The following is a 941,189-nucleotide window of genomic DNA, read 5'->3' on the forward strand; positions in this document are numbered from 1 at the left end:
GGGGGGGCCGGGCCCGACCCGACCCGACCCCCCCGCCCGGGTCAGCGCTGGCGCTGCCCCGTAGACGCGTCCTCTTCCGGACGGCGGCCTCTCGGACAGCGCCGGGACCCAGGGGCAGCTCCCCGGCGGCCCACCGGGACAGCCCCGATCCGGCCGGGCTCTGCCGCCTCCGGTACTTCGCGGGCAGAGGCTGAGCCCCTCCGGCCAGGGGAGGAGCTGCCGGCTCCGCCGTCCCCCAGGGCGCAGGGTTCCCCCGGGACGCCACGAACTGCAGCGCTCTCCTCACCGGCCTGGCGAGCATCAGCAAAACGTGCGCTTAGCCGCGCCCGGCTTTACCGAGGGTCTGTGCCAAAACTAGAGCTGCCCGCCCGGGGCATCCAACGGGGGAGGTGCTCAGCCCGAGCCCCATGCAGCGGACCCTGCTGTGCCCGGGGCAGGTGCGGTGATGTCCAGGCTGGGCAGAGCACCCCCGTGCCCAGGTGAAACTGGCTTTCCCACACACGCAGACTAGTTTTTGGATGGGAACTGATCGGAAATGGAGTGCCAGTTTGTCAGTGGTTCTCACTGACCCCTTCATACAGCACCGATAAAACCGCTTCCAGATGGCCGTGCGGGGCAGTGAGCTGCTGCAGAGGATGAGCTGCCCTTTACTTGTCTCCACCAGAAAGCAGCTATAAGCGTAGCTTGCTGAAATGCAACCTGAACTGCAAACATAAGGTTTGAGATTCATGCTGTCAACACCCTACGGACGATATCATCAAATCAAATGCTGCCGCTATCAATTTAAGCTTTCAGGTTCAGCCATGATTTTACTCCATGCTTGCAGCCAGTGATTTCTGAGCCCTTTTTTCTGTTCAGAGTTCTAGTTTCTAAAGTTACCATGTAGGAAGGCATCTTCTTACTCAGCAGATTTGCCCTCTGTTTGCATTCATTGTGAGAGCTGCTGACTTCAGTGACAGGCAAGTTTTTACTGCTTTTTGTTCCTGCCAGCACCGCAAAGCTCACAGAGCTGGGAGCTGGCAGCCAAACTTGGTCCCTTCTGCTGCATCATCACGGGGACTGGCTACAGCCTCAGTCAACGACTCCTCTGAAAGCCTTCGGGAGGAAATCAGAGCTATCTAAACACAGCGTAAGCCATAGTTTGACCTATAGCACCTTCCTTACTTGTCAAAAATACATGAGCAGAAGAATACAGCTTGCTCTGATCTTAGTGTGACTTTTCAGGAAAGGTAGTCAGGAAAGATTTGCTTTACATGCAAATCAGTTACCCAAAAGGCATCCAGTTTCACAATCCCTTTGCAGAGCAGAACTGCACATGCACCGCTTTGGTGTCCAAATAGGAGCAAATACGGCAACAGGATCCACTTGACCCGGTATTTTTTAGTCTTCCTCAGTGTTTTACTTTATCCAGTCACAAAAGTGTGAACTATGAAAAAAGAAAGTACCACTAGCCATTTTGTTTATATTATTTTTGAGTATTAATGATTAAAGGTTCATTCTTTCTTGTGGGAAACTCACAACTTCCATCTGCAGCTCATGCTGGTAGTGTACTCTCTCCTGCTAAACTCTGGTTGATCCGAATGACCCGAATTTGAGATTTTCTAAATGACCTCAGCACATCTAGAAGACAAACACACCAACAGGGAAGGCATTACCCGGTAACATTTCTACACCATGTGCTTTGGTCAATTGGTGGAGAGGCTGAAACTGTCCCTGGTTAGATGTAATGATGTTCTTTCCCTGAAGCCCTTTGCTCTGCACAGCAGGGTGCTCCTTCCTGTGCAGCACTGGACACTATCCCACCCATCCCAGGAGAGACACCTCCTTGCTCAATTCACCAGCCCTTTTTGAAGCAGGAGTTGGTCCTAGTGAATCAGGGGACAAAAAAAGCCAACGGAGAGAGAGCAAGTTGTAGTTCTACTTGCAGGCTGGTTTCCATTAGCTGTGTCATCTGTGCTCACTGCTGTATTCTGCTGTGGTGGGGAAACCGCTTTACCGACTCCCTGGACTACGCTGTGCCAGCAGGAGGTGTCGCCTCGTGAGATCAAATGCAATATTTGTCTTAAATGGCTTAACAAAGAAAAGTGCTTCCCACTAGAGCGCTCCTTGTGCCTGGGTCTGGGCAGCTGCAAACACCAATATTTCCATTTTCACATTCCTGTTGAGCAAAACAAATAAATTCCTTAATAGAATTAAGCAGCCCTTTAACTAGATGAGCATAAAACTCTCTCTCTCCTTAATTTGTCAGAAGTCATTATTTTAACACATTTTCCAGTAATTAATTGGATTAGATATAGTGCGGACTTGCAATAACATGTCTAAATTCATACTTCACTGCAAGCTGATAAACCCATTGAACCACAGTCTAAAGGCACTGCCAGCCATAACTTTGTCAAATACACCATGTTAGTAAATATGGAGCCAATAAACGCAATTATCTACTTGGCTGACCATCTCACAGAAGCATTAATTTGAGAAAGACAGAATGGCCATCCAGGATGAGTACAAGATACTGCCAGCCAACATAAACAAAGCTATGCCTACTTTGTTGCAGGGCAGCAATTTTTCTTCTGTCACCAACACAGACTTTTTTGCTTGACTCGATCTGCGTTTTTGGCATATGTGGGAAACTATGCAAACTTCCCCCGCTTTTGTGGTTCTTTTCAGACCCATATAAACCCTTTTCTATGCTTTCTCTTAGATTTTGGGGTCTGCAAACAAGCTGCACACTTCCTTCAAAGAAATAATAACTTGTAATACTTCAGCAGTCAGCTCCTCAATGCCTTAAAACCCAAGTCAGTAGCAAGAGCTCTCTTTGAAGTGCTACCAACAGCTGGAATAACAGCGTGCTGTCCAGGTTGCTGTCTGTAAATAACCTGATTTACCTTATGCTGCATTTCAGCTCAGCCCTGCCAAGCCCAATTTATACATTTCCTGAAAAGAAAGATTTTAAAAATCAGATTGACATGAAGAGATCTAGCTCAGGGCTTTGCTCCTCTGCTCTTCTGCGTGTGTGCGAGGGCAGCTGTCAATCTATCCAGGACTGCTAAACTTGGCTGGGGCCATAAAATCCAGAATTTTTGTCCCATTATGAACCAGCAAGGAGAGAGAGGAGCCTTCCAAAGGTGAACGAAGTCTCATGACCATGGTGTTCATACACTTTGTCTGAAATGTTACCAACACCTCTAGAAAGAGAACTAATAGGCAGGACTCTTCCCTAGATCTTCCCTGGGATCATAGAATCATAGAATGGTTTGGGTTGGAAGGGACCTTAAAGATCATCTAGTTCCAACCTCCTGCCATGGGCAGGGACACCTTCCACTAGACCAGGTTGCTCAAAGCCCCATCCAACCCGGCCTTGAATGCTTCCAGGGATGGGTAGAACGTAGCAGCCTCAGGAAAAGGAAAGAAGCTGAAAATTCATCTGTCTTCCCAAGGTGAACTCTGTATTTATGAGATCTCTGCAGCCACAAGCCCAAAGTGGAAGATGCAGTTTCTTTCCAGGTTAGAATAAGATTTTTCTGGTGTTGGACCACCTACGTTTCTTTCAGCTTAAACCAGAAATAGTTTAGTTTGGTCTGTGATTAGTTTTGCACTAAGCATTTCAGCTCTACCCGAGACAAAGAATAGCATCATGTTAGCGCTCTCATCCCTGTGGTCTGGGAAAAGCCATTAAAGCAGCACGGGTGGTGTTTGGCATGGCCACAAACTGCCTGAGCTGGGTGCCCACATGCTGCCACGTCCCACCTGACCTAACAAGCTCAGAGATGGGAAAGTGGCTTTGCCCGCATGATCCATTCCCCCGGTTTGGCTTTGCGCGTCTCTGCTCTAACACTGTAATGTTGTGGGACAGAAAAGGATAGGGATGAGTACCCATAGGTGCGAAACAGGAGAGGGGGGGAGAGAGCAGTTTAAGTGTCCCCATTGCCACATGTGCAAACACAACACTATCCTCAATTAGCTGCAGCCTGTAAGAGGCAGTAGTAGGGTCCTGGAGCCCAAGTCTATTTTCACCCAACATATAATCATCATCCCGGCTCCCAGCCCCACGGGCTCAACCCTTCCCTGCTACCAGTGCCAGGTCCCAGCTCATCCTCTGTCTCTGCCGGCAGGTCACCACAGGAGCTGCCAGGTGTCACTGCTGGTGTGAGGAAAGCTGTAGCTACAGGCACCCAGGGCAGAGGAGAGGGTACAATCACCATGGGCTGCTTAGCACGGCTGTGGCAGTATTGGAGCTGCCGTCATTTTTCAGGGCAGGCCAAGAGCAGTGGTAATTGCTGGAGCCCTATTAACTGCAGGGGAATTACGGCAATTTGCACCGGCTCAGCTCTGCCTTCAGTCGGTGGAGTCCTCAAAACCCAGCTAACAGGCTGCCACAACCCTGCACTCCTGGCAGGGTGTCATTAACCCTTCTTCTCAGGGAAGCCCCTTTTTTCTTTACAGTTCTTGCTCTGAGTGTTTTTGACCTGGTGTCACTGTAGGCACGTTTAAGACACTTTCTTGTTTCTCATGCCCAACTCCCGACCCAATTACAACTGTATTCGCAGATTTATAATACGTTAAGCTAACTCTATTAAGACCCACCATACAAATGTTTACTTTCGGCACATTTGGTCACTTAGTGGATTCTTGCTTCATTTTGAACCTATGTACAGTTACCATCTCTGTTGCCTTCTCAAAGGAGATTCACTCCTTCCACGAGCAGATGGGCAAACACACCTTGGGCTGAGCCCTTGGGATGCTAATGAACTTTCTCTCCAGGGAGTCTTCCTGTCCAGGAAAAGCACACCTCCCTGACAAAGGGATTTTAACACAGATCTCATCTGGTTATAAATCAACAAACACCGAAGTAAAAGGAGTACAATTATTTGCCACACTAGCTTCCCCTCTGCTGCCCGCCCCGCTCTTCCACAACAGTGCTCCACTGGCCCAAATTGGTGGGTACCCCTCAGCCAGGTTGTTTCACAGTGCTCCGGAGGCAGGCTCCAGACATTTACTCCCACCCCTGAAGGCTCATCACACCAGAACGAAGAGGGTCCCTGCCATGACTTTCAGCAGGAGAAAGGACACCCCAACATCCTCCCCTGCTGCTCAAGGTAACTGCAGGCAGTTCGGAGGAGTAACCTGGCAGGGATCTGGCAAAGTGCATTTCTTCACTCTCCCATACCTGTTCGCTGCTGTTGGAAGGCGTGAAAAATACCTAAGTATTTTTGGTCAGTCACTCTGCTCTTTCCTAGATGCAAACCATCAGGTCTTCTTGGTACTTTTAACAAACCACACAGCTACAGCTACAGAAATAAAGAGTACACACCTGAGGGCATACCTCATCCCAGACGCGCTCTTCCCCTAACACACAGCATAGAGCTCTTACGGGGTGGAGTTTGGGTTTACCGCAGCTCCATGCTCTCTCTTCCAGCCCTCATGTCACAGCTGATGCTCCACTGCCTGCAGTGAACTCCGGACACATAACCTGCCAGAAAACTCTTCTTTTTTTTTTTTTTTCCAGTACAGCTTGTTTTCTCCTGGTTTTATCTCCCTAACTTGGCTCTTTGTAGTGTAAAATGAATGCTGAAACACCAAGGGTTGCAACATGCAGCTGAAGATATGGCAATAGCATGGGACAGCAGCTGCCCTGACTCAGATCAGCCAAACCACCATGAATGTTTCCCAGGCCAGGGCAGCCTGCATACTTCTGCCATGCCACCTTGGGTTCTCTCACAAGGTGCTGAGCACTGTTTAATTCCTCTGACCTCAAGGATGCTCAGCACTCCTGGGACGTAAGCCCTCGGTGCTCGGCTGTCTCGGGGCCAAAGTGACAGCAGATGGGCAGGCGCAGCTGGAATCTGCGCACTGAAACACATGGAATAACTTCATTAAGGGTTTATGTATATGTGGAAATCGCAGCAAGGAGCAGGAACAGCCAGCAGGTGGAGAAGAGCTGCCCCATAACCTGCATTTGCAGTGTATATATTTTTTAATTGGTTCAGTACAGTCCCTTCTCTCAACCCTTTCCCCAATAAGAAAACAAAACAAAATCTGGAAATGCTGCAGTACTGTACTCTTGATATTATATTCCATAAATCAAAGTGTTAATACACTGGGTCGATACAATAAGTATCAGACCAAGAATAACTGAACAGAAAGAAAATATCTCCTAGGTTACCACTTTCTATGTTTGAGTCTACAAAGGAATCTCTTGAATCTTCCAGAGAGGCAGCTTTTTGTTAGTGTCTTTCTTGCTTATCATGACGACCCACTGTTTTGCAGCTATTTGTTTAGCAACAGGCATGAAATACGGTCTCCTTTCATCCCTGTATAAGTTACCTTCATTCTGCAGTTACAACAGGAAACAGGCAAATAATTTCTGCCTCTTTTCCTCTATATGTTTGCAATCAGGAAACAATTACTAGAAATAAAATAAATGAAAAGCAAGGCAAGCCAGAGGCTGACTTGCAGTTGGACATACTACTGAATATACCATGCTACAGATAACTATTTATTTGTGCTGTGAAAGACCGCAGCCCCTTCCTTTGTCTTTGCTTTCTCAGCTTGTTAACAATGCGCTCTCTCCTCTTATCTACAATTTATCCCAAGGAACTATGAGAAAGAAGGATTGGAGGAGGCTTCCTGCTGCTCTTGTCCCACTTCATCTCACAGAGACATAAGGAATTGCTGGTCAGGGAGAGGCCACTTCGGCCAAAGCAGCCTGTGCCCCATAGGTTTATCTCCTTGCTGCCAGCACAGCTCCCTCCAGTATGCTGCCCTGTCATGGGCGAGCGATTGCCTCTCAGGAGTGTGAAGATAAACAGATTTGAAGCCTTCAAGGCATGTTCCCAGCACCTCCTCCCCCTCACACACACAGAGGCTCGTCCTGCAAACGCCCCCACGCAACAACACGGCTTTGGGGATGGGTACTAGGATGTTTGAAGGGCCACGCAAAACTGTGACTTACACCAGAACGGCTTTACCACGAATTCGGGCTGAACCGCTAAAGGCAAAACCCTGGTGAAAGGAGCGAGCCAAGGAGGGGGTGAACCGAGGGGAGCCAAAAGCTGGGCAGCACGGGGGTGATTTCTTTTGATGCTGAAATTACTGCCTCCATCAGCTGCAGTTGCTGGGATTTTATCTCAGCTGGGCTGTGGGAGTCACTTGGGAGCCCATGGGGATCTCTCATATTTTAGAGGCTCTGGAAGAGCTGTCTGCCTGGTGCTAGACAGGACCTGAAGGCAGGAGGCATGGCTGATTTCAGCTGTGCTGCTATCCAGTATCTAATCATTATCCCTGGAGTACATTTGCTAAATGCTAAATAACATTTTGCTATTATTTATGTTCAGATACCTCTAGAAGGTCACAGTGGGCAAGTGCTGGCACATGACGGAACTTGTATTGGGCAAATAATACACGTATAGAATACACACCATGTGCACGCCAAAATGTTCATGCTAAGTAACTAGGAAAAAAGCGTGTGTGGCAGGGGAGGAAGTTTTATGACAAATTAGTGAGTTAAATTGGCCTAATGTGCTCAGCTGAGGAGCAGGCCAGTGCAAGTCACTGAGTAGAAATCCCATCTGGAGAAGCTGGGGCCACAGGGGCATCCCATTCAGCATCAGCAAGCTGTTGCAGCATTCAAAGCGTAATGCCTTAGCCTAACTAGAGAAAAGAAAACCTTCAACATGCAGAGAGCAGTCCAAATCCTTCCCCGAGTATTATAACTCCTGCTGGCTTCAGGAGGGGCAGAGATGGACAAATGCCCTTTCCAAGGCATCCTGAGCAAGCTGCAGCCCCCTCCCTGTTAACACCTCCAGCGCGAGATACCGAGTCACATCCCATCCCTGCTGCAGCCCAGCCTGCAGCCCCAGATAAACTGATTTAGCTGCTCAATCTTCAAGTTAGATACAGCATGATTAGGATTAATTTCTTTCTACAGTGAGAGATCAACTGATCCAGCCTGTTTGCACCTTAAGAATCAATCAGATAGCTAGACTTTCTCACAAAGTACAAAAAAGTTTTTACATAACTGAAATGTTGTTCGCTTTCCTAATTCAGGTTTCCATAAGTGTGCAAAAAATTACAACTTCACCTCTTTTTTATGTTTAAAAAATTGCAGACATTTATATAAGTGAAAATTTTATCTTAGAATGGTTTACAGTCGGACTTTGAATTCTCAGTGTGGAGAACAGTAAAAACGAATTCTTTTGAAAAAAGGCATAATTTTTAGCTACATGTTAATAGAGCTCAACTATATTATTTTTGCCTTGGATGAAGCAGCACCTCTTACGTTTTGATAGCTAACTTTTAATTACACTAGGAGAAGAGCAGTTGTAATGTTCTGATAAAGCACAGAGAATTATTTTTTACTAACCTGTGAAGTAATTATTCTGTGAGTCTTCAGCGCAGGATATACATGATTGCTTAATACTTTTTGCACAGGATGCCTATAATTATTGGACTGAGCGCCAACATATGAATGAACAGCTTCTCAATCCCCTGTTTTTTGGTCCATTTCTGTAAGCCTACATAGAAAGGAAGGCATTTATTTAAAACTCTGCATTACAGCAAGCAATAGTGCATGAACAACTGATTAGGAATAAATCTATTAAAGGATGGACAACTAATTGCTGGGCGGCAATTCACAGAACAGGGGAATTCATAACTCCATGAAACGCTTTCCGCAACTGATTTTATTGTATAATATATCATCATGAGAAAATAATGTATTATAGCTATTCAAGGTAAAGAAAATATATTCACAGAAACCACAGCTTCAGCTAGAGTAATTCCTAAGCTCTTCTATATAGCAGCCACCCAGAAACTCTATTACCTGGGCGAAGGAAGAAAGCAGGTTTTCGGGGCAAAGGGATGGCATGGCATGGCATGGCGAGGGTAACCTCTATTAAAGTGGCATAGTTTGTCATATCTGACAACCCACTGAAGAAAGTTATCAGTAGTTAAGGGCCTGACTCTGCATTCCTTAAGTAGACAAAAATCCCTTTGAAGTCAATGAAGCATCCTGCTCAGATAACTGTATCAGGATTTGGCAATTAATGAAAACTTTTAATTTCCTAAGTGATTATAAAAGGTTTTCCCTGAAAAACAACTATTACATGTTACTCACAGCAACTCTTTGGCAGTGTGGGTTTGTTTCCAGCAGCTCTTGCAGCACAGTAACTGTTTCTCACTAACGAGGAATTACCAAAAGTCAGAACCACATTGTTTTCTATTTGCATTGATCTGCCTTAAGTGTTCTTCTCTAGCTGATGTCTAGTTGAAGGTTTTGACAGCTTTGCCTTCAAAAGGTCAGTAAGCAGTCCTCAGGGCAATTTGATTTAAACCTTTACCATTTTGCATACTCCCAAGCAGCAATGCGTAGTAGGACATGTATGTTCACAGCCTCTGAAAGGTCATACTTCCCAGCCCTCAAAACAAAACCCAGGTCGGAAATATTTCAGCTTGTAGAAAATATCAGAAAAGCTATCAGACAATTATGAAAACATTTTCCATTAAATTAAACTCAAAAGGGCTTAAGAGAAACAAATTGTGATGTATGTTTTTAGACTGTGGTGTATTTCAACAGAAAGTTTTACATTCTGTCACATTTAGGAAGGCTGCCTTATCTGTCTTTCCTCAAGAGGCATGCTCACTTACTTAAATGGCTGTTCGGGTTTTCCAAGCCACTTTGCCTCCCTCCTCCCTGAAATCCCAAGCCTCTCTCTGGGATGAAAACCTGAAACCTACAATGCAGAATTTGTTTGAAGTCTCATTAAGCAAAAAACCTTAAATTAAGGACAGCTCAGCAAAACAAAACATTTTTCTTCAGAGTCACGTGGATGTAAACCAAGCATTACATGGAAGTTCTCCCTCATTATCCCCTTTGCGAGCTGTTTGTATTCCGATTAGCATGCTAATGATATATGTTCCACATAGAAAAAACAATTAAGTCTCCACTTCAAAGAAAAATTATTTAGTACAAGAGTACCAAAGCTTGTGCTTGCATCTTCTACTGATTTTGTGATGCCACAGAGCAATATGGCAGCTGTTAAGTGCTTAATTCTCATTTATAACAATGGAAGATGGTAGGTGTTGGTTGCCTTTTAAACATATAGATGTTTCAATAAGGTGCTTCTATGGCACCAGAGGTATGCATTCTTGGTAGTGGTGGTCTAACTGCAGATAAATAAGTGGGCTCCTTTCAGTTCACATCGTAAGAACTGCACATTGATTCCTTTAAAGAAGTCATTCATTAAAAAGCGGAGATATTAAAATAAACTGCCCTAAAAAAGCAGAATCTCATACAAAAAAAATAATTTTATAAGACCGTATGTGAAGAACCCAAGCACCATGACAAACTAATTAATGAAAAACAGAAAGGAAGACACAAATGAACAGGCAGCATGAAGAACGACAGACAGAAGAGCATGGTCTCCTAACGATTGACATTCTTTTTGACCACACAAGAAATAACTAAAATGAAAACAGTATTTAAAACTACATATATTCAGTTTTAATTACTTCATATGCATGTTATCATTGTAATTCTGTAATTCCCACTCTAAGGAATGGGTAAAAGTATCATGTATTTGCTAAGTAACATTGAAGTCGCACTGAAAAAAGTACGCAAGAAAAAAAGGAAAACTGTGCTGATCCAGGACATGTTTCACATTGATGGCATGCCAGAGGCATCTGTGGATTTCAGAGAGACACACACAGATTTTTGTAAAGACACCGTCAGTTAGTGAAATAGCACCGAACTGTGCTATGGATTTACAGAACAAATCAAATGCCAAGGCACTAGGTAGCTTGCAAAGTAAGTTTAGTATGAAACAATGAGGTTAGAGAGGGAAAAATAGGATAGAGAAGGAAAATGAGTAGCCTACGCTCATATATTTTGCCTGGGTTTGATGCATAAGTACCCAGCCCTGCCTCTAGTAAAAAATAATTTGTTTAATATGCTACAGATGTAACTTACTAATAGTAATTAAAAATAATTTAAGTCACACGTCCTTTGAGCAGCACAAGTGAAGCCTCAGTGGTACTTAAATTATTGTTTTACCTTCCTACTAACCCACAGCTGTGCCTCATGATGCAACAAGAAAGCTGAAGAATCGCCTGTACCACCTTGAGAAGTGAAAGATTTGATACAAATAACACCCAGCCTAAAAATCTGTCAGTTGAGAGAAAGGAATTTTGAAGAAAAAAAACACAGCCCCCACTGCCCCAAACCTCAAAGTTACTGTTGAATGCTTCTTGTTCATACCTACAGTCTCATTTCTGTAACACCAGACTGCAAAGCATTTCCACATGCATGATAACCTTTGGAGTAAATGAGAAATTTTAGAGAAAGACAATTTCAGACCAAAACTCTTTAAGTCAACACAAATCAAATTATTGACCTCAATTGAAAATCTAAGCAAACCTCACCCACAGCAGTCTAAGTAGACCTTTGAATTATAAACAGTTTATACTGCAAGCCTTCGCTGAGGTTGATCTATATACTTTACCTTTTTTAGGGTAAATAAATTCACTTCTTTGACAGCATCGTATTTATTTATTCAGAAACAGAGACACCATTCGCTATATAATGGTAATAACTAATACACAAATAAACGTCACCACCATCCTTATTAAACATGAAACAGAAACAGCTTAACTTCGCCAGCAAAGTTAAGCCCCTGAAAATTTTCCAAGAGGTTTTACGCTGCCCTTGGGTGATCAGACCCCAACCCTCTAAGAAGCTTGCTGCATAAATCGCACCCCGCTGCTTCCCGCCCCGCTCCAGGTAACGGTAAGCACCGGCTCCCGTCACGCTGCTGACGCAAGGGGGGGGTCAGATCCAGGACGATTTTTTGTCGGTGGGCCGTAAGCCATTAACCCCCCCCCGGGAGCGCGCGCGCGCCCGCGCCCCCCCGGCGCGGCAGCCGTCGCCGCGGCGGCGCCCCCTGGCGGCCTTCCCCGGCGCTGCCGCTGCAAGGCGGCCTCAAGGAGCTGAGGCGGCGGCGGCCGGGAAGGCACCAAGGGCGGACCGCGGAATCATGCTAAAAAAAAAAATTAAACACGGGACAGACTCTCAGTTCTATTTTTCAGGTTCCATAAAAGCCGGTTGGAATCAGTATTTACCTGCAGAAGCCATAATGAATGGCAGGGAACAGGTTTGCTTACAGCTCTCAGGCTTGGAGCAGCCCAGAAAACCACTACCAAAGACACCCGTGAATTTTCAATGCACTGTTTTTAAAGATGAGAAAAGTGAAACTATTCCTGTTGTAGCCATCTTCTCCCTCCTATTATGGTCCAGTCCCTGCTCCAGAATTAGCATCTTGCTCAAGTCTCCCCTTAAAAGATAGTTTCTTCACAGATCTATGCTTTTTAACCAAATCTGCACAAAATCTCTTACCAATGTCAACCCTCTATACTCCATTTTTCAGCAGACTGGTATATTTAGCTCTTACCTACCTGGGAAATTTTCCTGCCTTACCCCTCATCTGGCACTGCTGGGTGTTAAGAGAAATTATAGTGTAACAGAGATGGTTGTTAACACACGTGGAAGCAGCTGTTAAAATCTCATCTGTAATGCCATAGTAAGATGTCTGCAGCCGGCACTCAGAGCCATACTAGGAACAGTGCTTCTGTTGAAAAAAATAGGTAAGTGTTCATAGTAGCAACTTTGGAGTCGCCCCCCCAAAATCTAAGTGTATGTGTTCCAGGGAATACGGAGGTGCGATGTACAGAAAATAGAAGTACATTGGCACATGCAGCAGATCCAGGAGAACATCTCCCTGGTTGGCCAAGCTAGCACCCTTGTTTAGCTGTTTGTGACCCCCTCCGGAAGCCTCCCAGATTGCACCCCCTCACATTGCTCTTCCCGCAGATGTCAGGGAGTTTAGCCTCCTGTAAGAGCCAGGGTTTGCAATTTTGGAATTCCTTGAGATGCTTCAAAGACCACTCTGCCCACTTCCTCATGACAAACAGGCGGCCCTACGACAAGTCCTCACCAGGATGTTTCCCATACTGGTGTCTCCTGACCCGTGGTGTCTCCTCTGACCCAGACCCACAAAGCTCTGTACCAGCCTGTCACCCCTTCCACAGATCTCCCCGCATCTGAGTGGCCCCAGCCATACCTGCTGTGTCTCTTGCTCCTCCTCGTCTTCCCCTGGCTGCCTGTGAGTGTGTGTTCAGGCACATGAGGTGGGCCCCCTTCAACCTGTGGCATCCTCCACAAGGGCTGCCTCACTCCCATCACCCTGCTCCAGTACTTAGCACCACTGACCTCTCTTCTCTTACTTAACCACAAGCTGTTACCACCATTCCTCAACAAACCTAGTTTAAAGCCCACAGAAGGGACTCTGCACTCTTATCACCCACCACTTCTCGGCGTGAATGTTTGGTTCAGGCCCATCTGGCTCTGAATGCTTCCCTTAATGCAACTTGTTCCTTTCTTCATCTATTACAGCACCATAGCAATTTTGTAAATTCATATCCAAGGGTGGAGAAGAAGCCTTTCTCCTGATGCCAGAAGTCACAAGCTTCCAGCTTCACCCATCTTGGGAATCTCCATCCACCACCCGCCCACGTAGTCTCCAGCTGCCCCTTCTTAGTCCCACTGTGTGGTTTGGCCTTTTGCCTGTACAAGGTCTCTGCGAAGACCCTGATGACCTCTTGCTGTTCATCCTCCCCAATGTTACAAGTCTGCTCACTTCTCCTGTAGCTCTTTCATGGGGTGACTCAGTGCCTTGCCCACAGCAGAGCTCCTGCGGGCAAGGACAGCCCTGCCCCGGCTCTAGGAAGAGGCGCCAGGTACTCCTTGTGGCCCAAGACCTGGCAGCAGCATCCTTCTCCAGGACCTTCCACCCACACACCAGGGCTGCTTCCCCCAGCTGGCACCAGGGACCACTGTTGGGCAGTCCACGCTGCCTGGGGCAGAGTTTCAGGGCCCCTTTCGCAGACTAAAGTCTGTTGGCTGTGCGCCTGCTGACCATCTGAGAAGGGTGTTCCTACAGTAGGAGAGAGGAGCCTGACCCTCCCTCAGCAGCAGTCAGCTGGCATTCCTGGGGGGCCTCCACCTTCGCCTGTCTGCCGTGTAGTGTTTCTAGACTGGCCATACAAAAAAGGCTCACAGCAACCTACACCTTTTATAAAAACATGGTATTAATTTTTCAAAGACTGCATGTCTTGCGAGCAGAACACTAGGAAACAGCGCTGCTGTACCTCAACACCTATACAAAAGTAGCAGCATATTGTGGTGGAACTGCTGTCCCAGTCTACCTAGGAGGACTAAAATTACTGAATTCTTGCTATTTCAAGACTACCAATTTGCACTTCAAAGAACTGAGTCACAACTTACTAGAATAAACTTTTATTTACTGCTCTCAGGATCCTTATTTTATGCTTTATGCAACAAAACCCGCTACATTCAAATCTATACAGATTTACTGATATATCATTCATGTTTTACAAAACTGCATATAGATTTGGGAAAATTGTATAAGTTACCTTTATTTACATGTAATATTCTCAGCCCTAACATCCTAGTCAAAGAATAAAACAAAGTGGGATTTTAAATATCCCTTAAGACCCATTACATTTGTTACATAATTTACATATCTTTATAGAGAGATGTGCTACACTTCCTTCTTGCATATTTATAAAGACTGTGACTAAACAGAAATTTGCTGGCCAAAGCTAGGTACTGTCATTTCCTCAGATCATATTGGTAATAAAATGTTAAAATTAGAGCAAGCCAGGTATATAAACCAATTTTTATTTTTAGAACCAACTTTGCTAATCCTTTTAACCAGCACTTGCTCAAAAAAAAAGTGTTAACATTAATACAAAAAATATCCACATTTACAAAAGAAATCAAACTAATATTTATATGACAAATTGATCTACAATAAATTGCACATTGTTGGTTATGACTTTGGTTATACTGTATTAACAAATTTGGTTTCTAGACTAACAGTGGAGAAAAAAAAATACAAAAATGCAGCTATAGAAACTAGCATAACCTGTAAACATATTACAGAACCAAATTCTGCACCTGGTTACATGTGCATAACCTCCACACAGTTCAGAGAAGTCTGCACATATCAGACTGCTGAATTTGGCCCAGAAAACCCTGTAAACATGTTCTTTATTGTTACGTAGTGCAATACTGCAAGAATGGATAATAAAGGCCTCTAACTACCAGTAACTAATACTGAGTGATATCCATACAAATTTCACTTTCAGATTAATTTGTTGCAAAAGGCTGAATTGAAAATATTATCCATCGTTGAACTACAAATTTATCAAGAAAAAGTGATGAAAACTCAATAAACCAACGACAGTATACAAATTCAGACAAAAAATGGATATAATTTCTCATTACAATTCAGAATTATGCTGCTTGTCTGTTTTATATAAAAATCCTGGTTTTGTTACACTGTTTTAACAAAAGCAAGTTAGAAAAAGAAATCTAACAAATAAAATGTGTCAGCAAGTCAATGTTCTGCAAACCGATGGCGGATAATGCAAACAAATACTTTCCAATGCTTCACCTAATATGCTGAATTATAAGGTGCTTTGGGCAGATCTGTAGCAAACAGCCTGAAGCAGGACAGATTATGATATTGCATTACATGAAGTTTGTTGGTTTTGTTTTTGTTTGTTTTTTTGTTGTTTGGTTTTTTTAAAAACAGTTTAACAATTTCAGTTGTTCCTCTTAAAGCAGCAATTCAAATTTACACCCCCACAAAGATTTCTTCACAGTTTTACTTCAGTAGTTTACTGCAGGACAGTCTGACAAATACTGTAGAAGAGGCAACTGCTTAAAAACATTTCAGTTTTTTTTACTTACTTGGCACTGGCCCATCCAATGTGTATATTGTAGTTATTAGCAAAGTACACAAAACTGTGAAAATGGCAAAATACATTTTCAAAAGTTAGTGAATTTTTAATATTTACTTATATTACAAGTGATACTGTCAATAACCATGTGACTAAATACAATGGTAGTCCCTGGAAAATTCAAATTTGTTTGTAAACCCTTAAAATGAAATTGCAGCACTGGACTGATACAATTCATGTCTGTCTTAATCAACCCCATCAAAACCCTGAGTATTTTCAATCGCTAGAAGAAGTTTATCCCATAAATCTTCAAATGAGTCATATGGAGGCAAATCCAAGCGATTAAAGCTGAAAAACAGATGAAAACTCTTAAGTATTTTATCACTCTTACTAAAGGTCATAATTTACCTAAATTAAATACTCACCAGGTATGAGCTCTTGGCAGTTTTTCAGGGGAACCCCACTGTTCAACTGTAAACAACTGTGGTCCATTTGAACCTGCAGAAAAGAACACATCAATTTTCACCCCATTATGAGATTCTTTTATAATTAGAAATTCAAATTATGAAATATTTTGGAGTTTTGTAATCCAATTCTGATGTTAGTAGGAGCTATCTATATGAAGCAAATACAGTTTATACTCAGTAATGATCAATAATCCCAACTCACTTGTATTTTTAATTCTTTCTTGCTATATCTTAATTTCAAGAAACTTTCACACCTTAAGCTCAGAAGTCTAAGACCCAAATGTATATGCAAAGTAGTTGGCATGGAAAATTTTTTGCAGATGATAGTTTTATAGTGTATAAGTTTTGCATGTAAAAATTTAGACATGTTTATCACAATGTGCCAAGTTATATAACCTGGCAGAAAGTATTCAATGTCCACCTTTACCTATGCAACAACAGAGTAGAGTAACTGAGAACTTTTTGAAACACGGTGGCTCCAGGGATGTACACAGGCACCCGAGAGAAGTTTTTTGGCTAGCAAGTCCAGCTCCAGGTATGCCTGTGCCTTCAGCAACTCTCTTACAACATGTTTCTGAAAGTTTCTTGGACCTCTCAACTCTCGCCAAGAGGATGCAAAGGGCATTTTGTAACCATTTCCTTAAGCTGTTGAAAGCATTTGTGTATGTCTGGAGAAGACTGTGTAATTAAAAAAAAAAAATTAAAAAAAAAAATCACTATCTTGTCAGAGAACAGCAGATGATCTCTGACAATGGGTGTCCTCTGACTAGTCTACAAGATGACCATCAATAACAGTTAGAGAATTGTATTGCAAGGCAGATGGCTACCCAAGTATGAGTAGCCTTCTGCTTCTGAAATGGAAGATGTGAAACATGTTTCAGATTAAAAATGAGCAGCAGTAATGAGAACAGGTTGATCCATGAATACAGCTGAGGTATAAGTGCTGTGTGGAGTACCTTTAGACATATGAAATGAATTTGGTTTTATAATGCAGGCAGACACCTTCCCTTTTTTTCCATGACTCCTCCAAAATGTTGGTGGGTTTTTTGACTACGCAAGTTATAACTGACAATTCAAAAATATTTCATTTGTGGTTTTAGAGAGCCATGAAAAAAAGAAATGTATACATATTCATAATAAAATGAAATTATATTATAACAACATGTAATAATGCACATTGCAGAAGTGGATTTGGAAGATGTTAGCCAACTTATATAAGAGGCGGCGGGGGGAACAACCAAACCAACAAAAACCCCAAGACAATTAATCCCAAACATGAAAATAAAACAAGGGGGAAAAAAAAAACCTTTCACAACTACTAACATACACAAAAAGGCAGGAAATACCAATCAATACACAGAAACTATACTTCAGACAAGTCTAGTGAATGAACTAGACAGATGAGAGCAAACACTGAGCACTTCATCCTAAAATATTATCAGTGAGACAGGTTTGTCAGTAGTTGTGGGAACACTTTCAGCTCCTCTTCTTTACTTTCTTCTTTGGGATTACATGTTTCTTCAATGCAGAAGGCTGGTTAGGAAAAGTAACTAGTAAGAACGTCTGGAATAAGGATGAGGCAGAGAAGCAGCTCTATGACTGATGGTGCATTCTACCACATGACAAGAAAAAACTCCCTTTTAATAGCTAGGTAAGAATAAGTTTGCATTTTAGCTATCCAACTAATTAACTAGAGGCTGACAAAGCAGGGTGGGGGGAAGACAAGAAATATAAGAAAGCCACGTTTCTTCAGTGTCCTAGTTCTCAAACTTGGGTGGATTTGCTCGCAGACATCAAGTACTCCCTTTTTATGAGCAGAAATTCCTCTCTGGGCCACAAGAGGGAGATCTCCCGCTAGAAAGCCAGCTCTAGGACCGCAGCCCGAAAGTGGTAAGAACCACAGGGGCAGCCCGGCAGCAGCAAAAAGCCACATACCAACACAAAGCACTGAAGAACTACCTACAGTTCTTCAAATACAAGCAGGTACTGAAAATGTGATTGTGTTCATTACTGGGGTTTAGTAAGGATGGCATGCTGACCACAGTAAAGCAGAAATAACTAAGAGAAAGAAACAAAGCACTGTGCAAGACAACTGCTAATCGGGTTTTTCATTAATGAGTAAACAGAACTACAGCAACTGAGACTTGACCAGAAGACTGCCCAAGGATATCCTAATCCCTGGGAAGAAGGGAGCCAAGAGCTTCAACAGTTTCTTTCCCTATATCATTCCTTAGTTCTATCTCTGGTAGTGTTTTTAGACAAATAAAAAGCCAGAGGCCGCAGAATGCCAATTGGGTTCCAACGCGATGAACATGTGCTGTAACTCCAACAGTACCAAGGTTCAGGTGCAGCAGCACACACATGGCTTAAGTCTGCTGAGGGCACTGTCCCTCCCATTGGAACTCACAACTAATTCACTGATGGAACAGAAAAAATAAACTGAGTATTTACAATGAAAATGAAGAGATGGAGAAATGGGGACACATGGTGGGTGGTATTTGTTCACAAATCTAGTGTTTTATAAACAAATTTCTGTCTTGTTTACAAAGAAGGAAATGTTTATTCAAATATGCAAGTCAGGCTATTCACTCATTTGCACAGGATCTCAAGCACTTTTAGCCTTAATAAAGTAGTCTGGCAGAAAACATAATAGCTAATGGCAGCTGAAAACAGACTTCCCATAAGCAAAATACCCCCACACTTTGTGGGCTGTTCCATCTGCTTGCCCATGGTTTTTCCACAGTGGGTTTTCTGGCTTTGGTGTTGAGGTCTGCTCCCCAGTGCCATCTGCTTGTTTCAGTCTCTGCATTGTAGGTTCACTACTTTTCTTTTGGCATTATGTTTAACTGGTGTCATTTCAGTGGTCCTCTTCAGAGTATATCCTTACAAACAATTGTATCTGTACAACTGTGGCTTGTGAGCAGATAATGCAGTTGGGGAACTTAGGAGAATGTGAATAACTGCTGATGCGAGCATGTCTTTGCAATCAGATCTCGGATAAACTGAGAATTTTCTTCAAGCTCAATCAAGTGTAAACAGGGATTTTTGCAGCTCTTTAGAATTTTAAAAATCTACATTCATTTGAGGAAGTCCTATACATCTAAAAACTTCCAAAACCAGAATTAATATAAAGCATTTACAGAACATAGGAAACGTGATCTAAGTGACTCTTCTCTAGCTTTGTTTCTTATAACTGCCAGTGTATACTCATTTTTAAAGCAAAATTTGAAAAATAATATGCTTATGTTTGAATTCAAATATCACAATGTCAGCATGTTCTCTGTTACTTGTGAGCATAATCGTAAGTACTCACCATACAGCTCAGCAAACCCATTCATAGGTACGCGTGATGTGCCAGTAACAAATTGAAGTAATCTTATTCTCTTTTCAGAGTCCATCATTAAGACTGCCTACGTAAGATATTGATTACAATTAAAGATTTGTTTTTAAATTAAGGTTTTAAGCTAGCATATTTATGCAACATAGTTTCTATCTCTAAATCATTATCCTTTATATATATGCAGGTTTTTTTAGTGACACACATAGTCAACTTCTCTGCTATTGCTAAAAGCTATGAAGTCAACAATTTTTTAATGGCACTGTAACAAGAGTACGGTTACTGGCTTAGCAGGCTGTTAAAATACTTCCCTTGAAGATTTGGCCCCTACTTTCTTTGAACTTTCCTGACGTTATGAACTAGCAGCCAAATTCCTGTAATTTATTAAACAGAAAAGTTTAACACCTCTTTAATGGAACCATGCCAGAAAAAAACTACACAGAAATATTTTTAACCCCAGTCAGACATGGATTTTTTTTTAAAAAGCAAGTATCAGTACCGTATTTACATTCTTACCATGCATCTCATCTTTAGTTTTCTTACTATCTTTCCCAGGAATTTTAATGGTCAAATATTTACCTACCTATTCATGAATCACAGGATAAACTAGCATAGCTGAAAGGCAGCAGCTTTTGAACAGGTTTTAAGTAAAAAAATATTAGAAATTCATGATATACCTTCCAGAACCACTGTATTACTTGATGGTTTATGTTGTAGCCATTTTTGTATTTTGTATGTAGTTTCCAATCAGCCACATCCACATCTCCCAGTCCACACATTAATAACTACACAGATAAAAAAACAAAAAAAACAAAAAAAACACCACCAAGGTTTTAAGTCAGTAACATAAAGTTTCAACATAATTTGTTTTCTTTTCCATGATACACTTACCTCTAGCTCATTTTCATCAAAAATTTTAATCAGATCCTGTGGTATTAGTTCAAAAAAGCCCTGAAAAGGAGGGAAGTTTTTAAAAATCAAGTCAACATTATTTAAGCATTTTTGTTCACTGAGAATGGTATTTAGATGCTTTAGTAAACAGAGCCAAAGCAATACATCAAATACAGATGTTTGGACACCAGCAGTCCCCAGTTTGGTTATAGTACTTTTAATTCTGACTTATCTCACATCTTTATTGTGCAACACTGAATGGTGAATTTCTAAGTCTGAATATCGTATATGTAATATAATTTACACAAATAAGGATAAACCAGCTAGTTTAATTTAATTCTACTAGTTTGATTTAATTTTCATTTCTGCAGAGTTCATTAAATAGCTTGCACTAAAGCTAAAGCTGTCAGCCAGGATTGAGAAATAAGCAAATTTTTCAATATGAATTAAACACTGCAGTAAAAACATACCAAAAATATTTTTATGTCTGAAATAATTCAACGCTGGCACTACAAACAGTATCAGTGCCTTTTTTATACCTGTAACAACATTATCTGTGGGTCTTCAGAATGTCCAAAAAAGCTCATCTTAAGATTAGATGCAACAAATTCTTAGAATTTCTTTTGTAATTAAAACTATACCTCTTTAAAGGCTGCCATTTGTTTCTGCACTCTGCTCACAAATCTCCACTGAATTACAAGACTGTAAAAAACCAAACCAAAACATTTAAAATAAAAGCAATTCATATACAAAGCAACAACTTCCTTTTGTTACTACAACTAACACACAGCCCCTATTACTAGAGGGGATATCCAGTGAGATACATTGCACATAGTGACCACTACTTACTGAATGTAGTCTCTCTTGTTCTTGTTGGTGACAACTATTTCTGATCCACCACTTTTCAGTTCATGTTGATGGGTCTAAATGCAGTACATAGAATAGGTCTTAAATGAGATAAGTATGTAATAGAATTCATATGCTAATATTAGGTAATTTAGTTAACTTTTGAAGACTGCAGAATTTGAAAACTATGAGAAATAGAACCAGTTTCACAGGTCACCTGAATAAATAGAATTTGGTTGATTGATTTAAAAAAAAAAAAAAAAAGTATTATTCAGGCATGCCAGGCTGCAATGGAGCAACCTCATTTTTTTTCTGACCTGCTACAACAGACTACATAAGTTAGCACACAAGTTCTCAGTAATGTGGTCTTTACTAACCACATATTCAGTGACCCAGCCTTTTTTCCAGATCTCAAGGAAAAACACTTACAGAACAATTTCAGCAATGGTCCCAATAAATAAGTGAAACAATATACATATCTGTTACATAATGATTTATATTACTAGAACCTCAGTAGACAAATATCTGATTTTCAGTTCATTACAGATGTACATTTTCATGCTCTTACTTAGATCACTTTAGTTACACAAGACCACAAAGGCTATTATCCTACTTAGATCTAGTTGGCACCCGTAATTTGGAATTTTTATTCAAGACCTGTGGTATTTCTACATGACTTATCTTGGATAGCTTTCTACACAGCAATGAACTTGTTTATTCCATAGCTGTCTAGTACGTGTTAGAGAAAAACCTCTATTATTATCTCCCAGTGAAATCTGTGATTCCTGCCACTTCCAAAAGAGCTCATCCTTTCCAGCCAATCACATAAAACCAGCCTCTACTCCAGATTAAGTAATGGGACTATGGATATCTTAGTCTCAGTTGCATTCACAGCAACAGCTACATTTCAATACCAGTATTATTTAAGAAAAAAGCACGTGCTATTTTTTAAAGCTCTGCTTATTTCCAAGTCCTTTATCACATCACAGCCAGGCTAACAGAGCACTGCATGAGCATGTGCCAGCTAAAAGAAGCAGCTGAGTGAACAAACCAATATGACTGTGAATGAAGGGTTTTGCTTAATACCACAGAGATAAAAATCAGCTAATTTCACAGGTCAAATGTTTTCTTTCATGTTTTGTCTATTCTACTTTACATAAACATACTAACCTGACCAAAAAGTTCTTCATCAACTATAAATCTGAGGTCCAGTTCTGTTGGATCATTTTCAAGAATCCATCTCAGAGAATTGTAATATTCACTATCCTAAGAGAAAGAATTACAAAATAGTAAATACAAAACAGAGTAGGCACCTTTTAAGCTACAAGAGGCTCCATTACAGCCCAGTGAATGCTGCTACCTAGGATAATCCTGTATTGGATACAGAGACTCTGCAATTATACAAAGCTACAAAGACATTTAAAGATGTCTGAAACCTGAAGACTCAGCAATCTCAGGACTAAAAATCTCTCACGCAGCAAACTGGTGATAAGATGCCACAGCATTATCTGAATTAACATATTTTGGACTCTTATCTGCCTCTCGTCCTGTATTTATCTTCCCTGTATTGTTAGGCATTACTACAAAGAGCCTTAGAAAATGAAAATTAAGATAAAGCCAATCACATCCTGGGCTGCACCAAAAGAAGCATGACCAGCAGGTCAAGGGAGATGATTCTCCCCCCTACTCCGCTCTCGGGAGACCCCACCTGGAGTACTGCATTCAGCTCTGAGGCCCCCAGCATACAACAGGCATGGACATGCTCAAGCAGATCCAGAGGAGGGCCATGAAGATGATCAGGGGGCTGGAGCACCACTCCTATGAGGACAGGCTGAGAGAGTTGGGGTTGGTCAGCCTGGAGAAGAGAAGGCTCCAGGGAGACCTTGTACAGGCCTTCCAGTACTTAAAGGGGGCCTACAGGAAAGATGGGGAGGGACTCTTTAACTGGGAGTGTAGTGATAGGACGAGGGGTAATGGTTTTACACTGGAAGAGGGTAGAGTTAGATTAGATATTAGGAAGAAATTCTTTACTGTGAGGGCAGTGAGACACTGGGACAGGTTGCCCAGAGAAGTTGTGGATGCCCCATCCCTGGAAGTGTTCAAGGCCAGGTTGGATGGGGCTTTGAGCAACCTGGTCTGGTGCAAGGTATCCCTGCCTGTGGCAGGGGGGTTGGAACTAGATGATCTTTAAGGTCCCTTCCAACCCAAACCATTCTATGATTCTACGGTACTGAGAAAAAAAAAAATCAGGACACATCTATAAATCTACTACTCAGAAACAGATAGGAACTATATTCTGTATTCTTATAGGACAGCAAAAACAGTATTAGATTAAAGAGACCGAATAAAAATCACTCTGCCCAGAACTACTCTAGATAAGAATCATTATCAGGGGAACAAACAAACAAGAAAATTGTAAGGACCATGTTTTCCTCTAAAAATGTTACATAGCATCACTCAAATATTTTCAGTCTCTGGAAGTATAAGAACAGGTTTCTTTTTAACAATCAAAAGACACAAACTAATTTAAAAAACAGGTTGAGAGCGCAATCCCAAAGATGTTTATTTTTAATTTTAAGAACACTAGTGTCTAAAAATATTTTAAGAAAACATCATAGAAAGTTTAGAGTCAAGTTTTCAATACAGCTTAACTGACTTAAACCAGAGTCTAGGTCTCTCTGATTTTCACTGGAAGTTTTAATTCCTACACAAGTTACAGACTGTGCTGATTTTGGCAGGGCATTCATTTTCTTCATAGTAGCTAGTGTGGGGCTATGTTTTGGATTTGTGCTGAAAACAGTGTTAATAATGCTGAGATGTTTTCCTTACTGCTGAGCGGGGCTTACACAGAGTCAAGGCCTTTTCTGCTTCTCTCACCACCCCACCAACGAGTAGGCTGGGGGTGCACAAGAAGTTGGGAGGAGACACAGCCGGGACAGCTGACCCCAACTGACCAAAGGGGTATTCCAGACCATATGACATCATGCTCAGCATATAAAGCTGGGGGAAGAAGAAGGAAGGGAGGAGGTTCGGAGTGATGGCGTTCGTCTTCCCAAGTAACCGTTATGCATGATAGAGCCCTGCTTTCCTGGAGATGGCTGAACACCTGCCTGATGATGGGAAGTGGTGAATGAATTCCTTGCTTTGCTTTGCTTGCGTGCGCGGCTTTTACTTTACCTATTAAACTGTCTTTATCTCAACCCATGAGTTTTCTCACTTTTACCCTTCTGATTCTCTCCCCCATCCCACCGGGGCAGGGTGGTGAGCAAGGAGCTGTGTGGTGCTTAGTTGCTGGCTAGGGTTAAACCATGATACAGACTTATAAAAGACGCAGCCTAAAATTTCTTTGAATCATGCAGCTTCAAACTTTCACAATGTCATTAAAGATATATAAAAAAGTTACTATGAACATGAAATCCTAACATACACGATAAAGCAAATTACATACCACAGACTCCATATCATGAAGCGTTATTGGTTTTTGGAGCATCATCTTGTAAAAAGGACGAATAAAAAAGGCTTGAAAGAAGAAGAAATAAATTGAACAGTATGTAACTTACAATTCAAAATATGCACAGTATTAATCTAAATATCACATTACATAAAATAAATACTAACCATCCAAAAGTTTGCCATGGTAAACAGCCATTCCAGCTACACGACCTATAAACTTGAAATAAGAGAGATGATCTTCATTGCAAAGTCCAGAGTTTGGATTGATCTGCAGAGTATAGTTATCTCTGAAGTTGAGGGAGGGAGCAGGGAAGAGAAAGAAAAACAAAATATTGTACTATTGGAACAGTCTCACATTTGAAGATCTGAAAAACATCCCTGGTTAAATAAGGTATTACTTTTCATCAGGTTGAAAGAATAATCATAATTGGATTTATAAATCAGTAATCTAATATTAAAGAATACTCAGTAGAAGATTCTATTAGCACAGTAGAAATAAAAGTTTTGAAACACCATTAACTAACTACCTTTGTAAGTTAGAGATATACCAAAGAGAAGGGATTAACTCCTATTAAAGTAGTCAGAGTAACATTCTCTGTATTATTTGTTAAATACTGCCTTTTCTGTAAGTAGCAGATGGTTGCAAGCATATGCTTGTCTATGCAAAGACGACATGGCTTATGTTAGACTGCTGGAAAAAAAAAAAAACCAAAACCAAACCAAAACCAGGTACTGTCTCCACATTATTCTTCTGTCAAACAAAGAACTAGGTGCAGAATATTGCAGTTATTAACAACCCTCCTATACAATTTAGGAGGTGAAAAAAAGAGTAATTCCATTCTTAAAGTATGTATAAGAAATACAATTGATCTGCTTTCCCTAACTAGTCTGCATGTCTTCTAGACCTGTATTACTTACGTAGCTGAATATTCGAACAATCCGTAATAAGGATTAAACATTTCCTTAGAGAGAAGGAAGAACCATTCCCTGGCCACTCCTCCATAGTCTAAACCTTTTTCACCATCAAATTCAATCCACAGTCTTGCTTTAAGGAAATCTGCTCTCTTTACAGCTATAATTCTTCTATAAGAATCTTCAAGGATTGTTGTGCGATGAATTTTCATTTCAAATCTATTTGGAATATCACTCTAAAAAAAAAAAAAAAAGAAATTAAAATATAGACTAATAGAACAAAACCCAGCATCTTTTAGTCTTGCAAAGTACGCAAATTCTGTAAACAAAGAATGGCACACAAATCCTTTTCTTAAATAATTTGGAAACATAACACAATATGATTGACAAGAGGCTCTATTTACATACAATTCAACTAGCATGGAGAGTTTCAAAGTTCTATTTCACACCAAGAAAACAGGGTTAAAATAAGTTCTTACTGGTAACAGCATATGCTCAGTTGTTCTGCATGCAGCAAGGCATGGAATCTTTTTTAACACTAAAAATTCATCACATTATAGGCTTGACTGAAAAAAAAAAAAAGCTCAGAGTTTATAAATAAAATTATTTTAGAACAATTTTACCTGACTTATTTCACCTTCTAGTTCAATATTCTAACTATAAGGCTAGGTGTCCCTTTCTCTTACTTAAGACATAGATGACAAACAAGTATTCCTACAATATTAAAATAAATATCAGTCCACTTAAAATTTGAAGTCACAGGAACAAATCACAAGATTTATATTTACTGTCATACAGGAAAATATTTAAATAAAAATATCCAAGGAGCTCATATTTGCTGCTGAGCTTTCAGAGTAAGCTCCTAATAAACCAGGAATAAAACTTTGCTGAATCATTAAATCACTATATGAGAACAGAGTATTTTCTTGATTTCACTTGTTTCAGCCAGTTTATTTCAGCAATTACTTCAGGTAAAATGGAGAAATTTAGTGAAAGTGGGAACAGGAAATTTCAAGTCGTGTTGCTCTATGACTAGATTAGGATGATGCAGTGAAACTCAATATATTTCAAATTCCAAAGAACTAGTCACAGTCTCAGTAGAAGTAATGAATTTTTGAATGCAGAAATATTTAATAAATCACTCTGAACAGCACGTGTTCAGATATGCTTCCTTTTTATTTTCTTATACTCCTTAAATAATGTATCCTAAATTAAAAAAAAACAAAACCGGAATGCTGCTTTTAAATGTAATGCCTATTTATATTCAACAACAGCTTCAGCCAAACTACAAGCAAAAAATAATTACTTGGGGTGGGGGAGCACATAATTTGTCATTTTCCAAGTTGCAAAATACTGTGCAATATTATATCTCTAATTTACAGAATGGCTGAAATATGTAGGTCTTTTTCATCATTTCAGAAAGCAGTAAATATTCCTAAACTAAAATAAATAAATAAATCCTGGTTTTAGTTGCAAATGAAATTTTCAGAAAAAAGTTCAAGCAATAATAAAATCAATTACTAAAACCAAACTTAGCTGATTAAAATAGTATTCAATAATTAAATCTCAATAAAAATCAATCTGTTCCCCTAATTGTCATTTTGGTATTTGTGAATGCTTAAAATGCAATAGTAATGTATGCTTTAAAATCTACTTGTGTATTTAATTCTTGAATTACTACAATTATATTGTGTGGCTGAGCTGTCTATCACTTCTCAGATTAGGATAATGACATTTGAATGAATGCCAAGCTTGTTTGACTAGGAACACAAAAAAATGAGGTGCACATATAGTTGTGTACAATGCTCAAAATGCATTTGTGTACAGCTCAAAATGCATAGGTTTCAGAAAGGGTAGAGGCAGACTTGGTACATAAAAGGTGAAGTATGGGTCTAAACTCAAAGGCTATTATTATATATATAAAATATCTCCCAAGGATACCAAGTTTGATTGCAGTTGTGCAAAGACTCATTGTTATCTGGATATCCAGATGCTATTTACAGTCTTTTATGCTTTGTGTTATAAATATATCTGGCACTGCCACTTCAAAGTAGAACTTGCAAATGAGATGCATAAACTTAAGATTTTAAGGCTATAACAATTTATTAGTCATCTAGCCTGACCAAGATGACAGTACAGATTTCTATCTGGACAGTCTAAAATCTAGTTTGAGAACTTCTATTTCCATATTCTGAGTTCCAAAAACTATTATGTGCTAGATCAGTGATTTCCAAACTTTTCTGTTGCCAGCCTACTTCCAGGTTCACAATTTTTTTAACCTTTTAGAACTTCTTCTCTTTCAATCACATTGCTTGCAGTCTCATCACTGCATAAAGTCACAAACCCTACTGTTAGGTTAAATGCTAATTGTTACCAAGTCGCTGCTTCACAAATGTATTTGTGATCAGACAGTAAATCTACCTTCCCTAAGTAGGTTACAAAGTTCAATTTCCTTTCACTGTAACCCAAGCTTTCCTTTGTTTAGGGGCATAAGTTTTTTAACCTTCTGCTGGATTACTACTGATTACTAACCTGTTTCTTCAATTTCTTTCTGAAGAACTCATACTTCCGCTTATAGTCCCTGGAGTAAGGCACAGCCTTTGGAAAAAAAAAAAAAAAGGGGGGGGGGAGAAAAAGTGCTTGAGATACTCTAACAATTAATGTAACATAAACTAGTCTATATTTGTGAAACATAGACCATGCATTTAAGTTCTCAGAAAACAGGAATACATGTTTTACTAAGTATCAGGGGAGACTTTCAATTTATAAATACATGGAGAGTTCAAAACATCTGGAATGAAAAGTACTACTTTGTTCAGATCATTTGTTCTGATCAGTTCCATAGAATTTATCCGGTGCTTTACTATTAGCTGATGTGACTGACTAAGATCACTGACTGGCCCAGATCAAAGTGACCAAAATGCCTTTGGTGACTTACATAACGCATAGTCTTTCCTTGCTGTATCATGACAGACCTGGCTACAAACACCTCTATTTTCCATGGACAGAGAAGGTTGTTTACATATGTGGGCTATTAATAAACACAGATATCAGCTGAACACTAAAACCCATCTATAATTATAATGTGCACCGTCTTTGCAATTAGTACGGGTAATTTTGCACTTCGGATTAAGTATCAAGGCTAGATAATTATTTTTCAGTTGGAAATTTATTCCATCCCTTTTAAAGCCATTTTCTTTTTTCTTCTTTGGTTTTTTGGTTTGTTTTGGTTTGGTTTTTTTTAAGTTTACTTCATGAATTGAGCTAGTATTATTTCGGACACTGTGGATAAAAAAAATAAATAAAGTTTCTTACCCACTTCAAATCCCACCCCCAGCCTATAAGGAAACTTTCTTACTACTCTGCAAACCAATTTTTCTTTCTGGCATTTAAAGACCATTTCCACAGAAAGCTTTCTAAACAGTCTTTAAAAAGAAATAAAAATGCCTTGTTCAAACACCCTGGAAGTTTCATCTTCTAGACTGAGTACCTGATAAATGACAAGAGTTTGTTTGGATTCTATTAACAATATTCTTGAAAAATATGTAAAGCTACATAAGGAAAGCTTACTGGTCCAGTTATTGCCACATTTTGCAATCGAGGATCCTCCCATTGTGTTTTCTTTGTATCTGAAAGACATTTCTTAGTTAGCTCTGTTAATTTTAGATAATGTTCAGAAACGAAAATGATGAGTTGGGGGAGAATACTACATTGTACATACTGTGGTTTATGAAGAATATTCTTCCATCTGTGTGAGTTCTCTCTTCCCACCCTGGCTGTAAGAAGGAGACACTTTTATTATAAATTTCTGACTATACAGTTTGCATAGAATTCAACATGATCTGCAGCTGGGGGCATTCCCCCACACCATATACTCTCAGCACTGGAATTCAAAATAGAGTATTTTTTGTATTAAAAAAGCAGGCTGCATTTTCTCATGTGCAAGTTTCGATAGTGCTAATTTAAGTATTAAAATTGTTGTATCTGCAAAACAAGTATAAAATGGCTTGCTTACTGGTAATGGGCCCAGGTCTACTGGATCTAGGGATCTCCTTGGATGAGCAGAAATTTTCAGTCTTGGATCTTCCTTTGAAAACAAAACAAGCAGCACGTTAAAATCCTTTGGTATTGTTTTGCTTTTAATTTTTTCCTCTTTATTAGTGATTGTGTAAACAATATACCTAGTACCAACTAGATAACTGTTGCATATTCTGCAGCCAGGTAGTTCCCTGAGGATTCTCAGTCCTCCAGTAGTTTACAATCATCTTCTAATGACTTCTCACTTTATTTTGTGTGTGTGTATATATATATATATCTGCTAACCGTGCATATAAGCTATCACAGTTTTACAGTTATGACAGAAGTGTCATTTAGGAGATGCTTTACATCTGCGAAACAGATTCCTATAGACATCAGTATATTCCTCCTTCCAAGCTAAACTTTCAAGTACCAATACAGTTTGTAAAATTTGTAATGTTCTGCTCCTGATAGATATTTTAAATGACTTTGCATTTTTATTACATATGTTCCTTAACAGACATAACACAGCTATCTTGTCACTAAAGAAGTCTACAAAAGCTTGCTGAAAGCAGCAAAGCTTTGACTTGACAGGAACTAGAATTTCAGTCCATAAGAGCAGTTTTCCATTACCCATGTTGTAGTTTTGGTATTGTGGTCAATAAAGAATGGTCTCCCATTGGGTGCATGTCGGACCTCCCAGCCTTTAGGGAGAAATCCTTGCTCCATTTCAGGCTGCTGCTGAGAAGACTGTTGTGATGAATCACTTGATGTTGCCTGTGGTTGTCTTCCTATACAAATACTTTGCACAGCTGACAACTGACTTGTTTCCATAGCAGTCTATGGTAAATGACCAAAAAAAAAAAAAATCAAATCAAAGCCCTGTAGAGCAATACATTTTTTCTATTAGCCTATATTTTTGACTCATGAAAGCAGTTTCCTAAAGCAAGTGCCAGACAATACATAGATTTGTTTCGTCTAATATCAACAACATTGACTAACAATTACTGATTATGCTACCAGGGTTAAAAGAAGTCTTTCAGGTTTCTCAATCAGCTATCGCTCTCCAGAAGGGTTTCTTGGTACACTAATAGTAGAGTGACTTGCCATAAGTATTACTGTTCCTAACTCTCGTTGCATTCTCTCAGCTATTTTCTGTAGTGCTTTACCAGTTTATGCCTTTCGCATGTTCTATTTCAAAGAGGTCTCTAAACTTTACTGATATTATGTGAGATGTTTAAAAGGTTAAATTAATAAAAACATGAATAAATTAGAAGACAGACAGAACCTGTACAACTGGCTTTATCCAGGTAGTGGTTCTAGAATTGTGATCTATATAATACGACCTCCCTTTTTCATCTTGTCGTTCTTCCCAGCCTGGGGGTAATCCAGATGAAGTAGGCAGTAACTAAATATTAGTGATAACAGAAGAAAAACAATTAAGAAAACCATGAAACTGACTGTGAAAAGGCTTTCCTCTGTCAAATTAAAACAAAACAAAACTATAATCCAGAAGGTTCATGATTTTCACAAACTGGATAAAACAGAAAAGCAGTTTTTAAGTCCTTGCTGAAGAGTATGAAGTGACAGAATTTTTTTTTTTTTTTTTTTTTTTTTAATTCAAGCTCCTCATCTAAAAGGATTCATTTATATACCTGGTTTAGACATGGCTGATCCAGCCTAGTACTTCCAGCTATGAGCTCACAGCTTGCAGTGTCACCATGAAAACATAATGTACGGATGGTGGTACAGCTTTTAATTACAAAGCAAACAATTTGAAAAACAAAACTCCTATCTTCATGGGAAGACTACTTCTTTCTGCAAGCTCTATCCATGCATTAAGCTAACGGTAAACAAAAACCACAGAGCTGGAACATGAAAGCTTTACAACTGAACTCCAATATTGCTAGACTCGTAATCGCAATTTTGTCAGGACAGCTGCCAGAAGCAGAAGGCCAAATCTCATTTAGAATGTCAGCACGTAATACGTAATGTAAAAAAAAAAACAAAAACCAAAAAACTTTTACATGAAGAAAATCCTTCAGCTTCTCTGCTACATAAGCCTGTGTTTTTTGGAAAATGACGTACCACCGGATGTGCAGGCTGCTCTTCAACTCTGTATGTTTGCAGACTACCTCTTCTGCTGGAATGGTTCTTGAAGTAGTGAAGAGGAATGACACATTAATTATTATTGCAGCTTTAAGGATGGCAGCAAACAGTCAACAAAAGTTATCACACTATAAACTATTACAGTTTTTATCTTGAACAAAATGTCTTATTTGTTTTGAAACATCAATTTAATATAATATTTTTGAAACTCCTGTTTTAACACTGCTAGAAACATTAAGTTCACAGTGTCTATTATAGCCTTAAAACAGAAGAATACAGAGGCTTGTGAAAGTTCTGAAAACCCTAACAATAGATGCTTTGGCACATAAAATGTTAATTGCAACCAGTTACATTACAATTGAATTTACAGTATAGAACTTACTGCATTATCTTGTCAGTAGACTAAAGCCTGTGATATATCAGAGCTAACACAACTTTTCAGAGAGTAGATTAAGTTAATAACGACAAGATATGAGAGTCTGAGACAGCCAGTTTGAGAACAGTAATTCAATCCCTGGACTTTGCATAAGCATCCACCATTCTGCCTAGAGCCATATTCAGATCTCATTTGTATTTCATCTTGCTCCAGAATTTCCCCGATTATTTGAAGGATTTTTCCCCTATCTACATACCCTTTTAGAACACTTCAAAGAAAAGGCATGATTAAATTTTTTAATTTATTTTTTGGGGGAGTGATGGAGGTGAAGGGAGGCAAGACTGTCATTCTAGCTGGCTCTTGCAAATAATTTGAACATCTGCCTCTACCTTTGCTTAGGCCACCCAAGCAAGCTGAAATAACAGTTTTCTTGCTATCCATAGGATTCTCAATAGCAGAGATCAAAATAAAGTTTTGTTACTCTCACTTCACTGTTTCCAGCGACACTAGTGATGCTTTTGCACAAACTTAGAAAAACATTACCATTCCAAATGTAAATTTGGAATTGACTTTCTCAGCATCACAAAAGCTAATGATTTTATTTAAATACCAAAATCTTACAGACTAGATGATCTGGGTCACCTCTATAGGCTTTCTTCAATGGACAGTGGATTTCTCAAGCCACATATCAGGTTACAAGGCTGTTTGTGGAGCTTGGGTTTCACAAGACAGCTGAGCTTATTTGATTGCTTGCTACCACCAAAAAGACAAGTCTCACTCCTGGCTATGTACTCCTGCTGCTTCCCTTTGTCACTGTAGTATTTGCCAGACAACCTAGCATGCCATTTCAGCTTGCTGAAACTGCAAAAAAACAGAGTTGGGGGAACAAGAGAATAGTTTTCTGCTGGGTTAGAAAGCTGAACAGACTCACTGAGAGGTCACACAAGTTTCACAACTGGCTCAAGGGCTGTGGAACTGTATGAGTGAGGTCCCTTTTTGACTGCTATGGAGTCACCAGGTTTACTCAGCCCAATCATAAAACCTTATCCCAATATTCACAATGAAAAATGAGTTATCTTAAAGCTTGTCCTAGTGGAAAAAGTAACCAATATAGCACAACTCCCTTAGAAACAAGCTTTCAGGATATAGACAGCTTCCTTCATCTGTAGTTTTCCGCAGCACTCAGTACGACACTAGAATAAGAGGTATTTACAGACTGAAAAATAGTTCACGGAAGTCTGCTTTAATCTAAGGCAGAAATTAATATAAGCAAAGTGGGGAAGAATAAAATGTTTGCTTAGATGGGGTTCTATAGTAAAAAGATTACTCTTGAATTCACTGCATTCAAGATGAAATTAAAAATATAATTGTTAATATGAAGTATTTCTGGATCTAATTCTATCAGTAGTAACATTTTGTCCCAAATATTATAGGTATTTCTGTACATTAGAAAAATGAGAAAAATAATTTACAGTATAGGCTGCTGACTGGCCAGTAGCTGAACTTCCAGAGGTAGTAAGTCTGGCATTCAATTCTTCTGCAAGATGAGTCTGTATATCACAATTACTCTGTGAGAGAGGTATTTGAAGGTTCTGATTGCTATACATTGTTGCCTCATCTTCAGTTATAATTTCCCAGCTCTTTAAAAAGAAAATAAAGAAAAAGCACTTTAAAAAGTAATTCCAAGTTACAAACAGTTAAGACAAGTTTTTTTACTAGATTAAAAAGTTACTTGCATTTCAGAAACATTTAGAGATTGTTTTTACCTCAGGGGAATCTCTGTTGTCTAGATTTTCTGTATCCTCTGATATCTGTCGCCGATGAGTGAACACATGCTGGGCCTCCAACTGCACACTACCAATATCTGCAGCAGCTACATTGTCCCTATTGGGGTGGGGAAGTCAGCATACAGTAGCCATATTTTATCTTTCAACAGTAAGCTAGGCTAACAGCAAAAACATACATTATAGTCATTTTGGCAGAAGAAAAAGAAACAGTCATGAGCTATAAAAGTTAATGTAAACTGTTTAAAAAGAATAAGCATTCATGTCAGCGTGAAGTGTAAGTTAAACTGAAGAATCAGATAGCACTCCAGGTATTATTTTTGTAATTCACATGCTAAAGGGGGGGAAAAAAAAAAAAATCTGAAAAAAACAAGGTAAACAAATTAATGCAGTCCCTGCTGGGAAGGAGGAACCAGGCTTAGAGCTGGAAAATAATTTCCTTGCCATTACTACAGTTATTATCTCCTACAATTGCAACCAGTTTCTATTTGAATGCATACTTCCAGAGAACAGGAAGAGTACTGTGCAGTTAAAATGATCACTAGCCAGTGACCATTACCCGTGGGCTTGAAGGTTAAGCTATGGAAAGCTCTCTACTAATTCTCAAGCTGTTCACTTTCCAGCTCTCTTTGCTTTCAACATAACTAGAGTTAACTAGTTACACTAGTTAATATAAGACTTGAATTTTCAGGCCAAAAGACATACTGAGCAGTTGGTCTTTTCCACTGTGTTCTTCTGAACTCATGATTGACATAGTAGGTCCTGCCGAGGATGTCTTGCCTTTCTTCCCAGCCTGAAGGCAGCGGAGGAGATTCCTGCTGCTGCTGTTGTGGCTGGCTGGCATCATCTGGTTGGTCCAATATAATCCACCCAGGCTAAAAGGTATAATGTTAACCACCTTTAATATTACCAAAGCTGAAAAAGTATCTCAATTTATTAAACCACCCCCCTTTTAAGGTACAGTCCCACTACGTCCTAAGCCAGTAAGATTGGCTCCGGGTTTTATTGTGTATATTTCTCATGAAATGATAGGACAAATTATGCATGCAGAAATCTTACTTTTAATTCAAGTTCCTTAAACATATTAGCATCAAAAGGTGTTTATTCCAGGAAAGTAAACAGCATTCACAGAATAGATTAAAAGAAGTAAATAAATTTCATTTCATACATATGCTGCAAATGTACTAGTCAGATGAGCATACCATTTTGTAACAGAAAGTTTAATCACAGCAAAGGTAGTAATGCTGATTAGAGTTAAGTCTTGAAAAGAAATCCATTGATCTAAATTGGATGTGCTTACAAAGATGACAAATGTAAAGTAGTTAAGATCGAAATATCCCTATAAATTGGAGAGAGTTGAAATTCTAAAACCAGCAAGATGTCACTGGCTGGCTGGCTGGGGTCACACAATGTTAAACTGCAGTAAAAATACTGGGCAACAATACTTCCATTAATTCTAAAACAAGACAAGTTACACAGACATATGGCAAGTCAGTACCAGAACAAAACCAAAAGTCTAATATATGTTTTCTTTTTTAGATATACTGACAAAGCCACCCCTTTAGTTAGAAAAACTGCTCCAGAATTTTTATGCAGACTTACAACTTATACAAGATACAAGTAATTGCTTTTAACTGGTTTGTTTCTAAAACACTGTATAGCTTAGTGATTCCTAACATGCATTTTTACTGTAAATACCCTTAATAGCTGAAGACATTTGCTAGGTTTTTCAGCAATAAATACATCTTTTCGCACCTCTAATTCTTCAGCCTGTTCTGTAGTTTCTTCTTCAGACCCATTGCTTTTAGGTAAGTAAGTCATTTTTAATCTAAGGTGGCCTTTAACTCTTGATTTATGGCTGCAGAAGAGAAAATAAAATGTTCTTATTGTGCACTTGTGAAATTGTTACCTGGAAATAAAATAGCTGAAAAAGCACAGCTAGAGGATTATTCTTAAGTTTCTTAACACAAACTTGGCTTTTTATAGTTTAAATTAATGAAGTTCTATAATGGTATTGAGTTTTTAGACTACTGAATACACCTTGCTATTATGTACCATAACTGGAAACCTTTCTTTCCAACTCACTCTTCTGAAAACTTCCCTAGTATCCAATGCATAACAATAACGAACAAGAAAATAAGAATAATGACAATTTAATTCATATAATTATAATAATTTCACTGTGTGCAGACAATCTATCAAGCATTGTTTCAACCTACAGGACTACTTTTCCTAAAACTTTAAGTTACAGCAAGCTCATGTACTTCAGCATTCGCCCCTCTGTATTTAGCTTAATGCATCATTAGAAGCCTGAAAACAGGATGTTCCCATTTTGATTTTATTTAATATTTTCACTTGGTAAAGAAATCTGCCAAATTATCTCATCTGTTTGACTATTGGTATAAAACAAAAGAAAATAAAAGTCCTGAAAATATCACTAGTGAGTCAACTGGATACCTGCACATCATCTTATTAAAAGATAAAAAAACCCAACACATCACTAAAGTCTAATGCTTTGCCTTTTTTTTTGTCCATGCAGAAAAAATTATTTAGATTTTCTGATATCCAGAAAAACATTTCATGTTGGATTATAAACATGTTCATTCAGATCATATTTTGGCTTCAGAAAAGCCCACATCCCTTTGAAAGAGGAGGTAACCTACTATCTTACTTTCCAATACAATAGTTAAAGTAATTCATTTCAGATTATTAACATGTTAATAATTCTTACTTAGCTTGAGGTATTGGGAAGGTAGTAATCTTATTATTAATATTTCTGTCTAAGTAAATGCAAATATGAGCAAAATTGGAGAACATGCATAAACAATACTAAAGCATCTAAAAGTTACAAGATTTCAAGGCAGAAAAGTGCCTAAAACTGTGACAGTATCTCTTACTACAAAGTATTGCCAAATTCATGTGGTAGCCACTCCAAGAAGAGGTCAGATTAACAAGCAACAATTTAATTTAATTTATGTAGAGACAATAAATATTATTCTTCATTCATTTATAGGATAGGAAATGTTACATTCATAAAAATAGGAGATCAAAATGAAACTTGACAGTCACTAACCCTGTTAAAACTATTGATCTGCTAAAAATCAATAAATGTAAAATACTTAAAAAATACTTCTGCTACCAACATGGCTAAGAAAGATCTACAGATCCCACATGTTTTGATGTTATTTCTAAACTGGAAGCTATTATCTGAAAAACATTGACATGCATTTTATGTATTTTATTTCTAATAAAAGTTGCTAAAACCTGCTTAGATTTAGGTTAAGAATCTACATTTTAAAAACAAACATGAAATGCATAACACTAATATCAGTGTCAGAGTGTTACCTATCATTTAAAAATTCCTTTGGTTTTTTTTTTTTTGTTTTTTTTTTTTTAACACAGGCCTTCCTAAATGTTAAGCAGCTTTTCAGTTTAAGTTTTGTTTTGTTTGTAATTAAGGTCACATGAAACTGCTTACTTGAAACAGGCAAACAAAAGACACAGGAAGGCAGGAAACAATTTCAACTTGAAAAAGGATAAACGAGTTATGGCATAACATTGGTCACTGATTTCACTGTTCAGCAAAATAGTAAATTGTTCAGATGAAGTTATAATGTGAATTATATCATGGCCTGAAGAAAAATGGTTTATTCTTACCAAACAATCTGTAAGTTTCTAAACAAATGCTGACTTTTTAGCAGAAATACAAATATCTTACTCCATTGATGCTCAAATTTCTTTGATGAAAACATAAAAATTTAGACAATATTTAGATATGTACAAGTAATTACATAACAGCGTTGTTTAGATATGAAAGTTAGAATTTTTATGTGGCATTTACTAACCTTCTTGGATGAAGAACAAAATCCTTGAATGTATATGGTCTCTCCATACTTGGATTTTCTGTCTGGAATAAGACAAGTTTTTTCAAGAAAAAAACTGTCAAACACTTGAAGCTAAAGAAAATTATCAGAAATTTACAATGAGTTTCTTTAAAGGCCACATAACATTTTAAAATTTAAATTATAGGTTTAGGTACAATTAATAGCAATAGCAGATTTAATCTTACTAGTAAGACTAATTCCCTGGTTCCAAGAAAAAAAAAAAACAAACAACTTTCAGTGTATACCTATATTACAGTTTCTAAAGCACAGAAAAAAACCTGTTTAGCCTGAAATCAAGAAACAGATTCTCAATTTTCACATTTAAAAGATCTACCATACCTCTTTTTTTTTTCCTCAGCATTTTTCAAATATTTTTTACACAGAACATACATAAAAAGCCATTTCTAGCTTTAGGACTTGGGAGATAAGAAAAATAATCACAGAAGAATCCATTCAGAGAACACCTCTGTTCTGACTCACGAAAGTGAAGTTGCTCAACAGAAATAAGCACAGATGTAAAGAGACATAATTTTATAAATATACCTCCCAGGTACAGGTAAAGAAATATTTATGAGGGATCATTAAAGAAAACAAAGATATTTATTTTTCTGGTTAACGTAAATATTTATAATCCATCTGAAGTTCTGCAATTCTTAAAAAAAATTTGATTTTGACAATACCGTATGTTTAGAAACATTTGTAAATCTCTAAGTCTTCCCCACCCCACTCCCCTTTTTCAGCTGTTTGTAAATTCTGGGGAGTAACTCAAGGCTGTCGTTACTCAATGCATTTTAACTCTTTCAATAAGTACTGTATAATATGAGAAAAAACTTGCAATTGCTATATTTGTAGGCCTTTTAATTAAGAACAATGGTACATGATGCAATCCTCAAAGGCTGAACTAGTTCCATAATAGTATTTTCAAAAATATCTAATGTGTGTCAATGTTTGATTGGAAAGAAACAAAAATCCAGGATCTAAAGGTTAGACATTATTAAGTTAGAGATTTTAGAATTTTATTTGCAACTGTTGAACTTTGTTATGAGAAAGTCCTAAGATTCAGCTGACTAAATTTTACTGAATGTGGTAACTATTACACTGAATCTCAGAAATAAAAATGCTCTCTTGTATTTCAGTGTAAGCTCTTATTAATACAGTTTAGAAATACTACATTCAAGTTGAAGTGTTCCACCTTCACTGAATTAAAATGCAGATCTTCAATCCCATAACAATATATGTATTACACTGGTGTTATCTGCAAGATCAGGTTCTATACTTATAAAATTAATTGTCTTACAACTAAGGTAAATACTTCTTTGAAATTAAAATGGAATTAAGCTTGGCTTTTCGTTTTGTGGGGTTTGGGGGTTTCCCCCCCTCACCCTCCAGCATTACATTACTTCTACCAACACACACACTAAGACACTGTGGAAATACATCACAGGGGAGAGAAAAAGAAAAAAATTATCTTCTTAATCTAAGTTTTATAATTATTTTTCTGACTTTCCAAAAACAACAGTTGCCTTAGATTCAATGCTAGATTACACTTGGATTAATACATTTTGGTTTCGGAAAGAGCAAATTCATATCTGCCAACTATCTCACTAACTTACTTGCCAACTATCTTTATTAATTTACCTTGCAGATGATTTGCCCTTTTTACATGTCCCTGATAACCAGCTCTTTTTAGTTATGAACAGCCTGCATTTGCAGAGTATCAAGCAAAACTAAAATTGCATGTAATAAAGAATTTATAAACTGATTTTGTTTATCCAAGATATATTTACTTAAGTAAATGAAAGGCTTTCAAAAAAATCCACCTATATTTGGGCCAATAAAGTACAATGGATTTAGACAGCAAGACCAAATAATTAAGAACAAGGAAACAGGAAGACAGAAACAAAGAGGAGACAGGGAAAAGTCGACGTTTGAGGAAGGTAAGAAAATAGCCATGGAAATACTCAAGTGAGGCTCTATAAATTAGTTCATGGGGAAAAAAAAAAAGGGAGAGAGAGAGAGAGAAAGGAAATGCACCAACATCTCCCAAAAGACTCCAGATATTGCTGTCCAGCTTATTAGTGGGAAGTGAAAACACAGACAGTCTTCTCCAGAATGACATTACAGCCAGTGTTTCCCAGCCACCTAACCGAGGGAGAGGAGTTAATGTGATCTCACATCCCAGTTACAGTGGGAAACAGGACATATCTGTAACTACTCCCGACACAGTTCTTACTGGAATGAAAGAACAACTGCTCTTGGAAAGGTTTTGCCACAGTTGTTATCCTGTCTTTGCTGATAAATCTGTTAGTATTTGCTAATATTTTAAGACCTCAGAAGAAAATGAAAAGGCTTACTTATTTCAATGTTCTTGGTGATATTTCTTTAAAACTAACAACGTGCTTTGCAAAAGGAATACAGAAACAAACAAAAAATAATGTACACAGCAACACTAGCTCTATTCCCCACTTACCCTCTTCTGGGAATATGGAATATTAAAAGAAAATTTGTAGACTTTAAAGAAAATATTTTAAGAAATATGGCAATAATTACAATCTCTTCTCGTCTTTAAGACTGTTTCAAACCTTGCATTTTTATTCTTGAAAAAGCTAAAAGCACTCCTAACTCTCGTAGCAGCAGAAACCAATATCTAAACACAAGGTAACCTACATCTTTTGATAAAGATCAGCACTAAAAAACCCCTAACAAATCCACAAAAGAAAACCAAACAGAAAACGCACAGAGCAGGAGAATTTAATTACCTATATTATCAGTACAGTTAACTTCCTTAGATGACTAATACAGTTGCATACAGAATCATTTTTCCCTTTCGCAGTCTTAAAACAAAAACAAACAAACAAAAAATACAAACCGGTAACTGATAAAGAGGAATATCCACTTGCCCAAGAAAATCATCTCGAGTCTACAGAAAATAAAAACAAACAAAAAACACAGAAAGTTTAAAGTTGCAAAGTGTTTTAAAAACATTTTCCAAACCCTGATAGCATAGTAATCTTTCTAAGAATTTGAAGACACTCTTAAATTATAGACAACAAAACTTGTTCTGTACAGAACGAGTTCTGATTGACCCAACCCTCAGAGCCTTGGACAGTTCTGCCTTCCTCAAAATAAATGAAGTATGAGGGAGCTGGGGGTGGTGATTTAGATTGTTTTTTAAATCATATAGACTAATGGTAATACAACCAGGAGAGAGTTGTTCAGCATCAGGACTAAAATCGTCAGCATCTCCAATAGAAACATCGTCCTAAAGGGCAAAGAGTAAAGACATTCTTTCCCCTTAGCTGTTTCAGTAAAATAATTGTCTTGGTATATGGTTAGGCAACTAAACATTTATCACAGATTAACACAGAACTAAAGACTCTCCTCCTAGGAATGCCTGACAATTTCTAAAAGCCTAGGCAGCTGTTTAAAACAGACATACATATGAACTTTTTTTTCTTTTCAAAATAATACAGCTACTGTCAAAAATAAGACAAAATAAGCAAAAATAAGTTTCAACTGTGATAAGTGCTTTGGAAGTTCCAGTGATTCCAGCATTCCCAAGTCTGGCAGCAGGAGCTTCAAGTTTGGCATTTCCCCTACCCTCTGCCCAACATTCCTGTTGACACCTGAAAATGTGCTAAAATTTGTTATATCTAGGAAAAAATACCATTTGCACACTGGGGAGTTTAGCTTTAACAACTAAAATCTGAAAGATTCTGCCCTGACTTGGATGTCTGGACTGTCTGACTACGACCAGACTATGAATGCAGCAACTTTGCAGCCTGATTCCCTCCAGCCTACACTGTAGTACCAGGGTAGGGACTGACAATACATGGCATCATTGTACAGTTTACTTCTGATCATTGATTTTTGCCTGCCAAAGAAATTAAGATTTTAGTAATTTAGATAATTTCAGTATTTGCCAACAATCACTGCCAACAGTCAAAGTACTTAACTTGACTTCTTACTAGATTACTGGAGCATACGCGGAGTTGTTTCAAGTTCATTTGTGATTTTAAAGCCTTTGCGAACCCCCACGAAAGCAAGAAAATTTATTATATGGGTCATTTAACATGAAGACATATCACTGCCTGCATGCTAAAATCAAGAGGGCATGAATATTTTAAAAGGTGTTTATAAGCCGATAGCATTTTTCAAAAATCTACACTATAACAAGGCTACGGTTTTTCACAGAGACAGAGTAAGGAACTGTGAAAGTCTTCAACAGTGTACCCTGTGCAGCCTCTGGATTTCTAGTCTTCCTGATTTTTCCAGCTAACAAAAGATTTGATGCCTATTCTTTCCTAAATCTGTTGGTGTACCACAAGCTTTTATTCAAGCTCATCACCCAAGGATTTTGATGGCCTTCTTCCATAAAACTTTCCACTATGAGGCTCTGCATCTCACCGACATCTATTCCCTTCACCTCTGGGCAAAGCCGTGTGTTTCACTTTTCTTCTAGCAGTCCAGTTCTACTCATTTTTTTGTCCCATTGACGGCATTCTCCATTCAAACAGCTCTGACATTAAAGGCTATAGGTATTTCTTGAAGCAGTTCCTTCTCCCTTAATAATTCTGGTATTCTTTTTTTTTAGCTCTGTTGTCCTAAGTTTGTCCATTTAATTTTTAAATTGTACATGTATATGGAGAACCAGTGCCACACATTTGTATAAGCTCTAATTTTTACACCTCCAAAAAGCACAAGTAGACTGCAGAGCTTGTCATAGATGATAACATGCTAGAAACCTAGAGATACATAACTTTAATTTGTAGTGTGTACGTCTTATATTCAGATTTGAAGGGGGTGGGGGATGGAAATAAAAAATCCTACCCACCTTTTTAGTTCACAAACTCATTTGAGATAGAAAGCCTCAACAGGTTTTCATACCTGAAGAGTCTGAAGCTTCCCTGAACTACTGAAGGAAAACTTTCTGTACTACTATAGACCACAAGCTTCTGGAAAAATATAGCTATCATTTTTGCCTATAAGGTTCTTTTTAAAATGGCACAGCACATACCTTAGACATGTTAAAAGGCTCAGTATTTGTAAAGTTCTTGGCAATCCTCAAGTGGAACATGCCTTTCAAATAAATTACTGGAATGTGGGACAAAAGTCTGTTGTATTTTAGAAAACCTCAGAACATTGTGTTTGTTACCAGCATTATTTTAGTACAGGCTCCTGTTATTCACTTTATTATTCTGCTGTCTCTCCTGCTATTTTTAGCACAGCTAGCCTCGATAACCAACCTTTAACATTACTTTCTCCTCCAGCCAGAGAGTAAAATCCTCCAGTGGAGATTTTTTGTTGACCTCCAAACAACTAATACATAGATCAGATAGCAGGAATGCTCTTTAGCAATGTGCCTCACTATGACAAGCTGACTAACTGCCTTCAAAGAAGTGCCAAAGAAGCTTTGAAACAGACATCAAACACGTTAACAATTAAATGCCAATGGAGTTGAAACTGTTTGGGTCTCTGTTTCATGAGAGCAGGCATCCCAGTTTTTTCCAAGACAGACAAGTGGGTCAGTCGTTCTTGTCAACTTCTAATTTCTTAACAGCCAGAGAACTCAAACTTTCTGCTTGCCAAACCATAAGTGCATAAACCTCAATTAATGCTATAATAAACTAACAAAGAGGCCTTTTATTCTACTGATTCGTTGGTTTAGTCTATAGAAAGTTATTAAAAACATGTGAGGACAGACAGCTGCTGTATACAATACATTTAAAGAACTCTAATGCAATGCCAAAGTGAGTGCTCAAAGAGGAAAAGCACTGAAAGAAAGTAATCCAGTCCAAAACTCATTTGCATCTATTTTATGAATACATACTTAATAAGCCTTAACAGTTAAGATTTGAGATTTTTTTCTGCAATTCCCATCAGAAACTGGATAGAAGGAGATTTTAAACAGACATGCTTATCTGAGTCACACACTTAAAAGCAGTACTGAGAACATTACCCATAATTTACCACATTTGAAGACAGTTAACTGAATTTAATGCCTTTCTTAATTGCTTTCTTAATTCACAGTGCCTTTTGAAACAGCTCTTGTATAAGACCGGGGTGTTGAAATAACAGGTATTTTCTCTACCAACTTCTGTGACTAATTTTTCTTGGTGTTAGTGCATGAATTAGAACTTAGGTATATTCCCAGTCTTCTTCTAACTAAACAGACAGCTAGTTGTGCATAAGTTGGTCTTCACACAGAAATCTACAACTGTATGGCAAAATGAGAAAGCATACAGCTTCTACTGGAGGGAATATAAAGTATCAATTGAAACTGAAAAAACAAACAGTGATCCTGACTATCGCTGCTTAAGAAAACAAGAGCTCAATAGATCCCTTATAAAACCAACATTCTTCTTGCTTAAACATCAACATTAGTTACAAGCTTGATGAGTATGAAAAAAAAAACAAACCCAAAACCAAAAAACCCCCCCAACTTTCCTGAGCTACACTAGCAACCAAGTATTTTTTTTTTCATGCTGCGCTGAGTATATTATTTGGTTCTCTAGAACTCTAAATCGAGAAAAGTGAGCTTTTTTCTTCCATAAAATACTGCCAGCATATGCTATTCATGACAGGAAAATAACAGTTTAAAAAAAAAAAATTCAATTATGTTAAGATCTTACCAAATTCATAGATTCTAAAAGTAATGTTTTCTCTATCTTGCAAAACAATAAATACTTTGTTGCATGTATTTTTAAGGGGTAGAGGTAGATGGTGAGAAGATTTTTTTCTTTTTTTTAAATGACATGTAGGCACTTCTTTTTAGTTGGCATCTATGATCAACTACCTATGATACTGAGATATAAGAACCTATCAGCATTTTCAAAATAGAGAAGTTACATACTGTTAGATCAATGGTTATTATGCAACATATGTTTCTGCAGGACCTTCAGCCCTGCTGGCTGCTTCAACAGCAAAGTGTCAGCATAACATGCCTCAGCAGTTTTACCATCTGTTTAACAGACAGCATTTAAAAATGACACTGAAGTTATTTTCACTAATTCTCCCTCGCTTCCGAAGAACTGCTTCTCTAAAAAGACCAGAGCAAAAGTGTCATCTGTTTCTCCATTTACAGCTTACACTTTTTATATAGAACCAGAATCTTATAGATAGCTTCCCTAAAAGTTCATATTTAGACTACAGTAATTTTATAACAACATTCATATATTACTCACCTCAGTGCTTGCTAGTTTGAGAACTTGTGCTTAGAAGTTCATTAACAAAGCAATTTAAGATAGCTTTTTTATTTTGCATACAAAAACTCATTTTCACATAGGTCACAGGAAGACAAGAAGTCATCTAATATAACGAAAGCATACTTAAGCACAACATAAACAGAGAACAAGTCAAAAGTTAGTAACTTGCATATTTTATTCATCAGGAATTTGACTTCCTTTCGTTTTATGGATGGATGTGCCAAATAAGCTACCATATAAAAAGCAGGAATATTACATTTTATGAAAAGTCAAGAGCCAATCCAGATTTGGCCTCCTGTGTTAAACCAGCCAACACTCAAAAAAAAAAAAAAAAATTCAGAGAAGAGTACCAAATTTAATCAGGTACTATTTCGACAATCCATTCCTTACATAAAGTCAGTTAACTTCACAGTAGTATAAAAACATAAAACTTTTGCATCTATTTGTGGAAGCTTTTGTGCCAAATCTTAAGATTTCGAATAAATTTTGAAAAACAAACCCTTGTAGTAACAATTCCAGGTGCACTTTTACCTTCACCAATTAACACCACAAAGCTTAAAACACTCAAAAAAATGTAAAACCCTATCAAACGTTAAACTGCACATGTAATTTGGACTGTGAAATGAGCAACAGACAAACCAGATATGACAGATGTTAACCACACTGGCTAATCAATACAGTCAGCCAAAGGACTCAAAACACAGTCAACAACTTATTATTCAGAGCAAAAGGGAACAAACAGAATTAAAAAAAAAAAAACCAAACACCCTCCACCCCAAAAAGAAAGAAAGAAAGAAAGAAAGACAGACAGACAATTTGCCTCCAAGAGGAAGACAGAGAATTGGAGCATCTCTGCATCATGGTCTCCCTCCTGGGAAGTTCATTAGGTCCAGCATAGTGCCACACAGATGCACAAAATAAGGTTGACCCTGGAAGCTGCTTTTTCCAGCCCTAAATATAATCTTGAATAGTTGGCCCAGGCTGAACAAGTAGCTGACCCCTTCTAAGAAATTTCTGTGAACGTGGACCGGTAGCAAGGCTGGATGCAGGCTGAATGGCCTCAGCCTACTGCAAAGTTAGTCCAGCAGTTTTCAAAAGCATTCTTAAGTCTATTGTTTTCAGCTACTGTTGATCCAAATTCAACATCAACACTAACTCAGGAATTCCCCATGCCTTTGCACCAGCGCACAGCTAGCAGCCACTGCCAGCCACACTGCAGTTTTCCACGCTCTTCTGCACACCGCATTAGTCCTCAGCCACTGCTGATCTGAACGGGAGCTCCAAGCCCTACCTATTGACTTCTCCCAGCTCCAATCCTAAGCCTACTGCTGCCAGTCCTAAATGTAGACAGATGACCTGGCTACAGTAGAACTTACTGGTTTGTCTTAGCTGTGCTATGCTCAGGTTATAAGTCCTATATGTCCAAAACCAGTCTGCATGAACTGACCTTGGATGCCTCAACCTCTATGACACAAGGCAACTACAACACAAATAACCCCCCCAAAATTACAACAAAAGCGGTATTACAATTTATTTCAGATAAGCTCAACAACACTTCTTACTAAAGTTACACTACACTTCCCACGTTAGACATCGATTTTATTGGCCTATAATTTGCCAGATTTTAACCACTTTGGATTTATTCTTTATAGGCTAAATATTTGTCCCAAATCGAACTTACTAGAAACAATGATTACTGCAACAACTGGCTAAGGTAGAAACTCTAGTAAAAAATAAGTAATGTTCATAATAAATTGTGGAAACCTTTTTCTTTGAAAAGCCCTTGTGCTTTCACATTACTGAACAAGACCTTCTCCCTCACACTAGGAAAATCACAGATTGCCAGAAAAATCATCTAGGTCTAAAAGAACCCAGTTGTACGTTTCTTCCCACATTCCTCTTACTGAGTAGCTGGAGCGTCTCATTTGCATTTTAATACGCCCTAACTTCAATGACTCCAATTCAAATTTGTATGTAATTTCAGCCAGGAACTTGCTGATGTCCTTCTTAAATTCTGTTTGCTTACATTACAGTTGATACAGCTGAAAGTGGCCCAAGGTCCCAAATAATAATTGCATCTATCTGTAGACTTTTCAGTTTACCGTAAACTGCCATGATGGAAAATAGAGTGATGTACTCTCTTGAAACAGAGATGATTATAGATCCATAAACTAACACTGAAATGAGCTACAAACATTTTGCTGGCTGCATTCCCAAATCAGCATGTTCTGTTCGTCACAGGGAGTGAGAAGAAAGTTCACTTGAAACAGAGACACTTAACAGAAATGCAGGGCAGTCCCCTTCAGACAAGGGTGAAAGTCAGTCGTAAGCAAATGACTCATCTGAGAAGGCCAATCAGTTTTCTTGCTTGCTCAATCTGTGAAATTCATCCACTTCTGGAAGATGAGAAAACACATGTTGGAACACAGAAGAACACTTTCAGCCCAGGGTGAGGGGAGAACTTGAAAGAGCATTTCTACCATTTGATCTTAGGTGGCTGCAAGGGCTGAGTAGGCACCAAAGAGCCTAGTAGTCAGATCAACACTCTGCGTAGCCTTGCATCCTTTCCCTAGTAATGGCCAAGAGCAGATGCTTAAGGAAATAATAAAAGCAGCAGTTAAGAATAGTACTTCCTCTAGTATATCCCCCAGTTTCCAATGAATAAGTTGTCATGGACTTTTTGATCCTGACATAAAAATACATATTGAGAATGTAATACCCTTTGATGGATCTTTCTTCAACTTATCTAACCTCTTCTTAAAATCCATTTCTACTTTTGGTATGCACAACATCTTGCAACACTGAGCGCAGCAACACATAAGAGAACGTATTTGTTTTATAAGAGTGCATTCTCTGTTTAAATTCACCTCCCCTGAACTATAGTTTTATAAAACTCCCTTTATATGACTTTTTAATTTTTTTCCAAAGCTGAAAAGCCCTTGGTCTACTTAGTGTCTCCGCACATAAAACTTAGCCCAATCTTGTGACCCTTCTTGGTATTTTTCTAGTTCTGTTATACATGCTTCCCGAAAAAGGATGACCAGAAATATGCATGCATGCCATGCACACATGTGGATTTGTACAACTCCATAATGGTGTTTTTAATGTTGTTAGTTTATTCCTTTCCTAATAAATCCTAACCTTCTATTTGCCCTTCAGCTGTCAACAAGATTTGACCTGACATTTTCAGCGAATCACTCACCATGACATAAACTATCTCCTGACCTGTATGGGAGACCATTACCACACATGCATCATTAGCTGTTTTTCCTCTGTGTGCAGCACTTGGCATTTATCAACACTGATTTTCAAACTGTCCATTCTACTGTCTAGTCACTCACTACCATGAGATTTTCTGCAACTTCAGAGGTGACAATTTAATTCTTATTTTTGTTTCTTATCTTTTAATTAGTTGTCATCAATGACAAAGCTTTTTTCTGCACTTATGTCTTGAGAGTATTTTTCAGACCTTCTGCTAAGGGTTCCCGTCAAATATTTTGAAAAGCTCAGTGTCCTGCCTTAACCACCTCACCATCTTCACATGTCATTGCTTAGTTTGATTTGTAAGACAAAACTTCCTTTTATGAAAGCAGTGCTCAGTCTCCCTCCGTGTAAACACAGAACATATCATATGTCTACTAATTCTATTCCATGTACTCTTTCTTCCAGACCTGCCTGTTGCAGTAGCCTGTAGCTCCCCTTTTGGTCATTTTAAAATATCAGCATACTACTTACTATCTTCCTTCAGCAAGGGAATCTAATAGATTAAAAGATTATTCATTATAGTTAGTATTTCAACAATTTTATAGCTGAGCTTCTTGACAATTCTTGGGAAAATACCTGCAGGTACTATTAGTTTTGTTCAGGGCTTCTGTCTTATGCTATAATGCTTATGAAGACTATGATTTTTACATCAGCATAATGTTTTCCAAGAAATGTTTTTGTTTAACCCAAAGTGTTGATCTAATTTCTCACACAAAGCAAAAAGGATGTACCATTCAAAAAAAAAAAAAAGTTTATAGCAATGATCATGGTCTCGTATCTGAAAGCCTGCAAGTTATTTGGCTAGTTAGGTGTAAAGGGAAGAATGTCTATCTTGCCTTGGGAACAAGTTTTACTTCAACACATTCTTAAATGTATACTAAGCCTTAAGAGACAGAAGAGCTATAGCTTGCAGCTGTATTAAAGAAGCCATACCATCAGCGCTTCCCACTCTCTCATGGTAGATTAGAAGGGCATTAAATCAACCTGAAGGCTGGATAATTAAATATTTATATAAGTTGTTTCAAGAGCTCTGCTCTGCATGGTTTTGCAGTTTTAGCTTCCCCTTTTGTTGGCATGAGAAACCTACTCAAATGCAGTTCAGCTGCAGACTATAAACAGAATGAGGTTAATCAATTTCTGCAGAGCAAACACAAATAAAACTCCTCCTTAACATGTACATGTAGTGTTTGCTGGTGACTACAAAGTGCTAGAGCTTTGATATACAGGGTTATTCAAGTATTCTGCTACAGCCCAGACACTGTTCTTTATAGCACAATCATATTCTGAAAGTTACATATGGGTCACTGTTGCCAAATACAACTTGCCAAAACTGACAAAGAAAAATTTTAGGGATGGAGCTGATACTAAATAATATTAATTGATTGCTTTCTTTGCTAATGCTTCCACACAGCAACCATTCACAGCTAGTCTTGCCTGTAAGGTTTATCACATCCTTTGCGCGTAATCTTTTTTCCCCCTGAAGAAGATTGCTAATTAAAAGCTAAAAACATGAAGAAAGGTGGAGAAGCAGCTGTAAGAAAATGTTGCATTTAAGCAAGATGGAAACCAGAAAAAAATCGGTACAAATTATCAAAGTACTACAGGTCACTGTTATATAAAGGATAAAAGTAGGAGATCCCCTACAACTAATTATAAATTGTTAATTATTGTGATTAACAGTTTCCACCGTCTTCCCTTTAATGCTTTGATGTATACTTCAACTTCTAAAATTTGTCTGAGACAAAACATAAATAGTATTATTATGTGATTTAAGTCTAACATAGTTAGACATGATTCCTCAGAAACACACCACCTTCCTTTCAACCCCAATTTTCCTTGATTGAGCTGATATACCATGACACAGCAATGTGCCATAGACAGTCTTGTAACATGATCCTTCAAGATATGCAATACCGAACAATATGAAAATTATTAGGTGATGAGGTTATTGTAGCACAGTAGCATAAAGAGATGTCAATTTGTGCTTTGCCTTGTATTGCCTCTATAATCTTTTGCTTCACCTGCCCCTTTTTTGCACAGATTCGGGACACTGATACCTGTGCAACCCCTTTTCTCAATATGCAAAGACGGAGATGGCTGGAGATAAGCCACAGTTGTCTTCCCCTTCTCTTGGCACTTCTCCCTGGTTGGACCATGATCTTCTGTGAAGGAGTTTTGCTAAGACAGAAGCTCTACTTAAAGAGGGTGCAAGACAGAAGACAACCTTGGACTATTCAGTGCTAACTTGTGGTGCAGCATTTATCAAGGGAATCAAGATCTTCCAGGCACAGGTTCTGGTCCCCTCAGCATGTTCAGATCAGCTGGAAAATAAGTTTGTGAAGAGAGACATCCTCACACACAGGCCCCTCAAATTACTGTTTGCCCAGAATTTAAATTTAGTTCTGAAAGATTTAAATATCATCTCCTCTTACAAATACAAAAGGAAGAGTTCCAGAACCTGGTGAAAAAAGCTCGAGAGTTCCAACTAAAGGTTTTCTTCACACGAACCTGACAGTAGAAAAACGTTTTGGTTATTTTACACCACCTCTGAAGTTTTTTTGCTTCAAAACGCATGTTTCATTCACTAGAGACAAAACTTGTGTAAAATCACTTGTAAACAAACAGACACCACCACAATGATTCCCTTAATTGTATAAGAAATTATTTTCAAGGTATACAGTGCCTGAAACAGATTTGCAAGTACATTTATGATATTCACATTATCTAAACAGCAGTGATACTGATGGGGAAGGAACGGATAATGCCAACAGGGATGTCAGCATAATATTATACTTGTGGAAGAGATTAACATGGCCTTTTTTTTTTTTTTAAAGCTTGTTTATGGTCTACAAGAAGTGGAACTGTAGTCACTGCTTCTGCCTTCCTCTGTACCTCTTAAAGTTTACATACGTAAGATTACATGTTCCCTTACTTACTCCTACCCTCCCAGTCCACACCTGTGATGTCAAAGTGCTTTAGCTGCAGATTTATTTCTACCCTAAGCAAGAGATAGATGCACTGAAAACACATTAAAAACAGAAATACAAAGTCCAGTACAACCTTCAATGCTGCAACCACGGACTACCTCTTCCTCCTGCTTCGCATAAATGAAATTCCACTGTCTACTGCAGAACCTATTCAATATGTTTCCAGTAAAGATCAGCAATGGTATGTGGGTCATCATCATTTCACATTTTTCAATGTAATTAAAAATAATCTAACGCTAGTTGTCACAGATATGGTGTTTTGATTTTGATTTTGTTTTTGTTTTTTTTTTTAAAGTTAGCCTTTAACAAGCTGTTGATTATAGAAAGCAGGAAATCTGATATGAGGTTGCTGAAGGCTAGTAGCTAGGCACGTAAGAAAAGAATGCATAGACCTTTCACTGCTTCAGACTCTGGAGTCTCTGACCAAAGCACTGATTTGATTTCATGACTGCTCTGTACAGATAGCTGACATTACTAAATGCTACTCCAGTATCAACTTGTTAAATTTGAACCCAGACTCAGCATATCAATATACTAGGCCAGACTAACTGGAGTCAAGAGAAATATTTTGGGAGTTGTTTATTTTTAAATGAGTCACAATACACCATGATAATTAACTGGACTATATAATTCAATGATTGCCATAGAATCTATTATATTTCTCACAAAGACTGTAGTAGTAAATACAATACTATTTATCTATTTTATTCCAGTGAATTGCTGAGCTGCTATAAAATCAGCTATGGTTTTTGCTTGGTTTGGTAGGGGAAGCTTTTAAATTTTTTGATAACATGTTTTATAGGCTATTCAGGAATATATAGGAATTCAGTAAAAACTGAATTTACATAAAGACTGAAAAGGCCGTTTCAGGCCTGAAAGGCTCCTGTACCTGTTGTTACAGAAAGGAATCTAAAACAAGTATACTGCTATAAAACCTTTAGTGTCCAGTTTTCTGATGTCAGAGATCTTTTTAATTTGTAGTAGATATGGCACAAATGTAAATATTTGCAAATACATGAAAAGTACAAGATAACTACAACAATTTGGGATGCAGACTGGTTTTTTCAGTTTTTTATTTTTAAACTTGTCTCTCTCATCTTCTAGTCAGAAGATGAAATCTTAAGAATTCAGGAAGCTTAAAACATGCTGCTACATTAAAACAGTAAAAATGCTCAACTAGCACTGAAGCATGCTATCAAGTGCTTTAAAAAGTTAGGTCTCCTCGGATTTTATGCCAATCCACTGTAAACACCGCTCTTGAGAACTGAAACAAACTATTGTCAGTCCAGTGTCCTGTGAGGTTTTCTGGAAATGTTTGCTAACAATCTAATCCTGAACTTGGATTCTACCTAAATTGAATATATTAAAATTCACCCAGTATTAAAATATAAAATATCTTACATATCAACTGCCATTAAACACAGAGGCTAGCAGTGCAAGTTGACAAGAAATGTACTTGACGTGCATGACTCAACATGTTTTCCTTTTTACAATACACTTTTTAAAAATAACTAGATCCAGACTACTTAAAATATGTCATATTCTGTTTGTGCTTATTGTGGAATTTACCATCAACTTTAGAGTTTGATTTTGGGATGAGGAATCACCAAACAACATGCATAGTGATTACCTGTGATCCACTGTGAGTTTTATAATGAAGCTTAAACATTGATCACAGTTTTACAAGAAGGAAAGTGCATTTTTCTTCAAACTCTTTTTAACCAAAAAGCAATACAAAACTCCAAAGAAGTATCGAATTATCAGGCACTACTCTAAGGGCAACAACAGACTGAAACTTACAGGCTAATACCTCCAAGTTAATGATATTACTAATTTAGAAAGGGACATTCATAACTATAGATCTTTGACATAACGCCTTTTGCTTAAACAAGCATGTTAGTTAAATGGTAGCAGTGTCAATTCATAGAGAATGAAATCTTAAAACAATTTTGGTAAACTTTAATTGTTGCACTCTTATCTGCACTCACAATTAAAACTAATATGTAATATTTAGATCATTCAAGTCTTCACAATGTTATTTAAACAAGTCTTAAAAATCCACATTTCGTGTGGCTTATGCCTCACTAGCAATATAAACTGCCTTAAGAGTTAATAAGAGCAAACACACTTCTGCAGTTCAGTTGGACGTGAGTTTCATTACCAAAAAAATACATTTAATATAAGCCTTCTAGAACCAAGTACTATAATTTGAACAGCAATGTTGTTCACAGAGGTATTAAGTTACAGTGTACTGCTCAGGCTGAAGTAGTGGTTGGAAGAAAAAAAAAAAAAAAACAAAAAAACAGGAGAGGAAACTGAGAATTCCTGTGGTTCAGGGTGTATACAGAAACAAACGGTATTTACAGTTTCTCTGCTCAAATATTACTTATCTTTAATTCTACTCACAGCAAACTGTTCTGCAAAATAAAGCCTATATGAAACAAACCTAAAAGATTCTACAGTAATCCACTCATTTTTACCCATTTTATATGCAAATAATTTCAGTAATTACTATTAATTTACTGAGAAGTTATGTACTTAAAACTACGAATCTTCATCTGAAGTTTAAATAATTCCCATGTCTAGATAACTAGACAAGAAAATCCCTTTGAGTTCATGTAAACAGGAAGTTATTGTTTATAATATATTAAATACAGGTATTCACTGTAAGATCTATTCACCTGTGCTACTGTATGTACCATATTCTAAGAAACAAATCTAAAACCCAAATGTTACAGACAACATAAAAATTAACTTCCTAATGGTGACAGTTTGACACCATTAGGAACTTCCAAAATCGTTGCATTTAAGTCTTGATTGTGAATTTTATTACTTTCCAGTTAAATTTCAGCTGTAAAATACTGTCAAGTTTTTCTATAAACCAGAACACTCACCTTATGGGGCCTCCACAAAGAAGTGCTAGACGTTTCCCTTTTAGAGGTTCCATATCTTTTCTTAACACCAGCTGGTTTTCCTTCATTCCCAGGTTTGAACTGTATGTGCAACTGAGACGTCCTTGCACTATGACACTTGTATTTAAGGCTGGATAAACAGCAAGAAACTTTTTGATGTGATCCTTCCAACGAAACACTTCTTTGCAAAACATGGTGGGTTTTGCTTATCTGTGCATTTGGTCTTTCTAGTTCATTTATATTAATCTGACATTCTGAATCTATTTTTGAGGGTAGACATGCAGACGTGCTACGTGTCAGCTTTAAATGAGGGTATTTTGCACTGGAGTTCAGATTTAACTCTGGACTGCAACAGCCATTAACCATTTCACTGCTCGATGCAAATGCTCTTTGAGTGAGATGAACTGAAATACATGAGAAGCCATCAGACACTTCTTCACAAGTTGCCTGCTCAGAACTATTCAAAATTAGACTTTTGTCCTGTAATGATGTGTTCAAGCAAAGTGGTCGAATGTCTCTGACTTCGCCAGAAGAGCAAACTGTTTTAGACAGTCGAAGTCCATTGACTGCTGTTGAAAGGAAACCCTTGGAAATGGTTTGATCTTCTTTTTGTGCCAGCTCACTAGGAGAAATAATTAGTTTATGGGATGTTTGGTAGGCACCTCTATGTGGTAGTTGACCTGAGCTTACTGGAGAAGCTGGAGGAGTACTGGAAGGACTCCTAGGGAAAATAACCAGTGATGAACAACGTCGCAGTGGAATTTTAGTCTTCTTCCTCACCGACAAAGCATCTTGGTCAAAAGCAGTATTACTTCTACACAGAGTTTCCTGAGATGAGTTGTTCCTACAGGGATTACATTTGTTTGCAGTGCTTCTATATGAAGAATCACCATGCACAACACTACTACAGAAAGTACCATCACTTGTCGAAAGAGTGCCACTACCACTGTCACTGATGACACTGTTACTGTATGAACCTCCATCACTTGTAGTACTTGCACATGATCCATAGTCACTGCCAGCACTGCTGAACGATCCACTGTCACTGGCTGCAATACTGCTAAGACTACCATTGCACAGAGCAGTATTGCTCAGAAGGCTATCATTAGATCGATGATCAACCACAATTCTAGCGCCACAATTTCCTTCATTACCAATACCAATGAATGAAGTGTCTTCACCAGTAGCTACAGCATCATCAGATCGAAAACATCCACTATACTTTCTAGACTGTAGGGAAATGTGCAGTGAGGTGCTCTTTTTTATTTGCAATGAAGAAATAGCTGCATTTTCCTCTTGATTAACTACTTGTTGCATTACAGGTGCATAAGCAACTTGTCTAGGAGCCAGTTTCATTTGTGTAACATTAGGTGCAGCATTCTGCGATTTTTTGAAGTACATACAATTGTTACTATCCAAAACATTTTCAGAGGTTTCCGATAAGGGATCTGTATTGCTTCTTTGGGTAGCAAAATGCAATCTTAATCGTCGTGCCATTTGTTCTCATTTCCACGCATGTTAGCAAATGAAAACCACAAAGATCCTTCAGCAGAAAGGCTACAGGCAGCTGCACAGAACCTAGAGCTAGTACATCACAACAGTAAAAGTCCATAAAAGTTGCAGTCTTTGTCCTAATTTCTACAAGATACTAGTGTTAAAAAAAACAAAACAAAACAAACTGTACCTCTTGAAATAAGTCAGCCATTTGTTGAACTGCAGTTTCTGGATCGTCTTTGATTGCTTGCAGTCAGAAAGCATTCATTTACAAAGCACTTACGTTCCAACGACCTCAGTTGCAACACACTGACAAACACTACTGACCTTGTTTCAATTATACCTTCTGTAATTTGCATAAATGAATACAATAATAAACTTCCAGTAATTCCAAGTTTAAAACAGCAACTCCTGCTGCAGCTGCACTAGCTGAGTCAATGTGTCCGTACTTTCCTCAGCAGCGTATGACTACTAATATTTTTACCCATAGGTTTAGAATTACAGGAAGTTGGTAGGAATGAAGTCCCATATAATTGAGTATCAAGTCGAGGATTGAATTTCCAAATAGTAACCATGCTAGCAAACTGCTGAGGTCTGAATTATGCATAAACCAGTGGAATAAGCCTCCTCCCCTTAAAAAAAAAAAAAAAAAAAAAAAAAAAAGTAGTCTTTCTGCACTATTTAAATAAAACTTGAAAGAGATCTGGCATTGTCTTGGAATCTACACACTGTTAAGCAATCACACTTTCTAAAGATTTACACACAGTAGAAACCTCTCCTGCCAATTAATTAATAGTTTTCAGTGAGTTGCAACTGAATTAGAACCACAAAAAGTTACTCTGATTAATAATTTGGCATTTATTTTCAGCCTACCATGTTAACCTTTTATTTTATATTTTAACCTTTCCACATTACAGCTGTCAAAGGTAGAAAGAAACAAACTATTCTTACAAACTGAACTGCCTCATCTTGTTTGCTGGAAGCCCACAATAAGCGGACATTCATTAGAGTTCAATATGGCATGCAAATATATGACCAGTGACAAACTTTAGAACACTGAGCTAAGTATGCACAGACATAAATATGATTACCAAGCACAATCACAGAACAAAGCTATTCTGTGTAATTACATACAAACTGTCTCATACATTCATAGCTAATTACTAATTGTTTTTATTTTTTAAATAAAATGCTCAGCATGTCAAAAAGTTAATACAATGTCAACTCTTACAAGAGTAATGGGATTGAGAATTCCTACAAAACGTTTCACTGGCTCATACCGTCTGAAAGGGTCCTTTGCTGGCACCTAGTGGGACTTTTGAAAGAAGACAATCTTGAATCTTGCTGTTAAGTGGGGGGTTTGTTGTGTTTTGGTTTGGTTTTTGGTTTTTGTTTGGGTTTTTTTGTTTGTTTGTTTTTAAACAAACATTTGGCTATGAATGTACTTTGGAATACAGAAGCCATATATGATGCAGTACTAAATGCTACCACACTAACATGAAATTACTTAGTGCTGCTGAAAAAGCACAAACAGAAGAGAACACTAGGCCATTTATACTTTTATAGGCCATACTACTAGATTTTTTTTCTGCTCCATATTTATTTAACCTTTACTGTATTTTAAGCTAGAAGGCAGTAAAATTAACATTTATACCTCCTTCCCAAAAAAGAGCCAAGAATCAAATTCACAGTACCCTGTTTGCAAGCAACAAATTTGTTTTCTAATTATACTCTGGGGCTTACTTAACCTCTGTTACCTGAATTCCATGATTAGAATGCAGCAATAAATGAATACTAGCTTATTCATAAAAAGCCAACAAATACAATAGTTAATTTATTTCGTTACGCTTTACCAACTGGACTTCTAATGTTATATGTTGGAGGGGGACTGGGATGGGGAGAGAAGAGGAAAGAAAAATACCATAAAAGATTCTTTTGGTCACAGTTTCAAAAAGTTACATTTGAACTTCAAGCAACATATTAAAAACAAACAAACAAACAAAAACAACAAAAACCCCACCCCTAAGATAAGTGAGTGAAGAGTAAAAAAATGCATTTCTTAAAGCTCCTTTTCTCCCCAACAACAAATTTATTAGTAGTACAGTTTGTAACATGTTAGTGTGGTACACAACAAATTGCAACCACTGCTTTTAGTAAAAGAAAGCAACACTTTCCCCCCCAACGGATGATCTGAAATGTTTTTCAATTTTACTAAAGAATTCCCTATGAAAAATGATAAGCTGACATAATTTGGTAACTCAGGCTTAAGATTTAAGTGAAATTTCTCAGCATGTTGCTCTTCCTTAGCTATAATTGTATAGGTATAGTCAGCCAACTACTGCTTCCTTAGTCAACAAAAAATGGCTTTTAAAATGCAAAATTCTACCTTGCTGAATTAGAGTGGACGTAAATTAAATTTAATTAATTAAAATTAATATTTTTAATTAAAATTAATATTTTTAATTAAAATTAATAATTTTTAAAAAGTACCAATAGCTCCATTCAAATCTTAACACCATTGACTTCTTCAGTATCAATAACAGATTTTGGCACTTAGTTTGAAATATATATAATTTTGACAAGTTATTGTAAGACGGAAAGAGACAGCAAAAAGTCATCTAGTCCCTTCACTGGTCCATCTCATAAGTAGTCTCATTGTCCTTCCTGACAGATTTTTCTAATGTGTTTTTAAAGACAACCATAATCGAGGACTCCACAAACTGCTCAAGCCCTTTATTCTACTAACGGTTTGCAACAAGTCAGCAGAACAAACTAGATTTAATGTTCCCTTACCAAATCCAAGACAGGCAATCTTTGAAGTTTTAAAGCTATTACAGATTGATTTTAACCAATATAACCAATGCAGCAGGACTTTGAAGAAAAGTTTTGAGCCTGGTTTTCAAGAATGCAAAATTTCTTAAAAACGAAAAGGAGAGGTTTCAGGCTTCAATTTATCCCCAAAAGTTATAGGGAATAAAAGCAATTGGGATAAATTTTTATAAAGAGGAAATTATCCATCGTAAGGATGGTCTCACAAATGTAAAAGAATTTCAGTTTCATCAGCTTGCTCACATCTAGAGTTTAAACAGTCATCCAACAGATAGAAGAAAGAAAGGCTGATTAACACTGAAGCCCAGTAAAATAGTGGAAGATAAAACACCGTCCAATCATAGCTGCGTATCCTAGAAAAAGAGCGCAAGGCACCATGATTTCTGACATGTGAAGATGAATTAACAGAAGTGGGGGAGCTTGTCAACGCTAAACAGCAATCACAGCTAAGGCAACAATTTGACTTATTTAAAACAGCTCAAGACATCTGGGATAGAAACTTAGTGTGTCTGAGAGCAAGCTAAAGAGAAATAGGGAGACAGCCTTTTCCATTCACTGAATGAGGAGATGGAAAAGACGAAAAATAATGGTGTTATTGTAGAACTATACAGTGACTGATGAGGTCATGATGCTTTGATCTCTAAATATAATCATACATAGGAAAAAAAGCACCATTTCCAAGTTGATGCCAATAAAATGTTTTATTGGTTTCTCTCCCATAAGCAAACAGGTCAACTTATCTACTCTAGATTAGCGAAAGAATGCTAAGGAATTCTCTTGGTGGAAACCACAAAGAAAGCATTGGCCTTCCCCCCCAAAAATCAGGAATCTGACTTTCTAATCATGCCTCCTGCCTTCCAGGGGGTGGCAGTAATGTTCCAAAGGCTAATGGACAAAGTACTTTGACCTCATGAAGAATACACTGTAGCCCATAACATCATGTTGAGATGAACATCTGATCATCCTGAAAAATCATGTTTAACCTGCCATATAAGCCACAAATGCTGGTGATTCCCTTTAAAATTGCTTTTCAAAAAATAAAAGACACACCGTATTTGAAATACTTGGGACAGGTAATACCACCAGTCAAGAAGTAAATGGTTTTGGGACTGTGTAATGCCTCTAACCAAGAAACAAGCCTCTTCTTTCTTAAATCTCATTATTCCAGACAGTTTGTACTTATATTTATATACATTTTCACTCTTCCCAACTTTAGCTGAACAGCACCTCCATAAAAGACGCAATGGATTACTGAAAATATGCAGAAAGCATTAGGAAAAAATAGTAAGTTTTTCATAGCCAACACACTATTCAAGCACAAAGAGTTCCTTTATAACAGCAGTCAGAATGAAACTGTGTTTGCAGTACAAACTAAAGAGCACTCAATCCCTCCTATTAGTTTCAAACTATTGCAGAAGGAAAAGATATATATTCTGGTGATAAGGAATGTCTGTGAAGTGGCCCTAGGATGCAAGTGTCATGATTGTACTGCTACCATCCTTACTCATTTACAATAAAAAGTACAGACAGAAAGATAGGTAAGCAGACATCTTCACACATAAAATGAGCATGGTCAGAGGAGGAGTTTTGATTTCACTGAGAAAATAAATGCACAAGCTACCCGTATCTTACTTATGACTTGCCATTCAGAGAGTGACAACTATCTACGAGATCACAATCCACCATCCACTTGTTAAGATTTCCAGAGAAAATGCGCACATACTTTTCTTTCACGCTACTCCTCACACACTGAAGAAGCTTCTCACACTGTATACAGATATCTACACTGTCAATACTACTTTGTTTGTGGGAAAAATAAACATTCAGTGCAGAGCTTTCAATATCATCAAAGAATTTGGCCATATCATTTGAAAAGCATTATAAAAGAACGATGATTTTATGAGTTAAAGCACATTAGAAGTTAAGAATAATATAACTGCTTCAGAGCATCACAAAGTGTGGTAATGTCAGATAAGTAAACGAATCAGGTCTGCCTTTAGTTTTAGGTTTCATTACAGAAGTTAAGGTTGTTTGGTGTGGTTTTTTTATCCATGTTAAATCCAGACAAACTTACTTTCATTCAAGTCTTTGCACTTGAATGAATAACATTGCAATATTAACACAAAAGGACCTACCAAACGGTTTTCATCAAATACTTCAAAAAGGAGTCTGTGTTTCTGAGGATTAACCTATGAAAAAGAAATACATTAATAGTTAAAATATATGCTGAATTCCAGCATTTGTCTTCAGCAAAATCTCTATGTTTATGCAGGAGGAAAGAAATACATAAGACCTGAATTAAACAGCAAATCTACACCTTGCTACCATTTCACTATGCAACGCATTTCTATCAGAATCCATGAGCCAAGACTGGTGCTATCCCAAACTGTTTTTAAATCCACGTTCATGTTTTCAACATTCATGGAATAAAGAAAATAACATCAAGACTGAAAATTTAACTCTGGCACAAATAGAAATGTTAACAAATGTATTTCTAAGGAAAGCAGTTTGTGAGCCTTTTAAAACATTAATTATAGACATATTTCTGATTTTAAGCTGAAGTACTAAGAAAACATTTTTCCTAATGTGTTAATACAATATCCAACATAGGTAATAAGGCTGTAAAAACACTTACTCTAAATAAGAGTTCTTCGTTCCACTTTGGGTTTAAGGACTATATGTGGGGGGAGGAAAAGAGGTAAAAAAAAAAAAAAAAAAGACAGACAGCATTGGTTATAGTGACAATTCTATATTGGGTTCTTTTTTGATGTTTTAGGTCTGTTTTATCCCATGTAACAATCCACTTAAGACGACAGTACAAAAGCTTTAACCTTGCTATTGCAGGTAAACAGTATAAGACTCCTATGACTTTTAATACAGTGCAGAATGGAGACAATTTATGCAAGTATTCTCAGATTTTGGTTAATGCCATGGATGCAGAGAAGGGCTCGTTATACAGTCCAAATCAGTTAATATATGGCATGTCTTCAGTAATAATCACTGCCTTTTCCTCAGTCCACTACCTACATTGCTTAAATGCAAACATACATTAATCCTGAAATTATGAACTCTTAGCAAATGCCAAATCTCTCAACAACATAATCTAGACAGACCAAGCACAGGTGGGCCAAGCAATACCACCTGTTCACCTAAATACATCTTTCAGTTGTGGCTATTTTTAAAAATACTAGAGATACTTTGAACTCTCATCATAGCTAAACTAACAATTATCAACCTGAAGGGAAAATGCGTGAGTGATCTCACAACATAAATCACAGCCACTATCTGAAAACAATGATTTGGAAGAGTACTTTCCCTCTCATGTACACAATTTTTTATTTTTAGTTGATCTAACATAAGTTACCAGTACCAAGACCAACTTTTTCCTGCTGGTATTCTAGAGAAACGAGTAGTACCATGATTCAGGTGAACTGTCCAATTTGATGTTGAAACACAACAAATTGTGTTTGTGTTTCAAAAATAACAAAAATAAAAGCTGTACTCTTGCAAGAAGAGAGTAAAAAAGCTGTACTCTTACAAGAAGAGAGTAAAAAAGCTGTACTCTTGCAAGAAGAGAGTAAAAAAAGTTGCACAGCAAGAAAGATTCTTATATCATTAAAGATCTCAGAAAACCAGAACAATCCTATTTCCATGAATGATGCAGTTTTGAATCAGTTTTCACCTTGTATTCCTTAGTGTTTCTCTACCTTTCACTAAAATTATTGAAAAGAAAATACCAAAATAATGCCATGAACAGACAAACAGAGTAGGTCAGGGAACATTCCTTTCCCCATGTCCGTTCACTCAAGTGACATACTAATTCTCATATTTCTGTAGTATTAACCTTTTCTCTAGAGTCTGATCAAAAAAACCAAACAAAACCACCACACCCACAAAGGTAAGACGGCTAACCTTTTTAATAGTTTTTGTCTGAACACTGGTAAGGACTCCATTCACTGGATCATACACTGTCACTTTCACATATGGATCACTGGGAAGGGGAAATAAAAAGATAAGCATGCTGCTATAGATCCTTTATTGTCAGCATTACCAGCAGTTGAGTTTTAAATGGCTTAAATTAATAGAAGCTATGAAACTAGCAGTTAAAATTACTTTATGAACACCATACACACTTGTACTTACAATCATTTTCTAAATAGTTTTAGAGAGAAAACTAAACATTGTTACTGACGATGACCATACTAGCTATGCCATTTTATATTCTGTATATTACTAAAATTTGATTCTCTCTCCTCTTTCACAGTTCTTATTTAATGAGAACAGATTTCATAAATCCTCAAGAAGACATGCATGAAAAACATAAGCTGTGACTGAAAGAGCCTGAAGTATTGAATCTCTTGTTTTAACAATTTAAAACACCTGGAATGTGAGGTACTCCCTTGAACATGCAATATTTTTACTAAACATTCTATCAGTTTCACAGAGTTTGAGTTTAACCTGAATTTTTCAGTTAATGAAGGTGTCCTAATATGGTTGTTTAAAATGGCCTACCGCCTCAGATTTTTTTTCTTCTTCCTGTGGTACAATAAACAGCAGATTATATGAATATCTACTTTTCATAGAATCAAGGCATTCAACTGCTCAAACAGACTAGTAACAAAAGGTGACCAAGACTGCCTGCCATACAGCAAAAGAGCATATGGTTTTTACATATTTAAGTTATGATGAGAAAAGCTGCCCTATTTTTGTCTGAAATAAAAAAATTGCATGTGAAAAAAAAAATTTGAAGATACACTGTCTGGCTTTAGGGAAAATATGAGTATCACAAGAGAAATTTTTCTAATGCTAAACTGATGTCACACCTAACAATTTTGCTAGTGCTAAAATAACAGCATTCCCATACATATGCCAAAGCAGCTGACAGCAGAACTAGTACTAAACCCATCAGTACTTTTCTAGACCCTCTGTACATGGGCCAGAAGAAAAAGTAGCTTTAGTACAAGCTGCATGCTGCCACTTGCCAATTCTATAAGATCCTACAAAGCATTTCAAAAGTCTGATTTTTCCTGTGGTAAATGTTAAGCCACTTTGGTTGTTTCTTCCCTTATAGGGATTGTTAACTTTTATGTTCGTACATACCCAGAGCCTGCAGCCACCGGCATGGGTTTACCACATCTATAGAATTGGTGGATGCTGCTCCTCTGCATGTAATTTGAGTTGAAATAGTCTTGTTGCTACCAGCGTTTAGTGTTGTGTTCATTCCAAGTCTTTAAAGCACAGATGAGACAATTTTGATTATAACTGAACTCTTGTTATTTTAGCTGCAGTCTATCTGAAGAAAAATACATACATGTATCTATCCTCCATGGCAGAACTATTTTACCACGCAGAGAATTAAACCTTCCCACACATTGTTTTGCCAATGTGTAAGATCTCTCCAAGTGACTCTTGGGCAAGAAAACAGATATCTTCATGTTTATATAGTCTCCGATTATTTTATAACGTTACCAGTTAAAACAGTTCTGATTTTTTGGACAGAGGCACAGCAGGATTTACTAAGATCAAAACAGCTGTGGAAAGAAAATAAAGCAGCAGCTGCCCCTTAATACATTAACAACATATATTCTTACCTGGCTCCTAAGATATCCTTCTTGGCCAGGCCAATTCCAGCTATAACCTTCACCCTGACAATACGTGTGTTCTCCTAAAATGCAAAATAACATATTCAAGATGCATTCAGATTTTTCGGATCTATTTTTGATTTATAAAGCTACAAGCAATTTTTGGCATAATTTTGAATTTACACTGAAAACTATAGACTAAGTAATGCAGTTACTTTGTCCTATAGAAACAGCTCTAAGTTTCAATAGCAAATTTATTCTACCTTTACCCCTTTTAAAGTCTTATCACCATCATATCCACATATGACGGTAGACATAGAATCCAAAAAACTGGGTAAGTCAATACAGTAGATTTTTTTTTTAAAGTTCATTTTATTTTGTTTCTCAGCATTCTAAAGGAGTGGGATATTGTTTTGAGTTAGGGTGCTTAATGCCACAGGACAGGATTGTTAACCTAGCATACAACTGCTCCTGCCAGCCTTCTTTCCCAAATTCCAAATTGTTCCAGCAGTAGCAGTCACCACTTTCCCCCAGTGAGCCTTGCAATACACTTGTATCAGACTGGATGCACTGCATGTACACACATGAAGATCTTCTCCTAGGGCAATGGTAAGGGCAAGCTGCTATTGCCACAATTCAAAGAGCCCAGTGACTTCTACTGCTCCCAACTGCTCACAGGAAGGCAAACATCTGGGAGCAGTTTCCACGAGCAGTTCCCCTGTTTCTCAGCAGGCAATTCTTAGCCATCTTTTCTGCAGAGTAAGCGAGGACCTTTGTGAGAACATGCTCTGAACAGCATAACAATTTTTGGTGCACATGGGCATGATCTGTTAGGATGCAAGCAATGGGTTGCCATTTACATCTCACTAGCCATTCAAGCAAGTTCCATTAAACACTCTGACAAATGCATATGAACTGAGCAAGTTTTCACTTAATGGTATCTCCGCATTCAGAGGGTGGGAAATAGATTCTGACCATAAATTTATTTCCAGGGGGGAATGAAAAGGGTATCAAATTTATCAGAACAGGTTAATAAAGCAGTAAAGAACTCTGGAAAAGGGCAAGAGTAAAGAATTCTTGCATGTTTTTATTTTACAGCACAGAGAAGCCATGCTCAAAATATTGGGATTTCTGAAATGACCTGTCAGCAGGGTATGAGATTTTTGAAAACCAAAAAACTATTTCAGTTACACGTTATTCAAATTACAGCTTCACAGGAGTGACATAAGTGATTGCACTCCTCCTGTTACTTAATACAGCTGTGCAGAGTCTTACACGGCTCATCTGATAAGCTAGTGAATTCAAGAGGGGAAAAAAATCCCAACAGCTGTGACCATGTCAGAGGAAGAAGACAAATGAGCACTGTTTCTCTGGAAAGCAAAACGATTTGCAGATGAAGAACTGTTTGTAGGCAATGGCTAGTCAGAGACACTTGTGAGGAAAGCTGATCCAACCTAGGTGGTTAAGGAGTTAAACAGATACCAAGAGCAATGGGTGAAGCACCAGATGTTGTCCCTGGGGCCTTCCTGAATTCCACATATGATTGAAAGTGCCTTCAAAAGGGGACTTGTAGGAACACTCAGAAAGTTTGCTTTATCATTGGTCTCCTATATAACCACAGGGCTGGACTCCCTAACCAATACCAATTGGAGGCATTCGAAAAGCTAATGGAGAGAATTGAATGCTAATCCTGAAGCAGACACTACTGGCTAACAAGGTAAAACTAAAAACAAACCACTAAATAAATATAAAATTAAAAAAAAAAAAAGTAAGCAAGTTTCTCCCACCCTCTATTGTTAGAGATGATTGCCAGGGAACTTACATGAATATCTACATATCCACTTACTGACAAAAGTGTCAATCGGCCAAAACAATTCCAGTCAAATCACAAGTCTATCTTTCACCTTCACCTTAAAGAAAATTGTCTCCTACTAGGAAATCTAATAGTTCAGAAAAGAAAGACCTAACAACCAACCTCAACCAGCACTGACCACTAGTAGGTGTCCTAAGCCTTCAAAATTCTTAGTCATGATCAGGCTTTAAGACACAGGACATTACCAATATGTTTTATGACAGTGTGGTCACAACAGACAGCAATAGAACTGACCAGATTTATGAAAAAGTAAGTACAAAACTATGTTGGCATCAAATTAAGAAAAGCCATTTGTTAATATTTTTATATATCACAAATATCCTAAAATGTCCACCCTTGTCTTACATTCCAAAACAGTGTCCAATTTATCTTCTATCAATTACTCGGCTTCAGTGACATTCAACATCAGAGAGTTTTGGAGACTACTCAAGTTGGAGTACCACATGTGCATTTCCGCTCTCACTGAGCGCTTCTGCACTTCACTCAGTGCACCACTACCCTCTCCCAACAAGAGGAGGGTCCTCAGTCACAGCCCACGGGATCCAACTTACAGAATCCAGCTTGAGAAACAATCTCACCATCTCCTTCTCAGAAAAAGACCAAGAGCAGATGTTGGTGTAGGATACACTGCCCTGAAAAACAAATACTTTTTCTTGCATCTGCGTTTAATTGCTTAGTCCACAACCTTTTCTCAGTTACTCAAGCATGAGAAAAATAAAGATAATTAGATGCTTTTGGGCACAGGCATCTCAGTCAGGCTTAACAGGGCATCAACATAGTCCACATGGGGGAGATCCCAGAAATAGGATCCACACTCCTCAGATTTTAAAGTTGGCTTAATCACGCAGTTTGTTTACTGGTATCATAATAGAGATCTGAATTTATCTGAATGCTATTTTACAGAAAGACAAGTTGCTTTGTACATGACCTCAGGAAACTAGAAGCCGCAAACCTGAGGCTGGCACGCTGAAGGTTGATTTAAACATGCCTTGCTGAAAGAGAGAGTATTATTTGTTTGGGATCAGTGCCAAAATAGGACAGCTACAGGATTTTAGTTATCCCAGCAGAACAACTAAGCAAGCTGACATCTGCTTATGAACTGCCATATAGAAATATCCTTCTAGATTAACAAAAACAGTTTAAAAAAATAATCTGAATTGTTCACAACAACCTTCCCCACAGACCTCCTTTTTCACTTTCACTTTTTCCACTAACTGCTCTCATCCCCCAAAAACCCACCACACACATTTTTGTGTATTTTTTAAACTGATAGGTGATACTGAAGGGTCCACTTCTTTTTCCAAGCTATAAAGACTAGAACATTCAGCAAAAAACCCACACTAACACGCTAGGGCAATACTTGATCACGAGAGATTAGGTTCCCCATTCTCTGGTCAGACTAGTGTGCAAGGCAGATCAGATGAAATTCAGACAGCTTGATTCAAATGCAGTCACAAGTGCCTTACACTGGAAGGATCCATTATGCTACCACCCCACACATCCTGAAGAGGCAGAGAGGCCTGCTGACAGGATACCGGTCTGTGCTGTGACCATATGACCTTTTCTCCCCACTCACTGATGACAGGCAGAATTGCTAAGGAACGGCTGCTACAGCTCACAAAAGCCCCATATACACTGATCTCAGAAAGCAATGAACAGCCAAAGAGTTCCGGACTGTTTGAAGTTAATTTCATGCAGCGAAAAATTAGGCGATGCAAGCTCTGCACGGAGACAAAGCATCAGATACTTGATTCTGGCATCCAGAGGGAACAGGTTCAAAACCAAAATTTCACGGTTTCAAAGGCAATTTTGAACCTTTTCTTCTTTGTTCACCTTGCTGAGAGATCCTTATTTGCTGCCTTCGTAGCCACACATACAAGAAATGGTGGATCAGTAACTGCTTCTGTAGATCCATAGGCAGCTGCAACCTTAGATTGTTTTCATGGTCCAAGAAACACACAGGCTGCAACCTGTACCTATATTGTCTGTAAACTCTCCCAAGCTCGCCTTGCTACTCTTTTCCACCACTGTGGTGCTTCCAGTGGTTCTGGTGGCATAGGAAGGCATAGGCACCTAGTCAGTAACCAGGAACACACCATTTATGTCTAGTAGCACTGCAGCTTGTCTAGGAAACTGCTCTCAGACCAATTTATCTCCCCAAGAGTCTCTTCCTGGCCATAAATGCCTGCCCATGCTTTTGCAGTCCTGACGGGAACTTGAAGGGCTCAGTCTGAATTTATTCTGTCTGTACAGCTGAAGACAGGCACACTAGAAGTCTTATAGGTTTAATGCCCTAGTACCCAGCTGCTCTATAACACAGACATGCACTTCTGAGAGACATGCACACACAACAGCCCATTAAAGGCAGCAGCTCTGGACACAGAGTTGTACAGGGGTTGTTTGTATAGATGGAGCAAGGACTGCCAGCCACTTTGGAGGCTGGAGGGGAAAGGAAAAAAAAAAAGGGAACACAATAATGGCACAAAACACACCATCATACACAAAACACAAGCAGATCATTTCACCATTAAAACTGTGAACTGTTAAGCTGTTCCCTCCGAGAATACAAGTACCCCATACGAATCAGGTAAATACAGTGTGGGAAAAGAAGTATTTGTTAAACTACTGAATCTGCCAGGGAGTGGCTGCATACAAACGAAGTCCAAATGACACTGAGTGTTTGTATCAGTTAGTCTGGTCCTAACAAATTCAAGGATAAATTATTTTTAGGGGTTATATAATATTTTTAAAAGCTGAGGGGTGGGGTATGTGGGGGGGATAAGGCTACCACATATTACAGAGACTGAACTGTCCAAAAATTCTTGGTCCGATTAAGTCAGACAAAACATCCTTTACAGAGCTAAATCAGTAAGTTAGTGATCTTATTATGAACTTCCAGGTTTCATCATTATTCTATTGTTAGTTGTATTAGTATATTCCAAAGCACATGTTCAAGATTAACTGGTCAAAATACCTGGGTCTGCTAACACATGCCATTTTCACAATCTCAACAATGAATCTGTTTCCTAACAGATAGTATGTAACAAGATGATGAAATAGAAGGTCTCCAAGCTGATACGTAGACAGACAATCAATAACCTAAAGCTTTAAAGGCAATGCCTGCCAGCCTGTGATACTCTGAACTGACTGTAACACAGAAATCCTTTTTATGTATGCTCATTAAAATAGTTTTAAAATGCATTCTCTACTCAGCAAAGCAAGAGTCAAACTAATAAAGTGGCCACTTCCAGAAGTGGATAGTGTTTCATTTCCCAAAAGTTACTATGAATCTATCTAGATTCAATGAATATATATTAAGGCAAGAAGTTCTTGAACTGTTCATTTTGGGCAAGAAAACAGCATTTGGAAAGAAATTTCAAGCTTTTAAGGAGTTTAAGCTTGCTCACACCTTTATCAGAATAGAATGGTCTTGCCTGGGTTACAGCTGTTTATAGTCAAGGACTATAAAGGACAAGTATTAACACTGTCCATTCTCACCCCCATCCTTCCCAAATTCACACAGTAGGAAAATAATGCTAATGACAACTGGGAGAGAGACTCCTGCTTTAGTGGTGGAAGTCCAAGACAGAGCAGAAGACAGAAGGAAAGGCACATGCAGAAAAAAAGGGTAAGAAAGAAAGCACAAATTAAGAAATGGTGACATGGTGATGACTATAGTACAAAACACTGAACAAACCAGAGAAAAATGATCAAGTGTGAGCCTCGTCTGAGTCCCCAAAGGTAGACTTCAGTCTGTGAGTGTGCACACATGCGTGTGTACATATCCGTGTGTGTGCATGCAGAGTGTGTTGCCAGTTCCACAGACTGTAGATGATGAAATATTTCCTACACAAACTAAATGTGATAAGATTCTGTGTTACACTAGCAAGACACATTTACCTTTGCCAGTCATTCATGTCTGCAACATCCAATAATTCAACTATGAACATATTACACTACTAACTGTTCTCCTTCACTTGAACCATAAGACAAAACACATAACATGCTATTATCTAATTCAGTGGCTATAAAGGCGCTCTCTGATATTAGTGTAAACACTTCAAGTCCAAACAATTTTACAGGAGTTTTCAGCAAGTTGCAATCCATTTCTCAGGTTGAACAATGATTCCTGATACATCCCAAAGCTCCAGCACATGACTGATTGGAGCCATGCTCAGATAAACAACTACCATACAGAAAAAGCAGTTTGACATGCAAGATATAAAATTCAGATAAATTAAAATAATTGTATGGCAACAGAAGAGACAGGTTTTTAATTCGGAGAAGGGTTCTTTGGAGTACATATTTGATTAGTATTGAAAAATTAATTTTATTGGCTTTCCTACTTTAGGCTTTGGTTCAAGTTTTGATTTTGCTTTTTTAATATACTTCTACAGAAAAGATTCATACCGGATACAAGGAAACACCAAAAACAAGATGGTTAATCTAATGTAAAACACAAAATGGTAGTATCTGCTGGACTACTAGACAGCTTTTTTTGAGGAAGCCAATATAAAAATGTCTGAGTAGTCTAACAGTGAGCACACTTCATAGTAAACAATTGCTCTAGGCAATAACATCCTGTTATTCTTTTGTTCCAGCTAGATAGGTCAAGAATCAACTACCACTAAATCAAGCCAAGAAAAAGAGCATCGAAGGGTATTACAATGATAAAACAGTACAGCAGCATCACCTTTTAAGATTCTGGTAGTATCAGGAATTAATCTGTTAAGGCTTTCTTAAGCTTCATACCACATCTACATATAATGCAAAGATAAAAAGAGAACAGAAAATTCAGATTTGGGTATGTGCCAATAAGGCAAGCTGAAATAAAGGTACCCATAGTTTGGAAGTTCAACACTGAAACCAGTAAATAGCCTGGTCCAGTGAAAGAACATAAAAAGGAAGGAATGTTCAACGGGCTGAACGTGTTCTACATCCCATGTAGAGCAATCCCTCCCATCCCATGTACTGAGGTCCAGAAAGTCAGTAGAGGGGAAGAAAAAAAAAAAAAGATATTATCATCAACTATTATAGAGTGTTCTGCAGAGCAGATCTACACAGACTGCTGACGTCATTAAGGAACAGCTATAAACAACAAGATGAGTTAGGACACTTGCATACGTAGAAGTGCACTAAAGCCAAGATCCTGTTAAAGAATAAGTACTAGCATAAGAGATACACACCATGAATGTATCGTTTCTTTTATAGCATGCTTCTCAAATCTGTGAGACATCTTACTCAAGGTACCCAGCTTCACCCTACTAGTAGCTTGTATTTCAAGCACAAATTATCGATTAAAGACAGAGATCGTCACATAAAAGGCTCTGAAGCCTAGGAGCAGCTTGGAAACAATGCTGGAAGATTATTACAGCTAAAGTGACTACGTATTCCAGTTGAATAGATAGCTTCTTGCATCTGCCAATTTTAGTAGATGACACTGCTGTGTTTCTATAAGTTAAAAAACCCCATACCTTACCAAGTTTCCTAGTCTGTATCTCCCATCCAAGAGCACTTCACTTATTTCAAATTGCATTAAGTTTGGGTTTTGTTTTGTTTTTTTACCTTGAGATCGTTAGTGACCATAAAAGTTATGTTTGAGTGTTTCACAACAAACCCATTGTTCCTTAATGGAGCAATAAGCAGTCTTTTCACCTCAAAGAAACCTTTTAGAGTCTGCATGATTAAGGATTTGGCTCTTCCATTACCTACGCTGAGGTTAGCATAGAATGTTTTCCCTTAAGCGGTCCAGAAGATCTTGACATTCTTCACCTGTCTAACATTAAAAACAACATGTAAGAACAGACCTTCCTCATATATTATAGAGAAAGAGGTACTAAGAATTTTAAATAAAATTCTTTAGATCTTAAACAAAAAACTCCAACACGTAATTATAAGATCAGGATGGCTAAGAGCACTTATATATGCTATACTCAGCTTGAGCAATTCCAGCAGGAGACAGATAGAAAGTTGACAGCATGAGGAATAGGCCCAGTGAAGTTACTGTTAAAAACTTACCATCTCATTTGAAAGAAAGCATTTCCCACAGAATGGTGAGCCTTAGCTGAAGGAAAGTAGTTCCTGCAATATTCAGACCTTGCAAGTGAGACAGACATATATGTTAGGTGACCTCTAAAGGATAGTAAGTTTTGTTAGCATCACCAGTTCATTCTACCAGGAGATGGAAAGTGGGAAGGAGACTTTGCCATCTTGACCATTCCTTCACAACTCAGAGAGCACCCTCTTCCCCCTCTATGGCAACCAACAGAGCCAAACCATTTTTCTTTGAAGAAATTCCCGCAAAGCAAGCAAAGCAAGTTTTAGATTCAGGAAGATTCCTATTATAGAACTACATTAATCAAATCTTGTAAACATAATGAAAGTCATTAACTTCGACCTGCCAGTTACAGTCCAGTCTTACTAACTCACTAAAAGAACTTAAACATTAATTGTACCATATAAGCATTTTGTGTTCATAAATAAGGAATTCTCAACCTTCAAGATGGCTATTGCTACAAATTGTATTTAACGCCTCCGTTCGATTGCGAATTAAGGAAAAGATTCAAGAAGACAACAGTCCACTAATGGAATTACCAGTTTGTCAACAGAATTTTACTTTAAAAAAAAAAAAAAAATCCAAACCAAAAAACCAACAACAACCAAACCACTTTTCAACATGTGCAACCCAATATTCACAACAGTCAGTCAGTGTTTGTTAGTTCAGTGTGAAAGAAAGGCTTTAAAAAACAAAACAAAACAAACCCGGGTACATAAAGTAACTTCTTGAAACCATCAGATCTACACAAATTATACTGCTGTTAAAAAAAAAAAAAAACAAAAAAACAAAAACAAATAACCGATCAAACCCAAAACAAAAACAAAAAACCTCCCAAAACCCCAAACCAACAAGCATCACCATTTCTACAAGCATCTAAACTATTCCAGATATACTGGATTCCAGATCATGCCTTGCAATGGGAAAGTCCTTCACAGCCTAGAATAAATTCAGAGCATTTCTGAAGCACAGAGGCATGCGTGTCTGTTTTTTTCTATGAGTGCCCCATGTAAGAACAGAGTCAAATAGAGTAGACATCTAGTACAGAGGTGCTGGGGAGGCCATAGGGTTTGAAAAGGAACAGAAGCACTGGGCTGCCTCAAGCTCAAGCACAAACGAGCCAAACAAAATTGCTGTTTTCGTCAGAAGCAATCCAGAGGAAGACTAGCCCATGCCAGTCTCCAAAGTAACATCTGAAAGATTTCTGGTCATCAGCATCATCTCAAAAATACAGCAATGTGAGAAGCGTTGTGGGGTAAGGTATGTAGAAGCAGAGAAGATGAACCATGTATCCAAGATATTCAGTTCACCAGCAGCAAGCTAAATAACCATTAACAACCTACTCCAGTAGTATATCCTAAAGGAATATAAAAATATATCTAAAGCTTTCCAGAATAAAATACCATACGCTTATGAGAAATCTTGTGTGACCTGCAGAAAACAAGAACAGTTGTTCTACATAGGACAGCTCTCAAGTGACTGAGAAACCTGAAATGGCAAATGCATGCAAGTGGGAGTGTATTTTTTCCTGTGAGAAGTTCCCATTACTAGTTTGCTCCCTGAAACAGATCAAGCGTAACAGACACAACGGATCAAAAAAGCTAGCTAACTATCATGTTATTTAGGCAATATAAAAAGAGCTAAGCAAAATAAGAAAGTCCTTAATTCAGGTTGGGAGTGTAAGAACTCTAACATACAGAAATTTTTAAATTAAACAGGCTATGAAATACAAGCATATAGCCAAGCAGCGTCGCTTTATTAAACGCCATTCCAAAGCCCTACAGTGCAAGTGGATATTTTAACAGAAAACAGAAATAAATACATTGTCATCCTGGACAGTTCTTTAACAATTACATTTTTAACCCAGCAAACCACTGAAAAATGTAATTCCTTCTGTAACCAAAGAAATAACAGAGCATTAGCTGAGATATCAATGATTCTTCCTTCAGTCTTTGAAAGATCATTCCACAATTACTGTTAGAAAATGCTGTATTTAGTATTGCAGTCAATTGTCACAAAAACACAGTAAGTGGAAGTGAATAGCTCAGTGTCAGAAAATGCTTGGTCAAAGTGTTTAACCGGCAGAAATTCAAGTCTTAGCAACCTGAAAGTTTTGTATTAGAAAGTCCCTCAGCCAAATACCCTGTACCTATGGACACCCCACCTCAACAAGCACATTTAAGAGCACCAGCAAAGTTACCACTGTTATGACAAAGAAAAGCAGCAGCAGTCATGTCAGTCTGTTCCTGCAGATCTGAACCAACACTTGCAACCATATGCAAAGGTAGACGTATCCTGAGTATGCAAGAACAGGCACAGTTACCCACTTCACAGGTCAAGACAAAGTCTGCAGCAGTTAATGCTCCCAACCTGAGGCAGCCTGAGGCAAAGAGCACTGTGAGACAAAGTCTGACCTGGAGGTGGGAAGTATACATTAAGGTATTTCTTTCCTCTTTAAAAAAAGTTAGAGAGAGAATAAAAAGTAATTTTTAAAAATATTAGTAGAGCTCTTTATTTTTCTACATTGAGATCGGCTGTAGCAAGGTATATAATCTGTTCATTTACCTTTTTTCTATACACTATCCTGCAACGTAAAGTAATTCACAATAAAAAAAGAATTCAGAAATGTGATCAGATTTCCATTTTAGTCTAATATCATTCCTAGATTATAATAATTTTAGCATGTTATTGCATATTCATCCCATTAGAACTTTTTATGATAGGATCGTAAACTCTTTCTAAGAGACAGACACCTTACTAAGTAAACAAAATTGGTATTGCTCACAAACTACTATTTTGTATTTTCTCCTGTCTTCATTTTTCAGCGTGTGACCCTAGACCTTATTTTCCACACACTGCCAAAACCCTGCTCTGAATACAGAACTATTAGTTTTCCCCATTGACTTTTCTAGTGCTCTTTATTTCAACATGCAACTAAATCATAAGAAGTCCTGTGGGTGACAAAAGGATACTATATCCATTTTACAGAAGAAAAACTGAACCAGAGAAATTAAGGACAACTGCATCTGCTAGATTCAGGCACTGAAATTCAAATACCTAAATACAGCATATACAATAACCCACTGTATACACAATAACCTCAGCTACAGCTTCCTTTTCACCCCAGCTTCTTCATCATTTTGTTTGTGTCAGCAACATCATATTAGCCATCTATTAAGTCCAAGTGACTAATACACCATTAACCAAGAAATCTGGAATAAATGCATTAACTTGGGGGGTGAGGAAGAGGGGGAGGAAAAATCTACACTCTAATACTGCATTCAACTGCCGCAACAATTAGACCAACTTCTCCTCACCTTCCTTCATTATTTTACTTACCATTTATTTATAATTATTATATTTATCATATAATCGTGTGCAATAGCTGCAACAAGTAAAGAGGTTTTGCGGATAACACCACTTTCTTTTACCAGACAGTTTTGATTCATACCCCAAGCAAATCCATCTTGCAGAATGGATCACAGAGCAACCCTGGGGAAGCAGCAGTGTGCAGACATAAACAATGAAAAGCCTGCAAAACGAGGGCAGGGGAGGCTTTTACAGAAAACTCCTTGATGCTACTTTCAATACAATTTGGGTTTCTGACTTTGTGTTTTTGTAGTGATTCGGTGTATTCAATCCCCCAGATTTAAAATCTGGGAAGACAAAAAAGGACAACTTAGAGAGTCAGAATTCTAGTTTCCATTCTAGTACCCTAGGCACAAGCAGCTGGCAGCAGTTTTCCTATAACCATAAGATCATTTGTTCTGTCATTTGTGCATGCAGAATCACACATGAAAACTACGAAGACGACTGAGCAAATTCTTTACATATGAAACAATAAGCACCAACTGACTATCAAAGTCTCTGATCATAAACAAACTACATTTTTCACATTTGCAACTTGAAAAAGTTTGGCTAAGCTTTTGAATTACAGAACAATTTGGATCCAATAGATTTGTTACATCTTCATATTTTCTCCCCCTTCCCCCGGCTGCTCCAAAGAAACACATTCATAAGGATGGAGAGATGAGAATCGTTCAATTTTGACCAGATTTCAAAATACTTTCCCCACAGCAAGGGAAGCTAAAGAAACAACTAAAATGACCAAAGTTTAATAAAGTTAAAATAGAGAACCTGAGGCATGGAATGTTTTAGTCCAACTAGATAGCCTCAAAAAGTTACTAGCAACTGCAAATAGGATCTTGCAATGGGAAGCACTATGCAACCCTTGCAACATGCTGTGCTAATTTTCTATTAGAACTCCTATGCAATTCAAATATTAAGATGAAGAAAAAAAAAAAAAGAAATCATTTGAGAGCTTTATAGTTACTTCTCCAGCAGTAAAGGAGAACTTGAGAAAGACAACCATGCTAACAGACTAGGAATAATATTTCATAGTTTTGATAAAGTGAATTCCTGCTAATGATGCAACAAGTGTGCACTGACACGGACATCATCACTGCCAGGACACAAAAAGAGCCGATCAAAGACAGTCTTGGTTAAATATCCTGCTGGCTCAAAGACAACATTACTGACTTCACACAGGTCACCAAACAGCTTTCAGATGGATACAGCTTTTAGTCTTCCTATACCTGCAATAAAAAAAAAAGTGACCTTCTTTCTTCTTGATAAAGTTAACTGTTCCATCAATATTCTGCCCTATGCACAAACCACCGTTATGATGCAAAAGCCCACCCCACCCATCTACCACTTAAGCACAGTAACAGGTACATCAGTATCAGCCACCTTCCAAAGATCCACGTGCTCAGGAACTACGACCTGATGATAGAACTCGCTGTAGAAGTCACTTTCGGTTACCCACGAGTTTATTGCAAAAAACACCTGAACGCACACACGATTTCATGCTCTCGCTAACGGCAATGCAGAGAAAAGCACCGTCGCTCAAGCCCCAAACTACCTTTTGCATCATTTTAATCCACGCACCGCCTCAGCGGTTCAAATGCTGTCTGTGACAAAGCCTGAAACAAAGACTTTATTCTTCAGCACCGGGGGAGGGAGCGGGGGGAGAAGAAATCCCGCTTCACCCATCTACCTCCGTCACGAGGATTTTGCCCAACGGACGCGAATTTCTCCGTCTATAGGGGGAGGCTCGCACAGCTTTCAAAAAGCAGCCTAGAGACAGGAATGCCGGTGCTAGGAGACACGGCAGCCGCCAGCTTACCGCCCTCCCCGCCGCCGGCCGAGGCTGGCGGGGCGGATCGGCTGCCGGTACGGAGGGGAGCTGGCAGGGGGGCGCCGGCGCCGCGCTCCCCAGCTCCCGGGCGGGCCCGCCGAGGCCCCCACCTCACCTCAGCCCCGCTTCCCCACCCGGCCGCCACGCCAGACCGCTACGGGCCCGCAGGAAACCCCCGCCCTGAAGGGAAAACCGCCCGGCCTGGCCCGGCCCGGCCCCGCGGGGAAGCCGCCGCCCGCCCTCCCTCCGCGGAGAAAGGAAGCGGGGAGCGGAGGCGGGGAGGAAGAGAGCGGTCGCAGGCCTCACCTCCTCGCCCGGCAGCCCAAACACCTCAACAGGAGAAGCCGCCATGGCCGAACAGCGCGCGCTCCCCACAGCCCCGCCGCCGTGTTTACCCGCCGCCGCCGCCGCCGCCACCGCCCCGCCGCGCGGCCCGCCGCCGCCCCGCCCACGGCCCCGCCCACGGCCCGCCGCGCGCGCGAGCGAGCGAGCGAGCGGCGGCCGCCCCCCAGCACGGCGAGCGCGGGCGCGCGCCCCCCTCCTCTCTCCGGCCCCCCGCCTCGCTCGATTGGCGCAGAAGCCCGCGCCACCGCCCACCCGGGAGGTGACCGCGCCTCCCGATTGGCTCTCGCTCCGCGCCCCGCCCGGAGACACGCGCCGCGCGGGCAGCCCGAGGGGGCGCGCGGCCCCAGGCGGGGGGCCGGGCCCGCCTCCCTCAGCTCCACCGGCCCCCTCAGGGCCGGCTCCTCGCCCCGGGGGGGCACAGGGTCCCTGCCCTGCCCGAGCGGCACACCTTAGCTGGGTCGTGGGGTGAATAAAATCGTTTTTCTAAAAATTTTCCCTGTGGTTTACATTGTCGGGGTCTTTTCCACTTCTCTGAGGGCCAGGCGCAAGCCATGGGAGCTCTTGCCTAAACCCCTCGCATCCAGGGAACCTTCTGGAATTACAGAAATTTAGGGAAAACTGAGAGAAAAATAATTGTTGTCAATGCGCAGAAGGGACCTTGCCTGCCAGGACGAGGTAGCGCTTGCTGCCTTCCTGGGTACTGGGAGGAGGAAGTCCCCGCTGTGTAAGGAGCTGACCTGACATAACACCCAAGCAGGGAGAATGCCAGAGGAGAGAAAAAGATAAACTGTAAAAGCCTTGTCTGAAATCAAAGCAACAATGTTGTAAAGACTTTCCATTGTCCTAAAAAAAAAAATCTACACCCCACCCCCCGCCATTCAAACTTACTAGTGGTATAGCAACATGTTAGTAACAGAGCACTACAACGTTTCAGCTGAACGCTCGAGGTGCTTGAGGTCATTCCCAAATCGCCATTCAGTGGTGCTTCCCAGCCGTTACCCACACTCTCCTTGGAAGGACCTGGTTCCAGAATGGTTTTGTAAATGGCTTGAATTCATGCTGCCTTCAACAGCTGCCTGTGAATCATTCAGGAGTGCCCCCCTGCCCACCAGCCTTCCCAGCCCATGGAGGACAACGGGAAGAGCTGTGCTAAAACAACTATAAATAAAGTAGGGTGTTCTAGCCTGAGCTCTGTAGCCGTAAGCCCTTCTACAAGCCTGAGCCAAACTCCCCAGGCGCTGCGCAGCCCGCGAGTGCAGAGAACGTACCTTCATCTTAGGATGAACATGTAGAAAATCACGTGTGTCACGAACAATAAACAAATGTAGCAGCACCTGTACTGGCAGGGAACCAGTGTCTTTTGTCATCTTTCAGCTCATCCAGCCTGGCCCCTCACAACCTGGGCGACCTACTTCTCTCATCGTCCGATGAGAAACTCTACCCTCTCAAAGACAAACACAGACTGAGGCTCGGCTCTTCAGGCTGTGCCCCAAGCAGACCACAAAACACCCAACTAACACCTCCACAGCAGGGCTCAGGCAAGCCTGTGCCCGTTATCATACACACTTGCACTCTCTTCCCAGGGCTAGCAGGAGGCTCCAAGGATGGCGATGTCAACAGTAACATCAGTTTGTGCATGTCCCAAAATAAATGTAGGGTATTACCTATGAAAAATTAGGTGAGTGTCTGAGAAACAGACAAAGTGCCATTTGGGCAAGTGTCTTCATAGTCATGACCCTCTATGAATATGAACAGGTAGATTTACATGGGGAAACAATGTCTTTTATTAGACCAACTGATAAAGTTCAGAAAAAAAAGACCCAGATAGGCTGTTGGGTAGTTCAAAAGAAACAGCCCCCTTCGGTTTCTGGATCAAGCCTCTGGCCACCCAATGTCTCTCTGCAGTTCCCTTCACTCAGCCTTCCCTACAGCACTCCCCCAGCACGAGTTTAGAAGCTTGTCCAAAATTAAGTGGGAGGTTCCTGGGTGACAGCCAAGCAAGGAAAACCTGCCTAAGTTACAGCAGGCATGATTTCCAGGTCCAGTTACTTTGTGAAGCACTTGTTTCTGTGATTGAGCCTCATGTTGATTAGTATATTGTTTTTAACAGCTTGCTAGAAAAAGCATGTGGGTTTGTGGCTGTTGAGCATGAATACCTGGTTTTGCAGTGCTGCCTCTTACACTCTGTTAGAGTGTACAAACCATGTCAGACAGAAAGCATCAGACCCCCAAAAGCTTATGGGTTTTTTTCAAAATTGTATTGGTTACTCTAAAAAAAGATACGGGTTTATTTCTCCCTATAAATCTCCTACTACAACATTACTGTCACTTGCCTGAACTCTGCTCGTCTGTTTTTCCGCAGTCTCAGCCTCAGCTTTTCTGTACACTAGAAGGCTATGAGAAGAAGCACTCTCTCCTGAAGTCCTGTTTAACAAAGGTTTTGTTTGTGAATATTTTATCAGCACATTAGTTATTGGGCTTTTTTTGTAAGACTCAAACATTACATTCTGAGTAACATGTAATTTCAATAACCCTGAAATTTGAAATAGTTCCCTTTTGAAATTTACAACAGGGCATTAGCACACTCAATTTGTTATATTACATTTTTTAAGTAGCACAGTATAACGCAGCCCCAAATAAGATCTCACTGATTCATTTTTTGTGTGGAAAGACCGCTGATTGTCCAGAACAGGAGTTACAATGCAGTCAGATCCCAAATCCATAAGTAGATGACCTGCTATCAACAAGGCTTGTGTTTCTGGGTTTTTACCCAGAGGCATCCATATGATAAGATAAGGTCTATGTGCATTTTCAGTGGGATCAATAGTTATCTTCAATGTTCCAGCAAGATAACTAGCAGTTCATTCAAAATAAAAGAATTTTTAGTTATTCTTTTACTTGAAAACAGGGGGAAATAAACCACAGTCTGTTTGCTAACAAACATTCAGTTCTTATGTAAGATATATATCTCCAGCATTTAATATTTTATGGTCTTATACAATTACAGACTAATAATGGAAAAGAGCTCTTCCTCTTTCTGCAAATAATTGATTTTCAGTTGCAGAGAATAACCTGCATTTGGATCATCTGAGTGCAATGGAACATTTTAACTGTATACCAAGACCATTAAAAACATATTAATATTTTATCTCATTACTCCATCACAATAGTGAGTTCTTATCTGATAACAAAGAAGTTTGACTTCTCTTGCCATCTAAATTAACCTTCAGTCCATGAAAGATCAAAAAATTACAAACTTTAAAAATATTTTCCATCTCTCAGATGATGGCGTTCAGCCTGATAGACCCAATCTGTGGTCTGAATTTTATATATATTTACAATATTTGGTTTCCATCTTTCTTTATCATAAATTTTTTTATAAGTTGAAGAGATTCCATACACTCTAATACGCACTGCTTTGAAAAAAAACCCAGAGCACTGTTTGTTCTTAAAGGAGGAAATAATGTGGGGAAAGGAGATTGCTTTCAGAATTCCAAGGGGTTATCATAATAATATAATCTTTAGCTTAAGAATATATATTAACTATAGTCATGGCTAAGTTACAAAAGCTAGAACATCAAGTGACATCAAAGTATGTTTTATCTTATTAAATATAGGATACACTTTTGCTACAGAGGATTTTAAATCAAATTGGATAAATTATCTTCACTGCTCTGCTTTTTAACTAAAGGAATCAGAAGTCATTTAAATCACAATTAAATCCTGGTGCGAATGACACATACAGCTTTTTGTCCTATTGTCTTTTGTTTTACTGAGTCATACAATGGAAAAATATTATGATGAACCACTCACAACGTCACAGTGGCAGGTAAATGGCAAACAACTTACAAGAGGGAATTGATAGAAAAAAATTTATATTGCTAGTGAGTCACTGCTATGACTAAGAGAAGTAAATACCTATTGATAGCCTAGTAATCTCTGTTTCTCTACTACCATGGCAATGACTCATTAATGAGACTAATGCCAGAGATAGTTAAGAGCCCAAGACTCAAAACTCTTCCTGGCTCTACAGTTATGTGCAAATACCTGCTAGATCCTGGCATTTAATACTAGATTTCAAACACCACGATAACAAGATGCAAAACTGATACAAAGATGAAAGTTTAAATTTTGTAAGTAAGAACTTCAGTCTGGTAAAAGTCACCCCAGACTGACTGTTGTCTCTGCATTGCATTGCAACTAGACTGCTGTTAACTCACACTCAGGTTTTCACCAGCCCCTTACTGCTCCTTTTCTTCCTCAGTTCTCCAAAGTCACTGGTTCTGTTTTCCCCAACTTTTCTTCTTTCCCTTAAAAGCAACATATCTTCTGTTTGGACACGTGTTGCTTTCTGCATTGCCTGCTGCCAAGCCACTACCTCCAGCTGTCTCAAATCCTGTAGCCCTACTTGTCCCTGTGGGATGACAGCAAGGTGTGACCGTCACCCAGGGATAGATCACATGTAAACCAGAAATTCTCCATTCAAGTAGCTCCTTTTCAGGGCAGCCTGCAGATGAAATGTAACACTGCTCTCTAAGCGTGGGTCTGTGTTCCCAAGGCACTAACACCTGCCCTGGGCCAGCTTCCTCCGTCCCCGTCCCCCCACCCCAGAGATCCCTGTCCCCCAGGAAAGCTGCTGAGATCCCCAGCTCTCACAGGGAGAGGCTGTGAGAAGGGAAAGATGTAAGAAATGTTTTTCCTAATTTCTGTGACTAGTATAACAGTTTAGAAGCAATTTCTTTGGAAATCTCTCTGGCTTGATGAGCAAACCTGCATAGTAAGAAGAGCAACTATGAAGGAGGTGGAAAGTCACACTCGTTTTGTGTATATGCATTTGAATGAAGTGGTAAACACTTGTCTGAATCACCACCACTCAGATGTCATCTTTCTCTCCCTGTTTTCAGCTTGAGGGGGAGGAGAGCTGCCAGAACAGAAGCCCAGAGGTGCTGAGCTTCAGTCAACTGCTGTCACAGTGTTCCCAGCTTAATTCACCACCAGTGATCCCATGGTTAACACCATCATTATGGATATTTCTGCTAACAGCTCAACCCATCACAATGTCACAGAAGTAACATCTTTCTGGGGATGACGTTTTGGGGCTTTTCTTCTTTAAATACCTTGAGATTATCATTCTCCATATCTGTATGAAGTAGTATGTGCTATATGCTCTGCCAGTGCCTAAAGCGTCGCTAAGACCAGAGGAAGCTACTGTTCTGACTCGGCGCGTGACTGAGCAGCACTCATGCACTCCTGTCTTTACACCTCTCATTTTCACACAAGATGCTCCTTCTCATAGTGTTTCTCCCTTATTCCACTAGGAAAATGGGAATAGTAATTGTTGTTTTAAGCTGCTTTTAATTACTCCTGAGGTTTTTTTAGTGTTCAATTACTTTAGAGTACACAGATTTTCAATGTATTGTCCTTGGTCCACTGATTGGCTTCCAATGAACTTGAAAGTGTTCCCACTGGGAATTAATTACCGATAAGGCTGAACTAGATGTAATAGCACACCATCCAAGAAGTGTCCACACATCTTCAGGTCTGGCTGGCACAGAAAGTGATCCCACAAGAAAATACTCCTAAAAAACAGGGTGTCTGACAAAGATGTAGGGCTTTGTGCATGCTGTAAAAGTATACCTATTAGTGAGAAGACTATTACCTCTGCCAAACAAAGGGAAACGCAAATATCCTCCTGTATTACATAGCTACCTTTTGTAAATGTTATTTATAGAAAAATGCTACTTCAGGTGATTTCTGAAGCAGCAAAATAATTCTAAAGTTTTGTGCAGCATAACAGGTCTTCAGCAATTCCTTATTAGTAAGCACTGAGGTCTCCTATTTTGCTCTTGCAGAGACAGCCATTTTAGGCTCCAGCATTAGTTTTGCTTTCCACAAGTAATCCTTGTCAGAGTAGATTTTAGTTATGCCATTAGCATGAGAACCTCTGAGCAGGGCTTCTTGGACATGGGCACTTCATCTCCCCTCTCATCTATACATACTTAGCAGGAGGGATTGCTCCAATTTTCAAAACAGTTTGAAATAGAATCAAATAGCATTTTGTTCTAGTTGGAAGTAAACATTGTTTATACGCAGCTTTTTAAACAGCACATTTCAAAATGCCTCTTCTTGTCTCAGAGCAAGGAGGAATTTGGCTTGATCTCTCTGGGAACTGATTATCACAGTCCTTGAACAAATGTCCTGTTGAAGTACTGATACGAAGCAGGCAAATTGAACACTCAAGGGTATTTTTGACAGAGAAAGCAGATGAGTGAGTCCCAATCAGTTAGTTTACGATGTAATGCAGTTATACGGCCATGTTTTCCCATCCATACTAAAAAAAAAAATGAAGAATATTTGAGAAGAGGGAGCCCAATAGCTCTCTAAACTACGTGTGTTGAGAAGCACAGATGTGGAGCAATGGGTAGGTCAGCTACCTGAGGAAGGCTGCAGGGAACACGTCTCTTGATTTCTACTAGCCACTCTCCTCCACACAGTGCTCAGAAAACCTGAGGCTACAGATGGACTGAGCCCCAGCAGCAGCCAGGTAACGCCCTGTTCAATTTAGTCTTCACAAAAATCCACTAGCACCAAGTTAATAACTGGACATAAGGCTATCAACTCCTGAATAAATGGAGATGTATTTTCAACTTCCTATGCATCTCTTTTTTCCTACCTTTAAGATACATGAGGGCTTTAAAAAGAAGTTTAGATTATTTGGTATAATTTCTATACTACCTTGAAAATATTTCTACCAAAATTGGCTAATTTTATGCATACGTAGATTAAAATGGAACCTTCTGACAAGCTCCTGAGACTCATTTCCATCCTTGGGCCAATTTTTTAAGTACAATTTTAACATTTGTGTCAAACCCCCCCCCCCCCCCCATGCAATAGAGTATGCTCCAGATCAGTAGCATACTGCTGCCATTATTTGAAACAGCAGTTTGAGATCCACTGAAAAATTGATTCTCTTAGGCATCATCTAATTAGGTAGTGTAGATAGGCAAAGTTCCAATGATAAATAACTTACCATCAACATAAAGGGGAGCTGACAACAGAGGAAAGATGAGCCACAGGGACTAAAATGCACCTTTTTAATGACTGCAGAGCTGAGGCATTACCAGACGTAAAAAACTGGTCCACAGGCCCAGGAAGGACAGACTCAGGAGAAGCCATGACAAAGCCGTTGGAGAACAGATACGCAAATGTTCCAAGGCAACATATCTCAAGCATTTACATCACTAGTAGGGTATCTCCTACATATTCAAAGCATGTAGCAGAAATGTTATGATCTACCAGGAACCAAAGTCAGTTGGTTATATATTCTGCATTAGATCAAGGTGATCTTCTATTTTGGGTATTTAAACACAGCAGTATGCAGAATGAAAGTGCTGTCTTTTTAGCACTGTATGTTTTCTAAGCAAATTTCTCCATGGCCTCAGTTCACTTTTAACTTAATTGATCTGGCCTTACTTAGTTTATAATTTACCCTTTTTTCTTTTTTTAACAAGTTGAGCAGGAAAAGCAAAAGAGAGTGTAAGATTTGCAATTCTATTTGGTAATGCTAATTACGCACTCGGAGGTGCTGGTTTGTTATAGTAGCAGTAACAAAGGCATTCAGATTCTGTGAAGTATTGCTTAAAATGCCATTTGCTAGAGCTAGCACTATAAAGAGAGGACAGTATAGATAGTCTTACATACCTTCAAATCCCCAAGCTATGCAGCACTGAACCAGCCCCCGATCCACATGCAGATCCTGCCCATGGAAAGGTCACCCCATTTTGGTCATTTGAGCTATTACAGGATTTTCTTACAAGAAAACAACCCTGTTCATCATTTCTACTGTCAAGCAGAAAGGATGTTCACATGAGAACTTCTTGCTGCACTTTCAGAAAAAGGCAAGGACACACAGGCGGCATAATTGCCAGCACCGAGTGGGAGCTGCCCGCAGGCTCCTCTGTTACAGTTACCTGGCCAGGTTTACCCTGCAGGGCACAGCAGAGGCCTGGGCATATTCAGGTTGATTGTTAACTGTTACGTGGATCACTAACTCCTTGATGTGCAATGGTCTTCTGGTCTGGATCATTACAGGTAACTATTAGAAACGTTATGCAGCTTAAAAGTTTTACATGAATCACTAAGTTTGCAAGTTTTATTGCACTCCCTTATAAGCATTATTCAGAAACATCTTAAATGTACATCTTAAGCATCCAGTGGCTCATTTCTTAAGTTTGGAATTGCTTTTCAGAGTTATTCCACAATTTGTAAGCCTCACTATACATTTTTCTCGTACTACTTCTTATCCAAGCTTAATTTGTGCCCTTTGTAAGAGGGGGAGGAGGGCAGCAACATCCAAGTATTAACCATTAAGGCCAATTCTTTCCAGTCTACAGCTGAGAGGTTCCAATTAAAACCCATTATTACTTGAGATGAACTATCATTTTCTAAAATAGCCTTTTATATCTCCTACATTATATTCCATTTCATTCCTTGGGAATTTTTAATTTGCACTTTTTGACTGTGGAACATGGAGAAAGCATGTCTGTGAATTGTTCATTTAGAACTCTTCTTAAAGCATGTTAATTTAGAATCCAGTGAGATATATTAATAGCATACTCTCCAATGTCATGTTAAAATTAATGTGTCTTTCTGATGCTCTTTCATTCATGTTGTCTCATTTATGTCTCCCTGATGATTCTTTTCCTTTATTGATGAACCTAAGTGATTTTGTGCCACCATCAAATCTGCCACTGGCCAGCTCATCTCAGCACCTCTGTAGTCTGGGATGGAGTCTGTTAACCAGTGCTATCTTTTTGGCATGAAAACCTGAGTATCCTCACCCTCATCTTCTCGTAGCCAGTTTCTGCCTTGTGGCAATACTTTTCCGTTGTGTTCACATAGGCTGTGCTGGGAACACTGCTGGGTTTACATACAATTTTACAACCCAATAAAGGACTCCATAGATCAAAACAGTGTATTTTCCCCTTTATGGCAGCAAGCCAACCTGCACCATAACACTACCTTTTAAGAGTGCTTTACTAGCGTCGAAAAGCAAAGCCAGCCAGGCACCGCCACCGTGGATGGCTACACCAGCAACAGGATGCTGTATGCCACAACAGCAAGAGCCACCACCCAGACACGTAAGGAACACTTTGACCAGCACCCACACCGGGATGAATGCAGCACAGGAGCTGCACATGACGACAGCTCTAACCAGCACGCCTATCACCACCAAGTTCTGAAGTACAGCCTCAGCCAAAATATTATTTTAACGTTTGATGGCAAATTTGAACTGTCAGGTTCAACTGTAAGCTGCAGCTGTTTTTATCCCCCCAAACGTAATAGTATCACCACACAAGTACTTTCCACTTAAAAGGGATACCTACAGAAATGGAATATAAGTGAATGGTCAGAAGCCTATTACCACTAACTTCTCTCAAGAGATTACTCTGAGAGCACAGACTGATCAAGGCATTCCAGCTAGGAAGATTCACCTTCATGCTCAGCTTTAAGTATATAACTGGGATCAGCAACTACAGCAAGTTGGCACAGCTGGGCAGCTGTGATCTATCTTCACATAAACTAGAAAGCTCTGTATTTTAGGTCAATCTTAACACACATTTTCAACATTAAAAAAAAAAAACTCCAGAAGTAATTTTAATATAAAATGTTTTTATTGTTTCTGAAAACATTTAAAAAACAATTTTTGAGCACTTTCAATAAAAAAAATAACTGAAATGCTACTGCAATATTCAACTACTGTAGTTTCAGCAGTACAACAGACAACAAAACACTGGGGAAAAGGGAAGAAACTGGATTTCCTGCACTAAATGAAAACGTGGAACAGGGATTTTTCTTTCCTTACGGTGCAGTAAATAAAGCACAGTATAGTACAAGACTATTATATGAACCTCAGATGCACTGCACAAGAAACGCTTTCCTTCTTTTCAGTTCAGAAGTCAGTGCTTATTGCAATTATTTGCAAATTATTTACTTCATGAATTCTTATCATGATAAAATGATGCAAAAATGTTTTTCAACACCAGAACAATAAAAAATAATCCAAGAAAGGAACATATTCAACAATAACTAAGCTGAATTAGTTAACATAAAAAAGTAAATAACTTGTGAATAACTATGCTCACCTGGTTAACACTGAACCAGTTTCAATACAGCAAAAGAATAAAAAAAAATAAAAGTGGTTACAGGAATATATCTAGTACTGTACAAGATTAAGTCATTAACACTCATGCACGTTTTGTGATCATGTATTAACATGGTGAAGCAAACTAAACTTAATTTTTCCTGCTGTAATATTCTCATGTAAGAGAATAAGAAATAGAAATATCTCATTGAGATCAATGCACATTGCTACATAAGACAATTTCACCTGTCACTTTTAATGACATTTTGCCTTTTAATAATGAAACACATTAAAAAGGGGTTTTTTTTTGTTTTGCTTTTTTTTTTTTTTAATCTGTGGGCCGTATTTGTTGCATTTATCCTAAGGAATGTGCCTGCCACAGGTTCAACAGAATTTTAGTGCAATATATGAACCCAGAAAGTTTGCTGGACTAACCAACCAAATTTAAAGTGTTTGCTGCAATACTGTACACAGGGTACAAATTCACTAGTTTGTATAGTTTAGCAAAAGCTGCTATCAAAATAATTTCTCATGTTAGTAGGAAGCCAATAATGTAAACAAGGGGTCAGAACTGTCTCAAATTCTTAGTTTTGGAGTATCTGACACAGACAGGCTTCCATTTGTTAGAATCACAGAATTTTCCTTTGGGTATTTTGCATACTTTGGTGTGCAGTAGTGCTCTGTCTCAATGTATAGTAAAGAACTAATTAGCACTAAGTACAGGGACCTAACATTATTAATTATAACACCAACACACAAACACCTCTAAAATAATACATACCAATGTACAAAGCTGTGCCTGTGCCTTGGATTTTACTCGAAACAATCCTTATCGAATTTAACACTTCTTAAATTAAACATATATTTGCATTAAATCCACTGATTATAGAATATTTCCACTAATTAAGTTACGTGTTAGGCCCAATTTAATGCTTGTATTTAAAAATAATTTTAAACACACTTTTAAAAACCTTTGGTGACGGCTGCATAATTTAGAACACATCAGCTTTAAATCTACTCTTGCTTTTCTGAGAAACGTTCTTAAAAAACTAGTGGAGTTAGGCAAAAACTTACTTCCCCCAAGCCCACCTCAGTCTCAGTGTTAGCAACCTGGAGGTGAGACCAGCATGTCATGCAAGCACACAGGCTGCTGCAGCGCATGTGCAGCTTCTCCCAGCAGCACCAGTGCTCGCGTCCTCCCCCATCACTCTCCATCAGAAAGTAGGTTTCACCTATTCACAGTAGTGCTGGCACTTCACACAGGGTCGGGGCAGGGGGGGAAAAGAGGTGCTGAGCGTCACTCAGACCCAGTGAAGTCAACAAGGTAACAGGATGTTCAGCACATCTCTGGCAAAAGGCCATGGGCAGGTAGAGATCTCGAGCCCTGCCTTCAGCAACTTTCGTCTACAAGAAAAATGGTTCAAGCCTTACTGACAGACACCCAGCAAGGTAACAAGCAGAAGGCTGCCATGCAGTTTTTAGTCTCCTCTCCATTTCCTTAACAAAACTTAGGAGAGTCACTTGGTCTGAAACGAAGCAAACCACACTATCACACATATACGTGCTTCAAGGAGGGATCTGAACTCCAAGTTTATTCCTGATGAAGCCGCAAAACTTCTGACGCAAACACAGTGAAATCAGGCCCCCATTAAGGTGCTATACCTTGGCACAACTGTTTGTCCCTGCAGAAGAGGCCATAGACTGGTGATAAATTGGGGCAAGAGCAAGAGAAGCTGTGGTACACCAGCATCTCAAGTGCCAATGCAGCAGCACGAGTTGAATCAGCACCGCCAAAAAAATTGACCAGTACTGGCATCTCAAGTCATTAGCAAAAACTGAAGAAACAGAAGATCACCAAGACACTTAAATAAAAAAAAACACTAATCGCCAAAAAAATCTGAGCATCTTACCCTTAAGGATATCTGGGGGGGTTATCATGCCTCCCCCTTCATAAATTCATGACCACTCATTCGAAGTAGTAATGCAAGAGAGGCAAATGTTTTCTGCTCTGTTTCCTGTTTTGTAAGTGTCGGTTCACAGGAGTAATAATCAATTTCATACTAAGCTTAAGGGAAGGTATTGTAGCACCACCAGCGCACCACTTCTTTTGTAAAAGCTTGCCTCCTTCTAGCATCAGGGCCATGGCCGGTTAAGTACCCCTCTCTTTTGACCATTAGAGAGATGCATGCCATGCTGATAAAACAAAAGGTCTTTTTTTGGTTCAAGTGAACTAGTGAGACCGAAGTCTAAATCTCATTTTCCAGAGGGGCAGCTAAGGACTTCTAAAAAAATGATTCACCAGTCTTGTCAAATCACATATGAAAATGGAATTCAGGCTTCTAAAAGAAGTTTTACCTAAAGAAAGTTCACATCTTGCTGTGAATCTGTAAAGTGCCTGGCAGTATTATGGCTCTATATGAAATATTTTTAGATCAACCACATTTTCTAATATTTTAATCATCTTTTGTTTGAGAGAAAGAGAGCAAGCAAGACAGACAGAAAGGCTCAACCTGCTGAAATACAGAGAAAAGAGCATCTTCCTACACTCTCCATTAGGCTAGGAAAGAGCAAACTTAAAAAATGAATTTTTAAAAATAGTATTTTAATGAGCTCCAGCAGCTCTTTTATTTAAAAAAAAAAAAAAAGGAAAATATCACGTTCCTTCTCTAGCGTTGATAAATAATTAAACAGTACCTATCACTTTAAAATAGGGTGTTATGCCTAGATTAAATCTCAGTGCTCAAAATCTTTTTGCATGAATTTTACCTAATATAAAAACATTGAAGTGAGAACTAAAACATCAAGTATGTCATGAATATTAATGGATAAAATAACTACATAGATTTATTTCTCTTAAATAAAAAAATTTAGTGCATCTTTCTTTTTTCCTTGATCATTCCTGTTAGGTTTTCCTATCTCTGCATTTACTAGAAATGTCAATGGCACCAGCGCTACAGAGATTTCCCACAGTTCACCACTGAGCAGTGCTCAAGACAGCTACACAATGATCAGGCACCTGCATGTCACCTGGTTCACTTGTACCCACTCCCCACCACCTACCTATCTGCAGGCACTCTGCATTTCAGACTTGAACAACAAAGGTCAGTAAGGATCATCTGCTAAGAAGTAACAAGCAACACGAAGTATGGAAAGCCTACTAACGAGCTTGACTGAAAACCCTCCCAAAGCCTCAACCATAGCTGTCACTGCTGACTGGCTATCAACCACATCTTTATTTGCTACAATAAGAAAAGTTGAATGGGAAACACTCTAAAATTCAAATTTTAATACTGGCTCTTTGACAGCCCATCACCTTCAGAGATTTGTTTAAAATTGGTAAGACTACCTTTTCCCTGCTGAAGAATGAGCAACAGGTACAGCAAACTTTTTTGAAAATGCCACAATACATAGCAAGTGTTTCTGCTGCGGGAGGCACTTCCATTAAGACAAATACAATACGTCTGTCTCTTAGATACAGTGTGCTACATACATATTATAAAACAAGATTAACCCAACATTTCAACAGCAGGATGATCCTTACTCTCCATCCACTCAAAACCTGACGGAGTCATTGAGTTAATGGATTCATTGCAGATTTGTTGAAACAAGGGGTCATTTTTTAATTCCTCCAGTGTAGCATCATCGTCTTGTCCCTGCTGACGACCTGGATCAAACAGTAGATTTGTGTCTAAAGTGTTCAGATCGTTAATGCTGCCTGAGAGCTCGGAAGACAACCTGATGTCGCTGGAAAAGACAGATGCAACATTACTGAGATCTGATGCCACCTGATTCACCAGCTGCTGGTTTGTTGGCAGACTGTCCTCCCCTAAAAGGTCTTTTACAGTGCTGCTAAAATCTAACTGCTGCTCTCCAATGTCTGATTGTGCTTGGTTATCTCCAGAAGAAAAACTGATCTGATCCGTGCTGCTGTTTTTCGTGAGGTAATTTGGTGTTTGGAATTCATAAACTGAAGTGCTGGAATTGATCATATTTTGTGGGTTGGCACTAGGAAAAGCGGTGGATGTCTCTAAAATCTGAGTGAGATTCATCCTGGCTGTGTAATTTGAGGGCATGTTGTTCATTCCCAAACCTCTCACTGCATCATCGCTATCAGAATCAAGTTTGTTTAACAACACATTGGTTATTTTTTTAGTGTTTGTTTGTTTCTGAAGAGACGGGAAGGCCGTCTGCATCATCACAGTCAACGGGACTGACTGGCTTCTTTGCGCTATGTTATTGGCACTGGTGTCCGCATGGATATTAGCAAATGCATTGTGAACTTCAGGAGTCACTGGACTTCCAAAAGGTGTCAGGTTAGAGCGTGGTATATTTGAAACTGGGTAAACAGTGCTTCCACTGAGATTACGCTGGCGATGGACAGCAGGGCTCACGCTCCGGCATCTCAGGCTGTTGTTGAGAGAGGAACCGGTTCCTTTGTTGTCCAAAGGAGCAGGAACAGCAAAGCCCTCTTGCTTGGTGGTGCTACTGACAGGGGCTGCCTGGTGCTGCACAGGTGAAACGGGAGTCACGCGACCAAAGTGAGTATCGTGGTGGCGTGGCTGAGACTGGTATGACTGGCCAGGAACAGCAAAAGCGTGAGGTTTCCTGAAGCGGTCTTCCACCAGCTCCTGATAGCTCGTAAGGATGCCATGGTTTGCAACGGACGAATTGCTAACACCACTGTAGCCGTTATTCATCCACTCGAGCTTGGTTTTGTCGGGATGGGTAGCCATAGGCCGCTGCATCGGCTTCACGGGGCTACTTGATATAATGCTGGCATCATGGTAAGCCATACTGGAGCTGATGGGAGTAAATGCAAACGGGTTTCGGCACTCCACAGGACTTGGAGGGACACTGCTACTGCAGTTCGAATGCGGCGTGCCGATGGGCGTATGCCGACTGCTTCCTAGAGCACTGTCTACGGGAGTCGTCTGAGCCAGCCTCGAACAAGGGCTCTCTCGGGACATGTTCTGAGATCCAGCGATCATTTCAGAGGTGGGTGTTGGAGTCGGGGTGGGGGTGGGAGTCGGGGTGGGGGTGGGGGTGGGAGTGTGAATCGGAGTGCTGTTGTTATGGATCGAATGGTAAAAGTGCACGCTGCTTGGATGAGATGACACGGGAGCTCCTTGAGCTGCGGTCTGACTCTGAAGCGTCATTCCTAGACAACCACCATAAGGATGAGAATTATTCATGGACATTTGCTCCTCCATGAGCACCAGCTCCTCCACAATGCTGTCCTGGGTAAGGTCATCATCAAATGAAAAGAAGTTTTCGTTTGACTGAGGGACTGTATGTTCAAACTCTTTCAGCTCAGGCTGCAGAGGTAACTGATTTGAAGACTGTGCTTGTATTTGACCCAGGGAGGAGTCCTGGATCTGGCTCTGTAACTGCTGGTTGTATGCATCCTGCTGTATACCTTCACAGTGCACTGGCTCCCATGCCGGTTCCTGTAAGTCACTAGAGCCAGAGTGCCCTGCAATAGTCATAACACTGATATCTTGCTGCTGTTCACAATTCACAGATGCAAAGTCGGAGGTTTTGGTGATATGGTGCCATGTATTTGGGTTAAAGCTGCCATCTGATTTTGAATCATTTTCTACGATAAACATGTTTCCTTCCAATTTTACTTTTATATCTGGAGATGATGCGGATGCAAGCTGCTGTCCTAAAGTAGAATCACTGGTATTTAAATCAGTGCTCAAAGAAAGCTCTGTTGCTAAGTTTGCTGCAGCTGCAGAAGGTACAGGTACCACCTTCACAGGTACCTTGCTGGGAACTTGAGCAAGTGTTGCTGTATTGTCACTGTTAGGTAACGATCCAACCTTTGGAGACTTCTTAACGCTGTTTGCATTTTGACCCTCCACAGCATTACCAACTGAAAGCTGCTCCACCAGTGGTTTCTTTACAGGTGGTACCTGGGAATCCTGAAGTGTAGAAGGTTGTCGCTTTCTTGGACTTTTAGTGCATGTTTTGTCTTTAATCGTAGACTCACCAGTAGGAGGTGAACCAATGCTGGTGCTGGACAAGTTTTGACTGGCAACTGAGAGCTTTAGAGTGTTTTGATTATTGCCTGCTGAAGAAACTGGTGTGATTTCATTAGATTGTGTTTTATATTTGGTCCCTGTTTCTTCAGCTCCCTGATCACAGCCCTTAACTGGTTTTGCCTCCATGACATCATCAGCTGAAACCTTCAAGGTTGCAACCTCAAAATTAATTAGTTGAGCAGGAGGCAGGTCAGGGGTTGCCTTTATGGATTTAGACATGTCAGAGCTCTCTTGGCCCTGTACAGAGTTCTCATCCAGTAATGCCTCTGGTTCCATTTTGATCTTGACTGCAGGCGCAGCTACAACAGTGCTAGGCTTGGATCCTGGAGACTGAAGTGAAACGACAGATCCATTTTTGATCTGTGGACCAGTCCTCCCTTCTTCCACTGCTCCTGCACTACTGCTGACTGAAGGCGTCTGTTTGACGGGCACACTACTGCTGCTTGGGGCAAGAGATATTGCTGTCATTTTTACCACATTTAAAGAATTCACATGTGGAGCTGGCACAACAGTCTTGATTGGGCTACTGGTAAAGAGCACCGTCGTGGGAGAGCGGATGGTGAGAGCACTGGTATTTGCTGGCTTGGGTAAGATCTGCGGGTAGCGATGCCGGGCAGAGCGGTCACCAACTGGGCTGGCGGGAACATTCTGGGGAGTCTTTGGTGACTGCTTGACTGATTGCATGTGCTGAGTGACCACCTGAACATTGAGTGGCAGGACCTTGCTATCAGATGATCCCATAGGACTTGGAGACGTCACCAACTGCCTGGTCCTTGGCACCTGTAGAGAGAGAAAAAGCAAAGGTGTGGTGATGAAGCAAGGAAGTCCCCAAAGCCCAGATCACCTTATCCCCAAGCATTTCAAAGGTGAAGGACAGCACAGCTCAATACACCAAAGCTAGTGAATGTCAGTTTGAAACAAAACAAGCTCTTCAACTATATACAAGACAATTTCTATTTGTCTGCCTAAGGACTGGTAGACAGATATATGGCCTCAATTTTTAAGGCACGAGGCACTGGTCTACACACTAGCCTGCTCTTCTGCTAATGAAAGGGTCATTCTCATACAATCCTTCACCACATGGAACAAAAAGACAGACATATAAAGGTTAAAAAGGAAAGGATGTGTTCAAAACACTGCTCATTGTCAAGGTTTCAAAAGCAAGTTAAATACAAACTCACTATCAGGCAGAAAAATTGACTTACCTATTGAAATTGACAACAAATCTAACATCTTAAAAACAAACAACATTCCCTCCCAGCCCAGTTTTGTATGGCTGAAAGACAAGTATGTTCCAAACTACAGACATACATGCAAAAATAAAATTGCTGCTGTCACTAAACACACCAGGCCTAGGAAAGGCTATTTAGATTCCATATTAGGGGCTCAGCGACCCACACAACTGGTGTCAGCTCTGTCTTCTGGTTAAACTTCATCTCAAGGGCAATTATTTGACATACAACCTTAATTATTGCTAGCTAAAATCCCACTGCCAATGACTTCAAAGACAAACTTGGCCTATGCTACGTGATCAGAACTCTGCTGCTTCTGTATCAATCCTGTAATTCATGTGGTATAACACAGTCACTGGGACAGAAAAGCATCAAGGGACCCAAGCCTTTGAGCGGAAACTGTTTTTCTCTCCCACTGACACCACTGCTTAGTTACTGGCAATTTACAACCCTTTCATAAGGTGGTTTCTCTGGAGAATTGCTGGAGAACTTTACCGGTATCGGGCTGGGGACAGCTGCCACAACAATGCCAATAGGTGGAGGAGACAGAATTGCAGGACTTCCATTAGATATACTGGTCACACCGTTGGTTGCAGCGCCTTCCGTTTTCTTTGCTGGAGACTCTCCTGGCAAAGGAGATTGCAGTTTCTGTTCTTGCTGCTTCTTCTGGATCTTACGCTGTAGCTGCTGCTTGGCATCAACAGGAGATGGCAGAGTTTTCACTTGCGGTTGAAAGGAATTACTTTCAGCAGTAGGTATAAAAGCCGAGGGCTGGGGGATCCCTTTTATTCCTGAATACAAAAGAAGAATTAATTATAACCACACATACCCTGTCCACTGTAGTGCCACTTCTGTACCTAACCACACAGAATACATGGCAGGCATCTCCACAACCGTTCTGGGAACACCTCCTCCATGAGGTGCTCCCATCCACTTCATGCTCAGATCTATTCAGTGTTTCAGTTTATTTCCAGATTTGTGGCAAAACCTCCATCTGTTAGACAAGCTGGGCATTAGCTGCTAAAATACTATGTAGTGGCATCTTGTTTCTAGGAATCCCAAATTGCAACTTTTGTGTCAGCAAAATCTAAAAAACAATGCATTTCATTTAACTGACAGTAGAGGGCAGCAGATATGCTTTAGATGAACTTTCAAAATTCATCATCTACTCTGTTTGTTTTGTTATCAATGTCTAATTTAAATGAAATGTCTAATTTAATGTCAGATTTAAAAATGAAAAAATCTTTCCAGAAAGCTGTGGGTCCGTGTCACAGAAGAGCAGCTCTGAGCAGATGATATTACCTAATGGCCAAGGCATTAAACACAATGCATCTAATATATCAGAATGGATCACAACCTGTGTGTGATCAGGGCTAGTGGTGAAAGAAGAGCAAGAGAAGTGTCCAGGGAAAAGAAGAAAAAAGTGAAAAAACTATGGAAATTAGAATGGGAGAACGTTTTTTCTGGAGACAATGCCTTTGCTGTTCACAAGCAAGCAAGTGGTGCTTCCAGGGAGAACAACAGGGAGATAGTCTCATCTGTGCAGCTGGTACCAATCCTCCTCACAAAATCACATCACATTTATGATCTTTTGTTTATTAACAGTCAAGAGGATTAGGTCTCTCAGTGACCAACTAACCCTGTTGAACTGCCCCTCTAAAAACACTTTAACATCATTTAATTTACACTTTGCAGGTTTCACAGTTTTTAAAATAACTCTTAATTATAAATTAATCTATACCATTTTTAGGACAAGTATTTGGTTTTAGATACTCAGTACATGCTTAGGAACTGTGGTTTGGGAGCCCACCCTCTCAGCAGCAGTCTGCATGTACCATCAGAGCTTAAACACCACAACATGTCTTCACTTTCACAATTCCTTCTTCATAGAGCATTGAAATGCCCAAATATATTGCAATTGCTGGAAAACAATTCATATGTGTGGGCTGAATACTGAAGGCAAGTAACATTTACAAGAAAAAAAACTCAACAGATTTTTCTTTGAAGGTAAAAGTTTGCTTTTTCCTCAGTTATATGCACAGACACACTGTAATTCCTTGTGATAAAGAGGAATGGGAATATTTTATTTGCCATTCTAGAAAGAGCCTCTCCTGAAATGACTATCCAAGCCACAGAGGCATGCACTGGAAATAACTGCCCTTTTCCTTGAAGGAAACCATCTTCTCTTGAAGGAAGTAAGGGGGAGAAACTACATAAGCTGAAGAGCTGTACATATACCTAGCATTCCTTCTAGCAGCGCGGCAAGCAGAACCAATGAAGCCAAGCCAACAACAGGTAAAAAAGGAGCATACAGGCAGCAAAACCTGCCACTGCCAACCGTCAGTTGCAAGCTGCAATAAAGGAAAGAGAGCTGGAAGGAGAAGGAACATGATCCAGAAGGGGATCACCCCAGCCTACAGCCCTGACCACCAGTTTCCATTTGGAATTGCCTGTCTTAAGGCAAGAGATTTGCCTTGATCCAAACACATTTTGCTTGACAGGCCTGGGCAGAACTTCAGAGGGAAGTCTGGGGACATGTTGTGCACCTCCACTTTCCTCCTCATCCTTCATTTTTGTAATTAACTTCATCCACAGCCACAAAAAAACACTTTAAATCATTAAGTGACTGATTTTGAGCATGAAGAAGGAAACAAAGACGACAAAAGTAGATGTACAAACCACCAAATCGAATGTAAGCTTTCCCAGAGACTGAATAGAACAGGAATTCATCTGATGTAGCAAAATACAAGGTAACTCTTCTCTTCACCTCAATCCTTAACAAACATTTGAAATCAAGTGCTGAAATCTCAGTCACACAACTGCCCCTGGAGAAGGCTAGGCTGTCCTGTCCCTCTCAATACCCCTCAAGCCCTTATTTGTGTTGTGATCAATAAGAGCAGCAGCTGACATGCTTGTACTACCTGACACTGATCAAACATCTTAGGAAAATCTGCACCTGATGTATCAGAAATGCCTGTAAGAAAATCTGTTCTTGAAAGAAAATTAAGACAGACCATTGTTTCCAAATTAGGGCAAGTTATCAGACAGAAACACAGCTACACCCACAGTTTGTCTAAAGACCAGCACTGTACCGGCACCAAACTCCTGATCTAGCGAAGTATATAAATTCAGCACAATTATTCATATGCCCTGTAGTGTTTTAAAAGACCAGGGTCCTCATTAGAGTAATGGGAGAACCACAAACTAAACCTGAGACCACTGCTTGTTTTCAGATCTCTTTACCTAGCCTACCAGCAAGAAAAGCAATCTGCAGCAATGTGGGCTAGAATCACATAAATGCATGCTCAATGCTCAGAGTCAGTGTTTAGAGTTTGCCCTGAAAAGAACTGCTTCCTCAAGCCAAGATGTTACTACTCTTTAAAAGAAAGATCCCCTATTTCATCAATTCAGAATTAAGTTATCTCATTACCTGCTGGTGCCCCTGCCATTACTGTTAAAGCTGCCATTGACTTGGTACCAATATAGTGACTTTTTACAAGGAAACGAGCCAATTCCAAGACTGTATCAAAAGGCTGGCTCAGCACTTTCTGGGCCCATTCACAAACAAGCCGGCAGGCCGCAGAGACGACTTCCTCATCAGGACTTTGCAGCTGCCCAGACTGCTCCGCTCCATCCAACTAAAATAAAGAAACAAAGGAGGACAGGTTACTTTAATTTTTAAGGGTCATTAAGACATGAAAACAAAAATAGAGAGCAAATGATGATCAGAAACACAGAAAAAGTTGAGTAAGTATGTTCACAGTTTTTCATGAAATTGGGAGAATGAGATCACATCATCAATATCATCCAAAATTAAATGTCTTAACATTAATCTACTGGTTGTTTCCAAAGGCATTATATGGAGCTGACATTTCTGGAAGAAAATCACAGAGAGAATCCTAATATCTGGACCACAACAATTGATGCTCCCTGCGTCCAGAGTCTTTTCAACTCAGCAGCCACTGTTACCCAGGAAATGCTTCTTTCACTGGGGTTCCTCTTTCCTAGCATTGACTTAAAAAAAAAAAAAATACAGTAAAACCAAAACAGAATCAGAGTTAAAAAGATATAGCTTGTGAGTAGCAACACTATAAAAGTCTGCTTCACCTCCTAAATTAGTTCTTTTAATAGCACCGCAGTCCATTCTGAACTTTACAGAAAAACATCAAACAATGATTCAGAATGTAAGTATCGTAAAGAAAAATCTTAAAAACTACACAGCTCTTCACTTTGTTTTAAAAACTTCAGACAGAAAAACAACATAATAAATGTTAATTTGCAGAAATACATATAAATAGGCAAGTATATATACATCATACCCCATCTCCAGTTTTATGAAAGTCAAGGTTGGGCAGTGTTGGCATATGCACAAAAGCCTTCTTCCTCAGTCCACTGTAGCAATATGTGAACAAGAATTAAGGTCTAAATCGTCTCTGCTTATTAATTGGGGGATATGAGGGAAGGGCAGTAATTCCTCTAATACCCCTCATAAGCTTTATAAGCAAACTCAACAACAGATCTCAGAATTACTGTCATTAACATAGTCTCATTGCCAGCCAGAATGAAGAGCCTATAAATGGCTGCGTTCCTTGGCAGGTCGTTGGGCTTCTCCATCTCTGCAGAGGAGCAAGTAACGCTGGGCATTATGAATTTCGTTCGATGACTTAGAACCACCACTAAACCACACCAAGTAGTTTCAATTAGCTACTCAATATTTAAATCATTAACAGAAATTTGGACTGAACACCCTTCCTAAACCAGGCCTAAAACAAGATGGAGAACGCATTTCCAAAAGTTAATCACTGTTAAAAAACATGTTCCCAAATCTAGGTTTTACTTTATTATGAGTTCTTTTTTGCCTCTTTTTGCTAAATTTCCTGACATTTCCTTCTCCTAAGGGACTTCCACAAACTGAAGAAGTTCCCCATGACAAAATAATGTGACTGATGAGGACATTTCTTCCTCAGATTTCACACAATTTTTGTGCCTCTCTCCCCACCTGTAGTAATTCTGTAAAAATATGGACACAAATACCCAGATTTGTTCTTACACTGATCTCATCAAATCAGTACACAAAAATATACTCCCTCCATTACTCTTACTTGTTTATAGGTCTAAAAATCAAATCAGCCTTTTTTCCGCTCCACAGCATTACTCTGGGAGTTCACATACAGTGTCTCTTCTCTGTGACACACAAATCTTTTTCAGGATTACTAATTTTTCACATTCTGTAAATACGTCTGTATTTTGCTTTTCCAGACCATGGAGTCTGCGTTTGTTTGCATTAACCTGGATGAAGGATAATTAGAGTAAAATAAATGTAAGGAGGCTAGGTACTAAAATAAGTGTGAGATAACATCACATTTTAATCATTCTGAATTTGGAACTTAAGAAACAGAACTGAAAGAGAACCCCTGGGTTAAGCTACAATTACAGTATAGGGTTTCTTCCTTAAAACTTCTCTAGCTCTAGGCAGAACATCCCTACTAATTTTTGGACTCCACTGCTAGATAATCCAACACTGTATTTTATGAAACAATTTAACTGACACATAACTTCATTTACTACTACATAGAAGGTTTTTTTCCTCTATGGAAGAAAAAGAATTCTGGGCTGCTCACTAGCATTTAATTCTCTCTGTAAGTGCATGTTTCAAGTGAGATCTTGGCAAAGGCCAGTATTAGAGTGCGACCATATCATTACTGCTAGATCTTTTGAGTGGTTTTTAATTAGAGCCTACAAGCACCTTGATGCCTTTTGGCCTTCTAATGCTCTCTCTCCCTTGCTTACTGCAGTGGCTTAGCCTACCCAGCATGTCAGAACAGAGCAAGAGTCGACCCTGGGGGTTGCAGCAGGCAGCAGGTATTACATTACTTCACAACGGTTTCTAAGGATTCTCAAGGGGACGTGTAATTCTCAACTTGGAAAAGACAAAATTCTTGCTGATGAAAAAACTTACTTTGAAAATCATTAACAGTTTTTGGTTTTTAACGGAACACCACAAAGTGTGCTGAAGACTAGACAAACTGCAGCTCAGACTCAGAAAAGCCTGAGAAAAATTCACATCCTTGTAGCCTTTAGACTTGATTATTGCATTTCTTTCCTAGCAGAGCTTCTTGCCCCTACACTGAAGCAGCAAAACCACCAGTGCTATGAGCAGACTTTTGCACAGCATTTCCCCCAATTCTTCACAGTGGCTGCCTACTAATTGATAAACTAATCTGTCCCAAGATCTGTGTATAGTTCTGCCTGTAACAATTATGTCTAGTTACACAATGACAACATCAGGTTTTAAAGTACTTTAAGGTTTGTATTAAGTTACAATTAAATGGGGTAGGTTTTGCACACCCTATGGGATGGACTATTTCTCTAACACAGGGAAGGAGATGGATTCCAACTCTGGGCACAGGCAACAAGACTGCAGTCAAGAGAGAAAGACAGTGCTCCCCACCCTAGAAGCTCTTGCTCTGAATTGTCTTTCCTATCTCAGGAGGTCTGCACCGTGCAGTGAAGGAAGCCGTCTCCCCCCTCTGACGGCAGGACAAGGCTCGGATCGTGCCTTCCAAGTCTGAAGCCGGCTTTTGTGACAACTTCCCAGTTCCCTCCTCTTTCAAGCAATACTAACGGTTGAGGAAAGGCAGTTTTATGAAATATCTGTAGCACAGCTTAAAAAGGATATTTGGCTTTACAACTAACTTTTAAATTACCGGTGTGCACAAGTATAATATAAAAGCAAGAAATGTTCTGATAATTCTGAGCTGTACTACCAATAAAATACCAGTTTCTGCACATATATAAGGCGAATTCCTTTATTCCAGTATCTCCCTTTGCACTAAATGATAAAGCTTCTTTGATTCCTTGCTGCTGTGACAACTAAGTGTCAGAACCTAAATTTAAGTACTTGTTTCCAAAGTTATATTTTGCAACCTAACATTACCACAATTAATAATTTTTAAAGAAAGTTGGGAAAGCGTCTGCAGTTTTTATTTAACATTACTTCTGCATTTAGCTAGTAGTTAAGCCATAATGACAGATGTTCTCCAGACAAGTGCAGAAGAAGTTACTGAGAAGCGTTCTAGCAAAGGATATTTTGATTTGCCTCTTGTGCCTAGACGACGGGCCTTCATATTTGGAAAGACATTTTTCATGATCTTTCCAAAGTCAGCAGCACTTAACGGGTGGTAGCCAAGATTGTCACAATAGCTCCTGCAACAAAGAGAAAGAAAGCGTGAATGGAATCAAAGTTAATACAAGAGGCCAGCCTGCATGCTAGACTACATCAAAGGTTTTCAAATGAAAACACTTATACCCATCCATATTTAGAACCACACTTAACATTAATGAAGTTATCCACAATGAATTGTATGCATTAAAAATGTATAAACAGAGCTATTAATACCACAGGTTTTGCCTTGTTCTCTACTGAGTTCAAAGACAAGTCATGTGGAGACATAACAAGTAGTGGCATTATTGAGAGCACAGTTAAGATTTACTCCACAACTTAGTTTGAAGCATATGTTTCAATTCACTTATTTTAGGACATAATAAAAGCAGAGACATTGTTCTAGCCAGAAGTACAGCTTGTGTGTGGTAAGGCCTGAAGTCCTGCAGGAATATTTGAAAAGCAGTAGGTAAGAGATTTGTCAGTGTCCAGAGAAAGATTCTGCCTGCACAACCTCAATTTAATAGAGCTTAACAGAACTGAATTTAATAAAACATACCTTCCCAAGAAACCAGCTTCACCTTTATAGGTGTAACATAAACATGTACTGAGGACCTAGTCCTCTTACCACCATACCACTACTGAACTGTGAGAGCTGCTTAATTATAGACATCCTTATATTCATTAACAGTCCTAAATTAACAGAGATTTCAACTGCCTCCGCAAATGTAGATCTTCGTGTGACTGAGTATACAACCTGATGATACAGGGTAATAAAGCAACAAAATGTAATTATTTTGCTAAGTTTACTTATTCTAGTAAAATGGGCACTGTTATCTGTCTTCAGTTCTCAAAAACAGCAGAAGGAATTTTGTTTCAACATCTATTCAGATGTGTCAACATTTGAGATATTTAAAAAATATCTCGAAGCAGAGAATAAGAATCATTGATTTTGCTGCAAAATGTGAATGTTCTGGACAATCGCAAATGTGTGAAAGCAGAGGAGAAAACCAGAAAATGCTCTGGAAGGTTTACCTACATAGCAAGTGCTTAAGGCTGCACAAAGACATGAATGCCCTATTGCTTTTTGCTCAAGAGCCTTGTGGTATTTCACAGATGTTAACATACCATTAAAGCATTCTCATTCAGATTTCCTACAGTCACAAGGTCAGCACCAGACAGCAATGACCTCCTTTCCCATGAAGAAGAGGTGACTGTACACGATCATGTGTGGGCATCAGCAGGAGAGCACAAAAACAGTAACTTCATATACCACATTGCCTGCTACTCTAATTGGGTACGTACATGCAAACAAATCTCTGCTCATAAAGGAAGAAAGAAAGAAAGAAAAAGCAGGACTCCTGAAACAGGTGTTTCATTCCCAGTATCACCTAGTAAAAACAGTAACAATTAGCAATGGCATTTGCATCCAAGTCAGCCAGTCAAAATGTCTGCTCTGGAAACTGTAGCTCTATAGAAAGCAGCATGTATTTTTTCAGGTACTTCCACTGCATTTACTTTCTCTGTAAAAATATTAGTTATTACAGCGCAAGTTATCTGCTGCTTTTATGTAGGTATCCTCCACTTGGAAAGCACCACCACAAATGTAATGATTTTGATGGTGATAAACAGCAGGATTTATGCTATTTGGTTCTGACATTTCCCTACAGAGCTTGTGTACGTCCGCTTTCCTCAGCTACCAGGCCACTCCATCCAAACCAGGAGATGCTACCTACAACCTGGTATACAGTCAGCCATTAGTCTAGTTTCTGTATGGGACATCAAGAAGGTTTTTATCCAATTTATATACCAACATATTTCATTTCAATGCATGTCAGTCACAGAATCCGGACTCTGGATACATCCCTTTGAAGTTAATACAAAGGAATACTTCTGCCTCGCTGCACCCTCTTAGGAATCAGACATTGCTTTATGTGCAATAGATAGATCTCTGTGCGCTTTTTTCTTCCCCTTCCATCTTGCCGGGCTCCAATGGATTTTAACTTTATTCTGAGAATTCCTAAAAGGTGGGTCTTTGTCACTTACTGATGCTGATTACAGGACTTTAAGTCTCAACTAGCATGTACAGGAGGGTTCTCTGAATTTCTCTGCCACAGTCAGCAGTATCTTTGAAACTCAACAATGTCAGCAAAACAAAATAAAAAAAATAACCCAGCAAAACAACAGGATTAGGGACCTACCAATCAATCAACTTTTAAGTTAAAATTATTCCCTCCCTAGGAGAAAATAAATAAATAAATAAATCTGTTCCTCAAGTCTAGCACATCTGTTTCAAGACAGTTACTTGCTAGCAGCAAAGCGTACACTTACGTGGTCCCCTCGTATCCTTACTGGCAGCTCCTGCAAGCTTGTGATTTTTGAGCTATTATTATTATCATGTAATTTCAGTTTTCAGACAGATCATCCCATATGGCCCCTCCTCCTCCTGGCTTGGCCGAGAACCCTCCATGTCCATCTGTGGTCTCTCATTGACTTGACAACACACACCAGGAGTCTCTTCCCTGAAGCTCTTCTCTCTGCTACTTGCACTCTTGGCACATTGCTGAGCCCAGGAGCTGTTTTGCTTATTTGAAGGATGGGTGGGAAACAGATGGGGGGAGGGTAGGTCTATGCAGAGACAAGAATGACAATGGACACGTGGCTGCTTATGTTCCTTTGTACAGAGCTCCCCTAGGTGATAAGGAGAAAAGGATTTTTTTTTTTTTGTAAGATCTTAAAATTAAATGTACTCAGGACATAAAATACACTGGGAGTGCACCTGAATTAAACCACAAAAAAAGATTAACCAAAAAGCCAATGAAGAAGTCAAGCTATGCAGCTTAGCTTACATAGCTTCCTGGGCAGAAAAAACATTATGAATAGCAAACGATGAAGAACCTATTGCATGAAACTAAACAAAGATCTTGGCTTATCCAATCAAGCAAAACAACTGGTCTCTAAAAATGGGTTAGAGTGAAGAACCTGAGGAAGAGCTAGGCCCTCATTAAGCTGATGAACAATACTGGCATAGAAATGAGTCCAAAAAATCAGGTAGGATGGAAACCAGGTGTCTGAAAACCATTAGAGAAATGAAATTGCAGGTCAGACTTGCAAAAGCAGCAGCAGAGGTGGGAAACAACTGCTTTAGACTGAGTTTGACCAGCTTTTAAAAGGAATATATAGGTAGTTGTTTACAGCAGAGGACTGAACTTTACAACACAACAGGTCCTATCCTGTTCCTATCAGGGAGTTTTATATAAAAACACTGATTAAGTGCTATCAAACAAGATTAGCATGTATCTTGTGTCTTTTATTTAACAGACATGGTATTCCTATACCTACTGCCCTCTTCTGTGCTACCTTCTGAATATTCTTCTTTTAACTTGTTGGTTAACACTCTCAACACGTAGCGCACATAATAGATGCATCAGGTGGCATCAAGTGGCCCAGCAGCCAGTAAAGCAAGGATTAATGACTTACAGACTAAAGGAAAGAGATACAGGATGACTCAAAGACCTCCTAATCCGTATTAAGCATAACAAGTGAATCTTCAGGGCACCAAACTTAATATGAATGACTGACTTTCCTTGTGTCACTGCAGTATAAGCAAGATAAGAGGACCCAAGTGTTTACTGAAGGCTCAACAAATCATTTTGTGGGCAAACAGGGATTTTTGCCTAAATACTGCAGGACTGCACTTGGACTCAAAATCCTAATTCTCTAAACTCAGCTAAATCTACACCTGGCTGCTTCCAGAAGGGTGTTTACTAATAGGGAGAAGATACCCAAGTAAAACTGACTTACAAGAAAACATTGAAAGGATTTGATGGGAAGCAGCATCCATTCTCTGCAGACTAGGTGACTTGTTAGGCAGCTCCCCATGAGTTCCCGTAATATTTTCCAGACTGTATTCCCCCATAACTCCCAGAGGAAGCTGGCAGATGAACCGTGTGTGCCCAACAGAAACACAGCTTCTTACAGCCCAACATATTCTGTCAGTGCAGGCGGCATCACAGCACCAACAAGAGAAGTGAACTAGCTCTCACCTACCTCCTTTCTGAAATTCAGCTGCAAGCTCTCAACCTTCCCAAGTGCTACTGCCTTATATTATGATGCATTTTTCATTTATTTTATCCCTTTCAAAAGGGAGATGAATCTATTTACTTTTATCCAGTTAGAGACATGAATTCACAATTAAATAGAAGAGTAAGAAAACAGAAGAGTCACTGTGTTGAATAAGCTCAGCGAGAAGAGGCTACTGAAACATGGAGGAGCTGGAAACACTATCAACACTTGCCAATGGTGGACTTGTGTGGAGTGCAAGCTTCTGTCTTTCCCTCTTCATAGAAAAAAATATATGAAAGGTGACACAGAAGCCCAGTAGTTTTGCAAGATTTATTTTGACCAAAATTTACAGCAGGAATTGAGATGCTGGTATGACGCGGCACTCTTCTGAAGCCTTGTGACTCTGATTTATATGTGCAGAGTGCATAAGCTTGCTCACTGTGAGCACATGCAACATCTATCTTTGCACATAGAGGAGAGAAATGGTAACTTGTTAATATGACAGAAGTGAGTTTTGAGAGGTCTTAACACCCTTAGGTAAAAAAAAAAATAACTTATCAAAACTAACTCTCTTATCTATTTATATGCCTGTTTCCCCACCTCCCACTCCAAGACTTCTTTTCCTTTGGTGTGCAAGAATAATTCATGAAAACATTCAAAGAAACTGAATGTTTTAAAAACAGACGCTTCCAAAGGAGAACAGATTCCAAACATTTGATATTTTCCTGAATATTTGCTTACCACCCTTATTTTGTTAGGGGAAAAAAAAAAATACAATACACAAATACTTGATGCAGCTACATACAAAAGCCATCCAAATTTCACACTCCACAATCTGTGGATGATGATTTTTCCGGGCATCTGCAGCTTGGCACAGCATGGAAGCCAAGCAGATTTGTTGCTGAAGCAGGCCATAAATTATTTAATAAGAAATATATTTAAGAATAACGCTTCCATCTCTCTCCCGCACAGCAGCTGCCGCTGTTGCTGTGCCTGCGCAAGCGGCTGCTGCTTGGGGATTGGCCACCCCAGCACGTCTGTGCCATTGGCTGTATTTCCAGGCTGCGTCACCACTCCAGTCGATGGCAAGACTTCAGAAATAGGTGTGTGCATGTTTATCAACCCCAGGCAAGCAAATGCCATCATATTTCAGCTCAGTCAGAGTAAAAAACTTGACCAGAGAGAGTTAATTAAAAGGAGGTATTTGCAGAAGGCAACCCTGCCATAACAATTACTAAGGGCTGAATCTTGTAGGCACTTAGGAGAAGGGATTCAGCTCGCTGCAAATTACTGTAATCGTTCAGATTATGGAAATACTCATACTAGATCATAAATCTGTTATTCATCTTCAAGCAACTGGGCTGAGGATGATTATTTTTTTTCCTCCCTGTAGGGAATGTTCTGTAAATGAATTCAGATCCAACTTCCATCAGACAGCTCCCTCTCCCTTGCTACTAATCACTTTCTCTTTACACGGTAGCTTTGAGACTTGACAACACAGACTCACAGTGGCCTTGGTTACTCGTTTCATACATATTCAGATATATCGTGCCTCTGTAGAAATCAGGTTTGCTGCAGGAAGGTCCAATATTTATGCAGCATTATCCTGGAAAGAAAGGTGTGGTGGGCTAGATCATATGTGCAACATAGCTGCATTTCCAGGAGGAAAAATTCAACCCCTCATCCTTGTTAAGGCAGTCATATACGTATGTATATACAAGTAGAACAAAATGTACTGTAAGATAGTAACTGGTGCTTTTTACCTGTGCTGCTCTATCCACAAAACAGAAACAATATTCATACAGTTATTTACTTGTTAAGAAATACTTGTACCTTTCCTTCAGCATATATAATGCACAATTTAAACATCACAGTCTTATCTTCAGTGGCAGAAATAATGAATACAGTTTGCCTCACTGTAGCTAGTACATTCTCAGGTACATTAGTACATAAGGCCTTGTTCTCCTATATGCACTTGTACACGTGTATCAGTGGAGTACCTGTACAGCCAGTGTCACAGAACTATCTATGCTTGCTACAGCCATATGTATGGATCCAGTTTGGGAGCACTCACTTGTATTCATCGTAAACCTCCTGCTTGGGAAGGGAAGTCTCAGGGTGCTCTTCCAAGGTGTTCCGTATCCACGAGAAGGCGTGCATCTGCTGGGCACGGCTGGACGACATGGCGATCTGATCGCTAGTGAAAGAAGAAGCAGTGCCAATGAAGACTTCGCTCCATAGCTCCTACTCAGTTACAAGACTTAATAATTTTCTGCCTACACAGGTGGAGAGACACCAGAGACAACGAGGGCCAGTACCTCACACAGTTAGGCATTCCTTGAGGTGTGGGCAGCAGTTATCACCCTCTTTCATCCACAATTTAACAAAGAGACTCCACACGCCAGTTCTTGACTGATAAACAGCCGTGACTAGACAGTGATGCGTGAGAGTTCATCTACTTCCCCTCTTAAATCTATTGTTCCTTGCTGACTACCTCTAAGCTTTTGCCCACTCAGTTTACCAGCTGCCCTTTGGAAACTCCCAACTTTCCCAGCAGATGCTCAGAGTGCTTCCTGCAGGCACCTGCCTGCCTATAACCATCCTACTGGGAACATATACTAATTTTGTGATGTTGTGATCTGCAGGTTGGTTTTGTAGACCCTCCTTTAGTCAAACAAATGTCACCAGAAATACCATTAGTTTCTTCTTTCCCCCACCATCACATTTGTGTTGCTCTATTATCACTTCCTACATAAAAAGCAAAGGAACGATTACACTTAGGCTGCAAAACACTTCCTCTGTTGATTCTTGCATTTTAGGAGGTTTATATTTACAAGCTATTCATGCACTAAAGATTCCAAAGTTAAAAAACCCCCAAATCTTCAGAAGAGTCCTTCATGTTTAATAAAGGCTGCTTCTGCTACCAAACATGTCATGTGAATGGTTCCTCAGCAGGTAAGTGCCACAGGAAGTAAAGTATGTTTTCAGTATTAGCTGCTCACATTTACACACTCACACACATACCTTTTGTCTCCATTGTTGGGACCCGAAGGCAGCTGAAGGTAGAGGTAGAGTTTCTCTAGGTCTGTAAACTTCTCAACTTCTTGCTAGATAACAAAGGTGTTTTGGTTAAAACAAAAAAAAAAAAAAAGAAAAGGGGGTGAGGGGAGGCAGGGGGAGAAAAAGCAAACAATGAAGAGTTGAGCTTTACAGCTGAAAACTGTCATCTGACAGTGCATTCCTAAATAATATAATTTTAAACAAGAAAATATTTACTTATGTGAAAGAATGTGACTGTGAACACTCTGGGACTAGAATATGATTTTCTGGTTTGTTTTTGGGTTTTTTTTTTTTTTCCCCACAGAATCACACACCAGAAAGCACTTGTCACCATTACAAAATTCACAGGCAACAAAAGCAAAATCTGTAAAAATGTCAATAACAGATCACTTCTGTAACCAGACATGTAACATGAAAACCTGTCTTCTCAGAGCACACATGAAGCACCTCTGAGAACGCAGCATCAAAAAGCAGCTATGCTGTAACAACGTGGGATGTCAGACCTGATCCTGTGATCCACTATATATTAATAGTTACGCGTCACAGAGTTCAATGAAGACTATGAAAATCTATCTATATACATATGTATTTTTTTTTCCTTTGGAAGTCAGAGTTATGGAACAGGTACTGAAGACAAGCCATTCAGTTAGCATGAATCTCAGTGATGCCAGACTCTCCCTCCAGAGGATTCCAGATGGGGATCAGACACAAGGGGGAGTTTTATCTGGTGCATGCGAACAGCAATTGCTACATACAAACTAGCTTTTGGTCATCTGAAACCAGCTAGGTGCACTTCGAAATACTAGGAAAATCAGTTGTGGCAATGTGCTCAGGTCTGCTCAGCAGCAGTGTGAGTAAAGCCATACATCCAGGACCAAATGGGTTCTCCTTCGGGAAGACACTGCAGAAGCAATGCATGAGGTGGTGCACCATCAGTACAGAGTCAAAGACTCACGTGATCCCTTTTTAAGTCAGAATACAGCTTCTGGGTTACAGTTAATTCTCTTTTCCTTTACTCGTGTCTTACTGCCAATGTAAGCTTTTCCAAAAGCAAGGGAAAAGAAGAGAGCGGGATCAACAGCTAGTGATACCTGGCTGTTGACTTCAGCAATGAGCGGAATAGAGAGTGGGGAAACTAAAAACCTAAACTTCACTTCAAACCGGGACTCCCTACCTGCCCCAGTCCTGTCCAGATACACTTTGCTTCAGCTGGCCCAAAATTAACAGCAGTACTAGAGAGGGGTGAGCTCCCACTTCCCCTCCGCCGGCTTTGCACCCAACGCACAGGTCCCCTCCCTGACCCCGGACTCTGGGCAAGGACCGGCAGGACACGCCGTCCAGGGAAGGGTGCTGGCAGAGCACGGGGACTTGCTAATCCCTGCCGTCTAAACCCACCACAAAACTGCTCCACAGAACTGGGCCACCAGCAATGCAACATGTTCTCAGAGCCAAGAGAAACACTTCCAGCAGCAGCCAGGTAGCAGACACTGGATTTGTTGCTTTTATAAGCTGCAGCAAACCACAACATTTGGGTTTTTTTTTCCCCTCTGACAAACTCCTAAAATTTGCTGACACTGATTTCTGCACGGCTCTACAGCAGCTTACGCAGCAGTGGTGCTCAGACCACCAAATACCCAGAGAGGTATTTCTTAACGGGTGCACTTTGTCAAATTCTCTGTTATTCCTTTCCTGCATAAATCACAGCATTTAGACTGGTGGGTTTTCCTTTAACAAACCCATTACTGAAAAGATCAGCGTTCTGCAAAGAAAGAATTTACAGAAAATTAATAATTTATTTATGAAAATATAGACATTTAACAACTGCAAAAAAATTTGCACTTCTTTATTAGACCTCCTCTTCTTTGAGGAACTTAGCTGCTTTTTGTTTTAAACAGCAAATGTCAAAGCAGCACACCAAAGGATGCAGTTCGGGTGAGATTACCTTGCATGGTAAGTGCTAATCCATGCAGCAAAAGCATTCCAAGCAAAAGAAAAAACCTTTGATGACTCTGACACTGAGGTGGAAGACAACCTCTCACTTCCAAATCTAATGTGCCAGAGTGCAACATAAAGGGCAAGGTTTTAGAAGAAATATTAAACCTTTCATCAAAAAATACTGAAGTAGTCTCAGTGGCCACTGCAGTTGAAGCAACTTCTGTTGTGTCCTAGCAGAAGGAAGGGGCTGCATGGAAGGGCCCTGTCTGAGCCATGGAGGCTCTGCTACACAGGCCCCATCCGTCAAACACCCTAATTAAAAAGAAAAACAACAAAAAAACCCCAACAATGTATGTGTAGAGAAAGAAATTTGCCTGGGATTATGTTAGCAGAGCCTTTTCCAAAGGATGCAAGCAAGCCAGTGACTCTCTCATCAGCAAAACTGCATCCCTAGAGCTGAGGCAGCTGAGGATTATGGCTTTCTCACACCCTCAGCAGAAGCAGTTGGACAGTGATGTTATCTCGGTGTTTTCACTCAAAACCCACTGCTCTCCATGCCTGGCCACAGGCAGCACTTTTCTGCACAACCCCTCCAGCTTCCAGTGATGGCTGCAGGGAAGCCCCGGTGAGGCAGGACCCCCTCAAAACAGTAGAGTTAACACACAGCCAGGAGTCACAGGCAGTTCACAGAGGTAATCCAACCTGAGTGATAATTAGATAAACCTAAGCTTATTAAATGAAACTGAATCTATTTAGAGAAAAATAACCCTTCACTTAAAACTGAAGAAGTGGCAGCGAAGAAATGGAGTGTGACAGTCGGTGCAAGCAGATTCAGGAAACATGATGTTTTGCTTAATTTAAAAATTTGTTAAACGTTTCTAAAACTCTCAAAACCTGGTTTACAACCTCGGTAAGTACAACCTCCTCTTCAACCTCAGCTGACATCCACCAGTTCTCAGTGCTAAAGGTCTGATGAATTCAGTAATAACTCTGTTACTGCAACTGTTCAAAGTATCAAAACTTTCAAATTTCTTAATGCAATCAGAAAATAATTTGGGAAAGTGGAGGAACATTTCAGCAGGCCTACTGACTACTGACCAAGAGATTCCTTCATCCTGAGTTTTTTCTTTGTGCTAAGTTGGATGTGTATGGAAATTAATAAGAAGAAACAAAACCACAAAATATACTGTAAGTTTTCTCCACCACCATGCCCCAAATCGGTCAATAGAGTGGAAAAGAATCAGAGCATCAAAAGGAAGACTGCGACGCTGGCATCATCTTGGACAATTTCCCCTTTGCGCAGCCTGTTAAAGCTTATGCTACAGTAGTTTTAAAACCCATACAGAATGTAAAATGTCTGGGGAATCCTTTTCTGCTACTTAAAAGGATCTAAGTAACAATTTTGCTTGAAGTTTCCTGACCTTGATTGACTGGTTCTATCAAACCAGATGAAGACTGTCTAATTCTCCAAAGGCTATTTATAAACAGTATTTCTTGAAGCTGCACTAGAAAAATGCATAAGCGTGCTAAACTGCTTGCAGGACTGAGGTGTAAAGCTGTCACAAAGCACCACCTCTGTTACTCTTGCTCTTCACACGTTGTATTTATTTCCTGTAATTGGAACCACATTAAATAAAGGAAGATTCAGTGAAGATGGGGAGCAAGCAGCATTCATACTTCTTTTCACAACTTGGCTTCAATTTAGCCAAAAATATATAAAGTACTCAAAATATCTGAGTGATCTTATATTCCGAGACAGAAAAACTGAGGACAAAGAATTAGAAACCACAAGTCACAGCTAAGCAAAGACTTTCAGTAACATATAAAGGAGCAAAGATCTTTGATACTTTTGCTTTGACAGTTACCAAATATATAGTTCTCTAAAGAAATGTACAAAATATGTAGCAAACAAATTAAACCAGAGATCCATTTATATTTACGTTATCAGTGACCACATAGGTCTGCTCCAAATGAATCTGTCCTTTTGCTGCCTAAGAAAGACACAGAACGAGGATCTCTTAGGAACAGATGCAACTTTCTTTTTCATTCTAACAGGCATTTTGATTGAGCAAATAAACAGCTGTGAAATAAACCATGATGGCCAAAATGTTGTGGGCTGTTTTTTGGTTTTGTTTTTTTTTTTAAATAAAAATAGCAGGTTTTGACATCTGGTTCCATTCCGAGACACACTAACTAGACACTGAAACTTTTCGCAGCACAGAGACAAAGATCAGTTCAACACAGAATGTGGTTAAGGACTTAATCTGTGTTGTAGGAAACATGAGTTTATTCATGTTCTTGCTTGAATCAGAAAACCTAGAGATTTGAACGTGAGACTCCAGAATCACAGAATCTCATTTAAGGTTTCCTGACTTTGGTTCTTTCTATCTGGTTTTCTCTGGCTGCTGATCTACTGTCAGGTCACAAATGTTAGTGAAGTTTCAGCCTAAAGTTGTCAAAAGGGTTTACCATGGGAAAACTCCAGGGAATGTGCTTTTTCTGGATTGTTTTAAAGAAGAAAATATTTTGTCAGACCAAACTTTAAATATGATAGAAGAATAATATACTACAGAATGATTAGAGGACTTACAACTTCTGTAATGAACACAGTGAAAAATGGCATTCAAATTTGAACTATTTCATATTTCCACAATGAAGGCAGAATTACAGGTTATTTCTGTCCTCGAGTTCTGGTGAAGAGGAGCTGAAGGCCAGGGGCAGTGCTGCAAGCTTCTTGCAAGACTACTATTTTAGAGAGCATGGACTGATCTTAGTATTTCTTTCCACTTTTTGACTATTTATAGATAACTATACTCTAATCGAAGTAAAAAAGGCTATGCCAATGGCAACATAACTTGCAGCCACTGGCAGACTGGTTCTAAAACTTGTCATAGTTCAGTAGAACAAACATCTACTATTTAACAACCAGACTAAGAATAGCAAAGTAGTCAAGCAATTGTCTCCCACTTTGTGAACAGAGAAACAAGAAGCAAAGGTTAAATAATTTGCTCAAGGTCAGATAGTTTGTTGGAAATATGATCAAGACAGAAAATAGCCAATACTTGAAACAGAACCTACTATTCTAAAAAGCTGCTAATAAATACTTTTGATATGCTTTATCTGAACAGACGCAGAAGCATATTTCAGGTGCTAAATATTCCAAACAAGCCCTAAAAACACATGGCAGCTTTGTACTGACAGTGTCCAAGCACAGCTGCCAAAGCTTCACAGAGCTTCTGCCTGTCTCCTGTAGGGCAAAAAAGACAAGTGACAAGCTACCACCTTCTCCACAGCAGGACCAAGGCACACTGCTTCAACAGATCTTACACACTGCTGCTGCCCACACTGTAACTGCTCCAGCCATCAGCAGCTTTGGTTTTCATGGCCATTGATGCAGCACACTCTCACCAGCACTGACCTCCTTTTCAGAGGACTAAGGAAAGAAACCTTAACCTTCTTGCTGAGCAATTACATGGAGCATACCATTTTAAAAATCAGGTTCAAGAGTTCACTTAGTATGTGGCAACAAATATAACAAGTGAAGTCATAAGAGAATCTACTGCTAGACGTGTTTACTACAGTTAAAAAGATGTTATAATGAATTTTTAATGGCTGTTTACACCACAATTCCTGCTAATTATCTTTTTTGGATTGCACAGCATACAATGATTTTCTTATGATCTTCCAGAAACTGACAGTATGTCATAATGTAAGTGTGCAGTATAACAAGTAAAAGCCAGATAACTTTGGTCTCTTGTACGAGTAATTGCAGTCCCAGTGCCCTTATACTAGATGTTTTCTGTAGTCCTCTGCTGCTAGCTACCTGCCCAACAAAGGCTATTGCCACCACCTCTGTTTCTTCTTCCCATTTCTCTCTTCCTTGCCGTCCTGTGTTGAACTAGGCAGTGTATGTGCTAAAGAGCTTTGTGTGCAGTTCTGTGCCCTGGGGCTGTAACTGGTGTTACCAAACACAAATGGCAACAAGTGTAGCCTGATTTTTCTCTACTGGTGTTTTTTCTTTGAAGATTGCCATCAAACTGATCAAGTTTAAATGCTTTAAGGTATCATCAACACGTCCCAGTATAACTGAAAGCTAGTCCCAAATCTCCTCCTCAGAGTAAGCAGGGAGACAAGGGACAGACATTGTGCCTTTATGCTTCATGAGACTGATTCAAAGGCCCTGAAAAGAACGTGCACTTAAAGGAAATGTTCTGACCTGCCCATATGCTTGGAGTCAGACTTTCTGCAGGCAGCTGGCACCCCAATTACAGGACCGCTCTGACAAACCCATACATATTCCACCGAAGAGGCAACCTGCTCATCTACCTTCTGCAGGAAAAAACTGGACAGGGCTGCAAGGAAAGCTCCAAACAAGTTACATAGAGCTATACAGTCATGGCCTTTTAGTTTAACATACTTCGAGATTCTGTCTTGCAGCTCACAGCTTTCCAAAAGCAGGTAAAAATGCAGACGCCATTTTGCCAGAATTCAGCTTAATCTTTATTTCCTGAAACTATTCTGATCTCGGATTTTTCTTTTTTAAACTACCTGAACAGCATTAGATCTACCTTTGCTAACCTAGAGTGGCTTTTCCACTGTTGACAGGACTCCTCTGAACTCATCAGCAGGACAGAGGAGGCGGCATCTGGAACAGAAGATTAGACCATCAGGACACTGCTGCTCTGTTCCAAGTCAAGCTACGGAGACTGCTCTGCGTCCAAGAGCACTATTAAGAAAAATAACTTGTTCATCCAACGGATGAGACCTACTCAAATGAATGGGCTCATACGACCTGATAATCCCTACCTCAGTACCCTAGGTGCGCAAGTCTGCAGAATTTAATGCAAGAATAGTCCTAGTGTAATTCCATTTTCTTAAAATGGATTTTCAAGAAGCAGATGACCAGTTAACCTCCTACTTACTTACTCCCTCTCTGATGCTACTTTAGGAAAATCTACCCCACTTGCCCATTTTTCACCACAGAAAAAACTGGTGTTAAAAGAGTTTTACAAGTGCAATTTTGCAATTTGCCCTTTTACCACTGAAGACTCACAGGCAAAAAAAATTAAGATCTTAAGACACCTGCTTTGTGTCCACAAATGTCAATGAGGGATGAAGTGGACAAAAATGACATTTTTGCATAGATATTTTAGTTGGATGCATCCAAGAATTTTTAAGCATAGGCAAAATTGGGTCCAAAGTTTGTTTGCAATACAACAATACAGCTTACTTTAAACCTCTTACCACAATAAATTAAGACAACATTTTAAGGAAAGAGAATTCAGTGCCATATGAATTAGCCTTTGATAATGTGACTTTAAGGAGTATTCTTACTTAGCTCAGCCATACAACTGAACAGATTCTATTTGATAGTATCCAGATGGTTGTCTATGTCATCTTTTTATCTTACCCGCTGGTTCCTTCTGGATGAAATGCCGAAGGTAGCAAGTCAGAATAAGCAGTCCCTTCCGGTCTTAAGATTTATGAACTCAGACTCTGATTTAAAGAAAGTCACAACCTGCTCACTATTAAGAACAAACAAATAAAACCTCTTTCTGAGTTAGTGCTAGATATTTGCTTCCCAGAAATAATCTCTGATCACTGCCTAGAACCTGTTATTTTAATGCACAAAGGAAGATGATGTTTATGCGTTTCAAGAGCTTTCCTTCTTCAAAAAATGATATATCTCTCTGTCCTAAGTAGTACAGCAGTGCTAACAGGACCTGTACTGTTGCACATTTCTAGAAAGGTACCTGAGATGGTGTGTAACTTTTGAGGTTAGCAAGATTTAAAAAAACAAACCAAAAATCTGATAATTATGACACCTGCAAGATTTTCACAGGCCAGGACATTAGTCCTGGTTTTGTGCAAACATGCAGTTCAATCTAGTTCCTTCCTTAAAATGTAGTATCAGCCATGAATTGATTTTTTTTCAAGGAAAAAACAACAAAAGCAATAATCATTGTCATTAAAGGCCTAAAGAGCAATGGAACTTGAAGGCACAATTAACTTCTTGCATACTCTGATCTGTGTAACACATAATCTTGCATTTAATAAGATCATGCTTACAAAAGCAGTAAGTCACCTTTCTGTGCTGTATCTATACTGACAGTTCTACAAGTGGCAATTACAGTCACTTGCTGCTGGCAACGAGAGGTCAATAATTCCATGGAAAACAAACATCATGTGTTTTTTTGGCAACGGGAACTGATTTTGATCATGTTTAGTGGTAGTACCTTTAAACACTGCTAAGGAAAGGCTTCATAACAGCTGTCAGTCTGCAGAGCCATCTAATTTGGTCTTGCAGTTTATTAAATATTAAAAATCATTCTGGAGTTGTACTTACCAAAATGCAGTCCACTTTAGATTGTACAGTTTTGCTAGATGTAAGGGAAGAAAGAAAGAATAGAAATCTTGAATTAATCTAAACAGCAATGACAAAAACATTACATATTAGAATTTCTATCACTGTACTACAGGCTTAACCGCCTGCTGTGAAATATCCTGCTAGTCTATGGAAGAATTCTTATCCAGCTGTTTTTTTGTAGGAAGTCATCCCAAACTTAACTGTTTGTTAGACTTCTTGCTGTTTTGCTCTTATATATAAGAACTATATTTGTTTTTAATGAAGTATCATTGCAACTGGGAGCTATTATCCCGAGTTGCAAAGCAGCCAGGATGGATGTCACTAAAAGCTCTTCCACAATTCAGATGCCTTTTACTTGTTCATCTGTAAACACAATTAACACCCCCCTCTCCCCACACTTTGGTAAATCCCACCACTTCAAGGCATTTATTTCTAGCTTTCCAAAGAGCTGCTACAAAGCAGACAACTGGTATCCCACTGGCAACTTAGGAGTTTTCCACGTTAGTCTCACTACCTCCCAGTTGGCTTATTAAGACAACATTGGGTGGGGACTGAATTAAAGTATGCCATCAATGACCTCAGTACATGTGCCAAGGAGTGCAAACAGTATGGAACTTATTATACTGCGTATAAACACACCCACAAGCAGTTTTTGTGTTTCTTAAGGGTGCTGTATTTCACATGCTTGGTCTGACTGCATTAGTTGAAGGCACTTTATCATTACTCGAAGAGGAGCAGGAGCTTTAACACGCAAAAAACGAGTCTTTACTGCTGGCCACCTACTGAACAAGAACTAAACAAGCATTTTTGGAGTTCAGGGAATGATTCTTCTCCTAGTAGAATGAAACACAATGCAGTCGCCTGTTAACGCAACAGAACATCTCATTTCAAGTTATTTTACTTCTGTACAGGTGCTACCACATACAAAGAAAGGCCGAGTAAGGCATCTGATGGATATACTAAAATCATAAGTAAGAAACAAGCAAAACAAACAGCTCCAGTGTATGGGGTGATAGGAAACAAAGCTACTGAACCAGCATCAACTGTTGTATCAGATGCTCAAAGAGGCAGGAGCTTGGTTGTCCTGCTTGTTACAACACCTCACTTTGAAACCAGAAGGTCTAAAAATCTGTTCTGCAGGTCCTGCTAACACTGATGCCCCTTCCCATACAGGAACTGCATATTCTGTAGTGACATAATGTAATAAAAAATTTCAACAGGTAAGAACATACGACAAGTCCACTGAAGTAGATACATCAGCAGACATCTACTTCAGCTGACTGTGTAGGAGAAGACAATCAGATGGGTGGCCACCCAGGAACACCAAGGAGGGAGTAAAGCAGAGCTGTTGGGGATTTGTGAGAACAGGGAATGCTAAGGATGGTAAAAATCAGAGCTTTTCCTTGCCTTAGGGAAGACACTCACAACTACCGTAGCAACTGAAGAAGTTAACCCAAATGTCATCTCGCTCTTCAAAAACCGTCTTACTAGAAAAGTCAAAGGACACCAAGCATGGAAAACTGCTGCTGCTGCTAAGAGTTATCACTGTGTCTGACCCAAAGCTTACCAAGGCATGCTGACCAAAGTCATGCTGAAACAGACGGCTGCTCCAGCAGCACTTCTTTCACCCTGAACTCCACCTTGCCCCACTGCCTCCTGCCCCTAGCTCGGACTCACAATCCCTGTGCTGCTACAGATCCACAGCCTCTCCTACAGAGCGCACTCATGGCAGCAGGCAACAGAGCTCAGGCATGTATGACCATTTTTGTACCTAAACCTTTTCTATGGCTTCACATGCTAGCTTAATCACGTTAAGAAAAGCAGCATGGAGGATAAGGGGTTGCAGGGTACAGGCAGATCAAACTTAGTCCAAATACAGCCTCTACTCTACAGAACATGCTTCAGCCAGCACGGTTTCCAGGTTCTGCCAAGCTGCGCATAAGCACGCCCATTTGCATTAATATTTTCTTCTTGCAAAGAGAAAGAGGCAAGTTGCCAGGAGGCAGCTGGGCAGGAGATCCCTAGAGCTGTCCTTTTATCTCCAAATATCAGTCTGAGTCAGTAAATGTAAACTAAAATTTAGTTCAGGCTCTTCCAGTTGTGACCTCTACTCCTACAGCACCGATCAACAGTGTCGAAAAGCTGCAGCAGAAGAGCAATAATAAGGCCAGCAAATACAGTTTCTCTGTTTCCTTTTCGTCAACTGGTGGCACAAAAAGGATAGTCAAGTTCATGTCCTCCAATCTGCAAGCAGATGTTGTGACATTTTAAAAGGCAAAGGTCCTATGGCTTCAGCAGGGATTAAGCGTGATGTCTATTTTAACAGCAATTTTTTTCATCTCCTGCTCCATCTCCCTACTACACTGGGAGGACATCATTAAAATTTGTTAGTGGTAAACTGAGGCTTCTTTCATCCTAACCAGAGCACAAGTTAACCAGGTTAACGTGGCCTGATTCTATAAAGCCTGCGCCTAACGACATAAATGCTCCTTATTTACCCACCAGTGGAGCTGATCCATGTCAAAGTCAAGCAACAGCAACCCTGAGGACCCAGCCCTTCGACTGGGAAGGTGCTGGGACAGTGACCTTTTCATGGTCCTGAGCACTGCACAGAAAAGCTCCCTCTGGTGACACCACAGGATGCATCTCCATCAAATCAGGAGATAACAGGACAAGTGACAAAGGTTGCAAAGGAACAGCCATCCCAGTTACAATGTTATTTGCCACTTTTGTTTAGTTCACCCCACTTCTTCCTTCACTGACAGGACAGATGTGTTTTGAAAGCTGAAATTTCATTTACAAATAAATAAGTCTGCTTTCTGTCTCTTTCAAATGCATCCCTTACCTAATTACTACTGCAATTACAGTAACTGCAACCAGCAATCCCAGGAGCAAGGCTGAATCAGGCCCTACACAGAGCTGTTTCTAACATTTGAAGGCTGCTACCCACACGCTTTGCTACACATCTAGGAACAGCTGCAAGAGAGCGGCAGGGGTGATCGATGTTCTCACTAATGAAAATAACCATCTGAATCTATTAGGGACCTGAGCCCATTGGAAAACTGAACTTAGAAACCGTACCGTAAGCCAACAGCCAGCATTGCTCCTCCTGGAGAGCTGCTCCTGGGGGCTTGCTGTGACTCACCCCCACCCAGAAGCACAGCTGACGCTACTCTCTCTTTCGCAGCTCTTCATCCAACAGTCTCCCTGAAGTTAAACTAGTTCACTTACTTGATCTAGAACTTAATTCAGGCCACTTCAAGCAGTTTCATCCAGGACAAGAAGGTGCCTTTTTTGATTCTGGGGGTATCTGTCTCTTATGAGTGATAACAAAGGTGGCTGTCTTTATAGCTGCCTTGGATTTACCAGCTTGCACCAGATACTGACACATCACAAGAACGTGGGAACACAAAACTATGTATCAAAACTTTGCCAAAAAAACAAATTAAAAAAAAAAAATCCATGACACTATCACAACCAACGATGAAACTTTTGTTCAGTGGATACCACCGTGCAGACTGTTTGAAAGTTAAGGCACACTGAGCAACTCAAGAGGGACGTAGTCCTGCTCTACTGTCAACAGCAATGCTCCTCAAAAATGTCAACTCTGTCCCGACCACCACCAGTCTGGATCAACCTGCTCCCCTCTGAAGAAGTACCATCAGTCACTCAAAAACAAGAGCCCAGCTTCTACTAAGTAGTAAAACAGCAGAGAAAAGGGGGTTTCTTAGCCTGTGGTTTACAGAAGCATAGCATGGTGGCTCCCTACAAAAGCCGCTGTTTCACGGAGACCCCCAGTCCTACGTCCTTCCAAGGAACATGCATTGGCTGCTTTGAGTCTGCAGCAGAAAGCCTTACTGGAAAGCCTCCAGCCCATCTTAACAGCCTCAGCTTTTGACTTAACCTTTAGGCCCAAGACCTTTGAGAGAATCTTGAAGGCAACTTTCAAAGGCTGCAGTAATTTAAACTCCTAAATGCTGAAGCCACGTTGACAAACTCCTCAAAGTATCTTGGGGAGGACGAGGAGGGGGGAAATCAGACAAAAGCATTTCCTCAAACTGCTCTTCTATCTTATGCCAAAGTATGCATGTCTGCTTTCCCTGACCTATTTATGTATTTCTACTCAAAACAGCCCCATTTTAACAGCCCCAACTCAGCATGGGCAGAATGAGTGTGTTCTCTCCCCAGGTGTGCAGCTGGGTTTACTTTGCACTGAGGAAGAGATGGAGGGGAAAAAGCTGGGGGAGAAAGCAAGGAGATGTAATTTTTTTCAAAGCAGCATAAAACCAAATGCTGCCAACCTTCCTCTGATTAAGCAATACTTTACTTTCAGGAATAGGTAGCTGAAATACGCTGAGCAATATGGGACTATTGTATTACAAAAAGTGGCAAAATTCAGTTGCTCTGAGCACACCAAGTATTTCCTTAATGCTGCAAATAGTAGAAGCCATATAACCATAAGGGATACAAGAAGCTTTATGCCTGTGAGACCAGAAAAAGGAAGGTGGTTGAGAGGGGTAAAAGAAAGCCCTCAAACTTATTAGCTACTGCCTAGTTAACTCTAAGCCTTCCCAAAGCCTGCACAGCCACTGAAACTAACCCTTATCAGCTTTCCAACTGCCGATCATTCGCTCCCTATGAAAGCTAGCAGCATAACAAATACCGGGTGAGCACGCACACACGCACAGCGAACACGCTGTATGAACATGCACCCGCTGCAGCATAACTCCTGTCCTGGGACACACTGCGCAGAGGAGGACGCTGGCGAAGGGGCTCCTGGTTGTGTCCCCGGCAGGAGTGGGACAGCAGCACCTCCAGGACACTGCGGTTCTGCTCAGGCAGGGGACCTCCCAGTCCCAAAATTCACACAGGACACAGCTCTCATCATTCAGGCACTAGCAGTGGACTCAACCGCCAAAGATGGAGGAGGAAGATGTCAACAACAGCAACGAGTCCCGTTCAGCAAAATTCAGGGGACAAGTGGAGGCACAATTTATCATTCAAAACATCGTAATGGTTTGACTAGGTGGTCAAACCCAGGAAGCCCAGAGTGATTTCTGCATTTTAAGTTTCATACCACCAGCGAAGTTGCCACAGATACTCTGTATCCCCTTCAGCCCAAGACTGCAAATATCTGCATAAACTGCAACACCCTGCTGAAAACAGCCTCTGTAGCTGTGTTTTGCCTGCTTGGTACATTCTGGACAGCCTAGGGAAAACATTATTTCTGCCAAACCCTAATGCAATTTATGAAATTTCCATCACTGCTAATAGCTGTGCCATACATCACAAAGATAGGATACAACTCGTGACCCAACACCAAGAGTTCCCCACTGCAGGGCTCCCAGTTTCCAGTACTCACACATTACATTATCACCCAATATACAGAACACAGTAAGAAAAGTTGCAACTAGAAAGGAAAACCCCAGTGCATAGTTACTTATCATCACCACTGTTAACTAGTTATCATCTCAGATGGTAAACCACCTACCCTCTCAGACAATTAACAAAGAGAGAGGGGAGATTTATAAAGTTCTAAAATAAGCTTTCTTCAGAGAAGAGGAAAAAACAAACCACACCAAAAAACCCGTAATTTTTTTCTCGAGAGTTCAGCACAAGACCAGCAACAACTCAGCACAGCTCCGGCGGAGCAACGGGAGCAGGGGCTGTTCAGGGCCACAGGAAACCCTCCCAACTGCTCACTCATAGCCCATGCGTATGACCCTAACGCTGTATGGCAACACGCTGCTGCCCCAGTATTTTCACTCAGGTATCTGAAAACAAGCCTTCTGTATGAGAAGGATACCCAAGACAGCGGTTAGAGCTGTCTGCCAAGGAAGAATTATTTTGGCCACATTGCCTTTTAAAAATTACTCAGGTCTGAAAAGCCTCTATCTCCCACTGCATCAGTCCCCCCATACAATCTCCGGAGGTTGTTTGTCAAGCTATTTAACAACAGGGTTTACGGGTAGTCTTGAAAGGCTCCGTCTATGGGGAGCAATATCACATGAGCACTATTTGCCAGGCCTGCATCTCCCAGGCACAGGAGGTATCTGGGTATTGACAGCACCCAGCTTTTTCCTGTGCAGAGTCCTGCTGCCTCTTTGCCTCCTGCAAAAACCCAGTTAGCTCCCAAGGAAAGCAAGTTAGACTCCACTACTAAATACAAACAGTGACAGTTTGGGCAAAGTCATCTTTCTGAAAGCCAAGTTAAAATAGAAGAGGGTCATCATAAAACTGACCACACATCCTTTTGGAAAGATTTTGATTATCTCTTCCACAACTCTGATGACATCAGGTGACATTTAAAAAAAAACAAAAAAACCCAAAAAAACTATTTACTCTGCACGCTGTGAGGAACCACTCAATAAAAGGATTACCAACCCTATTACAATAAGTGGTACTATCAGAAAGGTACTATTATCACACCCTCACAACAAGCACTGTGTCCCAGCAGTGCCTGCAGAATTCAGCCCTTAATTCTTAAACTCACTGAATTAATGTTTCTCTTTCTTGGACTAACAGCTCTAAATTTATCTTTATATAACCTTCCATTCAAAAGCACAAAGAAATGTTAAGCTGGAGCCAAGGATCATCTAAGTAGAAAATTACAAAACAGCCGCCGATGTGTGCTGCTACTCAATTAACATCTTAACATATGCCATGTTACACTGTCTGGCTTGGCTCACGTTGATAAAGAAGTAAAATGGCTGTAAAAGCATTTCAATTAAATATTTAGAAAGCAGAGCTGCAAAAGGTTGAAACATGTTCTTATTAGTGAAATGACAACTACATATACTGCTCAGCTAATAGAATAAGAGCTTTTGCTAGCACAGGTTACTGAGAAAGGAAAGCACGCCCAAGCTGGGCATGTCCGCAAGTCAACCCTGGCATCCCCAGAGCTCCGGACTCCCCTCCCATCCGCACCTCTCACCCTCTGGCACGCAGGAGCCAAAAATCAAGTGGCTTCGGATGCCACCTAGGGGCTCTCTCCCTGCCTGCACTTCTCTCTCCCCTGGGGATAATTCCATGTCACGCCTAAGAGAAAAGGCATTTGAACCTAACACAAACACAAGCAAAGAGAAGCAAAACACTCAATACAAGACAAACTAAATCTTCCAGTATTCAAACGCAAATATATTCTTACCCCAGATAAAAGCTACAGGGGCCACAACTGCATCTTGGAAGCACATGAAGTATTGTTATTTCCCTAAAGCATAAAAATAGCCACAGAGTTGTGTCCACTGGAAATGTACAAAAGTGTCCAACTCTCAGGCCTCAAAAAGTAAACACAGCAATTATTCACCCATTTGTAAATACTGGCTTTTTCAGCTTGAAGGCAGACTCCTCCTGAATCCAAGTCAAACCACTCTTCTCAGCAAAATAAGGAAGCAACAAGCACAGCAAGCCGATGAAACAGCGCAACAAGGGCGAGCTGCAACCATTTCATCTTCCCTGTAACCTAATCTACCTCCTTCCACTTGCCAAAGAGAATAAGCCAGACCGGTTTTCCATCAGACACAAGAAGGAACAATGCTGCATCACAGTGCTGAAAAAAGTAGGAGTTCAGCATGCCACAACATTTTAAATTAGCGCAGGTTAAAATTGGTCAAATGCTTGACTTCAACACTTGTTACTAAAATAAATGCAATTAAAATATTTTGTATAGGATAAAAATTTAATCCCTTCACCATTTCTGACACTGATGATTCTATGAGTATTAAATAATGCCAACTATACAAACAGCTGAACAAAGGAAGAAGATAAGGCTGCTAATGAAACACCCAAGTCTCAAATGTAGCCCATTGTAATGAACTGCCAAGAAATAATTAGCCAGCAGACATCAGAATACCTACATCTGAATTTTAGGTCTATAAGTATCTCTTTTAGCTCTCTGAAGAAATCTAGCTGTATTCAACGCTAAAGGCTTGTGCCACAATTCTTAAAATAACTGGGAAGAACTTGCAACAACCACACACTGCCAGGTGCTCTATTCCAGCAACAAGACAGTCATTTAAGTTCCTGGGGGTTTTTTACATTTATTTAAATACAGTATTTTGCCACAAGTTACTTTAATGAACTTGTAGAAGAGACAAAGAAAATCCTTTTACACAGCTCTCACCCTGGTTCTTTCAGCACTGCTCTGAATTAAAATCAGTGCGTATTGTTATATTCAGGCAGGACTCTCTATTCCAAGGATGCAATGCCCTCCGTACATTATGTGGGAAGATAACACGACTTCAGAGGAGCTGCATCCTATATTTATTACTAACAATCTACATGGGGCACTGCAGGGCGTTGTTCTAAGATCAGTCTGCAAGGATCAACTGCCTAGAAAGGCTAAATACAAAAAGCACCAGGTGATCTCAAAGCGACATGAAGAAAGACTGCTCGAGTAGTAACCTAATCTAAAGTATGTCCCACTAAAAGCAGAAAAAATGGATACAGTTGCCAGATAGGCAGGTTTGTGGCTAAATGGCAAATCATCCATTGCAATGGCTCATGTATTTCACAATGAAAACTTCTGTTTTTAAAACTAATTATGAAAAAACAAATCAATCTTTGGTTGCTTCTGAATTCAGTCTACAGATAGCTAAAAGATCTGCTGTGGTCTTTTCAGCTATGGTCAGCAGAAGCCTAATCACAACATTATTACTTAAGGCTAGTATTTGTAAGGGGTCTGAACTGGAGATCCTATAAAGCATGATGAGATTTTTCTCAAGCCTTTGTCCCACACAGCTCTAAGAAAAGATGCCTAGTGAAACTAAAGGGGTGACACTCCTCAGCAGCACTTTAAGAAAAAAAAAAAAAAAAGGGGGGGGGGGGGAGCACACCTACAAAACACACATGCACAAAAACATTTCACTTCCATGCCTGCAGAGCCAACAAGATAGCAGGAGGAAGGCAGCACCTTGCTGTGTATCACAGCCTGCCACAGGGCACAGACCTGGTCCTCCGCTGCCTTTCCCTTGAGAAATGGTGGCTACAGGCGGCTGATGGCAAAGCAAAACAATACTCATACTCAAGAGAAAACAGCAATGGTTCTACACTCTGCTTATGTTTAATAGTCACCAATAAATGTACAAATCTGTATAGGGCTATGTTTATTGTACATAGTTACACAAAGCTCAGCTGAATCCAGTATAAAAGCTTCCAGTGTTAGCAGCTCTACAACAATGCTTCCTTACCATACCCATTTCCCAAGGCTGGCGTAGGTGCGCAGATGGCAGATTTAAGCCTGCTGATAAAAGGCACATTTCTTCTTTATTTTGCATTATTTCCTTTGATGTTTCCATAACCCACAGCTATCCTACTTACTTTTTGTTAACCCACAGGTTTGCTACTGGTTGTACCTCTTCACTACCCTATTCATTTAGTACCCAGGGAGGTATCATCTGGTCAGCAGTGCCATAACCCAGTCCTATCCAAGCTCTTTTGTGGCTTTACCCTGAGTGAGCGCCAGCCCGCAGAGCAGACCAGACCCTCCTGCACTGCCAAGCCCAGCGTTGAGCCCCACACACCACTCGAGTCCCACCAAGACAAGCCAGGACTCAGACACCCCACACAGCCATCTCCTCTCCAAAACCTGCAAGGTCAACAGCTGCAGGTGTCCCATTGTCAGCCCAGAAAGGAGCCCCAGCCTTCACGCTATGCTACCATCTCAATGCTACCTGGGGCCTGACACACGCTAGGAAGCAGAGAAGCATTTCAAGGGCTGCAGTGGGGCTGGTTAGCCCTTCACAGACTTCACTGCCCTTCACTGGGGAGGATCAGCTTAACCCACAGGGCCTCCCTGACACACGCTTTGTCCCTCCTCCATGCTGCAGACATCCACCTCTCCTTTGTCCCTCCTCCATGCTGCAGACATCCACCTCTCCCCTCCACATTGAACAGCTCACCCATATGCATCAGCCTGTCTTTCTGCAAACCAATCCAGCTTTTACCTAGCTCCCTCCTCCCGATGCTGTTTGCAATGTCCTATTACCTCCAGTTCTGCCCCGACCTCTGGATATCTGCATTCCTCCTCTTCCTCGCTCCCTTTCCTCTCATGGGTGTCCACCACACAGCTCCTCTGCACCCTTTTTTCCACTTGAGGAACCTGTACCCAAGTGCTGACCTTGGTAACTCCCAGGGAATGCAATCCTTGCAACCTCTTAGGTTTCCCTGTGCTGAGTAATGCCCCGAGTATCTACATGGACTCTCCAAGCATCTGCCTACTAAAAGGGTCGCTTCTTTCATGCTAGATGGGCATGGTTCCACTGCCACAGGAAAAGCAACTTCTCTCCCTGACCTGTGCCACACCGCTCACTGGCACATCCCATAACCCTACTCCCATCCTTAACTTTTTTGTAGAGGTGAAAATGTAAAAGCTGAACGTATGCAGGATGAACACGGCACTGCTGCCTGATGGTGACAGCCATACAACCTCCCATTTCAAAAAATTCCTCCTTCTTGTTCAGCTGCCACAGATTCTTTCAGGCCTCCATCCTTCAGCCTTGCACCTGCACCCTGGGGCATTCCTCACCTCTATTTACTGGCTTCGACCCACTCCAGACAAAGAAACTGTCTGGTCTCTGCAAATAAAAAGCTGCAAGTAGCCAGAAGTCTCTTGCCTACCTCAAAGGTCAGTTCACTGAATGCTAAAGCAGTATAATCCATCAGTTTTCCATCCTCTGTTTCTGGGGATAAAAAAAATTAATCCTAATTAATCTTTTTAAATGGTTTTAATCCCTAAACTAGGATCTTCAGAAAAGTTACAAACACATGCTACTCCAGTTCTCAAGGATTTAGTTTGGAAAGCTCAAGTTCCCCTAGCCTGCAACCCAGGTGAACTTTAGTTTACTTGCAGACTCAAGAGCTTGTCTAAACTCGTAAGCTACACTTGCTTAAAATTAAAGCTGCACAAAATTTAATTAAGTTAAAGCCGTCTATTTCAGTCTGCGCCTACAAAGCTGGGTTTGAACACAACTGCATTCACTCCTAGGTGGTAGCTTAACAGTGTCAAACGAGCATCTTGCATGAGCCTGCACTGCAGGACTGGTTGCTCTAACCCAAGATTATGTTTACGAGCTCTCAGGCTGAGGCATCCATCAGGCCTGTACAGCTTCACAGCAGCCAGAACAGACAACACCACTGCCAGCATTGCATGAACTACAACCGCAGGGCAGACAAGCAACATTCACTCACCTTCACTCTACCCACTGCCTCCTTCACTGCTAGGCCACCTCTGCAGCCGTGATGAATGAACAAGGAAGTCTATCAGATCATTTCTCTCCTCTAAAACCTAATTTATGAATGGAAATTATGAACAGCAGGCATCTGACCAGTACATAATACCCTACAACTTTAGGGTTCAGTACTCCGTCTCCTCTGAACAGAGGACGATGTATGCGGCCAGTTCATTGCAGGCAAACTGTGCTACACCTGGCTCTGCCACCCCATCCTTCTGCAGGCAGCTGGGGGGGGGTGGGACCCAAAAAACTGAGAACTTAGCCACTGTCTACTCAAGTAACATACCTGCTTTGCAGGCACAGCATTGTCCACAAGCACTTTCATATCTATTTTAAAAGTTTTCATATTGTCACGGTTTTCTTTTAAAAACATAGCAGAGGGCACGCGACCTGTCCTAGTACAAGGTACTGAAGCCACAGCCACGCAGTCACCGAGTTTAGCACGCTATTAAGACAATTTGCAGAACACCTGCATGGATTCATTATTCATAACATGTCCGTTTCAAACATCCTAGGAAACTGCAAAGTTACACCACAACTTACTTAGCAAAATGGTCAGAAACAGAAAAGGCTGCCCTTCATTAAATCTAGAACAGATTTCAGAAAAGCTGCGTTAAACTTCTGACTTGCCAAAAATCGTAGCACCAGAGAATTATATTTAAGAGAATTATATATTAAGAAAGCTGCTAAAGCAATATTCACTGAGATAACTGCACTGTTGAAATTCACCTGTAGGCTGCAGCACGTAACTGCCTAACATCTTTCAGCATCTAACAATTTACTGAACTATGCTTGTATAAAAGTCTCACACTAATGTTACCCCCAATTACTTGCCTGATGGGTCCTTCCAGAAGGAGATTGTGTCTAAGAGCACTACAGAATTGACCGGTCTAGATTTTCATTCCTGTGAACCACATCATGCATAAACATGCCAGTGGGAGAGCGGATGTCTGCATTAAGGGAATGAAAATGTCTTTTCCTGATTATTAACACAGTTTGATTTCAACTTTCAAGGTGAACTATATGCTGCTTTGCCACTCCCTTACTGAGCAGCTGAACTAATCAAGCCAACACTGCAGCTCACCTTTCTGAGTTTGACAAATTTAGTAAGAACCATGTCTTCCAGAAGAATACAATGTACTCAAGCTATCTCCTGATCCTACATTGGGCCTAATTTGCCACAAAGCTACTGGTATTTAAAGCATTCAGTGGTAACTAAGAACTTTACTGAAGAGACAAGAATCACTGTGAAGTGGCAAATAACAATTATTAGGTCCTGCACTGCAAACACCCATTATAAATCTTTTCACCCTGAACCTCTGGAGCTATTGGTTGACAACATCCCAGTACATACATATGTGTCTAAGTGTTCACAGAGAGAGGGCTTCCACACACTGAACCACTGTACACACAATCTAAATTTTGTTTTTCAATTAAGCTGCAATTTTCACTGACTTGAATGTACAAACCATGATGGTACACGAACCTCATGTTCTTAACACCTCCAAGAGAAGTAAGCTTCTAGCAAGAAAAAGATGCAGTCCACGGGGATATGTGCAATGAAAGCTAAATGGGGACTGCTTAAACTTACTGGTACTAAACAAAACAAAAATATTATCTTGTTTTTCATTTTTATTCTCAGCCTGAAAGATCAAGAGTATTACCACCTTTTTAGCCATTATTAACCAGGAAAACTGGCTATTCATAGTGTACATTCAGGCATATATATACAGGGTAATCAGACACCTAGCTTCTACTCAGAAGCAATCAATAAGAGATTGTTGTCTGAGTATCTTCACGGATCAGAGAATTATACAGGTAACCAAATCTTCAGGGACAGCATTTTAGCATTTTTTGCATGACAATTTACAACATGAATTTTCGACTGAAATTTCACTGTAAACTGCATTTAGATAAACTTTTGTCCAATGTAATTAAACACACACAAACCAGCATTTCGAAATTGCTGTAAAAAGAAAATGTCTTATGTGCTTATGTCTTCAGCACATTTGTTGATTACTTCAGATTTTTTTTATTTGACTCAGTAAGCTATCTCTAGTTGTTAAATACAACTGATGGTTTCTGTTCAAAATATCCCTTTCCGTATTTTTAAAACTAGATCTGTCAATCTCACTTCATTCACTTGTTGAATGGAAGAGGCAAATACACTTTTATCTCAGCTGCCAATTAATTTCTCAATTTTTTACGAGTTAATCATTGAACTATGCTACTGAAATCAAGCATAATAACGGTAATTCTGCAGAGCAGGCTCCTGGAGCCAAAAGCTGGCTTAGCTTTTCAGCAAACTGTGGTTCCAGGTGTGCAGCTTGAGATTACTGTCAGTGAGTAATTTGACCGTCTTTTAAATATCAACTAATTTATTTAGTTTACATGACCACTAATAGCAACTGTAGGCCCTAACACAGCTCATCATTTATAATCCTAACAAGCTTAATTAAAAAAAAAAAAAAAAATCAAACCGTAAAGAAAATAGGCAAACTTTTAACGTACCCTTAATGAAAGGAACACCATACTTTGGTGCTTGGATAAAAGGTTCCTGCGGCACAGTCTCTGACTCCTGTAAGATTATTTCGAAACGATTTTTGGCCTTCGCTTCAGACAGTCCCATCACAACAGAAAGAGCTGCAGCTTTCATGCAAGGGCTGAGCACCCGCCAGCCGGCCTCGCAAGCACCTCACCCACAGCTACCAACTTTCCTATAATCAGCACAAGGATCACGGAGCAATCATTTGTCTTTCGTTGAGAAACACCACGAGAAGCACAAAGCATCTGAATACAGTGTGGGAGATGGCAGTGGTAGGCGGACGACACTGCGTAGGTACCAACAAGCACAGCTCCCTTCGGCAGGGCACCTGTCCTGCAAGGGTGCTCCCTCCAGGGAGCAGCAGGGACATCGACAGGCATCATCTTCCAGAGGAATTACTGCCTGCACACCGCCAGCACAGACAACAAACCAGTCCTGCCAGAGGATGTCCAGCTCTGAAGCAGAAGCCTTGAGTCCCAATTTCAGATTGCCTCCGGACACAGCACTCACACAGCACCCAGAACCACCTTGCCCAGTTGTTCCCCCATCTTAATAAGCAGCCAAGCCTCTCGAGTACTTTTCTCCACTGAATTAGCAGTAAAACTAGCACGTGGTTCTGGAGGAAGGAGTAGTCACTATTTTTCAATGCAGATTAAAAAAGGACTTAAAATTCCATCCACAAAAAATATTAAATAAACATTAAAACTTTTCAATTTACAGGCCTTCAAACAGTTACTGCTTGTGATACTGAGCACCTTTTAAGTCTGTATTTTAGCATGGTAACGGTTCTGAAGAGGAAGGGAGAAATCACACAGGAGTATTTCACTGAAGTCACAAAGACTACTCCAAGTATTTTCAGGCGATTTCTAAACAAAGGCAAGAAGGCAGCAAGGAAAATGCAGCAGAACAAATTGCCCATCCTACTATCCAGCACACCTTGCTCACAAGCTAATTCTTGTTTGTCTGAGGGACGCTTGAGGCAGCCACTTCCAGGCAACCTTGTACCAAGAAAAAGTTCCAACGGTCTGTATTGCTGACAGCTTTAAAAATAATTTATTTCACTGCTTTATAGGCAACCAAAGTAATGAACTGTCCAGTGCAATCTAACTTCTTCACTGGCAGGAGTCCCAACAATCTTATAATGGCACTTAGGAATCTTTGACTAAGAAATACGGATTGCCTCCCTGCCTGTGAGACCATCCATCAAAAAGGACAGCCATGTATCATGGACCTTGACATTTAACCACAAATTTCCTCTCAGGGGGAGATATGAATGTGCCTCATTTAATAAATGAGCTCTTCCCAGGAACAAGATTTTCTTCCCAAACTTGAAGTACCTGACAATCAGTAAGCGATACCATCTCCAGGGAAAAGCCAAGCAGGACCCGCCGCTCTGGAGGAGCACAGGTATGCCCCAAGAAACCCACGTCCACAGACACATCCGCTACCTGCGCAACCGCCACACGCCGCACCATGCCGCGTGTTTATAGGTTACAGTTAGAGAAAGGTAACGGCTCACATAGCCCGAGCGATAGATAAAGACTAGACCACTCACTGGCTGCAGTACCGAGCAGGTCCAAAGAGAGCCTGGCGGGTCTGCCACCCACAGGAGGCCCCTCCGCCGGGACGCGCAGGGTGCAGGTCTCACCCACAGACACCATCCCCATCCCCAGTCCCGCCTGCAGCAACACCCAGCCTCCCCACCCTTTGACTGGTACGATGTCACTGCAGCAACCACAAGCAACTAAGAACAAGCAACAGGGAAAATATTTGGGAAGTTCCGAATGTTTTTTTCCACTGTCTTAATGATTAAACGTTCAACAACAGAAAACACTTGGCAGCTTACTGAAAGCCTGTTGATGGCACAGCAGCCGATAACAAGCACCCTACTTGATGACAGATAATCCTTTTTCCATTAAATCAAGAAAGCATTAATATTGAGATAGTGGCTAACTCCATCTAGAACCAAGCAAACCAAACCCTCAAAATTCCCAAAGATCTGAGGGAACACAACAAAACACTCCAGCACTTTCATAGTTTTTAGATATATTTAGGGATTCTTCTCACTGGCTTGAAAGTACCAATTTCTGCTGGCCTTCTGGTTGGGCTCTTTCTGGGTGACAGAGCACAGCATTTTCATCTATTCAATTTACCTTTTGAATAACCTGGTGATAACTTTTCAAACATACAGTCCAGCATTCTACCTGGACTGCTCCAGAGGCAAGCTAGAAAGCTACCTCCACTCCTCATCTTCACAGTTTAAAAATAAGGAGTTCCTTATTTATACATGAGGCTTTGTAATATTAGATATTAGAAAGGCTTGAACCAAAAATCCAAATTTGGATCCTGATCTGAATTTTGCAGCTCTGGCCATTCTCCAAATACTTCTGTTTGGCAAGCAGCAGAGTGGAGTAACAAGAGAAGGCAACACACACAAGTTAAGGGATCTGTATAAAAACATTAAGCTCAACCCCTGCTCTCAAAACTACACACACACACACACACACACAACGTAACAAAACCACACCAAGCCCCAATTAAATAAAAGATTAATCAGTGCTCCTGTATAAATCTGATCACCCAAACCTGAGCAGTACTGTCATCCTACCCAGTTACAGTATTTTTTCTGATTTATACGGCACCCAGAAAATTTTAGGGCACGTTTCTAAGTGTTCCTTTCAGATAGAGATTTGGATTCCTACTCGCCAATGGCATAGACACATGTAAGTCAAACAGAACTGCTTCAGACAGCAACCCGCCCAGCTACGGAGGTCTGCGATGACAATCCTGCAATTCTGTGCTTATTAAGAACTCATTAGAAATGCTGCTCTGAATCACAATGTCACACCATCTGACTTGCTTCAATGAAGGGAACTCCTGTGGTGGAAAGTAAAATGTTTATGAAACAAGGAATTGCATATGTTCAATGCTGTGAAGTCAACAATTTAATGCACTTCTATGCATTTTAAATGAACAGCAATAAAACTTAGCCAAATATTTTATTACTTGAATATTGTTTTTTCCCCCCATATACTTTATTAGATCCTATTGTTTCAAGGAACAAAGACAAACAAAACCCACAAGCAAGAGTGAAAACTCCACTCTTCCTAAAAGCAGATTTACAAAGATCTTTTTTCTGCAAAGCTATTCCATCCAACTCAGAGCCAGGATATTCAATAAAACCTCAACTCCATTCTCAAAAGGTTACATAAAGGTCAGCATTCATTTTATTCAGGTTTATTTTCTAACCTTGTAAAAATGCCTGCAGACCAAATTGGCTTCCACACCTGCTGACCTAGAAACTCCACCACTGTGGTGGGCGTGCCCCGTTTTGGAAAGTTGCTTCTCCTCCCACACCAATCTGGCACTGACTGCTACGTGACACTGACCTGCCCGCTCCTGGCCGTCAGCGACCTGGAGGAAGGCTTTACCAATAGCAAGGGGATGCATTTCAGCAGAGAATAGTAAATTTTTTTTAAGCCACTTTGGTGAGAAGGAATTCTTCCAGGGAGCTTCCCCCCCAAAAAGGAGGGTTTCCTGCATACATGAATGTGTCGTAATAGATAAAGGATGTACCTGGACCTCGTTCAAGGGAATGTAAGATCTCCAAAACAACCCACAGAGGGGATGGAGCAGCCATCCTCCAGGAAAAGAAGTCAGGTTGAAAAAGTGACAAATGGTGTAGGGATTTATTTCGCCCAATTCAAGAGATCTGCACCACAGATGGTTACACCCTGGCACACAGTTTAAAAATTTGTTTACAGTCAAAGAGAAATAAGCACATAAAGTGATCAGATGGATTGTTTTATGGAAACGTCTTCCCTAGGAGATGGCCCTCACCTCAGAAGTGCATTTTTCTCCACAATGGCTTCGAGGCAGTTACCTTGACCAACTCATACAGAAACAGACGGAGTCAAATGAAACAAATTCCACTTTCTGTTCCTATCCATTTGGGGAACCAGAGTGTGAAGGAGAATGACATGCTGCTAAGTGCTTTGCCCAAGGAAGACTGACCTTCCCTGAAATCATCAAGAACTACTCTAAAATATGGTTTGCAGCTCAATTTTTTCCTATGCATTTGACTGCTTATACACCATATTGGGAAATACAGTCAGGACAGGCCAGTCTCACCATCACCTGTGAACAACGCACCTGTGAACAACAGAACCATAGTAGAGTCAGTGAAAATTGGGTTAGTGACAAGAAATTTTTGCAGTTTTACACAGCCTCTCTTAGCTGAGGGGCTCAAAGTACTTTTTCAAAGGAGGTAAATACACTTCTGATGTTACACAGATTTAGTGAAATGAGTGCAGCCTGTACACCTGTCAATGATAATTATTAGCTCTTGCTCACAATAATTAGTAATCTTTTACTGAAGAATTTTTAAGTTTTGTTTCCCACCTCCAAGAATGAATTAACCAGGACAGAGGAGGGAGTGGTGGCTTGTGCATTTTGGGCTGGGGGCACAAAATTACATGTAGCTGGAAATTACAGAGTCTGTAATCAGTTACAGGAAATCTTAAGTTCTCCACTCAGTCTTGACAGACCATTGAACAAAATACAGAGGGTTGCGTTTTTTCCCTCTTATTCCCTGTCTCCCTCCCCCAAGCTACAGAAAATTGAAAAAGAGTAAATATAGATGGATTGGTCTACAGATTAATCCAACTTGACTCAAGAAATCCGTGTTTTAAAAGAATACATAAAGTGTGTTACAGGAATTTCAACTGCAGAAGAAAACTACCAAAAAGGTGTTTGCACCTGTATTTGCAAAGAGCCTGACAGACATACCTTGAGCTTCCCTCTTCATTGCCAGGTATTTTATTAAAAATATCAAGACCGTCAATCATTTTTTTTGCTGACCTAACCATACAAATAAGTAGCAATTCCTATTATGAAAAATCTCAACGACATTTCCCAAATTGCAGAACGTTTGCTCTGCCAACAGCTAAGTGACAATCCACACTTGCTGACAATGCCTAATGAGGAGTGATGGATGCAATTGCAGGAGGGAGCAGGAATGATGTAAGTTGTAAGAAAGAACAGAGCCTTCCAAAGATTAGAAAATATTGGTGTTACGATCAGCTAATCTGGTCTTCTAGCAAGATACCAAGAGCCCAAAACTAACAAGGGCACAATTCACATCCTACTGTCCCTTCAACATGAAGGAAACTGGGCCTTAGGACATATAATTTTGGCACTGCCTGGCCTAACTCATGTGGTTTTCCAATACAACTTCTAGCTATAAGAGCGATTTGAGGACAAAAATTACAGATGTGAAACCCACACCCACGTCCAACTGAAATGGCTACAAAAGCAATGCTTTGTGTTTGCCACTCCACACTGCCTGGTCCTCAGCTTGGTTTACACACAAGATATCAGGGAGGGGGGAGGAGAGAAATTAATCTCTCAAGCAGAATTATTATATTCAAATCCCAACAGATGCCGTTAGGACAAAAAGACCTGAGATGCAGACAAGGTGAAAGAAGCTGGGGCCAACCCATGCACAGATGCAAGCACCAAATTACTATTTACAACAGTAAACAAGTACTCATTGAAGAATCATCACCAGTTATTCGCAACAGTGAACAAGAAAACAAACCTGTCCGTTCCTTCAATGTTTGCTGCTACGGACTGGATTTTAGATTAATACAGTGAGCAGAGAGGGATTAAATTGCCTAAAATGGTTGGTCTTTTTCTTTCACGCCAGCAAGAGCAGACTCTCAGCCGACACCTTCCTGCCTTGGTCATCTCCACATCTCAATCCTTGTGCCACACTGCTTTCACATAAGTACATCGCGGGCTGTCTTCAGCTATAGGATATTCTTTGGCAACTTAATGTAATAGAGTAGACTCTGTCTTCACCATCATATGTTTGGGTACAGAAACATCATATACAAATAACACACATTTGGTAATACAGGACCCTCATCCGAAGAAAATAATTGAAACCCCATTAGTCTACATGCTCAGACAGCTGACTAAGGAGGTTTTCCCGCCTCAGGCTCTAACGTCTGGACAAAAAGCTATTAATAAATATGAAAGCTTTAATGAATCTAAAGGGAAATAAAAACAGGCAGATTAAGGCCCAGTGTCCAGCGAAGACCAGGGCAATTCACAAACCCGCCCAACCTGACACTAATCAGCCAGGCTGGGCTCCCAAAGACGTGTTCTCCCCGTCTAGACTTCTAATCCGTCAATGGGAAAAGACATCTAGTATTATTTCTGCCCATTTCATCGACACCGTAAGAACGCATCCAACTGCCTCAGCAACTCACATACGCAACACGAAACAAAAACGGACACCACTTTGCTGGATGTGTTCAAGTGGGGCAGACAGGAAAAAATGCAGTTAGACATCGATGAACTTTAATTATTGTAACCAAACAGCAGTTAAATACCTGTATGTGATGTTGTAATGCAAATAAATACTTCCTGATTTGTTTTTAACCACAGTTAAGTAACTCTCTTATCTTGCCCTCCTCGGTCCAAACTAATGGTCACTTTATATGCAAAAAACCAACAACAACACAAAAAACCACACTGGACTCCTAATAAGCACATTTTTAAGTCTTCAGTACATACACTGACTGTGCCTGCAATTTTAACCAGCAGGACTTAACCTATTGTTTCATTTTAAGGGACTCCACATGTTCACAATTACTTGAGCTACTTTTGTCAAACTACATTTTAATTTAATAAACAGAATAAATTAAGTATGAGTTGAGATAATGAATAACTCATTGTCCCGCTCGAGGCCTACATCACACACTATATTTATATTTGTCTGTACAGTGGAAGGACAAGCACAGACTTGTTTGTGATCCTCAAGTCCAGTATTTCAGTAGCTGCTATATTTTGCTATACTACTATTTTCATTGACAACACAATTTGAAGACTGAAACTTTTTTTTTTCTTAATCAACAAACACAAACAACTAGAAACGTCCATCCACTATGCATAAACGTGTAGGAGAAAAGAGGCGGGGGGGGGAACAATACAGAATAGTACTAATCTAGATGTGCTAAACCCTTTGGGAAGCAAAGGCGGAATTTAACACATCAACCTGCCAGCACACACAACCGGCACGGCAGAGGAAGAGGGGAGGAAGATGAGGGAAGGCAGAAAAGAGGAAGCTCTCTTCTGCACATTACACCTAGTTCTATTAACAACAGAGCACTGCCATTTTCACAAGCAGCCTTCCACAATCTCTCCCACTGTTTATCCATCACCAGCGCACACAGCACCCACTGAACAGAATAGCAGATCCGGGACTGCAACTACAGAAGACGACTTTCCACTGTTTACTCCGAGTGCAGCATGCACGACTTCCCTGGCCACGCTCCTCATCCTTGCTGCTCAAAAACCACCACCGCATCTACATGAAGATGCAAATTAACATTAAATTCCAGCCTCCAATGAAGACTGCTTGATCGCAATACAGAAACACAGAATTTCTATAGTCCCAGACAAAAGATTTGAAGATATCAAAGAAAAGGTTTTCTTATAAGAAACAACCTTATCTACAAATACTGCACTTCAACAGTATAACCCGCAGGAAATGGATACTGCCCGAAAGCAGCAGGGAAGTCCCAGCCCCGGGCAGGAAGCAGGTAGCCAGGAGGAACCTCTGTGAAAGTACCAGGAGACAGGGCTGCAAGGTGCTGGCAAAACCTCCACTGGTCACAGGCACTTGGCACCAGGCAAGCCACTTACACTGGGCAAAACACTGCATTACTTTATACCAAACCTGGGCTCAGGCTGTTCATCAAGTCTACCCGAATTAAATAAGCAGCCTTCATTTAAAAGGCTAACGTATGCACTCTTTTTCCTTGAAAACAAAACCCATAATAAAAGCAGAGGTTTTACTTAGTAGCCATTTTGTCTTCAACTTGGACATGATACCTAAACCTGAATGCAATGTAAACATGCTCTCTGAGGCTCATTTCCAAACAGCACGTTCATGGAAAGAGAAGAAAATACAGAAAGGCCATCGCTAAATACCACAATAAATTAGGAGGGTGTGAAGATTTTGTGATCTAAACAGACAGGAAATTCTGCATTTCGTATTCCTTCTCTAGGTCACATTGCAGAGAAAACCAAAACAAAAGGTAGCAAGTGTGGCTTAAGGACAATGAATTATTATTTACTGTTTAAATTAAAAAAACAACCAACAAGAAATGCAATTTCAGTATGCCATACAATAAAAGAATCTGAAGGTAAAATTATATTTAGATTCTTTCTTTTCCAGCTACATGAATTCAAGCCATAAAACCTAACTACAGTATGAAGTAATAGGCAAGCTAGATCAGTACGTTTTTATTAGGATGAGCACATGTATATAAATGTATATACGGTGTGTATGTATAAAGGAAAACATTATGTATGAGTAACCTATATTTACAACTCCCAACTTTCACAATACTTTATCAACTTCCTCAGCCAAAAGCAGCTTTTAAAAACATACACAAAATACAAACGCTGCAGGTGACAGCCTCTTGCAGATTTGGGGGGGAAAAAAAAAAATTAATTGCAGGGCAAGCTAAACTCAATTTATCTCTTTCCCCCAAATGAACACAAAATAAATATTCTTAAGTAAAATGTTCGTTTACTAAGAATTTTGTTTTAATTTTCAGAAAAAAAAACCAAACCAAACCAACTGGATTCCTGTGCAGGAACTTGCAAACCATCACCACAACTTTCAGCCAAAATTGCATTTCAACTGCCAGACTGGAAACTCAGAAAAACAGGGGTTTACGGGGAGGCTAGAAAAATGCACCCTTACTGCAACACTCTGCATTCCCTGCTGCATCAACATTCTGTGCTGGGCGTCTCGTGTGAACGTTAAAAAAAAACAGACGTAAAAAGAGAGGGCCGCGTAAGATGCCGACTGATACAAACGCCTTCAGCAGGTGAGATGGTACCCATCCGTCTGAACGGAGCCGCTCCGTAATTGCCATTACCGCTGAACACAAGCGGGCAGCACCATTAACCCACCCCCGGCGCACGGCAGGCTGCCTCGTTCCTGGAAAATAACAAGCACCAGGCACGGCAACAGCCACGAGCCTCCCGACCGCCTAACCGGCGCACCTGCCCACGACCACGCGTGTTTTCCGCACGTCTGGGGACGCAGCCCCACGGCGCGGGGAGCGCGCGCAGCTCCGCGCTTCCCCGCACAAAGGGGCCGCGCCCCCCCCCCCCCGCACCGCCTCCGCGCCCGCGCAGCGCCCCCACCCCACCCCACTCCCCCCGCGTACCCGAGCGCCGGCCTGGGGCGCAGCCGACCCGGGCGGCGCGGCGGAGCCCGGCCCTTACCAGATGGAGCTGCGGATCTTGTGCTGCAGCGCGCTGGCCTCGCCGCCCTGCAGCCCCGGCACCAGGGTCGGCAGGGCCCCGCCGGGCGCGGGGGTGCCGGCGAGCCGCCGCAGCGGCTGCCCCTCCGGCTGCTGCTCCTCGGCCATGGGGGCGCGGCGGGCGGGGACGCGGAGCGGCGCTGGCCGCACTAGGCCTCTGCCGCAGCCCTCGAGTGAGTTGCCTTCCCCTGTTGCCCGGGGGACATCACGGGCGGAAAGCCGAGCCGCGTCCCGCCGCTACGCCGCAGGATGGCGAGCCCGGCTCGCGGCACGGCGCATGGCGGCCCGGCCTCCGCCGCCGCCGCCCCCGCGCAGGGTCGCTCCGCGCTCCCCCGCCTCGCAGCACCTGGCCCGGCTCGCCGCCGCCGCTCCTCGCCCCGCGGCCGCCGTGCCCGCCCGTGCGCCGAGTGCGCAGGCTCGGCGCTGCCCGAGCAGACGGGCCGCCCCGCACCGCCGCCGCCGCCGCTCGGGGAGGGGGCCGGGGGCGCGGCCGGCGGCGGCGAGCCGGAGCCGGGGCGGGGGGGCAGCCCCTCCGATCGCCCCGGGCCGGAGCCCGCGGGCTCCCGCCGCGGGGCGGTGGGCTCGTCCCCGAGCGGTCCGGCTCTGCGGGGGCTGCCCCCCCCCGCCGCCTGCCCCCCCGCGCGCCGGCGGCGAAAATAACACGTGTGTGTGTACGGTTTTTGTAGATAGATATATAATACACGTAGATGTGCATGATTTATATAGGGTGCACCGAGCGCATGCTGCGCACTGGAGACACGTGAACCCCGCTCCTGCGGCGGCGGCGGCAGCATTACATCAGCTCGCTGCACCACAGCCGTCCGGCGCCTGTCGGGGTGCTCCCTGCATCTTCCCCTGCCTCCCCACGCGGGCAGCGCTCCCGAAATGCTCGCTTGTTAAAAAAAAAAAAAAAAAATTTAAATTCCTCACAAGTCCCCGAGGAAGCCAGCCATCGACAGGGGGCCGGTGGCAGGCCAGGCCCTCCCTCACCCTCAGCCTTCTCGTGTGTCCCCTGGACATAAATGGGGCCATGGTGCCATTAGTCCCACGGGCCTTTACCCGGAGCTTTCTGTCAACAGCAAAGATGGCTCAAGCTGCCCCTCTGTTGCCTCTCTCTTCCCAATCCCTCCAATTCTGGTTGTGTTCTGACAGGAATTCACCATTTTCTGCGCTCAGCATGCAGCAGGGGGGTGGACGCACAGGTACCCTTTCTGAAGGTGGTACGCAAGGATAAAGGAAGGACTTCCTAGCCTGCGCTGGTCACAGAAAACATGGGCCTAAAGACAACAAATAATGTAAATACACACATCAAGACATGGCATTGCTAAATTTAGGAGATGAATATTTGTAAATTACTATGCCACCAACCAAAGCGAGACTTTTCAAAAATAAATCTTTGCTTACATTTCCACTGCTCCAAAATCAGAACATTAATGGCTATGGCAATGATGGTGACTTTCTTCTCCTTATAAAAACCCTCATCAGAACCACAAAAACTAAGCTCTCTTGTTCCTGCCTCTTATTAAAAGCTTTTTTTTTTTAACTTTAATTGGAAATTTCTGAAGGGCATCCAAAAAAAAGAGAAAAATACAAGTAAAAATTGTGATCAGAAGTAAACAGAGAAGTAATCAATTTAAAATCCCTAACCTCTATAGTTTTTGTATAACCTGGCACAGGATGCAAAGGTGAATGTCCTTGGTGATATTTTCTAGTTTTGTGGCAATTTCCACTTAATACCAATTGTATCAACACAGCCAGGGTTGCCTCTGTTGAGATCTTTTGTTGAATCCTGTGAAATCTGACTGGCCAGAGCTTAAACCACAGGGATCCCAGCCCTAAAAACATTCCAGACAATGCATATCTATCAGTCCCAGATTGAAATCAATGGGCCTACACAACAGAATAAAGTTCAACAGATGTGCATCGTGTTTGCAGGATCATAGACTATTACAGTAAATCGGAAAAATACACATCATTTCAGTGTTGCTTTAGTCTAAACCAGCAGTTGGAAGACACATTTATTATTTAGTTCCTCGTGAATTTAGTTCCCAGCCATGTCAAATTGTAATCACACTTATTTACAGATGTATGGGCATCATATGACCAAAAAAATAGTCACATCTCTTCTGCAAAAGCTGCCACGCCGGGCACAGGCTGGCACCCCGAGGCCGACACCACCGCTCTGTAATCACACCGGGTGTTTTAGGGCAGAATGTGATTAAATTGGCACAGAGATTAAATAAGTGAGCTAGACTCCCAGGTTACATTTTTGTGGTAGCAGCAGTCAGTGGGCCTCAAAAACTATGTCTGTATTCCCATATCTCACCATCGATTCATCTTTTTTAAAAAAAAAACAACACTTTTTTTCCTGTGCTTTTTTGGTGTGAAACCTTGGAACTGTTAGCCAGTTTCTATTACTGGGTTTGAGTAGTAGGCCCAAAGTAATATTACAGAGAGGCCCAAAATAGCATTGGGGTTCCATTTTGTGCAAAGAAGGGATTTCCTCCTCGGGCCTAGCAGTAAAGAATAATTTAACGTTTTTTTCCCAGCATGATACCTGAAAGCAATGGTGCTGTGTTGCGTACAGGTGGAACAGAGAGGCCCACGCTCTGCTCTCCAAGAGCCTTTTTTCGTATTAAGAGTAATTGTCCTTCGGTGCTTTCCTCGCGTTCCCTCAGTGGGACTGAGCGCAGGGTTTAGCGCAGGTTTGTTACATGTCTGTTTTAACACCGAGTGACGAATTTTTCCCGTTATGCAGTAGGCAGGCCCATAAACGGAGGCCATTTTAGCTGGCTCTTACACACCCAGCTGAACTTGCCTTGTGTTTCATATGGTCTCTGCACCTGTGCAAAATGGGTGAAAGAAAAATGGTGGCATCTTATACACAGTTTACATGATTATATACAACTAAAGCAAAGAACAAATAGATCCAGAATAATTGTGTAAACAAAGAGCTTGTGCTGATAGAATTAACTTGAAGGCACTGAGGGGAATTATTTAATGGCTAAGAGATGAACCTGAACTCGGATGGACTGACTGGAGACCTCCGGAGAATATCCACTGAGGACCACTGCAACCATCTGCTGGAGTTCTTGTACCTAATGGCTCTGAACACCTTCCTTTGATGCAGAGACTGAGCTCCTGGTCAGCACTGTATAAAAAACACAAAAAAAAGTAATACAAAGGAGTTAATTTTAAGTCCCATTACTGTAAACAAAGGCATGTGTGAAAGTTTAAGCATGTCAGAAACCTGACCAGTATTTGCAGGAGCAGGATCTTTCTTCTTTCCCATTTTCCAAATGTCTTTTTATTGAAGAGCACAACAGCTGAGCTCAGAGCAAGTAGGCTGGGGGCTTCCTGTCCTCCTTTCCCTTTCTGCAGCGAGATCTTGCTCGTCTAGAAACTGATGTTGCTGTATTAAAGCTAAAATTCCTGTCTTTTCTAAGTCAAAAGCGCTGGAAGCCTGCTGTGCCGGACAGATATATTCATTAGAGGATCATCTTCAAAAGAGAATGAAAGAGCCGTTTTGGGGAAAGAAAGAGCCAGCTGTCTGCACAAAGACAGTCTCCACCGTGTGGTGCTGTGACAGGTGGGAGCTAACTCCATTTTGCCAGGTTAATTCCAAAAGCTATGTTTATTTTTCCTCCTTTTCTAGAGCTTAGGATCTATGCAAGCCCTCTCTGCAGGGAAAAGTTGTGCTTAAATACTGTCTAACCTGTTTTCCGGGATTTTCTCTACTGTACTTTAGTGTAGCTTTGTTTTGTTTTTTCTTCCCTGTTATGAATTGTCGCTGACGGTCAGGGAATATAGCTTCTCATGCTTTCAAGGAGGAATGCCATGCGTCCCTTTCTCCAGCTAGCAGCCAGCACTGAGGGGAAGGCACTTTTCCCTCTCTCCTGTCAATAGGGAGGGATCTGCCACCTCCTGTCTAGCACAGGGCCAGAGACCTGCACACTCAGAGACTCACCCGAGGTATGAGGCAAATAAATAATGAAATCTCACTATCTTTATCCTCAAGACAAACATAAAACATATTCTGTGAGGATAATTGACTTCAAAGGCTTGCTAAAAAAAAAGACACTTTCCAAAAGCTTTAAATGCTGGTTCAGTGAACTCCATTTTGATGCCTTTTTGCAACTCTCCTTCCCTAGGGATGTCTGTCTCTGTGTATCCTGAGCTATGCCAAAGACATCTCCCTGTGATTCTCATTGTTTTGTTATCTCCATTCATGTGTAGCCCCTGTAAAATGAATGGGCAATAACTAGTAATTCACCTAGCCAATTTTAATGAATACTCAGCTTTTATAGTTTCAATTATAAAAAAAAAAATAGCCTAGGAAACCTTTAAACTCATGTCATACCAAGTGACAGGAGAAACTGGGCTGTGTTCAAACCTGGCAGTCAAAAGTTGGCTATTTTAATTGTGATGAAAGCCTGCTTGACAAGAAGTTTGCCAAGCTTTGCTGGGTCTTGCAGCATCTGTTTGGAGTGGGTGCAAGTGTTGTATGGTAGGCAATATTGCAACCTGGCAAATAATGGGAAACATTACAAAAAAAATGCTAGGGAAGTCTGAGGTAGGCCCCATGATCATGACTCCTTCTCCAGCAAAGAAAGAGTATTAGCTACCACTCTTGACTAGTTATGGAAACCATTTTCTTGGTAACCACAGCTCCAGTTCTCTGCTTTGCCATCCATTTAGTCATTTATATCTCTGCAAGGCAGTTTTAAGGTGCTAATGACATGGGTATGCAGCCCTTACTCTGTGCAGATGTGGACGATCATCAGGTGCAAGACAGCAATGGCCCAGGCTCACACAAGCCTGGCTGTATCTTGCCATGGTCAGTCAGACAAGAAGTATGGCGTTTTGCTGGGTTACTACAGAGATCATTTGCATTCTGTAAGTCATGATTAAATTCCCAAGGTCCATCCAGGTTCTTTGATGATACAGATAGTTTGAAACTTTTCATTTCTGTAGACTGCCTCCTGTATACAGTACAATAAATCTTTGTCTCAATGTAATGTCAAATAGGCTCAGCTGCTGAGCTTGAAAAAGTTATGAGTATGGTGTTCCTATATTCTGCATGCTTGCCTTCAAGCTGGAAGAAATCAATAAGGAAGAAAAAGGCGCCAACTACCACAGTCTAAGAAAACTACTTAGAAGGGGATAGTGGGTCATGAAAGTGGTGATTCAGATTATCCTGTACAAGGCTGATGAGCAGGAAGGAATGGCCGTCACTGAAAGAAATACCAAAGTTTGATACTGAATGAGGTTTTAAACAGAGACATCCTTCCATTTTCAGTGTTGTTGAATAATTGATGCTCCTGCAGGTAGAAGTTAGGGGAAAAATATTTTCAGTCAGACCCCTACACAGATGCCTGATCTTGTCAGTTGTCTCTTGTGCTGACCCAGAGGCTCAGTTTTAGGGAGATTCTGACAGAATCAAGGCCAAGGAGAGAGAAATACATGCAAGTTTCATGAAACAAAGCAATCAACACTTCAGTCTTCTCTTGATTTTTTCCCTTTTGAGATCCACTAGTAAACTGGAAAGGCACAAGCATACTAAACATTTCCTACCTGCAGAATGGCTTGAGTGCAAGGAGGGGGCAACCTGCACAAAATCATGACCCAGATAAGCCTCTCATGGTAATGCAATGGCTCCAAGTATCTGATAGCAGAGGATGGGAGAGCACTAAATCCCCAAATGCAGAGCCACATGGCACAGGAACCATGAATTTCAGCTACATTGGTCCAAGCTCTGGATCCCCAGAAAAACTATGGATGTCCTTAATCTTACTGCTGCCTGAAGGAATCCTGGAGGATTTCCAAGCCCTACAGCCTCCTGAGAAATTTGTTTGCATTTTCTCCTGTATGCAAATTGGCAAGGCAGTGATCCAGTGATACACAAGTGTTTGCAATTACAGCATTGCACTTTGATTCCCCATCTTGCAAGCAGGCATTGTCTTGAAAGATCAAACACCATCCTGAGGATGCATTAAGGATTTTTGTTGTCAGAGAAGTTGCTCCCCAGAAATGGAGGGAAAGGAAAATGCTACCTGCACCTTATGCCTGTATAGGGAACAGGTAAAGCCACACAACAGTACGACGCCATAGCCTCCCATTTTGTCTTTCTTCTTTCAGCTTTCTATCCCTGACAAGACAGTAGGGTGTCCTGTCAAAGATCAAAGCAATCGCATCTCATCACTACTGGTTTACGTCCATCTGGTTTTAACACTTCAGTTCTTCTTGGTCAAAACTCCATCCCTCCCCCTGCTCATCTTCTGGCCGGCAGCTCCACCACCTCTGAGCACCACGTCAGGACCCTCTTGTCCGCGAAGGCTTTTGCCTCAAGGGCTGCTTCCTGGACTCTTTGCAACCTTTCTGCCAGCAGCTACTGCACCTCCAGCATCATTGGTGGCTGCTGAAGGCAGTGCTGCCTATGCCTGGGAGCGGTGCTATCCGTGCTCGTCAGGACACAGCAGGAAACGTCTGGCCTCCACTCCGTCACCATCTGCTAAAACCAGGCCTCCTCTGGCGGGAGTCCAACACAAAGTAAATAGAGTTTCACAGCCAGATTTCAAACAACAAAATAACTGAGAAATATGGCTCACTGCTCCTGGTTTTCAAATTCAAAACATGGAAAGCCCTAAAAGCAAAAATCCTTTATGGATCCCAAGATCTTTTGGTTGCCAAATGGGTCCATTGCAGCTAACGCTAGGGAGAAAGTGCAGTGATGTAGCAATTTTAGTTGGCTACACTTAATTAGTTCAATTTACGCATTTGCTAATTTTTAAGATGATTTCTTTCTCAAGATCAGTGATGGAGAAAAATTAAATCGTCAAACTGGAGACCGCACCTTGCAACATTTGTATGGGAAACTACAGAGATAGAAGAATTCTGAATCTTGCTACTGTACAATATTTTTCATGGTATAGGAGAGAGAGGAGGACTCAATGAAGTGTGAATGATTTTTTAAAAGAACAGATTGCCATGTGTTTTGAAGTAGGTCAAGTTTTTGGCCTAGTTTCCTTTAGAGTGTCCCTTAAAGCAATGGGGTTTGAATATCCATGATAGTGCCATTGCTTTTTTGTTTTTTAGCCACTTCTATGTGTGGCTCTAGTTGTAGGGCAGAAATACTCCAGCATAAAACTACAATGGCAAAGACCACGTGTCTCAAGCAGTATTTCTGAACAAGTTAAACTGAACAGTAAAATCTCAGCAGTGGCTGCATTTCATTCTCACGTGTAATGTTATTCTGAAAAGTGACTAAGAAAAAACAACTATAAAAAAAGGTGATGGCCAGTGAAGCCAACACCTGCGGACCAAGTCCTGTCAAACTTGACTTATTAACTCTCCAAGTTTCAGGAGGGTTAGCACCATTGTTTGCTTTCCATCTTTAAATTGATTAAATCAATTTTAACTTGATTTAAGTAGAAAGTAGAATTACAATAATGACACTTAGATTGAAGATAGACAAGGTGGTACTTATAAGAACAAACCAAGGCCACCTGTGTTGAATGGAGATAAAATACAATGGTCAGCTGTCAAAGCAAAAAGAAGCTGTATGTGTACATTTAGATTCTAAAAAAGAATGTTCAAGATATTTAAAGAGGGAGGAAATTCTGCAAGCAATATTAATTGATACAGAATAAATACCATCTGTCTTCTATGTATGGAGCAGTTTGGTACATATACTTATGGAAGCATCTTTGCTCTATGACATAACTTAGGTATAATACACATGTATTTATGATGTTACACAGACTTAATTATTCAACATAATACACATAGCAGTAATTGTGGTTGGACTTAGCGCAGCTATGTGGAGTGAGGCAGGACATGAGGAGGATTTCCTCCATCCCAGAGCCCTGGAAAAAGGCTAGGTACAAATCAAGAGTGGTTGTGCTTGGGGAATACAAGGACGGGATTTGTCACTCTACCTACTCTCCCCTGAGGCAGAGGCAGGAGCTCAGGACATCCTTATTAAGATGCAGGTTCTTCTCCCCACTAAGCTGATCCATAAGGGATAGTGCCCTTCAGGCACAACCCATTTAAAATGTACCTTGTTGTGGTGAAACTCTTGATTGACCTAAAGCGCAGCTAGTAATAAACATTAGTTGGCTCACAGTGTTGTACAGCAATAAACATACTGAAGAGCTTGTCAGTGCATGCTTCGGGAAAGAAGTACAATCTGGAACAACAGGGTCTATGCATACACTTGGAATACAAATCTTTTGCAGGCTGTGGACTTCATTATGAAAACCATTCATGATTCCAGTTAAGCCATGAGTGAAGGCAATGCAAAGGCTTGTCCGGTATTCATCCCACTATAATGTGGAAAGATAAATCAGCCTTTTTATAATGGAGACAGTTTTAAGAATACCTTTGTTTTAATGATTAACATTATTTTGCACTGAGATTTGTAGTTGTAACCACCGTCATGGACTGGAACCTTTGTTTTGTACCTGTTCCTACTCTTCATCCTTTGCTGAAGAACCAGCGTGAGCTGTTACACACATGGCTTTGTGTGCACAGTTTATGACATAAAAAGGCTCAAGAAGGGGAAAGAGGATCTTTCTTTTTGCAGAATATCACAAAGTGCAGGAAAAGTAATCTAGAAAGCTCCCAAGGATACTGATTTTTGAACAACTTTTTTCACGTATTACTCCCACTACTTCTTGCGAGACAAGAATATTATGCATACAGATCCGGTTTGAGTTTTCACCCTGGCAGTTCCTCCCAATATTGCTCATATATCAAAATCACTTTCACTTCATAATTGATCATAAACTCTTCCAATATTATCTTTGTCTGCTACTCTCTAAATAATTAACAAAGATGCCAGGCAGATTTGCGCTGCATTTGATAAGTAGCAGGAAAATGTTAGCATCTCTGCAATGATCCCACTTCCAATAGCCGGCAAAGACTTATCCTGCAAAGAATCCCACTGAAATGTCTTCCTCAGCATGAATATGTGATTGCAGAATTACTCAATAAGGACTGGTGGACTAAATCTCATTCATTTATAATCTGAATCAAGTTGGGAAAAAAAGTCATATTATCTATTTGCATTGAATAGGTTTATAAGCTTCACAGGGAGTTTTCCTCACCAGCACAGAACTCAGTGGAGCATGGACATTATTTCTTCTTATCAGGGTGAAATGTAAGAAATGGAAGACTGATTTATGATACTATACGTAAGTCGAGATTCTTAATGCCTTCTTCTGCCTTTGTAAGGAAGTTTGCACTGTGTGGTCCCAAAGCCAGCAGCACATGCAGATTTCAGGTGCAAAACAGAAGCTCAGAGTGGAATACCTGTTATATGGAACATACAGGATAATTACATTGCATGCTAAAGTAAGGCAACTGGCTCAGCTGCCTGAAGGACAGGATTTTATTCTGTTGGGCTGAAGTGGGGTTGGAGCCAAGAACATTGAAAAGAAAATGTTGTTCATAATCCATCTGGCTGAAATCTTACACTTATCCTATCTAGGCACTGGATCTAGCTCAGAGCCAAAATTAGGCTATCAGGAAAGGTACCACTGAGGTGGGGATGAAGCCAGAGAGCTGTTGAGGGAACCCACTCCATGGGCAGATAACATGTGAACGGGGGTGGGAGGGAAAGGTTGGGTAGTGGTTCCCATGTCAGATGAGTGTGGCAGTGAATGAGTCAGCAATGGTGGTTATAGTCTTCTCAGTACCCACAGGGATCTTTGCGGTCTTAACCAACGTGTTTAGGTTGGATGCTCAACCTAGCAAAAAACCCAACAGAGAAATCAGTTTAGATAGGAGAAGAATGGCATCCTTTGTCAAGATGCTTTATCAACGTCTTAATTAGTTGAACAGTTACAATATCACTACTCTTACAAATCAATACTGCATACAGCCAAGAAACAGCTGTTCCCATACTATCAGGCTTCTAACATTTCTCTAACAATTCAAAAGAAAAATGGACTAAGGTATAAACTTCAGTACGAGAGCACACTTCATGTCCTCTGCTATTTTTAAGTGAACCTAAGTGTTGATTGATGTATTTAAATAGCTTTTTAATAAATATTAGGTGTGAAATTGTGGACATTTAGATAAAAGCTGCCATTTTACAACTGATATCATCTGGGGATAGGAGGAAAGTGTGGAGATTATAGTTGATAAAATCCTGGACTTTACTGTTTGGGATGGTGCTCAGAGTTTTTCAGCAGTTTTAATCTGAATAACCTCTAGTGGAGCAGCTCAGTTTACAAACCAGTGCACTTTGCAGCTGGATGTTTTATACCACCATCAGAAGAGTAAAATAAATAAATCAGTAGGTCACCTTCCTAACTTGATTTTCCTGAGGCAGATTATTTTCTTTCCTTCACGAAGCAAGGAAGAGATCTCTTTCAACGTCAGGAAGAAAGGAAGTAGGGGCAGCTTTCCTTCTGGTCTTCATTTTTGCTTTAACCCCTAAAATTAGTTGATCACATCTTGTTCATTAAAATTTCCCATATTGGGGACGATGGGGCATTTGTTTGTTTGTTTCAGTTTTTAAAAAGTCTTCTGCCCAGATTTTAGCAGATCCCAAGCTCAAAAATCCGACTGTCTAACCCCAGTTTAAGAATATTGCTGTTTACACAATGTTGTAGGGGCCAATTAGCCAAGTGTGACATCAACCCAGGAGTAAGCCTTTTCTCAGATATAGGCTGTGTTCTGCCCGCGTTCAGGAGGTAGGAGAAGTAATGTTTAGTCCTTTTATTAACACAGCAGGCACCCAACTTAAAGCTGTGCCTATTTAGGCTTCTAAAAACAGTTTGCACTGAACATGCCCTCTGGCTTCCTGGCAGGGCTACTCCCATACCAGTAACTTGATATACTCGCTCATGGTCACCATAACACCAGCCAAGCACACGGAAATAAGAGCATCTTTAGAAAATACCTCAATGGGTTAAAAAAACAGCAGGGCACAGCTACCAAAGCCATGTCTGAGATTCTTCCCTCTGCAGAGAGGGGGCTCAGTACCTTCTGGCTGTTCGCTACTCAAAGAGGAAAAGGATGATTGTGCAGATAGCAACTTCTTGCACAGAAAATCTGTTTTCAGAATTGCAGCAATTGACTAGTTTGAGTTGCCTTATTCCTCCAGCACTGAGGTAGGAGAGGGGGCAGAATGGTATCAGCTCTGCTAATGGCACACAATGATTAAATGCTACAGGCCCAGATTCTGCCCTTATTTACTGGTGCAGCTTATAGCAGATGATGCAGTTGCACAACCATGTTAGAGGACAAACACTGTCATGGCAGAGATACAGAGCTTTATTACTAGTAATTTAACTGTCAAAAAGGAAACAATATACTGCATAAATGCCTGGTAGGTGGTTAGAAAAGATTATGTTTTTAACCTTATCCACAGTGTATTTAATCTCAAATTACAGATGCAGACATAGAACACACTGATGTTACTTTTAAACATACCAGACTTGCCTCACTGTAAGATATTTTTGGGTCTTTTTCCTTAATTTTTCTCATTTTGAAGGATTTCTTGAATAGAAAATTCTACAATCATAGCACACAGTTATCTGTTGTAAAAAAATACTACTCTGCTTTTCAAATTTCCTCCCTTCCTTTCTAAAAGCATAGACAAATTAACAAAGAATAACCACAGCTTAGTCATAAAAACAATCTGTCAATATTTACATGGTGCTCCTTCATGGAGCTCCATTTCTTGGTCTGTCTTTGCTGGCTTGATACTTCAACTAAGCCCAGTATGCATCATCAAGCCCTGGATCTAATAACATGTGAAGATGATATTTTGAGATGCATTTGCATTAGCAAGTGAAAATCCAAAGGGAGTGAGGAAAAGTGTCCTCAGCATGATTCAGAATAATTGTTGAATGAGAGGTCAGGATATAATAGGATGGAAAAAAAAAAAAGCAAAGAAAAAAAAGCAGGCAACTAGACTCCAACTAGGGAATTGAGCAGCTATGTGCAGTGATGAGAAGGCCTGTGGGTGCATTTGCAGCTTCCTCAGACACTGACTGTACAACTTTAAATTGATTTATACTTCTGTTCAAATAAAGGTGCAGCTAAGACATAGTTATGTCAGGTCCATTTTAAACTCTTCTGCTCCTCTGTAGGTTTTTGATACCACTTTTTTTGGCTCTAAGGAAATTCTTTTGAGAAAGAAGAGAATTGGGGCTTGAAAACTCCCAGCTACAACAGCTGGTGCCCTAAGCACCGTCTGGAAGAAAGAGCAGTTTAAGAGCTATCAGATTGCTTTTCCCTCTCACTGGCATTACAGCTTCATAGTTCTGACTTAACTGGGGATCAAACTTCAATATTGATAGATATTTCAGCATAAATATAATTTCTCACACCAGAACTGGGGGCTTTTAGTGCAATAGGAGCAGGCCCACTGCTTTAATAGGGACATCAGTGCGAGGCGAGTGAATGCTCTGTTTCTTTTTCATTGCAAGTACGTAAGCGCTGCTGTTTCTGAAACCCAATTACTATAGTATTGCAAGGAATAACTCAGAGCAAGTATGAAACCAAAAGTACTGCCACATAGATGCAGCATACTTCTTTCAGAAGGTTTCTACCCAGAAGTGTGATTGTTAGCTATGCAAGTCTCTCTCATGCTTTTTGCTTTTTTTTTTCTTTTATTCCCCATCATTGGGGAAAACCTGCAGTTTGGGGACTAAGCAAATAAATTTTATACCTGGAACAGCTTTATCACAACTGATTAAATGAGCATCCTTTCTGTTTCTTCACATTGAAAATCTCTGGAAAGATTTTTACAGATATTGGGGCTGGTGATATTGCACAGTCAGAGAAGGCATCTGGAACACAGCACGATGGAAGTGCTTTCAGGGGCAGCATACCTGAATTCACCTAGCGAACTGGTGTCTGAATCCTCCAGTTCAGGGAGCAAAAATACGACACAAGGCATCCCATATCCCACAAATGGTTCCAAGTAGTTTGTTTTCCAAACATTTCCAAGTGGTTTGCTTATTTTGAATTTCTCAGACACTTATGGGTGACATAATCTTAGCATCAAATTATTTACTGCCAAGTGTGCACAAGCCTCTTCCCAGAAGATCTGGCCTGGGGGTGAATAATGTACTTTGTGCATTTGCAACACAATTACTAGTCAGAGCACAGTGCATGCACTGCCCTGCTCTGCAGTTTGCCTCAATTCAGACACTCTCACTCAAGCTACTCGGGTAAAAAAAGAAGCTTTACAATTTTCCCCATAGTACACTTCCCTCCTAAAAATCTCCCACATAAGCATTCTTACTCCTGCAGCTCCACCAATGCTAGCAAGTGTGGGAGGGCTGGCATTTTTGGCACAATAATATTTGGACCCTCTCTACAGTATCTGCTCTGCTCCCTTGAATACATTTGCAATTAATCAGAGGAACTTATGACGAAGGGTGGTCCGCTGTGAAAGGTACCCAGTGCACTTGGACTCAATATCCCCTCATTTCATGCGGATAATGATGCTCTCTCTCCCCCTGGACTCCCTCTTTTCCTCAAAACTGCTGAACAAGTAAGACTAGAAGTTGAGTCTGAGGAAACGGAAAACAATAAAAGCTCTGATCTACTTGTGAAAAGTACTGTAAGAGAGCCAAGCTCTATATTATTATATTGTCTAATATACTATAGTAAAGCATTATTAAAATTGAAGCAGTTGAGTTCATTTGCAAATAGGTGATGTGTGGAGATGAACATTCTTCAGATTATCCTCATTACTACTTTCATATATGTTACATTGATTTTCATATAAACATCGTATGATCTTATGTGGTATGTAGTCAAATAGCTGGAATCCATTAAAACCATGCTCCAGCTGTGCAATCACTGTCCTCACAAAGATACATTTTTACGTGGGGTTAATGCCAAGAAGAATCCACAGCTTCAACTGTAAGAACATAAAAACGTGTTGTTTATTGCAGAAAAAAGCATTTGCAGCAATTTAAAATATCCAGTCAACACCACACTGCTAAATCTAGATAATAGAAATCCTGGAGAAATTTGAGCTAAATCTGTCTGGATTATAGTGGTGGGATTATCTGAATGCTAAATTACTGTATATGTTTTACTCGCAAACGTGAGCACAGACAGTATAGGAAGATGGATGACTATGCAGATCGCAATAAAACCCATCCCCAAGAGACTTTTTCATACACTAGGTAAACACCCCTCTCAATTTATCAAGCATTCTAGATTGAATTAATGCTGTCATTTACTTCGCTGTTGCTGTGTAGAGGAATATGGTTTAACTTGAACAGCTTCTTTAGTATCAGAAAAATAAATGTTTTCGCTGTGCATCCTTCACAACGCACAGTGTGCAGGAATATTAATTGGCTGCTGTGTTCGTATAACTGAATTAAAGAAAATACAACTGTAGTTTAGTGTGTAATCAGAAAACCAAATTATACGCAATATTGAAAGAAAAGATTAACCCTGGCTGTCTTGTTAAACCTTCCCTTCCCCTCCCTCATTGTTTACACACCAGTGTTTCTGGCTTTCTAAGGACATACAGTGAATGAACCTGGATTGACCTGACACATAGCATCTCTCAAGCTTTCCCCTTGAATGATTCACAGATGTGTGAGCTGTGACCAAAAAAAGCAGAGAGGAAAAATGCAGGGTAGTGTAGAGGCTGAGTGAATTTGAAAGAGGTGATACTGTCCGAGTGTGCCATGCCTGAGTCTCTCCTTCACTACAAGTGCACAGCTACTGACTAAAAATACACATTCCTTCAGCTGCCAGTTTAGCTCAGTTTGACAATTCCAAGTGAAATTACCGTCAGTTATGTTCATGCAGGAATTATTATTCTACTTATGCGTATGAGTTTTTATTGCTCTTTGATGCTTTTTTGATATCTTGGGTGGCAATGCTGCACGTCCATGCACCATGCAGCTACGTGGTACGTGAAGCAATCAGGAGGGCTTTCCCGGGAAAGAAGGCTAGACAGTAATTGGTGCTTCCTGTGAACAGCTACCAGCTGATGTAGATATGGCCACTTTCATTTCCTTCTTTCTCATTCAAATAATGTATGTAGCTCTGTAAACAGATTAAATACAATTTTGGATCCTGGGAAACTGTCAATGTGATCCTTTGGTCAAAGTATAAACAAACAAACAAAAGAATCAGCCTTAGCCAGAGAGTTCAGCTGCATCCAGATTTTAAGATACATAGTTTTCAGCAGAAAAAAAATTCAGAAAGGGCACCAAAACCTTACCTTTTTACTGAGAAAGAGGGACTATTATGAATAGATGCCATGAAAATTTGGGCATGATAGCTGTTATTCTCAAACTGTGCACATGTGCTAACAGATTCACAGTGTCAGCATTCTCTGCTGTTTGAGATAACAAAATGCGGGTTCCATTCTTCACTTTTTCTCCCTCAGCCAAAGGATTAATTTCTCACTATTTCTGCCACTATTTTGTCTGCTTTTGTGATGAATGTCTGAATACTAGTTGACCTAGAACACAAAAGCTTGGTTGTTGCATGAACTGTCTGTAGACTAGTGCTCTCACGGAGCTGAGCCAGAGGTGGTAACAATGAGATATTTTAAGAGTAAAAGGTTAAAGCCACCTAGACGCAAATATCACAGCACAAGTGGAAAGCTGAGTTAATGAGCTCAGGTCTACCCTGTGTCAATGACTGCAATACACACTGCGAAGAGTCTAGACCACACAGCATCAGTCCCAAAGGTGATCTCAGCATCACGGTCTCTGCCATAAAAATAATATGCAGAACAGAAAAACTTGAAAAATAGGTAAGGCAAGTGAAGGAGTACAGGTTGGAAAGGGCTAACATGAACGCTTTTTTTTAAATTGAGCTAAACTAATGTATAAAAGTAAACTCTGAAAGAACTTGGAGAGAGACAATATGGTTTCATACCATGTTACTAATTTAAAGGATAAATACTTTGGGGGATTGAAACATTAGGAAAAGATTTAAAGGAAAAGAAGAAATCTTAGTAATCTCAAACAGTACAGCACAGCCATAGATCAAACAATAAAATATGGCGCTTCATATTACTTGCAGGAATGCTAGATATGTTTCTCCCATCTCTTATATATTCACTATGAAATTCATTCTACTGTAGCCCAGACATAATTTAAACTACTCCCTCTGCCAGGAGAAACCGAACTTTAAAGGCAAATATTAACTCAACTAGCATATCTGTCTGGAAAAATAAGTATGTTTTGATTAGCATGAGCAGTATTTCAGAAGATGGATCAATTTCCATTCAAAAGGAGATGAAACAAATTTAGAAATCTGATGCAGCTATGTAGTTAGATAACAGCTCACATGCTTAGCACTATATATGAGCTTAACCACTTTCCTGAAACAGAGTTCCAACATTAGAATAAATCTCCAAAAAAACTCAAATCTTTGTCAGACGAGATCTACAAAAATATTATGCAAGTTAGGAAAAATATGTTTTCAGTTTTACACAAGTAGTGCTTTCTTCAGCATAGCCCCCTCAGATCAACAACTGCCTTTGTCACATAGGTAGCTTTGTAAAACTCCACTGACACAAACCTGGACGCTGCTCTATAAAACACTGAATGCTCAGACACACGAGTGGTTCGCACTTATCTAACAGTTGTTCAATGTGGCGCAGAAAAGAGGTAGTTTATTTTCATTTCCTATTGGACAGCTGACCACATAAGGAAAAACACAATTATACATGGCATAGAATAACATTATGTGCAGCTTTATGGTTAACATCTACACAGTTGGAAAAGCTGCATGGAAAATAAACCATGACCTTAGTGGAGGTGGTTTCTCTACTATAGGCCAGCACTTAGTCGTGGTGCCAGGGTAGCACAGGGAAAGGATGCATGATTGCTGTTCATGCTGTAATGACTTCAAAGATAAAAAGGAAAAAAGAACTTATTTTTCACTGCCATTACTTGCTTTTTTTTCCTCTTTCACAAACAATATCTTACAAAGATTTTTCCAGTCCTTAATTTCCCATTGTGTGCTGGTTAAGTGATTTCTTCTCTTCGTCTTTCTATGTGCTTGATCTGAAAGACAGTCATCAGGCAAACCTCCACTAACTGCTCATTGCTCTTTCACAGCTGATGTGCTAGACTCTTAACAGCTCTCTCTTTGCTGTCCCAGTTTGACTTGGAGACCCTTTCTTTAGATCATTCACCAAGGCTAACTGAGCTCTGACAACTGTTTCTGGGATCTGTTTTCCTTTTCCTCAATTTGTGTGATCTCTAGCATCATCTCCCAAATCAGCCAGAGAAAGTTCCTTCTCTGATTTCCTCTGCACATGGGACAGACGCTATTTTACTGTGCCTCAGGCCAAGTGAATGGAGCAGAACACCACACGCGAGTTACTCGGGCCTACAGCAAATTTGTTATACAGCAAGAGAACAGAAAACAGGAATGCTGCGAGCGATCCCCTGAGAGTTTGGTACTGTCTCAGAAACGCAGAGTCCTCTGCTAAGAGTTAGCTTATTAGAAAATACTAAGACGATTTTATTGTATTCAGTATCTCCTTAATGTGCTTTCAGATTGAAACTATTCCTCTTCTAATTGAACTAATTAATCTTCTAGCATTTAAAATGAGGAGAAAGATTAATTAATAGACATCAGCAACTTTACATGACCAGCATGACACATTACTTTTAACAAGATGGTCCCCAAGAAAAGAGTCTCAATATGTTTGTTGTCACTGAATGCATTAAAATTCATGTCAGAGATAATGACTTCCTCTATAAATAACGCCTTTACAGTGAGTACAGCAGCTTTTCATGTTGCAGGTTATCAGCTGGTTTTTTTAGTGCACTTTTGGACTTCAAGTTTGCACTATCACCTACAATATAGCTGTTAGTTCAGCCTGGTTAAGAAATGATGGGCAGGTGATCCTCACAGAAGTGAAGTCACCATTCTGGAGGTTTGACATAAGTTTATGACAATCTCAGTCTAGAATTATATTATTTAAAGTTTTAATTCTACTTAAGTACCTTTTAAGGCTCCATATACAATGAAAAGAAGCACTACAGAATCATGTTTATAACCACAGCTGTTTAATATGCTGATTTTGCATTTAAAAAATGATTAAATGTAACTTCGCATTTAATGCTTAAGTGTAAATTTTTTCATTTACTGATACCAGCAATGATTTTTCAATTAACATTTTCACTATTCAAGCTATCTGTTTACAGTGAGAATTCAACTTTTCTTTGATAGCAAACATTTGCTTTCATCTCTACATTCTACTTTCTGCTTCCTATGCAGTGGCACAATCTTGCAAAATCTGAGTTCCCAGCACTGGAGAAAAATGTCCAAATCTAAGTAAACAAAATAGCTCTTCCAGTGGATCTTTTTCTTTTGATCAGGTTTTAGTGAAAAGAATCCATAACCTAGTATTTGAATTTAAATGCCTTTGGAGTGCTCTTTTTACTCAGGACAGCCAAAGGCATAAAAGCTGAGTCATTCAAAATTAACATCAGCCAGTTTTTCTTCTCTACTACCTTGTTAACCAAAGGTTCAGAGCATTTGAACACAGACATTCATTTAATAATGCTAATAAATCAGTTGACAATAAATTTTAAAGGCATGCACAGCCTTTTACCTGCCACTACATTGCTTGTACATCTGTCCTATAACAATGAATATACACCACCTAAATTAAAGTAGGGATTCAACTTTGGGAAAGAGTACAGTAAGGAATGATGGGACAGAAGCAAGGGCATTTTTCCACTTTGTTTGGATATGCAACTAATACCTTTTGTATTTATGTATTTGTTTTTGTCAGGGATTTGAAATCTTGGGTGTTTTGGTTTGTTGTTTTTTTTTCAGAAGGCCTTCTCAGTTATCTGTTAACTGTTACCTGCTGAGGCATGAGTCCTGGGAAAACCTTAGCTGGGAAAACAACTATTGTGACCACACAACGGAAACCTTTAAATCTTTATCAGATGGACCTAGCCTGGGAATTTAGGTCAGTATGCAGTCCAGGGTTATTTTTGCCATAGGTAGTTTCTTCAAAAGACAGATGTTTCGCTGTGCCTGATTGTCCCACAGTAGTTATGTCCAAATTCTACCTCTGCATTCCCTCCCACAAAGCAATTCCCATTAGAGAAGCCCTGCTTTAGGTTACGCTAACTCAGACATTACTACTAAGGCTGACTGCTGTGATGATACCTTGGCAAAGTTTATGAACACACTCCAGATATGTACCTTTCAAAAGACTCAGTCCAATTTGAGTTCCTGTATAGAAAACAAAAGCTCCTGTGCTTTTCCTGGTAGCTCTCCTCACATCAGAGATGTTCCCTAATGCTGTACTTGGATCTGAAATCTGAGGGACTCCTTAGAGTGCTGTGGGGCATCTGCAGCAAGAGCTGACTTCAATGGCAATTGTGGGGGGTCAGCAGCCTAAAAATTAGGCCTTGTATTTTTAAAATCTATCAAACATTTTGTTGTTAAACTAACATCTTTTTTTGTGTGTGGCAGAACAACAAAAAGAAAGCCCCTATGAATTTCTGCTGGCTCTGCAATAAAAACAATTGCTGTTGGCATTTGTTTATGAAAACAGGCAAAAGATAACAAACTAATGTTCTTGCCCCAGCCGACACTGAGCTACACATCTTTTACTACAGTTAGCAAAAAAGTTTGTACCTCCCCTAAGCTGAAATAATTTTCCAATGCAGTTTAATGCACTAACAAGTCAAGTGTGTTCATACTGGTGGTTTACACAAGGGCCATGTAGGTTGACTTTTAATCCATTTTATTACACTGGAACAAGTCTTCAAACAGAGAGTAGGCATTAGCAGGGAAGCCAAGGGCTGAACTGACAATATAGACTGAATTAGCATTTATTTTACCAAGCAACATAGAAAAGAGCAAATGCCAAAACATGTGTTATTCTAGTTCAAGGCTAACATTGAATGCTAACATTGACACATTTAAAATGGTAGAACTTGTTTGTACTTGTTACATAATAGTAATTTGCTTGGTGATGCCACCCTATATTCACTGAATATTTTAGAACCATTATGTCTTAGCCTGCACTAAATGAAAAATTAATAAAAATATGCAAGTTGATAGTAAAGGCCAAATATGTTGTGATAGCGTCAACACAGCAAAGTAGTTTTGAAAGACCTCGTCTGCATTCACCCTTGATACGCACACATGTGGCAAGCCACATGAAAGCAACAGTATAAAAAAAGCGTTTTCTAAATGAATTTTACACTGTGTAGCAGAACATAATCTTCCAAGTGAAAAGGAATTGGATACAAGTGATGACACACCTATGCAAATAAAATATTCATGAAAAGAGCAGAAAAGTATTTGGCTCTTTCAGGCTCTGGGGTTTTTGGTACTAAATACAGGATTGAATTTCTTACTGACAACCACGTGGACAGTAACAATAAATGCAGGCCAGTAATGAAGGCTGTGATGAACAGGAATAGCATGGATAGATTTGCACTTGCTCCTGTTATAAACTGCAGGACTCTGCATCTAGGTGACAAGATTGTTTCTTTTTCAGTGACGACTTCTTAAAAACAGCTTGTTACCTCTCTTAAATTTAAGTGAGATGACGTTGTTTTCTTTAGACAGAGATCTAACATGTAAAGTGAAGGTCTGTAGGAGTCCCAGTGACCAAATATAGGGAAAAATAGTTAGCCCAATTTTATGTCTAGTTTGCAATAAGTAAAATGAAACTTGGGGTCGCTGATTTGTTTCAACTTACGTAGCCTTTGTTTGAAATAGGATGAGGAAATCTTCTCATTTAGGAAAACACTGTATACTTCCAGAATGGACCAATGAACATTTGACAAAACTATCTGGTAGTAGGGTATGAGGGACTTATTTTGGTCTACTGATGACATGCAAAATTCTTTTGTTTTTTTCTAACGTAACTTCACACATGACAGTATTTCAGGTAGGAAATGGTATAAGATTTCTAGTTTCAGTAAAATGAATTATTACTTCATAGCTTTGGGAACAAGCTAGGAAAACAGCATTTGTATATGTTGCAGCAGCCCTTTCAGGTACCCTCCATTAGAAAATGTTGTGTCTTACACAGTAGGAGGTATTTCCATCATCAGTGAAGGATATTTCCCTTTTACTTTGACATTGCCATGTTCTGAAATCCTCTGAACCACTGTACTGGAGGACCATGGGCTTTTTTATTCATTTTCCATGTGGCAGACTGTTGCATTGATAAACTAACTTCTCTGTTTTTTCCAAAAATACCAGCTACTACTACATCGAAAAATCATACAATTGTCATAACAACCCAGTAATATTATGGTGGCCACTTTGAAGAGTGGTCTGAAGAGTATTTGCCAAACCTTTTGATCCCTAGTAATCAGAACAGAAGTGCCCAAAATCCAGAGATTAAAGGATTAGGCCTTAAGAAAGACTTGTGGTATTTCAAGAAAATGTGACTGATGCTCACCACTTATTTTTTACAGTGCTGATGAGATTTAGTGTTTAAGGTCCTTTCCTGTTCAGACATAAAAGCTGCTGTAATCAGAGTATTACTAGGGAAAACTACTCTGGTTGGGGATTCAATATGTTTAAATTGTTGAGCCATGGTTATTGTTTGGATTAGGTTAGGAAGGATGATACTGAAATAAGTAAGCCCCAATAGTGCAGCAAAGCAGAGGAGAACAAAGAAAAAGGTTTGTATTTTTAAATAGCAATCTGGATAGCCTAAGTATGCTGGTTATAACTATATAAAAAAAATAACTTAGACTAGCCTAGAAACTAGTTATTGTATATGTCTACACAGCTACTAGAAACAGAATAAACATTTCCATTGCACTAAAATCCATATGAAAGCAAAATTGGAGACACTGGAGATGGAAGAGAGTTATTAGGTCAGCTTGACCATCCCCCAGCCCCACTGTCCCTCAAAATCTACGTGCTCGATTCCCACATACCTCCCCAACTTCTGCCACACAAAAGTTGACACAAGCAACTAACATCCATCAGGGTCATTCTGCTAGAAAACAAAAGATATCAGGCTATACTGATGGTAAACCAGCCTAGGATATTTGTCAGTAAGGTCTAAAGATTTTTTGTGGACTTAATATATCCAAACAGCTAGCAGCTTTTTTGTAAGAAATACATGGCTATTAATAATACTTGGTCGTCTTTGTATTTTAGGGAGCCATTAGAGATGCAAGAGAAAATATCAGCAGAAAAATATGTTCTGATATACAATCTTGCCATTTCAAACACCATTGGATTATTATTACTGATTAGAGGGAAAAATCCAACAGCTGTCTGGGGTATTCCCTCAATGTCTGGATTATTGATTTAATAGCTACACATTGTCTAGATCCTACCACTCCACTAATATTTGAAAATGCTGTACATGAGTTTACATTATTTTTTTTTCCTATTATTGCACAAAAATTATCTATTTTAGTCTGATTTTTAGGTGAATTCAAGATTAGCTGTTTCTTCAACTCCACACAATAGGAATATGAAATAACAATTGTATCTTTTAAAGTAAAAACTAAGATGAGTATTTACAGCTAAAAAAAAAAAAATAAATCCAAGTTTTCAGAAAGCTGCTAAGTATTAAATTTCACTTACAGTTTATTCCAAAATTCTGCTCTTCCCTCCCTCCACTCCAGGAAATTGGAACTGGAAAAACAAAGCAGAAATTTAAGGTAGGGAAACTATTCAAGTGTGAAGGGGCTGTAATCATTACAGTTGCTTAGGTTATGGTGATACGCTTTGGATCTAAGTTTGACATCCTCTCTGGTACATTTAGAATAAATAAGTAAACAAACAAACAACTGCCTGCTAGCTTTAAATTCTTTGCCTTCATCTGCGAATGCTGCAGTCAGCCTGTCTCTGGTTTACTTCCTTATGACTGGGTTCAGCCTGCACAGGCTGTTGTTTTTGTTCAGCATGAGGCTCCCTGTGCATGCCCTGCTTGTGAAGCATGCCGATAAGAGGCACGGTGTGAACGGCAGCTTATGTCATGTGAACCACAAGATATGGCAGCACTGCCTGGCACACTGCTGCAACGGAGGCAGCCCCGGTGGTAACACAGTTCTCCTTTGAGTGTGCCTTGCATTGCTTTGGATTCTCCTGCCTAAAAACATGGGTGTTGATTGAGAAAAGTACCAGCGTTCAGACCTGACAGTGTAAACGTAGTGTGGTAAACGCTCCCTCTGTGACCACTTAACCCAGAGCAGGGTAATCCAAGCAGTATAGACTGTCCTGGTCAAATAAACTAGCATACAAGGAAGAATGACACACTTTGTGTTACATTGCCTCAGTGAAGCACCCCTCTTTCCTAGGATGGAGGCACAGCAGGCAGCAGCAAGTCCTGTAAAAGACCTTTCCTTCTAGAGGTAGAATCAACAGAGGTAGTATTTTACTACAGGCCTCTCTCATATATAAAGTTTAATTGAATTTAGCTCTACCACATACCAAAGAGAATATATAACCCTTAACATGATTCTTGGTTTAAAAATGGTAAGCATTTTTGCATATATATGATGCTATTTATTTGTTTAGCATGGGCCTTATTAAAAAAAAAAAAGAAAAAAAGAAAAAATACTTGAGCAAGAGTATCAGCTGTTGTCTGTTTGGCCTGATACATTTGCAATGATTTTTATGGAAGAAAATGTTGTCCTAAACCACTATTGTTCCTCTGTTTCTGACAAGTAATGTGATATACAGTGAAATCCTGTCCCTTCCTACAATGTTCGCTGTTGATAGTATTCTAGGTCTCTACTAAATGTCACAACTTATGTGATAAGCATGGAAAATTCTGTATAATGAATCTTTAAGCCAATAAGAAGATATTATGAACAAAAATGTGTCTAAAGTGTAAAGATAATAGCTTAATATAAAAATATCATGCTTTTATATTTTTATTGCAGAAGGAAAAGGAGATCACAAATTTCTGCCTGCAGAAGGAAGAGGGCCACAGGTAACAATTAAATAACCCATGTTCTTTGGTCTAATCGAAGGTAAACACTGTATATTGATCCTCAGTGGTCTTATGCAATAAACTATTCTAACATCATACCAGTTATCCACACCTTTCTGTCCTAAACCACTTCTACCAGCTACACTGATTGAGCTCTTTTGTTCTGTGATCCACCTCCTCCTTCACTGGAAGAGCAACAATGGCAATGCAGTGAACCACTTAATTTGGAATCTAACCTTTCTGTTAGGGCCATTTAATTCTGAGATCTTATAATCCTCAAAAAACAAAGAAAAATTGAAACACTTGGAAAATACAGAATGATGATGTACTACTCTAATCATGGAGGTCCCAAGCACAGCTCATTATCATCACAAACATTGATCTGTTTGAAATCTGCATCTAATCTGATGTATGTTTCTTTTCAAAATGACAAAAACATTTTGATTTTACAGTCATGGTGTTTGAGTCAACTTCTAAAAAATGATGAAATGGAAAATGGGAATCTGCTAATAAATAATTTTGGCTAAATCTTATATCATACCAGTGCTACGCTTTCAAATGCCTTTTTTTTTTTTTTTTTTTTTTTCAGATAAATACTGAGGTAAATTTTTCTAGCTCCTTATGTATCTCGCTATTGGTTGTTGTCTCTAATATAAGCCTATTCTCTACCCAGTTACCAGCTATGTATTAGAGAATTAACCACAACTGTTAAGGTCACATCAGGTCAACTTTAAAGTGATAAAACCTTAATGGAGTAAGGGATCAAGAACATAACAAAATCTCTTATTTCCGTTTTCTACATCTCTGGAGAAATACTTTAAAGTTTAGATAAGTATTTCTTAGTAAACATACTAATCTTTTCATATTATTTCAAATATAGGTAGTTGAATTCTAAATCCAGTGATACAATATTTCAATAAAATAAGTCATATTAAATAAATCATGTTGCGGATCTTAGAAATATTGTCCAAATCTGCAATCCTAATATATATGTATGTTGTTATTCCCAGAGGGCTCTAAAGAAAAAGAACCTTGTGTTGCTATGTTTGTTAACATATTTAATAATTTATGATATAATAAATTACCCCTCTTTTGTTTATTAAGACTTAGCTAAAAGCTGGCTAGAAAACCAGTGGCTCTAATCTCTCTAATCTCAACCACTGATTTTGTTGCCTCAGTATCTAACTAGCAGAGATCCTCTAGCTAGTACTTTTGGCATTTTTAAGGTGTTATGATCTTATAGGACAAGAACTTTAAAAACAGTAAAAATATTACTAAGATGATATTTTAGTTCTGCAAAAAGAACTAGTACTTTTCTTTGGGGGAAAAAAAAAATGTTGCTGTTTGGAAAGAGCATGTTTGTCCCTGTAGCTTTCATCCTGCCAACCTTGTTTCCCTTCTCTAGCTCCTGTTTCTCTTAAAATCCCCCAGAACCTCACTAAACCTCACTAGAAAGGTTTCTAGAACCTCACTTTGGTTATGATGCTTTTACCTCCCGTAGAATCTACAACTTATTTCTTAACAAAATCTGTCTTTCCCCTTGTGAACGTTTGGTTTCTACTATTGACCTCGCTCTTTCTCGTTTCTCCAGATCAAAAGCATAACTGATGGAGTTAAATTCTGCATATCTTTTTTTGAAGGCCACCATTAATGTCTTGCTATTCTTATTAGTAAAAAATTTAAAAAATTATTGTAATGGACTGACTTCTTGGCTAACATTTTTTTCAGAATCTCCATAACTTTCTTCATAGGCTCGCTCTTTTCCCCCCGTGTCAATACCTTTGTATCAACATTACTGTTAAGCACTTTCATTTTCTGTATTGATATTTCTATTTTTTGCCTTCCACTAATCACATTTGTCCTGTCTTTCATTTCACCTCCATTTATCCCATTACACTGCATGTCTCAGTGCTCACAGTTAATCTCCAAGCATTTCTTCTGTTTTGCAACTAATACGTCTGCAGAAATCCTTCAACTATGCACAGACCTTCTACTTCCAGTCAGCTAAGCCCTCCTGATTTCCCCTGTGCAAATCTCTTCATTAAAATCATATACAGTCCATGTAACTCAGGGAATAGAACTATATTATTCTTGCTATATAGATGCACAGCTACCTGTATGGGCACAGGATAGCGGGGCCATTGTCGCATGGAGGGGCAGCATCCATTAGAAACTTAGGAAACTGGAGTGAATGAGCAGGTGAGTGGGAGAGTGACGGATGAGAGAGGGAAGAGGCTCATGGGTGACTGGGAAGGAGAAATGCAGCAAAATCAAACTGGGCAGGGGTGAGGGCCAAAAATAATGGAGAGATTCAAACGGATGTCAGAGGACAAGGCTAAAAACAGACAACAATCACTGAAAACTGGGAACAGAAAATGCAGAGACAACAGCACAAAAGAGCGGTAAACAGGGGGGTACAGTTGTCGTAATGCTGGAAACGCCCAAGTTTAATACACTGAAATTAAAGGACGGTGGCAGAACGATACGCAGCAAGGCCAAAAGGCTTGAACAGAAGGGCTGTAATAAATATTTATTACAATAGTAAGCGTAAAGCCACCTCAGACCTTATCACTTCCCCCTCACCCGAACCCACGGCGGCCCAGCACACCAGCAGCCCGCTGATCCCGGGCCTCTGGTCAGGGGTTCTGTCCCCGTGCCCTCGGACTGCAATCGCTGTCACGGGGGTCCTGACATGGTGTCAACCTGGCACCGAACTGTGCACGGGAAAAGCGGACGAAGCGTTTCAGCTTCTCACCGCCTGGCAGCAAGGGAGGAAACGTGGCTGCCCCGTCCCCGCCCGCCGTACCCAGCAGCGCCAGGAGGAGGCTTGGCCAGGGCTACCGGCCACAGCGGGGAGGAAAGCAAGCCGTCAGGGCGGCCGTCCCTCGGCCCTACGGCGGAGGAGGGGACGGCGGCAGAGCCGCCACCCCCGCGGCGGCGGCCGGTTGCCCGGGCGAAGGAGACCCCAGGCAGCAGCCTCCGCGCGAACAAAATGGCGGCGGGCGGCGGCAGCGCGGTCCGGCGTGGCGGGGGCCTGCCCGGGGTAAGGCGGCGGCTCGGGCACGGGGAGACTAGCGGGGGCAGCGGGAAGGAAGGGGCGCGGGGCAGGGTGGCCGGGCTGTGCCCAGCCCGCGCACTAACCCGTCCTCGCCGCAGGTGCGGAGACCGCCCGGCGGCCCCCCGCAGCCCGCCGCCGCGGCGACCGGCGTGCTGAGCGGCGACTTGCTGGCCAAGGAGGAGGAGTACAAGTAAGGAGGCGGCCGGGGGCGGTGGCCAGGCCCTGTCACCTCAGCCTTATCCCGCTCGCGGCTGGCTGTCCTAACGGAGTTACAGTTAATCCCCTGTATCCGAGTCCCTCCGCTAGTTTCCCCGAAAGCCTACGGATGAGAGTAGCAAGAGCAACGTTCTAACTTTCTCCCGCCGCGGTACAGCCTTCCTGCTGCCCTCTTACACAGGCGCCTCGCGCTAGGCTGCGCGCTGCTCTAGGCCTCACTTCGATCCCACAGCATTGGACAGTAGGTTTTTCTGCATCTAAATCACCGACATTACTTTTAAATTATGAATATACAAGTGCTTAAGCCTGTTAGAAAAAGCTTAAAAGCTGTAAAGGTTGTGACAAATGCAGCAGGCGCACATTTAAAAGCACTCGCTCTGTTACCTGTCAGTTCTCAGCCCCTGTGAATGGCCAGGACCTACAAGGAGCCATTAGTCACACTGCATGAAAAGCTGTAAAGTGAAGCATGCAAGAACACAAGCTTATTTTAACCTGTACATAGCTGTAGTGACACATTTTAATTTTGCGATCAAATAATGTAATAGTATGTGACTCCTTCCCCAACCCCTGCTGCTAGGTATACACCTAAGGTACGGACTGTGCTAAAAACGGAAAGTGTTGAGGAAATAAAGATGTAGAATGTGTATCAAGCAATGACATGGCCAAAAACAAGGACACCCTTTATCTCTCAGAATTATAGTCTAAACCTTCCTGTTTAATGGGCATAGGTGTTTTATTACTATTAATTTGACAAAAACTCAGGAAATTGTTGCAGTGTAACTTTGTTAATACTCTGCAGTATACTTCGGTGTTCCTTTGTAGGAGTTACTAAAATTTCACTTCAGGCAGAGATACTGTTATGCTTACATTTATGTCTTTTAAATCTTTCAAAACCTTGGTGACAAGCATTCTTACTCTTTCAGGCGACTGAATGCAGAATTAGAAGCAAAAACAGAAAAACTGGTGCGTCAGGCTGAAGAAGTAATTGTGAGTAGGTTATGCAGACTGTTACATAATTTAGCCTCAGTTTACATGCATACAGGGTCTCGTTTCAAAAGAAATTATTTAGACCATGACAACTAAAAGTATTTTGGTTTCAAATGCAATCTAAGCTTTTAATTTTGTTTTTTCAAAATTGTAAACTTCTACTAAAAACATTTCCAAAAATGGGTTTTATATAATTTCATCAGGTAGGTAGATGTTCACACAGATATGTAGAGCATTTGTGCAGATATATACATAAAACCACATAGAAACTTGATTAGTTAAAAAATTATCTGTAGGTGGTTTTATGTCTTAAATACTAAGAAAAAAATTAGTGTATGAAAACCAGATACTGTTGCAATAACATGCTAGTGAAATAGGATCTACATTGTTCAAGCTGAAAGAAATACAAAGAATAAGCAACAAATAGAAAATATGTAGTTAGTAAGAAGGAAGCTTTCTTAAAAAGAAAATTTTCCTGTTTATTGTCAGTATTCGCTTTTAATATTGGTGTGGCTGTGTACCAAATAGAGTCAAGTTTTTATATGAAAATTGGACAAATTAAAAAAGGGAATGGGGGAGGTATGGTTTATACCCAAAACAGTTTGGAGAAGGTGTTCCGCATATTAGATATATGCATTGTAAATACACTCACTCAAATAAATATGGCTTAAAAAGCAAATTATTAAGTCTTCTGGAAAGCTATACTTATATGTACTTTTCCTACTGTTGAAACTTCATTTTTATTTCCTGTGAAAACATACTCTTCTCTTGAGCTGTGACATGCTGAGGCTAACTGCTTGACATTTGAACAGAAGCAGATGAAGCGGCCAAAATAGCATCTAGGCTCTTTCCTTTAAAAAACAGCAACAACAACTTTTTTTTTTTTCTCTCTCTAAATACAGCAGAAGATCAAATATTCTTAGGACACTTAATATACCACATGGCACTACCAGATTGCACAGATATACGTTTAACAGCCTAAGTTTAAAAAAAAAAAAAAAAAAAAAGAGAGAACAAACACCAAACAAGACACCGAACAGGACAACTGCATTTTGTTCTGGATTATGCTTCCTAACTGTAACTTAGGAACATAGAAGCTGTCTGAACATTCAGACTGAATTATTCTCCAAAGTCTCTCACATACAACATATCAGTGTCCAATTATGGTCATATTGGATGAATAAAGATTTATCTTTAAGGCTTGTTGCACAATATGGAAAATTGAAAAATTGTTCCACCTGCTGTGCATTTGCTACTCCTATATTTTAGACAAAAAAAGAGGGAGGGTAACAGCATCTCAGATGATGTTCAGCTGGGCAAAAGTTTTACAGGCAAAAGGCAATTACATGTTGCAAAGCAGAAATAAATGTTGGGGGATAGCAATAGCATTTTAATTTTTAGCCATCTTTTCCTGTGTTTGAGAAGTTCTTTTCCACAATAGACTATAGTTTCCATTCTTTTCCATAGTAGATGGTAGTTGTAGTGATCTGTGATTTATAAATATGTAATTTATCTTTAATGGATTATATTCCCCCAAAATTGACTACCTTTTTTTTTAAAAAAAAAAAAAAAGGCAGGCCAACAGGAGATACTATCTAGACCAGTTTCAGTACAGACTAAGTCATGTGAAGACAACAGACAGAGGTATGTGCTTTACAACTGCTGCATATAATTAATGGGGAATCTTTCACACTGATCCTGCACACCCTGATTTACCCCTAGTCACGCTCCTGTTTTATCTATCTTTGCAGCATAGTGGATTGGGGGAGTCTAAATTTTTTCCTATTATTTGAAACAACTGATACTAAGTAAGTGTTGTTCCTTGTTATTTCAAGGAAGTCTTAAATTTGCTGAAATGTTCTATCTAGGATGCTAAGTAGTGCTGACATCTGTAAAAAAGCAAGGTAAGGTAACAGGTTTCTTTGCAGCACAAAACAGTAGACACTCAGCAGCAGATGGTTTTTAACCAGTTCAGCTGACAAAGCAAAGAAATAGATACTGGTTCACATTTAACTTGGCCTAAATGTTCTTGGGACAGGAAGTGCTTGCTAAAAAAAACCCAAAAAACCAAAAAAAACCCCAAACACAAAAAACTAAAACAGACAAACATTCAGCTGCCACCCTCTGGAACTTGGATATCATTACACTTCTGAGGCCGACACCTTTGGCCTGTATGAACATAGGTACAAGTGTGAGTTTTGGCCTGTATGTTCAAACCAGTTAACTCTGGAGTGGATACATAGCCATATTTACTTAGTTGTTCAGGGGCATTATTATTTATTTAGTTGTTCAAGGGTTTGTATATTGATAGTACAGGAAGTGGGTGAATTTAGGACTGACTAATACACAGTTTATCAAGGATCTGATCTGGTAGGTTCCTAAATTTATGATGCCACTAAGCTGGGTAAGAAAGATACAGGGCCAGACTACAAAGTCTTCAAATGTTAAGCTGCAGTTGGGAAACTGTTTTGAAATAGTATATGCAAAAGTCTGCCAGAGATAGTAAAATAACTACTTTTGTGCAGAGTAGAAGTGAAAACAAAAAGTGAGGTCTTTTTATGAATGTAAAAGGGTTTATTGGTACACAAAAAGGTGTGACAGCAGGTCTGTGATAGAAGCCTGGCTATACCGGCAAAAGTTTGCTCCTATAGTTAAAAATATTCCTGAGCTATTTTAAAGCCATATGTGTCAGTTGTAGAGGGGGAAAAAAAAAAAGAAACTCCATGTGTTATCAGTATAATCATGCTTTGCAGACAAATTCTGGATCTTGCTTTAGTTTTATGTTCTGTTAGATGGATTTTGAACAGTAGACAGAATTTTAAGAACTTCAAACTGGAGTTGAGTTATAGGGCTGTTTTATGTAGTAATGGGATCAGAGGATTCAGCCCCACAAAAGGATTTCACAGCTTTGATGGTATACATTTGAAATAAATGGGAGTACTGGAATAATTAAAAAAAACACTGGCAATTAACATGTCAGAGTAGCAGCTGATCTACCAATTACCTACATAAATTAAAACACCTTAAAACAACCACAGTCTGTGTTCTGGTAAACATTTATGTGAGAAAAGAATTGAAATACCATGCTGTAGTGAAAAAAAATTAGAAATGTATGCTAGAAATTAGACACACGGATCATCCATGAGTGAACATTGAGGCCATTCAATTAGATTAGTTCCAAGTATTTAATATTTAATTAAATTTTTTTTTCCCTTCAAAATTGTGCAAGCAGATAGGCCATAAATGTAAAGGAAGCACTTCAGATATTTTTGAAATATCCATTTGAAATTTCCATTGATTCCTTTAAGGACAATGAACACTAAAGCAACTGGAAAGCAGGGGAGAAATTGAAGCAAAGAAAGAAGTAGTATCAGGGGGAAAAAAAAAAAAAAAGACAGGTTAAGAGAAAAAAAAAGTAAGCAAAGTAAAAAAAAAAAGGCAACAAATATTTAAGTAATATTTAAGTAACTCTCCAAGTCGGTGTATATACTAAAAGAAGTTGTTCTGGAGTTTTTTAGCATAATTTTTGCAGAGACACTTGAATTACATAGAGACAAAGCAGCTCCAGTGACATCACATTGAAATCAGCTTTTGTTTACACTTTCACTCTACAGAACATTGCCAGGCTCATGGCAATGGGAACTGTATGCGCATGGGCAAGCATGCTATAGGCTCTGAATAGGATTAGCAAACACAAAGGGTTTGCTCATGCACATGCATCTCGTGTTTACATACAGAGATGGAATTATTAAACATTAGCTTCTGTTTCAGTGTTGCCACAATACTCTAGCTACTTATTTGTATACCTTTTCAGTATTTACATATTTATTTCACTTACCAAACAACTGTAGAACTGTATTATGAGGTTTTAAAAATGGGTTGTCAGGTATGGGGAAGAGGGAAGAAACCATTAAGGTTAAAACAAGTTTGAGGAATTTAGTGAACAATGAGGGTTTTTTTGTTCTGTTTTGCTTTGGTTTTTTTTGAAAAAGAAGTCCCTGAGACAACAGATATAGTAGGAACAAATTAGTCTATTGATGGAAAGAACATTATTGTTTTCTTGAGTGTAGAGAGCATTGTATTTTCATATTTTTCAGAATAACATGTAACTGCTATTTCTGTGGCAGCAAATCCTCACCTTCTGCATGCTCCTAAAGCTAGCCAATGGGAAGGAAGCATGAGGAAAATAGGGTAAATAGACAAAACCTAATCATCCTATACTCTTGAAGTCTGTTGCCAGCCACACACAGATGATTTCTCCAGTTTTTTTTTTTTTTAATTTATTAATAAAATATGGAGCTTTGTGCAGATAATTTTTGTTGATGAATGGATGTCTGTGAAATTTTTAAAGGCAAGATCTAAACATTTGCTTAAATCAGCTGGGCAAAAAAATTGAGGTGACAATGTGCCTGAAATTTAAATTTGATTCCAAAGCTTTAATAAGCCAGCATTTTAATTGAAATAAAAAATTATAAAGGGTAGTAAAAAAGTAGCTTTTCAGTGCAATAACACAGATCCACGTGACTCATTCTGAAAGCAAAAAAGTTACATATATGACAAGAAGCTTGACCTGAACAGTACACAGCATGCTAAAACTTTCTGCTTGTTTCTAGCAGATTTTAAAAATAATCATTTAACCTGAAGTTCAGTTACTAAGCAGCATGGTTTCAGCCAAATAAGCAGATAGGAAGGCTGCTTATTCTATTCCTGTTTTTTTTGTCTGTAAAATGGATACAATATTTGTAATACATATTTCAGAGAAAATTCTGTGAGGCTTAATTCATACATTGCTCCCACCTCATATTCACTTGATAGTCCCTGTCAATTGACTTGACAGCAGTCGGTCTGAGCATACAATTGCACTCCCTCGTAGGATGTAGAGAGCACTGGTTTGTATCTTCATTTTCTTTGTATTAATTCAGGGATTTGTATGTCAGGTAGGTGTATTAACCACTGAGCTGTTGGTGATCTTTGTTAATGGATTGTCAGTCTCTCTTGTTGAAGCTGATAACATGCTGCATACTGGCTAAGTACTCCCTGGTACAGGGAATCAGTGATCTTAACAAGCCAGTAGTTGCAGCAATTACCTGAATTGCAACAGGCAAGATTCAGATTCTGGTACATAAGTAAACTGTTGTATTAGATACCCTAGACTCACCGGGTGGTTTAGATAGCAAATGAGGTAGAATGGAAAGACAGAGAATGAGACTAAATTTGTGATTGAACTTAGTATATGTTCCCACCTTAGCTATATTGCTTATTCTAGACATTATAAAAATGTTATTCTCCCAATTCTGACAGGGGGGTTGAATTTTTATTGTAAAATGTTTTTGTTATACATGTTCAGTGAATTTTTATTTTTTTAATTTTTTTCTGCAGAGGTCCACTCTGTCCTGAAGTTTCATCTCTTACACACTTACATGCTGAGGTATCAAAGTCAAAGCTATCCTGGTTAATTTCTCTTGTAGTATAATTTCTACACAGTACTTCTGGTTTTGAGGCTGTGCTACACTGGGGACTTAAATGGGTGGGACGCCAAAAGGAAATGATGTTCAAAGCAGTGCTACAGGGACAGTGTTACCAGGGTTTCTCAGTGCCACTGGTGGTTAAGTGGACTTACATCACTTTTCATTTTTATGTTCTATCTTTCCTCTTCTGTAAAGTATTGGCAGAAGTGTTCAGTGTTTTGAACATGAAACGAAGAATTCCAAGTGCAAAATATTAGAACATAATTAATTTCTTCCTTTCTCCCCTTCCCTCCCCCACCAGTAAAATACTAAAGGCAGTAATACTGTCTTCTAGATGTAATAATAAACAAGTAGTCAAAATAACTGAATACAGGAAGAGAAATATAATAGAAAAAGGAGACTGAGATTAGGAACAAACTCAATAGTCTGTAACTACAATTACATTGAATCTTTTACGAGGTGAGCTAAAACTTCCAAAATACTGTCTTCAGTTATTTATCAGAATACAGTAGAAAAAAACGTAATTTTTGAAGAATACTTATTTGGGTGAAGGTAGCAAAAATATTCTTATATCTTCCTTCTACAGGGAATTTATAAGATTAAAGTAATGCATAAAAATAGCATGTTTTTGAAGGTACGATAAGCATTTTTCAAAGAAATGCACTGTTGACAGTCCAATAGTTAATACCTTGATAATAGCCAAGAGCCTTGCTTATGCATGAATTTATTATGAGTATGTGTGCAAAAGCTCCCACAAGCAGATGACTATTGGATGTATTATAATTTGGACATATGGACATAAAAGTTGCAAGATAAAGACGAGTGCAAATAAAACTGAAAGATTGTGCTTTTGAAAGTTTGAAAAGTATACTTTGAAAACTATCCTTGAGTCTGAATATATGAAAAAAAACAACCCACAACAAACACTAGAAAAAAGTAGTTCCTAACTAATTAAAAAAAAAAAAAATCACTGGTTTCTGAAAAAAATTTGTAGCTAGCAAACAAGAAGAAACGTGCTTCCATGCCCATGGCTCAGAGCAGACCATACTCTGGAAGTAAGGGAAAAAGAACAACTTCAAGGTATGTTATACACATCTCTCTTCGTTCGTAATAAAATATTTTAGTTGCCATTTTTGTCTATCAGGTTATTTTTATTCATGTATGCTTCTACATTTATATATATTTGTATAAATAAGCGTATGAAACTTCTCGTCCTCCTCAGTTAGCTCCACCATGTAGCTATCTCTGTTCACTTGCATAGAGCACCAGAAAGTATTTGTGAACATATGTGATTAATACTACAACAATGAAACTGTTGCTTTCTGCTCAAGCACTCTCAAGGCTGACAGCTAAACTATTTTAACTCCTTCAGTGAAAGGATGCCTAATGAGCATACATGTGGGAAATATATCATCTGAGGCAACCTGAGAACACACTTAGGTGGTGCAGACTGAGTTGTGATCAGACTTGGGATGCGAAACATGAGGCCCTTGAGGGTCTCCTCTATTTTGGTGAATCTTGGGCTCACAGGACAAGAGTCAGTAATAGTACCACAGCTTTCGGGGTTTCAAGCTGAAAAGCTTCAGCTCTGTAGATAGCAAATTCAAGGTTGTAAAACTAAGAAATTGGGATCGGGACAAAAGAAGAGAGTAGAGAAATGCACAAAATCCTAGGAGCAAATTAAAACTACCACCAGATATGGACAAATACCAAAATAGGATGAAAATTGTCTGCAAGGTGGCAGAACATGGAACTGACACAGGCCGAGGTTGTCTTTCAGGACTTGGAAGTCACTTGTGGACCCTTTGGACCTCCCTTGGGCAGTTCAGGGGAGGCTGTTATGCTGGCACCACATCATGAGATTTAGAAGTGGAATTGTGCAGATAACAGGACTTGTAGGGTGAACCCGAAGTTGTGGGAGAAAGTTAGCAGCTAGGAGTTTGGAGGCTGCATTGGGATGAGAATGTATGGGAATAAGAATTTAGGAGCTTCAGATCCTGTGGGAACTAATGTCATCTTTTTGTAAAAGAAAGCTGAAGAGATACCCTGTGTAGCAGATACATCACATATCTTGTGTTTTGGTTTTATGAAAACTTTCGTATGCAACTTCTAGGATCAGTGAAGTTTCCTAGGCCAGGCATAATGATACAGAAATTGCGGTAAGGTGGGAGTATAGCTAGAGAGGACAGAGTTCTAGAAGTTAACATGTGTGTGTGAAAGATAGCACAATTTAAAGCAGAGGATAGTAGCTAAAGCCAAGAGAACATTCCTCCGTTTCTTTCTTTTACTCTGGTTTAGTTATGAAGTTGTTGGATGAGAAGAGCATGCCAAAATATTTTCAGCACAAAATGGTACTGTTTCTCCGCCTCCTACATTATAGTATGTAAAATCCTGTCATTGTTTATGTGGAATACAGTCAAGGTATCTTACATAAAGAAAATGAGAAATTGCCATCAATGCACCTTTCATATTAGTGCAAGCAATGAAGTTGCATTAAGTAAATAACTCTGTATACTCTTAAAAATAGAAAATACGCTATATTTTTGTAAACTTTTTAATTATAAATTTAAAATCTAGCGTTTGGGTTTTTTTAGTTCAAAAATAAGAAACGTGGAAGTACAAAGTGCTGATGATGTTGCAGTACTGGAGGATTGCATGGATTTTTCTTTAGCAAAAACAATAAGCAAGATTGAAGAAAAACTAGAGAAAAGAGGCTTACCAGATTGTCTAGATGATGATATTATTCCAAGCGTTGGAAATGAAATTGGAGCAGGTAGGTTTCCTCCCATGGTTAAGTACTTTTATTCTTACTTCCTGACTGTTAGAAATGGGTTCTCCTGGGGAAAAAAGGAAGAGTTTCTGTAGGAATTACAGGAAAAGTTCTAAAGCCCTTAAGTTAAAGGAAAAGAAGGTTTTGCTTCTTTAATGTAGTCCTAGAGGAAGATCAGGTCACATATGAATAGTCATGGGAAAAAGTGAATTTTTATCTTGATTTCCACCTTTGTAGGAAGATGTTTGGATGGTTACATGTATTGAATATGTGCATAACATTTGATTCATTTCACTGGGGGGATAGAAATACATGATGCTAAGCTTGTTTTTTCCAAAAAGATGTGCTTCAGTCCTTTGCGCTTCAGTCCTTTGCGCAGATCCTGCCTTTAGAGGACAAAGCCTTTCCTCAGATCAATGCTGTGGATCTTAGTAAGTGACTTAAACGAGGTAATGTTTCAACTACAGTACCTGAATGAGAGTCCTCCAGATACTTTCCCACTCCAAATGGTGTATTTATGTTTGTCCTAGAAATAGAGTAGGAAAGCTGATTGCACCATTTGCCAGTGAAGCTAAAGGCATGATACACATCTGTCTTTTTGGCTCTGGTGTGATAAAAGTGAGTTTGTGTAGTTTCTTACAACGCTAAAGTGAGCACGAAGTCAGAGATTCACTGTAGTAGTACAGAATGCACAAAACCTCTTCTTTTAATATAACAGCTTGATGTCAACAAGCACGCCAACACAGAAATAGCTTCATTTCTAACCTCATGTAGTTCTGTGCACATCTTCTGTTAATAAGTCTCCCAAAACAGATCCTCAGATATCTTCTTTATAGTTCTTGTTCCTGAAGTAAAAAGCAATTGTTTTGGACTGCATTGGAAGCTTACACCAAATAAATTCAAGGTAACTCAAGAAGAGTTATTACTGGTGTCTAGTAATCAGGTCTTGTGGACTAAGGGCATGTATTTTGAGTATTGAGACTTGTTTCTGTAACTTTAATGATGAAATGAAAATACTCTGGATTGATTTTTGCTTTTTAAATTTGATACTGGCTATTTAGAACACTCTGAGTACCTCCTTAATATGCTAAATAAGTTATTGCAGAGCATGCTAGCAGCATCAAACTCACAGAACAGTTAACAGTTTTCAGAAAGAAGTAGATGTAGATACTAAATAAGCCCCGTTACAGAGTGGGCTGGCTGATCCCTTAGTGAGAATCTCCTAGTAATGGATTCTTTAAGCTTATGTGCCTATGCTAGACTTTTTAGGCCAACGTGCTGATAAGGTTCCATAGCATTGTCCTTTCCCTAAGCTTCTCACAGTGCTCTTCCTGGACTTAGGTTCCGTATCTTTATTTCACAATCACAAGTTATCACAGTGGAACCATTTTTCTGCCAACACAGTAGCTTAAACATTTTTCTCAGGGGCTGTTTTTGTGGGTTATAACTCAACTCTGCAGTAACAAGCAATGACAGAAGCACACAAACATGTACAAGGCTGAAGATGAAGCTCTATTTTTATCTAATATACCCCCACACATGAACAAAATACCTGAATGTGTTTTTGCACTCCATGTTAATCTTCAGGTTATCGCAAGAATTCAAGACACCTCTTCTTTCTTGGAGGGTATCAGAGTCTCTCCGATGTTCTTTTCTTGTTTACCATTTCCTCAACTGTTGGTTATTTTATAACCTAAGACATTCCTATTAAGTGATACCCCTCCTCCTTATCAGCTTCATCAGGTGATTAAAATTGACCAATTAGGAAGCTAACTGTTTAATTATCTTTACCTCTTGTGAGAATTCATACTAATTCTGGATCATAGCCACCTCCCAAGGCTCATCTGGTTCTAGTCGTGGTCTTGGATTTTCAGTAAGGTTTACTACTAAGTGCTCTTAATGACACACAGCTGTCTAAGACAGAAGAGAAGTTGTCTGTGGACTAATAACTGAGTGAAAAAGGAAACAAAACGGTAAAAAGAAACAACAGTTTTTGCAGGTAGTGGTATAGCCGTAGAGTCATCTGTCATGGAGTTTACATTTACAGAAAAATAATTGGAAAAAAGGAACAATAGCTGGTAAAGACATTTGTATATGAAACAACAATTCTAGGATAGTTAAAACTGACTGAAGTGTTGTAGAAGAATCTCATAGTACTGAGTGAGGTGATAGAATGGAAGTTTATATTCAGCATTAAAGAGTGCAAAGTAATGCTGATAGAAGAAAGAACTCCAATTACACCTACTTCTGAGCTGGACTTTGTTTAGTTATTACTAATTAAGATGTCTCTGAAAGCATAAACTTAGTGCTTGTTCACAGTGGAAAAGGCAAACTGATTGTTAGAAATCCTTCAGAAGATAACAGAAAACAAAATACTGTACTGTTATCATTATGCTATTGTATAATTGATGCTGCCCCATCTTGAGTATGACACACAGTTCTGCATACCCCATCTCAAAACCAGGATGTAGAACTAGGAAGGATACAGGAAAGAGTATATAGTAGCAATTAGAAGCATGGAACAACTTGAATTTGAATCTTCAATTTGAAAACAAAACAATTGAAGGCAATATGAAAGATTCTGTAATGAAAACAGTAATGGTAAAGGGAAGGCTGTCCTTTTGTAATGCAAACATTAGTAAATGCCACATTAAATTGGATTTAAAGCAAACTATACAAAGTGTTTTTCTTTCACATAATGCATAATTAAATTAGCCAACTCATTGCCACAGGATATTGTGAATGCCAAACTACAATATGTTTTACGAAGAAAATCAAACAATAGTATAGCAGTACATGAAAGAGTATTAAACTTGATGGCTTCAATATGGTCTCCATCTCAGGATGGCCACTAGTTACCAGAAGCTAGCAGGGATGTAACAGGAGGAAAAAAGTCTGTATCTTATTTTTTCATGGTGGTTTCCTAAATCTTACTTATTATTGGCCTCTGCATAGTTACAACTTAAGCTGCAATTTACAGTTGATAAGGGAAGGTGGGTGAAATTAAAAGAATTCCTATTAAAGCAAATGAACACATGTACCCATCCATACCTTCACGTTCAGCTCTAGATACTCCTCCTCCACTTTATTCTTTTCCCCTTGTACCTACTGTGAGTAATGGTTATTCCTATGTTGCTCAACTTGATCCTCATACTGTTGCCATGCTTTGTGCCTGTGGAAGTTCAGGGGGTACCTTGTGAATGATCTGGGGAAAGCGTGGGGAATAGGGAGTAAAAGAACATATTGTTCACACACAGCTTGTTTTGTCATGACAGTAGTACATTTCTTAGCTGTCCAAGAGCAAGAAAGTACTTCATTTGAAAAAAACATATGATTAAATTGATTTAATTTTAAACTGTCAATTGAATAATGTTAGCAGTGTACTTCAAAAAAGCATAGACTACTGTGTGGGAGGGGCATTTACCTATTAGGAGAGTTTTGCAGTCTACATTTAATTCCTTGTTGTGAGCAGTTTAAAACTACTTGGCTGTAACTACACAAATTTCAGCTACAGATTGATTGCAATGTAGACATACCCTACAATGTAGTTTTTCTTTACTTCAGTCTCAAGGAATGCTGTAATGTATAGCATACGACAACAAAAGTTTCCAGGAAGTTTCCATTTTGAGGGTTACAAGTCTTTTACATTTTAAAGATGTCGAGTTTTATTTGCCTGTTTCTCTTTAATAATTATAAACAATAGTGTGTTTTAAAAACAAGAAGATGAAAGTGAGTTCTTACATCAGTCTTGCTTCTTTTCTGCATTGGATAATGAGTACTTGTGGATATTAAATGTAATTTTTTATGTTCACAGAAGCTCAAATCAGATTTCTTAAGGCAAAGTTATGTGTTATGCAGGAAGAGCTGAATAGTGTCGTGTGTGAATGCAGGAAAAAGGTAAGAGCTGAGTTTTCTTATCTGTGGGAGCGGAGTAGGTTCCCCTTTAACAAATAATCACAACAGAGTTCCCTCAACCTTTCCTTTTCATGTATTAAGAGCTAAGGTTCTATTTTTAAAAATTTCCTAAGAATTTAGAGTCAAGGATAGTAATTTCTGTTTAAATGTGATCTTGGGCTAAAAGCTTGTGAAATATACTTAATGAAAAAGCATTTGAGGCAGGAAAGAACAACTGGGAATGAAGATGTGCCCCAGCTGTAGGGACACTGTGCTGCTGCAGAGTGCAGTAGCCATCACTGCTGGGAAGGAGAGCGTTACCAGAGCCTAAGAAAAAGGAGGAGGATACGGTAGCAGTCAAATACAGATTTTGAGATACAGAGAGAAGATGAGTGGTGCCCAGAGCTGGGTGATGGGAGAAGAGGGATGTTTAGGGTAGAATGAGAAATAAAAAAGCTTGAGAAATTTAGTCAGGTGCTTGGTGGAACAAAGTGTGGAAACAGCTGATGTCTGATCTGTGATTCACTATAAGTGGAATATTGTAATCAAAACAGAAATCAGGCTTTCTTCATTCTGAAGATTACACTTGATGTGGAGGACTGTATTTGGAATTATGTATTTGGGCAGATCAGACTGAGGTTAAGGTATTCTGAAGCTACACTGGTATTTTACTGTTGGAGTGTAGTACAAGTGAGTTCTATGATCTGCACTGTCTGGCAATATGTTTACAGTTCTCTTGAACTGTAAAACCTTAAATAGTTTGTGTCTGTCTGCCAGAGGGGTCACCTCTTTTTCATGCATTTGTAATCAAGCAAGGTTTTTGAACTGACTTTCCATTTTACACAATTAGATTATTCTTAGTTGTGGTCTCTTAATTTCAGAATGCTTTTTTCCACCTGTTCCCCAGGCCTAAATGTGATGATGACATTGAGAAAACCTGGCAAACCACCTATATGTTTTCTCTCAAGCTTTTAATTTAGAGTTAAGGAGCAGGATGATATTAAATAGGTTTTTTGAGATAGGCACCTGGAAAAAATCTTTAGAAGGAATTAGATTTTGATATTTTATATCTGTACTTTATACTTTTTTTCATTTTTATCAATACAGATGCTTCTGCATTTCAATACTTCTATGCTGTGGTCAGAAGAAATTTGTTACATTAAATTTTAAAGACATTTTAATTTTCAAATTAAATATTATTTTGTCAATAGCTATTGAACTTCATCATTCCATGCCAGAACTCCGCTACAGAATTTAGTTGCTGTAGCAGATGACAGGAGACAGTCTTGTACCTATTCTTGTCTTGCTCCCATAGCACTCTGTATGTAAATGTCTCATTTTGGGTACTAGTTTCTCTGGTGTGAAAATAACTTTATTACATTCAGAAAGTCACAAAAATTTCATATTGGCAAAGCCTTGAGATAGATTCTGAGTTTTGTTCCAATTCACAGTCCAATTATTATAAGGAAGCAGTAAATCTGTTTTAAATATAAAGAAGTGGGAGTTTCTGAGGTGTGTGCGGTCACATGAAACTTAGGGTAAAGTACATGTATTTTCCAGGTGAGAAGCATGTATTCCTAAGGGCTGAGAGGGCAGGAGAGAAAGCCTTGTTTTCATAGAAACACCATTTCTGTATGTGTCTTGATTTCTTTTTCTTAAAGAAATGAAGGGCATAATGTATCTCTGAAATAACCTACATTAGTATTCACTTACTTATAATGTTTAAAAGGTTATAAAAGAAAAATGCCTTGAAATTATAATGCTTAATGTGGGATGTAATTGCCAGTAGGGCATGAATCTAATAGAGGATTCACTTGATGTTAAGAGAATCTTCAATTTGAATACTTGATGTATCCTGGATCATTAGCTTGCTTTTAAGTCAAAACCAGATAATCTCCTAAAACATAATGGATTGATTTATCAGTAATTATATTCTCTTCTTTTTCTCAGAATTTTTCCTAATGTGTGCATTTAGCTATTCTCACAAAAATGTCACAAAATGTGTGCCACTGTTAGTCATATTATTCTACAACATTTTGATAGTTAGTTCTCAAAACCCTTGAACTATGAGAAATTAAATGTTTTACATAGTGCTACAAGACAGTTCCAAGTAAAAGACTGCAGAAAATGAAATAAGTGTTACTGTTTTTTGAAGTATTGTCCTGGTAAATTAGTGTTTTGTTTTCTTAGTTTGTCTTAGTTGTTTACTTTCTTAAAATTGTTGTGAAATCCATCATGAAGGATCTAAACATTTAAAAATAACATAATTTTTAAAAATCGTTATCTCCATATCTACAATATGTATATTTTTACTGCCTTTTATTTACAAAACATTACTATTGCATTATCCTACTGCTTCCTTGCAGTAATTTAGTTGGGGTTTTTTTTGCTAATTACTGTCAAACAGGATGATGAAAATCAGAATTTAAAAACTCGGCTTAAAAGTACTGAAGAAGAAAACACCAGACTGCAACGAACAATCAATATGCAACATTCTCAGACTGAAAAGTACAAAATGTTGTCACAAGAAGCAAACAAAAAAAGTGAAGGGCTACAACAAGAGGTCATTGCGCTAGAAAAGGTATTGCAGAAATTAGTCTCACTTATCTCACGAAAGGGAAGAAAACTCATCAAATCACCCTCTGTGCCCTAGTTTGATAGATTCGTATCCAGTGATCCCATTAGCATTTCAATCTGTGATAATAGTTTTAGAAATTGTATTTTAAAATGGTCTAACCACTTTTTTAAAGGAAGAAATAATGCATTTTGCTTTCCTTCTGCTTCTACAATCATATATTTCTGTATTTTAAAATTAAATTATTGTGTAAAAGACCCACAAGAGACAAAGCAACCTTTTCAGAAACTGCTGTCAAATTCACAAAGGAATCTTGAAAAATACAGGGAAATTTTATTTTTCTGGGTTTAATTATAATTGTTAAAAATTAATTCGGTAATAAGAGTGTTATTGTAAACTGTAGAACTTGGTGAACATTATAAAAAAAAACACCTGCAGCTTATAGTAGTATCTTCTGCAGGTAGAGGGAAGGATGTGTCTTTGTTGTTGAAAATGGACTGTTTGAAAACCAGCCGCTCCAATTTGGATGAATCAAAATTAACCTGGCTCTTGCTGTAGGCCACATATGCAAAATTGTGTATGTGCCTCGTTGTAGCAGATGGCCTGCATGCACAGCTTTGTTTGTTTGGAACTTAGATTCTAAGAGCAGCATGTGTTTTTCTTTAATTACTCAGAGCTAGAGAGGTTGACTTCAAAATCATGTAATAAATATAGTATTGTGTAGTACATGTAATATAACCAGGAGAATGTTTCACTTAAAAATTTTGGGAAAACAGAACACAACTCAGCCTAACAAAGTCTCGTCATACTTCCATTAGATCATACTATGCATTTGTATAGGCATGCTTTCATCTTAACTTTCTGTAGTTCTGGCATTTTAAAACTAAAATATTCTAAGTTTGTGTGTTCTTTTTGTGCAGATACTTGGAGGTTTTAAGCTCCCTTAAATAAGTAGCCTGATTATTGATTCTGTCAGGAAAAATATTCAATAGTAGTACGCATACTACTCATTGGCTCACAGTAAATACGGCTAAGAGATTTACAAAGTCCATTCTCTTAATAGAATAGATAGATTATATCCAAACCATCCTGGACATGTTTGTTTAACCTGTACTTAAAGCCTTCTGTGATGGCAGTTTCCATAATTTCCTTAGTCTATGCTGGTTTGTGTACACAGTCACAGTTAGAAAGTTTATCCCAGTATTTAGGAGATGTCTGTTGTGATGAAAAGTTTATTCACTTCTGTCATACAGCTACCATATCCAAAATATGGTTGCTTTCCTCGTTTGTCTTTGCTCAGGATTTAACATCCTCAGTTGCTTCAATTATTTGTAATGGGTTGTGTATTCTAGAATTTCTCAAGGTTACTGATCAGACGTGATCATGACAGATAGTGGTAGTTCTTTAAAGTACTAAGAAGGCAAAAAAGGCAAGTGTATGTAATGAATGGTTCTCTGCTAATTCAGAAGTTATTTTACATATTTTTTCTGATTGATAGAAAAAAATTATCTAACTGCCAAAAACATGCATTTAAAAATAATTTTGCAGTAACTACTTAAATCTCTTATGGACTTAGCAATCTGAAAATTGTTTTATTTTTTAGGTATGAAGTATTATTCAACACTATATAATAAATGTAGTTGTAGATTAATTCTAGACATATGTTTAAAAACAATTTCCTGTGAACACAGGCCTGAATTTGTACTGCTGTGCCGCAAAACTCTCAAGGCTCATACTTTCAGTCTAGTGAAAGTTTTCTGTATAGTTGAAATAGCACAAATGTAACCTTGAATGATTTTTGCACTTCTATTGCTTTTGTTGTGATTTCTGTTGCAACGTAAATGATAGAAGACTTAAGTTGCCATACGTGCTTTCCCAAGCTTCCTTAGATTATCAACAATATATGCAATTTCATTAATCCCCCAGCTACTTTTTTTGTATGTGCCTAGGCAAAGATTCTGATGTAGTTTTCACAATTTACCTGAAACATGGTAATTGAAACATGGTAATTAGTTTGTTATTTTTACATTTCCTTCTTTTGGTGTTTGGTCTCTGTGAACATTTCTGCTGGAACACCCACCACAGGCAACAGCTGAATTCTGATGCTCCCCGAAACTTCCATCCTCTTTTCAGCATTCCTCTTTTTTTCCATCTAGTTGGTCCAATAAATGATATCACCTCTCCTGTCTTTTTTCACCACCTGTCTACAAGAACATTCCTTCCTCTGTGTTCTCTCTCACTTGTTAATTCAGTCTAGCGATAATGTTAGATAAAGGTCAGGGAAACACTGAAGTAGTGCTCTTACTCCTTTTAAGGCTTTGTGCAGGGATTTTATAATTTGCCTTGAAAAAGGGCTTGATGTTAAGCAAACATTCTCTCTCAAATGTTTTTGGGGGTGGACAGGTGTTGCTGAGCTTTCTAAAGATAGAAGTGCTGTGTGTGCTTGCTACTGGGAGGAAAGAAAGCTTGCTAGGAGGGTTAGTCATGGACGAGCTCTCCGGTATCACACCCCCCTATTGATATTCAAATGCCCCAGCCATGCCGGAACAGTGGAGAAAATCCAGAGATTGAAATGGGATGCAGTTTTAGAACACATTAGTTTTTTTCTCCTTCTTAGAGAAACATATGAGAAAATTAATCCAGCTTTTACTTAAAGTATTGAAGAATTGGCAGAAATCTTGCCTACTTACAAAATAAAATACTTATTTCAGGCATTTTTAAGATGAAAAACTTGGAGTCAAATATATTTAACAATATACCTTCACTGGATGATTTGCAAGCAAGTCCTTGATAAGGTATTACATGTGACAGTAAGTGTCAAAGAGCCCTAAAAGTTTTATTAGAATTCTTTCATTAAATTATATGATTAGCTGATATGTAATTTGCATTGCATGCAGACCATTTTTTTGGTCATTAAATGCTTGAAAGGCTATATTCCAAAGCTTTTCATATTAATGCAGAATAAAATACCTAGCACAGAAGATTTAGTTGACTCTATTCACAGCTCCATTATCTTGATACAGGACAAAGAGGTTTGCGTGCTGTGCAGCTTGTTTTCTTTGGAAACATGGGTGTCAGTTTCCAGCAAATGAATTTGCATTCCCTGATGACGCACCTGCACGTGTTCCAGGGAGGGGTGCTGCTGCCCTACTAGCCAGGCTTTTACCCATCTTTTTTTAATCAATCAGATGGACAGGCTAGTCATAAAATAAAACTGTTGAAGCAACATCTGTTTTTGTGAACTCTTGGAGGAGACACATTCACCAACAGAGTTTTGGAGGATTAGTGAGATGCATCTTACTCTCCTGTTTTCTTCATCCATTTTGGAGAAGATTCAAAGCTTCCCAGAAATACCTCTTCCAGCCATAACTTTACCAGAACGTCTTTGCTGCATACACTTGTCAATTAGTATGTATTTCTTGGAGAAATTATGTGGAAATCATAAGTAACCACCACAAGAGCTGGTGTGGAATTGAGAAACTAGAACAATTACTCAGAAATAAGGCAGTCTGAGGGCAAAAGGTTAATGACAAGCCCCCTGTCTACCCTGATTTGGTTAAAGGAATCTTTCTGTGCCCATTACTAAAAATTTTTTTTAAAAAGTCTGTTTCTTTTTCACAAATGACAAGATGTGCTCTTTCTGCCAGAATTGTTTATTTCTTCTACTTTGTCTTTTATCTATATTCCCTGATCTTTAATCTCATTATTCTGTTCCTCAACTTGGTCTCTTTTTCTCATTTCCCCACTTACAGGACTATGAAATACTATCATCAGAGGAAAGAGGGAACTGTTTTGATTGTTGCCATAAACAGTTGATGAACTACTTTCTGCTAGATGAAATAGTTACTACCCTCAGCCATCTTCAGTAGGCTGGTTTAACTTTTTGTTGGTAATTGCATGTAGTAATCTGTGGGGAAGAGAGGTAAAAGAACAGGTGGGGAGAAGCAGCAGGGAATACTAGCCGCCATTCCAAAATCTGCCACAGAGTGGACATACCAACATTTTTTTCTCTTTTTCTGACTGAGCATACAAGGTTTTCCAGTCAATTCTGTAGTCTTACATGATCAGCTCCACAATTATTCTAGCAGAAGTTTAAAACAGATGCATTCTCTAGATTTCAAAGGAGAAGGGGATGTTTTAACAGTGGAATTAATCGTCTTTGAGACAAATTCTATCTGCAGGCCAAAGAAGTCCACAGACTCTTTAAGTTTTCAAGGGTGAGCCTTGCTGTCAATGTGTTGTCAGTATGGGATTCATTAAAATACCATTATTCATAATGTTTGTTTTTATCTTTTGCTGCTTAAATAGGAATTGGAGAATCTAAAGCGGGTACAAAAGCAGGCTGCAATTGGTCAGAGTGCAACAGAGGTTCGCTTAAACAGGGCCCTGGAAGAAGCAGAAAGGTATAAAGTGGAGCTGAATAAACTGAAGCAAAGTAACAAGGTACAGTGACTTAGGAAACCAAGTTCCAGTCTGTAATCACTCAGTAATGCTAGAATGAGACAAAAGGCTTGAGCAGCTTTGGAAGCATTGTATCTCTTACAGACAGTCCCAAAATTAACTTAGAGCAAGTCACCAAAGGGCTTGGTAAGTTTTCTTGGACGATGCTACTGCAACCTATGCAGGAAGAATGAATTTACAGAATAAAGTTACAGCCTTTCCGATTGTCCCCATTTATGTGAAAATTAGATGTGTTTAGAAAAAAGGGAGAAGTACACATACACACCTAATATATACACAGGCAAACCATGGCTGTTATCTTTGAGATTTTCTTTTCTAAGTTTTGACATGGGAATATTTTGATTAATCCCATTTCTTTTCAGAAATGTCACATGTGGCTACCGTTTGTCATTTTGTTATGTAATGCCAAGTTTCATTGGTTAAAGCATCACTTTCATAAATAATACATTTCTCCTTTTCTTCCCATGGTAGGATGTAGCTAACCAAGAACTCAAAACAATTGAAGAATTAAAAACAGAAAACAAGAAACTGCAGAAACAAAAAGGAGAGCTAATGACTGGTTTTAAAAAGCAGTTAAAGTTAATTGATATTTTAAAGAGACAAAAGGTAAGGACCAGAGTACCATTTGAGTTAACCTCTATGTAAATGTATCTTTGTCAGGTAAGGTAATCATGTAAATGAGAGCCCCAAGACAGGGAGGTTTCAATGCAAGGGACCAGCCTCACTTTTATTAGTGCATATTGCTAACATTTTGCTTTATAGCAAAGGCTGGTCTTCTTTTGAATTGACCCCGTTCCTAACTTGGAACATACCCTGTCACGGTGAAAGATTACTACTGACAAGCTTTAGGACCAACAGTATCCATGTGTTCAAATACTGTTCAGGTAATAACAGCAACTTACTTTGGTGCTGTGTCAGTAAAATCCATTTTAGCATGCTTTTTTTTAGATTCCCCCCCCCAGCACATAACTTGTTTTATCAGGAGCTCTAACAGCATGCCCTCCCAGGAGTGAGCCATTACATTTTAGACCTACATTTTTCCTGGGTTCTCAAAGTGTGTCCTTCTCTAGCAACAGTGTTTCTTTTTATTGATACTGAGATGTTCTGTACATGTACAATTCTGCCCAGGTGCAGATCTCATGTGTCAGACAAAAAAAGAAAGGGAAAAAAGAAAAGAGAGAGTACTTACCCTAGGTGTGAATTTACTAGACTGAAAGAGGGTAGTTGTATCTCCATCCTTTTGTAATTCCTAGAAGATCATGCACTCTTCGAATCACAGACAATGTAGTAACATCTACATGGCTGCATGGGTGTTCCCATCCACACTGCACTTGCTGCTAGCCTTATTTTGAAAGATTTGATTCTACATTCATTTCCTATCTCCCTCCATTCCTCTCCCTCAGGACATAAAAGGGAGGCCGGGGACTACTGCATTTCAGGTTCTTCGGTGGCTGAAGCTGAAACTGGGTGGAGGGTTGGGAGTAGACTACTTGCTGACAATTCATGGTGAACAATTAGTGATGCAACTTTCATAGAAAGGTGTTGTAATGAAAAGTGGATTAATACTTCAGATGATAGAATATAGCTAAAAATGTATTTAACTATCATATTTGATAAAGCTATACTGATGTCCCAAAAAGGAGGGGTGTTTTCCTTGGAAAGAAAAACCTTGGATGCTGCAGAGTGGGTAAATACCTTGTATTTCTCAAAATGTATTTTCAGCATAGACCTGTCAACTGAGCTTTGATGGTACAAATTGAAAGAACCTGTGAGTTTACATGAAAGGCAATTAAAGTGAGAGGAGTGTATACTAAGAGAGGTTGCCCAAATCAAACAATTGTCCACTTATTGATACATTTAGGTCTTACTAGTTCCACCACACCTTTTGCTTACCAAATACTTGGTTGGGATTGTGTGCTATCATTTGTATCAGTTTTCCTTCTGAGGCTGCATGAGACACATGCAGAGCTATGGGCTTCACAATTGTCTAGACAGGATCTTAACATCATAGAGTGGCTCACCTCTAATTGCTTACGCTGCTGAATCTAATGTGATTCATTTCGGGATGGAGTTAATGTGCTGCTTTCTTGCACTCTCAAACCAAAGTTGCAAGAGCTAAAGCAAGCAGTGTATGGTGACTTGTTGAGCAGAAGCACCTTAGAAGGGCCAGCCTTTGAGATAAGAAAATAGAACATTTTATTTACCCTTTGAGCGCTGCAGGGATCACCAGACATTTTGTGAACACTCTTGAAACTGTTGAGCCCCCCCCCCCCCCGAGGAAGAATAGTTCTGTATGAAGTGGCAACTTCATGTAACAAAACAGACATACTTATCCTAAGAATGGGGAACTGCAATATGGAATTACGCCCTTGAATCTGGAATACCTCTCCAACACAGGACAAAGGTGGATAGGTAACTGGAATGAGAGGAACTGGGGCTGCTTGTGCATTTCCAGTGGAAGAGAATTTTTCTGGCAGTAACAGGATGCAGAGGAGATCCTGGGGATTCAACTAACAGCAATAGTGCTAGCTTAGCCTTTGTCTGGCCCTTCTAGCTCAAGTTTATTTGAGAATGAAAAAATACAGCATTCACTCAAAATCTACTCTATACATGAGGTAGCTCATTGTCCTCTGGAACATGAATTCACTGAAATCGGTGTCAAAGGGTATTATTTCTGTTTGACTGTGAACCAAAAGCATAGTCTCAGATAAAGTTCACAAAACTTCACTAAATACATTAAAAAAAAAAAAGAATACTGTATCAGAACTGCAGATAGTAGAGGAAGCCACTTTTACCCTTTCTTAAAAAAAACATTATTTACTCACAGAAGCAGGATGCTGTTAGCTGTCCTTTCAGAACAGACTATGATTGGAAGAACCTGAAAGAGAATGGCGCCAACTCTGCCTTTTATTGCCTCTGGCAGAAGGCATAAGGGAAGGGCAGTTAAAGCTCACGTGGACTCAGCAGACATAGTTGCCTGAAGAACTTCAAGTCTGTTTCACACAAGCCTTTCATTGAATGAATGAGGAAAACCTGATTTGGGCTATTTGTGTGGCAGATTCAGATGCCCATAGCAGGGACAGCTATCTTGAAGGTGAGGACATGCTGCCACATGAAGAATGACAGAGGGGAAAAAAGTCCCCAAAAGGTATTAAATATCAGTAGTAGGATGAGTTGCAGCTGACAGCAAATAGTTGCTGGTGTTCAGTTGGTCTTTTCAGACCATTCTCTGCTTGTCTTGAGAGAATTTAATAGAAAATTTTGAAAGGGATTAAGGGAAGTTAGTCTGAGCTTCACAGACCTGGAAGGTGTTACACTGCCTGTGGGTACTGCAATATGCTTTGTTGTCGTTTTGAACTGTCAATATGTCTAGATATAAAAAAACCTCCACAATAGACTCCTTGTAGACATGAATTGTTTCCTGTTCTTCAAAACAGCCATTTAATTAAAATTTGCAGTAAAAACTATTTAGCTGGGACACTTTCCTTTCCACTTTGAATAATGATAGGTAAAGAGATGATACTCTGGTGTGGTGAGGAGGACATGTGGCACAGCTGTGACATCAGCTGGAACCCAGGGAGCTTTCAGGGCTTTCCAGCTGCTGCACCTTTTTGAGTGGTAGTTCGGCACAAATACACTGACCACTTATTTTCTCATCAAACGTTGATGATCTTGATGACATTTTTCCAAGCAATTGCATTATTTGAACAGAAATTAGCCTTATTGCAAGTTTCAAAGTTCTGTTTGTTCCTTTCAGTGTTCCATTTAAAGTAATGTGCTATATCCTGTGTAGTGGAAATACAAACTCAGACTACTGTGTGATTTTTAAACATATACATATGTAAGTCTGTGTGTATGTGCCATAATGGACCATAGATGTATGGTGTGATACATGGCAACACAACTACCACTGGTCAGGTCCAAGTATTTCTCGTTACCATGTAGTACAGTTACTCTTTGTTTTATGCTGATTGCTAATTTTTAATGGTGTTATATTATTTTGTTAAAATCCTCATTTAACATTAAATCATGCATACTACAGGTGCTAGCATGCTGAATCTTAATCATGTATTTGATTTTTAATAGCTTTAAGTTAAGCTGTATATTGATCAGCTTGAAAGAATGTATACCAGTTTTTTTATACGTGTTCTTTAGAGGTCACAAGAGTTGTCAGATTTTCAGTAATTTCCACGCCTCATTAAAACTGAGATATTTTTAATGCAATATAAGGAACTAAGAAAAGCTATTGGTCCTGTTCTACTGGAGCTGAAGTTGCAATGTTTAGCATAAAATTTACCACATTATCCTACACTATAAATTTTTGCAGAAAAATATGAATAGCAGCTTCAGCTTAAACATGTGAACATCCATCAAAGCCATAGTAGAAAAAACTAGAATGATAGATTTGAAACCCCTTTCAGCTATTCCAGTTATACAGGAATTTGTATTGGTCATTCACACTATTTTACCTTCTGCTCCTAATTTTTTTTTTCTTTTAAAGATGCACATTGAAGCTGCTAAGATGCTTTCTTTTACTGAAGAGGAATTCATGAAAGCTCTTGAGTGGGGAAATTACTGATTCCATAAAAAAACAACTTCTGTTTGAAGTACAAGTCAGACAGTACCTTATTTTGGCTCTGTATATGAATGCTTGTTAATAGTTAGTAACTGTACATCCCAGTGAATTGATTTTGTTGATTTTGCTTATGTTTAAATTGTTTAACTTCTATAAGCCTGATCACTTGTGTTGTAATATCATATGAAATACAAATTTCTATTGAAGTTTCAGGCCAAACTGTCCATTCTGTAATGAGCGGAGAAGCGGAGACCATGCAAGGAATATTCCAACAAGTGAACTTTGCTATCAGTTTGCTCTGTTTTAGCATTTAAAACTATACCTTATCTAAGGTAATATTCAGTCCAAAGAAGTCAGGGTTTAGTCTCAGAAAATTCCTTGTTGCAACAGAAATAAAATAACCAGTGATCCAGTTGAGAAGAAAATGTCATGTCCTTTTTAAAACACGTGGTTGGAAAATTGGCCTTGTCTGTTCTCTGTAACAGATCTCCCCTCAAAGCTAGTTGGTCCGGCATCTAATTTAAGCACCACCAGCTCTTTTATAGAAATGATCATAACTTGTTTTAGCTATTACATCTTACACCCTGGCTGGCAAAAACATACATGAGACTTGCCCCTCACTATCCAGATAGACTCCATAATCTGATACAGTTGTATTCTGTAAAATTACTACTTTAGTCAAGGTGAAAATATTAAATCTTTCCCTGGCCATCAGTTGCTGCTTTGGGATGGCTCCATATTCACATGTACTCTACAAGCATTACATCCTTAAAGATTTCATTATGTCATCATTATAATCAAGAACTAGATAAAAGTTTGAGTGTAGATGAGCTGAGCATATCATGTGTACATTAATGAACAGGAGCAATAAAAGCCTGTGCTGCTTGACTGAACCTCTGTCAAACCTCAGCTATTTCAATGGGTTCCTCTCTCAGAGTAATTGGATAGGAATGTGGCACATAAATAGTAAGTTTATGCACTGAAAGAAAGGTATAAATGGTGATTCTGACCTCAAAATGGAAAAATGTCTCTGCTTAGATCCTACCAGCAAAGTAACATGAACTAACAGTGAAACAAGTAACTCGGCCCTACCCCTTTGAGATGAGACAAACTACATTTAGATTAGTATTTTAATAGTGTAATGCCAGTGCAGGTACATCTTTAAATTACAACCAGAAATAGTGCATTAAGAGAATCTTATAGTCCATACTGAAATACACATGTGAATTTACGCTAGCTTAGGTTTCTGCAGAGTTGCTAGAGAAATTTTTAACATTGCTACATCACTAACTGAGAATAATTGAGAAGTCCGTAACAGTTTATTGAGGAAAAATGCAAGTACAACATACACTTAAATAAAACTAACTGCTTAGCAGTTTAGAACTCCAGTCTTAAAATGGAGACTTTTTATGATATGAAAAAGGAGTTCCTCACTGCTCACAGCAAATGGAAATTTTCATTAGAAATCAGATGACACCTAGTGGCAAACCAGGAGATGAGATGGGGGAAATTTCAGCTCTTTTCTGAAAATGCATTACCTCTTCTCTTCTGATAAGCCAATCTAAATTCCTCTCCAAGCATGTTAATGTCATCTTCGTCTTTGAGTATTCCCTACAATAAGGGGAAAAAAACCACATATCAGAAGGCAGAACAAAGTAGAGAGATTAATACGGATCTCTCAAATTTTCTATGGAAGTGAATGTAATAGCTTGTATCTACAGTATCGGTGTTACCTTTAAAACAAACAGCCCTGAAAACCATAACAAAACTTCAACAGATGAGTTTCAAATTGGTGTACTTGGTGCTAACCTACAACTGCCTCTTTTCTTCACGCAAATGATGATGAGAACCCTGTAAAGATTCCAACATGAGCACTGTACAAAAGACAACATCCATCTGCATTCTCTTTCTAATAAAAGTGATTATATTCAGCACAGCACAGGTGCAGGTTTAGTAAAATTGAGCAACTGCATTGAAAAGAGGCACTGGCTGGGGTGGGGCTCTATCTCCACCTCCAGTTGTGTTGAAATTAGCCCATACAGAGAAATTATTTTGGAAACCAACTGATACTGAGCAACTTAATCAGAAACTATGTTTTGTGGAAGGGAAGCAGGGGAACCCAGAAATCTAAATATCTTAACTAATTCTAAATTAATTTTAGAGCTAAAAATGTGTACGACCCACACAACATACGTTGCAGCATTTAGAAAAAAAAAATTACAAATTGCATTTATATTGGAGACTTTAGAATTAGGTAGCCCTTTTCTATTTAACCATTTTGAGTGAAGTAACACGATGTATGACCACACGATTCAGACACAGTGTTGAAGCAGAGAAAAGGAACAAAGTAGAACATCAGTACCATGGAACAGGTATGATGAGCTGCAGACACTCTGAAATAGCCAAGACTTCCAACAACGGTAAATCCAAACCAGAAAACTATGTCAAAATATTGCCAATTTGAGTTATCCTTTAATTGAATCTATATTAGAAAGTAACTCCAGATTTTACAAATTCATGCACCAAATCAGCATATTAATATTTGAATAAAAATTATACTCTGCTATATTTACAATGTTTTCCAGTATTACAGAAAAGAATTTCTTCAAACAGTTGGATAATTCCCACCCTACTGTTAATGCATTTTTACATCCCTAAAGCAGCTCTCGATTCATTTGTGTACCATCAGGTTGTCTTTCCAATTATGAAGTATAATACAAAATAAATCATAATTTTTTTGTATTACAGTAATTCCTTCCATCTTTTTAACTTTTAAAAACACAAGGATGAACAGAGCGAGCTTTGAAATGCTTCTGTAAGCACTGCAGTTTATTGCACTGCCACAGAAAGGAAGCCTTGTTTCCATGGTAACAGAAGACTCAGAAGACAGCCAATACATTAAGAAATTGCTCCCAAAACTCCAAGGGAGAAATCTGGTGGAAATGGGCTTCAAGATATGGGGGACCCCTTTCTAGCTAAAAAAACCCTGCTTTATAACGTGGATGCCAGATTCCAAAAACTGGATGTGCAAAGTGTCGCAAAAGCTTTCAGCAAGTTCTGTGTGTACAAGGCACCAATATTGCAGCAGAGCCCAAAGCCCCTCATACAGAAAGAATTTTTCTGTAAATTGCTTCCCAAGTCAGAAAGAAAAAAGGAAAAGGTGAGCACAGGAGAGCTGGCACAATAAGGACACTCACTGACTCCAGGAATTCACAGAGTTCTGCAACTTCACTTAAACTATCCAAGAGAAAACTGATTTATAGGACAAACATTTAAAGCATTTAAAATACAGTTCACTTACTCGAGGAAGATAACCCAATAATTTGGATGCATGCTCTTTCAAGAGTTTCTGTCTCTCTTCTTCAACAATTGCACAGATGTTTTCTTGCCTTCTCTCCTCTAACTGTCTTTCTTCAAGTTCATGCTCCTACAATAAACAAGTTTTTGTAACTGTTCATTTTCAGCTCTGTGAACACTTGTTTCCACCAATATCCACTACAGTATAAAGAGAAACACAAGTTTAAACAACATATGTTTGGTAACTAGAAAAAAAACTCAGACAAAACAGGAGACTGAATGGCAAGACATGGGGCTAGTCTGCTATGTAAGTGTTTGGTCTCATACTCAAAGCTCTTTTAAAGGTAGCTAAGTTCTGGTTCCTTCTTGGTTCTCAGACAAGTTAGAATGTTCCTGCCCTACTGTTCTAATCCAGGAAAAGGAGAAATAGGCATGTATTCTCATGCTGATGTCTAGGAATTGCAATTTACATTACACATGTGATTTATACCCTATAAAAGTATAAAACGGCAGTATAGGATTTCATTACTTGTTTTCAGTTTACGCCTTTTCTTCCTCAGATGGTAACTCGAGAGACTTAATCTAAAATCAAGGCTGGGACTTCCCCTTCTCACACATCACTATCAGTGTTACTGATCAGGGACGCTGAACTGGACAACAGTTGTGTTGCCAATCCCTTGTTCCTGAAGAGATATTTGCAGATCCTGTCAGGTATACAGGGGTCTAGGATGTTGCTGACTAACCTCTTGAGCTACCAAAAAAGTTAGGTCTAAAAAGACTTTTTTCTTGTCAGCAGACCAAAACAAAGGCCCGCTTCCTCCCTGCACATTTCTCTGCAATTCCCGTGTCACCTTTCCCTAGTAACAATTGCCTTGTCACTTACGACAGCAGAAGTATTCTCATATTGAAACACTTTGGCTCAAACCAAAGGCAAATGTGAAATTCCTTACTTTATCTGCAATAAACTGTTTGTGACGGTCTTCAATAAGTTTTTCCACAGCCCTTCTGTGTTCAAGCTGTTTCATTCTTTGTTTCTGAGCATTCATCTGTTCAATGCGATCATCCTCTGCAAACTTGGCCAACATCTGTTGTCTGAAGGCTTCTTCCTCTTCTTGCATAGCCTGTCGCACTACCTTCTTTAAAGCAAATTGCTCTTCATATGTTTGCCTTAAGTCTAGGCGTTGCTTTATTCTTTTTTCAATTTCTGCCTATAAAGGAAATTTAATAAAATGCTGTACTACTGAACATACTTTGGAAAATTTTGATCATCATCAGCCAATCTACTTGATTTATCTTGGAATAAATTTACTGTAGCTGTTACCTTCTAGCATAAATAACTGGAGCAAACACTCTGTATCTGACAGTGCTCTCCAGCATTAACTGGTTTGGCAAATGTCTCAAGATTCTCAAAATTTAAGTCCAAAACAAAAGATTATTTTTTTCCACTAGCATGAAGTGAATCAACAAGACAGTCATCCTGAACAACTCTCTAAAAATAACAGTTATCTGTCTCAGCCTGTGTTACATTTTGTTTGTCACCCATTAGCAAGATAAGACAGAGTGTGGGCAGGCCTATAGGAGAAAGCAAATGGGACATGCAAAAAGCAAGCAGTTAATTCCTACTTAGCTTAAACCTGAACTTAAAAGTTACTGGTGTTCTCCTTCACGAGACAAATAAATGTATAAAGGGGACCATAAGAGTATTCAAAACCGTCAGTTGTCTTCCTGGTTGAAATTAAAACATAAATACATTAGGAATGGCAAAGGAAACTCAAAGGACAGAATTTTCCCTCCAAAAACTAAGCTAATATACAAACTACTTGTCTGACTAAGAACATTTAGGAAATAGTGTTGGAAATCGACACTTTGTGCCAGAACAGAACTGAAAACAATTCAAATTCATTTAATACACATAAAACCATGTCAGAATTAAGCTTTTTGCTTTGAGACAGCTCGCTGACCAAAACAGGCTCAAGGAATCCCTCAAAAACATCCCAAAGTCACAAATAATGCTGCAGACTTAGCAAATCCAAAGCATGGAAAAAATCCAATCCAACACATACTGGTCCATGAACAACCCTGCCAGCATTGTTAGAGGAAAAGTTGTGGAAATGGGAGTTACGTGGCCTCTGAAGAGCATCCTCAGGTGCAGAAGGAATTGCACGTGGGATATACTCTCACTAAACGTTCTTTAAGCATCACAACTCCAGTGACAATGTCCAAAGACTGAAGGAGCGCTGCTCCATCACAAAGACATCAGAAGAAGTGAAGGGACAAAGAAAGAATATGTAAAATACTGTACCCTGCATTCACTTTATTACTTATTTTTCTAGATCAGCAATTCAAAATGGCTTCATTTTCTCTTTAGATTTTCATATCTGGACTGTTTAAATTAGATTAGTCTACCCATAGCTACAAGTGCTCCATAAATTATATGTCTTCCTGCATATACACTACTATTCTTATTTTATAAAAGTTTCATCCAGACCAGCTCAGCTAACCTAAATGTTCTGCAGGAATTATGGCAAACTTGCAATATTCCTCTCCACTTGCATTTTCCCTTAACAGTTTATGCACAGGTACACATAACATACATACGACACATAAAAAAAACTGGTATCTGACAAGTACCAAAATATCCATACATGTATCTGCAGGAGAAGTCCAGGGAACATGAAATGTTCCCCCCCAGCCCCCAATGCACAGGTACTAGTTTATCTACCTGCCAGCACTTACCATCTCCTTCTTCCTTTCTGACTCTGCTTGTTCTTCCAGATACAGCTCTTGGCGGCTTTGTTCCAGTTCTTCACGCTTCTGTTGTTCTCTTTCCAGATTCTGGGCAATCTATTACAAGAAGGAAAGATTTCTAAATAAAAGATAAGAATGTACAATAGTTTTTTCTACAATTTCAATTTTTGATACCATGCTTTGAAGTCTTTGTTTTTTCTCCTCAGCGTCTTGAACTTTAGCCATCCAATCTTCTTCTCTTTGTCGCTGAATGTTGGCAAACTCCATAATTTTCTTATGTTCTTCTTCCATCTCTTCCTGTTTCCTTCTCCTCCAGATAGCTTGTTCTTTTTTAAATTCTTCAATATATGTCTGAGTTGCTCTCATTTTATCTAACTTCAGTTGTTTTTCCCTATAGAAGATGGAAAAAAATGTTTAAATAATTATTTAACATACTGCAGAGTAACATTAAACAGACCATATGCTCATCATTAACAGTATATTCCAGAGACTAAGATTGACATGACTTTCCTTACCCATTCAGCTGGAAACTAGGTACCTAAATTAAAAATACTTATTAATGAACTCCCCCAAAAAGGGAATCTCATGTCTAACACCTTTTTTCAGGACAGGCTATAGACATAGCTATTCACTACTACTCCATTTTATACATGCTCCATCAAAACAGAAAGAAGGAAGCCCAGTAGCACCAGAATCTTCTAAATTTATTTATACTAAACTCTTCCCCCACTACCACCCTGCCCTCAGAAACCTCCTTTCCTATCCCTGTCCATAAGACAGGCATACAACACATCTTATGAAGAGGCAGGGACATGAAGCAAGGCAGAAATCTGTGATACGCAGTCATTTCCAGCGTGATGGGCCCAATGGAAGCACTCCTTGAAATAAACTGGATTTCACATTTGGGGAACCAGGACATGAGATTGACTGGAATAACAAGAGCATTCTGATGTTTAAACAGCAAAATCCACGCAAGTCAGTCTCTTGTTACTAAAATGTGATCAAGGAAAACTAAAACGGGCCTTAGCCTATGAAATAAATGTACACAAATTAGTTTTCTGTACAGAATTATGAGAGTTGTTTTGTTTTAAATTAATAAATAATAAAAATTCAAAGTAACTAACATTTCATCTTCCTCATAGATCTTTCTTACAATTTCATCAATCATGAGTTTCTCTTTTAGAAACTCTTCATAAGCATCCTGCTTCTTCCTCTCTTGTTCTTCAAGCTGTTTCTCCAATTCTTGCTGGTACATTATTTTCTCCTTGTTTCGCCTCAGTTCTGCAGAACTTTCTTCTTTTATTACCCTTTCGTACTCTTCCTTCATCTTTTGGGCTATTTCACGCTCACATTTCTATAGGGGAAAAAAAGCAATACAATATTCCTTTTTACTCTGCTAAAACAACTTGTAATGAAAAAATACACAGTATAATTTACCGCATTACAAAAAAGGAATGTTTTCCACCTCAATCTATAACTATAGTGCCTTAACATGCTTAATACCTTAATTCAGTAAGTAGAACCCTTGGAAGAGAACCCTCAATAGCTAAACAACCTGAGGAGAACTAACAATACTTAAAGGAAGCTATATATTGAATGAAGACAAAGTAGAGCATTTGGCATGAGTGAAATGAGCTCACGTTGGCCTAATGACTGGAATGTGATTTAACTATGTAGAAGATCTTCAATAAATGTGTTGTCTTTACAGCAGTTTGCATAAACTGAATTTCATATAAAACATTAACATAATCGGAATCACCTGCCTGATCACCAATATTATTCTATACATAAATAGAAGTTGACAGTTCTTTCTGAAGTTATTCAGATATATTTTTAATAATAGTAACATTTTCAACAATCTGCTTCTGAGGTAAGGACTCACTCCCATAAGCAGTTACTGTACAAAGCATATCATAGTTTTAACTTGGAAAAGTACAACAAAAGCAGTAAAATAAAAACTATATCCATTCATACAGCTTAATTTACTACTATTTTGATTGCAATGGCAAAGTAAACCTTTTTCTTATAGCTGGTTATTACCGGCTAACTAGTCCTTCATAACACAAAACATATTTTCAGTAAACACTGAATGCTTAAACCTAACACTATTTTAGATAAAAAGGTCAGCTTCAAAGGAAAAAACTTCAGCACAATCCATACAGGTGCGGGGATGCACTGTGAAGCTAATTACCATTTTCTCATACTGTATAGCTTCTTTTTCAGCAATCTGTGCAGCTCGCTCTTTATTCAAATAAGCGGATTTTAGCTTTTTTTCTAACTCTCGAAGTTCAAGACTGGGGGGGGAAAAAAAAGAAATTTATCCTAAAAAGGAAATTTCGACCACTATTTAAGCACAATTGAAAAATACATATTTTTCAGGGAAAAACTCAATTTTAGATTAAAAATACTGCTCTAATAAAAAAGCAGAAAACAAAAGCTGTTTTAAAATCTATACTTGTACATATACTATCAATAGTTTTGCATACTTTACATCTAAGTATATAAATACATGTGTACTTATATAAACATGCATGCTTATAGATATGTGTAAGTGTACATATATATATAAGCATATATTCAAAGCGAAAATTTTGTGGATCAGAGAGTTTTTCTCTTATTGACAAAGTTTGCGTAAAATTAACTTTTTACCATACCGTTATGGGTTTGTGTGGTGTGGTTGGTTTTTTTGGTAGTGGGAGAGGGGCCGCAGGGGCAGCTCCTGTGAGAAGCTGCTAGAAGCTTCCCTGGCTCCAAGTCAGGCCCACCGCTGGCCAAGGCCGAGCCCATCAGCAATGGTGGTAGCGCCTCTGGGAGAACGGATTTCAGAAGGGGAACCGGTAGTGAGGAGGGGGATTGGGATGTGAGAGGAACCCCTCGGCAGATACCGAGGTCAGTGGGGGAGGAGGGGCCCCTGAGGAGGTTGGTGCCCCTGCAGCCCGTGGTGAGAGGGCAGGCTGTCCCCCCCAGCCCATGGAGGGGAGCGGGGGAGCGGAGGCCCCCCAAGATGGCCGTGACTCCATGGGAAAGCCCGCACTGGAGCGGCGTGTGGCTGAAGATCGGCCTGCAGAAAGGACCCACGCCAGGGAAGTTTGTGAGGAACTGCAGCCCACAGAAAGGACTCACATTGGAGAAGTTCGTGGAGGACTGTCTCCCGTGGGAGGGACCCCACAGCGGAGCAGGGGATGAGTGAGGAGTCCTCCTCCCCCTGAGGAGGAAGGAGCGGCAGAGACGACGTGTGGGGAGCTGACCCCAACCCCCATTCCCCGTCCCCCTGCGCCGCCGGGGGGGGGGGGGGGGGGGGGGGGGAGGAGGTGGAGAGAACCGGGAGTGGAGTTGAGCCAGGAAGGAAGGAGGGGTGGGGGAAGGTGTTCTAAGGTTTGGTTTTACTTCCCAATATCCTTGTTTTTGATCTGACCTGTAGTAAATTAAATTGATTTTGTTTCTTCCCCAAGTTGAGCCTGTCTTTTGCCCGTGACCATAAGTGGGGAGTGATCCCTCCCAGTCCTTAACTAGACCCACGAGCCTGCCTTTATTTCTCCTCATCCCACCGTGTCCAGCCGGGAAAGGGGAGGGGGAGCAAGCAAGCGGGTGCATGGTGCCTTTTCATCAGCTGGGCTTAAACCACGACACATACCTTGATCTTAAAATAACTTTTCCTTCCAGGTCAGATTCCTTTCTGCTTCTGCTACAATTTTCACAAAGTCTGTCTTGTCTCCACATAACTTGGATCACCTCACACTGTTCAGACGTCACACCTCCTCCCTTCCCCTTGTTTGTCTCGCATTCACCTCCAACACACTTTTCTGATAGTGTTCACTGATATCTGGAGCAACCCCTCCAATCACAGCCTTCTCCTAAGCACTTCTCAAAATATACCTTTTCCTGCGTTCTTTCCAGTTACAATCTTCTCTGCTGTACAAGCCTATTCTAAAAAATAAATTGTGTACCCGATTTTAGCATACTAAAACTTCCTCTCCGTCGACTGAATACATCTCGTGCTACAATCTTACTGCACCTACGGTTCAGTCCAAAACGCGATCAAGAAAAAACGAGCAGGAGCTACGCAACTGACTGACTACTTCCATACGCAGGCTGTTCACAGTTGGGACTGATTTACAGTAACAGCTAGTTCAGTGACATAATGAGAGTTTTGAAGCGTTACCTGTTCTCTCTCACTTGTTGCCTCATCTTTTCATCTTTAAGTTTCTCCCGGTTCAGCCTCGCCAGCTCAGCCGCCAGCCTTTCTTCTTGCTCCAGCTGCAGCGCTCTCTGTTTTCTGCTCTCTTCTGCCTAATCAGAACAAACAATTTCCGTAACAACTCTCCTCCGCGCACCTGCAGGCGCATTTGGAGGCAGACAAATCGCGAGGCTGTGTAGTCAGTACGTAATTTCTGAAGATTAAAAGCTTTCTAAGGGAGAGCCGGGTGGAGCTCTCCCGACAGCGGGACCGCCTCTCCTCGGCCCTCACCCGGCCGGACACGCGGGTCTGCGTTCGCGCACACACACGCACACACGCAGAGGCCGGCGGGGCTCCGGGCCGGCCCCTCTTACCCGCAGCGCGGCCTCCTCCAGCCGCCGCTCGCCCTCCAGCGCGGCCCGCAGCCTGGCAGCTCGCCGCCGCCCGCCACGCTCCTCCGCCTCCGCCGCGGCCGCCGCCAGCCCCGCGCCCCGCTGCAGGGACGCCTGCGGATGACAAGAGGGAGGCGGTGCCGCGGGGCCGCCGCGGCCCGCCCGCCCGGCCGCCATCTCGCTCGCCCACCCGCGGAGCGCCGCGCCGCGCCGTCATGGCAACCAGCGGGGCAGCCGAGCGGAAGGGCGGGGAGCTGTTTTAACTTCCGGAGGAAACCCGCCGCGCTGATTGGCCGAGAGGGCACCCCCGGCCCTCGCACGTGACGGGGAGCCGCCTCAGGCGGGGCGGGCGGGGGTTCGAGGCCTGCTCGTAGGGCGGCCGGCGCTGCACCCAAAACGTGGGGTTTTCGGTCTCCCGACAGCCAGGGTAAACGGGTAGTACGTGCTGCACATTTCCCTGCGTTCGCATACGTGACGGAAGCGGGTAAAGGCAGTTTTCCAGAGGAGGGGCAGCCCGTGCGGGGTGGCTGGCACACGCGGTCATCCCCCCCCCGCCCTGGAGAGGCAGGAACCCCTAAAAGTTGAGCACGGGGAGTTGGAAGAAACAGAATTACCAAAATACGTTAAAAAGAAAAATTCAAGAGCGGTTTTTCAGTTAAGGTTAATGCACTTCACTCACCTATAACCACAAAACCTAGGTGGCAGCATTTAATTAAGAATTTCTCTGCTTTGTAACTATCATGATGGATCCCGAAGAAGTATGGGGACACAGTCACAGGGGAGAAATCAAAAACCATACCATGAACATCACCAAAGTACATAATTCTACATGATTTTGGTAAGGCTGCTTGTTATATAGTACACCTTATTTAGACCTGCTAGGCAAAAGGAAAACCCGGCCCTTAGATTTTTCCTGAGGCAGATCTTACACAGAGCACAGCTGCTCACTCCAGAGAGTCTCTCTGGACTAGCTTTGCTCCAAGGAAGGAAATCAACATTCTGGCATCCAATTTCACAAACTCTGCCCACCCACTTGTACCACTTTTCTCACCTTTATTTTCCTTTCTACAGTTATGTGAAACTGAAAACATTTAAGCTTATTCAAAGTAGTACTGAAAATTCATTAATGTCACCTACTTTATAAAATTAAAATGAATAAAGCTCAAGAGAAGAACACCTCAGACTTAGGTAAGAAGTAGTCTCTATGTTCCTATTGATTCTGCGCTAAATATACCTATATCTATATATTTATGGGATGAGAATGCATTCATTATTTTAAATCAGTTCCTAATCTTTTACAAAATCTCCCAAATTAGTGGAATTCTTTCTGAAGGTTTGGTTAGTCTTTGCCCTTTTCATGAGAAAAATGTTTTCCCACAATGCTGGGGGGGAAGTAAACTGTAGGAGACCATGTCTTTAACTCAAATGATCAAGCAGAGAGACGAGACAGAAAAAAAGATCATACACGTTCCCTACTACTTCTTTCCAAATAGCATTACCACTACAGCTTTCTTGAAAAAAAAATCAGGTTTTTCAAAAGTAGGCAAGGAAATAAGTAAATGTCAAAAAAACCCTCTCCCCCAGTGATTCCAAGGTGTTGACATAGAAAGAAGGAAGTTTTAACTATACTGGCACAGCACTAACTTTCAGTGCTTAAGGTTTGGAGGTGGTGTGGGCTGAGGGGGTAAAGGTGCAAAAGATACTTTTGCTGTCCCTTCTCCTCAGTAAATAGCTGTATGGCTCACTGCAAACAAATGGAATTTTCTTTCTTACAAAAGAAAATAACAAAATCAGGTCCCCTCACTTCTGGAAATTACTGCAAATAACTTTCAGATGTAAAAGTCCATCTTTGCTCACACAATGTCCTCATTTGTAACAGCAACACTCTAAAATGAGAACAGGAGTATACCTTGATTCACTCTCCAGGCCAGCAAGGCATTTAGACAGAAAAGTGGGAGTGAAAAATGCTTGAAAAAACACACGTATATCAGAGACCAACAAGTCAGTTCACAAAGTTCTTTTTAAAATTAAGAGGGGGCTGGTGTTTGCACGTAAACACTATTTGTGAGCAGTGTATCTTTCACAGAAGGGACAGAACACAGCATTAATATTCAGTAAAATCCCAAAGGGAAAATATATTGAGGTTTCCAGTCCCCAGTGCCTCATTGTTCTTTTATTTCCCATACATTTCAGATTTGCCACAGTGTGTTTAAAATGTAAAGAAGAAAAAATGCAAAAAGAGAATTTTTATCCTCGATACCTTATGGCAGTTTGTGCTCTGAAACTCTTACCTTTAATGCCCTGATAGTTTTCCCCAACATAAATTAAGCCACAGGGACACTTCAGTAAAAATACTGTGTGTGCAGATTTCCAAAGCAAGAAAAGTAACCTTTCCGCATGTACCATCAACCCATGTAGAGATTAGGGAGGGGAAAATACTCCAGAAATTCCACAGAAACAGCCTGTATACCCTTGTCCTGCTCCTTTCATTAAATTGAATACTTAAAGATGGAAAACAATAATTTCCCCCCATTCAGATAAAACTGCTGGTCTCAACTCTTCTTGAGAGCACCCCCAAGAATGGCAGGCTCCTGTCCTAAAGCTTGGCCGTATTAATTTTTTCCCTTCTATCCAGCCAGAACTTCCCTTTTTCACTTTGCAGCCACTGGCCTCTCAGACTCCCTCTGTGCTTCTCGGCAAAGAGCCTGGCTTAGTCTTCTTGGTGCCCTCCCCACAGCGGCCGGCGACTGCTGTTCGGTTCCCCCCCCTCCGGGGAATTGACTGCACCTCCCTGTTTGGGTTATCTATCTGCAAAATTGCTGCGGGTGCAGGCACATGCACCTGCACCTGGGCAAGCGTTTCTGTCCTGTGCCGTCCTAGCACGTCCTGTTCTCCTCATCGAGGTCGTCTCAGTTGGATGACCCACCTCCACCTGAGCGGGGAGCATCTGCTTTTGCTATTTCTCCCAGCTGTGCAGTCACAGCAAGTTGCTGGTCCATGTAGTGGCCTCCCTTGTACGTTCTTATTTGAACGTGGTTATCAAACACTGTGTTGAGAAGAGGCGTACCTTTTCTCATATCAAAAAGCACACCTCCTTGAGGGCACCAATTAATTTCTCAGTTAAAGACCTAAGAATGTAATGCTTGCAGAACAGAGTTCAGTCCAGGCAGAGATGGTCAGTTCATCTGAAGGAACACAATGAAAATGTACTGGTTTTGCAATCAGCTGGCTCAGACTCCTTAAAAGTCAATGTGTTTATATTTAACTTTTATTTCCATAATATAATTTAGGAAGTTTTTAGAATAACAGAGAGTGAAATATCTAATTTACTATAGTTTCTAAAGGAATGAGTTCCAGCTGCATAATTGCTATTAAACTTTTGTTGCACACAGCATTTCTGCTTGCAAGCAGCCTGGTTACAGCTTACTGGTTAGTGACCTGCTTCTCATTCCTTTTTCCTAACAGTATTAAACACTCCCAGGGCCTGAAAAGCTTCAACTAACCAGCACCCAACTGTACAAATGTAGACTCAAATTCAGCAGTCCTTTCTCATCGTTAACATAGCATATTAATAAATGATTCAGTTCTCAGTCTCAATATCACCACCTACCGATCAACTCAGGACAGAAGAAATGAAGACTGCTGAGGAATGAAAAATTTTGCTAATGATAAAAATGAAGAAATGGAGCATTAAAGGGAAAAAGAAATCTCCCTCTATTTTAGCAATTTAAATTGAAGGCGATAAAAAAGCATACAGCGGAAAAGGTCATTAAATGAAAATGGTGAAGCCATTTTGCAGGTTTACCTTTTTTCTAGGGGGTTTTACCAGATGATCATAACATGACACGGTAACAAATACATTCCAGCTGAGATAAGATATGTAGGTCATGCTGAGCTGGCAACATTATAAACCACTACTGGGGATAACATAGCTTCTCTGTGAGGTAATTTACCTTCTTGGGATGCAAAGATAAATGTGAATTAACAGGGAAGAGTCTGAAACGTCTGAGCTGTGCTACTGATCTACTAGAGACCTAGATAAGTCACAGAGAAACTAATGCTTGCTTTGCTTGAGTTTAGTGATGGATGGGATAGCAGATTTAGCAGTTGAGGGGCTATCACTGTCAAGAAAATCTTAGCACTAATTTTTTTTTTTAAATTATCATGCAGTAGTAGGGAAAATATGTCCCATGGTAGAAGTGATCTTTTACTTATATTATGGGCTGTAAAAAAAATTACGAGGAACAAAAATACTCAGTGCTTCAAATGTGTTCAACAAAAGTACACCTGTTTCTGATGAGAAAAATGTGGTTTTAATAAATATTTACCTGTAGTATTGAGTTTTCAAAGAATAAAGAGAATAAATGTAGAATCTCAAGCCAGAAAGGATGTCTGTGCAAAGGACATAAGAACAGAAATTGGTCTTATAGGAGCACCATGGTCTACACTTTGTTTCTGGGCTTCCATCTCTCCTCTGTCCTACTGGTCAAGAGTAAAACCTGTAAGCTGTGTGTCTAAAGGCTGATGTGAATAAAACTGCCAGAATGCATTTATAGCCACACCATGGTATAGCATGTATTTCTGGGCAAACTCTTAGCATTTCCTAATAGTATTTATTACTGATTTATTCAAGCTTATAAAGCACCCACCTATTCTTCTAAGGAGATACACTGTTTTTAAATACTGAATACATAAATTCCAAAGAGCACATGAGAATTTTACTGCAGAGTGACATTACACTCCAATATTTCTTACAGTGGGTCTTTTTTCTGGTTCGACATGAAATAATTGTTATTCTGGTTAAAAGGTCAGGCTAACAGCAAAACATATTTCTTAGGTAGTTTGTAGAGAAGATCTTTAAAAACAAAAACTGTAGTGCAACTACAGTAGATTATTCTTCCGTGCAGGCAGAAAGATAGACAGTCAGTTCCAGGCTTACGTGTTGACAAAAATCCTTTTTTCATCCCACAATCTCTTAGCTCCACATAATTGTTGTCCACATTTCTTTGTTTCCATATTAGCAATGCCAGAAAACGTAAGTGCTTCTTGAAACATGCAGCCCAAACTCTTTTGATGCTGTAAAACAAAAATAAGTAATTAGGACACTATTTCATAACTTATATTCAAGTCTCTCCAGCCACCATTCAGCCTTTCAGGATTTGTTCATGCCTTAGGCCCTCTGACTGTTTCTTTCATATTCCCTTTGGGTGCTTCTGTTTGTCTGCAGCTTCTGTCCCATTCCTGTTACTCCAACCAATAATAAGTTTTTGCCTTTCTGCATCCCTCCCATTGATCAACATTATTTACATTGTTAAGTACTTTTTAAAGTCTCCTATGTAATCAATAGTTTCTTATTATTGCCCTGCTTTAATCTATATTGCAGTTCAATTGCTTCTTATAGGTAACCTGAAAAAAGGCAGCAATTACACCATCAACATCAACAGAGTTTTGTACAACACCCATTCAGTGGACTTGGAAAATGACCTTTTATAGCAAACAGCAAAGTCTGAGCTTTCTTGCCAACTGGCTGCCTGGCTAGTAGATGTGTTTGGATTATGGAACAGGGCATTCGTTCTGTGCATTTGGCACAACTTTGCTAGCATTCAGTGACTAAAAAACAATTAGAGCGCCATGTCCACACAGTGGTTCACGACACTTTTCACTGTTGATAAAACAAACAGCAATTTTGTGCTCCAGAAAAAATTCACCAGGGAAGTGGTGAATTCCCTCTGTTCCCAGTCTGTAAACCTCCAGCATGATTCATTTGCTGGAAACCAACAAGCCAGGTCTGTCGAAAGGGCACATTGATGTGGGGCAGTGAATAGCTGGGGGTCACAGCACTGCCAGCGGCTGCAGAGAAAGCTCGAGAGGCCGTCTTCAGTGGTTGCAGCTCAGTGCCGTGCTCCCTGCCTCGCACTGTGCTGCTCTGCACACTGTGGATCTGCTGCTCAAAAGTGGGGCTCACCCAGCTCCGAAAGCTGCGTTTTGTCTGCTGCTTCACAGTCGGACTCTGAGCAACACCCGAATGGTAACTCCTATATGCAGGAACCTTTGGCAACTTTCCCCCTCACCAGCGTGTGCTCTAGTTCATGCTGTCGCTCAGCACATGCTCTAGCAACAGCAAGGGCAACCAAAGCTGCACGCTGTTTCCGCGGAGCAGATAACAAGCAGGCGGTTCCCTCACCTGACGCCCGTCAAATCGTCGTAATTATATTACCGTATACTCTTTTCCTAACTCTGACCTCCTCCTTCCAAAACCTAGAAGTGCCTGCCCTACAGGTTGTGAACGTGGGGCCCGTGCCACGCTGCAGACAGCTGCCCGCTCAGGGGCAGGACCACCGCAGTCTTGCCCAAATGGCTGTGCTGTGCATCACTCCCTGTGTCTGCTACAAAATGTGCTCATTCATTCTTAGTACTGACACGATCAGACAGCTGGTTCAGAGGCACCAGCTAATTTTGGTCTCCGCACAACTGCAGGAAAGCAGGGCCCTTCGCCGTGTCTCTGTAGAGAAGGAGGTGTAGTGATACCATAACTACTGTTTTGCTTGGAAGGAGAAGAGAGGATGAGGGGAAAAAGTCCTGTTGTTTCACTGAGAAAATTTCAGGTTATCATATAGAACTGCAAAAACTAAAGAGGACAAGACTATAAAAGGAGTTCCAGCAGTAAGCAACATTCACTTCCCATTTGATATCTTAAGACAAGTTGCTTACTTGAAATCAGAAAAAATGTACACACATGTACTGTAAAAAGTAACTATAGAGTTTGTTAGTGTGTATGCCTTGCACAATAAGCAAACTTAGTTTTGAAATAAACAGTTGCACTGAAATTATATTTCTATAATTTATAAATCAAACTTTATCTAATGTCCTACAATTGGACACTACCTGCAGAGTACTGTTTAACTACTCTGAACATTTACACGCTTATCTTTTAAATATCGATAATGCCATTTTTCATTTACGTGACATGAAGTCCCACAGGGAATAATTATGATAATAAACCTTAATGATTCTTGCAAATAAATGATCAAACAAAATTGCTACTGTTGATTTATATTAATGGATGCCTTCAGGAGGAGATTTGTCAAGATGTGCTGCTTCTTGAATCCCAATTCATCTTATTTAGCAGAAGAATGTACATAGTTTGTAAAACAGATTAAGTGTTTAAAATACAATGTGTTCATGGAGTTTCTGCAGTTCAATGTTCAAACACTATTGTCTTTCCTTATGGCAAATGTGCATTAAGTGGTTTCTTTGTATACAGCTTTATTCCGTCCTTTTTCCCTGCTTTTGTCTCTTGTGGCTAAAATAGTCCTCCACTTGAAACCGTTTAAGATAATCTTCTGTTTGTCATGTAAGAATCAGTGATCATTTTCTGTCCTAATAGATGAACACTCCTGCCAAACAACTTTCGCTGCAACGAGCCTAGAAACATTTTTGGTGCTTTAATAACGGCACATCACCTGAAGCTAGTGCCGTACAGCATTTTATAGGATAGGTTAAGATAAGCACTTACTATTTTTCTTCTACTGTCGGATATGCTGGAAATTCCCAGTCCCCATCCATCTATACTTTTGCAATTTAAGAAAGTTCATTTGGAAAACATTTTACATCCGCTTCCCTTTTAGATAGTACATAGGTTTGAAAGTAATATCAATGTGTTTCTTTTACTCCTGATTATACAGTGCAGGACACATTTCACAAGTGTGGCAGGAGAGCAAGCTAAGGAAATAACAGAAGAAGGAAGTTTATGTATTTAAACTTTACTGCAGCTAGAAGAAGAGAATAAGCACATGCTTTATCTCTTCAGCGAAACACACACATACAAGTGCAAGGTGGTGGGTAAGGTTAGAACCAGGCAGAGGAAGCAAAAATGTGGCTTTGCAATAGTCCGTGCCCAGTGGTGAGAGTCATACAAGTAGGCTTAATTGTCTGCTTGAACAACTTTGTTAAATTGACCGACTCCGTCAGGATAAGAGCAGAATGAAGGCACACGATATTTTTGCCCTTGAGGGAATAATACGTGTAAGTAATAAGGAATTTTCTGAAACTTCTACCCATCAAGAGATTTTTTTTTTCTTTTTTTCCTCCTGCTTGTCCAAAAGTTCAGTTTCAAAGAAGAGATAAACAGGCTAGTATGCAAAGATTTTCTTTGTCTCATACTGTAACATGTCATTATACATCCAGCTGAAACATGGCACTAATTTACTCCACGCACAAGGAAACCAATAACTGCAGCACACAGATGAAAGTCTGTAGTAATACTCTAGAATGAACTGCTGGTTTGCACTATTTCTTCAAATAGGAACATTCCTCAAAAGCCTGTCAGGTAAGTCTTTTCCTTTTTAAACTGGGGTCTAATCTTGCACACCCTGAAAGCAATGGAAATTCCAAACATCGAAGAGCTGCCTTATTCATACTAATTTTCTTACAGTTTGTGGAGTAATAACGCTCAGATTTGTCACTTCCACTTTAAACACTGGTACAAAAGTCTTTCTTCTGCAACGCAGAGTACCACTGCTGCACGTGATGGTGGCGTTTGCCAGGCCTACATTTCTGTTCAACAATGAGAAACTTACAGTCTCGTTCTGTTCATCCCTTGCACGTGCGTTCTTTAGCAGCTCTCCAAGCAACTTGCGTGGGGGAACATTTTCAAATATGTAATTACTTTTTGTATGTGACAGCAGCAAAGAGACTTCGAGCAATTATTTGGATTGTACATATATGGGGGATTACGTGTACCTGAATTTTGGCTTTGTGTGTAATTTGCTGCATAGCATTCAGAAAACTATTTTATCTTACTGCATTTTTGCTTGCCTGCAATAACGGTTGTCATACTTGCAGAGGAGCAGCATCATACGGATTAATATGTTTATACCAGTTCGGCGTCTGAATACGTACATCAGTGCGTATTAATAGCCATCACTGTGCTACCAGGACTCACACTTCCCCAGAAGCATGACTGCCATTCTCATCATCCTCTCTGGTCATTGCAAGTCGTAAAGCAGTACTGGTCTCATACTCTGATACAGGCTTTCTAGGAACAGCTGATGGCCCATTTTCCCAGGAGGTCTCTAGGGCAGTTTGGGCTCTCAGGTAAACCCAGAGCGGACGGAAGCACCATGCTCCCAGCCACAGTGAGCTGTGCTGCAACTCGGGAGCCTTAGTCCTACCTGCAGCTCTCTGTGCCTCCGTTTTTCTAACAATAAAATGGGAGTCATGCTTATATTTGCTTAGTCCTTTATTAAAGCTAAAATTGAACTTGCTGTTTATTACTTTTTTGTTACTTTGATTTCTTTTCCTGGAAGATGCTCTACCAGAAATTGTGAAATTTTCTTCCTTTAATTCATTTGCATTAGTTTTTCTCAGCATAACATTTTTCTCTCCTCTCCCTGGGCAATAGCCACGCTTCAGAGAAGCGAGTCTTCCGGCAGCGTTCCCTCCCATTTTGGTACAAATGCCACCAGTGAGGACCTGCCACCCTCCTTGATGCCAACAGAGCAGAGATGTTTCTGTTAGACTGGCTCCAGCAAGGATGGAAATCTGAGCCTTTGCATGTTAGCTCCTGCAAGCAACAGAAAAAAAAGGAGCAAGGGCTCGTCTGTCTACTTTTTTTGCATAGGCTTTCCATTTCACATAGGCATCCCTGCAAGACCTCATACCTCCACAGAGTGGTGAATAAGCGCAAGACAAGGGAAATAACGGAGACTTTTGCTTCTAACGCAAATGGCTGCTCAGGACAATAATAGCTGTGGAGAAAAGCACTGAATCATTTTTCCCTTCATCTCCACTCAGTAATGCATAGAAAGTGAATATATAAATACACTGAAGGAAAAAAACTATTAAAAAAAGCAGCAACCTTAGGAGGTCAACACTGGTTTTGAGGGTCTATCAGGACAAGAGAGCCAAACTCTGCTAAATGTCCACTAACTTCAGAAGCTGAGCTCGTCCCTGTCTCCCTAGCACTTTCGAACTAGAAGATACAAATAGAAGTAACCCAAGCTCCTCTCTTCCCTCCCCACGTTGTCGTGCATGATGAAACTTGTCTCTTCTGTCAGGTGGCTGGAGATAGGACAAGAGGAAATGGCCTCAAGTTGAGGCAAGGGAGATTTAGGTTAGATATTAGGAAAAATTTTTTTACTGAGAGGGTTGTCAAACATTGGAATGGGCTGCCCAGGGAAGTGGTTGAGTCACCATCCCTGGAGGTATTCAAAAAGCGAGTGGACAGGGTACTCCAGGGCATGGTTTAGGGGGCATGGTTAATGGTTGGACTCGATGATCTTGAAGGTCTTTTCCAACCAAAATGATTCTATGATTCTATGAAATGTGTGGCAGTGAAAAGGCAGCACAAGATGATGAACCAGAGGGATTTGGGTGTGTGCTACCTCATACTAAGTCACACTTTGTAAGGGATTTTTTGTCCCTCTTTTTACCATAATTGTCTAGGGGGTCAAGGACAGTACAGCAATGACTTACAATGCCACAGCCAGGGGGACAGGACGTGTCTAAGAACCAGAAATTCCCTCCCTTTGCTGCAAGTTTGCTGGTCATTATGTTGGTCCCACATAACATAGCTTCAGCTGCTAAACTGCATTGCAAGAACACTAAATGCTTTTTTCAGTATTGCTCTTCCATGCTAGCAACTGCTGTAGTTACAGAAAGGTATTACAAAACCTGCACAGAGAAAGGCTGTATCTACTAATTCCCAAGTGGGGAAATGAGAAAGTTCAGCAACTTCCAGACCATGACACAGTGTCCATTCTGGTGGTGCGTGTTAATGCTGACAGCTTTCCCCTTACACATATACTAGAACTAATCCATACCTTTCTAACTCAGAGCAATTTCCTGTCCTGAGGAAAAAGTGTCTTCTCATTCTAAATCCGCTTTAACGATTATGCCTACCCCATTCCACCGAGAGTGTTCACAGGGAAGAGACGTTAATCTATTTAGCTTCACGAAGGGTTTCTCTCTGACACATGCTCTTTTAATAAGCCATTTATCAGGATGAAGGGCGATCCCGAGAGAGTGCAGACAGCAGGACAGCCTTAGCCTGAGTGACAGTCTGTGCAACAGAGATTGACTGTAATGAAGCACAGAATAAACGAGACGACTAAGAGAGTGCAAGAATCAGTGAAAGTTTTGAGTTCACCTGAGCAGCTTACTGTGCAGCACAGATCTCTCATCGACTTATAAATGTTATATATTTTTTTGGTTGCAAAGGATCACCTAAAACACACAGAAATCTCGCACACAAGAGAACGCTTTCTGCTTTATTGTCACCTGTGAGAGGGTACCAGCTTTTAACACAGAAACACTCACAAATTGTAGGTGGACAGGACACTGGCAATTATCTGGTACGACCCTCTGCTCAGAGTTGGGCCAGTTTCCAGCACATTGCGCTGGGTCTCAGCACTCTGGGATTCTCTAATTCCTTTTCCGTTGATAACCTTCTGTAGATATTCATCATGAAATTTCTTTCTCTGCAACTGAAATCTCGCAACAGTGTGGATATATTGTTTGGGATGACTCTTGGCAAAGTTCAAACTGTAGCATCTCCACTTGAGTCTGAAGTCAGGTTACTGCCAATGGACAGAAGCAGGTATTACTGCCAGTTATATACGTCTACCTTAGTATGAGTTCATGTCAGCATCATTCTCCACTGTCTACTAGTGGAAAAAAGATCAACTCTAACACAGACATCTGTGGACAATGACTTTCGTCCACAAACATCAGGCACGTAGTCCTGAGGTGTGCCCTAGTCTTGTTCTTCATTCTGACAAGTGTGAGACTCACTCTTGACGTCTCTGCAACATCTTCATCGTACTCATCTTTTGCTGGAGTCTGACAGAAATTGATAAATGGAGACTGAGGCTATGAAAGAAGTTCTTAGTCAGTGATAACAAGCTACGAATGTAGAAAGGAACCTCACGACTACAAAACCTCACTGCTAGAAAAGCCTGACTACAGCGTAGTCATCTACCACCCCACCAGCAAGTAAGACTCGTTAAATCTTCTTGTCCCTGGATGATCTAATGAATTTAAATACACCATTCTGGTCAAGAAAAGAAATCAGTCACTCTTCCTTCTGCAGATGCTAGTATTGAAGTGTACACAGCAAAATGACACACTGAGTCAGTGTTCCCTCTTGTTACATTTTAGAAGAAAGCAAATCTGATTACAGCTGAAATATTAGGAATATAGAGTTGTGGTGTGTGACTATAGTAGATAAAGAACTTAAAGAATGTGCAGTACTGTACTTTTAGCTGATTATCGTTGGCTTATATTTTCTTTTAAGAAGCCAAGAAGATTTGCTTCTTGGAAACTCCCTACCTTTCCCATCTTGATAACAAACTGAAAGACCAATCATTGAAAAGGTTGGATTTCAAAAGAGAACATAGTATACATTTTTATGCAAACTAATATAGATAGTGATGAGAATCATACTGCGCAGATTCAGCTAAAGGAGGTCAAGAAGCGGACAAGTGAGGAAGACTATGAAAGACCACCAGAGGGCTTCTGAAGACCACCAGAGACCTTTGCTGCGCCTGCGTGAAGAGACATATACATATGCTAATGATTTACTGGAAAGTTGATGATTATGTATAACATTTCCCAGAAACTTAATGAATATGTATAACAGGTGTGTATTTAACTGTATCGTTAGACAAGACAGGTGCACACAATAGGTGGAGCGATCCCCCGTGTGCCCAGCGCTGCGATAAAGGAGTGCCTGCTTCTTAACTTCTCATTGCTGTTAAGGAGTTTTATTCCGGATTTCGGCAACACTCTGAGGGATGTGGTGGACAGACATTCATATTACTGGAGTTATCATACTTTCAGCTTTTGCTAAGTTGTGGTATGTGCAGCAGTAAGCATTCTTGCAAAAGCACAGGCTAACTACGGGATCACAAGCACAATCAAGAACATCAAGCTCAAGAAAGTATCAGCAGCAGGCAAGCTGTACTTCCATATCCTAGGATAAAAGAATAATTAGGTAACAAAAAAGCATACCGTATTTTTACCATCAATACAACAACTATAAATCTGGGTTGGGCTTCTGGATGCAGCTGTAGTAGAACTGAAAAATAACTATAAAGGTTGGAATTAAAGGGCCAAAGGTGGACACTTAAAATAGCAGCATGTTATGTCTAGCTCCCTAAGAAGCTAACATCAAAAGTTAATGCAGACTAGAACAGATTTTACTCAAATTAAGTATTTTACATCTTGTTTTTCCATTACTGTTTTTCCTCACAAGACTACTAGACCAATTACTAAATTACGAAAGTTATATACAGTGTATAAAAACAAATATGATACTCAGACTCAACAGGCCAGCAGGCCTTTCTGCCAGCTAAGTGGGCAACACTGCTTGTATGGAAAGACTGTTTGCAGGGAGGTAGATAACACTGACTCATCTAGATTAAGCGATTCTTTTGCTCTCTGCTCATTGACGAAGGGAGTTAAATAAGACACATGAAAGCCCGACTTCCTACCAGAATTTAATTTCTCCAGCATTGCAGCATGCATCTTCTGCAGATTAGATTTTTAATGACTACCCCTCAGCTAATCTCATAGTTTCAATTGGTGTGCAACATCTGATCTGTTGGGACCACAGTACAGCAGACACTCATCAACAAGACTTCAAATGACCCGAGTGAGGTGTCGCGAGGAACACAGTTGTGGCAGCAGAGAACTTTGTATGTTTTAACAGCTCAGACTGTTCAGTCACCCTCCCTCACCTTTACTAGCCATTGTACCAAAGCTATTTTTGATTTCACTGAAGTGGAGATACAAGGCTGGCATCCTGAATTGCCTGCACTGTTGATCAACAAAGGCAGACAAGACTGATTCACTAGGGGTCTGAATCAGACATCAAGTTAAAGAAGCCATTAACACATTTGCAGAACAAAGGCCCTGGAAATTAATAATCCCTGAAGCAATACAATACCCACTCAATATCTGGCTAACCCGTCCCAGGAAAAAAGTTAGCAAAGCCATGATTCTAGCTAATGTAAATCAGAAGAGATGGGCTGGAGGAGCCTGTGACTAGTAGGAAAATACCAGAAGCTATATAAACTGGCAGCTTGCTCTTCACTTGCTCTTAGTTACAGCACTAGAAGGGTGAGCTAGGTTCAGTAACAAGCACGTAACAAAGTTCAGTCATCGACTTAATTTCTGATAATTACAAAAAAAAAATGGAGACACTCCTTAACAAACAGGTATTTGCCTAGTTTACAGAAATTCTCCACAGTACTATGAAAGTAGCAGTCGTTTCGCTACGATTATTAGAACCAAAACTATGACACCTGCAGTAGGATGGCCTGGAAGTTACTCCTTCACTGGCTGCCCAGGCTACTCAAGAGGTGAAAGTGGAGGCGTGCGCCAGGGACCCTGGCAGGCACACTCTGCTCCTGCTACAAAGCACTCAAGCACAAGGAACCTAGAATAACAGTCGACTAACTATCTGTTACCTCAGTAATCCTTCTTCTAAATCCAGTCTTCTACCTTTGAAAGCTTGATTCAGTCAACATACAAAATTAAGGAAAACATTCTGCATAGAAAGATTACAAACCACCAGCCACATACATACATTATTTGTCATAGCCGGTTCCTATATTATAACAATAGTATATAGTTGCCTTTTGATTGGCATAAGGACTTAGTTATTATACATCTCTGTTCACATAACGAGTCTTCACTGAAAACTTAGGGTGAGCAGGGACTTTCTTGCCGTCCCAACAAGGCGGCCACTGTTGATAAAAAAATATCATATATAAAGACAGCAAAACTAGTAGAAACCCCATATGCACAGCAGCGTACCACAGTCTTTTGTCTGTATGAATTTTTACGCTTTAATAGCTCATAATCCTAGGACAATAAAAATGAGTTCTTCTGCTACCCACAGTATCTGCTGCCCTCCCAGTACCACCCTTCCAACTGATATTGCAGAAAGAAAAGAGAAATACTGGAAAAATAACAAAACAGAGCATAGTAAAAATAAAACAAGTTTGCAACAGATATGTAGCTTATTTAGCACATTCTTTACAAAGAGCAGTAAGGCAAAAAACCAATGATGGGCAGAGATGGTTATCCAGTGGTCTGTAAACGGCACAATTACCTGCGTTAGCTGTGCCAATTTAGAAGACACTGAAGCTTATGGATGAGCCCATAATCAACAAAGCAACGCTCCTCTATTTTCAACCTTCTTGAGGAAGACAATAGAAAATGAGAATCCATTATAATTCTAAAAATTACTATGAGACATTTAGCATAAGCCAGATATTCTCCTCATGGGGAAGATTAATGACATTTGAAAATCAGAAATCCGTAAGCTATGCAATGTAACGGTACAGCCTACTTGATTACCAGACCCTTTAGGTTATAACATATTATGTAGCAGTTCTTCTAGAAGCTCTTCACAAAAAAGTTGCTGACAGGGCTACAAAGCTTCTTTCATAGAGTTCACTATAAATGGAGTCACCATAACTTGTTAAAACAGACACTAGCTCTTCATCTGCTTAAAAGACTATTTTGAGAGGGGAAACGTTATCTTATCTTCACACACCTCCTTAGAGTACCAAAACTTTGGTCAAATAGCTATGTGGCTTTCTGCAAAATGCAGCAGTGTTCAACATTCAGAAAGAAAACAAACATTACAGGATCCAAACTACATTGGAATTTGGATCTCATGATTCAGAGATGCTGGGTTTTTAAAGTTTGTTTAACTTAACTTCAGTATTTGAATCTGTATTTAGATATGATTCCCAAAACTTTTACACATAATGGACAGTTCAGCATAGGATCTCCCATTTGCTCTGGTAACAAAGAATTAGTGAAAAATTTTCTTTCTACTCACCTGGTAAAGAAGGATTCCAATATTCTGCTCTTCTCCCATACATTACTCTATCCAGATAATTTTAAAATCACTAAATAATTACAACTTCGTAGAAGACATAATGGTTAATTTACACTTTTGCAAACCATTAGAATAGTTACTTCAAAACAGAACATTACGTTGTTTGTGAGAGAGGTGGAAAAACCAGCTTTACCTTTCCATGGCAAAGGTGGGAAACCACCGCACTTTTAAAGTCAAGCCTGGTAACTGGTATTTTGAAGGTTATTCATATGAACTGCAAATGCAAGACCATTTTCAACCATTTGCAGTGCAGGGGATATCCAAAATACACATGCAGAAATAGGTAAAGAAACTGAGTATTTACATTACAGCTGAAGGGTAATTTACACACAAAATTATCTGTATTGTAAAGCTGTGTTTAAAATTCAGCATGTTTAAAATATAATAGAACTTTGGTAAAATAACATATCCTTCCAAGTCTCAATCGTCTAAGTGAGCAAGAACTTTTTGGGTCCAAGAGACACTCTTTTCCTAGAGACTGCCTCCTTTTGCAATGAAATCTAAACTACAGTTAAAAACATTTTTCTTAGCTAACTACAAGCCAACACAATAGCATTTAGCTAAACCTGCAAACAAAGCAAAACAACACCTCCATGGATTATTTATGCTTTTCTAGTAGTTTAAAGTTTAAATTAATTTACTGCAGACTAAGGCAAGCAGCTGGACTGAAGATCTAAGGTGAATAAAGCACTGCTCTGCTTTCTTAAATGAGTCAAATGTGTGTAGTGACTGGAGGACGCCACTCATCTCAAAGCTCCGTGAAGGTTATGTGAAAACTGGCTACAGCTTTCAGCACTAACTCATCAACTGCCATGGGGAAAACTGCTTAAGTACAGAGTGCAGTGTATGGTTAAGTCTATGTACTTTTCAGAACGTCCCTAAAGAAATGAGGCAGTTATGACGATACTTGAAAGAGAAAGGACCTGACTGTAATTAGGGAATAAGCGTGCATTAGAGGTTTCTAAAATTTAATTTGGATACCATATTACATCTCAGTTCTCTTTCCTTAACAAACAACAAGAAAAACTTCTGACCTAAAATAAGCTTCTATAAAAGCAGGTATAGCAGCTATTAGCCTTTTTATTGTACTATTACCCTGAAAACACCACTCAGATATGTGGTGTTGTACTTGCCCTACAAATATATGACATAATCCCTACCCCAAAGAATTTACAATTTATATATTATAAAGTCTAATTATCGTGTAAGCATAAACCAGAAACCCTCCTACAAGTGGCAAAGTTTTGAAAAATCAAGATAATTGCAACCACAAGACATTCTGATTTATGAGTCTATTTTTAGAACGGTAGAGCCTGATGTGCTCTAAGCTTTTTTTATATTTGCATAAGTGCTCTGTGATTCCTCCCCTGAAATTTGTGCATATGCTCAGTCCATGTGAAATGCTACCGCTGGCAATTGTCATAAGAATTAAATCCCTCTCAAGCTGTTTACAGCTCAGCACTTGTCATACTGCTCCCCTGAGCTTCATGGCTGGTTTTTTCTTTCTCTGGCTCTGTGAAAGATTTAATTTCTTTTTGTTTATGTGTGTACCTAGACTTGCAGGTGCAGAAAAGAAAAAAATGTTGTATCCAGATGAAGCTGCACTAGCATACATACAGCTGAAATTAAGGAGAAAAACTGTAGCAGCTAAAGTCAATGTTCTCATACAGTATTTAGTATGTAATAAATCTATCATGGTTCATTGACAGGAAGACTGTCAAATTCAGTTTTAGGAAGACCACAATATTTTACACTTTCTGTGTCTGCGCTTTTGCAAAGAGCTTTTTAAAGTCTAAAGGTGTTCCAATTATTCCTATTTTCAATTTCACTAATATGCTCTTGTAGTGGTTATGGACTCCATCATCAATACAGTTACTGCATACCAAGCTGTCTTACCTTGTTACTGAATTTTTTGTCCCTCAGGAAGTTTTATCCAGATTTTCACCCATACTTTGAAAAATGTATTGTTAAAAAAAATTATCCTCTTGTTTCTGTAGTAATAGGAGAAATCATTCCCTGGTTTGCCTATAAAGACTCTAGCTCTAATATCTCAAATCGCATCTAGTTAAGGTCTACTTCACTTTAACAGCACATGCAGACAGCCTTTCTGCAATCAGAACGGCTGCTAATTTCTTGGTTCAAGTTCACCACATGCTTTGAGAAGCTTTCCTTAGACATGTGTGTTCCTGGTCAAGTAAGTTTACTTGCGCAACTATGTGCAGAATAATGTGGCTCTTTGTTAACTTTTTAGATCGGCATCTGATGCAGAACCCACTCGACTTCTAAAGAACACTCTTGTGAAGCCTAAACAGATTAATCTGCTTTTCTTTTAGCTCTTTTCAGCTTCAGCAACTTCCTCTAGAGCTTCCACTGGGCACTGTGTGGAAGAGTCAGAGCAGTGGCTCTGTGACATGACCTCAAAAATCACAGTGTTCTGCCTGCTGTCGCAGTGAGGAAGACTCTTTTATATATCTATATCTTTGTTGGTTTTTCTCTGGATTTCCAGTTATGACCAAAATAAATTAAAAAAAAAAGTTTCTTTCTCCAGTGAGGTTCAGTGTATTAGAGAGGCACCATGAAATTGGTGACTATTAGATCTATAAATGCGTAGAGCTATTTCTTCTTTCTAAACACTTCAATTTTATGTCTCAGCATTACTAACTTTACTGTGCACAACTAAAATATACACTGTCAAACTGATGGCAGAGCAGTAAAGATATGTTTGTGTAAAAAAACGAGGAGAGAAAGTCCATTTCCTACGCTAGGCAAAAGAACACAAAGATAGTTAAACTGAAGCTGCTTTTACAGCATCCCCAAAATGCAAAGTGTTGCACAAATAAAAAAGACAGCACTGACTTAATATGGTCTCCAGCAAGCATAAAGGTTTCCTACTCTGTGCATGTTCTTTTCAGCAGATTAAATAAAAGACAAGAGACCTTAGTGGATAATACGCGTGAGATTCAGAACGCGCTTTTCACCTTCCCTGAAGAACATACAGCAGTGAAATATATTTAGCTTGATGGACAGGAATTATTACTTGATGTTTAACTGAGTGAAGTTTGTCGATTATTACCTTTACCTAATTGGTATACATTATACTCAAGAATATCAGTTTACAGTCAGGTCAAATCTCTTTGTACTGTGAAGCAACGGATAACAGACAGTTTGGTCAGGTGCTGCACAGAATCTCATATTTCTTGATAGAAACCTCTACTCTCATTAACTAAAAGACTAAAAGCAGAAGTATTTTGCCTGTACATGTTCTGTACTCCAGTCACACTAAAGTTCCCTTTTCCCGCTGCTTCTTATTGATCTTCTATTGCAATAAAGCATCTTGACAATCCAACGACAGTCTTTGCTGCTCTGTATTTTTCTGGAGATTCTGTTCAGCAGAATTCTTACCAGCTTTAGTGTCCCCTATAAAGAAGAGACTGTGGCTCTTACGGCAGGGAATCAGATGTTCAGGGTGGATATATTTTACCCAGTCTAATTAGGGATAAGCAAGAGCCTGATCTTTAAAATATTTTTTCATAGTTCACCCCCCACTTGCCTCATTTTATGCAGGGTAACATACAAATGATATAAAAGAGATGTGATGAAGAAAAGTACAAGTGGATTATAAGCTCTGTCAAACAATGCATTTTACTTTGATGGAAAGAATCACTGCGTTTGTAAGGACTGTGTAAACACATTTAGCAACTAAAGACTACATTAATATAAAGCACATATATGAAAAGTCAACAGCTACATTTTTATTACTGTGAAAATACAAGTGGCAATTGAGAGGTAATAGGATGTTAAAAGCCTCCAAGATAGCACTGCTAACAGCAGGTCCCTAGTGCTGTTAAATCACTCTGTGAAATCTCACAGTCATGAAGATGTCCGCTTTCATGCGGAATCCTCTTTTGGTTTCAACAGTGAATAAGCTTTCCCATATATGATAGGGTCTATAGATCAACTGTACTAGGAAGGTCCAGCATTAGCCTGGTGGAGGTGCACAAGCCTGGGAGCAGTTTGAGAAGTCCAGCTGTGGAACAATGCTTCCCAAAGCACTCAGGGAGACCTACTTCCTTAGTGCATACCTCACCTACTTTTATGGACAATAGAGATGAAATCCCATTTCCCTCTGTTGAGTAGCTCACCTTGTCAGAAGCACGTCTGGATTAGCAAAATGGTCTAATTCAAGTACAATGGCAATTTTACACCTATCTGTTTAGACAACTTTGTGCTCAAGAGAGCTTAAGGATTGTTACTGAACTCTACCCTCCTTTTAACATGATTAAAAAAAGACCCCTTTTGTTCTTTATTTCTCTGTTCATCTGCATCTGGGAAAATAAAACCTAGTTAAGTTTTCATTATAGTTGCAAATAAACAAGCATGCATTTGTACAAGACAAAATAATGGCAATGCAGTAACAGTCCGATGTAGTTAAGAGTTCACCTGATTTCCTATACTGCCACCACTTACCCTCTATCAAGTTCAGTTTTTATAAAGGTTTCATTTCAGGCTGAATTCTTAATTATTTGCTGTACTAGGATTCATCTATCAGTCCCTCCATTCTTTCCCAACTGTACTTAGTAGTAAGATTTCATATGTAAATAGTTAAAAATTAAAGTGCAAGTGATGACCATCTTCCTCGGTAAGCAGACTAGTTTTCCTCTAAAATCCTACACAGAAACATTTTCATTTTCAGAATTTATATTGAAAATGACGCTTTCGTAATTGCAATAGGGTACTCCTATTGCAACAAGCTTGCTTGGATGAAAAAATATGTTGAATTTGGAGAGATCTAAAAATATATATCACATGCATTTTTTATAATTTTTAAAAGTTTTATTATATTATTTAAGCTTTTACACTGGAGGATGTACAGGTCATACTCAAGAAAGATTTCTGCCTTCAGTGGCAGGAGTTAATTGAAATATACAAAACTAATAACATCTCTGGAGATCCAGCCATAATAAGCAGTGTCCAAAGGAAGTGATCCAATAGCTTCATTACTTGCAGCTGCTTGGTATACTGAAAGCTTACTGTGTTTATTCCTCTTATGGAAATGCTTTCCTGGCAACAAAGTAGGAATTTGTCTACAATTCCATACAGACTACTGCAAAAGTTGTGTTTCTTAGGCTGTGTTTTCCCTTTCAGCAGCCACTGAATGGTCTAAACTGGCCATGCTGTCCTCTTCTGCCAGTGGTGTTTTTTCAGCATGATCAGGTCCATGATTTAGCTCAGCATGTACAGGCAAAAATGGTTGAAGTGATACTTAGCAGCTACAGAGGTAAGAGCTGCTTTGATCACTGGAAACATTCTTATAGAGTCAGACCCTTTAAAGCTTTGTTTTAGCAAATTGGCGAGATTAAACTGGACTCCACTTGTAAAACTCAGCTACCTTCATCTGAAAGTAATGGCTAAGTAAAAGAAATTATTTATAATGCAAAATTCACTTAAGTCTATTTGTGGTGGTGTAGTATGATAGTCCAAATGGTTTTGGTGATGCAGAATTACAATGGAAGAGAATCATCTTCTTCCCCTCAACTGTATCTGTGGCTATGATAGAAAGATAAACTTTCAGGTACATAGCCCTTCTTGGAATTGTGAAACTGAAGCAACTAACTGCAGCAAAGTACAAGCTGGGATTAATTATTTTGAATTCTGTTATGTTCATTAATTTCCCAATTTGAGAGAAAAGGCAGATTAAGCAAGTAAACAGCACAAGACACTATCTAGTGGAGAAACTAAGAGAGTTTTAAAACCCTGCAGGATGGACAAAGAAATACTATGAAGAAGAAGAGTTCTGGACATAGTGGATTATTTTACATTCCCATCCACAAGTAATATGCATTAGTTCTGCAAGGAAAAACTTTGGTATGTTTACAGTATTTTAAATAAAGGTTGTACTTTGTACTGGCTTTGTGGGGCAAGGTTTTGGTAGCAGGGGGGTTACAGGGGTGGCTTCTGTGAGAAGCTGCTAGAAGTGTCCCGTATGTCCGACAGAGCCAATACCAGCCGGCTCTGAGATGGACCCGCTGCTGGCCAAGGCCGAGCCAATCAGCAACAGTGGTAGCGCCTCTGTGATAACATTTTTAAGAAGGGAAAAAAGTTGCAGTGGGCACAGAAACTGCAGCCAGAGAGAGGAGTGAGAACATGTAAGAGAAACAACTGCAGACCCCCAGATCAGTGCAGAAGGAGGGGGAGGAGATGCTCCAGGCGCCAGAGCAGAGATTCCCCTGCAGCCTGTGAGGAAGACCATGGTGAGGCAGGCTGTCCCCCTGCAGCCCATGGAGGTCCACAGTGGAGCAGATATCCACCTGCAGCCTGGGGAGGACCCCACACCAGAGCAGGTGGGTGCCCAAAGGAGGCTGTGACCTCATGGGAAGCCCACGCTGGAGCAGGATCCTGGCAGGACCTGCAGATCTGTGGAGAGAGGAGCCCACGGAGCAGGTTTGCTGGCAGGACTTGTGACCCTGTGGGGGACCCACGCTGGAGCAGTTCATGAAGAACTGCAGCCCGTGGGAAGGACTCATGTTGGAGAAGTTCATGGAGTACTGTCTCCTGTGGGAGGGACCCCACGCTGGAGCAGGGGAAGAGTGTGAGGAGTCCTGCTGCTGAAGAGGCTGGAGCAGTAGAGATGACATGTGATGAACTGACCATAACCCCCATTCCCCGTTCCCCTGCACCGCTGGAGGGGGTAGGTAGAGAATCTGGGAGTGAAGTTGTACCCGGGAAGAAGGGAGGGGTGGAGGGAAGGTGTTCTGAGATTTGGTTTTACTTCTCATTACTCTACTCTAGTTGCTTGGCAATAATTTAAGTTAATTTTCCCCAAGTCGAGTCTGTTTTGCCCATGACGGTAATTGGTTGAGTGATCTCTTCCTGTCCTTATCTCAACCCACGAGCCCTTTGTTATATTTTCTCTCCCCTGTCCAGCTGAGGGGGGGAGTGATAGAATGGCTTTGGTGGGCACCTGGCATCCAGCCAGGGTTAACCCACCATATACTTTCATTTCCTTTTACATCACGAAGACTGCCTTCTGAGGAACCCAGAGGGCAACAGATTCCTTTTAGCAAACAGAAATAAGTTTTAGGGTATTAAAAAGTATGTTCTGCTCTAGTAAGTTTGTCTTACTAGTTGAAGTTGAATCAATATTAAGTTCCAAGGAGGTCTATAAACAATAGAAGTTCTGTGCATTGAAGTTTCTCTTATAACAAACTTGAAGAAACTTCATAGGTTATCCTCAAGAAAGGTCACTATCAGCCTTAAAACAGAAGATGACACAGCCTGCCTTGATACTTTCTGCTGTGGTACTTAATTAGCCTGCTATCTCAGACAAAGGTCACTGAAAAGTGACAAGCTATAGTTTAAAGGATGTTTATTTTAAACAGTATTGTTAAACTCTTCAGAAGAACTGACAGAACTTCATTATTTAGCAAAGATTAATACAAAGCCACTATTCAACAGTAAGGCATATTTTACTATATTAATATAAACCAGCATACAGGCCACATGTTAAAACCTTCTTTTTGGTTCCATCAAGGAAGATCATACAAGCACTCTCGTCTCCCCTAGAATAACTGGTCTTTCTATGGTCTCAGGAGGGCATCCAGTATATGTTATCTGGGAAAGAAAATAGGAGTGGAAAGTCACACAAACAGAATTAAAAGCTTCCCTAGTACGAACGTGTTGCCTTAGGCTCCTTTTGGGAATTCTGATCCGATACGTGTATCTAGAGCTCTCTGCTATCTTTCAGAGCCATTGAAGTCGGATTGGCCCAACTGCTCTGGTTCCTCAAGTTGCAATTTAGGAATCGATAAAAAAAAGCTTCACTTTAGCAGATAAAGCAGGTTAACCAACCTGACCTGCATGTTGCACACCACTATTCAGGATTAAAATTCTGAACTTACTTTTGCTTCTTCTCTGTAGAAGTGTCTTTTGCTTTCCATTACCAGCCAACAACTTAAAAGTTGATTATACACCAACTGTCAAAAGAAGACGACATTCCAAGATCTTACAAAGGATTGTGATAAGGAAAAAGAACCCATTTAAACAGTATCTAACAAGTACACTGCATTTCACTAAATAGCCTGGGAAAATTATACCACATGCCATCAACTTGCTAGCTCAAAGAAGTGAAGTCTTTCCAAGAAGATTAAATGCAAAGCCAAAAATCTCAGCTGAAAACCTGAGAAACCGGTACACAAAAATTCAACCCTCATTTCAGGCAGCAAACACCCAGGTAATTCAAATATATACAATTCAAAACCTATTAAGTATTCATGTTCCACTTAAAAGAGAGGAAAGCAAGGACTTCAATTTGTTGCTAGAATATTACGACAGGATCAGAATGAAAAAGTCACAAGAGGCTGTAAGAAACAGACCTGCAGGTTACTTTCCTTTAGTCAAAAGGATTAATTCTTAATTATACTATTTATAAGCAAAACATATGAAGGTTACATTTTCAAGGCTACCACATTATCAGTATGGGACAACTTTCTTTATAAAGAAAGATACCACTATATGCTACCCCAACAAAGATTTATGGAGAAAACAGCTCTTTGGAATTAAATGCCTAACATTGAGTATTTAGTGAACTAAAATATGAAATGGAGTTTATTTACATTAAATTCATAACCTAAGGGATTCATTTAGCAATGCTACTTATTTAAACGCAGATATACTTATAAAATCATAGTTATCCTTGTCGTTGTCACAAAAACCTCAGACTCTCTCAAATAACACTTTGAACAGTAAAAAAATGCTCAACTAACTCAGCACATTTTTACATCAATAAACACATTAGCTTTATAGGACCTTGCAGGCATAACAACTACATTAATCTCCCTCAAAATGAAATGTTTCACAGCTAAACATTTGCCACATTTTTTTTTAATCTGGTGCAATACAGTAAATGTCAACTTAACGTGGTTACTTTGGGTCAATGAAATGACTGAAAACAAAATTTTAATTAAGTGTCAGAGCTAGAACAGTGATTCAAAACTCAAAGGAACATAGCAAAGAACTTTCTGCATAGTGTCTGTAAACTAATATGAAATACCAGTCAACACACTTTCCCTTTTAGCACTGAATTACTGGGGAAAATTAGAGAGTCAAAAATTATGTGTAAAAATGTTATGTTCAAAGAAGATAACATGCTGGGCTTCATCTAAGAACTGCCCTTTTGAGCTACATTAAAACTGGCATAAAGGTTTTATTAAAAGCACAAATCATTCAAGTAATCGTAAAGCATACTTACCAATTATTTTTTATTAGAGGCATATTAAGCATACATCAAAAAAATGCAGGACGCAACTAGACAAAATAAGCTTACAAGCCTCAAAAAATCAAACACTAATGAAAACAAAAAAACAGAACAATCAGGTATAAAATTCGCCCTATAAAAAAATTTCTAAACAGTCTCTAACAAAACTCTAATGTGACAGCCTACAGCCACAGTCTTTGGTAGAATATTAGCATATCCTACAGCATAAAAAAATAACTGCTTTCTACATGCCAGCATATAAATAACAATGCTTAATGCCTGCAGAAAAGCTTTAAGATCTTTTATTTAAGGTTTTGTAAAATACTATGTGTTACTCGGGATTCTTTACCCTGACCTTCAGTTTCTAATGCCTTCTGGCAGTAAAGCACAACAGAATGTGATTTAACACCTATTGCCCAGGGTTCTTCTCTCTCTCTCCCCATTTCCAGGAAAAGCGGATGTGGTTTTGTTATAAAAATGTTCTTGTTTAAGATACATCATCCAATACTTAGAACTCAGTATGCACTGTGATTTGATCTGATTTTTTTCCCCCCCCTGGGTTTACTCATCCATTCTGTTAAAGAAAAACTGAACCGCAGGTAAGCTGAAGTTTCTTTTCCAAACTGCACAAGGCAAACTGAGATGTTGGCTGCACTTGAAGCTCCAAGTCACTGAACACTCACTGACCATAAGCTAATAATGACAACAGTTTTCCATTAAATGCAAATAATTAAGATAGCATACACAAGGCATACGATTTCCTTAAAAATTAATGTTATCTAAACAACCTGCAATGGTTATTCAAGCAAATATGGTAAACCTCTTGAGATCAGAGGAAATTGTGATTCTAGTATGGATACCAAGAATTAACTTTAAGTTACTGTTTTCTGGTAAGACAATGAAAACTTGAGGTAAAATGTCTTCCCAAGTACAAAAAGAGAGGTGGCACAGAATAAGAACTACTAATGACTGGATGGGGAAAAAAAAAAACTTTTAAATGACTCAAACAAAAAACTGAATTATATGCAGTTGCGTTCAAATAACTTAAAGTACATTCAATGTAACTTGATCTTCTGGATTGACTTCAGCCAAAAGTACCAGTTTAACTTATCTCTAGGAAACCTCCCAAATAACATGACAGAGATTAATCTTCACAATTATGCAGTCTCCTACAGTGTTTAGTCAGCAAATGAATAACTTCATATAGGAAAAACTGTAGTGAATTTTAGTTTTTCTCCTTCACAAAAATACCATGCCACTGTTTTCATGATATACCTTACTTGCCTATTTAAACCTATCTGATGGGTCTTGCTAGAACAATCCAGTTCTCTCTCACCTCTTCCTTTGAAAGGATTACTAGATATTTGGGTGTTTTATACCTAATATTACCTTTTGTATAAGCGCTCTTTACATGGTTTGAAACAAACAATGCTTTACATATTAAGTATCTGAGAATATATACATACTTCTGCCAAATATGCAGATTTTCCAATCCGAGTTTTATTTTCCAACATTTCTCAACAGTGCGTGGCCAAATTCTTCCAAATTCTTATTATTAAAATGGTAAATGTTTTAAAAATTTAATTGCATAATAAAAGACAAATGTGAGGAATTTACAAGCAAGTATCATACAACTGGTTCCAGCTGAACTTAATCTTTTCCAACACCACATATCAGAGTGTTATTCAAAATATATTATTTACATGGAAGATCATCAATCAGATTAAAAATACTATAGAGATTTCTCTGGGTTTAAACACAGATACATTCAGGAACTCCTTCAGTAGCATACACATCAAGTTCCATAGCTGATTAAGTCCTTTAAACTGTCCTCATTGTGATGCTGTATTTTACAATCTTCCACGTGTATATGTATGAAGACATCAGAGTGGTTAATCATGCCTCGAGTTAACGATTTCACTAAAATCTTTAAAAAACAAAAGAATACTGCAACTTATTGCTCTCAGCTTTTTCGTGTGTCTTGTTATTTGAAGTTCTTAAAGTGGCAGATCTTGAGGAGCTGTGACTACGTAAACCGTTCCACTTTTCTTTTTAAAAGTCTTCTAAACCTGCATGGATGAAAATTAAGATGCAATTCAAAATTTAAGTCATATAACTCTTTAGAGTTTGAAGAAACTTTTGAGATGTTGAGATTGATGTTGTTTATTTAGAGGCTCCAACAATAAGCTGGATGGTCTCTAAATTTTAATACTGTTGCTGATTAGACTCATTTAGCAGCTGAGCCCAGTTAACCTAGGAGGACAGAGTAGACTTCAGTTGCATGCTAATGGCCCAGAAAAATATCTCTATGTAATCTGGAAAAGTTAGCACATCTTACCACAATACACAGCTACAAAAATACGTTTATGCAGAGGCACTTGCTCATTTAATTCTAAAAAACAACCCCCCCCCCCCCCCCCCGCAACAAACCACAACCAAACAAAAAAACCCACATAAGTCTCAAATTCACAATTTTAAAATGAAGTAGTTTTTGGGAACTGTCACTAAATCTTTAAAAAAAATGTGGGAAGACTATGCCCAAAGTTTCAAGCTGAGCATAAAATTATGCACAAAGACAAAATTTTGTTGCAAATATTTACTCAAAAAGTAATAATTTACAGCAGTGCTTTAACAGCTGTTCAAAACATTTAACATTCATTAGAAACAAAACTGAAGTCAAAAGCACATTCTGAATGTTTCAAATGGAGCAATGAAGTCATAAAAGCAAGCTACCGTTAATATATGCATTCCTACAGCTAGCTGCTAACTAGAAGACAAAAAAACAAAAAAACAAAACCAAAATGAGCAGCCATCTTCCTGTACACAATTTAGACTTTGTACAAAAAGTCCTGAAATTGAACTGTACAATTCTACTTTATATGCCCTTGTGTCCTTCTTGTAACAGTTAGCCAGTAGCAGCTGCAAAATGGCAGAATACATGCCTATTGGTGTTTCCAGTTTGGGGTTTTCCTTCCTTTTGCTTAAAACAGTTTTTACATTAAACCGTACTTTGGTGTGACTTACAGACCATTCCTACGGGTCTATGGCTAAGAATAATTAAAACAATGGTAAAAGCCTAACAGCTACAGTACTTTCAGCAGTACGTTCTACTTTATACAATTATGTTCGGTATTTCTGCACAGCCTGCACACTGAAACCCCCACAAATATATATTTTTATTGTAATAATTCCACTTTCACTGAAAGTTTATTAAGGTAAGCTTACAGCCTGGCAGGATTACACCTGTACAGAGGTGCATAGATTCATATAATTCTGTTTACATGCTTTTACAGACAGGAATGTGACACCAAGTCCAAAGGTTTATGTTTACCCAAATTATCAGCAGACCAATAACCATCATTACAAGTGTGCTCCATTTCAGCATCAGAAGTGAATTCATACTGAATTCCACTGTTTAGTGATATTCACACTGAAGGATTTAAAAAAATATTTTCTTGGCAAACAAATCACCTTATCATGGGCTAGTTAACTATAAAAATTAGAATTTACTCGTCCTTTCAAATGTCAATCTAATAAGATATATCACATCCAAGAGACAGGAAGATATATTTGAACATGTTACCTTTTGTAAATTTAGTTAATTCATTTGTACATACACATACATGCTATCTTCATATGGAAAACTTCCCTTTAGAGTCTCTTTCTCTCCTTCCCACTCCCCTCCCCTTTTTATTTTTAATAATTAGCATCAGTGAGCACACTCATCAGGAATGGTCCATGGTGTTCTTACCATTGTTTATAACAAACAATAAAATTAAAAAAATTTCAGCTTGCTTCATTTTCATCTGTCTTGTTTACAGTTGTTTCCATTCTGTTGGGACTGCTTTCTTTAGAAGCCTCATCTGTTTGTTCAGAGAGTTGTCCAGCTTTCTTTGATGAAGGTGCAACATTACCTTTTTGAAGAATTTCAGTAGCTTCATGCTCTAGTACCTCTGATGGAGTCAAAGGCTCCAAATGAATACTGCCTTGTTCACTAATGTCTGAACTAATGGATTCAGGTTCATCTCTTTTTCTCAAGAACTGCTCAAAACTAACATCTTGACCCAATGTTAGTTTTAAGTCCCTTGCGTTCATTGCTGAAAGTGTAGTTTCATCCAAGCTACGTACTTTAGTCTGCTCACTCAAGATAACGTTACCTGAACTTTGGCAATTTTTCAACTCACTTTCATCATGAATAGATTTTTGTTTCTCATCTACTAATTGTTTGTTATTATCTGAATCACAACATGCTCCTTTCTCATGCAAAGAATTCTTTGAGCTGTTGTCAAGGAGTTCCAAACTAGGAACATTTTCTGCATTTGACAGTGATGAGTTTTCTTCATTCTTTTCAACCGATGCAACTTTTTTACTTTGATTTCTATTGCATTCTTTTGTTTCATCTGAAGAGTCATGCTCTTGTTTGCTGAAAAAAAACAAAACAAGTTATTTTTATAACAAATGAAATAAAGCAACATATGGCTGTACTCTGCAAAGTGACACTCAAAGTGGTATTGTAGATTTCCTATTTGGTATTTCTCACAAATTTTCATAGCAAGATGGGCTGAATTTAATTAACAGCTGCATTTTTCTTACCTACTTACAAACTCAGCTTTGTATTTAGCAGTCAGTTAGTACTCTTTAGTTCTTGCACTTCATCTCCAAAAAGGAGGGTTAAGTTGTCCCCTTTGTGCAACATAGAATTTTCCAAAATACAGTGTTAAGTTCCTCTACCTGCACAGCCTCTTCAACAGAATCAGATTAAACTACTTGGAAACTTTTGTTGATGATGTGCAAAAAAAAAAAGCAGCCAGTTCATACCTTTATACCAACCAATTGACTTGCAATACTAATGAGTAAAGTGAGAAAAAAAGCTAACAGTTGGAAATCTAAATAACTTAAACCTAAAATTTAGTTGAGCAACTAGTTCATCTGTGAAGTAGCATTTTCAGTCACTTTTCAGAGTAAAACTGTATGTTCATAAAAAGGAAATATAGATCAGTACTCAATTATGCAAGTAAAAATGAGAATCTTACTGTATAATAGAATTTAAAACACAGCATATGAACTTTGTAGACAAACTGATTGTTTAAACCTTGTATTATTTCAATAAAGCCACATGCACGCAGTGCTTTAGAGTGACCAGGAAAAAAAATACAAAAATACAAAACAGTCTGGTCATATTGCTATATACAATTTGCTCATATGTTCATATTCCAACAGTCAAAATCCTAAATACTAGTTTCTAATATTTCTCTTCATTTGTTATAGGAACACCAACTTTCCCATCCTTTCAATGATGGAGCTCAATTTTTGCTCTAAAGATTTAAATTTGGTAAAAGTTTAATATAACTTCTAACCCATTCAAATTTTTTCAGAATTATAAGTAGCTCAAATTACCTAAAATGATGATGGTGACAAAAGAAAGCAGGCGGAAGATGGAAGAACAGTTGGCCTGGTCTCAGATATGAATTCTATATAGGAAGTGAAATTAGGAACAAAGTCTCCCAAATTAAATTTTAAAATTTAAAAATTAAATTGAAAATAGTCTCTGAACAGTGACATGCAGACAAAAGATGTGAGAGAGATATTATAATGAAATATCTCATTAATCAAAATGCATTTGTACTTCATTTCTTCAAATAGTTTTAAAAAGGGTTTGAAATAATTTTTGGCTAAAACCACTTTCAACATCACCTAAGCACAGACAGTTCCAGGACTCTTGAACGCAATAACCAACTTCCTGCTACCATGTTTTTATGATACATTTTCAAGCTGAAAGTCTAGACATGTTGTTCTACTGATCCAGAAATCTAAAACAATTCAAGTGATTCGCCTATATGCTAAATGATATAGAGTTCTACAGAAAATGGTTATTCTGGAAGAGGTGCTACATACTACAAACATTCAGAAAACTGTTTTCAAGTTTTACTTTCACTTAAATAAATTAATCCAAGAATATTCCATTTCCTACTTTGAATTTAAGTCAGTCAGAGGAATATTCTGAGCAGGGATAAAAGACTGCTGAGATATCCTTGAGTGGTGAAAGCTTACCAGTCACTGGGGTAGTCATAGGAATCTTTTCATCGTGTTACACTGATTTTTCATTCATAAGAAGGAATTAACTCAGGAGATAAGCGAACCTCTTCACCAAATTACAACCTATATTTGCTACTTGTGTCAAACAAAGAGATTCTTTTCATTTTTTGGGCTACCTAAACCAGTAAATAACATTCTCGAATTTTCTATCCATGTTCTCCTCCTTCTCAACTTCTACAGAAAAGGGGAAAAAGGGTAATATTTGAGGGAAAACTCAAGACTAAAGTTCCAGCACAAAAGCCAACACTCAGAACCACTTCAGCTGTGGCTGACATAACTGGTCTTGCCATAACTGTTCCTAATTACCTCATTCCAGAGAAACACTTATGCTACACTGAGCCATATAAAGGCTACTAAATATTTAGAATTGTTTTCATATGAAAATCCAGTCAACTCTTTATGAAACAGTGTATATACACATGACCTTTAGCTACTACTTTTCCACAAGCAGCTTAAGGGTGAGGTATAGTTGCAGAGTTAACAAGCACAGTATTATGCTTTATGTGGGAAGGCTTGAATAGATACGCAAAAAGGAAAAAAAAAAGTTAAAATAAAGGGATGACTAAAGCGTCATTAGCACACACAAAACAGTGTTTCCACACTGGAAATCTCAGATGGATTACATGTACGTGTACACACACACACACGATTCACACTGAGAAACTCTTCAAGGGACAAATCTGCCCTTAACACACAAAAGGAATCCATCACAGTCTCCCTCACCTTCTAGTAACCAAAATCCCAGCTTCATCCAAGCCCAGGCTCTCATTCTCACTCATTTTTGGCAAAACACAAAAAGGGAGGGAGAGGAAATGTGGAGGAAGAAAAATCTCTATATATTGATCTCTCATGCAGAAAAAGCTGTCTCTCATCAGCATACCTTCCCGTGACTAATTTATACCAATAAAACAGAGTATAAAAATAAAATTGAGCAAGTTTTTGCACAACAATCACCATCACAATTATCCATAAAGAACGATGACCTTTTAGATTGCTAAGCACAACAGTAAGTTCATTTAGATAGAACAATTCTCCAACAAAATAATTTACCTCTGCTGAGAACTGCAGATGAATAAGCAAACCCTAGCAATTGTGAAGCACTAATATCTGGCAATAAAAAGAAAAATCATATAGGATTTCAAGAAATCATTCTGTTAGTAAGTCAGTAGCTGGAAAAGAACAGCCTTCCATATAATATTAGGAATGAAACATACTCTTACTACTCTATGTGCAAACAATAGTTGTTACAGTGTAAGAAAACTAAAAATTGAGGCATCAAAAAGAATGGAAAATGTGAGAATGATAGTAACTGTATTACATAGAAAGGAGGATCTCAGTGAACAGTTAGAATGTAAAATCTGACTTTTGTTTAATGAAAACAATGAACCCATTTTCTAAAGCACGATACAAACCATGGCCAGACTATCAAATATGGGCTATACTAATGAACTAGCTGTCATATCATCTGTATGAAATCAAATTTTAGAATAAGAGTAGCATAAGACATAATTTCGGATCCAAGAGATGAGTCTACCAGGTGCAAACATACACCCACCCCAAGCTACAGAAGCCTAGAAATTAAAGGGACTTATTTTCTTTTTCTCATTGTAAAGAAAATGTAAGATTTAGGTGCCAAGTGACACCGAGGGAAGCTAGGCTCTGAATATTTGTTGTTTTAAAATCCTATTAGCTCAATTTTTTTTGCTGCTCTTTGCTAGACATATTCACTTAACTTTATTTAGAGTATTTTATTGTTTTATACTGGTATTTTATATTAGGATTTTAAAAATCATTCAGGGAAAAATTCTACAGCAAGAAAGAAAAAATCATACAACTTCAGAACAGAACTATTAACAAGTGACATGTACACATCTGCATACAGAGTAGTTGCAAAGTATGTGCAAACACACCTTCAGTCTGTGGAAAAGCATTTCCAGGTAACAAATCCTGTAATACAGCTGCATTTACATTAACAGTTTAGTGTGAAACATTATGGTTTTGAGGCACATTCCTTGATTGTTCCCACATACTGGATTGGTTTACAGAGCAGTCCTGGGACAGGCAAACTAGATTTCTTTTTGAGGAAAATGAAGTGGAAGCTCTGATCCACAAGCACTCCAACTCCTAACAGAGCTGGGTCCTGAAGAGTCCAAACCAACAACAGATGTTCCACACAGCTCTGAATAAGTGTACAGTATGGGCATTCTGTCCAGGGAACAGAAGTCTGACCTAAAGTAACACCTCTGAACTACAGTGCAGTGAAGATGCAGGATTCTCAGAATCAGCTGCTTTCATCTACTGATCTGCTCCTGCAGCACTAATTACTTGCTAATATCAAGATTACTACCTTGGCTTAATAACAGAGGAAAGTGTTTGAGGACTGACAATCTCTGGTGCTAGAGCTACAATACTCCAGATGTCTGCCTTGAAGTCCATAAAGTAGTATCAAACAAAGTTTTAACAGAAAAAACAGAACATATTTATATATTAAAATTATTTTTGTCTACTTAAACACAAGCATAGGAGAAAGTAGTACATCATATTCAGTTAGAATTGAATGAATGACTGTTTACTAATCTGTAGCTTAAAGACAGAGTTAGCTTCTAATACCTGAACCATTTAGTCTCAATTCTTAAGCAAGCATTTTGAGTGAAAGTACAATTTCAAATTATTTGGCCCCCACGGCACATGACTAGAATAGAGAGACAAAGCAGAACCTTTTCTAAGAAGGAAAGTAACCTACAGAGAGACTCTGAAAGCAGTTTGCTTTTTTTTTTTTTTTAAGGCACTATAAACGCATACATAACAAATAACTACAATTATGTTTTGACTAAGCTTTTAAAGGTTAAATTTGCACCAACAATTGTGAAAGATCACTAACTGGAATAAGACATTTCAGGCTGTGGGATCTGGAGTAATAATTTAGATGAATTATATGAAGTATAAATCTGCCCAGAATATGTGCCAAAAGAAATATACAAGATTTCAATTATTTCCCCAGATTGACATAAAAAATTCCACAATGTTGCCTATTTTTTTAATTGTAGAGCTGTAATTGTTAGTTACCCAACAATTTGACATATTTACTCTGCTAAGAATTTGGTTGAGTATGCTTTCCACAAATGACAGTTTTTAAAAACCTAAATGAATATCCAAGAATTAACATTTTATACTGTATTTTAAAATTGTTTCCCAGTTGCCCCAGTAATACTGTTAACTCATATGCAGTATTATACAAAATGCTGCTTCTAACAGTCTGTACAATTTATTTAATGTCTTATGAATCTTGACTAATTCGCAGTTTAAACATTACTAAGAATGCGTTTTGACACTTGGAACCTAAATTCTACACATATTGTTGAATGAGTACATTATGACCGCCATTCAAAATTTTCTATGATAGAAAACACACATTATGAAAATACTAGTTAAACACTTTTGCCCAATTACCTGAGAAATAACACAGCATGTGTTATTTTATGTACTTGATTTCAAGATGCAGCTGATCATTGTATTTACCTTTCAAAAGTTGGTGTTTCTGTTTTTCCTTCAGATAAACTAGGTCTTGAAATTTTCTGTAATAATTAATGATATTTCTTTTATTTTACATTCATGAGCAACTCATTATAATAAAAAGTTGTAGAAATAATTTCACACTGACATTCCCATAAATCTGCTATGTAGCACAGATTGAGCATGGATCTTACTACAGGTGTTTGCAAACAGTCTTCCAGTTAAAAAAAAACAGCCACCAAACAAAAAAACCCCCCAGAAACAAAGCAAAACTTTAAAGCAACTCTTGTAGGCTTTTTCATGTACATAATTTCAATTATGTCTTATTGAAAAGGATGCAAACTAAGCCTGGGCAGCTTTTTATTTGGAGGGGAAAACAAAAATCTGAACTAAACTTGTGTTTTACTACCAAAAAAAAAAGCAAAAGAAGCAAAGGAAAAGCAAGAAAGACACAGCTGAGGTTAGTGTATTTTTTAAGCGTTACACAGTGTTTTAGCCCTACAGATGCTATTACATTAAGTGTGAGTATAAGATTCTTAGCAAAATGCTTGTCACAGAAGAAACTTGAGTCTCTATTAAAACTTACCAATGAAATAACTTTTTAACTCTAAACAACTTGAATGCAATTCCACACACACACGCCCCATTTTTAGAACAGTAGAAAAGCAAGTAACTGAAAACTGCCATTTGGAAACAGCCACACTTGTCTTCTAAAAGCATCTCCTATGCTATAGGGCATCTTGCCCATATAATCTTATTCTCATTTAGGAAATGGTAAGTGCCTAAACGACAAAATTAAGAAATTAACCCTTTTGTCTGTCTGAATACAACTATAAGTTAATTTTAGTTTTAAAATAGAAAAGATCACTGTACATAAAAGACGACCATTTTAAATGATTATTTGTATCACAACCTCTAAAATATTTAAAACTGTGTAAAAAAATGTTCCATATTTTTAGTATCGTATTTTTTTCCCCCACAGAGGTGGTGTATTGTGTTTCAATGAGGCCAAATTATGCAGCAAATATTTGAAAATTGTATGGCAAAGCTAAGCTTATTCTATCTTCTAAAATAGCCTTTGCTATACTTCTATCATACTTTGTTATATTTCTGTCATACAAAACCCATACACATATGACCCATGCTAATCCAACTTAAAATTATTGCACTCTACTTCTCACTACAGAACCTCCTTCCGTACCCACCATCGTCCTCCGCCTTGGCTGACCATATTGCCCCCTGGGAACTACCAGGAAAGGAAGATTTCTTGACTTATCTCTCTGAATTTTAAATGCAATGTTTTTAAACAACCTGATTCATCAATTTATATTTTTGGTTCTTCAACACCCTAGGAGTCTGTCCTTTGACCTCCTACTGTGTATTTCAACAAATAGACGAAGTGTCAAGCATCTGGCTGCAGCAAAAGAACAGGCATTCCATGGCACCTTGGGAAAAACAACCTGAGGTTGCACATGGCACAGACCAGACTGAATGGCAGCTCACTGTTCCAGAAGGTCTTGCTTCAGAAATCCTGTAAAAGCTGACAGCTAACACAAAAGTAGCCTATTCTGTCTGTATTCTCCATCTTTTCCAACCTTAAGGGCTAGGGTGTGTGGGTTGTTTTTCTTTGTTTTGTTTTTGTTTGGGTTTGGGGGGGATGTTGCATTTTTTGTTTTATTTTTAAATGAAAGCCAATATTATGGAACACAATTTTGTGGAGCAAAAAATGCAAATTTGACATCTTCTATAATGCTGAAACACAATATGGGATGAAAAAAAAAGAAAAAAAAAGAGAAAACACATCTGAAGTGGTAACGGAGTCTATGGAAAGAAAAGGTGCTACTGTGTGTGTTTCAGAATCTTGCTTAACGCTGCTGAATGAAGATGAACAGTCTTCTCACATGTCTACAAAATCATTGCTTCTGTTAACTCACCAACCCCTTTGCATTTTGGAAAGTAGGCAAGCAGTGTTACCAGAAAAATCTTTACTAGATCTGAGGACTTCTCCTACTCTCTTAGTGGCTGGGATTTCTGTAACAGATTGCCCTTTTTGAACAGCAACAGAAAGACAACTTCTTACAGAAAAAAATAAAATTCTGTAAAATCAGAATCCAAAGATGGTATTTTTGAAAAAAATTAAGATGTACTGAGAGATCATTTAGCTTCCTGATAGGCAGAAAGCAGGGGAAAATTTGTACCTACGCCTAGAAAGAAAAAAAAAAAAAAAAATTCAGGCCTGAAGAGGCATTTCCAAAGATTTTCCTCTTTAAAGAAGTACCAAAAAACCCCCCAAACCCCTAACCTCAAAAAGTTACAGTTCAGAGTTAATATTTACCCAGATCTCAGGTTATATTTCAGGTCAATTTCCAGGTTCCCTGAAGATGAAGATACATAAGGCAACTAAACCATTCCTTCATTGGAGCCTGGCATACAAATCAACCAGAATGGACTGACTGCAAACTAGATGGAAATCTTTGGGTGTGGCAGACATTCTAAAGGTATCCCTCCAACACTGCCATACCTTTCTTCTGTAGTAAAACAGAGAAAGCTAGATTTTTGCACTAAGCATATCTTCTGAACACCATGACCCAGTAGTGTACGTACAGTTAAAAAAGAATTGTCTTGGATCTTCAAACTAGTTATGAAGTTCAGAGATATTGTTAGACTGTGTGGAGAAAAAAAAAGACATTACCTCCAACTTAGCTTCTCTCTCTCTAATGGAGATTTCGGTCTTTAACCTAGTGGACAATGAATTAAGATTCAATGTTTTAAAATACTGTATGGTTAAAATAGAGATAAGGATGAAGATACTTACAGTAAGAAAGCAACTTGGTAATCTGAAATCAATTTTTAAAGTTGATACTTATTTTGAGCTTAAACATACTTCAGAGTTCCAAAGTACATTTCAGAATTTTAAAGTGTTTTATTTGGTATACAGAAATTGTAAGATAAAATTGTTTCATGTAACCTGTTCCAGTTATCTCACCTCATGAAAACCAGGAAGCAGCAGTCTTAAGATGGTTAGCAGTATTTTTATTCTAGAGCTTACTGCAATTCTACATAAGGAATAATCTCCTCATCACAAAGGCTTTTTAAACCATGACTGCAGTATTTAAGATCCAAAATGCTCAATTAAGTGCATAAAGCTACATTATGACCCAGCAAAAGCATTCTGCAAAACAAGATCAGTTTTCTTTTCATTGTCTACCATAACCCAAATACCCAGAACACAGCTGTAGTTTACTTTTTAGGGCAACTGTAAAACATTGCAGCTGACCTCCAATTACTACTTGGAGGAGATACTTCCTCAAAATACCTTCACAGGCACAGTCCATTCATTAGATGAGCTATAAATTATTTAAATTTATTGACTTTTAAAACCACATTAAACACCTTATCACATCATCACTAAAATTGATTTTCTGTGTTCATATAAGAAAATGCTATCGCAGAGATAGCATGAAGTATGTCTCCTACAAAACCTTGTGAAGTCATCAGTTCTAATATAAAATCTAACCTTTCTAAGGTTTCCTATTAAAAAAAAAGAAAAACTGAACAAAACCCTCAAAACTGCTTATGCCTGTATCTTCTTTGTTGATGGTGCATTAAAGGCAAATTTAATCTGCTGAAATATGGTGCTGTCTCTGTTATATTTAAATAATGTTATTAATCATAAATTAAATGATTCACGACCTCAGCGAATCTTAATGGTTGTCTACAAGGTATAAAACACTTCACAGAAGAAACAGCTTTAGCAAATTAAATTTTATGAAAAATGTATACTAGTATTGGATTGGTATCTACCACATGTATTTTCCTAATTTAATCCAAGAAAGCAGTGCTAAAACCAGACCTTTTAACGAATTTTAGCACATACTTTCAGCACACCATAAACACCTTGTAACACTAATATTACACTAGCAGCTAACCAACAGCTTGGACTGTAGCATAAATACCCATTTACAACTATTTTAATCATTACATCTTAATTTGCAATAAAAGATGGCAAAATAACTACAAAAAAAAGGATTGCTTTAAAATAACATTGCTATGATAGAATGTAACAATGCTCATTCTAATTAACAGTAAGAAAAATGATCAGGGTAAATCAAATGACAGCACATTTTTTGGGTCAGGGACTTGAAATACGCTTAAGCATTTAATCATGAGTAGCAATACCAGTAAAAGATGATGCAGCACCTAATATTTAGCTTAGCTTCACTACTTCCATGATTTTTATGCAGAAGCTTAAGCAAATATGTTGGAAATAGTAATTTGTCTAAAAACAGTCACTCTTGAAAGAGCAGAACAATTTAGACACAAATAAATCAGATATTGTATATCCAAGGACAAAACACACTGCTGTTCTTGCCTGAATAAATGTAAGTTTTGCCACCAAAATAAATGGGTATGAATTGGATCCAATATCTGTAGATTGTTTTAAACACATTATAAACATTATTTTACATGATCAAATTCTGATAGATTTCTGTGGTCATGTTTTATAGCTTATAAAAAAGGTTCAGACTGACTAGTTTACGCTGTTTCGGAAGTGAACAGGGTTTATAACAAAGATGTGGTTATCACAAAATGTTAATATGGTTTATCTTGGATTCCTGACATATATTCTCAACTTAATTCTGTTTAGGAATAGTTTTTAGAAAGTAGTTCCTTCTAGTTTGTAATAAGCAGAATTTTCATAAATGGATACTAAACCATAGAAAACTATTGCCTTGTGATGTTCCCAACACTTTTAGAATATAAGAAATCTTAAATCCAATAGTTCTCAAACAGCAACAAAGGCAACGTACTTTCTTACATCTGTGGAGCTACAGCGCTTCTGGAAAGAACATTATGAAAATAAAACAAAGATCATGACAATCTCCGGTAAGTACAGCCTGCTGGTCCACAATTTCAAGCAATTTTGAAATCTCTCTAGAAGTCTCCAAAGATTCTTTATTCTACATAAAAATAAACTTCTAGTCAAGAACAATGAAAAAATGCCCCTTAATTGTCAATTCCTTAAAAAAAAGGCCCCCAAAATGTAGCAGCTGAGCACAAAATTTCAGTTTGATTGAGATACTCAATAGAATCGATTGGCCATGAAACCAAAGAGACTCGGAATAAAAGCCAGGTAAGTAAGAACATTAATTTAGACACCTTAAAGTCTAAATTCAGGTTGATCTGAAACTTTATTTACATGAGGAGTCACCTAGGACTAACAGAAGAGATTTGGAGTCAGTGAAACACATAGACTTTAAAATGCACAGTCCAAGCACAGATAGAAGTATTCTTATTTCTGAAATTCATGCAGTCTCATTGCTTCCCCTGCTCTCACATATTAAAATGATGTATATTTGCACACACACACAGAGAGCTCAAATCATGACCAACTGTCTTCCCAGCGATCTGTCATGTTTTCTTTCAACCAAAGAGTTACTGCCACAGCTTCTTTGGGTAAGTACTGTAACTCAGCTGGAATCTTTTGCCAAATATCCCTTTTTTGTCCACCCCTAACCAAAAGTAACTTTTTCTAGGACGAGTGTAGCTTCAAGAATTTCTAGAAAACAACTTTGTTATTTAAGTGGCTCAAGGTACATTCCAGCCACTCACCTGAACCATACCCAGCATTATAAATATAAATCTATTTTACAACAAAAAGCATAGAAAGGTCGTTTTTTTTTTTTTTTTTAAAAGAACTCCAGCTTTTAGCAGAAATTCCCCATTTTGAAAAATATACTCTAAGTAGAGCCAATGATTCATAGAGAACAATTCTCCCCCAAATATCTGATTGTATGAGCATTTACTGGGAAGGTACATGTGAATGCATAGTTAGAGAAGAAAAAGCTGCTTCTATGCTATGGTGTTTTACACTTAACAACTGAATGGGAAAGGAAAGATGGTGACATTCATGTTACTTGACACTGTCTCCAGTTTCTCACCTGTAAAATGGGGTTAGCAATGAAAACAGCTACATAAAAACTTAGTATCATTATCATGAGTAGTGAAGTGTTATGCACAAAGCTGCACAGTTACAAACATTTAACGCAATAACAGAAACAAACATTTGCCTTCTTGTCAGAAAGACTTTCAAAACAAAGGTAATACAGAATTTGCTAATCAAGCAAGGTTGCTCTGCAACTACACGTCTTTTAAGAACCCATAATGCAGTGACACTCAACATCCTAAAAATAACAAAAAAGAGACAGGTTAAGGTACATACAAATGAAATCTTAATTCTTTGACCATAAGCTAAACTGGTTATACCATGCATATTCATGCTCTGTCCTTGCAGATGTGGTCCAATATTTTGCATTATTCATGTAACTTTCTAGTTGTTGGGACCATCAGGGATATTTAAAATCGAGTCAGGCAGGTTTACTTGCATGATTTAGTACTGGTTTTATGTTATGAGTTTTCCACATGAGTAACTTTTCTGAGATCCTCACACAAATGGAAACAGGATGCCACAATGCCAATTGTTTCTACATGAACTATTTACACAAAAGCTGACAAATCTGTATGCAGCTTACAAGCTTTTTAACAGCAAGTCTGAAACTTAAAAAATTTCTGTAGCAAAGCTGTAAAAGAACCGAATGATAATATTCCAAATGAACATTCAAAAGAGGTATAATTCACAATTTCAAATTGAAGTATCAATCTAGCGTAATTTCTGGGAAATTCTTAGGGAACATTTCTAAAAGCCATGAAAATCTGCAATCATATTGCAGTTTTGTTGTTGCCAGAAACCTGAACGAAAGTGAAATATCACAGATTCAACTTCCTCTGAAATGCAACAGCATGTTCACAATGAAAACACAAACCCACTATGCTTTTTTGAATGCTGCTGTGTCAAAACAGAAATAAGTCCTGCAAGAAAAACCTGTAGTAGGTAACCAATGCTTGAAGTTGAACAGCAACATTCAAGATGGAACACAGCTTCTGTCAGAAGAAAAAAAAGTAGCAAAAAGAACAACGAGGCTTTAGAGTACTGAGTAAGCGTGCAGATGCTCAATCACAAAATATGCATAAGAGACAATGGATGACAGAATCCTTGCCATTATTAGCAATACCACAGTGATTGCAGAAGCTCACTATCACCAACACTGTTACTGTTTGAATACTAAAAGTGAAGAGGACAAAAATACCAGTAAAAATGGATTAATCTCAGAGAATTTGATTATGCAGAAAAAGGAAGTGCTGCAAATCAAGAATAGCTTGCATTCATCGAAAATAATCTCTTATAACTAGGAGGTTATAAACAGTGACTGATCTCAGAGTAAGATTAGCTCTATCTATTAGGTTGCTTGGAAGCTAGTAAATAAGAGATCCAACCAAGACACATATCCACTGTAAGCAGGAGGTTGAATTTGGAGGAACACTAGATGTTCATCATGACAAAGGGAAAGCTCATCATATATCCAGACAACCTGTTGATGGATAAACTTGCCATAGATAATCTAGAACTAAAGATGAAGTCAGAAGCAGTGAAATCAAAAGCAGCAGATGTCTCAGCAGCTTGAGTAGAGCATCCTTGAAGATGAGAGATGATACCAAAAGAACAAGGTGTGAATGAACTGTAGCTGCTCCACCCTCAGAATCAAGGCTCAATAAATGTATCTGCTTCCATCACATGGTTTCCTCCTACAGTATTTAGGAGCAAAAAGAAGCTTAGCTACCAGAGCAAAGCAGCTAATAAATTCCTTTGGCCAAGACTCAGTTTATGCAGTTATATGCGACAGAAGTAATTCAAAGTATATTTTGCCATTATATACTGTAAAGTCATTGGCAGACAAAAATGCAACTTACTTGAATATTAAATAGATCACGACTTGCATGTTTTAGTGAACACCCAAAGAGAATGACAAAGCCCTTTAGTTTCAGAAGCTAGGATCAAGTTCAGAACAAAATGGGCTTTGATGTCAACACATATATGTCATCATTTACATACTACTCTAGCTTGGGATGATATTGATAGACTTGAGCAGCAAAGAAACACTGCAAATGAGCAGCAAAGAAACACTGCATCACATAAGTGAAACTCCTGGTAAGCCTCTCTTCAAAGGAGTATAGCCCCCAAAAAGCTGCAAGTCAATGCTGCAAAGCAGAGAACATTATCACAGAAGGGCCTTTGCCAGACTACAATATTGGGAGAAAAGACCAGACCTGCTGCCTAAAAGATGCAAGAAGAGAATACCACAGCTTCAATGCATGAAGAAAAAGGAAAAGGTCTGGTCAGATCCTTGTTCGCTTACATACCAAAATAATCCCAAGCTGGACTGGGTTCAATTTTCTGGTCCACAATGATGTGTCAGTGAGCCAAGGCAGTATAGGATACCTGCTCACTTTCAACTCCCCTGCAACAAAAATGTCTGCTGTCAGTTCATTTAAAAATATGTTAATTGTTGCGCAAAGCAGAGAGTTGAGCATTAGAAGAGTACTAGCATAGTTATTAAGCCTTATTCCCTCAGCACAAGGTGGATCACTAAACAAACAAGGCGACTTTATGTAGAGTAACAATTTAAAAAGCAATTCCTGCTGGAACATCTCCAGCTAGGTTATCTGTATTACTAATGGCAGGATTCTGGTCCAAAGACAGTCTCATCAACACTACACAGAGCTCATCGAACATGTCTGGTCATTAGCAATAAAGATGAGTTTTACAACACATACAGACAGTTTGATATATAATAAAAGATACCATCTGAGAGATGCAAGAGAAGATCCAAAAGCATTCAAGATTGTAACTGTGAGTCATTGTTTCTGACAATGAAGTGATTCTGAAGAGCCCCATAAACAAGTCATACCTCATTGAATTATAGGTCAAAGAATGGAAAGAAACATTCATAGATCATTGAGAAACTACACAGCAAAAGTTATGAATAATGTCTGCCAGCTCCTCTTCTTCCAAAGCAAACCGCAGAGTACCATGAAGAACCACCCCACAAAAAGATGAACATTTTTGTGTGCACTCTGTACTGCAAATAATGAATTAAAAAATCTGCTACACAGGTATACTCATGCTCTTAGGTTTAGCAAAGATATAGAATCACAGAATTGTTTAGGTTGGAAAAGACCTTTAAGATCATAGAATCCAACCGTTAACCTAGTGCTGCCAAGTCCACTACTAAACCATGTCCCTAAGCACCACAGCTACACATCTTTTAAACACCTCCAGGGATGGTGACTCAACCACTTCCCTGGTCAGCCTGTGTCAATGCTTGACAACCCCTTTGGTGAAGAAATTTTTCCTAATATCCAACCTAAACCGTCCCTGGTGCAACTTGAGGCCATTTCCTCTTGCCCTATCACTTGTCAGAGAATTAGTATATGGAACGGGACGAGATTTACTGAAATTAATGAAGTCTATGAGCATGACAGTTTCAAAAAGCACCATCACAGATTATATCACCTTATGTAGTACCAGTAACTAATCTTTGGCCAACATCAGAGCTCTCAGAAATAATGGCTATCTGCATCTGTCCTAATCTAACAGTTTGCAGAAACAAACCTGCACATATTCTTGACTCCACTTCAAATCTTTTCAGTGCTCACCCATCTGTTTCTAAGTAATACATACTTTGTATATCCAACATTCTTAAATATTTTCATATGACATTTCTGTAATACATTCAAGACAACAAGATCCTTGTGCAGTACTGACAATGGCCTGCCACAACTGTATCTCATTCCCCGCCATTCAATACATTCATAACCTTTCCTTACATATAGCTCAGCAAGTATTAATTTCCAACACCTAATTCCAGCTCCAAGTAGAAAAGCTAAGGTTTTCACAGGTATCACAGCTCAACACTTTATTTTTCCATTGTTTGAGTTTCACTGAAATCGTAACTGTTAAAGGACACAAACCACCCTGGATTAATGAAGGGAATACAGCTCAGCCTCCTAGATGACTCTTTCCAGTGTTTTGTCCAATTTCAATAGAAATTTCATTTTTTTAAATGGCTTTTTGGAATGCTTTCCCAAATTAACTTCCTTCTGTTCATTCCTGCCAGAATATCTTCAATTCTTTTTAATAATGTCTATTAGTCATCCCATCAGACCACCAGTTTTATTCAACTGTATCACATGCTAAACAGTTACTAATAGAGGTTTGAAGTTTATAGCATATATTTTGCTCTACTATTACTCATAGCCAAAGAAAAGCATTCCTATGTTTGGGTCAGATGACAGATTATTCCAGTACCCCTTCTTACTGGCCACTTTATGGAAACTAAGAAAGAAAATACTTAATAGTTATGAAATAACCTATTGGGGATACTTCCAACACTCAGTGAAGGCTGATTTATGCTTAGAGGCCTAAGAACTTCTTGCTCTGCTGGAAAAGTTCTCATCATGCATAAGAATGTCTAATGCCTTTTAGAATTCTGTGATGGGCTAGATGGACTCAATGACACCTTGCTGTTTAATCAGGGTTAAACTATTTTCTTCCATCTTCTAAAATATCTTTCTTTACAGTCTAATTGACATTTTTGTTCCTGTGTTCTGAAATGATTTAGAGGGAACTCAAATGTTTGATTCAACTGACACACCTCTGAACCTTCAATTAAGGCATAAGTAGGCTCACAAGCTACACTGTAAAGCCTCAGGTACTGTTCCAGGATAATCAAGGATGGCTTGGCACATCTGATTCTTCTAAGGTTAAAAAAACCCCAAGCAAACCCTGCAACACATCTCCACAATACTGCAGGTTCTTTTTCAAATCCTTAAAAAAACTGAAAGCCAAAATCCTCATATTATTTTTTCTTCAGAAGTCAGAATTAAGAAGTTAATACAAACCAGTAGACCTTTGTCATATAAATAACATAATTTTGAAAATAATTTCTGAATATTTATAAAAGATTAAGACTTAATTTGTCCTACTTCAATAAAGGTCACTTTTTTTTGGTATTCATATTAATATTACGTAAAGAACACAAACCGCTCATTTAATAAAGCTAGTATTAAAAGCAAGTTGAAATAACAGACTTGCTATGTCTAGACTTAGAAGTCAGGATTGAGAAGTTCTAATACTGCAAGAATTAATGTCTCTTTGGCCAAACTTAAAAACTTGGTTTTGATTTTGGTTGCAGTAGGTAATCATTTTATCTCCTCATTTTTGTAATTGTAGATGTGGTAAAAGCAAAAAGCACTAGTAAAGTAAGGGTCTAAGTTCATCTATACATTTCTAATCCTATGAAATCCAAAAGAAAGCCAAGTTCAAAGTGCAAATTTTGCCCATCTGTCACTACATTAATATAAATAAACATTGAGCAGTAAAACAAAAACTTACTCAGATACTTGTTCAGCAGTTGGGATATCTACAGAAACTGAAAATAAAAATACAGGATTTAATTAAAAATATTTTAAAATGTGGAAATACAGAAGTACTCACGTTCAAATTGAAGTACAGAGAAATAATGATAATGCAACTGAAAAAAGGACTGCAATAACACAGAGACATCCACATGTAAGTATTCATGTATTTAAACTATATAAAAAAGACACTATATGTACTCACCTTTCTCTATAATAACTTGACAAGTATGAGTGTGGCTTTCACTCAGATGTGCGGCCATGCTATCTAAGCCAGAAACATCAGTCAGGAAATCACAGTTAAGACACACTACAGTCACACCTCTAGAGAACAGAAAGTAAAAAGGAAGTATAAATACAACATGACTGTGAAAAAAGTTTTCTTAACTTACAGCAACTGGTCAGACTATAAAAAAATAAATAAAATTTCCTGCAACTTTAGATGAGATGACCCACAAACCCATGTTCTTACTTTTTATACTGCAACTGGCAATCCCTATCAATGACCAGGGCATCTCCATGCTGGATGTAGTACAAAGAACACCATTTTAGACAGAAACTTAATCTGTAAAGCACGAGTTTCTTGGTTTTGGTGGGTTTTGTTTGTTTCTTTTTTTTTGTTTCCCCTCATCCCCTCCCCATTTTGCACATTATGAATAATTGCAAAACAAAGAAACAGAAATATTTTTTAAAACTGCTCAGAGTTAAGAATTGAATAAATGTGGACAAATAACAAATATATGCCACTGAACAGAACACTGCTAGTGGAAGAGCTAATGTTTTTATTTCCCTGCTCTTTCTAGATTGTGGAAGCTTAGAAATTCAAGAGGCTCTAATCTCATTTAACTAATCAGTTCACTATCAGAAAGTAGAAACATAATGATGTAATTGAAAAAAGCCAAATTACCGTAGCTCTTCTGAATGCTTCTTATAGATCCAAAATCTTTTACTTGGACGAGCACTGTGAAAACTAAATATAAGAAAAAAATACCACTTACACTGGCTTTTTTAAGTACATTATTCCACATATCCCCTATGCTGTACGTGGTACTGCAATTTGCTTACGACAAGGCATGAAAATAGAAGACTCCATTACTGACCTGCATTATTCTAAAACATTAAATTGCTGAAAGTCTACAGGCTTGTGAATCTCAGCTCTAGTTTAAAACACTGGTGCTCTTGTAAATAACGAGTTTGGGAGGGGCAAGGCTTAACTTGGTCAGCACAGTCCTGCAAGAACATAGTTACATTGCTTTCATCAGCAGTTTAACTCTTGAAGCACCATGGCTGTAGCTATACAGTGCTCCACAAAGGAAGTGAAGCTTTGCTGAACTCACCCTTCCTAAAGGGATGGCTTTAAATGAGGTAAATCAAATTCTCAGACCACCTGTAAGTTCTCTCATATGCAGGTTAAGTATGTGCCAACACTGTACTCCCATATGAAACAACAAGTGAGCAGCTCAGTACAGGGGCTGCTACCGGAGAAACACCCTCCAACAGCCTTCCTCCTCACCAGCCCTTGCTCCTTACACAAACCCAAAAAAGGTGTTTTTTGGATGACGATAGGTCAAGGGCTGCAAGGGGTCAAAGCAGGGGAAGCATTAGCACATCAAGGACACAAAGGACAAAAGACTGGCTATTTTACTGCATGGTTGAATTTGACAACACCCAGAACATGGGCTACAACTCTCCCCTTTGGAAGTAAACTTTCTCTTGTACAATCAGAATTAAGCACATTAATTTCTATTATTTTTATTTTTTTAGAGCATGCAACCAATAGGTTATAGGCATAGAAGCATGTAAACTATTTCAGCCTAGGACTTACATAAGCATTGAAATTAATATGAACAGGTCCACATATAAAATATAAACAAAAACTTGTAAAGACGTAGGTCATAAATTCAAGAATTCTAGCATTCAAAAATGCCAAGGCATTTTATATATACATGTATTTAAAAAGACAACTGCATTTCTGTATTGTTCAGGGCGCAGGATTAACAAGTAGCTTTTCAAAATTTTGTTTTACTGTCACTGCTACGTGATCTGTGTCTAATTATTGCACAGTATAATTCCATTGCTCTGAAAACTAACACATTTGTTTTCTTAACAGGCTTTTTTACAGCTGTCATCACTAATACCCTACACTGCCTCACAATCAGTGACAAATGTCCTGCAAAATGAGACATTATTTTTATGGATGACCAGAAGTAGTATAAGAAAAAGTATCCACTTTAGTACACTATTTGAGACATCCTTTATGTGGTATTCTGAGCACAGATTTCATTAGCAATAGCTGTGGCCATATGCATTTAGCACTTGTAAAATCAGATGAGGTATTCATTCTGAAACCCAGAGAACCTGCAACAATTAGTCATTATTTGTTAAGTCTGGCTGAAACAATTATGGAAGATCCCATAGAAACTCTGAAGCACAAGATAGAACACTGTCTGAACCACTGGATTTTTAAGGCAAAACAAGAACATGGGGTTTAGGTCCTCATTACAAAGTAGAAATCCAACCTTACACATTTCCATGCCAGTCCTGTGACCCAGTTCAAAATTCAGCTAAAAGAAACGCTTAACACACCTCATATGAATTTAGGAAGTATTTGATAACCTAAATGAAAATTTCAAGGAGTTCTTACCTCATCATGTGATTCACATAGGCTTTGCTACAGCTAGTGTTGTATCTGCATAAGCTACAGTGGACATAAGCAGGAAAATGGCTTGCAAAATCTTTTATTTCCGAGTAACACTCAATGCATTTGTGAGCTCCCAGACGATACCTAACAGTAATATGAAAAAGTTAATATCAACACTTTAAGATGAGATAACTATTTCAAACTTTTTGCTTTAAGTCAGTTGCAAGCTTGCCTACATTAGGGAAAAAATGAGGAACTTAAAAATGTATCAGTTAAATACTTATTATAGGTTATGTTAGCACATATGAAGAAAACTTCATTTTTTTTCTTCAATTATTCTGTCATTATGATGTCAATAAAAAAGTGAAAGTTAATGTAAGCATCTGTTATTGGCCACTCCTGGAAACAAGATACTGCAGTAGATGAGAACCTCAACTTTGGCTGCTGCTGTTGTCTCTATGTACTTGAGAAGGATTTCAAAGAAATGCTTCACGCACCACAATGCAGAGAAAAAGCCTTTGGTTTTCCTGTCCTCCCTGGTATTATCCACAAGCTTTGAAATACCTACAAAGCAAGAATGTAACCCTGCTCTTCCCCAATTTTGCTGGCTGGTTTTGGATGTCTCAGAGAGCTACACACTGTGAGTGTTAGCACCTTATCAGAAGGGAGACATCTACAATCTTTGACAAAGAAAACTGCTAACTCATCTTAGCCAATAGAATTATATTCTAGTCCATAAAACATCCATTAAATTATCAATATAAGGATAGCAAACCCCAGTAAATCATAAATATAAGGACAGCATTCTCCCAACAGCTTGCTTTTACTTTCTTGATTTTTTTTTTTTCTTGGTAGCTCCCCAAATTAAGGTCCTAGGACATTTAAATAATGGGTTCAAATAAAACCCTTAAAAAAATTGAAGGAGGAAAATACTTCTCCCTCCATAAGAAAACTTGCAAAGAACACCCAGGCAGATGTATTCCCCTCCACAGGTCACTTTTAAACATAAATCTGCCTAATGAGCCTGTATTTCAAGAGTCTGTGGCTCTGTGCACAGAAAAACTCTAAGTTTATAACAGAAAAATTTCCAGAACATCTGTTCTCCCATCATAAAGTAGTCTACCACCAACAAAATCCGTAAGTGAAGACTCAGAATTATAATCACAGTACCAGTATGTGAAAAGTTTATGCACCTGCTTTTCTGCAAAATGGAAGTGTCAAATCTTCTGTATTGCAGTATTAGAAGTTATCGAAAGGTAATTAAATGATCAGTTATTTATATTCAAAGTATACTTAAAGATACTTTTAATGCTAATACTTTACCTTAAATTATGCAATGCCGTATTTGTAACTTCTTTTTTTTTTTTGCTGTTGGTCCATGCATTTTGCTTCTTTGATGTAGTTGGTTTTGATTTTGCTTTTGACTTATTTGTATTAGATTTGTTATGATTTTTAGTGGTTGTATTTTTAGCTTTAGGTGATAACTGAAATGTGGAACTGCTTGTACTAACAGAAGATGTAGCTGATGATCCTGATTGAAGAGATCCAACAGATGCTCGAATAGTCACCTACAAGTATGAAATTATAAAAAAATTTCTATTTAGATTTTAGCTTTCTAAGTTCCCATTTCTATTTGTCTCAAAGTTTAAGCCACTTTAGGACAAAAATCATAGCATAAGAAACACTCTTCAGTAAAGACTGCTTTAAAAAATACGAAATACTGTTGATTAGAGTAAATCTAACTTCAATAGTCTATTGGATGCTTAAAAAACTCTTGTTTTAGTGGAAATGGTTAGCCATGACCAAACACACTGCTCTCTCTTTAGACCTGCAACTGGCTACATCCTGCCTTCTTAAAGCAAAAAAATGTAGCTGTGGAAAAGAAACAGAAGGGTCAGGCCAATTAACACTACTAAGAATATCAAACAATCCCATCAATGCCTGGATTTAACAAAAGCCTTGTGTCTTGTTGCCTCACGATTAGCCAATCTACTTCCTTCAGATATTTTTGCTCCTCACCTGAGACCCCCAAGGTCTAATTCTGTTTTCTGACCTCTCATCTGGCATTATCGCACTCCCTTGTCTTGCCCTTAAATTTGGTTCTCTAGTTTTCACTGCCAGCATGACTCCTAATTATATTTCTTGCCCATACTCATAGTTTAGAAGCACCTCATCTTCTAAACCTGGTTCCAAGCATTTCATTCTCATCATCTACATCCTGTCAAGGTCTACTAACACCAAAATTCTAACATAATCTAAGCTTTTATTAGATTATGAAGACCCTGAAATCTTTAGAAAATTGAGGTATTGTCACAGAATAGAGGATCAGTGCTTTACATTCTGCCAAGCAACACAATCAACATCAACTTCAGTCATTTTTCCTTCCTGATTCTACAGCAAATGAACCATAAAGACCTGATCAAAATGTTAATTTTCTTCTTCCTTTCAACTGAAAGGACATGTATCTTCACACTTCATTAAAAAACTGTAGGGAAAAAAGTCCTGAAATCTACAGGAAATTCTTAGTCTAACTGATTCCTTCTCAAAATGGAAGAATCATTTAAAGATAGCCTAAGTGTTCTGAAGGGACCCAAGTTTACTTCATAAAACACTTAGCAGAAAATTGTGGGGTTTTTTTTTCCCCTTCAAATGCTGGAGCTAAAAAGGACCTGCTGAACTCAGTTTATAAAGCACACATTGTCTATGCACTCTGTATTATTTTTTGCCATGACCTTCCACAGATTGAAAAGTCTTTCACAAGAAATGATGCAGACCCCTGAGACCAACATCCAGACTATCTCCTTTTCTCCTAGCACAAGAAAGGATAAACGGGAGGAGGAAAATTAACCAACAGCTCAAGAAAGCAGCAGCACTGACTGGACTACTGGCATATACATGTATGGAAGAATGGGACAGAGCAATGCCACAGATCACCAGGAAGAAACCATAAACTGCACCTGCCTGGCAATTCTTGTGACAGGAGTATGTTCTAGAGTTCTAGTTTTAGAGGTGGGGGAAAAAAAAAAAAAGAAAAAAATCTCTGCTTTGGAAAAGAAATGAGAAAAGCGCTTCTTTCTATTCCACCCCTTTCACTACCATTACATTTTTTTCCTTTGTCCCCTCTAATTTTCCTGTATTAACACTTACCTTTGTTCCAGGAGGCAATCCTTCTAACTGTTTGGGTTTCCTAAATGTTCGGTGATGCTGAGTCTTGTGATCCATTTTTTCTTTGCATGTCAAAAATTGCAGTCTGCACTTAGTGCAACGGTATATTCCTTTTTTCTTTTAAAAATGGAAGACAATCTATAGTAAGCATGAATGTCATGATAAACAAAACTCCAGCCCTAGCTTGTCTCAAGCAATGGTCATCCAGTTTCTAAAAGATCAACTGGACAAACTCCTAATAGTGTACAAAGCCAAGATACTGTGTAGGAATTAAAGATAGAATATTTAAATACTTGAAAATGCAAGGCAGTGTCATTACTAAGAGGAGGAGGAATCAGGTTACCAGTTACAAGATGACACAGTATGTCATAATCTTTTTCTCTACTTTGAGAAGTGAAACCTTTGAGTGAAAGGTTTGCTAGTAATCTCAAGAAAAGCAGAACACATCGCTACAACTTCATGAAGAAACCAAATAGCAGAGATATTCCCTGAAGGATATTCAGAGATTTTTTTTAAACAGGGAGCTGCTGTCACACAAAAACTTGACAACGTCTTAACAATTCCCTTAAAGACTTTTCAAAATAAGCAGTCATAATTCATCTACCATATTTTATTAACTACTCTTATCCAGTAACAACCATACAAATCAGTTACGCTTTTTTTTCCACAGAGATTCATTACATATATTTAGCATTTTTCTAGCATTAAGGATTAAAAATATCTGCTTACCTGATGCCTCATGTAATGATGCATATACGGTGCTCCGATTTTAATTACTTTGAGACAAAATGGGCATAGCAAATGTTTTGTATTTTCATGAACTGTTCTAAAATGTGTTTCTACATCTGAAAAAGCTGAGGATCTGTAGTTGCATACCTAAAACAAAAAGTTTGACTTCCTTGTTAAAAGTTTATTGACAGTAAAGATGGGGGGTGGTGTAATCTAAATACAAAACAGTTACTCTGAGATACCTGGCAAACATACGGCATTTCACCTGGCTTATGATTGTCCTTCATATGTTGCAAAAGAACTTGCTCTGTTTCAAAGGATAATTCACAGATTTTACAAATGGCTAGAAAAAGCGAAAAACAAGAAAAAAGTAAAAATTCATTTGGGGTCACAAGTAGATAAATTGTAATACATATGTATATGTGAACTGTATATATCTATAAAGGTAAAGTGATCTAACGATTATTCTACTCTTCAGAAGAAATTCCCTGTACAATTTCAGGAAGCCAGGAGTGCAAGGCTGTTAAACAACATGAATTCTTGCAGTCAAGCTTTCAATTAAAAAACAAAACAAAACAAAAAGCTTTTCAAAATATTTTTTTTTTCCACACACACTGCTCTAACTTAAATTGAATGAGTGCTCAGCTCCTATATTAAATCTCAAGATTATTACTCTTAAAGTACAACAGCTTTATTCTGAAGTTACAAACCAGCAAAATAAAAGTCAGAAAATATCTAAAAATTTTAGGTCACAAAAAGATTCAGTGTGATGCAATCCAACTTACTAGATGACTCATAAGGCGTGTGTGTACTTTCAATGTGGCACTGCAGCTGGAATGGGGTGGGAAACTGACGGTAACAGTGCTGGCAGGTGGTATGGCTTTCCCAACTTTCACTGCTCTGCTTCTCAAGCTCTAAGTGATGCTTCATGTGGTTCATAAACCTTTAAATGTTAGTGAACAGGTGCAAAAAACTACATTTTAACATTTACTATACATGACATATCACGTGCAAGATGTACAGGATCTTTAGAATCTTTACTTTGTAAGGACTTCTGAATTTCAAAAAAAATCTAACAAACAAGTTTGTTAGAAAAAAAAAAAAGCAACGAAGTTAAGCAAGCTATGCCAGAAATCATCTTTGAAAGCTTAAAAAGAAATCCTGACTATTATAAGGAACATGCAACATATCTGAAACATGTTCTAAGACTAAGCAATCTATTGCATTTTTCATGTTTGCTTAGACAAAATTCCTGCCTTGAAATAAAGGGAAATTAGCAAAGGCAACAACAAAACATTTCAGCTGTTCACACTTCACCACCATCAGAGTCTCAAAGCCACATTCTGAAACAAGGGTAACTTTAGCTCTGCTGAAAACTATTAAATAGCAAGAACATATCTGCAATTAGGACATTACAGCTTTATCTGAAACCACCTCCATTCAAAACTGGCAGGGTTCCAAGAGCTTTCTTTGTATAAAGCATTTAGGACTGAAGTTGAATTATGAAGGACAATTATCAAAGAATGCCACTGTGCAGTTGACAACCAAAAGAGTAAGAGAAGCTTGGTGGTATGTTACTGCTTCAAGTTACCACCTTTTCCTCATTAATATCCACTTATCTGTAGTAGGAACCTATTCTGGCTGAGAAGTCTAGGCACCCATGACAGCATTGGCAGGTCACAGTTGCTAGTGGGGCAGCACAAACGGTGCACAACGCACTACTGTTAAACTTCAAAAACTGTTCTATTTTAAATGTGCTTCATTTCAGAACAGCCAGAGGAACTATTAAATGTAGGTCACACTCACAAAAGGAATGTAGCTCTCAAAGTGGTGACCTTCGAATTGGAAAAAACAAACGAGCAAGGAGAATTGTCTCTTGAGCTCAAGCTTCTAGTATCATGCAGTTGCTTTAAAAAAAAAAAAAAAAGCTAACTGAAGATATCCAAGTACCTAAGCAGAAGAAAGGAATTGAGACTAGTACTGCATATTGCCTTAACATTATTTCAATGGTGTATTCAACCATAGATCTTTTAAAGGAAGCAGGGGATTACCTGCTGCACATCACTTTGTGCTTTTCTGAATTAAGGTCCAGAAAACTTCCACTAGAAGTAGAGAGATACTATGTATTTATTTTGTCCACTATAAATGGTTAAAGGTGTAAAATATACCTTGAAATACAAATTCTGAAGTTATAGAACTATGGAATACAGCTACAAAGTTACAGCAAAAATTAATGTGGCTGAAAGTAGACTCTAGAGAAGTTCAAAGAAAAAATTAAGTGCTCATTTTTAATGACTTGCTGTGCAACACATAGGCACCATAGCACCAATAGCTCACGATATAATGCTGAGTAGAAAACACTGTCAGAAAAATATTCTTTAAAATAAACCCAGTATCTTAATAAAGTACTCTTTCTGTGGACTACTTTTCATGATACTGCAAGAAAGGCTTATCTGAAAAGTATTATGCATCCAAAACCAGAAGAAAAACCTCCTGGCCCATATCAAACATTGTTTATTGCTCTTAAAAAGATAAATTGCAAGGGAAGAAATGCCATAATTAACAGGAACTATAAAATCACGAGAGTAAACTCTTTTGAAGTCTAACAACATGCAACATTTTCCAGCTGTTTGGGACAAATTACTGGCAGTTTTACTTAGGATTTACACATACTTAATGATTAATAGCAAATTTAATGCTTCTAACTACATGAAACTTTTATGGGTCTAATGTTAGCATAAACCTGTTCATTTTAACTTGCAGACTGTGCCCTTTGAAGGAATAGTCCATTTTTAAGTTTTACATTCTGCTACTTCAGCTTCCCTTGAAGAATGCATATAAAAAGTTCAGTGACCTTAACTTCTAAAGGAACAATGACATGAACTCGTCTACCTATTAAAACAGCTTACTGAAGTTTTTTTCAGCATTCAGAAGTAAAATTATTCCATCAAAATAACAGATGTTACATAAGTAAACCACCAACTATTAGTCATTGTGCATCCCTAAAGGGAATTAACACTCGCATCTACTGACATTACCATCAATCCAGATGGCAAGTTTTAAAATACTTTGTGTTGCCCTTTCTAACCCCAAAGTCCTACAACTGCTCTCATTAAAACTCTACTGTTTATGTTAGACACTGTTAAAATTTGTACTCTAATCTGTAAAAAGTTTAAGTGATGGCCATACATGCATAGTAAAAATTAATTCAGTTTCTGTTCAGTCACCCAATATTATTAGTTTTCAATAAGAAAAAAAATTCTATTCCAGAGAGACAAATTTTTTAATGCATGAGACTAAGTGCTATGGGCTGTAAATGATTAACAAACAACTAAGGAAGTGAGTTGAAATACCTTATGTTATTTTTAAGAACTTTCAGACAACTGAAGCACTTAAATGTCGTATGTGTCTTCTGCTCCTTTTGTATCTGCTGGGTGTCACCTTCATGTTTCCCATAATAAAAGTCATTAACTAACATAATCAATTTTCCTTTCTCAGATTCAGCAGTCTTGCTTGTTGTGCTCACACATTCTGTTTTCGCCATTCCCAGAAAAAAGTTATTTACCATATCTGGACAACAATACTGGATGGAAACAGGGAAGAGACAGAGACAAAGGCATCAGTCTCTCTTACCAAACTGCATCAATGACAACAGCATTTTAAAAACTGAAGCCACTCACTAACTAGAGCTAGATGCAAAGCTCAGTTCTCTGACACACCAACTTTATTGATATTCACATATGGATTTTGAACAGTAACTGATCTTTAGGTAGTGTTTAGGTAATAAAACACTATATATTATAAAAACTGGAAAGGTATTATTCTCAGAGGCTCATGTAAGATAAATTTAAGCTAGAATCAGAATACCAGTGTTGCCTTACTCACTAGAAAAACATCTACTTGTTTAAATTTAATAACGAGAAAGAGAAAAGCAGCTTTTATGCAAGTATTATGCTGACAAGCATAAGTTTACTGAGAATTTAATGGAAAGTTTTTATGTTCTATTTCTTTGGGGAGGACGTATGTTGAAACCTGCAGAAGTTCCTTCCAGCATTACTGAAAAATTCAGAAATTCTAAGTCACAAAACACACATTGTTCAAGTTTCTTTATGTCAAAGTGTACATAATGAATGCTTAACCCAATACTATACTATGAAACATAACACTTAAAAAGTATGAAGTACTTCATACAGAAGATGCTACGAAGTTTCCAACAGTGAGCAAAATTAGAGTGTTTCAGAGGACCGATCTTTCTCCTGCTGAATAATGGTTCTTATTGTGCAGGACTACTTTCTATAAGCCTACTAGGGGTTCATTTCCTACTCTGGAAGTGTAACTCAGTATATTTATCCCATAATGTTTAACTAAAAATTTAATTACATAATACTAAGCAAACCCACTCCTTCAATGGTTCTTTCATTCAGTTGATGTACAGAGTGCAAAAGCTATTCTCTACAAATAATTAGAGAAGGATAAAACCCTTGATATTTTTCCACTGTTACGTATGTTTCTTAATTGTATTTTGAAGCTGAAGAGCACAGTAGCTACCATTTAGGGTATCTTAAGCCCAGTAGATCAGAGTGATCTGTGTTAACACTAACTCAGAGCCTCACAGTAGTTACTGTTACACAGTAGTTCATGCTCCTTTTTGCATGGGTTATACACATTGTATGTAGAGTGCAACATCATTTCTCTGCCACCTGAAATGGAATACATATGCCCGAGAATTGCATGAATCTTCGCCAAATAATAACAAATATTTTCCAGGAAGCAATGTTTCCAGAACCAATAACAAGTAGTTTCATAAGCAGACTAAGTGATGCTTAGTTTCTGAAAGCTTTGTTTCTCACAGTGTTTAAGTATGAACTACAAATTAAGTTTTTCCACTCAGCTTAACAACTTTTTTAGCTACCAAGTGACATATCAAGATGAAAAGGTAAGTTTACACTGTCATCTTTGTCTCAGTAGCAATCTAACACAGATGTGGGTCAACTGGCTGCCTATTATCATAGGCACTTACCTTCATCAAATTCACCTGAATCTGGCCAATGGTTCAAAAAGTCACAGCTGTGGCAGAGAGAAATCATACAGAGACAGCAAATATGCCTCAATTAATTGGAAAAATAAGGCAAAAAGTGGCAAGATTTAGAGCTCCCTACTCCATTTTTCCTCTCCATGACTGCAAGACATTGAGCATTTGGGCTCTGGTTGATCATAGGCAGAAGCCAGACTATCTTTATATCAAAACATGGCACTCTTTCATAACCAAACAGAAGCCCACATAAGTTTTTTAAAATGTCTACCAGCCCCAAAAGATTTTACCTTCATATGATTTTTTAGAGGATCCATAAGATTGAAATGAATATTGCACTTTGGACAAGCTCGTGGAAAAGGTCCTCCATTTTTAATGGTGCTTGATGCAGCATTTGTACCTGTAAAATTTGAAATATGTTAAGATTCAGAATTCACAAGCAGAATACTTGATTTATTATTAATTATTCTAGCAAAATATGTCATTTCAAATGAAAACTATTAGCTGTAGTAACCATAAGCAAGGTTTTACAACCATCTTTTAACTACACTTCCTTTTTTCCAAACTGAGTTTGAGTTTGTTCTGTTTTATATAGGCCTATAAACAACTTTTACAAAATCTTAACAACAAATCAGGAAAAAATGGGAGAGGGTGAATGTAGCATGATAGAAACAAAGCATTAATTCTGTGCACCACCACCCCCCGGATAGGATGGATTTTTGATGTTTTTGTTTTAAGAACTTTAATTCTCAAATGAACTTGTAAAACTTGTTTCATGCCATGACCTGATCATCATCACAATAGGATTCAGGTAACTGGTTTTGGGGAAGAATTTCACCATATGGTTCTCAATGATGAGAATATTTCCCTCCAGACAGTTGTTGGAACCCAGGCCTATTCAGATGCATCATTCCTGTTGAGCAAAGGTGTCTTTGGAAAACCTGGAGAGTAAATCCTCTAAATAATTACTCCCAGTAGTGAAAGGAAATAGTATTTCTCTTATCAACATAAAATAATTAATACCTTTTGAGCAAAAAAAAAACCAAAAAAGCTTTGTATTAGCTTAAACTTTAATGAATAAACCCAGGCTTCCAGTTTTCTCCAAACTGCCAAAAAACATCAGAGCAGGAGCTACTTTTCCAGATGAAGTTCTCTTGCATTCTCAAGTCATTCACAGATCTGGAGGACTCCAAGCTGAGTAAGTAGTTTAGAAGAAGAGGTTAAACACAGGAAGAGTTTTAAGTAACATCTCAACTGTAGAGTCAACTGTACCCTGTCAGGGCTATGAAAAAATGTAATAAACACACAAATGCATCCACCTTATAACAAGGGAATGAGTAAGTGTATGAATTGAGATGACCATGCAACAGTATTATACATTTTTTCACAAAAATAGTCTTGCATAGTCCATGAGATAGACAGGAATCAGTGTTTTTCCTTGGAGGTAACAGTATTGCTAAGAATCATAATTAAGCAGAAAGTCCTTCACATGAGTGGATGGCCATGCAAGAGATGTACTGCAAAACATTGCTGCAGGTCTTCACTATTATGGTTTCTAAACCACTTTGACACCTCACAGCTAAGTGCAAGCTGAGCTGAAAGAAAACAGGTTCTGCAGCAAGATGTTGTGTTCTGCAGTGCTTCAGTGCTGGATTCTGTGACAGATTAGAAATTGCTATGCTAGCATGTTAGAGACAAACTCATAAAAATAAGGTTCTCAGGGAATATGATCTACTTGTTACTACATTTAGTAAGAACCCCCGGTTATCTTTTCTGCATTTTAGGCTGCAACACAATACGTTTTACCCAACACAGGGTGGAGGAAAATTTTTTGCTGCAATATGCCATGTTATAGCCACTTCCTTCTGGTTGCTGGGGAAGAGTCTGATAGCGAACAAGCTGCAAACAAGACATGCAAAAAACCCCAATATGAAATGATTCCAAACAACAGAATCACACTGTAGGTAGCTCCTCATTTTAACATTATAGGAGAGAGTATGTGATTGGAAATATCTCAAAGTCAAGAATAAATCTTCATCCATTACAATCAGCTGGAAAGCACCTTTTGGCTCAGGAGGAAAATGCACCTAATTATTAATACACTGAAACAGACTACCTCTCTTCTTGTAGGCAGGGGAAGGTCTTTCAAAGAACATCCTCTCTTTGAAGCTTAAATCCCCCTCGTCCTTTCCAACTGCTATTTTAAACTGTATCAAAAACACTGCTGCAAAAGAAAGGGGGGAACTGCAAAACACACTTTGCAATAGTTAGTCAAAATACAGAATCACAGAATAATTTGTTGGGCCTGTCAAGCTGTTTTTGTCCAGCCTCCCACTCAAAGCAAGTCCAACCTTATCAGGATGCTCAGAGCCATGTCCAGTCAACTTCTGAATATCTCCAACACTGGAGATTCCACAGTCTGAGTCCTTGCTGCCTTGTCTGACATTCCTACAATAATTTTTTTTTTTTCTTCCTTTTACCTAATCAGAATTAGTTGATAAATTCAGCAGTCACAGAATTCTTTCAATCTTGATTTTCTGGTTAGTTGCTTTTTAAAGTTTCAACTCGCTATTCAGTTCTTTGAAATAGAAAATCTGAACTGAGAGTATGAGGTCGAGGCGTTTGTTTTGATCATCTGTCTTCACGGCCACTAAACAACTTAACTAATCATTGCTTAACAGAATTCAAATGTACCTACTAAATAACAAAGGTCTAAAATTTGAATAGGTAATAACCTACGGTGTATTAATTTGTAAAGGTATGTAAATCCTTGCATAGAAAGGTTTTTCTTATTTTAAGGCATAAGAAGAGTTACTTATTTACATTGCCTTAATAGCATTAATAATACCAATCAACTTAAACATTACAAAAGCACTAGCTTTTTCCATGAAACAGATGCATGGATTGACAGCTAGACCATTTGATCTACCCTACCTTTTGAAGATACATTTTGTGATGGTCTTACTGTTGGAGAGTTAACTGTAGGTGAAACAGCTGAATTGCTTCCAGCACCAACCTCATTAGGCTTGGCCTTTTTTGGAGTTACACTGTTGCCATCAGAAGTAGCAGGACGCTTAGATACAAAAACACTCTCATTGAGACCTACAGTGGTTTAAATTAAAGAACCTCAGTTTTTTTCCATAGTATATTATGAACACATTAGTGATGCCTACACTTTAAAGGATATGTAAAGTCTACATAAAGCAGCTAAGATTTCCCTAAAATAGTAAGCCATACAGAAGTTAAGAAAGCAATATCCAACTCAGACTGAATTTCTAAGGCCAGTGGAGAAGAAAAGGGTAAATGCAAAGAGACACAGACCCATCCCCGAAACCCAGTAAATCACACTCTGACTACCTGAGTTTATTTGGCCTACTTTTCACATCTTGACCCACACTAATCTGAGACAAGGCGAGTTCACAGAAATAAAGTTAAGCTAAGGAGCTAGTTTCTGCAATGCCCACTATTTGGAACAGCATCTGCCCTTCCGATAAAAAACGTCTCTGCTTTTTTCTGGTCCTATATTAATGCTGGTTTAGTTATTTAACTCTGTAGAACGTTTGAGACTTCAGTTTGTATGCAAAATGAAAAGAGTGTTGTAACTTCTAGTGACTGATCACAGCATACCTATTTGCTCTTCAGAACAGTTGATTGACTTACTGTTTGCAGTATTTCTTCTAAAAAAAGAAAATCACTAAAAATTAACTCGGAAATTCAGAGGTTCAGTGCCTGACTAACATGCCCATCAGTACTTGGCTCCATCTTGTCCTGAAGCCCATGTGTCTGTAAGATTACCCTTGACGACGTAATCTCAATACAGAGATCAGTCCTCAAGTAGACCTGAAAGAGTACCAGTAAGTCTGAAGTGCCAGCACAGGCCTTGTAAATCTCTCACAGACTGCAAATAGCCTTAAGACTATCATAAACTATGACAAGGACCAGATTTCAGTGCCAGACACAATGATCTGAACTAAGGACATTCTTGTTTATTCCCCTCCCAATGGTCTAGCTGCTCCAATGATTTCCTTGGGTGTAACAAGAAAGTGAATTAGTATCTTTAAAAATCTTCTCAACAACCAGAGATAACTTCTGTCACATAAAATTAATCAACTTCTCAGAAGAAACAAAAGCACCCCCCTCCCACCTCCAAGTTGTGTTTACTCGGTGTTAACTATCTACGCCTAGCAGTCTGGATAGTCTTCCCATTCATTCCACAGAGGCAAAGACTCCCAGCAGGGAATACTCACATTTGAACATCTTAGAGAACTTACCACACTATGCCTCATATACAGGAAAACATAATTCACTGTTATATACGTATTTAATCATCCTAATGTTCTCCTTTGTAGCACACCTTTCCTTTCTAACATAAATGAACATATTAAGCTGAAATGTCTCAGTCTGCATTGTTTGCCTAAGGTAATTAACACATTCACAAAATAAACAGGTTCTTCATTAGATACTACCACTTCCCTAGGGTTTTTAAATTTACTTATACTTGCACTGTTACACATATGAGCTGGTTATATTGACATATGTGTCTTGATGAGCCAAAGGCTTCCATAGAGCTGGCATGACTTTAGCATTCTTCTGTATCATTGAGGCTATTTGAGCATCAGGCCATCAACCTACAGCAGGAACTGCTGCTGTATATTTAATTATGTGTAGTTGTGTAATGAGGGCCAGGGAAAAGACAGGAGGTCTGACTGATTTTACAAGAATCTTCAGTGAAGTATTTTATTTTACTGTAGAAAACCTGATTTGGAAAAAAGGACTATTTATACATGTTAACCAAATTGGTAATACTTTCAATTAAAAAAGCTTGACATATCTGTGACAAAAAAATTGAAGACTTTTATATATTTATAAAAGGTGAGCATTCTTAACTCAGTTTATACAACTCTGATCTAATTAAATTCCCTCTTTTGGAAGAACTATAATAATAATAGGAGAATCTACGTAAGTTTGCATTTGAAATCTGCTGTTTGTTCATTTAAAAAAACCTTTAAGCGTATTTTGAGAAATAATCAAACCAATTCCAAGTATCATTTAATATCTAGCTGGTATAAAATCAGATTGATTCTTCTTTTCATCAAAGGGCCTCTCTCAGCTGCTGCATGGACACAAAAATTCCTTGGATCACCCATGTTCCAGGCTAGTTTGTTCAATCCTCTACCCAGCAGACCACACAGCTGAAACTGTCAGGGACCCCAGGTACTCAAGACAGCACAGAAAAGAAGCAGTCAAACAATTCTTGTCTGGTTTTCAGGCTGCTCAGGAGTCTATTACCTTAACTTCATGCTATTAGTGAATATTTTTGTAAATATTTTGTAGCTATTACAAAACAGTTGGCTAGATTCATACACACAGCATTATTGTGTACAATATCTAAAGTGATTGCAGGAAGGAGCAAAGTATACTGGATGCAGTATCACCTTGCTGACACACAACCCTACTGTAAAATCCTTAACACTGTTATGTGCATCTGTGCTGGCTGGGCCTGATTTTATGAAAGATGGGAAACGACATTAGAAATAGTAACCTAGAATAAAAGCATCAAATGTACTCTGGTAACAGTCAGATCAAATTAACAGAATGGGAACATGAAAGCCAAATTGCTTCAGGCCTCTATCGCATTGTCCCTCACCAACATCTCCCATTAATCTAGTGCTATGAATGCATGTATACAGTCCAGTCAACTCCTAAATACAACAGAACAGTTCTTCTATTGGTTATGGCATTTTCTGGTTCCCCCAAGTGGGTAAAGTTTGTGGGAGAATGATCTCAAAATATTTTTGGAAAGCAAGCTACAGTTTCACATACATCCCCGGTGCCCATCCAACCTGCAGATAAGTTACCAATGCTGTTTAACTTACCACCACCTATTTAGCAACCTAACAAAATAGTTGGTTAGTGTCAATTAGCAGCTTGCCATTTCCCTGCTTAGACCTCAGAAATAAATATTTATGCTATATTGAGCTAAAAAATGTCTTTAATGATCCACATACAGAAGTTAAATTGTCCTGCAGAGTATCACAGGCTAGTTCCCAAAAGGATTCTGCTTTTAAATACCATATTCCAGAATGTCTTGTGCCCACAGTGCTACACATGAATTAAACATAGCACCAACATAGGCAAGTAGGCATCGGCACATAGGAGCAACACGAACATAAGCTGTTATGTGACCTCACCATGCAAGCCAAACCACAAAATATGCCGACGCTTCCTTGTTATGAAGTGAAATGTATCCTAAATTTGCCTTCTGTATCATATTTGTGTTTCAACCCACAATTATAAACCTTTCCTTTCAATTTCTAAATCCTATTGCCACCTCACAGAAATAAACATAGACTAAGTATGGTATATTTAAGATGCTTTGAATTACAGTCCTTGATGCTTTTAAGTATTTCATTTTTCTCAGTAAGAGACTAATACAAGTAATTTTTAAATATGCAAGCAGGTCTCCTAAATTAAAAAAAAACAAAACACCAAAACCCCAAAAACCCCAAACCAAACCAAACGGACAAACAATTACACTTTAATACCTGTTCTTTGAAGAACAAGGGCTGGAATACTGAACCTTGCAAGAAATAAAACCTTTGCTTACTTTACAAAAAGCTATTTAACCCAGTAAGACAAGAATGAGATCACAGAATAGTTGGACACATGCAAGGAAATAAACTACCAAACCTTCATTGATAAGTATCTGGAGTGAATGCCTAAGCTAGAGATGCAAAATCATCACATCAAGCAGAATAAACTAGCAATAACTCTGTTCTACATAACTTAGTTAGTATGACCGGTTGGGCCATTCATTGAAATAACCTGTTACTTCATGGAAGAATCAGAAGTGATTGTCATCTGTAACTTATAGACTGAATGACAGGATTCTGGTCAGTTATTACAGAAGTACAATCCTTCACAAAAGAGAAGGGAAGTCCCAAGTTATAGCCTGTTTAAGATTGAACACACTGCATGCTTCAGATCTACTTTATCTGCTGTGACACAAAAGAAGGTGCTTTCTGGTTTGTTTTTAAATAGGTTAAATAGTTTCTGCTGAAACACAATTTAGCTAGTTGAAAAAAAAATTTTAGTTGTCAAACTACGTACTCTTTCCCTTCCCCTCCTTTTCAGACAGGATCCTTTTGATCCCATCTACTCCAACTCCTATATATAGCAGTCAGGAAACCAAGATCATCATCACAGGGAATCCACTCAGCAGACTCAAAAAGTTCTTCTGGTACTGTCCACAGCTCCTCTCTCGCTAAGTTACTCCTATTCATGCTAGTCAAAGAGTGCTGGATATACTGAAAAAGAGCCTTTAGCGGTCAAAAAAATTACAGCGGATCTGGCAATACTTTTTTCCATCTAAATGAGGATTATAAGACGACATCAGTTGATATTACAGTCAGTCTAATGTGCTGAAAAGCAAAGTCTGACAACACAAGGCTCCAAAGTTTATTTCATTAAACATTATACAGTGTTATGTACAGGGGGAAGAAAAAAGTAGCTGTACTATGTTCTAGAAATCCTATTTAATGTTATAAGCCAAAGATCTGCACTACAGTTAAATTACATTAGGCTGTTTCTTTCTCTTATCAACTACTACAGTTATACCCACCTGTTACATTCACTGCTGGCCCAGTCTCGTACTGTGGAACTCCCGAGTTCTGTCTCACACCAAACAGTATACCAGATGTATTATCTGGTGCAGCTGGTGGAGAATCCATAATATAATCCTAATAAGATATTTTCAAGAGGGAAAAGAAATTTGAGGTTTAACAATTTTTTACTTGCAGGCTTCAAAGGGTTTATTTTAAAAACATGATTGCTTAAAAGTACTCTTAAGTACTCAGCTGTAAATCAAGTTAATTACAATCTCCCCAGAATAGTTTCTTTTCACATTTTAATAAGTTTGCAACTCTCATCAGTGGTTGTTAATTTATTCATAGGTGTGTATCAGAATAGTAAAAACAACCATAAGACCTAGGAAAGTCCATTTTATGAAATATTACTAAACCTGTTTGAATTGCTAATTGTAACTGCTTTTATTCAAAAGTCTGATGATGATTCAAATTATACTTCAATTGTTTTTCAAAAAACTCTACTACTTTCTTCCTTCAACCCAAACTCAAGCATTTGCCTGTGACTCTTGTGTAACAGCTAGCTGCATTGTAAAAGATCACAAAACAGAACTCAAAAGCAGCACAAACTTGCAGCAAGCAGAAGCTTCTCAAAGCAAGATGATATTAAAATCAATCAAATTCTGCTAAGTGGTCAAACTTTAATGAAAGTATAAGTGTATCTATAGCATGTTGACTGGGAATGGCACTCATTTATGATATAACTAAGGGCTTTTTTTCTTTTATGTAGAGTAATTTCATAAGAACTTCTGGAAATAATACAATCAGACTCTCTTTTCAAAGCACAGCTAACCTAAAAGTTGGTTCATGCTTCTCAGTGCCTTGTTACATTACGTTTTGAGCATCTCCAAGTACAGGTATTTTCTTACCCTTCAGTTTAAAAGCTTTGCCCTTTAGTACTACATATAACCTAAAAAATGAAATAGTCTACATTTCTTGGCTGCAACACTGGAAACTGTTAAAACTAAACACCTTCACTGATCACTCAATAGATAACATTTGGAGGGAAAAGAAACATAAAATTTACTTCTCTTTACAGATATTCAAGGCTGGGGGGCAAGGTAGGAGAAACACACTTTCCAAGATTCATCAATATTGCTCACATCTTAATGTGCCATTCACCCCAACACAATCTATCTGAAACATGAAATATTTTCAGCAATAGCAATAAGGAGTTAAGAAAAACCTTGCAATAGAGTTAGGTCTAATTTCAACATTAAGGAATGAATGGCAAAATACTGGCACTTGATCTTTCTACTCTGAAATAATTCAATTGGTTGCACTTCATCAAGCTGTACTGTGAAACAAAAAACTTGACAAAAGTAGCTCCATTTTCCTAGAAATAATAATAATAAAAAAATATCACCCAAAACATACACAGACTTTGTCATCAGTGTATCCATGAGACAAAGGCCAAAATACTTTTTGCTGTAAAGATCAATGTCATAAAATGCTTCCCATTCACAACTGTGCTACTTATTTGAAAACATCCCTGTGGAAGTTATCACATTTTTAACTACGATCATGATGACTCAACTTGATGGAAAGGCTAAAGAAGTGCACAAGTACACATACAGGTATGGTAATCTATTTTAGGACTCCTAAGTACCAGAAAAGATTTGGAAAAAAAAAAAAAAAAAAAAAGGAAGATGGTTTTCCCCATCCCGCCTGTTTGTTGTACATCTCCTAAATGAAGACCCTGCAGGACCTTAATGATAATGAAGAGCCATTCTTTCCTCTGGTGAGTGACCTCATCCAGTCTAACCAAATTAAACATAAATGTTCAGGAGTAGTTGTGGAAATAGGTAACTAAATTTCTCTGCTCTATTTGTTACAAGTAACAGCTACATGAGCTGCAGTCACAAGAGAGCAGGTGTTACTGTAGCCACAATGGTTTCAGGCTAGCCAGTGAAATTACAAGCAAAGCAGCTTAGCCTGCAAACCCCACTTCAAGCGCAACTAACACTCGGGTGGTATGCCTGTGGTAGGCTCTTAAGTGTGGAGGTCTATGCACACCCGTACATTTGAAATACGACCCATAGCTACACAAAAAATCTCCTTCTCTTACTGCTCTGTGGTTTGTTCATTTTTACGTGCTGCTAACTTTTTAACTTTCTCCAAAATAATAGCCTGGGTATTTTGATGGCATGTGTACATCTCTCTAGTATATACTAAACGTATTTGGTGAGCAAAAAAGTTAAAACAGACATCCTGGAAATTCAAAGTCTCATAATTTTCAAAATGTCCTTTTCTGTTTACAATTATTCTTTTCACACAATTTGGCTCTGTCATTTTACATACAGAAAAAAACCAGTATCTTCCTCCATGCTTTAAAAGGCAAAAATGTTTTAAAGAAAAAAACAGAACAGCTTTACCACATCGATATAAAAAAAAAAATCAACCTAACATGTACAGGTGCTCTCACATGCAGAAAGGCAAAACCCAACACCTTTATACATTAAGCTCCTAGGGCTCAAGTGAAGAAAAATAATCCACCACCACTCTTAGCTTTCCAAGCGACTAGTGAAAATACTGGGTTCATACTGTGCATCCTAGATTTCCTGTGGAAACCAACATGATAATTGGTAACCAAATCCACACAGAGAAATTACAATGCATGGTATTGGACCTTTGCTCTCCCAAATTAACTAGGAACAAGTGGAACCTGAATCACATTCAGACTGAGGAAAGTGCCTATTAAGTAGGGGAAGATATGGACAGAATTGGCTGGGGCTTACTGGAGAGCATTCTGAGCACTGAATTACAGAAAATCTTCACTGCTAAGAATAAATTTTTCTTGAAGAAGAGGATAGCCCTATGCTATCACATACAACAGCAGTACCTCTGACTGAATTGGAATTGCTGTAAACAGTACGATTGAAGCCAAATTCAACTCAGAATTTCTGGAACTGCATTAACGTAGTGCAGTAACAAGAATACAAAAGCTGGATTTTTACAGGAAGTCAGTGAATCAAGCCTGTGATTGGAAAGAGGCATTTCAGTAATAAAACTGGAATACCAAACATTGACAAAAGGTAAATTATAGACCTATATGTTATGAAATGGAGGAAATGTGTTTCAACCCAGCTGGTGGTCAAAAGCAATCAGTTCACACAGAAAAAACTTTGACATCCTGAGATTAAAAAATATTGCACCATATAAAGAATGCAAAGGCACTCTGAAGGATGTTCAGCTAAAAAGGAGTCCTGCCACCATGTCTAGTCATACCTCACAGTCATCTTCACATCACAATACTTTAATTTCAAAGGTAAGTTTCAACATCTGGAACCTGAAGATCCAAACATCAAATATTTCCCAGAAAAACTTATTTGAAGCCCTTGCCACTCAGGAAGAATCAGATTGGGAAGAAACAGAAGATGTGTGAACGAAAATGTCACAGAACGCCCAAGGCAAAAAAATCATCAATATAAAACAGTGGCCCCAAGTGAAATAAAGACTAGATAAAGGGGGAAAAAAAATAATCCAAAAAACCTAAGGAGCTCTTGAATGAAGACAATTCAAACCAAGGACATGAACCAAAATATAGTTAGTATACATATGACACTAAGAACAACAAATGACATAATGTGGCAGGAGTGATATTAAAAATCACAGAACTTTGCCCAAGACACTAAACTATAGCACCCCGCTAAAAAAATAAAGCACACCAAACAATCCTCTTTCCCCATAAAAAGTAGAACATAATCAAGTGGCAGGAACAATAAAAAACCAAGAAAACAAATTATTCTAGGTAAGGCTGAAATTGGAAATACAATTCTGAATCTAGAAAAGTTAAGTTGAAGAGATAGAAGATTCACTTTCACCATGTCTTAAGCAAGGAAAAAAACCCAGGAAAATCTTCCTAAAGGTACTCAAGAACTTCTTAACATCCAAAGAATAGGATGCTACATTTTGGATAACTTAAAAAAGTTAAGAGCTCATGAAAGCCATGATCAAAATGTCAACACTGTAAAGAAACCACATAACACACGATAATTTCAATAGTAGAAGTTTTAAGAGACCATAGAATATGTATGCACTGGATATCACAGAAAAGGATGCATTGCTTTGTAGAGCATGTCAGTCTAACTTGGAATAGACAGAACTGATGAGTACATGGTTAGAGATCCTTTTCCATGCAGTGTACCTTGAAAGTCCTATTTCAGGCTGCAACTTCTTCTAATAGGTGTTTCTCTACTCTGCCAGGGAAGAGCAACAACCTGCAGATTTTGGCAAAGTAAGACTGTAAAACTTAACTAAAGTCTCATCTGTGACACTCCTGTTGAAAGTAAACTTGATGAATGTGAAAGAACTCTCACAAAAAGAAGCGCTGTGTGCGCAGTGTCTTTAAAGGAAATCACTGTCTCAATGAGTTATGTCCAGCTTGGTTACACCTTTTGGAGAAGTTCAGCTTTCCTAGGTCTGTTTACCCTAAGGTTTTCTAACAAAAACAACGTAGAGGCCACTAGCAGCTTTATGTATTAGAATAAAAACATGAGCATCTATGTGCGAGGGAAGTAAAGGAGGGGGCTTTCTTTTGCAGTAAAGATTCTGCAAGATATCCTAGCACTCCTTTGAAGGATTTAATAAAGCATACTATGTCATAAGTAAACATTTATAAAAATAAAATTCACAGACTTGAAACGTGAAGTAGCAGACCTTTCTGTATTAATCTGTCCTGCTTTACAAAGATAGATTTAAGAGGACTCCAGAGGCAACCTAGATATCCTACTGATATCTGGACTTTTGAGTACATCATTTTTTAGGCCTTCTTAGAAACAGTGACAGACTGATTTAGCTAACCCGCTTCACTAGACATGTCCACAATTTCTCTCTGCAAACTATCAATCAACTGCTGAAGACTCAAAATTGGAAAGTATGAGTTCTTCCCTAATGAATCTGCCAGAGATTCAGTTACCCAGTTGATAGGCAATGATTACATTGCATTATTTTTCTTAAAATACAGCCCCCCATCAGCAATGCTTTAGCCACAAGTCTTAAGAACACCACCTAGTTCTCATGTTTTAATGGCCTTATTAACTATGTTCATTCAGACTGATTGCCCTGTTCAGCAATTGCAGAATACATTAGGCTGCATGATTTTTATTTATACCAAAAGACTGACAGCTGGGACAACCGCAGGTGTATATATTTGCAGGGACAGTGGAGATGGTGCCTACTGTCAGGCTTCATTTTAACCTGACAGTAGTAGCTAATATTATAGGCACATTGTCTAAACAGTTTCAGCTTAAATTATTTTCAATAAACGTATCACATCATAGTTTACCTCTTAAAAATATGAAATTTTAATCTTCATTCTTTCTCTCTCACAAATGTCCAACAGCTAAGGCAACAAAACCAGCATCTAACTTGACTCCCTAAAGTTATCATTCTGAGGTTCTGTAGCAATCCAGGAAGATCTATGATACATGATGTATGTGCATAATTCCCTTGGGCTTTTAAAACAAAATAAGTATGTCATCAAACTGTTTCATCTACTGACCCTGCAACTTTTGGTTGCTTAAGTCCTCCTTACCATACTACTGTTTCATTACAACTGCCATATGAACCAAAAAGCTTAAGAAGTGAAAATCCCAAGAGAGGCACTATAAAAATCAGGTCAGAAAACCACAAAGTTACTTTAAACACCAAATGCAAGCTATTAAAAAATGAGATTAATTTATCAATATGGAGGATCCATCTCTGAGCAAAGAAATCTGCAAAATTTAGAGAATGAGAATTTCCTTCATTTCTCCACGTAACAAACAACATAACCTAAATGGTACTGATTTCTCTGATGCCTAAGATTATCATTCAACAATTGCAACAATTCCACTGTTACTAAAGCTATCATCTTTGAGTCTTGCAAATCAGTATTTTCAAACATGTATTTTAATTCACCAGTGCAAGGTTATGGTCCTAGAATCTTTACAGTTTACATAATGCTAGTCTATAATCTAGTCCAGGTCTTCAAATTACTAGACTGAGTCAGAATGTTCCTCATTAATTTATTCACAAGAAATTGCACCTGACTATTTTACAGTTTGAGGGAATAAAAATTTACCTGATTGAGTATTACAGGCTGTGCTGTTACAGTAGTCACTGGCCTGGATACAGGTTGAGCCACTACTGGAACCGTGATATTTCTTGATACTGGTTGTGTCGTCACTGGAATGGTTACAGGTCTGCTAACAGGCTGTGATATTCCAGAACTTGACCCAGGCATCTGTTGTGTTGATAAACATCCAGCAACTGGTCTCTGCAGTGTTTGTGAAGTTCCTGAAACATTCACTGGTATAGACAATGGCTGAACTGCTACAGAACTAGTTGTAGGTCTGGATACAGACTGAAAGACTGATGAAACAGGCATGGCACTGGGGCTGGAGGCAGGTGTCGCATAATGGTGACTGTCAGGCTTGAATGTAGCAACTGTACCTGTTACAAAGGATTCCAAAGTTATCTTTATATAATTTTGCAGTCAGATGTTTCATAAGTGTTGTGGATTTTTTGGTTTTAATTACCATATTAGGACAATTAAGTACCTCTACTGGGTGCACCATTCTGTATCCCCCTTCGTGATGAGCTGAGGTTGACTCTGTTCAATATATCTGTCAAAAGTTACATTTATCTTAATTGCAGTTAAATTAATATCTTAATTGCTTTTCAAATTAAAAGTAGCATTCCTATCCACTAATTAAGCCAATTAGGATTTGACTTATAAATTAGAATATTATTTCTAAAAAAAATACCTGGCAAAACAAAGTGTCATTTGTACAAATTAAGATACATTCTTCTACTCCCCTTCTCTTAGGTTAAGCTAGTTCACCTAAGAATCTCAGTTTTTATTTTCTTGCAGATAGATTAACACACAAGTAAGAGTGCAAACAAACAAACAAAAGAACACTTCATAAATATTTAGCTTTGCTGATTATAATGCATTTATTCACTTCTGTTTCTCATGCACATAATAAATTCCCCAAATACTAGAACTGCTCTAAACTAAAGGAAGCATTTTCTCTAAACCAGTAACTACACAACTTGCTTTTGTATTACAGGAAAATACAGCACTTACAAACTTGGTTTTAGACATCTCCATTTTCCAATGTGAAAGAAAAATCAACAGACCAGCAATCAAAGGAGTTGTGCTGGAATTGCATTACAAGAGGACTGATTTTCTTACATATCCTACATCGCAGTCTATGACCAGAGTTCTAGCTCATCAGAAACACATGGAATTTCTTAGATTTGATGTTTACTCCTTAACTAATGCCACCAATATTTCCCAGCTTTTTATGTCTTAGTCTGGGGCTTCGCATGATTCCAGAATGTTATAAAAATATTCATCAAATCAAAATATTTTCCTACCACCAGATTCTCAATTCCGTTGGCATTGCTGTCAAGTTTCTTGCTCTGACATGTGAAAATATGCGTACGAAATTAGATTGATCCTCCAATATCTAACCAACAAGGTTTAAAGTACCTTCTCAAACCTGGGTAAAATCACATCAGGATCTCAAACAATAGATCTTAGACTATCTACACACTGCGTTCTACAACCTTAAGGCTGTTCCCACCAGCAACGGCTCATCAGTATATACCACTCAGGCTGATAAATCTAATAGCAGTAGAGCTCAGAAGATCACAGCTTTCAGCCTGTCACTGGCATTTAGAACATACAAATAAAAAAGCAGTTGCAACAAACAGATCCAAACAGGTTTCCATTTTTTAAGATATGACAAAATTTTGTTCTGTAATAGTAATACTAGTTTTACTTCAACACAACAGTAACTATGAGCAAGCATTAACTTAATTCAGGATTTAGCTGAATACATACTTTTTTGTGTTTGTTAATAAATCTATACCTCATATTTGAATTCCAGAGTGAAATGAAACTAAAACCTTCATCTACCTACAAAAAAAAAAGCTATCCTAAAAGTTGTCTCACAAAGCATATTCAGCTTCAGACAGTCTGATACGCACACAATTCATATCCTAAAATACAAAGGTAGATTTTACTGTTTTTAAAAATAACATTTCAGGAAGTCAGCGAAATTATAAGCTAGATTTACATGACTCAACTAATTCATCATGGACTTGATATGTCCTTTCCCCTCCCCCATCAAAGTGTTATTTGTCCTGTTTAATAACACTGAAGTATAAGATAGCTAACATGCAGAACAACATTTTAAAGTAGCAACAAATTTATCATTATGAAAAAGGAAACAAGAAAAATGAGCAGTAACTATAGGAAAAATGAGCAGTTGCAGGAAATGGTAAAGGGAACAAAGTGTGAATTACTTTTCATCCCAGTCAAACTAATCCTCCAGTACATGAGTAGAGACACTTTATCATACATGACACTGTGCCAGCAGGTCAAAGTTGGGATTTTAACTATTTCCTTCAAGTTTTCCACACCAGTCTGTATAAAAACTGATAATTGCATTGTCAGGAAAAGGTTAAAAAAATTGCTATGTATTGCAGAAAATATACCATTCAGAAAAATTAAGTACTACTAGTGAGTCTCCATTTGTCATCTAATTTTTCATCTGATCACACAGGAATTCTCAGGTAAAAACTAAACAACAGTGATAAGCGAAGTTGAGTTCATTGTGTCTTGCCTATCACCAATAACAAACTGAAGCCTGACTAGTGCCAGGTAGTACTACTTACAAGCCAGAGAAGAACTGAGGTCATTCTTCCATAGCTGTTTTTGATAGTGAAGTAGAAGATTACAAAGAGAAAAGTTGAGGAAAGGGAAGGAAAAGAGATAAAGTAAAAAGTTATACCATAAGTGATTTTACTTGTGTCAGGACCGAGTATGGACAGCACTAGAATAAGATGCATACGTTTTAAGTCTCTATCTTTTACCAGAGTTCTTGAAGTGCTGAATCATATCACAACAACGGTTTTCACCTGAACTATTTCTATCTTTTATGACTACAAAAAAATCTTGAGACTACAATGACTGCAATGAAACTTGGCATATTTGTTGTTCCAACGTATGCCTACTGCCTTAACAGTTGTTCTATGCCATGACCTACTGCCAATGACCAACAGCAATCCAGAGGTCTCTGGACCTTTCAGAAAACAGTAAGGGTATTTTTCAGTCCTTCTAGAAGTTTGTAACTGCAGAAAACTTCTTGGAGTAATTTTAAAATATTCTTCAAATTTTCAAGAGGATCTAGAATATTTTTAAAATATTCAAAAAGATTAAACCTTAAGAACTATCTTTGGGTGGGAGAACTTTAACATCAGCTTCAGTATTTCTTTAATATGTAAAACAATTTTCCACTTTTTTAAGCTAGTGTAAGAAGCATTAGACTTACTATCCCAGTAAGTAACAAAGTAAAATAGAGTTCAGATGCAAGATGAAAGTATTGTGAACTAAAATGACTGAACAGCTAATAATAGCTCCAAAGTCCATGCAGCAGAGTGTGACAGAGAGCCTAGTTTAACATTTTGTCTTGAGATGCTTCACTGCAAACTATACACCTTCAGAAAATGACTATAGAAATCCTGGATACAAGCATAGCAGAGATGAGGCAGAAACTGAAAGCATTAAACCTCACCAGGCAGTCTTGTGTATTCGATAGCTAGAGAAACCTTAGGTCAAACCTCTGAACAATTGATTACCAGATGGCCACACACAGAAATCAAAGTTTCATTACTAAAATTAATTTAAATAACAAAAATAATGTTCTCCTTTACTTACCTGCCAAAGCCCAAGCACAGGACAAACATGGAATCCTGACACATCTGCTGTCATCACAACCACCTAACCTCACTCCCTGCACTAGGAGAAAACTACAGAACTCGATGAAAAACACTCTTTATTTTACAGGGGATGAATGAATTTATTAATAAAAAAATCTCTTACTTAACAGAGAAGCTTCTACTATTTTCACATTAATCGCTTTTCCTGATTGTGCTTTTATTATAGACACTTAAGACAGTTACCTTGGTTTTGTTTGAATGATGTCCACCAACACACGAAATGTGGGGTGAAGAAAAGAGGGATCGTAACATGAAGACTTACATTCATGCACATTCCTTTAGTAGGAGACACTTCCAAGTATCTAACTAAATATCAGCTATATTGAGAGCAATTGCATGCATGGTTTCAGCATTGTATATATTGGATTTTTAACCATATTGTTAATGCTAAAACCTTCAAAAGTCCTTGTTTTGACTTTAGAGATTTAAGATGAGAGGTAGACAGAGCTGTGCATAACCTGGGTTTTAGGACAGAATTTCTTAAGAATTCCAATTTTAAGTATGACAGCGACCTAAAAAACAGCTTTAAGATATAGAATTTCTTAAGTATTACTGCTAAAAATTCTGTATTTTAAAAGTAAGTTTAAAGTCTTATACCTTGAAATACCTGTTTTAAATTATGGAAAATGTTATCTTACATGTACTAGCTGGCTTCGAGCTTGAGATTTCCCCAACAAAGATTGGCTCATCATCATCATCATCATCCTCCTCCACTTCTTTCACTCTCTTTTGCCATGGTTCTAGCTCCTCTTCTTCACATTCCATAAATAATTCTGCCATCTTGAGACTAGACAGTAAAAAACAAAACACACATACCAAAACATTCAGCACTTTCATGAAACAAATGTTTCACTGTTCAGTAAAGATTACTGCACTTAACAATAATTCCTACAGAATGGTCTTTCTCACCTGCTCCCCTACCATGTTCTATACAGGCTGAACCTGATCTGATATAGATGATCTTCAAAGATCAACACCACATCACCTTTCTGGTAATTACTTGAATTCTCATCTTTGCCGTTAAAGATAAGAAAAGAGCAAAGGTATCCTCCACATAATTTAAGCTATTTTTGTATAATCCATCAGTAACTATCAGAGGGAGCTTCTGACACCACAGTGAAAGGTATCTTTTAAAAAATACTCCTATTCCAGGTAAGTGATTCACAAGAAATGTGAAGACCCTACTATGAAGCATGGAATATACCTGGCACAAGTGAGTTATTGAAACACTAGTTACATCTAAAAAAACCCAATCCAACCCAAACCCCACCGAAAACCACAACCTACCACAGCCCCACAAGTTTTGTAAGGTTTTGCCAGCGCTTCCCATATAGTCACATTTTCTTTAAAACCCAACAAAAACAAAACAAAACAAAATTTCCCAAAACCCACACATCAAAAAACAAACCACCTACTAAAAAACCCTCAAACAAAAAAACCCACAACAACAAAACCCCCAAACCATACCCACAATGTATTGCATAGTGTTTTAATTATCAATTAGGACTTAATAAAAATTTTGCATAGATCTCATTAGACTGAGTTCCTTGTGCTTGGAGACTTGCTCTTGCACTAAGGAAAAAAAGTAATGTATGAAAATAGTAATGAAAATATGTAGCTTTTGGAATTAACCACATTAACATCAGCACCTCTAATCACAACTGGGTTTATTTGCTTTTTTAAATAAATGGTGATGGCCAATGAAGTTTTCTTCTTTCTTTTCACATCCTCTAACATAATCTTGAAAGTATTTCTGAATAATACAGAAAATATGAAACTTTTAGTTTTCTTTACACACACTACCAATAATCTAATTTGTAGTAAGAACCAGCAATTTCATAAAACCACAGGGCTGTCTCAGCTATAACCAGGATCAGGATCCCAATACAACAGTGTTTGCTTTGCCTAAGACACAGAGCTTCATAAAATTCAATGTCTCCATTTTTCAGTAGATTGGAGGGGAAACAATATAGTTTTGCATGAGGAACCCAACAGTAACTCCAGTCAATATAGGAATTCCTTGAAATTAATGAGCAGTTAAGCACATGAAATTCAATTCATCATTGGACTGTTTTGACAAAAAAGTGAAGAATATCCAAGCAACATTTCCTTTCATGAAAGCCACAATCAATAAAAGAATATTTCTAGTCTTATTACCAGGCTACTGCCAACAAAAAACATTAGCAATACTTCTCTTGTTCTTGTGCTGATGCAACACCTACCTGACAAAGCAAACTAGTTAAGGAAGCTTGACTTCCCACTATTATGCAGTGATAGTTCTCTTACAGTTTAACTCCCTAAACCTTATAGCCAGGGCATCAGACCAGCACTAACGTTATGATTATGTCATTAAAGACTATCAAACCTTATACACAAGGTGACAAAATGAAGATTACATTCATAATCATAAACTGCTATTTTAAACTAAATTATTCATCTTGTAAGATGACAAGGGTGTTTATTCAACACATTTTTCTGTACAATTTCCTCATTATTTTCTCCTTTCCAAAAATATTTCAAGAGCAACATATATATTAAACATTGGGTCATTTCTTTTTTGAAAGTATAATTATGCAAAGCTAAGAATACCCCTCATTATCTATCAACAGTGTTTGAAATGGAAGTCTTCAGCACAGACACAGTGAGAAACTGTCCAATATCTAATAAGAGAAGACAATTTCAGGATAGGAGTAATGAGCTGCTAGATTTGGTGATGGACTGTAGAAATAATTAGCGTGCAATAGCTTATCACAGGGGAGCAGACAGAATTGTGCCCCTACTTGCATTAAAGTGCATGAGAATGGGCCTGCTGGTGTTACATGCTAAGTCATGGGGATAATAGCAAAGCTATACTCCTTCCTTCCTCCATCAGCTTAGGGTGCTGAAGTTAAACATGGTGCTAGGAAAGAAGAGAGTAAGACACTAAACCAGATTCTTGTCACAGGAAAAGAGGAAGAGTTTGAAGCCAGTTTCCACTTGACAGAGACAACTGGGGCCATGTGCCAGGACTTGGAAAGAGAATCAAGCCTGACCTGCCTCTGTAGAAGGACATCCCTTAGAACGCCTCTTCCTTACTAACACAGTGGCAAAGTTTATTAGACCTCAAGGCAAAATGAAAGACGATTTTCAGAGACTTTTTTCATGGAACTGACAACATAAGTATGAGTTGTGAGTTATTTAAAAAAAAATTAGATTTATTTGACCTCAGGAAAAAAAATAATCAGTTATAAAATGTGCTCAGAGAATGCAAATGAAAGCACATGTAATTTATATTTAAAAACAACAAATAGGCACTAGCAATCTATACGTTAGCAGAATTCTAATAACATACATGTGATAACCTCAGCTATGCTATAATGCAACTGATTTTTTTTTATTTTTTTACACAGTTAAAAGTAATTTCATAACATAGGCATGGACTTTTAGGAAGTTACCCCAACTGGTGGCACCTCTTACGGACATTTCATTTTATGAATCAGGATGTACATATTTAGTTATTCTCAAAAGGTGACTCAAAATGTATGGCAGCTTTTAAAAGGCAAGTATCATTTCAGATCTTTTAATCCGATTTTTTTATTTCAATGCTATGATTTGAAGCCAAGCTTTCTCCGACTTTTTTCCCTGGCAACAAAGCCAGCCTAATGAGTTCCCACTCTGCTCCCTCAGTTGTGCTAGTACAACTTTTCACAGGACTATATGACGTGAACCACTGCAGGTTAAAAATAACCTGGCCCACTAACAGTTTTACTAGCACAACTGAGAGGTCAAAAAAAAATATCTGTGGCCTGAGCAATCAAAGTTGCAGTAAGGGGGAATGGATTTGATTGCAGGAGGTGTGCAGGAACTGCTCAAATGGTGTCCATTGCCAAAGGAAACATCTACATCCATTTTTAGAGTACAACTAGCTTCCAAGTTTTCGGCTTCTTTAACTATGTTAACATAGAAAATGTATTCCAGGAATCCTGCTAGTGGTTGCTCTCAAAGCCAAAACCAACAGTGAATCCTTCCCCCCCTCTCCCCAAATAATTCCCCGTGGAGGTACAGATGCCAGGATAAGAAAGGTAAACCTATTGACCATAGACTTTATTTTCCTCATTTTTTAATATGTATAAACATATATACACATTCATACACACATTTCTTTAAAGGTAGTCCATGGACCCGAGAGATCCAAAACTCCAATGACATGCTATATGTATATAATCAAAGAAAGTGTTTAAACCATTGTTCTAGGCTAAAAAGTGTCAAAATTGTGAACAAGTTCTTTAAAACATGCAAAAAATATCATTAGATTATATGAAGATATTGCTTTTAAAGGCAACTGCCCAGCAAAAACTAAGGCTAGTCATTAAAGTTCATTAGGCAGGTGCAGAGAATCAACAACCTGCAAAAACAAGTCCATGGAACACTATTACAGTTACTAGACAAGCAATGAACTAAAAACCTGATACAGGACAAAAAAAATTGAACTCATTGCACAAAAGAGCAATAAGCTTCTGATGAAATAAGTGTTTTAAAAGCACTAGTCTGGACATCTTTATTTATCATGGTGATTACATTTAAAGATACAACTGGCTTTTAATAAAGTTGGGTATTATAACCTGGTTTTTTTTTACTGTTAGGATTTAAAAGCAATCACACAGAAACAACAAAAATGATACAAATATTAGTAAATGTAACAAGAGTGTAACATCTGTAGTGAAAACAGCAGGAAGTGATCTGTAGAAGTGCACCTTAAAGATACACAGAAATCAATACTATAGAAAATAATGGCAAATGCAGCTGCAATAAGATTTAGTTACTGAAAACCCATTTATTACTTTAGATGCAATTCACCTGTTCTGCTCTTAAGGTCAAGTGAGCTTTCCAATACTCAATACTTATTTGGATTGGCTTAAAATAACTGAAACCAAATCAGTAGTATGAAATTTGTAGTGAGCTTCAAGAGTGAGGACACCTACATTAACCAGAAAGTTCTCAGACTAGCCTTGTTTTTCATCTTTCCACAATAGTATTATCAGTGAATTATTCGAGCATTTTTTTCCTCCCATTTAATAGCTACACTCCAAATGAACAGGGAAGTGACATTATTTGCGACACAGATCATACAGTAAGCACCCAGATTGTATTTTTCAGATGACCTCCCATACATGCACATAACTTTGCACCATGTTAGTTGTAGAAGAGCGTGCAATCCACAGCTTCATCGGGACTGCGAGCAACTGTATTTTTACTGAGTGCTGCATTTGTTTCAGCAGCGAAGAAACGATGACCGAGCTGAAACTGAACCTGAAAGTTTTAAAAAACCGAAGTATAAACCAACCTTCCTCAAAACCAAACCTAAACAGCCGACACTACCCTCTCTGCCACGAGACAGCATAAGCTCCGCCTAGGGAAGGGCAATATCGCCTTTGCAAACCGCTCAGAAGTTCACACCCCCGAGCTGCGATGGGTGCGAGGCCGCGGGAGGAAGCCAAGTCCCCGAGGGCAGCCGAGCAGCTGCCGCTCCGCCCGCAGCGCCCCTGGCGCCGCCGCCTCTGCCGCAGCCTGACCGCCCCGCGTCCCGCCTCCCCCGTGCCGGGTGACCGCAAGGACTCGACTGAGGCTGCAGGTTCGGGTTTGGACGAGGCCCGCATACCACAGCCGCGGCGGGAAGGGAGGAGGCCCGGCGGCAAGGCCGGCACCCGCTGCCAAAGGCCGGGGGCCCCAGCCGCGGCCAGTCCCTGGACGGCGGAGGCAGGGCGAAGCGAGCCCTGCCTGGGACTCCCCTGCCGGGCGGACCCCCCCCCCCGGCCCCCGGTTCCCGGCGGGGCCCCGCGGGCGGCTCAAGGAAGCCCTCACGGCCCGGGGTCCCCGCTCCACAGACGCGAGGGGGTGCAAGGCCGCGCTCCGACCTAAGATGGCGTCGGTCTCGCAGGCGACAATCCCCCCGCGGCCCGCTCGCCCGCCCGCCCGCCGAGCGGCGGCTCCCTCCGCCCGAGGAGGCGGCAGGCCGCCCCGGCCGGGAGGGCCGAGGGGAAGGAAGGCGCTGCGCTTACCGTACTGCGCGTCCGGCGAGGCCTGCGGCAGGCCGCCCCGCTCCTTTCCTCCCGGGCTGGCGGGGGGATGGGAGGCAGCCGCGCTGGCGGAGCCGCCTCACATCGCCGAAACGGGGCGCCCCACCTCAGCCGCCGCCAGGGGAGGGGAAGGAGGGAGGTGGGGGCGGCCGCGCGGCGCCCGGCGCGCTGCCTGACGGGTAGAGCGCGGGTCAGCCCCACAGCGGCGCCTGCTTTCCGGCAGCCGCGGGGCGGGGCCGCGCCGGGGCCGCGCGGGGGCGGGGCCGCGCGCCATGTGCCCGGCCTCGCGCCCCTTTCGCCAGCCGTCCGGCCCGGCCCGGCCCCGCCTGCCTTCCGCTGCCTTGGCGAGGGCTGGCAGGGCCAGCCGTGACGCGGCCAGATCCACGGCGGCACCCGTGGGCGCGGAGGGGACCCGCCAGCAACGTTCGCCTCAGCGGTGCCCCGTAAGTAGGCCCCGCTTGCCAAGCGAGCGAGCAAGCGAGCAGCTGTCCCTTCTGTGTGCAGGGACGGCGGGCGCGGCCCTCGGTAGGCCACGATGGGCGGTCAGGCCTTTCCTTTGCGGTACAGTCGATCACAAGCACCAGTAACTCCACACAGCCGTGGGGCCAAACAAAAGCTAGGGAAAGCCCCGAGTTGATGTTAAATACGGACAACTGAGAATATAACGCAGAGTGCATTGCTGGGATCGGTGGAGCGTAAGATACTAGACTGAACGCTGTTCGGACTGGAGGTTCACTGTGTGTCTGTGTTTTCATTGTGGGTTTTCATAGCCATTTACCCAGTGGGTTAAATAACATAATCAAATACGTAATCATCTGTTCCAAAACTTTACTGAATAAAACGTTCCTATTACTTTCAGCGGGGCGTCGCAAAACGGGTAGACGAGGCCTTAACTGGGCAGCGAAGCCATGGTCGCTGGAGAAAACAGTTCTGGGGCACAGTACGGCAAAGAGCTGCGTTTTCACTCACCTCAGAATTTGCACATGAAAATCTCTGAATCAAAAGGTGACTAAGAAATTCAGTTTTTCTCCTGTCTATAGTGCTCTCTCACCCAGGCCAACGTCTGTCTAAGAATGCTCCCAATTTCAGATTTTCTTTTTTCCGTCAGTTTTGCTGTCCGTTCTACTCTAATTAAAAAAAAAAAAGGAAGTGTGATTCTTCCTTTAGTAAAATATGAAAATATTTCTGGTGAATTTTGAAGGTAAATAATGGGAAAGTACTTAACCATATGTCATCTGTATCTCTCAACTTTTTCAGCCCATACTTCTCACAAGTTACTGTTGGTGATCTCTGCCATAGCTGCCTTCAGACATCCTCAATTTATTTACTGCAAATTCTTTCTCAAATATAGGTATTTTTCAGAAGAATAAGTGAAGCATCCTTCTCCTTGTGAACTTAAGCTCTAAAGATTTGAGTTCTGTGCTTAGCCTGGAAAATGTTCTGTTCATTTTCACTATTATCTTTAGCCTTGAGATGCTTGCAAAGTACTTTGGAACCTCAGAGAAGTGAAGAAAAAAATTAAACAACATTAGTAATTAAATAATTGCTGTGTAGTGATTATGCCATTAAATCATTTGGTTATTACAGTTTAGTAATTAAACAATTATTAAACTATGCCATTCTGCCAAAGTAGGAGGAAAAAAGAGAGAGAAAAATATTCTTGATATTTGGCAGAAAAAGGAGAAAAAAGAATGGGAACTAGAGAGGGGAACTTATTTTAGACAGAAGTGACTGAGAAGAGAGAGGTATAGTCCGGTTATTTGAAACATGAATTTTCAACTACTCGTTTACCTACTGAAAAGTCATTGCAGGTGTTTATGTTGTTTTTAAAGCAGGATAAAGAGAAGATAAGGATTACAAGGTAAAACATTGAAAAAGTGTGAAATAACATAATTAAGATCAACTCTGCACATTTAATTTATTAATTTTGTGCATTCTGAAGGTGCACAATTGCATACTGTCTGTTCTGCAAGACCCCTACCTAAGTCCTTGGACAAATTTGTTTGAATGTCATGTTTTTGCATCGTCCTACAAAGCCACATGAGCAAAACAAGTTTACCAAGGGAGAATTAATAAGCATTCACAACTTTGAAACTCACAAATGAAGGATAGCAAATAGCTCCCATAATTACAAAAAATAGTTCTTTCCAAGGCTCCCTCAGTTTATAGATGAGCATCTTGGCTAAGCTTAGTAGATAGTTAATGAGAAAGCCCTAAAACTTTGTGTTGCAACAAATAATTGGTGACTAAATAAAGAAAAAAGTTGAATGACATCTGAAAAAGCTCTTTCTAAAGAAGATACTGAAAACTCAGTATACTGTGATATAGGTGAGCTGTGTCTCCTTAGGATGTGAGGCTTCATAGACTGCATCAACAGTGAAGGTGCCTTTCTAATGTTCCTCATCAGCCATGGAAATGACATGGGAGGTGCTCTGGTGGGGGGAAATAAAAACAGGGATTCCTACCCTCCACATTTAGTAATAGTCCTTGGCAGTTATCATTACAGTGAGCCAGCAAATTGAGGCAATTAAACAACATACTCCTCCGTGGTGTCCTTGCAGTAAGAAAGGCATAGGGAGATACACCACGCAGGAAGATCTGTATCTCCTGTAGTAGAAGCCAGTATGATGGAAGACATGCAGTACTTTCAAATGCAGTCTAAAAAACTGCAAGTTCTGGAGATGCCGGCCAGAATTAAGTACCGTGAAGGAAGGCTGCATTATATGTAAGAGGAGGTACTGATAAGGTAATGAGGTTTTAGCAGGGCCATGCCTGAAAACTTACAGAGAAAACTGCAAATGCACGATATACTCTAAAAGGGAAACTTAGCAGAAGCTGATTACAGAGAACAATTTTAATTCGTGCAATTGGGCAGCATGCATGCACTGTTGGCTATAGTAGTAAAGCTGAGCTCAAAAGCTAACTATTCTGAATTACTTCATCTTAGACCTACTGCCTTGTGACTTAATTACTGAAGAGACATTCCTTTCCCTTCTGAGAGTTATTGACAGTAATCTCTCATCAGTTTCTGGTTTTTGTCTCAAAAGCATTGTCTGTGTGAGAGAAATCATTTGATTGCAATATCCCTCAATGGTCCAAAATGCTTCTATTGCTTGCTGCAGGTTAAAAAAACCCCACAAATAAAAGCAAGTTGCATTTGTAAACTAAAGACACTTGCTAACATGGGCTAATGCGGATGCATGGATGTAGGCAACTAGACACATTGATACTGTCAGCTCTGGCAGCTGTTAGACCTGCCAATCCAATCAAAAACCAAAGTCTGTTAGCTGTTTATATTTTGCTTCTCCACTGCCATTCTTTTTCTTTCTTCCCAGCAAAAAAAAATTGCAATGATAGATTCATAGATTCATTCTAAGTGTAGAGTCTCTGTGTTGTTACTGTGATCTGCCCCTTCTGCTCTGCAGGTCTTTTACTTCTGTTTCTCAGTTTTTAATTGCCCACTAAACTATCATTTGTTCTATCCCAGGGGTCTGTTCCCCCACATCACCCTGTATCGACAACTGATGAATTAGCAGACAATAGTCTCATTTTGACAAGGCATACAGAAGTTTGTTAAGAAATCGCAGAAGCTGGTAGCTGTACTGCTTACAACACCAGAGGGTATAACTTACTTCCTGTCTTGACTCCTCTGACTTTATGCTGGTAGAGGGACGAGTGCAATAAGTGAGAAATTATGAATACAACTATCAACTTTGTTCTGCCTATCAACCAGCAGTTGTTCATATTGTTCTTATTTTGCTTATCATGTTCAGGCATTTTGAGGCAAGAGTCAGTCAGCTAAGCATTAGGATTTTGCACTTGAGATAGACAAAGGGGGGGCAAATTGGAAACCAAAGCATGTCTTCTCAAGTAGTAATTAATAACTAGCAACAAGCAACTTGCAAGACAGCAGTTGCTCTCAATTGCTTCAGCTCAAATGTTAACCAAAAAAAAAAATCCTCATATTGATTCATAGAGAATAGAAAAGAATTAGGCAAGCAAATGTCTATCTGTCATTGATTTCTGTAACCAAAAGGCCCAGTATAATAATTCTCAAGATGGTCATCTGTTTTTCTCTTATGGAAAAAAAAGCTTGGGGCTGGGAAAAAACAATCCTCATACTCTTTATGTCAATTAGCAGGTCTTTAAACAATGCATTGGTGTCTGCAAAAGGTGGATGATTACTTTTCACCCTGCTTTTTAACTTGATGATCCTTTTGATTTTTAACCACAGCCATCCCATCCATATGTAGCTAAAAGGCAAAATCCCATCAAGTTTTTTAGCAACACAAATAGTTTGGTTGAACTGCTTTATATTTTCAGATCAAGACCAAACAGCTAGATAGTGGGAAACCAGGAATTGTAGTTGATACTTTAGAAACCTTGCTATGCAAGAACAGCAAAATATGTGCTTAAAGCATGTAAACCACCTTACCTCTTACCATGAAATCATAAGACAAGCTAGTGTTTTATTCATCTGTAGTTATAGGCTGATTTGGAAAACCTTTAACCACGCCATTAACGATTCACAAAACCAGATACACGTTACAAATTATGTTATCTTTGGATTAAGAATTTATAAAGAAATTCTTAGAACTGTTGCTATTGACATTCATCTTAGGAAATCCATTTTGTTACTATGATGACCTAACCAATTTCACTAGATTGAAAGAGTCTTCACTTCCCCAACTCACTCCATAGAAGAGGTGACTGTGAGATAGTATCCAAAAAAAGGGAATTCACATTTCTTAACTGAAGCAGTAACAGATGTCACCATAAACTATTTGTGCAAGCCTCTTACAAGTTTATAGATTTATAGATTACACAAATATGGGGATCAATTAAGCTACCACCAGCATGCAGACACCTCTGTCATAGAACTTGGAGGTCAATGTAACAGTGCCAGCAGGATTCCAATTAAAGGAAAGTGCCATATACAAAGAAAGTGAAAGGGAATTTAAATAGGGATCATGAATGTACCTACACAGAAATACAAGCAGAGTACTAGGAGAACATAAAGTTATCAAACTTTTTAGGAAAACAGAACTTTTACAGATTAAAACTTTACAGTACATTTGATCAGACATTCCCTTCTGCTCTGCTGATACTAAAATATCTTACTTAATTTTCAGTTTCAGGTTGATATTTAAAAATGAACTTTCAGTATTTTCTTCACTATTGATTTGGTAAACAAAATTAATATTTGGTGAGAGTGGTTGAAGAGTAAAGAAGTTTATAGTATGTTCTGAAAAGTCTTGAACAAAGTCCTGAAAAACAAATTTTAGATGTGGCTTGAGTTTAACATAATGCCGCCTTATTATTAACATCAGAGTTTACTTCATCAGAGCTACCTAGGGAGATTGTGAAGACCACATCACTGAAGATTTTCTAGAGTAAGTTAAAACATTAAGCAAACTTGGTACATTTGGTGCTACTAAGCTACTGGGGGAAGTACTACTAAACTACTGTGACAAATATACCTAATGATGATTTTTTTTAAACCCCTACTGAATGAGGACTTCATGTTGTATCTGGTCACTATTTGAATGTAATCTGGGAATCAGAGTGCTATTGTCTAGTTTTGATTTTGTGTGTCAGTAAAAAATCTACAGGAGAGTGAGGAAGTCTTGCTCATTAGCATTGAAGTTACAGGTTTGTTTAATATTATTTGTTATTCTTAGAGGCACTACACACATACAGCAGGTACCAACCCGCATGACATTGCAATTGGAGCTGCTGCCAAAATTTTGTTAGAATGGATATGTTCAGAAGGGAAGCCTGTAAATACGAATGCACAAACAGATACTAAATTAACATCTGCAAAACAAACACTATTCAACACATGTATGGTTTACTCAACTAATCAAGTATTCCATAAGGTATGCTTGTAAAATTGATTGCATTTAGTCTGCTGTGGTTTGTTGTTACAGTATCATACCTTCAGGATTTTGGCACAAGTATAAACACTAAGGGGTGATCTAATCTGTTTATAACATTATTTTATAATGTTTGTTAGGCATATATAACATGTTTATACTTTCCTTTTTGAGACAATATGAAAAGTCTACCATGCAACCCTGAAGAAAGCATAAGCTTCCAGTCTTTCAAACTTTAAAAGTATGCTTCTGTAAATTCAGAAAAAAGCCCAACCCAAACCATAAATTGTCTTTTTAAACTCTTCCAACATACCTTCATGCAGAATAATAATAATAATAATAATAATAATAATAATAATAATAATAATGATAAAAAACATTAACATCTAGGAGAGTCAGTTTCTCTTCAGCATGGGTGTATTTTCTCCTGTCAACATTAGTCAAACTCATCAGATGAGAACATACCCTAAACTGCTTGAAGTTACAAGAAATGTTTCAATTGGATGAGCTCTATCAGAGCGAAAATGGCTACAAACAGAGCCATTGCTATTACAAATCTAGGTTGTTTATTTGGATGCAAAAGAGAAATATTTTGTAAAAAAATTTTTGTTTCCAGAAGATTTTCATGGTGACTTTAGGTTAAAATAAAGTTAGTAGATTAACATTAAGAAATAAGTCTTGAAATAATTTAATTTTCATTTAAGAGATTGAATTCAGAAAATTGATGCTATATACATCCATTTATCTATTGCAACTGTCCAGTTCTCAGACCAGAGACACAGGGCATACACCTTGTCCATTGGATTCATTTTTATCATTCACCTTAGAATGAATTCAATCCTAGATGTCTACTGTTGTGTATACTCCACATAGTAAAGAAAATCCAAGCAAATAACTACTTGGTTTAGCCTTTGCATCCACTTCTACTCAATTAAGTAATTCAGTAGTAAAGAACATTGTTCCACTGGGTTGATGCCAGACATTGTTATAATACTTGGCAGAAGCCTTAAATAGCATGAAAAGTGGCATAATACCAACTCAACATATGCCCCAGAGACTCTTGCTGAAAAATGACACTACTGGGTAAAGTTTACAGTCATATTTTCTGCTTTAAAAAAAAGGGGGGGGGAGTAATATTTATTGTATATTTATTGGAGAAGTTGTCTTCTTGACAGCAATTGCCAGGTCATACTGCCAACTGCTACACTGCAGGAATCCTACTGTTAGATTGATTTCTCTCTCACAAACCTTGACAGAGAAAGAAAGGGCATTGTACATTACTTTGCGAAGATGCTCTAGTTCATTAGAATACTGTGAACAGATATTCAGCAGCATGTGCCCTTGTTAACAGGAAGTGAAAATTTCTCCTATGATGCTTCCTTTTGTTGTGATTTGTAAAAAATTATTAACTTGTTATGCCAGATATTAGCCATTCTTCATATAGGATCCCAGAAGCAAACCACATTGTGTTGGGCAGACAAAAAGAGGATAATTCCTCCAAAAAAGAAAAGACAAAGTGAGTTAAAACTTGTAAAAGTACAATGCTCCAATGCAGCTTTTAAACTATTGCAGATAGTACTGGAAGTGATAAATGATGCGTCTGCTTTGAAACCATAAAACAACTTACGTTGTGTCACACACACAGTGAGTTGCTATTAGGAAGATTTTAAAAATACCTGAAGAATAAACATAGAAACATATCAGCTCCTAAGCAATAAGTATTTTCTCATCATCCCAAAGAAACAAACTACTAATACAGGAATAAGGAAAGAAAATCTGTTAAATGTAATATTCCTTTAGTATAATATTGTTCAGAATTTTGGCTAAGGTATCAGCAACTCTGGGCAAATCACTGTAAGGAGAAAGTGACACACTTTTGGATTGTTAAATTTCTTTATATTCTTTACAAGTAATCATGTATTTGCCTAGCAGTTTCTGTTCATAAAACTAGAACTGAAACTGATTTCTTGGCATTATCATCACATCTGTAAATTGTGTGCATGAATTCTGAGAAAGTCTGTGCCAATAAGTGATTTTTATTTATCAGATTGGCTGCCAAACTGAAAGAAAAGGAAGTATTAAGATAACAAAACAGAAAACAATGGGGATTGCTGTCTTATCCACTAGCCGATTAGTTTACAGTTTGTAAAGGGGGACCCCATAGTAGTCCTAGAATCAACACTTCCCACAGGTCTGATCTAATCAGAGTTTTGCAGGGTATTTGGGGTGTTCTTCTCTGATTTAGCTGTTCCAATTTAAGAATGTTAAATGTCTACCTGAACAGGGATTAAAAGCCGAGGGTGCCCCACCTCCTCAGTTCCTGGTTTACACATCAGGCTTGAGTTGTTCTGACTCAGTGAAAACTTATGTGAAACAAAACGAGGAGGTTCATTCCAAAATCCCTACTAGTCTGAGTGAGGGGATCTCCTCAAACAGGAGAGGGGACTAGGCAGAGGTCTTCTCTGCCTAGTGCATTCTCCCTGATGAATGCACTAGTGTCTGGATTTTTGGATGAAAAGCAGCATCACTTCCACCTTCCTTTTCTTGCTTATGAATCTAGCCTGTCATGTCCTAAGATTTTGCATTCACACTGCTGTATGAAGTTTAAGAACCATCAAAAGAAAGTGTTGGCCTCTAAAACATTCCATTTATTTCATGTATCATTGCCTTCCCTTAAACTGCATTTTTTGCTGGGTTCTATTGAGAACAGTCTCTAGAAGATGAACATTTTCTCTTCAGTTTTAGAAAGTTCCTCTGTATGAATGATAACTTTAAAATGGTAGAATTATATATTTTTTAAAACTTTGTTTAAAAAAAATGATTGTGCTGGGTTTTTTTTCTGGTAAGTTTTCTGATCCACTGACTGCTATTTATAAAGTCAGAAACTGTCCAACTGCCCTCATATCTACACAGCTATTTCCTTTTTGCCTTAATATTCAGCAGAGTTGACTTGTTTATCTTTCCTTCAGGCTCGCTCATGTTGGGCAGGTAGTGTTCTTAGCAGGAATTATTGTATGCCTTGAAGAAAACTTAAGAAACAAAGTTGTAAGCAGCAACTCTAAAACAGAGTTAATATTGTCAAGGCTCTCCATCATCTCCAGATTCTTGAATATTTGGTCCTTGACTAAAATTTAGCCAGTTTGTAGTTCCCTTGCCAAATTGCAAAACAGAATGCATGCTTCCTACCTGGACTACATGTGTCTGGCAGCCTGGATATGTTTGTACTGCAATCAAAACGCAAAGTCCATCTGAATACCATGGTGATGCATACTTCATTGGTGTTAATATTGACTTAGCTCTGAAGCAGACAAGGCAATCATTTGCTGTGCAACATCTCAGGTGTTCTAAACAGCTTGAATCTAAATCATATTTTTCATGTAGAAATGTGGAGGAGGGATCAAAAATTCATATAATGAATATGATTTCTTATTTATTCCTGTACATTTGAATAGTAGTATTAACATGACATTAAATTTGGTAGAAACATCTATAAGAAATGGATTTTTAAAAAAATGTCATTTCTTAAAGATTAAACTTTTCATTTGGCTTCTTAGACATATTTAGCCTAGTTTACTAAGGAAAGGAGACTGCAATCATAGCACATGTGTGCCCCGTTAATAGGTTTTGAGCACTGATTTGAGACAAATTTGATAAAAGGGTAGATACACCTTTAAAGTAATTAGGAGCTTAAAATTTTTGTAAAAATAACTGCTGGGTAGAGAGTACCCATACTGAGAGTTAGAATGAAGAGATGCTCATTCTATCCAGAGAGAGATCTGAGAAATGCCACCACTGTGGCTTCCATCAATTTGCAAGCAAGACTAGGGTTTCATTTGCTGTGATTCTCATAGACCTGAGTTAACAAAGGGAAGGCACCATTATTATCCCAGTAACGCCTGAACTCTGAGGGCAAGGATGGCACATGAGCAAGTGGAGTCTGAATTGGCTCCCAAAGCACAGCTAGAGTCCAAGTGACAGTCTGTGTCATTCTATCACCCCTAACATTTATTAGCTGTTTATCACAAACAGAATTATTCTGCTGACTTGTGTATTACTTTTCTGTATCCTACAAGTATTCTTAAAATAATAATAATCTTACTTAAGTCTTAAACTAGAACTTGCAGCTTTCTTTTGCATTACACAGCGTATGGAAGAGGGAGGGAAGACACCGTTTCTGTGCTAACATCACTTCAAGTCAATTATCTTTGTTCTCTTTCCTTTTTCTCAACAGCTTGTAGTTCTCCATTTCCTCTCAATATGCCCTATTATTATCCCAGCTTCCAGTGCTGCAAAAGTGCATAAAACTAGTGAAAATATCCTTTAATTTCTCACTTCAAATTCTGTGTCTGGCCAATGTTACTTTTCATGCCAACCACAGTAAAGATGATAGTTCTGTGTTGTAGACCCACATAATGGGCTGGTAGCAATGGAGACCAGCATAGCATCAGAGCCTGTAGCAATGAAGGATTGTAGAGCTAAACCTTAAACAACAGAGAGACTTATAGGAGAGTGAAGTTTGATGGATGCTTTTTTGATCTTTGAGTGATGATTTACAGAGAGGAATTGGAATTTTCATATGACATTGCGATTAATAGCATTGCATTGGTACCAGCTGAAAGTTCTTGTGGCCTAGGACAACAGAAATGCCATTCTGGTGTTACAACAGCTAAAAAATAACTTTTAATTATATGAACAAGCAGTATTAAATTACAAATAACAATGCTATGGCAATAAAATCCATCCTAACAAACAATACAGGTAAGCAGAGGCTGCACAGAATTCTTTAATGGATCTTGGTCATAACATTCTACAGCCCACAGATTTCTAAAAAGTTTTTTTTTATGTGCCTGCAGCAGACATTTGCAGGGTGATTTCCTTAATTGTGCTAATATATTAGTACAAATCTATGTGCAGTAAAAAATAATTTTTCTAGACTTTTAAATATCTAGCAAAACACTGAAGCCTTAAACAATTTGTGGTTCGTAGTTAATTTCATTGTTGCAAACAAAAGTTGTCAGGCTAGTAGTTTTCTCTAGTGTCCCGCTTCTAGTATATGGTTTCACTGGGAAGCATTGACAATGAATCAGTCAACTGCTCTGCTTTTATTTAGGCAGGTGGAGTACAGATATTAAACTTCTACAATAAACAGATGCCTATCTGAATTTGACAGAATTTTTAAAAATGGTATTTTTTCATGTTTTCTAAACTAATGTGAACACTGTGCATATCCTTTACTACAAGCCAGGATTACTCACCGGATCTGCCAGTCCCCAAAATTATTTTTTTAAAAGGCCATATACAAGTCATTAAAAAACAGCTCATCCCTTTGAAGGTTCAAGACAGGCTAATGTTTTACTTTTCAGGAAAGAGAAGGATGAAATATCAGGAAGCAGTGGTATATATAGAGCGGTGATACTTAAAGGCAGCCTTCTGTTCAGAATTATTATTACAGAGAAGACTTTCATAGTGCTGCAACTTAGGTTACCGTCATTGACAAAAAAATAATCTTTAAATAAAATAATCTTCTGGAAGTTAACGAAGTGGAATAGACTTACAAATTTAACAGCACACCTTGCTTCTATCAATGTATGCTGTGTGGACTAAAACTGCAACTTTCAGTTTGACAAAATCTGAGTTAGCTATAAAATGCCAATACCCTGACAAAATATATAAAAAAATGCACCTGTGAAAAATTAGGCATTAATTATAAGCAGTCTCTAATGGCTTAAACTACAGGACTGCTCTTTTAGTTCAGTAGCAAAATACTCACTTGGGAAACTTGTGATATCATTTTAGAGCAGTTTCTCAGATGAATTTTCTATTTCAATAGCTAATTGAAAACAATTTGCAGAAGCAGCCACGTTCATTCGCATTGTTAACCACTTAATGATCTATAATAGGGGGAGAGATCCAGCTCCCATGGAATCATATAGTCATCTAATTCATTTAGAGTATTTTCAATTTGGTATTATTTTGAAGAGGAATAAGATGTATCCACCTGATAAACTTAGAATCATAGAATCATAGAATCATTTCGGCTGGAAAAGACCTTTAAGATCATCGAGTCCAACCATCAACCATGCCCACTAAACCATGTCCTGAAGTACCCTGTCCACTCGCTTTTTGAATACCTCCAGGGATGGTGACTCAACCACTTCCCTGGGCAGCCTATTCCAATGTTTGACAACCCTCTCAGTAAAAAAATTTTTCCTAATATCTAACCTAAATCTCCCTTGCCTCAACTTGAGGCCATTTCCTCTTGTCGTATCTCCAGCCACCTGACAGAAGAGACCAACACCCACCTCACTACCCTTTTAAACATCAGAAATATTTAAAGCAATATACTTTCAGAGTCCAAACCAGATATTCTTGTGTCCATTAACAGAACATAGCTTCCTTACCATATATAAATCCAATGTTGTGCTAATTGGATTTAAAAAAAAAATTAATTTTACTAATTTCTACTGTAGCATATTAAAATAAAAAGTATTTAAGTTAGAAAGGTTTCTGCAGTGTCTTTCCCGAGATTTACTGTTTTGGTTGCATTTCTACTCAAGAATTTTACTTTAAAAGTGGTAACACTCAACATAGATGACTAACATTATTGTAAAACCTTGAATAACATTGTAAATCAGAAGACAGCAAAACTTACTGAACAATATTACAGAAGAAGCAGAAACTTGATGCCTTAGATGTCAGGAATGTATTTTCTATAAATAAATTGAATTACACAAAAGGATGTGTGTTGGATAAGAATTGCTTCTATATGGATCCACTGCCAGGATTGGGACCTTTGTCAGCTTCTTGGGATAGGATCAATTCTCTTGGGCATTTTTACAGTTTCCAGAGGAATACTTTGAAGGCCATTATGAGGAACTGATCAGCGATAGGTACCCTTTTGCATTGATCAGTTATCTTTGGGTATAAAGCTGAATATTAATGGAATACACAATATTTACAGAAACAGTAATAGTGTCAGTAATCATTAATATCAGTGGCAATAATCAGGATCTTCATAATTTTGTACTTTTCAGGAGTAGTGGAAAATGTTTTAGAAATGAAATAAGAGTACAGCTATGAAAGTGCAATGTATGTGCGTCTAGACCTAGGAAAAAATCAAAGATAATGTAGAATTACAAGGGAAACATTTGCATTCCTTTAGTTTTTCAGTTGGTTTTTTTTTTTTTCTGAGGTGGGTAGGTTGGTAAGGCTCTGATTGACTGAACACAGCCCTCAGAGCAGAATAGAATAGGATTCAATTCCTTCAAGTTAGCTATTTAAAACTATAGAAATCCTAGTTTGCTAGAATGCCGTCCTGGTTCTTTTTATGGGAAAACTGGGAGCTAGAATGGGAGGCTAAATGTAAAGAGTGACTATTTATTTCTGAGAAAATAAGGATCTGAGGGTTTGGCCCAAGAGTAGAACAGTTCTATTCTGGTTATAGGGGATATTCAAGGCTGAAAAAACATAGATTGAAAGAAAAAAAAAAAGTATTGAGATTGATAATAATTTCTATTTTAATAGCTTCTGTCTCAGCAATTAAAAAAATCTGAGGTGAAAGATTGTATAGTATTAATAAAAACCTATACTTGACGATAAAAGAGAATATGATTTTTTTTTTTTTTTTTTTAAAACAGATCTTGATCTGGTTGAAAACTGTTCTAAGCCTAACCCTCCGTGGTTAGGCATCTCCTTACCATAGAGCTTCTGACTGGAATGTTTTCCAGGCAGATGGACAAACTGTTTGCCTATGTCTGGTTTCCTAATACTAAGTTAAAAAAATTACAGTACTACATATTCACAGATTGAAATTTGTATTCCTGGTACCTGCAAATTTAAGAGCCACATGATAACATAAAACCTATTTGTGCTTTTATTAGAGGAGATTTATTGTAGAAATCTTTGTTTTCCACATCAGCAACCTCATTTTTCCTCCAAACTTGAATTTTAGAGGATACCAAGAGAACAATATCAGATGCCATAAATTAAAATCCTCTCTGAAGAGAAGTGAATGAAGCAACTAAATTAAGCAACTAGAAATTAAAGCAGATTCAGAATAGCAATAGTTCTGATGACATCATTCTTGAGTTATGGTTTTCTTTTATGAACTGTTCCACATAGATGTAGGGCAAAGCATCTTCAGAATTTTTTCATAGTGAAAAAAACAATTTAGTACTCTTTCTGTCTAACTACTTTTTTCTTTTCATCAGTCCTGAAAGAATCAATCATCCATATGTAGCATATTGCAACTTAATTCCATTTCCTAATTCTGAGTAGTTACAATCAATGCTAAGAACACGCTGCACCTGATTTCCATGTTTTTGTGAAAAACAAGATCTTAGACTTCATGCTTACCATTTGAGAAATACTTTAATTCTTTCACCATTTTCAAGGAAACCACCTCTCCAATGCAAACATTATGCTTGGTTTCTGATTATTCTTCTTGGACTTTTTTATAAGGTTTATTGAGAAAGTGTACATTATGAGAGTTTTAAGGAATACTCTTTGAAATAAGTCGTCTTTTTGGACTGGTGGAAGGATTAGATGCTATCCTGGCTGTATAGCTGTCAGCTAGACACAACCTCAAAATGAGGCTGAAGAACACAGTGAGGAAGAAGGGCCTCAGTTAATGAGGAAAAAGGCTTCAAAAATGCCCTTGATGTGCTTTATATCTGCAGTGGTCAAGATACAGAAGAATAAGAGATGGCCGAATGGAAGCTAGAGCGCAGCAGATAGCTGGTCTGTGACAGCCTAGTGGAGGTGGGAGACGATACATGTGAGATGAAAATCAGCTTCTGCAGCAGCAGTCCCAGATGGACTGTTGTGATTTACTGAGCAGTCAAGACTGTAGAAACCAGTGACTGACGCTGTGCCACTGACCTGATCTTTGTCTCTGATGGAGCTGAGAACAACTGAGAAATGAAGATGGGTAGTTTGTTGTTGATTAGGCAGTGCTCTTGCTTTTACTACATGAGATGAACCATGTATTTCACTTTGCTCCAGCAACTCACAAATAACTTAATTTCATGTTCTTGACCACTATATAATAAATTTTACTTGCTCTTAATGCAGCCTACCTCTATGGTTGCTGCTAATTTATTTCTCTGTCATATGAGTAACCTTGTTGGTCTCACCAGCTGTTCTATAAAGAAAATCTTTGTCGTGATCTTCCCCTTCCCACAGCTGGTTTAACATTGGTAGAGCTTGAGCTGTATGTAACACAGCCCTAAGTTTGTTGCAGGCTTTTCTCTGCATATCTGCCTATGAGCAGTGAATGTTTTGGGCTGCTGTTCTATTGTTATATCTTGCTTATATCAAAATCCCACACAGATTTGCTACATTTTTGAAGTGGCCGATAAAATTTTAATTTCAACCATTGCAAATATACTTGCCAACCTAGAATTGGCTCTTTCAGTGGGAAAAGCTTACCTTAGGAGCCATAAAGTATTTGTCCTTCTTTTTTCTTCCATCACCTTGTAAACAAAACCCTATGTTTTGCTTACACCAGGGATTTCTCTTTTCAAAACCACCAGTGCCAAGTGAATAATCTAGGAGGCTTTCCACCCCCGTGTTCTTGCACTGACTACCAGATATTACAATGATCTTTATTCAGTGGCTTAACACATGAACAAAAGATCTCACTACATGATTCTCAAAGTCTTAAACCATAATGTTTTGTACTATTCCATTTTCTAAGAATATTAGAAAAATTTGTTTAAAATGGTGAGCAAAAAACCCAGAATATTCTGAGGGGCATTATAATCTGCAAGAAAAATAACCCATACAGTAAAGCATTAAATCATAAACTTAATTTATGTAGATGAACACCAACCAAAACCTAAATGGTCTTTTCAATTTTAGGCTGTAATCAAACTGATCATTTTGTACTAGTGTATCTTTGAATAATATGTGGACTTACTGTATTAAAAAGAAGATGGAGAAACACCTTTTTCACTGGTGTTCATGTATAATAATCTAGAAAGACTGTATTGTGATCTTGAGAATAGCACTTGCAGACCTATGACTGCTTTAGGAATTCAATACCATCTCTATGCTCTACTAAGGTCTCTTTGCTACAGGTACATTGTATATCTTATGATACTAAAGAGGATAACAACGGCGCGTGCAAGAAGGGCACATTGCTAATAATCCCATTCCCTTTAAATATTTAGAATTCTGTCATATTTCATAATCGGAACATAGAAGTAACAAATTAGAACAACTTCATGCTGATGAAAATTACTAATTAAGAGCTGTGAGAGGAAGCCATTGCTTGAAAATAAAATCCTTGAAGGGAGAGAAAAGATGCAGTTGCAATCATTTGCAAACATTTTTTCCCCTTGATTTTTTGTTTCCCTGTAGCAGTATTAGGACAAGAGCAGAAATTCCTGAATGCTAAACTGTCTGCGATACTGAAAAAAATTATTTGATTTCTCTCATGTTCTCTCATCTATAAAATTGAAATATTACTGCTTATATCGGCTCAGGGCAGATCTCATCAGAAGTGGTAAACCTTAGTACTACCCCTTGGCTTGCAGTGATGCCCTGTAGGTTTTGCACCGAGTCAGACCCTGACACAAATAATGGCAGCTCTAACGCTATTCCAGTTGAAGCAATAGATACAACTCTTTGGCTGTGTAGCTGTTACCACATCGTGAGATTGGAACTATTCCTGACAAATTGGATAATACTAACAGTGAGAGCTACAGCCTCAACAGGCTCCAACAAAGAATGTATTTGAGCTTCCCTCAGCTCTTAGGCAGTTTTTAAAGGTTTAGCCAGAGATCCTGACAAGCAATACAGAGCTATGAAGCTATGTCCACTGTTCAGCAACACCTACATGGGAGAAGGGGAGTGGGATCTGGAAGACGTGCGGGAATGCCAGTGCACTCTCCACTATTTAAGCCACCCAGATTTCTGTTTGCTCTGTGCAGTGAGATCAGAGGAAAGCAGACAGGCTAAGGCTGGGCTTCACAAGTGTTGAATAATACTAAGTATAACTTTGGATGACAAAACATTGTCCATTTTCCTTTTTTGAAGGAAATAGATACAAAAGCACTAGCATTTACATATTATAACTATTTTCTAGGTCATCTTTCTACTAACAGATCAGTTATCAGTAATCAAATTTGAACTACTTTCTTACAAAGTATTTGCACCAAAAATCTGTCATAGCCCATATATGCCTTTGTAGGTATCTACAAAGATGGAAGTAAAATATCTCCAAATATAGTGTAGTATAGTAGTTGGATGTTCAAGAAGTTTAGGAATGTTCTTGCACCTGTATTTTAAATCTTATGACAGAAAATGCGTAAGTATTTCCAAAAGACAAAAGAACACAATTTTTATTATCAGATATCCAATGGATTTTACACTGGATGAACATTTTGTGGACAGCTGACAAAATTATTCTACACTTTACTTCTTTTGACTTCAGACTGTAGCCGCCTTCAATCTGGAATACCAGTATTTTCAGAAAAGTATTTTGTATCTGAACTTTAGCAATAGAAGTAAAAACAGTTAAGATCCTTTCTATTAAATCACACATTATACCCAGTGTTAATTTGATATGGTGCAGCACAGAGATGTCTACAAGTAGTGACTGATTCAATACTATCCATAACACATTTTTCTATCATATGCTGCCTTAGTCTGCATATGTAGATGGTGTGGATTTCCTGGAATTTTGATGTACACATTAAGATTTCTATTTAGAGTATTTTTTATTTCATGTTTACTTGCTTTGCTTAATATGAGAGGAACTACTTTTAAATTTAAGATTTACTGAATTAAGTTCTTACACGCTCAACCAAAAAAGCTGATAGTCTTAGACACTCATGGAATGTTAAATAGCTATTAGACAATGGTCCTTGGGGGCAATCTAAGACATCCTCTCCTTAGCAATATGTTAATGTCCCACAAGCTTTTTGAATAGTGTAAGAATTTCAGATACTAACTCTCAGCATTTGATCTATTTGTTGATCTGGTTATGCCTGTGAATGGCATCAGATAGATGAAATGTAATGACGGAAGATTTATAAATGCTTGTGTAACAGCAGAAAGACTTCCTAAGAAACAGGGTAAATCTCTGGGCCAGCATAGGCAAAGCTCCAATAATATGGCCAAGAAACTGCCAATTAGTTGTAGTTACTGATCAACTGTATGCTATTAGTTGTAGGTGTTAAAAACAGAACTCTTGCTAGAAAAATCTAGATGAGAAACAATAATGCAGCATAGAGCCTATTTTCAAAGTAGGTGTTTCAAAATATCTGGAAGATATGTTGTATCTTCCTTTATCACCTGCTCAATGCAAGAAAGAAATGGAGTGTTTCATGCTGGGATTTATAATCTCTGTGGACCGTACCGTGGTATCAAAGATTAAGTCAGCTACCATCTGCTCCATTTTATGCAAAATAGATGTGGCCCTTGAACTTCTGGCAATTTTCCAATTCAATCCTCCATGCAGATTTCTAACACTCCTGCTTTCCAGGATATCCTATTATTCAGCTCAGACGGTAAATTTTACTATTCACGGTCAACTATTTGTTGACCACGCAGACTGTGGCAGGGCAGAAAGGTATCTATTCTTGATTTTTTTTTTTAATTTAAAAAAAAAAAAATTAGAATGTTCTGAAACCGTATATATATACACACACACACACTTTTCATTATAATGAAATAGATTCATTCTTTACGACCAAGTTTCGACAAGTGTTACAGGAGTGCTTAATTACTAGGTTTTACTCTCTTATCCTTTGATTATTTTTTTTAAATAAATCCTGTTGCACTGTTAACTTAAAATTAAAGACAAAAGGCTTAAAACATGATTAGCAAACAATTCAAGCAAGAAGCCCGATGCAAACAAACATTTTAGAAAACTCAGCCATGTAATTGCAGTGAACTAATTTTGATTTTATAGAGAACTTGCAGAATTTGAGTTCCTTTTCAAAATATTACTCAACTTCAATAATGTAAAAGGATAATTTGTCTGAATTGTCAATACCTCTCAAAAATCTTAGTTAGGCAGTTATATTTTTCCATTTATCTTGATGCTGGCATTTTATTACCTGAGGTTGAGGTAATACTTTGTAGTTACTAAGAAACTTGTAATAAATGTATCTCTTGAAAGATTCCAGATGTGGTGGAATGCTGTGGCTCCCCATTCAGAATGTACTGCAGATTAAAATTGTTTGTTCTATTTCAAGTACATGAAACATGCTATTGACATTTGATTGCATATAAAAAATTCACTTGTGTTTGGTTTTGCATTTATTAAAAATGAGCAATAGATTATTTTTTCCAAAAGTCACACCCTCATCTGCCTGTAAAATTTTTTTATTTTAAAATGTTGGAGCAGAACATGAAGTATAACTCCAAAAAGCCATAATTTTTTAAAATTACATTTCTAAATTTTACTACTTATTATCAGGAAAGATAGGAATCAAGAATAGCAAGCATACAAAGGTGAAATTAATTCACCTTTTGAACTCTCAATGTGCACATATTTAGCATTTGATCCTACTAGTCCTAATCAGTTTATCAAATCCAGGGACCCATTCGTATAAAGTCCATGATAGCAGGGGTTTCTTATCTTCAAAGAAGGAGAGAATTCAGAATCTCAATACAAAGAAAAAACCCATACTCCTGATAAGAACTGTAAATCTTTCCTTTGAAGACTGACACTATGAAGGATTCCTGCTCAGAGAAGCCAGAGCAATATTTTTAAGTAACAATGCCTTTACTTGGATGTCATACCCTACAAAATGCAAATATTTAGATGACAGAGTATGCTAGAAGCTGGAACTTAGGGGAACTAAAGCGGTTACTATATCAGACTCAATTAGAACAGTGGCAATGCTGGAAGTGGCAGTCTAAACAGAACTCCCATGGTTACTAGCATTTTCAATTTGTTGTCATTTCACTCTCATCATAGAGACCTTTATGTCACAGTGACTACTGATAAAGGAGCGCACAGCACTCGTGCAATAGTGACTCCTGGTTTGAAGAACTGATGGCTTTTCAGAGGCATTCATAGTTTAGCTCCTTAAGATAGATTTCAGCATGATGCCAGGATTTTAATTCTGCAGTGCATTAAATAAAAAACCAATCAAATAAAAAGAGCAAAGTATTAGCCATATGACAGATAATGCCCTTCTTCTCTATGCAATTTTTTTTGCAGAATGTTTACTTTTCAGACTATTATCCTGACTGACAACAGAAGTTTTAGGGCTCAAGTAGGTCCAGGTGCGTATTTACTGTCACGTCTTTCAAATGCTGTTAGTCTATTGTCCTGTTGTTAAATGTTAAGTCAAGAAGTCTGTAAATGCTATGGGGCATGGAATTTGTGTAATTTGTGTGCAGGACAAGTAAGAGACTATGTGCTTCCTTTTCTCTGTACTTATGAGATCCTGGAACTGAAAGGGATGCAACAGAAAGTGTTTGGGAAGACTCCAAGGAGACCGTACACTTTTCCTCTAATGTTATCCTCCTGCTATCTCATTCACTTCCAAATTGTGCGCTTTTGTCCTTTAAAATTTTTACCAACTTCCTTCCAAGAAATGTTTGAGCCCACAGGACAATTTTGAAAATGTTTATCTTCAAAAGTTACTAACTGAACTTACTTTAAAGGGGAACATGGCTGGCAAACACAACAGAGAAGTTATTTTTCCCCTGTAATGATTTAGCCTTTGATGCATAGACAGATGGTCATGATCTCCTCCTCCTCCACCCATGGATTTTTCTAAATGACACCCAAGTTTTTCTTGGCAGCAGTTAGAAAGTCTGGCAAACAGCTCACTTCAGCTCCAATTATATTGACCACATTAATGCAAAAGATCAGCAAATGAAATGTTCCATATTCATTTGGAAGAGATGAATTAAAATTTGCAATGAAATAAGATAAATGCAAATTAGAAACAAATGCCAGCTACTTATGTCCACCCTTATATCTAAGGATTTACTGTGGCCCTTTTTTTTTTCCACTGAGAACAAATGCTTCTTGAAGGCATAGGATGTTAACTCTCTTATAGTATTTGTTAAGGCAGTAGCACTTAATAGAATCCTATTTCTGAGAATGTCTTCGTAGGCAGAATAATACCCATTTCCTTTGAGTGTTTTAAGGAATGCTAGAGACTAATGCTTTCCCTCCATGCTCCAGGGACACCAACTCTTCAGACGAATGTTATCTCTAGATTTATTATCAAAGCTTTTCACACTTGTCTGTGCTTGTCACAAACTCTCCTGGGCACAGGAAAAGCAACCAGGAATGTGACTAATTCCCTATTCAAGGGCTTCTAGCTGAATATTTTTTCCAAGGCAGTACCTACCATCCAAGGTACGTTTCTTTTACAAGGCAAAAATAAGGAAATCTTGCTGGCAGTACTTTTTCCACCCAGTTACAGGCTAACTTCTTGCTGGTACTGTGTGCTGTGGCAACTGCATGTTAGCTCCTGTCTGCTAGTAACTGGTGGGCAGGTTAGTACTTCTCTACCAGTATATGGGCCATCACAAATAGCTTTATCTGTGGCAGCTAAATAATGTCCTCTAGGGAAAGGTATATCTTTAGACAGTAATATTCAAATTATTTATTCACCATCTCTGTAGAAGGAGCAGTAGGTAGAATGTCTTCAGCATCTGCTGTATATATATATTTAAGTAAATGTAAAAAAGTCCCATTAAATAAGTAATATTTTTTCTAATAAGGTATGCATACCAACAAGTTACACCAGTGAAGATGTCTTGTGATGACAATTTGTTGTTCTACCCAGACACCCAGACCATTTCTAATTCTGAGTCTGATTCATTGGCATGAATGATGTAAAATGAGTTGTGCTCAAGGTGTTCACAGTTCTGAGCTATCTAAAAGAAATTCCTAATTCTTAGATACTAAGCTACCAAACCAAAGACTTCTAATCATTCTGCTTGGCAGAAAAATTCTGTGCTTGTATAACTGTTTAGAACAATTGGACCTGGGCAACTGTATACTAATTCCTAGCATTTGTATTTATGCACACTACAGCGAAGTTATGAATCAAATCTCTTCTTTCAGGTCTCTGAATATTTTAAGAAAATGTCCAGCATTGAATCATAGACAACAGGATTTGAAATGGCATCTTAAACCTAAAGCATGTCTAGTCCTACTTTTTCATCAGTTCTTATCTTTGCCATAAATATCACACCCTCCTATGCTGTATGTATTCATTACACAGCTGCAGCTCCTCCTCTAAGCTAGCTAACGCAGCTGTAGCTATAGAGTGCAGACCAGATGGCCAGTCAAAACCCTGCTTCCTATTGTCTGCAAAACACAATAACTATTGCCAATAATCTCTGCTTCTGGGCCCACACCTTGTGTGTTTTAACTAACACACGTGACTGTTCTTTCCTCAGTCAAAAACTGGCCTGTATCACATGTTCAACACCATCATATTTCCTTAAAGACTTTTTCTACTGTTTGATTAGCATCCTCAACTCATTTTTTCCTCCTTTTTTTGTAGTAGAAGAGTTTACTTTTAAAACATAGTCCTTTTAACCTATTTTAGCCATGCTGTGCAAAGGAGTTCTGTTGGCATTAACTCCTAAAGATTTGACTATTTCAACTAAAGAGCAAAAAAAGAAAACAAAGGGGTTTTTTTTTCTCTCCACACTTTACATGTGTATCATTTCCACAATAACATATACATAATGAAATGATGTACATATTAGGAGCAAATTCAGAAATGAGGAGTTACAGATAGCACCAGTCTTACAGTATGAAATGGGTTTGGCAGTTACTCTACAGCAGTCAGTGGAAGTGTGGCCATCAACATGAGTCAGCTGTCAAGACTCATGAAGGGGAATAGTAGCAACAGCAGCTTGTAAAAGAAGTGGATAAAAGAGCTTGCTATACTCAAGAGATAAGAAAGGGGATCATTTTTCTGGTGGTATAGGGAAGGGGGGTCTTGGTGTATTAACGCCTCATGTAGCTTTATACTGATAGGGCTGACTAAATACATACTCAGTTTTTATTAAGGCTCTAACATTTGAAATAGGTAATACATACAAATAGTTCCAATGTCATAGGAATAACATTAAAAATTAGTGATTAATTGTTTGCTTAAAAATTGTTTGAGGTTGGTTTTTTTTTTTAGAACTGCTATCCACTAAAGGGAGTTTGGAAAGCATATTTAAAAGTTTAAAAAAATAATCACATTCTACTCACATTTGGAAGCGTAACATCAAAATCTCTAGTTTTCTGCATCTACCTTTTTAAGTGAGCTATTTTGTTTGCAAATTCTTTGTTAAACAAGTGCACCCCTCCAAGCCAGTACAGCTGAGGCCTCTCTGTACAAATATGCTTAACTCCATGATCTCTGCAAGTTTTATTGCTAATAATCTAATCACATTTCATGAGTCCAACCAGTCATAGTATAAAACTGATTTTCATGGCCTCTCTGCTGTACCTGTTGTTCCATTTTCACAAGTATAAACTCAGTCCCCTAGTCATTTTAAAGTTATCAATCATTTTAAAGTGCAACTGTTGCTAACCCCTGTGCTCAGCAGTTTTTTCTTTTTATACTGTTCGTTTGAAGGGAAGCCAAACAATTTTGTATGGGTAGGTTTTGAAAAGGGGAGAAATATTCTAACACTTCTGAAAGACACTTAATCTCTAACATCTAGGGGGAGAAAACAGAATCTAAGGAAGCTGAATTTTAAACTGTGTTTATTTGGAACAAAGACAAAGAATGTTTTCAACCCGAATACTTGTGATCTTTCTCATTCTTTAAAATTACCCTTTCTTAAACCAGTAATGCCTACAAACACTATGCAGCAAGCAGCAGACAGTGCTTGTCCTCAGAACATTTGAAAGAGTAAAAACACCCTGCTAATTCCAAAGAGAATCTTCTCAGCACCATCTCTCTCCTGTGAAACTCCTGCAGCTTTATAGACTAACTTGAGTTAACAACACCCGCCTATTCAAGACCAGAGGTGAAGATGTGCCTGTGGGGAGAGGTGCTAGCAGACAGTTCTGCCAGTGGCAAGGCAGCTAGCTCAGTCACCTCTGCTGCTCATTGTGCAGAACAGAGAGGGACAGATGTGGTCTCTCATTTAGGGCAATTCCAGGATGGTAACATGTAGTCAGCCCAACTATTTAGATCCCTCCTCAAACACACCCAAGTCAGGATAGACATGAAACACTAAGTAATTTGTTTGATTTTAGGTATCTCATTTTCACCATTAGGCTATGAATCTCTAGCAGCTTCATACTCTCAATGGTCATGAGGCCTTGCCCTGTTGAGTCAATTACAGTTATCCAATCTCAAAGTAAGAGGCATAAATCATATGATGACTGCATTAGAGAAGGTGATTTAATCAGAGAATCACAGAATAGTTGAGGTTGGAAAACATCTAAATTGTATATAGTTCAATGCCCCTGCTCAAGCAGGGTCAGCTAGAGCAGGTTGCCCAGGGCCCTGTCTCCAGAATAGAGACTCCACAATCACTCTCAACCTATTCCAGCATTCAGTCATCCTCATAGTAAAGTGTTTCCTTATGTTTAGATGGAATTTAATGTGTTTCAGTTTGTGCCCATTGCCTATTGTCCTGTCACTCGGCACCACTGAGAAGAGTCTGGCCATGCTCTGCTTAAAAAAAATGAAAGATACATTCCTGATCCTTCTGAAATGTAATTGTTTACTAGCACCTGGAAATACAATCTACCTTCAGAATGACATAAACATGGGTAAGAAATGATGGGGTAAACCTTCAGTCATGATTACAGGAAGAATCTTCATGCTGACCTTCCTGAGCACTGCTTAGCAGTGCCTATAGTGAATCAACAACTGATGAAGAGTAGCATGAAAGACAGCAACCAGCCTAGACAGTAACCTTCCTCCTGGCTAGGACAAAGGCACTCCTTAGTGCAAGAACTGCAAGAAGTCTTGTTAAAATGGGTAATTCTTTACTGTAGCAAATTTCTGCTACGTAAGGAGGCATGAGGAATTGGAAGAGTACTACAAATTATCTGCTGTTGTAGTTACACTTTAACAGATGTCAGCAACCTGGGGAATGCTCTAATTCTTCTTACTTAGCAGTGACCCAGAGGACTAGGGTCACCCTCACCACCCTGCCCTAGGGTGCTGTAGTCACTTCCCTGATTAAGATTGGCAGTTATAGGTGGTGAGCTGTTGCATCCCATTTCACTCATTTTATGCTTGCTGTCAGCCCTGTTTCTGGTCTTACTGGCTGAGGAGCACAAAGAATTCACAAGCCTAGAGAATCTGTCCCTTTGAAATTGTTACCTATATGAAGTAAAATGCTATGAAGAACTGTGTAATGCAGCTAAAGTGGCATCTAGTGATCTCATTCTCACTAGTCTTAGTGAAAATTTCCCTTTTTATTGCAAGAAGGCTTTATTATGCAACAAAGAAATTCAACAGCTGCCAGGTTTAAATGGTGCAAAACTTAGACACCTGATGCCACCCATAGTTCTGATACTGAAATGTGAGCCCTTAAAAAAACCTGACAGACTTCACAATCATAAAGCCACTGCTCAAAACACTTAGAAAAGATCTGCAATTTTATATTAACTCTTGCTTGTATCGAAGAAATTATCGGATTTTTCTAACTGTCAGGAAGCCTAGTAATTTTTTTTTTTAATATGAAAAGGCATGATTAGAAGTTACATTTTTTATAATTTATTGAAAAAATTTGATAGATAATCTTAACTTCATGAAAATAAGGATTGCCAACACTTGCTTAAATCAAACAGAGTTCAGGAAGATAATGTGCAAGCTTCCCCCATGCAGTGCTGCCAATAGATTTCAATTCTACCTTGAAAAACACCTGCTATTTTAGCCTTGGGCTTCTCTTTCCATAGTATTTTTATGGCTTAGACAAATAGACACCACATTTAGAATCAAGTTTTCAAGTCCTCTTTTCTCGAAAGCAAAGCTTCTATTGATTCTCATGAATCACAATTGGGGAGGGCTGCAGAAGGGTGCATGAAAAGATTGTAGTTGGTTTTCAGTTGTCAATAATACTCACATACATACTCTCATGATCTTTCAATGTGATCTGGGTAGTGTGTAATTTCAAATTAACCCTGAAAAAGTAATGGTTGTATCACCACTTTTACAAACCCTGCTTACTTCAGAGCATGAAGGTCAAAACTAAAGGAATGGCTTTTAGTATTATCACCACTTACATGAATTAGAGGCTCCTTGTGTTCTTGTACTGCATAGGCTATTCTTTAGATGAAAGAGTTTGAATTATAGAGTAGCATCTTAATGATATATACAGCCTCACAGAGCCTTCTGGACTAAAGTAACTGAAACCCAACACAGATTAGTCATATTTCACATCCATATTAGTTGCTGTGATTTTTTTTCCCCAGTAACACTTCAGTAACTAACTCTATACACAACCATGCACATGTGACATACAGCACTCACTTGCCTAATGCAAAGCATATATACCTGGAATAGGCTAGAAATTCAGGTAGACATCTAAACCTTTTGGCCTGTAGAAAAGAATGTAGTTGCTTTAATGTACAGTAAATGAGAGACTGAGACTGGGGCCACTAAAGATGGGCCAACTGTAGCATTGTCATTCATCGATCTTGCATTAGGGTAAAGGTACAGTGGCAAAGAAACTCCACAGTTGCTCAAAGTATAGTTGCAAATTAGCACCGCTAATGTTTGTAGCATAGTTGAATGTTGACACCATTGCTGCTCTTGGCAGAGAGTTGAGGCAGGGAAAGAATTCTTTTCTCCTGTTGACTGCAGTAAAGCTCATTTAATTTAGGCTTCAAGCTATATGAGATACAGCAAACATTGTTTTGAACAAAATGCTTTCAGCAGACTTAACAGTAAACCTTAGTGGCAATATGTTTGACATGCTCTTGCATTTAATATACTATAGAAAAATGGCACCTCATAAAATTATGACTCATTCCTAACACTTCACTGATAAACAACTCCATGAGACTGACATTGTTTGGATACAAAAATTTTGATTAGTACTTAACTCTTTAAAACATGTTTTAGAAGTTGCAATTGAGCAATGGATGGACAAGGTAAGCTGCCATCCTGTCCAAAAAATCTCTGAAAGGTAGTACAGAGAGCTTTACGTTTTATAAAAAACCACAGTGTTTGCTCTGTTCTCTCACTACAAAATGGGAATGTAACAGTCCAAACTTAAAGGGCCAGGATGGGTCTCAGTCACAAAACACATTTCTTGCAGTAATTGTTTTCCACTAATTGTCCCATGGCTTATATTCTAATATATTATAAAATAGTCACATGTGTGTTTATTATAACAGTTCTCTCTTGTCATATCTCACTATTTATTACAACAGTAACTACTTAGGTGGTATCACATGTGTACTTTTGCACGGGTCTGTGTAGACTCCAAAGCTATCTGGGTTCCTGAGCAAATGGGTACAAACTGCAAGCCCAGAAAGGGCCCGTCAGTCCAGCTGCAGCTTACCCTTCCATCATGAGTGAAAACTTCATTTACTTAATTAAAAGCTTGCCAAGTTTCTAACGCTACAAGGGTTCTTTTCACAGTGTCTCTCTTTTGGAATGCAGTTTAAGCACAACATCAGGGAACAGCATGAGCAGGTTGCTCCCTAAGGGAAGTTGAGCTGGCAGCTAAGGGGTGGCTGTAGTGCACACTGGGCAAGGACCTCACCGACAGAACACAGTCCCAGAGCACTGGAGACAGGCAAGCAGAGCAGCATAGCAACAGCAACAGGTCCCATCAATAGTCCAGTGATCATCAGGCAAGATAGGGTCCAAGGTCCATCAAAGGATGCACTACAGTACTTCAGGAACAGGATCAGCAGCAGACACACCTAAGACACAGCCCAAAAAAAGACTGAATGCCCCAAACTGAGCTTAAATGGATTCCCTGGTCAAAGGTGTGGGGAGACCTCAGGTGAGGGTGATCAGAGCAATTACTGAGAGAGTTTATAACTGCACTCAGGGCCCTGACACAGTACATGTAGATTTTGTGGTATGTTTTTTAAGCTGGTTTTTTTTTTTTTTTTTTTTACCATTAGCAATATAATTAGACTACACACGTAAAGAAAGAAGGAGAACATTTATATATGCTTTCCATTTTCTAGATTCCTTGTTATTCTGGAACAGCTTTTAGATATAAATCACTCTTTACTGTTCTTGAAGATACCTAGGATCCTTTTCTTCTTCCTGTAACATTTGGTGAGTCATGTATGAACTTGACTTCCTTTCTGATACATGGTGCCCCAAATGCCCATGAGCTTTTGATGTCCCTTGCTAAGTGATAAATTGCCTTATAACTATTTCCAGAATGTGATAGAATCAATTTGCGTGATTTCTCTTGCTTTTGTGTCCGTGGATGTTTTTAGGAAACTCACTTAACTAGAACTAAATCTATATTAAAGAGACTCTATACTCAAGTAAGTACCTGGGACATCTGTTAAAAACAAACATTTAATAAATAATGTTTTTCAAAATTATTTTATAATATGTCTTTTCAAGTATCTTGTGCTATAGTTAACATATATGTATATAATTAATGTACAAGTGCAGTGACGTTCTCACGCATAAGTGGTCTGTCATGAAAACTTGCGTTTAATGATAAAGAGAAAACAATTCTAAGAACCAAGAGTCTACCCTAGTCAAAACACACTATGAGACAGGAAGGAAAAAAAGGAATATAGAAGTACAAAAAGATGACAACTGCTGTCTATGTGTACACAAAATTAAATGAATTAATAATCCTCAAAAATAATAAGTTTTTTTTTATTTAGAAGTAGATATTTGCTTTGTGTATAAATTAGAAACATGGATTATTTTCACATCCTCTGATGCACAGGAGTGAAACCTTCTATATTGCCTAAAACTTTAAACATATTCAGGCACTATCTGACAAAGTGAGCACAGTTCAGAGTTGAGCCCTTCAGTGTGGATATCAGCCATAGTCAACAGCCAAATCTAGTCCTCGAAGGTTTTAGCAAAAGAGAATTCTGACAGTCTTCTTGCACACAGTGATAGTTTTCCCAGACAGCAATGACTAAAAGTAGAGGGAATACTGTCTACGTCAAAATCAGCACCTGTTAGAAATAGGTGTACTCTGGTGGAACCTTTGTAACTACAGTCAGAACCAGGAAGGTATTCAGTGCAGGCTCTAGAGGCCATTCATTAAATGCTTTCTGAGGCTGGAACAGATAGGCTGTGCACTTTTAGAAGCTTTTGCACTGCACAGAAAAATACTCTATTCTATTGTGGTTAGTTATTATAGAAACTTACATAATTAGGAGTCCTGTATCAAGTGTAGTGTGACTTGCCGTACGGATTATTAGAAAGACACAAAACCCACTGGAAACAATGTTTTTGAGATAATCATAGTCTTGCTCAATGTGGGTTGAAATTACAGATTTTTCTGAAACTGGTCCCTCTACAGGAAATTGACATACTGGTAACCTCTTTAAAAAAAAGTGGGCAACAGTGGGAACCACTTCATAAGTTCTTGAAGGGCTAACAGATACGAGTAAGAAAATTCAATCCTACAATACAGGAAATATGTCTCTGAGTATACTGCTTCAGAATTGGAAAATATTTTCACTCATTGCCTCATCTGTTTCATTTCTAACTTCATTGGCTTTAAAAAAAGTATTCAGCCTTGTGAATTGTTCTGTGATGGAATTTGTATACAAATATTTATTTTATTATACTGATTTATATTCAGTGAGTGGGATCTCTTATTTTACAAAATTAAACTATAGCATTATGGTGATTCTTAATGTAGTATCTCTAAAGAAACAATTCCTTTTAATCTTCATAGAATACATACATAATGCCCATAGGAATAATTCATAAAAATAAATCACAGTGACACATTCCATGATGTCTTGTAAGGCCCTGCAGGGTGGCAGTGGCAGCAGCCACTTCTATTTAGCATGTGTCTATTCCCCTAAAAGCTTTCTGTCCTAGTTTTAATCTGGCTTTACATCATGCTAAACAAATTGTTTTGATTTTTTTTCTACATTTGAGAGACTATCTGATCTTTCATTTGTAAACTTCTTAAAGGCTGACTGTAGGTTTGAGTCATCATCATTCTGTCCTCTGTGAGAAAGTTCTATGTACCTATGGCAGTTTTTCATGCACAATTTCCCTGCTGATGTGAGGGCTTAAAAGAAATGTTAAATGAACTAATATGAAGAATCATAGGATCACAAGATCATAGGATAATTCACGTTGGAAGGGACCTCATAAGGTCTATGAATCCAATGATATATGGGGATGACCAGCTATCCTAGGTACAGCAGAACTAAGTCAGACCAAGAAGGTGGCACTGAGCAGGTCACAAGACTAGTATCATGAATATCATAATATAAAGGTAACAGTTCTGGTATTCTCTTGTGTCATGGCAGTTAAGAGTTTCTTACATACCAAAGTATCACTGTTTATCATTAACTGGTAGTCTGAAAAGCAATCCCACAGGAATCTTTTCTTGTCTCAAGAAAGCTCTTATAGGCTTCTTAAAACCGTTTTCTTATCAATCAAAATAAAGCCTCTGCTATGGAAAATAAAATCTGGAGACCTCTTTTTTCAAAGTTAAGCTTTAGCTATTCTATGGCCTTCTGCCCAGACTTGCATCTATACTACATACTACAGCTCTGGACCTCTTAACTCTCTACTGTCCTGTTTGGGTATTGTGTATCCTATAATGGAGAGGTGAAAAATATGCTCTGAAAATGTGAAATGCGAATAAGTAATATCTCATAGTAAACTTCTATAATGTTTTATTTTATTTATAAACTACAAATGCCCAAATAGCCATAAAATTTACTGTGAGGAAATTTTCCTGCTTGTTTGGAGTTGTCTAAGAAATGGCCTTGTCTCATAGAGTAAGGAGTAAAACATTTTTATTCTTAGATATACATACGTCATGCTATTTCACCATTCCAGTTTAACCACCATAAATGCAAGACACAAATACACAGCTGCAGCATAAAACCAAAAATACCCAACAAACAACACCTCCCCCCAACAAGCAGGTCTCACTTATCTGATATTCTAATAGTTCCTCTTTTGTTATTTGATTTAAGGAGAGTTTAAAGGCTATATTGATATTAAGTTGAAACATGTGTTTTACACTGGTTTTATATTATCAGGTAGAAGGTGTAACCATAGAAACTGTTTCCTATTGAAATTAATACATATTTTGAAACATGATCAGAGAAAGAGAAATTGGGTGAGTGGAATTTTACCTAGAAAAAGAAAGTTAAATTTATGGTCTCTGCATACAAAATATTTAGAATATCCTTGCTTTCACAGGTAATAGAATCTTAAGATTCTTAGGTGTTGTACAGCTGTTAGGAAATGCAAGTCATATGTATACATTCTAGTAATACTTCTACAGGCAGTAATTTTAAAGTATATTTCTCATAAAGTTTGAAGAGATATTTAAAAACGTTGTAGGACAGTGTCTCTTTAAATCTTTATGTATGAAATAGCAATAATGAGGTTTTCTTAGATGAACATTGTTAGCTTTTTTTAAATGAAGGTAGTATATCCCTAGTGGTAACTTGTATAAATTACCTAAGGTTTTTTTCTATGTACATCTATCCTATAATCCAAAATTAAAATGGTCATATAGGCATGCAGAACATTACCCGCTTCTAGTTTTAAATGTTAAATTACGTAAAACCTTTTTTTACTATGTGTTTCATTTGAAGATCTTACAGATTAGTTCTTCTTGGCATCCCTTTAAGAGAGGTTATTGTCTACTCTTGTTTTACAGGTGAGGCAACTGAGATGAAGAAAATTAAACTGACCTATACAAAGTTACTCGATTATTGGCAGAGTTGAAAGCCCAGAGAGAAAATCATAGCTCCACTGAAGAGAAACCTAAAACTTTGAGATGGTTCAGGAGGGCAAGATTCTGCTACAAGTCTTCTATTTGCACTGCTAAAATATTTTCCTTAACATTTAAAATAAGAACAGGAATTGTAATATTTAAAGCTATGAAATGGAAGGCAGTATTCGAACTTATTTATGCAAACAATAGCCTTTCAAAAAACCTTAAACTGAGTCTGACATTGAAAAAAATTTGCAAACTGGACCATAATTCTTGCCTGCCAGAGATAAAAGTATGGTCTGAACTTCAGCTTGGGCTCAGCAATGCCTCAATTTTCAGTTCTGAGCCAGGACCCTGATGGCAATGCAGCTGCTCAGGTCTCTAGTAACAATCACTATCAACAATGAATGCAAACTTTGGAATTGTCTTGAGCTATACAACTAACCTGATTTTTTTTGTGCGGTTTGAAAAAGAGGGGATTAATACAAAATTATGTTAGAAAGAAAAATCTCTCGACTTTGAAATAACAATTTTTCTTATGGGACTTAATGAAAAATTTCTACATGTAATATGAATTATTTTGACAGGCTGTGATGTTTGTGCTGGAAATGTTACTGAAGGGACTCTAGATGGGCTATACTTTGGTCCTCCTTTGAAGCCAACAGCTTCACATCCATTGACTTCAATCGGAACAATATTATGGCAAGTATCTTTCATAACTGCTTTTATTCTGTTTTTTCTTTATGGAAGATATGTTTATGCACTTGCATTACCAGTTCATCTGTTTGTCTGTCTTTGCAATAACTTTTAACTGTATTTAACAGAGGGTACTTGACTCAAAGATACTAAATCCTTATAAGTTTCATGAAAATAAGAATCTGGGTAGAAGACCCCAAGTCCTACTAAGGCAAATGCAGAGAGAGACTGACCTTTAACCGTTCTGCTTGGTCTGCCCAACAGCCAAGAGGCAACAGCTTGTATATAGGAGCAAACTAACTGTGAAACCCTGGGCTAATCACAGTATGTTCCATATTGTAAAACCTTAATTTTACAACTAGAGATAAGGGGATGTAAGGAAGGTAAAATGACTAAAATCTCAGATTTTTACCAGAAATCAAACTTGGCCGTTAGATCTTTCAATGGCAATATATTTATCCTGTATTTGATGGAGAACAAATACAAATCTTCCCCCTCAAGACTTAGATCTCCTTTACTGACTTTCAGATAGTTGCCCTCATGGAATATGTTTGCCCCATTGACAGTATTAAAAAGTTTCATTACTTGCTGACTCTTTTTTTCATGATCTCTACATGTACAGCTGCTGAGTAGTTAAAATAGTTCAATGTGAACCAACAAAATTCATAAAGGATAAGCCCTCAATAGCCATTAAGAACAATAATCAAATGCAACTTCTTGCTTGAGAAATTCTTGATTTTCTTACTGGCAGAAGGGGGAATATGCCAGAATCAGGATGACTCTGCTCATGCTCGTGCCTGTTTCTTCTGAGTGTCCCATACTGGCTAATGATTGTTCTTTCTCATTACTGCGGAAACAATGCAATACCAGGAACGGGCACAGGGCCAAAACCCATCTCCACTCTCCAGAATCCCACTGAATAGTCACTACATAGAGAACATATGAGACATTAAACTGAAAAGAATAGACACTATACTGGGTTGTTATGTTGGAGATAGGCTACTGGGCTAGGTGGACCTTTGCTCTGAGCAGCATGGCCTTTCTTATGTTCTCTGTTCTTACAAGCTGTTGCAAGTTGATTAAAGGTCATCTTTCAGTCAGAAACCTCTGTGTGACACGTGCCAGCTCTCTAGGACCTGCAGCTAGGGTAGGATTACCTGTGATTTATGACAGCTCTGGAAGTTATAACTAGTGCTGTTAGTGCACAGAAGAACTGAAAGCATGAATATGCTGTTTAGAAAGTAAACCCCTCCCCAAAAAAGAAAGGTAAAACTAAAACCTAAAAACTTCACTTTCTTTGACGTGTACTTTTGCTCTAGACTTAGAATCATAGAATCATAGAATCATTTCGGCTGGAAAAGACCTTCAAGATTGAGTCCAACCATTAACCATGCCCCCTAAACCATGCCCTGGAGTACCCTGTCCACTCGCTTTTTGAATATCTCCAGGGATGGTGACTCAACCACTTCCCTGGGCAGCCCATTCCAACGTTTGACAACCCTCTCAGTAAAAAAATTTTTCCTAATATCTAACCTAAATCTCCCTTGCCTCAACTTGAGGCCATTTCCTCTTGTCGTATCTCCAGCCACCTGACAGAAGAGACCAACACCCACCTCACTACAACCCCCTTTCAGGTAGTTGTAGAGAGCGATAAGGTCTCCCCTCAGCCTCCTCTTTTCTAGACTGAACAGCCCCAGATCCCTCAGCCGCTCCTCATAAGACTTGTGCTCAAGGCCCCTCACCAACTTGGTTGCCCTTCTCTGAACATGCTCCAGCACCTCAATGTCTTTCCTGTAGTGAGGGGCCCAAAACTGAACACAGTACTCGAGGTGCAGCCTCACCAGTGCCGAGTACAGGGGAACAACCACCTCCCTGTTCCTGCTGGCCACACTGTTCCTGATACAGGCCAGGATGCGATTGGCCTTCTTGGCCACCTGGGCACACTGCTGGCTCATATTCAGCCGGCCGTCAACCAGCACCCCCAGGTCTTTCTCTGCCAGGCAGCTTTCCAGCCACTCTTCCCCAAGCCTGTAGCGCTGCATGGGGTTGCCGTGACCGAAGTGCAGGACCCGGCACTCGACCTTGTTGAACTTCATACGATTGGCCTCAGCCCATCGATCCAGCCTGTCCAGATCTCTTTGTAGAGCCTCCCTACCCTCAAGCAGATCGACCCTGCCTCCCAACTTGGTGTCGTCTGCAAACTTGCTGAGGGTGCACTCAATCCCCTCATCCAAATCATCGATAAAGATATCAAACAGAACAGGGCCCAACACCGAGCCCTGGGGAACACCACTTGTGACCCGCTGCCAACTGGATTTCACCCCATTCACCACAACCCTCTGGGCTCGGCCATCCAGCCAGTTTTTCACCCAGTGAATAGTGCACTTATCCAGGCCACGAGACGCCAGCTTCTCAAGGAGTATGCCATGAGAGACAGTGTCAAAGGCCTTGCTGAAGTCTAGGAAAATAATATCAACAGCCTTTCCCTCATCCACTAGGCGGGTCACCTGGTCATAGAAGGAGATCAGGTTGGTCAAGCAGGACCTGCCTTTCGTAAACCCATGCTGACTGGGCCTGATCCCCCTCTTATCCTGGAGTTGCCATGTGAGTGCTTTCAAAACAAACTGTTCCATAATCTTCCCCGGTACCGAGGTCAGGCTGACAGGCCTGTAGTTCCCCGGATCCTCCCTCCGACCCTTCTTATAAATGGGCGTCACATTGGCAAGCCTCCAGTCCTCTGGGACCTCCCCTGTTGACCAGGAATGCTGATAGATGATAGAGAGTGGCTTGGCAAGGACCTCTGCCAGTTCCCTCAGTACTCTTGGATGGATCCCATCAGGTCCCATAGATTTGTGAGTGTCCAGATGGCGTAGCAGGTCCCTAACTAATTCCTCCTGGATTAAGGGGGGTATGTTATGCTCTTCATCCTTACCTTCCAGCTCATGGGGTGGAGTACCCTGAGGATGACTGGACTCACTATTAAAGACTGAGGCAAAGAAGGCATTAAGTACCTCGGCCTTTTCCTCATCACTGGTTGCTACGTTCCCTTCTGTATCCATTAAAGGAAAGATATTCTCCTTGGGATTCTTTTTACTGTTAACATATTTGTAAAACTATTTTTTGTTGTCCCTTACGATAGTGGCCAGATTTAGTTCTAGCTGAGCTTTCACCTTTCTAATTTTCTCTCTGTATGATCTAACAAGATCCCTGTACTCCTCCCAAGTTGCCTGCCCTTTCCTCCAGAGATGATAAACTCTTTTTTTCTTAAGTCCTCGCAAAAGCTCCCCATTCAGCCAGGCTGGTCGTTTTCCTCAGCGGTTCGACTTGAGACCTGTATGGACTACCTACCGCATGGTATAACCTGCATAATTTTCTATGTTAGTTTCTAGTTTGAGTGCAAGCTCATAAAATTCCTGTTAGGCACATTCTTGAATAGGATGCTGTACTATTCTGTAGCATCTGGAAACTATGTAGTTGCAATAAGTATCTGCATGTGACAATGTCAAAACCATGTGAATGCATAAGATGCCTCATCTACATGTGATAAAAGAGGGAGTTGGATGAGATAACGCAAACTAGTTCATCAAAAGCATGGGTACCATTGTTGAAGTCATCTGGCCTTGAATATTTGCATGTCTGTCATGGAAATAATTCATGGTCAAAATAGCAATATGCTGTACACAGTAATCCTATCACATTATTATTTGTGAAACTTTTTTTTCCCCACTCTGAGATGGACAACCAGGATTTTCTGGATCTTGGATAGTCAACTGTCTTCAATAATTGAGTCAACTCCCCCTGATTTTACTATATTAAGAGCCACGTAAGGGCAAATTATGAAGGGTGAGATATACATTTTGTGGAGCTCAATCCTAAATGATTCATGTGAAAAGAACATTACATGTAGTCAGTCAATACTTGATGAACAGAGCACTTGCAAGACTGTTCCTTATTTCTACAAATATTTATATTAATTAGAATGAAACTATAAATACATATGACAAGGAGACTACCCACAATTGTATTCCCAAATGAAAATCAATCTGATGTGCTCTGCAGATATTGTTGGACAAAATAATCATGGTAATATATGAGGAGGGAAATAGTTTAATATCTGCAATTTTCTTCATGTGAGAGTCCACTTAAGATGAGGTTGCAGCACTCTTCAAAATAGAACTTAAAGTTTAAGATTTTTTTTTTCCTAAAACCTTAAAAAAAACCCCAAACAAATGACAGAGAACAGTACTAACCCCAATGTATTATCACTCCACTGATTTAAGGAATGAAACTTTCAGTGTAATTTAAAATGTAGTTCTGTATGTGCTTGGTATAAAGAGTTCCTACTAATCTTCAAAGCTGTGATTTTGCTCTGTAAATTTGGTCTTCTCTGTCATCCCTTAGTTCCCCAGAATGCATCATCTGACAGTCCATTAGTTGTGTGAGGGACAGAACCTGTTCCCTTCAGTGCCAGGGAGGGGATTGGTGTTCAGTGGGAATCCTACGCATGAGAGGCCCATCTGGGACTGGCTGATGAATGGCTGTAGTCAAACTTCAGTTACATTCTTTCAAGCAGTTCTAGAATGGAAAACATTATCTGTGGGCTATATGGCTCTTGATTACATTAAAGCAATTATTTTCTGGCTCCCGTGAAACTTTGGAGATGGGGAAATGTTCAAAAAGGTCTGTGTAAAACAGATTGCTGGTTCCAGCTCCCAGTGGCAGGCAGAATATCAGAAATTGTTCTGCTAGAAGGGAGGCTGCCTGAAGTTACCTTCCCCTGGCTTTGCATCCTGTGTCTGGGTTCTTTGATTGCTGGCAAGGATTGACCTCAACTAGTCTTTTCTTCAGTAGGTGCACCAACATAGTCGTCTTTTTTTCTGCTTTAATCCCCCTTTCCATTAAATGTGTGTGAACGTGATCGCCTCATTTTCTGTGGTTGAAATTCGCAAATAAGTTTATGATTTATTCAGGAAATGCATCCATCCATGTGAACACAGTGTAGTTGTCTGCAACCGATTTCCCTAGGAAACCAGGCTAAAAATGGTGATACTCATGCTTTACCCTCTGTGCCAATTAACTCCATTGTGACTATCTAGCCAATGTCTTTCAGTGTGAGACACCTTTTTGGTGAAAGATGCTTTGGCCCAATTGCTTTTGGCAGTAATACTTATTCTAGGGATATTTCAAAACTGCTCACAGTGAACTGCATGATGCAATCGATCATAAAAATTTGTAGTGAAGGGCATATAATTTACACAGGAAACTTAAAACTTTGTATTAATTTCCTCACTGAAAATAAGTCCCTTTTATAATCTCACTGATGTGATTCTTTGTTGTAATCTGTGTCTTCTGAGTTTATAAATGAGTTTTCTTAAAATGAAGGACTTCAGAGTGGTGCGGCAAGCAGAGCACCTGCACTCTTTTTGCCAGAAGCCTCTGTCCCTCCAGTAGCTGAGCCATGCTGTGCCCCACAGCCTACCCGCCTGGCTGCACCAGCTCTCTCCAGTACCACTTCATTGCCGTGGTGTTACTCGCTTCCTAGAAAGAACAGGTATTGCCACGCTGAAGGCTCCGGGACAGAAAGGTTGAGATACACTGGGAAGAGGAACTTTTTTCCCCAGGGATGTCAACATGCTTTGGATTTAATGACTGCTTTACTTAGGAATATGTTCAGGTGCTTATTTAAATTAAGCTTTGTATCACCCTGTTTTTTGTTTGTGGTTGTTTTTTTTTTAAAGTTACCTTTGAAGACAGTATAATTTGGGATTAATTTTATTAAGCTAGTGTAAATCTCCTGTGACTACTTATTTCTCCTTAACTAAGAAGGTACTGTAGAAGCAAGAAAACATCATGTTGCTTTTAGCTTAAATTTGTTAACTGGTTTTAGTCAATTTGAAAAAGGTCGGCTTCAACAACGTAAGCACCCAAACCACCTCCTGTGTGAACTGGAAGTCGCTTTTCGATTTAAACTGTTGAGCTTCATTTCTTGAGCTACAAGCAGGAGGATCAAAGTTTCCCAGAGCACACGTGGCCCACGAGCTGTGCTGCGCTCCGCTCCGCTCGTATGGAGACCTTATGCTCGTGTTTAATTCCTGGCGGAGAACGGGGAGCCGGGAGGCGGCGGCAGGACGGCACCAGGGAACACGGGGAATTAAAGAGTTTTCCCCGCTACAGGGACGAGCCGTTTCGCGCGCTGGCGCCCGGGCAGCCCCGCAGCGGAAACCCGGGCGGCGGGGAGGGGACGCGACGCTGCTCCGCGCCCCCACAAGGGCCCTCGGCGCGCCGCGGGACGGGACAAGGCAGCGCGCCACAGCCGCTCCCGGGCCTCGGCGGGACGGGACGGGGCCGGGCTCCCCCGGCTTTCGTAACCGGGCCCGGGGAGGGGTCAGCCGCGCCGCCCCGGGAGCCCGAGGCGAGGAGCGGCCCCGGCCCCTCCCGCCCGCTGGGCGGCGGGTCGCACCACCCCCTCCGCCGCCCCCCTCCCCCCTCCCGTCACAGCCGGCCGGCGGAAGGATAAATAGTCCTCGCCGCATTGTTCGGCACCGCGCAACTTTCGGTCGGGCGCTGCGGAGCGGGGGCCGCCTCGCCGCCGACACCGCTGAGGGGCGGCGGTGCGCCCGGAGGCGGGCCGGGCCGGGCCGGGCCGGGCCGGGCCGGGCCGGGCCGGGCCGGGCGGGCGCGGCCAGCTCCGGTCCCTCCGCGGCTGGCCGACCCCGGGGAAGCGAGACTCGGCGCGACCGGGGCAGTGCTGGGGGCGGGCTGGGCTCCAGAGCCGCGGCGCCGGGGCGGGTCCGCCCGAGGGACCGGCCGGCGGGGTGGGAGCAACTTCCCGCGCCTCTCGGTGGCCCTTCCCCCGCCGTCCGCACTGATGTGCCCGGCGGGCGCCGGCCCCGACAGCTCGCCGAGCGGCGTTGCCGCCGCCGGGGTCTGGCCGCCGTCAGGGGCCGGCGGGAGGCCCCGCTGTGCGGACGGGAGAGGCCGCCTCCCATGGGGCCCTCCCGCCGCGATTTCTCTTTTTAGTCGCCTCCCCCCCCCCCCCCCCAAGTCAACTTTCCGCTTTTGTAGGAATTCCTCCTGTGATAGATCGTCCCTTACGGCGAGCTAAAGCTTTTGCCCATTTCCTGCTTAGCCAGAAGTACTTGTCGGCGAGCATGTTGTCAGTAGCTGTCAGTGCCCCCATCGAAACAGATTTTGACTTCACAGTAGTCGACCTGCATGCACGCTCCCTCTGGTCCCCTCGTAAGTAATCCTGTTTGGTGAGAGGTTTCACCACTGTAGTCTCCTGCAAACGTTCTAAATCTTTCCTACTGTAGAATATGTTACATAATATATATGTTATATAATTTTAATTACTGCGAGGTAAATATAGCAGGCAGTAAGTGAGGCAGCAAATTCAGTTATCTGTAAGATGGGCTGTACTGATAACAGTAAGCACTGCGCAATCATGAGGCTTGGTCATAGGAATACAGCTGTAAGCTCATTTGTAGGATGCTTTTCCAGCATCTGCTTCGGAAGGAAGAGCTGTAGGAAGAACACAGTGCCTCCCCAAGAGCTTAATTCAAAAGTTTCATGCATGACAACAAAAAAATCTTTTAATTAGTTTTCATTGGCTTGAGTCAGATTCCAAGTGACCCCAGAAACAAGTCAGTAAGTCCCTGCTAGTTGCAGGAAACAAGGTGGTGTTCTCCCTATTGCTGACTCCAAAATGAGCATTGCTCTCCATACTGGGAAGTCTACTGGAAGCAGCAGTAGAAAGGATTCGGTGGTTTAGGTGAGGGTGGGAATTTGTTACAAAAAAACCCAGCAACTGGAGCAGGAAAGGAGGTTTGCTGACTTCTCCAGGTCTATGGATTTGCTGAGCGATAGCATTTATCATGGATAAATTGATGGCTGCGGATACAGGCTGAGCAGGTACGTGTTGATTTAAAGGAGCCGTTCCAGTGAAAACTCCACCCTGGGTCAAATGCTCTGTCGGGGAGCACCCTAGGAGCTCGTACAGTTTGGGTGGTGGTGGTGAATTAACTCAGTGTGTGTAAATTTAAGAATAAATAAACCAAAAGGAGACATGCAAGCTTAATGATTTTATTCACACAGGCGTGATACATTAAATAGTAATATGGAATACATTTTCTCACATCCCTGAATGCACAACAGCTGTCTGCTGTATCAAATATTTTTCCTTTAAGGAGTGGGTGGAAAGCAATTCATGAAGGCTGTGGAAGCAGTGTATGCGTGTGATTATTTTCAGGGGGTTGTGCTCAAGTGATTTGGTTTTTATATTCCTCTTAATTTTTTTATGTCCTGTATGTAATTCTTCATTTTCATGGTCCTGTTGAAGCGTGCGGAAGAATGTTGCCATCGCCATCTGGCAACTAGCAGTTCCCTGATTGCACTGGTTGGTAGCTGACCATATTGATGTTGGTAGATGAGCTGTCAGGGCTGTTACCATAAAGATTTACAGTTGTGTTGTATGCTCTGTCAGAGTCTGGAGTTCACTGATGATTTCATGTGCATGGGTTTACCTGTCTGTCATTTGCATTACTCTGTGAAAGACCTAAGACTTCTCTAAGGAAAGGGTATTTATCCACAAGACTAAAAAATTCATTTATCTTGATAGAAAATTCACTGATGATAATATGGCTGGGAAAGAATCTTCAGGAATTTAGCCCTGATTGCTGGAGTCCTTGCTCACAAAATCACTAGCAAAAAGATTGATGTTTATGATTGCTTCTCTATTTCTGTGCTGTCCATTTGATCCGTTGCTCCCTAGGTAGTGAAGACCTTTTATTTTTAAAGAAATGAAAGAAAAAAGGGTGTTAACAGTTGCAGAAGACTTCAGGCAGGCACTTCAGCCTTCTGTGTAATGTACAAGGAAGGTACTGTTGTATCACTGTAAAGCTGGAAGTTTTTAATTTTTGTATGATTTGTGTGGTATGGTTGCTGCATTTGCATATGTGTAAGGAAAGAAGTGTAACTAGGGATTGAAACAGGAATGAAACTGGAAGTATTTGTTACAAATGGAAAACTTTTGTAATTGTCCAAACCAGGTTTAAGATACCTATTTCTTCAAATGTTTTTAAATGTTTATGAAGTCTTACTTGGTCATATTTTCTCATAAAGACCTCTAAATAGCTGAAAGCAGAGAGTTTGTTTTGGATTTTTTTTGTTGGTGGTTTTTTTTTTTTTAATGTTGATCACATTGCTTTCTGTTTCATTTTCTGTGTAGAACTATGGTGGAATAAGCATATGCAATGCTTTTTTTTTTTTTTTAAACTCCTATCTTTGCACTGAACAGGAAGAATTTATAGGGAGTGGCAGAGATGAAAGGGTACGAAGTAGCAGCTTGAGAAAGGGGTTGGAGATTCTGAGAAGGGGTGAAAGACAATACTGCACGGACATAGAATATTGTGCCTCAATCTTTCGAGTGTACATGTTAATTGTGATGAGTGTTACATGAAGAGGAGTTAAAAACTGAATAGGTTAAAGATTCCAAATCTCACCAGTGTGGCGGATGATGTTCAGTACCCAGGAAACATCAGGTTAAATCTCTTTTTAGAATTTTATTGTAATACAGGATGTGATAGTTACTGATCTTTCACAACTGTTTTAGTCAAGCTACCTGCATGAGTTTCTTTTGAATTTTCTGAATTGGCCAACTTATTACAATTTTGGCTCCCCAGAGCAATCTCCTGTAGGTCAGACTCACAGTATATTTTGGGCCGAAGCATGCTTTTCTCTGAGAGGCCTTGGGTACTTGCTAAGTTGTCTGGCATAATTTCTGGAAACTTCATGTATGTTCTGGTCATTTTTCTACAGGTGCCTGGAAATGAAGTTTTTCGAAGAGGACAGTCATCCCATAGAGATGTAATGCAGAAGAATGGCTGCTATGAATGTGACTTTTGGTAACGAGTGTGTTTACTGCCAGCACCTGCATGAGAGACAGTGACATGTCATTGTGGACCAAATGGAATATCTTACAATATTTTGTGTATCTTTGAATGCTATGTCATGGATTATGTTGGATATATCATCTTTCACTCAAGGTTTCTAGCTGCAAATAAAAGCCTACAAATGTGAGCCTTAAAACCTTAGGTCAGAGGGCAAATAAAAAGTACTGTGTTTGAAATTAAGTTTTAATTTTAATACAGTTACACATCAGTACAAATAATTTTTGGCATTATTGCTTCTACTTTCTTTAGATTTAGCCAGTTGTCTAATTAGTGCTTATCAGTGTTGCAGGTGTACTAACCGGTACTGAGTACCAGTACTGGTTGAAAAGTAAGGCTTCAAGAGAAACAACAATATTTTCACACTATGTAAATAGGGGATCTTCCTTGTAACTGAAATATGTTAAAAGGCATTCCTCATGAAATGTACAGTGATCTCTGTCACTGGGTGCTTTCCTCTAAAATGAAGTGTTATTTATACATCAAAGGGGAAAAGTACACATTTATGTCCCTCAGGGGCACGGAGAATGGAAGTCATTGTGTTGGTATTTTAATACAAATTGCTTCCTGCATTTCTAAGTGGCAAATATATGAATATTCATAGACTCACAAGGCCAGATGATCATCCAGTACACAGCCTATACGGGAGGAAAATGGAGGAGAATGTTTTAAGGCTCCAGAATCTCCAGTTTGTCTTTGCCTGAGGGTGGTAAGTTTGTGGAAGGCATCACAGTCGGGATCTGGAGGTGGGAAGAGTTGAGTTGGAAGGGACGGGCAGGGGGCTGGAGAACCCTCTGGACAGCCTGCTGCTTTCTGAACCTGAGGGACTGCCAAGCAGCGGCCCGTGAGGCATGAACGCTCATCCACGCAGCCTGCCTCTCCTGACTGCGCTATCTCCCTGGAGCGTTTTAGGTTCTCCAGCATTTTAAGTATCCTTTTTCACTGCCCTTGTGTTTTGTACGTCCCCTCGCTCCAAAAGAATAATATGCCGGTAGCTGCAGAGATGACTAATGCTCACTTTCAGAGGGAAGGGTCGGTAGCCAGGGTCAGAAGAGAGCAGGCCAAGACGCAGGTGGTGGCAAGTAGGTGCCACCTGGGGGCTCTGCAGGCTTGAGAGACGTGTGTGCAACTGAGCGTCGGGTGTGCACCGAGATCACTCTCCTTGGCGCTGGGAAAAGCCATGCACTTCGAATAGGCCGTTACGCTGCTGTATCCGAGCGGCTTACAAACATGAAATAAACTCCCCGGCAGGACAGACTGGTGGTGCTGCCTTCTGAGAAGGAGATGGAGCACAAAAGAGTGACTCGTCTGTAGCAGTGGCAGGACCCAAATGAGGGCTCGGGTTCTTCACACGCTGGGTCCCATTCCTGCGTGGAAACCGTTGGGCTGATTCACCTTTGGCATCACCCGATTCAGAGAACTGCAGAGTTGGTCTGAATGTGTGGTCTTGCATTCTTGGGTGAACATACATATTTTTATGCTTTGACATGTTACCGTTTTAACTATGTATTTAAGAGGAAGCTGCTAACGAATGTTTATAGCTTGGTGTAATTCATATGCAGTTTTATTTTGCAACGTGAGATGGATATATTAAAAGTATTTAGGCGTATTTTAGGGCATGTGGATGCTGGGTGAGCGTGATAGTGTATTTGGGGTGTTTGGGGCACGTGCATTGTGGTCAGCGCTACCTGCCGAGGTCTGTGCTGGCCGTTTGGGTGAGCTGAGGAGCGGCGGCGAGGGGTCTGTTCCCGTGCGGTGCGTGGTTTTGTGGGTGCCCGTTGCGGGCCGACGGGTCCCGCTTCTCCCCGCGCCGCCGACACCCGCCCGCCGGCGCTCCTGCGCGGCGGTGCGGGCGGAATCCGGGCCCAGGCAAGGCCCCGACAGCCCCCCCCCCGCCCCCGCCGCTGGGGCGTCCCGCCGCTGCGCTCGGGGGCGAGGCGGGTGCCGGGTCGGCTCCAAGGGGTGCCGGTGGGGCGGCCGCCAGCGCGGCGGCGGCGCCTCCCGCCCGCCCCCGGCCGGTAGCGGCGCGGCGCGTCAAGGGTTAAGGCCGCGGCGGCGCTCGGCGCGGAGGGATACGGAGCCGGAGCCGTGAACGTGGTGCTGAGGCTCTGTAAGCAAAAAAAATGTCTGCCTGAGGGAAACCCACAAGTTCCTTCTAGTGGGGGGGGGGGGAGCGCTCGGCTCGTCGCCTCCCACCCAGCCCGCGGCCCGCCCGCCGCCGCCGGACCAGCCCTGGTCCCTGGAGCGTACGGGGGGCAGCAGGTAAGTGTGGGCGGCGAGGGGCCGGGAGAAGTTGGGAGAGAGCGGTGGGGGGAGGGAAGCGGCGGCCGGGCGGTCGCAGGGGCAGAGGCGGCGGCCAGGGGCAGGGGGCCGCGGCCGGGCGGGAGCGGGGCTGCACGGGGGCCGCCGCAGGGGAGGCCGCGGCGGCGGAGGAGGAGGCGCTGCTGGGGAGCCCGAGGGGCGGCAGCCGGGGCCGGCTGCCCGGGTGGCCGTGCGTGCGGCGCGCCGGGGGTCTCCGGCGGCGGCGGCGGGGCGGGCCGCGGACCCCGGGCGGGCTGTGGCGCCCGGCCCTGGGCAGGAGCGAGTCCCCGCGGGCGGCGTTCGAGGGGGGCGCGTTACCCGCCGCGCGGCTCCCAGCGCTTCATACAGGGTCGCGGCGGCCGCAGCCCGGCCCCGGCGCGCCGGGCGCCTCACGAAACTTGGAGGGGAGCGGGGCTGCGGCAGCGCCCCCGCCGCTCCCCCACGGCGCCCGCCGGGCACAAGGGAAGGCGCGGACCCCGCAGCCCCTCCTTCCCCCCCCATCCCCCCCCCCCCAACCCGCGCCGCGCGCGCGCAAGGTCCCCCGCCGCACGCGCATTCCACCCCCCCCCCCCCCGCCCGCCCGGTGGTGGCGCGCGCGCGCGCCCGGCCCCGCGCCGCGTGTGCGCGTGCGGTGCGCGGGGGCGGCTCCCGCCCCGCCGCGGTCCCGAGCGCGGAGCGGCGGTCGCGGCCCGCTGGGCGGGTGCGTGGGGAGAGCCGCCACCGCCGGGGAAGGCGGTCGGCGATAATGCCGGGGCAGAGATGGCTCTGCTGAGGCGCATCCAGCCCCGCTTGTCAGCCCCATTGTTGCAGAGACAGTGAGTCACTTAATCTCTCGCTAATTCCCCGGACTTCGCTGGGCCGCGGCTGTTTATTTGCTTTCGCTTTGCCTGGGGGGGGGGGGGGGGGACGGACCTAAGTCCTGGCGGCGGCCCCGCTGCGGCGCGCCTGTGCCTTGCGCGAGGTGGGGGAGAAGCGGAATGAGGGAGAAAAGGGAGCCCGAGGAAACTTGAGGCGAGTTGGTTAGTTTGGGGAAGCTGCTGCTGCCGCTGCCGATTCCGTCGGTCCGCCCGGTGAGGCAAGGCGAGCCTCCCCGGGGATTCCCCCACCCCCGCCTCGGGGGTGCAGAGGTACCTGCGGGGGTACCGGAGGCCCTGCTGCTTCGCGAGGGGCCGGCTTCCCAGGGCCGGGGGTCGGCCCCAGTCCCGCGGTGAAGTACTACTGCTTGTGCCTCTCTCCCTGTGCCCTAGAAGGTGATCGGAGGAGCGGAGGAAGATGAATTCCCAGCAGCAGAGGATGGCCGCAATAGGGACTGACAAGGAACTGAGCGACTTGCTGGACTTCAGTGCGGTAGGACATTCTCCGAGGTCTTCTCATGACTTCGGCGTGGTAAAGCGAGCCGAGGAGCAGGGGCAGCAGTGTGCAGGGCTCGGCTAGGTCCGTCTCAGCCAAGTTGGACACCTGAACTTTGATGTAATGTCTAGACTTCCAGATTTAATACTGGGTCAATTGGTTTAACTGGTTAAAATCAGGCTGATCCAGTGATGGCATAATCTAACAATTAACATTTGTTAAGCTGGCATGTGGCACTGGTACTTTGGCTTTTCTTTTGGTTTGTTAAGAAAACAAAACAAAACAAAAAAAAACCCAGCCCCCAGAACTAATGCTCGTAAATATCAGAGGTTAGTCGTTGATAGTTGTGGCTTAGAAAATTATAGGTATTTTCTGTGTGATATTTTTAACAGATTTCAAAAAGGTGCTTGGTGTGTAAACATAGTAGAAAACTACTGCCTCTCAAAGCTGTCTTTATCCAGTGACTTTCAACTCACAGATCAGTAAGAAATATACTTTGAGTAGCAAAATTTAAGATAAGTAACTATTTTAAATTGCCATAGTAGTACTAGGTCTCCTTTTAACTTTATTTTTTTTTTTAAGTTGGTTGTGTTCATGTGGAAAAGAGATTTTAGTGGTATTAATTGCAAGGAGTACTTTAGCATATTGGTTTTATGGGTCTAAATGTGCATCTTGCATTCTGTTTATTTTCTAGCAGAGAAATGAATCAAATAATTGCTTCCTATTACAATTTTTTTTTTAAGTTTACATCAATTATGTAGCATGGAGTTTCAAAGCCAATTTAAACACATCTTTTTTTTTCTTATTTTGCAGATGTTTTCCCCACCTGTTAATAGTGGGAAAACCAGACCAACTACGCTAGGAAGCAGCCAGTTCGGTGGATCAGGTAGGATGCATCCGAGATACATAAAGTTCATGTAACCAGGTCTTGATGTTTTAGCTTAGTCTTCATGCGGTCGAAGTATGGTAATCTTTCATTTGTACAACATTCTCATAAGACGTTCAGGTTAACTAGACGTGCTGTTTTGATCCGACTTTGTAACACATTTTGTTAACTTTAACCACAGTTTTCATCTATATGCCTTAGAATGCTTGGCCCAGTACAGTGAAATGTTAAAGTGTCTCTAATAATACTGGCATACAAGTTGTCTGTTTATCTGTTGTTAAAAATGAATGGCTGCTTTGTTTTTGTTTGTTTCATAAAATCAAACCTACCTGTTCAATTGAAGTATTTCCTAGCTCCTGTATGGAAGGGTAAAACACTTATGTCAAATGCCAAATAATGAAATACTCCTGACTCAAGGATATATTTTAAAATGCAGTTCTTAAGGAAAATGTAAGGCTAATACAATTTTATGGTACTGTGTAGTTCTCAAAGTCTTGACGAATAGAATTCTTTCATGTTGAACCTTTATCAGGGTATCTGGAAAACAAGTAACTATTTACTAGTTGCATGTATTTTGTGGCTTCAGTGCCTTCATTGAGGTCCACCTAATGGCCCTTCTCAGTGTCTTTTAAGATAAGCCTATAATGGGAAAGAAGTGCAATTTTTTTCAGATACTTTGTATCATTCTTGTAAAGGGTATATTTATTACTACTTACGAAAGAGAAACTAAAGTAACTTTTTGATAATGTGTTTTGTTCTTTTTTTATGTATGCTTATTTTCTGTGAATACAGTGAAGTGGTATTTTTGTTTTTATGAATACAACAAAGTGATGTTTGTGCTAAGGTTAATCAAAATAAACTTTTAGACTACCAGTAGAGGAGTGAAGTAGTTGCTTGAAGTTGTGCAGTAGCGTTGCCTGTTTGCCTCATATTGTCAGAGCTGTTACTTTGATAGTTCAAATGACACCTTGCATTTTAGTGACACTTTAGAACTTTGTTTTTAAAAGCATTTTAAAACTTCTGAATTGTGTAATTTTGCAAACTCTTCAGAGACTACTTCCCGTATTTCATTTAATGAAAATATGTAGCAAATGTTGTAATTGTAGCATACCTGAAGAAGCATTTTACATTTTCTCTTCTAAGATATAGGTGGTTTTAGCTTGCTCTTTGAAAGTATGTCAAGCTTAAATTGTTTGCAATAGTAAGACAGCAGATCTGTATATGATATAGTTAATATTTTTTCTTTTTTTTCAGATACAAATATTCAAGACAGTTGTTTCTCAAAAGCTTGTTTTAAAAGATATTCAGGGAGCTAAAACTTATTGTGGGGAGCACAACCTGAGCATCTTGTCCCCCTTTCCCCTGGCTTTTCCTGAAAAAGTAGAATAACTTTCTGTTGAATAATAAACCTTTCATTTTTAGTTTAGCTCTTAGATCAGTCTTAGGTAATGTGGCTTGACCTATTTGTAGGTAGTGTTTCCCCTTCTTTCCTTGGATGGCTCAGAAAAAGAGAGAATGCCAGAATACTTAGCTTTTGGGGAGAAACAGTGTTATTGACTCCTTGAATTTCTTTACCAATGTGGTGTATCATCACATAGATACCAATCATGAGCAATACACTGCAGCTGTCAGGCTACAGCTGAATTCCCCTTGGAAGAGATAATGGTATATAGTTGTGGGTTTTAATTAAAAACATTTCTTGTTGTAGAGATTTACTGGTCATTGGGATTATATGCCCTAATTCTTGTAATGTTATGACCTAAGCCTTGAGCTAGGGGGATTACTCTGCAGGAGTGAGAGGTGACAAACTTTTATATTAGTTGTGTTCTGAGTCAGTGTTAAGTGTTGTAGAAAGCTTGTGTTAAGATCATTGACGAAGTATAGGCATTTAATTTCTAGCACTCTGATTTAATTGTGATCTTGCTTTAATTTCAAGTGTTCTGTAACTTCTAGGACAAACAATGTTTGAAAACTTTTTTCACTGCTAGAGGCCACTTTTTAAAGAGAAACGTGAAAGGAGGAGGTATTTATTCCTTTGAGCTACCTAGTACCAAAAAGCACAGTATGCACAGATTCCTAAAAAGTACTTTTAAATTTTTTTCCTCGAATACGGAATGATGCTACCTCTTGCAGAGACTTTCTGTGATTCTGATGGCAATTACAGAAGTGAAGCTTGCTTCAGTATCTTTCCCATTAAACTCAGTTGTTTTATTTTTCTGATGTCTTTACAAGCATACTAAAAGCAAGTGTTTTCTTAGTTGGAATAAGAATGTGTTTATTGTTTGTTATTATAGAACTCCTTTTTCCTCATTTAAATTTAAACAAATCTGAGAACACATTCCCTGCCAACCCCCCTCTCCCCCCAACCTATCAGTGATTTGAGATGCAGCCTAATGGGCCCCATTAAGTAGGTGAAAATCAGCTGCTTGTCTGCATGGCTCTTAAGAGTGTATATTTCTGGGAAATCTGATATAGAAGGAAGGGATGCTCGTGATGCATTTTCCTTACCGCCCCCCAGGCCCCCAGTTTAAAAGGATAAATTAGTTGCTGTTCAAGGATGGTGAAGTTCTGTTTGTTTTTCAGGTGTGGCTTTGTGAAGTGTTGGAAATACTAGGGTGTATGTTATTAATTCTGATGTAACAAGCTTGATCTGGTATAATTCTGCAATACTTCTGTTGATTATGCTGTAAAAATATACGTGTAATTGGATTGCATAAATAAAACAGCTAATATGATATCTATAATTTGTAAGAAAATACTGTCATGGATTAACATATGAACATTGTGTTTTGATTAAAAGATCGCTGAAGTCTGGTGTCGGGGCAGGCTTGCTTTCTACAGGTAAATCAGTTATGAATGAAAGCTGCAGATGAAATAAGTGAACTAATCTGATATATTATAGTATCTTGTGACAGTAGGTTGTGTAAGCTGCTGATGAAGTCAAATAACTTGGTCAGACTACTGGTGGAAATAAGCATATTGGAAAAGTAACCTGATATGTAAGTCAGTGAGTTAGGCCACAAAATATTCCTTGTCATACCTGTTGTAATTACCTCTTGTTTAAAACAGAACTTCCCATTCTTTTCTCCTGCAAAACCAACTTGTGAAGATAAAGCCATTTCTGTCTTAGAAATCGTAGAAGGAGAAGGCAAAGGTCAGAGATGTGCTCTGTTGGCCTTTTTAATCGGGCTTTTTTGCAGATTTTATTTAAAATTAAAATTTTCTGTGTTATTACTATGGTTAATAGCAGTGTTTATTATTTACAATGAAATTTTGCTTTGTTTTGCTTTTGTCAAAACCACAAAATGTATGCCAATACAAACCTGGATGGTGACTGATTTTGCCCAATGCCCTTTATTACAGTAACTCCATTAAAATCCAGTCGCAGTATTGAGATGCCTGCCATAGGCAATAATAATGCAATTTTCCTATGGTTCCCAGTAGGTTTGATCTCAATTTCAATATTTCCTGCAAATGAAATTTTTTAGTCTCAGGTGTGGTACCCTAAAATACACCCCCCCCCTTTTTTTTTTCTCTTCTAAAGAACTTCTTAGATGTTAAAGAATAATATATCTGAGACAATATTTTCCTATGTGGCCTGCTATCTTCAGTTTTTGTAGCCTCCTCATTGTACCGATAGCATTATTTTTGCATGTGGCTGTGCACGTGCATATGCGAGGTATAAGTCAAAAAAGCTGAATACAGACAATGTGGATGTCTAACAGAAAACAAAGTGGTAAGAGTTTAAAGTAAGAGGTACAGTTCAAAAGCTAAGTCGTCAAAATATGACACTTGTCTTGCTTGTAAGAAGATTCTTCTGAAGTTCATGAAAAATGAGTACACACATTTGTGCATGGACAGCTTTGGGCACAAATCTTGTGTGTACCCAGACATTCCTCGTACTAGACCTACATGCAAAAAAACTTTGAATGTATCTGTTCAGGTATCTGTATCAGTTTGGTCCCCTTTTATGCAAATTCAAGAGGCTGCCCTTTCCACTGCTCTCTACTAATGTACTGAGTTTGTAAGGAATGGATTGGGATAGGCCACTAATTAGTGGCTTGATGCAAAGACCATTTAAGTTGATAGCCTGCCATTAACCTGAGTGTCCCTAAATTAGGGCCATGTGTCTTGAGACTGGACACAATGGCAATTCTTTAGCAGGTCTATTAAGTTACCAAACAGTGTTTCCAAAATTAGCAAAACCTGACTTGATTACTGTTTGTCAGTCCAGTAAACTCTTATTTCCTTCTTAGTTTTGCATCAGCAGTTCCTTGTAAAACAAACAGACAAGCAAACAAAAAACCCAAACAAAAAAGCTTGAGAGAGTTACCTGGGTTGGCAGTGTTTTAAATACTGTGTTCATTAATGTACAGCAAGTGTTAAAGAGAAAAGGCACTCAGCCTTGGAGAAGACTACAGAAAGATGAAACTTTATGTATGCAAATAGTGCTCCTCCTAACCTTTCAAAATACATCATTTTTTTCTTCTTTTTATCAGAACTGTGATTCCAAAGAATCAGTTCTCTGATATTATTCAATGTGTTTTTCTGCTGCAGTCTCCCACTGAGGTGTAGGAAATTTCTAGTGCCTGCTCCTAATCCCTGAATTAAGGAGTTGATGAGAGGTCTGGTGTAGTCACATAGTCTGGTCCTACAACGTGTTAGGTCATGACAGACTCTTTTAAAAAAAAAAGTGGAAGGCATGTATTTCAGAATTCGGTCCGTATTTCTGGTTTTGTCATCCAAAATATGTTATGATCCTGTGTGTTTTTGTTTGCTGTTCAAAAGAAGATGAGTTTATTGTGTGTTAAATGCCAGAAATCTAGAGTGGCCTGTTAAAATAAACGTTAGGTCATGCAGCTATGTGGCTTTTTTATTATTTTTATTTTTGGTATTTAGGTTGTCCTCTAGCTCCATTAAAAGTGAACCAGCAGACCTCGTAACCTGGTATTTCATCTCGGGTCTGAGAGATCCTAAATTCTGTTGTCTTCTGAAAAGCCTGGGAAGAGTTGTAGAAGCCTTGTGCTTGAAAGCAGAAAGGTACCCGTAGCTTCTTTGCCGTCTAGTTGTTTTTAGGGGAGACCCATGGATTACCCTTCAAATGGGCCAAACACAAGTGAGATGAAGATTTCAGTCTGGATCCCTCACCTATTGCATTTAGAAACCTAAAAGGGTGATACAGTGCTAGTAAATACGTGACTCTGCAGCTTGCCTGTTGGCAGCCTCTGTCTCATTGCTGTCTCTTTTTCTCCTCCCCTTCCCTTGCCTTTGGAAAGATAAATTATCAGACACTTACTCCATGAACAGCCTTGAAAAGTACAGCATATAAAAGGGCTAAGTAACTGCTTCCATATTGCTGTTTAAGAAAGAGAAGGGGGAAAAAAAATGTTGGACAAATGGAGGGAACTGATTACCCAACTTTAAAGCAGACAGTCTCTCACAAGGTGTTTGTGGTCATGTGGATATTGAGTTTTTTTGTGACTTAAAAAAAAAAAGGGGGGGGGGGCGGAGGGAAAAAGGAGAAGTTACTGGAACAGCTAGGTGTTCTGAATCTAGCTTGGTGAGTAGATAAGTAGATGTTTGTCTGTCATTTATTGCTATTGGCTATGGTTTTGAAATGGCTGTTATCACTTAAGGTGATGGTATGAACCTCATGTCAATTGGTCAGAAATTCCTTGCTGTCTTCCAAACAGCTAATTTTAGAATTTTTAGTAGCATTTGGGCTGTCTTCTGTTTAGAGATAAACTTGACACTGTTAATAAGGGAAACTGTAACTTTTGCTGTATTGGCATGTAGAAAGCATTCTTTCAAAAAGTTAATCTCTTATTTCCAGCAATTAGTTTTCCCTGGGTGAGAGCAGTGATGTGATCACTGTCTTTACAAGCACAGCATCTATCCTCCAATCCCTATATAAATGTTACTGTGTCACAATGCAAGGAAGATCTTTGCCATGTTATTTCCCGGTGGCTTCAAAATGTCTGGGGTTGCAGTAGTGCCTTGTCCTTTCCTGATGGGGCACCTCCCACCATCACCCTCCACACCAGCCAGTAGTAGCTCTTTGATCTGCCAAATTTTTCTGATCTATTGTAAGTGATGAAGAGTATCCGGATGCTTTGAAGAGTGGTCTTAATGGCATGTGGGAAGGAATATGATTTGAAATTGCCTGTTGCTGTATTTTTTGATTTACCCAAAGAGCACTGTTGATATAAATGTAAACACGAGGATTAAGGGTTTGGGTGAAGTGGAGGAAGAATCCTGAAAAGAGTCTGAGTAGAAATTGCATGTTATCTAAAGAATTCCTTTTCTTTAGAGAGAAGTATAAATGAGATTCTTGTGTATTTATGTGTCCTTTAATGGCAGCTGAACTTGTACTCAGTCCCTTAATGACTGTAGAACTTTTATTATGTCTGTAGCTTTTGCTAAGGTTTAGGGTTTTTTTTGGTTTTGTTTGTTTGTGGTCTTTTTTTGGTCTTTGACAAGGGAATTTTATGTTAAAAGCTTGTCATTCATACATACATGCCAAAGTTCCCCTTCCCCCCACTTCCTTCCAGCTGTCACACAAACAAGACTTAACCCCTTAGTCATTTTGTTATCAAGTTGGTATGACAGTTGTTTGTCTCAGATAATTCTATTTTATCCATAGTTGAGCCTATAGATACAGTTATGATTTTCTGTTTATCTACTATATACTGTACTATAAACTTGGTAAACTGTATTTTCTTTAAGTTGCTAAAGATACAGTGTAATTTTTCATGGTTGAAAACTGTGTGTATTTATAAACAGAAGGATGTTTAAGGCACTAATAAAATACCATATCACTTAGTAAGATTGGATTTTGTGGAGATTAGTTTTAAAATTGAAAGATGTGCATAAACTTAAGGAGTTTACTAGATCTCTTGAGCTGACTTCTCTTGACTACGGAGATGCAGGGGTTTTTTTTGGTACTCCAATGTTGAAGGATTATGTATTTTGGGGAATAGCGTTGAGCATTTTTAGAAGCTTTATAAAATTTCTTAAATTACCTATAGAGCCAGATGTGATCTATGTGATATAATAAGTCTTCTATCTTAAATTTCCTTCAAAATAAATATTAGTTTATCATATTTGAAAACTCAGTTTCAATAAATGACTTCATTGAATAAAGTATGTTCTCTAAAAAGCTTTTTTTTAGAGGCATTGTCTAATTTAATGTGTTAACAGTTCTTCAGAAGTATATAGCAAAACTTGAACAGTTTTGTGTGTTCTGTGAGGAAGTCACTAAATTTAAATAGTAAATAAATAAGAAAAGGCACTATTTTCTTCTGCATGTGAGTTGATGGAGATTGTTGTTGAATACTCATAACTAGTTTTAAATTGTGTATATACTTTAATCACTTTTTTGGTCATTAAGCATTGTAAGAAAAGAGGGAAAAGTATTATTTCAGTGATAATTACAATTCTAAGGACAGAAAATGTATTTTTAATATCTCTTTTTTTCTGTATTAAGTAGGGTTGCTTACTCCTTCAATTTGTTGGGTTTTTTATTAATGTGAATGTCTAGAAGTCCCCAGTTCTATTGTATACCTCAACCTGATGATTTGGAAGTACTTGTGGACTTTTAAAATATTACAATCCATTATTTACTAGTGGCTGTAGGGGCAAGTTTTTTTTCTTCTATTATGAGTCTAAGATGAGATAATGATTTTTTTTTTTTTAATGTCTTGAATGAATGCCTTGTCTTTTTTTATTTGTAAAACAAAGCTGTGTTTGTAAACACAACATTCAAAAACATAAAGGACATACTTTTTTGGTGAAGATGTTAACGGAATACCAAGAATGATCAGAAAGAGCAGCTTTTGTTATATTTAATAATATCTCACTGTCTTCAGAGGATAATCAGGCTAAAATGTACCCAATCAATCTTCAGGACTTTGTTAGATTATTCTTGTATGCTAGGGATGTGGGTTTTTTATTTTTTTTATTTTTTTGAAAGAAGGAGCTGGAATTGCTTTAAGTGAAATAAACTTTGTGTTTTTACCAATGTAATGCAGAAAAATAGCGATCACATCAAAATAATTGTTGCTGGTATTTTAAAGAAGGACTTGGAATGGAGGGTGGAAGAGGAAGAGACTGGATAAAAAGGGTTTACTTTACAGCCCTGTTAGTAGGGTAATGTTCTCTAGGAATGCTAGTAAAACCTTAGCATAAAGCTAAGTAAGGTTTGTCTTGGACAGGGAAGTTGCATGCTTCCATATTAGTGCTATGGAAGAATTAAAAAACTGCTCATGCTGTAGAATTACATTTAAAACAGAAGGAAAAAATTGTACATTTCTTCTATTACACACAATTTGTCTTTATTGGTAAGTGGAAAATAGGTGGATATTTTTTACATCCAGCTGACAGTTTTGAATTAATTTTTTTTTCTGAAGTAAATCTTGTTTACTGCTGTGGACCTGATTTCTTGCTCCTGATCTTCTACAGAGATTGCTTATATTGGTTTTTTGTAAGCATATGAGATATTAGTTATGCTTTTCAAGTCTGCTTTTTTTGGTATTGCAGACTGTTTTCTTTCTGTACCAGTTGTAGCTGCAGAAATGGTGGTAATCTCCATGTCTTTAGCAGGTTGTTAGTTACGTGGAGTTCTAGTAATAAGTTGAACCACTTGCTTTCGCCGTTCTACTTTCCTTTGCATGAACAAAACTGCAAGAAACATTTTGTTTGTGCCTCGTCTCTGGAAGAGCTCTTTGCTGCTGATGAAGATGAAGCAGTGGTAACATGGACAAACTTCAGTTAGGCTGGGCTGGAGTTTTATATGGAAGTGTATTCTGAGCCTTGATTTGTGAAAATTACATTGTAGGTGGTGTATTTTTCCCCCTTTTAGATGTAAAGATGAATAGGCAGAACTAATTTTTAGAAAAACATACCTAGTAAAACAAAATCCAAATTTGGTCATTTCTAGTTGTGTACATTTTGTGGGTATAATACCAACTAATATCAGACCATGAATGTGCATGTTCTGTGTGTTAAATTAAATTGGGTTTAAACCAAAGTTTACCCTTAATTCAATGTAAGCAAGAACTTGGTCTGTCGCATTACCTGGTGTCTGTATTGATTCTGTTTAGAGTATGACCAAAATATATTGCTAATTTTAATATGTATATCATTGTCTTTGGAGAGTGAATTGATATACAGTCCTTCTGTCTTCTTCCATGTTCAGGTTTTACGTACAAAATCTTTAGTGTATTGAGTGGTTCCAAGTCTTACCTAAAATAAAACCTGAATGCACATTGGTGGTACTATCTGCATTTTTAACATCTATCTAAAAGTCCAAAATAAACCGTTTTTTCACTTGAATGAGGAAATAAGAAGGGAACCAGACAGAAGTTTTAGCAAAACATAAAACTTACTGAGTGTGATTCATACCTATTAGTATATAATGTGTGAGAAAAACATAAAGAGTTTAATTTAAAATAACATTGCTTTGCAAACTTGGTTTCTCTAGTTCTGTTGGAAAACATGTTTAAAGCCTAAAAGATGTAGATAAATCCATGATAAAGTCATTGAATTTTGCATTTTGCATGCTGCAGGGATGTCTTGCAACCAACTATCTCTTGAATTTTCTACTGTGTTGCATTAGTGTTAGTAGGATGCTGTGGAGATAAATATGCTTCTGAAAATCCTAAAGTATTTTTAGTCTTGTGTAGGAGAATGGAATTCACTGTTTATATTTTTATTTTTTGTTTATTTGAATGCAAGATACTATTGTCTTGGTGTTATCCCAAGAGCTATTGTGGCCGCTCTGTGAAATGATTAAACCAGACAGCTTTGCTTGTAGGACAAACATTTTTTTATATTGTGATGTTTCGATGATTTTCAATGCGACACCTATCCCATTACAGTTTCTTTATGCAGCAACTTCATGAGTCATAATCCTTGCAAAAGAACACAGCTTAAAATAATCACTGATTGTTTCTTTGCAATTCTGTTCACTGCCCACTGCAAATAAACAAGAGCAGAAATGACAGTATCATTTAATCCTTTAATGTTGCTTTTGACGTGCAAAACATTCTCTTGTAATAGAGAAGTAATCCATAAGGAGGGTAGCTGCTCTTTCATCTTCCTGAATGCTAAATGAAGCCAAGGCTTTTATGAAGAGATGGTGATTTAATGAAGATGACCGAGTTTTGGAGTAATGAAAAGCTTTTCTATATTTCTAAAAATGGTGCATGGTGCTTACTACTGCAGAGTTCAAATGGCTGCATTTTGTAGTATGTCTTTGCAAGATTAGTGCTTGCAATGCTTAGATGCAAAGTGATTGAATGGTACGGTAAATCAAAAATTTTTCCCTTAGTTTGATTTTATAAAAGAAATGCACATCTCTGCCACTTAATGTGTATAAATGCATGTAATGTCTGACATGTGTTCTCTGCTCTGTGTAATGCTTTTATTTTGGTAACCTTGAAAATATCTCTGATATCATATTCCCTTGCCAGAGGACAGCAATAACCACACAAAAAAGTGGAGCATGAACTTTGTCAATATTACTTATGACAGGAACATCTGAATTAGATATTTTTCTTGCAAGTACTTTTAAGATGCTGAATTTAAAAAGCTCCTCAACTCAGAAAAAACCAGAAAACAAACCCCCCCAAAAACCCCCAAACCAAAAAAAAAAACTTATACAAAAAACCAAAGCACCTCCCCAAAACCCAAACAAACCAAAAGCCCCATCTTTTTTCCCTTTAATTTGTTCATTTCATTAGTTTATTTGGAAGATTTTTTAATTAATCTGTAATATTACTACATGCAAAGCAAGCTAGATAATGCCTGATACTTCAAAAGAAAGCAGAGAGAGGCTTTAAAGGATGAGAGCCCATATCCTCTCCAGAACATACTCCCCCAACAGTCTTTCAGGCCTTCATGAATCAGCCAACGGGCCTTTTATTTTTCCCTCTCTGTAAGTCAACCCCTTTTTCTTCCACCAAGATTTTAAAGAAGGTTGTGACTCTTTACAAAAAGTTTCTATGTTAGTCTTCAGTATATGAGCACTGTACAGTACAACCAGAAGTAATCTTAAAGGTTGCTAAACTATTTTAGAGTTGCCAGGAACGTAAAGAATGCAACCACGTTGTTACATTTCTCATTGTGTTACAGGAAAGATATATTTGAGCATCTGGGGTGAATGAACTTAGGTGAGCAACAGCAGGCTGTTTTTTTGAAAACTGTCATGTAATAAAAGTGCAGAAATGGCTATGTAACTTAAATTTCCTTCTTACCCTTTTTAATGGTTTGAATTACTGGCTGGTCCCTGTGTCGTAGTACACAAACTCTTACAAGTGTAAGAGTGATATATATGGAATGGATGCTTAAAACTTTACGTGTTACGTGAATAAATTTCAAGACATGTCAAGGCTGTGCATTTGTGAATACATTTCTGGGTAGAAGGTGAAGCATTGTAAGACATTGCTGCTTTTTTTTTTTGTTTGAGTGATGCAGTAAAACCAGAGTTTGTATTTATGTATGTCCATTATACTCATTAAACCCACTTTATTTTCAAGGTACTTGTTGAGTACTGAATAAGGGTTTAAATCATCTGCTTACTTACAATGTACTAACAATTCCTTTTTCCTTTTCCCTCATCCTGTTAGGGGAAATTGGGATCAGAGAAGAGGTAAATGCCTACATATGGGAGATGCTGTGTAATGCAATTTATATTCTATGCTAATGGTTATATTCCTTTTGGCCTTTGAATAGTCTATATTTGTTTTATAAAATGAATGGCATTCTTTTCTCCTAGATGCAGCTGTTTATTGGTAGGTAACCTAAGTGCCCCGTGAACTATCATCAAAAAACCCCTGTTTTGTACCTTATATTTCTGCAAGTGAAAACTGGTATGTATATGACAATGCGACTTGTGCTGCAGTGAGGAATCAGTCGGAGTTTGGCCATCTCTCATGTATATGTCATAGGTTGTCTCCAAATTGGATACTGGAGAACATGCTGTTGCCATAGCAATGAAAGTCCTTTTGAAGGCAGCATTCTTGGCAGAGCTGTTGCATCTCCTCAAGTGCTTGGTGCATTGATCTGAAAGTACCTTGTCAGTATTAGGACATAGCTGTCGTGAAAAGAGCGGGAAGTATAGATTTCTTTAAAATACACGATCATCTTCTTTTCACAGCTAGTTGTTGCTTGAACCCCCCAGTTCATAAAGCTACAGCTTTTTAAAATCTTATGCTGTGAACATTTCTTACATTTAACATACTTAGCTTGAATGCATGTGTGGATTGAGCTGCTGTTAACAGGTAACTAGTTTTTATTGCAAAAGTATCACTGTATGACTTTCATAGCTTCCTGCAGTACTTGTCCCTTTTAGTACTTGGAAAATATATTTTTAGAGAGTTTCCTCCATGATTTTGGTTACTGCAAAACAGTTGTGAAAATATGCTACTTTATTTGTAACGCTTTTCAACTTGATGGTTTCCTTTTTTCTAGGTAAAATGGTTGCCTTGCTCCCGTATTAGTGTCGCATTTAGGGTTCCATAATATAAATAATGGGAGAGATCACTTGTGGAAATGTAAAGTTCTGTACTTATTTAGAAAATATACCTTACACAGGATCCCTTTTTCAGCAAACACGGCTAGATCTTTGTGTATAAATATTTCCTCCTCAGAGTGTGGTTTTGTTACCAAATTAAGAAGAGGCTGTGAATTTCTTGTGTCCCATCAGATATTAATTTTTGATAAGTGAGATTTTCTTCTCCAAGATTAAGTGTAGGCGTTCAGAGACAACTTGTATAGTGCAGATACTCTAGACAGCAGTAGCATCCATTTCTACATGTGCTGTGAGGATGGAGTTGATTAATTTTCTCCTTATTTAAAAAGATCAAACAATTTTTAAACTGACGAATAGAAAGACAAAGTGAAAACTTTTCTAAGTCAGGAGACAATGTGATTAATGCTGTACAGCATATTCTTTCATGTGGACTGGGATTTCCATGTTTAAGTGTTCCTTTATTACTGAAAAAGCCTCTAGAAAAGAAGAATTTTGAAGTCACCGATATAGATTGCTCCATCCTTTGCAGCTTTTTATGTAACAGTCTATAGCTTTATCACTTTCTCTGAAATAGTAGATACAGATGAGAATTAAACGAACTCTTCATTCTTCTTTTTTCTCCTTCCACGTGAAATTAAGGAAGAATGAAATAATTAATACTTTATTTGTACTTGAAAAGAACTTTCTGCCTGCTGTAGCAGATGTGTGCATGTGCCATACTAGTGATCTTTAGCTTGGGTTTGGTTTTTCAATCCCTGCCCCCTCTTGCCTCTTTCTCAGAGTAGGAAAGAAGCATCGCTTCAGGTTGGCTTGGCCTTGGGAAGCGTTACTGAGCTGCTGCTCTAAGCAGTTTAGACAGGACTTGTTACTTACAGTTTCTACATGTGTTGGTCTAACCTGGATAGACAAGTCGTGGTGTAAGTGACCTTGGCATGGTGACCAGATCTGGGTCCAAGGAGAGGTCAGGATTGATTACACCGAGAGTGTGAACCAAGGGAATTAGACTCTGCAAGGTGTCTGTTTTCCCTTTTTAAGCAAATTTAATGCTGCATCAGCAGACATGTACTGAAGCTCTCTAGCTATCATTGGGAACGAACACAACATTAATAACTCAAGTTTCTTCTAACTGTTCTGCCAGTTGGTCTCAAGTCATGTTTGGGGAAAAGAGGTCTTGCACAGCTCCAACAAAAGGTCTGTTTACGTGTCCTTTTAGCCTTTGAGTCAATTAATACTGACTGAGTAGGCGCTGGTTTTGGACTTGTGGCAATAGGTTCACTGAAATACATTGAGATAAGCTCACTGTGTTCTGAATATGTAAGTATGTATTAATACTGGCCTGATTTTGCCAGGCTTAGCAAAGATAGCATTTAAAATTAGTTTAATATGACAAGTTAGGTATTTATCTTTTGAAATTCTAATTCTGAAAGAATTTTATACTTGGATGACTGATTCTAAAATTAAATGAGCAGCTCATGTAATTCATGTAACAAGCTTCTGTCTGAGATATTAAATACTTTTCAATATCCTTTGGTTTTGTTTCTGTCTATGCTACTGTTTTATCAGATCCGTTAATTCAGTATTCCATATCCCTATAATTTATGAACAAAATACAAAATTCTCAAAATGTGAATTTTTTTTGTCATAATGACTTTTAAAATGAGAATTCATATCTAAAAATTCACTAGGATTAGCACATTTCTAGGAAATATTATTCCTCATGTGATACTTAGTGCTGTTATTTTTGTAATTTAAATAAGCTAAAGCAGACATTAATATATCCATCAAAAACTTTTGCCAAGATTGTATTACTGCATAATGAAGAGAGGATAATCTTGAGTTTTAAAGGACATAGCAAAGGGGCAAAATTTCTGTTCGTATCTTATTGCATAGTTCCTATGTCCATTTGAGGAACTGTTTTTTTCTTTTCTATTTTCCAGTTTCCTCAGCTGTAAAATGAGGGCTGGTGTTCACACTGTAGAAGAGACAGTGGTTTTTAACTTCCTCAGTTCAGGGAAATGGTGGACTTGGAATGGGTTGATAGGAATAACTTCATATGACCCAAGCAGCACATATTTTCAGTGTTAATATCCACTCCCTCCTGTTGTATATAATGTTTATGTCTCTGCTTGTTTAATCTTTTACTTACATTGATAAAATTTTTGGGTTTTTCTTCTTCAATTCAGTTCTTACTGAATCTAGTAGAAAGCTTTCAAAATATAAGTTCTGTTATTTAAAAATGTGGAAATGCAGATTTCTGTCTAGGACTCATAGCAATGTTCCAGAAACTGTTTCAGCACACATTCACAGATTACATACGCTTCTCATTTCTGTAAATTTTATTTGAATCTAATCTAAATAAGAAGTGTAGATAAATATATTTGTCTAAATTTCTTCAAGGAACAAAATTACTAGTCTAAAAAGGCTTCCTGATACATAAAGAGAAAACAGCCCTGTCCATAGCTATCCTTTGTATTTAATGAATTAAATTCACTTTGACAGCTGTATATATGTACCAGTGTCTAGCCGATGGCCATGATCTAATAATCATGGATATGGTAACAAGTTATCTAAAAAGATTCAGTAATCAAGTGGGTTTTTTGACAAAACCTACTCTGACTGAAACAAGAAATGAGGCTGTGTTAAATGTGACTGCATTTGCTACTGTGCCTGTATTCTGAATACTAATAAATACCCTTTGGGATGTCGTAGACAGAACCTGCGCTTTAACAGAGATGGAAAAGCTCTACAACAGCATGTGTTTTAAAGTTATGAAACAAATTTGATCTAACCTAATGATCATGAAGAACTTGGTTTCAAAACATTAATTTCTTCTTCCCCTGAAGTGCTTTTTAACTTGTTTGTTTCTTCTGTCATAAAAATAGTTGCATACCATTAAATAGAGCCTTTTGTGAAATACACAATTCTTATATCATAATTCTGGTATGCGAAAGGAAGTTCAAGAAGTACTGATGAGTAAATGCATGTCAAAGGGGAAGACCTCAAGCACTACAGATATTTTGAAAACATACTTTATATACTAACAGTGTGCTTTGGTCTCGATTATGTTTGACTAGTAAAACCTACATTGTACATAAATATCCTTTAAGAGAAAAACAATGCCTTGGCCCTTGAACAGTCCTTTGTAACGCAAAATTAAACTAGTGTATTTTGCCAAACTAGCATGTTATGACTGTTGTTTTATATTTGGTTCTAGCTTTTGGGAAAAAAAAAGCTGCTTTACATTCTATAAACCACAGTAAAATCAACCAGGTTGGGATAAAAACAAGTGTTTCGAAAATTGTAACTTTGTTCTCACTTTTTTTAGTTTAAATAGAATTTCTGATATAGCTAGCAGGAACAATGTTTTAGAAAACGCTGAAGGGGGAGAGAGTGTGAACCAGTTTAAGGAATTAGACATTGCTTTAGGAAGGTGAATTAACTGTTCACCCCAATTTATAGGTTACATTTTAGCAACTTCTGAATGTGATACTTATGAGGCTTTTTTTTTTTTTTTTTTTAAATCATGTCTGCTTTCTAATCTTTTTGTAGTTCAAGTGATTTGAGGTACTTATTTTTAAACTTCACCGCAGCTTTTATGAGAAGTAGGATGTTTGCACTGAAGCTAGTATTTGGGGAGACACAGAAAGCTGGGGAAATCAGGAGGTAGAAGTATCTTCCAGTGGAGCCCAGAAGATTGATCCAGTTGAAACTGCTAGCGTGGGAAGGTTATTTGCTTTTCCATGTGCCTGAGTTGCAAGAAACTTTAGGGATTCTTACAACTTTATTTGTTGTTAATGTGCAAGGTATATATTTGATCCTTCACTGTTTTGTTATTGTAGATAGATGTCTTCAACTTGTTCTTGAAGAATATTTGTTTGAGTTAAGTGGTAATGAAACAGAATATGAAAGCAACTTTCATATTTATTTTGGCAGGATTATGTTATCCAAAAACTCAGAACAAAGCTTAACATCATCAACATTTATAAAGAGTAATGTTCAACTTTGAAGCTGGGAGACAAAGAACTGTACTACTCTGTCCTTGGCATTCTTCATGCAGATGGCTACGTCCATTCCCATGCACTTATTATTGTCTACTACCAGGTTTCTGTTACTGGTTTTGGTAGTTGGGGTTGTCTTTGGTCTGGCCTTGAGGTGGAGTACTTCTCAATTTCTGAATTAATTCTTTTTAATATGAACTTAGCTCTCAATTCCAAGGAAAAATAAAGATGAGCTGTTAAAGAATGATTGGTTTTGGTAACAGTTAGTGGTGCTGCTTCTAATAGTAAGTATTAATGTAATCATTAAGACTTTCTTAATATAATTGCTGTTGGGTAGCAAGAAACACAGTAAAGTTAACTTATTTCGCACAGGGTAGATTTGAATTTATCTGTATATGTTCAGCTGATGTTTAATAATTTTTTTAACTTTCTTTGGTCATTTGCATTCTTCTAGACTTGCTTTCATCCATGTCATTAACTGCTTCTAGGTGCACATGATTCCTCCAGGCATTTGTACAATATGAACCAAATGAATGCCAGTCCTGAACGTTGTATTTTGTGTTGCGTTTTTCACTTTCAGTTAATCTTTCTAACATGTCTTGATGGACAAAATGCCCAGGGACAATTCAGTTAGCTTTCTCTTTCATTGCTGTTCTGCTGCTGTGATTTTTTTTTGATACAGTGGTGTCTTGCAGAAGTGATATTTTTTGTGTGTGTGTACAAGAAAAGAATACATGATACATGAAGTGGTGTGGACAGAAATACTAAGAACAGTGACAGTGTTCTGAAATATATTTTGATTCACTTTTACTGTATGTGTATTCTTCCAGAATGCCTCAAATGAAGATTTTGATAATCACCTTTGAGCAGTTTCAAATCTTTTTCCTTTTAAAAAATCACTTGTGTTACAGTTTCTTCACATGTATATTTCTGGAAATGTACAACTGACGGTGTAATTGGGAGGTACAGCAGTGTCTGCAATCACCCCTGAACCAGTGACAGATTTAGTGTTTTGAGACCGCATTCTCGTGGGGCTAGGAATAGGCTTTTAAATATGTTTTTAGCCTGCTTTTTCCTCTGAAGCCTCATGACTGATTGACTTTAAATGCAGACAGATTAAAAAAAAAAAAAAAAGATAATTATTTGTTTCCAGCCCTTTTGGGAAATGATCTTTGAAATACACAATATATGGAACTAATTGGCATGCATCCGGAATTATACTACTGAGAATGATATTATTATTTCTTCTTAGGAAGTTTGTTGAACTTATTCAGATAAAATTTAACAAGATAGGGAGTGACTTCATTTCTCAGAAGTCTGATACCTTTTCTTTGAAAATCCTGGGCACCTTTATGATGAAATGCAAATTTGGTATCTGTAGCTGTTGTATGAGGCCTTCTTTGTTTACCTTTAAAAAAAAAAAAAAGCTTAAAATGTAAAGCATGCTTACACTTGTGAAATACCATGTTGTGTTCTGTAACAGTAGTAGTAATGAACAAACTGGAAGTGAATAAGCACTAGAGGTATCTAGTGTCCCGCTTCTGTCAGCACTGAAATACTGGCCACCTTTCCTCCTTGATCTTGCTCTATCACTGTACACAAATGGGCTGAGGCTGTGATGTGGTTGCTGAATCTTTAATTCTGGTATAATCTCATTTCTCAGGGAAAGGAATGTCTCCTTTTCCTTTATCCAAAACATTTTTAGTCTTTGTGTTTTGATTGTTATCTCTAAACACCTGTGGAATTTTAGTAAGCATTTGCTAATTCAGTGAAATTTGTTAATTTTTGTCAACTTTGTCACTTTCCACTTACATAATTTTGGGGCTTTTATCTTCTTTTAAGTTCTGCCAGGTAATCTAGTGTTAGTATTTTGTTTCTGCATAAATTTATTCCAATTTATCACAGCTTCTTAGAATACCTTATCCTTCCTAATCGCCGTAGAAGCTTGCTTTTTTCTTGCTGGTTGCTTTTACTTCGGTAGTTTTCTGACATTATTCTTAAGTGCTTTTTGATTTCTTTATTCTTTTTTTTTTTCCTTCTTGACCTTAAGTGAATTGATAGAGTATGTCCAGTTAGTATTTCCTTTGTTCGTTTTCCCAGACTTTAGATTAATTTACATTTATCTCAGTTCAGTAAATGATGTAACTTTAGACCAGTGAACATGTCAGTGATATTATCTGTACGGTTAAAAGTCAAGCACTTATTTATATACCTGGTTTAGTTGGGGGGTTTCATTTGAATCATGCATAGACTGCAAAAGAAGTATTGATATTTTAAAGTTCCTATGAGACTAAGAATTTTATACCTAATATACTGAAAGTAGTGGCATTACCTTTATAGGACAGGATATACTGTTGGAATTTGGTCTAGATGCTGGATTAACAATCCCATACTATGTCTGTATTAAAGCAGCTTGCATGCTGGCAGTTTTTACTCTTTTCTTTACACACTTTGTGTCTAAATTCACATGGTCTCAGCCATTTTGGGACTATTGCTTTGTATTCTCATTATCTCTGTGCTGTAAGTTTTTCCTTTGAGGGAAGGTAACTGTGGATTTCTGTAAAGGGTGTCAGTGAACAGAAGTTATTAGCGTACTGGCTCCAGTTGTGCAAATAAATCTTCTGTTGCTGTCCCACAGTGAAGAAGCCTTTGCTTAAGTGGCTTGTCTGGTTTTCTTCCTGCCTGTGACTGATAGGAGTCGAGCTGACTAAAAGCCATTTGCTTGTACAGCTAGCATTGCACACGTGGTGGGCCTTGGTTGTGTTTTACTTTCTGTAGTGAACAAATTCCTTCTGCACTTAGTGCCAGCCTGGTTTTGATAGCAGAAAGAGGCTGTTAGGGTTTGGCTGTTCAGAGGCAAAGAGCTCAACCAGGGTGCTAGGGTTTTTTGGGGTGTGGAAATTTAGGTTCAGAAACTTTGTCATCTGCCAATCCGTAACTGTTCTAATGGCTTGGGGCAATGCCAGTTATTTGGAAGTTGTTGCCTCTGACCTTTTGTGTTTGTTCAGTAGTCATTCACTCTTTACAAGATCATTTGTAGGGAAACAGAAGTCCGAGAGAGGTGTGCTTTCATAGCCTGTAAATTATTCTTTATTGCTTTTTGGACATGCATGTGGCCTGATAACCGGAAGTGCCTTGCAGATGCCTGTGTATGTGGTAGGGTGCGAGGAGGGAGCTGGCTCTGTTCTTAAAGTACGCTCTTCTCAAAATGCCTCTAACGTACTTCTTCAAGTTGGAGCTCTGTTTTAATAGGACTGTTCAAGTGTTCCTGTGCTGGATATAACACACTTTGGCCTTTTTGTCTTTGGCCTTTCTGTTTTGACTTTCTGTTTGGGGATTTTGATGACTTCTCTTAGCACTTCCCTCTAGTGTTCCTTAGCATTAGAATTAGTGAAAGTAGTCCTAGGAAAGCTTTTGTGCTCATTTGTTTCAAATAAAATTTAATAATATTGCATGTCCATAAAAAAATGTTTTCTGTAAAATGTGACTTGGAGCTGGGAATGGAAAACTTTAAATGTCATGGTAACACAGGGTGCACTGCAGTGAAGGAAGTGTCTTGGTAAGTGTAGATTTTGTGAAGTAGAAGTTTGCTGAGTGTGCATATGTTTCTGTGAATGTGACTTCCCTTTTGTGTTGCCAGTGCTGACTGTGAAGGTACTTACATGTAGTAAGTTGCTGCATATTATTAAAAAAAACCCAACAAAAAATCCATTTTCCTTATGCAACTTCTGATTCAGCTGTATATATCTGGATGTCTGTAGTTAGATCTGTGCTTTTTAGGAGTGACAAGTTGATTAAGAAGTTTGCCCTTTATTTTTATATTGTGGCCTGTGACAAGTTGTTAAAAAACACCTCTCTCAGAAAGGAGCTGTACTTAAAACTCTGCTTTTATTATGACAATTATAAGAAATGGACATCTGGCTGTGGGTTTATAATCTGCTGAAAGGCCTGAATGTCTTTTGAATTCAAATTAAAAGCATTAATATATTTTCTGCAGAATTGAGTTTTCCTTTTAATTGAACAAACAGAAGAAAACCTTTTAGGTGCTTCAGTTTATAGAAGGGAGGGCAGTTTATAGAAGGGAGGTGTTGGGGTTTTGTTTTTTTGTTTTTTTTTTTTTTTTTTTAGTAGATGGTGGCAAGAATGGGCGACTAGCTTGCATAAGAGTATCCTTGTTTTAGTTCTTCCTCCTCAGCACACTATATGCATTGCGCATGCACAATGACCTCCTGGTAACTCTTATAAATAAAATGGAATTTATCTGTGCATCTATGGTTTGAAATGTCATTTAGAGAAATAAAGACTTCAACTGGTGTTGCCTTAATTGATGTTTTGATTGGACAGACAACAAGGTGTGAAGTGAGATGATGTTGGCTTTTGTTTTAGGCTTTTAAAATATTTTTTTTCTCCCCCCCCCGCCACCCCCCCCCGCCACCCCAAGCCTGGGGTGATTCATGCTGAGATATTAAGGCAGTATTTATTGTATGCTGAAGTACAGTTGTACAATTATTTTAGTGTAAATTTAGTTACTAAATCTAGCTAAGAGCAATAAGTAAGTAGGATATCAGTAGAACTGTCTATATGCTATTTCTCACTGCTGACAAACCTCTTTTGGAAAATTGGTGTCATTACTAGTCTAGATTATCTTCTGTAGGATTGTTTTCTGGAGGGATGCAGATGATGATACAAGAATAGCTATGTATGTATGGGGTGGGCGTGAGGTTAAACATGCTCAAAATTGCAAAGGTGAGGAAACAACCCCAAATATTCCTGATACTTACAGGTTCACTGTAGTACTTATTGTTGTGTACTGGTAGAGGGGATATGTGATTGGAGTGCAGGAGTGTTGGGTTTTGGTTTTCCCCCCTCTTTTTACTGCCATTACTTAATGAATTAATGGCTACAGTTCTTGATATTTATTTAGTCTGCCAGTTTGCTTTTCCCATAGAAGATCGTAATATCCCTTTTTCATTGCATTCGAGAAAAATAAACTGTTTTATACTGAGTTATGTATTATTACTGATTAAATCAGTATTATTACTGATTTCTTTAAGGGTACTTGACATGTGGCTTAAATTTTCTAGCCGTGTGCTATTACACTGTAAAAATGCTGTCATTTTGAGAAGTGAGATTTGCAGGAAGGAATAATATTATTTACTAGATAAACTCAAGTGTTATCTGCCTTATAATTGTTATATGGATCATAGAAACTAGAACACTGCTACCCTAAAACTAGTCACTTGAACATGGCTGTTTTATAACTGATGTAAAATTTTCAGCTACATCAAAAATATACCATTCTGTTGGTGTTTTAGGTACTAAGCTTTGTCACAATACCTTCATTATGAGCTTAGGTTGGTTTTCCGGATCGTATGTAGTCATCAGGCTTTACATTTCATTTATAGAAAATGCTTATGAGCACCTTTTAATGTACTGTAATCTTATTAAACCAAGTTGCTGGTGTTTTGCGTCAGGTTTGTTCTTTGTATCCCTTCACGCTGAAGGATACAGTTCATCATAAATATAGTGTTGACTATTTTTGATTTTTAAAAAAAAGGTAGCTTTATAAGTACTTTGAATTTATACTGGTATTACATTTTGTTGTGTACAAAAAGTAGCGCTCTGCTATGTATTTACAGTTCTTCAGCATCTGACTCTTAAGTTATATTTACTTTTAAATTAAATATTTTGGGGAATGTTTCATTTCCATCTAAAAATGTTTTATAGGGTAATATCAATGTTTGTTCCTCAAAGGTATAAAGTAGTTTGATGGTGATTCTCATTAGAATGCTTTTCACTTCCATCCTTGATACTTTTCTGTAAATCCTTCTTTAACAGTGCTTGACATTGCTACCTCAAGGCATTGAGCCAGCATGTGCGCTCTCAAGCAGGCAGACCCGAGTTCGAATCCCAGACTGCTTGCTCGAGGAGGCATTTTGCTCAAATCCTTAGGGGAATGTTGACCTTGTCTTTCTTAAAAAAAGTGGCACCTGCTGGCTAACCAGGAGGGGCTTTGAGGGAATTTGGAAGAGGGTACTTTGGTCTTGGTAGCCTGTGATATGAAACTTGGGGTTGTGAGGGCTGAAGAAGTACTTGGCTCAAGGAGTGGATGGATAGAAAACAAATAGAAATTATGATCCTTGGGAGAGAAGCACTGTTTTGATCCATATCTGATGCTCTTTATTCAGGTCTTGGCACTCATAGTATGATTTTCCTTGGTGTTCCCTGTTTCTTGTTTCTTTTGGATTGTGCTGCAGAACATTTGGACCACTGGTGTGCAGAAGTAGTGCCTCAAATAGGTTATGTTAATTAAAACAAAACAATGTTAACTTGATTATTTCGAAGTAAATAATTACTTTCTTATAAAGCAGCTTAATATGGAGGGATCTCAGCAATTCTCCAAGCTGTTAATTTTTAGTTTAGTAGAATAAAAATAGACCAAGGAAAAACTCTAATTTCTGTTTGCAAGGTCAGTATATAAAATGCTATTCACAGCTTTTTGTCTCATTTTGTAGTTTTATGGTCTGTGTATCTAATGAAATGTAATATATTTGGTAGGGAGCAATGAGAATTCATGCTGTTATTTCCAGAAGATTGCTAATACAATACAAAACCAATGTTTGTCTTTTTTGTTAGATTTACATAGACTTAATTACAGCTATTGTGCAGTTTTGAGCCAAGAGTTGAAATGCACAGGACTGTGTTTAAGCAGAGTTCCTTTCTTTTCATCCCTTCACTAAAAAAATAAAAATTTAAATCTTCAGATGCAGGAGAGCAGGTTGTATAGAAAAGGCGGGCAATATAATTTGTATTATATACAGGTCCAAATCAGCATTTTTTTAAAATAAGCTATTGAGTTATTGAGTATTAAATTCTAGACTGCATTTAGTAGGGTAAATTGCTTATAATTCTGGAAGCACTGATCCTGATAGGAAAGGGTGATAATTAGTTTCTAATATGGACAGAATTGCTGTTATTAGCTGTGCTCCACATGTTTGCTTCCCCCGTGGCATTCCTTGGGGTGCAGCAGATGGATGAACAAGGGGCAGAGGTAAAGTGTGCCACGATCGGCTGCTGCTTTCCCCCAGGGATACTTCTAGAATGCTGATCTCTTTTTTTTTTTTTGTTTGTTTGTTTTTTGTTTGCTTTTTTTTCTTTCTGTTTTCTTTTTCAGCAACTTTGCTGAGATATATCAGAATTAATTTATGGTATTGCTCCTTTATAATCCATTAATCCAACCATTTAGTATCAATATGTTTATGTCTTAAAGGATGGGCTGTTGTATGCGTGCTAGTATCTTAAATCTTACGAAGTCAATATCATGCTTAAATAATTTCTCTGTTCCAGGAGGTTGTGGCATTGATAGTCTGATGTTGCCTATTACTGTTATCTGATCTTTTGTAACATGATCAACTCCTTTTAAGTTGGAAAATGGATATTATTGTGGCACCTGGATGACAGAATGGAGACTGCTATTGAAAAGAATTGTCCTTTTTATTTAAATCTATGCAAGTAATGTCTGCTCTAATTTTCCTTTCTTTCTGCTCTTGATTAAAATGCAGGCAGAGGTTGTGTGTGGGTTTTCTGTTTTGTTTTTTTATTTTTAAAGCCAAATCTATTCAAGGTAGTAATGTAGACCACCTTCCCTGTTTGCCGTCCAAAAATGTAGAGTCTTGCTTAGGTAAGAACAAGAAGAGGCTGACTTTCCCATGCTCCGGCTAGGAGGAAGCCCGGCATTGATGCAGTAGCTCTCACCTGGTCACATATGACTTGAATGTAAACTTGTGGAGCACATAACAGCTTCTTTACCTTTTGGAGTGTACAGTGTGTAGTGGTTTGGGGCACTGAGATCTTCTCTGTAGAGTTCTGTGGTACTACCTAGTCATCTTGGTGAGCGCTGAAAGCTGTCAATCTCTCACCTAGGTTTCAGATTGTTTTGAAATGGACTGTGAAACTGACCATGTTTTTGCTGACTAATATCTGCCCCTAAAGGCTGCTTTGGAGTGTTAAAGAAGGAAAAACTACATTTAGCTAGGACTACTAGAAGAGATTATACTGATCTGAAATTTAATAATAAAAAAAAGTTGAACGTTGAGACTCCCTGAATTGTCATGCAGGAAGAGCAGAGAGTAAAAGCCAAGCCGCTGGTGTAGTGGTACTGTTTTGGCAACTGGTTGTGTATGTGCTGGTGCCATAGAAAATTGCAAATTGAAGAGAGCAGCGGCATCTTAAAAAAAAAAAAAAAAAAGAGCATGAGAGGAAACTGAAAGTAATTGGTCCTGGATTAAATAAAGTGGAATAGCTAATTAAATAAAATGGAAGTCTACATATTAAAAACAGTCCTGGTTTTGGACTTTAACTAACTTTTAAATAAAGGTAGGAATCTCCATTAAATTTGCTTTCCATCTGAACAGATAGGGTAGCGATGGCTTAGTACACATGAATGAAACTGCAGTTCATATAATAAGTTTACCAGATAAGAGAGAATGAAATCAGGTGGTTTGATGTCAGGCTATAGCATATGAAAGCAGTTGAACTTCATATGTTTAATTAAAAGAAATGTAAAACCTTTCTAGTATCTAATGATTCTTCCTTAAATCTTTATTGATACTCTGGCCAGAATTTTGTTCAGAGTGCCTTAAATACATGTCAAATACCTGAAAACTGAACTCATGGTAGTTATCTACTTGGCTAAACTTGAATTTCACTGTGGTTGCCAGACATGTAGTAGTTTATACTGTTGATCAGGGGAGAAGAGATTAATGGCAGCGAAACACTGGATTGACTCAACCCAATGCTGGGTGCATCATTAAGCTGGGAAGGGGGAACCCCAAAACCCATCGTGAATGATGGCAGTGAATGCCTTCCAAGAGACCGCTTCCAGACAAAGTGGCTGTCCTCATATCTGTTTGATTTTAAAGTTCTTTTTGTCTTTTAATTTTTTTTTGATGCAGACAGTAGAGAATATCAAATATGGTGCTCGAGAAAACGTTTAGGTTTGTGGAACAACTGTAACAGAAGGCACTTACCTGTGATAATGAAGTGTAGCGTTCAGCATGGAGAATTAATGGGTTTCCATCTTTGGCTGAATCTTTAGTAGTACCCTTGTTTTAAATTAAACGATTTCTGGAATAAATTTCAAATTCCTCTATGTATGAGTCATCACAGACACAAATAGGTCAAACTTGAAGTAAAAACAAAGTTGTACTTTCCCTGTGGCTCCTTTTAAAAGAAGTTTGGATGTTGGTGTCTGGCATCTAATGTTGAATGAATACCTTTCTTCTGTTTTATCTCCCTTATTCTTGCACCTCCTAAACATTCTACCACAGTATTTCATGTATATATTATAATAAATCATTCAGTAGAACATTTGCAATGTTGTGCTTAAACACTAGTATGCTGCTGTAGCAGATCATGAAAATTTGCAATTTGGTTTTGTATTCTTAAATTATGGATAGCTTTTTGTCTGGACAGTCATTTTATGAACACTGATTTTGCCGATTCTGTTGCCCGTATGCTAACATAGAGAGAGAATAATTCTAAAGAAATATTGCTTTTTCCTGGAATTAATGTCTGCCTCTTGCATTCTCAAATCACTCATTAGAGAAGAGTGGCCCTGTTGCAGGGGTTTTTTCTTCTTTTCTTTTTACTATGTTACACTGTCTCTCTTTTTAAAAAGTCTGCTAAAATCTTCTAACTTCTGGTGACAGAGCTAGTTTATGACTTCTACTGTGGTTAAATTGCTTCTCCCGAAACTGACTGTTTACTAAGAAGTCAGAAGAAATGCTGTTTGCAGTGATGCAACTATTGATTTCTCCAGTAAGGTTTTTGGCAGTGTGCCAGATAATAATGTTTGATTAATAAATTCTACAATACTTTGATGTGTAGGTATTTTTTTATTTGCTTTAATTTTTTTCAGGTTCAGCTTTGGCCTGCATCTTAAGAAAGTTTGTTTAAATGGTGAGATGCAGTCTTATAAGAAAGAGGAAGAATACTTCTGTATTACAGCTCAACCATTTGAAACCATTTCAAAGATTCTGGATTGTCTTCCAGATCAGTGAACTTTCTCCAGCTCTAGATCAAATTGTTTCTACTCTTAATTCCTTTCAGGTGGTTTTTGTTTACAACTGAGACAGAAAAGCTTTTGCTGAATTCTTCATATGCATTTGGGAACTTGAGAGAAAACAGCGTAATAGAAAATCTTACTCTATTGGGAAGAGAGTGAACTTTTCTAGAGCCTTTTCTAGAAAAGGATACACCATCAATTTGGAGAGGTTTCTGCAAAATTTACCTTTTTGTATCAATATATAGCTGCTTAACTTCTGTAAAGAAGCTGCTTGGTCAGGTTCATTCTTTTGAAGTGCTAAGACAGACATAGCATTGGAAGTTTCATGTTGGCACTTTGTTGGAATCCACAGTATTCTCAGAGAAATTAGTGACTTTAAGGTGACTCTCCATGGTTAACTCTGCAAGTTTGTCACCAGGGACATCAAATTTGCTGAAAATCTCTCTGTTTGGCTCATATTTTTTTATATTTTTGCTGTGTAATTTCAATAGAAAAATACCTTTTTCTGCAGTTTTAAAATGACTTGTGAATTTCAAGGATTTTTTTTTTTTTTTTTTTTTGGTTTTAACCTAGATTCTTGAACTGGAATGACTAAAGGAAGTAGTGATTTATTTGGATGATAGTTTTTTTATATATATATATGTCTATATTATTTTGTTTTAATACACACACGCATATATTTATTTATTTTCTGGACTGTGGAACCATTTCAGACTTTTATATTTTCTTTCAATGTTTTTCCTTGTCTACTTTTGCTACCACACATTACAGATGTGGGTACGCGGTGGAAATCTGTTGACAAGGAAATTGCACCTTCTGTTTGAGGTTTACAGTGTTTTTAGCACAGTGACTGCAAGGATTTTTCAGTTGAAGACTTACAGAAGACATCCTTTATGAGATAGGATTTCAAGTAAGTTTTTTAATGAATGCTAGTCCACTTAAGGCTCTCAGAAATGGCAGAGTACTTCAGTGCCAGCTAAAATTAGGTGATACTGAAGTTGTAGTGAGACAGTCTCTGTCACCATATGCAGCAGTTCTGGAAGTGATAGTGAAAGATCATGTTTGCAAGCTATAAAAGTGTTTTTTCCAAACTGCGATAGGCAATTCAGAGTAGTATGTAGCCTGGCACGAAACTGAGGATGCTGCTGTTATTGGTACTGTTGGTGGTGGTAGTCAGCAAAAAAGTTTTGCTCCGAAGTAGTTACTCTGTTATTTGATAGCTTTACTGTGATCTGGACGGTATGAGGTATTTAATATTCAGATCCCGCACTCAAGTAATTCTTTCACACTCTGGCTGCTTAAATAGGCTGAAGAGTGCAGAGCTCCTTGATGCAGGGAGTTCTGTTGATAGGATTTCTCAAAGGTCATGTTATTCAAGGAACTTTTTCCTTGCTTGTCTGCATAGTTGGATAACATGAGTGTCCTGAATTGGATGGATTCCTTGTTTTTAATGCAAAAAAATTCCAAATAGCCAAGATTATGACTTGGCAGAAGCAGGTTCCTAAACAAATGCTTTGTCAGATCAACTCATTGACTGTTGCTGCTAGCCTCTGTGGCGTAAGTGATTGTTTGGAGACTGAATTGTTTGTGTAACTGATAGCCAGATCCAAATACAGTAACAGGACGTGTATTGAAGAGGTTGGAAACTTGGAGAACCTTGGAGAAAAACTATTCCCCAAAGGGAAGGATTGGCAATCAGGAAATAAATAATCTGTAGCGTGTCCTAAAGACCAAATACAATGGTAAACAAACATTTAAGAGAATGAGGTTCAGGTATTTAAAAAGCAGTGAGTTAGCGTTCCAGGGTGAAACACGATTTTGTTTAAATCTACTCTGTTCGTATTGACCCATTTCACAGCAAAAATATGGTTTATGTGTCCTAGTTGCTAAGCAGGTATGGTCACTTTCTCCTGCCTCGTAGTGTTGATGCCTAACTGACTATTTTTTGAAAACTTATGAATTTCAAACCAAAGTTTTGTAGATGAATTGAGCATTGATGTTATTGCTGGAGGCTCATTAGATTGATGGGGTTTTATTTTTTGCAACTAGATTTTTTTGTGGAAAAGACAATAATAACTGTGAGCCTTTCCTTTTCAGTTACATAACTTAAAATCAAGTTGCTTCTCTCTTCTTCTTCATGCAAGGAGCAACTGCATCTGAAATGCCTGGGTCAACATAGAAGAATTACATGTAACCAAAAGCAGCAAATCAGAGATTTTATGTAGCAGGTGTTTTCTGTGTTAGTTTCCTGCTGAAATCAACAGAAAGTTTTGATTAAACCTGGTATCTTGCCTGGTGTGTGTCTCATACGCTTTCAGAGAAAAGGTGCAATGATTGGAATTCTTATGATCCTTTTTACCTTGTAGCATTTTAATAATAACGTGTTGTTTTATATCTAACTCATTTTCATGATCTAGTAAGAGATTTTAATTGTTATACAGTATGTATTTTTAATTTTTGAACTGTTTGAGCATGTCTCGGTCTTCCAGAAAGACCTTTTACTATAGCGTATGCTTTTGTGATACGAGTTGAGCAAAACTCTGTGGTCTAGGAAGTAATTTTACCATTTGATTTAATATGGAAAACTTCATACGTAAATTTGAAAGTAGACTGTGCCATCTATGTATTCATTTTCCTAAGCAATTTCCTGTAGAAATTCTTGACATTAAATTAAACAGTTAATCACAGTGGTGGCTCTTTTCTGCCGTAGGAAACTGGTTTTATTCAAGTATTACTCCTGTGATGAACCAGTTCAGGAATTTTGTTTGTTTTCATCTGCCTCCACATTCTATTAATCAGAGCAAAATTATTCCTGTGCTATTTGTCAGAAGGACAGAGAAGAATACATGCATGTGTATAGATGCATTAGATTATCATTATTCAACACATGTAGTATAATGTTCCTCCTAAATAGAGAATTTGACATTTTGCTTCATTTTTACTGATATGCTTTTAGAATACCTCTACAGGTGGTTCATTTGTCCTCTTTAGACTGCTGGTGGCCTTGAATTACTTCTGTTGCATTTGAAAAGTAAACAAAATAAATGCTACAGAGAGATTATTCCTTTCCAATAAGGCTGACAACATCAAGGGACAAAGAAAAAGCTAGTAAAAACCTAGCTAGAGCAGTTAGCTCTTATTTCCCCCTACCTCTCATCAATAGCATATTGCCTTCCAGCCCCCATAACTTTTTTTTGTGCTATAACCATATTTGCAGTCACTAAGTTCAGATAGAACGTTAAACTTAAGAGTATTCCATAATTTAAGAGGGTTCATGAAGTTGATTTCTAGACTTGTTCTAAATACTTTTTTGTTGTTGAAATACGTGCTGTCTGTGGAAACATTACGTATCATAGAGCTTTAGTTAACTCATGAGCTTCTGTAGGTTATCCATTCTTTTTTTATTTTAGTATCCTTCATGCTTTGAGGATAAAGTACTTTTGCCTGTGCTTTGAGTTGCTTGATGTAATTTATATTCAGTTTGGAGTTCTCAGCTGCTGTTAACAAGGTGCTGTGATTGAGCTAATCAGCCCTGCTATGAACTGGCTATAGTCTGGAAGCTTAACAGCCTTAAGATTGCTGCAGTTACAGACTTCTAATTTTGGAGGTGTTTTAAAAATGGCTTTGAGTGGATTTTCTTGTGTAAAAGACGGCATGTACATAATAATGACACTGTTGTAATTGTAGTCAGTATTTTTCTTAGGCCAAATATCTAGTCTGATAGACTTGTTTGAAATACAGATGTTCCCTTCTATAATTTTTATATTTTCTGTTCAGCAGAAAATTTATTATTATGATTTAACAAAATCTTGTAAACCTTGTGTTAGAATGAGAGATGTGGGTGTGAAGGAGATGTAATTGACTCTCAATAGAAAAACTGTTAAGTACAACACTAGATCAATGCAGGCATCACATCAGATCCTTCTGTTGCTTGTCTGTAACTGGCATTATAGATGGCATTACTCTGGGTTTAATCAAGTGCAGCGAGTATAGAATTTTGGCTTCAAATGTACTTCATTCTTAATGGAAAATAAGATGAAATGGCTTAGCTTCATCTGTATTTTTTGTCTTCTGTAAACTACTAAAGTTTGGTTTTACAGTAAAAAGAGTTAAGAACCTATATTCAACTTAAATTCTGTATGAATAGGGTGTATTAGATTTTTAAGACTTCTTAAAAACCTAATTAGGCCTCGGATAACTTAGAGGCTTCACAGATCTTAAGAGGCCCCACCATGTGTGAAGTTTTTCTTCACTTTGAACCTTTTTTAATAAAAGTGGGTATAGATTGTTTCTCCGTGCTTTTTTCTTGTCTGTTATTCTGTCATCTTTTTATTGTAGTATTTCATAGTATTTTTTTAGCTTTCTCTTGTTTCTCCCATAATAGATTCAGCATTAGGATAATGATACACTCAGAGTCCTTTAGGAAAATGAAAACTAAGCTAAAGAGATTTTAGGGGCTGAAGTGTATACAATGTTACGGTTTCTTGATAATTGGTTAAGAATATATATCTTATTCAAGGCAAGTTATGCCCTGATGTTTAAAAATTCAACAGTGAAGTTGAAAATGTAAAAGGAAGTGGCTTCAGATTTACTTCTTGCTTTTTTTAAAAGAAAAGCCAAGCAAGGAGTAAAATCCGAACGACAATCCGTGTTCCATAATGTATAGTTGATATTGTAATTGGTGATGTACACAGAATTTTTTTTTAAAGTCCAAATTGCATATATATATATACCTGAGTGATGTGCATGTTTACTTCCTTTGTGTGACTTCTTAAATATAAGCTTTACGTCTTAAGGTACATGCAGTGATGTAGAACAGAATTGCTACTGGAGCGCTTGAATTTTTACATTTGTTTCACATGCATCCTGCCAGGTGCCTTAATGTGTATTTGTTTAATTCACTGGGCTTTCATATCACTTGTGAAAATTCAGGAAAGTACTTGCGTTGGTTTGTCTGTCAGGGAAATCCCGTGTGTGTCTGTGGAATGGGCACAAAAGGACATGAATGTCATCTAATATAGCCCTTCAGTTACGTGAGCATATCACATTTGTTTGAATTCAGGTGAAGAGTGTTTAGTTATGAATTCACTTCAATTTACAAGTATTTCTTAATTTTCTTAGAAGTATGTGGGCCAGCCTTTTCTAAAGGAATATGCTCTGCATTTTTAGTCCACAAGAACACATGTTGTGGAGCTGTATGTGGTGTTTATTCTGAATTGCCCTATTACATGTGTGAATCTTCAGAACACTCTCTTATATCTGGGAGGGAAGGTCAGTGTTTTTCTTCTGAACCTATGTCAGTAATCCTTCATATATAAATTGGGTTGTGAAGAGACGTTTGATGCCTTATTACCCTTTCACAAAGTGTGATCTGCAAAACACTTAAGTGATAATATGTTGAAGGGTAATAATATGCTTTGTGTTTGGAATATAAGAAATTCTTTCCCAAATACTGAGTCATGGTTGTCTCTTTCAAAAAGGCAGAAACTGTTTTTTCATTTTTGTTATTTTATGTATTTAACAGAATGTGAAGAGTCTGTCTTCTGTTAAAATTATTTGATAATCCTTATAAACAGTAATATTTTATTTTTAGTGACTGAGCAAAGCTGGGCACCTACACAAATTTCATTGTATTGGAGTGTTGGAGTTTGAAAAAGTAAAGCACAAAGTGAAGCAAAGTCTGAAAGCTGTTGCCAGAGCTAAAAGCAGTAACATAAAGAGAACCGAATGCACGATTTAAGGCCAACAAAATTTGAACTTAAAGTCACCAGCCAGAGAGGCGATGTGTTTAAATTGGCTTGTTTTGGCAATGCTTAAGATTCTAAAATACGAAAGAAAAAATGGGCTATAGTAATTCATAGAAGCAACTTATTTGGCACATGGGATCCAAGATTTGTTTCGGCTAAAATTCAGTGTACTTAAAAATTTTAAAATAAAGATTCTTACTTTTTGTCTTTTTAATTACAGAAGAAACAGAGGGAAGGAAATTTCTTGGGCTTTGTTGCCATTTACTTCAAAGTAATTTACTTTTCCTCTAAATTTTGGCTAAAATTCTAGCAAGTGAATGATAAAGTATGTGTGTGAGTGTTCTGGCAGTGTTGAACTTCCTGCTAACCTGTTTCTACCCTAACACCGAGCAGATTTGATATTTTTAAGATTTTATGAAGTTTATTGGTGTTTGATGTAATTCAAACATGCATTTATTCCGTTATTTTTCTCATGTGCTGGCATGGTATCAATGGTCCAGTAAAGGCAGTAGTCTCAAAGTGGACTGCAGGATTTTATGCATCACTGCACAGTGATGTCTTCCCCCCCCCCCCCCCCTTTCCCCTTTCCCCCTCAGAGGTAGCGAATGTTTGTAAAGCAGTGGGCTGACTTCCCTGGCCCTTCACCCAACCCTGACTTTGGCATTGTCTGATTCTCGTACTCTCCCCTTCCTTTCTGCCAACGCTGGTGGTGGTCCAGCCTGGTAGTGGAATACTTCTGTGAGCTAATCTGGCCAGAAACCAACAAGGGGTTTTCTTATGGTTCCGTTTTCTACTAGTTTCTTCCTGAACTGGTTTACTGCAGGACCCTACAAAACACAGGTGCTAGTATGAGGGAGGAGGACACAGAAGCCAGGCTATGGGCCGTGTGGACAGCAGAGTGTTAAGGGAAGCAGGATGGCCTCCTTTGGGTGGCAGCCAGCCCTTAGCTGTTAGTAATACAGGCTTGCGTTTGCATACATAAAACTTGACTCATAAGATGTTGTCTGGCAGTGGTTCCTGCATCAGAATCCCTTCAGAGGAGTTGGTAAATGTTGCTTGCCTGTTTGAAGGCTTATTTTGCATGAGGAGATTTTGTACTGCTGTAGCTCACACGTTGGCTAACAGGTCTGCTGGACACTGTGCTGGCAGTGACTGGCTCTCTGCAGTGCCAGGGAGTTGAAGGGTTTTAGTATCCTTCCGCTTCTTAGTCTTACTCACCTGTAATATTAAACTTACAGTATTTGTCCTAATTTTACTGTAAAATCATTAGCTTCTGTGTTCTGATTAAATATTTCTAGAAATCTGTTCTTAATTTTAAGGTGTAAGTTTTATAGGAATGAAGTTGTAAGACTATTTGATGCTTTTGTAGGAGAGACTTTTAAAACATCCTGGGAGGAGGAATTTAAAAAAAAAAAATTAGTTATTGATTGCTACTTGCTTTTTGACTATAGACTATTCAGGTTACTGTTTGCAAATGTTTAATACTGTATTATTATTGTAGGAAGGATAATTACCAGGTAAGGGTGCTTTTCACTACAGAAAGGTTGTCTACCGCATTTTATTGGCTTTCAGCATTTTCTAGCTATAACCTACAAAACTGCTGTAACAGCATACTTTGAGAAGCAGCAGCAATTTTTTTTTGTTTAATCAAAGTGCAACTTTTCCTCATTTAAAAAAAAAAAGAAAAAAAAGGCATGAGTGCACTTTGTAAACAGCAACAGGTATGTCAGTTCAGCTGTAATGTTGTTAGAGAATGAAGGCAGTTTAAAATGTGGTTACTTGAATACAAATTCCAGTTCTAACTTGTCCATCAAAGTTCTGCTTCTGAAGTGTGTATGGTTTCTAAGTGCATTTTATTAAGAGCGTTTCAGCTCATGTAACACTTGTTATGAGAAAAGCATTGAAAACTCACATTTCTATAAAAAGTGTGATATTTAGGATTTAAGCCAAGGAGAAATGTTACGCAGTCTAACCAGACTATGGAGTATTAAACGACAAGCTAGTAGAAGAAATTGAAGAATTCACTGCTCTTCCTTCTAACAGGAAGAAAAAGTCTTTCTTTTGGTTAAGAAGTAAAGTTGGAGAAATCTTGACAGCTTTGCTAGCGAATCTAGGTATTTCTGAACTAATTTCCACCAGACCCAGATCCTGCCAAATTTAGTAGTTATTTTCAGGAATAGAAAAATAAGTTATTTTTTTAGTTAGTGTGATACTACTTGAAGTTCTTTTCAGAATAGTTGGGTATTTCTGCTAAATTAGTAATGTTAAACTGTTGTAATTATTCTTCAGCTTTTAAATACCATAGTGTTGAACAGGGAGTCTTGACTACTCTAGAGTTGTTACTTCTGTGTTACTGATCCTCTAAAGGTGCAATTTTCTTGTTGGAAGGTAATCTTTCCAGACTTATAAGCTGTAGCAACATGGATATACTAGCAGAATGTTAAAACGTGGATGATCCTGAAGTGCAGCAGAAATTAGTAGGTCACTTAACACCTTTTGATTATGAAGGAAGAAACTAGTGAGTACAGGCATAAGGCAACTTATTACTTAAATGAGCTGTGGTGAGACATCTTGGTTCAATGGGAGGAACAGTCCTTCTTTTAAAGAAATGGAAAGAGTGGAAACACCTAATAAACAGGAACAAATGATTTTGCCAATTGAAGGTAAACTAGGCTCCCTCAGACAAAAAATTTGCGGCAGTACTGCTATGTATTAGTGCAAGGTCCGTTAACATCTGGCAGTGATCTTCCTTCCACCTCGTTTGTTGATGTAGGAGACTGAACTGTATCATATCAGCTTTCCAGCATTGTGGGCACACCATCATTTACTGCCACTCACACTAAGGGAGCTGTCAACACAAAGCCTGCCTGCCTGACTCAGCAGGCAGCTAACAGCCCAGGCAGCAAGGAGCTAGATTCGGCAAATATTCGGGCAGAAACAATGATATCTGGGAAATTTAAAGATGGGTTTCTCTCCTTTGACAGAGAATATCACATTTTTGTACTTTGAGAATGAGGCTCAAAAATACCAATAAAATCTATGTCAAAGAAGTGGTTGGAAGAAATGTCTCAAAGTTGAGGAAAGAAAGATTTCTTGGTTTTTTTTGTTTATTTGGGTTTGTTGGTTTTTTTTAAGGTATCTGAGGGCCCTGCTGGCAGCACCGGCTGTGCCAGATCTCCATCGTTTGTTCAGACTGGATTCTGGCTATGACTTTTGGAAGTAATGGAATTACTGAGAACTGTTGGTTTTGAGTGTCTGCAAAAGAACATCTGGCAAGAGCTTTACTACATTCTAGCTAGCTTATGGAGGGGGAAGGACTAGTTAGTACAAAATGCATACTAGAAAAAGTAATCCTTGATACTTCAGGCTAATGCTAACTTTCATCAGCTCAAATTCTCAACTGTATAAATGCAGGTAGAGATGCTTCATGAAAGTTTTTAATAGTTTACTTTAAACCTCTTTTTTTCCCCTCCATGCCTAAAATAATAGAAGAAAACACGTTTTGCTCTAGGCAGCTTTTTTACTGAGGGAATAGGTGCTATCTTTCCCTTGGACAGACCAGCAGGGCACTTCATTGTGCTGCAGGACAAATGGTGAAGCCCTAACCTTGTAAAAGCTTCTTTCTTGGGTGAAAATGAAGTAGTATGGAGGGTTTCTACTTGATTTTTGGCAAAAAAGGAGAGAGATAAGTGAGCCAGGTTCTAATAATTACCTAAGTCAACATTTGCTATATTTATTCTATTGTTTTTTCACATGTAATGTGGAGCTAGCCTACCACATCTCTGGTTTGGATGAACAGATGTGCAGTGCTTGTTTATCCATTAAGCATTCTTCCCTGTTTAAATACTGAACAGATAAACTTTCTTTTTAGAGTTAAAAGATGATGTTTAATGCTGACATGTTCATATAATAGTCACTTTTCCCCAGCTGAATTGAAAGAGCCAGAATTCTCTTGTGAAGAGCTTATGTTCACACAACTTCTGCTTTGTTCAGTATTGAGAGTCCAATCCTGTGGGTGAGTCTGTTAGATGTGCTCTTTAGAACAAGTAATCGTAAGAAATCTTCTCTTTAAAGATATGCCTGTCTAGAGGTAAACCTGAAAACATTTCAAACGTCTTTTATTCTGCATGCTTTGTTTTATTAAAAAAAAGTAAGATGTTAGTGTGTTGTTTTAATGTGAGATGCCATGCTGCTGTTAGTAGATAAACTTAGATTTCAGTAGTGTAAGGCAGCCAAAAATCTGATACAGAGATACTATATACTGTAGCAAATCATGGGTTTTCTTCCACATGCTTTTAGCAAACACCTTTGGTCTGGATATTCTGAAGATCAGACTCAGACTTCTATTATCTTGACTGCATATCTGTAAATATCTTTGTTTCCAGTCATAGCAGCGTAAATGTGGAATCGTATTGACATTTCCTTGGCTATACTGTATACTATACTTGCCATTTTACTTAAAGCTCAAAATCTTCTCTCACTAAGATGCAAGGTTTTTGTCTGATACTTTATTTCTCTTCTGGTTCACCTACCTGAACTCGGAAATTCAAAATATATGATGTTTCTTACAAATCTATTTTTTCAGCTCTTTTTTTCTCTCTGCTCTTAAACTGCTTGATATGTCAGAGGGTCTCTTTTTCCTTAAAAGGTTTGAGTATTAATTAATGCATTAATGATCTTCTAAATATCAGCAAAGTACTTTTAATTTGTTGCAATTGGATAATTTTAATTGTACGTGTGTAAAGATGCATGACAACCATCAAAACCATGAAAGGATACTGACCCTCAGGTTGATCTTGGAGTTTGTTTTCAAGAGAGTCAAAGTTTGCTGGACACCTTGTGATACAGTAAATGACCGAAAGCAGTTTTTCTTAACTTTTTTAGACACATTAGAACAGCTGTCACACTTGCAGTGTTTTCTTTGTTCATGAGAGTTAGTGCCTCAGTTACACACAGTGTAGCTCAGATTCTGTTGTGTTCTGGTGCCTGAATTGGCAGTTTCCTGTACTGCTGTAATACAGTTGGTAACAGTAGCTGTTGACTGTGAGGCTATATTTGAATATTTTTGGCCTGGTGTGTGCAGTCTTGTGACAGTGGCCTTGATTTGATGTATATATAAATATAAATATATATATATATGTATTTAAGTGTGTGGTTATATAAAGCTGTTAAGTCATAACTGAAGTAACCACAGGAAAATACGCCAGTAGAATGGATTATTATGATAGCTACTATCGTACAGCTGAGACTTGCTTGTTAGAGCTGTTCAATCTGATACTTCATGGCTCAATATAGAGAGGAGAATAAGCAGCATGATGCAATTTAATAGCAGTTTAACTGTCTGTGTGTTTGCATGTGAATAAAAGCTCTGCGTTGTATCCCTGCTAAGGGCTTGATCTCTAAGATCTCTAAGCTGGTTTGCTTTATTCGTGTTTGTAATCAGGGAGGCTTCAAAATATACTCTGTGTGTGCACACATGTAAATATTATTTATACACAGGATATAATCCATGAAGATTAGCATTTTAATTTTTCTTTTAGAATTTTAACCTTAAATTGGATGGAAGAATAATATTAAAGCTTGTATTAATACAGGGAAATTTCTTTTCAGGGGCAAAGAATAGCTTTACTGTGTAGTGCTTTGAGCACCCCTGTGGATTTGTAAGGAAATTTGCTGCCCCCCCCCCTTTTTTTTTAAAACTAGTTTAAATGCTAATTTTTATAGTTTTCATCATTAGCTTATGCTTGAACTGTCTGAATAAACATACACAAATAACAAATGTGTTGCATACAGCATATTACATATGGTTTTGTAAATATGCTCTCCTCTTTGAACTGTACCTAATGTACTTTTTCTGGGTACAAGATGGGTGTAGCAATGTGCAGGTTTCTAGTTTAGTACAATTTGGGTGGGAAATGCCAGTTCCAATTTTATTCTGAGCAGGTTGTATTGTATTTAAAGTGTCCAGGCCATGCCAGATCACTTGCTGTGTTTGGTGACGTGATTTAGAGTCGAGGAAAGACAAGTAGGTAACTTCTGACGTTTCTGTAAAAGCGCTGCTATTACAGGAATTAATAACCTACCGTTGTTGTTCTTAGAGAATACATGGGCCTTATTACAAGAAATGAATAGAATTGTTTGTGAAATTAAGTTAAAAGTAGTAATTGCCTTTTTTTTTTCTTTTTTTTAACATCAAATTGTATTTAGGTAATGAGTGGAAACAAATCTAAAACACACTTGCTAGTTACACAGGAACTGTATTACCTGTATGGACTTTTGATGTTGATAGACACTGTTAAATTAAAGCTTTTTATCAATTTTCCTGAACCAGCATTTTTTTCCTTTTTTTTCTGACTTTATACAATGTAAGTATTTTGTTGTATTAGAAAAAGTTCAAGTATACACCCTGAAGTTGTATTCTGACCTGAGAAAATACTGTTCTTGCAAATCATTTTCTGTATGAAAGTATAGGTTTTGAACAGCTTTCCATAAAGAGGGAGTTCAATTTGATGATGCATTTTAGGTTACAACTAATTTTTAACACCTAATTTTTAACACCTGTCAATGCTAATTTTGGTCTAAGTTTTGGTTATTGCCTGGGCAAGTTGTGTACTTGTACATTCTCCCATTTGAATAATTTTGTTCTACTGAAGTTTTAATTGTGATTGCCTATTCTGGGGATATACATTAACTTTGTGTAGCATATCTTATTACCTATTCCTAAAGTAATTTCCACAATAACTGGCATAGGGGGTGTTTGTTCTTTGCTATGTCAGATAATTGTGCTCTGGGATTCTCCAGGATAAACAGTGTTTCCAAAATGCAGATTAATTAATTTACTACTATTAATAATCACTGTTGATATTTCAAACAGATATTACAAACTGATCTTTGCAAAGAAAAATATTTAAATGGCAGTTAGTATTTTATGGGTAATAACCAAGATAACCAATGCCTCCGCAGGGTGGCTTCAATCCCTGCAGCGCTTCGTTGCACTCTTAAATGTCTGCCATTAGAGGTTGGTAGTTAACAACCTCAACTCTTATGGTTATAAACCTGACTGGGCAGGTGGGGAAGGATATTGAAACTAACAGTTAAGCCCAGGAGAAATCTCACTTTTAGACCACACAACGGATTAAGCGTTCAGCCTGCGCCTCCCTGGTTCAGTACAGGGAGGAGAGTGAGCAGCATCATGCAATTTAATAAAATTATCTCACGAAGTTTCCTGAAGGAATTGTGGAGTCCAGAGTTTGTACCAGACAACTCTGACTCAGGGTAGTGTTTCTGTGACATATCCATAGCACTTCCATTAATCTTCTCTGGAGCAAAAGGTACAAAAAGGGATACTGCTCGGCTACTGGTGCCTCTAATAAGCAATTCTGTTACTGGGGAGGAACTTCCCTTTTTGATCCGGAGGGATGGGGGGGGAACTTCGTATCCATATGCTGTAAGGCAATCGGTACATTCTCCGAGAAACAGTATGGATTGAGATTTGAAGTTTCTCCCTGTGCGCTTCCCCGCCCCCCCCCTGCTTGAAGTACTTCCCCTTGCCTTTCCTTTGGGGGCAGGGGGTGGGTGGAGAGAAAGCCCTCTATTTGTATAGTTTGAAATGAAAGTGTTTTGTCTTTTACCTAATTATAATGTTGCATCTGAATTTATCCCAATGGCACCTCAGTGGTTAGACTGTTGATAGGTTGCCTGTATTTCATTTCTCTTCTCAATTTGATTAATACCTTAGCTTTCTATATTTTAAGCCCACCACATCTATTTGATATATATTGTCAAAGCTGCTTTTGATTTTGAGTGTTCCCCTCCCACCCCCAGTAATAAATGTGTATCTTGTCTTTACTGTTTATCTGACTTGTAAATTTCAGGTAGTTTGTTAGAATATAAATTATTTTATTATGTTATTAAAAATATTAAGTCTACTATAAAATGAGAAATATTTTCTATTTGGAATCAACAAGAAGAGACTGAGAACTAGTAGTCTTAACCTACTGAAATTTAAAATTTTTAATTGAGATAGCGTTTCTCCATCAAATAATATTTCTCTTTGCATCCCCTTACTAGAAAGTCTAGACCTAAAATATAATTTCAGGTAATAATTTGTATCGTACTTCACAATAGACTGTTGCAATATAGGGTCTAATGGTAGATTGATTTGTTTGGGGGTCTAACATGCAAAATACAATCAACGCTGTTACAGTTTGTGCTCTAGGTTTTTTTGCAATTGATTTCAGTTGTTGAATCTTATCTGAAGGAATATCATTACTCTGAAACAAAATTGGATAAAGAAGCTATAAAAGATAGAAACTCATACCTTGAGTACCTAGTATAACAAACTACAATGTGATTTTTTTGGTCAAATCGTTTATTTGATCAACATCATAGCAGATGGTAACCCTATGAAGTATATTATCTTGTTTACACAAACATTAGAGCCTGTGTCTCTTGAAATAAGTTTTAAATATGGTCTTCTCTGTCTTACACCAGCAAGAACAACGTTCATTTCAGTTTGATTGTAAGATCCATTTTTTTTTATTAGGTGAATGTTTGAACCTGTTTTTTCAGAATGAATACATATGTTGAAGTAATGATGCAACAGGTTTCTTCAGCTTTTCTTCTAGAAGGGCTTGAAATGCTCACAGTGCCATCTTAAAAGTGATGTTAAGCAAAGCCATTTTAGAATTCAGTGCATAAAGCCAGAAAGCATCCTCATGGCTGCTTGGCCCGATCTTCCAGAGGTGAGTGAGGAACACTCAGCCTTTCCTGTGGCCTGGCCGGGGTCCTGGATTTGGGCTGTGCCCTGTCTGTGCAGCTGACCAACAGCAGGGGTGATGTCCTGCCAGTCCTCCCTGGGACAGCTGTAGTGAGTGCAGTGGAGGTGCTGTGTGAGCCAGACCAGCCACAGACTACCAGCTGAATCCGCTCAAACAAAGGTCAAACTTACTGAATTACTCCCTAAACTACAGCGTATCTGCTATAGAAGTAGCCAATTTTGATTGAGAACTACGAAATCAACTCATGAGTCATTTCAATTACTTTCCATCCTCAGTGCACACTAAATAAGGAAGTGAGGGTAGAACCTCGTTATGCTTCTGTCTGCCTGACTGCATTTATCTGTGTTACTAGACCTTTATAACATGCAGTTGTTGAATTCCCCCTTTTTTGTGTTGCCTAAACAGATTGAGATACTGCAGCCCTTCCCTGTGCAGCATGTTTTTCAGTGCTCTAACTGTCACAGCTTTCCCATGCCCTTTAACATCCGTGATGAATTAGTGGATACTGGAATTGGACACTGCATTTCCTTGTGGAAGGGGTTATATGAAGGTGGTGATCACCCTAGTTCCTCCATTCTGTTTTGTGTTTCCCAGAAAAACACTTGAACACTTTTGTTGATGCTTTTGATGACACTTTTGCTTTGAGACTTTATTGAATTTATTACCATAGATGACTCCTGTGTTCATTCTTACTGTGTGATCCCCACTTCAGGCTCTCCTCCCATCTGGAAGTTGTATCTTATGCTCCTGGCTCATTCAAATAGAGCTACCTTTGGCTGTATTAAAGTATGTGGTGTGTGTTTGTGCCCAGCCTGCTAGAGTTTGTTTGGGTCTTTGCTTCTTGGAGCTTTTCGTTGTTTTTCATCTGTCATGGGTGGAAAAAACATTAGTGTACAAACCAGAACAGATTCCTTGAGCACCATAGTAGGCACATATCTGATTTCCTGGTTGAGCGTTGTTGGCTAGCTGGTTTGGTGTGTGCTATGTTGATCTGAGGGTCCAAGGGCAGCAGGGGTGTTGTTCCAAGTCAAATCCAGATGTCAAACAGCAGCAGTAAGTCAGAGTGCCGGTGTTCTGTATGTAGTGTATGAAATTCTTCCTTGTAGCCTTCAAGGAGCTTCTAAAGTGTAAATGCATGTCTCGTGCAAATTCTGATTAAAGGGTAGGTCCATATGCAAACCTGTTTTGGGCTTGTAAGAAAAGAAAAAATGCTGCCTGAAAAGGAGGAAAAAGACACCTGGCAGAAAAAAGGAAGCATGTCGATACTCCTGACTACTCTAGCTAACCAAATTGACCTTTTTTAGAAGAAAGAATTCTGGGAACTATTTAGAAATTAGTTTTCCTCCCCATCTTACTGTTACATTTTTAGAGCAGTTTCTTTAAAAAATTTATTTGAATAAATCAAATGGTAGAATTAAAATAATGACAATTTTTAGTTATACATGTGCTGATTTAACAGAACCTTACCATAAGTCCTTATGTGCCACTGACTCAAATTTTTAAATGAGTAACATGTTTTACTGATCAGGGGTCATGCATCTAAACACTATGCATAACCGTTATCTACTGACATATTTCCTAAATGGGTTGATATAATGTACTGCGTCTTAGACTTTCCCAAAGACTGTCTTGCAGTAAGGTGTTTTTCTTTTCTTTTTTTCCTCCTCCTGCTACATGTCTCTTTTGAAACGAAAGCAATGGAAGACTTGTTATGATAATCACTGGATTACTAGGACTGTTGTTTCTGGCAGAAAAGAGTCAATTGTGCCAAAAGATTACTTTTGCCTTTGTCAGTGCCAGCCACGACTTTTTACTCAGCTCCTGGACCAGTTACAATGAAACAACAACAATGCTGTCAGCTGCAAAATGCAGCAAACTTCCATAAACTGCTGGCTCAATATAGTGGTGGTTTTGCATTTTCAAAGAGCATTCTCCAGCCTTGGGGATCTTTCCTGCAGTACACAAAAGGTTGTCTATAGGTTTTATCTAGGTGGTTGTACTGTACTTTCAGTTTAACATGCCTTCTGCAGACTGTCAAAACAGTGTTTTGTAGCATCATAAAACACATTTCTTAAGGAAGTAATGATTAGAATACTACTACACCATAGGTAGTTATTTACAGTATTTCCTTGGATTTTATTTTGTAGCGTGGCCGGTATGAGATACATATGTGAAAGTTTTACAGTTGCAATATAAAGTTAGGGCTTAGGGGTGATTGTATGGAGTACCTTGCACTGAGCTCTTATTTATAAATTGTGACACTTAGTTCTTATTTATAAATTATGACATTATAAAGCTTCATAAATAGTTATACTATACATCACATAAGAATTTATGCTCTATATCAAAACTCTTTATGAGGGAAGTTTGGGTGACAGGAAACTTATGAGTTGTGTTTTATAGGCCAAAGCGTGTGGAAACCTGCAATTTAGGATGGAAGTGTTTCACCTATTAAAAAAAAAAAATTATCTTGTGATACAGATAACCAGGAACTTAATTACTGTAATAGTAACCTTATCCTATATGAATGAATTTGCTATAGGAATTCAGGTACTTTTGCAATTAGTTGTTTTGGAATGGGGTTTAAAGATGGTTTGGCCAATTAACTTTGAATAGAAAGTAATTGGAGAAAGTGTTGGCAACAGTATTTCTAATCGTTGGCTCGATAATACATGGGATGTATCTTCTGATACTGAGTTTAAAGATCTCCCTATTTTTCCTTCCCCTTTCTCTTTTGAGCTGTAACCTGCATTTGCATAAAAGGAACTGATTCTAAAAGAACCGTTACAGAATTAAAGATTCCTATTTTAGTAGGGCAGACACCATGGGTTTCTCTGGGTTTTTTTTAAGTCATTGAAATATAACCAGTCTGTCTTGTCTTTTTCCCCACTTATGCTAAAATATCTTGCATGTCATGTAAAGACCAAGCAGGGGAAATAATTTCGCACATTTTACAATACTTAAGCAAGACATGAGAGCAAAGAGTAGATAACAAGTATACATTTCACAGTATGTGCTGCAATATTCAGTGCTTAAGATGCAGGATAAATCGGGCTGTGCAAAAAGCCAGGCTAACATAGTTGTGCTTGTTTTGTTACTCATGCTAATTTCTTATGGATTGGGTAGGGCAGACACTGCAGATTGGCAATTCTTTTGACTTTTTACACTCCTGTTTTCAGCAGCTGCAGGTGTCCAAATGAGTAGGTTGCTTTGTAGCCAGCTTCATTAACAAGGAAACTGTTCATCTTTTGTTTTTAGAAATACTGCTTTAGGTATACGGAAGCAGATGAATTTGCTTTAAGTGTATGGAAGCAGATGAATTTGCTTTCAGGTTGCATCAGAGAACATTATGCTTTTACTATCTTTTCTTATAGGTCTGTATTTTTCTTTTTATTGCTAGGTATGGATGAGCGAACAGGTGCCACATCCTGGGGAACAAGCGGTCAGCCAAGTCCTTCATATGAATCTTCAAGGGTAAGGTTCCCATATAATAATTCATAGTGAAAGTTTATGGAAAAGTACAATGAAAATCAGCAGATGATTTGGCAATGTTTTTGAAGGGTAAGCTCCTTTAAATATACAGATTAGCATCTTTTATAGACTTTAATGACTTTGATAAGCTGCAATAGTGATGCAGATTTCTAAGGCTAAAAAATATATAGGTTAAGAATTTATGAAAATAAACCATACATAACTGTATACTTGAATGATGACCATGCATTTTATTTACCTTATGGTCAGAAAATGAAAACAGAAGTCATGTTACTTATCCAGGAGCAGATTTATTGGCAAAGTGTAGGGAACGCTTGCCTCTCCATTAACGTTAGCCAGCTATAGTATGTGCTGTGTCATGATGTTGGACAGAGGCTTCTCTTTTTAAATACTTTCTTCCTGTTCCCATTGCAGCTTCATCCATCCAGCTTATTGAGCTAAAGGTTTTTGATAGTATCTAAATCCTAAAATAACATTGCCTTTTTAAAACCCACCTCAGTGGTCAAAAGCAAGCTTTCCCCTTAGGAAATCACATTCCCTTTCATCTACTCAATTTTCTTTTTATGAATACCTACTCCCTAAAAAGTCAATGAGCTAAGTACCTAATGAGTTAATTACTAGAAATACACAGCATAACTGATGGGCCTAGTCTAAATAATTTGTTCTGATTTCAGTACCCTTAAGCCAGAGAACTGTGTTAGGTCATGTACCTTTGCAGCTTTCTCTTGCTATGGAATGAAGTGAGTAGGATGCAAGGTCTTGTCCAGCTCACTGGATATTGTTAAAGCCTCTGTCTGACTTTGGAAAAGAGCATTAGAAAGATTTATTATGAAGTCCTAATTTTTCCATTGATCTTTGGTAAATAAATTATAATAAAAAGATAGAAGAACTTTATGGGTTGCAGAAGTACGTCTATGCAACACAGAAGTTAGGCATTGTTTTAAAATATCCTGCATAATTTAAGGCATGAAGCCCAGCCTTTAGATGCGTTTTCTACATTTGAAATGGAATCTTACTATGCAGCTTTAAGTAACTTGTATATTGTGTTTGGTGTTTTGAGACACATTTATGATGTTGCTGATCAATTTTTATCAATCATGACTTAACCTGACCTAAGTGGAATCTGAGCTTGTGATTGGTTGGCTGGGTGGCTATATTAATCACATTTTTTTTTTTTTTATGTTAGAGGATCAGCTGGCTAACATTCCAATAATGTAAAGTCAGGGTGCCTGGTGGTTGGTCTTTGTTGTTGTTGTTGTTGTTTGGGTTTTTTGTGGGTTTGGGGTTTTTTTTTGTTTGCTTTTTTACTATAACTGAAGATCATGACTAGGAAATTCAAACACTAGTCAAGAATCAAACCCTCCATAAATTATACTATAATACCCCAAAGTTGGTAATAAAGGCAGATGTCAGTGTTCTAACAGAGGTATACCAGAAGTTAGAGTTGTAGGAAGAGGTTGGTGCTATTTGGGTGTATCGTTAAGAAAAGCAAATGTAAATGTAGGTTTGTCTTGAGCCCTGTGGAAGGCTTCAGGAAAAAGAGAGATGTTAAATTCTTTTACATGTCAGGTGTCCCTCTCCCCCCACCAGCAACTGTAACTTGGACTTAAAATAGTTTATATTGGGGGGCGGGGGGGGGGGGGGGGCGGGAAAGAGTGAGACAGACAAAAAAAAAGAAATTTATCCTCCCAGCAAACAGTTCTTGCTGAATCATAATTTGTTAGGACAGTTTCAGCTAAAGCCAGTTGGACTCTAGCCAAACTGAATATATTGTTAAGAGTTGGTGGCATCTATCCCCAGAATGTTATTGAAGTATTTCTTCCTCTGCTGGCTAAGTGCAGAGGATTTTTCTTTTGCATGCTAGTAATTTGAGATGATACTGAGAGTTCATTCTGAAGCACCAATTATTTACAGTTTGTGATTTGTTTGTTTGTTTTGTTTTGTTGGGGTTTTTTTAAAAGAAAATATGTTCATTTTTGTTTAAACTGGAGCATACTGTTTTAATAGGTCTTTCCTAATTCAAGCTAAATATGTTATAAAGTATGTTTATTTTAGAGAATTTGCAGTTAATGCTGTCTGATTTTTTTCGGAAAGTTAGAGACTTAAAATACTGATACGTAGATTTATTTCCCTACTTGTATTTGTGGCTGAACTTAATGATTTTTATAATGTGGCTTTGTGTGCATCATTATAAAATTTAGAACAGGAGAGGACCAAATACTTGCATACAAACTTGCTTGAATTATAAACTGAAAATGAAATAAGCGGGTTCACTTCTCTCTGTCTCCCAAAACAACCTTTTGTATGTTTTGCTTTCCCTTTTTAAAAAAAATTCATTTGTTCCTGTAGTGTTGAGGTGGTAAAGTTTTCTTCATTTTTATAGGGGATTTTTTTGTCTAAAGGCAGCAGAAATCATGGCGGTGGGGGGAACCCTAATAGTCCTGAATTCTAGTGAAAGATTATTGTAAGTTGAATATTTTTGCAAATGTCTTCCTACACTAATTTTATTTTTGGAAAACTTGCTAAATGATATAAATTTAAGAGCAAGTCTCATGTTAGCACAGAACGTGACATTAGACTGTCCATAAAATTTCTCTATGGGGTCAGCTTAGCTGTGAGCTGTTGACTCCACAGTCCTGAAGCATCGGCACGGCAGCAGTTTCTGGCAGCATCACTGACCAGGTAGTGGATGCTGGTAGGTTTAGATTTTCCTGAGAGCCCGGTGTGGTTGGGTTGTCTTAGGAGGCATCAGCCTCTGGTGCTTGGCTTTGGAAGATTACAAAACATGTGCATCTCCTTGGTTTTGTGTAGTAAATCATTTTCATACACTGAGGAATAAGGAAGGCCTGTCCCACAGAGTCAGGATGGATATTATGCAGAATTGATGTGAAGTGGCTGTCGAAAGGAATTCAGAGGGTTTGGCTGATGAATACAGATCTTTGGCCAGGCCTTCAATACACCTAAAAATTTGGTAGTGGGAGGGGAAGAAAACCAACTTTCTGTAGAGGCCCTGCAGGAAGCAATAAAGAATGGTTGTCTGGGATGTCATTTAAATGACAACAGTTTTCTTTTAAAGAAAACTGAATTCCTTTTACAGGAAAACTCCATTCCTGTGTTTTCCCAAAAAAAGTGATGAACACTAGAAATATATACTGTCTGTGTATAGAATTGGTAATGCTTAAGATGCACAAATTAATTCATCTCATGGCCATGTTCTTCTGCAAAAAAGTAGAACAAAGGAAGTTCTTCTGCATCAAAATCACTGAAAAAGCTTTGTTTACCAGTCTAAAGTTTGCACGCATAAATTTTTGTAAGATGTATGGTCTTTATTTTTTGGTTTTCTTTCAACAAATGAGACACATTACACTACTGGTTCAGAATTTTGAATAAAGGGAATTTCTGACTACTACTCCATATGCTGCCATATCAGATGGCTCCGAGGAAGAGGTAAAATGAGTGTGTGGGTCTGATTTGTGAGAATATAGATCAGAGTTTCTCAGGAGGCAGGGCAAATGATACGCTTAGCCTTTTACATTCCTAGGTTATTCCCTGTGGTGATTAACATACAGAGTTTAAATAAGTTATAATTGTCTTACATGTTCAACTTGTAACTTTAAAATCCAGTGCTTTTCCTCATAATTTCAATATAGAATGTTATTCTTGTCCTAATTGCTCTACTTGCCTGTTTACAGGAAAACGGCAGTCTTCATGGAAAAAGCTCAGACCTCTCCACAGACATAGAAAAGTTGAAGCCTCAAGAGGTACCATTTATTCTTTTTATCTTGTGTGTGATTTTCTTTCTTTTTTTAAAAATCTGCGTGCAGCCTACTACTGGAGTTTTCCTTTAAAGTTCACAATACAGTGACCAAATTATTTAAGAATTTAAACTGTTGGCCCAGTGTTGGCTGGAATTTCCAAAGGCACAAAGATAAGCAAATTTCAATTAAATAGAAATGGAATTTGGTGATAGTTAAGTATATACCTGTTAAAGGCTAATTAAATAATATGGTGGAAGACTGGCTAAAGCAGATCTTCCTTTCCCGTCCTTTCCCAACTCCTGACAAAGGTCTGTTCACGTTAGTATAGATGGTCTGATTGTGTCAGCAACGATGCTTAAGGAAAGAGCGTAAGTATAGGGCAAATATATTGCCACCTTTACTGTCATACTCTCCCAACAAAGCCCAGCACTCAGGGGCTTAGGAGATTTCCTGGATAGAGCTGACCTTTTGGACATTGCTCTTACAGCTGTTGGTGGACTTGTTTTCTGTGAGTTGTGAATTTTTCTGACTTAGATTACAGTTTTGGCAATAATTACAACTGTTTTGTGGCAAAAATATTGATGTTTTTATCTTAAGTGTGCTGACCAGTGATTTAACTGATTTTCACCATGTTCCTGTGTTCTGAATAGTAATGATTGGTTGTTACTGATGTATTTCATAATTTTTATTCTCCCCCCCCCCCCCCAGTCTTTATTTTATATGCCACTCATATGTCTCTCCTCAACTAAATTGAAGAATCCTAATCTATTGGTCTCTGCTTGTACAGTAACTTCTCCTAACCTGTGGTTAGTTCTTGGTGCCATTCTCTGAATCTTTCTGCTTCTTCTGCATAACTTAAGAGTTAAGGTGATTATGGTTGCATGCACTAGTCAAGATGAGGGTATACCATCAATTTCTGCATGACATAATGATACTTTCATTCTCTGTTCCTTTCTTACTCACAAGTCTTGCATATTTTGACTGTCACTGAGCTCTGAAGTGATACTGTTTAAAAAACTGTGTAGAAAAAGAATAAGATTTTTTTTGTACAGTAGTTACCACATTATGATGTTGAGTTATTTTTTAACATGTTTCTTCTGTATTTATTTACACCAAATTTTATCTGCTGTTTTATTGCCAATTTCATGGAGAATTTGCTTTGCAACTCGGGACTAACATTTAGTTAGGATTATTTTTAAATGTATTTTGTTATCAGCAATTTTACTATGTCTTTGTTCACCCACTCCTTTTGATTTATTCATGGAATTGTTGAAGAACGTTGGTCTAAGTACAGTTTTTTGGGGAAGTGGGGAAAACGCACTGGTAACTTCTTTTCACTGTGAAAACTGGACGTATATTCCTGTGCTTGGGGTGTTTGTTTATGTATTTTAATCTTTTGATCAATAGTTTAATTCACAAAAGGTCCTTCTCTAATATCCCATAGCAGTTTAATTTATTTTAAGAATCTCTCATAATACCTTATTAAAATATAAAATATTCTTATTTCAATAGTGTTTTGAACTAATGTTGAAGGCTGAGAATCACTGTAGGCTTGAGAACCTTATATGAGCCTTGTTTTTTCATTACCTAATAATGTTAGAGTGTTCTAACACTGAAAGAGCAGTGCGTATTTGTATTACAATTGGCTGTGACAATCTTAAATTTGTGAAAATGTACAGATCGAGACATTAGTGACTTCTGTGTGCAAAATCTCTTTTGCATAGGCGAAATGTTTTATTAGAAAAATGAATAATTTGAAAATACATATATTGTGGGGGAAAAAAGAAAAAAGTAGGAAAGCTTTATTTTTTAAGAGGAATAATTTAGGTATGGTAATTAGCAAGTCAGTGGAAGTCTACGAAGTGCTGATGGTCTCGCTTATTCTTGAGTGATTATACTGAAGTCCATATACAACACTGTCAAAATTTTCCGTCTCTTGTGCTTGTTTTTCTTCCAACTCTCCAATCTTTGACTTCTATATGTGCAACAGTGGTGGTTTTTCAGTGAATATCTTCTGGTTAATGTATACGAGTCCCTCCCTTATCTGAGTGATATAGAGCTAGAGATATTTTTGCATGTGTTCATAATCCCTTGCATTAGAAGGGTGACTGGCTCTTAGTGTATGTTGCAGAGGACTGTAAAGCTGCTTTTTGAAAGCCTTGCTCTACTGAGCAATTCAAAGCAAATTCTGAGGTACTTGAACCAAGTAGCATGTTTGCTGAACAACAACAGCATTTGAAAGTTTTGTCTTCCTATTGTGAAATGATTCTGAACTTTTTAGCTTTACCACTTTATTTGGAAGTTGTAATTTATACTCATAACCTAGAAACAAGTTGTTATAATCACTTTTTTGGGATAAACGTTGTCTTTTAATTAAACATTTTTCTACCATAGTTTTATTGCAGTGTGGCTAATGATTGCTTTTATTTCATGAAGAATAGTGCTCTGTGAGGTTTTCTTTCGTGGTTTTGATTTTGTTGGAACATGTCCTTGCAATAAAAGGAGCAAGTTAGTTCTTCATCTGTTCAGATTGCTGTCTCCAAATCAAGCAAATCCAAAAATATTTTTCATAAGACATTTCCTTACTGGATAGCCTTTTTTATATATGTGCATAATAATTTTAACTGTTAAAAATTTAGCATAAATTAGCTGAGGTATTTTTCTTCCAAAAATGTGAACTGTGGGTGTTTTTAAGTATCTTCCAGCATGTATGTTGCACTAAAAGCTGTGAGTGTACATTTTGACCTGATTTAACATAGAATCTAGCTTCAGTACTGAGTATGTGGTTTATCTTCCTTTTCATTTATGTAACTCTGCTACATAGCTACTTGAAGCCAGAGTTGAACTGATCAAGATACCACTGCTAGATTTTGTAGGATCAGTCAACAGGTTGTCAACAGGTTATGGCCTCTATTGTATGTAAAAGACTCAGACATGAATTGGAACCTGAAATACTATATGCCCAAACTATTCTCCCCTCCACACACCAGTAGTACTTTTAATTTGCAAAGAAGTCAAAAAATAGTAATGAGATAGCAGGTTTTGAAATAGTATTTTATACCTCTTAATCTCAGGTACATAACAAGAAAGGAAGCTGTTAAATAGCAAAACAAGACAAGAGGGACACAGAAATACAGTAAGTGTTATCAAGTCTGTTGTATTTGTGTCCTTTTTGTCCTCTGTTGGGTTTTTTTGCGGGGGAGGGAGGTTGTTTGGTGGTTCTTCCGGTTATTTGCTTTTCCTGATGTATTCTATAAGTAAGCAGATGATTCAGTATGAAATCAAAGCCAAAATTAAATATCCCATATTCACCGCACAGGACGCTTTTGCAAATGCAGCTTACTTTGTAATTTAATTTATGGGCAGCACTTTTCAAAGCAAGTTCTGATATTTAAGTTCTGAATGCTTTAGTTAGGTTTTAAAGTATTGTCCTTAAGCATTTATTGTTAGTAAGTTGGCTGGCTATACTTGTATTATTTTATTTCCTGGTTTGTTTATAGCTTAGATAAGAGCTAGAAAAATCTGGTTTCAGTCATGTGAGCTATATTGGAGAAGTGGTTTTTTTGTTGGTGTTTTTCATTGTTTTTTGCAACTATCTATCATATTGAAATTAGCATTGGAATCTGTTCACAAATTAGTTTTCCATGTGGCCAGGGAATTGTCCCATTACATATCATGTTGATATTTGTCTCACAAGAGTTGAGAGAGGTGTAATTGACCATCAGATGCATAATTCACTAAGTTAACTTCCTGTAAATAGATTTAGAACTGGAGAAAATGGTGATTATTTCAAAATAGATTCCTTGTTCAATGTGTTATGTCCCCCTTCCTCTTCCAAAGCTTTACCAGGTTAAAAATAAATAACCATGTTTTCAGTTCTTATTATATTCCATTCCTGCACAGATAGTTTTCATCTATTTCAACTTGATACATGGAAATAAGCTAATGAGTATTTTTAGAGCTCTGTTACAAAGCATGTAACCTATCGTGACACTTGGAGGGTACTTGTGAAAGCTCTCTTGGCTTCTCCCAGTAATACCTGAAATCTGGGGTAGTGATATCTGCTTGTTTACCCCTGTGTAGCAGGTGACTAAGTAAGGTATAAAGCTACATTTCTGTCTTTAGGATATTGGAGTGGAATGTTAAAACTTGCTGATAGTGAAAGGGAATCAGAAGTAAAACTATAAAGTGTACAGCTCCTTGTTTCTGGTGCAGTTGAGTGATCTCCATCAGCTAACTGCATTTGTTCCTCTGTTTAGCAAGTATTATACAAGTTTCTTGCACAATAAAGTGAGATGGGGTTGAAGTACTGACTGTTCTCGGCAGCCTGGGAGATGGCACGCACAGAGCCTGCAGAGGGGAGAGTTGTTTGTTTCCTGGCACATCAGATGGGTCTTCAGCTTGCTCTCTTAGCTTTTGGGTTGTAGCAGGCAACTGATAGTAATATGGATGAAATGGTCTAAGGAGTGTGAGGAGTCTCCTATCATTGTCTGTCTGCTCAGTTCCGCCCCCCTGCCCCGCAATTTTTCCTTGTTTAGAAAGTTACGGTAATTTTCTGTTTGACCTGTGACAGACTGTCCTGGTTTTGACTGGGATAGAGTTAATTTTCTTTCTAGTAGCTGGTATAGTGTTAGGTTTTGGATTCAGTATGAGAAGAATGTTGATAACACACTGATGTTTTGAGTTGTTGCTAAGTAGTGTTTAAACTAAGTCAAGGATTTTTCAGCTTCTTGGGCCCAGCCAGCGAGAAGGCTGGAGGGGCACGAGAAGTTGGGAGGGGACACAGCCAGGGCAGCTGACCCAAACTGGCCAAAGGGGTATTCCATACCATGTGATGTCATGCCCAGTATATAAACTGGGGGAAGGCTAGCTGAGGGCCACTGCTTGCGAACTAACTGGGCATTGATTGGCAAGTGGTGAGCAATTGCATTGTGCATCACTTGCTTTGTATGCTCTATTATTATTATTATTATTGTTGTTGTTATTATTATTATTGTCATTTGATTATTGTTATTATCATCATTATTATTTTCTTCCTTTCTGTTCTATTACACTGTTCTTATCTCAACCCACAAGTTTTACTTCCCCCCCCCCCGATTATCTCCCCCATACTACTGGGTGGGGGAAGTGAGAGAGCAGCTGCTTGGTGCTTAGTTGCTGGCTGGGGTTAAACCATGACACAGACCTGCGTGTTGTCCTTATGGAGGACAGTGGTAGTGTTACACCAGAGACCAGCACGTTGCTGGATGCATTTATTATTGGTTGTGTTAGAAAAGATTTGGTTACTGAAGAAGCTGCTTTTAATTTTAGTTTTTGATTATAATGCTGGTTGGTTGGATTTTTTGTTGTTGTTGCATAGGAGGTTTATACATTGTTGATTAATTATGTTCAGCTGCAAACTGGCTTACCCCGTAATTCCCCATTCCCTCGCAGAAAAGTCTCTGTGCACATCACTCTGGTCCATAGAATTACAAAATATGGTCAAGTACGGTTTCAGCTGCAACATTCAAGCTAATAGTTTGTTCTTGTAGAGTTGATTGGAAGGTCTGTATTTTCACACTTAAAATTATTCAAATTGTATGAAGTACTTTATTTAAAAGTGATAGACTGAATTCTTAAAATACAGTTGTGTGGATCTCTGATTCTTCAGTACTTTTTGTCAGAAGTGTACTTGGGAATGTATACGTTTTGCTGTCTTGCTGCGTCTTTCCCTGTTCCTCTCAGGTGAATACTTTGTAAAATCATTTTGGTCACTGTTCGGAAACATTGTTCCCAACTAATAGCTTGCTGCAAGACTGTTAGTGATTTAAAATGGCTGTTGTGGCTTAACCCCAGCTGGCAACTAAGCCCCGCACAGCTGTTTGCTCACCCCCCCCCCCCCCCCCCCCCACCCCGGTGGGATGGAGAAGAGAATCAGAAGAGTAAAAGTGAGAAAACTTGTGGGTTGAGATAAAGACAGTTTAATAGGTAAAGCAAAAGCAGCACACGCAAGCAAAGCGAAGCAAGGAGTTCATTCACCCATCGGCAGGCAGGTGTTCAGCCATCTCCAGGAAAGCAGGGCTCTATCATGCATAACAGTTACTTGGGAAGATAAATGCCATCACTCTGAGCGTCCTCCCTTCCTTCTTCTTCCCCCAGCTTTATATGCTGAGCATGATGTCATATGGTCTGGAATATCCCTTTGGTCAGTTGGGGTCAGCTGTCCCGGCTGTGTCCCCTCCCAACTTCTTGTGCACACCCAGCCTCCTCGCTGGTGGGGTGGTGAGAGAAGCAAAAAAGGCCTTGACTCTGTGAAAGCACTGCTCAGCAATAACTAAAACATCCCTGTATCATCAACACATTTTCAGCACAAATCCAAAACATAGCCCCACACTAGCTACTCTGAAGAAAATTAACTCTATCCCAGCCAAAACCAGCCCATGGAGTTGTACCATGACCTGTGACAATGTGATGTTTCTTGGCGTTCAGTTAAGAGAAATTAATACAGTGCAGATGATCCTCAAGGCAAAAAGGAAGAGTACTCTTCCCTGGATTTATTTTTAGCTTACCTTCATTTTTGCATTTTCTTCCTGATCTTTGTGTTCAGTAGACCCAGCCAGGTTTTGGGTCTGTAGTCTTTCCTCTAGGAGCCATTGACAAATACAGATTCCATGACTGAAAATACTCTTTCCAAAACAAAATGGTTGTTTATTTCTGGAAACACGTGTGATCATATAATCCATAATCTTTAAATTAGCTAGGACATCTTGGTATGGCTATTGCCCAGAGCTTCTTGTCTAATCTTAAGTCAGTGACTCACCACAATGTTTCTGGCTGTAGTCAGTTTCTCTGGGTCTGTCCCTCTGCCTCTTGCTGTCTCTGTATCTTGCTTTCTCTCCCAACTTCCCCCCCCTTGTGATTTTTCCTTCTTTTTATCTTTAGAACTCTCAGATTAGTTTGGAGAGGCAGATAATCCAAAATAAAATGGATTTCAGTGGTAGATTCACTGTCGTTCATTTACACGTTAGTCATTTACATAACTTGTTGTCTGATTCATATAATCATAGCCAAATTTAGCTTGGAAGGGACCTCAGTATTCCTGAGTTTTAAACAATTAATATTTGTTAAGGTCAGCCAAGCTATAACACTCAAGGAATCAGAAGCAGCATTCATTAAATTTAATCTTTTCGTCTGTAGCCATGTCAAATTGTGAAGTCAACCATTCATTTTAGTGGAATTTTAATGTCTTAAATTTAAAGGCGATAATCGAGCTATATTGTAAGTTGCTAAAATGCAAATACCTATTTACTGATCTGGCAGCTTGGTTATGAGCCACAGCTGGGTCTGATTTGGGTCTATTTCCAGGGTCTTGTGTAGGAGAGGGCTTTGGGCATAAGGGAAGAGAAACAGAGAAAAGAAGCCTGTTTTATCTGGTTTAGTGGACTTGAGCAAGTAAAATGCTGTGTGGTAGTTACCCATACAGGAAGAAGTTATTTTATGAAGTCAATAAATGCATGGGAAAATTGTGTGCCATGTAGTTTTAGTGACTTCATTTTCCAAATTCTACTCTGAAGTGGAAATAGGATGTTGTGCTTACTTAAAAACAAAACCAAAACACCCACAACTTGAGTTAGGGTCAGGAGTACAGTTTTGTACTTATGTTTATGCATGGACAAATCCTGGTGTGATTTCAGAAAGTAATTACTAAAGGATGATAGTTTATGTTTTTGAAGTGGAAGCAAAAGGGAGAGGATGAATCTTACAGAACCCCTGGAACCAGTCCAATGAAAAGGGGTAGGAACAGTGAGCCAGGGAGGCTTTTTGGCTTGTTCTTAGGTGAGCTCTGTGATTGACTTAAACCGAAATGTCAGAACTTTAATGGTCACTGAAAGACATGGCGTTTTAGGAGGTTAATTACCATTTTATTTTGTAAAATGGGGCATAGAGTCATTGTGTCAGGCCTTTCCTTATGGTTTGGTAGGGTAAACATGCCTAGTAAGGAGTGTGTTTTCTCTGTTTTTTTTTTTTTCCATTTCCTCTTCTGGGTCTTCTAGAATAATACAGGTGTTCTGTATACAACTATTTATGATTTTGTCCATAGTGTCAGATGTTTAATTCATTCGGCTGTGTTAGCATACCTGTGCATGGAAAATCCTGATACAGATAAAGCCTAAATCACTAGGACACTTGGGGCACCTTACCCAGAAAAGGTGAGAATGAAAACTGTTGTAATTGTTGATTTTTTTTTTTGTTTTGTTTTTAATTGATGGACTGACTTTATTGGAATGATTAGAGAACATCAGTCTAATCCAATGAAATACCTGAGAAATGAATAAAATGTTAGAGCATTCAGTGTTGAGAGTGCCTTTGCTACTCAGTTAAATTGCAGTGCTAATTAGTAGTAGTCTTTCAGCTGCATTTCATGGTAGGCATTATTAGTAGACAATACTTGTTGCTTTTATTTGTAGACCTATCTGACTGTCTTTCTGATCACAAACATGCAGTGAGACTGAAATCCAGGGAGGGGCTTGTTGCAAAATGAACGGTGACAACATTACAAAATGCTGTAAAGGAGCAATTAGCCCCCATTAGACTTTATCGGAGCTATAACAATACAGAAAGAAAAGTTTTGTCTTCCTTTGGGAAGGTTAAAGCTTGCTTTTGTAGTAGCTATGTAAGAGGTTGGAACAAACAAGATGGTTTTGAGCTTACAGCTATGGCATCTAATCATATTCAAAACCAGTTTTTTCTGTAAACAGAAAAATGCCCTGAGCTATCTGCAGTCCATTCAGAATAGGGTGCTCAGAACAGAAAATAAATTTGGTCAGTAACTCCTGTTTTGCAGACTTTTTGCCAGTTATTTGCTAAATACTCAAACTCTGCACTCTGCATGCTAATCCGTTGGTACGTTTGCTGGGAAGCAAAGTTGGCAGAAATGGGGATGTGTACTCAGCATGGAGTGTCTCCTTCCAGCCTTTTGATGTCAAACTTGCCTCGCAGGTAACAGTAGGTAGCAATCCTCCAAAGGGCTTTGGAAGCCCACCTGTGGTCCAAAGAGTGACATCACCAGCCTGTTCCATTAGAGTCAGGTCAGAGTACATATCCTCGAATAGTTCTTCCCAAAAGGGAGAATAGTTTTTGGCATAAGTAATTAACTCCTGTTTCTGCTTGGAGCCTGTATCAATCTAGCTATGATCAAGTGAATCCCCTTTCAGAGAGTAGTCTTCAAAATTGTCATGAACTGAAATTTCCTTCTGTTCTTAGAAGGAATGAAATTTGGCTGTATGTATTGTTGAGTCGTCTTTAAAACTTTTGAAAAGGGGCTCTGATAGAAATTTGTATAATTCTGCCCCCCCCCCCCCCCCACTTTTGCCTTTGCCTTTGCCTTAAGGGATGAGTTCAGATGCCAGCTGATGGTGTTTTCTCTTTGTTGCTCAGTCACACAGGTGGGATGTGCCTTTTAATAAACCACTGTACCTTATTGGTGTTGGCAGACAGTCTTTTTAAGGCTCTCAACTGCATTCTTCTTTAAGTGGTAAACGTATGTTGTCAGTTTGTGCTATCATATTTGTTAAATACCTTTTTTAAGCCTTGATTGTATGACTAGAAGCTTCCAGTAGCTTTTCAGAAGCTACTGGAAGCTTCTAAGGTTCTCATCTATGATTGATTACAGCTCTTCCCAGTAGAACTTTATGCTGTTTATTATGTAAGTTAACAATACAGATGTAAAAGCAAGGAATAGTATCAGGAATGCAATTTTATTTGAAGTACAGCTTAAATGTGAAGAATGCTCTGAAATAACTGTGTAATTTAAATCATCATCCTTAGAGCTCTTCTGATTTTGCTTAATTTGCTTTTGTGAAGTGCAAAAGAAGTTTGTTAAATCAAAACTGCATGTGTTTGTGGTTATTTTGTATTCATTTAGTGTGGGTGAGTTATATGTGGGAATCAGCGTGGGGTTTCTAATCCCAAACAAAACTCTGCTGCTTGAACTGATAATCCATAACTCATTACTAAGACTGAATAACTGGTGTCAAGGATGGTGGCCATGTTAAGACCTCTTTATGTAGGTCCACTGTAGATGAAGGCTGAGAGAGGTTACACTTTGCACAAGCGTAAATTCTGTAATGCATGACAAAGAATGAAATGCCTGACAATTAATTTTAATTAGGAATTGAATTCAAGTACAGAAAAAATAATTCTATTTAAAGTGCTTGTATATGCCTTAATACATTTTTCCCCCGGTATAGTAAATGTTCTGTTTTCTATGGCTTTAGTATTGTGAAGGACTTCTTGGAGCATTTTTCAGGTAGATAAAGTAGTTGATTTGTCTAGTGGTGTAGAAATACAACTTTGATGCTGAGGTAATTGGATGCAAGTACATTCTAGGAAACTGAGAGGGTATATGAAAAGAACATGATGCAAAGGATTATTTGAAGGAATTCTGATGGTAGAAGGGAGAACATTCCTTTCTGTGTAGACTACCTACCCAGTTCTCCAATTTCTCTATTTTGGGGGGGAATGTGCAATATTAACTTGAGGAGGAGCATTATTAATCTTGTGCATTAAATAGATTGTGTTGCATGATGTGTAACCATGTATGAAATGAGTCTTACTCCTGTTATATTTTCAGTAGTTTTATTATTTACTTTGTAAATAAAGATCTCTTGAAGACTTCAGTTTCTGGGGCTCATCTAGGCACTGCTTTCTGAATGACTGAGAGATGGATTTTGTTTTATCACTGATAGTGTCCTTCCTAGTTTCTTTCTTTTAAAAATAAAATATAGTTGAAGTATTGTCTTAGGGAAAAAGGCTTTAAAAAAACCACAACGAGTACAAGCAGAGAGCCAAGTAGGAAGCTACCTACTTAGAAGCTTTATTCTTTTGGTTCCTCTATTTGCAAATTTTTGTTTCTTTATTCAGCAGATTTAATTTATTTTTTGTTTCATTTCAGCATAAAAATAAACCACATGTGGTGACCTTAGCTAGGAGCCACTCCATTTCCTTGGCAGCTGCTGCTACATGCTGCTTGTCTGACAGATGAGGCTAGGTCATGGTTACCAGAGGACACCCTTGTGGTCATAACCAAGTTGTAAATGTCACTAAGATTGTTTCTGAATGCCTATCACATGCGTATCGCTGATTCTGAAGTAGATAAAGTCAGCTGAAGATTCATTTGGGAGTTGGGACTCCCAGAAGATTGCTTTTAAAGCCGCATAGCAGCAAGAGTTGTGACATGCATCCATAAGCAGTGGTAGTGATTTGACAGTTATTTAGCTCTTAGTTACTAGCCCTTTGGTAGAACTGACAGCACGCCTGCAAAGATAGTGAGGCCTGTTTCAGCCCCATTAATGTTGTCTTGAATGTGAGCCTGCAGTCTGAAAAAATGATAAATGTTCAGTGATTGATGATTTCATAGTCCCAGGGCACTTGGGTTGGTTTCTGGTAGCTGTGAACATTCCCGCCCCCCCCCCCCCCCAATTAGGTTTGAGCTTTAGGTTTCTCTCTACCAGACTTAGAAAAGTGAGTAAGTGGGAATTGTGACATAAGGTTTACAAATTTTTTTCAAAACTTTGGCTACAAAGGAGGTGCAATTTTGGGTGCCAGGTCTGCCATATTTTGATACAGAATAAGTGATTCAGTGCACATCTGATCAGTCTAGGTGGCAAACACTATATTCATACCTTTATATGGAAAAGCTGAAAGCATTTTGAAGTGTACAAAAGAGAATTTTAAGTAATTGGGTTAATTAAATAACATGTGCTTCCTAGGGCTTCTGTGTTTTCTGTCTCTATACCTTTGGCGCAAACTTCCAATAAGCCAATGTTTCCTGACTGCATAAGGGTCACTCCAAGCCTGCTAAGTTGGCCATACTAATGCTAGAAAAGTGCAAAACAGTATTTCAGTTTGAGTGCTTGTTTGCAAATTGGCTGACAAAGTTGTTTATTTAATCACTATTTCGAAGTAAACCTTTTGTCAGTAAGCTGTGCTGTTTAGTAATGTGATAGTGTCAAAATGCCTATTAATCTGTAACAGTAATAGCAGGCTGCAATGGGAAATGGAATTTCTTCTTGTCATTTGCACTAACATTTTTTCCTAATGTCAGTGACTCTTCCTGACCTTTTTACTGTGTTGTTTTATTAATGCAAACAGAAACCTTAGGGAAAAAAAAAATAATCAGTTGTGAGTTCTTCAGACTAATTTTACTGTCTCAGTGGTTAGCGACTTAATGCTAAGAGGAATCAAATATCAAAATATCTCAGTATTATTCAATTTTTAGAAATATTGTCCATGAGGATGCAACTTATTAAGAAATTATGTGGTTTCTTCTTGATGGGGGAGGAGGAAAAGAGGGGGAGAAAGTAAAATGTGGGCAGGGAGTAATTTCTGTGAGATAGACCCGAAAGCCAACTTTTGTGATTAATGACCAATTGTGACTCTGCACATTTAATTAGGAAAGTGTCATTACACTCAATTAGCAGGGCTGCCAAATAATCTGTTTAATACTCTGGTCTTTTTTTCTCTAGGGTTTTGCAGACAGTCCTCATTACAGTGATCACTTGAATGACAGTCGATTAGGGCCCCATGAAGGATTGTCCCCGACACCTTTCATGAACTCAAATCTGATGGGTAAGTAGGTAATTCTTTTCGAGTATCCCCTCAAAGCCTCTTTGGTCAGAAAGAGACATTTTTCATTCCCTTGTCTAGGCCTGACATGTCAAGCATCTGGAAGTTGCTCTGTTTCTCATAGCAACACTGAGTTTCCTATTGAAATCTTTTTACGTTGGGCAAATTCCTCATAAAGGCCATTGTCCAGGACTTTTTAGAAGATGGAACCACCTAGATTTTCTCAAGTTGATCTAGAAAGCTGGTATATTTTGATTTGATTTTTACATTTCTCTTGTAAATTCTAAATTATTTTAAGGCTAAATTTCCTTAACTTTTGCTGAGAAGACATCTATAGCAATTTTTAATTTGTGCATTAAAAAAAAAGAAAATTATTTTTCTAACACTATGGATTCCTGAACTACCTACCAATATGCTTTAGGCTTTTCTTCAGTTAATAATTTGAGGGCTTGCCTCTTATTTTTCATTTTCTAATTTCTTTGATATTTGTTATATTAGAAATGTTGTCACTTCTAAGAAATAGAAGCAAACTCTTATTTTGCTAGGCAAATGTTGTTACTGCTTCCAGGCCTGTGGGTGTCTGACATTTTCTGCTTTTGAAACTGGAGAAACAAGGAAGCAAAACGTGTATTATATTGTGGGCTTGGGTATTGAAAGCTTTGTCTTCGTTGCCTGCACTTTTGTGTTACCTGAAACATGTTAATGTATTGATGGGATTGTTTGAAACTCTTCTTCTCCTTATTCCAGTTTGAAGCATAAAAATGTTGATTTCAAAATATTTATTACTTGGCAGTACATGGTCTTGGGACAATGTTTTTCTCTTGCATCTTAAACTTAGGGATGACTCTGAATGTTTGTTCTGAATTTGTACGTTTGACATTGTTTCACTTGCATATTCTGCATCTTGTAGACGTGACCTATTTTGTGATCTCAGTATTGTCCTTTTAAGACATAGCCATGGTAATCTAAGTGGATTACCTAAATCCAAATCCTGGTGGTCTGCAATTTCTTTTGGAAATCTTTCTACTTTGCTCAGTCTCTGTTTACTACTTTAATTTTCTCTGAAATAGAGGCTAAGCACAGCTATTGCTGAAAACAGAATTTAATTTAAACCTTCCTATATGAACGTAAAAATATATAATTTTAAAATGACTGTGGCTGTAGTCTTTGTTTAGAAAGAGTGCATGTCAATTGGTCAATGATACTTATATCTGAAGACAGTAAAGCTAAAATGTAGTTCCCCTTGGTTATTTTGATAAAGCGGAGTAGAACTTCCCTCCCAATGCTCTTTCAAATATGTTGTCTTTTTTTAAATATGGGAGACTAAAAAGACAAATTACTTCAAACACTTCTCCAGTATTTTGATCAGTAGCACGTATGGAATGGCTCTAGGCTTTGTAGCTGATACTGATTTTATTTTACAAAAATACCTAGCAAAGTTTGATTTTTTTTTTTTTTTTAAATTTGTATTACCAAAGGCAAACTTTTTGCTTATGCTTTTATTTTGAGCCATCCAATTTCTAAAGAATATATGGCTTTAAATACATGAAGAAAAGAATTGGTACAACTATATGTTCTTAGTTTTTCAGTTTTATTGAAGAGATGGCTAGGTGATTCCATTAGACATAATAGAATTACATCATTAATACAGATTTGAGAAGCCTTCATTGAAATTGTTTTGTAGAGAGAATTAATGAATTGCAAGGTGTGTATGTATCAGTCATTTGCCCAAAGCAGCTGTAAAATGAAATAGTTTTGTAATGCTTTATGGCTAACAGTTCTTGTAGATGTTATTTTGTTGGAGCAATAGTACTTCGTTTCCTTCTATATGCAGCAAGGAATTATAGAAAGCTTTCAGTATGTATCTCTAAGAAATGTACACCTCAAAAGTCTAAAAGTATGCTTTTAAAAGTATTCCACCTGTGTGTTTTGGTTTGTCATAACAAGAAATTATATTAATTTTACTTATGTTACAGTATAGGATGCAGCTTTGTATATCATACTTTCACAGCATGAATTTTTGCAGCATATCTTAAGTTGATGCTGAAAGGTTGGAGAGAGGAATGATACAAACTACATAAAAACATTGAGTAGTAGTTTTCTGTGTAGTACCACTATCTGTGTTTATGGTTTTCTGTCTGTTATTGAAAAGAAAAATGAGATGTTGTCTTAAGTATTTTTTAGACAAAAAGATGTTACACAGTTTGTTAATATCAAATTGTGGACATGTTCCCATAAACAGAATGAAAACATCCATTTTATTAGTTACTGTAGATGATATTTAATGCATTGATTGATTATTCTGTGATCTTTAGAGGCTAAAAGGAGATGGAGGCTAAGAACATGAACTTGATGAGCTTATAGGAAATATTTCAGTAGGCTAATAGCGATGGAGCATCTGGGGTTCCACGCTGAAGATCTAAGAAATACATCCCTTGCCAACATTTTATCATGACTGAAATACATCTCTGAAATAGTTAAAAACTATTTAAAAAAAAAAGAAAGAGCAACAACATATTTCACCATTGCTGTCAACACTTAAGAGCACCATTAAAAGAAAGAATTGTGTGTCAAGGGGATGTTGTTATTTTGTGTATTATGTTCAGCCGTAAGCATATTTGCCTGAAGAGATAGTGGATTATAAAGTGCCACTGTCTTTCATGATGGAGCTCTCAAACATTTTAATGATCTTGTACATTGCAAAAGAGAGAAATTTTGTCTAACAAGAGTTGATAATGATTCAATAATGAACAATTTGCCACAGAAAGATGCATTTCCATATTCATTTAGATATTTTTTGAAGTGTTTTGCAGAGGAAGTAAAGCTATTATGTTGGATTGGTTAGCGTTCTTCACTAATGAATTCCAGAATTATCCTGTTGATTTGTTAGTATAAAAAAAGAAGGGCCATTGCTTGTATTTTAAGTAAAACCACAGAATCCTCTTGGCACCAGCATAGTTTGTTGGTATCCATAGAGATATGTAGAAAATCAGGCTAAGATATATTGGTGGTATTGTAGCTCCATTTAGACTTGATAATCTTTGCTTATTCAACACTTTCTCTTTTAATTACATTCTAGAAAACTATTCACAAGGATACGATATTCTTTTCTCTGTAATTCTGCTGCCTTGTAGTGCTCTGCACTTGCAAGTAGAGGTCAGTTTTTTGCTAGGACCCTTCAAGCATGTGGTATTGTATCTTCTGTTGTACTGTTCCCTGGACTTTATTCTACTGAGCTTTTCTACTTCTGCTTACCAGGAAGAAAGCAAGCAGATCATTCTTGAGTATAGCTTAAAGGGGTTTTTGTCGGTCGGTGTTGAAAATTTGAAGTAGGTGACTTCATTTCTTTTGTGTGTCTGTCTTTCCACAAGAGGTAGAAAGGATAAAGGCAAAACTTTTGTGCTCCGTGCTCATTGTCTGTGTACTACACAGTTCCGCAACCTTGTACATGATAAAAAGTCATTAAAAAATTTAGTCAATAGCGAATGAAAAGATGGTGGTTGAACATAAGCTTGCTGTGTTGAAACTGGTCACTTGAAATAGAGAGAGATCATTCTTCCAAGGTTTCTTTCACTTCCTTGCTTTCTCATTATTCCTTTAACTGGTTGCTTTACAGTTTAATTGGGCTAAATTTTAGAGCTCAGGGTGTTCCTGAGCTAGCCACAGGGTTTGAAGGCCTGTCAACCAAGGTAACTGGAAACTGTCATAATCGGAAACTCTGATTGTGTGGGAATGGAGGATTTCGTATCATTTGGATCTTCCTGACCTCACCTACTCACTGACTCTAGTAGATCAGCTGCAGGGTTGTAGTTACTAGTGTATTTCATATCAGCTGTTGCTGTTATAACACTCACCTCTGTTAGTACCCTAGTGAGGTGGTGACTGTGCTCCTCTTCCTAATGAACTAATTTCTGCTTTATGCTAGGTATGGCCATGATATTTTCTTATGGCCAGCATTAAGAGTACGAAGGACCTGACAATGCAGGGAAGTCAAGACATAAATCAGTTAGTATTTACGAGGAAGGGAGTGAGTAGAAGCTTGTTACAGTAATTAGAGCTATAAATGATTCAGACTGTTAATCAAAATATAGTTTCTTGTACTCTGACTATTTATACTGTGAATATAAAGGGTAAGCCTGATTCTTGACCTGATTGAAATAAATAGGTGAAAGAACCAAACAAAGTACTCTCTAATGGAAGCAGAGTAATACATTTTTGGCTTTTTTGCAGTGTGGCTTCCTTTAATGTTGGTTGTACTTGATGCGCTTGAATCACTTGGGTGGTTTGTCATCAGGCTTCACAAAACAGAGTTTGCAAGTAAATTACATCTATATATACACCATTTATTTTACCCTCTATTAGTGTTTAACTGTCTTGTACCAATGTAGCAGGTGGTTAATAGGTATGTGCTGGGTAGAAATTGCTGTGTGGAGCAAAGGGTGGCAGGAGTGGAGAGGTGCTTGATGTGTTGAAGCCAAATTCCATGAATTTTCAAAGGTAGTCTCACGAGCTACTGTGAAACTGAAGACTCGTTTTGTGGATTAATCATATAAATGAGCGATCAATATCTGGATTGGGGTGCCTTCTGATTTTAGAGTTACTGTTCGCTTAATTGACTTGATTGCCTGATTGTGTAGGTTTGTAAGAATGGCTGCTTCTGCCAGTGTGTCTTTCAAACTAGTGAAATTATTAGGTCTAATTTTTATTGTAAAATCTTATTTTTTTTACTTGTAAGTTAAGCACTGCAGTTGGCTTGGATAGAGTAGTAAGTATTTTAAAAGATGAACATTAGGGGCATTTTTTTGAAGCAACACAGTAAATGGCTGAAGCCTCTGTAAGCTTTCCACTATTGATATTGTTCTTGAACGAGCAATGTAAGCCTTTTAAACCTTAATTTGGGAAAGGTTATTCTCAATAAAAGGAGAGGCTTTTGAACTTTAAGATACAATTAAAAGTAGGCATGCATCTGAATTGTTTCTCAGTTAAGAATCTAATCTTCAGGAAAACGGCTAATTTTCTTCCTCAGTAGCCCTTCAGTACAAGACATTTGGAATCGAAGAGATAGAGCTTATTATCAAATGCCTTTATGATGGTGAAGGCAATAGTAGGAAGCAAGCAAGTGTAAATCGTTATTAAAATGGCAAATGTTAAGAATGATGCCGTTATAGTTTTTGCTATGAACCTTGTTTTAATTACCTTTTAGGAGGGGAGAGGGCAGATGTGAGCAGTGAGTTGGCAGACCTTGTGTTTGTCCAAAATAATAGTTAGATTTCCTTGAATTGCCTTCTGTAGTCATGACTAATTTAACACATGGAATAAAATAGGCATCACAACGGAAATGATCTCCAGAGACATGAGTAATGGCAAGATTGATCTGAAATAATTTATAAGCAGTTACAGCAGTATTAACTTGGAGAATAGTGGGGACAGAATATTTTGTATCCTTCAGAGAATTCATTAGGAAGAAAAAGGAAAATGTTAAAAGAAGAAAATGACAAAATAGGGGCACAACAAAGTTTATGGCAAGTGCTTCAGTTCATCTCATTTACAGGAGTAGGGCAGTAAGTCGAAAGAAAAATGTTAAAGGATAGTTAATAAGCTTCACATAGTGCATAATTATCTGTCAAATATTATTGTAGGCTAAGAGTTCAGAAAAACTTTTCTTAGTAAAAAAGATGTGAGTATAAGATCATCCACAGTTTAAATACTTAGGGGTACTGGTCTCCTGCTGTAAGACATGGGTCCACCACAAGCCATAGATTGTAAACTTCCCATGCTGGAAAAGTTCCTTGAAATTCACTTTACAGTAACTGGTGTCATGCAGTTTCACAGCATTACATTTACATTTTATCAAATCACTTACTGTTTTGATTATTAAAGCTAAAAAATATCAAGATGCTGACTTATCTGTATGTAATACATCATGGCTACTTTTCCCAAAGTAAGTGTTGCCATTGCTTCACCACAGTAAAGCTTCATGTTTTGTTTCTTCAGATAGGCTTATGTGGTTTTGTTTTTTTTTAATTAGTTTTTTCCAAATCATTGCGTATAATGAATCTGGCAAATGGAAGATTTACATTTAAATTCCTTCTAAGAATGTTTGTTTTCCTTTTGGGGCATGTCACTATGCTTAATTGCTTGATTGACACTGGTTTTATATACTACAGATTGGCTAAAAGCCTAATATGAACCTAATGTGAATTTTGTAGTATTCGGGGTTTTATAATGAAAATTTCAAACCCAGAGTAAAGTTTTAAGTTAAATTTCAATGACTTCTTCCCTCTTCCAGATACCTACATGTATCATTTGCTTCATCTATGAATATACAAAAATCTCCATAAAAAAATTGAGGTCCTGCCCCTTCCTTTTAAATGCTAGCAATCTTTTTGTTCTGGGGTGTTTCTTCATTTGGCTGTGTCCCAGCTTTGGCATGGTGTGTTGAGCAGAGGCAGGCTCTCATCAGTCGTACCTGTAAAACCTTGGACCTGACATGCTGGTTACTGCTGGTGCAGACCCACTAATCTGCAGGCTCAAGCTTTCTAGTGATGTGATGTTTTGTATCTGTTGGTACAGTTTCAGATTCATCTTTTTTCTTTTTTTTTTTTTTTTCTTCCCTCCCCCCAGGTATTACATTAAATAAATTCCACTCACACCAAAGAATTGCTCTCATCTGCTCTTCATTTTCCTTTTGTGAAAGCTAATGGGTTTCTGGGAAATTAAATTACACAGTCATTTAGTGACAGTGCTAAGTGCAGGGCATTTTTACCCTTGGGTTTTTGCTCACAAGAGTGTGTGTTAAGCTTAATTTTCCCTTCTGTTTACAGTAATATTTCAATCAAATAGCTTTCCTAACATTTCTTTAAATACAGTCATACCTCAAGGCTTTCTACAAACGTAGCAGGGGGCTGGCATCCTTTGTAATGTTATGCTGTAGCAGGTGTCCACTTGTGCTCTCTTCCCCTTGAGACTTTCATCTTCTTCCTAGTTAGCAGCTGCGGCAGAGGGGCCCTAACAACCCTCCTCAGGTGGTGCTCAGGTGTGGGTCTGCCAGGTAGGTGCGTGGTTGGTCGCAGCTGCCTGCCTGCTCCCCTGCCTCCCCTCGCTGCCTTCGGCAGCGCCCAGCGCAGGGCGGTGAAGAGAGGGGTGAGCAGGTGCACAGCGGTCGGCCTTCCCCCCTCCCTGCTGCTGATCCGCCGGCTGCGGGAGTATGCCGGAGCGTTGAGGCAGTTTATCCTTAACGAGCGTGGGTAGTGGCGTGCAAGTTTAGAAGATTTTTATCATCTCCAAACCAGTATTGGAGTTGTTTCCAGACTTACTGTGCAGTGCTGTGGTTCAAGGAAAAACCCAGAGAAGTTTTTTCTTTCTGCCAAGTAAGGAAGTGAAGAAATCTGTCCTTGAAAATCCATCAAACTGTATGATTTAACATTGTGCTGGGAAGAGCTGCTGATACCTTTTTGCTGGATACTACCAGTGCCACAGGTACCTTCACAGGACTCTCAGAACTCTCTGCTAATCCACAGCACGTCCCGCAAGCAGAACTTGCAGTTCTGGTGGCCCATGGGCAGTAGTATTGCTGGCACTGTGCGCTCAAGGGGGAGAAAAATGGGACCTAGTTTTAATCGTGTTGGAGGAAGATTAAAAGTTGCCTTCTTCAAAAAGGTCCCACACTTATACCCCAAATTTTTGTCATACTAAGTACTTTCGAAAAGCCAGTCTGGGAATTTAAACATGCAAGTCTGTGGCTTTTAAATTTTGAAATATCTTAGTTCTGATAAAATTTGTTCTGCAAAGCTTGGTTTTTAGTTAATGCAGTCTGATACATTTGAGTGTTGATGTATTCACAGTGTACCCTGCCTCTGAAAAGGGGAATAAATAGTAATCTGATGAAATTTTTAAGTCTTGCGTTTCCTCTTTGTTATAACATGTCAGTTTAGCCGCTTTAGGATATGTTTATCTGTTACAAGGCTCATCAGTGCATGAAATGCTGAAAGGGCATATTTCTCTCCTGTGGTTCCTGCCATCCCTGGGCACTTGTAGATGTGTTCCAGTGGATGGGATCAGCTGGGTGAAGCTGTAGGATTTTAAATTGCAGTCTGTCTGAAGGCGCCAAGCTCCTTTCCAGGGAGAAGGGAGGAGGGAGTGATTCTTTCCCATACTGGTGATGTAACTTCCCCATGAGGCAGTTGCTTAGGGATCTACATAATAACTATTATCCTGTTCAAATAGGAGACTGTAGAAAGCTCACTGGTGATTAAAAGATAATTTTGTAATTTTTCATGGCTTGTCTTTGTTTTGCAATAAAGATGTTTGCTTATTGCCAGGTGCATAAAAATCATTTACTTAATCTCTATTTCATTCCATTAATTTTTTTTCATTCTTGTGTGCATGTAGGTGTAGCCTGTCAGTTGCTAGCAGTCCAGTTTTTAATAAATGCAGCAGCCTCTATCCAGTGATTATATACTGAACTGGTCAACCAATATGTTGTAACTAGGCTGCTTGTGCCAAAACAAGTGGCTTTTGTGATTTGGGGCATTATAGTATTTGCATTAATATGATTTGAAGTTGTTAATAGTTTTCTTTAGAGACTGGGGTTTAGTGAGTCAAATGGTTGTTGCTGCTGGAAACCTGGCTTTGTTTAGATACACAGATACCTCAGAGAGGAAGGCAAAACAGGTGAAATTGAATGAGTGAGCCTATAGAAGATGTAATTTTATTTTTTAGGTGCATGAAGGTGTTGGACCTCTAATACTATTGTTTTTGTGAGTTGCCTGAGTGGCCACTGCATTTTCGCTGGAGTTATAAGGTGTGCAATGCTTCAACGATATAGTGGATTAATGGAACAAGTATCATGATAAGAAAACAAAATTTTTTAAATTTGATTTAAAAATAATGTCTGGATACTTTGACTTCAGTCCAATATTGCATCAAAGTTTTGTTTCTGAAAAGTGGGTGAAGGATTTTCACGTAACAGAAATGTGCAGAAGATCAGAGAAACTGCAACTCATTCTGTTAAGCAATGGTAATATCTCGCTTTATTTGCGAGGCTTTCTTGGTTGCTGTCTTTTTACGCTTTCTCTGAAGGCTAACAGCACTGTGGCTTTCAGATGGGTGTTCAGCTTCTGTCACTCTAATGCATATATGTATATTGGGAAGTCAGCTGAAAATTCTGCGGAGTTATTTCTTAGGCATCCAGATGGAGGGTCGCTTTGAGAAATAGAAACCTTGTTATCCTTATGTGTGGAAGCTTCACCAGGATGCATTTGGTGGAGGGAGGGTGCTGTTTGTTTGGGAGGTTTTTTTGGAAGATGCTCACAGGGGTCCCCCATCTGAAGGTGAAACAGGAGAGTTGATACATCATTTTATGTGATGTTGTGTTACACACATAATTTAAGAAACTGACAGTATTTGGGATTACTGCTACTGATTCCTTTAAAGAAAGCAGTAGCCTTAAGTTCAGTGATTAAATAAAAAAGGTTCATTGAAATGGGAATGGGGAAGAAACACGGTGATTACTATTGAAATAGGTTGAGACTGATCATTACAGTTTTTCCTAAAACTGCTGAGGTCTGGCCATGAGCCTTAAAGGTAGTTGGGAACCAAGTGCACTAAAATATGTAATGTGTAAATTCAAATTGGGATTGTACAGACCATGTGCAAAACCAATAACTGTAACAAAATTTTAGTTTACTTCCAGTGTAATAGGGACCTCAAAAATAAGCCTGGCACTTTAGGTATAAATGCAATACAAATAAGGTGTCTTGCAATTTCTTCCTCTTATACAATGGGACATAGAAAGCTGAAGTCTTGAGAGTAATGTGGGACTTTGTTAACAGTCTTGTAAGCTTCCAGGGTGATCCCTGGGGTCTGCACTGAATACCTATGTGTGTGACTGTATCATAAATAAATTTGTATCATGTTTAAAAAAAGTTCTGCAGAGATAGGAAAGTGAGTACTTGTACACTCTTTATCAGGGTACTGCAGTTTTAAGTACATTTTCTGCATCGTAGGAGCGAAGTGAAGTTTTGCCTTACTATTTTGCTGTGGTAAATAACATTTCTGTTTCTGACTGCATTCATTTCTTTCCTGTGACATCATTTATTTGTTTCACATATTGCTAGTCCATTACAAGCTGTCACCTCAGAATTAATTTATTTATGTATTTGGAATCGAAGTACTTTCCAACTTAAACTACAGGCTGATTGACCTGCTTAATAAATGTAAATAGAGATTTACAAAAATTAATTCCTTGCAGAACCATATTTCTTAAATATGTCTTACCTATCTTAGAAGTTGCATTGCCTTATGAAATATTGTAGAGAATCTTCTGATCACATCACCCTAACTTCAGAGGAGTTTGCAGAAGCTCATATGTGTGTTATACTATAGAAAGCATTTAGCATACCTTAATATTCTACTTGTCAGTCAAAAAATGAGATAAGTTGTTTTGTCTTTGATTTTAGAGGAGATTTTGTTTCCATATAGATGTGTTACATTGTTATACAACTTCAAGTTTGAAAGATACTGAAATTGGTACAGATAGGCATGATCAGAAACTGAGCTCTTGCTTATCTTCTGGGATACAATTCTGTCTTACTTTGTACTTAGAGAAATGTCATCCTTTCACCTGACGTGAATTAAGTCTTTCTTCACAATGATAGGTGAGGTGATATTTTTTTCAGCAGTGCTATGTTCTATGGTGAAAGATCTGCTAATATATTTTGCCATCACTGAAACAATTTTTCTTTACATCTTCTGGGATTGATATTTTTAAGCTAAGATAAATGTCACTGCCATTAATAGTGTTTAAAATATTATTTTATAAATAATAAAGCTGAGGAATCCACATGCCACTTTTTTTCAGGTGTCTGAATCTATCACTTTCCTGGGTACTTCGGGTTGAGCTATAAGGGCACAAGTTGAAGTCACTCCTTCATGCAATGCTCAGTTTACCTTGCACCGCTACATTGCTCTTGCTCAGCATACTGGGGGCTTGGGAGTTATTTTGTTTTGTTTGATTACTGAGAGTGGTGGAAGGAGGAGCGATGATTGTCTTCTCTTTCTGGTGCTTGAATGCATTTCCTTTAATTTTTTTGTTCGCTGCTTTTATTCATCAATGACAATTTATAAACAGTGCATGTTTCACAATGATTTCAGCCTTGAGTGCCAAACAACTGTATGATTTTGTTCCTTTGTTTGACAGCTATCTGGCAGTAAGCCCTGTGCACAATTGTAATGAATATTTTTGACCAGTATATGTGTATATTCTTTAATTCACTTATATTTTTGCTATTACATTAGAAATGTATCTTCCTAGAAATGTGGTTCAAAAGGTACATGGTAAAAAAAAAAACCAAACAACTTTGTAAAGCTGTTAAATTGAGTATAAACCTGTTTCTTCAGTATTTTGGAGTGGGGAGTAAAGGGAGAAGGGCCAGGAAAGAAACACTGCTGGTTTTTGTTGGTTTTAGTGGCACAGTTGCAAACTATGAAAACTAATATGTTTTGCTGGCAGAAGGAAAAAGCCCATGTGTTTCTCCAGTTGGTAACCATTTTATGTAGGATAGTTTGCTTATGTATACACAATAAACAGTGGGCTTTCAGCAATATATTTAGAACAGAGTGAAGGTAAAGAACAATTTTTTAAATATAGAGGATTTTCTGTATTGATTTATCTCATTTTACCTACATAGAAAAAAATTTGGAGCACAAATGTCTTGAACTCAAGATACTGACTTTAGCTGGCTCTTTAGTGCTTGGTTGACATTCTGCAATATGAAGGAGGCAAGCTTCCCTGTTGACTGTACTTCTCCGAATTTCTGTTTTGTGTGCCTCCTCCTCTTTCCCCAGCATAGACGCAGTTGGTCTCATGATAGAGACATAGTGCAAATGCCAGTAAACCGATGTGAAATAAAACACCAAATTGAAAGGCAGTGATTCATCGGGAGAAAATGTTATCCAGGTCCCAGTAACTGAAAGCTATGTTTTTAAAGTTGCCACTGCCCTTCTATCCAATCTGTCCTATTTTCTTGATGGTACTTTTATGTTGCTTTCTTGTTTGCTAATGCAACACGATTATGTGTCATTGGTCCAATTTATTTTCTTCAAAAAATGCCAAAACATCAGAGGTAGAAAATAATGTAAACTTTAATTTACACTAAAATCATCAACAGAATCATCTGCCCTCAAATATAGAGTATAATTTTACTGTAGTTTTAGTGTGCAGTTAAACTTGTATTTTTGTCCCTTGAATGCACCCATCTGGATCAGTACACTGTTACACCTGAGCGCTTCTATAAGGCTCGCACTCAGCTGCACTTTGGGATTTTTCCTGTCTTTACCTGGCTTGTCTGTCTTCCTTGATCGGTTGACTTTTTTGACAGTTTTAAGAAAGGCCATTTTTTGTGGTTTTATGCAGATGTCTTGCTCTTTGTAGATATACTTTCTTTTTGTTTCCTTCATCTTAAATAAAAAGAAAATAAAGTTTTAAATCTGTTTATGCTCTGTTGTTACTTAGAATATGGTACTTCCTTGGCTATAGCATGTGACTGTTGAAATTTAGAGCACATCATTCTTCACATTAACTCAGGTTTTTTGCGGTTCTTTCTCTGTGCACCTGTTACTGGCCAGTGCTATCAGTGGGATACCGTGGTAGACGAGTCTTTCTTCTGTTCCAATGTGGGTCTTTTTGCTTGTTTGTGAGACATTTGTACATTCAAAACTGGTATCTTCTAAGTGGTTGTTAAATGCAGGTTCTGAACAGGGGTGCTGTGTAGCACAGTAAGTAGTCTCCTTCACAGGACTGATTACTGTGCACTAGATTTGGAAGATCAAAACTCTTCTTATATTGCAATGGAGGTGTAGTAATGCATTGTCTGATCCTCTGTTAGAAGAGCTAGAAGTTGTGGTGAATGGACAAGAGGATAATAAAAGCCGCTATAGGAAAATATGTTTTAAAGTGGAAAAATAATCATTTATTGATGGCCAACTTCTAAACAAACCTGCAAGGCTATGGCTTAATTACATTGGAGGAAGGAATATGAGCCAGATGTTAAAACATCCTTTGGTTAGACTCTGAAAGAGTGAGTTTGAATGCAAAATTAGTAAAAATTTACTTATTTCTATGTTAGGTCAACAGCATGGCTTCAGACATGCTGAAGGGGAACTTCACAGGTTTCCACTGCAAAAAGCTAATTCATACACACATTTTTAGTGTCCAGTATTTTGTTACTGAAAACATGTCCCTTTTACTGAAGGTTCTGAGACGTGCGTGGATGCTTTTCAGAACGCTTGATCCCTTGTAGCATGTACCATACTGCTCAAGGCAAGAATCTTTAGATGTCACAGTCATCTTGCCACACATAATGAATCACTTTGCCTAAAGATTTTCTGCCCACAAAGCCTCTGGGGTGGCTCTGTCTCCCTAAGGATGTTTTGTTCAACTAGCCATCTGAGCTTACTCTGCTGACCAGTTTAGAAAGTACTAAATCCAAACTTTTCCACATTTTATTTCTGCTTGTAGATAACAAAAAGGGTCATATCATGTATAAATATATATGCAGAGGACATGGCTGACCAAAATCGGAAATAAGGCACAAAAAGAACTCGTTGGGCTTTAAAAAGACAATATTACTTTAATAATCTTTTGTTTGAAGTTTTTTTATTATTATTTTTTTAATTTGTTACAAGAATCATGTCAAGTGATTGTAACTGCAGGATACTGTCTGAAATGTGTTTTCCTGGGGTTTTTTTCCTTCTTTTTTTTCTTTATTGCCAATAAACCAATGTGTGTAATGAGTTTCATAGCTTTCCTGATTGTGTCTCTCTTTGGATACATTCTTTGGTTGTATTGGCCTGTAAGACAGAATTAGTGGCAGCTGGTAATAAAACCTGAAGTTTCAAGATACTGAATAGATACCTGATCAACTGTTTCCTTGCAGAGGTCCATAAATCTGCTATGGGGAGCTTGGGGGACCACCCTACAAAGAACATTTTAAAAATATATCTTAATGTTTTTAGGATTTAATGCAATTCATGCTTTTTAAATAGTTCAAAGTTTGTAGCAGGTAAACTTAAATTCATATCCAGTTGTTCAGTTTTCAAATTCAGTGATCTAAACTGATACGCATTGACTATTTTGTTGTGGCAAGATGCATCTTTCCCAGTTTTGCAAATTTATGGAAGTAGAATGTCAATAGTAAGACAAAGGAAGTGACAAACTACAGCAAGTAAATTTTTAGAGCTTTCTTTTTTTTTTAAATTCTTAATTATTTATGTTCTTACCCTTCCTGCATTTTTGCTTTTGACTGTCTTTTTGACAATATGTATTCCCGTGTTCTCCCTTTCCTGTGTGATCAGTGGAATCACTAACTCCCTTTGTAGCCTGTTGTCATGAGGATAAGGAGGTCGCCCTTCGCCTTCTCTACTCCCTCCCCCTGAGAAACTTTACCTGTTCTTCACCAGCAGACTTTTGCAGTGATTTTAAAAAGGGAGTGGAAATGTAACTGTGAATTACTAGATGGCCATATTTCATCTTTTGCATGCGTACACAGAACCACCTTTTCTAACTTAGGCTGCCTTTCTCCTTTTTGTCCTGTTGATTCCTTTCAAATATTTGCTTAAATAAGCATTGTTGGGAGAGCTGCTCATCTATTTTCTGTTTTGGAAGACAATTTTTTTTCCCCCTGAGGATATTGATTTTTCTTTTTTTAGAACAACTATCCATCTTGTGGAAAATATTTTCATTATCAAGAACAGCCTTTAAATATAAAATAGCTGTAAGTGGTGTAGGCATTCTCTATGTCATAATTTAAAAATCCTTCTTATTGTTGAGAATGTGAAAGATACCAACTCCTTAAGGTCCAACTCAGTAACTACTGTAAAAACAAAACCCAAAACATTCCTTATACCTTTTTAAAAATGAATACCCCCCCCCACCTCAATGTAATTCCAGCTCTTATTTGCAATGAGACTTTTATTGACAGAAGATAAAATCTTGGTCCTTTCCCTGATTTTTTTTTTTTTTTTTTAATTTCTCATTTAAAAATTTGGGTTTGTTAGCTGCAACTTTGAGAGCTACTGGAAATTCTTAAATAAATGCAGTCTGTGTCATATTAAAAAAAATATATTGGAATGAAAATTTTATTTAATACCTGAAAGTGCAGCATGATTAGTTTTAAAAATGCTTGTTTTGAAGTTAAAACCAGTTATGCCTGCCCAAGGTTTAATATTCCTTTTTTATAATGAATCCAGCTGTGAAGCCTGAATAGAAATCAGACAGCTTGATGCTAACAGCTGATCATAAGGAATCCAGTTAGGCAAAATGTAAAATGAATAGTTTTTGTTGACCCTGGGTAAAGCTGAGTAACATCAGTACAGATGATTAGATAAAAGGGACCAGCGAAGCAGTAGCTTGTATCTAAACTTTAAAGCATTCAATTTAGCTAGGTTTGTATGTTTCTATAGTAGTTAAAGAACATTTTTAGTAGTATTACAGATTTTCTTTGGCTTTGAATGCTTAAAAAATTGCATTTACTAAGGGAAGTATATACCTAATTTTAGCTATGTTTTTTCAGTTTGCAGTTTTTTTCCATTGTTGAATGGAACTAGTAAAGCTGCTTTTAATTTTGAGCAAACGGGCATCTTTTGCTTGTTAGGGTAACATTTGCATTGACTGCATCTCATTTAACCATTTTTACTCAAGAAATCACAAACTCCTTTCAGTCTTAGCTATCAACTGTTGTAAGTTCCAACACCTTTTTAGCTCTGTTTATTGTAAATACTAATTTTGGTATATTTGTGATACTGAGAGTACTTCTTGCAGAAATCCATTTCAGGTTAACCTTGCAACCAATTACCGTTGCACTGATGAGTTGGGTTTTTTTGTTGTTTTTTTTTTTAACTGTTTTGTTCATTGATTTCTAGCTCCCTCTTTCCAAACAGTGGTGCTTGTCTAATTTTTAGTGAATGAAATCAAAGCTACTTCTTACAAGATAAATTTTACTAATTTATACACTATATACTTGTGAATTATTATATATGATCTTTTATTAATAAACTGGCTTCTGTATATTTTAGGGGTAAGAATAGTAGTATAAGCAAATCTTCACTGGAGTTCTTTGCTGTAGGAAATGTCTCCAGAGTTATGCATTGTTTCATTTCTGGAATAAAATTCCTGTTACTGTTGTCATGACTCCCTCACTGATTTGAACAAACTGATTCAAATCTGTTACTGTTCTGTTGATGTCCTTATAGCCTATATAATTTATATAACAATTGGATCCCTCATACCTGTGCCATGTACTTCTTAAAAACTGTTTTCAGAAGTTCACTAAAACTTGTGCCTGGTGCATTTCATGCTGTCTTTGTAGAAATCCCCTTGCTTACAAGCCATACCACCTTTTGCCATCTTGGAATACACTTTCTTTTGAAGTTTCTCTGATAAATCTTATCCTTTTGTGCTCTTGTTTCTATGTGTTGAGCTGAACCCTCGCTTTCTGTGTCTTAGCTTTTTTTAGGTAAAATTGTCACAAGCAAGCAAAACCTCACTCCTTTCCCACCTTAGTCAATGAGAAGAGAGGCTCAGTTTTGTCGGAGGATGAGAAGAGGTTTAGTGTCTGGGGTGTGCCTCCTACCAGAGACATGTGTGTCCTTGGCTTCACTCATGTAGCATTTCAGCACAGGGGAGGGCATGTGAGGTGCTCAGACTGGCCTGGACACTTGTGCTATCTGTCCCCTTGTTCTCCCTCTTGCATAATGTTTCCAGGTAAGGGTAAGCTTTACTGAGGCTTTTTCATTTTGGATGATATTATTTGTCAAACTCCTCCCAGCCCTTTCCATTGTGAATGTCGCCAGCTGTTAGGTTTTTGCCTCTTAAGAGATGTCAAGTCTGTAGCATAGCCATCAGCTTGCCCTGTGTTGCATGTGAAGTGTGACTAATATTAGTACTTAATTCATTATATGACATTTTTCATTTCTTTTCAAGAGCTTTCACAATAAAAGAAGCTGAATTTAATCTAAAAAACCTGATCTTATTAAAGAAGATATTCTGATTTTAACACTGTAGGTTCCCCACATACTACGGTAATTAGCATTCTGTAAGTGCCCAGAATAGAACTGGTCATCAGGCCCTTAATTTAATGATTTATTGATTAATGATTTTTGTATTCTAGTGAGGGAGAACACTTCCTCATCTACTACTGGTCAACATAATTCTGCAAAAGTATGTGATTATTCCTTTGATATTACTCACGTTTGTTCTTTAACCCTTCTGTGCTCCTTTGTCTAACACCACCAAGTCTGCCCCCTTTTTATCGTGTGGAGTTTTTGGATTACAGGACTTGGGTTTGGCCCTGTGAAAAGGTGAATCATACCAAGACTCCAAATAGAGAGCAAAATGCAAATGCTTTTGTGCATTTTTCTGAAATCTTTGAGATAGGGAAGGGAAGAAGCCAAGGAAAGAAGATAAAAGGGCCTACAGCAGTACAAATCACCAAGTGATCTGGATTCTAGCTATAAAAAAATCTGCTTTCTGCTTCTGACATGATTTTTTTTCCCCCCCCTCCTTGTATTAATGAATTAAAGCATACTGTAGTCCCTTTGTGTAGCCTCCTGGATGGGAAAGGAGGAATTTGCCATTGACCTAAAGCAACATGTAGTGTTAAGAGCGCAACCTAACAACTATACTTTTATCATGCCTACTATACTTATTTCTCCAAGCAGTTCTCAGCAATTTATGCCCAAAAGCAAAGCTGAGGTGGTTCAGTAGATGTGACACTTGCCTGATTTAACTGCATAATCCAGAGGTGTCTGGTCTTCATATAATCAGTTTAAGAAAAACAAAAGTAAAACTAAGCTCTCTGATAACAAATGGTGGAGTCCTACCTACCTGGGCACTTAGAACATTCTAAATGTGCATTAGTCTTTTACTTTTCATTTGCAACTCATGTGACTTTTAGCCTCAAGGCATAATGTAATTTCAAGAGAAGATGCACTCCTTGTCACTTTTGTTTCCTGAGGATCTTATTAACAGTGCAAATAATTAACAGTATAGTGTGACAAGCTCTGGCCAAAATGTCTCCATATCCTTATGTCCGTAAGGTTTATTATACTCCTAAGTCATCAATAACACAAACATAAATTAACATTTGTAATTGGCCTTCTTTGCAAACTGTAGTCAAAAGCAGTTAGTGGTCTGATTGAAGTGTTGGTGTGGCATGATCACATCACGTTGCATAATTTTTTTATCTGCTTGTTTTAAAACTAATCTGTGATACTTGTTTTAAAAGAAAATAACTTTTTTCAGTGAGAGCATTGTACCGATGCTCCTGTTTGTTTCAGAATTTTGTCTAATGTATCACCAAGTACAGAACATGTTCTTCTATTGATTTTCATCCCACTTTGTCCTTTATCTCTGCTTGCTTGCTATTGTTCAAGGGTTGCTTTGTGAAAGGTGCGAGTGTCGTGCACAGTTTATTTTGGCAAAATGAATAATGTTGCCGTTGATCTGGGTCTGAGCTGACTATCCTTCCTTGGGCAGAAGTTCTTAGCTTCAGGTTGTTTCCTTCTTGCAGGCTCTGCTCAGATTGCAGCGTGGAGCTGGTGGTTCAGCTCTACCCGGCACTCTATTAATATGCACAACATGACCGGTTTCAGGGGAAGGTTATTAGAATGCTGGTTTGTATCCTCCAGTGAATGAAATGATGTGTGATTATGAAGTCATCAGGCATGGACCAGTAAGGCTCGAGAGAGCCTCCCCCCGAGGTCCTGGGGGTGCCATTGATTGGTGACCATGTGTTTGTGCCCGATAGACTGTGAAATGGTGTGTTGCTACACGGCTGTGTTGCACCTGCGCCCCACCGAGGTGATTGATTGGTTTGGTCATGTGGAATGTTCCCATCTGGTCTGCAGTAATGTGGTTTTTTTTTTGTTGGGTGGTTTTTTTTTTTTTTCCTTCCTTCCTCTTCTCTCCCGTTTCCCCTTCATCTGCAAATAGCGAGCGCTGGCTGGGTAGTTAGAGCAGGCAGTTGCAAAAGGCAATGTGAGTCTTTGCCTTGAAAACAAAGTGGGGCTGCTGCAAGTGCTATTTTCATTTCTGCTAAAAGATCAGTCTGCAGTGTGCACATGAACAGTTTTGGGACATCTATAATTTTTTTGAAAAACTGGGGGAGGGATGGGGTACGAGACCCAAACCCCAAAACCTATGTGTTACTCTGCAGATTTCATACTGTTTTTACAAAAGCGCTTGGCTATTGTAATTAGATTACCCAAGTAGCAGTGCATGTGGAAGATCTTATTTAACCTCAGAAAAGTAGTAGTTTATTTATTGAAAACTACTGATGTTGCACTTTAAATGCCAAAAAATTATTTTAGTTCCTTTAAAAAAAATTCTATAGTTACATTGGGCGGTCTTGTTTGATATTTCTTAATCTCACTCCTTTTTCATAATTGATCTATTCATTCCACTTAATGACTAATTACATATCAGAGCACATCATCAGCAGCATTCATCATTGTAGAATGTAATAATCAATGACATTTCAACAAAGGAAAAAATAAATATGCAAATAAGGACTCATTAACATTTGCATGAGCTGTTTGAATAATCACGTTGCTGACAAGGCTGTAATTAACAGAAATTGATGCTGAGTTCAGTATTTGATAGTGTGTTTTCTCAGCGTTTTATTGTTGTCACTGCGGGGGCTGGAATGAAGTTCTGCTCTACTTGTACCTTGACTTAGGCTTGATGTGATGGGTTGTGCCAGGTAGCAGAGGCTTCTGGGAGTCCTTAATTCATCTGTGACCTACACTTAATGCATAGAAAGATATTTTATTTAAATTACGGTATTGTTAATGAAAGACTGTTAAATTCTTGGTAATTATACAACAACTGAAGGCAAACCTTCTCTCCAAAGTCAGGAAAACTAAAAATGATTCAATTTTTTTTAAACTGAGAATCTTTTACATGAGTCAGGCACTTTGAAACTGTAGGATTTCTTATTTGCATTGAAAATGAAGTATTGATACAGTGGGTTTTGGTGGGGTTTTTTTGTTTCTTGTTAATCTGGCACAGTGTATCAGTGTCAGGAGGCTTGAGCTTTATTGTAATTGAAAATCACTTGCTAAGGAAAATGTGTAATTATGAAATGTACAGTCTCTCTCTCTCTCTCTCTCTCCTCTCCCCTCTTTTTATTATTGCAACTTTATTCTACCCCCCCCCTTCCCTTTCCTGAAGCTTCCTCTTTTTGTCATGGATATCAACTGAAATGCACAAAACACAATAAAGCTGTTTATGTCAGTTTTTCTGGATGACTGTAAGTGCTGATTATAACAAGTTTAAGGAATTTCCTTTGTTGAGTGTGTACCCACGCCATATGGCTCAACATGGAACATTAACTTGACAGGGATAATGGATTGTGGTATATGGAGACAATTTTGCCTGCAGCTTCACTATAACTCATTCTGGTTGGGGATCACAAGTTTATAATATAGGATGCAGCAAACATCCAGATGGATTTACTTTACATAAAAGAGTTGCATTTCTTTTTATTTCCTGCCTGTAATTGGAAAAAAAAGACTTTTAAAAAAAGAATTAAAAAGTAGTAAACAAAGACTGGGTCTTATTCAGGGAAGAAAAATCTCAGTGAAACTGTGTATATATGTGGCTGAACTGTTTCGGATACGCTGACACATAGGTGAAGTGTTGTTACTTATACACACACAAGATTTTTCAAATAATGTCTCAAGTGGTTTCACTTTTCAAAATATTTCAGTATAGCTCCAGTTCGAGAAATAATGTTCTAGGATAGTGTGGAAAAAGCTATTTGAAACAAATCTCTGACTTTTACTTAATTATAATGACTTTTTTATCTTAAGCAAAATGACCACTTAATTAGCATTCTGATGCTTTGGTAATGCTCTGATGTACCCTGTTTTCTTTTAGGAAAAAAAATAATCCTTATAAGCTTTTTGTAATATAAGGAAGTAAAATACTGCTGAAATAGTTTAATTTGTTACTTCAGTGGTTGCCTGATATAGTGGGAAGTGTCCAAATGTCTTAGAGTGTAACAGAAGTCAGTATAAATCTAATGCGTCCTACTGAATGATCTGCGTGCCCAAGGTAAGTCCTAATTTTACAAATACTTCTACATCCAAGAGACTTTAAGCATGCATAATCCCATTAAGCATGTATGTAGCCGTTTGAAGGATCAGGGCCATAAATCCATATTTAGGATTTCAAATAGAGCTACATGAGATGGCTTCAGCATTCCTGTACACTTGTGATTGAGTTATACTCCAAATAAAATTGGGTGCTTTGCTACCTGAAAAGCAGACATCTTTTAGATATCAGGTTTGGAGATTCTTTTAAAACACTAGTTTCTTGAGACTCTGGAAATCTTGACCTTCCTTATCCAAAACAGCTGCCATAATTTTTTTTTTTTTTCTTCAAGCCACTATCACATGGATATCAATTTGTTAATTTTTTAAATTAGCTGTTGAGGTAAGTACCTGAGCAGATGGAGGAGACATGGTTCATGGTTGGGGAAGAGGGATACTGGTTGTGATTATAATAGATACTGTTTGTCTGTCCAGTCTCCCTCCCCCATTACTGACTTCATAGCTTGACATCCCAATTTAGAATCTCTAATAATTATCCAAAGTTTCAGAAAGTAAACAGCTAGAAAGAATCTGCTTTTGAAAAGGGAGTAATAGAAAGGATCACTAACTATTGACCTATGAAGAATCGGTTTTGTTTGTTTTTTCAGGTTTTCATCCTGCAAATTATACTTAGAGCTTCTCTGGGTTCATTCATCTTCCCCCTGCATACCAGGCTGTATGTGTGATAATCACAGCCAGGTGGGAATTTACTATGGACTTATGGACATTGTTGCTTATATTCTTACCATGAGTCCCTTATTTGCTACTGCCACTGCAGTTGTAAAAAGACAGTCTCAGGAAAACACATGATATATCTTTAACATTTGTAATAAAACTTGTTCCGTATTTGAAGTAGAGGAAGAACCACAGCATATCTAGTATGGCAGTCAGCTGGTGGCTTTCTCTAATTTATTGTCCACTGTTTGGGAAACACTAGGATAGGGAAATGTGCACCATTGTTGCAATAAACTTGAAGAATTTAAATCTGTAGATAAGAAAATTCTTTCCAGGAACTGTAAGGGGAGCTGACTATTTCTACCAGCTTCTGGACTTCTTGTCTCCTTTTCGGCTTCAGAAGGAAAATCAGAGTCAAAAACCTCAGCAAACACTTAATAAAATTGAAATTTTGAAGATAGCATTTGTGTCCTGTATCAGCATTTACTGACCTGCCAAGGAACTTCTGCAGGACAGTATTTGCAAAATATATGAATGTTCTTCCTAGGTTACAGTGATGACTACCTGCAACATACATTACACTCCAGTTAGTAGTATTCTGTGAATGTGTTAAGTGCTGTGTTGGCAATAAGAAAGTTTCTTTTTTTGTGTGTGTGTCGTTTTTATTCAGCTCCTGGAAAAGCTACAAAAGCAGGCTTCACTTTTTTCTGATCTTGTAATCTGTAGTGGCCTGTGGGGAGCGCACTGATGATCCAGTCTTGTTAATGGCTTAGTGTAAGGATGTTATAAAAGTCCAGTAGGTTGTCAGTAGAAAGGCCATCAATAGAAATTTATTAAGAGTAATGCTTGAAAGCAAATTCCACTGGCCTCTGACAGTAAGCTGCTGTAACACTCTTTGATCCTGAAGGGTCTGCTGAATCTCAAGTTGAAGTCGGTGGTTTGGGTATAAAGAGCAATAAATTTTTTATTTTTGTTTTGCTGATGATTTATTAATAAATATTGCTGCAGTCTTTGGATTAATCTTTTTCTTTCATGAGCTGTATTTTAAAGGAACTTGGTTGGAAGGGCAGTCTTGTTCCAGTTTGGTATAAGGAAATGCCTTGAGGTTATATTTCCCATCTGATTATTTTTGGAATGATGTAGACATTTCTTACAATGCCATAGATAGATTTGATCGCTACGTATGTGCGTAGCTCAATCTTCAGCGTGATTGGAGTACATTAAAACAGGAGGGGGAGCTCTCACCACAGCAGCAGCTGGGCAGAGTGGCGAGCAGTGCAGTACTTGGTAACAGCAAAGGCAGGAGGGGCTGCAAGAGCTACAGAGTAAGGGGAGCACCCTGAGAGAGCTGACAATGTGCCAACAACTCCCCTCCATTTCAAACTCTTCTTGGAAAGTTATCTTCATGATCCTTCAGTAGTTAAATTTGGATGTTTATGTCTCCTTTCTTGTCCTTAAACGTGTGCATGCTGTGAGCCAGGACGTTGTTTCTTCGCTGGGAGAGGGTATATTATTGCTGTATTTTATGGCAAAACCAGAAATGGATTTCAGTCTGTATAATTTAAATAAATTAGTTTCTAGATCAACATAGCATTTCCCTGAAGTTGCAAATTGGTTATTATTGACATGTTACATTTTCAATATTTTCAGATATTTTAAAATTTTTTAAAAACCACATTAAGAATAGACTGAGATGACACATCCTTCTTTGTCAGATTTCCCTGTAATCGGTCTGCAGTCCACCGTTATTCTCCTAAGTGTATAGTTTAAATTACATGAGCAGTCCCTGCTGAATTTAGTTCATTCATATACTTGTAAGTACACGTGTTTAGTTGCTTTACTGAATTGTTGACTAAAAATGCTTCTAATAAATGTGGAGTATTGTTTAGGTCCTGTTTTCAACATGGCTTTTAGAATCAGACCAATGTGATTAAGTCAAGGTGTGTGAAACAGTGGTGTGCTGACTAGTGTGAGAAGGTGAGTTACTAGCTAATAGGAGTCTTGCATCTTCCCCTAAAGCAGAAGACTGTCTCTCATGGTATCTTTCGTTCTAGAGAGAGGTGTGTGCTTTAAATGCTCCTTTTGGGGAGAGAAGTAGCACTGAAAGCTGAGTGCTGTTCCTCGTCTCTGAATTGCCATATGACTTTCTCCATTTGCCCGTTTTAAAATGGTCCCTGTAATATTTTTCTTCAACAACTCACTTGAAGCGAGTTGGAGTTGTAACAGGGAGCAAAGTTTGAAATTCTTTGGCCAAAAATTTCTTCATAACTCTGGGGGCAAATGCTACTGTTACTAAAGTCTCGTTTCTGGTTATGTACTTTGTTCAGTAATTTGGAAGACTTTGCTTTAGTATCATTACTTGCAGAACTGAATAACTCTTCATTTCAAGACAGAACACCAGCAGCGTTTGAAACGTTTTGAGTTTGGCAAGAAAGGGCTTGTCTGTAAAACAATGAAATTGCATTGGGGAAATACAGTGCCTCTGTTCAGCTGAGGCGGGCTGAGGTACACTGCAAGCTGTTGTGAGCTGCAGCTGCATTTACCATCAAACACTGAGTTGGTGCCGATGAATGTTTTGTTTTTAGTGTCATGGAAACTGTGAGGCAAAGAATGGATATTCTATTCATCTGGGAAAATAGCAGTTCACTGCATAAAACATCAGTTGCTTCCAAAGCAGTTCTTAAAATAGACTTTGTGAATATAACCCTAAAAGTACAACAGTTTAAATCACCTCAGTACTACTTTGTTTTTCTATTAGAATATACATGTGAATTAACATAACATAGAAGGAGTGAGAGTTTTAAGATACAACTGTAGCATGGAATTCCTACAATGATTCAATGTTTTTCTTTACTGTGCAATTTTTAATGTAAAAATTGAGAGGTCCATACATTTCAATAGCAGTCTTAATCCTTTTTATTACCTTTCTTCAAATGGTTTACTCAAAAGGGAATAGTTTTGGTCATCATTCAGTATCATTTACTGCTTCATGCAGCATAGCGAAAATCATAAAACTCACTGCAGAGCCCAGGTATCCAAGAGAGAGTGCTCTCACAGGCAGAGAAGCAAAGATGGTATGGAATAAATAGTTTGGGGTTTTTTTTAAATGCATGAGCATTTTTGCAGAGCCAGTATGTAAAGAATAATTAATTGAGTTAATTCAGCTGAATTGGAAAGCTTATATTTGTTTCGCTTAAATTTTAATGTTGGGGGGAAGAAATAAGTATGAGATCTGAGCATAAGTGGTAAAGAGAAACTAATACAGAAATAGATATATAAAGTCATTGCCCCACTGTGGAAAAAAAAGGAAACTGAGAAAAGAAATTGGAGGAGCAGAAGTGATTTGACCTGAGTGACAGGAAGTTGGAGGGAAAATTGCCAGTTGCAGGATTTCAGAATCCAGGATTCTGGAATGGATGTGATACTAATTAAAAGAAGGGATGCCTCGTTGTGAGACCTCCTTCAATGTGCAGTGAAAGCGGTGGGAATCTTCTGTTGACCTTATTGCTCTCTAGCTTAGTTTTGTTTGTTTCATTGTTTGTTTGTTTGTGGGGGTTTTGTTTTTGTTTGGGTTTTTGTTGTTGTTGTTTTAATTGGGGGATCCAAAATTGCATGCAATATTTTAGATATGGTGTAATGAGTGCTGAGTAGATGTGGATAATCACTCCCACCTGCTGTCTCATGTGCAGCTTGCCTTTCAAGACCACTGGTCCTTCTCAGCAGACTTGGTCCCCAACCTGCACCATTACAAGGTCTTAGTCTATCCCAGGTGCAGGACTTTACTTTTGTTATGGTTGAATTTTATGAGGTTCCTGTTGGCCCAATCATCTAGATTGTCTATGTTGCTCTGAATGGTGGTCCTGCCTTCAAGTATACTAACTGCATCTCCCAAATCGGGGTTTTTGCAAACCTTTTTAGGGTGCACTCCATCTTCTCCTCCATGCTACTGATAAAGACATTAAGCAAGACAGGTTCCATATACACTGTGTAGTTGGTAATGACAAAATTATAGATGCAGGGAGATTGATAAAAACATACGTTTAGGTTGAAAAGCAACTGCATGAGAAGTAAAATAGGTGCTTGAGATGCTGAGACTAAGATGAGTAACTCAGGAGAGAGCAGGATCAAGAAAAGCCTTTTTTATAAGTGTTTATGACTGTTTAGTATCAAGGAGTAATGTGTAGTTGAGAGCTTACAGCAGAGATAAGGGCTTGATATGAAACGGGAAAGTGTCTTTGAAATTAATCCTAGTTTGTGTATAAAAGGCTTTTATAATAATAGGCAAGCTCCACAGTTCCCATTCTCTAGTGTAGGGAATTGAAGTACAAGCAGGTAAAATAGATAAAAAGATACAAAGCCCACATGATTTTTACTTTCACTCTTTAATACTGTTTAGGCTTAGAAGGAAGATTTTTCACTTTGCAATACTTTCAGGTACTGTAACCATGTGTTCGTAACCCCAGCAGTAGACATTTGGGCTTTCCTATTCAATGCCTGGGGAGATTGCCTGTGGGATTTGCCAAGGCTGGTGTGCCTCTTGCAGAGCTGCTGAGACTGGCCAACAGGAAAGGTTAGGGTAATAGTGGACCACAGAAAGTTTCCATAACTGCTACCTTCCTCCACAGGATAAATCTAGTTAAAGAACAGGAGGCTGTAGGGCCTTGTCTCAGTCCTGCAGGCATCTTTTTGCACTTGCCTGAATAAAAAGGCAGCTTGCTTTCTTACACACAGTTCACAGGTTCACAGTGCTCCACATCAGTGACCTGTCTTCAGTTGTTTCAATCTGCCAACAAGCTCTGAATTTTCACTAACACATTTAGATTGCCAACTTGATGATTTAAAAAAAAAAAAAAAAAAAGACTAAGTCTAGGGGCAAGTTTTGAGTCATGTTGATGTCATGGAAAAATATTCAGTGAAGATCCTCTGCTTATAGTTGCATTTTAAAACCTTGTCTGGTGCCTGGCTTTTACTCCCTTAATACATTATTATTTTAAAAGAGTAATTAGATTATTCCTTTAAATTATTCTTTTAAAAGTCATCCAGTTTTTTTGTCAAAGGCATGTACCTTATAAGAGTCGGCTACATTGATAGTGTACTCTGCCAGCTTACAGTTTAAAAAGACACCTTCTCCACAAATTCAGGTTGACTAGCATTATCATTAACCTACTTAATCCTTTATTAATAAAATTCTATTTTGGTGGTTTCATTATTTATGATTTGCTATCAGAGGAATAAATTATTTGTGTAATCCTATTTGCTTATTTTAAATATTGTACAAATGAACTTTCTTCCAGAGATCTTGCACTTCCTGAGTATTCTAAGATTAAGTAAAAATCAGTGTTAATATCTGAGAAAACTCCTTGGTTTATATATATATTAAAAATATATGTATATTTTTTAAACCTTTTGGAGTCAGGTTACCTAGACCTGCTGATACAAAAGTGCAGAATGTTAGCAATTGCTTTTATATCTTCCTTGCTGTTGAAATATTTAATCATTCCTACTCATGTTATCATTTCTATAAAATAATTACCAACATTGCCATGAGTATTCCTTCTGTTCTTAGCATGCTGAGGAAAAGTGTTTTCCTTATCTGCTTTAGGTCATTTAAAGCACATAGTGATACCTCTGGAAAGCATGGGTAGCCAAGCAGAGAGGTAGTATTTATTGATATATGAAGTTTTATTCTTTAGTTCATTGTATAGCACACCATGTTCCTTGGTGTTTTTAAATCTGAGAGTTACATTCACCTTGACTATGTCTGGACCTGGGATGTTATTGTTAACGTTTCTTCAGTCATGTTCCCACGACTGTTATGATCTCTTATGAAGACTTTTTTTCCTTTATCAAGAATGCTACTTGTCTCACTTCTCAAAATAAACAGTGAATGTGTGTTTTCCTTTGCAACTGTTTTGGGGTTTTTTTTTTGTTGTTTTTTGTTTTTTTGGGGGGGAATATGACTTTAGAAAAAAAACAGTATTCACCCTTCAGGTGCCTTGGCAGTAAGGTAGCAGTTTTCATAAATGTATGGAGACACGGGGTACCTACAGATGAGGGGATGGTTTAGAGAGATCTATATTTTTGAGTGGTTTTTTAGTAGATAGCTAAAAGTCCATCTTCTGTGTAGCTCCAATACCAGTTTGCCTTTCTGCAACACAGTGATGCTTTCTTGTGCAATTATCTTCAATGTTTTGGGGCTTGGTAGGATTGCTTTCAATTTCTGGACAATCTAAAGTCCCTTACTGTAAATACTGGTTTTATACTGAAATAAGAGCAACTATTTTAAGCTCTTAGCATTTTAGGTGCTTTGCATTAATTTAGACTATTTAACTATTTTTAATGGGGTTTTTGTTTCACCTTCTTTTGGCTTGGTGTGCTTGCATACAGTGCATGTGAATAGTTAGAAGTTTTCAGCCCCTGAACCAGGAGATGGCTCCTTTCAGGCACTGTCTTGTGAGGATTTCCCCTCCTGTTCTAACAGATAATTTGGTTACTCTGCGGTGTCCGCAGAAATTGTTCTCCTGAAGCAGTAATACTGGGAAAACACTTAACATGTTTTGTTTTCTTCTGAAATCTGTTTTAGCTTCTAATGGGGTTTTGGTGTTTGGTTTTCTGTGTTTTGTTTTGGGTGTGTTATGTGGGTTTTTTTGTTTGTTTGTTCAGTCTAACAGCTACTGCTAGTCTGGAGACCACAGTTTGGGAATACCTGATTTACAAACTTCTATTTCTGTGCGATTGGGTTGGCTGTATTGCCTGTGAAGGGTGAAGCTTGAATAAGTTATGCAAGTCATCCAAATGAGAACTGTCAAAACTTTTGTACAACAGAGTACGATTGTAATTATTTTTAAAATTTTATATAATTACATATATATTTAAAAAAAGTAATTTAGCAATTTGTAGTAAGTAGTGTCACCAAAATAATCTTTTAATTGGAAACAGGTGTAGCATTCTGTTGTAAAGTGTGGATTCTCTATTCATTTCCAATTATAAAATCCTCTTGACTTCAGACTTAAGAATGTACTTGATGTTCAAAGTCACTGATAGGAGCTGAGTAATGTTTGTCCTTAGATCTGGGACAAATTGCACACCAGAAGAGCAAGGGATGCTTTTCAAGTTAGTTGTAAGTAGCAACTTTGTTAGTTGCTTGAAAATTTTAACTAAATCCCTTGGGGATGAGATGAGGAGGATGGCAAAGGGAGAAATATTTTAATATTCAAAGTGAAGACACTTGGATACTCTAGAAATGCATGGGGTGGATAAATGAGGTGGGTAAATGCATGCAGTAAAATGCCTTCTTGTCACCAGTGTAGAATGCGTGTGTATTCATATGCATACTCGGTTTGGTTATTGTCTTCTGGATATTGTACATCCCCGATTTCCCTCATTTTTAGTATATTTTTAGTGTAGTAATTTTTAGTGTGTTTCTCCCACTGGATGTTCTGTCTACGCACACATTAGCACACATTAACGGGTTAATAGAGTGGTAACGTTATTTATGGTAAGGTTAGCCTAGGGTAGACGTAGTAGTGGAGAATTGAAACTAAATACACTAAACAGCTATTCAGGAATTATTTGGTTCACAGATACTTGCCCACATATGCTTGGGGGAGGAGGAGAAGAAAGGTCTTTCTTCATCTAAGAGATCTGTACTCCCTCTTTTCCCCTTGCCTTCAGTTATTCATGTGCATCTTCCTGCTGAGACTTCAGTCCCTTTTAGCCTTGCAAACATTTGATTTGTTACTTAGCACAGTATAAGCCTGGTAAGTGGAGGGACAGGAATAGTACTGAGGAAGGAGCCTTCATGGATCAGCCACTGATGGAATAGAAATGTTCTTCGTTTGACATGAGCATATAAATTACAAGTTCATAGGGTCAATCCAAATATAATGTGGAATTTAGTCCACCCCTACCTCCTGTGTATTTGAAGTACATAAAGAGCATTAATAAATTGTTTTTATAGCACAAGATCTGTGCAGTGCTCTGCAAACTGACAAAATATTCCATCTTTTCTTAGAAGTACTTACAAATCAGTAGGATGAAAGTGTCAAAGGCATGTCTTTGGGAAGCAGGTTCTTTAATACCACTTCACGCACTGACATTATTTCTTTTTAAAATATTGTGTTAAAGAAGTTGTGAGAAATCCCTTGACTTCTGTGTTTAACATCTTAATGTACTCTTTAGATTTATTGCTTGGTCAGTTCAATCAGTAGAATTCTTACAGTGAAAGACACCTGCAAATGCCCACACAACTATAAGTATAAAAGGACTTCTGAACTTTTCTAATCTTTGGAAAGCACAATGAAAAAAACGGTTTTTTTCCAGATGATCTTGTCCAAATGTCAACAAAAGCAATAATTCAGTATTTGTTGTCTAAAGCATCATTCCTAAATTGCAACAGTTATAATGGGAAGTTGATTCCAGTAAATTCCAGGTTCAGAATTTCCACATTTTGGATCATTTACATGTGAAGAACAGTTCTTGCTCCAAATAAGACAAATAAGTACTAGGGCTAGATAGCAGAAGTATAATGCTATCTTACAAATGAGAATTTATGCCATGGAGAATTCTGGCAGACCTGAGACTGAACAGTTAAATCCCATAAATCTCATTCAAAATCATAATCTTTTACTTCTTGCAGATTATTAGAGTTGTTCTTGTAGGATCATGGTCTTTCAGAATTTTGAGCAAAGAAGTAGGGGGCAAATCTGTAGTATTAAAATCAAGCTTTGCTAAACCTGTTCTTCTCCTGTCTGGGAAAATTGGTTTTAGAAGATGGCACAGCATGGGGGGGGGGGGGGGGGAATATCTAAAAGAATGTTGGGTGGGTTTTTTTTTTTTTCCATTAGTCACAATCTGTACATACCATTTCCTTATCTCTGTTTTTCAAGAACACATAGGCCAACATTCTTATGATTACCTGTATAGACTGCATTGCTGATCATCACTTGGGCATAGCATTCCTGGTTAAATATGTTTGTATTTTTTTTCTTTTGTTCTGTTACTTTATTACAAAATTTTCCAGTAATGTGATTTTGTTAGGTATGAATCACTTATTAATCTTAAGGTTCAAAATTTGTTTTAGGAGTTTGCAGACAATTCATGGTATGTAGGTTTGACTGCTTTATTAAAAGATAAGACAGTGTCGATAAGTTTGCAAGACTTCAAGGGTTATTGATTGGGAAGCTGCTTGCAGTCAGAAGAAGACTGAGCTAGGATGGAGCGTATGGTGAGATAAAGGCTAGGTTGGGAAAGTGATTACAACTGGGGACCTGCTAATCACTGACCTCTGTAGGGATCCTGTAGTTTATCACTAATCTCACTTGCACTTGGCATTTTTCTGTGTTGCTGCTTCATTGTTCGTAGCCGAGTGAGTAATTTGGCTTGGGATGAGCAGGAGGAGGGTGCTGCAAGTCCAGCAGCTGCACTTCTTGGCACTGGCTTGTTAAACATCCTCAGTGTAGCCAGCAGCGTGCTTGGCACACGTTAACCAATAGTACTTAAACAAATTGTTGTGAAGAGAATAGGAGGTCATTTGTTTTATGCACTTTCTTCAAATTGTGTTGCTTCTCTGTTTTCATTTCCATGTGTTTTGGTCACCATTATTAAAAGGAAAAACGTGCGTAATATTTTCACATGTATTCACAATATATACACATGGGTATTATGTACCTTTAAAATATTAGAGGTAAGATTGTAGGTATAAGACAGATATTAAAACTGTGACAGCCTCTATTAATGAGTAGGCCTATACAGCAGTAGAAGAGGAAGAAATGATTCCTCCGGTGCTGTGGGAAATGTCTAGATATGTAGTAAAACTTTTATGGCTGCATGTGTCAGTCAGTCTTGCTTCTAAGAAGGCGGCAGCACACCAAATCCAAGGAGCAGAGCTGGTTTTCCATTTTAATCAAATGTAAATTTTTTTCACTGTACTGAATAATTGCTGAATAAGAATTTTTAACACCAACAAAATTTGGAAAAGTAATGAATGGACCTGTGCTGGAGGCAGCAAGGATGTTATTCTATAAAATTTGCATACTTTCTTTCTACTTTGTGATAAGTTGGAAAGTGATATTAAGAGTTGTAGAAGAATGTTTATTACTTTGTTGGATGTTTTTCTTGCATCATCCACATGCACCTGTAAGTATAGCTTTTGCAGCTTGTTCCTTGTCGTATTGGATCTGCATATGAAAAATTATTTGAATGTGTTAATTCTGTGGGTAACAGAGATGGGTGTTTTGTTGCTGGATACTTTGTTACTGGATGTGGATGGGGAAAAAACAGTATAAAAATTGATTGCTAGCCACATCTACCGACACCAGTTTAATAACTTTTTAAATTCTCAAAGGTATCACCAATGTTTTGTTATAAACTAACTTTTGGGTAGGCTATCTGTTGTGACTGGTTAACAGTGTTATCAATGATGAAATGATGATTAAGAACCGTAAAAACATGCTTCAAGATTCACTGAAAGATGATTCTCAGTGCAAGTAGGGCAGATGTACTTCATGTCTGCCAGCTGTGGTCACTGTGGCATTCCTACTGGATGATAAATATTGCTTCATTAAAAAAATGTTGGTGCTTTCCATATTGCCAACCAAATAAATTTGTATCAATGCATAGAAAGATCTTTAGTCTGTAAAGGGTTAATTCTGTGGGAATTGAAGTAATTTTTTGCAGTTATGTTCTGTCATCCTCTCATAAACCAAGCATTATCTAGAAGCAGTGGGAAAAGGCTGTTTTACTACTGGCAGGCATTTATAGCACATTCATTGAAGTAGTCCTCAACTACTGAGTTAATGTAGTGCTGTTTTCAGCTCACTATTGCTTTGCATCTTGCTGTTTCAGTTCATTCTGTGTTAAGAGTATTTAGGCTGCACAGCTGTTATACAGATAGATTTATTATGGAATACAATTCCTTGTGTAGTATTCAAAAGCTATATTAAGTTGTGAGCATATCACATTTAGACAAGTGGTTGCAAGAGAAAATTATTTACTAAATGCTTATTAATGTTTGAATTGGTACAGAATGTTTCAAGGTTTTAAGTTTATGAAGTTAGGAAGTACTTGTGGTTCAAAATGCTTGGCGGGATTTTCTTGGCTGAGTTTCTTTTAACTCTGTAGTCCTTGGGCTTTAAGCCTGTTAGACAGCAATTAGGTCATTAAAGTTTTTGTTAATGAAAACACATGAAACTTACTTAAAAAAAAAAAAAAACCCAAAACCAAAAAACCAAACTTATTCCAAGTTATTAAAAAATTCAAATGCCTTGTCAGTTGATCAGTGCAGATTTAACATTCTGTATATATCCAACTCAATTATTTTATTTTATTTTAGTGTGGCCAGCAGGAGCAGGGAGGTGATTGTTCCCCTGTATTTGGCACTGGTGAGGCTGCACCTGTGTTCAGTTTTGGGCCCCTCACTATAGGAAAGACATTGAGGTGCTGGAGCATGTCAGAGAAGGGCAACCAAGCTGGTGAGGGGCCTGGAGCACAAGTCTTATGAGGAGTGGCTGAGGGAGCTGGGGTTGTTTAGTCTGGAGAAAAGGAAGCTGAGGGGAGACCTTATCGCTCTCTACAACTACCTGAAAGGAGGTTGTAGTGAGGTGGGTGCTGGTCTCTTCTGTCAGGTGTCTGGAGATAGGACGAGAGGAAATGGCCTCAAGTTGCGGCAGGGGAGGTTTAGGTTGGATATTAGGAAAAATTTTTTTTACTGAAAGGGTTGTCAGGCATTGGAACAGGCTGCCCAGGGAAGTGGTGGAGTCACCATCCCTGGAGGTATTAAAAAAGCATGTAGACAAGGCACTTCAGGACATGGTTTAGTGGGCATGGATGATGGTTGGACTCAATGATCTTGAAGGTCTTTTCCAAACCTAAATGAGTCTATGATTCTATGACTTTTAAATGTCTATTGCTTTAGTTCAAATCTGGTTGGAAGACAAAGCTCTGGGATATAGAGCCACTGAAATATAACCTGAAGAAAGTTTACCATGATGCTACTTTGTAAGTAAGGCATAGATTTGTTTCTAAAATAACAGCATATAACTTTTGAAACGTGAGTCAGGAGGTACATGATAAAGGTGATCAAGGAGCTGATGATTCACAGTTGCTTTGTGTAGGAAGTCCTTCTGCACAGGTCTGATGGGAAGTGTTGGGACTGAGAAAACTGGCCAAAGTTGCTTTACTTCTCACGAATATTTTGTGAAAATAAAATAGGATCTGAAGAGGAAATAAATTTCACTTGGGCATTACTTTGCCTTGCTAGCTGGTATGTCTACACACTACCTTACAGCCATGTTTACACAAACCTGTGCAAATGAAAACATTCAATGAGGATTTTGGCATTTAATAGTGTTTTTGCATACCCCTCTCCTTCTTCCAATTAATGTCGGGTGCCGTAGTGAGTTTCCTCATGTTCCCTTAATGCTGAGCATTAATGTTTCTGAATTTCCAGCTATAACAAAAAAAGATAATATTTCCATATGTGTAGTGAGCAGTGACTGAGACAAGACCCTCTTGACAGAGGGTGGAGAGGGCGTGATCAGACAGAGGCTATCACATACCCCACAAGATCTGCTGTCGAGTAAACCTGCAAGACATTTGAGGGTCTGCTTTGGCTTTCAGTGTCACTGGCTTTCTGAAGTTTGCATGCTCATAAGCACTCATATTCCAATAAGTTTGTTTTTTACAGTAACCTCTACATTTTTATGCTCTTCTGTCAATCTGTAGAGAATCTAAATAATTAAGAAAGGTATTTGATAAGCTAAAAAACACCAAAGGCATTCTGCTTTGATATATTTGGCTATGTGTTTGAACTTTATTGGATGCCAGAGACTGCCGGAGCATTGATCAGACATTATGTATGGGACCTACCTATTTGTTAAACCAATGAGGAAGTCTTCTCAAACTTGACATTACCCACCTTTCAAGTACTTGACTCGCTCACTACATGGAGTAGTTGATAAGTATTTTCTCTTTCTATTGATAAGTAAACACTACCCATGATGTTTGCTTACAAGGCTTTAAATAGTGAGAATAGCATCGTGCCTAGACTGGAGCAGCTGAAGTGTGTTGAAATGACAACAGGCGATTTGTAGTCAATACTCTTTCACCTTTCCATTTTGTTGATAGTGAAACCATCATGGGATACTGCCAGTCGGCAGGATGCTGGGAAACCTTTCTGTGTAGCGTCAGTGAAGCTCCAGGGGCTGTTGATGGAGTCCTTCCTCTTCTCTCATGAGCAGTGTAATAGATGTGCTCTAGCGGTGCCTGGGACAGCTCACCTTCTCTCTCCCGTCCTTCTGCTGTGTGAATGTGAAGATGGTGCTGCTCGCACAGTGCTCCAGTCTTGCAAAAGGCATAACAGGGTGTGGTTCCACAGTACAAGACAGAACCAGGAACAGGACTCGCGTGTGGGCTCAATGTGTGTTTCTGTAGTGTGTGCCTGTTGATTTTTGTTGTTGTTGTTTAAAAATGTGTACCTTTAACATTGTGACACTACTGCAGGTTTGAGAGTCATACCTAAGTGTTTGCCCTGGGAACGTGTTTGGGAGACTCTCTATACAAAAGGCACCGTCTTGTACTTGATCCTAGGTTGCTTTCCAAACCCTTCATTGAAAAGCCTGGCCATTTGAACACAGGTTAAATATTAAGTTAATCCAGTTCTAATTCTTGATAAATATTTAGGCAGTGCAATGTCAGGCAGCCTTGACTTTTCTCGATCATTTCTTAGAACCAAATTTAGTATAGATTGGGCTAGCCTAGTCAGCTTTTTTCCTTTAGTATGAACCTGCCAAACTTTTAAAGTGATAACATTTAAATAACATGATTTTATGCATTCTTATCTAACAATTTTTTGCTTGCTACACAAACCATAATTTAAATCATAATTTTTTTAGCCTCTGTAATTGACTCTTGTACAAATATTTGTTTTAAAGCCTGCCTGAAATACTGCATACTTCAGTCGAAGTTGTTTATCGTGTGGTATAAGATTCTCATTTTCTGGAAAGAAAATGCTGAGTCTGGTTTAATATGAACAGCATGATTCATCCTACTTCATATAATTTTGCATGCTAGGTATTTTATTTGCTTGGCGCCCAATAGCTGTTAGAGGCAAATTGCTTCAGCAGAAAAATGTTAACTTTCTTCCTCCCTTTGTTACAGCAGAGCTGCCATTTTTCAAGCAAACTATTGTTGACTGGACTACCCATAGTTATCAAGATGATAATCTTGCAGAGATGTTGTTCCAAGAGATTCAAACTTCCTCTTCCTCTCTACTCATACAAGATGCACTTTTAAAATTAACAATAAGCATACTTTAGTTTTTCCTCTTACAAAATGACATTTAGGGATTTTTGGTAGTAAGAGAAAAAAATCAGAAAAACCAAAGGAAGTACTGTTTTAGAAGTGCAATTGCAATAGCATGGAGCTATTTGTCACTGAAATGGGAATGTGTAAGAAAGGCTACTTTTTCTTCTTATGAGGGCTGGATGACACATGCATTGTTTACAAAAGGGAATGCCTAGTTGTGTAAGATGACATTCATTTTCAAATAGATAGGTATCATGGCTTATTACTGCTTACCTTTGGATAATACTCTGAGTGGTGTTATGGGGTGTTTCGTAGTTCTAACTGTGTCATAATTGGGGCAGGCATAGGCACTTAGTGTTTTGTTATGCACATACTTGATAACTGTCTGATTCTTGACATTGTTCAGCAGAGACTTCAAGATTTTTTAAAAAAAATGTTGCTTGATAAACTTCTGAGCCTTACTGGAGAACTTTCACACTAAGTTTTAATATACAAACATGCCAGTTTGGTGGCATAACCAACAAATACAGCACTAAGTAGTTTTTCTGAAATTGACAAATACATTGCTACTGTCTTGCAACCTCAGATAGCAACATCAGAGGACAACCACTCTGCATAAGGCACTACATTCAGTATGTGCTACCTACAGGTAAATATTGCATATATGGTAGAAGAGAAAAGTCTGTTTTGCTGTCTTGACCAGTTGTATTGCCTGAGTTTTGTACCCAACTGGAATGTACATGAAATGAAAGGATTTTTAAGGATTTAAGGGATGAGTGTCAAGAGCTGAATGATTCAGCCACGGTGTAAGTTTGGTGTGGGTTTTCTTGTTGTTCTGAGTTGAAGTTTTTGTTCACTTTTCATGTTGTTTTGTTGGTTTTATTTTACTGCTTAGTATATTCATCTTCTAAGATGATACCAGCTATGTGTTAGTTTCATGTAGGAAGGAGAAATGTCTAAAGGTGTCTCTACCTTTGCTCATTGATAATGAAAGGGAAGCTGGACCTTTACCCTTTTTATGTAAACATACTGATAGGGATATTTTATAACAATAAAAAATTGCAGTAGTTCTTTTTTACCGATTGGTTATGTAAGAAATGGAATTGGGTATGTCATCTATTACAGTAGTGCTGTTTGAGTGTGTTAAACGCAGATCTATAAAAGCCACTTTTATTCATGCAACTTAGTTTTTATAGGTTCACTATGATGCTAACAGATTTTCTGAATTGTATTTATAAGGACAATTGATGCAGATATCTAGCAGATTTTAAAAAGAACCTAATTTCCAATGTCTTTCTTTTATAGGAAAAACCTCAGATAGAGGTCCATTTCCATTGTATGGTAGAGATACGGGGTTACCAGGCTGTCAAGTAAGTATAGTGATGATTGAAAGCAAATGGAATAATCTTAACTAAAATTTAGTTTAAGTTACTTGAATGTGTCAGGCTACCAAACATAACAAACAAGAATGTCTTCCACAATTTGCAGAATAAATTTTCTGGGTTCTGTGTGGTCAAATTGCCTTGCACTTGCATACATCCGCTTAGAGGGGATACTTTTGCTATGTGCAAGTAGAACTGGTTCTGTTGCTCATGAGCGTGAAGTCCTAAGTTTTTAGTAAAAGGGAGATTGTTACTAGTCTGAACATATTGAGCAATGTGCTTCAGTTGTGTGTATCACATCTTTCCTACAGATCATTATGAAATTAGTTTTCTTACCCTTTGTAGTTATTCGTACCTCTCTCCAAGTCTGCAAACAGAATTGTAGACCAGTATTGACTGAACATCAGGATTAGTCTGTGAAACTCACATTTTCACATATAATGGGTCAAAAAATACCAATAATTGGTGAATATAGTTTGTTAGTTAACTGTTACTTCTGGTGGAGATCATGTGCATTTTTAAAGGAAAACTGTTACTACGCTTTCAATGTTTAACAATTAGGTTATCCAGTATAATACTGTATTATTTTGTGGGCTTGATAATACGTTTTTTAATTAAGAAAACTTTATTTTTATGTCTCTAAATCTTCATTTTAGAGTGAATATTTTTTCCATGTTATTTCTAATGAGCGGCATTAAGAATACTCCATTGAACATTGTTTAAGTCTGTTTTGAATGTACAGGAAGTTTGCGTGTATAAAAAGTATAATTAGCATTTGATTACACTCAGTATTTGCTGACAGAGATTTAAATAAAAATATATAATGTTTTTAATTCTAAGAAATTAATTTGTTATGCTTGTTTTCTCAAAGAGGAATCTTTTTTTAATTTTACTGTCAGTAGACTATTTGCTTTGAACTGATATTTTTAGGAACATCTCTCTTGGAGGATAAAACTTCGCATGTGAGTTTGACATCTTGGTTTTGAGTCTCTTAACCAGTAGTTTGGGAAGTGTGAATGGGCAGCACCATGTGGCAATGCAGTCCTAACATCACTTCCCCTATTAAGAAAGGATCATTCTCACAGTCTTACTACTTCTCTGCAACACAGATGTGACAAACAAAGACCCATTTGTAATTGTAGGGGTGAGCTTTCAGTAATATTCTCACAAAAAGCAGTATACCTCTTTAAGTTCATGTTATGGACTTCACATCATTGCCAGTCCAGACAGTAGAACATTGTATTAGTGTTATTACTATTGTTCAAATAACTCCGTAGGTACTGTATTTAAATATAATAACTTGATGTTAGTTTGGAAGCAAATTAATTTCCACATTACTCTTTCATTAAGTTGATGTTCTGTGTCGGAAAATGGGTTTCTGTTAACTTTACATAAAATTCTGTTTTGCTTTGCAGTAATGAATGTAATTTTTGTTGTTTGGCTTCTCACTTAGGAAAATACTTTTATATCTCCTAATTGTTTATACCTGGTACCATTTAATATTAATTTTTTTACATGTAGGTATTTTAAAGCCAAAATCTTATACATATTTGTTTCTATTAACATCACTTCTAATACAGTTTATTCCTTTGATAAGCTTCCTACTGTTTCTTCTCCCACAGTTTCTTCCTTCTTAAACATTTTTAGTATATGGGGAAAAATGTTATTGTAGGTAAATCTGTTTTGGTTTTATATTCAGGATAATAGAAAATGATCATAGAGTTAACTTTCAATTAAATTTTAATTCAATTTAAATTTATGTGATAAGTTACACTTTGTACTTTAATTTGGTCTTATCAGTTAAATCTGACAGCGTTTGAAATCATTTGCTAGCTTGGAACATGGTGGGATTTCTGAATCTTTTGGGGGTTTTTTTGTATTTTTCATAAATCCATGGCAGTGCCTGAAATAAGCTCTCATTGTAGCTGCAGTGTTTGAAAGCTATCATAGAGAAGGTCAAAAGTGATCCTGAGAGGTCATTTTGGCAACCCAAATGAAGAATCAGCTGCATTGTCTCTGAGAGCTGCTCATATAGTCAGTTCTTAAAGACCTCTAGAGGTGGAGGAGACTGCATGACCACACTGAGTTTTGTTTTCCATTACTTAAATGTACTTACTCTTAAAAAGATTCCCTGATGCCTTATCTAAATATCATTGTAATTAAAGCATCTAACTGTTGTCTTACAGACAGTGGACACAGAGAAGAATCTATAATCTTTTAAGTCTGTAGAGGCTGGAAATCCAGTAGATTATTAAGATGATAAGGAGTCCTTAGAAAAGATAAGACATAGATGGATTTAATTTTTACATTGGTGTGTTTAGTGCAGAGTATAGTGCAGGTATGTTTTTAATAGCAGCTGTGTAACAGGGTCTATCTCAGATTGAAATATTGGTAGAAAAGCTTATGCTCTGCTCTAGATGTTCTCCAGTAGGTTCACAACCCGAGGGAATTCCAGTGTTTTAAACTAGGTAAAGTACCTCATCTAAGGCCCTACCATTATGGCAAAAAGAAATTTCCTGGATCTTTCTGGCAACGCTGTTAATTTTTTGCCATGTGGTATTTGCCCTTTTTCATAAAAAATATCTAATCTTTGATACTTGTTTGATTGGTGATGGTCTAAAATTTCCCAATACCTTGTTATGGTAATGCTGGCCAGCTTGTCATTCCTCAGCCTATATTTTTCAGTTTACTGGTTCCATATGCAAAAATGTTATTTACTTTTTAACACATTGCTTCTACCTTCTCTAAATTTCAGTGCAGTTTTCAATTCCAGGCTTGCACTGCATTTGTAGATCCTTCTGGGTTGCTTTGTGAATTTAGTAAATGTGGTCTTCATTTTTCATCCAAGTCACTAATTTAGAGGTGGAATGATGCCCAAAACAGATGCCTGCAAAGTCTCAGTTAATACGTTCAGCCAGTTTTGATCATGAACTCCTAGCTACTTTTTTTCAACAGCTATGCTCTGTATTCAGCAGTAGTTTTAGTTGTCCTTGGTTCCTTAGTTCACCTGTGAAAGTAGTAAAAGCCTTATTAAAACCCCTCTTATGCTGAGAAGGGAGTGAGATTGGTTTTACGTAGTTTATTCCAGCTGAATACATATCACTTCTTTGTTATCTTCTGGCATTTGCAGTCTTATTTTTCCAGTATTCTTCCAAAAAAAGAAATTTAAAATGTTGAGCAATTATAAGCCACTGCTTTTGTTCCTCCCTGAAACAAACAAACCAAACCTCATTTGTTTGTAGTCTCCGCACTCTCTCCGAACCGAGTTTTCAAAAACAGTGGGTAAGGTTTCTGAAATTGTACGAATGGCAAGAGCCAGACTTCTGAGTATCTTATTGGGTACAGATGAATTAGAAAATACCTAACTTCTCCAAATACTCTCTAACCTGTTCTTCTCTTACCAAAGTTCTTTCCGTATGTCATTGGGGTAAATGGCATTAATGACCTGGTGTGGATGTGTGACAAGTTTTAATTTTTACTTCCTGTTATGTTTACAGAGGGCTGGAATGAAAACTTTTAAGGCCACTGTCAACTGAAATGTTTAAGACTCTTACTGTCACTTCTCACCCTTTACAGGAAATTATTTAAGCAGTGATTTGTATGGACTGTTAGCTACCTACAGGCTTTATATTTAGGCTGTAAGAGTTTAAGTGTCATTGATTTTCAATGTAGCTTAAAAATCTAAGCAACTAAGAAATGTGATTCAGGTATAACATATAGTCACGAGAATGTAAATATGAATAATTTATGAATAAATTATTAATACTTTACCAAAGAGGTAGTGCATACTTTCAGATTTTATTTCCATCAGGTGTTTTAAGCAAGCCAAAAAGGAGCATCTTAGAGTATAGCACTTTGCACTGGGCCCATTCATGCAAGTAACAGTGTTGAATAAGGTAGTTGCATTTGTCTTAAGCTGTGTTTTTTATGTGGTTTAGTGTTAATGGTGTATGTTTGTGTGCTACATTAAAACCTGTGCTTGTCTAGTGCTTTGCAATAAAGTTCTGAATCCTCTTCCTTTTTTGGCTTTATTTGTACTTTACTGCATACTCCTTCTTGTTCTGACAGGTCTTCACTGTATTCTGCACCTTTCCAACTCTTACTGCCTTTTTTTTCTCTCCGATGTTCATACAGTATGTAGACTCTAAATGGATGGGTAAGATGACAACTCGAGGCTTATGCAGAGCTGGTTCAGATGAATATCAAAAACTTTTACCTGGACAAAGAATCAAAAGCTTTTAGAAGAAATGTAAAAACTATATTTTGCTGTCAGAATGAAATGCAATGCTACGTGGCTTGACACAACATCTCTATTTCTGTCTTTGAATTGGGGGGGGAGGGGTGTTTGTGATTTTTGTGTGGGATTCCACCATTCCTGTTGGCTGTGTAATTGCAGATTTGGGAAGGGCATCTTTTCACAAATCTTAAATCAGATATAGATTAAGTTTTCAGAAGGCTTCTTGTAGTAAAAAGGGTTTTCTTCACATTCGTGTAATTTAATACTGAGAACTGTAGCTTCTGTAAAAGAGATGAGATTAGTCTTCAGATACTGAATGTATGACTCCCATTTCCAATATCATCAAAAAGGTACCCAGCTGTCACTGCACATTGCTTTGACAGGTCTGAGCTCTAAGCAAGCCAGGAATCTGTGGTATTTTCAAAGTGAAATTGAGATAAATGTGCAATACATGTGTGGCTGTTAGACTAATTCTTCTAATTGTTTCTGTGGGTCTTCACAGAAGCTAACTTTATCCCCATGAGCCTGTAAGTGCCCCAGCTAATTGGCATAGAGCGAGGGGGATACTTCTTTAGCCTAACAGTGCCTGTTCTCATGTGCTTGGCAAAGTCTGTCTCTCCCCACTGGCATCAGTAGGCTGAAGATAGTAAATTATTTGTGACTATCCCCTAAATATTCTGTTTTAATTCTAAATAATCATGCATGAAAAATAGACATTATGGATTTTTTGACATGTGGAGATAACACATTTACCTTCCCTTCATCATGATTTCAAGTCCGCATACTATCCCATGCACGAGAAAGGAGATAAAATCGAGTGCTAAATGTAATGGATGTTAGGCAAGAACTGAAGAGGCATTCACCAGTTTTTGTCTAAAGTCTAACCTTTCTATAAAGAGACGTATCTTAATTTACCCTATTTTTCTAACTCTCTAATCTGTATGTTCTATATGATGATGGGACACTTTAAATGTTACAAAATCCATTTAGAAAAAAGTTTAATTGATGATAGATGTGTAGAATACATGAATGCTGGAGGCAGCTATGGATTATATTTACTAAATACATTTCACTTAGTCTATGTAAAATTATATGTATAATACTGCATAAAATATATACTACTCTATATAGTACATGGTATATATACATATGCTACTATATTTCATGCAGTATGAAATATATATTACTACACAGACATCATATGAAGAATTTATATGATACTGTGTATACTATATATATTTTATTTAGTAGTGGCAGAAGAATTTTAAACTCATTTATGCCGCTATTATTATACAAGTTTTGTGCATATTGGTAAGAAATAAGGCTGCTTCAGAATCTTTTTTTTTTTTAAATGAAGAAAAAACTTCCAATAGAAAGCTGGTCCATCAATGTTTCCAGTAATACTGCTACACCATCTTCCCTTCAATAGCCATCAGCTCTGCTATTGCTGTGAAGCTAATGTGAGGTGACTCATTTAGCAGCATATTATTGCATCATTGCAACGTGATGTAAGGCACATCAGGCATTATTGAATTAGCCTGAATTTTGCAGTGTGACAGCAGCATTTTATGCACATTAGCACCATACTTAGTGCTCCTTATGGGAATATACTTCAAGTAAACATATTGAAACATAATTTCAGACAAATTTACAGGATTTCCCAATTTCTTCTTTATTAGGAAAAAAAAAATGCTTCACTGGAATATTAAGACAGACGTAGTGGCCTTTGTGCATCTTCAGAGCATGTTTTGAGTTTCTTAAATTACTTTAAATGTATGCTGTTACTTGGGTAGTACATTGGAGAAAAAATTAGCTGACTTCTCCCTGATTGTTGAAGTAAGTTGGAACAAACTCATCCATCTTCCACCTTTGCTATGACTCAGTACATAAACATTCTCCTCATCTGGTTGCCAGTCGGAGAATGCTAGATTTGTGTATGCCTGACTCACTTGTGCTGAAAAATATTACAGAATTTAATACAATATAGGTATTGAGCAATGGGAATTCACACTGTTGGCTTTTTAGCAAAAATTTGTGACCTTTCTTTCTTTATTGACTTACGAACAACTTTCTTCACAATTTAATGTGGAACTTTATGAATGTTTGCATCTTGTCTGCAAATTTAGGAATGTATTAAAGAATAAGTTTACAAACATGAAAAACTGTATGTATTAGCTGTTACACCCTTCACAGTCTAAAAAGTTCGTTTTATTTTTGTGCAAAAAAATACACTATAAGAACTTTGAAATAAACCCCAAAAATGCCATTAGCACCAATTTCTTGGGCAATTTAACAGATGATCATTTTGGCAAAAGAAATGTTTGCAAGTGTATGTTACTTTGCGTAGTCAGTGGTTTGCCTCTTTCAAATTTAAAAAGACTTTAAAGCAGTTTGAGCAGAATGCAAATCTAAAGAACAATCCTGTAGTGCTGGGGAAAATAGTATCTCAGAGCACACGCTCTCTAACAGCCATCTCACAGGTTCAAGAAGTGTAATAAGAGTAGAACTCCAGAAATCTGAGTTGTCTAGAGAACATACAAGCTCGCTCATACTGTGCATAGGCAAAAATGGCAACTTTTTTGTCTTACAGGTGAGGTGGTGAGGAATATGCCAGCAAGAGTGAAAACAAGTGTCCATAGTAGGATGTAGATACCAGCTTGCTGATAGAGAAAAATTAACAGAACTGAATAGCACCAACTTAAAAGTATTTTTAATATGTTCATAAACTATAAAATTGTAATGTGTATATAGTATAATGGAGAAGATTAACTGATTTTATTTTTTTAGTAAAGCATCAGGTAACATTAAACAGCTGGAAGAATAAGCATACAGACAAAAATGTGAATGTTAGGAGGTAAGAGTATAAAAACGTATGTGGGAAGCAGAAGGGAGATTTACTGACGAAATTGGAAAAGCAAAGAACAGTATGAAAAATGAATGCAGGAAGGAGCTATGGATTATGTTTACTAAATACATGTTTTTACATGTATTTCATGTATACATGAAATCTGTATTCATGTATACATCTGTTGCACATGCTTTGTAAGAACAAAAAACTTGGAAGTGGCAAGAGTGAAAGAAATGAGTGATTGTGAATAGTGGGATAGAGTAGTTTTAGTGGTATCTGACAGCTGAGATGTTACTTAAAATGTGTGAGTCAAAGAAGAAAAGGGTATTTGTAGCACATCTCATTTTAAAATGTGGTTGTTCTTTAAATGTGTATGAAGGCTTCCAAACAAGTCTTTCTTGGTCTGCAGTTATAGCCCCCAAATAGCAGCATGGCAGCATGTCTCTGCAGTTGCTCCTAGGATGCTTTGCTAAGTTTTTAACAATTCATTACAAGGGCTATTGTGTTAGACCACTACTAACATGCTTTATTGTGGCATTACATGTCAAAGAATAGCGAGCACTAGATGTCTTGGTGGAAGATGAAAGAAGTAATGGACAACTGTGTTGAACATACGTATTAAGTGTTTCTTTGCAGGGCCAGTGAGTACTTCATACTTTCTTCTTGGGTAACCTGATGTATGTCTGAAGTTTGCATATGCAAGCACTCTTGCACACATTCAGAGTTCTGCAGTTTTCATTTCTTCCTGTAGGAATTCTGTTCATACCCTGAAACTTTTTTTATTGCTTGTCTCTATTCTATCCATGCTTGGCTTCCTTGAGAGAAATGATTAGACAGTTATTCTGTGTTGAGGATGTGCCATCTGCTCCTATAATATTGTACTGTTATTGAAATATTTATTTTAAAAAGGGGAGGAGAGGGGACTAATGAAAGAGTTTAAATTAATAGAAAAATGTAAATAGCTTGTCTCAGGAATGATTGGAAATAGTCATATTTAGACCACACCTAGGTGGTAGACAGTAGAGGAAGTAATATTGTGGCAAAAGGGATGCTAAAGTGTGGATAATTCTCTCTGGAGAATGTTAGGCTAAACCTTGTAGCTAGTGTGGCTCAGATCCCTTCAGGTTTGTTTTTTTGTTTGGTTGTTTGGGTTTTTTTGGGGGTGGTGGTAGTGGTGGTTTGTTTGGGTTTTTTTTAAGACTTCCAGGTTTATAAATTAGATCTTTTAAAAAAAAAAAAAACCAAACCATATATAGAGAGAATATACACTTCAATATAATTGTGTACAATAAGGAAAAATATGCATACTTTAAACATGGTAATTATAAAAAAGCGTAGGTGCTATGGAGGGGCTACCATTTTGTACTTAAAAAAAAAAATTTAGAATTTACTTTGGTGCTAATAAAAGATGTCAGATTGCATCAGCTATGGACCCACAAGTTTAGGGTTTTGGTTTTTTGTCTTTTTGTTTTTTTTAAACTACTGTATCTATTCAACAGCAACAAGAAAGCTCTTTCTGCTCACTGCTGGCAGTATGTTTGAAGATGCTTTAGATGGATCTTTCCAATGAGGCAGAAAAATACATGATATTCTGGACCTTTTTTATCTGTGGGGCCTTAGAAAAGCCTACAAGCAGTGGCACCAGTTGCTTTTCTTCCTTCCTCACATAGTTTTAGAAACAGTGTACAGAACGTAATGTCTATTTAAATCCAAGTAATACTGAGTTATGGAAGTACAAAAAATTTTGAGGCTTATACATCTGTGGGGTTTTTAATACCAATATAACTTTAAAGCTGACAAACTGATTTTATTTTGTAAATTTTCTCTTTTTAATCTCCTCTTCTCTGACACCTTTGATATCAGGTGTCTCCCCAAAGCAGATTTTTACAGCTGAGCTATCAATCTCTAAGAAACACAGCTTCTGAAGGAAAGGGTGACACAATGTTAACTGAAGCAGCTGACTGGATTCTGCCAGCTGATACCATCTTAAAAGGTTGGAATAGGGAGGGGGATACATAGTTTAAGGGCAGATGGAATGTCCAAACTTGATTTTATTTTGCTTCATTTTACTTCTCAAGTAAAAGCAAGCAATATTAACTTTCTCTTGATTATGATTTATTAGAAGTGAATTACTTACTGTGCTATTGGGAAAATATATCCTGTCTCAGCAGATAAGGAGCCTGCAGAACCTTTTTAGAAAGTAAAAATGTACTGGGCACAGGCTAGATTTCTCTTTCCAGAGCTGGAGGTGACCACCTGAAGTTAATCAGGGAAGACATCCCCCCGGAATGAAGTGGGTAGCAGGTGTTAGGAATTAGTTATAGTTAGGGGAGGGATGCTATTTATAAAAGGGGAGCAGCCTTGCAAAGAATCATTTTCAATGTCTTAAGCAGACAAACTGTTACTTGTCTTTGCCCTTCTCTTTCTCACATTATTTAGGATTGGCAAATTTGCTTGCCTCCTTTTAATTTTTGATTGTGTTTGATTGTATTTAAGGTAATAAATATCCTGTAAATCAATATATATAGTATCTCACACATTGCTGCATAAGGAAGTAAAAAGCATGTTACACCATGGAGTGCAGATAAAATTTCTTTGGCCAATTACTGTTGGTCTCCAGCTAATCTTACTGCCTCAGAGCTGGGTGCTCCGCAATTACAAATTTATGGTATAAATGGAGGATGGGGAAAAGATTAGCTCAATTCTCTTCTCCCAGCCATACCTGTCTGTTTGAATGTGCTGGATTGCCCTTTGGATTTTCTTGAAGTATTTATTCCTTTTGTCTATAACTACTCTAGCATGTTGAGCCACCATTTTGCCTTCCTTTCTTACTTCACAGGGAGATGAAGTCCCTTCCCAAACTTTGCATCTGCACAGATAACTGCTTTCAAGATGAATAGAGGCCTTGAGTAGAATTGGGAAGGGGAAGATGAGTGGTGTAAGCAGCCTGTTACTTAGCATTTGCTGCCTGGGATGGGCTAGGAGAGACTGTAGCTGGAGCAGATAGTCAGTGGATGGAAAGAAGCACAAGACACATGAGCCATTTTGATTCCTCTTCCATGGAATTAAACCATCCAACTTGCATTGGTTTCAGTTGTGTTGTGGAGTGCTTTTCAAGATGATAGTGTTCCTGATGGCACAGATTTCTATAGAAAATATAGGGAGAGAAGGATAACATTTATTAAGGGGAGGGGAATTGTAGCCTAAGATACTTACCAGACTTTACTAGCACCCTAGTATTGGACTTAGCTTTCACTTGATCATATGTGAAAACATATGGGTCTTCCATGTTAAGTCCTACCAATTATCTGGTTGCTATATTAATGATAGCTTTTGAACCTTCATTATGTTACATGTTTTCTGACTTGGTGCTTAGAGCAAGTGAGATTTTTCCCTTGGTTGTGTGGGAGAGGAGATGCACAGCTTTCATACCATATACATGAAACATTCTACTAATGGTCTGAAATCTTTTGAAATCATTTTGCTGAAGATGCAGAGGGAGAAGCAGATGCAAGGATAGTTTGAGCTTGATAATATCCTTTATAGCCTGACTTCTGTAAATAAGATTCAGCATAAAATCTTTTATTATAATGTTGACTTCTCATGCTCGTATCTTGTGATCATAGAGAAAAGCAGGAAGGCTGGTACCAAAAAATTTCAGAAGTAGATGAATAACCCCTCAGCTGCTTCTCTTCCGACATTTTCCAGTTCTCCGCAAACCTTCTGCTTTTGTATAATAATCACAGTAAGGAAGCTGTTCAAACTACTGTTTTCATAATGTAGCGAAAAGATTCAAAGGTAAAGGGAGGGGAGTCTGACCTGTAATCACAATGCTTAGTAATGCTTTCCTAGAATTCAGTCAGCAATGAAAAAATACCTTGCCCGGGGGGATGAGCGAAGACAAGCTGAGCCAGCATAACCTCGGGGATTGGACACCAACATCAGCAGGGTGCCACTTTTAGAACTGTAAGACAGAATTTGTAGCCTTGCCAATATGTGGTATCAGTGCAGGGAGGCCACTATTGCAAAAGAGAAGGAAGGGAGTTATTCAAAATATTTGTATTAATCGGGTGCTTTAAAGCCACTTAGATGCAGAAGGAATACAAAATGTTTCCTTCCCTTCACATTTAATTTTTACTCCTCCCACTGCTTAAAAATACCTATATGGAATTCTGAATAAACTTCTTCCTTCTCTCTCCTCTGTCCCTATGCTCAGTCTCAGTATATTTACACATAAACAGAATTATCCATAGTAGCAGATTCTGCTTAGGTATACACATTGAATAAGCAGCTCTTGGTGATCCAGAAAAGCTTTGATGTAAAAAGAGAATATATTGATACCTTGATATTTTTCAGTGTTAACATTAATTGGGAAGACAGTAAACCTAAATGTCTGTTATTTTGTTTATGATATTGCATCACTTCAGTATTTAGTACCCTAGGTAGCTGTTTTTTACTCCAGTGAGCTAGATTAGCCTGATTACACTGGCAGGATGCAGTTGATGGATGACTGTCATTATCTTCTTAAACTTGCATGATACTTTAGGTATAGGAGATGATAATTAAATTTTCAAGAGACTACATTGAGATTATAAGATCTGAGTATTTTTTTAAAATGAGGAATATGTTTGCAATTATCAGCATGTTGTTAGAGGATCTTCTCCTGGGATGTTTTATTAGCAACCCCTGATTTCCTTTAAATTGATGAAGAAAAAATTCTCAATTTCTCATATAACACTTTAGATGTTGTTTTGGGTTTTTTTAATTCTGATATTTTCCTCCTCCTGAGACGGACCAAAAATGTATCTGATCAAATCTATTGGTAATGGCTTGAAGATGTACAGGTTAGCACAATATATTTAATGAAACCTTGTTTGAGACAAAACACTAGAGAGGATCATAATTAATGCCTCATTTTCTGCCAGTTGCTATTGATTACTCATTCAGGGTTCCTTTGTTCTCAAAATGGTGACACTGTATTTCACATTACTATTTGATGATATTCTCAGGATGAGATTCTTTAACAACATGCTGATAATTGCAAACATATCTCTGAATTTAAATTTAAAATGGATTTACATGATATGTCAGTGTTTTTTCCAAATTCAGCTACTATTTTAGAGTGCATATTTATTACAGTTTCCAAAGATTGGAGACTTGAGTAAAGTGAAATTTAACACTTCATATTTTGGTTATATTTTTGGCTTAAACTGCATGACATGGAACTCAGGTGAGGGGTGTTTGTGCAGCCCAAACCTCTGTACTGTACTAGTATCTCACAGAGGAATTATTTGTTAACGTTTTAATTTTGTGCTAGGTTTTCCTTTGAAATCACAGTAAAAACATACATAACTAACTGGGGGATTTTGCAAGTTTAGCAGAGTTTGACTTTCCATTTTGTTACATTCTTTTAAACTAGTTCATGCAAATTGTCAGGTTTATCTATAAGGCAAGATGTGAAGTATTAAGACATGTTATACACATGCTTTAAGTCACCCAAATGGCTCACTGAATAGAAAGACATGTACGTGAAACTTTTGCTCTACTCAGTGCAGCATTTCAAGTTTACAGTAGGGCAAGGAATGCACTTATTACGTGCTCTATGTAATTCTGAGAAATAGAGAAATGCCAAGTGAATTTGTCTATGACTGTGTGGTGGGATAATGGAGGGATTTCATTGAGATGAGTGCTTTTGTGTTACTTTACTTTTACAAAATAATGTATCTACGCTCACAAATTTTAGGTTAACACTCAAGTTTTTTTTGTTTGTTTGTTTTTAAATTTAGACTGTTTTCCTGCCTTAAATAGGGACAGCCTGACTACTGGGACTCAAAGCGTAAACTTTTTGAAAAGGAAGCTAATGCAAAAAAGCTAGGAAAAATAAAATCTAGTTGACTAATTTGGGAGGGGGGGCAGTTTCAAGATCTAAGTTTGCGGTTGGTAAGTTGCAGTTCTCATTTCACTGTTAAAGCAGCCTCCCTTTATTATGCCAGCACAATGGTCCTGTCATAATCAGTTGCATATAATGGGCTAATGCTTTTATTCTCAACAATATTATTCTTTTGATAGAAAATAAAAATGAATGATGTAAAGGCAGACAGTTGTATTTGGATGAAACTATTGCATAATTTGGCTATGGCTACACTAGAAAAATCTGAGTTCTTGAAGTGTTTCCTAATATATTTGCATTTTAAAAAAATGGATGTGAATGAGATTTTGACAAAGAAGGACAAGGCTAACTACCTAACCAAATACATTTTTGGAAAGGTAAAACCTTATATATGATAGCGTAGTGTATGGAGTCTGTTTGTTAATGTTTGTGTATTTTGCAGGATAGCTTGGCTTTCCTATCTACATATAGCCTAAATGCTGGAGAGCTGCAAGGAATATTACATAATGGCATCTGTAAGCCTTTACTTGTCCACGTTTCTTTTTTTATATCAAAGTAAGAAAATCAAAGAAGCGTTTACCAACATGTTAGAATTCTGCTGACTGGTGTCCTAGAAGTTCATTGAAGGCAGAGCAGTATTTTGGCATCAAGTTGTATCTTTGGGATTCTGAAGATTGATGGAGTTGGGCTGGGGAAGAGAAAACTTCCAAAGTAGTCAAACTTTTTCTTACTTTTATGCTCAAATTCTTTGAAAGAAACAATTTAAAAAAAAATTTTAAAATATGTTGAGTAAGGAGCTTTTTTTATCTCAGGCATACTATTTTGATATAAGCAAATGGTTGATTAGCTTGTTAGGTTGAATGGAAGCTACCTTTGCGTGCACGTAAGTGCAGCTGCAATACGAAGTTACTTGTTTTCTGTGACAAAGGTGCATAAATACACCACCACCACACCCTCCATGTAGATATGATTCTTTTTCCCCCTCACCTCACCCTTGCAATGTTTGAATGGATGACTCCCCTGCATTTCATTTTTATGGTAATACTTTTTAGGAAAATGACCCCTTTAAAGCATTTGTCTACATAGTGGCCCTTGTAAAAGCCTTTATTTTTGGGGTAAGGCCATGTCATTTCCCCTGAGGCTGTCAAAACTGTTTCTTGGTTTTGCTGAAAGGGATAAATTAGAAAAGTTAAGCAGTCATGTTTACCTCTTTCTCTGTTCTCTTTGGAATCAGGCTTGCTGTGTTCTTAGTTGATTGTAATAAAAGCCTTTTTTTTTTTTTTTTTTTTTTTTTTAAGGCTGGTTATTGAACACACATTCCTTAGGGAAAATACTGCTTTAAATAAATTCTTGTTTATCTTGAAGCTGGAAATATGCCTTATAAAATCCAAAGAGGCAAATTTTTAAGGGCGATGCCTGTTTATTTATAATGGTAATGCAGACAGGACTTGGTAGCATTCAGGAGAATAACCAGTCATTGATTATTCTTTAGTAATTGGATCCGTGCCTGGCAGATGAGGTTCGGAGTGAGCGTGAACGTTCTCTGTGGAGAATGCTGCAAACTATGTATGTAAGCGATCTGCCTCTGTGCAGGGACCTCGGGCACTTAGTCAGGAGAAGCTTGGTGCTGATAATACAAAGGTTTTTTGCTATCCTCAGTGGTATTTTTGTATTCCTTTCTTTATCAGGTGCCCTGAGGAAAGGATCAGTCCTAATCAATATTGCTTCTCAATTGGTTCAGACAGGCAGAAAAATCAATAAGCTGAACTAATGACATCTATTTTTATTTTCTTTTGGAAGACTGAGGAACAATTATAAAATTTTAAACAGATGCTTCATTCAATTGTGGGAATGGTGGAAGAGGTTTGTGTTTTTTTGGTCGGTTCCCCCCCTTTTTTTTTTTAAATAAAGAATTCTTACCCAAACATGATCTAGATCAGGAAACTTCTTTAGAGTGTGTTGCATAGCTTGGGTATGTACATACTGGGTATGTATTATATTACTTATACACTTACTTTGTGTTGTAGTAGCCACACTGCTTTGAAATTCAGGGTCCAATGAAAATGTCAAGAACTGGAATGCTTAGGACAAAAGCAAGAGTGGTAAATGTCATGATGTAAAGGTTGGAAGTTAAGTCTGGAAAAGATAGAGACACATGCTTTTTGGAATGGCTTGGTAGAAGTGAATTTAAGAGTTTTCACTGGTTGGTTTGTGGGGGTGTTTGGTTTTGTTGGTTTTTTTGGTGGGTTTTTTTGTTTGTTTTTGGTTTTGTTTGGTTTTTTTTGTCATCTTGTCTCCCCTCCCCCTTAATGAATAGAGGAACAGAGGGACTAAGAACCCTCCCACCCCTTTTTTTGGAGGTGTCTGTATGGCTCCCGTTGCGTTTCCAAAATCACTGCCAATGATCAGAAGATGCTGGGGGGGAGCGGGGAGGGTTGTCTTTAATGTGAATGGGATGTAGTTACTAATTGTGTTTGACAGCTGCTCTGAGCGAGCAGGGGCTGGACTAGATGACCTCCAGAGGTCCCTGCCAGCCTCGGCAGTTCTGGGATTCTGTGAGTGGAACCTTGCTTCAGCTACTTGAAGTGACAACTATCACAATACTTCCTCCCCTTCCCCATGGGCTGTGTAAAGAAGTTTTCCTTAGAAGTTTTCCATCAGTCCTGGGTATTCTTGGGCTGAAGGTCAAGTCTCGGGCTAAGTGCAGAATTGGTTTCATTTCTTCTTTTGGACAGTGTTGGTTTGGAGGAACTGCTTTTCACAAAACATTGCCCAGGTTTCCTGCACAGTGTTCACCACTAAAACTCTAATAAATGTTTAGAATAGCATCTTTGCTAAATTCAGACTTATACTATGTAAGCCAGATACTCTGATAATCATAGCATTTTCTGCAGAACAATAAACTCTTAACTGTTTGTCAAAGGCAGAATTAGGAAATCTTGAAACAGTGTATAAGCAGATTCCCCCCCCCCCATTTTTCTGTATACTTTGTTTAAAGATCACCTCACTCCTTATAAGGGTGTCTCATTTCAATATGAGTTTTATATTAACAATTTGATTTAAATACTATTTTATTGTAAGAATAAGAATGAAGAAATTGAGTTGAGAGGAAACTTTATTTTTATGCCTTAATAATTTTAATCATCATTAACTTTGTTCTTCAAACTGTGTGATAGATTTGTAAGAAATATTTTTTTTTTTTTATATGAACTCTGGATTTTCTGCTAATCCCAGTGCATTGCAAGTTAGAAGGGATTTGGTACCTTACTGAGAGCCATGTGAGTTAGCCTCACCTTTCACAAGTCATCACACCAAAAGAACCAGCTTGAATGATCTACAGTATCAAAAAAAAGAAAAAATGTTTATGAATGAGGGTATTCAGGCCTTAGAAGGAAAGGTGAGGAAAAGCAGGACCAATGGCCTCTGTACATATTCCAGTCGGCTGCTATAGTCCTAGAAGGCAACAGCGCTAGAGCAGTTCCTGCCATGATCCAGTCTGCAAGTGTGCTTTTTTGATCACCTCTGGAACCCATGGGTGCACGTGAACTTTGTTGAGAGCGGTCTGAGGGGAGGAGGAAAGTTGGCTTGGGAGCAGTGGGGCTGAAGGAGAAGTTCTAGCTAGGTGGCACCTCGAATTCTTTTTGGTATAAAAGTTAATCCCATCAGCAGTTTTTGTCTTAGCATCATCTGACAATTGAAATGTTAGCACAGTTTGAATGTAGGCAAAGCATAACTGTTGTCCTGCCATCTGACAGCCATGCTTTACCCCCTTTATAACGGGTAGACTGCACTACGTAATGACCAAGTATGAAGAAATCAAATCACTTGTTTCTGAAGGCTACTGGTTCCATGGTGACCCTAAACCACTGATTTTGCAAATATTAAATGCGAAGTGTCTTTAGCTATGTTTTACACAGAGTGGGTGCTGCTGCATGAGGAAAGCTGTATGCAACAGCCAGGAGTGAAGCGGCAGTGAATGTGTTTTTACTGCCTGGTAGCATTATGTTTTCTGTACAAACAGTTCTGTGGGTTTCACTCTAAGTCTGGAGATTTTCAGGCTAAAACCAGGCTAAGTATAGTATCAACCATGGAAAAACTATATTCTCACAAATCACCAACATTTGTTTCAGTTTCACAGAAGAAATCTAAATAATGTGAGGCCAAACAATACATAATGCACTTGCTAAGTGTTTAGAATGTTTTTGTATTTACTGCATGAAAAGGGAACAAAAAGGGTAGGGTTCAACTACGTTGTTGGTTTGAAGTTTTTAAAATGTCATAATTTTTTATGTTCTGTGCATTAATCTAATCTGTTATCTCTTTTGTCTGCATTTGATTCTTTCGGACAATTATTCCATGCTTTTATGAATGTAATGTAATTCTGGATTTCTAAGTATGTGCTAAAACCTAATGTCATACTATAAACTCTTAGCAGTTTTTATCAGTTATGTTTATATTGTGTAATAGAAGAGGTGTTGCATTGCAAACTAAACAAAGTGTTATGGTTTTTTTGTTTAGAATTTAAGTAAGAATTGATTCTTTCAGATGTCTTAAACTGAAATGGTTATGGTTTTTTGGAGGCTCGCAGCCAAACTTGCTCTGCCTTTCTGAATTATGCTATAGTATATTCTCTGAATACTCATTTTAAAAAGTCAACATTTTTTTTGAACTCTAAGACCTTCACTGAAAGCCCAGTAAATTCCTATAAATGCCAAGAGCAGTATGTGTGGTTAATAGTTTGTTAGCCTGGTATATTAACAGCTGAGTTATGACAGAGCTTAATTTTACTTTTCTCTGTGTGTTTTGCAGTCTAGTCTGCTTCGGTCAGATATGGGGCTTGGAAGTCCAGGTCAGCTGTCATCCTCAGGAAAACCTGGAACACCCTACTACCCGTTTTCTGGTACAAATCAACGCCGAAGACCACTTCATGACTCACCAGCTCTTGGTGAGTAATATAGACAGTTTTTAAACTTTTGCTCATCATGCATTTCTGCAGACTTTTCTTTGACAGTTCTTTTTATATATTGGAGATTGCTCTGTAGTGAGCAATTCAAATTACAGCAAACTGCTATATAAGAGATAAACTGGAATTATTAACATTTTCTCTGAAATGCTAGTTTGGATTCAACACTGGTCAGTATTGCTTATAAAACAAACAAGAAACTCCAATAAAGCTCTTAATTGCAAAAGCAATAATGACAGATGGATAAGAGCTGATGACCAGCTGAGTGCCCTTAACCCATGCCATCATTAACTCCTGGAAATGCCTGACCTTGAGGTCATTACCGTTATTTAGTAGGGGAAGGACACAAAGGGGAAACAATTATCCTTTTATATGCTAAAAGTAACTTTATTCAGGGCAATACATAGTTCATTGTAATTGGTTCAACATGCCTTTAAAGTTCTTGGCAATTCGAGACTAGTAGTTTATCCTAAAATCAAACTACCTTGCAAAATATGCAGGCAGGAACTTGCTTAAAAATTATTATAATCCTATGACAGTATTAATATTTTATTCTGGAGATGCTTAGAGATAAATGGAATTTTAGTACTCGGTCATAGTCAGTGGTAATATTTCATAGCTCTGAAGGCTTTCTATTGAATTAGGGAATCAAGAATGAGCCAGCTGTTCTATCATTTCTGCTGTAAGACTGTTGCGAATAATTGGTGTGCAAGTTTTAAAAAAATCTTTTTGGTATAAAAAGAGAGACTCTAACCTGATATTCTAGTTTAAAAGCTACTGTGTTTCAATGTTAGTATGTTATGTCATTAGGATTATTCTAGTTATATGTTTGGGGTTTTAATGCCCCTCATTCTGTATAGCACTTCTATTCCATAATAAAATCTTGTTTGTTGGAGCCATATAACTTAAACCATACTTTACCCAAAATAATACTTCATCAAATGCAAATTGTTTCTTGAAGTAACTTTAGTATTAACTAGAACTGCAAACTCATTGGGTATGAAAATAGTCCTGAACATGCTTGAAACTGTTTTTTAAATCTTTAATTATAAAAATATGACTTTGGAACTTTACCTATGTATATGTGTGTGTGTGTGTGTATACGTATGTATGCATTTTAAAATACCATTTTTGTGTAACTTTTTAACCTGTTGTCAAGACAACCACTGTTCAATCTGGGGTTGTCATTCTTTACAGATGTATTTGTAAGTATTCATTTTCCTCAGAATATGAGAAACAAACACAGCAGTCTTCAGATCTGTTTCAGAAGAGGAACAGTATAAGGAAAGAAAGTTCAGTGAAATTGCTGCTTGGAAGGGTGTTTGAACTTTAATAGAAAAGAGTTGGGGTTTAAAATAGTTATTTTAAGTTGTTGTTGTGTTTTAAAATAGTTATTTTAAGTTGTTGTTGTTAAGTTTTAGCCCCCATTGAATCGGTTTTAGTGAGAAACTACTGTAATAGTAACCTGCTGTGGTTTTGAGTAATGGTGGCTGTTAGAGCATGACTTTGAGTGCTGGACAGAATGTGATACTGATGTGGGCAGAAAGGTTATGGTATGAAGCAGTCATTGAGGGAGAGTCCTAAATGAGACTGATTTTTATTATATACTTGAATATATGATTAAGTTAGTTTCTTGTGCAATCTAGATATAGTTTGGTAAGTTCCAGATATTATTAAATCAAACAAAATGAAGCTGTGTGGTGTTTTCAGAGTAGTAGTCCTATTTATTTTATTCTTTGAAAGAGAAGCTCAAGGGATATAGACCCATTCAAACTGTTAACGGTGTGATATTCCTCTTTCTGTCATGGCTGAGTCTGGGGAACTGTAACCTGGGGCATGGCAGGTGGTAGTTAGAAATTTATGGAAATGTTTTTCCAGAAATGCCAGGAAAAGGAAGTGCACTTTTATCTCGAGTCATGTTTCCAATGGCTTGAGAAAGTATGTTTACTTTTTTTTTTATGGACTACTTAAATGTTACAAAACTGCTGCCTGAGAATTTAAAGCAAAGTGGAATTATGGCTATTTTATCCCTGAGAAGGCATTGCCTGGCCAGGATTTTGACAAACACTCTTTAAAATTGCTTCTGAAGTTCATTGAAACCACCAACCAGTGTTCCCTTCCAGGTGACACTTTGAGTGCAGTGTAAATATCTCTTGAGAAGTCCTTTTACTTTCTTATCAAACATGCCTTATGGGGAATGATCAGAGTAAAGATATCCAGTAGATATTCTCACCTTATCTCGCCTTTATCTTGTCATACTGTATAATAAAATAGTGATTAAATGTTCTGAATTAAAATAGAGCAATAGGAATTTTGTATTTTAATTGAAGACTCAATTGGTCAACTGTAGAACTGGTAATCTTACCAGATACTCATCTTCAGAACATCAGTTAACTTCTAATTTAAGTGTATACCATTCAGATTAATTTTATTAGCAGCTGACTAAACTGGTTCAGGTTCTTGATTTAGGTAGTGAAATTGCTGGGTACTTTTGTGATGTTACAATAATTGCTGGTAGAAGGAAGCACGTATCATACTTCCAACTTTACTATTACATGCAAATTTGAGTTATATTGCCTTTATTACTTAAGTAATTAGGTCATTAGATTTGCTGTTTATTTACAACCTTGCTGTGGTCTAAAAGCTCTAGAAATTTACGTCGTGTGTCATGAATTCCTTTTTGATAGTTCTGTCTTTACTCTGAAGTGTAGAAAGGGATAGCATTTCTCTCACTAATCAGTTCCATTTTCCTCCTTAGATATCTCAAAATTTTACTTTGTTTCTTAGCAAGTGTGTAGGGGCATCAGTGTACCCTTCAGTGTTAGCGTTCCTAGGAATGACTGCTTTATTTATGGAAAGAATTGAAAGTAATTATTTAGCAAAGCTTTATTTTAGAGAAGAACATCAGTATGTTACATTCTTCTGTTGATGTGAAAAACAAATTTCATTGGCACAGAATAAAAAATGCATGAAACTGGAAAATAAGAAATCAATTGTGGAAAGAAAAAACTGTATAGCTTAGCTGTTTATTCTTTCTCATCTGTAATGTAGATACTTGATGAAATGTTGTTTTTCTGTGTACAGATCCTCTACAGACAAAGAAAGTAAGAAAGGTGCCCCCTGGTTTGCCTTCTTCTGTAAGTACTACATTTTTTTACTTATACTAAACAAATTGGGCTCAAATTGCGCTGTCTTTACCTGACATACATACAAAGTACTTAACTTTAGCATTAGGAATTCTATCTGCTGGACATGAACAGCTAGGCTAGATAATTGGGAGTGGTTCTGGAGGACTAAATACACATTTGATGTGGAATTTTTAGATTTCATAGCAGTGATTTGTAGCTTGCTCATATGCTCCTACCCACTTGTCCCTGTCATTTGAATTCCTCTCTTGGGAAGAGAGCTGGGCCAGGAGCTGTCAAAGAAGATCTCCTGTACAGGTCTTTTGATGTTTAATTAGTCATTATGTTGCTGAACAGGAGGACAGACAGAGATTAATAGCTGAGAATCTTAGAAATTTACATTTGTAATAATCCCAGTGGAGCTGAAGACATTAAGATTCGGAGGACATGTACAGCTCAGCTTGCCTCAGTAGGACTGAGGTTATTAATATGCATAAATCACCGAGTCAGATGTTCATTGTGAAGCCCTGGTGGATTTTAAAGCCTTCATTAAGCCTTTCCTAACTTCAGCCTAGCATCAGGAAAGCTTTCAAGCAACTAGTTTGTTGATCCCTCTTTGCTTGAAAATTTATCCTTTGAGAATAAAGGGCTTTGATGAAAAAGGTTGGAAGGGTTTTGGTGGAAAAATCATTAATGGCTGTGATAATCTATTGCTATAGGGGTGTTTTGTGGTATTAAATATGCTTTATTCTTAAAAGGAAGAAAATTGTTTATAAATGAATCTGCATTTAAAAATCCACGTGAAGTGAAAAATCCCCAGTGAAGTGAGGGACAGAATGATTTTTTCCCCTGCTCAGAACAAACAGGAGGGGAGGGTGAAGCTCCGCTGCCTTGCGGGGTACATCTCTTTGTTGTGTAAATGGATGTTGGGCTTTTATTTGGCAGTACTTAACACATGGGCGCAGGTGCACTTGGATGAGTCATAACTCAAAGACGGATAGGCTGAATGGAACATACTGCACCAGCAACAGTAATATAGTGGGAGCAAAATGGGTCTGATCTTTTTATTTTGTATTGAGTCTGAAGTATGGATGGTGTCTTCTAGTCCTTGCATCTCCCCTGTTCTCTCCTCCCTCTCTTTCCTTTCTCCCTCCCCCTGCTCACGGTGATATATACAGAAACCAGGATCTGAAATCCTGTTTTAACTGTACTTCCAGATGGAGCTGAGATAGTATAGATAGCCTGGGGCAGCTGTGCTCTGAACCTGCAGCCTACCTGGAAGCCAGGATTGCAGCTGCAGGCACTCTTAAAAGCTTTTGCTTGCATAAGCACTTGGGCCCCACTAGAGGCTGAATAGCTGCTTGATAAACAAAATGAACACAATGCCTCAAATCATTATTCCCGAGGCCAGGAATATTCTTCTTCTTCCTTTCCTACCCCCCCCCCCCCCCCCGCCTCCTTTTTTTTTTCTTGGTTGTTTTTTTTTTTTTTTCCTTCAGCAGCAGCTAAAAATAGTTTGGCAATTTACATTTTAACAGTTGCGTGTTATGTAGGGTGGCTTTACAGTCTAGCAGATGATTTCTGCTAGATTTCTGCTAGATTAACAAAAATATATTTAAAATGTCAGAGAAGCTAAAACACATAGCAGCGCAATTTTCATGTAATTTATTACTGTAATTCTAGGCGAGTAATAAAGCTTACATTACATGTTTAGTATTTAGTACCATCAGCCAGGTAAAGAGATCATTTTAGCGAATGAAAAATTTCTCTTATTTCTCTTACCAGGCTTTAATTTTAAGAAGCAGTATTTTTCAAATGGTTTTCACTTAATTCTTCTTCTGTGAGAATAGTGGAGACCAAAAAATGCTGATAAATTTTATTTTTATTAACATTGTACCAATCTGCACAATAAAGTGCAGTTACTGTGAATAATCAATTATTGCGATGCTGCAGTTTTTAAGTACTGTTTCTCTGTATATCAATGCTTTCAGTGCTGAATAGAGCCTCGAAGTAAAATGACATTTTAAAAAAAAGTGATATGAGATGATATGTATTTGGAAGATGACACAAACTAAATTTCACTGAGCATCATAGGAAATTTAAATTGAGTAGATAATTATGTGTTGTCTTTATTTTAAATATACCTTGGTAAGAAGTCAGAATGTATTGTGGGAAAGATGAAGATTGATTTAGCCAATAGGTAGTGTAGAGAACTTTAATTATAATAGGGGAAGTCAAAAGAAAGATGATACTTAGTGTTGTTATACAAATGTGTATTTTTTAATTTTTCAGATTCTAAAAGATTGTTTTCTGCAATCTTTTTGTGTTAGTATAGGGCTACCACGTCAATGGATACTCAACAGTAATTTAATTTCCTAGATAACTGTAATTTAGTAACAATCTTTTAAGAAATAATGATTTTCTTAAAAAAAAATCTTCCTTCAGCTTGTTTCTTTCTCGCTTGGATTTGTATGGTATTTTCTGAAATGACTTGCTTTGAGGTTTATCTTTCTTCATGTGTTCTTATCAGGGCCTGAAGTAAAAATAGTTACAGAGAAAAGTGCTAATGAATTGTTTAGTTACTTTCTGGAATGCAAGTCAATCTGAACTTGTCCTTTTACTGTAAAAATGAAATGCACCAGGCAAATGCTTTTTTAAGTTTTCCTGTTGTAATTTGCTAAGTGGTGAGTCATTGCCCAAAACATTTTGAATGTTGACATGCAAGCATTTATGTTAAACTACAACGATTAAATTTAAAGCGTTATGGGGAGGATAGCAACTACAAAATCAGTGGTTTATTTTTTCTCACTGTTGGCTCAAGCCAAGCTTGAGTGAACAGAAAGATTGTGATGTGCTGTTTATATTAAAGTGGGGGATGGGGTGGGGGAATACTGTTCAGTGAGTGACATTATCTTCAGAGATTCAAAACTGTTGTATTTCTGAGAATTTTTCTGATTGTAGGAGTTACCTTAACTAAGCCAAGAAACTAATAACACCATGTGACTTGAAACCAGTTGTAACTAATCGGCAGGGCTGAGTTAGGAAAAGCTGTTCAGTGCACAGAGGGAGAAGAAAGAAAAGTAAGGCTCACTTGGAAATGCACAGGGAGATTGCTATCTAATTATGGATGGGCTATGAGCAGAAACATACCGTTTACACGTGTACTCAGAAAATATTTCAAATTAATATTTATGATTAATACCATAATCAGTAGCGATCATGAGGTCATAATTCTAAGAAAAACAATGTGAATATCATCATTCTTTTGCCATTTAATTAGTCTCACATCAGAGAAATAAGCTGAGATACATCATGTCTGTTGATTTTTGTTACAGAAAATCAGCTGTGACACAGGCACAAATATCTGATTGTTTTCTGTGTAGTGCCATTTCTAATAACTATTTTGAGTATTTTAGACTTTCCACAGTACCTGAAACTATCAGTTAATATTAAACTTTAGACTGCCACTTATTTAATAAGAGATCGTTAAATTAATATTTTGTAATACCAAGACCTCTTTCTAAATTCAAACTCATTATGTTTGTCCTGGTTTCAGGGGATAGATTTCAATACATTTAAGACAATTTATAGCTTGATTATAGGGCCTCCTCATATATCACCCTTTATAGTATGTGTAGAGTCTGTGGGTGCTAATGTATTGCAAGAATTCTTTATGAAGCAAAGCTAGGGAAAACTTTGCACACATAGAACTACCCCCCAAACATTTAAGGTACTTCTCTTTTTGGCATCATGCTAGTCTTTTAAGACTGAGCTTGAGAAATATATTTCAAGATCTGTCTCATAAAGATACCAATCGTACCAGAAGAAAAAGAATAGATCTTACTCCCTTCTGTGTTACCTCCTTCCTCCATCCCTCCCGAAGGGTAAAAGGAGATTATTTGAAATGATGGAGTGGAAAGGATCCAGTCCTCTGAATGTTTATCTGAAACCCAGTTTTTGAGACTTTAATGTTTAGATTGTATTAAAAATAATATAACATTCACCACGCTGAGTGGACTTTCTTTAGAGAATTATCCTCAACGTTAGCAAGTTCAATGTGTATTGAAGTAGCCTGGTGTAAAGCAATATCCTTGGAATACTTTTATGAAGTCTGTGGCTCTGAATGAAAACTTTGGAGCATCCTGGGTAGATACTTCATGTGATATTTAACTGACTGTGAGGTTATGTTTAACTGACTTTCTAGTGCAACTTTTTTTTTTTTTTTGTAAGAAAGATTTGTTCCCACTGGCCAGAAATGGTGTCAAAATGTAAAAAGCAGCATTTAGTTTGTTCAGAGCTGTTCTGAATTGCCTTGCATAGTCAAGGGATACGTTCAACTGTCACTTGTCTTTAGTATCTAACACTCTCAAAGACAGCAGTAACTCGCCTGACCCTTACCTCTGATGCTGTGCTGTGTTTTAGAAGGTGATTTTAAATAGCAAAACTGAGCAAATAAATCCTTATGGATAATGCAACACAGAACTTGGAATTTCTTCCTTGTGACTTAGTCTTTCATCTTCCCTTCTGCTTTATGCTTGTTCTTTTGTCACCTGATTCAAAGGATAACGTTTTTGGGGACTTGCTCCATACTCCTTTTTAAGCATGGCATTCATCTGTGAGCTTGAACAAAAAGCAAATATATAAAATATCCAACCCCTAAATTATGTTACAAACGAAGTAAAAGTGTTTCTTTGAGATTTTATGTTTATTAAGAAAAATACCTGGTTTTCTGGATAGATTATTGTAGCTTTTTTCAACATGACCTTTATTTGAAATCTGTCTGAAAACAGCAGTAACCTCAGATTGTAACATCCCACCCACTCTTTGCTATAAGAGAACATTTAGCTGTCATTAGACGGCTAAGCGGTCCATTGCAAAATCCTGCTGTGAGAGTTCAGATCGAGATCTCACTGAATTAAGGTGAAGGTACTTAAGTAACCCTCCCTTAATAGTAATTTTTTTTTATTGCAATCAGATCATTTTTCCAAACTAACTATCCTGTCATCTGACTGTGCTTAACTGTTGTGAGGTTGCTTAATTGAGAGATCTTCTCTCTGAAAATCCCGTATATACATATATGAGGGCTATATAATGATGTCAAATTATTTCTCTGTGTTCGGATTTCCTGGAGATACTTTATTTTTTAAGTTTTCACAACATATCAAAATGAGCATATTAGATGCTCTTAAATTGGAGTGTAGATCTGCATAAAAGAACCTTAAATGTGGGCATAGTTCTAAAACGGTTATCTGAAAAAATAACATGACTGAATTGCAGCTCCTGTAATTTAGGGAGAAGTTACATTGAATTGTTGCAACTTCTGCTTTACCTCAAAGATTAATGTGTCCATTACCATAAATTAGTGTGGTGTTTTATAACAATAGATAAGGATAAAAGCTTTTTTGAAGACTATTTCTTAATTATCTTTTGCTTGATAATACTTGTGGTTTTGGTGGGAAGGCTTTTATAATCCCTGAAGTCAGCTGGGAAAGTAGTGAGCAACATTGTGCTGCTGGACTTTTACCTGCTGTTGAACCGAGATGTTTCCTTTCAGTTGCTTGCTCAGCCCAAATGTTGGGCAGGTTGCTTTGCCTGTGACTGTGCCGTTTGTCAGAAATGGGCAATACAAAAATGATTGCTTTTTCCAAAAAATGGTACTGAAATTAAAACACTTTAAATGAATCTTTAAATGAAATTTCAGATGAAGATATGTCTTTACACACTGAAGTGAAGAAATTGAATTAAATTACCTCTTGGTTTAGTGCCACAGAGTTTTTTGTAATGTCAAGACTTCTAAAGAAAGCAAGTTGTACAGTCTTGGAGATTTAGTTACAGGATTTCATACCGTTTGCACTGATAGCTAGGATTAGTTGTTAGCATTTTTTCTTTCTGTAAGGAAGTAGTAGGCAGATTTCTAACTGTGGATGACAGACGGATTGCTTGTTTGGCTTTTGATAGCTCACTCGGCTTCATTTGCAGAACAATTTTTCCAAGCAGCAAGTTGGAGTACAGAAGAAGGGGAGATATGCAAAGAAATATATGCTGAGGCACAATTAGCTCTCTGCATTTTGACATGCAGTTTTCTAAAGCTGCTCTGACACTGAATTATTTAATAAATTCTTAAATTCTTAAAGTGTGTGTGTATTGATGTATTAGGCTGGGCTCAGGTTTTGACTGTGGAGCCACCTACAGGGAGATGACACAAGTGCAGGTTTAGCTGCATGGGTTTGGTGAGGGGAGAAAGTGAAAAATACACTGTACTTCAGTAATGAAATAAAAGTTAAATGATACTAAGGTTGGACCAGCAGAGGGACCCCTTAATCACTTTTTAATTTTTCAAATAAATTTTCTTGGCCATATTGAGTTGATGTGAAAAGATTTCTAGGTAGTCCTCTGCAAGTTTCAGTAATGCAGCCTTGCTAATTCATTTCGGGTTTTAAAATTTGTTTAAGGTCTATACACATTTTTAGATTGGGTAGGTTTTTAGCACATTTTGGGATGATGATTATCAGGCTTCTGATGGGATCATTTATTGCCTCAGGATAATAAACATGTTTGTTTACTTTTTAATGCAGCTATGGGTAGTTAAGACCTTCATATAGAGGCTTTCAAACCTTAAGTGCTTAATATTTTCAGCAAAATAATACAACTTTCTGAATTAGAGCAGTATCCTAGCAAAGTTGTATTTGAAAGATTTTTGAAACAAGTTTTAAAACCTCAAATAAATTGCTTTGTGTTTGATTCTGAAGAATGTGATATATAGCACTTTTTTCCTCATTCTTTCCATTCTAGTAAAATATTTACTTAAAAGCTTAAACACCTGAAATTCAATATTATTTGGAAAAGTACTGAAAGAGAAACTTCCTAGCTGTAGTTTCCAATTTAAAAAAAAAAAAAACCACCACTTTTTTACCCATATCTGTCATAGGTAACTGGAGTTTTTTTGCAAACAAAGAAAACCCCCAATCAACAACAAAAAAACCAACAACCATCCCACAAGCCCCCCCCCCCCTTGTAATATTGCTAGGTAGAAGTAATGGGTAGCAATTAATATCAATTTCATTAGTGTTTGTTGTCTGTTCTCTATCCCTTCAAACTGTTCCCTCTTCCCTGCTTATAATAACGTCAATGTTAAATGTGAAGTTAAAGACAAACCTTTTGAACAAGAAAACCACCAAACTATTTTAGCTCTTGCGTAGATCAGTAAATTAATTTGCTTAAAACATTTTCCTTTGGATATTGTGTGGGTTTTGCCTATCAAATTTAGTTCACTGGGTTATTTTAAATTGTCTTCCATACAGTTAGTCTGCTCTGTCTCTGCTGAACAGCATACTTAGTGGTTGGTTAACAACAGAAGGCTATACTTCCAGGATTTTAAAATAAATTAACATTTACTTAACTGATGACTTAAATAGAGGACAGTTTAATAAGCAATTTGTTTTCCCCTTAAAACAGCCAGGTTTTTTTCTTAAGGCTTGAAATCTTGCCTGTTCTAACAGCTACTTTATGTGTGATGTTCCATGCATCCTTTACCAATGATCCTAACTCTGGCCTTTCTATAGTTAATCATCATACTTATTTGGTTTTAAAATAAGTTATACTGGGAGTCCGAAGATGTCTAGAATTTTTTTTTCTGAATTGCTACAGGAGAAGCAGCTCAAACTTACTATGTATATTTTAATTACTGACAGGTTGTTCAGTATAGGACTAATTTTCTATGAATTTGTCTTTTATCCTCTATTCCCCATTCTTTGCCTTTATTTCAGTGGGGCATCAGTTGGGGTCTGTCTCTTCTGTTCAGGTTCCAGTTTTCTTAGAACTGGTAAGAACTTAATTGCTTGTGAAACTTCTCAATGTTGTGAAGTTGAAATGTGGTTGAAATTGATAGTAAGTGCCAACCTCGGGCAGAGTGGGGAGGAAAGGAGAAACTTCTAGGGCAGTTGTCTTTGCCTGATTTCCAAAGATAGCAGGTTAACCTAGCCACTAAGAAATTAAATGGAAATTAGTAAGAATAACAGAATTGGTATCGTTATCAAAAGCAGGTTTGGGCTCTTACCATGTTACCATTTTTTAAGCAGGATTGAAGCCAACTCTCTGCAAGGAAACTCATGATACTTGGTTTACACATGACAGTTGCTTTTGTTGGTGAAAAAGGAACTTTAATTCCTAGTTGCACATATTTAATTGGAAAAGTTTTTGCTGCTTGTTGTGTTTGAATAGAGCCATTTAAAATAATAAAACTGTGATAAAAAGCAATAACCTTTCTAAAGTATTTTCATATTTCAGTCTTGTTGTGGAATATGTTTGACCAGATGATGGCTCTTGTCCGTTGAGACAGTTACATAATTATTTTTCATGTGGTATAATTTTCAGTGATCTGGAGAAATTATGTTTATTTTTTATAAACTCAAGTGATGGGTTACATGCACTTATTGTGTATTTGCTTTGTGGCTCTGACAAGTTGGACAAAAATGTTACTTCACATAAAAGTTTGTTTTCAGGGAGAACATGTGGTTCATTCACAAAATTGTGTTAAAACAGTCTTTGCAAATATTCTCGTACAGGTAGCTTGGTTTATTATTAGGTCAGTATTTTGCTCGGCATCCTCTTTCATAATCTCTTTACATACTTTAGAAATAGGCAGTTTATTGTTTTGACACACAGTACGGGGTCATGAGTGGAAACAATTCGGGCTACAAAGTGCATGTCAGTTCAGTGCTCCTCTGCTGACGGCATGTCTGTCTGAAATCAAGTTTAAAAAATTGGCCCTGTCTCCAGCTGACTTGTTTTGTCAGGCTGAGTCATAAGATTAACCCTTGACTTGTCACCAAGGAAAAATGGAGTAAACAACTGTAGCCAGTACAGTATCGCTGATCCAGCTATGATTCATTTCACTGTAACATGATTCTCTTAAGAAAACAAATTTCAGAGCAGCTGTTGCTTGGCTTAAATGGGGATTATAAAAATTGCAACCACAAAACAAAAACTTACTTGGGACTTCACGAGCTTTTGGAATACTTATCTGGTAGTAGTAGTTCCTGCAAATACGGAGTTCTTGGTAACTTCAAATTCTTCCTTTTTAGGTTTATTTTTCATCTATTCTGGTGAAAGTAAACTTCTGTGGGTCAAAGTTTGATATGCTTGATGGAAGTATGGTTTGATCCTGTAAGGTGAATTGATGTAGCAAATGTCCTGTGAGAAACAACGTTTTTGTACAGTAAATGTAGAGCAGATACAGTGATAAATTTCAAGCATTGTGCACTACGATTTTATTCCCATCAATGTAACTGAGGGTAGGACAACTAATTCCCTTTTTGGTAAAATGAAATTGTTATCCTTTTGATTTGTGGGGAAGTAACTCAGGAGCAAATTCATTTATTGACTCATTATGGAGGTACCAGTCTTCAACCTAGTTTGTCTACAGACAGCATTTGCAGTAGTGTTATTCAGTTTTATTGATCATACTGTTGCTGTTGTCTTACCCATGTGATGGTGAACAATGTCAATGATTTCCTTGTACTGATAAATGTTGTGTTAGTAAATATTACCAGTTAACATTACCTATATATTATTCATTACAATTGCTCTGTACAAGTATAGGGCAGTTGTAATGCAGAGAAGCCCCCCTCCCAACGCTGCATAGTAAAGTTAGTTTTTTCTGCAGTAAATATGTTTTAACATTTTTCCAATTGCTTGTAATACAGGTGGATAATGCTTATTATTTGAGAGGGGGCTTGATCATGCTCTTCATCTCAAGTGCAGCTATTTTGAAAATTGAGCACGTGTGCATGGAGGCGGAGTAGCAATTACAACCATGTTGATGATAGTCTTTACTTCAAAGAACTGACTTCGGTTACCCTAGAAGTATTTTCAATGATATAAAAGTTTGTGTGCTTGGATTATTTCAGGAAAAAAAGGGTTCTCTTACTTCTTCAACTCTTGCAAGCTGAAAGTGCTTTTTCCAGTGTTTAGGGGTTTTTTTTTTCCTAAGTTGTACGTTAGTTTGAATTAGTGATTTTAATCTAGTGTGCTATGAGAAGTAGCACATGCAAAGATCTGAAGATCTTTTAGCATGTCTCATCTGTAGAGTCCGGAACATTAGTGAGAAGCTTTAAGGAATGGCACTGTTAGCTGCAAATCAAAGCTTCCTGGGGACTCTCTGGGGACTGAAATGGGTCTTTGTGGTCCCTAGGGGAAGAAGGAAGCCGCAAGTCACTCTGCGGGCCTGGCGATTTAATAGTCTGAAGTATAGTGATGTTCTTTCTTGCAGCTGCTGCTGCTATGCCTTTTGTATTGGAGGAGAGTTCAGTTCAGATATCACTAGCTTTACTGCATAGTTAAATAGTTCTGCATGTGTAGACTGACTTGCAGTAAAGATGCAAGTGTTCTTCAGCTGATGTCAACTTCAGGATGTATTTGCCAACATACTCTGAGGACAGTAGTCTCCCAATTGATTGGAAGAGTTCACTGAGAAAGCATTTGAAGCTGGAGGTGTGAATATTTTTTGTCAGTGTGTGTATATTTTGTATATTTACAGACACTACAGTAGTTACATCCTGAGATAATGGACAATATACAGAAGACTCACGAAGATTTTTATCTGACCATAGTATTCTACTGTATTCAATTTGTCACTCTTGTGGATCTTTTTAATTCAGAAGATTTCACAGACACACAAGGTGCTTGGCAGAATGAACCAAATTTCTGCAACTCGCTTTCTTTCCCTGTAAATTGCTGATTTGAACTTTGCCCATTTTTTTCCTTATCCTGAATTATTTTCCTGCTTTTGTCAGGAGGGAGGCAGGGAGAATTCACAGCATTGGCAGTTGACACAGAGGTGGGGAAATGTGGTTTTGCTTTAACCTTTTTTTCCCTGGATTGAAATGCATATCTGACTTAATCAGGAGCTCAGTTAATAACCAACTGCATTCATATATAGAAAATAAAAAAATGTACACCTCATTAAGAGTTAATGTTAGTTAATGCCAGTGTTCAGTGGCAAAGCAAAAAGACTTAGCAGGCATAGATAATGTCCAAATATTGAGGGAATTTTTGTGCTGGAAGTTGCAGTCTGTTTGCTGTATTGTGTAATTCACGTTCTTGTGATGTGCCAAAGTTGTCGGGGGTGTGTCCCCCCCCCTTCTCTTTTCTTCCCCGTCTTATCTGGGCACAGAACTGCTTTTTTCATACAAAAATGTATTCTACACCGTAAAGGGAGTCTGGGCTTACGTTTCCACAGAACCATCGTACTTTGTGTACTGTGTCTTCAAAATGGATTTTGGATGACTCCATAGAACGAAAATATTTACATGATTTTTTAATGATTATTTTTAAGCCAAGCGTCTTGTGTATGTGTCGTCTTTGCGTTAGGGTCCGATCATCGCGTAGGCTCGCCGCTGAGAGGGCAGTCCGCGTCCTGCTGGCTCACGGCCCGGGGCCCGGGAAGCGCAGGCCGCCTGCGGGGTTTCGCTGCCTGGGCGCTCCGGCTTTCCCGTGGGACTCGCTCCCAGCAGCTCCCCGTGGCCTCGGCAGGCGTTCGCCAAAGTTGGAAGTAACTTTAGGCAGAGCCAGATGGCCGTGTGGCTGGAGCCGCACCAAGCGGCGTCTCCGCTGCCACAAGCGCTCTAATTAAATTAAAACAAAAAGCAGAAGATTGAGTCGCTCGGGACGTATCCATTTGCTGATGCCTCGCAGCTCGCCATTTACTGGGATGCGCACGCCGATCTCTCGGCGGCCGCAGACCCGGGCGCGTGCGGGCTGGTGCGCGTGCCCCCTCCCTCCCTTTTGCTGCTTGGCGAGGTCCGGGCCGCGGCGGGCAGAGGCGGAGGAGCGGAGGGCCGGCGGGGGCCCCGCGCCCGGCCCTACCCCCGCGCCCGGCCGGAGATGGTTCAGTCCTGCTTTGCATAAGTCGCCTTTGAGGCGCTCCATGTGCGCGGGCGGCGCGGAGAAGCGGGCGGGCGGCCGGGTGGATGTCGTGGAGAGAGGCGGTGCACTTCAGCCCGGCCCGCCGCCAGCCTCGCCATGTACTGCGCGTACCCCGTCCCCGGGGTGGGCAGCAACTCCCTCATGTACTACTACAACGGGAAGACGGTAAGGGCGGCCGCCTTTGTTCGGGAGCTGCTGGGCGCCGGGCAGCCGTGCTGGGCTGCCGGCCGCTCCTCGGGCAAATACAAGTTCACAGCGTGGGGGTCCCCCCGCGAGTCCGGCGCTGAGCCGCGCGCGGCCCCTCTGAGGGCGGGGGGTGCTTTCCGGGAGGCAACCTGTTCCCCTGCCGGAGCAAAGGGGTTGGGGCGGGGGAGGTGAGTGGTCTTTAAAAGAAACTACACCGGGCTTCGTGGGCTGCTTTGTGTAGCGGGGGTGGGGGGGTGACAGTCTCCTCAGTTCTGTACAGGAACACCAAGTCCGGCTCCGCGGGAGCGTGGAGGGCGGTAGCCCGCAGCCAGGCGGCGCTCGGGGCCGGGGCCGGGGCCGCGCTGCCCGCGCCGCTCCCGCCCTGCCCGCTCCGGACCCCGGTCCCGGTCCCGCTCACGCCGGCTGCGGCTGAGGTGCCGGCAGCGCGGCGCGCGCTGCAGAGCGCAGCCACGTTCGGGTTCCTGCGTGCTTGGCGGCTTTTCCTTGGGGTTTGGTGGGTTTTTTTCGGTTGTTTGTATTTTGTTTTGGTGGGGGGTTTGTGGTTTTTTTGTGTTTTGCGTTTTGGTTTTTTTTAACCTCTCCTCTTCCAAATGACTGCAGAGCAGCTTTCCTGAGTGCGCTTCGGTAATCGCTGCTCCGGCTTGACCGATCACCAGGTCCCGAGCCCTGGCCGTGGCATCGGTAACGCGCCGCGCTGCCGGGCGCTGTGCAATATGAGTAACGTAGCATCCGCTAGCCAGCTATTAACGTTGCCTTGCCCAGAGCTGGTCGTTTCACTTGTAGGATTCTGAAATGATCAAAATATTGCTACAACTACTGGAGGAAGAGGAAAAAAAAAAAAAAGGCAGATTCTGAAAAAAATCAAATCTCCTCTCTATATTTTAACTTTTTGGAAATCGAAGGGGATATTTCTGTTTCATGGTTGACACTTAAAATTTTTAAGTGCATGTGACGACAGTTCTGATTTTTGTGTGTAAAAAAACTAGCACACAATGGTAAATTTAACTGGTTTTTCCAGTCTATGTTCTATGTGGTTTAGTCTTTTTTCTGTTACAAAAACAATATTAAATAGAAAAAAAAGAGATGCTGATACAGATCTTTTTTGTGGTGTGTGTGTTTGGGTTTTTTTTCTTTACTTCTGTTTCTCCTCTCGTGGGCCTATGTGAGCTCTGCCTTCATTAGTAAACTTTTTGCCAAGATTTTTATTCAATGATAATTAAACAATGGGTTTTTATACTTATTAAAGACACCGTGTATGAGCTTCTTGAATAATAGAAAAGATACTGGAGGAGAGGTTAGGGGAATGAGTAAAATTGCTTGTCTCTATTTCATTTCCTTTGGTATAAATGCCAGCTGTCTTTCAAATATGAAATAATTTTTCCTTCATGTCTGCTCCTAGGCTAAAACAATCTGTTTGAAGTTTTATGTGAAGATATATATAAGACTTAAGTAAAATTAACTATACAATACCCCTGAAGCAAAGGGAATATAACTTGCATGGAGTTTTGATTTTATTCTTTCTAGAGCACAGATCACTCTGTTACAACATTTCTCTTTGTTCTTGTAGCAGGAAAAAAAGGCTTTGATCTTATTAAGTATTTCCAGGCATATAGTAGATGGAAGTGCTGGTACTGTAGGAGAGCATGGCTTGAAAATTGATAGCATGTGCCTGTTATGGGTCAGAGGTGACCTTTATGAGCTTGAAGAGTTAGTAAATAGATGACAAATCATATGATGATCTTATATCGTGTTGCCCAAGGTTTTTGGGGTTTTTGTTTTGGGTTTTTTTTTTTAACATCTTGCTAGCTTTTAGCATTTTTTCTTTCCTAGGAATTCTGCAAGTTGAACTAAATTACTAATTTAAATATACAGAAGGAAGATATGTGAAAACGGGGGTGGGGTGGGTTTTGTCTTACAGTTTTTGAAGCACACATCTAGGTGTGCATGCCAAATCTTCATATGAATGTTTCCATACCACGAGAACAGTACATACCCTAATTTTGATGTCTTACTGCTTTTATTTGTGGTGTTTGATCAATTAGTAGTTGATAGTATGCACCTTATTGAGTTTGAGATTTTTATTTAGATTATTGCATTAGGTTTTGGATACAGACATTCTTTGATACTTGGTGATGTATATAAAATCTGATTTATTTACACACAGGGTAGTGGGCAATGACATAGAAAATGTGTGGTTTAAACTTTTCATTAAATATGTTTTGTTCTTTTCAACTTCTTAAATTTGTAAGCCAGAAGAAAGCTTAATATTAAGCTAAAAAAAAAAAAGTATCTGAGGGCCCCAATAGATGGTCATGTGTGCCCTGGCACATAAATTACAAGTTTTAAAATTAAGTCGGGGGTTTTACTATTAGAATAGGTTAAGTTTTTGTAATTTCTGTATGTTTTGGGAGGGACATGTGAAAATGAAAAGTAGTGTTTTAATACAAATCCCTTGCTAAGGAGTAAGATTTTAGTAATAGGTGTTATAAAAAAAAAAGTTTCAAGAATCCTCACCAAATTAAAAAGAAAAAAAGATCTTAATCTGTTTTGTAAATAAAATACAGCACTTGCACTGCACTGAGCTAGAAGATTTAGCCTGTGGTGGGGTTTTTTTTGGTTTTTTGGTTTTTTTTTTTTTGGGTCCTTCACCTGTTGATCTATAGAAAATATTCTCAGTTTATGGAAGGCTTACAAAATTCTAATACAGAGCTTTTGGGAAAAAAGTAAATTAAAACATTTATCTCTCTTTAAAGTTCTTTAAAGTTTTACCTTTTCTTCTCTTTCATTCAAGAGCTATGCTACAGACCCCAAAAAATCAAAACACCTAACCCCCACTGAAAAAAAAAAAGCTGCAAAAATATTTATTTAGAAATAATAGGATAAATTTAAATTATACCTGTTAAACATTCTGATTTTGTTCTTTTTTTAACTAATAAATAATTAAGCAAACTTCTTCATTCACCAGAGCCTTTTCATTTAAATTTTATAAAATGCAATGGCAGCAAAATAATATTTAAGTAATAGAAGTTTTATATCTTCTTTGTGCATAAAGAGTAAAATATAGACTTGAAAGATTTCCACTTTTTTCAGTTAACCTACAAGTTCGGAAATAAATTGGTTATTTTCTAAATGTACTGTAGAATTATTTTTATATAGATCACAGTAATTTTGTCGGTTACCACCAAAACAAATCATTTTAAGGAACAATATTCATTATATTTTATTTTGTCACCTATGACTATTTCATATGAGTATAAATTTGTGAATATATTACACGTTACTGTTGTATTCTGCGCATTGTATGGGTTAATTCAATGTACCAGACTCTGTATGAGTATTTTTTATTATTGAATAAATATTTGTTTTTCTCAGCATAGGCTGAGACTTTATTGAGCCCTTTTCCAAGGCAGAGTTACTACATCTTTCACGGTAGATTTCTACAACACCTATTTAAAAAGGGAGAAAAAAAATCAGCAGGGAGATATATTTTGCATATATGTAATGCTTTATGATTTGGTTTTTTTGTAAACTAGGTTGTATAGGGATTTTTTTGAGAAAATGTTTTGTCTTGACAATTTTCAGAGTGTAAAAGGCTATTTATAAATGTGTCATGTGTGTGCATATGTACGTATGGGCACGTGTGTAGAGATGAATAAATACACACAAGTATGAGTAGGTATGTGTATATTTGGGTATTTTTTAATGGAGAAAATGCCTGTCTTGCAGCCATCGCTCTCAGAGTTATGGCAGAGACAAACATGTTAATAATATTGCATGATGCTTAGATGGCACGGCAGCATGCCTTTCTGTAGCTGTTGCACAATAAATAATGTAGTAAGTCTTTTAACATCAATGCAAAGTGTTTTCAGTTTGTAAATTTTGGAGCAACCAGGTGCTAAAAAGAATTATTCAATTCTGCTTTTATTAGTATTGGGCCAGTTAGTGTACAGGGAAGAAAAGTACAATTAAAGCTGTTCTGTACCATATGCTGCCCACAGCAACTCAGACAAGGTCAAAGCTAACATTTGTAAGTCAGGACAAATATAAGATCATCTGGAAAATCTCTAGGGGTACATGGCTGTGGACGTTGAATAAAGACAGGTAGTAAACACTGGTCAGCTGGATTTTTTTTTTTCTTTTTTTTTTCTTTTCTGTTCCTCACCCTTCTCTTTCCCTTCCCCATCCCCATAAAAAATGATGAGTTGCAAGGCATCAGCCCAAGAGAGTTTTCCCTGCTCCACTCCATTGGGTTGGACTGCCAATCTGCTGAGCAGTGGTCCCCTGCCAGAAGGCTGTCTTGTCTGCAACAAGCTTTATTGATGCTTTAAAGTGAAGGTTATGTCCATTTCCTTGGGCAAATGAAAGCAGCTAGGGATGGGATCAGGTGCTGTATTGGACAGATCTATATTTCTTGAAATGTGAGCACCAAAGAGTAACACACGCCCCTTTGCTCAGTGTGTTTGCTTTCATAATCACGTGCGTGTTGAAGTCCATTTGTAGAAATAGAACAGTCTGTGTCGGAGGTGCAGAAACTGAGAGTACTAGTGTGTTCAGAGAAGAAATAAACAAATGCAAAAGGTAGTGTTATATATACTACTGCATCTTCCTGTGGTCAATACTGGTGATGGGGGTTCCTACCACAGCTAGAATAGCCTTCTGAAACACAGGGAACTGGTTAAGAAACAGGCTGATTAGTTTCAGCTTTTCCTTTTTTTGTTTCCTTAAAATCTGAATTTAATCAGGAATTTTTGCAGACTTAGTTGTATGCGTCCTTTAGTAACGGCACAGTTTGGAGAGTGTGGGGAAGAGACTTTACTTAGCAAATAAAATATGAAAAGAATCTTCAAGCGTTACATATGTATATTTATTTCTGGTGTTATTCCTGCTGCCTTACCTTCTTTTTCCTCTGCTCTCTGCCTCACACTACAATTTAAAAAACAAAATCAAAAGAACAGACCAAAAGGTTTCCATATACTGAATTTGGGATTTTTGGTAAGTTTGCCTATCACTTTTTAACGTGACTTTAAGATTGTAATTTACTCGGGAAGAAGCTAGGAAGTATTTGTGCTATGTATCGTTGCAGTGGGATTCTGCATTTCAAAAATACCCAAATAGGCATGTATAGCATGCCTAAACTGCATAAACATTTATTTAAGATGGAATTCAGTTTAGCTACTTCAAGGAGTTTGAATTTTATACCATCCTTAAAAATTATGGTTGGATTTGCAGACAAGACTGATGCTCTATTCTCTTAAAGGAGTGTTTTATTTTCATTCTGGGTGGTGAGAAGAGTTTTTAAAATGTATGAAGCTTTACACCTAGTATTGGAAACAAGAAGTGTGATTGAGGTTATGGTAAACTGATCTTGTATACTAGGGCTCTTCATTTTATCATCTTGCTCAAATATCAACTAAACAATAATTGAGGCGGGGGGGGCAGCTTCTGTCTTGCTATGAAAAGGAGCATGGAAAACTATAGTTACTATTCTACATTCCTGAAGCTTTAGTACATGATTTTGTCAGAAATAGAATAAACGTGAAAACAAGTTTCCTTTTCCTAGAGCTGCCTTTCAGCAGAATTAGCTTTTGCCACAAAACCTGCAGATAATACACTGTAAAATTTTGCCACATGTACAAATCATTCATCAGTGCGCACTTGCTCAGTGCATGACTGATGCTGATGGAATGTAGATAGGCTACTTAGCAGAGTTTACAAGCTACAGAATAGGTTATCCGTCTCTATTGGTTTCAAAAAATTCTGTCTCTAGCAGCTTGATAAATATTTTCCTGAACTTCCAAGAATTGTTAATAACTAGGCTTAAATGAGGAACACAATTCATAATTCCATAAACAGCATGTGTGATGGGAGCCTTGGTCTTGAGATAGCATGAGCTCATCGGAAGTAAGGTTTGGTTGCTTCATTGCTATTTTTTAATCTGCTTTTAACATTAATATTAGACACTGATAAATATTTAAGAATTTGAAACAGATTACGGCAAAATTGCCTGAGAGGAGGTATGCCAACAGGAGGACTTGTAAGTTTTATATTTATTAAATGCATTTATAGAATGAAACTTGGAAGTTTTACTTAGCATAAAATCTGGTAAACCCAGATCTTTGAATTGATGTTCACGTTATTGGCACTTGTATTAGTACACAGAAGCACACTGTGTAATCCTTTTGATATGTTTTAGATATATGAGGTCAGTGTAACTTTCATGATAGTGTTCATTACGTATGTTAATCACCGGGGCAGATTTCAGAGCTGGATGATGCATTTTGTTTTGCTTAAACCTGATGTAGTACAGATAATGTCTTCTCAGCTCTGGTCTGAAGTCAGCTCCCACCACTACCCCTCAAAAAAAAAATTTTAGCTGTCATCCTGCCTTTCCCACTGGCGAAACATAAACCCGTTCAGGGTGTGGAAGAGACCATTGTGGGTCTCTGACTTGAGGTCCTTTACAACTCTCATTTGTCCCACTTTCCTCTGCGGCGGCTACCTACCCTTCAGAAGCAGTGCAGCATTAGGATTGATGTATATTCTAGCACAGCTCCAAAAAAGTCAAGTCCTCCACTTGATAAGTCATGTAAAAAAACCTGGGTTTGGCGTGTGTTTATCAGAAGGGAATTTCCCATTCATAATTGGAGAGTGTTTTGCTTGTCAGCATGGAGACACATCCGATGCCTCCAGGTGCGGTGCGTTTAAGGGGATTAGAAGATGGGCTCCTCTTCTACCTGCTGGAGACAACCCTCTTCAAGGAGACTCTGCAGACAGGCTGACCTTTTAACAGTATTCCTTGTCTTAGTGGGAATGTCAGCCGGGAAAAACTGGTTTGATGCCTCCTGGATGTCACTGTTATCAGTTTAATAGCTAAAAGAGGCCATCTTGAGCAGCCACGTCATATTTATAACTGCCTTACTCAGCTGTTGCAGAAGAGAAAGCCCTTTAACTAGGACACAGACCTAGGAACTGCGGTGCAGCCATGGAAGCCTCCTGCAGGCCAGCAGCCACAGAGCCTACGTTTTGCTGGATAGGGGCCCTAGTGCATGCAGGGCTTTCAGCGTGAACAAACTAGTTGCCCTGATACATGGCTTCCCGACTTAAAGATAAAATTTCGCCCTTTTTTTTAATCAACTCTTTTATTTAAAACCTTTGTATTTTGCATCTCATGGACTTCAAGTTAATCTTAGTAAATCTTGTCCTTTGCTTTTAAATTTTGTTTCTAGTAACACAACATAAAAGTTATGATTAGGTCATTAACCAGAAAAAAACCTGGCACTCATCTGCAGGTGATCAGATGACATCAGAGGCCTGGTTTTAATTTGTGGGTAGTTCTGATTGTAACTAAAAGAGACTTGCTCCTTTTGTGGAATTGGCTGGCTATTTCCCCACATCTGGAGTTAATGAAGTCTTTGAGACCACATCAGTTGTGTTTTGCCGCAAGAACCCTTTGATCTGAAAAATCTAGACTGGCACAAGTGCAGCTTCATAACATTGCAGCTATGTTTTTGCAAGCTATGGTTAAGATACCAAAACAAGCAGAAACTATATAAAGTTATGTGTCTGTGCTAGGACTTTCATGTAGCTGTTCGGAAGGGCCTCTTTTACGTTAATATAATTCATAACATTTTTATTATGTTAATGGCTTGTACACATGTATCTGTAAATGATACATTTGTAGGAGTTTTTTCGGTTTAATTTCCCTTTTGAGATAATGTTTAATCAGTTTTTATAAATCACCCAATTATGTAAAATTTTAAAATTTCAGTCTGAAGCTTGTGTTTACAAATCTCATTGATAACGTTATAGTTTAAAAGAAGTAGAATTTGTCATTGTAGGTGATTTCGCATTAATCAGTGTACATCTCCATGGCAGTCCTAAATGTCATAAAGCTTTGTTTCCACTGCTGTCCTGTGACAGTGATAGATTATCCATCAGCTATAGCATATGCTGTGTTACTCTGCACAACAGAGAACTTGTAAATTAAGTCCAGTTTTGCCTAATATGTTTGCAGTCTTATGAGCGTGAGTATTTACCATTTGACAGAGTGACATTTCTGTTACAATATGTCTGAGGCATGGAATATACATGCATTCATCCTATATAGTAAATACATATGTACTGTTAATATTGCTTATAACGTATTGTCATTCTGTCACTCTGGTAAGCATCTCTATTTTACATTTTTTCCATAAACTGAAAATTTGCAACTAAAATATTCAACAAAAGCTCCCTGTAATGCTTTCTTTCCTAAAAATTTTTCATTTCTGTTGATAAAAAAAAAAAACTTAAGCATGCAAGTGAAAGTTGTGTAAGTTTTCCACTTGACTTCTTTCTACCAGGTGCCTTTTTACCTGCAGCCGTTTTCATTATATGGCTCGTATCGACAGCTATGCCCTGGCTTGATTCCTTGTGCCCTTGTCCTGATTCCATCATACTGTAGTTTGATAGATTTTATTGAAATTCTGTTAATGTAAAACGAGTCTAAGAGAGTGGTAAAGCAGTCCCTCTGATATAAAAGAGTGCTGTCTGCAGGCACATGCCCAGCCATTTGGTCTGACAACAGCAGGCTAGAAAAGCATTTGGGAGTGAGGAGGAGGGGTATTGGTATGCAAATGGCAGCAGGACTTGCCCACTTCACTTTCTGAATATCCGTATCAGAACAGTCACCCTCCAGGAGAACAATGGTTCTCTTCTAGGGAACTTAGGCTTTTTTGTTGGCCGGCTTGGTTTTCCTGGCCCTTCTCTTGCTTGGTAAACAACATCCCAGAAAGACGAGAGAGGTGAATGTTGTAGAAACATGCATGTGCCTGTATTTGTATAGGAAGGGATAAAAATATTGACTTTTGAATTTTGGGGCATACTGCACTTTGCAAGTTGCAGTATGTAAGCTTTAAAGTTTTAAAATTATTCTTAATATAGGCATTTATGAAGCCTTATGTATTTACAAGTAAGGTGAACAATTAAAAAATGAAAATACCCCATTTTTTACTTTGTAGCAAAAAGATGCTCTGGTTTCAATGTTATATTTTTATATTCTTTGCTGCCATATTTGTTAATTTGCCTTTTTTTTTTTTAACATACACTAGTCATATTGCAATACTCAGTATAGTGACCAAAATATTGCTATGAAGAAATAGCATTGCTTAGAACAACTAATGTTATGGGTAGAGTCCTTGAGTCTGTGAATACTGGCTTTGTTGATTTAACTTATTCCTGAATATGCTTTATATTTCTTCTTAGAGTTACTGTAGTGAAAGACTTCTAATCATTATGTTAATTTGGCATCTTAGATTTTTAACTTAAGAAAATTTGTTGTTTGCATCTTGAGAATAGTCCTTCCAATGTGGTGTTACACTGAAAAAAGAACGATGCTGGTTTTCTTTAATGCTAGACCAATGTGAAAAGAATTTGCTCGATGCTGCAGTTTTAAGATTATTCCTCAGGACTTGCATTACATATATTTTTGATGACTATACAAAGGCGTGCAAGTTTCTAAATGGATGATACAATAGTTGCATTAAAATCGTTCCATTTGTCACTGGATGTTCTTTTTTTCTTTCTGATTGTTGGGATGCCAGCTAATTAAATATTCAAACAGGCATACAGTTGTTTTAAAATAAAATTTGTTTGGGGCCCGGTTGTTTTATCTTGCTTTTTTTATCTTGAGCAACAAGTCTGTGCGAGTCATGCACTTAGAAAGCAAAATCAGCATTCAAGCTTTTATCAGGCCACCTGGCTGAGTTGGCACACCAGAAAGTGTGTTGTTAGGATCATTCTACTGTACTTCCTCTGTACTGTGGCAACTTGCTAAAAAGCAAATAAAACAAGGGCAACAAATGCTGCAGCTTGCTACACTGTTCTTTTTTTATTTGTGCTTTCTATCTGTGTCTGTCTGCTGTTATGGTTTTTTTAATGCACAACACCCAAATATTACTAACCTGCTTTTATTGCTCTTCAATATTTAGGTGTATGCACCATCCCCGAGTTCTGATGATTTCAACAGAGAATCTCCAAGTTACCCGTCTCCTAAGCCACCAAGCAGTATGTTTGCTAGCACTTTCTTTATGCAAGGTGGGTAAAATGACTTTATATGGGTAGATGTCACTTGTCCTTTAGGTAGAAATCTGCAGTCTGCCACTGTTGTACTGAATGAATGAGGAAACGTAAAGGTAACATATTGTGCTAGAGCCTATGATTAAGTTTTATATACTTCTAAAACAGTTAGATGAAGGGAGCTGTCTGTTGATTTAAAGTTTTTCTCATGACATTAATTGCTGACTGAAATTTAAGGGGATTATACACCAGGCCAGATGGACAGAATCCCCCATCCCTTGATTTGTAGGGGCTTCAGAGCAGCACACTGGAGTGATAGAGAAGAATGAGGTGAGGGCTTCTTGACTCTTCTGGAATTTGACTGTACAATATCAGCTAACAGTCTTAAGTTCTTAAATGCTTGTGTATCCAACATGCCAAAAAAAAGGGGGTTGCATTGAACAAAACGAGAGCAGAATTCATTTTCTCAGCCTCACGTCATACAATTAGCTCGTACTGTAGTCTGATGAGCTTTTGGAGCATATTGAAAGCATAGTTTCTCAGTATGGGAGTTTACAGAGCACTTCAGTTTATGCTACAGAAGGAAAACTGCATTGACACATGGGTTTAAGGCTTATGTAATGTAGTCATTTCAGTTACTTAAATCTGTTATGAAATGTTTTTATATTTTTATGGTACTAAGGTATTTTAGACTATAAATTGCTTATTTTGGTTAATAGATGTTTTGCACTGTATGTTTATGATGAGCTCTGCTTAGCCAAACTTCTCTCCCCTCCACCCCCTTTTTCATTATTTCTTTCAGTCTGGAATTTTTATCAACCCTCTTGATACAAATCTGGCCTTACTGAAGGTCTGTGTAATTAGCAGAAGTACTTGGTATTTTCTCAGCTGTGGTTGGATTGTATTTCAGCTATAAAGCCTCTGTTGGTTTTTTGGGTTTTTTATAAATATAGCAACAGTGTGGTGGCGTGAAAATGGAAGACGCGGTATAAACTGGTCACCATTTCCCTGCTGATGTTAGTTGAAGTAGCTGAATTCTGTATTTTTTAAAATAATTTTGTAAAGGAAAGTAGAATTCAGTAGTCGTCTTTATTAAATGTATTTTTCTTGTTTTCTTTTTTTATTAAAAATAATTAAAAAAAAGATGGGACCCACAATTCTTCTGACCTCTGGAGTTCATCCAATGGCATGAGCCAGCCCGGCTATGGTGGGATGCTGGGAGGCTCCTCTTCCCACATGTCCCAGTCCAGCAGTTACGGCGGCCTGCACACACATGACCGTTTGGTAAGGTGCAGCACAGATTAATGTATTTGTGATTCTATATGGAGATCTGACTTAAAAGAATTCAATTCTTGTTTGCTGCTCATGTATGTCAGTTAAAAACCCAGTTGTCAGAAATCACAAACTTACTGTATTAGATTTATGTCCTTTTATTTACGTCTGTTGTATCAATAGAAATCTGTGGCTGTATAGTGGTCTGGTCAGAGGATGGATGAGTCCCTTTCTTTAATAAAGAGCTGGGTGCTGTATATTTGGTATCTTAAAATATCAATATTTATTTAAAGACTACTTAATGTCTTATCTCTGTTTCTCTTCTCTAGAGCTATCCCCCGCATTCAGTCTCACCTACAGATATAAATGCCAGTCTTCCTCCAATGTCTAGCTTCCATCGTGGCAGTACCAGCAGTTCACCTTATGTAGCTGCCTCACACACTCCACCTGTCAATGGATCAGATAATATTCTGGGTAAAAAGTTCTTCCGGCTTTTTTTTTTAATTTTACAAGAAAATGAAATTTAGGGCTGCATGACGCACAAAATTAGTAAGATTTAATTTATGGGATGCTTGTAGATCAGGGATACTGCACCACTGTGACATTTCTGTCCTCGGTATGGCTGAGATCAGGCAAATTGTTTTGCAGTCAGCTTAAGACTTACTGGTTTATTTGCTTTCACAGCCATGCCTTTGCTCAGGAGATTGTATCCATCTAACTTAATGGCAATTATCCTTCCATAGTTTAGTATATATACATGTTAATATCCATAATTCTGGTTTTGCAGTTTTCAGAGCTGCTGTATCACCAAGGTACTGTGCCGGAGAAAGGCAGGAGGACTGTTGCTTTGCGGAGCTTGATAAACTGCATTGTAAATTCCTCTCCTAACTGATTTAGAGATTACTAAGTAGCCAGTATGGTGGCTGGTTTAGTCTCTTCCGTGCTTACCTGGAAAGCATGAAATACAGGTTGATCATCTGTTCCTTGCACATATTTGCGCATCTTAAGATACAGCCGTAGAAATGAAATGCTTTTAGATTCCCTGTGTCAGTTCAATATGATTTCCACTTAACTTCTTTTTAAGTAAGTGGAATTTAGTTAGAGTGACTATATTGGTTTTGATTTGGGAACATGTTTTACACTCAGATCTTTAAACAAAACCAAGTTAATGAATCTGCGTGGGAAATTCAGGTTGGAAAATCCAAGTTTGCCGGAAACTTGAAACAGCGAGTATTGCATGATTTGGATTTCTGATGTGAATGGCTTACATTGACATTAGATATATTTTTTTGGCATTAGAAGTTGATAATTGGAGAAAGGAGATTCACTTTTAAAGAGTCCATCTTCTACAGTAAAGCAGATATTTCAGAGGATTCAGGTCCTTTCTGTGTTTCCAATTGGCAGGGCTTCAGACCTCCTCTTAGCTTGATGGTGTGTGGAGCAAAAGGGCATGCAAAGCTGCTGACATGCAACTAAGAGCAGGGGTGACAGAAAGCTTGGTGGATAAGAGCTTTTCAGGGATTTTCTAAAAGATGAGAGTACAACACGGGGAATTAGAGCAGGGGGAGCAAGGAGACACACAAGGAACTATTCAGTGAATTTGGCTTTAAGAATTAATGAAACGTGCAGCACTTCAGTGATAACCATTTAGAAATAAGCTGCAATAATATAATTTTCTGATTTTGATTTTCTTTTCACATTTCATTAAAATTAGCCTGTGATCCTAGAAAATAATTTCAGTCTTTCTTCTAACTGCTTTTGCCTCTTGGTCATTAAGTTATCATGGTGATACTGTGTTTGACTTTAAAGAGGAGAACATCTAAATTTAAATCTAATTGTTTTAATTAAATTTTTAAGTATAATGAGAACTGATTCTGTTGACACTAACTTCCTCAGAATACCCGTTTAAAAAGCTGCTCAACTGTACATGATGAATAAAACAATACAAGTAAATAAAATTTCAGCTTTAAAAATAAGTGTTGGGTTTGCTTTCCACGTTACAGGAAACAGAGGAAATGGTGCTGGAAGCTCACAGACAGGTGATGCACTTGGAAAGGCATTGGCATCTGTAAGTAGCAGTTAGAATATTCAGATCTGAAAGACATACTTTGATCATTGTATCCATTATTTATGTGTTCATTTTATAATATCAAATCAGGAGTTTTCATGTATGAAGTTACAATAATGTACTACGATACAATGTCATACTAGACAAATGTCTATAAAAAGCAAGTGGAAAATGTTTTTATTTGTAGAAGACTCATTCTGTCTTCCTTTTTTTTTTCAGGTGATTGAAAAATTTAGGGCAGATACAGTTTAGAAAGTTGCTTAGACAAAGTAAAAGATAATCATAAAAAGTTTAGGGTTTGGGGTTGGGTTTTTTTTTCTGTAGTGTTCTAGTTAAAGACAAATATTTTTAACGTTAGTCTCAGAGCAGATCCTGCCTCAAGGTTTAAAATGTTTTCTCAGTGGCCTTATAAAACAGAGAGGTTTTGAATGTTGTGTTGTATAGCTATAATTTATGGAACAGCCTTTAAAATTATGTATATGCATAAAGTTTAAACTCTTAACTCTTGTTGGAATAATGTAGATAATGTAAAATATTGCAAGTATCTTCAGTCTATAAGCTCTCTTTGCATATGCACACATAGAGCAATTATTTTTGCATTAATACAATCAGATGTACTTTTTATAAAACAGTAATTGATACTGTATAGCAGAAATTTCAGAATTAGGAGTGGTGGCTGGGGGAACACTTTGTATTTCTTGTATGTAGCAAATAGGGAGACTAAGTCTGATTTAAAAGGTAGAAATGACTACTTTGCAGCCCCAAAAGACTGTTTCTGTGTTGGATTCTGGATCCCTCACCTCATACCAGTGAATGCAAATGTGCATATTCGTGCAGATCCTGTTACCCTTGCATCCCTCAGAGGGTCATATGTTAAAAGATTACCAGATCTGATAATGTCTGTAATGTCCATATTGGGTAGGAGAACTCTGACCTACTGGCTTTGAGGAGAAAAATGTTGTTCCTGTTGCTTTTGGGGATTCAGCAAGTAGATAACAATTCACAAGTCCAGAGGGCAGTTAACACTCTGGTTTTGTCTGTTTGAGACCTGTCAGAAAAGAACTGGGATAATTTTTGACTCCTAGAAATAGCAATGCTTACATACTTCAGTCTGTTCATTACTCTGCAGATGTATTAGGATGTCTGCTGTTCTGCAGCCTGACCAAAATTTCTGTTTTAAGTCTTGACACACTGGCCAGTTAGACCTGCGGGACTTTGTGATGTTTTCCACCGCTCTCCTTTTTTAAATTATTTTCTCGTCCTTTCAGGTATTTTTTTCCAAGTCACTAGCTGAGAAAACCAGGCTGATGTTTTGAGGAAAAACTCTAAATAGATTGCAAGTGGAAGTCAGAAATGTTTAATCTAACTGGTGGGTGGGCTCTGGTTGTCATAGAAACTTGTTTCTGTCATCCCATGTTGTTGCTTGGCAGGAGCAGCCAGGTCATTCCATAAATCATTTCTGTCATAGCTGATGGTGATGCATTCCATCTGCTCTATCAGTGCATGCCATAGTCTGCACACTTCAAATCCCTTGCCTCATCCATCTGCTTCCCCCGCACACGTGCGTACCCAGCACACTTGTGCTTTTTGGGCAAGGAGCACCGTTCACCGTTGTGGAGAGGAGGGAGGTGGTCTTTCCTGCAGGTGAAGCTAGCGCACATGAATTCTGATGGCTAGTAAACCAAGAATATTTTTCTGTTTGAACAAAGTTTTATTTAAATACTGCGAGTGTCTTGACTTTTTTTTTTTCTATGATGCTATATGCTTTTCTGTTAGGATTTTAAATCCTACTGCTGCAACTGTTGAGAGGAATTTCTAGGTCTAAAATTCTGTTGATGTACATCTCGCAATAGGCCTTTCATGTGCGAAACATCAGAGGATACGACATTTGTTCTTCAGTTTAGGTATTAAAGACCATACAGAATAGCATGTGATTAAACATGTAAGGCCAGATAATACATTTGCAAAGGTTCTTTTATTTTAGGTTTAAGCCTGGATAATTGTGGTCTTAATCTCAGGGTAGGCAAGAAAGAGAATTGTACATGAAAGTATTTACACAAAGTTCCCAAAGCCCTGTGGATTATGCATTAGTTTGGATAATGAACTAGTATAGATAGAAAGAAAAGAAAATCTGGGTATTCGTGCCATTTCTAATGTGTTTCCCTGAACGTTTGCCAAACAATAACCCTTTAAGATTGTGCCCATGGAGGGTTATATGGCAGGAGAAACATCTGGTTTATTTCATTGCCTAATGCCAAATCAAAACACTTGGTCTTTAATTTAGAGGAGATCAAACAGGAGGACTGTTTAACTTTGTTGATTATATCAGACCTCTTTGTGATAACTTATGTTTTGATTCCTACCTCAGAACTAGGGTAAAGGCCTTTGTATGGTCTCGATAGTTAAATAGCCACTGGTCCCCTCACAAAAGAAAAGAAAATGTAGGGAAGTTGACTTCTAAAAGTAATTCATGAATTAAGTTTCTTTGTTGCTTTAGACTCAATAACATTAACATAACAAAGCCTAACTGAAATGTACACTGTAGTGTTTAAAAAATTGGACTAACAGCTCCGAGGTTTGGCTCTGCAGGCTCTCAATTGTGCAGCTTTTGTCTAAGAGCCTTTTCATTAGATCCTGGCATATTGGCACCCCGCTGATTGGAATGGACCATGACTGATAGGAGGAGGAGTCTCATTTGTTGCAGTAAAATGAGTCATGTTACCGTTTAAGCCTGGCAGAAGGTGTCAGGGTTGTTCATCATTGGTCATTTAACAGCACAGTGGCCAGGGACTGCATGCAGAATGAATTCTGACCTCGTATTTTAGTTGTGGCTTTGGTATTAATGTAGGTTTTCTCTCTTATAAAATATAGCAAAATAAAATCAGCAGGTAGAGCAGTGGAAAACTACCAGTTTCAAAGGAGACTTCATCGCCTTTGTTCTGACATAATTTTAATTTTCTGTATCTTATCTGTCTGGAGCTCTATACAGTTCCCATACTGACACGCAAGATTCATTTTTATGCTGATATACAATGCATGAATTTCCTACAATGGTCTGAGGCAGTTTGTTCTTTTAAATATATTTGCTTTCTAGCATGTATGAAAAAGAAGAGGTATTTCCATTAGGAAACTGGTGGTGTTTTCTAATGAAAAAGTATAATAGACCACGAAGGAGCACGTGGTCTATTGGGCCCTGGTTTTGTCAGTTCAAAAAATAAAATGCACAACTTAACCAAGTCCCAGTTTATTGTCAGCTAAATACTGAAATGTTTTATTGTCTGTGTGAAGAGACATCAACCACACTGCCACTGAAGATTTTTTTTAACTGCCATCTGATGACTAATAAATCCTGGTCTCTGCTCAAGTAAAACAGGTTTGAACTGATGACCTGTAAGAATATCTTCTGAAGTCCATTGTCAGTCTCTAAACCTATTCAGTTCCCTTCACAAAATGAATTTTCCAAGAATCTTGAAAATTTAAGTTTTAATTAAAGCTTTAAGCATTATGTCTTTAGTTTTTATCAAGACTTTTTAATTACATTAATAGCAAGGAATGAATTGTTGCAAGTTGAGGTTTAGTATCTCAAGGGAGCAACTGATACAGAAATACGAGAGAAAAATTGTATGTGCTGCAATACATAGCAAGGGCAACAAATTTCAGATGGTTTTTGTTCGGTAGGTACCAATCGTAACTAGAGCTGAATGCGTCCTTGGTATTTTCTCTTCTGAAGGATTAATTTTTAGAAGATAACATGTGTTGACTGTTAAAATCTTTTCTCTAATGTTTGGGAAGTCATTATTCCTCTGCATTTTCCTGAAGTTTTGTTTAATTATCTTTGTACTGTTAACTCTTACTTATATCGTTCTCCTTCAGTGATAAAAAGGCTGTAATTTTTGTTGCTGTTAAAGTAGAAGGAAGATCAGTTATACTTGTGTTGCTATCAAATACAGGCTGTGGTTATTTTGACAGCTGCTTGAAAATGAAAGTTCTCTGGACATTTTTAGAGCCTTGAGTGTAATAAAGTAGAGCTGTGATTGAAGGATCAAATTGGGTTTTTTTAATCAACCCAGCATCAAGAGTGACAATTAAAAGCATGAAAAGGAATCCTAATAGCTATTTTTTTACTGTGTATTATGACATGTATTGATATACAATCTCTTTTGTCTGTTGTTAGATTTATTCTCCTGATCATACCAGCAGTAGTTTTCCATCGAATCCGTCAACACCAGTTGGATCACCTTCGCCTCTTACAGGTAGAGACAAACCATTTGTCAATAAGTTGTTTGTTGTTTTGAAAACATCAGTGAAATCAGCAGCAGCTTCCTTGCATAATTACTTTTGTATTTTGTTTATTTTTCCGTTGTACTAAGCCCAGGTTTATAAATCCAGATTCTTAAGTATTTTGTTACAAGCATTCACTTAAATCCTGGCAACTGGCTTTGAAAGTTAGCTTATTAAAACAATCTTTGAAAACATTGAATGAGCATATACTATCACAGCTATGAAGATATCTGTACAAATCTGTACCATTGGAGAGAAATAAGAGTGATTTGGTTGTTGGTGTTTTTTTAAAGCTATGTGTTAAAACTCTGTGGCAGCTTTTAGGGATAAACAGCAGGTGTGTGTTCCCTCTATTGAAAATATAGTAGGCTGTAGAGACTATCCAATTTTTACACAGGATAGCTTTTCATTCATATCTTCCATGAATGCTTTCATTCTATGGGAGAAGAATTTCTGGCATTTTTCAAAATAAATGCTCTGTATTGCAGCCACCTCTGTCACCTGTGTTTTGTGTGTTTGTAGTGTGAATGTGGGAAGAAGCATTCCAGTGTGGAGAAGAACTGTGGGCAGCTGCCTACAGCTATTAGTGGGTAGTGCAGCTTTCACAGACACTGTGGCCTCAGCTGTCTAGTAAAAGTTGAACAGCTGTTCTCCATATAGAGAGGACTGTGAAAGCTCCATTGACTTAAATTTGTTGTTTAACAAAGAACTAGAATTACAAGCAAGATGATGTAACTTTAACCCCGTTCTTTCCTATAGTACAATTTGTTAAATTATTTAACGTTTATACAACAGTCTGTTTTCCCATTCTCTGTTATTTAATATATCACAGCAGGCTCCTGGCTGTTGGTCACTTTTTTGCAAGAGTGTTTTGCATTTTATAAAAAAAAAAAATTAACTTACAGTGAAAGGTGTACAGAATGACCATAGCTGAATGCTTTTGTAATCTAGGTGAATAAATTAGTAAAGTTATTGCATGCAGAATGCAGTCCTATACGTATGTATGTGAATATGCATATCTATATATGCAATGTCACTCAGAAAACTTTCATCATTCATACTCCACTCATGTTTAATGGACACTGTTCTGGTTTTCTGTGGACTTAACGGATTAATGAATATCTGACATGGCATACCTGAGCAGCTGCTTTGGGCATTTTTTTTCTATAACTGAAAAATCCATATTGAATTGAGTAATGATGGAATTAATGGGATTTTTTATTTAGTGATTACAGTTGACAAAGAATGTTTCGTACATCCTTGTTGTACTGAAAAGGCAGATCAGACCAGAAAATTATTATTATTTTCTTTTTAACATCAAAGCAAATATTGAAAATATTTTGTGGCTGGAAGAAAGAAGTTCTGACATTTCAAAGTATTTAAAGTTTTAAAGATCCCAGTTGGAGTTCCCTGATTAGATACCACAGCTAATTTTGTAAGCATGCTAGCTAATTTCTCGTTTTAGAATACAAATTTGAGGTGCCTAAAGTTGAGGTTTTCCCTTTGCTGTGGATACCTTTGTCTGTTGGAACCCGTATCAAGTGTAAAACTCTCCAAAATTTGCACTTTGATTTGTGTTCCTTGTTCTGGATTCTGATGGCTAAGACAGTAGTAGATATAAGCAAATAATACTGAAATCCTTCTCAGGCACAAACTTAGCATCTGCTTTACAATTACACCCTCCCACCCCACCCCCTTTAATTCCAGTGATACAGAATTTATCAAGCCTTTGGTAAATTGCTCCAGTAGTTAATTACCTTCATTTATGAATCTGGACTTTTATCTTTATTCCCACATGAGTCACTAAGAACACAGTGAAGCACAGTGTAAAGTAATTACTACTATATTTATTGCTATTTATACTCCTGGTAGCCATTTTCTGTCCTGACCCAAAAAGTTATTGCAGATAAAACAAATGTTTTATGTATACTGAAATAATATATTTTGTAGCATTTTAGCCTTCATCGTGATTTTCCTCTTTTGCAGTTAATTCTTTGTTTATTTAGCATTCTTATTATTACAGATTTGACTACGTCATAATTTACTTATCCTTTAATTGTAAATTACAGTAAGAGCGTTCTATTTGCCATTTAAAGCACTGAGAGATAGTAACTTCATGAGACACTGAAGTATATAAGCTCATGTTTGACTATTTGGGTGTTGTGTTACTGAACAAGGACTAATGACATTTTTTTAGTAATTTAAGTAAAAGCTTTGAGAACAAGATGATGAAAACACCCAAGTGTTATGAGACAACAGTGTGTGTCTCATCTTCCCTGCTCTCATTTAATTTCTAATTTTACATAAACATGTCCAGTGCTTAGCTTTCTGCATAGTTTTAATGATTGTGTATATGTATGTGAAGTTTATATATGGATCTGAATGGTGGGAGCATTGGTATTTTAAGAATCCTTGTCCCAGGATCAGAGGTATTCATAGGATTCGGTCGGTTCTGTGGATGCAAAACCAGCCCTCTGCTGACTCTGATGCGTGTGTTTGAAAGGGGAGCCAGAGGATTAGTGTTCGGGAGACTCTGAGAGTAAGAACAATACTACAGTGATTACTATCGATGACCCCTGTAAATCCTAACACTTGCCTGGCTTATTTGTTTTTTCATGCTGCTATGTTGGTGCTGCACTAAAAGCTGCAGTTGTTAATTGCAGGGCTTGTGGTGCCAGGATGCTTTTTAACATAATTGGTGGATTTCATGCACAAACTTCTAGGAGGGGGAGTGGAATGAGGAAAGCAGGAAATCAGTGCCATCTGGCAACCTGCGCAGACATGGAGACAGAGTACGCCACCGCTCAGAAAGAGCTCGAGCATTGCTAGAGGTGTGATTAAAAACTGCAGGTTGCAGAGTTGGGTTGTTCCATTTGAGAGGAGGAGTTGAGTATTCCCTCCCCCCCTTTTCATTTCCTTTGTGAGAAGTCCTACTCAGAGTTTTGTTCTGGGCTTACATTAAGGAAATAGTACCTTCTTCCATTTAAAAAAAAACCCAGACTCATCAGACTAGATGCCCAGGCGTTGAGTCTGTTTGCTTTCTTTTCTTAACTGGTTGCCTTTCTGCTTAATATTCAGCCGATGCTTTATTGTAGGAAGTAGTACACTCAATCCTGTTAGTAGTGAGCACTCATTAAGGCCTTGACTTTGGTCTTGTCTCTAAACGTGGAGTTTTGACTGGATAAAAATTTGAACATTACACTGAGCCAAAATATTCTAAAGTTGTTTCATTAATGCTTTGCATAAATAAGTGGGACTCCAAGCATTATTCCCAAGTTCAGGAATGACAGTCATGCGGAGGGAGACTACAGATCCAGACCCAGAGTAGCTCTGTGAAGTGAAAATTGGTAATTATAAACTTACTCACTGATGTCGTTACCTTTTAAAAGAGAATTCCAGCACAGTTATGGCAGCTCTGGGCTTTTATGAAATTGGAGATGGTTTATTTTTTTTTTCTAATTAGAAAGGAAATATTTAGGTATTTTAATGGCTATGCAAGCTGTACTCTTTTTGTTAAATAAAACCCTTTCTTTAAAAGGTAACTACTTGCAGCTTTCTGAACAAAGGAACTGTAATGTTATTAAACCTTTTCCCAGTTTTCCAGACGTACAGCTCTGGCTGTTATTGGAAGAACAAGCCCACAGGCTCTTCCTTTAATGAGCTGCTTTGGATTGTATGTCCATAATTTATTAATGTAATTGCTTTATTATTACATTTGTATGGCTGAAAGGAAGCTGTCTCTAATGGCCATAGAATTTCATGGAGTATCATTATCAAAGATGCATTATTAGTTGGTGAGAAAAATACATGTTGTACTACTTCAGGCTTTATTTTAAAAGTACTGCTTTATTAGTTATTGCATTTCACATTTAATTATTTTTAAATTTTACATGGTGATTAGGTATATTTATGTCAGGTTAGAATGGATATGTATTTGAATTTGCAGTGTATAGGTAACATGGATATAATTGTTGAGTTGTTGCACAGTCAATGATTCTTTAGCTGCCAATCTACCTTAAATATTATTTATCTGAAATAAGAAATGCAAATAACTTGGGTGTATTTTTACTCTTCTAAACATGGAATGCATTATAACCTAAAATGGTATAGTGTAGAACTAGACAAGATAAAGAAAACTTTTAGATCTAGTTTCAGGTTTTCTTGTTTAGTAGAGCAGTGTTATAAAAATGGTTTTCCAGTTATCCTTAATTCAATGTCTATTTTTCTTTAAATACTTTTGTTGTATATTTTGACAATATTAAAGATATGCCTACATATACTGAATGTAATCTGAAGAAGAAAGAATTGAGCAATCTTTTTATGGTGACACTGGCAGAAGGCAGGTATTTCAGATACAGTGTGTGTGTGTTTAGTCCACTTTTTTTTTGTTGAAGTACTTTGAAGATGTCGCTGCTTTGTCATCAATAATGTGTCTAACTCTGTAGATGCTAGGATATAAAAATTATCCCTCAATAAGGCAAAATGAAGGAATTTGTCCTCCTTTGTATACCCATATGTTAGCTTACCTTTACGCAGAATATGTTGATTTTAATTATGTTGAGAAATATTGTGTCTCTGCTTCCCACTTATGCTGCATAAATTTTTGCGTTAACCTAGACAATTTTGACAGGTGCCAGTCAGTGGTCTAGGAGTGGAGGACAAGCCCCCTCATCTCCAAACTATGAAAACTCTCTGCACTCCTTGGTAAGAATTGTTGAAAGCAACATAGTACTTTTTACTTAAGAGTTGAAGGCTTGGTTTTGTATAAATCCTGCATATCATTAAAGGAAACAGTAGGATAGCATTACAAATGAATTCTTTGCTAACAAATGGCCTGTTCAGTTGAACAATATAAGACGTGCAGGGTGTGTCTTTCACCATCTGTTCCTTGGGCATCAGGCTTCTGTGCTTGAGGACAGCTGGTGCTAAAGCGCTGTTATGAGATTCTGGTACCTTTTCACAAATCCATAGCTAATTCTTATCTAAAGTTCAGTCTGGAGAAAAGATAAAGACTTCATGCCTTCGTATTTACTTGTCCTTCCCCCTCTCTCCCTGAAATGGTAGTCTCTTGGGCTTGTTTTCATTACACTGTCATTAAAGTACTAATATATTTTATTTGTAATTACTATTTGTTATTGGGGAATGTTCTTTTAGTAATTAATGAAACATTTTACAGAAAAACACACAGGAAATAATCTACAGCATTGTAAATTTTCTTGTTTTGAAGATTCAGCAGAGGATTTACTGACTTCATTCTTAAATTTCTGATCCAGCATTGGGAAGGAAAGGGGAAAAATTTGAGGGAATGTTTTGATTACTTGTTAATATTTCTAGTTTCCCCAGATGTAATTTCTTTTTTTCTGGCTAACAAGAATAAATATAAGCTAAATCAGTTTTCTTTTCTTCAATATTTTTGCAATTAAATATAATCGATATGTACATCTTAGAATCCTAACATAACTGCAGTGTTAAATATTAGCCTTTTCTTATCTTAATATTATCAGATCTCTGTTGCATTAACTTGACTAACAATTTATTGCTGACAAGCACATCAGCTGTTTCCTCACCTCTTTTTTGAATTAATCTTAACCTGTGCTTTGCTTCCTGTTCTGTCTTGACTTTGCCAGAAAAATCGAGTTGAACAGCAACTTCACGAGCATTTGCAAGATGCAATGTCCTTCTTAAAGGATGTCTGTGAGGTACTATTTCACTTTAGATGGTGCCTTTTTCTGTTTCAATTAATGCTTCCTTCAGATTCCCCATTAAAAACTTAAATTAGCATATGACCCATCTTTTGACTCCAGCATTCTGCTAAGTCAGTTTCTAGAGAGCTGCAATGTCAGAATTGGTTTTGCTTTGGGGTTTTTTTGGTCTTTTTTTTAAATGAAAGTAATTTTAAGACAGACTTCTCTGCAGTAACATACAGAATTTGCTTTTATTTCTGAAATATCTAATCTGTTTAAAGACCCATTTTAGAAAATGATAACTTAAAGTTTTGTCCAGGTTTTTTTTGTAATGCAGGTGCTCAGAAAGCCACTGCCTCTCTTAATTGTTACCAACGTGGTGAGGCTGATTTTATGATCATTCTTTCTCATCCTGTATTAGATAGCTTATTTTGTAGCACTTCCTTTTTTCTTTTTCATGCCATGTAATAGAAGCTGAGTAACATTAACCTTATAATAAGCTTCACTTTAAAAGCTGCCACCTATTTGTGGAACGAATGCTATCTTGAGCAATATCTCCAGATATCTTTGCTTTTTCCTGTTTGTTTGTAGTGCTGGTAAGATGCTTTCAAAGTCTTTTGATACCGCATTTCATCTTCTATCTTTAATATCTCCGAGGTAGAAACTGTTATGGCATAATGAGTCCACAGATTTATTCAGTAATGGCCGTTACTGTCCCTCTTAAATCCCAACAGCAGTCTCGAATGGAGGATCGCTTGGACAGACTCGATGATGCCATTCATGTACTACGAAATCATGCTGTGGGGCCTTCAACAAGCCTATCAGGTGGCCATGGAGATATCCATAGTTTATTGGGACCATCCCACAATGGGCCAATTGGAAGCCTGAACTCAAATTACGGAGCATCTAGCCTTGTAACAAGCAACAGACAAGCATCAATGGTAATGCTATTTTTTAAAGATGTATATATTTATGCAAAGCAATTACAGCTGATGCATTTAAATTACCATAGAGCCTATTGAGTTAAAACTGGACTGTAAGACTAATATTTATCAGGAAGAAACTTCTGTGGATTCTTGTGGAGGAAAAGATGGCAGACAGCTTGCACCTGCTCTGGGTTTCCAAGTAGAGGGTTGGAGTGGGAGTGGGCAGAAATGAGGGGGAGGAGAATGATGGGAAAACTTAGACTTTGGCCCGGTCAGTGGCCCATAAAATCCTGCTGTGACCATATGCAGAAAGCTGAAACTTTCTGCTGAGAGCATTTCAGCTTATACATGCATTTTTTCCAGATGTGTAATAATTGGCAGAACAGTTTTCTCCTTGAAATGGTGAATAGGGAGATTGAATGGGAAAAGCAGTCAAGAAGGACTGAATTTCAAGTGTTCTGGTCTGGAAAAGCTGTTTATTGTAAATTGGAACTAGTCTTCAATAGCAGATGCTGGCAGAGGACTGGGAGGAAGCTGTTGGAATGTGGAACCATAGTGTGCGCAGGCTCAAAATTTAAACTTTTTTTTTCTAAATGAAAAGGAGTTTAAGCACAGCTGTAGTGTAAGTAACAATGAAGAGGAAACAACTTTTAGATCAATCCCCAAGAAAAGTGAAATAATTCAATCCATCTCTTTTAGTTTCTTTAAAAATGTGAACTGTTCCGAAAAAATGTAGTCGAGCTTTTCATAGATCGGAAATATGTTAAAAGCATTATACAGTAAACGAAATCTATTTGTAGCATTGCTTACTTCCCTTTCTCTTCCTTTTCATTCCTCCCTTCTCAAAAATGCTTAAAGGAAAAAGAGCTTTTTCAAACATGCTTATTTTAGTGGTGCCATGTGTTTGCATGTTTACAGCGTAATTTTAAAGACCAGTTACATGCTGTGAAATTTTCTGTTATAAAACAGATTCACAGCTGGGTACTGTGTGATCAAGGCAAAATTTCACCTATCATCAAAATAATTAGGTACCCCAATTGCTGAAGGGTTTTTATTCTATAAAACAGAATTAGTTCCAGGCTCTCCCATTCGCACGTCACACATCCATTTATATTAATTTCAGAACCACTGCAGTAAACATCAAAAAGAACTGGTTACTTTCTGTAAGTTGTGTGTGTTTGGGGGCTTTTGGAGAGGGGGGTACTTTCCAAATGCATATCCAGCTTTAGGTTTCTATACAAGTTCACAGTTACTTTTAGTAATGAAGGAAGTGATGCATAAATACTCCAGAATTTTTTCTTAATACTGCTTCATATTTAATATTTAAAGAATGTTATTAAAGGGAAAGTTCTACAGTGTTCTGGGGTAGACTGACATTTCGTCATATAAAAGAAAACTTTTTTTCACTAAGTCTTAATGATGTGGGGTAAAGTGAGTGAAACTGCAGTTACAAACTTGTTCTCTGACTTGTAGAACCTTCCGATACTGTTAAGCCAGATACAGTCAAGTGCAGATAGTCCCAAAATGTACATAAAAATCTGTTTCTTTTAAACTAAGCTGTGAGTAATACTTTATCAACTTAGTTTTGATTAAAATAGGTGACAGTGGAAAATTACTCTCCAAAATGAATAAAGATTCCTCAGTCTGCTGTAGTTTAATGTAGTTGTGTAACTTAAATGTAATATAGACTTGATTTATCATCAAGTCTATACTTGATCTGTAGTTTTGATTGAAGGATGCTTGCTGTCTGTTAGAAATAAACTTCGATTAGGAAAATGAAAAAAAGATTTGCTTTTATATTTCATCCTCACTGGGTGAAACAAGCTTGCAGATCAGTTTTGGCTTGAAAAGCGAGTCAGCTAAAGAATTTCTTGGCTTAACCTTAATTTTGTTACATCAGAATAATTGGCTCCAACAGAAGGCATCCTGTCATGGCCTTGCCCAGTCCCCAAAGAGTGCCCTTTGACATCGTTTGCAATTGCAGGAACACAGCATGACTTAGGATGGAGTCCTGAAATACGTACAGTGAAGAGCTGGCTGTAGTGGAAACCGAGTGGTTTATCAGTGATGACTGCATTTCAGTGATGCCCCCCAAGTATGAGGTGTAATTCTTACAGTATTCAGTATCTATCAATTTCAAACTATACTTATTTACTATTTGTTTTTCTTAAAATAGTAAATGTAGGAGAGCAGAGAATTTGACACACAACCTGAACTATAAGGTCTAGACCTCATTCAGGTGTTAAATGCTGCTTTACTTTAGAGGACCTCCAATAAATTTTAAGAAAATAATGAGTATTGGCTAACATAGTGAGAAATGTCAGCATTGGTAAGGGTGTTTCCCTATTTTGGTTTGACAGGCTCAGAGGGGTTTTTTGGTAAAGAAATAGTCATTGGGATTCAGCACTAAAGGAAACTTCCTTGTTGGGGGGGGGGGGTCGTCTTTATACAAAACATTTTTGTTCTTTAGGAAAAAAAATAGAAAAAAAATTAAATTTAATTTCCCTTGAAGAAGATGATCTTGGCAGAAGGAGCTAGGAAATGAGTAATTTAACTCCTTTTTATGTAATTAGTGTAACCAGACATGGGTTTATTTTAACATTTGCTTAATTTTTGAGCCAGATTTATTTTAAAACTCTAGTTGACTTCATTTCCTGCTCACTCTGAATGGTCTTGTTTTCTTTTTAACTGGGCTGGCTATTAGACTTATTCAAATAGATTTTTAATATCTCAAACTCATCAAATATTTGCTAAGTGGCCTTTGAAGTTGATTTGTATTTTATTTCATGTATTATTGAAAAGTTAAGAAGTAATACTCTTTTTGTTCTTATTCAAGCTGCTTTTTATTTGTCATTGTAATACAATGGAAAAAGAACAGCCTGAATTGATTAAAAATAAATAAATAAAAGGCCTGGAAACTCAGTTAAGGATGAAACTCAATCCTTAAGTCACAGGGTTTTTTCCAGGTATAACACGAATCTAAGAAAATCGGTGATCTCCCTCTTTCTACCCTGTGTCTGCTCGAAGTATGAAAGCATGAAAGGGCAGTTCAAGCTGCTTTGCCAACACCAACCTCTGCTCTTGCTCAAAGCCCTTCCAGTATTAGCATTTCTCTGCAGAGATTATGTTCCCACTGAACAACTTTGAGCTGCCTGAAGTGTAAAAATCTTGATTCCAAAGCCCTTTTCGTTGTCTGAATTATGCTTACCTTAGTTGAGTTAGTTAATGACCATGGCCAAATTGACCAGCTAGTATGGCTTGAAAAGTGCATGTATTTTTAAATATGCTTTGATAAGTCCTATAGCACATAACGAACAAAGACTGATACTTTTTTTCTTTCCAGTTTTCAAAAGGTTTTGTTGCTAAGAGTTCAAAATTAATAATCAACCTGAAGCGTGAGACGCAGAACCAATGTTAACAGGACAAAGGTTGTCCTTTCCCCACGTGTCACTCTCGGTTCTCCTACATGCAGCAGTGTGTCATCAGTTGCCATGATTTGTCTAGTTTTTATTTAGTTGTCAGAAATACTTAACTGGTTTTCTGGTTTCAGATCCCAAATGTTACCACTTAAATCAACTGAACTGAATAAGTTCTGCACTTTTTTTTTTTTAAAGTTGCAAGTCTGTGTGTGGCTGCAGGTTGTCCTGTGTGCGAGTCTTTCTTAAAATGTGTAAAAATAAATACAGTTCACCTGGTTGAATTACAACAGCTTACAGTCTTACATACAAAGTCTTTCTCAAACTGTGATTCTACTGAGCTGTAACTTGTTTGATTTGTTGAGAATCCTAAATACGTGTTAGGTTGTCATTATGTACAGAAAATACACAAAGGTGAGCGATTTAAGTATGTTTTTAAAAAATGCGGTGTCTGTGCTGATTGCTTCTTGGATTTTTCTAAAATATTTTGCCTGTGCAACTGAAAACCTTAGTTTTATGCTGTGTGTGATAGGAATCCAGGCTTTCCGCTTGTCTTCCATTTTGTGTGCCTGAGGAGTGTTTAGGGTTTACCTAAGAGGGACCATGAGAACAAGGCTCAATTAGCTCACGAGAGAACGAATCAACGCCAAGCTTGTTTGCTTGTACTGTTAGACCCTGCGGGTCGTTATTAGCGGAACCCTGGAATTGTAACGGGCCGGTTTTTCACCAGGCGCACCCCGAGAGCCGCCCCGGGGTCCCGGGGGAGAGGCCAAGGGGCGGGGGGGGCGGGGCCTTGGGGGCGCCCAGCTGTATGCTAATACGGGCAGCGCGCCCCGCCCCGCGCAGCTGGCGCGCCCGGCCGCCGCGGCGGGTGCCCCGCGCCGAGGCGGGGGGGGGCGGGCAGCGGGGAAGCGGAATTGGCCGGGAAACGAGAGAGAAACATTTGTGGGAGGAATCGGGTTACAAAGGGAGTTCTGCTAACGTCATTATGCTGAAATAGTCCAGACCGCGGCTGCCGGCTCCTGCCCCCGCCCGGGCCGGGCGGCACCGCTTCTGCGAATGCTCCGCAGATATTTCACAAGTATGTTTATACGGGGGATGTTTATAGCGAAGAGTGCCCTGACGCCCGAGAGAGAGCCCGAGGAGAAGCTGTGGAGCTGCAAGGTCGTCACCACCCCGGGAGCTGGACGCGGGCTGCCCCGGCCACCCTTAGCGCTAGGAAATGATCTGACTGAGAATCACTTCTAAATAATAGTAATAAGACATGTCTCAAGCTCGTTTGTTCTGAAGGCTCGGAGCTGATGGTATGAAATGCCTTTCAGAAGACTTAGAGGGAGCCCAAGGTTGCGCTCCATTGAAATGCAGATGGGGGAGCCTGTTTTTCTGTGAAGTGGGAGTCGAGGGAAAGAAAAGCAAACTAAATTGTCTCAACTCGATGTTTAAGATGCTAAAGATCCAACTTGGTACCTTGAAGCAGTCACTGATTAAGTTGTGCTTACAGGAAATGGAGCTCTTGCCCTTCCTATCGGATACAGTGACTTTCAGCAAGTCTTTTGGTTTGGAGGTCTTCTTTTGTTTGCCCGTTTGCATCTTCTAGTACATCATAGATCAGAGATAAAAATTCAAGTTGTGGTCAGTTTTGTAACACTTTAGCTCTTTAGATTTCTGCATAAATCTTGTTAATTTAAATTGTATGCTTTGAATTTGTAAGCCTGTTTCAAAGGACCGGAACATGGACTTGAATGCAGTTTTTATTTCTGATCTATTTTCTACCTTTATCAGAACTGATTTGCTAATCTATCACTTCTAGATTAGCTCTAGATTTGAAAGTTGCCAGCATTCTGGCAGCTGCCATGTTTGTACACAGCTTTAAGAAATTTTTGCCTTTTTTAAGAAGTAGAGTTTTGGAACAAACCTGGCCCTGAAATGATTAATAGTCTGTAGCTTGAATAAAAGCACCCTCATGTGTTAGGACTAAGCATGACCAGAAGACTAAAATAAAACACACAACCTGTGGGGCAGAATTAGGGAAAGACTCGTTTTTGGAAGTTCAGTGTGGAGAGTGAGTTTCATATTCCCGTTGTAAAGAGTTTTGTCTCGTAGGCCGAAAGACTCAGGCTCCACTCCTGACTCCCAGTGAATTCACGACACTCGCAAGAGCCGAGATGACACTATCCGTAGTAGAACTTCTCACAAAGCAAGCCTATTACACACAAAGGAAGATAAAATATACTTTAAATAGCAAGAGATATTCCGCAGTATACAAGAGGAGATTTTCTGCAGAACAATAAATACGAATAGCAGCCCAGAATGACCTGATATTAGTTGTGGGTTGGTGGGGGGGGGGGGTGTGTCTCCCCCCTTTCCTTTCTTGTTCCTGTGCGTTAGCTTACAGGAATGAGTGTATATTAAACAAAGGATAAACTTGCATAAGGGTATTTATCTCTCTCTGGGTAAAACCCATACTAAGACATGAAAGGTAAAAGCTGCATTAATTACTCAAGAGGGATTCAAAGCTCAGCAGTTTACTAGGATTGAAGGATTTATTGAAAAACAGTGGTTCTCATGTGTAACTCCAGGCAATAAACCTATTTAATTAAAGGCTTAATCTTCTAGTTGACATGTTTGCTACTGTTCCATTAAAAAGCTTCATCTGTAGCCAGTTTTTGTAACTATACAAATAATAGTAGAATCCTTCATCTTTGTTCAGTTTTTTAACTGTTTAATTTTATTATGTTGGATATATTATAAATATTTAAAGGACTTTTGTGTCTTTAGGAATCAAAAGCTTTAAATAGTCTGCATTCCAAATTATTTAAATACAGGCAGTGTGTCTTTACCTCTTCCTTTTTCAAACAAAAGAATATTCCTTTTTTATAGAGGTTTGCATGGATAACAGTATTCAATATTGAGCAGCAGTTTTTTAACAAATTTGCCTCTTCAAGCTAGGTATGCGCACTCGTGGCTATCTTACATAAGTATCGTTAATTCAGGTTTATGCAAAATTAGAATCTTTTAAAGACTCTTCATCTCAATGCTTGCTGCTTAGAAATTTAATCATGATATATTATGAAGGAGCAGATTAGAAAATACTGAGAGAGGTGGTAAGAATAGTTAGATGCCTGGATTATTTTTGTATGATAAGATTTCGTAATGGGACTAAGCTAAATGTATTTAGCTGAGGAAGGAGAAAAATGAGAGAGAATTATTAAAGTGAATAAAATAATATTTTGATATTAGATCCAGTTCTTTCTTAATCCTGCTTCAGCAAACAAGAAGTGAGGAGATGTTATTTATACATTCTGTAAATATATGCGTGTATGTATCTGTATACCCGAGTGTAGGGCGGTACACACACCTTTCCCATGTGGTGAAGACTATTATTCCCTGTGATTTTCTTTTAAGGATCAAAATGTTATAAGTACTAGAGTTGATAGCTGTAGTAGTTTAAAGCAATCAAAGGTTAATCAAATCTTACATCCCTCAGGTATAAATCAAGGAGAAGATTCTGTAGTGTTCTGTGGGAAGATAGTGAAAAAAATTTCTGCTAGGCTGCTGCGTTCTTCCAAACAGGTGTTGGTCTCTGCTTGGAACACAGCTTAATCCAGTATGGCGTAATCAAATGGTTTAGTGTAACAGCATCTTTCAACTAAATCTTTTACTGAGCTAGAACTTTAACTTGGGTCTCTAATCCAGCAAATATTTTAAGTCTTTTAAACTTCTATTTTTGGACTATTTCTTTGAATCACATCTTTAATCGAAATGTTTGCTTTGCTTTGCTTTAGGTTGGGACTCATCGGGAAGAAAGTGTCAGCCTCAACAGCAACCATTCGGTTCTTCCCAGTACAGTTTCTGCTCAGAGCACAGAACTTAATCATAAAACACAAGAAAGCTACAGAGGTAACTTTCCAGCAATATTAAATGCTGAACAGGGCCTGCAATAATCCAGAGCCAATAAGGCTGTAGATCTTGGTGAGCTTGCATCAACACAGGTGATAAGGACATAGATGATGTTGAGAAATAAAAATTAATTATAAGTCTTATAAACCACCACTGTTAGGGATTCCTGAAACAACTTTGAGGGCATCCCTGTGTCAGACTTGTCCCAGTATAGTTTCACCAGAAGACTCTGCATTACAGCCGTATTCTTCCGGCTTAAGGAGCCGTAAGCCGTTTGCAGTACTGCAGCCACTTCCAAGTTGGCCAGGAGGGTTGCAGAGTGAGCTGAGGCCAGATTTCAGGCTAGCCAATAAAAGGAAGTTGTTCCACACAGGAGTTTACAGTTCCCTCAGTTTTTAGCCTAAAGAAGTAAGCTTATTCGTTAGCATGCTTGCACCATTTATGGAGGTATATGATGTACATCTGGCCTGAGCCCAGGCCTCGATGTCAGTGCAGCTATGCCCTTAAATTTGCAGCCCAGACGTGAGGCGCAAATTTCCGTACTTTGCTAAACATCCTTTTGTCTATAACAGTGTTTTTCTTAGATTAATGTTACTGATCAAGCTGCTCTATGAATTACGATCCCTTTACAACCCATGACACATGTCCAAGTACAGCAGTGTTACCGGGATTCCTCTTGTTTCTGCAGAGTGTAGTTCCTCCTGTTGTCTTCCCAGACTTCTGCTCGGCTCTGGCCTTCCATCAACAATATCTGCTTGAGATTCTCTTAAATGTTTCACTCCTGTGATACTCATACTGATCTCTGGTTGCTTGCAGCATTGTCAGGTGGCTTACAGAGCCAGTCTGTGGCTATAGGTCCAACAGAAATCAAGTCTGAACATAAGGAGAAGGATGAAAATATACATGAACCTCCCTCATCGGATGACATGAAATCAGATGATGAGTCCTCCCAGAAGGATATCAAGGTCTCATCTAGAGGCAGAACAAGGTGGGTTGCTGACATGACCTAGAGAATTTGTGCTTCATTAATGCTCTGTAGCATGTTGTCCTTAAGTTTGATATGTTTATTTCAAGGCTTTTGTGTTACCTCAGTGCATATATTAATAGGCAGCTGAAATAGATAAATAGTTTGCAGTATTTCTGTCTATTTAAATACAACAGAGAGGATTTTCTAGGAAAATCACCTGAAGAGTATGCATTGCCTTACGTTGGTGCCTTGCCTAATATCTGCCTGTATGTATAAGCAGTGAAAGATGCAGAGGGCCCTGCCCAGCTTTAGAGGATGGGAGAATGTTAGAGGTTTGTGATACTTTGCACCTGGCCAGGGCTGCACTTCTAAATGTGAGCCAGTTAGTGATGGAGAGTGGCAGCCTCATGACCTGGAGGCTGGGGTGAGTACGATAGGTAAATATCCTTTTTAAACACTTTGTCTCCTCTCAAGCCACGGACAAAAACCTGGAGCTGACATTGGGTAAAATGCTTCTGGATCTGCTTGGCAGGCCTGATACAAGCATTGAAATTTGAGGTAATGGTAAACAATCAGAATTTTGCAACTACAGGCAGCAGACTCTATACCATCACATGTGTCTAATGGCATTTTAGTGTATTAATTTTAGCAGAGCAGAGGTTTTGCACACTTTTAGACTGAATTGGACAGTCCTTTATTAAAAAAAAAAAGGCTATGCAACTTAATATAATCATTTGAAGTGATACAAGAATTCTAAATATAAATGTTTAGGTCTACACTGGGTATTAGAAGAAAAAACAGTTCTAAAATTGGCCAGTAAGGTCCTTAAGAAAACTAAAACTTTTTAATAAGCATGTTAAATTGAAAATTACTTGAATGCCTTTTTATATAAGTTGATATATTGGAAACTAGCAAAAACTGTTTGTTGAAAATGATATATTCTTCACCTGACAAGATGGCTGAGATACCTCTTAACTATTTGGAACATTTGTCAGTAATTGAGTGAAGTGGTAGTTTGGGTACAGCTTTGGCTTCAAGGGGCAGTGTGTTGCTGCCACTTTTCCTAGAGATGTTTACCATCTGTAGACAATAATCTGTGGATATTCTTCAGGCAGAAACCATTTAACGTTTATTTTCAGGAAAAGGCAGGAACAGCAAGAATTACCTTGAATACTTAGAAAGTGTTAAGATATCAATGCTTATCTAAATATACTTCAATATGAAATGGATTAAGTGGGAAGAAGTTTAATTTCATCAACTGAAAATTTTGAACCAGTAGCAGGATCACTTGTTTGAAAATACCGGTGATATTTCAATATACTTTTATTTATACTTTCTTGCAGCAGTACTAATGAAGATGAGGATTTAAACCCAGAGCAGAAAATAGAAAGAGAAAAGGAGAGGAGAATGGCAAATAATGCTAGAGAGCGTTTGCGTGTACGAGATATTAATGAGGCATTTAAAGAACTTGGCCGTATGTGTCAGCTTCATCTGAAGAGTGAAAAACCACAGACGAAACTGCTTATTCTTCACCAGGCTGTGGCAGTCATCCTCAGTCTAGAGCAGCAAGTGAGAGGTTAGTAGCCCGTCATCGTGCCGTGGCAGTTTGCATGGTAGCTTTGTTCATGGAACAGTGTTGGTCTCTTGAAATCTTCACAACTAGATGCACCAGTCTTTCAGTCATGGGTGATGTCAGTGGTCATATTCGCTTAATGCTACATCTTTGAATCACTGATGTCACTGAATGATGCTAATGTTTTATTTTTGTATACTGTGTTTTTATCTCCATTTCCTAATTTGTGGCTTGCATTTTGCACAGGAGATCAAAAGCTTATTGAAAGTGACAAAGCGAATAGCTTAACACAAGTTTATGTACTTTGTAGTAAGGATGAGATGCTGTTTTCAGGCAGTTTTACTGACCCAGTTTTTAATAAACGACTGTCTCCAGTCAGAGTTCTTCCAAGGCATATAGAGAACAAGTTACTCTGCAGATGAGACCCCCAACTAGTGCCATGGTAAAGCCCTATTTTACCATTTCTGACTTTGATCTTGGGAATTGTTTTGGTCTGAAAATGTTTGCCATAGTCTGGAAGATAAGGTTGAATATTATGAAGAAGTCAGAATAACATTCATCAAGCATAGTTTTTAATGTTTAAAAACCATTAAGTCCATGTCCTTGCTCTCAGAGATTCTGTAATCCACAGAAAGCTCGGTGTGAAAATTAGTAAAATCGCTTTTGCCTTGGTCAGAGGTTGCTTCTGAACCTTATGTCTCTGGTAGAAATCTTCCTTTAAACGTACGTACAGTTAAATTGGACCTATTCTACAGGTAGTGTAAATTGAGAGCTTTTCCCTCCTCACGTTTACATCTCACCTTTTACTCTCTGTACATGTGAGGAAGCCTATCACAAGCACACCGTGCCTCTTGTGAGAGAGGCTGTGTTCCCCATTTCCTCTCACCCGTCTTTCTTTGCACCTGTTCCTGGAAGTGAGTGACCGGAGCTTTCTGTGGCACCCAGCGGAGCTTTCATCAGTGCATTACGTAATGGTATAAACAATTTCCCCTCTCTGCTGGCAATGCAGCTTCTCATTTTGTGATTGATGCTATTCAGAATGAAACATTTCAGATTTTAAGCTCTAACTGTAGGCTAGCATTTTTATCTCTGTTTCCTAAGTCACTGTAAATTAAATTCCTCTCAAAGTTGCCACATAATTAAATCTTTAAAACTTCAAGGCAAGCCACATTTAAACAAAGAAACTGTGATTAAGAGAAGTTAGCAGGTTGGTTTTTTTTTTTTGCAGTAGACTCTTTGGGAGTGCTTATCCTTTGGAAATGCATTAGGAGGCTGTTGATAATGACTTGGGTGAAAGCAGAATTAGTAAGTCCATCCAAAATTGCCTCTATCAGATTAGCTAGCTTCTACCCCTTGTAAAATGCAGAGGGGTCAGCAAACTGTAATTACTCGAGGGGCACCTGTGCAGTGCAAGAGAAGGGCTTGTGCTGTCTGCTCAGTTTTGGCAGTCTCCTAACAGTTAAAATTGTATCTGCAATCTTAAACTGCAAAACAGAATTCACTGACGGCTAGAAAAATACCTCCAAATGTTGATTAAATTCAACATGTGCTGGTAAAATGTATTACACACTTTTTGTGTGTCTTTCTGGCCATCGCGTTTTACATCTTTTATATTTTGATTCATGAAAAGCCATTTTGAAGAACAGAAACAGTTGACTTTTAGAAACTGTCATTATTTGAAAACTAGATCCAAATCTACATCTATTAAAGCTAATTGGGGAAGTGGAAACATACTGATGGAAATATCTTGATAGCTAGTCCACAGCTGGCTCTTACAAAGTAATGACTTTAATGTGAGAGGAAATAGGTTTTGGGGGGGAATCCTTCTGCTCTGTGTGACTGTCATCATTTTTGTTTGATTTAACTGAGATGGGCACAAGATGATTTCACAGACTTGAGGGTGTGAAGAAAACGATGGACTTAGGACATTCTACCTCCCCTGTTCTAACAGCAGGCTAATACTTAAGGTGAAGAAAGAAGCAGTAACATTACTAAAGCTAGTGTGATGTCAGTAAGGTTGGTATGACTTCAACATACCAACAAAACACAGAAATCTCTGGTTTATATTGTAGATTACAGGCAGTTCTTATTCTGCACTTCAGCAACTTGTGGTGACAAGAGAGGCACTTGTTTTAAAGGTTTTTGAAGGTCTGTCTAGGCAGCTAGTAAAGTTTGTTGGTGTGGGGTTTTTTGGGTTTGGTTTTTTGGGTTTGGTGTTTTTGTTATTTTTTTTTTAAATACCAGTTTAGGAGATGCCTGGTAGGATTTGCAGTAGTGCTCGCCTGCAGCTTTAGACACCTGCATTTTAACACAGGGACATAAGTAGTTAGAAGAGGGAAGCTGCATAGCTGTCTTTACTACAGTGGTTGATGTGTCGATATTCCCCCTGGTGTATCAGTGTAATCACTTTCTGTTACAGAACGAAACCTAAACCCTAAAGCAGCCTGCCTTAAGAGAAGGGAAGAAGAAAAAGTTTCTGCCGTATCGGCAGAGCCGCCAACACCACACCCAGGAAGCCACCCGGGCCTGAGTGAAACTACCAACCCTATGGGTCATATGTGAACACCAGCCAGGTATGTCTCTTGTCTAGAGGCGAATGGCTCTTGCCGCTTTTTATTGGCTAAAATTCAGGAGATCTAGATACGTTTGTTCTTAGTTACTGAGCTGCTACTAGCACCAAACTTCCTTATGCTGCTAAGTACTTTCATATCTCTGAGCATAAGCAAAAGCATGCAGCTTTGTTTAGTTTTATAATAAAACAAAACCCCAAGAAACTGTCGTTACAGTCTCTTCATTTCCATGCGTTGTTGCCAATGGCTACGTCTCTTGGCTCAGGTGGCCTTCTTGGCATGACATCAGAGGAATAGTTAACAGCTTGCTAGATAAGCCAAGCATAATAGAGGTGAATTATACATCTTTAAATGGTCTAAATATCACATTAGTTCATTTAAAAATCCATGCATTGTTTCCCAGTGCTGATACAAACACTTAGAGAGACTTCTCATCTCCAAGAGATCTGCTGTCTGGCTTAAGGCCAGTCATTTTATCATCTGCCCAACAGAGATTGCTAACTATCTTAAGTCACAATCTGTATTAGTGAAGATAGTTAAGATTTAAAAAGTAATGTTTTCAGCTTTGCAAGATAAATCAGTGTTTCCAAAAGCCCCATGTAGTCCAGTACGCAATAGTTCATTTAAAACATGCTGATGGGGAGGCCTTACAGGAGTATGAGTCTTTTGGTTTGATTATGTGTTGTTGGTTGGTTGGGTTTTTTAAATACTTGAGAAAAACTTGATTTTGAGAAGAAAAAATTCTGAGTATTCTGTGTCTTTTAAAACAGTAGAACTGTTGTGACTTTAAAAAAGAGTAAGAGATTGGGTTCAATGCCCTTACTTCAATCCATACCTACTAAATTTTATGTTTTGGGAAGTTTGTTCTTGTTGTGTATATAGACTGTTTTGCTTCTATTTTAGCTTAAGGTAAAGGCATGCATCTTGCCAGAACGTATCCCATGGAAGTTTATTATTCCCTGGTGTTCCTTAGAAAGCAGCAAAATGGCATTTAAATGAAGCCTTATTTGAGTCGGTACTTTTTTGCCATCCCTTATAGGTAGCTTCTTTCTTCATAAACAAAATGGGTTTTCTTTTTAGGAAAACAAGGTGCTTTGAATCTCTTTAATTTGTTTTATTTCATACCAGAGCAATAGGTTATTTCTAACTTGTCAGATAACTCTTGAATTACAGCAGACTTCATGGTCTGTTCTTGCCATATTAATACAGTGAACCACTTTCAAAAGTTTGTCATATCTTTGCTTTTTTAATAGCAATAACTTTGTAAGATGACTGAAGTGTGATGTAGACATGAAAAGGCTGTCCAGGCTTGTTAGGTATACGGCAATGCGTACCTTCAACAGCAGTGATTAAATTCAGTACTATCTCCTGCTTATTTTAGAGAACAAAGTCAAATACAGATCAAAGGTCTGAGATTTGCAGATCATTCTTTCTCCCACATCCAGGGAGTCCAAATAGAATGCTCCTGAGAGTAAAGTGTTCAATGTCATATTCAATGTGGGTATCTCTGGGAAGAAGGATTTCAAGGCCTCTCACTGTGATTTTCTTTTGCACTTAACTGACTGAAAATGCCACAGTTTCAATCAGTTCTCTAGCTGATTCTCTTCCTAATAGCTGTTTCTTCCCCCAAATTTCTTTCCAGAATTCCAGAATTATTGGTAGGATACACAGAAGGTGACCTTTCTTCACAAGGACACAGACAACTAACATTATATGAAGACACAAACCTGACCGGAGAAAACACTTGAAGCAAGAAACCCAAATGCAATCTTATGATCAAAGCTACTGGTCAACACCTGCATCAGGATTGAAGATACAAGATCTTCAGATAGAATTTCAGCCCGTGAAATACTCTGAACATATCATTCTGTTGCAAGCAGTGTGTCGCTTCTGCACAATCAGAGACTGTTGTGATCTCTCCACTCATTGTGGAAGTTGCCTTGTGCCTAAACTGAATTGACAAATGCATTGTAACTACAAATTTTATTTATTGTTATGGAACTGTAAAGGTCTACATATAAAGGGAAAAGTTAACATGTTAAAAGCTGATAAAGTTTCAGCTGGATGCCAGCATTTACTAAAGCTGTTCACATTCAGAGAACAAAGCAGTGACAACCGTCGACCCGTAGCATTCCCAGCGTACCTATTAGTGTCTTAAAAAAGGAAAGGAAAAGTCTTTTGTTGTCCTTTCCTCTCCTTTTGCCATATGACTAGTGTTTTCCATGCAATAGGAAACTATTCCTTGGTATAGCTTTTTTTATGTTATTTTTGGTCTCTGGTAATCTGAACAGTTATGGTCATAGTTATCCTTCCATACTGAGCTCCATGCTTCAAGCCAGTAAGAGGCCTCGTGAAGGCTGCAGGCAGGAGCAATACTGTGACCATAACATTTCTTGGATTTAAAAAGTGATTTTTATTTTCCCTCAGACTTTCCTCAAACTTTTTTTTTTCTAATTATAAACAAAACCTTTTTAGGCTTCTAGGCTTCATAGTAAAGCTTGTAACGTGAAGTGTAAATTGGGTGGGGAGAATCTACTTTGTTAGAGTTGCTTTGTTTTCCGAGCAGTAAGTACTACATATAGTACATGTAAAGTGTTAGCTGTACGTAAGCACAAAATGCATTAAAATACAAAGGAGATTTTTTTCAGGCTGTAATTTTGGTGAATAGTGAAATCCTAAATTCACCGTGGCAGGTAGTGTGATGATATAACCACCAGTAAGGTGGGCTTACTTACATAATGGAATATAAGAGCAATGGTCACCAGTTTTTCCTTACTGTATACATTAATTATCTTGTCATTTTTGTATGGCTTGTCAGTGGAGAAAAAAAATAGTGTGAATCAAATGCAAACAAATGACCCCCTTCCAAGCCATATTAGCATTAAACCTTTAAATGTTTCTCCACCAGAACAGTGTCCCTAAGTATTCCTTTGTCACAGACGTGTTGAAATGGTTAAAGTCCCTTTGAACTTCCATGGAAACTGTCTTCCACTGCAATGACCATGGGAGGAAATTTCCTAAGCCAAGGTTGTCCGAGCTATTGTTTATATAGTGCATCTTTCATCACTGGCAATTGGTTCACACACAAAACAGGAACAAACCAGTAATTTTTATGAAATCATTTCATTTGAAAGAACAAAAGATGGATTGTTAAAATAAACTAATGAATTTAAGCTCATGTTTTGGATGGTTCCTAACAAAACAGTTTGTGGAATTAGTGGATTCATTTCTATTACTTTAATTTGCATATGTCATCAAATAACACCTGATTATATCTGTGGCCTTGTTCTTCATTTCAGTGTTTATCAGCTAAACAAATTTGTTGCTTATGACGTGTGAAAGTGATCACGTGCCACTGCCTGGCCTTTTTCCTTCTAAGCTTGTTGTCTTTTTGGCTATATTAGACTTTGCAGTATGCCCAGAAGCTTTCCTTCATAAAATAGAAAGAAAAAAACATTTGGCTTATTTTTCACTGTAGCTAGTCTTTTATACAATAATCTTGTAAGAAAATTTCTTGAATTCTAAATATTACTCTTTCTAGATTTTTGAAATCGAAAAAGTTTTCAGTAAAAAGTTTCTTACTTTATTTTACTATATTAGGTAGTAAAAATGTAGGGTTATTTACCATAACCTGTTCATTAATATCAGAAATTTACAATAGCATTGTAAGACCATAGTAGGGTTCTAGCATACCGTGTAGTACCTATGGAGTATTGTAAGAGCTAATTGTCCGAGATGAATTGCTTCTCATCTTGTTCTCCAGTTTCCATTGTTGGTTTATTGCAGATTTGTACCCTGTGTCAAATTTCAAGGTATTGCTGATAAACCTTTCCAACCAGCAGCAAGAAGTTCAAAAAAATTTCTGTCAATGTAACAGAAAACACTATGTATATAACATTTATGTAGCAATAAATGTGCCATCTTTTTTTAACATGGTAAATCAGTGAGTTTTTTAAATTTCTCTCTCCTCATAGGTAATGTGTTCCTTGAAAACCACCAGCAAAACCAGCTTCTGCCTTTATCTGAATAAAACCTAACATAAATTCTCAAGGTACACAGCAGAAGTTGCAGGCACAAGAGGTCTTGTTACTACTCCTGTGAAGCCAGTACAGTAATTCCCAGTGAACTGAGGAGGAGCAGTACCTAACCTGCGTTTGCTGCTGCACAGAAAGTGGATTGTGCAGGCAAATAGCAAACTGGGAGCAGAAACTGATCCCGTAGGCATATGCCTCCTGCTACATCTTGTTCCTTTAGTTTGCCTGTCCTTAAGATAGGTTTCTAAGATCTAAGGCCCTTTTGTGCATTGAAGTTCAGTGCTGAGTTACTTCTGCATTGATTGATGCATCTACATAGGTTTTATGAAAAAAGAGGGGAAAAAAAGCATAGCTTAGGCTTGAAAATAAATTTTTACATTTTCCACAATTTTTCTTTCTGCAAGTGCAAACAAAAGAAATGGAAGTGTACAATGTCCAAGGCATACACAGACAGTGTATCTTCATGCAATTCCTAGTCCATGACTTTTTAAGCCAAAAACCTCAAGTAACGAGCAGACTTTGTAGAAGCTTGAATTTTTTCAACTCTTCTCTAAAGAAGTATCCTTGGGAAAAGCACATCAAAGACAAAAGCAAATAGAGATACTGTGTATGTAAAGTTAAGATGTTTAACTGAACATGGTGTATGTCAGTCGGTATGGCTGCTGTATACTGCATAGTTTCCAAGTCTTGATACTGTCCTCTGTAACCTTAGAAAATCTAATGATTATGTTGAGATCTAGTTTATGTTGTAAAAGACTTCTCAGCATGTATATACAGGCGAGGTTTTCTAATGTGCCAGCACTTTTACCACAGGCAGATCTCTAACGGGGTCTGGCCAAGTATGGGAGGTGAGACTCTGCCATGTAAGTATGTGTTTTAGTATGTCTTCAGCAGTAGCTGTGGAAGAGGTGCCCTGGTGCCTTCCCCAGCACACATTCTCAATTCTAACTTACTTACTCCAGTAATAATTCTAAATCCAGCCTTTGAGCATCCATCATCGCTCCTCCCCCCTTTTCTGAATGAGACCTATGATAATTTGGCATTTTCCCCTTCTTCATCTTTCCTTTACCATACTTCTGCTGTCCTGTTTACATGTACTTTCGGATCACAAGTCCTTTTCTTTTTTTTTTTTTTTTTACATTTCCTTCTTTTTTCTCCATTTGCTCTTTTTTTGTGTGTGTGTGGAAGAGATGCATGTTGGGATACCTTTGTTAAATGTAATTCTGCTAGAATGCACATTCGGAATATTGTAGGAAAGCTTTCCTGTAAATCTAAAGCATTAGGAAAGGCCTAAAATGGACTCAATCTTTTTTCCTCCAGCACTGAGTAGATGCTGTTACAAAGAAGATTCTGGGCTCTTTATATAAGAGTTAACATTCCCCCAAGAATTAATCAACATTAACATTTTCCCTGTTCACATCTGGAAATCATGGCAGAATAAAATAAAATGCAACAGACAACCTAGCTACTGGATGGTAAACTTTGCTTTTTGTTTGTAACACTAGTATGTTATGCTTCTAATATACCTAACCTGCAGATACTAAAATGTCCTGTAAAAGGAAGAAATAATTTGTCCCAATTTTAAAGCCTGGCAGCATTTCAAGAGTGGGGTTCAAGAAGGCCCAACAGGAACAAATAAGCAAGCTGACACCTTCCTGCCTCTGTGCAGACAAGATGTGGCCAGAGCTGAGAGCCACAGTGCGGCGGCCCTAGTGGGGGGCATCACTAACCCAGGGATGGAGGGTTGCATCCCTGGGGAGAGAGACAGCCCTGGCTCCCACCTTCCTTGCTGCTCACCTGCCCAGTGCAGTGAGGGAAAAGTTTCCCAGAAAGTGGGAAAATGGTGCTAACAGGAGACTACTATAATCCTTTCTTCTCTTCCCTTCAGGTCTCTGCTGTCAAAGAGCAGGTAAGTCAGGTGCCATTCATGGGGGGTGTTCTGTACTGTTTAACCATCTTTCGTTTTACTGAAGTTAATCCCACTGTCAGCCTGGATGTCATTGCAAAACACTGTGAGTTTATTTCCTGGTTAAGACATGAATATACTGTTCAACTGATACCGCAAGCAATTGCATGTGCATGTTCAGTATGACTTCAGCTAGTTTAGCTGTTTGATTGCAGTCACCTGGGATTGTTTGTATTGGTCATAAACTGCACAGACCACGCCTTAGGCTCTGAAACTGCAAATTGTCTGGGCTGTAAACAGAATCCCTTTCAATTCTTTCCTAATCCTGACTTTTCAAATGTTTTGATGCAATTAGCAACATCTGTTAAAAACCAATTTAAAAAAAAAAAGTCTTTAAAAAAAACTATACCAAATACCATGAGAGAAAAATTTCTCTCAAAATGTTGATCATAACTGATCCCAGAGGGCAGACCTGTTAGAAAGTCAGTGGCTGAGCTAAATATTTGGAATTCTGGTTATTTCAGGTAAACTAGAGAAACAAGAATACCAAGGCTGTTTCATTTTCAGGAGAGATCCACTGTATTTTTAACAGTATCACCTAAATGTATACAGACAAAAGGAATTAAATATAAACTATATCGGTGTCATGGTTTAACCCCAGCCAGCAACTAAACACCATGCAGCCGCTCACTCACTCCCCCCCCACCCAGTGGGATGGGGGAGAAAATCGGGAAAAGCAGCAAAACCTGCGGGTTGAGATAAGAACAGTTTAACAGAACACAAAAGAAGAAACAAATAATGATAACACTAATAAAATGACAACAGTAGTAATGAAAGGATTGGAATGTACAAATGATGCGCAGTGCAATTGCTCACCACCCGCCGACTGACACCCAGCCAGTCCCCAAGTGGCGATTCCCTGACCCCCACTTCCCAGTTCCTATACTAAATGGGACGTCACATGGTATGGAATACCCTGTTGGCCCTGGCTGTGTCCTGTGCCATCTTCTTGTGCCCCTCCAGCTTTCTCACTGGCTGGGCATGAGAAGCTGAAAAATCCTTGACTTTAGTCTAAACAGTACTGAGCAACAACTGAAAACATCAGTGTTATGAACAGTCTTTGCATACTGAACTCAAAACATAGCACTGTACCAGCTACTAGGAAGACAGTTAACTCTATCCCAGCTGAAACCAGGACAATCGGTCAGAACAGTAACTGCTGCCAACTGATTGAACAGATGAGAACACAATTTACACTATAACTCAAAATTCAGTCTGTGTTAGACATAGACCCCTGGTAGTCCTGGACTTCAGAAAAGCATGAGCAACCTATGCAGATCCTATAGCTGGAGCTATCTCTTTCCATCAAAGCTCTGAGTAACTACTAAGTTATATTTATTTTGGAAAACTCAAGAATTCAGCTCTTTAAAAAAAAAAAATCCAGGAGGAAATTATTCAAAGTAAATGGACATGACACTAAATTCTTGTATAAAATGAACACAACAGTGTCTTGCTAACTTGGTAATGTGGATTTTTGGCCCTAGTTTCTTGTTTGTGCTGAGGCTTTTTTTCTGTCCTCCTTCACTGTATTTTGATGGCTAAGGAAGATTCTTGGAAATGCCAGAACAGACTGATTTACTAGTTTGCAAGATTACTTATTTATATACAAGTAAATGTAAGTGGTTCCTTATGCTTATGGAAGTTCTGACACATGATGTTGCATTAAATGCACATCTTCTCTATCCAGGATGCAAAAAGGAAAAAGAAATACTTGTGATGGAATTGTAGAAGGTTAGTCTTTTATATTCAAATATAGCTAAAGAAATTTCATGAACATGAATGAGTCTGTAGCAATCATTATAAAAAATAAGTTCTCCAAACATAAGGTTATAAACTCATCTGTAGAATGAGATGTCTGAGTAGAGTATCGCTCTGCATTTTACTCCCCAGCACCCATAAAGGAGCAGAGATGAACTGTATCAGAAGCATTAGCTTAGCACAGAAGCAGAATTAATCACTAGCCCTAGTTTGTGTGTTTGTTGGAAAGACACCAAACAGCCAATTGTTTGCTGCACAAACAGACTAGGTGCTCCAGACTATTCCCAAATTATTTTCTCTGACTGCTGAAATAACTGCTTTCAAAATCAGATGAGTTCTTTGGGGCATTTGCGGGCTTGATAGTTACTGTATCAGGCTCATTCACTCAGCCTAGAACCTTGATGTGCTAGAACGAAAAATCTGCATCTCAAAATACTGAAAACTCGCTCTATAGGAGAGAAATCTCCTACATCTAAATATAAAATGATAAGGCAGGGGAAATTTTTGGATCATGATTTGTATTGTCATCAGAATGGTCAGTTCACACCTGCAAAAGCTGAAGAGGGTATCACAATATTTTCTTCTAGAGGTGACAAAGAAAGGAAATGTCTTGCAGATAACACTTCAAGTTCTGTTTGTACAGTACCTAGCAGAAGAGAGCTCACATCTTAACTGACCTGTATGCTACAAAGACATAAATGCTAATGTATCTGATTATGAATATAACAGCTAAAGTACATTAATCGCTAACACTACCTGACTAATTAAGATAAATGCATGCAATATTGATTTTAAGTCGATGGGTTGTGCTTCCAGTTTACCCTTTTAAAAGGGTAACTTTTAATTAAATGTCCATTTAATTTGTTTACATGGCTAATTAATAGCTGAAAGTGTAATAAAGAATTTAAATGCTCATTCCTTTCCTAGCATGCAAGAATAGTAAATGTGAGCATCATAAAATGTAAGTACAAGAAAGACAGCAAGAATGCTAAAAATGAAAAAAAAGTGACAGCCTACAGAATATGAAGGTAGTAACCCAATATAAATTAGTGCCTGTCCTTATCTGTAGGCACCTGGTCAGCATTATCCTGTTACATAGAAGTATAACAAATGTGTCACTAAAGCTCTCATTATAAAGTTTTTTGGATATAAATACAGATTCCTGTGAATGAAACAAAAAATGACATGTCTGTTAAGCTTCACTGTCTGTTTTTCTGGGATGGCTATTTTGCATATCCAGGATAACCAATGAAAAATAACCACAACCACACACTGGTTACCTCTACTGTTTCTATGACTGTTGACTTCTCAACTGGAAGGCCATATAAACTGAGCTGTCTGCACGCGCTTCCATAGGTCTTCCTTCCTCCCTTGTCCCTGTCCTGCCCCCCCCCCCCAGTTTCTGTTGCATGAGATACAGTCACCAAATGTATTTGTTGTAAGCAAGCTTAAAACTTTTAATTTCCAGGTACATGCCTCTGCTAATTAGCTAATGGAATGATTGGCATGGTGCAGGTTTACTGCTCCAGCGTGAAGAGCAATGGCGAGATTCAACAATGCTTCGTCCCTCCCAGCATCCCTTACCCATGCCACTTCTTACCTGGCCCCTTGCCCATCCTTGAGGATTTGTCCCTCCAGGCTTACAGCGCTAGGTCTGATCCTTCTCTTCCCTTCCAGCCAGATGCATGCTGGCTTCTGTTCCTTCCAGGCCCTGTGTTGGGGCTGCCTCATTTAGGTAAAGCAGCAGCTGACTTCCTCCTCAGCATGCAGATGAGGGCAGCGGGGACAGGAGAACAGAGCGCGAGTCCTTCTCGGTTCTGGCATGCAGCATTACGCTCACCTTGAGGGCTGGAAGGAGTAATTACATGGGAAGTCTCATTCAGTGCAAATCTAATAAGCCTATACTGAACATATGCTTATTAAACCAGTAGCTTTTTAAGGTAATTTTCAATGAAAAGGAACATTTCCTGATACAAGGACCTACAAACACATATCAGACTCTGTTATCGTTCTAATTTGTAAGCAGTAAATCTATGGGCAGTAAAATTCCTCAGTAATAGTAACAAAAAAGGAATATGCACAAAACAGCAGTTCTTCTTAATCAAATTATTGGAAAGGCTGGATTATTTTTGCTGAAAATCTTAAAAGATTTCAGCCCAAATTCTCAGGATGGAAAACTTGTTCCCATGGTTAAAATCTGTAAAGTAGTACGCGCTAAAAATAGGACCTGAAATTGGAAAGCAGCAGGCAACCTTACCCATGGGAAATGTAACCATCTCCAATTGTACAGACAAGAATGCCATGCCAAAACGCAAATGAAATGGTTTGGGGTATTTGGGTTGTTCCACTGTTGAACTGTGCAAGTGCATGACCCTCTTACTGACAGCCTTCCTCTCACTCTTTCCTGCTCATGCTCACACTCAGTGAGCTTCATACACCTTGTCATAAATCAGTTCCTAAACTCTTTGAGGTATCTGCTTCCTTCCTTTTCCCAAATACTGTTCTAAGGCAAAAGATTGACAATAATCTGTTCATTGGAAAAAACATAATTTAGCCCACATTTGTTTTAAATTTATTTCATATTATTTTGTAATATTTTAAGCTCCATATGGAATGAGAAGGACATCTGAAGGAATTTTCATCTTAGATCTGAATTGCTGCATTATAACCATATAATTCTTCTCTTCTGCATATTTGCTAGAGTAATTTTTACACACGCACCCCCCCAGCCTACTAAAATTCCCTCTGCCCAAGGGCCCTTGATCCCACAAAGACATGTGCACAGTTTATGCATGGGATAGCCCTTCTCATTTCAGTGGGCATACTTCTATACTTCATACTGAGTTTGTATTATTTCTTCACAGGTCAGAAGTCTGATGCTCACAGATCTTTCTGGGTTCTCTACGGTATCCAAGGTAGGAATACGTGCCACAGAAAGGTCAAATTGCTAACCCGCACTGCTTCTTTTTCATTAGAGAACTGGAGACAAAAATACCAATATAAAGTCCTTCTTTATTTCTCTGTAAGTGAAGCAAAACCAGTGTTTGAGAGCAGGAGGCTGGATGTGGAAACACAAGTACGTTGCATCTGTGACTCTATAAAGTGATTTGGAGACATCTATTTTGCAACAATTGGGAAGAAACTGGGTGGGTCGTGTAGAAGAGGGGGAACTGTGAAGACCAAATGTTTAGCTGTATTCAACTGTAAACAGACTGATAGTCAGTAAACAGTCTCTCTGAAGAGAGTAATTAATAGGCACATGTGAAGAGATGGAAAAGAAGATATAATCCTTCTCCAGCAGACATCAAAGAGCAGGCTGGACAGTGAGAAATTAAGCATACCCCAAGGAGGCCACACAGCTGTATGTACATTCAGCTAGGAAATGTAATGCCATGTAATGACATTTCCTCCTAGGAAAAGGAGGAGTGAAGGGGTAAGATAGGCAGTGAAAAAGGAGTCCTAAAGTAACAAAGGAAGGAGCAACTTGCTCTGCAAGGAAGGGAGCAGGAGTAGAGAAGCAGGGAGGTCTAAGCAGGTCAGCTCGTTCTGCGGAGAGGTCAAGTTGCAGAGAAGTTTTGCAGGATTAAAAAGAGTGATAAGATACCACAGTAGGTAGCCTCAACATAAGATAGGGAAACAGAGGAGGAGCCACTGAAATGAATGGTTCTTCATTGTGATTCGCCTGTGTCTTGCTACATCTGAAAGCAGAACCCTGTGGCAGTTGGCCAGTTTGACAGGGAAGGCGGTAAAAATAAATTACATCCTCTGTTTCCAACACAGGCTGAGATGTTTCCAAGAGAATGGGGGAAGGGAACTTATTTGCAGAGAGGAAAGGTACTTACAAGATCCAAAACTCATTGTCTGTTCTCTATAAATTGGTGTCACGACTGACTCCATAACGCATGTACTTGGCTCCAAATGGGGTTTTGGAACATTCCACCTCTGGGACCAGCTGCTTTCACAAATGTTCGGCTGGAAGAAAAATCCAAGCTCAAAATGAAGGAAATACTCTTTTTTGTCTCTCAAAGAGCACACATGAAGCTGAGAAGAACAAATAAGAGAAACTGAGGCCAAGCAGTTTGAGATTCCCAGTGTCCTGGGTAGTCTTTGCCATTAAATTCTATTAGTGTAATCTGTGGAGAATGTTTTCCTTCAAAACCTGACTAAAACTGGGCTAAGATAGATTTTCCCAACCAATATGACTTACATTTTAGCATAAGCAGAATACATGTATGTTAGCAGTGTGGTTTTGGCCTATTGTTGCAAACCAGGTTTTGTGCCCCCAATTTAAATAGAGTCTAAAGAAACAGTCAGGTCTTATTTGAGTTTCTTGGCACAAGTGGATATGCGTTTTTGCTGTAAAAGCAGCTTTAGCAAGGACAACTAAGCTCTCTCAGATAAAGCACTAAACAAGTATTTTTGCAAGAAGCAAAAGAAACCTATGAGAAGGCTGGAAACAGTAGTATCAAAGATGAAATGTTAGTAGGGCCTGTTGTGATTGGACAGAGGGTAATGGTTTTAAACTAAAAGAGGATAGATTCAGACTAGATATAAGGAAGAAATTTTTTACGATGTGAGGGTGGTGAAACACTGGAACAGGTTGCCCAGAGAGGTGGTAAATGCCCCATCCCTGGAAACATTCAAGGTCAAGTTGGACGGGGCTCTGAGCAGCTTGATCTAGTTGAAGACGTTCATTGCATTTGATTCTATGCGTATTGGGTCTGGCTGAGATGGAGTTAATACTCCCCATAGCAGCCCTCATAGCACTGTGCTCTGCATCAGTAGCTAGAAAGGTGCTGATAACACACCAGTGTTTTGGCTACTGCTGAGCAGTGCTGGCACAGCATCAAGGCTGTCTCTCCAACATTTTTGCCAACCCCCAATGGCATGCTGGGGCAGGGCAAGATCTTGGGAGGGGACATAACCAGGACAGCTGACCTAAACTAACCAAACAGATATTCCATACCATATGACGTCAGCTCAGATATAAAAGCTAAGTAAAGGGAGACGGAAGGGGGGCATTTTTGTCTTCCGGAGCAACCACTACGCGTACTGAAGCCCTGCTTCCCAGGAAGTGGCTAGACATCGCCTGCTGATGGGAAGTAGAGAATAACATCATTTGTTTTTCTTTGCTTTCATGCACAACCTTTGCTTTCACTTTATTAAACTGTCCTTATCTTGACCCACGAGCCTTTTGTTATATTTTCTCCCCCCTGTCCAGCTGAGAAGGGGGAGTGATAGAGTGGCTTTGGTGGGCACCTGGCATCCAGCCAGGGTCAACCCACCACAGTCCTTTTCTATGAAACATACCCTGTCCCCTTGCATGTGCTATCCTCTTGGGTTTGATATGTGCTCTGTGGATCTGTGGAAACTGAGGATTGCCATGCCTTCTCTAATACTTCTGGCTGATGTGTCAGGTGACACATGGAGGGAAAAAACATGTCTTGTACCATGCAGGGACTGTAACTGTGGGTCACACAAAGCAGGGAAGTACTTTGCATCCTAGCACTCTGTGCTGCGCCTAGGACCAGGCAATTGCCCTGTTAGTTATCTACTATCACTCTCCCAATGAGAAAGCAGTCCAAGTTCTTTGTTTAACCACATATTGTGGAGTAAGCCATCAGCTCCCCATGAACTGGAAATCAAAAGTAGATCTATCCTTGCGGATCCAGATGAATATTATTCATCTTACCTGGCTGATTTGTCCCATACCACTAGTGATTTTCCCAGAGAAAGATTCTGCATATGACTAATGGCATTTTTTGAGGGTTAGACATTCCAAAGTTGTCTACTCAAGGGAAGAAATTTCATGTTTCAGCAACTTAGAAACATTGGCTGCAGTTACTGCAAAGAATGGAATTGCAGTTAGTCTTCTACAATCTTTATAGGCATGCCTGAAAAACAGAGATGTCAATATGGCAAGTCTGAGAGGTCAGCAAGGCAGTGTCCTTTGCTGACAGACAACAGACCATGCCTCAGAACTCCCACTTGCTGGGCTGGTGGAGATAACATTTAGTGTGAGGCAGAGCAGCTTCAGTTTTAGGGCACGGGTGCTGCCTCCGTGGTTCTTTGGAATCCTCTTTGTCGGAAAACAACCCTGTATTATCCTCCAGAGATCAGCCAGGGCTGGTCTCCCATCTGTTCATGAATCTGCACCTGTTTTTCATTTCACCAATAGTGGCCACATGGCCTAAGACTGTGGGGGAATACAGAGAAGAAAATGAATGTTGGATTCAGAAGTTCTGAGTTTAAATCCTGACTGTGTGGCATAACCTTGGTGAGTCCTTTCATTTCTGTCTGCCTTAACCTCATCTGTAAAGGAGAGAAAGGAGTGATTAATATTCTGGGGCCTTCTCCTTACCTTTTTTAAAAAGCAATTGGAGAAAATTTGCATTTTCCTCTTTGCTTGTACTTCACCCAGCACAGAAGTCTTTACAGAAGTGGATCTCTATAAAACACGTCACTGATGATTAGGAACACCAAACATGTCTCCCATCCATTTCCTTTGCACTCTGAAAAATAGAAGGGAAGTTCCTGAGAAAAGTTGCTCAATTTCTGTCTGTGTAAATGACAGTGCTGCTTGGACATAGCTCCAGTAGCACAGAACTGGTGTACAGGTATTTTGAGTGCTTATCTACAACTGGTGCATGTGAATCCAGCGCAGTCACTCCTTGTTGATCTGAGGCTGAATCACATAATAGCTGCAGCCAGCTTGAGACATACAGAGGCAGCATATATATCAGTTCCCTGTCCCTCTCATGTCTTGCACTGGACATGCCATAGATTTGGCATTGTACATTTTGTAGTCCTTACACTTGCTTAGAAAACAGAGGCAAAGTTGTTGCCACCCCCTGCCTACTCATTTTATTTATTGCTTCATCAGCCACGCTCTGTGTGTTTACACTCCAGTACAACAGTTTGGCTGAAGCTTGTGTTGACAGCCCGTAGATAACTTGGGGCTAAATAAAGAGGGTAACTGCTGTCAGGTTCCATGTAAGTTCTCAGCTAGGCATGGTAATGCCATGCTAACTGGGGACATGCTGACCTTGCCAAATGCTATCAGCTTCTGCAAGGGTCCCTTAAAGTGCTCAGTGTCAGAGATCCTTGCAACTCACTCTTTGTGGGTACTCAACCCAGGCACCACTCATAAAGAATCCCCTCACTTTTTTTCTGTCCTACCTGGGGATTGAGTTGATTATAACTGTTCTCAGTGTTGTTTTTCACCTTGAGCCTCCTCACTCAACTTCTATTGAAAGATGCTGGGGTTTGTCACTGACTTCAATGGCATTAGTCTTAGGCCTTTATCAGAAAGTTTGCTGTTTGCTGCAAGTTTGATTTTCATGTGATATATCTGGAAGCTTTCAATTATCATGCTGCCTTTGAAATGGGAAATTGACAAACTGTTATCTCTGCGAGCTTGTTGGGTTCAGATTGGTTCCCTCAGATCACAAGTAAATGTGTGCCAAGCAAGGTTGCTATTGAGTTCTTTATGTTTGATCCCCAAATTAAAATTTACCTGTATGATTGTTTTGCACTTGACACTATCACTCTTTGTTTTTGTCTGAAATTTGTGACAACAGAAAAGGCAGGTATTTTGTATGACCTATGGATTACGAGTTTTGTGTCAACTTCAGAAAACCTCAAGAGGCTTGGGATACAACGTTATGCTGAATGCTATTAGCAGGTGCTGTGGCCAGAAGAGACAATTATGATAATTTATTTTGACCTTCGGTAAGCTATGAAGTACCTCCTGAAGTTTTTATAGAGGTCCATACCTCTCAGTTTAACCAATACATAGTCATTAGTTTCTAGGTTGATTTAATTACCTCCAATTATGGGAATTTCACTGCAATCTAAGGTTACTTTTCTCAGTGGTTAAAATTTGTTCCTCATCTCTCATCTGAACTTGTTTAACTTTTGTTTTATGTCACCAGATGTTGTTCTGCTTTCACCTGTGCCTATTGTTGGACTCTATAGCTCTATAGGATCCCCCAGCAGTCAGTCAACTTTTAATTTTCTCTCCTTAACCATCTTCAGAGTCAGGTATATATTTCAGAACTCCATTCATTCATAACTCTACTATTTATATTTTCAGAATTTGGATTATACCAATTTATCCAGCTTCTGGTGGCCTGAATCACTGTGCTATTTTTAAATGTTGGTGTCATGTTAAATATTATATTTCCATTGAAACTCCTGTGGTTCACACTCACTCTACAGTTTTGTAAAGCCTACTTATAAAATCAGTTCTTTCACACTCAGATGTATAATTCTCATTGGACTCAATGGAAATATCCATTTTACCCAGGAATGGCAAGATCAATGAGGACAATCTTGAAAAAGCCAACTACTGAAATTTTTCCTCTACTTCATGACTCAGCTTTCTTTTATGGCCTATTTTTAAGATAATTCCATCCAATCAGTTTTTTCATAGAATGGTATAAATTAATTTGCTAAAAGATAAACTAAATCTGGACCCAATGCTATCAAGTCATAGAGTAATTGAAGTTGGAAGGGACCTTTGGAGGTCATCCTGTGTAAATCCCCACTGAGAGCAAGGTGAAGTTTGAAGTTAGATCCAAGTGTACTGGTAAATACAACCGTGACTACAGGAAGATGTTGAATGGTCCACATTCACCTTTTAAAATTGACCATTCATAAAGGACATGACTTAACGAATGTTATGACAGATTATTGCAATAGGGATGCTGCTATTATGTTTTGCTAGGCACCTTCTCACTGTGCATCCTTAATATATATTTTGGAGCAAAACTCTACTAGTCAATCTAAAATCAACATAAACTCTCTCAAATTACTTTGAAGTCTTCTCTCTCATCAATGGCCCAAGAACTAACCCTTTTGTTTAAGCATATAATGTACAACAAGGTGACTCAAAAACTTTTCTTTAGCTATATGCATTTGTATTTTCATTCTACTTTGTCAAAACGAATATGAAGAATTAGTCTTCCCACTTTTGGAATGATCTTAGTAAAATTAGACATTTGACAGAAATCTGTAAAGTTATTTTTTATTTTTTTAATATAATATTTGTAATATTTAATATTACAAATGCTGTTGTAACATTTGCTCTTCTGGTCTTATTCTTTATTTACTACAGTTTTGTGACCTCTGTCCCTGTCTCTTTTCATCAAATATTTATCTGCAGCAGCTGAAAGAGCCTCATTTGTTTTAATTAAAAATAAGACCACCAAGCTGGGATCATTTCCCTAGCTCTTCCATGGCTTGCACAGACAGTAGACCTTGTGAGGTTTTCCTGAGGGTGGCCCATTGACAGGCTTTCCCCCCTCCCTATATCCTTTTCGTTTGCAGCATGTTTATTTTTGGATAGAGAAATGTAATCAGAGCCACATTCCGCACAAAGAAACTTTTTACAGTTAACACGCATGAGAAGGGGGAAGATCATGTTGTGTTTCATTTGGTGTTTCATTGTAAGAAACCATTTTCTGCTTTGTGGCTTCTCGAATGGAATTATCATTGCCACAGAAACATAGGAATTGTCATAGCAATAAGGTCTCTAGTTCAGCATCCTGATACTGACATAGGCAGCAAGACCTTCACAAAAAATCATAGAAATTCAGCTGAGGAATACCCTACCGATTGAAAACATCTTTTGCACTATTCCTCATTGGCTAATATCTGTCTCGTCTTTTTTTTGCGCAGTGTTGACTTAAGAGGCAAAACCAAAGAAACAACATAAAATAACTCCTTTGCACATAGTATTCTAAGGTACAAGCTGATGCCTGTTGCTACTAAAACTGTTCTAGAGGGTGTTTGGGACATGTTATTTTCAGTTTTACAGGTCCTAGCAAATATTTTTAGGGTGCACAGACAGACTGCTCACAACTTCTAGAGATGGTGAGATGTCTTCTGGTCTCGGGATCCCAATTAAGTTGCATAGCATCACTGATCTTTCTCAGTCATCTTGATTATCTTAATGTTCTTGTTAATGAGACACATTTTTAAATTAGGCTTTTATATTTATTTAAGATGGAGGACACTAATAAACAAATCTTGTTTTTTTCATACCCTATTTTCACCTCATTCTTCATCTTACATGAAAAGTAAATATTAAAACAAGCCACCCCTGTGAATCACCAAATTAAAACTCACTTGGCAAAAATTACCTTCAAAAATGATCGTACTTCAGTCTCCCCTGGCAGTAAGTTACAGTAGAGTCATCCAATGCTTAGACAGGTATTTCTTACAGTTGTCTGTAGATACAAAACATTGATTAGCTTTAAAATTAAAAGATCTCCTTTCTTTGTAGGTGTAATCAGTTTAAGACTTTACACTCTGGTGGTTGGAGTTTTCTAAATTCTGAAAAAAATCTATCAGACTCAAAGCCTGACAGTAACTTGTGTACCTCTTAGTTTATTTTGTATGCAAAGTAGAAAGAAAGGTTGAGGTGATATTACATATCAAAAATTACCTCATTACAGCATCTACATAAGAAAATGGGTTCAGGTGAGTAAAGAATTTTTTTTTCCCTCATAATACACATATGCAACAGGCACACATATAGCACATTTCAGAACATTTATATAAAAGTTGTTGACTTACCAAGAGGTCAAAGGAGATTTGATCTCAGCATCTTTTCCAATTCACAGTATTATCTCCCATTCCGCAGGACACAGTAGTGCAGCTGCATAACATCCTCATGTAGATTGGTTCTGTATTTGAGACATATGGGTAAAACTGACACAGAATTTTAAGGGCAAAGTTTTCAAAAGTAGACACGTATATTAAGTGCACAAATTTAAATGAAACGTTGACCCCTAAGTTGTCCTATAGTGATACTTTTACAGACAATAATTCACTATATTATAGTTACAGTATTGTACTGTAACTTTCTAAGATCTTGATATTGGCATAAAGGAAAGAATCAATTATGTAACTTGGAATCGGAATTTAATCCTTTCCTTGCAAGATACTGAGACAGGAGACAGCACCATTGCTTAATCAATTGAACAATAGAAGGGCATTCAGGAACCTAGATTTTCTTTCCAGCTTTGCCACTGGATTGAGGGTGACCTTCACCAAATGCTGTTTCAACTCTGTAAAATGTAACTGTAAATTCTCTTTTTAAAAACATTTTAAATGATAAAGTACTGTAAAGTACCCTAGATTGGATGCCGATTGCTTACAATGGTAAGTGAAATCAGAGTTAAAGTAATTTAAGGGAGACTTTATTAACTGGAAAGATTATGAGCTTGTCAAAAAGATATTAATTAAAGTCTGGGGACTGCTTGCCAGTGTCATTCTAAATTAATTGCTAATGAGTTACTCTTAGAAGTGGAGTGCAGCTGCAAGAACATCAGGCTCAAAGGAAACTTGATGTTGTTTATCATTCATTTTTACTTTGTTTAGCAAGGGATTTCTAAATACCAAAAAACCTGAAACTGCTTCTGGCAAGGACATTTTTTATTACAAAAATCTTTCTATAATCTAAATGGCAGGATTCACACACTCACTATAATTTTCTACACTTTTCTCTCTTTCTGTAAATCTCTGAGAATAGAAAAACCTTTAGAACTAGATCTTGTGTATCTTTTAAGAGGCAAAGAAGCCAAAAAAAGCCAACTGGCTTTAGAGCCAGTGGCACACAAAAAGGATTGATTGACATGAAGTTAGCAGTGGTTCTACTAACCCCCAAATCATGTGTGGTTGGTACCATGCTCTTTGGGGATAATATTACCTGTGAGAGCAATTCAGAACAGGCCAGAGATTTCTCCTGTTTTCAAGGCCTCCAGTTTACAGTTATACTGAAGGGCATGGGGTGGGGGGTGGGAAGTGACCACTTCTGTCCCTATTTACAGGCTATGTGTTCTGGCTTTTTGTATATGAGTTTTGCTGCAATGTCTCACAAAAATAAGTGCTTCAGGAGGATGTGTAGTTAAAGAAAGGCTGCACTCTGATCAGACTTAATTGGTGCATGTGGGGAATATTCTTTGAAGACAGTATAGTTACACTGGTGTAAAATGTGGGAAAATAGAACCTGGAGATTGCAATCCCTGCTAGCAGGCTGAGAGGCCATCATGGCAAAAGGCCTGCCCTACATTAGAGCTCCCTTTCTTGTCAGTGATAGAGATGCCCCTGCTTCTGACTCTTAGACAAGACTTAGTTAGACTGTCTTTTCAGTTTAGGCATGCAAGGGGTTTTTGCAGGTACTTTCTTTTTAGTTCAACAGTAGTGAGCAGGCACCCACAACTGAAAGAAAAATGTATCCCATTTGTTAAGCTATTTATTTCCTTATTTTATGCTACCTAATAGTATAACCATTTCATATCAGGTCGCTGGGTTAAACAGAAACACAGATCACTATTTTAAAGGAACTTGAGAGTTCTGTGCTACCTCAGACAGAAATTTTTTAAATATTGGGAATTTAGTGAAAACATTTATTTTTGATAGAGCTCTGTCACCAAAGAAGGAAGTGATAAACTGCTATCTTTTTTATTCCTACAGTTTCAATTTGAAAATATGAAAGCTATCACTACATATAATTCTGCTAATTCAGGTATGTTAAATCCTGACAAGACTGTCCGACCCAAAAAGCACAGTTCTGGCCTTGTGGAAATCAGTGACAAAAATACCAGTTGATTTTAAAGGATGCCAAAATTGTACCAAAGTGGTTTGGGTTTTTTTTACCCCAGAAAATAAGAATATGATTTACACCTTCCCATATTGATCCTTCTGTTCAGACAGTCATGATCTTCATCATACTGGGACATTTCTGTGTTCTGGCTTTTATTTTGGATGCTGTCATTTTAGCAGTGCAAATACTAAGTGATATGGAATATGGTGCTTTGAAGTGCTGACGACTATTCTGTTAATGACTTGGGAATATAGCTAGCACAGCTGTCTCCATATTGCTTTGTGAACAGAATTCCTCTTCTGTTTGCTTCACAAAACTTGATGACAGGGTATTAGTAGTAACTTTTGAAACTTTTTAATATACCAATTAAAAGTCATCTTCCTAATACTTATGAAACCATCTCAGGAAAGAGCGATATAGTACTATTACATTAACTGTCCCATTTGAAACATCTGGACTCTAAACCTATAGGTTCAGAAACCCAGCAGAATTTACCAGACATTTCTGCTCAATATTGACATGACCAACTTAATAGCATTTTCCTAAGAGGGATTTGAACCAGAGCCCAAAGTTTCCCTCCCCATTTGGTAACCTATTTATCATCGCACCATTACTTCTCTACTCTTACACATGCATATATACAGCATATAGACAGTCCCTCTTGTGGTTTCATAGCTGTATGTGCAGTATGCGACATGTTGGACCAAGCAGGGAGAGCACCAGCAGCTGGAGAAATCTTTATCACAGAAACTTTTAGGAGTGCAGTACTAAGTCTCCCCTGGAAGTGAGATGAGCTAGAGTGACAGAACAAATTTCTGTGTGTGATGTGTGAAGACTCCGCACTTGCTAGTGAATCTGCTATTGCACTGAGAAAAAAAGAGGAGAGCCTGTAGTCCACCATGTTCTTTGGGACTCAGAGACGCTGTTTAACCAAAGCAGAATGCTTTGACAACAGAGTATGTCTTGTAAGAATGCCTTAAAAAAATGTAGCTGTGCTTGCTGATCATAATGTAATTAAGTAATAAACATACACTGCAAGGTGAATGCCATGCAATGTCTGGTTGGTATCAGGATTCCTTTAGTAACATATGGGCAAGGAAGCTTAGTGATTCACAGACCATGCTCAGAGTGACTATAGCACCCATGACTACATGAAAGCTGGCAATTGATTCTCATGGAGAAAAGTTAGTAAGTTCCTTAAAATTAAAAAATGTGTTAGAAAAGAAGGGAAGTCAGAGAAACATAGTTAGTATCCTATCGTCCTAGCATGAAAGTATCTTTGAACAATTACTACAGCAACTTATACAAACTGTGAGGTGTATAGATACATTGTAACTGTGATTCACGAGAAGCCTTACTTTACTAGATGCTCCAATTTAAGATTTCCAGGCATTGCATCTAATCTTCTAATCCAATAATCCTAAAATCCAGCAATTAAAGAATGTTTTGACAAAGCAACCTGAGGCTCATTCCTCTAATTATGCCACACAGCTTAAGCTCACTGACTTCAAATACATAGGTTTACCCATGTAAAATATGCATGCAGTGCATCTGAACTTACTAGATTAATAGACACTTCTGCAGAATGCAGCCTATTAACAGCTTCGTCCAAACTGAAACTAAATCAAGACATCTGATTGCCAAAGAAGAAAATGCTGGGGGAAGTGTTCACTTAAGCAATTCTGTTTCCTTGCTGAGAATGAATGCAATTATACCTCTAACACTGTCATATCTGAGAGCAACAATATTTAAAAAAAATAGAATTTAATACGCAGCTTCTAGAAATCCCTTTCATTCTGTCATGTGGGTTGGATTTCTCTTTAAGCTCTGCCATTTTGCTGGTGTTTCCTACCAGAAGGTGCAGAGTCTGATGTGTCAGAATGAGAGACATGAAATGTTGATCAAATACTGAAGCCACGGAGAGATTGGAAACTTCAGTGATGCAGGGAATTTATACTACGTGTTGGTTAATTTAAGATAATAACAAAAATACTTCTATATATTCTTCCTGTGGTAGAATTATACTTTATCAAGTATAATTAATACTCTTTCCTGCTCCATTCCTAGACATTAAATCATTCCTTCCTTTACTGAGCTGGTTTTCTGAAAGGTATGAAAATTAACAGACATCTGACTAATCTCCAGAAAACTTCTCCATCATAAAGGACCTGGGACACTTCTCCTGAGGCAGTAGTTCAACAACTTGCCATCTGCAGTCTTGCCACTATACGCAAGATGTCTGCACTGCTGGACCCAATCTATATAGCACAAGTTCCCATGCTGGACTCACTCTCCAGAAAGAGGTCCCAGTGACCAAGACCCACACAGAGTTTTTTCCTTGTGCTCCACTTCATGTCTTGATCATCAGTCTACTTTGCTTGTCTAACTGTAGTGGTTCTGTGGGAGGATCCTTAGGGCTGCAGAAGGGAACAAACTGAAGAACAAATTAGGAACCTGACTACTATATCTGAAATGGCTGGTAGCTGGTACTGCTGGGTGGCTACATTTCAGGCACCATACAAAAAAAGAGTAGAATGAGGAAAAGATGGAGAGGCAGCTTACCATGCCTCAAATGATACCCAGTCTATTTTCTTTCCCTCAGCTGAAGCTGCAGCTTGATGAGGATGGAGACTGGCTTTGGAGTAGGGAAAAAAGTTACACAACAGGCCTGGGGGAAGCAAAAGCACTGCTGAACTTCTGGAGAGGAATGCAAAAAGATTTGCGCTATTTGATAACATGCAAGAGAAATTTGGAGTGTATAGGGTTTACCCCAGAAGCTGGAAGAGAAACTAAATGACATATTGAACCTGTTGTAGCAGAAACCCGTAATAGAATCATAGAACCATTTAGGCTGGAAAAGACCCTTAAGATCATCAAGTCCGACCGAGCTGTCTTTTCAGAATTCTAAATTGGAGTCAGGTTAAATATGAAGCCTGCACTCTCACAGTCTGACACAGTATGTGTCTCCAGTAAAGTACTAGTTTGCTAGCAAAACAAATTACAATATTTTCTTTGTGAGTTCTGTTGACCTTGAATCTGGTAGGAGGATAAAATGTTAAAAAGCACGGAAATAGACAGGGTTTTTACAACTGGAACCTTTGTAATAGCAAGAATATGTCTGTGTGACAGGAAGGCTTGGCTTGTTTGTTGTTTGTTTTGGGGATTTAGGAGGGTAATGAACAAAGCAATTACAAGAAACAAAGATATGCAGCTTTTGCAGTTGTCCCAACAATCTAGGGGAATTGAATCCACTGGCTGGCTGGAGTTCATTCTTGTAATCCTTTCATTAACCCTTTCATTCAATGAGCCCTCAATTTTCCACTGCAGTTTGCTTGCGTCCATGCCCACATTTTTCTTTCATTTTTATGTTGGGCAGGAATCTTTCTCTGTAGTGTTTTGTTCCTTTTAGATGCATCGGTCTATTATCAGACCACGACCAGCTTTTCCAATGTTGATAGCATTATTATTAAAAACACAGAGTACAGTGATGTTATTCAAATGACCACATTGAGTCTTTCCTCTTTTCCTAATGATCTCCCATAACTTCACTGACTTACAATTTTTGTGTTGACATTTTATGCGCGCTATTCACAATCCTTTAGCCAGAAGCTAAGGAGTTAATTGGTTTTTATCATATATGTACTGTATGGGCTAAGATGAAAGCCATGGCTCAGCAAAGTCTTGGCTAAACATGCTTATTAGCATCAAACACTCCTCATTCTAAAACGGTGTTGCCATGCACCTGCTATTTTAATTCATAGTAGGTTATTAAAATCAAAACAAAATGTCAGACTAGAAACAGAGCAGTGCTATGATCTGCTAGAAGACATCAAAAGTAGACAGATTATAAAGTCTGATATGGCTACTGGAGTAATGTCTAAATTTAGACTATTCTTTCTGTGTAAAATTTTTAGGTAATATTCTCAGCAGAGATAACTGGCACTGAAGCCAACAACGCTATTAGTCTCTATCAGCAAGATCTGGATCCCTTTTATCTTGCATAAAACATGAATTACTAGCTTTTATGCAGTTGTCCTGCCCACTGTGATTCTCTGAAGAAGAGGCGTGGAGGAAGTAATTTTTGCAAGGAAATATCGAAAAGCATTTTCCTCTTGCGAGGCACCCACCCTTGACCACTGTTCAAAATAGGATACTGAGCTAGGTGGGCTTTTGGTGTAACCCAGCACAGGTGCTCTTAACTTCTTACATATTGTTTCTTTTTACCTGGAACAAAACCTGTTGTTTCTCTTTTGCTTCTAGTCCTGGCCAGCCAGAACTAAGGAAGTAAATGACTGTGCTACAGTAACTACTGTAACACTCTGCTGGGATCAAATCCCTTTGTGTGAGGCACTGAAACATATCCTTTCTGCCTGAATTTCCCAGTGAGAACTCGGTAGAAGCTGGTATGCTTTGAATCTTCTCTCTGCCAACAGGAGAATCGTGTGTTTTGTTAATTATAGAGTGGGGGATACAGTTAGCCAACTGGACACATTGCACACTGATCAGGAGTTACTCCAAGAAGTACGGAGTGCCTGTTAAAATTGTATCTTGCAATGCTGCTGACATCCTGCTCTGTGTCCCAGAATATGAGATAGCAGTATGTATTACCTCAGCTAGGAAAGATGAAAAAGGAAACATTGCTTATCAATAGACATGGACCAAACTGTTTCTCAGAAATCAGGTGACCTGAAACACTGCTATAGCAACTCTAAGCCTTGCATTAATTTTCATAATTTGAACAGCACATAAATAGAGAATTTTAAAGGTTTAAGATGAGCAAAGAAGACACTTCAAAAGTACAGGAGTATCAACCAAGCATTGGGATCCAACAGATGCTTAATTGCAATGAAAAAAGGAATGAAATATAAACGTCAAAGTACATACAGAAGGATACTCCAGGAGTATCTGTAACTACTTAGTGAAAGAACTGAACAGATCAGATCTTCTTTCCAAGTCTAGAAAGTTTTTAGTGCACAGATGGTCTAGAATTCAGTGGAAACGAAAGCATCACATCGTAAGTCAGTTGTTTAACACACTCTGTGTTTTTATAAACTATGGGTAGACATAGCATTACTGTAATATCTTGGTTGAGAAATCAGGCACTCAGGGATCAGAAAATGCAGTACAGGTCAAACCACAATCATAATTCTCCCCTTTTCTTGCTTATGCATGAAACTATGAGATTGGATGTTCTACTGACTTATGTCAGGGGGCCTGAGCGCACCAATAGGATTTAATTGCCCTGACCAGCCTCACCTGGGGCCTCCACCCACACCCCTGCCCATGGGCCCAGAGCAGGGCTCATTTAAGCTAACCCCGGGGCCTTCAGTCCCTGCCTAAGCTATGTTTTAGGTATGCTTGGCTACAGACCCTGCTGATCAGATATGAGCTGGGCTGACTTGCCAGGTTCATCTCGACTCTGCCTGTTGCTGTGGTCCTGTCTGATGATTCCTAGGCTGACCCTGACCTGCAGACCGCCTGCCTGCCTTGATGTTGGACCTGCCTTGCCACTGCAAATTTGCCTGGTATTTGGACTTTGGCTTAACCCCTGCTGCCTCCCCTGAGCCTTCCCTGCTCTCTTGCTCTGGTATTGTGGGACAGGGCCCTGGCTGGTAAGGCCTCTGTCATGCTGGCTGTAGTATCATGTTTGGCTCCTTTGGCAGGAGCCAGCCCTTGCTATACTCTGACCACTGATACTTTATGCTTCCATTTATATTTCTAAAGAGTGAGAGTGTGATTTTCCTATGAAGTCCTACCTGCCCTGGCAAGACTTGGAGGCTAAGCCTGCATTCAGACTTTGCAGTTATAGACCACTGGTGAAGAGATCAAAATCTCAAAATCAATTATTAAAATCTTACAACTACTGCAACAGTATGATAATGTAATACTAATGAATTGTACATTAAAGCAGATGTCTTTAGGTAAAAAGTAACTTTCTCAAACCATTGAAGAATATTTATGTGACATTTTGTATGATACTTCCCAAAACTATTTTTATTGGTCTCCTAATATTTGGCTATCTCTTTTTTTTTTTAATTTGTTTTCAAAAGTTTGTAGACTTAAGTTATGAAAACTGAGATTTCTTTTAGCAAAAAGAAAATTAATTATTTGGACATTGTTTATAAACTTGTGTCAGAAATACAGAGAGTGTTCCACCTCTATTAGTTTTTCTAAGACCAACAGTTCCACAGAAAATATCAAGAAAAGGCTGAAGCATTTTCAAACTGACAAAGCATTGCATGCTTCTAGTCTTCAGTGGTTTTAAAGACAGGAGGGGAAAAATTCTGGCATCTTAGAATTCGGTAGCTCCTGTTGATTTCAGGCGGACCAACACCTTACCCAACAGTTAAAACAGAGAGACCATTCTGCCAAATGAAATGTTTTTAGAGACCAAAAAAACAGTCAGGAGATGTCTCCTGGCAAGAATGACAATGCACAAGAAAAACTTAACTGACAAAAGAGATACTGCTCAAAGGCATTCTCATGGACAAAGTATGTGCTTACTTTGCACAGCCAAGGAAACTTAAAGTATGTAAGAGTGTAGGGGGTGTGTGGAAATCTTAATCTGTTGTATGTTAGCGAGGTATGGCTAGAAAGCAACAATCAGTGGCATTGGCAGTGTGAAAGCTTAGGCTGGTACCTAAGCAGTTTCTAGTCTGTTAAAGTGCATTTGCCAGTTTCAAGATGAAAATGCAAAGACTTTTTCAGAGTTAGAAAAATTTGAAGTCAGAAGAAATTGAAGAAAAAAAAAAAGCATCAGAGGGAAAAAATTGATCTTTTGAAGTTTTATATGTAAGGAAAGACCTGGATTTGTGCCTTTAAAGCAAACCTTCCTGACATTACAAATCCAAAAAAACTCACTGTGGCCAAAAGCCACATTGCATATACTTATCTTTGAGAAGAAGGGGGAGGGAGATCAGTTCACAAGCAGGAAATGGCTTCCAGGTGTTTCTCTACTCCAGTGCACAACTTGATCACCACAATCCAGTGATGCCAGGCTTAGTAGTCCCAGCTGTCTTGCTTCTTCGCAAGAATTTGGATTAATCGTGCATTATCACAGCCCTTCCAGTGACAAAGCATAACCCTGGCTCTGGAGCTGTGCTTGAACTGCTTACAGGCTGTGGGTGATTGAAAAAGTTACAGGTAGGCCTTCTCAATCAAGTATGAGCATGTGGAAATAAGCAGGGTACATACATATATGCCTATATCTGCATATGCACTCATGCCCGTGTGCACAGAAATTCAAACTACATCTGTTTCTGGAACTGGACAACAAAATTGGCTACCCTCCTTCTTGGTGTGTTGTGGAAGGAAGTAACTGAATGTGGTGCGCTCTTTCCATCTCGGCACTCTGCACAGCTGGTGAAGAGGAAGAAAAAGATCTGTTCCATTTATTCTACCTCAATGTTGTCTTCCCCCCCCCCCTTCTTCCAGCTACAGAAACACTTCCTTGTTGGGTATTATGCTTTCATTGTGCAAATATGGTAGGAGGAACTTTCTGAAGCCTTGTTCCAGCTTGTTAGTTAAGAATATAACAAAAAATTAATTAGCTTATATATCTGACACAGAAAGGAAAGTTAGTTTTAAGGAGTACTGTTTAAACATTCTCCTTTGGCCTTTTCCTCATGCAAAAGTTTGAACTCGTAGCCTTAATCGGACAGAAAAGTGCTGCTATTCATTCTACTACATTATTTACATCAGTATGAGACCATGTCATGATGCAGTAGAAGAGTGTCCTTTTATTTGACAATGAAGTCGCACTCCATGCTGGCTAACTTTACTGTTTCCTGGTTAACCAGAATCAATTTAATATTCAGCAGGGAATGTGACTTTTTTTTGGGGGGGGGGGAGAAAACCAAAAGTAATTTTAGTTTGATTGAATATATAGTGCCACAAAATAGCGAGCATTTACTTGGCTGCAGAAGCAATGAATATTTGCATTCCCGGTACTGATGAAAGCTTCTCCGTTGCTGTCCCAAGAGATACTGTTTTCACTGTGTTCTCTGGAGGATCATTTTGAAAAAAACTCCTAAGGTCTGCATTTAAGTATAAAATTTTTAGTGACTATTTTCTTTTTAAAGCTGAATGAATGTATAGCAGTTCCTTAGCCTGGAATAGGCTGTACAGAATGATAGTTTTCTCAAGATACAGTAGCAGGTTCCCTGTGCAAAAGGATGAACAGATTAGTGAGAAGTTTAACTCTTACATGTAAATATTAAAAAAAAAAAAAAAAAAAAGAAAAGAAAATCTGTCCTAGCAAAAAGCAGTCTGAACTGCAGGAAATTGGCACCGTATTTTCATGTCAATGCAAAAGATGAGACAGATGGCATGACACCAGCCAGCATCACCCATACTCAGAATGTATCTGTAAGTTGTGGAATGGCGATTGTTACAAGCCTGTATTGTGGAACTTATAAACAATTCTTTAATGTGATGTATTAGATCACATTATATTAGACATATAAGGAGTCAAGCAACCACCTTCTTTTCTGTCATTATGTCTTCTGACAGTAACAAACACCCTGATGATACAATGCTCCTACATCATGGTATGCTGAGTACACCAGCACTCTATATTCAGCTGATGATTTTGTGAAGCTCTAAGACATTTCCACATTGGAGTAGGGTCATGCTTCTGTTTTTATTTTTCCACTAAAGCTTGTAATATTGTAACTTTTAATCTTTATTTCTCAGTGTGTGAGAAACCCTAAAAAGCTTGAAGCTGTAGTCCACATATTCTTTTGTCAAAACAGGAAAACTACATGACTCTGTATATCCAAAGTTTTATTACCTACTTTTTGCCTAATTGCTTAGCTTCTTCCCAGATCTGTTTCAACATTCAGCATACTACTCCTCTACCATATGTTCAGATGCGCCAAGGGAGAAGGGAGTTGTTTTTCAATTGGCTCACTATCTTTTCATGAGGCAGGGGACTTGCGACCTCAGTGCATTTGTGGCTGATAAATGGTAGGATGTACCCACACATACTCGCAAAAAACCTGCAAACACAAATGAGTTGTGGGTAATCTCTAGCCTTTACTAGGGAAAGGCAATCTTGTGGGCAAATACTTAAGCGGAAAGCTAATGCTTAGTAGTATGTGATTTTAAAGCGCCAGTGCACAAGCCTGTCAACATTTATTCCAGGTTCTCTGATCCTCTTTATTAGTTTCCTGTCTTGCTTTCATCTTAATCAAGTCACAGAAAGGTTTGATTTTCTTTTGTTAACAAATACTCATTTTTTTTCTTTAAATCTTTTTGCATTTCTCAAGGATCTGAACAGGTTAAAAATGTTGTTTGTGCTGCTGAAGGTAAAGTATGCTCTAAAACAAAAAGTTATGTAACTTATACAGAATAATATCACATGCTAGACCATTATGCTAGGATCTGATCTGATAAGTAAGCTTTGCCTTCATTAAAGGCTTTAATCTTGATTATACTTACGGCAGCCTCTAAACAATAGCTCTGGAGTTTGCCTCTAAAGGATTTTTCATGCTCTGGTCCAGAATTTTTCAAATAACTAACACTATTTTTTGAGAAATCAAAAGCAAAATTTCCCCCCTTTGTTTTTAAAAGGAATAGGGTGATGACAGAAGAGCTTTCCCTTAGCTTTCAACTGGGAGTTATAAATACCCAAAAGCTAAATCCTAGTCTGGGTTGGTTTAGTTTATTTTTTTTAAATTTTATTTTATTTCTCCAAGATCTCTTTTCTGGAGATGGGTTTGAGCCTTAGATCTCTTGCTTGCATTGCTAGAGAACTGATGAAAGCCCGAGATCTCAATCAAAGGCTTAACAAAACAATAATCCTCTATTGCCCTAATTCTTCTCAGAAACATCTCTCTGACAAGAACAGTCCTTAAGCTTTTACATCTTTTTCTGCTTAAAATTAGTTTCCTAATTAGAAGGAATTGTTTCCTTCCCTAGTCTTTGTGCCTGAAGAACACTGGATTTATGGGAAAGCATCACTCAGTCTCTTCAGCTTCCTGCCCTCAAATACTGTGACAGTGATAACACTCTACATCTCTCAAAAATTCCAACTACCTCTTTAAACAAACAGAAGAATTCAGTAACATTCTTCACAATCAATCCCAATTCCATTTGAAGCAAAAATCAGAAATAGCAGGAATAATCATGAATCACACAGATTTCATGCTTAATGTAATCACTAATTCTCAAGCACAACATTACAATTTAAAATTAATTCTCTTTCCCAGATATAGTTACTTTATATACTTCCATACTGATCCTGACTGAGTTTTTAGACACCATATTTAACAGGAATTAGAATCAGAATGTGTGAATGCAGTATAGGTAGAATTAGTTGAGTATTAGACATTGAGTAGGGAATGCAAAACAGATTTCCATACCAGAGGATTTGTTTAAATCTTTTTCAACTCAGCAGCTGCTCATCCTTACAGGTGATAGAAGCCCCATTTCAAGAAAGTACTTATGCAGGAATAGTATCAATATCTTCAAGTAACTGACTAATTCTGCCCACCTAAGTTGGACACAAGCTCAGATGCCATCCTGACTAGGCTTCAGTCATAATAAATTTACCTGCATGCAAATTTTAGTGTGCTAACTGCTGACATGGACTATGCTCATGGAAGAAGCTCCTGACAAGCTTCAACAAGATTTGGGAAGGTCACAAAGAACCTATTAAAGCAGATGAATTTGAGTCCAGCTGAATACAAAATAATTCACACTGAATGAGATGACTGTTAACTAGTGTGGTTTGGAAGAGCATTGGAATGAAATTTGTTAGTGCCTTTACAAGGAAGTATGCAGCGTGAAGATATGATGATGGCCATGGCTTGTGTGACTAAGTGGTTGTTATACCACCTAGCCAGTAGGCATGACTGCACCTGATTTGACGCTCTTTTGTCAGAAGTGAACAGAAATAGCTGTTCAAACAGCTGAATGTCTCTTCCTACGCCTGTGAATACCATTGTTTAAATCTGAGAGGAGTGGTTGAAGCTGGAGTAATGATCTCTCTTGCACTTACCAGTAACCCAGCTTAGAGAGGCCACCGCTGACTCACAACAAGGTCTTCATTTCCCCTGGATATGGAAGTCTGGGAATAGACCATTTTTCCTCATTCAAATTCACAGCTCAGTAAGGATACTGCAATCACAGAAAAAGTCCCGAAGTTGAGAGTGATTAAAAGCCATTTGGAGAGACTTTCATGCGACAGATTTGTGAAAACTTGTGCTACTGAGCTGAGACTGTACGTAACTAAAATCATGAGGTTACGTAAAGCAATGAATATCACTACAAATATTTTTAGTGCTGTCCTATTGAATAAGAAGACAGCATACAATAAAAAAGATCAGATAACAAAATAGGGTTTTACAAAATATCTCTTTCCCTCATCTAGGTAACTAAATGCAACAGGATATTAATTAATCTAATTAAATTGAAAATATGACTAAATAGTTAAATGAATTACAATATCTTCTTACTATATTCACGAGGCCAAATAACTTTTTTTTCCAGAAAAATACTTGATTATTAGTTGGGAATAGAAAGAAAGTTTCTGCATACTTTGGGCATACATCACATTTTTAATTTAAAGACAGACAAATGTTCTAGGAAATAATCTTTTTATTCTTGGGGTACTCTCCTACTTTTAACAGTGAATTACTCCTAAGATTGCCTCTGAAAATCCTTGAATGCACAGATTTACACCCTGTAATTCAAAGTTTTGTTTGTATATCCTTCTCAACATCAGAAGATGAACATAGAACAGGTTGGTTTTGTTTGCATTGTTATTGGTCACAGTTCTATGAAGGAGTTTTATTTCTGACTAAAGTTCAATATATATCATTAATGATGAACATAGGTGTCTATGCTCTAACGACATCTTCTAAATAAAGAGTCACCCTAGTAGCTTGCATAGTTTCACAGGTATGCAGTTGGAATATAAGAGAAAGCAGAGGAAGGATTCGTTTTTCTCACAGTCTGAGTCTGCTAGGGGCCAGAAGCTAGCAGATTGAGAAAAGAAACTTGTGCATCTGGACAAGCAATAGGATCAGAACAGAGAAGTGCTGAACTGATTTGAAAACTAACAAAATCTGTGAAACAGATCTGATTTTTTGAAGAGCCAGTGCAGACCAGCAGAAATGACAGAGCAGAGAGGCCATGCTGAAAACTCCAAGTGCAAACTGACTGCATCATCAGCAGTCACAGCAATGGGAAAACTCTCTGGATTGACAACAAATAAGCCAATCGGGCAAAATAAACTCAGCTGCTTCACAGGTCCACATGCAAACTTGGAGAAAGCTGAAACGCACAGCAGAGCCAGCTGGCTGTTTCTGAGGGTGGGCCTGCTGCCAGGCAGCTGTGACAGGGGGAGCCAGACTCAGTAGCCACCCCTTGATGACCTGGGCTACCCTGGGATTGACCGATATTCTTTATTGGGAAGGGAGAAGTTGAATACACTTTGTGCAAATAGCCATAGATTTTGTTAATAATTATTTAAAGATATCTATACAGCCAGTGCCCCACAGTCTGTTGTTTCTATCCCAAAATAATCAAGAGCAGAAGAACCTCTCAGTAAGAGTACAAGAAAAGGTTTAATTCATTTTTCGCCCCCAGAAGGAAGTAGGAAATGAAACTCTAAGCAAGAGCTTTGGGACATGGTTATCTTGCCAAAAAGAATCATAGATACTGAGACTGATCCTCTTTGCTGCCAATTAAAAAATTTAGGTTTTAAGCCTCCACTGTGATTTTTTTTTTAATTTTAAATTTTCTAATGTGATTGTTTATTTTCTAAACATTTAATGCCTCCATTAATTCTCTAGCTTCACATATGGAAAAGTGCATGCCTGGATTTGGCTGGTCATCATTTAAGGACATGTTTCAAAGAAGACAGGCTAACGTTCCAATCACAAAAGAAGGCTATCAGAGCCACTGCATAAGCACAGGTCAGCACATTTGCAAAATGAGACATTTGTCTTTCTTCAAAGATTAGGGGTATCTCTTCAGTGAAGTGTTAGAAGACACATAAGTGCAAACACTGCCAGCTGACCCTGCTATTGCAACAAAACTAAACAAATAATTTCATTGTAGTCTGAAAAAGAAACATCACTGCCCCACCACCACTCCCATGTTTTGTTATGGGGTGTCAAAAAACAGGCAAGCACAAAATATATATTAGGATGCCATCTCTCCTCACATTCCTGGATTTCAGAAAGAAAAAGATGAGTGTTTCCATATATTGTTTTTTCACTCTAGTGAAAAGAATGAAAATAATTTTCAGTATCCAGAGTGTCTGCACCTGGGGCCTAAATGAAGGGAAGTAAGTAAATAGTTCCAAGTAATTAATGTAATGGCTCAGAGGGGCCACAGAAGGAAAGGGGAGTTTCTCCAGTTTAAATGTTTGCATTCATGCTTTGCCTAAAGCAAAACAAGCTATCTGTCTTCTGGTTTGCATTTTCCCAATGAAAGCTTCCATTTGTCTTATTGTCATTCCAACATGTGCATCATTTACAGCTTTCACTGCTTGAAATATGCAAGCACTGTACAATGCAAGATTTTTTTTTCTGAGCTTTTAAGATTTTCTAGAATTGTAGAGTGTGCTTTAAAAAGTGAACCAGTAAAGGCAGAATCAATTTAGAATGTGTTGGGTAATTTTTGTAAGTGGCTACAGGTTAGAGGCTTTGGTACTGTGATGCTTTGCTGCATAGTGGAATCTCCAACCCAGAATGAAGTGCATTGCCTCTTTCCACACTTGGGGGAAAGAGGATCCACCACAGAAATGACCAAAATTGATAGGTTACACCCAGACTGGCCATTATTAAAGACTGAAGAAAGGGTGATGGGTCTTGAGTTCCATCTCTTTCTGACATTCTGGTCCTTTAATGTGACCTGTAGAGATGTGAAATTCTCCAAAATACATTTCTGAACTCTCTCCTAGAGTTAATTTATGCCAACCTTTTCTTACAAAACAGGGGAGGAAAAGTATTATCTGTTTTATCTAATAGCTCAGGGAACAAATGATTAGTGATCAGAAGATCGGTGTGTTCAAGTCTTGACTCTTACTGAGGGTATTAGATTTGCATTTCTAACTTCCCATTTTAAGAACCTCAGTATAAGGGATGTTTAGGTGAGACACTTTCAGTTCCTCCTATGGAAGTGAGAACACTGCCCACCAGATTTACTGTGATAGAAAGAGAATTAAGCATGACTTTATCTTAATAGTTAGTGTACTCAAGGTTAGGGGAGTGTTAGGTTTCTGTTTGTTCAAATTACTACTTAATAATAAATCCTGAGGAAGGAAAGCCCTATGAGACAAACTCCTTGTCTTTGACCTATCATTGTGTTCCCCTGTCACATGACTCGCATCAGAAATATTTTCCACCATTGGACCTCAGGCAGTATTACCTCTTCTGTCGAAGAGGCTTGCCTGATGCATGGGGATAGTTAATTTTGGTAGCTCTCACAAAGACAGAATTTCATTTGACTATTCACATGGCAAGCCTGCAATCACAGTCCTAGGTAACATAAAGTCCCCTTTGTATGATACAGTGTACAAACGTGTTAAGGGACATACCCTAACCTGCAAGTTGATAGAGTGATAAATTTGATGTGGAAACTGGAGATTGGAACAGGCCAAGTTCTTTTCATTAGAAGCCAGCAAACATCTGTTAAGCTTGGTCTACACTTAAAAGGTTTCCTAATGTAGTGATCTTGGCAAAATCTCCCTGGAATAGTTGCTGCTCAAGTTACCCAAAAAAGCTCAGAAGGCTTCCCCAGACAAAGCATGCTGCACTGACTTCTATGCTCTAAACTGGGCCTACAGTAGAGCTCTCACAAAAGTGTGGTGAAGAGTCAGAGCCTTTGTGACACTCTAATATATAATAAATATCTTCTGTAGACCTGGTCTGAAAGAGGGTTAATCTTATATGATGTCTAGATCTCAAATTAGTGACCACTGGTGAAAGTCTTATTATCTGAGTTCATGTCTAAGAGTACCTTCTCAAGGTAAGTACGCAAATCCAGTGTAAGAAGCAGAGTAATTGTTGTTAGGAAAATTTTAGATTGGGAAAACTGTGCTTCTGCAGCATATATTTCACCTCCTCCCAGCATAACAACCTATTCAAGAGAAAGTGTAGTTTTGCTGTTGTAAGTGTATGTTATGGTATAGGCTTTTTTAGACGCAGTCATGTCAGTCAAAGATCACACCTCATCACATCCAGGACTGACAGAGCAGTGCTGGCAGAAGCCCATAGCCTAGCTGTGGTCTCACAGGAAAGGTCCTGACCTCAGAAATGTTAACTCTCCTCACACTGCCCTAAAATGGGCTTATTGAAGTTCTGATTATTAAAATAAAATTCTTATATTTCTGAGGCTTATAGTCTTTACCCTCTCTGGAAAGAGGTAACATTTCTCAAACATACAGAATTAACTCAATCACTTCTTGTCTGTACTGAAGGGAACACATAATTTTATATAAAAAAAATATATATATTTTTTGTGATTGAGGGAAAAATATAGCAGGACAAAGTTTGATTTAGTCTATTGTATCTAGGATTTTTCCCCCCTACTAATTCAGTTAGAAAAGTATAAAAAACAGGTAGCTTGGGAGTATGGCGGAGCAATCAACCAAACTACAGACAAACCAAAGTAAAAGAAATTTAAATCCTTCCCAACAGAATTCCAGATAGCACAATGTGGGAGCATCAACTTCATGTAACTAAAGAATTTTTGTGAAGATTTAAATTACTTCTTTGGAACAATAAGCTCTTATCCAACTCTGAACAGCCTTGCAGCTAAAAATACACTCTATTTAGTATTTCTTTCAACTTGTTTTAGACAGCATCAATAGTTTTCTCAGAAGATACTATCACTGTTTGGCAGAAACATACTTGCAAAAATAAACTAAATCCAGAAAAGCTTCCAGGGATGTATTTGGATACAAATGTGCATAGTGAGTCTTGCCCACATCCAAAATAAAACACACTAGCTGTACAACAACTTTTTTTGCTAAATATAAACATCCTAACATTGACAAGCTTTACAGAAAGAGAAACTGATTGCCGTATATTACTACCATCACCAGTATTTTAAGAGCACCCTCTACAGTCACAAAATACTATCTAACCAGGAAAAGCTCTTCTACCTAAAGAAAACAGTATTAACTGAAAACTGGAGTATCAGTTTAGTTTATCAGTATAGTGTCAAATCTATATTAACTTATCTCTGTGAGTGCTATAAGCCCCAGTAAAGATGAGCAGACTTCGCATGAGTCTCATGCCAAAGATAGAACCTATTTCATCACTGAAGCCTCCATATTTGAGGATTTAAAACACCTTAAGTATTCTGGGCTGACTCATAATTAGGCTGCAAACTTCTCTTAGACAATGGATGGTTGTGGGATCTGAAAGGGAAACCTATACAAGACAGTGTTTTTTATTTTCAAAAGAAAGCAAGGAATAAACCATTATAAAGGCCAGGATGAACTAGTTTTCCTGAGTTCATTTCATTTGCTTGTTTGCTCTTGGTTTTAGTTCTCAGAATACTTTTTGTAAGAGTTGTGCAAAACAAGTACTTAGTTCACAAGTGGACCTGAAAAATTAAAAAAAATTTCATTCTCCATGAAATGTTTATTACATGCACGTACATTCTACTGTGCAAACACTTATGTCTTGCTTGATGTTGGGTTTTGGTTAGCAGTTCCCATAAAGCAAATGACAGTTCCTTCCTGGAGCTTCAAAGTGAGAGACATAGTGGTGTGCCTCCGAGGTCTTCACATACTACTTCTTTTGAGCAACCTCTCAATTTCATGCAGACCCTTCTACTGGCTCCTGACATGGTGAATCTGACACTATGGTAGTACAATTTGTTGTTATTGCAGTGTAACTCTTTTTTTTTATAGGTTAAAAGTCTGTCTTCTGTTGCTTATTTATTTTTTTAAATATATACTGGATATATTTTTTCAGTCAGGAAAGAGTTGACTTTATTCTGCTATGGTTTCTACCTTTCCAAATGAGTAAAAAAAAGTTGCATGTCTGTTTGCTACCTTTTTTTCCACACACACCCCCCTTGAAAAAGAAAAAGCAAAGGATTTCCAGATCACTTATTCATTTTCCCTCCTTTTTCCCTGCTTCTGTCTCCAAGTGGTTCAGCCCTAAGTATTTTTCCATGTTTAATTTTGAATAACTGTTTATGTCATATTGAAATGAGTAGGATTGAGGAAGCCATTTTAAGTTAAGCACATGCTTAAGCAGTTTTCTGCATCAGTGCTGACAAAACAAACCTATAAAGGTTGGAAATTCCAACCCTTTAAAACCTATCTTTCTTAACCTGTCTTTCTAGGTCTTGCCTAGATTTGCAAAGATACAGATATTTTCTTAAGTCTTCAGTGCATCAGTAGTTAAAATACTGCAGGTGAATCAGAAGTGATGCTTTACCTTTAAAGCAGAAGGATCAACATCTTTGTAAGTCAATCCTTAAAGTTTCTTATATGGGACAATACTGAAACGTTTATATCTCTTCTAAAATATTGCTTCACAAAACTGTTCAAATTATATTACCTCACCTGATTAAGAAAAGTGGCTAGAGATAAAAACAATCTTAAGAATATTAAAGACAATCCTTTTTTCCTGGTCTTTATTTCCAAGCTACTCAGATGTATGTTAGTCAAAGGATCAGAACGGTTAAAATGATTGTAGCCATCAGGTGGTGCTATTGCACAATATCATAAAAGTATACTGGCCAACATACCTAAACTAAGTTAGGAGAAAGGCTTTGGATCAGATGCTGCTTTAGACTTCCATAGGCTTGGAAATGTTTCCTTATCTTTGTCCAAAAGCAGAAAAAATAAGAAAAAGCAATAATTAAGATATCCATGCATGCCTATAAGGAAAAAAAAAGTTAATTTTTACATGCCATAGTGAGGATTTTATCTCTGTTCCAAAAGTTACCTGGGTCGAAACCCAAGAATATATTTAACATTTCACCTCTCTATTGAAATAATTTTATTTCAGTGGGAATTAGGAGCCTAAATTCTTTACTGGGTATCGGCCTTAGTTCTCATCAGACACACACACATTTTTAAGAAAACTGAATATAAGATGCAATGTCTGCATCTCATGTGACTAAAAGATACATTAAACTAAGTAAAACTTTGTCCTGCTATATTTTTAATCAACAGTACATTTTAAAACATGAAAATACTAATTTTGTTCTTATGTGCTGTCTTCCTTGGTACACTAGATACGTATTAAATTGCCAGCATACCCTAAACCAAGATAATCTTTGATATACATTGTAAACAAAAGAAAGCTACTTAAATAAAAGTAAAACAAGATGTGAAATTAGTATTTCTGAGAGAGACAGAATATATTCGGTCTCCAGGACATAATCTTTGGATGCCAATCTTAAGAATTTAGGCATTAAGTTTGCAAATATTTATGTGTTAGGTTAAACTTTAAATACATCAAAAATGCTTAATTTGCTTAACATTACACATATCCATGCTATTTCAGGATGAGAGACAGAATTGTTAAGTTATTCAGAAAGTTCCTGCATTATCTTGCCATGATACACGTTTTTGGCTTCAGCATAGCACATTCTGTATTCTTTTTTTTGTGATTAAATATTTTGTCCACTTAGATTGTAAAGCATTTTTTGGTGTGGATCTGTACCTTCATGGAGCTCTACAATGCCTAGTACAATGTCCTAATACTGAGGGTGTTATAAAATAGGTAAGAGCAATAGTTCTTAAGAGCTACATGCATAAAGAGCATAGGAGCTATTTAATTTACTACATTACTATTTCTGTGATAAATTAATCAATGTGTTTGTTTGCAATGACTGAAACAATGCACCCTTTAAGCTTTCTTCAAATAAATACATTGATAATGCCACAAATTACTAACTTTATATATATGTGAAAAATAGATACTCACTCTATGTTATTCCCAAAAAACCAGTTTGTTCCTACAGTGTGGGCACAGCTGAATCCTAGCAGGCTGGACTTGACCAAGAGCAGCTACACAGACCTCAGCAGAGCAGATAACAGTTACAATGGTTTCTGGAACTTTAATGTAGACGCACTTTGAAGTACCTAGGATTTCTGCAGGCTCTTCTTGGAAAAACTTCTTTTGTCATTGCTAGGATTACTTGAATAAGGCTAGTGGGAGCAAGGCTGTGTCATTAAGGTGAAGGAAGAAATGTGGATATAGCCAAAAGTTGTCCAAGGAGAAGAATGGGAAAGTCTCGTGGTGGCTAGATATAGAACAGTGTCCAAAACCTTCAACTAAAGTTCATATCAGTACTAGTTATTCACTTAATTACTAGTCTATATATTATTTGTTAAATGAATATTGAAACTATCATATTATGTGTGATCAAACTTTGTGTTGTATTTTCCCCTCGAGCTTTTAAAGTCAATGACATCTTCTCTTCATCTCACCTTGTACCTTTGAATATTTTATCTCATTCTTGATTTCTATGTACATAAGTAAGATTAATAATTGTACAGTCTTATATTCAGTAGGAAGAGCATTTGTAAACTTGAGCTAACTAAAATGAAATTAAATTCCTTAGAAGAAAAGCTACAGTTTAAATCTTCATCTCCTAGCTTTTTCCTTACCACGGATTATCTAACATAAAGTAAAAACAGGTATTTTCCCCTGTTGAAGACATCTGAAAATACTAATCTTTCATTCTACAATTTCATCTGTCGTTTTATACATTTTATTTACCACATCTTATTCTCCTGCAATGTAAATATGTTCTTGAATAGCTACCTTAATGGCTGAGATTATTCAGGCTTTTTAAAATATTGTTACACACCTCTCCACATTGCGTGCTTGAGTTAGAGACAGAGGGAGCCTAGTGCTCTGGGTTGTATCAACAGTACCCTGTGTGTTTGACAGCTGTATATGGGAGAATAGAGAAATGGGAGAACAAGAGATGACAAATGTAAAAGACAGGGGCTACCCCCAAAAAGAAATATAAAAAGGAGAGAGGAAAAAAGAAGGAAAGAAAGAAGGAAGGAAGGAAAGAAAGAAAGAAAGAAATGCCACTGCAAAAAGAGGGGAGAAAAAATAAGAAAGGTAGAAGATGAAGGGCCTCCCTTTCTGGTTAGTTGTCTTTTGAGGAAAAAACAGAGGTCATGCATCAAAAACCATCTGGTAAGGGTGTAAAATTGTATTTCTTCAAATAACCCAAATCCTCCTCTGAAAATAAATTTACACTACCGTAAATTTAATATTTAAAATAGAACTGTTCCTTGGTGTTCCAGGATAGCCAAATTGGTCTGATTTTTATAAAAGAGTACTTTCTTATGCCCATATGTAACTCAAAAGTGCTTTGATAAGTTTGTTAAAATGGTTGAGATCCAATTTTACAGATATAATTTTAGAATCAACTCTGTAAACATTCTGTTTAAGATAAAATGTTTTGAGAATACAAGTCAGTGAAAATAATGGTGGAGACTAGAAAGACCTGAATTTTGAAGATTGTGTTTCTTGAAATAAGAAATAGATAAAAATATCTGTTCAATACCTTACTGAATACAGTAATAACAGGGATAATTTTATTTCTTAAGCAACAGACATCTAGTCTTTTATAATAATTTGAGAAAATTTGCTATATATATTGTAAAAGATGAATTAGAAGCAGTGTTTCAATGTAATTATATACTGTGAGAAAGACTTTTTTTTCCCCTTCCACTGTGATTATTAGATCAGATCCTTTCCTGCAAGGAAATCAGGGGACTATAACAAGGTGTCAAAATTCAGTTCAGTGCGTAGTTGAATAGAAAGAGATAGAGATGCATCTTGCTAGGAGCCAAGCATAGCACTAATAAACCAAGCTTTTGATACAGCCTGACTCAATGCAAAAGGAGAGCTGAATCTAGGGAGTGCTATTCAGTACCGGAGGTGTGCTGGAATAGCTAGCAGCTGCAATTAATCTGCAGCACAAGCTGCTAGGGCATTACTGTTTGGTTTTGCTTTAGCTGCATACTCCATTCTGTACTGTATTTCACAATTGCCTGATAATACACTGCCTGGACAGAGAGACATTAATCATAGTGTCGAGCCAGTTTTGTAAACAAGGACCAAAGCCTTCATTTAAAGTAGAGGAAGAGCAAAGTGGATGAGGGGTGGGAAAGGAAATGGTAGCCTGCACAGAGATGATACTCTGTGTATGACCCAACTCTGTCTTCAGTGCAATTTTAGCTTATTGCTGTGTTTGCATACATTCCTCCAAAAAGTTCTTACCTCACTGGACAACCTTGCACTTTTGCAGTATTCCAGCTGGACTATGGCTCTTAGTGAAACAAGTATTAATGTTTGTAGCATTATTATACCAAGTACTTCTAAAACTCATGTTCAGGATATGCCAAAGGTCTGTAAGAAACTGTTTGATTTGAACTACAGTTTTAATGAAAATTTAAAGGTTCACATTAAAGTTTCCTCAAAGGCTTATAAAGTATAGGATAGAGCTTTGAATCAAAATCCAGTCAAAGCTCCCCTTTTCAGTCTGGGATGCTCACAGCCAATATAAAAGTATTAGCAGTTGTTCTGGTCCCACCTTTTTCTCTCTCTTTTTTTTTTCCTTCCCTTTAATAGAAAAAATAAAATAAAAAAAAAAGAAAGAAAAATGCCTTGGCCTAATTATCGTATGAAACAATTTTTCTGAAACACAATACAGAACAAGAGAACAGTTTTCTAAGCAGTTTAATGCTGAGCATGCCAGATAGCAATTGAATTGTCTCCTGACCTGTTACCTGATAGGTAATGCATCATGAAAAAATTAATTATAGACTATTTAATAATAACTAGTAGTCATCATAGCCTGGTTGTTTTAGCAAGAAATTAATCTTTTATGTTTTTTTCTGGTTTGCTTCTAAATGCAATGGAAAGGTATTATTGTATAACATCATTGATTAACACCTGTTTTAATTAACCTCTAACAATAACCTGAAAATTATAGGTGTATACACCTCTTTAATGAAGTATTTTGTTTTCTATTAAGTTCAATTCCTTCACGTTACAAAACTACAATACAAGGCTGAACAAACTGTCAGCATATGTCTTCACACTTTAATTGTAATAAAATATAGCCATATGTATGTGTTGTCTGTGAGTTCAACTGAAAACTTTTGACACATAGCTCATGTAACTCTGAGAAAAAAAATTGTAATTACTTTGTTTCTTTTCCATTTCTTGTTTCTCAGTTTTACCAGTTAGAGGGGGTGGGAGGTAAACTTCATGTGCTTTCTGAAAACTACAGTGAAAGGAACTAAGCAAACTATGTAAATCTTTCACTTAAACAGCTCCAAGACTAGTCATGGCCTCTGGTTATGTGAAAAAATGTATACGAAAAGCAAATGTTAAATGGCAAAATATGTAGATCAAGATGGCAACACAAGTTTGGGCTGTTCTGTCTCATGAGCATTTTTCTGACAAGTCAATTTAATACCAAAGGCAGAAGAATCCATACATCTATGACTTTCCTTTCAACAACCATTTTGAAGGAGAATGAATTTAGTACATTACGTAGAAGTGCGTTTTTCCACAACAGAAGTCTTTATAGCTCCTGTCACATCTAATACTTACATCCTCTCAGCAAAGGAAAACATTGTTAGATGTCTGCAAACACCTCGCTAGCTGCCTCTTTTGAACTGTTTATAATTTGTCCAATTCCCACAGTTTACAGTGCTTTCTACTGATCAGCCATCAGTATAGTATTTTATCACAAGCTGTTGCTGTCAGTTGCTACTTCTCTGTCTCCTTGTTTTGCTTTTGACTGTTTCTTGCAGCTGTCAGTAGATCCTTATGGTACTGACTAGGAATACTACTGAAATACATGGTTTTTAAAATTCTCAGGATGCACTTAGTTTTCTGATGTATCGTAGATTCATGTGAACTTTTAACTTTTTTTTTCCCAGCACAGAACCTAAAACTGGATACGGTGCCCCAGAAGTGTCAATATTAATGTTTTATTGGGAACAGTTACTTTTCTGGTTGAACCTCTTCTGTTTATACAGCCTAATTAAGACAGGGTATTCTCTACAGAAAATCCATACAATTATATGCAATACCATAGAATACCGTTTGCTAACTGGGCTTGTTTTGAGAGACGTGTAACAGGTAGCAGAGCAGCTCTGACAGAAATTTTGAGCAGTGACCTCCAGCACTGCTGGATTTGGAAAGAGGATGTGTGCCTATCCATACTCTGCCTGTGAACAACTCTGTAAGCGGCTTTCATGGCTTACATACTGAATTTTTCTTTCTCGTGTTCACTGCCCTGCATTTCTCTGTTCTAGACATGGATCTATCACATTTTGTTGTGTTTTTCTCCCTGTATATTCACTATAACCTTTTTTCTGACAATGCTGCTTTGTTTAGGTGGTTCAAATCTGGAGAACAAATTTCTGAGGGTGGAAGAAATTAACTGAGCCCCAATTCTTGTGAGATGCTTATAGTCACTGTGTTTTTTTGTATGACGCTGGTAAACCACAAGTCCTTAGCACCTAGCTTTCCTTCGCACGCGTGTCATGGAAGACAGACATGCTGCAGTGTGGCAGCACTTCAGTTCTCACTATATATGTAGAACATTCTGGAAATCTGCAAACACCTTGTTGTGATATTTCCAGTCTAGCTGAAGAAAATCATCCAAAACGCTGAAGACAGCCTAGGTGTGCCCCAAGGTGCTCGTGATGTTGTTCACAGGCTGCCCTGTTTGCTCCGGACTGTGCGCCGCGGCCCAGCTCCTCACTCCTTCCCTCTTACCTCCACCACACGTTCAAAACCGCGCCTGCCCTGCCCCGTCCTTCTGCTGCCTCAGCTCTTCCCCGCCGCGGCGGGAGCCTCGCCAGCCGCCTGCGCACGCCGACGGGCCGCGCTCGCGAGGGAAAACAAACCCGACTGTCAAGCGGCCTCGAGCTGGGTACCTGGGCCCGGGGCTGGGTTTCTTCTTCAGGCGATTGCTCTAGCCACCCCCTTTCGGCAGCGTTTGCCGCAGCCTGAACAAAGGAGGAGTTGGGTGGTTTTCCCCTCTATTTGCGGGTCGTAGGTGTCTGTCGGGGGGGTGGGGGCTCCAGCCTGACGAGACCCCCGCGCGCCTCCAGGTAGCCGAACAGCCGCGGGCGGGGACGGGCTGGAAACCGCCGCGCGCGCGCGCGCGCGCGGAAGCCCCTCGCTCACCTGAGGGAGCGCCCCCCCGCCTGGCTCCTCCCCGGCAGGGCCCGGGCGCGGCCCCGGCGGCTCCGGCACCCCCTCCCCGCTGGAGGGGGCGGGCAGTCCGCGCTCAGCTCCGGCGGCGAGCGCGGCTGGCGGCGAGAGCGGCACGGAGTTGACGGCGATTCCCCCTCAGAGGGCGAGTCGGCTCGGGACGGGTGAGGAGAGCGGCGGCGGCCGCCGGTCGCGACGGGAAGTCTGGGAGCCGAGGCGGGGGGCACCGCGTCGTCCGCTTCTCCCTGCCGAGATGGCCGGGGCCGGGCCGGGCCGGCACAGGGCTGTGGCGCGACCTGACCGGAGCGCGGTGGGCCCAGGGGACGTCGCCGTGTGGTGCCGTGGGGGCTGCCGCCCGCGGCGGGACGGCTGTGGCGGTGGCTCCCCGCTCTGAGGCGCCCTGCGTTGCTGGCTTTCCTCCTCCGTCTCGCTCCGTTAAACACGCTCCTCTCCAAAGGCCAAGGACGCCGAGTCCTCCCGGGCGTGAGGAGAGAACAACGCGGCTGTCCCTGCATGACCAACTGGTAACGCGCAGGGAGGCTGGCGGAGCGCCGGCCGTGCCGGGCCCTTCCCCCGCGAGCGCTCCTCGGGGCTGCTATGGCGAGCGGCGGCTCTGCCGCCCCCGGGGCGGGCGTGCTAAACGGCGGAGGGGGGAGCGCTGCCACCGGGCCGCGGAGGGGCGAGGGAGTTGCCGGGGGAACAGACTCCGATAAGACCTGAATATTGCTTATTTTCTCTCGCGGTTGTGAAGAGTGGGGGCTGTTTTCCCCGAGCGCGCGTACCGGCCGCGGCTGCCCCGAAGCGGTGGTTGCGGTGCCTCAGCCGGAGGTGCTGCTGCCGGCCTTCGCTTTCAAGTGAACTCGCGCTGCCCGGGCCGGGCGGGGCCGTTGTCCGCTGAGGGCCCGGCGCACCCCCACCCTCTCCGCGGGCCGGGCGCCCTGGGCGGGCCGGCGGGAAGCCCCCCGCGGGTCGCCGAGATCGCGGTGCGTCGGGCGCGCCGCGGCCGCCTGCCCGCACGCATTCCTCCGGGGATTCCTGGCATTCCTGAGCTGAGGGCGCTCCGACTTCATCTCCCTTTTATTCCACGAATTAGCGTGTTTTGGCGAAAGGGTGTGTCCGCATTGTGTGTGTGCTTTTTCATGGGAAAAGCTTAGAATGGCAGTTCAGCCATTTATTCTTCTTCCCAATTAACTTTGCATCTGATAAAATTTATATCCCTCTCATATGATGAAAACTTTATGGGGAGATCAGTGCTGAGATAAAACTTTTGTGGTGAGTCTGAATTAGCATCTGCAGTTGACAGAAGAATAGTTGTTACGGCTTTTATGTTTCTCCCGTTTTCCCTTTAGCGTGTCAGTATTTAAAAAAAAATCACTGCAATGTAGTTTGAATAATTATCAAAGTAGAAATAGTGGAAACCTATCCTTCAAAGTTGTTTTATTTATCTGAACATCTACAATGTGTTGAACTTGCACACACTCACAGAAATTGAATCCTGTAGATGAATCAGAAACCCCCTAGGATATAATGATTTGTGGTATACCCGTATGAATTTGATAGATTCAGTGCTTGATGCTTATTCTGACAACTAACATGTCACATGTCTCATAGTTAAGGATCGCTTTATAGAGCTGGTTTTAACAGAACTTTAAAATTTTTATAGAAATATAATTAAAAAGGCAAAACCAAACCACTGCTAACTTTTTGAAGGTGCTTTGTAAGAATTTGTTTGACTAGCAATTACATTTTCTAGAAATGTCATTGTCATTGAATTGTCTCATTTTTTTTTTCTCATGTTAGATCCAGAATAAATTCACTTACGCTGACAGTGTGTACTAAGCCAGATGTGGTTACTGCTGTATACCAAGAAGTATACCAAGTTGCTATAAGCTGCCTTTCTTTTTTTTTTTTTTTTTTTTTAACAATTAGAGTGTTAGCTTGAACTTGCGTCTTTTAGGAAAAGGTTATAAATGGAAATGAAAACTTTTCATACAGTATAGGAACGTACCTTCAGTAGTGTAGTAAGCACCATGTTTTACAAAGATGAAGTTTGTCATGTTGTGAAAGGCGATTATGCTGCTTTTTATTGTATGTTATTCTTTTTGAGACATAGCTATACTTTTTAAACAGGAAACTCGTAAAATTAGAAAGTAATGTTTCTAATTTTTATTAAAAATTCTCATAGGATATTAAGATGGTCTTTCACATAAGAGAAGGTAATTGTTATTAGAATATTTTTTCGGTTTTAATATTCAGATATTTTTAAAAAAATTGATACAAGCTAAACAAAAAAAATGCAGTGCTTCAAATGAAGTATCTTATAAAGGGACTGATATTTTTACAGGAATATATTTACAATTTAGAGGTATTTTTGAAATGTATTAAACATTGGAAAAGAATTCCTAGCTGGTTTACATACAGCTTGAATTGCAACTAACATTAACTGTTTCTAAATCCCACTTCAGTGCAAATACACACTAGAAAGGATTATTTTAGCAAATGTCTGTAATCTTATGACACTAATGAAAAGGGAGGGCTTATCATTGCTAACCTCTTTGATTACAGAATTTGTGGTGATATTCCAAAGAGCCTGTCTTCTCCATGGGTGTATCACACAACTGTTTTTATTCTCAGTATCTGACTGTGTTTTGCTTTTCAATCTAATAAATGGGGTGACTGCTTAGGCTGCCTGAATTGCTTCCAAGCAAACCAGCTTATTTTAATATCTGTTAATTGCATTATTAGATCTCACTGTCACTAGTAAAATGTCTGAGAATGTACTTAGGTTCCCCTGACAGGGTATATATGGGGGATGTGGAATTTAATTCACTGCAAAAATAGTCTGTGGTATATCCTGTGTAAGGAATTTTACCTCAATAAAAGGATGACAAAGCTGAAAAGAAGAATTGGTGACAGTTCCTTCTTCTCTTCTTCTGGTTTACCTCATGTAATAGGAAGTTGATCTTTCTGGGAGTATTGGTGAAACTGGTTTGTCTAGGCTTTGCAATGTCATCTGAAATGTGTAGGTGAGATGGCATGACCTCAAACTTGAATTTTTAAATCATTTGTTGTGGAGCAATGCGAGATGAACGTATGTGCAAGGAATTTATTCAGCCTGGACCATAGTGGGCAGGTTATTATTTAAAAATAGCTACTTAAGTATTTTGAGGCCAAATAATTCTGCCGATGTCAGAAATTAAACGAAAGTAGACCAGCACAGTTTCTTTCTGCAGACTGCTGTTTTACCATTTCTGCTTTTTGAAGTCATAGTGATGATGATGTCATTATCATCTGGCCTTTTTACTATGTTGATAACCTGAAAATGCATGTATTAATACCAAGCATGGAAGCCTGATTATGCGAAACAATGTTCAGCCTATGGCAGTGTCTACCTGTGTTTGTAGAGGGGAACTGGCAAGAATCTGGTCAAGATCACTGGTGCTAATAGATTCCTGAGAAACAGCAATGAATGCTGAAATAATGGACCATTTTTCCCACTTCTGCACCCTCTCTGTGCAACTCTGAACAGCAGCAGAAATGATGGAGCTACCTACTGCCCACGTGTTCAGATAAAGCAGGCTCACTAAATTTGTGTTTCTTCTTTCTTCTGTCTGTCCCACTTCTTTTTAGTGGTAGGAGGAGGTTATCTTCTACCTGATCAGTTCAGTGATACGATTCAGAGTCAGGCTTTACAAAGAACTACATCTTTACAATATAGAGATTAACAACTGTGTCTTGAATGGCCAGGATGAAGTGAAGATGTTAGAATTTCTCCAGTTTTGTTGCCAGGTCTCAGCAAACTGCATACTGAGGAAGATGGTACTGACTTGATGCATCCTCACCTTAGGTTTGGCAGTTTACAGGTTTTTTTAATATATCTTGAATGCTGTGTTGGTTGGATGTGCAAAAACCCAAAAAAGGTTGGTTTTGTCATTTCTGTTCTTACATGGAGAATCCTCCCATGGAAAATGCTACATTACCAGGTTATTGTGTGAGGGAAGGTACGTACGTGTTCATGGAGTGTTTATTCCAGCCACGTTTATCTGGAAACATTAACATGTTTCAGAAACTGCTTTGGCCTTGACTCTCTGAGTGGAGTTAACTCTAAATGGTAATATTTTTTAGTATAGCCAAGTATGAATATTTAATGTTTAAACCTGAGAAATTAACACGTTAGGAATGTATGTGCTAAAGATTTAGTGGAGTGGTAGTCATGGAGTCACCACTGTTTGGGATTAGAGCTCAGTGTATTTGCTGTGACCTTGTACCATCTCTGACAACAGACCTGGCAGCCTCCTTGAAGGAGTGTGTCCAAATGCAGGCTTATAACCTTCTGGTTTATGTGAAATAGAGTGGATGACAAAATCCATAGCCAAACATTTTAAGTACATAATATAGTTTCTTCCATGAATACCTCAAATTTTTAGCCAAATGAACTCTGTTTTGAATTAAATTGATCCATCTTTTGTATTTCTGAGATGCATTAACCAGATTGACAGTTTGAGATTTAAAATGAATATTCTATAATAACATTTTCACATTCTACTTGATTTTGGTAAAGACAGAGAGCAATGAAGAGTAAAGGTGATTGGAGAAATGTCTCAGAAAGCACTTTGACGTAAAAAAAACATCAGGGAGATTGCTAAGATTGGAAGATGCCTCTATTATTGCCACAACAGACCCTTTCTGTGAGGGTCCCCAGGTGTGCTACGAGTCATTACCATTCAAATAGCTGCGTGACCCTCAGCAGTCTGAGCAATGACAAGAGTTTGACTCCAGGCATTTGCAGAAGTTTGTAATTCTTTAGCTATACGTACATTACACGCACCATTTTAGTGTAGCTACAATGTCGATGTGGAAACTGTATAAATACACTATGAAAAGGAGACTTATTGGCTAGGCTGCCCATGCTTACACATTCATATGCATATGTGCCTATGTATTTCTGTGTGTGTGTGTATACATAAACTTTCACAGACACTTGCAGAAGCCTTGTAAGTAATTATCAGCCATTAGGAATGTTTCAACCCTATTTTAAATTCTATGGAAAGATACCTCTAAGACCTGTTGAAGTTTTTTAGAATGCAAGATGTATTTTATGTGCATAAAACCACTCAAAAGTGGGTAATGATTTATGATCTATTTCAACATAAAGCATAATGCAGAAGTGGTGGGTAAAATTTGAGCTTTTATGTAGAGATGGGGGAATGTTTTCAGTGATGTGAATCAAGCTCAGAATATTTTGTTAGGCCTTGTTGAAACTGGTAATGGGTTGGAGTATGCCTTCATACAGTCATTTGCACACCGTTAGCTGTTACATGCAGGGAGCAAATGTTCAGCAGTAGCAGCCTTTATTTACAAGAACAGTCGGCACGTAATGTTACATTATAATTCCACAAACACTTCAAGCCTCATAAAGAAGCAGCCCTACCTCTCTCATTTCCCCCCAGTAATTACACTATTCCAGTATGAAGGTGAGAAGAGTGGCAGCTTGTGGGAGCTGGTTAAACCTGTGCTCAGTGTACAAGCAGGGTCCACACCAGGCCAGCTTTGGCTGCATAGGCTTCCTAAGCCCTTCTAAGTGATGCATTTCCTGATGGAGCAGTCCAGCACACTATGAAGTGCTTTTCCTGTGTGGAGTTATCTAGCCTTTCTCTTCTCTGCTCAGCTTATGTCTCTCAGACTGGGTGTGATGATATCATCTTGTTGTCTCCTGGTGGCTGGGCACAGGGCCTGCAGTTCTGACTGCATATTTAAATTTTAAAATGCATGGTTGAGTTAGTTGAAAGAAACTAGATGGGTGTGAAGCCAAGTGTTTAAAGAATACAATGTAATTAAGACAAAGTTTAACAATAGAAAAATGGGAGCCATAATCAGCTTGAATAGGCATGAAGCTGTGGCCTTAAGTTGGCTGGGTAAATAGGACTCCTAAAGTCTATTTTACATGTATTTTTTATACCTAAATGCTTGCATCTCTGTAAAGATTAACCCTTTTCTGTATGTCTTCATATACGTGAGACCTTGGTCCTTGTATGCAGTTGTAGTCATATAGCTCATCCTTAATTTTATTTAGGAATAAGCTATACTTATATAATCAAGGTTATGCTGGTTGCATCTGTTGTTTTGCTGTAACTGTAATTTCTGTAGAGAAGATTATATTTTTGGGGGGGTTGGAATATTGACAAGAAGGTCCAGTGATGTGTCGCACCTAAAGCCAAGGAATAATTTTGGAGTAGGGGAACCTTTTTATTAATTTATTTAAGATAATATTATAAATAATTTTGTGTTCTTGAAGCACTGGCAAAACTTTTTAACAAAGGTTGCCCTGTTTCCATTTCTTTGAGAAAGGCTTTCTAAGAGACTCTTTATTTTAACAAACTCGAGATTTTTGCCTGAGCCTCTAAAAATATGAACAGGATACTCTTTTCTATTTAAACAATAATGGTATCATTGGGATGTATTAAGATAATTTCCTTTGGAACAAAATACGAAGTTTCTAACACTGACAATTGGAGGAAAATGTAGTGAAACAACATAGAATCTCTTGTGGAGTGAGTGTAATCATATTAGATGTTTGGATACAAACCAGCTATTGTATTTGAAATCACAAACTGCTTTTAGAATCCGCAAGTATCCTTGTGTCACTCAGCTGTTGTTTCTGTCAATACTTCAACAGATATGAACGTTTAGATTTTGATAAACTAGAAGAGAGTATATAAAATAAAATTTCCTCCTGGGGATTTTATTGTTTTTTGGTTTTTTTTTTTAACCTTCTCCTTTGCAAGTTTGTCATAAAAATGAAGAAAATTTGAGTGTGGTTATATCAGGTATATATAATTAACTCTGAGATAAGTATTTATAAGGTTTTGTTGTTTGCTTGCTTTTTGTATTTGAAGTTTATAAATGTTAACTGTACTGCAATGGTGTCAGGATACTTGAAGTGCAAGTAGATAACCCCAGTAGATTGGATTCTGTGTTAGTGGCAAAAAAGAGCTTGTACAGGTGTATACGAGCCTGTGTAGGAGATAAAACAGGATAGTGCTACAAGTACACTTATGCAGGTATTCGTGTCCACATAAAGCTTGTACCAACATAACTTAATAAACAAATGTAACTCTCCATCTTCCTCCAGTGACTTAACTAGTACCACAGTATACAGAACCTGGGACTAGTCAAGACAGATGACATGAATTAGTTTCTTGGAACTCTGTTTCAGATACAGGTTGACTTCTGTTTTAGTATACTTTTAATGTGCTTTTTGTCTTTGATTCCCTTTTGTTTATGATTTGGGAGAATCTGGAAACTAATTACTTCAATAGAGGAAAAGAGAGCTTTTAATATATATTGCAGTGGTAATAGTTTAGAATGTTACATGAGAAATTTGGAGTTTTCTTACCAAAATTAAGGCTTTAATTTCTACTCAGTACGCAAGGTTACTAGGTCATGCCATATTTCCTCTGGGGATAAATCCTGTAAAATTATGACTATATGAATTCATACATAGCAGGTTAAGAAAATGGGATATATGTTGTGTCCTTGTCTTTAATCAAACTTTGACAATTTATGAGACCTGAAGATCTGCCAAAATGTCTTCTTGTTGACTTAGGCCATTGAAGCAGATTTTCCTTTTGAAAAAAAATCCCCCCAAAATAAACCAACAAAACCTGCTAGTTGTCACACAGCTCAAGCATTTGGCTGATCTGTCACATACTTTCATAGGACTAACAAGATGTTTTACATTTGAGACATTGAGACTTCCTCACACACAACATTTTTCAGCCAGAGGGAGTATGAACCAAGCTGTAAGTAAGTGAACAGTATCTTTTGCTCTAACTACTGTTAATAGTTCTTTCTACTGATAGTCTTTATTAAATACAGTTCTCTTCCTGGCCTTGAAAGGGTGGCTATTAATATTCTGTTTTATTGGCTGAGCATCTGAATAAGGTTGTTTAATATTTGGGCAGAACTGAAACTGAAATCCTCATCTCTAAGGCAGCAAATCCAAGAGTCATCCACTTTGCTATACTATGTTTCAGGAGACATTGATAAAATATGTGTAATCCACACTAACCTAAGTATGGCTGTTTGCTTCCACTAACAGCTATGGAAGAGAAGTGTTACTTGGGATTTTAATCCTGCAGGAAATTCTAACTTGTCATCCCTAGGCTGCCATCTGAAATCAGAACAGAGAATGATATTTTTCACAGAGCAGAAATGAAAGTAATTGATTTGGAAAGGTTGAAATACTCACTCCTAAAATGTATTACTGTGATGGCATGCTTCCTTCTGTCCCCAGAAGACCCTTCTGTCCCCATAACCCTTCTCTATGGGTCACTGTTCCTGGCTGGACTTAATTTTTCATTATGCACCCAAAACCATATGACTACCATATTTAATCACAACTTGGTCAAAGGAAAAAAAAAACAACCCACGTTGCATTTATGGAAGGCACAGAGCTACATGGCTTCTGATGTGGAGGCTGGAATTACTGCTTTCAAAGGGAGGCTTGGGTGACCCCACTTGCAGTGTGGATGCGTGGTCCTCCAGCATTTACTTCTCTACATGGGCACCATGTACACCTTGCGCTGGCAATGGGCATGAGTTTCATTGCAGGTAACAATGCAATGTTGGGTATGCAGTTGTGGGACCATAATGGAATACAGCAGATCAAAATCTGGTCCTTTTCTCTTTGCACTGCACCAGTTAGATGCAGTCCCTCCTTATACAGTCCCTGCATGCATCTGTATTACTAAGGTGGATGTGATCTAGTACTAAGTTTAGAAGTAGCTTGTGCAGTTCATTTATATGTAGTGTTTTTGGAAGAATATAAATTGCTAGCTAACTTTTAATGAAATATTTAAGATTATTTCTGCCTATAATAATAGGTCAGCCCTGTCTTGGAGGCTGAAGAGATACCTTGCTTTGGTCTTGTGTCTGTGTGATACCAAGCATAAGTCTTTGTGGCCATATGGCTTAGGTTCCCTGCAACTCATGATTTTTTTCAAGCAGAGAATTTTTCACAGTCTCTTTCATTCCAGCAAGTAGGAAGAAGAGGTGGGACATGAAGCTTTCAGGCTACTTTTAAAGGGAATGAATATTTTAAAACTCAATGTTCTCTTTTCCAGTTCTTCATTTATAGAAATTTTAGGTAGGTCTTTGATGCTGACATCAGAAAAGCTGACCAATAGTAAAATAAATCTCTCTCAAGGTGATTTTTTTTCCCCACTGCTGCCTGCAGAGAGCCTGCATATACTGAATTATGACATGATATATTGTAGGAAATCCTCTGTATAGGCCTTTTGAAAGTTTTGAATTTTGACCACTAGACAGAGTGGCAGTCTACAGACGGTACAGGGAGAAGAAGCTGTTGTGGAAGTTTTACTGTGTTCTGTAACTATCATAATTTTCTTTCTAATAATTGTGAGGAGTGACTGCCAGATATGATACAAATATAATTTTATACAGACAAAAAATATACCTCAAGTAGGAAAAAAATCTTAAATGGGAATAAGGAATCTCCTGGAAAGATGGCAGACTTGTTTCAGATGTCTTTCTGTTCCTGGATATTGTCAGTTTGCGCTTAAATGAGTTTCACTGTCCCTTTTTACAGTGCCACATCTAGAACTTTAAAATTTTGCTTTTCTCCCTTCTGCTTTCCTGTAAGCAGTAGATCAAGTAAACTCAGCTACCCCAGAGCTATCTTCCATATAGACTAAAAGGAACAGCAACCTAGGCCCATTTTCCTTTTGCAGAAGCCTCAGATTGTAGGTGGGATTGACAGTGATGAAGTTTCCCCTCATGCTTGCAAGGCATGTTTGTGAAGTTGTGTTCCACCAAGTGTAAAAACATTGCAGTTTTGGTCTTTCCATGAATTCTCCTGCCTGCTTCCTTTTCTGTACCCTCACAGTATCTAGTTTTCCTTCCTCTTCTTTCCTAAAGTTATTTCCTGTCCTTTTTCCATAGCATTGTCATTTATTATTGACCTAACACACACTTTGTCTTCATGTGATATTGCTGGTACTTTCTGAATAGTCAGCTGCACAGAGAATCCATTATTTAGCTTGGAGAGCAAGCTCAATGTTATGTAAAGCTGGAGGACAAATTTTATAGTTCCTTCCTGGCATTTTGCTGTGCATGTGTGAAAAATCTGGAGTAAACATCCATAAACTGTTACATCCCTCTTTTTAAAAAAAGGGCACCGATTAAATAATATGGGCAGTGACTTATTTTTTTTGTGGTAAGAAAATTTGGAAATAAATTCCATGGAACCAAATGTAGTTTGATAATTTAGCCTTTAATAGCTTGAAATCTTCAGAATTCCAGAAGTTCACTCCTCCTGTGGCATGACCTAAGCTTCCTTTAATGAAAAACCTTCAGCTGATTCAGTTTTAAGAGTTCAGGATTATGATATTGGATATGAGGGAGTTCTTGTTTTTCTGTCATCAAGGGAGGCATGGAGGAGTCCTAAGTGCCATAGGAAAAGTGGAAAAGTCAGGTCTTTTTTTTATTCTTCCATGTTCTTTCACTAGATGTATGCAGAAGAGCATACGTGTAATGTGAGGCAGTACCTGTGAAGGACCTGTGGCTTTTTAAGGAGGCCAGGGAGCATATCCACTGGTGGGATAGCGTGTCCCCCCACATGCCGGTCAACATCTTTGCCTGTATTATTATATCCCAGGAGCCCTGTCTGTCCAGTGCAGCTAGGTGGCTCACATGCTGGAAGCAGAATGTGAGATGCTTTATGGCAGATGTGTTAGAGGCATGCTTAGTAATGAGGGTGTACGGACAGGATACAGAAGACCAAGCTTCATATGCAGAGCATGGCATTTAACAGGATTGGGAACACTTTTTTTTTTTTTTTTTTTAATAAATCTATCTTGTAGATTTGTCTAAAGAAGAACTGAAATGGATGAGTGGACACAATTCCATGCCTTTGTGATGCTGTAATGTTAGGAAGGCTGCAGAGCCGCTGAAGGGAACAGCTACGTCTGGCACAGGAGTATTTTTCTCAAAGGCACTCTTTTCTGCTCATGTTGGCAGGGAGAGCAGTTGGGGTTCCAAATTACAGGGGTTTTCTTTTTCTGTAAGGTGGATCTTGCATAGCTCCTGGTAGCTAGCTTTAAGATAGCTGTGAAAGGAAATGTTTTGGAGTTGTTTTTTAAAAAGTGTTTTTGACCTGTTAAACCTTCAGTGTTCCTCTCCTGTGGTTCTTTGTAAAGTATCATATTACCACTGAAGAACAAACTGCTACAGAAGAACATGCAGAGTATTGGATTTTCAGACATGAGAACCTCTGCTGACAAGTTCTCTTTATAAACAAAAATGTCATAGTTTCTATTTTTGGCAAAAATAAGTTGTTCAGAAAAATGAAACCACTTCTGAGGAATGATAAAATATGGGATTTTCATACCACTGGAGGCCAGTAATTAAAATGAGTGTTCAAACACCTTTATGAAGGCTTATTTTAAAAAGAAATCCCCAAACTGAAAGGCCTGAACAGCTTTGAGTGCCAATTTTGTTTGTTCACAAAAGTTTTTAAAGGTTTCTGTCCCTGAAAATGCAGTTAAAACACAAATTCGGTTTGGAATCTTGTGATTGCCTCAAGCAGTCCAAGGCCATGTTGCTGCCAAAATAGGTGATCCCATCATTCCCTGGTGCCTTACTTGTTGGTCTGATAGAAAACTGCTCATTTTTTTGCTGGATCAGTAAAGATGTGTGGCTGCATGGTTGCTAGCTCACAAAAGGAGCAGGGAGGATTGCACAAGCTGAGATAATGGGGTGCTAGAACTGTTGCTTTTGGGGATAGTGTGTTACGGCCTACATTTTTTAAGTCAGTTGGTAACATACAACGTTGAAGTGAAGTAAGCCTCTTTCGAACCAACATATTTGGAACTTTTTAAAGAACTTGATCCTGTAGCCTGATGAAACTGGATGTGACCACACAGGGAGTACACATAGTTTTCATGGGGTTTCAGAGTGAGGAAGGAGCTATGTAGATAAAAAGTCTTAGGCCTGCAGGCTCAGGCAGAGTCTATGGTAAACTCATTAAGTCAGTTTCTTTCAGCTCTTGCAGTTTTCAAGGAGATATTTGATTGAAAATTACTCTTCTATTGAAATTTCAAATAAAATAACTTGGCTGGGGCATACAGTGAATACACTCCAACGATATTTGTAAAACAGTGTGTTACCTAGTGGAGTGAATTTGCTTTGTTTGTGCCTGACTGTGTTTCCTGGATCTTTAATTCTGTGCCCTTTTGGACTTGTTCTAGATGATGGCTGGATTTACTGAACTTATTGATCAGTAAATCCAGCTGTTTAAGTTTATATGGTATAACTATAGAAAATCAGGCTACTTCTTTTCTGGACTGTTCACAAGTTTTCAGGTGAAACTTTGCTGCTCAATAAAATTTGGCTTGGTATGAACAGCAGATGAAGTTACCAGTCAGAAGATGTCAATATAATTTCATTGTTCTAAACTGCAGCTGAACTTTCAGTCTCTGAAAGATATTGATGGTTGTTTGTCCTTGACTGTATTATCTGTTGTTTGAGCAAGTAGAATATTTTCAAAAGAAAATAATTTATTGAAGTAGTTATTTCTTATGCCCTGATTAATTTATATATGCTGTTGTGATAGTATTTGCTTCACAAATAGGAGATAAGAACTGATTTTATAAAGTAATAGAATGACAGTCTTCTACCTAATTAAAAATTTATGCAGTATCATTGCTTCTGTTTTCTGAAAACTGTATTTTTAAACTCCTCTGGACAGCAAATAAAATTACTAGCAAGACTATATTATTTAAAATGAAAATTATTAGTTTGGCAGAAAACGTGGAATTAGAATTTATATCACCCTCTATTAAAAAAAAAAAGCTTCTATTTTTTTTAATAAGTAACTACAAGCAGCCCCACAAACAGGGAGAATCTCTTCCTAACTACTGCTAAAATATCTAACCTCTTTTTGTAAGCTTAAGAGTGAACAAACTGTTCTGTCATAACATTTGAGGGCTTCAGCAGACTTAAAGAAGATTAAAACTGGACAGTTGTAGCTGTCAGTGCCCCCAGCTGTCAGCTCCTCTACTGTATCAGATGTCAGAATTTCTATCGTTAATAGTATGGAACACAAGGCTGATTGCATTTTCCTGAGTATGCCAGTCTGCAAATTTTTGTGCCTGAGGTGTATACTCAACCATCAGAGTTTTCAGGTGTTCTCATTTTTGACATAGTGACATCCTTCAGAGTGGGGCGGGCAGACAGGAAAGGAACAGATTCAGTCCTCATATCTTAATCTATTGCTTTAAGCCTGCTAAAGCCTGAGATGCCAACTGTACAATGTGTGTGTAGAAATATGACTGTAACTGTAATTAAACAATTAACATCATTAGAAGGTTTAGGTTTTAATCAGAAAGGCTGTGTGTGAGGAAAAACAGCAATGCTTTTTTAAATTTAAAAATGTTTACAATATTGCAAAACCAGTGTTCTCGTGTATTGTAAAATAACTTTTTGATATTATGAAGTTCATGAGAGTATTATCCACTGTGGCTTGACATCCTACAGAATAGCAACTCTGAGTAAAGCCTTCAAATATTTGAATGGTAGGGCCAGCTGTCTTATTTTCTTGTAGATGTAATGGGGATTTATATATATAATTTTTTTCACAGTTCCAGGAAGATAAAATGTTTTATTTAAAGAATTGTTGTTTTAGCACTTTGATTTCTACGAGGTTTTATCCTTCTGTATAGTAAAATCAAGTGTTTTATTAGCATATTGCACATGAAGAAGACAAATACACTTATTTCTTTATAGTTTTAGAGACAAATTAAATATATTAATGGTTAATTTAAGGTAGGTTATTAGCCAAAGTACTGTTTCCACTATACACTAGGGGTTTTGGTGTTTTGTGGTTGTTTTTGAGGGGTTTGGGATTGGTTTTTTTGTTTGTTTTTTCTGGTTATTTAATATTTTTAGCAACTTTGCAACATGTTTGAAAGCACAGCTTTTGCAGTCACCCTGAATTTGACATATTGTAATTTACTGCTTATCTATTCTTTATGCTGATTGATGTGAAACCATTTTTTTAAGTTTTAGGTTTCTTTTTCTTGACTGCTTTTTCTTGTGTTTGTTAATTTTTGCCACTATTGGCAAATTCAGCTGAACTTTACTCTTTTTATAGGTCTGCTAATACATACAGCTTTAAAGTGTAGTGTAAACTTTCATATACTAAGTAATTTGTCTAAATTTATTGGTGGCGTTTCTAATCTTGCTAGAATTGCTAAGGGGAGAGCCTTTTTAAAGACATTCACATATTCATCTACTGCAGATGTATGCTACCAACTATGTCATGGGTTTTTTTCATTTACATGGTTACATACAAATATGCCATGAGTGATTTTAACTTACTCAGAGTAGTATCAGCACACTGTATTCTGCAAACTAGATTTCTTTTTATAAAGTTAGAGATCTGAATAATTTGTGTTTTCTGAAACCATTAATTGAGACACTTTAAACAATTGCTTGCTCTTTAGGAGATATAGAATTTTGTTGATTTTTTTCATGGGCTGTTTGAAGTCTCTTTGTTAGTAATTTTCAGTTACAAAATCATATCTTGTTGACACTTTTTCCCTAGACAATCATGCAGATTTGATTTAGCAGGCTGAGAAACTTTATTTCATAATTTTTATTTTGCTAAAACTTGAGATTATTTTTTATTATTTCATTACATACCCATAGTAGTAACTTCAGGTCAGCATCATATAATATAACAGTAATAAAAAAATGGAAAGTATAAAAGCTTCAAAATGTTTACTTTATTTGAAAACAACTTTTGAACTTTTAAAAAGACTTCCTTTTTGTTGCCTTGAGCAAACAAAGAATGATTTTGAGACATTGATGAATGTAGCTGACCCACTCAACAGTTTAAGGAACAGAGTGGAGAGCCTGGTTTCTTTCCTACCTCCAGCAACCATTCATTAGCTTAGTGTGGTCTCATTCCTTTGCAGTGTATATTCTAAGTTATAACTCTGTACAGTGCTATCTCCTTCTCCTTTGCTTTCTCAGCCACCAGCAGTGGAGCTCAGAAGCTGATTTCAGTGCCCTGGTCAAAAACCCACTAAATCAGTGACCATTGACTCTGGGTGATTATAATTGGCTTGTGCTATTTTTACTTTGTCATTTTTGTCTCAGCTTATACATTGAAACAGTGTAATAAATGTGAGATGTTATGAGTATTCAGAAAAGAAGGTTAAAAAAAGCATGGAGAAATACATAGAATGGAGGCCCAAGATAATGAAGTGTATTGGTCCTTGCTGTTTCCTTCCATTGTTCTTGCTCCTTCATTTTTCCACTTCCCTTAGCCTTCTCTGGCTCATCTTTGCTTTTCCCTTGTTCTGTTTCTCTTCCTACTCCATGAGGTCTTAAATGGAGATCAAATTTGTAGTGTCTGTTTACTTCCCTTTACTAAGGGAATTTAACCCCTGAGTTAATTTTGGTGAATTTAACTTGTTCACAGAATCTTTTCATATCTAATGAAGCCTTTGACAGTGAGACTGCTTTTTTTCTTCATTAAAACAATCACTTGATATCTAGCATTGTATTTGGAGAAACGTACGCTGATTACTTCAGATGAAGCAAGCCTGCTGTTGAGGAGGAGCTGGAGTTGGTTTTTAGGGAGAAGAAGAGATTTTTTTGAGGGGAGCTGTCCTGCTAGAAGGAAGATTTGGGTGGAAACTAGCATACTATGAATATTGAACCAAACTTTTTAATTCACTGTCAGGAAAAAATGATAATTCTGCTGTTGATTAGAGTATCTGAGGGAGATGTTTCGTGCCGCAATACGCAGGAGAGTGAAACTGGCTGCAGAGGTTCGTTTTTCCTTGAGACATCCTGTTGTTTCTGTGTCCTCTTGATGACTGTTCACCATCGTTTAGTGATCTTGGTTTTGTCAGACTTCAGTAATGACTCAACCTTCCAGCTCAGTTCAAAAGTTTATTCCCTCCAGGTTTTGCATCAGTCTGACAGTCTCTTGTGTTCCATTCTTTTATAGACACAGCTCTTACTGTCACTGCATTGCCTTTGCCATTAGACAGTTGGCTCATAATATGCAACAGACAGTAAAGTAAAACTACCCACAAAACCAGCTCTTACAGAAAGAAAGAATGGCATTTAACATTAAAAGCGCATTTATTGTTTTCTAGAACTGTGACAGTTTTGGCACATATAGGCTGGAGTCAGCATTCCTACTGCTACTGAAAAAGGTACTATCAACCTTGGAAATACTAGCAGTATTTTTCCATTTCTGTTGTTCAGCAAAGTATCTGTTTTAAAATAGCAACCGGAGTTTTTTGGAACAAGCCCACAGTTGGGGGATTGTTAAATTAATCTGTAGGAAAGTTTATTATTATGGATGACAATGAGATAATAAATGAAAAAGTTTATTTTCAGATGTCTTTACAAACAAATGTTGAAAACCAGGTACATAAAAGCGCAACTCAAAGGCATGAGGATATCGACCTTCCTTGCAGTGCTTTAGTTACCTAAAACTCTTAACTTAAAACTGCCTGGTTGTATTTTGCTCTTCTGGGCTTATGTTTAAATGTTAATATGGCTGGCTATAAAATGATCATTGATTTGTGAAGGGTACAGTCTTTCAGTAAATACAGTGGAGATACCCAAAATAAAAGCTGCTTTGACTCAAAAAAATTATACTAGAATTACTTATATTTGAAGTAATTTGATTCAAATATAAGTAATTTGATTCCAAAGCAACTAGCACCAACTCTGTGTAGGTAATCTTAACTGTTGTTATTTCTTAACATTTACAGTCATAAAACAACATTACATTGATCCAGAATTAGTCAGTCAGACATTTGTCTTTGTATCACAATGCATTTGCTTTGGGCGTTGTATAGCTTGTATATTGATTTCTCTGCATATTACTGTTAGTCTTCATAGTTGCATTGAATGGTGGAATAAAGTAATTAATGAAATAATTGGAAGTATTTAAAACAATAACATTTTTGTAATTTTTCTTCTATTCAGCTATAATCCTTTGATAATCATGGAGCCGTATTTTGCTGGGTTTAAGCATGTGCAGCAGGAATATGAAGTCACTCTTGAACTCGCAAGTGAGGAGACTCAAAAAACTAGAAATGCACAAAATTCTAGGACAGGGTCTTATGGTGTCAGTATTAGAGTCCAAGGAATTGATGGACATCCTTACATAGTACTAAACAATACGGAAGGATGCTTGTCAGAAAATCCTCCTCCTTTTGGAAAAGAACAGCAAGTCATTTCTCAGACTGTAAGCAAGCCAGCTACAGACTCCAATACTGCTTTTAAGTTGGAGGACAAAAACAGTGAACACACTAAGTTTCCTGGAACACAGCACATGCAACCCTGTATGCTTAAAAGCCTAAAGATAACCAATCTGGATGAAAAGGAAAATGGAGTATCAGATTTTAAAGATGGAACAATGAAATCCTCCAATTTGTTGAACTTTCAAAGGCATCCTGAACTTTTACAGCCTTATGATCCTGAAAAAAATAACTTGAATTTGGATAATTACCAATCTTCTGTGTGCAGTAAATCTGAATCTTTTGCGGATGAAAAAACTGAAGCAAAGCCTTGGATTTCCTCATCTAAAGTACTGTCGCTACAAAAAACAAATACATATATTGCAGAGCCAACCAAAGCAAATTCAAAAAAGGTATATTTGAATAGGTCATTAGAAGTAGAAGACCAAAATAAGCAGCTGTTGGATTGTCCCAGTAGCATGATCAGCCCCAACAAAGTGTGTGTTTCAGAATCATTTTCATCTGCAGGAGGATCCCCATGTGTTAGTCCCACTGCTTATTCAGAGACAAGAAAACCTAGACCAGATGTGCTTCCCTTCCGCAGACAAGATTCAGCTGGGCCAGTATTGGATGACTCGCGAAGATCATCGTCTTCATCAGCTACTCCCACTTCTGCAAATTCCTTATACAGATTTTTACTTGATGACCAAGAGTATGCCATCTATGCAGACAATGTTAATCGGCATGAAAACAGAAGATACATCCCGTTTTTGCCTGGAACTGGTCGTGATATTGACACTGGTTCACTTCCAGGAGTAGATCAGCTAATTGAAAAGTTTGATAAGAAAGTTGATCCTCACAGAAGAGGTAGGTCAGGAAAAAGGAATAGAATTCATGCAGATGATCGTAAAAGATCAAGAAGCGTTGATAGTGCCTTGTCATTAGGGCTTGATGTAAATTCAGATTATTTAGATGAATTCAGTAAAAGCTTGGGTAAGTCAACTGAGCACTTGCTGAGACCATCTAAAGTTTACCTTTACAAGCAGTTATCCAGAGATCAAAAGTCACCTTCCAAAGAGATGAAGATTTCTGCTCGAAGTATTGGAAAACTGCAAATGCCTGATAAAGCCACTCAGAACAGCAATTTCAATTCTTTGCAATACCATAAACAAAATGGAGCTGATACCGAGAGCTTGATGTTTAGGTCATCTACACTCCCAGGACAGAATAAAAGAGAGGAAGTTAGAACAGTTACTTCTACTTTGTTGTTGCCAAACCGAATCACAATTCCATCTGATTCAGGAGCCAAGATGATTTCTGTAAAAACATTTTCACCCGTCCCTAATATACAGGTAATTTTGAATTTACTCTTTAAGTTGTGTTTTGCACTCTAGCGTACTAAAACTGTCATATTGTTAAATGCATGTTTTTCTGCTCTTCATTAGAACAGACTCCTAGCACACAATACTTCCAAATGGGATAGCAGAATTGTTCTGGAGAAATATAAATACAAAAATTACTCCTGTAGTTGCAGGTGTAGAAAATGTGGTTTGTAAAACAGCTTGTTCTTGTATGGTTGAAGGTAGATGGTGGGGCCAAAGAAGATTATTGTAAATGATGTTACAATGATTCTTAAGCATAAATGCACAAAAGTGGACTACTGAAATGTATGTAACTCCATGCAAAATTATGTTTTCTTTCTTTTGGTGTGGAGTACACTTTATTCTTGCAGTAAGCCAAAACTCCAATGGATCTTTGTGAACTTTAGGTCCACAGTACATAAATGTTTTCATAATAGAATAGAATAGAGAATGTCAATTGTACAGGTTGTATTTACAATCCTCATAGAATTATATTTTTTGACATTTTATTTTGTCCTTTTAGGCAACTCCTGATCTCTTAAAAGGCCAGCAAGATCTTGCACAGCAAACGAATGAAGAGACTGCTAAACAGATACTTTACAATTACCTTAAGGAAGGGTTAGTAAACATAGTTAACTTTTGGAGAGGAGACTTATTTTCTCGATGTTTATTTTCTATTACATTTAAAATGTGAAACTGTAAAATCAAAGCTATAATTAAACGAAATGTCTGTTTTAGAATTCTGTATCTCAGCTGTGTCCTTTAAGGCATTATAGGATCTCAAAATACCCAGGCAATCAGGACTTACATAAGGTATTGTACAGCATTTGATTAAATGTACTTGAAATTTGTGAATCAGAATATGTTTTGTCTTGTTAAATACTTCTGGAGTTAAACTTCATGTGATGTGGAGGTTCATGAAGAATTCAAATCATACCTCATGCGAGTTTAAGCTTGTGGATTTTTTTAAACAACAAAAAAGTGTTGTTTCTTAAGGTTTGACAGAAGCTTCTCTTGTTGCTGTGCATTTAATCCTTTGTCCATCTGTAACTCTTTTACTTGGTATTTTCTAATGATAACTTATTGAAAGATGAAGGAAGGAGAAATGAATTAAAATATACATGATGCACTTAAATTTCTTTGCATTCCTGATGTAGCAGGTTCTGGGAGCTGTTGAAGTGTTATTTTATGGTGTAGTAGTCGGGACTTGAAAAACCTAGTACTAATTACTCCTAATTTCAGTATGTTTGAATAATATACATGCTGAATACCTGTTTTTCCGCAGCTATAGTCTTGTAGAAGAGAGTTGCAATTAAAGAGTTCAGTGATTTTTTTTATTTTTTATTTTTTTTTTAGAAAAAGTTTGGAATATTAATTTTTAACAGCCTCTCTTTGAAGTGTTTAATAAATCATAGTTAAGATAATTTCTGACTGGTTCATATTAGATTTTTTTTTTTTTGCTGTTGGTGATTTCCAATAGTTTGGACACTCTGAATTTGTTTTGATGTTAACAAAATAGTACCTTTGATCATATCATTGTATACTTGTACTGTGTTTTAGAAGTGCTGATAATGATGATGCGACAAAGAGGAAAGTCAACTTGGTTTTTGAGAAAATTCAGACTTTAAAGTCAAGAGCTGCTGGAAAGACACAGGTAAACAGGGTTTTTTTGGCTTGTTTTGTAGTGATACAGTGTTCAAACAGGGCTTTAAAAATTTGAATCCCCTCACTGACTTCAATTAGACTATTCTTGTAGTCCCTCAGTAGTATAGCTTAATTTTAATCATGCACTGAGGTGACTTATGGGAAATCTATTTGTTAAGAATTAAAAAAGAATGTAAAGGAGTCTACCACGAGAGCTACATTTTGCTTCTACATTTTAGGAGACAGATGCAAGCTTAATGTGAACATCAAAAGGTTGTTGGATCAAAGAAAAAGCTAACATACGTAGCTTTAAAAAATAATGGTGGAGTATCTTCTCGTTATAGTGATATAAATAGATATCTAAGTGGAGAGAGTATTTTAATTTAATTGTAATTTAGAAAAGCAGTAATCTAGGATATTGTTTAAAAGCCATATTACAATAATAGCATTTGACAATCTGCCTACTGAAGTTTTTGTTTCCTGCTACATGGTGCACTGTTTTTTCAGTTCTAAAGCAAAGTGAAGAAATGCCCAGTTGTTGCAGTGATGGCATAAGAAGGATTAAATTCTTACTTTTGATGATTATTTTATCCTGGGCTATAATTAGTCAAAATGAAAATATAAAACACATCTTAAGAAATTACCAAAAACCAGTGTTTGAAAATCTGTCTTGACATATGAGCATGAATGCCTTTGATGTCCATTTTGTGTAATTGGTGGTATCTCAGTCAAATTTGGCCCCAAGTACTTGTGATTTAATTCATATGTTGCCTAATTTGAATTTTTCTTTAGCTTTGTATATTTTCTGTATTATTGGCAACATGCCTTGAGCAATTACCAAGAAGTTTTATGAAAATCAAATCATGGTTCCTTTGAAAACATTAGCTTGGCTTGACCCATATGAAAAGTCCCTGGTGAGCTCAGGCAGTTGATGCTACTCTTTATTAGCCTTGCTTGCAGCTTTACTTTAGATTTTAAAAAACAACTGTCAAAGAACTTCTTGGCTTTTTGGGAACAAACATCTCTAATTGTAGGTTTCAGATTCTTCAGCTGAAGTAAAAGCGTTGGTGGAACAAAAAGCAGAACTTGAACGGAAAGTGGAAGAATTAGAGAAAAAACTGGATCTAGAAATTAGGGTATGGTGCTTCGTTACTATAAAGCTTTTGCCTATTTCAAATATACTTTTCTAAGTAAGTGACAACTGATCACCCAGCTGAATCTTTTTTGCTTCATATTGTTTTTAATGCAGATATACCTGTGCATTTACAGACGACTTTTTATTTTAAGTGTAGTTGCTCATAGCGTTGTTATTTTTAAGAAATTTCTTTCTTTTTATTACTTGAGAAGTTTGGAGCAGTGAATAAAAATGTTAGGCACATGCACATAAAATTTCCTATGTATCTGCAGAGGTAAATGTTAATCTGTTGACTGCGGTGAGACAGACGTGGAGTGAGAGACACACTGTATTACTCACGTAGCTGCTGTTTATTAATTACAGCATTATTTTTGCAGTGCTGAATTCAAAGTAATTAAGTACAGCCATGCTCTGAAGACATGAGAAGAACAGCTTGGCATCTTTCAGTTTGCATTTTGAGTCTGTGATAAGAATCAATGTACTTGAAACTGATTAGATAGTACTGAGGAGGCTTCACTTCTCACATTTCTAATAAAAATCGAAAAGCAGTGCTTTGTGTGTTTTAATAAACATTCCAAGCTTTTAATATTCATAAATTAATAAGGACTTCTACAAGTGAAAAATACCAAAGTCTTGAAATGGCTTCTTTCGTATAATAAAAAAGAGCCTTTAATTTATTTATGCTTTATTTAGTCTATTATCTTGCTTAACTTTTGGTGTACAAAATTCAGAATCAGCAAAATTCCAAAGAAGAGATTGATGCTACACAAGCAAGCCTGAAAGATCTTCAGTTGCAACTTGATGAAAGTATATGTGAAAAAGAAGCCTTAAAAAAGCAGCTGGAAGAAAGTGAGAAGGAACTCAGGCAAAACCTAGAGGAGTGAGTTAATTCTAGAAAAGTTATTAATTGGAATTTGTACCTTTTCTTAAACTTTTTAGATTAAAAGTACCTGTGTCTTCAGAATATGTTAAGGGAATCAGACAGAGTGACATTTGTTATTGTAGGAAATGTTTCTACCGTTCAGAAGAGGCATGTTTTTAGAATATCTGGAAGAAAAAGATTGCTGAATTTATAGTCTTTCTCTTAGTGCGAATTGCTTTTAATATTTCATGGTCATAATACATAGTTCAACTCTTTAAGGAAACACTTGAATACTTTAGTCAAGAACATAGTACCAGGTTTGAAATAAAATACAACTTTCAACTTAAGTATCTACTTAAGAGTTCTCATTTTTACCCCTCTGACATTTTGTTTTTCTGCCTCATTATATCCCATTCCCTTGTGGGGAACATGGGAATAGATACTTGTATCTTTTTAGTACTTGAAAGAACAAATTAGTATTTCTACAAATTAAAAAATCCTGTCTGATTTTTCCTGTTGAGGCTTTTTCAAGTGAAGATGGAGCAGGAACAACACCAGACTGAAATCAGAGATCTTCAAGACCAGCTCTCTGAGATGCATGATGAACTGGATAATGCCAAACATACTGATGAAGGGGAGAAAGAGGTTCTGATTGAGGTTAGTTATAAAGTACCAGAAGAAGGATGAAAAAGTCAGAAGAATTGCATGAAAAGTGGGAACTAAGATACAGGTAGAAGAAATACATGCCTTAGCTTTTCCCGTTCTATCAGTCCAAGATAGTATACCATTATTAGGTGACCTAAGAAAGCATGTTATAACAACTACATTAACACTAAAAGGAATACAAAGTACAAGTACCATTGGTTTATAGAATAGGAGAACAAATAACATAATGGTTGAGGGACAGCTGAGTCCTATTAGCAGATAATCATCTCAGCTTTAACAATTAGATAGGATTTTGGGTCAGAACAGGGAAGATTAGTTTAAAGAAGGTGTACGTATTAGCAAGGCCAGGTGAGATTCAACTAAGAAAATTAAAAGAACTCACCAAAGCAGTCTCTAAATTGTTGACTCTCTGTTGATGGGACCAGGGAGAGAAGAGAAGGGATAGAGTCTGAAGAGGAACAAAAGAGTTACAGGTTTTCCGTCACCTTGGGATGAAAGACGAATTGGCTGTAGCCCTGGTTATAGTAATATACTGATGATGAAATAGAGAACACTGCTTATTAAATTTGTTGATAAGGGTGTGTAAGAGCATCAGTGTATAATGGTTCAAAAGGAAGATTAGAATTCAGAATTATCTTAATACTTTGTAATACCAAAACGATTAACTTTGCTTAATACTAGTGCAAAGAACTAGCTTAAGAAATGAAAGCTGAATAAATAGGGAGCAAAAGCATAGACAATAGATCACAGGAATATTAAAGATGTTTCTATGCAAGACATGCTGAGTAGAATAACTACGTTATTTTGTGTAGGTGAGATTTGATTACTCTCTTAAATTACTGTTTTAAATCTCAGGCACTGCGGTTGAAAGTTGTACATAAGTAGGCCAATATCTGGAATGACGGTGATAGTACTGAAAAACATTACCTATGAAGAAGGACTTGAATCTGAATGGAGGAGTGAGGGAAGAGTCAAAAGCACATCTTATATAATGTTGCTGTAAAGGAGATAGTGATCAATTTTTCTATGTTGTGTGGCGATAGAGTAAGAAATGAGAGACTTGGCTGCACAGATTTGAAGTAAGCATTGAAAACATTTTCTGTCAAGATGGATAATTAAACAGTGGAACATGGCTATCTGGGATGGTAGTAGAATCCCTTTCATTGTAGGCTTTTAAGGACAGAATAGATGATGTATGTCAGGAATGGTTTAGATGTACTGATCCTGCTTCAGTGCAGGGGAAGTTTACATTCTTTTTGAAAGTGCAATTATTCACAGCTTGAGAAATACCGAATTAGATAATTCTTGAAGCTGTACGTTTTTGATTGTTGCTGTTATTTTATTCTGTGTTTGTATACATGCATGTGTGTATTTATTCTTCAGATGCACTGACTGCCCACTTCCTTCCCAGCAATTTGGAGAAGGGAAATGACTTCTAGGGTGAACATGGTGGGAGGAGGAAGGGTATAAAGGCATGGATTCAGTTGGGAAGCACTTGTTTTGTCTTCAGCACTTGCAGAAGCAACTTTCTTTATTCTTTCCAGCAGAAAAGACAACAAGGAATTATCATTGGGTTCACTTCTCTTGCAGTGTGGGGGAAAAAAGGTTTTTCTTCTTATCTACCTCTTTGCTACAGAAGGTAGGACTGGGGGAGTTGTTAAATTGCAACCTTAGTTTGACTCCTGCTTTATTTACAGACAGCATAACATACACCATCAAAATCTTTTCATAGTTTTACAGCATCAGATACGTTGACCCATTATGTAAAACATAGCTATATGTTCTACGTCTAATACTCTTAGGATTTAGTAAATTTTTAGCTTATTATAAAAGCTGCAAAAAATACGTTGGTCGTACGAAATGAAGTTGGCCTTGGGGAGCTTGCATTTGTATGCTTTCCTTCTCTGAAACACAAACAGAACATCCATTGGAGCTATTTATCATGCAATTGTGTTTAATTTTGTTCTTTAGGAGCTGATGCAAATGAAGCAGGATCTGCAAGAATTATTAATTGCGAAAGATCAACAAGAAGAGATTTTGAGAAAGAGAGAAAGAGAGCTTACAGCTTTAAAAGGAGCACTAAAAGAAGAAGTATCTAGCCATGACATGGAGATGGACAAACTTAAAGAGCAACATGATAAAGAATTGCTCAATCTACAGCAGAGCCTGGAGAAAGCAACAGAGGTGAAATAAGTGATTACAATTAATATCTACGGAAAAATCATACATCTCACAGATGTCATATGCTAGATGCTTTCAGATACTGCTATTTTCTTGGCAAAATAAATAGGTAAAGATTTGGGCTAGGAGGTTATTAGCTGCTGAGAATAGGTTTTATTTCATACACTTATATAATGTTTTGATTGTTTGTCACAGCTGAAGTTGTGGCCCTTTCTTCAAGCAGTTATTTACTATGTTTGCTTCATTGCAAACTTTGAGAGAGAATAGATGGAAATATAGTACAGAGGACCGTTTGCTTGTCTTGGGTTAAATGGAATCACTGAAACCTTGAGGATACCCTGAAGAGTGCCAGTGTGCTTTGCCAGTGATGCTGTTGAAATTACAGTTTTGGAGCTTCTAGGAGTTCTCTGCAGTTCTTTGCAGCCCACTGTTCCTAGCTTCAGCTCCTTGTGTCACATCCTGTTCCCCTGTTATGTTGTCCCACCTTGTCCCTTCAACTACTTACTACTAGGTTTTTTTGTTTTATTTTGTGTCCTTTTCATTTACTGAGCTTATCTTGTTTACTGAATGGTCAAATGAGTGCCAGCAGAAGGGAAACAGAAGGGATTGGGTGTCTGGAAGCAGACAGGAGGAAAACAGAACTGAAGGAATGCCTCTTCCAGCATCAGCAGAAGGTCTTTGTGAGGAAGAGAATAGGAACAGTTTTCAGATGTGCATATCTGTTACTGTTTTCCAAAAGATGTCCTTTCTGAAGTTATCTTTGCAGAGACAGCAGGTAGGAATTTATTGACTTTTTTTGTAAGGGGACAGATCTCATAAGATTTTGAGCGTTATTTTCACAATGACAGTAATTTGTGTCTTTTTGGTATCCCCTTTCCTCATTTTATTTCTGTCAAATATTTGAGAAAATTTTTACAGACAAACTGTGCTTGACCAATTTAAGTCAAAATTGTAGGCTCCCATTTTGCTTAGAAATGTCCGTGCTAATTTATATCTTTTACCTACACCTCATTGGTGTTAGGTGTGTTACAGTTATCCTACTGGTTGTGGCTGAAAACATGATGTAGAACTTGTCGTGGTTTAACCCCAGCCAGCAACTAAACACCACGCAGCCGCTCACTCACTCCCCCCCCACCCAGTGGGATGGGGGAGAAAATCGGGAAAAGAAGCAAAACCTGTGGGTTGAGATAAGAACGGTTTAATAGAACAGAAAAGAAGAAACTAATAATGATAATGATAACACTAATAAAATGACAACAGCAATAATGAAAGGATTGGAATGTACAAATGATGCGCAGTGCAATTGCTCACCACCTGCCGACCGACACCCAGCCAGTCCCTGAGCCGCGAATCCCTGCCCCCCACTTCCCCGTTCCTATACTGCATGGGACGTCACATGGTATGGAATACCCCGTTGGCCACTTTGGGTGAGGTGCCCTGGCTGTGTCCTGTGCCATCTTCTTGTGCCCCTTCAGCTTTCTCACTGGCTGGGCATGAGAAGCTGAAAAATCCTTGACATTAGTCTAAACACTACTGAGCAACAACTGAAAACGTCAGTGTTATCAACATTCTTCGCTCTGAACTCAAAACATAGCACTGTACCAGCTACTAGGAAGACAGTTAACTCTATCCCAGCTGAAACCAGGACAGAACTGAATTAAAATTAAGCTTGAAACTTGAAAGAAGTTTCCAAAGCTTTATATGCTTTATAAGCAAAATAGGAGCACATGTGGAAGATGCTGGATAGATATTGTATGACTGAATTCTGATAAAGACTATTCTTTTAAAGGACTGTTTTTAAATGTGCAGTTTTCTTCAGTGGTTAGAAAAGTTTAAATACACTGATTTGTTTATGCAACCTAGGACTTCTACTTGCGATTGCTTGGCTTTGCTTAAATGTGTTGTTTCTCTTTGTTTACATCATCATGAAGGTATTTGATGCATCTGAGCTGCTTGAGCTGAATTCATTTTTTTCTTTGAGAGAAAAGTAGAACATTTAAATTATCATTTTTTATTATACGGTAATTGTAGTGACAGCTTAACCTCAGTGAACCATCTTTCAAAGTTACTGCATGGTAATTTACTGTATTTCAATTATGGAACTGTAATTACAACTGACAAGAAATGAAAGAGTAGTCTGTTTGGCATAACAATAACAGTCTGGGAAATGGCTCTATGATTGGGTTGCTGTGGCTTAGACATAGTTATAAATAGCATTTATTTACTTACATGACATAGTCTATCTAATAGTAAATTTAATAAGATGTTCAAAAGTGAAATTTAATTAATTAACGTTGCTCTAAGCACCAGTTCTGCTCTTCCAATTTTACTTCAAGTGATTTTTGTTGATTTTATTTTAAGTAAAACTTCTAAAATGCCTAATTGGAAGGTGGTTGTTTCTGGTTTTTTTTTAATCTTGCTAGTATTAGTACCCTTAATGATTTTTTGAAGCCCAGCATTATCTCTATGCCTGCTGGCTGAGATTAGTTGTTGAGTTTGATATATCATCTATCAGGAAAGTATAACCAGTCTCTGTAGGGAGTTAGATGAGTGACCTGCTGTGATCTTACATATGATGTTAATTATTGGGTTTACAATTAATCTCGAATACCCAACAGTGTGTGTCAAGATCATGTTTTATATAACTGAAGCTGCTTGACCTGTTAAATTATAGTTTTTATATTATTGCAAGCTGGAAAAATTTATACTGGATGGTGGGATACAAGAAATTTACATCAAAGATTAGTGGAAAGGGCCATTCTGTTGTATTTAATGAGGAAAATGGGTGTGTAAATGCTGTAATAGTGGTTTGTCATACAGAAAATATGCATACTGATGTTTGATAGATCAGGGTGTATCAGTGTCCGTATGTACAAGGTTGGTTGTTCTTATGTTGCTTCTATATCATCCAAATTGGTACACTGAATAAAGGTGTTTTGTGATATGTATTAGGCCGAAAAGGAAGTTTTTGCAGGGAGAAAGAAAGAAATTTTTGTGCCACTGTTAAATCAACAGAATTTTTCAGCTGCTGGAAACATCAGATGGGTTGGCAAGTAACGTACAGTACATTTAGTCTGTGTGATTAGAATGCCACATAGATCTGTTTTGCAATCACATTAGAAACATACTCAAGGTTATCTGATAGGAGAATAGAGTGGGGTTATTTGTCATGTGTGATTCTGTTCTCATGCTCACTGATGTGGTGGTAGGTTGGGTTTGTTTTTGGTTTTTTTGGTTTTGTTGTTTTTTTAAAAAATAGAGATTTTTATATAAAGCCACAGATATTAAGATATTAATTTTCTTTGCTACAGTTTACCTTTTTAAATTCATTTTTGTGTTATGTCTTTTACTTGTGGTGGTCTTGAGATGGCTGTGATTGTTCTTAACTTCATTGCTTGTTTATTAAGACTGAGACCAGACTATTTCCGTTTAATGATAGTAAAAGTTTTACTCTTCCATAACATACCTCTGTGGGGTAATAATTGCCTTTAATAATAAATGAGAAAATTCATGTCTTTCTAATTAAAAATGGATTTCTCCATAACTGCAAGTGCTAGAGCAGAAATGAATGTGAATCCTCTCCTGGTTTTAATGTAGTACAAAAATTTATATTATTTAATCTGTCCCTACAACACAACAGGCCAGAATTGTACTACTTGGCCATGAGTGCTCTGTCACTGTAGATGAAGTGCTACTATTTCAGTAAAATTTGGCAATAGCTTTTGGAATGTAATACTATAGGTAAAAGGTTGTAGCAAATTGCAACTAATACTGTTCAAATTCCACTGAAATTGTATCAGCTCGGGAATACAGTTGCAAACTGCACAGCACTGTCAAATTTATGTCTGTTTTGAGAAGCAGTCTGCACAAATTATGTTGTTTAGAAAAAGCTGTAATCATCACATTATGAAGAGGCTTATCTAAGCCTGACCTTGACTGATTTATTCAGGGTTCATCGTACTTCTGACCTTGTCCTCAAAATGATAAAACAGACACTCAGGTTTAGAAGCTGATTCATTTATCAACACATTCTTATGCAATGAAGCTTGTGGTCTCGTGAGCTTTAACTGAGGCATGTGATATGATTAAAAAGAAGGAATTTTACCAGAGCAAGTGGTAGCGACAGCAGAAGACAGTGGTTACCTTCTGCACATGTTATAAACTAAAAGTATGCTCCTTTAAAATAAGAAAGTAATATAAAATTTTGAGCATTGTAGATGAGAAGAAGCTTTGGGTTTGTTTCTGGATTTTTTCCCCATCTGTATGAAGTGATTGTGAATTTAGGTGAATCTAACACAGAGCTGTAAAGAACTTCAAAATGCAAGTGAATATTGAATCTTTTTCTACCTAACCTGATAATATGGTATTTCTTTTTCAAAGCTAATAAAAATCTCCCACAAAGAGCAGAAGCTTAACAAAAACTAGCTTAAGCAATGTAAATGATATTGATACATACTGTGCATGCCTTTCTTGTAGAAATGGCTTGGCATATATTTTTTACATGTAAAATGTGTAAGTTTAGTATATTCCAAGAACCTATTTTGGAGTAATGCTGTACAAACACCAGACAGTGGTTACCCAAGTTACTCAGGGTAAAGTGAAGACGTAACTAATTGTGGAGCATCGCAGAGACTCTTTAGTATGTAAAGTGATAGACAAATTTAATATATATAACTGTAAAATTATATATATGGAGAAAACCAATAGGATCCCAACTAACTTGTGCCACTCTAAGGTGAAATCTTGGGGTTATAATAAATAGCTCTATAAAAACATTGTCTTGATAGCAGTAAAAGAAACAAATTATATGATAGGAATTACTTGGGCATAAGAACAATATTATGCCCTTGTGTACATACATCCATAACATCTGAATCTGCATCCTGAATGCTATGTCTGAGTGTAGTCCATTCACCTCAAAGAAGATATAAAATAATTGGAAAAGGTTTAGAGAAGATGAACCAGGATTTCAGATGCCACTGGTGGGTTTTTTCTTTCCTCTGCTTGCCTGAGGCAGCCTTTGCCATGTTGAAATAACACTTTTTTTGTTTCAATGGTAGAAGCTGATTGGTAACTGATCTAAACTGTATACAGACTCAAAGAATAGTGGAGTGACTGGTCCAAGTCAATGTTTCCTCTTTCATGACCTGCCCCCCCTCCCCTTTTCATTTTCTGCCCTCCTTTACCAGCCCTCTAAAAGCCCAGTATGTTTTTGATTGACTTCCAGTGTGGTCCTACAAACACGGAGTCGGGGAAAGAGAAGGACGGTGCACAGACAGAAGCGTGATGGTGGAAGGAAGGCTGCAGGCATTCCTTAAATAGGCATTGTTACTGGAAACACATATTTTAGAACTGTATGTGGAAAATCTGGGAGACAGATTTGATTTGGTTTTCTGTGTCTGTTCTGTGCATGGAAAGGAAGTTGTTTGGTAATAGCATCATGCATGTTTTTAGCCACCCATTAAATGAAATACCAAACAAATTATGGAATATTAGCTGTGTTGTCAACAAGAATAATAAACATGCCTCCAAAGCACACTGAAAATGTAACTTGGTGACTTTGTCTTTGGTGCTAAAGCAAGCTTTTTAAGTTCCAGCTCCTCTGGTCTTTCATTTCCATGCAATTTACTCCTGCATTTGTTTAGTGGGGACATGTGTGTGTTTGGACACAGACAGTACCATGGAACTACAACTGAGTGGGTTTTACACTGTATGTAGACTCAAGAAAGCCTCTGAGCAAAACTGTCCTGCAAAGTCCTATTTGAGTTGGATTGGATCACATCTAAACAAGACAAAAAAAAAAAAAAAAAATTTGTTTTATCTGTAATAGTCATTTCACCATTGTGAACCTTATTCAGCCAGGACTATTTCAGTTAGTCTGGGTTGGGAAGGGGGGTTGTTTGTCTGTGGGGGTTTTTTTGTTTCTGAAAGTTGGCAAGAGCCTGTGCAGTCAGATACTTCTTTAATACCATCAGGAGGATCTCTAATCGTTATTAGCAGAAGACAGTATATGTATGTTCAGGTGGTTTGTCCTGTGAAAGTGTAGGTTGGTTTGTGTATGTGTGTTAAGTGTTTGACTGTGTAAGTCCTTTCAATTGGGTACGTGAACACAGAACTAGTTAATATTTTACTCTAGTCTTTGCAACAACTTCTGACCTTGAAAAAACTGTTAATATAAGCCAGTTAGCTGGGAGGATAATATGACATTGATATAGCTACTGGTTGAGAGGTTAATACTTACACTTTCCTGGCTCTGGATTTTATAACTGTGGAAATGTTAGGTCATTTCCCTATATTGGGAAATTTTGTTTAATATGCTCTGTGTAAAAAAAAGAAGGGGGGGGGCTGTGCATTCTCATTTTTAAAACATAGGCATTTAAATCTTTCATTACATCTCATAAATGAAAAACTAAATAGTTTTGGAGATAATATTAAGAATATGATATCGTTTAGGTCAATGAAAATGGCCTTGCAAGAAAACAAGTCTTGTCTCCAAACTGGCACAAGTGAATAATTTTTAACCAGTTAATAGAATGGCTCTAGCTGAAATGGAAGGAAAGACAGTCTGACTTGCTTGTAAATTTATGCACTTGCTTACTGAATAATCTCTTGAAGTACAGCTGAGGATTCAAATTGGTTGCAGTGTACCTCACTAAGAGATAAAAACACACTGACTCTTTTAATAGGTAACTGACAATAGTTAACTTCTAAAGGTGTAGCCATGTGCTGAAGTAGGCTAGGCCTCATTTTGAGATGATGGAAAGAATTAAAATAGACAGTGTAAGGTAGGAAAGCAATAAGTAAAGCTATTTAGCCTCTTTTCCAGAAGCTTGGGGGGGGGGGGGGGGGTGTTGTTTGTTTGGGGCAGGGGGAGGTTGGTAGTTTAATGCTTCATTTTGCTTTTAAGGAGTTTTTGCATTCCCTTTTTTAGTGGTACGAGATTTTATTATCCATGCTATCCAGTGTTACTGTGTTATTCATTCAAGGGCTTCCAATTGCTTTAAGAAATAGTGTCTGAGGTTAGAAGAATTGCCTGAAATTACACAGTGGGGAAAAATACCAGAACTACAGACAGAGCTACAAACAGAAATAAAGACCTGTTTTTTGCATTCATGAGCTTTAAAACCTAGATGACTATACCTGAATAATACTGATTTCAGAAGCTCTCTTTACTGAAGAGCTAGTAAGGATTACAGTTCAAGGGTTGTCCCTATGTTGAGACTCACTATGTTTGTCTTTTTTCCTTGGGTGTCAGTCTTTGGGTGTAGGTTGGTTTTGGTTTTTTCTTTCTTTGGAAGTCATCTGCAGGTTACCTAGGGAAATCAGTGTCCAGTTGTTTATTTAAACTTGATTTGTTTATATACAAAAAGGAGAGGAAAAAACAATAGAAAGGGATTTGGTATCTCCATTACTGCTACCCCCTCAGGATCATCTGAGGGAGCTGGGTAGATCTGAATCCTTGAAGCCACATGAAACCTTTTACATGTAGTTCAAGAATTTGAACAACCGGTCCAGTATCAACCTAAAAAGGTGGCCCATGAGACTTTAGAGTTGGTTTAAGCAGACAGTATCTTCCTTGATACCTTAAGTGTTCCACACTAGTAACAGAATGAAGTGAGCAAACACACCATTCCCTTTATTTTGTAAGGTTTTGGAATATTATCATCATAGAATCATAGAATGGTTTGGGTTGGAAGGGACCTTAAAGATCATCTAGTTCCAACCTCCTGCCATGGGCAGGGACACCTTCCACTAGACCAGGTTGCTCAAAGCCCCATCCAACCTGGCCTCGAACACTTCCAGGGATGGGGCATCCACAGCCTCTCTGGGCAACCTGTTCCAGTGTCTAACCACCCTCACAGTGAAGAATTTCTTCCTAATATCTAATCTAAATCTACCCTCTTCCAGTTTAAAGCCATTACCCCATGTCCTATCGCTACATGGCCTTGTAAAAGTCCCTCTCCACCTTTCTTGTAGGCCCCCTTTAGGTACTAAAAGGCTGCTGTAATGTCTCCTTGGAGCCTTCTCTTCTCCAGGCTGACCAACCCCAACTCTCTCAGCCTGTCTTCATAGGAGAGTGTCATTTACTTTGATTCCACAAATATGAATATGGAAAGAATATTTGTAAGTCTGTTACTTCCATTTAAAAAACTTCTATTTGTGCTTTAGCTCATTTTGAATGGAGATTTATTCTTTAGATTTCTACTTCAACTATGGCAATTAAAGGACAAACAGTTAATTGGTTGAATTCAGTTTTACTCAGTTGAACTTGATTCTGAAAGGAAGTGTAAAGATTTTTAGAAAAATTGGCTGAGTTGTGCCTGATAAATGACGAATCTAGCCAAAATTTAATAATTCTAGTAAGCTGTGAATGAGCTACTTGGCTTCCCCTCACTTCAGCTCTTCCTGTATTTTGTAAAAGGACTGTAAAGGTCCTGTACTGTGCAGTCACTGCCAAAGGGGAATTTCACCAGCTGAAACACTGAAGTCAGCCAAAACCATTTTTTAATGATCAGTTACACAACCACTCTCATGTCTTTGCCAGTGTTGAGGGTGTGGTAAAAAAAGGTGTGGAGCCACAGAACATTTTCTGCATTCCTATTCAAGAGATTTTTCTGCTCTGTTCAGGTTGAAATAGAATATTTCATTTGCATCTCAAGGACCCTGTTTGTATGATCTGTCCAGTTTCTTTGGGGTTACACAGTAATGAGTGGTGGGAAGGATTTTGATGCCTTTTGTACTAACTGAGCTGCATCTCTGATTCTTTAAATCTGTTCACTGCTTGCACCAAAGTTGAGAGTAGAATAGTATATAAATATAATTGCTTTACTGAGATTTCTTCAACAAAGCAGTTGGAACAGTATTTATTGCTTTATTTAAACTAGGTCTTGACTAATTTTAATATATTTTAAAATATTTCTGGACACGTATGCAACTATATACAAGGACACAAACCCAAACTTTATTAGAATCATTTCTTGTTAAGCAAACATCTGAAAGGAGCAGGATGAGAAGTGAGAGAATTGAATTTCACTGGTGAAGTTACCTTATGGGAACTCCCTTATGGAGATTAGTCCCAAAGCTGAAAACTAAATGCCGCATGCACATGAACTCCAGCAGCTGTGACGTTTGTGGGCTCAGATAAGCAGACCTGTGCTAGGTAGAACTTTATAAATCAGATGTACATACCAAATCAAATAGTACACATATGTATGTGCATGCATTCTCTCACTTTCTTCTCATCCATCTGTTATGAGTTAAAAGTAGTTTTGTACTCAGTTAAACACAATGTTAGAATATTTCATTTATCAATGTTTTTCAGACTTTGGTCTGTTCCTACACTCAATACATGCTATTAAAAGCTTCTGAAGAAAGAATTCTATTGATTGTTTCACACCTTTAATTCCTTTTCTCAGCATAACTGCAAGCTTATGAGTAATGTTATTCCCCGTATTAAGCATAAGAAAGTAAGAGGTAGAGTGATTACTGTCAAAAGGATCCATTAGTTGTGCATGTTCAAATTGAGGTGTCTAGGTTAACATAAAGTTAACCATTATGTAGTCCTTGATATATTCAGGGTACAATTTTTGCTGACTTCAGTTGCAGCTGTGCACTCAGGACTTTGGAAACCAAGCCCTAGTGCTTCAAATCAAGCACAAAGGAAATTAAGGAGCATGCAGTTATTGATCCCCTCTGGAAAGTTTTGGTTGAGTGACTTGCCTCAGGAGCTCTTTGGCAGAGACGAGAATAGACTCCAGTGCTCTTGGGCTGTATTTGGGTACCTTAGCTGTTGAATTATCCTTTCTCTTACTGCCTCACTCATTTCTGCAGCACTGCTTTATTTCTGCAGCAACAGCCTCTTTCACTGTAAATTCTTGACTTGTTCTCAAGCCAATTGACTCATCCTTTAAGCTTCAGAATTAGAATGTATGAGAACTATTAAAAGATTTCAGTGGTTATTGACTGCCATAGATTATTTTCCTCCATGTATGATCATTTTTTGTGATCAGAAACTGATTTTTTGCAGTGGACCTTTCTTTTAGGATTTGATAACTTGTTTAGTTCATGGTGGTCTGGTCTACTGCTGGGCTAGTAAGTAAACCTACTGTATGTGCACTATGGCATAATGACAATGTCAGAATACAGAAGTTTAACTTCAAGCGGTCACAGAGGACTTTGTATTGTGGGACCTCATCATTACAGCTATGTTTTCTTTCTTCTAGACAGGCTTCTTTTTCTTTTTTCAGCTTTTTTCAGAAATTTGCAACCTGTTTCCAGCTTCTTTTACCTAACCTCTATAGCTTAAGTCTGCTGATAAGTCTTGCTAAGTCTTAAATCATAAGCTTAAACATGATAAAATTTGAGAAAGCATAATAAAATATTTCATGTATTCAAAAATAATAAATGAGAAGAAGGTATGAGTGTGTTTAAGAAGTCTGCAAGGTTGTGGATGTTAAGAGGGAAGGTATTATTCCTTCAGAGATTGAAGAGATGGAAATCTGAACGTGAGACAAGCTAAGTGTAGGGAATAGAAGGCACTGAATGCCCTGGAGACAGAGTGAGGACAGACAGATTGAAAGGAACGACAAAGCAAATGCAGGCAAACAGATCTAAGAAGGAAAATGCTATAGGGATTTTACCTTGCATAAATATAATTCCATAATATAATATAGTAGAAAGTTGGTTTACTAAAACATACTGCTACAACTAGCAAGTGGGAGTAAAAAGAAATAAGCATGTTTTATATATCATAGCGAAGAAACTGCAATCTTGGAATTGAGATATGTTAATTTTAAGATCCAAAGAGCCCACTTCAATGCTTGATACAATTTGCCCCCCGCCCTCCCTGTTTTTTGGGGGCTTTGGGGGCTTTTATTGTTTGTTTCTTTTAAGTGGGTGTTTTTTGTTAGTTTTTTTTTTCTTTTTGTATGGCAAATATGTCTGAGTATACAGTATTTTATTCCAGCTTTTGTCTTCCAGATTCTTGTTTAACCAGTTTTATCTGTTACGTGCTCTGTATGTGTTTATGTACATAATCTCATTTCAACTCTCTGAAGAGGCTGATCCACAATTCTGTGAACTAAAGATCATGTTATATTAACAACATGTTTGTTAATGTTTCATATTCAACTTAAATCATTACTTTGTGACCTTTACCCAGTTCTGTTACCATGGGTTAAATTTATATAAACTTAGTTAAAATGATTGCCAAAACTTTACCAACATCCCCACATATTAAAGGCAGCAATGTAAAGTATTTATGAATGGGTACTATCAGGAGTCAGTAATTGGTGTAGTGTCATTAAACCTTAAGGACCTTTTGTTAACTCACATTGTTTATGTACAGCACCATTACAAATAAGTCATGTGTGGACTGAAGGATGTGGATCCACAGCACAATCTGTACAAGTGAGTTCTCCCTGTCTGGCTTTCTTCCTCATTTGTACTTAACTAGCCCTATAGTGTTCAGTTACCCTTCTGCTGTCATCCTCATCACTCTAACCCACTCTAATTCAGTGCTTTTGCAAACAGCTTTCAACTCGTTTTCTGAATGTGTGAGCCAGTCACTGAATTTTAAATGAAAGCTGTGCCTTCTTGCTCATGTAGACAGAACCAAAGAGAATAGGATTACTGCTGGCTGTTAGCAAATACCATCTGTTGTACAGTTTAAACTGTCTATGCAGTTGCCACTTTCAGTTTTAGCCTATGAAGTGCAATAATTGGCATTCAAAATTTATCAATGTACATAGTAACTTCTCTGTAATTTTAGTGCAGTAGTTTTCATATCTTCTACTGACATGTTTTATTAGGGGAATTTTATGTAGAATATAGTGGGCCATCTCTAATGACAGAGTGGTAAATTTAACGTATGGTGTCTACATGAGTAATATTGCCTTCTAGTTGCTTGGGGCTGGTTGAGTATACTGCCTGTGTGGTAGGGTTCCATACTCAAAGGGCGCAACAATCTGTTTCTGCTTCAGCAGTGTCCATGTATGATTTGATAGCTGCTAGCCTGAACCTTATGTAACTTCAATATATGGATAAGGATCTCTCTCCACCAGGTTCTCCCCTAATGGTGTTGCTACAAGGTCTGTCAGAACTACCTTTCAGTGCTTGTTTCATTTGCATATCCTTTCTAATGATACCTGGGCTCTTTTCTATCATGTTCACCTGTCCTCCCAAGAGAAGACCTGGAGGGAAGGTGGAAAGTGATGTGGGGTGCCAGATAAGACTAACAGTGGAGAATAGGAAAAGGGAAGAGGCACGGAGTTTTATTATACCCTAACTTTCTGTGGCAGTATGCTACAGGATATGGCATGTATTGCCAAATGCTATTATAATCCAGAAGCTTCATGTATGTCAGTGAAGAGCTCTACATGCAATTCTGATTACGCCGGTGATAAATGAATATAGGCTTTTTTTCTATCTAAACCCAGCTGTGTAATTTGACTCTTTTGGAGAAGTGATGCTATGTATGCATTTTCTACTCAACATCTAAATTGTATTTGTGCGGTTTGACTTTATTTAAATTTCACTATCAAATTGAAGATACTTGTGTATTGTTTTTTCTAATATCATCCTGAATGATAACCTGAAGGTGATCTTCCATGCCTTATGTGTATAGTAAAATTGTGTAAGGTAAACTAATAGGATAGATACTCCTGTGTTTCTTTTCAGTCTTATCTGAAACAAGTTGAAAAGATGTTGAGATAATAGTGTACAGAGAAATGTGCATTGTGAAGAAAATTTCTCCTACTCTGCCCAGAAGATATGTAAGAAGAATGCCCACTCTCCAACTACAATACAGTAAAGCTCCCCATATATACTAAGAGAGTTTTCCTACCATCTTGAAAAAGTGTGTGTCTGTGACTGTATATACTTATTGTTGGTATTTTTTAAGACATACTCCTTCCAGGTGAAAGAAGGGAATTTTGTACTTAACATGTTAGAGAATTTGTTTGGGAACAGTTCATTCCTGTGAAGGTGTAACCCTTGTAATGATGCCAAGGTCATCAGAGACCTGTGGAGATCTGCTGGTTAAGTGCTGGTCACTCAGGCAGCTGGAACTTTAGGCAGGTTTTACTTACATACCCAACTTATTTCCAAGATTTCAAATTAGGTTAATAAGGATAATACTTGCGACTTGCCCTCTATACTTCTCTACCTTTTATATATATTCACCTAGCATCTTGCTAACTTACTGAAATATGTAGTGAAAAAGGAGAGAGAATATCAGTTTAGTTTAATTTTAGTGGCTGGAACAGTATCCTAAAATACATACAGCAAAAGGCAGGCTGGTACAGATCTCTAGATATGACTGCATCAGGGTAGGATGAACTTAATTTTGAACCTGTTAAGTTAAATACATACATATATATAGGTATGTATTTATGTGTATATTTATGTATGTAGATCTGGGGGTTTTGTTTGGTTGTTTGCTTTTGTGTGTGTGTGCACGTGTACTTCTAAGCAAATAGTGAATGCTTCCTGTGTTGGGAAAGTAGAGCAAACCATAGTAGATGAGATAGTGGAATCTTCAGGTACAGTGTGGGTCTGCTGCAGTCCTCTCTTACTGTGTAACCCTGTGTAGGCGGTTGGATGAAAAAGAACAGACAAATCAACATTCCTTTCCCTGAGCTCCCCAGCATGCCTCAGCTGCTTTCACTCAGCTCCAGAAAGAGGAAATGAGACAAAACGGAGCCACTGGTGGAGCACTTGCTAATTAGTAAAACTTTGCTGTATGCAAAAAGCAAAACCTAAAGGAATATATAAATGCTATTGAAATTTTAGTATGTGAGAGCTTAAAGCATCAACAGAGATTTATTTCAGAGCTTTTAACTAGTCGTGTACTTAGAAGAACAAGTTTTTTCAGTATTTTCAAAAGACCAGAACTTGCCAGCCTGCTTATGCTGCCAGTTTTTGTATAATAAGTTCATTGACCCTGTAGACAGTCTGAGTGTTTTCTGAGTTACCGCTTTATCAAACTAATTTGCATGATTTTAAAGCTGTTGCTTGCTAGGAAACAATCTAGTGAGGGCGCACTTTGTAAACACCCTTTTATATAACTTTGCTTATTCCTTTTGGGGGTGGGGAGGGGAAAATTGGGAGCTACAATCAAAAATAGTGTAACTGAAAAGTGATTTTCATGCTTTCATAAAATATTTCACAAAATAGTTTCTTACCAAACTACTCTGTAGGATTTCTTTTGTTTTCACCCACATAAACACAATTTCACATGCAAAAATGTTATGCTTCAGTAATTAATGTCCTATTAATTAATTACCTATTGTCACCAGATAATGTAGAGGCCAAAGGTATAAATGGATTCAAAAAGGATTAGAGAAATTAATGGATGATACATTCATGGAGGAAAAACAGTCAGAGCTGGGAGTGTGTAATGGAGAAAGGATTGCCCTGTAGTTGTTCTTCCTCTTTTTGTCCATAAACATCAGCTATGGCCCCTGGAGAGAATACTGGTCTAGATTGACTCATATGTCTTTTCTGGTGTTCTTACTATTGTTTAAGGTCTTAATAAAGAAGGCAGGGGGTCTATACATGAGAACCAGATCTTTGTACAGAGTATTGCTTTGTATCAGACCCTGAATGCCCAAGAGCAAGAAACACAACTTACATCTCGGATTCTTTTATGTTCTTTGGAGGGGATTCTGACTGACAAGTCCATGAAGAGCAAAGATTAAATCCTTCCAGCTCTTTACTCCACAGAATTAAATGTTTACAAATACATAACTGGTCTGTGTTATAACAGTATAGATAGTACAACAATACTATACTTCCACTCATGGTTTCCACAATAAATGGTAGGATGTTTTGGAGAGGGTAAGTGGTGAGACTAAGGTGATGATTAGTCTCAGAAAAGTTACATGCTGTAGCTAGTTGCCCTGCCAAAAAAAAAAAAAATCTATCACTATGTGTGATAAATTGTGATGAGTTGTTTATTATAATTTGTCTTTGTGCTGTATATTGATTTGAGTTTCTGAAAAAATACAAGGTGTATCTTTTTGAATACAAGTTGAACTCAGTAGCTAAACTCCTTCCATCTGCAGGCAGTAACTGAAAACCAAGCAGAACTTCTGCTGAGTAAGTAGAGCCCCAAGTGTGGGTCGTAGAGCTGCACCAATACCACTGTAAGGTACTTCCAGTCTCTATTGCTTGTTCATGCCTGATCACTGTCTGCTTTTCTGTGCTGGCACAGCACTTTGTGGCACCATGTTTTGAAAAGGATTGGGGCTTTTTTCCCAGTAACATCCTCCCCCCCTCCCCCTTTTTTTTTTTTGGTGTCAAGATCTCTTTATATTTATCTGTGTGTATATATATTACAGTTGATCCTGTTCCCTAAGTTTACTCTGCAGCCCCACAAATAGTTGCATGGATGTAGAGTGTTGTATATTAGTGCTTGGAATAAGCGGTGGGGTGAGACTGCCTAAATTTTGTGTTTCTGTGGAAGACACTCTTCATCAATATGTTCTTCCTTAAAGATCCATATGGCTTCTGATGTCTGTTAAGTTTTTTAGATTACTTGGAATTACCTAATAATGGGATTTGGTAATGAAAATATTTTAGGGCAATAAAGAGGAAGATGTTAAGGTGAAAATATGTGATGGCAGGCATGAGACTGTTCAGGTGTTGTATGTTACTCTAGCACATATGTATGTGTCATGCCCAGCCAGCAACTAAGCACCACGCAGCCGCTCACTCACTTCCCCCCCCCCCCCCCTCCGTGGGATGGGGTAGAGAATCGGGGCGGGGGGGGGGGGAAGTTAAAACTTGTGGGTTGAGATAAGAACAGTTTACTAGAACAGAAAGGAAGAAAATGATAATAATAACAATAATCAAATTACAATAATATTAAAAAAAGAATTGGAATATACAAAACAAGTGATGCACAATGTAATTGCTCACCACTGGCCGACTGATGCCCAGTTAGTCCCCGAGCAGTGATCCTGCCCCAGGCCAACTCCCTCCAGTGTATATACTGGGCATGACATCACATGGTACGGAATACCCCTTTGGCCAGTTTGGGTCAGCTGCCCTGGCTGTGTACCCTCCCAACTTCTTGTGCCCCTCCAGCCTTCTTGCTGGCTGGGCATGAGAAGCTGAAAAATCCTTGACTTAGTCTAAATGCTACTTAGCAACAACTGAAAACATCAGCGTGTTATCAACATTCTTCTCATACTGAATCCAAAACCTAACACTATACCAGCTACTAGAAAGAAAATTAATTCTATCCCAGCTGAAACCAGGACAGTATGCCTGAGGAAAAAAAATGCTCCTTGTGTGGTCTCCCACAGTAATATGAATAATAAAAATGCATGGTTGTAATGTATACAGACTCGAAATTAAATTCTTTGTTGACATTTTGATGTTATATCCTAGCTATATTTGCTGTGGTGTCATATGAAACTTCTGTTGGAAAACAGCATCAATTATTACTATTTTTTTATACATGACATAATTTGTTTTCACTAGAGTGCTGCTGTCCTTGCCAGTGAAAGAAACGCTGCACAAGAGTTGCGAAATAGTATAGAAAATCAAGTCACAGAGCTGACTGAGGAAAATGAACAGTTGAAGAGAACAGTTGGTGAGCTAGAGAGTAAAACTGAAGAGTTGCACAAACAAATTGATAATATGAAAGGACAAGAAAATTCAGTGAAGGAAAAAGTAAAGAGATACGAGGTAAGTTAAGAAAACAAGCCCCTTAAGGTAGTCTCCTTCCTGTTTGCAAAGGATACATTGTAGAACAAAAACCAACAAAGAAGCGGATGGGCAATGTCATTGGAAAGGCTAAGCAGAAACCAGCAGGTTGTCAAGAAGCACGATGCAGTTTGCTGACATGTATAGGAAAGATTTCCTCAGTGTAAAACCAAGTCACAGCTTGGAACTGGGGAGATCAGTGACAGGCCAGAGTGAACATACTTTATAGCTCAGTTTACTTGTCAGATTAAAGGCCTTGCCGCTATTTCTAAATGTATCAAATCGTATCATTGCAGGAAGAGAAGCAACAGTTAGAAGAAGCTTTGAAACATGCTGAAAAGGAGGCAAAAGAATTAGTAGTGTTAAAAAGGTCTTTGGAGAGTCAACTAGAAGATATGCAGGTAAGAACAAGAGCAATTTGGAATATTTGAATTTTAAATTTCCTGTTTGTTTACCTGAGTCACCATTGCTTTCTGCAGAGTAACATCTCATTCTTTTTGAAGTACGCTTTGTTTTATAGTCCAGACCTCACTGCAATGTTCAAATGTTTCCTGAAAGCATAGGCATAGCATCATCTAATTAAAACTGTCTTCTTGTTAAAGTCTTTTTTTTTTGTTTTGTTTAATTTCCATGAGTCTAGCAAAATTACAGGGAGATGAATCACAAAATAAGCTGCCTAAGGTTTTATAAATCTGTTTATTATTTTGAAAGGTCATTCAACTCTGGTTGTGTGTAGGTATTTACATGTAAAAGAATAAAAAGCTGTACTTGGATATAAATAAAAATATTGGTAGTAGACAACTATCAGGAAATTGGCTTCTCTGTTTTTACAAACCTCTCTTCTTTGCAAATGTTGCATGGAACTGGTATATTTCATCACAAAACCAGAGAAATTTTAACATGTATCACAAGGACTTGCAGCCTCTTAAACTCTGTATGAAGTCCTCTTTCCACCTTGCTTCTTCGTCTACTCAGTATCCAGGAAAGGATATGCTTTCTCCCAGATTAGCCCAGAAATTAATCGTGTGGAGAATGCATCTACTTCAGAGCAGCAGAGAGGGATGTTGGCAGTATTGTGTATGAGTAAAGATGGAATGATTCAGATGGAATGAAAGTTCAGATCTGTTTAGTAAGGAGATGAATGTCTATAAATCTTAAAACTCTTCTTGTTGACACCATATTCTGTATCTGAAAAAGCTGCAAACATAATCTTTCCTCTTTGTAATTCACCTTTTACATGTACCAAAGAAGCATCTATTTCTGCAGTATAAGATAGTTTGGAATGCTTAGTTTTGCGTCTAGAAGCAAAGTTTTTAGATGATTCTATCAAACAAGTCAGGCTCAAAAGTGAAGTACATGTACATTGCTAGCGACCCTTTTTTAATTGAACAGATGTTTTCCCTTGTTGTCTTCAACAAAAATTTTACATTACTGTTCTGAAAATCTGAAAATTAAACTTGTCTATGAGTGGATGATAAACCAAGGGAAAATAGTGTTAACCGGCATGTTCTCATCGTTCAGTTAATTATGGTAAACAGAAAAAAATAACAACAACAAGAAAATACTACTGTGTCTTTAAAATGGAATGTGCTTCAACAATATAAGGTTTTAACAATATAGGTAAGGAAACTTTATTTCTACAAAATTATGTTTTTAAGCTGATGTTCCTTGTAGCTACATCAATAAGTGTTTTATCTGAGGCTTTTGATCGGGTGTTTTTCTTTTTAAATCTGTTTATCTGTTCTACCTCACTGATTCTCCAAATTTGCTTGTGTGTATTGCTCATAATCTGCACAATCACAATAGATGGCCCATTGCTCATCATTGGCTTGCATTTAGCACTGTTTTCTAAGAACTCCCTTCTATCACAGTCTGGCTTGACCTTCCTGCACAACATGAATCAATGCACCATATGCATCTCCTGCATCTCGATTAGCTTTGGGTCAAGATGCTTGAAAAGTGTGTTCTTTCTTTTCTCTTTATGCATCCTTCAGGGCATCGTGCCAAATAATACTGCCTCTGGGCTGGGTCTCCAAATTCAAGAAATCTAGGAAAGGTGTAGATAGAAGAGTCTGTCTTGTCATTTTATTCACAATTTATGACTAATTTCTAAATCAAATTTAATCCCCTTTCTGACTCTGAACTCTTCATGTCCACCGGATACCAGCACTAATGGACTTCACAATGTAATCAGTTGTCCCTTTTGTTTAGAAAAATTCAGCCTTTCTGTCTTTAGATTTTTCCTTGTTTTAATGAGTAATGTTGTGCAGTAGGCTGATTTGGCCTTGTTTCACCTTTGACAATTTAGATGACAAACTTTGGCACAGTAATAATGCTTATCACAGTGGAAACTTAATTCTTGACTGGCCCATCTTGCTTTTTACATAATACAAATTACTTTTAATGGTGGACTAGCATAAGAAAGATAATGACAGTATGAATAGAATTGTAACAGTTACTGTAAACATAGCCAAATCTATTCCTCCTCCATCCCAAATTTTTACTTGGAAAAGTTAAAGCTGGAATACCCTTAATTATTATAAGCAATTTGTTTTAATGCTTTTGTCTAAACCCAACCTCAGTATATATTGAAATTTTCTTTATGGATGGTCAAGCAAGTAGTATTTTTTGTAGTGTCTCATGCAGTCTCCTCTATGTAGTCCACTGTTTCAAGAAATGAGATACATCTTAACATTTTTGTAACATTGAGAAGACTTTTGGAAGGTGCTTGAGAACTTTCTTGGGAAAGGAAATAATATAATTTTAACCATAGCATAGATGGTACTGCAATATATTAAAAAATATCAGTTATACCAACATTATGAACGGCAGTGCCAAGTATTCTGTGCTTTTTAAACTAAACAATCAGAATACAGGATCCTTTCCATGGGTGGAAGAATATGGAACTTTTCATTGTGGTAAATAATGGTAGGTGCATAGAAGCAGTGTTGCAGAGCACTCAAGTTGAAATACATTCTCAATTTTCAGTTATCAGTTGAAAGAAATTATTAATTTTGTAAAGAGAAGATGAAACTAATTTTTTTTTTTTTGGAAGAATAAGGAAGTATCGCAATAATCTTATAGGTTACTATGAAAACAAGTTACTACTTTTGTTTTCCTCCATTTTGTTTTCTTTTCTTCTCTGGGTATGTGGAAGCATGAGTGTGTTCTATTGTTATTTTATGGCTCCCTGTCTTCTGGATCACTGTCTGTCCACCAACCTGAAACTGAGAAATACTGCTGTAGAGTTAGCCTCAGTTGCGCTGAAATAACACTTAAGCTTCTTCACAAAGTAATTAATTATCACTACAAATTGGCTTTAAATTGGCAAATGATAAACTGTTTACTTGACCTGTGGTTACACTGTAACTGACAGGCCAGCCAATTCCAGTGAAAAGCACTCAAGGATTTTTATATGCGAAGGGGACTCAAATTAGAACTTATACTTGAGTTGACTATTGAAGCTGTCCTATAGGACATCCCAAATTTCAAATATTGAAATTCAGTATAGTGTATTGAAATTCAGTATAGTGTATTGAATAGTATACACTATTCAGTATAGTGTATTCAGTATAGTGTATTCCTCAGCTAGACGCTGAGGAAACTGCAGCATTTGGATAGTCGGTAGCAACATTTCCATGGCATCATGTTTTTTAATACCTGAGTTAAGTGATATAAATGGAAGTTCAGTTGTTTCTAGTATGTCATATTAGTCTATCTCAAATATTAATATTAAGCTAGGCATGCTAGTTTTTAACCAGTTTTTTTCTATTTTATCAACTAATCTAGGAAAGGGAAATACCACATCCTAATTTGTGTTGCCCAAGCAAAATGATTGTTGATGAGAAGCTACATATGACGTGTTATTTCCCCTGAATAATATTACAAGAATGAAGTAGTATCTGTTGTAATGCAGGGTATTTATTAAAACAAAGATAATTTATGTTACAATGCTCAGTTTTCATGAGGAATATTTTTACCCTATACCTATGTTACCAAGTTTTCTGCTGGCTACACTTTAGCAAAACAATAAGGACCTTATTATGCTTTAGTGGTAATTTCACTATTTGAAGAATAAATGATTCTATGGCATAGCTACTAGCTAAATAATACAGACCATAATGTGGACACCTATTAAATAGATTTTGAGAAGAAAATTATGCAGAGTGGTGGGGTAAGAAAACCACCGTTTCCAGCCAAGTAGAATTCGTCAAGCCCAGAGAACAATCAGCTATCGCACACTTTTCCAAAGAGAATGGTTGTGCATGTGAACCATCTGATCATGCATTAAAAACGTGTTGATTTGGTAAGAAACAACACTGCTGTAAATTTTTTTTCAGTCTTGTACGTTATATGTACCCAGAGAAGCCTTTGCTTTCTCCAGTCACTAATAAATGTGATCACGGTAGGATCTTCATTGGGTCCAGGAAGTGCTTAGTCTTGTGATTCTCATGGCACATCAGGTGGCTCAACAGATTCTGATGCATCCCAAGAGGGACATGGGCATGAGACATTTTAACAGATGTGGGGGGAATGAGTGCGTGAAGCACCTGAACTTCAATTCCCATGATACTCTGAAGCAGCATTGCCACTGTCAGTTTATTGTTGAACTAACTAAAAACAAACTCAGCAAAACTGAAATTTCTCCTTGGAACAGGTCAGTTATCTAGGAATTGCACATTCTATTAAAATAATTATTATCACAATTTCACAACACTTTCTAATTTTTAGTAATGTACTTAGTATTTGTTTTGTCATCCTTCTTGGTAACAAACAGTAAAAATACGTTGATGAAAATGTGGAGATGCAATACATGAAAAGAACAGATTTTTCTTTTCAGGGTGCCAGAATATAACTCAAAGGAGAAGAAGCTAAATTTCAGTCTCTAGCATCTCAGTCTGCTACATATCTGAAAATCAGGCAAAAGTTAGCATGACCTGATGAAAGTTGAGGTGATCCACTGCTTGCATCAAGCCCGCTATTATTGTTTTCCTTCAGTATTGTAATTATTCATACCTATTATTACTTTGGCAATTATCCAAGTTAGTAGATGAAATTTCTTCTCATATTAGTGATTGATTTTTTTGTTTGGTTGGTTTGGGGGATTTTTTTGTTGTTGTTGATAACTCTGAAGTAAAGAGAGGGACCAGATTTGCTCTGGTGTTTACTTCCCTTTTCAGCACACTGGAAATGCAGAACAGCATCCTGCTGGCACAATTACTCTGCCACAGTATATTTCACTGATCTGTGTCTGCGCAGTTTGTTTCTCAAGGATGTGTAAACAAACAGTAAAGTTAAATGATCTGTGAAAGGCTGGTGGAGGGGGACACACATGAGGTTTTCATAACTTGTTCAAATATGGCACATTAGCAGGCTCCCAAGATTTCAGCAGCTTTTAGAAATGAAGTGCTAAAGTTGAACCTTTTCAAGGTTTTTAAAATCCTTTGGTGTCAGCTAAACCAATTCTGGTGTAGAATTAGACTTTGCAAAGCAACATCTGTTAGCCCCCAGCATGTTTTAGGGTTATGTATATACTTCTTAGGCATCCACCATAACTCCTGTTTGTATCAGTGATGTCTTTTGTTGACAGGTTGTACAGGAATGTGAGAGAGAATGAATCTTAAGAAAACTCTAACTTCTAACTTTTGATGATGATCTTTCTTTTCTCTCATAACAGAACAATTATTTTTTGAGATTCTGATCTATATTGCCTACAGAAATACTACTGTGTTTTCACATTTAAAGTTTTTTGAAGTGTAATTAAGTATCATGGGTATTAGGTATTCAACAAAACTTTATATTTCCAATATTAAAATGTAAAACAATGTTTTGGAATGCTTTTTACAATTTATGGTGATTTTAATTATTTACATTTTTCTGTTGGAACAATTTAAACTGTCCATAATCTGGTTTTAATCAATTAACGGTGCCTCTCAGACTTCATAAAAACAACCCCTTTTTCTAGTCTTGTAGTGCCTATTTAGAGTAGGGCCGTTACGGTATTCTATTATGGAAGGAGAAGGAAGGGATGAGAGTCCCAACATGCAGATGGAAGTTAAGCTGCTTTTCTTGTGTTGGAATGAACTAGTGACAGTCAGTTACTCTGCTGATGGACAGTATTTAGAAGTTGGAGGCTGTTAAGTTCTTGAACATTCTGAATGTGACAGCAGAAACATTTGGAGCTCCTGGTAGATGAGCATACAGCATAGCTCCGGAGTTCATTCAAAATTTAATCCAGATAGTGAAGGTCTGGTTTGAACATTAATGGCAAAAGTTCTTTCAGGAAGAGGATTTCTGTGCTAGGAGCTGCAAAGTTCTGTTTGCACAGCATCTGTCACAATGAGACATTGTCTTGATTAGGGTTTCTGGGTGCTATAGGAGCACAACAATGGGGAAAAAAAAATCCCCACTAGTTATTTCTCATTCGTTGTAGGAACAGATTTGTATTTTATTTTCTTTTACCTAGGAGAAAAGGATGTTGTTGAGAAAACTTCTAAGGGAGCACTAAAGGGAGCATATAGGAAAATGTGAAACCTAAAATGGGTATTGAACCTTGTGCAGGAGGTAGGTTTTACTGACATGTGCAACTGCAGAGGAATGTATGCTTTGCATGTAACAGAATCATGAAAAGGGTCTATGTTTGGTCTCATGAGTGTTTCAACAGTGGTTTAGGTATAGGAAGGATAAAGCACTGCATCACTGAAATAACGTTTGTCCTATACTGGCTAGCAAACTGTAACTCCATAAACTTTTTCTTTTTTACTTAAGTTTGTCCTAATATTACAACAGTGGGTGGTATTACTGTTGCACAGGGTGTTATATAACATTCCTTTAAGGCATTAGAAGAGAGGGTCTACATTTCATTATATATATTTTTTAATCTACTTCAGGAGAACATCCATTGTATTTTGCGGGAACGGCAACAGTTAACTCAGCAGTTAAAAGAGGAAACTCACCAGAAGGAACAGTTAAAGGAGATAAAAAATGAAATGGAGAATGAACGATGGCAACTGAACAAGACTGTTGAAAAGTTACAGGAGGAGGTATGAGTTCATTCCAAAGAGGCTGCAGGAATCTGAATATCTAACAGATCAAGAAAAGCTTTCAGCTTAAGCTGAAACAGTGGTTGGAACATGACTATCTCAAAATACTGTTGTAGAACAGTTCTATTTTGTTTAAACAAGATCCCAGATTTGAGTTCAGTTCTAATGTATGCTATAGCAATATTTCAGAGTTTTACAGCTGATTCTCAAAACGCTACTGCATTAGGCTTATTTTGCTGTGTGTGTAGACCATACAACTTAATATTGATGTACTGAAGTGTGACTGTTCAGGTCATTATGTCAGTCAGCTGGAAGAACTGCTGACAGACAGAAGGACAATAGTCTTGCCATACATACTATTAGAAAATAACCTTACTGTTTTGTGTTTGCACACTTCTCCATAGAAATTAATTTGTTTGGGAACATGTTTGATCAATTTCACATTTGAAAATACTGAGCTGAATATTGAAGCTGGAGAAAAAACCTTTTGGTGTAATAAGCCTGGTAGAACCTTTTGTAGCACTATTTTAGGAAAAAAATTTATATGTACTTTTTTCCCAGATGTCTGAAATGGTAGAGGTCTCAAGAACATCAACTCTGGAGCTTCAGAACCAGCTTGATGAATACAAGGAGAAAAATCACAGGGAACTTGCAGATGTGCAGAGACAATTAAAAGAGAAAACCCTTGAGGTAGAAAAATCACGCCTGACAACCATGAGAATGCAAGATGAGGTAATGACTCATAAGTTCAGTGACAAATTCTAACCTTTGACCTAGAATTCAGCTCAGATAGTTTTCAAGACAATCAATGTTTGCTATCATGCTTTTGTGTACTTCATCACGAGAGACTGATCTCAGTCAGCGTGCTTTTGAGTTTCATTCTTCATGATGGTGATCAGCATGTTACTTCTGCCAGAGAAATGGGATTTCCTGTTTATGACAGATAAATGCAGTGTTTGACAAATGAATGTATCTTCAGTGATATGACAAGAATTCCGTTGATGATCTGCTGCTCTTTTAATGCCTGCTACTGAAGGAATTGAGAATGTGGAAACATTCTTGAATTAGGAAAAAAGACCCCAAAAACAACAAACCAAAACCAAATTCTGGCTCTATAGGAGTTGAGATACATTCTCTTCTTCCTTCATGTGAGTCACGTTGCAGATTTTAATGACGAAGGTGTCTGTGCGACCAAGAATCAACCACAGTCTTGAAGTGTCTGCCTCTTAGCATGTAAATTTTGCTGTAAAGACAATCCAGTATTTTAAAGATCTGCATATACTTGTTCTGCAATTGAAAAGCTATGAGAATACACTGGTCACAGATGTTTTCTGTATGTAGAATATTTAATATTTTGATTTTTCCAGTTCAGAACTGGTCTTACATTGCCCTCTCCCCTTAACAAACTTGTTTTAAATTCAATTTAAAAGAACAGCAATAGAAGAAAGTATAGTTCCTGTATATTACTCTGTCTTCCTTCTATATTTATTCCATTCGGGGGTGGAGAGCCTTTGTAAAGGGATGAAGACTCATAATGAAATGTGAATGATAAAACTGGGATATTGAAAACATGGCTCTTAAGTTGAATAAAAGAATAGACAGCTTAAATAAAAGATATGTATATGTGTGTGTATGTAAATATGTATACAAACTGGGTTTACAGTTATGAAAAATACTTCTAGTGTTATCTATTATAACTACAAAACAAATACAAAGAAAAAATTCCAGAACAAAATAAACCTTCATTATTTGATAAAAAGATAATCCAAACACTATATAAAGGACAAAATATTACTGGTTATGGATTTCTACATCTCCATGAGGCAATATTTAAAATCCTAGGGCTTTAAAAATGTAGTATGGCAGCTAGGTGCAAAAGAGGAAACAAAATCTGAAAATATAGGATAGGCAGGTTAAACAGCAGACTTTCTAGAGGGACTAAATATTAAGGACAATTGGAAGTCTTTATTATCTCTTCCTCTCTTGGGTTTAACAAGTAGTACAAATACATAGTCCTTCCATTCAACGTGAAAGAGCCTGTTATCTGTCAAAATCCTCTTGGGTAGGTGTCATAGTGCACAAAACATTCTTTTTGAGTGTCTCATCAAAAGCCAACGTAATGATCATGGCAACACGAGTATCATCTTCCTGTTCTAGCAGAAAAATTATGAAACAGTCTTGCAAGGCAGTATGGGAGTTCTTAATTGCTGTGTCTCTTGTAAGTTCTCTGAGGATACATAAAAGATATCAATCTTGAAAGTTGTCAATCCAATGTCATTCTGAAATGTTAAATGCATATGAGATGCTGTTACTGTACAGACCTCTGCACTCAACTAGCTGTTCACCAAGTCATGCAGGTGTTTAGTGTTTTGTTGTCAGGACTTAGCAATAGGTAGCAAACTCTGTAAACAGTCACTAGTACATTATTTTAGCTTCATCACTAAAATAAGAACTTGACTAAACAGAGGAAGAATATGGAAGACTGTATGCTGAAGAAAAAAACTCCTCATTGTATGTTATATACATGTCATGAGTTAAGATAAAAGTATAAGGAATGATCACAGTCTCACCTAAAACCCCTCTCACTACTTATATATTTTTTTTTTCAAGTACTGTGAAGGTTTTAGATAATTTTATTGAGTACACGCTGTTGTTAGAATAGGAAACTTTTATCCTCAGCAGATAGCCGTACTATATCTAAAAGTTATACAGAGATATATATGTGTGAGCAATTATGTCACTGGTAAAATGCTGTCATTGAAGTGCCTCAGACATATAAACTACATAATCATGTGAAAGCTGAAATATTGGTAGTCCAAAACCAAAAGGAATAATATTGCAAAAGTTGCAAAGATATAACCATTTTGAAAACTGTAAAAATTTTGGTTTGCTGTAACTGCGTAAAAAGAAATAAATAAAAAACCTGCACCATGTATAATTGTCACTGTAGAACCTGTAGTGTGAAGTGTCTCTTATAGAGCTGATATTTAATCCAAGTTTATTTTCTTGGTGCCATCTTGTGGATAAAACAAATTACTGTAAAAGCCTGTAACTCAATGCAATTCCTGTCATGCTTCCAGATCTGTCATGTTTGTAGTCAGTCCCCTTTACTGGCATCACTTATTTATAGAAAGTACAGTATAAAGTGTATTACCATAATCTTATTGTTTCAGATGCGTTTTATGGAAGAAAACTTGAGGGACTACCAGAGAGCTCAGGATGAGGCAATAACAAAAACTCAGCTGCTAGAACAGACTGTGAAAGGCTTGGAGTATGAACTGGAAGCCAAAAACCACTTAAAAGATGATCGGGCAAGACAAATCAAACTAATGGAGGTAAAAGACATTTTTGAGGGTTGGTCTCTTATTAGAACTGATGAAAATAATTTTGGTATTTCACATGGATTCTGCCTGGGAAGAAGCAAAAGAACTTGATGTTGTTGAAAATCCATGTAGTACTACTGCAGGAATTATTCTGGTATATTCTAAAGGTGATCTGTTAACGTACCTATTGTAGCATGATGTGTTCTAAATTGCAATTATTCTTCCATCATTTTAATTAACTTACTTTTTAATTAATTTTCTCTGGAGTTTATCAGGCAAAATTGTATTCTTTTCGTTTGTAGGCCCATCACTCAACTTAAAAAGTATCTAGAAGTATAAGTTCTATTTAGCATCTAATACCAATTCATTTCAGGAGCCTAAATAACATTGTTATTCTAACTGTGTTGTTACAGGGTTAGCTTCATAACTGTTCAGTTCAACTAAGCTGTCATTTGACTTTCATAAACAAACACTTTTATGCCATTGTATTCATATGAAATTTGTCTTCCAAATGCATAATATAACTTAGACATTCTAAAAACAGTCTCTAGAAACATTACAGATTTTCTCTTATTTTCTTGAAATTTGTGGGACTGATTAAGAAAGGAAATGAAACTTCTATTTTGCTTCTGTCAGACACACAAATTCACTTTAAAGGCTTATCTACCTGCCATCTCTTTTTCTAGATTCCGTATGTGTTTTCAGAGGCATTTCACTTTCCAAGCCAAGTCTTTCAAATAGTTTGAATCCTTGAAGTTTAAGGAAGAATGCCCTGGTAGCAATCTGAAGAGGATGGGAAAGAAGTGTGTTGAAATTACTTTTCTTTGTTCCACTTAGGACAAGTTATCTCACCTGGAACTTGAGCTTGATGAAGAAAAGACTAATTCAGATTTGTTGTCCGAGAGGATCAGTAAATGCAGAGAACAGGTACTCAAGTTTTCCAACTGTTGTATACTGTTGGAAGATGAGGAAAAAGTGTATTAGGATCACAAACAATATTGATTAACTAAATAATGATTAGCGATAGGGTTTATATACTATACTTGAGCAGAATATGTAAAGCCAAAAAACCAAGGTTCACAAACATGATTAGATATGCTTCTCCACATCATCACAGACCAATTTTTTCCTGTTTTCCTGACTGGAAAACTGACACAGATTGCATATAAAGACTGATAACCATCCTCTGATATTCTTGATGCAGTGAGCTTCATCAAGTAATCATTGATGCATGCAGAGATGGTGCTATTTTAGGCTTAGTTTTAGGTGGTGAGGCTATCAGAGGAAGCCTGTTGTAGAAAATATCTTAGATTGAAAGATCACAATTTTTTAACCTTACTGAAAAGTAGGCCAGCATAATAGAGTCTTGATTTCAAAGGAGGAGGAGCTTAGGAAATTGTGGAATTAATTAGTCTTGTCAGCTGAACTGAAGATGCTGGCCAGTTTCAATGGGGAGGAAGCTTTATTTTCATTACAAGTGTAAAAACTGATTAAGGTATATCAAAGATAAGGCAGATGGAAAGTGTTTTCCACGTAAAAACACCAGTCATTAGTTCCAGAAGTGTTATGTGAGTAGATAGCCCAGAAAGAGGGGAAGAAGGATTTATTGACAAGGTTGTATCTCATAGGGCAGAAAACGTAAAGATGAAGTGGGATTTACCAAGCTAAGTGAGACCTATCATAGTAATTCAAACAAGTAACAAAAAGGTTCTTGACTGGATAAGAAAGAAGTTGTGGAAACTGTATGATGAGGTATCAATCAAGATAAAAAGTAATGCAGGTATGCCTCCTCAAATAAATGAACATTTTGCCTCTGTCTTCAATAAGGCCAGTGAATGTGCAGGTGGGGGGAAGTGGGGTGGGCTAATTGAAATGAGACCATTGAGCTGGAAATCACCACGTCTAAGACAATTAGAAGTTCATTGTTCTGAAGAAGGAGGCCTTAATGATATTATTCAAGATTTCGGAATGAAATGACGTACGAAATTATAGGTGCTGTAACAAAGACTTATAATAAACCAGAAAAGTAGAGATTAGGGCCTGATGACTGAAAAAAGTAACCAGAGCATCCATGGTCGAGTAGTCAGTATTATGCAAGTTCTTGATTAGTCCACAGAAAGGAATATGGTGATGTCATCATGGAATATCACAGCCTAGACAATGTTCTTTGCCTTAGTTTTACATTCTGAAAGATGTGAAACTAATGCATAACTTATTACAGCATGTCTACTACTGTAGCTGTACATTAAGTACTATACCTCATTAGTAGTTCCCTAGAAGTCCAGGACACAATTTGCATTGAGGTACCACCCACAATAGTCTGTTCAGTTTTCATTTCTCTTTCTTTCTCCAGAATAAAAAGAATTGCTGACATTTTTTTGAATAGCTTTTAATTTCAGAGGGAGAACAGAAAGTAAAATCTTCATTTCTATGTCTTTTCAATGAAATTGTATATTCCACTGAGACAGCTGGAGAGTTTTAAGTGAGTTAGAGCTCAGCTTTCTTTCAGCTTTCTTTCACGCATCCTTGAAACACCAACGCACCATTACTACTTTGCTGGGACTCAGGTTACTGAGATTCTATTTGATTGCAATATAGTCTTTTTGCTATTATTCCATTGATATTGTACACACTCTGAGTCAGTGGGTGAAATAGAATGTAAAGGACCCATAATAATATGGGGTCATGCTATTGTTAAAATAAGAAGCCTTTAATACTAGAGTCTATGCCTGTGTTGTAAGCCTGGGATAAAAGAACCTTAGTCATAGCTGCATTAGTGGGTACTATAGTAAGTTAATTTGCTACCTGAATGGAAACCTAAAATACAGATGGGTGACCAAAATGTTACATAATGGGTAAAAGACATGTTTATTTTGAGGTCTGGAGTTTCTCATTTCACACATGAATTACAAAGGTTGCTTTGTTTTGATTTTATGCCAGAATGACTAAGTAGTCAAATAACTAAAGAGTATTTCAGGGTCTGCTAAGCATTTATAATGACATGAGAAATTATAATGGATTTGTTTTGGTAATATCTGTATTTCTGTAATTTTTTTTTTATTATAAATGTGCTATTTTAATATACTGATAATGAACTATAATACTCAAGTTTCTAGTAAAAGCAAATTGAAACAACTGGTTCTATTTTACATAAAGCTAAATGTTTGAATAAACATTGGCAAGGCTGATAGTTCACATTTCATTTACCATGAAATGTTATCCTTTTTTAATTTAAACACCCTTTTGAATCTGGGAATGGCTGTATGAGACACTGTTCTCTTCCCTACCTTGTTCTTGAGAAGTACCACAGCAAAGTGGCAACAGTAAAAAAACTTGGGGGAAAGGTGGATCATATCCTATTAGTCTTTAAATGGTAAGGTATTAGCAACTCTGGAAAGAGCAAAAAACATAGAAAGCTAGAGCGCTCAGCTGCCCTTTGAGTCTAAAGCGAGCAGGGCCAGGGCACATTTTAGTACATGATGGTTGTTTTCCTACAAACAAGTGAAATGAAGTACCTCTTGCCGTTATTTTTTTTTTTTTTTTTTTGCCAACATAATTGAAAAATACTTAAGATACCCTCATCAATTCTTGTATTTTGTGAAAATGCAAACATGAGTCTATCGACTTCAGAGTTGTTTCCAGTAAGTGTGAAAAATACACTGGTTAGTTTCCATGGCAGTTTTAGAATAAATACAGAAGGATAAAATTGCATTGACTGCATCATTCGCTTCCTTTTGGTAAAGCATTCCCAATGGATAGCTGTATAACTGCTCTTTAGCTGGCACCAGGTGTGGGAAGCAAACAAATGACAATGTGGACATGAAGGTTGCTTCTCAATTATGAACGATCAAAGGGATTTGTTTGGCTTCGGCTTGTTCGTTTGTTAAACATTGTTTTTTGGGTCACGTACTTGAGAATTGTATATGTAGGTCAATATATATAGGCCCATACATGTATATATATATTTTACTTTTCCCTGCTTAGGTATTAAGAAGAAACATAGGCTGTGAACCTAGTGCAAGATGGTAAACAGTGGTGATAGCATCTAAAATATTAGAAATCAAATTGCTTTCACTAGTAATGAACTCAACAGCTGCTTCTAATCCTAAAGCTGGCACAAAATGCAGTTGTGTCTAATAAAGCTTTGTAAAATCTGATAGTATTGCTTTTGTCAATTCTTTGTTGTTAGCATTCTTCAAATCCAGCTGTGATAACTGTTGCCTTAAGCTGCAGAAATAGTTTATTCTTTTAACATAATGAGAATATATTAGATATAGGAAAGTTAGACTGTGAAGCACAAAGCTCTGCATGGTACATACCCAGAGCCTATCTTAACTGCTGTGAAATAAGTGAAAAGTTTGAGTACATTTTGGCAGACAACTGCTTTTTTCCTTTGTGCATGTTAATTATGTGTTTATTAATGAAAAGTGCAAGGAGGTAAGTGAAAAACAGTTTCCACCTCCCCCAGCAAGAATTGTCCTGCTGCCCTTCTCTTTTTACAAGCTCTTGTATATATTTGCACGTAGCTTTCTGATCCTAATCAGATACAGTACTTTTTCTCTCTCCTACTGTTTTTCTGTAAGGTTGCTTTTACCATGAGGTGTCTAACAACAGTAGCAGTCATCTTGGAAATAGAATAATTTTCCTCTAGATAATTTCTTAATTTGAGACCTTGGGAAGGTTGCACAAATTTGTCACAGCCTTTGAGCACAGTAAGAGCACAGCAGAACTTTAGAGTGGTCCATTAAGCAAGTTCCTACATAAAACAAAAGCCTTTTCTTCAATTAACAGTTGCATTTTTAATTAGTCATTCATTTTACTACAAATTTTGCTTTATTTTTTCTGTGTCTATCTTCATGGCTAAAGCAATTACAGCAGAATAAATTCAATGTACTCCCTCACATTATAACTTTTTTTCGTATGTTTCATGAATAAATGCAGGTATTATATGGGTGATTCTAATTTTTATATATAAAATAATATTTTAATATATAAAATGTTTTACTATGTAATGTATAAAACATTTTTATTATTATTAGGTTTCTATGTGACAATGAGAGCTTTTAGGAAGTTACCCAGCTGTTGAGAACACAGCCACGTGCTAACATTTGTACTCTAGTAACTGTTATGACCTTAGTTTTCAGGAATGCCTTCTACTGTTCTGAAACCGTACTGTGATATAACATAGCAACTGCATGCGTTGCTACCGTTGTTTGTATTCATATATTCATTTCAAAGCTACAGAAACAGTGTAAATGACTTCTTTTAAACATGTGATTAACTAAAAATATATATTTTAATATTATTATGTGGTAAAAAAAAAAAGGCCTAAGGTAAAATTTCATGTGCTGTACTTGTTTAACCTTCACATTCTTAGCATTGCTTTTGGATTTTTTTTTAATGCAAGAATTCCCAATGGCTTTTGAAAGACCTTTAGTGAGATAAATCTGTAACTTTGAGCTGCTTAACTGTGATGGTCTGTTTATGCAAGTTCGTATGTAGCTGTTGTAAAGCAGAGAAGAATGCTGTGGCTGCTGAAACCTTTGTCAGTCTTTTTGCAGGTACCGTTAATTGGCATAGATGTTCACTGTGTTCCCCAGGTGATATTCATCATAGTAAACATTGTGCAGGGAATAGCACAAATGCTGTGGTAATAATGTTAGCTGTGCCTGCAAAGGCGTTTGTAAAGGCTTGAGGGCAGTCTCAGCAGGAATGAGAGGCAAGAAAAGTATTTGGGTCCTACAAAATTTTACTTTAGCCCTGAAATTTCAGTAGCAGCTGTTAGGCAGTTTAGAGCTTCTCTTTGATCCTCAGAATTTTTTTTTCCAGTCAAGTCCAACAGTGAGATAAAACAAACTAATTCTGTATTCTTCTCTTGATTCTGTATTGATCAGGTAGTTTTTTAACATCTTACATATGGAGAATATACTTCCCTTTTGTTATTGAATATGCAACTGAAATATTTACAGAAACTGTAGCAAAAGTTGTGTTTTAACAAAACAAACAAAACCCACCCTCTCCCCAAATCCAGAAGACGGTGCTTTCCTCGTATGACAGACATAAAATTGACCGGAGGAGGGAAGCAATATGCATATCCAGTAGGCATCAGAGTCTGTGGAAAAAGAGCTTCTACTATTTCATAGACACAGGAAACTGTAATTGTCTGTAGAGTGTCTCACTGAGTTCTAGGCACTTCTCTGCAGTTATCAGTTTGCATTTAATGAAGTGAAGCTCTGAAGTAGACTAGTCACCAGCTTAAAGGTACGGTGCCATTTCAGACCTTCAGACTTAAGTATGAAGAAAACAACTGTAGAAGGTGTTTGAAGACTGATGTGATGTGTCGTGGTTTAACCCCAGCCAGCAACTAAGCACCACACAGCCGCTCACCCACTCCCCCCCCACCCAGTGGGATGGGGGAGAAAATCGGGAAAAGAAGCAAAACCTGCAGGTTGAGATAAGAACGGTTTAACAGAACAGAAAAGAAGAAACTAATAATGATAATGATAACACTAATAAAATGACAACAGTAATAATAAAAGGATTGGAATGTACAAATGATGCGCAGTGCAATTGCTCACCACCTGCCGACCGACACCCAGCTAGTCCCCGAGCGGCAATTCCCCGCCCCCACTTCCCAGTTCCTATACTAAATGGGACGTCCCATGGTATGGAATACCCTGTTAGCCAGTTTGGGTGAGGTGCCCTGGCTGTGTCCTGTGCCAACTTCTTGTGCCCCTCCAGCTTTCTTGCTGGCTGGGCATGAGAAGCTGAAAAATCCTTGACATTAGTCTAAACACTACTTTGCAACAACTGAAAACATCAGTGTTATCAACATTCTTCACATACTGAACTCAAAACATAGCACTGTACCAGCTACTAGGAAGACAGTTAACTCTATCCCAGCTGAAACTAGGACAGGTGTTCTGGAACTGAGTTCCCTGCCATGTGGTATGTCTCTCGTGGTACATTTTAGAGTTCAGTTCCCTGCTACAGAATATATATACTGAACATCAACAATACCCAATGTGGCTGGAAAATGCCTAGAATAAGCACTGGGAATAACATTGGCTTCCCGAAGCAGAAAATTTTGTTCAAGATTGTAATTATAAACTTCATCTGAAATCATGCGTATGTCTTGAGTTATAAGAGAGCAAATTTTTTCTCATTGTGTGGGTATATGTACTTTATGTATAATGTGTGTATATATATACATACACACAGTATCATATAGATAAATGTAAATTAAATCTTTTATTAAAATTTCTGTCCTTTCTATTATAGATTGAACAAATGAGGACAGAGCTACTTCAGGAAAGAGCTATAAAGCAAGATTTGGAGTGTGACAAAATTTCGTTGGAAAGACAGGTAATTATGGCTGGAATATCACCACACTAGCAAGATAATAGGCTGGGTATCTACCTTCATTAGGAAATTCAAATAAACATTTAAGGAATACAGTGTTTGGTAGCTGGCACCATCCCACCATAGTGTGCTGCTAAAAGTATGTGTTAGTAAGAATAGATTAAAACCCATGAGTATCTTAATACTGATACTCAAAAGAAAATATTATAATCTTGAATTAAGTCTTCTCTTAGTATTTTTTTTCTTTCCAGACCCCTTGTTTTAGCTTGAGGTTTGTCACAGTTTATATATTTCATATACTAAACACTCATACTATGCATACATCTGTTTATGTACTATAATAAGACATTTTTGTTGTAGTGAATGTAGGCATCTCTCTACCACATAAATTCTGTCTATATATTTGAGGATCAAAGACATTAAAAATAAGAAATGTCACAGTTGATATGGTATACTTGTTTTAGAATAAAACTGAGATATCAATATAGAAACTTTTAAAAAGCATATATACAGCAAAGACCATAGAATATCAAAGACACTGTTATCTAGTGTCGTGGTTTAACCCCAGCCAGCAACTAAACACTACGCAGCCGCTCACTCACTCCCCCCCCACCCAGTGGGATGGGGAGAAAATCAGGAAAAGAAGCAAAACCCGTGGGTTGAGATAAGAACGGTTTAATAGAACAGAAAAGAAGAAACTAATAATGATAATGGTATGGAATACCCTGTTGGCCCTGGCTGTGTCCTGTGCCATCTTCTTGTGCCCCTCCAGCTTTCTCGCTGGCTGGGCATGAGAAGCTGAAAAATCCTTGACTTTAGTCTTGTGATGGGTTAACCCTGGCTGGATGCCAGGTGCCCACCAGAGCTGTTCTATCACTCCCCCTCCTTCTCAACTGGACAGGGGAGAGAAAATATAACAAAGAGCTTGTGGGTCGAGATAAGGGTAGGAGAGATCACTCACCAATTACCGTCACGGGCAAAACAGACTCAGTTTGGGGAAAAATTAACTTGATTTATTACAAATCAACCGGAGTAGGGTAATGAGAAATAAAACCAAATCTCAGAACACCTTCCCTCCACCCCTCCCTTCTTCCCGGGCACAACTTCACTCCCGGATTCTCTACCACCCCCCCCAGCGGCACAGGGGGACGGGGATGGGGTTTACGGTCAGTTCATCACACGTTATTTTCTGCCGCTTCATCCTCCTCAGGGGGAGGACTCATCACACTCTTCCCCTGCTCCAGCGTGGGGTCCCACCCACGGGAGACAGTCCTCCACGAACTTCTCCAACGTGGGTCCTTCCCACGGGCTGCAGTTCTTCACGAACTGCTCCAGCATGGGTCCTTTCCACGGTGTGCAGTCCTTCAGGCACAGACTGCTCCAGCGTGGGCCCCCCACGGGGTCACAAGTCCTGCCAGAAAATCTGCTCTGTGGGCTCCTCTCTCCACAGATCCGCAGGTCCTGCCAGGAGCCTGCTCCAGCGCGGGGTTCCCACGGGGTCACAGCCTCCTTCGGGAACCCACCTGCTCCGGCGTGGGGTCCTCCACGGGCTGCAGGTGGATATCTGCTCCACCGTGGACCTCCATGGACTGCAGGGGGACAGCCTGCCTCACCATGGTCTTCACCACGGGCTGCAGGGGAATCTCTGCTCCGGCGCCTGGAGCATCTCCTCCCCCTCCTTCTTCACTGACCTTGGTGTCTGCAGGGTTGTTTCTCTTACATGTTCTCACTCCTCTCTCCGGCTGCCGAATACCACCGTCCCAACTTTTTTTTCCTTCTTAAAAATGTTATCACAGAGGCGTTACCACTATCGCTGATTGGCTCGGCCTTGGCCGGCGGCGGGTCTGTCTTAGAGCCGGCTGGTATGGGCTCTGTCGAACACAGGGGAAGCTTCCAGCAGCTTCTTACAGAAGCCACCCCTGTAACCCCCCCCGCTACCAAAACCTTGCCACACAAAACCAATACAAGTCTAAACACTACTGAGCAACAACTGAAAACACCAGTGTTATCAACATTCTTCGCATACGGAACTCAAAACATAGCACTGTACCAGCTACTAGGAAGACAGTTAACTCTATCCCAGCTGAAACCAGGACATCTAGTTTAGCTGTAAATCCTTTGACCACTTTTGGAGGAGCTGTTCTTCAAAGTCTTAACAGTACTTCAGGAACACTGTTGAAGGTAGATCATAATTTCAAGGAATAGTGATTTTAGTTGAGTATTTTCTTTTGTAGGAGCAAACAAGTGAAAAAATGACATGCCTCTGAAAAAAAAGATACGGATTTGATAGAGAACTCTTACTCTCTGTTGTCTAGGAAGGAGTATGACTCATATTTTTCAGTATCTATGATGGAAAGTACATTAAAAATACTTTCTAGCTTTTTGCAACATTTTATTCTGCAGCTCAGTGGTCTTTGAAAGCAAGATTACTATCATAGCCCCTAGCTGAGATCCGGAGGAAAGCTATCTTAGTAAGTCATAGTATTGCTGACAGTCTCAAGAATGTAAAACAGATAGTAATGAGTATTTAGAGAACATATTTATACCAGACACCTGATTTGGTGCCTTAAATTATGTGAAATGAATCCCATATTAATTGTTTGAGAAAAAAGAATGCCACCTGCTGGTAGATCCCATGCACATCCTTATACTTTAGTTCTGACTTTTCTGTCATAGCTTTTATAGGGTTTGAGACCTGAGATCACAGTTTGAAGTTCTGTAATAAAGAGCTTTATTTTCTGTTCCTCCTGTAACTCTTCTTTTTTTTTTTTCTGTTAACTTTATCACTAGGTCCCCCTTGAAAACCAGAATTACCTAGCCTCCTAAAGTCTAAATCTGAGTAAAATTCTGCTTTTACAAATCATGGAGCTTGCAAAGTTTTTCAGACTATTTATGTAGTAGGAGTAGCATTGGATAGTTCAGAAAGGAGGGAAAAAAACCCACAGTAACAGCTTTGATAGAGTAAAGCAATACTGGATGCAAGCAATTTCTGTCTACTTGTTTTAGCCATACACCAGTGAGTTACAAGGGAGGAATACAGAGTTTTCAAAAGGATTGTGTGGAGAATAAGACAGATCCAATGCTATTTGAAAAATTTTGGCATATTAAAAAATGCTGTTGGAAGGGGCTTGCAACCATCTGAAGTTCAAGGGTCCATTTAAGCCTAAAACTTTAACTCAAGCTTAACACTGAATTCTTTTTAATAAAGCACGGTAATACAAGATTTGTTTGTAGTAAACAGTGAAATCTCACTGACTCTCTTTTTCCATATTTACTAAATTAAAAATATACTGGTAACCTTGTGTTTGCCTGAAGCAATTTATTTTGTGTTAAGGTGATATTTGTTAATACCAGCATATATGTAGTAATCAAGTATGTTCCAACTATAGAACAAAGACTTGAAGAGCCGAATCCTTCACCTGGAGGGTTCTTACCGATCTAGTAAAGAGGGACTTGTTGCTCAAATGGAAGCAAGGATCACAGAGCTAGAAGAACGACTTGAAAATGAAGAGAGGTAAAACTGCTTATGTTAAGATCAAAACATGCATGTTTATATTTGTTAATATGACCTCTTGCTAATATTAAGTCTCTGATGCAATGAACTTGATTTATTTTTTTCCTCACAAACACTAAATTAAAATGGTTACTGTTTCATACAAGTATTGCAAATTTTCTTTTTGACTGAAAGCACACTGAAAGTTGCCTTATAAATTTAAAACTGGCCACACTGCTAACATGGTTCCATACCTCATTATTTTATCAATGTCTAATACAGTAACAGACTTGGAAATATTAACTATAGTTTAACACTTCCATTTTCATGTTCATTTCATTGTTTAATCTTGGAGGAATGTATTTTTTTTTTCTAAATCTTGCTCTGGAGACAGAAGAAATTCCCCTTAATTGTTCATGCTTTTGAACAAATTTTTTAACATGTTGCGTGGAATCAGTAAATCAAAGCAGGGGCCATTAGTATTTATTTAATTCTTAGAAAATTGCTAAGGAATTATGTCAGCAGGATTGGAAGTATTTCAGTTCCTTTTTAAAAAAGCCTGTCTTTTTGTTTGTTTTGTTTTTTTCTAGGGATAGAGCTAATTTCCAACTAAGTAACCGCAGACTTGAGAGAAAAGTGAAGGAGTTAATGTTGCAAGTGGATGATGAACATCTCTCACTGACTGATCAAAAGGACCAGGTAGAGGGAAAGACTAATATGCAAATATCTGATATTAATCCTACTAGCATAAATCATCATATATAAAAGATATGAGAAGAACATAGATAGATACTGATTACTCTATTGTTTATGAACTCCCATTTAGTGAGATTTGCAGTTCCCATTGTTAGCATGTTTCTTTGTCTAGTACTAAATTGTTATTAGTTTCTAAAATTATGAAAAGGAAGCGCTTAGAGGAGCAATGCTATAATTATTTTAAGAAATAAAGCCAATAACAGTACATGATCCCATAAATATATACACCAGCATATGATTCTATAAATATATACACCAACAAATAATATATTCTGTTTTGCCACCATAAAATTTTGTTTAAAGAAAGAAGCTATTTATTATTAAATAAAGGCTATAACTATTAAACATATGTTGATATTCTAATAGCAATGTGCTCTACCATTCCTGTGGTCTTTGTTGATTCCTTGCTTAAAACATGGTTTGTTTCAGTACGTGAGTCAAATAGTTAATATTCTGCCTAGAGAATGAACAGTATGTTTCAGATTGCAGACATGTGTTAAAGGAACAATCTTTTAAAATCCTCTGGGTTTTTAAAACATATTTTGTAGTATCTGTCTGGTAAAGTTGCTTAACTTAGATACACTAATAGCTCCAGCCTTCCCTTATTGATAACCAGCTCTTGCTATCACTGCAAGAGTGTCTTACTCTAGCAAAGCTGTGTTTGCTTGTTGCTGTTTTTCTTAAAAAGTTGTATCGCATCACTTTTCTCAAAGTCTAATGATGACTTTCAAATATTTCTGAAGCACAGGATTACAGTGTCACTACACTGGCAAAGTTGTGTCTTTATTCTCCCTCTCATAGATGCTGAAAGAATATAATTCCTTTATTAAAATAGTCCTCTAATCAGCTGACATGTAAATATTTCAGTTGAGTTTGCGTTTGAAAGCAATGAAACGTCAAGTTGAAGAAGCTGAAGAAGAAATAGACAGACTGGAAAGTGCTAAAAAGAAACTCCAGAGAGAACTGGAAGAGCAACTAGACATGAATGAACAATTGGAAGGACAGCTTAATGCTGCAAAGAAGGAATTAAGGTAGGATGACTTGTCAGACCTTACAATTATGTATCATACCACCACTCACAAGATTGATCTCTTGCTCCATTAGTCCATAAACTGAGGGCTTCCTCTAACAAACTTCAAGTTTGTCATAAGCAGACAGAGTTTAAGAGACGGACCTGTGAAACTCTTCTGCATTTCCTTTCTCTACAAATGTTCTCCAACTCTTTCCAGGGTGCTCTAGGTGCCCAAACCTTCTTTCCAATAGCTGCCTGCTGAATAAAGTAATTGAGGCAGGGAATAAAAAATGGGAAAAGATGGTAGGACTCGACGATCTTATCATCTGTAGTAATAACAATTTCCTGCTAATGACTGAGAGATACAGCTATCCTGTGTTAGTTTTCCTCAGCCATCTTTGAACATCTCAGTGTGCAATGTTTACAGTTTCCCCTGTCTGTGACTTTAATTAGAGGTGCTTGAAAATACGATAGATTGATCTTCATTCTCTTGCATGTTTCTTTCATGTATGATGCAGTCTGCGATAAACTACCGCGATTAGAGCACAACTTTCTTTGGCATCCTTTAAAAATGTAAATCCTACCTGTCAATGTTTTAAGCTTTGCATAAGTGTTCTGCATGTAAAAGTGCAGTTTTAATAGCAAAGATGTGTATTTTTGTTTCAGTAGACTGAAGAAGTCGCCAAGTAAAGTGTTGGCTGATTCTGATGATGATGACGATGATGATTTCAGCACGGATGGTGATAGTCTCTGTGAATTACCTTCAGGAAATAACTGTTCAAAAGATGATGACACCAAAATCTAAATAAGTGTTGAATCTGTGATTCCTTGAAAGTACTGGAAGAATAACAAAAAATATCAAGAAACTGGATATTCTAGAAATCAAATGACATAAAGGGACTTAAGATTTAGGGATATAATGTTTCTATCCATACTGTGCCATTTTCTTATTTAGATCTCCAGTGTTTATTATAGAAAACAGGATTGCATTATAAAACAGCTATAAACCACGGAGAGAGAGAGAGATATATATATGTAATTGCTACTGAAAATGCGGGGATAATGTTTCACATTGGAAATGTGATTTTGCTAAAATTCCGTTTAAGTAAAAAGCCATTTGAAAGTAATTCAAAGTTAGTTTGTTGTTATTAAAAACTTTCCCCTAAAATTAAGGAAACCACAGAAGATTATTTAATAATTGTAAGTAGGGGGAAATGATGTATAAAATGTAAATATTTTAAACATCTTTTTATTGGCTACTTTAGTACTATTTTGTAAAGTTTCAAATATTATATAAATCAGTTTCATATGTAAAGTACTTCAATTTATACTGAATGCTATATCTGGGTTTTAACTAAGAAGAAAACAAATGAAAATTAATACATTTTGTGCATTACAGAGCAGATTCACAGTTACTGACCCGGGAAGTACATTCCCATTTTAAAACCAGTGCAAGTTTTATTGTATCTACTGTCTATATTAGAGATCAAATGTTAATCCTGCCTGTTGACTTTAAAAGGACCATCACATATGCATGATGAGTGAGGCTTGCCTACAGCTTTCTTGTAAACTTCGGGAAGCTTTCTGTTAGGGAAGGGTGAGAATGAGGTTGGTTATTACTTGGTATCTTTCATTTCCTGAAATGGACTCCATACTGCCAGAGGCAGAAAATTATAGGCCTGCTGATTTGAGGGCATCAGGACAGGCTTATCTTGAATTCTCCAAGGAGTCCCACTTGTTCCAGCAAAATTACTTGTGGTCTTTGAATTAAGTACATGCTTAAATCTGTTCGTTAATTGATCCCAGAATTTTATGCACCTGGCAAGAAATTGCACCAAAGAAACACAAAGCATATAATCTGATTTTTCTTTCTAAGCTGTTCTTGAGCATCTATTTGTGATATATTGCAGTGTATGGTCATATATGCAGATGTATATTAGTATTTCAGTTTACAGAAGTATCTGCATTTTGGGTGATCCATCTGTTCAACAAACTTTGCAGGAAATTTAAAAGAAAAAAAAAACTTTGCAGATTTTATTTTGGAAGCATTTTCCATTTTATGGGAAAAAAATTTTTTTTTTGCCGTTTATATTACACCAGACCGTTTTTGCTCCTTTGCAAATCTAGAATTCTAACGAAGGGGCACTACTACATAATTTTGTTAATAAACTATAGCTAAGTCCCGTCTGATTATTAGGATTTGTCCCCACTTACAGGTTAGTGAGCACTTCTTCGTTGAATGGACCAAATAATAGTGTAATGTAATTGTAAAAAATATTTCAAACTGAAGTTGCTTGGAGCTTCCATTACTCCCACAAAGGCATCTACTGAAGAGAACAAATTTAACAGCTCTGAAAGTGAGGCTGATAGACTTGGTTAAGGCAAAAGTCCTGACAACGGCAGTATCCATTTTTGTACGATTACATGAAATGAAACTCCTGCCTGCGGGATCAGAAATATATTCATGCATAGCAGATTACAGACTCTTTTGCCATGTAATTCCCTTCAACTTGATTTTGATGTTTTGAGATACATGGGAAATAATATGAACGGTGTAGTTGTAATACTCTGAATCTTGTATATCTTTTCAAGTGGCATACATCATATAATTTTTTTGCAATACTAGCTTTACTATTTTGACAACATAAACAGCCTTTCCTCCAAGATCTGTGCTATACTGTACTGACAATCATCATATAACCTGCTGTGATTTATTTTTTGTTGTTTCATTTGAATGTTTATGTAGGCTTAACTTTAAACAACTGATTCCAATCTCCAGTAGTCTGTCCTAATGTTCATAGATGACTATTATTTCAAACCACTGGAAGAAAATATTGCATCTACCTCCAGTTACACTAAACTGTAAAGGAAGAAATTACTTAAAATAAACAGTCAGTCAGCTCTTTCAGTTCTACTTTGTATGTTCACATACCTTGATATGACAACTGAATTTCGTATGAAAGACGCATGTGTTTAAGATGTAACAAGAAAATAATTATCTGGGAAATACTGATGCTGTAAACAAGTTTCTGCATTTTCTTCTTTTTGGATAGCTGCTTTCTTTGTAACTTGTAAAGCAGGTGGCAGGTGTAATATCTAGAAGACTCCTTTTCTCATTTGAACTTACAGTAAGTTAGAAGGAGGGAGACACGTTGTTGCAGACTCCTAGTGGGAGAGATCCTTCTTATTAGACCTTCCTCCCCACTGTGTCTTCATAAAAAAACCTGGTGTTTAGTTTGTTCATTTAGACTTGGAAATGGCATTTTCTCTTTAAAAGTCTCAAATGGTACAACTAGAAACAAAGAAAATCTTAAGATGTTGAAAAGGGTATTTCAGCTCATTCACAAAACAGTTGGTAGCTCTGTTTCTCAATATCTGCTAGCTATGGTGAGGGTAAGGTCTAGATCTTGATTGCCACAAAAAACCACTGATAATAGTTTAAGGACATCTGATTTGTTCACTCCACCTCATGGCAGTTTTTAATCAAAACTCATCTTAAGTCAAGGTTTAGTTTAGAAAAATTTTCCCAATATTTCCATGTAATCTATTTTTAAATGAATTTCAGAAGAAGCTCTTGACCCATAAACGGAAGCAAGAGGGAGAATACATGAAGAAACATGGTTGTGAGACATTCAGTCCCTAGAAGTTTGTACAAACATCAGAGTTTCTGGTGTATTACAGAGACGTGGCTTGAATTCTGAGCTGTAGAGACCTCCAGTTTTCTTTGATGATACCATTATATCTCATAAACAAACAGACCCAAGCTAAATCACTTTTGATATAAGCCTAACCTTATGACTTATATAGTGGATGCTTCTCTCTCAGTGTAAGTCATCTATGATGAACAATAAACTTTTTGTCCTCTCTGGGATTAATAGCATTTCATATCCCACTAAGATTTTGACCATTTTTATGTGGTGAAAGACTTTCTATAAAAACAATATTTCTTCCCGTTAAAATTCTATTCTGCCTAAATATACATGTTCTTCAAACAGCTGTGTAAGATTAATATTGCCATATTCAATTCCTGACAACTTGTGCCTTAAGAGGACTCATATGGTCATTTATAATTCCTGCTTTTGAGAATCAAATCCAAGTTCTATTTTGAGCATTTTCACTAATCCATTATACTCTGGCAGATCCTCTTGGTTTTCTGAGCCTACTTTTGTAGATAGGAGAGTACAAGTTAACTTCTACAAGTGTTTTGATGTTTTAAATCACTAACATTTGGCAAGTGCTCCAAGATCTTTCAATGGCAATTGCTATACAATGCAAAATATGTAAATGTAAAACAAACAAGTGAACAAAATCCTCCTGTCCTCCATAGACTCTTCGCTGTCCAAGTAATAAAATTAAGGATATTCGTCACATATAATGGATTTTAATGCCCTTGAGTTTGGAAGGCATCTCTCTTCATAAAAGCATTAAGGTCTTTCAGACATCATTATGTCTTTTTAGTGCGTGGAGAAAGAAAAAGGAAAAGTTGTCTTCTTGCTGTCTCCTGTACCTGTTCCCCTCTTCCACTTTATTTAAGGAAAACCCTATGCTATGCAAATACTTTCTTAGTTCAGCATTGTCAGTTGCTTTCTATTGTTCAATCACCTGGCAGGTTTCCCCCCCACAATGTAGTCTCTTGGCGATGTGACTATAACTTGTTGATTAATCTGTGTATTCCTCTGATTTATCCTCATTTTTCTCAACTTAATGCTTCCCTTTCTCCTGATTAAATAATCTGTTCTGATTTATAGCTGATTTTCTAAAGTATTCCAGAAGCCATGTGCATTCCTAATTTTTTTACGGACCAGCTGTGTGCTTTGAGTGAACTATGCAGTGCAATAGCTTCAGCGTTAAGGCCTTTTCTGGATCATGCAGCATATTTCAGTAATTAAGTATTGATGCTTTTAGCTTACTGGAGCTTCCTATCCTATGAGTAGAGCTACACATTTCAGCTGCTTAATTTCTACCAACTGCAGTTATCAAGTAACATTGCAAAATGTTCAAAGACTTTGCTGAAAGAGCAATATTCTTTAGAGATTGCTAGGGTTTATAACATATTTAATTTGTTCTTTTTTGCATAAGGTGGTGATTAGGTCACATATTGAGCCCTCTGACCCTACTATGTTATACTGGGGAAAATTTCATTGTTATTTCAAAATTTATTTGTGAGCACTGGGCTATTGAGAAAAAGGTATAGAAATGAAAAGAAAGGGGGTTTTGTATTATAGGTTTTTCTTTTAACATATAAGAACAGAAAGACTTAAGAAGGGGAGTAAAGTTCAACAGACAAGGTCAAGTGCAGTAGTGAATTGGGCTCACCTACCTCAGTAGAAGCATGACAGCCTTTTAATGGTTAGTACCAGTGAACCTCATGTGAGGTCAGCAGAGACTGTATGTTTTATGTAAGAGGGAATATTTGATCTTTTCTCCACTTCTAATAACAATTTGCTGTTTTATTCAGATCCTGAAGCTTCATGCCATTAGCAGAAGAACAGGCAATAAAAAAATTTTACTTAATTTCTGAGCACAGGTGGATGATGAAAGTTTAAGCTCTCCCAGTTGCCAATAGGAAAATTGTAGGAACACTATATGAGTGCAGAGAAGGGATTCGTTACAGGTAACTTGAGTTTTTCTATGCTTTCTGTGTACTTCTCTTTCTTAAGCAGAATGGGCTTTCTGAACAACGCTTTATTTATTAGATTACAAAGTTATTTTCACTAGTTCCCATCAGTCCTTTTACTTTGGTTGCATGCAGTCTGGCTAGGACGAAACCTACCAATGGCATAATGTGAATTAAGGGAGGAAATACAGACAGTAAGAAAGATCAACACAGGATCCAGTTCTGATTAATTTGATTTTGATCTTCCCTTCACTCCTCTTAAAGAGCCTGGCACTGAATGTTGCTTAAGCCATCTTAAACCTACAGATACTTAATTTAGCCTGGGATGAATGTAAGATTTTATTTCCAGGGAAAGACTGTAAAGGTATCAAGATCAGGATGGTAGGGAGCACACTGGAGTAGTGCACATTGAAGTAGTGCTAGGAAATGCCTATTTCCTGTATGCATTTGCACCAAAGATTCTCAAGAGAGTCCAGCTGGGACAAATGATAGTGCTGAAAAAGGAGCAGCATATGTTTCTGATATTTCTGTGGATGCACTGTTAATGGAGACTGATGAGTTGCATACCACTGTGCAGCATGGGTAGTTCTGTTTTGCAGAAATGCTTTCAGCATCTTTAAACCTTGGATACCCAAGTGCCTGCCAGTATCAGAAGCATCTATTTGGTGTGACTCACATTTTATCTTACTTTTTTTCCCAGAAAGAAATTGTGAGTATAGTTTTGTGTTTTCCCTTGGATTTGGCATTTTGTCAAAGATGTGTTGTTTTGTGACAGAGAAAGAAAATATTGCTGCCCCCGGAGTAGAGAGATGAGACTGTTTGGGACTCATCCCTGGAAAAACTCAGTCTGTGCCAGAGATGAAATTTACTCTTTTAGAAAGTAGTTCCACTGTGCATAGGAGAGCTGAGCTGTTGACTAGCAGTTTACCTCTCACACCCACAGAGCTGACTATTCTCAAGTCTTTTGGTTAAAATTCAGCAAATACTATTTAAGGAAAAAGGACTCATTGGATATTTGTGACTAGAGCATGTGAGAGCAAATACACTTGCACACACACACATTCTGAAGGCAGAGAGAGATGGGTGTGCATTGCTGCAAGTGCTGTATCATCTGATTTGGTGCCTGCCTGAAAACATAATCTTGACTGTTTAAAATTGGTACACAAAGTCAGTGGCTATGGTCACACTGTGGTTACTGTAAATCCTTCCCAGCGCAGACCACCTTCATCTGAGCTCTGGCATTTTCTTGGATATCTGCTGTGTAAAAGAGCTTTTTGACAGAGCCCCAACAAGCCACTTAATTTGTCTTTTAAACACTTTACCAAAAGGAAAACAAAGGAAGCTGAACCATCCAGAGAAGACAGGGTGGTCTAATAGTTGGAAGTAGAGCACTGGGAACCAGGAGGATTCTGGTTTCTAATCTGTTTGAGCTGCTGCTTCAGTCCTTGACCTTCTCGTACTTTTGTCAACATGCCTAGAAAATGGAGCACAAAACTAGACCTTGAAAACTTGATACTGCGTCTGTGTTGAAACTTCCTGTATAAAAAATGTTAGGAGGAAATGCCAAGGATCTGATTTTTCAGCGAATCTGATTTTTCAGCATATCTGCTTTCTGTGCTGTGTTTAGCCTGTTGCCCTACAGTCTGTGATATGCTGCAATGCTTTCCAAGTGGGGAGCTGTTTCACCTGCCGCACTCTGAGTTTGAAGGTCTTGTGCTGGCTCTGCAGTAGCCAGCAGGCTCTGTGGAGTGACTTTGCTGCAGAATGACAGCCTTAAGTCTAGATTTCCTTGCTTTACAGGGAGTTTCAAATTTGTTTTTCTTCAAATAAGAAAATGGTTTATTGTGTAACAGGTAGAATGGCTATGACAAGAGGGATGGAAAAAATAAAGTCAGTCCAGTAAAACTATGTAAAAGCTGTAACATCAGCCAACCAAAGGAAAGAAGGTTCCTGAATCAGGCTGTGTTTACTTCAAACACAGCTCACTGTGCCTCGCTATTTCAGTACATATTGTGTGTGGTATCCAGCTATTTTAAAGATAAGATCAAATTCACAATTCGGATCAAAATGTCTCTCCCAACTGTGAACTTATTAAGCATTACTAAGAGTCATAATGGAAGACCATGGTCTGTGTGGTGCTGTATGTGATACTGCATAAGGATAAATATTTGTCAGGATGTCCAAGGGCAGTGTGAGCCTCTTATAGAGCTCAAGAGAATTCATCTCTTCCATTTTCTTGGCATCCTTTGGCTAGGAAACTTTTTCAGATGGACTGAATTTAATAAGCATTGTGGGATAAGCAGAGAAGCGAAAAGAATGAGTAAGAAATAGGGCCACTATAGCTGCTACCTGTATGAGGGGAAAGGAATCTTTGTAGGTGTGCACATGATAAGCCTCCTGTATGCATGTACCACACTGGTGCTATTGATGCAGAGGGTGGCTGGCAGAAGGAAAACTGCAGTCTATTTAATCGACCTCCTTTCCTCTTCTGCCCTTATTGCTGTTGCTGGCTTCTTTACTGAGAAAATGAACTATAGTGGCATTGGGAAACCCCTGCTCAGTAAGCTGGAGTCCTTCATATTCTCTGCAGGAGAAAGGTAGCTGTAAGTTTGTACGTACATAACAAACCAACTTAAAATGCTCACAATCTCAACTGTTTGTTTTTAAAATTAAACAGGTTCCATTTAAAGACATGTATATGTCAACAAGTACGTGTTTGCAATAGGTCCCATGAAAGTATTTTTTCAAAGCCAAAACTGGATTTTCATCAGACCTGTTGCCCTGTGACAACTGCCATGAAGCAAGCCCCAGCACCATCACTGCTGGGTTGGCTACTTACCACACAGTAGCCCTACAAAGGTGCAGGTAAGTATCTCAGGACTACCAATTTGTGCTGTGCTGTGGTGTGCTTTCTAACATTGTAGCTGACTGATGGTCTCTCTTGTACTTCCCAGCTGTGGTCCTTCCTTCATCAGTGACAAGTGCAGACACTCTGTTGGAAGACGCAATACATGGCATTAGATGCACCAGGGTAGAGAGGAAGTGAGGAATCCTGACCACGAGATGTTTGGAAAACATAGAGTTAACATTAGCTTATTCACAGCAAACACATGTTCCCAGGTGCTGACAGAAAGGTCTAGCTGTTGGGACATTCTGCTTTTTGGGGCAAGTTTGGAGTTTTGGGGTTTTTTGTTTTGTTTTTTGTTTCAGTCAGAGGAAAAAAAAACCAAAACTGAGCCTGGAGAGGTTTCTCTCCTGGTTGTGTTCTCTAGATGTCTGTTGGGTCTTTTCTCTCTTGTGGGTGAAATCTTGACTAGTATGGGATTTTACTTTACTTATGTTTTTAGCTTACCTTGTGTCCACAAGTAAAGTGAGAGGCAGGCAGTATCTGCAGTCTGCTGTGGTGACATTGCCAGGCTGGTAATACAGGAAATGTCATGATGTACTGTGCGCATGATATTAAACACCTATCTTTCATCTTATTTGAGCAAAACAATGAGCTTTTTGTACTCATGCAATTACTGCTTACCTAGCCTCTTGTTGCAATGTGTTTGTATTCACCTGGAAGGCTTTTACTGTAAAGCTTCACAGTGCTGTTTCCAGGAAAGGCAGGTGGTTATGACTCAAAGTGGGATGATACAAGCCTCAGGAGCCTGTGTATAAACTGCAGCATCTCTAGATGTCAGTGTGCCACCAAATGAATGACATTATCAGTTGCATCTGAAGGGCAGTGCAGGTGGCAGGAGGGAATTGAATACCTGGCAACTCAGTGGGGCAGGGAGTTTGCCTAGATCTGTTCTATATGGTGTCACACTTACCACCAGTGCACAGGATTAGTAACTCCTGGATAGAGTAGGTCTCCACACTGAGTGATTAAATAGACCTGTACCTCCTATACCTGCCAAGCCTAGAGCATCAGATATCAGGTAACTGAGCTTTGATTCCACAGACTTTTGTAAGTCTTGTCATTTTAGCTTTTCTGCTCAAGAACATAAAGATACCATCCAGCCACAGAGCATACAGGTGATACCCGCTGCACAAACTGCAGTTACGCTTTGTGAAGCATACATGCAGTGACATGCTGCTGACCACAAACATTAAGTGTGCACGGCTGCCAGAGACCAGCTGTGGGGCCCTTTGCGTGTCCTCTGCAACTGAGTGCACAGAATCAGGTAAAAGCAGCATGTTTTAACTTTGATTGGCACTTTAGCTAGTCAGTGCAATTGTTCTCATCACCTTTATAATTTTTACGAATTTAGAAGTAATATGGCGGGAAAAAGGGAGATTGATACCCATTGACTTTGCTGCTCCTCTGAAACTTCTGTGCCTAGCAGAGCTTGTCATTTCTGGCTCTTGAGAAAAATTAAAAAAAAAAAAAAAAAGCCACAAAAGGGGAAAGCTGGTGCAAGTTTTCTGGAGAGAGAAGGACTATTTTTCCGCCGAGAACGTTTGAAAGTCTTAAAAAACGTGGGAACTGCAGTCGTGACTAAGATGCCTCAGGTAAGTCATTCTTGCCACCAAAGGCGCCCGGGGGAGCGCGCCCCGCAGGTGGCAGCAGAGAGCAGGCGGCGTCTGTGCCGGTGGCCAGGCCATGGCCGGGGTGGGGGGGGTGCCCCTGCCTTGGTCTCCGAAGTCCTCCTGCAAATGTGGGTCCTAATCCCATTTTGCAGGTATGTTTTAATACATCGTGAATTGGTTTTCATGATGCGATGCCTTCCATATACCATGACCGTATGCATTTTGCCAAAATACAGGGGTTTGTTGCAAAGAATCTCACACTTATATCCGTGAAGCTCGTGACCACTTCCCATGGGGGTGATAAATTGCCCAGCGGCACTACTGTCTTATTTTGTTGCTGGCATCCTTCAATATAGTGAGGATGGCAAAATTCATCCCTCTGCACTGCTAAGCAGCCAGGGAGTCCTGCTGTGGCTGTCATTGCAGCTGACGTATTGCACCCTCCCTGTTGACTTGTGTTAATTATGCCCTAGTAGAGCAGCTTTTGTCTTGTTTTCCCAGGCAGCAACTGGTGTGGAGCCAATCTTGATGGTCGTCTGCAAAGAGGGTTTGTATACAAACAAATCTAAAAGAGAGATTGACAAGGCAAAGGGTATCTCAAAGCTTTGGAGTCTTGAGATTGTGCTTCTGCCAGAGCACAAGTTTCTTGCAAGAAAGATGAGGGAAATTATTTAATCCTCCTTGGATATCAATTCTCCAGTGCTGAAATACAATATAGAACAGCCAGGTTGCCATTCAAGAGGTAGTCTGTCAGAAAGCGACCTGCTGCTCAACAAATATCCTTTTCAGTATAGAATCACAGTCAAAATAGCATTCAAGATGTTAAGGTGCATGAAGTGACTAACGTGACAAGGGGTATGGTGCTTTCCTTTAAAAGTGCTGCTGCTGTAAGAAGTGCTCAGATACTATTGCATGACTCTAAGTGGACAGAAAACTGAGTGGTCCTGAGTCTGGAGAAATTAATTTATGAAGGACAGAAAGAGCATAGATAACATCTACTCTTTACCGGTTTGTAACGCTGTAACAAGGAGACAAATCACCAGAATGGAACAAGGAGAATCAAAATTGGTACTTTTTTTATACAGCAAGATTAGACACGCTGGTGCTGATGGTGATAATTTAGGAAGAAATAAAAGTTCATAGCTGGTAACAATACCCATTATTCATTAAAATGTGTCAGCAGGAGTTACTAAACCTATAGTTCAGGAAGTAAGCCAGTCTCTAATGAATAGAAATCCCAGGAGATATTTGGAGGAAGTGGGAGGATAATTAACATCTATCTCCTGTGAAGTTCTTACATATCTTTCTGAAACAGGAATCCTGGCCACTGACAGAGAAGATAGACAGCAGCTGTGATGCAGTCTGGGCATTTGTACTACTCTGCATAATAGTGAGTGACGATCTGGGAGGCAATATGAGGTAGTTCGTGACTATAGCTGGACTATGACTTGACAGAAAGAATTTATTGGAAACCAAGTTGTCTTTTGCCTCAACATTTTAACATGTTCTCAAACAAATGATTTTCGATACCGCCTTAGACCTGCGTTCATTCCACCTAACTTCAGGCACTGACCTAGGAAGATGTCAGCAGTGTGAGAAAAGTTATAAGCAGGTATGTTCATGCTTTCATTAGGGGACTGGATCAAGTTCCCCACTTTGTATCACCAGGCTCTGTACAAAATCATGCTGTTCTAGCCCAAGGGAAACCTCAGAATTTCTACACAGGGAAAACCTAATCTTTTTGGAAGTTTTTACATTAAAATGATCAGATGTTATTTACCAAAAGAGACCTAAAAATTCAGCCAAAGCAGTTATAAGTGTCTAGACCATATGTGGCTACAGAAACAGTGGAATTCAAGTTATATTTACATAACAGCATAAGTCGGTGAATTATAACCTTTGTGTTGCTGGTACCCAAACATGCTAACTTAAAGGTAGCCAAGGAATCTGGTACTGTCAGACAAAGAGCAATCTAACCACAGGCTGAAAACTCTCCAGAGAATTTGATGGGATCTGTGGAAACTATGCCAAACACCTGCAGTATTAATAGAAATATAAATTAATAAATAACATCAGTCACAAAAGGTTAAAAACTGAAGAAATTGTATAGATTCTGTAGATGGGGGAAACAAAAGATATTTGAACTATGCCAGGAGTGCTATTTTGGCAATACAGAAGTAGATTCCAAACAACCTTAAAGCTATGTGGTTGACAATATGCACTCAAGAATTATCTGTGGATGTGGGCCAGTAGCAAGCATGCAAAAAAGCCCACCTTATTTCAGGTATCCTTAACGCTGGTGTTCATCTGTATGTGTGTTTGTGTGGTTGTCCTGCACTGCAAAAATCTAACCTAGAGATGTACAAGTTAATGTCAGGTTCCTGTCAGTGTCAAAACTTCAGCCAAATATCCAAACAGGTTTCAACTCATTATTTTTCTAGATTGCCATCAGAGAATCACCCTTATTCTGAAATGATTCAAAATCTGAGGGTGAGATCCTGTTTATGGTTATAGCAGATTTATGCAGAAAAGGCATACCATTAAACAGGAAGATTTGGCCAACTGCGTAGGACCCAGAAAGTGTTGCAGTTATACTCATCTTCCATTGCAATTTATGCCCACATTGGCCACTGTCCCTTGCGTAAGCCAAGGAAAGGAAAACAATATTCTATTGAGAAATCTGCTTCAACATTGTCTCCCTAAGGACAGGAACAGAAATGCTTAGCAGGAATACAGTTCCAGAGGGCACTTCAATGTTTGTCCAATGTTTAATTCTGTAGGATCTTTTTGTCTAAGTATTTTATCCTTCTTGTTAATTCATCAAAATACTAAACGTGTGTTAACACAGGAGACCCACAAAATTCATAGAGATTCCATAACGCCAGTCATATGAGGAGAAGTGGGAAATGTACCAAAACTCCTCCTTAAGAGCTTGCTAGCCTGTCTGCTGTCAGAATATTTTGGTGTACTTTTCATTCTAATGCTTTAGCAAAAGTACACCGTATGTCATAGGACAGTGGATGGAAGTGTTTGTTACTCCCCCAAATGGTTTACTCAAATAAAACAAGCTAGAGAATGAACAACCATCATATGTTTTCAATGTATCCAGTGCATGCTATTAATGTATCAATATATTATAGCTTCTGTACAACATCTGCAGGAATTACTGGGAATTTTGCTATTGATTTTAGAGAGAGGAGGATTGGGCCTTGTGTTACTGTATTAATAATTTGGTAAATATTTCTCTAAAAGGTAGGAATATAGAAATTTCCAAGGGCAGAGTGATGGTCTAACATCCTGTTTTCAACAGTGGTCAATTCTCAGGGCCCCATAGGAAGGCAAAATATCCTCCTTTCCTTCCCCCTATGTCTAGTGTCAGTTGTGTCACAGGAGACTCCTGTCAGCCTCTCTCTGATCATTGCTAGCCTCTGATTTCATGCTAGCTAGCTCACCATTTTGTCTGACCCAAACCTGATCCTGTATACATATCTGTATGTCTCTCTTCCTTCAATGCTAGTAACTTCTTTGTTCAGTGACCTGCAGCAGCAGTGGATCTCCAGGTTAATTATAAAAAGCAATAAGATAGTTCCTTTGTACTACTTTAATTCTATTAACCCACATTAATATCCAGAGCACCTCCATTGACTTCTCAGTTATTATCAGACAGATGCTAGTAAAAATGAGAGCAGAAGTAGGGCAATTGTCTTTTAGTGATTTTTTTGTGTCTTTCTGTTCTTGTTCTGCAGCAGGGAGAATAGGTGTTCCAGACAGGTCTGTTCTAAGCATTCATTACTATCCATACCCCTCATATCTGCTTTCTCTGCTTACATTAGAAGAGCAGTGCAGTTCTAAAATCAGCAAGATTAAGTTGTACTAACTAAAAGACATTGTTAATCAACTGCCATGCATGTGACTGTGTATGTGTGCATTTAAAAAAAAGCTTTGTGAGTTATACTTAGGCAAAGCTAATGGGAAAAGAACACCCCTTGCAGAAGCTGCATTTTGGAATAAATACAGCAGCCCTATAGTGCTCGCTTTCCATGCTGAAATACTTATGCAAAAAACAAACCTGCAACAGGGAAGAATTTAAATACGTCTTTTGAGATATGCCATTTCTGTTTCCCCCTGCCAGGTGAAGATGAGATTCTGCCCAAGTAAGCTATAGGATACGGGCCCTATTAGGCCAACTGAAGGAGGCCTAGTAGAATCCCATGTGTTTGCTCAGTCCAGCCACTCCGGTAGCTTTTCAAGCTTTCAGGTAACTCCTCTCAAAGATTTCCAGAGGTGGGAATGGTGCTCTATTAACCTATAATAAATAAACTTTTTGAAGAAGCAATCTAGGTAGGCCAGAAGTGCAGCAAAATGCCTAAGCGTGGTGAAATTAGGAGAAAGAAGAGCAGTTAATCATCCAGGGAAATTCAGTTTTCAAGTTAATGCTAATGACACCTTTTAGAAATCTCTATCTACAAAATTAAATATAACTAAAATTAATTTGGGCAACTAAAGACTTCATCAACAGACATGGTTTGAAAACTTTTTACAAAGGCATGTCAGAAGCACTAGAGATAGGGCCAGGCATCTGAATAGAAAGAGTAAGATAAAATGGAGTTAAGAGTGATAGGAAAGAGAATTGGCCTTCCCCAGAGCCTGCAAAGAGTTTGTTATAATATAGTCACTGTGCATGGCTTTCTGTGTATTTATTTTTTTTCTGCATTTCCCTTGGATTCAAGTAGTTACGTTAGGCATAGTAAACTTTAGGCACATTCTGAAATGCAGGGAAAGCAAAAGAATTTTATGGAGACTTCTGCCATCCAAATCTCCTGAATGGAATAAATTTACGGAATAAGTCAAAACCCAACAGAAGTGAATGGGTCTTTCAAGTCATTTTAAAGGTCTTTTGATCAAGTACTTACTACTTTTTGTTGTGGTTTTCTCTGGAGAGAGAAACCTGATGGGAATAGTTCCACTGCAGAAACATTTAATTTCATAGTAGAAACATTAATTTCTGAATTATGACTGATCTTGCAAACTGGTTTATTTGCTTTTGTAGACCAGCCTTTGTCACTCAAAAGCCACAGGTTTATTTAGATTTCACATTATCATCAAGCAGGCAGAATGTCAGGAAATCCTGCTGTACTGGTCCAAGTCACTGATACTGGTTTGATCTATTTCAAAGTCTGTAATACTTCTTGAAAGTGCCTTCCTGGAACAGTTCAAATCTCTTGCTCTGTGATCAGGACCCAGAACCATGCTACTCAGCTGCATTCTTCCTAACTGGATGAGGCACCATATGCAGGTGAAGGAAAAACATACTCCTCCTTCTGGCCTGAAGTGGCCTGAAGGATGACACACTGGAAATCTGGGGAGTGGCCATCTAGATTCACAGATACAGTGTGTGACCAAATATATAAGTGGTTAGGTGTGTGAATCCATTTCCTTCCTAGGACTGAGTCTGTCATTAGAGGGGTATTTCCCTAAGTAATATTTAGTTATTGCGGTTGAGCTATTAGTAAGTACCCTTAACTATTTAGTCCTCCTTATGCTGCCTCCTAATAACTTTACTTCAGTTAGGCTCAACAGTGTCTTCTGTATTGATTATAACTGTACTTCTTTTTCTATTATTGTAATGACTTATGCCCAGGGGAAATGAGACAATTCTTGATGACAGGATAAGAAAATTTCATTATACTGTAGATAGACATAGGTCCGCTAGAGCATTTTTTGGAGCTGGAGAGACCAAAGTTTTCCTGATCACAGTCCCCTGATGTCAAGAGTCAGTATGACCTGATATTTTATGGTTAAAATACCTCCCCTTCCACCTTATTTTCTTTTTATAGAACTTCTAATAAACTTCTTTTTAGTATGTAGAAAGAAAATAAATAATGGAACCAGATCTTCCACTTGTACTTCACAACTTTTGTGCACAGCTCCCTGTCCCAGCTGTGTGTGAACTGGCAATGGGCTGGGCAAATCATTAAGAACTGCTGAATTCCCATGTGTATCATTCTGAGATGGGGAACATGGAGGCCCTAAACCGGATCTAAAACAAGGAGGAAGCCAGACAACCAAGAACTTCTCTAGCATCTGTGCAGATGTTGTAGACAAATGCCTGGTTGCTTTGTTGGTTAGAAAAATGTTCCATCATACTCTGCCCTGAAGCAGGGCTGAAGTCCACCACTTGCTATTCTGGGCTTCTATCATAAAATAGAGCTGAAACAGAATATAGTTTTTTTTCCCCTTCTTCCTTTTCTATGTTTCCTTTCCTGTGGAGAAATAAAGGCGAAATGTGTCTCGTCTTCCCCTTTGTAAGCTAAAAGAAGTCAGTCAAATACATGTTGTGATTTTCTGTCCTTAATGCTCTCACTCCCTGAAATTTGTCCATGCCTTACACTTAACAGAAGAACTTGCACTCCACAATTTATTTCTGCCTCTAAAATTTCCTTATTTCCTGCCACAATGACAATGCTGAAATCAGTCTTTTGGAAGAGGTCTATCCTTTGATATCTCAAGAGAGTGGAATGTGATTTTAAAGGCAGCTACCTAACAATATAACTGTAGTGTTAATGGTGGGGCGTGCCTGTTTTCTACTCTCCTACCTACCTTAACCAGTTCAATTACGTGACCTGGCCAAGTCACGCCCCTATGTGAACAATGCTACTGCTCCTGTGCTGCATTATTTTTATGTGACATTTGTGCTGAACTGTCCTACTTGCGTGGACTGACTAAACCAAAACCTACTGCTGATGTATGAATGACAAGCTTCTAGCATTGCATGCATGTCTCAGGCCACATTGCTATGGGCTACGACCCAGTTATTAACTGAATGGGAGACCGACATGAAAGAGGAAATGGTGAAGATGAATCAAGGGGTGGTACTTTTTCTGCTGAATCAGAACTGGATTAATGCCCTATATGCTTCAGAAAAATCTGAAGAGATGCTATCTAAATCCCTAAGAATTTGTGACTGAAAAATGACAGTGCTATTTTTTTCATTCATTTGTGGCCACATATTCATGATAAATGAAACTGCCCTGTGTTTGTCTCTATATTTTGTAACTTGCAGTTGATTTTGGTAAAGTCCAAGCTTTTATTTTTTATTCAATGAAATAAAAGCCATGACTATAGCTGTGTAAATATTATGACTTAGTAACATGCTCAATCAAAAGCCCTCCCAAATAAAGCTAAAAATATCTCTTTTTCCTGAAAAACATGCCCTTCTAGGGTTTTGCAGCCTTCTTTAAAATCTTAGAAGTAATTTTTGTTTCGCTATAAATTGCTTTTTAACAGTCTGAGTCTGCAAATCATAGCTACCAGGTGTAATCCTCATTTTTCTAACTGCTAGGTGCACAAACTGTGTGATACATGCTGACATACATAAATATGCATAAAGGTACACGGCAGAATTCTGTTACTATTATAATTACCTGACTGGCTTCTATAGTCTTGCTCTATGTTCTTGCTCAGATACAGCTTTGAGAGACTAACCCATTCTCTTATGTCCTTTCTGTCTCTTCCAGAGGAAATGATAGTGCACATTGCATTGTTTTATTTATTGAGCTACGTAGCATTTTGTGACTTTATTGACATATAGTTAAAAATTACTTTGAGAACCTCAACAAGAAGATGGACTTTAAGTAGGAAGTAGGACATCAATTAAAAGCAGAAAACATTAAAAGAAACATTTATTGCCATTATAGTCTGTGACTCTACATTATCAGTAAAGATGGAATCAAGCTGTTATTGCAAGTAACCCCAGGAATTTCTTTTTTTATTCAATTCAACCATAACTGAAATAATCACATAAAATAGGTACTGATGGCTTTGCAAAATAAAATGTATATTCTGCATTTCAAACTCCTGGTGTGGGAATTCCTAATTATAGATTTGTATATGTGAGGTCAGCAGGGGAGGCTCAGAGTTGCTGTAGTAATCCTGTATTAGCCATGTACCAAGAGTGTTAAGTGACAGTTATATTGATAGGTTTGGGAAGTAATATAAAGCTTGTAGCTAAACCAATCTGGACATTCAGATATTTGTATGTGTTATGTCACTTCAAAAGGGTAGCTATAAACCACAGTAGCTCCAAATGCAGCGAAGATGTATTTGCCAGTGAAAGATTAAATATTGCTTAAGAGAAGAACTGTACAATATTATATTTTTGTTTGTATATTGTGTATAAGGGGACCTATGACTACTGAATTTGGGGGCTCAGTTTCTGATATGTGTCCCCAACAAGCTATTTTATGACTGTTAGCAGGCTAAAATTTTCATGCTAGGTGTAATGCCCAAAAAAGAGAGCTTGAGAGTTACATGATGCTGAGCTAAGTGTGTGTCTGGAATACAAGGGTGAAAGCTAGCAGAAAAAAGAAACAGCTCTGAGGAAAAATAGGTGATCAAGCCCACAGGTCTTACTGAGTCTGGTTCTGAAATATTTTACATGCATCTGTCCATTTGATAATCTCTGCTATAAATGGGTTTCATGCCTTAGGGATGATGAAGGCAGAATAGATTTTAATCCCCTTGGAAAGCGAAGGCTATTAGAAGTTAATTATAACACCTCATTTTTGTAGCAATACAAATGGGACTTTATAACCTTAATGACCACAGGTGTGAGTTCTTGTTCGATTTGTAACTCTGCAATTATTCCCAAATCCCACAGGATTAATATTCCAGTTGGAACTTTTCTTCTTCCTCTGGACTCTGTCAGCAGTTAGCCTGAAGATGGAGAGATTTTGATGAAAAAAAAAAAAAAATCAGCCTTTTATCGTGCCCACATTTAGGCAATTTGTTAAGGTAAGACCAGGCTACCCACTCCTGCAGGAATTCTTTTATTATCTGCTATTCTGTGAGGGCAGACCTATTTCCTACTCCATGTACTGTATGCTCTGTTGCCCATCTTGTGACCAAGGGCTTTTCATATAAAGGCCTGTTGATTCTGTGACATCCTGTTTCATTTTTCCCACAGCACAATGATCTTTGGGCCTCCTAGGAAAAAAATGTATCAGTAATGCTGGTGGTGGGGAACAAGGTAGTCTGCAAAAAAATGAAGAAGGTGCCTACGCTTTAAATTTCTTGCAGTTTCTGTGTAATTATATTAGCTGTTTTACAACAACTATTGCTCCAGATATTAACACTATAGTATCATCTTGTAATTAACCTGCTGTGCCTTTGGATCATTGCATTCACAAAGCGCTGGCAGGTTTTGAGCTGAAAGCTCAGCATCCTGGTCAGATTATGTTCTGCCACCACATTGTATATTGTCTAGAAGCAGTCTTTATGACTGTATACCTTTTGTGTAGTCTGTCCGACTGTAAAAATCAGAATACTGTTGTTTTAGCCAAACTAATTCCCAAGTAGTGATTTACTTTTCCATTCCACCATGCTGTTCCCATAAGCTAGTGCCATGTCCAAACTACAGACAGTATTAAATGCTCACAACAGCGTACTATGACCCTTGCAGGGAAAAAGAGCTGTAAACTGTGGTAAATCTCCTTCAGACTGTTTCAGAACCAGGGAGGTAAGGTCACGGGTCCTGGCAAACAGGGACAAGCTGAAACCAAGCAGACATTTCTCCCTGATCTCTCAGGGACTCAAAGAGGGAGTGACTCTATGGATAGTCACTTCATGGCTTAAGTCTCCATTGGGGGTGAGAGAGAATGGCGAATGTGGAATAATGAGCTGCAGCCAGAAATACACGCAGAGCTTGCCCTAGGCAAGGACAGATGCTGGGCACGAGAGCTCCTTTCAGAGCAGAGGAGAACTGTTGCTTCCTAGAAGCCTGTCATCTTTACCACTACTGCTGGGGAGTCTGTCACATCAAGGCTGAAAAGATAGTGGTCAGAGGTCCTGTCATAGCAGAGCTATCAAGAAAGCAAACCCACAATTCAAGGGCATCCTGAGTCAGTAGCTGTAGACATATCTTCATGTTTTATAGCCCTCATAGATTGTCTTCCATGAGTTTATCCAGCTGCTTTTTGAGAGCATTTACACTTTTCATAATCAGAATATCCTCTGCCATAATTTAATTTCGCATATAAATGTGTTGCCTGGTTTACTTCAAATCCATTGTTCCCAAGGGTAGGAAATAATGAATAGCCATTCCCCATTCACTTCTACATACTAGTCATCATCTTCTATGCCTGTGTTGCCCATTCCCCACCATTGTCTTTTGTCCAAGCTGAAGATCCCAAATCTGTTTATCCTGTCTTTATGCAAAAATAATTCTATAACTTTGAGCTTTTTTGCAGCCCTTCTGTGTACATCTCATATTGCTGCAACATCTTCTCTTGAGCTTCCTTTTTCCTACCTGGGGGTACCAGGTGTTCACTCAATACTAGCAGCTGGCTCCATAATCCCTGTAGTGTATCAGAGCTTTGCGGATGGTGAAAAAGCTATTCCAAATGTTGCTTTCATGCAAAGACAGGTATTTGTTGAATTTTTTTTTTTTTTTGGAGTCTCACTTCTACATGTTCATCTCAGCCTTGGCAGAGCTTAGAGATTATAAGGTATTGTCAAATGTTTACAGTGCACATAGGATCACACAGCCTACACAAGGGCTGAAGAGACTGCAGGTGGGTGCATGGGATACACAGCCAACTAGCAAGGCAGAAAACAAATTAGACTCCTTACTACATTTGTGCAGCTTGCTGACTGGGGGAAGGGAAGGAGATGGATGATTCAGAGAGTATCCGAAAAAGCAGACTACTAACCATGCATGCAGGTTATGCTTTCTTAGAGGATTTTAATTTGAGGATGTGCTCAAAATTAGAAGATGCTCCTGTTCAAACAGATATTGGTAAATCAGGTAGACATGTCCTGCTGCTGTTTTCCAAGAAATGGGGAGAGCTGCTAGTAATATAGACAAAACTGAGAAGACTATATTTGTATTATCTGTCTTTGTATTATCCATAGACAAGTCTTTCCTTCATCTGCACCAGTAGGATTTCCTTCAAAGTTATAAAAATTCTCAGAGTTGATGCAGATCTTGCAAATTCTCCCAGAGATCCGATACTGTGCCTTATTCTCTCATGCTCTAGCGTATGGGAAGGGAGGTCCTTTCCCATAGTGTGGCACAAGTTTCATCTCTGTGCCTGTTCTTAGAAAAGCAGTTCTCCTGTTTGTGCCTTGCAGTGACCAGACAGCCCTGTGTACACACCTTTTCCCAGAGGGGAATGAAGTCCAGAAGGCACAACTTCTCACTAACCAGGAGAATCTCACAGATAGATTAACTCCTTCCCAGCTGAAACCACAAAGGCCACGAGCTGGCTGCGTACCAGAATTTAAAGTGAGACATTTGTGCTAACCAGAATGACCAGGAACAACTAATGACCACTGCTAAGGGACAGCCCAGTGGGTAGGTGACATACTTGCTAAACCTGTTCTCCACCTGCAAACCCACTCTGAAAGCAGCATTACAACCAGGAGTTAAGACAGTGGATGATTCATATGGAAATGCAATTGTTTGTAGGCACAAGACACCTTCGCACAAAAAAAATTTGTGTAACATGCAGCCAATCTTGAGTTGAGAGAAATCCAAATACAAGTGGTTGTTCCATCTCACGTGCCTTGGGCTATATTACCTTCCTCAGGTGGAGAAGAGAATAATAGGTGGGAAAACAACAGAAAAGATGCTGAATACTGAATGCAGACCCTTTATTCATTCCTCTGGGCCTGGGCAATGCTTTCTTCCCCTCTTCCTCACATCCTTGTCATGCTGATAGCTCAGTATCTTGCCCTGGGGACAGGGAACTGAGAGGCAGAAGAGAAAAGATGCATTGTACACAGAGGGTGAGGCACTGGTAGTTCAGTGCAGTTTCCATTTTTTCAACGCAAATTCCCTCTCTTCAGCATTCTCCAAACTGGGAACCAGCACAATCGTTAACGGGAAAGGACATTGCATAGCCATAACTGTGTTTTCTTGTGGTCTTAATTATGTCAAGGTAATTACATGGAGACAGAGGATAACCTATTTCAAAAATGCCCTTACGGGTATTTAATCTGCAATTTCTTTCAAACAAAAGCATCTCCTTTGGTTGTAACTCCTTTGATTACCGAGGAATGTTCTGCTCGTGACAGACAAGCAAGGCTGCAGATGAAGATGTGTGTGCAGCTAGGCCTGCGTACAGCAGTGTAGGGTTACGGCGTTCCCTTAGCCCAGATCCCAGAAGAGCTGAGCATCTGAAATGCTGAAGTCCACCCCTGCAATGTGGCTCAGGGCCAGCTAACTCCAGTGCACCAGACTCACCTCCTTGTTGGACCTTTGGCACTCGGGCTTACGCTGTCACTCATGCATTGAGCTGCACCGGCTTTGTGCCTCTGACCCAAGGCTGTCTGGGATCTGGGTGCTTTCTGATCAGTCTGATACCCATTCCCAGAGCACGGCTAATAAGCTGATGGGCCTGGGTGGCTCACAAATTGCAGCTGTGGGAAGGAGCAGAGGACAGTGGCCGGCTTTCACATAGCACTCTCTGGCTAGAGTGCTCAGAGGTGGGTACTAGAGAACGGGACTGAGTGGCCTCCAGCGGCTCCTGCAAGACCTCACCCCACTTTCCACTGCCCCAGGGGTGGCTGAGGACCCGCCTGGGTCTCCTCTCAAAGCCCCCCTCCCCATGCTGCACCCCCAACACCCAGAATCCCCGGGAGCTGAGGGAGTGCCACCCTGCACTGGGGCCTCAGCGTCCCAAGGACAAGTTTCTCGTGGGGCAGCGTCCTACAGCAACTTTGCCCAGTTTCACCCCACACGAGGAAACGGGGCGCACGCCAGGGACGCAAGCTCCGCGGGGGCGGGCCGCGGAGGAGGCGGGGGGGGGGGGAGCGGGGCTCTGCTTCCCCGGCCCGCCCCCACTGGGGCAGGCCGGCCCCTGCGGCCGCCCGCGGCCATGTGCGCGGGGGCGGAGCGGCGCCGCCGGCCAAAGGGAGCCGCAGTCAGCGCCAGCCCGGCGGCCCGTGGGGATGCTGCGCTACAGCTCGGGGCTCACGGTCACCGCCACCACCCCCCGGAGGCCGTCCGGCGACGGCGGCCGCGCCCGGCGGAAGGTGCGCGGGGCAGCGCGGGGGGGGGGGGGGACACGACACGGGACGGGGAGGTCCCGCGGGCGGGGTCGTGGGGCGAAGCGGCGGTTTGGCACGCGCACTCGCCCCCCTCCTCCCGTAGTTTACCTGCGGGGCGCTTTTTTTTGTTCTTACTCATTTTCGGTGTTTTCAGGTGAAGCTTGCGGTGTGTGAGAACATATCTTGTTCGCGTTCGTAGGAGGTGCTGGGAAATGAAGAGCTTTTGGGGTGTCCTGCAAGGCTTTGTAGTGCTAGTCGCTGGTAGTTCTTACAGAAACCTGCGAGGAGGGTGTGCTTGTGTTGGAGACTTCCCCCCCCCCCCCCCCCCCCCGAAAATGCGCCTCGGTATTTACAACTGAGAACTTGCCTATCCAGGCTTTATCTATCGTGAGAAACTCACCGTAGTGATTTAGATGGCAGTAGCAATGTATTTTTATAATCAGGTCATCAAATACAGAAATATGATTTACTGATGTATTTTTTGTAATTTTCATAAAATTCGTAAATAATAATGATGTATTAATCTGTTGGGAAATGCTTCTAAAAAGTTTTTAAAACTCTGGCAGATAGGACAGGAGTGTCTCTACAGCCACCCTGCTTTAAATAGCCCTTTTTTGCTGCTGTAACCACACTGCTCTCATTGCAAGTGCGCATCCCACGTGTGAAGAAATAAAATAAGCGATAAGCTTGTCCTTACAAAGAAATACAATCGTGTGACCATAACACTTCTTGAATTACTTAGTGATTGTTTTGACACTCAAAAAATATGAGTTCATAATTGAAACAATGAAGAATGTCACGTTGCCGTGTTTTACATGATAACATGAGGTTCAGGCTCTTCCGCAGAAAAAATCCCTGGTCTTCATAAAAATGAAATTGCTCATGTATGTGGAAAAATTAACGTGACTTAGAAATCATAATTCTGTTCCCTGCATGTCTTCCATGTTCCCATTGAGTTTTCCTGTTTCAGCATTTCTTTAAAAAGTTAAAGCTAAGAGAATTTGTGTTTGAGTGATAATTTTCTTATTTTCATCCCCATGACATATTTCCTAGGGATGACGTAAAATGAACTGTATTTGATACATTCTCTTAAGGAAACTGGTAAAAAAACCTAATTTGCAAATAAAACCCACTGGGAAGCTGCTGTTGGTTTTTTTAGTGAAGTGTGACTCCCTTACCATGAGTTGTCAAAAGAGGGGAGGAAGACAGTTAGAATAACTGCTGAATAAATGAAAGATGTGTGTCACATTCCTGTGTGCCTGCGGTCACAGGAAAAGTGCCCTTTAATTGTGGGGGGAATCTCATAGCAGAGATTTCATAAATGGAGCAGGCTCATCAACAGATAAATGACCAAAGAAACTACTTGCTGCTTTACTTTTTAGGACTGACTGAAATTAAACACCCAGTCCTTTTCTGCTTTCACCTTCAAAAGTCTAAAACTAACATTGGGTCTTAGGCAAAGGGAGTGATTTTTGGCCATTGAGCTGGTAGGTTAGCAGATAGTTACTCAACAAATGTGTTATCCCCAAACCATTTTATTATCAGACATTAGAAAGATCAACCATATTAAATTCTGGCGATGTTAACTCTAAAGTTGATTTGAAGCTAGATCAATATTGAACCACATCTTCCCTGTGGGGGTACTGTAAAAATCTTAGAATGGGACTTGTTGTTAGTAGAACAGCTTGTATTTTTCTATTGCTGTACTAGTAACTTTGGTTATTCTATAAAATATTGCTCATTATTTTAATGCTAGCTCTGTAATTATTTCAGGACATAGTTAAATATGATCAAAGCCTTTCTGGGTGCTTTGTTTTTTAGAAGGGGAGAACAAAAAGCTGAAGGACGTTACTCAAACTGAATCTGTTGTCTGTATTTGTTATAAGTTGCACCCTAGTGATTTGGGTGGGATGGTAAACATGAATGTGGATTGTGGATCTGGGCCATGAATTCTTAACATTTTTAACTAACCTAGATTGGCTTTTTTCTTAACTGCCATATTGCGGTAGCTCTCATCTATGCTGTCCCGCTAGCCTCTTAGAAATTTGGTAAAAGAGCATGTCTTCACTCGTTAATTTCCATTGCACTCAGCAAACTTTTGCTGTCTGGTGTTGTGCTGGGCTGAACCTGTCAGTCTTTGTTTTCCTGTCTGCATATTTGTTTCACAAAGGATGTCAGGTGAGCTTTGGAATTACGGTTCGTGGGTTGTTGGTGTCAAAAAGCCAGGAGTGAACATAAAACGTTGGCACAATTAAGATTACTTATATTGTTGGCTTGCCAAAGCTGTAGATGCTGCGAATCAAAGTCTGATAGTCTAGAAAACCTGATACCTGGTTCTTCTTCTACCCAGTATTTCTTTTTAAAAGTTATGCTCACAAAGTTACAATGTCGATGACACAAAGGTAGGGTGGAAGCCATGTCTGTCCCTGGTTTTCCTCACTTGTTCTTACTGTCAGTCAGCAGGTGAAGGAAATTGAATCACAGCCTTTTCCCTGCTAGGGGAGTTCTCTTTCATTCTGCTCCCCACTTTCTCTCTGCATAACCCAATTTGTTTCTGGAAATTACTCCTTCATCCTTAGTTGCACATTATTCTGCTACTGTTTGGCGTTGAGTCAAGGTTCTTCCTGTTACGATTTCATTTCCATTTTAAGGCATCACTGCAGCAGTGTTTTCCTGTTGGAGGAGGCCTTGCTGCAATTTCCATGTGAGCCTGCTCATTCATTTGGTCAAGTAAACTTGCCGACAAATGGTACAGTGTGTTGTTTCTTCAGGAATCACTGCATAGCGAGAACAGTATGGGTACAGTATTCATAATTGCTTCTGGAGATTAGAGGCAAAAGCGGTGCCTGTTGTTTTTCCCTTTCAATCTCCATAGTGTTCTTGAATTTTAACAGATTAGTCTGTAGTTCTGTCCTTAGGTAGAGTGCATCATCTGTGGCCTAGGAGGAGCAGGAGTGAGTGGCTACTTTATACATTTGCTGCTGTTTCCCCAGGGATGCTGAGGAAGTCCTATTGTTATAAACAATAGCAAGAGTACAGCCTGTATAAGTTTGTCCTAGCGAGGAACTGGGTGGTACTTTGCCACTGCTGTACAAGCCTCACTGGGCATGACTTCGAGGCTGGAATCCTTAGATTGCCAATGCCACCCTCTGTTTGGCATTTGCATGCAACAGACTGCAAAGTAAAGCATTAAAACTTTATTTTGTGTCAAAAATACTGCCAAAAATATGATAATGATTTGAGGTGTTTTAAAAGTAAGGAGCAAGTGTGGAAATGAGGAAGTGAGGGAAAAAAAGTGATTCGGGGGGTAATAGAGAAGGCAATGTGAAAAGAAAAGGGCAAGAAAAGCAGTTTAAATTATGACAACCCTTTGGTTGTACAATGGTTTTAGTCTCAACAGATTACTGTTATTAATTTATATTTCCAACCTAGTTGTTATGATTTGACTGTCATCTGTACTGGGCTGCTTTGATTTCCTTCATAGTAACCCTGTAACACATCAGTCGCTGTAATGTGACCGGCAGTCATGATTCACTAACTGGTATACAGGTACAGGGATAATTACTTATTTACAATCACTACACTGTGAATCTATAAGTATGTTGGCTATAATTAGTTGCGTACGGACTAACAGGGAAGCCATTTGCCAGCTTCAGAGAATCATACACAGCTCCGTTTGTCCTAACTTAGAGTTGCCAGTGATTACCTGTTTTTATTTATTTGAGGTATTTTTCATGTTTTCTCCTAACAATCCTTTCATTCCTTTTAGTCCAGTTTTTCTTCGTTTGAAATCACTGTAAGAAAAAGTGGGCCTCATCTATCACTTTCTGCACAGCACAGCACAAATTCAGTTCAATTTCCTATTTATGGGTGTGGTCTTTCTTTGTTTGCCTACATGGAGGAAAGCCAGTCTGTTTCCCTTTTTGTTGTAAACAGGCATGTTTTAAGAGGAAAGAGCCTTGCTAAGCTAATGGGAAGAAAGAGCAGGGGGAAATGGAAATTAAATAGGTGAGAAAAGGTGGTATTAATTACCTTACGAATCAGCAAGCTCCAAAGTTGAGTTATTATTAGTATATCGTGATAACTGACTTGTAAGCAGGAAGCACCTTCAGCTTCTGCAGTATATGGGGAGCGTTGGTGTTCTCAGAAGAACAAAGATAGCAGTTAAATCAGTGTGAAAAGCCACTGTGCAACGATTCATCATTTTTAAATGCATTTCATTGTTTCAGATTTCTTTAGCAAACATGAAAGCATAACCTGCTTTTATACTAAGTTTTGGGGGGTTTATGTCACTTTCTCTGTGGCTTCTTGTTCTGTATTTGCTAGTATATGGCTGAATGATGAATTAACGGTGAGGAGCCCACTGCACAGAAAGTAGCCTCCACAGATGTGTCTAAAGAGTAGGTTGTATTTCACCTTGACCTTATTATAGACTTCTTTTTTTTCTTTTTTCTAATTTATAATACAGACACAGCTCACATATTTTATAGAAACTTTATCTGTGTCTCAGGACACTATTCTTTATTGGTAGAAGGCCTTGCAGACTTAAAAGACAAAACTGAGAGAGGAAGATGAAAGGCAATACAAAGTAGCATTTTTTTTTAAGACAGTTGACAGTATACCATTAGTCTAAACATTGTTGATTTGTCATCTCACAGATTTAAAGAAAGGCTGGAAGAAAAACAGTGAAGTTGCTGCAGATATTTGCAGGTGGTTCTTCTAATTGCTTTTGCTTGGGAAGAAGAAAAAGTTAAAGCTTGTTTGAAGAGTTGAAAAGAGTCTGTTGTTTGCAAACAGGGAAAACAGGAATCCTTGTTGTGATGCTGAAGAGTGGTGCTCTGATGAGGTCATGTTGTAAAGAGCCTTGAAAGTGAAGTCAAGTTAGCTTAATTGATATGAGAGACAGTTGGAAGAAGTGAATTATAAAATGGTAAATTTAGGGTCTATGAAAACGACTTTGCCGCTGTGTTCTGAATGCCTGTGAGCAGAACATGATTGCCATTTCCAAGGCAAAAGGAAGTGCTGTAATGAGTAAAAACATGAGCCGTGAGCTTGGGCAAGTGCAATGGAAAGGTGGCTTTCAGAGGGAGGGTACACATTCAGCATGACTGGAGGTAAGTATTTAGGAGAAACTGGAGAGATCTAGATCAGATGAGATGCTGGGCTATAGAAGAACAGTGGTGATGGTCCACAGTAATCATGAAAGAGATATTTTAGACATTTTGAGCAAGAGCTTTAAGAGGCCTGTTTGTTGTCAACAGCTGGGATTTCCTGGGAAGGTATTGTGCAGCTTCAAATTTGGACAGACAAATTTTTCCTTTCATATTTGCTATGCTCTGTTTAGGACTTATAGTTGTTTTCCACAAAAATGTGTCATGAATAGGACTAAGACTGAAAGTTTTAAACAAGTTTCTTGTATGAAATGCATTGCTTTAAAAATATCGTTACACCAAAGATCTGTGAGGCAAAAGCAAGGCAAACTGCAACTGGGGATAGAAAGGTATCAACCCTATTGGCCTGTTTCCTCAGCAAGAGAATGGCTTTTCTGAAATCAGATGGGAAACAATACCTCTTAAATTCTCTCTGAAGCATTTTGAAGCTTAGTTTTTACAAACAGCTTGTATGTATCCGATTTCAGTAATATTCCTATTCACATTCAGTGGAATTGCAGTGCTGAGTTATGTTTGGATCAAATACTTAGATATATACTGAACAGAAAACAGGCATTCACTCCAGAATACACTTTGTGTTTCTAAGTAATCCCTTTTGAAGATTAAATGTATGCTCAATCTGCAAATAAAACTGAGAAACTAGAAAACGGTGTTCATTGTTCTGTTATCTCAGCTCTCAATGTCATTTATGAGTGCATAAGAACATGTTGATTGAAATGGATTTTTGCTATTTCAGGCATGTAATTATGGGGATGCCCTTGAATTATTTCTTGCCAGCTAAAAACCCCTCCAACCTTTAAAAACATAATCTTTTGTCAGCCATGTGGCAGAAGGTAGAAAATAGTAAATTAAAACTTGAATGTTAGTACAGTTCATTCTGTAAAGCAAGTTATTAAAATAATTTTTTTAACACTTAAATCTAAACCCAAACATTTGTTTTTCTTTCAGATGAATGTCTGTAGGTTGCGCTTAACAGTACCACCTGGTGAAGGCTCACAGCCTGAACAGGGAGCAAAGGAACCTGAAAGAAAGAAAAATGTAAGTTTTAAGAATCAAAGTTAAATTCTGTATAAACAAGGAGTAAATATTGCCATCCACAGAAGCTGGTATTAGTTGTTTTGGGAGCCCAAAACCCAGTCATCTTGGAAGACTGAAGAACGTGTGGAAGCTAAGTCAGCTGTGAGCTTTGAGCCTGAGCCTCTTTGTTGGGGATAGCAAAACTGCCTGTAAAATAGGACAGTAGTAGAGGAACAGCACAGAGATTGTAAGTGATTTGTGACTGAGGTACCTTTAAGACTTCATTATTTAATATCTATATATTAAAGAGTAGGAAACTGCTATCAAGAGCAGGGTCTTGCATTAAACAGGATCTTGATGCTCACCTGAAGGGGACTTTATGTTTCATGCAGGCTTAACAGTGTGCAAGATTTGAGCCTTAATGTGTATGGAAGCTGGCTTGCCTGGTATTTAAATGTTTTGCTGTGTTGGCTGATTTTGGTAATGGGTGATGTACTAATAAGAAATACAAAATAAAGAATTCAAGATTGTTGTGAAGTGAAAGTGATTTGAAGGTCATGTGCGTAGAAGGGTTCAGAAGGGCAATTTTTTTGTAGAAGTAAGTAGCGTGCACACACAAAAAAATCTTACAGCTGCTTTGGTGCAGAAGCAGAACTTGTTCTTTAAGAGCTGTTTCAGACCAATAGATGATGTTTAATTTGTCTGAAGGATGGAGACTAAAAAGGGAAGCTGGACAAGCTCCACAACTTCACATTTATACTTTGATAAACCAAAATCAAACAAGAAGTTGGCTAAGTTTACGAGACCCAGTGTCTGAATAGCAATATGACAATAGAAAGCAAAACAACAATAGGATTTATTTGAAATAATTTCTTAGTGGTACTCAGAAGCAAAAGTAACTGTAAAATGATTCAAAGACATTTTAAAGCAATAAAAATAAATGCAAAGTAAAATGGTCAAGATAAAGATTCCTTATCAGATATTTCTAATGCTGGAATCTTGTATACACTCAGCTTTTCATACACTCCTCTGGCAGAGTAGTAGGTCCTTGAGGATCTATAAATGTTACTTACAGAATGGATTAGAGAGGCCTTAATGCAAACTAAATTTGGGCCACCATTGAACAGTAATTAATTTTGTACAGAGGTGTTTAGCTGTAGCACTTGGAGTAGCTTCCCCCACCACTTACTCTGTCAGTCTCTTGTCAGTTTATATCTGATTGCAGAAACCCTCAGCCTGGCCTAAACATACGGGCTCATTGCCCTCAGAGTAATGTAAGTTTGGTTTTGAGGATAGGTATTGACTCATGACTTACTCTGCTGTGCTGAGTAGTGTAATAATAAGAAAGAAGTGTGAATGATTAGGGCTTGGACAATTTGTAGTGACTTTCTTATGTGACCAACTTTTTTCTCTGTGGCACCTTGTATTTAAGGAGCGCTGTATTTCCCCCATAATATAAGTAAAGGAAAGTGGGTTTTACATCAGAGAATGTTAAGGAGAGGATATGGAAGGTAATGAATACATTATCGGGCTCATCTTACATTCCAGTATATTGTACAGTGATTTTTAAGAGATAGGTCCTTTTTAGTTGAGACAAAAAAAAAGGTATATAACTTAATCGTTGCACGTTCTGAGTAGTTTTCTAAAGTTCAGTGCTTTTACACAATTTAAAGACTTGTAGAAAGCATACATACACCCTTCAGAGCTAGATGGGATCTAATTAGTCAATTTCATAGCAATTAAAAACCACAGAGTAATTGTGCCATCTACTTATGTTTTACAGTCTTTGTGTAATTAAAAAAAAATAGCCCTACAGATTGTGTAGTCATAGTCTATAGAAGTGGTGACAAAAAAATCACTGATCATGAACTGTTTTTTCCTCATGTCTCTAAAACAAGACAGTAATGTATTACCTGTAGATTTTTATTGTCTATGTAATGTATTGCTTTATGTATTTGAATTAGTTACACAGCAACTTACAGTGCACACAGGACTCTTGACTAGTCATGCTGTGATACTTTTCTCTTACTGCAAAATTTAATTAAAAAAAAAAAAAAAGCATCTCCTAAAAGCAGTGATCAGGTATCTCTGTGGATCCACCCATGTTCAACTGACTCCATGTTAATGAAACTGCTTAAAGCACTTTGAGAATAGCAGGTTTTACAAATGTTAGATAATCCTCACACAGTCTTATGAGAACTGTGCCCCATTGGAAATAGGGATAATAGAGAGAAATTAGGGAACTGCTCAGTTTTCTGCCTTGCACTTTATAATTTAAGGTCAAAAATACAGCTTCAAGGATCAAATTTAATGGCAGATCTCTTGTATTAAGTATTAAGAAAATGGGAAAATAAAAAATGTTTTTTGTATTTAAAATATATTAGTGTGACTTACGGAAATGAACTGCAGGGGTGGCAGAGTCCCCATCACTGTAGGTTTTCAAGATGCAATAGGACAGGGTGCTAGATAATCTCAGCTAGGCTCCCCTTCCCACGAAAGGTTGGACCAGGTGATCTTTTGAGGTCCCTTCCAACCTGGGCTGTTCTATGATTGCACAGTTTTTGCTGGAGCACTCGGGCAGGTCAGGCAGTCTGAGCCTGGCTGCCAGGCGCTCTCCTGTTTGGGCAGGACAAGTGCTGAAGAGCAACAGACTCTTCCCTGCCTCTGCCTGCTCCTGGTGAGGGAGGAGAGTGGAGACCTTGTTGTGTCAAAGGGAATGCCAGAAAACTATAAATATACCATGGCATGACATTTGGTTGTAATCTCCTCTTACAAATCCTTCATTAGAAGGAGGTGATTCTGAGCTGCCCTAATGTGACATAGTGATGGTTTACTGACCATTTCCTACTTTTCTGTGTCTTTCTGGGGCTCAGTACCATTAAGAGATGTTTCAGTTGCAAAATCAGCTAGTGAACTGCACAGAAGATCTTAATAGTGCTCATCCTCCCAATAATTTTTTCTGGAGCTTGATGTCAGGTGAGAACTGATTCTCTATTGGTTGTGTTAGCTTAGCCTTTTTCATTGTAGACCAAGTTTAGCAGAAAACGTGTGCTGTGTTTCATTAAATCTGTATCACTGCATCAAGTTTCTAGATTGACTTTTTTATTGCTATACATCCATAAAACAAAAAAGAACCCGTGTAAGAGATTAAAACAAAGTGATGGAGCTGGGCAATTTTGTTGCAACAAAATTGCTGCAGGCACTACTGTACTAGGATGGCCTCTTCCCATCTTTTGTGAAAGGCTGGCAGATGGTGCATACTTCGAAGTTGATCTCAAAAACTGAAGGGGGAGTGAGCCTGTGCTCCAGTGTGTCAGGTTGGATTTTTATATTCGTATTTAGGCTATGATACCTTAAAAAAGTATATGAGAACTGAAGTCACAAGTTGAGGCTGGTTGGTTGGTTGGTTTGCTTTTTACAGGCTAAAAGCCTACTGCTAAGTATCTCTGAATTGTTAGCACTTTAGGTAGGGAGAATCTGAAACTATCATGATTTTGTTCCATTACTTCTGTTCATGATAGACAATGGATGACTGTAGTGTGAGGCTGTTTACTTCACCATGAAGTACAAAGGAGTATTGTGCTCATCAGATTGTATGCAAAATCTGCATGTCCTGAAGCCTGCCTTGTCTTGCATAATAAAAGGCTACCAGACAATTGTATTGTCCCTGTTTGGGATTGACCTTATTTTTATCCATCAGTCCCTTTCTTCACTGTCACGGCTAAATTTGGAAGTGTCATTGGAAGCTGCAGCTAGTCATTTGAGGGCAGAATATGGACATATGTTTAGACAGATTTTTCTTTTTTTCATTTGGACACATGGACAAGAGAATGAAAATGAGATAACACTCTAGAAATTTGTGTCATTTGCCTGTCTTTGTGGCTTTCAACAGAGTTTGAACAGCATTTAGTCTTAAACTCTAGTTGGTACTTTGGCTGTATATATCCTCAAACTCTTTAATTTTCTTATGTTTTTAAAGCACCACAACCAAGAGGTGAAACTCTTTTTGCTTCCTAAGCAGGAATACAGAAACATAGCAAACGTTTTTTCCCCAGCAAAAAAGTAGGCTGTAAAGAAGCCAGAAGGGGAGTTTGCTCCTGTATGTGATGGAGAGAATCACGCAGAAACTTGTGTCAGGCCTGGACCAAAGAATATGAGTGCAATGAACGTGGGGCTGTTGTCCTAGATTCAATGAGCACAGTGTCTATTTTCTCTGCTGATCTGCTGCTGCCAGCCCACTCCCATCAGCATAGCAGAAGTTGTGTCATAACAAATGTGGTTCACGTGCTACAGGTGGCTGATGTTAGCATTTCTCAGCCCCTCCAGCACCGATTGCTTGATTTTTTTATGTGTACTAATTAAGCGACACCTTAATTAAAAACAGCACTATATGAAAACCACAGAAAGAATTCCACTGGCTTCTGTGGTTACTGCTGTATTTGTTGTATCTTCTTTTCTTAGTGTATAAACATTGGTGTTCTGTGTACAGATTTCACTGATTAGATACGACTTTTTATAATGCCTGTCACTTCTATTTTTTGAGATAGGCATCTAAATTCTACGTTTCAAGGAGCTTAAAAGTTGGAATGTGTTAAACGATACTTCTTATTTAACGTCATGAATTTAAGAACACTCATGTCTACATCTTTGCATATTTTCCCTATTTTAATACTATTTATTTATGAAACATCCATAAATGTTACATGAGTTTCATGGGCTGTAGAGGAATATGAAAAAACATAAAAACATAGCTAGCTTTTGTCAGAGCACAGTAACTTTCCTCGGTGAGCTCAATATTATAAATTTGTCATTTTACTGAACAGAAAATACATAACGTAAGTAACAATGTGAATGTTCTTGTTCCTTGTATAACTAGTGAAAAACCAAAAGATTACTGGATATTTTAGAAACCTCTGGAATGTGGCAGTTGAGGAAAAGATAAAGCCTCGCTTAACTGACATAGTTCTGGTTAGAAGAAGAGTTTTTAGATGGTGTAGGTAAACAGAAGATCATGATTTAGCAAAATTTTAAGGCCATATGAGTTTGTTTATAAACGAGAATTGTGCTAATCATTACATTAGATGTCCGTTTTTATCTCTTCTGTGCTTCTGCTTCCAATTTTGGGAGAAATTATAAAGTATGGGGCTATCTGACTTCCATTTAAAAAACTGATGGAGATAGATTAGGTAGCAAATCATCCCTCAGTGTTGTTTACATAATGCCGATAAAACCATGGGCAATTCAAAAAGCAGCTAACAACTCATATGTAGGGTTTGGTTTTACACTGTCTTTGCTTCACCTGTTTCATGCTACTTGTACTGCTTCCTTGGACAGAGACATAAGCAGGATGAATGGCAATTATCAAGACTTTTGCAACCTTGGGGTGTAGGCTTCAGTTTTAAATATTTATGAATTAAGTAAACATAGTCTGCGTTTCTTTAGTACATGCTGTGTGATCACACCAAGTGCAACGTGACTGTTGCTGCAACATAGACAAAGCATGTTCCTGGAAACTGCTGTAGTATTCATGTGCATCAGCATGATGTCTTCTTGCTGTTACCTTGGACGGTCATATAACTGACTATATGTACAAAGAAATATTCACAAATTGCTTAAGATAAGCCTGCCTTTTCAGATCAGCAGCTCAGATTAGAAGGGATTTTGAGCACAATTTGGGGCAACAACTGCGCTTGTTCCAGTGCAGCAAGTGCATAGGCAGGTGGGGAGTGAGAACTTCACTGTACTCTAGAGCTGGCTCATATTTTGATCTTAAATAGCAATGGTTAACTAATCTAACAAAACCTTTCATCTTCAAGCACTTTTCTGGTTAGCTTTACAGTATTTACTTGCTCCTAAATGCTTGCATGTATTTACTTACTCTGTTATCATCACTGAGATGCCTCATTGCCAATCAGAGTGGAGACAGGTGAGGACCTTCTCAGAAAACTGTCTGAGTTCTGAGAGTGGATACGTATGGGGCATAGAGGAAAACAATAAAAATTATTTGACTTAAAAAACATTCTGTAGACCTTGGAGATGTGGAAGATCCGGGATTTGTGGACGAGGAAGCATGGGAGAGAGAGGACATGACAGAGGAAGAACAGAGGACAAGGCAGAAAAGGAAAAAACACTGAAGGGAGAAAAATAAACAAAGGTGGGTGGAAGTAACTTAAGAGAGGAGACAAACTGGCAGAGAGTATACTTGATGCATACTTAGTCTTGCAGTTCTGTGGAGCAATTTGAGAACTGAGCCATTCAGCAAGGCCTCCTTTAGAGGCAAAGGTGTATTAAAAAAATAGTCAACAAGCAAAGCAACCCATCCACCTCTCAACCCTGCATTGAGCAAAGTTTCCTGATTGTAACCCTTCCTCTAAGAGGAGACTGCATCAGGTTAGCTCTCTTTTGTCAGGACATATGCTGAACCCTGAAACAAGCGGTCACTGAGTGGAAATTAAGTTACCAACCAGAGAAAAGGGAGTAGAAGGTAAGCATAGCTGGAATACAATAGCAAGGAAAAAGACTAGAGAAATATGAGAGCAGTTATTTGCATAGCTGTTGGTTCACACAGCTTTAAATCAAGCAAGAACTGTACTGAAATTTTAACAGGTGCTTGCCTGGGGATTGTGATATGAAGGAGGAATAAGAAGGGGGTAAAAGCGATATCCTGTATTTTAAGTAGGACATAGTAGGACTGGAACACTCAACAGATGATGGAGATTCTTTTAATCTTCTGAAAGAGAAGTGACAAAGGCATCTTGGGAGGCTTTTGCAAATATAGACAACAGGCAAGTTTAGCATTGTTGCAAGAAACATGTCACCAGTCTGGCTTTGTGCATACTTAATCCTGCATGTACTGCCCATTATGATGTAAATTTAAGTCTGTTCAGCTGTGAAATATGTAAGTGCCATGAGCGAATCTCCAGCTGCAAACCCATTGGTCTGAATTTGTTGGTCTTAGAGGGGAAAAAAATGCTTCAAAACATTCCTTAGGAATGTGTTTATAATATTCTAAAAATAAGGAATTTGATCATAATTTTCTTACAGAACTCTGCAAACAGCACTGTAAACAATTCTGCCAATGTTTCGGGGCACAAAGGATCTTCATAGTTTCTGGTTTTCAGCTGTTCAGCTTGTAAAAAATGAATGATCATGGGTAAAGGGTATGGATTGATGAATTCAGTGTCTGGTGCCTTAGTAACCTCTAAACAATCAAAGTGATTATTTATTTGGTTATCAGGAAGATGGAAACTTGGATGTAATCCCTTTATCCAGATGCAGGGGAGGAGCTGTGATGAAACTATCAAAGAAACTGTACAACCCTGGAAGCAAACAAACACAAAAAAGTTTTGAGTTACGTCCCCATCTAGTTTCTGCATTTTCTCTACTCTCAAAAAATCAGGTGTGAGGTTCTTGTTTGTATGCATCCAACAGCAAAACAAAACCCCCAATAATACATAATTATGAAACTTCTGATTAGCAGGATATGAAGCTTTGCATATAATGTTTTCAAAGTGCAAAATGCTATCATGTATAGGTAGGGGTGGTTGCCCAGTGTTTTTCCATTAAGTGGTTTTAAGGCTTTCTTTTTAGATGATTGCTTACAGCTTTGTTGTTCTTTGCCTGAAACGTTCTTTATCAGGTGTCTGCTCTGTGATTGTTCCCCTCCCAGCCCTGCACACACACCCCCAGAGCTTCAGCAAAATGGTTAAGCTATTAATAATACGGTAAAGGAAAATGTGTAGGATTTACAACGTTGAGAAAATCTGTTAGTGCCGTGCGGGAGGGACACAATATAAATAAATGACCCATTCTTCTTAATGCAAGTAGATTTTTCTGTTCATTTTTCCCTTACCCAAAGAAGTATTTATTCTTACACTGCCACCATAGTCGTGTTAGTTTGGCTGCTAAAAACTGGAAGTGCTTTAGACTGCAGATGCTATCATCACCGTCTGTCATGGTAAGGACTGGAGACTCTCTAGGATGCAGCTGCAGATGGGTATAAGATGCTGAGCTTCATCTCTTCCAGCCTCTGTTTGGTGTCAAAGAGAGTATTTAGATGCTGCTTCGACTCATAATTTAGTAAAGAATCTCAAAGTTTGTTGGTTTTCATACAGTGTCATTACTGAACAACAAAAAAACCCCAAACATATTCTAAGGTCAATGTAGTAAATATTCTCAATTTTACCCATATCCTGGTATGTCTAGTATGAGAAAGAAAGTTCAGTAAAATTATCTATAACTGATTTGTCCCCAGCACTGGCCTTTTAAAAACAACATGCAAAGCTAAGCAGTAACAGCTGTATTTCCAAGATTGCATCTTTCCAACTTTCTATTCAGCAATAATCTAATTTTAGGTTCCTAGTTTGCAAATATTCAAAGTTAGGTAAGAATATTTTTTTCCCTTCTTTTTAAAAAGTCATAATGTGGATGTCTTCATCTAAGCTAGTTGTTTAAATTCTTTGTAATCAGGAAGAGAAATTAGTACTTCTGGAGACTGACTCATTTCAGATGATTGTTACAGGATGTTTCTCTGGGTCGATTAGGAGGGAGGCTAGGTGAGTAGTCAGGTCATCTGACCTTGCAGATATTTATTTACATGCTGAGGGAAATGATTCCTACTGTTTACATGAATATTTTTCTTACTAAGTGTATTGATGAGATGAATAAGAGGAGTCTGTTGCAAGGAGTGCCTTAAAGTAAGATACACAATTAATACAAGTACATTTTGCAAATTTCTGCAGATCATTAAAGTAACAAATGTAGGCACTTTTAAACAGTCTTTCTATTTACCTGTCAAGACCTGATTTCAAAGTTTTATCCTCCTACAATCGTTAATAACACTGGAACACCCACATGAATGCTGTTTCATAGCTTTGCTTGGGCTCTTACAATGTCAGTTTTACAACTTCTATAAGAGAAATGCAGCCCTGAAATGAGTATTTGATTGCTTTGGAGGTCCTTAGTTAGTTTTAAATGCAAACTGAAATTCTACTTTGTTTATCCCCAAGATAGATACTTTTTGAGCTCTGTTTAAGGAACCTTGCCTAAAGTGTTTTAATTTCAGAGAACTTTCTAAAATTTTTCATTAAACTTGTGAATTTTTATATTTCCTACAGAAGGGAGTTTGGGGAGTGAGGGGCAATTCTGTGGTTGCAAGAGTTTAAAGGGAACTGTGAGAGCTGACAATGCTCTGGAAGAATGCAGAAAAGTGGCATCTGTTGGTGAATGAAAATAAGCCAGGATAACTTTTTCTCTCACATGCCTTTACCTCTCCTTGCACAAATCCGATCTGTTGTCTCTAGCTGTACCTACATCACTTCCATTAAAGCCAGTGGAAATTAGATATCTCTATCATCTCTATCAGTTATAAACTGGTCATTGATCTTTCCAAAAACATGAAGGTTGACAGTTTGGCCCCAAAACATTTGGGAACTAGTGTTCTTAGGTACTGTTGTGCTTTCAGTATAGTTGGCTGTCTCTCCTGGCCCTATGTTACTGTATTTTTATTTGTTTATTTTTTTATTCTAGTACTGATTTAAAAATAACTTTTTTTTTTTTTTTTTTTACTTTTAAGGAGCTCTACCATGTACCAAATGGCATGTCTCCAGGGAAGCTCTCTCATGGGATGGTGTATGGCGTTGTGCACAGAACTGACAACAACCATAAGAGAGAAATGGTGGTTTATGGGTGGTCAGCTGATCAGCTGAAAGAGGAGATGAATTACATTAAAGAAGTGAGTTATGCTTTCAGCCTCAAAATTTGTCAAATATCCTTTCCATGTATTCATGTAGAGCTGTGAGTGTATATGGGACAACTGACATCTAGCCCAACACCTGAATTTGAATTGGGCACCTACTCTGAAGCTAAAGGCTTGCCTTTTTAGTAGAGTTGGAAAAAAAGCATGCTATATAGCTGGGAACTGTGTGGTCCAGACTCAGGGCCTCTGTGCCAAGTGGTACTTGTTAATGCTTGCTGACTGGGCTACAGCTGGGCAAGCAAACTGGCAAACAGATCTTGGGGTTCCTGTCCTGAAGCCTTCATAATTTCAAATGTGATACAGAAGAAACTATGTAAGCAGACACCTAAAAGGATAAACTCTCTCCTCTCTTCCCCTGCTTCAAACCCCCCAGTTTTGAAAAGGCTCCTAAATTAGGTGACATAGTAAAATCACTTGAGTATATTTTGGGGCAGCCTTAAAATAGTCAGCCTAATAAGGATGACTTTGTACTACTTTCTCTGTGTATGTTAATTTATTGTAATTGGCAGAAGCTGTCCTGAAAGAAAAAAAATGCGTTTCTGATGCTGCTGGTTTCTGTGCTTGAAACTCAGCATCTCTTTGCCTGTCAGTCCTTGGCTCTCAGACTTACTTTGACAATAACCCCCTAAATAGCCCAGGGCAAGTAATTTGACCTTCTCTTTCCATCCACCTTCACCACCCGGGAGGCTATTGGTCAATGGTTATCAGTGTTACACTGATTCAAGTGCAAACTGAGTTGATATAAAAGGGAGGAACACCGAGTCAAGCCAGCAGTGTAAAAGACTGTAATTATGTGTGCTCTTAATATCTGCCTGGTCCTACCTATCAGCACTTGCTTCTCTCCCTTATTACTCACAGTTTGTTAGCTCCCAGCATTCACCGCTCTCAAGTTCCTGCACTCACAGTTAGGGTATGTCACTACTGCAGTGCAGGCGAGGCACTCGAGCTGCCGTGGCTGCTGGTTGTCTGCCCGGGTAGCTTATCTACCCTGCTGGGGTGGTGTCAGGGGATGGGTGAGTTGGCAGGCGGCAGGTCCAGCTCCCCGGGCTGTGCTGTTTCTGGTACCTGGTGCAGATTGCTTGCACTGGGACCATCTCCCTGCCCTTTCCTGTTCACAGCCGGCTTGTGGCATGGAGGGACATGTCAGACCAGGTGAACTGCATGTCTTGTGTATGTGTTCAGGGTACTGATCCTTTCAGGAAAAAGTGGGAAAGATGTGGGAAGAGATGTACTGGCCCTTGCTCTCCCATATTCTGGAAGCTGTGCTGAGCTATGCTAATTTGTGAACTTTGGTCTGCCAGATAAGTTTCATCTCTAAAAGTAGAGTCTTAAATAAGAGTCCTCGGCTTGTGCCACGTGTATGCTGACTTAAATAGACCAAAAATGATGGGCCACGTCAGAACTGCTGACAGTTTCCTCCATATCTGAGTCAAATTTGCACCTTGCAAGAGCAGGGTGTGTGCATGTGTGTGCGTGCTTATGTGTGGGTGGGGACAGGGCAAGGGGTGCTTTCCTGAGGTGAAGCGCTGGAGTCGGCTTCCTTCCATGTTTCTCATCCTAAAGGGAGCATGTAGTTTGGGGTAAGCTTGTGCCTACTCCTTGCATAGATTTGATGGCCAATGCCCCTCTTTCTAGACGGGAGTGGGTATACTGCAGAGCTGCTAGAAACGTCCCCTCTTGTATAAGGCCCTACTAATGTTTTCCCCTCGGTCCTTCCCCAAGCCTATGCAGAGAAGAGGTAAGCTAACAGCCCTAGATTGTCTGCAATCAGTCTGTGTTTGATGGGGTGGGGAGTTTGAATTACGTAGCTGGAAGGTAGACTGTAGGCAAATATTTCACTATCGTTTACAATGTGTGCTCTTGAGAAGACCGGTTCTGTGCATGATTGCAATGGCATGTAAACCCAAGCGGCTTCCAGCATGCTTTTTTTTCTTTTCTTTTTTTTTTTGAAAGACGAGGTATAATTTACATCTATAGTTCTTAAATAAAATTATATTGAGTACTCTGTTCTTCAGATTTGAAATCGCATTGGTAAATTTATGCTAATATATTGTTTAGCTGGATAGGAGCCTAAAAGTCCAAAATTAAAGGGTTTATCCTCAAGGGATACTCAGGGAAAACTAATTAACCACTTTAAAAAGTATGCAGGTGTATTAAATCCATGTGTGGATGCTTTTTTTCAGAAAGAAAACATTTTATGCTCAAATTAATTTTAATTCATTTAGTAAGGTTAGAATGAGTTACAGATAATTTAATTGAAATTCATTATTTAAATTATTAATTTACAAGTGTTTATGTGTGTACAGAGAAGTTTGGAATTACTCAGAGATGTTTATTCATGTCAGCCCTACATAGACAAGTCTTGAGACTTAAGTTTTTGTCTTGTTTTTGAGAGTAAATTGCTGTTGATGAAAAGGTGGATTAGTAACGGAAATTACTGAAAGTAACAATGAAGGACATAGAAAAAAACCCACGTCCTCGTATAAACAGTATCATCAATAAGTTTGATAAAGGCATTTTATTTTTTCTGACACCAGGTGAGAGCAACTCTGGAAAAAGTAAGAAAGAAAATGTATGGTGAATATGATGAAATGAAACGAAAAATACAGCAGCTTACAAATGAACTGAAAGTAAGTATACGTTCATTTGCAGGGAAAGCATATGAGAGTAAGTGCCCCAGTGTTATCTAGAAACTTTTTGTGCTTCAGCAGAACAGAAGTAATTTCTCAAACCACTCCAGTTCATTGTTTTATGTGACATCTATACTTTTCTTTCTTTCTGTATTTTTCCCTCCAGGAAGGTAAAGTAGGACAGGGATGCTTTTGCATATGGAATTACTAATTGCCTGCTTCTTGGAAATAATGATCTTGATAGCATTGTCTGTGTGTATTGACAATTAGTGGAGATGTTTGTACCAGTAAGCTGCCAGGTGAATTGAATAAATACATAATTAGGAGTAACACGCAACTTAGTTGGTGTCATTTCAACAGGCTTTGCTCTGTTTTACTGACTTCATTGTTTAGACGCTGTAGTAAAAGAGGTAGCAATATTCTTTAGTATTAAAGTGCTTGACAGTTCTAGAAATGACTTACCTTTTGGTTCTTGATTGAGCCTTTCAGTGGTCATTTGATGACATTTCTTTCTTCTGACATGCAGCTTTAGCAATAAAAGCTACTGCAGTCTGTAGAAGCATCCTTCATAATAAACTGCTAAGTTCTTTGGTCCAAAAAATCTCCCTGAAAACTTGCTGTGGATTTTGTATTCAACATTGATTTTCACAGCCCTGGTTCAGATGAAGCTTTGGCAATTAAACGTATCCAGACTTCAAGGGACTGAGACCCTGACTTGTGCCCTTCTGCCATCCTCATTTGGAGGCTGTCAGTTCCCTCATGCTCCATTATGTATAAAGATCAGAACTTGCTGTTAAACTGGTATTTTTATTCTGTGGCAACTAGTCTCAAAAAAAACAACAACAAAAAAATCACCCTGACTTGAGAGGAGGAGGGAGAGAAAACTGCACTTCTGTAAACTGTGTTAAATAGTCTTAATGATGCCAACAAGGTGAGTCTCCCACCCAGTATGCATGCAGGCAAATGCTGATTCAGATGTCTTTTTGTTGCCTTTGCTGCTGATCCTTACTGAATAGCAGTGGTGATATTCTGCACTTCCAGATCTTCTGTCAGACCTGTAGAAATCCTGCATGAGTCTGAACATCTGTCTTAATTAAGGGTTTCTGACCAGCTCTGACAGAATGTCTAGTTCTGCAGCAAATTAGCAGTTTATGAAGCACTCCTTCTGACATAAATGGCACATTGAGACACCCTCCCCCCTTTTTTAATATTTTAGACTGCCTGAAAGAAAGCACAAGTGTTGTTCTACCTAATAATATATGCTTTTGTTTGTTTGTTTGTTTGCTTTGGTTTCTGTTTTTAGTTTTACATGACTGCCATCTTTCACGCTATTTGGGGATCCTGTTTAAAATCCTTTTATACTCTTTGCTTCAGCTTTAAATCACTGTGCTTTTTCCCCATCAATTTCCAGGACTCCTTATTGTTTATAAAGTTTGTTTGAAATTTGTACTTCCAATATCCTGCCCTGAGCAGTATGCTTCTTCATACAAGTTCTTATCTTGTAACTTTCTTAATCCATCCAAAGCATTTCTGCTTTTCTTTGTTTGTTTGTTTTTACATGAACACATGTTTATACAGGGTTAACAGTAACTTCTGCTCCCTATGCTGACCTAATCTGTGTATGACTTGGTTACTAAACACTCATTGTTCTCCATATTGGTCCCTAGTGTTCTTATGTTTTTATGAAGAAACAAATCTGGTCTATCTAAGAATGTGAGTTGGGCTGGCCTGCATTAGTAACATTTTTTTTCTCTTTATTATTGGATGGTTCATAATTATTTACACTGTTTGGGTTTTGGTCTCTTCTTAAATGATGTAATTTTTTGCCTTTTTTTTTACCCCTCCAGTTTTTAAGTGCGTTTGTGTACATAACAGAATATGACCTATTTTCATACAACAAAGCTCTCTGCTGACTACTTCTACCTGCTTCGTATTGTTTCATCCTTAAGTCTTCTTGATGTTGCTTCTTTACATACCTGATTAGTCAGTTCCTTCTTAGTTAAGGCTATTCTACAGTTCACCCAAACCTTTCTAGATTTCTTCATTTCTTGCATTCTTCTGCTTTTCATTCTGTGACTTTTTACAATCTGCCCACTCTGTGTATATAAACCAAATAGACATCTGACGTGTCCTCTTGTCCTTTCAAAAAGAGCAGCTTTTACAGTGATTACAGACTAGCAATAAACATAGATACTTGTGCCTTATTTCTGTTAGCATATTTGGATACTAAGTTTTGTTTGTTTGTTTTTGAGGTGCAAGAATATGGTTTGAGGCCTGTATATTTTAAGCATCCTAGTACTGTGAAAATTAACCATGGGGTCTTTCTCTTCCGTAGCTCCCTTTGAAAGAATAGGTAAACTTAATCATTATTCTATATAAAACTTTTTTTTTTTTTTCCTGCTCAGGTGACAAATGCTCATCAGGAATCCTTAGAGAATCATGTGCGAGTGCAGGCTGCAGCCTTAGATAGCTTTAGTGAAATGAACAGCTCCTTGACATCAGCATCAATAGACTTGCAGGTACATTTTAATAGCTGTTTCACAGCTGACAACTGCCTTTTCTGACATGGATTTAAAAGCATACATAAAACATGGATGACAAATATAGATTCTAACACTAAACAAGCCTATAAAGTACTGTCTTGGATATCTACGGCAGCTAATTTAGGAAACTAAGAAAAAAAAATTCCAGCACCTGTGTTTTTTTAAAAAACCTATTAAAAATAGTGTACAATAAAGAGATACTGATCTGCAGCAGACTAATGCCACTAGTTATGTCTCTACAAAAAGTCTAAGTTGAAAATGTGATTTGTTCTGTATTGTGGAAAATGGTGCATCTGACTTACTCCTACCTTCACTGGTAAACAGAAATGGAAGTGGCATGTTTGGATGCTAAACACTTGTGAGAATTTACATACTGTGAAATGTGTAGGGGGAGGGAGAAGATGGGAATGAATTTTCTGTTTTAAAGACTTCGAAATTCCCATGTATCTGAGCTGAACAACTTAAAAGTTCCTGCTTTCTTGTATGTCACGGTTTTTCTCGGTCTAGTGCACTTAATACGTATAGCATGGCCTTTGGAGAGAAGAAAACAAGATTGTTGGGAGTAGCATTCATACTGAAATGTGTCCCTGACCTTTCCTTTTTTTATAGTTTTCCAGGACTTGATTTCATTGAGCATGTCCTCATGGAAAGACCTCCTAGCAAACTAAATACAACCAAAGCCATAAATTTAAATGTTAAAACTTGCAAAACTGTTCACGCTGCATTGATACATCAGGAAATCCTTAAATGTTCTGTCTGTTCCATAATCTCTCGACTGTATTAGTTCACCAAATTATTTATGATTTTTAATATGTGGTTTCCCTCTTTCTTCTAGAAAACTCTAGTGGATGTTACATTGGAGAACACTGATATAAGGGAACAAATAAGGAATTTAAAACATACACATGAGCAATCTATGGAAAAGCTGAGAGAGAAGCAAAAGCAACTGGAAACAGCACAAATTGAAAATCAGTTACTGAAATTAAAGGTGTGGTATATAAACTCCCCTGAAAATATTGCACAGTAAGGGCATTAGAAGTATGTTAAATTAATTCCTTGGCCTTATTTGTAAAGCATTCTTCATTCTTCATGCCTTCATTGTTCCCTAGAGCTGATATATTCCTGTGAATCAATACTCTTTTAATAGCAAAGAATCTCAGCTGGCAGCAGTCAGTCTGTCTATAACATGGGATTACCATTCAGGGATGTTGGCAGGTGAAAATTCAAACCATTAAATGGTTATTAGTGTCCATTGCTGTAAGTAAGGGAATATTATAACTGTACACAGTGCTATAAGAATTTCTTGATGTTGAATTTGTTTATTTGGTATTGCACCATTTTTAATAGGTAATCTGTTAAGTCTTACAAGCATATGGTCAGCAGATACATGCTGTAAGAGCAAGTCTCTTGGAAAGAGAATTAAGCTATTTCTTTCAGAGAAATGCAAGGGAATAAAACGCAAACTGGAAGGTTTTATATGCCAGAAAGCTTGACTGTTTTCTCCCCTCATCTGCCAAATGTATTCCTTTAATCTCATTTAAAAAAAACCAAACCACACCCCAACCAAAAAAACCTCTTCTGGAAACCTTTGTCTCTCTTAAAATTGCTCAAAATAGACTAATTTGGATATAGTACTGTTTCAGAATCTGTCATTGTGAAATTAAAGTGACTGCTGATTTATTCATGTTTAATTAATGAGGAAAAAGTTTAAATTTTGAATTCAAAGTTGCAGTTTTATTACAAACTTAGTGGATAAAATACCTCATTGCTGTCTTTGAAAGTTAAGCATAAAATTGTGTATCAAAGATGCCAAGACATCTTGGATTTAATTCCAGGGGTGAACGTAAGATGGTGTGGAATCTGGGAGGTTAACAGTTGAAAAGCAGTAACTACTGTATGCCATGATAATTTTCTGGGTAGGAGAACACATCCATGTAGCTTATTAAGTAGGTTTGGTTTATTCATACAATCATAACAATAACTGAGGTTGGAGACGTTGCTTAAGAGTACTGTTACAGATGCCTTGATGCGTCTACCTTTTTATGCTTATTTTTACTCTCATTGCTCAAGCTATAAGCAAAGGAATGATGGAGACAGTGCCAGAGATCATATTCCAGTTCAGTGTATCTTAAGAACTCTGAGTTTTCATTGTTGGCTTTTTCTGAATGATATGATTCTTTCAGGCTTCCTAAAATGTGGAAGGTTTCGTGTTGTACTGAAACTTAATTTAACTCCACTCCCTCTCATAAAGTGCAGGTTACTACCCCTGCCCCAGTGTTGTCTAGGTGAGATGCCAAAGGGGGCAATTGCAGTACAAGTGGAGTCCTTCAGAGCTCAGTCCCTTTTCAAAGGGTGAAATATACTGTTGTTATCCTACAGGATAGTAAAACAGCTTGTTCCCACCATGCAAGATAAACACAACGGTTTAATAAATCTTTCAGTCCTTGAAATGAAAAAAAACCAACCCAAAATGTTAATCATCAGAACCAGGTATTTGATGGCTGTGTAAACTGTAGCGATCAGCAGGGAACACTTTATTCTTCTTCCAGATGACAGTATATTCCTCCTCTTCCTGACATTTTTGTAGCACCCACAGCATTTTGCTATAACCTTGTCTGATTTATAGCATCTCTGGTAAGAGAACTATGTCCTGGACTAGCTATTTTACTTTGCTTTTATTGGGGTTTACAGAGTAAATGTGTTTAAGCTGTGAATACCCTATCTGGTGTTCAGTCACTGAGGGTGTGGTTCAGTATTTTGAGCCAACAGACAGGGGAAATCCTGTCTCTGAATTACCATTCCTGCCCTCTTCCCTATAGCAGTAGTAAAGTTTCTGGTCCTGTGGTTAAAAATTAACCCTTCCAAACCCCCGAATATATTAATTTTAAGTCTGATTGTTCCCTGCTATGCTTTGCTCTGTGGTCACCCCAGTTCTTGTGCCTACACAAAGAGCAGTATGTGAAAAAGCAAGAGACAGGAGGGGAGGGTACAGCAGTGTCTTCTAGTTAACAACACACACTTAGGTCAAGCTTAAAGGAATTATTGCTTTGAGTGGTCGTGGTCATCTAGAAACAGGAGTTGAGTCTAGACCATCTCTAATCTATGTTTCTATAAAATGGGGGAAGACAAATGCTCTTGATGCAAATGAAAATCTGCTTCAGCAGTGTTAAAATTATAACAAGGTGAGCTGAAGTTCAAAGTGTTACACTTACATCATGTGAACTCCGTTTCTCCTGCTGCCAGCAGTGCTGTACTGACTGATGGGTCAACTTTCCCCTCTCATAGGTGGAATCGTCACAGGAAGCCAATGCTGAAGTCATGAGAGAGATGACAAGAAAACTGTATAGTCAGTATGAGGAAAAAATGCGAGAAGAGGAGCAGAAACATAAAGCTGAGAAAGAAATCCTCCTAGTACGTATAGCCAGTCTGTACAAGTGGTGCTTAGCTTTGGTGTCATTTCTCAGTCACTTAATACTCCAGAGTTGATATGTGTTCTTTCACTCCTGTCTCTGTGACTAGTCATGCCATAATTACTAAACTTTCCAAGCTTTGGGGGTTGTAGGGCTAAGAAAAGAATGTGTTCAAACACAGTAACAGTGATGATAATGTAGATTTCAAAATTTGAAATAGAGTAAGTTGGGTTTTTTAACTTCTGATTCTCTAAAAAAAGAGGAAAATATAACGTCTAATTTTAGTGATAGTTTAAGAAGGGGAGGGGGAACAACTTAATTGGATGCTACTGGAGCAAGAACTCTTCCTGTCCCCTGGTTTCTCTCCACTCCCAAGTAAAATGTTTCTATGAGCAGTTAGTCATTGCATTTTTCTAACCGATAAAGATGGGTAATGACTGAGATTGAAGGTAGATTCCCCAGTCTCTTTCTATTCATACTGTTTTATATGTGAGGAAAGTACAAAGCTGAACGTAGCATTGTGAACAGCAAAGTTTGCCATCTTCTGCAACAGCGTGTTTTTCTTATGCTGTTACTTCACGGCATCCTCAGAAGAGGAAAAAAAAATCTAAGAAACGGGTAAAAATTTTTCTCAGATTTTCATAATGATGCTTTACAAACACCTACGCACTTTGAAGTGCCCCACATCTTTTGTTTTATACAATTCACATTTAGGGTCACAGGTCCTCCAGGCTTCTGGGCAGGTGTAGTGAAAAGCTTTGAGCTCTGCTTAAAAGCTATTTAGGCCTGGCTGTATGGCCTAAAAAAAAAAAAAAAAAAAAATCCTCATCAATATATTGGATGTCAACGTGACTGTAGGTGTTCTTATTTGAAGGAGGAAACGAATCGGCTTCTGAAGGCTATTGAAGAGGCAAATAAGAAGATGCAGATTACAGAAACAAGCATACAGGAAAAAGACCAGAGAATTGGTGAGCTGGACCGTCTGATTGAACGCATGGAAGAGGTATGAGACTTAGTTGATTGCCAGCTTTAAAGGAAATGCAGAAGTGCATGGAGGAAATTTTTTTTCTTTTTAAATTTAATTTTTTGTTCTTTTGTCTTCTGCTCAGTACCCTGTTCAGTAACATACCATTGCTGTTCGCATCTTACTTATGTATCCATTTAAGTAAATGGACCTGGACTACTGTAGAGATGCTGTGATTAAGCAGTTCTTCTGTCTTGCTAGTGGTCTTTACAGTCAGGACTGCCTAAGGTGTCAAAATTTATTTAGTAAATTAACCATTATTTTAAAGAAAGAGTTAAAAAAGACCAGTCAGTCTTCCTTCAGTGTGCAAGGTCTCCTAAACCTAATGAAGTAGTAATCATAAATGATCCAAAGTCTCTTAGAAATGCTGTTGGTGGGTCCATGGAGTGCATGGACCTCTGCCTGGGGATGGATAAGGAGCTGACTGAGAACTTATGGGTCAGGATTAAAGGGAGGGCAGGGACAGGTGACATTATAGTGGGGGTCTGCTACAGGCCACCCGACCAGGAAGACTGAGCAGATGAGACCCTCTATAGACAGATAGGAGCTAGGAGCAGCCTTACGTTCAAAAGCCCTGGTCCTCAAGGGGGGTTTCAACCACCACAATATCTGTTGGAGGGACAACACAGCGGGGCATAAGCCTGGAGGTTCCTGGAATGTGCTGATGACAACTTTCTTCTCCAAGTGACAGAGGAGCCAATGAGGGGAGGTGCTATGCTGGACCTTGTTCTCACTGACAAGGAGGAGCTGGTGGGGAATATGAAGCTCAAGGGCAGCCTTGGCTGCACTGACCATGAAATGGTGGAGTTCAAGATCCTTAGGGCAGCGAGGAGGGTGCACAGCAAGCTCAATACCCTGGACTTCATGAGAGTGAACTTTGGCCTCTTCAAAGATCTGCTTGGTAGAGTACCATGGGATAAAGCCCTGGAGGGGAGAGGGGCCCAAGAAAGCCCAAGAAAATTCAAGGATCACCTGCTCCAAGGTCAGGAGCGATGAATCCCAACAAAGAGGAAGTCAGACAAAAATGCCAGGAGGCCTGCATGGATGAACCAGGAGCTCCTGGAAAAACTAAACACAAAAAGGAAGCCTACAGAGGGTGGAAGCAAGGACAGGTAGTCTGGGAAGAATACAGAGAAATTGTCTAGACACCCAGGGATCAGGTTAGGAAAGCTAAAGCCCTGCTAGAATTAAATCTGGCCAGGAATGTCAAGGGCAACATGAAAAGCTTCTATAGGTACGTCTGTGATAAAAGGAAGACTAGAGAAAATATGGCCCTCTCCAGAAGGAAAAAGGAGACCTGGTTACCCGGGACATGGACAAGGCTGAGGTGATCAATGACTTTTTTGCCTCAGTCTTCAGTGGTGAGTGCTCCAGCCACACTGCCCAAGTCACAGAAGGCAAAGGCAGGGACTGGGAGAACTAAGAACCACCCACTGTAGGAGAAGATCAGGTTTGAGACCATCTAAGGAACCTGAAGGTGCACAAGTCCATGGGACCTGATGAGGTGCATCCATGGGTCCTGAGGGAACTGGCAGATGAAGTGGCTAAGCCACTACCCATCATATTTGAGAAGTGGCAGTCCAAGGAAGTTCCCACTGACTGGAAAAGGGGAAACTTAACCCCATTTTTAAAAAGGGAAAAAAGGAAGACCCAGGGAACTACAGGCTCACCTCTGTGCCCAGCAAGATCATGGAGCAGATCCTCCTGGAAACTATGCTAGGGCACATGGAAAATAAGGAGGTGATTGGTGACAGCCAACATGGCTTCACAAAGGGCAAATCCTGCCTGACAAATTCTGTAGCCTTCTATGATGGGGTTACAGCAATGGTGGATAAGGGAAGAACAACTGACATCATCTACCTGGGCTTGTGCAAAGCATTTGACACTGTCCCACACGACATCCTTGTCTCTTAATTGGAGAGACATGGATTTGACGGATGGACCACTCAGTGGATAAGGAATTGGCTGGATGGTCACACTCAAAAGAGTTGCAGTCAACAGCTCGATGTCTGAGTGGAGACCAGTGACGGCTGGCATTCCTCAGTGGTCAGTAATGGGACTGGTGCTGTTTAATGTCTTTGTCGGGGACATGGACGGTGGGATTGAGCGCACCCTCACCAAGTTTGCCAAGGACGCCAAGCTGTGTGGTGCGGTCGACACGCTGGAGTGGAGGGATGCTGTCCAGAGGGACCTTGACAGACTTGAGAGGTGGGCCTGTGCAAACCTCATGGAGTTCAACAAGGCCAAGTGCAAGGTCCTGCACATGGGTCGGGGCAATCCCAAGCACAAATACAGGCTGGGTGATGAGTGGGTTGAGAGCAGCCCTAAGGAGGACTTGGGGGTTTAGCGGATGAAAAACTGAATATGAGCCAGCAATGTGTGCTCCTAGCCCAGAAAGCCAGTCGCATCCTGGGCTGCATCAAAAGAAGCATGACCAGCAGGTCGAGGGAGGTGATTCTCCCCCTCTACTCCACCCTCGTGAGACTCCACCTGGAGTACTGCATTCAGCTCTGGGGCCCCCAACGTACAAAAGACATGGACCTGCTCGAGCAGGTCCAAAGGAGCGCCATGAAGATGATCGGGGGCTGGAGCACCACTCCTATGAAGACAGGCTGAGAGAGTTGGGGTTATTCAGCCTGGAGAAGAGAAGGCTCTGGGGACACCTTATAGCAGCCTCCCAGTACCTAAAGGGTGCCTGTAGGAAAGCTGGAGAGGAACTTTTTACAAGGGCATGTAGTGATAGGACAAGGAGTAATGGCTTTAAACTGAAAGAGGGTAGATTTAGATACAAGGAAGAGATTCTTCACTGTGAGGGCAGTGAGACACTGGAACAGGTTGCCCAGAGAGGCTGTGGATGCCCCATGCCTGGCAGTGTTCAAGGCCAGGTTGGATGGGGCTTTGAGCAACCTGGTCTAGTGGAAGGTGTCCCTGCCTGTGGCAGGGGGGTTGGAACTGGGTGATCTTTAAGGTCCCTTCCAACCCAAACCATTCGATGATTCTATGGTTGATTAAAATGCATTTTAGTTAGGAATAGACCTTACTATTTAGCTATTTATAGTCCTGATTGGAATTGTATGTCCAAATTTCTCCACATGTGGATGAAATGCTAAACTGAAAGCTTCAGACTAAAATGTTTTGAGGGTTTTTTGTGGGTATGTAGCAGCCACTTAATCTTCCGTGCAGATATCTATCTTATTTAGATTATGGCTCAGAATATTTTGAGGAGAGAAGAAAAAAATCATTTTTACTGCCTTTTAATCCAAAACTTAAGTTTTTCCTTTCCTGCTAGCATTAAAAAACTTTTAATTATTCCTCTCCCTGGCGAAATATGCCCTACCAAACTGTAATTGAGAGCAGGTTTTTGACAATTTGCTTTTAAAGCTCTGAAAGCAGAAATGCTGAGAGACATTTCCCTCTTGTAACACTGGCAGCACTACTGTAAAACTAGTTGTAGCAGTTTTTGCATTGCTTCTTTTTATTTCCTGCTTTTTCTTCTTCTCTTTTATGGACTTTGCTCTAGTCCATAAAACTTAGACTAGTAGTCAGATGATTATTATTTTAATGTATTGTTAAGCCTAAGTGTATCACAGTACCCTCCTTGCATGGTACACTGCATCTGAATCTCATTTGTTGAACCTTTTCAGGTATCTGAAAAAGCTTTGTATCTTCTGTCTCAAACAGTTACGGTGAAATTTCCTCTTTGTTTCGCGGTATCATTCACCTAGCTGAGAATGAATGTTATTGTTTAGTCCTTAGACTGAATAGTGTATAGTATAAGAGCAGCCCTTCCAAAAGACTCTGATGCTCTTGGATGTACTTTGGCATTTCTTATCTCATTCAGTAGTAGGCATCTCATTACCTTTAAAGATCTGTGCCTTGCTATCTAAAATACAGAAGCAGAGAGCATTCTAGTAAGTAGAGAGAATATGATCTTCTGTTTTTACAAGTGAAGTGTTTATTCACCACCTTTAGTTTAGTATAGTAAATATTTGTTACTGAGAAATAGATTCTTATAAGCCAGTCTTGTTAGTTTGACTGGTTAGTCTAATGTGCATTTGTATTGAGCCCCTTTTGTTTAATGCTTGCAAATCTATTAGTAGAATTAGCGATTACACTGCGAAACCATTCAGCTTAATATTCCCCTTTAGTAGCTCCGTTAACTTCATCTGGGCTTCAGCCTACAACTTGTAAGTATTATGCAGTGAATAAAGGATTGCGATATAGTTCTTAAGTACAGATGAGTTTCTTCACATTGATTATTTAATTTGCTCTTATCTGGCTGATACTTGCAGAGTAAACCTGAATGCCTCTTAAATTCCCATTAAAGTGGATAGCATACTCCTCTGTTAATTCGTGTTGACTCAGTTCCGAAGTTGATACAGATCTTCACGAGTACTGTGCTGGTGGACACCTAAAAAATAAATGGAATATTTTGGGGAGGAAAATTGAGCAATACCTTTTATCTCAGCCTTGGATTGAGAGATCTTTTTGGAGGGATAACATGGAAAATTTGACATTTATGTAAAGATTGTGATGACTCATCTTTTTATTAAAAAAATTCAAGTACAACTGTACATCTTCGAATAGGAAATTGAAAACTCTGGTCTTTTTTTCCATGCATAGCTAGGAATTTGATTTTATTATTATGCATTCTGTGCTCCTTGGCTACAGGAAATGCATTAATTTTGTTTAATCAGTTTCTGTTTTAATTTCACAAATGATCTTTGGAATTGCAATGAAATATGCTTTGTGAAGCCTTTACATTTTGACATACAGAGAACTGAAGGATAACGTTTCTTGTTTAGGAACGTCACCAGCTGCAAAAACAACTTGAACTAAATGAAATACAAATGTCTGGAGCAAAATCTGAAAACAACTGTGACAGTGAAAGGTGAGATATGTCTTGTCTGTGGAAATTCTAATATTGCTAGGAAACTTTAGGGGTGGATTGGTTTGTTTGGTTGGTTTTGAAGACATCTGAATTTTATTTTTTCTAACTTTAAAACTGCAGTCTGGTAGGGATTGTCCATCTGTATATAAGTTTATTTACATACAAAATATCAAGAGGATTAATTTTTGCAACAAAAACCACTTTCGTGCATCTTTCTTGAAAAGTTGTTAGCAAATATGCAGAGTACATTTTAGGTGGAACAAGTTGTGATGTATTTGTGGATTGCATTTTTCTTAAATCTGCATTCCCAAATTCAGCACAGTATGATTCTCACTATGAATACTTTGATTATCTCCTTCTAGAGAGAACTGCTCAACACAGTTCTAAAAGAAAAGACAGTCTGTATCCTGTATTAAGCTGAGAGACATCCCCTTTGAAAAGAACTCTTGAAGAGAGCAAGAGTTTTTCATATAACTGCCAGAGGCCTCTTTTCTTGTATAAAAGAGGGAAAGCATGGGAATATATTTGAGGCTTGGAGGTGCAGGTCTACACATGTGGTACACATTAACATATGCACATGAACAAAATGAAGGTGTGGAAGAAATTTGTCATGTAGCATCACAGTGCAGAAATAAGCTATGAAGTTATTTGGGGAAAGTGAGGGTCATGTTTTTGGCAGTGAGACCTCTGTGAATGGTTGTCCTCAAAAGCATGAGGCTTGGAAGAAAGATCTAGTGGTGTGGTGGCACCTGGATGTGCTGTTTCTGCCCACAGGTGGCATGTGCATCCATTACTACTTCTTTGAGACTGACAGAGCACCATGACCAGGCAGAAGAAAGCTTCAAGCAAAGCCAGAGACAAAGTTTGAAGAGAAGTCTATCCAGCAGTGAAATAGTGTAACTGCCATTGGAGTGAAAATTGCATCTGCCACTCAAAGGTTTATATGACACTACTTGAGTGGGTAAAGATGATTTATAAGCAGAGACTGAAAAATTGTACTTGATTACTACTTATATTTCTGTGGCACCCAGAAATTCAGTTTTAAGGTTTTGGTATCCCACTGTTCTTTAGGAAGCTTAATCATAAAGGGAGGTCCCTGCCGAGAGCTTCTCATTGCCTAGTTGTATTGATCTGAGACCAGCTTATCCAGTTTCAGGGTAATAACAGCTTTTCACAACAGCCTGTTAAAATAATAATTTGAAGTGAATCGATGCCACATACAACATAGAATATGGAGATGAAAGATAATTGCTTTCTTCCTTTAGCTTTGGATAACAGACACTCTTCTCAGTTCAGTGAATCCTGCCCTGTCCACTCAGCATGAAAAGTTATGCTGCAGTAAAAAGGGTAAAGGCAATATTCAGACAGGAGTTTGTGCAATGCAAGCAAGCACACAGCTGTAATCTATACAATACAAGCAATGAATCTGTGTTCAGATGTTCTTAAGTTTTCTTTACCTGTCTGTACCCAACCAGACACTTGAGCTCCACCTGAGGAAGGACCTCTGTTCCATTGCTATCAGTGCTTAAAATTCTGAATCTTTCAATGAGAGACCACATATGTGTTACAATCGCAGTCAAAATGTAAATTGTGGGTTTGTGAGATCATAATATGCAGGACTGAGAAACCTGCAGCAATGCCTTGATTTTTTGAGTCCTTGTCAAAGTGCTGCGGTTACAGTTCTGTAGAGTACTACACTGCTAGAGACTCTTTCTGGCGGGGAAACAGCATACAATTCAGTCAGTCATTGGAATCATGTCATACAGTTTGCCATCTGCTGCTTTGCCTTAGAATGGTTGTTCTGTTTGCAACTTCAACAGTTTCTTCTGCTGTGCACAGACCAAGATGAAAAGAGCCTTTTTGGTTTTGATTCCCTTCCTCTACTTCTCAAATTCTGTCCAGTCCTGAACCTAGGAGTACAGAAGTTTATTTTGTAAGCAAGCAATTGCTTGCTTTGAAGAATTTCAAGAATTGTACCTTCAGATAAAAATGGAGGCTCCCACGGCCAACATGCCAAAAACTTATTAAAAAGCTTCCCTCCTGTTTCTTTGCATATTCTAAAACTACTTTTCTGGCAAGCTGTCAAACCAACTTGTGGCAGGAGTTCTGTGGTTGTTCAATTTCTGTGTTAGATTCTGCATTTCTTTAAATCTGCTTATCTAAAGAGTCGTACATACAAACTTAAAACATCCAGAACAATTCCTGCTGACTGTTGATGAGTTAATACTACTCCAGTTAGCATTCTGTTGCTGTTGGCAACTATGCCAAATCCTTGACTCAAGGCTTTCCTGTAGTAGGAGAGCTTTTAAAAGGATGTCAGCAGATGTGCTTCCTGGCTTTTATTTAGTATATATTTCCAAAAAGTTTGCAGGTGGTAATAAGTCAAGATAAATGTGTCTTTCTGGTGATAAAGTTCTAGTTGTCTAAATGCCTTTCACTTCAAGGAAAAACAGACATCTTAAGGAGATGAGCGTTGTCACATTGTTTAACTGTCAGCACTTCAGGCTCTGAGTAAGCATGCCAGTATGCAAGAGAAAGGTGAGTTGACTTGGGTGGAGACAACCACTTTGTCTAAAAGACTACCATGAAAATATACTTTGGACAAATTGACATCTGTCAGTGGAATTTGACTTGCCTACCTCTTGACCTAGTCTTCCCGATTTATGGTGGGATTGTGTGGGTTGTTCTTGTTTTGCTTGTACTGCATAGCTCCCCACTTAGATGCTTAAATTCTTCCATGTTTTGCTAGGTCACAGCATTTGGAGGAGGTAGCAGCTAGTCTAAGAGAGCGAATCAAACATCTGGATGATATGGTCCACTGCCAACAGAAGAAAGTCAAGCACATGGTTGAGGAGGTGAGATCTAGTAAAACAATTCTGAGTCTTTTGGGAACACTGATTCTTTTAGTACATAATCGAAAGAGAGCTCTGTTCTGTGTGCAGTTTCCTTATGCCACTTTAGTTACAAACACAATGGAAGCATCTGGAGCTATTGAAGCAGAAAGACTAGGTGAAAGCAGTTTAATCCAGTGGCTGTGGGTTATATACTGTGATCTTTAGGCTGACACTAATTCTGGAACTCCTCATGGTAGTCGAGGAAATACAACATACAATGTGCAACTTAATTTGAAGCATTCAGAGGGTAACTGCAGAAACAGCGCAGACTAGTCATTAAGGGTCTCCTTACTGTACAGAAGTGGAAGGCAAAAACTGCCCCCCCCCCCTTTTTTTTTTTCTTTTTTAATGTGGTTCATCACAGAAGAAGGCAGGCAAACACAGTTTTTCACCATTCATCTTTTTTACCCTGGTCTTGGGGCATCACCTTAGCTGATATAATTTCCTGTAAAAAGTGGCTTTCTGCTGGAAAGCTGCTTTAGGTTACAGGCTACCTACATGCCAAGAAACTGTTTAGCAGTCAGAAGGCTGTGATTGCAAACATTTCTGTTTCTCCAAGTGGATGAAAGAATGACATGGGAAATAGGTAAATTAAGTTTAAATTGGAGCTTTACAAAGCAGACTGACAGCACTTTTACACTAAGCCTTTCTATTGCACAGAGGATAGGCATTCATGAAATATCTTTTATTTGTATTTGGACATCACACATTCACAAAATCAAACGTTTGTAAACTATTCTAACCTAAGGCATTCTTTCTGCATTCACAATGTGCTTTTACAGGATTTCTGGTTAGACATGGGATTTTTCCATTTTTTATCAAGGTGGTATTTATATATCTCTCTCTCTCCTATATATGTATCTATATATATCCTATACTTATATATATATATTTACCTACATCTGTTTTGTTTTATAAGATTCTGATGTAGTCCTGCTGTATGATCAGATGTGTGATAGTAAGTGTCTTTTACACAGAGGGATGCAAAAGTATCTCTTTGCATTAAAGTTCTTCTGTCATATCAGTATAGAAGACTGGTATGAAGTCTTGAGGTTTTGTTTGTAGTTCAGCTTGCCATTTTCACTATTTTCAAGCATCACAGCAGGTGGTCTAAAACCGAGCTAACAATCTTTATACCATGGTATTAAGGAAAACTTCTCCAATCTAATAATCCAGTCCATCTAATTAATGGATTATGGGAACAATTCTTTAATCTGTTTTGTATCTCTCTAAGGCAACCGTCATACTATGAGCTTTTTTTTGTTCTAACCAAAAGTTCTAAAGGACTTGTCACTTTGTGATACATGTGGCAACCCAGATGATTCTAGTAATATGTAAGAGGATGGTGGGCTAAACTTTGTCCTTTATTACTAAATTTATTTTAAACTGCTCAGCGTAACCTGACCTCTAGTGGGCTGCATTGGTATAACAAATACTATCAGTTCCATGGGGTATTTTGGCAAAAACATGTATAAAGCTTGGGTTAATGATTATTATTTCATAAATATTAGGTTTAATGAGTAAATTTAGCTTGCTGAGTCCTTGTAATGTATCTGTGCTGGTGCCTTCATATACACAGAAAGCCCTTCTAGATCTTTTGGTTATCCTGTTTAACAAGTAGAATGTTAGGTGACCAACTCACTACTTAGCTGTCAAAAATGTCTACTTTTTATTGATGTCTGACTACCTGCTTTTCAAAATCAATTAAATCTCTGTACAAATTCTTGATTGCCATGTAGCCATAGGGAATATGTTTTTGCTCTCTCGTTTGGTCCCTGTGTGTCTTAGTTCTTCTTTTAATTCAGTTTCCTTGAGAACTGCATGAACACCTGTAGCTACATCTGTATTTTCATTAGTGAGCTAACTAAAGACTCCTGTAACAGAGGTTTGATCAGGTCAGATGGTACCAAATACATTAGGCACTTAATGCTTTTTTAATTTTATGCTATCTGTGGTTTATGTTTGTACTGTGTTTGAGGAAGTATCTATGATATAGTTGGCATGCACTATTTTAAACTGGATTCTTTTAATTAAAGGCCTAAAAATAGCAGCTTTAATAGTACAGAGAAGAGTAGCTGTCCACCATGGGGGAAGATAAAAAGCATTGCAGATGTGTATGCCCTGAGCTATCCACACATGTGGTAGTTTGCATGATTTTGTGCTCTTCTCTACGTAAATATTAGAAAAGTATTTTTAGGCTCACTTTAAACAACACTTACCAGCTATGCCAGAAGCTGAAAAATCAGCAACAAAAATACTCCTTAAAAGGTAGGCTGTTGAAAAGGAATGCTATCCGAAGAGTCTGTTCTTGAGTTAAGTTAAAAACTAGTGAGCAGCAGTACTAAACTTACTTTCTAGAGTAAATAGGGAAGATTTTGTAATTGTGCTACTATTTAAGTCCCAGAAAATGTGTTCATTGCATATTTGAATGCAAGTCCTCACTACATTAAATTTAACCGAATGCAGACTGTAACAGCTAGGGATATCTAGAAAAGTGTTATGAAAACCTGCCGTGTTACTCGTTATTGCAATACTTTCATGGCTGGTATCTGTAAAGTAACATTCCATCTTAGGGTTTATGAGGGTATTATAATGATCAATAACTTGCATTTAAATAATATAATTGAGAAAGACAGAATGAACAAAGCAGCTAGAAAGCCTGCTTTCTGAAATGCTTAGCTTCTCTGTTGCATGAGAATAGACTGAGAACAGGCCAACCTGGGAAACTGAGAAGTGGAAAGAAAGTAAATAGTCAAAATTATGAACAGTGCTTTTGTTAGAAGCTGAAACAAAGATACTGTATGAACTAGGTGAGAATGATGGCTAAGCCTATACTTGCTTGACTACAGGATGAACTTTATTTAGTCTTAATCTTGGTATATTCGGACACAGATCTGAAGTATAAATGAGGGGTTTATTCTTTCAGTGTAAACCACAACGGGTTTCATCTCCAATTTAGACAAAGTGCAGCTACAGAAATGAACATCATTTCAAAGGGGTGTTGAACAAACAAGATATGCTGCTTAAAACTCATATGGAGAACTGTCAAAATCGAACAAGTACTGAATGATGAATCTGCTGGCTGAAAAATCACAAAATAGATTGCTCTTCAGGCCTTTTTAGGGAAAAATAGTGAATCATTTGCAAGTGACAGATGCAGGGCATTCTGTAAAAGAACAGCAAGCAGTCAGGAGGAAGTGAAAGAGAAGCTTTATAGTGGAGTTTTGTAATGCAGTAGGTAGCTCTAACACCTCCAGTGCTGTTTTGATGGCATTTAAAAATGTGTTAGGAGGCTGTGGTCAGTCCTAATCTAGGCATGCATGAAAGGGGATGCTGGCAGAGAAGGACCAAATGTAAGAGGCCGTGGAGAAAAAGAGTATTAAAGCCTTCGTTTTCATAGGACCCACCTTGTTGGTACTGAACGCAGTAGATACGTGACCTGTGGAATTTAGGCCCGGCAGAGGACAATCACAGTTCAGTGTGTTTATACTCCTTAGCGAAGAAGCCATTTGCTTCTATTTTTTTTTTTTTTCTCTGAAAATAAATCCTTCCATCTCAGGCATTAATAGAACCTTTTTCAACTTGACCTAGTCAGACCAGTCACAAATTAAATAGGAGCATGGAAAACAACTTTCAGAAGAAAATAAATGGAAGAAATAAAATGGGCGTTTGCTGGAGTCGGTGACCTTCAACATCTCTGTGTGCTAGATCACACACACACACACACATTTTTCAGCCTTGTAGGGATTCTCTGCTGTGATAGCTAAGATTTCAGCTCATTAGAGCACCAGCTGATCAGAAAGTTATCCTGCATAGTCTTAAAGCTTCATGTTCTCGTTAGAGAGAGATTGCAGCTTATTTAAGGCTGACAGATTTATCCCTGTGTTGAACTTGTTTGTTAAATAAACCTATTTATTCCCAGCTTAGTGCAGTACGTTTTACATGAAGTGCTGGCAGTTGAAAGAGCAGGACCTGCATTTGGCAGGTGTGTAGAAACCTGGCCCTTTTCTCATACTATTTGTACATAGCAGGCTTTCAAAAAAAGAGTGAGAAGAGACAGGTGGCCAGAGTGGGTCACCTAGAGCTCAGTGGCGAAGTCAGTGAACATTAGTAATGGTAGACTTGACTAGCTTTTTTGTTTATTTGTTTTTAGCCCTTGCCTTTGTAGCCATCTTAAAGTACGGCTGGGCAGCGAGAGACTTTCAAAGACAATCCAGGAAAAAGCCAGTTTGATCAGAGGAAGAATTTGCAGGGAGACTCACAGCATGAAAGGTAGAAGCATGCAAACTTCAGGGCCTTCCACTAAGGAGTTTCCAATGCAGAGACCGAATTGGGCAGCCAGATGCAGGCACAGGGGCACTATGGGAGGGCATGGGAAGCTGCTACCACATTGTTTCTTTCAGGGTTGAAATTGCTGTAGTTCTGCGAGAGGGGTGAAAGCTTGTCTTTTAAGTTATCTATTCGATATGGTCAATCAGTTTATCCTGTCTGTGCCAGTGTAGGAGATGGGAGAGAGTTTAGTGTAAGATAAAGCTAAAAGTCTTCAAATGAAATACAAAACATTGATTTTTAAATCAGCAGCGGCAGTATTTCCTGGCTTGATCTCAATTTAAAACCTGGAGAGATTTAAGAGAGTTTGACTTTTGAGATTTGTGCAGTTGACATTGAAATGGATTGCAGTTTCATGGCACAATAAGTTTATTTTATATGTAATACTGTTTCATTGTTGAGAAGCAGGAGAGGGAAGGAAATAAGCATTTATGTTTTGTAAGCAAGGCGAGTGGGTTCATGCAGATATAGGGAGTTGTTCTGAAGAGGAGTGAGATGAGAAAAGGATATTTTATTCCATGCCAAGAAATTATCTACAGAACTCACATTTCACATGAAATTCCCCTAACTACTGAATTGAACTGTCTCTAGGTCATGGCCCATGAGCTGTTCTCCAGCTTTAGTCTCAGATTCGTTGGATAATAAATGGTGACCAAACACCAGGGAGAAGCTGTATCCTCTTCTGTTGTGGAAGATACTTGCATGAAAGGACAAAGTGCTAATGAGCAAATGATATCCCAAATACAGAAGATACTTTGTATTGCACAAATGGGGAATAAAGAAGAAATTTTTCCACAAAAGACTTAATAACCAGCTGAAAACTTCTGTGTCAAGATACTCCAACTCCAGACATAAAGCAAAATATCCCAGTTTTAATATGGAAGTACAGTTTCAATTTTAGGTCAAGTAAAAAGCCACACAGAAGCATAGAGGAAGAGAAGATGGAATTACCAGCCACAGACAGATGCCAAATTTTTATTAACCAAAATCTGCATTGCATAGTACCTACAGTAAAAACAAAACAACAACAAAACACACAACAAAAAAATGTAGAAAGAGAAACCCACCTTGAGAGCTTGGAGGAAGAAGATAAACAGCAGAACATAAATAACTTGCCAACCCCCCAATTCAAGCATTTGGCATACCTCAGTGGACTTGAGCAATGCAGTACATTGCTTATCTATTGGCAGAAGTATAATCACTGCTGGTATTGGGTGAGAGTGTTTATACATGCATAGCATCAGCTCTTTCAGCTGGGAATTGCCTGGCCAAGTCATTAATTAGAAAACCTGCACATTACTAAGGTAGCTCTTGATAAGGTGTGTTGAACTGTTAGACAATGTGCCAATGTCTATAACTCATTAGGACATCTGGGCCCTGCAGGCCTGCGTCAGCAATAGATGTACATCAAAGACTGGTGTAATGTGTTCATACAGCTTATCAGTTTAGGAAGGTCTCAGAGGTGGTGCATTGACTTAAATCAATCAGCTGTTACTTTTTCTGTAAATACAATGTGAGTTTTAAAATACAAAAAGTATTGAGGGATCGCTCAAGTGATTTAAGGCGAAGGTGATCATTCCTATTTACTGTATTATGTTCCCTGAAAAAATTTCAACACTTGTCTAGCCTCTGATAAATACCACTTAAGGTTTAGTGAAATACTGGACTGAGTCAAATCTTGTTCTTGTACAGCAATTACAGCCTGAGAGTTCAGGCTGATGTTGCAATGTCTTGTTTTGTATCATATAGTATGTGTTTGTCCTGTGTTTTGTCATATTTATGACCAGTTTGTTCATGTCTCTATATCAGTGTTACAGATGCCTAATCCATTAATGGTAGATGAATAAGGAAAATACACGATGCTTGAATAATATATAATACTTAAATATATTAACACTGTCATGTTCTGATAAATATTTTAAACTAATGGATGACAATATCAAGTGGTAAATATTGACTGAATTTACCTAACAGCTGGAGCTGTTCCAATGCAATAGATCACTGTATATTTCAAGCCTCTAGAACTGTTTCTGAGTACACAGAATAAAGTAACGTTTGCTATTTCAGACTTTCTTTATAAAGGCTCTGCAATTGGACAGAACTTTAACTTTCTCTTAAGATGCTTTTTCCTTCTGCTTTAATCGCTTTGTAATTCTGTTGACTTCCCTTCTAATATCACTACTCGCATCTCCAGCATTTCTTTAGAGACTCTTTCTTTTAGGTCTTGCAGTTCTCTTGACTGTTCTTCTTAGGTGTTCTATCCATGTGTCCTGGTTTCAGCTGGGATAGAGTTTGTTGTCTTCCTAGTAGCTGGTACAGTGCTATGTTTTGAGTTCAGTATGAGAATGTTGATAACACTGATGTTTTTGGTTGTTGCTAAGTAATGTTTAGTCTAAAGTCAAGGATTTGGGATTCAGCTTCTGATGCCCAGCCAGCGAGAAAGCTGGAGGGGCACAAGAAGTTGGCACAGGACGCAGCCGGGGCAGCTGACCCAAAGTGGCCAACGGGGTATTCCATACCATGTGATGTCATGCCCAGTATATAAACTGAGGGGGGGGGTGGGGGGAGATCACGGCTTGGGGACTAACTGGGCGTCGATCGGCGGGTGGTGAGCACTTGCACTGTGCATGATTTGTATATTCCAATCCTTTTATCATTACTGCTGTCACTTTATTAGTGTTACCATTATCATTATTAGTTTCTTCTTTTCTGTTATATTAAACAGTTGTTATCTCATCCCACGAGTTTTACTTCTTTTCCTGATTTTCTCCCCCATCCTACTGGGCGGGGGGGAGTGAGCGAGCAGCTGTGTGGTGCTTAGTTGCTGGCTGGGGTTAAACCACAACACCATGAGATCAATTTAACGCTGTTGACTTGTACATCTAGCTTTCCATCTTACTGAAGCAAAGTTTAGTTGCTTGGTGGAGCAAGAGAAATTCAGTTGTTCAGCTCTTACTAGAAAGTAATTACACAGTCCATTCAAGTAGCAGGACAATTTTGTTTAGTATTTGAGGAAGTGTATTGAAGACTCTATAAGGTGCGGTAGTGAGAAAGAAACAGATCTTCATTGATGGGATGAACAAGAAGAATTTAATTTTCTGGGAGCTGCTACAAGATAAGGTGATAATCTGGGGGTTGAGGGAGTTTGAGAGAAATGACCTCAAGGTTTCAGAAGGAGGCAAAAACATAGAGTTGCTAACAGCCATAGGACTGAATCAAGGAGGAGAGCACTTGAAAAGAAGTGCTGTGGCCATATTAATCCTGAGCCAATGGATAAATCCAGGATGATTCACATTGCATGTGGGGCCTTACGTGCTGATTCAGATCATTAGAAATTGCAGTGGGTTATGTGAAATGCAAGCTGCACACCCAGCACAATCTGCAGGGAACTTCCAGGGTCCTGCCATGATGGGAGAAATCAGGTGCCCTTCCTCTGCCTGACAGCCAAATGCTGGGGATTGAAGAGGGGTGGCCGCAGGGCTGAGCTCACGTGCACCCCACCACATTGGCCTGTTGCCACATACAGAGCTCCTGAGCAGCATGTGTGTACTGAGTGACCAGGCCAGGAAATTCATCTTTCCTAGTTGTTACAGCACTGGGGGGATTGCTCCCCAGCCCCTGGGATGCCTAAGAGCACGTGATGCCCCTCAGTCGCTGGCAGACCAGATAAGTTACAAACCGTAGCTTGGGCCTTGTAGCTCTTCCCCTCCCAGTTTTGGAATGGTCAGATGTCTCCCAAGGGAAGAAGGAAAAGCAGGAGCAATGAATACAGTGGGGTGGGGGAGGCAAGAGAGAATGAAGTGATAGGAAAAAGGGTGATGGTATCACCCAGGGTTGCTAAACTCACATTTTTGCTGTTGGCAGAACTGTTTTGAAAGGAATGAGTGTCATTAATGTAAAATGATATTGCTAAGTAGGTTGCCAGTTTTGTTAGACTGCTTAATGTGGACATGAAGGTTGTAAAAACACGGGTAGAAACGTGGAGGGAAAAGAACAGCTAGTCAGTCTAACAGTGCAATTCAGGTCAAGAGGTAAGTGCTAGGGAAGGTCTGTCTGGGCATTTCCAGAGAAGGTTGGAAGAGGAAAGGCTGAAGGATGTACCTGAATAGTGCTTGTAGAAAATGATGGAGAAATCTGAGAGGATAGTTGTGCAAAAACCAGATTTGGCAACAAATTGCTGAGTTGGCAGTGAGCTGAAATGCTAAAGTCTGCAGACAGAGCAAGGATGAGGTAGATTATAGGCCTGGGGCATTGAGCAAAGAAAATGTAGGAACATCTTGGTGATAAGTTTGTCCTGGAGTCAGTCCAGAAGTGACTCAGATCCAAGAGTCAGTCCATGGAAGTTGAGAGTCTTTGACTTGCACTGATTTGTTTCTGACCCTAGACTATTCTGGCCACCACTTGGGCCCTCAGTTCAGTATTGTGTTTGACCTATCTTGCTTCTCCTCTCCTCCTTACCTTATATTCAACCAAAAGTCAAAATCTATGGCTCTGTCACCTGCTAGTCGTTCTCTTGCTTTATGCAACTCCTTGAAACAAAAACACTCTCAAGACTTGGGTTTGTGCAGTACAGGTTTATGGTGCTGTAAGTGTTACCATCTTATTTTAGTTCGCCATAACTAACATTTTCATGGAAAAATCAAAATGATATTAAGTAGCAAGGCATGAATTTTATTTTTGAAGTGCTTTTACCCAATATCAGCATTATGATCCAGTGTTCTTGTTACATTCCTCTCTCAAAGGAAACCATGACTTTTACTTTATGCAGTGTGACGTATAACTGTATTGAATTAAGGCTGCATTTTATTTAATATAGTAATATATTAATGTAATCCCCTAAAGTTATTCTTGTTTTTCCTGGTTTCCTGGGACATAGTCCCTCAAGGGTTAATCAAATCAGGTTTCCTCACTCCTGGTCCTAATGGCATAAGATGATGTGTACTCAAGTCCTTGTTCAGTAAATAAACTTTTTTTGTAGTAAACCACTCTGGTGGGATGTGTCATCTATGTCTGGTTTGTGGGTAGGTTTAAAGGTGTGTCATAACTTTGGAAATTGTTTCAGCCCTTGGACTCCAGTAGCTGCTGAGACAACTAGTTGGCCATTTGTTTGGGGGTGCAGCATGCCTGTATGAAGTAATACAGGTGCCCTGCTACGTTCTGGCTGTGCTTTCCTTCTGCAGTAGCCAAAGGGTAGCTCTGCTGCATGTGGGGAGCAGGGACTACAGGATTTTTTTCCTGGTACTGAAACAGCCTCTCATTTTAGCTACTGCTGAATTTATTTTTCCTGGAATGTATTTGGTCTGTGTGGGCTGTGTCTTTGAGTTCATAATGTTCTGAAGATCCACCAAAAGGTTTTATATGTTACCCTTATCATATCTGTAATCTGCATGGTCTAATCATTCCATTCTGTTTTACTGCTAGACTAAGACTTTGTGCATGTGATGATATAGTACCACATTGTCTCTTCTCCATTCTGTAGAAGAGAAGGCATATTTTAAAATTCTGGCATAATTCTTCAGAGGGACAAAGTGGATAGATTTAATGGCTTCTGACTGGTCCTATGTAAACATGTTAAAATGAGGCAGGGAGTACTGTTGTGTATAGTTCAGTTTGCCAGTCCTTAGCAGATCCTCACAAAAAAAAAAAAAAGGAAAAGCAGTAACATTCCTGCCAAATGACGAAATGTCTTAATGACAAAATGTCTTTCTGGAGTTCAGGTTTATGTTTGGGAAGGGGAGGAAGTTGAGGTCTTCGTCTTTGTATTCTCTGTTTGATTTTTAGATTTTAAGCTGCCCATGCTCATTTTTGCCTTCAGACTATTCTAGTTAAAATAACTCAAAAACATCCTTAGGGAGTTTGTGTCTCTGTAGCCAATGTGAAGAATAAACAAATAAAAGTTTGATTTTAACTTACGCTAAATCTATTTGTACATAATACTGGTAAACATAAGGGTTACAATCATAGCTTATTTCACATCTTAGACCCTTTGTATCATATAGCGAATATAACAAGGTAAATGGCTATGAAACACAAGAGTTTGGTCTTGCTTTTGGATAACAGATAATTCGATCTTATTTGGGAACAGAAATGTTTTGTGTTTGATGTAAAAAACAGAATAGGCAGCAGCTGAAGTATATTATCTTCAATAACAAGAATGGATACCTGTCAGGGCAAAACCCTCCCCTGATCACATAGCTGCGCTTGGCTTCAGTCATCTTTGTGTCATACTGATTACTGGTCTTAAAATTATTTCCTTGTATGCCTAGTAGGAGAACAGAATATTAATAGAGAAGACCCACTTGAAAGTCCTAAAAGAACAGTTTATCTTTTCTGAAATGGAATTTATTGGCAGGACTGAAGCTATTGAACCGGTGAAGATACAGCTGACTTAATTTAGTCATACTATTAAATAAAGTTGTAATTAAATATGAAGATCAAAATATGTTCTAAGATTTTCTGAAAATGCTACAAGGTTTGTGTTTCTGTGATTTGAAAACTGAAATGATAATAGCTTTAGATGACATGGATAGTTTTTACATGCACTTTAAAAGAAAAAAAAAAAAGGAAATACCTGCTTTTGAGAAAGATGGATGATGATAGCACTCATATTCTGTAACTCTTCCACTGAAAACGCTTACTGTATGGGGTTTACATGTTAGCATTTCCAAGTAATAACTGATCATTGTGTCAATGAGATGTGATAACTGAAGATCATGGAGACCAAAGTTAAAGTTAAGCTGGTTTTATAACTTTTCGGGTTTTTAGTTTAATTAATGCATTTGTTTTGCTTCATTTTTTTTTCATAGTTCTGTACGTTTTGATTGAAATGTTTTATAATACCTAGCAGTAAATTTTGGGAGGGTGATAGTACTACTGTTGTTTTGATTATTGTACCTTTGAGCATTTTATCATTCTCTTTTAGCAGGATGTGAATATTTCTACTAATCATTGTTTCCAGACATGCTGAAAAGTTTTACACTGATGGTTTTGAAGGGGTTTGTTAATGTTCTTTCACAAAATCGATTTTAAGATAGAGAGTTAAAAAGTGACTGGTGAGAGTGCATGGAAAATTTGACCCAAGTATTTAGAAATGGTCTTTCTTGCATATCGATGTAACATAATGACTGCCAGGAAAAACTAATGTATTCTGAGCTTTCCTTGATTTCAGTTTGGCTGTTCTACAAAATGAATTCACTTTAGTAAAAGTCCACTAACTTTTTACTAACAAATACTTTTTTTTCCACAGCCAATCAATAACCTGACAAAATAAAGCTATCTCACTTAATGTGAAGTTTTATAGAAAATACCTATTTTTTTATTATGCATAGGTATTTTTACAGTTTTCTGGTGATAAAAAAGCTATAGGCATAGATGTGGGGGTTTTTTTCACTGTTGGCATGTTGCCCAAAAATGTGAAGGAATGTGCAGGATACACACTTTTCTAGTGCTGAAATGGCAGTTTGAATATCTTTCTTTCCTCATCTAACATAGTTTTAAGGGGTGCACTTTTTTATATATACAGTAATAGAGACTTTACTAAAAGCACTGCATGGCAGACTCTAGCATTCCATTCGTGATGCGGACCATCCATTTACTAGCTTGGTTTACTTCTGATTCTGCTTTCAGGCTTAAGATTGGAAAGTTTTTATATCTTCAATTTACTTTAATGAATTGTGGAGACAATTGCCTTAGATAATGCACTGTTTGGTAAAGCAGAAGTTGTTGATTGGGCTCTGCCTAGTTAAAGAGAGCTAGCATGGAGAGGGGCTTCGCTAACGATGTTGAAGCACCTCAGCTGAGAGACACGTTCCCATGGACTTAACAGGGGGAAAATAGGGTTTTTGACTTTCATGTTGTCTGACCTGAAATGGCTTATTGAAGAAAGGTGGATTGAAATTTAATTGGAAAAATTACTGACCTGACACCATTTAACACTGGGAGCAAACCCAGTATCCACTGCTATCAGCTTTCATTGGTGTTGCTGCAGGACGAGACTTGCATGAGCACAGAACACTGTGGGAAATCTGTCTTCTCCCAGTTCCTACCTGCACACTAACATGATGCAGAATCCGATTTCTCCTTCAGACTGATCTTTCAGTGCACTTCTGATGATTCTCCTTGGAAGAGATATATTTTTAACACTGCTTTCTGCATCTGAAGTAGACTGTAACTACAGATATAGGAAGTACCTTGTCTTCTGTGCTTGCGAAGTGATGTATGTCTACAGCTGTCTAAGAATAATAACCTGAACTGCCTCCTGGGGAAGCAGTAACAATTGAAGTTGTTATTTAGCTATTGTTTTGTTTTGCTCTTTTTATTAGCTGCTATTTTAGTAGGTGTAGTCAGCAGAGGTTGAGAGAGAATAACAAGTGACTTTTCCTTTGGTCCAAGGAGAAGATTCAGTTTGTTTGCACAAGATGCTGTTGTCTCCCGAATGCGGTTAACTGAAAGGAACTGACCTCTCAGCCAGTCAACAGATCTCTTAGACTATTGCTGGTAACAGTATGAACCTCACACAGCAAATCTTGCTTTAAGCAAAGGGTTCAGAAGAATGGAAAACTGTGGCTTTAGGAACTTTAAAAAGCCATTTCCACACAATCAGAACAGCTTTGGGCCAGCAGCAAGGGACTGGTATGAAATCTGGGTCATACCCAGTTTCTCTAGTCATACCTGCTGGTGCTGATAGCAGGGAAAGATTTAATGCAAAAGTTCTTGTTGTGTATGGCTCTGTGACCAGCAGAAATCCCAGAATATAAGGAAGATGGTCTTCTGTTCCATATGGAACAGTATTAAGATGCAATGCTTCTGGTGCAGCTAACTTTATTTTAATTTTCATGAACATTTGTAAATAACTTCTTTCCATTTCCTAGGTACAAAATGAAAATGCACTTTTTTTCCAAGGAGTCTGGTATGCCAGGAAATAACCAAAGAAATAAGACCTTCAAGAAACTAGCAAATGTGCAACATGTTTTTGGACGTTGTTAAAATTGACTAGAGCAAAGGCCTTTGAATCAAAGATGGAGTTTTCCCTAGTTTGCTTTGTTACATGACAATGTTTGACTTTCTGTTGTCTTTCCAGAAAAATATAAATTCTTAAAAGCCACGTTAGTATATGTGTATCATCTTTATGTAAATGATCCTAATTGTATGGGATGATAGCTAATCCCTGGATTAAAGCAGCTTGTGAATATGTATAGATATTCAATTGTTGCTTAACAGTAAAATTAAACATGTTTTCTTCCTGTGGTATCTAGGTCTTTTTCCTCCTCTTCCCATCCCCATTAGACTAAATGTCTTTATTTTATTTGTCTTCATAGATTGAAATGCTAAGGAAGAAAGTAAAAGAAAAAGAATTATTTATAATACAACTCTTAGAAAAAATCTCTTTCTTAGAATGTGAGGTAAGGCATTACCTTTTAAGTTTATATTATTGTGATTATTTTATGAAACCAAATAAAATTTGAACTGATGTCACCTGATGTTATCTGGATGCATATTTACTATATGTGTTTGCTGTTCTTCAGTATGGAAATCAAACTTACGACACCAGCCACATGAGGAATGTATGTAATACAAAGTCTCAATATTCATGCTAAGTTTCTTAACATACAATTTTATAACAGTATTATAATTACTTAAAACAGAAGCTTCTGAATAAAACTGTTGGTTTAATTTATATTTTTTCCCAGAAGTAAGGATTCCTTTATTTTCTCAATAAATACTTCTACATTATTTCTTGTGGGGATAAGCCAATGTGCAATTTTGTTTCCTTGTTTAATTAACATAATTTAAATAAAATAAACTTATGATGAAAATTACTGTTTTCCAGAATAAAGAATTACAAGATAAATTGGACTACTTAATGGAAAACCAACCAAAGACCAATATAGAAACCAGAGATACTGGTGTAGGATGTGATCTTCCATACAGGTATTTACTTTTTCTGCTTGTTCATAGGAAACATCTTCATAATGTCCCTTATTGGTGTTGTATTAGTAAACCATCGTGCTAATAAACTGTTAGAGTGGATTGTGGGGTCTTGCAAAATTTTTTCCTCAGTTTAAAAGAGCCCATCTGCTAGGTGTAGTGTACTTCAATGACTTATGGAGTAGGATTTTTTTTTTTTTTTTAAAGATGTAAACATATTGCAAACCCTTGGGGAGTACTTATTTACAGTAATGTGATTTAAGGAGGGAGTAAAGCTAGAAGTCAAGAGATCTGACTTTGTGAAATATGGGAAATATTGATGAAATGTGTCTGTGGGTACCATGCAGAAGACAATGGACAACTCTACCCTGAGGCTGGTTAATGCTGGCTTCGTGCATGCTTTATTCTTTGTGTTCTGGGAGACGCGTCCGGGACCACTTCAAAGGGCAGGTAACACTAACAGTAACAGTTTAGGGCTGCAGCAATTTCTGGAGATACCCTAGCCTGAGGTGGAAGATTGCCAAGTAAACAGTGTGGTAACATTACCACTTCTGCACTGGAATGGTTGTCTCTGATCTGTAGTGGCCAGTGGCTCTGTAGCCTGGCTTTGTAAAGATCCAGGTATTGTGCCTCCCCTTTCTCTGCCCTGAACATAGCAACAGGGTTGCATTGAGCCCTGGGAGCAAGGCTATGGACTTGCACTTGAATCTTCCTCCCAATGAGTCACCACAAGGAAGGGCAAAACAGAAAGGAAAATAGTAAGGTAAGGAGGACCATTGCACATTACTTTTACTACCAACAAGTAAACTTGTTCACCTTAACTGCCCTGCAAATTGAATCATTTAGTTTGAGGAATGTAAATTAGTATATGAAATCAGCAAGCTGCAATACAAACTAAACTTGCCTTCCCATTTTAAAAATACACTCATTTCAGTGTTCAGCCTAGAGCATATTTTAATGGCATGAGTTTTGAAACCTCAAAAACAGTGTTGTTCACTCAGGGTGCCAAAAGAAAGCTATCTTTGTTGTCCTCTCTGGGGCCCCGCTGTATGTAACCACAGGCCCTACTTATCTGATATTTTTCCTGTTTTTGAGATTTATCTCAATGCAGAAATTTACCTCTATGCAATTTAGATTTTATGGAATTACTCTTCACAACTAATTGTGTTCTTAAATGTAATATTGCTGCCTTTATTGTTGCAGGATCCTTAGTCCTAGTAACTGTATTGCTGGACATTCCAATATGAGCTCCAGCAGATGCCTGCATGTAAACTTGTCAGTATGTGCCATGGTTTTTATCAAATATTCTTTGTGGCATTATACAAAAGAAATATGGAACATATCAAATACACTGAATAGTTTCATTTTAGCATGTCAGTATCAGTAACGAGGCACAAGTTCATTGCTGTGGCATTTCTAGCCCAGCTGTCTGATACTCTTGACATTAACTCTGTAAGCTTTTTCTTGTCTCCATAACAGTACAAGTACTGAGAATGGAAGATCTCCTGAAAGTGCAAGGCCGGTGAGGACATACACCCCATTCAAGAGAGTGTTGGAATTTAGCACAAAGAACAGTACGTCTTGAGCGTTCAGGTCAATGTGCTTTCTAAATACGAGCCAATATCTTGCGCCTTTGCAGCTTGATTAGATAAATTTTTATCAAGTCATAGAGAAGAACAGCAGCATGGAGTCTTGCTAAATTTATCCTGAAAGCAGCTCTTTAGTAACTTCGTATCTGAAGTTTCTACTGACATTAACTGTGAGGGGGTTATGGAAGAACCAGGATAGGTGAAACAGCAGTAAATATTGCTTCTTCAGAAGCTGTCTAGTGCAATGTGTCATTTCAAATGCCTGTAAGGAAAGACTTGTATAGCTGTACAGGTTTTTTTCTTCAATTCTGTTGTAATTCTGTTTGTGTAATGAAGCTCTAATATATTTTATTTACAATATTACCAGAACCAGTATCTGAAACTATGCTGGCAGATGGCATTAGTCTGAAAGCTCCCCCTTTCTCTGTGTACAAAGTGTGAGGGCTGTTCACACCTGTCATAGAGACCTGGTATAGTTGAGGGCTCTGTTCACCTGGAAGAAGTTCACTCATAACCATCACTCTTTTGCTGGGAGGGAGAGATGCAACTGGGCTGTTTTGAACAATTCCCTCAACGCATGCAGATGAATGTCATGTTTGTTGCTCAAAACAGAAAGCGATAGAGCAGATTATAATGGATTTTGCTTTGTTGGACTGAGGCACTGGTTTGCACTTCCTCAGTCATGGGATAGAGTGACTATTGGTGATACATTCAATAGCAGTTGTGTAGGGAAATAGCTGTCACTTTTTTTTATTTACTTTTCCATTAGAGGAAGGAATTTTCATTGAACAGAATTTTGCCTACAGCAACCTGCAGCAGTCTCTGCAATTCCTAGAGCAATAGCAATCCTGAATCAGGATTTTGATTTTTGAGTACTTTTTTTTTTTTTTTCCCCAAAACACTTAAAAATCTTATCCTTGACTTCAAAGTACCAGCAGGAATGATTCCATCTAGTAGTGAACTTATTTAAATATAAATAGGGTATTTTTTTATATCTTGTTTTGATCTCCCAGTCTTAGTGAACTAAAATGAATTATGAATATTTTCTTGTAGTTCTATTAACATGAATGAAGGGCTTTTTTTTTTTTTTTTTTTGGTTACAGTAACTGCTATGGAAAACAAACAACTTACATTTTGGATGGTTAATACTGTTCTTGCATTGAATGTCAGCCCCAGGAGGTACTGACCTTGTCACAGGGCTTCACAAAGTGATTGCTTTTATCTCCAGTCTAATGCAAGTTTTAAAATTCAGTAGTGTCTGTTCAAATTAAGTATACTCAGTAGAGTTGTATTTAAAATAATAATATTGACCTCATAATCCAAATCTTATTCCTACATTATTTCATGGGTTTCTGAATTTGTTAGGGAACTTTATTCTGTAGCTGTGCTGTTTAACTACTAAATAAAGAAGCCTGTATTGGAGGATGGATTGAAGGATGTTTTGATGTGGTACAGGTATCCTGCAGGAACATGAATTGCTTGATGTAATCAAAGCATGTACAAAATCAAATGGGAAGCTCAGACTTCTCCAGCTTTGTGCTCAGATCATCCTCTGTTTGCACATAAGCTATTTTTTAACTCACAACCTGTTCAACTCCTGAGAACTTAAAATGGTCATTCTTTCTAAAAAGTCAAACACAGTATTATGAATTGTATTATGCACAAAAGTCAAGAAATAATTGCAATCAAAGCCATTAACAAAAAGGTAAGTTATCTACTGTGTGAAGGAAGCTTGTAATCTTCACTGGTACAGAAGTTGCAAACATTAACAGCTGCTCAGTGTTTCTTTTAAAAAGAATAATTAAAAAATACATCATTAGTTTTAATACCTCTAAAAGGAAACTGTTTACTTTGCACATGATGAGGGACTGCAAAGGATCTCATAGACATCAAAAGGGCAAAGAAAACCCTCCAGCTGTCACATCGGTAAACAGGCATAATCCCACACATTTGCTTAAACAGCTATTCCCAGAGAAGAGGTGCAAAACCTCTAGAGTGGGAAAGGCCTTGAAGAGAAGGTCCCTGAGAATAAAGTCTGCTCCCTATAAAAACAGTCCTCAGACAAAGCACCCCCTCATTATGCAAAGCAGAGAAATTGTCTTGTACCTGAATACCAAAGACATGGAAACAGCTGATACATGGAGAAGCTGTGGTCTTAACAGTGCATAGGGTATTTTTGATTGAAGTTTTGATGCTTGAGTGAATTTGGGAGACTGAGTTTGCTGAACCAAGTTCCCAAATAACAGTTAATGTGATCAATAACTAAATGAATTATGATTATGAACAACTAAGATCATGAAGTGAAACTCTAAAAGAGAACACATTTAAATTGGAAGTGTATGGATGAACCCAAAAGGTGATGACCCTACTCATACTTCAGGGATAAACTTTGTACTTGTGTTATCATATCTCCCTCTAGTGGCTGATAACAGCAAATATTTGGACAGTATCTGTTTTTGAAGAGAAAGACACTAAAACCTAATCCCAACTGGCCATATTAATATCCCTTAGGGATGCAGCTTTAGTTCATTACATAATGCCTTTTAGCATTTTTTTGTGCCCAAATAGTCCATCTGTATTTCAGGAATTCTGAACCATGGTTTGCAAAGGTTACCTTTAAACTTAAGTTGAATGGATGAAGGTGGTATTTATAGATAAAAGGAAATGCATGGTGTTGTAAAAGATGTTAACCGATAAGTTGAAGTAAGTAAAAATACTTTATTCCTCTGGTTTTAGCCAGAATTCAGAAAACAGAACCTGAGGACTGAGGTGCTCAGTGAATGGTAGGAGAGGGCAGGATGAAGTATCAAAATGTTTTGACATAGACTTCAAAAGGAAGTTCATTCCACTTCTGATATGCTCCTGAGGATCTCCTCTGAAAATACTGCGAGCTATTTTAACTCTGAGACTTGCAATATTACGATCGTCTGCTCAAGACTTTACCAAGACTGGAGCAAGGCATTAAATTTTTCCTGTGAAAGTTTTCTGTGTAAATTCTGTCTTGACTATTTGATGAAATAAGATTTTTTTTTTTTTCTAAACCAAGTAAGGATTGAATTCCATGCTGTATTTTAAGAGCATTTTGACATGCAGTGAGCTGGATGACCATCATTTGATTGGACTACTGGTCTAAATTTGTTAACTGTGAAGAATGGGAGAGGAACAGTATTTATGTAATTGTTACATGAAAATGTAGAGCTTTCCAGCCAAATCAGCAGCAATGTAAATTAGCACAGATAATAACAAATCTGACTGAAAAGACTGTAACACTTCAGTATAAATTTTGTAAATTTGAGATTGGGTTAATTAGTACTATAACATTAGAAACTAGTAAAATTTCTGTAAACATCAATAAAAGCCATATAGATAGGTCCCAGAAAGTGCATAAATATAAGTCAATTGTATGACTACATTTGTACCACGATAAGTATTCTTTTGTGATTTATTCCAGATACTCTGGAAAGTATTTTGGGATACAGTTTTCATATATGCTGTATAAATAATGCAGTTACGTTGTATGCTTTTAATACATCCTGTATGTAGGATGTGAAAAGGATAAATTGCAATAAATATTGTATTTAAACTTTCTATTCTGTTGGGTCAACACTCATTTAGAAATAAACTTACCTTAAAACCTTGCAAACTCTTACTCTACACAATCTTGTTTGTTCAAAACATGTATGAATCCAAAAGCAGTTCCTCTGGAGCCTTGATGTTCTTGTCAGTGTTTCCTTTGGCAGACGGGCTCTTGAGAACAGGAAGACACTCCCTTGCTAAAGACTAAAGACTCTTCTCAAAGCCAAGTAACAAAAGTAGATGAACTCTTTTATGAAATAAAGAACTATTGACTTGCACAAGATAAACAAGAACTGGGCAGCACAGCTCTTGCAAAAAAACCCCAACAACTTCAGATCACACAGATAACATCTGAATACGTCTGGGATGATGCTCTCCAGGCTTCAGCATGATGAGATTGGGATGACCGTGGCCGATCTTTTTTTGCAGTTTATATCCACTCACTGATAATAGAGATTTATCTTTAAGACTGTCACAGTGAAACAATTTACATGTCAACTAAATAAGAAGAGGTCATGCAAACATGACAATCACAGTGTTAACAGTTTACAATGCTCAATCAGTACAGATTGCCAAAAGGACCTCATAAAATCTTGTTGAGATCAGCAATGCTCAGTGCTGAACTTGCAACATAGGATTCTGGGAGTTGGATATTAATGCTTTTCAGAGAGGCTTTAAATCTTGACATCTGAAGAGTTTTAGACATGGACAGATGAGCAAATAGGTAAGAAGTAAGTTCTCTCCACGTTGTTAAGTTTGTAATTTTGTACAGGAAATCCCTGCTCCACAGAATGGAGACATACATGCTGAGAGTTTTATTCCAATTACATTTTATTTCATTCCCATTCAGCACCGGGGGCTATTTGCATGCATAAAAGAAGAAATGTGCTTAAGAGACCTGATGAGTTAAGGCCCTTCCAGCTCTACCTCAAGCACTAGAACATGGAATAAACACAGTAAAATGTGATAGGAGCCATCTACAACTTAAGGTATGTGAAAATTTTCAAAAGAAAAGGGGACCTGGTGGATTAAAGAGAAAATATGTAGAAGTGAACATCTATGAAGTTACAATATTCTGTAAAGGTGTGTGTGGTGTGTAAGCATACTACAATAACCTGACAGTTGCTTCCCATATGTAAAACAGTATGTTGATAAGTATAAGCATCTATAGGATTGCTTTTAAAGTGTTTGGGGCATTTTTGAGAAATAAGGTTAAGGGAGGAGTTATTTAAATTAAGGAAAATAAAATGAATTTTTACAAAGCTGCATCATGCTGATTAAAAAGGGGTTTTTTTTAATGACATTAAAATGATTAATTTAAATTCCAAATATTCATACCACTTTTTCTCTTACTTTGGGGGTGGCTTATTTTGTATGTGTGGCTTGATTCTCCTCTTCCTACCCCTCAGTATCTCCACCTAGGAGCAGAGAAACTGTAGGTTTTTTCCCCCTCAAAACCTACATTCTGTAGTATGTTACCCCTTTCCTAGTGAAAAGAAGGAACATTTATATATTTATAAAGTTGAAGAAAGGAGAAAAGGACAATGGAAATGATACCTTTAACAGAAAAGAAGCAGGAGTGTTAATTTTAATACCAATTTTGGGCAGACTCAGATATTTCTGACATGAAATTTTTCCACCTGAAAAATTTCAGCCAGTTGTACTTCATGGCCATCTCCCCCCAAATGTCATATGACTAGAATACATCAGCTTAGTCATTACTGGCATTGATAAATACTAAAAATTCAGACACAAATGTCTGTTGCAATGTTCCTTGTAACTGGTGTAATTATTTAAAAAAATCTATGCTAGAATAAGTTACTTGTTATTTGAATACCTTTCTTTTTAGCTATACTATATAAGAAGATGAGTAGTCCTGGGTCACACCTTGCTTTGTGTTGTTTTTTTCATGCAGTTTATTCTTTTTTGTTAGTATATCTGATTTTCTTCTTGTCATTCTAAAAATTTAATATTCTTGTAGAAATAATACTAAATTGCATAGTAATTCCAGACATGCTATTGCAGAATAAATTATATTTAACTCTAGATATCTAGTGACAGAAAACAGACTGACTGAAAACTGTATCTAATAATAGCTCTTGAGATAATGTCCTAAGAGAGAAACATAGGAAAGCCCATTATGTAAGAAATAATAAATGCCCCAGTTTTGTTATATACTTAGCTCACATGAATGCTGATCAGAATATTCAAGAAAGTGATACAAAACAAAGCCTCTAATCAAAAAGGCCAAGAATGCTCTGAGGAAAGCGATAAAAATACAACTGTGCACTGCAAATGACAGTCTGTTAGTCTCCCGAGAGAAGCAAGAGCAAAGTCCTAAGACTAAACTTGCAGTAAGTATTGCTGGATGGTGATTACTCATGTTCAGAGTGTGGCTAGCGAGGATTTTCCAACACACCTGTATTTTGCCCCAGGGCAAGCAATGCCTAAGTATATAATTTTCCTCAGTCCCACAAGTGCTCCATACTTCTGCTCATTAACTGAGAAAGCTTAAATCTATTATTCCTTCTTAACATTTCTATCTAAATCGATACTGTCTACATTGCATTGTATCTAGATGCTGCCCATCTCTCCATAAACAAGAATATATTTGTTCTGACACCTGCAAAATTTCAGCTATTTGTTCATCATTCTGGAACTGTGTGTTACCTGTAAACAGACTATGGTATTCTAAAACTTAACACTCCTGAACTATAAAGATGAACAATATTCCTTCCCAGTGACCTTGGATATATACAGACTTGGTGAATTGTATTCCAATTGAGGCTACGGAATGATCAGTCGTGATTCCCAGCAGTCATGTTATTAGGACTTTATTCTCTTCATTTTTTGCTCTATTTTTCTGTGTTTATGCAGTTTGGCACATAAGTTGAAACCCGCTGTAAATACCGGCATTACTTTTCTGTACATGTAATAACAGCAGTTGAACCGAGATGAACCATCATCACATAAGTGCAGAGCCGTGGTCTAATGAGATCGTTCCTTCTGGACTCTCCCTTCCCTGCGGGCAGCAGCAGCGCCCTGTTTCCATGCCCAGCCTTCCCACTTTCTCCAATCTGCATAGGAGAAAGAGGCTAAAAAGCAGGCTAAAGTGTTCCTTATTGCAAGATGCAGAAATGTTACATAGATGGCATAACTTAAGCCTGCATTACAGAGACAGCGATTCAGAGAACTTGTGTGCTTTAGCAGTTGGCGATCTCCTGGTGAGAAAAATTCACAGTAATTTCCTCTTCCCTAAACTCTTAGGAAAAACTCCGAGGGATTTTCCACAGATGAGCCAGGTTGTGCATAACAGACAGTGAAATGGTCTCTTCAGCTAGTCGCTTAACTTGGCTTTTCTCACCCTGATCATGATATTTTTTTCCATGGGTAGCTGCCTACTTGATTAATCTCATTTCCCCTGGCCCTCAGCCTTTCCATTCACCGTCCAGCTGAGCAAACAAAGGGGCAGGCAGCCATTTTAAAACACTTCCTCCTCCAGTCCCTTTGGGGTAGACCCTCTGTTCATCCTGTTCATAAAACAACTGTTTTAACAATCTCTGAGAAATGTGCCTCTTTGCTATTACTTGGATCAGGAAAGCTCCACTGGGATCAACTTTAAAAGGCTGACATCTGCCACCTGGGAACTACCATTCGGCTAATGACCTTACTACTACTAGATGGAGCGGACTTACTTAAAGCTCATGGCACTTTTATCAGTTAGTTAGGAAAGTTTGCAGTAAGCAGGTTGACATTATGCTACAGTCTGAATTTCTGTATTCAGTCCCTGTATCATACATAAGCGTGTTAAAAAATAAATGCCATGTAAAGAAAATTTTAACATATCTCTGGAAAGTAAACCTCGAGTCCTAAATAGGAATTAATACTCTGCTAAAAGCTACTCAAACACATGGAAATGGCATGGCTTTTGTCAATGAAAATGCAAAACGATTAAGAAACGTTCAATCTTTCGCAGCTTTTTGAGCATACTAAAGAGTGCCGACTTCAGGAGCAGCAGTCTGCCTCTGTTCTGCGCAACTTCTCACACCCAGGCTAATGTGACGTACGCTTCTTGAATACCAAGTCATTTCTATCGTCAGGGTTTTGTGACGCAAGGATTGATGCTGAGCCTAGCTCAGGCGCCCCCAGAGCGCTGCGGTCAAAGCGCCATGGAGCCTGGCCCACCCTGCTGGGAGGCCGGCGCGTCCTCCCCTCCGCAGTACGCAACAACTGCTTGAGCTGACGGAAAACTAACGTCTGACCTCGTTTTAGGCTTCTGTGGATGTATGTATCAAAGCGAGTCCCTAGGGCTTGAGGTGAAATGGCCCCGGCGACCTCTGCGCCCTGAGAATCCCCGCCCGGCCCCCCCCCTTTACTCGGGGTGGTTTCTCCCGCACTGCCCTGGCCTCCCAGAGGAGGGGTGGCGAGACGGGGCGGGGCCGCGCCGCTCGCCTCAGGCAGCGGCCGCGTCGGCCTTCGCGTTCCCACCAAGGAGGGCCCTGCCGCGGCGCCGTCGCTTCCGGTAAGATGGCGGCTTCCGGGGAAGCTGCGGAAGCGGCGCCGGCGGCGTCGGGCCCGGGCGGCTGCCCCGGTGACAGGCGGTGCGGGGCGGCATGGCAGCGGCGGGCGGCAGCCCCGGCGCCGGCCTGCGGGGCCGGAGCCTCCCCGAGCTGCGGGAGATGCTGAGTCGGCAGGAGCGGCTGCTGGCGGACCGGTGAGGAGAGGCGGAGGGCGGGCGCCGAGGAGCGGGTCAGGCCTCCCGCCGGCTTTGCCCGTCCTCGCGTAGGCGGCAGAGGGCACACCTCTTGTCTAACGCCCTTCGGGGGCCGGTGGAGCCGCACGTACCTCGCAGGGGCCTCTAGCTTTTACCGGAGGGCGCGGGGCTGCCGCCCCTCAGCGCTTCCCCTTGGGCCTCGTCCCCGCCCGGCCCCTCGGTAGCGGCTCTGTCGCTGCGTTAGGCTGTGGAACCGCACCGCGCCTTCCTGGGCGGGCGATACCGTTCAAACGAAGCACGCCTGTGTGGTCTTACAGCCCGCGGGCATTCACATTGACGGCTGTATGGGTATTTCTGGGAACACGGACAGCAAAATCTGCGTGCTCCACTGATGAAAATACTGCACGTTGTTTGCGCACGGCGCGTTTCAGAGCAGTAGTTACATCTTTGGGCAGAAAACGATGTAATAAGTGCTTTATCACAGTATACATCTGAGGCTGCAAGTGCTTTGCGTCTTGCCGCTTTTCGGAAATCTAGTATGTAAGAAAGAAGCTAATGTTAGAATGAGACACCTGCCCCGGTAACTGTTCTAATAAACTAGTTCTCTATCTCAGATTGAAATAGGATTGTTTATACCCTGTTAAATACTTTTTTTTTGCTTTAGGAAATTCATTGCTAGGCTTCCAGATAAGGGTAAGAAGATCTCCGATTTTGCTGAAAAGCTGACGCTTGCCATTTTACAGGAGGAAGAAGTGGCAAGGACGGCTGAGCTGTTATCTGCTGTCAGGTTGGAGTTTCAGGTGAAACAGGAGAAGATTAATACAAGCAAACAGCAAGTTAACCTAAACGAAGACGTGCTAAACCGTGATGATTTCTCAGTCTTTAATGAAAACTCTAATATTAAAGAAGTTTCTGAGATTGCTTCCCAAAGGCAGGAGGCAGAATGTATTGAGCAAGATGCCATAAATACCGCCCTGGAAAATCAAAGGACTCGGAGGAAAAAGGATAAAGTAAAGACTGTTACAAAAGGTCAGAGTCTTTTTTGTGACATCGTCTCCGAGTCAGCCACAAGCAGTCATCTGACAAATGTTCAGCAGGTATTTCACAGCAATACTGAGGATGGTACAGAAAGTACAGGTGCTTTGGATGACAGTAAAGACGCGTTGACTGATGCCTTTCAAAAAGTTACAATTGTAGATGGGGATGATAGTGAAAAAGTATTGGAAAAACAGCAGAATGTGGCTAAACATAAGGGCAATATCTTTGGAAGCCTGCACCCCAAGACACCACATTATATTGAAGTTCTAGAGTCTAGAGCCAAGAACCCAGTCATTAAAAAAAGCAAATTTAAAACAAATGTGTAAGTATTATGGAATAGAAAAACCTTTTGTGAAATAATTCGTTTGTATAAAATTGGAAATGGTACAGAACAAGCATGGTGGGTTTATTTCCTTCTGATGATTAAACAGATTTAAAGTCATATGACATGCAAGGTTAATATGTTGGCTCTTTAGCATTAAGTGCCACAGGATCTCAATATTGAGCAGTGGTCTAATTCTACCCATTTGAAACAATTGTCATGAATCTTCACAGAGTTTCATAGCTTAAGCTACAAAACTGTTAAAAAATTGGCAAAACTTTCTTGTGGATCGATTCTAGAACTTGTAGAACTTTAATAGCAGGCAGCCTTTTGCTTTTCCTGCTCCTCTAGAGAAATGACAGTGTACTGGACAGTTTATACTTTGTGTGACTCCCAAAGCATTGCTATTTCATGCTTGCTAATTAATTGGCATACCTTTTTTGTTCACTGTCGGGAGTAACTTGCAATATTGTCTCTCTGCAGAGAAATCTTTTTAGTTTTTCTGAGTGCTGCTTATGGTGTCATAACACTTCAGATTTCTTTTCAGCTCTTACATGTTGAAAATAACAAGTTTTAGAATGGAAGTTGTTCGACCTCGTGCTGCAAATTTGGGTCACAACTTTTATGTTTTGTCTCTTCCAGATTATCAGGAGAGCAAAGTGGATCATCGCATGGTTCCTCATCCAGTCAGTCACCTGGGGGATTTGGCTCTCCAATCACTGCTGAAGAAAAACGACTTAGAGATAAGAAACATTTGAATGACATCACAGCAGCTCGGCTACCACCGCTTCACCATTCCCCTGCTAAGCTATTATCCATAGAGGAATCCATAGCAATTCAGATACAGCAAAAAGAAGCTTATGAGGTACGAATTTACGATTTGGTCTGAAAAGCAATTATGTAATTGGGATCACTCCTAGAAAAGAAAGCATAAAGGGATCATTCCATACTGATGAATTTGATGATGAAATTGAGATGGGCAGACTTTGAGGAAAGGCACTTTTTCTTTTATTTGTTTCTTCTAATGATATAATTAAATAACATATTAATCCTTTCTGAAACCATTATTCCTGCATTAAACAAAATCCAGTGTGATTTTTCATGTATTGATATGCTAACCCAATTGCACTCACTTCATCTCTGACTAGAAATTTAAATTTATACTTTGCCTATTAGTCTTTAAATAGTTTTTGGCCCTTGCATGAATGAAGGCCTAGCAGTATTTGTCATTCTTAAAATATGCAAGTATCTGCAGTTTCCTTTATTTATGCTGTGCCTGAAAGATCTGAGTTCTGAGGTTCTTCGAATTCTGTTGGAATGGATTTTGATTTTGACTTTCCAGGTAGTGCCAAGCTAGTGTTTAAATTAGACGCTATCGTAAAAGTGTTTGTTGCTGCGTATTTTTTTAAAAGCACTTGCTAATTTAGTCATTTTGACACTTTAATGGAGGTAATTTATTTGGAAAATGGAGACAGATTTTTTTTGCTGAAGTTGCTGAATGACAAGCATTGCTATCGCTACATGGTGACTGTGCACAGCTGCTCTCTTCTGTGGACTGATTTTGTTCTGTTAAAGCTGACATTAGCATCGCAGGTGAGGATGGCCGGCCACATGGGGAATTTCAACTCCTATAAAAAGGTCTTAAAATATTAATAGCACGCTTATGTATAAGTATGAAAAGAAACCTGAAATTTCTTTGCTAGTTACTAAAGCTTTTAATTAAGCCCACTCTGGAATTACTAATATTATTATGTCAAGTTTATACTTCAGTGTATTAGTTTTTTTCATGACCAGGATAAAAATGACAAATGAACACTTTTTCTAACTTGTGTCCTTTTTTTTTTTTTCTTTTATATAGGAAATGCAAGCCAGGCTTGCAGCACAGAAGCTTGCAGAGAGATTGAATATAAAAATGCTCAGGTTTGAACCAGAGGGGGAGGCCTCATTGCAATACAGAGAAGTGAGAGATGAAGATTATTTTTCCGCAGAGGACTGAATTCAAGAAGGGGTTTCTGAGGATGAGCCACGTAACTGATCTTTATGCCGTACTTCTTAAAATGCAAACCTGGATATTGAGAATGCTTGATCTAGTCAGTTTTTTCTTAAAATTTTAACATTTCAGCTATGGGAAGGGCTCATTAGAAACCCTATAAATATATGTGTTATTAAGTGGTAACCCCAGTGTTATCTGGGGACTGTTTTTTGAGCGCTTGGGGCAGTTAATCCTTGTGGAATGCCCCATAGTTTTCAGCTACAGCAAAGTGAGCTCTTTAATATGCTTTTGCAGGCTGTGATGAGTCATCTACATGAGAAGGTTTCTTCTGCACAGAAATGTGATTGCAGAGGGCATCGGCACAGATGTCCGTAAAGTAAGCCAAGGTGCCTGTGAAATGCTCACATGTGTGAAAGCTCTTGTCTTGTATAAATATGAGATACTTCTGTTATCTATTTAAGATTATCTTGCTTTTACCGTATGGTGAAAATACATGCCCAGACAGCTACAATAAATATGTGATAGTTAGGCTGTAAGTTAGCTTCATACCACATGAGAACTTGTTTCTGTGCCTGCACCTTAAAATAACACTTTCTGCCCTTATGTTGTAAATAGGTAAGAATTTCAAGTTATTTTGTAACTCAAATTCTGTTTGGGCTTTAAGGGACTCTGCTGTTTCATTTTTTGGTTATTACTGCAAAGCACATCAAGAGATCAAGTTAATCTGAGGACTTTAATATTTTTATTAAAGGTCTCGGTGTTCTTCCATGGTTTTGTACACTGCTTTCATACTTTGGAATACTATTTTTTCATAGCCCGATACTGTAAAGATTAAGAGATCCATCCTCTGGTTTTCTTGGAGAAAATGTTCTGTGTATTTTGAAGTTTTAGCTGTTCTTTGAAGATAAAAAAAGAATTATTCCTTACAATAACATTTTCTGCCTTTTAATATGAATTTTGAAAGATAAGGAACACACCTGAGAAGTATTTCTCAGTGATATTCCACTGTTGACTAGGATATTCCAAGCCTAGTATGAGTTCGGTTCTAAAAAACAAACCTCAGAGATTCCTTGTATAGCCTGGCAACACCTGTTTTCCAAGATGCTGCAGCAGCAGTGTGTGCAGGGCAGCAGTGTGTGCAAGGCTGTCCCTGGATGTGTACGTATTCCTGCAGGAATGGTGTCTCTGGAAACCAGGGTTGCTCAGTCATTCAAAAAGCTGCACGATATCATCTAGAAATGGGGGATGAAAGTCTCTGCCACTTCTTGAGTGCCTACAGCACTTTACTAGCAGGCAGTAACTCTCTCCCAAATGCTCCACAATCTCTCCCAGGCAGTCCCTGTGGCAGAGTCCGTACACTGGCTATGCAGTTTGACAGGTGGAACTGTTGCTAAGCTAATATGTGGTATATTTTGACTAGGTCATCTGTGATGCCACTTTCCTGTACCCTTTCCTCTCACAGGTTTCTTGTTCTCATTGTTCATTGTCTTCTCATCAGCTGTCTGCTCTTCCCTTTTCCTCATAAGGCTTACCTTCCATCACTAAAGCAAATTCATATTCTGCATCCCTGCACCACCCATTCTCTTTCATATGACATATCGCTGCCTGTGTCTGCATTTAACTTGGGCCATGTGTCATGCATCCTCCTGCCACTGCTATCTTCTCTGGCTTTCTGTAACTCCATCTAAATGTCAGCTGTGCACCTGGGCACCCTCTACATACCTCAGTCACTTGAACAGCTCACAGAGACCTGAATGTCTTTGTGTTTTTGCCACAGCTGCCCTACTGAGGCTTTTCTTTCTTAGTTCCTATTTTGGTTTCAGACTGTGCAGGTGTTTGCCACTTCCAGGCCTTATATCTTCCATTTTACCACCTTTTCCTGTTTGTTTTTTTTTTTTTTGCCCTCTCTTCTGTGCTCCTGCTTCATCCTTCCAGCTTCTCACCATCACTTGTCTTTGTTAGCACTATTTTGTGGCATGTTTTCAGTCATTCATATTCATCTGTCAGCATCCATGTTGGTGACCCATCTGATCCTCAGCTGTATCTATTTCTGCCTTCAGCATGTGGCTTTGACTCCACAGGCCAGGGGAGTGCTCTTCTCTTGTGGATGCGGTTGGTCTCTCAGATCATCATTGTCCATGCTACCACCTGCTCATCAGCTGGGTCTTATCATCAGTCCTCCCATTATTTCAGTCTGTTGTACTGCTTAAGGACGAGAGGCCTCAGAAGTGTATTGGCTTTCCCTTTGCTGTTGCATGAAGCACAAGTTACCACTTCTAGGCCTGTATGTGTTTTTCCCCCTTGTTAATATCATCGTCCTTGTCCCTGTACTGACTGTGCTGTCACACCTTTTTAAGTTACTGTGTGTGGTTTTTCCATGCTGGCTTTTCTGTGCTAAAGGAATTTACACAAAGCTACACAGTTAAGAATTTGTCTTCTAGATTACTGAAATCTAGCTCAACATAGGCTTTTGCTGACCGCTCTTGTATGCTACCTAAAATTATGTTCTTTCCTTGTGCTTTGAAGGCTTACTTTTGCGCTCTAAACTTTGTGAAGCAGAGGCAGTTTTCTTGGTCTGTATTTTGATAGTATTCAACATGTTGGGGCTTTGCCACAGTGGATCCCCTGAATGGGCAAACTTCACCCTTAAGGGGGGAAATCATCACTGTAGTAACAGGTGAAGTGCATTACATATTTGTTATACAATTAGCAGCTGTTCAGCACAGTGCTGGGGCAGTTCTTGTGGAAGAGAGTGCTGCATGAATACAAAACCAAGCTTAAGGTATGAATATTAAGTTATTGATAAAGGGTTTGTGTTACTGCAAAACCTGGAAGCTTTCATGGGGGGTTGTTGGTCCTAGGTTCTGAGCACAGGTAGGTACTTTGAATTAAGATTTTGTGCGTGATAAGAAAGCAAAGAGTCGGGTATAAAGAGAGACCCATGTTAAGGAGGATGTGCAATCCAGAAGGTTGTAAAAAGGTAGAGAATAAGAGGATGAATCATGGAATGGTTTAGTCATACTGAATTAAGTTTCTGATCGAGTATGGTGTTGCTGTTGTGTATTTCACTATTCTCCAGTTCCAGAACATTTAAAAATGTATGCTGAGAATTGAGGAGCTTGCTCTCTTTTTTGGGAGTGGACTGTTTTATTGGAGTGGGCTGTTAACCCAGTAGAAAATAAAGAATTGATAATATGTTTCTGAAGTTCCTCATGTGAATAATGTTTTGTTTTGACCGTGTAAAGTTTGCAGTCACATTTGGGGGAAAACTGGAACCTTTTGCTTCAGTGCTCCAAAAGGAAAACACTGGAGATGCAGTTAGGAAACAGTTGCTGTATAGGGAAAGAAAACTTTTGGAAATGTAAATGGATGAGAAAAGATCTGTAAGACCTAAAGCTGGGCAATCATGCAGGTCTGAAAGATGGCACAGAGACAGAGCTTAAATGGTGTCCTGCAAGTCTGAGAGCTACATAGCACGTGAGGCAGGTATCTGCAGCAGCAGCTGTAGTCCATTGATTTTTGCATTGTTAGGACTACCCAATCCCCAGGCTGCACAGAAGAAAAGCGCTGTAATAGAGTTTCTGTTCACAGCTATAATCTTTCCTGAGGGAGAGAACATGCTCTCTGGTTTGCCAGCTGTGGTGATAACATGATCTAGAGGATTTAGCAACTTAAAAATTTATGTTAAGTATTTGGGAAATAACATTTGAAAGGAGAAAGGCCTAAATGCTGCTTAATTATTTTGGGGGACTATAAAAGTAAGTAAGGGTAGAAAAGATGCATAAGCTTTTCCTGGTTTTTAGACTTAGACCTAGCTGACAGGTCAACAGTTCTGTTAGTAAGTTTTCTGTCTGATGGCTTGTAGACTGCTTCTAGGGGCCATGCGATCGAAAAAAAAAGTCAGTGACAGTAAGCTGCAAGTTCCTGTGTGGAGGAAATGGGGCCTGCAAATTGAGAGAATTTGAAAACCATGGCTCTGTGCAGTGAAATTTCTGAACCTGCCACAGGGATGCAGTATCAGGAGTCAGGGAAAAGAATATCCAGATGCTACGGACAGATAAATTGAAGCTTGAGCAGGAAGCCATGGCAAAAGCTGGTCATGCTCCGTGAGCAGCCCCGAGCAGTAGTTTGGGGGTTTCTGTTTGGAACTCGCAGACAATTCCCGTATCGCAGACACACCACAAGCTGGCAGCCTTTAGCAGTCTCACGGAGGAGGTAAGACCTGACTGGCCTGAGTTGTAGGTGGAGGTCTGGCTGGCCAGTTGTTTTGTGTTGTGTACCATGCTGGGTTTTGCCAGTGAAAATGATCTGTAGTGGGACCCTGTTCAGAACATTTTTTGGCTTAATTTGAGCGGCATCTGGCTCATCTGCCTTTAGCAAGTTAGTGCCTGCAAGGAGTGTCCTTGGGCCAGGGGAATTGCAATGAATTCTTGGCCTTTTATATCAAATGAATGGCAGAAAGGGGTCAGGGAATGGGAGTCCAGTGTTGGACGAAGCTGTGCCCTACCCTGTGGACTCTGTTGTAGGAAAAGGTGGCTTTTCTCTTCTTTGCCAGCCTTGCTTGTTTTTCAGAGCAGTATAAGAAGGAAGCGCCATTTCTCCAAAGTGTCTTGTAAGGACAAATTTTGTAGGGAGTAGATCTTGCGTGGTATGGTCTTGTTTCAGGGAGGCGCTAATTGAACTGTATTTTTCGTGAGTTTGTGGTTCAAACCACAAAACTTGTTTTGTTGCAAGTCGACTGCTCTTAGGGTGGTATGTGTGGAGATCACCACTGAGATTTCCTGGTTTCTTAATGTTTGTTTTTAGGTTGTGAACTCCCACAGTTCTGGGAGGGTAAGGGAAGTAGAATAGACAGCTGTGTGAAAACAACATTTATTTTGCTGTGGTATTTTTGTCTTTTTCAGTAAACTAATGATTGTGTTTTATTCTTGTACTTCTGCAGTGCTGTGTGACTGCTGACGTTGTGGCAGGCAAATGTTAGCTGACTGTAGTCCAAACATTTTACACTCACATTAACTTTCTGTGCGATATGAGTGCTTAACTCCATTTGACTCCTTTGTAAATACTGTAATTATTATTCCATATGTATGCAAAGCTTTAGAGGCATTTAGTCATCCCTTGTTTAAAGCAACTGTTTTGATCATTTGGTTATTAAGACTTTATTAAATTGGCCCTTGATTTGGTGAAGCATGAAAGCATGTACTGAAGTCAAAGTTTGATTACTCTAGGAACGTTTATGTGCAGGTGAACTGTTGAACTGGGATATTGGCTCTGTGTTTTGTTTAATCTCTGTGTGCAAGGGAATTTGTGAGTAAGAGTTGCGAACCAATTACTGAATGTGAGGAGATGACACAAATGAGCACACTGAAATGTGTGTGGGAAGCAAATTGATTTTCAACTTGCTAGAATCATTGAACTAAGTATTTCATTTTTTATACCGAAATATGAGTGAATGTGTCCTCCAGCAGTAAGTATAAGAGAGATTTCTTGACAGGGAAATTTATAAGAGTTTGTACTAAGTGACACCCTCATTGGTTTTCTTCCAGGTTTGATATTGGGGACCATAATTGCATCATGCACGAATTGGCACATCTCCACTGAAGTCATGAGGGAGATAAGTGGGGCCGTAATGCTTAATGAACATATTCATATTTCCTCCCTCTATCCACACAGCTGGTATTATGTAGTTGCTTATCAGATCAAGGCAGTGATATAATGTGGCAAGTAGTTGCAGTCCAAGGTTTTGCTGAGTCTCTAAAGCTGAGCACTTGATAGGAGATACTCTTTGTACACTTCTGAATAGAAATTTCAGTTGCAAAATTTCTGTCCATGTTTTTCATCTGATGGTTTTTTTTCTGAAAAATGTTTTCCCAATTTTTACTTGGTGCTCGTAACATATACATTTAATTTACTCAGAGATTAGTCAGACAGTGGTGGGAGTACTGCAGCTCTGGTTATAACAGCATGTGATCTCCTGCATCCATCTCTGAATTGAAACTATCACCTGCACTGCCCTCCCAGTGCATGCAGGTTGCATGCAACCTGTGCTGCAATGAGCACAAATTTTGTGACAAAACTTGTGATTCTGCAAGAAGCTATGGGATTTCTTACTGCGCACACAGAATCACACTTGAATCTGGAGGTGCAACGACGCCACTTGTAGAAGATCTCGGTGAGGGAGAACAGCTCTCGGCAAGGCTGAATGCTTAGCTATTAGGGCTTTGTCTGTTAGGTGGGTACACCTTCCCAAACTGACAGTGTAGGGAGAGAAGTAAATTACATAATGAATGAGTTTTACATTTCCTAGTCATTCAGACTATTATCCATTGAAGTCGCAAGGTGTCCATCTCTTACTGATTGATTAGAACGAAAATGGGTAACATTCCTTACCAAGAGAGGAGTGTTACTACCCAAGTACTAACATGAAAACGTGAAATGGCATTGGCTCTGTTTTCTCCAGCCATCTTATATTTCTGCTTCCATTTATATTGAGTTAACATTGATTTTCTTCTGTTTTCTTACAAATCTTTAAAAATAAATCTCCCAGAATTTGCCTACAAACCAAATGAACCAACTGGTTTTGGGCAACGGTTTGCATTTCAATATAGGAAATCTTCAGAGACTGTGAGATAAGCTCTTTCTGTTTAAGTCATTGTTACGAGTGGCCTGTGTTGTCTCCTGGTTACTATAAAAGTCTCAATGTAATTGTGGTTTCCAGAGTTACAGATCCATCAATTCCATTTGTAATTATGTGTGAAATTACTTTGTCATTGGCTTTCCCCCTGCTTTTTCCTGAAGGGGGGGAAAAAACCCCAGCACAGATTCACAAAATCTTCATTATATGCAATAATATTTTCTTTACTGACCGAAGTTATTTCATATTGGTTAGAAGTTCTTATTCCCTGGTTTCACACGTATTTCTCTGAGCTGCTTTAAATTGGCATTGTACTGATTATAGTACTGCTTAAATGATAGCTGATGATAAATATTATCCTTGCACAGACATTGGGCATCATCATGTGTCATGTCTGCAGACCAGTTTTTTGCCTGCACGGCAGATTTTTGTGGCTGTGAGCCAGGAATTTTAATGAAAGAAAACATCAAAGATGCAGAAGAAATGAGAATATTAGTCAAGGAAGATACACAGTGATGCTCTCTGATAACCCCTGGTAATTGACATTAGAACTATGTGGGAGCAACTTAAATAAACATCTGGACACTGAGTTTAGACATTTCCAGTGACAAAACCCAGACAGATCTTCTGGACTTGCAATAATAAATATTTCAGCGCAGTCCACATGAATCAACTTAGAATTCTGTTTTCAATTATTCTAGTTTTATAAATATATCATAGTTAATTATTCAGGGATAGAATTTCTTTTGAAGATAAAGGAATTTGATGTTTACTTCATTCACATAAAGTTCCATTTTTTATTTATATCAAATTTACTTCTGTTTGTACAAAAACAATAGTGCAAGCTTGCCAAGAGCCATTAAAGCAGAATGCAACTGAACTTTTCCTGGGGTGGAAGGGCCTTTTCTGAAAATCCTGGTGGTGCACTGTAATTCATTCCAGCTATGGTAACCACTTAAACTGTGCTGAAATGAAAATTATAAATAATCATTTTTAAAAGTTATTCTCAATATTTTTTAAGATTCTTTTCTTTTTTTTTTTACTTTTGGTAAAATGGTAGTGCTAAGAACATGGTATCCCTTACAGGCAGTGAAGAGATGTTTATGTGTACCGAAGTATTTAAAAGAGGTAGCAATGAAGCTACAAGACTGAATGAAACACTGGTTGCAGTCCAGATCTGATCCTTACAGGCAGCGAAGAGATGTTTATATGTACCAAAGTATTTAAGAGGTAGCAATGAAGCTACAAGACTGAATGAAACACTGGTTGCAGTCCAGATCTGATCCTTACAGGCAGCGAAGAGATGTTTATATGTACCAAAGTATTTAAAAGAGGTAGCAATGAAGCTACAAGACTGAATGAAACACTGGTTGCAGTCCAGATCTGATCCTGATGTTACAACTGTGATGAGGGAATGGCTAGTAAAAGCATGCTCAGATTTTATGCAACTTTTATATTCCTTAGAAAAGCCTCTAGTGTGGGCTATAATTGCAAAATCACTTATTTCAGAAGGAATGAATCATGTCTCTGAGGTTGAAGAGTTATTTACACATTATATTAAAATTACTACATTTGTGCTTTATTTTTTAAATTATTATTAATTTGAGACTATCTGTATCTCTGTTGCCAGTGGCCCTGGACAAGCTGAGGGATTGTTCTGAAGAGAATTCAGGATTTAGTAATCTTTATTGCCACTTTCAGTTTAATTTATGCTTCCCCACAGCCCAGGATGTCAACATCAGCACGTGTTCCTACAGTTTCCTACCTTAGCTGTCGCTAGCAGGAGCACTAGTGTAAGCTGGCTGCCAATGTTGTTGAGCCACTGGTTGAGTTATGCTTTACCAACAGGTTAAGAAAGTTTTAGCAAACTGCTGCGTTAGCCTGACCTACAGGTCATCATTGCTTTCAGGGGTGGAAGAGGCAGAATTGTGTTTGAGTACAATTCAGAAAATCCCTTGTGTGCTAGCTGTCAAAATTGTTGTGTCCTGAGTCAGGCTTGGGTTCATACAGCTGTTCAGGTTAGAAGGGACCTCAGGAGTGCTCTTGGCCAACCTCCTGCACAAAGCAGTCAGCCAGGAGGCCAGATGAGGTTGCTCAGGGCTTTGATCCAGTCTGGTATTGAAAACCTCCAAGGATGGAGGCTACACAGTCTCCCAGGGCAACCTGTTCTGTATATGACTGTCCTCCTGGGTGGGAGTTTTTCTTTAAACCCAGTCTGAACCTCTCTTGTTTCAGCTTATGCCTGGCTCTGTCTTTTGATGACCTCCTCATAGGTACTGGAGGGCTGCTGTTGAGTCCTCTTGAAGTCTCCCCTTCTCCAGGCTGAATAGGTACACTACACTGCTAGCTTGTGCAGCTTGCTCTTTACCAAGACCCTCAGAGCCTTTTCAGCAGGGCTGGTCCCCAGTTTGTTGTCATTTCTGGGCAAATCATAGGCAAGCATGTTAGGAAGCTGCAGGCTGACAAGTGTATTGTGTTATTCAGTTCTGCCACAGCTCCCCTGGATCAATAAAATATGTTTTCTGATTTCATGTTTTGGGAAAAAAAAAAAAAGTAACCCAGCCTGGTTATCCTCATCTAAGCCTATGTAAAACTTCAATGTTAATTAAGAAAAGGCAATTTGTGCTTTGTAACCCTTTCTACATACTATAAAAATGATGGATAAGGAAGCACAGTGAAAGCTATAAATCAGCCTTGAGTCTGATAATCTAATAAGAGCATCTCTTTGGCAGTTTCACCTCTTGCTCATTGATCTATAGCTTGGTAATTAATTTCCCCTAGTTTTAACCTTGTGTTTATTAGAATACCTAATTCCTTATTGCTAAAACTATGCACCATAAATTTGTAGTGTTATAGTTCAGACAGTGTAATCTATTCATTGTTATAGGAACATGGATGAGGAAGATGAACTATTTAGAGGTTTATTACTTGGAGAGATGCATTTGAGGAAAGACAAGGAATAAAGCTGAATGGATAAAGCTAAGAGGAAAATGTAGATTGTGACTATTAAGCAAAAACTCTTGGAACAGCGGAATTATCTGTTGAATGATCCCCTATGGGAAAATGTTAGGTGTTCATCTGCAGGTGCTTAAAACTCCACTGGACAAAGTACTGACTGCAGAGAACAGGTCTGTGCTGACCAGGTAAATGGGTAATCAGGATGTGCTGCTGTTGTTCTGTGTGCTGCCCCATGCCATAACTGCAGCATACCCCTCTCTTACAGGGCAGCCGCTGTTTTCAGTTCTATTTGTGATTAAAACCTGAGGGTCTGGTTTGGCTACCTTAACTCCCATGGAATTTAATGGAAATTGCATACCAGATCTTGAATCTGAAATACACTGACAGCTCTGGTTTCCTCGTCCAGTTTTGTTTTCTGGTCTTGCTGAAAGGATGGGGCAGTCTGGGTAGCTGTCTTATCAGCTGTGCCCTGTTCCAACATTGATTACTTCTTCCCAAGAATGAAAAATGCTGATAGAAAACAGTAATAAGATTAACTTCAAATTACTTGTAGCAGATGTAAATTCTCTTTATGCATTCTTTTTGTGCTTTGTGTAATGGCAAAAGAGCTTGAGCTGACCCCTCCTTTGACTCAAACTGCCATACAGTAGAGAGGAAGTGAACTTCATAGGTTTGTATTTAGTGGCTGTTGAGACACTTGACATATGTACTTTTAAAATGTTAAGTGATTCCTCTGTTTGGGTATTTTTATTTCCTAAATGATTATAAAGTTTTGTAGAGATCCAAAGATAACAAACCTTTAAGTACATACATTACAAGCTGACTTTTGTACTCATATGCCACATACCCACATTATATACAGAGAAAATTTAAAAAAGAAGAAAAGGCAAGATATAGAAAAAAAATGTTAAGTAAACATTTCATTAGATGGTAAAGCTACAATTTGCTACTTTATAAATAGCACCCTTTTTTTGTTTCTTTTTTTTTTTTTTTTAACAAAAAAACCACAACCAAAAAAACAACCCAGCAAACAACATATATTGTTATTAGGATATCAGACTCCTCCTGCAAAGCAGAGTACAAGTCAGGTATATTAGCCAGATGTTCAGAGGACCTCTCTTCTCTATCTTACAAGTAGTTGCTCAGGGTTATCAGTTGTGTTTGGCTTTTAGCATAAAAGGAGTTGACAAAGCACCATTTCAGATTTCACCCATTATGCCTGTCTTATGAGGTATCACACTCTTCTTCCACAGAAAAGGGTCTCTGCCTCTTGTTTTGTGCTAGAATGACCAGACTGTGCTTTTACTGGTGGATTGAGGATCTGTGGGAGACTGTCACCCGAACTGCACATTTCCTACCTTTTAAAAACAGGAGATGAGAGATAAAGTTTCATAGGTCTGGAGGGAGCAACAGTTTGTGTTTCAGCCTGTGTCACATCTGTCTAACCTGTGTATGTAGTCCATAATTCTCTGCCACAGCTTAGGAGGCAAGTGCTCCAGAGAACTTGGTGTGCTCTTTTTCAAGTGTTAGTGCGTAAGAAAGGATAGCTCCGAAATATTTGGAGGCTCTAAGATTCAATGATATAGAAATCGGGATGAAAGCCTAGAATGCCTTTTCCAGCCATGTGCTAGAAAGGGGAGCGTGACACTCACCCTTAAGCCTAGCCTATACTTAATACTTACATGTTCCCTGCTAAACTCGTCTAAATAAATGGCCTTACTGACGGGAGTAGAGGAGACATGAGAGTCAGATTACACTTTATCGTGAAACTTGATATGAAATCCATACTTTGTTGCCTGGACACTGCAGTGAGATGGATGTCTGTGGTAGTAATCTAAGAGGATGTTTGTAGGAGTGCTGTATGTCTCAGGGCTGCCCTTGATCAGATTGCATATAAATACATTGTACATGGGCTTTGATCAAGGACCACCTGGCTGTGCATAGCCAGTGGAGAACCAGGAGACTTACTGAAGGATAAACTCTCCACTTTACAGCCTGCCACTGCAGCAGGAAATGTTTTTCCAGGTTATGGTTTTACTATTAGTAATACTGGTGCTGTATAATACAGGATCACCCAACAGTACTAATTCGACCAGGATGGATGCTTTGTGGATGCGCAACTTACTCCTGTTGTCTCTTTAGCTGAAGCAGCCAGTATGCTGGTTGTGCTGCCTTTATGATTTTATGCCAGCTGCATAAGGACAGGCAATACTCAATCCGGCACACAGCCTGCCAGGAGAAAGGTGTTTTTCAGAACAGCTGGAACAAATGTGAAACCTGTGGGGTCAGTCTGAACCAGGGTAGCCATTTGTTTCACCTGCATAGTAGTGGGTTTTTTGTGGTCAGGACTAGGTGCTTAAAAACAGGCTTGCCATCTGATTGAACCATGACCTCAGTAAAATCCCAATTTGTGCTTCTGGCTGGAGAGTCAGTGTCCCCCCATGATCACCCTGTTCCCTGCTGCAGAGCTGAGCTGTGCCTTACAAGGCATTTTGTGGTTTTTGTTGTCGTGCTGATGGTTCAAGGCTGCCATAGTAATTTTAAACCCTAAGGTAGAGAGAAACCAAATTCCGCCCCCCCCCAAAAAATGGCCTTGTTTGGAACTTGCTTTAGGGTTTGAAAATTTTTAACTAGTTTTTTGTATTCCTGATGTAATGCCGTTAGAGACATCAACATGGCACCAGGCAGCACTCCAGAAAGCTGGCTGACTTGTCAGGGCACTGGAGGCAATGTAGCCCCATTAGCACTGAGCTCCGCCTGCGTTAATGAAGCCCTGCTAACGAACAACGTTGTGCTAGGTAGCACACCCTTGTGTCAGTAGAGTAACCAACCAAGATAAATTTTGAATATTCTTTAATAGGGTTTTCAAATGTCTTTTGATATTTTTACTGAAAAATACAGGTATATGCTACCCTGCTTGATACTCTTTCTCTTTCCATTGCTTGAAGAATGTAGCTGGCCTGTTTGCAATTTCTGGGTAACAGCTTAACACCAACATTAAAACATTTTTTTCAGGATTTATGATGTTCTATCAAGCTAGGCTATCTGACATAATCATGTAATTAAATATCTAGTTCTTTCATGATGCTTTAATCAAATATCAGCCCTCCTTAGGGAGCTTAAGAAGAAGGGAAGTGCAGAAAGCAGGAATAACTCCCTGCAAGTCACCCCCCAAGCCAGGGGCCGGGGCTCGGGGGAGAAATCCCAGCCTCAAGTACTGGCCCAGGGATTTTGTGAGGGGGCGGAAAATGCCGGGGTGACAGAAATGAGAACGACGGCCCAGCTGCACTGCGGGTCTTGGGTTGCTCGGGCAGGGAGGAGCTGGCCTCACGACCACTGTGTGCCAGCAGGCTCAGGTGGGTGACTCCGGCGCTCCGCAGGTGCACCGAGGCGGGGGGGGATGGGGACAGGCCCTGTGGGGCCCCGGCCCTGTGAGGCACCAGGGGGCCCGGCCCCGTGGGGCCTGGTGGCCATGGCGGTTGCGTGGCAAGGTGGGATGGCGTGGCCTCCCCCGAGCTGCAGGAAAAGCTCAGCGAGAGCTGAGGAAAAACTTTAAATGGGCCATAGCCTGAAGATGTTATACTCTCCCTGGCTGACAGCCTCGGTCTGGACACCGGCCAGGGAGGACGAGAATGGGGCCCTTGGGGTCTGAAGATACTAACAAAATAAATAACTCCGACCGCAGCGCCCCCTTCCACTCCCCTCAGCACATTCCGCGGAGGAGCCGGCAGCACCCTTCCTCTCCCGCTGCCTCCTGAGGTAAATCAGATGCACCGCGTCTGCTTCGTATTACTAAAAGAGGGAAACAACAACAAAAAAAACCCCAAAACCAATGTAAACACTTGTACAGTTGCTGCGGAAACTGGATATAACCAGGTTATTCAAAGGGAAAAAATTAAGCCATCCGTATATGTCAAGTTTGCCTTCACATCTGTTAATTGTAAGGGGATGATCTTGGAAAAAAGAGAAGTCATGGTTTAGGGCCTGGTTCAGCAAAGCCTGTAAATGTGTCCTTCACAAAACCAGGCTTAAATCTATCTCTTTTCAATGAAGCCCTCACACATGCTGGTGCTCATGGAAATAAAACATGTTTTTCAGGGCTGTGCTGCGGGAGGAGAGCCAGCCTCCATGGTGGGGCTGGAGCTCGACAGTCTGTGTCCTGTGAAGCTGTGAGGGCATGCCAGTCTGCCCTTAGCCAAGAAATTATTATCGTTGTAGTTGTCAGTATTGAGTTGCTATTATCCTGTCAGCATTATACAGTAAGAAGACACGAGCACTGTTTTAAAAACTTTAAAGTACAGAAAATGTCACTGTTGTTGCTACTGTTACGTTATGATTGTATTGTTTTATTATTATGTTACTACATTGCTCTTATATCACCCACAACATCATGCTTCCGAGTTCAGAACAGTCATTTTAACATCAAATAGTTAGTCTTTTACCTCAGAAAATCTTTATTTTAGTTTAGCATGCACACAGGTTTAAACTTAAAATAAAGACAACTCTTGTTGTCTTGCTCAAGTGAATGCAAGTTGGTGGCGTATTTTATAGAGCCACGATCCACTTCTTACTGAAATGTCGGTTTCAGTATGAAATTTAAAAAATCAAAATCATTAGCTCAAAATGCTATGTTCCAGTTTCTTGGTTGTTGACTTTAAAATATCATCCCATAAGTAACACAGTGTTGTCATTGCCCATTGTTTTATTATGAGCTTTAAAATATTCAATAGGGTTGGGGGGGTGGTGGTGCTGGTGGTTTGGGGTTTTTTTTTTTAACACACTATCACCTGAATCTGTCATATATTCAAATTTTGGCTTAATTTTTGTAAGGTGATTTTCAATGCCTGAAATCTGGAAACATCAGGTCTGCTGGTAAAATCTTTTCTTAATTCTGTCAATTAAAAAGAATCCAATGCTTCCTATATTTACAAATAAATAAATAAATAAGTAAATCAGCCAATCCCCATGATTTTCTGGAAGCTGGCTTAATTTTTACTATTTGGAATTGTCAATACTGAAAATAACTAGAGCAGAGGATGAAAGCATGTTCTGTGCCTGCTCAAATAAACTCTCAAGATACTTAGGTTTTCTAAGTGGTCTTTTAATTTTAGACAATAAGTTATTTTTATGTAAAGATTACTTTTATTGAACTATTTAGATGTTTTTCTAACAGGAGTTTTTTTGTAAACTTTCTTTGTCAGTAGAATAAGAATTAAAAGGTAAATAAATGAATACTCAACTGGAAAACTTTGCACGCTTTCTGTGAAACAGAACAAAAAGGTTTAAATAACAGACTATAAAAAGTAGTCTTTAATATGTTATTGAACTGTTAAAGCTCTAATTTTAAGATACAAGGCCATTATCAAATTATGACACAATCCTCCTTTCTAACATCTTTAAGTGTACATATTTTATAAGTAAGTTTACATACATATACAGCGTTTGGAAGCATTTGGACAAAATGCATTAATTTCATCTTTCATGAGCTTTTGTACGTCTTGTCTTGCAGAGTACTTAGGGAGCATGAGTATTTTCAAAGATATCTGTGACATCTGTTCTTAATATTCTAACATCTTTCTTCCATGTACGTTTGATAGACAACATACTTTTGGCAGTCTTTGTTATTAGAATTGCCAAAATGTTGATATTAATTTGAGTGCCTTGGTTTTCAATGAGTGCAAGCCAGAATGAGCCTTTTCAGAGACTCATCTTTGGAACCAAGTTATTTCTAGAAAGCCAAAAGTTTCAACATTCTTTGTAGGTAATCAGAAGTAGATTTATAATAGAATAAGGAAATGATTTCTGTTCAGGAACAGTTGTTCAAATATATCTGCTCCCTCATCTTTATTTCTGATCTGTGTATTTTTAAATATAACACCGTGTTAGAACTCCATCCAAGTACCAGGCCGTGCGATTTTGCTTCACTAGATACTTGACCCTCCTAAATGCCCATTTAAAGTGCATTGATATAAGTGTATAAATGGCATCTCATTAAGAGATTTTCTGAGACTTAGATGTTACAGTGTTGAGCACTGTGCTGTGCAGTTTTTAGAAGTCTGAGCACAGAGTGAAAGGCACAGCTGTGAGTTAAGTGCCAGGGCTTCTTATACAACAGATGAGAAGCTCCCTCTGAAAGACCCGTGCAAAGTCCAGATCACACCAGAAATCAAAAAGAGAGCCAGTAAGGAAGTACCTCCAGGTACGCTGGATTTGCAGTCTGACAGGCAGGAGAAAAAGTTCCTCAGTATTTCTTTTCAGAAGTTAGGTGACTGTCATTTCTCTGAAATCACGCCATCCAATGATTAGGTGACTGTAGAATTCAGCTGGAATTAAATCCCTTTATTGCAGAGAGCCTGTTCCCTTCAAGTCTGTTTCTTTTATGTCTCTGAAGAATTCATTAGCCACAGGCCTGCAAACTATTCTGTACTGGTGTAAGCTTATCTTCTCTGGGGAAGCTGTTATGCAGTTTAGCAAGCCTCGGGGAGAGGGAGAACATGGCCTGGGTTTCTAACCTCTCCGACACGTGGAGGGGAAAGATTAGGTTCCAGTCACTCTTCAAAGGATTATTGTGGTGGACAAGCTGTATAACCCACCTTTTCCTACTCCAGAAAGAAAGATGAGGCTGCAACTACTTTTTCTGAGGAGGCCGGTGTGACCAATGAGAATGTATACTGGATGAGATACAAGTGATGACTGCATGAATCCTGATGGACCCCCGTGTGAGAAGTAAGTGCTGAGTTGTACAGCCCTCCCAAGACTGTGGCATGTCAGAATGTATATAGAAGCCAAGCTTTAGGTACCAAGAAAACTTCAAGGTGATAACTGGAGTATAGATGGAAATGAGGTACCTTCAGTTAGAGAACAATTGGGAGAGGGTTTTCAACACTGCACTGCAGTTTTTGATCTATGTGTGATACTCAAAGCAGAACTTAAGTGGGAGCTGAGTGTGTATCATCAGCTTTATCCATTGGACCTACTCATGTAAAAAAAGCTGGGGTTTAGCCCTGTGTGACCACAAATGACTGCTGGGGATATTTTATACATCAGATACATGAGCCAAAGATCTCATCTTATGTTTATATCCATTTCAGAATCTGCAGAAACAAATGTGAAAAGCCCTTTCAGACACTGAAATCCTGTCCCTGTCAAGGTAAGAGGGGCATTTCATAACAACTTCATCACAGATCAAATCTTGTAATGTGATATTTAATTTTGACTTTGGATGTTTCTCTTATTACAAAAAGAAAATTAATTAAGCTGCTTTATTGGTAGTGTTGCCCTATGTTACAAATATTTATTGGCCAAATTAGTTTTTATTTATAATCCTGTAAATTCAGTGTAACTTCAGCAATGAGAAATTCACCCAGAAGTGGAGAAACATAAATCAACTCACAATCATTATCACCCTGATTCATTCCAACTCTATTAGAATTTTATATGTTGTTTCTATTCCTCCCTCCCCCCTGTATCCCCCCCAAATTAGTTTTGCTATTACCCAAACTGAGTTACACAGATCTGTTAACTTTGTAGAATGAAATCCCTAGACATGAGATCTGTAGTAATGGTTATTGTTCTGTGGCTGTAAGGATGGCTATGGATTCTGCTCTGTTCAGCATGGGGAAAGAATATGCTTTATAATGCATGAGATACCAGCAAAACTTTTTCTTGAATTGCCTGAATAGTTTAACTGCCATATGTCATCATGACAACAGACACACAGATCAGAAAGTATCTCTGAATTGTTATTTTGAGTACCGTTCTGTTAGTGATGATATTTTTATTCCTGCCATAGTTTAGCTAAATTATCCACTTCCTATAGGAAACAAATGATACATAAATTTTCGATATCACTTGTGCAGCATGGTTTGCTTAATCCAGTATTTTGTACTATGTGTATTTTGGCTTCAGCTGCCATAATTTGAGGGCTTTATGTGCAGTCAGTATGAACTAGGTGTGCATCCTGATATACCTGATGCTGTGTGTCAATCTGGGCATTCAGACTTTTATAACTGTAAGGACAAGTCTGCAGCATTTATATAAGGGATACTGCCTCATGAACGTCCCTTGTATTTCCTCTTAAACTTTTCCTATAACGTCTCTGTTGACTCACTGACCTTAAATGAAGCAAGTGAATACTGATACAAGGTAAGTAATAAATAAATATGCAAACATGCATAAAATGCGGCTGAAAACTAAAATGGCAAACAATAACAGCCAAGTCTCCCCTCATCCCATTGCCAAGATATGCAATTTCGCTTTCCCTCAGTAGATGTCAGCAAAACTACGGACGTGACCAGTTTACTGCTTCGAGAGTGCTGTCTACAATTTTAGTTAGTTTTCCAATTTCAGTTTTGCAAAGGAATAGCCCATCTAACCGGTGGAATCTATTGCCCTCTGAAACAGGATTAGAGACTGCTATTCAGCATCTTAGAATAATATTGTATTCTCAGTAATGCAGAAGTCATACAGGACTTAGTATAAGGGGCTTATTGCTACATTTTTAGAATTTTCTGAACATTTACCTCACATTTGCCCTCCAGGCAAATGTGAAGTAATATAAGATGTCTAATATTTTGCTTCTTTCTGTGAAGTAAATCAAAACCGTGGGAATGTTTTCATATAATTTGATTTACTCCTGTCTCCTACAATACATCTCCTACTCTGTTCAATTAACTCTCTGCCTGCTACAAGAAAGGGGCACAATCATGTTCTGACTGAAAGCAATGGCAAGTGTTCTGTTGGCTCTGCTGGGAGTTGTCAGCCCCAGAGGAGTTCACAACCACAGAGGAAGGATGTGGAAGGAAGTTTCTTACTAGAATTTTGTGTGTGTGTGTATGTCAGGGAGAAAAAGGGTTGTTTATTTCTGTGTGTAAGGAGCATTCATTTTGCTGCATGTTACAAAATAAACAGAAATATTTCAAAAACATCATGTACATGAAATGGGGACCAGAGAATAAACATTCCAGTGTTTATTTGGTTAGAAATGAAGACATTCCATTATCTTCTGATTCTCACAGGAGGGTCTTTTCCTTCATCTGATCTCCAGCAGGAATCTTCAATTTTTTGTGATATATTGGATACTTGTGAAGTGTGGCAGATTTGCACTTTTGGAAGTTAAGATCATACCCTCAGAAACAGGATCAGCCCAGAAAGCTGCAGTGAGCATCTCTCCACGTGCCTGTCACCATCTCATTGGCGAGAGCACCAAAATGAGCAGCACTAAGAATTAGAGGCCAGTTCAGCCACAGGCAGTGTTGGGGACATTTTGTGTGGTATTCGCTTGTCTGTAGGGAAATGGGCTGTGACCATTTTATCTTGGCTGCAGAGTGTGCCTACACATGCTGTAGCCAGCTAGAGCTGGCCAGCTCCAGAGCCAAATTCCTCTAACCAGAGATGCAACCACAAAAAAAAAAAAAATTGGAGGGGAATCAGGTGGAGTAATTTTAACTTCTACATAAGGGAGATAGAGAGCTGTGCTCCACAACCGGTGTTCGCTTATCGACAACAACACTGAGCAAGTACCACTCTGCTGGCAACATTGTACTTTGTTTTCGATGTCCTCCTCCGAACATTTTTGTTTCCTGTGTCACAAGCAACATTACAATGTGTTGCCTTCAACCCATAGGTTGGGAGCCACCATGTCATAGTATTCCCTTTACGTTTTTGTTCCCCAAATTCTCTGTCCCTTTTGGTGTCCTCTCCCTCAGTGTGCTCTCCTGCCTCACTATCCTCTGTTCCTATGCTTATCAAGTGGTCTTTGATCCTTTTCTGCTTGTCAGTTGACACATTCTATATCAGTCCTTTTCTCAACTGCACTTTTCTCATAACTCCGCAGGGGTGGGCTGGGAGATGCTCTCTGGCAGGCAAGCACTGCTAAAGGAATAATTACCCGTTCTAGGGATGGGTCCAAAACACAGGGCAGCCAGCGGAGTTTGGGCCCCCCACATGGGCCCGTTGATGTCTGGGTCTCAGCCTGGGTAGATGAAGCAGACAAGGAGAAGCAGTTTGCCAAACTGAGCATGGGGTATGTGGCTCCAGGGTGATGAGGCAGCAGCAACGCGGAGCAAATTTTACTTAGAGGCATCTGTTAGCAGCCATTTGGGAGCTAAACCAAATGACCCCAGTGTAATCCTGCTCTGCTGCCTCCATTTTTCTGGGCTCCTTTCTTACTTGCATAGGCAGCACGAGGAAGCTGGTGGCTTTGGCTTGCTTTCTGACTCCTTCTTTGGCTCTCCTTGCTGAATGGATCTGTTTCTGCCTCTGTTGCTCAGCTGTTGAGCAAGTCTGTTTCTTAGGTTTTGGCTTGCTCTGCAGGGTGTGAAGTAGGGAACGCCAAATCTGCTGCTGCTTTGCAGACGCTTGATTTGGAGGGCAGTCTTTGCCCCTTCGCCTCAGGCTGAAACTGGAAGGAAATGGAAGGATCATATCTAGTGTATGCCTGAACGTGTTGGGGAAAATGTCCTAGCCCTTTCTAGGGTTATGTGTATTGCTAATAATGTTCTGAATTTACAACTGAGCATATCGGAAGGTCATGAAGTAAACACACATATCTGTGAAGTTAGGCAAGAGTTGCCTCTATATTACTGGAATTGAAATCAAGGTGCAAAAATAATATGAGTTAGCCCAGAGTTTACAAGAAGACTCAAGCAATGAGGCAACAGAGTGACAGGAAATCTCCCCATCTTCAGAGTTGTGCATAATGACAGAGCCAGAAGTACTAAAAAAGCATAGTGCCGAATGCTGCATTAGGTTTCATTGTCTTCATGTAGGTCTCCTAGGAAGCTTCTGAAAGCTGAACTTTTGCAATGAGATTGGGCATACAGCTATACTGCTGGGTAATTTAGGATGGTAAGTAGTTGGTCCTTATGTCACAGTAAGAGTGAAAATTGAATGTCCTCAACTTCATACATACTACAGTATGAAAGAAGAGATGTCTGAGTTAGTTTAACTTGGTGCTTGTGACAACTTTTTCAAGTCGTGATTACTGCACCGGTGGATTGGTTTAGTTGAAAAGGGAGGTGGTGGCAGGTCTGAGTTTTCCTTTAAACATGACTTCACCGGAAGAGCTGGCATAAGTTTTTATTAATATTAACAATATTGAGCATAACATCAAAGCAAAGTTTAACTATTATGCAGTTGCATAGCTAAATATGAAAAATAAGACCATGAGTCTTTCTGCATGTGCACTATTTCCTGACACTGACTTTCAGGCCTTATGTACATCAACAATAATGGACCAATCCAGCCAAAATTTGCTTCCACAGCTGCTGGCCTTAGGAAGTTCCCTGGGCCTCCTGTGTTCTGCAGCTGTGGAGGCTATTCCCTGCTCTGAATGAAAGAATCTCCCCTCTCCTGTGACTGCAAATGCTGAATGAGACATCCTGTAACACCCTGTTTAGAGGGGCAGAGCTGACAGCTGAAGGCCATCCTTGGCATTTTAGTCTTTGTAGATAATGACAGATGGTGCATAACCATGAGCAAGGAACTCCTTAGGTCCTAAAATAGGAGAAGAGATTTATGGGGAATTATTATAAAAGTTCATTGCCCAAAGGTCTTGGTGCTGCTTCTGCTCCAGAGAGAGTAAGGAGGAGCGATATTAAGCAGAGGTTTAAAGAAAAAATAATCTGGCATATTAGAGTATTGCAACATCTTAAGCGAGTGCAGAGAGCACATTTCTCCACATACACCAAGAGTAAGCCCAGGAGAACTGCTGTGTGAAATGTTTCTTACAGAACCACACAAAACTTGCCTACTTTCAAGTTTTGCTCTGCGTTTAGATATAAAACTGTCTGTTGTAAGTTTCACTTAAATTCCTTAATTTGCACCTTTCAAACGACTTGAAGCCCATTTACGGTTTTGCAAATGAAACCTGATGGTTTCAAGTGAGTTTCAATTTGAGCTTTTAACATTCTTGTTCAAACCTGAAACTCAAAGTGAAATTCAGGGGGTGCAAAAACACGTATATGGAAAAATCAAAGGAAAAATTCACAAGAACCTGTGCAAACCAAACTTGCGAAATTTCCTACAGCTCAGGCCCTATCTGTTTATTGCAGATTATCTTAGTCTCCTCCTCTTTGCCACATGGCTGTGGAGGCTAGGGGCCCTGATGGTGGTAGCTGTCAGGAGCAGTACTGCCAAAGAACTGCGTTGTCTTTCCATGGTCAACTACTGTCCTTATGGGGACAGCAATTCATCCAAATCTAAATTTGTCTTCAGATTTCATACATGCATCAGTAAGGCAAGAACAGTTTAAGCTCTGTTGATAATGTGTAACTGAAGCTGAAGAAGCAAGGTTTGAAGCTTATTTGGAGCAGGGAAAAGTTTTAGTAACTGAGCTGCAACAAATGGGTAATTACAAAGAGAACTAGGTGGTGGGGGTGGGAAACCAGAGGAATTATGAGGTTTTATCTAATTTCCATCCCTGCAGCACTTTTGGTTGGAAAACAGAAACTAAGTGTGCCTCGTTACTGCGTGAAATAAATAAAACAAAACCAGAATGCTGTGGTGGCTTCTTGATCTGTAAAGCATGCAAAGCTAAAACCACCACATGCAAAAACGATCACAAGAAGAGTGAGTGCAAGCTGAAGGGTTGGTGATACTCGCTCTTTGCAATGCACGCAGCTCACAGTTCTCAGCACAGCTGACCTCTTGGGAACTGATAGGAAGTCCTGGCTCTGCTTGAGTCAATGGGAATTTTGCTGTGGACTTCAGGGAAGCTGGAACTTCACAGCATAACCCATGTTGTGCAATATATTGTTCCGGGCTCTTAAAACCTTGCAAAATCTCATAGGTGGGCAAATATGCATTTGTAGTGCTCTGGGTCTTCTGTTTAGCAAGAATGGGAAATTAAAGGCAACCCATTTTCACTACAGCTAGCTAGGCTCCTGGTAGTGACATACTGTCTTACCCATGAAAATTAAATACATAAATGTAGAACTAACATGACTAAGTGGTCTCATGTTGCTCATTCCGCTTGTTTGTATGTGCCGTCCCCTCCCTTTGTGCTGTCCTCTTAAACTGCTTCAGCGCACACAGGCTTTGGCAATACTTAGAGGAAGGGGTTCTGGTCTTGCTTGGTCTTTAGGCACTAAGGTCCACATCCTCACTCCCATTCATGTTGTGGGCCTCAAGTAGTAGTTGTGGTAGTTAATATTCAGTCCTGTTACTAAGATAAAGTACTTTCTGTTAAGTAAACTGGCACCTCTGATTGTAACATTAGCAACAGAGAAATGCCATGTTCAGCAAGTGAATAGAGATTAATTTTTGGTCCTTGTTCTTGGATATCCTTTACAGATGTGCCACATCCCTAAGGAAGATATAAGAATGTTTTTGTCTGAAGAATATCTTTTTGTCAGCTTTGAATGTGGAGTCCTATAAGGCTGCCCATATCATTACAAAAGTGTTTGTCCTGTTCACTCCATTTATTGAGTTCTTCCTGCTAAGTCAGCCAAAACTTTATTTTCACTGTATGTGAAAGATCTGACTGGTTTCAGTAGTTTATGTTTGGGGGCAGCGCAAATTCAATTCATTTACCACTCAAAAGCTGGGCATTCGTAACTGAAATGGCTGGGGTTCCTTGTGTCTCCTTCCGTTGTCTCTTATCTCTGCAAGGCTTAGGGACAAGGACGAGATTTAGAGTCCTTTGGAGAACTTAAAAATGGAAAAGCTACATACTGTATCTTTTTCATTTAAGTAAGCCCGCCTAAATAAATGTACAGATGAAATGGCAAAAAGCTGGCAATAAAACGATGCGAAGCCTGAGGTATGTATTTCTTGTGTAGCGCATTGGTAGGGGTCCCAAAGCAGGTCCCTATATCCTTTTATACACCAAAGCTGTAGACGAGTGGGAACTTAGGACTGAAATAGCACCATTAGTAGCTTCCAGTAATCTGTTCCTGTGGTGGGAAAGGCATTGCTAAGGAAACAACAACACTTATTTTAATGAGAGTTTGAAAATCACTTCAGCAAATCACAGTATTCATAAGGTGACATGCCAGGGTGAATTGACCTTATAAGGTCCACTTCAGGAAATATCATGGTATTATTTCCCAATATTTTGAACCTGGCCTTTTCCTATAGAAGCTCCAAAAATTTTAACATCTGTAGAGGAAGCAGCTGGGATCTTAGAGGTAGAGACAGCTTGCTACACCAGTCAATAGATATCCAAATTAAGATGCCACATCAAGAACTTTTCCTTTCAGGAAAAACAAAACAAAATAAAATGTGAGGTTTATTTCTGTGGTGGCTCATCCGGAGAAACCCTCTAATGATTGTATTGTGTTCATAAGTATGACACAAAATCAGCAGGGTGTAGCTAGTGGTGTAGGATTTGGAACATTAATTTAAGGCAGAAAAATAAGCAGGAAGAGAACTGATTGCCAAGGGTGTGTGAGAATCAGTTGGGGTAGGATTTGCTTTGTCAGTGTTGTAACCAGCCTGTGAGTGCTCCTTCTGAAGTCTGCAAATTGCGCACATAATATAGCTGCCCACACACTACGTGTTTAATGCCAGCTGTGGTTGGTGGTTTTTTTTTTTTTTTTAAAGTATAGATGAATAAGGGAAATTATATTTAAGCTTGTTTAAGTTGGGCATGTGACACACCAAAAAAATTGCCAGCTTATTTTCCCAGCCTTGCTTTCTGCAAGAGCCCAAATAGCTTCAGTTGTCTTAGAAATCCACAGTGATTACAATGTATTTATTTATTATTATCCATGCAGACACAAAATGACCTTGGCAAAGAAGAAGCCAAAACAATTCCTTGATTTTGGGAGAAAAATTATTCAGCCCCCATCTCTCTTCCACCCACAGCCTCCTTCTGGGGGCTGTGACTTTGTCTTATGCTTCAGCAGGAAACATATTTTTGGCTGAGTTTGAACTCTCTAGAGTGTGTTGGATCTTACAGGTATACTGTCAAATGCAGTTTGTATTGGACGGGAGGTGCTTCACTTGAGTACATCAAAGTGCTAAGGTTTCCTGTAAAATTGATCTTCATGGTTTTCCATACATGACTAGTTATTTATGTTTTGTTATTACACAATTTCAAAGAATGTAAAAGTTAAAGGGAAGAAACACTTTCTGTGCTCTGTAAGAGGGATGTGGGACCAAGTTCACTTCAGCAGAGAGCTGAGTAAATTGTTGAGAAGCGTGATAAAATAAGATTGTACAGTCTTCTGGAATTTTGTGTGGGTCGATGAATAGAGTAGGGAAGTATGTTCCATTAATTTCTAAGGGATGTTTCCTATGTATTGATGAAGGGGCCTGAGTTCTGTTCAACACCATGGATGATATAACTGGAGATCATTAAATGAATTAGCTGTATTAGGTGTTCTACCCAGTCATGTTTTACAGTGAAAATCACGGCGTCAGACCAGATATTCATTTAATGAAATACCAGCAGTGGCCTTTTCTTATAAGGTCAGGTATAGACCCTCTAAACTTTTGGAAATTGGCAGCTTAAGAATATCTTGTGCTGGGTTATTGTGTTTAATAGACATGGGCATATTTATCTTTCATGAACTGATCAAATCCCTTTCATAAAGCATTCTTACTTTTGATTTTCACATATCCTATGGCAACAAATTCTTTTGTTTGTTTTACATCATTTTACATGGTAGTCCTACTTTATTCTTTTATTGTGAAAAATAATGACTAGTCATTCCCTGTTGAACCATATTTCCTTCAAGTTATCTCTTTTCAACTAAAGTGTTATTTTATTTTGTTTCCCACTGTGTAGAAGCTTTTTCATATCTGTCATCTCTTTCTAGTAAAGATCTCAGTCAAACAAATGATCTAGAATTAGAAAGTATAGAACAATCTCTATGTCATACACTCTGTCCTCCAATCCATTGGTCGAAAAGCAATGAGAAAGAGAAATTATTTAAAAATATTCTTCAAGACTAGATACAATTCAGGATCTGAATCTGTGTGCCACTCCATACTCCCTCCTATAGTGGATATAACGTGCTTTCAAGGCTTGAGAGCAAGTGTTAAAGACAAAATATAATTAAAGATGGAGATCTAAAAAAAAAAAAAAAGTGAGATGTGCTTGCCAAAGCTAGATCATAGCCCATTAAACAGGTATTTAAAACAACAGCTTGTCCAGAAAAAGTATATCTGTTCTAGATGTTTGCAGCAAAACATTTGCTAGAGAGCAACAGGGAGGGGACTCCTAGTGTTAGACTGTAGGATGTGAGGATTTGTACAGGCACTGCGGGTAAGGAACTGCTTGAAGGAGAGAGGAGAGTGGGTTCTGTTGAAAGGGGAAGTACTGGGCAGGAAGGAAGGTTACAAATGAAGATCCTTGGTGATCAGTCAGGGGACTGGATATGTTTTATACTTTTATTAATGACTTTGGCATAACAAGACATAGAATGTTGAGGAAATTTGATGATGATATACAGTTGGGACCCATTGCTAATGCAGAAAGGGCAAGAATATCTTACAGGAAGAAATGGATGTCCTCTAGGTTTGGAGTAATAGGAACAGGCTGAAAGTAATGGAATGAAGTGCAAGGTCTTGCACTTCGGGATCACTGACAATTTCTGATATAAATTGGAAGCTCATTGTTTGGAAATAATGGAGGAACGGACAGACCTGGGTATATTAGGTGATCACAGGATAGCTAGTAGCCAGCAATATGTTCCAGGTACAAAAGGGCAAACGGAATTTGAGATTGACCAAGTCTTCCCAGTTGAAATAAGGAAGTATTTGTGTCTGACAAGGCATGATAAAGCTGTATCTGAATACCATGTACAACTCCAATTTTCCTTGTTGAAAAAAGGGGAACTCAAGCCACAACAAATCCACAGAATATTTACCAGGATCATGGGAATGATAAGCTTATCTGCAAGAAGAAACAAAATTGGCAATCATTTATTTAGCCTAGCAAAATGAAATCTGAGATATGACTTATAAATATATCCATGGGAAAAAATGCCAGAAAAGCAGTGCTATTTAAAAGACAACAATTAAACACAAACAAATCGATATAAACTGGCCTTGAGGAAATTTGAGCTGCAGTTTAGATTTCTAACTAACAGAAGAGCCAGGTTCTGGAACAAGCATAGTGGGACATAATGAGAAGAACTAACTAGGTTTATTATGGTGCTGTATCAGTTTATCAGAGGAATAGTACAGTATGCTTTTCTGTGGATGAAGCTAATGGCATGACCCAAAAGTCTTATGGAGGAGCTTTATAACTTCTTGCTTAATCATAAGTTACTCCCCTTTGGTTAGCACTTGGATGGCAACATTTTAAGGAGTGTGTAGAAATTACGTGAAATTTTATTTTTGATTCAGTGGTTAAACTTGAGAATCGGTAATGCCTTAAGATATTTTCACTGTAGTAGATCAAACCTTGATGCTGTAGAGAAAAATACCCTTTCTAGGAGGCCACAAAATGTAACAAATCCTTATGGTTTTGGAAGTGAAGGCATTAAAGCTGCACTAAAGGTCATCTGTCATTACCCCTCTTGAAAGACTAGCAAATCAGTGTGCAGAGCTAGAAGCTGCTCCACAGTGCCAATATTTATTCCAAATTTCATGGATTTCCAGATTTTCACATGCTTTGTTATAATTTATTTTTTATAACATTCATTTTTCACCAATTAATAGTACAAATGGCTTCCTTATTCCACTTAATGCATTTAGATGGACCAGGCCTTTTTACTTCCCAATAAAGAAAATATTTGACATTCCCAGTTTAACTTGTGTTTATAACTTGCTCAAAAATACATTTGCTAAAGTCCCTTCTTATCCGTTTCCATCTCAGAGCACCCAAGGAAGGAAGGTGTCATGAAACCAGAATAATTTTCTTCTTATTAAAAGGACTCTCTTAATTTATACACAGCCAAAATCTTGTTGATAAAATTGTCAACATATTCGTGGTCTAATCAGAATGACATGGTATTCAAAGAAGAATATTTCATAAGTATTTCCCATTCATAACAATAGAATGCAGCAGTGTATGAAAATAAATATGCTGTGTGGAAATTTATATAGACGTCAATCAGTGTTTTATGTTCTCTGGTCAAGATAAGCTGTACTTTTGAAATCCTCTAAAAGCTGCTGTAATACTTCTGTTTCAGAAGAAAAACAATTGTCCTTCTGGCAGGATTAAGTCCATGACAGCTTTTCTCCTTATTTTTTTTTCCTTTTGATGTGCATGTCACCATAGGTTCATATATGTAAGATTTTTAAAGCCCAGCAATGCCAAAACTCCTCCTCTTCTTTTAGCCAGATGTTTCATTTTAGAAACATCTTTTTCAATGAAAGTAAAGTAGATTCAAACTTTTGAAAAGTGGATTAACATAAAATAAATATCCTAGAATACTTGCAATTGAAAGTTAAGTTCTTCTGACTGAAACAAAAAATGACACCAAAGGGGCTTTTAAATGATGATTCACGTGCTAATTGGCTAAAATTCTTTTTTTCATATGCTAACGTTTGCGCAGCTGTGTTTGTAATATATCCTGAAAAATTTAAGATGCATTACTTAAGATATGTTTCTATGCTCTTTGTGGTTTTAGGAGAACTTCTCTTGAAAGAAGGGCTTTTGTTCAGGGAACTTGCTATGCTCATTACTCACAGGAAGGATGGTGATGTTTTTCTCAATGTTATGTCTCAAAAAAAATTGTAGAACCCACAATCTCAAAGTTTGCATACTGGTTTGACACAATAATGGTTTTCCATGTGAAGTTTTTATTTTGTATGACTTCTGTAGTTGGGACAATTACTGAAATGTGAAAAACTCTTCATATATATACCACTGCACTGTACTCCAGATAAACATGAGTAACACTGTTGATCAGATCTTCCACATTAAATACAGAAATACCGTTCTTTTATGTATGCATTCCTCATCCATATACAATGCAGGTTAATGCATTCTGACATTTCCACACAGCTCTCCTCTAGCATCCTAATCTGGCTGCATATTTCACAAATAATCTGACGTGTGCAGCTATCTTGAAGTTTTTAGTACATAGGTCAGGTAACATTTCCTTGCTGAATGGTTAAATAAAGTGACTGTTTTCTGAAGGTCATCTAAATAAGAAAATAAGAAATGCCTTACTGGATCAGAGGAGCTCTGTGGCTCCAACCATTGCAACAGGAGACACTATAGGGAGTGCACATGAGCCTTACCACTTGCTGTGGTCCATTCTCCTTAGACTCCCCAGGATCTGCAGTTGTTATATAGGGATATCAGTGTGTACAGCCCACCAATAATCATTGTATATTATCCACTTATGGACCTATTGTCTGTGAATTTGTATAATCCCTTTCTGAACCTGCTGGTACGCTCTGTCCTTGCCACAGGCAGCAAGGTCAGGAAGTGTACTGCCTGCTGTGTAAAGTACCTTATCTGTTTTGGTTTAGGTGTTAATTCAGTGCCTCCTAATAGCACCCAAATTGCAGGATTTTTGTAAATAAAATTTCTACATTCATTTTTCACATTTCCTTCATTGTTTTGGGAATTCTGATTGTATTCCCCTTTGATCTTCTCTCCAGATTGATAAATCCTAGACTTTTTTTGCTCTCCCCTTGTAAGTCAACTGCTGCAAACCGTTGATCACTTTAGCTGCTCTCTCTACATATTCTCTACTTCTACTATTTCTTTTCAAGATGCAAAGACCAGAACCCATGTAATTTCTGATGCTGAGTGAACATCTGACATTGCTGATTTCCCTAAGGCTATATTTCATCCTCTGTTGGCCTTAATAATGTCTTACCTTTAGTGCTTAAAGGTAATGGTAGATTCACTGAATTTCAGTTCTCTAGAAAATGGACATTGCAGTAGAAGGATTAAAAGTAAGTAGCATAGCTGTTGACAAGATAAACCCAGAGAGCTAAATACACAGTTGTTTAGGCTTCCCTGAAGGAATCAAGTTTGACTGGATATGGAACTAAACTATCTGAACTTGACAAAATAGGTGAGTGGAATGTATACATGTGAAAATAGAATAAGAGTTTGATAAAGCTGGCTATATCTTTAAAACTTATTTTTAAATTAATGTAAGCTGATTGTATCTTCATGAGAAAGCTGTAGCCATCTGTATGAAACATGGAAATAACTAGATTATTTTGAATGGTTTAACAAAGCAGTTGCAGACTAGCTCATAAAAATCCTTTTCTAGTGCCATAGTCCTATGATGGGAAAGGGCCATAAAGACTTTAGCAGTTTTGAATGTGACCTCATCATTAACTGTGGCTTCTTTATTGATGGTTTAGAACAAAGTGTGGACGTAGTGCTGTTAGGGCTGATGCACCCCACAGTTTATAATGATGTGGAGTAATCAGCCCTTCCTTCTACTGACTTCACATCCAATTTAAAAAAAGTGAAAACAATCCCATCTTCTTCTCTTGATTGGTACTGAAGGCTGCGATTATGAACTTCCTGAATGGAAATTTCCTTCTGAGCTAAGAAGCTGACTCTGCTCTTAAGTCCAATAAAACTATTTTAATCCAAAAGCTCTAAATCTAAGCCATAGGGTTCTGGAAGAGTTATCTTACTAAGCTCAAAAGATATCTCTGCTTAAGTCTTGAGTCCTTCCTTTTTTTTTTTCCTATCTCATTTTTGGTCTTTTCAAATATTGTTGCTAAACTGCTCTCCCTTTCCTAAGCTTCAGCTTCTCTTTCTCTCTCACTCTCTCTCTCATCAGACCCAAAATCCTGATGTCTACAGATTATAACAGTTCATGTTTTTCCACTTTCCCTCATTTTCTCATGTTTACTTGCTTCCTTCTTTCCCCAGCTTTTTCTCCTGACACAGGTGGTGTTCTCTCTTATTTTGGAATGGTCTTACAAAACAATATAATATAGCTTTATCTTCAGTTTGGCAGCTGCTGCTGTACTTCACATGCTTAAAGACAGGTGGGTACAAAAATTAGTTACTGTGAGGTACAAGTGAAAGGGAAACCACAGTTCACAAGGTATGCTGTGTTAACTGCCTTTGTCAGTGCTCTGGTTCTGCTGTAAGATGAACTTCATGGTGCAGTTACAGGTAGAGGAGAGAAGGCCAAGTTAACTCATACCTGTGACAGTTAGTGGTGTGTAAGGGCACACACAGAAGTTACCATGGAATGACAGACATTTACGGTATATATATCACTACAGATATAACTTAGCTTTCAGGTAACCTCCTGGTAGTCTGTGAGGAATGCAAATAACTTTCTGTTTGACTGACATCATAATCCACTTCTGGTTGCCAAACTGATAGCAGCAATGTAGAGAGTTCCTCACCGGGTGAGTGCTGAAGCATCTGCCCATGGCTAGCATGGGGTCATCATCCTAGAAGGAGCTTTGAGGCTAGAAGGAAGCAGAGCCACTGTGGCTGTGTAGCAGGGGCCATGGACAAAGCAAGCTTACTGTTCCACTGGAAGGGAGAAAGAAACCTAGCTGTGATTTTTGGTTTTGCTTAAAAAAAAAGAAAAAGTAGTCTTGGGCATACGTAGGAAGTAGTAGAGACAAAATGGAAAAGGCTACCTATCGTTTTGACTTGTTTCCTTTCATCATTTTAAAGACGGTGCAAAGTTTGGTCTACAGCTGTGCCTTCCATCGATGAAGCCATGTGGGCAGCTTCACTGCCCCGTCTCCTTTAAGTTTCAGGTATCATCTCCTCTGCTGATGTATGCTTCATTGACTTGTTTGTCTTCTAAGCTTCATGTAAACTTACTGTATTTCTCTAACCAAGCCTGGAAAGCGGAAAAGAAATGCACATATTCTGCCTCTATAGAGAAAGAATGAAGGGAGATAAACAAGGAAAATAAATAACAAATCAGGAACAAATATGTAGTTACTTTTTTATCCCTATTTTCCTGTTCATTCCTTGGAGTGTAGGAATAACTAATTTCTCATTTCCACCACTAATAAATACTGCTAGCACTTTAAAGTCAAGACCACATATCCCATAGTTCCCCGAGGCATTTCCCAGGAGTACAAAGAAAGAGCTCAGAGTTTTTGAGAAGGGCATGTCTCTGGGGAAATGTTTAGCAGAGGTAGGACTGTTTTCAGTCTCGTGTCTTTGTTCTGCGATAAGTGTAAGATAATGCCCTTCACTGAAGTTGATAAAATTGAGGTGAGCTGAGTTAATCCTTCAAAAATCTCTGCCACTTTTCCACCTCTGTTGCTCCATAGCAATGTATGTGTTTCACCCCAAGTTATTGTTAATCTTCACTGCACTCCTGTCTTACAACGTGAGGCTGGAGGGACAACTCCTCATAGCAAGAGACTAATTTCTGATTCTGTGTTGTAGGTAGTGAAATACAGGACTACTCATATATCTACTGGTTGAAAAACTTGATACTCTGATGGTAGGTGAGTGCATAAAAACACATTTCTGCAATGCTTTGTCTGGGGGTAAGAGTGCTGTGCATCAGATGGAAGTAACTTCTGCCTGATTTACTCGTGTGGGCTGTGTGATGCGATACAGAGTTATAATCTGCATAAGTACATAGATTACTAATGGTTATATACTTAGCTAGTTCTGTTCTGTTACTGCCAAAACGTTATTTATTTCAGTAACTCTATGTGGCGATGGGTTTCACAGGTTGTATGAAGAAATGCTTCCTTTTCTTAGTTGTAAACTTAACTAAATGAAACTGGGCTCTAAATGTGTGTATATAACTTTTGACCTTGCATTTTGAGAAGTGGAGCAGGTCCTCTTTTTTCTTCAGAAGATCTTCACTTGATTAAAAAGTTTTCGTTGCCTAAGTTTTGCTAGTTACATCACATATAGCAAAAATAAACACACCAGCTGATGAATGGAAGACAAGTTACAAGGCTAGGAGAGGGGGGGTTGTCACCTATACTTGCACAGAAAAATTAAGATTTATTCTCTCTTTGTTTCTGTATGCAGTATGTTTCTTGCAGCCAAGCTGAACTTCTGCATTTAAACACATAAGTTATGTATGAGCTTCATTTTAAATACAAGGATAATCCCATCACTTACATTGAGTTCATTTGTAGAGACTTTGCTGAGTTGAAGTTTTAATTGCACATATTTTTTAAAATCCTGCAACACTTAAAACAATGATCCAGGTATAGGATCTTTGCATTGACCTCCTAAGGTAACAGGAGCAGCATTTGAAAACACAATTTTACTTAACAGATTTGAAAATTAATTTAATTATAAATAACTATGAAATGTTTTCGTTGACAGATGTCTAAGGACATTTCAAATTAGGGTAAGCATCATTATTGTCCCTTTATACCTGAGGAAACTGAAACATGTAGAGGTTAAGTGCTTGCAGGAGTATTAGAACCAGGGAAACTTATGAAAGCCTTGTCAGTTCATCCGCTGAATCCAGGCCAGAGCCTTAGCAATAGGCCCAGACTGCTTAAAAATTCTGGCTAAGTATACTTTCATATATTTTCATAATTCTCACTCCTCAATCAAATTAGATGTAAGAATTAGAGGCCCAGTCATATATGTCTTGAAGGTTATGAAAGTCTTGTTCTCAAGTTCACTGGGGGTAAGAGTGAGCCTTCAATTCCCAGAAGTTACCTATCATTTATTGTTTTCCTTGTTTCAGGTGTGTTCTATTTCCTAAGCCTTTTTCTATGGACCTATAAAAGAGAAATGATTCTCTATTTAACAGTTTGATTAGAGAAAGGTTAACCTGGGGGGTGGGGTTAATTTATTCAGTACTGCCTCTTTTTAGTCAAAGTTGTTGATTCTTTGTGTGATTATCTGGAAGCATCACTATTTCTTCATTTATGGCTAGTTTACATATTTGGGGGGGGAAACAGACTACCACTGGAAAGAGAAATGTTGTTTTTTTAAGAACACAGCTAATTTAACAAAACCAGGCTATTAATGGAAACAAAAATATTCAAATGTTTGTTGGACCTACATGTATTTGAATCATTCAGTTGAAAGGATTTGAAGGCCAGGCTTGTATTCCACTTAAGACACAGTAGTGACAGAAAATGATTGCACTTCATTTAGGTATTTCTTCAAGTTACCTAAAGGCATAATATTTGCAACCCCAACTTAAATACCCAATGAAATTAATTTAATTGTAAGGAAGCTATTTGATATTGTTATGGCACTGTATGTCTTCACATTTGACAAGTACCAGCATTTAACCTTTTAATTGAAAATTACTTTGGGGATCCTGCCAGAAACTGCAAACTGAAAACGCTAACCCCCATTACTGAGTCATGTAATACAATAGGTACAAAGTCAGATGTCCTTGACCGGCACACTCTGGGGCTGTGTGGGTGGGAAGTTCTGTGTCCTTCCAGAATGAACTTCCTTCTGCTACAAAGGCTGATTGTACAGTTCAAGGATCGTTTCATTATTTCTGTATACAGATACTTTTAAGAAGATAAATTTATTATTCCCCCTTACAAAAGTGCTTTTACTTGATATTGTTTAAGGCAGGAGCCGTGCTTCAAGGGGAAGAAAAGTTTTATTATTTTTTTAATGTCTGGATTTTTTGAATATGTGGATTTTTATATGGGGTGGGGGTGCGGAGGGAGGGGAGGGAGACAGGGAGAGGTATTCCCTTACATCTTCCAAAAGAATCGGAGTTGGAAGCTGCAATAAGGTATGGGATTAGTGAACATCTCCAGTAGTAATGGCTTTGCACAGCTCAGGTTATGCAGCCACAGCACTTCCTAAGAGAGGATGAGTGCAGCTCCAGACCATTCCACAAGGACTGTGTAAGGGTTTCATTTAGCTCTGTGAAAGATTCTTAGTTAAAAGCTACTCAGTGTTGCTATTTTGTCTGTAACTGTGTTTTCAGAAGTACTTTCTAAACTGGGACTTAAATTGATGACGATCCTTGACAGTTCCAATGTTGTTGTCTGGAGTTGGGTACCCAGAAGTTGAGATAAAGAAGATGTGTTTTCAGACCCTCAGAGTGTCTTGGCTGTTCTGAACACTGCAGCTGTAGGAAAGTGGAAGTTAAGAGTCCACAAAGCAGGAATTTTTACTCTGCTAATGTAATTCATGGAGAGGTACCAGGATTACTCGCTGCCAGTTAAAGGCTTTTCAGCATTGCTGGCAAAACTAGATTTCACTGCCTTGAGGAGTAGGGGGACAGGACCTGGGCTGGATCTCAGCTGGGAATGGGAAGTTAAAGTTGATCTGGGGAACAGAGACCTGATGAAACAGATTTGCTGTTCTCTGGTGCTTTGAAGATGGTGACTGCTGTTGCTCCTTTGAAGATTCTTCCTGCCTTTGGTGGAAGTGAAAGGAGAAGGAACAAGGCTGGCTTTTTAAAGGTTTGCCGTAACAAAACAGGTCTCAGAGTTATAGCTGTTTTGCCTTCATTGCATTTAGTTGAAATGAGTGAATGGGTTCTAAATTTAATGACAGATGGAAAGAAGGATAGAGCATGTGATTGTTTAAGCTTCCTCCTGCTAGGAGACCAGTCTGAACTGGAGAAAAGTTAGTTTTAACTCAGTGTATCTAAAATTTAGATTGTGCAGCTTAAAAACCTGTGTTATTGTGAGCTTTTTTGAATAGAGGTCAATTTTATGAGACAGTATGCATGAGTGGTGAAAAAGCTTTTGTGTGAAAATGTGAGCCATGGTTTGGTCAAAGTAGAATGCATATAAACTGATCTCATGCAAATTCTCTTGAAAAAGCGTGCAGTGGTATAAACCCTTTCCAGAAGGGAGGCTCAAGTCAAGTGAAGAATTGTAGCTACATTGTTCTGCAGGCTGGTAGGGGAGCACACTGCAGCTTTAAGTGACTTGCATTGGTAACTCCTCTTTCCATGGTTAAGTTTCATGGAGTCCCATAGCTGCTCAGTAGTTATCTATAAAGGTTGGAATTTTGGCTTCTGAATACATTCAAATCCAGTGTAGTATTTAACTGGAAATACAAAACATTAAAAAAAAAAAAAAATCTTGTCAAGTAAGGAAGAATTCAGTCTGTCAATAAACTGAATGTGCATAAATACCCTGTGAATGGGAAGTAATAGGGGATATTGCTTAAAAGTAGGGGTTAAGCTGTGATTATAGGAATAGGAAGGAATACACAAAACTTGGCTCTGTGAGTGTGTGCTGTGGAAATACCTGTGCCAAACTAAAGGAACATAGAGCCCCCGGAATTAGATCTGGAAATAAGCTGTAGTTAGTTACTGTTACTTGCATAGGCCTGGTTTGTGCATGTCATATGCAGATAAATTTTGTGAAAGGATCTACTTACATAAACATTTTGTCATGCAAGTAACTTTAGTTAATGCTGTGTTCTTAGTCAGATCACTCATGTGAGGTAGCAGAATTAGGCCACAAGCTAGTGCCAGTCAGCTTCTCTTTTCAAATCTGGGTGTTTTAGTCTTGTGGCCAAAACGAAAATGCAGTGCTTCCCACCACCCTAGCTTTACTAACAATTTTGATTTTGTGAAAGGTCAGCACATGAATGTGTCTTGTAACATTACACATTGCCTTTACTCAAAAATTCACATGCACAAGGAAACTGACAAAACAGTTTATTTTGGAAAATTAGTAAATCCAAATGATGGATACCATGTGTCAAAATAATCCTTGGTGCACGTGCTTGCATTTTCACACAGACGTTTTTGAAAATTATACTGTGGAAACTAAATAGAGATATCAGTTTGCCAGGGAGCAGGCTTAAGCCACTTTTCTGTACAGACTGCAAGATGTGGTCTCTTTTACTAAACATGGAAGCAAAAGCAGTTCCATCTTTACTTTAGCCCTTCGCTATTGTTCTCCAGAGGTGCCAGACAAGATCTAAAGGACCAATTACTGGAGTTAGGCAGAGGAGGATTAAGGCTGAAATTTCAGAACTAAAGATGTAAAATAGCTAAATGGTCTATTTCACTGTAAAAACTTGGTGCTTAGTTGAAGCTGATTCAATTCTAGAGCCAGTGGAGAGAGACAGGCATCTCCGGGAGCAGTTTATTTGATGTTCATCCTGTATATTCTAAAAGGGAAGAGGTGATGGAGGATGTTATAGTAAAGTTCTTAGCCTCTAAATGCTGACAAATATAGCACTGTTTAAACAAGTGAATAGTTTTTCTTTTACCTGCTTGCTTTAAAACCTTAGGTAAGTCTCATGTGAAACAGTTAACTTTCACCTTGGTCAAATGTGAATGGAGAATGATTTTGAGGATGTTGAGACTGTGCTGCCATGTTTGATAACATTTCATTGATGCTTTAAGGACAGGCTTGCCTTTTTTTTTTTTTTTTTTTTTCCCCCCCCCAAGAGCCCAAATACAAAAGTGCATGTAAGCTCTTTGCTGAACCTGTCCAGGGTGATACATAGCAAATCTTGAACTGGAAGAGTAATGCAGAGTTCCTGCGTTCCAGGACATTGAACTAACCAACAAGGTCATTACCTGGGAATAGAAGGATATGGACTTGTTTTGGTTGCTTTCTTAGGTGTTTTGAATATAGTTAGTGGGACATTTCTGCACATACATTAACAAGTATTTTGGAGTAGTAGCAGTCTGCTTCACCTGCACAATGTTCTACATGTGGGAATATAAATGGAAGAGAAGTTGAGGTCTCTGGTAACAAGGCCCTAGCCTGCTTTTATTTTGATTCTGGTTAATGTTTGCTCAGTGAGCTGGAAATGGGAAATCCACCTTTGAAAGCATCATATAAGTATCATGCTGACAACCAAAATCTCTTCTGTGGAGACTTAAATTTGCCCAAACATTTTAAAAGTTTGGTAGAGTTGGGTTTTCAGTCCTCTTCCTAAAGTAGAAAGAGGCTTACTACTGTCAGTCTACACTGTTGCCATGAGAACAGGGCATTGCCTGATTTTCCTTCCTATATATGCCTTAAAAAAGATGCTGGGACTGTAAAATAAATTACTGTTTTGTAATTTAGCTTTAAGCAAAAGGAATTTTTCAACAGTGACAGTTCTGGAAATGCTTTAACTTTTAAATGCTGACACCAAATAATAAGTAAAACCTTGTGATTAATGTTTCCAGAAGGGACTATTAACATTATCCTACATCTGTTCGTGATATAATCTCCAAATGAAAAACACTCACTTAAAAAAAAAAAAAAAAAAAAAAGAAAAAAAGGAAACCCTAAAGAAGTATATGTTTATGCAGCATTTCAGTGCAGACTTAACTCTAATGTGTGGACATCCTTGGTAAGACTTAACCAACTAATTTTTCATCTGATCATTATTTAGTCAAACCTCTATGGTACTCCTGAGGTTGCTTAAATTTCATTGACAACATGTCGTTTCATTTGCTGAAAAATGCGGTCATTTTAAATTACACTACATGAAAGAGCTTTTTATTACTTAGAGTAAAATTAGCCATCATATTTGATGAAAATACTTAATGGTAGATCAGGCATAAAGTTCTGTTAAACATCATTTCATAATTAGTTCTTGCTGATTTAAATATTTGAGGTGGTATAGGAGGGTTGTTTTTTGTGACTAGGAGGAATTTGCAGGAGTCCCATCATCTTTTAGGAAACGTTTAGGAGTACCAAAGCAGAATTTGTAGAACATATGGCAGCAACTCATTCAGAAAATAATTATTCTGAAAACAATTACCTGTATTGGTTGGGAATAATTTGCCCATGTAAGACAAAACCCTAAATTGATGTATGTCACCAAGATAACTGTATTAATTTCAGTCTGTATGTCTTGATCTCAAATTTATTTTACTTAATGAATAAAAGCGTATGGAATTCATGTGCTCTATGAAAATGTATGCTGAAAAATCATCCTTTTTTATGCAAGGTGATGTTTTTGTTAGTATTAAACTACAGTTTGTACCATGCCAAATACTTTCTAAAATGTATAAATTGGCATTTCTGGTAGCTTTTTTAGATTCCTGTTGAATAGTCATTTTGATCTCTGTTGAGTGCTATTTCCCATGAACAACCGATTCACAGTTTTCAAGTTTTCTTGCTTTAGCTGGCATAAGAAATCAGTGATAACCTAACAGTTACAGGCAGTATCACTTATAGGCTACCATGTGTGGTTTTTTTTTTAACAATGCATCTTTTAATTGATGCTGTTTCCTGCTAGCATACTTTAGTTTCAACAAACAACTCTGCTGTTGTGGTTTGGGTACAAAAGCGAGGTGCAAATTGTGAGGCATGGAACGCAGGGTGCATATTGCTAGGTGTCTTATGCAAATTTAACATCTGCATGTGGTAGAGCTAAAGTGCTGTCCCAGGTGGTGTTGAGTATAATCCAGGAACAAAATGAATGTATCTTCAAAATGAATGATAGAACAGGAGCAACAGGCTGATAAGGAATCTCAAAAGCCCCATTCAAGTGTTTAAATTAATGCCTTTATGCTTTGCTTGTGGTGGCCATGCTTCAGGCTAATCTCTCTGTTTGCTAGAAACCAAGCAAGTCCCCTTTAAAGTAAGTGGAGTTGAAGGTTGTTCCATAATTTACCTTGGAACACCATTGTGCTAAGCCTCTATGGATAGACAAACAAAATCCAGACAACTCTGACAGAAGACTGTCCATCATACTTCAGCTGCCTGAAAAGACTTTAATGGCATTGATGGTATTTTAGTGATGACATCTAAGCTTCAAATCGGCAAATGATTTGTTTGACCAACTGTGTATACAAGACGTGCAGGGTTTTTTTATTTCTCTCTGTTTACACATATACACACAACTTGCATATATTATATGCATACAGTTCAGTACGAACAGGTCAGATTACTTGTCTTTCCAAGAAAGAATATGTTATACACTTAATTTATGTCAATAAGAAAACAAAGTTAAAACACCAATTAAAATAAAATTTACTCATATTTTTCGGATAGTTTCTATCCTCAGTTATTGCATTAGAACAGAATGAAGACATTGCCATTTGGGGAAATATATTTCTTCATATATAGGCGTAGAACTGTATTGAAGAAAAGCTGACAAATTAATGCCTCACATACATCACTTCAGCTTTGTGTGAATGAATGAACATATATTGTATCTGATCATAGGAGATGACATTCAAGTTATTTGGTTGTTCATACTTGCAGGAAACCTATAAAGAGAAAGCTTCTGTTTTCTCTATGTTCTGGTCAGACTGTTTGCCGTGCAGTGTGGCTCAGGTTGTCATCTTGTAAACTAACTCAGGCACTGTGCACTGTTTTCCTCGCTTCACTCACCTGTCCTGTTTAGAAAAAACTTGAGATCTCAAATGAACTGATAAGGATTTTTTTTCTCTTTTTGTCCTGGTTTCAGCTGGGATAGAGTTAATTGTCTTCCTAGTAGCTGGTACAGTGCTATGTTTTGAGTTCAGTATGAGAAGAATGTTGATAACACTGACGTTTTTGGTTGTTGCTAAGTAGTGTTTAGTCTAAAGTCAAGGATTTTTCAGCTTCTGATGCCCAGCCAGCAAGAAAGCTGGAGGGGCACAAGAAGTTGGCACAGGACACAGCCAGGGCAGCTGACCCAAAGTGGCCAAGGGGGTATTCCTTACCATGTGACATCCCATCTAGTATATAAACTGGGGGGAGTGGGGGCAGGGGGATCGCGGCTTGGGGACTAACTGGGCATCGATTGGCGGGTGGTGAGCAATTGCACTGTGCATCATTTGTGTATTCCAATCCTTTTATCATTATTGCTCTCACTTTATTAGTGTTATCATTATCATTATTAGTTTCTTCTTTTCTGTTATATTAAACAGTTGTTATCTCATCCCACGAGTTTTACTTCTTTTCCTGATTTTCTCCCCCATCCCACTGGGTGCGGGGAGAGTGACTGAGCGGCTGCGTGGTGCTTAGTTGCTGGCTGGGGTTAAACCATGACACTTTTTAAAAAGATTTTTCTGAAACAAAGGAAATGAGCCAGAGCAAGAAAGAGTTTTAGCAAAATGCATCTTTTATGACTGCCTCTTCCAGTGCAAAGGTGTATTTTGTCATTTTGTGTTCAGTCCTTCAGTCTAATGTATTTATTTCTACATGTTTCTGTGTAGGGGCTTGCCTACTGTGTCAGATTGTAATATGTCATATTTAGCACCGTTAACTTTTTTTCCTTTGCATGGGATTGTATAACGCAATTTTCCTGTTAACATAAGTGGTTGGGCATAACTGACTCCTTTCTGTTGTGTAATTGTTCTCTTTTGACATACTTTTCTATGTGTGTGAGCTCTGATAATGTGCATGTGATATTTACCTTACAGAAGTGGCCCTTTTCATCGTTATTTATGTTGTCATGCTAAACCTGTTTCTGAAACCAGTTTGTCACTTGAAGTACAGACAAAACATTGTTCAACATGTGCAACACAAACAACTGCCAAACTTCAAACTTGTATGTTCATGTCAGACTTCTTAGCCAGCAATATTGAAACAGCTGTGTATGCTAGGCTTCTTTATACCCATGATTACTGAATGAACTTGGAAAGAGTGAGTACGTGGAAGGGAGACTCCAGTGAATATATACCGCAAGTTTTTGGCTTGGTGGTTATAAAAATGATTCTAATAACAGTCTCTCAACCTGCTGAGGACTTCATAAGTTCATTATCAATGGAATTTACTCAAAGGTCCTTCATGGAAAAGAGGAACATTCCTGATGAGTAAACAGAAATGTTTTCCTACAAAATATTTCTGCAACCAAGGTGGAAAGAATATTGCTGAGGTATTTTTAGGCTTAATGCTGCATGCATTGTTTAAAGTTAAATTTCAGAGGGACTTAAAAAGTAATGGTTGCAGAGGAAAGCTTAAGCAAAGCTATTTAGATATTTTTTAAAAATAATCATTCATAGCTCTTTCTGCTACTCTGGAGACAATGAAGACTTAAAGCTGTAAAGAGATTTTTTTTAAAATATAATTTGGTGGTTAAATTTGTTTTGGAGGGAAACTGCAACCAGATGCAATGAGAAGAAAGTGCATTTTCATATATAAAAGCAACAGTGAATATTAGTTACTGTGGTGGTTATGCTCATTGCAAAAATAAAGGAAATAAGACAAATGGAAGGATAAACTTCTGCCTAAGATGACCTTGTGTTTTAAAACAAACAAAAAAATGTATATGTCTTTTCAGGAATGTCATATTCTACAAGAAGTTATGTCTGTCCTTAGGAAACGTGCTAACAGAAAAATTGTTAGCCTGCAACAAATACTGTCTATACTAGCAGGAAATAACGGGCATACTGTTGCCAGAGAGGATGATGAAGATTCAAGATGACTTTGTTAAGGACTGAATTTATATACAGGACCAGTGGGTTTTGTACATAGCCTCATCTGCATCAGCATGGAACTAAACTCAGTACCGTTACCTTTCTCTAGTAAGTACCTGAGTGCAATAAAAGTTTGTTTGGCCTTGATAGAGGGTACAGATTGGTCAGCCTAAAGGCTAGGTGTAGTTGCTTCAGCTGACAGATCTGACAGCACAATGGATGAGAGAGAGAATAACCTGTATATGAGACCTATGAATGCAGACTAGCTTTCTATAGCACATAACATTAAAGATACCGTCATTATCCTCAGAGCATGCTGCAAGAGAAATGGCTCTTCTACATAAAAAGTACTGTGTAATACACCCACTCATGATATACCCTATGCAGTGCAAATCTTTGAAACGTAGATCTTACACATAATAAGGATGGGCATAAAAGTACACAAGAGTTAGGTATAACCTCAGATTTGTAGTTGGTAGGTCTAGAAAGGAAAGGTTTCACATAAATTATTTGATTCACATGAGTAGAATGAAGATTAGGACAGAGAATGAATGCATGGGGAAGAAAATTCTTAAAAGTGAGAGGAACTGGGCTGCAGAAGTGGTGTGAGTACTTTGTTGCTTGGAAATTCTGAAATGAGATTAAGAAAAACACTTGGAAATATGACTATATAGGAACAATCCTATAGAAGCCCTAAAAACTACAGATCTGGATAATCCGACAGGTCTTCCGAGCTCTCTTTCCCTGTTTTAAGAACTCATTTCTTCAATGGACAGATGCTAGATTACCACTCTGTCGGAATAATATCCATGCAAATAAGTACATTTTAGGGATTTTTTTTGAGAGTTATTTTCTTTGTAATGCTCTACACTTTCAGGAAAAAGGATTATCTTGGTGTGTTTGAAATTGCCTGGCACATCTTGAACTCTAATTCTGTCTAGAACAGCATTAGTAAAAGCCAAATGTATGCACACATTTTTAGAAGGTATACTTACACAGTATTTGTGCATGACAAGAAAAATAGAGAACATGGCATATTCCAAGCAGGCTCTGAGCAAATATTCTAGACCTGAAAAAAAGTCTGCTTTGCATTCTGGGTAGGTGTCTTATTCTCTTATGTCTTATACTTAATTTCTCTGCGTGGTTTCCCTGAATACTGGTACAGGTCTAGGTTTCCATTGATAGAAACAAGAACAGAATTTGGCTTTTCATTCAGCAAGTCCAGTTTAAATCAGTGGAAACCCAGAACTGTGTTATTAGTGTTTAGATTAATTATTTCAGGTTGACTTCAGAATCGTAAAGTAGAGTTTGAGCCAAAGATTGATAACTGGTTTGTACTTCTGTGATGTGGACTAAAGGCCAATAAGGGTTAAGAAGATAGAAGTCCCAAATTCTCCTTCATTTTACCTTAGATAAATCTGAGCCCAGGCCTCCAGAGGTGAAAGGCTAGCACATTAACTAGGACCTTAAATGTGTCCTTCAGCACACAAACCTGCAGTATCTTTTGAAATCTATGCAGGTTTCTCCTGCCTGCTGTGCGTAATTTCAGAATACGCTGTCACCATTAAAGAAAAAAAACAAGTTTGCTCTTTCATCTGTGCACCCCACGGCACCGATTGGGGGAATCAGTCCCCAGGCTCCCCTAAAATTTGTGATCTTTGGCTCCTGCTGTAAATTGATTCCGTGCTGTGCCTCCTGACATGTGAACTGGGTAAAATCCATTTTGAAGTCTTTTAAAACCTGGCATTAACCCTGTGGCATCCTCTTAAGTGCCGATGTTTTCTCGTTATATTATTTACTGGGAAGAACTTGCCTTTAAAACTCTAGCAGCATTGCAAGCTAACTTGTTAAAATCTCAGTATTAAAGATAGACGCTATAGTGTGCTTTGAATTTCTCCTGAGACCTGATGTTGGGAAAAGTGAGTTCAATTAGTCATGAGTGAGGTGAGTGCCTCACTACTGTGCAAATTGCTTTGGGACCATTTGGCCCATGTCTACTCATGATTCTCCCCCCTCATAAATACAGATGTGTAAAGTAGTCAATATTTTGTTTAAGCTTATCTTGGACTGATTATCTGAAACCCTCAAAAATTTTTTTTTGCTTCAGTGCCATGTAATAAAAGACTATTAAATTTTTCAGATTTTTCCCTCTGCTCTTTTATAGGGAAAGTAGTAATGTCTTTTGTACACATATGTCTCTCTCTTTACATCTATTCTGTATGACTTGGTTCACTGCCCACTGAAATGAAGTGGCCTTTGGGATTACAACATAGTAATGTTTTACTCAAGAGTTTGGGACAGGAAGTCAAAATGAATAACTCTTTGAAAACCTTAGGGATTTCTAAGTAGCCAGAACTTAATTCTAAGGAGAACATGGCTTTGGACAAAATAGCAGTAACAACAGAAATTCTTTAACGATAGAAATGAGTTGCAACCCTGGTGTTACATCTTAAGACAACAGTGCTGGCAGTGGAGTACCCTTGCATTATAAAATCATAATAAAAAGGATTTGAATTTGAACTGGTGGTCTTGCATGCTGGCGGATGCTGCTTGCTTTTGTGCAAAGGACTAATTGTGAAAATGGCCTCTCTGTTCTTTGAGCACCTACTCACTTTGGTTCTGTTTTTAAAAGAGCTGAACTTCCCTTCAAGGAAGCCATGCTCAAACCAACTGGACACCCACTACAGCAAGATTTTGAGAACTTGCCAAAGTTGCGTCTTTTCTTCTCCATCTCCATGCTGCTGTTTATGTAGATGTCTGGCATACAGCTTAGTTGGTAGCAACTGATAAGGCATAATACAGCTTGTTGTTGTATACTAAAAGTGAGGTGAAACTATATTTCACTTTTCCTTTGAGAAAAAGGCTGGTAATACAGGACTTGTCAAGACCCTTTCCTGTGTTTGATAGCTTTATCACAGCCCCAGCTCGAAAGGTTAAATGTTTTGGATTACACAGAATGTACATTATATGGAGGGCTTACTATAAATCAACAAGGCAGGTATGTTAAACACAGAAAAATATCTACAGCTGTTCTCTTACTCATCCTGCTTGTTATTTAACTCCGTCTCTACCCAGAGGAATATTTTTAGTTGTACTGTCAACAGTTTCAAAACAAAGAAGCAACTACAACTGGCAAATGAGGAACCCAGCTGGTGCTATGTTTAGGCTCCCAATGAATATACTCTAATCCTGACACCTGCAAGCTATTTAATCAGGATTTACAATTGAACATGAAGGATGAGAGGTCCAGAGGGCTGTGTTCTTGGTGTTTTGATTGCAAATGATGGAGAAAAACTTTGTTATCGGATGTTGTAGTTATTTGAAGTTTGGTGCCCTCTAACCCATGGGGGACCAAGAATCATTTATCACTTCACAGCAAAAGCCAAAAAAAGCCACTATGGCTTACACACTAGCATTCTCCTTTAGCTTTTCCTGTATTCCAGTGTAAACACGCCTTGGATTTATGAACAATGAAAAACAATTTCCAGCAGGCACATGGAAAGGAGAGGTTGTAAGGAAAGTATGCATTATCAGTTCTGTGTCAAACTGAAAAGATCACATTAAATTCCTCAGCACCAGTAATGTACATAATGATGAAATGTACCTTAAAGATAAGGAGAAAGAATGTAAAGGAAATTGAATAAAACAAGATTTTTTTTTTTTTTAAGAAAAGACCTTTCCCATATGTGATTCTTGAATCTCAAAGTGGCATTGTCAAGGGCTCTCTTCATAAAGGTCTTCATTGTTCCTCCTAAAACCCTCTGTTTCCCCAAACAAGTGACATAACATGCAGAAAGTTAAAATTTCACTATACCATCTTGTAACAAGCCCTGATGTGCCATTATGTTGCTGTGCTTGTTTATTTATTTACTGAAGGTTTCTAAGTACTTCTAGCTGAGTTCATGACAAATTAAACACATAATTCTGGCAGTAGCATTAATGTGTGTACATGGGGTGTGTATGTGGGGGGTAGCATGCTTTTCTCTTGCTGTGTTGTGCTGTCAACAACATAGTTATGAACAAGCAGGGTGTGGTGTAATTGACACCCTACAAAAAGTGGTTAATCAGCTGTCTGAAGTTGTTAGGTAACAATGCTGTTGCCTCTGGGTCTGATCAGATGATGTCATGCCTGTAAGTTATTTTTTGTTGGTTGAGGCTATTGTGTAACTCAGTATCCTGCAGAGGGTTTGTATGGCTAGAGTCACAGAATAAGTCAGAATTTATTTCTAACTTGATTATGCTGTTTTATTTTGTTCTTAATTTAAAAGGGAAAAAAAAGTATTTGTTACTTTTCAAGGCAAATAACTAGTGGGGACAGCAAAAAAGGGCTTAAAGCAGTCATCTTCATGGATTCTGTAATCAGCTGGAGGCAGACTGGGGGCAGAGAGCTTTCCTCCAGAGCATCTTGTATTCTGGGCTGCTACAGGTCGTGCCAGCCAGGATGATCCCATAAAGGCTCTTGTGCTATATGACCCCTCTCCTACACTCCTCCAGCAGGCCTATCCTGCACTGCCCAGCAGGCGGTCTTTTGGGCTTTAAAGTTGTACTTCACAGTGTTGACTACACAGAGGGACTTAATCTAGGGTCTCTTCAAACTTCTAATTATAACCGCAGAAACAAATATTTTGGCAGAATGACAGCACTGTTCCTTTCTAGATCAGATGCTGTCATCCCTTGGCATATGGATGGGTGACATCACTTATGCAGTACTAATGGTACAGGATCTTCAGTGCTTGTTGAACTGTTGCACTGAAAAGAAATTAAAACTGCTCCCTGAATTCTTCCTCAGCTTTATTTACCTGTTCAGGCTTTGCAGTTTCTTTATTCCCACATTTCTTTAAACAAGAGACTGTGCTTTCTACAACTATTCTTCCTTCTCTCTTAACATTTTCCCTCTAGTCCAGGCATTCTGATGTTGGTCGTATGGACCAAATATTTCTTGTGGTGAATGCTCTGATTACAGTAAGTCCATCTCTCCTGAGGACCTGCCAGCTTTGCAGACTTGCCCAAGGTTCTTCCTTTAGGGAATTATCAGCTGTTGTCAGTCTCATGCCAGCTCAGTTCTAGAGAATCTCCATTACAATCCCTCTGGTGTCCTTTGGTACCTATTACAACTTGACCTTCCCTTAGCTTGTTTGTCATATCTACTTCCTTTATTATGTACATTGCATGCACTCATTGTGCCTTTCTGTTGATTCCACAATTTAATTGCTACCCCCAACTCTGTCAGATTAATACAATACTGTCAAGTAACTTCTGCAAATAACTTTTTCATGTGGAGTTATACGTGCCATTGTTTCTATGGACAAAGGAAACAATGCTCAGTACTGTCTAGGGAACCATAATGTGAAGATACAGTAAAGTCACACATTCTGTTCTGATTGCAGCTTTGCAGGGTGAACAGGTTACTGCCCAGGGGCTCTCCCTGTTTCTTTTCCCACTCCCTAGAGATATGCCATGATAACTTTGTGTGCAAATGCTCTCTAGTCTATCTGAGAAAAAAGTTATGCATATATTTTTTAAGTGTTCAAGCTAACCTAGTCATTTTAATTGAACTAGATTAGGAAACAAGTAGTGGGGCAGGGATCTTGGATATGCTGGGAAGCAGCTGGAACCAGTAACCTCTTCACTTGAATCAGCTGCAGCCAGAACAAGACTGCTGACTTCTGTATCTCTTGGCACTGGAGTAACAGCACTCAGGTTGGCTTTTTGCACCCTTGAACTCTCATCCTGTTGTTCATCATGTCTATGAGATCAGATATAAAATGTCTTAGAAGGCCATTTGAGTAAAGAACTAGCATTCTCAATCCTAAAACTGGATTTCTACAGTTGCATTGCCTCTCTGAAAGCAGCAAGCAATGTTATTGCCTGGAGTTCTGCTTGTTAAAGGGCTCTATAAGGAATGCCATTCATGCTACAAAGATGCAAAGATAGCCTCTTTAGAACACAAAAGTCACTTCAGATATGTGGGGAAAAAATGGAGAAATGAGACAAAGAAGGGTTAATCAAATGGAAAGCATGGTGAGATACCAGAACTGCAGCACATCTGACAGATAAGGAGCCTAAATGACATGCACTCTCTACAGAGAAATTAAAACTTTTTTACTTCAAAGATTTGCCTTAGACACACCTATTTGGTAAAATAGCATATTTCTTGAGTCATCTTTATTCTAGCTAAAAGGGATGTTTAGTTCCACTGGCACTCTGCTGAAAAATATCAGTGAGGTAGTCAGGTGTCCTACATGTTGACCTACATGCTTGAAATCTTGTCTGTCCTTCCCTTCTCTATAATTTCATCTGGTAAAGGGTATTGCTTCATTCCAGGAGTGCTGCCTTGCACACCACAGTTAACAGCAACATTACTGCCACAGCTTGACATATATCTACTGTGACAGGGTTTTAAGATCTCCAGTGCTAGCTGGAGTATTCCAATAAATACTACACCTCAAAAAAAGTACTTTGGGAATAATTTGTGTTAATTCTTGGGCAAACACATTAGAGAAACAGTGATTGCTTACAAAGCAAAGCATTTATAAATATTATCCTAATTCGCAGGGGTCTGCCGATAGGATGATGGAAGGCTTGATATACGCATTGTTACCTTTGAGCTCAAATTTGAAGATGCAAGAATGCTATGCTGTTGCTTTTGCAACACCTAGTAAGGAGGGAAAATCTTTGCTGTTTGACTTCGTAAATGTGCTACAGTACTGCATAAAATGATAAAAATTATTAAAGGCTCAGCAGAACACTGAATTTATCAGTTGTGTGTTCTGTTGTAATAACTTAGCTGCTTTGGTATGTAGGTATACTCTTCCCCTTTTGAATAACATTTTGGAAAATACTAATAGGGATGATGAAATGTGTTTCACATCATATCCCATTTAAAGGCATAACTTCTATTTTAATTTGGAGTTTCAGATTTAGCATTATGAACAGACATATCAGTTCAATTATTTAGTTGCTCAAATATATTGACAAGTAAACTGAGAAGTCAGGAATAAACCCCTTTCTGTTTAACTAAGGGTTGTTAATTACTGCCTGTTTCAGAATATGAAAATGAACTTGGCTTTTTCTTTTGAACTCTGTCTTTAGAAGTTCAGGGTGGGGAAGTACAGTGTTTATTCAAGAAGGCTGCGAACCTATGTACCTCAGCTAGCTTATCACTTTGCAACATTGACAAGTAGTTAACAAAACAAATGGCTTAGTTCTGCAGTTTCTTCTCAGCAACCAGACCTGTCCAATGATAGCTTCTGTTGGCATTGTGAAAGAGAAGCGTCTGTCCTTCAGAATTTTTTGAAAATACGAAGTATGGAGGAAATTCAAATACATGGTACTTGTGGTATCTAGTGTTCAACTGGATGACTCTAACAAAGGATTTGAGATTCTTTACTTGCAAGTATTCCCATTAACAACTGTCTCTGGACAACTGGACAGAATCTGTCAACTGGACAGAATCTATTCTGTTTTGTATATATCTGAGGAAGATTTTGGAAGATTAGGTCCAAATTACTGATGGGAAAAATAAGCTTAAGGAAGTTATTTTCTTGTAGCACATGAGAAAATATATTGCAGAGTTGCTCCTAAACAAAAAACTCATGACGGACAAAGCAGTGCTGCTGGGACAATTCAAATGCTTGAAGTCTTATGAGGAGCATTTCTATGAAGGGTTTGTAACGTCTAAGTATTACTCAACATGTAATTTCTCTTGGCAGTGACGTAGTAATGGTCATAATTGTTAGTTGTATAGAGCCACAATTGGCTTTATTTACTTTCTAATCCTAATAGGAAGTGAGATACCAGTATGAGTTACTCTGGGAATAAAAATTTCTTAAGCAATATTAAAGTTGCACGTGGGTACTGTGTGGTTTCATGTTTCAGAAGATAAATTGCATAAAGTAGCAGAAAGGATGAGGTTGTTTGGGTCTAGGATTAGTCTGTTCCGAAAGCTGACCCTCCCAAACCAGATGAAACTGAGTACCTCCTCACATAGACTGGGCAAGTCAAGGCAGCTGGATATGATGCTAGCCAAACTGTAAGCTGTTGCCTTCACAAAGTAGCATACCCTAATTGCATTGCTATTGAAATCAAATAAACCCAGGCAGAACTTTGATTTTTAGCTAGTTAGGTACAATGTTATGGTTCAGTCTACAGACAAATAGATAAATTAATCACATGGGATAATTATCTGCATAGCGAATGTAAATCTCAAAGGTTTAAAGAAGTACAAGTGTTTTGACTAGAGATTTTCCATCCTTAGACAACTGTACATATAATGCGTAATTGTTGGGACGGGTGTATGCATACATGTTTATTTCTCTCTCTTTTTCAGTGAATTGAATGTAGGTATTTTATCTTCTGTAGAACAATATCAACAGACAAAAGCATTTTCCACGTTTTGTCCTCCCTGCTTTACTGTTCCTTTTTTTCAAAAGCGAAAAGAGAAAGGAAAGAGAGAAACAGGAGTATAACAACCAAATGTCAGAATAATTTTTAATACAAATTTTAATTGAATGATTAAAAGTAAATGAAAAATTATTTGCTTTTATATCAAAATAGTTTTGAAAATTTCAAAATCCATTTGAAGTATTTTTTATGTTTTTCAGTCCATTCTTAAACTGATTTTTATAAACATCCTTTAAAACCTTTCCAAGCTCCAAGTGACTAGAATGAGTGTCAAGTTATTCTATTTTCTCTTATCATTTCACATCAGGTGGGATAACTCATGATCAGGCCTTCTAGAAATGATTACGGCTTTCTGTGCTTCAGTTCTTGAGTGAGTATTTCAAAATATGTTGCAGGGTCCTGACTTTTCAGAAAATGTATAATGCACATTTCCTAAGAATCTGATCTGTTTCAGTGGTCATGGTTGAAAACTTGACCAGAAAATATAAAAATTTTGATCAGAACATCAACTCCTCCTACTGGAGGAGTTTCACTGATGCTACTTCTCAGTATATTTGAAATGCCTGAAGATAATCCATACATTCCACTTACAAGCCATGTAAATTGCAAAAGAAAACAGTAATTTGATTTGCAGGCCTTTTTCCTCTCATGATATTTTTGATTAAAGGTTATTGTGGTTTAGCAGAACACTGGCAGATCCAAAGGCAACATGCTTTCCACGAGTACTGATGCCTGTAAAACCTTGCTCATAGTACAAAGATCCTGATACAGCCTCTGATTAATAGCATGAGATATTTTTGTGGACAGATAGGTCTGAGTTGGATCATACAGAGAATTCAAAAGAAAAACAAAAGTTTCATAAAAAGCACTTAGTATATACATGGATAGAATTCATGCAGGTGCAGATGTACAAGCAAAATTCAAATACAGGGTAGGTAAACACTGCTGTTTTGCCTGTAGCAGGTTGGCTTGCATATGCCAGCTGCAGTTTACATGGGTTTCTTTTTTCTTTAAGTGCAATAGTAATAGATAACTTCTGCTACATCGAGGAGCTAGTATTTTGATGGGCAAATGAGGAATTACATCTCTATACTCCAAAAATACTTCATTTTATATGAATATGAAATAGCAAAGGGAAACAATTGTACATCAGTATGTTTCAGTGGTTAACTTGGATTAAATTAATATTAGGCTACCAGAAAAAGACCCAGTACATTTGGTTTTAACTTTTTTAAACGTGTGATGTGATGATTTTGGATGACATTTTGTGTGTTTGTTCATATGTTGCTTGACCACATTCTGGACTGTTGGTATGAAGTCAATTTTTTGGAATTTTCATTATGACACCAGATGTAAAAAGCATAAGAAAAATGTGGGCTAGCTTCCAAAATGGCTATTCCTGGGCATATACCTTTTAAGCAACTAAATGCAATACAACATGTCCTGTTTTGATACGATGCATCTCAAATGAGTAGTCTCTGATTATTGGGATTCAGCAGATTTTTATAAGAGTTTGGGGAATTTTTTTTTAACGTTTGTAAAGGACTATTTATTAACTGTGCTGTTAGGACATGGGAAAAAAACAGGGCAAATAAGCTATTTGTTAATCATCTCAACAGCACGGGAATTTAAACAAATGTTACATATGCTTGCAAGCAAATGGTCAGCTTCTGAACCATGTGTTTAGTTAGTGAACTTCTGGTTCTCTGGTGATATTCTTTCATGTGCTTGCTGAGGACATGACTATGCCTGCATTTATTCTAAAGATATTAACTTAAAAGCAGTGTGACACTGAAGAGAATTTGGCAACCCTGAGATTGCAGCTATTCTTCATTATTCCAATGACGTTAAAAAAATCACTTCTTTCGTGAGAAGAAATGAAAGTGTTAAGAGCATATGGATCTGCACCACATACTTCATGGCCTTGTTCCCATGGTACCTGAATTTGACAGTGCTGCTCAGCTGCATCCTAGCTTTTAAAGAGAACACTTTGTGCTTCTGGTTTTGCATCCTCTTATGAAACAAACACCAAGCTTTGAATCGGGGAAGGCAACTTGGGTTTGCTTTGTTGCTTTACTTTTTATAATCCAATTAGAACATGCACTGCCATATCTCAGTGTGTCAGAGAAGGACTGGAGAGCTGGGTTCTGAAACATTCTGCTTCATTACTGACTGTGAGGAATACTCCTGCCAGCAGGGGAGTTTTCACAATGTAGTGATCTGCAGCAGCTTCTGTAATTCGTTTTCTGGTATGTCCTCCCCTGCTATTGCAGTCTTCCCCCAATAAGACACAATCTGTCATAGCCAATAGCATGAACTGAAGCTCCATGAAAATTTCATCTAAGCCTGAGAAAGCCTGCATAATGCTCTAGGCGCCCACCTAGCATCAAGCTGATGGTCTGTCTTCTCATGGTTTCTCAGCTGTTGTGCCAGACTAGTTTGATGAGAGCCAGTCTTGGCAAGTTACCACGGACTGCAGTCATGCATTGCATCACGGTTGGGTCAGTATGGAAAGTGCTCCAGAGTGATCTTGAAATCCAGCAGTGGCTGTATGAATACCTATGTGTTCTTTGACCTCAAACAGTACGTGGCTAATAAATGACACTACAAAACTGTTTCAAAGATTCATGTGAGTAGCAGGGTAGAGCCTTTATCCACAGAGAAAAATAATTTTTCAGGTTTTATGTTAAAAATGCTGAAAGTGTTTGATGCTGAAGAACCTGAAATGTTGTGACTCCCTATTCATAAGGCTGTTACATTGCCTAATCTTTCAAAAACTCTTGGGGAGTGGGTTACCAGAACTGCAGCTGTGGTAAAGACTGGAAAGCAGGGCCATGTCTGTCACCAAAATGAGAAATGAAACTAGAAATTGTTATTCCTGAATGATATTTTGAATCATTCTGAATCCTGGATTTCCCATTCCTTTCTGAAGAGCCTTTAGAATAGGGTAGAAGTAAAATACATACATTTCTCTAAAAAGGACTCTCAAAAACCTACATGTACTAGAGAATGACAAGTTGAACCTCATTTCTCTTTGTAGGTTTTGTATGGTTTTTGGTAAATTGTCTGGGTGGAATATTATTAGCATCAACTCTACAGGATAGCTGAAGAACAATGAACAAATAGGATAATATTTCCTATTGTGTTGTATAGAACTTCTCCCATAAGCTTTTTCTTTCTGATGTTTATCCCACTAAAAGTAAATAACATACCTGGAGGGCAGAGCTGAGATGACATGTGCTTGGGTTGCTGGCTGCACCAAGCACAGCTGTTGGTGTTTGCAGACAACTTGGCCCCACACCTCTATTCAGCATGTAGTCTGAAGGTGATGAGAAACTCCTGAGATCCCTGCTGAGGAACAGAAGAAAGAAGCATCTTGTCCTTCACAGCTTTTATCTAAAAACAAGTTAATCAATATGCTAAACACTGATAGCAAAATACACTCACTTAGACTGATGTTCTGAGGAGGTCTGGAAGGCACCATTTGTCCACAGCAAAGCTTTGTCAAGGGAAAAATAATCTGTGGAAGGAGTAAGAAGCTGAAAATATATTTATATCTTTGCTTTAGGGGTAAAAGATACAAAATAGTGATGACTGCAGAAAAGCACATCCCCATTAACACTTTCAAATGTCTCTACCACAGTTCAGTAAAGCAAGCAGACAAGAACGGCTAGAGAAATTATTCTTCATTTTTGCACTGAAATGGTGATTGAAATTATCTTGTTTTGGAACACAATAAAATGAACCTACTACTCCTACCAAATTATTTTTTTAATCATCACTTCTTGCTCTGAATGGCTTAATAAACTGACATGTTTATGCAGTAGCTCTCATTTGGGGTAAAAGTGATTTTAGAAGACTTTGCCAGGACTCTGTTTCCCACAAGTTACAGTGTTGTGCCTGAAAGGACAAAGTAGTAGAACAGTCAAAGTTGTTATTTTGTCAGCGTGGATAATTTCCATCACTACAGACCAATTATTTCTTTCTCCATCATAATCTGTTATCTTCATAAGAATAGATTAATGCACATTTCTACCATAATCTGTGTAACAAATTAACAGATAGCTGGCCTGTTCTCAAAATTGTCCATTTAGGCTGCACATATAATACTTTCTGAGGTATGATGATCCTTTTTTTGTTCTCACTTTTGTTCCTGATGACTATTAGCAATCCATTTTCTTTAATTCTTATTCAGCACTGAGTTGATACGAACAGGTTTTGAAAAACAGTGGCTGAGAGATCTCTTTACCAAGAGGTAATAGCTAATATAGATCCTATTGATTAACATGTATCATTAAGGCTCGTTTTAACTTTTCTGCATTTCCTTGCACTTAGCAGCACTGAATTTCTCCTGTTATTTTATTTGCTCATTCAGTGTCATGTCACAAATGCTGTTTACAGCTCTTCATAGTTATTTTTAATTTTGTGTATCCTGAATTCTGTGCCATCAGTAGACTGTGCGTTCTTACCATTCTCTCAATTTTCAGCATAATTTGGAATAGGTTGAATGGTACTGGTCTCAGCTGTTTGGGACCAACTTCTGCTGCAACTTGTGGTGCAAAATGACCATTTTATCTCTACTTTTTGCTTTCTCTCTTTTAAAGGAAAGGATCTTTTCCATTTTTACATGATAGCTGAGAGTCCTGAAGAGTCTTTTCTAGTGTTTTGTGAAAAGTTCTTGGTTTGATTTGTATTTACAAGGGTTGGCTTGTTCTTCCTTCTGTCATTTTTATCTGTGCATACCATTCTGTTCTCTCTCACAGTGTTACATCACTTGCTCAGTATGGAAGAAAGGCTTGCTAATCTGTAGCTATTCAGATTTATACTCTACCTTTTTTAAAAGCCAACCAGCAATACCACTTTAATCCTTGTTGAGGTGTCTCTCCATCATGCCTCGTCTCCTGAAGAGAATCTATGCAAGGGTGACTTTCAAGAGAGGTAAACAAGGACAGGATGGAGATAGTTAAATGTGAAGCAGTGTGTCTGATCCTATGGAAAGCTGATCTCTGGGGATCCCTCTGAGTGTGGGATCCAGTGTGTTCAGTTGAGTTCCATATACTTAAAGCCAACCTAAATGCATTAGTGATGGTAGTACCTCTTGAGGAGACTGTAACCTAATTAGCTACTATGTTCATTAGTTTGAGACCACATAGTCAGTTACATCTATGCCCATCTGTATTATACATATTGGTATATAATTTCTGCACCATCTGTATTATATGTATTTGTATTGTCAAATGAAGGTGTCTGAATGGGAGTAATTAGAGACAGAGGAGTTAAGTGACTGTTAGAAGTTCATACTTCAGGTCCCCTTAAGTGGGGCAAGAAACTGCCATTGCTTTTCCCTTCTGCTCCTGAGGTAACCCTTGGGATTATGAATTGGGTAGAAGATGACTTAATTTGCAGGACAAAGCTCTCCAACCATCCTTTTTCATGTGCCAGCATTACAGGGCTACTTTTCACATAGAAACTTTAATTGTGACCTGATGGTTTCTTTAAGGTCGGAAGCTGATTTAAGTTATTTATCTTGCTAACTCTGCATTTCCCTCCTTGCCTCCCCCTGCAGCAAGCTGCCTCCTCAATTAGTCCTGCATGCATTTGTTATGGACATGTTAAGCAAAAGCTGAAGTTACTGTCTCATGTGGGTGCCCACCATTTACTCATTCTTCCTCAGGAGAAGGAGTTTCCTTCTGCAAGTTCCTAAGACTCATTCCTTAGTAACAAATTCCAGTTTTCTACATGGCAGAGAGACTGAAGAGAGAGTGAGATCTGAGAAAAAACACTCTGCATGGATTCGTGTTTCAGGCTTAATTGGGAAATTTTTAGCATGGGTTCAGTGCTGCACTAACATGGCTTCAGGAAACATGGGTATAAACCCTAAAAGTTTCATTTGTATAGGAAGTTATTTAAATATTAAAGCCTTTAGTGTGCTGCTGCTGCTTCTTCCGTGCATTCATTTAAGATTCTCTAAGCAATTAAAAATTACAAAATCAAGTCTCTATAAGCTTGAAAAATGTTTTAAAAATACAAACAAAACCAACACTGAAACAAGCAGGATCCTTATTAGAAATTTCAGCCGTTAGGAAATAAAATGGAAGTCAGTGGTTATTAACACTCCCTCTATCTAAAGATGCATCAATGGTTTTGTGGGTTCATGCTCTACCTGTTGTCTATTGCATTGCCTAAGAAATAACTTGCTTTGCGCTCTTGACTGCAGCAGTCTTGACAGCAGACTGTGTTTTCACTTGCATGTTCATGCTTCAAGTAAAGATGGAATATGGATCAGTCAGGTTTTGCAGTACATTTGTGTCACAGTGTCAACATAGGAGAGGAATGTCCCTCCCTAGCTGTTGTATTACAAAAACTGTGCATCTGGCTAGCCTGCTACATATTTTAAATGAGTTCCCACCTATAGGGTGCACAGCTCACCCTTCCTTCACAGCTCCCTGGAACACCCACTGTGCTAATACATTTTCTTGACCAGGACATTCACACACTCAGATCTGGACAGGCTCAGATGCTAACTGGGTGAGTCACCACATTAACTGATCCTGCTCTGGCACCAGCAGCAGCTAAGGAGTAAAGGATGGAATAAAAGAATGCACAGCATAAAAGCACACAATTGCTGACTTTCACAGAAAGGGAAGACTTTAACCAGTAGTATCAGGAAAGTGTCATGGAGATTTATTAAATGGTTGAGTAGTCTCCCTAGAGAGTTGATGGAGGATCTATTTGATCTATGTCTTAGCTGGTTAAAGCTAGATTGCCCAAACAACTAGAAAGTTTGCTGCTTGAGGCAAACGTACAATGGCAGGCAGATAGATGCTGTGGCCAAATAGATCTTGTTTCTCTTTGTTCCTTGGCCACCAGCTTTTAAAAGGAACAGTGTAAATGTTTGAAAAGAAGTTAGGCTTTTCCTCATCATCATAAACCTCCAGGTCTTTGTTTAATACCTCCCTCTATTGAATAAGATTCTCGCATGCAGACAGCTGAAAAATAGTTCAGAACTCACTGAAGATCTTAAAGTACATTATTTGGCTGGACACTTTAAAGAAGTTCTTCTGTGATAAAATTATTATAGAATGCTTATCAGAGAATAGAGGAATGCAGCTGAGGGGGTTTAGTTTGCCCTATTACTATGGATACGCCATCTGTATGACACAGAACCACTTTAGTGGTGAATACTTGCTCTTAGCAAAAAAAAGAATACTGAGAAACCCTGATTATAAGACCACCACAATCTAATCTGTCTCCTTTCCCTAAGTTTGTGGTTAAAATCTTCTGGCATATGGCCCACAACATATTGCCTCTCTTACAGCAGAGCAAAAGTATGCAGAAGTATTTCCTCTAACAATCAAAGCTTCAGTGCAAAAGTAGTGACCCAAATTAACTGTTTGGAAGAAAAAGGTTAAAGGTGTTTTAAAAAAGCATTCCTGACCAAACTGAAATAAATCAGCAAACTTCACTCACACATCCTCCAAACCTGCGATCAGCAATAATTTCATAGAAATAAAACAAATGGATTGCCACATTCCTTCATGTCTATTACACTTCTGTCTTCATTGCAGAAATTACTCAGAAATGAAAAGTTGGAAGGAAACTTGGCTGTTGGTAATAGCTTTATCACTTGTGCTACAGCAAATGTACTCTCTACAGAAATTTCTAGGATGCACTGTTGCTGGTTCTAAAAAGTATTCCCAAACTCTTCATATAAAAGCTCTAATGCTGTTTTTGTACATAATAGTAACAAGTTAGGCCTCTGGATAACAAAAGTGTATTAGAGCTACAGTTCAATTATGCCTAAGAAATTTTATCCCCCATCCAAGAAAGGAGCTTGTTGTTTAGTAGAAGCACCTTAGCATGCATGTAAACTGTATTTTATGCAAGGTTAAGGTGCCCTCTGGAACTGGGGCTTACCTTTAAAATAGACTTTTAAGTGCCCTATTTAGATGAAAAGATCAGTAAAATGGATCTTTTATGAAATCCTGTATTCAGCTACAAAACAAACAAGAACTGGGAAAAAACACCACCACATTTAGTACTTAGTGTTGTAAGACATGAGATGGGTGATAAGTGGAGAGTATTTTGAATTCTAGCAGCATTAGAAAGGTATGTCAACTCTCACTTTTATTTACTTCAAATCTATAGGAAAGGGATGAAGTCAGCAACTTCTAATTAAAGCTACAAAGAAATCAGTACTTTTCCTCCACAAGTATTAGCTAGGAAGGGAAAAGAACAACTTTGAGACTTGTCCAGAAGTAGGGCTGTGTGACTATGCTAGCTTTTGTGTTTTAATAAAGGCGGATGTGAATGAGAGATTATTTGTGAAGTGTTCTGCAAGGGACTTCATTGTACTTTTACCTTTTTGCTAGGGAGGATATCTTTGGCTCTGAGGAAAGTGGATTTGAAGATCTCTAGCCTGAAGCAATGGCTTGTCAGTTTTGACAGTGGACAGTAGGAGAGGTAGTTGGTGTTGCATGTGGTAAAAAACAGGGAGAAATGAGAAGCTGAGACTGTCTAACAGGAGAGGTAGCATTTATTAGGAAGAAGCCAAGTAGTGTACAATCAGTTCTGCCATAGTAAAAGGAGAGTTCCTGAAGAAGGTCTGGTTACAGGAAATATTGGTATAGGAACTACTGAGAGTGAGAAATAGAAAGAGCTTGGAAGGCATTGCTGAAGAGTTTATTGTGCTCTGAGAACTGGAGAGCATAGGATAGAGCCTTCTCCCAAGCAAGAAACCTCTTATTTTCCTTAATATTGTGATATAAAATATGAAATGCGTTAGAGTAAACTATTGAGTGGAGTACACCAATGTTTTTATTTTCAAAGCAAATAAAAACATTTATTAATTTGGGAAAGACACTGTGATGAATTCTTCTCACTCTCATAAAATGCACAAACTTCTTATACTGCTTGAAAACACAGACAATGGCAATGTAAATACACTAGAAATGCAACATTTCAGCTTGACATCTAAGTCCACTTAGAGAGCTTTGTGTTCCATGCCAGTGCTACCTTCCTGCAAATAATTTCTCTGAGCAGCAAATTATTAGCATTGTCTTTTGGCTTTTAGCACAGAAATAATGGCTGAAATGGACCAATAGGGTAATGTAATTATTCCTAATAGAAGCAGAACCAAAGAAAAATCAGTTACTAGGTGCTGATTCTGTGGTATTTGTTTTATGCCTAGCCAAGTGCCATGCTGTGTGTGGCACCCAGGTTGGTTCTGCTCAGCACAGTGAAGCCCCATTGTGTCTCTGCTTTGTCTCTGCCCAACCTTTCATGTCTGCCATGCTCTGGCAATGGGCAGACAGTAGAATTGGGAAGTGGACTCTGTCCCCTTTTCCCCCACTTCTGCTGATACTGTGCATCCCTCTTCCTGAAACCCTGCTCTGCCTTTGATGCCCACTGACATTTCTCTATATGGTTTAATAGCACTGAGATTCTTAGTAACATCATGATCCTTTCTTTTATGAAAATCATAGATGCATTAAATGGTACAAGCATCAAATGGCATAACAGGGTCCATACGAAAACATTCACTTCTTCCTTAAATTGAAAACCCCATGTGTGTTGCAGTAAGGAAAGAATTTGATTATTAATGATTTGACTACTTTAGTATCTGGGTTCTCCTGAGAGAAGCTTAAATCTCAATTACATTTCAGTTTGATATAAAGTAATTACCTGAGAGAAAAGGTTATTATTTCAAAAGTTGCTCTAAGGAGTCCTCAGAACTGATGCTAATTCACTTTTGATCAAACATATCCCTGGTGTAAATTGCTTAAATAAAGATGTACTGACAAATATTGCCCTGTATATCAGCCATACTTACAATATTGAGGAATGTGGTAATGTGGTGTTATTTGACACTGTGACCTTTACTCAGTAATAACTGCATATGGTACAATGGGTATCAGCTCTTACCCACCATGACTAAGACCATTTTGATTGTTTCCCTAGATTCTTCTATGTATAAAAACTAAACAGTAGATTTAGGGTGGTTTCCCCCTCACTCCCTCATCTCCCAGCCACATATAATCCAGAACACAGAGCTTAAAACTCCAGCTGTTTATGTTCTGCAAAATGCACATCAGTCAGAAGAGAGAAGGGATTTGGCATTTCCATTTTATTAATGTACCTTTTATGGGGAGGAACAGCAGCTGTAACCAAAAAAAGCCCACGTGAAAGATAAATGATAAGGAGAGGGATAGGTGGCAACACTAAAGACCCAGAGGTGGAACAATTGGAGGAAGTGCATACATCCGAACAGCATCCCTTTAGGTATTCTCTGCTTTCACCATAGTCTTTTTCTTAGTGTCTTCCCTACAGTTCCCCAAGATTTCATTGGGTATTGTTGACATGGAGCCAACTAAGTGTTAAAAAGAATCCCTTACCCCCAAACAATAAAAGCAAAATTCACAACAGGTGCAATGATACAAAGGCCTCATCCTCTATAGAAGGCAGTAGACAGCACCTGAAGCTTTGGCTATAAAGTATAAACATGACCAAAATCATTCTGGAATACAGATGTGAAATGAGGCAATACTCAAATTCATAAAGTTCCTGCAAGATTCATATCCTTTAGATGATTTTTATCTCTCTGGATAGAAAGAACAGAGTCAGTGTGTATGTGCTCTGCTTTTAGTGCTTATTTTAGGCAGGCAGTCAATGTCAATGCAGTAACAAGGGTAAGAAATGCTGTAATTTTCTTTTGGCATCAGCACACAGGTCAAGTTGCATTATCATTGTTCTGTTTCCCTCATATTGTATATGTTCACATTCACACTGAGCTGAAACTCAGCCTCAAAAAATTAGTGGAATAGGTGAATTTTTCTTACTGCTGAGATCCTCTTGAGAGTAGAAAAATAGATCTACACTGCTTGGTTATTGCTTTAGTTTAGAAAAAAAAAAAAGGATTTGGAGGGTAGTTGTGATAAAGTTTTTAAATAAATATCTTGTGTTGCAACAGAGGTCATATCTAGCCATGATGGAAATAAAAATCGAGTAAATATGTTGTTCATATGTATGATTATACTATGAAAAGTAAGTCTGTCTGTCTGTCTTCACTAATGCCAACTCTGACTCCCAGCATTCTTGAACCAAACTGTCTCGTGTTTTGCACTGTTACAATTAATTGTTCCAAGTTAAACCAAACCTGCATTGGAACTCTTCGTATCTTTATTAAGCCACAGATGACTTTTATCCTAAGATTTTCATGTACTTGTGCCTTCTGTGGCTGCCTTAAAGGTGAAAATACTGAAACATGACTAGAGTTATTAGCTGTAGTCATTCACATGGTTAGGACCTAGGTACTTATGCTACTGGAAACTGATTTTCTGGGCTAGAATTTCAGTGACTTTTCAAGTGTTGTAGTCAGCTCTATGGAATAATTTGAGATTTGGCCATTCTTTATTTTTATGACACAGCAGTGGTGCTTATGTTCTTGCAACTCAGTGCATTGCTGTTGCTGGATCACTCCTATGATAAATTTGCATGCTGTTACACATGAGTAAATTGAATCTTCAGTATCCATTTTCTTCAGTGGTGTGTGACTTATCATATCCAACTGTATCAACTATACTACCTACAAAGATACATGCAGAAAATGTCCTTACCTTCCTCAGGGACTGATTCTTTTGAGAGGGTGAATTTGTTGATGCTTAGAACAGGTGGGAGTCTTTTATCAAACAGTCATTTACTCTTCTCCTTTCCTTCATAATACTTATATGCACAGTTCTGCCCATCCACAGATCTCAAAGCAGAGCAATTTTTGCCTTTTTCCAGTTGTTTGTCCTTCTTGGATTGTCTCACTTTTCTGAGACTCCAAACTGTTTTCTTATCTGTCCTTCCTCTTAACCCAAAAATATGAAAGAGAAGAAACAGCTAAGCCACTACAGCTGTCAGTTTTGCCCCATAACAGGCTTTAAAAAAAAACCCCAAACTGTTCTCATTGGCAGAGACCTTCCTCTTGTGAGGCTGACTTCTGCTGGTGGTAGGAAAAGTCTGAAACTATAGGAATATTTTACGACCAGATGATGATGTTTAGTCCTTTCTCAATACGATAAGTTGACTTATTATGGAAATGCATAAGAACTTTGATTCCATGAAATGTGCTTTGTGCTCATGGTAAAGGTGAGTACAGTGGAAAATGTAAAAATGGTGGTCTTTCAAACTTCAAGATATAAAAAGATTTTTTCTACCTGTCCTTTGGATGAGATATAATGTCAGGATTTTGCCCCCTTTGCAGAATTACTTTGTCCAAGCTGTTAGGGGAGTCATTTATGTTCAAGTTTATAATCAGCCTAGTTCATGCAACAGGCTATTTCAAATATACACAGTATTCATCATTATCTTTTCTGATCTTATTATGCAATGTTGCTGTGCAGCAGTCAATAACTGTGCTTCTGCCCCAGATGGTTTCCTTCATCTGTGAGTGGATGAATCTTAACGTATGGCCCAAGTCTGGAAGTTTTAAAGCAGCTAACTTCAGACCAGTAGTTGGTATTCCTTTTAGCTAATTTAAAGCTAAGTCAGATATGGCCACAGTGCACTGTCATTGTAGATATCTTGCAGCCGTCATGTTATTAGGTCTTATCAATGTCAAAACAACTATGCAACTGGAGTCTGGAAGAACACTGCTGTCCTGTGATTGTCCCTCAAAGTACTTGTTTGGAGGTCACTTAATGAGGTGTTGTGTTGTCTCACTGTTAATTTTTTCAGCATACCATCATAAAGTTTCTCATTCATACAGGGAATTAATATCACAATTTAAGTATGTGGTATCTTTATCTCTTTGATCCAGACATATCAGAGCCATAACATTTTCCTTATATAGCAGTATTCTTAGGACTATGTACATCTGCTGCTATCAGGATAACCACCTTGTATGGTTAAAGAGAAGATAAAAAATGGCTGTTGCTAAATAAAGAAGAAGGGTGGAAGAAATAGGACCAACAATAGAGCTAGTATAGAAATTGTTACCATAGCAATCTCTTCAGATGAGCTAGAGAATGTTTAATTGCCAAGCCCATCATGGTATGGTTTATAACTTGATTACTCATCTCACACAGGGGAAGTAGTCATGGGGCATGCCTCAGAAATCTTATTCTCATCTGGGCTCCAAATGTGAACAGCCAGATTCAGCTTGATATGATTAGGAATAACAGAGAAGTTTTTGTCTAGACTGCAAGCTCTCTGGGCTAGGAACCAGGCTCTTTATTATTTGTATATAAAGCACCTATTTTGGGTGGTGTCCCTGAGCATCTAATATAAATAATGACTTGGGAGATAATGAAAACATAAATCTGTGGATTGGTGACAAAACTATTGCAGTTTATTGAGAGTGCTTTGCAAGCCAAGGTTGCCATACTGGCATACCATGCTAATTTGCTATGTGATGTTTTCTTCCCTGTTTCTGACACCCATAGTCTTGCACCATTCAGATCCACTCAGAGTGCGGCTGTGGGGCTCCTTTCTTATCCTCCAGGTAAGCCAGGACATCCCTCAAGTGGTTCCTACATTCTAACTAGCTCAGTTTTCATTTTCACAGTCTCTCACAGCCTAGCCTTTCCATATCCAGAGGACAAATTCTGTCTGAAGTATCTAGATCCCTAATAACAGAATCTGTTGAATATACTCTGATGCTGCCTCCTACACTTGGCTGGCACTCCACAAAAATCCACAACACTGTCTCATTGCTTCCCTTCTACACCCTCTCTAATACTTTCCCTTGCTTATATGTCTACAAAAAACATGCCAGTGAGTAGCCCATAGGGGTGCTGTTGAGGTGATGATTATATTCTCAGTTTCCAAGTGCATCTTGTCTCTCCATATCCAATTGACTGTCTTTCAGTATACATACTTTTGGGGCACAGATTATCCTTGTTTAGACTGGTATAGATTGGTTGGACACCTAGCACAGATAGGGCCTAACTGGTGCATGGGAGTATGTGTTACATAATGACAGAGAAGTACAAGTAGTGTTCAGCCTTTATGTAAAATTTCAGAAGAAGTCTGTTCTACATGACAGTGAAGACTTGTTAGATTTATGTAGATGCAGTCTGAAAAGTTAATAGGAATCAGGCTGGTTGGCCCAGCTTGCTGACAAAGTCAAATCAGTCTTCCTTAATCTACCACAATAGAACAGTAAAGAAGAGTGTAATTCTCAAGTGTCAGTTAGATTATTAATATACAGTCAAAACACGGTGGTGGTGATTATTTATGTGGTGGCATGAGGCAGAAACAATCTCTGCAGCTGATGCATATTACACACATCCCACAAAGTATGAAGTACTACACCCTCCAGGATTTCTGTACCTGAGCACGCCCAGTTGCTCCTAGCTTTTCATCAGTTACCTGGCCTCTTTGGATTTTTGTAGTTTCAGTTTAAAAAAGCCCTGTTTGTTTTGCTTGCTAGATTTTCTAAAATCCCAACAATCAAGGTGTGCCACCAAAATTGAAGCCGTTTTTTACATTTTCACATCACTTTTTTACAACATTTTATATCTTCTGAACTCTTCTTTTGTTACATCAGTGAGTGCAAAATTCATTGTAGCACTGGGAGCAAGTCCCACCTGTGCTAAGAGCACATCTGCTCCATACCAGTTTACTGCTTTCACCACCTGCATCCATGTTACAGAGGAACATCTGGATACTATTACAATTATAAAAGGTGCAGGTTTTATTCTCAGTGCAGGATTGGACTCTGATTTCACAACCTTCCTCGAAGAGTGAAGCTCAAGTAAATACATCCTGTCCCATTTATAATCAACATACACCTAACATGAATAAAACATAATGGATCTTTATGTTACTTATATCTTAATCATCATCAAGCATAATTGAGGTAGTATTAATAATCACTGTTGCTGAAGAGTAAAGGCTATGAATTCAGCCCTCATCATCTGGGAGAGAATTGTGCTCTTTATGTCCTTTTCTTTTTTCAAGTAGCAAATTGGTTATGGATTTCTTTATCTCACAGAGAAAGGAGAGGTGGAAGGCATAAGGCTAACTGGTTCTTGCTGACTTGAGTTCTGTCACACAGAACGGAAGCAGACACTATTTATAATCCTTCAGAATTGTTTACAGAGTCTATTCCTACTCTCTGCAGCCAACAAACAGTAGGAAAATGTCCACTGTCCTTGATTTGCATATAGGACTGAGTATTTGCATGTGCAGTGAGGTACAAATCCATTCCACAACCATGGCCAGATAAGGGAACAGACCGTAAGATGAACACGTGAAAGGGGACATGGAATGGAAAATGGAAAAGGCAAAAGCAATTTAAGACATTCCAACTGGGAAGGAGTATGAAGCTGTACCTGCTGCATGTGCTTCCTGCCTCTTTATGGCAGTATTTTAGAAATGTGAGAGACTGTTACTTTGCCAGAATGGACAAGGAAGCATAAATGTAACCGCAATGTGAAATCCTTCAGGCATTTTAGCTCATTTACAAATGTGTTCACACCATTTTATCAGTCAGGCATTGCTAAACAGGTGTGACCATTTCCTCCTGACATGTTTTCCCTGTTTCCTCCTCGTATGAGGAAACTCAAGCTTTTTACTTCTGGCTATGGTTATTTAAATATATAGAAGAGACACAAGCAGTTTGTGCAATACAACTGTGTGCTTGCTGAGTAATGAATTAGTAAAACCAGCATATTATATGTAGGCAGAAGCCAGTTTTTATATTACTTTGTGAAAGACTGTATTTCCAAAATAGTTTATCACAGCACCAGATGATCAAATCAGCAATAACCTATCTGTGATATTGTGTCACTGCAGAGAGAGAACATTCTTTGGAAATAACATTTTCTGGATGTAAAGATCAAATCCTGAGCTTGCAGAGATGTCTGTACTCAGGCTGGAGAGATACATTATAGTTTGGCACCGATCTTCTTTTTATCCTCCATAATTTTCAATTAAAGGTTTTGTTATATGGAAGATAATGATAGTGCATATATTCTGCTTTCAAATATATTCACCCTTCTGAACTGTTTCAGCTGTCCTCCTCCTTCCAAGGTTGTATGTATATCATCCAGACAGCTGTCTCCCCTTCTTCTTCTGTACGTAACGGTAATGCTCTCTGCTAAGATATGTACCTTTATACTGCCTAGGCCTCTGTCTTTTCCACTATTTTCTGTCTCTCCGACATCTTACCTTTACTCTTATTCCAGAGCATGGACTGTGTTGTATTTGTATGGAATGTAAAGAGTGAATTCCTTATTTGAAACACTTTATATTTTGGTTACATCAATGAGGTCTACATCAGTTATATATAATAAAAGATGCTACGCTTGCCTATGAACTGTGCCTAGATTGTCATGGCTTTAGTGATACTGTTATCATCCTAATCAGGTTCAACTGTAAATCTGTTCAGAGCCTTCAATAAATACCTTTTGGCTAATTTCTTCAACTAAATATCTCTCAAAAGCAGAGCAACTTTCTCAACATGATTGCATATCATCTGCCTCCCTTCTCTGCTCAGATGTTTTGATTACTTTCACTAATTACAAATTTGGCCTTCTGTTTGAACTCTGAATGAATTCCTCCTCTCAGCATCTATCATACCTCTACCACACCAAATGCGTATGCCAACGTTCAGATTTGGTTTAGCCATAATCCTGTCTGTGGTTGGTTTTGTCTTCCCACCTTTCCTAATGCAGTTTCTTTCTATGTAGCTTCCATGCTTGCTCTCCTTCAAATTCCAGCTTGTGCAGAGCAGTGCTGTCTAGATTCTCTCACATGCAAGAGAGCATAACCACATCACCCACATCCTCAAACAACTCAGATGGTTCCCCACTCAACTCACAAGCTGCTTCAAAAAAAAGCATTGCTTGATTTTAAAATTGTCTTGGGATCATTCCAGCCTTCTGCATGGACATCTTTTCCTCCCTTCTTTCCTCTGTTCTACTAATAGAGGCCTGTTATCTACTCTTAACACTCTTCCATATTCGTCTTTTCCTCATTTTGTTTCTCTGGATCATGGATTTCCACCCATTTTCAAAAAGTCTTTCAGCACTGATGCAAATAAAGCGATATTAATTTACACCATTTTCTTTCCATCTTTATCTCAGATTTTCTCTTGTGGTTTTACATTTCTGAAGCCTCAGTATTTTCACAGTAACACCTATTGTTGTGAAGCACCATCTGGGATATGACTCTAATGAAAAAGGAGATACAAAATAACTTGGGTTTGGAGATATGCTGGTGAGAAACATTTGCTTAACCATATGGAAATTGCATTTCTCTAGAGTGCAGACCTAAAGCTGAAACAGTAGGGATGTCAAAGCAACTCCCGAGAAAATTCTTAAGAACTCACACAGTATCTCTTAAAAAGTCTGTCACTTTTCCTTTTTTAATGGAGAAGTTCATTAGCAAGTTAATGAGAAATGGCACTTTAAACATGCTCTGCTGTAGCTCCACTATGTTCCCCTTTAAGTCCTTAGCAAACTATGTACCTTTGAGAAGTGTTAGGCCAGTGTTTATGTTTTTGGTAAGTCCACCCTAGAAATCCAAGGCAATCATATTCTAAATCATTGCTATTCTTTGTGAATTGGATGGAGGATGTAAATCGTGTGCATACAAGCTGCTGTTTCAGATCAAGATTTGTGAAATCCTGATCAGAGAAAGTTTGAATGAATTAAAAAAAAAAAAAAAAAAAGCTCTTTATTGGGTAGGATGTAAGAACTGAGTCACAGTTTGCTTTGATAGATTTTTGGGGTAGGTAGGAAGGGATGTGGGTTTTGTTTGTAAATAGAATTTAATTTCACCCACTGGATGTAGAATTATGCAATTAAACCTTTAAAAAAGCTTCTGGCACAAGGATATTGCAGCACTGTAAAAAAGAGAAAGGACATTTCACACCCAGAAGTTATCCATATGGCCACTGACCACATGTTTGGTAGAGATGTGAACAATATGTCATTGGTATTTACAATTCCAGGTAGTTTTCTTGTATGCCATAAAAAGTAAATACTTAAACAACAGTCTTTGCTGTGTAGATCTTTAATGGGTGTGGGAAATTCTCTTTATTTAGCCAGGAATGCCCATCATTTGCTGTCTTGGGAGATGTGTTGGCAACAGATGGGATCTCAAGAGCATTGTTTTGCTGTTATTCTGATTGTTAAAATGCAGTTCATTTCATTCCTTTTTTTTTTTCTTTCCTGCAGGGGTGAGAGGGACTGTGGAAAATAGGGGGAAAAGTAAAGAAAGCTAGAGAGAAAAAGAGAAAAGAAAATGAAATTTGAAAGAAACAATGGGATGAGAATCCCAAGAGAAGTATTGAAAAATACAGGCGAATTGAGAGCAATAAATTTGGGTGGAGAATCCTGGCAAATATTCAGCACATACAGGGTACTGTAATGGCAAAAAGGGAAGAAATAAGAAAAACATACTGCTCTGATGTGGTGTTTTTCGCCCTTTTCCTTCTCCTTTACCTAATATACTAGGGATCAGTAGACATGGGGTAGGGGAAAACATACTGCGGGCCATGTTAATGGAACTAAATGCAATAGTGCAAGACATGGCACTGCAAGAAAGTGGCAGCTGACTTGGTCTTCCATGCAGCTGGACAGATATAGTGCCATGCACAGCTTAGCAAAACAAAATTTTGGTTAAAAACCTTTGATTTCATTCTTCTTTGGGAATTTTGTTTAAGGATGTCCTGGGAGGATGTTTGGAGATTCTATTGTTGTTCAGAATATGGCATGCTGCCCACATCTGTGTGGGGTTTTTCAGCAGAACCTTAACACTTCCAAACAGATGTTTCAAAAAAACGACTTTTCTGAAATGCAATATGCACAGGTCTGACTATATTTTTGTTACAAAAGTCAAACAGATTGACATGTTGAACAAGGAAGATAATGTTTTGAACCTAACATGAGAGGTAATCAAGAGCATTAGTTTAAAAATCCTGTCAGCCTCTTTTTCTTGTTTTTGCCTATAAGCCTTGTGAGGAGAGTCCTTTCCCTCTCTTCACAGGAAAAGTCAGGAGTAATTTTGCATCAGATAACATGAAAAGAGACAATACCTGAGCTAACATGAAGGTGGCCTCACCATTTCAAAACTGTGTCAGTTGCACAGAAAATTATGGCTGTGATTTCTCAATATGGGAAGTGATTTGAGGACTCCCCCAAATGCCATCTGTCCTTCACTGTTGAATTGATTTTCTGTTTTTTAGACTCCAGATTACCATTCAAGACATGTTGATAACTTCCCTTTTTGCTCTTCCAAACCCATTCTCTAATTTGAACATTTGGCAACTGGGGGATTTGAATATGAGCATTACGAGAAGTCTCGTGTTGTTTTCCTGTCCAGAGAAGGGAGTTCTATATAAGACATTCCAGGTGACTGACCAATTACAATGAAAAATGTGAAAATCATTATGCTAAACAAGCATGCAGTCTATCTCCTTGCACAAAGGAGTGATGTAGTCTACCTCAGTCATTCCCAACAGGTGTTTAACTATTCTTAAAGATGTCCAGTGATGAAGACACCACAGTTTTTCAGGTGATCTAGTCCAGTATAATATTTTAACATTAGAAGGATTTTTCCTAATGCCTAATCTGAATTTCCGTCGCTACAGTTTAAATCTGTGGAGGTCAGACTCCTCCAGTCCTTTTCATATAGCCTTTTACATGTTCAGAGGTTGTTACCATTCCTAACCTTCCCACCCCCCATCACTTTCTAGAGTGTTTTCACTGGGCTGTATACCTCTAGTTCATTGAGTATTTCTGTGATCATGCTTTCAGAATCACTGGTCAGCCTCATTATTTTCTCTTCACTATCTCCAACCTGTAACTGTACTCTGTAAACATGTCTTGCTTGTGCTTCTGTTTCTGCACTCTTGTGTTTACACTTTTTTGCAACAGCATAACATGGCTGACTCGTATTCAGTTTGTGATCCACAATAAACCACAGATACTTTTCTGTAAGTTTCCATTTGTCTGGTGTGTCCACATCTGCTTTAGCTATGCCATATTTTGAACACCATCCGAAGTAGCAGTTATGTTCTGATATTTTCAACAGAGCTGGTTCGTTTTTTCAAAAGCTTAGAAAGTAATGATCAAGTATTTTTGCGGTCAGGTATATTTTGACTCTTCCCTGACTCCTTTCCTCACTTTCCTTCTCTATTTTTTTGTGTCCTGAGGCCACCAGTGCTTAATGATTACAAATGAAGTTAAAATATTTGGAACAGGACCTCAGAAGAGGCTTATTAAGTACCTTGAATTTGATCATTCTCCTTAAGGGATTTTATGGTGACATGCCTGAGGGCTACTGAGAATAAAGGTCAATGTCCATTTTCTAAGTGCTTTAAATAGGCCACAGTGATTAACCTACTCTGTCTTGTCCTAATTGTTTTCTCAGCTGATTGCTGCTGGATATTGTTGTTTTTTGATCTTTATAGGTTGGACCCAGATAGTTTTGAAATAGGTGCTCAGGAATGCATCATTCTGAGAGAGGCACACTCGATGGAAGTTACCTCCCCTTGCTTGTTTCTGTCGTGGTTTCAGAAAACTCTCCTCATTCCCCATGTCAGGGTTTTATAACTCCGTGTTTCGTTTCCAGTTGGCCATCTTAACCCATTCAACAACTTTTGATAAAAATGCTACTTTGGTTTATGCTTTGAGGACAGGAGTCAATCAATGCTGCAGTAACTGTCATTCATTGCTAACCAGTTAATAGGATTTCAGGGGAAATCACGAGGACAAAGACTAATGGGTTCTCTGCCATAGTTACAGGTCTTCTGCCTGAAGCTTGCATGGTGCTTGGAAGACTGTGTGACTGACAGCTGGTCAGCTCAGGGGTACTTCTCTGTGATCGTGACAAGGAAAAGCCTTTTTAGTAGGGAAAGGTAATCATTACAGACATTCTCTTGTTTTCTCTATTATTTAGGGGGAAAATGTTGTTTGATAGTAGTGAATTGTGCTGAAAGTCTTTTCAATACTTGTCAGTTTAATGGATAGCTATCTCCCAAACATGGTACCATTGTGTCCTGTTGACCCAGTGTGAACAAACCTTATGGTTAATTATGAGTGTCTTGCAATGTTGCCATCCATAGTGCATCCATCCTGAAGACTTGGGAGTACCTGCTGGTGCTGGACTAGCACTGGGGTGATTCTGCAATTTTTTTAAGGTCTGAAGTTCTTGAAGTTCTGAAAAATGTAGATGGTGGTGATAGGCAGTACTTCTTCCGTTAGCCCTATCCTGGTATGTCTGTAGTCTGCAGTTAGCAGTTAGGATCGTCTCTGCACTGTCTTACTTTAGCAGGTTGTAGCACTTCAGTAAAATGTTTCTGAAGATTTTAAAACACTGGTTATGAGCATTAAGTCATGCTGCCGCTGTTTGGCACAATGACTGCTGTTGCACTGTGTAGACAAGTGGCTTCCCTTTACTAGCTACTACCTTACTTTACTGTTTGAATTTCAGCTGCAGCTGAAATACAGAGGGTAGCATTTTAGCAAACTGTTTGCAGTAATATTTGGAGAATGTGAAGTTGAAGCAGAGATGACCTCAGAGTCCAGGGAGCTCTTGAGTCCTACCTAGTGATTGAGGTCACCTTTTCTGTAACAGCATGACAGTTCTGGCAGCTCTTGAGACTGTGGGAGCTTAATTAAAGCCAGTGCAGAAATTGAATGGAAGAAGGTAGAGAACTAGACAAGACAAAGATACACTGTATTTGCTGAACATATCCTGATCTCATCACCATCTACACATGATCTGTAAATGGTAATGAATGTCATGTATGTTTATCATGGCGAGACAGTATGGTGGGCATGTGAAGGACCAACCTAGTAAACATGAACTAACTTTTATCTGCATATATAGAGGAGGCTTCCATCACTGTGGATGGAAGAGCCTGTGGAATTCTTACATTTCTAAACAACAAACACAATAGTATACACAACATTCCCAGTTTCTTCCTATTCAACTCCTTGCAACTGTAAAACATACGATAGGAGCTCTCTGACTGACCTGCTGTGACTCAGTTTGAGTCATTTCACTTCTCTTTACCTCTGTTTTTCCTCAACTTCTTGCTCATCTTATCCATTAAGCTTTAAGTTTTTAAAACAGGAACTTTCTCTTCCTGTGCATATTTATCTTGTGCCTAACACAACGGCCTTGATCTTGGTTGAGGCCTCTTGGTGATACCAGAATACAAGTAAGAATAGCAGGAGCAGCAGAAGCAATAACAAAGTAGGTGGTTTAACCTTTGATGGTCTTTTCCTGAGACATCTCTAGATACTGGAATAAAGTAACTTATCCATTTATTTACTTTTCTCTCTGTGGTGACTTTGAGTTGGCATATTGTCACGCTACAATGACAAGTCACCAGCAGTGCATGCATCGGCTGGCTCTTTCAGTCACTGATCATTTTTTATTCCATGTAATTGCCTTTTGTTTGCAGTTGTTATTTTAAAGGTGACCCCTAACCCTGCTCAGGGAAAGAAATAATGAATAGATTGAGGTCTGAGGCTTTCTTAGCATTACTACTCAGAGCAAGTGAGTATTAGAAAGGGCTGGTACTGCTGCTCATCTGCACCTGCATGGAAGAAAAACTTGAAGGCTAGGGTGTGGTGGTGGTGGGTGTATTTTTTTTCCTGCTCTCCCCCCCACCCTTCTCCAGCTGGTCCCTCATCCTGCTTCTCTCTTGCATTTCAGTTTCTCCTGTACTCATTTCTGTTGTGTGGAATTTGAGGTTTCTCAATACACATTCCCTGCCCCCAGCCCGCACACTCCCCATGGACCCAGCTTCCTCTCGCACATTCCACACTGGAGCGTACCACTCGGGAGGCAAAGTGGGCTCAGGGAAGAGTCCATCCAAAGCCCCTCTGTCCCAGGCTTGCTCCGTCATCGTCCTTACCGTGCGAGAGCACTTTCACTAGTGAAAATGCAAAGATAACAGTTCTCATGGCACTGTGAATTAGAAATTCCTGAAATATTTCCAACATCAGCCAGCAGAAAAGCAGGGTGATAGAAAACAAATGGTGACAGGAAGGCAACAGGGAAATAGGGAAGGGAAATTTAGGGCTTTATAGGCTAAGGCAAAAAAAGAGAGAGAAAGAGACAATAAAGCCAGGAGACAGGGAAAAAAAAGCAGAAAGAGATGAAAAGCTAAGAAAATGTGAGGGCGAATCAAAGAATGAACAAATGAACCATGCAGGCTGTAAAATGAAAGAGAATGAAATTAAGTGCATAGAACAAATATTCGGATAGTGATCAAGGATAGAGAGCAGATGCTGAATATGAGTGAGAGCCAGAAACACAACAGGGATTAAAAAAATCTGTCAGAAGATTTGGGTAAATTCTCCTTCAGGTTGTATTTGGTTTGATTTGAGTAACCCATTCCTCATTTTCCTTTCAGCTTGTCCACGAGGAATCTGGTGTCAGCATATTATTTTATCGAGGGCTGTTGCTGGTGTTTTGCTTCTTACTGCTTTTTTAATCAGTGCTAATTGGGCCTGTCATCCGGGTAGGTCCAGGATATAAGTGTTGTGACCTTTGTGGGAGAGGGTTTCTCCTATCGCTTAATGTGTTTATGTTTGAAATCTATGCTCAAACACACGGTCATCCAAACCTGCCCGCATCTCAGAGTACACACTGTTTCTGGGAAGTCTCATGTTGCTGAGTATTGTACCGTCACTCCCTATACCCACCCTGCGAGGGGGGAAACCCACAGGAAAAAGAATCGGTGTGCTGATGTGTAACTTCTGCATTAGGAAGGGTTGTTATATAGCAGTTCAGAGTGGCACAACAAGCAGCAAAAAGAAACAGGCAGAAAGGAACTGAGCTAAATACAAAGGTTTCTCCCTCATAAAGTATTAAAGACAGATACCATATAAAACTTCATTTATGAGCTGCTCCCACTTACAAACCATCTCTAGCTTGGCAGCAGCACCTTTACCATACTGCTTTTAATAGAAGCTGTCTTCCTTTGGTACTGTACTTTTCCATACGAGCTTGAGGGGAAAGTAATTTAGTTTAATAGCAGCCACCCTCATTTTGAAGCAGGCCTTGATTTAAAGCCGGAAGTAATTAAATGTAATGAAGCCCTTAGCTTCTGCACTAGGATCAGAGCCATGTTATTCACAGCCATACTTACACGTCCTTGTTGCTAATGTGTCACTAGTCTGTTTTTTCTAGTCACTGTGGCCTGTGTTTTTAATTCCTGCTGGCCAGACTGTGGTACAGTATCTGTGAAGGTTAACAGCTTTACATCAATGGTCTGAAAACAAAGGGAAGGCTTATCTCAGGACTGGGGCATTTATGAGATTTCTGCTTATGATCTAAACATGGCTTTTTGTGCTCTGTTTTATTGGTTTATGTAGTAGTGGACTGTCAGTTCCCAACTCTAAACAAAAGCCTTTAAGGCAATATTTCCCAAATTTCCCTTTCAACAACAAAATTAAAAATAAAGCTTGCCTTTTAAAGGAACTTGTATACTGCTGACTATTCCTTCTCCTTCCCCCCCTCAATAATTTAATCAGATTTCTCTGGGTGTTCTCTGGGTGTCCCTTGCTCAGCTTTGCATCTACATGGCTCCTTCTTCTGTTTGGCTTGTTAGCACTTTGGGGCAGGGAGTTTGGAAACTTCCTGAAGTCATTGGGAATTGTGCCATTGGCTTGAACAGGGACAGGCTTTTTAACCTTATGTTAACTCACTGGTAACAGTAACCAAACAAACCTCTCAGTGTCCCTTTCAACTTACCAAGATCCAAAAATCAGATGTAATGTGTGACAGAATCCCAAAAAGAGGGTCATCAAAACAATCGAATCATACAGGAATGCTGTGGGATCCACCCGCCAGTGTAAATAACTCTGTGACCTCAGTTTCATTATTCTTCCTTTCTGATGTCAATAACTTCCCACCGTAAAAGTGTAGCATGAAATGGAAGACATTTGAGAAGTCTGCCTACCAGCATGGCTCTCTTATTCAGAGGTTAAGTAAAAATATATCTTTCAGTAATATGCATGTATACATGTGTGTGCATTTATATGCGGTGAGGCTGCATACTGACTTTTATAAACTGTTATTTCTAATTTTTTATAATGTTCTATTAGAAGCAGGATCACACAAAGGGCTTTACTGCAGAGACTCAGGAGAGCAACCTCAGCTATCTCCCCCTTCCTTCACCCAATGGTTCTTGAGTAGTCAGTCCTAGGAAGGGATTTTTTTCCATATTGTAATCATTAATAAGGCAGAAATATAACAGTGCCACAAACTCTAATCTCATTGCTCCTCTAAATTGACTATGTTGATTAGTTTCCCCTTACCAGGCTATCCTCTAAACAACACTAAGAGTTTCTACATTCAATTACTAGAATGGTCCCAATATTTTTAACAAGCAACTTTATAAAAATTACTCCATTGAGGAACTGGCTTAACATGTCATACTGCTGGGGTCAGCAACATTTTATGAGTGGCCAGTACCCTATTTTGGTGTCCAGTGCCAAACTGGGTATTTCCTTCTGAAGTTAGAGGTGAAGGATGCAGGTAGGTCAGAGCTAATTGCAACACCTTTCTTCTGGCAAAGTAGCACTTCCAGCTCCTGTTGATTTCCAGACAGGCCAGCTGATGGGTGGTAGGGTGACTCCAGGCGGAGCTGAACTCAGTGGAAGCTGGAAGCTGCTACTTTCCATGGATACCTCCCTTCAGCTTTTGTAACTTTCAGCTCTGGGCCACACACTAGCCTTCCCACGTGGTACTCTGAATTGATCCATGTGCTGACTTTTTTCGTCTGTGAGTGCCATGGGTTACTGATCCCTATTCTTAAGTAATTATTTTTGCATGCTAATGGGTGGGACAGTGTGCGTATTCTAGTGTCCTGTTTGAAAACAGTGACTTTTCGGAGCGGTGTTAGTGTGGGTTTACATTCACGTAGACTGCCTGTTATGCTGCAGGTTATTTTAGCAGTCTCCTTGCTACCATCCTGCATTCCTCTACCCTATTCCTTTGCCAAACAGATCAGTCTCTTTACTTGCCATTCTAGAGCAAAGCTGATCTAATGGTACTTATTTGTTTAGATACTGATGGATAGCCAATATCATGCCCTTCACAGTAGCACGGTACTAGGGTCAGTTTCAGGCCAAAAACCCTGTAATTATTGCACTGTGGGCCACATTTAAATGAGCTTGTCTCATTTACTTAGTGCCTGCTTGAGATTACAGCTCTTATAATGTAGGACTGAAAAGATGGCGTAACTCTGCAAAGCATACATGTAGTTCCTAGATGCATATTCTACAGCATTGCTCATATTTAGATTTTTTGCCTTTTATTTTTTTTTTCCTGGCACAGGCCATACACTTTAAATAGACTGTAAACTTTCTTTAGAAAATACATGAAAATATATAGAGTTAATAAGGCATCCATGAAGCAAGAGCATTCTTCCTTTCTAGGTTTGGAATGATCCTTGCAAAACCTCATTTATTTCCCAGGAGACTTGTATATCTTTTGCATACATGCAGAATAATTACATTTCAAGGAAAGCGTTCTGTTATGGCCTTGTTACTTGACAGATCTTCTTATTGTTTCTTCCACCATATGTAGAGATGCCTTTCCAATTCAGTAGATCTTGAAAGATCATTCGGAGGAATAACATCAAAGCATACCTTGCATAGCAGTGGAGACCCTTGTCTTTGAGACATACGTTGCATCTCTTAAGAAGTGACAGCTATGCTTTCCACAAGAACACGTGGAAATTGCTTATCTGACCTCCTGTAAACAACATGTCCCCCCCAACAGGCTCACTTTCCTGTCCTCAGTAAATATAGGAAGGCCCTGCCTGCCAGGCCACGGCAATGGCCCCTGGCACCTGACGGCCAGAGCCCCGGCAAGGCACAGCAGACACCTACATGTTCACTAGACACATGGCAGTGTACGTGGCCTGGAACCACCCTCCATCTTTCTGATTTCACAGTAGACCAGTGCCATGACTTTGTGAACAGTGTGAATGGGAATTATATAGTAACAGATAACATACTCTTTCAGTCCTCCTTGTCCTCTCCACAAAGAGAGCTGGATGTGTCTCAGGTATTGTGGGGGCAGTGTGCTCCACGTGCTGCCCCACAGCCTCCTCTGCCCCCTCCAACACAGCAGAGGCTATTGGAAGCTGCAGGGTTTAGGAACCTGCCCAAGCTATCAGGGGAAGACTCTGGTCTCTGGTACAACATGACAGCCCTCAGAAGGGCAGCAGCCCAGCCCAAACCTGAAGTGAAGACTGCACAGCACTCTGGTCTCTGGTACAACATGACAGCCCTCAGAAGGGCAGCAGCCCAGCCCAAACCTGAAGTGAAGACTGCACAGCCAGAGGCGTATGCATTCGCAGTTTTTAAGTTTGTGGGTAGTGTTGAGCTTTCAACATAGTGTGCAAACTTTCACTGGTTTTATTAATTACTTGTTCTCAAGTTTGCACATTTTACTATGTTAAAATTTCTGTAAGAAGAAAGCATGTTTTTAAACCCCTGTGGATTTTTACATTTCTAAACCCTATGGATTACATACAACGTAATGATACAGCATTTATCAAGGTATAGTTCCTGTAAGTTACTTCTAAAATCTGTCATGAAATCCATACGTTTTCATGAAGTATACGTATAAAATGGGTAAACACATATGGGAACGTAACAGCATATCCAGTCATATCGTGTCTCACCGGAATAATTTTAAGTGACAAATGGTGTTTATTGAAAAGCAATGCAAATTTTCACGAAACTCCTTTATGCCTTTCATGAAATTTGTTGCAATATGCACTAAATTTCACACCAGTATTTGTGATATTATATACTATTTGTTATAGTCATGACATTATTAGTTACAATCTATTAAATGAAACATTACAAATTGCAATCACAAGTTAAACTTCATCTGATTAAATTAAGGTTACGATATATAAAAACAGTTCTTAAAAATGAATATAATGTCGTATTTCACAGTTACCACAAACATCTATCTTTACTCCTTCAAAGTGGAAGGCAGAAATGCAATCCAAACCAAGTAAGGGAAAATAAACCCCAACCAGCTCCTGTTCTCAAAGTAGCAACACAAAGCACCTAAAAATACTCCTCCATATGAGCATATTTTCTCAGTTTGGAAGAAAATCACCTCCCTCTCTCCTCATAGCACATGTAGAGGTCTCCGCACTTTTTGCTTACTGCACAGTTTTCCACCAGCTGCTATAAACTTAGGAAGGTAGTTTTGGCTGCTTTATCACAAGAAAGCACCGTATTTCATTGAAGTCTTTCCTGCACGGGCACTGTTCAGCTGCTTGGGCTAGAGCTGCTGTGCAGCAGGTGCCTCTGGCCAGGCTGCTGGGAGAAGCGACACGAGGAGGGCAGGGTTACACCAGGGATTTCCACCGCCATGGCGAGGGTGCGAGGACGGGTAAGGGTTCTTGGTGCAGCTGACGATGAGGTGGCGGCTGGCGAGCTCGCAGTGCCGGACCACGGCCGCGGCTTCCTGCTGTGGCCCGGGCGGCAAGGGGCGGCACCCGGCAGCTCCCTGGCCCAGGCTGCCCCAGAGGTTCGAGAAGGTTCCCGCCCCGCCGTGAGGGGCCGCGGGCCTGGCCGCCGGCCTGGCAGCACCGTGAGGCTGGCCCCGCCCCGCTCCCCTCTCCTCCACAGGCTGCTCCCTGTGCGTGGCCGCAGGGAAGGGGTCGGCCTGGCTCAGGCAGGCTCTGGGGAGTGCTGTGACAGCAAGGGCCGTACCAGCCAGCCTGCGGGCAGCGCTGCCCCAGCTCGCTGGCGTCACGGCTGGGGACGGCTCCCAGCCAGGGTGGCCTTGCAGCGCTTCCCTTCGTCCTGTGGCAGTGTCCAGAACGGGCCCACGTAAACCTGCCTTTCCCCTGTCCCGTGTCCTTCCTGTGCTGGAAGCATCATCCTTACCTGGTGCCATTGCCTTGGCGTGTGTGGCTCACACTTGGGGCTTAGTGCAGTGCTCTGGAAAAGCAGGAGGTGTGGGTGGCTGAGGAACATGGCGAGGGTTAAGCCCATGCTTTGCAGTCTGGCTCAACTGAAAGGCCGCTTTTCTGCTCTCCGGAGGCCCGTTAGTGGGCCTGGAGCACATGTGGCCTTCAGGGATGGCTCTGCCATGGCAGAGAAGGGCCTCTGCGAGGCTAGGTGCGGGTGACCGAGCTTCACCCTTGGCTCACTGGCAGCACACGGGCGTGGGCCCCTGAAACCTGGGAGGGGTGCGTGGGTTGGGCATGGGAGCAGTTACAGAGAGGGGGGCTTAAACTGGAATCTGCCTTCTGGTCAGTTTGTCTTTTTCCAAAATAAGCACGTGGGCTACAACCGGAGTGGTTTTATAGCACAGGAGAACAGCACGTGTTTGATACCATGTCAGCATTGGTAGGAGTACTAGAAAAGGGGTATGTATATAGAGTAACTGGAAAGCAGGGGACAGGAGGGTTGTGTTTTCTTTGGCTAGGGAACTCTTTTTTTTTTTTTTTTTTTGAAGTGCAAACGCCGAAGAAGCTTTCAGCGATAGGCCCCCAGGGGGCTCCTGGCGGCGGTTCCTGGAACACTGTACCAGGGCGCGGGGGGGCTCCGAGTCAGCAGCGCCGGCAGGCTGAGCAGGTGCGTGACACCTGATCAGTCACAGGGGCTGTATGAGGCAGAGGGTGACAGAAGTGGTGATCCGTTCCAGCGTATTTAAAAAAACCCCTGTAGATCACGTATTCTCTGAATGCATAGGGTTTTCTGAAAGCAAGATAAATCATCTTATACCTGGGTCTGCTTTAGCTTTTTAAAAGATTGTACTGAGTGGTTGAATGCCTTACTGGCAACTACATGCAACCCAACAACTGATATTTTCCTGATGATACAAGGCTGTCAGACCTGTTAAAAAAATCCGATAATCTAATCCCGTTAATAAGTTATATTAAAATCATATAAGTACAGGATGCAAACACTGTAGTTGTTTTCCCTGTTTATAGCAATCTTACAGCTGTTGCTTTGCTGGGATTAATTTGTCTCCAAGGGGTTTCAACACTGTCCTCCCCAGTGCATTATGAGAGCCTGTAATGTCATGTAATTGGGGCCATATTATTTTTGTCAAAATCTCTGGGAGTGATGTAAGAGGAAAAAGGAAACTAGCTAACTCCCAACCATTTGACCAAAGGTTAAATTAGTCTTGGCCTTCTCCCAGCTGGACCTGAAGCTTTTCAGTCAAACATTTGTTCTGCCCTGCTCAAAAAAAATTTGATGTCTTTTCTTGTCTTTTCTCCCTCCCATTTTTGTTTGTTTCTTTGTTTGTTTGTTTTTCTTTACCAATGTCACATGTTTTCTTTAGTGTTATGCCCTTATTTGTTGTGGAACATATCACTGGGACAACAGATGTCACCTACTGGAAGGTCTGACCTTTGGTTCATGGTTCCTATAGATGCTATGGAATGCCATGGGTGTTAAGACTAAATTTTAAGTATGTCACATTACACTGTGCAAGAAAACCTGTTATTTTTATTGTGTATAGTAGCTGCATGATTTCGGTCCAGTCCAGCCCAAGTTGCCCCAAGCATGGCCCGTTTATAACACTGCAGAAGCTGTTTCTCTGCTTGAAAGATGCTAGAAAATCTTGCAGCAGCAATGTTTTGTAGGTGGTATAAAAGCCTCCCTGCAGACTATTCCAGACCATGTACAGTCTGAGAACCTTCCGGTAGTACAGAATAACTAGCATCTGTTGTGTGTGTATTTTCATGTCTATTTCTATGTGCAGTGATGTATTGGGGTTTGGAATTTTTTTTTTTTTTTTTTTTTTTTACAATTGTGTGTACTCATTTAAGGCAAAAGATGATAAGGCTCTTGAGGTTCTTTAGGCTGCTAGGTAAGAATTATGATTTAATTGCAAAAGGCTGGTATTAAAGTGTTTTGTTCTGTGTTACGAGCAAGAAATGTCTGAAAAGATCAGCAAGAACATTGGACTGGCCTTTCAGAAGTCTGGTTGCTTATCACCATTCTTTGGTGTGGAGAATGGGTTGAGCTGCCACAAGAAGAGATTTCTAACCAGAGTCAGCTGGACTGAGACAGTCATGACAAGAAAAAATTATCATCTGGTGCACTGAACTGTGAAACAGATTCAGAATGGGAATGAAGCAGGGGAATGAACAGGAAAAGAGGGGTACTTGGGTATTAAGCCTTGACGAGAGTTCAGAGATGTTAAACATTTTGCAAAAGTTCAAACTTTCTTAATGCATCTGACTTGTATGCCTTCTTTTAAATGCTTTTCTGCTCCTGTCTGGTTATATATTTGAAATATGGATTGACTTTTATTTGTGTAATCTATTATTAAAATCCTCACTATTTTGAAAAATTGCTAAAAGTCCAAATCCCATTAGGGGCCAACTCAAAGATACATATGTGGCTGCTTAAAGAAGAGAATCATAATATAAAAAATGCTATTTATGTACATCAGAATAACAAATGTAGTTATTGGGTGGCCAAACAATGATGGTCCTGTAAAGAAGCCTGATTAATAACTAAAGAATTGTTATAGTACTAATCCCGTCAAATCCTTTGTCACACTAATATATTCTAGTGTTCTCTATTTCCACAATGCTTTAAAAAGCAAAAAGTATAGAATTTATAATCTATTTAGATGGTGTTGTTTTTATTCTATTAAACCATTTTCTGAATGATAGATTTGGATGGGAATCACCAGCAACTCTTACAGAAACATTAAAAAAATAATTGAGGCTTGTGCATTTGAAAATTATACACGACTTACACATTGATATGCTAGCATCTAATTTAAGCTTCCAAATAAAGTCACAAGAATTCAGTACTAGTCATGTACCTTTTCAGATTATTGAGGAGAATCTTTCAATCCTTGCAAGCGAAGCTGCAATTAATTAGTGTTATGTATTGCTCTTTGCTAGTTTATGTACTCTTTATATGAGCAAAGATAGTTCAGAGGTTAATTTTCTTTTACCTTGGCTCTGCTGGGTGGACTGTGGCCACCCCATGGGAAGTAAGGGTTCAAAAGTGACCTTGCAAGTTGTCCTCCTTGGGAAGAAACAAGTTGAGAGTCTGGCTGGGGGATGCTCTCCACCCTTGGGAAGAACACAGCTTGCATTGCATCACTTGTTTGCACTGGCTCGAGCATATTATTGTAGTTGTGAAGGCAGCTGAATTGTCTGTAGTACCTGGTATCTTCTAGGACGGTATTGCACTGTAATTGCACTGTAAAAAAAAAAAATACCAGGCGCTAAGAGCGAGCAGCCAGTGTGACTATATGCAGTTTGTTCCATATTAGATAGCAAAAAAGAGTACTGAGACTAGAAATAAAAAAATCAGAGAAAAATAACATGCAGGCTGGCATAAATCACACTATGTAAGTGCTTAGGTGAATAAGGAGCCAAAAGAGTAAGTGGCAAGAGTTTAGGAAAAAATGTATCATCATTAATATTCTGATCAGTTTACAAAATCATTGGCATTTAGGATGGTGATTATCAAGAACCCGAAATGAACTTTTACTGTTTCTGCTTGTTTTCTCTCTCTGTATGTTTTTCAAAAATAATAGCTTTCTTTTACTTATAAAAGCATGCATTTTTTAGGTTTTTGTTTGTTTGTTTGGTTTGGTTTGGTTTTTTTTTTAGTTTTGACATTCTCAAGGCATTGTTGTGCCTGTGTTACAATGCAGCTGGATATTGGCACCTTGATGTTTTGAATCTGCAGGATTTAACAAAAGAGTTAGTAAGAGGCTCTAATCAGGGTTCCCTGAGGGTAACCCAGCATGTTGCACACATAGTTATGTAATTTTGCCACCAATTCATCGATAGTTTTGAGTTTAAAAAATGAAGCATTGAATATAATTTGAATTAATCTAGGTAAGGATTTAATTTCAAGTAAGATTCCTAAATTAGGAACCTGGGCAAGATGAATCTCACCCTAAGTTGATATTTCTATGCTGGAGGTGCTGACACCTGCTCTGTGGGTCTTATCTCCCATTGCTGCCTTAAGAGATCAAGTCAACAGAGTCAAGAGAACAGTTCGTCTCAACCTAGAGCTCTAACTTGTATGCCACTGCTTATGCTGGCTGGACCTCTGTTAGAAATCTCATGTAGAGGTCCATCTCTAGACTCAACTTTTCAAAGGTTTTTAGTCAGGCAACTTCAAACTGGTGTTGAAGCACAGCCAGCCACAAACTGATGCCTAATTGCTTCCTTGAGTTAAAGCCTTGCAGATACCTAAATACCTATATATCCTACGTTCTCAGACATGCTGAACGCTGTCAGTTCCCAGTGAACTCAGCAGGGATAAACAGCGCTTACGTCCTCTGCAAGCCCACCTCCTGTTGTGGGGAGCAAATGCAGAAACGGGGAGCGAAAGGGAGTGCAAGAGATTGAACTGTATGCATCCAAATAAAAACCCTGCAGGCTGAACGCACGTGCACGCGTGCATGCATGTATGTGTGTGAGTGAAAATAAATAAATAACTTACAGGCACATATAAGTATGGAGCTTGCCACTTGGCTGTGGAGAAACAGGAAACAACACACCAAAACTGCAATAAACTGATAAAAGTGCTGAAAAGCTCATTTGTCTACGGTCAAGTCCTGGTGAAAGTTGATGGTATTATTTATTAGCTGAGAGATCTTGCACTGAGTCTAAATATGTAGAAATGAATGACTGATGTGCTCTTTGTAACAAGAAAAATCAGACCCCCCTATTCGAAGGTCTTAAAAAATCATTAGTTCCAAAGAATTTCAAGGGCTTTCCCCAGCTCAGTTTGTCAGAAATGAAAAGTATTTAAATTCTACTCCTACAGATCTTTAGACAAACAGAATTCCTCTGTAAGAGTCTCATCAGTTCTCTGTGTATGTGTTTGCATGTAGTAATTTTTCCTTTACAATAGTATGATTACAGTGTTTATATGCAAGAAACATGGCTCAGGAAAAAGCCAGTAGCAAGTAGGGCACTGTGCTGGGAGTCAGGAGATCTGTGCTTGGTCCTACCCTTTGCAGCAGATTTTCCTCTGTAATCTTGGGATTAGTTGCTGCATTTGTTTCTCTCAGTCAGCTCCTTGTCTGTAAAATGGTAATAATAATTATTTTCTTTTTTCCTGGCTTTTCATTTTACTTTTAAAACCTTTGAGGCCTACACCAAGTCTATGATGTTTATAGAGGACAGCGGGGCCATGGTTTTGATCGACTGCATACAAATAATCAGGTGATCAATTAACACCTTTTTCTTTTTTTGTGCCATGAAGGATTGACAAAGATGTTGCAAAAGAAAGCAAATATTGTTGTCCCTGCAGGCCATTGCAGCTGAAATAACTTGATTTTATTAGAACAGTTTCAAAATGGATGCTTACCTTGTAACTGTAACTCCCTCAGTTCTTGTAACTTTGGTTTGTAGACCATCCAAAGCCTATTTGTGTTGTAAATATATTCCATAGGAAGTGCCCATACCTACAGTCGCATGAAGAGAGGACAAGTTTCTTTCCAGGTCTGAACTTCTTGAACATACCTGACATAAATAAGCAGCTGAAGCAAATTCATGGTTTTGGATTCTCTATGGATTCTGGAAATTCTGAATATTGTGTGAGATTTATGTAGTTTGATTCCTTATACGCAGAGGAACCTTTCAATTTAGATTTCTAAAATAATGCCACTTAAAGGACAGTCGCAGAAGGTTGTAGAAGAGGAGCTGTGCAGGACATGTGATCAAGTGCACAACTGGGAGTGAGGCATGAGACTGTAAGAGATGTGCTAAGGACTGCCGGGGAAAGAAATAGTGAAAGCCCATTTAAGCCACCCACTCCCACTACCCCTTCCCTTCTGTAAATTTCATCCTGGTTTATCAATTTTTTTCTCTGCTCAGCAGCATCTGCAGTTGCTCAGATACTAACTTGCCTGTGATTGCAATGGGAGATGGTTTATGACTCAAGCTAAAGTAAGCAAGCATGTCTTCCAGAGCTTTAATAACATTCAAAGCAGGGAAAGACTCAACTATGCATAGAAACCTAGCAAGTCCTTGTGATTGTTTATTTTTCCTTTTAAAGGTTATAAACCATGTTTGAACAATGAGTTCTGAACATATAGTACCTTTGCTGCTGCTTAATTTCCCAGTAAAAATAGATCACAAAATGATTTGCTGTAAAGGTTGATATCTATAATTGGAAAACAAGGCATGTTGGACTGGTTAAGACAGGCTGGTGCAGATGAGACTAATAATGACTTACTGAACGCTGGTTGCCATGACTGAGTCCGGAAAGTCAGTTATGTTTGCTGCCTTGGTTCTGCAGTCTAAAACATCCAGGAAAATAGCCTAATGAGGAGCCACTGCCCGGCCTGCCCCACGTTTAATGGCAAAGCTGGAAAATACTAGCAGAGGCTATATGCACAGTGAAGTTAAAACATTCAGTGCTTTGCCTCAGCCAGAACCTTTAGAGAGGCACCGTTTACTCCAAGAGAAGTAGGAATTAAGAAGGGAGAAAGAAGTCCATTAGGGAGAATAATGAGGAAGAAAAGTTGATTGTCCTGAAACTTTGTATAAAAAGAAGACAAATTGGAAGAAGCCCATCAGTTTGTTTTCCTTTGTCAGGCAGAATCTGCTGCTGGAACTACACTGCTGTGTGCAATGTGGTTCTTGCTGCTGAACACAGCTTTCACAACTAATGTATGAAATCTACCTTTGTTCTTCTGAGCTTTGTGTACAAAACAGTTGAGAAGAGCATTTGCAGTGACTTAGGTTTGGTGACTATATTACTACCCCAAAGAGACAAATAGTAATACAGAGGAAAGCATGTTTTTTTCCCACTTAATTTTCCAAAGTTCTAGAGGTATCATGAAATCTCTTGGCCAGCCCATAATCCTAAAGCTTTTAGAAAATTTCAGCAAAATGCCCCCACCCAGACAGATTCTGCAGTCTATAGTATGAATTTTGCTTCAAAAAGAATGGGGCCCCAAATGTTTGAAACTGCATGCTAGAAGGCTAGCTGGTAATTAGTCTTCCCAGAGAGGACATTGTAAAAACAAATCATTGAGCCATTTGTTGCAGTTCTACCTAAGAACACAGTTAGTGAAAAGAGCCTCTTTGCCAAAAACCTGACAAAGAGCTCAGGATGTTTTATGTGTTTTTAAAATAGAAATCAACTATCAACCCTGTCTTTTAGCACAGCTTTGCACCAGCCCTTCTATAATATATGTGCAGTTCACTACAGGGAAGAAAGCAGGTTTGGCATTTTCATAGGAAAGAGCTGCAAGGTGATTTGAAACAGTATCTGTGGTGATTTTGTCATCGTATTTTTTATGTCTGTTATAATGGAATATGAACTTAAATTAAAACATTTGTCCCAGAGCCTTGGCTATAAAGTTGCTATAGATGCAGGAGATGAGAGCATCTTTCTGGGTCTTTTTTAAAGGCATTGGGCAGTGGAGTCTACTGTCAATTTCCCACTAGAACAATCTGAAATGGTGGCATCAGAGTGGTTCACAAAGGGGATCTAATGGAATTGGGGAAAGGGTCAAACGTTCTGCATTACCTAAGGAAACTCATGTAAAAGTCTGTTGTGCCAGTGGCATTTCCTGGGCATTTTTTCCCAGAAATGTCTGGCAAATTGTGTTTGTCCTTGGGAGGCAAATGCTGCCAGGGGAATACTGCTGGAGGGGCAGGGCAGGAATTGCTCTGGGTTTTGCTGAAGTTTCAGTTATGGGAGTAGGTGGTTCTGTATATATTGATGTGATCAGAGGTCTGGCCAACTTATCAGTCCCCAGGAGCTCTCTAGCAGTGGCTTCTTGTGGCTTAAGGTGTCCAGTATGCACTATGGAGAAACATGGGACAGATTCTCAGGAAAGAGTCTGTTGCTCCAGTTTAGTTTCATGCCAGGACAGAAGCGGCATAGTGCTCTCAGCAACCTCACTAAACTTGCCTCCTCCCCTACATCGGCCATGGCAGCCCCTGTGATAAGGCAACCCTGGTGCAATGCAACATCATAGTGTAGAAGCTTTCCTTGTACTGCTCAGGGGCTCGAGGCCACTCAGGAACCACAGATTGGTAGCTCTACAAATGCCTGTTTCTTTGGAGGCAATGTGTTTTTGTCCTTTAATTTCACAGCCAGGTTGTATTTAAAAGAGAATATGCATGTGATGCTGGAAGAAAAAGGCTGAAAAGTATTTAGTGACTTTTCTGGACTTTTTGGAATGCTTGATTTGAATAAAGGCTCTCTGCTTACTCCCTATAGCTGTACAGCCTGGGGGTAGGGCATCTCATTAGGCAGCTCTGAGTGAGACCCATACTCTCATGGTGAATGAACAAGCTGGCAGTTCTGACTAGTGGCAGGACCATCAGATGCAAGGGGAGTGCTTTAGCCATCATCCTTAATCTGGAGTTTCTTGGTGGGAGCAAGGAGTACCTTTCCATTCAGCATCCTTCCCAGAAACTTGAGTGTTTGTGAAGTTCAAAATTAAAAACTGAAAGGAGGCCTCCTTTGCCAGGCACTGACTGTGCTTTGAGATTGGATGTCAAGTGCCAAAGACTGTGGGAGAGGTTTTGGACCAACAGAAACTAGGAAACAGCAGAAACTTCACAAGAGATCCTGCTCTATGTCCCATCTTGTGGTCCCAGGAGAGTCTGAGAAAACCAGTGGATCATGAGCTGAAGCCCTTTTGCCAGGGGAAGCAGTGCAAACACATTTTCTTTTTGTTTGGCAGCAGGAGTGAGCTGCACACAAATGTCTTGCTAATTAAGCTACTGTAGGAAATGGGAACCCAGCCAGGCATACAAAGAGCAGGGAAAAACCCCCAAATGAAGCGAGTTAATATTAGCACAAGTTACACCAAACTCATCATGAAGAACCATAAGGAAGAAGGAGAGGGGCTAAACAAGGTCATGAAAAATGATCAAATTGTGAGTGCATATACACAAATGCATGAATACTTTGACAAAAGCTAGTGGTGGATTGTTGAGAGGCCAATGCAGCTAAGTTCCTGCTTTGTTACATAGATAAATTGCCAAAGGAAACATTATCCAGACAGTTCTACTTCAAAGGCAGAACGACAAGCTTTGGGGAACTTGCGGTACTTTCAATCTGGCCAATAACCAAGTGTAAAGTGTAAAATATACATGTTTAGGAAGTAGGACACATGCCGTTCAAGACAGGCCTTTCCCATGCTCTCAGACCAGTGCAGCTTCATTTGATGTGCAAATGCATGATGTGTGATCTGTCCTGGCAATGTGCTGCCTGCCAGCAGCACAAACATTTCACAAGCACCCTTTTGGGTTACTTCAGCCTGCTGTGTGCACAGCCTCCTTGGCAACCTCTGCAGCCAGAGCTTTTCTTACAGTCTGTTGCTGTTGTGGTTGCACAATCCAGGTTTATTTAGCAGGTCTTGTCAAGAGACTCCAGGCAGATAAAACCACGTCAAAACCAGCCTGGAATTGCAGGATTTGATGTTAGATACTAGGATTAAAGGACAATACAAGGAATGGTTACAGTAATGCACTGGGGAACATTGCAGTAATGTAGACTTCATTGATCCTTAAGGCAAATTGTCCCCACAGATGTCCCAGCCTTCCTGGGCATTGGAGACTTAGGGGCATTACAACTGATGGCAAGGGCCCTCCATAATCTGTTTATAAATGTCACCTGAAATCAGGTGAAATAATGTTCCCTGGAGTGCTTCCTGGCACTGCAGGCACAGTTAAATATGTACGTACTGTGCACAGTACAGGACAGCCTCTGCTGCTTGATGAAACTCATCCTATAAACCCATGAAAAGTAATGGTGCAAATGCTCATCATAGAGAAGCAGTGGATCATGGGTGCAGTCCCTTTTTTCAGTAGTGCCTCGAGTGGATTTAAATTTGTTGATATCATTAAAAAATAGTTGTGGTCTTTACAGTGCAACTGGGCTCTAGAGTACCTGCGCTAGGGGAATGAGATTCGCTTTTAGTGAGGGTTCAGGATTTAAACTCAGCTGGCTGAACTGGTTTGGAACTAACCATTCTTACAAATGAGGGCACGTAGATGTGCTTTTTCTCCCCCTCTAACAGTAAGTAAGGGGATTGGGGACATTCTGCAACAGCTCTGGTGACTTATCCCAGTTGCACCAAGAGGCAAGTCACCCTTGTGCCTCTACTTAGTGTCTGTGGGACAGATTCTCAGTTATAATTGTGTGCACAGCGTCTAGGCCTCAATCTTAGATAACCAAGCACTTGGCAATGAGCACTACCCCAGTGTAGCAGCTGTGGATACACAGACAGCTTAACCTGCTCTTCACCACTAAAATGACTCGACCCGCACTGCAGCCAGCTGTAATAATCTGTTGCTTGTGTTAACTTTGAATTCCAGTGTGTCAGTTCTGGTCCTCTGAGAAAAATTAGGCAAGTGCTTATTGAAACCAGCATCCCAGCACTCCACATTGTGCTGTGTGGAAGAGGAAAGTGGGACCCCAAGCCCTAGTAGTAGCATTTTCTAGCCACACTTTAGTCACATGAAATTATACCACTACTCTCACAGCAGCCTAATCTATCCTTTTAAACAATGGCCCAACTTCATGCTGAAGTCCCTCACTTTGCTTTAGAAGTTCCAGAGCTTTCTGGCAGAGCCACACATAGTTCCCCGATACCTCTGCGCTGTCAGTGGACACAAGATACAGTGAAGATACAGAAAGAATTAATCAATCAACTATGTGTTTAATGAGGATGAGGAAGAAAGATGCGTTTTATGCAGCTGTAGTCTAATGTGCTGAGAGAAGTCTGTTTGAATGGGTTGGGAATGCTGATGGCATCTAATAGCCATAGAGGTTTTTCCTGCTTCCTGATAGATATAGCACTGTGAATATCAGTCATTGTGGTATGAAGTTGTTATGAGAAAAATAACTTCCTGTGTTGATGGACTTAGCATGCAGTAAATAGAGATGTATGGATGCAAATGTAGCGTTATGGTTGTAAATGTAGCTCACCGGAGCACTAGATGTGACTATGCAGAGAGCTGTAAGAAAACAGTAGAGTGTATTGCTTGTCTTTGACTTCCTCTCAAGCTAAACTGGTGCCCTGAAGTCAGTGTTATTATGGGTTCTCTTTTTTTCTGGGGCAGAACTGAGAAATACGAGGGCACTGTATCACAGTGCCTCTGCATATGCAAGGTAAGCTTTTCTCATCCTGGCCTCTGTGGGGAGGAAGAGAAAGAGCATTCTTTGTAACAGGGCACCAATAAATGCATGAATGCTATTCAAGTAGTATCAATATCCATCACTTTGTCTGAAGGCCACAGAACTTAAATTTTTTTTGCCTTTCTTCACATCCTTTTCCCAGAAGAAATGCACAATTATTTCCAAACTCTCCCTTTACTACACCTGTATACACATTTATTGATACATTTACTTTCACTGGCTGGGGCTCCACAGAGTGCTTATTTACTATGGACTGAACTTTGCTCATTTCACTAGATGACAACACTCCTTGTTTTCAGTGGATTCCAGAACAATCTTCTTTCATTCATTTTGCTTTCAGAAAAGCACTCCATTGCTTCTGCTTATGTGACTGCTTAGAGCGGTGAGACAGGTTGCAAACAGGTCAGAGAGACGGGGGATATGGAAAGTGCTAATTGTCCATTCACAGTCCCATGACAGAGTGTTGTCCGTGCCACTAGTTAAGTAGAAATGAAACTCTGCTTAATATATTCCTGATATGCCAGACTTTCAGGAACAGGACTCCTTTTTGAGAATGCAATTTCACTCCTATTATTAAGTTTTATTCTCTTTTATCCCATCTGCTTTAGTCAAGTTACTTTATCTGTTGTGATTGCCTGTAGAGTGTTGATTAAACCAACAGTATTATTCTGTGACACTGAGGTATAACCATTGCTTGCCATACAATGAAGTAGCTTCGCTTTATTAACTGAGTAATTACTTTATCTAAATAGGCACCATTTCAAAAGAGGAATGCTGTTCCTGGCAATGAAAGTAACCCTGGAATAAAGGGATTGCTTGAGGGAGAGTTGCATGGTACCTGGCCATGTGAATTTTTCTGGCTGTCAAATAACATTCAGTCAGTCCTTTTCCCCATTTTAACATTTTGAAGTTAAAGGCAAGTAGAATATCACTCCATAAAAGATCTGGGTATTAATTTAATCATCTCTGTGACTCATCTACTAGAGAAAGAAAAGGCATCATGATTTTCTTAAACATTATCCAAAACTCAAGCTGTGATGCAGCAGTTTGCAAGGGTGCCCCACTGGTTCTGCTGATTTCAGACCTTCCCCAATAGCTAAACTTTATGACCATGAGGGTGAGGATGAACTTTGGCTATGACCTAGATCTGCAATTCACAAGTGGTTTTCATACAGCTGCAATAATATTCCAGAAAATGTAATTGGCCTTTTACTTCATTCACTTTTGCAAATGAAAATAAAGCTACTGTGAGAGCAGATCTTTTGCTAAGAAAATATTTTAAAAAATATTTTTATAGCTCTGTCAACAATAAAGGAGTCTCACAGTCAAAGTCTTTCTCTAAACCTTTTTAATGGAAAAAACTTCATAGAAAATATCCTTTTACTTTTTTAATAACATATAACTATATACATGATTAAAAACTGTAACAAAAAGCCGCAGGGACTGGAAAAATGTTTTGTTGGATCCATGCAGATGGTACATTTAAAAAAGGATTTCACAAATCCATGTACATCAAATGAAGCTGCAGTGACAGGGTTGAAAAAAATGGCAAGTCTGTATTATTTACCTGAATGTACTGGGAATAAAGCACAGACATACAAAATACACAAAAAGAATACAAAAGAGTACACGGTGTAAATGCTGTTAGCACAGGAAGTTTCTTTTTTAAGCAAATAGGAGAAAAGAAGTAAAATCTCCTTTTTCACATTTTATATTGCAGTTTAAAAGATAACTAATCTCTTATTTGCTGTATTTTGTTTTTCTTCACTCTGACATACACTACAGTAGAAGTATATGGCATTTGCATTTAACAACTCAGGAATAAGTAAGTTGATTCATCTCCATGCCTGTGAATGTACTGTCATTTCTGAATAACATCGTGTATACATATTGCTTTAAAAACCACATACACAGTTTAACATGAGTTAGAAATACAAAATATTGAGGGCCACCACACTACAAAGTGCTGGATACTCTTGTCCTGATCCAGCAGTATGTTTAAGGACACACACAACTTCAAATCTAAGAGGAATTCCTCAGAGAGTAAAGGAAGTTAAGAACGTGCAGAAATGATTTGCTGATCAGGTCTGGAGTTTTCAACAGTTCGTAGTATAGACTCTGCAGCTAGGAAAACTGTTACACCTGAGGCCATAATTCTGTCCTTACACCCCAGATAATGTAGCTACACAGTGTAGATGATTTACTGTACTTTTAAAATAAATTTTCTTAATTCTAAGTTAAAACATAAAATGAAACCGCTTTTCAAAAAGTCTGGGGAATCGATGAGCTCTGCAGCTGGAAAGAAGAAAGAGATGGTGTTTAGTTTGTTAGTTAGAAGTTGGAAGAGATTCTGTAAGCAGCAGGTAATAATGTGACAGGTTTTAAACACCTCACTTCTAAAAGAATTTGCTCATATTTTTGTCCTGGGCCAAAAAAAGAACAGACATAATTGAAAAGTCAGTACCAGCCAGTAAGCTCACCTGAGGCTCACAAGCATGGTAAGGATGGCAAGCCATCATTTAGTAAGAAAAAGTCAAGCTTACTTCTTGTCAGGTGGCCTTTTGCTGGGTTCTTCCTGCTGTAACAAATACTTAATAATTCTCAGTGTAATCACAGGCAGTTTAATAGCAGACAAATAAATGGAGTCTGCATGTGCATATACTTGTTTAAAAAAAAGAAAAAAGGTGAAAACAACAACAGTAACACCACCACCAAAACTAGACAAGCAGTGAAAGCTGAAATACTCTGTGAAGCCTTGGGATCTGTTCCTGTTCGCTGTAACACCCTCCCACCCTGTCTGGCTGTGCTCTTTTGGCAGGCAGGTAAAATCTTTTAAGTTCCTGTGAATGAGGGAGGATTTTTGCTTATAGCAAGACATAAAGTAATTATGAAAATAAGCTTTGAAAACCAAATCGCTGTGGGTCATGAAAGCCAAATCTCACTGATAAGTATTTGGATTTCGTTGTCCATATAATGGTTTGATTCCCTCCCCAGTTTGACCTCTTTATGTTAGCAAGCTAATTGGAAAGTTGCCAATATACCAGTTTTTGGCTCGTTACCATTCAGAGTCTTTTATTTTTTAAGAGCATCAATGATACTTGTTTATGTTGTTCATTGCTAGCATTTTGGGTAAAAGCTGGCTTGTAAAGCCCTGATTGAAACTAGAATGTCAGTACAAGGCAGGTTTGAGAAGGCAACCTGAAAGCAGTAAGACTTTGTTTATTTAAACAAGAGATAAATGTGTGTATGCATGCATTTGCATTTAACAGTTTTATAGCTAGAACCGTTATTAAATGATGCCCAGTAGCAATTTTATCTCTTGTTATGATTTGTTTTATAAAGATGTAATGATTCTCAGGAGAGTTTTATGAAAACATGCAGAGCTGGTTTGCATTATGTATGCAGTTATGTGCCCAGTATATATGTTGCAACTTAATTTCTTAAATATATATTGTGTATCACTTTTTATTCCTGAGTGCTGGTCTCCATAAGGAATAGAGAGGGTGGCATCATGTGCTCTTCTGCACAGCGTGGTCCTTTGTCATTTTAAGAATTCTTCTGAGGGATCTTTATTGTCACAGTTTTAACTTCAGAATATTCTCTCAATCCACATTCACCCCTAAAAGACAAATTGCAGCATCAGCTTACACCACACATTAATAATTCTTTATCAAGCAAAAACCTGCAAAGTGATTCCTTGATAAAGTTAAGATATACCTAAAATTCTCTGCTTAGGTTTTTATTGTACTATGATTTTGTACAGGTGTTCCTTTCAGAGAACCTGAAGATAAAGTTTCAGTGTAGGTCAGAAGAACAATGGATGGCTCCAGCATTTGATAAGGAGATACAGAATGACATTAAACCCAGAAACACCATCCGTTGATGGAACTGCTGGGAGCGAATTGATGCCCTCTGTCCTTTCCAGATCTTGAAAATATCCAACCCCAAAACCTACACCACTGGCCAGTGAAATTACTGCTTATATTTGCACTCAAGAGAAGGTCAAAACTGAGTACTATGGAAAATGCATTACTCACAACCTTGGATAAAGATGAACTTGACTCCTAACCCACTGATCTTTTTTCCCTGACAAAATATCCAGCAGCAGAAATCAGCATTGCACAGTGTGACCGAGCATTCTGCTTGCTCAGATTTCCACTAGATTTACGTAGAAGACCTCTTTTTGTCCTGGCACAGCATCTTACGTAAGATCCTCTATACTGCGAGAAGCTAGCCACTTACTAGGTCCCAGTCATCTGACACAGCTCTGAGGGGTACATGTTCTGCTTTAGATAAATTATGCTTAAGAAGCGGGTGTTTCTGAATGCCCTGGAGATTTTGTTGTAGTCAGCTCCAGCCTGGCTCATCTCTTAGGCAACTCTGCTGAGGTTTAGAGTGGATATTGCATGGCTTCTTGGGAGTTATGCTTGTCTTCTCTGAAGTATAGGTATTTGCATTTTGCTGTGCATATTTTGAGTAATGGAGAAGTGTGTTCTCCTCAAGTCATTAGTTAAGTTCTAATATGTCTGCTGGATGCTGTGTATGATGTAAAGCAAACAATGTTCCCACCTCAAAACAGGTATGATCCAAATCTGGAAGTAGAGTATCTCTTCCATAGAAACTGACGAGGATCTGTTGCACAAGATCTTACAGACGTTTGTTTCTTGGTTAAATTCTTATCCCCACCCTTAAACCACACACAATACTGCTCCCTTACTTATATTAAAAAGTGCTGGCATGCATGTCATGTTAGCATGTTTACTATTTGACACTGCCTTCCCTCTGGATCTCCCTATGCAGAATTTAATGCCAGCTGCACCATAAAGAATACTTCAGGGGAATTTCTCAGAACCTCCTTCTAGTAAGTGTTGCTTTCAGACTGGAGTGAGGGGCTGCTGTTCAAAGCAATTAAACCCCTCTGTATGCTCCCGGTGTTGCATAGCCTACTTTGTATTTACCTCTACACTGTAAATTTTACACAAAATATAACATCAGGGGAGGAACTCCTGTAACCTTCCTTGGAAAGTTAATTCATTTGGGCAGAAATACTAGTATTTACCAGCCCATTTTACTCCATCTGCAGTTTTGAAAACTTTCTGATGTTCCTGTTGGCTTGGTAAGCCTTACATGTGATACAGTGGTTGATATTTAACTCAGCCTGATGATTCAGTAGGCATTTTAAGATTTACTGGAGTCTAAGTACAAGGTTCCCATTGATTTGGACCACCCCACCCCCAGCTTTCAGTAGGAAGTGGTAGATTTGCTTCCAAAGAATGACCAAAAACTTTAGTTATTTATCAGACTCAGCTGAGCCACAGAACCATTCCCTTATGGCTCAGTGGAAGCTGTCACTGGGAGCTGCATGGAGCCCAATAACTAATGCTAGTAAGTCTCTCTGTGTGAAAGTTTCTGCTTGATTCAGTAGGGCTGCGTCTTGGCTCCAGGCACCTGTTAGACACATGTTTGCAAGTCAATAGATAACCTAGCCAACAGAGTATCCAGCGCCTTTATGTATGTTCCAACTGCCAGTTGGTTTCTTATCTTGGGCTGGCAAACAAAATTATATTTATTGTCTGTTTCTTCAGCTCAAGGCTTCAGGCCCTTACACATTTGTTTTCTGGCCAAAAGTTTGGAAGTGGACAACTGTGATGACTTCTAAGGCAAGTATTTTTCAAAGGTTAGAAAGTTGCTCTAGCTGAATAAGAAGGTGGGTTATTCCAGATATTCAGAGCAGATAAGTCAGTGTGTGTTCAATTAACGGTCTCACTTGTCCCCACAGCCTAATACAGGGAAGTAGGGCAGGGTGAGAACAAGAGTTGTGTCTGTGAAAAGGAAGGAGCCCATGGGTCAAGTTTGCATGATGCTATCCCTTGGTTGTGTAGGTGTGAGGGAAGTGGAACAAATCGCTCTTCATAAAGAAGTATTACATACTCTCTTCCCTCCCTCAGTCTGAGAGAAAAAAGATAAGGAAAATAATTATAACTCCAGGCTGTTCTCCTGCCTGCACTTCTTTTTGGGAATGCAACTATGCACTGCTGTATCTCAGAGCTATCCAGACAATAATAATTCCTATGACATTAAAGGATAGCTCTGAAATAGAATGGCACCTCCTTCCCTTGAAGACATTTGGACAGAGACCAGAATTTTGGGGGACTCTAATATTAAACAGCCACATGTGGATAGCTGGGATGAGTCATCTGATTTCTAGTGACAGGAGTTAAATTTTACACTACTCAGGGAGTGATAAGAAGCTTTAAAGAAGTGTAAATGTAAAAAAATCCCCCTTTTAGCCTCCTTTAAGAATACAAGAATATTGTAAGTAGCCTTAACGTAAACGGAAATCAGTTGTATTGTGTACATGAGTTCTGGTTCTCTACTGGTATGCACATACCCTGCTACATTTTGTGGGAGTGTAAAATGAGTATAGAAGATCTCAACTTTGTGTTCATTTTTTTATCCATGTGTGATAAAAATCTGTGAATTTAAATGCAGGAACAAAACAAGTCCCAGATAATACAGTGTTAGCATGGACAGCACAGTAGCACAATTATGATCTGGCTGTAACATAGTGTTAGCTTAGCAATGACACACATATGGACACTTTCTCTTCTTTTTTTTTTTTTCTTTAATTGCCTGACTCAACATTATTTATGCTGTAAAATGTATCTCTTAAAAACAGGGATCTAAGAAACCATGGCATTTTAATAAAAAGTATGCAGATATTAATGCGGGGGGAGGAGGTGAGTTAGAAGGTGATATCTGATCAAAGAGGTTCCGAAAGGAGTAGAATAATTACTCATAGGTAGGTTTTCAGGCATCTTTGTGAGATAGAGATTACTGGCATTCCAAATATTTATTATGATGAATATTTTCAAAGCTGTAGATGGGAATCAAGTGTACAACTACCATAGATTTTTCCATGGGAGCTAGGGTGCTGCCTGTTTCCCCCCCCTTTCAAAAACTACGATATCGATATGTGAATATTTTGCTTGCACAGTTAACCTCCCTGAAGTCAATGGGGTCACTCTTGGGTGTCAAATTACTCATGTGCTCTATCGAGCTTAGTAGTTTTAGAATATTTTCACAATGATAAGAGTTAGATGAGCTGACATATTTATGCCAGTGTGAGATCACCTCATAACTCATGAATGTGGAGAATAGCATGAATGTGTTATTCAAAGTACTCCCTAATGAGGGAAAATATTTCAGACTACATAGAGCTTATTTTATAGTTGTATACTTCAACATATTTAAAGTTTTAAAGACTTTGACCTTACTTCAGTTTTACTGCTGAGTTTGCCATTAGCCATAAGCTATTTTGAAAGCTTAGGTGAGACGTATCTGGTATACATGCCTCCTGCACAGAAATTAATTGAATCCTTTGTATGCGTAACCAATCTGGGGCTGATGCAATTGCTAAACTTCCTTGTGATTGTAATGAGAATTAAAAACTGGTAAGACTTTTAATTAGGTACATGGGACAGTATTTGAGCACGGAGCTCCATTTCAAAATATTTGCCACTTAGTTCTAGATGGAGTAAGATAGAAAGCTTTGTAATGGAAGGTGTTTTTTTGAAAGGGATGTAAACACATTTGTCTATCCTTCTCTAGGCCTGATTTTATTTAACATTGTTTATAAATCTGGAAGAGACAGATAACATTTTAATAAAATTCAGATGCACCTATATTAATAAATGTAGGAAAAAGTGAAGAAAGGAAAAATTAGCGAGAGAGACAAAATATAAGGCAAAACAACTCTGAAACAAGTACACCAAACCAGTCAACAAGCACACAGCAGTACCAAAAAGAGAATCTTTCTGCAAAAGTGCTGGTTAATATAGCTAAGAAAAACTCTTAGAAAACACAGGTTACAAGTTCAGAAAAATACTCAGAATTTTTCACTTCCTTTCAAAATAAGAAGGGAGTTCCAGTAACTTATTCTGCTATGTCAAAAAAAAAAAAAAGAAAAAGAAAATAAAATGGTATTATCATGTAAATCAATTGCATTTAGAACTGGCAATGATTATCAGCATATTATATTATGTGCTGATCCTCAGATGGGAATATTTCCTGATCTTAATTTGCATGGAAGGATCCACTAATGTTTATTAAGTCGTAGAGCTGAAAACAGTTTAGAAGACAGGAGTGTAATACTTACATCTCTCTCCCATTGCCAGACATTTTGAATCCTCCAAAAGGACTTTGGGCATTTAAGGCATTGTAGCAATTTATCCTGTAAGAGGAAGAGGCATTAAGTCCAACTGGGCTGTCAGAGAAACCTTTGGACAACTGAGGGAGAAGCTGAAACTTGTGGAGCTAAGGACACTGTATACCTCTTAGTAATAACAAACTTGTCTCATGTTGAAAAGAAATGAGGGATTTATGCCACAAAAACAACATTCTGCTCCTTACTCAGGAGGAGAATGGGATTTGGCCTGTGAGGACTGGAGGAGGGCACCAAACACTTGGACTCAGCTTCTGTAATGAACTGTTAATCTGCTGACAAACTCAGTGCCAGAGGTTATAACACAGAGCTATTAGATTTGAATTTGTCCTTTTTCTTCCTGATTTCTTGTGGATCTTTAGTTTACTCATGCTTGACATCCCAAATTGCAAGCTATTAAACTCTAGAAGTGGCATTACCTACTCCTAAGGACTAGAGAGAAGAGGTGTCCCCTCAGCTCCTGAATGATGTAGGAAGTACATGATTCTTTCTGCCTTTAGCAGAAACCTCACAGGATTCCTCTGCTCTACAGAAAGGATCGTTTATACTATGCTTTGTTTGTTTGCTTTGTTTGTTTTCAGTAATGCCATTCAGCAGTGTGGTGGCCATGCTAATGGGAAGCAAGGCACTTTTACAGTTTTCAATAGCATTCACCTGCAGTGAGTGGAGTCATAACACCTCCCTACAGCTGTTCCGTATCTTGGTTAGTGGTTCACCACTAGGATGGTCTAGATAAACATTTTTCAGACAAAGTGTGCAAAACTGAGGTGCCATAATGGTAGTGAGTCAAATTCTTTATCTCCAAGAACAGGAGTGTGATAACTTCTGCCTTACCAGACTGTCCCAGCCTGCATTGCTGAAGAGACTGTCAGGGCCTTGTTTATGTCATTTGTAAAGACAGCAGCTACCAGCCCAAAATCAGAATTGTTGGCTCTCTCTATAACTTCATCCATGGTTTTAAATCTCAGTATTTCTTGAACAGGCCCAAAAATCTGCAACGAAGATTAATCATTAATTAATAAACCAGCCCACTCAGAGGCAATTTATTCCTGTTTTATTTTGCTTTTTTTAATTGTCTTCTCTCTCCTGTTCTACTCTTTACAAATTCCCACAGCAACATTTAACAGGGTAATAGCTGTCTGTAAAACTGCATGAATTTCCCAAAGCAGTTGCCTCAGTGGAACTCATCCATTCTTCCCTTATCTCTTTGTCCTGGTTTCGGCTGGAATAAAGTTAATTTTCTTCTTGGTAGCTGGTATAGTGCTGTGTTTTGGATTTAGTATGAGAATAATGTTGATAACACACTGATGTTTTAGTTGTTGCTAATGCAGTGTTTATAGTAAGTCAAGGACTTTTCAGCTTCTCATACTGACCTGCCAGTGGAGGCTGGGAGTGCATAAGAAACTGGGAGGGGACACAGCCAGGACAGCTGACCCAAATGAGCCAAAGGGGTACTCCATACCATGTGATGTCATGTCCAGTATATAAACTGGAGGGAGTTGGCTGGGGGGGGCAATACGGCTCGGGGATTGGCTGGGCATCAGTCAGTGGGTGGTTAGCAATTGTATTGTGCATCACTTGTTTTGTATATTCTCGTAGTAGTATTTTCCCTTCCTTTTCTGTCCCATTAAACTGTCTTTATTTCAACCCATAAGTTTTACTTTTTTTTCCTGATTCTCTCCCCCATCCCACTGGGGTTGGGGGGGACTGAGTGAGCAGCTGCATGGTGCTTAGTTGCTGGTTGGGGTTAAACCATGAAACTCTTCTTTGAGGTCTGAGACTTACAGCCTATGACTAAAACTGATCTTCTTTACTCAACTGATGTCATCAGTTGCTGTGTGCATAAGGAGTTCTGAAAAGATTTTAATTTTTTTTTTTTTTAATATAGTGGTAATTCTCACTTTAAAGCTTTTGTCTCAGGAAGTAAACAAAAGAAAAAAACCCCCATCTTTAGGACATTCTAAAATGATCTTGTCCGTGTGTGTGAATACCTCCTCCTTGGCAATCCGCATGTCATCTGTTACATTGGAAAACACCGTAGGTTCAATGAAGAAGCCCTTTCTTCCTAGTCCTTTACCCCCACATTCAAGTTTTGCTCCTTCAGTAATGCCGCTTTGAATCAGTTCCAAGATCTTGTTGTATTGTTTTTTATCAATCTGAAAGAGAGAAGAAGCTGTTTGGCTTGCAGACCATGCACTTGACAATCAAGTCAAAATTGGTTTTTTAGGCAAGTCATGTCCCAGTGAGTAGACTTATGCTTATATTCACTACTCTTTGAGCTGGAGATGCCACAGATCTACACATAGCTGCTGACTGTAACCTAGGGCTCAGTCTTCTTAAGGATGTGTCCTCTTATGTATGTGGCTCAACCCACATTCTTGCTAAGCAATCATCTGGTTTATAAGTACAAAGCAGATTATTATTTTTTGTCCCAGGTTAACTTCCTGAAAATGGTATAAGCCCAGCTGGTTATTAGTGGCAGGAACATTTTCTAAAGACTTATTTCTAATTCTGCCCATCTTTTGCTTAGAATTCTTGACTGTCTAGTGGTCTACAAGCACAGTTATGGTCATAGACAGTTCTTGAAATTAAGTGCTCACAGCGACTTTTGAGAGCTTCTCACAGTTTACAGCCATATCTTTGGGGCTAAAGATCACAATATTGCAGTTAAAGCTGGGAGGCAAACTTATTGATATTTACGATGAGAGTTTTTACTTAACAAGAAACACCTCTGAGCTGCACGGATTATCTACTCCTTTAGAATTTTAATCTTTAAAACATTTATCATGTCAGCTACCCTGAACCGTGAGTGAGTATGCACTGACTGACCTCTGTCTTGCTAGAGTTTAAACACTTCCAGGCACCTTCAGGGCTGTAGAGCGGAAGCACTGTTCCTTTACCTGTGGACCTTGTTCCGTAGTTGGGTCAAAAGGACTCCCCACAACCCTCCGCTTTGCACGTTCTACACTTCTTCTAACAAACTCTTCATAGATTGATTCTTCCACATAAATCCGTGAGCCTGCAGTGCAGCATTGACCTTGATTGAAGAAGACGCCTTGGTGAGCTTGTTCCACAGCATAGTCCACTAAAAAACCAAGACAGCATATGTTGCTCTGAAACATCATAGACACATCTGCTATTGCACCAGTGTCATGTGTATTACATAGTGCCATATTCCCAAAACTTCAAAGCAGAAGTAGGATTTGGTTAAAAAAACCCAAAACAGTGACCAAATAAAAACATACTATTGTTGTGCCAGGTCATAAATGAAGATAATTTGTTTAATTTTGTGCTATAATTCCTGTGAAAATACAGAGTTTTTAAACATGTCTAAGGTTTTTTTTTTTCCCTATTTATTCCACACTGGACACAGCTATATTGGAGGGATATTAGAAGCATTACAACTGTTTCAGAAAGACTAGATTGCAAGGGACCACTTGGGACTTCAGGCATTGTCTAGCTAAATAAGGGTCCATAGGTAATACATTCCACATGCCATCTTGTGACACAAGCCACAAAATATTGCAGATTGTGCCCCACGTTATAGAAGTCTGTCTGACTGGGGTCAGTAGAGGAGGGGAAAATTTGTCTGTGATCCCAAGTTTGCACTTGGTTTAATACTGCGTATGTGAGAATTACAGCCAACCAAGTACTTGAGAGAATTTGACTTTGAGAATGGCAAGACCTATCCTTCCCAAAAAGCCAGATTATTTTTCTGCAAGACAGAAACATCTTCTTGGCCTATACAGGTGACTGGGTAAGGCTTTAAAAATATAGGTCAATTATAGAACAAACAACCCTTGATTTTTACTCTAACCTCCATGGAGGTACAACTAACACATCCACTACCCAAGCAGGAGAGAGGATCCAGTCATATTTAGACATTGGGTGTAATAGCTGACTAGACAAGAATATTGAATTCATCCTTAAACAGTGATGCCCTACAGCACTGTAGTACCTCTGTTATTAGCTGTAGCACTTTAGAGCATTGCTTAAAGTATGGTCTTTTATGAAATAAAAAAAGCAACAGTGCTTTACTTTCAGGACATCCTGGACAACTCCATCTAACAGAAATGTCTTACTCTGCCCTCAGCACGGTCTTGAAAAAAATATTATATAGGGCGTTCCTTGGACCACATTCAAATTTTCCCAGGCAGTTCCATGGAGATTGAAAACGCTAGTGGAGAGAACTGATTAATTGATGTTTCCTCCTCTATTGTTAACACAGTTTTTCACCATGAGGGGGGCTCTAACCATTCTCCTCAGTTTTTTTGGTGCACTAAACTTTGACAGCTTTGTCATGCTTTCTGCTAACTTTTGGCACACGGTGTTCCTCAAACAGAACAAACAGCTCCTTTGGAATGGTGAGCAAATTGTCTGCTGTTCTTAAATAATCAGAGCTTTGAAGTCTGAATCTCAGGTCAGTTACTGGTGGTTGTAATTATGGGAACACCAGAGAGCTTTAGTATGATATACTGTGGAACAGTCAGTTCTGAAGAAGACTCTGCTCTCCTCTGTGCCCTGTTAACTCCCCTGTTGCCTGCACCTTCTCCCCAGGTCCTCAACCTTATTTGGCAAATACAGCAAGTCACAGATAAACTACAGCTGTGTGGCAGCTAGGAGCATTTGCCCTTCCCTGCAGAAGGCTGTAACACAGACCTGCCCCCAGCATATACTACTTCTACTAGAAATGTTCAGGTGATCCAGTCTGAGTTAGAGTTAGTAGGTTAGGAACATCTGAGATGTGGTGATTTCTGGTGGGAGATGGAGATAAGTAACTGGGGTAGAAGGCTGTAACATCTGTACCTCGCTCCAGTTGACAGGAGGCTTTTTAGCTTGCTAGGATGACTGTGGCTGTAATTTAGACCCCCAACTTGGTAAAACATTTCTATGTAGAAAAGCTGCTGAAAGTTCTTAAGTTTTACCTAGTCTTTCAGATGTTGGTAAGTTTTGAAAATGCATATAGGATTGTAACCAGCTCTTGTAATTCATGCTATTCAGAATAATTCTTCTATTCACTTTCCCCTTTTAAATTCAAAGACCAATTCCTTATATGTCTATTTATTTGGGTTACAAAGTTCTCCAAAAATGCATTCAGTACAGTGTGCCTGCACACAGCCTGAAACAATAGCTCAAACTAAGGTGTGAACTGTCCCATTCATCTTAATGGGGTGTTAACTTCAAAATCTTCTGCTGACAATTGAGATATCAACATTTTTAACTATTTCATTGCTGATCATTTAAGCAGAAGCTTCCAGTTTGTATTTTTATGCTATCCTAAATGGCTATCCTGTACCTTCTCAGGTGCCAAAAATCTCAGCTGCATAACATCATCCAGCTGCCAAAATCTTCAGCTCCCTGCTGACAGTGGCAATGAGGATATTTCAATACACAATTCTTCAATTGTGAAAATTTAAAAAATGGAATAATCTCCATTTATAGCTACTATCAAAACAACTTAACAAAGGAATACTGCACTGACTAGAATAGCAACTCAAGTGTAAATTAAAGCCCTGCCTTTTTATAATTGCTGTGAAGCAAAAAAATCACAGAATTTCCAGATTTAAAGCACTAAACCACCTTGCTGCAGAGTTTAGGATGACAAATGTGTATGGGACCATGACTGTGAGTAACACCATTTCTACATGCTTGGTTATAACTTTTTTCTGTTTTCTTGTTGTCTGTGAATCTGTGGGTTCAAATGTTCTTTTTATAAAAAATATCACATATTAGGCTGCTTCTGTAAGATTAAAAAGTGCAATTAGATACAACTATACTGGTCCATTTCACTTTGTATGAAAGATATGCCCTAAAATGAAAAAGAAAAAAAAAAAGACACCACACAAACATGTTTTTAAGAAAAATATGGAAGTGCTGACTTACAATCAGCATCTGCAAAAATAATGTTTGGGCTTTTCCCACCCAGCTCCAGTGTAACTCTCTTCAAATTACTCCTTCCAGCTGCTTCTTGGATCAGCTTCCCAACCTGAAAGGAAATGGAGACACATTTTACAGGGAACGTAGTCATACAGTTCACTTTAACAGCCAACGTTGGCTATCATTGGAACAGAGCTTTAAATAATCCAGCAGGTTGTTCAATCCAAACAGATTCTCATCAGCGGTGGACAGCTTTCCAGGTTTTTTTCTAGAAATTGAGGGGGCATAAGGCACAGCAGAAAGTGTTTGTACCCTTCACCCCTTTGTATCTATGCTAAAATGGCTTGGGGCTTTCTTTTAGGGTGCTTTAGGACGGCTGAATTAAAAATCTGAAATTGGTGTAACTAGAATTACTTCCATCCAAAGTATTGGGATGTTCACAAGGTTTTAGATACTATTATTAAGAGCTTTAGTTATATAATTTTAGTGGAAAAAAATAGATCTGATATCTGAGTATGTATTAACCATGTATTAAGCTTATTACTATTCATTAGTAATAACTGCTATCGTACTTCTTTATATAGTCCGGGTGTTAGTTACCCCAGATGATCACTGCTTTTAGAATTTATTTCATTCTTACTACTTAGTTACTAAACTGCTATCCAAGATGTTTGTAGGAGGGTGTTCTCCTCAAAATACAGTTTTCAGCGCCCAAAGGTCTAAGTAATTTGACCATGAAATCATGATCCAGAATATGTCAAATTCTGAGGAAATCATCAGCCTTTTCTGCAGGATTAAGAGCACATAGCAGAATACCAAGTAGGGCAAGAAGTTACAAAAGCATCATCCCAGACCTGACCCTCAGCTGCACCAGATAATCTTAATATGAGGTTAAAAGCACCTCCAAAATGTCTTTGTAGACTGTGGGGACAGATGGAGCAGAATGCAGGCCTGTGGCTGGAGCAGCCACAAACTGCAGATCTTACCAAGGAACATGAGGGTAGATTAAATAAAGTAGCAATCTGACAGCTACATGTTTGATGTGTTTCCATGTCAGTACAGTTGGAGAAGCAGCTGTGCTCCCTGGAAATTCTCCCCTCCCTGGATCAATGAATCCAAAATAGATCAGCTTCTATACTGTTGCAGTGTAACTACACCCATTTTGCAGCTAAGGAAGTAATCACAGGTAGGTTTAGGCCCCTACATGGTAAAACACAGGATTAAAAGTATCTATTGAATACTGAGAAGCTTGATAAGTGCTTTCTTTTAACTGGGACATGTTTTAAGGTCACACAGAAAATTAGATGTGAAGTGAGATGGGAGTGAGTCCAGAGCTGGACTTTTTTCTCCATGTAGTACTCTGGTCTCTCTAGCTGTTTTCTATTTCTAAGGTCATGTGAGTGAGATTCCCTGCAGGAAGGGTTAATAGATGGGAAGCCAAACCTCTTAGAGAACTGAAGGCAGTCTGCTGGAGAAAGTTAAGTAAGTCAGCACTGGAGTAATCAGAAAGCAAATGAAACAGAAACCAGGGCCCCCCACAGAAAAAACAAAGCAAAAACCCCACAGGATAATGAAGGAATTGTCAACCACTTCATGTACCTTTGTGATTAACTGTTTATCTGGTGATACCATAGTCGAGTGTGACTGAGATTATTTCTTTAAAAAAAAAAAAAAATTGGCTTCTTTTCTTTACCCCTGTATTGATGGAATGGAGTGTTGACATTATCATGAAATTCCTTGCATATACCCTTAATTGGAGCTGATTTTATTGCTGTGTTTGACTGACAGCCAGACGTGAACATGAAAAAGAAGGACCCTTTCTGCCCTCCCCCCCCCCCCCCCCCATACATTGAGCACGTCATCTGGAAATTCCAACTCTCTCAAACTGTGCTGAAAACGTACACTGGAAACCAGTGAGAGTGCTGTGTTTATAGCCAGTGCCAGCCAATGCCATTCACACTCTCACTGCCTTGAACCTCCCTCTCTCGAAGAACAACCACCACCTATTTCCCCTCAGAAATTCACAAAGAGCAGAACAGACCAAGGAAGCCAGAGCAATGTGTCCAGCCCACCATCTCTCTGCCTTCCATTCTGCCACTTTAATGTCAAAACTCTTTTGTCCACGTAAGTAAAGATTTTGAAAGGATTCTATGCAAACAAATGATTGGCAAATATGCAAGTCCAAATATTATGTATATGGCAAATATTAAAACCCAAAGGGCTTGGAGACAATGGTGTTAATTTGGAAAAGCATGGCCCAGAGTATTGTTAATACAGGGAGGTTTTTGTCAAGTTTCCAAGTATAAACTTAACAGACAGCTTCACTGTGTCCTTCCCTTTAGAAATCAGTGTAGACATCAGGATGGTAGGGCTCATGCTGCTCAGCATTTTTGTTCCCTGTGCTCCTATTGTGCCCTATGTGCTTACAGGTTGAGAAGAGTCTTAGGGAAGGCACCAGCACTGTGATTATTCAGTGACAAAGGCAGCCTTTTGTGACTGACCCTCTCTTTTTGGAGAAAGACAGCATGAAAGGGATAAGTGATAGTGTTGCAACCTGTATGGTCTTTCAGTACATGCTTCCTGTGGTGTCTCTCAGCTCTGTCTATGAGCTCCCAACAGGCAGTACAGCCTTGCAGGGGAGCACTGGAAGAGAGGACTCCCCCACAGATAATGGAGCTGTATGATTATTCAGCAGGAATGTTGGCAGAGAAAGCCCTGACTCCCCATCATTGTTTTGAATAGGCTTCAAGATTGATACCAGGAGTATTCCTGGATACCTTGTGAAGTACCATAATGTTGTAAGCTGCATGGAGGGCGAGGCAGATGTAATTTGGCCCATCTCAAAGAAAACAATTTGTTATTCAGAACAACAACAAAAAAGATTAAAGCAGCACTTTGCGGCACCCCTGTGCAAAAAAGCTGTTTGAAGAATAGTCCTGGAAGGCTCTGTTTCTGGACTGTGAACTGTATGATGTTGCGCATTGAGAGTCTATCACGATATAAAACATTCGATTGTTGCTTATTTATGCCTTCTGTGTTTGGAACTTTAATGTCTCTTTCCAGAGGTGGCTTATGCAGTCACATTTTAAATACTTTGTGCAGAAATTCAGTCTGTTGCCATTTATGTTCTCTTAAGTTTCTGTTTTCAGATAGAAATCAATGTTTCTAAATGGTACAGGTGGGTTTGCCTGTTACTGTTAAAGCACTGGAAGCCTCACGAGTCAAAAGCAAACCTCCAAGGTTTGTGATACTTGCTCTACAGCTCTGTCAGAATATCTGGCTTCTCCTCTGCTCTGAACCTTCCTTTGATCGCAGATACACATTTAGTCATTAGGGAACACCTGAATGTAGGAGAATAGCAGTCTAGCTGAACAGCAGGTAATTTTCTTGCACGCTGCAGTAGACAAGACTGTGAAGATAAGACTCCACAGGAAGCTATGCAGATTAAAAGATTCCATGAACAGTGCAAAAATTGACAGAGACGGACATGTTCAGTTACTTCGGCATTTTAAGTAACTGAGCTGCCCATCTTCACTATTATACCTTTCTTGGGATATTGAGAGAATATCTGAAGAACAGTAAGTGTCTTAAGTTACAAGAGATTAAGTTTTGGGGAGACGATATGATCAGACAGAAATTTTCTTTGTTTTCTGGAACTGCAGTTTTCCCTCCAGCTATTGAGGCACTGGATGTTAGTGTTAGGGCAAAATCTTCAAACCCATGCTGCTGCTTACTTAGTCTGTCTCTTTTTTTTTTTAAATTCCAGATTGTATGCAAAATCTTTCTGAGGAACATTTTAGGGCTGCATGGCATGTTCAGGGCGTGTCTCCACCAAAGACAAGTGAATTTTGAAATACTGACATGAAGAGCAGCTTTATTTGACTGTGCAATGCCCTGTATGAGGAGCAGCCCTGAAAAGAGCATAGTGAATAGTGCAGCACAAGTAAAAAGGCAATTCCAAACAGAAATTCCTGGACAGAATCCTAAGCTATAAATGTCTCATTTGTTCCTTGGGTTAAATCCTGGCCCCATGGAAGTCCGTGGCTAAACTCATTAACTTTGACAGGGCTGATACACCACCCTATTTGTTTCATTTTTAAGAAGGCAAATCCTTTTGACATGTATGTTCTATAGGCAAAGAGGCACAACAGTTGTCCAAAGATGGCTCCCTAAATTCTACAAAAAGCACCAAGGAAGGAAAAGGGAAACAACTACTTTTCATTCAGGAGGCACAAGCTGTCCAAGATCTGATCAAAAAGATTCAGCATAAGCAGGAATGAAGGGTAATGTAGCCTCCCTAAATCCTCCTTATATTGAACAGGGTATGTGTGTAGCATGGTGAGCTAACAGGCTTCTCAGAACAGGTCAAATCACCTTTAGGATTCTTGTTGCTGAAGCAGAAATGCCAGGATGTAATTCTTCATGATACCCCAAACCAGCAAGAGATTGTGTGATCCAGGAGAGCTGACACAACTCATTGCTTGTGTAGTAGGTAGACATTCTGTCTACATCGTGCATTGTGACATTCAGCTCACTTCGGAAATAAAGGGAGAATCCTGCTGAGTAAATTAGAATCAGTGGTAATACAGCTGTTAGCTACAAACATTTGTTTGGCATGAATCAGTCTCGACTCTCCTGTAGTTTGCTTTGATGGTCTCTCTAGTATCTTGTTGACTAATGATGAGATCATGGTTTGTTAATCTAAGTGCATAAAGAAAACATTCTGCCAAGCAAAATGCAGACTCTTTTGCTGGGGTTTATTGCAGTTGTTTATAGACCTTTTGTTTACACAGGCATCCAAACCGATTTGCTGGATATTTATTTGGGTTACTCTACAGAACTGCATGAACACAGACCTGAATCCTATCTCTAATCTGTCTGCATTTTAATGGGTCATAGTTTGAACGAAGTGGAAACCAGCCATTTAGGATACAATTCTTGTTGGCCAGGGCTTCAAATGTTTTGTGTGCCATCTATAATTCTCATCCTGAGAGCATTTAACAACTGGAGAGAGTTGTAAGCCACTCTGATTTGGAGGTAACATATTTGGTTTTGAACAGAAGTGATTAGAACTCATTAAACTTTTGCAACAAGCAAAATATAATTTTTAATCCAGCCAGTGCTTTGAATGCACATATTTTTAAATGTATAACTTCTTGCTCTTCATAATCACCTCTAATCTTAAGCCCAGAGCATACTGCACCCAACTATTCCATGTGCACCAGGAACTTAGAGGTACACAGTTCCCATTCAGATGGAGCACACATACACAGACATGGCCAGACAGCTCACAGCAGTCAAAATGACTGTATTTGCAAAGCCTGTAACTGAATTCACAGATTTGAGTGGAAATAAAGGCAAATGAAGAGTAAAGCAGCTTCTGATGGCTGCTTTTCTCCGCTATTTGAAGGCCTCTCACCTTTGCTACTTAGCAAAAATAAGAAGGTAATATGAAGAACCTCTCTGAATTTCTGATATGTGTAAAAATTGTCCCCTCATCGGCACTTGTCTTGGAAATAAATAAGGTCCACTGTTCATTTAACTGGGGAAGAGAAGAGACTTGTATAACCCTTCCTGTACTTCTGAGATCTGCAGCCCAACAGCAGACACATGGGTAAGCCACACATCCTGAGTTTGGATCTGTTCTTAAGCTCGGAAAATATAAATGACTGAGTTTTATTTTAATTAAAATGTTGCTAGTAATTTTTTAAAAGGAACTCAAATAGACAGGAATACATGGAACAGTGAAGAAGGTGAGGCAGAGAGGGGCAGAGTAAAAGGGAAAGGCATGTATAATGAACAACTGGGATAGTGTGGGAGATAGCTGAGCTTTACAGAACCACTCCCAAGGTCCTGGTGAGTGAGAGTTTCACCCTACAGCTAGGGACCAGAAAGATCAAGGAGAAATACAGTAAGACGTAATGAGATATTTAAATTGATTATGGGCATTCAAGGGAAGGTAAGAAAGGGATAGGAGCAAGTGTTGACATGGTCAGATTGGCTGGAAGAAAGATTGGTTTTGGCAGTTTAAATTTCATCTGATTGTGGAAGATGAGGAAAAAATGTGTCAGTGAAGCCTCAGAGGAGATTGCCGTAATTAAGGATGATCATGGATTAGCCCTGGTTCACTAAAAAAACCACAGTAAAAATAAACACTTTTGTTAAAATGCCCATACCAAACAAGCTGCTGAAGAGTATGAACCAAAGCAACCAGAGAAGCCAAGAAAGCTGCTGGAATCTAAGGCAGCACAATATTTTTAGGCTTGCTTTCATACTCAGTATGATTTTCTTTCTTTCAGTGTGACAGTTGTCAAAGTGAAATCCATAGCCTGCTGGGTGTCTGCAGAACCCTTCCTAGTGAGCTGCAGAGGGAAGAGTTCTGAGAGCCATGCACTAGGGGACTGGGAAAGGAGGTGATCCATGGGAGGGTGTTTCATAAGAAGGCGGCAGGCTAAGGGATGAAAGAACTGGCAGACTACTCTCTTAATGTGCGTGAGCTAACCCATAAAAGGAGGGGTCAGAAGGAAAGGGAGAGAATTGGAATCAAACAGTGATGGTACCACAGAAAAAGAGCTCTTCATGATCTTCCACATATTATTTGGGGGGGGGTAGTGTGTGAAAAGTAAATAGTAGTACTTAAAACAATTTTCAAAGCACTAGAGAATCTAAGAAACAGAAACAGGGAGTGCAAACTGGACCAGCATCATAAATTAGAAGTCAGTATCATAAATTAGAAGTCATTTATGTGTTGTCATTGCATAGGCGTGGCTTGAGGCCTCACAATAGTCAGGAGTTTCAAAAGGTACTGGACTAATGCATGGATGACAAGGCCATTGGTTCCTGTTAAATACAATTGTCCACATGCACCTTTTGGCTCAGGAAGTCTTTAAATTGTTGATTACCAGAAGCTGTGAGGCTACAGCAAGGAAAGGATCACTCTACACATCCTCTCTTCTTCTATAAGCATCTGTTACTGGTCATGTTGCAAGATAAGGTGCTAGGCTGGATGGATCTTTGGTGTGGCTGTGTCAGGCTTTACTGAGTTAAGGTCATGAACTTGGCCTTTTGGCTCATATTTCTATGGATTGGGTTCTCCAAATTTTGGAAAACATTAGCATTAAATTTTTTCTAGGAAGAGCAGCCTGTTTTCTGCCTTCAGAAAAAGGTTGCAGGAAATAGATAATAATAGCTGGGTTTTGTGATTTTTACAGGCAAATGGGGAGTTTTCATTAGCCAATGTATATACTTCAAAGGTAGAGAATTTATATTTTTTTCCAAAAGAACCTCATGGTGAAAACTTAAGAAAAACATGTGTTTCAGACATCTAAACTTGAAGATCTTTGCTTTTGTACTGATAGGTTTTATCATTAACTTGCTCAAGTTAATACTTTCAACTGCCTTAACTAGCACCTGGATGAAATTGGGAAATGGAAGTTAATATCGTGGCATTTATGTATCCGATGGCTATCGGAAATCCACATCACTGGAGTATACAGTTGATATGCCTCAGACAAGACCAGAGAGACAAAATATTTCCATTAGTGTTTCATTAGAAATTGAAATCTGTTTTGGAGAAGTCAAAAGACTCTATGTGTTTAAAATGTTACAATGTTGACTTGCTGTTACAAAAATTCAGTGTTACAGGAAATCAGAAACAATATGGAATAGTTTACACTAACTCTGCATTAAAATGTTCCATCTGTTCTTGCTTTAGGTTCTTAGAGAATTGCTTTTTCATCTCTGTAATGCTTTTCACTTCCTATTAGTAAGGCTTTTAAAGGTAGGCACTGAGTTAGTATAAAACCCACAGCTTTTGAGTTTAAACGCCTATTAAAACTAAAGCTGTCTGGAACTACAATAAAAATTTATTTTGGCTACAAAAGACAACTTTGAAACCTAACCCATCTGTATTTTTCCTCCTCCGAACAGTGCAACATCCTGTATAATATAATATTTATCTTAAACAGAGACCACATATCTTTATGAAAACAATTGTTTCAACTTAATTTATGGGGGGTAATCAGCTCATATTAAAGTTTTCAGTATTCCAGAATGCTAATATAAATTGGTTACAGGAGATGTAATGACTAGAATAATTCCATAGAATAATCTGAAATCTGATGTTGCCATTGATGTAGAATGTAACCTGTGTATATTATAATCTAAAGTTGCCATAAAAAATTCATCTACAGGCATACAGTAATTGCAAAACAACTGTGTGTGTGCAAATTAGGCATACAACTGCAGCTACATTTTACTGGTAATTTAGGCTCGTGTATGGTGACTTCCAAACTCAACTACAGGATAATTCCACCAGAATAATTCATCTGAAATAATTGAGCTGGTCTCTGCAATCCCTGGACCCACCAGGGAGATACCCACACATATCTAGTAGGGCTGCTTGGCCAGTGAATTTATCAACTCAAATCAAAACCAAATTGACTCACTGTGAAGAGCAGTATCCCCGGGATGCGTAAAGCTTCCCACTGCCACGAGTGGGAGTCAAACATATCAAAGGGAGTCTGGATCCCTGGGGTTTAGCTCCCTCCATACAATAGTTTGTCACATTTTGAATTGAAAAGGGCTGGGTTTAGCACTCTCTAAATATAACCAGCCCTGAAACTCCCACTGAGATTCCTTTCTGTCTGCCTTCAGACGATGAGATAAGGCCCCTTCCCCTGTGACTTCAGTCTGGAGTACCTCTATCATCCTCACCCCACCCCTGATAACAGCTGGCTTTGCACATATTTGAGAGCAAGACACGATCTGAGTTTTGAGGAATTCGTTACTCTTTCTGTAGATTACAGCCTTCGTCTTCAGACTGAACCTCCTCTGTAACATCTGGATCATAGACTCATAGCACGACATTTTGGCATCCAGAAGACAACTGACTCCCTTCATCTTCTGACCAGCTTCTTTCCATCATTTTGGGAACAGACACCTTGGACAATCTCCTTTTCTCCCTGCATTCCTTCCTTTTTAGACCTCCTCCTCCTCAGTATACTTGAATGCAGCATCAAAGTTGAAGTACATTTGCCCCTTCCTCTCCCCTTTTCCCCAAATATGCCAAGATACACAAATTATGGATGCTAAAGCAGCATTTATGTGTGCTGTGATATACACGGGATGTTCTGCCTACTTGCATGTGATTCACATCCTCATAAGCCCACAGGAAATCCCAGCAATATTTTTCCAGGCATATCTCCTGTGCTGAGGTGCTGAGCACAGCAGGGGCTGGAGGAAAGGAGCCATTTCTGCTTTGGAAGTACTGCGGTACGTAAGTTTAGCTGGGAAGAACAGACCACTGTTATTTAGATGTAGCTCTTTTACTCAGTGACAGTGAGAAATGTAGCACAGGGACTTAATACTATCTCCCTAAGTCTTTACTCACATTTTACAATAATGTATCTGTGAATCCTCTTACCTCAGTGGATCCAGTAAAAGCAATTTTATCAATGCCAACATGAGATGCTATGGCTGCACCAACAATTGGACCAAATCCTGGCAAAATATTGACAACTCCTGGTGGAAAGCCAGCCTGCCAAAATAGGAAGGAATGAAGGGAAGCATGATTTATGAAACTGACAGAGCACGTTAAACTAGGCATGTGCTGGTAGTTCCTTCCCCACAAGGAGAGACACAGACATTATTCCTGTCAATTATTCTTACCTCCTTGATGAGGGCTCCCATATAGAGAGCACTGAGTGGTGTTTGTTCTGCTGGTTTAATAACTACTGTATTGCCACAGCACAGAGCTGGAGCAATCTTCCATGCAAACATCAGCAGGGGGAAGTTCCACTGTAGGAAAAAATAAAAGTTGATAGATGGAAAAATATTGCAGTGCTGTTTTGTTTTCAAGATGTCAAGCTGCTACCTCACTTATTTCTCAGGCTGATCCTCAACATAAATCTTTCCCAGCACAAAGCAAGGATTTTTTTTTTAATTACTGCCATTAAGAAAGCGACAACAGTGACCTTTTAGTTCTTTCTCTCCTGTTCAAAGAATTACAGCCTCCACCCACAGTCTTCATAAAAGAATCTTCTGTTATCTGTTAATTTTTTTAGTCACAACTTATTTCATTTACTGATTTGCAATTGGCACTTTCAATTCCCACGTGACAAGTACTTCTTGCTTCTGACTGATACATTTGGAAAGAACTGTTTGTTCATGATGAAGTGTTTTTGGATTTAAATTTCCTATCCTTGAATACATCTTAAGATATAAAATTTATACTCAGAATTATATAATCTGTAATTGATGGGATTACAATTAAAAACCCATAAATGTCAATGCTTGGTCACAGCATTTCATTTTGTTGAAAACTTCTTACTGAGCAATTTTATATGGAAGACATTAAAAGAACAGTAAAAAACAAGTTGAGAAACACTCTTTGCTGATACAAAATTTTGTATCATCATTAATTTCAACTTCATTTAACTGCAGCAGAAGATGTAGTGAATTATATTAGTTTGATGCATAAACAAGTTTTGGATAAAGGTAAGAATAACAAGCCTTTCTGCATCAAGGCCTGATCCTAACAGGTTAAGTGGATAGTCATGCTGATTTCAATGGAAATGCAAGAGCAATAAAATAACTGCGTTTGCACAGTGACTTTTATAAATGCATGTAATAATCTCCTCTGGAAAGAAAACAGAAAATATCAGTCACAGAGTCAGCTGCTGGCCAGAGCATGTTATTGCCTGATGCATATCAGCTGCCACTCTCAGGGACATCTCTCTAGCCCCTGGCTAGCTTGAAAAAATACACAACTGTCTTTCCTTCACCGAACACCCAATTTTTTACTCCCTCAGTTGTTTATAAACTCTGGAGACAAAGTGATGTTTTAATTCCATCTCCAGTATATAAACCTGGGAGGGGAGCTATAGGGCCAACAGTGTGCTGACAGCCTGCACTTCTAATAGTATCGCAAGGAGAGCTCCGACGAGTTTTATAGGATAGTATATAGCCCTGTTTATGCTACAAAGCTGCCAAAGAGCATATGTTTTGATGGAAGCTAGGATGTGAAAGAGGATGAGGAGTTTAGTGTTAGGCTTGCTGTTTAATTTTATTTTTGTAATAACATATTTGCTAGTGTAATGGCTAAGTGCATGCAGCAGCCCAGGGGCTGTACTCCGTGACTGGTAGCTGTGGAGGAAATATGTATCAGATTAGCAGCAGTGTTAAAATAGATGCGTATGACAGCCATGTTGAAGTTTTGGAGGACAGACTTGGGGGAAGAATGAATAAGTATGGTCGATGGCTGGGTACCCTGAACAAAGAGTTTTACAAATCTAAACTAAATAAATCCTGCTTTTGGCATGATCTTCAGTCCATGGCCAAGTTTCTTCAACAGTTAAGCAAAATGAGACAAGCCTAAGAGATGTCCAGCAACTTTGGCTTAGATGTTGGTGTTGTCATTTTGCAAATGCTTGTCCATGTGCTTGGCTGAAAAATGGGGACAGAGCGGTGGAATAATTCATTCATAAGGACCACTCGTGAGTCAAGTTAGGAGAGTGCATAGGTGTTTGCAGGCCGGGTGTAGCCACAGACTCTCTGAGTCGTTTGCATGTTTCTCAGTTTCTACAGTGCACCAAACACAATAGCCACCCCTTAACAAAGACATGAAATAACAACAAATATAAATAGGGAAAAAAGGGCTTAACATTGTTAAAGTAATCTTTTCTGGCTGCTCCTCTTTTAATGGAATTGCTGCATGTTGCTGTTTAGTGGCTTTGTGGTTAACATGAACAAAACAAAAAAACAACATCAACAAAAATTTCAGAGAATGTCCTGATTAGTTCCCCAGTGCTTTGTCAAGGAAAAAAGCTTCCACACAATATTTTAATAGCTATATGTGAGCCTCCCATTGAAATTTCTGCCAAAGCCAGTTAACTAGTTCTTCTGAAAAAGTTAGCCTCTCAGTGTAATTCCCATGCAGTGTTCAGCAAGAGTATATTAAGGATGTATACTGGGGTGTAGGGGGAGTATTAGATTTGATGAAATGCTGTGTTTCTCTCTCGTAACAAATAAACATTTCATGTCTTTTATTAGCTACACAATGTTAATTGTAATGATATGTCTCCTGGAGTTTCCTTTTCTCCTCTAGCCTTGTAAAAGAAATAGCAGGAAAGAATGGAATTAAAATGCATCACATTCTCCCAGGAACTGAGGAGCCTGTTAAATCACAGTAAAAACTAACTAAATAAGAAGACTACCACAGCAAAGCATCAATTTTCCATAAGTTGTGTGAACATCCATAACCACTGACAGCATATTAACACTGTGTTTTGCTTTGCTTGTTTTAATCATGAGAATTCTATGACTTGAGAACTTAACTCCTAATAACAGAGCCTAAACCCTATTAGCATGTTCAAATAAGCATTTGCAGGGAGGCTGTTAAAGATATGTCAACAATATGAGCTCAGCTTTTTTCGTAATGGAAAACACACATAGCTGAGGACCATGTTTTATGTGTCTTTAAAGAGAGCTGGTTCAAATGAAAATAAATAGAAAGCACTAGTAGAGATACTCACAGGGATGATCTGTCCACACACTCCGATGGGTTCGTGTCTTGTAAACGTAAAATAATCTCCATCTGAAACAGATGAGCATGGTTACTCTCAAGTGCAGTTTGACTTGGCAGAACAAAAAAAAAAAAATAGAGGGGGGAAAGCTCTAAGGATCACCCTTTGATGGCAGTAAAAGAAATAAAGAAGTCATGGAAATGTTTTTTCATGAGCCAGCATGGGAAACCTAGGTTCAGGAGCAACCTAATTGTTCTTTCTGTAGAACAAAGGAAGCAGGCATCCCATCAGAAAGTAACCTACTTTGTTCCTTGGGAAAGAGGACAAGCTGTACCGCACAAAAAAGGGCAGTAGCAAGGAAGCCACTTACTGGCCTCTGCTGATTTCAGGGTGAGAGAAGTGAAGGAAGAGTCACAAAGGCAATTTCCTGAAAGGCATGACTGGAACACAGCAATATAAAGGTATATATACAAGCAGCTGTGAGATAATAGAGTAACATACATCTCACTCATCTTCCATTGAAAACACAGGCAGTTTGAAGTAATGGAATGATATACCACAACCTGTAGATGTGGAATGAAGAGGGGAAGCCTGTGACTGATGTGTAATTGAGCATAATTTACTGCAGAAGACAACAGTAAGAAGAATACAGGGGTCATCATACAGCCATGCTCTTATAGCTGACTTGTAGAACAAGGCCTGTATCAGAAACGGCCGCAGGCTAAATTGGTAATTAATTTAAGTTGCATGCAGCTAGACAACAGAGAATAAGAAAAGTTTTCACAAACATTTTGAGCAAGGTAAAAGTGAATAAATAAATTGAAGGAACCAAGTAACCGGAAACTTGGAAATTATGGGCTTTTCTCACTGGACTTTTGACAGAAATAAAAACATGGGGTAAGAAAGATCCTAACAACAAAGATGCAGGAAAAGCAGGCTGCATATTCACAAACAGTAGGTGAGGATGGTATGAGGCTAAAGGGAATTACTTAATTAACTCTCTGATCTGGTAATTATTTTTAAGGTCCTGATGAACAAAAATGGCAAAAAACTCCAGGGGTGAGAGGTATCATTAGTTAAAGTGAGTGCTATGCTAGATCTGTACTCCTTAACTAAAGCACTGTTGAGCTCAGGGCAGCCTGAGTCAGGTCGTGAAATAAACAGATCTGTGATTTGGGGTCACGCCCGTGGTCTGTGGGAACCTTTCACATGGCCCAGCCTGCTCAGAGCGGCAGGTTTCTGTGCTGGCTCATTTTGCACAGCTGGTATAAGTGACTGCCATGGGGGCTGATGGAGTTCATGCTCTTTCACAAAGCTGCACGGTTGTTGCTGCTTCAGCACTTGCCTGTGGTCTGGGAGTACATGCTGAGGTTATACATGCTGTGATACGATGTAGGTTTCTTCCCAGTTGATAAAGAGCAGGAAAATGACCTGCTCTGTGTGGGACCAGTTAAGGTATTGTCTAACCATCAGCTTTGGCCTGCATCTGTGCAAAGTACATTTACAGCACTTTTGTACTGAAATTGAGTCTTGTAGCTCCATAAACTAGCCAAGGCTCAAACCACCTCTGAATTTAGGTCGAATGGTTTTCAGTGAGGCCACAGCTGAAGGAAGGGCTACACTAAAGGCATGAGCTGAATGTGCCCCTTGGCCTGTAGTGCTTGGTCATCTAGAAAAATTTGAATCTCTTTACTTAGAAAAATCATTTCAACTAAGTATGTGAGAATGATGAGGTTACCTAGGCTCAATTGCAGGAGATGATTTACCAGGATAGGAAATGGTCAGACGGAGGAAGGGAGTAAGAAGAAGGAAGATTACAGTGCTTTTGCTCCCATTGTCACTGTCCAATGCCAGGGGTATGTGCTTTCCTTCACATGGTGTGAGAGCATGCAGGCAGCTGTGGCCTCTACCCCATTCAGTCCAGAGCTGCAGCCAGCCTTGTTTAGTATCGGGGAAAGGGCTAACTTTGCAACAGGGAGTACATTTCGGGAACCTGCTTCAATGTCCTGTACTATACATCTGGTAACAATAAATGGGTTAACCCGTAAACCTTCTTGGGTTTAAGTAAAGACTTCAACTTGAATTTGATTAGAAATAACTTATTTTCAGGTCTGCTTATTTCTGTACATCTACTTTACAGGATTTGCTCAGCAGAAACCTGAGCTAGAGTAGCTAATACATCAGCTGGGGGCCAGATACAGAGTAATTACGAGAAAGGTAACAGAGGTCTGCAACCAAGACAAGGGACAGAACAGAGGAAATAAAGGAGGGAGAGAGAGAGAGAAAAGAGATTCATATCAGGAAAAGGAGGAAAAGAATAGCTGATCAGTCGGTTTGCTTTGCACTGACAAAATGTCATTGCACCATTTTGGTCTCTAGATGCTTAACAACTTCCCAGTGGAGATGAGAATATTTGTTTCACAAATTGAGATGATAAGTTTGATTTTCTAGGTCATCTTTCACAGATGCTAGCAGCGGTTCACAGACCATAGGAATAATCATCAGACCAGACAGAAGTGAAGTGGAAGTCAAAATACAGAGAAGTATATACCAGCATAACTGTCTTAAGTGCTCAAGAGGCACATAGAGGAGTCAGCTAAAAATACCAGCTTGTAGTCAGTAGTACTGTGAGAGGTGGATTCTCAGCCAGAAGGATGGTGACAACATAACAGTAACATAGTTACGTTAGCACTGTCTGACTTTAGATTGTCACTGCATAATCATTGCCACATGCCTGCGTGCTTCATAACATAAAGTTATAGATAACCTGAACCTGCTTGCCAAGTCAGACAAATGGTGGTTAATTCTACCAAATGTAGGCAGAACTTTCTTTCTGCAGAGCAATACCTCCCATGCAGAGTTGCTTGCCCTGCTTTCTTCCACTAGGCTCTAAACAGCTGCCCTTTTTGACACCTACTTCGAAAGTTCATCACCCACAGACTTACTGTTAAGATGGGATATCTGAGGTTGCTTTCTAACAGTATCTTTGTGAATGTATGTGACTTGAAGTTATTCAGAAGCTTCAGATGCCTCTGGACAGGCCAAAGAGGTATTTAAGAGCCGCCTCGTCGCTAATGTAAAATAAGCTGTTACCATGGCAAAATAACTCAAGATTGATGAAATGAATCACTTTTTCTGAACATTGAGCATAGAAAGCTCCCCTATGCTCAGAAATTAAATAGGAGACTTTTAAGACATTTTAGAGTTTTAAGATTAGTTTAAACAAGTCATGCTAATGACACTTATTCTAAGATGCTATTGCTGACGATTGTTACTCTTATCCTTCTACTAGATGGCAGCCAGAAGAACATTGCCTGAGAGGATCTGACAGTCTGATCCCACATCCAATCTAAAAATTTGTCTTTAAAAGTTTTTTTAATATTCTCAGCTGATGTAAACTGGCATTCTTCAGTGCTCACTGATATTAATAGAGCCAGATCAATTTGCAGCTGCTTAGCACCTGGCCCAAAGATTTTTATTTTTTAATCAGAAAGAAAGCCCCATTTATCCAGGGATCTCACTTTGGGACAGCAATACCTTTCACAGATGGGTTTGCTCAGATTTCCATCAGGACTCTCTGTCCCGGATATTTGATTTGCATAACAAGCATAATAGTCACATGCCTCATATAGCAGGAGACAGCAGACAAGTGGGTGAGGAGAGCTGAGTTGGTTCTTTAAGCTGTATCATATCATATATTGATTTAAAGATACATTTTTGCTTGCATTCTGTTTATTAGTTTAACATTTTCTAGTCTAGCCTCATTCTGTTTTAATTTAAATCATCAATGCTTTACGCATGGGAGCAAGCAAAGGGCAGTCTGGAGGTTTTAGCAGCTCTGGGACCAAAAGGAATGTGACTGTAAAACGCACTGTTCTTCTTCTACTTTTCTATCACTTGCCTATTTTTATTTTAGAGGAAAAGAAAACCTCAACGGGAACAGATGAAAGATTGGGAGGTTTCAGATTTATTAGCACACTGAACAGAAAGAGAAGCAGATTTAATAGGGTTTTTATTTTGTTTTTGTTGTTTTCTTTGGTTTCCTTTGATGAGCTGATGGTAAGCGAACGTAAAGAACGCCATTGTTTAACACTGGCCTTGCTCTAAAATAGCTTTATGAGAATGACAAATTTATGATGTGAAACCAGAGGAATACAGAGGAGTGTTAAACCAAGAGGAAGAACTAATTGATACCCTGAAAATCTGTGAATGGACCTACAATTCTACACTACTGATAACTGTGTTAGCACTGAAGTTTGCGTTTAGGAAGGCATGCTGAAAATGTGCCTTTCTCTCCCCCAGCGTAGCCCACCTCACTGAAAAAAATCAGGGTTTTCACCTGATACACTACTTGAGGACAAGAATAAGCAAAGAATATTTATTCTCCCTAACCTGGCAATGCCTTTTGGTGACTAACCTAAATTCTACGTACCTGCGGGGCTAACGAGTAAGAAGGAGGCATTCACTGACCAGAGAGAAAGAGATTAGGGAACAGGAAATTTGCTGAATATATGAATTTATGGTGTGCTCTGCACTTTTGCATGTTTAAATGTGAAGTGCAAGCAGCAAAACCAGGATTTATGGATCTCAGCCTAAACGACTGTGGAAATCTTCAAGAGTTCTTACAGAGGAGTCTACACCTGAAATATTAATATTGTCATTTCTTTGGTGAAAAGAAACTAGTGATGATAAACATCAGTCAGTATATACTGCAATTTTAACAAGCTGAAACACCATGATGAGTAACTCTGCAATAAGAGTTGCATGATCTGTTTTCCTCCCAAAAATTTTGGGGCCACATTTTCAATTTATCTGCTTGCCTAACTTTGATAGTTTTGTGCTTTGCTGTACAGAGGCAGGCTAGTGTACTGCAGATATTGTGTTACATAATGTAATTTTATGGAAATAGATGGGCAACAGCAAAATTCATTTACTTGTGAGTGTGCCTTCCTGGTTTCCAGTAAAGTGTAATAAACATGCATGCTCAATGAACAGTGTGCACCACAAAGCCAAAAAGAATCCATAGAATAAATGTTGATTTTCTTTACTGTTTTTCCAAAGATTTATTTTATGCAGGTAAAAGATGAGTACATTTATTTTAATGACTGCACCTGCATAAAATCATTCTTTGCTATCATGTGCCATTTTGCATAATTACAGCAGTTGGTACATCTAGTCCAGACTGCAAATGTGTATGTTCACAACAGAAAATGCAGCTTGTATTTGTTAAATAGCTGGGAGGGAGGGGCAGGAGGAAGAGACTTGTTAAATAAAAATAATGTTAAGGATTTTTTCTTATCTCTTTAGCAAAAAGAAAGAGCAGAATAACTAATTTCCTAGCACTCGTAAAGATCTATCTCATACGTACCATATAAAACTCATCCCACTGAATAATTTGAAGAAGCATATATAACAAAATATATCTGATACATATGTACAGGTCTCCATAGTAACATTACAAACTCAAAGTATAAATGAATTTGGATCCAGTGTTAGTCCCAAGTAAAATTATTTGCATAGGCAGTAAGAAGACATATATAAACAAGATATAAATACGTTAAGCATACTGTTTCTTAAAAAGGCAGCTAACACTGTTGTCATGTGTTCCAAGGTATTTGTCAGGCTTATACCACATCCATTTTTATAAGTGCAACAATATTTAAATGTAGGTATTGAGCTATCTCCTTCTCAGATGGACACATGCAAAAGAAACAAAACACTCTTTGGGATGTGCATGTAGGGCAGAACAATAGCAGGTCATCTAGTCCAGCCCTTGCTCACTTTTAAACAGCTGCTTCAGCAACATACTACACACTAGAAGACCAGAACAAGGTTCTCTTCTACCTTTCACAAAGCTGTAATCTATTAAGCCGTTTGGCCATGAGAAGGTTTAGGTGCATACCTGTGCTTTAATCCCCCTTACCTACAGGAATGGTCATTCCATGGATTTTGTCTGCCCAACCGGCATAATACCTCAGGGTTTTTATGACTCCCTGAAGATCTACGTAGAAAGCTTGCAAGAAAGGTTTGCCACTGTTCAGTGATTCCATAGTCTAGAGGACAAGAAAGAGTTAAGAGATATAAGCACAGTAGCATTTTTAGACTATTGTACTTAAGTATTCACTGTCTTAACAGCTCTTCAATCATGACAAAGATTTTAACCAAGACCAACCAGTTACACCTTGGCATAGTCTTAACCCAGAAGGTTCAGAACAACTATCTGATCCCCTTTGTTACTTCTTTTTGCAAATGTGAACAAAAAACATTTTCCTTAAAAAAAATCTGGTTACTTCTGGAGTCTTCTGGAATGACTATGATTGTAAGAACGTTTGTGCGCGCGTGTTTATGTGTCTGTCTTGTGGGTTTGTGTGTGTGTCCACATGCATGTACATGTGCCTGTGTGTATTTTGGACCTAATAGCCACTGTATTTGGTCCAGATACATAAATGCTAAATTGCTTTAATCAGGAGCCAAAATAAAAATGCCTGTCAAGCTAGGTTCTGTTATGTTAATGATAACAGCTGAGAAGGGGCTCCTTGTAACCCCATATTAATGATGTGAATCCATAAAGAGAAGAATGGACATATCCCTCTTTATATAATTGATGTGAATATAAAAATTTCTCTATATGGCTGCCAAGACTCCTGCTGAGGTCTGAGATATCTATACTGTACAGCCAGTTTATTTATTGCCATCAAATAAACAAATTCTCCTCTAGGGAAGCTCATAAATTAACAAGCTAATGTCCTTATTTTTAAGTTAATATTCCTGTTTTTAAAAGTATCTTATAAGCTATCCTCTTAGGGGTTCCTAAGATCATTTAGCAAAAAGAATCCAATACAATATCCTAAGATGTTGAGTAGCTTAACTCATTCTCAATAGCTGTCTAATAGAAATCGTTAAGAATGGGCAAAGTACACCCATGTGTAACACACCAACCATCAAATGAGTTTCTGTAGAGAAGAATGGAGGCCTAATTCTGCACTGACTTATATCCCCAAGAGCAATTAATGGCATTGCCTGCAGTGCAATTCAGTAAAGAACTTGGCTCTAGAAATAAAAATCAAATGACAGGCAGAGTAAACTTGATTTGCTGTGCACTTCCTTCTCCCTGTGGCGATTTTACAGTATACACTGGTGGTAAGATGATTTAAGTGTTGACAAAGCTGGAATTAAGATGTTCACCAGCTTAGTTCAAAGCACTTGACATGCGGAAAACAACATTAACAATGCCACCGTTTAGATGGCTTCAAACGTGAGCGAAATAGTGCAGTACCCAGAATTCATGTTACCAGTTGAGTGTCAGTAAGCATTTTATCTGCCATTTCATTAATATCTGCACAAATCACTTCACTCAGTCTTCCATTTTTTATTTTAGAAAAGTTACAAGCATGCAAAACAGGCATACATGTGTCTGCACACCCATTCATTTGTCTGATGTCCAATTTAAAGCTCATTTGAGTCAATTGGAAGAATCTCGTTGACTTTTGTGAGCTTTGGATCAGGTCTTAAGTAGACAGTCAGCCATCTTAGCCATCAAGATGAGTGTAGTTTTAAAATATAATTCATATTAACACATTTATGAACTGAGTTTCTCTCAGAATGTAAAACTGACAGGTGATTTGACTGTTAATTTTCATGTGCCACTTACAGCAAGAATTGCCCTGTCTCTTTCGACCAAGTCTGCAAGCTTATCCAAAAGATGGCCTCTTTCTGATGCATCCATTCTCCTCCAGACTGAACCTAGAGAAAAAGCAAGGCGAGCTGCCCTCACTGCTTTGTCCGTATCAATCTGTCAAGAAGGAAGAAAAAAACCAAAGGCACTGAGGTAAATAATATTACCAGGCTTATGAAATTCGCTACTGTACAACCTTAGTCACGTGATGGGTCTTGGAACTGTGATTAATGAAAGAACTGTCCAACAGTGCTATTCTGGACCTGTTGCTTTGATCTATTTATGCATTTCTACCCATTCATGGGATGTGTTACCTTGTCAGCTTCCTGGATCTCACAGATCTGCTCTCCTGTTGCTGGATTATATACTGGGAATATTCTCCCACTTTCAGAATTTTGCCACTCATTATTGATGAAAATCTAGAAAAGGAAAAAAAGTCATCAGTCCTCCTGCATGAACAAACAGTGATGTATATAACAACAAACTCCTAGGAAAGGCTGCAGATTCTAATACAAAAGAGTTGAAACTTATTTATGCCTGTGAAAATTATGGTTTTCAAGAGTTCAGGCGAAGGGTCAGCCCCTGATGTGTTTCTGTATTCTGTGGCAGTGTCACTATAGAAGCAACATCAAACTCTAAATAACTTGGTTGACATTCGATTTGGTTCAAAAACTGTAACAAATAAACTAAAAAAAGAAATACCTGTATCAGACAAAAAGCCTTGAAACTGCTGGAGACAAGACAAGGATTTGGAGTAATCATTCAATTCAGTAAGTAAACATTTGGTCACTGATACAACCCAGTGAAGGCTGAATAATCTCAAACATCACAGTTCTTCAATACACAGTCAGTTGATTATGGCTACAGTGATGGCTTGCAGCACAGAATTAACTTGCTTATCTGCTTGGAACAATGGAAAATGTTAAATTCTCTCAGTGTTGACATAATTTTAATTGTCATGGGCAAACCAAATTTGAATTTTAATGGTGCTGATAACAGCTGTCTTGAGAGAGGTAATGACAAATGAGTTTATTTAAAGTAGATTTTTAGTGGTAGCTGCATACATGCCAGTTATTGTCTACTGAATGACTTTCAAGAACAGGATGCAATTATTTATTAGCAAATATGAAAGAAAAACAACTGAGTGAAAGGTTTTCCAGGTATTCTGACTCTTCCTGTCCTTGAAATCTTTCTAAGAATGAAAGTGTTCAAAAATCCAGGCACGATATGGGTTCCTTGGAGTTCAGGTATCAATGTTCTTTCATTGTATTCCATGAAATACAACTTCAAATGTGTAAGGGGAGGTTCTGGCCTCATTGAAATCAATGGGAATTTTACCACTGACTTCACTGCAGGCAGGAGTTCACCCCTAGATAGAAGGAATGTTCACCACCCTTTTTTGCATGAGGGGTTAAGCTGTGTTAATAGAGACAGGGACCTTTCTCTGGTTAAAGCAAAGCAAAGCCCCATGCCCCATACAGATCCTATGACTGTGGATGAGTAGAAAGCCAAGGGACCCTTTGAAAGATTCAGGAGTCTCAGTTCCAGAGATACTCAGGTGGTAGAAACTGGCCTATCTTTTTAGACCGTGGCTACGGAACAAGAACGAATTATACCAGTCCAGTTTCCTCACAGAACCACCACAGATGCCAGAACAAAAATCTGTCCCACTGATTAGGCAGACTAAACATCACAAACAACATGTCCAGAGTAGTAGTTTGCCACCTCTTTAATCTTGCACTTTCTGCTGTCTTACTACCATGCAATAAAGAAGCTGTTACATTTGTACTGGTACGTGGCTCAGGTCAGCCAGATGAGTTCAGGGAGACAATGGAAGACAGTTCGCACGTAAGGATTTCGCTTAAATGGTGTCAGGTTGTTGGTTCCTTTTTTGTTTGCTTTCTTTATAGCAAAGTTTGATGTGGTAAAACCAGGACAAAAAATTTACATGTTTTTCACGTGGAAATGAATGGAATGTAATACCTGTCTTTTCTAGTCAAAGAATAGTATGATATGATTATAGATCAGCTGCTGATTTTTTAGGCTTGGAATAGTACAATGAGGATAGCTGCACCAGCCTGCCAACTAAATAGTTTAAAACTTACTCTAACTCAAGTGTTTACAAGTTGTTTGATGGCAAAAAAAGCGTAAGCATCAAAATGCTGGGTGTTTAAGGAAAGAGCATCACCAAAGTTTTAACATATCTGTAAGGAAGGAGGGAAACAAGTAGAGAGCTAGTTATAAATTGATGAGAAGAAACTGAGCTGGGAAAAAAAACCCAACACTGTTCTAGCAAAACAAGCAGCCAAGAGAAAATACAGTCAGAAAGCTCAAGAGGAACAGTTGCAACACCAAAGGGTATGAAGTGTCCGTAAAAGAAAAGAACATGGTGGGCACACTGGTGTGCCTGTGCATTTTAAAGTAAAGAAATTGCACACTCATATTTGCATATGAATGCATATGTGAGTTTTCTGTTACCAGACGTGAGCTTGCTCAACCTATTCTCCAAGCCAAATGGAAGCCATTGTAGCTGTGTTCTTCTCAGCAGGGCTTATTAGCTCAGGCTCAGTGCCACGCTAACTGCAGTGACATAGCTTCTGGTTCAGAGCTGACTCATGTCCAGCTGACTGAGGACATGGGCAGAAGGAACCTGTGCCTGCCTGGAAAAGACCCTGGCAATGTAACAACTGTGCATAGAAACCAACAATTACATATGCTTTTGCTTTTATGGGTGTGTTTCCATCGTGTTTCCTCATCTTCCCTGTGCCTCTAGCCTCAGCCACTTTGCTGTGTGCCCTTCCATCCATTTCAGAGTCCATCCTTTACTTTCACCCCGTTTTTGTTTTCATTTTCAGAGGCAGCTGAACCCAGGACCTACTGCACCATTACTCATCTATCGCTTTCTTTGCACACTGTATTTATCTTGAACCTGTTCATGTCCTTGGACTGTAAGCTCCTCAGACCATGGGTGGTGTCTTCCTGCTCAGTGATTACACTGCTTTGCAAACTGAAGTACTGGTCCCCGTTAGGTCATTTTGGAGCTAACCCAGCCAAAATAAGATAATGACAGAATCACCAGTATGATCTCTAGTGACTAACACCATAAGCCAAAATCCTCCGGTGTATCATTGTCACTTTTTAGACTGTAAGTGAAACAAAGAATCTCTGAGATCTGTGACCTGTATGGAAGAAGGATTTTGCTGTCATCTTTTCCACTGAGTTCAGTGGAGTTAACTCCATGCTCAGCATGTGGCGGGGTGCACTGAGGAGGGAGAGGAAGGGAGAAAAGCTTGCAGCTTCAGGAGCAGATAGCCAAAGGAGATGTAAGGATGTTTGTTTAAGGTTACAGTATATACATAAACGCATAGGTTCCTCATGTGATCTGTCTTGAAAGAATAAAACGGTTAGGTTGAGTACAAGAACCTGAGAAGCAGTGGCAACCACAATTTAGTACTCTTCCCTTATAGAAGTGGTCTGTTCTTTTTTAAAAAGTTTAAAAAATGTTAACTACATTCTGCTGGGATGAACACCTATTATCACAGGGTACGTATTTGTTCTTAAAATACATTTCACCATAGGAATAAGAAATAGCGCCTTGGAATTACAAAAGAGTGTTGCAATTCATGTTGACTGGAACTATAAGGTGTATTATTTTATTGAACGCTCCATTTATCCCACAGATTTAGAAGCAGCACAGTAATAGCAAATATTTCAGATAGGACATGGGAAGGATCTATTTGGCATAAAGTTAGAGTTGAAGGCAAGAGAAATTGCTACTGTTAATGGTTAATGTTAGTTTCTTCCTGTTCCACTTTCTATAAACAAGGTATTGCCTATACAAGCTCATTACTGTAAACTGAGCACATTTAAATTGGCAGTAAAATCAGAGCATTTACTCTAGTGCACAAATAAAGTACCTAGTCCCATGTTTTGGAACAGTTTCAAGTCTTGAAATCCAGCAGCTGGCGGCTTTACAAGCAAAACCTTACACTTAAATAATTCACTTTTGAAAGTTTTAGGTGTTCTGTGTCAGGTAGTACCATTCAGCAGATATTCCTACCACCAAGACGCAGATTCTTTTGCAATAAATTTGCATTCACAGGGGCTTTTATAACTCTTCCAGCACTACTGACTCCAATGGCTGTTGATTAAACATATATATCCTGTACATTTAATCTGACTTTCATTATGGCCACTTCGTAAAAATGCCATGAAATGGACAAGCGATGACACATTGTAAGAACAAGGAATCCCTGCAAAGCCTCAAATTGGGTTTTTTTCTGCCTTATTTATAGTGACCATGGTAAAGGCTAACTCTAAATCAGGGAGAATATTTGACAGCAAATGTTCCTATCTATGGATTATATATAGCCCATCCTAAACACCAGATGAAAAAGGGGTAACCCTAGAAAAAAGAAGGGCTTGCTTCCACGTAAATCATGCTACAAATTGGACAACACCCAGTGAGTTCATTGTTCAACCTCAATTGTGAAGGCTATTCACATTTACTATTCCCCTGGAATCAATGTTAATTAAGGCTGACTGGGGCTGTAAATCAGCCTTTGGTTTTTACAGCTTAATTCAGCATTAAGCATATATATGTAAATAAAAGGTAACTGATTAACCACTTGAGTTTTCCAGGAGTTACTGAGGTAATTTGTTTTTGTTTGAGTCCTAGTGTTCCCTTTTGTGATTTGCAGTAAGGAAAAGAAAAAGTATATAGTATGTCACGTATTTGCTATGCAGTATTGTGAGTAGTTAAATAATCTGGCCTGTTGGGTGCTATCAACAAAACTGCCAAAATGCAAAGAGAAGACCGCTTGAAAAATTTTGGAACACATGAACATTCAGTTTGCCATATACTCTCAGTAGAGCCAGTAACTGCAGTAATGTCAGAGCAGGAAGAGAAAAGGCAAACCTTCCTGTTTTACTTAGGTGTCCCTGTCAGTACAGTGATTTGGCCAAGAACAAACCCAACTGGCAAAGCAGACAATGCCTCTTGTAAAAGTGAGGAATCTGGCTGTAGTTGGTATACAGTGGTCTAAGGAGGAAACTGAATACTGTTTGTTCACCAGCAATGCCACCTAAGGCAACATGCAGAACAGGGCAGCAGCTGAGGTAGCGGGTGGGTGAGGGGTGTATGTGTGTGGGATGGGGAAGTTTCAAACAGGACTTACAGTGTAATAGGTGCAGTTGGAGGCTCCCAGTTGCCCCTGTGAATGTGCCCTTGGAGTGTCATCATTCTCGTGAGATCTCATCATAAAGGTCTCTTGATAATTTCCATTCCTTTCCAAATGAAAGATGGAGAGGGCATGGCATTTTCCTAAAAGAACAGGCACATCCCTCCTGGTACTGACACTAACTTCTTCCTCACACACCCATGTTCTCATAGAGCTTTAGACAGAAGTTTGCAAGATAATGGTCCCACCACATATTTGCTAGGTTCAAATTCTGCCTGTGGTTAATTACATACAGCCGCTGTTGACAGAGTTCCATAGGACTAATCAAGGAAGCAATCTGACCCATCCTACAGGGTACATGACTGTTCAGAGCCTTTGAGATACCATATCATACAAAAAAGTATACAAAGGAAAAGTAAAATTCAAAGTTATCATGTAAAAATGCAAGTTACTTTGAGACTCTGCTGACATGCAGTTGGAAGGAAATCATATATTGCATTTTGCATAACACCTGCATTTCAAAAGCATTATGCACCAAATTCAATGGCATTTTTGGATGCTCATCAGTTTCGAAATCAAGCCAAGAGGAAATGTTTTTAGCATAAAGCAAAGCAAATTAAGCTTTGCAAATAAACAACTACAATATCTTGTTTAAGTAGCCATCTGTCCCAGTTGGCTTACTAATAATTAGCAACTTAATGTTCATTTCAAACCATGCAGGTAATTGGAGTGGTAAGTATTTAGAGAGAAAGCGATGTGTACAAAACCAGGCTGAACAATCTAATCTGCAATGCAGTAGTAGCAAAATTTAAAGCAGGGAGAAAACGGATAGGATTTTGTGTTTTCATCACTACTTACCAGTGAGGAAGTACAAAACAACTATCTGTGTGCAGGTGTGTATAAATAGAATTAATTAAAATGCAGCACAGAACTAATACCTTCTTTGCAGCTCTTAGTTGAATGAGATTTGGTTTCGTGGCACTACACGTTCCCTCTGACATTCACCCAGGGGCTAGCCCTGGATTTGGAAAATGGAACTGGTTTTTAAATTCACTGGGGATTTCTGTGTGCTCACTGCCTCTCTTTTTTGTATTGTCTTCCATTAAAACGTATAGAAAAAAAGTAATATGGGCTCCTTTAATTCATAAGAGTAATCAACACAGGTGGCAACAACGTAACTTTTCATTTCCTTTCTTGAAAATGTTCTTAAATGATGTGTGAGTGAAATGATGATCTACATTCTTAATTTGATATTGCTTAGTGGTGATGTCATCAGACATTTTCTTCAGGCTCCCCAGCTGTATAAGTAAGAACTTCAGCCAGTGGACAGACAGCGGCCTAGCATTCAGCTCTTTGGAGGTGGAATTATTTTCCCATGGATTTAATAAACAATGTTTTTGTGCTGTTGCAGCTCCAGAAATGTTTTTTGGTACAGGAAGGGGATTTTAACGTCCAAATAATAATGGCTTCCCACAGGAGATAAGGTTCTGGATGAATGGAGGAAGGAATGGGAATTTCCTAACTCAATTGATTTAGTAGCTGGTTATAGTTTCATTCCATCAAAGATCTTTTTTTCATATGTCACTTTCTCCTTAGAGATCCTTTGACATTAAATCTGAAAAGATGGGGGAGGGGGCATCAGATGCCAAAGTACTTTATGGAAGAATCACAGCTGTTCAGCCCTCAGCATCTTCTTATTGCTGGAGACATTAAGAAATACATAATGGCACTTTTTTTTGGGGGGGGGGGGGACGGGACGGGACGGGACATACAACAATTTTAGAGGCATGCAAAAAATCCAGCAGCAGCATTTCCCTTGGTAAATACTGCATAACATCACAGATACCGGGCACCTGTGCCTCAGTCTGGTCAGGAAATTTCATATCCTTTCCCATCTCAGCAACTTCATTTCCTCTCCTTTGGAAACATTTCAGGAGTCCTAATGATTAGTACAATTGTAAGGGAATGAAGTAGAAGGGATTGCCAATCAGAGGTGCAGCTTGTTTATTTTCTCAGGCTTTGTTTTCCCTCACTTTTATGGCTGTCTTGATACAATAAATCTCTCACATTCTAGCCAGAGTGTGTTGTGGGGCACTCCTGGGAGTGACTGGAAACCAACAGCTGGCTATGGAATCAACGAAAACCTGGTTTATAAGTAGGCACTAGGAAAGCAAAAGCCAACCCCAGCAGACTGATTGCTGACTGGCCAGCAATTGATCCGCAGTGCTGTTTTACTTTGAGAAGGGGATCGTTCACATGAACAGCAAGAGTCACTGCTCCTTGCTGGCAGTTCACAAATCACAAGTAACAGGCCACAGACTTTGAGGCCAACCTCCCCATTCTCCGTGCACAATCCTGCTTCTCAAGGCAATCCACGAATGAGCCTTTCACTGGGCAGTGCCAACAACTGCATCGCTTTCAAACGATACACCTACATAAATCAAGGCAGGCTGGCTGGCTTGAGCATACAAACAGAAATGGTTACCATGTCGTTCATTATAGTTCAGTCACTAGAGGTCTGGTCCCACCCACAGTAAAATAAAAGGAAAAATCCAACTGGTTTCAGCGGGAGCTGAATCAGGACCCCATTGATGAAAAGGAAGCAATGGTAACAGCCTCCAGAGGGATGTTTGTACTGGGAGACAAAGCTGTTTCACTGGAAACTTGACACCTGCTCTAGAGCCTGTGAAGTCTGTGAGGGCCAAACAAAAGCAGAACATGTTAATTTTTATTTTTCTTCTTTGGCTGCTGGGTTGTCCTGGCTCCTTCCCTGACACCCTCCCCACCTCCAAAAAAAAAAAAAATTGAAAAGGAAGAAGAACTCTTTTCTAAAGCTGTGTGTGTTTGGGGGTGTTCAGGTTTTTTTTTAAAACTCATTTGGACCTCAGAGCCAGAAGGATAACATCATGGCTTTTAGACATGGTCTACCATAAATGGGGGTTTCCTTCATAAACCCAAGCTTGCAATTTCATTCAAGAAATCTAGAGTCCAAACTTCAGAGTGTACTGAGAGGGCTGGAAAATTTTAAACATTTACAAACATACTACAGCAGGAGGATCAAAAAAGTGGAATCAGAAATAAAATGCATAAGTGAATGAGGCTGCTCTGGTTTCGCTGTCAGCACAGCACTACGTTGAAATCTAGTAGACTTATGCTTACGCAACCTGAGTCCTGTGCCAAGGGTACATGTCCAGATGAGAAGACTAGAGCGTTCAGCTTCTCTGGATGTAACTAGTAGCAAGGCCTGAGCCAATCCTACTGAAATCAAAAACAGTCCTTGACATCAGTGGACTTTTTTTGTATCAGAAGCGAAGCATTTAAAATAGGTGAATATATCAAGGTCTCAGTGACATTTCAGTGTGGAAATCATATGATCTAGCACATAATGGTGGCATCTAATGCAGAAGCTCAGCCTCCTTCCAGTCCCCGTGGGGTGGGAGGAGAGGGAGCAGCACTCCCTCAGGGCAGGACCTGCGCCTCAGGTGGGCTCAGCCACCCCCATCTCTGCCCACCCCCCCATAAGGGCCTGTCTCACCAGTGGCTGCTGCACTGGCCCACTCATCTAGACATCTTGTTTAGGTGCCTAAAGGTGGATACAGCGAGTCCCCCACAGAGCCAGCTCACAGTATAGGTTTGGGGAATGGTATGCTAGGAAATGGGCATGACTGGGAGGAGAAACGGAGGGAATCCAGGGTCTCTGAGCAGCAAATGGAATTGGAGAAAGGGATTGAAGCCTCCTGTCAGTCTGCTGTGAAAGTGGAATGTAACATGATTTTTTCTCCCCTATGTCCCAAATCCCTCACACCAAATGCTTGACCTGCCTGTCTTCCTGTCTTAATTAGTCTTCTGTCTTTCTGGGAGTTGGGTCTGTTCTTTTGCAAATGGCAGCACATCAGACAGGGGAAACCTGTCATGTTTATTTTCTAAGCTGTAGGGGCACCCATTTGAAAAAACTCCCAGCTTATCTAAACGTCTTTGTTTGTATGATTTTGAATTAGGAAGTGTGAGTAATTAGTTAAGAAGATTAAATAAGTCTTAACAACATGCGGTAGCATGCTTACTTTCCTCCTCCCCCCACCAAGTATTTCCTGCACAAAACCCAGGCTGCCAAACTGTGATGATACTCTTTTCTATTTTAGTTTCTCACTGTGCCACATGCTGATATCGCATCAGTTATTTCAATTCAGTCTCATTAAAGGGATTATTTTGTGCCTGGTTGTTCAAGAAAATTAATCTAAAGAGAAGAAACTTCAGATTGTATTGTCTGTTGAACTATACCCACCACAAACATTTTACTCCTTTTAGCTGCCTTATTAAACCTGCGGGAAGAAACTTTACTTACAACGCATAAAGGCTTTCCTCAAAGTAATTTCTACTTTTTTTTCAGTTAATGAAGAATTTATCTGCTGTTAGTAGCACAATACAGGAGCAATAACAGTTTCCCATAGCTCAGATAGTACTTCATGTATTCCTAAGAAACTAAGCTCCTAAGCTTTACTTATCCTTTCACTTGTGAGGCTCTCTAATTGCTGGAGAAGAACATTTACTGTCTTGCTTAACTGCATCAGAAAACATTGTTTCTGAAGCCCAGGTGACTAAAAAATTAAGTATGCTGTACATTTCTACTAATAACAAAGAAAAGCCATCACTGAATGATTTGGGTAAGGATGGCAGTATTTTTTATGGAGTATGATCCTTGATGTCACTTACTGCAACTTAAAAAAATGAAATAATGAAAGATTTCTAAAAATCCATTAAGTCAAGAGTGGAGAGGAGGGAGTATTTGTTTACAGAATCAATTATTGGCCTGTCACTGGGCTTTAATGAAGTTGTGGCTATTAAGAACTTGATCCTGGAAACCCTTCCACAAGCACTCATTTGAAATGGTGGGAATGAGGAGGGGTTTGTACAAATAAGACAAGTATTAGTCTGTATAGTTTTCCTGTGTTTTGCATCATTTGTGTATTGCAAGTCTTGTGTGCTCATTATGCATGACCTAAAACAGCGTGATCTATTTATTTGTACATGGGAAACATGTTCTGCCATTTAAAAGAATCTAGCAGATCATCACTTGTAGGTAACTGTCATTTTAAGTGTTCATCACCAGAGAGCAAGTTCTTACTTTGAAATTAGCTATGCTGCATAAATAAATACTCCTAACTGGCTTTCAGACACTATAGGCAACACAGAAAAATAAAATGGGCAAATTTATTTTGACTTAAAAGCTCTGAGAAAACTACCTTATAACTACACATGAGAAATTACTGGAATGTCAACTTCATTTGCAGTGGCCCCTTATGGCCTGATCACCCTCCCTGGCACGATAAATCACTGGCAAGATCCTTACCTTAACACGTTTGATCTCAGCTCAGCAAGACTTGGGTTTGATGTGAAGAACTCCAGATCTGTTAGGTCAGAGACAAATAGCAGAGCCACTGACCTGCAAAGTGCTAACTCTGTATTAGACCCAAGTGAGCAGCCTTAAGCTCCTGGAAAGTTTGCCTTCACTTCTACTTTGCATCCTGAGTATTTTCAGATATTACTGTTAGCATGTTTTGCTAAATGATGCCAGTGACATTTCCTTTCATGTCATTCTGCACATACAGAATCCACAAACTGTCAAACAAACAAATAAACATGCAGTATGAGAAGCATTATCTTGGATAAACTGTTAGAATTATCTGCATTTAGGGCAACATGAAGTAAGACTCAGTATTTATCAGTTTCTACTTCATTTACATAAATGACTTGCACTGGCCCTTTTCTACCTAGACCATACTTACTAATATCATAAATAATGATATTCACCAGTATGCTCATTAAGGTGATCGAAAGTGCTTGTATGTACATGTCTGTACATACAGAAATTCAGACTACTCCAAAAAAACCCCCCAAACAATCCAGCTTGTGACATTTGCATTCAAAGTCTGAGCTTTCACAAAGACCAGTTTTGTGGCCACCCAGTTTTGTGGCATTGGTTTGAAACTTCCTTATTGTCCCGGTTAAACAGTCACTTATCTCTACGATAGTAAGCAGGAGTGTTAGTCTACCAGAAAATTGGATGTTCTTAATGGCCTTTGGGGGAGAATAGCTTTGCATCATCAGCGTTAAGTTAAATCACATTAAGTACCCACTTACAACGTAGGGATTACCACTTATGACATCTTTGGTGAAAGCCTTTAAAACAAATTGTTGTGTTTGTTAGAAGAAGCTGTGAGATAACAATTCCCAGAAGTCTGATTTATAAACTCTCTTTGCTCTTCAAGAAGATGCAAAGGAACCCAACACCTCTCCTCTCATTCAATGCTGCAATGAAATCTCTCTGGCTGGAAATTCTTTTCAATAAAAAGTCTTGGGAAATACTGATTTATTTATTTTAGAATACTCTTCTGGAGAGAAGAAACCTTTAGCTAGATCCCCTTTCCGCAGAGTTCAATTCTGATTTCTCCTCCAGTTCTTTCTGTTGATAAGCCATCGACTTTACCTATACCAAACTGGAACAGGTCTTTCTACTTCTTAGTATTCATAAGGCTGATTGGGGAGAACTGGGCTTAAGCTGTCAAAGTAGCATGCTGTGCTTGGATACCTGACAAATTTACACCCCAAAGTACACTGTGGTGCTAAGACTAAAATTGGATGTGAAGCGTTCTTGCAAGAGCTGATTACAGTCCCAAGCAAATAAAACACTTCAGGGTATAGCAAAATAATGCCAATATTTGACAGAGTTTAACATTTTTATATGTGACTGGCAAGCTATTCTGTATAGAGATGTAGGCCTGCATGAAAAATGAGCTCTTCTATTTACCTTTAAGTAGAAGCAGACTAATAATTTTGAGTGTGCAAATTAAAAACATGACCCTCAACTTTTGCCAAACATACAGCATTAAAAACATGGACTACGGCAAAAACAAAACCTAGCTATACTGAGATTTCCTTAAATAAGCAAAGTACATTATAAGCCTTGTTAATAAAAAGCCTTCCTTAAAAACAAATGTTCATATAGGCAGTCCTGAGATTCCCCCCCCCGCCTCCATTTCCTTTAAAATTCATGTTTCTTTTCGCCTTTCTAACCAAATTCCCTTTTTCTCTGCAGGAACCCCTTGTAATGATACCAGAATGTGGGCAAACCTCATTAGTCTCCCTGCTGTTTACAAGACAGGATTTATGCTCAGTATAGTGAACACAATGACACATGATCACTAAATGGCTAAAATCACCATCAAGACTTTAATCTGTGAAATTTTTCACCCAGACATTGCAAATACTATTGGCATGTAAAGGTATGAAAAACAATATTAATTACAATGAACATATGTCACCCAATGCCCAGCTTTCTGCAAGGAATATACCAATAACTAGCCATTTGTGAAGGTTAATTTCATGCAACCTTTGGCAGTTATCTGGTATAAGGTATGTCGCCAATTCAATCCATTAAGTAATAACTAAATTCTCCTGGGACCTAGTTGAAGTCAAATGTTGTTATTCCAGGTTCACTGCTTTTAGTCTCCCTGAAGACCATTTAGGCAAACAGCTGGAAGAGCTGACTACAAAGGTTCCCAGTCACAGGGAACCACTAGGAAAGCAGGTAAAGGCTTCTAACCAGGAAATAAGTTATCAAGGATTTGTCCTGTTGCTCCCTCAAAGAGAGAAATTAACTGAGACAGAGAGGAAGAACATGAACACATTTGTGTTTCAGCTAGAATCCAAACATTAAAAACAATTGTCTTGGCTGATGGGAGGAAGAGCTGTGCTGCACCAGTTGCTGGGCATGTTCTGCACTGGGCTCCTGGTTGTCTTCTCAATAGCAGGGCCTGCCTTCTCTCTCCATGTTGGAGCACCTTACTAAAATAAAACCTTTGAAAAGCGAATAGAAACAATACCAGAGACAACAACCTGGACTTCCAGTACTGTCACTGCACTGCACCAATGGAAATACTCCTCCTCCAAACAGAAAAGTACAGAGGGGAGCAACACCTCAACCTCCAGCTTCATTTGAACTCATTATACAGCTGTTCCAGCAAGGAGGGCACTGCCTGCCAGACAATGCTCAAGGGAATAACAACAGAGACGACAACTGATAAAGTGACACAGAAAGCAAGCAAAGAATGCAAAGAAAGGGGTCTTTTCATCGATACTGTGTGCGAGTGTATAGGTGAGTGCACAGAAAAGTGTGCAATTAATACCATATAGAATTGTAGACATGCATCCACATGTAAACACTAGCTCTGAAATTCATCTGTATTTCCCTCTCCCAGAATAGTACGTACAGAAAAAGAGGTTTTATCTTTTAGCAGTCGGGCTGGTTTAGCAAGAGATCCTGCCTCTGACACTGACCTACTGTCTGAGTTAGTCATGGTTACACTCCCACAAATTTAAACTCCCCCATCTGTGAAGGAGCCTTGTCACCAGTTTTACAGTGAGATTGAATCAATTAATGCTTTCTAAAAGCTTTGATGGAAGGAGCGGAATATTAACACTTGCAGTTGAGCGATGCTAGCTAAAAATGTCTTTAGTAATGTAACAAATGGATTTTAAAATCACTGTCAAAGGGTTGGACCACCAAGACTAGGTCATCATCAGCACAGCTACCCCATTTAGTGTTAGTCTGGTATCACAATTTCGGATGGGCAAGTGAGAAAGCAGAGCTTGATTCTCACCTCTCAGGAAAACAGCATCCCATAGACTTCACAAAAGACAGAAGAGGCTGTTAAGTAGCTGTGGTAAAGAAAGTGTGATAAGGACAAAAAGAGGAAGACCAACAAAACATCAAGCACTGATGGAAAAGGGGCTGAAGGCTTAGCCAGATGTCCTGAAAAACACGTGTGCATGTTTCTCAAGGTCCGTGCAGGCCATTCTGGTACAGTGTCGCTGCAACCATACATCACAACTGAAGAAATTGGAGAGAATAGAAAAACCCCCTTGATTGGGAAGGGCAGGTGGTAATTTCTTGGTAGTTTCTAACTACTCAAGAATAAACTTAAACTATTCGTATTACAGCTGAAAAAAACCCCACATAAGCAAATGTAAAATGCATATGTTATGGTATACTGGTAAGTTTTAAAAATACCCAGTGGAATCAGGACAGTGCTTTTATGCCTGGATGCAAAGAACATTTAAAATAAATTCCAAATATGCTTCAAACAACAAAATGAAGTGGGTCTTTAAAAAAAAAATAATCTATGTATCCAACTGGCAGTTACGTAAATGCCTTCTCAAATCAATTTGACAGTGTAAAGAAGTATTAAAGCCAGTTTAAAACTAATGTCTATTTTAAGGACCTTTTACCCTAGCAGAGTGGTAAATAAGAGTGAGGTGCAACATCATGTGAAATGCTTTAGTGGCTGAGCTGAAAAGACTTTACAGGGTTTTTCAACTAACTAGATCACAATTTTCATCTAGATCATCTTATAGTTAGGAAATAAAAGTTCAAGTGCCTATAAACCAGCATAAAAAAAATCTTAAGCGTGAAAATGGGTGATCCTGACTGTATCACGGAGAGGGGAAAAAACTAGCATTTTTTTAGCATAAGGGGATGAGAATTATCAGAGGCATACCATGATTTCTAGCTATAAGCCATGTGGGGAGGACAGGCCAAGCTGCAGAGAGGGGGGACTAGCTCTGTGTGCAAGGAATTGCATGGATATTTCTTGGAAGAGAAACATAACACATTATGTAGACCCATGGATATAGAGGTGGTGTAGGTCATGAAGGATAATAGCAGGAGTGAAGTACTGACTTCTGGGTAAAAGCAACTGAAGTGGCACTGAAGTGGAAAAAAGAATATGAAGGCAGTAAGACTTGTACAAAACTGCATATTAGTTCAGTGAGAGCTGCATTGAGATAGCGTCTAGAGAACATGGAGTTGTCTGTATCCTAATCTAAACAACATTTGGCATAGTCCTGTCAAGGACTAAAAATTGTGTCTGAAGCCCTGAGAAATGGTTACCACATAAATAATTTCAGCTTCATTGCAGGAGAGAAACACATGAAGAAGCCCTACTCTCTGGGATATTAAACTTCAAGAAGCGGATTTTTTTTGAAAGAGGAAGTAACTTAGAAACTCCCTGCTTGAAGCTAGGAAATTAAAATCCATAGAATCAGCATGGAGGCTTAAGAATGTGAAAGAGTCAAAGAAGATTTGCATTCCGAAGGCTAAAAACGGGAAGCACAAGCAAGAAAATAAATGGGGTGGCTAAGCAGGAAGATACAAGAGGAAATGTAGGCCAAAAGAAAGAAACGAAGTGCTAACTTTAAAAGGCTGCAAAACACAAAATAAAAATTAAAAATTGCTACTAAATATTCTGAAGAAAAATACCAAAAAGGTAACACAAATAAAACATCCAAGAGAAGCCTAAGTTAAATAAATAAGCAAATACAGGCTGTGGGAGAGGCAGTGGATTCTGAAAACAACCTGGCTATGAAAAGACATAAAAGGGAAACTGAAGATATTTCCAGAAATGGCTGCTCATTTGGGGGGGGATCTTAATTTGGCTGTACCAAAGTAGATTATATTTCTGGCCAAAATTTAGTATGTGTTGTAGGGCCAGGGGAAGAAATCCCAAATGCTAACGAATCTCAATTCTTCCAGTTTTCAAAAGCTGAGGCATCAGGAATTGCACAAAAGCCACTAAGGATATACCAGGGTGGTGGGGGCAGTGATGATGATGATGTATTAAGTGGTGTCTTTCCCACTGAAGCATGAGAGAACAATGGCGCAGCACAGACCTGTAAGGACCTTCCAATTGGAGAGATCTATTTCACGCTAAATGTAGACCTGAGGTTCTGACCAGCTCTAGTCTCTTGAGGCCAAATTTAAGGCATGCTGACCTATTCACAAGAGGATAAAATCAACTTTTATATGACAGTCAAATAATGCCTGTATTTACCTGAAATAGTAAATAGCTCTGCTTTGGAAATAAATCAGTCTTACTTTAGAGTGAAGCCTTTACCTGTGTAAATATGTGTGTTTGGAATTTCTGTAGGGAAAGGCACCTTCTGATAGTTTCTGAGTCAAAACTGAGGGATTTTGTGTAATCACTGCTAGATGATAAGAGCATGGTAAGAGGACAGTGTCTCCCTGGCATCCCCTTCCCATCCAAGTTCAGCAAAGAGGATGCAGCCTGTTCTTCTGTGCAACACTTCCTACGTCTTTGTGACTTTCCAAATGGATTTTTGTAACTCACTTATTTTAAATAGGGGCATACCGGAAATCCACATAGAAATTAGCAAATCCTTTTTGTAACCACAACACCTGCTGTAGGCCTCTCCACAGCTGTCCCACCAGCATCCCTTTAGATTCTGAATTCAATTCAAAGCCTTCATTACCTACGAATCCCTCACAGATTAAGGTCTATATACTCTAGTGGTCAGTGCCATCCTCGTGTTTTAACCTCCAGCTGAGCTCAACCGAGATTGAGCTGAGCTTAAACATTTTCATTTGGGTCACAGAATTTGATGCGGATGGTTCTCTGCTCTGAAGTATTTTCCCACTTCAGTCCAGCAAAGCTGGAATGTATTATGTTTCAAGTCATAAGGTAAAAATCTAGTTCACTAGGCTCTCTGGGAAAGGAACTGACTTCCAAGTGAACAAGAATGAAGTCCTTTTTTTCTTTTGTCAGTTGGAGACTATTTCAGCAATGCTATTGCAGCAAGGCTTTGATGTGGCTTCACATATCGTACTTTTAGTAATGAAGTGTTCCTAAAGCTTAGTTACACTGCATAACTTAAAATTGATGTGTTGCATTCATGTCACAAAGGTAGATTGCTATTAAAGGTAACAGAAAATGCTTGTCAGTAGAAATACATTTTTAGACAAAATCTGAAATATGGAACTTGTTTTTTTGGAGAAAAAACAGTTAGGTGTATGCAGTCTGAACTGGAATTTCTCTATTCATTTGAGCGAGCACAAAAGTAATGAATGATTGGGTCCTTAGATGGCAATCGTTTTTTTAGACTTCAACTTGCTCAATATAATACTTAGTAGTAAGTCTTCACATAGCTATTTATGCACATATTTGTACTTGAGTAGGAATGCCAGCACTTGTCTGAGGATTCCTCACTAGAGGACTGCACAGAACTGCAACTTCCTGAGGATTTTTTTTTAAACCTTTACACATCTGTACTTATATTGATATAGCTTCCTTATAATGTTGTCTCTGTATAAATGCATTTTTTGTCGCTCATTTCTTTCAGCTGAACTAAAGTTGATGTTTTGGTTACTTGTTTCAGAGAGCAAGTTCTACTCTTTAAAAAAAACCCAAAGAGATAAAAAGTTGTGATTTTTTAGAAGTGGAGAGAATTAAACAATTTCCAAAAAATAAATAGTGAAATGTTACAGTTCAGTCTTAGGAAAGATAGCTACAAAACTGTAAAAGAAGAAATGTGACTTTATGCAGGATCTGACTAAGAATTTATGATATGGACCACTGAACTCATCTTTTGTCATTTATCTCTGTAAACCTGTGAGATTTCTTGGAAGATAGTTAGTCAAATGAGGAGCCGAGATGAATCAGTGGATATAATTTATTTAGACTTTAAAAGGGCTTTTGATGATAAAGTCCTTAGCAAGAGGCTATTAAGGAAAGTTAGTAACCATATGGTGAAAGATAAAGTCCTGCCATGGATTAAAAAGTGGTTAAGAGATAAGATAAAAAGACTGGAAATAAATGGATAATTCTCCCTGGAAAGGGGTTAATAGCAAGATGCCCCTTCATTACTGTGACTAGCAATCGATATCTTGGTTCACCTGCTTTTGCAGATTATTAATAGTAAGGTACATAGTTTGCAGATAAAAATAATCAGAGTACTGAAGAAAATATCACTAGGGCTGAAGTTAAAAGGCATTTGGGCAACTCAAGGGTAGATGAAATTTGCCAAAGGTAGTAAATGCAAAGCAAAGCCTGTTGGAAGGAGAGGTTCAAATTACTTCTAGATGCCGATATGTTCCCAGTGACTTGCAATGTCTATGGACAGCTTATTGAAGGCAACTGTTAATGTGCATTGTAAAGAAGGGAAGAGAAATGGATACAGTGGTTCCATTGTGCGGTGCTCCCAGGAACAAAGCAGTTTATGGCAGCGAATAACTTCAAACTGGTGGAGCCCATTAAGGTCTGTGGGGAACAATTTTGCATGGACAGGGAGATGGACAAGCTAGGCAGAGATCATCAAGAACTTTTGGACTGGTGGGATTATATAGAAAATGCGGATACATCAAGACAGAATTTAATATGAAAATGTACCAGGATTGGTGAACTTCTGTGGGAAATGTTTCTGAAGGACAAAATGGAATGGAGAATTAAAGAGGGATTTTTTTTGTTAGAATGAAAGTGTGTGTTCAAGACACATTATCCCAACTCAATACTCCAATATTTAGAGTTAATGCCCAGAGAGCCATAGATCTTGGATCAAATCCTTGCTCTGTCTGACATCATGAGTATTCCTAGAGCAAAGACCTGAATCCTACTTTTCCTCCGTGAGTGTCCTGCCCACGGGGCTATCAAGTTGATATCTCTCAGGCCTCACAAATACTTACAAGTGAATTATCTAACAGGAGAGAATGTGAGACTCTTTCCAAGGATAGCCAAAGGTAGAAAGCATCTACAATTGGGACCTATCCACCATCAGAAAGTAGGGATCCATATTCAAGTTTCTGCTCTGTTTGCTTCAGAGCAGGGGTATGAATTTGGCTGCTCTTCAGCTCGGGCAAGTGCTCTGATTATTAGTGACCTTCTGGTTTTGGTGTGCAAATAAATTCATGCATCTTTTGTATTGGAATACTTGAAATCATAACATTTTTTTGCAAAGATGAGAAAACCACTAATTGCATAGCTCTTGTCTTTCAGTATTATCTGACCTTACAGACTGCACAAAGAGAAGAAAATTTCCCCCTAGCCAGCAATATAGTATTGTACATCTTGATGTGTTAAACCAGTCTGCATTTTCCCTTAAGATTCAATCTTTCCCTAAAAATTCAGCACAGTAAGAGGTCACTGCTACAATAGTTACCTACTCAGTAATATAGTAGTTATCTGCAGTAGTTATCTAGTTGTTGCCAGTTTCAGCCTGGTAATTTCTGTATTTTTAATGCTCTTGAATTAACATTGTTATAGCAGCTGTATTGGAGTAAGCAAAGGCAGGGAACTGGATACTTATGAGACTACCATTGTTTCTTGATCCCTCATGCAAAACCTGGGTAAATTGGATTTGTGCAGAAGACCTCAAAGGTTTGGGAGGAAAGAAAGAATCCTATATTCAGGCTGTTAATTGAAAAGAAGTGCATAAATAGTTTGCAATTGCTCTATGGGTTGATGAATTATAATATTAACCACAAAGTATGAACACACTAGAAGAGAATTCAAACCATAGATATAAACAACTGTAAATCTAAATACAGTATATACGCTAAAACTTCATATATGATGATACAGAGGAACATATCTAGTGTCAGCATCAGATGCTGAAGTGTTCCACAAAGGGGAAAAGTAGCTGTTCTATTTGTCTACGCCTCATGCAAACATCTCTCATTCTCTGTGCCTCATCTTTTGTAACTGGACAGCGCTCAACTGAGCTGACCCGAAAGGCTAGCTGATTTCTTGAACTATCAGTCACTGAATCTGATTTCAGAAGGCATTAGTGAGCTCATTCAGGGAAAGACGGGTGAGAAAGAGCATGTATTCATCACTTACCTCAGTTTTGCCAAAGCTTCTCTTCAGTTCAAAAAAAATGACAAATATTCTGCATATTATTCTAAATAAAATAGATTTCCTGCCTCCTATCTTAATGTCAGTCTAGAATTTTATCTGGAAAACACGTGCTAGAAATTGTGGTGAAAAGAATTTATAACAGTGTTCTGCAGCATTCATTTCTGGGCAGTGTCAAGAAAGCATAATGGGAATGAAAATACAGAAACTGAGTAACAAAACACTTCAAACCCAAATGCTTATCATATGAGAATTTGAAATGTATTTATTAGTTCTTGTCTACCCAGAAGCAGTTTGCCTAGACTTAATACAAACTGCTGTATAGAGTTTTCTGTTGCAGTGCTGGGCAGTTTATCTGGTCTGTGCTTAGAAACTGACCTGATTTTAGCCTATGGTGTAAGAGTAGAGGCAAAACCCTTTTATACAGGACAAAAAAATATGGTTGTCAGCCAATTTACAGGCTATTACTACAGAAACATTTCTGTACCTCTTCACCTCCACTTCACCCCTTTAGAGCACCTCTTTATAAAAAGCTTTCAAAACCACAATTCTTCAACTTTTCCTTATGCTAAAGTTCTTCAACTCTTTCTCAGACTTAAATCAGCTGGCAAGCAAGAAACAAAACATCCAGCTGGATTAGTGTCCCCAACATGATGCAAACTTGAGAATGTTTGTTCACTCAGTTACATGATGTAGTGAGAGAGGTAGGACAGGACAGAACCCTAGGGTCCTCATTTTATACCAAGCTGTCTTTTAAAGTCAACATGAGTTACTAAAACCACTGTGAAAATACTTTGTAAAGCAGATTTGATTATGGCATAACGAAGGATAGCCACGTCCTGTAGAAACACCTTTAGCCCCTCAAATGGAGATAGCAGGAGGAAAAAGCTGCAAAGGGCTCAATCTGTTGGGCTGATTCCATGTCTACTGTCAGATACTTGGGAGATGCTCAAGTCTCAGGAGGGAGAACAGATTTTGTAAGAGCATGAAAGAGGGAGGCATCAATATAGTACTAAGCTGAGAACCTTCTGATCACCCTCAGAAGCTATCAGGTTCTCAGAGCCATCAAACACGGGGGTGGTGCTTCCTGTACAAAACACGCTAATAACGTGCCCTTACCGGATGTCATACTATGGCTTATCTCGCACATCTGATATTTCTGGAGCAGCCCATTCTGGGAGAGTTTCTGGCATAAAGTTGACCTTTGTAGAAGTATGACTTGTTGCCAGGGAGAGAGCTGGATCTCCTTCCTACCTACGTGCTCACTTATGGAGGGAGCATAGCACCACCAACACGTTCCTGACAAGTCTGAGGAGGGCTTGCTGTGCCACAGGGCTGTAGAATAACTTAATTCCATGCAATACTGGAAGATCCCCTGTTCTGCAGATGCAATCCGTCCCCAAATGTTAATGTTAATACTTAGAGAATTAAAGAGTCATCACAATGAAAAGAGCGAGAATCTTGCATGTAGCAGTTTTAGTACTTGCTAGCCACGCAACAAAACTTAACCCTGTGTGCTTGAAAACTCATCGTCATGTCTGGTTCACATCCTGTTCATCAATTCTTATTACACACATCTAAACCACTTTATTTTTCACAGAGACCATGCCAAGGTATTAAAAAGCTGGGAAAAATATTTCTAATGGCTGTTTTTTTTAAGGAAGCATAGGCTGACTCCCAATATTGAAGTCACAATAGATACTGCTGCACATCTTACATAAAAACATGGCATCATGTAATTTTCATCACTAAATATTATCTTTTCTGACCAGTGAAAAACAACATTGCCGCTGTGTGCTACATCAGGTGTACAGATCAGAAGGACTTAACACACGGTTTTCTGCTCACTTCAGTAAACCTACCAGAGAAATATTTCACAAGTTTCAGTAATTCTGCTAAATAATCAAATACATGAAAATTACATGGGTAGTATCTGTTTCATCTATGTTCTTGGAAGGAGCTTTCATAGTAATTCCAAGGATAATCAAGTGTTTTAAAGATTAATGAATAATAACTTTATTTTTTTCCGGTATATATTACAAATCTTTAATAAATCGTGTTTAGGGATTCCTGGCATTTTAGCATATTCTATCCTAACAAAACTGTCTATTTCCCAATTTTAGAATTCCAGAAATGGAATTTAATTGGCAAAACATATTTTAAAATTACTTCACTTAGTTTAAATGTTCACAGGTACCTCTATTTTTCCATAAAGAATTAATGGTTAAGATTTTACATTCAGAGACAGCTGTAATAAAGAGTTCAAGAATTCTGTGTCCTGGTTGGGTATTTAAAATTCTCAGCTAACAAGCAGGAGAGAGGATGCTAGGAACGGTTACAGATGTCTGATTTTACAAGGTTTGGGGTTGGGTTTGGTTTTTGGTTTTTTTGTTTGTTTTTTTTTTTTTTGCCAAAGTGCTTTAGTCTGATGTTATTTATTGTTTATGGAAGTTGTTTGTCATCTACGACATGAAGCGACCATTCCCCCAAAAGAAAGAATCAAGTTACAATCCATTATTTCATTTTTGATTGTTTTTCTTTGTAATAGGTGGGAAAGTGGATCCTGGATAAAAGTCCTGCCCAAGACAAGACTCCAAGCTGAAGACTCCAATTATCTATAAATCACTTGTATTTCCTGTAGAGAAAGAGAAAAAGGAGGGAAAAGCGAGACAGACAGACAGAGACAGAGGATATGCCAAGTGAAATACTCAATACCTGTCCTAAACCAAATTTCTCTCAAAAGCAACCAGGAGTTATCCAATATCTGAAAACCAAGCTTAGAAGAAGCATGCTGCTGTTGTTTTGGGCTTAATATTGAAATAAAATAACTTTCTTTTACTTGTTCCATTAGTATAAAATGTGTAACATCTTACATATTTCTGAGAAGATGGCACTGTATATTCTGAACGATTAGAAGTTACTATCCAGCTTACAGTTCTCACAGATAGGAAGATACGACTGCTGATGACTGTTACCTTTTCCAAAGATTTTTAGAACCAATTCTCTAGTTTTAGAACAGAGAAACACAAGTACACTTACTATGGAAACTGACTGGGATACTACTCTCAAGTATTATCCACTGAACACCCATGAAGCATATTTTACACCGAAACCAGCAATAAACAAAATTCATGCCAAATACTATTTGCACACTATGATTGCTCCCAAAGTGTAACACCGCACAACCCCAAATAACTATATTCCTTATTTATTTAAACTATTTTCAAATAAATTATATGCAAGAAACCGTATGCATCTTTTAATTTGCATATTGCAGTTTGCATTAAACTGTAATGAAATCTAAAATAGTTGACTTCCCTCTGAAACATTCTTCTGGAACATGGAATTGCTGTAACAAATTAGAGGACAAATTAGTTTTGGCACCCACTTAAAAAAGAGAAAAGATGAAAAGCTTTTAAAGTGGTGATACAGAGGAAAAAATTACACTACATTGGCCAAAATGAGTTTCCTATCAGCTTTAAAGCTCCTGAAGTTATATTTCCAGTAGATAAAAACGTTATCACCTTTTTCCAGTGCTGCTATGCTTATTTTCCTATTAAGTTACTCGGTAATTAGAAACAAAGCCTGACACATTGTAATCTGTTTATACAATACATTTGAAACTTCTCCAACAGAAATGAAAACATTCTTTAACTAAAGATGCAAAGATTCAAGACATATAAACGAATTTAAAAATTCAAATTGTATTTACAAACAAATGACTGTTCTTAAAGCCCATTTTAATCAACAAAAACAATTTAGTCCCATAATCTACCACAGAAAACCAGCAGATTTTTCTACATCGACCCAATGGGTTTGTTCTTAACCCTCTCTTTATGAAAATTAGTCTTAAAGGTTAGTAGGAAAAAATACGCCCTCTTGCAATATTGTTCAAGGGTATATTCAAGTATCACGGAAGTTAGTAGAGAGACCTGTTTCAGTGCTGTAACAACCTGGTAGTATTAAGAGCCCTCCAGGAATTGTAAAAGAGTCCCTTGGGCACACAAGGTAATTCAAGAAAGAAAACATTTTTATTTTCTGGTTGAGATATACATGTATGTATGGTAACTTCCTCAGAAGTACATCAAAAGCAACTGAAATATATTCGAGAAGTACTGATTTTGCACTGAAAAGAAAGCCCAACACCTCTGTAGAAAATACTACATTTAAAGAGAAGCGCAAAGCCAGTCCCAGCAGATCTAATTTGCTTTTCTATTATCCTGTGGTTTTTCAGATGATTACAGGGCTAAAAATCCGTTTCCTTTATTACAGACTCAAGGCAGTCCTTTAGTAGTTTTTTTATCTCTACGCTCAAGTTGGGTATGGCAGAATGAAACTGATTTTAAGCAAAATCCCTCCTTTGGAGGGACAGCCATGAATTTCCCTGCCAGAACAAACGAACACAACTTACCTTGGTGTATTTGATTTCAAGGTTGAGAGTGGGAGAAGGCAGCAGATGCAGAGATGCCATCAGAGCTGCAGGATCTGCCTTCACCTCCCCTGGCATCTTGATTTTACTGGAAGTCATAGTCTTGGGGGGTTTTATAGTACCACCGAGCCCCCTGCTCTGACCTGATGTCGTGTTGTGTTTTGGGTTGGTGTCCCCCCCCCCCCCCCCACCTCCAAAGACCAGCGCTGAAGACGTTGCTCTCGTCCTCTGTATATAGGCAGGTGTCAAGCCGGGTCTCTTCTTATTGGACATGGGGGCAGAGGCAGGGGGGCAGGTCCATCCTACCTAGGCCGATAGCGGCACAGCCCCGCTCACTCGCGCGGCGCAGCCGCGGCGCCCCGCCGGGCCACCCCCCCCGGCCCGGGCGCCGGGGAATCCCCCGCCGCCCCGCGGAGGGGACGGAGCTCCCAGGCGCGGGTTGCTGCCTCCCGCCCGAGGAGCGGATCTGGGGAACCCGGTCAGCGCCGGCGGGGGGGGGGGGTGGTGGTCACTAAAACTGTCGTGTTCCCCCTCGTCTCCTCCGGGCCGGGCGGGGGCCGGCGGGGAGGCGCCGCGTCCGGGAGAGGCCGGCCCCGGCCCCGCGCCGCCCCGCCCGGGGCATCCCGCGGGGAGCCCTGGCAGCCCCGGCCCGCCACCGCCTGGGGAGCCCCGGCCGCGGCGGGGAGGGTGCGGGGAGGCTGGGCCGCACTCGGGAAGCCGCGGCGAGGCAGGGAGGAGCGCGGGGGACAGCGACCCGCCAGCGGCATCGCCTCAGAGCGCGGCCCCGGGCGGCCGGCTCCCCCTCGGTCGCGGAGGCGCCGCGCAGCCGGCGGGGCGGGCGGCCCCTCAGGGGTCCCGGGCCGAGGCGCGGTGAGGGCACGGGGCCGCCCCGCAGCGCGGCCGCTGGGGCGAAGCCTCCGCCTCCGGGGCGGCGTGTCCGTCCCCGCTCCCCGGCCATCCACCGCCGCCCGCTACTTTCCCTGCGCGGCCCGCTCTCCCGGCCAGGGGCTCCGCGCAGCACCTGGCGGCTGTCGCTGCCGCCCGCTCCCGCCACCGGGCGCTCTATGCGGGGCGCCCGCCCCCACCGCTCCCCGGACCGCGCCTCGCTTTTATTTTTGCGGCAACTGACATCCAAGTCGTTGCGCGTCCCCGGCGACGGTGACGGCTGCGCGGAAGACACCCCCCGCCGTCGCCGCCCCTACCTGCCGCCCCGGCGGCGCCATCCCCATCCCCGTCCGCCTGCTGCCACCTGCCGGCCGCGCGCCCGCCGCCGCCCGCCGCTACGGCAGGGGGCCCCCGCCGCCCGCGCCTCCTCGCGCCGGGCCGGGCCGGGCCGTGGCGCTCCCCTGGCCTCGCCCCCGCCCCGCGCCTCGCTCCGACGCCCCGCGGCGTCTCCCCCACGACGCGGCCGCCGCGGCTGCTCCCGCCCGCGGCAGCGTTCCTCGGCTCGGTCCCCGCTCTCCAGCAGGCCGGCGGTGCTGGGCGTGCTCCTCGTCCTGCGTCCCTCAGGCCTGCGCTGCCCTAGGGCCGGGAGCGCCCTTCCCCTTGGTCTGGGGGGGGTCTGCCTCCACAGAGGGGGGGTCGTGCTTGTCCAGGGTTTCTCCTTCTCCCTTTGCGTGGGAGCGCTGTACACCTTTCCTCGCTGCCGCTGGCGAGGTCCCGCACCTGGGTCCCTTGGGCTACGGGCTGCGCAGTCCTGCCTTTCCTCCGTCCTGTGCGACAGCCTCCCATCTTGCAGGGTTGGGGGCACTGCCCCTGCGGCCCCTCCCGCCGCTGAGGGTGCGTGGCCGCACGCGCCGCAGCTGCTGCAGGCACGGACAGCCTGCGTGGAAGCCCAGAGGCTTGGGAGTCACGCAGCGAGGGCACCCAGGCGCACCTCTGTTTCCAAATGCCTCTCGGGAAAGAAAGCGATGAGGAGGAGCAGGTGCTCGCTGCCAGGGCAAGTCCTGCAGCTCAGCTGCGGCTTTCTCTTTTCCTGAAGGTTCTTTGCAAAAGGAAGGGGCCTAAAAGGCAGAATAATTTGCTCGAGCAACAGCCACCTGTTCCCAGCTATTATTTTGGGGCACCTCTTAGTGGGAGGCCACGCCATGCAAGAGGTTGAGCGTGCCATACATTGGGCTACTGGGAAGTCAGCAGCCAAGTAGAGCCAGATCCAGTACTTACTGTCTCAAAGTCATCACGTGTACCGCGAGCAACACGTGTACAGCGGACATCTGTCCTAGCTTGCTGGTTCAAACAGCAGGTGGGTTGAGCTTGTGCTCTGGCTGGGCTGACGGACATCAGAAATTTATGGCCAAAGCCTTACACTCTCTCTGGTCAAAACTTCTAGGCAGAAAACATCTGAAGCCCAGACCATTTTTGTTACTTCAGGCAAAAATCAATGAAGTTCTGCTTACTGATGCAAACACTCCCAACATTTTGAAACCGATCAGATGTCATGTTTTGAAGTTATCGCGTTGCAGACAGATAAACAGAGAAAGGACGCCAAAGCTACAGCTGTCCAAAGTTGGCAAAACAAAGCAGCAGGAAATATACCACGTGACCTTTTTATTGACCTAGTCAAGAATAAACAATGGGATCTGGCCATGTCTTGATTTTGTTACAATATCCATTTGTTGATTCCATAGATATTCCTTGCTCCATGTTTTATGAGTTTGCAGACAATTGAAAAGACTGTTCCAGCATTCTCTTAGTGTTTGTACAAGAGCATGGGACAAAGGTTGCTTCTGCACAGACAGGCAGCACAAGATAGAGTGCCATTTAAGTCATTTCAGGGTTAACATACATATTTCTGTAAATTTCCAGCTCAATAATGAAGAAGGAGACTGCAGATTTTGCTTTCTCTCATTTTTCATCTTTTTTTTTTTTTTTTTTTTCCCCTGACAGAGGAAATGGATCCATAATACTGTGCTGTAATGTGACATGCAGAGCTGTCAAACTGTGACACTTGGGATGAGTGAGACTTTTCAACGTCAGAAATTCAATTTTTAATGGCACACTGGCAACACAGACCTAACACTTCATCACAAGAATGACATCTTCTAAAAGCTGTTTTAAAATAAATCAGAGTGGGGATGTGCTCCTTTAAAAAGGGACTGCATTTAAACAAGTTTCGGGAATGAGGAAACTGTGTAACAGTTTCCTTATTAAATCAAGTCAATAAAGCTCAAGAGATTTTGGTGAGAAGGGATTCCAGTGCATGTGGAGATGCAGCTCTCCACATAATCTGGAGCTGCTTAAGCAACCTCCATTAACTAACTACTTGTCATACAAACCACATTCCTCTTACATCTAAAAGCAACTCAGTTTGCAAAAGCACTCGGAGATGACCACATTTAGACTAACTGCTACCTATGCCTCGCTGGCATTCCCCAAGTGGAGAATGGCGCTGCACTTACCACGCTGCAGGCTCCTGGTCGATAGCTAGCCTCAGAGGGCTCCCCAGAAGAACATGTCGGATGTGTGCTGTGCTCTTCCCCACAGCAAGTGACCAACCACGGTTCCTCTTCCACCACCTGGGGAGACAATGATGTAGGCCTTAGTGCCAGGACCACAAGTGGGTTCTCGTCAGGTACAATGGTAGCTTTGCTGAATAGAATTACCAGCAAGGTCTGTAACGCTATGCTGGACACACTGATGAATCCGGCTTGATGAGCTGCTTCAAAGATTCAGCACTACACTGGCTAACTTTATGACAGCAAATTGAGCCACGGCTTCAAATCCTGCAAGTGAATATTTAATGCAATACCTTTGTGGAAGGGATTACTACCCTTATTGCCTTGGACGTTAGGACAATAACTCAGTAATAACAATGAATACAGAAGTAAACCAATTAATTTGTGAAAGAAAAAAGTGAGTCCACCAATTGCCAAGAAGAGAAAGAACAGAAACAATACCCCAGGCTCAGCCCGAGTTCTGTGGTCCCTAAACACCTACGTACGGCAGAGAAACCACTTTTTCTTACTGCAGTCCTGTAGTTTCTGGGGGTTTTTTTGTAAATTGGCAATACTAAATCAACTGGCAATTAAGTCAGACTGGCTTATTTTCTCTCACATGAATGGGTTTTAATTAAACTCCTACTTAGACAGCAAATCAGGAAACAAATATGTTCTGTTTCAGATTGTAATGGCAAAGATATCACTGTCTTCACACTTTGTGAAGAAATGGCTGTCAAAGAAATGAACCACCACCAAGTGACCCTGTCTCTTACTTCAGTGTTAGAATTTAGGCTAGTATATAGCCACGATCAAAATCATTCCTGAAGAGTTTTATTTTTATATTTAGATCAATCCGAATGTATAAGTTGAAGAAATACCTTTGTTTCATTTACAAGCCTCAATTTCTCCACCCACCCCCAGCAACTGGTATTATTTATAGACAAAGACATAGACATTGTTTATGCAAACACCATCTGATGGAAACAGGACCTGTGGTAGCCTAGAGAGGGTGCAAAAGACGGAGCTGTGATGCTGAAGACAATACAGTTGTAATTAAGGCATTCCTGGGTTGCTCAGAGTACCGGTATTTTTCCGCTCTATACTACTGTGTCCCCACTGCCTAAAGGAAGTCATAAAACTAGAGGATTGGGTGAAACTATTCGTATCTCAAATACCTCTTTTGGGCAGAGTAGCTGTACCAAAGCATATACTGATACACCACTGAAACGGACAGTGGCTACAGCAACTCCAACAACACAAAGCTCTTTGTTCTTACTACAAATTTGTGAATATTTCTTATGCTCCTTAGTGAGCTCCAGACACTAAGCACTTTGTCACACACATGAAGGAACTGAATCACGTCATTCTGTCAGATGCTTCCAGTGATTCATTTCAAGATCAACTTCAAAACCTGCCCCAAAATTATTTCAGTCTGACCCATAAGTTCTTTTTTTATATATATTTCTCTCAGCTGTCCCGCTACCATTTAGCAAGGATATCCCTAGTTCCTCATACAAATTCAGCATTGATTGAGAGACCCTACTCCTGTGTACCCTTTGCCTCCTGCCTCCGTAAAGGTCCCTTCCTATTTCTTATGTGCTTTATAAATCACTTTGGGAAGAAAAATAAGGACTGAAAAGAAATTTCCACCAAGTTATTTTTCGGCTCAGCTTTCCACTTACGATATCTGAACTTCATTTTCTGGTATACACAGTAAAAGCTTCAGCCTCAGGTGTCCTATTTTAATTGCCTGCTATTTTCATTACTGACCATGATGGCAGCAAATGCTCTTCAGGAGATACTTGTATTTTAATTTATCTGCAAACATAAATCACACATTATAGCACTTTTTTCCTCTAGGTTAATTGAATCAATTCTCTAAATGTTTCTAAGCCTGATCATTTGAAAAAGGCTCACTGTTTGAAATCTCTTAAGAATTATAGCCCTTGAATCGTGTGCAGGATGGTATCAGTCCTTGCTCCAAAGATATTTTATACATATAAGGTAAAAATATTGTTATACACATAAGCAATATTACCTGTAAAGCAACATTCACAATACTGTGATGATCCTATAATATATTGTTTCAGAAATTTTTCAAATATCCCAGTGAATTGTCTTAATATTATAAATCTTATTAATAATTGTTTAAGAATAAGTCTGGATATATTTTAAGTTCTAAAGAGACAAAAGAAAATCTACTTTTATTTTCCTTATTTCTACATTACCTTTAACATAAAAAATAAAATAAATGCTAATGTCAAGAACAACCGTTTTTATCGCTGAAATTCATGAATGGCTAACGAAGAAAACCTGATTTCACATAATTCTTACTAACAAGGAGTCAAATGGATCAGTTTTCTTACCTGTGATATTGGCCATTTTATGCCCAGTAGAACTTAATTGCTGCTATGGTAAATTCAGTCCTAAATTGAAACTCAAATTTAAGGATTTAAGCAAACCACAAATAATTCAGTGACAGTGATAAAGCAGAATATGCTTGGAAAGACTGTCAGTGTTTGACTCACTTTATAACTGGGTCAGTTTCAAAATTAGTATTATAGTTTAAGTCGACAGTTGAAATGTAACATGTCCCTCACTAGACTGTTGTGCAGAATGCTCGTTTTGCCAGTTATGGAGTGAGCCTGAGGTGCCACTCCTTTAGTCTGAAGACTTCCGAGCTCATCCAGCTTACAGCTCTTCCTCAGCTGGTCACCACCCTGTGCAAGGCGACGCACAGCAACACACAGCCATGGGGTGGTTTAGCCCAGTCTCTGCAAAATAGCACTTGTCTTCTCCTGCAGAGTATACAAGGCAGTGAGTGACAGTGCCTCCGGAGAGTGCTGTAAAGAATGGGTTCCGTTAACTGTGAAGTTATAGGCAATGTGCTCTTGGTTGTAGGAATTCTATTCTGAATTTAGATATATAAAAAAACCTCTCTATTTTGAATTTCTCTTCAGTTTACCTGTTTGAAATTTATTATTTGTATAACGCATCAAGCTTCAAATGGATTGACCTTCTGCTAATGTAGATCACCTAATGAATGGATGCAATTAACTAATTCATATTGGAATATTGCACTTTCCAAATCACATTTATCATCACTAAATGTGTGATCTAGTTTGCAAGTTTAAATTTTTTATTATTACCCTTTAAACTAAAGAAATAAGTCTTATATTTAATTACCTGAACTTACATATTCAATTAATAGCTTCATTACCTTAACGAATATAGATACTGCACAGAAGTAACAAAAGATTGGTGCCTGAGTCTGCTCCTAAGTACACCCTATAAAGGGTCTGCTATGAACCTCAGAACAATTATTTCCATTAAAAAATCTTGACTGGGGAGTTCCAAAGGAACTGGGCCTGGTAAACCAATATTCTTATACAGGAGCCTAAGATAAATTTATCATCTATATTGTTAATACTTAATACGTAAAAGGAATCCCAGAAGCAAAGCTTACGTTTCTGGAAAGACAGAGGATTTAAACATTCAAATATGAATAATTCTGAATGAAAGGGAATTAAAAGAATGAGAAACAGGCAGACTGGCACCTCACATACTAAAGGACAGGGAATGAGTGTTTGGAGCATGGAGGCAAAACAAACAAACACTCTTGTGGGAGAGAGGAGACAAGCACCAGGAACAGCAGCTCTTACAGAAAATACTTCTCCAACAGAGAGTCAAAGCATGGCTGGATGGCATCCTTGGGGGTCCACGTCGAGTGGGAGACAGCTGAAGGTAGGTGGGTTGGCGAGTCACATAGAGGAAACATTGTCACTTTCCTGATGGTAATTAGGTTTTAGAACCATGAATCACCTGTCCTGTATAGCTACATCTATTTGCTTGCCAAACACACTACTTGGCCTGTGTGTTAGTGGAGTCAAACCTGTCACTACCTTTGGCTTTCATGTTAAATCTCTTTTATTAATTAGGTAAGCTCAAATCTCCTGCTCTTCATAACCCTACAAGGTAGCCCTAAGTCTCAGGGTGTCTATTGCTATAGGGAATCTGTGCCCTGGAGAAAGATTAAAGGTTTTGACAATGTATTCTATTCAGGTTAAGAAAACATAGGGCTTAGATCACTGCAAAGCCCATTGGGTATACTTTGAGGTTGTCTTCATGCTACATAGATATATTTACCAAGATATCTTTTGGTTTTAATAGCAAAGGTGAATTTAAAATTTTGATCTCCATTTTGAGGTCTTTTTGTGAAGAATTCAGAAAAGGAAAGAGTTATTTTAAAAGAAACATGCTGTGAATAATCTTCCCTTACATTTACTTTTCATGTACATTAACTGTTTGAGAAAAGGGAATACGCAGAAAAAAAGAGCAGGGAATCGGCTGCAGCAAAGTGTTTGTCTGTACTAAATTGATCTATTCCTTAAAAGCGAAAGTCTTCTTGTACTGAAACAGTCTTTTTCCAGATGCATTCAGAAAGTCAGACCTGCCCATACTGTAACCTACCAGCTAAGCTTATACCAGAACTGTATCCAGCACATTCAGAGGAAAGCACAGCCTAGTGCAGCAGATAACACTGGTGCACGTAACCATCTGTACAGCATTTCCCCAACACTCTCATGTTTTGCCAGCACTGACAGTCTTGTCATGGAGCCCTTTGGTGTGGAATGTTGTCTGTGCCCCACTATGCCAGTGCAGCTATTGCAGAGATTAAACCAGCTTGGAAACTCTCAGGGCCTACGTTATACACACACATATCTGTACAACAAGTTTTAAAACTTGCTATCGTAAATTATATAACTATATATAATATAGTTGTGCATGTAGTAATATCAGTTAAGCACTGAGGCCTAATGGTGTGCCCAGCCAATCAAGATCAAAGAAAATTTTGGGGTCCTGCTTTAGAGGAAGTCTGATTTAATTCTCCCCAAAATCAGTGTCAGCAACAGCAGACTTCAACAAGCTTTGAATAGGGCCTTAAAGACTATTAGCAAAAAGCTTGAAACACACGTGTGTTGTATTTTTGATCTCATATTCATGATCTGGACTGAAATATTTTATCTGGACACCGAGATCACAGAAATAGAGAAGAAAGAACAAAGAAATTCTCAAGGGGTCACCTCGCGTGCCTTGCTCCTCCTCCAAGGTAGGCTCAGCTAGATCTGAGCTGCACATTGCAGATGTTTGCCCCCATGAGCACTTTTTCACCAGGGACTACAGCAGAGACAAAGGCATTATCAGAAAACACAAGAACTAAAGAAATAGGTTTTTTACGTACTCAAAAAGCTTAGAATGCTGAATTACTGTGTGTTCAGATCTTCCTCACCTGAATTTTTTTCTTCGAGTTGCCCAGCAGCAGGATCAATCCATAAAACAGAGAATGTCCTTTAAGGACCACATAGCAGTTTCTGTATGAAAACATAAATATAAATTAGGCAAAGGCATTTGATTGGGGATGTGAATTATAGTAGATGTACACATTCACACTTTGTCTAATTCAACTAAAATCAGCAGATTTAGACTTAAAAATAATTTGGCTCATATTATTACAATACAAAAAATATGTGGTGTATTTATAGCCTTGGTCTCTCCAGCTGTGTTTGTTTAGGTTTTATTACATCAGTAATAAGAATTTATGTGATACTCTGAATAATGTGCTATTAAAAATTCAGTACAGTATATACTGTTACCCACGGGATTTAAACTGTGGGAGCTATGTGTATTATTCTCTACTTTGTTACTTCTCTATAGGAGTGAAGATTACTGTAAAAAAGGTTAGGTTATATGCACTGTGTGAATTCCTGTTCTGCTTAAATCCAGGTGAAGAGAAATAGTTCAGTCCAGACTGCCTTGGCGTAAGGGTCCCAAGGGTCTTAGTCTTGCAATCTAAGGTTACACTGATCACACATTCAAGCATGAACAATAACATCAACGTGCTTTTTGATGTCTTCAAAGAATGCCAATAGATTTGTGAGGCATAACCTCCTTTAAGAGAATCCATTTGATGCTTCTACAGAGTATCAGCTTTATCTGTCTGACCATTGATTTTATTCTTTACAACAGTTCATCTAATTTTCCTGGCATAGTAGTCACATTAGCAATTTTGTAGTTCCCATGTTCACCCTCGGAGGACTCTTTTGAAAGACCAGTGGATCACTGGTACATTTCCCATGTTCTATTTTGCTGGCATTAGGATTGGGTTCCACAAAAAAGAACCCACTGGGCAATAGCACTTCAGTAGCTGAACATATGAATCCCTTGGCAGAAACACTGCATAGCTCCAGCAATTAGTTACTGTTTAACTTATCAATTTCTCCTGAAGTCTTTCCTACTGACAATTCATTTTAGGACAACTCCTCACACTCAGTCCACCTAACGTTTGGTTCTTTAGCAAGGCAAATAATTCTTTAACTTTTTAGCTGTGCAGTTAGCCACCTTGAATGCTTCTTCTACATATTCATCCTCTATAGCTTTACTTACTCTCTTGCAGGACTCCTCTGGTGATGGAGTTTGAAAAAACTTATATTATTACTTCCACATTGTTGGCAAAATCTTAAAATCTTTTTGGCCAGCTCTGTTGTGGTTCTACATTTGATATGACATAGTTTATGCTTCTTCCATGCTCCTTGCTTATATACAACTTCCGTTTTTTAAGGATGTCTGCATTTTCTTCCCTCAAATGACACAGCTGTTGATATTTATGGTTGGCACTGCCAGTATCCTTACCCTTATGACTCTGGGACCAGGGCCCATGTCAGGGAAATCAGTAGAAAACTGTAATCACAATGTATTTTCTTTCCATTGTTCAACCAGGTGGTCCATTACATGTGACCAAAAGGCAGTAACATGGAGCGTGGATCACATGGGTTAGTAATGAAGGTCAAAGCTTTCATCGTGTTTATCTTTACATTTTACTTGTCTTTCTTGTAATGCTATGTATATATTTGTTAGATTTAGGAAATATATTTAGAACCTCTTTCTGAATGCAATAAAAGGAGAAACTTAATTCAAGTTTTCTGTGCTGCCCCCTTTTCTATTTGAAGATGATTCCCAACTGTAGCAGTGAATTTAAATTGCCAATCGTCAAAGGATTTAGCAAGGGAGCAATCATCCCCTATGTACTCTGTTCTTCTATACTTTCTTAGGGCATCTGCTTGAATCTGGTTATGGAGCTGAGGAGGACCTTTGGTCCAACTTAGCATCACAGTTCTTATTAATGGAGTTAAATCATATGATTTCTATAAAGTATTGAAGAAAATCTGAAGAAAGCAAATTTAAAATATATGTATTTGTCTCAGTTCTCCACCCTGTAAAGACAGAAAATTGTTATAAGGAAGGCAATTTGATCTGGACAAATGAGTAGGGGTTTCTGTCTCTGACATGTTATTGCCCTATTTTTAGTTGAAAAATAGCACTAATGCCTTCACACCTGTTATGAGACTAAACTAAGAGGTATCTGCATACTACTTTGTGAGGGAAACCTGCATCTGCATAAGGGAAAGAACTGCTATGGACAAACAACCGAAAATTGCTTTCATAAACGTATTTATTTATTTCTCATTTTCCTGGAAGAGAGGAAGTGGTTTATCTCATTCCTGCTGTAATGAATGGCCTCTCCGGCATCCTCCCTCAGTTCTACTGTATACATAATTCTGAAAGACTTATTTCACAGACATAATAAACATATTCTTCAGCATGCTGTGATAATTAAGGTCATGAATAATATCTTTGTTTTGCAGTGGTGTAGGGTAAAGGTTTTCAAACTGCCATACACATGCTATTTTCAGGGGCTTCCCAGAGGCAGCTTGCAGCTGTCTGTGCAAGTGCAGACCCGCACTACAGGCTGGTCCTGTAGTGCAGGACCTGTAGCACTCCTACAACAGAGCATGCCTGCTGCTGCACAGGTGCTTACCCTGGCTCATGCAGCACCAGTACAGATGCAGTCATCTCATAATTCATCAGCTCTGTGGCTTTCCACAGGCCAACATTTTCCGAATCAGCTAAAGGCAGAGTGGTATTTGAATGCAGAGGTAGAGAAAGGTGAGTAAAAGGACACAGAAAAGCAGTTAAAGGTTAAAATTGGGTGGTGGGGGTGAACAGGGTGGTTAAGGGCTGAAACTGGTGGTGGTGAATACAGCTGCAGGGAGCATGCATCAGGTCCTAGCTTGGGGCAAGTAAGAGCACTGATGGGATAACAGAAATGGCCCATTTGCCCAATCCTGTAAAGCTCTGTCCTATTCACAGCAGACAACAGTACTGACAGGCCTAAACATATTTACCACCAAGGTGAAAATGGTTTAGGACAGATACAAACCAAGGCACTGAGCATCTACAAACACATGCCAAAATAATCTACCAGAACTGGGCTAAGGTTTTGGTGTCAAGTCAAATAACAGAAAATACTTGTAAATCAACCAGACGGCATGTTAGTCAAGACAGTATCACATTTGATAAAACCATTCAAGATGCTTAAGAGATTAAGAGAGTAATATTTTTCTCTAGGAGGCCCAAGTCTTTGAGATATTCAGCAACTTCATGTCTTAAGACCATGGAAAATAATATTATAATGTTTCATATTGTAGCACCTATGCACTTTTAAGCTAAACATGTTGGAGACATATAGTCACGCAGTGCCTCACTTGCCTGTACTGCGTTATAGGGAGCCACTGGACTGAAGCAGATTTCATTAAATGTTCCTAATTTATTCTGCCTCGTTGTTTTTTTATAAACAGGGTGGGTCACTAGAGAGCAAGGCATTTAGTCCAAAAAGAGTATTGTGAGTGAATATACAAATTCAACATACTACACCAAGTTAATATTCCTCATTAGACACTGAAATCCCTCAGAAGTGACAGGATAGCAACTTTTGTTTACAGGGTAGAGCACAGCATTCTCACAAGCATTCATTCTCTTTCACAACCTCCCCTTGAATATTTTTTGGACAGCCAATAGCAGCATAGTTTAAATCCCAATCTAGGTCAGAGAGAAATTTTCAACCATATTTTGGTTCCTTATTTTGTGGTTTCTCTTTTTGCCTTTCTTTTTGATCTGGGTGACAGCAACAACTTCTTATTCATTTTTACAAAAAAAAAAAAAGTAACATAGCAGGAAAGGTAATGATTAATCCATTCTGCAAGAAAAAAAAAAGAGTTCTGATTGTGAACTTACTGGTATTATCTAACCAGTATAAATAGAAGTGTACTCAGAGAAGGCACAGGATGGAAAACTCATGATGAATTGTTAGGGCATGTTGAGTTGGTTCTGTCAATGCCTGCAGTCAGATGATTTCACTGGCTGTACAAGATAAAATCTCATATTTCAATGTATAAGTAAAAGTGTCAAAGTTCAGCTGAAGCAGGGACAAATACAGAACAATTTTTGTGTGTATTTGTAACTAGGACACCAGAGTAATAGAGGAAGCCAAAATGAGCCGGAAAAGCAAAAGGAGTTTAAAGGAGAAATTAGCCTTGAAGAACAGCTTGGTTAAAGAAGCCCTCTCAGAATTCCTGGGAACTTTTATATTGATAGTAAGTGTCAGCTGCTTTCCTTTCTTCCTACTAATCTAATGTTGGACAGTGCTTGTAAGGGGACATGTATGCTTTTTCTTGTACTGTACCAGAAGCGTGGTTACTGCCTGACAAACATTGTACAGCCTTGAATGAATTGCTTCTATTTATGGTAAGTTTGTAATTCCTTTCTTCACCTGATGTAATTATCACTGGCTATTAAAAACAGGTAGCTTTAGATATTACAATTGTCTGATAAGCATTTGATTTCATATAGGAACAGAATTTCAGTGAACTACCACGTTCTGAAAAATCCAGATATGCACAATGAACATTAATAATACTCTTGCTTTTGTTTTTTAAAAACTCAGCAGTTTATTCTACTTTCACTTCTATGCACAACTTCCATTTGCTTTAACAAACATAGTGTATTGCACATTAAGAGAATTTTAGCTGAGTTATTTTCCTGTGCAATATAGATATTTAGCTGTATGATTTGTAGTGAATTTATTGGGAGTTGCATTGCCAAACCTTCAGAGATTTTGTAAGTTAACTATTTTTTTTTCTTTTTAACTGTACTACATAAATTATACAGTTGCTTGGTCCTGTAGTACTGCTACAATTTAGGCAAATACCAAACCTCCCAATTTTCATATCCCCAGATTTTTTAAACTTAATTTCTTGCTCAATTTTTCTGTGCATTTTGCCCTGGGACACAGAGCTCTACCCTGTGATTTACCAGGGTAGAGAGCAGGCTCAGTAGCAGAGCTGGCAGTCAAGCAGCTAGAGTATTTATGCCAAACTCTTTCTTCCTCCTTTTAGTCTGAACAAGACAGTCTTGCTTATTGCTAAATATTTTATCATAGTGAAAGGACAGAAAAAAAAAGAAGCAGGCATAGTACTGACATAGTCTATTTTATAACTGTAACTATATTAGCTAAATTTCAAGTAAGTAATCTAAAAAATTCCAGTAGCTCATAAAATACATGAAAATAATGGTCTTTACTACACTTCAGCCAACTGAAGTGCACAGACACTAACGTAACATTATTCTCAAATTTAATACCATCCATAAGACATTACTACAGTAAGGAGCACATTCAGAAGCAAAGAGCACAAAGCACTTCACAAACATTAATGAATTAAGTGTCACAACACCCTGGTAAGGAGAGGAAATGTCATTATCTTCATTTTATGTATTAGCAAACCTGATTACAGGAGACTGCACAGGAAGCCTGTGGCAGAACTCTGAATGTAACCCAGATCACCTGACTTCCAGTACTCTGTCCTCGCCACAAGATCATCCTCCTCTTTCCATTAATACAATTAAGCAAGTGAAGAAAACGTATTAAAGTGCAGATTAGACAGCAAATGCTATTATTTAATGTCCTGCTGCACAAGACTAGAAAGAAATGCAAACCCAGAGCCCATTTTCTAGTATATTCACCATATGAATATAGTAGAAAATGAAGCTATGAAATTGTTGTTGATAACCTGACTTTCTCAATTCTATCTTACACTTTCTAGTTTCAACCTTGGCTTAAAGCAGAGGAGAGCCTCACAGGGATTGAACTGCAGCTTTCTCAGTGCTTGGATACCTCGGTTTATGTTTAGACTGCAGAAGTTAGCAGCAGTACAAAGTGTTTATTGTGAAGAAACTGACTTTTCTGCTGTTGTATATTGCTATTAGGCTCTGTCAGCCAGTAAGTAGTTTCTCTTTAAGAACAGATTAATATTAAACCCTTAACTTAAATTGGAGCTAATGAAAGGGGCAGCCTGGTAAGTCAGAGGGCAGAAATCCTTGAAAAACAGACACCATGTATGCAAAAGAAGTGAAAGCTTTCTTCCATCATCCTATTACTATGTCTTAATCCTGTCACAAAGTGAAAGTGAGATGAGAGTTCACGGCCTACAGCACAGTTGATTCAGATCCTTGCTGAAAGCCATTTCATGTCACTGCGATGGGTTTTACAGCCTGTAGGGAGCACCTGCACCAGGGAGTAAGGCAGGGACAAACCCTTCTATTACCCACAGACTCTGGAAGTCAATGCTAACTCTGCCTAAATCTGCGACCAACCTAGCACTTCTGAAAGTTAGCCAGGTGAAATTCTTTCCCTCCAAATCACCTATTTCTATTTTTTCTGGAGAACAACATCACGGGCCACATACTACTAAGGGCTTAAACTACCATCTTCGGTAACTCTCAAGCCTTGCAATGTTATTTTCCAAACTGGAAAATGTACAAACTGTAAGATTAATTTCAGGACATCTAGAAAGTCAAATCACTCATCAGGCAAAAACCAAGCCTTCACCTGGGGGTGAGAAGGGCTCTGCCTGCAACGTTAAACAGATTTGAGACAACAAGCCTTGAGAAAGTCACTGGGTATATGGTTCGGATAACATCTCTTGGTCATCCCTACTGACTATGCTGTGGTTTGCCTTGCAGCATGGTCTCAGAGCACGTAAACTGAATTCTTTTCAGATGAAACTAAAGTGGAAGGTGAGCTCCAGAATCACAGGAAATGTGCTGACCATTAATGGATGAATGGATGCTCAGTCTAGTGGGTCAGACTGGAGATACGCCTAAGTAATCCCTCCCGAGATGTCCATATTCAGGTTCTCTGAACCAGCTGCTTGCAGTGCACAACTTGATAATACAGACATAGCCCGTGTGAGCCCTTCTCTCTGCTTATCAAAGCTCCCAATTTCAACCTCTGAGGGTTCAGTGGGAAACACTAAACTCTAGGAACCTGCAAGTGCCCTGCTGTATAGGCGGATCCAATGGTATACAGAGCAGTTGCTGTTACCGCCTGTCTGGGTAATCCTGCTGGTGATTAGGCTATTTTACTCTTAGACCTATTCTGCTGGGGGAACAAGTATTTCTTTCAGTATCCAGCCTTGAATTATTCCCCAAGGCATAGCACAGCTGCTCTAATTACACTCTGGAACAAGAATTGGGGCAGAAAACCCAAAACGTACAGTCCATAACCAAATGCAAATTGCACGTTGTTTTGGTTACACTGAGCTTTTGGTTACTGTCTTGAACTATATCGTATTCACCTTATAAGGTTCCATCAAGCTGAGAAAATGTTGCACTTCACTTCTTATGATACTTCTATAAAGCAAATGGATGCAGTTTTAACATAACTAAGTTACATTTGCAGTACAGGCAATGAGGAGCACGCATTATCCTGGGTATTTATATTTGCAGATAATTTGTAAAGTCCTGCCCATTTCTTGCATTTACCTTGGTGCTGTCATGCGGTAAACCCCCAACCTGCAAAGTTTAATTGTGCCATTTGCAATTTAGAATAAGCATCCACAAAAACCACAATCTACCCATAAAGTTTTCAATGAACATTTGAAAAGGATACAACAGTTTTCCAGGAAGTGGATACTGAGTAATGTGGGTTTTACACAGTGTGTTTTGAACCAACTTTTGGGACAGGTCCCTCCAGCCTACACCTATGCAACAGGTCCCTGAGGTGGGAGAACACCCACCCATTTGTACCATGGTGGCTGAGAGGCCCATGCACACACACGTTTCCCAGCCTCTGACACAGCCTCAGCTTTCTGTAGCTGGGGCTGCCCGAGGCCTCCCTTGAGACAGAGCTCTCTAGACACCTTTTTGTTCTCCAACGCATCTCCTGGTTCAGTATATTTCCTCTTGGGGGTCCTGTGGATTAGTCTGGGGGACAACATCTAGGTGCCAGCACAGAAGAGTCAAGAAGCCATGCTGCATCAGGTAGATGGTTTATGTGACTTTTCAGTGAGTCTGTCTGGAACTCACCTATCCAACTGCCTCTGCTTTTAATCATGCTTCTCTCCATATTTCCCCTTTGGAACTTGGCTGCATTGCTCTCAAACAAAATGGGATTTACTCTGGCTTATGCCATTAAGTATATCTGAATTGCAACAGTTCCAAAAAGAGATGCCAAATGGGCCATGTTGCTTCCTTTAGCGGCTACTGCTCACCTAACATAGTTTTTATTTCATTTTCTCTCTCAAGAGCTTCTTACTAAACACAGTTTCCCAGAAAGGAGCTGCACAGGAGCCAGTATCTCCTGAGTCGAGAGCTGTGTATGCTTCCTTGCTGAAACAGAACACAGGCTTCCATTTAGCATTATAAAGACAAGTCGGTAGTATATATATTCATATCCCAAAGCTTAGTCTCCAACTGGAGGTGGGGATCCTCTTACAAAATTCCCACGGAAGCAAATGTTTATGTGTGCATAGAGGATGCAGTGCAAGAGCATGAATTGAATGCATGACACCCCACGCTGCAAACAGTCCAACTAATGAGAAGGAAGGGCATTTATCTTTTGCACATCAAAATCTTCATTATGTAAGTTATCACCCCTGCTTTGTTGCGGAGTTTAGTCTTGCCTGAAAAATCTTTAAGTATGACATTCCATGGATTTACTCAGTCCAGAAGATTAAAATTCAAACAACTTTTCCATATCTTTCTTTTTGTGGCCCTACATTGCAGTGCATGTTAATTACAATACTGTATGGTAATATATATCCCTTATTCTAAACATGTGTTAGAATCCTCATTACATGATGTTATTACATGAAAGCAGATGTAGCTTTTGATCGCTTACTCCTTAAATAAGTGTTTAGTGTTTAATACAAAATTACTACTTAGAAATTTTAAACAAAGATAAATTCCATGTTCTAAATTTTTGTGAAAGGGAGACTCTTTCTTTGTATAGGATGAAATTGCTTACAGCGAGTTTAGTTTTAAGGTAGAAAACTAAATAGCAGTAGCTTCTAACAGCTACCTCGTTTGCCATCAGCAATGAATTTCCTGGAGTAGAGAATCTTGTATAATTAGGTCTTAGTAAACTTAAGTTTGTCAAAGCTAGATAAAAAAGGTTATTAAAACTTATTTATCATTGGTATTTTGATATGTCACTCAACAGTTTTTTAAATATTATACAATGCTACAAATACCATGGGCCTTAGCAATATTTGCACTCTGGAAAGCAGCTCTTGTGTCACAGAGATCCATACATTAGGGTCTCTAGCAGCAATACTATAGTACAACCAATAAATAATAAAAGTCACTCATCAATCTAATGTCATAGAATTTAATCCTGCACTTCCAGACCAAAACTGCTCATTTTATGGGAATAAGATGCTTCCTTTCCCTGTCATCACCAACTCGGAGTCCTTTCTGTTTCTGCAATTGTATCAGTTGCCTATGTTTTGATGGCATGAAGTTTTGCTAATGATTCTGCTGAAGATGTGCAAAGTCTTCCTCTTTCTTGCAACTGTATTAAATCAGCATTGCAAACAGAAGTCAAAGTAGTAATGAAGACCCTTAGTTGTGCTGAGGTTAAGGAACTGTTCTTGCACACTGGTTTATTTCTATAATTTTACTATTATCAAAATAAATTAACTTTTTTTTTTTTACTTTTCTCTAGAAAATACTTCTATTTCCCTGAAGTCATTCTTTAATTCAGCTGAATAGTTAGCAGTGTGAAAGAACTGAAAGGAAGGTTACCTAATTTTTCTTTTACCTTGAAATGTTTATTACGGCAAATAATTCTGAAAAGTCACAGGAAATCTTTTGTTTTCAATACAAACTTAAGTTTTCCAGTATATGACATTTTAAACTTTCTGGTGACTCAGATGTTCTGTGTTGCATGAAAGTTTTAAAAGAGAATTATCTTCATCTCTGCAACATCAGCCCCAACATATAACTCAGCTCTCATTGTTTAACCAAGAGGTTCCATTAAGTTGAACTTAATTTTCCAATACCTTTTTCTGTAGATACACTTTTTTCCAGAAAGTTTGCATCTATAGGGCTGAAGTGTAGGCACTCTTCCTGAGCCTCACAGCAGACTTGCATCCTTCCAACATTCAACTGCGAGTGCAAAACTTGCATTTACGTTTTACAGACACAAATTTACAGGCTGTTTTCTCAAAAGTTTTGCCAAATAAAAAAAAAAGGTAATAAAAGTAATAACTTTTAAAAACTGTCATAAACAGTTGGAGAACAGAATAAAAGATAATAAATGCAGTTCATGCCATACAGTGAGTTTATATCTTTGTGATCTCAACATTTCAATAAACCATTTTGGCTAAAAGTGAATTCTAGTGAGCCCTCCAGTCCGTGGTCTGGTTTAAAGGCAAACTTGACTCAGTTCCTCTAACCCATTCCTCAACAGTTTCTTTACTTTTAAAAGCATTCAGCTTTTTTTTCCAACAGAAAACAGCTTAGGAAGAGAACATACTGAGGCTTTAATTACTCATAACCATGCACCTCCAAGCATGAGGACACAGCAAAGATCCAGCTACCCTGTTTCTGCACAAAGAGTAAATGCAAAGATACATGTACCCTTATACTCTGAAGGGAGGACAGAAAACCTCCTTTCTCAGAAACTGCAATGCCTGCTCCTGCACTCTCCGAATTTTAAGGGTTTAGAAAGATTTTTAATCTTTTCAGTTGGTGTAGGAAGCAAAGCAGAGAAGCACATCTCAGCTCAAGAATAAATGAGTAACCGGGGAGGGAAGCAGCACCTGAATAGGCTCTTTTTCTCCTCAAGAAGCTACTAGGTAAGATTTTCTTCCCTTGCCTAGCCTTTTCTTCCTAGCCCCTTTGCAAGGGGCCATGTTTCACTCCTGAAAGTTTGTATCTAAATATGAAATGTTTCATTTCCTTTCTCTCCTGAATTTCTAAAACTTAGTAAGAACATAAAAATAATCTTCACTGAAGAAACTGACTCAAGCCAGTTGCCCTATATAATTCAGGAAAAAAAAGCATTTTAGCATTTCATGATGAAGAGTACAATATTAATCACAATAAAATATGAGAGAATGCAGACCTTTGCATTCTCTCCAGGTGATTTCAAGCTTTTATTTGTCTCTTATTGCATGTGCAAAAGCAATAATAAAAATTTAAAAGCATCAGTTTATATAACACAGCATAGTCTGTCCCTCAATATTTTCACTGTATTTTTTCCCACAGAGCAATTTGAACCAGATCTTTATATGTTTTAAAAGCTTTATATACACAATTCATCCAAAGCCTTATTAAAATTTACATTCATGTCTCCAAGTAGTAATGCTTTCTGTCGTTAAAAAAATGGTTTCAAAATGGCAATCATTTTAAGGCTTATGTCTACACTATTTAATTAACTGAATGATAAGGGGTTTTTTCAAACCCTTATTTTATTAGATAGTAAGTCTGAAAAAAATAAAGGGTAAATCCATTTGAACCCAAGAGGATATTGGTTGTGTCCCAGGAGATTATCAGGAGAACGGATATAGGGATTTTTTATTACTCCAAGTTTGATTAAATTGTAATGTACAGAAATCCTCCCCCCCAAATATTTAATTAATGATAAAATAAGAGCGACATGCTTTTAAAATATTTAAAATTTACTTGACCGGTAAGCTGTATTTTTATCTCACCTTAAAAATTTTAAGTACTATCTGATTTAACAAAAGATAGGAAGTATTAAACATGAAATTAGATGAAGATTGCTCTTTCCTGGAAGAACAGGAGTTTCCTGCAACTTGAATTCTTGCAGAGCTAATGCCCTGAATTTTAGTAGATCTAACATGTCTCTATTTTTATTGCTGTTAGCATTACTGTCCCTAATGAAAGAATGCTTAGGAGCCCAGTCTGAATTAAGGCCCTACATAATGCACAAACATAGCAAAAATATGTCTCTGTATAGAAAGAGTTCCTAATCCATTATAAAACACCTTATTATGAAACACAGTAGGTAAATTCTTAAGCAGACTTGCTTTGTAAATAAAGAGATTGGAAATGAAAGCGAGTTCTAAAATACACTCCAAATTAAAGACCTTTAGAAGGACACCAACAATTTAGTAATCAGCCCCTCTGAAAAGTTTATTTACTACTTTTAAGCGCAACACCCAAACTAACCCTATATGGAAATATTAATGGGGGGCAGGGGGAACTGTACAAGACTACAGTAAACTACAACCAACCTTCTAACATTTTCATGGGCAATTTTTGTCAGAGATCCCTACCTGCAGTGAAGGGCAAACGCAATCACTTCTCCCATCTCCCAAAGGAGTCTCTGCCTCTTCCCACCTGTATCCCTGCTTTTAAGGGCCTAAATATGTGGTGCTAAGTCTGACTGCTTGGAGAAGTCACAGAGGTTTCCCTAAGAAGTGAAATAGCAGGGCTTGCTCTCATGTCCTCAAGTGTCCCAGCAATATCGCTCTGCTTCCACAGATTCAGAACGGGTAACTTTAGGACAGCGCAAGGACACTCACCGCAAGCACAGAGCTTGAGCCTAACGCACTGCACTGCCCCTGAGAGCCCGTCCGCTTCACAGCACTGCACAGGAACATGCGCAGGTGCGGCAGAATCTAGAGCAGTACTGCAGGTCCGTCCAGTCTGAAAAAGGGGAGCAGACAAGTTGCAGGCTAGCAGGAACAGTAGGAGAACATAGGCGGGAGCGTGGCATGGGAAAGGGGCCGGGTTGCCCCCTCACCTGAACAAAAGCATCCTTACAGAAAATTGTGAATTGGTGGAGGGATCCTTGGAGATTCTTCATAATCAGCTGTGGTTGTTTAAGTAGGGTTCTGTCCTGAAAACTGTCTAAAATAGAAATTCTGAACTATTTTTCTAGCGTTTCCCGATTGAAGGTGTACAGCTTATAATTAAAATATGATTTTTTTGTAACTGCTGACTCTGTATTCCTTATAGCACAGTGAATTCTTATATTCATGTAGAGCATCGTCAGTTGTGTGGCCATGAAGGCCATACTCTGCCCGAAGGGCCATGATGGTACCCCACCATAGGTATGTAACTCACCAGAGCTTGGCAGCTGGTGATGTACAAGATATACCAAAACACACATCATTGTCTCCATGCTGCTAAAAAGCAGGAGACTTGGCTGCTGCTTTAATGTTACAGTAAGAGTGTATGGCTATGAATGCACACTACCACTAGATCTGTTCGATAAGAAGGGGCCTTTTTATATAAGCATTCTGCTTTAAGATGTCTAAAGCTCTACAGGCCATGTAGAAAAATAGATTCCCTAAAATTCTGGATTCAGATCTTGCAGGAAATCGAAATCCTATTTACACTGAAAATTGCTATTACAAGCATTTGCAAAAATCCTGAAAATAGCACAGATGGAGGCAAAATGATCTTTAGTCTCTCTGATGAGTGGGATAGAGACAAAGTTCTGCAAGCTTCCAGGGGCTAACAGGACATTACGCTCATTGGAAGCCTGTTGTTTTCCTTTCCTAACATAAGTCTTGTTACCCAAGACAAAGAGAAGGATCTAAAGTCTATGAAGCAAGTTTTTGGCAGAGAATGCGCAGACAGCTATTCCACACCTGAACAGGTTATTTATGACAGCAATCTAATTACTTTGTGAACAAAAAGTCAGTACTGAAGCTACTCCAGTAAATTTAAGCAGATCAGACTACAGACAACTGCTAAGATGAAAACCTGCTAATATAAGGTAAGACAAGATAAGATAAAGAGATCTGGCTATATTATACTGTAAATTAAACTCCCATTGACTCCATGTGCTTCAATCAATGAGTTTGTGTGGGTGCAGCTGATGGCTGAGCTTGGCCTAGAAACTCAGAATATTTAGTTACAACTTGATGATCTAGTTGGTCTTAACTCAGCCGAGCAAAGATTCACAGGGTATTAAATTGCTGCTCCTGTAATTACATGATTAGGTGATAGTTTCCAGTTATGTCAACCTAGCTACAGTAGGTATGAGAAATTTTTTTTCTCTGCTTCTTAAAATGACGACAGATGGAGGCAATATTACCGTAACATGGTTCAGATTTGCAGGTTCAGCTCCCAGCTGCCCCATCCCAGAATGGGCACACACTGACTGTGCCTGCAGTAGCAGCCATTCGTCGTACATGAGCAGGCAGCCATTTACCAACATCCACCGAGCAAGAAGCCAGTGCAGCTGTGTTCAAGCTTGCTTGTACACCTTCTTGTTTGTAGACTGAGTTTTCTGAGACTGGTTAGCACAAAAAGGGAGTGTCTGGAGTTGCATATTTCCCTATGATGTACAGAGTGGAAGCCTCTATGCAAGAGGACTACACAGCTGTTTCTGTATGATTCTCCACAGTTCTGGTAAATAGGGAAGGGAGGCCACAGCCTACATCCTATTTCCTTCCCTCTTCTTGTGAATTTGTAGTTGATATACACAGATGTGGTTACTGTCCCTTATCCTTTTCTATACCCATCTTCCCCACTCCTGTTCTCTTTTTTCATCGTTCTTACAGAAAGGGGTAATGTTTTCAAAAGAATGGCCTTTTCTTGAATCTGCAAAAAACTTTGTCTATGCCATTTCAGAACACAAGTGCATACTTGTAGATCTAACTGCTTGCCTGAACGCAAACTGCACCCCGGTGTACACAGGGCCCCAGAACAGCCTACCGAACTTGCTCCATGTCTGAGCCATATCTTTCACAAAATCTTGCTTGGTGCAATTTCTGGAATACTCCCTTTGAGAAGTCTGGAAAATGAAGGCTAGAGCATGCTAATTCCACCTCCTCGAGGCTTGTGCCCTAGTCTTAAACTTTATAAATTCCAGCATACCCATTCTTTCCATATTAATTAAACATATAAATACATGAGTAGAATTGTCTTACACGACATTTTAAAGATACATGTAATTTCAGCTGCGAATAACTAAAATATATTTTGGTTTGGTTTTATATCTGTATGTGCATTTGTGCTTACCATTTGAATTGCTAGGTATATGATACTAATGACAATGAGAGAACGCCTAACATAAGCTTATGTCATCCATTGCACAGCAGTTAACAGCGGCTTGGAATATGTCTTGTAACTTTCAATTATACAGTCCAATAAACTACTGCTATCTAACACCACCCTACCCTTACGTAACCTGACAGCTGTAAGACTTTGGCACCAGACAGTGTTTTGTTTGCTTGCATGATTATAACCTCAAGGCAAGAACTGCACCTGGGTGTATGACAGAGTCTTGGGGCACTTTAACAGAAACTCCGTCTGCATTGCAAAGCTGGTTAAAAGTATAATTTTATTGAGAGCTTTTCTGTCACATTTTGGTATTAGTTAAACCCCTGGGGGAAATAATGGAAACAAAAGTATGATTTTTGCCTGTTTAAATTGTATCTATTCTAGCAGGACTTGCTTCTTAAACCTCAATCAACAACTCTTTTTGGTACAGTCTATTTCTAAGGCAGGAGAGATTTTTCCATTACTTTGCAGTTTCTGAATGCAACTGCCTTGCAACTGAAAATAAGCATGTCTAAAAGAACTAAATTTTATGCATTCAAATAGGCATAGTTAGGAAGAATATTTACAATACAGTCATTGGTGACACACACTAATGGCAGAACACTAAAGCGAAGCAAGGAGATTAGCCAAAGCAACTGCATTGGCTAAGATGGAATGATTTTATACGCAGAAAAAAAAAAAATCTGATTCACCTGTACCGTCAAAGGAGGAATATATATCTCTCTCTATATAAAAATATGTATCTCCAATTTAACATCAAAGTAATTAAGGTTGCTCAAGATAAATCTAGTCACATCCCAGAAAAGATAAGATTCAGGTCACTTACAGTTGCAGAGAAGCAAAAGTTTTCAGACTATAGGTATTATTTGATATCTTCTGTAGAGTGTTGGGTCCTTATTCAGCAAAGCACTTAGGCATATATTTTAAAAGAAGATTTCCAAAGACAGAAATTGATTTCTGGCAGAAATGGGTCAGCTAGGCTGTCTTAAACTGAAGGCCTTTTGTACCTTTGAAAATCTTTCCTACCAACTTTAATAGGACCTAAACATATGCTTGAAGCTAAGCAGAAACTTTAGAATTGAATATACATGATCTTAAGCATACATTTAAATGTGTTGCTGAACTTCATTCTGAGGGGAACCAACATAAAATGGAAGCCAGTTTAAATCCATTGAAGAATACTCCAATGTGAATTATTCAGTAATCCCCACTCCAGTTAATTGTTCAAGCTGCAGAGCCAGTGAAATATTCCGATAGAGCAATATATGATATCAAGGCAGCACAACAGTAACACACACTCTAATGTCCAGAAAGCTGTCTCATTCCAGAGTTTCAGCATTAAACATTAAAAGCTTTTTGAACTATCTTTCATAACTTTTCTAGTAATTTTTTCATTGCTTATAACAACAATCTGGAACTGACAACTTACCACACAGAATTAATTCCCTCTTCACTTTCAGATGCAGAGATTTGTTGTAGAGGCTGTGAGATCTTGTTTAGGCTCCAAGTTCTGATCTGTTTCCCATCATTGTACTTGAAAACTGTTTTCTGGGGAGAGAGAGGTCCTTATTAGCAGAGATTCTTCCTGGTCACAGAGCAGGGGAAAATAAAGAGTAAATGCTCATTGCAGCAAAGGCAACAATGGCACACATGCCACTAATCTCAAATTCTAGCATTTTTTCAATATTTAACAACATTTTCAGCTATACCTGGACAGCAGCAGGAGTTGCAAACTAGCCAATAACATTTGACAGACACACTCATGGTTTTACGTCTCTCTTTCAAAATACAGGCACTTGGATGTGGGTGTGTAGGACAGGCTGTCCTTAGCCGAGGAGCCCATGGTGGGCCCATGACAGTATCAGTTGGATTTGCAATGGCAGTCACCATAGCAGTGTATGTGTCTGGGGGGGTTTCTGGTAAGTGACTTTTTTCTTCTATAGCATTTATTGCCACAGATTTAAGGCTACCTTATTAAATTACTTCCATTTCATGGTATAAACAATTATGTATCTAGCAATAGCAAGCACCATTACAGCGGAATCTGCATCAGAGTTTCATTAGTACATCTTTTGTGTTCTTGTTTCCCTCTATTCTTTGCATTTGGCAAAATCTTCCACCAAATTCTGATGTGAACTAGTGTGCAAACCTTGGCAGACCTCTGGCTTTTATGGAAAGTGGCCTGTGCAAACCAGAAATCTGCTTGGTCTTGCTTTGAAAATTCTGTCAGTAGAGATGATCCTGGACAGCACAGGCACTGCATTTAAGGAAATAACCATGAAAAGCTTACAGAATCCAGCAGTCACCAGCTAAAATGGTTGCCAGCTAGGTAGAAGTTAGAATGACCCACTAATGGGTATAATGAGCAGGGTTCACCTTAGAGAATGCAATTTATCTCTTCATGTCCTATGACAGGCAGCAGCAAGTCTGCTCCTGTCTGCTTATTCGCAGAAGCAGCAAACCACAGAAAGCAGAAAAAGCAAAAAGATTCAGTACTAGAGATACATTCCGTGATACACTGCCAATGTACTGTCATTGCCCCTTTGTTTCTGCTATAACATTTCCTCAATATATATTGGTCAGGAATCTCTCTTATCTGTAGCTGGGCTAACTGATCAGTGTCTATGTGTGCCATATTGGATGGTGCTTTGTCTCCTATTTCCACCATTCAGTTTGGCCAAATTAATATCAGAAACATTAGCATAAGTGCATTTAACATTTAAATTCTCTCTTTAAAATAGAAAATGATGGGTTGTAATAATACAGTGTTATGTATTATAATACACAATACTCCGTGTTGTATGTGGAGTTTATATTGCCCTCTTGTACTCCAGTTCTCATAGAGGAATTTCTTACCCTTCGTAAAGAGGGTAAAGCCAATGTGGGCTGGTATCTCTAGGTATAACTAGGCCATTATAAATAGCTGCTACAGCAGAAATTACTGTAGCCATTTGTCTTCTCTTTTACAAATTCTTTTACAGAGACACCACGCATGAGGAGGTTTCTAAGTTCACATTAGAAAGTGCTCAAGGTACAGCAAAACAGGCAGTCCTTGTTATTGTCATTGAAACAGAGCAGAATGGTTCCTTAATATCACACAAAGTTAATTCAGCAGTACATACCTATTATCTGAACAACTTTAAGGTACAGCCTTTGGTTTACATGTAGGCAGGTGAACTCTTCTAATGCAGTATCATGAAAAAAATCCTGTAAAGACACAAACCTGTCCTACATTTGCATCTTTAAGGGATATTCATCTCCATTATATAGAAGATTAGAGTTCAATCCCAGCAGGGCAGAGCAGTTGCAGATGTTGCAGTATTGTGTTTCCTGTGTTTGTCCCATGACAAAGGATTCTGCATGCAGTGCATTTTCTTCCTGAAAGAATAGGAAAAGATATTTCAATAGGCTGTGACTATCCAACATAGAATTACTAGTGAACACTTTAGAATACCACTTCCTATATAGAATTTGTTAGCAAATTCTGTGGCGCTCTGACCATGAAGTCTCATGTTTAAGTACTGCTAAAATATTTTGCATCAGTTCTTCATGAAATTCTAAATTCATAGTAACATAAAATATATAATCTACATATTTGGTGAATTTGAGCTCTTTTATCTAGGAAAAATACCTTTTTTTGCTTTTTCTCCACCTAATTTTCCTCCATGTCTAGATAATTTCCCACCATTTTTTCCAACTTAACACTTCAGACAAACTCATGACTATGATCACTACAACTACAAAAGAATGGGGAACACACTGTCCAAAGTGAACTTTTTTTTTTTAACCAGGAAACCACCAGTGGCACAGGAACCAAGAATCTTTTAACTCCCCTATCTCAGCATGAGAGCCTTCAACTAGACTTTTCCTTTCCAGATTTAATGTTAATCAGACATCTCTACTATTATTATGACTTGTCCTGGCCATCATAATCACCCTGTATTATATACAGGTGGGGAACAATATCAGGTGTTGAAAGAAAGGAAAATTATTCATTCCAGCTAGAGTAAAGAACAAAAGACAAGAAAACAATTTAACAAAATTCAGATGAAGGGCTGTTAAATAAGGTGTCATCCATCTATTTGCTCTGTGCTGAAAAATTTGAAACACAGTGAGGAATTCAAAATTAATTCAAGACTGGTGCTACTAGGTCAGAGTTTTGGAAATGATACAAAGAGGGTTTTATCCAGCTTGTTATCTGTGTTTGTCAGTTCATTATGTATCAAAGGTGCCTGGATTTCATAAGATAATGACTCACTGACCTGAAGTGCAAACAAACACAGAAACTGTACATAGAGGCCCTTTCTCCATCACTAGCCTTTGATAGACAAAGGTCACGCTCTTTTAGTTATTTTATGAAAGACAAAGGCCATTTTTTTTCTGATAACCATGTGGGCTGAAATGAGACTTCACCTGGAAAGTAACCAATGGATCTGCTATGTCCTTGCAACACTTGGGCTTTACTGTATTTTTACTGTGGAGTACCGTTTCATCTGTTTGTTTATTTGGCAATTTATATTTCTTAAGTATTAACTACATATGTGTAAAAAATGAAGTTTTCCAAAAGCATTCAACACTTTTTTCCATGTTGATAAAAGATGTTGAGGGAAGTGACTAGCATGTGACATAATAATAAATATATTTTAGAAACTAAAATTGTCACAAAGAATTCCAATGCTGCTGCAATCTTTTCCATGCGTGAGTTTAGGTGTAGCTGCTCCTAAATACAAAGGAAGGAAATTCCACAGGAAATAGAACTCTCTGTTTCAGCACAGCTACTTTGTCAGTTTGCTTATCATGGACCTTTCTGGAGGGTGTAAGAGCTTGATGAAAATGTGTGATGAAGAACTATGCACTGCTGTCCCCAGATCCCATCCAGCTCACCAACAGTCAGCATGAAGCTGGACAGACCTAATATTATTTTATTTTATGTTCATGAAAACTGAGTTCCTAAGTAACCCCAGGTTGAAGATTGGGACATAAACATGACTTAAATCCAGGGTACTCCAGATCTGCCTCAAGATACACGATCAAGCCAGTAATAGTCCTTAATCTTAATACATGTGTGCTAAACGGAATTAATGTTCTGCTGCCCCAGTCCTCCCTTAAAAATAAAAAGCCGAAGCCCTTGATGAGAGAGAATATGTGCAGAATGACAGACCCTCCTATTACGACCAATAGGGCAGATATAGGCTTTTTCTAGAAAAGTTGTCTATAGATTATATACTGCAGGACAGCAGTCTGATAAATAGCACAGTCTGCAAACATCACAAGGGAAGTTGGATCTTGGTGGCTTTCCCTCTCCCCCCTCTAATTTCATCCAACTTGTTTCAGTTTCATTGCAGTCAGCATTTAATTGCAAAATAACATCTAGAAAAGCACGTACTAGTCTCGTGCTCAAAAGTGCCTACATTTTTACAAATCCTTCACCTATTCTCATGTATCTGAGTCATCCATGTGACTTATTTTGTGATTTATTTTTCAGGTGGTCACATAAACCCAGCCGTTTCATTAGCCATGTGCGTGACTGGAAGATTAAAATGGACCAAATTACCAATTTACATATTAGCACAGCTCCTGGGAGCATTTGTTGGAGCAGCGGCTGTCTTTGGGATTTATTATGGTGAGTACACCTTAGACATGCTCACAGGACGAACTAGAGGTCAGGCAGTCTCTAAGGCCCCAATTTTTCAATGAATGCCAAGCAGGCAGAGGACTCTGTTCACACAGGGCTAATGGCAGGACTGAAGCTAAAGCCATAAAGAAGAAAGGAAGAAGCATAAATAGTTTGAAGTAAAAAAGAAAGGGTCAAATGTTCCAGGTATCCTACAACTTTTCAGAAACACTAATACTCCAGGAAACCCTCTGAAATTTAGAAAAATTATTTGTGGGAAATCAGATACTCTGAGATCATGTATTTCTCAGTAAGGATTTTAAGTTACTTAATAGCCAGGATATAGGGCTATTCATCTTCCAAGCAAATTAGAAACATTAAAGACCTGACCCAAGTGCCTGTAGGCAAGTATCACCAACATCGTTCATTAAGGTTACAGGATATGAGATCAAGTCCCTCCTGACTAAATTTCAGACCACCCTATAGAGGTAGCTCTCCAAGGCAATGAACTCCAGGTAGAGTGATAAAGGGGTCACATACTAGAAGAGAAAAAAAGAAAAAAAAAAAAATTACCCCTATCCTTGAGGCATGTTTCTTTTACACAGTGTGCCGCAAAAGGAAAAAACTTAGTAACAGACTCCCTGACTTGATGAATCCACTCAGTCAGATCAGTTGCTTCAATTACTTACTCCAAAACTGCGTCTACTGACCCAGCCCATCTCCTCCAAAGCCTCTCTCTTATGGGCATTGTGTCTGCCGACAGTGCTGGGTCTAGGTGTAACAGAGAAAAAAAAAATAGAAATGCCTATTGTATATCAGCTAGGTGCTCAGTACCAGTAGTAATCACAAACAGAAAAATCTTTAGGAACTGTCGTAACTGATTTGGGTTTGGTGGGGTTTGTTTGTTTGTTTGGGGTGGGGGTGGGGAAGTTGTTTGTTTGTTTTAAGGTTAGTGTTAGAGTTTGGAAACTATGGTATTCCAGAACAGGATTCCCATCTGAATCTAGGTCCTCCTCAAATCAGACTACCAGAATTAGGGCTGTGGCCAGGATGCAGCAGCACGTCAACATGCATATGGGGTTGGGGGTGGATTCACTGCATTCTGCCAAAGGGTAGCAGTAGGATAGGGAGCCAAGATAGAGAACTTAGGGCTAGGGTTAGAGACTTCTTCCTGTTATTCAGGAGCACTGGATTTTCTCATATCCCTGTCTCTGCTCAAGTACTTTACCCTCCTCTTGGTCTTATTAATTCCCAAACCTCTTCTGTACTTCTTCCTTCCTGCAACTTGCAGGAGTGTCATGTACTCATTGAGGTCCACTGAAAACTCACTGCTAGAAAAACAGACATAGGAGCTCAACACCTCCATCTTCCTCATACACATGTATTTAAGCTAGGTACTTTCATTTTCAGCAATGTCCCTGAAGGAGTGAGGGAATATATATGCTAGGCTGCTGAACATGAGGCCTTTCTAAAGGTGTACAAAGTAATTCACAGCTGAGAAATTTTCTTTTCCTTATCCTTTTTTTTCTAATAGTTAAATGCAACAAAATAATCTGGCACTGCAAATGAGAGAGCCTGACCAAATTAAACAACTAAGTATTCTTGGCACCCATGCCATGCCAGGCCTTAAGCAAAGCTAGAAAAAACAGGGGCAAGGAGAAATAGATTTGTCTGCTAGCTTCAGGAGAAGCTAACCATCCTCACCATGACTTCCATGGGAGATAAGGGAGCTGTTTCTTTACTAACAAGTATCACCTCATTACTGGATCCAGTAGTGAAATAAAGGCATAGCGTTTGTTATTGATGTCTGTCTATGCAGATTTTTGAGTGCTTCATCTTAGTGTCTTCCTATTTGTAACATTTCAGGGCTTGCCAAGGCAGCAAATTATTCCAACACAGAAGTCATATTATACTATTTAAAATATGCTTTAAATACAGTAACATAAATATACATGTATTTTCAATACACATAGATCTTTACAATACATATAAAAATACACTAACTTAAATATACAAAGAACTGAAGTTTTGAGGCTAGCCTCTCCCCTCACATCTTGGATGACTAGCATAGCAGTTGGGTGTAAAGCCCACGTAGAGTGAAAAATTCTAACTGCTTTAGAAGAGGAGGTCTCTCAGGAGAGTTCGTTCCCAGAAGAAGTCATTGCACAACTGTCAAATGGAATAGTGGTGGCTGGGAATCCACAACAGTACAATCAGGATGCTACGCATTTTGGGGGGCATCATACCAAATATAGCACCTCTTACAGAATAATGCAACTGTGTTCAGAATCAGAAAATGCTCCTTGGCACTGAGTTTGGAGCAATGACCAGGGAAAAAACAGCCCCATTTTGAAAGCTGTGATACATAAAACAAGTACTTCAAGGCACAGGAGGAGAGATGAGACAGGAAGGTATGATTAGCATATCACCTCAAATCCATTAACTATGCTCCCAGAAAAAATGATGAGTTTTAGTTGAGAATGTGAAGTGCACAGACCTATCACATATTCTAGTCCTAGAAAACCTAGTGTTTTTGGAGAAGTGCAACCAGGTAATGGCTGTTTTCTATAGATGCCTTTATGGAGTATAGCAATGGAAACCTTGAAGTCACAGGACCTAACGCAACAGCACATATCTTTGCAACATATCCAGCTCCGTATCTGTCCCTCGTAAATGGATTTGCAGATCAGGTAAGGGCACTTGCTGTCTTGATTCTACAAACTGAACATACTGAAAACTGTAAAACCAAGCAGTAAAAAAACCAAAACATAGATCTCTAATGAGTATGATGAACCTCACCATTTTGGTCATACATCACTGTGTACAATAACAATGAGAATGCAATGCTGTTTGTGGGGCTTAAACTTTAGTTGTATTTTACAAGCAAGATAATTTCAAGTTGTTCTTTTCACATACAGCATACTAATTGTTGCACTCTACATGTCTTTAATGCAATATATGTAAGAGGTTTTCCCCATCATAAATCAATGTTTCTCCAAAAAGTTCAGCAAAGCTATGTCCATTTACATCAAAATCCAGCCCATTTTGTGGACCTATTATTTCTTCAGTAAGGCTTAAGCAGCCAGTTTAACACACCTTGAACAACTGAGTTTTCTGCTACCATAAGCCTCCTCTCCAACCTTCTCTTTGCAAATAGATTCATATTATTTGTTATTTTTCAAATGACGGACTCTGAAAAAGTCTCCACTTTATTTCCAATCTGTATCCTCTAATCCCACTTATCCAACAGTGAAAAATGAGGTTTCATATCTTCCAGCTACTTCTAATCAATTTACCCATCTTCTTCAGGCATACATGAAATAAACACTGTGTAAGCAAGCTATGAAAAGTAGGGATTGCTGAAGCACAGGAATTCCTTACGTAAAGGACTTGAAGATTGTGCAATCTGGCTTCAAAAAACACAAACATGGTTTTGAAATTTTATAAGAAAGACAATTCTGATCTTTGGATCAGTCAACAGAATTTTCCATAAGATCTTTTTACCCATGGATGTTTCAAAACAAAATTAAAAACAGATGAAATTTAAAAATTATTTTTAAATCCCCCAAACTTAAACTTCTTTAAATCAGTATAGAAACTGAACGTTTTGACATTGCTGAAACTTTTGTCTGTTTTTCCCCTAAGTTAACTATTAGCAAAATCAACATTTACAAAGCATTCAAGCAGAGCAGCACTTCCATCAAAGTAATTCCAAGAAAATTTCCTTCATCAGCTCAATTAGCACATGCAATAGAGTTCACATTACAGTTACACATGCAACCTTAATTTAGGTAATTCCTAATTTTTTAGCTGCTCAGTTTTGACTTTGTAGCCTTCACTTTTTTTTTTTTCTTACATTATGCAATACCTGGATAAAGAGGTGCATATTTAGTCTGATTTATCAGTGTAAGCTACAGTCACATAAAACACTCTTATATCAATGTAACCGACTGCACTAGCATAGCAGAACTACCAAAAATCAAGTAAATGGAACTGTTAAATTGATAGGAAAAAAACGTGGAAACAAAGCACCAGACCTCACATAGCAGATGCCTTTTAAATCCTCTATTCTTTCCACACCAGGTTGTTGCAGATTTTTTTTTTTTCAGATGTCCGCAACACATTTCTTGTCTTTTTCTTTCAGCACAGATACAAAAACTTCTCATTACTGTAAAGTAGAGAGGCACTGGGTTCCAAATTTTGCTACTCTGTATAGTGGGATAAATCTAAATACCAGCTCTAAGCTACCACAAGCCACAGAGCTGCCATAGCCCCTCTTTTCATTATTGGAAGGAATCTCCACATATTTACTCAGTATTCTTTTCTTTGCATTGGCCAGGTGATGTCAACAGCTGTTCTTCTTCTGGCTATATTTGCTATTTTTGACACCAGAAATAACAACGTACCAAAGGGCCTGGAGCCAATTGCTATAGGACTTCTTATAATTGCTCTTACTTGCTCCTTGGGAATGAACAGTGGCTGTGCCATGAACCCGGCCAGGGATCTAGGCCCAAGGCTCTTCACAGCCATTGCAGGATGGGGGATGGAAGTATTCACGTAAGTATGCCTGGATATGAAGTAAAATGCTCTTGGCTAAAATTGCTTCCTAGGAAAGTAAGATCCTGATTCAACATGGTACCAAGTCAAACTTTACGTACATATAGGTAATTCTTTGCATACCAGAAGCAGCTATTCATGCACTTTAAGCCAGACATCCTCTAGGAACTGGGCTTTAAAAAGGATTTCCTGCTCCTAAGGCAAATCAAACATGCATTATCTCTAATATCAATCATTGTTTCAGGCAGACCCTTCCCAAAATATTAGAGTTCCTTAGAGGTCACTGGAAATATGAGTGCTTTCTTCTCTTGTCCTGCAGCTTTCAGAAAAAAAAATGAAATCGTGAGAGAGTTAGGTGGGAATATTTATTGGGTGCTGTAAAAAATACAGACATATCAGATTGATTTAGCCTATTATTACTACTGAGTTATTGCAGAAATATACAACAATCTAAAAGCCTGACTTCCTGCCTGGGAGCGAAGGAGTGAATGAAAGCAAGCTCCCTTCGTTTTCCCACATTTCAGAGCACACTCTCAAATCCCTGTGCATGCATGTGTGCACGCACACACACGCTCTTGGCTGGCCAAATGCACAGCTAATTAGTTGCACATCAAATCCACAGCTTACACATATCCAGTGTAAGAGGCACTCTGGGATATCTAAGTAAGAGTAATCTGTCATCAGGAGGTAGATCTTTTGGTTTATTTTTGTATAGTTTGTTTTTCCAGTTATTTACAAGTAGGAATCCCCAGAAGTACTGCAGACCACTAGAGAGCTCTGTTTAATAGAAATTTCATTTTAGCTACTTCACCAAGTACAAATAATCTGTATTTATTTAGTATGACTTCCATCTACACAAATCATGTGCCTTAGTAAAGATAAAAACCAAAAAAAGCTAGGCACAGCATAGAAGAAATGGGCACACAGTCATGCTGTAGGCCAGATCCAAAGCTCGGATGTAACACAGCTCTGGCGAGCCGCTGGCAGGAGGTTGGCAATCTAGCCCATTTACCTCCAAACATTTCCTCTCCAGCAGCTCTTACCACTGTACCATTAGACTGCACTTTTTTTTTTTTCCCTAAAAACAGCAGCACACAGAGTGACATCCCACACCTAGGTTTCTCCTCTCATGCCTATTTAATTATACGTAGTTGTTGACTATAACGTTAATTATAGTGTCATGTGCTATAATGTGTAATATATTATGAAGTTGGCTATTATGTTGCTGAAAACATTTGGAAGCCTGATGGTGCTGTAGTCTAGTCACAGAATACCTGTGAACTCCCCTCTTCTCCAACAGTAAGGTCTTATTTACATTTAAGAAATTAAAAGAAAACTCTACATCTGTACCAATAGGGGCTCTTCCCTAATTTAGTTTTAGGATTTATATACAGAGAGGGAATGCATCCCCACTGAAAGACCATACTAAGAAATTTAAAAATGGGAACATAAAAAATGAGATACGAAATCTCTGGTCATTGCCAGAATAAAGTTACAGCAGTCTCATGGACATATAAATTGAGGAAGAAGTCTTCCTCCCTGCCTTCAGTTATAAGGCTACAGCTATAACCAAGTTTTCAAGGGAATGATACAACAGGAATATATTCTCATCTAGTTACAGCACAGATCCAGGTTGGATTTAGGAAGAACTTGAGCTTTGTTAGGTGGCTGGAAACTTTGAATCAATTACAGGCCATGGGAGGAGTCTGAACAATTGTAGCTGGGATCCTGAACCGCCTGATGCTCTGCTGGCATTACATGTGTGTGAGAGACTTAAGTGATGCAGCAACAGTTGACAGCTAAACCTTGGATCTCTCAGCTTAACTGGAATTCACAACCTTGAGGCAGGTGCTTAAGCTCTCTAGTGAAAGGCATGCCCAGGAACCGGGACCTAAGCATGAAACCTCCACAGTAACACGAGGGGAGTGCTGCACAAACCGAACAACAGGAAATACTGAAGATGCATTGAACATTCATTGGAGTGAGGGTGGAAGCATTTCACAAGGTAACCGAGTCATTCTCTGTCCAGGTCAGTGAGTGTTCAAGTGCTGCCTACAGAACAGCCAGGGACCACCAGGAAAGCCTCATTTTGGAATAGATCAGATACAGAAGGATGAGACTCTCTACACCCTGATCCCAAGCAAATGCTCTAAACATTGAGATAATTGGTTCACAGGGGGAAAACCCCCTCTATACCCTTCTTTGTGCTTGCAGGTTCAGTAAATTCTGGTTTTATCATGTTCTCAGGCAGGGAACTGCAAGTAGACCGGAGGGGAGCTCTTCTGCTGGACTATGGAGTTGTCCAGAGGATAGGGAGGCAGCTGAGCAGGGATTTTCTAAATGTTGCTGTTATTACATTTTGCACAAAGGCACCCGAAGCAGCAGTTTCCCTGAGAGTCAAGCTAGGGGACGCAGGCTATGGTGTGGTTTCCCGAGCCAGTGCAACTGGATTTGTTTTGGTTAAAGGCTCCAATTAGAAGCTGTTCTGACCCACTGCAGCTGAAAAGGGGATGTCTGTCCAGCACCCTGTAGAGAGCACCATTTCGCACACAATAGATGTAGTCAGCACTGTGGCCTGCTCCTGCAAACTGCTCCTCAACCTGCTGGGAGTAGGTGTCACAGATGGTGACTGTCCCCATCATTAGGAGACAACTGCTGACTTTAGAGACCTAGATGTTTCTAACGATTTGTCCTAAAACCATGGAGATAACCAGGAGGCTTTCTTAAGCACGTGCTTAATATTCTAACAAGCTTAGGAAAAGTTTTGGGTCGTGAAGTTTCTTCCGTCCGTAGCGAGGAAACAGCCAGAGCTTTGAGTACAAATACCAGACTCCGGGTCTTGACAAGCATAACGGAGCATGAAATGGCAGCGAGAGCGCGAGAAACGGCTCTACAGAACAGTACTTCCCACCAGCACTTGAAGCTAGCCTAGAGTGCTTCGCCCCTGCTTTACTACGCCCTCCTCCGCACCTTTGCCGAGGCGGGGTCTGACTGGCAACGGCCGCGGCGACAGCGCGGTATTCGCCTCGCTCCGTGACGGCGCTGCGGGGCAGGAGCCGCGGCGGGCAGGGCCCGGCCGCCGCCGCCGCCAGCGCGGTAACGCTGACACCTCGTGGCCACCGGCCCCGCCGACGGCGCCGGGGACCAGTCGCCCGGAGTGAACCAAACTGCGTTTTGGGAAGAGCCGGGAGACGCACCTCTTCTCTGCACAGGGGTTTGGATGGCAACGCGGCCTCCGAAACGTTCTGCATTCCTCCCCGAGCGTAGAACGGTAGCCAGGCGCCTTCCACGCTGCTCGATGCCTGAATTATCCCGGTATTTCTTATAGCGAACAGCGTTATCTCACCCTCCCGCAGCAGTTGGCTAGGCGAGAAATGTATTTGCAAGTCTAAAATGGGCCGAAGTTCCCGGTCCGTATAGCTTATACACTGCAGTTTCCTGGAAACTTTTGCAGTTAACCGAAGTGCCACTTGCCAGGCCTGTACGCTGCCTCCTCCCCTTCACGACTGGCTCCCTCCTGCTCTGCCCGACAGCAAAAACACCTGATGACGACAAAGGCATAGCTGGATGTTTTCCTGCTAACTTGGCAGCAAAGCTGTAAGCTAGGGTATAGGGGAACTAAGGTTACTTCAGTGTAGCTATCTGTACTCGGCACAAAGAGTTCTTGCTCCTGTGTCAATGAAGGAGGATTGAGTATCATGGAAACTCATAAGTCAGCTGTGTCCTGATCGCATTTCAGCTTTGGCATCGCTCTCTATAAAGACTTTACGCCCATCAGCTTAGCAGAGGGGTGTCTAAAGCACAGCTGACAGCAGCTGCTGCAAATACAGGCCATGATTTGGAGAAGGTCACGCAGGAGCCAATGAGGCACATGTCAGTTGATGGAACAAGCAGAGAGAGAAACCTGCCAAGAAACACCTTCGTTATATGCCAATGTACACACGTAGACACACAGAAGACTACATGCAAGTACTTGATACAGATTTTGTTGTGCTGATTAATTCAATAAAACCTTAGTCCATGCTTGTTCCAGAAATTCAGGAGTTCAACAGACATTCATGACTCAAGAACAAACAGATCTATAAACTCAGTAGAACAGTATCAGGAGTTATTTTATATCCTCAGGGCAAAATATAAATAATTCCAAAGGCAAAACATGCACATCTAAGGCATTTCTGAACAAGGGATAATATCATCATTAATAGGGCACTGTGAGATTAGCCCTGTTCCATTCTCGTGTTGTGACTTAACCACAAGTTCACTTCTGCAAAAATCTATACAACTAAGTGCTGAATAATTATCCTTACAGTTTAAAAATTCCCCTGGCAGCTTCCTGTAAAGTTCCTCTCACAGATGAATTTGTCCCTTTGTATTTCTGGAAGAAAAAAATTGTTACTTCTCCATTTTCAATACGCATGAAATTGAGGTAGCTTGGTTTTCACTGCAGACGCGCATATTCAATTAATACAGCACATTATCAAATCAAAACACCTTCATGCACCAGTACCGTTAAGAAAGTCTGTGCTCTAAAACCAGTACTCAGTAGTTTACTGGCTGAATGTGGACCTCCATGAAAGGGAGAGCAATTCTACAAGCCCAGGTCTCCTGCACAAAGATGATGTTATTTATTGTTTTATACCATTTAATGGTGGACTTGCTTCTTTAAAAGTGTTCATAAATCTACACATTTAAAATTAAATCCTAGTAATTGTGCAAAGACAATGCAAACATTTCAGCGGAGCCAATGTGCCAGACTTTCTCACTGAACACAGCAATTCTAAAAAAGATTAAGTTTTAGGTGTATAAAACTTCTAAACTCTTATTTACCTCTTACTGAAAGACACCACATGTTAAACACAGAGATAAGACACTACATCATGAAATTTGAATCTTGACCACTCGAGTGGTCAAGTATAAGCCACTTTACAGTCACTGTGTTTTATTACATTCCTTAAGGCACATATACTCAAAATCAAGTATAATTGTTATACTTGTCAAGAGGAACACCGTATATACTATTGCAGGCCTGAACCTGCAAATCTCCATGCAGACGAGATAACCCATTTTTGCAACGTATATTTGCATTAATCACTCCTGAAAACCTATTCATGAGCATCTGGCAACAGCATCAGTCAAAACTGCTGTGCAATAAATATGTCTCTGTTTATTTCATTGTAAGTCAATGAAGCCCATTTTCCACAAGGGAGAAATTATCCCTTGCCCCCAAAGCACACATGCAGTAAAGAGGCCTTATCTTCTGAGGTGCAAGTACAGCACGTAGACCAACATGTCTGATGGTTGTTACTTAGCATTTCAATCACAACATGGGCAGGACAGGCAGGGGTGTCATCCATTTACAGAAATGTGAGACAAAATAGAAATGTCTACAGTATAGTGTGTGGCACACCACTGCATTTGCTTAGTGCCAAATATAAGGTAGGGTATTCACTACAGTAATAAATAATGATAATTCTTGGGGGTTTTGTTGTTTGGGGTTTTTTTGTTGGTTTTTTTTTGGTCTTACAGGGCTGGAAATAATTGGTGGTGGATCCCTATAGTTGCACCTATGCTGGGAGGTGTACTTGGAGCCACGATCTATATTGTTTTTATTGAAATTCATCACTCGGATACTCAGCCAGAAGAAGAAAATGATGTGTATGATAAATATGAACTGACCAATATGGAGTAAGAAGTGAAGAATTTTCTCTCTCATTCTGTTGTGCAGTTTTTATGCAAATGATTGTTTGGACCGTTTTATTAAACCTGTATGCCTCAACTGGAAATTCACATTTCAAAGCAGAAAAAATCTATATAGAAAACAAGTTCAAAACTGACCTCTTTCCATGAAACATTGGGCTGATCACATTGAAAACTGGGAACTTGGGGGTGGATAAATTGTTGTTCTTTTCATATGGCTTTCAGATGAAGTTGTCTCCTAGATGAAATTGTAGTGAGATGATGCACTGACCTGTTAATTCAACACGTATGATCTTAATCATGTTGCCTAATTAACTGAAAATAGGTGAGATATTGTTACAAAACTGCATACATAGGTAGTTAATTGGTTCAGTGCTGAATTAACATCTAAAAGCATCACTCACTTCTTATAGCCATTATTTAAGAATGGCTTGTCTGAAAATTGAAAACAATACCCAAATTGCCAAATGTCAAATGAAGTAGTTTTAAATAACTTACTAAATTTTTATGGAACTACTAGTTGAACAGCAAGGAATCAACTCATCAGCAATGAGCTTTAGTAACTCAGAATATGATCACAAAAGGTAAAAACCATGTGTTACAAGATCAACACTAAAAAGACAAAGCTGTACTTCCACACAGGTTCTTCATAGTAATAATGTTCAGTTATTTTTAAACTATTTACTTGACCTTTATGCTACCCAATATTAAAAGTCTAACCTAGAATATTATTCTGAACCTTTTCTGCTGTGCTTTCTGGATACAATTCATTCCTGTGGAGATGGGCCAGCAACAGAGGCTTATGCTGTGCAGACATCAGCACAAGGCCTATATCTATACCGTAAAGCTTTAAAGAGGCCTTCTGCTGCTGATCTACATGGGGGGATTTCATCCGCTTTGTGGGAGTAATTTTTATTTTGGTAACAGTAATTAAATTAGATACTGGTCTCAGACCTAGTCCTAGATCTGAATTCCCCAAGGAAGGCCGGCTCTGCATCAGAGTTCTGAAGCATGGGTTCTCTATTACTAAAGAAAAGCAGTTGGACATATACCGCTTTCTAAATAACCAGCCTTGAAAAATGAAATTTTTTCTGCTTAATCATTGTGAATTGAAGGTATCCAATTAAATCAAAGTTCATTTCTAATATGTATACATATATATGGTTGTTGGTGGTGATCATGAATAAATAGACATCCTATTCAGTGATGCTCGCTCCTGAGCTATTTTCATGGCAAAACTTCAGGGTACCAGTTCAATGTACTCATTTTGGGGTGCTCTTCCCTTTGGATTCCTACAACTCTGCTCCCTAGAATTCCACACTGTTTTCCAATTTCACTCTTGAAGGGAGGAACCCTTTGTGTTGCCAGTAGTAGCCTGTGCACTTTGGTGACATATCCACACAAGTGGTTTGGGAAATACTGTGGTCAGAATCTGCCTTGGCATTTGGGCAGATGAGGCCTGTGTTACTGTATGTCTTTATCACGCTCCCTGGTATGCCATGCCAAATTCATGGCAGCAAAAGGATAGCATCAGCAGGTCAAGCAAAGCTTTGCTTGCTGCAGCCCTAAGTCAGATGATGCTGTATACTCGAGGGAGCATAATTCCATTTTTAATTATGTTTTTGAAGAAAACTTACAGAACTGTAATGAACTCAGGTTGCCCAGAGACCATATCAACCCTGTGCAAAATGCTCATTTGATTCAGCATTTCTCTGCGTTAAAAACTGATTTACCCATCCACATTTGACTGCACTGTACCATTATCTGGAGTGCCACAATAACAAGAAGCGAGGGTTTACAGAATCAGTCCTCAATCTGAGCAGAGGCAGATACAGGAGAATCAGGAGTACAATGTGATAATTATTCCTAACTGTAGACCTTATACTGGCAGCACAGACAAGCTAGTTCATCTGTCCTGTGTATCGATAAATTGTGCTACGTAAAACAAGATGGTGTATAAAAGCGGTTGCAGACTGAGCCTCCTTTTGCTCCCCCTTGCAATGAGCACCGTCTCTCGCCCCTTGGTGATACCTGGCAGGAGCACTCCTAGGTGGCTGCCGACCATCTGTGTCTGGAGAGGGATTACATAGGTAGGAACAGTCAGAGGGCTGCCCTCAGGTCTGAAAGGCACTTACTCTTCCACTGTACATAAAGTTGTACATTTTTTCAAAATCCTTCTGATCACAACAGGTTCTGCCTGTAAATCAACATGAAATCTTGTTTTGCCTACTTATGCCATTCCTATGCACTGAATTTCTGTATAAGTGATATTTACTTGTCTGAAGTTATCAAAATGCAAATCATAAGCAGTGACACTAGCACAATAGCATAGCAATATCTAAAATACGCTCTCGAGTTGTCGTCAGTTCTGTGCTTGCTTAAAGAACTTATTTTTAAACTGTAATTAATCATTGAATATATTTGTAAATTCTTTGAAGACACATGGTACTAATACCACAATTCATACCAACTTCACAAAAGCCATAATTTCATTCAGAAGCAAGGTGTTATAGACCTGTCTCAGATTTTACATAATTTACATTTATAAGTATAAGAATGAATTCCTGTTTTAGGGACAAAACTCAGTTGGGTCTTAACTACAGAACCATGACCAGTATCTCCATAATATAATGGGAACAATAATAATCATCTCATGTTGTAAGCTTACACAGACATCATGATCTGTTTTGTGCAAAACAAAAAAGTATTTTTAATTTGCATAAACTATGCAATTTTCTAATATCAACTGATATTCAGTGGTTGCACTTGTGTTGAATTAATGATACAGCTGGTGACAAGAAACAGTTTTTTCAGCTGTAAGACATTCTGGTTAATGAATAATAATCAGGCTTGATCATTTTAATATTGAAAAAAATTCATTTTCAGAGCATTGCTCAACTTTCAGTCTGTGTTTGTTCTTTTTCTTTTTTTGGGCAATGTGTTTGTTCTTTAGAGCTAAACTTAGTACTGAAGTAATTTGGAGAGTCATCCTGCAAATAGTACTGGGTTAAAGGTTGGCTACTGCGTGTTCTTTCATAGAAGCCAGTGGAATTATTCATAACAGGAGGCAATACAGGCAAGGATAAGTGCTCAGAGAATCGAGCTCAGACTAGTGGAAACTGTACTTTGTTGTAGTTTTGACTGTGGATCTGCATGAATGTGTTGTGGTTCAAAATAAATACAGTCAATCCCTAATAAATGCATTCCAGCACTATTTTTATTTTTATAAAAAAATCTCCCCTCTGGCACCTAAGGATATATTAAGAAATAAATAGCTGCCTATTATGACCTACAATGTTTTATAGCCTTGTGCTGGAAGAACACATTGACTAACAAGCTGTATTCCCAGAGCGCAGACCCTGTGGCAGATTTTGTGGGTCAGAAGCAGTGCCAAAACAGAGAAATGCTCATATATGAATAATGGCCACTGCTGGGCCAGGAGGCACCCGTGCAACAAGAGGGCCAGGCCCCTTGCCTCTGGACCTTCTCCTGTTCCTGTCTGCAGCCTGCCTAGGGATGCTTTCTGCCACAGCTTTCCCACTGGTCTAACAATAGCCAGAACCTAGGTGGGATATTTTGCATAAGTCCCTCTTCAGAGATTGCTTTTGAGGCAAGCATATATCACATCAGATTCAGCCTACAGTTCTTACAAAATGCCCCAAGCTAATTTGTCTATCTTCTACTCTATAGACTTGTAACAGGGACACACTTTGCTCATTTCATTTAAAAAGCACATGAAAACCTGTTCTGTGGGGACAAGGGGAGAGGGAAATGTTAGGAGCTTCAAATATACTCAGGAAGCCACAAAAGAAAAAAAACATTTGAAGTGGCAGCAGGTACTTTATCCTCCATCCATCCTGATGACCCTTACCTTCCCACCAGTCTTTCTGATTTTCTGTTCTCCTTTCTTTCTCCTGCCAACAGTGTGTGCTGGGCTCTGTCTCTGTATAGTACAATACACCTCCAGAGATTTAAATACAGCATGCTTTTCTCAGTTACTCATGAACCTTAAAGTTCTCATGAGAGCAAATTCAAGTTTCACCTCACATGCTTGTTTTTTGGCAGTTGCTTGCATTTTTTTCCCCACTGTTCCCGCCAAACAACCTTGTGCTGGAAAATACAACAATTAACTGTAACTTCCAGTAACAGCTGCTCTTCTTCTGTTTAGTACAATTGTTATTGCATAACAGATTACTTCTTTCAAACATGTACAATTTTTAAAGCCTTCCTTTTTCAAACCACTATTAAAAATAGCACAAGATCATCCAGAAAAAAATATTCTGTGCACGTCAGTTAGTAGTTTCGATTTTTATATTCTAGTTTGCACTTACAACTTGTTAAAAAAATTTATAATTATTGTACTGTGAGTGTGTCTTCCTTCTTATTTGCACACTCTAAGGGCATAGTCTCAGAGGAGAAAGTAGTAGGCAAATATTTTTAGCCATTGGTGTTTCTTTGTATATTTGACTCACAGATTGAAGAAATCCATATAGTATGAAGCTAGACATGACACATTTATGTCATTTTTCTCTCTGCTGACCACAACTTCCTTCAAAAGGTGTTACTAAGGTAGGGAATATGAATATTACAGCACCTTAAATCATCAATAATCAAGCCTTCTGGCTGGATGACCCTGTTACCTCCTTCCTTTTCCTTGACAGGGGAGGACAGACTAATACAGTCCATCTCTGACCTGCCTAGAGACTGAGCAGTCTGCTTTAAATTATTAGAAATCAAGCTTTCCTTTCACACTCCAAACACTGCTCCAACTATCCAGAAATCAAGGATCCTGGCTACACTGACAAATAAAGCAATAATAAAGAAGAGATGAAACTCGAAAAGCTGGTAAAACAGAACAAGCCCTTTTGGCCAGGTCAGCCAAAAGGCTGATTGATAAATGCTTGGTTACTTCAGAAAATGGTGTACATTTTACTGGGGAACACAGAAATAGACAACAGTATGAAGTAACACTGTCAGAAGATTGTCTTTCTGTTCACCTATCAGAAAACTCATGTCTGTCTTGGATGCAAATTCTAATATTCTCTGTATCACCAATACAACAAGTTTGGGCACATTAATACTATTATTTCCTCAGCATTAGGCACATAATAGTCTAATAGGTCAAAAATACTTTCCACACCCTCAGAAATAACAGTACTTTGTTTCACTGCACAACTCTTCTCAGGAAACCTTGCCTGCCTTCCAGTTATTAACAGGTCTGTGAATGAAAAAACAACAAAGCAAACAATATGTTAAGACTTGAAATGTCAGCATCTGAATAGAAGGAAATGAACAATCTCAACCGGAACTGAACAGATGCAACATTTTCTGTAGCATGACCGAGGCATCAAACAACAAACACGAAGCCTAAGCAGCAGCACACGCTTGCCAACAAACATTGCTAAATTAAAGAGTCATGTGTTTTGTCAATGCCTTTTAAATAGACTTACAAAATAAGTTATATTTGACAATAAAAGGACTAAACTGCCGCAGTGGTGTTTTCCAGAGTAAAGGAGCAAAATTTGATGATTAGAACATTTTCAGATTATTGAAACAAAGTAAAAAAAAAAAAAAAAGGAAAAAAGAATGTAAATCTCAGTGGGAAAAAGGTAAAGCACAGTAGTAACTTTCTCGAATTAATTTCTAGCCCTGCAACCCATCACAAAAGGCACTTTCCATTAAAACTGCACAATACTAAGACCAGAATTGTTTTATCTTCATTTCCATCTCAGATGTTCAAGACATTGGCAACTGATGGCTATGCACTGCAGAAAACTTCTGCTACGTAACCATTCTACCACCTAAGGAAGAAAGCCTGTTGGGCTTCAGTGCAGAATTTCATCTCATACACGTGTAATCCCCAATGGGTTCATGTTTTTCACGCTATAGAAAAAACACACGTTTTTGAAGATGCTAGCACTGAAGAACAGCTATCAGAAACACGAATAAAAAGAGACACGAATCCAGCTGCCAGATTACCATGGAACCCCAGGGGATAAAGCAAGTGCAAAGGCTACTCTAGCAAGTCTTGGGGGAGGAAAGCAACAACAGACAAACCTTGACTCAGAAATACATTGTCTTCACACCTATGAATAGTCTTTACAGAAGAATGCTTCAAAGACACAGGCCATTTGTAAACATAATGTATATGCAAACACCACTAGCACTTCAGAGCCTTCTGATCCAAGAAAATATGATGGCTGAACAAAATATGGATATGAACACACACATATTTCAATCTGCTCTGTCACAAAAAAGACAAACTACTGAAAGCTACAGAATACTGGAAGGCATTATAAGCCCCATTTGCTATCACAGGTGGTTTTCTGAAATTAGAGAAACACAAGGAACCAAACTATACATCTTTAAAACAAAGGACAAAAATCTACCTAAAATATTTACCCTGCCTGCAGGTGGATCTGTAGCCTTTTCTTCTTCCAAGTCTTTTACCTGGTTTTCTAGTACAACTGGCAGCAGGCGTCTGGTTCTTTGTCTCGGGCTCCTGTCTTGACTGTGGCCTTTCATATCCATTGAGCACCAGGTCCCATCCAAAATATTCCATTAAGCCAAAAAAAGCAAGTTCAAGACATATTTCAAAATGCATATGGTTCCACACAATTTCAAAATGTATACTGCTAGTAAACTGGTCTTCCAACAATTCATCTGGCAATTACACTCCTTTTCCTTGCTTTTGATCAGATGTGTTGCTTACAGCAACCTGGCAGGACAATAATTATCTCACTAAGGGAGATCTACAGTACATGGGATTTGGACTTACCCCCAGGGAAATCCTAGAACAAGAGACATAGCTCAGGCAGTGGTGGATTTTATTTGTGATACACAATTGACTCTGAGAAACTGGGTAGTTAGCTACACCATGTTACAGGATATGATGCATAAATCAGTAAGAATCAGCTTGTCTTCCAGATTCTGGATGGAAAATGTTTAAGGTTAACAGAGTTCTTATTCGTACATCTGGTTTCAGGTAATTTTGTTAGAAATTAGAAAGCCAGAAACAAACATATTTCCCTAAAAAATACTAAGTATACTTTAGAGCACAGCTACCTGTGAGGAGAAAAAAAAAAAAAAAGCCATTCTCTCCAGATGTAGAAACTTCACTCCATTCCCGAACAGCATGTGTACAGTTTATAAAAATGAAAAGTTGTAAAATAACTTCTATGATCTGAGCCTTTTTGATGGTGTTTTTACATTATCATGACTGAGATAACCATGCTCAAAAATAATTAGTTTGCTTTACTTTCAAACTTATTTTTCCTTAATAGATTTGTAACACCATACCATCTGGCTATGAACTTTGCTTCATTTTTCCTGATGCTCCTGAAGGTGTTCTACTCTGTTCCAACTCTTCTGCACTTTTCAATTTTTTTTTTTTTAATAAACACAAATGCAGTCCTTTGTGTTCTTTTATTTGGTCTGATAAATGCATCCTCCTTCATGACCACCTCACTCCTCAGCTTTGGTATACACAGTGAAGCTCCCTGACTCCATGCACGTGGTATATCTGACTGCGGAAGAGCAATGTGTTAGACATCAGGCTTCCAAAATTTACAGCTGCTCAGTAAGCCCTAGAGGTCTTCTTCCCACAAACATTCCTCCTAGAGCAGCTTTGGGAAGATTTTCACTGTCAGAACAGTCCTTTATTCTGTAGGACAGCTTTATCAAAAGCAATGTCTAGCACGAAGGCTGTAGTGGTACCTCAGTTTCACTGTTACAAATGGAAGAGGATAGCCAGCCTACCTAGGAGGGATGCGGCAGTGCTGACTAAAGGTGTCTAGCTGTTCTGCAATAAGGGTCAGACAAAAGCTTAGACAGAAAAAAAAAAAATTCTATTGTAGCAAATTTAACACTGAAGCATAAGGAGGTACTTCAGGCATGCGATTCTTCTGCTTTGACCAAGGGGTGTTACAAATACATACAGAAGACGTGAATAGAAGTTGCTGAGACGGCGCTGCCATAGGCATTTACCTGGCAAAGAACAGTTCCTGGCAGAAGGCAGCACTTTAAAGAACCCATGGGTTTTTGTGTGGTGGTTTTTTGTTGTTGTTGGCTTTTTTTTTTTTTAAAAACATCAACACTGCCGCACCTCCTAGAATAATTTCAGTCAGTTACATATCAAAAGCCACAGCACTTGTAAGTTTTAATAATCAGCCCCATAGTCACTGGTAGATTTTTTTTTTTAAGCAAAGATTGTTTTTAAAAGTTTGATTTGGACAGGATGCTGTTTATCACCATTACTTACTATATTATGTTTTGAAGACTGTGACACAGTGCTATAAATGCTACAGAAACATATTATTTTGATGCAAAATATACATAGTAAATGTGATGAGTATGACAAGATCACATTAATTTAAAAAAAATTATCTGTCTCAGCCTTTAAATACATGGACTATGTCTATATTAAGCCATTTGCTTATTTGAATGTCTTAATTAGAACGTTTTTCAAATGTTAACAGCTTGTTAAAAATTAATTTGTAAGAGCAAGGTTTATTGATCCTACTGTTTTTACATAGGTGGCTTTTGTAGTCAGCAGCAGTGTAAGTATGAAACGGAGTGAGCAAATGTAATGCAAATAGGAGATGCCACACTTAAGTCACTCAGGTCCTCTGTGCCCAGATGGGGAGGACAACAATTAGACTTTAAGGTCTGAGGGCAGACATTTTTTTGTTACGTGTTTGTATGATGCTAAGCACAATGATGAAGCCCCATAGTACTGGGGATGATAATATGATACACAGCTTGTCTGTGCTGCCCCACAATAATCCTTAACCCTGAACTTAGCCCTTTATTGTAGCAAAGATACATTAGCCTACACCATTTGTGCAGTCCTTGACCTCCCTGCTGAGACTGCTAATAATATAGTTTCTAACAAAGGCTGAGAGTGATGGCTGTTTTTTATGACTGGGTAAGACTTCCAGTCTGAGATCACCATACTCCATGCACAGAATTTGAGAGGCAGATTCTGGTTCCATGTTACAGAGAGAAGCATTCAGCATAAGCTCACTAAGAGAAGAAACTGATTCTTTGTATTTAAGAATGAAACCACAAAAGTTACTTATATCTAGAGATATAAAACCCTTGCACTAATTGCACCAATAACTGCAATATTTGACAACTGTGGTATACTTGGAAAGGCTATTTGAGCAGGACTACTATGTTCATATCCCATTACCAGGCTCAAAGTGGCCTTAATTATATTGTTTGTATGAGACTGAACTCCGTTATGCTGCTTTTGGACAGTATGACTAGTATCTCTGGGGAGTATCATGAAAAGGTCATGTGTATCTCACAAGACTATCCAAAATCCCTAGATTTTTAATAAACATATTAATCCATGCTAAGTAGCTCACATTCCAGCTGCAGTTCTATTTTTATGTTATTTGTTGTACTTCTGTAAAGAAAAGTGTCACCAGTTTTGAAGTATTTTTAAAGACAGAAAAGAACAGCTACCTTTGTATGCAAGAGGCTGTTGGGAGAATGGGCTGCTTCCATTACACCATTAGCTACCAGCTAATGGACCTGTAGGGAAGGAGCCAGAATGTGGTAAAGTGACCCATACAGTAACATGAGCTAAACGTTCCAGAGCTGGAGAGCTCATTGTTAAGCTGAGTGGCTGTTTTGGCCTCCTGGGAACCTTAGTAAAAACCTTTAAAGCCAAGCAAGTGCTCATTATTGAAATAGCACATTGGAATATCTCATGTCAGCAGAGATCTGATCTAATGGTTTACTCCTTAGTCAATATCTGAGATTTTCCTAAGTGGTAACTACTTTTTCCTATTGCAGTGTTGAAGGGCCAAAAAAATTAGACACAGATTTGCCCACGAAAAACAGAACAGCCCCTTAAAATGACTTCCACATCCTGAATACTGCAAAAGCTCGCTCTCTACAAAAGGGTGGAGAAAGCTATCAGCCACAGCTGTGACAAGGAGGGCTATACAATCTGTAATAGTTGCAGACAAATTGCAAAGACATTCTGAATTTAGCATCCAAGTTATGGAAACCTACACACAACTCTTCCTCACAATTTGTACTGGAAAAAAAAGCATTTTCCTATGAACCCTGAGTGATGGTCTTCTGTGTACCCACAGTCAGAACAGACTATATATAAAACAGTAATAAAGCTTTGCAGGTATAAAGCAGGCTGCTGGCATGAATGAAGTATATGGAAGAATGACTGTTTACATGCCAGCTAGGCCAAAATTTTGGGATCTACTGAATGTGCATTAAAACTGTGTCTTCATCCAGAACGACATTTTTTGATTTATTAGGAAGATCCAAAATAAAATATTTTCTTGTTCAATTTTTCTAAAAGGAGAATGTTTTAAACTGTAAATAAATTTGAATTTTCCTCTTTTCAGCGTCTGAAAATAACAGAATTAAAGGCACGCATCATGATATTTTAGACTTTTCCCCTATTAATTTTATTTCACCCCCTTTGCAAACTCTATATCTTCTCAGTATTGAAGAAGTTTTAAAACAGTAGAGGAAACGTGAACACTACATCGAGGACAAAAAGTTTAAAAGATGTCAATGTATTGAAATTTTCTAGTTTTCAGGCGGCTTATATATAGGTGTTACAATAGGCAAATTCAGGAGCCCAGGAATTGAAAATCTTGTCCAAAAGTTACTGGATTAAACAATAACACATGGCCAGAAAATATCTTGCAGAGACCAAATAGAAGAAAAATTATGTAAACCAGGCAATAAAAAGAGACCATTTGGACTGTATGTTCTCTACCCTTGTCATATTAGGAGCACTATGAAAATGAAACATTATCAGGAGATTTGAATACACTACAAGAAAAGATAGGCTGTGTAGACTAATATTGAAAGCTTTATATAATGTATAGTCTTAGTACATTGCCCAATGTTGCTACAAAATGGCATTTATCTTGTGGGACCACAAATTTCTTGTCACTCTAATTTCTTTCTTAACAACAAATTATTTTTAATCAGAGCTATGTTTCCACAGTACTATTTACCAATAGAGAATTATATATACTTACACATATTATTATGAGAAACAGGACAGCAAGTTCAATGCTTAATTACTTAATAGAAAATTATGTTTAGACCAAAGATATGGGAAACTAATGCGTTCCCAGCATAGCTGCAAGTAATGTTACAATACAACCTGCATATTTGTATTCCAGAAGTTCCTTTTGTTTTGCATAAAGTCCAGAGAAAGACTTAAAACTCAAATCAAATCAAATCGTGTTCTCACAAATTTGCCTCAGCTTTAATAAGCAAACTTATTCATGGTTTGAAGTACACAGAGTATGAAAACAACTCCAAAATTCTCTAAATTCTGTGAATTATTAAAAATAAACTTATCCATGGTTTAAAGTTCACATAAGAAAATGATAACATACTTCAAAATGCTCTAAAACTTGAGTCATACCAAATGGACTGATCATATTTTCAAATCCAAGGCATGCATTAGAATTTTTACGTTCCTGAAAAATCCCCCCAACCATTTGGAGGGTCACAGTTTTGAACTGCAGTCATGATTAATTGACTAGGTCCATACTTGCTATAGGAATTAATGCAGTGCATTAATTTAGGACTTTATTCCCACTGAAAGTAAGCCTACTGATTTTAGCAAGTTTTGAATCAGGTTTTCCATGGGCACACATAAATTATCTACCTACTTTATCTATCTCAATACCTCCTAGGACAAAACTGGGTTTTCTGAGGGATTTGCACATTTCATGGATAATTAATCATTCCTTTCATACTAGATCGTTTTGATCTAGACTTACAAGATATACTTGCATACTTTAGTAGTTGCTCACTTACAATCATAACAAGTAAAATGACATAGTCAATATTTAACGTGCTTATCTCACACGCTTATCAGCACTATCAGCAGTAAACGATCCATTAGAATAGTGTGCTTCAGTGAAGCTCTTCAGAAATGCCTAATATTTAAAGGAGTTGCCTGCACTTCTGTTAAAAACCCAGATTTAGAAAACTATAAACAAAGAGGTAAACATTTTTAACAGCTAACCCTCAGCAGATAGCAGTCATTTGAAAGTAATTTATACTTTCTATAAATGTTAGCCCATAAAGACCTGATGACACATTGTATTTAGTCTCAGGGAAAAATATTGCAAAAAATCTTGACACAGTTTACTTAACCCCTCTTATATATGTAAACCATATCTGACCTCCTCCAAGACACTTTCAAATATCATATCCATCTACCCCATCTGGAAAAAAAAACCCAACCAGTACTCTCAGGATTATAATTTCATTATCATTTTTAGATGCTAATGTTATCAATTAATATGTATAATATGATTGAAATAACCAGGGAGCTGCTAAAGTCCTGTGTACAGCCCCCATTAGTCAATATTTAAAATAGAGAAACAATAACTAGACATGATTTAAGGTTTAGGAACTAACTACTAGACAATAGGGCTTTATGTTTACGTCAGAAAAGGTAATGAATTGTGGTCTGGTCAATAAACCTTGAAGAACTGCTTGGAACTGCCAAGATTAGGGAAGAAGTAGGTAAAAGGTAATTCATACAAGGGGAGATCATGACCACCAACTCATTAGCCACCTACTCAAAAAAAGACAATGAAGGAAGACAGAGTCTGCACACTAATTTATATCGGGGCAAAGAAGAAAGAACCAATCATTAAGGAAAACAACAATGAATATGTATTAGTTAGGTGTATAAATGTGAGAATTTTTGAGACAAGGGTGTGCTGTCTTGAGACAGGCACCCATTCATGTGCATCAATGAAATTAATTTGAAAATACCTCAACTCTGTGTGTTATTGGCTTGCACACCAGGTAAACAAACCCCATTTGTGGGACAACACTTACGAGTGCAAAACCAAAAGATACACATATATTAGAAAATCTAGTTGACTCAGTTTTGAAATAAGTGATATAAATTTTTATTTCCTTTCACAATTTGAATTTAATTTTTTAAAAATAGCCTGTAGTTTACTCCCAAATTCCTCCAAAGTCCAGGCCACCAAACAACCACTGTCAGTCCTACAAGAAATGAAAAACTTATCAAAAGCTAGGACTAAGTCTTTAAATAACAATGAAGTACTCCAGGCACCAAGTACTTTTAAAAAGGCATACCTTTTATCTGAAGGCACATCTGAGAAGAAAACACAGATATCTTCTCGATGTTGGGCTGCCCATACTGCAGAAGGCAAGTTACAAAAATGAGTCAGGTACCTGATAAAGTCCATAGAATCTGTAGAGAAAGACAATAATCCCTAAAATTATGATTACTTATGGTGAAATAAAGCTCAAAAGCCATAAAGTATTCTGGAAGAGCTGTTACAGCATACAAACCCAGGGAAAAACAAGGCAGATACCCTCACCAAACTCCACAGTTGTTCTGTGAATACAAGAAACCTTCCCTCTGCTTTTTTTAAGCTGACTAGCCATACGTGCCAAAAGGCAAAGAAAGCAAGATGCAGCTGTGGCCAAAAGGGAGGGAGGGAGACACACAACTGTATGACTTGGAGCAAAAATTCTCAAAAGTGGAAGTACTAAAGGCTTTGACTGAACGCACATACCTTTGTCGTCGGGTAGCTGAGCAGGATTTGTATTCTAAAAACTGCAGTTCTCCAAAGGCAGTACCACACTTTTTGCATGCCTAGCTGAAGATACTAGCTTGGGTCCCAGGAGTTATATAAACATATTAATAAGGCTTCAGCTGAGGCTAATTAGCCTCACCTGTTCCTCAAGTTAATTGGCCAAGGTGGAACACCCTGCTGATACCATCATTTTGCCCCACTTTGGGGGCTGGGCTGTCCTATGGTAACTTTTGTGTTCACTTCACAAAGTAAAAACATGTTGTTACTTGTTGCTACTATTTATAATTCTTGATTAAGCAACTGGGGACTGAATCCTAATTACCTTACTCTAGCATGTGGCATTTCTCAGCCCTGCACAGGTTTCAAAACCAGTATCACAGAGTAAAAGCCCCTCTCTGCAAATACATCTCATTTCCATGAAATCTTCTTTTCCTGAAAACTAACACCTGCAAACTGCCACGGCGATGCCTGCAATCAAAGAACAAACTTCCTCCTTTGCTGTCATCACTGTGGCCTACTTAAGGGAGACTTTATGATACAAACACCAACTTTAGATCTCAGTTTTGGTTGCCTCAGAGAATCTTGTGATTCTCAAGCAATTCTGCTAGCTGAGTGGCACGTTACACGTGGGGCAGCTCAGTCTCAAAAAGCCGCTTGCAGTGGCCTGTTCTTCTGCCTGATTTTCACTTGATCAAAATATCATGCTAACTATCACAGTCTCAGCACACAGACAGTTGGTTAACTTTGTGGTTAAGGTGTACATACATTAGAGCTTTTGCTGGCCTGACTATGCTGGCAGGTAAAATGTGATTTGTTAAATTTAATATAACTAGGCTGGCAAGAGCATTTCAGTGTAGAATAAGCTACTTCACCCAGACTCATCACAGGAGGAAAAAACATAGCCAAGTGATAGTTCCTAAATTCTCTGTATCCTTAGCCATCGTTACTTACTGCTGATGCTGCTGTGCTTTTTTCTGGGCAAACATGTTGGGCTGCATTATGCTGAAAGTAAGCGTTTCAGCCAAGCAGAGAAATGTTTTGTCAAAGCTATGCAAATCTGCACTGGGGAAAATGACCTCATGCAACAGAGAGCTGCCCTATGATAAAACTTGGGAGCAGTCTACAAAGCCTTATGTCGGTATAAAATGTCACTGAAACAACACAGAGAGGCAGCAGATCTGCAGAGTGGGTTGTCATTTATTCAGAGAACCACATTCCACTGGCCATAGATGAGTGAATCAGCATAGCACCTGTGGCCTTAGACATAGACTCTGGCCTCTGAATCTACCTAAACCTTGCAAACGCAGGCCAAAGCCCCAAGTCAACAGAGCATAGATTTAGCTTTATGTCAGCCTGACTTACAATGTTTACCTAAAATTTGCTGAAGAGGAATGGTCTTCAGAAAAAGATGAGATTCAGTATAAAAGACTGTGCCTTCATCTGGCATCTGAAGATTTCACAGGATGGAAATCTGGAGAATGTCTTAGAAGAATAATAAAGATTAACAGTTCAGCATCAGACAGAGAACGCTCTGCTGGGACTGTGTTCACACCTGTTGCTCTATGTTTCCAATTAACTTGATTTTGGAGCAATGGATGCTGTCCAAAGATTTACATAAATAACAAATACACTGAAAAGTACAGATTTCCTGGGGTGTTTTAATTTAACATTAACCAGATGCATTTGCAATAAAGGCTGAATTAAAAGTCTGGTGCCTTAAAGCAGGGAAACTATTTACAATGGGGAACTTCCTATCTAGAAGGAATACGCCCCAAGAGGTTCATATGTCGGCTTGTAACTATTCAACAAGGCCAATATTTTAAATGCTTTTAGCCAGGTCAAGCCCTATGGTGCATTCATCAGTCATTGGTATGAAAAGCTGGTTATTAGGTTCCCCAAGGAATATGTATTTATTAAATGTTCACATCAGCATAACCTGCAGGGCCTGCTCAGGCACAAAGTCTATTGAAATAAATAGAACTCTTCCTGAAGAAGGTAACCTTCCATTTAGTTAGCCACCAAGTACCCAGATAGTGCTTTTTGCTCACAAATCTCACAGTGCTCCACAGTGGTTGGGGAGCTCTGGTTAAATGGGAAAGCAGACACACAAGTAAACTGGCCTGGTGAAATTCATGCTTGGAAGAGCACAAGCAAGAGCAGTGCCTGGCAGAGATGCTGTCGGGGACCCAATCTGCTGGGTCATGCTATCACACAAGAATGAAGGGAAAAACTTTTCAGTCAACAAGACTTTGGAGGGCAAAGGTAGGGGTGAATTTTCATACAAATAGGTACAAATAGTCAGGTCTAGGCAGGCACTACTTTGGAGATTCATCTTTCCCTTCACATGTCTCTATATGTGATTACTATTTTGCCACCCTCCTAAATCATTTCAAATCAGACTAGTCATGTATTTTGCACAGAAAGTTGGAATATTATACACTTAAAATGGGACAGTGTATTTTAATAGATTCATGTAATTCATTAAGAACCAGTAACTTCTCATGGAAAACAATCTCACTGAGTCTGCTGAGTAAGAGACTTCTTTTTTTGTGCTCCCCTGTTCTTTACTTATTAAGAAGATTTGCACGACAGCAAGTTTTTTTTCCTTGAAATTCATTAATTTCAGTTCCTTGTCCTTCATCTGAAATCACAAGCTGCTGACTGTGAAATCACAATTCCTCGTGAGGAAAGAGAGAACATTCAAAATAAAACAATTAAAAGGAAGAATGTCTAAGGCAGAATGAAGCATCAAGTTCTCAAACCAAACAAGATACTGTGCTTAGAGGTATGAAAATTATATTTTCTGAGGATTTATAAAGATAACTGGACCTTTAATCAATGCTGGTATTGTCTGGCACTTCCAAGGACTTTTTCTGCAACTTGCTGGGAAATCCTTACCCTGGAAATTTTCAAGAGCTCTCTTAGATTTTTCCTAGTGCTTTCTAGAAATTACACCAGGCCATTTTAGCACTAGTCCTGAAGCTTTCTAGTAATTCATTCACTGCTTTCTAGGAATTTCCCCACTACTTTCTAGGGCATCCCCATCTACAGTCTAGAAATCCCGATACTTTCTAGGAATTCACTTGATGCTTTCTAGGAATGTCCTGTTTTCTAGGAATTTTTCCTACACTTTCTTTGAACTTCCACAGAGTGTTCTAGGAATTTCACATGCTGCTTTCTGGGGATGTTCCTGATGCTTTCTAGTACTTCTCCCCTTACTTTCTATGATTTTTTTTGCAGCTTTCTAGAAATTCCCCTGTTCCTTTATAGGAATCTTTCCATCCTTTCTTGAACTCACCATCAGGGAGCAGTAAGAGAAGGGCTGCTTGGTGAGGGAAGCTGTGAGCAACCATAGCACAGACAGGACCGCAACCCATGGCAGCTGGCTGGGGCAAGCAGAGTATAGCTGGGACAGCGGCTGTTTCCATCAACACCCCAGCCATCATCAGACAAATGCAAGGTAGTAAGCCATGTCCAAAGTCAGTCCAGGAAACCCAAATGAATGTTGAGAAACAGCAGGGAACAGGGTTTGAAACAGGCACTACTCGGTGTAGCTCATGCAGGTGCATTTCAAGGATTAGAAAGCACCCTCATTGAATAATTTCTACATTCAATGTCTTGTAAAATAACCTAATTAAAATCTCTGTATTCCCTATCAAATGATGAATTGCTATAGATTTTTAACATGAGAAATTCTGAAGTGTTAATTTCAGAATTTTCAATTTATAATCCATCACAGAATTTATTTACTAATGGGATATAGCCAAACTGTTTCTTCTCCCCTCTGGAAATGCGTGAGAAGTTATTCAGATACAAAATTATTTCATCATAAACTTAATTTAAATGTATGGTTTCTCAGATTGTACTTTCTTCTGTTTAGTACATTACCTACATATCTTACTGGTCCTACAACACTTAAACCATGCAGTGCAACATATTTTCATCATGCCTGTTTAGTCCATGTGGTAGAAAATAATTGTTAAAGATTCCACTACAGGATTCTTATACTTGCTGAGCTTTAAAGTTGGTTAGTACAAATATTTGGTAGGGTTTTCATTACTACTGACATGTTATTCAGTTCCTTTGCTAATTATAGACAGCTGGCCAGCCAACATTTTTCAAAATATGTTTGAATACCCTTGGATTCACACAAAGTCCAAGTTAATGTCTAGTGTGGGAGTGAAGATTAAATTTTAAGTCCTGTCTTGACATTTTAGGTGTATCCTCATTGCATAATGAAATATGAGACACATATTACACAAAAGCACATTTTTCCTAAGAGCTTCTACTACTTTAAATCTCATTATTTAGTATTTCATATTTAAAAGGTGAGGACCAGTAAGTATTTAGCACATACACAAACAAGAGAACAAACCTTCCTACACATCATTTGCCAGCTGCTACACAAGCTGTTGAAATACTTGTGCATATAATTTTCATTGCTCTGTGTTGGATACTAAAGGTTGGACATTCTTCACTAAAAAATCACTACAAAAGTCGGGTAGAGACAGAATTCTACCGCAGAGGACAGAATTATTCACTGGCCCTCGGTATGACATGTACTGCGATTGCTCTTGCAACTCAAACGGTGAAGCAGAAACTGGGACTCCATAAACTTACTGTTCCCCTCAGTCAGGTTAGTTGAGACACCTTATACACTAAATCCATCTTAAAAGGATACTTGTCAGCTTCTTTAGATCTCAGACTCTGTGAACTATCTAATCTAATCTAATCTAATCTAATCTAAGGTCCCCCAAACAATGTTAAGATGTGAAACATTCTAGTGAAGGATTTTTTTCTAAAGTTTTGCACTGATTGCGAAGGAACTGTAAGTTATTTCTTTCAACCTCCAATATAATATGAATTTGGAGTTTCTTTTCAGGGTATGTCATACACCTAAGAACATAAAAATGAAAATGTAATACATGTAAAGTACTGATACTTTAAAAATACCTGTTCTAATAATTTTAATGCTATATTCTTGGAGACAGTTGCTCATACAGTGTATGGGAAGGTGTTTAAAACTGTTTATATAGATATGGCTTATGAGTCATTCACACTAATCTTTGCTACAGGTGCTCTAGGCAAGAAAAAAATCTGAGAGACAAAATCCCTTTGATTCAGCATATGCTTATGGCCATCTAGAAAACTATGGCATGGCTCAGTTTTACTATCACCAGGCTCTTCATGTATTTGCAAAGGCAGTTAAGAAAAGTTAAGAAAACTGCCTTTAGTAAATACAATTTCAAATTTCTAATAAAACCTCATATCCAGCTCTTTATAGATCATTTGTATTAGTCTACAGCAGCCTGAAACCCAGAGCACAAATCAGCCAAGGTGCCAAATAAGTTACGAAAAATGTCTTCAAGAAATTGAGATGGTTTTGTTAATGATAATTTGATTAGTATTCTTCTGAGATTATGGCGCTCTAACTAAATCATCAACCTACTAAAAATCAGTGAAAGTCTGCAAAAGCATATAGACCTGATTCTATTTTCATTTACAATGTGGTAAATCAGGAGTAAGCCCAATGAAAGCGTTAAGGTTGCACTAGTGTAAAACTTGTATAAGTGAATATATAAGTGTATAAGTGAACTTGTATAAGTGAACTCAAGGCAATATTTCTACTGAATTGGGTTTTTTACTATTCAGAACACATACTGAGAAAACTTTAGGTTTCCAACATATACGTGTGACATAGCTGTGATCCCTAATTTTTTAATCCTTTTATTTCATATTCACATGATGAATCTACATTCTCACAATAGAATAAATGTCTACAAACACACATATGGGTATTTTCCGATGTCTGCAGAATTCAGAAATATGAAAAGTAGACAAAAGAACATTTTTGACATATGAACATGCTTGACAGGATTTAGATTTCCTTGCCAAGCTCTCCTCCTTTCCCAAGTCAGAAACAAAGATCATAAAATAGTCTTACATAACTGCCAACCAGATTGTCTTTTTAAATATAATTCAGTCTTTGTGTTATAGCCAAAACGATTCTGTTTAACATGTATTTTCTCACCCTCTCCCCATGTTTGATTACACAACAAGTTCCTGATTTAAAGACCATTGAAATCAATGGAAACATTCATATTCATTACAAATGAAATGTTTTCCATTTGAATTACAGAGATGGAGTAAGAAAATCTGATATAGTGTGGCCTTCTGTAGATTATCAGTGCAGCTAGTGGCAGATATGTGAAGAACTGGGTGCTACTTACTTCTCCCTAGGTGACATGGAGCTGGCCATCTCCTATTGCAAAAAAGTACTGCCTGTATTTGAAGAATCAAAGGTACTTTTTGTTTGCTCTCCCTGTTTGTTCTGTAATGCACATAGAGGATGGAAGATGGAGGGGTTTCTATAGGCATTGGGAAATAGCATGAGCTATAGTGGTCTAAGAGCTTGCTCCCTGCACAGGACTCCATTCACTTCAATAAAACTGCATACACCTAACAGCACGCAAACTAAGCCTTCAGCTGCATGTTTCTAAATAAAACCCTTCCTCCCACGCAGTATCCATCAGCTGAATGGTGATGCAGAGAACTTTTGAGCAGAGGTTAGTTTACAGGAATGACTATACCCTCCAGTTTGCCTTTTTTTCTTTTACAGAATTAATTATTTTAAATTCTGCCTACTGAAATGCATTCTGCTGTCCCTAAATTTTAAGACAATTGTGTAACCATTTCACTTCAATAAATGGATTACTTAACAGCCAGCTAGGAAATCTCACAGTCCATTATTAATTAGCAAAATAGTGTCTTATGTAGAACCTAGATTATCTGGAGCATCAGGTACTGATTTAAAAAATAAAAACACCATAATACTTTTTTTTTTCAAATTTTGCAAGGCAAAGTTATAGCTCCAAAACTCACAGAGACACTCTTCAGAGGTAGTCTCAAAGAGACAACACTGCTCACTAGAAAGGGAAATACATGCTCTGTATTTCAGAGAAAGGGTGTACCATGTGTGCTGAAAAGATGTGATAAAAAATTGTTCAAAGAGCAGTTTGTAAAAAGGGGTTGAGACAAGACCATAGCTGGCAGTGTAGCTTTGGCCTATTCCACTTTACAGAGCAGGCTCTGATCTGTGCTTCACCGAACAAAAGTATGAGTAAATAAATTACCTCTCTGAAATGCACTCGAGCCTCTGCTGATTATAAAGCCCTGAAAAGTCAAACAAGATGGACTTTTAAAAAAAAAAAAAAATCTAAAATTACTTCTCCACAATAGCAATTACACCACTGTGATCAGTAATGAGGCATTTTATGTATGAATTTGCTTCACAAGAAATATTGAGCAATTAAGAAAATCTTGTTTCTTTCTTTTTTGAACAGGAAACAAGATGGCTTTTCACATAAAAAGCTGCTCTAACTCTAGGGCAAGGGAAAGAATTATGAGACAGACATTATATAGAAAGGACAGCACACTTTAAAATCATGGTTAATTTGCTGGTCCTCCTGTCCCTGTCTACCAGCAGTTGCTGAAAAGCAGGCTGTGATGCAGCACTGGTGCTTAGGAAGGGTAGGTAAGCAGCAACAGCTCCATCTGGGTTCCTCCACAGTGCAACAAGAGGTGTGACTGTAGCAGATGCAATCTAGGTTTTATATCAGCTGTTTCGGATACTAATTGTAGCAGTGGCACAGACCATGTAAGCCTTCTGGGAAGTCAAGTGACTCAAGCGGCTAAACTGCAAAAGCCTCTTGATTCCCAAGTTTGCTATACAGAAAGCTTGTGTGTGCTGCCATCAAAGCTCCCATCTGCGATGTAACCAATCATTTGTGCTGCACACTACCTTCATCATGGTGCAGAATGAGAGTCTGGGATGACTGCTGAGAGCACCTAAATTGATCTCTTCCACTGGCTCAACTTTCACTTAAGTGAGCTGATGCCACCAAAAATTAAGAAAACAACTTGAACATTGACTCTCAGTATCAGTTAACATAAATTGAAATGTGTGTAGCTCATCTGCATATCTAAAATTTAATCTCTTTCAGTGGACCTATGACTGATGTGACAACCTGAATAATACATGGGGCGATTTCTGCCTGAAGAGTAATTGTTGCTGGGCCAACTAATGTCCTGAACCTTTTATTACAGACAGCTTTTCCCTTCATAAAACTCACTGGATGATACTTATCCCTTTGTGAAGCATGTTCTAGCATACCATTTGGCCAGTGGATGGATAAGTGGTTTGTCCTGCCTTACTCATCCTGAAAAAAAACCCGAACAAAAAACAGGAGCACATTCTTCTGATTACAGCAACTTTCCAACACTTGCATTAATTATACAGACAGGGAAGGTTATGCTTTCTACTGATCCATGATTAGTATCAATAATTAGTGTTCCATGCAAAATATAGACTGCCTAGGAAATTCATTCTCACAGAAGACAGCAGAAGTGAACAGGCCTTTTAAAGTGTTGGATTTAGAAGTTCTATATGGCTGAAAAACACTCTTCTTGCCTTAATGAATGAGATGCAATTAAAAAAACCCAAACCAACAGAAACAACAGAAAAGTAAAGAGTCAGTGAAAGAATCATCCGCCTCAGAGAAAGCTTTATAAACAGAGTCATTTCTGGAAAAGAAATATGCTTCCAAACCAGAAGCATAAACAAGGAATCTGCCTAGTGTGTTGAGGGGAACAGTGTTTTGCCTACATTTTTTGGTAAATAAAAAGGATTTAACCAATTAACTACCTGGCTTCAGCATTGATCTCTTTTCATAATGGAAACAGCTTGTAAAACCCTGAACATACAGAGAATGCAGGCTGGTGTCTGCAAGTTCCAATAAAATACTCAGTACTGTTCTATCTGAGAACTGAATATTTGTCTAATGACAGAATGCAATAAATTGCTTCTCCCTCTTGTTTAAGAAGGATTGTGAAGACTGGATTGTGAGATGTCCTTATTTGCCCTATCAGGGAATTTGCCAGTATGCTTCAAGTCCTTAACACAGTAGTCATTGGCTTTCTGCTTTATAGAAACATTTAAAAGACTTGTGGTAAGCTAGGAAGTAATTTCTCAGTGTTTTCCAGCATTAGGTTATTCTCTGACCACCACTACAACATATTCTGTAGGTAGTCTTTACAAACTGATCCCCCTGCCCTGTTTTCATAACATTAGTCAAAAGTGAATGATTCAGTAGCATCCCAACGTATCAAGTACTAGGCCAGAACCAAGAAGTGAAATCCTGACCCAGACTTCTTGAAAAATTGGAATGGGGGTATTTGCTTAGACCCAGCATGAAGCCTTTGTTTCTATTTATAATCTGATACTGGATGAAGGGAGAGAAGGAGGAGGAGCTGGGGAGGGGTGGGGGAGATGAAAACCAACGTCTCTCTTGGACTCACACTTGAAGACAAAACTCCACACAGTTTGGATTCTCATTTCTGTGAAGTGGGTGTTTTCAGCCCTTCTAAATTTCCTGATTCCTACAGTCTTACCTCTAAACCCCCATGGATTCACAGTTGCACAAAACACTTCAACCTGAGTCAAAGTCTGAATTTAATTATGTGGTTCAACATAGATTAATTCTGTACAAACACAACACCATCAGTCAGTTCTGAAGTATCATCAGATATTTTTTGCCTATCAGGAAATCAATTGTCTGTCCATATAAAGGCGCAGTTCTATTTTCTGTCATTAAAACTTACGTACTGTTAAACCTTACTGATTATCATTGAAACTTACTATGGAAATAATTTTTTAAAATAAGATATGTACCATGTAAACCACCAGAAATTGTGATCCAGTCCTTAGTGTGCAAGGTTGTTTAACAACATTTTGCTTTCTAGGAAGAAATACATGTTCTTTCTTATAGAAACTATCTCCAAGACAAACATAGTTATGTTACATATGAACAGAAAATTTAGTAAATTATAGTCATATTTTTAGATGTTAATATTTAAGAGCCCTGGTATATCCACCTTCTGTGTAAAACTGCTCTTGGCAACATACAAACTTCAGTGCTCCTGGCAAATATGACTTATTAACATTAAGTTGCCATTGTTGAAGAGACTTAAAGCTGATGAATGCACATGAAATGAAATAAAACCTAATAAAGATACTACATATTCAAACTAAGGAGCAACAGACATTTCAGATATTGCTAAAATTTGTACTATTTCAGCACTTCATGCCACCAAATTCTACTCTCCTTATGTTCCCTCGAGCTGGAATTGTATTAAAAAACCTATTAACTTTCAAGAAAATGTAAAACACAAAATTAAAAGGGAAGGGAAACTTTGATAACACACAGAAAATGCCAAGAGCAGCAAGATTTGTGCTAACAATTAAAAATGAAAAAATAAGTAAAAATTTTTAATAAACCTATGAGAGAAAGTTTTCAGCAGAATACAAAGATGGGAAGCATTCCCATTCCTGGCAGCATCATACTGCTCTGTGCATTGGTGAGAGAAGAAGCACTATCATTCCGGGTATCTATCAGAATAGCCGTGTCAGTCGACGTGATCCTGACTGATCAGATCTGCTGGCTGATGCCTCTCCAGTGTAAACTGGACTTTGGCCATAGTCACCGTCTGAAACGCAGGACAGCTCTCCTGTACTGGCACACAGTGCATTAAATGCTTTCACTCCTGCATGTTGGTGTTCTTAGTGAAGCTATGGAGAAAGATGTCCAGTTATGCTGATTTAGAAAAAAGGTTACACAGCATGACCATGTCAGCTTTTAAAAGGTGAAACATGTTGGCTAACAAATACCATTTGTGCACCTGGGACAGTGGTGAAATCAGAATTGTCCTGTCCAAAGTCTTCCAAATGCACCACTTCTGAGAGAGAAAGACTAAATTTAACTGTTTTAACAATACTTGTCTTTACTTTCTTTCCCTTTAGGCTGAGCAGCATACTAGCTTCTCCATCTCCTGTGCATGATCAATTCAATTACCTGCCATTAGAAGACTGTTTTTAAAATGCCTGACAATATCAAGCTCTTTAGTACCATTTTCCATCTGAAAATGGCAAACAATTTGTAAGAACTGACCTAATAAAGTGCTGCTGGAAAGCCACACTAAAACAAAAATTTTCCCTGTATTGTCCCTAGTTTGCAGATAGAGAAACTTAAGCCAAGAGGAATTATGTTCACAGAGTTTGTCAGTATTAAATCTGGAATTAAAATTTAGGATCAGAAATCCTTGCCTATTGATGTAAATTTTAATATTGCACAGACTGCAGTGGGACCCATTTCTCATGTTAGAACATGACTTGCCCTGTGTTCCAGGGATACACTGTTCTCTGACAGACAAGTGCCAGCTACCAGCAGAGTTTTTAAAAGCCACGTTCAGGTATTTTCCCTTCAAAATTACATAGCATTTGCTTTTATTGCCGCACCTGTATTGGCTTGAACTTCACAGGCTGTGCAGAGTCTTGCTCTGGGGCCAACCTCACTTGGAGTTTCAGTCATGTCGCCGTGTAGCCACTAGATGTCACTTTATTAAGATTTTTTCCTAGTCTGTGAGTTTTATTAGTGTTAGTAGAAAACTTCTTAATTTCGTTCCCATTTTAAATAGTTTTAAATAAGAACTGGTGGTGTTGATGAATTTTTTACCTAATTTAATTATTATGATTGTTCCATATTCCAAAATCTGAGCTCTTAAAACACTGTGGCAAAGGTTAAATCACCCCCTTTATTCAGAAAGTGTAAATGTCATCTAAATTTATCTATCACACTTGTCATTTGTGATCAGAATTTTAGCTTCACAGAATCACACTTTTGCTTGTTTTGTAATTCTGTTGCAACTCACAGAACTACAAAACTGGGAAACGCTTGGCCCTCAGCGTGCAGGGGCAGCATGGCTGATGAAAGTGTGTGGTGACTTTGGAAGAAAAACATGAACCCTCAGCTACCAGTTCCCATTCTTCTTTTGCTCAGTTCATACAATGAATCAGAAATGAGGCACTGGAGAATGAAAAGCAGAAAAATGAACACACTGCGAAAAAAAGCAGTGCCACTTGCAGAGCAGACGATGTCATTTTGGCCTGCTGTAAGTAACAGAGATGCTGTCAAGCACAGTATTTATGGTTTAAAAGCTCCGTATATTTTATCCTCAGGATGATAACTCTCAGCTTTCTGATGCTTTTGACTTTGAACTTGGACTAAAAGTTCACCCTTGCAGAGGGTGACCCAGTTTGAAAAGCATTCTCCCCTACAGCCAGACAGAAAGCTTTGCACAATTTTGGTACCAATATTAAAGAAAGTTGAAATCAAACTAGAAGTAATAATCAGGGGAAAGGTGAGTCCATCCTACAAGAGGAGGCTCTAACAACTTTGCTTATCCTGGTAGCGCAAAGAGTATGCTTATTTTCTTTAAATACATTAGGTGAGGGGTAAAAACCTGGGCAGAGAAGCAGCTATAAAATATGTCCGCAACTTAAAGTAGAAGACAGTTGGGAAATCAGAAGTAGGTTTCTACCTGGCAAGCCAGTGAAGTTCCTCCCACAAAAGTGCAAGATGCAAGAAACTTTACTCATTATTAAGCAGACCTTGATAGTTATAGATAGGAGAGGGATAACACGACACAAATGTCTGCAATGATCCAGGGGTATCATCTAGCCTGTACTTTCACCTGATGACAGCTTAGCCACCACTATGAAGGAGAGCTGGCGTGGAGACATATTACTAAGCCCTGGGGCTGGCAGACAACGGAAACATAAAATGTTGGGAGAAATTATAACGGCTGTAGAATATTCAAAAGACATGCAGAATGAAGAGACCTTATGTTGCTTTTATGGTTTATTCCAAAACATTGTGCACTTCAAAGTGATAACTATGCTAGCTCTCTTAGGATGTTAGTTCCACCCTAGCAGCTGTAAACTCCTTTCTAAAGAGTTAATTGTCTCGTCTGCCTCAGTTCAGCTGATTATTCTAGTTTCTAGTAATTAAGATTGCATTTCATGATTCTCAGCCTTATTAAATTAATGTTACAGTTTTGTATGCTACAAAAATAATACTTGTCATTATTTTAATTAAATTATTCATAAATGGCATTGGTTCCACTTCAGATGTATGTGTAATGAGAACAGGACCAAGCAGACATATCATTCATCATAAATTTTGATGTATTTTTTCTGTTAATTGGAGATACATTGAACCGTTCACATTAGACAAATCTTTCTAATTTATCTTCCTGCTTTTTGAAAAAAATACTTTACCTTTCAAGCTAAAACAAGGAAATCATTCTTTATTCATCTTTACACCTCATTTCAGGCAATTTTTTCCAGACCTGCCATGGTTCTGAGACTCTCCTTGCCCAGATGCCTTGGTGTGCTGCAAAATGCACTGAGAATAATGAGGAGGTTGCTTTTTTCTCCAGTGCTGCCACACTTATGTTGTCAGCACTGTAGTACAAAACAAGATTAAGTCTGATATTCTATCCTGTTACAATGCTATCCAGAGCACATCCCAACATATGTAAATTTTAATTTTTTTATATTATTCCTTGCAGCCAGAAGATTGACTGTTTTATTAACACAGTTGTAAAGCAACGGGCCAAATTCAGCCATCCCACTGAGGCCAATAGGGCTTATCCAATTTACACTATTGTAACTGAGCCATTTCTGACTCACATCAGGGAGATCAAGCAAAATTAGGCCCACAGTCCAAAAGGTAAAGTGTTTTGGGACATTTCCTGTCCTGCAAATTCATCATCTTGCTGGTGGAGAATAGGTTAGTAGGATCCCATGCTTGGGTACACTAACCTTCACCCCACAACAGTCTGCTTTGAGAGATAGGAAAAGGGACTATAACAAGTCTGCAGCTAAAAGTGAGTTTGTGCCCTGGCTTCTTTATTTGTTGTAGGACTGGGACAGAGCATCAGAAAATCTTCCCCCCTGCATAGTCAGAATGTGATGTGACAATTTACTGTTCTTTTAAAAGTGTGGGACGGACTGCAATAGAAATACACTGAACTATGATCCAAATTTCAAATAACATGAAAAGCTACCTCTTGAAAGGCTGGATTTTAAATTGTTCCCTTTCCTCTCTGAGCACACACTAAAATGCCTTCTGTTATAAATAAAAGTAGCAATCCTTCTTTGCCCCTTCTTCCTTCTCAAATTCTCTTTTCCACTCTGATCTCTAGTTTAGGTCCAAATAGTTGCAATAAAACTTCCAGGCACAACTCAAAGGAACAGTCCAAGAGGATAACGGAGATCAGATTGCTGAGTGTTAAACAGAGCTTTGTTGTGGATTTAGTCAAAAGCTTTGCTGTCAGAGTTCTTATAGCACAGAACAGTGGCCAGATACAATAAAGATGGGCTTTAGCACAATGTTAATATGTACAGTGGATCTACAGGAAACTAACTTGCCAGTATATCTGAGGTGCCATCTAAAATTAATACATGGTAGTTGAGTTCTTTCATTAGAATTGATCATTTTCATTGATGGTGGCTTGTGGGAGGGAGGAGAGGAGCAAGAATAATGGCCAGCTCTAGGGAATAAAGGTACATACACATTTACACACTTCACCTAAGAAACTACAACATAAAGCAAAACCAATCCACAAATACCTATAAATTCTAGGTAACCCCCAAAACACATGGCAGATTATTCATCTTCCTGCCACCAGATTATTGCCACAAGTGATGAACAAAATGTACCTTCTACAATGATAACTTATTCATTGCATAGTTTAGCTGCAAAATCTCATGTTCACTGAGCAGGGCAGTTATCCTGCTACCTGCTCTCTCCATATGTTTCTGTGTCCAGTTAATTGCTAACCTTTGCTAATCCACTTTTGTATTTGTTGATCACTGTGATCAAGGATGCTAGAATCACCTGTGGCAATCTGCATATAATTTAGCATAGAAGGAGACAATAAGGAACATCTGAGAGTGCTAGTGGGAAAAGGGACTAGGGCCAACAATGGGAAGCACTGTTTCCAACATGGGAAATTTGCAGAAAATTAGGGAGAACAAATAGAAGAAGAGCTGTAAATTCTCTGTTATCACAGCCATGTATTTCAGATGCCTTCTTTTCCGATACAATTGGAAAGTACAGATCATTGCTATTTGCAAATCATATTCTGTCCAGGTTGGAATTCTCTTTGGAGGGAGTTGCCAAAATCCAACCTTCTTTCCACAAACCAGTCATTATCAGATCATCTTCAAATAATGGTACCTTCATTTTTATGACTATTAAAATGTTTCCTCAGTGATTAATTAGGCCCTGCATACTGACAATCAGGGTATGTTGGATAGTATTTTATTCTATAATGGATGCACTGTTGAGAAATCATTACTCATAAGTGAAAAGGAATTTTATTCATATTCTGTTACTAATTTCTATTATTATTATTGCTCTCACATATTCTACCAGCACCCTTTGCCTTTTCTTAAATAGGGAAGTCAGAGCACAAGGTGTGTTGCCACAAAATCACCATGCCTTTTCTCTCTCGTAAAGCTCTAAGAACTCTGCCTGTTAGCAGAGGCCATTTTGTTCTCGGAGTTGCTACAGCCTGTTAAAGATCAGACTGTGGTTTCTCATGGAAGAGTTACTTCTGTTCTTTCTGCTTTCTTTGTTGTCTCCCTTAGACCAAAAATACATAGCTGTTATTTGTGTTTGCCTAAACAGAAGAGTGCCTGAACTGAAGGAAAGGGGCATTCACTAACAAGCAGAAAAGGATTCAAGGAGACAGCCAAGGTCACATGGCCCAACAGGCCTCATCATATTCAGTTCCACAACACTTGTTTCTTTTATCCATTGCTTCTCTTGAGATTTTTCTTCAAATCACACACAAATGAACTTCCATCAGTTCACTTCCAGGAGGGCTTGGTGTGAAACGATTGCTAAGACCTGCTGTTGCCTAGATCTGTTCTCTCCTGTTTTGTTTTGATGGTGGGACATCAGATAATTTCTTCAGACAGGCTTACAGAAATTTGATTATATATGAGTGCATGGAAAGGACAAAATTTGGCTTCCAAAGTCTACGGTAATAACAGTTAATTCTTACATAGTGCATTGTAGCTATATAAGCACTTTACAAGAGAATTTCAGCATTACCATTCCCATGTGACAGACAGCAGAACACATGGAGCATAACATGGCTGAGCCAGGAAGAGAGCCCAGAGCTCTGGCTGAGTGCCCTCTCCATCCTGCATTTTAGTGTTAGTTAAGGCAGCAGTTAAAGTAAAACACTGCCCAGCAAATCACTGGTGTAGAAATATTTATAGGCCACATTCAGCTTAAGCCAGCACATTGCTGCTGGCTGTATTAGAGTTACATTTGCCTATACCACAGACAATATGAGCCCTGGAACCTTGGAAAGTGTGGTCCTTACTTCGGCAGCAGTCGGGTGCAATACAGTAAAGAGCACAAGGCAGGAAGATGACGTGACTGAGAGTGAGGTAATCCTATCTTTTTAAGAGAGGAAAATAGCCTGCAACACTACACACAGCCACAACTGGTTGGCTCCAAGTGGCTCTAGTCAGATCTTGTTTAGACATCGCTGGGGGTGAGGGGGAGCACAAAATCACCCTATAGTGACTGATGGGCAATGGTAAAATAAACATTTGCCTCCTGCCAGTCTCATGGAATTTCCTTTTCACTTCTAGACAGTTTAGAGCTGTGAAAGGATGTGAGTGTTAAGAGACCAAAACTCTTCTGTAGATCAGTGAAACATATTCAGCATATTCTATAGTTAGAGGGATTTTGAACTTCATTAACTAGTGACTCAGATGTAGGAGTCTCAGTCTGAGTGGAAGTGGTGCAGTCCCACTACCCCCAAAGCCTTCACCTCTCTGTTTCAGAGATCTGATAGTGCTAATCATGCCGTTTGCTTGGAGATTGATTTTCATGATATAACCACCCACCTCCTATGCATAGAACTGGAACGACCAACTCGTTTCACACAAGCCACACAACAAACCAGGAGACATCAACCCAGAGGCTAAAATAGGGTAAGAAACTGGCATTTAGATCATAGTAAAGCCTGCTCTCAGAGCACAGGGGCTGACAGTCAGATTAAGAACCACTGTTCTGATCAGATGAAACAGATTCTAATCTTCAGTGTGAGATTTTAGCCCAGAACAGTAGGATGGGTTAAAATATCCTGAATTAAGCACCTAATCAGGTCCAAAATCTGATGTGACTGGCTTCACACTACTCCAAAACCCCAAGTGTCATTTTTTGTGCTTCTAGCACATTTTTTGTCCTCGAACTAAGACCACACGAGGGCAGTGTGGGGGGGAGTAAAATCCAGGGATACGAATTAAACTATAAATCTGAGTTTCCTGCCTCTTCATGAAATCTGGAGAGCTAGAGCTATGTCCACTGAGTAGTGGCCTGCATTTATCCCACAAACTAGAGATGAAAGTTTAACACTTCTGTTCAGCCTCCTCCTTTTTTCTCTGTCTTTTCTCCCTCACATTTTATTTCCTTCTCACCTGCTGTGAATATTCTCTTTGCTAGAGAGCTGTGGCTTCAAAGTGCCTCAGAGATTGAGACTTCAGTGTACTTTGTTCTGCAAACATACAGTGATTTGGCTCCTAACAGGAGGGAAACTGTAAGAGATATGGAAAGTGATATGCCAGGCCTGCAATTTGGAGAGGTGAACATTTTGTGCTGGAGCAAAGTCTCCAGAACTGTGGTTAAATGTCCATGTCCTCATCTAAACCAAAAGGCAAATTCCCCTGGGAAAGCAAACAAGAGCAATGTCCTTGTCTTAGCCAAGCATCATTTTCATATTATTTCCCTAGGCTAGGAAATATATTCTTCAGAAACTCTCAGCTAAGCACCTTTTCCCCTCAAACCCTCTGCAGGGTTCATTTCTCTAACTCACTGGGACAGCTGTTCAAGTGTTTTTTTTAAGAAGAAAGCAGCCAGAATTCTTAAAATCCTCTAGCTAAGTTTTACTGTGAACATGCTCTTAATACATACAGTACGTACTTAAGTAAACTTGAGAGTATTAATTTAAGTTTGTATGCATTGTACTTGACTGATCATTTAGCTCCGCTATAATCTTAAAAGATAAGTCTCCTAGGACATAGTTGCACTATTCTGCAATTTCTTTACCTTCAGTTTTGGCTTCATAAGCAACTGATTATTTTAAAATTGGTATTGCCATCCTATGTAGTTAGATGCAGTGATAAACAAGAGGTCTTTCTCAGATCCTTAAGGAAAAGTACCATTTCCTAATAATCACACTCAGTATCCTGTTCAAAGATGGATTTTTATCCATTACATGCTATTTCTCCTGCTGTGCAATTCTTGTTAAAGCACAGAAACATCTTCTTCTGTTTCAACATGTGCTGCATTACATCCCCTGTATCAGGCATTCCGGCCACAGCTGTGACACTGTATCCTTGATGAAAGCAAGAAAATTAATGAGGTAGAACCTTTCTATCCAAAACCCAGGCTGATTTGCTTCTACAAAATTATGCTTTTCAGGGTATTCCTTCATGAAATACTGCAAAACAGACTTAGAATATTCTCAATCACAACTGATGGTAAGATAAGAAGCCCACTAACTGCTTCTGTATATCACATAAACTTTTCCTTGAACAGTTGTTTTGTATTTGTCCCTGTATCTGATCAGTTAAACCCCATGTTAGGGCTTAATTTTTATTTCTATTTCCTTCAAAATTCATATATTATTACACAGACCTGTTTTCCTGTACGAGATCCAGCATGTAGAACACCACCGTGCACATTTTTATCTGCACATGAGCTTAGGCATCCTTTGTCATAACAGGAAGTCTGATCTCGCTTATACACAATTCCTTATTCTTTCATTCGGCCATAACGCTGGCTTCATAGTAACTGCTCATTATAGGCAAAATACTGGTCTCTTTTAGGGAATGACAGACCAGCCTTTGACTTAAAAATGGCCAAGATCTGGGCCTAAATCTTTTCTGTCTTCTCTTCTGTCTCTGATAGTTTGCTATAATTTGAGAGAAGCAGTTCTGCTGAGTTTGGGTAAACAAATGTTATGGTTGTCTCACAGACAGAATAGCATTTAGCTCATAGTAGAGGCTTGTTATTTTACAGTTAAAAAAAGCCAATTCTGAGATCCTGTCCTGGATGCCTAAATGCATATGTGACTTACTTATATAGTGTATTTTGTGTATTTTGGCACAAGGATGTTGTACACAATGATCTTATTTAGCAATATTTTAAAGAACATGCCAATTTTGAAAAAGCAGTCATTCAAATATGTGACAGAGTTGTGCCTTCTGTTGAAGAGGATAGAAAATTGAGAAATGTTTGCTTGTGATATCTATCTACTGTTTCTAAGGAGGGAATCTTCATTAACATCTTCTTTCAATTTTCATTTTACAAAATAGTTTATGCCAAACTGGAACATATCATCAAGTAAGGCGAAGTTGGGTAAGCACATGGTTTTTTTATATAATAAGTACATTGTGGTCCGAATTCTGTTCAGACTGAAGTTGTTTTACTAAGTTGCTTTTTTACAGAGATGTTAGAATGAAGGCTTAAAATCAGCAGAAGATCCGTTGTTACTTATGAATGAGAATATTAGTGAAAAGACTAATTGGTTCATATGAGAGGTTTAAGAATCAGCTGTTATTCTTAATATCCAGGGCAGGTCCTTTAAGACAAAAAGAACTGACTCATCCTGGGACCCAAATATTGCAGTATTGAGGCTCCATTATCTACTACGTCAGAATGAGAACTGCTGACGTGTAAATTTTACTTAGTTTTTAATAGGTTCTCCATCAGTGAATGGACTATTATTGAAAGGAAGGAAAAGGCTGTGTATTGTTTCTGTTTGGATAAAAAAATGCTGATTTTCCTAAGTGATTTAGATGTCTATACACTACTGAAATCCAAATGAGAATCTGTAATTCTGCTGAAATTGTTAACGGTGTAGTCACTGTGTTTCCCTTTTTCTTTTAATAATAGATTTCTCTGTTTTCTTTTAAAGTTCTGTACATGATATACAAAGGAAAAAAATCCAAAATGAGAGACAGCTAAATGCTGTTCAGGCACCTTCCTAAAGCTGTTTTGTAATTTGAAATATTCAACATCATGTCATAGCATCAGTGAATGAATAATTGGCAAGATCGACTAAAACAGATTTGAAAGAGGAAAACTAGCAACCATTTAACAGCGCAAAAGGGCTCAAACATTCATGATTCAGACCCTGTGAGAAATGTGATATGATTGGTTATTGTTGTGTCTGCCAATTAAATAAAGCTCATCAAATTATTCATAGTAAATAAAGTCCTTTGCAAAATGAACCCATTTTACTCATAGCAGACTGTTCAAAGATGCTTCAATTTCTTTAAATGCTTTTTTTTTTTTTTTTTTTTTGGTCTGGTAGGGATTAGGAGACCATCCACAATGGTCAGCAGGCCCTTTGACTGGTAATGTGCACAATATGATTTTTTTTGTTCTTTCCCTTGATGACAAACTTTGACCTTCTGGAGGGAATTGATGCTTTCCTATTTGTAAAGAACATTGTACTTTCAGTACAGTTTCATAAGAGAGAAAATAAAAAAGAAAGAGCACCAATACATCCTAAGAGCACTAAGAATAAATCCTACCAATGTATAGAAGCATGATAATAATTTCAGATAACAACTAATGAACTGAACACTTCTGGTATAAATGCTTCAATGTTAGGAAAGAAAAACTGTAGGGGTTTAGAGTTCTGGTACCAGTCACACAACAATTGACAGATACTGAATAGTCATATCCAAGTTCACCGTGAACACCTGAACATAGCACACTGAATATAACACCTTTATTCCAAAGCATATAATACTTTAAAATCCATATATATTTTTGTTGTTCTCTGAATACTGCACTTCCCCATAGGTTTATGCTACACTTCACAAATCCATGGCCAAAAGGCTAATGCTCAAACCATTAGCTGCAGTTTGGAGATGGCAGCCTCATTCACTGAGGTAGAAAGAAACTGCGGAGCTCAAACTACCACAGTATTACTGCTGATAAACCTTTGCACCCAGACAGTCTCCCACCTGGGTCCTGACCAAGTCAGTGGTACTCCTCAGCACAGATGTGATACAGCCACTTACTCAGAGATGGTGGGGAGCTGCACAAGAGCCTGGACTGTCTGTGTCACTGGACTTCATTACTGGGTCAAGACCTCGCCAGCTCTCTGTAGAAGGTTGTATCTTCTCGGTTTTGCTAAGTACTGATTTGACTTCTAGGCACGTAAAAATATATTTAGTAATAGCTTTGGTGCTGGAAATAAATTTCTGATTTTTCCTGACTATAAATCTGCTAACCAGTGAGGGAGAAAGAAGCTGCTTAAACTTAGGAGAACGGGAGTGCAGCTCGGCTTTGTACTTGCTAAACTCAAGTTATCTACAGAAAGAAAATTGTCCAGCTCTACAGCGTAGTCTGCTTTCAGGCTATATAAAAAGATCAGATAGTGCTTCTACTTGCAACACAGAGACAAAGGTTAATGAAAGCCAAGGCCTTTAGGTTAAAATTTGTTCCTTGCTGCCACTGCAACCATTCTGTGGATTAGATAAGAGTGCTTTCTTGCCATGTGGCTCTCCCACAACGAGAACAAGTTTACATAAATAACTTTTTCATTTCACTGTTTGTGTTTAGACTATTCCATTTTTTTAGAAACAGCTGTGCAGATGAGCATATAAGCTTAAAAATATTCCAGGCAATTAGTTCAAGTGCTATACAATGACCAGAGCACTGGAAACCAAGGATGACGCTGTAGCTAAACAGCACAGTAGGAAGATAAAGCCTGTAAAGGCCTCTTGCTCATATATTATGCTGTTTCAGGCTTTCCCTCACCTTTCAGGCAGAGTATGGACCTTTTTAAAAGAAGCTATAACATAATTAGAACAAAATATAGAACATTAAGAAACCATGCATAGAATTTCTGGAATAGTTTATCAGACTTCTCAACAATTTTATCTCCTTCACTTCTGGAAAAAAAACCAAAGCGCATCCCGGTAGCTAGCCTCATTATACAGAAACAGGTATCCACAAAGTACTGAGCCTCCTGTTTCTAGTAAACCTCCACTCTCCCTTTGCTTCCCATTTTGCGATTTGCTTCTCAGTGAAAGTACCTTTTTCATGATAATCAGCAGCCACCAGCTTCCCAGGCCATGAGCGTACACCCTCTGTTCCCAAATAGTCTCTGTCCTTCATCCAGCTACCTCACCAAATACCAACAGTTTCCCCTGTTCAGTGAATCCACTTCAATGCCTGCATGTTCTGGGTATAAAATTTTTTCTATGATAACATTTATACATACAGCACCTTTTGTCCCCAAACCTTTTAATCAAGCTAAAGATATACATGCTTTGTCCAGAGGTCATTTAATCCACCATGGAAATGCAACCAGCCATGGTTTGAAAAGCAGCAACAGTTAATAGTGCATAGCAATGTAAGAGCAGTTTAGGTCAGCAAACTATGAATGCATTTGTTCCCAGTGAAACTGTTGCTGTAATTTAGGAAAGGAGTAAGTAGAATAATTACTTGGTTTGGAGTTTGGCCAGGAGACCAAAATTAACAGCATTCAGACTTCAGTTAAAATGTTCAAGTGTTTAAAATGGCCACAAATGATGTGGACCTAAGTTTTACATTTCATTTGAAAGATGGATGAGCAGGTCATTTTGCTGTCAATGAGTCCCTAACTGGTTTGCCTCAGAGCATTTTTTGATCAATACTTTCTACTTCTTTGTGTAACAAAGATTCTGCATTCATCATCTCTCAATTCTTCTACATTCAATGCCTTGCAATCCCTTAGTTATAAACCCCATGCTCTAGTATGGCAAAAATGAAGCAACTGGAGTAACTACATTGTAGTGTGTACCCTGAAAAGCCCTAATTTTGGTTAAACTAATAATTTTTTCTTATACCCATGAGGAAGACCAAGAACTTTCCATCCAATGGTTTTAGGGCAAATTAGGTTTCTGCCAGGAGCTGCTTTTTCTGCTTTTTCTACTTCCTTACCAAAATAAAGATCAGAAAGAAAAGTGTCCTTTGCAATCTTAATTTGATGACTGACTGGGGATTTGGATGCCCTAGGATTATTTGGGGTTGTCCCAGGTGAGTAATTGTTTTTATCCCTGCCTCATGTGGCATAGAGAATCTTATGGATGCTCAATCCCTTCACCAGGGCTTAGGACAAGGGCTCAGCTTAACCTTGTTAGTCCATTTACTGAAGGCCAGTCTTCTGTGATCATGAATCAGAGCTGGTAAATACTCTTGACATGAACATGGACAAAAGACACATGACTATTTGCATAAGCAAAAGCCATAGTGCAGAGACAATTACATGGGCAACGTTTTTTTTCAAGGGAGCATCTTTCACTCACTGCAATCTGGAATATGCTGCCTCCACATTAGTAACATGCTCTTTGCTACGGTAGCACATCAAGATTGCTGCACCAGCCAAGCTGCATGAGTGCAGACTTAGCCAGGCCTATAATCTACTTTTGATCTTGGCAGTAACTTCCCACTGACATAATTGATAGGTCTGGTTTTAGTCATGGAGTTCACAGAGCCTAACATTTACACTCTGACCCATAATTATATTTAGAATATACACACACCCCTTCCTGCACAGAGAATAAAAAGCTGCACAGTACATCTTTCAGGAAGACCATAAAGATGCCACTCATCCATCCCTAAAGACAAAATTCCTTTTCAAAGCTTTCCATCATGCTGCGCAGTTGTTGTTAATATGTTGCCAACCTCCTATATGTATCATACAAAGAAGACCAGGGAAATAACTAGGATACAATTTCATTATCCAGATTAAAAATGTCCTTCCTTACAGCAGTTATTGAGAAAGTACTGCATGTTACGAGCTATGACCAAGGTATTTCTTTCATCAAACATAACAAAGCTGGAGCAAGCAATGTGAGACTTAACATCTCTGTGACTTTTTACCTCAGGAGGCCAATACAAAGCAGAAGGCTTTTTCAAGTTATTTTATTATAAAAGTGAGAGAGTGATATGCATGCTTAAAACACGCACTGAGGGAATGAGAGGCTGCAAAATATTAAAGTAACCCTAGACCACATTAGCATAGCTTTGATCTGCAAGAACAGTACTGGCAATAAACTTTAGCTTTGTACTGATTTTTTTAAACTTCACCATAGTTACTTGTAATATCCTTTGTTATGTCAAATCTTAACTTCAAATTCAGCATGCAAATTGCCCCATGTGTTTAAGTCTGGTCCTGATTTATATGAAAATCACATTCTGTTTCTTCAAAGGTTGACTGAATGAAGTCCAAGAACTGTAGTCAAAGGATGCTTTTTTTGGTTTCAAGTTAGCAGTTGAAGTTAAAAGATGTGATGCTTATGTTGCCTATACTTAAAATTGTTATACCATAGTAATCTAGAAAGCTTACCATAAAAATTCCCTAATACTTGTGCAATAAAAATGTTATTTGGGGGTATTTTTAAAAGGCCATCTGATTTGTCATCACTAAAGGAGGAGCATCGGTATTCCTTCAGGTGACCAGAGTGCCTGCACAGGGAAAAGAACCTACTCACTTTTGAAATGTTCCATTTTCTATAGATCTGAGTTTCTGTCACTCAAAACAGCACAACAATTCTTGAAAGAAATGGAAAAATGAAACCTATTTCCCAGAAGGCATCATACTAACCACTGCAGCTCATGCACTTTTAATATATTTATGGCTTATATATATTGTAGTAATTCCTCCTTTGGTAGGCCAAACTTTTAAGGAATTTTATTCACTTTCTTCTGGGACAGAGTTATTCTCCTCCTGAATCAGTCTGTTCCAGAAAAGGATCATAATGGCATTTTGCTGTTGCTTGGAAAGGAGGTGACCGGAGCTCCACAGCCCTGACTAACTTGGAAAGTCAGGGATCAGCTGTGCTGTGAGCTGCATCCCCAGGGCCTGCCCCGGAGGTGCCACCAGCCCAGAAGCAGTAAGCACCGAAGCATTGCTGCACCTGGCCATACAGCATTCTAGCACAATTCTCTGGCTGCATATTGGGTTCATTCCTTGTGATACAGAGTCAGCTCTTTAAAAGTCAGATTTTCAAGGGGGTTCCTCCTCTGCACCCACTAGTGTCAATGCACCTAACTTGCCTGGGCAAAATCCAAAACCAATTTCCTTAATAGAAGAGCACCACTCCTATTCATAAGCACCAGTGAAAGTAAGCAGACTTGTAGGAAAGCACTTTCTTTCAGAAATGATGGTATACATATACATTTTACACTTGAATTTTCCTTATTTTATGCATTAGGAAACTGCCAACATTATACAGTGTCAGCTATCATCATGTCCATAGTAACTGGGCCATGTAATTCATTACTTGTAGCTATCGCTACAAAGCCAAGTGTTTAACATAAAATTGCTTACATGGCTTTGACTTAGCCAATCACATGCACTGAATGAATGAGGAAATATTGTCTAAATCCTTATTTTCAAGTTATTATCTAAATTCTTTGTTGTCATATTCTGTTGTATTCATTTTGATAAGCACTTAATTTAATATCAGGTAATTTTTTCTTCTAAGTAATGGGATCATCTTCTCCCAAAAGCAATTCCTTTTGCTTTCTTTTTTTGTTTTGTTTTGTTTTGTTTTATAAAATGAAATCATCACCATGTAACCCAGACTAATAGCTCCCCTGACAATGTATCAGCAAAATACAGGGATACATGGCTCAAAATGTAAGCAAATACAAGCAAAATACTGTATGTCCAAACCTGCCTGCCTTAGGCTGTCAAAATTCCTAATGAAGACTGGCTATATGTGATATGCGCCATATCAGTACTAATAGCTCTCTAAGGACTACAGCTGTAGTCATCTGCCAGTGATACAGCCCCAATACCCTTTGCTATGAAATCTAAAATGTGATACGCATATCCTGTAATTCCAAGTAAGAACTTAATTTCATTATGTATTTTGTTCCTCTCAAAGGGAACAAGTATTACAATGCATAAAACAAAGCCTTGAAAAAGGGAAAAAGGGTATCAAGAACCTATAGCTACATCAAAAAGAATCTAGAAACTACACCAGTTCTTCAAGTTAGACTAACTCTGTCTAAGTCTAAATGGAAAAATAAAACTGGAGGGAAGGGATGCCATCCAGAGGGACCTTGACAGACTTGAAAGGTGGGCCCATGCAAACCTCATGAAGCTCAACAAGGCTGAGTGCAAGGTTCTGCACATGGGTTGAGGCAATCCCAAGCACAAATACAGGCTGGGTGACAAGTGGGTTGAGAACAGCCCTAAGGAGAAGGACTTGGGAGTGCTGGTTGACAAGAAGCTCAACACGACCCAGCAATGTACGCTTGCAGCCCAGAAAACCAATCACATCCTGGGCTGCATCAAAAGAACTGTGACCAGCAGGTCAAGGGTGGTGATTCTCCCCCTCTACTCCACTCTCATGAGACCCCGCATGGAGTACTGCGTTCAGCTCTGGGGCCCCCAACATACGAAAGACATGGACCTGCTCAAGCAGGTCCACAGGAGGGCCAGGAAGATGATCAGGGGGCTGGAGCACCTCTCCTATGAGGATAGGCTGAGACAGTTGGGGTTGTTTAGCTTGGAGAAGAGAAGCCTCCAGGGAGACCTTATAGCAGCCTTCCAGTACCTAAAGGGGGCCTACAGGAAGGCTGGAGAGGGACTTTTTACAAGGGAATGTAGTGATAGGACAAGGGGTAATGGCTTTAAACTGGAAGAGGGTAGATTTAGATTAGACGTAAGGAAGAAATTCTTCACTGTGAGGGTGGTGGGGCACTGCAACAGGTTGCCCAGAGACGAGGATGCCCCATCTCTGGAAGTGTTCAAGGCCAGGTTGGATGGGGCTTTGAGCAACCTGGTCTAGTGGAAGGTGTCCCTGCCCATGGCAGGGGGGTTGGAACTGGGTGATCTTTAAAGGTCCCGTCCAACCCAAACCATTCTATGATTCTGTGATACATGTTTATACATTACTTTAAAGCCCTTCTTAAAGAGTCATTCTTCTGGAAATTACCCTATTACCAATCCCCCAATTATTTTGGAATTGATTATTTTCAGAGGAAAGGTATTGGAAGTCAATTAAAATCAGTTCCTTTGAAACTGAATATTCAGTTCCTTTGAAAGTCAGACTTGGGGTCATACTAGTCCAAATATTTAAGAACTGTTCTTAAAGTTGCCGTATTTCTTTAAATGTTCAGGATTTTTGCTACTGTGAAATTTTCTAAGATTAATTCATAACAAAAATTGTCATCACCTCACTGGGATCCCTAGGGACATTTCTAAAAGCTTTTAAGCAGACTTTTCTTTTTTTCACTAAAAAGAATTATGGAAAAATTCTGCACCCATCTCAAAATTTACATTGATATATGATCTATAAAAACATAATGGCATCCTGATTTCTTGATTTGAATTCTCATTTCTGCAGCAAAAAGGAGTGGGAAAATGTGACATTAAATGTTTTGCTCAATACTGAGCCTTAAATTTTGAGTAAATGACTCATTTGAATTTTCGTGTTAACTTATCTCTTGACAAATACCATACGGAATGGACAGGCAAAAATAGAGGCAGCATTTTGAGGAATTTATTTGCTGCCATTTGGAGACTATCATTTCAGAGCAAATGGAATTCAATTTTATCTCTTTTGCATTAACAAAACCTGATGTATTTGAAGTATAATAACTTTTGTAGAATTTCACATGGTAATTTCACTAATCTGGAACAAACAGACTGGAAGACACATTTTTTTAAGAATTAATATGGCAGAAACACAATAACCTCTTTTTATAAAAAAATTGAGGGGATTAAAATGGTCCTGTAGTTCTATAAAGAAAAAAACCCCACAAATATTTAGTTACCAATTGCATTTTAAATATGTTTCAGATAAAAGATTCGTGGTACTGAGCAAAGGTGCATCTTTATTAGGCCTTCTGTATCAAAGTGAAATTACTGTAATTATAATGAATTACGCATTTGTGTAATGCACCAGTAACACAAAAAACCCACAGCATATTTTGCATTCTTATTCCATTTTTCACAATGAGACTTCCCAGAGTTCATTACAAGAAACATATATATGTAATTTGGTAATATTTTAGAAATAGTACATTGTAGTAAGATGGTTTAACCAGATAGCAGAATTTGACCTACAAATATACAGCCTAAAGCATTTATCCAATGCTTTGCCAGTTTTGAAAATGTTTTGTTTAGTGCAATGTCTTTCAATCTTTGGACTTCCACTTCCCTTTCTTGTTTTCTAGAGGAGCTGAAAGTCCATGAATAGCAAATTCAGACCTACCATGAACAGGCACGCTTTTCTCAGTCACCTTTTATAACATTTTAGGAAATTGCCCTAAGCCACTGGTGTAGGTTTGAAAGCATTGTGTTAGTGTACTGCAACAAACCAAACATTTCCAGTTACATCTAGATTTTAGAGAGTTATCTTCTACAATATACCTTAGAGCTGAAAAACACTACTCATCACATTTTTAAGGACAGGGGCTTTAAGGACAGGACAGGGACTGAATTCTTCAATGTGTCCAAGAAGTAAAATTATAGATTACAAAAGAGAGAAAGAGGAAACCAAGAACAGTTTGACAGCACTGATAAAATAGGAAATTCTCATGGTTTATCCAACCTGTTTCATGCAAAACAATAGGGGAATTGGTATTGTCAGTTAATTATTGCTCATGTGTAGGTGATTCCTAGAGGGTCTGATCCACTGTGCTAGACACTACACAAACATGTTGAGAAAATGCTCCTTTTGTCCAAATATGTTTTTAGTTAATAGTAAGCTATAAGGCAAGCTTCTAAACTATATCTTTAAAGGGGCACCATGAAAACCAGCTCAGGTTGTGTAAGAATTTTAGTCACCTTTTGACCTGATTTGGATACAGTTTCTGACACAAAACTGCCAACCCTGCAGGCCTCAGTCCAAGCTGGCTTCCTGGATTATACAATGAGCAGCAACATTGCCAAAAATTTCACAGCACTAAATAAATGTGACCGAACTCTGCATATTTCCCTCCAATCCCCAAAGCCTCTTACTTGAGGCTAGCATTTGCAGTGGAATATGCCATGAATGCACAGGAGTACTCTGTGAATGCTTGGTACTGCAGCCCTCTTATGCTGCTCATTGCTCTTATCCTGAGACAGAGGAAGGTGAGGTATAGCCGGTGTCCCACACACTCAGTGGGCAAGGTTGTCTCTCTTCAGACATCTGACCTGTTTGGAGAACATCTCCCTGGAGCTAGGTGGTGTGGTTAGACTGCAAAGGCACACCTGAACCAGCGCAGCTAATTCTGTAGGGCCCTCCAGCGCCACAGCCACAGCCATAGCCCTGATGAGGGCTACACAGCCCAGGCTACGGCAGATAAACAGCTGATTGTGGCAATTTACCTTAATACTAGATGAGGTGCATCTACGTACCTCTCTATTTCTGTGTAGACCATCACTCATTAAAGTGTTCCCCTCCATTGAGCAAAGGAAATAAAATCTTTCCTGTTGATTTGAATTAATAAAATGAACCAAAACACTGACTGATATATTTTCCATATCCCCTGTAGTTAGAAGAGAACGCTCTATGTCTGTCCAAATTAATTTGTACTACCATGGCCAAACTTGCCAGATACCTTAGTCTGAAAAGGCAGACACTTCTCACGTGTCTTTGAATACGTACCAAATATGGATCTCTCTCCAAAAGTACATGTAAGTTATAGCAGCAGGATCATTCTCTTTACATGTGGTTTGTGTGCCATTGCACACCTACAATTTCAGGGTTCAGAACGTAACTGGGGTGCTTACCTGAGGCTCATCCAGAACTTGCATTTTTAAATGAGTGTTCCTGCATGGCCAGATTAACTAGCTATCAGGCATGAACTGCAGAGCAGATTGGACCATCTGTGAGGGAATGTGACAAGAAATTTCTATCCAATAGTCTGAATTCTTTCACTGCAGGAAATTTTGGTACAAGATACCAAATGGAATTTAGAAATTTTTAAAAAATTGATTTTGAAGTTATAATTAGAACACAGAAAAGAAAGGAATACATGGCAGGACACTGAGCCATGCTTGAAATAAGCTAATAAAATCTCCAGGGGAAAGGCTAGCTGCCTGCTTCTGTCCTCTTCCTACGGGTGCAGGGAGGGCACTGCAGGCCAGCGGTGGCTGCCCTGGGTTTCATGCTACAGCATAGAGTGAAGAAACACACAGACATGGAGGTACAGGTCCATGGTGCCACAGCAAGTATGGGCTTAGAAGGTTTGCATCCCATGGATGAAGCCTTTGCAATGGGGCTCTTCTCCATAGTAAATGCATTTTAGACTGCTTGCTTATTCTCTGATCACCATAAACCTATTAGTCAGCTTGAAAATTTGCAAGATCAACACCTGTGCTTTGCCCCCCCCAAGTTATTCAACAAATAACGTCACCTTTTAAGGTTTTGGGAAAGACAACTGTGAAGCTCCCCAGTCAGGAGCCCTAGAAAATGAAGTACAGATTGAAACTGTAATCAAGGCCAGGGCAGAAGCATGAGCTCAAGCAAATGCAGGAATCAGAGCAGAGGCAGGGAGCCTGTGTGCAAAGAAATCAGAGTTTGTTGTTGGCTGTAACAGCAAAAAGCCTGAAGTTATCTACTGCAGCAGGTGATGGGGACGCAACACTCCTCGGTGGGTGTCATTGTTTTGCTGTGAATGGAGCCATGGCACACCTCACCATTCACTGACAACAACCAATATTTACTAAAAACCCATAGAAAGTTGATCAGCCCACGAGATTGCAAAAGAAAGACAGCCAACAACTTTTTGGAGCTATTATTTTCATTAGAAAGAAAACATCTCCCCGCTGAATGTGCGGGATCCCAATAGATGTGGGTAGGTGATGGGAGGAAGCAGTGCCCCACTGCAAATGAGCAAAGCTGAGCTACAGCCAAAGAGCACATGGAATGGCTGTTTGCCTCCTGGCATTTACAGTCTGCCCTGGTAATGTGTGTGGTCTAAAAACAATAAATTTGAAGTTAAAGTTTTTGATGTAGGAACATATAACCGTGTGTGGGAAAATGTATTCTGTTAACATTTATGTTCGTTTAACAGGCATTCACTTCAAAGTGAGTTCTGAGATATAAAAATAGCAGAAATATGCAAGGGAAAAAAATGTTCAACATTTTTCTTAAGCTTTGCTCCCATCTGTTAGATTGAAGTCTTCAATTAGATACAAAACTATTACTTTGACTTATATAGCACCTTTCCTCCAGAAAATACAATGTAATTTACAGGAGATACACTCAGCCTCACCACACTCCAAAAAGTAAGTACTATTGAACTCCCTTTAGCAAATGGGACATCTGAGCCAGTGGAAAGTTGAGTGAATTACAAACGAGCTACCAGGAAATTAGGGACACAGAAAGAAATCAGATCCAAACGCCTGGTTCCTAATGTCATATTTTAAATACTAGATACAATGTTGGTGCTTATGTTTTTAAGATGAATGTTGTGGAATTGTTTAAAGACATTTCTTAATAGACAACAAAACTGTTCAGAAAAAACAGCTTGAGAAAGCAAAAGGCTACTTTTCCTTGCTTTTTGGCTTTCCAATCTGTAAACAATATTAATGGTGGCATTAAATACACCTGCTTTGGGGGTATTTTTTTACCAGCTTTGCCTGATGCTGCACAGGATGCGGTACATTACTTTTCTAAGTGAACTCCTTTTAACAGTAAACAATACTACAGTCAGTGGGAGACATATGTAGATTGCTTGAAAACCTCATAGTCAGGTGAGTTTGAACAAACCATGGCTCACCAGTGTTAGGAAGGAAGTAAAGAATAAGGGAGAGAATTGCCAATAAAGATGCAGAAAGAAAGACAGAATTAGTTCTCAGCAGCACAGGGTACTGGGGTGGAACAAAAGCGAAGACAAAACAGCTGGAAACTACAATACTTACTGTCATGCTATTAGATTTGGTCATTAATTTTTTTTTTTTTTAAATGCATAGCAACAGTCCTTGATGATCTGCTGTAGCTGGGCTGAATCGTTAAACCACATTTCTGGAGAAGAGGTCAGATTCCTCTTTCTCTTTGCTATTGCTCTCGCAAGAGAGGCTGACGCGGCGGGGGCGTTACCAGGGGCAACCGCGGGGGATTTAAACGGCCCTGAGGCGCCCGGCGCGGCAGTTCGCGCAGGCAGTTAGTTCGCGCAGGCAGGGCGCAGCCCCCCGCCTCTTCCCAGCCCGAGAAGGCTACTCAGGCGGTGGGCATCGGCCTCAGAAGGAGAGCCAGCTATGGTTGCCACTCGGGTGAAAGCCATTGCTAGGAAAAACGTGGTGATGCAGACAGAGCTCCCAAGCAAACATGTAGCTGTCCAGGTGTCCGGCTGCAGGCAGTGCCTGAGTCTATCACTGGGGCAGGAGGGCAGCAGACACACCTCCTGTGTGAGGTGTGACCAGGTGGATGATCTGCTCGGCCTGGTGGCAGAGCTGAAGGAGGAACTGGAAAGGTTGAGGAGTATCAGGGAGTGTGAGAGGGAGATAGATTGGTGGACCCACACCCTGCCATCCCTGAGGCAGAGGCAGCAGATGGAGGCTCCGCAAGAAGCGGAGGCTCCCCTGCCCTCTTGCCACCAGGGGACCTAAGAGATGGAGGGGAATGGATACAGGTCCCTGCTCGGGCAGGCAGGCGAATCCCCTCCCGGTCTCCCTCACCTTCCCAGTTGCCCCTACGCAACAGGTATGGGGCTCTGGAACTTGAGGACCAGGTCAATGAAGATCAGGGTGTAGGTGAAGCCCTAACTACGGAGGTGCCTAGGCTCAGTCAGGCAGGCCCACGCATTCTCACATCCTCTGAAAAAAGAAAAAGGAGGGTAATTGTTGTAGGCGATTCCTTTCTGATGGGGACAGAGGGCCCAATATGCAGACCTGACCCATCCCACAGGGAAGTCTGCTGCCTCCGTGGGGCACAGGTAAAAGACATTGCTAGGAAACTCCCTGGTCTGGTTCGGCCCTCTGACTATTACCTGCTATTAGTTGTGCAGGTTGGCAGTGATGAGATTGCAGAGAGAAATCCAAAGGCAATCAAAAGGGACTTCAGGGCACTGGGACGATTAGTGGAAGGATCACGAGCACAGGTAGTGTTTTCCTCAATCCCTTCAGTGACAGGGAAATATACTGAAAGGAACAGGAAAACACACCTGATTACATGGCTCAGAGGCTGGTGCCATCACTGGAATTTTGGGTTTTTTGGTCATGGGGAGGTTTACACGGCACCAGGCTTGCTGGCAACAGATGGACTCCAGCTATCTCAAAGGGGCAAAAGGATCCTCGCTCATGAGATGGTGGGGCTCATAGAGAGAGGACTTTAAACTAGGTTTGAAGGGGGAAGTGGATAAACCTAGGCACACCAGAGATGAGCCTGGGGGCAGCACACCAATGTTGGGGGTGGATTCGATAGCCCAGCTCAAGTGCATCTATGCCAACGCACGCAGCATGGGCAATAAACAGGAGGAGTTGGAAGCCATTGTGCAGCAGGATAGATACGACTTAGTTGCCATCACAGAAACATGGTGGGACGACTCCTATGACTGGAGTGCTGCAATGGATGGCTATAAGCTCCTCAGAAGTGGTAGACAAGGTAGGAGAGGTGGTGGGGTGGCTTTCTAGGTTAGGGAGTGTTTTGTTTGTGCAGAGCTACACAATTGTGATGACAAGGTGGAGTGCTTATGGGTAAGGATGAGAGGGAAGGCCAATAAGGCAGATATTGTGCTGGGAGTCTGTTATAGACCACCCAACCAGGTTGAAGAGACAGATGAATCATTCTACAAGTGGCTGGCACTAGTCTCAGAATCGTGTGCCCTTGTTCTCGTGGGGGACTTCAACTTGCCAGACATCTGCTGAAAACACAACACAGCAGAGAGTAAGCAGTCTAGGAGGTTCCTGGAGTGTGTGGAAGATAACTTCCTGACACAGCTGGTAGGTGAGCCTACCAGGGGAGGAGCCTTGATAGACCTACTGTTTACAAACAGGGAAGGACTGGTGGGAGGTGTGATGGTCGGAGGCCGTCTCGGGCTTAGTGACCATGAAATGATAGAATTCTCAATTTTTGGTGGGGCAAGGGAGGTGGTCAGCAAAACCACCACTATGGACTTCTGGAGGGCAAACTTTGGCCTTTTCAGGACACTGGTTGAGAGAGTCCCTTGGGAGACAGTCCTGAAGGGCAAAGGGGTCCAGGAAGGATGGACATTCTTTAAGTAGGAAATCTTAATGGCTCAGGACCAGGCTATTCCCATGCACCACAAGACGAACCGCTGAGGATAAATGACCAGCCTGGCTGAACAGGGAGCTTTTGCTAGGACTCAAGAAAAAAAGGAGTTTATCATCTCTGGAAGAAAGGGCAGGCAACTCAAGAGGAGTACAGGGATCTTGTTAGGTCATGCAGAGAGGAAATTAGAAAGGCAAAAGCTCAGCTAGAACTCCATCTGGCCACTGTTGTAAGAGACAACAAAAAATGTTTTTACAGATATGTTAACAATAAAAAGAGAGCCAAAGAGAATATCTATCCTTTAATGGATACAGAAGGGAACATTGCCACCAGAGATGAGGAAAAGGCTGAGGTACTTAATGCCTTCTTTGCCTCAGTCTTTAATAGGGAGACCAGTTATCCTCAGGGTACTCTGCCCCCTGAGCTGGAAGACAAGGATGAAGAGCAGAATATACCCCCCATAATCCAGGAGGAAGGAGTTAATGACCTACTACGCTGTCTGGACACTCACAAGTCTATGGGACCAGATGGGATCCATCCAAGAGTACTGAGGGAGCTGGTGGAGGTGCTTGCCAAGCCACTCTCCATCATTTATCAGCAATCCTGGTCAACAGGGGAGGTCCCAGACAACTGGAGGCTTGCCAATGTGACAGCCATTTACAAGAAGGGTTGGAGGAAGGATCCAGGGAACTACAGGCCTGTCAGCTTGACCTCGGTACTGGGGAAGATTATGGAACAGTTCGTCTTGAGACCACTCACATGGCATGTGCAGGACAACCAGGGGATCAGGCCCAGTCAGCACGGGTTCATGAAAGGCAGGTCCTGCTTGACCAACCTGATCTCCTTCTATGACCAGGTGACCTGCCTAGTGGATGAGGGAAAGGCTGTGGATTTTGTCTACCTGGACTTCAGTAAGGCCTTTGACACTGTCTCTCATGGCATACTCCTTGAAAAGCCAGCAGCTCATGGCTTAGACAAGTGTACTCTTCGCTGGGTAAAAAACTGGCTGGATGGACAAGCCCAGAGGGTTGTGGTGAATGGGTTAAATCCAGTTGGTGGAAGGTCACAAGTGGTGTTCCCCAGGGCTCAGTATTGGGACCAGTTCTGTTTAATATCTTTATCAATGATCTGGATGAGGGGATCGAGTGCACCCTCAGCAAGTTTGCAGATGACACCAAGTTGGGAGGGAGGGTTGATCTGCTCGAGGGTAGGAAGGGTCTACAGAGGGATCTGGACAGGCTGGATCGATGGGCTGAGGCCAATTGTATGAGGTTCAACAAGGCCAAGTGCCGGGTCCTGCACTTGGGTCACAACAACCCCATGCAACATGACAGGCTTGGGGAAGAGTGACTGGAAAGCTGCCTGGCAGAAAAAGACCCAGGGGTGCTGGTTGACAGCCAGCTGAATATGAGCCAGCAGTGTGCCCAGGTGGCCAAGAAGGCCAACGGCATCCTGGCCTGCATCAGAAATAGTGTGGCCAGCAGGAGCAGAGAAGTGATTGTCCCCTGTACTCGGCACTGGTGAGGCTGCACCTTGAGTACTGTGTTCAGTTTTGGGCCCCTTGCTACAGGAAAGACATTGAAGCGCTGGAGCGTGTCCAGAGAAGGGCAACAAAGCTGGTGAAGGGTCTAGAGCACAAGTCTTATGAGGAGCGACTGAGGGAACTGGGTTGTTTAGTCTGGAGAAAAGGAGGCTGAGGGGAGACCTTACTGCTCTCTACAACTACCTGAAAGGAGGTTGTAGTGAGGTGGGTGCTGGTCTCTGCTATCAAGTAACTAGTGATAGGACGAGAGGAAATGACCTCAAGTTGCGGCAGGGGAGGTTTAGGTTGGATATTAGGAAAAATTTCTTTACTGAAAGTGTTGTCAGGCATTGGAACAAGCTGCTCAGGGAAGTGGTGGAGTCACCATCCCTGGAGGTATTAAAAAAGTGCATAGACAAGGCACTTCAGAACATGGTTTAGTGGGCATGGATGATGGTTGGACTCGATGATCTTGAAGGTCTTTTCCAACCTAAATGATTCTATGATTTACAAGAAAGGTAATGATAGCAGAAACTTACTGCACCTTGCACCAATGGCTTTGCACTGGTGCAGAATCATCCCACACCAGGTAAGTATACCTGTTGCTGGCTACAACAGCTTTATGACAACATTGGGCAAAGTGACTAGACAAAGGGAGATGAAGGGAATCCTCTCAGTACTAGATCAAAATCTGGGACAACCTCTGCTGTCAGCTTCATGAACACAAATCCATCTGCCATGGTGAAACAACTCTGAATTACATTAGTGTACCTGACAGCAGAATCTGTATCTCAAAATAGACCTTTACTTAGAAATCCAAAGCCAGCAGTTTTTAAGCATGTACCTAGTCTTAAGGAAGAAATGTAACTGAACTTTTTAGAAATCACTCTACAATTAAAGTATTTGGATAAATCAGATCCCTGAAGACCAAAAAAGGACTGAAAACTAACTGTATCTAACCTTATCCTTTTTCCAGTGTCAGCCACAGTGATAGGGCCATGGTCATACCCAGGGACACTTTCTTAGCATTCAGAAAAGAAACACCTAACTGACACTCTAGTAGAAAACAAAAACTCCAATATGAAAATGAAATGGTAATTTTTCAGTTAAATCACATCCTAGAAATTTTAAGTAACTCTCAGTCTTCAAGAATTGAAAATAAATTGTATTTATGCACTTTAACACTTGGAAGAAAGGGAGGATCAAAGAACCGCAGCTTACACTAGAGACACATTTTGTGACTACATCCTGGTCTGTCTCTGAAAGATGGTTGAATTGCTCAGGGTGAGAGGAACCATTATGACAGCCTGGTCTGACTCCTGTATAGAGTCTTAGCACTTAAGCCAAAGCGGAGGTACTTGGGGGTAGCAAGGTTGTTCCCCCAGCAGATGACAGAATCCTGGTATTCCCCTCGCTGTAAAAATGTGCAATTGTAGCATCAAAAAGATCTACTTCTTAGCTTGGTACTTGTAATTCTTGATCAGGGCTTTAAAATTCTTTTCAATAACCATGTAGGCCAAACTTTTAAAGTCTCTCTCTTACTTTAAAGAAAGTTTCTCAACTCTCAAGTCACTTTTACAGGATACCATACCCCTGTCTTTTAACATTGTACTGGGTATTGTTGTTCTGTCTCAGAAGGCATTATGGACTTCTGCAAACAGAATTTCCTTTTCTGGTGCAAACTCACACTGAAGTATAGAAGAAAACAGAATGAAAATAAAAATTTAAGTAATCCCCAAATCCCAGGTCTTCAATGTCATATATCCAACACCTGTATGTATGTGAGTGAAAAATGAAGGCTGACATTCAGCCCTGAATAAATATGCATGAAAGAAACTTGAGAAGTTGATTTACACAGTAAATTGTGTATGTGTTTGCAATGCATGTTATGGGCAGAGCCAATGTTATGCTTTCTTCCTTCTCTTTCATCTCCCAACCAAGTTACTGAAAGATGAGCTTTACCACCATTTTATTTGAGTGGGTCTGTGGCAACTCTCTTGGATATTGACCTTGTTACTCCCACAGTGCTCATCCAGTCACTCAGCACAGCTTGCCTTCAGCCCTTTGCTCAGCTTCCTCTTCAAAGCAAAGGCAGTTCTCAAGCACTTTGTTGAACCAGAGCTATTTAAAAGCCACAAGCATAAACTGGTCATTTGGCAAAGAATATTATTGTTACGCAACTGACATCATCAGACTTTCTCAATTGGCACTTATGTATGTAGCATACACTCAAGGGCTTGTTTGCAGTGCTCTTGGCTGCGATAAGTGTGACTCCCAGAAGGACAACTAGCTTTGTCTTACCCATGTTGCCCCCCATAAAATGTTTCCACATACAAATGAAGGAACACAGTTAGAAAAAAAGAAAGCAGAGCTAGAGAAAACACCCTGGTGGGGTTTCTTCTTAATTACATGCCTGCTCTTTTGGCCTATTCCACAATGCTAAAAATGAATACCACAGATGGAAGGTGGGTGTTAAAGGCCCATTGAATACTGAAATTTTACTGATCTGTTATAACAGGAAACATCTGTGCTAAATTCAGTGTTTAACAGCTCTTCCCATTTCTCATTTCAGTTGTGGAACATCAGTATTTACAGGACACTACCAAGAAATTGTTTGAAGTCACTGTCACTTCAAGTCTAATACTGATTTGTTACTGTGGGTCATTTCAATAACTATGGACTTTGGAATGCCAGTGTACTTAATCAATTATCCTATGGTTAATCCAGACATCAAAAATTTGCAGTTCCAGAACTAACAGAGAAATAAGTATTTCAATTCTTTCTAGTAGGCTACATTCATTTCTATTTATGTGAACAAATTCAATGATTCTTTTACCATTCTGTAGCACCACAGCTGAACTTCCCCATTGCTTGAATTATTTCCTGAACAAGCCAATTTCCAACATACAATTGTCACTGAAATAAATAACAGATCACTTAGCACTGAATTTTATATAGTACAACATAACAGGGGGAAAACTTCAAAGAGGAATAGCTGTCTCTAGGAAACTTGTTTCTCAAATGAACTCAGTAAAATATCCACCACACCTCTCCAAATAACCCCTTCCTACCTTCTTCTGCCCTGCCAAGGAGAACGAGGCACGCATTTTCTGTACGTAGTCCTTTCTTCTGTTAGATGAAATCTGGTTCCAATAATAAAGAAAATTGTTGTGGGACTGTAGGGAACAACAGCATCCCCCCACCCAGCAGCCAGGAGGGAGGGAATGGAAATGCAGAAGGCAACCTGACTGCACAGACTAGCTAGAAACTAGTTAGAAGCATCTTCCATTGTCTAAAGGGTTCTGCCAAAGTCTTTGTCTAAGGACTTCTCTGCCTTTTTAGCTGTTTTCTTGTGAATTAAACTGGGATTATCCTGACAGGGCATATGTGGGGAGATACTGCCAGGCCATCCTCCTCCAGCTTAATTTGTGACATTTTACTCACTATTGTATATTAAGCATATATGTTAATCAGCCAGCCATGCAAAAATGCAGTTAAACATTCCTACCTAGATGCACATTTGGTCTTTTCATTTTAAGATATCAACTTGTATTTTAAGTGGCTGAGGTGTATATAGTTTTCAATTTCAAGTAAGTTTGATGCTCCTGAAGGAGTCTGAGATTCTTCAGTACCGGAGAATGACAAATGATCCATAGCTTACACCTGGCAAAAGCTTTTCCTACACATTCCCTCAGGGGCCTAAAACATAATCTGCAGATAATACACTTTATTACAAGCTACAATCTGACAGTCATATTCTTTAATGGTGTCGATTTGCAGAACGCTTCCGGTCACTTGGGATAAAAAGTAATTCCATGCTAGTCTTACAGCCCTACCTTTAGAAATAAAGCAGAAAATTTTAGATATGTTCATTCTAGCATAGGAAATAAGCATAAGCTTGTGCCTTTTCCAGAAAAGCTTGCAACCAGCATAACCCTGATAAAATCCAATCCCAAGGACCACATCTCCCATCACTACAGCAGTAAGCAGACTGAGAAGCCACAATGAACTTTCAAACGCCCTTGTAACACCTACAGAATTGCCAAGGAATAAAAGCAGGTGACTGATTACAAAATCTGCTGATATAAATCCCATTAAAAAGATCACATTGCTTGTCCCAAATCAATTAAGATTGATCAAACTGTTTCAAATCTATATGCCAAACAGAACGTGAACCTAAGTTGAAATGTTAAGGTTCAAAAAGGTTAAATACTTGCAATATTGTTTTACTGCTGCTTTCTTCTGCCTAGCTCCAGACATTTTCGGAAGGTAAAGCTCTTGAAAATATTTTCAGGCAGTTTTTCAGACTGGATTTTCAGAAAGTTTGGAGAAGATTTTAAATGTATGTTTATCCTAACTGATGCTCAAAGTATTTAAGTCTTCTTCATCCCTCAAGTAATCCAATTTTCTATCCTATAATCTTCTCTAATCTTGTAGAAATGTAGGAACTGCCACAACACATCAGATCCAAGGGCCTACCCAATCCAGTATCTAAGTTCTACTAAGACTAGCAAGAGCTGTTTCAGGCCCTGGAACAAACAAAACATTTGGGGTCGATAATTAACCACCTCAAACAGTCTGCTTCCCTCACCATACTTCCTCATCCTTCCGTTCTTTACACTCACTAATAATGACTACAATATTTCAGTGCAGAAAGCCAAAACGTGCTAGCTCCCAAGTCAGAGCAAGGAGACACTAGGGTGAGGGGAGATGAGAAAGGAACAAAGGATGTTGCAAGGAAAGGTCCCCCCTTCCCCTATTCTCCTATCTTTTTTTTTTTTTAAATTAACCTAGAATTTCAGAATTGCCCCTGAAAGTGCCTCCTGGCTCTGGTGGCCAGAACCACTTGTTTCAGACACAGGTGTTGAAAATCATGCAGTCAGCAGGTACAGAAGAAATGATTGCATGGAAATATTTTTTACTACTGATTAGTCTGGCTATGCTGTTAAGACTTTTATCTATTCAGATAACAGGTTTGTGTTGCTCATTGTTTTCCTTATTGTCAAAGGGATTTTTGTTTCATTGTTCAGATCTATTTGTTTGCATCTACTCGGTGTATTTTAATCCTATTCTTCCTCTTTCAGCTTTCTTGTCTGTTTGTTCTTCCCTTTTCATAAAGAGTCAATTTCAGTGACATCAGCTCCACAGAGATCCAGGTTTTGCTCTCAAGAGTGTTAACTCCTAAGAGTCATCATCAATCAGCACTTGAATGTTTAATGTCTTTCAAGTTCCTTTACTTTGGCATGGTTCTCTGCCTTTTGTTTTAAGTGCTTTCAAGTGTATCCTCTTCAAATATGTTGCCTACAATAAGCCCTAGTTGTCTTGTTCTTGCTGTCTTCTTTATTCATAAGGACCATCAATCAATTTCTGAAACAAGTCTGCTTTCTATTTGTTGTTAAAAAATCTTCCTCCGAAGTACAGCAGCTAAAAAGAGAAGGGAGAGAGCATCGTTGTTTTTACCATGTATTCATCTCTTTCAGATGTGCTTCTGTTTGATGTGAGGGAGGTGAACAAGCAAGGCAGCTTCAAAAGGCATTGCACTTGTGTTGTTTTTGCTTAAAACCATAAAGCTCAGTCCTCGGGTTGGGGGGGCAGGGGGGGAAGGAAGGAGGTTGGGCTGGGTCTCAGTCTTCCAATGAGGTTTGTTGCACATGTTTAGCTGTTTCTTACCCAGCCCAGTGAAGTGAAATGTCCTCAGCAGGCGTGCTGGCATTTCCAAAACCACATCTATTCTTTACAGTATTGACACTGCAGTCCTGATTTGTGGAAGCTTTCCTGCATGTCACAGATCACAGCACTATGAAAAATCTGCTTTAACGATGACAAATTCAATGCAAAATTTTACAGGCCATACAATCATCCCTGATATAGGGCACTGACAACAGTGAAAATCCAAAATAAGACAGAATGCAGGTGGAAAAAAAAAGTCTTCAGCTGTAATCGCCTCTCCAGTAGTGTATAACCATGCAGTAATTTAGCCCAGGCTACTGAGGAATAGAACTAATGGTAATGAAAGTCAGGGAGTAGGCCAGTTCCTTACCTATTTTAAGACAGGAGTAATACACAAGCATACAATATTCTACACATAATGCAAGAGCATGGACAGCCCAGATTTATTGGGATTTCTTCTCCCCTTTTATTTGGTTCATCTAATCTGTGCTTTTCTGATTTGTTAAGCTTTCAGACATACCCCAAGTGAACACAGTGTACCCATGAGGAAAACAGACACATAAGCCAAGAAATAGAATTCCTCTAAGGCAACTAAACAAGTAATGCATTGTTACAAAAAGCACTAGGCTAACATCGAAGGAAACAAGCTAAAAAATGCCTTTTTTTTTTTAAGTTGGAAGTAGGAGCAGATGACCCACTTATTGTACAATTATATTTATGCCTGGCAGTTGTATTTGGGTTCTCTTCTTTGTTTATAGCTGTTTATAACACAAACTATTCAGTGGAATGTATTTTAAAAATTATTAAAAGGCACACATATACAGAATGCGTTAAACCTGCAAGAAAACTGAAAATTGCAAGAATGCAATTCCTAGTCCCAGCTGTGCATCCTAGGAGTCAGACAATATTTTGGGTGATGAATCCTGGAAGAAGACTACCTTATCAGGGGCTACAGAGTATGAAATGCATCTTGCAGAAGAAACTCGTGTTTCACAAGACTATGCTTATGCAAATGAGTGGTTTTCTTTCATATCAGAAAACAAAGTTTGCTGATCAATTATTTAATTGTGAATTTAATACTGAAAAGTCTGATGGCTCAATAGCTACTGCTGTAAAGGAAGTTTCAGGCTCATGTGTAGCTGCTGTATGTTTGACATAGGCCATGAATCCACACACAAACATCCATCTAAAAATGTCTCTTCAGAGTTAGTTGATATTAAAAAATCCTAGGAAAGATGAAACAGACAGAATAAATTCTGGATTAAAAAAGTGCATTAAAAATTCAACCACATAAAAACTTTCTTGCTCTGTAACCTCAGATGTATTAGCATAACCATCACATGAATCTTTTTTCAGATGCCAGTGGGTAATTATAGGAACACAGGGTAGATCCTCAGCTGGTGAAAATCATTATAGCTGCACAGAAGCCAATTTATGCCAGCTGAAGTTCTGGCCCATAAAATCTCTTCTAAACCTGAAAGAACATCTTGTGCTACAGTGTTATTGGTCTTCAGGTGATTGAAAACCATCTTGATGAACAGTGTGGTCTCAGGAAAAAGAAACAGGACTGTATGGCTGACAAATTTCTGCTCTGTGTTCCTTTATTTAACTGGATTAGAACGATATATTTAAGCAAAAGCTCGCATGGTACAATGCACCATTAGTCACATGCTGCTTCTCAATAGTGAAACCATCAATTTTATTATAGATGTGAATATGTGCAAGAAATCTAACTATAATTGGAACATTAGCCAAGAAGCAGATGGGGATTCTGATTAAGAGTATACCTCCTGGGTATATGTTGTACAAGCAGCATCTCTAGCAGAAGAGAGAAGGTTATCAAGTCCTCTTACAGTATATGCAAACTAGCTATAAACACAGCAACATAAGCTAGAAATTTGTTTTTGGATGCTTCGTGTTTAAGAAAAGGTTCTATTTTATGTAAAGTAGGCAAAGCACTAGCCTCCATGCAATACAAAATATGTGTTCTATCTGTTTCACAGAAGAGCAGTTTGGATTATCTACTTTTAAATTTAGTATTAAAAAAAAAAATCCAGATCACTACAGTAGGTATGAGTGATTTCAATGTGGAAAATGAAGTAATGTGCAAATGCTGGGTGTTATGGAAAAGAGAGATCCGATCTACTCACTTGGTAGAAGAATAACTATTTTTTTTAATGGATTCTTTAAATTCTATGGTTAACATATTTAAATCTTAAATTTAAGAACTTAATTTCAGACTTTTTTTAAGAATCAAGGTTTTTGCAAATACCAAACTATCCACTTGCCTTACCCAGAACATGAGTAACAAACATACCCAAATCTAAAGAATAAACCTTCCACTCACTCTTGAAAGTCACATCAGGACACAGTGTAGCTTCCACATTCCAGGTGTCATTTTCCTACATCAATCTCTTAGCTTTCTTTATAGTCCCTGAGATTTCTCTTCCCTGATTTTCTAGTACCTGTGTTGCATTTAGCTGTTGGAAATTTTGTCATTGCCAGTGGTACAGAACTGTAGCAGAGCAGTCTTACAGTTCATATTTCCCTGGCAGACCAGCAAACAACTATTAGTGTCTCAAAAGTATCCAGTTTAATTCAGACAGCATTCTCTATGATTGACCAGTGCACTAATATGAAGACCCAGAGCATCCTCTTTTTTCCAAAGGATCCTCTTTTTTCCTCAATGATTTTCAGAATATTGCAGCTCCCACTCACTGCACCTCATACAGATTCAAATGTGGCTGAAAAAAGACATTTCAGTATGTGATGCAACATGCAGCAAGTAACTCTGAGTAGCTATTGCACAGTCCTTTCTGACAAATTCCTGTTGCCATTTTTTCTAGTCTCATAATGTACCAAAGACTCTTTCTTGTTATACTTTTTGTATAAGGAACTAATTCCTAAACCAATTTAGGGTATATATTCATAGAATATATATGTATTATGCTATACATATACATGTGTATATGTATATATGCTATACAAACATAACAATTAACCAAGCTGAGAGCGAGCTCAAGCAAAGCAGGTAACTTCGCCAAGTGACCAGATAAACATGTTGAAGATGGCAAAGGTTATGATTTCAATATTTGGATTCACAGGAAAATTGTTTATCAGGAGTCTTCTACCTCTAACATTCATTACATTGCAGGAGAGCCATTCTTTTCTTTATGAGTAGATAATAAAGGTAATTGGAATTACTCATGTAAATCAAATGGAGAAGAGACCTAGGGAAAAAAAACCTGACAAATCTACACTCTGAAAATGCACTGTGTGACAATGCTATAGAGGCCATTGGGAGCAGCTCCTTCCTCCAGAACACCATTGCGTCTGCTCTCTGTGGACTAATGTGCCATAGCATGCAATTTTGTGCTACATAAACTTGTCTTGAATGCACATCGTGGAATCTCTCGTTCAAATGCTGTACAATTATTCCCACAACACTGCTTAGCTCTCTCACTGTTATTGCTGATAATCTGTCAACACTGAAAAGACAAATTAATACTAGCAATGACCGATGCAGGATTGCCAAATAAAGTGATGCAGATAGCAGGGAGGAAGGCAGGTTCCTCCTCCTTTTGCAGCTCATTCTTTTCCCAGTTTTCCTCTTACCACTTTAAGCAATCCTTCATAAGACGCTCATAATGCCATTCTGGTTTCCTACATGGGCTCTCTAGTGAGAAGTAAATCCAAAGGCTGATCCCTATAGTCTTTTTTTCCAGGCAATCTCCTCACAAAGATCCAACAGCCTGTTCTGTACCTGACAGATCTACTGTCCTGTTCCAGAACAATTCCTGTCTGCAGAAAATAGAGCTTATAATCTTTCTCCCCTAAACACTCTCTACTTTCTTGATTACTGTGGCTCGTATCACCATTCAACCTGTCAGTCAGTTCTGTAATCTTCACATCATCTTCAGCTTACATTTTTCTAAGTTCACTGCAAGGCTGTGCTAAGTCACACCAGTAATTTCCACTAGTGTTAACTTTGCTAAAATACAGCATTTCCTGGCTACCATCACAGCCTAAATTCTTGTCCAAGTTCTGTCTCCTGTCTCAATTACTGCAAACCCTCTTCTTGCTCACATCCATTGAAAATACTGCTGCGAAGAGTATTTATCAGCCAGTCATTTGATCATATTGTTTCAGTTTCTGTATTCCCTCTTTATTAATATACTTTCACATGCACACACACTCCGATCAATCAGTCTTGACAACTCTTTAGATGTTGGTGTGCCAAGATCGCTACCAACTGTGGTGACTGGTATGACCTTAGAGATTGCTTGTAGAGTCTTCTAGCTGTCTGCTGTATCCTAGACTCGAAGCTCTTTGGAGTGAGCAGGGAAAGGAAGTGATCTGTGTTTTTCTCCTTTATTCATGCAACATCCAGCACCATGGGTCACCCTCCATGAAGCATGTTCTTGTGTGCCAAAACAATGCATCAAATATGACAGCAGAGTTTCCCTGCTGAGAATACTTTTTTTGTAGCCTAACATACCAGTTCTGCTATGGTATATGGGTCCTATGAGACTCACTGTCTTCTAAAAGAAAGAACAATGACAAATTCCTCAGGCTGGGATGGTATGGCTATCATCTCACACATTCTAGATTTAGTAATTATGATAAGAGGCTTCATAAAAAACCTGAGAGTCACTGAATACTCAAAATACACTTTTTCAAGTTTACGAGTGCTGTTTCAGTCATTAGTCTGACACAGATAGTTCTAGAGTTCTTAAAATATTGTCTCTATTTGCTATTACTAACAGAAAATCCTT

General features: G+C 38.7%; 10 protein-coding genes and 5 long non-coding RNA genes across 71 annotated transcripts; 7 read left to right on the top strand and 8 right to left on the bottom strand.

Moving 5' to 3' along the window:
• Positions 1-14,331: 14,331 nt before the first annotated feature.
• Positions 14,332-77,702, bottom strand: NEDD4 (NEDD4 E3 ubiquitin protein ligase). Of its 5 annotated transcripts, XM_052807846.1 has the most exons (29): positions 77,600-77,702; positions 64,178-64,251; positions 62,499-62,577; positions 61,222-61,260; positions 60,722-60,775; positions 40,765-40,815; positions 37,857-37,918; positions 35,767-35,869; positions 34,717-34,886; positions 33,994-34,111; positions 33,700-33,867; positions 31,831-31,896; positions 31,031-31,150; positions 30,376-30,582; positions 29,741-29,812; positions 29,447-29,501; positions 29,296-29,354; positions 28,258-28,323; positions 25,732-25,961; positions 24,979-25,100; positions 24,809-24,879; positions 22,531-22,626; positions 21,364-21,437; positions 21,156-21,216; positions 20,515-20,574; positions 20,301-20,408; positions 19,600-19,696; positions 16,245-16,317; positions 14,332-16,167 (listed from the first exon to the last, which is right to left on the bottom strand). In XM_052807846.1, the coding sequence occupies exons 1-29, from the start codon at positions 77,642-77,644 to the stop codon at positions 16,065-16,067; spliced, it is 2,703 nt and encodes a 900-aa protein (XP_052663806.1). In that variant the 5' UTR covers positions 77,645-77,702; the 3' UTR covers positions 14,332-16,064. The 5 variants fall into 5 exon arrangements, with proteins under 5 accessions (XP_052663806.1, XP_052663807.1, XP_052663808.1 ...); XM_052807847.1 differs by lacking the exon at positions 61,222-61,260; XM_052807848.1 differs by lacking the exon at positions 40,765-40,815.
• A 12,715-nt stretch (positions 77,703-90,417) lies between these two features.
• RFX7 (regulatory factor X7) lies at positions 90,418-141,166 on the bottom strand. The gene is made up of 9 exons (XM_052807585.1): positions 140,736-141,166; positions 117,627-117,660; positions 109,310-109,392; positions 108,360-108,482; positions 102,144-102,264; positions 99,378-99,458; positions 98,489-98,696; positions 95,554-95,849; positions 90,418-94,606 (listed from the first exon to the last, which is right to left on the bottom strand). The coding sequence occupies exons 1-9, from the start codon at positions 140,879-140,881 to the stop codon at positions 91,289-91,291; spliced, it is 4,410 nt and encodes a 1,469-aa protein (XP_052663545.1). The 5' UTR covers positions 140,882-141,166; the 3' UTR covers positions 90,418-91,288.
• A 1,595-nt stretch (positions 141,167-142,761) lies between these two features.
• Positions 142,762-178,026, bottom strand: LOC128150767 (uncharacterized). Its single transcript, XR_008238170.1, has 4 exons — positions 177,946-178,026; positions 177,651-177,706; positions 177,130-177,247; positions 142,762-143,924 (listed from the first exon to the last, which is right to left on the bottom strand). It is a non-coding gene; the product is annotated as an uncharacterized LOC128150767 (long non-coding RNA).
• On the top strand, positions 167,110-192,892 carry TEX9 (testis expressed 9). 11 transcript variants are annotated; one of them, XM_052807269.1, is made up of 12 exons: positions 167,117-167,724; positions 167,838-167,929; positions 168,879-168,918; positions 170,516-170,586; positions 174,322-174,370; positions 175,405-175,490; positions 177,005-177,183; positions 180,995-181,077; positions 183,482-183,655; positions 187,958-188,092; positions 188,582-188,716; positions 192,612-192,892. In XM_052807269.1, exons 1-12 carry the CDS (start codon positions 167,374-167,376, stop codon positions 192,687-192,689), a joined length of 1,473 nt encoding a protein of 490 aa, XP_052663229.1. In that variant the 5' UTR covers positions 167,117-167,373; the 3' UTR covers positions 192,690-192,892. The 11 variants fall into 11 exon arrangements, with proteins under 11 accessions (XP_052663232.1, XP_052663229.1, XP_052663233.1 ...); XM_052807273.1 differs by having other exon boundaries at positions 167,240-167,724; positions 168,879-168,942; XM_052807271.1 differs by lacking the exon at positions 187,958-188,092 and having other exon boundaries at positions 167,266-167,724; positions 168,879-168,942.
• Positions 192,893-193,802: 910 nt separating this feature from the next.
• On the bottom strand, positions 193,803-203,492 carry MNS1 (meiosis specific nuclear structural 1). Its single transcript, XM_052807281.1, has 9 exons — positions 203,283-203,492; positions 202,894-203,021; positions 200,923-201,025; positions 199,856-200,085; positions 198,906-199,122; positions 198,720-198,827; positions 196,934-197,191; positions 195,988-196,113; positions 193,803-194,297 (listed from the first exon to the last, which is right to left on the bottom strand). Exons 1-9 carry the CDS (start codon positions 203,475-203,477, stop codon positions 194,199-194,201), a joined length of 1,464 nt encoding a protein of 487 aa, XP_052663241.1. The 5' UTR covers positions 203,478-203,492; the 3' UTR covers positions 193,803-194,198.
• Positions 203,493-229,022: 25,530 nt separating this feature from the next.
• Positions 229,023-284,561, bottom strand: ZNF280D (zinc finger protein 280D). Of its 17 annotated transcripts, XM_052807239.1 has the most exons (21): positions 284,417-284,561; positions 279,017-279,165; positions 277,275-277,308; positions 275,147-275,212; positions 274,669-275,039; positions 268,583-268,700; positions 263,896-264,063; positions 261,252-261,361; positions 259,283-259,512; positions 256,715-256,872; positions 256,172-256,272; positions 255,930-256,076; positions 255,183-255,317; positions 253,359-253,603; positions 252,039-252,179; positions 250,302-250,364; positions 249,600-249,718; positions 249,372-249,408; positions 240,771-240,816; positions 238,085-238,140; positions 229,023-232,892 (listed from the first exon to the last, which is right to left on the bottom strand). In XM_052807239.1, the coding sequence occupies exons 2-21, from the start codon at positions 279,080-279,082 to the stop codon at positions 232,256-232,258; spliced, it is 3,048 nt and encodes a 1,015-aa protein (XP_052663199.1). In that variant the 5' UTR covers positions 279,083-279,165; positions 284,417-284,561; the 3' UTR covers positions 229,023-232,255. The 17 variants fall into 17 exon arrangements, 13 of the variants coding, with proteins under 13 accessions (XP_052663199.1, XP_052663204.1, XP_052663198.1 ...); XM_052807244.1 differs by lacking the exon at positions 275,147-275,212; XM_052807238.1 differs by lacking the exon at positions 277,275-277,308 and having other exon boundaries at positions 284,417-284,560.
• Positions 283,676-318,145, top strand: LOC128150766 (uncharacterized). Of its 3 annotated transcripts, none has more exons than XR_008238168.1 (3): positions 283,676-283,989; positions 285,294-285,439; positions 316,013-318,145. It is a non-coding gene; the product is annotated as an uncharacterized LOC128150766 (long non-coding RNA). The 3 variants fall into 3 exon arrangements; XR_008238167.1 differs by lacking the exon at positions 283,676-283,989 and adding an exon at positions 284,568-284,877; XR_008238169.1 differs by lacking the exon at positions 283,676-283,989 and adding an exon at positions 284,574-284,877 and having other exon boundaries at positions 316,078-318,145.
• Positions 318,146-328,894: 10,749 nt separating this feature from the next.
• TCF12 (transcription factor 12) lies at positions 328,895-503,646 on the top strand. Of its 12 annotated transcripts, none has more exons than XM_052807253.1 (22): positions 328,895-329,039; positions 330,326-330,425; positions 331,242-331,314; positions 375,838-375,911; positions 379,622-379,690; positions 392,194-392,296; positions 429,731-429,795; positions 447,592-447,727; positions 450,830-450,882; positions 472,971-473,076; positions 474,203-474,342; positions 474,660-474,804; positions 476,334-476,398; positions 480,573-480,651; positions 485,310-485,383; positions 486,307-486,378; positions 487,098-487,304; positions 494,491-494,605; positions 495,422-495,593; positions 496,916-497,148; positions 499,565-499,718; positions 501,358-503,646. In XM_052807253.1, exons 2-21 carry the CDS (start codon positions 330,351-330,353, stop codon positions 499,705-499,707), a joined length of 2,199 nt encoding a protein of 732 aa, XP_052663213.1. In that variant the 5' UTR covers positions 328,895-329,039; positions 330,326-330,350; the 3' UTR covers positions 499,708-499,718; positions 501,358-503,646. The 12 variants fall into 12 exon arrangements, with proteins under 12 accessions (XP_052663213.1, XP_052663217.1, XP_052663218.1 ...); XM_052807257.1 differs by having other exon boundaries at positions 487,101-487,304; XM_052807256.1 differs by having other exon boundaries at positions 328,924-329,039; positions 330,329-330,425.
• Positions 503,647-506,205: 2,559 nt separating this feature from the next.
• On the bottom strand, positions 506,206-544,347 carry LOC128150763 (uncharacterized). The gene is made up of 9 exons (XR_008238165.1): positions 544,251-544,347; positions 531,089-531,207; positions 518,055-518,164; positions 517,619-517,705; positions 513,835-513,985; positions 511,316-511,445; positions 510,358-510,452; positions 509,074-509,321; positions 506,206-506,253 (listed from the first exon to the last, which is right to left on the bottom strand). It is a non-coding gene; the product is annotated as an uncharacterized LOC128150763 (long non-coding RNA).
• Positions 544,333-612,033, top strand: CGNL1 (cingulin like 1). 4 transcript variants are annotated; one of them, XM_052807237.1, is made up of 19 exons: positions 544,333-544,441; positions 561,315-562,920; positions 563,453-563,547; positions 564,490-564,583; positions 565,608-565,709; positions 566,440-566,588; positions 567,092-567,227; positions 569,208-569,420; positions 585,906-586,112; positions 586,427-586,531; positions 593,021-593,173; positions 593,735-593,905; positions 596,347-596,508; positions 597,334-597,423; positions 603,778-603,861; positions 607,248-607,372; positions 607,942-608,050; positions 608,975-609,138; positions 609,786-612,033. In XM_052807237.1, the coding sequence occupies exons 2-19, from the start codon at positions 561,334-561,336 to the stop codon at positions 609,922-609,924; spliced, it is 3,885 nt and encodes a 1,294-aa protein (XP_052663197.1). In that variant the 5' UTR covers positions 544,333-544,441; positions 561,315-561,333; the 3' UTR covers positions 609,925-612,033. The 4 variants fall into 4 exon arrangements, with proteins under 4 accessions (XP_052663197.1, XP_052663194.1, XP_052663195.1 ...); XM_052807234.1 differs by lacking the exon at positions 544,333-544,441 and adding an exon at positions 544,719-544,801; XM_052807235.1 differs by lacking the exon at positions 544,333-544,441 and adding an exon at positions 544,719-544,801 and having other exon boundaries at positions 609,789-612,033.
• A 121-nt stretch (positions 612,034-612,154) lies between these two features.
• MYZAP (myocardial zonula adherens protein) lies at positions 612,155-696,334 on the top strand. Of its 7 annotated transcripts, XM_052807289.1 has the most exons (15): positions 620,083-620,866; positions 638,424-638,513; positions 648,067-648,225; positions 650,787-650,879; positions 653,285-653,398; positions 654,258-654,410; positions 656,708-656,833; positions 657,707-657,835; positions 662,662-662,747; positions 665,497-665,602; positions 679,288-679,371; positions 679,800-679,900; positions 690,441-691,136; positions 691,779-692,001; positions 692,995-696,334. In XM_052807289.1, the coding sequence occupies exons 1-15, from the start codon at positions 620,771-620,773 to the stop codon at positions 693,130-693,132; spliced, it is 2,394 nt and encodes a 797-aa protein (XP_052663249.1). In that variant the 5' UTR covers positions 620,083-620,770; the 3' UTR covers positions 693,133-696,334. The 7 variants fall into 7 exon arrangements, with proteins under 7 accessions (XP_052663245.1, XP_052663246.1, XP_052663248.1 ...); XM_052807285.1 differs by lacking the exons at positions 620,083-620,866; positions 690,441-691,136; positions 691,779-692,001; positions 692,995-696,334 and adding exons at positions 612,155-617,601; positions 617,691-618,908; positions 681,377-685,074; XM_052807286.1 differs by lacking the exons at positions 620,083-620,866; positions 690,441-691,136; positions 691,779-692,001; positions 692,995-696,334 and adding exons at positions 612,155-617,601; positions 681,377-685,074.
• Positions 696,335-704,637: 8,303 nt separating this feature from the next.
• On the top strand, positions 704,638-817,656 carry LOC128150764 (uncharacterized). The gene is made up of 5 exons (XR_008238166.1): positions 704,638-706,941; positions 709,330-709,447; positions 709,813-709,871; positions 724,974-725,035; positions 817,602-817,656. It is a non-coding gene; the product is annotated as an uncharacterized LOC128150764 (long non-coding RNA).
• ALDH1A2 (aldehyde dehydrogenase 1 family member A2) lies at positions 784,655-845,451 on the bottom strand. 3 transcript variants are annotated; one of them, XM_052807268.1, is made up of 13 exons: positions 845,330-845,451; positions 817,938-818,042; positions 817,600-817,740; positions 815,872-816,001; positions 809,958-810,019; positions 807,094-807,222; positions 806,849-806,962; positions 797,431-797,533; positions 794,448-794,632; positions 793,539-793,703; positions 792,382-792,539; positions 791,482-791,556; positions 784,655-786,942 (listed from the first exon to the last, which is right to left on the bottom strand). In XM_052807268.1, the coding sequence occupies exons 3-13, from the start codon at positions 817,672-817,674 to the stop codon at positions 786,870-786,872; spliced, it is 1,269 nt and encodes a 422-aa protein (XP_052663228.1). In that variant the 5' UTR covers positions 817,675-817,740; positions 817,938-818,042; positions 845,330-845,451; the 3' UTR covers positions 784,655-786,869. The 3 variants fall into 3 exon arrangements, with proteins under 3 accessions (XP_052663228.1, XP_052663227.1, XP_052663226.1); XM_052807267.1 differs by lacking the exon at positions 845,330-845,451 and adding an exon at positions 843,134-843,236; XM_052807266.1 differs by lacking the exon at positions 845,330-845,451 and adding an exon at positions 841,914-842,436.
• A 5,207-nt stretch (positions 845,452-850,658) lies between these two features.
• LOC128150768 (uncharacterized) lies at positions 850,659-868,926 on the bottom strand. The gene is made up of 3 exons (XR_008238171.1): positions 868,815-868,926; positions 867,021-867,139; positions 850,659-850,740 (listed from the first exon to the last, which is right to left on the bottom strand). It is a non-coding gene; the product is annotated as an uncharacterized LOC128150768 (long non-coding RNA).
• On the top strand, positions 854,485-884,662 carry AQP9 (aquaporin 9). Of its 3 annotated transcripts, none has more exons than XM_052807291.1 (7): positions 854,746-854,859; positions 854,952-855,010; positions 867,384-867,510; positions 871,077-871,214; positions 873,777-873,895; positions 875,545-875,762; positions 881,289-884,662. In XM_052807291.1, exons 2-7 carry the CDS (start codon positions 855,008-855,010, stop codon positions 881,449-881,451), a joined length of 768 nt encoding a protein of 255 aa, XP_052663251.1. In that variant the 5' UTR covers positions 854,746-854,859; positions 854,952-855,007; the 3' UTR covers positions 881,452-884,662. The 3 variants fall into 3 exon arrangements, with proteins under 3 accessions (XP_052663250.1, XP_052663251.1, XP_052663252.1); XM_052807292.1 differs by lacking the exon at positions 854,952-855,010 and adding an exon at positions 861,293-861,402 and having other exon boundaries at positions 854,770-854,859; XM_052807290.1 differs by lacking the exon at positions 854,952-855,010 and having other exon boundaries at positions 854,485-854,859.
• Positions 884,663-941,189: the final 56,527 nt, after the last annotated feature.

The sequence above is a fragment of the Harpia harpyja genome, chromosome 14 (assembly GCF_026419915.1).
Source record: "Harpia harpyja isolate bHarHar1 chromosome 14, bHarHar1 primary haplotype, whole genome shotgun sequence".
In the NCBI taxonomy this organism is placed as follows: Eukaryota; Metazoa; Chordata; class Aves; order Accipitriformes; family Accipitridae; genus Harpia; species Harpia harpyja.

Excerpts from the sequence above, each read along its gene's own strand:
- NEDD4 (XM_052807844.1), bottom strand. The coding sequence starts at position 55,760 with ATGGCACGACGATTAAGATTGCATTTTGCTACCCAAAGAAGCAATACA. Across the intron at positions 30,583-31,030 it reads GGATAAAGCCAGTTGTACAG|ACTGCTATGGAAACAAGTCA; the intron begins GTTCTGTCTGTC and ends CATTTACCATAG. Across the intron at positions 29,355-29,446 it reads AATATTCTTCATAAACCACA|ATACAAAGAAAACACAATGG; the intron begins GTATGTACAATG and ends AATGTCTTTCAG.
- RFX7 (XM_052807585.1), bottom strand. The coding sequence starts at position 140,881 with ATGGCCGAGGAGCAGCAGCCGGAGGGGCAGCCGCTGCGGCGGCTCGCC. Across the intron at positions 108,483-109,309 it reads CCCAACAATGGAGACAAAAG|CGATCAGATCGCCATGTCGT; the intron begins GTATGTGTGTGA and ends TTCTTTCACTAG. Across the intron at positions 94,607-95,553 it reads CTGTCCCCAGCCCGATACCG|GTGCCAAGGACCAGGCAGTT; the intron begins GTAAAGTTCTCC and ends CTCTCTCTACAG.
- TEX9 (XM_052807273.1), top strand. The coding sequence starts at position 167,374 with ATGGTGTCAACCTGGCACCGAACTGTGCACGGGAAAAGCGGACGAAGC. Across the intron at positions 177,184-180,994 it reads TGGAAATGAAATTGGAGCAG|AAGCTCAAATCAGATTTCTT; the intron begins GTAGGTTTCCTC and ends TTATGTTCACAG. Across the intron at positions 188,717-192,611 it reads ATATTTTAAAGAGACAAAAG|ATGCACATTGAAGCTGCTAA; the intron begins GTAAGGACCAGA and ends TTTCTTTTAAAG.
- MNS1 (XM_052807281.1), bottom strand. The coding sequence starts at position 203,477 with ATGGCGGCCGGGCGGGCGGGCCGCGGCGGCCCCGCGGCACCGCCTCCC. Across the intron at positions 203,022-203,282 it reads TGGAGGAGGCCGCGCTGCGG|GCAGAAGAGAGCAGAAAACA; the intron begins GTAAGAGGGGCC and ends TGTTCTGATTAG. Across the intron at positions 200,086-200,922 it reads CTATACAGTATGAGAAAATG|AAATGTGAGCGTGAAATAGC; the intron begins GTAATTAGCTTC and ends TTTCCCCTATAG.
- ZNF280D (XM_052807238.1), bottom strand. The coding sequence starts at position 279,158 with ATGGCAGAATTATTTATGGAATGTGAAGAAGAGGAGCTAGAACCATGG. Across the intron at positions 259,513-261,251 it reads CTCTAAAAAATCATATGAAG|TATTGTTGTCCAGATATGGT; the intron begins GTAAAATCTTTT and ends GTTTCCATCCAG. Across the intron at positions 249,409-249,599 it reads TCAAGTTATTATAGAGAAAG|TTTCTGTAGATATCCCAACT; the intron begins GTGAGTACATAT and ends TTTTATTTTCAG.
- TCF12 (XM_052807253.1), top strand. The coding sequence starts at position 330,351 with ATGAATTCCCAGCAGCAGAGGATGGCCGCAATAGGGACTGACAAGGAA. Across the intron at positions 392,297-429,730 it reads CATGAACTCAAATCTGATGG|GAAAAACCTCAGATAGAGGT; the intron begins GTAAGTAGGTAA and ends TTTCTTTTATAG. Across the intron at positions 476,399-480,572 it reads TTGGAAAGGCATTGGCATCT|ATTTATTCTCCTGATCATAC; the intron begins GTAAGTAGCAGT and ends GTCTGTTGTTAG.
- CGNL1 (XM_052807234.1), top strand. Across the intron at positions 567,228-569,207 it reads AGAAAGAGGTTCTGATTGAG|GAGCTGATGCAAATGAAGCA; the intron begins GTTAGTTATAAA and ends TTTGTTCTTTAG. Across the intron at positions 603,862-607,247 it reads AAATTTCGTTGGAAAGACAG|AACAAAGACTTGAAGAGCCG; the intron begins GTAATTATGGCT and ends TTCCAACTATAG.
- MYZAP (XM_052807289.1), top strand. The coding sequence starts at position 620,771 with ATGATTTTCGATACCGCCTTAGACCTGCGTTCATTCCACCTAACTTCA. Across the intron at positions 650,880-653,284 it reads AGCTTACAAATGAACTGAAA|GTGACAAATGCTCATCAGGA; the intron begins GTAAGTATACGT and ends TTTCCTGCTCAG. Across the intron at positions 691,137-691,778 it reads AGCAAATTTAAAACAAATGT|ATTATCAGGAGAGCAAAGTG; the intron begins GTAAGTATTATG and ends TGTCTCTTCCAG.
- ALDH1A2 (XM_052807266.1), bottom strand. The coding sequence starts at position 842,204 with ATGTCCAATAAGAAGAGACCCGGCTTGACACCTGCCTATATACAGAGG. Across the intron at positions 818,043-841,913 it reads TTGAAATCAAATACACCAAG|ATTTTCATCAATAATGAGTG; the intron begins GTAAGTTGTGTT and ends TTCCTTTTCTAG. Across the intron at positions 816,002-817,599 it reads GAGACAGGGCAATTCTTGCT|ACTATGGAATCACTGAACAG; the intron begins GTAAGTGGCACA and ends CTTGTCCTCTAG.
- AQP9 (XM_052807290.1), top strand. The coding sequence starts at position 854,758 with ATGAGCCGGAAAAGCAAAAGGAGTTTAAAGGAGAAATTAGCCTTGAAG. Across the intron at positions 867,511-871,076 it reads TGTGTCTGGGGGGGTTTCTG|GTGGTCACATAAACCCAGCC; the intron begins GTAAGTGACTTT and ends TTTATTTTTCAG. Across the intron at positions 873,896-875,544 it reads TAAATGGATTTGCAGATCAG|GTGATGTCAACAGCTGTTCT; the intron begins GTAAGGGCACTT and ends TGCATTGGCCAG.